General features: G+C 39.7%; 4 protein-coding genes and 5 pseudogenes across 14 annotated transcripts; 5 read left to right on the top strand and 4 right to left on the bottom strand.

Moving 5' to 3' along the window:
• Positions 1 to 62,124: 62,124 nt before the first annotated feature.
• On the bottom strand, positions 62,125 to 137,996 carry ZC4H2 (zinc finger C4H2-type containing). 4 transcript variants are annotated; one of them, XM_070784867.1, is made up of 6 exons: positions 137,821 to 137,982; positions 108,574 to 108,711; positions 89,854 to 90,025; positions 87,827 to 87,999; positions 86,844 to 87,006; positions 62,125 to 63,568 (listed from the first exon to the last, which is right to left on the bottom strand). In XM_070784867.1, exons 3-6 carry the CDS (start codon positions 90,007 to 90,009, stop codon positions 63,455 to 63,457), a joined length of 606 nt encoding a protein of 201 aa, XP_070640968.1. In that variant the 5' UTR covers positions 90,010 to 90,025; positions 108,574 to 108,711; positions 137,821 to 137,982; the 3' UTR covers positions 62,125 to 63,454. The 4 variants fall into 4 exon arrangements, with proteins under 4 accessions (XP_070640968.1, XP_019811927.1, XP_019811928.1 ...); XM_019956368.2 differs by lacking the exon at positions 108,574 to 108,711 and having other exon boundaries at positions 137,821 to 137,991; XM_070784866.1 differs by lacking the exons at positions 62,125 to 63,568; positions 108,574 to 108,711 and adding an exon at positions 68,802 to 76,562 and having other exon boundaries at positions 137,821 to 137,996.
• Positions 137,997 to 185,813: 47,817 nt separating this feature from the next.
• ZC3H12B (zinc finger CCCH-type containing 12B) lies at positions 185,814 to 791,406 on the top strand. 3 transcript variants are annotated; one of them, XM_070784196.1, is made up of 8 exons: positions 185,814 to 186,282; positions 536,753 to 536,947; positions 612,504 to 612,668; positions 733,867 to 734,631; positions 781,153 to 781,292; positions 783,231 to 783,465; positions 784,105 to 784,211; positions 785,495 to 791,406. In XM_070784196.1, the coding sequence occupies exons 4-8, from the start codon at positions 734,024 to 734,026 to the stop codon at positions 786,913 to 786,915; spliced, it is 2,511 nt and encodes an 836-aa protein (XP_070640297.1). In that variant the 5' UTR covers positions 185,814 to 186,282; positions 536,753 to 536,947; positions 612,504 to 612,668; positions 733,867 to 734,023; the 3' UTR covers positions 786,916 to 791,406. The 3 variants fall into 3 exon arrangements, with proteins under 3 accessions (XP_070640297.1, XP_070640299.1, XP_070640298.1); XM_070784198.1 differs by lacking the exons at positions 185,814 to 186,282; positions 536,753 to 536,947; positions 612,504 to 612,668 and adding an exon at positions 713,085 to 713,328; XM_070784197.1 differs by lacking the exons at positions 185,814 to 186,282; positions 536,753 to 536,947; positions 612,504 to 612,668 and adding an exon at positions 730,523 to 730,711.
• On the top strand, positions 263,468 to 286,995 carry LOC139180880 (deubiquitinase OTUD6B pseudogene; annotated as a pseudogene).
• On the bottom strand, positions 296,964 to 306,303 carry LOC109554891 (polycomb group RING finger protein 6 pseudogene; annotated as a pseudogene).
• LOC109554890 (nuclear receptor coactivator 4 pseudogene) lies at positions 411,496 to 413,015 on the bottom strand (annotated as a pseudogene).
• A 5,743-nt stretch (positions 791,407 to 797,149) lies between the features above and the next one.
• On the bottom strand, positions 797,150 to 817,058 carry LAS1L (LAS1 like ribosome biogenesis factor). Of its 6 annotated transcripts, XM_070784199.1 has the most exons (15): positions 816,865 to 817,056; positions 816,657 to 816,694; positions 815,786 to 815,911; positions 814,723 to 814,792; positions 813,814 to 813,895; positions 812,667 to 812,960; positions 812,343 to 812,389; positions 811,368 to 811,477; positions 809,546 to 809,631; positions 809,135 to 809,185; positions 808,623 to 808,829; positions 808,121 to 808,268; positions 802,295 to 802,797; positions 799,378 to 799,528; positions 797,150 to 797,478 (listed from the first exon to the last, which is right to left on the bottom strand). In XM_070784199.1, exons 1-15 carry the CDS (start codon positions 816,985 to 816,987, stop codon positions 797,367 to 797,369), a joined length of 2,148 nt encoding a protein of 715 aa, XP_070640300.1. In that variant the 5' UTR covers positions 816,988 to 817,056; the 3' UTR covers positions 797,150 to 797,366. The 6 variants fall into 6 exon arrangements, with proteins under 6 accessions (XP_070640300.1, XP_019811418.2, XP_019811416.2 ...); XM_019955859.2 differs by having other exon boundaries at positions 799,378 to 799,498; positions 816,657 to 817,057; XM_019955857.2 differs by having other exon boundaries at positions 816,657 to 817,056.
• A 113,423-nt stretch (positions 817,059 to 930,481) lies between these two features.
• Positions 930,482 to 930,937, top strand: LOC139181359 (actin-related protein 2/3 complex subunit 5 pseudogene; annotated as a pseudogene).
• Positions 930,938 to 962,998: 32,061 nt separating this feature from the next.
• On the top strand, positions 962,999 to 964,922 carry LOC109554889 (importin subunit alpha-4 pseudogene; annotated as a pseudogene).
• Positions 964,923 to 997,520: 32,598 nt separating this feature from the next.
• Positions 997,521 to 1,070,266, top strand: MSN (moesin). The gene is made up of 13 exons (XM_019955836.2): positions 997,521 to 997,729; positions 1,046,111 to 1,046,194; positions 1,055,259 to 1,055,354; positions 1,056,695 to 1,056,969; positions 1,058,281 to 1,058,364; positions 1,059,083 to 1,059,229; positions 1,060,652 to 1,060,748; positions 1,062,454 to 1,062,617; positions 1,065,034 to 1,065,164; positions 1,065,425 to 1,065,585; positions 1,066,767 to 1,066,859; positions 1,067,205 to 1,067,429; positions 1,068,031 to 1,070,266. Exons 1-13 carry the CDS (start codon positions 997,718 to 997,720, stop codon positions 1,068,193 to 1,068,195), a joined length of 1,734 nt encoding a protein of 577 aa, XP_019811395.1. The 5' UTR covers positions 997,521 to 997,717; the 3' UTR covers positions 1,068,196 to 1,070,266.
• The last annotated feature ends 510 nt before the right edge of the window (positions 1,070,267 to 1,070,776 follow it).

Below are 1,070,776 nucleotides of genomic sequence, written 5' to 3'. Positions count from 1 at the left end.
AGAAGGAAAATTCTTAAGATAATTGAGTAATTGAGCCTTCTACATTATTCTTTACAGCCTGAATCTCTAAAACATAAACACATGTTCAGAAATTAGGGCCATTGAGGAAAATGGCCTTGCCAATTAGAAAGGCCCAAGCAAATCTTTCATTAGAGCATAAGCTAAAGTATTCAGATTCCCAATTGAACAAGAGACTTAATCAGATGTATGACTGACTGAGGACCAGGGTGTTAAGCTGGGAAGAGGAAGGAAACCTACATGGTGTTCACCTAGCAGAGATCCTGTCCTTTTGAGCCAGAAAGAAGCACTTCACTGTGGTACCAGACCATGCTTGCCTGTTGCCATGGTGAAGTCTTTCCCTAGAAACTGAATGTGCCTTGTACAAGTAAGGTACAACTGAATGAAGAGAAAAATTCATTTGGACTGTATTATTACCAGAAGGGATAAGAAGGACAGGCTACATGAGAGCTCAGGGTCAGTACAGAGAAACTTGAGCCTTGCTATGAGGATTCATTTCCCCTCTCCATCCACCCTATGTGCCCTTCCTGTTTTGGGTATTCACAGTGAATTCTGAAGCTAGCCTTAACCTTCATCTGCCACCTTGATGCTCACTTATCCTTTCTTGTACTCTGCAGTCCAGTCACACTGAATAACTCATTGTTTTCATCACATCCTTCACAATTTCCTGAACAGTGTTCTCAGAATCCACTATTACTTGCCCTCCCCTTCTCTAACAATCGCAAGCCAATGTCCAATTTATTTGTCTAGATCCGGGAACCAGGTCCATTTCTATAAGGATATTTCTTATTCCCCAGGTTTGGATATGTTTTCTCCTGACTTGGAATCACTCACTTTGTGCTTTGCACCTCTCTCGTAACACTGAACTCTTTCAGCTTTCAGTCCTTACTATGCATGTGTATGTTTTCTTTACCTTATTGGCCTTCAAGGTCCCCTAGAGATGACTATTTGGTTGTAATCCCTATTAGCAGGCTTTTTTGCTAGGAAGTTCTCAATGAATATACAACCTCCTGGATGATTAATAAATGACAGACATAATGAATGAATAAAGGTTAATTTTCCAGCCAAGCCACTTCCTTGGTTTCCTGTAGTTTAAATTAGTGGAGAATGAAGGAAGGTTGTTGAGTCCTCTTTGTCCTTCCTCTCCCCAGCACTTATCACATTTCCTTTGCTTCTGGGCAGCAGAGTGTCTCACTCTGGGAAATCTTTAGCTCTGGTTTTGAGGCTTTATGTGATTATTATATTTCTTGAATAAGGTGAAGTCCATGCCAATTGAATGGTATACACAACTAATGGTGTAGGAATTAAGTGGAAGAACTCCAACGAGTGCTGTCCTTATTCATTGTTATATGGAATATGCATTCTCTCTGCTAACTAGGAGTTCTACATGCAGTATATTCATTTATTCATGTTTATTTTCTTGTTGGATATTTTATACAGGCATTTACAATGGGGTGAAAAGAACTTAATTCTAAGAATCTGATTCCAAGCCCTGAACTATCATTTATTAGGTATATATTCTTGGCTAATCACTTTATGGTCCTCTGGTTTCTCATCTAAAAAAAATGGAGATGTTGATACTTGCAGGATTAGTGTGGAGATCAAATTTAAAAATGGACACAAAGTGCTTTGGAAAATATAAAGTGCTTTAAGTATCAGATCAGGTGTGGGGATATGTGTGCGGGGGTTAAGTTGGAGATACTTGTCTTCAGGCAAGTATTTGGAGGTGTGGGGAGCAGACTGAGCTCCCATGCAATTGACAACAGAGACAAGAAACTTCGGGTCTGCGATGCTAGTTATAACAATAAGCTTTAACTGATTTGGAGATGGCCAGGATGCAGGTGGGTTGAGAATAAAATGTTGCCCCCTATGGAAAGAGTAGAGGCAGTTCTTATGAACAGCAGTAAACAGCTTCATATTTGTGGTCTAGAGGGGAACAGGGCAACTATTTCCTAATGATAAAGCACTGAGTGTCTTACAGTTTATAGAAGGCTTTTGCCATTCATTCAGCAGATATTTATTCAGTGCCTACTGTGAACAGATAAATGATAATGCAATATAGTAAGTGGTATTAAAGAGTATATTGATTCATTCATTCAAATATTTATTGACTGTCCACTTCTGTTCAAGCACTATTGTAAGCACTGATAATACAATTGTGAATAAAATAGGGAAAACTCCCTGCTCTCATGGAGCTTACATTCTAATATGGGAGACAGCTACTATACAAAATTAAGTAAAATACATAGTATACTAGATGGTAATAAGTGCCACGAAAGAAAAAAGGAAAGCAGAGAATGGAGCAGGAAATGGTGGAGCAAAATAGGGGAGATTTACAATTTTAAATAAGATAAAGAGTGCTGTCTTAGTTTTAGTCAGGCTGATATAAGAAAATAGCACAAACTAGTTAGCTTATAAACAACAGAAGTTTATTTCTTACAGTTCTGGAGTCTGGAAAGTCCAGGATCAAGGCACCAGGATGTTGTGTTTTGGTAAGGAACATTTTCCTGGTTCATAGCCAGTACCTTTTCACTGTGTCCTCACATGGTGGAAGGGCCTAGGTAGCTCTGTGAGATCTCTTTTATAGGAACAACAATCTAATTCATGAGGACTCCAATGAGCCTAATCACTGCCTGAAGGTCCCACTTACTAATACCATCACATTTGCAAGGTTAGGATTTCAACGAATTTTGGGGGGGACACAAACATTCAGACCACAGCGAGTACCTTACCTATAGACAATGTAAAGAAAAGACCCAAAAGAGGTAAGGAAGCAAGTCATGTTATTATCTCGGGGTAGAGGAAAAAAACTATGAGGTAAAAGCAGAATTGCTATGTTTGAACCTGGGGTGAAGGTTGGAGTAAAGTGAGCAAGGAGGGGAAGGGAATTGTATTAAGTGAGATGAGAAAAGTTATGTGGGTTAGATCTTATAAGACCTTGTAGGAATTTAGGTTTTATGCTGAATTATTGGGGAACTCTGGGAGAATTTTCAGCAGATGGTTGAAATGACCTGATTATGTTTTAATGAGAGCACTCTGGCTACTATACTGAGAATAGATTGTAAGAGGGCAAAGGAGGAAGGGAGAGAGCAGTCATAGGGTTATTGCAATATCCAGGTAAGAGATGGTGATCACAAAGTAGAGTGATAGGAGGGAAGATGGGAATTAGGAGTCAGATTCTGGGTATGTTTTTTAAATTGAAGTATAGTTAATTTACAGTGTTGAGTTAGTCTCAAGTGTACAGCAAAGTAATTCATATATATATATATATATATATATATATATATATATATGTAATTCTCTTCCATTACAGGTTATTACAAGATATTAAGTATAGTTAATATCCTTGTGCTATACAGTAGGTCCTTGTTGTTTACCTGTTTTATATATATATTGGTATGTATATGTTAATCCCAAACTCCTAATTTATCTCCACCCTCCTGCTATCCTCTTTGGTAACCATAAGTTTGTTTTCTATATTTTTGAGCCTATTTCTGTTTTGCAAATAAATTCATTTGTGTCAGTGTTTTAGATTCCACATATAAGTGATACGAAATGATTCTGTCTTTGACTTATTTTACTTAATATGATAATCTCTAGGTCCATTCATGTTGCTACAAGTGGCATTATTTCATTTTTTATGGCTATATATATGTGTGTATGTATACAAGCCACATTTCTTTATCCATTCGTCTGTTGATGGACATTCAGATTGTTTCCATATCTTGGCTATTGTGAATAGTGCTGCAATAAACACAGAGGTACATGATATGTTTTGAAAGTAAAGCAAGCAGAATTTGATGACAGATTGGATGTGGGACATGAGAGAAAGTGAACATTCAGTGATAGCACCTTAGGAGACAACTGTCTCCAAAAAAAAAAGTGTTACTAAGAATTATATTAAAGAATGTACTGACTGTTTTCTTTTAGGAGTTTTATGTTTGTAATGTTACATTTAGGTCTTTAATACATTTTTATTTTATTTTTGTATATGATGTTATAGAATGTTCTAGTTTCATTCTTTTACATATAGCTGTCCAGTTTTCCCAGGAACACTTATTGAAGAGACTGTCTTTTTTCCCATTGTACATTCTTGCCTCCTTTGTTGTATCAGATGACTATATGCATATGAGTTTATTTCTGGGTTCTCTAATCTGATCCATTGATCTATTTATCTATCTTTGTGCCAATATCATACTGTTTTGATTACTTTGTAGTATAGTCTGAAGGGCATGATTGTTTCATCTTTGTTCTTTATTCTTAGTATTTCTTTGGCTAGTTGGGGTCTTTTGTAGTTCCATACATACTGTAGGAATATTTGTTGTAGTTCTGTAAGAATGTCATGGGTATTTTGATAGAAATTGCATTAAATCTGTAGATTTCTTGGGTGGCATCACCATTTCACTGAAATTATTTTCCTCATTCATGAACATGGAATATTTTTCCATTTTTTTGTATCATCTTAAATTTCTTTCATCATTCTCTCATAGTTTCAGAGTATAGATTGTTCACCTCCATGGTTAGGTTTATTCCTAGATATTTCATTCTTTTTGATGCTATTTAATTTTTTTTAATTTTTATTTTTAATTGAAAGATAGTTACTTTATAATGTTGTATTGGTTTCTGCCAAAAATTTGATGCTATTTTAAATGGGATGGGATTTTTTTTTTTTTTTTGCTTTCTCTTTCTGCTATTTTAAATGGGATGGGATTTTTTTTTTTTTTTTTTGCTCTCTCTTTCTGATAGTTAATTATTGTATAGTGTATAGAAAAGAAACAAGTTTCTGTATTTTAATATTGTACCTTGCAAATGTACCAAATTCATTTTTTAGTTCTAGTAGTTTTTTTTTGGTGGAGACTTTAACATTTTTTATATTTAGTATTATACCATTCGCAAATAATGACAGCTTTACTTCTTTCCTTACAATTTGGATGCCTTTTATTTCTTTTCCTTGTCTGATTGCTGTGTCAAGGACTCCTAGTACTATGTTAAATAGAAGTGACAAGAGGTGGATGAAACTGGAGCCTATTATACAGAGTGAAGTAAGCCAGAAGGAAAAACATAAATACAGTATACTAACACATATATATGGAATTTAGAAAGATGGTAACAATAACCCGGTGTACGAGACAGCAAAAAAGACACTGATGTATAGAACAGTCTTATGGACTCTGTGGGAGAGGGAGAGGGTGGGAAGATTTGGGAGAATGACATTGAAACATGTAAAATATCATGTAAGAAATGAGATGCCAGTCCAGGTTCGATGCACGATACTGGATGCTTGGGGCTAGTGCACTGGGACGACCCAGAGGGATGGTAGGGGAGGGAGGAGGGAGGAGGGTTCAGGATGGGGAACACATGTATACCTGTGGCAGATTCATTTTGATATTTGGCAAAACTAATACAATTATGTAAAGTTTAAAAATAAAATTAAATTAAATTAAAAAAAAAAAAGAAGTGACAAGAGTGCAGATCCTTGTCTTGCTCCTGATTTTAGAGGAAAAGCTTTCAGTTTTTTATCATTGAATATGATGTTAACTGTGGGTTTGTCCTAAATGGTCTTTCTTATGTTCCTTCTATACCAAATTTGATGAAAAATTTTATCATGGATTGATGTTGAATTTGGTCAAATCTTTTTTTTTTTCCATCTATTGAGATGATCATGTGATTTTATCCTTTGTTTTGTTAATGTGGTGTATTTCATTAATTGATATACAGATAGTGAACCATCCTTGCATCCCTGGAATAAATCCCACTTGATTATGGTGTATGGCCCTTTTTACATGTCATTAAATTTGATTTGTGGATATTTACATCTATATTTACCAGAGATGTTGGCCTGTAATTTTCTTTTCCTTTTTTTTTTTTTTTTTTTTTGTAGTGTTTTTCTCTGATTTTGGTTTCAGGGTAATGGTAGTCTTGTAGAATAAATCTGGGAAATTCCCTCCTCTTTCAATTTTTTGGAATAATTTGGGGAGGATAAATATTAACTCTTCTTTATATGTTTCGTAGAATTCCCCCATGAAGCTATCTGTTCCTGGACTTTTATTTGTCAGAAATTTTTTTCTTTTGAACTTTTTATTTTGTATTGGGATATAGCCTATTAACAATATTGTGATAGTTTCAGGTGAACAGTGAAGGGATTCAGCCATATGTATACAAGTATCCATTCACCCCCTCCCAGGCTGGCACATAACACTGGGCAGAGTTCCATGTATTACACAATAAGTCCTTGTTGGTTGTTTTAAATATAGCAGTGTGCACATGACGCTCTCAAACTCCCTAAGTGTCTCTTCCCTCTGGCAACCATAAGTTTGTTTTATAAGTCTGTGAGTCTCTTTCTGTTTCATAAGTTTATTTGTATCATTTCTTTTCAGATTCCACATATAAAAGATGTCATATGATATTTCTCCTTCTTTATCTGACTAACTTCACTCATTATGACACTCTCTAGGTCCATCCATGTTGCTGAAAATGGCATTATTTCATTCTTTTTAATGGCTGAGTATACATATATATATATATCACATCTTCTTTATCCATTACACTGTCAACAGACATCTAGGTTCCTTCCATGTCTTCCATGTCTTGGCTATGATAAACAGTGCTGCAATGAACATTAGTGTGCATATATCCTTTTGAGTCATGTTTTTTCTCCAGATATATGCCCAGGAGTGGGATTGTAGGGTCATATGGTAGCTCTATTTTTAGTTTAAGGAACCTTCATACTGTTCTCCATAGTAGCTGTATGAATTTACATTCCTACCAACAGTGTAGGAGGGTTCCCATCTTTCCACACCCTCTCCAGCATTTGTTCTTGGTGGATTTTTTGATGATGGCCATTCTGGCTGGTGTGAGGTGGTATCTCATTATAGATTTGATTTGCATTTCTCTAATAATTAGCAATGTTGAACATATTTCCTTGTGAATATTGGCCATCTGTATGTCTTCTTTGGAGAAATTATTTAGGTCTTCTGTCCATTTTTTGAGTGAGTTGTTTGTTTCGATGCTGTTAAATCATCATAAACTGTGAATTTTGGGAACTAATACCTTATTGGTCACATCATTTGCAAATATTTTCTCTGTATCTGTGGGCTGTGTTTCCATTTTACTTATTGTTTCCTTTGTTGTTAAAAAATATTTGCATTTAAGTAGGTCACACTTGTTTATTTTTGCTTTTATTTCCATGATTCTGGGAGACAGATTGAAACAGATGTTGCTGTGATTTATGTCAGAGAATGTTCTGCCTATGTTTTCCTCTAGGAGTTTTACAGTTTCCAGCTCACAATAGGTCTTTAATTCATCTTGAGCTTATTTTTGTGTATAATGTTAAGAATGATCTAATCTCATTTTTTACATGTCATTGTCCAGTTTTCCCAGCACCATTTATTGAAGAGGCTTTCTTTCCAACATTGTGGAGTCTTGCCTCTTTGTCATAGATTAATTGACCATAGATGCATGGGCTTATTCTGGGTTTCTATTCTGTTCCATTTATTTATATTTCTATTTTTGTGCCAGTACCATGCTATTTTGATGACCGTAGTATGTAGTCTGAGATCAGGGAGCCTGATTCCTCCAGCTCCATTTTTCTTTCCCAAGATTACTTTGGCTATTCGGATTCTTTTGTGTCTCCATACAAAATTTGATATTCTTTGCTCTAGTTCTGTGAAAAATACCGTTGGTAATTTGATAGGGATCCCATTCAATCTGTAGATTGACTTGGGTATTATAGTCATTTTGACAATATTGATTCATCCAGTCTGTGAACATGGAATATCTTTCCATCTGTTTATGTCTTCTTTGATTTCTTTCATCATCATCTTAAAGTTTTTGGGGTACAGGTCTTTTGTCTCCTTAAGTAGGTTTATTCCTAGGTGTTTTATTCCTTTTGATGTGATGGTAAATGAAATTATTTCTTGAATTTCTCTTTGTAATATTTCATCGTTAGTGTATAGAAATGCAACATATTACTGTGTATTACTTTTGCAACCTGAAATTTTAACAAATTCATGGATGAGTTCTAGTAGTTTTCTGGTGGGATCTTTAGGATCTTCTATGCATGGTATCATATCATATGCAAACAGTGAAAGTTTAACTTATTTTCCAATTTGGATTCCCTTTACTTCTTTGTCTTCTTTGATTGCTGTAGCTGGGAATTCCAAAATTATGTTGAATAAAAGTGTAGAAAGTGAACATTCTTGTCTTGTTCCTGATGTTAGAGGAGATGATTTCAGTTTTTCACAATTGAATATGATTCTAGCTGTAGGTCTGTCATATATGGCCTTATTATGTCATGGTGCCGAAGAATTGATGCTTTTGAACTGTGGTGTTGGAGAAGACTCTTGAGAGTCCCTTGGACAGCAAGGAGATCCAGCCAGTCCATCCTAAAGGAAATAAGTTCTGGATATTCATTGGAAGGACTGATGCTGAAGCTGAAACTCCAATACTTTGGCCACCTGATGCAAAGATCTTATTCATTTGAAAAGACCCCAATGCTGGGAAAGATTGAAGGTGGGAGGAGAAGAGGATGACAGAGGATGAGATGGTTGGATGGCATCACTGACTCAATGGACATGAGTTTGAGTAAACTCTGGGAGTTGGTGATGGACAGGGAGGCCTGGTGTGCTGCAGTCCAAGGGGTTGCAAAGAGTCAGACACGACTGAGTGACTGAAATGAACTGAACTGATGTCAAGGTATGTTCCCTCCATGCCCACTTTCTGTAGAGTTTTTATAATGAGTGCTGAATTTTGTCAAAATCTTTTTCTGCCTCCATTGAGATGATCATATGGCTTCTATTCTTCCATTTGTTAATGTGATGTATCACATTGATTGATTTGTAGATTTTGAAAAATCCTTTCGTCACTTGGATGAATCCCACTTGACCATGGTATATGATCTTTTTAATGTATTGTTGGATACAGATTGCTAGTATTTTGTTGAAGATTTTTGTGTCTATGTTCATCAATAATATTGGCCTGCAATTTTCTCTTTTTGTGGTACCTTTGTCTGGTTTTGGTATCTGGGTGATGTCAGCCTCATAAAATGAGTATTAAAGTTTTCCTTCCCCTGCAATATTTTGGAACAGTTTCAGAAGGATTGGAGTTAACTCTGCTCTAAATGTTTGATAAAATTTGCCTGTGAAGCCATCTGGTCAAGGACTTTTGTTTGTTGGGAAGTTTTTAATCAGTTTCATTTTCAGTGCTTGTGATTGGTCTGGTCATATTTTCTATTTCTTCCTGGTCCAGTCTAGGGAGACTGTATCTTTCTAAGAATTTGTCCATTTCTTCCAGGTTGTCAATTAATGTCCAATAGTGGCATACAACTGTTCACAGTAGTCTCTTATGATCTTTTCTATTTCTATGCTGTCCATTGTAACTTTCCCTTTTTCATTTCTAATTTTATTGATTTGAGTCCTCTCCCTTTTTTCCTTGATGAATCTGGCTAAAGGTTTATCAATTATGTCTACCTTTTCAAAGAAGCAGCTTTTAGTTCCATTGATCTTTGTGTTTGCTTTCTTTTTCTGTATTTCATTTCTTTCTTCTCTGACCTCTATGATTTCTTTCCATGCACTAACTTTAGGTTTGTTTGTTCTTCTTTCTCTAGTAGTTTAAAGTGTAAGGTTAGGTTGTTTATTTGACAGTTTTCTTGTTTCTTGAGGTAAGATTGTATTGCTATGTACTTCCCTCTTAGAACTTCTTTTGCTGCATCCATTAAGTTTTCAACAATTGTGGTCTTGTTTTCATTTGTCTGTAGGTATTTCTTAATCTCCTCTTCGACTTCTTCAGTGATCCATTGGTTGTTTTGTAGCATATTGTTTAGCCACATGTTTATGTTTTTTTTAGAGTTTTTTTTTTTCTTATAGTGTATTTATAATCTCATAGCATTGTGATCAGAAAAGATGCTTGATATGATTTCAGTTCTCTTAAATTTACCAAGGTTCGCCCAGCACGTGGTTAATCCTGGAGATTGTTCCGAGTGCACTTGAGAAGATTGTGTAATCTGCTGCTTTTGAATGGAATATTCTATAAATATCAATTAAGACCAATTCATCTAAAGTGTCATTTAAGGCCTTGTTTCCTTATTAATTTTCTGTTTAGATGATCTGTCCATTGATGAAAGTGCAGTGTTAAAGTCCACTATTATTATTCTGTTACTGTCAGTTTCTCTGTTTATGGTTGTTAGTATTTGCCTTATATATCGAGGTGCTCATATGTTGAGTGCATATATATTTATAGTTGTTATATCTTCTTGGATTGAACCCTTGATCATTACGTAGTACCTTTCTTTGTATCTTATAATACTCTTTGTTTTAAAGTCTATTTTGTCTCATAGGAGTATGCTACTCCAGCTTTCTTTTGGTTTCCATTTGCATGGAATATCTTCTCCCATCCCCTTACTTTCAGTCTGTAAGTATCCCTAGGTCTGATATGGGTCTCCAGTAGAAAGTATATATATTGGTCTTGTTTTTGTATCCACCCAGATGACAGAGGATGAGCTGGTTGGATGAAATCACTGACTCAATGGACATGAGATTGAGCAAGCTCTGGGAGTTGGTGATGGACAGGGAAGCCTGGCATGCTGAAGTCCATGGGGTCACAAAGAGTCGGACATGACTGAGTGACTGAACTGACAGAGCCAGTCTATGTCTTTTGGTTGATGCATTAAGTCCATTTACATTTAAGATAATTATCTATGTGTATTATCCTATTACCATGTTCTTAATTGTACTGGGTTTATTTATTTATTTTTTTGTAGTTCTTTTCCTTCTCTTGTGTTTCCTGCCTAGACAATTCCTTTAGCATTTGTTGTACAGCTGGATTGTTGGTGCTGAATTCTCTTAACTTTTGCTTGTCTGTAAAGCTTTTGATTTCTCCATCAAATCTGAAGGAAAGTCTTGCTGGGTAGAGTATTCTTGGCTGGCGGTTCTTCACTTTTATTCCCTCTGGCTTGTAGAGTTTCTGTTGAGAAATCAGCTGATAACCTTATAGGAATTCCCTTGTATGTTATTTGTCATTTTTCCCTTGTTGCTTTTAATATTTTATCTTTGCTTTTAATTTTTGTCAGTTGGGTTACTATGTGCCTCTGTGTGTTCCTCCTTGAGTTTATTGTGCCTAGGACTCTCTTTTTCTTGGACTTGGTTGACTATTTCCTTTCCCATGTTAGGGAAGTTTTTAGCTATTATTTCTTAAAATATTTTCTTGGGTCCTTTCTCTCTCTCCTCTTTCTGGGACCCCTATAATGTGAATGTTGGTGTGTTTAATGTTGTCCCAGAGGTCTCTTAGGCTGTCTTCATTTTTTTCCTTCTTTTACCTATATTCTGTTCAGTGACAGCAATTTCCACCATTCTATCCTTCAGGACACTTATCTGTTCTTCTGCCTCAGTTGTTCTGCTATTGATTCCTTCTAAGTATATTGTTCATCTCTGTTTGTTCTTTAGTTCTTCTAGCTGTTTGGTAAACATTTCTTGCATCTTCTCAATCTTTACCTCCATTCTTTTTCTGAGATCATGGATCAGGTTCACTATCATTATTCTGAAATATTTTTCTGGAAGGTTGCCTATCTCTACTTCATTTGGTGATTTTGAGGGGTTTTATCTTGTCCCTTCATCTGGGACGAAATCCTCTGCTTTTTCATCATGATTAACATTCTGTGATGTTGTTTTGGTTCTAGCCACTGTGGGATTGTGGTTCTTTTTTCTTCTGTCTGCCTCCTGAGGGGTGAGGTTGTATAAATTTAAGAGGCTTGTATAAACTTCCTGATGAGAGGGACTGGTGGTGGGAAAAACTGGGTCTTGCTCTGGTAGGCAGGTCTGTGTTCATTAAGGCCTTAATCCAATTATCTGCTGATGGATGTGGTTGAGCTCCCTCCTTGTTAGTTGTTTGGCCTGAGGCAACCCTGAGTGCTGTCTATGGGTTCTGTGGTAGGGTTAAATGGTGACCTCCAAGAGGACTTATGCCAAAGGGCCCTTTCCAGGACTACTGCTGCCAGTGCCCCAGTCCCAATGGTGAGCCACTGTCGACCCACACCTCCACAGGAGACCCTCCAACACTAGCAGGTAGGTCTGGCTCAGTCTTCTGTCTGGTCACTGGGTTTCACCTGGGTTTTGGCAAACACAGGATTTTGTTTGTGTCCTCCAAGACTGGAGTCTCTGTTTCCTCCAGTCCTGTGGAAGTCCTGTAATCAAATCCCACTAGCTTTCAAAGTCAGGTTCCCTAGGGATTCCCAGTCCCTTTGCCTAATCCCCAGGCTGGGAAGACTGACATGAGGCTCAGAACCTTCACAACAGTGGGAGAATTTTTTTGGTATTATTATTCTCCAGATTGTGGCTCACCCATCCAGCGGGTATGGAATTTAAGTTTATTGTGTTTGCACCCCTCCTACCATCTCATTGTGGCTTCTTCTTTGTCTTTGGCCATAGGGTATCTTTTTTGGTGGGTTCCAGCATCCTTCTGTTGATGGCTGTTCAACAGCTATTTGTGATTTTGGTGCCCTTGCAGAAGGAGATGAGCACACATCCTTCTATTCTACCATCTTGAACCACAATCCTAGTAGCCAATTTTTATAGTCTTAAGACAAGGAAAATTCCCTCTGGAAGTTTGGCATTAGGTGATTTGTTAGGGTGCTATGCTGCTACTGCTAAGGCACTTCAGTCATGTCTGACTCTGTGAAACCCCATAGACTGCATCCCAGCAGGCTCCCCAGTCCCTGGGATTCTCCAGGCAAGAACACTGGAGTGGGTTGCCATTTCCTTCTCCAATGTGTAAAAGTAAAAAGTGAAAGTGACATCGCTCAGTTGTGTCCGACACTTAGCGACCCCATGGACTGCAGCCCACCAGGCTCCTCCATCCATGGGATTTTCCAGGCAAGAGTACTGGAGTGGGGTGCCATTGCCTTCTCTGTAGGGTGCTATAGGGTGAGTAATAGGATGGGTATTTTTACCTAACATTGGATCAGGGAGCTGGCTGGTTTAGATCAGGGTGGGGAGGGGAGTTCATGGCAATAGTTGCTGTGGTGCTCAGTCAGTTCCAGAGATGACCTTGGTGTGGGGCTCCTCATCTATGACCTTGGTACAAGGCCTTGCTCCTGTGACCTTGGTATAGGCCTCCACAAGTATCCTGCTTTTCCACATCCTGAGTTTCCTTGGGGCTTACCATAGGGAGTGACTGCAATCTGATAGCTGCTAGATGGCAGACTTTTCCTTTCTGAATTTTCTCAGGCTCACCAGCTCATGATGGAGGGTGGCAATCATTGATGACTGTGACATCCTTGTCTACTGATATACCAAGAAATATTCCATTTCTCATCTTCATATACAGATTGGGAAAGTTAAAGAAAGCTAGTGAGTGGCAGATCTAGGTTACAGAAACAAGAGATTTAATCCTAGAGCTCTAGTCTTCTTAACCATTGCACATACTGCCTCTCAGTATAAGGCAAGAGAGTGTTTTGGACTTGAGACTTCATACCCCATGTACAATCATCATGTTACTATTTTAAAAAAAATGATGCTGGCAAAACAATCATAACTTGAAGCCATACAAATAGCTATCACCAGTTTGCAACCCATTCTTTATCCTCCTTAACATATTCTGCCTGAAGTAACTCACACCAGGATAAATCCTGAGGCCAGGTTTTTCTTGGATGAATATCACCACCTACTAGCCCATTACTTCCCATCTAAGTTTCAGCCAGTCAGGGGATGCAGCAACCATAACTTTATCCTACTTGCCATTTCAAAGTGGCCATGAGGGGTATAAAGTTTAAGCTCTGAGTTTCTCTCTCCTCAAGAGAGTTACTGGCACCAAGTCTGTGGCAGGAAGATCTAATGTCTAATGGGGTTCCACCCATCATAAAGATCTGCTGTTGAGTTTCCTGTGACTAAACAAGCTCTAATACTGAAGGCCAGTAATAAAAATAGTCACATTTCTGCTTGTGGTCTATGTTTTTCTTCCTCCTCCTCCTCACTACTTCCTTCAGTGTAACACCCTAGAACACTGCAAGACTGAATTCTCTTTCCTCTGCTCTTTTCCACAAAACACCCTCCACAAAACAGGGCTTCATTCCCCTTTTTACCTGGCCCCCAAAGAGAGAGAGCTATAAACACCTTCCTTCTTGGAAAGCTATTTGAGGAGAAAGCATTCTGTTCTTTTCACAGATCAAAAGTGACCCAGAGTTTGAGTGATTAAATGAAGAGCAAGCCAAACAACCTCTCAGTTTTGGAAATCTTCTCTGAGTCTCCGGTTCAGTTTAGAAAACAGGACTCTGAGGATTTCCTGCCTCAAGCAGCTCTCAGATTCTGTTTTAGTGTTGAATTGTAGTTGTGGTTAATTTAGACAGAGCCCTTGGTTCAACTTGAGACAAAGGCACTAAGTAGCTATGGAGTAGGCTATATGCCTGAAGACTAAGGAGCAAACGGAAAGGCTGAGCTTAGAAGGTGAAAGCCCTGTGCAAGGTAAGACCTGAAGTCAAAACTGGCCATGGGTCCAGAATTCATTCAACATACCCTACTTATATTCCATCAGCCTCCTGTACTCACCTTTCTTGATTTATTTTTTAACTCAATTTAGGTCAATAGTGCTTATGTAATTTGGCTTCCCACTACTTCTCTGACCTTGTCTCCTAATACTGTCCTCCTTTCATGTTCCTATTTCGGGAAATTTGCACGTGCTGTTCCTATAATATAAAGCACTCTTTCTCCAGATATCCCTTTCTTGAGATATAAGAAATAAGAAAGTGTCTACCTTTCTTATTTTTATTAAGATTTTTAATAAAATGTCACCTTTTCTCTGAGGTTTTCCCTATCTCTCCTATTCTTGTAACTCTATCCCTCTTACCATGCTTTACTTTTAAAATACCACTTACTACTAACATAGGATATACTTACTTCTTTATTTATCTTATATATTGCATAATAGAATATAAGTACTATGAGAACATAGATGTTTGATTGTTATTGTTGTCATATCCCCAGTAAAACTAGCACAGTGCCTGGGACATAAAAGGTTCTCAATAAATATTTGCTGAAAGAGTAAATGAACAAACATTTACAAGGGACTAATATGCTGAAGATCCTGTGTTAGGCTATACTAAGAAGAGAGAGGGTGTTGGGTATAGAGTCAAATCCACTCACATGTAACTCTCCTGAGGTAGAATGTGGTAGTTACTATAATGAAGGTCTATGGTCCTTAATGCAATGTCAAGGGTGAGAGAACTTAATATAGAATGGAATAATTTCAGAACAATTTGGGAGAAGGTGAGATCTGAACTGTGTTTATGGAGATGTGCAGAACTGTCAAAGGTGAGAAGAAGCAAAGGGAAGGAAATTTCAGGTATTGAGGACAGCTTGAACAAAAGCACAGAGAAGAAACAAGTGGCAGAAATGTTTGGATGGACAAGAGAAGTTTGTCTAGGGTGGCTGGCTGGAAAGTATGATGTATCAAAGTGAGTGGGAGAGGCAGACTAGGTTCAGGGTAGGAGGCCTTTGGTTCTTTAGGGCAACTATGAAAACTAAGAAACACCTGACAGAAATGAATAGCATTCACTTATGAAAGCAAGATGCAAGCATATTGGATTAACTTTATCTCAAAAAGAAACACCAACTTTCACTCAGAAAGGCCACTACAGGGGCACTAGTAGACTGAAAAATATAGAGAATATTTTTCAGGCTCTTATATTGCTCTGAACCTGCCTGCAAGCCTGATTTTAGATGTCCCAAAAAGTTTCACACTCAATTGTCACAGCTAGGACAAATTATTGCCATCAAAGACATCTGTTCTTTGTCAAATGGCTATCATCCAGGTAGTCTGAAAGAATTGCATGCTATGTATAAAAAATCATTTGCACATCGCTTAAAAAAAATCTTCCAAGCCCCCACTGCTGCTCCTAAGTGCTCTTACAATGTTGGCTATTTAGTGCACTCTACCCCATATTCATCATTGTTATCATCATCGTTCTCTACTTCTGAAAAAGTAAATTCTTAGAAAAGGACACCTTTCCAAACTGAACCAAGAGAAAGATAAAATATTAACAGACCAATCAGAAGCATGGAACTCGAAACTATGATCAAAAACCTCCCGACAGAACCCCAGGGCCAGATCTGTCCATGTTGTTGCAAATGGCAAGATTTTATTTTTATGGCCAAGTAATATTCCATTATGTATGTATGTATGTATGTGTATATATGTATGTATATACAATATCTTCATTTGTGTGCTTTTTAAGCATATTTTTTAATTGAAGGATAATTGCTTTACAGATTTTTGTCGCTTTCTGTCAAATATCAAAAAGAATCAGCCATGTGCGCTCCCTCCTCAATCCCCTTCCCATCTCCCTCCCCACCCAACCTCTCCCAATTGTTACAGAGCCCCTGTTATTCTATGTCTGGTTCTAACTGTTGCTTCTTGATTTGCATACAGTTTCCTCAGGGGGCAGGTAAGGTGGTCTGGTATTCCCATCTATTTAGAAATTTTCCACAGTTTGTTAACAATGAAATGATGATGAAAGCATAGCAATTAAAAAGCTATGGGATGCAGGAAAAGTGGTGCTAAGAGAGAAGTTTATAGCAATATGAGCCTACCTCAAGAAACAAGAGAAACATCAAATAAACAACCTATCCCCACACCTATAGCAACTACAAAGAACAACCCCCACAAAGTTAGTAGAAAGAAAGAAATCATAAAGATCAGAGAAGAAAGAAATGAAAAAAAGAAAGAGGACAAGAACAAAGATCAATAAAAGTAAAAGCTGGTTCTTTAAGAAGATAAACAAAATTGTCAAAATATTAGCCAGACTCATTAAGAAATAAGAGAAGACTCAAATCAATAAAATTAGAAATGAAAAAGGAAAAGTTACATCAGACAATGCAGAAACAAGCAACTATATGCAAATAAAATGAACAACCCTGAAGAAGTAGATAAATTCTTAGAAAAGTACAACTTTCCAAACTGAACCGAGAGAAATATAAAATATGAACAGGCCAATCAGAAGCATGGAAATCGAAACTGTAACTGAAAATCTCCCAACAGAACCTCAGGGACAGAAGGCTTCACAGGTGAATTCTACCAAAAGTTTAGAGAAGAGCAAAGTCCTATTCTGCTCAAAGTCTTCCAGCAAATTAAAGAGGAATGAAAACTCTCTAACTCATTCTATGGGGCCAGCATCACCCTGTTACTAAAACCAGACAAAATGCCATACACACAAAAAAGAAAATAACAAGCCAATATCACTGATGAATGTAAATATAAAATTCCTCAACAAAATTCTAGTAAACAGAATCCAACATCACATTAAAAGTTTCTTACACCATGATCAGTTGGGGTTTATCCCAGGGATGCAAGTATTTTTCAATATAGGCCAATCAGTCAATGTCATACATTATATTAATAAACTGAAAGGCAAAAAACATACGATCATCTCAATGATGCAGATAAAGCTTTTGGAAAAATTCAATACCTATTTATGATACAAACTCTCCAGAAAGCAGGTATAGAAGAAATGTATCTCAACATAATAAAGGCCATATGTGACAAACCAGAGCAAACATTATTCTCAATGGTGACAATCTGAAAGCATTTCCTCTAAGATCAGGAGCCAGACAAGGGTGTCTACTTTCATGACTATTATTCAACATAGTATTTGATGTCCTAGCAATAGCAATCAGAGAAGAAAAAGAAATGAAAGGAATCCAGATTGGAAAAGAAGAAATAAAACTCTCAGTGTTTGTAGATGGCGTGATACTATACATAGAAAACCCTTAAGATGACACCAGAGAATTATTAGAGGTAATCAATGAAGTCACAGGATATAAAATTAATACACAGAAATCTCTTGCCTTCCCATACACTAACAATGAAAATTCAGAAAGAAAAATTAAGGAAACAATCCCATTAACCACTGCAACAAAAAGAATAAAATACCTACGAATAAACCTACCTAAAGGGAAGAAAGACTTGTATGTAGAAAAGTATAACACACTGATGAAAGAAATTAAAGATGACACAAACAGATGGAGAGATATACCATTTTCTTGGATTTGGAGAATTAATATTGTGAAAGTGACTATTTTTACCCAATCTACCAATACAATGCAATCTCCATCAAACTATAATACCAACAGTATATTTTGCAGAGCTAGAACAAAAAGTCTCATAATTTGTATGGAAACACAGATCATAAATAGCCAAAGAAATCATGAGAAAAAAAAAATGGAGCAAGAGGAATCAACTCTCCTAAACTATATTACAAAGCTACAGTCATTAAGACTGTATTGTATTGGCACAAAAACAGAAATATAGACCAAGGGAACAAGACATAAAGCCCAGAAGTAAACCTATGAGCACATTATCTTTGACAAAGGAGGCAAGAATACACAATGGAGAAAAGACAGTCTCTTCCATAAGTGATGCTGGGAAAACTGGAGAGCTACATATAAAAGAATGAAGCTGGAATATTTCATAATACCATATAGAAAAATAAACTCAAAATGGATTACAGACTTAAAGCTAAGGCCAGAAACTATAAAGCTCTTAGAAGAAAACATAGACAGTATACTCCTTGACATAAATCACAGCAAGATTCTCTATGACCCACCTCCTAGAATAATGGAAATAAAAACAAAAATAAACAAATGGGAACTAATTAGATTTGAAAGCTTTTGCACATCAAAAGAGACTATAAACAAGATGAAAAGGCAACTCTCTGAATGGGAGAAAATATTTGCAAATGAAGCAACTGACAAAGGATTAATCACCTAAATATATGAGCAGCACATGCAGCTCAATATCAGAAAAACAAACAGCCCAATAAAAAAATGGACCTAAACAGAAAACCTAAACACTATAATGACAGAATCTGAAAAGGAGCTAAAGAGCCTCTTGATGAGGGTGAAACAGGAGAGTGAAAAGGCTGGCTTAAAACTCTTTAGTAAAAAAATAAGACTATGGAATCTGGTCCCATAATTTCATTGCAAATAGAAGGGTAAAAAGTGCAAGCAGTGACAAATTTTATTTTCTTGGGCTCCAAAATAACTGGATGGTGACTGCAGCCACGAAATTAAGAGGCTTGTTCCTTGGAAGGAAAAATATGACAAACCTAGACAGTTCATTAAGAAGCAGACATCACTGCTAACAAAAATCCATAGTCAGTGCTATTGTTTTTCCAATAGTCACGTACAGATGTGAGAGTTGGACCATAAAGAAGGCTAAGCACCAAAGAATTGATGGTTTCAAATTGTGGTGCTAGAGAAGAATCTTGAGAGTCCCTTGGACTGGAAGTAATTCAAACCAGTCAATTCTAAAGGAAATCAATACTGAACAAGCATTGAAAGGACTGATGTTGAAGCTGAAGCTCCAATTCTTTGGCCACTTGATGCGAAGAGCCGACTCACTGGAAAAGACCCTAATGCTGGGAAAGATTGAGGGCAGGAGGAGTTTTCCTCTAGGAGTTTTATAGTTCCTGGTCTTACATTTAGACCTTTAATTTTGAGTTTATTTTTGTGTATGGTGTTAAAAAGTGTTCTAATTTCATTCTTTTACAAGTGATTGACCACTTTTCCCAGCACCACTTGTTAAAGAGATTGTCTTTTCTCCATTGTATATTCTTGCCTCCCTTGTCAAAGATAAGGTGTTGATAGGTGTGTGGATTTATCTGTGGGCTTTCTACTTTGTTCCATTGATCTGTATTTCTGTCTTTGTGCCAGTACCATACTGTCTTGATGGTAGCTTTGTAGTATAGTCTGAAGTCAGGCAGGTTGATTCCTCCAGTTCCATTCTTCTCTCTCAAGATTGCTTTGGCTATTTGAGGTTTATTGTATTTCCATAAAAATTGTGAAATTATTTGTTCTAGTTCTCTGAAAAATATTGTTGGTAGCTTGCCAGGGATTTCATTCAATCTATAGATTGCTTTGGGTAGTATACTCATTTTCACTATATTGAGTTTTCCAATCCATGAACATGGTATATTTCTCCATCTATTTGTGTCATTTTGATTTCTGTCACCAGTGTTTTATAGTTTTCTATATATATAGGTCTTTTGTTTCTTTAGGTAGATTTATTCCTAAGTATTTATTCTTTTCATTGCAATGGTGAATGGGATTATTTCCTTAATTTCTCTTTCTGTTTTCTCATCATTAGTGTATAGGAATGCAAGGGATTTCTCTGTGTTAATTTTATATCCTGCAACTTTATTATATTCATTAATTATCTCTAGTAATTCTCTGGTGGAGTCTTTAGGGTTTTGACACTACTGAGCGACTGATCTGATCTGATGTGATGTAGAGGATCATGTCATCTGCAAACAGTGAGAATTTTACTTCTTGTTTTCCAATCTGGATTATGTTTATTCCTTTTTATTCTCTGATTGCTGTGGCTAAAATTTCCAAAACTATGTCGAATAGAAGTGGTGAGAGTGGGCACCCTTGCCTTATTCCTGACTTTAGGGGAAATGCTTTCAATTTTTCACCATTGAGGAAAATGTTTGATGTGGGTTTATCATAAATGGCTTTTATTATGTTGAGATATGTTCCTTCTATTCCTGCTATCTAGAGAGTTTTGATCATAAATGGATGTTGAACTCTGCCAAAGACTTTCATTGCCTCTATTGAGATAATCATATGGTTTTTATCTTTCAATTTGTTAATGTGGTGTATCACATTGACTGACTTGCGAATATTGAAGAATCCTTGCATTCTGGGGATGAAGCCCACTTGGTCATGATGTATAATCTTTTTAATATGTTGTTGGTTCCTGTTTGCTAGATTTTTGTTTAGGATTTTTACATCTATGTTCATCAGTGATATTGGCCTGTAGTTTTGTTTTCTTGTGGCATATTTGTCTGGTTTTGGTATTAGGGTGATTGTGGCCTCATAGAATGAGTTTGGAAGTGTACCTTCCTCTGCAAATTTCTGAAAGAGTGTGAGTAGGATAGGTGTTTGCTCTTCTCTAAATTTTTGGTAGAGTTCAGCTGTGAAGCCATCTGGTCCTTGGCTTTTGTTTGTTGGAAGATTTCTTATTACAGTTTCGATTTCTGAGCATATGTTGGTCTGTTAAGATTTTCTATTTCTTCTTGGTTCAGTTTGGTAAGGTTATACATTTCTAAGAATTCATCCATTTCTTCCAAGTTGTCCATTTTATTGGCATATAGTTGCTGATAGTAGTCTGTTATAATCCTTTGTATTTCTGTGTTGTTTGTTGTGATTTCTCCATTTTCATTTCTAATTTTGTTGATTTGATTTTGCTCTCTTTTTTTCTTGATGAGTCTGGCTAATAGTTTGTCTATTTTATTTATCTTCTCAAAGAACCAGCGTTTAGTTTTGTTGATGTTTACTATAGTCTCCCTTGTTTCTTTTTCATTTACTTCTGCCCTAATTTTTATGATTTCTTTCCTTCTACTAACCCTGGGGCTCTTCATTTATTCTTCGTCTAGTAGCTTTAGGAGTAAAGTTAGCTTATTTATTTGATTTTTGTCTTGTTTTTGAGGAAAGTTGTATTGCTATGAACATTCTCCTTAGCACTGCTTTTATGGAATCCTGTAGGTTTTGGGTTGTCGTGTTTTCATTTTCATTCATTTTTATGCATATTTTGATTTCTTTTTGATTTCTTCTGTGATTTGTTAGTTATTTAGAAGCATGTTGTTTAGCCTCCATATGTTGGAATTTTTAATAGTTTTTTTTCCCCCCTGTAGTTGACATCTAATCTTACTGCACTGTGATCTGAAGAGATGCATGAAATGATTTCTTTTTTTTTTTTTTTAATTTACCAAGGCTAGATTTATGGCCCAGCATGTGGTCTATCCTGGAGAAGATTCCGTGTGCCCTTGAGAAAAAGGTGAAATACATTGTTTTGGGGTGAAATGTCCTATAGATATCAGTTAAGTCTAACTGGTCCTTTGTATAATTTAAAGTTTCTTTTTCCTTGCTAATTTTCTGTTTAGTTGAACTATCCATAAATGTGTGTGAGGTATTAAAGTCTTGCACTGTTATTGTGTTACTGTTAATTTCCCCTTTCATACTTGTTAGCATTTGCCTTACATATAGCAGTGCTCCTATACTGGGTGAATATATATTTATAATTGCTATATCTTCTTCTTGGCTTGATGCTTTGATTATTATTTAGTGTACTTTTTCTCTTTTAAAGGCCTTTATTTCAAAGTCTATTCTATCTGTTATGAGTATTGCTACCCCCGCTTTCTTTTGGTCTCCATTTGTGTGAAATATCTTTTTCCAGCCCTTCACTTTCAGTCTGTATGTGTCCCTTGTTTTGAGGTGGGTCTCTAGTAGACAGCATATATGGAGTCTTGTTTGTATCAATTTAGCCAGTCTTTGGGTTTTGGTTGGGGCATTCAACACATTTACATTTAAGGTAATTATTGGTAAGTATGATCCCGTTGCCATTTACTTTGTTGTTTTGGGTTCAAGTTTATACACCTTTTATGTGTTTCCTTTCTAGAGAAGATCCTTTAGCATTTGTTGAAGAGCTGGTTTGGTGGTGCTGAATTCTCTAAGCTTTTTCTTGTCTATAAAGCTTTTGATTTCTCCATCATATTTGAATGAGATCCTTGCTGGGTACAGTAATCTGGGTTGTAGGTTTTTCTCTTTCATCACTTCAAGTATGTCCTGCCATTCCCTTCTGGCCTGAAGAGTTTCTATTGAAAGATCAGCTATAATCCTTATGGGAATCCCCTGGTGCACTATTTGTTGCTTTCCCTTCCTGCTTTCAATATTTGCTGTTTGTGTTTGATCTTTGTTTTAAGACACTAATAGACACTAATAAGTGTCTTGGGATGTTTTGCCTTGGTTTTATCCTGTTTGGGACTCTCTGGGTTTCTTGGACTTGGATGACTATTTCCTTCCCCATTTTACATAAGTTTTCCACTATTATCTCCTGAAGTATTTTCTCATGACCTTTCTTTTTGTCTTCTTATGGGGCTTCTATGATTTGAATGTTGGGATGTTTAACATCGTCCCAGAAGTCTCTGAGGTTGTCCTCATTTCATTTAATTCTTTTTTCTTTTTTCCTCCCTGCTTCATTTATTTCCACCATTCTATCTTCCACCTCACTTATCCTATCTTCTGCCTCAGTTATTCTGCTGTTGGTTCCTTCCAGAGTGCTTTTGATCTCAGTTATTGGATTATTCATTATTGGTTGACTTTTTTATTTCTTCTCGGTCCTTGTTAAACATTTCTTACATCATCTCAATCCTTGTCTCTATTCTATTTATCTATAACTCCATTTTGTTTTCAAGATTTTGGATCATTTTCACTATCATTATTCTGAACTTTTTCAAGTAGACTGCCTATCTCCTCCTTTTTTGTTTGGTTTGATGGAAATTTATCATGTTCCTTTAACTGATGAATATTTATGTGACTTTTCATTTTGTTTAGATTGCTGTGTTTTGGGTGCTCTTTCTGTATACTGGAATTTTGTGGTTCCTCTTTATTGAGGAGGTTACTCCCTGTGATTGGGGTTCAACTAGTGGCTTGTCAAGGTTTCCTGGTTAGGGAAGCTTGCATCAGTGTTCTGGTGTGTGGAGCTGGATCTCTTCTCTATGGAACACAGTGAAGTGTCCAATAGTGAGTTTTGAGATGTCTATGGGTTTTGTACGACTTTGGGCAGCCTGTATTTAATGCTTAGGGCTATGTTACTGCATTGCTGGAGAATTAGCATGGTATGTCTTGCTCTGGAACTTGTTGGCTTTTGGGTGGAACTTGGTTTCAGTGTAGGTATGGAGGCTTTTGGATGAACACTTGTCGATTAATGTTCCCTGGAGTAAGGAGCTTTCTGGTGTTCTCATGTTTTGGATTTAAGCCTCTTGTCTCTGGTTGACAGTCTTATTCTAACAATAGCTTCAAGACTTGTCCGTCCATACAGCACAGATGATAAAAACATCTATGTTAATGGTGAAAAGATTCTCCACAGTGATGGACACCCAGAGAGAGTCACAGAGTTACATTGAAAAGAGAAGAGGGAGGAGGGAGATAGAGGTGACCAGGAGCAGAAGAGGGGGAATCAAAAGGGGCGAGAGCAATCCTGCCAGTAATCAATTCCCTATGTGCTCTCCACAGTCTGGAACACACAGAGCGCTTCACAGAGTTACATAGAGAAGAGAAGAGGGAGGAGGGAGGTAGAGGTGACCAGGAGAAGAGAGGGAGTCAAAAGGGGAGAGACCAATCTAGCCAACAATCAGTTCCCTAAGTGTTCTCCAGAGCCCAGAACACCCAGAGAGATTCACAGAGTTAAGTAGAGAAGAGAAGGGGGAGGGAGGAGATTGAGGTGACCTGGGGGAGAAAAGGGAGAATCAAAAGGGGAGAGAGCAATCAAGCCAGTAATCACACCCCTATGCAGAAATGGGTACTGAAGATTAGATACTTAAAGGTAAAAAATTGATAAGAAATAACCAAAAATCAAAGATTAAAAATCTAGAGTAGAGGTTTAGTTCAATTCAGTTCAGTTGCTCAGTCATGTCTGACTCTTCGCGACCCCATGGACCACAGCACACCAGGCCTTCCTGTCCATCACCAACTCCTGAAGACTACTCAAGCTCATCCCCATTGAGTTGGTGATGCCATCCAACCATCTCATCCTCCATCGTCCCCTTCTCTTCCTCCCTTCCGTCTTTCCCAGCATCAGCATCTTTTCAAATTAGTCAGCTCTTCACATCAGGTGGCCAAAGTATTTGAGTTTCAGCTTCAACATCAGTCCTTCCAATGAACACTCAGGACTGATTTCCTTTAGGATAGACTGGTTGGATCTCCTTGCAACCCAAGGGACTCTCAAGAGTCTTTCCCAACACCATAGTTCAAAAGCATCAATTCTTCAGTTCTCAGTTTTCTTTATAGTGAAACTCTCACATCTATGCATGACCACCAGAAAAACCATAGCCTTGATGAGATGGACCTTTGTTGTAATGTCTCTGCTTTTTAATATGCTGTCTAGGTTGGTCATAACTTTCCTTCCAAGGAGTATGCGTCTTTTAATTTCATGGCTGCAATCACCATCTGCAGTGATTTTGGAGGCCCCCTCCCAAAATAAAGTCAGCCATTGGTTCCACTGTTTCCCCATCTATTTGCCATGAAATGATGGGACCAGAGTAGAGGTTAGACTCTGAAAAATACAATATTAAAAATACAAAACAAAATCAATCACAAAAAATGTATATGTATATATATATATATGAAATTTGTTTTAAAATAGGGTCTTTTTTGCAAGGTAATAGTAGGTTATAAAAATGAAAATTAGAGTAATAAAGAACTTAAAAATTAAAAAAAATAAACAATTTAATAATGATAATAGTAAAAATACATCTAGGAATTCCTCTGGAACTGTTGAGGAAAGTGTGGGGCCAGTTCAATTTCTGATAGTTCCTTCTTCCAGCTTATACTTTTTCTCAAGGTCTATAGGCCCCTTCCAATGCTTAGTCAATGATAACTACAGGGTTTTAATTTGTTGCTCCTGTCACTTCCAAAGTAGTTCCCTCTTTTTTGTTCATTGTGGCTTTCTCTGTTTGCGACTCTCTTCAGTGTCTAATTTCCACCCTCACACAAGGGGGTGAACGTGGTCACTTATTTAGGCTCACTTGTTCAGTTGTGCTATGGGGAGCGAGGAACACTGCAAACAAATATCACTGGTGTGTGTGGGGAGTGCTCGCAGTGTATGGACCACACTGGGTTTGCCCCAGCTTACAGCATGTGTGCTTTCCTGGTCTATACTGCTCGGGCTCCAGGTTGCTCTGCAGGGGACGTGTCCACAGCGCGCCCTGGGTTTCATGCTCGTCCCGGGTCTAAGCTGCTCAGTTTCAGTTTCTTGGGTACTCCACAAAGGCACAGACTCGGTTGGGCGTGCGTTTTGTGCACTTCCCAGGTCCAAGCAGCTCAGGCGACCAGGTGCTTGGTGAGCACACTGTCCTAGGTGGGCTGTGCATCACAGCCCTGGTCCCAGCCCCTGGGTTTCCTGGGTGTGCCACAAGAGCACCACCTCAGGTTTGCCATGTGTCTCCTCTGGGGAGCTGATCTCAGTCTGCAACCCTCCTGGCAGATGTGTACCGTCCAGGATCCCAGGAAGACTTGGTTAGCAATGGGAGCCTGCTCACAGTTTGGTTGAGGATGTCATCTCTGGGGCCTAGATTGCCCCTTGCTTTCAGGCTCTGGCTGTCATCTGCCTGCCTCTCTGCTTCTGTCAGGGGGTCAGCCAGTCCACAGCCGGCTAGCTCTCCTTTGGTATTTGCTAAATCCTTTGTTTTGTGAGCGGGTTAGGCTGTTCCTTAGGTTAGAGCTTTTCATGGGAAATTTCTCTCTCTCTCTTTTTTTCTCTCTCTGGCTATCCCACAGTTTGGGTTGCTATCTTATGTTAGCTCCCTCAGATTGTCCTCAGGGCATTCAGGCCTGGTCCTTACCCTAAGCATGCAACCTGCACCTCCCTGTTCAACCCCCACTCGCTGGTGGCTGACATGAGCATCTGGGCTACTTCTCTGTTGGGAGTTGTGGTTAGGCGTGTATTCTGTGGGATTTTTTTTTTTCCCCCCTCCTGGTTATGTTGCCCTCTGAGATTTCAAAACTCCCCACAGACCCGCCAGTGAGAGGTTTCCTGGTGTTCGGAAACTTCTTCATGACTCGCTCCCTGGATGGGTCTCCATCCCTAACTTTTTTGTCTCTCTTTTTGTCTTTTATATTTTGTCCTACCTCCTTTCAAAGAGAATGGGCTGCCTTTCTGGGTGCCTGGTGTCCTCTGCCAGCTTTCAGAAGTTGTTTTGTGGAAGTTTCGCAGCATTCAAATGATCTTTTGATTAATTTGTGGGAGGGAAGTTGGTCTCCCCATTCTATTCCTCCGCCATCTTCTTTTCCCCCTGGGAGTGTTTTTTTTTTTTTTTTTTTGCTCAGTATGAAACATGACTCAAATGATAACTTTGTACTGGGCAGCAAGACTCAGCTAGACCTAGTTCTAATTTTCATTTATTAATCTAGTCTCCCTAGGTCAGAAAAAGTAAGTAAGCCAACATTGAGTCAATGATAAATAATAATTAATTCCTCTTGTCTTTTTCCTAGGTCTTAAGAGGGCGAGTCTTTTGAAATTGGATACAAAAGGGAGCAAAAACTATGAAAAGGGGGGGGGGTGGGAAACTATGAAAAGGCAGTAGAGACTAGTCCCTGAATCTGGTGTCTCTACATTGTGAGCAAAATACCAGAGAGAGTCTAGTTTTGCTCTGATGAACAAGATCTGGGGTGGAGTTAAAATGCTTTAAAATGACCTGGAGACAGATTGGAGTGATGCCTTGAGACTCAGTCTCACTTCCTTGCCTATTTCTAGGATAGGCAACATGAAGGTCTGTATCTGAGCTCTGGTCCAAAAGCAGGCATTAATACCAGACCTGCCTCAGGCCACTTGTCTTGACTTGAAGAATGCTCAGATCCCTGGACAATTTGAATCATTTCTGTATCTTTTCTCTTTTCCACCTACTTAGTATGACCTCTTCTTCCCCTTTCTTTTTTTAAGCACATGGCTTTAAATGGGGCTTTGGAGACTCAAGACATGCAGGTTCAGTCCCTGGGTCAGGAAAATCCCCTGGAGGAGGTAATGGAAACACACTCCAGTATTCTTGCACAGAAAATTCTATTGGCAGAGGAGCCTGGTGGGCTACAGCTCATGGGGGTTACAAAGAGTCAGACTGTGTGACTGAGCACACACACACATATACAGTCTTTAAATGGGGCTTAATTGAGTTGTATCTTGTGGATGGACAAGGAATAAATTAAAGGAAGAATGTAAATTACTAAAGTCAGCCAATCTCAGTGAATTCTATAAATTTGTAATCTGATTACCAAAGCTTGGAGCATCTGCAAACTTAGCCAGTGTCAGATGCAGGGCTCCCTAAGAGTCTATGAGACACTTCTAAGTAGATCTTGCCCTTCAGTCCTTATATGACTTATCTATTATGCAATAATATAATATCTATATCTATATAAATAATATCTTATCTATAATAGATAATTTGACTTATCTATTATGCAATAAATTCACCAAGCTTACAGTCAAGCTCTGTACTAGAACCTTAGGTTAGAGAAATGAAGTAGCTATTGCTATTATTATCTCTAATTTACAGACAAGGAAATAAGATCAGAAGGAATCCCTTCTCTATCTCCACTCTCTTCTGGCAACACTCCATTCTGCCCATCTACCCCTTTTCACCATGATCCAGCCACACTGGCCTCCTTTTAGTTTCTCTAACAGCCTAACCCTCTTCTCATCCCCTGGCCTTTGTACTAACTGCTATTCTTCCTGAAATGCTCTTCTCCTGCTTCTCTGAGTAATTGGCTTCCTCTTAAAAAATTCCTTCTTCAGGTTTCAGCTGAGAAAGTTTCCCTGACCACTCTGTTAGGTAGCCACTCCTTTTCAAGTTTTTACTCTCTAATATATCATCCCATTCATTCCCTCAGAGCCACTCAGATAGAGACCAACTTTTGTTCCTTCTCAAGATCTTTCTTAAAACAGTTTTTCTACTCAAAGACAATCAAGTGGAACAAAAAACCATAATTAAAAGACAGAATTACTTGGTTGAAATGAGTGACAGCCTTGGGTACCACCTTCCTAGTCATCACCATCATCTTGAGGGCTATACTTGAGGACACAATAGAACCATCTGGGGACTCTCAGAGCAGTTTAAAAACAATCACCTGATGTGAGTACAGAAGAATGTCAGAGATTCAGCATTGTTGGCTTTGAAGATGGAGGACAGGGGCCATAAACCAAGAAATATGGGCAGTCATAGAGGCTGGAAAGGACAAGGAAGTGGATTATACCCTGGAGCCTCCAGAAAGAAAAAAAAAAAAAAAAACAACTCTGCCAACACTTTTTGCCCCAGGGATACCCGTGTTGAACCTTTCATTTACAGAACCATAAGATAATAAATTTGTATTGTTTTAACCCATCAAGTTTGTAGTAATTTGTTAAAACAGAGAATTGAAAACTAATTCCTTCTCTTACCCTCTTTTCTATTTTTCTATTTATCTCTTGGTGAAACTACATTTATCCTACCAAATCTTTTACATTCTGAATTTAGTTGATTTCATTCCTGTGGTGTCATTTAACATGCTCCTCTATCGCTTGTATATCCTGTAATCTGGTAATTACATTTAGAGACTTGATCAGATTCACGTTCAACTCATCAGTGTAGCTACTTCATAAGCATTGAGTGGTCCTCCTTTCTCAGGTGATCTGAAGCATTCAATCCATGGACCAGCATTTGGAAACCATAGATCTTGTCTGACTCCTAGGAATATTGAAGCCCAGAGAGAAGATGGAACCCACACAAGATCATACAGGAAGTTAGGGGCAAAGATGAGACTATAATTCTAATTTGAAGTTCATTATACCACCAGGTCCTGGGGCTAGATGAATCTTCAAAAGATCACTGAGGCAGAGCTCATATAATCAGCTTTTTAGATGGTTCAATATTTAGCTCATAGGATAGCCTCAATCTTAGAAAAAAGCTTCAAGTATTTCACCCTAAACTGCTCGAGAATGGAGAAAAAAAAAAGAGTCAGGTTAACTGGACTGGACCCTTGCCAATCTTGTGGTTTGTTCTTCTTCAGAATGACATCCTAAGGAGGTCACCCTAATGTTGCTTCTTGCCACCTTCTCAATCAGGGTTCAAGAACATAGATAACCCTTGTGAGATAACACACACATATGCATCTATGCAACTAACACGAGTAGAATTTGTTATAATTTATAAAGCCACTTTATCATCTATTATGCCATTTTACCATCCCCAAAGTCCTGGAAGGTGTACTAAGCAATAATATTACCCCTCTTTTACACATGAGGAAACTGAGGCTCAGAAAGGTAAGGTGACTTACTCCAGGTCACAAAAATTTCAGATCTGTCTGAATCCAGACTCTACAACCTTGGGTCCTCCACCCATGTCTTCCCAAACTAAGCCCCTCATGTGCCTACCTGCAGGCTCAAGCCCATCACAGGCCCTGAACCAGTCCCTACCAGGGTAACAACTTGGTCAGCAGCTTCTACCAAGCAACCAGACTTGGGATTAAGATGTATGGCCAATCAGCATGCTGCCCAGTTCACTATTTATTTATTAATCAGCCACCATTTATTAAGCACCTACCATCTGCAAAGTATTCTTCTAAGCCCTTAGGTAGATTCTCTACAACATTATTTTCCACACTTTACAGCAGAAGAAAATGAGGTTTAAGAGAGATTATTGACTTGCCCAAGATCAAACAACCAACAAGTGGAAGATACAAGATTCAAATTTGAACCTGTCTAACTGTAAACTGGGCTTCCCTGGTGGTTCAGACTGTAAAGACTATTCAATCATTGGGTTGGGGAGATCCCCTGGAGGAGGGCACGCAACCCACTCCAGTATTCTTGTCTGGAGAATTCTGTGGACAGAGGAGCCTGTCAGGCTATGGTCCATAGGGTCACAAAGAGTCGGACATGACAAGAGACTTAGCACAACACAAAGCACAACTGTAAACTGCCCCTGCCCTCTACTCATGCTGCCATAACACACACAATTCTGAGCACCCGTGTAGCCTCTAGGTGACAGCCCTCACTCCTCTTCATTAAGGGAACAGGAAAGGATAGTGACCAGGGTCTAAATGCACAGTGCTAAAGGCCCGGATGAGGTTAGGGACCATGAATGCTAAGCAGGACCAGGCTACATAGGGCTGGGAGTTGTTCCCAGCAGCACCTGGTTGCCTGGAACAACATTAGCAATGATCCTTGATTTGAGGTTCTTCAGATAAAATGGGCTTCCCTGGTGGCTCAGATGGTAAAGAATCCGCATGCAATGCAGGAGAGCTGAGTTTGATCCCTGAATTGGTAAGATCCCCTAGAGGAGGGACTGGCAACCCACTCCAGTAGTCTTGCCTGGAAAATTGCTATAGGCAGAGGAGCCTGGTGGGCTACAATCCATGGGGTCACAAATAGTCAGACACAACTGAATGACTAAGGACAGCACAGATAAGATGGAAAAAGGATGGGGACAAGGAGAGCTGAGAGTATTGGCAAATGAAATGCAGGAGCAATGGACCAGGAGGTCCAGGCTGGAGGAAGAAGGCAGAATGGGGTAAGTGGACCAGAAGAGGGCCCCAGGCCTGAAGTATTTTTGGGATCCAAGAATAGGTGAGCAGGAGGAACTGAGGGAAAGAGGACGGAGACTGGGAAACATGGTAGACGTGTGAGGTGCAGAAAGGGGACATGGAATCATAAGGTTATAACATTTCAGAGGTCCACATCTTTTGGGTATGGACAGATCTTGGAATTGGAAGTTGAAAAGATGTAGAGATGAAGGTCCAACAAGCTTTGACTTATAAGTGGAGGGAATCAATACCTTCTCTTGAGATGAGCTTCAGGCAGAAATGACCATCTAGTCCCTGGAAGGGGCTCAGCTTCAGTCTTTCTAGATGGTATACGGAGCTGAATTTTCCCCCAAATACAGTTGGCTTGTCCCGTTGAACTGAGCTCCGTTATACACTTTCTCCACCACTACCTCACAGTTCACAACCAAGCAGCAACAATGGCCAGAGGCATCCTTTGGTCTTTTTGAAGACAGGATTATGTTGGGATGCCACAGAGAAGAGAGTATCCAATAGAAGAACATCTAGCTACTTTGATGAATCAGGACAAAGGTGGCATCAGAAACCTAGAATAGGCTGGAACTCAGGAGGAAACCTCAGTTCTAGCTCTTCCTCTGTGGTAGACTGATTTGTGACCTTGTGCCAGTCCCTTCCTTTCTCTGGGCTTAATGTACCCACTAGGATGAGGACGAGTTAGACTAAATGACTCTAAGTACCTTTCCACCTCTAGATTCCAAGGCTCAAATCTAATAAGGGATCATCTGTGTAAGGAACGGGAACTGTCAGGCAAGTTATCCAAGGGAATTGAAGGGATCACACAGGGATTATTGAATTTGAACTTTTAGGGTGTGCTGGGGGCTTACTCCTCTGCTTAACTAGGAACAACTGCTGAGTTTCCTCACACTGAAGTTGGCTGATCTGGTTGGATAACAGAGTGCTTCTGCTAAGTCACTTCAGTCGTGTCCAACTCTGTGCGACCCCATAGATGGCAGCCCACCAGGCTCCCCCGTCCCTGGGATTGTACAGGCAAGAACACTGGAGTGGGTTGCCATTTCCTTCTCCAATACATGAAAGTGAAAGTGAAAAGTGAAAGTGAAGTCACTCAGTCGCGTCTGGCCCTCAGCGACCCCATGGACTGCAGCCTTCCAGGCTCCTCCATTCATGGGATTTTCCAGGCAAAAGTACTGGAGTGGGGTGCCATTGCCTTCTCTGTGGATAACAGAGTAGAGGCTGCCTTATTAGAGCCCTGCTGCTGCTGCTGCTAAGTCACTTCAGTCGTATCCGACTCTGTGTGACCCCATAGACGGCAGCCCACATTCTCCAGGCAAGAAAACTGGAGTGGGTTGCCATTTCCTTCTCCAATGGATGAAAGTGAAAAGTGAAAGGTAAGTCGCTCAGTTGTGTCTGACTCTCAGCAACCCCATGGACTGCAGCCTACCAGGCTCCTCAGTCCACAGGATTTTCCAGGCAAGAGTACTGGAGTGGGGTGCTATCGCCTTCTCTGTATTAGAGCCCTAGGCTGATTGAATACCTATCATTATTTAGGCTCTGAGGCAAAACTGAAACTGGGGTTTCTCCTTTCCCTCCTTCAATCCCAAATTTAAGGAAGAGAATGAGTGTGTCTAAATTTACAATTATAAGATGGACTAAATAGATACATCAGGAGAGCTCATTAATCTTCTATCAGCTGGTATTGCAGCATAGCCTTAAATCCTCCCATCTCACTCAACACTCTCATTTCCCCATGCTGCAGCTAATCATGGCGCATCCTGCCAAATGCTTTGGGTGATATGAAAAAGGCAGTTTAGAAGGCTTCTAGAGTTGCCTACCAGAGAAGGCAATGGCAACCCACTCCAGTATTCTTGCCTGGAAAATTCCATGGGTGGAGGAGAATGGTAGGCTGCAGTCCATGGGGTCATGAAGAGTTGGACACAACTGAGCGACCTCACTTTCACTTTTCACTTTCATGCATTGGAGAAGGAAATGGCAACCAACTCTAGTGTTCTTGCCTGGAGAATTACAGGGTAGGGGGAGCCTGGTTGTCTGCCATCTATGTGGTCACACAGAGTCGGACATGCCTGAAGTGACTTAGCAGCAGTAGAGTTGCCTACACCGAACAATATGGATGTCTACCAGCATCTATCACCCTGTCACAAATTGCCACAAAAGAGAGAGTCATAGAGGGCAAGGAAAGGGCTGAGAGATATGGGGCATTTCCAGCCAGAGCTCTACCATTTCTTGGCTGGGGCAGTGCTTAGCATGTTGGGAGGCAGGGCAGGGGAAGGGGAATGGAGCAGATGTCTGATGACCATTGTACTCATAAGACAGGGCCAGGACTGGATTCAGGTCAGTTCAGTTCAGTAGCTAAATTGTGTCCGACTCTTTGTGACGCCATGAATCACAGCACACCAGGTCTCCATGTCCATCACAAACTCCCGGAGTTCACTCAGACTCACGTCCATCGAGTCAGTGATGCCATCCAGCCATATCATCCTCTGTCGTCCCCTTCTCCTCCTGCCCCCAATCCCTCCCAGCATCAGAGTCTTTTCCAATGAGACAACGCTTTGCATGAGGTGGCCAAACTATTGGAGTTTCAACGTCAGCATCAGTCTTTCCAATGAACACCTGGGACTGATCTCCTTTAGGATGGACTGGTTGGATCTCCTTGCAGTCCAAGGGACTCTCAAGAGTCTTCTCCAACACCACAGTTCAAAAGCATCAATTCTTCTGAACTCAGCCTTCTTCACAGTTCGACTCTCACATCCATACATGACCACTGGAAAAACCATAACCTTGAATAGATGGACCTTTGTTGGTAAAGTAATGTCTCTGCTTTTCAATATGCCATCTAGGTTGGTCATAACTTTCCTTCCAAGGAGTAAGTGTCTTTTAATTTCATGGCTGCAATCACCATCTGCACTGATTTTGGAGCCCCAAAAAGTAAAGTCTGACACTGTTTCCACTGTTTCCACATCTATTTCCCAAGAAATGATGGGACCAGATGCCATGATCTTCGTTTTCTGAATGTTGAGCTTTAAGCCAACTTTTTCACTCTCCTCTTTCACTTTCATCAAGAGGCTTTTTAGTTCCTCTTCACTTTATGCCATAAGGGTGGTATCATCTGCATATCTGAGATTATTAATATTTCTCCCAGCAATCTTGATTCCAGCTTGTGCTTCTTCCAGCCCAGCGTTTCTCATGCTGTACTCTGCATACAACTTAAATAAGCAGGGTAACAATATACAGCCTTGACCTACTCCCTTTCCTATTTGCAACCAGTCTGTTGGTCAATGTCCAGTTCTAACTGTTGCCTCCTGACCTGCATATAGCTTTCTCAAGAGGCAGGTTAGGTGGTCTGGTATTCCCATCTCTTTCAGAATTTTCCACAGTTTGTTGTGATTCACACAGTCAAAGGCTTTGGCATAGTCAATAAAGCAGAAATAGATGTTTTTCTGGAACTCTCTTGCTTTTTCCATGATCCAGTGGATGTTGGCAATTTGATCTCTGGTTCCTCTGCCTTTTCTAAAACCAGCTTGAACATCTGGAATTTCACAGTTCACATATAGCTGAAGCCTGGCTTGGAGAATTTTCAGCCTTACTGTACTAGCATGTGAGATGAGTGCAATTGTGTGGTAGTTTAAGCATTCTTTGGCATTGTCTTTCTTTGGGATTGGAATGAAAACTTACCTTTTCCAGTCCTGTGGCCACTGCTGAGTTTTCCAAATTTGCTGGCATATTGAGTGCAGCACTTTCATAGCATCATCTTCCAGAATTTGAAATAACTCAACTGGAATTCCATCACCTCCACTGGATTTGTTTGTAGTGATGCTTTCTAAGCCCCACTTGACTTCACATTCCAGGATGTCTGGCTCTAGGTGAGTGATCACACCATCGTGATTATCTGGGTCGTGTAGCTCTTTTTTGTACAGTTCTTCTGTGTATTCTTGCCACCTCTTCTTGATATCTTCTGCTTCTGTTAGGTCCATACCATTTATGTCCTTTACCGAGCCCATCTTTTCATGAAATGTTCCCTTGGTATCTCGAATTTTCTTGAAGAGATCTCTAGTCTTTCCCATTCTGTTGTTTTCCTCGATTGCTTTGCATTGATCACTGAAGAAGGCTTTCTTATCTCTCCTTACTGTTCTTTGGAACTCTACATTCAGATGCTTATATCTTTCTTTTTCTCCTTTGCTTTTCACTTCTCTTCTTTTCACAGCTATTTAAGGCCTCCTCAGACAGCCATTTTGCTTTTTTGCATTTCTTTTCCATGGGGACAGTCTTGATCCCTGTCTCCTGTACTCTGTCACGAACCTCCATCCATAGTTCATCAGGCACTCTGTCTATCAGATCTAGTCCCTTAAATCTGTTTATCACTTCCACTGTATAATCATAAGGGATTTGATTTAGGTCATACCTGAATGGTCTAGTGGTTTTCCCTCACTTTCTTCAGTTTAATCTCAATTTGGCTACAAGTTCATGATCTGAGCCACAGTCAGCTCCTGGTCTTGTTTTTTCTGACTGTATAGGGCTTCTCCCTTTTTGGCTGCAAAGAATATAATCAATCTGATTTTGGTGTTGACCATCTGGTGAGGTCCATGTATAGAGTCTTCTCTTGTGTTGTTTGAAGAAAGTATTTGCTATGACCAGTGCATTCTTTTGGCAAAACTCTATTAGCCTTTGCCCTCCTTCATTCTGTACTCCAAGGCCAATTTGCCTGTTACTCCAGGTATTTCTTGACTTCCTACTTTTGTATTCCAATCCCCTGTAATGAAAAGGATATATTTTTTGGGTGTTAGTTCTAAAAGGTCTTGTGGGCCTTCATAGAACCATTCAACTTCAGCTTCTTCAGCATTACTGATTGGGGCATAGGCTTGGATTACCGTGATATTGAATGGTTTGCCTTGGAAACGAACAGAGATCATTCTGTGGTTTTTGAGATTGCATCCAAGTACTGCATTTCAGACTCTTTTGTTGACCATGATGGCTACTCCATTTCTTCTAAGGGATTCCTGCCCACAGTAGTAGATATAATGGTCATCTGAGTTAAATTCACCCATTCCAGCCCATTTTAGTTAGCTTATTCCTAGAATGTTGACATTCATTCTTTCCATCTCCTGTTTGACCACTTCCAGTTTGCCTTGATTCATGGACCTGAAATTCCAGGTTCCTATGCCATATTGCTCTTTACAGCATTGGACCTTGCTTCTATCACCAGTCATATCCACAAGTGGGTATTGTTTATGCTTTGACTCCATCCCTTCATTCTTTCTGGAGTTATTTCTCCACCGATCTCCAGTAACATATTGGGCATCTACCGACCCGGGGAGTTCCCCTTTCAGTATCCTATCATTTTGCCTTTTCATACTGTTCATGGGGTTCTCAAGGCAAGAATACTGAAGTGGTTTGCCATTCCCTTCTCCAGTGGACCACATTCTGTCAGACCTCTCCACCATGACCCTCCCATCTTGCGTGGCCCCACACGGCATGACTTAGTTTCATTGAGTTAGACAAGGCTGTGGTCCATGTGATCAGATTGGCTAGTTTTCTGTGATTATGGTTTCAGTGTGTTTGCCCTCTGATGCCCTCTTGCAACACTTACCATCTTACTTGGCTTTCTCTTACCTTGGATGTGGGGTATCTCTTCACAGCTGCTCCAGCAAAGCGCAGCCACTGCTCCTTACCTTGGAGGAATAGTATCTCCTCATGGCTGCCTCTCCTGACCTTGAAGGTGGAGTAGCTACTCTAATCCCTCCTGTGCCCATGCAGCTGCTGCTCCTTGGATGTGGGGTTGCTCCTCTTGGCTGCCTCCCCTGACCTCAGGCGTGGGGTAGCTCCTCTCAGCCGCCACCCTGACCTCAGGCGTGTGGTCGTTCCTCTCGGCTGCCACCCCTGACCTCCAGTGTGGGGTAGCTCCTCTCGGCTAGTCTAAAAGGTTTACTGACTGAGGTCAAAGTTGTATTCAGAGAGGCCACAACCAGAGTATAAAGCCCCAAGACAGAATGCCAGTGGATGAGCCAAGGTACCAGTATTGCTCAGTTACCCCAAACCCCAAGACCCAAGAAGGACCAGAGGTATAATCAAGGTCAAGAGTGTGTATTGCAGGGGGCGGCCCTAAGATGGTGGAAGAATAGGACAGTGAGACCACTTTCTCCACCACAAATTCATTGAAAGAACATTTGAACACTGAGAAAAATCCACAAAACAACTTCTGGACGCTGGCAGAGGACACCAGACACCCAGAAAGGCAGCCCATTGTCTTTGAAAGGAGGTAGGACAAAATATAGAAGATAAAAAGGGAGGCAAAAGAGTTAGGGACAGAGATCCATTCCGGGGAGGGAGTCATAAAATAGGAGAAGCTTCCAAACACCAGGAAACCCTCTCACCGGCAGGTCTGTGGGGATTTTTGGAATCTCAGTGGGCAACACAACTGGGAGGAAAAATAAATAAATAAAACCCACAGATGATGTGCCTAATGGCAGTTCCCAGCAAAAAAGTAGCCCAGACACTTGCATCTGCCACCAGCAATCGGGGGCTGAACAGGGAGGCACAGACTGCATTGCTTAGGGTAAGGACTGTGACTGAATGCCCTGAGGGCAATCTGAGGGAGCTAACGTGAGACAGAAACCCAAACTGTGAGATAGCCAGAGAGAGAGAGAGAGAAAAAAAAAAAAAAGAGAGAGAGAGAGAAAACTTTCCTGCAAAAAGCCCTAACCCAAGGCATTGCTGTGCCCGCTCACAAAGCAAAAGACTGAGTGAATACCAGAGGAGGGCTAGCCAGCAGCCAACCGACCCAGTCTCTACCAGAGGCAGGGAGGCAGGCGGGCAGCAGCCAGAGCGTGAAAGGGGCAAATTCAGCCCCAGAGATCGCATCATCCACCAAACTGCAGGCAGGCTCCCAGTTGCCAACCAAGCCTTCCTGGGATCCTCAATGGATGACATCTGTCAGGAGGATTGCAGCCAGAGATCAGCTCCCCAGAAGAGACACACGGCACACCTGAGATGGAGCACAGGGGAAACCAAGCGGCTGGGACAGGGGAGGTGATAAGATGCACCGCACCTAAGGAGAGTGTGCTCGTCAAGCACCTGGTCGCCTGAGCTACTCAGACCTGGGAAGGGCACAAAACACAGGCCCAACTGAGTCTGTGCCTTTGTGTAGTACCCGAGAACCTGAACCTGAGCTGCGTAGACCTGAGAAGTGCATGCAACCCAGGGCCCACATTAGACAGTTCCCCTGCAGAGCAACCTGGAGCCTAAGCAGTGTAGACTGGGAAAGCACACACGCTGTGAGCAGAGGCAAACCCATGTGGCCGAGACACTGCGAGCATTCCCCACACAGGCCAGTGATAGTTGTTTTTAGTGTTCCTCCCTCCCCACAGCACGACTGAACAAGTGAGCCTAAGTAAGTGACCACCTTCGCCCCCTTGTGTCAGGGTGGAAATTAGACACGGAAGAGACTTGCAAACAGAAGAAGCCAAAATAAACAGAGGGAACAGCTTTGGAAGTGACAGGTGCAACAGATTAAAACCCTGTAGTTAGCACTGACTACATTGGAAGGGGCCTATAGATCTTGAGAAGTATAAGCTGGAACAAGGAACTATCTGAAACTGAACTGACTCCACACTGCCTCCAAAAGCTCCAGAGAAATTCCTAGATATATTTCTACTATTATAATTAAAAAAAAATTTTTTTATTTTAAGTCCTCTATTACTCCTTTAATTTTCATTTTTATAACCTACTGCTGCTGCTGCTAAGTCATGACAGTTGTGTCTGACTCTGTGTGACCCCATGGACTGCAGCCCACCAGGCTCCTCCATCCATGCGATTTTCCAGGCAAGAGTACTGGGCTGGGTTGTCATTGCCTTCTCTGTTATAACCTTGTAAAAAAAAAAAAAAAAAAAAAAAAACTCTATTTTTAAAGCAAACTTCATATATATATTTTATAATCTTTGTGATTTTGTTTTGTTTATTTTTTTAATATTGTATTTTTGAGAGTCTAACCTCTACTGTAGATTTTTAATCTTTGCTTTTTGGTATTTGTTATTAATTTTGAACATTTAAGAATCCAATCTTCAGTACCCGTTTTTACTTGGGAGTCTGATTACTGGCTTGATTGCCCTCTCCCCCTTTTAAATCTCCTTTTTCTTCCCTAGGTCACATCTATCTCCTCCCTCCCCCTTATTTTCTCTACCCAACTCTATGACTCTCTTTGGGTATTCCGGGCTGTGAAGAACACTTAAGAAACTGATTACTGGCTAGATCTGTCTCTTTCCTTTTGACCCTCACTTTTCTCGTCCTGGTAACCTCTATTTCCTTCCTCCCTATTCTTTTCTCTATGTAACTCTGTGAACCACTCTGGGTGTTTCAGGCTGTGGAGATCACATAGGCAATTAATTACTGGATAGATTGCTCTCTACCCTTTTAATTCTCCCTCTTCTCCTCCTGGTCACCTCTATCTCAATCCTCCCTCTTCTCTTCTCCATGTAACACAGTGAACCTTTCTGGGTGTCCCTCATTGTGGTGAATCTTTTCTCCATTAACCTAGATGTTTTATCATTGGTGCTGTATGGATGGAGAAGTCTTGAGGCTACTTTAAGAATAAGACTGAAAACCAGAGGCAGGAGGTTTAAGTCCAAAACCTGAAAACACCAGAGAACTCCTGATTCCAGGGAACATTAACTGATAAGAGTTCATCCAAAAGTCTCCATAACTACCCTGAAACCAAGCTTCACCCAAGATACAACAAGTTCCAGAGCAAGACATACCATGCATATTCCCCTGAAACACAACAACATAGCCCTGACCTTTAATATACAGGCTGCCCAAAGCCACACCAAACCCATAGACATCTCAAAACTCACTACTGGACACTTCAATGCACTCCAGAGAGAAGAAATCCAGCTCCACCAACCAGAACACCAACGCAAGCTTCCCTAATCATGAAACACTGGCAAGCAACTCATCCAACCCCACCCACAGGGAGGAACCTCCACAATAAAGAGGAACCACAAACTGCCAGAATACAAAAAGGCCACCCCAAACACAGCAATCTAAACAAGATGAAAAGGCAGAGAAATACTCATCAGGTAAAGGAACAGGATAAATGCCCACCAAACCAAGCAAAAGAGGAGGAGATAGGGAGTCTACCTGAAAAAGAATTCAGAATAATGATAAATAAAAAAGAGTCAATTAATAATGAATAATGCAATAACTGAGATTAAAAAAAAAACACTCTGGAGGGAACAAAACAGTAGAATAACAGAGGGAGAAGATAGGATAAATGAGGTAGAAAATAGAATGGTGGAATTAAAAGAAGTAGAGAGGACAAAACAAAAGAATTTAAAGAAATGAACAACCTCAGAGACCTCTGGAGCAATGGCAAACGTCCCAACATTAGAATCATAGGAGTCCCAGAAGAAGATAAAAAGAAAGGGCATGAGAAAATACTTGAGGAGAAAATAGTTGAAAACTTCCCTAAAATAGGAAAGGAAATAATCTCCCAAGTCCCAGAAACGTAGAAAGTCCCAAACAGGAAAGACCCAAATGAGTCATGTTTGGGTCAAAAATCAAACACAAAGAACAAATGTTAAAAGCAGCAAGGGAAAAACAACAAATAACACATCAGGGGATTCCCAAAAGGATAACAGCTGATCTTTCAATAGAAACTCTTCAGGCCAGAAGGGAATGGCAGGACATACTAAAAGTGATGAAAGGGAAAAACCTACAACCCAAATCACTCTACCCAGCAAGGATCTCATTCAGATATGAAGGAGAAATCAAAAGCTTCACAGACAAGCAAAAGCTGAGAGAATTCAGCACCACCAAACCAGCTCTTCAACAAATATTAAAAGATCTTCTCTAGACAGGAAACACAGAAAATGTGTATAAACTTGAACCCAAAACAACAAAGTAAATGGCAATGGGATCATACTTATCAATAATTACCTTAAATGTAAATGGGTTGAATGCACCAACCAAAAGACAAAGACTGGCTGAATGGATAAAAAAAAAAAATACCCCTATATATGCTGTCTACAAGAGACCCACTTCAAAACAAGGGACACATGCAGACTGAAAGTGAAGGGCTGGAAAAAGATATTTCACACAAATGCAGACCAAAAGAAAGCAGGAGTAGCAATACTCATAACAGATAAAATAGACTTTGAAATAAAGGCTGTGAAAAGAGACAAAGAAGGACACTACATAATGATCAAAGGATCACTCCAAGAAGATATAACAATTATAAATATATATGCACCCAACATAGGAGCACCACAATATGTAAGGCAAATGCTAACAAGTATGAAAGGGGAAATTAACAATAATACAGTAAGAGTGGAAGACTTTAATACCCCACTCACACGTATGGATAGATCAACTAAACAGAAAATTAGCAAGGAAACACAAACTTTAAATGATACAATGGACCAGTTAGACCTCATTGATAGATATAGGACATTTCACCCCCAAACAATGAATTTCACTTTTTCTCAAGTGCACATGAAACCTTCTCCAGGATAGATCACATCCTGGGCCATAAATCTAGTCTTGGCAAATTTGAAAAAAATTAAAATCATTCCAAGCTTCTTTTCTGATCACAATGCAATGACAGGAAAAAAATATTAAAAATTCCAACATATGGAGGCTAAACAACACACTTCTGAATAAGCAACAAATCACAGAAGAAATAAAAAAAAGAAATAAAAATATGCATAGAAACTAATGAAAATGAAAACACAACAACCCCAAAGCTATAGGACAGTGTAAAAGCAGTGCTAAGGGAAGGTTCATACCAATACAGGCTTACCTCAAGAAACAAGAAGAAAGTCAAATAAAAAACCTACCTCTCCACTTAAAGCAAATAGAAAAGTAAGAAATGAAGAACCACAGGGTTAGTAGAAGGAAAGAAATCATAAAAATTAGGGCAGAAATAAATGAAAAAGAAACAAAGCAGACTATAGCAAAAATCAACAAAGCTAAAAGCTGGTTCTTTGAGAAGATAAATAAAATTGACAAATCATTAGCAAGACTCATCCAGAAAGAAAGGGAGAAGAATGAAATCAATACAATTAGCAATGAAAATGGAGAAATCACAACAGACAACACAGAAATAAAAAGGATCATAAGAGACTACTATCAGCAACTATATGCCAATAAAATGGACAACTTGGAAGAAATGGACAAATTCTTAGAAAAGTATAACTTTCCAAAACTGAACCAGGAAGAAATAGAAAATCTTAACAGACCTATCACAAGCACAGAAATCGAAGCTGTCATCAGAAATCTTCCAACAAACAAAAGCCCAGGACCAGCCAGATTCACAGCTGAATATCAAAAGTTGAGAGAATAGCTAACACCTATCTTACTCAAAGTCTTCCAGAAAATTGCAGAGGAAGGTAAACTTCCAAACTCATTCTATGAGGCCACCATCACCCTAATACTAAAGCCAGACAAAGATGCCACAAAAAAAGAAAACTACAGGCCAATATCACTAATGAACATAGATGCAAAAATCCTAAACAAAATCCTAGCAAAACAGAATCCAACAACATATTAAAAGGATCATACATCATAACCAAGTGGGCCTTATCCCAGGGATGCAAGGATTCTTCAATATCCTCAATTCAATCAATATAATAACCACATTAACAAATTGAAAGATAAAAACCATATGATTATCTCAATAGATGCAGAAAAAGCCTTTAACAAAATTCAACATCCATATATGATAAAAACTCTCCAGAAATCAGGAATTGAAGGAACATACCTCAACATAATAAAAATCTACATATGACAAACCTCAACATAATAAAAATCTACATATGACAAACCGACAGCAAACATTATCCTCAATGGTGAAAAATTGAAAGCATTTCCTGTAAAGTCAGGAACAAGACAAGGGTGCCCACACTCAGCACTACTGTACAACATAGTTTTTCTAGTTTTAGCCACAGCAATCAGAGAATAAAAAGGAATAAAAGGAATCCAGGTTGGAAAAGAAGAAATAAAACTCTCACTGTTTGCAGATGACATGATCTTCTACACAGAAAACCCTAAAGACTCCATCAGAAAATTATTAGAGCAACTCAATGAGTACAGTAAAGTTGCAGTATATAAAATTAACACACATAAATCCCTTGCATTCCTATACACTAACAATGAGAAAACAGAACGAGAAATTAAGGAAACAATCCCATTCACCATTGCAACGAAACGAATAAAATACTTAGCAATAAATCTACCTAAAGAAACAAAAGACATATATATAGAAAACTATAAAACACTGATGAAATAAACCAAAGAGGACACAAATAGATGGAGAAATATACCATGTTCATGGATTGGAAGGATCAATATAGTGAAAATGAGTATACTACCTAAAGCAACGTATAGATTCAATGCAATCCCTATCAAGCTACCAACGGTATTTTTCAGAGAACTAGAACAAATAATTTCCAAATGTATATGGAAATACAAAAAACCTTGAATAGCCAAAGCAATCTTGAGAAAGAAGAATGGACCTGGAGGCATCAAGCTGCTTGACTTCAGGCTATATTACAAAGCTACAGTCATCAAGACAGTATGGTACTGGTACAAAGACAGAAATTTAGATCAATGGAACAAAATAGAAAACCCAGAGATAAATCCACGCACCTATGGACACCTTATCTTTGACAAAGGAGGCAAGAATATACAGTGGAAAAAAGGCAATCTCTTTAACAAGGGTGCTGGGAAAAGTGGTCAACTGCCTTGTAAAAGAATGAAACTAGAACACTTTCTAACACCACACACAAAAATAAACTTGGAATGGATTAAGGATCTAAACGTACATCTACAAAGCATAAAACTCCTAGAGGAAAACATAGACAAAACCCTCTCTGACATAAACCACAGCAGGGCCCTCTATGACCCACCTTCCAGAGTAATGGAAGCGAAAGCAAAAATAAGCAAATGGGACCTAATTAAACTTAAAAGCTTTTGCACAATGAAGGAAACTCTAAGCAATGTGAAAAGACAGCCTTCAGAATGGGAGAAAATAACAGCAAATAAAACAACTGATAAATAATTAATCTCAAAAATATACAAGCAACTCCTGAAGCTCAATTCCAGAAAAATAAACGACCCAATCAAAAAATGGGCCAAAGAACTAAACAGACATTTTTCCAAAGAAGACATACAGATGGCTAACAAACACATGAAAAGATGCTCAACATCACTCATTATCAGAGAAATGCAAATCAAAACCAGTGAGGTACCATCTCATGCCGCTCAGAATGGCTGCTATCCAAATGTCTACAAACAATAAATGCTAGAGAGGGTGTGGAGAAAAGGGAAGCCTCTTACACTGTTGGTGGGAATGCAAACTAGTTCAGCCACTATGGATAACAGTGTGGAGATTCCTTAAAAAACTGGAAATAGAACTGCCATATGACCCAGCAATCCCACTCGTGGGCATACACGCCAAGGAAACCACAATTGAAAGAGACACGTGTACCCCAATGTTCATCGCAGCACTGTTTATAATAGTCAGGACATGAAAGCAACCTAGATGTCCATCGGCAGGTGAATGGATCAGAAAGCTTTGGTACATATACACAGTGGAGTATTACTCAGCTATTAAAAATAATGTATTTGAATCTGTTCTAATGAGGTGGATGAAAGTGGAGCCTATTATACAGAGTGAAATAAGTCAGAACGAAAAACACCAATACAGTATACTAATACATATATATGGAATTTAGAATAGTAACGATGGTAACGATGGTATATATAATGCATACATATGGAATTTAGAATGGTAACGATGACCCTATATGCAAGACAACAAAATAAATACAGATGTATAGAACCGTCTTTTGGACTCTGTGGAAGAAGGTGAGGGTGGGATGATTTGAGAGGATAGCATTGAAACGTGTATATTATCATATGTCAATCAGATCTCCAGTCCTGGTTCGATGCATGAGACAGGGTGCTCAGGGCTGGTGTATTGGGATGACCCTGAGGGATGGGATGTGGATGGAAGTGGGAGGGGGGTTCAGGATGTGGAACACATGTACACACATGGCTGATTCATGTCAGTATATGGCAAAACCCACTACAATATTGTAAAGTAATTAGCCTCCAATTAAAATAAGTAAATTAAAAATATAAAATAAATAAATAAGATAAATACATGACAGCTGAATGTGTAACCTTAAAAAAAAAAAAAGAGTGTGTCTTGCAAAAGGAGGAAACTGGAGCAAGTATATGTCAGGAATAAGCAAGGGGGTGCCTCAGAAGCTTGTCATAAACAGCCTTGAGGCATTTATGAGGCATGGGGTGCCTAATTTGGGCATTTCTCTAGTTGACTTGAGTGGCCAAAACAAAGATGGAATATCCCTATCTCCAACACATACATGTTATCCTCTGATAAAAGTTGGCCCTGGACTTTATTGCTGAAGGAATCTAATGGGTTCATGGGTATTCCTTAGATGGAAGGTGCTTTTTTTACAACCTTTTATCTAGCCCCTAACCTTTTACTGCACCAGAAACTGGGATTGACTATGGTGCTAGTGGAAGTTCAAACTTCCACCATTCTGCTCTCCAGCTCTCCATCTCAACTAGCTGGGGCTGGACACAGGGCAGGAAGATGGGAAATGTGGTCCAAGCAGGCCAGGTGGAGCATGTCAGTAACAAAGAAGTGAATCTTCAAAGATGTTGGCAACTGGAAACAAAATGTCATGGGCTTAGTTTTCTTAGTAACTGTTTTCAAATTTTTGTAAGGGTAAGGGTATAAAGATGACCTCTGTATGGAGATTGTCTTCTCTCATGCTCAGGGATGAATATTGGCTTCACATTATTCCTCTGTAAACTCTAGTGGGTCCTATAGACATTTTCGAAGCTGTGCTGCTCATGCAGGTGGCTGAGAGCTGCTGGTGATGTGCTGAGGGCTGGGGTACTAGGAGTAAATGCCACTGTTGGGGCAGAATGGAGAACAGCAAGCAATTATTCAGTGATGGTGAATCTGAGCTTAATGTCAGCAAGAAGTACAATAGATGAAGTACTCTCTTGCTACGCTCTGATTATTCCCAGGTTGTGGTTCATAGGCTAGAAAGACAGAGATGGAGAGGGCACAGGACAACTTTTCATTGTATCATCACCCAATCCTGCTGTGGCTTTAGGAGGACACTCATGTCAGTCAGTTCATGATGATTATGTCCAGGAGTTCGTACATTGAAAACCAGATGGTGGATCTCACTGGGAGACTAGTTATTCACTTGAGTTTTGGTGTTTGATTTCTTAGGTTTGAGTCCCAGCTCTGAAACTTACCTTGGGTAAGAAATTTAACCAGTTGGTGCCTCAGGTTTTTTAATGTGGGGATAATAATAACCCATATATTTTAGGACTTCTGTGAAGGTTAAATGTGAGCATTATGTGAAGCACACATTTCAATGCCTAGACCATAGTAAATGTTCACTCAATAAAGAGAAGCTATTATACTGTAGCTTTTTCAGGTCTGTCTTCACCCCAATGCATGTGTCACAGAGGGATATATATTAGAAGGCATCAGGCCAAAAGCAAAGCCGTTGAGGGTACTGGGAAGCCATACTTTTTTAAAGGGATGTGGTTCCCTGCCAGAATAACATTAGGCAGAAGGAATGTACTTCTCTGTAGGCTTTTTTCTTGGGAGCACATTTATATTCTTGGGACTCCTAAGCCGGCTCTTCCCTTTTTCATGGTGCTGCCATGTATGGACATCTATACATTGCACCTTTTGGATGAATATAGCTAGCTGCCTGCTGTGGACACATCTACTCTTCTTTCTGGATGGAACACAAACATCTCCGGGTGAGCAACGTGGTTACTTGCTCAGGATGTGAAAGAGTATCTGGAGTCAGGGCTGCCTGTAGGACCCAGAGGTCAAAAGCAGTGTCTCAGGCTCTTGGAGTTGTCAGCGTTATGGAATTTCAAGCACAGAAAGCTAGGATTAAGGTGATGTATGGAGGAGAAGGGTGGAGACATAACTGCTGCTGCCCTGAGTGTGAAAAGCAATGTGATGGAAGGTTCTGTAACAGGTGCACCACATCATCAGCAGTGGGGGCAGCTTCTGCCCAGATGGCAGAGTAAGTGGGTAAGGGCCAGATCTGAAACTTCCCAAAGACCCTGAACATGCTGTGAATTATAAACAATAGGTGACAGCTTCCATTAGCACTACCAGAAAAAATGAAGGCTCAGAGCACAACTGGGCACAAAGGTACAATAGGGTGACTAACCATCCCAGCTTGCCTAGGTCTGAGGAATTTTCTGATCTGTGTTCGTTTATCACAGATCAGGAAATATCTCAGTAATCCAAGTCTGTGCCCCAACCACTAATGCTGAAGAAGCTGAAGTTGAACAGTTCTATGAAGACATACAAGAGCTTCTAGAACTAAACAAAAACAAACAACAACAAAAAAAAAGATGTCCTTTTCATCACCACCCTTATGGCAGAAATTGAAGAGAAAGTGATGATGAAAGTGATAGAGTGAAAAAGCTGGCTTAAAACTCAACATTCAGAAAACGAAGATCATGGCATCTGGTCCCATCACTTCATGGCAAATAGATGGGAAACAATGGAAAGAGTGACAGACTTTATTTTCTTGGGCTCCAAAACCACTGCAGATGGTAACTGCAGCCATGAAATTAAAGCACGCTTGCTCCTTGGAAGAAAAGCTATGAGCAATCTAGACAGCATATTAAAAACAGAGTCATTACTTTGCCAACACAGACCTGTCTAGTCAAAGCTTTGGTTTTTCTCGTAGTCATGTACAGATGTGACAGTTAGACCATAAAGAAAGTTGAACGCCAAAGAATTGATGCTTTTGTAAAAAATTAATTAATTTTAATTTTAATAGAAATTTATTTATTTTAATTGGAGGCTAATTACTTTACAATTGTATTGGTTTTGCCATACATCAACATGAATCTGCCACGGGTGGACACATGTTGCCCATCCTGAACTCCCCTCCCACCTCCCTCCCCATACCATCCCTCTGGGTCATCTCAGTACACCAGCCCCGAGCATCCTGTATCATGTATTGAGCCTGGACTGGCAATACATTTCACATATGATATTATACATGTTTAAATGCCATTCTCCCAAATCATCTGACCCTCGCCCTCTCCCACAGAGTCCAAAAGACTGTTCTATACATCTGTGTCTCTTTTGCTGGCTCTCATACAGGGTTATTGTTACCATCTTTCTAAATTCCATATATATGCATTAGTAAAGAAAGGCAATGCCAAAGAATGCTCAAACTACCGCACAATTGCACTCATCTCGCATGCTAGTAAAGTAATGCTCAAAATTTTCGAAGCCAGCCTTCAGCAATACATGAACTGTGAACTTCCAAATGTTCAAGCTAGTTATAGAAAAGGCAGCAGAACCAGAGATCAAATTGCCAACATTTGCTGGATCACTGAAAATGCAAGAGAGTTCCAGAAAATCATTTATTTCTGCTTTATTGACTATGCCAAAGCCTTTGACTGTGTGGATCACAATACCAGACCACCTGACCTGCCTCTTGAGAAACATGTATGCAGGTCAGGAAGCAACAGTTAGAACTGGACATGGAACAAAAGAGTGGCTCCAAATAGGAAAAGAAGTATGTGAAGGCTGTATATTGTCACCCTGCTTATTTAACTTATATGCAGAGTACATCATGAGAAACGCTGGGCTGGAAGCACAAGCTGGAATAAAGATTGCTGGGAGAAATATCAATAACCTCAGATATGCAGTTGACACCACCCTTATGGCAGAAAGTGAAGAGGAACTAAAAAGCCTCTTGATGAAATGAAAGAGGAGAGTGAAAAAGTTGTCTTAAAGCTCAACATTCAGAAAACGAAGATCATGGCATCTGGTCCCATCACTTCATGGGAAATAGATGGGGAAACAGTGTCAGACTTTATTTTTTGGGGCTCCAAAATCACTGCAGATGGTGATTGCAGCCATGAAATTAAAAGAGACTTACTCCTTGGAAGGAAAGGTATGACCAACCTAGATAGCATATTCAAAAGCAGAGACATTACTTTGCCAACAAAGGTCTGTCTAGTCAAGGCTATGGTTTTTCCAGTGGTCATGTATGGATGTGAGAGTTAGACTGTGAAGAAGGCTGAGTGCAGAAGATGCTTTTGAGCTGTGGTGTTGGAGAAGACTCTTGAGTGTCCCTTGGACTGCAAGGAGATCCAACCAGTCCATTCTAAAGGAGTTCAGCCCTGGGTGTTCTTTGGAAGGACTGATGCTAAAGCTGAAACTCCAGTACTTTGGCCACCTCATTAGAAAAGTTGACTCACTGGAAAAGACTCTGATACTGGGAGGGATTGGGGGCAGGAGGAGAAGGGAACGACAGAGGATGAGATGGCTGGATGACATCACTGACTCGATGGACATGAGTTTGGGTGAACTCCGGGAGTTGGTGATGGACAGGGAGGCCTGGCGTGCTGCAATACATGGGGTCACAAAGAGTCGGACACGACTGAGCGACTGAACTGAATTGACTGATACTGTTTTGGTGTTTTTCTTTCTGGCTTACTTCATGCTGTATAATAGGCTCCAGTTTCATCCACCTAATTAGAACTGATTCAAATGTACTCTTTTTCATGGCTGAGTAATACTCCATTGTGTATATGTGCCACAGAATTGATGCTTTTTAACTGTGGTGTTGGAGAAGACTCTTGAGAGTCCCTTGGACTGCAAGGAGATCAAATCAGTCAATCCTAAGGGAAATAAGTCCTGAATATTCATTGGAAGGACTGATGCTGAAGTTGAAACTCCAATACTTTGACCACCTGATGCAAAGAAATGACTCATTGAAAAGACCCTGATGCTGGGAAAGATTGAAGGCAGGAGGAGAAGGGCTGATAGAGGATGAGATGGTTGGATGTCATCACCAACTCGATGGAGATGCATTTGAGCAAGTTCTGGCAGTTGGTGATGGACAAGGAAGCCTGGCATACTGCAGTCCATGAGGTTTCAAAAAGTAAGACACAACTGAGTGACTGAACTGAACTGAACTGAAGGATTTAACAGGAGGTAGGACATTCACTTTTAAAACCAGAACAGTCATGGGCAAATTAGGACAAGTTGATCATCCTAAGTAGAAGTGCAAAGCTGTCTCTCCCTCTTTCTGCATTATCATCTGTTCTACCTGGTGGTCTGCCAATTCAGCATAGGTAGGGGGCTCAGTGAGAGCTATGCTGATGAGTCAAGAGGTCAAATTATGCAGTGGGAATGCTAGGGAAGAAAACAAGGCTTTTAGACAGAGAAGTAACATTACCAGGTAGATGTTTATTGCCCCAATATTTTATTATAAAAAATTGCAAGCACAACAAATTTTACAGTTAGCACCTTATGTCCTGGAGAAGGAAATGACAACCCACTCCAGTGTTCTTGCCTGGAGAATCCCAGGGACAGGGGAGCCTGGTGGGCTGCTGTCTCTGGGGTCGCACAGAGTCGGACACGACTGAATCGACTTAGCAGCAGCAACAACAGCACCTTATGTCCCCTACCTAAATCCTAAAATTAGCATTCTACTAAACTTATTTTATCATATATCTATGCTTCTATCCATCCACCAATATGCTAAGTTTCAGTTGAGTTCAGTCCAGTCGCTCAGTCCTGTCCGACTCTTTGTGACCCCATGAATCGCAGCACACCAGGCCTCCCTGTCCATCACCATCTCCCGGAGTTCACTCAAATCACATCCACTGAGTCAGTGATGCCATCGAGCCATCTCATCCTCTGTCATCCTCTTTTCCTCCTGCCCCCAATCCCTCCCAGCATCAGAGTCTTTTCAAATGAGTCAACCCTTCGCATGAGGTGGCCAAAGTACTGGAGTTTCAGCTTTAACATCATTCCTTCCAAAGAACACCCAGGGCTGATCTTTAGAATGGACTGGTTGGATCTCCTTGAAGTCCAAGGGAATCTCAAGAGTCTTCTCCAACACCACAGTTCAAAAGCATCAATTCTTCAGTGCTCGGCTTTCTTTACAGACCAACTCTCACATCCATACATGACTACTGGAAAAACCATAGCCTTGACTAGACAGACCTTTGTTGGCAAAGTAATGTCTCTGCTTTTGAATATGCTATCTAGGTTGGTCATACCTTTCCTTCCAAGGAGTAAGTGTCTTTTAAATTCATGGCTGCAATCACCATCCGCAGTGATGTTGGAACCCCCCCAAAAATAAAGTCTGACACTGTTTCCACTGTTTCCCCATCTATTTCCCATGAAGTGATGGGACCAGATGCCATGATCTTCATTTTCTGAATGTTGAGCTTTAAGACAATTTTTTCACTCTCCTCTTTCACTTTCATCAAGAGGTTTTTAGTTCCTCTTCACTTTCTGCCTTAAGGGTGGTGTCATCTGCACATCTAAGGTTACTGATATTTCTCCCCGCAATCTGGATTCCAGCTTGTGCTTCTTCCAGCCCAGCATTTCTCATGCTGTACTCTGCATATAAGTTAAATAAGGAGGGTGACAATATACAGCCTTGACGTACTTCTTTTCCTAATTGGAACCAGTCTGTTGTTCCATGTCCACTTCTAACTGTTGCTTCCTGACCTGCATACAGGTTTCTCAAGAGGCAGGTCAGGAGGTCTGGTATTCCCATCTCTTTGAGAATTTTCCACAGTTTATTGTGATCCACACAGTCAAAGGCTTCGGCATAGTCAATAAAGCAGAAATAGATGTTTTTCTGGAACTCTCTTGCTTTTTGAATGATCCAGCGAATGTTGGCAATTTGATCTCTGGTTCCTCTGCCTTTTCTAAACCAGCTTGAACATCTGGAAGTTCATGGTTTACATATTGCTGAAGCCTGGCTTGGAGAATTTCGAGCATTATTTACTAGCATGTGGCATGAGTGCATTTGTGCACTAGTTTGAGCATTCTTTGGCATTGCCTTTCTTTGGGATTGGAGTGAAAACTGACCTTTTCCAGTCTTGTGGCCACTGCTGAGTTTTACAAATTGGCTGGCATATTGAGTGCAGCACTTTCACAGCATCATCTTTCAGGATTTTAAATAGCTCAACTAGAATTCCATCACCTCCACTTGATATGTTAGTAGTGATGCTTTCTAAGGCCCACTTGACTTCCCATTCCAGGATGTCTGGCTCTAGGTGAGTGATCACACCATCGTGATTATCTGGGTCATGAAGATCTTTTTTGTACAGTTCTTCTGTGTATTCTTGCCACCTCTTCTTAATATCTTCTGCTTTTGTTAGGTCCCTACCATTTATGTCTTTTATTGAGCCCATCTTTGCATGAAATGTTCCCTTGGTGTCTCTAATTTTCTTGAAGAGCTCTCTAGTCTTTCCCATTCTGTTGTTTTCCTCTATTTCTTTGCATTGATCACTGAGGAAGGCTTTCTTATCTCTTCTTGCTATTCTTTTGAACTCTGCATTCAGATGCTTATATCTTTCCTTTTCTCCTTTGCTTTTTGCTTCTCTTCTTTTCACAGCTATTTGTAAGGCGTCCCCAGACAGCCATTTTGCTTTTTTGCATTTCTTTTCCCTGTGGATGGTCTTGATCCCTGTTTCCTGTACAATGTCACGAATCTCCATCCATAGTTCATCAGGCACTCTATCAGATCTAGTCCTTTAAATCTATTTATCACTTTCACTGTATAATCATACGGGATTTAATTTAGGACATACCTTAATGGTCTGGTAGTTTTCCCTACTTTCTCAATTTAATTCTGAATTTGGCAATAAGGAGCTCATGATCTGATCCACAGTCAGCTCCCAGTCTTGTTTTTGCTGACTGTATAGAGCTTCTCCATCTTTGGCTGCAAAGAATATAATCAGTCTGATTTCGGTGTTGATCATATGGTGATGTACATGTGTAAAGTCTTCTCTTGTGTTGTTGGAGGAGGGTATTCGCTATGACCAGCGCATTCTTTTGGCAAAACTCTATTAGCCTTTGCCCTGCTTCATTCCATATCCAAAGGCCAAATTTGCCTATTACTCCAGGTGTTTCATAACTTCCTACTTTTATTTTTTTTAATTTTATTTTATTTTTAAACTTTACATAATTGTATTAGTTTTGCCAAATATCATAATGAATCCATCACAGGTATACATGTGCTCCACATCCTGAACCCTCCTCCCTCCTCCCTCCCCATACCATCCCTCTGGGTCGTCCCAGTGCACTAGCCCCAAGCATCCAGTATTGTGCATTGAACCTGGAGTGGCATCTCGTTTCATACATGATATTTTACATGTTTCAATGCCATTATGCCAAATCTTCCCACCCTCTCCCTCTCCCACAGAGTCCATAAGACTGTTCCATACATCAGTGTCTCTTTTGCTGTCTCGTACACAGGGTTATTGTTATCATCTTTCTAAATTCCATATATATGCGTTAGTATACTGTATTGGTGTTTTTCCTTCTGGCTTACTTCACTCTGTATAATAGGCTCCAGTTTCATCCACCTCATTAGAACTGATTCAAATGTATTCTTTTTAATGGCTGAGTAATACTCCATTGTGTATATGTACCACTGCTTTCTTATCCATTCATCTGCTGATGGACATCTAGGTTGCTTCCATGTCCTGGCTATTATAAACAGTGCTGTGATGAACATTGGGGTACATGTGTCTCTTTCCCTTCTGGTTTCCTCAGTGTGTATGCCCAGCAGTGGGATTGCTGGATCATAAGGCAGTTCTATTTCCAGTTTTTTAAGGAATCTCCACACTGTTCTCCATAGTGGCTGTACTAGTTTGCATTCCCACCAACAGTGTAAGAGGGTTCCCTTTTCTCCACACCCTCTCCAGCACTTATTATTTGTAGATTTTTGGATTGCAGCCATTCTGACTGGTGTGGAATGTTACCTCATAGTGGTCTTGATTTGCATTTCTCTGATAATGAGTGATATTGAGCATCTTTTCATGTGTTTGTTAGCCATCTGTATGTCTTCTTTGGAGAAATGTCTATTTAGTTCTTTGGCCCATTTTTTGATTGGGTCATTTATTTTTCTGGACTTGAGCTGTAGGAGTTGCTTGTATATTTTTGAGATTAGTTGTTTGTCGGTTGCTTCATTTGCTATTATTTTCTCCCATTCTGAAGGCTGTCTTTTCACCTTGCTGATAGTTTCCTTTGATGTGCAGAAGCTTTTAAGGTTAATTAGGTCCCATTTGTTTATTTTTGCTTTTATTTCCAATATTCTGGGAGGTGGGTCATAGAGGATCCTGCTGTGATGTATGTCAGAGAGTGTTTTGCCTATGTTCTCCTCTAGGAGTTTTATAGTTTCTGGTCTTATATTTAGATCTTTAATCCATTTTGAGTTTATTTTTGTGTATGGTGTTAGAAAGTGTTCTAGTTTCATTCTTTTACAAGTGGTTGACCAGTTTTCCCAGCACCACTTGTTAAAGAGATTGTCTTTAATCCATTGTATATTCTTGCCTCCTTTGTCAAAGATAAGGTGTCCATATGTGCGTGGATTTATCTCTGGGATTTCTATTTTGTTCCATTGATCTATATTTCTGTCTTTGTGCCAGTACCATACTGTCTTGATAACTGTGGCTTTGTAGTAGAGCCTGAAATCAGGTAGGTTGATCCGTCCAGTTCCATTCTTCTTTCCCAAGATCGCTTTGGCTATTCGAGGTTTTTTGTATTTCCATTCAAATTGTGAAATTATTTGTTCTAGCTCTGTGAAGAATACTGTTGGTAGCTTGATAGGAATTGCATTGAATCTATAAATTGCTTTGGGTAGTATACTCATTTTCACTATATTGATTCTTCCAATCCATGAACATGGTATATTTCTCCATCTATTAGTGTCCTCTTTGATTTCTTTCACCAGTGTTTTATAGTTTTCTATATATAGGTCTTTAGTTTCTTTAGGTAGATATATTCCTAAGTATTTTAGTCTTTCTGTTGCAATGGTGAATGGAATTGTTTCCTTAATTTCTCTTTCTGTTTTCTCATTATTAGTGTATAGGAATGCAAGGGATTTCTGTGTGTTGATGTTATATCCTGCAACTTTACTATAGTCATTGATTATTTCTAGTAATTTTCTGGTGGAGTCTTTAGGGTTTTCTATGTAGAGGATCATGTCATCTGCAAATAGTGAGAGTTTTACTTCTTCTTTTCCAATTTGGATTCCTTTTATTTCTTTTTCTGTTCTGATTGCTGTGGCCAAAACTTCCAAAACTATGTTGAATAGTAATGGTGAAAGTGGGCACCCTTGTCTTGTTCCTGACTTTAGAGGAAATGCTTTCAATTCTTCACCATTGAGGATAATGTTTGCTGTGGGTTTGTCATATATAGCTTTTATTATGTTGAGGTATGTTCCTTCTATTCCTGCTTTCTGGAGAGTTTTTATCATAAACGGGTGTTGAATTTTGTCAAAGGCTTTCTCTGCATCTATTGAGATAATCATATGGTTTTTATTTTTCATTTTGTTAATGTGGTGTATTACATTGATTTGCGGATATTGAAGAATCCTTGCATCCCTGGGATAAAGCCCACTTGGTCATGGTGTATGATCTTTTTAATGTGTTGTTGGATTCGGATTGCTAGAATTTTGTTAAGGATTTTTGCATCTATGTTCATCAGTGATATTGGCCTGTAGTTTTCTTTTTTTGTGGGATCTTTGTCAGGTTTTGGTATTAGGGTGATGGTGGCCTCATAGAATGAGTTTGGAAGTTTACCTTCCTCTGCAATTTTCTGGAAGAGTTTGAGCAGGATAGGTGTTAGCTCTTCTCTAAATTTTTGGTAGAATTCAGCTGTGAGTCCATCTGGACCTGGGCTTTTGTTTGCTGGAAGATTTTTGATTACAGTTTCAATTTCCATGCTTGTGATGGGTCTGTTAAGATTTTCTATTTCTTCCTGGTCGAGTTTTGGAAAGTTGTACTTTTCTAAGAATTTGTCCATTTCTTCCACATTGTCCATTTTATTGGCATATAATTGTTGATAGTCTCTTATGATCCTTTGTATTTCTGTGTTGTCTGTTGTGATCTCTCCATTTTCATTTCTAATTTTATTGATTTGATTTTTCTCCCTTTGTTTCTTGATGAGTCTGGCTAATGGTTTGTCAATTTTATTTATCCTTTCAAAGAACCAGCTTTTGGTTTTGTTGATTTTTGCTATGGTCTCTTTTGTTTCTTTTGAACTTCCTACTTTTACATTCCAGTCCCCTATAATGAAAAGGACATCTTTTTTGGGTGTTAGTTCTAAGAGGTCTTTTAGGTCTTTATAAAACCGTTCAACTTCAGCTTCTTCAGCTTTACTGGTTGGGGCATAGACTTGGATTACTGTGATATTGAATGGTTTGCCTTGGAAACAAACAGAGATCATTCTGCCATTTTTGAGATTGCATCCAAGTACTGCATTTCGGACTCTTTTGTTGACCATGATGGCTACTCCATTTCTTCTAAGGGATTCTTGCCCGCAGTAGTAGATATAATGGTCATCTGTGTTAAATTCACCCATTCAAGTCCATTTAGTTCACTGATTCCTAGCATGTCGACGTTCACTCTTGCCATCTCCTGTTTGACCACTTCCAGTTTGGCTTGATTCATGGACCTAACATTCCAGGTTCCTATGCAATATTGCTCTTTACAACATCTGACCTTGCTTCTATCACCAGTCACATCCACAACTGGGTATTGTTTTTGCTTTGGCTTCATCCCTTCATTCTTTCTGGAGTTATTTCTCCACTGATCTCCAGTAGCATATTGGGCACCTACTGACCTGGGGAGTTCCTCTTTAAGTATCCTATCATTTTCCCTTTTTATACTGTTCATGGGTTCTCAAGGCAAGAATACTGAAGTGGTTTGACATTCCCTTCTCTGGTGGACCACAGTCTTTCAGACCTCTCCACCATGACCTGCCTGTCTTGGGTGGCCCTACAGGGCATGGCTTAGTTTCATTGAGTTAGACAAGGCTGCAGTCCTAGTGTGATTAGATTGAATAGTTTTCTGTGATTATGGTTTAAGTGTGTCTGCCCTCTGTTGCCCTCTTGCAATACCTACTGTGTTACTTGGATTTCTCTTACCTTGGATGTGGGGTATCTCTTCACAGCTGCTCCAGCAAAGCACAGCCACTGCTCCTTACCTTGTATGAGTGGTATCTCCTCACCGCCGCCCCTCCTGACCTTGAAAGTGGAGTAGCTCCTCTAGGCCCTCCTGCGCCTGTGCAGCCACTGCTCCTTCTATGTGAGGTTGCTAAGTTTCAATGCATTTCACAATAAATTGTAGACATCAGTACACTCTTCCAAGCATTTTTATGATTTAATGGAGTTAGACAGACCCAAATTTGAAGGCACTTGACTTCTACCAGCTTAAAGATTTTCATCTCTAAGCTGATGACACTGAGTATTGGTAGGAAGATTTGATTTGTTTACTTTATGAAACACTCAGATAATGCTTTCTATGTGCAACTCATAAGCACTGTCTTATCTAATCCTAGGAACAATCCAATAAGGAAAATTCTATTATTACCTTCATTGTAATTATGAGGTTTCAAGAAGTTAACAAGCTCACTGAAAGTCTCACAGTCAGCAAATGGCTTTGCTAAGAGCTGAATCCAGACTCTCTGACTTTGGTGTCCATGTTCTTAGCCACTACACTATGCTGCCTCCCACAGTGACCATAAATTATGGACCTACTGTAAATGGTGATCCTTGCCTCTCTCTGCAACCTCATACAGTAGGTATTGTCTCCAGTTTACAGATGAAGAAACTGGAGGTTGGAAAATTTGTTCAAGAATGCACTGCTAATAAATAAAGGATTGGGGATTTGAACTCAGGAACAATTGGCTCCTGGGTCAGTGTCATTTGCCTGTACTGCACAGTACAGAAATCACTGAAGTGTACGTGAGCCTAGACTACTTATAGGGAATTTTTGTTTAGTGATGGTCTTCCCTCCTCAGTGATAGCAGAAAAGATTGTGGTGAAAAGAGGGACTTATGCCTAGTTCCCATGAGGGGCCTCTGTTTTTTTTACAACCATGAGATAGACTCTGGCAAGTGGCAACAGAACCTTGGAATCTCATCAAGCTCCAGGAAAGGAACCATGACTCTCAGCTATCAGCTTTCCCTCTGTGGGAAACCCTGCTGCTACTGCTGCTGCTGCTGCTAAGTCGCTTCAGTCATGTCCGACTCTGTGACCCCATAGACAGCAACCCACCAGGCTCCCCCATCCCTGGGATTCTCCAGGCAAGAACACTGGAGTGGGTTGCCATTTCCTTCTCCAATGCATGAAAGTGAAAAGTGAAAGTGAAGACAGTCGTATCCGACTCTTAATGACCCCATGGACTGCAGCCTACCAGACTCCTCCATCCATGGGATTTTCCAGGCAAGAGTACTGGAGTGGGTTGCCATTGCCTTCTCCGGTGGGAAACCCTACATGGGGGTAATCCCTTCCCTCCTGTGCCTTGTCTCCTCTTCCCTTTCTCTCCCTCCCTTCTCCTCCCCTTCCCTTCCCCTTCTCTTCTTCTTTCCTTTCCTCTTCCTCCTCCCCCACCTCCTCCCCATCTTCCTCCTCCTCCTCATCATCATCGTTGTCATCTTTGGCCTCTCAGGAAGCCAGTCATAATCATTATAATTTTCTTCCTCATCATTTACTGAGTGCTTCTCAATTTCTGTTCTAAGCACTTTACGTATATTATTAGCTCATTTAATCTTCACAACAATGCCATGAGGAGAGGACTACTACATGAGATATTGGAGGCCCAGAGAGGTTAAGTACCTAACCTAAGGGCACCTGGCCTTGAGTTAACAGACTTTCCAGAGTTCACCCTGGGAGATGTTGATCATTGCAAATATGCTGATAATTGCTATGGGAAAGCTGAGGACATAATATTAACAGTGAAATAAACTTTTAAGAGCAGAATTGCTAAAATTGCCTGTCCTTTCCCTGTGGAGTGAGCCCCTATCCTCAGTGTAAAAGCAAGCCATCTGGCACAAAGCATGTATAGAATTCATCCTCATTGTGTCAAACATGTAAAGCGGGCCCCAAATCAGGTTATTTCCAAATTGGAAGGCCTGGGTTCTAGTTGTGGCTTTGCTCTTAACTTGCTAAGTGACGTCAGGTGAGTCAGTTTCCTTCTCTGGATCTCATCTATAAAATGTAATACTACATGCTCTCCTAATAGTACAGGGCTATTAATGTGAGAATTAAATGAGAATGTTGAAGAAGGTACTTTAAGTATAAAGCATTTTACCAGCATAACAAATAATTTCTTACTCTCTTCCTCTTCCTTTTTCTCTCTCCTTCACCCACATCGTCTTTGTCTTTTACTCTATTTTGTTCCTTTTCTTCCTTTAGTCTCCTCTAACCAGGTTTCAGACCTACCTAAATAACTGCTTTTAGGTAGAAGAAACACAGGCTTTAAAGGTAGAGAGACATAGGTTTGCCTCTTGGTTCTGCTCCTTCCTAGTTGTTTGTTGGGCAACTACTTTCCCATTTTTTTGAGCCTCACTTTTATCATCTGTAAAAATGGGCACACATAATGTAAGTTTGTTGTTGGATGATGTGATAAGTTATCTGCAAATGTGAACAACAATTCCTCCCATCTTTGGCCTGAATGCAGCTCCTCCTATCAAGAGGTAGAGTCCCTTTTCCCCACTCCTTAAATCTGGGTTCATTCTGTGACTTGCTTTGACCTGTAGAGTACAGCAGCAGTTTTGCTGTATGGCTTCTGGTTTTATGCAACAAAAGGCCTTGCAGTTTTGGTTCTCACCCTCTGGGAAGACTGCTGCCACATTAAAAAAAAATGTCTCACTGTTCTAACTGGAAAGGGAGGCCCAATGAAGGAAGAAAGGAGGATAAAATACTACAAAGGGAGATGGGAGGCCCAGGCAGCCCACAGCTGTTTCAGCCACTACAACTGAGGTACCAGATATGAGGGGGCATACATCTTCATTCCTTCAGCCCCAGCAAAGCTGTCTAAGGTAACACCACATAGAATAGAAATAAACCATTCACAGCAAGTCCTGCTCCAATTGCAGAATCACAAGCAAAGGATGGCTATTTTAAGTTGCTAAGTTTTTGGGTTGATTGCTTTGCAACAATAGATAGATGAGCTAGAAAAATTAAATGAAATAGTAGCACCCCACCCAGTGGGTGGAAGATATAGGTGTTCAACATTTGATTGTTCCCTTCTCATTCAGAAGTGTTCCCTGGGAAATGGCTGACCTGACTATTTGGGCTACAACTGAATTGACAGATCTGACCTCCAGTGTGCAAAGATGCAGAGCAATAACCACTTCTCCTATATTTTACAGGGACCTACTCAGGCCAATATAGGTTAAGATGTACTTCAAGTCACACAGCCGAGTGTCCTCCATTTGCACAGGGTGAGTTTAAGCCACCTCAAAAGCAGGCTTGTAGCTGAACAAAATCTGAGATGGTGATGTCAGCTAAGACAAATGGTATTTCTTTTTTCTTTTTTTTTATTTTTTAATTTTTTTAATTTTATTTTATTTTTAAACTTTACATAATTGTATTAGTTTTGCCAAATATCAAACTGAATCCGCCACAGGTATACATGTGTTCCCCATCCTGAACCCTCCTCCCTCCTCCCTCCCCATACCATCCCTCTGGGTCGTCCCAGTGCACTAGCCCCAAGCATCCAGTATCGTGCATATTACTTTTATTTATTTATTTTTGGCTGTACTAGGACTTTGCTGCTGCACATGGGCTTTCTCTAATTGTGGAAAGCAGGGTTACTCTCTAGTTTTGGTTTGTGGGCTTCTCATTGCAGGGTCTTCTCTTGTCACAGAGCACAGGCTCTAGGGTGCCTGGGCTTCACATGGACTTAGTTGCACCACGGCATGTGGAATCATTCTGGACCAGGGATTGAATTCATGTCCCCTTCATTGACAGGCAGACACTAACTGGACCACCAGGGAAATCCAAAATATTATTTTTTGTGTGGTCATCCAATCTACCTGATGCCAGAGGTGCAAGGGGAAGAAGTACTTGCTATATGCCTGGCATTGAGTGCTTACTCCATGCCTGGCATTGCTCTCAACAATGCCAGAAATAGGTACTATTATTTTTTCCATTTTTCCAGATGACAACACTGAAACCAGAGAAATTTCTGTCAACTGTTGGGTTTCTGGAAAGAACTAGGACAGTTTAACGTACAGAATATTAACTAGGGTGCCCATGGGATCAACACTTGTAGAAGACAAGGGAAAAGAAGGAGGCAGGATTTGACAGAAGGAGCTATTGAACTATTGTGTGTGTGCTTAGTTGCTCAGTCATGTCTGACTCTTTGCTACCCTATGGACTGTAGCCTGCCAGGCTCCTCTGTCCATGGGGATTCTCCTGTCAAGAATACTGGAGTGGGTTGCCATGCCCTCCTCCAGGGGATCTTCCCAACCGAGGGATCAAAGCCAGGTCTTCTGCATTGCAGGTGGATTCTTTACCAGCTGAGCTACCAACTCAGTCTTAATGGAAACCACAGTCCACCCATGGGGAGCTCTGAAGCTGGGATGGCCCTTCAGAGGTGTTCCCTATTATATCCCCATAGAGGACCAGGCCTTTATACTCCTGCATCAGTCATTGAATTTGTAGTCTCTGACTTCTAGTTCAGAGTTATTTCAACTACTTCTGTGATAAAGCCATCTCAAAATGGAGAAAAGCTTTAAAAAATGACCATGGAGAAAAAGTAGGGGAAAAAATGGACTATGGAACCAGACAAATCTGAGTTCAAATCCTGAAATTTCTCTTACTAGCTGTCTGTTTAACTCTGTACAAGTTACTTCTCTGAGATTCAGTTTACATTTTTGGAAAAAGGCAATAAGAATACTTAGCTTAAAATGTTTTGAAAATCAAATACAATCATTTATATAAACCATCTTACATAGAGACCTGACACAGAGTAGGCACTGAATAAGTGGAAATTATTATAAAAATAGGGTAAATTATTATGCAGTGATGTTCCTGGTTTTCTTATTTATAGTGTAGAATAAAAAAGAGTGAAGAAGTGCTACCCAGAAGGGGAAATGGCATTGCATCTTTTCTATTACCTGGCACTAGTAAGCACTGAGTCAGCATTTATTCCAATGAACAAATGTTTATTTAAAAGAATTTGTACAGACATAATGCTCTTACTTTCAAAGAGCAGAGGAACCTTCTATATATTATGAACACACAGACACTGTGGTAACTTAAAAATACAGTTAAGAAAGGAAGGAAAAATATCCTCCCCTCCCCAGCCATGGCCTGATACCTGAAGCCAACATTTTTTCATCAGTCCCCATCCCATCCCTTAAGTTTAAAAGGAAGAGCTGTAGGGCTTAGGGGAAACTGGAATCTTTTCTTCTCAGAGGGAAAGTCACCTGCACAATTCACCGGAAAGGGAGTCGCCAAAAGCTGACCTGAGCTGAAGCTGCCTTAGAGAAGAAAGCCGACCCAAGAGAGGGAGAGATGACTGAAGTAGATGTCTCACTTACCTGCATGGTAAGGTGACTGGCATTCACTTGAATCACAACCCATTACTCTGAACTCTAAGACACACCATTGGAGTAAAGTGTTAGAGTAATGGTTTTGAACAAAAAGTAACACAAATGTCATCCTGGAATCTCTCCAGCCTAATACAGCCCTGGTAGCAGAGCCCTCACTTAGGAAATGAATTAGGCAGGACTTGCAGAGTAGGTCTGGCTCCTTGATTTCACTGTGGGGAACATCTACTACTAATTTTCAAAAGCTAGGGTTATAATTGGAGAAAAGTCTACAGATTTTAGGGTCCTCAGACACATAACCTGGTACCTGAGAACTTTAGTATATTTGGGAAACTGTCAGGGTAGGGGGTAATGGGGTGGTAAACTCTAATAAAACAGCTAGGCCTCCCAAATTAATACAAAAAGGAGAGCTTGTCCAAGCCACCTCTGGGCCTTGAGGATGAGATGAGGGTGTGAGTGGGGAGATATATGCACCAAACCTACAGGAAAGTCCAGAAAAAAGAATGTTGTCCCTTCAGAGCCTAAGATAAAAGTACAGGGAGGGGGAACACTGGAACCTTCACCTGAAACAAGATATGGGACTACTCAGCCCTCAGGCCTTAGGCACTAGGCCTCAGAAGCAAGAGACAGAGAATCACATCTGGGATTTCTGCCCTTCCCTTGTTTCCTAACAAGGGCAGGGGTTAAAATGTGGCTGAGAGAGAAGGGACCTTCAGACACAACTGTCATTAGCACCTGAACAACATCTCTTCCTAAACCAGAAACTCTGACAGCAGAAAGAAATAAAAGCAAAGTGAGAGGGGGGTTGTGCTTCTATCACATTAAATAGAAGTGGGGAAGGGTTCTTTCACATGGAGACATCAATCACTCTGGGCAAGGGGAGGGGTCATGAGCTGCAGAGCTCTAAGTGTTCTCCCTCTCTTCATTCATCCTGCTTCCGTTTTGGCTTTTTGGGATTCCTGGACCGACTCTTGGCTTTGCACAGAGGGCATATAGGTGCATTCCGGTGAATTTGCTGATGACATGACAGGCAGGCCTGGTGGGAGACACAGACAAAGAAAGTTAGTGGTTGGATTCTTCCAGGCCATGGTTCATCCTTCTGATCTCCAGGGGCTCCAAAAGCAGTTACGATTTCCTGTTAGGAAGAAGCAGAAATCAATGAGTGAGACCCAAGTAGGGAGATCTGTGCTGGATGTAAGGGATGTAATGGATATAAGGGAGTGAGATTCAAAGAGGGGTATTTAGGAAGAATATCCAAAACTTGGCAATAAGGCAAAATGTGAATTGCATAGCCATTAAGCATTATACTGGAACATAGTCTATCAGGCCCACTCAAAGATTATTTAATAGCAACAGTTAGAACTGGACATGGAACAACAGACTGGTTCCAAATAGGAAAAAGAGTACGTCAAGGCTGTATATTGTCACCCTGCTTATTTAACTTATATGCAGAGTACATCATGAGAAATGCTGGACTGGAAGAAGCACAAGCTGGAAGCAAGATTGCCAGGAGAAATATCAACAACCTCAGATATGCAGATAACACCACCCTTATGGCAGAAAGTGAAGAGGAACTAAAAAGCCTCTTGATGAAGGTGAAAGAGGAGAGTGAAAAAGTTGGCTTACAACTCAACATTCAGAAAACGAAGATCATGGCATCTGGTCCCATCACTTCATGGGAAATAGATGGGGAAACAGTGGAAACAGTGTCAGACTTTATTTTTGGGGGGCTCCAAAATCACTGCAGATGGTGACTGCAGCCATGAAATTAAAAGATACTTACTCCTTGGAAGGAAAGTTATGACCAACCTAGATAGCATATTCAAAAGCAGAGACATTACTTTGCCAACAAAGGTCCATCTAGTCAAGGCTATGGTTTTTCCAGTGGTCATGTATGGATGTGAGAGTTGGACTGTGAAGAAAGCTGAGTGCTGAAGAATTGATGCTTTTGAACTGTGGTGTTGGCGAAGACTCTTGAGAGTCCCTTGGACTTCAAGGAGATCCAATCAGTCCATTCTGAAGGAGATCAGCCCTGAGATTTCTTTGGAAGGAATGATGCTAAAGCTGAAACTCCAGTACTTTGGCCACCTCATGCAAAGAGTTGACTCATTGGAAAAGACTCTGATGCTGGGAGGGATTGGGGGCAGGAGAAGAAGTGGACGGCAGAGGATGAGATGGCTGGATGGCATCAGTGACTTGATGGACGTGAGTCTGAGTGAACTCTGGGAGTTGGTGATGGACAGGGAGGCCTGGAGGGCTGCAATTCATGGGGTCACAAAGAGTTGGACAGGACTGAGCGACTTAACTGAACTGAACTGAAATGAAGACAGGTATCAGTAAACTTTCTTTTGTAAAGGCCAAGATAATAAATATTTTAGACCTTCAAGTCATATGATTTTAATTGCAACTACTCAGCTCTAACTGTTTAACATAAAGGAAGATATAGACAATACATAAACAAACAGGCATGTGTGGGGGCCAATAAAATTTTATTTACAAAGACAGGAAACAGGTCACAGTTGGCTTGTGGGTTCTGGTTTGCTGACGCTTGCTCCGTTTGACGATTTGCTACTTCTTCTTTTTTTTTTTTTTAATGAAGTATAGCTGATTTGTAATGTTGTGTTAATTTTTGGTATACAACAAAGTTATATATATATATATGTGTATGTATATATGCATATATATATGTATGTGTGTGTGTGCATATATATATATATGTGTGTGTGTGTGTGTATGAGTGTGTGTGTGTGTGTATTTCATGTTATTTTCCATTATGGTTTATTACAGGATATTGGATAGAGTTCCCTGTGCTATGCAGTATGACTTTGTTGTTTACCTATTTTATATACAGTAGTTTGTGTCTGCTAATCCCAAACTCTTAATTTATCCCTGCCCCATCCCCTTTCCACTTTGGTAACCATGATTTTGTTTTCTATGTCTACGTGTCTGTTTCTGTTTTGAAAGTAATTTCATTTGTTATCATATTTTAGATTCCACATATAAGTGATATCATATGGTATTTGTCTTTGTCTGACTTCACTTAGTATGTTAATCTCTAGGTCCATCCATGTGGCTGCAAGTAGCATTAAGTTCAGTTCAGTTCAGTTGCTCAGTCGTGTCCAACTCTCTGTGACCCCATGGACTGCAGCATGCCAGGCTTCCCTGTCCATCACCAACTCCCGGAGCTTGCTCAAACTCATGTCCATCGAGTCAGTGATACCATCCAACCATTTCATCCTCTGTCGCCTCCCTTTTCTTCCTGCCTTGAATCTTTCCCAGCATCAGGGTCTTTTCCAATGAGTCAGTTCTTTGTATCAGGTGGCTGAAGGATTGGAATTTTAGCTTCAGCATCAGTCCTTCTAATGAATATTCAGGACTGATTTCCTTTATGATTGACTGGTTTGATCTCCTTGAAGTCCAAGTAGCATTACTTCTGGCTGATAGTATTCCACTGTATACATGTACCACATCTTCTTTATCTATTCATCTGTCGATGGACATCTAGGTTGCTTTCATGTCTTAGCTATTGTAAATAGTGCTGTCATTAACATTGTAGTGCATGCATCTTTTCGATTTAGAGTTTTCTCTGGATATATGCCCAGGAGTCATATTGCAGGATAATATGGTAACACAAATTTTAGCTTTTAAAGGAATTTCCATACTGTTCTACATAAAGGCTGTGCCAATTTACATTCCCACCAATATTTCAGGAGGGTTCCCTTTTCTCCACACATTCTTGAGCATTTGCTATCTGTAGAATTTTATTTTTATTTTTTTTTATTGAAGGATACTTGTTTTACAGAATTTTGTTTTCTGTCAAACCTCAACATGAATCAGCCATAAGTATACATATACCCCCTCCCTTTTGAACCTCCCTCACATCTCCCACCCCATCCCACAGCTCTAGACTGATACAGAGACACTGTTTGAGTTTCCTGAGCCATAGAGCAAATTCTCATTGGCTATCTATTTTACATATGGTAATGTAAGTTTCCAGGTAACTCTTTCCACACATCTCTCTCTCTCCTCCCCTCTCCCCAAGTCCATAAGTCTATTCTCGATGTCTGTTTTTCCACTGTTGCCCTAAAAGTAAATTCTTCAGTGCCATTTTTTCTAGATTATATATATATGTTAGAATATGGAATTTATCTTTCTCTTTCTGACACACTTCACTCTGTATAATAGGTTCTAGGTTTATCCACCTCATCAGAACTGACTCAAATGTGTTCATTTTTATGGCTGGGTATTGTGTATATGTACTACAACTTATTTATCCATTCATCTATTGATGGACATCTAGGTTGCTTCCAGGTTCTAGCTACTGCAAATAGTGCTGCAGTGAACAATGGTATACATGTGTCTTTTTCAATTTTTGTTTCATCAGGGCATATGCCTAGGAGTGGGATTGCTGGGTCATATGGTGGTTTTATTCCTAGTTTTTTAAGGAATCTCCATATCGTCTTCCATAGTCCCTGTACCAATTTACATTCCCACCAACAGTGCAAGAGCGTTCCCTTTTCTTCACACACTCTCCAGCATTTATTGTTTGTAGACTTTTTGATGATGGCTATTCTGACCGGTGTGAGGTGATATCTCATTGTAGTTTCGATTTGCATTTCTCTAATAATGAGCGATGTTGAGCATCTTTTCATGTGTTTGTTAGCCATCAGTATGTCTTCTTTGGAGAAATGTCTGTTTAGGTTTCTTGCTCACTTTTTGATTGGGTTGTTTGTTTTTCTGGCATTCAGTTGTATGAGCTGCTTGTATATTTTGGAAATAAATCTTTTGTCAGTTGTTTCATTTGCTATTATTTTCTCCAATTCTGAGGGCTGTCTTTTCACCTTGCTTATAGTTTCCTTTGCTATGAAAAGATTTTAAGTTTAATCAGGTATCACTTGTTTACTTTTATTTTTTCTTTCTGTTACTCTAAGAGGTGGTTTTTAGAGTAATGGAACCTCTTGAGAAACCTGTATGCAGGTCAGGAAGCAACAGTTAGAACTGGACATGTAACAACAGACTGGTTCCAAATAGGAAAAAGAGTATGTCAAGGCTGTATATTGTCACCTTGCTTATTTAACTTATATGCAGAGTATATCATGAGAAATGCTGGGCTGGAGGAAGCACAAGCTGAAATCAAGATTGGCAGAAGAAACATCAATAAGCTCAGATATGCAGATGACACCACCCTTATGGCAGGAAGTGAAGAAGAACTAAAGAGCCTCTTGATGAAATGAAAGAGGAGAGTGAAAAAGTTGGCCTAAAGCTCAATATTCAGAAAACTAAGATCATGGCATCCTTTCCCATCACTTCATGGGAAATAGATGGGGAAACAGGGGAAACAGTGGGAACAGTGGCTGACTTTATTTTTGTGGGCTCCAAAATCAGTTCAGATGGTGATTGCAACCATGAAATTAAAAGATGCTTGCTCCTTGGAAGGAAAGTTATGACCAACCTAGACAGCATATTAAGAAGCAGAGACATTACTTTGCCAACAAAGGTCCGTCTAGTAAAGGCTATGGTTTTTCCAGTAGTCATGTCTGGATGTGAGAGTTGGACTATAAAGAAAGCTGAGCATTGAGTACTTGATGCTTTTGAACTGTGGTGTTGGAGAAGACTCTTGAGAGACCCTTGGACTGCAAGGAGATCCAACCAGTCCATCCTAAAGGAGATCAGTCCTGGGTGTTCATTGGAGGGACTGATGTTGAAGCTGAAACCCTAAAACTTTGGCCACCTGATGCGGAGAGCTGACTCATTTGGAAAGACCCTGATGCTGAGAAAGATTGAGGGTAGGAGGAGAAGGGGATGACAGAGGATGAGATGGTTTGATGGCACCACCGACACAATGGACATGGGTTTGGGTGTACTCTGGGTGTTGGTGATGGACAGGGTGTCCTGGCATGCTGCAATTCATGGGGTCACAAAGAGTCAGAAACGACTGACCGACTGAACTGAACTGAACTGAAGAGGTGATTCATAGAGGATCTTGCCTTGATTTATGTCATCGAGTGTTCTGCCTATATTTTCCTCTAGGATTTTTATAGTTTCTTGTCTTACATTTAGGTCTTTAATCCATTTTGAGTTTATCTTTGTGTATGGTGTTAGGAAGTGTTCTTCTTTTTTTAATTTAAATTTATTTATTTTAATTGGAGGCTAATTACTTTGCAATATTGTATTGGTTCTGCCACACATCAACATGAATCTGCTACAGGTGTACACATGTTCCCAATCCTGAACCCCCCTCCCACCTCCCTCCCCACACCATCCCTCTGGGTCATCCCAGTGCACCAGCCCCAAGCATCCTGTATCATTCTTTTATATGTAGCTGTCCAGTTTTCCAAGCACCATTTATTGAAGGGGTATTCTTTGCCCCATTGTGTTTTCTTGCCTCCTTTGTCAAAAATAAGGTACCCATAGGTGCATGGGTTTATTTCTGGGCTTTCAATCTTATTCAATTGGTCTATATTTCTGTTTTTGTGCCAGTAGCATACTGTCTTGATGACCATATCTTTGTAGTATAATCTGAAGTCAGGAAGGTTGATTCCCCCAGCTCCATTCTTCTTTCTTAAGACTAATTTGGCTATTCAGGGTCTTTTGTGTTTCCATATGAATTGTGAAATATTTTGTTATAGTTCTGTGAAAAGTGCCATTGGTCATTTGAGAGGGGAAACACTGAATCTGTAGATTGCATTTGGTAGTATAGTCATTTTCACAATATTGATTCTTCCTACCCAGGAAAATGGAATATCTCTCTGTTTATGTCATCTTTGATTTCTTTCATTAGTGTCTTATAATTTTCTGCATACAGGTTTTTTTGTCTCCTTAGATAAGTTTATTCCTAGATATTTAATTCTTTTTGTTGCAATGGTGAATGGGATTGATTCCTAAGTTTCTCTTTCTGATTTTCCATTGTTAGTATATAGAAATGCAAGTGATTTCTGTGTATTGATTTCATATCCTGCAACTTTGCTAAATTCAGTGATTAGCTCTAGTAATTTTCTGATACTATCTTTAGGGTTTTCTATGTACAGTATCATGTTATCTGCATACAGTGAGAGCTTTATTTCTTCTTTTCTGATCTGGATTCCTTTTATTTCTTTTTCTTCTCTGATTACTGTAGCTAGGTCTTCCAGAACTATGTTGACCAATAATGTTGGAGTGGACACTCTTGTCTTGTCCCTGATCTTAGGGGGAATGCTTTCAGTTATTCACCATTGAGAATAATGTTTGCTGTAGGCTTATCAAAAATGGCCTTTACTGTGTTGAGGTAGGTTCCTTCTATGCCCAGCTTTTGAGGAGTTTTAATAACAAATGGGTGCTGAATTTTGTCAAAGGCTTTTTATTTATCTATTGAGATTATCATATGGTTTTTATCTTTCAATTTGTTAATATAGTATATAACACTGTTTGATTTACATATATTGAAGAATCCTTGCATTCCAGGAATAAACCCAACTTGATCATGGTGTTTGAAATTTTGATGTGCTGCTGAATTCTGTTTGCTAAAATTTTGTTGAGGATTTTTGCATCTATGTTCATCAGTGATATTGGCCTGTAGTTTTCTCTTTCTGTGGGATCTTTGTCTGGTTTTGGTATCAGGTTGATGATGGCCTCATACAATTAGTGTGGAAGTGTTCCTTGCTCTGCAATTTTTTGAAAGACCTTTAGAAAGATAGGCATTAGCTCTTCTCTAAATGTTTGATAGAAGTCTCTTGTGAAGCCATCTGGTCCTGGGCTTTTGTTTTCTGGGAGTTTTTTTTTTTTTTTTTTTTTTTTTATCACAGCTTCATTTTCAGTGCTTGTAATTGGGTTATTCATAATTTCTATTTCTTCCTGGTTCAGGCTTGGAAGGTTGAACTTTTCTAAGAACCTGTGCATTTCTCCCAGGTTATCCATTTTATTGCCATATAGTTGTTCATAATAGTTAGTCTGTTATAATTCTTTGTATTTCTGCATGGTTTGTTGTAACTTCTGCTTTTTCAATTCTAATTTTGTTGATTTGATTATTCTCTCTTTTTTCTTGATGAATCAGGCTAAAGGCTTGTCAATTTTGTTTTTCTTTTCAAAGAACCAGCTTTTAGTTTTATTAATCCTTATTATTGTTTTTCATTTCTTTTTCATTTATTTCTGCTTGGGTCTTTATGATTTCTTTCCTTCTAATAATTTTTTTTTCTTCTTCTTCTTTTTCCAGTTGTTTTAGATGTAAAGTTACATTGTCTATTCAATGTTTTTTGTTTTTTTTTTTTTTTTGGTTTGTTTGTTTGTTTCTTGAGGTAGGATTGTATTGCTATAAACTTTACTCTTAGAACTTCTTTTGCTTCATCCCATGGGTTTTGAATTGTGTGTTTGCATTGTCATTTGCTTCTAGAAATTTTTTTGATTCCCCTTTTGATTTCTTCAGTAAACTGTTGGTTATTTAGAAACGTGTTGTTTAATCTCCATGTGTTTGTGTTTCTTACAGTTTTTTTTTTTCTTGTAATTGATATCCACTCTCATAGCATTGTGGTCAGAGAAGATGCTTGATATGATTTCAATTTTCTTATTTACTGAGGCTTGATTTGTGACTCAAGATGTGGTCTATCCTGGGGAATGTTCCATGTGCACTTGAAAAGAAGTAGTATTCTTTTGCATTTGGATGGAATGTCCTGAAGATATCAATGAGATCTATCTCATCTAGTGTATCATATAAGACTTGGATTTCCTTATTAATTTTCTTTTTTCATGATCTGCCCATTGGTGTGAGTGGGGTGTTAAAGTCTCCTACTATTATTGTGTCACTGTCAATTTCTCCTTTTATGTCTGTTAGTGTTTAATTTTGTATGTATTGGGGTGCTCCTATTTTGGATGCATGCTGCTGCTGCTGTTGCTAAGTCACTTCAGTTGTGTCCGACTCTGTGCAACCCCATAGATGGCAGCCCACCAGCCTCCCCCGTCTCTGGGATTCTCCAGGCAAGAACACTGGAGTGGGTTGCCATTTCCTTCTCCAGTGCATGAAAATGAAAAGTGAAAGTGAGGTCACTAAGTCGTGTCCGATTCTTTGCTACCCCATGGACTGCAGCCTACCAGGCTCCTCTGTCCATGGATTTTCCAGGCAACAGTACTGGAGTGGGGTGCCATCGCCTTCTCCATTTGGATGCATAGATATTTACAATTGTTTTGTCTTCCTTTTGGATTGATCCCTTGATCATTATGTAGTGTTTTTCCTTAATTCTTGTAATCTTCTTTATTTTGAGGTCTATTTTGTCTGATATGAGGATTGCTATTCCAGCTTTCTTTTGCTTCCCATTTGCATGAAATATATTTTCCCATCATCTCACTTTCAGTCTATATGTGTCTTTAGGTCTCAAGTGGGTTTTTTGTAGACAGTATATATATATGGGTCTTGTTTTTTTTTTTTTTTTTAATCCATTCAGTCAGTCTGTGTCTTTGGTAAAGAATTTAATCTATTTACATTTGAAGTAATTATTGATATATATGTTCCCATTGCCATTTTCTTAATTGTTTGGGGTCGATTTTGTAGATATTTCTACTCCCCGTGTATTTCTTGGCTATATAATTCCCTTTAACATTTCTTGTAAACCTGGTTTGGTGGTACTGAATTCTCATAACTTTTGCTTGTCTGAAAACCTTTTTACTTCTCCATCAATTTTTAAAAATTAATTAATTAATTTTAATTGGAGGATAATTATTTTAAAATATTGTAGCGGTTTTTGCCATACATTGACATGAATCAGCCATGGGTGTATATTTGTTCCCCATCCTAAATTCCCTCCCACTTCTCTCCCCATCCCATCCCTCAGGCTCATCCCAGTGCACCAGCCCTGAGCACCCTGTCTCATGCATCAAACCTGGACTGGATATCAATTTCACATATGATAATATACATGTTTCATTGCTATTCTCTCAAATCATCCCACCCTCGCCTTCTCCCACAGAGTCCAAAATACTGTTCTCTACATCTGAGTCTCTTTTGCTGTCTTGCATATAGGGTCATCATTACCATCTTTCTAAATTCCATATATATGCATTAATACACTGTATTGGTGTTTTTCTTTCAGACTTACTTCACTATATATGTCAGACTTCCCTGGTGGCTCAGATGGTAAAAGCATTTGCCAACAATGCAGGAGACCTGGGTTCGATCCCTGGGTTTGGAAGATCCCCCCTAGAGAAGGAAACAGCAACCCACTGAAGTATTCTTGTCTGGAAAATCCCATGGACAGAGGAGCCTGGTAGGCTACAGTCCATGGGGTCACAAAGAGTCTGATACGACTGGGCGACTTCACTCACTATGTATAATAGGCTCCAGTTTCATCCAACTCATTAGAACTGATTCGAATGCATTATTTTTTAATAGCTGAGTAATATTCCATTACTGGCGAGCTGGCGGCTTGCTCTCCGCCACCGTGTTCCTTCGACTGAGCCTCCCCTGAGCCCCCAGCCCCGGGATCGCAACACCCTAAGGAGGTAGCCTAGGTGAGGGGGCCAGGGTTGTGGAGCCCTAAGCCCCCGGCTGCCTGATGGAGACCAAGTTGGAAATGCTGCCGCCTCAGATGGCCATAGCAAAGGCAAGCAGTTGCTGCGTGCATGCAGGAGGGCTGAGAGGACCTACTCCATGTTCAAGGTCAGGAGGGGCGGATGTCAGGAGATACCCTTTGTCCAAGGTAAGGAGCAGCAGCTGTGCTTTGCTGGAACAGCTGTGAAGAGATACCCCACGTCCAAGGTAAGAGAAACCCAAGTAAGACAGTAGGTGTTGAAAGAGGCATCAGAGGGCAGACACTAAGCCATAATCACAGAAAACTAGTCAATCTGGTCACACGGACCACAGCCTTGTCTAACTCAGTGAAACTAAGCCATGCCATGTGGGGCCACCCAAGATGGGAGGGTCATGGTGGAGAGGTCTGAAAGAAAGTGGTCACTGGAGAAGGGAATGGCAAAGCACTTCAGTATACTTGCCTTGACAACCCCATGAACAGTATGAAAAGGCAAAATGATAGGATACTGAAAGAGGAACTCCCCAGGTTGGTAGGTGCCCAATATGCTACTGGAGATCAGTGGAGAAATAACTCCAGAAAGAATAAAGGGATGGAGCCAAAGCAAAAACAATACCCAGTTGTGGATGTATTTGGTGGTAGAAGCAAGGTCTGATGCTGTAAAGAGCAATATTGCATAGGAACCTGAAATGTTAGGTCCATGAATCAAGGCAAACTGGAAGTAGTCAAACAGGAGATGGAAAGAATGAACGTTGACATTCTAGGAATCAGCAAACTAAAATGGACTTGAATGGGTGAATTTAATTCAGATGACCATTATATCTACTACTGCAGGCAGGAATCCCTTAGAAGAAATGGAGTAGCCATCATGGTCAACAAGAGTCTGAAATGCAGTACTTGGATGCAATCTCAAAAACGACAGAATGATCTCTGTTCATTTCCAAGGCAAACCACTCAATATCACAGTAATCGAAGTCTATGCTCCAACCAGTAACACTGAAGAAGCTGAAGTTGAACGGTTCTATGAAGACCTAAAAGACCTTTTAGAACTAACACCCAAAAAAGATGTTCTTTTCATTATAGCAGACTGGAATGCAAAAGTAGGAAGTTATGAAACACCTGCAGTAATAGGCCAATTTGGCCTTGGAATACGGAATGAAGCAGGGCAAAAGCTAATAGAGTTTTGACAAGAGAATGCACTGGTCATAGCACACACTCTCTTCCAACAACACAAGAGAAGACTTTACACATGTACATCATCAGACAGTCAACACTGAAGTCAGACTGATTATATTCTTTGTAGCCAAGATGGAGAAGCTCTATACCGTCAGCAAAAACAAGACCGGGAGCTGACTGTGGCTCAGATCATGAGCTCCTTATTGCCAAATTCAGAATTAAATTGAAGAAAGTAGGGAAAACTACTAGACCATTCAGGTATGACCTAAATCAAATCCCTTATAATTATACAGTGGAAGTGAGAAATAGATTTAAGGGACTAGATCTGATAGACAGAGTACCTGATGAACTATGCAGAGGTTTGTGATATTGTACAGGAGACAGAGATCAAGACCATCCACAGGGAAAAGAAATGCAAAAAAGCAAAATGGCTGTCTGGGAGGCCTTACAAATAGCTGTGAAAAGAAGAGCAGTGAAAAGCAAAGGAGAAAAGGAGAGATATAAGCATCTGAATGCAGAGTTCCAAAGAATAGCAAGAAGAGATAAGAAAGCCTTCTAAGCGATCAATGCAAAGAAATAGAGGAAAACAACAGAATGGGAAAGACTAGAGATCTCTTCAAGAAAATAAGAGACACTAAGGGAATATTTCATGCAAAGATAGGATCGGTAAAGGACAGAAATGGTATGAACCTAACAGAAGCAGAAGATATTAAGAAGTGGCAAGAATACACAGAAGAACTGTACAAAAAAGAGCTTCACAACCCAGATAATCACGATGGTGTGATCACTCACCTAGAGCCAGACATCCTGAAATGTGATGTCAAGTGGGCATTAGAAAGCATCACTGTGAACAAAGCTAGTGGAGGTGATGGAATTCCAGTTGAGCTCTTCCAAATCCTGAAAGATGATGCTGTGAAAGTGCTGCACTCAATATGCCCACAAATTTGGAGAACTCAGCAGTGGTCACAGGACTGGAAAAGGTCAGTTTTCATTCCAATCCCAAAGAAAGGCAATGCCAAAGAATGCTCAAACTACCGCACAATTGCACTCATCTCACACGCTAGTAAAGTAATGCTCAAAATTCTCCAAGCCAGGCTTCAGCAATTCGTGAACTGTTAACTTCCAGATGTTCAAGCCGGTTTTAGAAAAAGCAGAAGAATCAGAGATCAAATTGCCAACATCTGCTGGATTATGGAAAAAGGAACAGAGTTCCAGAAAAACATCTATTTCTGCTTTATTGACTATGCCAAAGGTTTGATTGTGTGGATCACAGTAAACTGTGGAGAGTTCTGAAAGAGATGGGAATATCAGACCAGCCAACCTGCCTCTTGAGAAACCTGTATGCAGGTCAGGAAGCAACAGTTAGAACTGGGCATGGAACAACAGACTGGTTCCAAATAGGAAAACGAATACATCAAGACTGTATATTGTCACCCTGCTTATTTAACTTCTATGCAGAGTACATCATGAGAAATGCTGGGCTGGAAGAAGCACAAGCTGGAATCAAGATTGCCAGCAGAAATATCAATAACCTTAGATATGCAGATGTCACCACCCTTACCGCAGAAAGTGAAGAGGAACTAAAAAGCCTCTTGATGAAAGTGAAAGAGGAAAGTGAAAAAGTTGGCTTAAAACTCAATTTTCAGAAAACTAACATCATGGAATCTGGTCCCATCACTTCATGGGAAATAGATGGAGAAACAATGGAAACCGTGTCAGACTTTATTTTGGGGGGCTCCAAAATCAGTGCAGATGGTGATTGCAGCCATGAAATTAAAAGATGCTTAGTCTTTGGAAGGAACGTTATGACCAACCTAGATAGCATATTCAAAAGCTGAGATATTACTTTGCCAATCAAGGTCCATCTGGTCAAGGCTATGGTTTTTTCCAGTGGTCATGTATGGATGTGAAAGTTGGACTGTGAAGAAACCTGAGCACAGAAGAATTGATGCTTCTGAACTGTGGTGTTGGAGAAGACTCTTAGGAGTCCCTTGGACCACAAGGAGATCCAACCAGTCTCTTCTAAAGGAGATCAGTCCTGCGTGTTCTTAGGAAGGACTGATGGTAGAGCTGAAACTCCAATACTTCGGCCACCTCATGGAAAGAGTTGACTCATTGGAAGATTCTGATTCTGGGGGGGATTAGGGGCAAGAGGAGAAGGGGACAACAGAAGATAAGATGGCTGGATGTCATCACTGACTTGATGGACATGAGTTTGGGTGAACTCCGGAAGTTGGTGATGAACAAGGAGTCCTGGTGGGCTGCTGTCTATGGGGTCACACAGAGTCGGACACAACTGACGCGTCTTAGCAGCAGCAGCAGCAGCAGCAGCCAATGCACATCTAGGTTGCTTCCATGTCCCGACTGTTGAAAACAGTGCTGTGATGAACACTGGGGAACACGTGCCTCTTTTAATTCTCGTTTTCCCAGTGTGTATGCCCAGCAGTGGGATTGCTGGGTAGTATGGCAGTTCTACTTCTAGTTTTTTAAGGAATCTCCACATTGTTCTTCATAGTGGCTGTACTAGTTTGCATTCCCATCAATAGTGTAAGAGGGTTCCCTTTTCTCCACACCCTCTCCAGTATTTATTTTTTGTAGACTTTTTGATAGCAGCCATTCTGTCTAGCCTGAGATGGTACCTCATTGAGGTTTTGATTTGCATTTCTCTAATAATGAGTGATGTTGAGCATCTTTTCATGTGTTGTTTGTCATCTGTATGTCTTCTTTGGAGACATGTCTATTTAGTTCTTTGGCCCATTTTTGATTGGGTCATGTATTTTTGTGGAATTGAGCTTCAGGAGTTTCTTGTATTTTTTTTTTTTTTTTTTTGAGATTAATTTGTCAGTTGCTTCATTTGCTATTCTGAAGGCTGTCTTTTCACCTTGCATATAGTTTCCTTCATTGTGCAAAACTTTTTAAATTTAATTAGGTCTCATTTGTATATTTTTGCTTTTATTTCCATTACTCTGGGAGGTTGGTCATAGAGGATCCTGCTGTGGTTTATGTCAGAGAGTGTTTTGCCTATCTTTTCCTCTAGGAGTTTTATAGTTTCCGGTCTTACATTTAGATCTTTAATCCATTTTGAGTTTATTTTTGTGTATGGTGTTAGAAAGTGGTTTTTTTTTTTTTTTTTTTTTTAGCATCTACTTCTGCTTTATTGACTATGCCAAAGCCTTTGACTGTGTGGATCACAACAAACTGTGGAAAATTCTTTTTTTTTTTTTTTTTTCTTAAAATTTATCCTGAACCCTCCTGCCTCCTCCCTCCGCATACCATCCCTCTGGGTCGTCCCAGTGCACCAGCCCCAAGCATCCAGCATCATGCATTGAACCTGGACTGGCATCTCGTTTCATACATGACATTTCATATGTTTCAATGCCATTCTCCCAAATCTTCCCACCCTCTCCCTCTCCCACAGAGTCCATAAGACTGTTCTATACATCAGTGTCTCTTTTGCTGTCTTGTATACAGAGTTATCGTTACCATCTTTCTAAATTCCATATATATGCATTAGTATACTGTACTGGTGTTTTTCCTTCTGGCTTACTTCACTCTGTATAATAGGCTCCAGTTTCATCCACCTCATTAGAACTGATTCAAATGTATTCTTTTTAATGGCTGAGTAATACTCCATTGTGTATATGTACCACAGCTTTCTTATCCATTCATCTGCTGATGGACATCTAGGTTGCTTCCATGTCCTGGCTATTATAAACAGTGCTGCGATGAACATTGGGGTACACGTGTCTCTTTCCCTTCTGGTTTCCTCAGTGTGTATGCCCAGCAGTGGGATTGCTGGATCACCATATACAAAAATAAACTCAAAATGGATTAAAGATCTCAACGTAAGACCAGAAACTATAAAACTCCTAGAGGAGAACATAGGCAAAACACTCTCTGACATACATCACAGCAGGATCCTCTATGACCCACCTCCCAGAATATTGGAAATAAAAGCAAAAATAAACAAATGGGACCTAATTAAACTTAAAAGCTTCTGCACATCAAAGGAAACTATTAGCAAGGTGAAAAGACAGCCTTCAGAATGGGAGAAAATAATAGCAAATGAAGCAACCGACAAACAACTAATCTCAAAAATATACAAGCAACTCCTATAGCTCAACTCCAGAAAAATAAATGACCCAATCAAAAAATGGGCCAAAGATCTAAATAGACATTTCTCCAAAGAAGACATACAGATGGCTAACAAACACATGAAAAGATGCTCAACATCACTCATTATCAGAGAAATGCAAATCAAAACCACTATGAGGTACCATTTCACACCAGTCAGAATGGCTGCTTTCAAAAAGTCTACAAATAATAAATGCTGGAGAGGGTGTGGAGAAAAGGGAACCCTCTTACACTGTTGGTGGGAATGCAAACTAGTACAGCCACTATGGAGAACAGTGTGGAGATTCCTTAAAAAACTGGAAATAGAAAGTGTTCTATTTTCATTTTTTTACAAGTGGTTGACCACTTTTCCCAGCACCACTTGTTAAAGAGATTGCTGTTGCTCCTTTTTGTGTTCTTGCCTCCTTTGTCGAAGATAAGGTGTCCATAGGTGTGTGGATTTATCTCTGGGCTTTCTATTTTGTTTCATTGATCTATATTTCTGTCTTTGTGCCAGTACCATACTGTCTTGATGACTGCAGATTTGTAGGATAGTCTGAAGTCAGACAAGCTGATTCCTCCAGTTCCATTCTTGTCTGTCAAGATTGCTTTGGCCATTTGAGGTTTTTTGTATTTCCATACAAATTGTGAAATTGCTTGTTCTAGTTCTCTGAAAAATATCGTTGGTAAAAAAATATATATATATATCGTTGGTAGCTTGACAGAGATTCAACTGAATCTATAGATTGCTTTGGGTAGTATACTCATTTTCACTATATTGATTCTTTCAATCTATGAACATGGTATATTTATCCATCTATTTGTGTCCTCTTTGATTTATTTCAGCAGTGTTTATAGTTTTCTATATATAGGTCTTTTTTTTTCTTTAGGTAGATTTATTCCTAGGTATTTTATTCTTTTCGTTGCAATGACGAATGGAATTGTTTCCTTAATTTTTTTTGTGTTATCTCATTGTTAGTATACAGGAATGCAAGGGATTTATGTGTGTTAATTTTACATCCTGCACCTTTACTATATTCATTAATTAGCTCTAGTAATTCTCTGGTGGAGTCTTCAGGGGTTTCTATATAGAGGATCATGTCATCTGCAAATGGTGAGAGTTTTACTTCTTCTTTTCCAATCTGGATTCCTTTTATTTCTTTTTCTTCTCTGATTCCTGTGGCTAAAACTTCCAAAACTATGTTGAATAGTAGTGCTGAGAGTGGGTGCCCTTATTTTGTTTCTGACTTTAGGGGAAATGCTTTTAACTTTTCACCATTGAGGATAATGTTTGCTGTGGATTTATCATATATGGCTTTTATTATGTTGAGGTATGTTCCTTCTATTCCTGCTTTCTGGAGGGTTTTTTTCCTTTTATCATAAATGGATATTGAATTGTGCCAAAGGCTTTCTCTGCATTTATTGAGATAATCATATGGTTTTTATTCATTCAATTTGTTAATGTGGTGTATCACATTGATTGATTTGTGAATATTGAAGAATCCTTGCATCCCTGGGATGAAACCCATTTGGTCATGATGTATGATCTTTTTTATATGTTGTTGGATACTGTTTGCTAGACTTTTGTTAAGGATTTTTGCATCTATGTTCATCAGTGGTATTGGCCTGTAGTTTTCTTTTTTTGTGGCATCTTTGTCAGGTTTTGGTATTAGGGTGATGGTGGCTTCATAGAATGAGTTTGGAAGTTTACCTTCCTCTGCAATTTTCTGGAAGACTTTGAGTTGGATAGGTGTTAGCTCTTCTCTCAATTTTTGGTAGAATTCAGCTGTGAAGCCGTCTGGTCCCGGGCTTTTGTTTGTTGGAAGATTTCTAATTACAGTTTTGATTTCCATGCTTGTGATGTCTCTGTTAAAATTTTCTATTTCTTCCTGGTTCAGTTTTGGAAAGTTATACTTTTCTAAGAATTTGTCCATTTCTTCTAAGTTGTCCATTTTATTGGCATATAGTTGCTGATAGTAGTCTCTTATGATCTGTTGCATTTCTATGCTGCTGTTGTGATTTCTCCATTTTTATTTCTAATTTTGTTGCTTTGATTCTTTTTCCTTTTTTTTCTTGATGAGTCTGGCTAATGGTTTGTCAATTTTATTTATCTTCTTAAAGAACCAGCTTTTACCTTTGTTGATTTTTGCTATGGTCTCCTTTATTTCTTTTTCATTTATTTCTGCCCTCATTTTTATTATTTCTTTCCTTCTAGTAACCCTGGCGTTCTTCATTTCTTCTTTTTCTAGTTGATTTAGGTGTAGAGTTAGGTTATTTACATGATTTTTATCTTGTTCCTTGAGGTAAGCTTGTATTGCTATGAATCTTCCCCTTAGCACTGCTTTTACTGAATCCCATAGGTTTTGGATTGTCGTGTTTTCATTCATTTCTATGCATATTTTGATTTCTTTTTTTAATTTCTTCTGTGATTTGTTGGTTATTCAGAAGCATGTTGTTTAGCCTCCATATGTTTGTAAACAGTTGTTGTTGTTTTTTTTTTTTTTCCTGTAGTTGACATCTAATCTTACCACATTGTGATCAGAAAAGAGGCTGGAAATGATTTTTTTTTTTTTCAATTTATGAAGACTAGATTTACGGCCCAGGATGTGATCTATCCTGAAGAATGTTCCGTTTGCACACGAAAAAAAGGTGAAATCCATTCTTTTGGGGCTGAAATTTCCTATAGATACCAATTAGGTCTAAGTGCTTCATTGTATCATTTACAGTTTGTGTTTCCTTGCTAATTTTCTGTTTAGTTGATCTATCCGTATGTGTGAGTGGGGTATTAAAGTCTTCCACTACTATTGTGTTACTGTTATTTTCCCCTTTCATATTTGTTAGCATTTGCCTTACATATTGCAGTGATCCTATTTTGGGTGCATATATATTCATAATTGTTATATCTTCTTAGAGTGATCCTTTGATCATCATGTAGTGTCCTTCTTTGTCTCTTTTCACAGCCTTTATTTCAAAGTCTATTTTATCTGATATGAGTATTGCTACTCCTGCTTTCTTTTGGTCTCCATTTGTGTTAAACATCTTTTCCCAGCCCTTCTTTCAGTCTGTATGTGTCCCTAGGTTTGAGGTCAGTCTCTTGTAGACAGCATATATAGGGGTCTTGTTTTTGTATCCATTCAGCCAGTCCTTGTCTTTTGGTTGGGGCATTGAACCCATTTACATTTAAGGTAATTATTGATAAGTATGATCCCATTGCCATTTACTTTGTTGTTTGGGGTTCGAGTTTATACACCTTTCCTCTGTTTCCTGTCTAGAGAAGATCCTTTAGCATTTGTTGAAGAGCTGGTTTGGTGATGCTGAGTTCTCTCAGCTTTTGCTTTTCTGTAAAGCTTTTGATTTCTCCTTCATATTTGAATGAGATCCTTGCTGGGTACAGTAATCTGGGTTGTAGGTTTTCCTCTTTCATCACTTTAAGTATGTCCTGCCATTCCCTTCTAGCCTGAAGAGTTTCTATTGAAAGATCAGCTGTTATCCTTATGGGAATCCTCTGGTGTGTTATTTGTTGCTTTTCCCTTGCTGCTTTTAATAGTTGCTCTTTGTGTTTCATCTTTTTAAATTTTAATAGTTGCTCTTTGTGTTTCATCTTTTTAAATTTTATTAATAAGTTTCTTAGGGTGTTTTGCCCTGGGTTTATCCTGTTTGGGACTCTCTGGGTTTCTTGGGCTTGGGTGGCTTCTTGCTTCTCCATTTTAGGGAAGTTTTCAACTATTATCTCCTCAAGTATTTTCTCATGGCCTTTCTTTTTGTCTTCTCCTGGGACTCCTATGATTCGAATTTTGGGACGTTTAACATTGTCCCAGAAATCTCTGAGGTTGTCTTCATTTCTTTTGATTCTTTTTTCCTCTGTGCTTCATTTATTTCCAGCATTCTATCTTCCACCTCACTTATCCTATCTTCTGCCTTAGTTATTCTACTGTTGGTTCCTTGCAGAGTGCTTTTGATTTCAGTTATTGTGTTATTCATTATTTATTGACTCTTTTATTTCTTCTAGGTCCTTATTAAACATTTCTTGCATCTTCTAAATCCTTGTTTCCAGGCTATTTATCTGTAACTGAATTTTGTTTTGAAGATTTTGGATCATTTTTACTATCATTATTCTGAATTCTTTTTCAGGTAGACTCCCTATCTCCTCCTCTTTTGTTTCATTTGTTGGGCATTTGTCATGTTTCTTTCCCTGATGAATATTTCTATTTTCATCTTGTTTAGATTGCTGTGTTTGTGGTGGCCTTTATGTATGCTGGAAGTCTGTGGTTCCTCTTGTAGAGGTTACTTCCTGTGAGTGGGGTTGGACGAGTGGCTTGCCAGGTTTTCCTGGTTAGGGGAGCCTGCATTGGTGTTCTGGTTGGTGGAGCTGAATCTATTCTCTATGGAGTGCAGTGAAGTGTCCACTAGTGAGTTTTTATGTCTGTGGGTTTGGTGTGTCTTTTGGCTGCCTGTATTTTAATGTTGAGGGTTATGTTCCTGGATTCTTGGAGAATTAGCTTGGTATGTCTTGCTCTGAAACTTGTTGGCTCTTGGGTGTAGCCTGGTTCCAGTGTAAGTATAAGGCTTTTGGATTAGCTCTTGTTGATTAATATTCCCTGGAGTCAGGAGTTTTCTGGTGTTCTCAAGTTTTAGATTTAAGCCACCTGGCTCTGGCTTTCAGTCTTATTCTTAGAGTAGCCTCTAGACTTCTCCATCCATACAGCACTGATGATAAAACATCTCCTTTCGAAGAGAATGGGCCGCCTTTCTGGGTGCCTGTTGTCCTTTGCCAGCGTTCAGAAGTGGTTTTGTGGAATTTGCTCAGGGTTCATATGATCTTTTGATGATTTTGTCAGGGAGAAAGTGATCTTCCCATCCTATTCCTCTGCCATCTTAGGACTGCCCCTGGATGGGATCCATAGCACAATGGAGATGACAAAGGGAAGATTAGTGAACTTGAAAACAGAGCAATAGAGACTATATAATCCAACCTTTTGGGCTTCCTTGGTAGCTCAGCTGGAAAAATCCTCCTGAAATGCTGGAGACCCTGGTTCAATTCCTGGGTCAGGAAGATCTGCCGGAAAAGGAATAGGCTAACCACTCCAGTATTCTTGGGCTTCCCTGGTGGCTCAACTGGTAAAGAATATGCCTGTAATGAGGGAGATCTCCCTGGGAGGGAGAAGATCAGCTCTTCCCAGCCACGCCCACTGGTGCTGCACCCTGGAGCCTCTCCATCAATTTTGAATGAGATTCTTGCCAGGTACTATAATCTTGGTATATATTTTTCTGTTTCAATACTTTAAATATATCCTGCCATTCCCTTCTGGCCTGCAGAGTTTCACTTGAAAGACCAGCTATTAAGTATATGGGGTTTCCCTTGTATGTTACTTGTTGCTTCTCCCTTGCTGCATTTAATATTCTTTCTGTGTGTTTAGTCTTTGTCAGTTTGATTAGTATGCGTCTTGGCATGTTTCTCCTTGGGTTTATCCTTTATGGGACTCTTTGTGCCTCTTAGACTTGATTGACTATTTTCTTTTCTATGTTGGGGAAATTTTCAACTATAATCTCTTCAAAAATTTTCGCATACCCTTTCTTCTTCTGGGATCCCTATAATTCGAATTTGGTGCATTTGATAATGTCCCAGAAATCTCTGAGACTATCCTCAGTTCTTTTCATTCTTTTTACTTTATTCTGCTTTTCAGAGGTTATCTCCACCATTTTATCTCCACCATTGAGCTCACTGATTCGCTTTTCTGCTTCAGATATTCTGCTATTGATTCCTTCTATTTTTAATTTCAGTAGTAGTGTTGTATGTCTCTGTGTGTTTATTCTTTAATTCTTCTAGGTCTTTATTAATTGATTCTTGAATTTTCTCCATTCTGTTTTCAAGGTTTTTGATCATCTTTACTACCATTATTCTGAATTATTTTTCAGGTAATTTGCCTATTTCCTCTTCATTTATTTGGACTTCTGTGTTTCTAGTTTGTTCCTTCATTGTGTAGTATTTCTCTGTCTTTTCATTATTTTTTTTTTTTTAACTTATTGTGTTTGAGGTCTCCTTTCTTTCTCCTTTTTTTTTTTTTAAATTTTATTTTATTTTTAAACTTTACAATATTGTATTAGTTTTGCCAAATATTGAAATGAATCCACCACAGGTATACCCGCGTTCCCCATCCTGAACCCTCCTCCCTCCTCCCTCCCCTACCCTCCCTCTGGGTCGTCCCAGTGCACCAGCCCCAAGCATCCAGTACCGTGCATCGAACCTGGACTGGCGACTCGTTTCATACATGATATTATACATGTTTCAATGCTATTCTCCCAAATCTCCCCACCCTCTCCCTCTCCCACAGAGTCCATAAGACTGATCTATACATCAGTGTCTCTTTTGCTGTCTCGTACACAGGGTTATTGTTACCATCTTTCTAAATTCCATATATATGCATTAGTATACTGTATTGGTGTTTTTCTTTCTGACTTACTTTACTCTGTATAATAGGTTCCAGTTTCATCCATCTCATTAGAACTGATTCAAATGTATTTTTTTAATGGCTGAGTAATACTCCATTGTGTATATGTACCACAGCTTTCTTATCCATTCATCTGCTGATGGGCATCTAGGTTGCTTCCATGTCCTGGCTATTATAAACAGTGCTGCGATGAACATTGGGGTACACGTGTCTCTTTCCCTTCTTTCTCATTTTCTTTGAATTCTTTCTTCCTTTTTGTGTCTGTCCTCCTAAAGTTTGTCCAGTGGTTTGTGTAAGCTTCATATAGGGTGATACTGGTGCTGAATTTTTGTTTGTATTTTTTTTCCTGTGATGGACAAGGCTGAGTGAGGTGGTGATCCTGTCCGCTGATGATTGGGTTTGTATTTTTGTTTTGTTTGTTATTTAGATGAGGCATCCTGCACAGGGTGCTACTGCTGGTTGAGTGATGCTCGGTCTTGTATTCAAGTGGTTTCCTTTGTGTGAGTTCTCACTATTTGATACTCCCTCATGTTAGTTCTCTGGTAGTCTAGGATGTTGGATTCAGTACTCCCACTCCAAAAGCTCAGCGCTTGATCTCTCCCCAAAGACCAGCCTAGGTCTAATCTACCAAGAGGAATTTCACCCAAAATGAAAGGGCCTTTACTTGAGTTCCAAAAGCCAGTGTGCAAGAACACAGTGGAGATCTCTGACTCAGTGGAACCTCAGTATTGCCTGCCACGTGGACAGGCCTCCTTGGATTGCAACAGATAATTAGAAGGTCTGTCTTTGGCAGTGGTCAGCAGAACCCTTGTAGAATTTTTAATGATGGTCACTCTGGCCAGTATGTGGTGATGCCTCATTGTAGTTTTTATTTGCATTTCTCTAATAATTAGTGATGTTGAGCATCTTTTCATGTGCCTATTGGCCTATGTGCCTATTGGTATATTTTCTTTGGAGAAATGTCTATTGAGGTCTTCTGCCCATTTCTTGATGGGATTGCTTGTTGTTTTGTTGTTGATTTTATGAGCTATTTTTATATTTTGGGTATTAAGCCTTTGTCCCATCATTTGCAGATATTTCCTTCCAGTTCATATTGTTGCTTTTCATTTTTGTTTGTGGTTTCCTTTGTGGTGCAATAGCTTATAAGTTTGATTAGGTCCCATTTGTTTATTTTTGCTTTTACTTTTATTGCCTTGGGAGACTGACCTAAGAAAACAATGGCATGACTTATGTCAGAGAATATTTTGCCTATCTTCTCATCTAGCAGTTGTATGGTATCATGCCTTATATCTAAGTCTTTAAGCCATTTTGAGTTTACTTTTGTGTGTGGTGTGAGGGAGTATTCTAATTTCATTCTTTTACATGTAGCTGTCCAGCTTTCCCAGCACCACTTGCTGAAGAGACTGTCTTTTCTCCATTGTGTAGTCTTGCCTTCTTGTTGAAGACATTGAACGTAGGTATGAGGGTTTACTTCTGGGCTCTCTATTCTGTTTAATTGAGTATAAATACTGCTCCATTACATAGTATACTATTTGACTATTTACTATTGATCAAGGTCCAGATTCTTGGCCTTAATGTTCACAAGGCAAAAATGTTTTTTGCCCAGTATAGATGCAAATTATGTGTGTTTCATAGAAAAGGTAATCACAAAGATTACAGTTTTATTGCTCTATAGGGCAGTAACCATTTCTGGATTTAACACTGCAAACTTATTTCAGCATTCCTTTCCTTTCCTGACTATATAATTATCTGTTCCTCTAAGGCTTCTGGAACCCTAGATTTGTAATGCTGCTTGTTCCCTCATTAGTGATATACACTCACTATATATTTTCTAAGTCATGTTTCTAGCTTTTTGAAAATTATACTTTAGCAGAGCCCACTGACATTCCCCCATTCTAACTCTTCTGGGAATACAAGGCAAGACCAGTGGGTCTCCTCTAGCATGCACGACCCTTTCTTCTGTGTCCCAAACAAAAGCTGTTTTAGAAAGACCCCAAATAAGACCAAAGCCCCAGACCCAACCTTCTGTGGGGCTGCTTGAGGATACCTTGCTTCCTCCACAGTCAATACACAGCTCACTCACCTTCATAGGTGGGGGCTGCTGCCTGAAGGTGGCTGTCTGTCGAGTGTCCTGCTTCCTAGCCACTTGGAGTTGTTGGGCAGCAGCGGCTGCGGCGGCCAAGGATTCAGGGATCGGGGGCTCCTGAGGCTCTGTCTGCCACTCTGCTTTCTGTTTCTCAAAGTAACTTTGGAGAAAAGAGACACTAGCTGGATCATTCTGAAAGCAAGGATAATCTTACCCCTCTTAAGGACTCCATGCTACAGAATAAAGAGGGTTGGGCTGTGGCTCACTGTAGAAAGTTCCTGCACTCTCTCCAGCACAAGGTTCTTCTCCATGCATACTAAGCCCACTGTCTGTTGGGAAAGGTAATCTTCCTGATCCTTGGCTCTGACAGACTCAGGAAAATCAAGAAATCACAGGGCTATCTAAGTTCTCAAAGGGCATTTGCCTACCCTCCATCCCAAGTTCCTCTGCAGCATTCCTATTAAGTGTCCTCAGGCCTCTGCTGACATACCTGTAGGAATAAGAAGCTCATCACTTCCACAGGCAACCTGCTCTACCTTAAGGAAGTTTGCTTCCTTCTACTGAATTGAACTTTATTTCTCTTTAAAGTAAGCCTAATTCTTAACTCTGAATCTTAAGATAAAGTTCTAAGCTAGTCCCTGGAGGCCATGAAAGCTCACCCTTCTGTATTTTCAAAGGTTTCTGGACACCTCTTATAGACCTTGACTTGACTTCTAGATCTTAAGAGTCACAGACACACAGACACATAAAGTCATAGACATAGTCCTATATTCTCAAAATTGCACAAAGAACTTTGAAAGCCGTCTAGTAATTCTAGTCTAATCATCTAACAGCCCAACACAGAGACTTACCCAAGGTAATGCAATAAGTCAGCCATTGACTGGCCTGGGGCTATGACAGGCTTTATGTGTGTATATATACATATGTGTGTGTGTGCGCACATGTGTGTGTGTTGCAGGGACAGGAGGTAGGCAGCTTACTCCAAGGAGAGCTTCTCCTCCTCTTCACATAGGTCAGGGAGCCTCTGCAGGCCCAGAGTCATGCGCAGGGCATCCACATGTTCCTTCAGTGGCTTATACTCATCATGTAGCCGCCGGGTAGACTCTAGCAGCTTGTTTAGGTCATTCTCAGACTGTTTGATAGTGTTTTCCATCTGGAACACAGAGTGAGGTAGGCACACAGAAAAAAAACTCCAAGATTCTCAGTGAGGCTCTACAGCTGAGTGGTTAAAAGCACAGGCTCCAGAGACAGACCAATCTATGATCAACTCCTCAACCCACCACATATTCTTTGTGACTCTTGTCAAGCTTCAGTTTCTTCATCTATGTAATGGTGATAATAATAGTACCTATCTCATACAATGTTGGTGAAGATTCAGTGATTGAATTAATATAAGCTCTCAGTATAGGGGCTATCACAAAGTAAAGGCTCAGTTTTGTTTGCTGGTGTTTAGTTGCTATGTCGTGTCCAACTCTTTGCTACCCCTATGGACTGTAGCCTACCAGGCTCCTTTGTCCATGGGATTTCCCAGGAAAAAATACTGGAGTGGGTTGCCATTTCCTTCTCCAGAGGATCTTCCTGACCCAGGGATCATACCCACACCTCCTGCATTGGCAGGCAGATTCTTTACTGCTGAGCCACCAGGGAAGCCCCCAAAAGCTCAATAACTGGTAATTATTATTCAAATATAGAACCTTAAAGGTGGAATGGTCCTTAGAACTCATGTAGTACACACACCACCACCATTTTACAGGTCAGAGAATTGAGACTCAGAGAGAAGAAGGAACTTCCTCAGAGAAATGCTTCTTAGGAGCAAAGTCTAGGAAAAGCCTCAGGGCTTCTGTCTCCCAGGCCGGTGGCCCTTCTCCTAGATCAGTGTTTCCCAAAATGCAGTTACCAGATAAGCAGAATCAGCTGGGAACTCATTAGGAATGCAAGTTCTCAGATACCACCCCATATATAAGCAATCAGAGATTCTGGGGTGGAGTCCAACAATCTGTGTTTTAATAGGACTTCTAGATGACTTATGAGGCATGTTCAAGTTTGAGATCCACTGGTCCAGATTTTCAGCCCCTTTGTGATTCATAACTTGTTTTATCTCTATCCTTGGTTAGCTGGTAGCAGAACTACCAACTCTTAATAAGACCCTCATATCCTGTGATCTTGTGACACAGAAAATCCCAAGTAACTATTATCCAAATTGCATTCATATTTTCTTTAAGATCCTAGGCCTGGCAATATCAGGAAAGAAATATTGACAGATAAATGAGTTTCCCAAGAATGGAAACTTAGCTCCTTCAAATGTAATTTAAAAACAAAACAAAACTATTTCTCATTATCTAAGGGTTGGGAAGAGCCTTACAGATCAGCACCTCCAATCTCCCTCCTGGTGAAGGAATCACCAGTACCATTGCCCAGACAGGTGATCATCGAGACTATGCTTTAATAACTCTAAAAAGTGGGAAACCTATCACCTTAGCAGGCAGTTCATTCCCCACATTCTAAGAGTCTCCAAAAGAGAGACTCAAATGAGGGAGCCCCAGCTTTGTAGGCTGGCAAAGATGATTTGTTTGGCCTAGTTGAAAGCTTTGGAGCCCTAAATTTAAGTTGGACCCCAGAGGCATCTGCCTGCTCAGTCCCCCCACCCAACCCCACCACCAGAGGCATCTGCCTGCTCTGCTTTTCCCCAAGGCTAGCTCTCAACTCCCAGACTCCCAGAATCAGAGCACATCAGAGCTGAATAAGATCTCAGAAGTGGCTGAATCCCTCTCATGGCACAGAGAGGGAAAATGAGGCCCAGAGAGAAGGAACTTGTCCAGTGATACACAATCAGTGACAGAACCAGGGCTGGATCTCAGAACTCCTAGATTCTTCCATTTCACCACAGCCTGATGTCTACTCCCGTAAGTTGGCCACAGTCACATCTTGAGGAGAGGTCACAGCACTCACTACAGCCTATTCCTCCGCAAAGTGCCCAGAAATAGGCTTCAGGCAGCCAGCCACATACCACATTGATATCAGCGTGGATGAGTCGGAGTTCCTCCACATGGGCCATCTTCTCCTGTAGCAGGAGGTCCATCTCCTGCTTGTATTCCTTCAGGTGCCTCTCCTCTGATTCAAGGGCCTCAAACTCAGCCTTCAAACGGGTTTTGATCTTTTCCATCTGCAGGGTCTTGTTCCTGCAGTCCCCCAAATGGAGGAAACAGATCAGCAGGAGGAAGAAGGAAAGGGAGAATGGAGTACAGAGTTAGGCCCTGAGCCAGGGCTATCTTGTTAAGTCATCTTTCTAAGTTTCCCTCTCTTTAGGCAGAAGCAACCTGAAGATATGCCCACAAAGGTAGGGGATTCTTCTAACATAAAAGCTCAGTGAGTCTCAAATGTGGGTGATTGAGTTCCTTGATGGAACATTCGCAAATGTGGGTCAGGTTTTAGCTGGTAGATTAATTCAAGGGAGAGTACCACTAGCATTTAGTGGACATGAGACAGAAGTGCTAAACAGTCCCAATGAACAGGAAAGTCTCATAACACAACATCCGGAAAAACAAAACAAAACAAAAAAAACTCTAGATAAGCACTACCCAATACATTTTCTACAATGGAGGAAATCTTCTGTACCTATGCTTTATAATACAGTGGCCACCAAGCACATGTAGCTTTGTTATTGTTCAGTCCCTCGGCCATGTCTGACACCTTATGACCCCATGGACTGCAGCATGCCAGGTTTCCATCTTCTTCACTATTTCCCGGAGATTGCTCAAACTCATGTCTATTGAATCAGTGATGCCATCCAACCGTTTCATCCTCTCTTGTCCCCTTCTACTCCTGCCTTCAATCTTTACCAGCATCAGGGTCTTTTCCAATGAGTAAGATCGCATCAGGTGGCCAAAGTATTGGAGCTTCAGCTTCACCATCAGTCCTTGCAATGAATATTCAAGGTTGATTTCCTTTAGGATTGACTGGTTTGATCTCCTTGCAGTCAAAGGGACTCTCAAGAGTCTTCTCCAACATCACAGTTTAAAAGCATCAATTCTTCAGTGCTCAGCTTTCTTTATATCCCAAATCTCACATCCATACATGACTACTGGAAAACCATAGCTTTGACTATATGGATATTTGTTGACAAAGTAATGTCTCTGTTTTTTAATACACTGACTAGGTTTGTCATAGCTTTCCTTCTAAAAGGCAAGTGTCATTTAATTTCATGGCTCTAGTCACCATCCACAGTGATTTTGGAGCCCAAGTAAATAAAATCTGCCACTGCTTCCACTTTTCTCCCTTGTATATGCCATGAAGTGGCAGATGCCATGATCTTAGTTTTATGAATGTTTAGTTTTTAGCCAGCATTTTCATTTTCCTCTTTCACTTGCAGCAAGAGGCTCTTTAGTTCTTCTTTGCTTTCTGCCATTAGGGTGGTGTCATCTGCATATCTGAGGTTGTTGGTATTTCTCCTGGAAATCTTGACTCCAACTTGAGCTTCATCCAGTCTGCCATCTTCCATGACGTACTCTGTATGTGAGTTAAATAAGGAGGGTGACAACATACAGCCTTGACCTACTCCTTTCCCAATCTGGAACCAGTACATTGTTCCATATCCAGTTCTAACTGTTGTCTCTTCTCCTTACACAGGTTTCTCAGGAAGCAGGTAAGGTGGCCTGGTATTCCCATCCCTTTAAGGATTTTCCACAGTTTCTTGTGATCTACATGGTCAAAGGCTTTAGCATAGTCAATGAAGCAAATGTAGATGTTTTTTCCTGGAATTCTGCTGCTTTTTCTATGGCCCATCAGATGTTGGTAAGTTGATCTCTGATTCCTCTGCCTTTTCTAAATTCAGCTTGTACATCTGGAAGTTCTCAGTTGATGTGCTGTTGAAACCTGGCTTGAAGGATTTTGAACACTGCCTTGCTAGTATGTGAAATGAGTACAATTGTGCAGTAGTTTGAACATTCTTTGGCATTGCCTTTCTTTGGGATTGGAATGAAAACTGACTTTTTCCAGTCCTGTGGCCACTGCTGAGTTTTCCAAATTTGCTGGCATATTGAGTACAGCACTTTCTCAGCATCATCTTTTAGGATTTGAAATAGCTCAGCTGGAATTCCATAACTTCTGCTAGCTTTTTCTGTAGTAATGCTTCCTCAGGCCCACTTGACTTCACACTCCAAGTTGTCTGGCTCTAGGTAAATGATCACACCATCATAGTTATCTGGGTCATTAAGATCTTTTTTGTACCATTCGCCTGTGTATGCTTGCCATGTCTTCTTAATGTCTTCTGTTTCATGTAGCTACTAAGCATTCAAAATATAGCTAATGCAAGTGAGGAATTGAATTTTGAATTTTGTTTAATTTTAATTAATCAATTAAAATTAAATTTTAACAGTCACATGGGAATAATGGCTCTCATATTGGAGCACACAACTCTATAGGGTCTCCTCATCAGTTCCAGAAGAGGCAGGGGATGGGAAGAACTGCAGTTCATTTCTTTCCTTAGAAAAATAAAGCCTATTTCTGGTTGTTAATTCACAGATGCATACCATCGTGCTCGGTAATCCCACTTTATTCTAAGGAAATAAGTTAAAGAAGCAAAAAGTTAATACACATGGGTATGTTTTCTGGACTACAAGTGAAATTGGACTGTTTGGCAGATACTAAAAAGAATCATTATTAAGACTTGTGACACAGAAAATGTTGAAGATACTCAGTAAAAAAATAAGAACGTATATACACTAAGATGCAATTTCAAAATACACATGCATGTGACTAAACAAAATTGACAAGAGTACAGTTTCAAGGCTCTTTGGGACCACTGAAGCCTGCCTAAGTGAAAGAGCCTTAAAATTTAGGAAGGAAGCCACTCTAGGGCACACTGTTGTCCTCCAACTTGCTCTCTACTTTCTGGTTCTCAAGTTCTGTCTAACCATTATCTATTACTCAGATTAGGTATCTCCTTTATTCTACCTCTCTAGCTGGCTTTCTCATCTGCCTCAGTCCATCCATCCCATGGTTATTCTTGATCCACACCCTGGCCTCTGACCTCAGCCTGTTTCTTTCTTCATTCTCTCTCCTTTATTAACACTGCCTGTGGCTCCTGCCTCAAAAAGTGACCCTCAATGGCACAGAACCACAGAAAGAATTATGTTAGTGGGTAGCTGATGATAGGGGGATTTTTTCCTTTCAATATTCAAAAATTTCTTTTCAAGTTATTATATTGCTTTTACCTTAGGAAAGGTTAAAAGGATGGATGTTATTATCCCATTTGTAAAAAAGTAAATTGGGGGTTTGGGATGGTAAGTTGCCCAAGACAAGAGAGCTAGTAAATGGGATGTTGGCGTTTGAACTCAGGGCTCTCTAATGCCACCCACTATTCCACATGGCCTGATGGGAGTTACCAGGCTAAAGGGCATAATAAACATATTGAGTGTTCTTGGGATATCTGCTCAACTACCTTACAGAGGGATGATAATGGTTTTTCCTTGTCGATTAATCCACTATTTGGAGCCCCTCACATCTAGACTTCTATTCTTTTCCTCTAGATTACTCAGGGCTCCCTAGAGTCTCAGTCCCTTTGCCAGAAATCCAGGTTGGGGAATCTGTTGTGGGCCCTACAACTTTTGCAACAGTGTGAGAACTTCTTTGATATAATTGTTTTCTAGTTTTGGGGCCATCTGCTTGGTGGTTCTATGATGGGGCTAAAGGCAACCTCCTTCAAGAAGAGTTATGCCACACACAGCACCTTCTAGGTTTGTTGCAGCCAGAGCCCCTGTCCCCATGGTGGCCACTGCTGATCCGTGACTCTGCAGGAGAGACTCAATCAAAGGCAGTTTTGGCCTTGGAGTACAAAATGAAGCAGGACAGAGGCTAACAGAGTTTGGACAAGATAATGCACTGGTCATAGAAAACACCCTCTTCCAACAATGCAAGAGACAACTCCACACATGGACATCACCAGATGGTCAACACTCAAATCAGATTGATTACGTTCTTTGCATCCAAAGACGTAGAAACTCTACATAGTCAGCAAAAACAAGACTGGGTGCTGACTGTGTCTCAGATCATGAATTCCTTACTGCAAAATTCAGAATTAAATTGAAGAAAGTAGGGAAAACCACTACACTATTCAGGAATGACCGAAATCAAATCCCTTATGATTATACAGTAGAAGTGACACATAAATTCCAGGGATAAGATTTCATAGAGTGCCTGAAGAACTATGAATGGAGGTTCATAACATTTTACAGAAGGCTGTGGTCAAAACCATCCCCAAGAAAGAGAAATACAAAAAGGTTGTCTGAGAAGACCCTATAAATTGTCAAAAAAAAAAAAAAAAAAAAAAAAAGAGAGAGAGAGAGAGAAGCAAAAGGCAAAGGAGAAAAAGAAAGATGTATCCATCTGAATGCAGAGTTCCAAAGAATAGCAAGGAGAGATAAGAAAGCCTTCCTCAGTGATCAATGCAAAGAAATAGAGGAAAACAACAGAATGGGAAAGACTAGAGATCTCTTCTAGAAAATTAGAGATACCAAGGGAACATTTCATGCAAAGATGGGCATAATAAAGGACAGAAATGGTATGGACCTAACAGAAGCAGAAGGTGTTAAGAAGAGGTGGCAAGAACACACAGAAAACTATAAAAAAAAAATCTTAATGACCCAGATAACCACGATGGTACGATCACTCACCTAGAGCCAGACTCCTGGAGTGTGAAGTTAAGTGGGCCTTAGGAAGCATCACTATGAACAAAGTCAGTGGAGGTGATGGAATTCCAGCTGAGCTATTTAAAATCCTAAAAGATGATGCTGAGAAAGTGCTACACTCAATATGCCAGCAAATTTGGAAAACTCAGCAGTTCCCACGGGACTGGAAAAGGTCAGTTTTCATTCCAATCCCAAAAAAAGGCAATGCCAAAGAATGTTCAAACTACCGCACAATTGCAATCATCTCACGTGCTAGCAAAGTAATGCTTAAAATTCTCCAAGCAAGGCTTCAACAGTAGGTGAACTGAGTATTTCCAGATGTACAAGCCAGATTTATAAATGGCAGAGGAACCAGAGATCAAATAGCCAATATCCATTGGATCATAGAAAAAGCAAAAGAATTCTGGAAAAAACAATTTACTTTTGTTGCACTGACTATGCTAAAGCCTTTGACTATGTGGATCATAACAAACTGGAATATTCTTTAAGAGATGGAAATACCAGACCACCTTTCTTGCCTCCTGAGAAACATATATGCAGGTCAAGAAGCAACAGTTAGAACCAGATATGCAGCAATGGATTGCTTCCAAATTGGGAAAGGAGTACATCAAGGCTGTATATTGTCACTCTGCTTATTTAAGTTATATGCAAAGTACATCATGCAAATGCCAGACTGAGGAAGCACAAGCTGGAATCAAGACTGCTGGGAGAAATATCAATAACCTCATATAGGCAGATAACTCCACCCTTTTGTCAGAAAGCAAAGAGGAACTAAAGAGCCTCCTGATGAAAGTGAAAGAGGAAAATGAGAAAGCTGGCTTAAAACTCAACATTCAAAACATAAAGATGATGGCAACTGGTCCCAACACTTCATGGCAATAGATTGGGAAACAATGGAAACAGTGACAGACTTTATTTTCTTGAGTTCCAAAATCACGGCAGATGGTGACTGCAGCCGTGAGATTAAAAGGTGCTTGCTCCTTGGAAGAAAAGCTCTGACAAACCTAGACTGCATATTAAAATGCAGAGACATTACTTTGTCAACAAAGGTCTGTCTAGTCAAAGCTATGGTTTTTCCAGTAGTCACGTATGGATGTGAGAGTTGGTCCATAAAGAAAGCTGAACGTCAAAGAATTGATGCTTTTGAATTGCAGTATTGGAGAAGACTCTTGAGAGACCCTTGGACTTCAAGGAGATCAAACCAGTCAATCCTAAAGGAAATCAATCTTGAATGTTCATTGGAAGAACGGAAGCTGAAGCTACAATACTTTGGCCACCTGATACGAATTGACTCGTGGAAAAGCCCCTGATGCTGGGAAAGACTGAAGGTAGGAGGAAAAGGGGACCACAGGAGATGAGATGGTTGGATGTCATCACCGACTCGAGAAACACGTTTGAGCAAACTCCAGGAGCTGGTGATGGACAGGGAAGACTGGTGTGCTGTAGTCCATTGGATCCCAAAATGTTGGACATGACTGAGCGACTCACTGCAGATGGTGACTGCAGCCATGAAATTAAAAGACGCTTACTCCTTGGAAGGAAAGTTATGACCAACCTAGATAGCATATTCAAAAGCAGAGACATTACTTTGTCAACAAAGGTTCGTCTAGTCAAGGCTATGGTTTTTCCTCTGGTCATGTATGGATGCGAGAGTTGGACTGTGAAGAAAGCTGAGTGCCGAAAAATTGATGCTTTTGAACTGTGGTGTTGGAGAAGACTCTTGCGAGTCCCTTGGATTGCAAGGAGATCCAACCAGTCCATTCTGAAGGAGATCAGCCCTGGGATTTCTTTGGAAGGAATGATGCTAAAGCTGAAACTCCAGTACTTTGGCCACCTCATGTGAAGAGTTGACTCATTGGAAAAGACTCTGATGCTGGGAGGGATTGGGGGCAAGAGGAGAAGGGACGAGAGGATGAGATGGCTGGATGGCATCACTGACTCGATGGACGTGAGTCTCAGTGAACTCCGGGAGTTTGTGATGGACAGGGAGGCCTGGCATGCTGCGATTCATGGGGTCGCAAACAGTCGGACACGACTGAGCGACTGATCTGATCTGATCTGATCTGAGCGACTGAACTGAACTGAGATGATATATAGAGCACTCTAAATTTCACTATCTCTACCTCAATCTACAAAAGGGATAACTGAGATTCAGAGTGATACAGTGCCTCACTCTGATTCATACAGCCAGTCTGTGGCAGTGCTGGGCCTAGAACCCATTTGTGCAGAACCATATTATGAAAGGAACATTAGCTTTAGATTCAGATAGAGAATAATTCCTAATTCTGCCTCTGACTAGCTATTTGCCCTTAGACAATATGAATAACAACTATATTTATAGTTTAATTGTATTCATTGTGCACTGATTCTGTACCAATTATAGAGGGCTTAATGATACATTTATTCAACAAATACTTAAGGAACGTCTATCACATGCCAGCCACTGTACTAGCTGCTAGAGATAGAGCAGAGAACAGGACAGTCTGTGGAGAAGAAGCTTCCTCTAATGAGGAAAATAGACCCTCAACACGTGTAAAACAAAGTGATGAATAATATGGATGAGATGCAGATTACAATGGAAAGACACACCAAAGGGTTCTAACATATTCTGAGGGGCACCATAGTCAAGGGGGCAGTCAGGGAAAGCTTCCTTGAGAACCTGAGAATGTGACATCTAAGCTAAGACCTGGAGAATATGTAGGAGGTAGCTGGTGGGTAGCAGATAGACACTGAGTAGAGTATTTCAGGCAGAGAGAATACTATTAGCAATGGCCCTGGAACTGAAAAGGACATGACACATTAGAGGAACTGAAAAAAGGTCAGTGTGGCTGGAACATCTACTGCAAGAGGTGTGTGTATAGGGGGAGAAAGTGTCTGAGATGAAGGTAGGGAAGTTGCCAGAATACAGCCTAGGGACTGAGATAAGGAGTTAGTACATTTATCTTCTGGAGAAGGGACAATTGTTATAGAAATTTAAGCAGCAGGAGAGTGATATAATCTGATTATCTTATTTTACTTCTCTCAACCCTGGTCTCCTCATAAGTAAAACAGGAATAATAACAGCACTTACCTTTCACAGGTTGTGTGGTAAGGGTTAAATGAGCTAAGACAGGAAAAGTTCCCAAGCAGAGTATATGGCACATGGTGGGCAGTCAACAAATAGTACCTCTCCCTGCCCACACTGCCCATCTCTTCTGTTATGGCTATCTCCTTTACCATAGTGGTTTAAACTTTGTTATAAAAGAGCCTACAATGTGTAAAATGTATGTATAATGTATGTGTATGCATGTGTGCACATGTACTAGCATGAGAAGCAAGGTATATTACCACTTACTAAGATTATAATAATAATCATTAGCATAAGAATAATAGCATTTTATAGGGCTGGCTCAAGCCTTTCTAATTTGTAATCTATTCAGTTAAGATACTAGCAATTAGTACTAAAATCAGGGGTGAGAAATCAGGAGTAAGAGGTCTCTCTCATTGACACTTCGTATAAATCAACATAGCATACATTTCCTTGCTTGGGTGAGTGTCTTTTATCTAATCCTTCCTCCCCCATCCATGTCTTCCATCCATGTCCAATATTGCTTATAGACAACTCCAAGTTGTTGGGCAGGATACACTGTAATCCCAGATTAAATAAAAATAAACCAAAGGTTTTCACCTGGTGGGGTCACAGTCAAAGTGTTGCCTGGATTTGGAAAATCAAAGGCACAAAGGCTTCCTCAAAGCACCATGGTATTTTCTCTCCTTCAGGAGGAGGACTGTCATCAGCAAAATGGCAACTTTGTCCTTTGGGTATGAGGCCCAGGGTAGCCACCGTCCAAGGTGTTTGGAGCCTTTTTCTATTGTCCACTGTGGCAAGAAATGCCAAGGACTGCAGACCCCAACTAAGGAGCAGAAGGGCTGACTCCTTATTATGAGAGGGAAGCAGAGTTATTTACTGTTATTTCTAAAGTCATTTTCTCGGGGTTGGGGGGCGGGGAGCCCGGCCCATCCTTTAGTGGAGGGACAGCTGTATTATTGCAGCTTTTGATGGTACTAGAGTTACCTCTTAGCAGTGGTCTATCCTGCTTATGGATATGCAATGGCTTCAGCACCGTTTGTTGTAAAGACTGTCCTTCCTTTGTTGGATTACTTTTTCACCTGTCAAAAATCACTTGGCTATACTTCTATGGGTCAATTTCTGGCTTCTCAATTTTGTTCCAATTATCTATATGTCTGTCCCTTTGCTGATATCACCCAGTTTTAATCACTGTAGCTATGTAATACGTTTTGAAATCAGGAAGTGTGATTTCTACCACTTTATTTTTATATCTCAAGATTCTTTTAGCTATTCTAGTTCTTTTGCCTTGCCATATAAATTTTAGAATAATTTTGTCTATATCTACCAAAAATCTTTCGTGGATTTTGATGGGAAATTTGTTAAATTTGTATATTGATTTGGGAGGATTTGTGTCTTTTTTATATTGACTCATCTTCTAAACCCTGAATACAGTGTCCTTCTATTCAAATCTCCTTTGATTTCTTTTATTAGCATTTTGTAGTTTTCAGCAAAAAGCACTATACATTTTTTGTTAAATCTTTGTCAAACTTAGGTATTTCATGCTTCTGAATACTTGTAAGTGGTTTCATACTTTGTAAACATAGTTTCCACATGCACATTGCTATTTATAGTGCTGATCTTAATTTTGCAATCTTGTTGACTCACTTATTCGACATAGGAGTTTGTTTTTGACTTATCAGGATTTCCAACATTCCAAATCATGTTATCTGAAAACAAGAACAGTTTTATTTCTCTTTCCATATTGTATGTCTTTAATTTACTTTCTTGTCTAGCCTCTAGAGCTATATTGACCAGCAGTGCTGAGAGTGGACACCCTTGCTTTGCTCATGATCTGAGTGGGACAGCATTCATTTTTTCACAAGTGTAATGTTAGCTAGCCAAAGGCTATTTGCAGATGTATTTTATCAAATTGAGAAAGTACTCCCACGCCCCCCCGCCCCAACTCATAGTTTTTTAAGAGATTTTATCATAAATATGTGTTGAATTTTGTCAAGTGTTTTATCTGTATTTCTGGACATAATCATGATATTTTTCTTGCTTAGCCTTTTAATATGATATGTAACATTGACTGATTTTTGAATAACAAACTAACTTTGCATCTCTAGAATAAATCTCTTTTGGTCATGGGGTCATTTCTTTTTATATATAGTTGAATTCTATTTGTTAATACTTTGATGATGATTTTTACATCTATAACCATGAAAGATTTTAGTTTGTAATTTTCTTGTACTCTCTTTACCTGAAATTGGTATCAGGACATTAAGACATAAAATTACGATGTAAAAGACATAAAATTAAGACATAAAATAAATGGAAAAGTGTTCTTTCCAATTCTGCTTTCTGGAGAGACTGTTAAGAGTTGAGGTTAATTCTGTTTAACAATTTCGTAGAATTTTCCAGGGAAAGCAAATGGGCATGGAAGTTCTCGTTTGGGGAGTTTTAAAATTAAATTAATTTTTTAAAATTTTCTAAATAGTTTCAGGGTTATTCAAGTTATCTATTCTATATTGGAATAGTTGTGGTAGTGTTTTTTTGGAGAATTTCTCCATTTCATGAAACTTATTTAATTTACACAGCTAGAGTTGTTCAGATTATATTCTTTGCAGCCAAAGATGGAGAAGCTCTATATAGTCAGCAAAAACAAGACTGGGAGCTGACTGTGGCTCACATCATGAGCTCCTTATTGCCAAATTCAGACTTAAATTGAAGAAATTAGGGAAAACCACTAGACCACTCAGGTATGACCTAAATCAAATCACCTATGATTATACAGGGGAAGTGAGAAATAGACTTAAGGGACTAGATCTGATAGACAGAGTGCCTGATGAACTATGGACGGAGGTTTGTGACACTGTACAGGAGACAGGGATCAAGACCATCCCGATGGAAAAGAAATGCAAAAAAGCAAAATGGCTGTCTGGGGAGGCCTTACAAATAGCTGTGAAAAGAAGAGAAGTGAAAAGCAAAGGAGAAAAGGAAAGATATAAGCATCTAAATGCAGAGTTCCAAAGAATAGCAAGAAGAGATAAGAAAGCCTTCTTCAGCGATCAATGCAAAGAAATAGAGGAAAACAACAGAATGGGAAAGACGAGAGATCTCTTCAAGAAAATTCGAGATACCAAGGAAACATTTCGTGCAAAGATGGGCTCGATAAATGACAGAAATGGTATGCACCTAACAGAAGCAGAAGATATTAAGAAGAGGTGGCAAGAATACACAGAAGAACTGTACAAAAAAAGAGCTTCACAACCAAGATAATCATGATGGTATGATCACTCACCTAGAGCCAGACATCCTGGAATGTGAAGTCAAGTGGGCCTTAGAAAGCATCACTACAAACAAAGCCAGTGGAGGTGATGGAATTCCAGTTGAGCTATTTCAAATCCTGAAAGATGATGCTGTGAAAGTGCTGCACTGGATATGCCAGCAAATTTGGAAAACTCAGCAGTGGCCACAGGACTGGAAAAAGTCAGTTTTCATTCCAATCCCAAAGAAAGGCAATGCCAAAGAATGCTCAAACTACCACACAATTGCACTCATCTCACATGCTAGTAAAGTAATGCTCGAAATTCTCCAAGCCAGTCATTAGCAATACGTGAACTGTGAACTTCCAGATTTTCAAGCTGGTTTTAGAAAAGGCAGAGGAACCAGAGATCAAATTGCCAACATCTGCTGGATCATGGAAAAACCAAGAGAGTTCCAGAAAAACATCTATTTCTGCTTTATTGACTATGCCAAAGCCTTTGACTGTGTGGATCACAACAAACTGTGGAAAATTCTGAAAGAGATGGGAATACCAGACCACCTGACCTGCGTCTTGGAAACCTATACGCAGGTCAGGAAGCAATAGTTCGAACTGGACATGGAACAACAGACAGGTTCCAAATAGGAAAAGGAGTACGTCAAGGCTGTATACTGTCATCCTGCTTATTTAACTTATATGCAGAATACATCATGAGAAACGCTGGGCTGGAAGAAGCACAAGCTGGAATCAAGATTGCCAGGAGAAATATCAATAACCTCAGATATGCAGTTGACACCACCCTTATGGGAGAAAGTGAAGAGGAATTAAAAGCCTCTTGATGAAAGTGAAAGAGGAGAGTGAAAAACTTAGCTTAAAGCTCAACATTCAGAAAACGAAGATCATGGCATCTGGTCCCATCACTACATGGGAAATAGATGGGGAAACAGTGGAAACAGTGTCAGACTTTATTTTTCTGGGCTCCAAAATCACTGCAGATGGTGACTGCAACCATGAAATTAAAAGATGCTTACTGCTTGGAAGCAGAGACATTATTTTTCCACAAAAGGTCCGTTTAGTCAAGGCTATGGTTTTTCCAGTAGTCATGTATGGATGTGAGAGTTGGACTGTGAAGAAAGCTGAGTGCTAAAGAATGGATGCTTTTGAATGTGGTGTTGGAGAAGACTCTTGAGAGTCCCTTGGACTGCAAGGAGATCCAACCAGTCCATTCTGAAGGAGATCAGCCCTGGGTGTTCTTTGGAAGGAATGATGTTAAAGCTGAAACCCCAGTACTTTGGCCACCACATGCGAAGAGTTGACTCATTGGAAAAGACTGACACTGGAAGGGATTGGGGGCAGGAGGAGAAGGGGTCGACAGAGAATGAGATGGCTGGATGGCATCACCAACTCGATGGACGTGAGTCTGAGTAAACTCCGTGAGTTGGTGATGGACAGTGAAGCCTGGCGTGCTGTGATTCATGGGGTCACAAAGAGTCGGACACGACTGAGCAACTGAACTGAACTGAACTGAGAGTTGTTCAGAGTATTCCCTTGCTCTTCTTTTGAAGTCTGTGGGTTTAGTAGTGATAGCTTCTGTTCCGTTCCTGATGTCCATAATTTGTGTCTTCTCTCTTTTCTGTTAATTTTGCTAGAGGTTTTTCAATTTTACATATTTTTCAAATGATCAGCTTTCTGTTTAATTGATTTCCCTATTGTTTTCTTCCTGTTTTGAATCATTGATATCTGGTCTTATTTGTATTATTTCCTATATTCTGCCTGCCATACGTTTGTTTTGCTCCTCTTTTCTAGTTATTTGAGGCGGGAGCTAAAATTATTAATTAGAAGTATTTCCTCTAATGTAAGTACTTGGAGGTCAAATTTCTCTCTCACCACTACTTTTGTGGCATCCCACACATTTCGATGTGTTTAATTTTCATTTTTGCTCAGTTCAGTTCAGTTCAGTCACCCAGTCATGTCCAACTCTTTGCGACCCCATGAATTGCAGCACGCCAGGCCTCCCTGTCCACCATCAACTCCTGGAATTCACTCAGACTCACGTCCATCGAGTCAGTGATGCCATCCAGCCATCTCATCCTCTGTCGTCCCCTTGTCCTCCTGCCCCCAATCCCTCCCAGCATCAGAGTCTTTTCCAATGAATCAACTCTTCACATGAGGTGGCCAAAGTACTGGAGTTTCAGCTTTAGCATCATTCCTTCCAAAGAAATCCCAGGGCAGATCTCCTTCAGAATGGACTGGTTGGATCTCCTTGCAGTCCAAGGGACTCTCAAAAATCTTCTCCAACACCACAGTTCAAAAGCATCAAATCTTCAGTGCTCGGCCTTCTTCACAGTCCAACTCTCACATCCATACATGACCACTGAAAAAACCATAGCCTTGACTAGATGGACCTTTGTTGACAAAGTAATATCTCTGCTTTTGAATATGCTGTCTAGGTTGGTCATAACTTTCCTTCCAAGGAGTAAGCGTCTTTTAATTCCATGGCTGCAGTCACCATCTGCAGTGATTTTGGAGCCCCCAAAAATAAAGTCTGACACTGTTTCCACTGTTTCCCCATCTATTTCCCATGAAGTGATGGGACCACATGCCATGATCTTCGTTTTCTGAATGTTGAGCTTTAAGCCAACTTTTTCACTCTCCTCTTTCATTTCATCAAGAGGCTTTTTAGTTCCTCTTCACTTTCTGCCATAAGGGTGATGTCATCTGCATATCTGAGGTTATTGAGATTTCTCCCGGCAATCTTGATTCCAGCTTGTTTTTCTTCCAGTCTAACATTTCTCATGACATACTCTGCATATAAGTTAAATAAACAGGGTGACAATATGCAGCCTTGACGTACCCCTTTTCCTATTTGGAACCAGTCTGTTGTTCCATGTCCAGTTCTAACTGTTGCTTCTTGACCTGCATACAGATTTCTCAAGATGCAGGTCAGGTGGTCTGGTATTTCCACCTGTTTCAGAATTTTCCACAGTTTATTGTGATCCACACAGTCAATGGCTTTGGCATAGTCAATAGAGCAGAAATAGATGTTTTTCTGGAACTCTCTTGCTTTTTCCATGATCCGGCGGATGTTGGCAATTTGATCTCTGGTTCTTCTGCCTTTTGTAAAACCAGCTTGAACATCAGGAAGTTCACGGTTCATGTATTGCTGAAGCCTGGCTTGGAGAATTTTGAGCATTACTTTACTAGCGTGTGAGATGAGTGCAATTGTGCGGTAGTTTGAGCATTCCTTGGGATTGCCTTTCTTTGGGATTGGAAAGAAAACTGACCTTTTCCTGTCCTGTGGTCACTTCTGAGTTTTCAAAATTTTCCATGTATTTTTGGTTCCCTTGAGGCTTCATCTTTAAAACATGCATTATTTTAGGAGTGTTTTTTATATAATTCAAATATTTATAGACTTCCTTGGTACTTTTTGTCTGATTTCTATTTTGAATTTATTAATGTCGGAGAAAACACTCTGTACTTCCATTCTTTAAATTTGTTAATTTTTAATATTTATTTATTTGTCAACGTTAACCTCATTTTATTTCATTATTTTTTTAATTTAAATTTATTTATTTTAATTGGAGGCTAATTACTTTACAATATTGTATTGTTTTTGCCATACATCAACATGAATCTGCCATGGGTGTACATGTGTTCCCCATCCTGAAGCCCCCTCCACCTCCCTCTCCATACCATCCCTCTGGGTCATCCTAGTGCAACAGCCCCAAGCATCCTGTATCCTGCATCGAACCTGGACTGGCGATTTGTTTCTTATATGATATTATACATGTTTCAATGCCATTCTCCCAAAACATCCCACCCTCGCCCTCTCCCACAGAGTCCAAAAGACTGTTCTATACATCTTTGTCTCTTTTGCTGTCTCGCATACAGGGTTATCATTACCATCTTTCTAAATTCCGTATATATGCATTAGTATACTGTATTGGTGTTTTTCTTTCTGGTTTACTTCACTCTGTATAATTTTTTTATATCCCAGAATATCATCTATCTATCTTGGTATATGTTCCATGAACACTTGAAAAGTATGCATATCCTGTTGTTGAGTGGAGTGTTCTATAAATGTTAATTAGATTCTGTCATTGATGATGTTGTAAGAGCTCTATACCCTTGCTGATTTTCTGTCTAGTTCTGTCAAGTGAGAGACGTATGTTAAAGGCTTCAGCTATAACTGTGGCTTTATCTCTCTCCTCTTTTGGTTCCAACAGATTTATCCTACATATTTTACAGTTCTATTGTTGGTGTATGCCCATTTAGGACTGCTAGGTCTTCCTGGCAGCTACACACTTTTGTCATTATCTAATGTACCTCTTCACACGCTAGCAAAGTAATGTGCAAAATTCTCCAAGCAACGTTTCAACAGTACGTGAACCAAGAACTTCCAGATATTCAAGCTGGATTTAGAAAAGTCAGAGGAACCAAGACCAAATTGCCAACATCCATTGGATCATAGAAACCAAGAGAATTCCAGAAAAAGCATCTACTTTTGTTTCAGTGACTACACTAAAGCCTTTGACTGTGTGAATCACAACAAACTGTGGAAAATTCTTCAAGAAATGGGAATACCAGAACATCTTACTTGCCTCCTGAGAAAACCGTATGCAGGACAAGGAGCAACAGTTAGAACCAGATATAGAACAGTGGACTACTTCCAAATTAGGAGAGGAGTATGTCAAGGCTGTATATTGTCACCCCACTTATTTAACTTATATCCAGAGTACATCAAGTGAAATGCTGGGTTGGATGAAGCACAAGGTGGAATTGAGATTGCTAGGAGAAATATCAGTAACCTCAGATATGCAGATGACACACCCTTATGGCAGAAAGCGAAGAGGAACTAAAGATCTCTCGATGAAGGTGAAAAAGGAAAGTGAAAAAGCTGACTTATAACTCAACATAAGATCGGGCCCCTCCTGAGTTCTGGTCTGGCAGCACTTTGTCTGCATCTTATCAGGATCTTCTGTTGAGAGACAACTTGTGCAGACGGTTACTATTGTGCCTGATTGGGGTTGAACAAGACACATTTGTGAGCTCTGTGCAGGCCTGGGAGCTGGCACTTAGGGACCTCTGATATACATGATGTGAGAAGAGGGAACACCAAGTCCTTATCTGCCCAGATGGCTTGAAGCTGTTAGGATGGGCCCCACAGCTAAATGAAGGTCATCTCCATCTCTTCCCTCCACCTTCTCTTCTCTACCCAACGCTGTGAATCTCTTTTGATATACCAGGCTGTGGAGAACACTTAGGGAACTGATTACTGGCTAGATCTGTCTCTCTCCTTTTGACTCCCCATCTTCTCCTCTTGGTCATCTCTATCTCTTTCCTTCCTCTTCTCATTTCTATATAACTCTGTGAACCTCTCTGGGTACTCCAGACAGTGGAGAGCACATAGGGAATTGATTACTGGCTAGATAGCTCTCTCCCCTTTTGATGCCCTCTCTTCTCCTCCTGGTCACCTCTATCTCTCTCTGCCCTCTTCTCTTCTCCATGTAACTCAGCGAACCTCTCTGGGTGTCCCTCATTGTGGAGAATCTTTTCTCAATTAACCTAGATGCTTTATCATTGGTGCAGTATGGATGGAGAAGTCTTGAGGCTACTGTAAGAATAAGACTTAAAACCAGAGGCAGGAGGCTTAAATCCAAAACTTGAGAACACCAGAAAGCTCTTGACTCCACGGAACATTAATCAACAAGAGCTCTTCCAAAAGCCTCCATACCAACACTGAAACAAAGCTCCACTCAAGAGCCAACAAATTCCAGAGCAAGACATACCATGCAAATTCTCCAGCAACACAGGAACATAGTCCTGGGCTTCAACATACAAGCTTCCGAAAGTCACACTAAACCCACAGACATCTTAAGACTCACTAGTGGACACTTCATTGCACTCCAGAGAGAAGACATCCAGTTCCACCCACCAGAACACTGACACAAGCTTCCCTAACCAGGAAATCTTGACAAGCCACTTGTCCAACCCCACCCACAGGGAGCAACCTCCACAATAAAGAAGAACCACAGACTTCCAGCATACAGAAAGCCCACCCCAAAACACATCAATCTAAATAAGACGAAAAGGCACAGAAATATTCATCAGGTAAAGGAACATGTTAAATACCCACCAAACCAAACCAAAGAGGAAGAGATAGGGAGTCTACCTGAAAAAGAATTCAAAATAATGATAGTAAAAATGATCCAAAATCTTAAAAAAAAAAAAAAATGGAGTTACAGATAAATAGTCTGGAGACAAGGATTGAGAAGATGCAAGAAATGTTTAACAAGGACCTAGAAGAAATAAAAATGAGTCAATCAATAATGAATATGCAATACCTGAGATAAAAAAACACTCTGGAGGGAATCAACAGTAGAATAACTGAGGCAGAACATAGGATAATTGAGGTGGAAGATAGAATGGTGGAAATAAATGAAGCAGAGAGGAAAAAAGGAAAAGAATTAAAAGAAATGAAGACAACCTCAGAGATCTCTGGGACAATGTCAAATGCCCCAACATTCGAATCATAGGAGTCCCAGAAGAAGAAGACAAAAAAGAAAGGTCATGAAAAAATACTTGAGTTGATAATAGTGGAAAAATTCCATAAAATGGGGAAGGAAATAGCCACCCAAGTCCAAGAAACCCAGGGAGTCCCAAACAGGATAAGCCCAAGGCAAAACACAAGACACATATTAATCAAATTAACAAAGATCAAACACAAAGAGCAAATATTAAAAGCAGCAAGTGAAAGGCAACAAATAACACACCAGGGGATTCCCATAAGGATAATAGCAGATCTTTCAATAGAAACTGTTCAGGCCAGGAGGGAATGGCAGGACATACTAAAAGTGATGAAAGAGAAAAACCTACAACCCAGATTACTGTACCCAGCAAGGATCTCATTCAAATATGAAGGAGAAATCAAAAGCTTTACATACAAGCAAAAGCTGAGAGAATTCAGCACCAGCAAAACAGCTCTTCAACAAATGCTAAAGGATCTTCTCTAGACGGGAAACACAGAAAAGGTGTATAAACTTGAACCCAAAATAACAAAGTAAATGGCAACAAGATCATACTTATCAATAATTACCTTAAATGTAAATGGGTTGGCAAAACTAATACAATATTGTAAAGTTTAAAAATAAAATAAAATTTAAATAAATAAATAAACGAATTAAAAAAAAAAATGTAAATGGGTTGAATGCCCCAACCAAAAGACACAGACTGGCTGAATGGAAACAAAAACAAGACCCCTATATATGCTGTCTACAAGAGACCCACCTCAAAATAAGGGACACAAACAGAATGAAAGTGAAGGTCTGGGAAAAGATATTTCACACAAAGGAGACCAAAAGGAAGCAGGAGTAGCAATACTCATATCAGATAAAATAGACTTTGAAATAAAGGCCATGAAAAAAGAGACAAAGAAGGACAATACATACTGATCAAAGGATCAATCCAAGAAGAAGATATAACAATTATAAATATATATGCACCCAACATAGGAGCACCACAATATGTAAGACAAATGCTAACAAGTATGAAAGGGGAAATTAACAATAACACAATAATAGTGGAAGACTTTAATACCCCACTCACACATATGGATAGATCAACTAAACAGAAAATTAGCAAGGAAGCACAAACTTTAAATGATACAATGGACCAGTTAGACATAATTGATATCTATAGGATATTTAACCCCCAAACAATGAATTTCACCTTTTACTCAAGTGCACACAGAATCTTCTCCAGGATAGACCACATCCTGGGCCATAAATCTCGCCTTGGTAAATTCAAGAAAACTGAAATCATTCCAAGCCTCTTTTCTGATCACAATGTGGTAAGATTAGATGTCAACTACAGGGGAAAAAAAAAAAAAAACTAGTAAAAATACAAACATATGGAGGCTAAACAACACACCTCTGAATAACAAATCACAGAAGAAATAAAAAAAAAATCAAAATGTGCATAGAAATAAATGAAAATAAAAACACAACAACCCAAAACTTATGGGACACTGTAAAAGCAGTGCTAAGGGGAAGGATCATAGGAATACAGGGTTACCTCTAGAAACAAGAAAAAAGTCAAATAAATAACGTAACTCTACACCTAAAGCAACTAGAAAAGGAAGAAATGAAGAACTGCAGGGTTAGTAGAAGGAAAGAAATCACAAAAACTAGGGCAGAAATAAATGCAAAAGAAACAAAAGAGACCATAGCAAAAATCAACAAGGCTAAAAGCTGGTTCTTTGAGAAGATAAATAAACCCCCCAAACCATTAGCCAGACTCATCAAGAAACAAAGGGAGAAGAATCAAGTCAACAAAATTAGAAATGAAAATGGAGAAACAACAACAGACAACACAGAAATACAAAGGATCATAAGAGACTACGATCAGCAACTACATGCCAATAAAATGGACAACTTAGAAGAAATAGAGGAATCCTTAGAAAAGTATAACTTTCTAAAACTGAACCAGGAAGAAATAGAAAATCTTAACAAACCCATCACAAGCACAGAAATAAAAACTGTAATCAGAAATCTTCCAGCAAAAAAAGCCCAGGACCAGACAGCTTCACAGCTGAATTCTACCAAAAATTGAGAGAAGAGCTAACACCTATCCTACTCAAAGTCTTCCAGAAAATTGCAGAGGAAGGTAAACTTCCAAACTCATTCTATGAGGCCACCACCACCCTAATACCAAAACCTGACAAAGACGGCACAAAAATAGAAAACTACAGGCCAATATCACTGATGAACATAGATGCAAAAATCCTTAACAAAAGTCTAGCAAACAGAATTCAACAACATATTAAAAGATCATACATCGTGTCCAAATGGGCTTTATCCCAGGGATGCAAGGATTCTTTAATATATGCAAATCAATCAATGTAATACACCACATTAACAAATTGAAAGATAAAAACCATATGATTATCTCAATAGATGCAGAGAAAGCCTTTGACAAATTTCAACATCCATTTTTGATAAAAAAAAAAAAAAAAAAAAAACAACCCTCCAGAAAGCAGGAATAGAAGGAACATATCTCAATTTAACAAAAGCTATATATGATAAACCCACAGCAAGCATTATCCTCAATGGTGAAAAATTGAAAACATTTCCCCTAAAGTCAGAAACAAGACAAGGGTGCCTACGCTCAGCACTACTATTCAACATAGTTTTCCAAGTTTTAGCCACAACAATCAGAGAATAAAAAGAAATAAAAGGAATCCAGATTGGAAAAGAAGAAGTAAAACTCTCACTGTTTGCAGATGACAGGATCCTCTACAAAGAAAACCCTAAAGACTCCACCAGAAAATTACTAGACCTAATCAATGAAAATAGTAAAATTGCAGGATATAAAATTAACACACAGAAATCCCTTGCATTCCTATATACTAACAATGAGAAAACAGAAAGAGAAATTAAGGAAACAATTCCATGCACCATTGCAACGAAAAGTATAAAATGCTCAGGAATAAATCTACGTACAGAAACAAAAGCCCTATATATAGAAAACTATAAACACTGACGAAAGAAATCAAAGAGGACACAAATAAATGGAGAAATATACCATGTTCATGTATTGGAATAATCAGTATAGTGAAAATGAGTATACTACCCAAAGCAATCTATAGATTCAATGCAATCCCTATCAAAGTACCAGTGGTATTTTTCAGAGACGTAGAACAAGTAATTTCACAATTTGTATGGAAATCCAAAAAACCTTGAATAGCCAAAGCAATCTTGAGAAAGAAGAATGGACCTGAAGGAATCAAGCTGCCTGACTTCAGGGTGTACTAAAAAGGTACAGTCATCAAGACAGAGGGTACTGACACAAAGACAGAAATATAGATCAATGGAACAAAGTAGAAAGCCCAGAGATAAATCCACCACCTATGGACATCTTATCTTTGACAAAGGAGGCAAGAATATACAATGGAGAAACGACAATCTCTTTAACAAGTGGTGCTGGGAAAAGTGGTCAACCACTTGTAAAAGAATGAAACTAGAACACTTTCTAACACCATACACAAAAATAAACTCCAAATGGATTAAAGATCTAAACATAAGACCAGAAACTATAAAACTCCTAGATAACATAGGCAAAACACTCTCTGACATAAATCACAGCAGGATCCTCTATGACCCACCTCCCAGAGTAATGGAAATAAAGGCAAAAATAAACAAATGGGACCTAATTAAACTTAAAAGCTTTTGCACAAAGAAGGAAACTCTAAGCAAGGTGAAAAGACAGCCTTCAGAATGGGAGAAAATAACAGCAAATGAAGCAACAAAGAATTACTCTAAAAAATATACAGGCCTGTCATGCAGCTCAATTCCAGAAAAATAAATGACCCAATCAAAAAACGGGCCAAAGAACAAAACAGACATTTCTCCAAAGAAGACATACAGATGGCTAACAAACACATGAAAAAAATGCTCAACATCACTCATTATCAGAGAAATGCAAATCAAAACGACAGTGAGGTACCATCTGAGGCCAGTCAGAATGGCTGCTTTCAAAAAGTCTACAAATAATAAATGCTGGAGAGGGTGTGGAGAAAGGGGAACCCTCTTACTGTTGGTGGGAATGCAAACTAGTACAGCCACTATGGAGAACAGTGTGGAGATTCCTTAAAGAACTGGAAATAGAACTGCCATATGACACAGCAATCCCACTGCTGGGCATACACACCAAGGAAACCAGAATTGAAAGAGAAACGTGTACCAATGTTCATTGCAGTACTGTTTACAATAGCCAGGACATCGAAGCAATCTATATGTCCATTAGCAGATGAATGGATAAGAAAAGTTTTGTATATAAACACAAAGGAATATTACTCAGCCATTAAAAAGAATGCATATGAATCCATTCTAATGAGGTGGATGAAACTGGAGCCTATTATACAGAATGAAGTAAGTCTGAAAGAAAACCATCAATACAGTATACTAACGCATATATATGGAATTCAGAAAGGTGGTAATGATGACCTTATATGCGAGACAGCAAAAGAGACACAGATGTAAAGAACAGTCTTTTGGACTCTGTGGGAGAAAGTGATGGTGGGATGATTTGAGAGAATAGCATTGAAACATGTATATTATCATATGTGAAACAGATCACCAGTCCAGGTTCGATGCATGAGACAGGGTGCTCAGGGCTGGTGCACTGGAATGACCCTGAGGGATGGTATGGGGATGGAGGTGGAATGGGGGTTCAGGATAAGGAATATATGTATACCCATGGGTGATTCATATCAATGTATGGCAAAAACAAGTACAATATTGTAAAGTCATTAGCCTCCAGTTAAAATAAATAAATAAATTAAAAAAACCAAAAATCTAAGATCATGGCATCCGATCTCATTACCTCATGGCAAATAGATGGAAAAACAATGGAAACAGTGCCAGACTTTATTTTCTTGGGCTCCAAAATCACCGCAGATGTTGACTGCAGTCATGAGATTAAAAGGCGCTTGTTCCTTGGAAGAAAAGCTATGACAAACTTAGACAGTGTATTAAACAGCAGAGGCATTACTTTGCTGACAATGTTCTATTTAGTCAAAGCTATGGCTTTTCCAGTAGTCTTGTATGAATGTGAGAATTGGACCATAAAACAGGCTGAGCAATGAAAGATTGATACTTTTGAACTGTGGCATTGAAGAAGACTCTTGAGAGTCCCTTGAATTGCAAGGAGATAAAACCAGTCAATTGTAAAGGATATCAATCCTGAGTATTTTCTGGAAGGATCAATGATGAAGCTGAAGCATCTCTCTCATTTTAGTCTCTGTGGTTTTTTTTTTTTTTTTTTTGGTTTGTTAGTTTGTTATTGTTTTCTTCCTATGTTTTATTGAGCATTTTATGAAATTATATTTTATCTATACTGTTTTTAAATATACCTCTTTCTATAGTATTTTAGTAGTTGGTCTAGGTATTATGGGCTTCCCAGGTGACTCAGAGGTAAAGAATCTGCCTGCCAATGCAGGAGCTACAGGAGATGTGTGTTCAATCCCTGGGTCAGGGAGATCCCCTGGAGAAGGAAATGGCAACACACTCCAGTATTCTTGTCTGTAGACTCCCAGGACAGAGGATCCTGGTGGGAACCAGTCCATGGGGTGACAAAAAGTCAGACATGACTCAGCAACTGAACAATAACAACATCCTTTTCGAATCAGTGGGTGTATATCTCTTGACAAATATGGAGAGTCTTCAGCCATCATTGCAAATATTTTTTACTCTCACCCTATTTTTCCTCTATAGATAAGGCCTTTCTGTTGTCTAATTCTTCTTCCTTCCTTCCCTACATCATTTATACCCCAGATAGCAACCATTGAAAACTATTTAATGCCTATTTGTTGTATTGCATATGTCTTTCTAAAGTGTAAATTATTGATAAGGAGAGAACTGTCTGTTGATGGGTGGGGCTGTGCTCCCTCCCTGTTAGTTGTATGGCCTGTGGGTACCCAGTCCTGGAGTCTACAACTGCTATGGTAGGGCTACTTGGTGACCTCCAAAAGGGCTTATGCCAACACTCACCTCCCAGGACTGTTAGTGCCCTTGTCCCTGCAGCAGGACAATGCCAACCCATGCCTCCAAGGGAGACCCTCAAACACTCACAGGCAGGTCTTGTTCAGTCTCCTGTGGGGTCATGGCTTCTTTCCCCTGTATCCTGGTGCACACAAGCGTTTTTTGTGTCCTGTAAGAGTCTCTGTTTTCCCCAGACCTGTGGAAGTTCTGTAATCAAATATCGTTGTCCTTCAAGGTCAGATTAACTGGGAATTCCCAGTCCCTTTGCTGGATCCTCAGGTTGGGAAAGCTGACATGGAGCCTGCTGCTGCTGCTGCTAAGTCGCTTCAGTCGTGTCCGACTCTGTGCGACCCCATAGATGGCAGCCCACCAGGCTCCCCCGTCCCTGGGATTCTCTAGGCAAGAACACTAGAGTGGGTTGCCATTTCCTTCTCCAATGCATGAAAGTGGAAAGTGAAAGTGAACTCACTCAGTCATGTCCGACTCTTCGCGACCCCATGACTGAAGCCCACCAGGCTCCTCCATCCATGGGATTTTCCAAGCAAGAGTACTGGAGTGGGGTGCCATTGCCTTCTCCGGATGTGGAGCCTATAAACTTCAAAACAGTAGGGGAACTTCTTTGGTCTTATTATTGTTCTCCAGTTTGTGGGTTTCCCACCTGGAGGTATGGCATTTGATCTTGATTGTGTCCCTTCTACTGTCTTGTTGCAGCTTCTCCTACAATCTTACAAACTCCAGAATGAAAACCACCATCACAGAAAGCTAACCAAAATAATCACATGGACCATAGCCTGTGTAACTCAATGAAGCTATAAGCCATGCTATGCTGGGCCATGTAAGACAGACAGGTCATGATGGAGAGTTCTGATAAAACATGGTCCATTGGAGAAGGGAATGGCAAACCACTTCAATATTCTTGCCTCAAGAATCCAATGAACAGTATGAAAAGGCAAAAATATATGATACCAGAAGATAAGTCCTCAAGGTCAGTAGGTGTCCAGTATGATACTAGGAAAGAATGGAGAAGAGGCTGAGCCAAAATGGAAACAACGCTCAGCTGTGGATGCGTTTGGTGGTAAAAGTGAAGTCTAATTCTGTAAAGAACAATATCACATAGGAACCTGGAATGTTAGGTCCATGAATCAAGGTAAATTGGATGTGGTCAAGCAGGAGATGGCAAGAATGAACATCGACATCTTAGGAATCAGTGAACTAAAATTGAAGGGAATGGGAAAATATAATTCAGATAACCATTTTATCTATTACTGTGGGCAAGAACCCTTTAGAAGAAATGGAGTAGTCCTCATAGTCAACAAAGAGTCCAAAATCCAGAACTTTGGTGAAATCACAAAACCAACACAATGATCTGTTTTTTTTCCAAAGCAAGACATTCAACATCACAGTAATTCAAGTCTATACCACAAACACTGATGCTGAAGAAGTAGAGGTTGATTGGTTCTAGGAAGACCTATAACACTTTCTAAAACTAACATCAAGAAAAGATTCTTTTTCATCATAGGGGATTGTAAAGCAAAAGTAGGAAATCAAGAGGTACCTGGAATAACAGGCAAGTTTGGCCGTGGATCGAAAATGAAGTGTGGCAAAGGCTAACAGAATTTTGCCAAGAAAACACACTGGTCATAGCAAACACCCTCTTTGAACAACACAAGATACAGCTCTACACATGGACATCACCACATGTCAAAATTGAACTGAGATCAACGATATTCTTTGCAGCCAAAGATGGAGAAGGTCTATACAGCCAGCAAAAAAAAAAAAAAAAAAAAGACCTAAGGTGACTGGCTCATATCATGAGCTCTTTATTGCAAAAGAGAAGCTTAAGTTGAATAAAGTAGGGAAAACCACGAGACTATTCAGGTACTGCCTAAATGAAATCCCATGTGACTATACAGTGAGGTAACAAATAGATTCAAGGGATTAGATCTGACAGGCAGAGTGCCTGAAGAACTATGAACGGAGGTTCATAACACTGTACAGGAGGTGGTGACCAAAACCATTTGCATGAAAAAGAAATACAAGAAGGCAAAGTAGTTGTCTGAGGAGGTTATACAAGTAGATGAGAAATGATGAGGAGCTAAAAGGCAAAACAACAACAACAACAACAACAACTGAATGCAGAGTTCCAGAGAATAGCAAAGAGAGATAAGAAAGCCTTAAGTGAACAATGCAAAGAAACAGAAGAAAACAATAGAATGGGAAAGACTAGAGATCTCTTCAAGAAAATTGGAGTTACCAAGGGAACATTTCATGCAAAGATGGGCACAATAAAGAACAGAAATGTCAAGTACCTAACAGAAGCAGAGGAGATTAAGAAGAGGTGGCAAGAATACACAGAAAACAATACAAGAAAGGTCTTAATGACCCAGCTAAACACAATGGTGTGGTCACTCACCTAGAGCCAGACATCCTGGAGTGTGAAGTCAAGTGGGCCTTAGGAAGCATCACTACGAACAAAGCTGGTGGAGGTGATGGAATTCCAGTTGAACTAATTCAAATCCTAAAGATGAGGCTGAGAAAGTGCTGCACTCAATTTGCCAGCAAATTCGGAAAACTCAGTACAGGCCACAGGACTGGAAAGGTGAGTTTTCACTCCAATCCCAAAGAAAGGTAATGTAAAAGAATATTTATACTATCATACAATTGTGCTCATTTCATATGCTAGCAAAGTAATATTCAAAATCCTTCAAGCTAGGCTTCAACAGTACATGAACCAAGAACTTCCAGATATATAAGCTGGACTTAGAAAAGGAAGAGGCACCAGAAATCAAATAGGATTGAATCATAGGGAAAGCCAGGGAATTCCAAAACATATCTATTTCTACTTCATTGACTATGCTAAAGCCTTTGACTGTGTTCAGTTCAGTTCAGTTTAGTCTCTCAGTTGTGTCTGACTCCTTGTGACTCCATGCACTGCAGCATGCCAGGCTTCCCTGTCCATCATGAGCCGCCAGAGCTTGCTCAAACTCATGTCCATTGAGTCGGTGATGCCATCCAACCATCTCATCTTCTGTCGCCCCCTTCTCCTCCTGCACTCAATCTTTCCTAGCATCAGGGTCTTTTCCAATGAGTCAGCTCTTCACATCAGGCACCAAAGTATTGGAGTTTCAGCATCAGTCTTTCCAATGAGTATTCAGGACTGATCTCCTTTAGGATTGATTTGCTTGATCTCCTTGCAGTCCAAGGGACTCTCAAGAGTCTTCTCCAACACCACAGTTCAAAAGCATCAATTCTTCAGAACTCAGCTTTCTTTATAGTCCAACTCTCATGTCCATACATGACTACTGGAAAAACCATAGCTTTGACTAGATGGACCTTTGTCAGCAAAGTAATGTTTCTGCTTTTTAATATGCTGTCTAGGTTGGTCATAACTTTTCTTCTAAGGAGTAAGCATCTTTTAATTTCATAGCTGCAGTCACCATCTGCAGTGATTCTGGAGCCCCCAAAAATAAAGTCTGACACTGTTTCCACTGTTTCCCGATCTATTTGCCATGGGGTGATGTGACCGGATGCCATGATCTGAGTTTTTTGAATGTTGAGTTTTAAGCCAGCTTTTTAACTCCCCTCTTTCACTTCCTTTAAAAGGCTCTTTAGTTCTTCTTCGTTTTCTGCCATAAGGGTGATGTCATCTGCGTATCTGAGGTTATTGAAGTTTCTCCCGGCAATCTTGATTCCCGCTTGTGCTTTATCCAGCCCGGAATTTCATATGATGTACTCTGTATATAAGCTAAATAAGCAGGATAATGATAGGCAGCCTTGATGTACTCCTTTCCCAATTTGGAACCAGTCTGTTGTTCCATGTCCAGTTGTAACTGTTGCTTCTTGACCTGCATACAGGTTTCTCAGGCAGGTAAGGTGGTCTGTTATTCCCATCCTTGAAGAATTTCCCACAGTTTGTTGTGATCTACACAGACAAAGGCTTTGACATAATCAATATAGCAGAAGTAGATGTTTTTCTGGAACTATGATGCTTTTCCTATGAGCCAATGGATTTTTAAATTTTGATCTCTTGTTCCTCTGCCTTTTCTAAATCCAGGTTGATCACCTGAAAGTTCACAGTTCATGTACTGCTGAAGCCCAGACCACAACCTTGACTGTGTGGATCACAACAAAATGTGGAATACTCTTAAAGAGATGGGAATATCAGACACCTCACCTGTCTGCTGAGAAATTTGTATGCATGACAAAAATCAACAGTTATAACTGGACATCTACAGGACTGGTTCAAAATTAGGAAAGGAGTATTTCTTGACTGTGTATCATCACCCTGTTTATATAACTTCTATGGAGAGTACATCATCCAAAATGCTGTGCTGGATCAGATTGCCCAGAGAAATATCAACAACCTCAGATATGCATACAATACCACTCTAATGGCAAAAAGCAATGAATAACTAAAGAGCCTTTTGATGAGGGTGAAAGAGGAGAGTGAAAAAGCTGGCTTAGATTTCAGCATTCAAAAACAAAGATCACGGCATCTGGCCCCATCCCTTCATGGCAAATAGTTTGGGAAAACGTGGAAACAGTGACAGACTATTTTCTTGGGTGCCAAAATCACTGCAGATGGTGACTGCAGCCACAAATTTAAAAAATGCTTGCTCCTTGGGAAAAAAAGCTATGATGAGCCTAGGTGGCATATTAAAAAGCAGAGACAACTGTTTGTTGACTAACATTTGAATAGTCAAAGCTTTGGTTTTCCAGTATTCATGTATGGATGTGAGAGTTGGACCAAAAACAAGTCTGAGAAATTGATGCTTTTGAATTGTGGTGCTGGAGAAGATTCTTGAGAGCCCCTTGGTCTGAAAGGAGATCTAACCAGTCAATCCTAAAGGAAACCAACCCTGAATAATCATTGGAAGGTCTGATGCTGAAGCTGATGCTCCAATATTTTGGCCACCTGATTCAAAGAGGCAACACATTGGAAAACGCTCTGCTGCTGGGGAAGATTGAGGGCAGGAAGAGAGGGAGACGACAGAGAATGAGATGTTTGGATAGCATCACTGACTCAATGGACATGAGTTTGAGCAAACTCCTGGAAATAGTGAGGGACAGGGAAGCCTGGTGTGCTACAGTCTATGGGGTTGCAGAGTCAGACATGACTTAGTGACTAAGCAGTGAACAACAGATAGGGAGAAAAGGAGAGGGAAAGATAAAATCTATCAGCCTATTTATCTGTAGAGATCTCTAGATATTGTGAGTGTTATGGACTAAATCTTGTTCTTCCAAAATCTGTATGTTGCAGCCCTAATCCAAAACGTGGGTCAAGTTTAGAGGGAGTGCTTTAGAGAGATAATTAAGGTTAAATGCAGTCATAAATGTGGGACTCTAATCCTACTGGAGTGATGCCCTTATAAGAAGAGGAAGAGATATCAGAGGTTGTTTTCTCTCTCTCTCTACATGCACAGAAGAGAGACCATGTGAAGACACAGCAAAAACACAGCTGATTATAAGCCAAGAAGAGAGCCCTCACAAGAAAGCAAATTTGCTGGCACTTTGACCGTGGACTTCTAGCCTCCGGAAATATGAGAAAACAAATGTCTGTTGTTTAAGACACCCAGTCTGTGACATTTTGTCTTGGAAGACCAAGCAGATTAACACAGATTTCAGTACCATGAAGTGGGGTACTATTTTAATAAAAATCTAAAAATGTAGAAGTGGGTTTGGAACTAGGTGATGAGTAGAAGCTGGGAGAGTTTTGAGGTACATGCTAGAAAAAGCCTATATTGCCTTTAAGTGACTGTCACAGACTGGAGAAAAATTCATCCTTATTATACAGTGGTAAAGGATTTGGCTGAAATTTGCCCTAATGTTTTATGAAGGTAGTAACTATGCTCAATGAAATTAGATATTTAGTTGAGGAGATTTTTAGGCAAAGTGTGCATGTGAAGAGACGCTGCTTATAGTGAAATGCAAGAGGAGAGATAAATCAAAAGAATCATTAAACAAGAGGAACCAGAACTTGAATATTTGAAAAATTCTCATTCTATCCACATTGCCAAAAATATAAAGCATGTTCTGGAGTGAACACTATGGATGTGCCTAGAAAACCACTCCCTGAGGAGATTACTCATGATTTTAATTAGGTATCTCAGCAGAAGTCAGGAATAGAGATGGGATTATGCAAACACAGACACTGTCAGCGTGGACCAGGGGAGCAGAGAGAGGATGAACTAAAGGGAAGAGTTTGGAATCTACAAGACAGGGCAATAGAGTTATTTAGCTGCAAACATGCTTCATCCTTCAAGTAAAGAATGGCACCAAAGGTGATTTAGAGGTCATCAGGGCTACAATTCCCACCATTGGATCTAGACCTAACAGACCCTGGAGGGAAGGCTGTTGCCTCCTCAGTTTCAGTGGGCCAGGCTGCCTCTGACTAGTGCCTCAGGAGAAAAGTGACAGCAAAATGCTGTGAGTGTGGGGGTGATACTGCCCAAGGCATGCAGCCAAAGATTATTCTCCACCCTGAAAAATCTAAAGAAATTTGCCTTGTTAGGTTTTGCACTTTCTTGAGATCTATCATTCCTCTCTTCTTTCTGGTTTCTCCCTTTTGAAAAGGGAATGTTTTTTTCCTATGCCTGTCCTATCATTATATTTGGGAAGCAGATCATTTGTCTGATTTCACAGCTGGAGAGGAATTTTGCCTTTTGGATGAATCAGACCTCAAGTCTCATTGAACCCTAAATTAGATGATATATAGATGAGTCTTTTGACTGGGCATATGTGCTGGAATGCATTAAGACATTTGGGGCTGTTGGGAAGGGATGAATGGATTTTGCATGTGAGAAGGACATGCATTTGGTAAAAGTCATAGGGAAGAATGTTATGGAATGTATTGAGCCCCCTGATATACATATATTTAAGCCCTAAACCCCAAAGTACTTCCAGGTACTTTGAGAGAAATTTTAAGTAGGTATAAGGTTAACCTCCAAAATATTTAGAGAGAGAATTTTTAGGGAAGTATAAAGTTAAATGAGGTCATCAGAGTAGGGCCCTAATCTGGTAGTACTGACATCCTTATAAGTTGAGATAGGGACACATGAGCTCTATCTACACACAAGACCAGAGGAATTGGTGTATGAGGACACAAGGAAGAAGCAGCCATTTACAAGGAAAGGAAGAGAGCCCTTAACCCAAATCAAAATTTCTGGTATCTATATCATGAAGTTTTAGCCTCCAGAATTGAGAGAGAATAAAGGCCTGTTATTTAAGACACTCAGAATATCCTTTGTTTCTTTGTGGCAGACTAAGCTGACTAATTCTCTTTCTCACACACACACAGTATAGACTAATGATACCATATAGGTTTCACATGGCACTCTGATATTAAGATCCAGGATTCTTTCCTTCTAATGTGGCCACCTACCACATTTTTACCTGTCTACCCTTCCAAGGATAGATTCTCACTTTGCTTCCATTCGCCCCCTGTAAAGCAATACTTTGATGAATATTCTTGTACTTGTCTGCGTAAATTTTTTTTTGGGGGGGTCTCTATCCAAGGAATGGGAAATCTGGTGCACAGTTAAGTTATATTCTTATTTTATCTAAGCAGTGCCAATTTGCTGTGCATGATGTCTACACCAGTTCACACTCCTTATAGTAGTGCATAAGGGCACCTGTACCTGTGCTTGCACTCAGAAAGGAGGAACAGTAGGGAAGCTTGGTTGGAGATCTGTAACAGAATACATCGTGAGCTGGTCTCCTTTCTCTCTTAATCTCTGCCTGACTCAGCTAGCAGCTCTATCCCACCACCGTCAAGATACGACTAAATGCTGATTAACGATGGTAGGATCACTCACCTAGAGCCAGACATCCTGGAATGTGAAGTCAAGTGGGCCTTAGAAAGCATCACTATGAACAAAGCTAGTGGAGGTGATGGAATTCCAGTTGAGCTATTTCAAATTCTGGAAGATGATGCTGTGAAAGTGCTGCACTCAATATGCCAGCAAATTTGGAAAACTCAGCAGTGGCCACAGGACTGGAAAAAGTCAGTTTTCATTCCAATCCCAAAGAAAGGCAATGCCAAAGAATGCTCAAACTACCATACAATTGCACTCATTTCACACACTAGTAAAGTAATGCTCAAAATTCTCCAAGCTAGGCTTCAGCAATACGTGAACCGTGAAATTCCAGATTTTCAAGCTGGTTTTAGAAAAGGCAGAGGAACCAGAGATCAAATTGCCAACATCTGCTGGATCATGGAAAAAGCAAGAGAGTTCCAGAAAAACATATATTTCTGCTCTATTGACTATGCCAAAGCCTTTGACTGTGTGGATCACAATAAACTGTGGAAAATTCTGAAAGAGATGGGAATACCAGACTACCTGACCTGCATTTTGAGAAAGCTATATGCAGGTCAGGAAGCAACAGTTCGAACTGCACATGGAACAACAGCCTGGTTCCAAATAGGAAAAGGAGTACGTCAAGGCTGTATACTGTCACCCTGCTTATTTAACTTATATGCAGAATACATCATGAGAAACGCTGGACTGGAAAAAAGCACAAGCTGGAATCAAGATTGCCGGGAGAAATATCAATAACCTCAGATATGCAGATGACACAACCCTTATGGCAGAAAGTAAAGAGGAACTAAAAAGCCTCTTGATGAAATAAAAGAGGAGAGTGAAAAAGTTGGCTTAAAGCTCAACATTCAGAAAACGTAGATTATGGCATCTGGTCCCATCACTTCATGGGAAATAGATGGGGAAACAGTGTCAGACTTTATTTTTCTGGGCTCCAAAATCACTGCAGATGGGGACTGCAGCCATGAAATTAAAAGACGCTTACTCCTTGGAAGGAAAGTTATGACCAACCTAGACAGCATATTCAAAAGCAGAGACATTACTTTGCCAACAAAGGGCCGTCTAGTCAAGGCTATGGTTTTTCCAGTGGTCATGTATGGATGTGAGAGTTAGACTGTGAAGAAAGCTGAGTGCTGAAGAATTGATGCTTTTGAACTGTGGTGTTGGAGAAGACTCTTGAGAGTCCCTTGGACTGCAAGGAGATCCAACCAGTCCATTCTAGAGGAGATCAGCCCTGGGTGTTCTTTGGAAGGAAGGATGCTAAAGCTGAAACTCCAGTACTTTGGCCACCTCATGCGAAGAGTTGACTCATTGGAAAAGACTCTGATGCTGGGAGGGATTGGGGGCAGAAGGAAAAGTGGACGACAGAGGATGAGATGGCTGGATGGCATCACCGACTCGATGGACGTGAATTTGAGTGAATTCCAGGAGTTGGTGATGGACAGGGAGGCCTGGAGTGCTGTAATTCATGGGGTCACAAAGAGTCAGACACGACTGAGTGACTGAACTGAACTCAACCAAATTATTGTGCTCTGCCCACCTTCATGCCCCTTCTCTGATCTCTGGGGGCCAAACAGAAATTTATCTAAAGTTCTCCGTATCAGTTCAGTTCAGTTCAGTCACTCAGTTGTGTCCAACTCTTGGCGACCCCATGGACAGCAGTATGCCAGGCTCCCCTCTCAACCACCAACTTCCAGTGCTTGCTGAAACTCATGTCAATTGATTCGGTAATGCCTCTCTGTACGTATTTGGGCAATTGCAGTGAAGTCAAACACTTGGCACAGATGGCAGCCAAGTGATTCACATACAGCAAGTAGGATTCACAGACCAGTGTGGGTAGAACCTGAGCACATGTGAAGCTCCAGGCTGGGAAGGACTTTCGAAGGCATTTGTTGTCCCTTTCCCAACCACTGCTTAAGTCCTTTCTATAATATATCACTTCCAGTGTTCAGTTAGGCTATCCTTGAACAACTTACACAGATTTTTCACCATTTCTCTAGACAATCCATTCCTTCTATAGGCAGTTCCAACAATTTGAAACCCTAGGGCCACACAGAACACAAATGCTCCTTGGCCCACCAAATTCATCCTCCCCTCCTTCCATAATAGAACCTCTTATTGTCATCTGGGTATGTGACACCTGGACTAAGGGCTATATTTCTGTCTCTCGTTTGTAGCTTTTTCTGACCACGTGACAGTTTTCTGGCCAATGGAATGAACACACAAGCAATATAGGCAACATGTAGGCTATGACCCTAAAGGGAAAGAGCATGTCATTCACTTCCCCTTTGCCCTCTTCCCACTGCCTAATATGTATACACAACATCAAGCCATCTTCAGCCATGTAGATGAGGGCTACACCCTGTACATGGTGATGCAATAAGATAAAAAGAGCCTGAGTCCCCAAAATGGAATAACAACAAGAAACACAGGCAGCTTGTTCCAAGGCTGATAATATGAGAAATAAATGGATGAATTTCTGTCTTGTTTTAGCCACTGTTAATCTGGAACCACGTTGGATTAGCTTTACTAATATATATCCTGGTTAATTGGCTCCTGTATTTAATTAATTCTAAGATGCCATTGGACATAAGGTACACATTATCTTAAGGACTACTAAAAGAGAGAAATGCTACCAATTATATTACAACAAAATGCTTGCTTTTAATGTTAATATTCATTAATAGTTGTTGAAAGAGCTCTGGTAGACTGATTTTATTTTATTTTTTAAAAATATAAATTTATTTATTTTAATTGGAGACTAATTACAATATTATATTAGTTTCCCCATACATCAACATGAATCCACCATAGGTGTACACGTGTTCCACATCCTGAACCCCCCTCCCACCTACCTCCCCATACCATCCCTTTGGGTCATCCCAGTGCACCAGCCCCAAGCATCCTGTATCATGCATCAAACCTGGACTGGTGATTCATTTCACATATGATATTGTACATGTTTCTATGCCATTCTCCCAAAAATCCCACCCTCGGCCTCTTGCACAGATTCCAAAAGACTGTTCTATACATCTGTGTCTCTTGCTGTCTCACATACAGGGTTATCGTTACCATCTTTCTAAATTCCATATATATGCATTAGTATACTATATTGGTGTTTTTCCTTCTGGCTTACTTCACTCTGTATAATAGGCTCCAGTTTCACCCACCTCATTAGAACTGATTCAAATGTATTCTTTTTAATGGCTGAGTAATACATCAAGGCTGTATATTGTCACCCTGCTTATTTAACTTATATGCAGAGTACATCACGAGAAACGCTGGACTGGAAGAAGCACAAGCTGGAATAAAGATTGCTGGGAAAATATCAATAACCTCAGATATGCAGATGACACCACCCTTATGGCAGAAAGTGAAGAGGAACTAAAAAGCCTCTTGATGAAAGTGAAAGAGGAGAGTGAAAAAGTTGGCTTAAAGCTCAACATTCAGAAAACGTAGATTATGGCATCTGGTCCCATCACTTCATGGGAAATAGATGGGGAAACAGTGGAAACAGTGTCAGACTTTATTTTTCTGGGCTCCAAAATCACTGCAGATGGGGACTGCAGCCATGAAATTAAAAGACGCTTACTCCTTGGAAGAAAAGTTATGACCAACCTACATAGCATATTCAAAAGCAGAGACATTACTTTGCCAACAAAGGTCCGTCTAGTCAAGGCTATGGTTTTTCCAGTAGTCATGTATGGATGTGAGAGTTGGACTGTGAAGAAAGCTGAGTGCTAAAGAATTGATGCTTTTGAACTGTGGTGTTGGAGAAGACTCTTGAGAGTCCCTTGGACTGCAAGGAGATCCAACCAGTCCATTCTGAAGGAGATCAGTCCTGGGTGTTCTTTGGAAGGAATGATGCTAAAGCTGAAACTCCAGTACTTTGGCCACCTCATGCGAAGAGTTGACTCATTGGAAAAGACTCTGATGCTGGGAGGGATTGGGGGCAGGAGAAGAAGGGGATGACAGAGGATGAGATGGCTGGATGGCATCACCAAGTCGATGGACGTGAGTTTGAGTGAACTCCAGGAGTTGGTGATGGACAGGGAGGCCTGGCGTGCTGCAATTCATGAGGTCGCAAAGAGTCGGACATGACTGAGCGACTGAACTGAACTGAACTGAACTGAATACTCCACTGTGTATATGTACCACAGCTTTCTTATCCATTTGTCTGCTGATGGACCTCTAGGTTGCTTCCGTGTCCTGGCTATTATAAACAGTCCTGTGATGAACATTGTGGTACACATGTCTCTTTTAATTCTGGTTTCCTTGGTGTGTATGCCCAGCAGTGGGATTGCTCGGTCATTGGTAGACTGATTTTAAAAAATATTTAAATCAGACTTTTCCAGTCTGATTCATTTCTCATATACAATAACTTTTTATTTCAAGGAAAAACCATGATAAAATCTTTTTGAAGATACTTTAATGGCAGTTAAACTCAACATCCAGTCACAACATACACATTATTCAATTATATGAAGGCATGATAATGTGAACAGTCATGGTCAAGTTCACATGTGTTTATGCATGGAAAATAACACAATTCCCTCTTGGCCAACAGCAATTATAAAGTAGAATTGTATTTAAGACACATCCTGACTTTAGTTTTTTTTTTTTAATATAAAATATGTTTATAATTAATGGTAAAATCTGATTCTCTAAAACCAAATTTAGGGGATAGCCTTGACTTCCACCCTATTCATGATAGAGTAAGAGGAACGAGATTTTCCATCTCACCTTTGAAAAACTAAAGGAAAACAAACAAAAACACCAAGAAAAAAATATATTAAAAAGTGGGGTTCAAGATATTGGACATCAGGCAAGTAAGGTCAGTGATCTCTGAGAAGTGGAAAAGCTTAGATGAACCTGAAGATTGCCGTATCCTATTGCCTAGAGAAATTCTCTAATCTGCAAGGCAGAGACAGGGAACTCAGACAGAGCCTGGCCATCTCCCTCAACAGAGGAAATGGAGTTATGAGTCTGGGGATGCCAAGTCATCTGGAGTTTGCAGGAAAGAGTACTGGAGAAGGAAAACTTGTGTAGATAGAGAATGGTTACAATTTTCAGAGGATTCCCCCTCAAGTTCTCACTGAAATACTGATCAGCATGTGTGTGTAAGGAAACTAACTATCTGAAGACAAGGAAACAACTAATTTTCCTCAAAGATTAGAGGAAGCAGTGATCAGAGCCCACAAAGGCCTGAGAACAGTGACTGTTCCAAACAACTAATGTAGAAAAAATTCACAATTTATAAAACATTAGAATACAAAGATAAGTTCTGAGGAAAATGAGCTCTACACTAAATGCTGCTATGTGCACGTGCATTCTAAGTCACACCAGTCATGTCTGACTCTTTTCAACCCCAAGGACTGAAGCCTGCCAGGCTCCTCTGTCCATGAGATTATCCAGGTAAGAACACTGGAGTGGGTTGCCATGCCCTGCTCCAGGAGATCTTCCTGATCCAGGGATTGAACTTGCATGTCTTATGTTACCTGCATTGCCATGTGGGTTCTTTACAAATAGTGCCACCTGGGCAGCCCTAAATGCTGCTATGGTCCCACTTAACTAAGCTGAAAAGCAAGGCCTGGAAGGATAAAACTGATTCCAAATGTTTTAATGACATGCCAGAACAAATCTCAAGAATATTTATAGGAATGCAAATATATGCAGAGACAAAGTAAATTTCAAAATGTCTGATATCTAACAAAACTTTGCCAGGTGTACAATTAAGCATGAATAATGTAGTTCATAATGTTGAGAATAATAAGTTAAACTGACCAAGAAATAACATGGTTGATAGAATTAGAAGCTAAGAATACTAATAGTTATTATAAATGTATTTCATATATTCACAAAGCTTGAAGAAATACTAGCCACATTAAGTAGAGATGAGGGAGAGATGAAAAAATTTCAAATATAAAAATAAGATATTTAAATATGAAAACTACAATGACTGCAATGAAAACTACATTAGTCAATTTAGACAACAAAGCAGAAAAGATTAATGAACATGAAGGCATACCAATAGAAAGTTTCCCAAATGAAATATATAGAGGAAAAAATATTAAAAAAATAAACAGCATCAGCAAACTGTGGGACAACTTCAAGTGGCTAAAAGTACATGTAACCAGAGATCAGGAAGGAGAGAGAAAAGAAAAATATTTGAAGAATTAATAACCAAAAATGTTTCAAATTTGATGAAAACAACACACACACCAATCCAAAATGTTCAAAAAATCTCGAGCATAGGAAGCAGGAGAAAAACTACATCAAGTGATAACACAATGGAATTGTTCATAACCAGTGATAAACAGAAAAACTTCACAGCAGCTTGAGGGAAAAAAAGAAAAGTTAGCCACAGGGAAATGAACGATAGAAGCAAGATGGCATATTATTTTTAAAGTACTGGGGGGCGGGGGGGCGGAAAACCTCTACCAATATACAATTTTTACACACTGAAAATAACTTTTAAAAACAAAGTGAAATTAAAACTTTTTAAGACATAGAATACCTGAGCTGCTATATCATCAGCAAAGCTGCTCTATGATAAATGTTGAAAGATGTCCTTCAAACAGAAATAAAATGATAGCAGAAGAATATTGAACACTGAACTTGAAAAAAATATGATTCTTTTTCTTGTTATTCAAATTAATTAAAAAAGATAATCAACAATTTAAACCAAGAAGTGCATCAGTGTAAAAGCACAGAGACCAGAAAGGGAGAAACAAAAATACAACATTGTAAGTTTTTTTACACTATATCTGCAGCAATATGAGATCACTTGAAGATAAACTGTGACAGGTAAACTACTAAACCAATTTAAGAAAAAAACAGAAAACAGCTTAAAAGTCAGAAAAACAGATCAAATAAAATATACTTAATCCAAAAGAAGGCAGAAAGGGAGGGAAAAGGGAACAAAAAACAGATAAGATAAATGGGAAACAACAAGGTGGTAGATCTCATTCTAATCATATCAATAAATATGTTAAATATAAATGGTCTAAACACCCTCAATTAAAAAGGAGATCATCAGATTGGAAAAAAACAAACAGATAAACAAACCAAACTCTGGACTACCCATAAGATTCCTACTTTAAATATAAAGAAACAAATAAAGAGGAGAAGAAGATACACCATGCTAACACTATTCAAAAGAAAGCTGTCTAAATGCAGTGTGGTATCTTGGCAATGCTACCAAAGTCTCAGTGCAGACATTTTTTGTAGAAATTGAGTAGTGGAATCTAAAACAGAAATGCAAAGGGCCTAGAGTAGCCAAAACAACTCTCAAGAAGAATAGCAAAGTTGGAGAACTTACACTGCCTTAATTCAAGAATTATTTTAAAGCTGAAGTTTTCAAAATAGGTGAAGTATAGGCATAAAGGTACAAAAGTAGACCTGTGGAGAATAGAGTCCTGAAATAAACCCACAAATATATGGCCAACTGTTTTTAATGATGATGCAAAGGCAGTTTTGTGGAGAAAAAATCACTTTCTCACTAAATGGTCCTGAAAAAACTGGATACCTACATGCAAAGACAAACAAGCAAGGGGCTTCAAACTATACTTTAAATCACACAGAAATTAAGTGAGAGTGGATTGTAGGCCTATGTGTAAAACCTAAAATTCCTGGAAGAAAACCTTTGTGACATTGGCTTAGGCAAAGATTTCTTTTATATGATACAAAAATCACAATCTGTAAAAGAAAGTACTGATGAGCAAGACTACTTTATTAACTTTACAAACTTCTGCAATTCAAAAGACACTCTTAAGAGGATGAAAAGACAAGCTGCAGACTGGGAGAACATTTTTGGAAGGCATGTATCTGATGAAAGCAAAGAATACACAAGATTCACAGTAAGTAAACAAATAACCCAACTGAAAAATGGGTTAAAGGTTAAACTGAAAAATGGCAAAATGTTTCAATAGACACTTCACCAGAGAAGACAGATGGGTGGAAAATAAATGTATGAAGAATATGCCCAACAGGATTAGAAACTGTAACCTTCACATTCTGCTTCTAGGGATGGAAATTGGCACAACCACTTTGGGAAACAGCTTTTTTGTTGTTCAGCCACTTTGTGTCTGACCCTGTGACCCCCATGGACTGCAGCATGCCAGGCTTCCCTGTCCTTCACCATCTCCCAGAGTTTTTTCAAACTCATGTCCATTGAGTCAGTGACGCCATTCAGCCATCTTGTCCTCTGTTGTCCCCTTCTCCTCTTGCGTTCAATCTTTGCCAGCATCAGGGTCTTTTCCAAAGAGTCAGCTCTTTACATCAGGTGGCCAAAGTATTGGAGTTTCAGCTTCAACATCAGTCCTTCCAGTGAATATTCAGGGTTGATTTCCTTTAGGATTGACTGGTTTGATCTTCTTGCTGTCCAAGGGACTCTCAAGAGTATTCACCAGTGTCACAGTTCAAGGGCATCAATTCTTCAGCACTCAGCCTTTTTTATTGTCCAGTTCTCACATGACTACTGGAAAAACCATAGCTTTGACTACACAGACCTTTGCAGGTAATGTGATATGTCTGCTTTTTAATACATTGTCTAGGTTTGTCATGGCTTTTCTTCCAAGGAGCAAGCACCTTTTAATTTCATGGCTACAGTCACCATCCACCGTGATTTTAGAGCCCAAACAGCTTTGCATTATCTTAAAAAGTTATAAAAAAGACCCAGAAATTTCATGCTAGGAATCTAACCAGGAGAAATGAAAGCACATTTCCACACAAAGGCTTATATGCAAAAGATCAGAGCAGCATTCATAAGAGCCAAAAGGTAGAAACAACTCCAGTGTTCATGAACTGATGAAAGAATAAGCAAAGAATAAGCAAAACACATGTATAACCATACAATGGAATACTGCTTGCCAATAAAAAAGAAAGAAATGCTGATACATGGTACAATGTAGATGAGCCTAAAAAAAAACAATGTTTTAAGTTATGTGCAATGTCCTGAAAAGGCAAATATGTAGAGACAGAAAGTATATTACTAATTGCCTGGGGCTGAGGGTGGGAATAGAGATGGACTGAAATTTGATATAAAGGGATCTTTAGAGGATGTTGGGAATGCAAAATTTTAAAGGAAATCAACCCTGAATATTCATTGGAAGGACTGATGCTGACGCTGAAGCTCCAATACTTTGGCCATCTGATGTGAACATGTGCATGTTAAGGAGATATTAGTATGCATTTGGGGAGCTGGTGAAGGGCCCTGGTTGCTCTAGTGGTGGCTGCATTCACATTCTTTGCCTTGTAGCTTCTTCTCCTTTCCTTCCCTGTTTTCCATCTCCCCTCTTTTGCCCTATTCTTCCCTTCCCCTTTCCACATATCCACATGCTCCTTCATCACCACTTGGAAGCCCAAGGAATTCATGGGTAAAATATACCAGAGTGGGATTTGGGGGCTGAGATCTGGAACATAATGTTGAAGTGTGGTTTAGATTAAAAGGAAAGACAGGGCTGTGAGCATGGTGTCAGAAGCATTAGTGGGGAATGGTCTGTGGTGATATTTCCCACTTCAAATTCTGCCATCAGTGTGTGGGAATGTGTTTGTGTGTGTCACTACAAATATATATGTGACTACAAGTATGTATATTTATGTGAATATGCCTGGAGGTGTGTATAGCTCTCAGCTTGACTTAATCAGATTATGGGGTGGTATTGTCTTCATCATTGGGCTTCTGTGGTAGTTCAGATGGTAAAGAATCTGCCTGCAATACAGGAGACCTGGGTTCCATCCCTGGGTTGGGAAATCCCCTGGAGAAGGAAATGGCCACCCACTCCAATATCCTTGTCTGGAGAATTCCATGGACAGAGGAGCCTGGTGGGTTACAGTCCATGGGGTCACAGAGTTGGACATAACTGAGGAACTAACACTTTTACTTTTCATCCTTATCACTACTACTTTAGCAAAGAAGCAAAAGTATTTTTTTTTTAAACAACAACAACAAAAAAGACTGCTTTATTTATACCTTTAGGAGATTTAGGATTAGAACAGCTAAAGAATTATGGATAATGGTTAATCAGATTATCAGCATTTGTTGAAATGCATATGCCAAGTGAATAGGAGGATATATTCTCTCTTCCTTTCCTAGCTGTGTGACCATAGATAGGTTACCTAACCTCGTTGAGCCTTGGTATCCTTTCTGTAACGTGTGGATAATAATTCATACTACAGATTCCCATTAGCAAGATTGAGTATTAAATGAGCCAAGAGTTTTAAAACTAGTAGGTGTTCAACCATTGTTGGTTCTTTTCTCCAGTTCCTTCTATCCCTTCCTTCTCTTCACTTATAATACATGTTTTACCTGTCCATATGTGAACATCAAGTATGTATTTGTAGTACTTTCCCCATTTTAAATTCTTAAACCAAGTGATATAACCTTTGCATATTACTGTAAAATTGTCAAAAGCAGGTTAATTTAAAACGCTTTTGGTACATACATATCTAGAATTATGTCTTCTTTGTGAATTGACCCTTTCTCATATAGTTCAGTCATGTCATTTAATTGCTGTATTTAGACCATTTATATTCAACATAATTATTGATATGTTAAGGCTAAGTCTGCCATTTTATCTTTTGTTACCTGTTTTTTCTCTCTGTTTTTATTTTCTCTTTTCTTTGTTCTGTATTTATGTGGGTGACTTGAACATTTTTTTGAATTCCATTTAATGTATCTATAATTTTTTTTAGTTAAAGTATAGTTGATTTGCAATATTATATTAGGTTCAGGTGTACAACAGAGTGACTCAATATTTTATATACTATGTACCATTCGAAGCTATTATAAAATATTGGCTATAATTCTCTGTGTTTTACAATCTATGTATAATATTTATTTTATACATAGTTTTTTATGTCTTTTATTCCCCTACCCCTTATCATTCCCTTCCCCCACTTTCCTATCCTACTGGTAACCACTAGTTTGTTCTCTATATTTGCGAGTCTGTTTCTATATTTTGCTATGTTCATTGGTTTGTTTTATTTGTTAGAATCCACATATAATAGACAACATACAGAATTTAGATCCTCAAAAAGCTAAAAATAGAACTACCATATGATTCAGGAATTCCACTCCTGTGTATATAATCCAAAGAAAATGAAAACACTAATTCAAAAAGATACATGCACCCCTATGTTTATAGCATCATAATTTACAATAGCTAAGATATGGAAGAAATCTTAGTGTCCATCAACAGATGAATGGATCAATAAGATGGAATTTTACCTCCCTTTTACATTCCTTTACACTCTCTGTTCATAATATAAATGTCTTAAATATTTCCTCTATACACATTCAGAACAACATGAGACAGTGTAATAAATTATGATCCAATTATCAAACAAGATTCATACAACTCAAGAGGAAAAGAAATTCTGTTGTATTTACCCAGGTTTTAGTCTACTATGTTCTTTCTTCCAAGTTTCCTCCTTTTACCATTTCTTTTCTGTTTTAAGATTTACTTTAGTCATGCTTGATAAGATAGACATCCTACTGATAAATTCCCTGTTTCCTTTCATCTAAGAGTATCTTGATTATCCCTTTATTCCTGAAGGTTATTAGCACTGAACATAGGATTCTTGGTTGATGATTCTTTTTCCTTCAGCACTTGAAAAATGTGCTACTTCCTGCTAGGGCTTCATCACTTTCTGATGAGGAATCTGCTGACTTTCTTTTCTTTTTTTTCCCTTGAAGGTTGTCAACCACAAGTTGGCACTTTCCATGGGTGCTTGCCATCTACCTCTACAAGGATTAAATCATGTGCTGCTGCAGCGACTGACCTACAACACCCCCTGAAGGACTTCAGGATGGAGAGCAGTAATCTTTGGATGAAGATCAGCTGTCCCACAACCTGCATACTGGAAAAGATACAATTTAAAGGAGTATCTCCAACCTGGATGAAAGGACTTTTTATCAGGTACTCTTAACTAGCTAATGCACAGTGAACACTGAAGGGAAATTGACTCTTGGATTAATTCCCACTTCTAAAGGCCCCTAAACCAGACTGTTCTATAGAGAGGACTGCTGATCTCAAATTCACCTTAAAACAATGTTCAAACACAGGACACTCACCAGGATGAGAAAAAGACATCAAAAGTAGACAGCTTACCCAAGATGCTAGACCTGATTCATATGATCATTTATAATGTTTTCTTGATTTCTTAGACCTCTGCATATAAATCAAATGTTTTTCTACCATGGACACAATCCTATGCTAATTTTAAAGGTCAATCCAATTGTTGGGTTGTGGCCAATTACCTGTGTCTAGTACTTCCAAATTACCTTGGTAGATTTCTCCACTCCAAGGCTCTAATTGGATGACCCTTAAAAAACTTTATTTCTGTCCTGTTCTGGCTACTCTTGTATTGCTAGGTGGGATCTTCTCTACTGGCCAATTAATAATGCCTGCTCTGACCCTGGTCATTGTTCAAGCTCAAGCAGAGCAACAAGCAAAAATTCAGCCAAGGAACACAACTTCTCATAATTATGGGATGGATTTATATGGTTAACACCAGATTGTGGTCATTTAAGATTTAATCAATCCCCCCCACCCCGCTTTATCTTGAGAACAATTAAATTATGCCAAGGATAAGCAGCCTAGTGACACTAGGAAATTGGATTGGGAGCCATATGGACAGTGAAAATATATAATTTCCCTGAAATATAAAGATTGGTACAGCATAAGAATAAGTCAGAAGATCTGAGGATATAGGGGGCTGCACCTAATGGAAGTTACTGGCTTCTTACTTATGACTTTAATAATATTGCTAATTATATTACTTGTACTTTGCCTGTTCTACAAGATTATTGCTTCTTGTTTGACCAAATGTGTGACTGAACCTCCAAAGAAAATAATGATGACTAGGTAAATTGAAGCAGTTGATCAAATATTCTGTATGTGATCAACAATTATAATAATGTAACTCTATATGGGAAGATACAAAAAGGGGAAATTTTCTGGGACTATAGCGGCTTAACTAAGACAAATTAGTCCAGAGACCTTTGATTACTATTGATAAGACCTAGTCCAGTAATAGCACATTGAGTGGCCTGCCTGGAAAATCTTCTTGAGACCTGAGAATGAGCCTTCCTAGCAATGTGGGACAAAATAGTCATGAAATGCCTCCCAAAGTATGGCTGAATTTATAACCATGAAGGGGCCCTGTCAATCACAAATTGGCCCTTGCTGTGGGAGCTTGCCATCTACCTCTACAAGGATTAAATCATGTGTTGCTGCAGCTGCTAACCTCCAACACCCTCTGAAGGAGTTCAGGGTAGAGAGCAGAAATGAGGCATTTTGTGTTCTAGGAAACTGGCAGGACAGGTCTTAAGATAGTTAGATATTCTCAGGAGCTGATTTGATGAGCCCAATTCTTGTATCTCCTCATATTTAGAAAAGCCCAAAACTCTTTCATGGTGAACAACTGTTTCTTGTGACTAGCAAAAGCTTCATGAGACCAGCAAAAACTTTCTACAAAAAATATGTGCTTGATTGCATGTACTCCCACTTTTCCCCCTACCTCTTTGGAGCAGTTTCTCAGGGCTATCTGAGGTGCTGTCTCCCGGGGTGAAGTCATCATATTTCTCCAAATAAAACTTAACTCAAACTCTCATGTTGTGCATTTTTTTCAGTCGAGAAGGTATAGGTAAAATATTATTTCTTTGGCTGCTTCCTAGATCTTTTCTCTGCTTTTGTTTTCAGAAAGTTTACTTGTTGAATGTGTCTCGTATGAATTTCTTCAGGTCTTTCCTAATGATATTTGCTTAATTTCTTGGATCTGGAGGTTTATGTCCTTTGCTCAGTTTGGGAAGTTTTAAGCCACTACTTCTTCAGGTACTTTTCTGGCCCTGTTTTATTTCTCTTCTCTGAGATTCTGTTGACATGAATGTTAGATCCTTTATTATAACACTACAGGTCTGGAGGTTCTGGCTCTGTTCAATTCCTTCTTTTCTTTCTTCTTCTTCTTCTTTTTTTTTTTTTTTTGCATTTAATTTCCCTCTGTTGTTCAGATTGGGTTATTTCTATTGTTTAATGTTTAAGTTGTCTGATTCTTTCCTCTGTCTTCTCCATCTTGCTGTTGAGCCTCTTCATTGAGTTTTTAAGTCTTTTTTTTTTTTCCAGTTTTCAAACTTCCATTGGTTTGCTCTGCACTTTACATTTCTTTGTTGAGACTTTCTATTTAAATGCTGAGATTGTCTATTTTATCATTTGTTGCAAGTGTGATGCATTTGCTCCCTGAAGCATTTTTATGATGGCTACTTTAAAATCCTTATCGGATAATTCTAACCTCTGTGCCATCTCAATCCTAGCATCTGTTTACTTTCTCTGGCCACTGAAATTGATAATGTTGGTATGTCAAGTGATTTTTTTTTTTTTTCAATTAAATTTGGACACTCTGGATCTCTTTGGTTTTTGCAGGCATTCTCTGACGTGCTACTTTTGCAGGGAAGAGGGGCAGCATGAGTCCAGGTTATCCACTGGGTCTCTGATTGACATCCAATTTGAGGAGAGGCTCTTTGCTATTGCTGGTTGGGGATGAGAGTTCTGGCCTCTCTATGGGCCTCCTAGGATCCTATCCCAGCTAGCAGTGGTAGGAATGCCAGGTTTACCACCGGTGAGGGTGGAAGTCATGCCCCTCCATTTGGTCTCTACTAAGATGGGTCACTTCTCCTTGCTTCCAACTGTTCCTTCTCTTGGGGTTGGGTAGGATTCCTTTAAAGTCCGTTAAAAACAAGTCTAGGCTCTTCTTGCAGGCAAAAGTTTATTATTAACTGAATTGTTATTATGACAGTTGACCTTTTCCTGCAACAAGGTGTCTCACTCCCTATATCTGGATCCTTTTGCAGAAAAGAAAATGCAACACATGCCCCCTCTCTACCTTTTACCAGACCCTCCTTGGAGAAGGCAATGGCAACCCACTCCAGTACTCTTGCCTGGAAAATCCCATGGACGGAGGAGCCTGGTAGGCTGCAGTCTGTGGGGTCGCGCAAGGAGTCAGACACGACTGAGCAACTTCACTTTCACTTTTTACTTTCATGCATTGGAGAAGGCAATGGCAACCCACTCCAGTATTCTTGCCTGGTGAATCCCAGGGACGGTGGAGCCTGGTGGGCTGCCATCTATGGGGTCGCATAGAGTCGAACACGACTGACGTGACTTAGCAGCCATGGGACAGAATGGGAAGCCCAGAACCTCTGCACACAAATGGACTGGGTTTCTGTCAAAATCTGGTATTTTCAAATGGTTTGGTTCTGGAAAAGTTACTTAAATTTTCTGAGCTTCCATTTTCCCAGTTGTAAAGGAAGTGTAGGAAGTTGTCAGGACTCTTGCAGCAATAGTAGGTCAATCAGCTTGGTAAATAATAGTTTCCTTCCTTTTTCTCTCCAGAAGAGGTAGAGATATAATCCCTGCAAAGGACAAAAAAGCCAAAGCGCTTCCCCACTACCACCATCATGTGTGAGTCTCATCTAAGGCATTCACTCCAAGGGTTAAATCTGTTGATCAAAGCCTTATTTCTTAAAGGGACACACTTGATATTCTCCCCCATTTTTCTTCAGGTTTCTAAAAAACACTAAAAAGAGACTGCCCGATCCACATCACCCTCAGAAGAAGGGTGGAAGCCGAGGCAGAGACGGGTAGGTGGGGGACAAGGAGTCTTAGCAGAGAAGAGCAGAGGAAGGAAGGCCTAATGTTGGCCCAGGCAGTTCACTCAACCAAAGTTATTATGATCTGAGCAAGGACAGTATCATCCTCTAGCTAATGCCACTCCTGGAGAGAAGGGGGAGGGGATGTAGGCAACACCCACTTTTCCAACCTGCCCATCAGCCTATCACCTCTGGGTCCTGAGAGCAACTGCCAGTAGGTGGTAACTGCCTCCCCAGTCTCCACCACTCCCGCCCCTCTCCCCTCCCTGAGCATCTGGTAGAAGAGGAAGAAAGTGGTGAGTAAAAGCAAAAAATACACAAGAGCGAGTGCTGTCTGTCCTCTCAGTGCGGGCCTTGCATAAGATTCCTCCTTATCCCCAGCTGGCAGTCCCCAGCTGCTGCCACCAGCCCCTGATGCGTTAGACTGCTCTTAAAAGGCTCAGCCGAGCTCGAGGTCCTGAAGTTGAACAGAAGACTGAAAAGAATCTAGATTCATAAAGAGCAAGGAGCCAAATACACCTTGGAGCCAATCAACACTTTAAAGAATAATGGGTCCAAGAATGCCATTTCCCTAACTCCCACCCAAGAAGAATAAAGCTGTCTTGGGACCAACACCGCCACCCCGGCCACACACACACACACACCGCCCACCACCCCCACCCCAACCCCCGCTCCCCCCCCCCCCCCCCCCCCGCCACTGTATGTCTCAATCTGGCTTTCTCAAACACATCTGACAAGAGATCCCTCTCGGTCAGTCTGTTTCTCTGCCTCTCTCTCTGCTAGTCTTAGTTCTGACTCTCCCCTGCCTCTTTCCCATCCTTGAATTCCATAGTGAATGGGATCCTTTCCCGTCCCTCTCTGCAAGTAGCCCAACAATAGATACTTTCTGTAGGTAATAGCCATCTCCGGTAGTGAGGGATTTGTGGAGCTTCGGAGGGGGACTTGGGGGGCACTGAAATGTTGCACTTACCTGATCTCTTTAATGCTTTCCAATTTGCACATGATTTCCTGCTCATCTGCCATGCTTTTCACTCTCAACTTCACGTCCTGAGAAATACACAAACACACAGACCCAGGGATACAATAGACACAATGTAACCACCTCCTCTCGGCAGGAGGCTCTGAGCCTGTGCGGTAGGGACGTGGAGAAGGCCTGGGAGCTGTAGTTCACAGCTCCAGGACCAGCCAGGCAGCCCAGGGGCCTGCAGGACTACAACTCCCAGAAGGCCAAGCGAGACACTCCTGTTTCTCTTCCTGCAGCCGCACTTTAAGTCAATTTGTCACCGATAATTGTGTCAAAGTTTGCCAGGAGTACAAAACAATAGTGATATTCGTTTGGGCGGTGCGCGGAAAAAAATGAGGAAGAAATACCACAGAAGGCTACTGAACAGATGAGAGACACTCACATCCCGCGGGGGCCCCTCACACCAACAAAAGCTTGCCAAGGTGTCGCTCATTAGTGGACACTGGGGCTGGAGAGAAACTCTGCAGGTGACATTGCTTCTGAGAGATTGAGTGTTCTGGCAACCGTCTGGAAACTAGTGGCTTTGGCATTCAGATGGAGATGGAGTGGAGGTAGAGAGAGGCGAAGGAAGGAGGGAGCAGCTGCTATAGCTGAAGGATGGAGAGGGGGTGACCTCCTTCCTTCCTGCCCTCCATCCATTCTAGTTACTGAGTTCAGACTTTGCCAATCAACAAAGGAGGTACTGGGGACAGTACTGGGTGGATACTGGGGTTGGCACCGGGGTGGGACAACAATAAATAAAAGCAAGTCCTTGCCTTTGAGGAGCAGGAGAGTATGAAAAATTACCCATTAACTAAAGTGCATTGTGCTGTCATAATACAGAAATGGATAAAGTGTAATCTGAACAGAGAAAGTGTAAATAGGTCTCAAAAGGTAACTGAGAATTTTCCAGTCCACTGAAGAGGACTGACTTTCCAGCACAGGGCACAACACATACAGAAAGGAAAGGGCAAGTAGACCAAGGTGTCTGAAGCACAAGGTTAATATATGGAGTGCAGAGGAGGAAAGGAGAAATGGGGAGATGTACCTGGAAAAGATAGGTTGGAACCAGGTTGTGAAATGCTTTTAAATCCAAACGAGTTTGGATTTAATCATACAGGCACATATATGTCACACATTTATTAAGTGTGCTAAATAATACCAAGTTATTTTATGTTTCAAAGCACAGGAGTGGTAAAGTTGGAGGGATGTCTTAGAGAAGCGACTCTAGAGGCAAAGAGGTGAATGATTTCGGGGCAACCAGATAGCATATTCAAAAGCAGAGACATAACTTTGCCAACAAAGGTTCATCTAGTCAAGGCTATGGTTTTTCCTGTGGTCATGTATGGATGTGAGAGTTGGACTGTGAAGAAGGCTGAGTGCCGAGGAACTGATGTTTTTGAACTGTGGTGTTGGAGAAGACTCTTGAGAGTCCCTTGGACTGCAAGGAGATCCAACCAGTCCATTCTGAAGGAGATCAGCCCTGGGATTTCTTTGGAAGGAATGATGCTAAAGCTGAAACTCCAGTACTTTGGCCACCTCATGCGAAGAGTTGACTCATTGGAAAAGTCTCTGATGCTGGGAGGGATTGGGGGCAAGAGAAGGGGACGACAGAGGATGAGGTGGCTGGATGGCATCAGTGACTCGACGGACATGAGTCTGGGTGAACTCTGGGAGTTGGTGATGGACAGGGAGGCCTGGCGTGCTGCGATTCATGGGGTGGCAAAGAGTCAGACACGACTGAGCGACTGATCTGATCTGATCTGATCTGAACAAGAGGTAGTTGTTTAGAGAGCATGGACAGGCCCAGAGAGCTGGGTTTTGGACAAATAAAGGACTTTAACTCACTTCCAACTAAAAGTAAGCTGGAGTTATTTCCAATTGATCTTGCCCTTTCTTTTTCTGGGCCTCAGTTTCCTCATCTGAAAAATGGACCTACGAAGCCACACCTCAAAAGCTTGTTGTGAGTACTCAATGAAATCATTCCCAGATGGTGCTATTTTCGGGAGCTGGAGAATAGTGGGACATGAGTCTCAGGATATTCTGGATATCCATACTGAGTTTAAGAGTTCTCTAGAGAAAGAATTGAATCCCTGATCTTCTTTGGATCCTAGACACAACAACTTTACAACCAGGAAATTCTCCCTGGTATCCAGCCTAAAAATTTCCTGGTGGTCTTGAGGATCCCTGTCTTGTAGTGTCACTAGAAAGCATCTGAAGACTATTAAGTTGGTTGCGCACAAAGACTGTGGATCTGAGCTACAGTACCTTAGAGTCCAAAGCCAAGGCTGCAGCCCTGTTCTATAAGAGGAGGGGGAAGGGAACAAGGCCATGTAAGTTCCTGGAATGTATCTGATACTGTGCTAAGAGCTGTATGTATATTCCCTCATTTCATCCTCTCAATCACTGTGAAGGTGATGAGTAGATTTATCCCTTTTTAAGAGGAAAAAAAGTGACTCTGGAAAACTGGCTTGGCCAAAGCCACAAAGTAAGTTATAAAGCTAGATCCTGGGCGCAGGTTGAACCAGGGGACTTTGGAATATCTACGAAAAAATATGAAGAACAAAAGTAAAATGGGATCTTAAATGTATTTATGTCAAAAATCATTTTATAACTTAACTCTGATTTGAAGAGAAATGGAAGGTGTGTATAGGGGTGTTGGGGAAGTTATTCAGAAATGGTCTCTGAGGTTTTAAAATATTTCTCTCTCCTTCTGTCATCCACTTCCTTCTAGAATCGTTATCTCATGCTATTTTCACATGTCTGGTAAGGATCTAGATATGGCTTTGTATCTGTTTCAATTAATATGTTAATACCTTTACAATATGATTTTCAAAGAAATTTGGCAAGTTTCTTTCAAGCCTCACCAAAACCCTATTTCACAAATAAGGAACCAGGACAAGAGAGGCAATGGACTGATCCAGGGTAACCCAGCCCGTCTGACACAGAAACATAAGCCTTGACTCTGGGACTTGTGCTCTTTCCATAGTCCCACACTGGCTTTATCAAGCTGCTGTGCCCCCACGGAATCCAAATTGCTCTGTTACTTCAGCTAGATAGCACACTCCAATACAGGGAGCCTGCAGAGGACCAAATATGTTCCATCTTTGCAACCCAAGGACATCAAAATTAGATGACAGTTAATCTAGGTAAAGGGGGCTTGAGCACTTGGAGCTTAGAAGAAGCTTTGTGTTATCTGTAATAGTTAAGGTATCCAACTAAGGAAAGGGTTCATAAGTGTTGTAACTGTCATTGATTTGTCTTGGTTTCTTAACCTCTTTATTAACAGGTGTCTCACCTGCTCCTTGCTGAGTGCTGTGAAACCCAAGCTAGCTGTGAGATGAAGAAAAATGTTACAGATAAAGAGAAGGCAATGGAAAGAAACCTTACCTTCTGCTCTATCTCCTGAAGTAGCACTTAACACAGTATCTTCAAGACAATCTGGTAGCCTTATAGTAAGAAGTGTTCAATTACTGTTCAATTACTCTCAGTTGATTAGAAAGCTCTTTAATGGATGGCAGAATATTTTAGAGCTGTATTAGAAATGAGTTATAATGTGTTATTTTCTTAGAAAATATTGATTTGAGGTAGTAGAAATAAATGCCATAGTTCTATCAGGATCAACCTTGTCCTTATTGCTAAGAAACAGGTAAGGAGGCAGGATATATTGGGATGAATATTATTAAAATGGAAGGAATTAGCAAAGGGGAAGCCAGCCAGTTTCTTCTTAACCTGATATTTTCAGGGAACAGATCAAGATTTAAAGAGTGAAGGCCAGAATGTTTGAATTCATACATCTTTCCCTTTGTTTCAATAATGAACTAAGAGAGGAGGCAGAGGTGCAACAACAGCTTTCAATCTGAATTAATTTTCAAAAAGTGCTGCCAAAAAAAAAAAAAAAATTGCAGAGGGAGGAACACTCTAAAGGTCATTCTAGGAGGCCACCATCACCGTGATACCAAAACTACACACAGATATGACAAAAAAGAAAATTATAGGCCAATATCACTGATGAACATAGATGCAAAACTCCTCAACAAAATACTAGCAAACAAAATATAACAACATATTAAAAGAATAATACACCATGATCAAGATATTTATCACAGGGATACAAGAATTCTTCAATATACACGAATTAGTCAATATGATACACCATATTAATAAACTGAAGAATAAAAACCATATCATCATCTCAATAAATATAAGTGAAATTTGCTCAGTTGTGTCCAACTCTCTGTGACTTCATGGACTATACAGTCCATGGAGTTCTCCAGACCAGAATACTGGAGTGGATAACTTTTCCCTTCTCCAGGGGACCTTCCCAACCCAGGGATGGAACCCAGGTCTCCTGCATTACAGGTGGATTCTTTACCAGCTGAGCCACAAGGGAAGCCCAAGGATACTGGAGTGGGTAGTGTATCCCTTCTCCAGTAGATCTTCCCAACCCAGGAATCAAACTGTGGTCTCCTCCATTGCAGGTGGATTCTTTACCAACTGAGCTATCAGGGAAACATCATCTCAACAGATGCAGAAAAATCTTTTGACAAAATTCAACACCCATTTCTTCCAGAAATCTTGATTCCAGCTTGTGCTTCCTCTAGCCCAGCATTTCTCATTATGTGCTCTGCATATAAGTTAAATATCAATGACCTCAGATATGCAGATGACACCACCCTTATGACAGAAAGGGAAGAAGAACTAAAGAGCCTCGTGATGAAAGTGAAAGAGGAGAGTGAAAAAGTTGGCTTAAAGCTCAACATTCGGAAAACTAAGATCATGGCATCTGGTCCCATTACTTCATGGCAAATAAATGCGGAAACAGTGGCTGACTTTATTTTTTGGGGCACCAAAATCAGTGCAGATGGTGATTGCAGCCATGAAATTAAAAGACGCTTACTCCTTGGAAGGAAAGTTATGACCAATCTAGACAGCATATTAAAAAGCAGAGACATTACTTTGTCAACAAAGGTCTGTCTAGACAAGGTTATTGTTTTTCCTGTAGTCATGTGTGGATGTGAGAGTTGGACTATAAAGAAAGCTGAGTGCCAAAGAATTGATGCTTTTGAACTATGGTGTTGGAGAAGACTCTTGAGAGTCCCTTGGACTGCAAGTAGATCCAAACAGTCCATCCTAAAGGAGATTAGTCCTGGGTGTTCATTGGAAGGACTGATGTTGAAGCTGAAACTCCAATACTTTGGCCACCTGATGTGAAGAGCTGACTCATTTGAAAAGACCCTGATGCTGGGAAAGATTGAGGGCAGGAGGAGAAGGGGATGGCAGAGGATGAGATGGTTGGATGGCATCACTGACTCTATGGACATGGGTTTGGGTAGACTCCAGGAATTGGTGATGGACAGGGAGGCCTAGTATGCTGCGGTTCATGGGGTCACAAAGAGTTGGACACAACTGAGCGACTGAACTGAACTGAACACCCATTTATGATAAAAACTCTCCAGAAAGTGGGCATAGAGGGAAACTAACTCAACATAATAAAAGCCATATATGACAAAACACACAGCAAACATCATTCTCAATGGTGAAAAACTGAAACCATTCCCTCTAAGATCAGGAAGAACACAAGCATGTCTATTTTTGCCACTATTATTCACCATAGTTTTGGATGTCCGAGTCATGGCAATCAGAGAAGAAAAAGAAATAAAAGGAATCCAAATTGGAAAAGAAGTAAAACTGTGACTGTTTGCAGTTTACATGAAAACTACATGTTTTCATAGAAAACACTACATAGAATGCTTCATAGAAACAAACACAGAAATATTCAAGGAAATGTTGCATAGAAAAGGCTTCCCTGGTGACTCAGATGGTAAAGAATCTGCCTGCAATGTGGGAGACCTGGATTTAATCCCTGGATTGGGAAGATTCCCCTGAAGGAGGGCATGGCAGCCCACTCCAGTATTCTTGCCTGGAGAATTCAAAGGACAGAGGAACCTGGTGGGTTACAGTCCATGGAGTCGCAAATAGTTGGACACAATTGAGCAACTAAGCATACCACATACATAGAAAATCTTAAAAAGACCACCAGAAAATGACTAGATCTTATCAATGAATTTGGCAAAGTTGTGGGATACAAAGTTAATACAAAGAAATCTCTTTCATTCCTATACACCAATAATGAAAGATCAGAAAGAGAAATTAAGGAAACAATTCCATTTACTATCACACCAAAAAGAATAAAATACCATAGAATAAGCTTGTCTAACAGACATGTACTTAGAAAGCTATAGGATACTGATGAAAGAAATCAAAGACAACACAAACAGATGGAGAGACATACCATGTTCTTGGATTGGAAGAATCAATATTTTGAAAATGACTATGCTACCCAAAGCAGTTTACAGATTCAGTGCAGTCTCTATCAAATTACTAATGGCATTTTTCACAGAATTAGAGCAAAACTTTTTACAATTTGTATGGAAACGCAAAGACCCTGAATAGCCAAAGCAATCTGTGTGTGTGTGTGTGTGTGTGGCTGTGCTGGTGTTCATTGCTATGCTGGCTTTTCTCTAGTTGCAGTGCACAGGCTTCTCATTGCAATGGCTTCTTTTGTTGTGGAGCATGGGAACATAGGCTCTAGGGAGTGTGGGTTTCTGTAATCCTGGAACATGGGCTCAGTAGTTGTTACTCCTGAGTTCTAGAGCATAGGCTCAATAGTTGTGGTGCACAGGCTTAGTTGCTGCAAGGCATGAGGGATCTTCCCAGACCAGGGATCAAATTCATGTCTCCTGCATTGACAGGTGGATTATTTACCACTGAGCCACCAAGGAAGCCCCCAAAGCAACTTGAGAAAGAAAAACAGAGGTGGAAAAATCAGGCTCCCTGGCTTCAGACTAAGCAGAAACATACCAATGAGACAGGATAGAAAGTCCAGAGATAAGCCCATGCACTTATGGTCACTTAATATCTGACAAAGGAGGCAAGAATATACAATGGAGAAAAGACAGTCTCTTCAATAAGTGGTGCTGTGAAAACTGGACAGCTATATGTAAAAGAATGAAATTAGAAAACACTAAAATAAAAATGGATTACAGACCTAAATGTAAGACTGGACACTATAAAATTCTTAGAGGGAAATATAGACAGAATACTCATTGACATAAATCATAGCAAAATATTTTTTTATCCATCTCATAGAGTAATGAACATAAAAACAAAAATAAACAAATGGATTCGAAATAAACTTAAAAGGTTTTGCCCAGTAAAAGAAGCCACAAACAAAATGAAAAGACAAACCTCACAATGGGATAAAATATTTACAAATGAAGCAACTGACAAGGGATTAATCTGCAAAATATAGAAACAGTTCATGCAGCTCAATTAAAAAAAACACACAACTGAATGAAAAAAAAAAAATGGGTGGAAGACATAAATAGCCATTTCTCCAAAGAAGACATACAGATAGTTAAAAAGCACATGAAAGAATGTTCAATTTCACAAATTATAGTTGTTGTTGTTCATTCTCTAAGTTGTGTCCAACTCTTTGGAACCCCATGGGCTGTAGCATGTCAGGCTCCTCTGTCCTTTACTATCTCCCAGAGTTTGCTCAAACTCATATCCATTGAGTCACTGATGCCATCCAACCATCTCATGCTCTATCGTCCCCTTCTCCTCCTGCCCTCAATCTTTCTCATTATCAGGGTTTTCCAAAGAGTTGGCTCTGTGTATCAGGTGGCCAAAGTATTGGGGCTTCAGCTTCAGAAACAGCCCTTCCAATGAATATTCAGTTGATTTCCTTTGGATTGACTGTTTTGATTTCCTTTTAGTCCAAGGGACTCTCAAAAGTGTTCTTCAGCAGCCCGATTCCAAAACATCAATTCTTCCCAGTCAGACTTTGCTATGGTCCAACTTTCCGATGCATATATGACTACTGGAAAAACCATAGCTTTAACTATATGGACATTTGTCAGCAAAGTAATCTCTCTGCTTTTTAACACACTGTCTAGGATTGTCACAGCTTTATTTCCAAGGACCAAGTGTCTTTTAATTCCATGGCTGCAGTCACCATCTGCAGTGATTTTGGAGCACAAGAAAATAAAATCTGTCACTGCTTCAACTTTTTCTCCTTCTATTTGCTATGAAGTGATGGGACTGGATGCCATGGTCTTGGTTTTTTGAATGCTGAGTTTTAAGCCAGCTTTTTCACTCTCCTCTTTCACTCTCATCAAGAGGCTCTTTAGTTTTCTTTGCTTACTGCCATTAAAGTGGTATCATCTGCATATCTGATATTCTTGATATTTCTCCCAGTAATCTGGATTCCAGCTTGTGATTCCTCCAGCTCAGCATTTTGCTTCATGTACTCTGCATTTAAGTTAAATAAGCAGGGTGACAATATACAGCTTTGATGTCCTCTTTTCCCAATTTTAAACTAGTCCATTGCTCCATGTCCAGTTTTAACTGTTGTTCCTTGACCTCTATACAGGTTTCTCAGGAGGCAGGTGAAGTGATCTGGTATTCCCATCTCTAATTTTCCTCAGTTTGTTGTGATCCACATAGTCAAAAGCTTTAGCACAGTCAATGAAATAGAAGTAGACGTTTTTCTGGAATCCTTTTGCTTTCTCTATGATCCAACAAATGTTGGCAATTTGATCTCTGTTTCCTATGCCTTTTCTAAACTCAGCTTGAACATCTGGGAGTTCTCAGTTCATGTACTGTTGATACCTAGCTTGAAGGATTTTGAGCATTACCTTCCTAGCATGTAAAATGAGCACAATTGTATGGTAATCTGAACATTCTTTTGCATTGTCTTTTTTGGGGATTGGGATGAAAACTGACCTTTTCCAGTCCTGTGGCCATTGCTGAGTTTTCCAAATTTGCTGACATATTGAGTGCAGCACTTTAACAGCACCATCTTTCAGGATTGAAATAGCTCAGCTGGAATTCTATCACTTCCCCTAGCTTTGTTTATAGTTATGCTTCCTAAGGCCCACTTGACTTCACACTTCAGGATTTCTGGCTCTAGGTGAGTGACCACACCATCATGGTTATCTGGGTCATTAAGACTTTTTTGTATAGTTCTTCTGTGTATTCTTGTCCTCTCTTCTTAATCTGTTCTGCCTCTGTTAGGTACTTACTTGCCATTTCTATCCTTTATCATGCCCATCCTTGCATGAAATTTTCCCTTGGTATCTCCACTTTTCTTGAAGAGATCTCTAGTCTTTCCCATTCTGTTGTTTTGCTCTATTTTTTTGCATTGTTCACTTAAGAAGGCTTTTTTTTTTTTTTTTTTTTTAAGTCTCTCCTTGCTATTTTCTGGAAGCATTTAGTTGCATATATCTTTCCCTTTCTGCCTTGCCTTTCACTTCTCTTCTTTTCTAAGCTATTTATAAAGGATCCTCAGACAATTACTTTGCCTTCTTGCATTTCTTTTTCTTTGGGATGGTTTTGGTCACTGCCTCCTGTACAGTGTTAGGAACCTCCATCCACTCTATAATATCTAATCCCTTGAATCTATTTGTAACCTCCACTTTATAATCATAAGGGATTTGATTTAGATCATACCTGAATTTTCTAGTAATTTCCACTACTTTCTTCAATTTAAGCCTGAATTTTGCAATAAGGAACTTATAATATGAGTCACATTCAGCTCCCAGTTTTGTTTTTGCTGTCTGGATAGAGCTTCTCCATCTTCAGCTGCAAAGAATGTAATCAATCTAATTTTGATATTGACCATCTGTTGATGTCCATGTGTGGAGTTGTGTCTTGTGTTGTTGGAAAAGAGTGTTTGCTATCAGCAGTGAGTTCTCTTGGCAAAATTCTGTTAGCATTTTTCCTGCTCCATATGCAGATGACACCACCCTTATGGCAGAAAGCGAAGAGGAACTAAAAAGCCTCTTCATGAAAGTGAAAGTGGAGACTGAAAAAGTTGGCTTAAAGCTCAACATTCAGAAAACGAAGATCATGGCATCCGGTCCCATCACTTCATGGGAAATAGATGGGGAAACAGTGGAAACAGTGTCAGACTTTATTTTTCTGGGCTCCAAAATCACTGCAGATGGTGACTGCAGCCATGAAATTAAAAGACGCTTACTCCTTGGAAGGAAAGTTATGACCAACCTAGATAGCATATTCAAAAGCAGAGACATTACTTTACCAACAAAGGTCCATCTAGTCAAGGCTATGGTTTTTCCAGTGGTCATGTATGGATGTGAGAATTGGACTGTGAAGAAATCTGAGCGCCGAAGAATTGATGCTTTTGAACTGTGGTGTTGGAGAAGACTCTTGAGAATCCCTTGGACTGCAAGGAGATCCAACCAGTCCATTTTCAAGGAGATCAGCCCTGGGATTTCTTTGGAAGGCTTGATGCTAAAGCTGAAACCCCAGTACTTTGGCCACCTCATGCGAAGTGTTGACTCATTGGAAAAGTCTCTGATGCTGGGAGGGATTGGGGGCAAGAGGAGAAGGGGACAACAGAGGATGAGATGGCTGGATGGCATCAGTGACTCGATGGACGTGAGTCTCAGTGAATTCCAGGAGTTGGTGATGGACAGGGAGGCCTGGCGTGCTGTGATTCATGGGGTCGCAAAGAGTCGGACACGACTGAGCGACTAATCTGCTCTGATCTGATCTGATTGTGTACTCCAAGGCCTAACTTGCCTGTTACTCCAGATATCTCTTGACTTCCTACTTTTGCATTCCAATTCCCCAGGATGAAAATGATCTCTTTTTGGTGTCAGTTCTAGAAGGTCTTGTACATTTTCATAGAACCATTCAACTTCAGCTTCTCAGCATTATTTGCTGGGGCACAGACTTGGATTTCTGTGGTGTTGAATGGTTTGCCTTGTAAATGAACTGAGAACATTCTGTCGTTTTTTAGATTGTACACAAATACTGCATTTCAGACTCATTTTTTGACTATGAGAACTATTCATGTCTTCTGAGTTTTTCTTTCCCACAGTAGTAGATAGAATGATCATCGGAATTAAATTTGCCTGATGCTAAGTCTCTTCAGTCATGTCCAACTCTTTGTGACCCTGTGGACTCTTACCCACCAGGCTCCTCTGTCCTTGGGATTCTCCAGGCAAGAATACTGGAGTAAGTTGCCATGCCCTCCTCCAGGGGATCTTCCCAACTCAGGGACTGAACTCGTGTCTCTTATGTCTCCTACATTGGCAGGCCAGTTCTTTACCACTAGCACCAACTGGGAAACCCTATTCTGGTTCACTTTACTTTAGTGATTCCTAAAACATCAATGTTCACTCTTACCATCCCCTGCTTGTCCATGTCCGATTTACTTTGATTCATAGACCTAACATTCCAGGTTCTTATGCAATATTGTTCTTTACAGCATCAGATTTTACTTTTACCACCAGGCATATCTCCAACTGAACATCATTTCCATTTTAGCCCAGCCTCTTCATTCTTTCTGGAGCTCTTCCCAGGAGTATATTGGACACCTTGTGACCTGGGAGGCTCATTTTCTTGTGCCTTATCTTTTTGTCTTTTCACACTATTCATGGGGTTCTCCAGGCAAGAATACTGGAGTATTTTGTCATTCCCTTCTCCAGTGGACCTCATTTTGTCTGAACTCTCCCCTATGAGCAATCCATCTTGGGTGGCCCTGCTTAGCATGCGTTATAGCTTTACTGAGTTGTGTAGGCCCTTTATCATGACAAGGCCGTGATCCATGAAGAGGACAAAGAACATAATCTATCTGATTTTGGTATTGACCATCTGGTGATGTCCACGTGTAGAGTCATCTCTTTTGTTGCTGGAAAAAGGTGTTTACAAACTCTGCTAGCCTTTGCTCTGCTTCATTTTATTCTCTAAGGCCAAACTTGCCTGTTACTCCAGGTATCTCTTGAATTCCTACTTTTGCATTCCAATCCCCTATAATGAAAATGACTTTTTTTTTTTTTTTTGGTGTTAGTTCTAGAAGGTATTGTAGGTCTTCATAGAACCTGTTAACTTCAGCTTCTTTGGCATTAGTGGTTGGGGCATAGACTTGGATTACTGTGATGTCAAATGGTTTGCCCTGGAAACAAACTGGGATTATTATATTGTTTTTGAGATTGCACCCAAGTACTGCATTTCAGAGTCTTTTGTTGATTATGAGGGCTAATCCATTTCTTCTAATGGATTCTTTCCCACGGTAGTAGATATAATGGTCATCTGAATTAAATTCATTCCTGCCCATCCATTTTAGTTCACCAATTTCTAAGATACTGATGGTCAATCTTGCCATCTCCTAAACTTGACCACGTCCAAATTATCCTGATTCATGGACCTAACAATCCAGGTTCCTATGCAACATTGTTCTTTACAGCACTGATCTTTATTTTCACCACCAGACACATCCATAGCTGAGTGTTGTTCCTACTTTGGCCCATGCATTGCATTCTTATTGCAGCTATTAATAATTGCCCTCAGAGAAGGAAATGACAACCCACTGCAGTACTCTTGCTTGGAAATTCCCATGGACGGAGGAGCCTGGTAGGCTGCAGTCCACGGGGTTACTAAGGGTCTGACACGACTGAGTGACTTCACTTTCATTTTTCACTTTCATGCATTGGAGAAGGAAATGGCAACCCACTCCAGTGTTCTTGCCTGGAGAATCCCAGGGACGGGGGAGCCTGGTGGGCTGCTGTCTATGGGGTCGCACAAAGTCGGACACGACTGAAGCGACTTAGCAGCAGCAGCAGCAGTAATTGCCCTTCACTCTTCTCCATTAGCATATTGGACACCTTCCAACCTGCAAGGCTCATCTTCTGTGTCCTGTCTTTTGTCTTTTCATACTATTCATGGGATTCTCCAGACAATACTAAACTAGAGTAGTTTTTCATTTCCTTCTCCATTGAATCATGTTCTGTCAGAACTCTTCACTATTACCCATCTGTCTTGGGTGGCCCTGCATAGCATGGCCCATAGCTTCACTGTATTACACAAGCCCCAGTGCCACGAAAAGGTTGTGATCCATAGTGGGATAACTAAATATTAGATAAATGCAAATCAAACTAAAATGAGGTATCACTGCACACCAGTCAGAATGGCCATCATTTTAAAAAATCTACAAACAATAAATGCTAAGGAGAATATAGAGGAAAGTGAATGTTGGTGGGTATGTAAATTGGTGTACCCAATATGCAGAACAGTATGGAGATTCCTTATAAAACTAAAAATTATATTATATGACCCTGCAATCTCACTTCTTGGCATATACCCTGTGAAAAACATAATTTGAAAAGATACATGCTCCCCAATGTTCATTGCAGCATCGTTTACAATATCCAGGACATTCAATCAACCTAAACGTCCATCAACATAGGAATGGATAAAGATGATGTGGTACATGTACATGATGAAATATAACTCAGCCATAAAATGGAATGAAATAATGCCATTTGCATAGATGTGAACATACCTAGAGACTTCCCTGGTGGCTCAGACAGTAAAGCGTCTGCCTACTACGTGGGAGACCCGGGTTCAATCCCTGGGTCAGGAAGATCTCCTGGAGAAGGAAATGGCAACCCACTCCAGTATTCTTGCCTGGAAAATCATGTGGACGGAGAAGCCTGATAGGCTACTGTCCATGGGGTCACAAAGAGTCAGACATGACTGAGAGACTTCACTTTCTTTTCATACAGAGTGAAAAAAGTCAGAAAAAGCAAAATAAATACTGCATAATATCACTTATATGTGGAATGTAGGAAAAATGGTTCAGATGAACTTAATTGAAAAGCAGAAATAGAGATGCAGACAGAGAAATGCTTATGGTTGTTTAGGGGGAAGGGGAGTGAGATGAATTGGGATATTGGGATTGACATATTACAGTACTATGTATAAATAGAACCTACCGTATAGCACAGAAAACTCTAATCAGTGCTCTATGGTGATCTAAATGGGAAAGAAAATCTGAAAAAAGGGTCTCTATGTATATGTATAATTGATTCACTTTGCTGAAGAGCAGAAGCTAGTACAAAATTGTAAAAAACATTATAATCCAATACAACTAACAAGAAAAGTGCTGCAAAACACTCAGTTTCTCAAGTCATGTTCCTTAACATTTCTAAGAGAAAAATGAGTCATTTAGTCAAGAAATATTTATTGTGTAACTTTTATGCCAAGTATGAGGCTAGGCAGCAGAAATCCCATAGCAGATATGACAGACATAGGCCCTTCCCTCAGCAAGTTTGCAGTTAAAGAGACTAGTTATCACAAAGATCACACACACACATAAGTGTACAGCTATATCCAGCAATTAGTGATTAGAAGAAGTCTCAGTTCTGTGAGCACACAAAATCAAAGAACCAACTTGCTCCTAGGAAGTAGGAAAGGGAACAGTCAGGGAAAACTTCCTGAAGGAAGAGTCCTGAGGGGAAACTAGACAGGAAACGAGAGAAGGAACAAGAGGCATCAAGGATTCCTTCATTCAATCAGCCTTCATTCAATGTACGTCTTGCCTGCATGCTAAGTCGCTTCAGTTGTGTCTGACTCTTTGCAACCCACTGGACTGAAGCCCACTAGGCTTCTCTGTCCATGGCATTTATCAGGCAAGAATAATGGAGTGGATTGCCATTTATTTCTCCAGAGGATCTTCCCGACCCAAGGATTGAACTTGCATCTTTTATGTCTCCTGTATTGGCAGAGAGTTTCTTCACCACTAGCACTACCTGGGAAGCCCAAGTACTTCTTAGGCATCTCCTATTTACCAGACATTCTTCTAGGTACTAGAGATATAGTGCTTTGCATGTATCAATTCAGTTAGTCATTTCAGTCACCCTACCAAATATCACTATTACTGCCCCCATGAAGAGGAAGCTGAGGCACAGGGAAATTATGTTCCCCAGTATCACTCAACTAATAGGTAGCAGAACTGGGATTTGAATTTAGACAGTCTGGCTCCAGAAGTCATGCTCTTAACCACTATGTTCTATTGCTCTTCTCATGAAGCTTGCTTTATAGTGGGAGCTGCTAGACAATAATAATAGAAATACATATGGTGATTTTAGGTAAAGATAAGACTGATAAAAGAAGATAAAGAAGAAAAGTGAACCCTTCCATACTGTTGGTGGGAATGCAAACTGACACAACCACTGTAGTATGGAGTTTCCTTAAAAACCTGAACAGAATGGAGGTTCCTTAAAAGTCTGAAAATAGAGCTACCATATGTTCCAGCAACCCTTCTCCTGGGCACATATCCAGAGAAAACCATAATTCAAAAATTTACATGCACCCCAATGTTAATTGCAGAACTATTCACAATAGCCATGGAAGAAACCTAAATGTCCATCAACAGAGGAATGGATAAAGAAGATGTGGTACATATATACCATGTAATATTACTCTGCCATAAAAAGAACAAAATAATGCCATTATCAGCAATATGGATGGACCTAGAGATTCTCTTAGTGAGTGATGTAAGTCAAACAAAGACAATTATCATATGATATCACTGATATGTGGAATCTAAAAAAAAGGCCACAAATGAGCTTATCTACAAAATCAAAATAGAGTTAGAGATGTAGAAAATAAATTTATAGTTACCAGGAGGTAAGGAGGGGAGGATAAATTGAAAGACTGGGATTGAAATGTTCACGCTTCTATATATAAAATAGATAACTAATAAAGACCTACTATATAGCACAAAGAACTCTGTTCAGTACTTTGTAATGGCCTATATGGGAAAAGAATCTAAAACAAGTGGATATATGTATTTGTATAACAAGTTCACTTTGCTGTACATCTGAAACACAGCATTGTAAATCAGTTATACTCCAATAACAATTTTAAAAAATAAATAACATTTAAAAAAAGAAGATAATGGAATAGAGTGGTGGCAGAAGGAGAAATGTTTAACACAGATTGACCAGAAAAGGGTTCTTTTCAGAGATGACACTTAAGTAGAGACCTGAGAAGTAGTCAGTCATGTGGTGATCTGGAGAAAGTGTTCCAGGCAGAGGGAACCAGTAAAGTGGTTCTAAAGCAGGAGCATGCTTGGACTATGAAAGAAAGTAGTCAGGAACCTGAGGGTAACAGTAGTATATTGAGGAGTATATTGAGGGGAACAGTAGTATATTGAAGAGGTAGGCAAAGACAAACGGTATCTTGTAAATCATGGTGAGGGGTATGGATTTTATTCTAATTATGATAGGCAGCAGTTGAGACTTTTAGCTAGGGGAGTAACATTCAGTTCAGTTGAGTTACTCAGTTGTGTCTGACTCTTTGTGGCCCCATGGACTGCAGCACTCCAGGCTTCCCTGTCCATCACCAGCTCCCAGAGCTTGTTCAAACTCATGTCCATTGAGTTGGTGATGCCATACAACCATCTCATTCTCTGTGGTCCCCTTCTCCTCCTGCCTTCAATCTTTCCCAGCATCAGGGTCTTTTCCAATGAATCAGTTCCTCTCATCAGGTGGCCAAAGTATTGGAGTTTCAGCTTTAGCATCAGACTTTCCAGTGAATACTCAGGATTGATTTCCTTTATGGTTGACTGGTTTGATCTCCTTGCAGTCCAAGGGTCTCTCAAGAGACTTCTCGAACACCACAGTTTAAAAGCATCAATTCTTTGGTGCTCAGCTTTCTTCATGGTCCAATTCTCACATCCATACATGACTACTGGAAAAACCAGATCTTTGACTAGACAGAGGGTGGCATCAGCCCTCTTGGAGGAGGTCACCATTAGCCCCACAACAGAGCCAGTGAGCAGACGACACACAAACTGGGGAGTAAAATTATCAAGTTTTTAAAGGTCATTTTGACTGCTATGAAAATAAATTGTACTGGGACAACAATGGAGGCAGGAAAACAAGCCAGATTATTGCAAGTATCCAGGAAATAGATGATGGTGACATGGATTGGAGTATAATCGTGGGTATGAAGAAAAATAGACTGATGGGAAACATATTATTGGATGTACAAACTGATATGAATAGGACATGGATGGGATGAGGAAGCATGAAGGTAAAAATAGGGACATCTAAAATGACTCCTGGATATTTATCCTATGTAATAGTGTAATGCTATTCACTGAGACCAGAAAGACTGGAAGACAACTATAGGATGTCAGAATTGGAAGGGTCCCACATGTTGCACATGGATAAACTAAAGAGCAGAAATTTTGATTGATCCATCTGGGGTCAACCAGTGAGTTAGGGGCAGAGATAGTTGATCACATTTTCACACTCTTTCAGAAACTTGTATGACCTTTATCCCTTCAATTAAACTAGCCTAATAATTCATATAATAGGAGGTGGGGGAGAGTAATTGAAGCTTTAATGAAGATTGCCTTTGTAGATGAGAACTGTGGGTGCTTAGCATATAATTTGCATCTGCCTACCTGGATTTTGCTAGGTATTTTCAAGCAATGTTTTAATTGAGATTCTTGATATATTTTTCTGATTTACAATTCCATCTTTACTATATTTTTAATAGGAGGATCATTGCTTTACAATATTGTGTTAGCTTCTGCCATTGATCAAAATAATTCAGCCATAGGAATACATATGTCCCATCCACTTGAATTTCCATCCCAACTCCCACCACATCCCACCCCTCTAAGTTGTTACAGAGCATCTGGTTTGAGCTCCCTGCATCATAGAGCAAATTCCCACTGGCTATCTACTTTACATATGGTAATATATAAGTTTCAGTGTTAATCTTTCAATTCGTCTCTCACTTTCCTTCCTTCAGTGTGACCACCAGTCTGTTCTCTATATCTGCATCTCCACTGGTGCTCTGCAAATAGGTCCATCAATACCATCTTTCTAGATTTCATATATATCTGTTGTATACAATATTTGTTTTTTTCCTTCTGACTTACTTCACTCTGTATAATAAGCTCTAGGTTCATCCATCTCATCAGAATTAACTCAACTGCATTCCTTTTTATAATTCCAGAAAGAATGAAGGGATGGAGCCAAAGCAAAAACAATACCCAGTTGTGGATGTGACTGGTGCTAGAAGCAAGGTCTGATGCTATAAAGAGCAATATCGCATACGAACCTAGAATATTAGGTCCATGAATCAAGGCAAATTGGAAGTGGCCAAACAGGAGATGGCAAGAGTGAACGTTGACATTCTAAGAATCAGCGAACCGAAATGGACTGGAATGAGTGAATTTAACTCAGATGACCATTATATCTACTACTGTGCACAGGGATCCCTTAGAAGAAATGGAGTAGCCATCATGGTCAACAAAAGAGTCCAAAATGCAGTACTTGGATGCAGTCTCAAAAATGGCAGAATGATCTCTGTTTGTTTCCAAGGCAAACCATTCAATATCACAGTAATGCAAATCTATGCTCCAACCAGTAACGCTGAAGAAGCTGAAGTTGAATGGTTCCATGAAGACCTACAGGACCTTTTAGAACTGACACCCAAAAAAGATGTCCTTTTCATTAGAGTGGACTGGAATGCAAAAGCAGGAAGTCAAGAAACACCTGGAGTAACAGGCAAATTTGGCCTTGGAATACAGAATGAAGCAGGGCAAAGGCTAATAGAGTATTTGCCACTGGTCATAGCAAATATCTTTTTCCAAAAACACAAGAGAAGACTCTACACATGGACATCAGCAGATGGTCAACACCGAAATCAGACTGATTATATTCTTTGCAGCCAAAGATGGAGAAGCTCTATACAGTCAGCAAAAACAAGAGCAGGAGCTGACTGTGGCTCAGATCATGAGCTCCTTATTGCAAAATTCAGACTGAAATTGAAGAAAGTAGGGAAAACCACTAGACCATTCAGGTATGACCTAAATCAAATCCCTTATGATTATACAGTGGAAGTGAGAAATAGATTTAAGGGACTAGATCTGATAGATAGAGTGCCTGATGAACTATGGCCAGAGGTTCGTGACATTGTACAGGAGACAGGGATCAAGACCATCCCCATGGGAAAGAAATGTAAAAAAGCAAAATGGCTGTCTGAGGAGGCCTTACAAATAGCTGTGAAAAAGAAGAGAAGCAAAAAGCAAAGGAGAAAAGGAAAGATATAAGCATCTGAATGCAGAGTTCCAAAGAATAGCAAGAAGAGATAAGAAAGCCTTCCTCAGCGATCAATGCAAAGAAATAGAGGAAAACAACAGAACGGGAAAGACTAGAGATCTCTTCAAGAAAATCAGAGATACCAAGGGAACATTTAATGCAAAGATGGGCTCGATAAAGGACAGAAATGGTATGGACCTAACAGAAGCAGAAGATATTAAGAAGAGGTCAACCACTTGTAAAAGAATGAAACTAGAACACTTTCTGACACCATACACAAAAAGAAACTTAAAATGGATTAAAGATCTCAACGTAAGACCAGAAACTATAAAACTCCTAGAGGAGAACATAGGCAAAACACTCTCCGACATACATCACAGCAGGATCCTCTATGACCCACCTCCCAGAGTATTGGAAATAAAAGCAAAAATAAACAAATGGGACCTAATTAACCTTAAAAGCTTCTGCACATCAAAGGAAACTATTAGCAAGGTGAAAAGACAGCCTTCAGAATGGGAGAAAATAATAGCAAATGAAGCAACTGACAAACAACTAATCTCAAAAATATACAAGCAACTCCTACAGCTCAACTCCAGAAAAATAAATGACCCAATCAAAAAATGGGCCAAAGAACTAAATAGACATTTCTCCAAAGAAGACATACAGATGGATAACAAACACATGAAAAGATGCTCAACATCACTCATGATCAGAGAAATGCAAATCAAAACCACTATGTGGTACCATTTCACGCCATTCAGAATGGCTGCGATCCATAAGTCTACAAGCAATAAATGCTGGAGAGGGTGTGGAGAAAAGGGAACCCTCTTACACTGTTGGTGGGAATGCAAACTAGTACAGCCACTATGGAGAACAGTGTGGAGATTCCTTAAACAACTGGAAATAAAACTGCCTTATGATCCAGCAATCCCACTGCTGGGCATACACACTGAGGAAACCAAAAGGGAAAGAGACACGTGTACCCCAATGTTCATCGCAGCACTGTTTATAATAGCCAGGACATGGAAGCAACCTAGATGCCCATCAGCAGATGAATGGATAAGAAAGCAGTGGTACATATACACAATGGAGTATTACTCAGCCATTAAAAAGAATACATTTGAATCAGTTCTAATGAGATGGATGAAACTGGAACCTATTATACAGAGTGAAGTAAGCCAGAAAGAAAAACCCCAATACAGTATACTAACACATATATATGGAATTTAGAAAGATGGTAACAATAACCCTGTGTACGAGACAGCAAAAGAGACACTGATGTTTAAATCAGTCTTATGGACTCTGTGGGAGAGGGAGATGGTGGGGAGACTTGGGAGAATAGCATTGAAACATGTATAATATCATGTATGAAACAAGTCGCCAGTCCAGGTTTGATACACGATACTGGATGCTTGGGGCTGGTGCACTGGGACGACCCAGAGGGAGGGTATGGGGAGGGAGGAGGGAGGAGGGTTCAGCATGGGGAACACAGGTATACCTGTGGTGGATTCATTTCGATATTTGGCAAAACTAATACAATATTGTAAAGTTTAAAAATAAAATAAAATTAAAAAAAAATAAATAAATCAAAAAAAAAAAAAAAAAAAAGAAGAAGAGGTAGCAAGAATACACAGAAGAACTGTACAAAAAAGATCTTCACTACCAAGATAATCACGATGGTATGAACACTCACCTAGAGCCAGACATCCTGGAATGTGAAGTCAAGTGGGCCTTAGTTCACTTAGTTCACTTAGTTCATCACTATGAACAAAGCTAGTGGAGGTGATGGAATTCCAGTTGAGCTATTTCAAATCCTGAAAGATGATGCTGTGAAAGTGCTACACTGGATATGCCAGCAAATTTGGAAAACTCAGCAGTGGCCACAGGACTGGAAAAAGTCAGTTTTCATTCCAATCCCAAAGAAAGGCAATGCCAAAGAACGCTCAAACTACCTCACAATTGCACTCATCTCACTCACACTCTAGTAAAAATAATGCTCAAAATTTATTTAACTTATATGCAGAATACATCATGAGAAACGCTGGACTGGAAGAAGCACAGGCTGGAATCAAGATTGCTGGGAGAAATACCAATAACCTCAGATATGCAGATGACACCACCCTTATGGCAGAAAGTGAAGAGGAACTAAAAAGCCTCTTTGAGAGTGAAAGAGGAGAGTGAAAAAATTGACTTAAAGCTCAATATTCAAAAAATGAAGATCGTGGCATCTGGTCCCATCTCTTCATGGGAAATAGATGGGGAAACAGTGGAAACAGTGTCAGACTTTACTTTTTTGCGCTCCAAAATCACTGCAGATGGTGACTGCAGCCATGAAATTAAAAGACGCTTACTCCTTGGAAGGAAAGTTATGACCAACCTAGATAGCATATTGAAAAGCAGAGACACTACTTTGCCAACAAAGGTCCATCTAGTCAAGGCTATGTTTTTTCCAGTGGTCATGTATGGATGTGAGAGTTAGACTGTGAAGAAAACTGAGTGCCAAAGAATTGTTGCTTTTGAACTGTGGTGTTGGAGAAGACTCTTGAGAATCCCTTGGCCTGCAAGGAGATCCAACCAGTCCATTCTAAAGGAGATCAGCCCTGGGATTTCTTTGGAAGGAATGATGCTAAAGCTGAAACTCCAGTACTTTGGCCACCTCATGTGAAGTGTTGACAAATTGGAAAAAACTCTGATGCTGGGAAGGATTGGGGGCAGGAGGAAAAGGGGACGACAGAGGATGAGATGGCTGGATGGCATCACTGACTCGATGGACGTGAGTTTGAGTGAACTCTGGGTGTTGGTGATGGACAGGGAGGCCTGGCGTGCTGCAATTCATGGGGTCGCAAAGAGTTGGACACGACTGAGCGACTGAACTGAATTGAACTGAATATTATATTGTATATATGTATCACAACTTCTTTATCCAGTCATCCATAGATGGACATCTAGGTTGCTTTCATGTCCTAGCTATTGTAAATAGTACTGTGATGAACATTGAGATACATGTGTCTTCTTCAAATATTGTTTCCTCAGGGTACATGTCCACAGTAGTGGGCTTGTTGGTTCTTATGGTAGTTTCATTCCTAGTTTGTTTAAGGAATATCCATGCTATTCTCCATAGTGGCTGTATCAATTTACATTCCCATCAACAGTGCAAGAGGGTTCTCTTTTCTCTATATTCTACCCTGTATTTATTGTCTGCAGATTTTTTTGATGATGGCCCTTCTGACTTGTGTGAGGTGATACTTCATTATAGTTTTGATTTACATTTTTCTAATAATGAGCAATGTTGAACATTTTTTCATGTGTTTATTAGCTATCTGTATGTCTTCTTTGGAGAAATGTCTGTTTAGGTCTTCTGCCCACTATTTGTTTTTCTGGTATTGAGCTGTATGAACTATTTGTATATTTTGGAGGTTAATCCTTTGTCAGTTGTTTCATTTGCTATTATTTTCTCTCATTCCAAGGATTGTCTTTTCACTTTGTTTAGTTTCCTTTGCTGTGCAAAACCTTTTAAGTTTAATTAGGTCCCACTTGTTTATTTTTGTTTTCATTTCCATTACTCTAGGAAGTTGGTCATAGAAAATATTGCTATGATTTATGTCAGTGAGTGTGCTGTCTATGTTATCCTTATGAGCTTTATATTTTCTGGCTTTATATATAAATCTGTAACCCATTTTGAGTTTATTTTTGTGTATGGTATTAAGTGGTGTTCTGATTTCATTCTTTTACATGTAGCTGTTCATTGTTTCATTCTTTTATATGTAGCTATAAAGAACCACAATTCCCATGTCTGGTTTCATTCTTTTACATGTAGCTATTTGCTTGTTGAAGAGGCTGTCTTTTCACCATTGTATATTCTTACCACCTTTGTCAAAGATAAGATGCCCAGAGGTGCGTGGGTTTATCTCTTGCCTTTCTATCTTGTTCCTTTGGTCTATATTTCTCTTTTTGTGCCAGTAACACACTATCTTGATTACTGTAGCTTTGTAGTATTTTCTGAAGTCAGAAATGTTGATTCCTCCAGCTCCATTCTCCTCTCTTAAGATTTCTTTTGCTATTCAGAGTCTTTTGTGTTAAGTGTTAGTCACTCAACCATGTCTGACTGTTTGCAATCTCATGGACTGTAGCCCACCAGCTCCTCTGTCCAGGGGATTCTCCAGGCAAGAATACTGGAGTGGGTAGGCATTCTCTTCTCCAAGAAATCTTCCTGATCCTAGGATCAAACTCAGGTCTCCTGCACTGTACACAGATTCTTTACCATCTGAGTCATGTGTTTGCATACAAATTGTGAATTTTTTTGTTCTAGTTCTGTGAAAAATAATATTGGTAGTTTGATAGGGATTACATTGAATCTGTAGATTGCCTTGAGTACTATAGTTATTTTCACAGTATTGATTCTTCCAATCCAGGAACATGGTATATCTCTCCATCTCTTTATGTTGTCTTTGATTACTTTCATCAGCGTTTTATAGTTTTCTGCATAGAGGTCTTTTGTCTCTTTAGGTAAGCTTATTCCTAGGTATTTTATTCTTTTTGTTGCAATGATGAATGTGATTGTTTATTTAATTTCTCTTTCTGATTTTTCATTGTTAGTGTATAGGAATTCAAGAGATTTCTGTGTATTAATTTTACATCCTGTGACTTTACTACACTCATTGATTAGCTCTAGTAATTTTCTGGTGACATCTTTAGGGTTTTCTATGTATAGTATTGGGCTTCCCTGGTAGCTCAGCTGATAAAGAATCTTCCTGCAATTCAGGAGACCCTGGTTCGATTCCTGGGTCAGGAAGATCCCCTGGAGAAGAGATAGGCTACCCAGTCCAGTATTCTTGGGCTTTCCTGGTGGCTAGGTGGTAAAGAATCTGCCTGCAGTGTGGGAGTCCCTGGTTTGATCCGTGAGTTGGGAAGATCTCCTGGAGGAGGGCATGGCAACCCACTCCAGCATTCTTGCCTGGAGAATCCCCATAGACACATGTGCCTGGTGGGCTACAGACCATGGTGTTGTAAAGAGTTGGACATACCTGAGTGAGTAAGCAAAGCACAGCACATGTATAATATTATGTCATCAGCAAACAGTGAGTTTTGCTTCTTTTCCAAACTGGATTTATTATATATATTTTTTCTTCTCTGATTGCTGTGAATAAGACTTCCAAAACTATGTTGAATAGTAGTGGTGAGAGTGGGCACCCTTGTCTTGTTTCTGTTCTTAAAGGAAATGCTTTCATTTTTTCACCATTGAGAAAAATGTTTTCTGTGTGCTTGTCATTAATTGCCTTTATTATGTCGAGTTATGCTCCTTTTATGGAGAAGGCAATGGCAACCCTCTCCAGTACTCTTGCCTGGAAAATCCCATGGATGGAGGAGCCTGGTGGGCTCCAGTTCATGGTGTTGTGAAGAGTCAGACATGACTGAGTGACTTCACTTTAATTTTTCACTTTCATGCATTGGAGAAGGAAATGGCAACCCACTCCAGTGTTCTTGCCTGGAGAATCCCAGGGACGGGGGAGCCTGGTGGGGTGCCATCTATGGGGTTGCACAGATTTGGACATGACTGAAGCAACTTAGCAGCAGCAGCAGCAGCAGCAGCATGCTCCTTTTATGCCTATTTTAAGTGTTTTTATCATAATGGGTGTTGAATTTTTCAAAAACGTTCTCTGCATCTATTGAGATGCTCATTTGGGTTTGTCTTTCGATTTGTTAATATGGTGTATCACATTGATTGATTTGCATATACTGAAGAATCCTTGCATCCTTCAGATAAAGCCTACTTGATCATGATATATGATCCTTTTTGTGTGTTATGGATTATGTTTGCTAGAATTTCATTGAGCATTTTTGCATCTGTGTTCATCAGAGTTATTGGCCTGTAATTTTATTTTCTTTTTGTGTCATCTTTGTGTGGTTGTGGTTTCAGGGTTATGGTGGCCTCGTGGAATGAGTTTTGGAGTTTTCCTTCCTCTGATGTGTGTGAAGTTGCTTCAGTTGTGTCTAACTTTTTACACCCCCATGGACTGTAGCCCACCAGGCTCCTCTGTCCATGGATTTCCCAGGCAAGAAAACTGGAGTGGGTTGCCATTTCTTTCTCCAGGTAATATTCCCAACCCAGTGATCAAACCCATGTCTCGTGTGTCTCCTGCATTGACAGGAGGATTATTTTCCATTGTTTCCACCTGGGAAGCCCCACATCCTTCAAGTTCTTGACATTAAACACCCAAGGTAGGAAAAGGCTGGAGGGAACCACATTTAATTCCAGAATTTGTGAATGGAATATATTGAGAATTATTGAACTCATGTATTTGAATAAGAAGAAAATAAATGTTTACTGTCCATTAACCTACAGTGTATGGGGTTGCAAAGAGTCAGACACAACTGAGCAAATCGAACTTTCACTTTCAACCTATGTTAATATAGAAAACAATCATAAAACATCTGTATCAACTTCCAAGTGCCAATAACTCAAGAATTAGGATAAACCCTTAGTTTCTTTTTTGATCTTATCTAAATTTCTTTTACTTCTTCCGGTTCTGTTGAACTCCCACCCTGGAATTGGTTGTCTTATTCCATTCAGTTCAGTCGCTCAGTCATGTATGACTTGTAGAAACCCCATGAAATGCAGCAAGCCAGGCCTCGCTGTCCATGGCCAACTTCCGGGGTTCACCGAAACTCATGTCCATTGAGTTGGTGATGCCATCCAATGATCTCATCCTCTGTTGTCCCCTTCTCCACCTGCCCTCAATCCTTGGCAGCATCAGGGTCTTTTCAAATGAGTCAGTTCTTTGCATCAGGTGGCCAAAGTATTGGAGTTTCAGATACATCAGACCCTCGAATGAACACCCAGGACTGATCTCCTTTAGGATGGACTGGTTGGATCTCCTTGCAGTCCAAGGGACTCTCAAGAGTCTTCGCCAACACCACAGTTCAAAAGCATCAATTCTTTGACACTCAGCTTTCTTTATAGTTCAAATCTCACATCCATAAAAGACTACTGGAAAAACCATAGCCATGACTAGATGGACCTTTGTTGACAAAGTAATGTCTCTGCTTTTTAATATTCTGTCTAGGTTGGTCATAACTTTCCTTCCAAGGAGTAAGCATCTTTCAATTTCATGGTTGCAATCACCATCTGCAGTGATTTTGGAGCCCAGAAAAAAAAAAAAAAAAAGTCAGCCACTGTTTCCACTGTTTCCCCATCTATTTCCCATGAAATGATAGAATCGGATACCATGATCTTAGTTTTCTGAATGTTCAGCTTTAAGCCAACTTTTTGACTCTCCTCTTTCACTTTCATCAAGAGGCTCTCTAGGTCTTCAATTTCTGTCATAAGAGTGGTGTCATCTGCATATCTGAGGTTATTGATATTTCTCTTGGCAATCTTGATTCCAGCTTGTGCTTCTTCCAGCCCAGCGCTTCTCATGAGGTACTCTGCATATAAGTTAAATAAGCAGGGTGACAATATACAGCCTTGACGTACTCCTTTTCCTATTTGGAACCAGTCTGTTGTTCTGTGTCCAGTTCTAACTGTTCTTCCTGACCTGCATATAGGTTTCTCAAGAGGCAGGTCAGGTGGTCTGGTATTCCCATCTCTTTCAGAATTTTCCACAGTTTATTGTGATCCACACAGTTAAAGGCTTTGGCATAATCAATAAAACATAAATAGATGTTTTTCTGAAACTCTCTCGCTTTTTTGATGATCCAGCAGATGTTTACAATTTGATCTCTGGTTCCTTTGCCTTTTCTAAATCCAGCTTGAACATCTGGAAGTTCGTGGTTCACTTATTGCTGAAGCCTGGCTTGGAGAATTTTGAGCATTACTTTGCTAGCGTGTGAGATGACTGCAACTGTACACTAGTTTGAGCATTCTTTGACATTGCCATTCTTTGGGATTGGAATGAAAACTGACCTTTTCCAGTCAGTGGTGTGGCCACTGCTAAGTTTTCCAAATTTGCTGGCATATCCAGTGCAGCACTTTCACAGCATCATCTTTCAGGATTTGAAATAGCTCAACTGGAATTCCATCACCTCCACTAGCTTTGCTCATACTGATGCTTCCTAAGGCTCACTTGATTTCACATTCCAGGATGTCTGGCTCTAGGTGAGTGATCACACCATCGTGATTATCTTGGTTATGAAGATCTTTTGTGTACAGTTCTGTGTATTCTTGCCATCTCTTCTTAATATCTTCTGCCTCTGTTATGTCCGTTTCACTTCTGCCCTTTATCAAGCCCATCTTTGCATGAAATGTTCCCTTGGTATCTCTAATTTTCTTGAAGAGATCTCTAGTCTTTCCCATTCTGTTGTTTTCCTCTATTTCTTTTCATTGATCACTGAGGAAGGCTTTCTTATCTCTCCTTGCTCTTCTTTGGAACTCTGAATTCAGATGCTTATATCTTTACTTTTCTCCTTTGCTTTTCAATTTTCTTCTTTTTCACAGCTATTTGTAAGGCCTCCTCAGACAGCCATTTTGCTTTTTTGTGTTTCTTTTCCATGGGGATGTTGTTGATCCCTGTCTCCTGTACAACATTACGAACCTACTTCCATAGTTCATCAGGCACTCTATCTATCAGATCTAGTCCCTTAAATCTATTTGTCACTTCCACTGTATAATCATAAGGGATTTGATTTAGGTCATACCTGAATGGTCTAGTGGTTTTCCCCACTTTCTTCAGTTTAAGTCTGAGTTTGGCAATAAGGAGTTCATGATCTGAGCCACAGTCAGCTCCTGCTCTTGTTTTTGCTGACTGTATAGAGCTTCTCCATCTTTGGCTGCAAAGAATATAATCAGTCTGATTTCAGTGTTGACCATCTGGTGATGTCCATCTAGAGTCTTCTCTTATGTTTTTGGAAAAGGATGTTTGCTATGACCAGTGTGTTCTCTTGGCAAAACTCTATTAGTCTTTGCCCTGCTTCATTCCATATTCCAAGGCCAAATTTGCCCATTATTCCAGGTGTTTCTTGAATTCCTACTTTTGCATTCTAGTCCCCTATAATGAAAATGAAATCTTTTTTGGGTGTTAGTTCTAAAAGGTCTTGTAGGTCTTCATAAAACAATTCACCTTCAGCTTCTTCAGCATTACTGGTTGGGGCAAAACTTAGATTACTGTGATATTAAATAGTTTTCCTTGGAAACAGAGATCATTGTGTCGTTTTTGAGACTGCATCCAAGTACTGCATTTCAGACTCTTGTTGACCATGATGGCTACTCCATTTCTTCTAAGGGATTCCTGCCCACAGTAGTAGATATAATGGTCATCTGAGTTAAATTCACCCATTACAGTCCATTTGAGTTCACTGATTCTTAGAATGTCAACGTTTACTCTTGCCATCTCCTGTTTGACCACTTCCAATTTGCCTTGATTCATGGACCTAACATTCTATGTTCCTATGCAATATTGCTCTTTACAGCATCGCACCCTGCTACTATCACCAGTCACATCCACAACTGGGTGCTGTTTTTGCTTTGGCTCCATCCCTTCGTTCTTTCTGAAGTTATTTCTCCACTTATCTTCAGTAGTATATTGGGCACTTACCGACCTGGGGAGTTCCCCTTTTAGTATCCTATCATTTTGCCTTTTCATACTGTTCATGGGGTTCTCAAGGCAAGAATACTGAAGTGGTTTGCCATTCCCTTCTCCAGTGGACCATATTCTGTCAGACCTCTCCACCATGACCTGTCTGTCTTGGGTGGCCTCACATGGCATGGTTTGGTTTCAATGAGTTAGACAAGGCTGTGGTCTATGTGATCAGATTGGCTTTTCTATGAATATATTTTTAGTGTGTCTGCCCTCTGATGCCCTCTTGCAACACCTACTGTCTTACTTGGGTTTTTCTTACCTTGGACTGTTGAGGTCCTTTAATGGACTGGAACCTGGTGGTCTGGAGTCAATGATAAGAAAGTAAAGGAGAGAGAAAGAGGCTGATATTCCTTGGTTTATGCAGAAAGCCAACAAAGCCCCTGCACAAGGTTTGCTCTGTTCATGAAGGCCTCAGGCACCCTTTAATGAGGTGAAGGTGCAGGGTGCCTTCTCGAGAGGGTCTTAGAAGCCTGGACAGGAAAGTGAACTCAGAGAGCCTCTGTGCTCCAGGAGATCAGCCTGAAAAAGAGAGAGAGGGAGAGAGAGAGAAAGAAAGACACAGGGACCAGAGCTCTGATGGAGCAAAGGTGTTTTAATCAACATGGTATGGGCATATATACTGTCTTACAAGGTAGTTATTCTCAGCAAAGATAAAGATTAAAATTCCAGACTTACAAAACATAGGCGATCCATATTAAAGAGAGAGAGAGTTGTTAACAATCACTTTTACTGTATGGTTCACAAGAAGGAAGAGGGTACTTATCACCATGTAGAAACACTAATGAAGGAAATGCCTGGATTCCTCAGACCCGGGGAGAGGCTTGCCTCTCCTCTTAATTCCTGAGTGTTCAGGAATTAATAAGGAACAGAGAATTCCTGACAGATCCAAAACAGCACACAGGAAGCCTCCTGTTAAATGCTTCCTGACATTGTACGTGCAGCCGCTGCTCTTTACCTTGGACGAGTTCTCCCCTCCTGACCTTGAACGTGGAGTATCTCCTCTCGGCCCTCCCGTGCCATCACAGCCACTGCTCCTTGAACGTGGGGTATCTCCTCTCAGCCCCCTCTGCTGACCTCGGACGTGGGGTAGCTCCTTTCACCCGCCGCCCCTGACCTCGGACGTGGGGTAGCTCCTCTTGACTGCTGCCCCTGACCTCGGATGTGGGGTAGCTCCTCTTGGCTGCCAGGAGCTATCCCATGTCTGAGGTCAGGGGCAGCAGCCAAGAGGAGCTCCCCATGCAAACTCTTAGTCCCACTCTAAATTTGCTTAATCAGGAACTCTGGGGTTGAGACCCAGCAATCCATGTTTCACCAAACTCTCCAGACAAAACTTGAGTTTAAATCTTTACACTTGAACTTTCTGACTATATTGGAACTTAGTTACATCATCCATAAATTTGACCGAATAAGGCACTACCAAGGATTAAATGATGTAATATTTATAACGTGCCTGGTATAGTGATCAACACATAATAGACATTCAATGAATATTAATTCTATTCTTCTGGACAAAAATAAACTGAATTTATTTTAGAGAGCATTTATGAACATATTCTGCAGTTTATAAATTGCATAAAAGGATAAAGAATAAAAAATCACCCATAATTTCACTTTGTAAAGATTTTCACAGTCAACATTACAGTGCATATCATTCCACTGTTAATTATATACCCAGTTATATTTACAATAAGTGAACTATAATTTCTAATTGTGAGTAATGACTATATACTGCCATCCCTTGATTGTCTGCTAGACTCTTTGTGGATCATTGATGGCAAATTAAAATTCCAAACCAGTTTCCTTCTGCCACATAGCATGTGCATGTATTACCTTTTCCTGCCATCAATTAATATTGTTTGAAATTCATTTTCATACTGGCTTAAGAGAAACAAGCTGCCAAGAAATCAGTGCTTGTATTACAGACTACACTAGGAATGGGACTCATATTGCCAAAAACTTTATCCCTCTCCATGAAGGCAGAACTCTGAAAATGTATCTTTTAGCACCTAGTATGTTAACGGCAACTTATTTAATGAAAAGGTGAATCAGACACACTCATCATAGAGATTCCAAATTACTAAAGGAGTAAGATAATTATATTAAGAGTTACAATATAGGGAAGGTCAGTTCAATTTAATTCAATAAGAATTTACAGACTATATACTATGTACCAGGCATCTGGCTAAATCTTAGGACACAATGATGCATAAAATGTTATTCCAATCCTCAAAGAGCTCACTACTTATTGGAGACAAGGAATATATACATCACAGATGTTGGATGGGCCTGCTTTATTTCGCAGAGATCTTGCAAAAATTGTTTTTGGCCTCTATTGTTCCAGGATATATGAACTGATTCTCCCCATGATTTCTGTGATTACCTATGGGGCTTACACGTTCTTGCTTTCCTCAGGCTCTGGCCTATAGCAACTGTATCTGCACATGATATCTGTGTTTTACTCCAATACAATTTATACACAGAGCTCAACCCTTCATTATTTTTCACAAGAAATCCATCGACAAAAATCCTTTCACGAGTTCTAGACATCATTAAATATTTGGAGGTAACAGGGAAACGCAGAACACAGAACATGTGGCTTTCATCCATCTTCTTTTTCCTCTTCTCATATCACCTTGTATCCCTCTCCCTCCCAGACTGCTCCCTTAGTTCCAAACACTTCCTCCTCTATTATGCAGAGCACACCTGTCCCTCTGGCTTTTCCTTACTAGCTTGCCTACCCCAACCTATAAAAGATATGCAGCTAAACAAAGAGCCTCCTTTTCATTTTTTAAATTATTTATTTAAAAATTCTTATTGGAGTATAGTTGATTTACAATATTGTGTTAGTTTGAGATGTACAGCAAAGTGAATCTGTTTTACAAAGACATATATCCACTCTTTTTTAGATTCTTTTTTTCCATATGGGCCATTACACAGTATTGAGTAGAGTTCCCTGTGCTATACAGTAGGTCCCTATTAGTATCTATTTTATATATAGTAGTGTGAACATGTCAATCTCAATCTCTGGTTTATCCCTCCTCCCTCACTTAACCTCTGGTAACAATAAATATTTTCTTCATCTATAACTCTACTTTGGTTTTGTAGATAAGTTCATTTGTAGCCTTTTTAGATTCCACATATAAGTGATATCATATGATATTTGTCTTTGTCTGACTTACTTCACTAGGTATGAGACTCTCTAGGTCCATTCATGTTGCTGCAAATTACATTATTTCATTCTTTTCAATGGATTAATAATATTCTATTTCATAAACTAATCATATCTTCCTTATTCATTCCTCTGTTTATAGGCATTTGGATTGCTTCCATGTCCTGGCTATTGTGAATAGTACTGCAATGAACATTGGGGTGCATGTATCTTTTTGAATTATGTTTTTTTTTTTTAACAGATATATGCTCAAGAGTGGGATTGATGGATCATATAGTAGCTCTATTTTCAGTTTGTTAAGGAACTTCCATACTGTTCACCATAGTGACTCTACCAGTTTGCATTCCCCCCAACAGTGTAAAAAGGTTCTCTCTTCAACACACCTTCTCCAGTATTTATTGTTTGTAGATTTTTTGATGAAGATAAGTCTAATTGGTGTGAGGTGATACTTCATTGTAGTTTTGATTTGCATTTCTCTAATAATTAGTGATGTTGAGCATATTTTCATGTGTTTTTAACTATCTATGTGTCTTCTTAGAGAAATGTCCATTTGGATTTTGTGCCCATTTTTTTTTATTGGGTTGTTTGGCTTTTTGATATTGAGCAGCATAAGCTGTTGGTGTATTTTGGAGATTACTCCCTTGTTGGATTCTTTGTAAATGTTTTCTCCTATTCTGAGGGTTGTCTTTTCAACTTGTTTATGGTTTCCTTTGCTTTTAAGTTTAATTCAGTCTGATTCATTTATTTTTATTTTTAATTACTGTAGGAACTGGATTTAAAAGATCTTGCTGCATTTTATGTCAGAGAGTGTTCTACATATCTTTTGCTCTAAGAGTATTATAGTATCTGGCCTTATATTTAGGCTTTTAATCCATTTTGAGTTTATTTTTGTGTATGGTTATTGAGTGTCAGGGGAGTTCCAGAAAAACATCTATTTCTGCTTTACTGACTATGCCAAAGCCTTTGACTATGTGGATCACAATAAACTGTGGAAAATTCTGAAAGAGATGGGAATACCAGACCACCTGACCTGCCTCTTGAGAAACCTATGTGCAGGTCAGGAAGCAACAGTTAGAACTGGACATGGAACAACAGACTGGTTCCAAATCAGGAAAGGAGTACAAAAAGGCTGTATATTGTTACCCTGCTTATTTAACTTATATGCAGAGTACATCATGAGAAACTCTGGGCTGGAAGAAGCACAAGCTGGAATCAAGATTGCCGGGAGAAATATCGATTACCTTGGATATGCAGATGACCCCACCCTTATGGGAGAAAGTGAAGAGGAACTAAAAAGCCTCTTGATAAAAGGGAAAGAGGAGAGTGAAAACTTTGGCTTAAAGCTCAACATTCAGAAAACTAAGACCATGGCATCTGGTCCCATCACTTCATGGCAAATAGATGGAGAAACAGTGGAAACAGTGTCAGACTTTATTTTTCTGGGCTCCAAAATCACTGCAGATGGTGATTGCAGCCATGAAATTAAAAGACGCTTACTCCTTGGAAGGAAAGTTATGACCAACCTAGATAGCATATTCAAAAGCGGAGACATTACTTTGTCAACAAAGGTCCGTGTAGTCAAGGCTATGGTTTTTCCAGTGGTCATGTATGGATGTGAGAGTTGGACTGTGAAAAAGCTGAGTGCCGAAGAACTGATGCTTTTGAACTGTGGTATTGGAGAAGACTCTTGTGAGTCCCTTGGACGGCAAGGAGATCCAACCAGTCCATTCTAAAGGAGATCAGTCCTGTGTGTTCTTTGGAAGGACTGATGCTAAAGCTGAAAGTCCAATACTTTGGTCACCTCATGCGAAGAGTTGACTCATTGGAAAAGACTCTGATGCTAGGAGGAATTGGGGGCAGGAGGAGAAGGGGACAACAGAGGATGAGATGGCTGGATGGCATCACTGACTCGATGGACATGAGTTTGAGCTAACTCTGGGAGTTAGTGATGGACAGGGAGGCCTGGCATGCTGCAATCCATGGGGTCGCAAAGAGTCGGACACGACTGAGCAACTAAACTGAACTGATGGAGTGTTCTAATTTCATTCTTTTACATGTAGCTGTCTAGTTTCCCCAGCACCACTTATTGAAGAGATTGTCTTTTCTCTGTTGTGTATTATTCCCTGCTTTGTTATAGATTAGGTGACCATAACTGCATGGGTTTATCTGTGGACTTTCTATCCTGTCTCACTGATTGATATTTTTCTTTTGGTGTTAGTGCCATACTGTTTTGATGACTATAGCTTTTTAGTATAGTCTGAAGTCATGGTGCCAAATTCCTCCAATCCTGTTTTAATTTCTCAAGACTGCTTTGGCTATTTGAGGTGTTTGTATTTTCACACAAATTGTCACTTTGTGTTCTAATTCTGTGAAAAATGCCATTGGTAATTTGATAAGATTTGTATTGAATCTGTGGATTGCTCTGGTTAATATATTCAGTTAATAATATTGATTATTCTAATTCAACAACATGATCTATCTCCATTTGTTTGTGTCACCTTTTGTTGGTTTCATCAGTATTTTATATTTTTCTGAGTACAGGTCTTTTGTCTCCTTAGGTAGATTTATGCCTAGATATTTTATTCTTCTTGATGCAGTGATAAATGGGATTGTTTCCTTAATTTTCCTTTCTGTTCTTTCATTCTTAGTGTATAGGAATGCAAGAGATTTTTGTGTAATAATTTGTATCCTGCAACTTCACCAAATTCATTTATGAGCTCTTGTAGTTTTCTGGTAGCATCTTTAGGATTTTCTATGTATAGTATTATGTAACCTGCAAACAGTGACAATTTTACTTCTTTTCCAATTTGGATCCCTTTTATTTCTTTTTCTTCTCTGATAGCCATGGCTGGGACTTCCAAAACTATCCTGAATAAAAGTAAAGCCTCCCTTTAAAATGGATCACTTTCCTTGCAAAGGCAGTTATGTTTATATTTGTTTTTGTATTAAATCTGTACATAAATGTGTTAGTGTGGTGGACCTTGTTAACTATTTTCCCAATACTGATTTCTCACTTTTTCCCTTGCAAACAGACCCCTAAATTTGTTCTGGGAGGCAATATGAGAAGCTCCCAGGCAAAGTATTTACTTTCTGGCTTCCTTAAAGCCAGAGTAGCCAATGCGTCCAGGTTTAGTCAATGATCATAAGGGGGAATCAGCCTGCAAGGATCCCAGGAAAGATTTTTTTAAAAATCCTAATAGAAGGCACAGATGGAGCTGGTGCTGCCATCTCACCTCAAAAAAGACCAAGGAAAAGGTTCATCTGAAATAATGTCTTCACCCCTGGTCTGATCAACTATGGTTAAGAGTTATGGCAACAATGTAATAATATAGCAACTCTTACTGTAGTCACGGGAGGTACTCATGAGGAGAGGAACTGAGAGCTCTTTCCCCTTTATACTCCTCTACATTTTATTCTCTCTTAATGTAGATGGTGGGGTAGAGGAAAAGGATAAGTGGATCAGAATTCCTAGTGAGAGTTTTCTAGTAAACAATCCTGTAGGCACCTGATGAAAAAATGTTAGAAGATGATTCATACTGGGGGTATGAAGAGATTTTGTTGGTATTGGCTAGACTACCTAAGAGTGCCTTAATTTTGCTTAACTCTTCCCCTTTAATTGTTCCCTTAAGACAGAACAAATAAAAAAAGGTAAACAGAGCACCATGTTATTATTATCAGTTAGACCTGGGTCTTATATGTGCAATACAAAGTTCTTATAAACCTGATTTGAAGTGCATGAGTGACAGAAATTTGAAGCCTAAAAGAGGTTGCTACATCCCCAACTTATTATGAATAAACATATTACCACAATTTTATAACTTCCGTGGCAGGAACCTTAGGTGGAGAGAAAGAACTTTGATGATCCCAGAGGAATGGAAGGAGGAACAGCTGAGAGCAAGGCCGTGTTCAGCTGCCTGGTCTTTAGTGACTCCAGTTCCTCAGTTCACAAGAAAATGGGCCCTGCAAAGTGTCTTGACATCTGAGAGCTCTTCTCCCTTTATACTCCTCTACATTTTATTCTCTCTTAACCCTTTGGCCTTAACAGTCAAGATGAGGGTCATCTATAACGGTAGTCACCTTTTGTGGAAGAAAACCCATAGAATATCAGGTAAGTTCTACTATTTCTTTTGTGATACCATCTCCAAGACATTCGTTATTCTTTATTTACCTTCCCTGTACCACAGCTGCACAGCAGGCCAGAAATTTATCTAATATTTTACTTTACATCTCAAATTATGCTTATCTACAATTGTCCAATCTGGGTCAATGAGTAATACTACATGGTATCAATAGTCCAGATAATGAAACACTAGCCCAGCAATGTAATCTTTTACTTTTGAACAATATGAATTCCCTCAAAGATTGTTTCCACAAAGATAGAGTCACATATGGAAACTTGTTTACTTTGTATATGGAAATTAAACCCCCAGATAAATTAAAGTCAAAAATTATCTTATCTCCAATTTCTGATTTTGTTTTTTTATCTCAGCCAGAGTAGGTATACCCAGTTGCCTGGGCGGTGTTTGAAAAGTGAATGTGTTAGTTTCTCAGTGGTGTCTGACTCTGCAAACACATGGACTGTATGTAGCCTACCAGGCTCCTCTGTGCATGGAATTCTCCAGGCAAGAATACTGAAGTGGGTAGCCATTCCCTCCTCCAGAGGATCTTACCAACTCAGGTATCAAACCTGTGTCTCCTGCATTGCAGGCAGATTATTTACTGTCTGAGCCACCAGGGAAGCCCTATGGGGTGGAGCTTAGTATTTTTCAGTAGCTACAGAATTGGCTCCATTTCACTGGGGTTGTAACTCTTCTAACACTTCTGAAGTTGTACTGATACAACTTCACACCTCCCACGGTCACTCTTTTTTCACGTTTCAGTCCCACACTCATAAAATGTAAGACTAGTGCTTATGACAGTCCTAAGAAACAATGTTTTACATATTGCTTATAGCAGCCTTAATGCTTATGGAACAAGGTTAGAAAGGGGATAGAAAAAAGCCAAAATATTGGTTTTAACTTCACCTGTATGCCTATAAATTTGTACTATCTGTGCAGTGTCTATAATCTATTACACAAAATTTAACTGAGAGAAAATTGCAGGCCAATATAACTGATGAACATAAATGCAAAAATCCTCAACAATATACTAGTAAACAATCCAAAAACACATTAAAATTATACACCATGATCAAGTGGGGTTTATCCCAGAGATGCAAGGATTCTTCAATATACATAAGTAAATCAATGTGATACACCATATTAACAAATTGAAAGATAAAAACCATATGATTACCTCAATAGATACAGAGAAATATTTGACAAAATTCAATACTCACTTATGATAAAAAAAAAACTCTCCAGAAAATGTGTATAGAAGGAAACCATTTCAACATAATAAACAGCATACATGACAAACCTACAGCAAACAGTATTCTCAATGATGAAAAACTAAAAGTATTTCCTTTAAGATCAGGAACATGACAAGCGTGCCCAATCTCACCATTATTATTCAATATAATTTTGAAATTCCTAGTAACAGCAATCAGAGAAGAAAAAGAAATAAAAGGAATCCAGATTGGAAAAGAAGTAAAACCCTCACTGTTTGAAGATGATATGATACTATACATAGAAAACCATAAAAACACCACTGAAAAACTACTAGAGCTAATCAATAAATCTAGTAAACTCATGGGATATAAAAGTAATACACAGAAATCCCTTGCACTCTTATACAGTAACAATAAAAAAATCAGAAATAGATATTAAGAAAACAATCCCATTCACTATTGCAACAAAAAGAATAAAATACCTAAGAATAAACCTACCTAAAGAGACAAAAAACCTGTATGCAGAAAACTATATACACTGATGAAAGAAATCAAAGATGACACAAACAGATGGAGAGATATACCCTGTTCTTGGATTGGAAGAATCAATATTGTGAAAATGGCTATACTACCTGAAGCAACCTATAGATTCAATACAATACTTATAAAATTACCAGTGGCTCTTTTCACTAGAACAAAAAATTTCACAATCTTTATGGAAACACAAAATACCCTGAATAGCCAAAGCAATCTTGAGAAAGAAAAATGAGTTGGAGGAATCAATCTTCCTGACTTCAGATTATACCACAAAGCTACAGTCATCAAGACAGTATGGTACTGACACAACAGCAGAAATATAGATCAATTGAACAAAGTAGAAAACTCAGAGATAAACCCACACACCTATGGGCAAGTTATCTTTGACAAAAGAGGCAAGAATATACAGTGGAGTAAAGACAGCCTCTTCAGTAAGTAGTGCTGGTAAAACTGGACAGCTACATGTAAAATAACTAAATTAGAACACTTCCTAACACCAAACACAAAAATAAATTAAAAATGGATTAAAGACTTAAATGTAAAGGCAGATACTATAAAGCTCTTAGAGGAAAACATAGGCAGTACACTCTGACATAAATCACAGCAGATTCTCTCTGATCCACCTCCTAGGTTAATGAAAATAAAAACAAAAATAAACAAGTGGGATATAATTAAACATAAAAGCTTTGCACAGCAAATGATACTATAAACAATATGAAAAGACATCCCTCAGAATGAGAGAAAATATTTTCAAATGACATAACTCAAAAGTGATTAAATCTCCAAAATATATAAGCAGTTCATATAGCTTAATATCAGAAAGACAAACAACACAATAAAAAAATGGGCAGAAGACCTAAACAGACAATTCTCCAAAGAAGACATACAGATGGCCAATAAACACATTAGAAGATGCTCAACATTGCTCATTATTAGAGAAAAGCAGATAAAAACTACAATGAGGTATCACCTAAAACCAGTCAGAATGGTCATCATAAAAAACCTACAAATAATAAATGCTGGAGAGGATGTGGAGAAAATGGAACCCTCCTACACTGTTGGTAGGAAGGTAAACTGACACAGCCATTATGGAAAACAGTATGGAAATTCATTTAAAAACTTGGAATAAATCTTCCATATGATCCAGCTATCCCACTACTGGGCATATACCCTGAGAAAATGACTGTTTTAAAATACATGTGTAACACAATGTTCATTACAGCACTATTTATGATAGCCAAGACATGGAAGCAACCTAGATGTCCATCAACAGATGAATGGATAAAGAAGTTGTGGTACATTTATACAATGGAATATTACCCATAAAAATAATTAATTTGAGTCAGTTGTAGTGAGGTGAATGAACCTAAACCCTGTTATACAAAGTGAAGTAAGTCATAAAGAGAAAAATAAGTATCATACATTAATGCATATATATGGAAACTAGAAAAATGATACTGATGAATCTAGGAGAGAACAGACTTGTGGACACAGCGAGGGGAGGTGAGGGTGGGATGAACTGAGAAAGTAACATATATATATATATATATATATATATATATATATATACACACACATATATATACACACACACACACACACACACATTATCACGTAATAAGATAGTGAAAGTGAAAATCACTCAGTCGTGTCCAACTCTTTGTGATCCCATTGACGTACAGTCCATGGAATTCTTCAGGCCAGAATACTGGAGTGGGTAGCCTTTCCCTTTTCCAGGGTATCTTCCCAACCCAGAGATTGAACCTAGGTCTCCTGCATTGCAGGCAGATTCTTTATCAGCTGATCCACAAGGGAAGCCCAAAGATAGTTAGTAGGAAGTTGCTAAATGACACAGAAAACCAAGTCTGGTGCTCTGTGATGACATAGAAGGGTGCGATGGGGATAGGGGAAGGAGGCACAACTGGCAAGGGGTATATATTATGACTGATTTACATTGTTGTATGACAGAAACCAGTCAGAGGATGAGATGGCTGGAGATTCAATGGACAATAGACAGGAGAAGGTGAGGGACAGAGAGGCCTGGTGTACTGCAGTTCATGGGGTTGCAAAGAGGCAGACATGACTGTGTGACTGAACAACAACAACAATAGCAGAAACCAGCACAAAATTGTAAAGCAATGTTCCACCAATTAAAAAAATTCATTTGAGAAACTGCCTGTCAAAAGATCAAGTCAGCTTCCATATTTATTTTTTAAAAGCCTCTCAAATATTTATTGGCTCTTTGCTGTGACTATTGGCACTTATCAAATATGGACCTATGGAAGTATTGTTTTCCCTCAGTATTCAAATTCTCCACACTTTGGTTAACTAGGCCTTTTGGGCTTTCCTGGTGGCTCAGTGGTAAAGAATCCACCTGCCAACGCAGGAGATGCAGGTTTGATCCCTGGGTCAGGAAGCTACCCTGCAGAAGCGAATGGCAACCCACTCCAGTATTCATGCCTGGAGAATTCCATGGACTGAGGAGCCTGGTGGGCTATAGTCTATGGGGTTGCAAAACAGTTGGACATGACTAAGTGACTAAACAACAACAATAACACTTTGGTTACCTAAACAGAAAAAAATTTTTCTTCTACCATCCAAATATTCTTGCCATAGCAGGATGTAACCTCTCTTGGGGAACTAGTCCATTGCTCAATTCCAAGTGAGAGATAAGAGGGTGGGAAGGAGGAGAGCAAGATACTGTCCCTCTAGTCAATGACTAAAAGCATGTGCACCAAAATTCTGTCTAAAGAGTCCTTTCCTGGCTGGCCATAAGGAGAACTTTCCTTTCTCTGTGTGGAACTCTGCCTTCTAATCTAGCTTCAGCAGCAGTGCAGCTATCTCTTTAATCTACATTCCACAAAGGATCTCCTACTTCAGGATAGAATCTCTTTTCCTCCTAATACCAGCTACAACTGTGATGACTAAATATAAGGGACTGCACAAAGTATTCCCTGGTAAAACATGATGGAAAAATGTGGTTGAAGTGTGGCTCACTTAAAACCTAAGTGAAGGTCTCTAAATGACACTCCTGTTCCTAATCTTAAATCCAAATGTTAGTGTTCTCTGGGTAGTCATGAGGCACAGGAATCTGAATTAATGCCAATATTATTAGGTGGAGAGAGAGAGGGAGGGAGGGACAGACAGACAGATTTCTGGAATGTAGGCTTTGGCTTTCTAACAATACCTACAACAGAGACAGTGGAGGAACAGAAAAGGAAGGGCCATACATAGCCATGGGATTTATTTGTAGATAGTTATACAATTTACTACTAAGTCTGATCTAATCATGGTCATGCAATCTGACTTATCAGTATTCCTTTTCCTTGGGGAGGAATGAAGAAAAGCCAGGGTATAAAGGTAGGTATCTTTCCAGGACAGGTGAAGGGTCTGAGTGCTACCTTCTCTACTAAAATAGGAATTATTCAGGTAAAATAGTCATGGGAAGAGCAACAATTTTTTAGTTAAAGGGAAAAATAATAATCAAAGACATAGGCATGTTAAATAGCTTGATACAATAGAGTATTTTTTTTTGCAAGGAAGAGAAATTCAATTCTAACTATCTTGAGCAACAAAACAATTTAACATGAACATAGAGTGTCATAGGGAACCCAAGAACAATAAGGCAGGTGGGCCTAAAGGAGTAAGCTGGAATCCAGGGACTCAACTGCTATCTAAATTCTCCCTTTTCTCATCTCTGAATCTCTCTGTGTATCTTTTCCATCTATCATACCAGAGCAGGTTTTTATTTTTCACAGACCATACGGCATAAAAATTGCTGCTGCCAACAGCTCTGGAGTATATACTACACAGCATAATAAAGCAGCCAGAGTGGGCAGAAATCTCTTAGGCTTGACTTCAATTTTCTGAGGAAGGAATATGACAGACCTTGATTGGTCAACTGTGGCTAAGGGGTCACATAATCTGAAACTCTATAGTAGCACTAAGATAAACTGCTGGGAAGAGAAGCTCCCAGATGAAGGAGGATATTTATCAAAGAAGAATTGCATGTAGTAATTCCTGTGCATGGAATGGAATGCATAGAACAGTAGGAAATAAGGCTGGAGAAGAAATAGATTATAAAGAATTATGTAGCTTGGAGTGTATTCAATAGGCACTAGGGATAGGTTTGCAATATTTTAAGCAAGGAGGAATTTTGTTAGGTTTGCATTTTAGATAACCCATTCAAGAAGCAGTGTGGAAGATGGTTTAGAGAAGGCAAGGAACCCAGTTAGAAAGTTTTTGAAATAGTCCTAAAAAGAGGTCCGGGCCTAAACTAAGGCAAAACTGGTGGCAGTGCAAGTATAAAGGACAGATGAATATGAGAGATATTTAGGAGATATAATTGACAGGGTTTATTAATTAGACGTGGTGGGAGTAGGGAGGTAAAAGGGAGAGTCCACGTTTCTGACTCAGAAGACAAGGTGAAGGGTTTCACATGTTCTTTATTCACCATTAAATATAATGCCAAACAAGATCTAGACAAGACCCACAATCCTTCCAATCTTCTTGGAGGTGAGTTGGCATTGTTCACTCTGGAACTGGAGGCAAACCTCAGACGAGTTTTGTCAATAGCAGATATCTGAGCTTCTGGAAGAATGAATTGCCAATTGGCTGTTCCAGGTAATAGATGAATGTTTTTATCCTTCCTGATCCTTTCTCTTTATTTCCCATGGGCAGAAATCTGGGTGAAATGCAGCTGTAATTTCCTTTCATTCGATTTCAGATACAAAATGAATACATTCATCTATAATCTATGGACATATGTATTCTGCTACAGCCTAGCAGAATTCCTAAATGAAAATTCTTTAAGCAGAGGATATGTTCATTCCTTTATTTATTGAGGTCTTACTATGTCCCGGGTACTATTCTAAGCACTGGAGATACAGCAGTGAAGAAAACAGACAAAAATCTCTGTCCTCATGGAACTTCCTTTTTTTTTTTTTTTTTTAATTGACACAACTTACTATTCCTTGGTACATATATGCAATCTATTTTCAGGAAAATGTAGAGCTATCCTGACATAGCTCACATAAAATGGCCATAATCTAGTCATTTCATTTGTTTCTGCAGGAAGACAGAATTATTGTGTTGTAATAACAGGATCTCTCTGTGGTGAGTTTTTTTGGGGGAATCTCCCTTAACATGGAAGAAGAATATTTAGCATGAGAAGATAATGAATTCAGTTATGGACAAAATGAATTGTTTGGGGATCATCCAGGTGATAATGTCTAGTGCACAGTTAGATCAGGAGGGAGGTCTGAACTAACATTACAGATTTGAAAGTCATCCATGTATAAGTAATAGACTGTGGAGAGTAGAACAAAAGAAATAAGCCATGGACATAACCATATAAGAACATAAATGTTTAAGAGATATGTAGAAAAAGAAAAAAAATCCATGAAGATTACAAAAGTGAGAAAGCTAAAGAGGAAGGAAAAGAACAGAGTGTGTGTTTGGAAGTCAAGTGAATAGATAATTTCAAGCAAATCAAAACAGTCAACACTATTGATGTAGTGGTGAGGTCCAAAAGAAAGTGCCCATGGCACAGAGAAACTTATGGGTAGTTGTTATACTTATAAAAAAGAGGTTTCAGTAGAGATGTATAGGTGAATTCAATGGTTTAAAAGTGAATAGGAAGTGAAGAAATAGGGACAGTAAATGTAGATGACCGCTTTTGAGACCTCTGTGTCATAAGGAAAGGTAATAAGATAAAGGAGACATTTCAAGGAAACGAGAGGAAGCTCCAGGATAAAGGAAAAGTGTTTCTTTTAAGGATGGAAGAATCTTGAGTATGTTTATAGATTTAGGAGAAGGTCAGAGAGGGAGAGATCTAAGATAATAAAGATAGAAACAGTGATAAACAAGGTCTCTGAGGAGCTGGGTAAGGCAAGATTCGGGAGCTCAGGTGGAAGATGTAGTTTTACACAGTCAATGTGAAGCTGAAGGAACTGAAGTACAATATGGGTGCAGATGCAGGTTGTAGGTGAAAAAAATACTTAATAGCTTCCATTTTTGTAAGGAATGTAGGTGATGAAGTAATAAGTTGGATGGTGGGTTTGATGGGTGGGTGAAGTATGTCAGTTACAGTGGAGAATGGTTAGAGTTTAGAATGACAGCTGAGGAAAATTGGAGAGGGACTGACCAAAAAAAAGTTAAAGGATTGCCAAGTGGTGCCAAGTAGTGAGATAAAAAACTAAGTCTGTGCGATATCAATTTACACCAAAAAGTCAGAGTGATTTTCTTCAGAAAATCTGAAATGGAAACAGAACAGAGGTGGGGGGTAGGACTATAATATATGGATACACAGGGTTCAAGTATTTGGAGTTCCAATAAAGGAGACATCTTATGTTATAGGTAAAGATGGAGTCTCCAAGGCACTTTCTCAGAAACTTTACCCAAAGTCTATTCCAAATCTATTCCCCTAAAATACTTCTGTCAACTTATAGTATTTTATTTATGTTAATTGCTACTTTGCCTTGTTGCATCCATTAGATTATAAGCTCTTTGGGGCTCCAGTACTATCTAATATTTACGCCAGACTCCTTAACAAGTATTAGAACATTACCCTATTTTAACCATCAGATATAGACCTTTTCTAAATTCTTTGACATGGCATTAAAGGGATTTCACAATCTATCTCCAACTTACTTCTCTATACTCTACTCCATTACAGCCTTATGGTGCTCATCTCCTAAATATAGATACATAGTATGTGTAAATCAAACTGAACATACCGTACACTTTCACATTCTCTGGACCTTTGAATATACTTTTTCCTTTGCATGGACTATTTTTATCCCCTTTTGGAAAACTCTTATTCATCAACACCCACAACAATGCTATCTTTTTTTGTGACTTTCTCATTTAAGAAAAACTTCTCCATGGTCTTCTAGGTGCCATCTACTGTACCAACATGGAGTTCTGTTTTTGAGGAACTCATTGAATTGAAAGGGTGGTGGCTCAGACGGTAAACCATCTGTCTGCAATGCAGGAGACCTGGGTTTAATCCCTGGGTTGGGAAGATCCCCTGGAGAAGGAAATGACAGCCCACTCCAGTATTCTTGCCTGGAAAATCCCATGGACAGTGGAGCCTGGTAGGCTACTGTCCATGGGGTCACAAAGAGTCGGACACAACTGAGCGACTTCACTTTATTTAAAGGACAAAGAGATTATTTTCCTTCCCTTCACTTCTTATAGTGTCTTTTGAGGAGACATAGTGAACCTGAATCTTCTATCTAACTTTTGGAATGTCCCTTTCCAGAACTAAAATGTCTGTCTCCAGTTTTATAATGTAGACATGTTTCCAAGGTCATGAGCCATATTCCCTATGGAAATGTAAATACAGAGTTAGCATGGGAGTCCATCTCCAGGTGTAACCATTTGTCTTTCCAGAAGATTCAAGGCGTCTTTGGGGAAGATAATGAAAGTTTTATTATTCTTTTGGAGGAAGTAAATTAACTAAACAAATAACTGCCTAAATTTCCAAGTAAACTTTTATTTGCTTTATTGTAAGTTGTGTGGAACTTTATCCTGACTTGCAGTCTCTTAAGGTTTACCCTTATGCATGTACTGTGTTGCACTTAATAATAAATGTTTTATTTTTTTCCATATTGATGTGGATAGATCTCTTTGTTGATAGGAGTTTTTACTTCACCACCATAATAGAGGCAGATACACTGCTGTGTGCAAAGGAGCTCAGATTTTATATTGAAACCCCAGGAAAAGTATTGAAAGAGTGTAAGTGAACCAGTGACACAGCTCTGTATCTAGAAGTATATGGGAGAATTAAAAGTGATTATTTATTCCTCTGTTTCACTAATAAACATAATGTGTGCTATAGAATGTTATGAGTTCAATAAGTAAATAGGGAATAAAGATTTTATGTAACTAAATACAGATTTTAGAAGATCCAAGAAAGTTCTCTTAGAAGTCTACTCCTGGGAGCTGTTAATGGCCCTTGCAAAAGGCTGAATGCTAAATAGTTGTCTTCTTTTGAAACTGAAGAGCATTTCTGTATCATACAAAAGGAAAGGTATGATCTATGAGAGAACTCCATCCAAGCCCACTGCCATATTCACAGTTATAATAAATATTCTCTATGTTATAATCTTCCCTGTTGGTTAGTTTGTTGATTATTTCCATCTAGTACTTCCATTTAATTAGTCTCAGAGTGATTCACCCTTTTGCACCTTTCCAATTGTTCTATTTCTTTAATATTTTCTGACTGTCTGGTTCCCATAAAGTTTTATTTTAGTTTTATATTCCATTTGAGATTACACTAATGTTTCATTAGCAATTCTGGTGTTTCTCAAACTTCTTACACATGTGCATGCATAGTGTGTGCTAAGTCACTTCAGTCATGTCTGACTCTATGGACTGTAGTCCACCAGTCCTCTGTTCATGGGATTCTCCAGGCAAAAGTATTGGAGGTTGCCATGCCTGCCTTCAAGGGATCTTCCTGACCCAGGGATCAAACTTGCATCTCCTGCAACTCTGGCATTGCAGAAGGATTCTTTACCAATAAGCCATCAAGGAAGCCCTCCCCCCACCCTTTTTTACACTTCCTAAAATGTTTAAAACTTTTATTAAACACCCAGAAGGGTACAGGTTGTTGGTAAATATGTTTATGTATTGTATTAAGTTCAAAATTGGTGACATTTTTTTCATTACACCTTATAAAATCTCTAAGCCCAATTTCAAAAAGATCAAGTAAATAAGCCCCCAGAAAAACATACAATTTTTGTAAATAGTCACTACCTACATGTCAATTCTCAGTGTAAATATATTAATATTAACGTGTGATTTGGGAAGGACCACTGATATTTACATGTTCACTAATTGGAGAGTTTACACAGAATTCTTCCCCAAATGAACCTTGAGGAAATATATCCAAGTACTTCTTTGATCCAGGTATATCTCAAAAAGTACTTGTCTGTTGCTGGATGCCCAGGAGGGATTGAAAGTAGCTAGGGCTAGAAAAATAGAGGCAAGATCTTAGAAGACTTTAAATGCTAAGCTAGGGAGTTTGTATTTTATTATAGGCAACAAGACCTACTGAAAAATAGCTCTACTACTACTACTAAGTCACTTCAGTCGTGTCCGACTCTGTGTGACCCCATAGACGGCAGCCCACCAGACTCCCCAGTCGCTGGGATTCTCCAGGCAAGAACACTGGAGTGGGTTGCCATTTCCTTCTCCAATGCATGAAAGTGAAAAGTAAAAGGGAAGTCGCTCACTCGTGTCTGACTCTTCACGACCCCATGGACTGCAGCCCACCAGGCTCCTCTGTCCATGGATTTTCCAGGCAAGAGTACTGGAGTGGGGTGCCATTGCCTTTTCTGGAAAAATAGCTCTAATTTTTACTAAATGCTTACTCTGTGCCAGAGTAAGTTATGTATATTAAGTACCTTATATGTACTCTCTCATTTAATCCTAAAAACTAGTCTATAGGTGCTATAATTATCTCCATGAGGAAACATATTCAGAGAAGTTAAGCACCATAGCTCAAGAAAATCTATCTACTCAGTGTATGAGGCATAATTTAAATACTGGCTCTAACTTCAAAGCCCATTCATTCTCCAAACCGGAGGGAAGTGAGGGTAGATTTATGTTTTACAAAAATCAATCTGGTAGAAATATGAGAACGGATTTCAGAAAGACAAGTCTAAAGGCAGGGAGACCAGAGAGGGTGCTAATACAGTAGTCAAGAACAGTTAGGGCCTATTCAGCAGACTGTCCGTTAATCATTGGAGTTATGCAGATGAGTGACATGGTCAGAGAAGCTATTTAGAAAATTCTTCCGGAAGCCCTTGTGAAGGATCAGATTGCAAGAAGCGCTTTTGGAAAATAAGTTAGGAGATTCTCAGGACTGTCAGTCTCAACCATCAGTGTGCCTGTGGAGGTGCCAGGAGACGATCATAACCTAGATCCTCCAGCCTCTTTAGATTTGCAGAGCATTCTGCACCTCTCCCCACTTCACCCATACCTTGCTGCTGCTGCTAAATCATTTCAGTCGTGTCCGACTTTGTGCGACCCCATAGACGGCAGCGCACCAGGCTCCTCAGTCCCTGGGATTCTCCAGGCAAGAATACTGGAGTGGGTTGCTATTTACTTCTCTAATGTATCCATGCATGCTAAGTCGCTTCAGTCGTTTCCGACTTTGCGACCCCATGGACAGCAGCCCAGCAGGCTCCTCTGGCCACAGGATTCTCTAGGCAAGAATAATGGAGTAGGATGCCATTTACTTCTCCCACCCCTACCTTGACATCGCTCTATCTGGGCCCTAGGAAACGTGATTTTGCGTACTTTTCTAGGTCACAGACTGAGCTCCGAAAGCAGCGCCAGCAGTGACGGCGGTCGATGGCGGAGGCGGGGCGCATGCGCGCGGTTGCTAGGCGACAGCATTCAGGGTGCAGCGGCTGTGTGTGTAGGCAGCAGCGCCAGAGAAGGAGGAGCACGAGGATGCCGCTGCGACCGCGGCCCCGAGAGGGAGCCGCTGCTGCTCTGTGGCCGCCAGGGCTGAGGGACGGGAATCAGGCCTGGGGATCGCGTCCCTGAAGGGGCAGAGGTCCCGCCCGAGCTCGGGCCTAGTACCGCGGGGGGGTCCGGGCCGCTGGGCGAGGGCCTTCCCTCATTGCCTCCCCTCACCCCTCCACGTCGATGGTGGTGAAGTTGTCAGCGCCGGGGAGCGCAAGGCACCAGGCTGCCTTCCTTGAACCCAGTTCCTCTTGGGGCACGTCTCTCGTCCCGGCTCACGGACACCTGCGCCGCAGCCTCCTCTAGCCCGCTGAGCCCACCCCTGGCGGCGGGCGGGGGAGGGGCTCCCTCTGCAGGGGCTGTGTCGAGCTGGGCGACGACGGGGACCGTAGGAGAGTAGGGGTGAGTAGTGGCACCGCACTCGCCTGGTGCTGGGGCACCTTTCTGGCCTCTGGGGCCCCGGGAAGAGACTGAATCTCTGCGTTCTCCTGCAGACGCTTCTGATGCCTCTGCTACATATCTGCTCGTGGTTACCTATTCCCTTCGAGGTAGTTTTCCTTCTAAAAAGCATCACTTTCTGGTCTAAACCCGGGCGTCCAGGAACGAGAGGTCGGTGCTTAAGGCCTGGCTTTGCTTCTTAGATGCCGTGGATGCTGATACATCTACGTACAATCATGCAGCCTGGTCCCTAATTCGGGGACAGACGTTTCCAGTGCTATGCTTGCCCCTTTCCCTCGCTCTTGCTCTCAGGAGGCTGTCTAACCGCAGGCTTCTCTAGAGCCAATTATCAGGCTGCTGTGGCTCGATGCCTCAAGGCTTGAACAGGCAGCTGGCGTGGCCCCTTACTTTTCAGTTTTCTTGCTACTTTTGAGGTGAGAGCCTTTAAAAGCCTTGTGCCTGGTTTCTGGCTTCTGATGTATACAAGTTAGGAAGACAGTACTTATATTAAATAATACTAATAAAACAAACTAGCAAACACATACTTTTGACTTCCAGAGTGGCATCAAACTTGAAAAAAGGAGGCGAAGAGTTACTGATAAGAGGGCAAACAAGCTTTACAAACTAACTGCTCATTATCCAGAATGACGTATTTATATAAAAATAAGTATGATGAAGAAACCTAAAATTTCCCTAATAAAAGTGAAGTTGTATTATGATATATCTGTTCTTCTTGAGGTAGCCTGTGTTTGAGAATTGTTACTCCAAAAAACACTGATGTATGGAACCTGAAGTGATATTTTGGACAGAGTGATTAGATGAGGATCTAAAGTTTTGGTACTTAAAAAAAATCAATATTATCTTTGAGCAGCAAAGTTGTTTCTTTAAGAGAAAATGGTTAAAAAAAATTACAGTTCTTAGTTGACCCCTTTCAAAAGCAGACCGAATTTAGATTAACTAGTAATTTTTATTATAAGGTACTTCTGTGTGCAGACAATGAAAGATGGGTTCCTTGTTTTATTTGGCTCTCTTCCCTCCCTGCTGATTTTAAGCCATTTCAGGTTTCTTTTATTTGAAAAAGAAGTGAAATAATAAAAATTCTAACTTTAGTTTTGGGTAAAATCTTTTAAGATAAAAGATTTTTTTAAAAAGATATAGATGTCATTTGTGATAAGGTAACTTTAGTGAATCAGTCAAGACTGACATCTCCAGTAGTTTTGGGTAAAATGCTTTTCTTTGGAAGCTTTCATGTTGTTTGAAGTTCTCTTGGGTAGCGGTTAAAGCAGGATGTAATTCTGAGTATCACTGCAAAATAATCTTGGACCTCAGCTAGTATTGTTTGTTTTATGCATGAATTGGCAAACTGATGTGCTTCTCAGTGCTATTAATAGATGCCAAAGTTAGAAATATTTTTGTTTTGGAAAAGCTCTTGATGAATTAAATCTGAATTATTTGAAACAATAATGTGCCACGTGGATACTTGCTATTCATCGTCACCTACTGTTAGAAATAGGCAGTAATTTGAATCTAACTTAAAATTCTATTGTAATGAGTATGGCTATGAAGGCACCACATACTCAAGAGCATCTATCTATGTTGTCATAGCCACGTTATAAGATAATAGTAATAGTTCATTTTGCCAGGCTTTTGACCAGTGAACTCTAGAATGAGGTTTTTTTAAATTGACTTTAACAAGTTTTTCTTTTCTATGTGTGCCCATTACTATACTAGGCACTGTGGAGAACAGAACAGAAACAGGTTCTGGGAGAAAAATTGCTTATCCATTGGAGAAAGAAAATACATACATGAGATATCATGGTCAACAAATGGAGCATAAAATAGTACAGAATAAGAACTAAAAGGATTAAGAGTAAGACGAGATCTTTGGAGACCAGTGTTTGTCTGAGAAGGCATTATAGAGAAAGTCTTGATTTGTTTTATTAGAAGTATAGACTGTTGGAAGGGGAGGAGTTCAGCACAGCTTGAGCTAAGACACTTGATTTTCAAATCTTTGTGCAAATTATTCTCCTGGATAAACCTTAAAGGTGGAGAAGGGGATTGTCAGTGGCAATTAACTACATTGTAGTGGGAATAGTTTTATGTCAAATTACATACCTTTATTAAATTAAATGTCAATACTTTTACAAATGTACACACTATAGAAGTCAGACTTAACATAATCCTATTTCCTGGGGCAAACTTTTCACTGTCTCCTAAGATTGTTAAAATATAAGTGCTTTGTACAAGATTGATCTGATTAGTCAACTTCAGATTAGTAATAAAGTAAATTGGGGGAAATTCTATAAATAACATAAATTTTGGTCCATTAAAACACATGATAGTTTTTAGTACAGCTCATTAACACTACTATTTCTAGAGTCCTGCTAATTGATGTCTGTCAAAGTTTTAAAATGATGTCATTAGTAATCAGTGACTAGTGTGTGTTAGTTGTTCAGTCGTGGTTGACTCTTTGCGACCCTGTGAACTGTAGCCTGCAAGGCACCTCTGTCCATGGGATTTTCCCAGCAAGAATATTGGGGTGGGTTGCCATTTCCTTCTCCAGGGGATTTTCCCAACCCAGGACTCGAATCTGTGTCTCCTGCATTGCAGGCAGATTTTTTTTTTTTTTTTTTTAACCATCTGAGCCACCAGGGAAGCTCCTATCAGTGACTAACATCAGTGTTTAAACTCCAAATATAAACCTCTGCAACACTTACAGTGTTTTTCTAACAACTGTCTGCTGTGTTGAGAATCAGTTAAATGGCTAGTCTTCTGGGTTTTTGTCAACCATTGTAAGTTGATGTCTATAGGTGTGTGTGTGTGTGTGTGTGTGTATAGAACAAGATAATATAGTGTAATTGTTACATCAAGAAAAAAATATGCACCCCACAAACAGAAACTTGCATATTAGAATTCCAAATAACAAGAATTTTCGAGTTAATTCACAGATTTGCTCTAAGGAAAAATATACCCAAACTTGACATTTTTTGAGGCTTCCATGCTGTTGGTGTTCAGTTCTTTGTGACCACGTGGAATATAGCATGCCAGGCTCCTCTGTCCTCCACTATTTCTCAGGTTTGCTCAAATTCATGTCCATTGAGCCTGTGATGCTGTCTAACCATCTCATTCTCTGCCGCCTCCTTCTCCTTTTGCCTTCAATCTTTCCCAGCATCAGGTCTTTTCCAATGAGCCAGCTCTTCACATCAGGTGGCCAAAGTGTTGGAGCTTCAGCTTCAGCTCAGTCCTTCCAATGAATATTTAGGGTTGGTTTCCTTTAGGATTGGCTGGTTTGATCTCCTTGCAGTCCAAGGGACTCTCAAGAGTCTTCTCCAGCATTGCAATTCAAAAGCATCAATGTTTTGGTGCTCAGCCTTCTTCATAGTCCAACTCTCACATCTATACTTGACTACTGGAAAATCCATAGCTTTGACTATATAGACCTGTGTCAGCAAAGTGGTATCTCTGCTTTTTAATACACTGTCTAGATTTGTCATAGCTTGCCTTCCAAGGAGCTTCTATATAACATCATATATCTTTCATTTGGTATCTTTTGGCTGCCAGTAATAGTTTTCTCTGAATATAGTTATTACTGATAAACCCTAATTTAAAGTATCTAATAATTTCAACAAATATAATTCTTTTGAGAATCCTCTGCTTAGGATGTCAGCTGTTAGTTAAATAAACAATAGTTTATGACTTCTAAATAGTTATTAGAGAACAGAATGGCCCACACAGACACAGTCAATGAATACTGATCATTGTTGGAAATTAACAAGTTAGTAGATAACAAAATATTTTCAGAGGGCATTGGGGTTTCCTTTGCTAAGCATTATTGCACATTTCTGTTCTTAGCTGCTTATGCTGGTATCAAAAGGGAATATCTTTGGAAAGAGAACTGGTTAATCTAAATGATAGAGAAACTGTTGAGAAAGTTAGAATTACTTCATATGCCAAGTTCTAAGTACTATGGAGGTTTAAGGCAGGTACATATCTTAGTTGTATTGCTAAATATCAGTGGTAGCTGTACATGAAATATGGTATGGAATTGTTTTGTTACTGATAATATGTCTTGATGTTTTTTATCACTCTGCTACTGAGTCTGAAGGTAGAGCACTAAGTACCAATTGTGTATCCATAAGTTATAATTTTCTTTAAATACGTAGTTTTTAAACTGCTATCATATTTTTAAGTATGATCTTTATTATGTCAATGGATTGAAACATTTTCCAGCTCAGTACATCTCTATATTTTATTGTGGAAGCTTATGGGAAAATGGCTTTTACCCAACAATTTAATTTTGGAGCATATTTTCTGGAACATAACCTTTTTCACAAAGTGAAAAATACCCACAGCCAATTAAGTATAGGAAGAAGAGTGAAGATTAGAGTTTCTTCTTAAAGTATGGTACCTACAAACAAAATAAAAGAAAATCTTCATATATAAGATGTAAACTAATATTCACAGGAACTGTCTCACATATAGTTATCATTCTTTTAGTATGGTATCTTATATTATGAATTGTTAACTCTCTTTGAACTGTTGGCACCCAAAAGATTCCACATTATTAAGTCATTTCTATTTTCTTAATATACCTCAGGAATTTGGTGGTGAAACTTTGTTGCTGAAAGATAAGCTTTTTGTAGCAATTTTAAAATGCAATACATGTTGACTGAAAACCTTAAATTGAATTTTGATATGATTAATAATGAGGAAAATGGATGTTTTCTAACAATCTTCACTAAACTATTTCTATGATATTAATATCTTCATAACCTTTCAGAGTCCTGAATTATGTCTCCTTATTATGTCCACTTTCTGTACCTCATTTCCACTTATCCTAACCATTGTGGGTATTGGTTGTTTTCACTGTCAATTATGAGCTGCTTTTTTAGCTCCTAAGTGAGTTTTACAAAATACATTTATATTTTAAAAAACTTATTTAGGAAAGATTTTTTGTTGTAGTCTCAAAGGCTGGATCCATGTCAGATAAACTGCATTTGAAACTGGATGATTTGACTAGAAGGAGCACCAAGAAGACTAGCCCAAGTTACTTTAAAATACTGTATCTAACTCAGGCAATTTTTGAATTACCTGTATTTTTACTTCAAAAATAATTTCCTTTATTGTATGAAGGAAAAAGTCAGAAGTTAGTTACTTCTAGATTAAAATTATGGATCCTTTCATTCAGATGATAATTCCAAGTTCTTCATTGCATTTTTATAATCTAAACATTACATTTTAATCATATAGATGTTTTTTATTTAGAATAAAAAGGTATGTCTTCTCTATTTTTCCATTCTGTCTTATTGCTAGATTTTATGTTTATACAGTATCTTTCAACTGAGAAATTCAAAGCATTCCTTTTACATTTTGTGACATTTCTTATCATTCATTTGGAGTTACTTTTATTTTTCTTTCAAGTTGAAAACTAGTTGACATAATCAGGTGTGACACAAGTAATAAGTTTGATATCACAAGTCATACATATACTAGTCTCATCACTTATTAGTTGATGTTTGCTCTTTGCAGGGCTGGGCAAATATCACATACTAATTCATTTAACTGTTATTGAGTTTAAACTCTAAATGTGCACAGAGGCTTTTCTGTTACTTTTCCTGTGTACTTTCAAAGCTATCATTATAATCTGGGTTGTTTTTGCTTATCATCAATAGATTTAGTTATGGGTTGTATTATTATTGCTACTATATTGGTACACATGTCTGTGATTCCATAAGTGAAGAAGTAAAGGTATAATAAATGAGTATTAGATTTTCTATGTTTCAAAATTTTCTTAATTTGTAATAAAAATAGTCCTAAAATGGTTGAAGTTTTGAAATTTAGAATATTTTTATGAACTGCAGCTATGCAGTTGTGCATAACTTGTGCACATAGTAACTAGAACTAGGTTAAACAAAGTATTACTCTTATGAATTTTGTTTTAATAAATAGATGGGAGTGGTTTGTAGCTAGTATATCAATGAATTATATGTTATGAGATATTCATAAAGTATTTTTAATATAAATTTATTTATTTTAATTGGAGGCTAATTACTTTACAATATTGTATTGGTTTTGACATACATTGACATGAATCCACCATGGGTGTACATGTGTTCCCCATCCTGAACCCCCCTCTCATCTCCCTCCCCTTACCATCCCTCTGGGTCATCCCAGTTCACCAGCCCCAAGCATCCTGTATCATGCATCAAACCTGGATTGGCAATTCATTTCACATATGATATTATACATATTTCAATGCCATTCTCCCAAATCATCTCACCCTAGCCCTCTCCCACAGAGTCCATAAGACTGTTCTATACATCTGTGTCTCTTTTGGTATCTCGCATACAGGGTTATTGTTACCATCTTTCTAAATTCCATATATATGTGTTAGTATACTGTATTGGGGTTTTTCTTTCTGGCTTACTTCACTCTGTATAATAGGTTCCAGTTTCATCCATCTCATTAGAACTGATTCAAATGTATTCTTTTTAATGGCTGAGTAATACTCCATTGTGTATATGTATCACAGCTTTCTTATCCACTCATCTGCTGATGGACATCTAGGTTGTTTCCACGTACTGGCTATTATAAACAGTGCTGCAATGAACACTGGGGTACACGAGTCTCTTTCACTTCTGGTTTCCTCGGTGTATATGCCAGGCCGTGGGATTCCGGGTTGTATGGCAGTTCTATTTCCAGTTTTTTAAGGAATCTCCACACTGTTCTCCATAGTGGCTGGACTAGTTTGCATTCCCACCAACAGTGTACAAGTTTCCCTTTTCTCCACACCCTCTCCAGCATTTATTGCTTATAGACTTTTGGATAGCAGCCGTTCTGACTGGAGTGAAATGGCACCTCACTTTGGTTTTGATTTTCATTTCTCTGATAATGAGTGATGTAGAGCATCTTTTCACGTGTTTGTTAGCCATCTGTATGGAGAAGGCAATGGCAACCCACTCCAGTACTCTTGCCTGGAAAATCCCATGGAAGAAGGAGCCTGGTAGGCTGCAGTCCATGGGATCGCTGGGAGTCGGACACGACTGAACGACTTCACTTTCATTTTTCACTTTAATGCACTGGAGAAGGAAATGGCAACCCACTCCAGTGTTTTTGCCTTGAGAATCCCAGGGACAGGGGAGCCTGGTGGGCTTCTGTCTATGGGGTCGCACAGAGTCGTACACGACTGAGGCAACTTAGCAGCAGCAGCAGCAGCAGCCATCTGTATGTCTTCCTTGGAGAAATGTCTGCTTAGTTCTTTGGTCCATTTTTTGATTGGGTCATTTATTTTTCTGGAATTGAGCTGCAAAAGTTGCTTGTATATTTTTGAGAATAGTTGTTTGTCAGTTGCTTCCTTTGCTATTATTTTCTCCCATTCTGAAGGCTGTCTTTTCACCTTGCTGATAGTTTCCTTTGTTGTGCAGACTCTTTTAATTTTAATTAGGTCCCATTTGTTTATTTTTGCTTTTATTTCCAATATTCTGGGAGGTGGGTCATAGAGGATCCTGCTGTGATTTATGTTGGAGAGTGTTTTGCCTATATTCTCCTTTAGGAGTTTTATAGTTTCTGGTCTTACGTTTAGATCTTTAATCCATTTTGAGTTTATTTTTGTGTATGGTGTTAGAAAGTGTTCTAGTTTCATTCTTTTACAAGTGGTTGACCAGTTTTCCCAGCACCACTTGTAAAAGAGTTTGTCTTTCCTCCATTGTATATTCTTGCCTCCTTTGTAAAAGATAAGTTGTCCATAGGTGCATGGATTTATCTCTGGGCTTTCTATTTTGTTCCATTGATCTATATTTCTGTCTTTGTGCCAGTACCATACTGTCTTGATGACTGTGGCTTTGTAGTACAGCCTGAAGTCAGGCAGATTGATTCTTCCACTTCCATTCTTCTTTCTCAAGATTGCTTTGGCTATTCGAGGTTTTTTGTATTTCCATACAAATTGTGAAGTTATTTGTTCTAGCTCTGTGAAAAATACCATTGGTGACTCGATAGGGATTGCATTGAATCTATAGATTGCTTTGGGTAGTGTACTCATTTTCATTATACTGATTCTTCCGATCCATGAACATGGTATATTTCTCCATCTATTAGTGTCCTCTTTGATTTCTTTCACCAGTGTTTTATAGTTTTCTATATATAGGTCTTTAGTTTCTTTAGGTAGATATATTCCTATGTATTTTATTCTTTTCGTTGCAATGGTGAATGGAATTGTTTCCTTAATTTCTCTATTTTCTCATTATTAGTGTATAAGAATGCAAGGGATTTCTGTGTGTTGATATAATATCCTGCAACTTTACTATATTCATTGATTATCTCTAGTAATTTTCTGGTGGAGTCTTTAGGGTTTTCTATGTAGAGGATCATGTCATCTGCAAATAGTGAGAGTTTTACTTCTTCTTTTCCAATTTGGATTCCTTTTATTTCTTTGTCTGCTCTGATTGCTGCGACCAAAACTTCCAAAACTATGTTGAATAGTAGTGGTGAAAGTGGGCACCCTTGTCTTGTTCCTGACTTTAGGGGAAATGCTTTCAATTTTTCACCATTGAGGATAATGTTAGCTGTGGGTTTACCATATATAGCTTTTATTATGTTGAGGTATGTTCCTTCTATTCCCTCTTTCTGGAGAGTTTTTATCATAAATGGATGTTGAATTTTGTCAAAGGCTTTCTCTGCATCTGTTTAGGTAATCATATGGCTTTTATTTTTCAATTTGTTAATGTGGTGTATTACATTGATTGATTTGCAGATATTGAAGAATCCTTGCATCCCTGGGATAAAGCCCACTTGGTCATGATGTATGATCTTTTTAATGTGTTCTTGGATTCTGATTGATAGAATTTTGTTAAGGATTTTTGCATCTATGTTCATCAGTGATATTGGCCTGTAGTTTTCTTTTTTTTGTGGCATCTTTGTTAGGTTTTGGTATTAGGCTGATGATGGCCTCATAGAATGAGTTTGGAAGTTCACCTTCCTCTGCAAATTTCTAGAAGAGTTTGAGTAGGATAGGTGTTAGCTCTTCTCTAAATTGTTGGTAGAGTTCAGCTGTGAAGCCGCCTGATCCTGGACTTTTGTTTGCTGGAAGATTTCTGATTACAGTTTCAGTTTCCGCACTTGTAATGGGTCTGTTAAGATGTTCTATTTCTTCCTGGTCCAGTTTTGGAAAGTTGTACTTTTCTAAGAATTTGTCCATTTCTTCCAAGTTGTGCATGCTAACAGTAGTCTCTTATCATCTTTTGTATTTCTGTGTTGTCTGTTGTGATCTCACCATTTTCATTTCTAATTTTATTGATTTGATTTTTCTCCCTTTGTTTCCTGATGAGTCTGGCTAATGGTTTGTCAATTTTATTTATCCTCTCAAAGAACCAGCTTTTGGCTTTGTCAATTTTTGCTATGGTCTCTTTTGTTCCTTTTGCATTTATTTCTGCCCTAATTTTTAAAATTTTTTTCTTTCTACTTACCCTGGGGTTCTTCATTGCTTCCTTTTCCAGTTGCTTTAGGTGTAGAGTTAGGTTATTTATTTGACTTTTTTCTTGTTTCTTGAGGTATGCTTGTATTGCTATGAACCTTCCCCTTAGCACTGCTTTTACAGTGTCCCACAGGTTTTGGGTTGTGTTTTCATTTTTATTTGTTTCTATGCATATTTTGATTTCTTTTTTAATTTCTTCTGTGATTTGTTGGTTATTCAGCAGCGTGTTGTTCAGCCTCCATACTGTGGAATTTTTAATATTTTTTTTCCTGTAATTGAGATCTAATCTTACTGCGTTGTGGTCAGAAAAGATGCTTGGAATGATTTCAATTTTTTTGAATTTACCAAGGCTAGATTTATGGCCCAGGATGTGATCTATCCTGGAGAAGGTTCCGTGTGCACTTGAGAAAAAGGTGAAATTCATTGTTTTGGGGTGAAATGTCCTATAGATATCAACTAGGTCTAACTGGTCTATTGTATCATTTAAAGTTTGTGTTTCCTTGTTAATTTTCTGTTTAGTTGATCTATCCATAGGTGTGAGTGGGGTATTAAAGTCTCCTGCTATTATTGTGTTATTGTTAATGTCCCCTTTCATACTTGTTAGCATTTCTCTTACATATTGTGGTGCTCCTATGTTGGGTGCATATATATTTATAATTGGTATATCTTTTTCTTGGATTGATCCTTTGATCATTACGTAGTGTCCTTCTTTGTCACTTTTCACAGCCTTTGTTTTAAAGTCTATTTTATCTGATATGAGTATTGATTGCTACTCCTGCTTTCTTTTGGTCTCTATTTGCGTGGAATATCTTTTTCCAGCCCTTCACTTTCAGTCTGTATGTGTCCCTTATTTTGAGGTGGGTCTCTTGTAGACAGCATATATAAGGGTCTTGTTTTTGTATCCATTCAGCCAGTCTTTGTCTTTTGGTTGGGTCATTCAACCCATTTACATTTAAGGTAATTATTGATAAGTATGATCCCGTTGCCATTTACTTTATTGTTTTGGGTTCGAGTTTATACACCCTTTTTATGTTTCCTTCTAGAGAAGATCCTTTAGCATTTGTTGGAGAGCTGTTTTGCTGGTGATGAATTCTCTCAGCTTTTGCTTATCTGTAAAGCTTTTGATTTCCCCTTCATATATGAATGAGATCCTTGCTGGGTACAGTAATCTGGGTTGTAGGTTAGTTTCATTCATCACTTTAAGTATGTCCTGCCATTCCCTCCTGGCCTGAAGAGTTTCTTTTGAAAGATCAGCTGTTATCCTTAAGGGAATCCGCTTGTGTGTGATTAGCTGTTTTTCCCTTGCTGCTTTTAATATTTGTTCTTTGTGCTTTATCTTTGTTAATTTGATTAATAATATGTCTTGGGGTGTTTCACCTTAGGTTTATCCTGTTTGGGACCCCCTGGGTTTCTTGGACTTGGGTGATTATTTCCTTCCCCATTTTAGGGAAGTTTTCAACTATTATCTCCTCAAGTATTTTCTCATGGTCTTCCTTTTTTTTTTTTTTTTTTTTTGTCTTCTTCTTCTGGAACTCCTATGATTCGAATGTTGGGGCGTTTAACATTGTCTCATAAGGTCTCTGAGATTGTCCTCATTTCTTTTAATTCATTTTTCTTTTTTCCTCTCTGATTCATTTATTTCTGCCATTCTATCTTCTACCTCACTAATCCTATATTCTGCCTCCATTATTCTGCTATCTCCATTATTCTGCTATTCTCCGTTATTTTGGTAAATAGCAGAATAGCAGAATATTCCCTCCAGGGTGTTTTTGATCTCGTTTATTGCATTATTCATTATATATTGACTCTTTTTTTTTTTCCTTCTAGGTCCTTGTTAAACCTTTCTTGTATCTTCTCAATCCTTGTCTCCAGGCTATTTATCTGTGATTCCATTTTGTTTTCAAGATTTTGGATCATTTTCACTATCATTTTTCAGAATTCTTTATCAGGTCGATTTCCTATCTCTTCCTCTTTGGTTTGGTTTGGTGGGCATTTATCCTGTTCCTTTACCTGCTGGGTATTCCTCTGTCTCTTCATCTTGTTTATGTTGCTGAGTTTGGGGTGGACTTTCTGTATTCTGGCAGTTTGTGGAGTTCTCTTTATTGTGGAGTTTCCTTGCTGTGGGTGGGGTTGTATGGGTGGCTTGTCTAGGTTTCCTGGTTAGGGAAGCTTGTGTCGGTGTTCTGGTGGGTGGAGCTGGATTTCTTCTCTCTGGAGTGCAATGAAGTGTCCAGTAATGAATTATGGGATGTCAATGGTTTGGAGTGACTTTGGGCAGCCTGTATATTGAAGCTCAGGGCTATCTTCCTGTGTTGCTGGAGAATGTGCATGGTATGTCTTTCTCTGGAACTTGTTGGCCCTTGCGTGGTGCTTGGTTTCAGTGTAGGTATGGAGGAGTTTGATGAGCTCCTATCAATTAATGTTCCCTGGAGTCAGGAGTTCTCTGGTGTTCTCAGGATTTGTACTTAAGCCTCCTGCTTCTGGTTTTCAATCTTATTTTTACAGTAGCCTCAAGACTTCTCCATCTATACAGCACCATTGATAAAACATCTAGTTTAAAGATGAAAAGTTTCTCCACAGTGAGGGACACCTAGAGAGTTTCACAGAGTTACATGGAGAAGTGAAGAGGGAGGAGAGAGATAGAGGCGACCAGGATGAGATGAGGTGGAATCAAAAGAGGAGAGAGCAAGCTAGCCAGTAATCACTTCCTTATGTGAACTCCACAGTCTGGACCGCTCAGAGATGTTCACAGAGTTATACAGAGAAGAGAAGAGAGAGGAAGGAGACAGAGGTCTCCATTAGGATAAAGTGGGGGAAATCAAAAGGAGAGAGACAAATCCAGCCAGTAATCAGTTCCCTAAGTGTTCTGCACCATCTGGAACACACAAAGAGATTCACAGAGTTGGGTATAGAAGAGAAGGGGGAGGGAGGAAATAGAGGCGACCAGGCGGAGAAAAAGGAGAGTCCAAAGTGGGAGAGAGCAGTCAAGCCAGTAATGTTGCTCTGAAGTAAAAATGGGTACTAAAGATTGGGTTCTTAAAAATACAAAATTGATAACAAATACCAAAAAGCAAAGATTAAAAATCTAGAGTAGAAGTTAGATTTTCAAAAATACAATATTAAAGGAAAAAAAGTCACAAAAATTATATATATATATATGAAGTTTGCTTTACAAAATAGGGTCTCTCTCTCTCTCTCTCTTTTTTTTTTTTTGCAAAGTAATAGTAGATTATAAAAATGAAAATTAAAGGAGTAATAGAGGACTAAAAATTTAAAAAAATTAAAGAATGATAGTTAAAATAATAAAAATATATCAAGGACTTTCTCTGGTGTTGTTGTGGGCAGTGTGAGATCAGTTCATTTTTGCATATTTCCTTGATCCAGCTTATATTTCTCAAGATCTATAGACCCCTTGCTATGTACTAACTACAGGGTTTTAATCTATTGCACCTGTCACTTCTAAGGAGGTTCCTTCTGTTTTAGCTTCTTCTGTTTGCTGGTCTCTTCAGTGTCTAATTTCTGACCTGATACAAGGGGGCGGTGGTGGACACTTTTTTTTGTAGGCTCACTTCTTCAGTCGTGCTGTGGGGAAGGAATGACGCTGCAAACAAATAACACTGGCATGTGCTTGCAGCGTCTCGGCCACACTGGGTTTGCCCCTACTCACGGTGTGTGCGCTTTCCCTGTCTACACTGCTTAGGCTCTAGGTTGCTCTGCTGGGAACTGTCTGAGGCTGGCCCTGGGTTGTATGCACTTCCCAGGTCTAAGCTGCTCTGGTTCAGGTACTCAGGTAGTCCTCAGAGGTGCAGACTCGGTTGGGCCTGCGTTTTGTGCCCTTCCCAGGTCCGAGCAGCTCAGATGACCAGGTGTTTGGTGAGCACGGTTGCTGCGGCTTATCTCCTCCCCCGTCTCTGTCACTCAGTTTTCTGGGTGTACAACCGGTGCACCTTCTCAGGCAGATGTTGCCCGTCCAAGAAGTCTTGATTAGCAACAAAGCCTGCTTGCAGTTTTGTAGATAATGCCTCTCTGGGGCCATGATTGCCCCCTTTCGGCTCTGGCTGCCCTCGCCTTCCTGTCTCTGGAGGGGGATGGGCCGGCCTGCAGCCAGCTAGCTCTGCTCAGTCCTTTGTTCTGTGAGCGGGCCTGACGGTGTCTTAGGTTAAAGCTTTTTGTGTTGTAGCTATCCCACAGTCTGGTTTGCTATCCCAAGTTAGTTCCCTCAGATTGCCCTCGGGGCATTCAGGCCTGGTCCTTACTCTAAGCAATGCAGTCCGCGCCTCCCTGCCCAGCCCCTGCTTGCTAGTGGTAGATGCAGGCATCTGTGCTGCTTATCCGCTGGGGGAGTTACCGTTGGGCACGTAATCTGCGGGTTTTAATTATTTATTTATTTATTTTTCCTCCCTTTTATGTTGCCCTCTGTGGTTCCAAGGCTCGCCACAGACTTGGCAGTGAGAGTGTTTCCTGGTGTTTGGAAACTTCTCTTTTTTAAGACTCCCTTCCCGGGATGGAGCTCCATCCCTACCTCTTTTGTCTCTCTTTTTGTCTTTTATATTTTTTCCTACCTCCTTTCGAAGACAATGGGCTGCTTTTCCAGGTGCCTAATGTTCTCTGCCAGCATTCAGAAGTTGTTTTGTGGAATTTACTCAGCTTTCAAATGTTCTTTTGGTGAATTTCTTGGGGAGAAAGTGGTCTCCCCGTCCTATTCCTCTGCCATCTTAGGACCGCCCCTCTCATAAAGTATTTAAATGTGGTTGGAAGCACTTTTTCCTTTAAGTAATTTTATATCTTCTCTATTTTGTTTATGCTATTTATTTGGTTATCATTCTTCTTAAATAATACTAAAGTTGATTTAGTCTCAGCCCCTTTCTGAATTATCACAGATTCTGAATCACTGGGGTCTCAATTACAATAAAACAAAATTTCCTTAATTCAGAACCCCAGTGAAAATTTGTTATAGCCTGGTTATAGTAGTCATGCTAAAATATATATTTTTAAGAGTGTTTACTCCATGGAGAATCAGCCAGAGTCCTATGGGAGATTCAGTTCAGTTCAGTCACTCAGTCATGTCTGACTCTTTGTGACCCCATAAATTGCAGCACACCAGGCCTCCCTGTCCATCACCAACTCCTGGAGTTCACTCAGACTCATGTCCATTGAGTCAGTGATGCCATCCAGCCATCTCATCCTCTGTCGTCCCCTTCTCCTCCTGTCCCCAATCCCACCCAGCATCAGAGTCTTTTCCAATGAGTCAACTCTTCGCATGAGGTGGCCAAAGTACTGGAGTTTCAGCTTTAACATCATTCCTTCCAAAGAAATCCCAGGGCTGATCTTTAGAATGGACTGGTTGGATCTCCTTGCAGTCCAAGGGACTCTCAAGAGTCTTCTCCAACACCACAGTTCAAAAGCATCAATTCTTCAGCACTCAGCTTTCTTCACAGTCCAACTCTCACATCCATACATGACCACTGGAAAAACCATAGCCTTGACTAGATGGACCTTTGTTGGCAAAGTAATGTCTCTGCTTTTGAATATGCTATCTAGGTTGGTCAAAACGTTCCTTCCAAGGAGTAAGCGTCTTTTAATTTCATGGCTGCAGTCACCGTCTGCAGTGATTTTGGATTAGGAAATGGCAGGTTTTTGTTTGTTTGTTTTTTACTGGCTATTAAAACATTTATATTTAATTCAGATAAGTGCTGAGATGGATAAATGTTAGAACATCTAGATTTTATGTATTTAAAAATGTCTTCTAAGTGCTCTATTGAATATGTAAGAATTAGGATATTAATTGCATTCAACTCTTTAAAGAAAAGGAAATTGAATCTCAGTTAATAGTTAAAAAAAAGTTAGGGTGATAGTTACAGTGAACTGGTTTCAGATGTTTTAAAAACTGCAATAGCAGTATTATTTGAATGTAAATTCTGTGATTTTATAAATTCTTCTTATTAATCCATCAGAGTAAGAAAGTAGTGTTTATTAAAATTTACACTGAGTAGTTTTCATATACTAATGACCTTATAATAACTCTGAAAATAGTAAAACTTCAGGAACTCCTTCCCAGTTATGAATTAATAATCATAAATGCATACAGGTGAATTGATACAGATTTGTTCTGTTTAGGTTATGATGCAATAAGCTGTAAAAAACAGCATGTTTTGCATTCAGAAATGAAATCCTTCCAACAAGAAGCTGGAATGAATGTCAAAGTTAACCAAGACTGAGCAACTCCCTAATAATGGAGTTGTTAGATGTTTCTTATATACTATTGAGTCTTGGGGAAGGGAAAAAAGCTAATTCTCTGCTTCAATGCCTTTTACAGTAATGATAGTTTGTCTCTATTGTGTAATTCATTGCTCTTAACTTATGGATCTTAGATTTTAGGAGAAAGAGCAAAGGAAGAAATAACACAGAGTTCATCGGATCAACTAGAATTAAACAAATTAGCTCTCTGGAATTTTTTAATTAATTAGAACTCTCATCTCCCACCCCCTTTGCCATTAGGGATGAAAGGAAGAGAGACAGAGTATTCTATGCAAACATAGCCAAACATCCAATACAGAATAAGAATTAGTTAAATCTGTTTAATGATTAATAGTTTTCAGTAACAAAAGGGGACAGACACTTAGAAAAAAAATAAAACCATTTGATTTTTGGAAGGTAAATGTTGTATTTCCATTAATGAATGTTTCTAATCCAGGTAGTCCCAGAGACTTTAGTTAACTAAAAGCTATTGAATAAAATATCTTGGTTAATGATTTTTCTAATTAACTAAGGATTAATTCAAGTATATAATAAAACTGGGGCAAGGATGCTTTGCTTAACATGTCTAGAGCTTTAAGTTGCTTTGCTTAACATGTCTAGAGCTTTAAGTTGTGCAAAATTTTGTTTGTTGATCACTGATCCAGTTGTGTCTGTCTTGATTAAGGATTTTTGGTTGCAAATAACAAAGATCTACTGCAAACTAAGTGAAAACAAAACAGTAATTTATATTAAGGATATAAGAGTTTCTCATGGAACCCAAGGGCAAAACATATAGCCCAGGCACATGAGAGAGAATAACTAGGAATGAAAAGCTGACAATGGCCATGGGAGTTTGCCACCTTCTTTTCTCCTTCCCCATCCCTGGAACCAAAGGGTCTCAAGTTTATCTCAGTTTCTTTCAACTTATATGCTTTATTCTTCTCACTCCCTCAGCACCTAGACAAATAGGGATTATCCTAGAGCTCCCAAGTTTACATATTCTGCTGCTGCTGCTGCTGCTGCTAAGTCACTTCAGTCGTTTCCGACTCTGTGCGACCCCATAGACAGCAGCCCACCAGGTTCCCCTGTCCCTGGGATTCTCCAGGCAAGAACACTGGAATGGGTTGCCATTTCCTTCTCCAATGCATGAAAGTGAAAAGTGAGAGTGAAGTCTCTCAGCCATGTCCGACTCTTAGCGACCCCATGGACTGCAGCCTACCAGGCTCCTCCATCCATGGGATTTTCTATGCAAGAGTATTGGAGTGGGGTGCCATTGCCTTCTCCTACATATTCAAAATGCAGGCAATCAGCAGAGATTTACTAGCATTTCTGAATTTTAATTCCCAGCTCTGATTGACCCAGTTTGGATCAGATGTCAATCCAGAATTTGATTATCTACTACTAGGAGGGGCAAGATTATGAGTATACACATGGCTATTAGGCCCCCACCCTGTGAAAGGACATACATTTCCTACAGCAAGGGAGGTTGTGGGCTGAAATGATTATCAAATTGTATCTACCATGGAGTATAATCAGGTATAGAGAACATTTGCCATATGCTTAACTTCATTCGTAGAACAAGATAGCATATTATCTTCTGCTGCTGCTGCTAAGTCACTTCAGTCGTGTCCAACTCTGTGTGACCCCATGGACAGCAGCCCATCCGGCTCCCCCGTCCCTGGGATTCTCCAGACAAGAGTACTGGAGTGGGGTGCCATTTCCTTCTCCAGTGCACGAAAGTGAAAAGTGAAAGTGAAGTCGCTCAGTCGTGTCCGACTCCTAGCGACCCCATGGACTGCAGCCTACCAGGCTCCTCCATCCATGGGATTTTCCAGGCAAGAATACTGGAGTGGGATGGCATTGCCTTCTCCGTCATATTATCTAGTCTCTCCATATTAAGGAGAAGAAGTTTGAGGCCCAGAGATGATTTTTTAAAATTATTGAAGGTCACATGAGAAAGTATGACTGAATCCTAAGTTTTTGGTTTCTATTAATAGTTTTTTACTAAATGCTACCAGCAATGTAATCAGAGAATCTAATAAAATTTTAATATAATTTAAAAATGCATACAATAAAGGTAATATTTGATTACTATTTTGTCTAAGCAAAGTAAATATAGAGGAAAATAAAAATAATACTCCCTTGTCATTTCAGTGAAGCAGAAAACACCAAAAGTCCATGGGCTACATCTTTTATATATATATATATATATATATATATATATATATATATATATATATATAGTAACTTTTTAAAAGAAGCATAAAAACAAAGGGTGATTTTGAAGAGCAAATAAGTGGACTATATGGTTTAATGTTATTAGGCAGAAACGGTCATATAAATATGGTATTTTTTCTACTGGGAAATCTAGATCATAAACTGAATCTGTTTTTCCCCTTTTGATCTATTCATTTATTTAATGTTTATTTATTGAACATCTTTCATGTGCTCAGTTATGTTTTAGGCACTGGGGATACAATGGTGAACAGAACAAAGTTCCTGCTTTCAATGGAGTTTGCATTCTAGAGGATGATGCACGCAGTGAATAAATAAATAAATAATGTATAATGTCAGAGTAATAAGGGCTGTGAGGCTTACGAACCAAGATAAAAAAGGGGATAAAGAATAAATCAATAAACAACACTGATCAGGAGACATACCTTTGATGAGGTGATATTGAGCAGAGACTTGAATGAAGGTGGTCATGTGAATTTCAAGAGGAAGAGCATTTTAGACAGAACAGAATGTGAAACGGCCCTGATGTGGGAGCTTGCTTGACATGTTCAGGAAAGAGCAAGGAGACCAATGTAATAATGTGTATATACATGTATTGTTGTTGTTATTGTTTAGTTGCTAAGTCATTTCCAACTCTTTTATGACCCCACAGACTGTAGCCCCCCATAGGATTTCCCAGGCAAAAAAACCTGGAGTGGGATGCCATTTCTTTCTTCAGGAGATCTTCCTGGCCCAGGGATCGAACCCACGTCTCCTGCCTTGGCAGGTGGATTCTTTATCACTGAAACATCAGGGAAGTGCCATATACATGTAAAAAAAAAAAAAAAAATATATATATATATATATATATATATATATATATATGAAACAATTTCAGATGGAAGTTGTTGGAATCCCCTTACTAGTTATAGGTCTGTTCAGATTATCAGTTTATTCCTGATTTAGTCTCGGTAGGTTGCATTTTTTCATTTTAGTAATTTATCCATTTCTTCCAGGTTATCAAGATTGTTGGCATGTAATTTTCTTAGTAGTCCTTTATGATCTCTTTTTAAATTTATTTATTTTAATTAATTTATTTATTTATTTTAAATTTATTTATTTTTATTAGAGGCTAATTACTTTACAATATTGTATTGGTTTTGCCATACATCAACAGGAATCCACCACGGGTGTACACGTGTTCCTAATCCTGAACCCCCCTCCCACGTCTCTCCCCATACCATCCCTCTGGGTCATCCCAGTGCACCAGCCCCAAGCATCCTGTATCTTTGCTTCATAAAATTGTGTTGATTTCTGTGTACAACAACTGGATCAGCCATTGTTGTTCAGTTACCCAGTCATGTCCGACTCTTTGCAACTCCATGCACTGCAGCACACCAGGCCTCCCTGTCCCTCACCATCTTCCGAAGTTTGCCCAAGTTCATGTCCATTGCACTGGTGATACCATCCAGCCATCTCATCCTCTGACGCCCTCTTCTCCTCTGCCCTCAATCTTTCCCAGCATCAGGTTTTTTTTCCAGTGAGTTGGCTGTTTTCATCAGATGACCAAAATACTAAAGTTTCAGCCTCATCATCAGTCCTTCCAATGAGTATTCAGGGTTGATTGCCCTTAAGATTGACTGGTTTGATCTTGCTGTCCAAGGGACTTTCAGGAGTCCCTTTACAACTTCACAATAATGTGTTGGTTTCTCCTGTACAATAACTGAATCATCCATAATTATACTTGTATCCCCTTCCTCTTGAGCCTCCCTCTCCTCCCCCATCCCACCCCTGTAGATCATCACAGAGCATCATTCTGGGCTCCCTATGTTATATAGCAACTTCTCACCAGCTATCTATGACCTCCTATAATTTTAATTTATGTGACATCAGTTTTGGTTGTAATATCTCCTCTAGAATTTCTTTTTTTTAATTTTATTCTTCTATTTTCCTTAGTTACTCTGGCTGAAGGGTTTAAAATTGTATTTTCATTTCAAAAGAACAAACAATATTTTCTATTGTTTGTTTCATTTATTCATGCTTTTGTATATGCTTTGTAAATATTTCCTCCCATTCCATAGGTTGCCTTTTCGTTTTTTTAACTGTTACTTTTCCTGTGTAGTTTTTAAATATGATGTAATTCTACTTGTTGATATGTTTTTATTGCTTGTGCTTTTAGTGTCATACCAAAGTCACTGCCCAGTCCAATATTAAGGACTTTCTTCCCTATGTTTTTTTCTAAGAGTTTCAGGGTATCAGGTCTTAGGTTTAATTTTTTATCCTATTTCAAGTTAATTTTTGTGAGTGGCATAAGATAGGGACCCAGTTTAATTTTCCTGCATCTGATTATTCAATTTTTCTAATATAATTTGCTGACTATAATTTCTTCATTGAGGGTTTTTGGAACCTATGTCAAATATTGGTTGACCATATATGTGGAATTTATTTCTGGGCTCTCAATTCTATTCTATTGCTCTGTTTGTCTGTGTTATGCCAGTTTCATACCATTTTGATTACTGTAACATTGTAGTATAGTTTGAAGTTAGGAAGTGTGATTATTTCATCTTCTTTTTTCTTATGATTTTTTGGCTATTTGGAGTATTTTGTGGTTCCACAAAAATGTTGTGATTTTTTTTTCTATTTCTGTCAAAAATGTCATTGGAATTTTGACAGAGATTCTATTTAACCTACAGATGGCTTTGGATACTTGAGCATTTTAACACTCTTAATTCTTCCAATCCATGAACACATGATAGATATCTTTCCATTTGTTTCAGTCTTTTTCAGTTGGTTTCATTAAGGTCTATAGTTTTCATTGTATGTATATTTCCTAAAGACAGTTGACCCTTGAAAAACATGAGTTTGAACTGTGAAGATCCACATACATGATTTTTTTTTCAATAATAAATACTACAGTACAATATAATCCACAATTGGTTGAATCCATGGAGGTGGAACATGGGGTTACATGTATGAGATCACATGTTACACGGGGTTACATGTATGAGGTTACATGTCACACAGGGTTACATATATGATGTTATATGGGGTTACATGTATGAGGCTACATGTTACATGGGGTTACATGTATGAGGAACAACATACATGGAGGACATACACCAATAAGCTATATGCAGACTTTTGGCTGCACAGGGCATCAGTACCACAACCCCATGTTGTTCAAGAGAAAACGGTATTTCACTGCTTTTGATAATGTTGTAAACGGGTTACCTTTTTTTCAGATGTTTTGTTGTTAGTGTATAGAAATGAAACTGATTTTATATGTTGATTTTATATCCTGGGACTTCACTGAATTGGTTGATTAGGTCCAATACTTTTGTGGCTGACTCTTTAGAATTTTTCTAAGTATGGGAACATATCATCTGCAGAAAATCATAATTTTCTTTTTTCCTTTCCAATTTAGATTCCATTTATTTTCTCTCTTTTTAATTCTTTAAATTATGAAAATATTATAACACATTGATAGGAGACTTGGCAAATACAGAACAAGGTTACATATCAGCTCAGTTGATTCTCTCAGTTGTGTGTGACTCTTTGCAATCTGATGAACCGCAGCACGCCAGGCCTCCCTGTCCATCACCAATTCCCAGAGTTCACCCAAACCCATGTGCATTGAGTTGGTGATGCCATCCAATCATCGCATCCTCTGTCGTCCCCTTCTCCTCCTGCCCTCAGTCTTTCCCAGCATCAGGGTCTTTTCAAATGAGTCAGATCTTCACATCAGGTGGTCAAAGTACTGGAGTTTCAGCTTTAGCGTCAGTCCTTCCAAAGAACACCCAGGACTGATCTCCTTTAGGATGGATTGGTTGGATCTCCTTGCAGTCCAAGGGACTCTCAAGAGTCTTCTCCAACACCACAGTTCAAAAACATCAATTCTTCAGCACTCAGCTTTCTTCTCAGTCCAACCCTCACATCCATACATGACCACTGGAAAAGCCATAGCCTTGACTAGATGGACCTTTGTTGACAAAGTAATGTCTCTGCTTTTTAATATGCTGTCTAGGTTGGTCATAACTTTCCTTCCAAGTAGTAAGCATCTTTTAATTTCATGGCAGCAATCACCATCCACAGTGATTTTGGAGCCCAGAAAAATAAAGTCAGCCACTGTTTCCACTGTTTCACCATCTATTTGCCATGAAGTGATGGGACTGGATGCCATGATCTTAGTTTTCTGAATGTTGAACTTTAAGACAACATTTTCACTGTCCTCTTTCACATTCATCAGGAGGCTCTTTAGTTCTTTTCTTTCTGCCATAAGGGTTGTGTCATCTGCATATCTGAGGTTATTGATATTTCTCCCAGAAATCTTGATTCCAGCTTGTGCTTCTTTCAGCCCAGCATTTCTCATGCTGTACTCTGCATATAAGTTAAATAAGCAGGGTGACAATATACAGCCTTGATGTACTCCTTTCCCGATTTGGACCCAGACTGTTGTTCCATGTTCATTTCTAACTGTTGCTTCCTGACCTGCATACAGGTTTCTCAAGAGGCAGGGCAGGTGTTCTGCTATTCCCATCTCTTTCAGAATTGTCCACAGTTTGTTGTGATCCACACAGTCAAAGGCTTTGGCATAGTCAATAAAGCAGAAATAGATGTTTTTCTATTGCTTTTTCGATGATCCAGGGCATGTTGGCAATTTGATCTCTGGTTCCTCTATCTTTTCTAAAACCAGCTTGAACATCTGGAAGTTCACGGTTCATGTATTGCTGAAGCCTGGCTTGGAGAATTTTGAGCATTAATTTACTAGTGTGTGAGATGAGTGCAAATATGCAGTAGTTTGAGCATTCTTTGGCATTGCCTTTCTTTGAGATTGGAATGAAAACTGATCTTTTCCAGTCCTGTGGCCATTGCTGAGTTTTCAAAATTTGCTGACATATTGAGAGCAGCACTTTCACAGCATCATCTTTTAGGATTTGAAATAGCTCAGCTGGAATTACATCACCTCCATTAGCTTTGTTCATAGTGTTGCTTCCTAAGGCCCATTTGATTTGACATTCTAGAATGTCAGGCTCTACGTGAGTGATCACACCATCGTGTTTATATGGTTCCTGAAGATCTTGTTTTTTGTACAGTTCTTTTGTGTATCCTTGCCACCTCTTCTTAATATCTTCTGCTTCTGTTAGGTCCCTACCATTTCTGTCCTATATTGAGCCCATCTTTGCATGAAATGTTCCCTTAGTATCTCTAATTTTCTTGAAGAGATCTGTAGTCTTTCCCATTCTGATGTTTTCCTCTATTTCTTTGCATTGATTGCTGAGGAAGGCTTTCTTATCTCTCCTTGCTCTTCTTTGGAACTCTTAATTCAAACGGGTATATCTTTCCTTTTCTCATTTGCTTTTCTCTTCTCTTCTTTCCACAGCTATTTGTAAGGCCTCCTCAGATAGCCATTTTGCTTTTTCACATTTCTTTTTCTTGGGGATGGTCTTGATCCCTGCCACCTGTACAATGTCACGAACCTCCATCCCTAGTTCATCAGGTAGTCTGTCTATCAGATCTCCTACCTTAAATCTATTTGTCACTTCCACTGTATAATCGTAAGGGATTTGATTTAGGTCATACCTGAATGGCCTAGTGGTTTTCCCCACTTTCTTCAATTTAAGTCTGAATTTGGCAATAAGGAGTTCATAATCTGAGCCACAGTCACCTCCCAGTCTTGTTTTTGCTGACTATATAGAGCTTCTCCATCTTTGGCTGCAGAGAATATAATCAGTCTGGTTTCAGTGTTGATCATCTGATGATGTCCATGTGCAGAGTCATCTCTTGTGTTGTTGGAAGAGGGTGTTTGCTATGAGTAGTGCGTTCTCTTGGCAAAACTCTATTAGCCTTTGCCCTGCTTCATTCTGTACTCCTAGGCCAAATTTGCCTGTTACTCCAGGTGTTTCTTGACTTCCTACTTTTGCATTCCAGGCCCCTATAATGAAAAGGACATCTTCTTTGGGTGGTTGATGTCTACGTGTTTGTGAATTTTCTAGTTTTCTTTCTGCTATTCTTCTCTAGTTTCATTCCATTGTGGAAATAATAGATACCTGATATGTTTTCAGTCTTAAACTTATTAAGATGTGTTTTGTCACTTAATATATGATTTATTTCAGATAATATTCCATGTGAATATTTTCTCTGACAGGTCCACAGTTTTCTAAAGTGGCCTATGGTGTTGTCCATGTTCTCTGTTTCCTGTTGATCTTATGTGTGGATGTTCTATTCATTAGTATTGAAAAATCCTACTATTGTTGTGCTGATGTCTATTTCTCCTTTTAGGGTTTTTTTTTTTTTTTTTTTTGGAGTGTTCAACAAATTTTTAATCAAGTCTTCTATAATGAATCGATATTGAATTTAAAAGATATTCATGTGTATTAAAAGTGATTAAAATGCAGATTTTACCTCCAATAATCAATTATATTTTTTTTCTTTAAGAAAGCCCTATCCATTTAATATTATTTATAGCACTACAGATTCATATTTTTCATGTTTATACTAATTCAGGTGTTTTCAATTATGAAAAACAGTAATTGATTACCTAATAAAGTTTGAAGGCAAAAGGAGAAAGGGGTAGCAGAAGATGAGATGTTTAGATAGTGATAGCATCACTGACTCAATGGACATGTATCTGAGCAAATTTTGGGAGATAGTGAAGGACAGGGGAGCCTGGCATGCTGCAGTCCATGGGGTCACAAAGAGTTGGACATGACTTAGTGACAGAAGAACAATAGCATGGAGAATAACTATAGTTATAAAATATTTATGTTGTTAGTAACAGATAATTCCTTTCTCCTTGCATATTATTTACTTGGGTTAATCTTTTCCTATTTCAGGTGTATTTTGATTTTATAAAAATACCTCTTCATATGTACCCCACTATGATTTGTAAGTGGCAATAATGAGTAGTGACACTTCTCCTAGACCATTTAGGGAGAGATAGATCTTAAGGACTACCTTTTAGTTGGTTTACAATGTAATGATTTCTTGATTGATGACACATTCTATAGCATATTAGACATAGAAGAACACAGAAGGAAACTATAAGCAAGTTAAAAAGAAAGCCCTCAGATTGCGAGAAAATAATGGCAAACAACAACTGACAAAGAATTAATCTCCTTTTAGTTCAGTCAGCATTTGTTTAACCTATTTGGGTGCTCTGATTTGGAGTTCATATATATTTATACTCATATTTTTCTGTTGAACTGATCCTTTTATCATTATAAATATCCTTCTTTGTCTCTTATGAACATTTTGAACTTAAAGTCTGTTTTGTTTGCTACAAATATGGCTACCTCTACTCCCTTTTTCCTATTCCATTTGGATGAAATATATTTTTTCATTCTTTCACTTTCAGCCTATATGTAGCCTTAAATATAAAATTAGTCTCTTTTATACTACAAGGCTACAGTCATCAAGACAGTATGGTATTAGTTCAAAAAACAGAAATATAGAGCAATGGAACTAGATAGAAAACTCACAGATAAACCCATGCACCTATGATCACCTAATCTATGACAAAGGAGGCAAAATATACCATGAAGGAAAGATAGTTTCTTCAATAAGTGGTGCCAGGAAAACTAGACAGCTCTATGTAAAAGAATGAAGTTAAACACTCCCCAACACCGTTACCAAAAATAAACTCAAAATGGATTAAAGACCTATTGTAAGGCTGGATATTATAAAACTGAGAAGGAAAACATAGGCAGAACACTCTTTGATATAAATTGCAGCAATGCCTTTTTGGATCCATCTCCTAGAGTAGTGACAACAAAACCAAAAATAAACAAGTGAGACCTAATTTAACTTATAAGATTTTGCATGGTTAAAGGAACCATAAACAAGACAAAAAGAGAACCCTCAGAATGCAAAAAAAAAAAAAAAAAAATTCAAACAATGCAACTGATAATGGATTAATCTTCAAAATATATGAACAGCTCATGAAGCTCAATATCAAAAAAACCCCAAACAACCCAATAAAAAAATGGGCAGAAGCCCTAAATAAACATTTATCCAAGGAAGACACAAATGCATGAAAAGATGCCCAACATTCCTAATTATTATACAAATGCAAATCAAAACTACAATGAAATATTAGCTCACACCAGTCGGAATGGTTATCATGAAAAAAAAAAAAAAAAAAAAAACCTACAAACAATAAATCCTGGAGCGGATGTGGAGGAAAAGGAACCCTCCTACACTACTGGTGAGATTTTAAATTGGTACAGCCACTATTGGGAACAATATGTATGTTCATTTAAAACCTAAAAATAAAACTACCATATGATCCAGCACTCCCACTCCTGGGCATTTACCCAGAAAAAAACATAACTTAAAAAGATCCATGCTCCCCCCGACCCCCCGCAATGTTCATTGCAACATTGTTTACAATAGCCAAGATATGAAAGTAAACAAAATGTCCATTAACACAGGAATGGAGAAAAAAGATGTGGTCCATATATTCGGTGGAATATTAGCCATAAAAAAACACAAAATTATGCCATTTCCAGAGATGTGGATGGATCCAGAGACTAAATCAGAAAGAGAAGGACAAAAAAAATTATATATTAATCCCTACATGACTGAGCAACTAAGATACACACCATACACATATGTGAAATCTAGAAAAATGGTACAGATGAACTTACTTGCAAAGCAGAAATAGAGACACAGACATAGAGAACAAATGTACAGATACTGAAGCGTGGACAGGGGTAGGATGGATTGGGAGATTGGGATACACACACACACATTCAGTTCAGTTCAGTTGAGTTGCTAAGTCATGTCCAACTCTTTGCTAAGTCTGCTAAGTCGCTTCAGTAGTGTCCGACTCTGTGCGACCCCATAGACAGCAGCCCACCAGGCTCCACCGTCCCTGGGATTCTCCAGGCAAGAATACTAGAGCGGGTTGCCATTTCCTTCTCCAATGCATGAAAGTGAAAACTCTTTACAACCCCATGAGTCGCAGCACGCCAGGCCTCCCTGTCCATCACCAACTCCCAGAGTTCACCCAAACCCATGTCCATCGAGTCAGTGATGCCATCCAACCATCTCATCCTCTGTCGTCCCCTTCTCCTCCTGCCCTCAATCTATCCCAGCATCAGGGTCTTTTCAAATGAGTCAGCTCTTCGCATCAGGTGGCCAAAGTATTGGAGTTTCAGCATCAACATCAGTCCCACCAATGAATGCCCAGGACTGATCTCCTTTAGGATGGACTGGTTGGATTTCCTTGCAGTCCAGTTCAGTTCAGTTCAGTCGCTCAGTTGTGTGCGACTCTTTGTGAACCCATGAACTGCAGCACACCCGGTCTCCCCCAACTCCCGGAGTATACCCAAACCCATGTCCATCGAGTCGGTGATGCCATCCAACCATCTCATCCTCTGTCGTCCCCTGCTCCTCCTGCCCTCAATCTTTCCCAGCATCAGGGTCTTTTCCAATGAATCAGCTCTTCGCATCAGGTGGCCAAAGTATTGGAGTTTCAACTTCAGCATCAGTCCTTCCAATGAACAATCAGGACTGATCTCCTTTAGGGTGGACTGGTTGGATCTCCTTGCAGTCCAAGGGACTCTCAAGAGTCTTCTCCAACACCACAGCTCAAAAGCATCAATTCTTTGGTGCTCAGCTTTCTTTATAGTCCAACTCTCACATCCATAAATGACCACTGGAAAAACCATAGCCTTGACTAGACAGACATTTGTTGGCAAAGTAATGTCTCTGCTTTTTAATATTCTGTCTAGGTTGGTCATAACTTTTCTTCCAAGGAGCAAGCATCTTTTAATTTCATGGCTACAATCACCATCTGCAATAATTTTGGAGCCCAGAAAAATAAAGTCAGCCACTGTTTCCACTATTTCCCCGTCTATTTGCCATGAAGTGATGGGACCGGATGCCATGATCTACTATATATAAAATAGATGACTAATGAGAACTGACTGTATAGCATAGGAAACTACTCCATGCTCTGTGATGACTTAAATGGGAAGGAAATCCAAAACGGAGAGAATATATATATATATATATTTATATATATACACACACATATAGCTGATTCACATTGCTGTACAACAGAAACTAACACAACATTGTAATGCAGCTATATTCCAATAAAAAATTAAAAAGAGTCTTTTGTAGATAGTATATATTAGATTTTGTTTTTTAAATGCATGAAGTCACTATATTATTTTGATTGGAGAGTTAAATCCATATATATTTAATGTAGTTATTAATAGGGAAGAAATAGCAATTGCCATTTTGTTAATTGTTTTCTGTTTAGTTTGTAGCTCTTTTGTTCCTCTTTTCCTCTTGCTATCTTTCTTTGTGTTTCCTTGATTTTTGTAGAAACATGCTTTCGTTCTTTTCCAATTTTCTTTTGTGTATTTTATAGTTGTTTTTTTGTGATTTACATGGGAATTATATATAATACTTTATAGTTCTAACAATCTATTTTATGTCCATAATGATTTCAATTGCATACAGAAGTTCTACTTTGTTTTTTCTTCTTCTCCCCCCTACTTTATGTTATTGATGTCACAAATTACATAATTTGTATTCTGTATCCATTAGCGTGTTTTATAATAGTGATACTTTTATACTTTGGTCTGTTAGCTTCTATACCAGAGTTAAGTGATTTATGTCTCACCATTAGAGTATTATAATATTCTATTTTTTTAATATATTTATCTTTGCCAGTGAAATTTATGCTTTCATGTTGCTTTCTATCATCCTTATGTTTCATATTGAAGGACTCCTTCTACTGTTTATTCTAAGGCAAGTATAGTGGTAATGAATTCCCTAAGCCTTTGTTTATCCAGGAAAGTCTTTATCCTTCCTTTTTTGAGGACCATTTTTTTCCAAAAATAATATTCTTATTTGGCAGATCTTCCCTTTCAGCACTTTGAATATATCGTCCTACTCCCTCTTGTTCAGCAAGATTTCTGCTGACAAATCCACTGATAGTTTTATAAGAATTCCCTTTGGCTAAGTCTCTTTCATCTTGAAGATTTCAAAAATATTTGTCTTTTTGATATTTGACAATTTGATTATGATGTGTCTCAGGGCAGATTACTTTATTTATCATTGGAATTCACCGGGCTTCTGATGCTACTGGAAATCAGAGGGAAAATAACTCCAGGAAGAGTGAAGAGGCGGAGCCAAAGAAAAAACAACACCTAGTTGTGAATGTGACTAGTGATGGAAGCCAGGTTTGATGCTGTGAAGAGCAATGTTGCATAGGAACCTGGAATGTTAGGTCCATGAATCAAGGCAAATTGGATGTGGTCAAACAGGAGATAGCAAGAGTGAACGTCAACGTTTTAGGAATCAGTGAACTAAAATCGACTGGAATGGGTAAATCTAACTCAGATGACCATTATCCACTATTGTGGGCAAGAATTCCTTAGAAGAATGGAATAGCCATCATAGTCAACAAAAGAGTCTGAAATGCGGTGCTTGGAGGCAATCTCAAAAATGACAGAATGATCTCTGTTCATTTCCAAGGCAAACCATTCAATATCACAGAAGAAGAAGCTGAAGTTGAATGGTTCTATGAGGACCTACAAGACGTTTTAGAACTAACACCCCAAAAATGTGTCATTTTCATTATAGGGGACTGGAATGCAAAAGTAGGAGGTTAAGAAACACCTGGAATAACAAGCATATTTGGCCTTGGAGTACAGAATGAAGCAGGGCAAAGGCTAATAGAGTTTTGCCAAGAGAACGCACTACTCATAGCAAACACCCTCTTCCAACAACACAAGAGATGACTCTGCACATGGACATCATCAGATGATCAACACTGAAACCAGACTGATTATATTCTCTGCAGCCAAAGATGGAGAAGCTCTATACAGTCAGCAAAAACGAGACTGGGAGGTGACTGTGGCTCAGATCATGAGCTCCTTATTGCCAAATTCAGACTCAATTGAAGAAAGTCGGGAAAACCACTAGACCAATCAGCTTTGACCTAAATCAAATCCCTTACGATTATACAGTGGAAGTGAGAAATAGATTTAAGATACTAGATCTGATACACAGTGTGCCTGATAAACTACGGATGGAGGTTCATGACATTGTACAGGAGACAGGGATCAGGACCATCTCCAAGAAAAAGAAATGCAAAAAAGCAAAATGGCTATCTGAGGAGGCCTTACAAATAGCTGTGAAAAGAAGAGAAGAGAAAAGCAAATGAGAAAAGAAAAGATATACCCATTTGAATGCAGAGTTACAAAGAATAAAAAGGAGAGATAAGAAAGCCTTCCTCAGTGATCAGTGCAAAGAAATAGAGGAAAACAATAGAATGGGAAAGACTAGAGACCTCTTCAAGAAAATTACAGATACCAAGGGAATATTTCATGCAAAGATGGGCTCAATAAAGGAGAAAAATGATATTGACCTAACAGAAGCAGAAGATATTAAGAAAAAGTGGTAAGAATACACAGAAGAACTGTACAAAAAAAAGATATCCATGACCCAGATAATGATGATGGTGTGACTACTCACCTAGAGCCAGACATCCTGGAATGTGAAGTCAAGTGAGCCTTAGGAAGCATCAGTATGAGCAAAGCTAGTGGAGGTGATGTAATTCCAGTTGAGCTATTTCAAGTCCTAAAAGATAATGCTCTGAAAGTGCTGTACTCAATGTCAGCAATATTGGAAAACTCAGCAGTGGCCACAGGACTGGAAAAGGTCATTTTTCATTCCAATCTCAAAGAAAGGCAATGCCAAAGAATGCTCAAACTACTGCACAGTTGCACTCATCTCACATGCTAGCAAAATAATGCTCAAAATTCTCCAAGCCAGGCTTCAACAGTACATGAGCTGTGAACGTACAAATGTTCAAGCTGAATTTAGTAAAGGCAAAGGAACCAGAGATCAAATTGCCAACATCAGCTGGATCATCGAAAAAGGAGAGTTCCAGAAAAACATCTATTTCTGCTTTATTGACTATGCCAAAGCCTTTGACTGTGTGGATCAGAATAAACGGTGGAAAATTCTGAAAGAGATGGAAATACCAGACCACCTGACCTGCCTCTTGAGAAACCTGTATGCAGGTCAGGAAGCAACAGTTAGAACTGGACATGAACCAACAGAATGGTTCCAAATAGGAAAAAGTACGTCAAGGCTGTATATTATCTCCCTGCTTATTTAACTTCTATGCAGAGTACATCATGAGAAATGCTGGGCTGGATGAATCACAATCTGGAATCAAGATTTCCAGGAGAAATATCAATAACCTCAGATATGCAGATGACACCACCTTTGTGGCAGAAAGTGAAGAAAAACTAAAGAGCCTCTTGATGAAATTGAAAGAGGAGAGTGAAAATGTTGGCTTAAAGCTCAACATTCAGGAAACTAAGACCATGGCATGTGGTCCCATCACTTCATGGAAAATAGATGGGGAAACAGTGGAAACAGTGGCACACTTCATTTTTGGGGGGCTCCAAAATCACTGAAGATGTTTACTGCATCCATGAAATTAAAAGATGCTTACTCTTTGAAAGCAAATTTATGATCGACCTAGGCAGCATTTTGAAAAGCAGAGACATTATTTTGCCAACAACGTTGTGTCTAGTCAAGGCTATGGTTTTCCAGTAGTCATGTATGGATGTGAGAGTTGGACTATAAAGAAAGCTGAGCACCGAAGAATTGATGCTTTTGAACTGTGGTGTTGGAGAAAACTCTTGAGTGTCCCTTTGACTGCAATGAGATCCAACCCGTCCATCCTAAAGGAAGCCAGTCCTGACTATTCATCGGAAGAACTAATGTTGAAGCTGAAACTTCAATACTTAGGCCACCTGATGCGAAGAGCTGACTCACTTGAAAAGATCCTGATGCTGGGAAAGATTGAAGGCGGTAGAAGGGGACGACAGAGGATGAGATGGTTGAACGGCATCACTGACTCAATATACCTGAATTTGAGTGACCTTTGGGAGTTGATGATGGACTGGGAAGCCCGATGTGCTACAGTCTATGGGGTTGCAAAGAGTCGAACATGACTGAGCGACTGAACTGAGCTGAACTGAACTGGTCTTCTGAATGTAGATGTCCATTTTCTTCCTTAGGTTAGAGAAATTTTGTCATTCTTTCTTTAAATAAGTTTCTACCCTTTTCTCTCCCTCTTCTCTGTCTGGGATTCCCATCATGCATATTTGAATTCTTTTGATGTTGTTATATAAGTCCCTTAGGCTTTCTTTCCTTACACTTTTTTCTTTATGATTCTCTGGTTAATTTTACGTGACTTTTCTTGGTTTACTGATTTTTTTCTTCTGACTGATGAAGTGTGCTCATTAACACCTCTAGTGAATTTTTTGTTCAGGTAGTTTTCAGTTCCAAAGTTTCTGTTTAGTTCATTTTTATATTTTCTCTTTTTTGGTATTCTAATTTTATTTATTCATCATTTCCTGAGCTTATTAAACATCTTTATGATGGTTATTTTGAATTCCTTGTCAGGTAATTCATATAAATATTTTTCTTTTGGGTTAGTTTCTGGAGATTTTTTTTTTCCATTTGATTGGGCTGTGTTCTGCTGTTTTTTCATGTTCCTTTAAAAGTTTTTATTGAGACAGGCACATTTGACAAAATAGCCCCCTCTCCTTTATCTACTGACTTTATACAGTGAAAGATTTTTATCAGTCATCCCAGCTAGAGATTCTGGTAGTCTCTCAAATATTTTTTGTGAATATATTTTCTCTGAACTTGTAAATTCCCTATTTTAGAGATATTTGCTTGGTTATTTTTTCAGGAGTTAATAATATCTTCTTCCCTCTAATGTCTATCTGTGGTACTCTCTAAAGGTTTTGTAGTGCTGCAGTAAGCTGTCCAGCTCTCTTTTGTTCTCAGTGGCCCCAGTCTTGTATAGTATTCTGGGTCCTGTCAATATTCTGAGTCTGGTGAGAGAGAAACAAGTTCCTTGGCAGCATCCCCTTGTCCCCAAAAGCCAGAGTATTATGTGCTCCAATCATCTCTCTCCCTCTTCTCTCCCCAAGGGAGAACTTCTGAGCTGTATCAACCTATTTGCTATACTGTGTACCTCTGGAATAGCAGCAAAACTTCCAGTTCTCCTTTGTTCTCAGAGGCCTGCAGGCATATAGAGTATGCCAGGTCCTGTCAGCATTGTAAGACAGGTGAACTAGTGACCAGCCCCTTCAAAAGCTGAATGTTAGATACATGCTCCAAATCTTTTCCTCCTCAGGGAGAAGCCAGGAGTTTGGGATTTTTCCCCCTTATTCTGCATTGAACTGGGTGGGTGGGGGAACTACGACAAGTAAATGCACACTATTTCAAACTTAACACTTGTTCTCAGTATCCCCCAATATGATGTGTATTCCTACCAGTACCCAGATTCAGGAAAGAAAGAGACCGATTCCCTGGGAAGTTCAGTGAAAAGTCTGAACATTAGACATGTGTTTCTGCCTTCTTTTCCTCCCTAGGAAGAAGCCAAAAGCTGGGAACTTTTTTCCAAGTGCACTACCCTGAGACAGTGAGAAGGACTATGGTAAATGAGAGCCACACATTTTATTACTTTTATTACTTTGTTGGGTTTGATGCAACTGGTTTCACAGTCAGCTAGGTGCAGGAAACTTTAAATGGTTTGTAGATTTCTCACAGAGGGTAATTATCTTTGTATTTTTGAATCAGTGCTTCTCTGAAAAGGAGAGTCTGGGGTTTCCTGTTCCACCATCTTGTTTAAATAACCAGTCTCTAATTTTATTATTTGTTTTGTTTTTTTCCCTCTGTTTTTCTTTCCTCATCAAATACCTTTTCAGCTCCAAATACTTTTTCATCTCCTTCTGGGTCTCAAGTGATATAAGTATTATTATTATTATTTTGTTATGGTTCTACTGATCTCTGAGCCTTTGCTTTTTCCTTTTTTTCCCACTGTTTTTTCTCTTTGTTCAGACTGGGTCAGTTGAAGACTGTGATCTGTCTTCAGTTTTACTAATTCTGTTCTCTTTCATCTCTACTGTAGTACTGCGTCCAGCTAGCAATTTAAACAGTTTTTGACAATTTTTTCAGTTCCATATTTTCCATTTGGTTCTTTTAAAAACAAGTCCTTTTTCTATGGTTAAATTTCTGATTTTTTCAAGAAAATTCTAAATTGTCTTTTGAGGCATTTTTATGATAGCAACCTTGAAACTGTTGGCAGATAACTGTAATGGTGTCAGTTAATTGTGTTTCTTTTTTCTTTTTTCATTCGAATTTTGTTTCTGTTTTTGTTGTTGTTCTTAGTATGAAGAGTGATTTTTAATGCATCTTGGGTGTTTTGGTTGCTATTTTAGGGGTCTCTTGATCTTTTTCAAATCTTCTATTTTAGCAGGCAGTCATTGTATTTATCAACAACCTCAGATATGCAGAAGATACCACTTTAATGGAAGAATTGAAGAACTAAACAGCCTCTTGGTGAGGGTGAAAAAGAAGAGATGGCTTAAAACTCAGTATTCAAAAAACTATGATCATGGCATCCAATTCCATCACTTCATGACAAATAGAAAGGAATAGAGTGGAAGCAGTGACAGATCACTGTGGACACTGACTGCAGCCATGAAATTAAAAGACACTTATTCCGTGAAAGAAAAGCTATGATGAACCTAGATGGCATATGAAAAAGCAAAAAGCAGAGATATCACTTTGCCAACAAAGGTTTGTATCTATAGTCAAAGATATGCTTTTTCCAGTAGTCATGTGTGGATGTGAGAGTTGGACCACAAACAGACTAAGCACGGAAGAATCGATGCTTTTTTTTTTTTTCAGTTGTAGGCTAATTACTTTACAATATTGTAGTGGTTTTTGCCATACATTGGCATGAATCAGTCATGGGTGTATATGTGTTCCCAATCCTGAACCCCACTCTCACCTCCATCCCCATCCCATCCCTCTGGGTCATCCCAGTGCACGAGCCCTGAGTACTGTGTCTCATGCATCGAACCTGGACTGGCGATCTGTTTCATATATGATAATATACATGTTTCAATGCTATTCTCTCAGACCATCCCACCCTCGCCTTCTCCCACAGAGTCCAAAAGACTGTTCTATACATCTGTGTCTCTTTTGCTGTCTCGTATATAGGGTTATTGTTACCATCTTTCTAAATTCCATATATATATATATATATAATGTGTGTGTGTGTGTGTGTGTGTGTGTGTGTGTGTTAGTATACTGTATTGGTGTTTTTCTTTCTGGCTTACTTCACTCTGTATAGTAGGCTCCAGTTTCATCCAACTCATTAAACTGACTCAAATGCATTCTTTTTAACGGCTGAGTAATACTCCATTGTGTATGTGTACCACAGCTTTCTTATCCATTCGTCTGCTGATGGATATCTAGGTTGCTTCCATGTCCTGGCTATTATAAACAGTGCTGAGGTGAACATTGGGGTACACGTGTCTCTTTCAATTCTGGTTTCCTCAGTGTGTATACCCATTAGTGGGATTGCTGGGTCATAAGGCAGTTCTATTTCCAGCTTTAAAAGGAATCTCCACACTGTTCTCCATAGTGGCTGTACTAGTTTGCATTCCCACCAACAGTGTAAGAGGGTTCCCTTTTCTCCACACCATCTCCAGCATTTATTGCTTGTAGACTTTTGGATAGCAGCCATTCTGACTGGCGTGAAATGGTACCTCATTGTGGTTGTGATTTGCATTTCTCTGATAATGAGTGATGTTGGGCATCTTTTCACGTGTTTGTTAGCCATCTCTATGTCTTCTTTGGAGAAATGTCTGTTTAGTTCTTTGTCCTATTTTTTGATTGGGTTGTTTATTTTTCTGGAATTGAGCTTCAGGAGTTGCTTGTATATTTTTGAGATTAGTTCTCTGTCAGTTGCTTCATTTGTTATTATTTTCTCCCATTCTGAAGGTTGTCTTTTCACCTTGCTGATAGTTTCCTTTGTTGTGCAGAAGCTTTTAATTTTAATCAGGTCCTATTTGTTAATTTTTGCTTTTATTTCCAATATTCTGGGAGGTGGGTCATAGAGGATCCTGCTGTGACTTATGTCAGAGAGTGTTTTGCCTATGTTCTCCTCTAGGAGTTTTATAGTTTCTGGTCTTACATTTAGATCTTTAATCCATTTTGAGTTTATTTTTGTGTATGGTGTTAGAAAGTGTTCTAGTTTCATTCTTTTACAAGTGGTTGACCAGTTTTTCCAGCACCACTTGTTAAAGAGATTGTCTTTTCTCCATTGTATATTCTTGCCTCCTTTGTCAAAGATAAGTTGTCCTTAGGTGCGTGGATTTATCTCTGGGCTTTCTCTTTTGTTCCATTGATCTATATTTCTGTCTTTGTGCCAGTACCATACAGTCTTGATGACTCTGGCTTTGTAGTAGAGCCTGAAGTCAGGCACGTTGATTCCTCCAGTTCCATTATTCTTTCTCAAGATTGCTTTGGCTATTTGAGGTTTTTTTTTTTTTTTTGTATTTCCATACAAATTGTGAAATTATTTGTTCTAGATTTGTGAAAAATACCATTGGTAGATTGATAAGGATTGCATTGAATCTATAGATTGATTTAGGTAGTATACTCATTTTCACTATATGGATTCTTCTGATCCATGATCATGGTACATTTCTCCACCTATTAGTGTCCTCTTTGATTTCTTTTACCAATGTTTTATAGTTTTCTATACATAGGTCTTTAGTTTCTTTAGGTATATATATTCCTAAATATTTTATTTTCATTGCAATGGTGAATGGAATTGTTTCCTTAATTTCTTTCTATTTTCTCATTATTAGTGTATAGGAATGCAAGGGATTTCTGTGTGTTGATTTTATATCCTGCAACTTTACTATATTCATTGATTAGCTCTAGTAGTTTTCTGGTGGAGTCTTTAGGGTTTTCTATGTAGAGGGTCATGTCATCTGCAGTGAGAGTTTTACTTCTTCTTTTCCAATTTGGATTCCTTTTATTTCTATTTCTACCCTGATTGCTTTTGCCAAAACTTCCAAAACTATGTTGAATAGTAGTGGTGAAAGTGGGCACCCTTGTCTTGTTCCTGACTTTGGGGGAAATGCTTTCAATTTTTCACCATTGAGGATAATGTTTGCTATGGGTTTTTCCTATATAGCTTTTATTATGTTGAGGTATGTTCCTTCTATTCCTGCTTTCTGGAGAGTTTTAATCATAAATGGATGTTGAATTTTATCAAAGGCTTTCTCTGCATCTACTGAGATATTCATTTGGCTTTTATTTTTCAATTTGTTAATGTGGTGTACTACATTGATTGATTTTTGGATATTGAAGAATCCTTGCATCCCTGGGATAAAGCCCACTTGGTCATGGTGTATGATCTTTTTAATGCATTGTTGGATTCTGATTGCTAGAATTTTGTTAAGGATTTCTGCATCTATGTTCCTCAGTGATATTGGCCTGTAGTTTTCTTTTTGGGGCATCTTTGTCAGGTTTTGGTTTTAGGGTGATGGTGGCCTCATAGAATGAGTTTGGAAGTTTACCTTCCTCTGCTATTTTCTGGAAGAGTTTGGGTAGGATAGGTGTTAGCTATTCTCTAAATTTTTGGTAGAATTCAGCTGTGAAGCCGTCTGGACCTGTGCTTTTGTTTGCTGGAAGATTTCTGATGTTTTTTAATTTTGGTGCTGAAGAAGACTCCTGATAGTCCCTTGGAATGCAAGGAGATCCAACCAGTCAATCCTAATGGAAATAAACCTTGAATATTCATTGAGGACTGATGCTGAAGCTGAAGGTCCAGTAGTTGGCCACATGATTTGAAGAGCTGACACACTGGAAAAGACCCTGATGCTAGGAAAAGATTGAAGGCAGAAGGAGAAAAGGGTAGCAGAGTTAGAGGTGGCTAGATAGCATCACCAGTTCAATGGACATGAATTTGAGCAAACTCCAGGAGATAGTGAAGGACAGGAAAGCCTGGTGTGCTGAGGTCTGTGGGGTTGCAAAGAGTCATGGACACAAGTTAAAGCCTGAACAACAGCATCCTATTAAGTTTAGAATATGTTTTGTTTGTTTGTTTTGTCTACTTGTGTGGACTTTAGTTCCTATGTTAACTTTCGGTCATTTTTGTGCTACTGTGATCTGTTTCCTTCTTTTGATGCTGCAGCTCCTGTTCTTTCTACATTGGTGCCACTTTCCAGAGCATTAAACTTTTTCCTAGGCCACTGCTGTCATTGGACCACCTTCTCCTGAAGGGGTTGAGACAGAAGCCACTATGACTGCATCTTCTCCATGCTGCTGGATAGAAGACTGGGGACGGTGGTGCCCAGGTATGGAATAGGAATTGTGTCGACCTAATGGTTTACTGCTTCCACTGAAGGCACGTCAGTCTGCAGTTGCCATCAGTGTTGAGCTTTGGTTAAGTTGGTCTGCTTATTGTGAAGTAAGAGGTTCGATGCCCACTGGGGTTTTGAAGCTTCTGTTGTGGGCCTATCAGTCTACATGCTCATGTCCTGGTTTTGGAATGGATGTTGTTCTGCTGGAGGCTTTGCATCTGCCTTGTGTCCTGATCAAATCATCCTCTGGTGGTCCAGTTGTGAAGCAGAGGTTGGGGCTCCTCACTAGGTCCTCTATTGAACTTCCCTTTGCTTAATACCTTGGCCAAAGAAAGCTATTTTTATATATTTATTTATTTTTTCTATTCCTATTTGCAGTTTGGAATTTCAGAGCTTCAGGTGCCCAACCTTGGATATTTTGGAGATAAAAGGAAAACTCAGGGAACTTATAGCATTGATGTTCTTTGAAATGTGAGGTCCCTGTTCTGCCTACCTTCTTGCCACACTACAAATTTTGTTATCCTATTTGTTAACTATTTCCAAAGTATTTAGATTGAAGTGACAGGGAAATGTGAATCTACATTAGCTTTTCTAGAGATTCTAGATATATTTTAAATGCCAAACTAACACATTTTACTCAGGAGTTGTGTTTTGGTTATGAGAGAAAGAGAAACAAGGATGGTTCCAAGGAGTTTAGCCTAAACAATAAAGTGAATGGTATCACTAAAAAGGAAAATACCAGAGAAGGACCAGATTTTGTGGAGCTATGAATGGAAATTAAGAGTTCTGTTGTAGAATATTAAATTTTAGATATTCAAGTGATTATATTAATATCAAGTACATAGTAAGATTTGGAAATTTGGATTTCAGACATGGAAATATAAATTCATCAGATCAGAAATTGTATTTACAACCACAAAACTCAGAAAAATCATGTAGGGAATGAGTGTAGATATAGAAGAGTGTAAGTTCAAGGACCAGCACTGGTATAATCCAATGTTTAGTGTTGGGGAAGTAGAGAAGTAAAGGAGGCAAAAGGAATAGTCAGTGTGGTAGGAGGAAAATAAGGACAACCTCTTGTCATTAAAGCCAAATAAAACAAGTGTTTTCAGAAGGAGAGAATGATTAATTGTAACAAATACTGCTGAGAGATCAAGATGACCACTGGAGATTTGGTAATATGAAGATTATGGGTGACCTTAATGAGAGATATTTTAATGCAAGCCTGAGATCAAAAGATTGATTGCATTGAGTCCAAAAGGATGACAGGGAATGAAGTGGAGGCAGGGAGATTATAATTATTTGGAGGCCTTTTCTAAAACTGTGAACAAGTAAATGTACTTTTGCTGTAGTTTTTTCTTTATAATGGGAGATCCAAGAGTAGGTTTGAGTGCTAGTGGGAAATATTTAATAGAGAGGAAAACTTTTGATGGTACAGAAGCAACAAGAATGAAATCCCATGTATAAGTAAAAGATTGGTTTTAGGAGAAGGAGAAAGTATCCATAGTAACAGGTGGGGAGGCAGAGTATATAAGTATAGGTGCAAGTAGGGTAAAAAACAAAAAACAAAACTCATGCTGAAAGAATAAGAAAGTTCTCTTTTGATAGGTTTTGTTTTTCTGAAACTAGAAGCAAGGTAATCAGCTTAGAATCAGAAGGAGGAAGGTGTTGAAGGAGAGAGGAGATGTAATATAGCAACCTCAACAAGTGGGAGAATGAACCAACTAGGGAAAGAGAATAGGACTGTTGGATAGCACTGGTTGCCCATTTCAGGCTTGTAGTTTTAAAGTGAAACAAAATTACCATGGTTTGGTGAGTTTCATTTTCATTCTTAAAATTTTGAATACAATCATAGATTTAGAGAGAAGCTGGATATATAGTGTAAATAACTTTTTAAAACTACCATTTGATAATAAAGTTGCACCACATAACCCTAAATACTTTTACATATGCTTCCTATAAATAAGAACATTCTCCTATATGACCACAAAGCATCCAGCAAAATATAAAAAAAATAACAATGATAGACTGCACTCAAATCCTTAGAGCTCATTCATGTTCCAAAAATTATCTCAAAATTGTTCTTTATGGGGGAAAAAAACACAGTTCACAGTCTTGTGTTGCTTTTAACTGTCACCTATCTTTAGTCTTCTTCAGTCTGGAATAGTTCCCTACTCTGTCCTTGACGTTTATTATCTTGACACTTTTGAAAATTACAAAGTTTTTATATCTATATTTCTCTATATATAAATATTAAAACCCATGAATGCTAAAGTCAATCTAATATCACAGGATTTATTCTAATTTTCTCCCTTTATTTGTAACAGCAAGAAACCTGGCTTCCATTATCCTTAATGGAGCAATCCATTTGTAACCATACTCCCATTTCTACCACCATTCCCTTCCTAGTCAGGATGATCTAATCTTGCTCAGGCTCTGACTCCCCATTCTAGGTCACTCCCCTCCATGCACACAAACACCTACTTCACCCTGTCTTTGCTCTAACATCTGATGCCATACCCCTTCTAGCATGCATGCTTTCCTTATCCAGCTTTAGTTCTAATGACCTGGACACACCTCCATAAAGTTTTCCATAATGGTTGCACAATTTTACAGTCCCATTAACAGTGTGCAAAGCTGTCAATTTCTCCATATCACCACCAATATTTGTTGGGTTTTGTTTTTTTGAATATAACCATCCTTACAATTGTGAAATGCTATCTTATTGGGTTTTTGATTTGTACTTCCCTAATGATGCTTGCTCCTTGGAATAATGCTTGCCCCTTGGAAGACAAATTATGACAAACCTAAGCAGCATATTAAAAAACAGAGACATTACTTTGCTGGCAAAGGTCTGTATAGTCAAAGCTATGGTTTTTCCAGTACTCATGTATGTGTGACAGTTGGACCATAAAGAAACCTCAGCACTGAAGAATTGATGTTTTTGAACTGTGGTATTGGAGAAGACTCTTGAGAGTCCCTTGGACAGCAAGGGGATCAAACCAGTCAATCCTAAAGGAAATCAGTCCTGAATATTGATTGGAAGGACTGATGCTGAAGTTGAATCTCCAATTATTTGTCAGTTGCTTTGTTCGCTATTCTTTACTTCCATTCTGAAGGCTGTCTTTTCACCTTGTTTATAGTTTCCTTCATTGTGCAAAAGCTTTTAAGTTTAATTAGGTCCCAATTATGTTTATTTTTGTTTTTATTTCCATTACTCTGGGAGGTGGGTCATAGAGGATCCTGCTGTGATTTATGTCAGAGAGTGTTCTGCCTATGTTTTCCTCTAGGAGTTTTATAGTTTCTGGTCTCATGTTTAGATCTTTAATCCATTTGGAGTTTATTTTTGTGTATGGTGTTAGAAAATGTTACAGTTTCACTCTTTTACAAGTGATTGACCACTTTTCCCAGCACCACTTGTTAAAGAGATTATATTTTCTCCATTGTATATTCTTGCCTCCCTTGTCAAAGATAAGGTATCAATAGGTGCATGGATTTATCTCTGGGCTTCCTATTTTGTTCCATTGATCTATATTTCTGTCTTTGTACCAGTACCATATTGTCTTGATGACTGTAGCTTTGTAGTATAGTCTGAAGTCAAGCAGGTTGATTCCTCCAGTTCCAGTCTACTTTCTCAAGATTGCTTTAGCTAATTGAGGTTTTCTGTATTTTCATACAAATTGTGAAATTATTTGTTCTAGGTCTCTGAAAAATACCATTGGTAACTTGATAGGGATTGCATTGAATCTATAGATTGCTTTGGACAGTATAACCATTTACACTATATTGACTCTTCTGATCCATAAACATGGTATATTTCTCCATCTATGTGTGTCCTCTTTGATTTCTTGCCTCAGTGTTTTATAGTTTTCTATATATAGGTCTTTTGTTTCTTTAGGTAGATTTATTCATAAATATTTTATTCTTTTTGTTGCAATGGTGAATGGGACTGTTTCCTTAATTTCTCTCTTTTTTTTTTCTCATTGTTAGTGTATAGCAATGCAAGGGATTTCTCTGTGTTAATTTTATATCCTGCAACTTTATTCATTGATTAGCTCTAATAATTCTCTGGTGGAGTCTTTAGGGTTTTCTATGTAGAGGATCATAGAAAATGAGAGTTTTACTTCTTCTTTTCCACTCTGGATTCCTTTTATTTCCTTTTCTGCTCTGATTGCTGTGGCCAAAACCTCCAAAACTATGTTGAATAGTAGTGGTAAGAGTGGGCACTCTTGTCTTGTTCCTGACTTTAGGGGAAATGCTTTCAATATTTAATCATTGAGGATAGTGTCTGCTGTGGGTTTATAATATATGACTTTTATTATGTTGAGTTATGTTCCTTCTATGTCTTCTTTCTGGAGAGTTTTTTTTTTATTATTATCACAAATGGGTGTTGAATTTTGTCAAAGGCTTTTTCTGCATCTATTGAGATAATCATATGGTTTTTATCTTTCAAATTGTTAATCTGGTATATCACAATGATTGATTTGCAAATACTGAAGAATCCTTGCATCCCTGGGATAAAACCCACTTAGTCATGATGTATGATCTTTTTAATATGTTGTTGGATCCTGTTTGCTAGAATTTTGTTAAGGGTTTTTGCAACTATGTTCATCAGTGATATTGGCCTGTAGTTTTCTTTTTATGTGGCATCTTTGTCTGGATTTGGTATTAGGGTGATGGTGGCCTGATAGAATGGGTTTGGAAGTTTACTTTCTGCAATTTTCTGGAAGAGTTTGAGTAGGATAGGAGTTAGCTCTTCTCTCAATTTTTGGTAGAATTCAGATGTGAAGCCATCTGGTCCTGGGCTTTTGTTTCTTGGAAGATTTCTGATTACAGTTTCGATTTCCATGCTGTTGGTGGGTCTGTTAAGATTTTCTATTTCTCCCTTGTTTAGTTTTGGAAACTTATACTTTTATAAGAATTCATCCATTTCTTCCAAGCTGTCCATTTTATTGGCATATAATTACTGATAGTAGTCTCTTATGATCCTTTTTATTTCTATGTTGTATGTTATGATTTCTCCATTTTCATTTCTAATTTTGTTGATTTGATTCTTCTCCCTTTGTTTCTTGAGGAGTCTGGCTAATGGTTTGTCAATTTTATTTATCTTCTCAAAGAACCAGCTTTTAGCTTTGTTGATGTTTTGCTATGGTCTCCTTTGTTTCTTTTTTATTTATTTCTGCCCTAATTTTATGATTTATTTCCTTCTGCTAAACATAGGGTTCTTCATTTCTTCCTTTTCTAGTTGCTATAGGTGTAGCGTTAGCTTATTTACTTGATTTTTCTCTTGTTTCTTAAGGTAAGCTTGTATTGCTATAAACCTTACCCTTAGCCCTGCTTTTACTGAATCCCATAGATTTTGGGTTGTTGTGTTTTCATTTTCATTCATTTTTATGCATATTTTTATTTCTTTTTTGGTTTCTTCTGTGATGTGTTGGTTATTCAGAAGCGTGTTGTTTAGCCTCCATAGGTTTGTATTTTAACTAGTTTTTTTTTTTTTTTTCCGTGTAGTTGACATCTAATCTTACTGCATTGTGATCAGAGAATATGGTTGAAATGATTTCAATGTTTTTAATTTACCAAGGCTAGATTTATGGCCCAGGATATGACTATCCTGGAGAAGGTTCCGTGTACACTTCAGAAAAAATGTGAAATTAATTATTTTGGGATGAAGTGTCTTATAGATATCAATTATGTCTAACTGGTCCATTGTATCAACTAAAGTTTGTGTTTCCTTGCTAATTTTCTGTTTAGTTGATCTATCCATACGTGTGAGTGAGGTATTAAAGTCTCCCACTGTTATTGTGCTATTGGTCATTTCCCCATTCATATTTTTTAGCTTTTGCCTTACATGTTGCAGAGCTCCTATTTCAGGTGCATATATGTTTATAATTGTTGTATCTTCTTCTTGGATCGATCCTTTGATCATTATGTAGTGTCCTTCTTTGGCTCTTTTCTTGGCCTTTATTTCAAAGTCTATTTTATCTGAGTATTGCTAATCCTGCTTTCTTTTGGTCTCCATTTGCATGAAATATCTTTTTCCAGCCCTTCTCTTTCAGTCTGTGTGTGTCCTTTATTTTGAGGTGGGTTTCTTATAGACAGCATATATAGGGGTCTTGTTTTTGTATCCATTCAGCCAGTCTTTGTCTTTTGAATGGAGCATTCAACCCATTTACATTTAAGGTAATTATTGATAAGTATGATCCTGTTGCCATTTACTTTGTTATTTGGGGTTCAAGTTTATACACCTTTTTTGTTTTTCCTATCTAGAGAAAATACTTTAGCATTTGCTGAAGAGCTGGTTTGGTGGTGATGAATTCTCTCAGCTCTTGCTTGTCTGTAAAGCTTTTGATTTCTCCTTCATATATGAATGAGATCCTTGCTAGATACAGTAATCTGGGTTGTAGGTTTTTCTCTTTCATCATTTAAATATGTCCTGCTATTCCCTTCTGGCCTGAAGAGTTTCTACTGAAAGATCAGCTGTTTTCCTTAGGAGAATCCCCTTGTGTGTTATTTGTTGTTTTTCCCTTGGTGCTTTAATATTTCTTCTTTGTGTTTGACCTTTGTTAATTTGATTAATTTGTGTATTGGGGTGTTTTGCCTTGGGTTTATCCTGTTTGGGACTCTCTGGGTTTCTTGGACTTGGGTGGCTATTTCCTTCCCCATTTTAGGGAAGTTTTCCACTATTATCAACTCAAGTATTTTCTCATGGCCTTTCTTTTTGTCTTCTTCTGGGACTCCTATGATTTGAATGTTGCGGCATTTGACATTGTCCCAGAAATCTCTAAGGTTGTCCTCATTTCTTTTAATTCTTTAATCCTCTCTGCTTCATATTTTTCCACCATTCTATCTTCCACCTCACTTATCCTATCTTCTGCCTCAGTTATTTTACTTTTGGTTCCATGTAGAGTGTTTTTTTTTTTTTTTATCTCAGTTATTGCATTATTCATTATTGATTGACTCTTTTTTATTACTTCTAGGTCCTTGTTAAACATTTCTTGCATTTTCTCAGTCCTTATCTCTAGACTATTTATCTATAACTCTATTTTGTTTTCAAGATTTTGGATCATTTTTACTATCATTATTCTGAATTATTTTTCTGGTAGAGTCCCTGTTTCCTCCTCTTTTGTTTGGTTTGATGGGCATTTATCATGTTCCTTTACCTGGTGAATATTTCTCTGCCTTTCCATCTTGTTTAGATTGCTCGGTTTGGGGTGGCCTTTCTGTAGGCTAGAAGTTTGTGGTTTCTCTTTATTGTGGAGGTTCCTCCATGTGGGTGGGGTTGGATGAGGGCTTGCCAAGATTTCCTGTTTAGGGAAGCTTATGTAGGTGTTCTGGTGAGTGGAGCTGGATCTCTTCTCTCTGAAGTGCAATGAAGTGTCCAGTAGTGGGTTTTGACGTGTCTTTAGGTTTGGTGTGACTTTTGGCCACCTGTGTTTTAATGCTCAGGGTTATGTTCTTGCATTGTTGGAGAGTTAGCCTGGTATTTCTTGCTCTGAAACTTGTTGGCTCTTGGGTGAAACTTGGTTTCAGTCTTGGTATGGAGGCTTTTGCATGAGCTCTTGTCAATTAATGTTCCCTGGAGTCAGGAGTTTTCTGGTGTTCTCAAGTTTTGGATTTAAGCCTCCTGCTTCTGGCTTTCAGTCTTATTCTTATAGTAGCCTGAAGACTTCTCCATCCATATGGCACAGATGATAAAACATCTAGAGTAATGGTGAAAAGATTCTCCACAGTGAGAGACATCCAGAGAGGTTCACAGAGTTATATGGAGAAGAGAAGAGGGAGGAGCGAGATAGAGATGACCAGGAGGAGAAGAGGGGGAATCAAAAGGGGAGAGAGCAATCTAGCCAGTAATCAATTCCCTATGTGGTCTCTACAATCTGGAATACTCAGAGAGTTTCACGGAGTTACGTAGGGAAGAGAAGAGGGAGTAAGGAGATAGAGGTGACCAGGAGGAGAAGAGGGGGAGGCAAAAGGAGAGAGAAAGATCTAGCCAGTAATCAGTTCTCTAAGTGTTCTCCACAGCCCAGAACACCCAAAGAGATTCACAGAGTTGGGTAGACTAGAGAAGGGGGAGGGAGAAGATAGAGGTGACCTGGGGGAGAAGAAAGAGAGTCAAAGTGGGGTTAGAGCAATCAAGCCAATAATCACACTCCTAAGTAAAAATGGGTACTGAAGACTGGATTCTTAAAGGTACAAAATTGATAACAAATACTAAAATGCAAAGATTAAAAATCTACAGTAGAGGTTAGACCCTCACAAATGCAATATTAAAAAACAAGACAAAATCACAAACATTATAAAAATACATATTTATGAAATTTGCTTTAAAAATAGGGTCCTTTTTTGCAAGATAATAGTAGGTTATAAAATTGAAAATTAAAGGATTAATAAAGACCTTAAAAATTTTTTAAAATTTAAAAATGATCATAATCAAATATATCTAGGAATTTTTCTGGAGCTGTTGAGGGCATTGTGGGGTCAGTTCAGTTACAGATAGTTCCTTGTTCCAGGTTACACTTTTTCTCAAGTCTATAGGCCCCTTCCAATATAGTCAGTGCTAACTACAGGGTTTTAATCTGTTGCACCTGTCACTTACAGAGCAGTTCCCTCTTGTTTGTTTGTTTTGGCTTCCTCTGTTTGCAAGTCTCTTCTGTGTCTAATTTCTGCCCTGACACAAGGGGGCGAAGGTGTTCACTTATTTAGGCTCACTTGTTCATTTGTGCTGTGGGGAGGGACGAACACTGCAAACAAATATCACTGGTGTTTGTGGCAAGTGCTCACAGTGTCTGGGCCACACTGGTTTTGCCTTCTCTCTCAACATGTGTGCTTTCCCAGTCTTCAGTGCTCTGGCTCCAGGTTGCTCTGCCAGGGAACTCTCCTAAGCAGGCCCCCGGTTTTGTGCACTTCCCAGGTCTAAGCCACTCAGGTTCAGGTTCTTGGGTACTCCACAAAGGCACAGACTCGGTTGGGCCTGCGTTTTGTGCCCTTCCCAGGTCTGAGCAGCTCAGGTGACCAGATGCTTGGCGAGTGCACTCTCCCCAGGTGAGCAGTGCATCTTATCACCTCCCCAATCCCAGCCCCTTGGTTTCCTGGGTGCCCAGTGGGAGCAACATCTCAGCTGTGCCCTGTGTCTCCTGTGGGGAGCTGATCTCTGATTGCAAACCTCCTGGTGTATGTCAACCATCCAGGATCCCAGGAAGACTTGGTTAGCAACTGGAAGCCTGCTTGCAGTTTGGTGGAGGTTGCCATCTCTGGGGCTGAATTTGCCCCACGCCTTCCAGCTCTGGATGTCACCCACCTGCCTCTCTGCCTCCTGTGGGGGGAGGGGCTGGTCCACAGCTGGCTAGCTCTCCTCTGGTATTCCTTCAGTCCTTTGTTGTGTGAGCGGGCCAGGTTGTGCCTTATAGCTTTTCATGGGAAATTTCTCTCTCTCTCTCTCTCTCTCTCTCTCTCTCTCTCTCTCTCTCTTTTCCCTTCTCTGGCTATCCCACAGTTTGGGTTGCTATCTCACGTTAGCTCCCTCAGATTGTACTCAGGGCATTCAGGCCTGGTCCTTACCCTAAGCATGCAGCCCATGCTCCCCTGTTCAGCCCCCACTTGCTGCTGGTGGACGTCAGTGTCTGGGCTACTTCTCTGCTAAGAATTGTGGTTAGGTGCATAATCTGTGGATTTTTTTTTTCCTCCTGATTATGTTTCCCTCTGAGATTCCAAAACTCCCTACAGACCCTCTGGTGAGAGGGTTTTCTGGTGTTTGGAAACTTCTCCTCCTTCATGAGTAACTCCCCCCCCCCCCCCCCCCCCCCCCGCAGGATAGGTCTCCATCCCTAACTCTTTCCTGGTGGCAACAGATGGTAAAGATTCTGCCTGCAATGGAGTACTGGTTTTGATCCCTGGGCGGGGAAGATCCCCTGGAGAAGGGAATGGCAACCCACTCCAGTATTCTTGCATGGGGAATTCCATGGACAGAGGAGCCTAGCGGGCTACAATCTATCGTATTGCCAATAGTCAGACACGACTGTTAGTCACTCAGTCCAAAGGTTGCTTTTTTCAGTGTTGATTGTTTACTTTCCTGTGCATAATATTTTTAGCTTGATGTAATCTCTCTTGTCTTTTTGTTGTTGTTGTCACCTGTGATTTTTGTATCATGTTCCCAAAACTTATTGCCAAGATCAATGTCATGAAGCATTTCCTCTATGATTTTTGTGAATTTATTTTTTAAGTGGAGGAAAGTTGCTTTATAATTTTGTGTTCGTTTCTGCTGAACAGGAGTGCAAATCAGCCATAATTATTCATATAACCTCTCCATCTTGTGCCTCTCTTTCTCCCGCATATCCCCTTCTAAGGCATCACAGAGTGCCAGGCTGGGCTTACTGTATTATATGGTAATTTCTCACCAGATATATATTTTACACATGTTACTGTATATTGTCACTGCTACTTTCTCCTTTTGTCCTACACTCTCTTTCCCCTATGGTATCCACAAGTCCGTTCTCTACATCTGCATCTCCATGACTTCCCTGGAAATACATTCATCAATATAATTTTCATAGAGTCTATATATATGCAATATTTGTTTTTCTGACTTACTTCATCCTATGTTATAAGCTCTAGGTTCATCCACTTTAATAGAACTGATGGAAATTCACTCTTTTTTATGGCTGAGTAATATTCCATTGATTTTATGTACCACATTTTCTTTATCTGTTCATCTGTAGAGAAACATCTAGGTTGCTTCCTTGCCCTGACTATTGTAAATAGTACTGCAATGAACATTAGGGTGCATGTTTTTTTTTTTTTTTTTTTTAGAAATGAGACTTTCTCAGGGTATAGGCCTAGTAATGGGATTGCTGGGTCATGTGGTAGATTTGGGCTTCCATTTTTTAAGAAATTAGCATGATGTTCCCCATAAAGGCTCTATCAGTTTCCATTCCCACAAGCAGTGTTGGAGGGTTCTCTTTTCTCCACATCCTCTCCAGCATTTATTGTTTGTAGATGTTTCAATGATGGCCAGTCTGATTGGTATGAGGTGATACCTCATTGTACTTTTTATTTTTATTTCTGTAATAATTAGTGATGTTGAGCATCTTTTCATGTGTTTATTGGCAATCTGTATGTCTTTGGAGTAATGTCTGTTTAGGTCTTCTGCCCTTTTTTTTTTGGCTGTTTCTTTTTCTTATATTGAGCTGCATGAGCTGCTTATATATTTTGGTGATCAATCCTTTGTCAGTTGTTTTCTTTGCAATTATTTACTACCATTCTGAGTGTTGTCTTTTCATCTTGCTTATTGTTTCATTTGGTGGGCAAAATGTTTTAAATTTTATTATATCCCACTTGTTTATCTTTGCTTTTATTTCCACTACTCTAGGAGATGAGTCAAAGATTTGCTGTGATTTATGTCAAAGAGTGTACTGCCTTTGTTTTCCTCTAAGAGTTTCATAGTTTATGGCTTCACAGTTAAGTCTTTAATCCATTTTGAGTTTATTTTTATGTATGGTATTAGGACATGTTCTGATTTCATTATTTTACATGTGGCTGTCTGGTTTTCTCAGCACCACTTTTTGACTGTCTTTACTCAATTGTATATTCTTGCCTCCTTTGTCAAAGATAAGGTGCCCATAGATGTGTGGGTTTATCTCTGGGCTTTGTATCTTGTTCCATTGATCTGTATTTCTGTTTCTGTGCCAGTATCATACTATCTTTATTCCTGTGACTTTGTAGTAGAGTCTAACATCATGAAGTTTGATTCCTCCAAGTCCATTTTTCTTTCTTAAGATTGCTTTGACTATTCAGAGTCTTTTTTGTTTTCATATGAATTGTGAAATTTTTTCTTCTAATCCTGTGAAAAACACCATTGGTAGTATGATATTGCATGGAATCTGTAGATTGCTTTGGATAGTACAGTGCTTTTTAAGAATATTGATTCTTCCAATGCAAGAATATGGTATATATCTCTGTTTCTTTTATTTCTTTCATCATTGTCTTAGAGACTTCTCCAAAAAAGTCTTTTGTCTCTTTGGGTAGGTATATTCCTTAGCATTTTCTTCTTTTTGTTGCAAAGGTGAATGGGATTTTTCCTTAATTTCTTTTGCTGATTTTTCATTGTTAGTATATAGGAATACAAGTAATTTATGTGTATTAGTTTTGTGTCTTGCCAACTTTACTATTTTCATTGATTAGCTCTAGAAAATTTCTTGTGGCATCTTTAGGGTATTATGTGTATTATCACATCACCTGCAAACAGTGAGAGTTTTACATCTTTTTTTTCCAATCTGTATTCCTTTTATTTCCCTAAATTTCCCTGGCTAGGACTTCCAAAACTATGTTGAATAATAATGACAAGTGTGGGCACCCTTGTGTTGTTCCTGGTTTTGGAGGAAATGCTTTGTTTTTCACCACTGAGAATAGCTTGCTGTTGGTTTGCTGTATATAGCCTTTTTTATGTTGAGGTATGTTTCTTCTCCCTGGAGAAGGGAATGACACCCCATTCTTGCCTGGAAAATCCCATGGACAGAGGAGCCTGGCTGGCTACAGTGCAAGAGTTGCAAAGAGTTGGACATGACTGAGTATGTATGCAGGTTCCTTCTGTGCCTAATTTCAGGAGAGTTTTTTTTTTTTTTTTTTTTTATCATACACAGGTGTTGGATTTTCTCTAAAGCTTTCTATGCATCTATTGAGATGATCATTGATCATATGGTTTCATCTTTCAATTTGTTAATATGGTGTGCCACATTGGTTGATTTGCATAAATTGAAGAATCCTTGAGTTCCTAGGATACACGGTTGATCCTGATATGTGATCTTTTTAATGTGTTGTTGAATTTTTTCTGCTAGAATTTGTTGAGGATTTTTGGATCCTCAGTAGTGATGTTCTATCAGTGATATTGGCCTGCGATTTTCTTTTCTGTGGTAGCTTTGTCTTGTATATCACAAAAAAGAACATTACAGGCCAATATCACTGATAGAACATCACTATTGAGGATCCAAAAATCCTCAACAACCTTGTTGGAGAAGGAAATGGCAACCCACTCCAGTATTCTTGCCTGGAGAATCCCATGGACAGAGGAGCCTGGCGGGCTACAGTCCATGGAGTCTCAAAGAATTGGACACGACTGAGTGACTTCACTCACTCACTCACTCAATGGTGATTTTGTAGAATGGCTTTGGGAGTTTTCCTTTTTCAGTTTTCTGGATGAATTTGAGTATTATAGGTGTAATTTTTTCTCTAAACTATTGGTAGAATTTGCTGTGAAGCCATCTTGCCCTGGTCTTTTGTTTGTTGCAGGATTCTGGTAATAGTTTTCATTTCCATGCTTCTGTTTGATCTGTTCATATTTTCTATTTCTTCCTGGTTCAGTCTTGGTTGTGGTGATTTAATCACCAAGTTGTGTCCAACACTTGCAATGCCATGTACTGTAACCTGCCAGGCTCCTCTGTCCATGCGATTTGCTGGGCAAGAATACAGGAGTAGTTTGCCATTCCCTTCTCCAGGGGAATTTTCAAGACTCAGGAATCGAATCTGTGCCTCCTGCATTATAGTCAAATTCTTTACTGTTTCAGTTCAGTCACTCAGTCTTGTCCAACTCTGATCAGGGTCTTTTCAAATTATTCAGCTCTTTGCATCAGGTGGGCAAAGAACTGGAGTTTCAGCTTCAACATCAGTCCTACCAATGAACACCCAGGACTGATCTCCTTTAAGATGGACTGGTTGGATCTCCTTGCAGTCCAAGGGACTCTCAAGAATCTTCTCCAACAACACAGTTCAAAAGCATCAGTTCTTCGGTGTTCAGCTTTCTTTATAGTCCAAGTCTCACATCCGTACATGACCACTGGAAAAACCATAGTCTTGACTAGATGGACCTTTGTTGGCAAAGTAATTTCTCTGCTTTTTAATATGCAGTCTAGGTTGGTCATAACTTTCCTTCCAAGGAGTAAGTGTCTTTTAATTTCATGGCTGCAATCACCATCTGCAGTGGTTTTGGAGCCCCCCAAAAATAACGTCAGCCACTGTTTGCACTGTTTCTTGATCTATATCCCATGAAGTGATGGGACCAGATGCCATGATCTTAGTTTTCTGAATGTTGAGCTTTAAGCCAACTTTTTCACTCTCCTCTTTCACTTTCATCAAGAGGCTCTTTAGTTCTTCTTCACTTTCTGCCATAAGGATGGTGTCATCTGCATATCTGAGGTTATTGATATGCAATCTTGATTTCTTCTCCCAGCAATCTTGATTTCAGCTCGTGCTTCTCCAGCCCAGAATTTCTCACAATGTACTCTGCATATAAGTTAAATAAGCAGGGTGACAATATGCAGCTTTGACTTACTCCTTTCCCAATTTGGAACCAGTCTGTTGTTCCATGTCCAATTCTAACTGTTGCTTCCTGACCTGCATATAGGTTTCTCAAGAGGCAGGTCAGGTGGTCTGGTATTCCTATCTCTTTCAAAATTTTCCAGTTTATTGTGATCCATACAGTCAAAGGCTTTGGCATAGTCAATAAAGCAGAAATAGATGTTTTTCTGGAACTCTCTTGCGTTTTTGATGATCCAGCGGATGTTGGCAATTTGATCTCTGGTTCCTCTGCCTTTTTAAAATCCAGCTTGAACATCTGGAAGTTCACGTTCATGTATTGCTGAAGGCTGGCTTGGAGAATTTTGAGCATTACTTTACTAGCATGTGAGATGAGTGCAATTGTGTGGTAGTTTGAGCATTCTTTGGCGTTACCTTTATTTGGGATTGGAATGAAAACTGATCTTTTTCAGTCCTGTGGCCACTGCTGAGTTTTCCAAATTTGCTGGCATATTGAGTGCAGCACTTTCACTGCATCATCTTTCAGGATTTGAAATAGCTCAACTGCAATTTCATCACCTCCACTAGCTTTGTTTGTAGTGATGTTTCCTAAGGCTTTACTGTTTAGCCTCAAGTAAGCCCCCAAATTATCATTTTCTAAGAATTTATCAATTTCTTTCATGTTGTCCATTTTGTAGGCATATAGTTGTTTGTCATAGGCTTTTATGATCATTTGTATTTCTCCTTTTTCATTTCTAATTTTATTGATTCGAGTCTTCTCTCCTTTATCTTGACGACTCTGGCTGATGGTTTGTCAATTTTATCTTCTCAAGAATTAGCTTTTAGTTTTATTCATCTTTGCTATGATCACACTCATTTCTTTTTAATAATATTTCTACTCTTATATTCATGATTTCTTTCCTTCTAAATTGGGAGTTTGTGTTCTTTTTTTTTTAAGTTGCTTTAGGTGTAAGTTTAGGTTGTTTATTTGATGTTTACTGTTGGTTCTTGAGGTAGGTGTGTATTTCCATAAACTTCCTTCTTAGCACTGCTTTTACTGCAATCCATCATTTTTGAATTTCTGTGTTTTCATTGTTATTTGTTTCTAGGTACTTTTTGATTTCCTTTTTGATTTCTTCAGTGATTTGTTGGTTATTCAGAAGTACATTGTTTAGTGTATATGTGTTTGCTTTTTTTTTTTTTTTACAGTTCTTTTACTTTAGTTGATATCTAATCTTATACAGTTATGGTCAGAAAAGATGCTTGAAATGAATTCAATTTTTATTATTATTTTAAAAATTTATTTAAAGTTTAGGGTAATTGCTTTACAATATTGTGTTGGTTTCTGCCATATATCAACATGATCAGCCATTAGTATACATATATCCCCTTCCTCTTAAATCTCTCCCCCCCCCCACCTCCCATGTTATTTCACCCCTCTAGGTCATTACAGAGCCCCAATATGACTTCTCTGAGTCATACATCAAATTCTCATTGGCTATGTATTTTATATATGGTATTGTATATGTTTACATGCTATTCTCTCCATTCATCCCACCCTCTCCTTCCTCCCCACCCCGTGTCTATAAGTCTGTTTTCTATGTGTGCATCTCCATTTCTGCCCTACAAGTAGGTTCATCCATACCATCTTTCTAGATTCCTTATGTATGCAATAATATTACAGTATTTGTGTTTTTCTTTATGACTTACTTCACCCTGTATAATAGGTTCTGGGTTCAGCCATCTCATTAGAACTGACTCAAATGTGTTCCTTTTTATGACTAATATCCCATGTATATGGAGAAGGCAATGGCACCCCACTCCAGTACTCTTGCCTGGAAAATCCATGGATGGAGGAGCCTGGAAGGCTGCAGTCCATGGGGTCGCTAAGAGTTGGACAGGACTGAGCTACTTCACTTTCACTTTTCACTTTCATGCATTGGAGAAGGAAATGGCAACCCACTCCAGTGTTCTTGCCTGGAGAATCCCAGGGATGGAGGAGCCTGGTGGGCTACCGTCTATGGGGTCGTACAGAGTTGGACTTAGTAGTAGTAGTAGTATTTCATTTATAAATGTACCACAGCTTCTTTATGCATTCATCTATCCATGGACGTCTATTTTACTTCCATGTTGTAGCTATTGTAAAGAGTGATGCAGTGAACATTGGGGTACAAGTGTCTTTTTCAATTATTTCCTCAGGGTTTATGCCTAGTAGTGGGATTACTGGGTTATATGGTAGTTTTATTCCTAGTTTTTAAAGGAATCTCCATACTGTCTTCCGTAGTGGCTGTATCAATTTACATTCCCACCAACAGTGCAAGAGGATTCCCTTTCTTTCAAACCCTCTCCAGCATTTACTGTTTGTATATTTTTTTGACAATGGTCCTTGTTTCTGGGGGAGGTGGTATTTCATTGTAACTTTGATTTATATTTCTGTAATAATGTATGGTGTTGAGCATCTTTTCATGTGTTTATTAGTCATCTTTATGTCTCCTTTGGAGAAGTGTCTGTTAAGGTATTTTGCCCACTTTTTTTTATTGGGTTGTTTGTTTTTCTGGTATGGAGTTGAATGAGCTGCATGGTATATTTTGGAAATTAATCCTTAGTCAGTTTTCCCATTTTCCATTATTTTCTCCCATTTTGAAGATTGTCTTCTCACTTTGTTTATAGTTTCCTTTGCTGTGCAAAAACTTTTAAGTTTAATTAGGTCCCACTTGTTTATTTTTTTTGTTTGTTTGTTTATTTGTTTTGTTTTTATTTCCATTACTCTGTGAGGTGAGCCATCGAGCATCCTACTGTGACTTAAGTTATATGGTGTTCTGCCTATATTTTCCTCTGACAGTTTTATACTTTCTGGTCTTATATTTAGGGCTTTAATCCATTTTGAATTTATTTTTGTGTATCATGTTAAGACGTGTTCTAATTTCATTCTTGTACAAATAGCTGTCCAGTTTTCCCATAATCAATTTTTGAAGAGACTGTCTTTCCCTATTGTATATTCTTGCCTCCTTTGTCAAAGATAAGAGGCCTGTAGATGTATGAGTTTATCTCTAGACATTCTACCTTGTTCCGATGATCTATATTTCTGTTTTTGTGCCAGTACCATACTGTCTTGATGACTGTAGCTTTGTAGTGCAGTCTGAGGTCAGAGGATTTATTTCTCCAGCTCCATTCTTCTTTCTCAAGTGTGCTTTGGCTATTCGGGGTCTTTTGTGTTTCCATATGAATTGAAAATGTTTTTTGTTCTAGTTCTGTGAAAAATGCCATTGATAATTTGATAGGGATTGCATTGAGTCTGTAGATTGCAATTGTAAGTATAGTCATTTTCACAATATTGTTTCTTCCAACTGAGGAATATTAACTATCTCTCCATCTGTTTATGTTGTCTTTGATTTCTTTCATCAGCATCTTATAGTTTTCTGTATAAAGCCCTTTTGTCTCCTTTTGCTTAGTCACTCAGTCATGTATGACTTTGTGTGAACTCATGGACTGTAGCTCACCAGGCTCCTCTCTCCATGGGGATTTTCCAGGCAAGAATATTGGAGTGAATTGCCATGCCCTCCTCCAGGGGATCTTCCCAAACCAAGGATCGAACCCTGGTCTCCCACATTGTGGGTAGGATTCTTAACTGTCTGATCCACAAGGGGAACCCCTTGTCTCCTTAGGTAGGTTTATTCTTAGGTATTTTATTCTGTATGTTGCAATGGTAAATAGGATTGACTCCTTAATTTCTCTTTCTGATTTTTCATTGATAGTGTATAAGAATGAAAGTGTTCTGTGTATTGATTTTGTAACCTGTGACTTTATGAAATCCACGAATTAGCTGAATTTACTAGTAATTCACTATAACTTTGTGATAGTGTCACAATATTGTTTCTTCCAACCGAGGAATATTTTATGCATAGTATTATGGTGTTTGTAAACAGTGATGGTTTTACTTCTTTTCCAATCTGGATTTCTTTTTTTCTTTTTCTCCTCTGATTGCCATAGCTAGGACTTCCAAAACTATGTTGAATAACACTCATGAGAGTGGGCACCCTTGTCTTGTTCCTGATCTCTGAGGGAATGGTTTCAGTTTTTTGCCATTGAATAATGCTTGCTGTGGGTTTGTTTTATATGGCCTTTATTATGTTGAGGTAGTTTACTTCTATGCCCATTTTTTCAAAAGTTTTTATTATAAATGTATGCTTAATTTTGTCAAAAGCCTCTTCTTCATCTGCTGAGATTATCATATGGATTTTACATTTCAATTTGTTAATATGGTATATTACTTTGATTGATTTGCTATATTGAAGAAGTTGGGATACACCCAACTTGATCATGGTGTATGATCCTTTTAATGTATTGTTGAATGTAGTTTGCTAGAATTTTGTTGAGAATTTTTGCATCTGGGTTCATCATAGATATCTGCCTGTGATTTTCTTTTTTTGTAATGTCTTTGTCTGCTTTTGTTATCAGGGTGATTTTGCATCATAGAATGACTTTGAGTGTGTTCCTTCCTCTGCAATTTTTTGAAAGAGTTTCAGAAGGATAGGCATTAACTCTTCTCTAAATATTTGATAGAATTTATCTGTGAAGCCATTTGGCTCTGGGATTTTGTTATTTGCAGGAGATTTTTGATCACAGTTTCGATTTTAATGCTTCTAATTGGCTTGTTCATAATTTCTACTTCTTCCTGTTTCAGTCTTGGAAGGTTGAACTTTTCTAAGAATCGACTCATTTCTTAATGTTGTCCATTTTATTAGCCTATAGTTGCTTCTAGCATTCTCTTATGATCTTTTTTATTTCTGTGTTGTCTGTTGTAACCTCTCCTTTTTCATTTCTAATTTTGTTGTCTTGATTCTTCCTCCTCGTTTTCTTGATGAGTCTGGCTAATGGTTTGACATTTTTTTTTTCATCTTCTAAAAGAACCAGCTTTTAGTTTTTATTAACCTTTACTACTGTTTCCTTCAGTTGTTTTTCATTTATTTCTGCCCTGATCTTTATGATTTCTTTCCTTCTACTAACTTTGAGGGATTTTTGTCCTTCTTTTTCCAGTTGTTTTAAAGTTGTTAAAGTTAGGCTGTCTATTTGGTATTTTTCGTGTTCCTTGAGATAGGATTGTATTGATATAATCTTACCTCTTAGAATTGCTTTTGCTGCATTCCATAGGTCCTCATTTTTTGTTGTTGTTTGTTTCTAGAAATTCTTTAATTTATCTTTTTATTACTTCAGTAACCTGTTTGTTGTTTTGGATATTGCTTAATATCCATGTGTCTGTGTTTTTTACTTGAGAAGGTAGTGTGTTCTTCTGCATTTGGATGGAATGTTCTAAAGATATCAGGTTCATCTGGTCTACTATGTCATTTAAGGCTTGTCTTTCCTTATTATCCTCAATTCTTTTCATTCTTTTCCCTTTATTCTTCTTTTCCACAGTAATTCCCACCATTCTATCTTCCAGCTCACTTATCCATTCATGTTGCTACTGCTACTAAGTTGCTTCAGCCATGTCCGACTCTGTGCGACCCCATAGATGGCAGCCCACCAGGCTCCCCCCATCCCTGGAATTCTGGAGGCAAGAACACTGGAGTGGGTTGCCATTTCTTTCTCCAGTGCATGAAAGTGAAAAGTGAAAGTGAAGTAGCTTTCATATATCCATTCATATACCTCAGTTATTCTGATATTGATTCCTTCTAGAATCCTGAATGTTTTTAATTTCAGTAATTGTGTCATTTGTCTGTTTGTTTATCCTTTATGTCTTCAAGTCCTTATTAAATTTGTATTTTTTTCTTGAATTTTCTCAATCTTATTTCTGAGGTTTTGACAATCTTTACTATCATTACCCTGAATTCTTTTTCAGATAATTTGCTATTTCCTCTTCATTTATTTGATCTTATGAGTTTCTACTTTCTTCCTTCATTTGCATAACGTTTCTGTCTTTTCAATTTTTCTAACTTACTGTACTTGATGTTTTGAGTTTCTACTTTCTTCCTTCATTTGCATAACGTTTCTGTCTTTTCAATTTTTCTAACTTACTGTACTTGATGTTTTGAGTTTCAACTTTCTTCCTTCATTTGCATAATATTTCTGTCTTTTCAATTTTTCTAACTTACTGTACTTGATGTCTCCATTTCTTAGGATTTAGGGTTTTACTCCTTCATCCTTTAGTTTTCTGCTCTTGGTGGATAAGGTTGGTCTAGTGGTTTGTATAGGCTTTAATTAGGAGTGACTTGTGCCTGCATTCGTGTGGGAGAAGGTCAGTTTTTTTTTTTTCCCGTCTCTGATGGGCAGGGCTGTGCAAGGTGGTATATTTTGGGGGTATCTGTAAGAATCCTGTACGCTGATGATTGTTGTTGTTGTTGTTTTTCTTGCTTGCTGTTTGGGTGACACATCCTGTATTGTGTGATTCTGGCAATTGGGTGATGCTGGGTCTTATATACAGGTGGAGGCCTTCATGGGAGCACTCACTAATTAATACTACCTGGGGTTAGGAGTTCTCTGGTAGTCTAGGGTCCTGGGTTCTGCACCCTGACTCCAAGGGATCAGGCTGGATTGCTGGTTGGAGAACTGAGATTTCACATGTCATTTTTTTATGACAATAAAGGGGATTAAGGGCTGCTCAGATGACCATAGTGGTAAAGAACTGGCCTGGCAATGCAGGAGATGTAAGACATGTGGATTCATTTCCTGAGTCTGGAAGATCCCCTGGAAGAGGTCATGGCAACCCACTCTATTAGGCTTGCCTGGAGAATCCCATGGACAGGGGAACCTGGGAGGCTACAGTCCATAGGGTCGCAAAGAGTTGAACAAAAATGAAGCAACTTAGCACACATGCATGCATGCACAAAGGGGATTAAAACAAACACACAAGAACAAACAAACAACACATAAAAACAAAAGACAAACCCAGACAAATGGTAAATACAAAATTAGACAAATAATAACTAAAACAATGGAACATACACACACACTCACACACACTCACACATACACAAAACCAAAACAGTCCAAAGAAAAGAAAGTACAAGAGTGACCTGGTGAGCAAATGATACCAAAAATATTATCCAAATAGAGACAAAACTTACTAAAACACAAACGAGAAAACAAAACCAAAACAGAGCACCAACTGAGGAATAAAGCAAAGAAAACAAAACAAACTAAGAAACATGGTGAAGAGAAGAAATAAAAGGAAGAACAGAAACTAGAAAATATATAGAAAAGCAAAATTAAATACAAGTATATAAAAAGATTTATATATGTGAAAAGAATAGCTACAGCAAGCACAGAACAGTAAGAAAAACAAATAAACAAAACAAGAGAAAATTTTAAAAAGCAAAATAAAAAGTTTAAAAATTACCCCACCAAACTGCAAAAGGCCAACGTAGAGGTAGGAATATATAAAGGAAATAAAAAAAAAAGGGGTGGTTAAATTTTTTTTTCTCTAAAGCTTAAATAGTGTTAATAATAATAGTAAAATCAACAACCTCAGCAACTTAGGGGGAAAACAAGAAAAAGATCCAGAACCAACTATAGAACAAATCAAAATATAATAATAATAATAAATTTTTTTTCTCAGATCTCAGCTGTAAGTGTCCTTTCCCTCACTAAGTCACAGTCCATTTACCCCTCCCTAGGATGTCCTCCAATACTCGACTGGTCTCTGGACTTGTTTTGGGGACAGCTCAGACTCTAATCTTGTCCTACTCCTGCACGTTCTTGTCTCTAAAGTCCACAGCTGCCAGAGCTAGTGTGTTTTCTTTTATGGGAACTCTCACTGTCTTTTTACATATTCCATAGGCACAGTCTATGCCTATAGGCACGAGTCTGCCTAGTTAATCATGTGGGGTTAATCTGCAGCTTTTACAGCTGGTGGGGAGGCTTTCAGTCCTCTTCCTTAGCCACACAGCTCTTGGGGGTTCATCTGTGTTTTTTTCTCCACCTCTACATGTGGGTCATCCACAGGAGTTTGCTTCTGAGGCTTCCCTGGAGGATTTGGGCCTGCCCTTGTGAGGACCGGGTGTGGAGGTGGCACAGCTGCTTGGGTCACAGGGACCCAGGCAGTGCCAGGTATGCAGGGGAGCCTGCAGCCAGGGAAGCAGGAGATATAATGCTGTTAGCCTTTTTGCCTTAGTCTCTGGCAGCTCTGTCCTAGTGAGGATCAAGCGTGGAGGTGGTGCAGCTGCTTAGGTCACAGGGACCCTAGCAATGCCAAGTATGCAGGGAAGCCAGCAGCCTTTGGCACAGTAGATATGGCACTATTAGGGCTTTTTCTAGTGTCTAGCAGCCCTGACCCAGTGAGAATTGAACATGGAGGTGGTGCAGCTGCTTGGATCACAGGGGCCCTGGTGGTGCCAAGTCTGTAGGGACACTGGCCATCTCATCCACAGGAGCTGTGGCAGTATTAGTCTTTCTCTAGCCTCTGGCCGACATCAAAGGGCCTCTTCGACTGGTTCTTCTCTGTTACTTGGTGTGTCAGACTCTTAAAGGGCCCCCGTGGCTGTGGTATTTCACTATTGCTCAGCATGTCAGGCACTTAAATGTCCATCCTCTATGGGGTCTATATTGATCAACTGCTGGTGCTTATGTGTGGGGAGAGAAAGGTTACAGTGATGGATCCACCCCCTGCATATGACTCAGCATTATCTCCTTGCCTCCCTGGCCTCTACTTCCCTCCAAAAACATTTCCCACCAGGATCTTCTCCATCACATCCCCTCAGGCTCTTTCCCTGTAGTCAGCAGCAGACCTTGCACTGTGATTGCTGTCCAAACTCTACACTCCAGTTCCCAGCCACCGCACATTCCAGGGGACTTGCATCCCTGTCCAGGGTACATAGGGCTGTGGCAAAGTTTGTCTGCGTGGTTCTCATTCCATTCAGGCTGTCACAGATCAGCTGCTGCACTCTCCAACAGCCTCAAATCCTTCTCCACTGTTCCAAACAATTGCCTTAATGTGGGCATCTGACTCGTGCCTCAGTTCCCCAAACTCCCATGTGCAGGTCCAGTCCTTCTCACTGTCCTCTTTTTCCTTTCATTCCTTCGTCCTACTGGGTTTTCCATGGATTAGTATATTCCTTTCTGGTGGTCAGAGACTCTTGCCCACTCTCAGCTAGTGTTATGCGAGATCTTCTGTGTCTGAAGGTATATTTCTGATACATCTTTGAAGAGAGATGGACTCAACAGCCACCTACTCCTCTGCCATCTTGTCCTCTCTGAATTCAATATTTTAAAATTTACCAAAGCTTAATTTGTGACCCATAATGTTATATATCCTGGAGAATGTTCTAAGTGCACTTGAGAAAAATGTGAAATCTATTTTTTTTTCTATGAAATGCCCAGTAGATATCAATTAGGTCCATCTGGTCTGGTGTCTCATTTAAGACTTCTGTTTCCTTGTTAATTTTTTTGTCTGGATGATCTGTCCATTGGTGTGAGTGGGGTATGAGTGAGTTCCAGTATCTTTGCCTGGAAAATCCCATGGACAGGGGAGCCTGGTGGGCTGCAATCCATGGAGTTACAAGGAGTTTGACATGACTTAACAACTGAGAATATATGCATGATCCTATTACCATTTATTTTGTTGTTTTGGGTTTGTTTCTGTAGGACTTTTCTTTCTCATGTTTTTCCTGTCTAGAGAAGTTCCTTTAGCATTTGTTTTAAAGCTGGTTTGGTGGTAGTGAATTCTCTTACCTTTTGTTTATCTCTAAAAATTTTTGGTTTCTTCTTCAAATCTGCATGAGATCCTTAAATGTTGTTGCTGAACCATGAAAGATGCTGGGATTCTTGGCCTCTGGAGAAGAATTCAATCCGGGGCCAATGATGAGGCTTGATTACTCAGAGCTGTTGTGTAATAAAGTTTTATTAAAGTATCAAAGAGATAGAGAAAGCTTCTGACATAGACATTGGAAGGGGGCAGAGAGAATGCCCTTCCTTTCCACAGTAATGCACGCCCATACCTTGTCACCTGGGTCCCTCTGGGCATTTTTCTCAGGCTGTTTAAGAACAGTTGTGACAGCCATTATAAGGGCTTCTGCCTGTTCCTTTGTCTTTTTCTGCCTTTCTTTCTTTTCTTCATATTCCCTACCATAAAAGACTGTCTGAGCCAGTTGCAACAGACTATCTAAAGACTGATTTGGCCCATATGCCCGTTTTAATAGTTTACGGCACATATCTGGAGCCGACTGAGTGAGAAATCTATCTTTTAAGATCATTCTCCCCTCTTCAATTTTGGGATCAATCTCAGTGAATCTGCGAAGGGCTTCTCTAAGCCTATCTAGGAATTTACCAGGAGCTTCCTTCTCCTCCTGTTCTGTTTGCTAATTTGGCATAGTTTAAAGTCTTAGCATGTGCTTGCCTGAGTCCTTCAAGAATACATCTGACAAAATGACTCTGATCCCATCTTCCTTTCAGTTCAGTTCAGTCACTTAGTCGTGTCTGACTCTTTGCGACCCCATGAATTGCAGCACGCCAGGCCTCCCTATCCATCACCAACTCCCAGAGTTCACTCAAACTCATGTCCATCGAGTCGGTGATGCCATCTAGCCATCTCATCCTCTGTCGTCCCCTTCTCCTCCTGCCCCAATTTCCTCCCAGCATCAAAGTCAACTCTTCACACGAGGTGGCCAAAGTATCGGAGTTTCAGCTTTAGCATGAGTCCTTCCAATGAACACCCAGGACTGATCTCCTTTAGAATGTACCGGTTGGATCTCCCTGCAGTCCAAGGGACTCTCAAGAGTCTTCTCCAACACCACAGTTCAGAAGCATCAATTCTTCAGTGCTCAGCTTTCTTCACAGTCCACCTCTCACATCCATACATGACCACTGGAAAAACCATAGCCTTGACTAGATGGACCTTTGTTGGCCAAGTAATGTCTCTGCTTTTGAATATGCAGTCTAGATTGGTCATAACTTTCCCTCCAAGGAGTAAGCTTCTTTTAATTTCATGGCTGCAATCTCCATCTGCAGTGACTTTGGAGCCCCCCAAAATCAAGTCTGACACTGTTTTCACTGTTTCTCCTTCTATTTGCCATAAAGTGATGGGACCAGATGCCATGATCTTTGTTTTCTGAACGTTGAGCTTTAAGCCAACTTTTTCACTCTCCTCTTTCACTTTCATCAAGAGGATTTTTAGTTCCTCTTCACTTTCTGCCATAGGGGTTGTGTCATCTGCATATCTGAGGTTACTGATATTTCTCCTGGAAATCTTGATTCCAGCTTGTGCTTCTTCCAGCCCAGTGTTTCTCATGATGTACTCTGCATATAAGTTAAATAAGCAGGGTGACAATATACAGCCTTGACGTACTCTTTTCCTATTTGGAACCAGTCTGTTGTTCCACGTCCTCTTCTAACTGTTGTTTCCTGACCTGCATATAGGTTTCTCAAAAGGCAGGTCAGGTGGTCTGGTATTCCTATCTCTTTCAGAATTTTCCACAGTTTATTGTGATCAACACAGTCAAAGGCTTTGGCATAGTCAATAAAGGAGAAATAGATGTTTTTCCTTTAGCTGTGTTATAGTCCCAATATGGTTCTATAGTTGGGACCGCCTGATTCCTAGTGGGGAGGGCAGCTATCTCGTCCTCCCTCTTCACTACTGATTCATTACCAAGCCATTAATCTTCCATAGGCAACTGCTTTCCTCAAAACTCGTGGTTTTGAGTCGGGAGTGCGTGTTTGTCCCAAGATATATATCACATCCTTCCAAGTAAGGTGATAAAGCAGAGTAATACCTTTAAAAGCTCTAATATATTATTCTGGGTCCTGTAAATAGTCTACCAGATCCTCCTTGATTCTTTAAATTTCTTGATAAGAAAAGGGCTTATTAACTCTCATAGACTGATTATTTCTCCTGGTGGGTGCTTCATGAAGAGGCAACAGCTTGTGTGGATGTTCCTCAGCCTCTCTGGCTGCTCTTTGCATATGATCCCAGGGAAGATTGGAGAAACCTGCTTTCCTTTATCTCTTTGTCTCCTGTCCTCCGTCTCATCCTGCATTTCACCCTTAGTTTTTGCAGTCTGAGCTTCTCTTACTTTGATTGTCTGAGTTTCTATTGAAACCAGGATAGTCTGAGGTTGTACTGAGACATGGGGTGTTTGGACCTCTATGTGGGCAGTTTGAATCTCAGTTTGCATTTTTATTGAGACCAAGGCCACTCTTCCTGGGAGGGGGGAAGACTTTCAGTTTGCTCTTTTTGGAGCCCCAGGTATGGGGGCAAAGTAGGACAGGAGGGAGCTGAAGGTTTTATACCCCAATCTGTACCCTTAGGACATAAGCCTGGCATATCTCGCAGAGAGAAAAAAGGCAACATATGTATGATACTTCTACCCATTTCCCTTCTTTTCTACAGAACCAGTCTAATTGTAAAAGATAATTATAATTAAGAGACTCTCCAACTGGCCACCACTTGCCATCCTCCAATGGATACCATGGCCATGCAGGGTCACACAAGAAGATCAGGTGTGTCTTCTTTAAGCTCTGGGGACCAAATATATCCCCATTTTTCAGGATATGGTTCAAAGGAGTGAGGCTGGAATTGTTAGCTCCCATAAGAAAGAAAAAATGCAACCAGCGCCATCTTTCTACTGGAGGGGTCCCTCCCTGCTCTAGATAGGGGTATACACAGACTTTACACCAAAGCTTTCCTTCCCTGGCCGGAGTTAGTCTGTCCCTTACTGACGTAGGCGCCATACTCATCCCTCCTGGTTCTACCACTGGGGTGGGATGGAGATGCACCAGCGGTAGACTTGATGGCATCCCAGACTGATGTCCAGTTCCTCACCATGAAAACCTTGCTTGCCTCTGATGCCACTTGGGGTACAATCAGAGTAACCTTCCAGAATGCCTTCCAAGCTAAGACCACTGGGGGAAACATTCGTCACCTGAGTGCCTGTGCCTGACCCTGAGTATATTCCTGACCACAATAGATTGGCATGAATATAAAACCAAGATGTTCCTTCTGAGCTTCACCACACCAGAATAAGCAGTACCAAAAGAGATGGTGAAGGGCTGGCCAGTGAGGAAAAAGTGATTTTTTCCTTGAGTTATTAGGACCAGCCCTTCCATTCATTCCCACAGATTACACAGAAAGAATGTCTAAGGAGTTTGGACAAAAGCCACTGGAAAGCCTCCTCTAATCCATTAAGAGCTAGTGTTACCAAAGGAAGAAGCCCATTGCACTTCCGATCTGAGTAACCTTTAACCTCAGAGATGCTCTTGAAGGTAGAGCTCCATCTGGCTTCTAAACTTTCGACTCCTAGTGAAGCTAGGTGCTTCCTGACTACCAATCCAAGTTTGGGACCTAAGTAACAGTACACAGTAACAGCATAGATCACAAGTCCCTTGAAAGTCTATGATCCTACACATTAGGCTAGTAGTTCTAATTCCTGGCAAGTTAGGAAATGGTCAAAGAGATGAGAAAGTTTGACCAAGAAAGGAGAGTTCGGTCCACACGCTTTGCCCATTTCTGGCTGCACCCTGAAGGAGACTTTGGGTGCCTCTTGGCATTGGCAGATTGGTATAATCCCCCGACAGATTTCTGCCATAAGCCGTATGAGGTCACTGCAGAACAGCAGAGCAGGACTCCTCACTTGCTTCTCACAGGGCGTGTCATTCATTCACACAAGTACACTGTAGAGTTAGTAAAGTACAGCAGAAAATCTGTTTGGTAGAACAAAGAACTAGAGGTCCAAGTATCCTTATCTTGTCCTGAAGAATCCCGGATGAGATCCCAAGATGAAAGATTATTGCTAAACCACGAAAGATGATTGAATTCTTGGCCTCTGGAGGAGAAGAATTCAATCCAGGGCCAGTGATGAGGCTTGATCACTCAGAACTTTTGTGTAATAAAGTTTTGTTAAAGTGTAAAAGAGATAGAGAAAGCTACTGACATAGACATTAGAAGGGGGCAGAGAGAATGCCCCCCCTGCTAGTCTTTAGCCAGATGTTATATAGCTACTAGCAGTCTGCTAATTAAAGAAAGGAAATATCTCAAAACTCAGAATGGCACCAGGCCCCTCACCCACAACATGCATTTTGAGATAACATTGGCACCAGGTGAGTCATCCTGGGCCATAAAATGATTGACATGAATCTTGAAGAAAAGCAAATTTCCATATAAATACATATTACATTAACTTAGCTTAAGACAAACATTTCCATAAGAAAAAATGTATTGGTTAGCTCAAGGTTTGAGAAAAGTTAAATTCAGGTGGAACCAGGTGTCATTATGGTGACACAGAATTTTAAGAGAAACCTCTTTTTAAATTTGTATAGAGACGGGGAAAAAAATAGAACACTAGTTTGTTTCCTCCTGCCACTTAAGAGAGAGAAAAAAAAAATGTCTGAAACTTTCAGCCTATTTCCTCCATTTGGGGACCCCTGCCCTTCCTGCCTATTGCCCTCTCAATCCTTTCTGGGTAGAGTAACCATGGTTGTAGGTGTTTTCCTTTTCTCACTTTAAGTATATGCTGTCACTCCCTTCTGGCCTGCAGAGTTTCTGTTGAAAGATCAGCTGTTAGCCTTACGGGGATCCTCTTGTATGTTTTCGTTGCTTTTCCCTTGCAGCTGTTAATATTTTTTATTTGTGTTTAATTTTCATTAGTTTGATTAATATGTGTCTTGGTGTATTTCTCTTTGGATTTATCATGTATGGGATGCTCTGAACTTCCTGGACTTGAGTGGCTATTACCTTTCCCATGTTAGGGAGATTTTCGACTATAATCTCTTCAAATATTTTCTCATACCCTTTCTTTTTCTCTTCTTCTTTTGGGACCCCTATAATTTGAATGTTGATGTGCTTAATGTTGTCCCAGCACTCTCTGAGACTGTTCTCATTTCTTTTCTTTTATTTTTCCCCTTTATTCTGTTCCACTTCAATTATTTCCACTATTCCATCTTCCAGCTCACTTACCCATCATTCTGCCTCAGGTATCTGCTATTGGTTCCTTTTAGTATATTTCTAATCTCAGTTATTGTGTTGTTTATTGCTGATTGTTAATTTCTTCTAGTTCTTTGTTAAACATTTCTTGTATATTCTTAATCCATGACTCCATTCTATTTATCTGTGCCTCCATTTTATTTTCTAGATTTTGGATCATTTTTACTATAATTACTCTGAATTCTTTTTCTGGTGGACTGCCTGTTTCCTCTCCATTTGTTTGGTCTTGTGGAGTTTTACCATGTTGCTTCATCTGCTGCATGTTTATGTCTCTTTTCATTTTGTTTAATTTAATTCATTTTGTTTAATTTGTGTTTGGGGTTTTCTTTATGTAGACTGGAAGGTCATAGTTCCTCTTAATTGTGGAATCTTCCCCCTGTGGGTGGGGATGGGCCAGTGCCTTGTGAAGGTTTCCTGGTTGGGGGGACTTATGTCTGTGTTCTGGTGAATAAAGCTGGATCTTGTCTCTCTGAAGGGCAATGCTGTGTTCAGTAATACAGTTTCGGGGGTTTCTATTGGCTTTGTTTGGCTTTGGACAGTCTGTCTCTACTAATGGGCAGGGTTATGTTCCTGTTTTACTGAAGGTTTGCAGTGAGGTATACTGGCCTTTGGGTGGGGGCTGGCCTCAGTGTTGAGATGAAAGCCTTTGAGAGCTCTGACCAATTAATGCTCCATTAGGTCGGGAGTTCTCTGGTGAGCCAAAGTCCTAGCCTCGGGTCTCCCACCTCAGAGATTCAGGCTTACTGTAGCACCAAGACGCTACAAGCCACAGCACAGAAGACAAAATCTCAAGACAGATGCTGAAATCAACATTCAACAGCCAAGAACACACAAAGAAACTCACATACTGATGAAAAAGGTTGAATAAAATGAAAATAAGAATAAAAACAGGAATCAAAAAGAAGAGAGCAATCAAGCCAACAAGTGAAAATGAAAGTCACTCAGTAGTGTCTTGGTGACCCCACAGAGTCCATGGAATTCTCCAGACCAGAATACTGGAGTGGGTAGGCTTTCCTTCTCTGGGGATCTTCCCAACCCAGGGGATCGAACCCAGGTCTCTAACAGTGCAGGCAGATTCTTTACCAGCTGAGCCACTAGGGAAGCCCAAGAATACTGGAGTGGGTTGCCTATCTCTCCTACAGCAGATCTTCCCAACCCAGGAATCAAACTGGGGTCTCCTGCATTGCAGGTGGATTCTTTACCAGCTGAGCTACTACGGAAGCAATCAAGACAATTAACCAACCCATAGGTGCAAATGAATACTAAAAACTAGACTAGCAAAACTACAAAATGAAAAGTATGGAAAATATGCAATATAAATAAAGGGTACTCTAAAGATAGGAAACATTAATATATTTATTTATTTTTAAATTTTATTTTATTTAAACTTTACAATATTGTATTAGTTTTGCCAAATATCGAAATGAATCCACCACAGGTATACCTGCGTTCCCCATCCTGAACCCTCCTCCCTCCTCCCTCCTCTACCCTCCCTCTGGGTCGTCCCAGTGCACCAGCCCCAAGCATCAAGTACCGTGCATCAAACCTGGACTGGCGACTCGTTTCATACATGATATTATACATGTTTCAATGCTATTCTCCCAAATCTCCCCACCCTCTCCCTCTCCCACAGAGTCCATAAGACTGATCTATACATCGGTGTCTCTTTTGCAGTCTTGTACACAGGGTTATTGTTACCATCTTTCTAAATTCCATATATATGCGTTAGTATATTGTATTGGTGTTTTTCTTTCTGGCTTACTTCACTCTGTATAATAGGTTCCAGTTTCATCCATCTCATTAGAACTGATTCAAATGTATTCTTTTTAATGGCTGAGTAATACTCCATTGTGTATATGTACCACAGCTTTCTTATCCATTCATCTGCTGATGGGCATCTAGGTTGCTTCCATGTCCTGGCTATATTTAAAAAACAGTAAGTTATATTGAGATCCCCTGATGGCTCAGTGGTAAAGCGTCTACCTGCCATGCAAGAGACCTGGATTCAATCCCTGGGTTGGAAAGATCCCCTGGAGAAAGAAATGGCAACACACTCCAGTATTCTTGCCTGGGAAATCCCATGGACAGAGGAGCCTGACAGGCTACAGTCTATGGGGTCACAAAAGAGTTGGACATAATTTAGTGACTAAACAACAACAGCAAAGTTAAAAAAAAATTAAAGGAATAATAAAGAACATTAGAACAATATGAAGAAAAATAACATAAAAAGAGAAACAAAAAATATATATATATACAGAGAGTGATAGTAAGTAGAATGTCCTCCTGAGTCCTCTATTGTCTTCTCACACAGTGAGAACCAGCTAATCTGCCTACTCAGGAAGCCCTCCAATATTTCTATGAAGATCTCTGGACATGCTATAGGTGCTATAGGGTCAGCTCACACTTGACTTTGGCAGTGCCAAATCAGCTTGCGTTTCTCCCTCTTGGATTGTAAACTGTAGTTGCCTCTGTTTTCACCTCTCCTGCTCATGCTGCCTTTGGTGGTCACCAGGTGTATTTACCTCTGGGGTCAGACAGTTTGCAGCCAGCTACCCTATCTAGCCTTACTTCAGCTTGTACTTGCTTTGAAATCTACAGTTGCCCCCAAAGTCCACACTCTCTGGCTAATTGGGCGGATTTAATCTGCTGCATCTGTGGCTACAGGTGTGAATTCCCTTCCTCTTCTTTGCTTACACAGCCCCTGGTGCTCTGCTTTAGTTTTGGCCCCACCTCTACTTGTAAGCAGAGAAGGCAATGGCACCCGACTCCAGTACTCTTGCCTCGAAAATCTCATGGATGGAGGAGCCTGGTGGGCTGCAGTCCATGGGGTCGCTAAGAGTCGGACACGACTGAAGCGACTTAGCAGCAGCAGCAGCAGCTACTTGTAAGCTGCCCTCTGGTGTCTGTTCCCCACCAAGACCAGAGCGGGTGACTCCAGCAGCTTATTAGGGCTCACTTGTTCAGTTGGTAAAGAATCTGCCTGCAATGTAGGAGACCCTGGTTCAATTCCTGAGTTGGAAAGATCTGCTGGAGAAGGGATGGGCTACCCACTCCAGTATTCTTGGACTTCCCTTGTGGCTCAGCTGGTAAAGAATCTGCCTGCAGTGTGGGAGACCTGGGTTTGATCTCTGGGTTGGGAAGATTCCCTGGAGAAGGGAAAGGCTACCTACTCCAGTATTCTGGCCTAGAGAATTCCATGGACTTTATAGTTGCAAAGAGTTGGACATGACTGAGAGACTTTCACTTTCAAAGTTATAAAATATTAGCTATATTCCCTGTGCTATACATTATATCCTTGTAACTTATTTATTTTTTACCTAGTACTTTGTACCTCTTAATCTTCTTCTATATTTTGCTCTTCCCCCATCCCCCTCCTTAATAGTAACCACTAGTCTAAATGTTCAATGTATCTATGAATCTGTTTCTGTTTTTGTTATCTTCATTATTTTTATTTTTTTAGATTCAAGATGTAAGTGAAAACATACAGTATTTGGCTTTGTCTGTCTGACTTACTTCACTAAGCAAAACACCATCCAGTATATATTACAGCTTCTTTATTCATTGATTGATGGGCACTTAGATTATTTCTGTCCCTTAGCTGTTGTAAATAATGCTACTATGAACATTGGGATGCATATATCTTTTACAAGTAGTCATTTTGTTTCCTATTGATATATTCCCAAAAGTGAAATTGCTGGATCATATGGTAGTTGTATTTTTAATTTTTTGAGGAACGTGATTTTTTTGAGGAATGCTGTTTTTCATAGTGGCTGTACAAATTTATATTCCTACCAACAGTGAACTAGGATTTACTTTTCTCCACATCCTTGTTAGCACTGGTTGTCTATTTTCTTTTTTATAATAGCCATTGTATCAGGTTTGGGGCAATATCTCATTGTGATTTTTTAAAAATTAATTTTCATTGAAGTATTAGTTGTACAGTTTTTTTTTTTTGTGAGTTTCAGGTGTACAACAAAGTGAATCAGTTACACATACCTGTATATCTATATTTTTCAGATTATTTCCCCTTGTTGGTTATTTCAAAATGTTGAGTGCTGGGGTCTTTTAATGAACTTGGACCTGGCGGTCCGGAGGCAACAATAAGAAAGTGAAAGAGATAGAAAGAGGCTGATACTCCCTGGTTTATGCAGAAAACCAATAAAGCCCTCGACACAGGACTTGTGTCTCTCATGAAGGCACCGGGCACCCTCTCAAGGCAGGTGAAGGCACAGGGCACCTTCTAGAGAGAGTCTTAGAAGCCCGGGCAGGAGAGTGAGCAAGACGGGTCTCCGTGTTCCAAGAGAATCAGCGGAGGAGAGAGAGAGGGACAAAAAAAAAAAAGAAAAAAAAATCAGCCAAGAAGAGAGAGAGAGAGAGAAAGACAGACAGACGTGTGGACCCAAGTTCTGATGGAGCAAAGGTGCTTTATTAGCAGAAATGCAGGCTTATATATCTTTAGTAAGATGATTACTCAGCTATTACACAGGATGACATTTCGTCAACAGCCACAATATGGATAGTCTAATACATACAATGTCACTGATGCTGAAAAGAGTCACTGCATGTCTCATCCCATGACCTAAGTCCTGAGAACTGCATGCAGCTTTACTCATTCTTGGAATAGGAACTGATAAGGAACAGATAATCCTTGAGAAATAGAAAAAAAAAAAAACAAACACAAAAAACAAAAACATGCAGGAATCCTCCTGTTAAATGTTCCCTGAAAATTCCCCCTTATTTATTATATTTGTAAAAAGGGTCTTGATTAATTGAATTTGTTGTAAAGAGAATGTTTACTAAAGGAGACTGAATCCTGTCTCACACAATGACCTCAGTTCCTGGGAGCAGCCTGCTGTTCCGCTTAAGAAAACAAAGGACTTGTGAGAAACAGCACTTAGGAATTCTCCTGTTAAACACTCCCTGATAATTCCCCCTTATTTATTTATAATATTTGTAAAAAGAGTTTTGAACATTAGAGTTTGTTTAGTTTTAACAATCTTGGCATGAAGGCAATGGTAGATGACAAATATAATTGTTAGGACAATTACCAAAATTACAGTTTTAGACCCGATGTTGTGAGTAATGTTTTGAAACCATCTGTGTGGGTCTAGCCCAGATAATTGATCAGCTAGTTGTTCATGTAAAGTTTTTAAATTAGTAGAAGAGGGCATATTATTAGAAAAGGTTTTAAATATTTTTTGTAATAATTGTACATTTAGAGAGGCATTATTATGTATGTTTTGTAAATGAAATTTGATTTGTTTCTAGTTGTAAGCATTATTATTGAAATGAACAGGAGTAACACAAAATTGAGTAGAATTTTAATCACATTTTAGCATTATCTGTTTTTGTACATCTATTAATTGATTTCTAACCCATTTGATGGCTGTTTTTAGTTTTCATATTTTATCTTGAATATCTTCATCTATCTGAGCCTAAGTGGCCTGTATAGTATGGGCATCTTTAGTCTACTTTTGAATAAAATTATGTGTTTGAATTGAGGCTTGTAAAACAACACCAGTGACAGCAGCAGTGGTGTAAATAGCTATTAATTTAAAAATGTCAAAAATCAGCCATCTAATGAATTGTTTAGATCGCCGGAGCAATTTAGTAAGTAATCGGGAAGCCATGGGACGTTTTTCCCAGGGCTGCTGGCGATTTATTGGTAACCAGAGATTATGTTGAGATCAAAGAATCAAAAGGGAGTCATTTTTTAAGGAAATAGAGCAGTTAAGACAAGTATACAATTTACAATTTATGTAAGTTATAGAACGTAAAGTCTTATTGAATTGCAAATTTCCTATAGCTATAACAAAAGGAAGTGGAACATCAGTTCAGTTCAGTTCAGTCACTCAGTCGTGTCTGACTCTTTGCAACCCCATGAATTGCAGCACACCAGGCCTCCCTGTCCATCACCAACTCTCAGAGTTCACTCAGACTCATGTCCATCAAGTCAGTGATGCCATCCAGCCATCTCATCCTCTGTCATCCCCTCTCCTCCTGCCCCCAATCCCTCCCAGCATCAGAGTCTTTTCTAATGAGTCAACTCTTCACGTGAGGTGGCCAAAGTATTGGAGTTTCAGCTTTAGCATCAGTCCTTCCAAAGAACACCCGGGACTGATCTCCTTTAGAATGAACTGGTTGGATCTCCTTGCAGTCCAAGGGACTCGCAAGAGTCTTCTCCAACACCACAGTTCAAAAGCATCAATTCTTCGGTGCTCAGCTTTCTTCACAGTCCAACTCTCATATCCATACATGACTACTGGAAAAATCATAGCCTTGACTAGATGGACTTTTGTTGGCAATGTAATGTCTCTGCTTTTGAATATGCTATCTAGGTTGGTCAAAACGTTCCTTCCAAGGAGTAAGCATCTTTTAATTTCATGGCTGAAGTCACCATCTGCAGTGATTTTTGGAGCCCCCCCAAAATAAAGTCTGACACTGTTTCCACTGTTTCCCCATCTATTTGCCATGAAGTGATGGGACTGGATGCCATGATCTTTGTTTTCTGAATGTTGAGCTTTAAGCCAACTTTTTCACTCTCCTCTTTCACTTTCATCAAGAGGATTTTTAGTTCCTCTTCACTTTCTGCCATAGGGGTTGTGTCATCTGCATATCTGAGGTTACTGATATTTCTCCCAGCAATCTTGATTCCAGCTTGTGCTTCTTCCAGCCCAACGTTTCTCATGATGTACTCTACATATAAGTTAAATAAGCATGGTGACAATATACAGCCTTGATGTACTCCTTTTCCTATTTGAAACCAGTCTGTTGTTCCATGTCCAGTTCTAATTGTTGCTTCCTGACCTGCATACAGGTTTCTCAAGAGGCAGGCCAGGTGGTCTGGTATGGTAGGCTTGTATAAAATATGATTGATTATGATGAAAGAAATAGTTTTTATGACTGTGATTGGTCTCTGTGAAATGTCCAGTCTAAGTCCTAAGTTTTTCGGTGTTTGTAGCAAGTTTTTAGATGTCTCATTGTTTAGGCCCAATCTTTTATCAAGGACGATTTGAGGGCGATGGGGGGCCAGTTCACCATCAAGTCACCCAAGGAGTCCTCTGTCATGGTAATATTCTATTGTAGTATTAGTAACCTTTTATGTTATTTGAGTAACAAAATCACACACAGTGTTGTTAATATCATTTGAGCAGTTAGATAAGCATATATTATGGGGTCTCCAAATAACAATTGTATGATTAGCCATTAACATTAATTTTTCTGATTTGGCCTGACATTTGTCCCAATGAATAGTAATATATTTAAACTTGTTATTAGTAAACACTTTGCATAGTGTTTTTTGTTCTTTTCTTAATTTTTTCTCTAAAGTTTCAGTAGTATAAACATGGTTTATGGACAAATAAAGGGCAGTAAATAATCTAAGCAGTGTCTGAAAGTCTTCTTCTAGAGGCAGGGCGAAAGCCCAAGTTTGTCGGCTAACATTTATGTTTAATTTTGTTGGGCCCATATACAAAGGAAGGCCTTTATAACCTAGAGAGATATTAATTAGTTTTTCTTTTTTTTTTTTTTTTTTTTAGGATGAGAGGGCTCCTCTAAGTTCCAAGGAGGGGGCATATGTGTTGAGTCATTAGTGGATACGATTGGTCTTATATCTGTCTATTTTATAACCTATAATAAAAAGGGGGGGGTTAGGTACATAAGCCCATTAAGTGTGACCAATCAAGTCAGTCTGAGTGGGGGAAGCAAAAGCAAGCAAAGCAAGCATAGTGAAGAAAAATATTTTCAGGATTCTGAGACACTTCTTGTTGAGAAATCAGATTTTCAGCTTGATTAGTAAGGGTTTCTATCTGTCTCCAAGTAGGGAGATCATAAGGTCGATGACGTTGAGTGTGGTGTTTTTTGGAAATTTTTAAAGTCGCCATGGCTTGTATTGGAATTCTTTTTTTCCTGAGGTTTTTGTTGTATCGTTTTTAGTCTGAATGTTGGGGGACCCCTTAGGTTGAATCTTTTGAAGAGGAAGTTATATGAGTGCATTGGATCTATCTGGAGAAACAGAAGCATATCTCTTTCTCTGTAAGATTAGTTTTTTAGATTTTTATAGATTAGTTAACCCATTTTGATATCAAATGGGAAAAGGAAGGGAGATGTCTTTTAATGTTTTAAAACATTTTTTTGTTTTTGTCAAAATATCTCTTTGTGGTAAGTTTAAAAAATTTTAAATAAATAAAGCTATATTAACAATAGTTATAGAAAGAAAGGAAAGCGACAATGATGAAAACATTTTTAGGAAACATTTTAGTCTAAAAGAAAAAAAATCATCTAGAAATCTGTTTGGGATTGGTATTTGGCTGTGGTTTTGAATTAATGGGTTGATTTTCTTTTGTAATTTAGTGTATACATTTTTTTGATATAAAGAGAAACGGGATCTGACTGTGTTTTAAGTGGTTTGTGTTATTTGGGGCAAAGGATTAGGAGTAAACACTCAAACATTTTTTTTAAGTGCAATTATTGAAAAGCTGGTGCAAAACAACTTGATAAATGAAACGTTGTTCATATCCAAATATATTTGACCTTGTCCTTGGAAAAGAAGTACAGCCTGGTAGCTGTTGAATCTCTCTGTTTAGTGTGTCAAGGAAGATGATTATATTTTAAAGATAGACCTGAAAAGAAGGTGAATATTTTGTATTTTTGATACTCTTAGGAACAAATAACTTATTTGGCAAATGGTGTTTTTTTATGTTGTTTTTGTTTTATATTGTGAAACAGGCATTGAAGTTGATGTTGTTTTAAGAATCTTACATATTGGAAACAGAAATAAAGCTATATTAATAATAGTTATAGGCTTAAAGAATATATTGTATTAGAATCTAGTTAAGTCTGTTTTGGAAAAGGAAGGTAAAAGTGTTTTATGTATATCTTTTTATTTAATTTTTTATTTGTAGTTACAGTGTGTAATGTGTTTGTTTAATTATGTCTTGTGTTTGTGGATTATAAGGAATGTTTGTAATCTGTTTAATAGAGAATGAATGTAAAAATTGTTTGAATTTGTTTAGAAATATAGGCAGGGCCATTGTCTGTTTTTATAGAATTAGGTGTTTTCATTATTGTAAGGTAAGTTGATAGGTAGGTTATAACATGTTATGTAGTTTTACCTTGAAGAGGCGTGGCCCATATAAAAGAAGAATTTGTATTGATCAAGATATGTAAGACGGAAGAGGAATAAAGTTCAGGGTAATGGGTTAAATCTGTTTGTCATAAATTTTTTTTTATTTGTGATAAACCTTTTTTATATTTTTGTATTTATCATTTTATTTGCCATATCTTATATCTTTTTATTAAAAGTATACATCTTATTTTTCTTTAGCAACTATGAAGTGTCTTCTATGTTAGTATTTTATAGATTGGTGAATATATTTATTATATCATATTATATATTATAATATATATTTATTAATATTCTAAAATCTCTTTAGTTTTTCTATAAGAAAAACTTTTTGTAAGAGGAAGTTAATGTTCAGTAATTAATGTTTTAAAATCTTATTTCATTTGGAAATGACCTAGCTATTTAAAAAACTTTTGTTATTTAGTTTTGTATACCTCCAGAAACTGAAGTTACCCCAATCCTAAGAGATTATTTTAGATTATAATAATAGATTATTCTATTAAAAGTATAATTATTTTAATAGAGTTTAAAAGTTTTCATCTCATTTATATATATATATATGTTAAAAGTTACCTTTTTGTTGACAAATTTAATTTATCTTAAACCTAGACATAATAAAAGTATTATATAATGTTGGTGATTTAAGATATGTCTTAATTAGATTAGCAAACAATTATATTTAAATTATATTTATATTTAAACAAACATTATATTTAATATTGAATATTTTTTAGTTTATGTGAACCTAAATTTAAATAGAGCTCATTAACTTCATATTTTCCGAAAACAAAGACATACATTGAGACATATAGGCATAGTTTTTCACTTGAAATATCTTTTCTGTTTTAAATTTGTTTTTTGTCACCAATTTTGTTTATGGCTGGAATCCCAGATAGAGTGGGTTGTGTATCTCAAGGACATGATAAGAGTTAACTTTAGGTTTTTTCTTAGACCTGTTTTGTTTTCCAGGCAGAATTGGAGCTTCAAAAAAGTTTTTAACAAGTTAAACTTTTCTTAACTGTACGTGTAAGAAGAATCAGTTTTGTAATTTCAAAAAAGATTTTATTGTAATCAGTTTTTTTCTGGAGTCTAAAGAATACCATGGCCACTCAGTGTCAAAAATATCATTTATCCTTTTTGTAGTTATAGTATATTATTAATGATATATGCATGAAGGAATTGTTGTCACATTGGATGTAAAGCCTTGGCTACACAATTTTTGACAAATATTAGGATTGTTAAGCATATTTTGAGGTAATATAGTCTGTTGAAATCTTTTGTGAGGCCTGATATGATTAGAATAAGGGAGAGAGAAAGTGAATCTCTCCTAGTCTAAAGAGTGTAAAGGTATATTAAAAAGACAATCTTGTAAGTCAGTAATAATATGTCAATTTTGAGGAATAGTAATAGGTGATGGGATCTCTAGTTGTAATGTATCTATATGTTTCATAGATTCATTAACTTTTTAAAGGTCTGTTAAGAGACACCATTTGCCAGATTTCTTTTTTATAATAAAAATAGGAAAGTTCTAAGGAGAGTAAGATTCCTCAATCTGTTTTAATTTTAATTGTGTGTCTATAAGTTTTTTAGTAGACTGTAATTTATCTTTTGTAAGGGGCAATTGCTGTGTCCAAATAGGCTTGCCATTTTTCCAAGTTATTTTAATAATTGTTTTGTTTGTTAAATGAGCAGTGGCCCTTAGGAAAAATATGGGATATATGTCTGAGCTTGCCATTGTATAAGTAAGTCTCTTTCTATTAGATTAAGGGGTGTATTTATCACATAAGGTCTTAATGTTGTATGTTTGCCTTTTTGTCCTTCGTATGGGTAGATCTAAACATTTTGATAAATTTTGTGTACTTTGGCTTGAGAAATTTTTGCAATTTGGCAAGAGACCTTTTGTATAGGCCAGGATTTGGGCCATAAGTGTTTGGAAATAATAGTAATACTAGATCCAGTGTTGAGGAGACCAGAAAATCTTTTATTATTAATTTTGATATTTATATTTCGTTGGGCATATTCAGATACCAATGATGTCCATAAGGATTGTTTTTGATCTGTACTGTTAAATCTGTCTGTCCATACATTATTAGAGGAGTTAATAGAAATGTAAGGCAAAAGAAGTAATTGAGCAAAAAAAAAAAAAAAAAAAAAGAAGTAATTGAGCAATTTTGTCCCCCTTTTTGATTGTCATAGAATCTGAGATGACATCATAATTTGAATCTCTCCTTTATAATTTGAATCAATTATTCCAGGGTGAACAGTAATTCCTTTAGAAGCCAAATTAGATCGGCCAAATAAAAGATTGAAGGTTTGTGGGGAAAGGGGTCCAAAAAAGTCCGGTAGGTACTCTAGAAGGGACTGCTTAAGAGTAAAGGAAAAAAATCATCTAGGGCTGGTATATTAATGGTAGCATTGCCAGATGTTGAGGGTTTGAGGGAAAAGATAGAATTTGCCCCTGGTTTTTGTTGTAGGGGACCTGGGGGTCCCCTGTTTTGAGTTCCGTGGAATGGGTTTTCCATCAATATCAATTTTAAATTTAAAATCTTTGACCCAAAGTATTCCTCTATGGCAGTGAGGGCGAATTCTTGGAGGGTTTTATTAGCCTTCTTAGGGTAGTCTCCTTTTAAATGGTTTTTATCTCCTCTCCACATGTAAAGCATCCTTCATTTTTCTTTTTAAAGGCAATAGCCATTGTTTCAGCTAGCATTTGCATCTTTTGAGTTTCTGATCCTAGATTGTGACAAGCTTTAAATAATCAATAATAGGCCCAGTCTCATGAACTGAAGCGATAGTTCTTTGACATTCCTGATTTTTATTCTCATAAGCAAGTAATTTTTCTAGCTGTTTCTTGTTTTTTTTTTTTTTTTCTGATTACAGTATGGGAAATAATAGTTTCTAATCTAGCAACAACAACAAAAAAAATAGCATAACTTTCATTCAGTACAGTTCAGTCAATCAGTCATGTCCGACTCTTTGCGACCCCATGAACTGCAGCACGCCAGGCCTCCCTGTCCATCACCAAATCCCAGAGTTCACTCAAACTCATGTCCATCGAGTCAGTGATGGCATCCAGCCATCTCATCCACTGTCGTTCCCCTCTCTTCCTGCCCCAATCCCTCCCAGCATCAGAGTCTTTTCCAGTGCATCAACTCTTCGCATGAGGTGGCCAAAGTACTGGAGTTTCAGCTTTAGCATCATTCCTTCCAAAGTAATTCCAGGGCTGATCTTCAGAATGGACTGGTTGGATCTCCTTGCAGTCCAAGGGACTCACAAGAGTCTTTTGCAACACCAGTTCAAAAACATCAATTCTTCAGCACTCATCTTTCTTCACAGTCCAACTCTCACATCCATACATGACTACTGGAAAAAACATAGCCTTGACTAGACGGACTTTTGTTGGCAAAGTAATGTCTCTGCTTTTGAATATGCTATCTCGGCCAGTCATAACTTTCCTTCCAAGGAGTAAGCATCTTTTAATTTCATGGCTGCAATCACCATCTGCAGTGATTTTAGAGCCCCCCAAAATAAAGTCTGACACTGTTTCTACTGTTTCCCCATCCATTTGCCATGAAGTGATGGGGCCAGATGCCATGATCTTAGTTTTCTGAATGCTGAGCTTTAAGCCAACATTTTCACTCTCCACTTTCACTTTCATCAAGAGGCTTTTTAGTTCCTCTTCACTTTCTGCCATAAGAGTGGGATCATCTGCATATCTGAGGTTATTGATATTTCTCCCAGCAATCTTGATTCCAGCTTGTGCTTTTTCCAACCCAGCATTTCTCATGATGTACACTGCATCTAAATTAAATAAGCAGGGTGACAATATGCAGCCTTGATGTACTCCTTTTCTTATTTGGAACCAGTCTGTTGTTCCATGTACAGTTCTAACTGTTGATTCCTGACCTGCGTATAGGTTTCTCAAGAGGCAGGTCAGGTGGTCTGTTATTCCCATCTCTTTCAGAATTTTCCACAGTTTATTGTGATTCACACAGTCAAAGGTTTTGGCATAGTCCATAAAGCAGAAATAGATGTTTTTCTGGAACTCTCTTGCTTTTTCCATGATCCAGTGGATGTTGGCAATTTGATCTCTGGTTCCTCTGCCTTTTCTAAAACCAGCTTGAACATCTGGAAGTTCACGGTTCACATATTGCTGAAGCCTGACTTGGAGAATTTTGAGCATTACTTTACTATCATGTGAGATGAGTGCAATTGTGTGGTAGTTTGAGCATTCTTGGCATTGCCTTTATTTGGAATTGGAATGAAAACTGACCTTTTCCAGTCCTATGGCCACTGCTGAGTTTTCCAAATTTGCTGGCATATTGAGTGCAGCACTTTCTCAGCATCATCTTTCAGTATTTGAATTAGCTCAACTGGAGTTCCATCACCTCCACTAGCTTTGTTCAAAGTGATGCTTTCTAAGGTCCACTTGACTTCCCATTCCAGGATGTCTGGCTCTAGGTGAGTGATCACACCACTGTGATTATCTTGGTCATGAAGATTTTTTTTGTACAGTTCTTCTGTGTATTCTTGCCACCTCCTCTTAATATAATATGCTTCTGTTAGGTCCATACCGTTTCTGTCCTTTATCAAGCCCATCTTTGCATGAAATGTTCCCTTTGTATCTCTAATTTTCTTGAAGAGATCTCTAGTCTTTCCCATTCTATTGTTTTCCTCTATTTCTTTGCATTGATCGCTGAGGAAGGCTTTCTTATCTCTTCTTGCTATTCTTTGGAACTCTGCATTCACATGCTTATATTTTTCCTTTTCTCCTTTGCTTTTTGCTTCTCTTCTTTTCACTATTTGTAAGGCTATTTGTAAGCCCTCCCCAGACAGCCATTTTGCTTTTTTCCATTTCTTTTCCACGGGGATGGTCTTGATCCCTGTCTCCTGTACAATGTCACGAACCTCCACATAGTTCATCAGGCACTCTATCTATCAGATCTAGTCCCTTAAATCTATTTCTCACTTCCACTGTATAATCATAAGGGATTTGATTTAGGTCATACCTGAAGGGCCTAGTGGTTTTCCCTACTTTCTTCAATTTAAGTCTGAATTTTGCAACAAGAAGTTCATGATCTGAACCACAGTCAGCTCCTGGTCTTGTTTTTGCTGACTGTATAGAGCTTCTCCATCTTTGGCTGCAAAGAATATAATCAATCTGATTTCAGAGTTGACCATCTGGTGATGTCTATGTGTAGAGTCTTCTCTTGTGTTGTTGGAAGAGGGTGTTTGCTATGACCAGTGTGTTCTCTTGGCAAAACTCTGTTAGCCTTTGCCCTGCTTCATTCCCTATACCAAGGCCAAATTTGCCTGTTACTCCAGGTGTTTCTTGACTTCCTACTTTGGCATTGCAGTCCCCTATAATGAAAAGGACATGTTTTTTGAGTGTTAGTTCTAAAAGATCTTGTAGATCTTCATATAACCATTCGACTTCAGCTTCTTCAGCATTACTGATTGGGGCATAACTTGAATTACTGTGATATTGAATGGTTTGCCTTGGAAATGAACAGAGATAATTCTGTCGTTTTTGAGATTGCATCCAAGTACTGCATTTCAGGCTCTTTTGTTGACCATGATGGCTACTCCATTTCTTCTAAGGGATTCCTGCCTGCAGTAGTAGATATAATGGTCATCTGAGTTAAATTCACCCATTCCAATCCATTTTAGTTTGCTGATTCCTAGAATGTTGATGTTCACTCTTGCCGTTTCCTGTTTGACTACTTACAATTAGCCTTGATTCATGGACCTAACATTCCAGGTTCCTATGCAATATTGCTCTTTATAGCATTGGACCTTGCTTCTATCACCAATCACATCCACAACTGGGTATTGTTTTTGCTTTGCTCCATTCCTTCATTCTTTCTGGAGTTATTTCTCCACTCATCTCCAGTAGCATATTGGGCACCTACCAACCTGGGGAGTTCCTCTCCAACAAAGGAGAGACTTTTGGAGTTGTGCCTGTTGGCAGAGGAGGAGCATTCGGAGCAGCTGGGGCAGGGCTAATAAGAAAATTTTGAAATATTTTATGTTGTTTTAATTGGGCCTTTTGTAAAGTTTCATCATCTAATTTATTTTCATGCAATAAGTGTTCTGTCTGTTGTTGAATATTAGGAGGGCTAGAGTTTACCTTTAAATGGTCAGAAATCAACTGAAATATGTTTTTTTGTTTGTTTGTTTGTTTGGAGGCTCATTTAACATTTTCTTTGACCTGGTGCCAAATTTCTAAATCAAAATTGCCTTTATCAGGAAACCACGGATTATATTTAAACATTGTTTGAAAGCAAGGCTCTAGTCATTGGCACACAACCAAAAGTCCCTGAGATTTAAACAAATGGTGAAGTAACATAGAGAAATGATGGGGCTTTCCAGCCGTTTGACCCATGTCTTAGTACTTACCGACCTCAATAGGTCCTGAATCCCTGTGACTGAAATGCCATGTATACCAGAGTCCCTGTTTTGGGCACCACTTATTGGGGTCCTTTAATGGACCAGGACTTGGCGGTCCGGAGGCAATGATAAGAAAGAGAGAGAGAGAAGCTGATACTCTCTGGTTTATGCAGAAAACCACTAAAGCCCTCGACACAGGACTTGCATCTCTCACAAAGGCACCGGGCGCCCTGTCGAGGTGGGTGAAGGCATAGGGCGCCTTCTCAAGAGAGTCTTAGAAGCCCAGGCAGGAGAGTGAGCAAGATGGGTCTCTGCACTCCAAAGAATCAGCTGAGGAGACAGAGAGAGAGAGAGAGAGAGAGAAAGACACGGGGACCCAAGCTCTGATGGAGCAAAGGTTCTTTATTAGCAGAAATGAAGGCTTATATATCTTTAGTAAGATGATTACTCAGCTATTACACAGGATGAAATTTTATCAATAGCCACAATATGGATAGTCTAATACATACAAGGTCACTGACACTGAAAAGAGTCACTGCATGTCTCATCCCATGACCTCAGTCCTGAAAACTACATGCAGCTTTACTCATTCCTGGAATAAGAACCAATAAGAAACAGAAAATCCTTGAAAAATAAAAAACAGCATGCAGGAATCCTCCTGTTAAATGTTCCCTGACAATTGAGTATAGTTTCCTTTGCTATGCAGGAGATAAGTGGGGGTTATCTGTTTCATATGTAATAGTGTTTATGTTAATCCCAAACTCCAAATTTATCCTCCTCTCACTTCCCCTTTGGTAAACCACAAGTCTGTTTTCTATGTCTGTGGATCTGTTTCTATCTTGAATATAAGTTCATTGGTATCATTTTTTTTAGATTCCACATATAAGTGATAGCACATGATATTTGTCTCTATATTGCTCACTTCATTTAGCATAATAATCTTTAGGTTCATCCATGTTGCAGAATATGGGATTCACTTCAGTTCAGTTGCTCAGTTGGGTCCAACTCTGCAACCACATGAACTGCAGCACACCAGGCTTTTCTGTCTATCACCAACTCCTGGAGCTTGCTCAAACTCATGTCCATTGAGTCAGTGATGTCATCCAATCATCTCATCCTCTGTGATCCCCTTTTCCTCCTGCTTTTCAGTCTTTTACAGTGTCAGGGTCTTTTCCAATGAGTCAGTTCTTTGCATTAGGTGGCCAAAGTATCGGAGCTTCAGCTTCAGCATCAGTCTTTCCCATGAATATTCAGGACTGACTTCCTTTTGGATTGACAGATTTGATCTCCTAGCAGTCCAAAGGACTTGCAAGAGTTTTCTCCAACACCACAGTTCAAAAGCATCAGTTCTTTGGTACTCAGCTTTCTGTATGGTCCAGTTCTCACATCCACACATGACTACTGGAAAAACCATAGGTTGACTAGACAGACCTTTCATGATAGGGGACTGAAATGCAAAAATAGGTACTCAAAAGATACCCAGAGTAACAGGCAAATTAGGCCTTGGAGTACAAAACCAAGCAGGGCAAACATTAACAGAGATTTGCCAAGAGAACACACCAGTCATAGCAAACAATCTCTTCTAGAAACGTAAGAGCCGACTCTACACATGGACATCACCAGATGGTCAATACCTACATCAGATTGATTATATTCTTTGCAGCCAGAGATGGAGAAGCTCCATACAGTCAACAGAAACAAGTAAACAAGACCAGGAGCTGACTCTGGCTCAGATCATGAACTCCTTTATTGCAAAATTCAGGCTTAAATCAAAGAAAGTAGAGAAGACCACTAGGCCATTCAGGTATGACCCAAATTAAATCCCTTAAGATGATACAGTGGTAGTGACAAATAGATTTAAGAGATTAGATTTGATAGACAGAGTGCCTGAAGAACTATGGATGAAGGTTCATAATACTGTACAGGAAGTGAAAGTGAAAGTCGCCCAGTAGTGTCTGACTCTTTGTGACCCCATGGACTACACAGTCAATGGAATTCTCCAGGCTAGAATACTGGAGTGCATAGCCTTTCCTTCTCCAGGGGTCTTCCCAACCCAGGGATCAAACCCAGGTTTCCTGCATTACAGGTGGATTCTTTACGAGCTGAGCCTCAAGGGAAGCCCAAGAATACTGGAGTGGGTAGCTTATTCCTCCTCCAGCAGATCTTTCCAACCCAGGAGTCAAACTGGGGTCTCCTTCATTACAGGCAGATTCTTTACCAACTGAGCTCTCAGGGAAGCTACTATTGCACAGGAGGCAATAGTAGGCAAAGCCATCACCAAAGGAAAAAAAATGCACAAAGGCAAAATGGTTGTCTGAGGATGTCTTACAAATAGCTGAGAAAAGAAGAGAAGTGAAAGGAAAAGAATAAAAGGAAAGATATACCCATCTAAGTGTAGAGTTCCAAAGAATAACAAGGGGAGATAAGAAAGCCTTCCTATGTGAACAGTGAAAGACACAGAGGAAAACAATAGAATGGGGAAGACTAGAGATCTCTTTAAGAAAATTAAAGATAGACCTGGTCATCATGGAGGCAGTCTTGACTGAGGAGCTTGATGAAGAGGAACAGCTAGTGAGAAGGCATTGCAAAAAGAAGGAGTTGCAAGCCAAAATACAGGGTATGAAGATTGCTTTTCCCAGGAATGACAAAAAGAGGAGGAAGCAGCTTACAGAAGATGTTTCTAAGTTATAAGCAGAAATGGAACAGAAACATAAAGGGGAGATGGATCAGTTGAAGTTGACTTCTAAAGAGAGTAAAGACAAAAAAGCTACACTGGAAAAGGAGTGGGAAGAAAGGATAGCCAAAGCTGATATTGAAAACTTAACCAGAGTTAGACATGTAGAAAGTGAAAAACTTGCTCAAACATTGGCAGCTAGACAGTTGGAAATTAAATAGATTCCATCTGATGGCACTGTATGTATAGAGCCATTGAAGATCAACTGAAAGAACAGAACTGCATTCTGCCTGCGGCTGCCTTAAGATGTCAAACTGGTAACTATATGCAAAGTCATGTGGAAGACTTTCTGCCATTTTTAACAAATCCTAATATGGGAGCTATGTATACTCCAGACGAGTTTGGAAAGTACTGTGATGATATTGTAAACGCAACTTCATGGGGGAGGGGGTCAACTTGAGCTAAGAGCCTTATCTCACATTTTATGAAAACCAATAGAGGTAATACAGGCAGATTCTCCTCCTATTTTTGTTGGTAAAGAATATCCAGAAGACCTATTAATACTTGTTTATATGAGACATGCATATGGCTTAGGAGAACGCTACAATTCTGTTACACAGTTGGTGAACACAGTTACTGAAAATTGCAGCTAGTCTATAAAATGTTGCTATTATGTCAGTGTGCTGATTTGAGTATTAATACTAAATATTGGATTATTCTCAGTGTTTCTGAAAAAAAACCACAACTACCTTAAATCAGTTTTATGGCAAAGTTACTAATAGGTTTTTTTAAAATGTGTCAGAGAGAAACTTTAACTAATGTCCCCTTCATGGTGTTTAAAAAAAAAAAAAAAAAACACTTGAAAGTTCTTTGTGGAGAATATCATTTATAGACCAAGATGGTACCATGATTATTGATATTTTTATGAAATATAAGATTCTGAACATTCTATTCTGTGTTGAAATTGTTAAAAATTTTTTTTCTCCTTATTACTGAAAGCTTTCAGTAACCATATCAATGTAATTTTTCATGAAGAAGTGAAATGACTCAGTTTCTTTGATATTGCAATAATGTGGTGATAGCAAATTTAATTAATGTTTATAAATAACTTTATTGCAGTAACATGGCTGTTGATGGGATTAATCCTGTGACTTTTTAAAAAATTATTTTTAATTGGAGGATAATTTCTTTACAATGTTATGTTAGTTTCTGCCATATAACAACATGAATCATCCATAGGTATGCATATATCTGGGCTTCCCTTGTGGCTCAGCTAGTAAAGAATCCATCTGCAATACAGGAGACCTGGGTTTGATCTCTGGGTTGGGAAGATCCCCTGGAGAAGGGAAAGGCTATGCGCTCTAGTATTCTGGCCTGGAGAATTACATGCAGTGTATAGTCCATGGGGTTGCAAAGAGTCGACACGACTGAGTGACCTTCACTCACTTCACTCATGCATATATCCCTTCCCTCTGGAATCTCCTCCCATCCCACCCCTTTAGGTTGATGATGTGACATTTTTGTATAACCCCATCAAAGTGCAGCTAAGACTTTTGCTTTAATAAAAATAAGTCTTTTATTTGTATATAACTTTAAAAGATGCAGCAGATTATTGCTTTCCTAATTCATTGATTATTCCTTGCTATTTCTCAACTTCAGAATAGTTGTGACATCATTTCTTGATTATCTTAACTATAAATTTTTATTTTCTTTGTTGTACTTTCTCCATCACTACTCAGCTGCTTTGCTTTCCTTGCAGCCTTTTCCACTGAGAAATAGTTATTAGCTTCTCTTATTCTTTAACTTGTGTAAATTGAAGGAGTAGCAATGTAAAAAGGTCCAAGGCCAAATTTACTTCAAATTCTTCTTCTTCTCCAATTTGTCTTATAAGGTCTCTCTTTTTGCTTCATTCTCTAGGATTAGGGAAAACCTTTGTTACTTGTTATTTTATTAGCCATATTAATTTAATCTTTCCTCAAATATTTGAGAATATTTGTTTCAAATGTTTTGGAATTTTTATGCTATATATATATATGAATAAAGCTGAAAACTACTGTTGAGTCAAGACTGTATAATAAAATCAGTTTTCAGTTGAATGATTTGCCAAATCAAACTTTAGGTTATTTATAAAAATATTTTAAGAAGATAGTACAAGCATATGTACAAATGTGTTTGATAATTTGTTATGTAAGGGGTTTTATGATAATGAGACCTTTTTGGTTTGATCTGTTTTTCTTAAATAAGAAGTAACTAGTAACGTTTTATATCAAGTTTATGTAAAGTTTGATTTTTTTCTCCATGAGTACAACTAATTCTTCTAAGTAAATACTGGGTTTTATGAGCTTTCACAGTGGCTCAGTGGTAAAGAATCCACCTGCAATGCAGGAGATGTGGAGACACATGTTTGATCCCTGGGTCAGGAAGATCCTCTGTAATAGGAAATGGCAACCCACTCCAGTAATCTTGCCTGGAAAATTCCATGGACAAAGGAGCCTGGTGGGCTGTATAGTCTGTGGTGTCACCGAGTTGGACATGAGTGAATAACTAAACAACAACTGGGCTTTATAACATAAAAACAGAATATCAGTATTATGTGCTCAGCAAGCAACAGTGTGGGGAACTATTGTGGTCTTCTTGAGCAGATAAGTATTGCATGAAGGTATTAACACTTCCAAAGGTTAAGAATCATTCTGGCTGCTAAACAACATATGTTCTGAAGGCCAATTGTTTTGTAATGCTGATCTGGATTTTTTTCTGGGGTGGGGGGAGGTACTCTGTTACTTTAAGATTAAAAGAGAAGCATTAAGCAATAAAACAAAATACAGTGAAATCTAGTTATTGTAAATTCCAACTGTAATTAAAGTATTGTAAAACAACTTAATGGTAGCTTTTTTTTTTTTTTTCCTAGCAAGGTGAGTATAATTTTCTTGATTAAAGTTATTTTTTTATTTTTAAATGGCCAATATGATTACAAACAGGATTTGTATGTTTCAGCCTCTGTTATTTCATAAAACTTGAGATAAAAATTATTTTAGCTGTAACCTAAAGTTAAAGTCTGAAAAATGGCAGATGTTCAGTTCAGTTCAGTTTAGTCACTCAGTCAGGTCCAACTCTGTGACCCCATGGAGTGCACCATGGCAGGCCTCCTTGCCCATCATCAACTTCTGTAGTTTACTCAAACTCATGTCCACTGAATCGGTAATGCCATCCAACCATCTCATCCTCTGTCGTCCCCTTCTCCCACCTTCAATCTTTCCCAGCATCAGGGTCTTTTCTTTTTTTTTTTCAGGGTCTTTTCAAATGAGTCAGTTCTTCACATCAGATGGCCAAAGTATTGGAGTTTCAGCTTCAGCATCAGTCCTTCCAATGAATATTCATGACTAATTTCCTTTAGGATAGACTGGTTGGACCTCCTTGCAGTCCAAGGAACTCCAGTATATACTAGTTTTAGTTTGATGCTGATTTCTTAGGGAAAGCTAATAAGCTTTCTTTTGTCCTGACTTAGAAAAGTAAATGTCAGAGTTGTGGAATATGTCTAATTTACTTAAGTGAATTTTATCTGCTTCAGTATGCTTATAACATATAAAACAAATAAGAATGTGTAACTATAGTGAACAGTAAAATTTTGTTCATAATATCTAATATTCTCTAAAAGAAAAATAAAAGAATTAAATTAAAAAAAAAGAAAATTAAAGATACCAAGGGAACATTGCATACAAAGATGGGCACAATAAAGTCTAGAAATAGTATGAACCTAACAGAAGCTGAAGCTCAACATTCAGAAAACTAAGATCATGGCATCTGGTCCCATCACTTCATGGGAGATAGATGCGGAAACAGTGGAAACAGTGCCAGACTTTATTTTGGGGGGCTCCAAAATCACTGCAGATGGTGATTGAAGCCATGAAATTAAAAGATGTGTATTCCTTGGAAGGAAAGTTATGACCAACCTAGATAGTATATTGAAAAGCAGAGACATTACTCTGCCAACAAAGGTCTGTTTAGTCAAGACTATGGTTTTTCCAGTGGTCATGTATGGATGTGAGAGTTGGACTGTAAAGAAAGCTGAGCGCCAAAGCATTGATGCTTTTGAACTGTGGTGTTGGAGAAGACTCTTACGAGTCCCTTGGACTGCAAGGAGATCCAACCAGTCCATACTAAAGGAGATCAGTCCTGGGTGTTCTTTGGAAGGACTGATGCTGAAGCTGAAACTCCAATACTTTGGCCACCTCATACGAAGAGTTGACTCATTGGAAAAGACCCTGATGCTGGGAGGGATTGGGGGCAGGAGGAGAAAGGGACGACAGAGGATGAGATGGCTGGATGACATCACCGACTCGATGGACATGAGTCTGAGTGAACTCCGAGAGTTGGTGATGGACAGGGAGGCCTGGCGTGCTGTGATTCATTGGGTCGCAAGGAGTCAGACACGACTGAGAGACCGAACTGAACTGAACAGAAGCAGAAGATATTAAGAAGAGGTGGAAAGAATACACAGAAGAACTGTACAAAAAAAGATCTTAATCACATGGATAATTTATGCTGGTGTAATCACTCACCTAGAGTTAGACATCCTGGATTGCGAAGTCAAGTGGGCCTTAGGAAGCGTCACTATGAACAGAGCAGGTAGAGGTGATGGGATTCTAGCTGAGCTATTTCAAACCCTAAAAGATGATGCTGTGAAAGACCTGCACTCAATATGCCAGCAAAATTGTAATACTTGGCAGTGGCCACAGGACTGAAAAATGTCAGTTTTCATTCCAATCCCAAAGAAGGGCAATGACAAAGAATGTTCAAACTATGACACTGCTGCTGCTGCTAAGTCACTTCAGTCATGTCCGACTCTGTGCAACCCCAGAGACGGCAGCCCACCAGGCTCCCCCATCCATGGGATTCTCCAGGCAAGAACACTGGAGTGGGTTTCCATTTCCTTCTCCAATGCAGGAAAGTGAAAGTGAAGTCGCTCAGTCACGTCCAACTCTCAGCGACCCCATGGACTGCAGTCTACCAGGTTCCTCCACCCATGGATTGTCCAGGCAAGAGTACTGGAGTGGGTTGCCATTGCCTTCTCCGAACTATGTCACAGTTGCACACATTTCACATGTTAACAAGGTAATGCTCAAAATCTTTCAAGCTAGGCTTCAACATTATCTGAACCGAGAACTTCCAAATGTACAAGCTGGATTTAGAAAAGGCAGAAGAACCAGGAATTAAATTTCCAATATCTGTTGGTTCATAGAAAATCAAGGGAATTCTAGGAAAACATCTGCTTCTGCTTCATTTACTATATTGAAGGCTTTGACTGTGTAGATCACAACAAACTGTGGAAAATTCTTAAAGAGATGAGAATGGCAGATAATCTTACCTGCCTCCTGAGATGCCTGTATGCAGGTCAAGAAGCAACAGAACCAGATCTGGAAGAATGAACTGGTTGAAAATTGGGAAAGGAGTTATGTCAAGGCTCTATATTGTTACCCTGCTTATTTAACTTCTATGCAGAGTTCAGTTCAGTTCGGTTGCTCAGTCGTGTCTGACTCTGTGACCCCATGGACTACACCACGCCAGGCTTCCCTGTCCATCACCAACTCCCAGAGGTTACTCAAACTCATGTACATTGAGTTGGTGATGCCATCCAACCATGTCATCCTCTGCCGTCCCCTTCTCCTCCCACCTTCAATCTTTCCCAGCATCAAGGTCATTTCCAATGCGTCAGTTCTTCACATCAGATGGCCAAAGTATTGGAGTTTCCACTTCAGCATCAGTCCTTCCAATGAATATTCAGGACTGATTTCCTTTAGGATGGACTGGTTGGATCTCCTTGCTGTCCAAGAAGAGTCTTCTCCGGTGCCACAGTTCAAAAGCATCAATTCTTAAGTGCTCAGCTTTCTTTATAGTCCAACTCTCACATCCATACATGACTACTGGAAAAACCATAGTTTTGACTAGACAGACTTTTGTTGAAAAAATAATGTCTCTGCTTTTTAATATGCTGTCTAGGTTGGTCATAACTTTTCTTCCAAGGAGCACGTGTCTTTTAATTTCATGGCTGCAGTCACTAGCTGCAGTGATTTTCGAGCCAAAGAAAATTAAGTCTGTCACTGTTTCCATTGTTTCCCCATCTATTTTCCATGAAGTGATGGGACCAGATGCCATGATATTAGTTTTCTATGCAGAGTACATCATGCCAAATGCCAGGTTTGATGAGACACAAGCATGAATCAAGTTTTCAAGGAAAAATATCCATAACCTCAGATATGTATATGATGCCAACTTTATGGCAGAAAGCGAAGAGGATCTAAAGAACCTCTTGATGAAGGTAAAAGAGGAGAGTCAAAAGGCTGGTTTAAAACTGAACATTCAGAAAACTAAGATCATGGAATCTGGTCCCATCACTTCATGGCTAATTTATGGTAAAACAATGGAAACAATTAGACTTTATTTTCTTGGGCTCCAAAATCATTGTGGATGGTGACTTAAGGCATGAAATTGAAAATTCTTGCTACTTGGAAGAAAAGAAATGACAAACCTAAGAAGCATGTTAAAAATCAGAGACATTACATTGCAACAACAGTCCATATAGTCAAAGCTATGGTTTTCCCAGTAGTCATGTATGGATGTGAGAACTGGACCATAAAGAAGGCTGAGTGCCAAAGAATTGATGCTTTTGAACCGTGGTGTTAGAGAAGACTCTTGAGAGCCCCTTGGACTGCAAGGAGATCCAACCAGTCCATCTTAAAGGAAATCAGTCCTAAATATTCATTGGAAGGACTGATGCTGTATCTGAAGCTCCAATACTTTGGCTTGCTGATGCGAAGAACTGACTCAATGGACAATACCCTGATGCTGGGAAAGATTGAAGGTGGGAGGAGAAGTGGACAACAGAGGATGAGATGGTTGGATTACATCACCAACTTAATGGAGATGAGCGTCACTAAACTCCAGGAGATACTGAAGGACAGGGAAGCCTGGTGTGCTGCAGTCCATGGGGTCCCAAAGATTCCAACACGACTGAATCAACTTAATGTCAAGTAGAGTGGTAGTGAGGGGAAATGTCCAAGTGAGTCCCCCTTTTTTCAGCTACAGTTGATATCCCTATTCATAAAGTCATCCAGTATATCTAGGAAGGTCTCTGGACCTGCTGTGGACATTGTGGGGTCAGCTCAGACTCAGATCTTGCTTTGCTGCAACTGGCATTCGCTCTCAGAGTCTATAGTTGCCTCTAAAGTCCACAGTCTCAGGCTATTATATGTTACATTGTTCAACACAGTGATTCACAATTTTTAGAGATTATATTCCTTAATTGTTACTACAAAATACTGGCTATATTCCTTGTTTTGTACAACATATTCTTTTAGCTTATTTTTTTTGTACATAATAGTTTATAACTCTTAATCCCTTACCCCTATCTTACCCTTCTCTCTTCCCCCTGGTAAACCCAGTTTGTTCTCTCTGTGTGTGACTCTGCTTCTTTTTGTTATATTCACTAATTTTTCAGACTTCACAAATATGTGATAGCATACAGTACCCTTCAAGTCCGTCAATGATTTTTCAAATGGCAAAATTTTCTTTCTTTCTTTTCTTTTTTTTTTACAGTTAAGTAGTATTCCAGAATGTATTGATGAACATTTAGGTTGCTTCTGTATCTTGGCCATTGTAAATAATGCTGCTATGAACATTGCGGGGCATGTGTCTTTTCAAATTAGTGCTTTTTGTTTTTACAATGCATACCCAATTGAATTTCTGGGTCATATGGTTATTCGATTTTTAGTTTTTTTTGAAAACACCATGGTGATTTCCACAGTGGCTGCATCAACTCAAACATCCACCTATGGTGTTTGAGGTTCCTTTTTCTTCACATCCTCACCAAAATTTGTTGTTTCTGTTCTTTTTTACGGTAGCCTTTCTGAGAAATGTGAGATGATAGCTTATTGTGTTTTTGAAGTAATTTATTTATTTTAATTGGAAGCTAATTACTTTCCAATACTGTGGTGATTTTTTCTATACATCGACACGAATAAGTCACACATTTTAGTGATGATTAGCGATGTCACGACCCAGATAACCACGATGGTGTCATAACTGACCTAGAGCCAGACATCCTGGAATGTGAAGTCAAGTGGGCCTTAGAAAGCATCACTACGAACAAAGCTAGTGGAGGTGATAGAATTCCAGTTGAGCTACTCCAAATCCTGAAAGATGATGCTGTGAAAGTGCTACACTCAATATGCCAGCAAATTTGGAAAACTCAGCAGTGGTCACAGGACTGGAAAAGGTCTGTTTTCATTCCAATCCCAAAGAAAGGCAATGCCAAAGAATGCTCAAACTACTGCACAGTTGCACTCATCTCACACGCTAGTAAAGTAATGCTCAAAATTCTCCAAGCCAGGCTTCAGCAATATGTGAACTGTGAACTTTCTGATGTTCAAGCTAGTATTAGAAAAGGCAGAGGAACCAGAGAACAAATTGCCAACATCCGCTGGATCATCGAAAAAGCAAGAGAGTTCCAGAAAAACATCTATTTCTGCTTTATTGACTATGTCAAAGCCTTTGACTGTGAGGATCACAATAAACTGTGGAAAATTCTGAAAGAGATGGGAATACCAGACCACCTGATCTGCCTCTTGAGAAATCTATATGCAGGTCAGGAAGCAACAGTTAGAACTGGACATGGAAAAACAGACTGGTTCCAAATAGGAAAAGGAGTACGTCAAGGCTGTATATTGTCACCCTGTTTATTTAACTTATATGCAGAGTACATCATGAGAAATGCTGGACTGGAAGAAACACAAGCTGGAATCAAGATTGCTGGGAGAAATATCAATAATCTCAGATATGTAGATGACACTACCCTTATGGCAGAAGGTGAAGAGGAACTAAAAAGCCTCTTGATGAAAGTGAAAGTGGAGAGTGAAAAAGTTGGCTTAAAGCTCAACATTCAGAAAAAGAAGATCATGGCATCCGGTCCCATTACTTCATGGGAAATCGATGGGGAAACAGTGGAAACAGTGGCAGACTTTATTTTTTTGGGCTCCAAAATCACTGCAGATGGTGACTGCAGCCATGAAATTAAAAGACGCTTACTCCTTGGAAGGAAAGTTATGACCAAGCTAGATGGTGTACTGAAAAGCAGAGACATTACTTTGCCAACAAAGGTCCGTCTATTCAAGGCTATGGTTTTTCCTGTGGTCATGTATGGATATGAGAGTTGGACTGTGAAGAAGGCTGAGCGGCGAAGAATTGATGCTTTTGAACTGTGGTGTTGGAGAAGACTCTTGCGAGTCCCGTGGACTGCAAGGAGATCCAACCAGTCCATTCTGAAGGAGATCAGCCCTGGGATTTCTTTGGAAGGAATGATGCTAAATCTGAAACTCCAGTACTTTGGTCACCTCATGCAAAGAGTTGACTCATTGGAAAAGACTCTGATTCTGGGAGGGATTGGGGGCAAGAGGAGAAGGGGACGACAGAGGATGAGATGGCTGGATGGCATCACTGACTCGATGGACATGAGTCTGAGTGAACTCCGGGAGTTGGTGACAGACAGGGAGGTCTGGCGTGCTGCAATTCATGGGGTCACAAGGAGTCGGACACGACTGAGCGACTGATCTGATCTGATCTGAGCACCATTTTATGTGCCTGTAGGCTATCTGCATGTCCTATTGTAAAAATATCTACTTAGGTCTTCTGCCCATTTTTAAATCAGGTTGTTTTTTGATGTTGAGTTTTACGAGCTGTTTGGGTACTTTTAATATTAAGCCCCAATCAGTCATGCTGTTTGCAAATATTTTCTCCAATTCAGTAAGTTGTCTTATTGTTTTGTTCGTAGTTTCCTTTGCTGTGCAAAAGCTTTTAATTTTGATTAAGACCCATTGATTTATTTTTGCTTTTATTTCCTTTGCCTTAGGAGACAGATTTAAAAAATTGGTATAACTTTATTTCTATTATTCTAAAGGATATAGTCAGTGCTATAAAATTTCACCCCAGCCTTGTGTTAGTTGTGTGTCTTAATTTTAATATGTATTTATTTTCATTTAGTTCAATGTATTTTTCATTTCCCTTGAGATTTATTTTGGCCCATGAATATTGAGTAAGTTTATCACTTAATGTTCAACTGTTTATATAGTCTTTTGTTATCTCTCTGTTATTGCTTTCTAGTTTGATTTCATTGTGACTGGTAAACACAGTTGATATTATTTCGGTTCTCTTAAACAATTTGAATATGCCTTTGATCTGAGATATGGTCTACCTTGACATGTTTTGTAGGCACCTCAAAAGAATGTGCAGTCTTCTGTTTTTGAGTGTACTGTTCTAAATACATGTGAATTAATTTCTATTGGTTGATAGATTTTTTTTTTTTTTTGCATTCTTCTATATCCTTGTTTTCTGTCTCATTGGTTGCAAGAGGATTGTTGAACTTTTGAACCATAACTGTGGATTTGTCTGTTTCTCATTTCAGATCTCTTAGTATTTCCTTCACATATTTCAGTTCAGTTCAGTTCATTCACTCAGTCATGTCCAACTCTGCGACCTCATGGATAGCAGCACACCAGGCATCCCTGTCCATCACCAACTAATAATTTAAAACTTTTTAAAATGTATTTGTCTGTGTTGGGTCTTAGTTGGGGCATGCAGGATCTTCTGTTTCAACTCATAGTCTCTCTAGCTGTGACTCAAGGGTTCCAGAACACCTAGGTTTCAGTAGCTGTGGTGTGCAGGCTTAGTTGCTCCACCACATGTGGAATCTTAGTTCTCTGGTCAGAGATTGAACCTCTGTCCTCTGCATAGTAAGGCACATTCTTAACCATTGGACCATCAGGGAAGTCTCCACATATTTAGAAGCTCTATTTTTTGGTCCATTGATATTTTTTATATAAAAGGTTGCTGTGTCTTGCTATAACTACATTATTTTCCTTTTTGCCTCTGATATTTTCTTTGCTCTGATGTCTACTTCATCTGATATCAAACACAGACACTCCTGCTTTCCTTTCAGTACTGTTTCCATGTGGTATCATTTTTTCCATACTTTTACTTTTAACTCACTATATTTGAAGTGATTTTCTTGACGACCCTAGATATTCAGGCAATATTATTTTAAATTTAGTTTTTATTGAAGTAGCATTGATTTAGAGTATTACATGAGTTTCAGGTATACAACATTATATTCTACTTAGGTTGTTTCCACATCTTTGTTATTGTAAATAATAGTACAATGAACATAGGTTGCATGTATCTTTTAGAAATTGTGTTCTCATATTCTTTAGATAAAACACATAAGTGGGATAGCTATAAATAGTAATTCTATTCTTAGTTTATTGAGAAATCTCTATAATGTTTTCCATAATGGTTGCACCAATTTATATTCCCACCAGTAGTTCACCAGAGTTCCCTTTTCCTGCAACCTTGCCATCACTAGTTATTTGTTGGGTTTTGGTCGATAGGTTGATAGACATTTTGAGAAGTGTAAGGTGATATCTCATGATTTGCATTTTTTGGTGTTGAGCATCTTATCATGTGCCTATTGACCACCTGTATATCTTCTTTGTATACCTGTTTATTCAGCTGCCCTGCCCATTTTTAATTGGTTTGTCTGGTTTTTCTTTTGTTTTCTTTTGGTGTTTATTTATATGGAATATGTGTGTGTGTGTGTGTGTGTGTGTGTGTGTGTGTGTTCTAGAAGGTCTTCTAGAACTAATACCCCCAAAAGATATCCTTTTCATTACAGGGGACTGGAATGCAAAAGTAGGAAGTGAAGAGATACCTGGAGTAACAGGCAAATTTGGCCTTGCAGTACAGAATGAAGTAGAGCAAAGGCTAATAGAGTTTTGCCAAGAGAATGCACTGGTCATTGCAAGCACCGTCTTCCAACAACACAAGAGAAGACTGTACATAAGGACATCACCAGATGGTCAATGCTGAAATCAGATTGATTATATTATTTGCAGCCAAAGATGGAGAAGCTCTATACAGTCAGAAACGAGAATGGGAGTTGACTGTGGCTCAGATCATGAACTCCTTATTGCCAAATTCAGACTGAAATTGAAGAAAGTAGGGAAAACCACTAGACCATTCAGGTATGACCTAAATAAAATCCCTTACAATTATACAGTGGAAGTGACAAATAGATTCAAGGGATTAGATCTGATAAAGTGCCTGAAGAACTATGGATGGAGGTTCATGACATTGTACAGGAGGCAGTGATCAAGACCATCCCCAAGAAAAATAAATGCAAAAAGGCAAAATGGTTTTCTGAGGAGGCCTTACACATAGCTGTGAAAATAAGAGAACTGAAAGGCAAAGGAGAAAAGGAAAGATATACCCTTTTGAAGGCAGAGTTCCAAAGAATAGCAAGGAGAGATAAGAAACTCTTCCTCAGTGATCAATGCAAGGAAATAGAGGAAAACAATAGAATGGGAAAGACTAGAGATCTCTTCAAGAAAATTAGGGATACCAAGGGAACATTTCATGCAAAGATGGGCACAATAAAGGACAGAAATGGTTTGGACCTAATAGAAACAGAAGATATTAAGAAGAGGTGACAAGAATACACAGAAGAACTGTACAAAAAAGATCTTCACGACCCAGATAATCACGATGGTATGATCACTCATCTAGCTGGAATGCGAAGTCAAGTGGGCCTTAGGAAACATCAGTACGACAACGCTAGTGGATGTGATGGAATTCCAGTTGAGCTATTTCAAATCCTGAAAGATGATCGTGTGAAAGTGCTGCACTCAGTATGCCAGCAAATTTGGGAAACTCAGCAATGGCCACAGGACTGGAAAAGATCAGTTGTCATTCCAATCCCAAAGAAAGGCAATGCCAAAAAATGCTCAAACTACCACACAATCACACTCATCTCACATGCTTGCAAAGTAATGTTCAAAATTCTCCAAGGCAGGCTTCAACAGTATATAAACCATGAACTTTCAGATGTTCAAGCTGGATTTTAAAAAGGCAGAGGAACCAGATATCAAATTTCCAACATCTGATGGATCATCGAAAAAGTGAGAGAAGTCCAGAAAAACATCTATTTCTGCTTTATTGACTATGCCAAAAACTTTGACATGTGGATCACAACAAACTGTGGAAAATTCTGAAAGAGATGGGAATACCAGACCACCTGACCTGCCTCCTAACAAATATATGTGAAGGTCAAGAAACAACAATTAGAACTAGACATGGAACAACAGCCTGGTTCCAAATCAGGAAAGGAGTATATCAAAGCTGTATATTGTCACTCTGCTTATTTAAATTATATGCAGATTACATCATGTGAAATGCTGGACTGGATGAAGCACAAGGTGAAATCAAGATTGCTACAACAAATATCAATAACCTTAGACATGCAGATTACCCCACACTTATGGCCAAAAGTGAAAAAGAACTAAAGAGCCCCTTGATGAAAGTGAAAGAGGAGCATGAAAAAGTTGGCTTAAAACTCAACATTCAGAAAACAAGATCATGGCATCTGGCCACATCACTTTATGGCAAATAGATGGGGAAACAATGAAAACAGTGACAGACTTTTTTTGGCTCCAAAATCACTGCAGATGGTGACTTCAGTCATGAAATTTAAAAACAAACAAACAAACAAACACTTGCTCCTTGGAAGAAAAGTTATGACCAATCTAGGCGGCATATTAAAAAGCAGAGACATTACTTTGCCAACAAAGGTCCATCTAGTCAATTCTATGGTTCTTCCATTAGTCGTGTATGGATGTGAGAGTTGGACTATCAAGAAAGCTGAGCACCGAAGAACCGATGCTTTTTAACTGTGGTGTTGGAGAAGACTCTTGAGAGTCCCCTGGACAGCATGAATATCCAACCATTCCATCCTAAAGGAAATCAGTCCTGAATATTCATTGGAGGGACTGATGCTGAAGCTGAAACTCCAATACTTTGGCCACCTCATGTGAAGAATTGACTCATTGGGAAAGACCTTAATGCTGGGAAAGATTAAAGGTGAGATGAGAAGGGGACAGAGGATGAGATGTTTGGATGGCATCATCCACTCAATGGACATGAGTTTGAGTAAACTCCGGGAGTTGATGATGGGCAGGGAGGTCTGGCATGCTGCAGTCCATGGGGTTGGAAAGAGTCAGACATGACTGAGCAACTGAACTGAACTTGTATATTTGAATACTTACCCCTTTTTGGATAAATCGTTTGCAAATATTCTCTCCTTTTTAGTAGGAAGTCTTTTCCTTTTGTTGTTATTTTCTGTCACTTGGCAAAATCTTTTTAGTTTGATGTCATGCTATTTATTTTCTTTTTCCTTTGCCTGAGGAGACATATTCAGAAAGATACTGCTATGACCAATATAAAAGATTATATGGCATGTTTTCTTCTAGGGTTTTTGTCATTTCAGGTCTTATTGTAAGTCTAATTAATTTGAATTAATTTTATGTATGATGTGAGATAGTAGTCTAATTTCATTTTTTTGCATGTGACCATCCGGTTTTCCTAGCACCATTTATTGAAGAAATTATGCTTTTTTTTTTCATTGTATGTTCTTTGCTCTTTTGTCATAATTTAATTGTCCATTACATGTGTAGGTTTATTTCTGGGCTATGTTCTATTCCATATCTACCAATACCAAACTGATTTGACTACTATAGCTTTGTAATGTCACTTGAAATCAGTGAGGGTGATAATTCCAGATGTGTTCTTTTTTTTCTCCAGATTTCTTTGGCTGCTTGAGGTCTTTTGGAGTTCATAAAAAAATTAGAATTTTTGGTCCTTTTTTGTGAAAAATAACCTTTAAATTTTGACAGTAATTTCATTGAATCTATAGATTATATTGCATAATATGGACATTTAAACAATGTTAATTCTCATCTTTTTATGTTGTTGTGTCTCCTTCAGTTCCATTCATCAATGCCTTATAGTTTTCAGTGTATGTCTTTCACCTCCTAGGTTAAATTTATTCCTACATATTTTATTCTTTTCATTGCAACTGTAAATAGTATTGTTTATTTCATTTTCTACTAGAGATAATCGAATATTTTCTGTCTTTCATTTTGTGAAAATTTTGCATTATGTTGATTGACTTGCTCCCTTAAACCATTCTTGCAACCCTGGAATAAATTTAACTTGATTATGGTATATAATACTTATGATATATTGCATTTAACTTGATAATATATTTTTAAAGAATTTTGCATCTATGTTAATCTGGGATATTGGCTTGTAATTTTCTTTTCTTTTCTTTCTTTCTTTTTTTTTTTTTTTTGTCTGCTATCTTTGATTTTTATATTAATGTAATTTGGGCCTCATAAAGTGAGTTAAGAAGCATTCTTTCCTCTCTAACTTTTTGGAAGTTTCAGGATGAAAGGTATTAAATCTTTGAATGTTTAGAAGAATTCATCTCTGATGGTGTCTGGTTCTGGGCTTTTGTTTTGGGAGAGGTTTTGATTACTATTTTAATATCTTAACTAGTATTTGGTTTATTCAGAGTTTTGGTTTCTTCATGATTAAGTTTGCATAATTCCAAGAACTTGTCCATTTCTAGGTTGTCCAATTTGTTAGCATACAGCTGTTCATAACATCCTCTTATAATCAGTTTATTTTGTGCTCAGTTCATTTGGTCAGTTGTGTCCAGTTCTTTGCGACCCCATGGACTGTAGCAGGCCAGGCTCTTGTGTTCATGGAATTCCCCAGCAAGAATACTAGAGTGGGTGGACATTGCCTTCTCCAGGTCATCTTCCCAACCCAGGGATTGAACCATGGTCTCCTGCATTGCTGGAAGATTCTTTACCATCTGAGCCATGAGGGAAGCCCATATCTGGGTTAGGCCATGTTAATAACCAAATTCTCTGGGTCATCTGTCTTACTAGTCTATTAAAATTCAGGAAATGTTTTTTGCCTTGTTACTTCCCCCTATATCTAGAGTTGCACTATTACAATTAATTTTATATAGAGCTACTTATGTGAGGAATTGTATTAAGATATTTAGTCATCATTTATTTTGTTAGAAGATTGGTTACACATTGGATAATGCAAGAGACAACAATCTTATAAAATAGAGCATAAGTAATACAGTTATTAACATTAATAAAATCATAAATGGGGGTTTGTGCCATCACTTTCTAGAACCAAACGAACTCCCTCAAAGATCACCACGACTAGGAAGTTGATCATTTAAGGCAGAGATCTTATTTTTCATGTGGGTCATAGTTAGCATAAGAAAGGGATTCTGGAAAACAAATGTAAAAAACAGTAATATTTTAAACAAAAGTAACAAAATTATAAATCATATTTATCAGCCCTTTCAGTCCCATGTTAATTAATTCCTGTTTATCTGGATGAAGCCATTAGGTTTTCCTTTAGAGCTTTGTAATTTCTTACCCAATTCAGTGATATGATCTAAAAATCATCAGAAACATATTTGTCAGAAAATCCTTTTAATGGATCTTCATGAAGATCTTCATTTTGTAAAGTGTTCAGAATTAAATGACCGTAAATGGCAAAAAAACCCTAAAATGACATGGGTAAAAATCTGATTAGAGTGAAATTGACAAAGAAACTTGCCAGTTGCTGTGAGATACACCATTTTAAGATGATAGAGTTATGACTGATATAATACCAGACTGATTTTTAGAAATTCCATATAATTTTTGGAATATGTTTTAATGACATTTACCCAAGAAATATAACCAAAGAAGATTTAGTAATACTACTTGTCAATATTTAATTTAAGATGCCAAATAAACAGAATCATTATAGTATCTCACTTTGGAATGTTTCAGGGCCCTTTGAAGCATTCCAAAGTTAGCTAGAGGTCAAAAGAACTTCATTTAGAAATTAACTTGGGAAATGTTGTCAAGATATCAAAAGGTTTTAAAACACTTGGTCAAATAGGATCATATATCACTGTTAGGTATTATTTACTCACTCAGCCAAAATGACAATAAAATATTTTAAAGACAAATAAAGAAAGTTACAACATTATTTAAAACACAAAGAAAGCATTCAATGTTATCAAAAGCAGATCAATATTCCAAGAAAACTTTGTTCTCTTAAGAAAAAAGAGTTAATTAAATTCTAGTTTTGTACCAGCTTACTTTTAATCTTAAGATTTATTTATTCAATTAAATTTTATCTTGAACTTAGCCAGTCATGACCACGAAGAAACTCTGTTTTCAGGGTTCTTTTCCCACAAACTTTCTATAACTTTCTTCTTGCTTTCAGATTTTTTTCTTTGCTTTTTTTTCTTTCTCTCTCTCCGGAACAAAATTACTTTCTTTTCACTAAACAAAATGCAATTCTATTCTTTATACTTTTCTCCTTTTATACAAAGATGTTTTCCTTATTAATATAGTAGATTTGTTATCTATGTCAAGAGAAATCTTAACTTTAAAAACTTTAATTTCTAGTGAAAAGTGAGAAGTAATTATTAGATATTATATTAATGTTCTATAGGTTGTCAAACATATAAATATTATTTATATTTATAAAATCATGTTTTTTATAGAAAGATTTTCAATGTGACTCCCCAAATTTTTATTCTTAGTTTTAAGTATTTTTAGTTTATCCATAAAAGGAATGCTTTGTTCAGTAATTAATGTTTCAGTATCATATTTAATTTGGGAATGATCTAGCTATTTAATAAATTTCCATCATTTAACTTTGCAAAACTCTAAAGTTTCAAGTTACCAAAAATCTGGAGAAACTATTTTTAAGTAGACATAGCATAAAGCATAGTTATTGAATGTTAGGTCCATGAATCAAAGCAAATTGGAAGTGGTCTAATAGGAGATGACAACAGTGAACATCAACATTCTAGGAATCAGCGGACTAAGATGGACTGGAATGGGTGAGTCTAACTCAGATGACCATTATATCTATTCTACTGTGGGCAGGAATCCCTTAGAAGAAATGGAGTAGCCATCATACTTAACAAAAGAGTCCAAAATACAGTACTTGAATGTAATCTCAAAAATGACAGAATGATCTCTGCTTGTTTCCAAGGCAAACCAAACAATATCACTGTAATCCAAGTCTATGCCCAGACCAGTAATTGCTGAAATAGCTGAAGTTGAACAGTTCTGTGAAGACGTACAAGACCTTCTAGAACTAACACCCCAAAAAAGATGTCCTTTTCATTATAGAGGACTGGAATGCAAAAGTAGAGAGTCAAGAAACACCTGGAGTAACAGGCAAGTTTGGCCTTGGAGTACAGAATGAAGCAGGGCAAAGGCTAATAGATTTTGCCAAGAGAACGCACTGGTCATAGCAAACACCCTCTTCCAACAACACAAGAGAAGACTCTACACATGGACATCACCAGATGGTCAACACCAAAATCAGATTGATTATATTCTTTGCAGCCAAAGATGGAGAAGCTCTATACAGTCAGCAAAAACAAGACCAGGAGCTGACTGTGGCTCACATCATGAACTCCTTATTGCCAAATTCAGACTGAAATTGAAGAAAGTAGGGAAAACCACTAGACCATTCAGGAATGACCTAAATCAAATCCCTTATGATTATACAGTGGAAGTGGGAAATAGATTTAAGGGACTAGATCTGATAGATAGAGTAATGAACTATGAATCAAGGTTCGTGACATTGTACAGGAGACAGGGATCAAGAACATCCCCATAGAAAAGAAATGCAAAAAAGCAAAATGGCTGTCTGAGAAGGCCTTACAAATAGCTGTGAAAAGAAGGGAAGCAAAAAGCAAAGGAGAAAAGGAAAGACATAAGCATCTGAATGCAGAGTTCCAAATAATCACAAGGAGAGAGAAGAAAGCCTTCCTCAGTGATCAATGCAAAGAAATAGAGGAACACAACAGAATGGGAAAGACTAGACATCTCTTCAAGAAAATTAGAGATACCAAGGGAATATTTCATGCAAAGATGGGCTTAATAATGGATAGAAATGGTAGGGACCTAACAGAGGCAGAAGATATTAAGAAGAGGTGTCAAGAATACACAGAAATAGACATCCAGACATCCTGGAACGAGAAGTCAAGTGGGCCTTAGAAAGCATCACTATGAACAAAGCTAGTAGAGATGATGGAATTCTAGTTGAGCTATTTCAAATCCTAAAAGATGAGGTTGTGAAAGTGCTGCACTCAATATGCCAGCAAATTTTGAAAACTCAGCAGGTTCCATAGGACTGGAAAAGGTCTGTTTTCATTCCAATCCCAAAGAAAGGCAATGCCAATGAATGCTCAAACTGCCACACAATTGCACTCATCTCACATGCTAGTAAAGTAATGCTCAAAATTCTCCAAGCCAGACCTCAGCTGTATGTGAGCCATGAATTTCTATATGTTCAGGCTGGTTTTAGAAAGTGCAGAGGAACCAGAGATCAAATTGAAAACATCTGCTGGATAATCGATAAAGCAAGAGAGTTCCAGAAAAACATCTATTTCTGCTTTATTGACTAGGCCGAAGCCTTTGACTGTGTGGATCACAATAAACTGTGGAAAATTCTGAAAGAGATGGGAATACCAGAACACCTCACCTGCCTCTTGAGAAACATGTATGCAGGTCAGGAAGCAACAGTTAGAACTGGACATAGAACAACAGACTGGTTCCAAATAGGAAAATGATTACATCAAGGCTGTATATTGTCACCCTGCTTATTTAACATAAATGCAGAGTACATCATGAGAAAAGCTGGGCTGGATGAAGCACAAGCTGGAATCAAGATTGCCTGGAGAAATATCAATAACTTCAGATATGCAGATAAAACCACCCTTATGGCAGAAAGTGAAGAAAAATTAAAGAGCCTCTTGATGAAAGTGAAAGAGGAGAGTCAAAAGTTGGTTTAGAGGTCAACATTCAGAAAAGTAAGATAATGGCATCCAGTCCCATCACTTCATAGCAAATAGATGGGGAAACAGTGGAAACAGTGGCTGACTTTATTTTTCTGGGCTCCAAAATCACTGCAGATGGTGATTGCAGCCATGAAATTAAAAGACACTTACTCCTTTGAAGGAAAGTTATGACCAACCTAGACAGCATATTAAAAAGCAGAGACATTACTTTGCCAACAAAGTTCCATCTAGTCAAGGCTATGGTTTTTCCAATGGTCATGTATGGATGTGATAGTTGGACTATAAAGAAAGCTGAGCACAGAAGAATTGATGCTTTTGAACTGTGGTGTTGGAGAAGACTCTTGAGAGTCCCTTGGACTGCAAGGAGATCTAGGCAGTCTACCTTAGAGGAGATCAGTCCTGGGTGTTCATTGGACGGAGTGATGTTGAAGCTTAAACTCCAATATTGTGGCCACCTGATGCAAAGAGATGACTCATTGGAAAAGACCGTGATGCTGGGAAAGATTGAGGTCAGGAGGATAAGGGGACGACAGAGGATGAGATGGTTGGATGGCATCACTGACTCGATGGACATGGGCTTGGGTGGACTCCAGGTGTTGGTGATGGACAGGGAGGCCTGGCGTGTTGCGGTTCATGGGGTCTCAAAGAGTTGGACATGACTGAGTGACTGAACTGAACTGAAAAGCTTTTATTTCATTTAAATCTACTTAATTTGTTTCCAACAACCATTTTTATATTACCTGTGAAAATTTTATCAGACATTAGGCAAAGTCAGCCATCATTCCAAGGTATTTTTCTTCCTAACAAATTTTCTTAGAGATAACATGACATTATTTGACATCTAGTAAACATAAGTGCAATAAAAGTAACACATCTGTATTCATTAAACCAACAAAACAATATCAAACATTAATATTGACTATTTCCCAGTTGATGTGAATCTGCAGTTCATTTGGATAGTTTTCTATTATATTTATAATTTTTAATGTGTAATCACTTACTTTAAGGTCAGTTAAATAGAGCTCTTTTAAAATTTTAATTTTGTTAATACTATCTGAAAGTAGAAACATTATATGTATAATGTGTGTGTGTGTGTGTGTCTGTGTGTGTGTGTGTGTGCTGAGTCGGCTCTTCTATCCATAGAATTTTCCAGGCAAGAATACTGGAATGGGTTGCCATTTCCTACTCCAGGGAATCTTCCCTATCCAGGGATTGAACCTACATCTCCTGCATACTGTGCCACCTGGGAAGCTTGATGTATAATTTATACATAGGCATATTAATAGATATAACTAGAGATCTCACAGCTTTACTTTAGAATTTAATCATGCATTAGGTGTTACAATGTAAGCTTTCTTGTTTATAAATAATAATTGTAATAAGACCAATTTATTTGCTCAGATGACTAAAGCTTTTTACTATTAGTCAGAAAGATTTGATATTTGTGTTTGTCCTTAAATCCTTATGAAGGCTATGTATTAGATTTTGGATGAAGGAGCTTTTGCAGAAGTTTTAAAAAAGCTTCTTTTTCCCCCTTTTTTCTTTTTGGTTTCAGGTTCTACTTGATTGAGCTAATTAGGCTTAATCTCAGGTCATTGTGGGCTATGTTTATATTTCTAACTTGTAGATACATGCAAAACAAAGACAGTTACTTTAATTACCTCCAAAACTAATCATCTACAAAAAGGATATCAAGGATTGATTGCCTACACTGTGTTTAATTTGCCTCTGTATCTGTGAGATAGTTAACTAAAATGGAAATCAAGAATTCTATGTTCTAGAATTTTTAATTTAAATTTTAATTTATCATGCCTTCAAAAGTTTGCACAAGGCATTCAACAAAGGCCCTCTTTCTGAGTTTACAAGTTAAACCCAGAGCAATGTACCATAGGGGCAAATAAAATCTCCATTATTGACTGTATTAGCCTATGTATATTAGCTCCCAGTTTTTATTTTATACTGTGTCGGTTTGGGTAACCTGTTGGCTTCTTTGTGTATGTTTAATTATTATTGCCTGAGGGGAAGATTTATATGCCCTGTCTTTTTTTTTTGTGTGTGTGTGTGTGTGTGTGTGTAATAAAGTTTTATTAAAGTATGAAGGAGATAGAGAAAGCTTCTGACATAGGCATCAGAAGGGGGCAGAAAGAGTACCCGCTTGCTAGTGTTAACAATGAGGTTATATAATCCAAAGAATGTCTGGAGGTTGTAAAGACCTCATCAGACCTACTCCCATAATTTACATTTTAAGATAACACTGTCCTCAGGCAAGATACATCCTTGTAAAGACCAGGTATACTCCCATAATTAACATTTTAAAATAACAGAAGGTTGAATCCAAAGACTGTCCTTAGGCAGGATACATTATTGTTATATAATCCTAAGGAATGTGGAGAAAGAATAAAGTTTGTCCTTTCTTCCTCCTTGAGAATTCCAGACCCTTCTCTCCTTGGGGACCCTAGACTCCTTATCAACCTGCCTAGGAAATGATTCTCTCATTCCCCCCTTTTCTTTTAGGAGAATTATGTTGCCTAGGGAAAAGGGGCGTCGTTCTCATTCCATAACTGCTTCCGAGCTGACAAGGGGTGTTGTCCCTAAATTGGTGAGGCAACATATTCTCCTAATCCTCATATTGAGGATATCTGATCCAGGGGCCCCAAATAGTAGCTGGAGGAAGCTACAGCAGTAGCAGGAGTTTGAGCAACCATTTGTAACTTAAAAGCTTTCATGCAGCTAGAAACAAATCCAGTTATACAATTACAGATGCAGGGAGCAAACAGCAAGAACAAAACAACCAGAATTATTGTAATTAAGATAGTTGTCCACCATGGGGAACTAGTTAACGTTTCCCAAAGTGAAGCAATTGAGGCTTCAGGAGTATCCATGGCCCTAATCATCTTGTTCAACCCTGTCTTATAATACCAGGCAGGAGAAAGATTCCCCAGGGAGACATAATGTCTATCACACAATATAATTAAGCAAAAGAGAGGTAACTATCTTATACAAGGCCCATTTAAAGATACCATGAGAATAATCAAGACAGTAGACTAGTAGGATGTGAAGCTCACCTTCTCCCCCAGATACATGAAAAATACATCTATATGTAGAACAGTTCTCATGGGGTATCTACTGAACACTGGAAGAAGATCTCAGGCTGCTGAAAGGGCAAGAAAATCTCCGTGTAACTGGGTAGGCAAAAAAGTAAAAAAAAAAAAAAAATCAGGACAGAACCTGTGCCCCTAAGAAGGAGCTGTGAGAGAATAAAGGTTCCTGAATCCTGGAAGGCCCTTCACTGGTAGGGAGATCAGCCAGGACAGAAGGGGAGCCTCAGAGCATGAGAGGAGAATGCAGCAGATTATTTGTGGCAGCAAAACCAGAGGAAGAACAGAACAGTCAGTGCCATTGCCCTGCACTCCCCAGCCTGAAATACGCTACCACCACTGTGGGCAGGGGCTGGATGCTGGAATTCAGAGTTCGGAGATCAGAACTGGGAAGAGGACTGGAGTTGGCTGTGTGGAAATAGCCTCAATGTGGGGGTTGCTGGAATCCATTATGACCACAGCTGAGAGTGTACACGGAGGAAGCCTGGGTTACTTACAGGCTAGTCACCACTGTTTGAGGGTTGCATGAAGAGACAGGAGGGACTCCTGATTGTAGCCCTTTTCTCAGTGAGTGCACTCACAGAGGACTGGACACTGCCTGCACAGGCTTCAGGGGTGGGGTATCAAGCTGCCACCACTATCCACCCAGATGCCTGGAGTGTTTGTGAGTCCCTGATGCATCCCTCCTGGAGCCCAGGAGTATTCATGACCCACCCCTCTACTACCCACTCAGACACCAAGAGTGGTCCCAAGATGCCATCACCACCCTCACAGTCTCCAGAAGTGGTCAGGAACCACCTTCAGGGTTGTACCTGAGCCACCCCTGCCTCTGAGAACCTCAGGACCAGGAAACAGCTACCATATCTACACACCTCCTATCAAGGGAATAACAACTAACACACACTGAGGAAAGAAGTGATAAGCATCCATACTAAAAACAGTCCTCACACCAAATATATTAAACCTACACAAAGATACCCCCACATATAAATAACCCTCCAAGACCACAGTAGATAATTATTTCTCCTAAAGTCACAGAATAAGAGAATATAAGTAAAATGGAGAAACAGAGGAACCACTCCCAATTAAAAGATCAAGAGAAAGATTAAAAAGGACACTATATAATAATGCTAAATGCTAAATCACTTCAGTCGTGTCCGACTCTGTGTGACCCCATAGACGGCAGCCCACCAGGCTCCCCCGTCCCTGGGATTTTCCAGGCAAGAACACTGGAGTGGGTTGCCATTTCCTTCTCCACTGTATGAAAGTGAAAAGTGAAAGTGAAGTCGCTCAGTCGTATCCGACTCTAAGCAACCCCATGGACTGCAGCCCACCAGGCTCCTCCATCCATGAGATTTTCTAGGCAAGAGTACTGGAGTGGGGTGCCACTGCCTTCTCTCTATATATAATAAAAGGATCCATACAAGAAGGGGATTTTACACTTGTTAATATCAGTCAGTTCAGTTGCTCAGTCATGTCCGACTCTGCAACCCCATGAACTGCAGCATGCCAGGACTCACTATTGCCAACTCCTGGATTTTACTTAAACTCGTGCCCATTGAGTTACTGTTAATATATGTAATATATATCTTGTTAATATATATGGACCTAATATAGGAAGACCCAAATACATAAAACAAATAGTAACAGACATAAGGAGAGAAATGTTGGTGTTTTTTAAGAGGTACATTTAGGTACATATAGGAAGACCCAAATCCATAAAACAAACATAGAGGTACATATAGGAAGACCCAAATACATAAAACAAATAGTAACAGACATAAGGAGAGAAATTTTGGTGTTTTTTAGGAGGTACATTTTGTAATTTAACAAAGCCTGGCTTTAAATTTTCAGTTCAAAAGGACACATTTTCCAAAAGGATGACTGCAAAACTGATGCCATTGAAGAGAGCAGAATCTGAACCAACTGGAAAGTGGTGTGGCTCCATGAAGACAAACAGTAACTAACTGATTTACCTCGATTAGGAAACAAAATCAATGTCAAAGTATCTGAAATCATAAAAATTCAATGCTTTACAAATTTTCCCCATGAGCTATGGAAGCTTTTTACATGTAGTCTCTAGTAAAACAGATGCATTCTATCATTCCAAGTTGTATTTATAAATCCATGATTCTTTTTGCTGAAAATAGATCAGTTATGTCTCAAACAGCACAAAGTGATAGCAATTACACGTTTCATGAAAATCTTTGGTGAGACTGCAATCCTGCAGAAGTGTCTTATTTTGTTTCCCTTCTACTGTTAGATACCGTTAGAATCATCCAAGTAATTTTCAAAAAAGAAACCATAAGTCCATAATGAAGGATCAGCAGACCATCCTGCATTGCTGCATCACCTCTTACATGTCATGTTTCCTTTAGAGTTTGATACTCTCTAACAAGTGATCACCACAGATGATATCTACCTGACAAGCTGAATCAAGACACATTTTTCTTTTTCTTCTGAGGAATTTTCCTGCATGTCCAATAGTTGCTTCTTGCAAAATTCAGACAAACTTCTTTTCCAGTGGCTTAAAATGTCCTGTGCCTTCATCAACACCAATAAACTTTAGTAATAAAGACATATCAAGTTCAGGTGGAATAGGAAACATTCATTTTAAGACTTTTTAAGTTTTTCTTTTGTTTGAAAGGACTGGCTGTGGAACAACAGCTTTAGGTGTTTCTAGACCCCTTTCTTTATAGAAATCATGCATTTGCTTTTTTCTCTTAGACTGATCACTAATTTGTACACTATGTCTTGTAACACTTGGTCCAACCTTATGTGGTAAAGACGTTGTGTCTGATGTACTACTATGTTGTATTTTGGACATCTGTTGCTATAGCAAATGTGTCTTACAATGCAGTTTTTACAAAATGTATGAAGACATTTTGTTATGGTAGTTGCATTTATTAAGTAACCTTTGCAAATGGAACACAAGATATACGGGGCTGGCTCAGAGAGATTAATCAGGTGCTCCTCCTCCTTCTGAGCGTCTGGCTGGCACCACTTCAGCCTCAGCAGGAAGTGATTCATCTCTTCCTCCTGTTCTTCCTCTTCAAGGTCCTCATCCTCTTCCAATTCCTCATCACCATTCTTGAAGCCTCCCCTCAAGCAGCCGAGGCTGCACCCAGGCTGCAGCTCAAGCAGGGAAAAGGGAGTCTGAGCAGCCTGGAGCCCCTGTCTTGGGCAGAAGCGGCAGGCCCTCCTCATCTACTTTGGGCTCTGGGGTGAGGGCAGGAGGGGGGATGGAAGGTGGGGGCAGCATGGCTGTGACTCCCTGGGCCATGGCAGCACCGTTGTTGTCTGCAACTACTACAGGGATCCCCTCCAGGCCAAAAGTAGAGTGATCAAATTTCTTAATGACAGCTATTTTAAATTATGAAAGTTGGATCATCATATTCTGTTGATAGCTTACCATGAACAATGTCAGATTCATGATCTCCAAAGAAGACTTAGCTTTGGGACCACGGACCAGGCTTGATCACTCAAGAGCTTTTATGTAGCAGGGTTTTATTAAAGTATAAAAAGGGACAGAGAAAGCTTCTGACATAGACATTAGAAGTGGGTTGGGAGTGCCCCCCTTCGCTAGTCTTAGCAAGGAAGTCATATACTTTTTAAAATGGTTATTACAATAAATCAAAAGAATGTCTCGAGGTTGTAAATATCTTAGTAGACCCACTCCTACAATTCATATTTTAAGGTGATCAGTTCAGTCGCTGAGTCCTGTCTGACTCTTTGTGACGTCATGAATTGCAGCATGCCAGGCCTTGCTGTCCATCACCAACTCCTGGAGTTCACTCAGACTAACGTCCATCGAGTCAGTGATGCCGTCCAGCCATCTCATCCTCTGTCGTCCCCTTCTTCTCCTGCCCACCATCCCTCCCATCATCAGAGTCTTTTCCAATGAGTCAACTCTTCACATGAGGTGGCCAAAGTACTGGAGTTTCAGCTTTAGCATTATTCCTTCCAAAGAAATTCCAGGGCTGATCTTCAGAATGGACTGGTTGGATCTCATTGCAGTCCAAGGGATGCTCAAGAGTCTTCTCCAACACCACAGTTCAAAAGCATCAATTCTTCAGTGCTCAGCTTCCTTCACAGTCCAACTCTCACATCCATACATGACCACTGGTAAAACCATAGCCTTGACTAGACAGACCTTTGTTGGCAAAGTAATGTCTCTGCTTTTCAATATGCTATCTAGGTTGGTCATAACTTTCTTTCCAAGGAGTAAGCCTCTTTTAATTTCATGGCTGCAGTCACCATCTGCAGTGATTTTGGAGCCCCAAAAAATAAAGTCTGACACTGTTTCCACTGTTTCCCCATCTATTTCCTATGAAGTGATGGGACCAGATGCCATGATCTTCGTTTTCTGAATGTTGAGTTTTAAGCCAACTTTTTCACTCTCCTCTTTCATTTTCATCAAGAGGCTCTTTAGTTCCTCTTCACTTTCTGCCATAAGGGTGGTGTCATCTGCATATCTGAGGTTATTGATATTCTCCCAGCAATCTTGATTCCAGCTTCTGCTTCTTTCAGCCAAGCATTTCTCATGATGTACTCTGCATATAAGTTAAATAAGCAGGGTGACAATATAGAGCCTTGACGTACTCCTTTTCCTATTTAGAACCAGTCTGTTGTTCCATGTCCAGTTCTAACTGTTGCTTCCTGACCTGCATATAGGTTTCTCAAGAGGCATGTCAGGTGGACTGGTATTCCCATCTCTTGAAGAATTTTCCACAGTTTATTGTGATCCACACAGTCAAAGACTCTGGCATAGTCAATAAAGCAGAAATAGATGTTTTTCTGGAATTCCCTTGCTTTTTTGATGATCCAGCGGATGTCGGCAATTTGATCTCTGGTTCCTATGCCTTTTCTAAAACCAGGTTGAATATCTGGAAGTTCACGGTTCAGCTTTGCTAAAGCCTTGCTTGGAGAATTTTGAGCATTACTTTACTAGCGTGTGAGATGAGTGCAATTGTGCAGTAGTTTGAGCATTCTTTGACATTGCCTTTCTTTGGGATTGGAATGAAAACGGACCTTTTCCAGTCCTGTGGCCACTGCTGAGTTTTCCAAATTTGTTGGCATATTGAGTGCAGCACTTTCACAGCATCGTCTTTCAGGATTTGAAATAGCTCAACTGAAGTTCCATCACCTCCACTAGCTTTGTTCGTAGTGATGCTTTCTAAGGCCCACTTGACTTCACGTTCAAGGATGTCTGGCTCTAGGTGCATGATCACACCATCGTGATTATCTTGGTCTTTAAGATCTTTTTTTGTACAGTTGTTCTGTGTATTCTTTCCACCTCTTCTTAATATCTTCTGCTTCTGTTAGGTCCATACCATTTCTGTCCTTTATCAAGCCCATCTTTGCGTGAAATGTTCCCTTGGTATCTCTAATTTTCTTGAAGAGATATCTAGTCTTTCCCATTCTGTTGTTTAAGATGATAGGATTAGAACTAACAATAGAAATATCTTGCCAGAACAAGTCCTGTAATATACATTTTAAGAGAACAGGATTAGTCAGAAGGTTTTCAAGAAGGAGAGACTGTCCTCAAGCAGGATACATTGCTGTTATATAGTCCGTTATTAAGGAAGATAGAGGGAAAAAAAAAAAAAACAAAAACAAAAAACTTGTCCTTTCCTCCTTGAGAACTCCAGACCACTATCTCCTCTTTGAAAGCCTCAGACCCCTTTCTCCTCCTCCGGGACCCCAGATTTCTTATGTACCTACCTAGAAATTGACTCTCTCACCCCCACTTTTCTTTTAGGAGAATTATATTGCCAGGAGAAAGGGGCGTCATTTTCATTCCATAACTACCTCCTGCTGTTGACGGGCATTGTCCTTAAATTACTGAGGCAACGTATTATTCTAACTTTCATATTGAGGGTCTCTGATCCAGGAGCCCCAAGTAATCGTTGGAGGAGGCTGTGGCACTCATAGGAGCCTGGACAACCATTTGTAACCTAAAAGCTTTCACTGTCTATACGTACCACAGCTTTCTTATCCATTCATCTGCTGATGGACATCTAGGTTGCTTCCATGTCCTGGCTATTATAAGCAGTGCTGTGATGAACATTGGGGTGCACGTGTCTCTTTCAATTCTGAATTCCTCGGTGTGTAGGCCCAGTAGTGGGATTGCTGGGTCATAAGGCAGATGCTGTGAAAGTGCTGCACTCAATATGCCAACAAATTTGGAAAACTCAGCAGTGGCCACAGGACTAGAAAAGGTCCATTTTTCATTCCAATCCCAAAGAAAGGCAATGTCAAAGAATGCTCAAACTACCACACAATTGCACTCATCTCACACGCTAGGAAAGTAATTCTCAAAATTCTCCAAGCCAGGCTTCAGCAATACATGAACCGTGAACTTCCAGAAGTTCAAGCTGGTTTTAGAAAAGTCATAGAAACCAGAGATCAAATTGCCAACATCTGCTGGATCATCGAAAAAGCAAGGGAGTTCCAGAAAAACATCTATTTCTGCTTTATTGACTATGCCAAAGCCTTTGACTGTGTGGATCACAAAAACTGTGGAAAATTCTTCAAGAGATGGGAATACCAGGCCACCTGACCTGCCTCTTGAGAAACCTATATGCAGGTCGAAAAAAGAAAGTGAAAGTGAAGTCGCTCAGTCCTGCCTGACTCTTTGCAACCCCATGGATAGTAGCCTGCACAAAGCTCCTCCGTCCATGGGATTTTCAAGGCAAGAGTACTGGAGTGGGTTGCCAATTCCTTCTCCAGGGAATCTTCCCAACCCAGGGATCAAACCAGATCTCTCATTTTGTAGGCAGACGCTTTACCATCTGAGCCACCAGGGACGTCATATGCAAGTCAGAAGAAAGAGTTAGAACTGGACATGGAACAACAGACTGGTTGCAAATAGCAAAAGGAGAACGTCAAGGCTGTATATTGTCACCCTGCTTATTTAACTTATATGCAGAGTACATCATGAGAAATGCTTGGCTGAAAGAAGCAGAAGCTGGAATCAAGATTGCCGGGAGAAATATCAATAACCTCAGATATGCAGATAACCCCACCCTTATGGCAGAAAGTGAAGAGGAACTAAAAAGCCTCTTGATGAAAGTGAAAGAGGAGAGTGAAAAAGTTGGCTTAAAGCTCAACATTCAGAAAACGAAGATCATGGCATCTGGTCCCACCACTTCATGGGAAATAGATGGGGAAACAGTGGAAACAGTGTCAGACTTTATTCTTTTGGGCTCCAAAATCACTGCAGCTGGTGACTGCAGCCATGAAATTAAAAGACGCTTACTCCTTGGAAGGAAAGTTATGACCAACCTAGATAGCATATTGAAAAGCAGAGACATTACTTTGCCAACAAAGGTCTGTCTAGTCAAGGCTATGGTTTTACCAGTGGTCATGTATGGATGTGAGCGTTGGACTATGAAGGAAGCTGAGCACTGAAGAATTGATGCTTTTGAACTGTGGTGTTGGAGAAGACTCTTGAGAGTCCCTTGGACTGCAATGAGATCCAACCAGTCCATTCTGAAGAAGATCAGCCCTGGAATTTCTTTGGAAGGAATGATGCTAAAGCTGAAACTCCAGTACTTTGGCCACCTCATGTGAAGAGTTGACTCATTGGAAAAGACTCTGATGCTGGGAGGGATTGGGGGCAGGAGGAGAAGGGGATGACAGAGGATGAGATGGCTGGATGGCATCACTGACTCGATGGACGTGAGTCTGAGTGAACTCCGGGAGTTGGTGATGGACAAGGCGGCCTGGCGCACTCTGATTCATGGGGTCGCAAAGAGTCGGACATGACTGAGCGATTGAACTGAAGTGAAGTGAACTGAAGGTGGATTCTTGTTGATCTATGGCAAAACCAATACAATAATGTAAAGTAATTAGCCTCCAATTAAAATAAATTTATTAAAAAAAAAGCTTTCAGAAGGTTAGAAACAAACTGCATTATACAATTGCAGATATAAGCAAAATAGACATTACACAAAGTTAAAACATAATCAAGATTAAATATCACATTATATCTATAGTTAAGGTACAAAGTATTACACCAATTCATCTTAGGATCGCTCAGTTCAGTTAAGTTCAGTCACTCAGTCGTGTCCGACTCTTTGCGACTCCATGTATTGCAGCATGCCGGGCCTCCCTGTCCATCACCAGTTCCCGGAGTTCACCCAAATTCATGTCCATCGAGTCAATGATGCCATCCAGCCATCTCATCCTCTGTCGTCCACTCCTCTTCCTGCCCCCAATCCCTCCCAGCATCAGAGTCTTTTCCAATGAGTCAACTCTTCACATGAGGTGGCCAAAGTATTGGAGTTTCAGCTTTAACATCAGTCCTTCCAAAGAACACCCAGGAATGGTCTCCTTTAGTATGGATTGGTTGGAAGTCTTTGCAGTCCAAGGGACTCTCAAGAGTCTTCTCCAACACCACAGTTCAAAAGCATCAATTCTTTGGCACTCAGCTTTCTTCACAGTCCAACTCTCACATCCATACATGACCACTGGAAAAACCATAGTCGACTAGACGGACCTTTGTGGGCAAAGTAATGTCTCTGCTTTTGAATATGTTATCTAGGTTGGTCGTAACTTTCCTTCCAAAGAGTAAGCGTGTTTTAATTTCATGGCTGCAATCACCATCTGCAGTGATTTTGGAGCCCCCAAAGCAAAGTCTGACACTGTTTCCATTGTTTCCACATCTATTTCCCATGAAGTGATGGGACCAGATGACATGATCTTCATTTTCTGAATGTTGAGCTTTAAGCCAACTTTTTCACTCTCCTCTTTCACTTGCATCAAGAGGCTTTTGAGTTCCTCTTCACTTTCTGCAATAAGGGTGGGGTCATCTGCACATCTGAGGTTATTGATATTTCTCCTGGCAATCTTGATTCCAGCTTGTGCTTCTTCCAGCCCAGCATTTCTCATGATGTACTCTGCATTTATATTAAATAAGCCGGGTGACAATATAGACCCTTGACGTTCTCTTTTTGCTATTTGGAACCAGTCTGTTGTTCCATCTCCAGTTATAACTGTTTCTTCCTGACCTGCATATAGGTTTCTCAAGAGACACGTCAGGTGGTCTGGTATTCCCATCTCTTGAAGAATTTTCCACAGTTTATTGTGATCCCCACAGTCAAAGGCTTTGGCATAGTCCATAAATGTTTTTCTAGAACTCCGTTGCTTTTTCCATGATCCAGCAATTGTTGGCAGTTTTATCTCTGGTTCCTCTGCCTTTTCTAAATCCAGCTTGAACATCTGGAAGTTCATGGTTCACGTGTTGCTGAAGCCTGGCTGAGAGAATTTTGAGAATTACTTTACTAGCGAGTGAGATGAGTGCAATTGTGCGGTGGTTTGAACATTCTTTGACATTGCCTTTCTTTGGGATTGGAATGAAAATGGACATTTTCCAGTCCTGTGGCCACTGCTGAGTTTTCCAAATTTGCTGGCATATTGAGTGCAGCACTTTCACAGCATCATCTTTCAGGATTTGAAATAGCTCAATTGAAGTTCCATCACCTCCACTAGCTTTGTTCGTATTGATGCTTTCTATGGCCCACTTAACTTCACATTCCAGGATGTCTGGCTCTAGGTGCGTGATCACACCTTGTGATTATCTTGGTCATGAAGATCTTTCTTCACAGTTATTCTGTGTATTCTTGCCACCTCTTCTTAATAACTTCTGCTTCTGTTAGGTCCATGCCATTTCTGTCCTTTATTGAACTCATCTTTGCGTGAAATATTCCCTTGGTATCTCTAATTTTCTTGAAGAGATCTCTACTCACTCATTCTTTTGTTTTTCTCTATTTCTTTGCACTGATCACTGATGAAGGCTTTCTGTCTCTCCTTGCTATTCTTTGGAACTCTGCATTCAGATGCTTATATCTTTCCTTTTCTCCTTTGCTTTTGGATTCTATTCTTTTCACAGCTATTTGTAAGGCCTCCTCAGAGAGCCGTTTTGCTTTTTTGCATTTCTTTGCCATGGGGATGGTCTTGATCCCTGTCTCCTGTACAGTGTCATGAACCTCTGGCCATAGTTCATCACTCTATCCATCAGATCTAGTCCCTTAAATCTATTTCTCACTTCCACTTTATAATCATAAGGGATTTGATTTAGATCATACCTGAATGGTCTAGTTGTTTTCCCTACTTTCTTCAATTTCAGTCTGAATTTGGCAATAAGGAGTTCATGATCTGAGCCACAGGCAGCTCCTGGTTTTATTTCTGCTAACTGTGTAGAGCTTCTCCATCTTTGGCTGCAAAGAATATAATCAATCTGATTTTGGTGTTGTCCACCTGGTGATGTCCATGTGTACAGTCTTCTCTTGTGTTGTTGGAAAAGGGTGTTTGCTATGACCAGTCATTCTCTTGGCTAAACTCTGTTCTCCTTTGCCCCCACTTCATTTCTTATTCCAAGGCCAAATTTGCCTGTTACCCCAGGTGTTTCTTAATTTCCTACTTTAGGATTCCAGTCCCCTATAATGAAAAGGACATCTTTTTTGGGTGTTAGTTCTAAAAGGTCTTATAGGTCTTCATAGAACCATTCAACTTCAGCTTCTTCAGCATTACTGGTTGGGGCATAGGCTTGGATTACTGTGATATTGAATGGTTTTCCTTGGAAACGAACAAAGATCATTCTCTCGTTTTTGAGATTGCATCCAAGTACTGCATTTCAGACTCTTTTGTTGACCATGATGTCTACTCCATTTCTTCTAAGTGATTCCTGCCCACAGGAATATATATAAAATGTTTATATTATATACATTATATAATATGATTTAATTATATTAATAAATATAATATTAAATATTATATAATATATAAATTATATAATATATAATATTATAATATATATATATATATTATAACAGCATATATAATGGTTATCTGAGTTAAATTCACGCATTCCAGTCTGTTTTAGTTCGCTGATTCCTAGAGTGTCAATATCACTCTTGTCTTCTCTTCTTTGACCACTTCCAATTTGCCTTGACTCATGGACTTAACATTTCACGTTCCTATGCAATATTGCTCTTTACAGCATCGGGCCTTGCTTCTATCACCAGTCACATCCACAACTGGGTATTGTTTTTGCTTTGGCCCCATCCTTTCATTCTTTCTGGAGTTATTTCTCCACTGATCTCCAGTAGCATATTGGGGACCTACCAACCTGGGGAGTTCCTCCTTCAGTATCCAATCATTTTGCCTTTTCATACTTTTCATGGGGTTCTCAATGCAAGAATACTGAAGTGGTTTTTCATTCCCTTCTCCAGTGGACCATATTCTGTCTGACCTCTCCACCATGACCTGCCCATCTTCAGTGGCCCTACAGGGAATGGCTTAGATTCATTGAGTTAGACAAGGCTGTGGTCTGTGTGATTAGGTTGACTAGTTTTCTGTGATTATGGTTTCAGTGTGTCTACCCTCTGATGCCCTCTCGCAACACCTACTGTCTTACTTGGGTTTCTCTTAACTTGGATGTGGGGTATCTCTTCACAGCTGCTCCAGCAAAGTGCAGCCACTGCTCCTTACCTTGGAGGAGGGGTATCTTCTCATGGCTGCCCCTCCTAATCTTGAATATGGAGTAGCTCCTCTCGACCTTCCTGCACCCATGCAGCCACATGGCAGAGAGGAGCTACTCCCTGCCCGAAGTCAGGGGCAGTGGCTGGGAGGCGCTACCCCACGCCCAACGCCAGGGGCAGCGGCCCGGAGTGGCTACCCCAAGCCTGATGCCAGGGGTGGAGGCCCAGAGCCACTACCCACCACCGGAGGTCAGGGGCAGTGGCCAGGAGTCACTATGCCCCACCCGAGGCCAAGGGCGGAGGCCCGGAGGCACTATCCACCACCAGAGGTCAGGAGCAGTGTTTGGGAGGCGCTACCCTATGCCCGATGCCAGGGGTGGCGGCCGGGAGGAGCAACCCCACGTCCAAGGAGCCGTGGCTGTGCAGGTGCAGGAGGGCCGAGAGGAGCTATTCCATGTTCAATGTCAGGAGGGGCGGCCGTGAGGAGATACCCCTCGTCCAAGGTAAGGAGCAGTGGCTGCGCTTAGGGTTGCTAGATGTCATCAAATTAGAGAGGCATCACAAGTAATTATTGTTGGTGAAGATATTGACAAAGTTGAAGAAAGTCTTTTCCTTGAAATGGAGAAACCCACCATGGAAGTCTTCAACTGATGAGGGGAGTGATCTGCAGACACAGCAGACACAGCAATTAGACCGATTATGGAGGCTGGGTCAGGGGTCTCCTCCTGGAGTTCTCCTAATGTCTCTTGAAAAGCTGATAGTTGAGTCACATAGTTAATTCTAAGTCTTCCGGATCTATGACAATGTGCACAAAAACGGTCTGCCATAGAGACAGTCCCCTTTTTTTAGGGGCAGTTCAAGCCCTCATTAAAACTATGGGTAAAACTTTAAACCAACTGTCTTGTGTTTCCTGAGATAGCTTATGCAGATACCTCTTACTAACGTCATTAGCCTTTTCAACTGTCCTGAGGATTTGGGTCTCCAGGAACAGTGTAAATGGTATTCTATTGCCAGAGCTTTTGATAACCCTTGAGTTACAGTAGCTTTAAAGGCAGAACCATTGTCATTCTGAACTTTAGTGTTTAAGATCCCCCTTACATCAGTCAGTACAGTAAGATTTTGCCCATTAGTAAACTTATGAGCTTTAGGCATTAGCAAAACAATAGTAGCAATTACACTTAACCTATATGCCCATAGCCTGTTTTTTCAGTAACAAACAAACTAAACTCTGATCCTGTGGGCAAACTCAAAGCAGGAGCCTGCAAGAGAGCAGTTTGAAGAGTCTTAAAAGCCTTTTGAGTCTCTGGGAACCAAACTAGCTTGTCAGTTTGGGCCTCCTGAGTCTCAGTTATAAGTTTATACAAAGGCTGGGCAAGTTCCCCATAACCCAGAATCCAAATGTAGCAGTAGCCTGTAATGCCCAACAATCCTCTCAATTGTCTTAAAGTAATGTTTGGCTCATTTAGGAATTTCAGACAATAAAGTATAAGGATTAGGCATCAATTATTTGTATGTTTTGAACAAGTTTCTATTTATCATTTGACTTTTTTTAACACCCAAAATAGGAGTGTTGCATGGGCTATTACAAGGAATTAATAGCCCCTGTTCCTTTAAATTTTCAATGATGGGTTTTAATCATTCCTTAAACTTGGGCTTTAGTGGCTACTGCTTTTGATGTGGAAAAAATGAGGGTCTTTGAGCTTGATAATGACAGGAACAGCATTTTATGCTTGACCCACAGTTTTTCCATCAGCCCACACTTTATAATTTACATTTTGTTCAATTAATATGAGAGAAAAAACAGGCTCCATATTCATGAAAACAGAGGCATGGACCTTGTTTAGTATATCCCTCCCCAGAAGGGGTAAGGGAGACTCTGGAATGATCAGAAACTCATGCGAAAATAGCACAGAGTCCCAGTTGCACCTTAAAGAATGACTGAAATAATAGCATTTGGCTCGTCCTGACACTCCCATTATGGTAGTGGATCAGGAGAAAGCAGGCCAGGAGCTTTAGTGAGCACAGAGAAAGTTGCCCCAGTGTCCAAAAGAAAACTGACTGATTCGCCGCCCCCGCTCCCCACGGTTATTGATATCCAGGGTTCCTCAGGTGTTATTAGGATGGGAGATTGTGTGGGGACCCCTGGGCACCTTCAGTCCCAATTATCTAGAGTCTGACCCCTGGGGCCTACACCTTGGAGGGTAGTCTCTTCTCCAGTATGGTCCTTTGTAGACCAGACATGAAGCCAGGAGCAGCTTAGATGCCTGAGGGCAATTCTGCTCGAGATGCCCCTCCTTTTCACACTAATAACGAGTCCATTCATTTTCATCTGGGTCCCTCTGGACATTTTTCTCAGGCTGTTTCAGAGTGGATCTAACAGCCTTTGTTGGGGCTTCAGTTTTTTTCCTAGTTCTTTTTCTCCTCCTATTTTCCTCCTCATATTCTCTACCATGATATACCATCTGAGCCAGGTACAACAGTTTTTCTAAAGACATATTTGGCCCAAATGCCTGTTTTTGTAACTTATGGTGGATATCTGGAGCTGAGTGAGTGAGAAATCTACCTTATAAGGTCATTTCTACCTTTGTAATTTTGAGATCAATGTCAGTAAACTTGCGGAGTGCCTCCCATAGTCTATTTAAGAATTTACCAGGAGTTTCCTTCTCTCCCTGTTCTATGTCAGCCAACTTAGCATAGTCTTAGGTCTCAGCGTGTGCTTGCTTGAGTCCAAGAATACATCCAGCAAAGTGGCTCTGCTTTGGGAACTATTTGGCCCTCAGTAGGAAGGAAAGGGCTATTCCATGTTCCCTCTCTCTCCTTGTCTCACGTTCAAGCCATTCATCTCCAAAAGTAGTAGCTTCCCCCCAAACTCGAGTTTTTGAGTCAGGGGTCAGCATCTGTCCCAAGACATGTATTACATCTCTCCAAGTAAGCTCATAAAGTAAAATTAGCCCTGTAAAGGTTTTTGTGTACTTTTTTTTATCCTCTAAATAGTCTCCCAGATCTCTCTTTCTTACCACTGAGTAAGAAAAGGGCTTATGGATTTTTATGGATTGGTTATTTTTCCCAGTGGGGGCCTCCTGAAAGGGAGGTAAGTTGTGTGTCTATTCCTCAGCCCTTCTAGCTACCTTTCATATATGCCCCCAGGGATAAATTAGAGAAGCCTGCTTTTTCTCATCATCATCCTCTTTCTCATTCTCTTCTCTATCTTGTATTTTACCCTTAATTTTGGTTGTTTTCACCTCCTCTACTTTGGCTGTCTGAGTTCCTATTGAAACCAAAGTAGTCTGAGGCTGCATTGGAACTGGGGTTGTTTAAACTTCTATTGAGACTGAGGCAACCCTTCCTGGAGGGGTTCCTTTACCCTCAGCTTGCTCAGTTGTGAGCCCCAGATACAAAGGCAGAGGCAGAGGCAGAGTAAGAGGACAGGAAGGAGTTGAAAGCTTTACAGCCAAATCTGTATCCTTAGGACACAGGTCTGGCATGCCTGGCAGAGAGATAAAGAGCAACAAATATATCACTTCTACCCATTTCTCTTGTTTCTACAGAACTGGTCTAATTGTAAAACAGTATTATAATTGAGACCCTTCAACAAGCCAGTGTTCCCTGTCTTCCAAAGAATACCATGGCCATTCAGTATCACAGAAGATCAGGCGTGTCTTTTTTAAATTTGGGAGATCAAACATGTGCCAGTTTTTAAAAATACATTTTAAATGAGTGGTTCTGGAACTGTTAACGCCTATCTGTAAGAGAGAAAAAAGCGGCATCCACAGCCATGGCTTCTTTCCATCGGAGGCATCTCTCCCTGCTCTAGATGGGACTGTAGACAGACTTTCCACCAAAGCTTTCCTTCCCTAGTTGGGCTTAGTCTGTCCCTTGCTGACACAGGTGCCTTACTCATCCCTCCTGGTTCTACCACTGAGGCAAGGTGGAGATGCACCAGTAGACCTGATGGCATCTCAAATTGATTTAGTTCCATACTAACAAGACCTTTGTTTGATTTGCCCTTTCTTTTTTTTTTTTTTTAATTTTATTTTATTTTTAAACCTTACATAATTGTATTAGTTTTGCCAAATATCAAAATGAATCCGCCACAGGTATACATGTGTTCCCCATCCTGAACCCTCCTCCCTCCTCCCTCCCCATACCATCCCTCTGGGTCGTCCCAGTGCACTAGCCCCAAGCATCCAGTATCATGCATCGAACCTAGACTGGCATCTTGTTTCATACATGATATTTTACACGTTTCAATGCCATTCTCCCAAATCTTCCCACCCTCTCCCTCTCCCATAGAGTCCATAAGACTGTTCTACACATCAGTGTCTCTTTTGCTGTCTCGTACACCGGGTTATTGTTACCATCTTTCTAAATTCCATATATATGCGTTAGTATACTGTATTGGTGTTTTTCCTTCTGGCTTACTTCACTCTGTATAATAGGCTCCAGTTTCATCCACCTCATTAGAACTGATTCAAATGTATTCTTTTTAATGGCTGAGTAATACTCCATTGTGTATATGTACCACTGCTTTCTTATCCATTCATCTGCTGTGGACATCTAGGTTGCTTCCATGTCCTGGCTATTATAAACAGTGCTGCGATGAACATTGGGGTACACGTGTCTCTTTCCCTTCTGGTTTCCTCAGTGTGTATGCCCAGCAGTGGGATTGCTGGATCATAAGGCAGTTCTATTTCCAGTTTTTTAAGGAATCTCCACACTGTTCTCCATAGTGGCTGTACTAGTTTGCATTCCCACCAACAGTGTAAGAGGCTTCCCTTTTCTCCACACCCTCTCCAGCATTTATTATTTGTAGACTTTTGGATCGCAGCCATTCTGACTGGTGTGAAATGGTACCTCATAGTGGTTTTGATTTGCATTTCTCTGATCATGAGTGATGTTGAGCATCTTTTCATGTGTTTGTTAGCCCTCTGTATGTCTTCTTTGGAGAAATGTCTATTTAGTTCTTTGACCCATTTTTTGATTGGGTCATTTATTTTTCTGGAGTTGAGCTGTAGCAGTTGCTTCTATATTTTTGAGATTAGTTGTTTGTCAGTTGCTTCATTTGCTATTATTTTCTCCCATTCTGAAGGCTGTCTTTTCACCTTGCTAATAGTTTCCTTTGATGTGCAGAAGCTTTTAAGGTTAATTAGGTCCCATTTATTTTTGCTTTTATTTCCAATATTCTGGGAGGTGGGTCATAGAGGATCCTGCTGTGATTTATGTTGGAGAGTGTTTTGCCTATGTTCTCCTCTAGGAGTTTTATAGTTTCTGGTCTTACATTGAGATCTTTAATCCATTTTGAGTTTATTTTTGTGTATGGTGTTAGAAAGTGTTCTAGTTTCATTCTTTTACAAATGGTTGACCAGATTTCCCAGCACCACTTGTTAAAGTGATTGTCTTTAATCCATTGTATATTCTTGCCTCCTTTGTCAAAGATAAGGTGTCCATATGTGTTTGGATTTATCTCTAGGCTTTCTATTTTGTTCCATTGATCTATATTTCTGTCTTTGTGCCAGTACCATACTGTCTTGATAACTGTGGCTTTGTAATAGAGCCTGAAGTCAGGCAGGTTGATTCCTCCAGTTCCATTCTTCGTTCTCAAGATCGCTTTGGCTATTCGAGGTTTTTTGTATTTCCATACAAATTGTGAAATTATTTGTTCTAGCTCTGTGAAGAATACCGTTGGTAGCTTGACAGGGGTTGCATTGAATCTATAAATTGCTTTGGATAGTATACTCATTTTCACTATATTGATTCTTCCAATCCATGAACATGGTATATTTCTCCATCTATTAGTGTCCTCTTTGATTTCTTTCACCAGTGTTTTATAGTTTTCTATATATAGGTCTTTAGTGTCTTTAGGTAGATATATTCCTAAGTATTTTATTCTTTCCGTTGCAATGGTGAATGGAATTGTTTCCTTAATTTCTCTTTCTCTTTTCTCATTATTAGTGTATAGGAATGCAAGGGATTTCTATGTGTTGATTTTATATCCTGCACCTTTACTATAGTCATTGATTAGTTCTAGTAATTTTCTGGTGGAGTCTTTAGGGTTTTCTATGTAGAGGATCATGTCATCTGCAAATAGTGAGAGTTTTACTTCTTCTTTTCCAATTTGGATTCCTTTTATTTCTTTTTCTGTTCTGATTGCTGTGGCCAAAACTTCCAAAACTATGTTGAATGGTAATGGTGAAAGTGGGCACCCTTGTCTTGCTCCTGACTTTAGAAGAAATGCTTTCAATTTTTCACCATTGAGGATAATGTTTGCTGTGGGTTTGCCATATATAGCTTTTATTATGTTGAGGTATGTTCCTTCTATTCCTGCTTTCTGAAGAGTTTTTATCATAAATAATTGTTGAATTTTGTCAAAGGCTTTCTCTGCATCTATTGAGATAACCATATGGTTTTTATTTTTCAATTTGTTAATGTGGTGTATTACATTGATTAATTTGCAGATATTGAAGAATCCTTGCATCCCTGGGATAAAGCCCACGTGGTCATGGTGTATGATCTTTTTAATGTATTGTTGGATTCTGATTGCTAGAATTTTGTTAAGGATTTTTGCATCTATGTTCATCAGTGATATTGGCCTGTAGTTTTCTTTTTTTGTGGGATCTTTGTCAGGTTTTGGTATTAGGGTGATGGTGGCCTCATAGAATGAGTTTGGAAGTTTACCTTCCTCTGCAATTTTCTGGAAGAGTTTGAGCAGGATAGGTGTTAGCTCTTCTCTAAATTTTTGGTAGAATTCAGCTGTGAAGCCGTCTGGACCGGGGCTTTTGTTTGCTGGAAGATTTCTGATTACAGTTTCAATTTCCGTGCTTGTGATGGGTCTGTTAAGATTTTCTATTTCTTCCTGGTCCAGTTTTGGAAAGTTGTACTTTTCTAAGAATTTGTCCATTTCTTCCACGTTGTCCATTTTATTGGCATATAATTGCTGATAGTAGTCTCTTATGATCCTTTGTATTTCTGTGTTGTCTGTTGTGATCTCTCCATTTTCGTTTCTAATTTTATTGATTTGATTTTTCTCCCTTTGTTTCTTGATGAGTCTGGCTAATGGTTTGTCAAATTTATTTATCCTTTCAAAGGACCAGCTTTTGGTTTTGTTGATTTTTTCTATGGTCTCTTTTGTTTCTTTTGCATTTATTTCTGCCCTAATTTTTAAGATTTCTTTCCTTCTACTAACCCTGGGGTTCTTCATTTCTTCCTTTTCTAGTTGCTTTAGGTGTAGAGTTAGGTTATTTAACTTTTTTCTTGTTTCTTGAGGTGTGCCTGTATTGCTATGAACTTTCCCCTTAGGACTGCTTTTACCGTGTCCCACAGGTTTTGGGTTGTTGTGTTTTCATTTTCATTCATTTCTATGCAAATTTTGATTTCTTTCTTGATTTCTTCTGTGATTTGTTGGTTATTCAACAGCGTGTTGTTCAGCCTCCATATGTTGGAATTTTTAAAAGTTTTTCTCCTGTAGTTGAGATCTAATCTTACTGCATTGTGGTCAGAAAAGATGCTTGGAATGATTTCTATTTTTTTGAATTTACCAAGGCTAGCTTTATGGCCCAGGATGTGATCTATCCTGGAGAAGGTTCCATGTGTGCTTGAGAAAAAGGTGAAATTCATTGTTTTGGGATGAAATGTCCTATAGATATCAATTAGGTCTAACTGGTCTATTGTATTGTTTAAAGTTTGTGTTTCCTTGTTAATTTTCTGTTTAGTTGATCTATCCATAGGTGTGAGTGGGGTATTAAAGTCTCCCACTATTATTGTGTTATTGTTAATGTCTCCTTTCATACTTGTTAGCATTTGTCTTACATACTGCGGTGCTCCCATGTTGGGTGCATATATATTTATAATTGTTATATCTTCTTCTTGGATTGATCCTTTGATCATTATGTAGTGACCATCTTTGTCTCTTTTCACAGCCTTTGTTTTAGTCTATTTTATCTGATATGAGTATTGCTACTCCTGCTTTCTTTTGGTCCCTATTTGCATGGAAAATCTTTTTTCCAGCCCTTCACTTTCAGTCTGTATGTTTCCCCTGTTTTGAGGTGGGTCTCTTGTAGACAACATATGTAGGTGTCTTGTTTTTGTATCCATTCAGCCAGTCTTTGTCTTTTGGTTGGGGCATTCAACACATTTATGTTTAAGGTCATTACTGATAAGTATGATCCTGTTGCCATTTACTTTATTGTTTTGGGTTCGAATTTATACACCGTTTTTGTGTTTCCTGTCTAGAGAATATCCTTTAGTATTTGTTGGAGAGCTGGTTTGGTGGTGCATAATTCTCTCAGCTTTTGCTTGTCTGAAAAGCTTTTGATTTCTCCTTCATACTTGAATGAGATCCTTGCTGGGTACAATAATCTGGGCTGTAGGTTATTTTCTTTCATCATTTTAAGTATGTCTTGCCATTCCTTCCTGGCTTGAAGAATTTCTTTTGAAAGATCAGCTGTTATCCTTATGGGAATTCCCTTGTGTGCTATTTGTTGTTTTTCCCTTGCTGCTTTTAATATTTGTTCTTTGTGTTTGATCTTTGTTAATTTGATTAATATGTGTCTTGGGGTGTTTTGCCTTGGGTTTATCCTGTTTGGGACTCTCTGGGTTTCTTGGACTTGGGTGATTATTTCCTTCCCCATTTTAGGGAAGTTTTCAACTATTATCTCCTCAAGTATTTTCTCATGGTCTTTCTTTTTGTCTTCTTCTTCTGGAACCCCTATGATTCGAACGTTGTAGCATTCAATATTGTCCTGGAAGTCTCTGAGATTGTCCTCATTTCTTTTAATTCGTTTTTCTTTTATCCTCTCTGATTCATTTATTTCTACCATTCTATCTTCTAATTCACTAATCGTATCTTCTGCCTCTGTTATTCTACTATTTGTTGCCTCCAGAGTGTTTTTAATTTCATTTATTGCATTATTCATTATATATTGACTCTTTTTTATTTCTTCTAGGTCCTTGTTAAACCTTTCTTGCATCTTCTCAATCCTTGTCTCCAGGCTATTTATCTGTGATTCCATTTTGATTCCAAGATTTTGGATCAAATTCACTATCATTATTCAGAATTCTTTATCAGGTAGATTCCCTATCTCTTCCTCTTTTGTTTGGTTTGGTGGGCATTTATCCTGTTCCTTTATCTGCTGGGTATTCCTCTGTCTCTTCATCTTGTTTAAATTGCTGAGTTTAGGGTGTCCTTTCTGTATTCTGGTAGTTTGTGGAGTTCTCTTTATTGTGGCATTTCCTCACTGTGTGTGGGCTTGTACAGGTGGCTTGTCAAGGTTTCCTGGTTAGAGAAGCTTGTGTTGGTGTTCTGGTGGGTGGAGCTGTATTTCTTCTCTCTGGAGTGCAATGAAATGTCCAGTAATGAATTATGAGATGTCTATGGTTTTGGGGTGACTTTGGGCAGCCTGTATCTTGAAGCTCAGGGCTGTGTTCCTTTGTTGCTGGAGAATTTGCTTGGTATGTCTTGCCCTGGAACTTGTTGGCCCTTGTGTGGTGCTTGGTTTCAGTGTCGGTATGGAGGCGTTTGATAAGCTCCTGTCAATTAATGTTCCTTGGAGTCAGGAGTTCCCTGGAGTCAGGATTTGGACTTAAGCCTCCTGCTTCCAGTTATCGGTCTTATTTTTACAGTAGTTTCAAAACTTCTCCTTCTATACAGCACCATTGATAAAACATCTACATTAAAGATGAAAAGTTTCTGTACTGTGAGGGTCACTCAGAGAGGTTCACAGCATTACATGCAGAAGAGAAGAGGGAGGTGGATGTTAGAGGTGACCCAAATGAGATGAGGTGGAATCAATAGAGGAGAGAGTAGGCTAGCCAGTAGTCACTTCCTTATGTGCACTCCACAACTGGACCACTCAGAGATGTTCACGGAGTTATACAGAGAAGAGAAGAAGGAGGAAGGAGACAGAGGTGGCCAGAAGGATAAAAGGGGGGAATGAAAAGGAGGGAGAAAAATCCAGCCAGTAATCAGTTCCCTAAGTGTTCTCCACCATCTGGAACACACAGAAATTCACAGAGTTGGGTAGAGTAGAGGGGTTAGGGAGGAGACACAGGCAACCTGGTGGAGAAAAAGGAGAGTCCAAAGGGAGAGAGAGCAGTCAAGCCAGTAATCTCGCTCCCTAGTGAAAAATGGGTCCTGAAGATTGGGTTCTTAAATGTACAAAATTGGTAACAAATACATAGAAGCAAAAATTGAAAATCTAGAGTAGAGTTTGGAATTTCAAAAATACAATATTAAAAAAAAGGAAGAAGAAAAATAAAGAGAGAAAACAAACAAACAAAAACAAACAATGTCGCAAAAATTATAAAGAAAATACAGGTAGAAAATTGATATCAAATACCAAAAAGCATAAATTAAAAGTCTAGAGTAGAGTTTGGAATTTCAGATATACAATGTTATATAATAGAAGAAGAGAAAGAAGCAGGAAAAAAAAGTCACAGAAATTATAAAAAAAAAACTATAGGTAAAAAATTGATAACATATACCAAAAAGCTAAAATTAAAAATCTAGAGTAGAATTTGGAATTTCAAAATACAATGTTAAAGAAAAGAAGAAAAAAAAAAAAAAAAACAAGGTCAAAAATTATATATATATGAAGTTTGCTGAAGAAGAAAAAAATAGGGTCTTTTTTGTTTTTTGCAAAGTAATAGGTTATAAAAGTGAAAATTAAAGGAACAATAGAGGACTTAATTTTTTTTTTAATTAAAAAAAAAGAAAGAATGATCGTAAAAATAGTAAAAATGTATCTAGGACTTTCTCTGTTTTTTTGTGAGTATTGTGGGTTCAGTTCATTTTTGGCTAGTTCCTTGGTCCGACTTATATTTCTCAAGATCTATAGGCCCCTTCCTATGTAGTCCATAGTAACCACAGGGTTTTAATCTCCAAGGCGTTTCCCTCTGTTATAACTTCTGTTTGCTGGTCTCTTCAGTGTCTGGTTTCTGCCCTGACACAAAGGGGACGGTGGAGGACACTTTTTTGTTGTTTTTTTTAGGCTCACTTGTTCAGTCCCACTGTGGGGAGGGAGGGAGGGATGCTACAAACAAATAACACTGGCGTGTGCTCGCAGTGCCTCAGCCACACTGGGTCTGCCCCCGCTCACGGCACGTGTAGCCTCCCTGCCCACACTGCTCAGGCTCTAGGTTGTTCCGCGGGGAACAATCTGAGGCTGGCCCTGGGCTGCATGTACCTCCCAGATCCAAGCCGCTCAGGTTCAGGCACTCGGGTAGTCCTCAGAGGCGCACACTCAGTTGGGCCTCCGTTTTGTGCTCTTCCCAGGTCCGAGCAGCTCAGGTGATGAGGTGTTTGGCGAGCGCCAATGCTGTGACTTATCGCCTCCCCGCCACTCGGTTATCTGGGTGTAAAACCGGCGCACCTTCTCAGGCAGATGTTGACTGTCCAGACCCCCAAGAAGTTTTAGTTAGCAAAGAAGCCTGCTTACAGTTTTATAGATAATGTCTCTCTGGGGCTGCAATTGCCCCCTTCTGGCTCTGGCTGCCTGTCACCAGAGGGGGAAGGTCTGCAGCCGGCTATCTCTGTTCAGTCCTTTGTTCCGTGTGCAGCCCTGGCGGTGTCTTAGATTAGGGCTGGCTTTTCGTGTGGTAGATATCCCACAGTCTGGTTTGCTAGCCCAAATTATTTTGCTCAGATAGTGCTCAGGGTATTCAGGCCAGATTCTTACTCTAAGCGATGCAGCCCATGCCGCGCTTCCCTGCCCAGCCCCCGCTTGCCAATGGCGTGTGCAGCCATCTGCGCTGCTTCTCCACTGGGGGAGTTACCGTAGGGCTCGCAATCTGCGAGTTTAATTGTTTATTTATTTTTTCTCCCTGTTAAGTTGCCCTCTGTGCTTCCAAAGCTCAGCACAGATTTGGCAGTGAGAAGGTTTCCTGGTGTTTGGAAACTTCTCTCTTTTTAAGACTCCCTTCCCAGGACGGAACTCCGTCCTGCCCTCTTTTGTCTCTTTTTTTGTCTTTTATATTTTTTCCTACCTCCTTTTGAAGAGTTGGGTTGCTTTTCTGGGTGCCTGATGTCCTCTGCCGGCATTCAGAAGTTATTTTGTGGAATTTACTCGACATTTAAATGCTCTTTTGATGAATTTGTGGGGGAGAAAGTGTTCTCCCCGTCCTACTCCTCTGCCATCTTGGCTCCTCCCTCTGATTTGCCCTTTTCCTCTGATGTTACCTGGGGTGGAGCACAGTAGCTTTCCTGGAATGTTGCACAAGCTAGGATTACTCAGGGAAGCATCCCTCTTACATTTGCCTGTGCACTTTCCTGAGTATAGTCCTAAAAGTGAAAGTCATTCAGTTGTGTCCAACCTTTTGCAAATCCATGGACTGTCCATGGAATTCTCTAGGCCAGAACACTGGAGTGGGTAGCCTTTCCCTTCGCCAGGGGATCTTCCCAACCCAGGGATCAAACCCAGGTCTACCACATTGCAGGTGGATTTTTTACCAGCTGAGCCACCAGGGAAACCCAAACCACAGTAGAAATGCTGAGTCATAAAGGGACAAACAGCAACCAAGAAGTCCCTTCTGAGTGTCACCGCACCAGTATAGCAAAAAAGGTCATGGAGGGTTGGCCAGTGAGGAAAAAGTGATTTTTGTCCTCAAGCTACTAGGGCCAATCCTTCCAGTTCATTTCCACAGATTCCACAGAAAAGAATATCTAAGAAGTTGAGACAAAAGCTACCAGAGAGCCTCCTCTGGTCCGTTAAGGTCTAGCACTATCAAAGGAAGAAGCCTATTGTAACTGCAATCTTACCACATACTGCAATTCCTCATCTGTGTCCTCAAAAAGCTCATGGTCATTCAGCAGCACTTCTCTCCACATAAATCGGAGATACAACCATAACAAAGACTCACTTTCAGGTCGCTGGCCCCTGAGCCAGGCAGCTAAGAGAGTGACCTCTAGACTGAGAGATGTTTCTGGAGCTAGATCTCTGCCTCGCTCCCAAATATGCTCTTGTAATTTTCAGCTCCTAGTAAGGATAGGTGCTTCCATACTTAGAGTCTAAGTAAAAGTACATAGTAACAGCATGGATCCCAAGTCCCTTGAAAGTCTATGATCTGGCATATTAAGTTGATATTATAATTCCCCACGCAATTATGAAATGGTCAAAGAGACCAGGCAAAGCTGACCAAGAAAGGATAGTTCGGTAGACATGCTTCGCCCATTTCTGGCCGCTCTCCTTGCAGGGACCTTGGATGTCTCTTGGCATTGGCAGGTCTGTATAAACCTGTATAAACCCTATAATGCTCCCCTTTTTGGAGCTGCCTTCAGTCCTTGCCAAGCACCATGAAACCACAGAGCAGTGTTCATCATTTGCTTTGTGCAGGGCGTGTCTTTCATTCACACAAGCACACTGGAGAGTTAAGTAAAGCAGAAAATGTGTATACTGAGAAAGCAGAGAGGCTAGACCTCTGAGTATTTACTACCCTGTCCTGAGGATCCTGGAAAAGCCCCCAAGATGATAGCTTATAGTGAATGATGTCAGATTCATGTTGTCCAAAGGAGAAGATTTAGCTTTGGGACCAGGGACCAGGCTTGATCACTCAAGAGCTTTTTTTTTTTTTAATTTTTTTTAAATTTTATTTTATTTTTAAACTTTACATAATTGTATTAGTTTTGCCAAATATCAAAATGAATCCTCCACAAGAGCTTTTTTTTTTTTTTTAAATTTCAGTAAACCTTTATTCATTAGCAGAGTTTTATTAAAGTATAAAAAGGGACAGAAGAAGCTTCTGACATAGACATAAGAATGGGGGGGCGTGGAGAGTACCCTAGGGGGCGTGGAGAGTACCCTACTCGCTAGTCTTAGCAAGGGAGTTATATACTTTTTAAATTGGTTATTACAATACATCAAAAGAATGTCTCAAGGTTGTAAAGATCTTACTAGACCCATTCCCACAATTTACATTCTAAGATAGCAGGATTAGAACTAATAGAAAGTTCTTGCCAGACGCACTCCCATAATATACGTTTTAAGATAACAGGATGTCAGAAGGTTTTCAAGAAGGAGAAATGGTCCTCAAGCAAGATACATTGCTGTAATATAATCCTTGCTAAGGAATGTAGAAAACAAAGCAAAACATTTGTTCTTTCCTTCTTGAGAACTCCAAACACCTATCTCCTCTTCAAAAGCCCCAAATCCCTTTCTCCTCCTTGGGGGCCCCAGGCATCTTATAAACCTACCTAGAAATTGCATCTCTCACTGACTGTTTCGGGAGAACTACCATTTTCCCTTGCGATGCAGCATTACTATGATTTTTTTTTTTTTTTTTTGGATCATTAATTTTTTAAAAAATTTATTTATTTTTAATTGAAGGATAATTGCTTTAGAGAATTTTGTTGTTTTCTGTCAAAGCTCAACATGGATAAGCCATAGGTATAAATATATCCCCTCCCTTTTGAAACTCCCTCCCATCTCCCTTTCCATCTCACCCCTCTAGATTGATACAGAGCCCCTGTTTGAGTTTCCTGGCCATACAACAAATTCCCATTGGCTATCTATTTTACATATGGTAATGTAAGTTTCCGTGTTACTCTTTCCATACATCTCACCCTCTACTCCCTTCTCCCCATGTCTATTCTCTATGTCAGTTTCTCCATTGCTGCTTTGTAAACAAATTCTTCAGTACCATTTTTCTAGATACCATATTTTCTAGATTGTTAGTATACAATATTTATCTTTCTCTTTCTGACCTACTTCACTCTGTATATTAGGTTCTGGTTCATCCACCTCATTAGAACTGACTCAAATGTGTTCCTTTTTATGGCTGAGTAATATTCCATTGTGTATATGTACCACAACTTCTTTATCCATTCATCTGTCGATGGACATCTAGGTTGCTTCCATGTTCTAGCTATTGTACATAGTGCTGCAATGGGATACGTGTCTTTTTCAATTTTGGTTTTCTCAAGTTATATGCCTAAGAGTGGGATTTCTGGGTCATATGGTAGGTTTATTTCTAGTTTTTGAAGGAATCTCCATACCATATTCATAGTGACTGTATCAATTTACATTTCCACCAACAGTTCAAGAGCATTCCCTTTTCTCCACAGCTTCTCCAGCATTTATTGTCTGTAGACTTTTTGATGATGGCCATTCTGACCAGTGTGAGCTGATATCTCATTGTAGTTTTGATTTGCATTTCTCTAATAATGAGTGATGTTGAGCATCTTTTCATGTGTTTGTTAGACATCTGTATGTCTTCTTTGGAGAAATGTCTGTTTAGTTCTTTTCCCCATTTTTTGATTCCCCCCCCACTCTGGTATTGAGCTGCATGTGCTGCTTGTATAGTTTGGAGATTAATTATTTGTCAGTTGTTTCATTTGCTATTATTGTCTCCCATTCTGAGGGTTGCCTTTTCACCTTGTGTATAGTTTCCTTTGCTGTGCAAAAGCATTTAAGTTTAATCACGTCCTATTTGTTTACTTTTGTTTTTATTTCCATTACTCTAGGAGGTGGGTCATAGAAGATCTTGCTTTGATTTATGTAGTCTAGTGTACTGCCTATGTTGTTCTGGTCTTTACATTTAGGTCTTTAACCCATTTTGAGTTTATCTTTGTGTATGGTGTTAGGAAGTGTTCTAATTTCATTCTTTTACATGTAGCTGTCCAGTTTTCCCAGCACCATTTATTGACGAGGTTGTGTTTGCCCTATTGTGTAGTCTTGCCTCCTTTGTAAAAAATAAGGTACCAATAAGTGCATTTTTTTTTCTGGAGTTTCTGTCTTGTTCCATTGGTCCATATTTCTGTTTTTGTGCCAGTACCATACTGTCTTGGTGACTGTAGCTTTGTAGTATAATCTGAAGTCAGGAAGGTTGAATTCTCCAGCTCCATTCTTCTTTCTCAAGACTTCTTTGTCTATTCAGGGTCTTTTGTGTTTCCATATGAATTGCAAAATTTTTGTTCTAGTTCTGTGAAAAATGCCATTTGTAATTTGATAGAGATCACACTGAGTCTGTAGATTGCATTTGGTAGTCTAGTCACTTTAACAATATTGATTCTCCCTCCCAGGAACATGGAATATCTCTCTGTCTGTTTATGTCATCTTTGATTTCTTTCATTAGTGTCTTATAATGTTCTGTGTACAGTTCTTTTCTCTCCGTAGGTAAGTTTATTTCTAGATATTTAATTCTTTTTGTTTCAATGGTGAATGGGATTGATTACTTAATTTCTCTTGCTGATTTTTCATTGTTAGTATGTAGAAGTGCAAGTGATTTCTGTGTATTTATTTTATATCCTATGACTTTACTAAATTCACTGACTGGCTCTAGTAATTTTCTGATAGTATCTTTAAGATTTTCTATATTAAATATCATGTCATCTGCAAACAGTGAGAGTTTTACTTTCTCTTTTCTGATCTGGATTCCTTTTATTTCTTTTTCTTCTCTGATTGCTGTAGCTAGGACTAACAGCACTATGTTGAATAGCAGTGGTAAAAGTGGACACTCTTGTCTTGTTCCTGATCTTAGGGGGAATGCTTTCAGTATTTCACCATTGAGAATAATATTTGCTGTAGGCTTATTATATATGGCCTTTACTATGCTGAGGTAGGTTCATGTTATGCCCATTTTTTGAAGAGTTTATTCATAAATGGGTGCTGATTTGTTTCAAAGACTTTTTCTGGATCTATTGAGAGTATCATATGGTTTTTATCTTTCAATTTGTTAATATGGTATATCACAATGATTGATTTGGTATATTGAAAAATCCTTGCATCCCTGGAATAAACCCAACTTGCTCATGGTGTATGAGCTTTTTGATGTGTTGCTGAATTCTGTTTGCTAAAATTCTGTTGAGTATTTTTGTATCTATGTCCATCAGTTATACTGGCCTGTAGTTTTCTTTTTTCTGCATTGTCTTTGTCTGATTTTGGTATCAGGGTGATAGTGGGCTTATAGAATGAGTTTGGAAGTGTTCCTTCCTCTGAAAAAATTTGAAAGAGTTTTAGAAGGATAGGCATTTGCTCTTCTCCAAATGTTTGATAGAATTCTCCTCTGAAACCATCTTGTCCTGGGCTTTTGTTTTTTGGAAGATTTTTGATCATAGCTTCAATTTTAGTGCTTGTAATTGGGTTATTCATAATTTCTATTTCTTTCTGGTTCAGTGATGGATGACTGAACTTTTCTAAGAATCTTTCCATTTCTTCCAGGTTATCAATTTTATTGCCATATAATTGTCCATAATATTCTCTTATAATACTTTGTATTTCTTCATTGTCTGTTGTAACCTCTCCTTTTTCAATTCTAATTTTGATTTGATTCTTCTCTCTCTCTTTTTTTTTCCTTGATGAGTCTGGCTAAAGGCTTGTCAATTTTGTTTTTCTTCTCAAATAACCAGATTTTAGTTTTATTAATATTTTCTATTGTTTCTTTCATTTTTTTTTCATTTTTTCCTGCTCTGTTCTTTATGATGTCTTTCCTTCTGCTAATTTTTTCTTCTTTTTCCAGTTGTTTTAGAATAGATGTTTTCTATTTGATATTTCGATATTCGATACAGTTAGAACTGGACATGGAAAAACAGACTGGTTCAAAACAGGAAAAGGAGTATGTCAAGGCTGTATATTGTCACCCTGTTTATTTAACTTATATGCAGAGTATATCATGAGAAACGCTGGACTGGAAGAAACACAAGCTGGAGTCAAGATTGCCGGGAGAAATATCAATAACCTCAGATATGCAGATGACACCACCCTTATAGCAGAAAGTGAAGAGGAACTCAAAAGCCTCTTGATGAAGGTGAAAGAGGAGAGTGAAAAAGTTGGCTTCAAGCTCAACATTCAGAAAACAAAGGTCATGGCATCTGGTCCCATCACTTCATGGGAAATAGATGGGGAAACAGTGGAAACAGTATCAGACTTTATTTTTTTTTTTGGCCCCAAAATCACTGCAGCTGGTGACTGCAGCCATGAAATTAAAAGACGCTTACTCCTTGGAAGGAAAGTTATGACCAACCTAGATAGCATATTCAAAAGCAGAGACATTACTTTGCCAACAAAGGTCCATCTAGTCAAGGCTATGGTTTTTCCAGTGGTCATGTATGGATGTGAGAGTTGGACTGTGAAGAAGGCTGAGCGCTGAAGAATTGATGCTTTTGAACTGTGGTGTTGGAGAAGACTCTTGAGAGTCCCTTGGACTGCAAGGAGATCCAACCAGTCCATTCTGAAGGAGATCAGCCCTGGGATTTCTTTGGAAGGAATGATGCTAAAGCTGAAACTCCAATACTTTGGCCACCTCATGCAAAGAGTTGACTCATTGGAAAAGACTCTGATGCTGGGAGGGATTGGGGCAGGAGGAGAAGGGGACGACAGAGGATGAGATGGCTGGATGGCATCACTGGCTTGATGTACATGAGTCTGAGTGAACTCCGGGAGTTGGTGATGGACAGGGAAGCCTGGCGTGCTGTGATTCATGGGGTTGCAAAGAGTCAGACACGACTGAGCGACTGATCTTATCTGATCTCATCTGATTCGATATTTTTCTTGTTTCTTGAGGTAGGATTATATTGCTATAAACTTCCCTCTTAGAATTGCTTTTGCTGCATCCCATAGGTTTTGAGTTATCATGTTTTCTTTGTCATTTGTTTCTAGAAATTCTTTTGATTTCCCTTTTGATTTTTCAGTAACCTGTTGGTTATTTAGAAACGTATTGTTTAATCTCCATGTGTCTTTCATAGTTTAATCTCCATGTGTTTTTTACAGTTTTTTTTTTTTCTTGTAATTGTTATCTAGTTTTATAGTGTTGTGGCTGGAGAAGATGCTTTATATGATTTCAATTTTCTTAAATTTACTGAGGTTTGATTTGTGACTCAAGATGTGGTATATCCTGGAGAATATTCCATGTGCACTTTAGAAGAAGGTGTACTCTTCTGCATTTGGATGGAATGTCATGAAGTTATCAGTGAGATCTGTCTCATCTAATGTATCATTTAAGACTTGTGTTTCCTTATTAATTTTCTGTTTTGGTGATCTCCCCATTGGTATGAGTGGGGTGTTAAAGTCTCCTACTATTATTTTGTTACTGTCAGTTTCTCCTTTTATGTCTGTTAGTGTTTGTCTTATGTATTGAAGTACTCCTATGTTCAGAGCATAGATAGTTACAATCGTTATGTCTTCCTCTGGGATTTATCCCTTGAGTATTTTGTACTGTCCTTTCTTATCTCTTGTTACATTCTCTATTTTAAGGCCTATTTTGTCTTATATGAGGATTGCTACTCCAGGTTTCTTTTGCTTCCCATTTGCATGGAATATATTTTTCCATCCTCTGATTTTCAGTGTCAAAGGTCTATGTATTGAGGTCTGAAGTGGGTTTCTTGTAGACAGCATATGTATAGATCTTGTTTTTTTAATCCATTCAAGCAGTCTTTGTCTTTTGGCTGGAGCATTTGATCCTTTTACCTTTAAAGTAATTATTGATATATATGTTTCTATTGCCATTTTCTTAATTGTTTGGGGTTGATTTTGTAGATCTTTCTTCTCTTGTGTTTCTTGACTATATAAGTCCCTTTAATATTTGTTGTAAAGCTGGTTTGGTGGTGCTGAATTGTCTTAACTTTTGCTTGTCTGAAAAGCTTTTTATTTCTCCATCAGTTTTGAATGAGATCCTTGCCAGATATGGTAATCTTGGTTGTAGGTTTCTCTCTGTGTCAGTACTTTAAATATATCCTGCCATTCCCTTCTGGTCTGTAGAGTTTGTGCTGAAAGATCAGCTGTTGAACATATGGGGTTTCCCTTGTATGTTACATGTTGCTTTTCCCTTGCTGCTTTTAATATTCTTTCTTTGTGTTTAGTCTTTGTTAGTTTGATTAGTATGTGTCTTGGCATGTTTCTCCATGGGTATATCCTATATGGGACTCTTTGTGCCCTTTGGCCTTAATTGACTATTTCCTTTTCCATGTTGGGGAAATTTTAAACTACAATCCCTTCAAAAATTTTCTCATACCCTTTCTTCTTTTCTTCTTGTCTCAGAGGTCTCTGAGACTATCCTCAGTTCTTTTCATTCTTTATTCTGCTCTTCAGAAGTTATTTCCATCATTTTATCTTCCAGCTCACTAATTCGTTATTCTGTTTCAGATATTCTGCTATTGATTCCTTCTAGAGTATTTTTAATTTCAGTAATTGTTTTGTTTACTATGTTTCTTTTCTTACTATGTTAATTTGTTACTATGATTCTTTATGGTGCTTGGTGAGTTGTTCTGCTGATCATTTGAAGTAACAAACACTTTCTTTGCCTGAGTGCTCAGTCTTATCCGACTCTTTGAGATGCTATGTATTGTAGCTCACTGGTAAAGTAATGCTCAAAATTCTCCAAGCCAGGCTTTAGCAATATGTGAACCATGAACTTCCAGATGTTCAAGCTGGTTTTAGAAAAGGCAGAGGAACCAGAGATCAAATTGCCAACATCCGCTGGATCATCAAAAAAGCAAGAGAGTTCCAGAAAAACATCTATTTCTGCTTTATTGACTATGACAAAGCCTTTGACTGTGTGGATCACAATTAACTGTGGAAAATTCTGAAAGAGATGGGAATACCAGACCACCTGACCTGCCTCTTGAGAAATCTATATGCAGGTCAGGAAGCAACAGTTAGAACTGGACATGGAAAAACAGACTGGTTCCAAATAGGAAAAGGAGTACATCAAGGCAGTATATTGTCACCCTGCTTATTTAACTTATATGCAGAGTACATCATGAGAAACGCTGGGCTGGAAGACACACAAGCTGGAATCAAGATTGCCGGGAGAAATATCAATAACCTCAGATATGCAGATGACACCACCCTTATGGCAGAAAGTGAAGAGGAACTAAAGAGCCTCTTGATGAAGGTGAAAGAGGAGAGTGTAAAAGTTGGCTTAAAGCTCAACATTCAGAAAACAAAGATCATGGCATCTGATCCCATCACTTCATGGCAAATAGATGGGGAAACAGTGGAAACAGTGTCAGGCTTTATTTTTTTTTTTTTTTGGCCCCAAAATCACTGCAGCTGGTGACTGCAGCCATGAAATTAAAAGACGCTTACTCCTTGGAAGGAAAGTTATGACCAACCTAGACAGCATATTAAAAAGCAGAGACATTACTTTGCCAACAAAGGTCCGTGTAGTCAAGGCTATGGTTTTTCCAGTGGTCATGTATGGATGTGAGAGTTGGACTGTGAAGAAAGCTGAGCATGGAAGAATTGATGCCTCTGAACTGTGGTTTTGGAGATTGTTGAGAGTCTCTTGGACTGCAAGGAGATCCAACCAGTCCATTCTAAAGGAGATCATTCCTGGGTGTTCACTGGAAGGACTGATGCTAAATCTAAAACTCCAATATTTTGGCCACCTCATGCGAAAAGTTGACTCATTGGAAAAGACTTTGATGCTGGGAGGGATTGGGGGCAGGAGGAGAAGGGGACGACAGAGGATGATATGGCTGGATGGCATCACCTATGCGATGGACATAAGTTTGAGCCAACGCCGGGAGTTGATGATGGACAGGGAGGCCTTGCGTGCTGTGATTCATGGGGTTGCATAGAGTCGGACATGACTGAGCGACTGTACTGGAACAGGAGTCTCCTCTGTCCATGGAATTTTCCAGGCAAGAATACTGGAGTAGGTTGCCATTTCCTACTCCAGGGGATTTTCTTGATGCAGGAATGAAACCCAGTCTGTTGCGTCTCCTGCAATGTCTTCTCTACTACTGTGCCACCTGGGAAGCCCAACACCTTCTTTATGTAAAGATTTTTTCCCCTTTTACTTTATTCTAGTGATTCTGGTACTCTTGCCTGGAGAATCCCATTGGACAGAGGAGCCTGGTGGGCTGCAGTCTGTAGCATTACAAAGATTCTGACAGGACTGAGCCACTGAACATGAGCAGAAGCATGTATGATTCATAGAGAAGGGAATGGCAACCCCCTCCAGTATTCTTGCCTGGAGAATTCCATGGACAGAGGAGACTGGTGGGCTACAGTCCATGGGGTCACACAGGGTCAGACACAACTGAGCAACTAATACACACATAGGACTAATTCAGTGGGTAAGATATTAGAGGCCTTTTTTGTTTTCCAGTAGGTGGTGATCTAGCACAAGTTTTTGGTTTCTCTTCCCTGTGCTGTCTCTGGTTATACTTTGAGTAAGCAGTTTCCATCCTCCACTGTTTCTATCACAAGTGTCAACAACTGCTTTTGCCTCTTGGGTTGTTGATACTTTGCTGTTGCCAATGTCACTGGCGTTGTCACTTGGACCATTGGGACAGTAGATATTTCTGTAGTATCTGGGATCTCCTGAGTTGCAGGTTCTGTCACCTTTGGAGAAGGAGGGAAGCTGGGGGTGCTGGGACCCCTGACTGGTGTCACTATGTCCATGGGCTGTACCCCATGGACAAGGGGTAGTGTGTGTGTGTGTGTGGGGGGGGAGCTGGAGTCATGAGTACCTCTGCAGCTGGAAGAATGAGGGTCACATGCCCTCCTACCACTACTGTCTAGTTATTTGTGGCTGAGGCTGCTGCCATGTTTGGAAGACCTGAGTCATGTGTGATGACTCCCCTGATGCTACTGTGTTCTCTGGGACTATGGCTCAGCTGCTGTGGCAATGGGGCTGGGATTACAGACATTGCTGCTTCTAACATGCTCTATGTGTTCAAGTTCACCTACCTTTAGAAGTGCGTGCATGCTTAGTTGCTTCACTCATATCTGACTCTGTGTGACCCTATGAAGTGTAGCCCACCAGGCTCCTCTGTCCATGGGGTTCTTCAGGCAAGAATACTGGAGTGAGTTGCCATTTTCTTCTCCAGGGAATCTTCCTGCCCCCCAAATTGAACCCATGTCTCTCACATCTCCTGCATTGGCTAGTGGGTTCTTTACAACTAGCACCACCTGGGAATCACTTTATAGGTGCAGATATATGGAATTCAACACTGTCCTGGTGTGTTGGACATAGGCATCATTTTTTTTTTTATTTTACTGGTTGTAGATTGAATGGGGAAAACAAAGGGAGCATCTCACTTAGATGTGAGGTTTACATCACTCCAAGTCATAATTTTTTAATCCACTTTAATAATTCCTCTTTCTAATCGATGTATTTATGCCACTTACATTTAACATAGTTCCTAATATGTTAGAGCTTTTAATCTTGCCATTTTATTGTTTGTTTTCTGTATATTATGTTTCCTTTTTCTCTTTTTCTACTTTCTCTCCTTCTTGTTGGTTACTTAAACATTGCAAGAATTTTTTTGATTTAAAAGTGTTTTTGAGGATATCTTTTTTGCTGATTTTAGTGGTATGTTGATACACACACACACACATTAGGATAGCCACTATATATATGTATAACATGTATCCAAGATATATTTTAACATGATTTCTTTGGAAGGAATGATGCTAAAGCTGAAACTCCAGTACTTTGGCCACCTCATGCGAAGAGTTGACTCATTGGAAAAGACTCTGATGCTGGGAGGGATTGGGGGCAGGAGGAGAAGGGGACGACAGAGGATGAGATGGCTGGATAGCATCACTGACTCGATGGACGTGAGTCTCATTGAACTCCGGGAGTTGGTGATGAACAGGGAGGCCTGGCGTGCTGCGATTCATGGGGTCACAAAAAGTTGGACACGACTGAGTGACTGATCTGATCTGATCTGATATGTAATAGTATATAACATGTAACACTACATAGAATGTTATATATGTTATTATATATGGTATGTATTGCAACAGTCTACTGTGGTCATCATTTTACTAATTCTGATGAAGTGTGGAAACCCTAACAACTATTTAAGTCTCTCATATATACAGTTTTCTTAAATATTTCTTCTGAGTACATTTAAAAGAACATCAGGAAGTGTTATGGTTTTGCTTAAAACATTAAACATAATTTAGAAAAATCAATAGGAGAAGAGACATTTAATTTATTATTGATTTTTTTCCTTAGTGTTCTTTCTTCCTTCCTGAAATTCCAGGTTTCTTCCTCTTATTATTTCCTTTCTGTTTAGAGAACTTCCTTTATTTATTAATTTAGAGTAAGTCTGCCTAAGATATAGTCTCTTAATTTTCCTTCATTTAGGAATATTTTTATTTCCTTTTCATTACTGAAGAATATTTTCACCTCAAAGGGATTTTGTTGAATTTTTTTTTTTTTCTTTAAGCACTTGAAATATATTTCATTTGCTTTTGGCTTTCATCATTTCTGATGAGAATTATGCCATCATTTTAATTTTTTTTCCTTATAAGTAAAGAATTTTTTTTTCCCTTTGCTTCAAGATATCTTATTTGTCTTAATTTTTACAAGTTCAATTATGATGTGTCTTGTCACGAAATAATTTGGGTTTATGCTCTTTAGGTCTCCCTCAGATTGTTGAATCTGTTGTTTTATAACTCTTGTCGAATTGGGGATATTTATAGTATCAACTTAAATAAAGAAGTAAAGCAAAACAAGCTCCCATTGCCAGACATTTAGTTTGTTCAGGAATATCAGAGAAATTGCAATTCAGGAACCATATGCTATAGCAAGGTACAAGTAAAGTTCATTGAGGGGTTGAAGTTGACTGTATTTATGGGCAAGAAGTGTAAAGAGGGGGAATTCCAGCCAGAGTCTAAGCAGTAAGTTTATTGGCTTGAGGATGGGGAGAGATTCTTAGCAGATACTCATTGGTCAGGAGGTAAGTCTTGGGCTTCTGTAAATTAGGCATTTATGGAAATCAGTCTATCAGTCCTTAGGTTCTGTTCTTCTTAGTATGTATGTGTGAGATTTTTCCATTTCATATCTTCCAGTTCCATTTTAGATTGAAATCCTTTCACATTTCCTTCTCTTGATCAAGATGTTTCACAGAAAGCATCACTGATCAACCATATCTTCAGGCATTGTTTTCCTCTTTTTTCCTTCTTTGTTTCTTTCCTTCCTTCCTTCTTTCTTTCTTTTTTTCCAACATTTTTATATGAGATACATGTCCCTTAGAGCTGAGGAGGAACATCTTCAGGTATCTTGTCCCATGGAGGAGAGGATGGCAAGTGAATTTCATTGACCCCATTTAAACAAAAAGAAATTTCAAAAACCAAACTCTGTATAATAGATTAGGATAGCTGACTCAGGGAAACTAAGGAAGAAAGAATACTTGATGTTTTGGAATTAGCCAGTGTATTATGCTGATTTCTGAGTAAGCTGTGAATTTCTGTAAGGTTAGGTTAATTTTCCTTTATCAGCTTGTGTTGACCATCTCCAGTTTGTTCCTGACATAAGTGACTCCATTTTAATTTGTTTTTGTACTTTCCCTTTTTAAAATCACATCCCCATTACAGGGTGCTGATCATCTGATATATTGCTTGGTGTTTCTTCTGCATGGACTTCACCTTTTGACTGATCATCCATTTTGTTTCTTTTTCTTCACCATACTATGATTAGACACCTTTCTTCAGGGTAAGAGAAGCTTTGGGGGTCAGTGTTAAATTCAAAAGGCCACATTTGAATGCCTTCTTTATTTTGGGACTAAGTGGAGGGTCAAGGCAGGAAGATCTTGTCTAGGTTACAAGTGTTCAATATCAGTTTGAAGCACTGGACAAGCATTTTCATTTTTGCTATTTTTACAGATGTTAGATAGACAGCAGCTATATACTCTAAAAATTGCAACACAAAATAGAATGGCAGATAGAAAGACCAAACTATAGTATACATTTAAACTATGCACTCAATCCTGTTGATAACCAGTTGAATAAATGGCAATTATGAGTCACTTTGGACTTGTAACCAATGAATTTGTTCTCATATTCTAGATAATTGTACCTCTACTCCCCCAGAAGTGTAGATTCAAATACAACAAATATGTTGACTATAGCACAGACACTTCCTTGTTCAGTGAAGAGATAATTGAGAACTGTTTTATTGACAAGGGAAACTTTACTTAGAGAGTCTAGGGACTTTTTTGGGGGCCACTATGGCCTTAGCAATAGTGTTGGTGATGTTTCCAATGGTTAAAGAGAGGTTTCTGACCATAGCTGTACTCATACTCACTCTTAACCAGGGATGTAGGGGTCTGCCAAAGGAAGTGAAGCCTCAATCATAAATGCTTCCTAAGTCCTAACTTGATGATATAGATTCAGGGAAGATGTATCTCAGTTTGGTTGTGAACAGTTAAATGTACAATACTGTCCAGTTATGTGTAAGCCATCTAGGCATTCACAGATGTGAGGAGAATGTCGACCACCAAAGATAAATTGTGGCAGAGTGCCAATTACTTTTTCTAAAATGGTGTTTTAATGGATTCACTTACAGGAATTGCTGCATATGCCCATTTATGCCTGGGGTCAGTTAGGTTTTCAGTATAAATACATTCAGGAAGTAAATATTCTATCCTGAAATAAAAGTTGTTCTAAATTTCTTGCAAAGGTGGATGCTACAGAGATATTTTTGTAATTGGGGCCAGATCTAATTTAGATAATCAAAATAATGTGCAGGTGCATATGTAATCTGGCTTGCATAGGTATCTTTGCCTTATTCGGCAAGCATAGTTATAATCAGAGAAAGGTAAAAAAAAAAAAAAAAAAGTCACTGGGAAACCTGGCTATAAAAATTTAACTCTGTAGCCGAAATAAAAATACATTTAGGTATTGTTTATGGTGGCATCAGGGATAGAAGAAAAATTGATTATATGAAGGACCAGGTGTTGTAGAAAATGGGGTGCATCTATGTTCATAAGTGGTATCGGCCTGTAATTTTTATTTTTTGTGGTACCTTTAGATTTAGTATCACAGTGATGGTGGCCTCATAGAATGAGTTTGGGACTTTTCCTTCCTCTGCAATTTTCTGGAAGAGTCAGCAGAATAGGTATTCGCTGTTTTCTAAACTTTTGGTAGAATTCACCATGAAGCCATCTGGCCCTGGGCTTTTGTTGTTGTTGTTGAATTTTTATTATAGTTTCGATTTCTGTGCTTGTGATTGTGTTCATATTTTCTATTTCTTCCTGGTTCAGTTTTAGAAGGTTGTACTTTTCTAAGAATTTGCCCGTTTCTTGGAGGTTTTCCATTTTCTTGGCATATTGTTGCTTGTAGTTGTCTCTTATGATCTTTTTGTATTTCTGCATTGTCTGTTGTAACCTCTCCTTTTTCATTTGTAATTTTATAGATTTTCATCTTATCCCTTTTTTTCTTGATGAGTCCAACTAATGGTTTGTTAATTTCATTTATCTTCTCTAAGAATCAGGTTTCAGTTTTTATTGATCTTTGCTATTTTTTCCTTCATTTCCTCTTAATTAATTTCAGCTCTGTTCTTTGATTTCATTCCTCCTACCAAGTTTGGAATTTTTTGTTCTTCTTTTTCTAGTTGATTTTGGTGTAAGGTTATGTTGTTTATGTGATGTTTCTCTTGTTTTGCTATAAAATTTCCTTTTAGCAATGCTTTTACTGCATCCCAAAGGTTTTGGATAACACAGTGGTAAAGAATCTGCCTGCCAATTCAGGAAATGCAAAATATGTGTTTTTTTTTTTTTTTTTCTTTTCAAGTATTGATTTTAAATTTTTATTTTTAAACTTTACATAATTGTATTAGTTTTGCCAAATATAAACATGAATCCACCACAGGTATACATGTGTTCCCCATCCTGAACCCTCCTCCCTCCACATACCATCCCTCTGGGTCGTCCCAGTGCACTAGCCCTAAGCATCCAGTATCGTGCATCGAACCTGGACTGGCATCTCGTTTCATACATGATATTTTACATGTTTCAATGCCATTCTCCCAAATCTTCCCACCCTCTCCCTCTCCCATAGAGTCCATAAGACTGTTCTGTACATCAGTGTCTCTTTTGCTGTCTCGTACACAGGGTTATTGTTACCATCTTTCTAAATTCCATATATATGCGTTATTATACTGTATTGGTGTTTTTCCTTCTGGCTTACTTCACTCTGTATAATAGGCTCCAGTTCCATCCACCTCATTAGAACTGATTCAAATGTATTCTTTTTAATGGCTGAGTAATACTCCATTGTGTATATGTACCACAGCTTTCTTATCCATTCATCTGCTGATGGACATCTAGGTTGCTTCCATGTCCTGGCTATTATAAACAGTGCTGCGATGAACATTAGAGAAAACTATAAAACACTGGTGAAAGAAATCAGAGGACACTAATAGATGGAGAAATATACCATGTTCATGGATTGGAAGAATCAATATAGTGAAAATGAGTATACTACCCAAAGCAATTTATAGATTCAATGCAATCCCTATCAAGCTACCAACAGTATTCTTCATAGAGCTAGAACAAATAATTTCACAATTTGTGTGGAAAGACAAAAAACCTCCAATAGCCAAAGCGATCTTGAGAAAGAAGAATGGAACTGGAGGAATCAACCTACCTGACTTCAGGCTCTATTACAAAGCCACAGTTATCAAGACAAGTATGATACTGGCACAAAGACAGAAATATTGATCAATGGAAAAAATAGAAAGCCCAGAGATAAATCCACGCACATATGGACACCTTATCTTTGACAAAGGAGGCAAGAATATACAATGGATTAAAGACAATCTCTTTAACAAGTGGTGCTGGGAAAACTGGTCAACCGCTTGTAAAAGAATGAAACTAGAACACTTTCTAACACCATACACAAAAATAAACTCAAAATGGATTAAAGATCTCAACGTAAGACCAGAAACTATAAAACTCCTAGAGGAGAACATAGGCAAAACACTCTCCAACGTACATCACAGCAGGATCCTCTATGACCCACCTCCAAGAATATTGGAAATAAAAGCAAAAATAAACAAATGGTACCTAATTAAACTTAAAAGCTTCTGCACAACAAAGGAAACTATTAGCAAGGTGAAAAGGCAGCCTTCAGAATGGGAGAAAATAATAGCAAATGAAGCAACGGACAAACAACTAATCTCAAAAATACACAAGCAACTGCTACAGCTCAACTCCAGAAAAATAAACGACCCAATAAAAAAATGGGCCAAAGAACTAAATAGACATTTCTCCAAAGAAGACATACAGATGGCTAACAAACACATGAAAAGATGCTCAATATCACTCATTATCAGAGAAATGCAAATCAAAACCACTATGAGGTACCATTTCACACCAGTCAGAATGGCTGCGATCCATAAGTCTACAAGCAATAAATGCTGGAGAGGGTGTGGAGAAAAGGGAAGCCTCTTACACTGTTGGTGGGAATGCAAACTAGTACAGCCACTATGGAGAACAGTGTGGAGATTCCTTAAAAAACTGGAAATAGAACTGCCTTATGATCTAGCAATCCCACTGCTGGGCATACACACTGAGGAAACCAGAAGGGAAAGAGACACGTAAGATGTGGTTTTGATACCCGGGTTGGGAGGATTCCCTAGAGTAGGCAATGGCAATCCACTACAGTACTCTTGCCTGGAAAATTCCATGGAAAGAAGAGCTTGACAGGCTACAGTACATGGGATCACAAAGAGTTGGACATGACTAAGAAGGCAGACACACACACATAGGTTTTGAATTCTCATGTTTTCATTCTCATTTATTTCTAGTTATATTTTGATTTCCACAGTGATCTGTTGGTTTTTCAGAAGCATATTTGTTTGCCTACATTATTTCTGTTTTATAAAGTTTTATTTTCCCTGCAGTTTATATCTAATATTATAGTGCTGTGGTCAAAAAAGATGCTTAAAATGGTTTCAATTTTTTTTTTTTTATCTGCAAAGGCTTAACTTGTGACCCAAGATGTGATCTGTCCTGGAGAAGTTTCCATGTGCACTTGACAAAAATGTTAAATAGAAGAAATGTCCTGTAGATATAATTTAGATCTAACTGGTCCAATGTATAATTTAATAATTGTGTTTCCTTATGAATTTTCTCTCTAGATGATCTGTCCATTTGTGTGAGTTGATATCAGTGTCCCCCACTATTATTATGTTCTTTTTTATTTCCCTTTTGTTTATGTATTGAGGTGGTCCTTTATTGGGTATATTTATATTTATAATTGTTATTCTTGGATTGATCCATTTGTCATGATGTAGTATCCTTCCTTTTCTCATGTAATGGTCTTTGTTTTAAAGTCTATCTTATCTGATATTAGTATTGGTGGTCCTGCTTTCTTTTGATTTCCATTTGCATGGAATATCTTTTTCCAGCCCCTCTCTGTCTGTAAGTGTTCCTACGTCTGAAGTGGGTCCCTTATAGAAAGCATATATGGAGGTACTGTTTTTGTATCCATTTTGCCAGTCTGTGTCTTTTGGTTGGAGCATTAAATATATTTACATTTAAGGTAATTATTGTTATGTATTATTCTATTACAATTTACTTTATTTTTTTGAGTTTACTTTTGTAGGCTTTTTCTTTCTCTTATGTTTCCAGTCTAGAGAAGTTCATTCAGTATTTGTTGTAAAGCTGGTTGGTGGTCCTGAATTCTCTTAACTTTTGTTTATCTCTAAGGCTTTTGATTTCTCCTTCAAGTCTGAATGAGATCCTTGCTGGATAGAATAATCTTGGTTGTAGGTTTTTTCCTTTCATCACTTTATGTATATCCTGCTAGTCCTTCATGGTCTGCAGTGTTTATGTTTAAAGATCACCTGTGAGCCTTATGGGGATCCCATGGTATGCTATATTTTCCTTTTCCCTTAATGCTTTAAATATTTTTGTCTTCTTGTTTTATTTTCATTAGGTTGATTATATGTGTATTGGCATGCTTCTCTTTGGGTTTATCCTGTGTGGGATTCCTGGACTTGGGTATGTATCTCCTTTCCCATGTTATGGATTTTTTTTTTTAACTAATATTCCCCACAAATATTTTCTCATACCCTTTCTTTTTCTCTTATTTTTCTGGGAACCCTGTAATACGAATGTCCTTGTGCTTAATGTTGTCACAGAACTCTCTGAGTGTGTCCTCATTTCTTTCTATTTTATTTTATTTTTATTCTGCTTTGTTTCAGTTATCTCCACCATTCTATCTTCAGGCTCACTTATCTGTAATTCTGCCTCAGTTATTCAGCTATTGGTTCCCTCTAGTGTATTTTTCACCTCAGTTATTGTGTTGTTCATTGCTGCATGTCTATTCTTTATTTTTTATATTGTTGTTGTTCGGTCACCAAATTGTGTCTGACTCTTCATGACCCCATGGATTGCAGCATGCCAGGCTTTCCTGCCCTTCACCAACTCCTGGAGTTTGGCCAAGTTCATGTCTATTGAATTGGTGATGCCATCAAACCATCTCATCCTCTTTTACCCTTATCTCCTTCTGCCTTCAATCTCTTCCAGCATCAGAGTTTTTCCACTGAATCAGCTGTTCATATCAGGTGGCCAAAGTATTGGAGCATCAGCTTTAGCATCAGTACTTTCAATGAGTATTCAGGGTTGATTTCCTTTGAGATTGACTGGTTCGATCTCCTTGCAGTCCAAGGGACTCTCCAGAGTCTTCTCCAGCACCACAGTTCAGACGCATCAATTCTTTAGCATTCTGCCTTCTTTATGGTCCAGCTCTCACATCTGCACATGACTGCTCCAAAGACAATAGCCTTGACTATACGGACCTTTGTTGGCAAAGTGAAGTCTTTGCTTTTTAACACATTGTCTAGGTTTGTCATAGTTTTCCTTCCAAGTAGCAATCTTTTAATTTCATGGCTGCAGTCACCATCCACAGTGATTTTAGATCCCAAGAAGAGGAAATCTCTCACTGCTTATACATTTTCCCCTTCTACTTGCCATTAAGGGATGGAACTGGATGCCACGATCTTAGTTGCTGTTGTTGTTTTTAATATTGTGTTGTAAGCCAACTTTTTTCACTCTCTTCCTCCACCCTCATCAAAAGGTTCTTTAGTTTCTCTTCACTTCCTGCCACTAGAGTGGTATCATCCGCATATTTGAGGTTGTTGATATTTCTCCTGGCAATCTTGATTCCAGCTTGTAACTCATGCAGCCTAGCATTTTGCATGATGTGCTGTGCGTACAAGTGAAACAGGGTGACAGTAAAAAGCCTCGTCATAATCCTTCCTCAATCCTGGACCAGTCACTTGTTCCATATTAGGTTCTGACTGTTGCTTCTTGACCCACATACAGATTTCTCAGGAGAGAGGTAAGATGATCTCATATTCCCAACTCTAAGAGCTTTACACAGTTTGTTATGATCCACACAATCAGAGGCGTTAGTGTGGTCAATGAAACAGAGGTAGATGTTTTTCTGGAATTACCTTGCATTCTCTATGATCCAGTGAATATTGGCAATTTGACCCCTGATTCCTCTGTCTTTTCCAAACCCTGTTTGAAAATCTGGAATATCTCACTTCACGTAATGCTGAAGACTAGAATGCAGGATTTTGAGGATAACCTTACTAGTATGGGAGATGATGCAATTTTCTGGTGGCTTAAACATCCTATAGTACTGCCTTTCTTCAGAATTAGGATGAGGATTGACCTTTTCCATTTCTGTGGCCAATGCTGGGTTCTACAAATTTGCTGACATATTGAGTGCAGCATTTTGATAGCATCATATTTCAGGATTTTCAATCACTCTGCTGAAATTCCATCATATCTACTAGCTTTATGCACAGTAGTGCTTTCTAAAGCCCACTTGACTTCACACTCCAGAATTTCTGGCTCTAGATGAATGACATCATCATGCTTGTCCAGATGATTAAGATCTTTTTTGTATGGTTCTTCTGTGTAGTCTTTCCATCTCTTCTTGATGTCTTCTGCTTCTATTAGGTGTTTACTGTTTCTGTCCTTTATTGTGCCCATCTTTGGATGAAATGTTCCTTTGGTATTTCAAATTTTCTTGAGATCGCTAGTCTTTCCTGTTCTGTTGTTTTTCTCCATTTATTTGAACTGTTCATTGAAGAAGGCCTTCTTGTCTCTCTTCGCTCTTCTCTGGAACTCTGCATTTAGTTGGCTGTACCTTTCCTTTTCTTCCTTGCTTTTCTCTTCTCCTCTTTTCTCAGCTATTTGTAAAGCTTCCTGACACAACCACTTTGCCTTCTTGCTTTTCCTTGGGATGATTTTGTCTGCTGCCTTCTGTGCAATATTACAAATTTCCATCCATAGTTATTCAGGCACTCTCTCTATCAGATCTAATCCTTCAAATCTATTTGTCATTTCCCTATATTCATAGGGTATTTTATTTAAGTCATACCTGACTGGCTTAATGGTTTTCCCCACTTTCTTTAGTGTAAGCTTGAATTTTGCCGTGGCAAGCTTATGATCTGAGCCATAGTTGGCTCCGGGTCTTCTTTTTGCTGACTGTATGCAGCTTCTCCAACTTCAGCTGTAATGAATAGAATCAGTGTGATTTTGGTATTGACCATTTGGTGATATCCATGTGTAAAGTTGTCTCTTGTGTTGTTGAAAAAGGCTTTTGCTATGATCAATGCATTCTCTTGGCAGAATTCTGTTAGCATTTTCTCTGCTTAATTTTGTACTCCAAGGCCAAACTTGCCGGTTACCCCAAGTATCTCTTTACTTCCTACTTTTGCATTCCAATCCCCTTTGATGAAAAGGACTTTTTTTTTTTTTTTTTTTGGTGTTACTTCTAGAAGATCTTCTAGGTTTTCATAGAACTGATCAACTTCAGCTTCTTCAGCACTGGTGGTTGGGGCATAGACTTGAATTACTGTGATGTTGAATGATGTGCCTTGGAAAGTAACCAAGATCATTCTGTTGTTTTATAGGTTGTATTTTGGACTCTTTTGTTGATTATGAGGGCTTTCTGTTTCTTCTTTGGGATTCCTGACCACAGTAGTACTTATAATGGTCATCTGAATTAAATTCACCCATTCCTGTCAGTTTTAGTTCACTGATTCCTAAGATGTCACTGCTTACTCTTGCCATCTCCTGTTTGACCACGTCCAATTTATCTTTATTTATGGATCTATTTGTTCTTTACAGGAGATGGCAAGAGTGTACATTGACATTTTAGGAATCAGTGAACTAAAATGGACCAGAATGGGCAAATTTAATTCAGATTACCATTATATCTACTGCTACGGGCAAGAATCCCTTAGAAGAAATGGAATACCCCTCATAGTCAACAGAAGAGTCCAACAAGCAGTACTTGGGTACAATCTCAAAAATGACAGAATGATCTCTATTTCCAAGGCAATCCATTCATTATCACAGTAATCCAAGTCTATGCCCTAACCACTAATGCCAAAGAAGCTGAAGTTGAATGGTTCTATGAAGACCTACAAGATCTTTGAGAATGAACACCAAAAAATTTCTCCTTTACATCATATGGGGTTGGAATGCAAAAGTAGGAAGCCAAGACACACTTTGAGTAAAAGGAAATTTTGGTCTTGGAGTACAAAATGAAGCAAGGTAAAGGCTAACAGAGTTTTGCCAAGAGAACACACTGCTCACAGCAAACACCCTCTTCCAACAACACAAGAGACGACTCTACACATGGACATCACAAGGTGGTCAATACCAAAATCAGACTGATTATATTCTTTGTAGCTGAAGATAGAGAAGCTCTATACAGTCAGCAAAAACAAGACAGGGAGCTGACTATGGCTCAGATCATGAACTCCCTACTGCAAAATTCAGACTTACATTAGAAAATAGGGAAAACTAATAGACCATTCAGGTATGACCTAAATCAAATCCCTTACAATTATATAGTGGAACTGATGAATAGATTCAAGTGATTAGATCTGATAGAGTGATTGAAAAACTATGGATGGAGGTTCATAACATTGTACAGGAGGCTGTGATCAAACCATCCCCAAAAAAAGAAATGAAAAAGTCAACATAGTTGCCTGAGTAGGCCCTACAAACAGTGGAGAAAAGAAGATAAGCTGAAGGCAAAGGAGAAAAGGAAAGATATACCTGTCTGAATTCAGAGTTCCAAAAAATAGCAAGGAGACATAAGAAAGCCTTCCTCTGTGATCAATGCGAAGAAATAGAGGAAGACAATAGAATGGGAAAGATGGCGATCTCTTCAAGAAAATTAGAGATACCAAGGGAAAATTTCATGCAAAGATGAGCACAATAAAGGACAGAAACGATATAGACCTAAAAGAAGCAGAAGATACTAACAAGAAGTGGCAAAAATACACAGAAAAAATATACAAAAAAGATCTTAATGACACAGATAACCACAATGGTATGCTCACTCACCTAGAGCCAGATATCCTGGAATATGAAGTCAAATTGGCCTTAGGAAGCATCACAGTGAACAAATCTAGTGGAGGTGATGGAATTCCAGCTGAGCTATTTCAAATCCTGAAAGATGATGCTGTTAATGTGCTGCACTCAATATGCCAGAAAATGTTGGAAACTAAGCAGTAAACACAGGAATGGAAAAGGTCAGTTTTCATTTCAATCCCAAAGAAAGGCAATGCCAAAGAATGTTCAAACTACCACATAATTGCACTCATCTCACATGCTAGCAAAGTAATACTCCAAATTCTCCAAGCTAGGCTTCAACAGTATGTGAATGGAGAACTTCCAGATGTTCAAGCTGGATTCAGAAAATGTAGAGGAACCAGAGATAAAATTGCCAACATCAGTTGGATCATAGAAAAAGCTACAGAATCTCAGAAAAAAACATTTACTTCTGCTTCATTGACTATGCTAAAGCCTTTGACTCTGTGGATCACAAAAAAAAAAAAAAAAGGAAAGAAAATTATTAAAGAGATTGGACTACCAGACCACCTCGCCTGCCTCCTGAAAAATCTGTATACAGGTCAAGAAGCAACAGTTATAACCAGACATGGAACAATGGACTAGTTTCAAATTGGGAATGGAGTACCTCAAGGCTGTATATTGTCAGCCTGCTTATTTAACTTATATGCAGAGTGCATCATGCAGAATTCCAGGCTGGATGAAGCACAAACTATAATCAAGATTGCTTGAAGAAATATCAATAACCCCAGTTATGCAGATGACACCACCCTTATGGCAGAAAGTGAAAAGGAATTAAAAAGCCTTGTGATGAATGTGAAAGAGGAGAGTGAAAAAGCTGGGGAAAACTCACCATTCAAAAAACGAAGATCATGTCACGTGGTCCCATCACTTTTTGGCTAATAGATGGAGAAACAATTGAAACAGTGGCAGATTTTATTTTCTTGGGCTTCAAAATCACTGAAGATAGTGACTGCAGCCATGAAATCAAAGATGTTTGCTCCTTGGAAGAAAAGCTATGAGCAACCTAGAGAGCATATTGAAAAGCAGAGACATTACTTAGGCAACAAAGGTCCATCTAGTCAAAACTATGGTTTTTCGAGTAGTCATGTATGGATGTGGGAGTTGGACCATAAAGAAAAGCTGAGCACTGAAGAATTGATTGTTTTGAACTGTGGTGCTGGAGAAGACTCTTGAGTGTCCCTTGGAGAGCAAGGAGATCAAACCAGTCAATCCTAAAGGAAATCAGTCCTGAATATTCATTGGAAGGACTGAAGCTGAAGCTGAAGCTCCAATACTTTGGCCACCTGATGTGAATAACTGACTTATTTGAAAAGACCCTGATGCTGGGAAAAATTGAAAGTTTGAGGAGAAAGGGACAATGCAGGATGAGATGGTTGGATGGCATCACCAACTCGATGGACATGAGTTTGATCAAGCTTTGGGATTTGATATGGACAGGGAAGCCTGGCATGGTGTAGAGTCAGACGTGACTGAGCAACTGAACTGAACTTAACTGTTTTTTACACCATCTGGTTTTACTTTCATCACCAGACACATCTGCACCTGAGTGTGATTTTTGCTTTGGCCCAGTCACTTCATCCTTTCTGGAGCAATTTACAGTTGTTCTCTGCTCTTCCCCAGCAGCATATTAGACACCTTCCAGCCTGGCGGACTCATCTTTTGGTGTCATATCATTTTACCTTTTTATACAGTTCATGGGGTTCTCATGGCACATATGCTGGGGTAGTTTGCCATTCCCTCCTCCAGTGGATCACATTTTGTCAGAACTTCCTACTATGACCCGTCCATCTTGTGTGGCCCTGCATGGCATGGCTCATAGCTTCATTGAAGTATTTAAGCCCCATTAACCATGACAAGGCAGTGTTCTATGAAGGGGTCCTATTTCTTCCAGGTTCTTGTTAAACATTTCTTGTATCTTCTCGATCTGTGCCTCCATTTTATTTCCAAGATCTAATTATTTTTCAGGTACATTGCCTATTTCCTCTTCATTTGTTTGATATTGTGGGTTTTTACCATGTTTCTTCATCTGCTGCACGTTTCTCTCTTTTTTATTTGTTTAATTTTCTCTGTTTGGGGTCTTATTTCTGCAGCCTGAAGGTCATAGCTCCTCTTATATGTGTGGCTGCCCCCCAAAGGTGGGGTTGGGCCAGTACCTTGTTAAGATTTCCTGGCTGGAAGGACTTGTGCCTATATTTTGGTGTTTGGAGCTGGATCTTACCTCTCTGAAGGGCAGTTCTGTGTCCAGTAGTGTGTTTTAGGGTTTCTGTACACTTGCTATTGCTTTGGCCAGCCTTCTGCTAATGGGTATGCCTCTTTTGCTGAAGGTTTGACATGAAGTGTTTGTCACTAGAGCTTGCTGGCCTTTGGGTGGGGCCTTGTCTTAGTGTGTAGATGGAGGCCTTTGGGAGAGTTCACATTGATTAATGCTCCATGGAGTTGGGAGTCCTCTGGTGATCCAAAGTCTTGGACTCAAGTCTCCCTCCTTGGATGTTCAGGCTCAACCCCTTACTGTGGCACAAATACTTCACAGGCCACACAACACAGAAGACAAAACCTGAAGAATAATGATGAAAACAATACTCAACCGTCCAGAAAACCTAAAGATATGTACACCCTTACAAAAAAAAAAAAAAACAAAAAACAGAGAAAATAGAAAAAAATAAAACAAGAATCAAAAAAGAAGAGAGAAATCAAGCCAGCAAACCTGCCCATAAGTGAAAATGAATACTAAAAGCTAGAATAACAAAAATACAAGATCAAAAAATGGAAAAAATGCAATATAACTAAACAACACTGCAAAAATAGGAATAAAATATAATCTTTATTTTAAAATAAGATTTTTAAAAATGAAAAAGTAATATACAAATAAAAATTAAAGGAATAATAAAGAACAATATTAGAATAATACAGAAGAGAAAATAACAAGGATATATATATATATATAGAAAGAGTGAGAGAGAGAGAGTGGTAGTAAGAAGAATGTCTTCTTTAGTCCTCCACTGACCTCTACACTCAGGGAGCACCTGCCCATTTGCCTACTCAGGACGTCATCCAATACTTCTTGGAAGGTCTCTGGACCTGCTGTGGGTGCTGTAGGGTCAGCTCAACCTCAGATCTGGCCTTACTCCAGCTTGTACTTGCACCCAAAGTCTAGTCTCAGGCTAATTGCAGGGGTTTAATCCACTGCACCTGTGGCTCCAAGAGTACATTCCCTTCTCTTTACTCACACAACCCCTGGTGTTCTGCTTTGGTTTGGGACCTGCTTCTGCTTGTGGGCTTCCCTCTGGAATCTATACCCTTGGGAAGAGGGAGGGATAAGAAAGCCACAGTTGGGATGTACCGGGAAGTGCCTGCAACAATACAGACCTTGTGGATATTGCTACAGTCTGAGGCAGGTCATGCTCTCTTTCAGAGGAACTGAGCTTGGATCATGGGGCCCTAGGAAGAGCCATGCTGCATAGGCTCCCAGGAAAGTATGGGCAGTAAGTTGTGCCTGCTTATGGCTTGGTGGCAGCCTCTACTTCCTGGGTCGGGACCACAGCAGTGGAATTTTATCCACTGTCTCTGGCACTTGCCTTGGATTTGGCAATGGCCAATCAGTTTGCATTCTGCACTCTGAGATTGCAAACTGCTATCACATCTAGTCCCACCCCTGGCCTTCCTCCTGCTGTCATTGATGATGGCTTCGGCTGGGCATCTTTACCTCTAGGGTCTGGCAGCTCATAGCTGTTGCTCATCCCACCAATGGCATTCATGAAGGCAGGGGTCCTGCAGTCTGAGCACAGGGAGTTAGAGATTCCCCATGGCAATGATCTCTTGCCTCTCTGGGAGACACAAGCTTTTCCCTGGATTCCCTTGGCTGTGTCATACTAGTCACCTCAGTATATCTTCACTATAACCAACCCCAGTCCTCACCCTTGCATCTGACCCCTGAAGCCTGAGCCTCAGCATCCAGGCCCCACTTGCTACAGTGGGCATGCAAGCCACTGGCCTGACTGGTTCAACAAGACATTGACCCTGGTGGTGCTGGTGCACAGAAAGCAGGTCACGTGGGCTGGAGGGACAGTGGATAGTGGAGAACAGGCAAAGGTCCATGTGAGCACCTAGGTTCTTTGAAGGAGGGCCATGGCAGAGGTTCAGTGAGCTATTTATTTCAGTTATTTTTCAGTTCTAAGATTTCCATTTGTTTCTTCTTTGTATTTTCTATATTTTTCCTGAAACTTTATATTTCTTTACTGTGGCTGTCTATTTCCAGTTGTTTCAAGTGTCTTCATAATTGTTTACTGAAGCGTTTCTATTATATCTGTTTTAAAATACTTGTTAAATTATTCTACCTTCCCTGTCTTCTTTCTATTGTCATGTACTAATTATTTTTCCATTCTGGTTGATAAATTTCTGGTGTCGTTATTATGAGTGATTTTCAAATGGAGCCTTGACATGTTTTCATTATGTTCTCAGACATTGAATTTTAGTTAAACCTTCTATTTTAACTGACTTTCTCTGACATTACTTTAGCAACTAAGGAGGAAGAACTACCTAGTTACATCTAGATGAAGGTGGAAGTCCAGGTTTCATTCTCAGCCTCTGTTGATACCAAAGACAGTTTTGGGGCTCTTCCCAACTGCTGGGAAGGGGTAGGAGTTCTGGCTCCCTGCATTGTGTCTGTTAACACTGTGGTGGGAGGTGAGGTTTGTTACTGGATGCATAGAGCATTGTATCTTTAATATTGTGTGTGTGTGTGTATGTTGCTCAGTCATGTCTGATGCCTTGTGATCCCATGGACTGTAGCCCACCAGGCTCTTCTGTCCATGGAATTCTCCAGGCAAGAATATTGGAGTGAGTTGCCATTTTCTTCTCCAAGGGAATCTTCCCGACCCAGTGATTGAACTTATGTCTCCTGCACCATGGGCAGATACTTTACCATCTGAGCCACCACAGAAGCCTTAATATTTTGTAATATTATGAAATATGCAAGAGTGGTAAGTCACTCCAGTCATGTCTGACTGTGGCCGTATGGATTGTAAGTCTCCAGGCTGTTCTGTTCATGGGATTCTCCAGGCAAGAATACTGGAGAGGATTGTCATGCCTTCCTACAGAGGATCTCCCCAACCCAAGGACTGAACCTGTGTCTCTCCTGTCTTGTACATTGGGAAGTGGGTTCTTTACCACTAGTGCCACTTGGGAAAACCTATTATGAAAAGTAAAGCTTATTATTTGAGAGCCTCAGATATGAAATTTACCAGTTAATACAAAAAATAAAATGCTACTATAAAACACATTTTAAGGCAATATAGCTCAATAAAACAACATTATATCATTAACTATTATTTCCATTTAAATATTATTCTAAATTTAGCACAAATTAATTTGCTTATACTTCAACGAAGATCATGGCATCTGGTCCCATCACTTCATGGGAAATAGATGGGGAAACAGTGGAAACAGTGTCAGACACTATTTTTTGGGGCTCCAAAATCACTGCAGATGGTGACTCCAGCCATGAAATTAAAAGACGCTTACTCCTTGGAAAGAAAGTTATGACCAACCTAGATAGAATATTGAAAAACAGAGACATTACTTTGCCAACAAAGGTCCATCTAGTCAAGGCTATGTTTTCTCCAGTGGTCATGTATGGATGTGAGAGTTGGACTGTGAAGGAAGCTGAGCACCGAAGAATTGATGCTTTTGAACTGTGGTGTTGGAGAAGGCTCTTGAGAGTCCCTTGGACTGCAAGGAGATCCAACCAGTCCATTCTGAAGGAGATCAGCCCTGGGATTTCTTTGGAAGGAATGATGCTAAAGCTGAAACTCCAGTACTTTGGCCACCTCATGCGAAGAGTTGACTCATTGGAAAAGACTCTGATGCTGGGAGGGATTGGGGACAGGAGGAAAAGGGGATTACAAAGGTTGAGATGGCTGGGCATCATTGACTCGATGGACGTGAGTGTGAGTGAACTCCGGGAGTTGGTGATGGACAGGGAGGCCTGGCATGCTGCGATTCATGGGGTCACAAAGAGTCGGACATGACTGAGCGACTGAACTAAATTGAACTGATACTTCCTACTAATATGTATTACACATGTGTTTAGAAGTCCTCAAAAATGTAAACAAGCCATGTACACTTTTAAATAATATTTTCTTTGCCATACTTGGATGCAATCTCAAAAACGACAGAATGATCTCTGTTAGTTTCCAAGACAAACCATTCAATATCACACTAATCCAAGTCTATGCTCCGACCAGTAATGCTGAAGAAGCTGAAGTTGAATGGTTATATGAAGACCTACAAGACCTCTAGAACTAACACCCAAAAAAGATTTCCTTTTCATTATAGGGGACTGGAATGCCAAAGTAGGAGGTCAAGAAACACCTAGAGTAACAGGCAAATTTGGCCTTGGAGTACAGAATGAAGCAGAGCAAAGGCTAATAGAGGTTTGCCAAGAGAATGCACTGCTTATAGCAAACACCCTCTTCCAACAACACAAGAGAAGACAGACTCTACACATGGACATCACCAGATGGTCAACAAACACCAAAATCAGATTGATTATTGAAGCCAAAGATGGAGAAACTCTATACAGTCAGCAAAAACAAGACCGGGAGCTGACTGTGGCTCAGATCATGAACTCTTTATTGCAAAATTCAGACTTAAATTGAAGAAAGTATAGAAAACCACTAGACTATTCAGGTATGACCTAAATCAAATCCCTTATGATTATACAGTGGAAATGAGAAATAGATTCAAGGGATTAGATCTGATAGACAGAGTGCCTGAAGAACTATGGATGGAGGTTTGTAACATTGTACAGGAGACAGGAATCAAGATAGTCCCCAAGATAAAGTAATGCAAAAAAGCAAAATGGCTGTCTGAGGAGGCCTTACAAATAGCTGTGAGAAAAAAAAAGAGAAGTGAAAAGAAAAGGTAAAAAGGGAAGATATACCCATTTGAATGCGGAATTTCAAAGAATAGCAAGGAGAGATAAGAAAACTTTCCTTGGTGATCAGTGCAAAGAAATAGAGGAAAACAATAGAATGGGAAAGATTAAAGATCTCTTCAAGAAAATTAGAGATACCAAGGGAACATTTCATGCAAAGATGGGATCAATAAAGGACAGATATGGTTTGGACCTAACAGAAGCAGAAGATATTAAAAAGAGGTGCAAGAATACACAGAAGAACTATACAGGAAAGATCTTCACGACCCAGATAATCACGATGGTATGATCACTCACCTAGAGCCAGACATCCTGGAATGCGAAGTCAAGTGGGCCTTAGAAAGCATCACTACAAACAAAGCTAGAGGAGGTGATGGAATTCCAGTTGAGCTATTTCAAATCCTAAAAGATGATGCTGTGAAAGTGCTGCACTCAAAATGCCAGCAATTTTAGAAAACTCAGCAGCGACCACAAGACTGGAAAATGTGTTTTCATTCAAATCCCAAAGAAAGGCAATGCCAAAGAATGCTCAAACTACCGCACAGTTGCACTCATCTCACACACTAGCAAATTAATGCTCAAAATTCTCCAAGCCAGGTTTCAACAGTACATGAACTTCCAGCTGATCTACTTTGATTTAGAAAAGGTGGAGGATCCAGAGATCAAATTGCCGACATCCATTGGATCATCAAAAAAGTGAGAGAGTTCCAGAAAAACATATATTTGCGCTTTATTGACTATGCCAAAGCCTTTGACTGTGTGGATCACAAAAAAATATGGAAAATTCTGAAAGACATGGGAATATCAGGCCACCTGACCTGCCTCTTGAGAAATCTGTATGCAGGTCAGGAAGTAACAGTTAGAACTGGACATGAAACAATGGACTGTTTCAAAATTGGGAAAGGAGTACGTCAAGGCTGTATATTGTCACCCTGCTTATTTAACTTATATACAGAGTACATCATGAGAACTGCTGGGCTAGATGAAGCACAAACTGGAATTAAGATTGCTGGGAGAAATATTAGTAACCTCAGATATATAGATGATGCCATCCTTATGGCAGAAAGTGAAGAAGAACTAAAGAGCCTCTTGATGAAAGTGAAAGAGCAGAGTGAAAAATTTGGCTTGAACCTCAACATTCAGAAAACTAAGATCATGGCATCTGGTCCCACCACTTCATGGGAAATAGATGGGGAAACAGTGACAGACCTTGTTTTTTTGGGCTCCAAAATCACTGCAGGTGGTGACTGCAGCCATGAAATTAAAAGGTACTTGCTCCTGGGAAGAAAAGCTATGACAAACTTAGACAGCATATTAAAAAGCAGAGACATTACTTTGCTGACAAAGGTCTGTATAAGCAACAGTTAGAACTGGACATGGAACAACAGACTGGTTCCAAATAGGAAAAGGAGTTTGTCAAGGCTGTATATTGTCACCCTGTTTATTTAACTAATATGCAGAGTACATCATGAGAAACGCTGGACTGGAAGAAACACAAACCGGAATCAAGATTGCCAGGAGAAATATCAATAACCTCAGATATGCAGATGACACCACCCTTATGGCAGAAAGTGAAGAGGAACTCAAAAGCCTCTTGATGAAAGTGAAAGTGGAGAGTGAAAAAGTTGGCTTAAAGCTCAACATTCAGAAAATGAAGATCATGGCATCCAGTCCCACCACTTCATGGGAAATAGATGGGGAAACAGTGTCAGACTTTATTTTTCTGGGCTCCAAAATCACTACAGATGGTGACTGCAGCCATAAAATTAAAAGACACTTACTCCTTGGAAGGAAAGTTATGACCAACCTGGATAGCATATTCAAAAGCAGAGACATTACTTTGTCAACAAAGGTTCGTCTAGTCAAGGTATGGTTTTTCCTGTGGTCATGTATGGATGTGAGAGTTGAACTGTGAAGAAGGCTGAGCGCTGAAGAATTGATGCTTTTGAACTGTGGTGTCAGAGAAGACTCTTGAGAGTCCCTTGGACTGCAAGGGGATCCAACCAGTCCATTCTGAAGGAGATCAGCCCTGGGATTTCTTTGGAAGGAATGATTTTAAAGCTGAAACTCCAGTACTTTGGCCACCTCATGTGAAGAGTTGATTCATTGGAAAAGACTCTGATGCTGGGAGGGATTCGGGGCAGGATGAGAAGGGGACGACAGAGGATGAGATGGCTGGATGGCATCACTGACTCGATGGACGTGAGTCTGAGTGAACTCCGGGAGTTTGTGATGGACAGGGAAGCCTGGCGTGCTGTGATTCATGGGGTCACAAAGAGTCAGACACGACTGAGTGACTGATCTGATCTGATCTGATCTGATGTTTTTTCCCAGTAGTCATGTATGAATGTGAGTGTTGGACCATAAAGAATGTTGACCACCAATGAATTTATTCTTTTGAACTCTGGTGCTGGAGAAGACTCTTGAGAGTTCCTTGGACTGCAAGGAGATTAAACCAGTCAATCCTAAAGGAAATCATTCCTGAATCTTCATTGGAAGGACTAATGCTGAAGCTGAAGCTGAAGCTCCAATACTTGGTCCACCTAACATGAAGGGCTGACTCATTAGAAAAGACCTGAGCTGGGAAAGTTTGAAGGCAGGAGAAGGGGATGACAGAGTATGAGATGGTTGAATGGCATCACTGACTCGATGGACATGAATTTGAGCAAGTTCCAGGAATTGGTGGTTGATAGAGAAGCCTGGTGTGCTGCAGTCCATGGGGTCTCTGAGTCAGACACAGCTGAGTGACTGAACTGAACTGAAAAGATGACATTGTTAAAGTGCTTCACTCAATATGCCAGCAAATCTGCAAGTCATTAGTGGCCACAGGACTGGAAAAGTTCAGCTTTCAATCCAATCCCAAAGAAGCAAGATGCCTAGAATGTCCAAACTACCAAACAATTGTGGCTCATTTCAAAATGCTAACAAGGTAATGTTCAGAATCCTTCCATCTGGGCTTCAAAGTACATGAACTGAGAACTTTCATATGTTCAAGCTTGATTTAGAAAAGGCAGGGAAACCACAGATCTAATTGCCAACATCTGCTGGGTCATAGAGATAGCAAGGGGATTTCAGAAAAACATCTATTTCCGCTTCATTGACTACACTAAAGCCTTTTATTTTGCAGATCACAACAAACTGTGGAAAATTCTTAAAGAGATGGAAATACCAGAACACCTTACCTGCCCCCTGAAAAACCTGTGTGCAGGTCAAGGAGCAACAGTTAGAACCCGACATGGAACAACAGACTGGTTCAAAATTGGGAATGGAGAATATCAAGGCTGTACATTGCCATCCTGCTTATTTGACTTATATGCAGACTACTTCATACAAGATGCTTTTGTAACCACAAGCTGGAATCAAGATTGCCAGGATAACCTCAGATATGCAGATGACACCACCGTTATGGCAGAAAGCAAAGAAGAACTAAAGAGCCTCTTAATGAAGGTGAAAGAGGAGAGTGAAAACTCAACATTCAAAAAACTAACATCATGGCATCTCGTCCCATCACATCCTAGCAAATAGATGGGGGAAATGGAAACAGTGACAGACTTTGTTTTCTTGGGCTCCAAAATCACTGCAGATGGTGACTACAGCTATGAAATTAAAAGATGCCTGCTCCTTATGGAAAAGAAGCTATGATGAACATAGAGAGTGTATTAGGAAACAGAGTCATCACTTTGCTAATAAAACTCTCTGTAGTCAAAGCTGTGGTTTTTCCAATAGTCATGTACAGATGTGAGAGCTGGGCCATAAAGAAGGCTGAGTGCAGAAGAACTGATGCTTTTTTACTGTGGAGATAGAAAAGAGTCTTGAGAATCTCTTGGACTGCAAAGGGATCATACCAGTCAATCTTAAAGGGAATCAACCCTTAGTATTCATTGGAAGGACTGATGCCAAAGCTGAAACTCCAAAACTTTGGCCAACTGATGCAAAGGGCCAACTCATTGGAAAAGACCCAGATGCTGGGAAAGATTGAGGGCATGAGAAGAGGGTAACAGATGAGAAGAAGATGGAATGGCATCACTGACTCAAAGAACATGAGTTTGAGCAAACTCTGAGAGATCTAAAGGACAGGGAAGCCTGGCATGCCACATTCCATGGAGTAACAAAGAATTGGACACAAATGATGGACTGTACTGAACTGAATTAAACTGATATGATATCTGTTTTTCTCTTTCTGACTTACTTCACTCTGTATAATAAGCTCTAGGTTCATTCACCTCATTAGAACTGACTTAAATGTTTTCCTTTTATGGATGCATTTTATTCCATTGTGTATATGTACTACAGCTTCTTTATCCATTCATATGCCAATGGGTATCTAGGTTTCTTCCATGTCCTAGCTATTGTAAATATTGTAAACATTGAGGTACATGTGTCTTTTTCAGTTTTGATTTTCTCAGGGTATATTGCTAGTAGTGGGATTGCTGGATCATGTGGTATTTTTTTAATTACTTTTTTTTTTTTTTTAAAGAGTCTCTATACTCTCTTCCATAGTGGCTGTATCTAGTTACATTCCCACCAATAGTACAAATATGTTCCCTTTCATCCACATCCTCTCCAACATTTATTGTTTGTGGATTTTTTGATGATGGCAATCCTGACCAGTGCAAGGTGATATCTCATTGTAGTTTTGATTTGCATTTCTCTAATTATGAGTGATGTTGAACATTTTTTCATGTGTTTATTAGCCATCTGTATGTGTTCTTTGGAGAAATGTCTGTTTATATCATTTGCCCTTTTTTTTTTTTTTTTTTTTTGATTGGGTTGTTTGCTTTTCTGGGATGGAACTGAATGAGCTGCTTGTATATTTTTGAAATTAATGCTTTGACAGTTGTTTAATTTGCTATTATTTTCTCCCATTCTGAGGTTGTCTTTTCACCTTGTTTATAGTTTCCTTTGCTCTACAAAAGCTTTTAATTTTAATTAGGTCCCATTTTTTATTTTCATTTTTATTTTAATTATTCTGGGAGGTGGGTTATAGAGGATCTTGCTGTTCTTTATGTGAGAGAGTGTCTGCCTATGTTTTTCTGTAAGAGTATTATAGTTTCTGGTCTTACATTTAGGTCTTTAATCTATTGTGAATTTATCTTTGTGTATGGTGTGAGGAAGTGTTCTAATTTCATTCTTTTACATGTACCTGTCCACTTTTCCCAGTACCACTTATTGAAAAGTCTATCATTTCCCTATTGTATATTCCTGCTTCCATTGTCAAAGATAAGGTACCCATAGATGCGTAGGTTTATCTGGGCTTTCTATCTTGTTCCAATGGTCTATATTTCTGTTTTTGTGCCAGTATCATACTGTCTTGATGACTGAAGCTTTGTGGTATATTCTGAAGTCAGAAAGTTGATACCTCTAGCTCCATTCTTCTTTCTCAAGATTGCTTTGGCTATTCCATACAAATTGTGAAATTTTTTATTCTAGTTCTGTGAAGAATAGCACTGATGATTTGATAGGAATTTCACTGAATCTGTAGGTTACATTTTGTCATTTTAGTCATCTTCACAATATTGACTCTTCCAATCCAGGTGCATGGAATATCTCTTAATCTGTTTACAACATCTTTCATCCATGGCTTATAGTTTTCTTATGCAAGACTTTCATTTCCATAGCTAGATTTATTCCTAGGTATTTTAAACTTTTTGTTGCAACTGCAAATGGTATTGATTCCTTAATTTCTCTTTCTATTTTTTCATTGTTAGTGCATAAAAATACAAGTGATTTCTGTGTATTAATTTTGTATCCTGCAACTTTGCTAAATTTACTGATTACCTATAGTAGCTTGGAGATAGTGTCTTTAGGGTTTTCTATGTATAATATGTCATCTGTAAACAGTGAGAATTTTATTTCCTCTCTTCCAATCTGGATTCATTTTATTTCTTTTCTTCTCTGAATATCATAGCCAGGACTTCCAAAACAGCATTGCATATTAGTGGCAAGAGTGAGCATCCTTGTCTTGTTCCTTATCCTAGAGGGAATGCTTTCAATTTTTCACTGATGAGGATACTGTTTGTTGTATGTGGCCTTTATTTTATTGAGGTAGATTGCTTCTAAGCCCATTTTTGAGAAGTTTTTATTATAAAGGTGTGCTGAATTTTGTTGAAATTTTTCCTGTATCTATTGAAATTATTATGTTTTTTATCCTTCAGCTTGTTAATATGTGTGTCACATTGGTGGGTAAATAGATTTGCACATTTGAAGAGTCCTTGAATCCCTGAGATAAACCCAACTTGATCATGGTATATGATATTTTTCATGTGTTTTAAAATTCTGTTTGCTAGAATTTTATTGAGAATTTTTGCATCAATGCTCATCATCAACTTCGGCCTATAATTTCCTTTTTTTGTGATGTTTTTGCCTAGTTTTGGTTTCAGGGTGGTGGTGGCCTCATATACTGACTTTGGAAGTATTCTTTCATCTGAAATTTTTTGAAAGATTTTCAGAAGGATAGGCATTAACTCGTCTCTAAATGTTTAATAGAATTCACCTGTAGAGTCATCTGGCCCTGAGCTTTTTTTTCTGGGATGTTTTTGATCACAGTTTCTATTTCAGTGCTTGTAACTTGTTTGTTCATAGTTGTATTTCTTCCTGGTTCAGTCTTAGAAGGTTGAACTTTCCTAAGAATTTATCAGTTTCTTAAGGATGCCCATTTTATTGGCATATAGCTGTTCATAATAGTCTCTTATGATCCTTTGTTTCTGCATTGTCTGCTGTAACAGCTCCTTTTTCATTTCTAATTTTTTGATTTGATTCTTCTCCTTTTTTTCTTGATGAGTCTGGCTAATGGTTTGTCAATTTTATCTTAAAAAAAACAGCTTTTAGTTTTTATTAATCTTTACTATTGTTTCCTTCAGTTGTTTTTCATTTTTTCTGCTCCAATATTTATGATTTCTTTCCTTCTACTAACTTTGGGAAAGTTTTGTTCTTTTCCAGTTGTTTTAGGTATAAAGTTAGGTTATTTATTTGATATTTTTATTGTTTCTTGAGGTAGGATTGTATTGCTATAAACTTCCCTCTTAGAACTGCTTTTAGTGCATCCTATATGTTTTGGGTCATGTTTTCATTTTTGTTTGTTTCTAGAAACTTTTTGATTTCTCTTTTTATTTCTTCCATAACCTGTTTGTTATTTAGAAATATATTGTTTAATCTCAATGTGTTTCTGTTTTTTACAGTTTTTTCCTGTGTAATTATTACCTAGTCTCATAGTGTTGTGGTCAGAAAAGATTCTTGATATGATTTCAATTTTCTTCAATTTACTGGGTCACTGATTTGTGACCCAAGATGTGGTCTGTCCTGGAGAATGTTCCATGTGGATTTGAGAAGAAAGTGTATTCTTCTGCATTTTGATGGATTATCCTGAAGATATTAATTAGGTCCATCTGGATCAAATGTCTCCTTTAAAGCTTGAGTTTCCTTATTAATTTTCTGTTTTGATGATCTGTCCATTGATGTAAGTGGAGTGTTAAAGTCCCCTACTATTATTGTTTTGCTGTCAATTTCCCCTTTTATGTCTGTTAGTGTTTGCCCATGTATTCAGGTGCTCCTATGTTGAGTGCATAAATATTAACAATTGCTATTTCTTCTTCTTCGATTGATACCTTGAATATTAAATACTGTCCTTATCTCTTGTAATATTCTTTATTTTATGGTCTATTTTGTCTAATATGAGATCTGCCACTCCAGCATTCTTTTGGTTTCCACTTTCATAGAATATATTTTTTCCTTCCTCCCACTTTCAGTTTGTATGTGTCTCTCAGTCTGAAATGGTGCTGTTGTACACAGTAAATATATGGGTATATTTTTGTATCCATTAAGCCAGTCTGTGTCTTTTGGTTGGAGCATTTAATCCATTTACATTTAAACTTATTATTTATATATATGTTTCTATTGACACTTTCTTAATTGTTTTGGGTTTGTTTTTGTAGGTCTTTCCCTTCTCTTGTGTTTCCTGCCTATAGAAGTCCCTTTAACTTTTGTTGTAAAGCTGGTTTGGTAATGGTTCAGTTCAGTCGCTCAGTCATGTCCAACTCTTTGCGACCCCATGAACCACAGAACACCAGGCCTCCCTGTCCATCCCCAACTCCCAGAGTCCACCCAAACCCATGTCCATTGAGTTAGTGATGCCATCCAACCATCTCATCCTCTGTCGTCCCCTTCTTCTCTTGCCCTCAATCTTCCCCAGCATCAGGGTCCTTTCAAATGAGTCAGCTCTTTGCAGCAGGTGGCCAAAATATTGGAGTTTCAGCTTCAACATCAGTCCCTCCAATGAACACCCAGGACTGATTTCCTTTAGGATGGGCTAGTTAGATCTCCTTGCAGTCCAAGCTACTCTCAAGAGTCTTCTCCAATACCCACAGTTCAAAAGCATCAATTCTTCGTTGCTCAGCTTTCTTTATAGTCCAACTCTCACATCCATACATGACCACTGGAAAACCCATAATTTTGATGAGACGGACATTTGTTGGCAAAGTAATGTCTCTGTTTTTTTAATATGCTGTCTAGGTTGGTCATCACTTTCCTTCCAAGGAGTAAGCATCTTTTAATTTCATGGCTGCAATCACCATCTGCAGTGATTTTGGTAATGGTACATTCTCTTAACTTCTGCTTGTCTGTAAAGCTTTTGATTTCTCCATCAATTTTGAGTGAGATCCTTTCCAGTTTGAGTAATCTTGGTTGTAGATTTTTTTTTTCCTTTCAATATTTTAAGTATAACCTGTCATTCCCTCCTTGTGTTCAGAGTTTTTGCTGAAAAATCAACTGTTAATCTTATGGAATTTCCTTTGTATGTAAATTGTTGCTTTTCCCTTGCTGCTTTTAATATTCTTTGTTTAATCTTTGTTAGTTTGATTAGTATGTATCTCAGTGTGTTTCTCCTTGGGTTTATCCTGCATGAGACTCTCTCTGCTTCTTGGACTTGATTGACTATTTCTTTTCCCACGTTGGGGACATCTTAGACTATAATCTCTTCAAAAATTTTCTCAGACCCTTTCTTTATCTCTTCTTCCTCTGGGATTCCTATAATTCAAATGTTGGTGTATTTAATATTGTCCTAGAGGTCTCTGAGGCTATCCTCAATTCTTTTCATTCTTTGTCCTTTATTCTGCTGTTCAGCAATTATTTCCACCATTCTATCTTCCAGCTCACTTATTTGTACTTCTGCCTTTGGTATTGATTCCTTCTAGAGTGTTTCTAATTTTAGTAACTTTGTTGTTCATCTCTGTTTGTTTACTCTTTATTTCTTCTATGTCCTTGTTAAATGTGTTCATTGATTCTTCTATTTTCTCCATTCTATTTTTAAGGTTTTGAATCATCTTTAATATCATTACTCTGAATTCTTTTTCAGATAGTTTGCCTATTTCCTCTCCATTTATTTGTTCTTGTGAGCTTCTACTTTTTTCCTTCATTTGCACAGTATTTCTCTATCTTTTCACTTTTTCTAACTTACTGTGTTTGAGGTCTCCTTTTCCCAAGCTTTAGGGTCATATTCCTTCTTCCTTTTGGTTTCTGCCTTCGGTGGGTAAGGTTGATCCAATGGTTTGTGTTGGCTTTTGTTGAGGATGACTTGTGCCTGCATGATGGTGTGATGAGGTGAGTTTCTTTTTCTTTTTTTTTCCTGATGGGTAAGGCTGCATGAAGTGGTATATTTTGGGATGTTTGTAAGAATCCTGACTGTTGATGATTGAGTTTGTGTTCTTGTCTTTCTTGTTACTTGGGTGAAGTGTCCTGCACTGGGTGCTTCCAGCAGTTGTGTGATGCTGGGTCTTGTATACAGCTGGAGGCCTTCGTGGGAGTTCTCACTAATTAATACTCCCTGAGCTTAAGAGTTATCTGGCAGTCTAGGATCTTGGACTCAGTGCTCCCACCCCAAAGATTCAGGTCCAATCTCTGGCTTGGGAACAGAGATTCCACAAGTCATTTGTTATGGCATTAAAGGAGGTTAAAACAAACACACAAAAACAAGAAACAAAAGATGAACCCAGACAAATTGTAAATACAAAATCAGACAAATAACAAAAACGATGGAACACACACACAAAACCAAAACAGTCCAAAGAAAGTACAAGAGAGGGACCTGGTAAGCAAAGGAAACCAAAAATGATATCAACAATTTAAAAACAAAGCTAGCTAAAACAGAAACTGGGCAGCAAACCAAAGCAGTGTCAACTGGGGAAAAAACAAAGAAAACAAAACCAACTAACAAACATTGTGAAGAAAAGAAGGAAAAGGAAGAAAAGTAAAGAAGTAAAAATAGAAAAGAGACATTAAATAGAAGCATGTGAAAGTGAAGTTGCTCAGTCGTGTCCAACTCTTTGCGACCCCATGGACTGTAGCCTACCAGGCTCCTCCATTCATGGGATTCTTCAGGCAAGAATACTGGAGTGGGTTACCATTTCCTTTTCCAGAAATATGAAGCATATAATATATATGCTTATATATATATATTACGACAGCAGGAAAAGAACAAGAAGAACAGAGTCAAAGAAAAAAAAAAAACTTTTTAGAAATAAAAAAATAAACAATACAGCCCCACAGCACTGCAAAAAGGCCAATGTAGGGATAGAAGTATATAAAGGAAATAAAAAGTATTATTTAAGAAAAAAATCTCAATGTTGCAGTTCCTCTTAATTTTGGAGTCTCCCCTGTGGGTGGCTTTGGAACAGTGCCTTGTGATGATTTCCTGGTTGGGTGGCGGGGGGTGGGGGAGGGTGGGGCTTGTGCCTGTGTGTTCTGGTCAGTGGAGGTGGATCTTGTCTCTCTGAAGGGCCAAAGTGTCCAGTAGTGAGTTTTGGGGTGTCCATCGGTTCAGTATGGCTTTGGGCAACCTATCTGTTAATGTGCAGCATTGTGTTTCTGTTTTCTTGAAGATTGGCATGGGGCATCTAGGCACTGGGGCTTGCTGGCCTTTGGGTGGGCTTGGTTTTGGTGTTGAGATAGAGGTCTTTTGGAGTGCTCTTGCCTATTAATATTCCAGGCCAACAGTTCTCTGGTGGATCATAGTCTTGGGCTTGAGTCTCCCACCTCAGGGGTTCAGGCTCATTCTCTACTGTAGCTCCAAGACCTCACAAACCACAAAGTGCAGAAGACAAGTCCTCAAGACTTTTGGTGAAGGCAACACTCAACAACCCAAAACACCCAGTGAGACTTATACCATTGTCTTATAATATTTCTAGGAAGATCTCTGGACCTGTTGTAGGCAGCGTTGGGTCAGTTCAGTCTCAGATCTGGCCGTATTCAAACTTGTATTTGCTTCTAAAGTTAACAGTGTCAATGTATGGCAAAAATCACTACAATATTGTAAAGTAATTAGCCTCCAATTAAAATAAATAAATTAAAAAATATATAACAGTTGCCCCTAAAGTCCATAGTCTGTTCCCTGCCTGGACATGAAGGATATGGCAGCAACAACTATGATGTACTGGGGAGTGCGTGGGGCAATAGAGACTATTGGATGCTGTTGCAGTCTGAAGTAGGTTGTGAGTTCTCCCAGAAGAAAAAAAGGCCCAATTCATAGGTCCCTAGGAAGAGCCAAGCTGTTTAAGCTCCCAGAAAGTTGCAGGCAGTAACCTGTATCTGCTCACAGCCTGGTGGTAGCTGCCATCAATGGGGTCAGGATCACATCAGTGGTGTTTTTGTCCACTGCCTCAGTCACCTTCCCCAGCTTTGGCAGTGGCAACCACATCTAATTCCACAGCTGTGTTGCAGTAGCCCTCTCAGCATATTCTCATTGCTGCCAGCCCCCAACCTCTCCCTGGGATCTTTGCTAGAGCCTTGGCACCACTCCCCCAGCCTCTGCTTGGGCAGAGGCTTGTATGCTGTTTCTCTTGACTCCTGACCCCTAACCTCTGGTCAGGGCTGAAGCTTGTGAGCTACTTATGGGCTGAGAAATTGGCAGCTGCATTGATTTCTGTGGTGAATTTTCTCTGTGCTTTGCCCTCTGAGTCTCTGCTATTGCATGGCACTCTGAGGTTTTATAGCTCCCCCTTGGTCTGGCCTGTGGAGTCGGGTGGGGGGGTTTCCTACTGCTTGGAAACATTTTCTCCTTTCCAACTCCCTCCCTCCCTTGTGACCCAAGCTCCTGTCCTGAAATTCTTTGTCTTTTTTTATATCTTTGTCTTTTGCCCTACCTCATTCTAAGGAGATTGGCTTGCCTTTTGGTGGTTTGGGGTCCTCTGCTGTCATATAGAAGTAGTTTTGTAGGAGTTGTACTATATTCTGATGAATTTTTTATTTATTTGTGGGGAGGCAGGTGATCTCCCTGTCTTACTCCTCCACCATCCTTTTTCTGTCTCCTGGAGTCTTCTATATGACTTTGATAGAAATCATCCCACTTTTCTCCATGCTAAAAGAGCAGATACTTGGTGCAAACGTCTGATTAGAGTACTCCATTTGCTTGGGTGGTGATTAGTTTAGTATTGATCATGTGACCTAAGTTGGGCCAAGCAAAATCTTGGAGTGGAAATGGAGAACATGAAAGAATGAACAAAGCTTGATCTTAAGGAAACTCTGTTTAAAGTTATTAAAATGTCATGAAATGTTTGAGGAATGTCTTGTGGTAAACTGAGGCTAACTTGAAAGGTCGTTGCATGTTGTATTGAGGAATGAGTAGAGTATTGTAAAATAAAAATCTAAATTGAATTAACTTTTACCATTGTACAACCTATGGAAGAGTTAAACAAGATTGTTACAAGCAGCAGCAAAAATACTTGATGATATTTGTTACTTTTAAAAATAAGAATTGCTTACAGCCATTTCACTGAGAAATTTTGAGTTCACAGATGATATAAGTAGAGCTTTATTTTTAGGTTTAGGAAAAGCAGTTTCCTAGTAACCGTATTTTAAGTTTTATTATTTTTTTTTACATGTAATATTGTCTTTATGTCTTTTATTGATCCATTTGATAGTGTATGGAATATAGTCTGAATTAAATAATTTAAGATTTCAAAAGGACACTATCCTCATAGAAGAAACTTATAATGACAAATTATGTTTTAAATCCCTAACACCTACAAAATAAAGCTCAAATTCCCTTTTCTCAATATTAGAGGCCTTCCACAATCTGGCCTCAAACTTCATTTCTAATATCTCTCATCATCATTTTGGTCTACATAAACCCTCCAGTTGTCAACATTGTTATTTAGTCTCTAAGTCGTGTCCAACTCTTTGTAATCCCATGGACTGTAGCTGTGGACTAGAATCCTCTGTCCATGAGATTTCTCAGGTAAGAATACTGGAGTGGGTTGCCATTTCCTTCTCCAGGGGATCTTTCTGACCCAGGGATAGAATCCACATATCCGGTATTGACAGGTGGATTCTTTACCTCTGAGCTACTGGGGAAAACTTGAATCCTCCTGTACTCAGAATAAAGACTATACACTTGAACATGTCATTCACCTTTTCTTGAACACCCACTCTACCTTTCTTAGCTACTTTTTTGGTACAAAGGTTACCCTTATTCTCCCTTCTTCTTGTCCATACTTTTCCCCCATTATTAACATCTTCCCTTAGTGTGGTACATTTGTTATAATTGATGAACCAATAGTAATACATTATTATTAGCTAAAGTTCATAGAGTAGTAGCAAAGTTCATAATTCGAAGGGTTCACTCTTTGTGTTGTATATCCTGTGTGTTTTGACATATGCATAATGATGTGTATCCACCATCACAATATCATATGGAATAGTTTCACTGCTTTAAAAATCCCCTGGGTTTTATCTTCTCTTCCTCCTTTCCATTGAGCCTCTGATTACCACTGATCTTTTTAGTGTCTCCATAGATTTGCCTTTTCCAGATTGCCATAAAGTTGGCATGGTACAGTATATAACCATTTCATATTGACTTCTTTCACCTTGCAACATGCGTTTAAGGCTCCTCCATGTCTTTCAATGGTTTGATGCCTCATTTCAAACAGTATTCCACAGTACTGATGTATCACAGTTTGCTTAGCCCTTCACCTATTGAAAAACATCCTCAGTCAGTTCAGTTCAGTTTAGTTCAGTCTCTCAGTCTTGTCTGACTCTTTGCAACCCCATGAATCGCAGCATGCCAGGCCTCCCTGTGCATCACCAACTCCCGGAGTTTACTCAAACTCATGTCCATTGAGTCGGTGATGCCATCCAGCCATCTCATCCTCTGTCAACCCCTTCTCCTCCTGCCCTCAATACCTCCCAGCATCAGAGTCTTTTCCAATGAGTCAACTCTTCGCATGAGGTGGCCAAAGTATTGGAGTTTCAGCTTTAGCATCAGTCCTTCCGATGAACACCCTAATAGCTTCCAAATTTTCACAATTTGAATAAATTTGCTAGAAACATTTCTGTGCATGTTTTTGGGTGGACATGTGTTTTAAACTCATTTGGATAAATACCAAGGAGGACAATTCCTGGATCATTTGAAAGAGTATGTTCAATTTTGTGAGAAACTGTCTTTCAAAGTGGCTATAACATTTTGCATACCTATCAACAATGAAGGTGAGTGCTTATGCTCCATATCCTCACCAGCATTCTGTGTTATCAGTGTTTTGAATTTTATCATTTTACTAAATGTGTAATACTATCTCATGGTTTTAATTCACAATTCCCTAATGACATATGATGCTGAGAATTTTTTCATATAACTATTTGTCATTTGTATAGCTTCTTTGGTGAAGAGTCTGTTCAGAACTTTGTTCACTTTGTAATTTTTTTTTTCTTATTGTTAAATTTTAGTGTTATTTGTGCATGCTAAATCAATTCAGTCTTGTCCAACTCTTTGCAACCCCATGGACAGTAGCCTATCAGGCTCCTCTGTCCATGGGATTCTTCAGTCAAGAATACTGGAGTGGGTTACCAATTCCTCTTCCAGGGGATCTTCCCAACCCAGGGATTGAACTCCATCTCTTATGTCTCCAGCATTGGCAGGCAGGTTCTTTACCATGAGTGCCAACTGGGAAGTCTAGCATTATTTGTATTTGCTAATTATTTGAAGATATTGGTCTTTCATTAGACATGTGTTTTGCAAAAGTTTTCTATCAGTCTGTGACTTGTCTTTTCATTCTCTTAACAGTAGCTTTCACAGAGTAAATGTTATTCATTTTAATCAAGTCCAATCTATCAATTTTGTCTTTGATAGATTATGCTTTTTTTGTTGTATCTAAAAATTTATCACCAGACTAAAGGTCACCTAGATTTTTTGCCTGCTAGGGGTATTATAGTTTGCATTTTGTATCTAAGTCTATGATTCATTTTAAGCTAATTTTGTGAAAGGTGTGAAGTCTGTGTCTAGATTAATGTTTTTCATGTGAGGTCCAGTTTTTATACTACCACTGAATTCCTTTTGTTCCTATGTCAAAGACCAGTTCACTATATTTTTGTGGGTCTATTTTTGGGTCTTCAATCTGTTACTTTGATCTATTTATCTTTGTCAATAGAACACTATCTTGATTACTATACCCTCATACTAAATCTTAAAGTCAAGTATCAATCTTCTAATGTTGTTCTTCTCCTTCAATATTTTATTGACTATCCAGTGTCTTTTACCTTAACTTCAGAAAAGTTTCTTGATACCCACAAATATCTTGTAGAGATTTTGAAAGGGATTTTGCTGAATCTATGAACATGGAATATCAACCCACTTATTTAGATCTTTGATTTCTTTCATCAGAGTTTTGTAGTTCTCTTTTATATGTATTTTGTACATATACTGTCAGATTTATACCTTGGTATTTCATTTTTTTAGTGGTAGTGTAAATGATGTTTTAAATTTCAAATTCTAATTGTCCATTGCTGATGTTTAACAAAGGACCTGAGTTTTCTCTTCCAGGTTTACTGAAATATAATTGACATATATCACTGTGTAAGTTTAAGATGCATAGCCTAATGATTTGGCTTACATCATAAAATAATTACCACAATAAGTTCAGTGAGCATCCACCATCTCATATAGATACAAAATAAGATATTTTTTCTTATGGTGAAAACTCTTGGGATTTACTCTCTTAACAACTTGCATATAAAACATACACCAGTGTTAATATTGTTAATGCCTTATGACTATACAGTGGAAGTGAGAAATAGATTTAAGGGATTAGATCTGATAGAGTGCCTGAAGAACTACGGACAGAGGTTCGTGACATTGTACAGGAGGCAGGGATCAAAAACATGCCCAAGAAAAAGAAATGAAAAAACGCAAAATGGTTGTCTGAAGAGGCCTTACAAATAGCTGTGAAAATAAGAGAAGTGAAAGGCAAAGGAAGAAAAGAAAGTTACCCATTTGAAGGCAGAGTTCCAAAGAGAAACAACAAGAGATAAGAAAGGCTTCCTCAGTGATCAGTGCAAAGAAATAGAGGAAAACAATAGAATGGGAAAGACTAGAGATCTCGTCAAGAAAATTAGAGATACCAAGGGAATATTTCATGTAAAGATGGGCAAAATAAAAGACATAAATGGTTTGTACCTAACAGAAGCAGAATATATTAAGAAGAGGTGTCAAGAGTACACAAAAGAAGTATACAAAAAAGATCTTCATGACCCAGGTAATCATGATGGTGTGATCACTCACCTAGAGCCAGACATCCTGGAATATGAAATCAAGTGGGCCTTAAGAAGCATCACTACAAACAAAGCTAGAGGAGGTGACAGAATTCCAGTTGTGCTATTTTAAATGCTGAAAGATTATTCTGTGAAAGTGCTGCATTCAATGTGCCAGCAAATTTGGGAAACTCAGCAGTGGCCACAGGACTGGTAAAGGTCAGTTTACATTCCAACCCCATAGAAAGGCAATGTCAAAGAATGCTCAAACTACTGCACAATAGCACTCATCTCACACACTAGCAAAGTAATGCTCAAATTGCCAACATCCACCGGATCATAAAAATAGCAAGAGAGTTTCAGAAAAACATCTGTTTCTGCTTTGTTGACAATTCCAAAGCCTTTGACTGTGTGGATCACAAAGAACTGTGGAAAATTCTTAAAGAGATGAGAATACCAGATCACCTGACCTGCCTCTTGAGAAATGTGTATGCAGGTCAGGAAGCAACACCTGGAACCGGACATGGAGAACAGACTGGTTCCAAATTAGGAAAGGAGTACATCAAGGATGTATCTTGTCACCCTGCTTATTTAACTTATATGCAGAGTACATCATGAGAAATGTTGGGCTGGATGAAGCACGAGCTGGAATCAAGATTGCAATGAGGAATATCAATAATCTCAGATATGCAGATAAAACCACCCTTATGGCAGAAAATGAAGAAGAATTAAAGAGTCTCTTGATGAAAGTGAAAGAGGAGAGTGAAAAAGTTGGCTTAAAACTCCACATTCAGAAAACTAAGATTGTGGCATCTGGTCCCATCACTTCATTGAAAATAGATGGGGAGACAATGGAAACAGTGACAGACTTTATTTTGGGGGGATCCAAAATCACTGCACATGGTGACTGCAGCCATGAAATTAAAGACACTTGCTCCTTGGAAGGAAAGTTATGACCAATCTAGACAGGATATTCAAAAGCAGAGACATTACTTTGCCAACAAAATTCCATCTGGTCAAAGCTATGGTTTTTCCAGTGATCATGTATGGATGTGAGAGTTGAATTGTAAATAAAGCTGAGTGCTGAAGAATTGATGCTTTTCAACTGTGATGTTGGAGAAGATTTTAGAGAGTCCCTTGGACTGCAAGAAGATTCAGCCAGTCCATCCTAATGGAAATCAGTCCTGAATATTCTTTGGAAGGACTGATGCTGAGGCTCAAACTCCAATACTTTGGCTACCTGATGCAAAGAACTGACTCATTTGAAAAGACCCTAATCCTGGGAAAGATTGAAGGCAGGAGAAGAAGGGGATGACAGAGGATGAGATGGTTTGATGGCATCACTGACTCAGTGGACATGAGTTTGTGTAAACTCCAGGAGTTGGTTAGGGACAGGGAGGCCTGGTGTGCTGTAGTCCATGGGGTCGCAAACAGTCACAGAGGACTGAGCGGCTGAACTGACTGACTGACTGAGTATAATATATTATTCATGTAAGTTTTATTCCTAATACTTATTTTTCTTAAAACTGTAAGTTTGTTCCTTTGGGCTATCTTAATTAAATTTCCTCCACACCTTCCCCTGTCTCTGGTAACCACAAATATGATCTATTTTTCTATGAGTTTGTTTGTTAGATCTTTTTTGAAGTACTGTTGACACACAACACTATGTTAATTTTTGGTGCACAACATAGTGATTTGATATTTACATACATTATAAAATGATTATCACCACCACACTATCAGTTACCATCTGTCACCATACAAATATATAACATTGTTATTAATTATATTTTTCCCACAGTGTATATTATATGTCTGTAACTGACTTATTTTGTTACTGTAAGTAGTTTGTACCTCTTAATTTCCTTCACTTGCCTCATTCATCCTTCGGCCTCTCCATCTGGCCACCACCTGTTTGTTCTTTGTATCCATGATTCTGTTCCTGTTTGTTCACTTGTTTTGTTTTTCAGATTCCTCCTATAAATGAAATCCTATGGCATTTCTCCTTCTTTGTCTGACCAATTTCACTTAGTACATGCTGTTGCAAATAGCAATATCTCATTTTTTATCGCTGAGTAGTTTTCCATGTATATTCATACATGTGCCTAAGTATAAACACACACATGTATAATATATTGTATCATATATATTATGCACATTATTGTTATATATTATCTATATATATATTGTTATTATATGTCTTATTATTTATATATAATCTTCTTTAGCCATTCATCAATCAATGGGCACTGAGGTAAGCAATTGAGTTCAGTGTTGTGTTTGTAAATGTGATTGTTTCCTAATTTCATTTATATTTTAATTTTAACTTTTTCTAGACATATGGTTTCTCTCTTTATACTTATTTATTTATTGGCCACACCATAGCATAATTTCTGACCAGGGATTGAACCCATGCCCTCTGCAGTGGAAGCACAAAGACTTAACCACTGGACCACCAGCAGGGGAGTCACAATTTCATTTTTAGGTAGTTTGTTATTAGATTATGGAGACACAACTGGATTTTGTATATTGATTCTCTGTTCTGTGACTTTACCAAATTCATTGATAACTTCTAATAGTTTTTAGATGGAATCTTTCAAGTTTTCCATGTATAAGGACATGTCATCTGACAACAGAGACAATTTTACTTAACCCTTTGCAATAAAGATGGCTTTTATTTTTAATTGCTCTAGCTAAGACTTCACTGCTATGTCAAATGCAAGTAGTGAGAGTGGACACTGTTATCTTGTTTTTGATCCTGGCCAAAAAGCTGTAATACTTGAATATGATCTTACCTCTGATCTTGTCACACACAGCCTTTATTATGTTGAGGTACATTCCATCTATGCATAACTTGTTAATATTTATCATGAAAAGGTATTGAATTTTGTCAAATTCTTTTTCTGCATCTATTTAGATGATCATATTATTGTAATCTTTTGTTTAAGTGATGTATCACATTTATTGATACATCCCCATAGCCCTAGGCAACCATCACTTTAGTTTCTTTCTGTATGAATTTAATTACTACTTTTTAAAAAATATATTCAGGCACTGCAATGTTTGGTGCATATATTTTTATGATTATACATTCCTGGTGAAAAGAACCTTTTATCATTATGTATCTTTCTTGTACTGGAGAAGGCATTGGCACCCCACTCCAGTACTCTTGCCTGGAAAAACCCATGGACAGAGGAGCCTGGTGGGCTGCCGTCCATGGGGTCGCTGCGAGTCAGGCACGACTGAGCGACTTCACTTAATTTTTTACTTAAAAATCTATTTTATCTGCTATTCGTTTAGCCACATCTGCTCTCTTTTACTTACAAATTACATGGAATATCTATTTCATCAAAGTGACTCTCTTGTAAGCAGCATATTTTGGATCCTGTTTTTATCCATTCAGTTAATCTGTGTGTTTTGATTGGGGAGTTTAATTCATTTAGATTTAAGTTTTGATAGGGAAGGGCTTACTATTGCTGCTTAGTTAATATTCTGTATATATTTTGTCTGTTTTAATCCATTTCTTCTCTTCATTTTAGTGTGTATATTTTATAGATAATTTCTGTGCAGTTACCGTATAGGTTATGTAAAACATCTTAAAATTATAACGATCTATTTGAAAGTGGTATCAAGTTAACTTCACCTACATACAAAATTCTACTCATTTAAAGATCTTTAAAGCTCTAAAACCCCTACTTTAGTGATGTAAAAAATTATAGAAACCATCACAATATTGTAATTATCCTCCAAGTTAAAAATACAATTAAAATTATATTTTATATATTAAAATAGTTATATAAATTTGTATCCATTAATATACACATATTTTATGCCTTTGTCTTTAAATTCTATAAAATAATTTAAAGTAGAATTATATACCAAAATTATAATAATATAGTTATTTATGTTTGTCATGTATTTACTTTTACTGGAGAACATTATATTTTCATATGGCTTCATGTAGCTGGCTAGTGTCATTTCCTTTCAATGTGAAGGACTCCCTTTATCATTTTTTCTATTGCATGTCTAACTTTTATTTTTCTTGGAAAGTCTTCATTTCTCCTTCATTTTTGAAGGACAGCTTTGCCAAATATGGTATTTTGGGTCAGCATTTTTTGTTGTTTTTGTTGTTGTTGCTGCCCTTTGAATATATTGTTTCACTGACTTATGGCCTGCAAGATTTCTCCTGATAAATCCTCTGAAAATCTTAGAGAGATGCCCCCTTTTATGTGGCAAATTGCTTTTCCCTTGCTGCTTTCAAGATTCTCTGTTTGGCTTTGACTTTTGACAGTTTGATTATGTGTCTTGGTGTGAATCTCTTTGAGTCTATCCTGTTTGGAGTTTGTTGAACTTACTGAATTCTTTATTTTTATTTTTGTTTTTTATAGCTTTTTTTTAAATTTTATTTTTAAACTTTACAATATTGTATTAGTTTTGCCAAATATCGAAATGAATCCACCACAGGTATACATGTGTTCCCCGTCCTGAACCCTCCTCCCTCCTCCCTCCCCATACCATCCCTCTGGGTCGTCCCAGTGCACCAGCCCCAAGCATCCAGTATTGTGCATCGAACCTGGACAGGCGACTTGTTTCATACATGATATTATACATGTTTCAATGCCATTCTCCCAAATTTCCACCCTCTCCCTCTCCCACAGAGTCCATAAGACTGTTCTATACATCAGTGTCTCTTTTGCTGTCTCGTATACAGGGTTATTGTTACCATATTTCTAAATTCCATATATATGCATTAGTATACTGTACTGGTGTTTTTCTTTGTGGCTTACTTCACTCTGTATAATAGGTTCCAGTTTCATCCACCTCATTAGAACTGATTCAAATGTATTCTTTTTAATGGCTGAGTAATACTCCATTGTGTATATGTACCACTGCTTTCTTATCCATTCATCTGCTGATGGGCATCTAGGTTGCTTCCATGTCTTGGCTATTATAAACAGTGCTGCAATGAACATTGGGGTACACGTGTCTCTTTCCCTTCTGGTTTCCTCAGTGTGTATGCCCAGCAATGGGATTGCTGGGTCATAAGGCAGTTCTATTTCCAGTTTTTTAAGGAATCTCCACACTGTTCTCCATAGTGGCTGTACTAGTTTGCATTCCCACCAACAGTGTAAGAGGGTTCCCTTTTCTCCACACCCTCTCCAGCATTTATTGCTTGTAGACTTTTGGATCGCAGCCATTCTGACTGGTGTGAAATGGTACCTCATAGTGGTTTTGATTTGCATTTCTCTGATAATGAGTGATGTTGAGCATCTTTTCATGTGTTTGTTAGCCATCTGTATGTCTTCTTTGGAGAAATGTCTATTTAGTTCTTTGGTCCATTTTTTTTTTTTTTTTTGATTGGGTCATTTATTTTTCTGGAGTTGAGCTGTAGCAGTTGCTTGTATATTTTTGAGATTAGTTGTCAGTTGCTTCATTTGCTATTATTTTCTCCCATTCTGAAGGCTGCCTTTTCACCTTGCTAATAGTTTCCTTTGTTGTGCAGAAGCTTTTAAGTTTAATTAGGTCCCATTTGTTTATTTTTGCTTTTATTTCCAATACTCTGGAAGGTGGGTCATAGAGGATCCTGCTGTGATTTATGTCGGAGAGTGTTTTGCCTATGTTCTCCTCTAGGAGTTTTATAGTTTCTGGTCTTACATTTAGAACTTTAATCCATTTTGAGTTTATTTTTGTGTATGGTGTTAGAAAGTGTTCTAGTTTCATTCTTTTACAAGTGGTTGACCAGATTTCCCAGCACCACTTGTTAAAGCAATTGTCTTTAATCCATTGTATATTCTTGCCTCCTTTGTCAAAGATAAGGTGTCCACAGGTGTGTGGATTTATATCTGGGCTTTCTCTTTTGTTCCATTGATCTATATTTCTGTCTTTGTGCCAGTACCATACTGTCTTGATGACTGTGGCTTTGTAGTAGAGCCTGAAGTCAGGCAGGTTGATTCCTCCAGTTCCATTCTTCTTTCTCAAGATTGCTTTGGCTATTGGAGGTTTTTTGTATTTCCATACAAATTGTGAAATTATTTGTTCTAGCTCTGTGAAGAATACCGTTGGTAGCTTGACAGGGGTTGCATTGAATCTATAAATTGCTTTGGGTAGTATACTCATTTTCACTATATTGATTCTTCCAATCCATGAACATGGTATGTTTCTCCATCTATTAGTGTCCTCTTTGATTTCTTTCACCAGTGTTTTATAGTTTTCTATATATAGGTCTTTAGTGTCTTTAGGTAGATATATTCCTAAGTATTTTATTCTTTCCGTTGCAATGGTGAATGGAATTGTTTCCTTAATTTCTCTTTCTGTTTTCTCATTATTAGTGTATAGGAATGCAAGGGATTTCTGTGTGTTGATTTTATATCCTGCAACTTTACTATAATCATTGATTAGTTCTGGTAATTTTGTAGTGGAGTCTTTAGGGTTTTCTATATAGAGGATCATGTCTTCTGCAAATAGTGAGGGTTTTACTTCTTCTTTTCCAATTTGGATTCCTTTTATTTCTTTTTCTGCTCTGATTGCAGGAACAAGACAAGGGTGCCCACTTTCACCATTACTATTCAACATAGTTTTGGAAGTTTTGGCCACAGCAATCTGAACTTACTGAATTCTTATGTGCATTTCTTTCCTTGAGTTTGGGGCATTCTTGTGCATTATTGCTTCAAACAAACTTTGTGCTCCTTTTGCACTCTCTTCTCCTTCTGGGACTCCCATACTGAGTGTATCAGTCCTCTTGATGGTTTCATACATGTTCCTTTAGGCTCTTTAGCAGTTCTTCATTCTGTTTTTTTTTTTTTTGCTTGCTTCTGACTTAATATTAAGTAACCTTTCTTCAAGTTTTCTGATTCTTTCTTCTGACTAAGCGAACTTTCTTTTGAATCCCAAATAAAATTTCAATTCAATTATTATATTTTTAGCTCCAGAATTCTATTTGGTTCCATTTTATCATTTCTCTTTGTTGATATTCTTATTTTGTTCATGTGTCATTCTCCTCATTTCATTTAGCTTTCTATCAGCATTCTCTTAGCGCATTAAGCATTTTTAAGATGGCTCTTTTAAATTATTTGTCAGGTAAATCAGAGATTTGTTGTTCTTTAGGATCAGTTTCTGGAGATTAATTGCATTCCTTTAATTGGACTCTTTCCCTCTCTCTTTACCTTGTAATCTTTTGTTAAGATTTTGACATTTTTAAAAACCTCCACCTTTCCCATCCTTTACAGACTGGTTTTGTACAAGTAAAGACTTTCTGAAGTCAGCCCAGCTAGAGATTCTGGGATCTCACCAACCTTTTCTAGGGATATGTCCACAATGGACTTGTGCATACATTTTTGTTACATTGTATACAACTTCTTTTATCTTTCTTAATATCCCTGAGAGTCTCACCCCTACTTCTTCTCAGGAGATTTTGGTTTAAGTTTCTATTGTATTTCTTTGCCTGTAATCTGTTGCTCGTCTGACACCTACCTGCTGAACTTCAGGCTTATTGTTGCTGTAATATATGTCCCCGTGTTTACTTTTGTTTTCATCAGCCCTTGCCGTGGTATTCAAACAATGCTGTTGTTCTCACTAGTGCTCCAATTCAGTCAGAAGATAAAATAGGCCTTTGGGAAGCCTCAGACAAGCCAGAAATTTGGACACAAGTTCTACTCTTTACATCTCAGGAGTGATCCGTGCTGCCATCACAAAGTCTGCAAACAGTAAATGCTGGAGTGGGAACCCTCTTACACTGTTGGTGGGGATGCAAAGTGGTACAGCCACTATAGAAAACAGTGTAGAGAGTCCTTAAGAAACGGAAATAGAAGTGCCATACAACCCAGCTGGGCATACACACCGAGGAAGCCAGAATTCAAAGAGACACATGTGCCCCAATGTTCATTATAGCACTCTTTACAATAGCTAGGACATGGAAGCAACCTAGATGTCCGTCAGCAGACAGATGGATAAGGAAGTTGTGGTAGATATACACAATTGAATATTAGTCAGCTTTAAAAAGAATGCATTTGAGTCCGTTTTGATGATGTGGATGAAACTGGAGCCTATTACACAGAGTGAAGTAAGTCAGAAAGAGAAACACCAATACAGTATATTAACACATATATATGGAATTTAGAAAGACAATAACAACAAACCTATATGCAAGACAGCAAAAGAGAAACAAATATAAATAACAGACTTTTGGACTACGTGGGAGAAGGTGAGGGTGGGATGATTTGAGACAATAGCGTTGAGACATGTAAAATAGATGACCAGTGGAAGTTCGATTCATGAAGCAGAGCACTCAAAGCCGGTGCTCTGGGACAACCCAGACGGATGGTGGGGAGGGGGGAGGTGGGAGGGGTTTCAGGGTAGGGGACACATGTACACCCATGGCTGATTCATACCGATGTATGGCAAGAACCACCACAATATTGTAAAGTAATTAGCCTCCAATTAAATAAACAAATTTAAAAGAAAGAGTGATCCATGAACTAGGAAGCTTACTCCCAATTATGCAGTGGTGAACTGGGTAGGGAGAGGGGCCCAGGTAGCAAAATACTGTGAATTTTATACCCTTTTGGTGCAGGTTTTTTTTTTTTTTTAGTCTTGCATTTGCTTGTGTGCTGAAGGTTCTTGACTGGTTTCTAGAGTTATCACAAAGGTAGTTCAGTTCTTATATTTTTGTTAACTTAGTGTCTCTGTGGGGGAACAAGGGTCTGGACTTTCTTTTCTTAGTCCACCACCTTGTTGACATCACTGCATCCACACCACTTTGACAGTATTTATTTGATATTTTTTGTTTGCCCTTAAGTAAAAGAACAAATCAGATTAGAGAAAAACTGCTATTCTAAATTTCATACTAACTTTCGTTTCACTTGGTCTTCCATGACAATCACAAAGGGATTTCCCAATAAATATAGTGTCTGCAGAATATTTAGCTTTTACTAAGGGTCTCTGTCACTTTCTATTTTCATTTAATCAAGAAAACATTTATTCACCACAGTACTGACATTTACTGTCTAGGTACAAAACATTCTTTTAGGTACTGTGAAGAATAAAAAGATATGAGTTTGATTTTTCTGAGAATTTACTTAGTCTACTAACAAAATGATTTGCTCTACTTTTAAACTTTTTCTTTTGAAATGACTTCAGAGTCACAAGAAGTTGAAAAGATAGTATAGAGGGATCATCTGTATCCTTCACTTTGTTTATTGATTACATGTTACCTAATTATAGTATAATGCCAATAGAGAAATTAATATTGATATAAAGTATGTATATAAATCTGTATTATTTTGTCACACATGTGGATTCATGTGCCTAAAACTGTAATCAAGATATAGAACTATTAGATCACCAGAAACATCCCCCTCTTGCTCTCCCTTTATAGTGACAACTTCCCCCCTCTTCTGCTCTTTTACTATGCCTATCAAATATTTTACATTTCTACAATTTTCTTTACTAATACCATATTTTATAAAATCTATCATACAGTATGTGATCTTTTGTGATTTTTAAAAACTCATCATAATGCTCTTAAGATTCATCCAAGTTTTTCTGTGTACCAATAACAATCCTTCTTCTGGTGGTCCAGATGGTAAAGAGTCTGCCTCCAATGTGGGAGACCTAGGTTCAATCTCTGGGTTGGGAAGATACTCTGGAGAAGGAAATGGAAATCCACTCCAGAATTCCTGCCTGGAAAATCCCATGGACAGAGGAGCCTGGCAGGCTGGGGTTGCAGACACAGAGTCAGACACAACTGAGCAACTTCACTTTCTTTCTTTTCTTCTTACTGAGTAACATTCTATAATACAGATGTACTTCAGTGTGGTGTACCTAACATAGGATAGATTGGTTGTTTTTCGTTTGGGGCTATTGTGAATGAAACTATATGAAAAACTGTGTTCACCTGTGTGTATGGACACGTGTTTTCATTGGATATATGCCCAAGAGTTTGGTTATTAAGTTATATGTTTTTTCTATGTTTAAGTTTTTAATAAGTTGTCAAACTTTTCCACAATGGAGGTACCATTCTATATTCCCATTGTAATGTATAATATATTAATGTTTTTTTTTTTCCTGAAAAGTTGACAGCATTTGACATTGTCAATTAATTTTTTGGCTATGCCACATGGCATGTGGGATCTTAGCTCCCTAACCAGGGATTGAACCTGCACCATTTGCACTGGAAGCATAAAGTCTTAACCACTGGACCACCAGAGAAGTTGCAATATTGTCATTTTTAAATTTTAATTATTTTAATAAATATATAGTGATAGTTCATAGTGTTATTACTTTGCAGGGCTTCCCTGGTGGCTCAGAGGGCAAAGTGTCTGCTTGCAATGTGGGAGACCTAGGTTCAGTCCCTGGGTCAGGAAGATCCCCTGAAGAAGGAAATGGCAACCCACTCCAGTACTCCTGCCTGGAAAATCCCATGAACAGAGAAGCCTGGGAGGCTACAGTCCATGGGGTTGCAAAGAGTCAGACACGACTTAGCGACTTCACTTTAATCCTTAACCCTTTAATGGCTGATGTTGAATATTGTTTCATATACTTGTTTGCCATCCACATTGCCTCTTCAAAAGGTCTGCTTATATCTTTTCCCATTTTCTTACTAAATTTTTTGATTTTCTTCTGATGAATTTTGAGAGTTTTTATTTATTCAAGATATGTCTTTTGTAAGACCACATGATTTACCAATATTTTCTCAGGTTTGTAGCTTGTCCTTTCTTCTTTGAAGAAAAAAAGGTTTTTATTTTATGAAAACCAAGTTACTGATATTTTTTCTATGGTTCTTACTTCTGATATCATATCTAATAATCCTTAATGAAGACCTAGCTAGATCTTGAATAAAATCTCCTGTGTTATCTTGGAAAAGATTCATAATTTTATACATAAATCTATGATTTATTTTTTCTGCCATTTGAATTATTATTCATTTTTAGCTCATTTTTTTTAATAAAGCATGAGGTTTATTTGGAGGTTCATCTATTTTTTTTTTTTTTTGGTTAAAGAATAACCAATTGTTCCAGCATACAAACAAAAAAAAACCTATCTCTAATTAGGCCAAAATTTATGGGACCATTTTTGGGTTCTCTGATTCCCTTGATCTATGTCTATCCCTGTGCAAGTGCCACTTAATCTTGATTGCTGAGGCTATGAAATACATCTTAAAAATAGATAGAATGATTTCTCTTACTCTATTCTTCCTTTCAAAATTATTTTAGCTATTCTATTCCATTGTTTTCTCTTACCCATTTAAAAATAATCTTGTCTATATTTATGGAAACTCTTGCTGGGATTTTGATAGTAACTGCACATAACTTGTATATAAACTTGTGTAGAATTGACGTATTTACTGTGTTGAGTGTTACAATCCAGGAGTGCATTTGGTATTGTCTATTAATATTTATTTAGATCTCTATGGATAGCTTTTATCAGTGTTTTGTAGATTTCAGGATATCTTATACATGTTTTATTAGTTTTGGAAACAATTGTAAACAATATCACATTTAAAATTTTATTTTCCATGTATTCATTACTAGATATAATAAACAAATAATTTTATGTTGATCTTATACCCTGAAATCTTTGTATATACTTTTGCATTTTGTGTAAACAACCGTCAAATAAGGAGTTTCGTTTCTTTTTTTAATGAAGTAAAGTTGCTTTATAATATTATAATAGTTCTAGGAGTAAAGCATCAGTTCAGTTTAGTTCAGTCACTCAGTTGTGTCTGACTTTTTGCGACCCCATGGACTGCAGCACGCCAGGCTTCCCTGTCCATCACCAACTCCCGGAGCTTGCTCAAACTCATGTTCATCCAGTCAGTCATGCGATCCAACCATCTCATCTTGTCTTCCCCTTGTCCTCCTACCTTCAATCTTTCTCAGCATCAGGGTCTTTTCCAATGAGTCAGTTGTTTGCATCAGGTGGCCAAAGTATTGAAGCTTCAGCATCAGTCCTTCCAATGAGCTTTCAGGACTGATTTCCTTTAGGACTGACTGGTTTGATCTCCTTGCAGTCTCAAGAGTCTTCTTGAACACCACAGTTCAAAAGCATCAATTCTTCAGCTTCCAGCTTTTTTTATAGTTCAACTCTCATATCCATATATGACTACTGGAAAAATCATAGCTTTGACTAGAAGGACCTATGTTGGCAAAGTAATGTCTCTGCTTATTGATATGCTGTCTAGGTTTGTCATAGCTTTTCTTCCAAGGAGCAAGCATCTTTTAATTTCATGGCTGCAGTCACCATCTGCAGTGATTTTTGAGCCCAAGAAAATAGTCTTTCACTGTTTCCATTGGAGTAAAACATAGTGATTGAGTATTTTTGTAGATTACACTTCTTTAAAGTTAACAAGATATTTGATATAGTTCCCTGTGCTACACAATAAATCCTTATTGCTTATCTATTTTAAATATCGTTGTTTTTAATCTCTTAATTCCATACAACTAATTTATCCCCACCACCTTCCCTCTCCTCTTTAGCAAACAATTGCTTGTATTCTATATCTGTAAGTCTGTTTCTGTTTTGAATATATACTCATTTGTATTATTTTAAAATGCCACATATATGTAATATCATATAGTATTTTTCTTTCACTGTCTTCCCTGATGACTCAGATGGTAATGAATCTACCTGCAATGAAGGAGACCTGGGTTTGATCGCTGGGTTGGAAAGATCTTCCAAAGAAGGGAATGGCTGTCTACCCACTCCAGTATTCTTGTCTGGAGAATTCCATGAACAAAAGAGCCTTGTGGGCTACAGTCCATGGGGTTGCAAAGAGCTGGCTATGACTGCATGACTAACATTTTTCACTGTCTAATTATATTTTCTAGGTTCATCCACATTGCTGCAAATGGGAGAATTAATGTCTTTTTTTGTCTAAGTAATATTCCATTGTACATGTTTAATCATATATATTTTAAAATATAAATTTATTTATTTTAATTGCAGGTTAATTACTTGACAACATTGTATTGGTTTTGCCATACATCAACATGAATCCACCACAGGTATACATGTGTTCCCCATCCCGACCCCCTCTCCTTCCTTCCTCTCCATACCATCCCTCTGGGTCGTCTCAGTTCACCAGAGCCCCAAGTATCCAGTATCATGCATTGAACCTGGACTGGTGATTTGTTTCATATATGATATTATACATGTTTCTATGCCATTCTCCCATAGGCATTTGGGGTGCTCTCTTTGTCTGGCTACAATAGAGATGCTGCTATGAACTTGGAGTGCATGTCTTTTCAAAATATTAGTGTTTTCATTTTTTCTGGATATATATCCAGGAGTTGAAATGCTGAATTATATGGAAGCTCTGTACTTAGGTTTTTGAGAAACCTCCATTCTGTTTTCCATAGTGGCTGCACAAAGTTACATTCTCATTAATAGTGTAAAAGGGTTCTCTTTTCTCCAGATGTGTTTGTTTTAGTCACTCAGCCATATCTGACTCTCTGTGACCTCACAGACTGTAGCCTGCCAGGCTCTTTTATCCATGAAATTTTCCAGCGAGACGATTGGAGTGGAATTCCATTTCCTTCTCCACATACTTATCTATAAGTTTTATTATAGAATTTTTGATGATAACTATTCTGACAGGTATAATATGGTATCTCATTGTATTTTAATTAACATGTCTCTAATAGTAGTGATTTTGAGCATCTTTTTATGTGGCCATTAACTCTGTATGACTTATTTGGGGAAAAAAAAAACTCTATTTGTATCTTCTGCCTAATTTTTGATTGGGTTGTTTGGTATTTTGCTTGTTTGTTATTGATTAGTATGAGTTGTTTAAATATTTTGGATATTAACTCTTTTTCAGTCACAAAATTTGCAAATAATTCATCCCATTCCATAGGCTGTCTTTTCATTTGTCTCTGTTCTTTTTGTTGTTGCTGTTGTTGTTGTACAAAAGCTTAATTATGTCCCATTTGTTTATTTTTGCTTTTATTTCTTTTTCTTTGAGAGACATATTTTAAAAACTATTGCTATAATTTGTCAAACTGTTCTGCTTATGTTCTCTTCTAGGAGTTTTATTATTTCAGGTTTTACATTTAACTATTTAATCCATTTTGAGTTTATTTTGTATTTCATGTCAGGTAATGTTCTAACATCATTGCTTTATATTTAATTGTCTAATTTACTCCAGGATGACTTCTTGAAGAGAATGTCTATTTTCCATTGTGTATTCTTGGCATATTTACCATAGATTAATTGGCCATAGGTACTTGTGTTTATTTCTGGTTTCTCTATTTTGTTCCATTGGTCTATGTCTGTTTTTGTGACATTACCATGCTTTTTTCATTACTGTAGCTTTGTGCTATATTCTGAAGTTAGGGAAGGTGATAATTCCAGCTTTCATCTTTCTTTTTTTTTTTCTCAAGATATCATTGAATATTCTCAATCTTTTGTGGTTGCATATGAATTTTAAGATAATTTGTTCTCAGTTCAGTTCAGTAGCTCAGTCATGTTCACCTCTTTGCAACCCCATGGGCTGCAGCACTCCAGGCTTCCCTGTCTATCACCACTCCCAGAGCTTGCTCAAATTCATGTCCATTGAGCCATTCATGCCATAATATCTCATCTTCTGTCATCCCCTTCTCCTCCTGCCTTCAATCTTTCCCAGCATCAGGGTATTTCCCAATGAGTCAGTTCTTCACACCAGGTGGCCAAAGAATTGGAGTTTCAGCTTCAGCATCAGCCTTTCCAATGAATATTCCAGACTGATTTCCTTTAGGATGGTCTGATTTGATCTCCTTGCAGTCCAAGGGACTCTCAAGAGTCTTCTCCAACACCACAGTTTAAAAGCATCAGTTCTTCTGCACTCAGCTTTCTTTATAGGCCAACTCTCACATCCACACATGACTAATGGAAAAACCATAGCTTTGACTAGATGGATCTATGTCAGCAAAGTAATGTCTGCTTTTTGATATGATGTCTAGGTTTGTCATAGCTTTTCTTCCAAGGAACAATCGTCTTTTAATTTCATGGCTGGAGTCACCATCTGCAGTGATTTTGAAGTCCACGAAAATAAAGTCTATCACTGTTTCCATTGTGTCTCCATCTATTTTCCATGAAGTGATGGGACCAGATGCCATGATCTTAGTTTTTTGAATGTTGAGTTTTAAGACAACTTTTTCACTCTTAAATTTTCATCAAGAGGCTCTTTAGTTCCTCTTGGCATTCTGCCATAAGGCTGAAGTCATCTGCGTATCTAAGTTTATTGATATTTCTTCTGGCAATCTTGATTCCAGCTTGTGCTTCATCCAGCCTGGCATTTCACATGATATACTCTGCATATAAGTTAAATAAGTAGGGTGCCAATATACAGCCTTGAGGCACTCCTTTCCCAATTTGGAATCAGTCCATTGTTCCATGTCTGATTCTAACTGTTGTTTCTTGACCTGCATACAGGTTTCTCAGGAGGCAGGTCAGGTGGTTTGGTATATCCATCTCTAAGAATTTTCCACATTTAGTTATCATCCACAAAGTCAAAGGCTTTGGCATAGTCAGTAAAGCAGAAGTAGATGTTTTTCTGGAACTCTTTTGCTTTTTCTATGATCCAGCGGATGTTGGCAATTTGATCCCTGGTACCTCTGTCTTTTCTAAATCCAGCTTGAACATCTGGAAGTTCTCAGTTCATGTACTGTTAAAGTCTCACTTGGAGAATTTTCAGCATTACTTTGGTAACATGTGAGGTGAGTGTAATTTTGGGATTTGAAATAGTTCAACTAGAATTCCATCACCTCCACTATATTTGTTCATAGTGATGCTTCCTAAGACCCAGTTAGCTTTGTGTTCCAGGATGTCTGACTCTAGGTGAGTGATCACACCATTGGGGATAACTGGGTCATTAAGATATTTTTTTGTATAGTTCTTCTGTGTATTCTTTCCACCTCTTCTTAATATTTCCTGCTTCTGTTAGATCCATATCATTTCTGTTCTTTATTGTGCTCATCTTTGCATGCAATGTTCCCTTGGTATCTATCTCTATTCTTCTTGAAGAGATTGCGACTCTTTCCCATTCCCATTGCTAGTTTTCGTCTATTTCTTTGCAGTGATCACTGAGGAAGTCTTTCTTATCTCTCCTTGCTCTTCTTTGGAACTGTGCATTCAGATGGGTATATTTTTCCTCAACTATTTGTAAGGCCTCCTCAGACAACGATTGTGCCTTTTTTAATTTCTTTTTGGGGGGATGGTTTTGATCACTGCCTCCTGTACAATGTCATGGACCTCATTGCTAGTTCTTCAGACACTCTGTCTATCAGACCTAATCCCTTGAATCTATTTGTTATTTCCACTGTATAATCATAAGGGATTTGATGTAGATCCTAACTGAATGGTCTAGTGGTTTTCTGCACTTTCTTCAATGTAAGTCTGAATTTTGCAATAAGGACCTCATGATATCAGCCACAGTCAGCTCCTGGTCTTGTTCTTGTTGACTGTATAGAGCATCTTCATCTTTGGCTGCAACAAATATAATCAGTCTGATTTTGGTATTGACCAGCTGGTGATGTCCATGTGTAAGGTTATCTCTTGTGTTGTTGGAAGAGGGTATTTGCTATGACCAGTGCATTCTCTTCAGAAAATTCTGTTAGCCTTTTCCCTGCTTCATTTTGTATGCCAAGGCCAAACTGGCCTGTTACTCCAGGTATCTCTTGACTTCCTACTTCTGCATTCCAGTCCCGTCTGATGAAAAGGACATCTTTTTTTTTTTGGTGTTAGTTATAGGTCTTGTAGGTCTTCATAGAACCATTCAACCTCAGCTTCTTTGGCATTAGTAGCTAGGGGCATAGACTTGGATTACTGTGATATTCAATGGTTTGCCTTGGAAACGAACAGAGATGGTTCTATCATTTTTGATATTGCACCCAAGGACTGCATTTCAGACTCTTTTGTTGACTATGAGAGCTACTCTATTTCTTCTAAGGGAGTCTTGCCCACATTAGTAGATATTAGTATATTGGTGATCTGAATTAAATTCACCCATTCCAATTCAGTTTAGTCCACTGATTCCAAAAATGTCAATGTTCACTCTTGCCATTTCCTGTTTGACCATTTCTAATTTACCTTGATTCATGGACCTAACATTCCAGGTTCCTATGCGATATTGTTCTTTGCAGCATCAGACTTTACTTCCATCACCAGTCACATCCACAAGTGGGTGTTGTTTTTGCTTTGGCTCTGTCTCTTCATTCTTTTTGGAGTTATTTCTCTACTCTTCTCCAGTAGCATATTGGATGCCTACTGATCTGGGGGATTCATCTTTCAGTGTCATCTTTTTGCCTTTTTATACTGTTCATGGGGTTCTTGAGACAAGAATACTGAAGTGGTTTGCCATTCCCTTCTCCAGTCGACCACATTTTGTCAGAATTCTCCACTATTCTAGTTCTGTGAATAATGTCATGGATATTTTCATAGGGATTGCATTACATATGTAGATTTGTTTTGGGTAATATAGCCAAATTTTAACAATATTAATTGTTAATTAATTTTACAAATATTAATTAATTTTAACAATATTAATTAATTTTAATAATATTAATTAATTTAATAATATTACTTGTTAATTAATATTAATATTAATTTTACTTATTTAAATAAATAAATAGTTATTAAATGTTAAGTGATTTAATAAATTAATAAATAATAATTTAAAATTTAATAAAATCATTAAATCTTAAATAATTATTAACTTTAAATTAAATAAATAATTAATAAACACATTAAATTTATTAATATTAATTTATATTAATATAAATTTAATATTTATTAAAACATTAATTTTAAAAATATTAATTGTTAATTTTAATTTAAACAATATTAATTGATTTTAATTAATTTTAACAATGTTAATTCTTCTAATACAAGGACATCCTTCAACTACTTTGTATCATCTTCAGTTTCCTTTATGAATAGTTTATAGTTTTCATAGTATAGGTCTTTTACCTACTTTCTTAAGTTAATTCACAGATATTTTGTGCTGATGTGATATTAAAAGGGATTTTTAAAAACTTTCTCTTTCTGCTATTTCATTAATAACATATAGAAAGCAATAAATTTCTATGTATAAAACTTGTATCTTGCAACTTTACTGAGCTCATTTATTAGTTGTAATGATTGTGTGTGGAAACTTCAAGATTTCCTACATAATGCATCATGTCATTTATAAATAGTTACCAATTCTTCTCTTCTAATTTGGATACCATTTATTTCTTTTTTTGACTGATTGCTGTGGCTAGGACCTCCAATATTACGTTAAATAGAAGTGATGAGAGTAGGCATGCTGGTCTTATTTCTAAATTTAAGGGGAAAGTTTTAAGCTTTTCACTGTTGTGTATAATGTTAGATATTGGTTTGACATGAATGGCCTTTATTATGTTGAGATACATTCCTTCTGTACCAACTATGGTGAGAGATTTTATCATGAATGGATGTTGAATTTTATCAAATGCTTTTTCTGTGTCTTTTGAGATTATTGTGTGATTTTTATCCTGATTGATTTGCAAGAATTGGACTATCCTTGTGACCTTGGAACATGTTCAATTTGATCATGGTATGATACTTTTTATGTATTCTTGGACTCAGTTTGCTAAAATTTTGCTGAGGAATTTTGCATCTATATTTATCAGAGATATTTGCCTGCAATATATATGTATGTATGTATGTATGTGTATATATATATATATATATATGTGTGTGTGTGTATATATATATATATATATATATATTTAATATTGTCTTTGGTTTGGGTATTCAGGTAATGGTGACCTTGTAGAATGATTTTGGGATTTTTCTGTCCTCTTCAGTTTTTTGGAATAGTTTGTGAAGGTTAGGCATTCGTTCTTCTTTATATATTTGGTAGAATTCCCCTGTGAAGCCATCCAGTCCTGGATTGTCTGTGCTGGGAAAAATTTTTATTAGATATTCTATTTCTATACTTGTGATCAGTCTGTTCAAATGATTGGTTTCTTCTTAATCCAGTCTTTGCAAGTTGTATATTTTTAGAAATTTGTCCTTTTTTTTTTTTTAGGTCGTCCTATTGTTGGTACGAAGTTATTCATAACATTCTCTTATAGTTTTTTTTGTATCTCTGTAATAGTTGTTCATTATTTTTCCTCTTTCACTTCTTATTTTGTTTATTTGGGTCTTCTCTTTTCTTCATTGTGAGTCAAGTTTGTTTGTTTGTCTGTTTTCTATTTTTTGATCTCTATTATCCTTTGATCTCCTTTTTATCCTCCTATTATCCTTTTGATCTCTATTGATCCTTTTTGATCTTTATTATTTCTCCCTTTCTGTTACTTGGGCTTTGTTTTTCTTTTTTCTAATTTTTTTAGCAGAAGGATTAGGTAGTTTATTTGAAGTCTTTTTTTTTTTTTCTGAAGAAAGCTTGTGTTGGTATAAACTGCTCTTAGAACAGCTTTTGTTGAATCTCATAGATTTGGAGTGTTGTGTTTCCATTGTCATTTGTCTCAAAGTATCTTCTAATTTTCTTCTTGATTTATTGATTGACCCATTAGTTTTTTAGTTTCATGCCATTTAGTCTCCATGTGTTTGTTCATTTTGTTTTTTATTTCTGTTGTTGATTTCTAGTTTCATACTGTTGTGCTCATAAAAAGTGCTTGATATAATTATATATATGTATATAATTATATATAAACACATACATACATACATATGATTATGCATGTTGGAGGCTTTTTTATTGATCTAAATAATCCCCTTATTTTTGTTTCATTATGGACTTTGTTATAGTATCTGATTTTTTTCATATGTATACTGCTACCACAATACACATAATTAAAATTTTGTCATTTTAATTACAATATGTCTTGGTGTGGGGATGTTTGGGTTCACTCTGTTTGGGGCTCTCTTTATTCCTATACCTGGATATCTGTGTTCTTCTTTAGGTTTGAAGTTTTCAGACATAAATTTTTCAAATAGTTTTTGACCCACCTTTCTGTTCTGGAATTCCAGTAAAGTGAATATTGGAGCACTTAATGTTATTTCAGAGATCTTCCCAGTTGCTTTTTTTTCTAATTGTGTTTTTCTTTCTACTGCTCTGATTGGGTGATTTTTATGATTCTTCTAGATTGCTTATGCATTTTTATCTATCACTTAATCCACTCTTCATTCCTTCTCATGTGTTTTTTTAGACTGCATCTTTTTCATATTTTCTCATTCCTTGACACCAATTTATTTCTCCCTAGTTCTTGGTTATAATAGCTCTGTTACATTTAAGTGTGTGTTTTCCCTTCTTCCCTCATCAGGACTTTGGTCGCAGAGGAGGAAAGTGCTAAAACAAGTGGGGCCTCTGTGTATACAGATGTCTGATGCACCGGCTGTATAGGTGTCTGCAGTTCTGCTTGGACATAGCCCACAGTTTTTTTCCCCAGCCCTGGCCCCCAGGTCCAATGATGTGCTATGGTGTGGACTAAGCCAGGCCAGAGTGTTCATTTGGCTTGAGCTGGGGCACATAGAAAGTCAGCCATGGGAAACCCAGGAGTCACTAGAGAAAACCTCTCTGCCCTGCCTGGGATCAAGACCTTTTTGCCTCTCACAACTGATCACTGACTTTAGACTATGCCACTCCTTTCCAGTATGGAACCATAGGTAAGACAGGACCTATATGCTTTGTCTGTTGTATCAGGGTGTGAGCTGTGACAGAGCAGCTGCCATTAGAAATCTGGGATTTTTCTGTGGCACCACTTAAATAAATGCCAACAGTGGCTGCTGTCAGCAAACCTATACATTATGTTTACCTTTACTGGTGAGCTTCCTCACTTGCAATGTTCTTGATTCTAATTCTGGTGTCTTTTTTTTTCTAAAGACAGGGTGCTCAGGACTGGTGCACTGGGATGACCCTGAGGGATGGGATGGGGAGAAAGGTGGGAGGGAGGTTCAGGATGGGGAACACATGAACACCCATGGTAGATTCATGTAAATGTATGGCAAAAACCACCACGATATTGTAAGGTAATTAGCCTCCAATTAAAATAAATAAATTAAAAAAAAAAAAAAAACTCCATCACAGACAAACTTGGGGGGGCGGCGGGGAGAGACGTTCCTTTAGAATTTACTGTAACTCTGTTATGTCAGTGCTTTGTCCTCTTAGCTTTTGCTTTTCTCTAATACTTTTGATTATTCCTTTGAATCTGAACAAGTGTTTTGCAGGCTAGAGTTTACTTTGTTGTAGTTTTGTTCCTTTTCATCACTTTATATATATCATGCCATTACCATCTAGCCTGCAGAGTTTCTGCTGAAAAATCCACTGATAATCTTAGGGCTCCCTTAAATGTATTTTTACTTTTCCCTTCTTGTTTAGTTTTTTTTTTAATTTATTTCTGATTGGAGGATAATTGATTTAAAATAATGTGAATCAGCCGTACGTATACATATGTCCCATCCTTCTGAACATCCCTCCCACCCTCCCAACACATCCCATTCCTCTAGGTTGTACAGAGTGCAGCATTGAACTCCCTATGTTATACAGCAACTTCCCACTAGCTATCTGTTTACTATGTAGTAAAGTCCACGCTTCAGTGCTGCTCTTTCAATTAGTCCAACACTTAGGCTTCCCTGGTGGCTCAGCTGGTAAAGAATCTGCCTGCAATGCAGGAGACCTGGGTTCAATCCCTGGGGTGGGAAGATCCCCTGGAGAAGGGAACAGCTATCCACTCCAGTATTCTGACCTGGAGAATTCCATGGAATGGACTCTATACAGTCCATGGGATCACAAAGAGTCGGACACTACTGAATGACTTTCACTTTCACTTTTCTCCTTTCACTAATGTGTCCACTACTTTTTTACAAATGGATTTATCAATACTAATTTTCTAGATTCCATATAGATGAATTAATATACAATATTTGCTTTACTCTTTCTGACTTACTTCAATCTATATAACAGGCTCTAGGTTCATCTATCTCAATTTACATTTGTTCTTTTTATGGCTGAGTAGTGTTCCAATGTGTATATATATATCTCTCTCTCTCTCATAACTTCTTTATCCATTCATAAGTCGATGGATATCTAGGTTGACTCCATATCCTGATTGTTGTAAATAGTGCTGCAATGAATATTGGTGTACATATGTCTTTTTTAAATTTATTTTTCAATTAGAGGAAAACTGCTTAATGATGTTGTGTTGGTTTCAACCATATAAAAATATGAATCAATCATAATTATATATTTGCTGTTTAGTGGCTAAGTCATGCTGAATTCTATGACCCCATGGACTGCAGCACGCCACACTTTCCTGTCCTTCACTATCTCCTAGACTGTGCTCAAACTCTTGTTCATCAAGTCAGTGATGCTATTCAACCATCTCATTGTCTTTCACCCTCTTCTCCTTTTGCCTTCAACCTTACCATGAGGGTCTTCTCCAATGAGTTGGCTCTTTTCATTAGGTGGCCAAAGTATTGGAGTTTCAGCTTCAGCATCAGTTCTTCTAATGAATATTCATGACTGATTTCCTGTAGACTTAACTGGTTTGATTTCCTTAGAGTACATAGGAGTCTTCTTCACCACCACAATTCAAAAGCATCAGTTCATTGGTGCTTAGCCTTCTTTATGGTCCAGGTCTCATATCCGAACATGACTACTGGAAAAACCATAGGTTTGACTATACACACCTTTGTTGGCAAAATGATGTCTCTGCTTTTTAATATGCGGTCTGAGTTATCATACATTTTCTTCCAAAAAGCAAGCATCTTCCAAAAAGTCATTACATGACTGCAGTCACCATCTGCACTGATTTGGAGACCAAGAAAATAATGTCTGTTACTGTTTCCACTTTTTCCCCTTCTATTTGCCATGAAGTGATGGGACTGGATGCCATGATTTTTCTGTTTTGAATGTTGAGTTTTAAGCCAGCTTTTTCACTCTCCTCTTTCACCTTCATCAAGAAGTATTTTATTCTTCTTCACTTTCTAACATTAGAGTGGTAACTTATGCATATCTAAGGTTGTTGATATTTCTCCCAGCAAACTTAATTCCAACTTGTGATTCACCCAGTCCAGCATTTTGCATGATGTCCTATGAATATAAGTTAAATAAGTGGGGTGATAATATACATCCTTGTCATATTCATTTCCCAATTTTGAACAGTCCATTTTTCCATGTCTTGTTCTAACTATTGCTTCTTGACCTGCATACAGGTTTCTCAGGAGACAGGAGTAGTGATGTGGTATTCCCATCTCTTTAAGAATTTTGTACAGTCTGTTGTGATCAACACGTTCAAGGGCTTCAGTGTAGTCGATACTGCAGAAGTAGATATTATTCTGGAATTGTCTTGCTTTTCCTATAATCCAAAGAATGATGGCAATGTGATCTCTTGTTCTTCTTCCTTTTCTAAATCCAGTTTGTACATATGGAAATTCTCTGTTCATATACTGTTAAAGCCTAGCTTAGAGGATTTGGGAAATTACCTTGCTAGCATGTGAAATGAGCTCAGTTGAACCATAGTTTAAGCATTCTTTGTTATTACCCTTCTTTGAGATTGTAATAGAAACTGATCTTTTCCAGTCCTGTGGCCACTGCTGAGTGTTCCAAAATTGCTGGCATATTGAGTGCAGCACTTTCACAGCATCATCTTTCAGGATTTGAAATAGCACAACTGGAATTCCATCACTTCCCCTAGCTTTGTTCATAATGATTCTTCCTAAAGTCCACTTGACTGCACATTCCAGGATATCTGGCTCTAGTTAAGTTACCACAACATCATGGATATCTGGGTTATTAACACCTTTTTTTGTATAGTTTTTCTGTGTATTCTTGCTACCTCCTCGTAATCTCTTCTGCCTCATTAGGTCTTTCCCATTTCTGTCCTTTATTGTGCCCATCCTCACATGAAATACTCCCATGATATCTCCAATTTTCTAGAAGATATCTCTAGTCTTTCTCATTCTATTTATTTTCTCAATTTCTTTGCATTGTTCACTTTAATTTCAGTTCAGTTCTACTGCTCAGTCGTGTCCGACTCTTTGCGACCCCATGGACTACAGCACACCAGGCCTCCCTGTCCATCACCAACTCCCAGAGTTTACTCAAACTCATGTCCATTGAGTCGGTGATGCAATCCAACAATCTCATCCTCCGTGGTCTCCTTCTCCTCCTGCCCTCAGTCTTTCCCAGCATCAGGGTCTTTTCCAATGAGTGAGTTCTTCACATCAGGTGGCCAAAGTATTGGCATTTCAGCTTCAACATCAGTCCTTCTAATGAACACCCAGGACTGATCTCCTTTAGGATGGACTGGTTGGATCTCCTTGCAGTCCAAGGGACTCTGAAGAGTCTTCTCCAACACTACAGTTCAGAAGCATGAATTCTGCAGCACTCAGCTTCCTTTACAGTCCAACTCTCACATCCATACATGACTACTCGAAAAACCATAGCCTTGACTAGACGGACCTTTGTTGGCAAAGTAATGTCTCTGCTTTTTAATATGCTGTCTAGGTTGGTCATAACTTTTCTTCCAAGGAGCAAGCATCTTTTAATTTCATGGCTGCAGTCACTATCTGCAGTGATCTTGAGCCCAAGAAAATAAATTCAGCCACTGTTTCCACTCTTTCCCCATCTATTTGCCATGAAGTGTTGGGACCAGATGCCATGATCTTAGTTTTCTGAATGTTGAGCTTTAAGCCAACTTTGTAATTCTCCTTTTTCACTTTCATCAAGAGGCTCTTTAGTTCTTTGCTTTATGCTATAAGGATGGTGTCATCTGCATATCTGATGTTATTGATATTTTTCCCCGCAATCTTGATTCCAGCTTGTGCTTCATCCAGCCCAGCATTTCTCCTGATGTACCCTGCATATAAGTTAAAGAAGCACGGTGACAATATACAGCCTTGACATACTCCTTTTCCTGTTTCAAACCAGTTTGTTGTTCCATGTCCAGTTCTAACTGTTGCTTCCTGACCTGCATACATATTTCTCAAGAGGCAAGTCAGGTGGTCTGGTATTCCCATCTCTTTCAGAATTTTCCACAGTTTATTGTGATCCACACAGTCAAAGGCTTTGGCATAGTCAATAAAGCAGAAATAGATGTTTTTCTGGAACTTTCTTGCTTTTTAAATGATCCAGCAGATGTTGGCAGTTTGATCTCTGGTTCCTCTGCCTTTTCTCCAACCAACTTGAACATCTGGAAGTTCACAGTTCACGTATTGTGGAAGCCTGGCTTGGAGAACTTTGAGCATTACTTTGCTGGCATGTGAGATGGGTACAATTGTGCAGTAGTTGAGCATTCTTTGGCATTGCCTTTCTTTGGGAATTGTTCACTTAAGAAACATTAAAAAAAAATTCCTCATTGCTATTCTTGCAAAGTGTGATTAAGTTGGATGTATGTTTCCCTTTCTCCCTTGCATTTTAACTCCTCTTCTTTCCTCAGCTATTTGTAAAACCTCATCAGACAACTATTTGCATTCTTGCATTTCTTTTTCCTGATGATGATTTTGGTTGCCACCTCCTGTACAACTTTATGACCGGCACCCATAGTTCTTCAGGCAATTTGCCTACCAGATTTAATTCCTTGAATCTATTTATCACTTCCACTGTATAATCATAAGAGATCGATTTAAGTTATACCTAAATGCCTAGTGCTTTTTTCTACTTTCTTCATTTAAGCCTAAATTTTGTGATAAAAATCTCATGATCTGAACTATAGTCAGCTCCTGGTCTTCTTTGTACTGACTGTAGAGAGCTTCTCCATCTTTGGCTGCAAAGAATAATCAATTGGTTTCATTTTTTAGCATATGATGATGTTCACGTGTAGAGACATCTCTTGTGTTTTTGGAAGAGGTTGTTTTCTATGACTAGTGTTTTCTTTTGCCAATTTTCTGTTAACCTTTTCCCTGCTTCATTTTGTACTCCAAAGTCAAACTTGACTGTCATTCCAGGCATCTCTTGTCTTCCTACTTTTGCATTCTAATCCCCTGTGATGAGAATTTTTTTTTTTTTTTTGGTGTTATTTCTAGAAGGCCTTATATTTCTTCAGAGAACTGTTCAGTCAGCTTCTTCCACATTAGTGGTTGAGACTTAGACTTGGATCACAGTGATGTTTAATGGCTTGCCTTGGAAACAAACCAAGATCACACTGTCAAAACTGAGAGAGTTTGCATCCAATCTCAAATTATTTGTATGTGTGTGTGTGTATATATATCCGCTCCTTCCTGAGCCTTCCTCCACTCTCCCCATTCCACCCCCTATGTCATCACAGAGCACCAGGCTGTGCTACCTGTGTCATATAGAAACTTCCCATCAGCTATGTATTTCGCACATAATATTGCATATATGTCAATGCTACTTTCTCAGTTTGTCCCACCATCTCCTTCTTACACAGTGTCCAAAAGTGCATTCCCTAGGTCTGCATCTCCATTCCTTCTCTACAAATAGGTTTACACTTTTCTAGATTCCATATGTATGTATCAAAATACAATATTCAGTTTTGTCTTTCTGACTTACTTATAGCAGGCTCTAAGTTCATTCACCTCACTACAGCTGACTGAAATTCATTCTTTTTTATGGGTAAGTTATATTCATTGTATATATGTACCACATCTTTTTTATGCATTCATCTCTTGATCAATATCTAGGGTGCTTCCATTTCCTGGCTTATGTAAATATTATTTCAATGAATATTGTAGTACATGTGATTTTTAGAATTGTGGATTTCACAGGGTATATGCCTAGTAGTGATTTTGCTAGGTCATATGGCAGACTTATTCCTAGTTGTTTTGTTTTGTTTTTTTTTTTTTAAGAAAACTCCCTTCTGTTCTCCATAATAGCTATATAATTTTACATTCCTGTCAACAGTATAAGGGGGTTCCCTTTTCTACACATCTTTTACAGTATTTGTTGTTTGTAGATTTTTTTTTTTAAAGATGGCCTTTCTGACTGGTGCGAAGTAATACTTCATTGAAGCTTTGATTTGTATTTCTCTAATAGTGAGTGATGTGGAGCATCTTTTCATGTATTTATTGGCCATCTTTATGTCTTCTTTGGAGAAATGTTTGTTAGTTCTTCTGCCAATTTTTTTATTGGCTTGTTTGCTTTTCAGACAGTGAGCTAGCTGTATGACCTGTTTATACATTTGTGAGATTAATACTTTGTCAGTTGCTTCATTTGCAATTATGTTCTCCCATTCGGAGGGTTGTCTTTACATATTCTTTATTATTTTCCTATACTGTGCAAATGCTTCTAAGTTTATTTAGGTCCCTTTTTTTTTATTTTTGCTTTTATGTCCATTACTCTAGGTGGTGGCTCAAAAAGAATCTTGCTGTGGTTTGTATGAAAGAGTGTTCTGCCTATGTTTTCCTCTAAGATCATTATAGATTTAGGCCTTGCATTTAAGTCTTAATGTATTTAATATATTTTGAAATTTTTTTGTGTGTATGGTGTTAAGAACTGTTCTAATTTCATTCTTTTACACTTAGCTGTCCAGTTTTCTCAACACAAAATTTATTGAAGAGCTTTATTTTCTTATCCATTGTATATTCTTACCTCCTTTGTCAAAGATAAGGTGCACATATATGCGAGAGTTTTTCTCTGGTCTTTCTATCTTGTTCTATTGGTCTGTATTTCTCTTCTCTTGCTAGAACCATACTGTCTTTTTTTTTTTTTTTTCATACTGTCTTGATAACTGTAGCTTTGTTATAGTCTGAAGTCAAGAAGGTGATTCGTCCAGCTCCATTATTTTTAAGATTCCTTTTGCAATTTTCTTTTGTGTGTGTGTGTTTCCATATAAATTTTGAAATGGGCCAATTTAATTCAGATGACCATTAAATCTACTACTGTGGGTATGAATCTCTTGGAATAAATGGAGTAACCCTCACAGTCAACCAAAGAGTCTGAAATGCCATCCTTGGGTGCAATATCAAAAATGACAGAAAGATCTCTGTTCGTTTCCAAGGCAAGCCATTCAATATCACAATAATCCAAGTCTATGCCCAAAACACTAATGCCAGAGAAGCTGAAGTTGAACGGTTCTGTGAAGACCTACAAGATCTTCTAGAACAATCACCCCAAAGAGATTTCCTTTTCATCATAAGGGACTGGAATGCAAAAGTAGGAAGTCAAGAGATACCTTGATATAACAGGAAATTTTGGTCTTGGAGTACAAAATGAAGCAAGGCAAAGGCTAACAGAATTTTGTGAAGGGAATGCAAACTCCCTCTTCCAACAACTTGAGACAGCTCTACACATGGACATCACCAGATGATCAAATTGATTATATTCTTTGCAGCCGAAGATGGAGAAGCTCTATAGAGTCATCGAAAATAAGACTGGGAGCTGACTGTGGCTCAGATCATGAACTCCTTATTGCAAGATTCAGACTTAAACTGAAGAAAGTAGGGAAAGCCACTAGGCCATTTAGGTATGACCTAAATCAAATCCTTTATGATTCTACAATGGAAGTGAAAAACAGATTCAAGGAATTAGATTCGATAGACAGAGTGCCTGAAGAACTATGGACAGAGGTTCGTGGCATTGTACAAGAGGCAGTGACCAAGACCATTCCAATGAAAAAGTAATTAAAAAAGGTAAAATGATTGTCTGAGGAGGGCTTACAAATAGCTGAGAGAAGAGAAGCTAAAGGCAAAGGAAAAAAATAAACATATAACCATCTGAAAGCAGACTTCCAAAGAATAGCAGGGAGAGATTTAGAAAGCCTTCCTAAGTGATCAATGCAAAAAAATAGAAGAGAAAATAAAATGGAAAAGACTGGAGATCTCTTCAAGAAAAGTAGAGCTTCCAAGGGAACATTTCATGCAAAGATGGGCACAATAAAGGACAGAAATGATACGGACTTAACAGAAACAGAATAGATTGAGAAATGATGTAAAGAATACACAGAACTATACAAAAAAAAAAAAAAAAGATCTTAATCGCCCTGATAACCTGATGGAGTGATCACTCACCTAGAACCATGCATCCTGGAATGAGAAGTTAAGTGGGCCTTAGGAAGCATCACTATGAACAAAGCTAGTGGAAGTGATGGAATTCCAGTTGAGCTATTTGAAATCCTAAAAGATGATGCTGTGAAAGTACTGTACTCAATATGTCAGCAAATTTGGAAAACTAAACAGTGGTCACAGGACTGGAAAAGGTCAGTTTTCATTCCAATCCCAAAGAAAGGCAGTGCCAAAGAATGTTCAAATCACTGCACAATTGCCCTCATCTCACACACTACCAAAGTAATGCTCAAAATTCTCCAAGCCAGGCATCAACAGTACGTGAACTTAAGTGATCAAACTGTTGATCACTTCCAAATGTTCAAGCTGAATTTAGAAAATGCAAAGGAACCAGAGATCAAATTATCAACATCTGTTGGATCATAAAAAAAAAAAAACAAACAATAGATTCCAGAAAAGCATCTACTTATTCATCAACTATGCCAAAGCCTTTGACTGTGTGGATCACAAAAAACTGTGGACAGTTCTTCAAGAGATGGGAATACCAGACAACCTGATCTGCCTCTTGAGAAACCTATATGCAGGTCAAGAAGCAACAGTTATAACTGGCATGGAACAACGGACTGGTTCCAAATTTGAAAAGGAATATGCCAAGGATATATATTGTTCCCCTGCTTATTTAACTTTTATGCAGAGTACATCATGCAAGATGCTGGGCTGGGAGAAGGGCAAGCTGGAATCAAGATAGACAGGATGAATATCAATAACATCAGATGTGCTGATGACACCACACTTATGGCAGAAAGCAAAGAAGAACTAAAGAGCCTCTTGATGAAAGTGAAAGAGAAGAGTGAAAAGTTGGCTTAAAACTCAACATTCATAAAACTAAGATCATGGCATCACTTCATGGCAATTAGATGGGGAAAAAATGGAAACAGTGACAGACTATGTTCTTGGGCTACAAAATCACTGTATATGGTGAGTACACCAATGAAATTAAAAGATGCTTGATCCTTGCTAAAAAAGCTATTACCAACTTAGACAACATATTAAAAAGCAGAGAAGTTACTTTGCTGACAAAGGTCCATTTAGTCAAAGCTTGGTTTTTCCAGTAGTCATGTATGGATGTGAGAATTGGACTATAAAGAAAACTGAGTACCGAAGAACTGATGGTTTTTAACTGTGGTGTTGGAGAAGTCTCTTAAGAGTTTCTTGGACTTCAAGGAGATCAAACCAGTCAATCCTAAAGGAAATCAGTCCTGAAAATTCATTCGAAGGACTGATGCTGAAGCTGAAACTCCAATACTTGGCCACATGATGCGAAGAACTGACTCATTGGAAAAGACCCTGATGCTGGGAAAGATTGAAGGTAGGAGGAGAAGGGGATGACATAGGATGAGATGGTTGGATTGCATCACTGACTCGGTGGACATATGCTTGAGCAAACTCCGGGATTTGGTGATGGACAGTGATATCTGGCGTGTTGCAGTCCATGAGGTCACAAATAGTCAGACAAGACTGAACTGCACTGAATTGATACAAATTTTGAAGTTTTTCATTCTAGTTCTGTGAATAAAATCATTGATAATATGATAAATCTTACATTGAATCTGTAGATTGCTTTGAGTATTATACCTTTTTACAGTATTGATTCTTCCCATCCAAGAGCATGGTATATCTTTTTGTCTTGTCTTTAATTTCTTTCATTGGTGTCTAACTGTCTTCTGCATGTAGGTCTTCTGTGTCTTTTCAGGTAGATTTAATCCTAGGTATTTTATTCTTTTCCTTGCAATGGTGATTGGAATTAACTTAGTTTCTCTTTCTGATTTTTCATTGTAAGTGTATAGGAAAGCCAGGTATTTCTCTGTATTAATTTTATATCTAGTGACTTTACTCAATTCATTGAGTAGCTGTAGTAATTTCCTGGTAGTATTTTAAAGTTTTCTATATATATATAGATTCATAGCATCTTCAGACCATAAGGGATTTTCTTTTTCTTTTCCATTCTGGATTATTTTATTTTCTTTTCTTATCTGATTGCTGTGGCTAGGACTTTCAAAACAATATTAAGTAATATTGGTGATAGTGGATAACCTTGATTTTTATCTGATTTCAGAGGAAATGCTTTCAGTTTTTCACTGTTGAAAATAATGTTTGCTGTGGGCTTGTCATATATGGCCTGTCTTATTATGTGGTAGGTTCCTTCTATACCATTTTCTGAAGATATTTTATCATAAATGGGTGTTAAATGTATTCAAAAGCTTTCTCTGCATTTATTGAGATAATCATATATTTTTTAATCTTTCAACTTGTTAATGTGCTATATCACACTGATTAATTCATGTATATTAAAGAAACATTCATCACTGGGATAAACACCACTTGATCATGAAGTATCCTTTTAATGTGCTGTTGTATTCTGTTTGCTATATTTTGTTCAAGATTCTTGCATCAATGTTCATCAGGGATATTGGTCTGTAATTTTCTTTATTCATGATATCTTTGTCTGGTTTTGGTATGAGAGTGGTGGTGGCCTTGTAGAATAAGTTTGGGAATTTTCCTTCTCCTGCAACTTTTTCAAAGATTTTGAGCAGGATACATTTTAGTTCTTCCTTTATCATTTGATAGAATTTGACTATTCAGCCTTCAGGCACTGGGCTTTTGCTTTTGGAAGACTTTTGATCCCAGTTTTTATTTCAGTGCTTGTGATTGGTTGGTTCATATTTTTTTTTTTTTATTTCTTCTTAGTTCTGACTTGGAAACTCGTAATTTTTTAAGAATTGTCCATTTCTTCCAGGTTGTCTACTTTATTGGCATATAGTTGCTCATTTTAGTCTCCTAATATCCTTTGTACTTCTGCATTGTCTGTTGTAACCTCTATCATTTGTAATTTGATTGATTTCAGTCTTCTCCCTTTTTTTCTTGATGCATGTTGTGAATGTTTTGTCAATTTTGTTTATCTTCTGGAAGAATCTGTCTTTAGTTTTATTGATCTTTGTTATTGTCTTATTCCTTTATTTTTTATTTTTTTTCTCTTCTGATCATTATAATTTATTTATTTCCTTCTATGAACTTTCAGAGTTTTTTTTTTTTTTTTTTCCTACTTTTACTAGTTTCTTTAGGTGTAAGCTTAGGTTGCTTTTTTGTTATTTTTCTCATTTTTTAAAAAAGATAGGCTTGTATACCTATAAAATTTCCTCTTAGAACTACTTTTACTTCTCATAGGTATTGATTTGTATTTTTATTGTCATTTGTTTCTAGGTATATTTTGATTTCTTTTTTCTTCTGTGAAGCCTCTAGGTTATTTAGAATCATGTTGTTTAGCCTCCATGTTTTTGGCAGTCTTTTTCCTATAATTGATAGCTAATCTTATAGCATTGTGGCCAGAAAAAAACGTTTGATATAATTTTAATTTTCTTAAATTTACCAAGGCTCAATTTGTGGCCCAAGATGTGATCTATTCTGGAGAATGTTCCATGTGCAATTGAGTAAAAAAGTGTATTCAACTGTTTTTGGATTGAATGTCCTATAGATATCATTTAGGTCTATCTGGTTCAATATGTGATGTAAGGCTTATATTTCCTTATTAATTTTCTGTCCATATCATCTGTCCATTGATGTGAAGGGAGTCTTAAAGTCTCCAACTAAGATTGTGCTAGAGTTGATTTCTTCCTTTATATTTGTTAGCATTTGCCTTATGTTTTTTGATGCTCCTATATTGGGTACATATATAGTTTTAATTACTGTATCTTCTTCTTGACTTGACCCCTTTATCATTATGTAGTGTCTTTCCTTGTCTCTTGTAATAGTCTTTATTTTAAAGTTATTTTATCTGATATTAATATTGCTGCTCCCACTTTCTGTCGATTTTGTTTCATGGATTATCTTTCTCCAGCCCTCATTTTCAGTGTGTATGTTTCCCTAGGTCTGAAGTGGGTGTGTTGTAGATAGCATATATAGGATCTTGCTTTGGTATCTATTCAACCAGTCTCTGTCTTTCGATTGGAACATTTAATCAATTTACATTTCAGTTCACTTCAGTCACTCAGTCGTGTCCGACTCTTTGTGACCCCATGAATCGCAGCACGTCAGGCCTCCCTTGTCCATCACCAACTCCCAGAGTTCACTTAGACTCATGTCCATCGAGTCAGTGATGCCATCCAGCCATCTAATCCTCTGTTGTCCCCTTCTCCTCCTGCCCCCAATCCCTCCAAGCATCAGAGTTTTTTCCAATGAGTCAACTCTTCGCATGAGGTGGCCCAAGTACTGGAGTTTCAGCTTTAGCATCAGTCCTTCCAATGAACACCCAGGAATGATCTCCTTTAGGATGGACTGGTTGGATCTCCTTGCAGTCCAAGGGACTCTCAAGAGTCTTCTCCAACATCACAGTTCAAAAGCATCAATTCTTTGGCACTCAGCTTTCTTCAAAGTCCAAATCTCACATCCATACATGACAACTGGAAAAACCATAGCCTTGACTAGATGGACCTTTGTTGGCAAAATAATGTCTCTGCTTTTCAATATGCTATATAGGTTGGTCATAACTTTTCTTCCAAGGAATAAGCGTCTTTTAATTTCATGGCTGCAGTGACCATCTGCAGTGATTTTGGAGTCCAAAAAAATAAAGTCTGACACTGTTTAAATGTAAAATGTAGCAATTTACATTTAAGCTACTTTTTTTTTTCTTTGTAAGCTACTTTTTATATGTATGATCCTATTACCATTTACAGTATTGATTTGGGTTTGTTTTTGTAGGCCTTTACTTTCTTTTTTGTTTCTTATCTACAGTAATTCCCTTAGCATTTGTTGTAAAGCTAGTTTGGTGGTGCTGAATTCTCTTAAATTTTGCTTATCTGTAAATTTTTTAATCTCTCTGTTGATTCTGAATGAAATCCTTACAGAATAGTAATCCTTGATTGTATGTTTTTTCCTATCATCACTTTAAGTATATCCTGCCACTCCCTTCTGGCCTGCAGAGTTTCTGTTGAAAGATCAGCTGTTAACCTCAGGGAGATTTCCTTGTATGTTGTTTTACCTGGCTGCTTTTAATATTTTTCTTTGTGTTTCATTTTTGTTAGTTTGATTAATGTGTGTTTGATATGTTTTTCTTGTATGGACTCTCTGGGCTTCCTGAACTTGGTGGCTATTTACTTTCCTGTGTTGGGAAAGTTTTCAACTATAATCTTGTCAAATATTTTCTTAAATTCTAAGACTATCTCTGAGACTATCCTCAATTCTCTTCATTTTTTTATCTTTCTGCTGGTCTTCTGAATTATTTCCACTACTCTATTTTTTCAGCTCAGTCATTCATTCTTCTGCAGTATTTATTCTGCAATTGAATCCTTCTAGAATAATTTTAATTTCCATAATTGTACTGTTCATCACTGTTTATTATTCCTTCTAGGTCCTTGTAAAATGTCTTCAATGATTCTTGCATTTTTCCATTGGATTTTTGACATTTTGGATCATTTTTACTGTAATTATTCTGAATTCCTTTTTAGGTAGTTTCCATATTTCCTCTTTGTTTATTTGGTACTGTGTATTTTTACCTTGTTCCTTCATCTGCACCATATTTGTCTGTCTTTTCATTTTTTCCAACTTAATGTATTTCAGGTTCCCTTTTCCCAGGCTGTACATTTGTAGATCTTCTTGGTTTTGCTCTCTATTCCTGGTGAGTGAGGTTGGTCCACTGACTTGTGTAGGCTTCATGTTGTGAGGGACTTGTCCCTGTGTTCTTGTGAGATGAGATGAGCTTTTTCTTTTTGATGGGCAAGTCCATGTGAGGTGGTTACTTTGGGAGTGTCTTTAGACAGCCTGTATGCTGATGATTGTGCTTGTGTTCATGTCTTGCTTGTCATTTGAATGAGGTGTCCATCACTGGGTGCTGATGATTCAGGTGGAAGCCTTTGTGGGAGTTCTAACTGAATAATAGTCTCTGGGGTTAGGAATTCTCTAATGGTCTGGTGTTCTGGACTCAGCACTCCCATGCTAGAGGCACAGGCCTGACTTCTGGTTGGGGAACCAATATCTTACAGGCCATTTTTGGGTCAGTAATGGTTCCAAATAGGAAACAGAGTACGTCAAGGCTGTATATTGTCACCCTGCTTATTTAACTTATACGCAGAGTACATCATGAGAAACACTGGGCTGAAAGAAGCACAAGCTGGAATCAAGATTGCCAGGAGAAAGATCAATAACCTCAGATATGCAGATGACACAACCCTTATGGCAGAAAGTGAAGAGGAACTCAAAAGCTTCTTGATGAAAGTGAAAGAGGAGAGTGAAAAAGTTGGCTTAAAGCTCAACATGCAGAAAACGAAGATCATGGCATCCGGTCCCATCACTTCATGGGAAGTAGATTGGGAAAGAGTGGAAACAGTGTCATGCTTTATTTTTTTGGGCTACAAAATCACTGTAGATGGTGATTGCAGCCATGAAATTAAAAGACGCTTACTCCTTGGAAGGAAAGTTATGACCAATCTGGATAGGATATTAGAAAGCAGAGATATTACTTTGCCAACAAAGGTCAGTCTAATCAAGGCTATGGTTTTTCCAGTGGTCATATATGAATGCGAGAGATGGACTGTGAAGAAAGCTGAGTGCTGAAGAATTGATGCTTTTGAACTGTGGTGTTGGAGAAGGCTCTTGTGAGTCCCTTGGACTGCAAAGAGATCCAACCAGTCCATCCTAAAGGAGATCATTCCTGGGTGTTCATTGGAAGGACTGATGCTAAAGCTGAAACTCCAATACTTTGGCCACTTCATGCGACGAGTTGACTCATTGGAAAAGACTCTGATGCTGGGAGGGATTGGGGGCAGGAGGAGAAGGGGACGACAGAGGATGAGATGGCTGGATGGCATCACCGACTCGATGGACATGTGTTTGAGTGAACTCCCAGAGTTGGTGATGGACAGGGAGGCCTGGCGTGCTGCAATTCATGAGATCACAAAGAGTCGGACACGACTGAGTGACTGAATGGAACTGAACTGAAAGGGGATTGAAACAAAGAAACAAAACAAAACAATAAAAAAAAAACACAAAACAAAACCCATATGACTCTTTAAAATTACATTAAATGAATAAAAATAAACAAAGGAACACACACACACATGCACACACAATGAAACTGAAACACACCAAGGATAACAAAGTACAGAGGAGTTTCCTGAGGAGCAAAGAAACCAAAAATGGTATCGATCAGTTAAAAACAAAACTAAAACAGAAAACAAGAACAAAAAAGAGTGACAACTGAGGAATAAAGCAAGCAAAAATGAATAAAAGCACATGGTGAAAAGAAGAAAAACAACATAATAGCAAAATTAAATAGAAGTATAATAAAACATCTATATATCTATATATATATATTAAAGAAAAAGTACAAGAACCAAAATAAAATTTAAAAACATAGACACAGAGAAAGACATAGTAGTAGTAGGAGTACATAAAGAAATAAAAGTTTGATTTTTTTAAAAATTCCCAAATATAGATGATAGTAATAAATATAAAACCCATAACAACAGAGGAAAAAAAGGGGGGAAATAATCCAGAACCAACTGCAGAATGAAACAAAATTTAAGAATTATAATAAATGTTTTTCTTGAGGCTAAACTGTCAGCATCCTTTTCCCCACTATGAGCCATAGCCCACCTCCACCTCCCTAGGAGGCCTTCCAATGCTGGTTTCTGTACCTGCAATGGGCACAGTTTAGACTCTAATCTGGCCCTACTCCTGTGTGTTTTTGCCTCCAATATCCACAGCTTTCAGTATTATAGTTTTGTTTTTTTTTTTTTCTTTTGTGGGAACACTCACTGTTCTTTTATAATTCCATAAACACTGAATCTACCTAGGGGATCGTGTGGATTTCTTCTGCAGCTTGTATAGCTGGTGGAAAGGTTTTGATCTTTTCCTTAGTTTCTCCACCCCTGAAGCTCAACTGTGCCTTTATCCTTACCTCTGCATGTGGGTTATTCACAGGAGTTTGCTCCTGAGGGTGCCCTGGAGGATTGGGGTCTACCCTAATGAGGACCAGCTGTGGAGATAGCATGGTTGCTTGGACCACATATAGGATTTGTTGCTAGCCTCTGGCAGCTGGCACTCAAAGGGCCTCCCTGGCTGGTCCTTTTCTATTGCCCAGTGCAGCAGGCACTCAAAGGACAGCCCTGGCTGGAGTCCTTCTCTATTGCTTGGTGCATCAGGGGCTCGAAGTGTCACCTTAACTGGGTTTTTTCTCTATTGGTCAGCTACTGGTGCCAGCATGTGGAGAGTGAAAGGCTACAGTGATGGCTCCACTCCTTGCACATGACTCAGCAGTAGCACGCCTGGCTTTCCTCCAAAGTCATTCCCTTCAGCAGATTTCCTCCAGTCCATCCTCTCAGACCATCTCCCTGCAGTCAACAGCAGTCCTCACCCTGGGATTGCTCTCCAGTCCCCATGCTCCAGCTCCCTGCCACTCTTTTGTTCTGGAAGACTTTTCTGTATGGTTTTCAGAACTTCTTCATCTGAAAGTATGTTCCCAATGCATCCACTGGGAGAGTTGTCCCAGTGTCCACCTACTCCATGTCCACCTACACTTCAACTGTCTTGTCCTCCCCAGTATTTTTTTTTTTTTGTCTTTAATTTTTGTCAGTCTAATTTATATATGTCTCTGCATTGTCCTCTTTCATTTTATATTGTACAGGACTCTCTTCCCTTCCTGAACTTGAGTGAGTCTTTCATCTCTCATGTCAGGGAAGTTAATGAGTATAATTTCTTCAAATATTTCTCAGGTTCTTTTAATATTTTCCTTCTATAAAATGCAAATGTTGATGCATTTGATGTTGTCCCAGACACCCCTGAGACTCTCCTTATTTCTTTTCATTCTTTGTTCTGTTCTGTGGCAGTGATTTCCAACATTCTGTCTTCCAGCTCACTTATTTGTTCTTCTCCCTCAGTTATTCTGCTATTGATTTCTACTGGTATATTTTTCATTCCAGTTACAGTATCATTCAACTCTTTTAACTTGTTCTTTACATGTTCTTGCTTTTTGTTAAAGATCTCATAACTTTTGGGGCAGTCCTTCTATTCTTTTTCTGAGATCTTAGGTCATCTATACTATCATTACTCTGAATTTTTTTTCAGGTCAGTTGCTCTCCTCTTTATTTAGTTTCACTTGTTTCCTTGCGTTTTAACATTGTTCCTTCATCCTGAAACATATTGCTCTGCTATCTTGTTTTGTCTGACTTTCTGTATTTGTGGGTTCCTTTCTGCTGGCTGAAGGAGTGTAGCTCCTCTTGGATTCTCGTGTCTTCCTTCTGGTGGGTTAGATTAGTCCTGTGTCTTGTGGTGGCTTTCTGATGGGAGGAACTGGAGTCTGCTCACTTGTGCATGGAGCTGGGTCTTATCCTTCTGGTGAGCAGAGGTGTGTCAAGAGGTGTGTTTATAGATGGCTGTGAGCTTAGTATGGCTTTAGGCACCCTGTCTGCTAATGAATGGGTCTGTGTCCTTACCCTGCTGATTGTTTGGTCTGAGGCATTCCAGCATTGGATCCTGTAAACTGTTGGGTAGGGCCAAGTCTTAATGCCAAAATGGTGGCCTTTTGTGGCGCTCACACCAATCAGTATTTTCTTGGGCCTCTACCACTAGTGTCTTTGTCCTCTACAAGTTATCACAATCAACCTGCTTCAGGGACCTTCCAAATCTCATAGGTAGTTCCAGCTCAGGCTCCAATGGAGTTACTTCTTTGTGCTGGGTCTGTGTCCATGAAAACTCTGTGCATGCCCTCCATGAATGTAGTTTCTCTCCCAATCCTGTGGAACTTTTGCACTTAAGCCATTCTGGACCTCAAAGCCAAATGCTTTTGGGATTTCTCCTCCTGTTGCCACATTCTCAGGCTGGGCAGGCACATGTGGGGATTGGGAATCTCACTCTTGTGAGAGAATCTCTGTGATATAATTATTTTCCAGTTTGTGGTCACCCACCTGGCAGATATGAGGTTTGATTATGTTGCTAAAGCTTCTCTCTGCCTATCTCTTTTTGGTTTCTTCTTTTCCTTTGACTGTAAAATATCTCTTTTGTAGGTTCCAGTCATTTTTATCAATGGTTGTTCAACAGTTGTGTTTTTGTTGTTTTCCTGAGAGGAAGTGAGCTCAAGTCCTTCTACTCAGCCCTCTTTTATGGAATTGAAGTGCTGCTTTTAGTTTGGACATTTGATGTCTCTTTTCTCAGTGTGTCTGGCCATTATTTCCTTGATATAGGATGTGCAGATGCAGCAGCCCTTGTATGCTTTTAGGACACTGGAGTTAGGACCTAGCATCTGCTTGAAGATCTCCTATGGGTGGTTCATTTCTGCACTCTCTCAAGATAATGGGGGCATAGACTGGTACCTGCTCATGAATTTCCTAGTGGCAGGCACAATATGTGCCCTCCTGGGATGGTACTAGCATCTTCTAACCGGTTTTCTTGGGGTGGGTGCTGTCTGCACCCTCCTGGAACAGTGGGGGCTGGCTCCACTGTCAGCTGCAGTTTTTCTAAGTGCAGGCTTTATTCACAAACTTCCAGGACAGTTGGCGCAGGGCTTGGCACCTTCTTATGGCTCTCCTAAAGGCAGGCATTATCCATGCTTTCCTGAAACAGTGATGGCTGGGCCTGCCACCTGCTCATGGATTTTCTATGCACATGTGCCATCTGCACCCTCCTGGGACTTCAGCGGCCAGGCTTGGCACCTTTTTGTGGATTTCCTATAGGTAGGTGCTATCTGTGCCTTTCTGGAAAAGTGGAGGCAAGGCCTACTGCTTACTCATGAGTTTCTTAGGGGTGAGTACTATACGTACCTTCCCAAGACAGTTGGAAGAGGGCCTGCTGCCTGTTTATGGGTCTCATAAAAGGAATGATGCCTGTCTCTGGAGCCTGTAATGACAGCAGTGTCACACTCCCACTCCTGGTGCTCCTGTAGGCAGTGTATTGTTGCCTGGGAATGCTTACAGGGAAAGGAGCTTTTATGGTGGTTCCACACCTCTACTTGTCCTCTCCCTAATAATAGTGCCTTGCCTCTCCAGCAGGCTCAGTACTCAGGTTTTCTTCTGAGTACACAATCAGTTGCCACAGCACAGTCTCTTCAGGCTGTTTCCATGCAGCCAACCCTGGACTTCTCCCTGAGTCTGACCTCTGAAGCCTGGGCTTCAGTGTCCAGTCCCCTCTTGCACCAACAGAGGACAGTGTCCAGTCCCCTCTTGCACCAACCTCTGCTCTCAGTCTGAAGAGCACAGGGAGTTGATGCTGAATTCCTTTGCAGGGTACTTTCCATTTTGCCTTCCACTAAATGTTGCCATTCTATCCTCCCAGGCTCTGAAGCTCCTCCTCCAATCTATCTGATCTTCCCATCACTGAAGAGACTTCCCTGGGTGTGGGAACCTTTCCTCTTTCATAGCTTCCTCCTATGGGCACAGTTGTTGTTGTGGTGGTTCAGTTGCTAAATTGTGTTTGACTCTTTGTGACCTCATTACCTGCAGCATGCCACACTTCACTGTCCATCACTATTTCCCTGAGTTTGTTCAGACTCATGTCCATTGAGTCAGTGATGGTGATGCCTTCCAACCATCTCATCCTCTGTTTTCCCTTTCTCCTCCTGCCTTCAATTTTTCCCAGCATCAGGGTCTTTTCCAATGAATCAGCTCTTCGCATCAGGTGGCCAAAGTATTGAAGTTTCAACTTCAGCATCAGTCCTTCTAATGAATATTAATCAGTGGTTTCCTTTAGGACTGATGTGTTTGATCTTCTTGCTGTCCAAGGGACTCTTAAGAGTCTTTTCCAGCACCACAGTTTGAAAGTGTCAGTTCCTCAGCACTCGGCCTTCTTTAAGGTCTAACTCTCTCATTCATACATGACTACTGTAAAAACCATAGCTGTGACTAAATGGATCTTGGTTGGCAAAGTGATGTCTCTGCTTTTTAATACAGTGTCTAAGTTTGTCATAGTTTTTCTTCCAAGGAGCAAGCGTCTTTTAATTTCATGGCTGCAGTCGTTATCCACATTGATTTTTGAGCCCAAGAAAATGAAATCTGACACTGTTTCTACATTTTCCCATCTATTTGCCATGAAGTGATAGGACTGGATGCCATGATCTTAGTTTTCTTGAATGTTGAGTTTTAAAGAAACTTTTTTACTCTCCTCTTTCACCTTCATCAAGAGGCTCTTTAGTTCCTCTTCACTTTCTGCCTTTAAAATGGTATCATCTGCATATCTGAGGTTGTTGATATTTCTCCTGGCAATCTTGATTCCAGCTTGTGATTCATCCAGGATGTCGTTTTGCATGATATACTCTGCATATAAGTTAAATAAGTAGTTCAGTTCAATTCAGTCACTCAGTCATGTCCGACTCTTCACAACCCCATGTTATGAAGCACGCCAGGCCTCCCTGTCCATCACCAACTCCCAGAGCTTGCTCAAACTCAAGTCCACTGAGTCAGTGATGCCATCCAACCATCTCATCCTCTGTCATCCTCTTTTCCTCCTGCACTCAATCCCAGCATCAGGGTCTTTTCAAATGAGTGAGTTCTTCGCATGAAGTGGCCAAAGTATTGGAGTTTCAACTTCAGCATCAGTCCTTTCAATGAATATTCAGGACTGATGTCCTTTAAGATGGACTGGTTGGATCTCCTTGCAGTCCAAGGAACTCTCAAGAGTCTTCTCCAACACCACAGTTCAAAACCATCAATTCTTTGGTGCTCAGCTTTCCTTACAGTCCAACTCTCACATCCATACATGAACATTGGTAAAACCATAGCTTTGACTAGATGGATCTCTGTTGGTAAAGTAATGTCTCTGCTTTCTAATATGCTGTCTGGGTTGGTCATAACTTTTCTTCCAAGTAGCAAGTGTCTTTTAATTTCATGGCTGCAGTCACCATCTGCAGTGAGTTTGGAGCCCAGAAAATAAAGTCTGTCACTGTTTCCACTCTTTCCCCATCTATTTGCATTGAAGTGATGGGACTATATGCCATGATCTTAGTTTTCTGAATGTTGAGTTTTAAGCCAACTTTTTCACTCTCCTCTTTCATGTTCATCAATAAGCAAGGTGACAGTATACAGCCTTGGTCCTTTCCTTTCCCAATTTGGAACTAGTTAATTGCTCCATGTCCTCTTCTAACTGTTGTTTCTTGTCCTGCATGCAGATTACTCTGGAGATGTGTAAGGTGACCTGGTATTCCCATCGCTTTAAGAATATTCCACAGTTTGTTGTCATCCACACGGTCAAAGACTTTAGCATAGTCAATGTAGCAGAAGTAGATTTTTTTTTTTAATTCCCTTGTTTTTTCTATGATCCAGCATATGTTGGCAATTTAATCTCTGGTTCCTCTGCCTTTTCTAAATTCAGCTTGTACATCTGCAATTTCTCAGTTCATGCACTGTTGAAGCCTAGTTTGAAGGATTTTGAGCATAATCTTGCTGGTATGTTAAATGAGTGCAATTTTGTGATAATTTGAACATGTTTTGACATTGCCTTTCTTTGAGATTGGAATGAAAACTGACCTTTTCCAGTCCTGTGGCCGCTGCTGATTTTTCCAAATTTGCTGGCATAATGAGTGCAGCACTTTAACAACATCATCTTTTAAGATTTGAAATAGTTCAGCTGAAATTCTAATACCTCCTCTAGCTTTGTTTGTGGTAATGCTTCCTAAGGCCCACTTGACTTCACATTCCAGGATGTCTGGCTCTAGGTGAATAACCATATTGTAGTGGTTAACTGGGTCATTAAGAGCTTTGTGGTACAGTTCTTTTGGGTATTCTTGCCACCTTTTCTCTCTTTTGCTTCTGTTAAGTCCTTGCCATTTTTGTGCTTTATTGTACCCATTTTTGTCTGAAATGTTCCCTTGCTATGCCCAATTTTCTTAAAGAGATGTCTAGTCTTTCCCATTCTGTTGTTTTCTTATATTTCTTTGCATTGCTCAGTTAAGAAGTCTTTCTTATATCTCCTTGTTATTCTCTGGAACTCTGCATTCAGTTGGGTATATGTTTCCCTATCCTTTGCCTTTTGTTCCTCTTCTTTTCTCAGTTAGTTGTAAGACCTCCTCAGCCGACACTTTGCCATGTTACATTTTTTTTTTCTTGGGGATGATTTTGGTCATCACCTACTGTACAATGTTACAAACCTCTGTCCGTAGTTCCACAGGTACCCAGTCTACCAGATCTAATCCCTTGAATCTATTTGTCACCTCCACTGTATAATCAAGACCTGAATCTTGTAAAAACAAGACATAGAACTGACTGTGGCTCAGATCATGAGCTCCTTATGGCAAAATTCAGGCTCAAATTGAGGAAAGTAGGGCAAACCACTAGGCAATTCATGTATGATCTAAATCAAATCCGTTATGGGCACAGGCGCCCTCTCAATTCTTTCTTTTTCTTTTTGTCCTACCCAGTTACATGGTACTTTCTTCTCTTTTCAGAAGTTTGAGGTCTTCTGTTGGCATTCAGTAGCTGTTCTATGTGAATCATTTTACTTGTAGATGTATTGTTAATATTCTTGTGGAAAAATGTGAGCTCAATGTCCTACTCCTCCACCATCTTTATCCTCCTTTCTGAGATACTTTTTTTTTTTTTGTCTGTTATGTTTTGAACGGAGAGAGTTACAAAATGCAAAGAATGTTTTACATACTCATTAGCATAGCAATAAATATTAGACTAGGGAACATGATATATTAAACTCCCTAAACTGCAGAATTACCTGCAACCTAAGATAATGGAAAGGCTCCTTTTAAAGTTGTTACCTTCCACCTTTACTTTTAATATTCTAAATAGTATTTTGGGAACTAAAAATTTAATAAGCTTGCTTCAGCTGTGATTCAGGGGTTCTAATAAAGCTGCATGGCAATGACACTGAGACTGTGAATTTTCCCCAAAAGGGCTTTTTAGATGACCACATCACAAACTTTGAAAATGTTTCCAATAAAACATAGGCAACTTGATTGGCTTAATATTTTAAAAGCCTAGAAACAGCTAAGATGTCTCATCTTAGAGAGTTTTAAAACATGATATAAATACCTTTTATTTCATACAGAGAAACTTTTTAATAGTTTACTGTGTTAAAATACTGTCTAAAAAGAATACAAATTAAAACTACAGTGTGAATTTCCCTAGTGGTCCAGTGGTTAGGAATCTGCCTGCCAGTGCAGGGGACATGGGTTTGAACACTGGTCTGGGAAGATCTCACATACTGCAGGGCAACTAAACCCACGCACCACAACTACTGAGTCCACGTGCTGCAACTACTGAACTCCTGAGTTCTAGAGTCCATGCTGCGCATCAAGAAAGCCACTGCAGTAAGAAATTTCTGCACTGCAACTAGAGAGTATCTCCTCACTGCTCACCACAACTAGAGAAAGCCTGGCACGGCCAAAAATAAATATAAATAGTAAATAAAAAAATTTAAAACTACACTGAAATGCCATTTTCCACATAATCAGATTAGCAAAACAATATTTTGGCAATATGCATTTAGAAAATCAGAACTGTTGTAAATTACTTGTGAGAATGCAAATTGATAGAGCATTACTGTGATACCCACCAAAAGTATATATGCATTTACCCTTTGACCCAGAAATCTCATTTCTAGGAATCAATCTCAAAGATACACTGGCAATAATTCATTAGGCTACTCATTCATCATTAGGGAACAGGTTGAAAAAAAATTTTTTTAAGTATAATGCATCTATAAAAAGGAAGTGATAAAGCTGTATACTGATCTAGGATATGCTAATGGACTTCCCTGGTGGCTCAAATGGTAAAGAATCTGCCTGGAATGCAGGAGACCCTGGGTTGGGAAGATCCCCTGGAGATGGGCATGATAACCCACTGCAGTATTCTTACCTAGCGAATCCCATGGACAGAGGAGCCTGGAGGGCTATGGTCCATAGGGTCACACAGAGTTGGACACGACTGGAGTGACTTTGCACACACGCACACAGAAGGATGAAACCTCTGAATTAATAAAGATGGTTACCTACAAGGAGAGAGAGGGAACAGAGTGGAGGGGACAGGAACAGAAATAAGACAAATGTACAATCTGACTTTAGATGTATATATAATTTTTATATAATTAAAAGAAATAAAAAATAAAAAAAAAAGCACAGATATAACTCTAAGGATACTAAGGAAGCATCAGTAATTTTCATAAAGTTTCATTAAATTCCCCAAGGCACAAGTGTTCAAAATGGCCTATTCATTAAAATGTCACTGCATTTTACTTTTAGAGTTATAGGTATGCTATGCTTGCAGTGAGGAGACACTTAATTTATATCTAATTAAAAGAAACATGTGTCAAGTGCAACTTCCATTTACACAGGATGCACCAGTAACACTTAGGACAGTAAATAGTTCAAATACTACATTTCCCAACATGCCTTGCCTTTTGCTATTTGATTAGTTGACACTGGGCCTCTTCTGCCTGTAGTTCTTCAGAGTATTTTGAAAGAGACTAAGAATACCTTGAATATAGTTTTCAACCAATATGGAGCCCTTTGGAAAGAGCTGTTTAGATACTTTAATAATAGCATTTAGAAATAATTAAATTTGCCAATTTGGTATTTTTTTCTTACCAAAACATGTATTAACAATCCTGACAATTTTTGACATTAATTACAAGACATTTAACTTACAGTATTATAACCTGCCATATCTGAGTTTCTTTCAAAAGAAAAAAAAATAATACTGTAAGTTAAATGTCTTGTAATTAATGTCAAAAATTGTCAAGATTGTTAATACATGTTTTGGTAAGAAAAAAACACCAAATAGGCAAATTTAATTATTTCTGTGAAAGTGAAGTCGTTCAGTTGTGTCAGACTCTTTGTGATCCCATGGATTATAGACTGCCAGGCTCCTCTGTCCATGGGATTTTCCAGGCAAGAATACTGGAGTGGGTTGCCATTTCCTTCTCCAGGGGATCTTCCTGATCCAAGGATCGAAACTGGGTCTCCTGCATTGCAGGCAGACTTTACCATTTGAGCTATCAGGGGATACCCTTGTGTGAAATATACTGTATATTAATTAAACAGAAGAATTCACCATTAATGGAAGAAAACTCATGGCAAGGGAAGCATCCAAAGATGGGCAATCAAAATTTTAGATAAGTTTTCTAGATTTAGAATGCATCAATATACAATTATAGAACTATTTAATTTTAAAAACCACAGTGTTTTAATGTATTTCTAATAACAACCCCAAATAAGGAGCTGTGGAGTCTTATGAAACAACTTAGCCATGAAGATGCTGTGTTTATAGTATAGGGGTGAATTAATACTAGTGTAAGAAGAAACTTAATCATTTCAGCATCAAAAAATAGACTTTTACATAGTAACTCATAATTTGATGACTTATTTCTCTTCACTAGTTTGAAATTAGGTCAGAAAAGAACTACATCAGATCCATAAACACAATGATTTGGCAAGCCACAGTCACTCAACTCCTGAATTTGTGATAATCTGCAGAAAATTTGCTTGACTCTAGTACTCCATTCCTTCACATCTGAGAATGATACAACCATTTTTCTTTATCAACTTTAAGCTGTATATAGGCAAAGAGATCACAAACTTCTGGGGGCTGTAATGATCTGGGGGAAAGTTGTGTTCCTCCGATAAGTACCAATTAAGTAATCCTTCTTTGGCCTTTTTAAAAAATAGCTACTTGTTTTCTCTTGAGGATAACTGGCTTAAATTTCCTGTCACTTTGCTGATAGCTCAGATGGTAAAGAATCTGCCTGGAATGTGGGAGACCCGGGTTTGACCCCTTGATTGGGAAGATACCCTGGAGAAGGAAATGGCAACCCACTCCAGTATTCTTGCCTAGAGAATTCCATGGACAGAGGAGCCTGGCACAATTGAGCAACTTTCACTTTCCTGGAAAGACCCAGTCAGTTGTGATAAAGGGACACCAGAAAGTGGCCAAGAGGCCCGTAAGCTTTTGTTTGACAGCTCTGTCCTCAGTAAGAGGCACTTCCTTGGGACATCCTTCTTTGCATGAGGGGGTAATGTGCCACTCTAACAAGCAATTGTTACTTATAACTTGGAAGGAATCAGCAATTCTAAAAGAGTACACTGTCTTGAATGTCGTAGCTTTCTCAGTTGCCTATTTTCTGGATGGACAGAGCCACATATTCAGGGAGTATTTCTCAGGTTCAGGTTTTTGTTCCAAAGACATACCATTTTATCCTTTCCTTCTTTCTTCAGAAGTCTTTACACAGAGATTCCTTCTCACAGTTTTCATCATCCATGCACTCTGCAAAGCTTACATAGGGTTCATTGGCTTTGTTGACCTCCTCTACTTTGTATGGATCTTGACAGTTCTGGACAAGCCAATCTTAAGTAATGACACTGGGAGTGAGCATGGGTTTTGTGGCCTCCAAGTGGCAATCTAGGCACTTCAGATTGCCCAGATTTCCAGTCTCCCCACCTTTATGCTGGTTACTCTGACAACTGGCACAGGAATCAGGCTTGACAAGCCAATCATTCACACTGTAGGACTACTGGAAACACCTTGAACAAGAACTTCTCACTGGTTTCATAGCTGTCATTCCCAGGCTTCTCAAGATTATGTGATTCCTGGGGAGTTACCAGACTGGTAACTCAATCAGAAATGTCCATTTCATCTTGACTAAGAAGCCTTAAACATCCAACATTTTCATTTTCAATGAAGAATTGATAATAGAATAGCCATTACATTTTGGTAACTTTGTTTTTCAGAAATTTCTTGTTTCTGACTCTTGTGGAGCCAGTTTTCCAAGCATCTTAGGTTGGCGCAGGCATTACTGAAGAAATTTCAGGCTCTGGAAGAATTCTGACTCTTTGACAAGGTCTACTTTTGAGTGAGCTCATCCTGGAGACTAGTTATGGGTATTTAGGGAGCCTGGTGACCATTGGCAGGTTTGATCCCAAAGGAGCCATTTCCTGTGAGGGACAGCTATGGTGCTGGATGCTGACCTCTGCTCTGGCAATGTGGTACAGCCTCTTTTCTCCAGAGAGAATCCAATGTTTGATGAACTAGCATGAACCATCATGTTCTCAATTTGGAATGGTCTTTAGAGACCCAAATGTGATGATGACCTGTACAGAGTGGTTATGTTTCAAAGAGTAGGACAGTTGAATCTTTAGGGTTGAGAGAAAAACTTCCTAGTCTCTCCAGGCACATGGAGACTTGATGGGATAGATGTTTGGGGTGCACGCCAGTTGATTAATGAAGCAATTGAACTGGCCCAGTAACCAGTAGAGCTGTTAGGCCTGCTCCTGAAGCTTCTCCATTTTAAGCTGATGGATGAGATCAACCTGTTCATAGAGCCACACCTCACAGCAGTGAAGACATTGCAGGTGATGACTTGTACAGCTGTGAATCTGGGATTTGATCACTTGCAAGTTATTTTTAAATTAATTTTTATTGGCATATAGTTGCTTTACAATGTTGTATTACTTTCTGTTGTACTTCAAAGTGAATCAATTCTATGTTTACATATATCCCATCTTTTTCTGGATTTCCTTCCCATTTAGGTCACCAAAGAGCATTGAGCAGAGTTCCCTGTGCTATACAGTATGTTCTTATGAGCTATCAATTTTATACATAGTATGAATAGTATCCATATGTCAATATAGACAATATGTCAAATTCTTCCTACCCCCCTCTTTCCCCTTGATATCCATATATCTGCTGTCTACATCTGCGTCTCTATTTCTATTTTGTAAATAAGATCATCTATAACACTTTTCTAGATAACACATATATGCATTAATATATGATGTTTGTTTTTCTCTTTTGAAATAACTTCATTCTGTATGACAGTCTGTAGGTCCATCCATGTCTCTGCAATTTTATTCCTTCTTATGGCTAAATAATATTCCATATGTATGTGTGTGTATATATATATGTGTATATATATATATATATATGTGTATATATATATATATATATATATATATATATATATATATATATATCAGATCAGTCACTCAGTCGTGTCCAACTCTTTGCGACCCCATGAATCACAGCACGCCAGGCCTCCCTGTCCATCACCAACTCCCGGAGTTCACTCAGACTCATGCCCATCGAGTCAGTGATGCCATCCAACCATCTCATCCTCTGTCTTCCCCTTCTCCTCCTGCCCCCAATCCCTCCCAGCATCAGTCTTTTCCAATGAGTAAACTCTTCGCATGAGGTGGCCAAAGTACTGGAGTTTCAGCGTCAGCATCATTCTTTCCAAAGAAATCCCAGGGCTGATATCCGTCAGAATGGACTGGTTGGATCTCCTTGAAGTCCAAGGGAGTCTCAAGAGTCTTCTCCAACACCATAGTTCAAAAACATCAATTCTTCGGCACTCAGCCTTCTTCACAGTCCAACTCTCACATCCATACATGACCACAGGAAAAACCATAGCCTTGACTAGACGAACCTTTGTTGGCAAAGTAATGTCTCTGCTTTTCAATATGCTATCTAGGTTGATCATAACTTTCCTTCCAAGGAGTAAGCGTCTTTTAATTTCATGGCTGCAATCACCATCTGTAGTGATTTTGGAGCCCAGAAAAATAAAGTCTGATACTGTTTCCACTGTTTCCCTATCTATTTCCCATGAAGTGGTGGGACCAGATGCCATGATCTTCGTTTTCTGAATGTTGAGCTTTAAGCCAACTTTTTCACTCTCCACTTTCACTTTCATCAAGAGGCTTTTGAGTTCCTCTTCACTTTCTGCCATAAGGGTGGTGTCATCTGCATATCTGAGGTTATTGATATTTCTCCCAGCTATCTTGATTCCAGTTTGTGTTTTTTCCAGTCCAGCGTTTCTCATAATGTACTCTGCATATAAGTTAAATAAACAGGGTGACAATATACAGCCTTGATGAACTCCTTTTCCTATTTGGAACCAGTCTGTTGTTCCATGTCCAGTTCTAACTGTTGCTTCCTGACCTGCATACAAATTTCTCAAGAGGCTCTACGTCTGCGTCTCTATTTCTATTTTGTAAATAAGATCATCTATAACACTTTTCTAGATAACACATATATGCATTAATATATGATGTTTGTTTTTCTCTTTTGAAATAACTTCATTCTGTATGACAGTCTGTAGGTCCATCCATGTCTCTGCAATTTTATTCCTTCTTATGGCTAAATAATATTCCATATGTATGTGTGTGTATATATATATATATATTGAAGTATAATTTTCTCTAGGTATCTGTCTGGGGTGTGATTCCTGGGTCATATGGTAGTTGTAATTTTAGATTCTAAGAAACCTATATACTATTCTCCATAGTGGCTGTACCAATTTATATTACTACCAACAGTGAAAGAGCATTCCTTTTTCTCCACACCCTCACCAGTATATGTTGTTTGTAGATGTTTTTTATGGTAGTCATTGTGATTTGTGTGAGGTTATATCTCATTGTAGTTTTGATTTATATTTCTTTATCATTAGTGATGTTGATTACTTTTTCATGTGTTTGTTGGCCACATGTATGTCTTCTTTGGAGAAAGGCCTATTAAATCTTCTGCCCATTTTTTGATTGGGTTGTTTGTTTTTTTGACATTGATCTGCATGAGCTGTTTGTATATATTAGAGATTAATTCTTTGTACTTGCCATTTTTGCAAGTATTTTATCCTATTCTGAGGATTGTCTTTACATCTTGTTTAAGGTTTTGTTTGCTATACAAAAGCTTCTAAGGTTAATTAGGTCTCATTTGCTTATTTTTGTTTTCATTTTCATTACTCTAGGAGGTGGATTGAAAAATATATTCGTACAACTTACATCAAAGTATGTTCTGTCTATGTTTTCCTCTAAGAGCTTTATAATGCCTGGCTTACATTTATGTATTCAATCCATTTTGAGGTTATTTTGTGTATAGTGTTAGGGAGGGTTCTAATTTCTTTCCTTAACTTATTGTGCTCCAGTTTTCACTTATTAAAGAGAATATCTTTTCTCCATCGTATGCATTTGCCTCCTTTGTTATAGATTAGGTGACCATAGGTGCATGGGTTTATCCCTGGGCTTTATATTTTGTTCCATTTATCTATATTTCTGTTTTTGTGTCAGTACCATACTGTCTTAATTACAAAAGCTTTGTAGTATAGTCTGAAGTCAGGTAGATCGACTCCTCCAGGTCCTTTTTTATTCCTCAAGATTGCTTTGGTTATTCAGGGACTTTGCTGTTTCCATATGAAGTATAAATTTTCTTTTTGTTCTAATTTTGTGAAAAATGCCATTGGTAACTTGATAAGGGCTGCCCATTACTTTGGGCAGTACAATCATTCACACAATATTAATACTTTTAATCCAAGAACATTGTATATCTCTCCATCTGTTTCTGTCACCTTTGGTTTCTTTCATCAGTGCCTTACAGTTTTCTGAGTACAGTTCTTTTGCTTCCTTGCTGCTGCTGCTAAGTCGCTTCAGTTGTGTCCGACTCTGTGCGACCCCATAGACGACAGCCCACCAGGCTCCCCCGCCCCTGGGATTCTCCAGGCAAGAACACTGGAGTGGGTTGCCATTTCCTTCTCCAATGCATGGAAGTGAAAAGTCAAAGTGAAGTCACTCAGTCGTGTCCAACTTGTAGCGACCCCATGGACTGCAGCCCACCAGGATCCTCTGTCCAAATTTGCTTCCTTAGGTAGGTTTATTCCTAGGTATTTTTTCATTTTTACTCCAATTGTAAATGGGATTATAGTCTTCATGTCTCATGCTGATCTTTTCTTGTTATTGTATAGGAATGCAAGACATACATGTGCGATAATTTTGTATCCTGTGACTTTATTAAAGTAATTGATTAGCTCTAGTAGTTTTCTGTTGGCTTCTTCAGGATGTTCTATATATAGTATCATGTCATCTGCAGTGGCAGTTTTACTTCTTTTGTAGTTTAGATTCCTGTATTTCTTTTTCTTCTCTGATTTTCTGGCTAGAATTTCCAAAACTGTGTTGAATTCAATAGTGGCGAGAGTAGGCATCTTGTCTTGTTCCTGATCTTAAAGGTAATACTTTCAGGGTTTCAACATTGAGATTAATGTTTGCCATGGGTTTGTCATGTATGGTCTTTACTATGTTGAAGTAGTTTCCCTCTTTGTCCACATTTATGACTTTTTATCATAAATCGTTGTTGAATTTTTTCAAAAAATTTTTCTGCATCTATTTTAAAATTTATTTTTAATTGGAGGATAGTTTCTGTACAATATTGTATTGGTTTCTGCATAAAACAACGTGAATTAACCATAAGTATACATATGTCCCCTCCCTATTAAAGTTCCCTCCCACTTTCCTCCTCCAATCACTCTATGATGTCCTGGAGCACTGGACTGAGCTTCCTATGTTATACAGAAACTTCCCACTAGCTATCTATTATACATATTGAAATATATAAGTTTGGATGTTATTCTCAATTCATTCCACTCTCTCCTTCCCTCAAATTCATTCCACTCTCTCCTTACCTCATTGTGTCCATGAGTCCATTCTCTATGTCTGCATCTCCACTCCTTCCTTATAAATTTTTCTGCACTCCATATGTATGCACTAATACATAATAGTTATTTTTACATTTCTGACTTGCTTCACTCTCTGTGACAGACTCTAGGTTCATCCACATCAGTTAAATTGATTCACATGTGTTCTTTTTATGGCTGAATAATATTCCATTGTATATGGGTGTATACACACACACACACACACACACACACACCACAGATTATTTATCCATTCATCTGTCAATGAACATCTAGGTTGCTTCCATGTCTTGGCTATTTTAAATAGTGCTACAACGAACATTGGAGTACATGTGTCTTTTGAATTGTGACTTTCTCAGAGAATATGTCCAGTAGTGGGATTTCTGGGTCATATGGTACTTTCATTCCTAGTTTTCAAAGGAATCTCCATGCTGTTCTCTATAGCAGTTATCTCCTACCAAGAGTGCAAAACTGTTCCTTTTGCTCCACAATATCTTCAGCATTTATTTTTTTGTAAATTTTTTAGTTGATGGCAATTCTGACTGGTGTGGGGTAATACTTCATTGTAGTTTTGATTTGTATTTCTCTAATAATGAGAAAATTTGAGCATCTTTTCATGTGTTTATTAGCCATCTGTATGTCTCCTTTGGAGAAATGTTTGTTAAGGTTTTCTGCCCATTTTTTGATTGGGTTGTTTTTCTAATATTGAGCTGCATGAGCTGCTTGTATATTTGGAGATCAATCCTTTGTCAGTTGTTTTATTTGCAATTATTTTCTCCAGTTTTGAGAGTTGTCATTTCATCTTTAGTTTCCTTTGCTTTGCAAAAGCTCTTAAGTCAGATTTGGTCCCATTGGTTTATTTTTATTTTCATTAATCTAAGAGGTCTGTCAAAGAGGATCTTGCTGTGATTTATGGCAATGAGTATTCTGTCTATGTTTTCCTCTAAGAGTTTTACAGTTTCCGGCCTTACCTTTAAGTATTTAATCCATTTTGAGTTTCTTTTTATGTATGATATTAAGAAGTAGTCTAATTTCATACTTTTATACTTAGATGTCCAGTTTTATGAGCACCACTTATTGAAGAGGTTTTTTTTTTTTTTTTTCACCACTGTATATTCTTGCATCCTTTGTCAAAAATAAATTGCCCATAGGTGTGTGTGTTTACCTCTGAACTTTCTATCTTGTTCCATTGGTATATAGTTCTGTTTTTTGTGCCATTATCACGATTTTTAAATTAAAAAAAAATTATCATAAATATTTTGTTGAAATATAGTTGACTTGCAATATTTCAGATGCACAGCAAGGTGATTCAATTATAAATATACTTATATATTATTTTTCAGATTATTTTCTTTTTTAATTTAAATTTATTTATTTTAAATAGAAGCTAATTACTTCACAATATTGTATTGGTTTTGCCATACATCAACATGAATCCACCACAGGTGTACACGTGTTCCCAATTATAGTTTATTCCAAGATATTTGCTATAGTACCCTGTGCTATACAGTAAACCTTTGTTGCTTATTGTGTATCTATTTTTTAAATTAGAAATCTAGAATTCTATTCATCTAAGTCAAACAAGTGGAATCAAAATGTCATAAAGTTTTCAGCTAGGAAAAAATGAATGTTTTCTAAAATATGTATATTATACGTTATATATATATACACATATGTATGCAAAATATTTTCTACTATGCTTGATAAAGATATGAAAAGAAACATCAAAAAAAGAAAAGATGAAGAAGTTGGATAACATAAACTAAATGAAATGGAACACTGAATATGAAATAGAAAAAGTGAATCAAACTAGATAAAAGTAAAAGATGTTTTTAAACATAACTGCTCATTAGAAGTACATCTGGAGCTTTGGGGAAAAATAAATCAATACCTGGGCATTTGCATTTTTCAAAAAATTTCAAGATAATTCTAATATACATCTGGATTTAAAACCAATACAATATTGTAAAGTAATTAACCTCCAATTAAAATAAATAAATTAAAAAAAAGAAGAATGTCCATGACATAATGCAAAAAAAAAAAAAAAGTGATTACAAGTTTTTCTATTATATGGTAGTTTTAGTGGTATTGAATTCTATTATTTTCTGTTGACCAATAATGATACTATGGTATTAGGTGAATAATAGTTACATGATCACAACAGCAAAAGATATTTATCCATTTTCACCATTAATAGCCACACAAAATATAATTATAGCTGCAAGCCATAATGGAAATATGATTAACTCTACAATATAAAATAATTACAATATAAGTAGAATGGTGTGGTAAGTGAACGTGTATACATGTACATGTTTTCATCTGCCCATCCAGTCTGTATTTTGCTTGGTGCATTTAATCCATTTACATTTAAATTAACCATCAACATATATGATCCTATTACCATTTTCTTAATTGTTTTGGGTTTATTTTGTGTAGGTCTTTTCCTTCTCTTGTGTTTGCTGCCTAGAGAAGTTCCTTTAGGATTTGTTGTAACGTTGGTTTTGTGGCACTGAATTATCTTAACTTTTACTTGTCTGAAAAGCTTTTGATTTCTCCATCCAGTCTGAATGAGAGTTTTGCTGGGTACAGTATTCTTGCTTGTAGACTCTTCCCTTTCATTACTTTAACTGTATCATGCCATTCCCTTCTGGCTGGTAGAGTTTCTGTTGAGAGATTAGCTGATAAACTTATGGGGGTAACCCTGTAATTTGTCATTTTCCCCTTGTTGATTTTAATATTTTATCTTTGTCTTCAATTTTTGTCAGCTTGATTACTATGTGTCTTGCTGTGTTCCTCCTTAGCTTGATCATGCCTGAGACTCTCTGCACTTGATTGACTATTTCCTTTCCCATGTTGGGGAATTTTTCAAATATTTTCTCAGGTCTTTTCTTTCTCTCTTCTCCTTCTGGTTCCCCTATAATGTGAATGTTGGTGCATTTAATGTTGTCCCAGAGGTCTTAGGCTGTTTTCATAGTTTTTTTTCCCATTCATTTTCTATATTCTGTTTTGAAGGAGTGATTTCCAACATTCTGTCTTCCAAGTCATTTATTCATTCTTCTTATTCAGTTATTCTTCTATTAATTCTGTATAATGTATTGTTCACCTCTGTTTGTTCTTTAGTTCTTCTAGGTCTTTGGTAAACATTTCTTTCTTCTTCAGTCTTTGTCTCCATTCTTTTTCCAGAATCCTGGATCATCTTCACTAGCACTGTTCTGAATTCCTTTTCTGGAAGCTTGCCTCTCTCCACTTCATGTAGTTGATTTTCTGGGATTTTATCTTGTCCCATTAGGTGGGACAAAGCCCTCTACTTTTTCATCCTGACTAACTTCCTGTAATGTGGTTTTCATTTTAGCCACTGTGGGATTTTGTTCTTCTTGTTTATTCTGCCTGTCCACTGGTGGATGAGGCTGAGGCTTGTGTAAGCTTCCTGATGGAGGGTTGGTGTTCAGAAAAAGTGGGTCTTGCTCTGGTGGGCAGGGCTGTGCTCAGTAAAGCTTTAATCCAATTATCTAAAGATGAGTGGGGTGGCACTCCCATCCCTGGGTCTATGGGCTCTGTAGTAGGGTTAATGATGACCTCCAAGAGGACTTATGCCAAGGGGGATGCCTTTCAGGACTGCTGCTGCCAGAGCTCCCATCCCTGTGGTAAGCCATTGCCAACTCACACCTCAACAGGTGATCCTTTAACACTAGCAAGTAGGTGTAGTTTAGTCTCCTGTGGGGTCACTTCTCCTTTCCCCTGGAAATTGGTGCAGACAAGATTTTGTTTGTGCCCTCCAAGACTGGAGTTTCTGTTTTTCACAATCCTGTGAAAGTCTGATAATCAAATCCTGCTGGCCTTGAAGGTCAGATTCCCTGGGTATTCCTATTCCCTTTGCTGGATCCCCAGGCTTGGAAGCCTGATTTGGTCTCAGAACCTTTACAACAGTGAGAGAATTGCTTTTGTATTATTGTTCTCCAGTCTGTGGGTTGCCCACCTGGTGCATATAGGATTTGATTTTATTGTGATTGTGCCCCTCGTACTATCTTGTTGCATCTTCTTTGTTTTTGAAAGTGGGATTTTTTGTTGTTGGGTTCCAGTATCCTTCTGTTGATGGGTGTTCAACAGCTAGTTACAATTTTGATGCTGTCACAGGAGGAGATGAGCACACATCCTTCTACTCCACCATCTTAAACCAGAAACCCCAGACTATCTTAATGACTGTAATTTTGTAGTACAGTCTGAAGTCAGGAAAGTTGATTCCTTCAGCTCCGTTTTTTCTCAAGTTTTCTTCATCTATTCAGGGTTTTTTGTGTCTCCATACAAATTGTAAAATTTTTTGTTCTAGTTCTGTGAAAAATGCCATTGGGACTTCGATAAGTATTGCATTAAACCTGTAGATTGCTTGGGTAATACAGTTATTTTCACAGTAGTGATTCTTCCAATTCAAGAACTTGGTAAACTTGTTCATATGTTTGTGTCATCTTTGATTTGTATGCTCATTGTCTTATAGTTTTCTGCATACAGGTCTTTTGTCTCTTTAGGTAGGTTTATTCTTAAGTATTTTATTCTTTTTGTTGCAATGGTGAATGGTACGTTTCAATAATTTACTTTTAGGGTTTTTCATTGTTATTGAATGGGAATAGAAGGGATTTCTGTTCATCAATTTTATATTCTGCAATTTTACTAAAGTCCTTGCTTCATTAGCTTCATTCATTCATTAGCTCTAGTAACTTTTTGGTGGCATTTTTAGGGTTTATTTTTATGTACAGTATCATGTCATCTGCAAACAGAGTTTTACTTCTTTTCCAGTCTGGATTCCTTTTATTCCTTTTTCTTTTCTGATTGTCATGGTTAGGACTTCCAATACTACAGTAACCTTATCTTATTCTTGATCTTAGAGGAAATGCTTTCATTTTTTCACCATTGAGAATAATGTTCGGAGTGTGTTCGTCATATATGGATTTTATTATTTTGAGATAGGTTCCTTCTAATCCCATTCTTTAGAGAAATTTTATAATAAATGGGTGTTGAATTTTGTTGAAAACTTTATCTGCGTCTGTAGAGATGATCATGTTATTTACATTTCAATTTTTTAATATGGTGTGTCACATTTAGTTACTTGTGTGTATTGAAGAATCCTTGCATTGATCAGAGAAATCCTGTTTGATCATGGTGTATGATCCTTTTAACGTGTTATCAACTGAGCAACTGAACTGAATAATAAAAATAAAGACTCAGTTTGCTAGTATTTTGTTGAAGATTTTTGCTTCTTTGTTCATCAGTGATATTCAGTTCTGTTCAGTCACTCAGTCGTGTCCAACTCTTTGTGACCCCATGGATTGCAACATGCCAGACTTCCCTGTCCATCACTAACTCATAGAACATGCTCAAACTCATGTCTGTCAAGTTAGTGATACCATCCAATCATCTCATCTTCTGACATCCCCTTCTCCTCCTGCCTTCAATCTTTCCCAGCATCAAGGTCTTTTCTACTGAATCAGTTCTTTGCATCAGGTGGCCAAAGTATTGGAGCTTCAGCTTCAGCATCAGTCCTTTCACTGAATATTCAGGATTGATTTCCTTTAGGATTGCTGGTTTGATCAGTAATATTATCCTTTAATCTTTTTTTTTTTAATTTTGTGTTGTCTTTGGTTTTAGTATCAGTGTAATGATGGCATTGTAGAATGAGTTTAGGAGTGTTCCTCCCTCTGAAATTTTTTGGAAGAATTTGAGAAGGACAGGTATTTGGTCTTCTCTAAATGTTTGAGAATTTCCCTGTGAAGCCATCTGGCCCTGTTTTTTTTTTTTTTTTTTTTTTTTATCATATGTTCAATTTTAGTGGTTGTCATTGTTTGGTTCATATTTTCAAATTCTTCCTGTTTCAGTCTTGAAAGATTGTACTTTTCTAATAACTTGTCCATTTCTGCCATGTCATTGGTCTATAATTACTTATAGTAGTCTCTTATTATCCTTTGTATTTCTGTGGTGTCCATTTTGACGTCTCCTTTTTCATTTATGATTGATTATGTTGATTTGGGTTATCTCCCTTATTTCTTGATGAGTCTGGCTAAAGCTTTATTAATTTTGTTTACCTTCTTAAAAAAAAAAAAAGTTTAGTGTCATTGATCTTTGCTATAGTTTTCTTCATTCCTTTTCTTTTTTTTTTAATTTTTTTCTCTCTCACCTCTCTTTTGGCAGCGTATTTGCCCAGATTTTAGGCTGCTTGAAGCTGTCCCACAGATCACTGATACTCTGCTCATTTTTCCCCAGTCTTTTTTCCTCTGAGTTCCACTTTTGATAATATCTGTTGCAGTCTTTTCACGTTCAGTAATGATTATTTCTGCTTTGTTTAATCTCCTATTAATTCCTTCCAGTGTATTTTTCAACTCACACATTATATTTTTACATCTCTAGAAGTTTGAATTGAGTCCTTTTATATCTTCCAAGCCTATGTAACAATCCACTTTCTTCTAGCTTCTTGAACAAGCAGAATACAGTTTTCTTTTTATAATTCCTCTAATGGCTTTATCAAATACTAATCCTATTGTTCCTATTGTTTTATTTCAATTGATTGACCTTTCCCAGTATGGTATATATTTTGCTGTCTATTTGTACACCTGATGTTATAGACTGAATTGTATACACCCTCTCCCCTCCCCACCCTGGTTTATATGTTAAAGTTCTAACCCCCAGTAACTCAGAATGTGGTTTCATTTGGAGATAGGGTTAAAACAGAGTTGGTCAAGTTATAAAGAAGTCATGAGGGTGGCCCTAACCAAATATGACTGGTGTTCTTCCCAAAAGGGAAAATTTAGAGACACATACATAATTAGTCAAGTGAAGAAACACAGGGAGAAAGTGGCCATCCACAAGTCAAGAAAGACCTGAAACATCCTTTCATTGCTTAGAAGGACCAACTCTGCCAACACCTTAATCTCAGATTTCTAGCCTCAGAATTGTGAGACAATAAATTTCTGTTACTTAAGACAGCCAGTTGGTGTTACTTTATTACCCGAACCCTAGCAAACTAATGTACTTGGTAAGTTTTGATTGGATGCAGAAATGGTGAATTTTACCTTTTTGGGAACTGGATATTTTTGCATTCTTAAACTCAGAGTTATAGCTCCTTAACTCAGGCATATTGTGGGTCCCAGCTGGAAAGGCTTGGTTTTCCCCCATGTGTTTCTTTTTTTTAATTTTTTTTTTTAATTTTAAATGGGGGCTAATTACTTTACAATATTGTGGTGGTTTTTTGCTACACATTCACATGAATCAGCCATGGGTGTACTTGTGTTCCCCATCCTGACCCTTCCTCCCATCTCCCTCTGCATCGCATCCCTCAGGGTCATCCCAGTGCACCAGCCCTGAGCACCCTGACTCATGCATTGAACCTGGACTGGAGATCTATTTCACATATGATAACATACATGTTTCAATGCTATTCTCTCCAATCATCTCACTTTCGACTTCTCCCACAGAGTCCAACAGTCTGTTCTTTACATCTGTGTCTCCTTTGCTTTCTCACATATAGGGTCATTGTTACCATCTTTCCAAATTCCATATATATGCATTAATATACTGTATTGGTGTTTTTCTTTCTGACTTACTTCGCTCTTCATTCCTATATCATTTGTTTCTGCTCTGATTATTATGATTTCTCTCCTTCTACTAAATTTGGGTTTTATTTGATCTTTTTTCTCTAGCTGCTTCAATGTAAGTTTAGGTCGTATATTTGAAACTTTTTTGGGATTCTTCAGGTAAGATTCTATGGCTGTGAACTTCCATTTTCAGACTCCTTTTGATGCATCCCATAGGTTTTAGGGGGATCATATTTTCATTGCCATTTTTTTTTCTGGCATTTTTTTCTTTCCTCCTTGATTTCTTCAGTTATCTCTTGCTTATTTAGTACCATAGTGTTTAGCACCCATGAGTTTGTGATTTTTCCAGTTTTTGTCCTATAGTTGATTTCTAATCTCATAGCATTGTGGTTAGAAAAGAAGCTTAATATGATTTCAATTTTCTTAAATTTACCGGCACTTATCTTGTTGCCCAAGATGGCATCTATCTTAGAGAATATTCCATTTGCTGTGAGAAGAAAGTGTATTCTCCTGCTTTTGAAAGGAATTGGTCCTATCAGTTCAGTTCAGTCGCTCAGTCGTGTCCAACAGTTTGTAACCTCATGTACTGCAGCACGCCAGGCTTCCCAGTCCATAACCAACTCCCAGAGCTTACTCCGACTCATGTTCATCAAGTCAATGATGCCATCCAACCATCTTATCCTCTGTCATCCCCTTCTCCTCCCGGCTTCAATCTTTCCCAGCATCAGGGTCTTTTAAATGAGTCAGATCTTCATTCACATCAGGTGGCCAAAGTATTGGAGTTTCACCTTCAGCATCAGTCCTTTCAATGAATATTCAGGACTGATTACCTATAGGATAGACTGGTTGAATCTCCTTTCAGCCCAAGGGACTCAAGAGTCTTCTCCAACTCCACAGTTCAAAAGCAACAATTCTTCGGCACTCAGCTTTCTTTGTAATCCAACTCTTACATCCATACATGACTACTGGAAAAACCATAGCTTTGACAAGATGGACCTTTGTTGGCAAAGTAATATCTCTGCTTTTTAATATGCTATCTAGGTTGGTCATAACTTTTCTTCCAAGGAGCAAGTGTCTTTTATTTTCATGGCTGCAGTCACCATCTGCAGTGATTTTGGAGCCCCAAAACATAAAAACTGTCACAGTTTTCATTGTTTCCCCATCTATTTGCCATGAAGTGATGGGACCAGATGCCATTATCTTAGTTTTTTGAATGTTGATATTTTTAATTTATTTTTTAATTTAAATTTATTTATTTTAATTGGAGGCTAATTACTTTACAATACTGTATTGGATTCGACATACATCAACATAAATCCGCCACGTGTATACACATGTTCCCCATCCTGAGTTTTAAGCCAGCTTTTTCATTCTCCTCTTTCACGTTCATCAAGAGGCTCTTTAGTTCCTCTTCACTTTTTGCCATAAGGATGGTGTCATCTGCATATCTGAGGTTATTGATATTCTCCCAGCAATCTTGATTCCAGCTTGTGCTTCATCCAGCCCAGCATTTCACATGATGTACTCTGCATATATGTTAAAGAAGCAGGGTGACAGTATACAGCTTTGACATACTCCTTTCCTGATTTTCATCCAGTCTGCTGTTCCATGTCCAGTTCTAACTGTTGCTTCTTGACCTTCACACAGATTTCTCAGGAGGCAGGTAAGGTGGTCTGGTATTCCCATCTATTTAAGAATTTTCCAGTTTGTTGTGATTCACACAGTCAAAGGTTTTGGTGTATTTAATAAAGCAGAATTAAATGTTTTTCTGGAACTCTTTTGCTTTTTCAATGATTCAATGGATGTTGGCAATTTGATCTTTGGCTCCTCTGCCTTTTCTAAATCCAGCTTGGACATCTGGAAGTTCACAGTTTATGTACTTTTGATGCCTGGCTTGGATAATCTTGCGCATTACTTTGCTAGCGTGTGAGATGAGTGCAATTATGCAGTATTTTGAGCATTTTTTGGCATTGTCTTTCTTTGGGATTGAAATGGAAACTGTCATTTTCCAGTCCTGTGGCCACTGCTGAGTTTCCAAATTTCTGGCATTTTCAATGCAACACTTTCACAGCATCATCTTTTAGGATTTGAAATAGCTTGGCTGGAATTCCATCACCTCCCTTAGCTTTGTTCATAGGACTGCTTCTTAATTCCCACTTGACTTCACACTCCAAGATATCTGGCTCTAGGTGAATGATCATGCCATCGTGGTTATCTGGGTCATTTAGATCATTTTTGTATAGCTCTTCTGTGTATTCTTGCCACCTCTTCTTAATATCTTTTGCTTCCGTTAGTTCCACACCATTTCTGTCCTTTATTGAGCCCATCTTTGCATGAAACGTTCCCTTGGTATCTCTAATTTTCTTGAAGAGATCTCTAGTCTTTCCCATTCTGTTATTTTCCTCTATTCCTTTGCATTGATCACTGAGGAAGGCTTTCTTATCTCTTCTTGCTATTCTTTGGAGCTCTGCATTCAAATGGGTGTATATTTCTTTTTCTCCTTTGCCTTTCACTTCTCTCCTTTTCTCAGCTGTTTGTAAGGCCTCCTCTTAATAGATTTTTTTTTGTCCTGTAATATGTATTGAGAGTTTCTGGTGTAATGTGTCATATAAGGCTTGTGTTTACTTATTTTCTGTCTGGATGATCCATCCAGTGATATAAGTGGGGTGTTAAATTCCCCCAATGTTACTATGTCACTATTGAGTTCTCCTTTTATGGTTGTTAGCATTTGTCTTATGTATTGAGGTGCTCATATGTTGAGTTCATAAATATTTACAAATGTTATATCTTCTTTTTTCTGAATTGATCCCTCTATGATTATGTAGTGTCCTTTCTTGTCTCTTGAAATAGTTTATTTTAATGTCTATATTTTATGGTATGTGTATTGCTACTCCATGTTTCTTTTCTATTTCCATTTACATTGAGTATCTTTTTCCATCCCTTCACTTTTTTTTTAGTTTAATTTTATTTTTAAAATTTATAATATTGTATTAGTTTTGCCAAATATCGAAATGAATCCACCACAGGTATACCTGTGTTCCCCATCCTGAACCCTCCTCCCTCCTCCCTCCCCATACCCTCCCTCTGGATCGTCCCAGTGCACCAGCCCCAAGCATCCAGTATCGTGCATCGAACCTGGATTGGCGACTCGTTTCATACATGATATTCTACATGTTTCAATGCCATTCTCCCAAATCTCCCCACCCTCTCCCTCTCCCACAGAGTCCATAAGACTGATCTATACGTCAGTGTCTCTTTTGCTGTCTCGTACACAGGGTTATTGTTACCATCTTTCTAAATTCCATATATATGCATTAGTATACTGTATTGGTGTTTTTCTTTCTGGCTTACTTCACTCTGTATAATAGGTTCCAGTTTCATCCACCTCATTAGAACTGATTCAAATGTATTCTTTTTAATGGCTGAGTAATACTCCATTGTGTATATGTACCACAGCTTTCTTATCCACTTCACTTTCAATCTGTATATGTCCCTAGGTCATCTGATCTGGGTCTGTTAAAGACAGCATATATACTTTACTTGTTTTTGTATCCATTCAGCCATTTGTGTCTTTTGGTGAAAACATTTAATCCATTTTACATGTAAGGTAGTTATTGATATATATGTTTCTATTACCATTTTCTTATTTGGGGGGTTTGTTTGTGTAGGCTTTTTCTTCTCTTGTGTTTCCCACCTTGAAAAGTTTCTTTAGCATTTGTTGTAAAGCTGGAGAGATTTTTGTTCTTCCTTAATTGCTCTACCCTTGGTGCTCAGTTTTGGTTTTGACCCCACTTCTGTGCCTTCACCTTCAGGTACCTGCTCCCTGCCTAGGCAAGAGGGTGCAAAAGTGGCAAGAGGGAGCAAAAGTGGCAGCTGATTTGGGCACACTTAGTCACTCAGGCCAGGAAGGGGCATGGCAGCCACAACTAGCATGCCTGTGCACTACTCATGGCAGCATAAACCAACAGACAGTCAAAACAAACTGGGTCACACATGAGTTCATCTCAGTGCCTAAAAAGACAGAAGCTGGCATATGGGGGTCAGCAACCACTCTACCCCCTTTACATCACTAAAAATGGCACCTCATTTCCCAGGCAGACCACATTTCCCCTAGGGTGATTCTCAGCTGTGCAGCCTCTGACTCCTATCCCCTACACTGTATCCACATAGCCAACAGCAGTCCTCTCACCTCGCCTTCTCCCTTAACCCTACACTTTAACAGTTCATTCCCACCATCATTGGCTGATTCCCATCTCAGGCAGTAGCACCCAGGACTGACTCCCAAGGAATCTTTGAGATAAGTGGCTCTCAGGACTGTGGAGCCTATGCAGACAGGGGAGACCTTGGATTGAGGGTCAGGCAAGCCCACTCAGATGGGTGCCCATCAGTGAAGGAAGCTAAACAAGTCAGTGGGTTGGGAAGGGAGTTACAGTTGTGGCCATGCCCCTTGCATGCCACTCAACAACGATGCCTTGCTTCTGTGGTGTCCTTGTTTTTTTCCACAAACTTTCTTCATTGTGGAGCTCCTTACTCCTATCATCTCAGGGTGTCTTTTCACAGCCAACAGCTGTCCCTGACACCAAAATATTGGCACCCTGTGCACCAATGCCAAACAGAAATAAGAGACAAAAATTTGTGGGAAGAGAAGAGAGAGATGACTTTACTCTTCTCCAAGGCACAGGGCAAAACACAGCAGGCTAGCACTTCAGGAAATGTGGCCTCCTTCCCAGGAAATTAGAGAGAATCTTAGGGGCAGGACTCGAAGTCCAGAGGATATGATAAGGAACGAAGTAGTGAGGGTCTTGCATTTTTCTTCCTCTTGCATTATTTTAAAACATTCAGAAGTGACATAAGGTATCCTGGTTATTGGGTCCAGCAGCCTGGTAATTGGGTTCCTTTGTCTCTGATATATCACCTGCGACCTTTTTCCTGAAATTCAACAAGCTACAAGGGGTGGTCTGTTACAAGAGAGTGCACGGATTGTAAACACAAGTATAGGTTATAATTTGCATAAAGTTAAAGGGTGATAGGTGCAGGATGTAACTCACACAGTCTTAGTTGGCGATGGGTGCAGGATATGATTTACATAGTGTCAGGGAGTGATAGGTTAGCTTTGTGAAGTGCAAGTCTAGTTACAGACTCTACAGATTAGTAACAGTTAAAATAAATTAGGAATGATTAACTCTTTCAGGCCTGTTTATGTTTATTCTCTAGCCTATTCACTGTTCACTGTCCCCTTTATTTTCCTTGTTCTCAGGAGAGAAAAAAACTCATTCCTACTTTTTTTCGTTGTAACATTCCTTCCCTGGGTCCGTGTTCCAAACATTACTTTTCAGCATGCAGCCCTCTCCACAACAGGAGACACAGGACTCAGGCTGGGGTGCACAGGGCTGTGGCACAGACCAGGTGTGCAGTTCTTACTTTGTACTGCCTTCCACAGACTGTCTGCTGTATTCTCCTTTTATCCCCTGAAGATCCCTTTCTGTCCCAGCTGATTTCCCCACTGTGAGGGGATTTTTCCCAGAGTGGGGACCTCTCCTTGCATTCAGCTTCCTGCCAGGGTTACCATTCCATTTTTTGATTCCTCTTTTATTTCTTTCATCCTACTTGGTTACAAGGGGATTTTTTTTTCTTGCCCTTTTAGTTGTCCAAAGTTTTCCACTAATGTCCAGCAGGTGCTCTGTAAGAATTGTTTCATTTGTAGGTGTATTCTTGATGTAGTTGTGAGAAGAGATGAATTTCACATTCTCCCATTCTGCCATCTTGACTCCTCCCTCTCTCTCATTTGCTGTTCAGCCCAAAGAACTCCACCAGTAACAAACTCCAAGTCCATCTGTGTATCACAACGTCTCAAAAGAATTTTTCTATTACTGGAGCAGCCACTCTGGTCCTATGAGATAATCATTATTCTCCCTGTTCCATCTAATGCCAAGGAAGCCATTTCTAGTTCAAAAGCAACAATGACTCATGCAAACCTCCAGGTTCCTCAGCATTTTCTAGGAGCACAGTCAACTTAAGAAGCCTGAGTCCCATCCTCACTGGAAGCTACAGCTGCTTATTCACTCTGCATTTCAGAATGGGCACAGACACCACTCAGCACACATGCCTACAGCCCTAGATACAGGGCCAATTCCTGGCCAAGCAACACACTCTGAGGGCTCTTGCTGTAACCCTGGGTTGCTAGACATAACTCATGGGCCAGGTCCCTGCCATACAAACTTCTTGGCAAGCAATAGGCTGCTTTATCCAAGACTGGGGTAAGAAAGGTCCCCAAGCCTACAGGCCATGCCCTACCCCTTCTGTGTGACTGTCAGTGGTCCATGGGCAGACTGAAATGGTTTTATATTTCCCTTTTGATTTCTTCTTTGACACATTGTTCTTCATAAGTGTTATTTTAGTTTCCACATATGTGTAGATTTTGTATCTTTTCTCTTATTGATTTCAGTTTTATATCATTGTGGTCAGAAAAGATTGTTGGTATGAATTTCTTCTTCTTAAATTTGTTGAGACTTGTTTTGTGTTCTATCACATGACCTTTACTAGAGAGTGTTCCATGTGCACTTGAGAAGAGTGTATATTTTGATGCAGCTTTATGGAATAGTCTATATATGTCTAAGTCCAGTTGGTCTAAATGATGGTTCAATTCCAACATTTCTTTGTTGATTTTCTGAGTGGATAATCTATCAGTTGTTGATACTTGGATATGAAGTCCCCTGCTATTTTTGTATTGTGTCTATTTCTCCCTTTAGTATTTGGTTAACATATTTAAGTGCTCTGATAGGTGCATATATATTTATGATTGTTATGTTATCTTGATATATTGTCCATTTATCATTATATATAACTTTGTCTATTGTTAGCGTTTTTGGCTTAAAGTCCATTTTGTTTGATACGAGTATCTGCATTTGCTTTCCATTTACACTTTCATGGACTATCTTCTTTTATTGCAGTAAGTCCGCTACATATAAATGTTCAAGTTGTGATCTTTCAAAGATGAAAACATGCATCTGCATGTTCAATCACATGTCTGGCTATATTGTCACTTGAATACATTCTCTATAAGTGGTTGTGCTTTTGTGTACTTTACTGTACAGTACTATATAGAGTACAGTAGTTCAGTATCTTTATTTCATCCCAGGCTGTCTGGAAGCAAGCATAAAAGCAGTGATGATCTAGCTGGTACTGTTAAGAAGTGCCAAGTGATAACAATAGAAACAAAAGTGAAAAAAAAATTGAGAGTGGAGAGAGGCAAAAAGATTGTAGATGTTGCTCAGTCTTATAACATTAATCGTTCGTCCATTGGCATGATTCTAGTGAACAAGGACAAGATCATGGAGCACGTGAATTCTTCTGTGCCAATGATGTTGACATTGATATTGAAGAAGCTTTGAAATGTAATAGAGGAGGAGAAACTTCTTGATGTGTGGATACAGGGTCAGCATAAGCATCAAATCCTCCTCGGCTTAGTGGTGATTCAAGAGAAAGTTTAAAGCCTTTCTGAAGAATCAAAGAAGAAACACAATGAGGAATTAGAGGGGGCACTTTTTCACACCAGCCATGACTGATTTCATTTGTTCAAGGCTAGAGCCAACCTTCAGAGAAGGCAATGGCAACCCAGTCCAGTACTCTTGCGTGGAAAATCCCATGGGCGGAGGAGCCTGGTAGGCTGCAGTTCATGGGGTTGCAAAGAGTCAGACACGACTGAGCAACTTCACTTTCACTTTCCACTTTCATGCATTGGAGAAGGAAATGGCAACCCACTCCAGTGTTCTTGCCTGGAGAATCCCAGGGACGGTGGAGCCTGGTGGGCCGTCTATGGGGTCGCACAGAGTTGGACACAGCTGAAGCGACTTAGCAGTAGCAACAGCAGAGCCAACCTTCACAATGTAAAAGTAAGTGAAAAGGCAGCAAATGCAGATATGATTGCTGCCTGGAAATTTCCTGAAATCCTTCAAGAAATTATTGATGAAGGTGAGTATTAAGCTGAACAAGTTTTTAATGTGGATTAGAGAGGATTGTACTGGGAGAGTATGCCAGACTGAAGTTACATCAGTAAGGAAGAAAGTCGATGCCAGGCTATAAATCAGCAAAGGATAGGTTAACTCTTTGATTGGGTAGCAATGTTTCTGACAATATGAAGCTGATGCTTCTCTTAGTTAATCAAAGAAGCCCTTTAAAATTTAGCCAAAGTCTCTCTTTCTGTTATGTGGAAGAGTAACCCCAAAGCCTGGGTTACACTGGATATTTTCCAGGACTGGTATTTCCACCACTTTATCCCACAGGTAGAGAAATACTGCTTGGAGAAGGACATCCCATTCAACATTCTTTTGCTACTTGACAATACTCCAGGCAACCCTACCTCACCCAATCCATTCATTGATGACTTTCATCCCAACATCAAAGTAGTGCCTCTGAATACTACATTGCTCATCCAACTTATAGACCAAGGAGTTATATGACATTCACAAAGGAGGCAAGAATATACATTGGAGAAAAGACAACCTCTTTAACAAGTGGTGCTGGGAAAACTGGCAACCATTTGTAAAATAGTGAAACTAGATCACTTTCTAACACCATACACAAAAATAAACTCAAAATGGATTAAAGATCTAAATGCAAGACCAGAAACTATAAAACTCCGAATGAAAAACATGGGCAAAACACTCTCCAACATAAACCACAGCAGAATCCTCTATGACCCACCTCCCAGAATACTGGAAATAAAAGCAAAAATAAAAAAAAAGGGACCTGATTAAAATTAAAAGCTTCCACACAACAAAGGAAACTATAAACAAGGTAAAAAGACAGCCTTCAGAATGGGAGAAAATAATAGCAAACGAAACAATGAACAAAGAATTAATCTCAAAAATATACAAGCAACTCCTGCAGCTCAATTCCAGAAAAATAAATGACCCAATCAAAAAATGGGCCAAAAAAAACCAAAACCAAAAAATGGGCCAAAGAAATAAACAGACATTTCTCCAAAGAAGACATACAGATGGCTAACAAACACATGAAAAGATGCTCAACATCACTTATTATCAGAGAAATGCAAATCAAAACCATAATGAGGTACCATTTCACGCCAGTCAGAATGGCTGCGATCCAAAAGTCTATAAGCAATAAATACTGGAGAGAGTGTGGAGAAAAGGGAACCCTCTTACACTGTTGGTGGGAATGCAAACTAGTACAGCCACTATGGAAAACAGTGTGGAGATTCCTTCAGTTCACTTCAGTTCAGTTCAGTCGCTCAGTCATGTCCGACTCTTTGCGACCCCATGAACTACAGGACACCAGGCCTCCCTGTCCATCACCAACTCCTAGAGTTCACTCAGACTCATGGCCATAGAGTCAGTGATGCCATCCAGCCATCTCATCCTCTGTCATCCCCTTCTCCTCCTGTCCCCAATCCCTCCCAGCATCAGGGTCTTTTCCAATGAGTCAACTCTTCGCTTGAGGTGGCCAAAGTACTGGAGTTTCAGCTTCAGCCTCATTCCCTCCAAAGAAATCCCAGGGCTGATCTCCTTAAAAAACTGAAAATAGAACTGCCATATGACCCAGCAATCCCACTGCTGGGCATACACACTGAGGAAACCAGAATTGAAAGAGACACAGGTACCCCAATGTTCATTGCAGCACTGTTTACAATAGCCAGGACATGGAAGCAACCTAGATGTCCATCAGCAGATGAATGGATAAAAAAGCTGTGGTACATATACACAATGGAGTATTATTCAGCCATTAAAAAGAATACATTTGAATCAGTTCTAATGAGGTGGATGAAACTGGAGCCTATTATACAGAGTGAAGTAAGCCAGAAAGAAAAACACCAATACAGTATACTGTTACTGCTAAGTGGCTTCAGTCGTGTCTGACTCTATGCGACCCCATAGAAGGCAGCCCACCGGGCTCCCCCGTCCCTGGGATTCTCCAAGCAAGAACACTGGAGTGGGTTGCCATTTCCTTCTCCAATGCATGAAAGTGAAAAGTGAAAGTGAAGTCGTTCAGTAGTGTCCGACTCTTTGCGACCCCATGGACTGCAGCCTACTAGGCTCCTCCGTCCATGGGATTCTCCAGGCAAGAGTACTGGAGTGAGGTTTCATTGCCTTCTCCGCCAATACAGTGTACTAATGCTTATACATGAAATTTAGAAAGATGGTCATGGTAACTCTGTATGCGAGACAGCAAAATCGACACAGATGTATGAAACAACCTTTTGGACTCTGTGGGAGAGGGCTAGGGTGGGATGATTTGGGAGAATGACATTGAAACATGTATATTTTCATATGTGAAACGAATCGCCAGCCTAGGTTCGATGCATAATACAGGGTGCTCGGGGCTGGTGCACTGGGATGACCCAGAGAGATGGGGTGGGGAAGGAGGTGGGAGGGGGGTTCAGGATGAGGAACACATGTACACCCACAGCTGATTCATGTCAATGTATGGCAAAACCAATACAATATTGTAAAGTAAAAAAATTAATTAAAAAAAGCAAATGTTATTTATATCACACTTTTCATCAGGCAGTAAAAGTGAATGATGAGTTAGAAACAATGTTGCAACAATTTTGGAGCAATAACCTCTACAAAGTCATGAAAGACATTTACTTTGCTTGGCATGAGGTAATGACCATCACCATGAATAGGTTTGGAAGTATCCTTGCACACAGTTTTGAGATTTGTGGATGTGGATGAGGAACCCAAAGAGGTTTTCAGCAACTTAGTGACCCTCAGTGAGAATCTGGAGCTAGATCTGCAAGAGGACAACTTCACTGAACTCTTTGGTGTGCAATATATGAAGTTTACAAATGAAGACCTGATGAAATTGGGGGCTCAGAAAAAGGACAAATTGAGACAAGAGGAAGATGCAATAACAAAAACAAGAGATTCACGATGCAGGCAATGGCAAGGGTATTTTCTTTATACGAGGAGGCCCTGTTAGTTTTGAGGCAAATAACTTGAACTTAGAATGGTACATTAAGGTTACAGCAGCTGTTCAGAATATAATCCAGTGTTACCATGTCACCTATGATGAGAAAAAAGAGCTAATACCATTTAGCTCTTTAGCTAATATCATTTTTTTAAGAGGGTAGATAGAATTGAATCCAGCAAGGAACCAGAACCTGTACCATCACCATCAGGCATAAGTGAAATTATAACTTGCCATGCATTTTCTATTGCTGTCAATCCTTCAACTCTACCATCTTCCACTTCCTCTCCCTCTGCTAGTCAGTAGCTCTTCTTGCCTGTTCAGTAGATGCCAGCCTCTGTAGGCCAGCTTCTGTACTGTACTACTGTAGTTTTCAAGGTACTTCTATAACATAAGATTAAAAAATGTTCTTTTATTTTTGTATTATTTGTGTGAAAAGTATTATCAACCTATATATAGCCAATTGTGTTAGTTGGGTACCCAAGATAACTTTCTTAGACTTATGAACAAATTGGAGTCATGAGCATACTCTCAGAACAGAACTTGTTCGAATATAGGGTACTTACTGTACTTCAGTTTAAGTATGCACTCTAAAGTGTATGTCTTTAGAGCTGAAGAGTCTCTGGTGGGCAGCACTAAGATGGATCCTGTCTTTTTATCCATCTTGTCAGTCAGAGATCAAATTGCCAACATCTGCTGGATGATCAAAAAAGCAAGAGAGTTTCAGAAAAACATCTATTTCTGCTTTATTGACTATGCCAAAGCCTTTGACTGTGGGGATCACAAAAAACTGTGGAAAATTCTGAAAGAGATGGGAATACCAGACCACCTGACCTGCCTTTTGAGAAACCTATATGCAGGTCAGGAAGAAACAGTTAGAACTGGACATGGAACAACAGACTGGTTCCAAATAGGAAAAGGAGTATGTCAAGGCTATGTATTGTCACCCTGCTTACTGAACTTTTATACAGAGTACATTATGAGAAACACTGGGCTGGAAGAAGCACAAGCTGGAATCAAGATTGCTGGGAGAAATATCAATAACCTCAGATATGCAGATGACACCACCCTTATGGCAGAAAGTGAAGAGGAACTAAAAAGCCTCTTGATGAGAGTGAAGAGGAGAGTGAAAAAGTTGGCTTAAAGCTCAACATTCAGAAAACGAAGATCATGGCATCTGGTCCCATCACTTCATGGGATATAGATGGGGAAACAGTGGAAACAGTGTCAGACTTTATCTTTTTGGGCTCCAAAATCACTGCAGATGGTGATTGCAGCCATGAAATTAAAAGATGCTTACTCCTTGGAAGGAAAGTTATGACCAACCTAGATAGCATATTGAAAAGCAGAGACATTATTTTGCTGACAAAAGTTCATCTAGTCAAGGCTATGGTTTTTCCTGTGGTCATGTATGGATGTGAGATTTGGACTGTGAAGAAAGCTGAGCGCTGAAGAATTGATGATTTTGAACAGCGGTGTTGGAGAAGACTCTTGAGAGTCCTTTGGACTGCAAGGAGATCCAACCAGTCCATTCTGAAGGAGATTAGCTCTGGGATTTCTTTGGAGGGAATTATGCTGAAGCTGAAACTCCAGTACTTTGGCCACCTCAAGTGAAGAGTTGACTCATTGGAAAAGACTCTGATGCTGGGAGGGACTGGGGGCAGAAGGAGAAGGGGATGACAGAGGATGAGATGGCTGGATGGCATCACTGACTCGATGGACGTGAGTCTGAGTGAACTCTGGGAGTTGCTGATGGACAGGGAGGCCTGGCGTGCTGCAATTCATGGGGTCGCAAAGAGTTGGACACAACTGAGCGACTGAACTGAACTGTCAGCCTATCTTTTGATTATTCTGTCAATTTACATTTACAGTGAATTTTGGTATGTCAGGACTCATGACTGCCTAATTATTGTTTGCTTTCTGGGTTTCTTTTAAATTTTCAATTTCCCCCACATCTCTGCCTACCTTTGTCTTTAGTTGAGCAGTGATGTAATTAAAAGTGGATTTAAAGGAAGCATTAAGTTATAATACTTAGCAAACTGACATAGGACCTTTTCTCTACAGTAATTTTGCTATTAAATGGCTTGCCACAACAATATCAATAGCATGTCTCTTCATATGATGCCAAATTCAGAATAGTAATGTGTATTATATATAAGACACCGTATTTTATTTTGTTATTCTAGTAAACAACTTAGTCTTCTGCCTTGTACCTAATTCAGTGTTAGATTCAGATAAGGTTATCTCTCTGGTTGCCTTTTCTATATATTTTATACTGTTGACCTCTTCTTTAAAATCTTTCCTTAGCTTTTAATCAATGAATCTACTAAAGACACAGGATACAAAACCAGTACACAGAAATCCCTTGCATTCTTATACACTAATGACAAAAAAAAAAACAGAAAAAGAAATTAAGGAATCAATTCCACTTACCATTTCAACAGTGACAGCAAAACATGAAATACCTAGGGATAAGCCTACCTAAGGAGACAAAGAAAAAAAAAAAAAACCTATAAAGAAAACTATAAGACAATCATGAAAGAAATCAAAGATGACACAAATAGAGAGAAATATAATTTTCTTGCATTAGGAAGAATCAATATGGTGAAAATGAATATATTACCTGAAGCAATCTACAGAAATAACACAATCCCTATCAGATTACCAATGGTATTTTTCACAGAAATAAGACAAAAAAAAAAAAAATCTCACAATTAATATGAAAGCACAAAAGACCTCAAATCGTCAAGACAATCTTGAAAAAGAAAAATGGAGCTGAAGGAATCAACCGTCCTGACTTCAGACTATACTGCAAAGCCACAGGAATCATGATAATATGGTACTAGTACAAAAACAGAAATATAGATCAATGTAACAAGATAGAAAGCCCATAGATAAACCCACACACCTATGGGCACCTTATCTTTGACAAAGGAGGCAAGACTATGCAGTGGAGAAAAGACAATCTCTTTAACAAGTGCTGCTGGCAAAACTGGTCAACCACTTGTAAAAGAATGAAACTAGAACACTTTCTAACACCATACATAAAAATAAACTCAAAATGGATTAAAGACCTAAATTTAAGGCCAGAAACTATTAAAAAATATTAGATGAAAACATAGGCAGAACACTCTGACATAAATCACAGCAAGATCCTCTATGACCCACCTCCTAGAATAATGGAAATAAAAGCAAAAATGAACAAATGGGACCTAATTAAACTTAAAAGCTTCTACACAACAAAGGAAACTATAAAAAAAGATTTAAAAAAACCCTCAGAATGATAGAAAATAATTGAAAATTAAACAACTGACAAAGGATTAATCTCTAAAATATAAAAGCAGCTCATGCAGTTCAATACCAGAAAAGCAACCTAATAAAAAAATGAAAAACCTAAACAGACATTTCTCCAAAGAAGACATGTAAATATCCAACAAACACGTGAAAAGATGTTCAATATCACTCATTATTAGAGAAATGGAAATCAAAACTACAATGAGGTATCACCTCAGCCCAAACAGAATGGCCATCATCAAAAATTCTACAAACAATAATTGCTGGAGAGGGTGTGGAGAAAAGGGAAACCTCTTGCACCACTATGGAAAATATTATATACAGTCTAAGTCACTTCAGTCATGTCTCTTTGTGACTCTATGGACTATAGCCCACAAGACTCTTCTGTCCGTGGGATACTCCAGGGAAGAATACTAGAGTGGATTGCCATGCCCTCCTCCACGAGATCTTCCCGAACCACCCAGAGACTAAACCACGTCTCTTATGTCTCCTGTATTGGCAGGTGGGTTCTTTCCCTCTAGTGCCACCTGGGAAGTCCAGAGAACAGTATGGAGATTCCTTAAAAAAAAAAAAAAAGAAAAAAGAAAAAGCTAAGACTAAAACTCCCATATAACCTAGCAACACCATTACTGAGCATATACCCTGAGAAAACCATAATTGGAAAAAAAAAAAAAAAGACACGTGTACCCTAATATTCATTGCAACACTATTTGCAATACCCTGGATGTGAAAGCAACCTAGATGTCCATTGACAGATAAATGAATAAAGAAGTTTTGGTACATATATACAATGGAATATTACTCAGTCATAAAAAGGAATGAATTTGAGTAAGTTCTAGTTAGGTGGATGAACTTAGAGCCTAGAAAAATGGTACTGATGAACCTATTTGCAGGGCATGAATAGAGACACCTACCTAGAGAACAGACTTGCGGGCATAGTGAAGGAAGGAGAGGGTGGGACAAATTGAAAGAGTAGCATTGAAACATATACATTACCATATGTAAAATAGCTATTGGAAAATTGCTGTAAAACAGAGGAAGCTCAACCTGGTACTCTGTGACAACATAGAGGGGTGGAATGGAGTTGGGGGTAAGAAGGTCTTTCAAGAGGGAGGTGATATATGTACACTTATGGCTGATTCACATTGTTGTATGGCAGAAAACAAAACGATATTGTACAGAAATTATCCTCCAATTTAAAAAAGTGAAACATCACCTTGTAATAGAGAAAATAATAATAAAAAACATGCAAAATTTTTTACTTAACTTTTGAGTACTTTACTCTTAGGATTCACCTACTCTTGGTATTTTTTTAGGTCTTTATTCTCCATCCACCCATAAAAGTCATTTTTCTCCAAGGTACTCTTTTTGACCTTATTCTTTCATTTTAATAATATGAGTGTTTTAACTCATATTCACATTTTTTTTACTATGAATTACATACTAATAGATCCAAAATTTATATACAGTCATACCTCAGAAATAGTTTGGGTTTAGTTCCAGACCATCACAATAAAGTAAATATTGCAATAAAGTGAGTCACCTGATTTTTTTTTTTTGTTTGTTTCCCAATGCATAATAATGTAGTCTAAGTGTGCAATTAAAAATACTCCTAAAAGATGTTAGCAACCACCTGAGCCTTCATTGAGTCAAAGTTATAACATCAAAGATGGCTGATCACAGATCACCATAACAAATTAAATAATAATTAAGAAGTTTGAAATATTGTGAGAATTATTAAAATGTGATGCAGAGACATGAAATAAGTAAATGCCATTGGGAGAATGGTACCAATAGACTTGCTCAATGCAGGTTTGCCACAAATGTCATGCTGCATTGTTAAAAAAAAAAAAAGCAGTATCTGTGCAGTACAATAAAGCAAACATAATAAAATTAGCTATGCTTACATCTTGATCATCTTTCCTGCATGAAATTAATTCACAGTCAACTCTAAACCTAAATTTTTAATCTAAAAATTCATTTGATTCTTTAAATTGAGGATATTTAATGCTGAATTCATATTTCTTTTCAAAAAGGATTCATTCTCTTAACCCCTTTTCTTAGTTAGTGGGATAATCATCTATCAAATTTCCAAAAAGAATCAGATATCTGGGAATCATAACCATCACATCAGTTTCTCTTCTCAAACTTCACATTTAGTTGGTCATGAGAGCTGAGAATGTACTATTCAAGATATATAGAGAGATATATAGATACAAGTATCCATCTCTTTTTTTAAACTTCCCATTGACATTTTTTTTTTAATTCCTTTAGTTTGGGTTCTTTGTAATTCTTGCTTGGATGATTAGAATAGTCATCTATCTATTCTGGATCTAAACTTTCCACAGCTTTTCCATATTCTTTAATCTTTCCTTCATACTGATTCCAGAGTGATGTATCTAAAATAAAATCTGATTTATTTTCATGATTCAGTGAATCATTTCCTACAGAATAAAAGTTGAACTTTTATCATAGTCATTCCTCTGTCCATATCATGGGGTTTATAGTTTCCCAGAATTCACCATAGAGTTTCAATCCACAATGATTGTGAGTAGTTGCCGCTATGAGGATTCACCCATACTCTTCTATACATCTGCCTGCATGACTTTTTACCCATCCTGCAAAAGCTATTCAGTAGAACTTCCTTTGTGAAATCTTGACTGTCTCTGCTTTCAAATACACATTTGATTTGACTTTAAAGAAAGTTTTCAATTTGAATGTGAAAAAAGACAAATTTTAGAGATATCTTGAATGAAGCATGGCAGAAATTAGTTAATGCAACACTGTACTAAGATTTACAAAATCTTACAATAGACTTACAAAAGACTTAGTTCTAAGTCTGCCAGAGACTAAAAAATACTTGAGTCTAATATCTCAGTGACTCATTTTTCCTATCTGAAAAATATTAATGCTGAATGAGGTGGCCTTTAAAAGCTCTTGCAGCTGTAGCATCATTGATTTTGTGGGTTCTGTTGGAAATGGAGAATAGGTAACATAAGTTGAATTTCTAAAAAACTACAAGGATCTGAAGAAGTTTCATGTTAAGTGTTTAGCTGAGTACTGATCAGTGCAAGAGAGAGAGAAAACTATGCAAGATTATGAAAAGAACTAGCTAAAAGGATAAAATTGGGATTGTAGTTTACACAGATCACATTGTTGTTGTTTAGTCTCTCAGTCACGTCTCTTCATGATCTCATAGACTGAAGCATACCAGGCTTGCCTATCCTTCACCATCTCCCAGGGTTTGCTCAAACTCATGTCCTTTGATTCAGTGATGCCATCAAATCTCTGTCCTCTGTCGTCCCCTTCGATGTCATCCATCTTCTGTCGTCCCCTTGTCCTCCTGCCTTCAATATTTCCCAGCATCAGGGTCTTTTCCACTGAGTTGGCTTTTTGCATTAGGTGGCCAAAGTTTTGGAGCTTCAGTTTCAGCATCAGTCCTTCCAATGAATATTCAGAGTTGATTTCCTTTAGGGTTTACTGGCTTAATCTTGCAGTCCAAGGGACTCTCAAGAGTCTTCTCCAGCACCACCGTTAGAAGACATAAATTTTGGCTCTCAGCCTTTCTTATTATCCAGCTCTCACATCTGTACAGGACAACTGGAAAAAACATAGCTTTGACTAATATGGAACTTTGTAGGCAAAGTAATGTCTCCACTTTTTAATATGTTGTCTAGGTATTTTAAATACACAGTTCATGGAAGTGTCCATTCTTTCCCAGCTAGAGTGGAATTCCTTGTGCATACAACACAATCTTTGGAAAAGTCAAAAGGGTGTTGCCTCAGTCATGGTGAAAATTAATTATGGACTAAATACTCTTCCACCTCTTCCTAACAAAGTTAAAATTAAGACTTGAAAATATAGCTATTTCCAAATAGCATAAAGGCATTATTGACTAAAGTGAAAGTTGCTTAGCTGTGTCCGACTCTTTGTGATCCCATGGACTATACAGTCCACGGAATTCTCCAGGCCAGAATACCAGAGTGGGTAGCCTTTTGCTTCTCCAGGGGTTCTTCCCAACCCCTGCATTGCTGGTATCTTGCATTGCTGGTGGATTCTTTACCAGCTGAGTCACAAGGGAAGCCATTATTGACTAAAGATGAAGATAATTTAAAAAAAGAATGGCATTGGCATCGTGGAAGCATGAGACACTCCATTTTCCTGCCCCTCAATCTACAACTAACAAAGATGTCTCTGCCTTATACACAAGGAATCTGGGGAATTTCCCACAACTGTGCATTTAAAGGTGGGTGTACAGAACACCACTCCAGTACTCTTGCCTGGAAAATCCCATGGACAGAGGAGCCTGGCAGGCTGCAGTTCATGGGGTTGCAAAGAGTTGGACATGACTGAGCGACTTCACTTTCACTTTTCACCTTCATGCATTGGGGAAGGAAATGGCAACCCACTCCAGTGTTCTTGCCTGGAGAATCCCTGGGACGGGGGAGTCTGGTGGGCTGTCATCTATGGGGTCGCACAGAGTCAGACACGACTGATGTGACTTAGCAGCAGCAGCAGTACAGGAACACATACAGGAGGTGGAACCACGGGAGATAGCAGAGGTAGTACCTGTGATCTTGGATCCTTGGCTGTGATAGCTGAGCCCACAGCCCCAGAGAGTCCAGTAACAGCACAGGATAGACAGAGTGGCAAACACACCTCCCATCTCCCAGCTGCAGCATAACCTGTGGCCACAAAGAACTGGACAGCAGCAGCAGTTGGGCATGCAGTCCTGTCTATCTAGATAAAGAGGTGCCCATGAATCTACTCCCCTATCCCCATCACAGCAGTGGCACCTATAAACCTGATCATGCAAGACATGGCAAAGACAACCATGATTCTGGCTCTCTCTCAATCATCCCCCTCACCCTGAAGCTCTGGAGTTGTGAGACAGGACATCCTGAATGCAGAACATTTGCCATCCTTGTGCCCAAGGCAGAAAATTCAACAATAAAAGCAGTGACACTGGAAACAGCAAGGCAGCAGGAACATTGGAGGCACACACAGTAAAGAGACTATCAGTCAACACCTCTGAAAGAGGTGCTAAAGGATCCACTTTCTAAATGGAGATCAAGATGATGGAGTAGGAGGATGCTGAGCTCACCTCTCCCCAAACGCATCAAAAAAACATCTAAATATGGGGAAATTCTCGCTCAAAACAAGCTGGAGGCTGTCAGAAAAGTTGTTCTATAACCAGCTCCGTAAAGAAAGATTCACAAGGACTCAGGTAGGAAAGTGAAAGATGATCAAGTTAGGACCTGTGCCCCTAGCAGGGAATATAGAAGAGAAGGGGGGTATCTCAGGCTTAGGAATGCTCCCTGGGGAGTTAGAGGTTTGAGACACATAATGGGCTTCACAGCCTTGGGGTCTGACACTGGGCAGACCAGTCCCCTTAGCTGGTTTGCAAACCAGTAGGACTTACTAAATGGCTGTGAAAAACTGAGAGTCTGCTCATGAACAGAACATACAGAAGCAGAACATACCCAAGAATAAAGTAGGGGAAGCAGATTTAAAATGGCCTGGCCCTGTGGCTGGTTTCACAGGACCATTCCAGCATACACCCTAACCCATACCAAGTGCCTGATCCAGACCCTCTTGCTCCAGTTCAGCTCTCTAGTAGGGCAAAGGCTGCCATTGCCCAGGAGATTTTGCACTGAGGGGAACAAAGCTGGCTCAGACTTGGCCCTGCCTCTGAACAGGGGAATGGCAGCCATTGCCAGTAAGCATTCGGAATCAGCAGATAAGGAGCTACCTGAGACTGACTAGCCTGCTGGGGCCATTCCAGCTCTTGACCTGCACTGGGCATGTCCTCCAGTCCCTTTTCTTTTGGTTATGCCCTCTACTGTGGTGAATGTGCCATTGCTGAGGAGAGGTGAAAGTGATAGGAGGAAGCAGAGCAAGCTCAGACACAGCCCTACCTCTAAATGGGATGAAGGCAGTTGTTGCTAGTGAGCACACAGAGTCAGGAGATTGTAAATTACCTAGGGTTCTAAATGGCTTGCTGGAACTATCCAAGAATGTACTCTAATTCAGAACAGATTTGCACTTGAGCCCCTCTTACTCCAGCACTACTGCCAAATTGGGAAGAAGTGCCCTTGCCTGGGGTACCCTGATGGGCTAGTGGTTAGCATTCAGCATTTTCACTGCCATGGATCAAGTTTATTCCTGGTCAGGAGAGATCCCACAAACCATGAAGTGTGGCAAAAAAAAAAAAAAAAAAAAAAAGATGAACAAGGGGGGAAAAAAAAAAAAAAAAAACACTAGTGAAACAGAGATAGTTTACCTGATAGAGTTCAAAGCATTAGTAATACATATACTAACTGAACTTGGGGAAAAAATAGATGAACTCAATGAGAATTTTAAGAAGAATCTAGAAAATATATAAAAAAAAACCAGTCAGAAGTGAAGAATAACTTAAATGAGAAACACACTGTAATGAATTAGCAGTCTAGGTGACACATAAGTTCATTTATACAGATTGTATAAGTAATCTGGAAGATACAATAATTGAAAACACATAATCAGAACATAAAAAAGAAAAAAAAAATGATAGATTAAAAGACCTCTAACAGTATACCAAGCTTATTAACATTCTCACTACAGGGGTCCTAAAAGAAGAGAAAAAGAGGTAGAAGTTTATTTGATGAAGTTATGCATGAAACTTCCTGAAACTGAAGAAGGAAGCAGATTTTCAGATACAGGAATTACAAAGATTTCCAAACATGATAAAGTTCATGCTTTGTGTATTTAGAGTATGCATGAATTCCTAGTTAAATTAGTAACAGCTCTAATAAAAGAAATTAAGAAATGAAGAAGGAGCATAAGAATTAAGAAAATAATAATAATAGTAATAACAACAACAACAAAAAGCCGAAGTCAGCAGAGGTAAGGAAATAATAAAGATCAAAGAAAAAACAAGGACCAGGTAAAGGCCACAATTAACAAATGTTGACAAGGATGTGGAGAAAAGGAAACCCTAGCACCTAGTGGTACCCTAATGGAGTACCCATTAGGTAAGACAGCATGGAGCTTCGTCAGAAAAAACTACAAACACAAATACCATCAGGTCAGTTTAGTCACTCAGTGGTTCCCGACTCTTTGTGATGCCATGGACTGCAGCATACCAGGCTTTTCTGTCCGACACCAACACCCGGAGCTTGCTCAAACTCATGTCCATCAAGTTGGTGATGCCATCCAACTATCTCATCTTCTGTTGTCGCCTTTCCTCCTCCCTTCAATCTTTCCCAGCATCAGGGTATTTTCCAATGAGTGAGTTCTTTGCATGAGGTGGCCAAGGTTTTGGAGTTTCAGGTTCAGCATCAGTCTTTCCAATGAATATTCAGGACTGATTTCCTTTAGGATTGACTGGCTTGATCTCCTTGGAGTCCAAGGGACTTGCAAGAGTCTTCTCCAACATTACAGTTCAAAAGCACCAATTCTTCACTGCTCAGCTTTCTTTATAGTCCAACTCTCACATCCATACATGACTACTGGAAAAACCATAGCTTTGACTAGATGGGTCTTTGTCAGTAAAGTAATGTCTCTGCTTTTTAATATGCTGTCTAGGTTGCTCATAGCTTTTCTTCCAATGAGCAAGCATCTTTTAATGTCCTGGCTGCAGTCACCATCTGCAGTGATTTTATAGCCTCCCCCAAAATAAAGTCTGTCACTATTTCCATTGTTTCCCCCATCTATTTGCCATGAAGTGATGGGAATGTATGCCATGATTTGATTTTTTTGAATGTTGAGCTTTTTTTTTTTTTTTTTCTGGCTTTTATTTTTTATTTATTTATTTTTTTAATTTTATTTTATTTTTAAACTTTACATAATTGTATTAGTTTTGCCAAACATCAAAATGAATCCACCACAGGTATACATGTGTTCCCCATCCTGAACCCTCCTCCCTCCTCCCTCCCCATACCATCCCTCTGGGTCGTCCCAGTGCACTAGCCCCAAGCATCCAGTATCGTGCATCGAACCTGGACTGGCAACTCGTTTCTTACATGATATTTTACCTGTTACAATGTCATTCTCCCAAATCTTCCCACCCTCTCCCTCTCCCACAGAGTCCATAAGACTGTTCTATACATCAGTGTCTCTTTTGCTGTCTCGTACACAGGGTTATTGTTACCATCTTTCTAAATTCCATATATATGTGTTAGAATACTGTATTTATGTTTTTCCTTCTGGCTTACTTCACTCTGTATAATAGGCTCCAGTTTCATCCACCTCATTAGAACTGATTCAAATGTATTCTTTTTAATGGCTGAGTAATACTCCATTGTGTATATGTACCACGGCTTTCTTATCCATTCATCTGCTGATGGGCATCTAGGTTGCTTCCATGTCTTGGCTATTATAAACAGTGCTGCGATGAACATTGGGGTACACGTGTCTCTTTCCCTTCTGGTTTCCTCAGTGTGTATGCCCAGCAGTGGGGTTGCTGGATCATAAGGCAGTTCTATTTCCAGTTTTTTAAGGAATCTCCACACTGTTCTCCATAGTGGCTGTACTAGTTTGCATTCCCACCAACAGTGTAAGAGGGTTCCCTTTTCTCCACACCCTCTCCAGCATTTATTATTTGTAGACTTTTGGATCGCAGCCATTCTGACTGGTGTGAAATGGTACCTCATAGTGGTTTTGATTTGCAGAATGTTGAGCTTTAAGCCAACTTTTTCACTCTCATCTTTCACTTTCATCAAGAGGCTCTTTAGTTCCACTTCCTTTTCTCCCATAAGGGTGGTGTCATCTGCATATATGAGGTTATTGATATTTCTCTTGGTCATCTTGATTAAAGCTTGTGCTTCATCCAGCCCAGCATTTAGCATGATGTACTCTGCATATAATTTAAATAGGCAGTGTGACAATATCATCCTTGATGTACTCCTTTCCCAATTTGGAACCTGTCTGTTTTTACATGTCTGGTTCTGTTTCGTCTTGACCTGCATACGGATTTCTCAGGAGGCCAGTAAAGTGGTCTGGTATTCCTATCTCTGTAGGAATTTTCCACAGTTTGTTGTCATCCACACAGTCATAGGATTTGTCATAGTCAACAAAGCAAAAGTATGTTCTTCTGGAGTTCTCTTGCTTTTTCAATGATCCAACGGATGGTGACAATTTCATCTCTGGTTCTTATCCCTTTTCTAAATTTAGCTTGAATATCTGGAAGTTCTTGGTTCACATACTGTTGAGGTCTGGCTTGGATAATTTTGAGCATTACTTTGGTAATCTGTGAGAGGAGTGCAATTGTGTCATAGTTTGAACATTCTTTGGCATTGCCTTTCTTTTGGATTGGAATTAAAACTGACCTTTTCCAGTCCTGTGGCCACTGCTGAGTTTCCAAATTTACTGGCATATTGAGTGCAACACTTTCACAGCATCATCTTGTAGGATTTGAAATAGCTTAACTGGAATTCCATCACCTCCACTAGCTTTGTTCATAGTGATGCTTCCTAAGGCCCACTTGACTTCACTTTCCAGGATGTCAGGTGTGTGATCACTCCATCGTGGTTATCTGGGTCATGAAGATCTTTTTGGTATAGTTCTATATATATATATCAGTCATGTCCGACTCGTTGTGACCACATGAACCGCAGCACGCCAGGCCTCCCTGTCCATCACCAACTCCCGGAGTTCACTCAAACCCATGTCCATTGAGTTGGTGATGTCATCTAACCCATTTCATGCAAAGATAGGCACAATAAATGACAGAAGAGGTATGGACCTAATAGAAACAGGTTAGATTAAGAATTCTTAATCTAACCTGTTTTTATTAGGTCCATACCTCTTCTGGTGATGGACAGGGAGGCCTGGCATGCTGTGGTTCATGTGGTCACAACGAGTCGGACATGACTGAGTGGCTGAACTGAACTTGCATGAAATGTTCTTTTGGTATCTTTAATTTTCTTTTTTTTTAAATTTGTTTATTTTAATTGGAGGTTAATTACTTTACAGTATTGTAGTGTTTTTTGCCATACATTGACATGAATCAGCCACAAGTGTACATGTGTCCCCCATCCTGAATCCCCCTCCCACCTCCCTCCTCATCCCATCTCTCAGGGTCATCCCAATACACCGTCCCTGAGCGCCCTGTCTCATGCATCAAACGTGGACTGGCGATCTATTTCACACATAGTAATATATATAGTTCAATGCTATTCTCTCAAATCATCCCACCCTCGCCTTCTCCCACAGAGACTCAAAGTCTCTTCTTTACATCTGTGTCTCTTTTGTTGTCTCGCATATAGGGGCATCATTATCATCTTTCTAAATTGCATATATCTGCATTAATATACTGTATTGGTGTTTTTCTTTCTGACTTATTTTGAGATCTCTAGTTTTTCCCATTCTATTGTTTTCCTCTATTTCTTTGCATTGATCACTGAGGGAAGCTTTCTTATCTCTCCTTGCTGTTCTTTGGAACTCTGCATTTAAATGGGTATATCTTTCCTTTTCTCCTTTGCCTTTAGTTTCTCTTCTTTTCTCAGCTATTTGTAAGACCTCCTCAAACAACCATTTGATCTTTTTGCATTTCTTTTTCTTGGGGATGGTCTTGATCACTGCCTCTTGTACAATCACATGAACCTCTGTGCATAGTTCTCCAGGTACTCTATCAGGGCTAATCCCTTGAATCTATTTGTCACTTCCACTGTATAATCATTAAGGATTTAATTTAGGTCATACCTGATTGGTTTAGTGGTTTTCCCTACTTTCTTCAAGTTAACTCTGAATTTTGCAATAAAGAGTTTGTCATCTGAGTTACAGTCAGCTCCCAGTCTTGTTTTTGGTGACTCTATAGAGCTTCTTCATCTTTAGCTGCAAAGAATATAATCAATATGATTTCAGTATTGAGTATCTTGTGATGTCTATGTGTAGTGTCTTCTCTTGTGTTGTTGGAAGAGGGTGTTTGCTATGACCATTGTGTTCTCTTGGAAAAACTCTGTTAGCCTTTGTCCTGTTTCATTTTGTACTCCAAGACATATCTCCCTGTTACTCAATGTATCTCTTGACTTCCTACTCTTACAGACTTGTCTGTGAATGTCCAGTTGTCTCCAGCGGAGGCATGCTTTGGTGGTGGCCTGTTGCAGGATCAGGGGTACTGTGTGCAGCAATTCCTGCATGGGACCTTTTCAAAGATGCTGCCATTATCTCCATTACCTCCTTTATACTTTGGTCTCAAGTCAAACAGGAGGGAGGGAGAACAGCCCCACCCATCATTTAAAAATCAATTAATGACTTACTGAGCATGGCCCCACCCATTGGAAAAAGACCCAGTTTCCCCCACAGTCAGTCTCTCCCATCAGGAAGCTTCCATAAGCCTCTTATCCTTAACCTTCAGAGGGGAGACAGAGTGAAAACCACAATCATAATAAACTAATCAAATTGATCAGATGGACCACAGCTTTGTCTAACTCAATGAAACTATGAGCCATGCTGTATAGGGCCACCCAAGATGGACAGGTCATGGTGGAGAGTTCTGACAAAACATGGTCCACTGGACAGTGGCAAATCACTTCAGTATTCTTGCCTTGAGAACCCCATGAACAGTATGAAGAGTAAAAAAGATATGACACTGAATGATGAACTCCCCAGCTCAATAGGTGCCCAATATGCTACTGGAGAAGAGTTGAGTAATAACTCCAGAAAGAAAGAAGAGATGAAACCAAAGCATAAACAATGTTCAGTTGTTCATGTCACTGGTGATGGAAGTAGAGTCCAATGCTGAAAAGAACAATGCTTCAAAGAACAATGCTGTATAGGAACCTGGAGTGTTAGGTCTGTGAATCAAGGTAAATTGAAAGTGGTCAAACAGGAGATGGCAAAAGTGAACCTCAAAATTTTAAGAATCAGTGAACTAAAATGGACCAGGATGGGTGAATTTAATTTGGATGATCATTATATCTACTACTGTGGGCAAGAATCCTTTAGAAGAAATGGAGTAGCTCTCATAGTCAACAAAAGAATCTGAAAAACAGTACTTATATGCACTCTCAAAAATGATAAAATGATCTCAGTTCGTTTCCAAAGCAAACGATTCAATATCACAGTAATCCAAGTCTATGCCCCTAACAGAATGCTGAAGATGCTGAAGTTGAACAGTTGTATGAAGACATACAATTCCTTATGGACTGCAAGACCACACAAGATGGTGGAGTTGAAGGACGTGCACTCATCTTCTCCTTCGAGAACTCTAAAATTACAACTTGTTGCTGAACATCCATCAACTGGCAAATGTTTGATCCCATCAAAAAAAGGTACCCCATGTCCAAGGGCAAAGGAGAAGCCCAAGAAAGACAGTAGGAGGGCCAAAATCCTGTTTAGAATCGAGCCCCATACCAGCCAGAGATGCTCAGAGGGCTCAGACAAAACATTATATGCACCAGAACCCAGAGACCCCACAGAGACTGAGCCAGACCTGCCTTTGAGTGTCTCCTGCAGAGGTATGGGTCAGCAGTGGCCTGTCACAGGGGCAGGGGCTATGGGTACAGTAGACCTGGCTCACACAGTATGTGGCATAAGCCCTCTTGGAGGAGGTTGTCATTAATCCCACTATAAAGCCTCCAAGCACACAACCCACAAACTGCAGAATGATTAAATGAAATAGTTTCTCACACTGTTATTAACATTCTAAGACCCACAACAGATTTCCCAACCTGGGGATCTGACAAAGGGATTGAGAATCCCCAGGGAATTTGATTTTGGAGGCCAGTGGTATTTGATTATATAACTTACACAGGACTGGGCAAATAAGCTCTTGGAAGGCACAGACAAAACCTTGTGTGCACTAGAACCCAGGAGAAAGGAGCAATGACCCCACAAGGGACTTACCCAGACTTGTCTGTGAGTGTCCAGAAATGCCATATGGTCTAGCAATTCCACTCCTAGGTATTTACCTGAAGGAAAAAAAAAAAAAAAAAAAAACTATTCATAATTTTAAAAGGTACATGCACCTCAATGTTTATAGCAGTATTGTTTCTAACAGCCAAGATATGAAAACAGCACATGTCAGGTAACTGGATAAAGAAGCTATGGTACATGCATCTGTTCATGTGTGTTAAGTTGTTTCAGACATTTCTGACTCTTTGTGGCTCTATGTATTGTAGCCCACAGGCTTCTCTATCCATCAGGCTCTCCAGGCAAGAATACTGGAGTAGGTCACTATGCCCTCCTACAGGGAATCTTCTTGATTCAGGGATCAAACCAGTGTCTCATAAGTCTCCTGTATTGGCAGGTGAGTTCTTTACCACTAGCACCACCTGGGAAGCCATATATATATACATATACATACATACATACATACATATACATATACACACACACACATATATATGTATATTTATATATACATATATGTATGTGTATATACGTATATACACACACACATATGACTCAGCAATAAAAAGAATGAAATTTTTCCATTTGCCACAGCATGAATGGATCTGAAGTTTATTGTAGTTAGTGAAATGAATCAGAAAATGACAAATACTGTATGTTATCACTTATATGTGAAATCTTAAAAATAAAACAAGCTACTTCATAAGAGCAGAAACTCCTAGACATAGAGAAGAAACTTGTGGTTCCCAAAGGGAAGAAGTATAGATGAGGCTCAAGATAGAGGTAGGAGATTAAGAGGTAAAAATTACTATGTATAATAGAAATAAGAAGAGGATGACATATCAAGATGGTGAAGTGGGAGAGTATGAACTGCACCTCCCTCCCATGAACACATCAAAATTACATCTACATGTGGAACAATTGTCATGTGAAAAAAGATGAAAATGGCAAAACTCCTACACAACCAAAGCTTCAAGAAAGATTTCCATGTAACTAGGTAGGAAGGAAAAAGGACATAGGATTGGGATTTCTGCTCTTGGAAAGGATCTGAAAGGAAGAGAAAGTATGCAAAGGCAGATCATTAGAGAGTGACCAGGTTGAGCCAAAGACTACATGGCCCAGACCTGTGGTACTATGCAAAGGATACAAACCCCTTAGCTGCTGGAAGAATTGCTTGAACAGATATAAGTGATGGAGAAGGCTAAATTCCACTTCCATAATATGAGGGTGCTGGCTTGACAATAAACAGGGTGGAGACAACTTTGTACTAGTGACTGACACCTCACCTCACTCTCCAATCTAAGAGGAATGGACAACTCAGGCCTGCTTATTCTACACTGCAGCTTGGCATGGGACCCATGCTACACAGGCCCTGGAAAAGCATTTGGCCTAGCTACACATAGACAGTCCAGAGACCTGATGTATGATCAAATGGATCAGTGGTGACTATTGTTGGCACTTACTCAAGTGGTACCTCAAGAATCACTAATGACCTCCACACCTTTCTCACAGCTTCCATTTGAAAAAAACGTTCTGGCCCCACCCACCCACAAGCCACAGGTTGGTGATGGGTCTAAGGAAGACAGATCCTGGGAAAAGATGTGATCTAGGGACAGAGGGACGGCTAGAGTCCTGGGATGTTGTTCAGGTGGGGTGACAGCAGCCAATGTCGGTACTGACTCCATCAACACCACAGAAGCAGCCCAGATCTCAGACAGCACTGTAGCCACTTCAATTACTTGAACCACAATGTCCTGAATCCCAGCCCCAGCCTAGCAAATGCTGCAATCCTACACACACCATGCCACAAGCTTGCACTAGATCAGAGATGACCAGAACAGGGGGAATGATACAACTTTGAACTCCATCTTGGAGTGGAGATACAAACACTTATACAGGCAATGCATCAGGTCTCTGTGAGTGCACAAGCCACACTTACATCAGCACTCCACTCTTTGAGGCAGAAAACACACTCAGAAGGGAGAGAGTCAGCTCAAGCATGACCCTCAGTGTTTCTGCTACAGTAAGTAGGGAGCAGAACCCAACCCTGAGAGGTTGGCAACATCTATGGAGTAAAGAGGAAGTCCTGCCCTGCCTCTGCACAGACATTGCACCCTTCAACACCAGCTACACTCACTGTCAAAGTGATAGTGGCTAACATATCCTGAGGAAAGGCATAGCTGGAGTCCACATCAAAATCAGTTTTGCCATAAAGATACTGGACACATGCGGTAGACATAAGGACACTCCCAGATAAATGCACACCTTCAAGACTACAATAGACAAACTTCTCACCTAAATTCAAGACAAAAAAGTTGAGTAAAATAAAAAGGCAGAATGAATCCCAACTAAAAGAGTAAGAGAAAAAAACCTGAGACTAAATTATGAAACAGATATTGTCAGTCTATGAGACATTGGGTTTCAAAAAGAGGTAATAAAAATGTTAACTGAATTAGGAAGATTACTAATATAAACACAGATAATTGTAACAAGATATTCTTAACTATAAAGATGACTGAATCAAAAATAGATAATTCAATTTCTGAGACAAAAGGTGACCTAGAAACATTGAATAGCTGATTAAAATACACAAAAGAAGGAGTAAGTGATCAGAAAGAGAAAAATTAAAATCATGCAATCAAAAGAGCAGACACACACACACAAAAATAAACCTGAAAGCAAGATACAAGATCTATGCGATCATGTAAAATGTTCCAGAAGAAGAGAGAGAGAAGGAAATTAAAGATGTATTTGATGAAATCATGGCTGAAACCTTCCCAAACCAAAGTCCTGAGGAAATAGATATCCAGGAATAGGGAACGCAGAAGGTCCCAAACAAATTAACCCAAACAGACCCATGGCAAGATATATTATACTTAAAATGGCAAAAATTGAAGATGAAGAGTATACAGCCATGGAATTAAAAGACGCTTACTCCTTGGAAGGAAAGTTATGACCAACCTAGATAGCATATTGAAAAGCAGAGACATTACTTTGCCAACAAAGGTCTGTCGAATCAACGCTATGGTTTTTCCAGTGGTCATGTATTGATGTGAGAGTTGGACTGTGGAGAAAGCTGAGCGCCGAAGAATTGATGCTTTTGAAGTGTGGTGTTGGAGAAGACTCTTGAGAGTCCCTTGGACTGCAAGGAGATCCAATCAGTCCATTCTGAAGATCAGCCCTGGGATTTCTTTGGAAGGAATGATGCTAAAGCTGAAACTCCAGTATTTTGGCCACCTCGTGCAAAGAGTTGACTCACTGGAAAAGACTCTGATGCTGGGAGGGATTGGGGGCAGGAGGAGAAGGGGACAACGGAGGATGAGATGGCTGGATGGCACCACTGACTTGATGGACGTGAGTCTGAGTGAACTCTGGGAATTGGTGATGGACAGGGAGGCCTGGCGTCCTGCGATTCATGGGGTCGAAAAGAGTCAGACATGACTGAGCGACTGAACTGAACTGAACTGAGCTGAAAGAGTATACTCTAAATGCAGCAAGAGAAATGCAAAGAGTCATATTCAAGGGGTTCTCTATAATTCTATCAGCTGATTTCTCTACAGAAACTTAATAGGATAGAAGGACATGTCATGATATATTCAAAGTCCTGAAAGGGAAAACCCTGAACCTAGGATATTCTACGCAACAAAATTATCATTTAGGAAAAAAGGAGAGATAAACAATTTCTCAGACAAACATAAATTAAAATAATTCATCAATAATAAACCTTCCCTAAAAGAAATGTTGAAGAGTCTTCTCTAAGTTGAAAATAAACTAGAATGTATAGAAAGGGAAAATCCCAATAGGAAAGTCAAATATATAGTAAGGCTGAAGTTCACTTTAAAAAGTGAGTAAATAGATTAAAAACAACAAAAATTGTAGGAGAGATTATATCTACAGGAAACAGTAAAAGCATAAGCATGAAGGTATAAAACTAGAACATGAAAAACACAAAATGTTGTGGATAGGAGTAAAAAATAAGGAGGTCGTTGAGAACATGATTGATGTTGATTATTAGTTTAAAACAAGTAGACATACCTACAGGTAAACATACATAAACTCCATAGTAACTACAAATCAAAAACCTACAACAGATAAACAGAAACAAGAGAGAAAGGGTCACAAGTATTCCATTCAGGAAAATTATCAAACCACAAAGGAAGAACCTAAAATAAGAATAGAAAAGAACTGCAAAAACAAATCAGAAAGCAAGTACCAAAATGGAAATAAGTTCATACCTATCAGTTGCTGCTGCTGCTTCTAAGTCGCTTCAGTCATGTCTGACTCTGTCTGACCCCAGAGAGTGCAGCCCACCAGGCTCCACCGTCCCTGGGATTCTCCAGGCAAGAATACTGGAGTGGGTTGCAATTTCCTTCTCCAATACATGAAAGTGAAAAGTGAAAGTGAAGTCGTTCAGTCGTGCCTGACTCTTAGCGACCCCGTGGACTGAAGCCTGCCAGGTTCCTCCGTCCATGGGATTTTCCAGGCAAGAGTACTGGAGTGGGGTGCCATTGCCTTCTCCACATACTTATCAGTAATCACCTTAAATGTCAATGAACTAAATGCTACATCAAAAGATGTATGTGCATGCTAAATTGCTTCAGTCATGTCTGACTCTTTACAACCCTATGTACTGTACCTTGCCAGGCTCTTCTGTCCAGGGGATTCTCCAGGCAAGAATATTGGAGTGGATATAGGGTGGCTAATTGGATAAGGAAGCAAGATCCAATAATATGCCTACAAGAGATTTGTTTAAGAATGAAAAACACACAGACTTAAAGTGAGGGGATGGAAAATGATATATGATCCAAATTAAAATAAGAAAGTGAGATAGCAATATTCTTATCAGATAAAATAAACTTTAAAGCAAATGATATAATGAAAGACAAAGAAGGATATTATATAATGTTGAAAGGATCAATAAGAAAAAAAGAGGATATTACACTTGTTAACATACAAAATCCAATACAAAAGCACCTAAATACATAAATCACATGCTAACAAACATAAAGAGAGGAATTTACAATAAGATAATAATAGTAGGAGGTTTTAGTACCCCATTAACATCCGTGGACATACCATCCAGGTAGAAATTTTGTAAGACAACAGAAGTCCTAAATGACATATTAGAGCAGATGGGCTTAATTGATATAAGTCAAGACACACCATCCATAAAAAGAAGAACACACATTCTTCTCAAGTGCACATGGAACTTTCTCCAGAATAGAGAGCATAATGGGTCACAAAACAAGCCTCTACAAACTCATGAGGGTAGAAGTTATATCAAGCAGAAGTTCTGACTACAACAAAATGAAATGAGAACACTTTATATTCTTGGGCTCAAAAATCACTGTGGATGGTGACTGCAGTCGTCAAATTAAAAGATGCTTGCTCCTTGGAAGAAAAACTATGAAAAACCTAGACAGCATATTAAAAAGCAGAGACATCACTTTGCCCATAAAATCTGTATAGTTAAATATATGTTTTTTTTTTTCAGTAGTCATGTATGAATGTGAGAATTGGACAATAAAGAAGGCTGACCCCTGAAGAACTGATATTTTCAAACTGTGGTGCTGGAGAAGACTCTTGAGAGTCCCTTGGATAGCAAGGAGATCAAACCAGTCAATTCTAAAGGAAATCAATCCTGAATATTCATTGGAAGGACTGATGCTAAAGCTGAAGCTTCAATGCTTTGGCCATCTGATGTGAAGAGCCAACTCACTGGAAAAGACTTTGATGCCAGGAAAGATTGAGAGCAGAAGGAGAATGGGACAACAGAGGATGAGATGGTTGGATGGCATCACTGACTCAACGGACATGAGTTGGAGCAAACCCCAGGAGATAATGAAGGACAGGAAAGTCTGGTGTGTGCTGCAGTCCATGGTGTCACACAGATTCAGACATGACTGAATGACTGAACAACAGCAGCAGAAATAAATCTGGGAAAGAACAAGCATGTGGACACTAAAAATATGCCACTACAAAACCAGTGTATAACAATGAAATCAAAGAAGAAATCAGAAAATACCTGAAGATGAACTAAATGAAAATATGTTATAAAATCTATGGGATGCAGCAAAAGCAGTTCTTAGAGGGATGTTCATAGTGCACAGGTCTTGCTCAAGAAGTAAGCACATCCAAGTAAACACGTTAACCTACCACATTTAAAATAATTAGAAAGAGATGACAAAGCAAAGCAGTAAAGCCAGCAGAAGGAAATGCATAAAAATCAGAGAAAAGATAAATAAAATGAAAACCAAAATAAAGCAATAGAAATATCAAGGAAGATGAAAGCTTTTAATTTTTAAATTTATTTTTTAATTGGAGGAAGTGTGCTTTAAAATATCGTGCTTGTTTCTATGAATAACATGAATCAGCCATAATTATACATATATACTCTCCCTTGTAGGCCTCCATCCCCTTCACACATGTCCTCCCTCTAGATCATCACAGAGCACCAGGCTGGCCTCCCTGAATTATACAGAAACTTCCCACCATCTTTTTATTTACACATCATAGTGTATATATGTCAATGCTACTTTAACTTTTGGACCCAACCTCCCCTTCCCCTACTGGGTCCACAAGTCTGTTTTCTCATTCTGAGTCTCCAATCTTTCCCTGTAAATAGTTTCGTCACTATAATTTTTCCAGATTCCATATGTGTTACTATACAATATTTATTTTTCTCTTTCCGACTTACTTCACTCTGAATAACAGGCTCTAGGTTCATCCATTTCACTACAATTGACTTAAATCCATTCCTTTTTATGTATGAGTAATATTCCATTGTATATATGTACCACATCTTCTTTATCCATTCATCTGACAATATGCATCTCGGTTGCTTCCATGTCCTGGCTATTTTAAATAGTGTTGCAAAGAATATCGGGGTACATGTGCCATTGGGGTTTCCTCAGTGTATATGCCAAGTCATGTGATTGCTGGTTCATATAATAGATTACTCCTAGTTTTTTAAGGAATATCCATACTTTTCTCCATAATGGCTGTATCAGTTTGCATTCCCATGCACAGTGCAGGAGTGTTCCCTTTTCTCCACATCCTCTCCAGGATTTATTGTTTGTAGATTTGTCCATTCTGAATGGTGACGCCTTATTGTAGTTTTGATTTGCATTTCTCCCACAATTTGTGATGTTGAAAATCTTTCCATGTGTTTATTGGCCATCTATATGTCTTCCTTGGAAGGAAAGTTATGACCAACCTAAACAGTATATTAAAAATCAGAGATATTACTTTGCCAACAAAGGTCCATTTAGTCAAGGCTATGGTTTTTCCAGTGGTCATGTATGAATGTGAGAGTTAGACTGTGAAGAAAACTGAGTGCTGAAGAATTGATGCTTTTGAACTGTGGGGCTGGAGAAAACTCTTGTGAGTCCCTTGGATGGCAAGGAGATCAAAACAGTCCATCCTAAAGGAGACCAGTCCTGGATGTTCATCGGAAGGACTGATGCTGAGGCTGAAACTCTAATACGTTGGCCACCTCATGTGAAGAGTTGACTCATTGGAAAAGACCCTGATGTTGGGAGAGATTGGGGGCAGGAGGAGAATGGGACAACAGAAGATGAAATGGATGGATGGCATCACCGACTTGATGCACATGAGTTTGGGTGAACTCCAGGAGTTGGTGATGGACAGGGAGGCCTGGCATGCTGCAATTCATGGGGTTGCAAAGAGTCGGACATGACTGAGCGACTGAACTGAACTGAACTAATGTCTTCCTTGGAGAAATGTCCGTTTACTTCTTCTGCCGTTTTTTGGATTGCACTCTTTGTTTTTCTAATATTGAGCTGCATGTGCTACTTATATATTTTGGATACTAATCCTTTGCAAGTTGCTTCATTTACAATGATTTTCTCCATTCTTATGGTTGTCTTTGAATCTTTTGTACTGTTTTCTTTGCCATGCAAAACCTGTAAGTTTATTTCAGTTCAATTCAGTCGTGCCTGACTCTTTGTGACCCCATGGACTGCAGCACACCAGGCTTCCCCGTCCATCACCAACTCCCAGAGATTGTTCAAACTCATGTCCATTGATTTGGTGATGCCATCCAGCCATTTCATCCTCTGTTGTCCCCTTCTCCTCCTGCCTTCAATCTTTCATAGTATCAGGGTCTTTTACAATTAGTCAGTTCTTCCTATCAGGGGGCCAAAATATTGGAGGTTCAGCTTCAGCATCAGTCCTTCCAATGAATGTTCAGGACTTCCTTTAGGATGTACTGGCTTGATCTCTTGAATCTCAAGAGGCTTCTCCAACACCACAAGTTCACAAGCATCAATTCTTTGATGCTCAGCTTTCTTTCTTTTCTTTTTTTTTTTTTTTGTCACATATCTATCACAGCTTCTGCATGATTTTCATTTTGTTATTGTTGTTGTTCAGTTGCCCAGCTGTGTCCATGGGATCTGACTCTTTGTGACCCCATGGTCTGCAGCACTCCAGGCCTCCCTGTCCCTCACCATGTCCTGGAGTTTCCCTGCAATCTGCTAAATTTAAAGGAAGATTCAATAATAAAACAAGTTCATGTTGTTGAGGAGCTAGGTGAGACTGCCATAGACTTGATTGATTAGCTTTTTTCCTCATAATAGTCATTTGCCTCACTGATCCTAACCACCTTTTCTTACAAATTAGAATCTGCCTGCATCAAAAGGCATGGCAGACTCTTTTTAGAAAATGCTGAGTGGAAAGACTTCTAGGGAGGAATTTTCTTACCCCACTCCACCTCTGCCATCATCACCTACTCCTTCCAAGCCCCGAATTCCTCTTTTTAATGCTGTATCACCAACAAAGCTCATTCTTGCTTTCCATAGAAGACTAGATGGCCATTCAGTTATCCTGTATCTAAGTGTTTGGTCCTAGAACATAAATACCATGCCAGTTGGGAAAAATATTTTATTTCCTGTGTACAAGGCATAATTGTACACGACATATTCTGCAGTCTTAGGAGCAGGAGAACAGTAAGGGTGTTTTACAGCAGGAGTCAGCAATTTTTTTTTCTATAAAAAGCCAGATAGAAAATATTTTTGAGTTTGTGGGTCAGATGGCCTTTGTTGCAACTGTTTATCTCTGTTGCAAAATCAGCCATAGACAAGATGACCATACATGAACAAATAGGTAAAGACTGTGTGCCAGTACAATTTTGTTTATGAAGATAGGCAATGGGCCAAATTTGACCCATGGGCATAGTTTGCAAACCTATTTTAGAGACACTCTCTTAAAGGAACTTTTCTCAGCTTTTTTTTTTTTTTTTTCTTCTTTACTATCATTCATTTATCTAAAGCAGAGTTTCTCAACAAAGGCACTATTGACATTTGAGGCTGGTTAATTCTTTGAAGTAGAGTTGTTGTTGTTGTTGTTTTTGGTCTTTTATTATTATTATTATTTTATTTTATTTATTTATTTATTTTACTTTACAACATTGTATTGGTTTTGCCATACATCAACATGCATCTGCCATGGGTGTACACGTGTTCCCCATCATGAACTGCCTTCCCACCTCCCTCCCCATACCATCCCTCTGGGTCATTCCAGTGCACCAGCCCCAAGCTTGCTGTATCCTGCATTGAACCTGGACTGGCAATTCGTTTCTTATATGATATTGTACATGTTTTAATGCCATTCTCCCAAATCATCCCCCCTCCCTCTCCCACAGAGTCCAAAAGACTGTTCTATACTTCTATGTCTCTTTTGCTGTCTCGCATACAGGGTTGTCATTACCATCTTTCTAAATTTCATGTATATGCATTAGTATACTGTACTGGTTTTCTTTCTGGCTTACTTCACTCTGTATAGTAGGCTCCAGTTTTGTCCACCTCATTAGAACTGATTCAAATGTATTCTTTTTAATGGCTGAGGAATACTCCATTGTGTATATGTACCATAGCTTTCTTATCCATTCATCTGCTGATGGACATCTAGGTTGCTTCCATGTCCTGGCTATTATAAACAGTGCTGCGATGAACATTGGGGTACACATGTCTCTTTCTGGTTTCCTCGGTGTGTATGCCCAGCAGTGGGATTGCTGGGTCGTATGGCAGTTCTATTTCCAGTTTTTTAAGGAATCTCCACACTGTTCTCCATAGTGGCTGTACTAGTTTGCATTCCCACCAACAGTATAAGAGGGTTCCCTTTTCTCCACACCATCTCCAGCATTTATTGCTTATAGACTTTTGGATCACAGCCATTCTGACTGGCATGAAATAGTACCTCATAGTGGTTTTGATTTGCATTTCTCTGATAATGAGTGATGTTGAGCATCTTTTCATGTGTTTGTTAGCCCTCTGTATGTCTTCTTTGGATAAATGTCTATTTAGTTCTTTGGCCCATTTTTTGATTGGGTCGTTTATTTTTCTGGAATTGAGCTGCAGGAGTTGCTTGTATATTTTTGAGATTAGTTGTTTGTCAGTTGCTTCATTTGCTATTATTTTCTCCCATTCTGAAGGCTGCCTTTTCACCTTGCTTATAGTTTCTTTTGTTGTGCAAAAGCTTTTAATTTTAATTAGATCCCATTTGTTTATTTTTGCTTTTATTTCCAATATTCTGGGAGGTGGGTCATAGAGGATCCTGCTGTGATGTATGTCGGAGAGTGTTTTGCCTATGTTCTCCTCTAAGAGTTTTATAGTTTCTGGTCTTATGTTTAGATCTTTAATCCATTTTGAGTTTATTTTGGTGTATGGTGTTAGAAAGTGTTCTAGTTTCATTCTTTTACAAGTGGTTGACCAGTTTTCCCAGCACCACTTGTTAAAGAGATTGTCTTTAGTCCATTGTATATTCTTGCTTCCTTTGTCAAAGATAAGGTGTCCATAGGTGTGTGGATTTATCTTTGGGCTTTCTACTTTGTTCCATTGATCTATATTTCTGTCTTTGTGCCAGTACCATACTGTGTTGATGACTGTGGCTTTGTAGTAGAGCAAGAAGTCAGGCAGGTGATTCCTCCAGTTCCATTCTTCTTTTTCAAGATTGCTTTGGCTATTGGAGGTTTTTTGTATTTCCATACAAATTGTGAAGTTATTTGTTCTAGCTCTGTGAAAAATACCGTTGGTAGCTTGATAGGGATTGCATTGAATCTATAGATTGCTTTGGGTAGTACACTAATTTTCACTATATTGGTTCTTCCAATCCATGAACACGGTATATTTCTCCATCTATTGGTGTCCTCTTTGATTTTTTTCATCAGTGTTTCAGCTTTCTTAATAGTCCAATTCTCACATCCCCACATGACCACTGGAAAAAAACATAGCTTTGACTAAACAGACATATGTCAGCAAAATAATGTCTATGCTTTTTAATATGCTGTGCTGGTTAGTCATAGCTTTTCTTCCAAGGAGCAAACATCTTTCAATTTCCTGGCTGCAGCCACTATCTGCAGTGATTTTAGAGCTCCCCAAAATAAGTGACCTTGCCAGGTATGGGCTCCTCTTGCAGCACAGCTCCAGTACCAGCTGAGCCCCTGTTGGCCTCTGGAGGTGCTGGCATGCACACTGCACCAGGCCAGCCCCCACACTGCTTCGGCGGAGAGGAGAGGGCACCAACCACCACATGGTGTCTCTTCAAGGCCCGAGTCTCAGTGGCACTCTTGACCTATTTACCTCTTGACAGTTTTCCTTCTCCCCAGTCAAACAGAATCAACACTGGGACATCTCTCTGGAAGACTTGGATGATAACACTTCCTAGGAATGTGAAAATTTAAATAGTAATGTGCAAGGGAAGGCACTGCTGAATTCTGGAAACATGTCAACTTCTGGAGAGAATCCTCCATGATCCCAAATGTGTAAAGGGAAGGCAATATGATGGCAGAGTAGAAAAACGTGTGCTCATCTTCTGTGAGAACTCCAAAATTACAACTCTCTGTTGAACAACCACTGACAAGAGAATGTTGGATCTCATAAAAAAAAAAAAAAAAATACCCCATGCCAAAGGGCAAAGGAGAAGCCCAAGCAAGACGGTAGGAGGGGAGAAATTGCATTTAGAATCAAACCCCTTACCTACCAGAGATTCTTGGAAGGCTCAATCAAAATCTTCTGCAAACCAGGAGACCCCACAGAGACTGAGCCAGATCTGCCCTAGAGTGTTTGAGTATCTCCTGTGGAGGTAGCAGCCAGCAGTGTCCTGCTGCTGAGGCAGGGGCTTTGGGTGCAGCAGACCTGGGTGTGGCAGAAGCCCTCTTGGAGGAAGTCTCCACTAACCCCCCCCCCCCAGAACTCACACAGAATTGGGGAAACAGACTCTTGGAAGGCACAAATAAAACCTTGTGTGCACTAGGACGCAGGAGAAAGCAGCAGTCACCCCACAAGAGACTGAGCCAAACATGTCTGTGAGTGTCCAAGAGTCCTTGGCAGAGGCGTGGGTCGGTAGTGGCCTGCTGCACTGTCAAGGGCACTGAGTGCGGCAGTGCATGAATGAGACCTTTTGAAGGAGATCGCCATTTTCTTCATTACCTCCACCATAGTTTGGTCTCAGGTCAAACAGTAGGGAGGGAACACAGTTCAGTTCAGTTCAGTTCAGTCGCTCAGTCGTGTCCAACTCTTTGCAACCCCATGAATCGCAGCACGCCAGGCCTCCCTGTCCATCACAAACTCCCAGAGTTCACTCAGACTCACAGCCATCGAGTCAGTAATGCCATCCAGACATCTCATCTTCTGTCGTCCCCTTCTCCTCCTGCCCCCAATCCCTCCCAGCATCAGAGTCTTTTCCAATGAGTCAACTCTTCGCATGAGGTGGCCAAAGTACTAGACTTTCAGCTTTAGCATCATTCCTTCCAAAGAAATCCCAGGGCTGATATCCGTCAGAATGGACTGGTTGGATCTCCTTGCAGTCCAAGGGACTCGCAAGAGTCTTTTCCAACACCACAGTTTAAAAGTATCAATTCTCTGGCGCTCAACTTTCTTCACAGTCCAACTCTCACATCCATACATGACCACTGGAAAAACCATAGCCTTGACTAGATGGACCTTTGTTGGCAAAGTAATGTCTCTGCTTTTCAATATGCTATCTAGGTTGGTCATAACTTTCCTTCCAAGGAGTAAGCATCTTTTAATTTCAGGGCTGCAGTCACCATCTGCAGTGATTTTGGAGCCTCCAAAAATAAAGTCTGACACTGTTTCCACTGTTTCCCCATCTATTTCCCATGAAGTGATGGGACCAGATGCCATGATCTTCGTTTTCTGAATGTTGAGTTTTAAGCCAACTTTTTCACTCTCCTCTTTTACTTTCATCAAGAGGCTTTTTAGTTCCTCCTCACTTTCTGCTATAAGGGTGGTGTCATCTACATATCTGAGGTTATTGATATTTCTCCTGGCAATCTTGATTCCAGCTTGTGTTTCTTCCAGCCCAGCGTTTCTCATGATGTATGTTGCATATAAGTTAAATAAGCAGGGTGACAGTATACAGCCTTGGCATACTCCTTTTCCTATTTGGAACCAGTTTGTTGTTCCATGTCCAGTTCTAACTGTTACTTTCTGACCTCCATACAGGTTTCTCAAGAGTCAGGTCAGGTGGTTGGTATTCCCATCTCTTTCAGAATTTTCCAGTTTCTTGTGATCCACAGAGTCAAAGGCTTTGGCATAGTCAATAAAGCAGAAATAGATGGAGGGAGCACAGCCACACCCATCAACAGAAAATTGGATTAAAGATTTATTGAACATGGTCCTGCCCATCAGAACAAGACCCAATATTCCCCACAGTCAGTCTCTCCCATTAGGAAAATTCCATAATCATCTTATCCTTATTCCTCAGAGTTCAGACAGAATGAAAACCACAATCACAGAAAGTTTATTTAGGTCTCATTGTTCATTATTGTTTTTATTTCATTACACTTGGAGGTGAGGCAAAGAGGATCTTTCTGTGGTTTATGTCAAAGATTGTACTGCCTATGTTTTCCTCGAAGAGTTTTACAGTTTCTAGCCTTACATTTAAGCCTCTGATCCATTTTTAGTTTATATTTGTGTATAGTGTTAGGAAATGTTCTAGTTTCTTTCCTCTACATGTAGCAGGCCAGCTTTCCCAGCAATCCTTATTGAAGAGACTGTCTATTCTTCACTGTTTATTCTTGCCTCTTTTGTCAAAGATAGGTTGTCCATAAGTATGTGGGTTTCAGTTCAGTTCAGGTCTTTAGTTGTGTCTGACTCTGCGACCCCCATGAACCACAGCATGCCAAGCCTCCCAGCCCATCACCAACTCCAGAGTTTACTCAAACTCATGTCCACTGAGTCGGTAATGCCATCTAACCATCTCATCCTTTGTCATCCCCTTCTCCTCCTGCCTTCAATCTTTCCCAACATCAGGGTCTTTTCAAATGAGTCAGGTCTTTGCATCAGGTGGCCAAAATATTTGAGTTTAAACTTCAACGTCAGTCCTTCCAATGAACACCCGGGACTGATTTCCTTTAGAATGGACTGGTTGGATCACCTTGCAGTCCAAGGGACTCACAAAAGTCTTCTCCAACATGACAGTTCAAAAGCATCAATTCTTCTGCTCTCAGCTTTATTTATAGTCGAACTCTCACATTCATACATGACTACTTGAAAAACCATAACCTTGACTAGACAGACCTTTGTTGACAAAGTCATGTCTCTGCTTTTTAATATGCTGTCTAGGTTGGTCATAACTTTCCTTCCAAGGAGTAAGCGTATTTTAATTTCATGGCTGCAGCCACCATCTGCAGTGATTTTGGAGCCCCCAAAAATAACATCAGCCACTGTTTCCAATATTTCTCAATGTATTTGCCATGAAGTGATGGGACCATAAGCCATGATCTTCGTTTTATGAATGTTGAGCTTTAAGCCAACTTTTTCACTCTCCTCTTTCACTTTCATCAAGAGGCCCTTTAATTCTTCAAGAGGCTCTTTAGTTCTTCTTCACTTTCTGCCATAAGGGTGGTGTCATCTGCATATCTGAGGTTATTGATATTTCTCCTGACAATCTTGATTCCAGCCTGTGCTTCATCCAGCCCAGCCTTTCTCTTGATGTACTCTGCATATAATTTAAATAAGCAGGGTGACAGTATACAGCCTTGATGTACTCCTTTTCCTATTTGGAACCAGTCTGTTGTTCCATGTCAAGTTCTAACTGTTGCTTCCTGACCTGCATATAGGTTTCTCAAGAGGCAGGTCAGGTGGTCTGGTATTCCCATCTCTTTCAAGACTCTCCACAGTATATTGTGATCCACACAGTCAAAACCTTTGGTGCCGCAAGCCAGCACGGGAGTTCCCACCCATGACAAGGTCATGCAGGAGAGCCCTGATGGGCAAGGTGATTCAGGACTCGAGGGGCTCCCTGGATCTGCTTGAGCATCTACCCCAAAACCAGAATCTGTCTGTTTTACTATTTTATGACTTTTACCAACTCCTCTGACATTAATGGGGGGCTATCTCCGACCACCTTTCTTTGAAGAAAATCAACTTAGAGCTCTAGTTAATAATTCTCTTGAGCACAATGGTTGTGTTTCAATCCAAACCCCTCAGATGGCTCTCTAACTTGCCTGACAGGTTTATCCAGACTCCTACAGATACGCATATGATTGTTTACAGCCTCCCAACAGTGAGACGCATGGGAAGCTTAAGATATTCAAATACTATAGAGCCTCTCGGGGAGTTAGAAATTATTAGAATAGAACTTGTGAAGGATTTCATTGTTGAGCCAATGCTTGCTGCCAAGTTTCCATATCCCTTACCCACTATGTCCCTGGGAATATATTAATTAATATAGTTTGTATATAGAAAAAATAAGTAGTGGCCTTGGTGTTAACAACTTTAGACCCTTAAGGTAATAAATTATTTCCTTGTTATAAGCCCACTGCACCTTTGCCCTATAGGAATGCAACTTTATCTAACACTTTCAGAGGGTAGCACCAAACTTTAAAATAATTACTCTTAGAGAAAATAAGTTTTATGGTTGACAAACCTTTATCAGAAAAAAAATATTAACAGGCCTCCTGGCCAGAAGATGATGTAAATCACCTAAAGCCTTTTGTGTACAATAGGTCTGCAGAGAGAAAGCCTGGTCTCGATAAGGGTCAAGGACTGCTGACCCTGCATGACTCTGCACCCTCTATTATCCTCTATGTATAACTTAATGTATATAAGCTCCCTTTAAAAATAAAGCTACGGGCCTTGCTCATCAGGCTTGGTCTCCTCTTGCCATTCTTCCTTCCTTTTCTCTCCTTTTCTTCTCTGTTCTTCCTTCAGGATGAATGATTGGAGTGTGGGGACCCTCTGAGACCACTTACCTGCCTGGGCTTCTAAGACCCACTTGAGAAGGTGCCTAAGGTGGGGCACCTTCAGCTATTCGAGAGGGCGCCTGTGGCCTCCATGGTCAGAGAAAGCTCAGTGTCACGAACTTTATTGGTTTCCCATGTAAACCAGTCAGATCAAGCCTCTGTCTCTCCCCTTTATCTATCTTTTCAATCGCCAATGCCGTCATCCTGAGGATATCCCTGGATCCAACCAGGGCTGGTCCCCAGTAAGTGACGCCTGAACAGTTTGGCATAAAAACAAAGTGGAAATAGATATTTTTCTGGAACTCTCTTGCTTTTTTGATGATCCAGCGAATGTTGTCAATTTGATCTCTGGATCCTCTGCCTTTTCTAAAACCAGCTTGAACATCTGGAATTTCACGGTTCATGTATTGCTAAAACTTGGCTTGGAGAATTTCGAGCATTATTTTACTTGTGTGTGAGATGAGTTCAATTATGTGGTATTTTAAATATTCTTTGGCATTACCTTTCTTTGAGATTGGAATGAAAAATGACCTTTTCCAGTCCTGTGGCCACTTCTGAGTTTTCCAATTTTGCTGACATATTGAGTGCAGCACATTCACAGCATCATTTTTTTAGGATTTGAAATAGCTCAACTGGAATTCCATCCCCTCCACTAGCTTTGTTCATAGTGATGCTTCCTAACGCCCATTTGACTTCACATTCCAGGATGTCTGGGTCTATGTGAGTGATCACACCATCGTGATTTATCTGGGTCGTGAAGATCTTTTTTGTACAGTTCTTCTGTGTATTCTTGCCACCTCTTCTTAATATCTTCTGCTTCTGCTAGGTCCCTATCATTTCTATCCTCTATTGACCCCATGTTTGCATGAAATATTCCCTTGGTATCTCTAATTTTCTTGCAGAGGTCTCTAGTCTTTCCCATTCTGTTGTTTTCCTCTATTTCTTTGCACTGATCACTGAGGAAGGCTTTCTTATCTCTCCTGGCTATTCTTCATAACTCTGCATTCAAATGCATATATCTTTCCTTTTCTTCTTTGCTTTTCACTTCTCTTCTTTCCACAGCTATTTGTAAGGCCTCCTCAGACAGCCATTTTGCTTTTTTGCATTTCTTTTTCTTGGAAATGGTCTTGATCCCTGTCTCCTGTACAATGTCATGAACCTCCATCCATAGTTGATCAGGGACTCTGTCTATAAGATCTTGTCCCTTAAATCTATTCTTCACTTCCACTGTATAATCATAAGAGATTTGATTTAGGTCATACCAGAATGGTCCAGTGGTTTTCCCCACTTTATTCAATTTAAATATGAATTTGGCAATAAGTAGTTCATGATCTGAGCTACAGTCAGCTCCCAGTCTTGTTTTTGCTGACTGTATAGAGCTTCTCCATCTTTGGCTGCAAAGTATATAATCAATCTGATTTTGGTGTTGACCATCTGGTGATGTGTAGAGTCTTCTCTTGCATTGTTAGAAGAGGGTGTTTGCTATGACCAGTGGATTCTCTTGGCAAAACTCTATTAGCCTTTGCCCTGCTTCATTCTGTACTCCAAAGCCAAATTTGGCTGTTACCCCAGGTGTTTCTTGACTTCCTACTTTTGCATTCCAGTCCCCTATAATGAAAATGACATCTTTTTTTGAGTGTTAGTTCTAAAAGGCCTTGTAGGTATTCATAGAACCGTTCAACCTCAGCTTGTTCAGCATTACTGGTTGAGGCATAGGCTTGGATTACCATGATATTGAATGGTTTGCCTTGGAAATGAACAGAAATTATTCTATCATTTTTGTGATTGCATCCAAGTACTTCATTTTGGACTCTTTTGTTGACTATGAAGGCTACTCCATTTCTTCTAAGGGATTCCTGCCCACAATAGTAGATATAATGGTCATCTGAGTTAAATTCACCCATTCCAGTCCATCTTAGTTCACTGATTCTTAGAATGTCAACATTCACTCTTGCCATGTCCTGCTTGACCACTTCCAATTTGCTTTGCTTCATGGACCTAACAGTCCAGGTTCCTATGCAATGTACTTTCTGTCTTATGTCATTAGTCCATATTACTATTTTGTGCCAGTATCATACTGTTTTGATTTCTGTATGTGTATATTATAGTCTAAAATCAGGAAGGTTGATTCATTTAGCCCCATTTTTCTTTCTCAAGATTGATTTGGCTATTCAGGGTTGTTTTGTGTTTCCATAAAAATTGTGAAGTTTTTTTTTTTTTTTCTAGTTCTGTGAAAAATACCATTATTAATTTGATGGGGTTTGCATTGAATCTGCAGATTGCTTTGGATAATATAGTCATTTTCAAAATATTGTTTTGACCAATTCAAGGACATGATATATCTCTTCATTTGTTTGTGCCCTTTTTTATTTATTTCATCAGTGTCATATTTTTCTGCATATACGCTTGTTTGCTTGTTTGCATATACGCTTGCATGTACGCTTGTGTGCTCTTTGCATGTCAGACTCTTTGCAACCACATGGACTGTAGCCCACCAGGTTCCTCTACCAATGGAAATTTCCAGGCTTGAATACTGGAGTGTTTTTTCATTTCATCCTCCTGGGCATCTTCCTGACCCAGGGATCTAACCTGCATCTCCTGAATCAGCAGGTGAATTCTTTAGCACTGAGGCACTTGAGAAACATTGTGTCTTTGGGTAGGCTTATCCTTAAGCATTTTATTCTTTTTGTTGCAAGGTGAATAGTATTTTTTCCTTAATTTCTCTTTCTGATTTTTTCATTGTTAATGTATAAGAATGCAAGGGATCTCTACATATTAATTTTATATCCTGGTGTTATACTACATTCATTGATTAACTATAGTAATTTTTTTAGTGGCATCTTTCTGGCTTTCTATGTAGAGTTTCATGTCATCAGCAAATAGTGAGAGATTTACTTCTTCTTTTCCAAGCTGGGTTCCATTTCTTTCTTTCTTTTTTTTTTTTCCCCCCGATTGCCATGGCTAGGACTTCCAAAACTATATTAAATAACAGTAATGAAAAATAAATAAATAAATAAATAACACTAATGAGAGTGGGCACTCTTGTCTTTTCCCTGATCTCAGTGGAGTTTTTCATTATTGAGAATATTTTCAGTGGGTTTGTTATGTATGGCCTTTATTATTTTCCTTCTATGCCAACTTTCTAAAGTTTTATCATGAATGTGTGTTGAATTTAGTTGAAAGCTTTCTCTGCATCTATTGAAATGATCATATAGTTTTTATTTTCAGTTTATTAATATGGTGTATAACATGGGTTGGTTTGCACATATTGAAGAATCCTTGTATCCCTGGGATGAACCCCAATTAATCATGTTGTATGATCCTTTTTAATGTGCTGCTGGATTCTATTTTCCAGAACTTTTTGAGGATTTTTGCACCTCTGTTTGTTAATGATATTTGCCTGTAGTTTTGCTTTTTTGGTGGTGTCTTTTTTCCCTGCTTTGGGTTTCTTTTATCAGCGTGATGGTGCTCTGATAGAATGAGTTTGGGAGTTCTACTTCTGAAATTTTGTGGAAGAATTTGGGCAGGATAGTTTTTGTTTCTTCTCTAAACATTTGGTAGAGATCGCCTGTGAAACCATCTGGCTCTGGGCTTTTGTTTGTTGGAAGATTTATTTTTTAAATCAGTTTTGATTGCAATAGTTGTCATTGATCTTTTCATATTTTCTAAGAGGGTTGTCAGTTTCTTAAAATTTATCAATTTCTTCCAGGTTGTCTATTTTATTGCCATACAGTTTCTCATAATAGTCTCTTTTAATCCTTTGTATTTCTGCATTGTATGTTGTAACTTCGTTTTCATTTGTAATTTTATTGATTTGAGTCTTCTCCACCCCCCCTTTTTTTTCTTAAAGAGCCCAGATAATGGTTTGTCAATTTTGCTTATCTTCTTAATGCTTTTACTTTTATTGATCTTTGCTATTGTTTCCTTCATTTTTTTAAAACTTATTTTTGCTCTGATTTTTATGATTTCTTTCCTTCTATTAATTTTGTTTTTTGTTTTTCTTTTTTTAGTTGGTTTAGGTGTAATGTGAGGGTATTTATTTGATTTTTTTTTTCCAGGTAGACTTGTATTGCTATAAACTTGTCTCTTAGCCCTGCTTTTACTGCATCATATAGGCTTTGAACTGTCATGTTTTTATTTTCATTTATTTTTATTATTTTCTAATATCCTCTTCGATATCCTCAGTGACCTTTTGGTTATTCAGAAGCATATTGCTTACCTTCGATGTGTTTGTTTTTTACAGTTGTTTCTCTGTAGTTGACATCTAATCTTATAGTGTTATGGTCAGGGAAAAATGCTTAATACAAGTTCATTTGTTTGAATTTATATATTTTTAATTAGAGGATAATCGCCTTAGAATATTGGGCTGATTTCTGCCACATATCAACATGAATCAGTCACTGCTATACATAGGTCCACTCCCTCATGAACCTCCGCCCTACCTCCCACCTTATCCCACCCCTCTAAGTGGTCATAGAACACTAAATTTGAGCTTCCTGCATCATAGCAAATATTCACTGGCTATCTAATTTTACATATGACAATATACATTATTATTGAAATTTAAGCTAAATAATGAAGTCATGATTCTAATGCCCACAGAGAACAAACCAAATAAATTGTCACACTTTACAGATTTTTCTTTTAATAAGACATGTCTACCTGGCTATATATGAAATAATCTCACTTATTTATGTTTCACCAGCTAAGGTGATTAATTTATTTTAATAATTTATTAATTAATTTAATTGGAGGCTGATTACTTTACAATATTGTAGTAGTTTTTCCATATGTTGACACGAATCAGTCATGGGTGTACGTGGCTTCCCCATTCTGAACTCTGCTCCCACCTCCCTCCCCATCCCATCCCTCAGGGTCATCCCAGTGTGTTGGCCTTGAGCACCCTCTCTCATGTGTCAAACTTGAATTGGTGATCTATTTCACATATAATAATATGCATGTTTCAGTGCTATCCTCTCAAATCATCCCACCCTCGCCTTCTCCCACACAGTCCAAAAGTCTGTTCTTTGCATCTGTGTCTCTTTTGTGGTTTCGCATATAGGGTCATTGTTACCATCTTTCTAAATTGCATATATGTGTGTTAATATACTGTATTGGTGTTTTTCTTTCTTACTTAGTTTACTTTATATATTAGGCTCCAGTTTCATCCACCTCATTAGAACTGATTCAAATGTATTCTTTTTAGTAGCTGAGTAATATTCCATTGTGTATATGCACCACAACTTTCTTATCTATTTGTCTGCAAATGGACACCTAGGTTGCTTCCATGTCCTAGCTATTGTAAACAGTGCTGTGATGAACATTGGGATAAACGTGTCTCTTTCAATTCTCATTTCTTTGGTGTGTATGCCCAGCAGTGGGATTGCTGGATTGTATGGCAGTTCTACTTCCAGTTTTTTAAGGAATGTCACACTGTTCTCCATAGTGGCTGTACTAGATTGCATTCCCACCAACAGTGTAAGAGGATTCCCTTTTCTTCACACTCTCCAACATTTATTGTTTGTAGACTTTTTGATAGCAGCCATTCTGACTGGCATGAGATGGTACCTCAATGTGGTTTTGATTTGCATTTCTCTGATAATGAGTGATGTTGAGCATCTTTTCATGTGTTTGTTAGCAATCTATATGTATGTCTTCTTTGGAGAAATGTCTGTTTAGTTCTTTGGCCCATTTTCTTACTGGGTCATTTATTTTTCTGGAATTGCACTGCATGAGCTGCTTGTATATTTGTGAGATTAATGTTTTGTCAGTTGCTTCATTTGCTATTATTTCTCCCATTTTGAAGGCTGTCTTTTCACCTTGCTTATAGTTTCCTTCGTTGTGCAAAAGCTTTTAATTTTAATTAGATCCCATTTGTTTATTTTTGTTTTTATTTCCAATATTCTGGGAGGTGCGTCATAGAAGATCCTACTGTGATTTATTTCAGACAGTGTTTTGCCTATGTTTTCCTCAGGAGTTTTATAGTTTGTGATCTTACATTTAGATCTATAATCCATTTTGTGTTTGTTTTTGTGTATGGTGTTAGAAAGTGTTCTAGTTTCATTCCTTTACAAATGGTTGACCAGTTTTCCCAGCACCAATTGAGAAAGAGGTTGTCTCTTCTCCATTGCATATTCTTGCCTCCTTTGTCAAAGATAAGGTGTCCTTGGCTACATGGATTTATCTCTGGACTTTCTAATTTTTTCCATTGATCTATATTTCTGTCATTGTCTACCATATTGTCTTGATGACAGTAGCTTTGTAGTATAGTCTGAAGTCAGGCAGAATGATCCCTCCAGTTCCATTCTTCTTTCTCAAGCTTGTTTTGGCTATTCGAAGTTTTCTGTACTTCCATACAAATTGTGGAATTATTTGTTCTAGTTCTCTGAAAAGTACCATTGGTAGCTTGATAGGGATTGCATTGAATCAATGGATTGCTTTGGGTAGTATAATCATTTACACTATATTGATTCTTCCGATCCAGGAACATGGTATATTTCCCCAACTATTTGTGTCATTTTTGATTTATTTCATCAGTGTTTTATAGTTTTATATATATATACATATATATATATGTATATATATATATGTATATATAGGTCTTTTGTTTCTCTAGGTAGATTTATTCCTAAGTATTTTATTCTTTTCATTGCAATGGTGAATGAAATCGTTTCCTTAATTTCTCTTTCTGTTTTCTCATTGTTAGTTAGTGTATAGGAATGCAAGGGATCTCTCTGTGTTAATTTTATATCCTTCAACTTTACTATATTCATTGAGTAGCTCTAGTAATTTTCTGGTTGTGTCTTTAGGGTTTTCTATATAAAGGATCTTGTCATCTGCAAACAGTAAGAGTTTTACTTCTTCTTTTCCCACGTGGATTCCTTTCATTTCTTTTTCTTCTCTTATTACTGTGGCTGAAACTTCCAAAACTATGTTGCATAGTAATGGTGAGAGTGGACACCCTTGTCTTCTTCCTGACTTTGGGGGAAATGCTTTCAATTTTTCACCATTGATGATAGTGTTTGCTGTGGGTTTATCATATATGACTTTTATTATGTTGAGGTATGTTCCTTCTATGCCTACCTTCTGGAGGGTTTTTACCATAAATGGTTGTTGAATTTTGTTAAAGGATTTCTCTGCATCTATTGAGGTAATACTATGGTTTTTATCTTTTAATTTGTTAATGTGGTTTATCACATCGATTAACTTGTGAATATTGAAAAATCCTTGCATCCCTGGGATAAAACCCACTTGGTCATGATGTATGATCTTTTTAATATATTATTTGATTCTGTTTGCTAAAATTTTGTTGAGGATTTTTGCATCTATGTGCATCAGTGGTATTGGCCTATAGCTTTCTTTTTTTGTGGCATCTTTGTCTGGTTTTGGTATTAGGGTGATGGTGGCCTCATAGAGTGAGTTTGGAAGTATATCTTCCTCTTCAAATTTCTGGAAGAGCTTGAGTAGGATAGATGTTAGCTCTTCTCTAAATTTTTAGTAGAATTCAGCTGTTAAACCTTCCTGTCCTAGGCTTTTGTTTGTTGGAAGAATTTTGATTGCAGTTTCTATTTCCGTGCTTGTGATGGGTCTGTTAAGATTTTCTGTTTCTTCCTGGTTCCATTTAGGAAGGTTATACTTTTCTAAGAATTTGTCTGTTTTTTACAAGTTGTCCATTTTATTGGCATATAGTTGCTGATAGTAGTCTCTTATGATCCTTTGTATTGCTGTGTTGGCTGTTGTGATTTCTCCATTTTCATTTCTAATTTCGTTGATTTGATTCTTCTCTCTTTTTTTCTTGATGAGTCTGGCTAATGGTTTGGCTATTTTATTTATCTGCTCAAAGAACCAGCTTTTAGTTTAGTTGATTTTTGCTATTGTCTCCTTTGTTTCTTTTTCTATTATTTCTGCACTAATTTTTGTGATTTCTTTCCTTCTACTAACCCTGGCGTTCTTAATTTCTTCTTTTTCTAGTTGTTTTAGGTGTAAAGTTAGGTTATTTGTTTGATTTTTCTCTTGTTTCTTGAAGTAAGCATGTATTGCTATGAACGTCCCCCTTAGCATTGTTTTTACTGAATCCCATAGGGTTTGTGGGGTCGCAAAGAGCTGGACATGACTGAGCAACAGAACTGAACTGATAGGGTTTGTTTTGTCGTGTTTTCATTAATTTCTATGCATATTTTGATTTTTTAAAAATTTCTTCTGTGATTTTCTGGTATTCAGAAGCATGTTGCTTAGCCTCCATATGTTTGTATTTTTAATGTTTTTTTTTTTCCCCTGTAGTTGATATCTAATCTTACCACATTGTGATCAGAAAAGATGTGTGAAATGACTTCATTTTCTTTTGAATTTACCAAGGCTAAATTTATGGCTCAGGATGTGATCTATCCTGGAAAATGTTTCGTGTGCACTTGAGAAAAAGGTGAAATTAATTTTTTTGTGGTGAAGTGTCCTATAGATATCAGTTAGGTCTAACTGGTCTATTGTATCATTTAAAGTTTGTGTGAGTGGGATATTAAAGTCTCCCACTATTATTGTGTTACTGCTCATTTCCCCTGTCAAACTAATTAGCACTTGCCTTATGTATTGAGGTGCTCCTATGTTGGGTGCATATATATATTTATAATTGTTATATCTTCTTCTTGGATTGATCCTTTGATAATTATGTAGTGTCCTTCTTTGTCTCTTATCATGGCATTTACTTCAAAGTCTATTTTATCTGGTATAAGTGTTGCTACTCCTGCTTTCTTTTGGTCTCCATTTGCATGAAATATCTTTTTCTAGCCCTTCACTTTCAGTCTGTATGTGTCCCTTGTTTTGAGGTGGGTCTCTTGTAGACAGCATATATAGGCGTCTTGTTTTTGTACCCATTCAACCAGTCTTTGTCTTTTGCTTGGGGCATTCAACCCATTTACATTTAAGCTAATTATTGGTAAGTATGATCCCATTGCCATTTACTTTGGAGTTTTGGGTTTATACACTCTTTCTGTGTTTCCTGTCTAAAGAAGATCCTTTATCATTTGTTGAAAAACTGGTTTGGTGGTGCTGAATTCTCTCAGCTTTTGCTTGTCTGTAAAGATTTTGATTTCTCCTTTATATTTGAATGAGATCCATGCAGGGTATAGTAATCTGGGTTGTAGGTTTTTCTCTTTCATCACTTTAAGTATGTCTTGCCATTCCCTTCTGGCCTGAAGAGTTTCTATTGAAAGATCAGCTGTTATCCTTATGGGAATCCCCTGGTATGTTATGTGTTGCTTTTCCCTTGCTGCTTTTAATATTTGTTCTTTGTGTTTGATCTTCATCAATTTGATTAATATGTGTCTTGGGGTGTTTCACCTTGGGTTTATGCTGTTTGGGACTCTATTGGTTTCTTGGACTTGGGTGGCTATTTCCTTCCCCATTTTAGGGAAGTTTTCAACTATTATGTCCTCAAGTGTTTTCTCATGGCCTTTCTTTTTGTCTTCTTCTTCTGGGACTCCTATGATTTGAATGTTGTGGCATTTGACATTGTCCCGGAGGTCTCTGAGGTTGTTCTCATTTATTTTAATCCTGTTATTTTTTTTCCTCTTTGCTTCATTTATTTCTACCATTCTATCTTCCCCCTTACTTGTCCTATCTTCTGCCTCAGTTATTATGCAGTTGCTTCCCTCCAGAGTGCTTTTGATCTCAGTTATTGCATTATTCATTATTGTTTGACTCTTTTTTATTTTTTCTAGGTCCTTATTAAACATTTCTTGCATCTTTTCAATCCTTGTCTCCAGTCTGTTCATCTGTAACTCCATTTTATTTTCAAGATTTTGTTCCATCTTTACTATCACTATTCGAAATTCTTTCTCAGGTAAACTCCCTATCTCCTCCTCTTTTGTTTGGCTTCATGGGCATTTGTCATATTCCTTTACCTACTGGATATTTCTGTGCCTTTTCATTTTGTTTAGGTTGCTGTGTTTGGGGTTGCCTTTCTGTATGCTGGAAGTTTCTGGTTCCTCTTTATTGACGACGTTTCTCCCTGTGGGTGGGGTTGGATGAGTGGCTTGTCAAGGTTTCCTGTTTAGGGAAGCTTGCATCGGTGTTCTGCTGGGTGGAGATCTCTGGAGTCCAATGAAGTGTCTAGTAGTGAGTTTTGAGGTGTCTATGGGTTTGACGTGACTTTTGGCCACCTGTATTTTAATGCTCAGGTTTAAGTTCCTGTGTTGCTGGAGAATTAGCTTGCCATATCTTGCTCTTAAACTTGTTGACTCTTAGGTGGAGCTTGGTTTCAGTGTAGGTCTGGAGGATTTTGGATGAGCTCTTGTTGATTAATATTCTCTGGAGTTAGTTTTCTGCTGTTGTCAAGTTTTGAATTTAAGCCTCCTGCCTCTGGCTTTTAGTCTTATTCTTACAGTAGCCTCAAGACTTCTCCATCCATACAGGACCAATGATAAAACACCTAGGTTAATGGTGAAAAGATTCTCCACAGTTAGGGACACCCAGAGATGTTCACAGAGTTACATGGAGAAGAGAAGAAGGAGGAGGGAGATAGAGGTAACCAAGAAGACAAGAGGGGGAATCAAAAGAGAAAATAGCAATCTAGCCAGTAATCAATTCCCTATGTGTTCTCCACAGTCTGGAACACTCAGGGAGTTTCATGGAGTAACATAGAGAAGAGAAGAGGGAGGAAGGAGATAGAGGAGACCTGGAGAAAAAAAGGGGGAGTCAAAAGGGAGAGCCAGTAATCAGTTCCCTAAGTGTTCTCCACAGCCCTACACACCCAAAGAGATTCACAGAATAATGTAGAGAAGAGAAGTTGGTGGGAGGAGATAGAGGTGACCTGGGGGAGAAAAATTAGAGTCAAAAGGGGAGGAGCAATCAAGCCAGTAATCACACCCTTAAGTAAAAATGGGTACTGAAGATTCGTTTCTTAAAGGTACAAAATTGATAACAAATAGCAAAAAGCAAAGATTAAAAATCTAGAGTAGATGTTAGACTCTCAAAAGTACACTGTTAAAAATAAAAACAAATTCATAAAAATTATTATATATATATATATGAAATTTGCTTCAAAAATAGGGTCTTTTTTTGAAAGGTAATAGTAGGTTATAAAAATGAAAATTAAAGGAATAATAAAGAACTTAAAAGTAAAAAGAAAATTTTAAATGATAATAGGAAAATATATCTAGGATTTCCTCTGGAGCTGTTGAGGGCAGTGTGGAGTCAATTCAGTTTCAGATAGTTCCATGTTGAATCTTATACTTCTTTTTGAGATCTATAAGCCCCTTCCAATGCTTAGTCAATGCTAACTACAGGGTTTTAATCGGTTGCACCTGTCACTGCCGAAGTGGTTCCCTCTTCTTTCTTTATTTCGGCTTCCTCTGTTTCCAAGTCTGTTTTGTATCTAATTTCCACCCTGACACAAGGGGGCGAAGGTAATCATTTATTTAGGCTCATTTGTTCAGTTGTGCTGTGGGGAGGGGGGAGCACTGCAAACAAATATCAGTGGCGTGTGTGGGGAGTGCTTGCAGTGTATGTACCACACTGGGGTTGCCCCAGCTGATGGCACATGTGCTTTCCCAGTCTACACTGCTCAGGCTCCAGGTTGCTCTGTAGGGGAACTGTCTAAAGTGGGCCCTGGATTTCATGCACTTCTCAGGTCTAAGCTACTCAGGTTCAGGTTCTTGGGTACTCCACAAAAGCACAGACTCAGGTTGGGTAGTTTTGCGCCCTTCCCAGGTCTGAGCAACTCAGGTAACCAGGTGCTTGGTGAGCACACTGTCCCATGTGGGCTGTGCATCTTAATCACGTCCCCAGTCCCAGCCACCCAGTTTCCTGGGTGAGCCACGAGAGCGCCTTCTCAAGTGTGCTGTGTGTCTCCTCTGGGGAGCAGATCTCTGGCTGCAACACTCCTGGCAGTCAACCATCCAGGATCCCAGGAAGACTTGGTTAGCAAATGGGAGCCTGCTCACAATTTGGTGGAATATGCCATCTCTGGGGCCAAGATTCCCTCTTGCCTTCTGGTGCTAGCTGTTGCCCGCCTGTCTGTCTGCCTCCAGTGGTGGGATGGGCCTGTCTGCAGCTGGCTAGCTCTCCTCTGGTATTCACTCAATCCTTTGTTCTATGAACAGGCCAGGCTGCACCTTAGATTAGAGCTTTGTTCGGGAAAGCTCTCTCTCTCTTTTTTTTCTCTCTCTGGTTATCCTACAGTGTGGGTTACTCTCTCATGTTATCTCCTTCAGATTGTCCTCAGGGCATTCAGGCCGGGTCCTTACCCTAAGGATGCAACCTGCGTCTGGCTGTTCAGCCCCCGCTTACTCTTGTCGGATGCAAGCATATGGGCTACTTCTCTATTGGGAGTTACGGTTAGGTGCGTCTTCTGTTTTTTTTTTTTTTTCTTCCTCCCGGTTATGTTGCCCTCTGAGAATCTAACACTCCCCACAGACCTGCTGGTGAGAGGGTTTCCTAATGTTTGGAAACTTCTCCTCCTTCCCGACTCCCTCCCCAGGACAGGTCGTCATCCCTAACTCTTTCATCTTTTTATTTTTATATTTTGTCCTACCTCCTTTCAAAGAGAATGAGCTGGCTTTCTGGGTGCCTGGTTTCCTCCCTCAGAGTTCAGAAGTTGTTTTGTGGAAGTTGCTCAGCCTTCAAAAGATCTTTTGATGAATTTGTGGGAGAGAAAGTGGTCTCTTGTCCTATTCCTCTGCCATCTTAGGATTGCCCCATAATTTTTTTTTTTTAATAATTTACCAAGGCTTGATATGTCACCAAAGATATGACATATCCTAGAGAATGTTCCATGTCCACTTGACAAAAAAGTGAAATCTCCTCCTTTTAGGTGAAATGCACTATTGATAACAATTATGTCCATCTTGTCCAATGCATCATTTAAAGCTTATGTTTAGTATTACTTTTCTGTCCAGACAATCTGCCCACCAGTGTGAGTGGGATGTTAAAGTCCCCCACTATTATTTTATTGCTGTTGTTTTCCCCTTTAATAGTTGTTAGAATTTGCCTTATGTATTGAGGTTGCTTCTAGATTGGGTGCATATGTATTTATAATTGATATATCTTCCTTGGATTGATCCCTTGATCATTATGATCCTTCCTTCTCTCTTGCAATGGTCTTTGTTTTAAAGTCTATTTTATCTGATATGAGTGTTGCTATTTCTGTTTTCTTTTGATTTATACTTCCTTGGAATACCTTTTTCCATCCATTCATTTTCAGTCTGTATGTATCTATAGGTCTGAATTTGGTCTCTTGTAAACAGCATTTATAGGGATCTTGGTTTTGTATACATGGGACCAGTCTGTGTCTTTTGGATATGTATGACCATATAAGGATTTACTTTATTGTTTTGGTTTTGTTTTTGTAGATCTTTTCTTTCTCTTGTGTTTCCTGTCTAAAGAGTTCCTTTAGCATTTGTTATATGACTGATTTGGCTCTGCTGAATTCTCTTAACTTTTGCTTATCTGTAAATCTTTTGATTTGCCATTGAATATGAATGATATCCTAACTGGGAAAGTAATCTTGGTTGTAAATGTTTTCCTTTTATCACTTTAAGTATATCCTGCTACTCCTGGTCTGGAGAATTTCTGTTGAAAGATTATCTGTTATCCTTATGGGTATCCCCTTATATGTTATTTGTCACTTTTCCCTTGTGGCTTTTAAAATTCTTTCCTTGTGTTTAATTTTCATTGGTTTGCTTAATATGTATCTTGGTGTGTTTCTCTTTGGATTTATCTTGTATGAGACTCTCTGGGCTTCCTGAACTTGAGTGGCTATTTCCTTCCCATGTTATGAAAGTTTATGACTACAATCTCCTCAAATATTTTCTAATACCCTTTCTTTTTCTCTTCTTTTGGGATCACTATAATTCGAATGTTGGTGAACTTTAATGAAGTCCCAGAGGACTCTGAGTCTGTCCTCAGTTATTTTCATTCTTTTTCTTTATTCTTCCCTGCTTTAGTTATTTTCACCATTCTATCTTCCAGCTCAATTAGCTCTTCTTCTGCCTCAGTTTTTCTGCTATTGGTTCCCTCTGCTGCTGCTGCTGCTAAGTTGCTTCAGTCGTGTCTGACTCTGTGTGACCCAATGGACGGCAGCCCACCAGGCTTCCCCATCCCTGGGATTCTCCAGGCAAGAACACTGGAGTGGGTTGCCATTTCCTTCTCCAATGCATGAAAGTGAAAAGTGAAAGTGAAGTTGCTCAGTCGTGTCTGACCCTTCGAGACCCCATGGACTGTAGCCTACCAGGCTCCTCTGTCCATGGATTTTCCAGGCAAGAGTACTGGAGTGGGGTGCCATTGCCTTCTCTGATTGGTTCCCTCTAGTATGTTTTTATCTTTGTTATTGCATTGTTCATTGTGTGTGTGCACTCTGTTGCTCAGTTTTGTCTGACTCTTTGTGACCCCATGGATTTTAACCCACAAGGGTCCTCTGTCCATGGAATTTCTCAGGCAAGAATACTGAAGTGCATTATCATTACTTTCTTCAGGGGATCTTCCTGCCCCAGGGATCAAACCTGCCTCTACTGCATTGCAAACAGATTCTGTATCACTGAGACACCAGAGGAGCCCATGTTGTTCATTGCTGATTGTCTATTCTTTATTTTTCTAGGTCTCTGTTAAAAATTTCTTGTATATTCTTGATCTATGCCTCCATTCTATTCATCTTGCTTACATATTATTTCCAAGATTTTGGATTATCTTTACTATCATTGCTCTAAATACTTTTCAGGTAGATTGCCTTTTTCCTCTTTATTTGTTTGGTCTTGTGGGTTTTTGCCATGTTCCTTCATCTACTATCTTTCTCTGTCTTTTCATTTAGTTTGATTTACTGTTTGAAGTCTTCTTTCTGAAGCTTGCCAGGTCATAGTTCCTCTTACTTTTGGACTCTGCTCCCAGTGGATGGGGATATACCAATGTCTTATGAAGATTTCCTGATTGGGAGGACTGCTGCCCATCTTCCTGTGGGTGGAGCTGGATCTTGGCTTTCTTTTTGGGGTGTTTGTGAGCTTGAGATACCTGTGGGCAGCCTATCTGCTAATGGGCAGTGCTTATTCCTATTTTACTGATGATTTGGTGAGAGACATCTGGTGCTGGAGCTTGCTGGCCTTTGAGTGGGCCAGGTTTTCATGTTGAGATGTAGACCTTTGGGAGAGCTCTCATTAACTATTGTTCCATGGGGCCAGGTGATCTTTATTGGTCCAACATCCTGGACTCAGATTTCCCACCACAGAGATTCTGGTCTGACTGCTTAATGTAGCACCAAGACTTAACAAGCCATGCAGCACAGAAGAGAAAAAGAAAGAAACAGAGAAGAAAAAAGAGGAAGTCAAACAAATGTACAAACAACAACAACAAAAAGAATGGACAGACAAAACCCCAAGACAATTGGTGTAAGCAACATTCAACAGACAAGAACACCCTAAGAAACTCACACACTTACAATGAGAAAAGAAGAGGAAAAAAAGGAGGAAAAAAAAAGACCAAAAAAGAAGACAGCAATAAAGCCAATAGGTGAACCTGTATGTGAAAACAAATACTAAAAACTTATGTAGCAAAAATACAAAATCAAAAACATGCAAAAATGCAATATAAAAGAGTATTGTAAAAATAGGAAAAATAGAATAAAGTTTTTTAAAAAAGATTTTAAAAAAGAATAAAGCTTTAAAAAAAGGATAAAGTGAGTTAAAAATGTTAAAGGAATAATAAGGAACAATAGAACAATATGAAAAAGGTAAAAGACTATATGCGTGTGTATATATATCTATATATAGATCTATATATATACATATCTATATTTATACATATATATATATATATATATATATATATATATATATACACACAGAGAAAGAGAGAAGAGAGAGAAGTGGGGGGAGAGTGGTAATGAGAAAAATGACCTCCTGAGTCTTCCGTTGCCCTTGCCACACAGTGAAGACCAGTAAATCTGCCTACTCAGGAAGCCCTCTGATATTTCTAGAAAGTTTTCTGGACCTGATGTGGGCATTGTGCAGTCAGATCAGACTCAGATCTGGCCTTGCTCCAGCTTATACTTGCTTCCAAAGTCCACAATGGCCTACAAAGTCCACAATCTCAGGCTAACTGTGGATGTTCAATCTGCTGTACCTGCAACTACAGAAGTGAATTCCCTTCCATTTCTTTGGTCATGTAGCCCCTGGTGCTCAGCTTTGGTTGTGGACCTTCCTATGTTTTAGGCTGCCCTCTGATGTCTATTCCCCACCCAGACAAAGGGGGCAAAAGTAGGAGCTTATTAGGGCTCAATTGCTCAGTTGGGCTGGGGTAAGAGAGGGATATGACAGACACAATTGGGGTGTGTGGTGAGTGGCCTCTATAGCCAAGGGCTATGCAAAGTCGCCACAGTCTGAGATGGGTTGTGGGCCTCCCCTGGGGATTCTGTCCCAGGCTGTAGTTCCATTGGGCGAGACAAGCTACACAGGCTCCTAGGAATGTGTGGGCAGTGACCTGTGCATGCTTAACACTTGGCAGCAGCCAAAACCCCTGGGATTGGGACTGCAGCAGCCTCATGACCTCTGGCACCTTCACCAGCGCTGGTGGCAGCCAAGTGGCCCACACTGCCCCCCGTTGGGATTGAAAACTGCATTTGTGGGTAGTCCAGCCTCTAGTACTCACACTGGCTTTGTCTTTTTTCTACCTCTGGGTTCACATTCCACAGCCGCAGCTCATCCCACCTATGGCACTCATGAAAGTGGGGTCCTGAAGTCTATGAGTGAATGGAGTTATACTGCTCCCATGGCAATAATTTTTTTTGCCTCTCCGGTGGGCCCAGGCTTTTCCCTGGACTCCCTCAGCTGTGTTATACTAGTCCCATCAAAGTATCTTCATATAAGTCAACCCCAGTCCTCTTCCTGGGGTCCAACTCCCAAAAAATGAGCCTCAGTACCCAGCTCCTAATGCAGCCTTGGGCATGCTGCCTTCCCAGCATGTTAACTGGGAAGTGTTGGCCAATTCTCTCCTTTTTGCTGTCTGAGCTCCCTTTGCTGCATTTCCCTCTAAGGTCCCATAGCTCCCTTGTCCCCATGTGAGGAGGGTTTCTGAGCGTGTGGAAATTTCCTCCTTCATGTCTCTTTTCTTATATCCTTTGTCATACTTTGTTTTGTAGAGATTAGCTTGCATTTTTGGAAGTCTGGGGTCTTCTGCCAGTGTTAGGAGGCTTCCCAGGTGGCTCGACAGTAAAGAATCTGCCTGCAACGCCAGAGCCACAGGAGACATGGTGGGTTCAATCCCTTGGCCAGGAAGATCCCCTGAAGGAGGACACAGCAATCCACTCCAGTATTCTTGACTGGAGAATCCCATGGACAAAGAAGCCTGAAGAGCTGTAGTACATAGGGTCACAAAGAGTCAGACACAACTGAAGCGACTTAGCATGTATGCCAGTATTCAGAAGGTGTTCTGTAGAAGTTGTTATGAAAGGTTGATGCTGAGAGCTATGTGTTAGGCCAGGATTCATGGCCTCTGGAGGAAAGGTATTCGATCTGGGGCCAGAGATAAGGCTTGACCACTTGGAGCTTTTGCGTAGCAAAATTTTATTTAGATATAATAGAGATAGGAAAAGCTTCTGACATAGACATCAGAAGGGGACAGAAAGAGTGCCCCCTGGCTAGTTTTTAGCAAGTTCTTTATTTCTGTTAGAAAGCTATTAATCAGATAAGATGGACACCTCAAGGCTGAGGGTGTTTCATCAGGCCCCTCTCCCACAATATGCATTTTTGAATTAGGATGGCATGAGGTGTGTCATCCCCTGGGCGTAAAACAATTGACATGAATACTGGTTTGTTGAGCCATTATCAACCCAAGGTTTGAGAAAAGAACAAAAAGTTCGTCTTCAGTTCAGTTCAGTTCAGTTGCTCAGTCATGTCTGACTCTTTGCGACCCTATGAATTGCAGCACGCCAGGTCTCCCTGTCCATCACCAACTCCCGGAGATCACTCAAACTCACGTCCATCGAGTCGGTGATGCCATCCAGTCATCTCATCCTCTGTCGTCCCCTTCTCCTCCTGCCCCAAATCCCACCCAGCATCAGAGTCTTTTCCAATGAGTCAACTCTTCACATGAGGTGGCCAAAGTACTGGAGTTTCAGCTTTAGTATCATTCCTTCCAAAGAACACCCAGGACTAATCTCCTTTAGAATAGAATGGTTGGATCTCCTTGCAGTCCAAGGGACTCACAAGAGTCTTCTCCAACACCACACTTCAAAAGCATCAATTCTTTGGCACTCAGCTTTCTTCACAGTCCAACTCTCATACCGATACATGACTACTGGAAAAACCATAGCCTTGACCAAACGGACCTTTGTTGGTAAAGCAATGTCTCTGTTTTTGAATATGCTATCTAGGTTGGTCATAACTTTCCTTCCAAGGAGTAAGCGTCTTTTAATTTCATGGCTGCAATCACCATCTGCAGTGATTTTGGAGCCCAAAAAGATAAAGTCTGACATTGTTTCCACTGTTTCCCCATCTATTTCCCATGAAGTGATGGGACCAGATGCCATGATCTTAGTTTTCTAAATGTTGAGCTTTAAGCCGACTTTTTCACTCTCCTCCTTCACTTTCATCAAGAGGCTTTTTAGTTCCTCTTCACTTTCTGCCATAAGGGTGGTGTCATCTGCATATCTGAGGTTATTGATATTTCTCCTGACAATCTTGATTCCAGCTTGTGCTTCTTCCTTAGGTGGAACCATTTTGAAGAAAAGCAGATTCCAAAGCAAATACATAGTTTCATTAACATAGCCTAAGAAAAGTATTTCCATAAGAAAAACACATTGGTTACCTCAAGGTAGAACCAGGTGTCATCAACATAGAACTAATAGAAGCCTCTTTTAATTTTGTGTAGAGAAGGAAAAAAAAAAATCTGCCATTTGCAGTTTATTTCCTCCTGCCGTTTGGGGACCTTGGGCCTTCCTGCCTGTTATCTTTTCATTCCCCCTTTCCTTTTAGGAGAATTATGTTGCCTAGGGAAAGGGGCAGCATTCTCATTCCATAACTGCTTCTGAATTGATAAGGGGCATCTTCCATAAGTTGGTGAGGCAACATATTCTCCTAACCCTCATATTGAAAGATCTATGATCCAGAGGTCCCAACTAGTAGTTGGAAGAAGCTGTGTCACTTGTAGGAGTTTGGACAACCATTTGGACCTTAAAAGCTTCATGTCTAGAAACAAATCCAGGTACACAGTTGCAGATGCAGGGAGCAAACAGCAAAAGTAGAACAATCAGAATTATTATAATTAAGATAGTTTTCCACCATGGGGAACTAGTTAACATATCCCAAAGTGAAGTGACTGAGGCTTCAGGAGTATCCATAGCTTGAGTCATCTTGTTCATGTGCTTAGTAAAGTGAGTAACATTAGTGCTCATATCAGGTATATATGTACAGCATTGGGTATGAATAATGGCACAAGTTCTTCCTTGTCCAGCTGTCAGAATATCTAACGCCAACCTGTTTTGTAAAATCACCTTTCTAATTTGTATTTGTTCAGAATTAGGGCTGAAATAGTTTTTTGAGAATCTTGTAAAGCCTTTTGTGTAGTTAGTCAGAGCATCAACTTGTAGCATAACATCTGTAGCTCCCAGAGAGGGAACGAAAATTGCAGCCAAATAATCATACCAGTGAAATGCAGACCTGGTCCAATGAGTTCTAAGATGTGGCAAAATAGCAGGCATCTCTGGAACTTCTGAAAATATGAAGCCATTAGTAAAAACTAGACCTAGGGTGCACTCCTTATCCAGCCAGGGGAAGTGACGCCCATAGGTAAGAGCCACATATACAGTAGGTACTGTTTGGAGCAAGCCACTGTGACTGAGAGATCTAGTCCCAATCAGTGCCTGGCCAGGCAAAAGGAGGACCTGAACTGGGGTTAGAAAACACAGGAATAATTACACCACATATTTCTTGAAGCAAAAACCCCAGTTGTTTCCAGTCATTATAATTGAGTTGTGGGCTAACTTCTGGGAATGGCTCTATTTGTTCCCAGCATATGGGGGAACTGGACATTAGGCATCCCTTTTCCAGAGTTAGCCATATGACCTCATCTCATATTTGACAAACATTGGGTAAAAAACCATCAGATATAGATGCGTTTGTCTTCTTATATGCAGCAAAATAGTCATTAAACCAAGACAAAGTATAATCAAAGTTAAAAGTCACATTATGTCCATAGTTAAGATACAAAGTGTTACACCAGTCCATTTTAGGATTGTTAGATGTCATGAGATTAAGAAGAGGCATCACATATGATTGCTGTTGTCGAAGGTAGTCACAGACTTGGAAAAAGTCCTTTCCCTGAAGTGGAGACACCTATAATGGGAAGCCTTCACTGATGAGGAGAAGCATGTTTGACAGGCCCAGCAATTAGACTGATTGTGGAATGTGTCTTAGGAATGAGCCCAGGATAGGAAGGTATTGTCATAAGAGTAAAATGGCAGACTCAGGATTTTTGGAGTCAGCAAAAGCAAGCCTACATAGATTATCCAGTCAATCTGAAAAGTAAAAAAGTAAAAGCATAGAGAATTAAGCCATAAACTATGAATCAATTCCTGGCACCTTGACAACTGTGAGAGTAGAAAGAATAACCTGGTAAAGGCCTTCTCAGAAGGGCTTGAGAGATTGACCCCAGAGCCCAATGTCTTTATTAGGACCTTGGTTCTTGGCTCAAACAGTAGCTCTTTTGACTCAGAAGCTGGGTCAGGAGTCAACTCTCAGAGTTTCCATAATATCTGTTGGAAAGCTGAAAGCTACCACAAACTTTAACCTTAGTTATTGGTCTTTCTAGCAACAATGACTGATATTTAAGAAGCCGACTGTCTGTCATCTAAATATTAACTTTAGAGTTAAATATTCCACTCACATCATGAGAAGTCAGTAACAGTAAGATTTCACCCAATAATGAACTTAAGAGCTGCAGGCACTAATAAAGCAATATCAGGAATTACTTTTAGACAAAGTGCCACTATGTCTAATTCTCTATTCAGGTATCCTTTAGGTTTCTAGTGAGGCCCTTGGGGCTGTGTCATAACTCCCAAGGCCATGCCTTTTCTTTCAGTGACAAACAAATTAAACTCTGACCCTGTGGGCAAGCTCAAAACAGGGGCTAGCAGGAGAGCAGTTTGAAGAGCCTTCAAAGACTTGAGTATCTGGACACCAAACCAGCTTGTCAGTTTGGACTTGTTGAATTTCAGTTATAAGAATATATAAAGGCTGGGCAAGTTCCTCATAACCCAGAATCCAAACGTGGCAGTAGCTTTAAGATAATCTTCTCAATTATCTTAAAGTCATAGGTGAAAGTCACTCAGTCGTATCCAACTCTTTGTGACCCCATGGACTATACAGTCCATGGAACTCTCCAAGTCAGAATACTGGAGTGGGCAGCCATTCCCTTTTCCAGGGGATCTTCCCAACCCGTGGATTGAACCCAGGTCTCCCACATTGCATGAAGATTCTTTATCAGCTGAGCTACATAAGTAGGGGATGATTTAGTATAGGCTTAATTCTCTTAGGGCCTATGGCCCTTGTCTCTTCAAATATGATTAGGCCCAGATATTTAACAGATTGTTGACAAAGCTGAGCGTTTTCCCTTGATGCCTTATAACCACAGCCAGCCAAAAAATTTACAAAGTCTTCTGAGGCTTGTGAGCAAGCTTTCTCTGCCTCAGCACAGAGCAGAATATCATCTATTTATTGTAACACTACTGCCTCAGGGTTATTAAAGTTTTGTAGATCCCGTGACAAACTCTGTCTGAATAAAACTCTCCAGGTTAACTGAGAAGCTGGCTGGGTAGGGTCTTCAAAGGCAAATAAAAATTTGCTTTCCTCCACCAATGGTATAGACTAGAAAACATCATTTAAATCAGTTACTGATTCAGACAATACAGTATAAGGTTTAAGCATCACAGGATGTAAAGTGACCACAGCCTCATTTATTATTCATAAATCTTGAGCTAGTCTCCGTTTATCATTTGACTTTTTCACACCCAAAATAGGAGTGTTGCATGAACTGTTACAGGGAATTAGTTGCCCTTGCTCCTTTAAATTTTCAATGATAGGCTTTAACCCTTCTTTAACCTCAGGTATTAGAGGATATTACTTTTGATATGGAAATATGTGTGAGTCTTTGAGCCTGACATCAACAGGAATAGCATTCTGTGTTCAACCCAGTTTTTACATTAGCTCACACTCTAGGATTTATATTTTGTTCAACCAATGGGAGAGAAAGAGAATATTCATGAAAACAGAGGCATGCAGCTTGCTCAGTATATCCCTCCCCCAAAGGGGTGAGAGAGACTCTGGTATGATCAGAAACTCATGTGAAAACAGCACAGAGTCCCAGTTGCAGCTTAGCAGACAACTGAAAAAATAGTGTTTGGCTCATCCAGACAGTCCCATTACAGTAGTAGATCAGGGAGAAAGTGGACCAGAGGCCTCAGTAAGCACAGAGTAAGTTATCCCAGTGTCCAGAAGGAAATCAACTGACTGGCTCTCCATTATTAATATCTACCATTCTTCAGGAGTAATTAGGATAGGAACTTGTCTGGGGGTCACCAGGCAGCTTCAGTCCTGATTGTCCTGAGAGCCCAACTCCTGGGTCCTATGCTTCTGGGGGCAGTCTCTCCTCCAGTGTGGTCCTTTGCAGACTGGTCATGGACCCAGGGGCAGCTTAGAAGCCTGAGGACAATCCCACTTGTGGTGCCCCTCCTTTCCACAGTAATAGCAAATCCATCCCTTTCCACCTGGGTTCCTCTGGGCACTTTTCTCAAGCTGTCTTAGAATGGTTCTGATAATGAACTGTCTGATCCAGTTTCAACAAATTATCTAAAGACTGATTTGGTCCATATGTCTGTTTTAGTAGCTTACAGTGGATATCTGTTCCCCACTAAGTGAGAAATCTATTCTTTAAGATCAATCTTCCCTCTTCACTTTCAGGATCAATCTCAGTGAATCTGCGAAGGGCTTCTCACAGTCTACATAGGAATTTACCAGGTGCTTCCTTCTCTTCCTGGTCTATGTTTGCCAATTTGACATAGTTTAAAGTCTTACCACATGCTCGCCTGAGTCCTTCAAGAATACATCTGACAAAATGACTCTGATCCCACCTTCCTTTAGCCGTGTTATAATTCCAGTCTGGTTCTATAGTTGGGACAGCCTGTTTCTCAGTAGGAAGGGTTGCTATCTCATCCTCCCTCTTTCCTGCTGATTCATTACCAAGCCATTCATCTCCATAGGCAATAGCTTTCTCTAAAACTCAAATTTCTGAGTCAGGAGTTAGTGTCTGCCCCAGGATATACATCGCATCCTTCCAAGTAAATTCACACAGCAGAGTAACACACTTAAAGGCTCTAATATATTTTTCTGGGTCTTCCAAATAGTCTCCCAGACCTTCCTTGATTCTCTGTATTTCTTGGTAAGAAAAGGGCTTATTAACTCTCATAGATTGATTATTTTTCTTGTTAATTGCTTCATGGAGAGGCAACAGCTTGTGTGTCTGTTCCTCAACCTCTCTGGCTGCCCTTTGCATATGTTCCCAGGGATAGAATGGAGAAGCCCGTTTTTCCTTATCTCTTTGTCTTCTGTCCTCTGTCTCATTCTGTATTTCATCCTTAGTTTTAGCTGTCTGAGCTTCTCTTACTTCGATTGGCTGAATTTCAATTGAAAACAAAGTAGTCTGAGGTCGTATTGAGACTGGAGTTTAGGCTTCTACTGAGATTGGAGCAGTTTGAATTTCAGTTTGATTTTCTACCAAGACTTAGGAAACCCTTTCTTGAGGGGTGCCCTGACTTTCAGTTTGCTCAGTTGGAAACCCTGGATATGGGGGCAAAGTAGGAGGACAGGAGGGAGCTGAAGGTTTCACACCCAAATGTATATCCTTAGGATATAAATCTGGCATGTCTCACAGAGAGAAATAAAAGGCAACACATATGTTACTTCTAGCCATTTCCCTTGCTTTCTGCAGAACTAGTCTAATTGTAAGACAATATTATAATTATGAGGCCCTCCAACTGTCCACTGTTCACCATCCTCCAATGGATACCTTGGTCATGCAGTATCACATAGGAAGATCAAACATGTCTTCTTTAAGCTCTGGGGGTCAAATTTATCCCAATTTTTAAGGATGCAGTTCAAGGCAGTGAGGCTGAAATTGTTAGCTTCCAACTGTAAGAGAGAAAAGCAGCATCCAGCAGCCTTTTCTACTAGAGGCATCTCTCCCTGCTTTAGATGGTGGTGGAGATAGGTCTTCCACCTAAGCTTCCTTCCTTGGCCGGAGTTAACTTGTCCCTTATTGATGCAGCTGTCCCACTACTGTCCCTCCCCATTCTACCACTGAGGCAGGGTGGAGATGCACCAGGGGTAGACCTTGTGCCATACCAGACTGATGTCCAGTTCCTCACCATTAAACCCTTTGTCTGATTTCTGCTCTCCCTTTGATGCCACCTGGGGTGCAACAGAGTAGCCTTCCAGAATTCCTCCCAAGCTAAGACTTCCAGAGAAAACTTCTATCTGCTGCATGCCTGTGCACAGTCCTGAGTATATTCCTGAGCACAATAGAATGGGTAAATCACAAAAGGGCAAACATAAACCCGAAGATGTTCTTTTTGAGTGTCACCACCAGTATATGTGATAGCAAAATAGGTGGTGAATGTCTGGACATGAGGAAAAAGTGATTTTTGTCCTCAAGCTATTAGGGCCAATCCTTCCAAAGCTACTTCTGGCCCACTAAGAGCTAGCGTTACCAAAGGAAGAAGCCCATTGCACTTCCAATCTGACCAGATCCTGGGGTTCCCGATCTGTGTCCTCAAAAACCTCATGATCACCAGCAGTGCTCCTATCCACATAGATTGGAGGCTCAGCTGTGATAAAGACTCACTTTCATGTCGCTAGCCACTGAGGCAGGTAGTTTAGAGAGTGACTTCTAGCCTGAGAGACATTCTTGGAGCTAGAGCTCCACCTAGTTACTGAACATGCTCTTGTCTGCAGTGCATGATAAAACAACCAACAGCATGGATCGGAAGTCCCTTAAAAGTCTGTGATCCGGCAGGCTTGGTTATTAGCTCTAGTTTCTCAGGCAGTTATGAAATGATCAAAGAGACCAGGGAAAGTGACCAAAAAAAAAAAAAAAAAAAGTTCAGTCCACACGCTTTGCCCATTTCCGGCCGCTCCCCTTGCAGGGACAATGGGTGCCTCTTGGCATTGTCTGCCTTCAGTCATTATGAGGCATCGCAAAATTGCAGAACATGACTCAATGATTGCTTCGTGGCCAAGTCCATGTCTCATTCATGCTGTTTTCACACAGACAGGCACACCATGGAGTTAGTAAAGTACAGCAGAAAATGTGTTTACTAGGAGAGCAAAGAACTAGAGCTCCAAGTGTCCTTACCTTGTCTTGAAGATCCCAGATGAGCCCCCTGAGATGAAAGGTTGCTGCTACAAGCTGTGTGTTATGCAGGGATTCATGGCCTCTGGAGGAGAGGAATTTGATATGGGGCCAGAGATGAGGCTTGACCACTTGGAGTTTTGTGTAGCAAAATTGTATTAAAGTATAATAGAGATAGGGAAAGCTTCTGACATAGACATCAGAAGGGGACATAAAGAGTGGCCTCTTACTAGTTTTTAGCAAGGTGTCTTATGTTTGTTAGAAAGCTATTAATCAGATAAGAGAGACACCTCAAAGCTGAGGGCGTTTCACCCACAATATGCATTTCTGAGATATGATGGCATGAGTTGTGTCATCCCCCTGGTATAAAACAATTGATATGAATACCGGTTTGTTGAGCCATTATCAACCCAAAGTTTTGAGAAGAGAACAAAAAGTTAGTCTTAGGTGGAACCATTTTGAAGAAAGGCAAATTCCAAAGAAATATACAGGTTCATTAATGTAGCTCAAGAAAAGCATTTCCATAAGAAAACCACATTGGTTACCTCAAGACAGAACCAGGTGTCATCAACATAGAATTATAAGAAGCCTCTTTTAATTCTGTGTAGAGAAGGAAAAAAAAAAAAGTCTGCCACTTGCAGTTTATTTCCTTCTGCTGCTTGCGGACCTCTGGCCTTCCTACCTGTTGTCCTCTCAGTTCCACATGCAGATGTATTTTTGATGTATTTGTGGGGAAGAAAGTGATACCCCCGTCTTACTTCTCTGCCATCTTCTAAAGAGCCTTTTTTTTTTTTAAAGAAAAGATAAAACTGACAAATCATTCTGTCCAAATCCAGATCCCTCCCAAGGACAAGTGTCCAAAATAAGAAATGGAAAAGGAGAAATAACCATCAATATAACAGCAATACAAAAAAAAAAAAAAAAAAGGAAAATGCTAATAACTTTTATGTGGCAACAAATTGGACAACCTAGAAAAATGAAGCGGAGAAGGCAATGGCACCCCACTCCAGGACTTTTGCCTAGAAAGTCCCATGGACGGAGGAGCCTGGTAGGCTGCAGTCCATGGGGTCGCTAAAGTCAGACATGACTAAGCAACTTCACTTTCATTTTTCACTTTCATGCATTGGAGAAGGCAATGGCAACCCACTCTAGTGTTCTTGCCTGGAGAATTCCAGGGACGGGGAAGCCTGGTGGGCTGCCGTCTATGGGGTCACACAGAGTCAGACATGACTGAAGTGACTTAGCAGTAGCAGAGAAATGAACAAGTTTCTAGAATCTTACAGCCTTCCAACACTGAGTCAAAAAGCAATAGATAATTTGAACAGACTGATCATTAGAAGTGAAATAACATCTCTAGTCAAAATTAAACTTCCTGGAAATGAAACTCCAGAATGAAATGGCTCCACAGGGGAATACTACCAAACATATTAAGGATAACTCATACCTATCATTCTCATACTAATCCAATCCAAAAAATTAAAGTGGAAGGAATATACTTAAAGGCATTCTATGGATCCACCATCACCCTGATAAAACCAGACAAAGACACTGCAAAAAAAAAAAAAAAGTTTGCAAGCTAATATCTCTGAAGAGTATAAATGCAAAAATCCTCAACCAAATTTTGGCAAACTATATTCAGCAATATATAAAAAGGATCATACACTGTGATCAAGTGAGATTTATCATAGTGATGCAAGTATTGTACAATATCCCAAAATCAATGTGATATATCACAGTAACATAAAGAAGGATAAAAATCACATGATCATCTCAATAGATACAGAAAAAGAATTTGAGAAAATTCAACCTCCATACACAATAAAAACTCTTCCAACTGGTTGTAAAGGAAATATATCAACATAATCAAGGGCACATGCAATAAACCCCATAGCCACCTCAATAATCAATGATCAAATGCTGAAAGACTTCTCATTGAATTCAGGAACAAGGCAAGAACTTTCACGTTCACTATTTTCATTCAGCCAAGTATTGGAAGCCCCAGCCACAGCAATCAAACAAGAATAAGAAATAAAATGGCTCAAATTGGAAGACAAGAGGTAAAAATTTCACTATTTGCAGATGACATGATATTCTGTATAGAAACCTTAGTGTTTCTACCAGAACACTATTAGAATGAATAAATGAACTCAACAAAGTTTCAGGATATAAAATTAATATACATAAGTTGCTGTGTTTGTATACACTAATAATGGATTATCAGAAAGGGAAATTTTGAAAAGAACAGTTTCTATATCACATAAAAATATATATGGAATAAGCTTAACTAAGGAGGTGTATATACTATACACTGAAAACCCCAAGCATTGATAAAAGAGATTGAAGATGACTTATAGAAATGAAAAAAAAAATTATACTCTTGGGTTGAAAGAATCAATATTATTTAAATGGATATATATACATATATATTATTTATATATATATATATATATATATATATATATATATATACACATCTCCAAAGAAACCTACAGATTTAATTCAAACCTTATCAAAATACTGAGGACATTTTTCACAGCACTGGAAAAAATTCCTAAGAATTATATTGGACCACAAGAGATCTGAGTTGTCAAAGAAATCCTGAGGAGGGAAAAAAGAAGATGAAAGTTGGATCTATAATTCTCCCAGACATCATAATTTACAAAAAAGCTACAGTTACCAAGAGTGTGTGATATTCTCACCTAAACTAATGCAACAGAGTAGAGAGCACAGGGGGAAAAGAAAAAATAATAAAATAAAAACTCATACAGGTATGTTAATTAATCTGCAACAAATGAGGCAATATACAATGGGGAAAACACTGTCTTTTCAACATGTGATATTGGAAAAACTAGACAGTCACATGTTAAAGAATGAAATTAGAACATTCTCTAATACCATACATAAAAAAATAAACTTGAAATGCATTAGAGATATAAATTTAAGACTGGAGACTATAAAACTTCTAGAGGAAAACAGGCAGAACACATTGTGACATAAATGGAAGGAATTTTTTTTTTTTTTTTTTGAATCTGCCTTCTAGAGTAGTGGAAATAAAAGCAAAAATAAATAAATGGGGCCTAATTTAACTTGAAAGCATTTTCACAAAAGAGAAAATCATAAACAAACAAACAAAAGAGACAACCTATGGAATGGAAACAAATATTTGCAAATGATGCAATCAACAAAGAATTAATATACAAATTATACCAACAGCTCATACAGATCAATGTCAGAAAACAAAACAACCCAATCCAAAATGGACAGAAGACCTGAATGTCTATTTCTGTACAGAAGACATACAGATATCTAACAGGTACATGTAAAGATGATCAACATCACTTATTATTAGATAAATACAAATCAAAACTCAATGAGGTATCACTTTACATCAGTCAGAATGGCAATCATCAAAAAGTTCACAAATAAATACTGGAGAGTATTGTAGGAAAATGGAACCCTTGTACACTGTTCTTGGGAATGTAAATTGATACAGTCTCTACGGAAAAAAAAATATGGAGTCTCCTTAAAAATTATCAATAGAACTACTTGCAATTCCACTAAAAATAATTCCAGAAAAAATAAAAAACACTAATTTGAAAATATGTTTGTACCCCAATGATTATACTAGCATTATTTACAATGGTCAAGACATGGAAGCAACTCAAGTGCCCATCAACAGGTTATAGGACTAAAAATATGTGATATATATATACACAAAAATAGGATTGACCAAAATGTTTGTTCATATTTTTCCATAATATCTTACAGAAAAGCTCGCAGTTTTTGGCTAATTGTATATATACAAGGAAACATCACTCATCTATGAAAAACACTGAAATATTTCCATTTGTAGGAATGTGAATTGGCCTAGAGATACTATGCATAGTGAAATGTCAGAGAATGACAAATACAATATGATATTACTTATATGTGGAATCTTAAAAATAATAAAAATGAATACATATACAAAAAGAAACAAATTCACATAAATAGAAAGCAATTTAATTGTTACCAAAGAGCTAGAGAAGAGGGGAGGGAAAAGTTAGGGGTATGGTTAACAGATACAAACTTTTTTGTTAACAGATACAAACTTCTATAAATAAAACAGATAAGAACCAACCTAAATGGAAAAAAGAATTTGAAAAACAACAGGTGTATGTATATGAATAAGTGAATCACTTTGTTGTACACCTGAAATTAACACATTATTAATCAACCATGCTGCTGCTGCTGCTGCTGCTAAGTTGCTTCAGTCGTGTCCGACTCTGTGCAACCCCATACATGGCAGCCCACCAGGCTCCGCCGTCCTTGGGATTCTCCAGGCAAGAGTACTGAAGTGGGTTGCCATTGCCTTCTCCGTTAATCAACTATACTCCAATATAAAACAAAAATAAAAAAAAGATAAATCCCAAGATTTAACTACCAGCAGAGCTATACCCATTATCTTTTAATAACCTAAATGAAATGCAATCTGCAAAAATACTGAATCACTCTGCTGTACATTTGAAACTAACACAATATTGTAAATCAGCTGTACTTAAATTAAAAACTAAAAAAAAAAAAAAAAATTAAAGTTACAACAGAAATTCCCAGATAAATCAAAACTTGGATTTCGGGATTGTTCATAGTAGACATAACTTACATATTCTATATGGAGGCACTGAGGTTGGAATGAAAGGGTAATGAGTAACTCAAACTAAATGGTTAAATAAATAAAAACCGTAAGTACAAAGGTACATATAAAAATCAGTAGAATTTGATTTTTAGTTTTTAACTTCTCTTTTTGTTCCTGCATGCCTGCTCAGTCACTCAGTCATGTCCGACTCTATGAAACCCCATGGACAATAGCCCTCCAGGCTCCTCTGTCCATGTAAGTATCCTGACAAGAATACTGGAGTGCATTGTCATTTCCTCCTCCAGGGCTTTTTTTTTTTTCCTATATAATGTAAAAAATAAAGACATAAAATGATAATTATGAAACTATGTTAATGGGTATGCAATACGTGACCATGTAATACAGGACAATAAAAACATAAAATGTAGAAGGAGAGAGATGTATAGAAACTTATATTTTATATACAGTTGAAGAAAAGTTGGTATTAATTTAAGGTACATATTTATAATGTTAAGATGTTATTTTTAATTTGGGGGCAAACTTTAAGAAATAACCAAAATACAAAAAACAACAACAACAACAACAACAACTAAAAATAAAGGAATAAAGCAACCACACTTGAAAAATAATTAAGCAGAAAATAAGGAAGTAATAGAAAAATTGAGGAGTTAAGTTATTAGAGATTTAGGAAACAAAGAGTAAAATGATGGAATTCTTGTATGTAAATAGTTACTTTAAATAGCAATGAATCAAAGTCACAAATTAAATGGCTCGGATTGATATAATGAATAAATTATGATCCAACTGTAACCTGTCTTCAAGAACGTCACTTTAGATTCTAAGACATAAATAAATTGAAATTTAAAGAGTGGACAAACATATTCTGTGCAAATCATAACCAAAATAGTGCTAGAGTAGCTATAATATTCCCTTTCATGGATCACTGCCTTGTCACAGCAAAGAGGCTTGTGCCATGAACCAGAAATCAAATTGCCAACTTTCGTTGGGTCATAGGAAAACCAATGGAATTCCAGAAAAAAATATCTACTTTTGTTTCATTGGCTGTGCTAAAGCTTTTGACTGCATTGCTGCTGCTGCTGCCAAGTCACTACAGTCATGTCCAACTCTGTGTGACCTAGACGGCAGCCCACCAGTCTCCTCTGTCTCTGGGATTCTCCAGGCAAGAATACTGGAGTGGGTCGCCATTTCCTTCTCCAATGCATGCATGCATGCTAAGTCGCTTCAGTCGTTTCCGACTGTGTGACCCCATGAACAGAAGCCAGGACCCATGGACTCTCTAGGCAAGAATACTGGAGTGAGTTGCCATTTCCTTGGATCACAGCAAACTGGAAAATACTTAAAGAGATAGGAATACAAGACCATCTTATCTGTCTCCTGAGAAATCTTTATGTGGTCAAGAAACAGCAGTTATAACCTTACATGGAACATCAGACTGGTTCAAAAAGTGGGAAAGGAGTATGACAAGGCTGTACATTGTCACCCTATTTATTTAACTTGTATGCAGATTACATCATGTGAAATGCTGGACTGGATGAGTTACAAGCTGGAATCGAGGTTTCTGGGAGAAATATCAACAACCTCAGATATGCAGCTGATACCACTTTAATGGCAGAAACTGAGAGGAACTAAAGAACCTCTTGATGATGATGAAGGAGGGGAGAGAAAACAACTGGCTTAATACTCAACATTCAAAAAACTAAGATGACTTCATGGCAAATAAAACAGGGAAAAGTGGAAACAGAGACAGATTTCCTCTTCCTGGGTTCCCAAATCACTGCAGATAGTGATTGGAGCCACGAACTTAGAAGATGCTTGCTTCTTGGAAGGAAGTCTCTGACAAACCTAGGCATCACTTTGCAAACAAAGGTTTGTTTAGTCAAATCTATGGTTTTTCCAGTAGTCATGTATGGATGTGAGAGTTACGCCATAAGGAAGGCTAAGAACCAAAGAACTGATGCTTTCAAACTATGGTGCTGGAGAAGACTCTTGAGAGTCCCTTGTACAGCAAAGAGATCAAACCAGTCAATTCTACAGGAAAGCAATCCTGAATATTCATTGGAAGTAATGATGCTGAAGCTCTGACACTTTGCCCACCAAAGAGTCAACTCATTGGAAATGACCCTGATGCTAGGAAAGATTGAGGGCTGGAGGAGAAAGGGGTGACAGAGGATGAGATGGTTGGATGATATCACCGACTCAATGGATATGAGTTTGAGCAAACTCTGGGAGATAGTGGAGGACATGGAGGCCTGGCGTGCTGCAGTCCACAGGGTTGCAAAGAGTCAAACATGACTTAGCTACTGAACAATGATACCACTGAACTATTAATATACAGCTAAAATTGCTAAAGTTGTAGATTTTATGTTATGTATGTTTTACTACAATTTTTTAGACTTATATATATATATATATATATATATAGTGAAATATATGATGAATTCCATTTTGAGGAGGTACATATTGGAAATGCAGGATTGAAACTGTCCTGAGACTTGTGAAAAATATCAGAGCTAGTGAATGTCTTCACATGTAGATCGCTGTTAAGGGAATGAAATAAAAACTATTACGAAGAAAGAAAGGAGAAAGAAACAAATGTTGCAAGATATACTTGATTCTTACTCATCTCTGTTTCCCTAATAGTTAACGTATTGGATGAAATGAGTGCTTAGTGGATGGATCCTGAATAAATGAATGAAAAGATATAGCTTTATTTGGTATATACAAAAAGGAAAACAGAAATGATCAGAAATTAAAGAGAATATCACATTAATTTCTGCATCTGTTAGTTTTCTTGATATTAAATTCTAGATAATGCCCTCTAAATTTGACTTATACGCTGCTTTGAAAATGTTAATATAGTTTTTTTTTCAATTAGTAAAAATTCCAGGGAATAAAAACATTATTTTTCTAACAATCCATATTTTCTATATGCCAACTACAAAACAAATGCCATGATATATATCGATACATACAGTCATTACTTGAGACTTTATATGTCTGTGAGAACAAAGTGCCTCGTTATTATTGTGTTGCCTTTATTTTTACACTTGAAACACATATGTTCTTTAGAACAAAATGTAATTGGTACAGCAGTGTGTTGTTAAATCACACCTATTTTCTTCAATGAAGTCATCCACAACTTTAGAAGAGATTTTTATCCTAAAGAAGCAGTTTAAAAGCAAAAAAAGAATGCTTTGCTCTTGGTATCAACTACCAGTATTAGAGTATCATTGGTTTTGTAATACTACTGAAATACAGTGAATGTTATTTTTCGCTCCAGTTTTTTTGGAGGGATATCGTTAACATATAGAACTGTTAAGCTTAAGGTATAAACTTAATGATTTGACATACATACCTTATGCAATAATTATCACAAGATTAGTGAACATCCATTATTTCATATAAGTAAAAAAAGTATTTTCCTTTTGATGAAAATACTTAGGATTTACTCTCTTAATTTTTATATAAAACATATGGCAGTGTTAATTATATTCATCATGCTGTACATTACAGAGGAATACATTTCATTTCATTATTCCTATTTTTACAGAACTCTTTAATTATGTTGCATTTTGTCCATGTTCTTGATTTTGTATTTTTGCTAGTCCAGTTTTTAGTGCTAATTTTCATTTATAGGTGTGTTTCCCAGTTTGAGTGCTCTCTCTCTTTTTTCACCCTGTTTTTATCCTTTTTTAAAACTTTTTCACCTCTTCTTTACTCTTTGTAAGTGTGCAAGTTTCTTTGAGTGTTCTGGACTGTTGCCTCCACCATTAGTCTTGGGGTTTGTTTCCTGTGCTGTGTGTCCTGTAATGTCTTGGTATTACAGCAAGGAATTGGGCCTGAAACTTCAAGATGGGAGACCTGATTCTAGGATTTTGGACAATCAAAAAACTCCCAACACCTGGAGAATTAATTGACAAGCATTCTCTCAAAGTCCTCCATCTCAACATTAAGATCAGTTCAGTTCTGTTCAGTCGCTCAGTCGTGTCCGACTCTGCGACCCCATGAATCGCAGGACACCAGGCCTCCCTGTCCATCACCAACTCCCAGAGTTCACTCAGACTCACGTCCATCGAGTCAGTGATGCCATCCAGCCATCTCATCCTCTGTCGTCCCCTTATCCTCCTGCCCCCAATCCCTCCCAGCATCAGAGTCTTTTCCAATGAGTCAACTCTTCGCATGAGGTGGCCAAAGTACTGGAGTTTCAGCTTTAGCATCATTCCTTCCAAAGAAATCCCAGGGCTGATCTCCTTCAGAATGGACTGGTTGGATCTCCTTGCAGTCCAAGGGACTCTCAAGAGTCTTCTCCAGCACCACAGTTCAAAAGCATCAATTCTTCTGTGCTCAGCTTTCTTCACAGCCCAACTCTCATATCCATACATGACCACTGGAAAAACCATAGCTTTGACTAGATGGACCTTTGTTGGCAAAGTAATGTCTGCTTTTCAATGTGCTGTCTAGGTTGGTCATAACTTTTCTTCCAGGGAGTAAATGTCTTTTCATTTCATGGCTGCAGTCACCATCTGCAGTGATCTTGGAGCCCAAAGGAATAAAGTCTGACGCTGTTTCCACTGTTTCCCATCTATTTCAATGAAGTGATGGAACCAGATGCCATGATCTTCTTTTTCTGAATGTTGAGCTTTAAGCCAACTTTTTCACTCTCCACTTTCACTTTCATCAAGAGGCTTTTTAGTTCCTCTTCACTTTCTGCCATAAGGGTGGTGTCATCTGCATATCTGAGGTTATTGATATTTCTCCCGGCATTCTTGATTCCAGCTTGTGTTTCTTCGAGCCCAGCATTTCTCATGATGTACTCTGCATAGAAGTTAAATAAGCAGGGTGACAATATGGAGCCTTGACGTACTCCTTTTCCTATTTGGAACCAGTCTGTTGTTTCATGTCCAGTTCTAACTGTTGCTTCCTGACCTGCATATAGGTTTCTCAAGAGGCAGGTCAGGTGCTCTGGTATTCCCATCTCTTTCAGAATTTTCCGCAGTTTCTCGTGATCCACACTGTCAAAGGCTTTGGCATAGTCAATAAAGCAGAAATAGATGTATTTCTGGAACTCTCTTGCTTTTTCCATGATGCAGCAGATGTTGGCAATTTGATCTCTGGTTCCTCTGCCTTTTCTAAAACCAGCTTGAACATCTGGAAATTCACAGTTCACGTATTGATGAAGCCTGGCTTGGAGAATTTTGAGCATTACTTTACTAGCGTGTGAGATGAGTGCAATTGTGTGGTAGTTTGAGCATTCTTAGGCATTGCCTTTCTTTGGGATTGGAATGAAAACGGACTTTTTCCAGTCCTGTGGCCACTGCTGAGTTTTCCAAATTTCCTGGCAGCACTTTCACAGCATCATCTTTCAGGATTTGAAACAGCTCAACTGGAATTCCATCCCCTCCACTAGCTTTGTTCGTAGTGATGCTTTCTAAGGCCCACTTGACTTCACATTCCAGGATGTCTGGCTTTAGGTGAGTGATCACACTATCGTGATTATCTGGGTCATGAAGATCTTTTTTGTACCATTCTTCTGTGTATTCTTGCCACCTCTTCTTAATATCTTCTGCTTCTGTTAGGTCCCTACCATTTCTGTCCTTTAACGAGCCCATCTTTGCATGAAATATTCCTTTGGTATCTCTAATTTTCTTGAAGAGATCTCTAGTCTTTCCCATTCTATTGTTTTCCTCTATTTCTTTACATTAATTGCTGAGGAAGGCTTTCTTATCTCTCCTTGCTATTCTTTGGAACTCTGCATTCAGATGTTTATATCTTTCCTTTTCTCCTTTGCTTTTCACTTCTCTTCTTTTCACAGCTATTTGTAAGTCCTCCTCAGACAGCCATTTTGCCTTCTTGCATTTCTTTTCCATGGGGATGGTTTTGATCCCTGTCTCCTGTACAATGTCATAAACCTCCGTCCATAGTTCATCAGGCACTCTGTCTATCAAATCTAGTCCCTTAAATCTATTTCTCACTTCCACTGTATAATCATAAGCGATTTGATTTAGGTCATTCCTGAATGGTCTAGTGGTTTTCCCTACTTTCTTCAATTTAAGTATGAATTTGACAATAAGGAGTTCATGATCTGAGCCACAGTCAGCTCCTGGTCTTGTTTTTGTTGACTGTATAGAGCTTCTCCATCTTTGTCTGCAAAGCATATAATCAATCTGATTTCGGTGTTGACCATCTGGTGATGCCCATGTATAGAGTCTTCTCTTGTGTTGTTGAAGAAGGTGTTTGCTATGACCAGTGCATTTTCTTGGTAAAACTCTATTAGTCTTTGCCCTGCTTCATTCTATATTCCAAGGCCAAATTTGCCTGTTACCCCAGGTGTTTCTTGACTTCCTACTTTGGCATTCCAGTCCCCTATAATGAAAAGGACATCTTTTTTAGGTGCTAGTTCTAAAAGATCTTATAGGTCTTCATAGAGCCGTTCAACTTCAGCCTCTTCAGCATTACTGGTTGGGGCATAGACTTGGATTACTGTGATATTGAATGGTTTATCTTGGAAACGAACAGAGATCATTCTGTCATTTTTGAGATTGCATCCAAGTACTGCGCTTCGGACTCTTTTATTGACCATGATGACTACTCCATTTCTTCTAAGGGATTCCTGCACACAGTAGTAGATATAATGGTCATCTGAGTTAAATTCCCCCATTCCAGTCCATTTTAGTTTGCTGATTCCTAGAATGTCGATGTTCACTCTTGCCATCTCCTGTTTCACCACTTCCAATTTGCCTTGATTCATGGACTTGACATTCCAGGTTCTTATGCAATATTGCTCTTTACAGCATTGGACCTTGCTTCTATCACCAGTCACATCCACAACTGGGTATTGTTTTTGCTTTGGCTCCATCCCTTCATTCTTTTTGGAGTTATTTCTCCACTGATCTCCAGTAGCATATTGGGCACCTGCTGACCTGGGGAGTTCCTCTTTCAGTATCCTATCATTTTGCCTTTTCATACTGCTCATGGGGGTTCTCAAGGCAAGAATACTGAAGTGGTTTGCCATTCCCTTCTCCAGTGCACCACATTGTGTCAGATCAAGCTCTACCCAAAGGCCAGCAAGCTCCAGTGCCGGGCACCTCATGCCAAACCTTCAGTCATTTAGGAACACAACCCTCTTCATTAACAGATAGGCTGCCCAAATCCATACCAAACTCATAGATACCCCAAAACACACTACTTCAGTGAGAAAAAAATCCAGTTCCATCTACCAGAACACAGGTACAAGTTCCTCCAACCAGGAAACCTTCACAGTCACTGCCCCATCCCACCCTTAGGAGGGAGTCTCCACAATTAAATGGAACTAAGATCAAACCCATCAATTCTAAAGAAAATCAACACTGAATATTCATTAGAAGCATTGTTGCTGAAGCTCCAGTACCTTGGCCACCTGATGCAAAGAGCCGACTCATTGGAAAAGACACTGATGTTGGGAAAGATTGAAGGCTGGAGGAAAAGGGGCTGACAAAGGATGAGATGGTTGGATGGCATCATCAACCAATGAACATGAGTTTGAGCAAACTCCAGGAGATAGTAAAGGACAGGGAGGGCTGGCATGCTTCAGTCCATGGGGTTGCAAAGATGTGGATGTGACTCTGTGACTGAACAATAACAAATCTATTGTACCTGAACCTGAAGGAACTCATTTCCTTTCTCTTCTTTGGTCACAGAGCCCATAGTGTTCTGCATTGGTTTTGGGCCTGCCTTTGCTTGTAGACTGCCTTCTGATGTCTGTTCCCCACCCAGACAAGAGGGGACAAGGGATGATGCTTATTAGGGCTCATGTACTTTGTTGGGTTGGGGAGAGGATGGGTTATGTTAGCCAAAATTATGAAGTACCAGGGAATGCCTGCAGTGGTAGAGACCTTCAGGATGTTGCTACAGTCTGAATGGAGTTGTGTGCTGTCCAAGAGGAATTGGTCCCTTGTTGTGGGTTCTTAGGAAGAGTTGAGCTTCTTAGGCTCCCAGTAAGGTGTAGGCAGTCACAGCTTGGTGGGAACTGACACCTCTGGGGTCAGGACCACAGTGATGGCATTTTAACTGCTGTCTCAGGCACTCTCCCTGGCTTACGTTTCCCCCACTGCAATCATAAACTGCAGTTGCATTTAATTCTGCCACTGGCACTCCTGCTGGCTTTGGCAGCCACCGGGGAACACAGCCATTGTCTGCAAGTGCTCAAAGTTAGAGGGTCCTCGTGGCAATGATTTCTTGCCTCTCTTGGAGACCCAGTCTTTTTCCTGGATTCCCTCAGCTGTGTTATACTAGCTCTCTCAGAGTATCTTCATGGCAGTCAATCCCAGTCCTCTCCCTGGGGTCCAACCCCACACCCCAAGCCTGAGCCTCAGCACCCAGCCCTCACTCTTCATGGGCATGAAAGCCATTTCTTGGCTGGAAAGTGCTTTTGGGCAGTGACCTGTGCAGTGAGTTCTCTCCATTTTGCCTTCCAAGTACCTGCTGCTGTGTTACCCTCTGAGGTTTTGTAGTTCCCCCCTGACCTCGCCTGTGGTGGTGGGGGTGGGGGTTCTGAGTGTGTAGAAACATTTCCTCCTTCAAGACTCCAGCCCCAGGGTGCAAGTGCCCATCGCAAAATCCTTTGTCTACTTTCTTTTTCTTTATCTTTTCCCCTGCCTCATTCTGAGGTGATTGGCTTCTCTTTTTGCAAGTCTGGCATCTTCTGCCAGTGTTCAGAAGGTGTTCTGTAGGAGTATGTTTGATGATATTTGTGGGTTTGAAGGTGATCTCCCAATCTTAGTCCTCCGCCATCTTGTAAGTCTCTATGTCACTTTTTAAATATAAGTTCATTTGTATCATCTTTAGAATCCATATACAAGTGATATTATATCATATCATATCCGCTTTGTCTGAGATACTTCATTTCATATGATAACCTCTAAGTCCATCTATGTTGCTGCAGATGACATTATTTCATTCTTTTTTATGGTTGGGTGATATTCCATTACGTATATATTGATACCACAGCTCCTTTATCCATTTTTCTGTTGATGGACATATAAATTGCTTCCATGTCTTGGATGTTGTAAATAGTCCTGCAATGAATATTGGGGGTGCATGTATACTTTAAAATTATCATTTTGTCCAGACATATTCCTAGGAGTGTGATTGCAGGATCTTATATTGGCTCTTTTCAGTTTTTGAAGGAACCTCCATACTGTTCTCCATACTGGCTATAACAATTTATTAATACATTCCCATCAACAGAGTAGGAGGATTTCTCTTTCCCCACACTCTCTCCAGCATTTATTATTTTTAGACTTGATGATGGGCATTATGACTGACTGATGTGAGGTAATATCTCATTGTAGTTTCTATTTACATTTCTCTAATGATTAGCAACACTTAGCATCTTTTCATGTGTCTTTTGGATATCAGTATCTCTGGAGAAAAGTGTATTTAGATCTTATGTCCATTTTATGGTGGTTTTTTTTTTTTTTTTTTAATATTGAGCTTCATAAGTTTCTTGTATATTTTGAAGATTAATCCTTTGTCAGGCTCATAATTTACAAATATTTTCTCCCATTCTGTAGATTGCTTTTTTCATTTTGATTAAAGTTTCCTTTACTGTGGAAAATCTCCTGAACTTAATTAGGTTCCATTTATTTATTTTTGTTTGTATTGCTATTCCTTTAGAAAACGGATCCAAAAAGACATTACTGTGATTTATGTCAAAATATCCTGCCTAGATTTTCCTCTAGGAGCTTCATAGTATCTGGTTTTACATTTGAGTCTTTACTCCATTTTGAATTTATTTTTTGTTTATGATATTAGAGAATGGCCTAATTTTATTCTTTTCTATATAGCTGTTTTATTAATTTCAAATGCTTTTTCAAAATCTTGAATTCATACTCTCCTCCTCCCACAATTTGAAGCTCCAATACTTTGGCCACCTGAGGTAAAGAGCTGACTCATTGGAAAAGACCTTGGTGCTTGGAAAGATAGCATCAGTAATTCAATGAACATGAATTTGAGCAAAATCCAGGAGATAGTGGAGGACAGAGGAACCTGACATGCTGCAGTCCATGGAGTCACAAAGAGTTGGACATGACTTAGTGATTGAACAACAATAACCTGTCAAAACTACTGGCTAAAATATCATATTTTTGTGTGGATGATTTCAACCCTTGGTGATTATGACTGGTATGTGGTGATACCTCATTGTAGTTTTGATTTACATTTTTCTAATAATTAATGACGTTAAGCACCTTTCTATGTGTTCATTGGCCATCTGTATATCTTCTTTGGTTAACTGTCTATTTGGTCTTCTGTTCATTTTTTACTGGGTTGTTTTTTCTGATGTTGAGCTGTATGACCTGCTTATATATTTTGAATACTAACCTTTTGTCAATAGTTTACTTTGCAATTATTTTCTCCCATTTTGAGGGCTGTCTTTTAATCTAGTTTATTGTTTACTTTGCTGTGCAAAAGCTTTGATTTTAATTAAATACCATTTGTTCCTTTTTGTTTTTATTTCTTTTACTATAGGAGGTGGGTCAAAGACGATCTTGCAATCATTTATGTGAAAGAATGTACTGCCTATGTTTTTCTCTAAGAGCTTACTAGTTTCTGGCCTCACGTTTATGTCTTTAATCCATTTTGAGTTTATTTTTGTGTATAATGTTAGAAAATGTTCTCATTTCACTATTCACATATAGCTCTCCAGTTTCCCCAGCACTGCTTATTGAAGAGGTGATCTTTCTCCATTGTATATTCTTGGCTCCTAAGTCAAAGATAAGATGCCCATAGGTGTGTGAGCTTATCTCTAGGCTTTTTATCTTCTGCCTTTTGTCATTATTTCTGTTCTTGTGTCAGTACCATATTGTCTTGATGATTATAGCTTTGTAATATAGTCTGAAGTCAGGAATTTTGATTCCTCCAGCTATGTTTTTCTTTCCCTAGATGGCTTTGTGGAGAAGGAAATGGCAACCCACTCCAGTATTCTTGCCTAGAGAATCCCGTGGACAGAGGAACCTGGTGGGCTGCTGTCCATGGGGTTGCACAGAGTCAGACACGACTGAAGTGACTTAGCAGCAGCAACAGCAGCAGAAGATGGCTTCTAGGGGTCTTTCTTGGAAACATAAATTGTATGGAAATTGATGCTTTTGAACTGTGGTGTTGGAGAAGACTCTTGAGAGTCCCTTGGATTGCAAGGAGATCAAATCAGTAGACCTTAAAGGAAATCAGTTCTGAATATTAATTGGAAGGACTGAGGCTGAAGCTGAAACTCCAATATTTTGGCTACCTGATACAAAGAACCGACTCACTGGGAAAGACCCTGATGCTGGGAAAGATTGAAGGCAGGAGGAGAAGTGGACGACAGAGGATGAGATGGTTAGATGGCATCACTGACTCAATGGACATGAGTTTGAGCAAGCTCTGGGAGTTGGTGATGGGCAGGGAAGTCTGGCATGCTGCAGTTCATGGGTTGCAAAGAGTCAGACATGACTTGGTGACTGAAATGAATAAATTGTAATTTTTTTGTTCTAGTTCTGTTAAAAATGTCATTGGTAATTTCATAGGGATTGCATTGAATCTGTAGATTGCTTTGAGTGAAATAGTCATTTTCAGAATATTGATTCTTCCAATTCAAGAACGTGATACATTTCTCCATCTGTTCATATCATCTTTTTAATTCAACAGTGTCTTATAGTTTTCTGTATACATGTCTTTTGTCTCTTTAGGTAGCTTTATTCATAGATTTTTTTTTTTTTTTTTTTTGCTTTTATTGCAATGCTGAATGAGATTGTTTCCTTAATTTCTTTTTCTGATTTTTTATGGTTAGTGTGTTGGAATGGCAGTGCTTTCTGTGTATTAATTTTATATCCTGCAACATTACTAAATTCATTGATTAGCTCTCATGATTTGCTGTTGGCATGTTTAGGCTCTTCAACGTATGGTATCATGTCATCCAGTGAGAGTTTTATTTCTTCTTTTCCAATCTCAATTTCTTTTATTTATTTTTCTTCCTAGCCAAACCTAGGACTTCCAAAATTATATGAATAATACTGGCGAGAGTGGGAACATATGTCTTTCTCCTCATCTTAAAGGAAATATTTTCAGTTCCTCACTGTTGACAATAATGTTTGCTGTGTGTTTGGATATACAGCTTGAATTATGTTGAGGTTGGTTTCTTCTATGCCAACTTTCTGGAGGTTTTTTTTTTTTTTAATCATATATAGGTGTTGAATTGTGTTGAACACTTTCTCTTCATATATTGCAATGATTAGGTTTTTTAGCTTTCAGTTTCTTAATGTGGATTGATTTGTGTATATTGAATAATTGTTGCATCCCAAGGATAAACATCACTTGATCATGTAATATGATCCTATTAATGTGTAGTTGGATTTTGTTTGCTAGAATTTTGTTGAGGATTTTTGTATCTATGTTCAACTGTGATATTGACCAGTAATTTTATTTTTTATGTTATCTCTTTGTCTGATATTGTTATCAAGGTGATTTTGGGCTCGTAGAATGAGTCTGGAAGGTTTCCTCCTTCTGAAACTTTTTGGAAGAGTTTTAGCAAGATTGTCATCAGCACTTCTCTAAACACTTGACAAAATTCACCTGTAAAGTCATCTGGCCCTAGGCTTTTGTTAGTTGGACAATGTTTGATCAAAGTTTTGATTTAAGTTCTTGGATTGGTCAGTTCCTGTTTTCTGTTTCTTCCTGGTTCAGTCTTAGAAAGTTGTAATTTTCTAAGAATTTGTCCATTTCTTCCAGGTTGTCCATTTTATTGGCATATAGTAGCTCATAGTAGTCTTTTAGGATCCTTTGTATTTCTGCATTGTCTGTTGTAACTTCTACTTTTTTATTTGTAATTTTATTGACGAGTCTTTTCTTGTATTTTTGCTTGATAAAACAGGCTAAACGTTTATGAATATTGTTTATACTCTTAAATACCAGGTTTTAGCATCATTGATCTTTGGTATTATTTTTTGTGTGTGTCCATTGCATTTATTTCTGTTCTAATCTTTATGATTTCTTTCTTCCTAAAAACTTTGTATGTTCTTTTGTTCTTCTTTTCCTAGTTGCTTTAGGTCTAAAGTTAAGTTTTTTATTTGATGTTTTTCTTATTTTTCAAGGAGGCTTTTGTTGCAACAAACCCACCTCTTAGAACTGCTTTAATAACATCCCACAGATTGTGAGTTGTCTCGTTTTCATTGTCATCTGTTTCTATATTTTTTTGTTTCCTGTTTTATTACTTCAATTACCGGGGTCCAGCCCCGGTTGGATCCAGGGATTCCCTCAGGATTACGGCATTGACGATTAAGGGATAGCAAAGGCTGAGAGATTTATTAGATGCTCAATAATAACTGGTTTATGTGGGAAATCAATAAAGTTCGTGACACCAAACTTGCTCTGACCACGGAGGCCGCAGGTGCCCTCTCGAATAGAGGAAGATGCCCCACCTTAGGCACCTTCTCAAGTGGGTCTTAGAAGCCCAGGCAAATAAGTGGTCGGAGAGGACCCCCACACTCCAAATTATTTTGGCATGAAGGAAGAACAGAAGAGAAAAGGAGGAAAAGGAAACAAGAAAGAACGACATGCAGAGACCAAGCTTCAGTGAGCAAGGCCCATAGCTTTATTTTCAACAGGGGCTTTTATACCCTAAGTTGCACATAGAGGATAATAGGGGGTTTGAAATCATGCAAAGTCAGCAATCTTTGATCCTTATCGAAACCAGGGTTTCTTTTCTGCAAACATCATATACAAATGTTTAGGTGATTTACATCATCTTCTGGCCAGAAGGCCTATTAACATTTTATGACTCTGACAAAGGTTTGTCAACCCTAAGACTTATTTTCTCTAAGAGTAATTATTTTAAAGTTTGGCACCATCCTCTGAAGGTGTTAGATGAAGTTGCATTCCTATAGGCCAGAGGTGCAGTGGGTTTACAAGAAAGGAAATAACTTATTACCTTAAGGGTCTAAAGTTGCTAACACCAAGGCCACTACTTATTTTTCTACATACCAACTATATTAATTAATACACATTCAAGGATACAATACAGGGGATGTGGAAACTTGGCAGAAAGCATTGGCTCATCAATGAAATCTTCTATTAGTTTTATTCTGACAGCATCTAACTCTCTGAGAGGCTCTAAGCTATTTGAATATCTTAAGCTTCCCGTGCCTCTCGAGGTTGGGAGACTGTAAACAATCATATGCATAGCTGTAGGAGTCTGGGTAAACCTGTCAGGCAAGTTAGAGAGCCATCTGAGGGGTTTGGATTTAAACACTCCTATTATGCCCAGGTACTTTATTAACTGGAGCTGTAAGTTAATTCTTTTTCAGAGAGAGAGATGGTGGTGGGGGACAGCCCCCCATAAATTCAGAGGTGAGAGCACAAAGCAGTAAAGTAGGCAGACTCTGGTTTTGGGGGTAGATGCTCAAGAATATCCAGGGGGACTCCTGAGGCTCGATCCCGCCTTTGCGTATGCCAAGCCTCCTTCCTCATGACCTTTGCCATGGGCGGAGTTCCTCATGTTGGCTCCCGGCATACAATGATCACTTGTTATTTAGAATTGTACTTTTTAGCCTCCATGTGTTTGTGTTTTTAAGATTTCTTCCTCTTTAGTTCTTTCAGATCAGTCGCTCAGTCATGTCCGACTCTTTGCAACCCCATGGACTGCAGCATGCCAGGCCTCCCTGTCAATCACCAACTCTCAGAGTTTACTCAAACTCATGTCCATTGAGTCAGTGATACAATCCAACCACCTTATCCACTATCAGCCCATCTCCTGCCTTCAATCGTTCCAAGAAACAGGGTCTTTTCAAATGAGTTAGTTTTTCACATCGGGTGGCCAAAGTATTGGAGTTTCAGTTTCAACATCAATCCTTCCAATGAATATTCAGGACTGATTTCCTTTAGGATGGACTGGTTGAATCTCCTTGCAGACCAAGGGACTCTTAAGAGTCTTCTCCAACAATACAGTTCAAAAGCATCAACTCTTCAGCATTCAGCTTTCTTTATATTCCAACTCTCACATCCACACATGACTACTGGAAAAACCACAGCTTTGACTAGATCTACCTTTGTTGGCAAAATAATGTCTCTACTTTTTAATATGCTGTGTAGAATGGTCATAACTTTTCTTCAATGAGCAAGCGTCTTTAACTTCAAGCAGTCACCTTCTGCACTGATTTTACAGTCCCCCCCAAATAAAGTCTGTCACTTTTTACAATGCTTCATCATCTATTTGACATGAAGTAATGGAGCCAGATGCCATGATATTCGTCTTCTGAATGTTGAGCTTTAAGCCAACTTTTTCTTCAATAAATGTAAAAACATCAACATGATTCTCCATACAGTGGAGAAGGAAATGGCAACCCACTCCAGTGTTCTTGCCTGGAGAATCCCAGGGACGGTGGAGCCTGGTGGCTGCCGTCTATGGGGTCACACAGAGTTAGACACGACTGAAGTGACTTAGCATAGCATATATTATAGCATTTTAGCTTTATTCCTAGTTTTTAAAGGAATCTCCATATTGTTCTTCAAAGTGGTTGTATCAATTTGCATTCCCGCCAACTGTGTAAGAGGGTTCCCTTTTCTCCACACTCTCTCCAGCATGTATTTTTTGTAGACTTTTTGATGATGGCCATTCTGACAGGTGTGAGATGATACCTCATTGTGGTTTTGATTTGCATTTCTCTAATAATGAGCAATGCTGAGCATCTTCTCACGTGTTTGTTAACCATTTGTAGGTCTTTTGGAGAAATATCTGTTTAAATTGTCTGCCCACTGTTTGATTGGATTGTTTTTCTGATTTGAATTGCATGTACTGCTTACATATTTTGGATTTAATTCTCTCTCAGTTGATTCATTTGCTATTAATTTCTCTTATTCTGAAGGTTATCTCTTCACCTTGCTTATAGTTTCCTGTATTGTGCAATAGCTTTTAAGCCTGATTAAGTCCCGTTTGTTTATTTTTGCTTTTATTTCCATTATTTTAGGAGGTAGGTCAAAGAAAATCTTGCTGTGGTTTATGTCAAAGAGTGTGTACTGCCTATGTTTTCCTCCAAGCTTTATAGTTTCTGGTCTTACACTTAGGTCTTTAATCCATTTTGAGTTTATTTTTATGTATGGTGTTAGGAAGTATTTTAATTCTGTTCTTTTACACATAGTTGACCAATTTTACCAGCACCACTTATTGAACAGACTCTTTTAACCATTGCATATTTTTTGCTCCTTTTTAAAAAATAAAGTACCCATAGGTACATGGATTTATCTCTGTGCTTTCTACCTTGTCCCATTGGACTATATTTATGTTTTTGTAGCAGTACTATACTGTCTTTATGACTGTAGCTGTGTAGTATATTCTGAAGTCAGGAAGGTTGATAGCTCCAGTTCCATTCTTCTTTCTCAAGATTGCTTTGGCTACTCAGAGTGTTTTGTGTTTCCATACAAATTGTGAAATTATTTGTTCTAGTTCTGTGAAAAATACCATTGGTAGTTTGATACGGATTACATTGAATCTATAGATTGCATTCAGTAGCATAGTCATTTTCATTATATTGATTCTTTCAATCCAAGAACATGGTATATCTCTACATCTGTTTGTGTCATCTTTGATTTCTTTCATCAGTGTCTTATTGTTTTCTGCATGCAGGTCTTTTGTCTCTTTAGGTAAATTTATTCCTAAGTATTTTATTCTTTTTATGCAATGGTGACTTAATTTAATGTTATTAATTTAATTAATGTTTCCTTAATTTCTCTTTCTGATTTTTCATTGTTAGTATATAGGAATGCTAGAGACTTCTGTGTACTAATTTTATATTCTGCAAGTTTACTATATTCACTGATTAGCTCTAGTAATTTTCTGGTGGTATCTTTAGGCTTTTCTAAGTACAGTATCATGTCATCTTCAAACAGTGAGAGTTTAAGTTCTTTTTTTCCAATATGGATTCCTTTTACTTCTTTTTCTTCTCTGATGACTTTGGCTAAGACTTCGAAAACTATTTTGAATAATAGTGGTGAGCATACCCACCCTTGTCTTGTTTCTGGATTTAAAGGAAATTCTTTCAGTTTTACACCATTGAGGATAATGTTTGCTGTGGATTTATCTTATATGGCCTTTATTATGTTTGAGGTATGTTACTTCTATGCCTACTTTCTGCAGAGTTTTTATCATAAATGGGTGTTGAAGTTTGTCAAAGGCTTTCTCTGCATCTACTGAAACAATTATTTGGTGTTTACCTTTTAATTTGTTAATATGGAGAATCATGTTGATTTTTTTGTATTTATTGAAGAATCCTTGTATACCTTGAATGAAGCCCACTTGATAATATTGTATGATCTTTTTGAAGTTGTTGGATTCTGTTTGCTAGAATTTTGTTGGGGACTTTTACATCTATTTTCATCAGAGGTATTGGCCTGTAATTGTATTATTTTTATTATTATTATTATTATTATTTTGCTGCATCTTTGTCTGGTTTTGATATCAGGGTGATGGTGGCCTAGTAGAAAAAGCTTGGAAGTTTTCCTTTCTGTAAAATTTTCTAGAACAGTTTGAGCAGGATAGGTTTTAGCTCTTCTCTAAACTTTTGGTAGAATTCACCTGTGAAGCCATATGGCCCTGGACTTTTATTTGTTGGAAGATTTTTATTTATTTATTGAAGGATAATTGCTTTACAGAATTTTGTTGTTTTTTGTCAAACATCAACAAGAATCAGCCATAGGTACATGCATGTCCCCTCCCTCCCTCCCTCCCATCTCCCTTCTCATCCCACCCTTCTAGATTGTTATAGAGCCCCTGTTTGGGTTCCCTGAGTCATATAACAAAGCCCCATTGGCTATCTATTTTACATATGATATTTTAAGTTTCCATGTTACTCTTTCCATTTAGTTCACCCTCTCTCTCCTCCCCTCTCCCCATGTCAATAAGTCTGTTTTCTTTGTCTGTTCTCAATTGTGGCCCTGAAAATAAATTCATCAGTACCATCTTTCTAGATTTCATATGTATGTATTAGTATATGATATTTATATTTCTCTTTCTGACTTACTTCACTCTGTATACTAGGTTTTAGGTTTGTTCACCTCAGAACTGACTCAAATGTGTTCCTTTTTATGGATGAGTAATATTGCATTGTATATACGTACCACAGTGTCTTTATCCATTTATGTGTTGGTGGACATCTAGTTTGCTTCCATGTTAACTATTGCAAATAGAGCTGCAATGAACATTGGGGTACATGTGTCTTTTTCAATTTTGGTTTCCTCAGGGTATATGCCTAGTGCTGGGATTGCTGCATCATATGGCAGTTTTATTTCTAGTTTTTAAAGCAATCTCCATACTGTCTTCCATAGTGAGTGTATCAATTTACATTCCCACCAGCAATGCAAGAGAGTTCCTTTTTCTCCACATGCTCTCCAGCATTTATTGTTTGTAGACTTTGATGATGGCCATTCTGACTGGTGTGAGGTGATATCTTCTCATTGTAGTTTTTATTTGCATTTCTTTAATAATGAGTGATGTTGAACATCTTTTCATATGTTAGTTAATATGTCTTCTTTAGAAAGTGTCTGTTTAGGTCTTTTTCTCATTTTTTGATTGAGTTATTTATTTTTCTGGTATTGAGTTGTATGAGCTGCTTGTGTATTTTGGAAAGCAATTATTTGTCAGTTACTTCATTTGCTCAGAGAAGGCAATGGCACCCCACTCCAGTACTCTTGCCTAGAAAATCCCATGGATGGAGGAGCCTGGTAGGCTGGAGTCCATGGGGTTGCGAAGAGTCGGACACGACTGAACGACTTCATTTTCACTTTTTCACTTTTATGCATTGGAGGAGGAAATGGCAACCTACTCCAGTGTTCTTGCCTGGAGAATCCCAGGGACAGTGGAGGTGGTGGTCTGCTGTCTATGGGGTCACACAGAGTCAGACACGACTGAAGTGACTTAGCAGTATATTATTTTATCCCATTGCAAGGGTTGTAGTTTCACCTTGTTTGTAGCTTCCTTTGCTGTGAAAAAGCTTTTAAGTTGAATTGGGTCCCACTTGTTTATTTTTATTTCCATTACTCTAGGAGATGGCTCATAGAGGATCTTGCTTTGATTTATGTCATTAAGAGTTCTCCCTGTTTGCCTCTAAGAGTTTTATAGTTTCTGATCCTACATTTAGGTCTTTAATCCATTTTGAGTTTATCTTTGTGTGTAGCATTAAGAAGTGTTCTAATTTCATTCTTTTACATGTAGCTGTCCAGTTTTCCAAGCACCACTTATTGAAGAGACTATCTTTGCCCCATTGTATATTCTTGCCTCCTTTGTCAAAAATAAGGTACCCATAGGTGTGTGGGTTTTTCTCTGGGTTCTCTATCTTGTTCCATTGGTCTATATTTCTGTTTTTGTTTTAATACCATACTGTCTTGATGACTGTAACTTTGTAGTATAGTCTGAATTAAAGAAGGTTGACTCCTCCAGCTCCATTCTTCTTTCTTAATACTGCTTTGGCTTTTGGGGTTCTTTCTTGTTTCTATATGAATTGTGGATTTTTTTGTTCTAGTTCTGTGAAAAATGACATTTTTAATCTGATAGGGATTGCATTGAAACTGTAGATTGCATTTGGTAATATAGTCATTTTCACAATAGTGATTCTTCCTACCCAAGAAATGGAATATTTCTCTGTTTATGTCATCTTTGATTTGATTTCTTTTATCAGTGTCAAAATTTTCTGTGTACAGTTCTTTTATTTCCTTAGGTACGTTTATTCCTAGATATTTTATTTGTTTCATTGCAATGGTGAATGGGATTGACTCATTAATTACTCTTTCTGATTTTTCATTATTAGTATATAGGAATACAAGTGATTTCTGCATATTGACCTTGTATCCCATGGCTTTGCTAAATTCACTGATTAGCTCTAGTAATTTTCTGAGAGATTCTTTGGGGTTTTCTATGTATACCATTATGTTGTCTGCAAACTGTGAGAATTTTACTTCTTTTCCTCTCTGAATTCTTTTTATTTCTTTTTCTTCTCTAATTGCCATAGCTAAGACTTCCAAAACTATGTTTAATAATCATGGTGAGAGTGGACACTCTTGTCTTGTTCCTGATCATAGAGGGAATGTTTTCAGGTTTTCACCACTGAGAATAATGTTTGATGTTTGCTGTGGGCTTATCATATATGGCCTTTACTATGGTGACATAGGTTAGTCATGACTTCTTCCAAGGAGTGAGCATCTTTTAATTTAATGGCTGCAATTACCATCTGCAGTGATTTTGGAGCCCAAGAAAATAAAGTCTGTCACTGTTTCAAATGTGTCTCCATCTATTCGCCATGAAGTCATGGGGATGGATATCATGATCTTAGTTTTTTGAATGCTGAGGTTTAAGCCAGCTTTTATACTCTCCCTTTCATCTTCATCAAGAGGCTCTAAGAGTTTCTCTTTGCTTTCTGCTGGAAGGGTGGTGTAATCTGCATATCTGAGGTTATTCTTATTTCTCCTGGCAATCTTGATTCCAGCTTGTTTGTTGACCAGCCAGAGTTTCACATGATGTACTCTGCATATAAGTTAAATAAGCAGGGTGACAATACACAGCCTTGACGTACTCCTTTCCCAGATTGCAACCAGTCTTTGTTCCATGTCTGGTTCTAACTGTTGCTCCCTGAACTGCATACAGATTTTTCAGGAGGCAGGTAAAGTGGTCTGATATTCCCATCCCTTGAAGAATTTTCCACAGTTTGTTGTGATCCATACAGACAAACGCTTTGGCATAGTCAATAAAACAGAAGTAGACGTTTCTCTGAAAGCAGATGTTTTTCTGGAATTCTGTTTTTTCTACAATACAGTGGATGTTGGCAATTTGATCTCTTGTTCCTCTGCCTTTTCTAAATCCAACTTGAACATCTGAAAATTCACCATTCACGTACTGTTGAATCTTGGAGAATTTTGAGGGTTACTATGCCAGTGTGTGAGATGAGTGCAATTGTGCAGCAGTTTGAACGCTCTTTGTCATTGCCTTTATTTGGGATTGGAATGATGACTGATCATTTCTAGTCCTGTGGCCACTGCTGAGTTTTCCAAATTTGCTGTCATATTGAGTGCAGCACTTTCACAGCATCATCTTTTAGTATTTGAAACAGCTCAACTGGAATTCCATCACCTCTACTAGCTGTGTTTGTAGTGTTGCTTCCTAAGGCCCACTTGACTTCACACTCCAGGATGTATGACTCTAGGTGAGTGATCACACCATCATGCTTATCTGGGTTGTGAAGGCCTTTTTTTTTTTTTTTTGTATGGTTCTTCTGTGTATTCCTGCCACCTCTTCTTAATGTCTTCAGCTTCTGTTAGGTCCATAGTGCTTCTGTCCTTTATTGTGCCCATCTTTGCATGAAGCATTCCTTTGGTGTCTCTCACTTTCTTGAAGATATCTCTAGTCTTTCCCATTCTATTGTTTTCCTCTATTTCTTTGCTTGGATCACTGAGGAAGGCTTTCTTAAATCTCCTTGCTATTCTTTGGAACTCTGCATTCAGATGGGTATATCTTTCCTTTCCCCTTTGCCTTTATCTCGAATATTGGTGATTTTAATATTCTCCCAAAGGTCTCTAAGGCTATCCTCTATTCTTTTCATTCTATTTCCTGCATTCTGCTCTTCAGCAGTTATTTCCACCATTCTATTTCCAGCTCACTTAACCATTCTTCTGCCTCAGTTATTCTGCTATCAATTATTTCTAGAGTGTTTTTAACTTCCCCAATTGTGTTATTCATCTGTTTGCTTATTCTTTATTGCTTCTATGTCCTTGATCATTGTATTAACTGTTAATTTTTTCTTGCATTTTCTGTATCCTATTTTCAAATATTTGAAACACCTTTCCTATCATTATTCTGAATTCTCTTACAGATACGTTGCTTATGTCTTTTTCACTTATTTGATCTTGTGAGTTTATACCTTGTTCTTTTGTTTGTGCTGTAATTCTCTGTCTTTTCATCATTGTTTTCCGAACTTGCTCCACTTGAGGTCTCCTTTACCCAGGCTTCAGGGTTGTATTCCTTCTTACTTTTGCTTTTTGCCCTTGGAGGGAAAGGTCGGTTGAGTGGTTTGTGTTGACTGTTTTTAGGGGTGCCTTGTGCCTGTGTTCTTGTGGGAAGGGATTGAGCAGGTAATTACAGAAATAAAGGGACATATACACACAGTTCCACACACACAGTTATAACCAAAGTATTCTAAATAAAAGAGTAGAGAAGATTGACTTGGTGAATAAGGGAAACCAAAAGTGATATTGACCAATTAAAAGCAGAGCTAGCTAATGCTCAGTCTGGAGAGTACCAACTGGGGGATATAGCAAAGAGAGTACATCAATTTAACTTATATGGTGAAAAAAGAAAGAGTGAAGGAAAAGGGGAATAAGAAAAAGAGAGGGGAAAAAGAGAAGAAGGGAGAGAAAAGAGAAAAGGAAGGGTTGAAAGAGCATTCAAAAAGAAAGAGAAAAGAAAAATAGAAAAGCAAAGATAAATAGATGTATGTCAAAAAATTTATATATTTTCAGGAATGGCTGCAGCTTGTAAATAACTATAAGAAAAGCAGTCAAATATATAAAAACAAAAATCATTAAAATCACAAAAAAAGGTGAAAAAATCTTTAAAATGATTTTTTAACTAGAAAAACAAAGAGGAAAACTCCATAGCACCACAAAAGGCTAATGTGTAGGTAGAAATTTGTAGGGGGAATAAAAAGTGTGATTTATAAGAGAAAAAAATAAGTTATCAAGGTCATATTTCTCCTTGGCTGTGGAGTCTGCCCCTGTGGATGGAGTTAGATCAGTGTTCTGTGATGTTTTCCTCACTGAGGGAACTGTTGTCTATGTTCTGGTTGATGGAACTGGATTTCATCTCTCTGAAGGGCAGTGCAGTGTCCAGGAGTAGGTTTTGAAGTGTCTATGGGTTCAGTTTGTCTTTGGACAATCTTTCTGGCTTTGGCGGTGTTAGACATGTCTATTTCTGCAGCCACTTCAAAGTAGCTCTCTCAGCATATCTTCACTGCCGCTAACCCGGTACTTGTCCCTGGGATCATTGCCAGAGCTTCTGTTCTCCTGTTCAGTCCTAAATTACTGGCTGAAGCTTGCTAGGTAGGGGCTTGTGTGGGTCTTTTTCTGGCTCCCCAATCATGTCCTCTGTGTCATGGAGACTTGTGTAAGCTTCCCTCAGCCCCCTGAGCTAGCCTTCTATGTCACTGGGCTTGTGTGCAACTGTTTCGGTTCTCCAGGCCTGCCCTCTATGTTGCATCACTTGTGTGCACTTGTCTCAGCTCTCCAGGCCCACCCCCTATGTCTCGAGGCTTGTGTGTTCTTCTTGTGGCTCCCCAGGCCCACCCACTGCACCAGGAGGGTTGTGTGCACTGCAGAGGTTTGTATGCCATGCCTCTCTTGGCAACCCAGGCCTGCCATCTGAGCCACAGGACTTCAGTGGGCATCTTTTGTTTCCCTGAGTCTGGCCACCATACATGAGTTGTTTATGGGCTGAAAAGTGCACCTTTCTCTGTTTTCTGTCCTCTAAGTCCCTGCTTTGCCCAGCTTTTTGAGATTCCACAGCTCCCCCTTGGGCCCCCTGTGAGGGAGCTTCCAGTGCACAGGAGCTCTTCCTACTTCTTGACTCCCTCCCTCAGGGCACAGGTTCCTCTCCAGAGGGTCTCCATCTTTTCCCTTTTCGTGTCTCCATCCTCTCTCCTACCTCGTTCCAGCGAGCTTAGCCTGCCCCCATGGAGGCTTGGCATCTTCTGCTGTCATCTGGAGGTTGCTTTGTAGGAATTGTTCTGTATCTTGATGAGTTTTTTATATATTTGTGGGGAGAGTGGCAATCTCCCCATCTATTCCTTCACAATCTTCTTCCACCACACCCCAGAATATTTTTTATTACAGTTTTGATTTCTGTGTTTGTGATTGGTCTGCTCATATTTTCTATTTCTTCCTGGTTCCATTGTGAAAGGTTATATTTTTCTAAAAATGTTTCCATCTCTTCCAAGTTGTCCATTTTATTGGCATTAGTTGCTGATAATGGTCTCTTATGAGCCTTTGTATTTCTGTGTTGTCTGTTGTAACTTCTCTTTTTTTTCAATTTTAATTTTATTTATTTCAGTCTTCTCCCTTCTATTATTGATGAGTCTAACTGATGGTTTGTTAATTTTGTCATCTTCTCAAATAACTGGCTTTAGTTTTACTGATTTTTATATTCTCCTTCATTTCTTTGTCAATTATTTCGGCTCTGACCTTTATGATTTCTTTCCTCTACTAGCCTCAGATTCTTTTGTTCTTCTTTTGTTGCTTTAGGTTAAAGGATAGGTTGTTTATTTGATGTTTCTCTTGTTTCTTGAGGTAGGCTTGTATTGCTATAAACTTCCTTCTTAGCACTGCTTTTACTGAATACCATAGATTTTGAGTTGTGTTTTCATCGTCATTGTTTCTAGGCATATTTTGATTTCCTTTTTCCTTTCTTCAGTGACCTGTTGGTTGTTTAGAATCATTGTTTAGCCTTCATGTGTTTGTTCTTTATAGTTTTTTTTTTTTTTTGGTCTTGTTGTAATCACAGTGATGTGATTAGAAAAGATGCTTGAAATGATTGTATTAAAAACAAAATCACCAAGGCTTGATTTGTGGCCGAGGATATAATCTATCTTGGAGAATGTTCCATATGCAGTTGGAACATAAAATAAAATCTATTGTTTTTGGGTGATATGCCATGTAGATCTTAGGTCCAACTGTCCATTTTATTGTTTAAAACTTGTGTTTCTTTATTAATTTTCTGTCTGGATGATCTGTCCATTGATGTGAGTTGGGGTATTAAAATCTCCCACAAAATAATTTTGTTACTGTAGATTTCCCCTTTAATCATTGTTAGCATTTGCCTTACATATTGAGGTGCTTCTATGTTGGGTGCATATATATTTATAACCATTGTGTCTTCTTCTTGGATTAATCCTTTGATCATTATGTAGTGTTCTTCTTTGTCTCTTGTAACGGTGTTTATTTTAAAGTCATTTTATCTGATACAAGTATTGCTACTCCTGCTTTCTTTTGATTTCTATTTGCATGGAGTATCTTTTTCCAGACCCTCACTTTCAGGCTGTATGTGTTCCTAGGTTTGAGGTGGGTCTCTTGTAGACAGCATATTTAGGGGTCTTGCTTTTGTATCCATTCAGCCAATCTGCACCTTTTTGTTGGAACATTTAGCCCATTTACATTTGAGGCAATTATTGATAAGCATGATCTTTTTACCATTTACTTTACTGTTTTGGGTTTGTTTTTATAGACCTTTCTGTGGTATCTGTCTAGAGAAGTTCCTTTAGCATTTGTTGAAGAACTGGTTTGGTGGTGCTGAATTCTCTTAGCTTTTGCTTGTTTATAAAGCTTTTGATTTTTCCTTTGACTATGAATGAGACTGAATGAGATCCTTTCTGGATAGAGTAACCTTGGTTGTAGGTTTTTCCTTTTCCTCACTTTAAGTATATTCGGCCATCCCCTTGTGGCCTGCAGAGTTTCTGTTGAAGGCTGTTAGCCTTATGGGGATCCTCTTGTATGATGTTTGTTCTTTTTCCCTTGCTGCTTTTAATATTTGTTCTTTGTGTTTAATTTTTGTTAGTTTGATTAATATGTGTCTTGGCATGTTTCTTTTCAGGTTTAGCCTGTATGAGACTCTCTGGGATTTCCGGACTTGGCTATTTCTTCCCACATTTTAGGGAAATTTTCAACTTTAACTCCTTAAGTATTTTCTCATGTCTTTACCTTTTGTCTTCTCATGGGACACCTATGATTTATATATTGGAGCACTTTTTGTTCTCCTAGAAGTCTCTTATGCTGTCCTCATTTCTCTTTATTCTTTTTCTTCATTCTACTCTACTCCAGTTATTTCCACCATTCTATCTTCCTGCTCACTTATCTGTTCTTCTGCCTCAGTTACTCTACTGTTGGTTCCCTCTGGTATATTTTTCATTTCAACTATTGCATTGTTCATTATTTATTGTTTATTCTTTAATTCTTCTAGGTCCTTGTTAAACATTTCTTGCATCTTCTTGATCCATGCTTCAAGTTTATTTATCCATGCCTCCATTTTGTTTTCAAGATTTTGGATTATCTTTATTATCATTATTCTGAATTCTCCTTCACATAGACTCCTTATTTCCTCCTCACATATTTGGTCTGGTAGATTTTTACCTTGTTCCTTCAACTACTGGATATTTCTCTGTCTTTTCATTTTGTTTAGTCTACTGTGCTTTGAGTCTCCTTTCTCCTGGCTGGAAGGTCATAGTTCCTCTTAATTGTGGAGTCACCCCCACATTTTGTGGGTGGGTTTGGATATGTGCTTGTGAAGGTTTCCTGGTTGGGGGGGGGGTGGTGGTGGGGACAAGTGATGTGCCTGTGGTTTGGTTGATGGAGCTGGATCTTATCTCTCTGAAGGGCAGTGCCTTGTCCAGTATTGAGTTTGTGTGTATCTATGGGTTTGGTATTGCTTTGGGTAACCTGTCTGCTAATGTGCAGCATTGTGTTCCTGTTTTACTGAAAGAATTGACATGAGGCATATGGCACTGGGGCTTGCTGGCCTTTGGTTGGGCTTGGTTTTAATGTTGAGATGGAGGCCTTTCAGAGGGCTCTTGTCTATTAGTGTTCCCTGGGGTCAGCAGTTCTCTGGTGGATCAAAATCTTGGACTTGAGTCTCACACTTTAGGGCTTCAGGCTCAATCCCTCCTGTAGCTCTAAGACTAGACAAGCCACAGAGTGAAGTCCCCAACATTCTTGGTGAAGACAGCACTCAGTGGCCCAAAACGCCTAGTAAAACTTATACCAATGTCCTCTAATATTTCTAGAAAGATCTCTGGACCAGTTGTGGGCAGTGTTGCATCAGTTTTGTCTTAAATGTGGCCTTATTCCAGCTTATATTTTCTCCTAAAGTTTAAAGTTGTCCCCAAAGCCCATAGTTTGATCCCCATCTGGACACAAGGGCGTGAAAGTTGAGGCTCATTAGGGCTCACTTGCTCTCTTCGTCTGGGGAGTGGGGAGGATATGGTAGCCATAACTGAAATGTAAGTGCAGTGCCTGGGCCAACAGAGAACTGTTGAATGCTGTTACAGTCTGAGTTCTCCTAGAGGAAAAGGCCTCAGTTTGTGGGCCCTTAGGAAGAGCCAAGCTGTTTAAGCTACAAGCAAGGTGTGGGCAGTAACTGGTGCCTGATCACAGCCTGGTGGTAGCTGCCACCTGGGGTTGGGACTGCATCAGCAGTGTTTTGTCTGCTGCCTCAGCAGTCACACCTAATTTCTCAGTTGTGTCGAGCCCTCTCAGTATATCAAGACTACCAGCCCTCAACTTCTCCCTGGAATTTTCCCCAGAGCTTCAACACCTTGCCCCTGCCCTTTGATTTAGGCCAAGTCTTGCTAGACAGTTCTCTCAGTTCCACACTCCCACCCTCTGGTCTGGGCTGATTAACTTAGAGATGTTGTTCAACAGTGGTAGTGGCAGCTGCCGCAGCAGTGATTGATTTCTGTGGTGAAATTTCTCTATGTTTTGTACTCTGAGCTCCCATTGTTGCATGGCACTTTAAGGTTCCATAACCCCCACTTATCCCTGCCTGTGAAGAGGTTTCCTAATGCATGGAAACTTCCTTCTTCACAACTCCCTCTCTCCCTTGGGACACATGCCACCGTTCTAAAATTCTTTATCTCTTTTTATGTCTTTATCTTTTGTCCTAGCTCATTCTAAGGAGATTGGCTTTCCTTTTTGGAAGTTTGGGGTCTTCTGCTGTTGCTCAGAAGTTGTTCTGTAGGAGTTGTTCCAAATTCTGATGAATTTTTTATGTATTTTTTGGATGCAGGTGATCTTGCCATCTTACTCTTCTGCTATCTTCTTCCATTTACCAAAACTTCATTTTCAAAGGGCACACACAAAAATTTTATATGCACTGGGACCCATGACAAGAGCAATAATTTAATAGGAGCCTCAGTTCAGTTGCTCAGTCATGTCCAATTCTTTGTGACCCCATGGACTGCAGCACACCAGGCCTCCTTGTCCATCAACAACTCCCAGAATTTACTCAAACTCATGTCCATTGAGTCAATGATGCTATCCAACCATCTCATCCTATGTCATCCCCTTTTTCTCCCGCCTTCAATCTTTCCCAGCATCATGGTCTTTTCAAATGAGTCAGCTCTTCGCATCAGGTGGCCAACATATTGGAGTTTCAGCTTTAACATCAGTCTTTCCAATGAATATTCAGGACTTATTTCCTCTAGTATTGACTGATTATATCTCCTTGCAGTCCAAGGGATTCTCAAGAGTCTTCTCCAACACCATAGTTCAAAAGCATAATTCAAAAGCATGATAGGAGCCTGGGCCAGACCTACATGCTAGTCTTTGAAAGGCTCCTGGAGGGGGGTGGGTTGCAGCTCACTCTGGGGACATAGACACTGGTGGCAGACATATTCCAGAACACTAAACTGCTTAAACACATAATGGCTTGGTGCTGACACCAGGCACCACCCAACAGCTTGCAGGCTCCAGTATTGGGATACCTCAGGCCAAACAACTTACTGGGCAGGTTCACAGACCTACTCATTAGCAACTAGGGTTGCCTAAAGATTAGAGAGCCCACAGCTGCCTCTGGACACAATGCTATTCACAGTCCAGCCTAGCCCACCAGAGGGCCAAGACCCAGCTTCACCTACCAGTAGAAAGGCACTGTGCCACCACCTGAAAGCCTGCAAAAGTCCCTAGTCTACCTTGTCCCACCAGGGGGCAAACACCTGAAGCAAGAAAACTATAATCATACAATACAGGCCAAATCTTATCCTGGGAAAATCTGGTCCCTGGCCCTTCCCACTAGGAGACCAGCACAACCATTGAGACACCTCAGACACCATAGCCAACAGTGTCAAGAACCAGCCCTCCCCATCCAATGATCTGAAACAAGCTGTGGGATCCCTGGTCAACAGCCCCAAAATCTTCAGTACCTTGACTCTACCCACCAGTGAGCCACCACTAACCCAAAGACCCCAAGTATTCTGCAATCACCACCTCATGACCAGGTCCTGCTAAACAGCAGTATCCACATAGGCAGGGCCTGGTGACCAATCAGACTAGGGGCCAGCCAAGCACAAATAATCAGCCATCTACAACAGAAAGACTCATTCAGCCTCTTGGGGAAGCCCTTGGAGCATATAGCTTGAATGAAAACAGGGGAGTGCACTGATGGGATGAATAAGATGCCTCTTAAGGAAGGCCACATATCCAAGATTGAAAATGTAACTAACCTAAAACATATACAAAAACACAATCAGAAATGTATTTTTAAAAATGAGGTGGCAGAAGGATTTGTTCTACATGAAGGAACAAAATTGATGAGAAGAACTAAGTGAAGTGGAAACAGGCAATATACCTGAGAAAGAGTTCAGGATAGTGATCATAAAGATGAGCAAATAATTCAGGAGAAGAATGGATGCACAGAATGAAAAGTTAGTATTTTAAGAGAAAGTTAGGAAATATAGAGAACAATAAAACAGAGATGACGAACACAGTACATGAAAAATACACAAGAAAGAATCAATAGTAGACTAAATGATTCAGAAGAATAGATCAGTGACCTGGAAGATAAAGTAGTGAAAATCATTGACGATAAACAGAAAAAAGAAATAACAAAAAGAAATTAGGAAAACTTAGAAGTCATCTTGGGTACCATGAAGCACAATAATATTTAAATTTCATATGTCCCAGAAGGATAATAGTGAGTGAAGGAGTCCAAGAAAATATTTGAAAAGATAATAGATTAAAACCTCCCAAACAGGGAAAAGAAACAGATCCCTAAGCCCAGGAAGTACAGAGTCCCATGCAGGGCTAATCCAAAGAGGAAAGCATCAAGACACATTGTAATCAAAATGACAACAATTAAAGATAAAGAGATAATACTACGAGGAGCAAAGAAAAGCAGCAAATAAAATACAAGAAACTTCCCTAAGGCTATCAGCAGATTTTTTAAGCAGAAACTGCAAGCCATAAGGGAGTAGCATGATATATTTAAAATAATGAAAGGGAGAGCCATCTTCTGGGCCATCATTCCCCCCATCCAGAGACACATGGTTGTTTTTTTCTGCCCCTCTCCCCAATCTGTGTAGCCAGACAAGATGATAGAGTAGAAGGACGTTGAACATACCTTATCCCACAAGAACTCCAAAATCACAGCTACCTACCGAACAACCATCAACAAAAAAGACTCATTTCAGTTCAGTTCAGTCGCTCAGTCGTGTCCAACTCGTTGCGACTCCACGAATCACAGCACGCCAGGCCTCCCTGTCCATCACCATCTCCCGGAGTTCACTCAGACTCACGTCCATCGAGTCAGTGATGCCATCCAGCCATCTCATCCTCTGTCGTCCCCTTCTCCTCTTGCCCCCAATCCCTCCCAGCATCAGAGTCTTTTCCAAAGAGTCAACTCTTCGCACGAGGTGGCCAAAGTACTGGAGTTTCAGCTTTAGCATCATTCCTTCCAAAGAAATCCCAAGGCTTATCTCCTTCAGAATGGACAGGTTGGATCTCCTTGCAGTCCAAGGGACTCTCAAGAGTCTTCTCCAACACCACAGTTCAAAAGCATCAATTCTTCGGTGCTCAGCTTTCTTCACAGTCCAACTCTCACATCCATACATGACCACAGGAAAAACCATAGCCTTGACTAGACAGACCTTTGTTGGCAAAGTAATGTCTCTGCTTTTCAATATGCTATCTAGGTTGGTCATAACTTTTCTTCCAAGGAGTAAGCATCTTTTAATTTCATGGCTGCAGTCACCATCTGCAGTGATTTTGGAGCCCTAAAAAATAAAGTCTGACACTGTTTCCCCATCTATTTCCCATGAAGTGATGGGGCCAGATGCCATGATCTTCATTTCCTGAATGTTGAGTTTTAAGCCAATTTTTCACTTTCCATTTTCACTTTCATCAAGAGGCTTTTTAATTCCTCTTCACTTTCTGCCATAAGGGTGGTGTCATCTGCATATCTGAGGTTATTGATATTTCTCCCAGCAATCTTGATTTCAGCTTGTGTTTCTTCCAGTCCAGCGTTTCTTATGATGTACTCTGCATATAAGTTAAATAAGCAGGGTGACAATATACAGCCTTGACATACTCCTTTCCTGATTTGGAACCAGTCTGTTGTTCCATGTCCAGTTCTAACTGTTGCTTCCTGACCTGCCTACAGGTCAAGAGGCAGGTCAGGTGGTCTGGTATTTCCATCTCTTGAAAAATTTTCCACAGTTTCTTGTAATCCACACAGGCTTGGACATAGTCAATAAAGCAGAAGTAGATGTTTTTCTGGAACTATCTTGCTTTTTCCATGATCCAGCAGATGTTGGCAATTTGATCTCTGGTTCCTCTGCCTTTTCTAAAACCAGCTAGAACATCTGGAAGTTCACATAAAAAAGACCATAAGCTGCCAAAAAGATATTCTACATTCAGAGACAAAGAAGAAACCACAAGGAGATTGTAGAAAGGGTACACTAGCAATGTAACAATATCCCATGCCCCACATTGGGAGACTCAAAGTCTGGAGAACAATTGCAGAAGTTCTCCCATAGGAATAAGAGTTCTGAGCCCTACACCAGTTTTCCCAGTCTTGGGCCTGTACATTGGGATAAGAAGTCCATAAACATTTGACTTTGAAGGCCAGTGGGACTTGAGCACAGGAGCTGCACCAGACTGGGTGGGGGAACTCCACTCTTGGAGGATGCACATAGAGTCTTGCATGCCCCAGGAACCAAGGGAAAAGCAATGATTTCATAAGAACCTGGGCCAGAACCTAAGTGCTGATCCTGAAGAGTCTCCTGGGAAGACAGTGGGAGGACTGGTGTGGTTCTATTTGTGGGCATAAAAACTGGTCGTGAACATATCTGGGAGTACTATTCTGAAAGCTAACATGTTAACTGAATCATTAGTACCAGACATGGCCCCACTAACAGCCTGTAGGCCCTAGTGCTATTATGCCTAAGTTTAAAAAATCAACAGGATGGGAACACAGTGCCATCTGTCAACAGATAGGTTGCCCAAAGACTTTCTGAGCCCACAGTCACCTCTACATGCCCATATATTTCTGCTCACCAGAAGGCAAATACCCAGCTCCACCCATCCGTGGGCAAGCATGAGCCTCTCTCACTAGGAAGCTTGCACAACTCTCTCAGCTAGACTCACATACCAAAGGACAGACACCAGAAGCAAGAAAACTATGACCCCACAGCCTGAGAATCTAAGTCTGCAAACACAGGAGAGAACCTACATTGAGACAACAAGTCTCTGGCTCATGGTTAAAGAGAAAAGAGTAAAGAGACCCACCTCAAAACAGGGGACACATACAGACTGAAAGTGAAGGGCTGGAAAAAGATTTTCCATGCAAATAGGGACCAAAAGAAAGCAGGAGTCACAATACTCGTGTCAGATAAATTAGACTTTAAAACAAAGGCTGTGAAAAGAGACAAAGAAGGTCACTACATAATGATCAAAGGATCAATCCAAGAAGAAGATATAACAATTATAAATATATATCCACCCAACATGGGAGCACCGCAGTATGTAAGACAAATGCTAACAAGTATGAAAGGAGAAATTAACAATAACACAATAATAGTGGGAGACTTTAATACCCCACTCACACCTATGGATAGATCAACTAAACAGAAAATTAACAAGGAAAAAAAAAAAAAAAAAAAACAAAGAGTCAGATATGACTGAAGTGACTCAGCATGATTAGAATCTGTGAGGTCAGTCAGAGTTTCTCTTCGATGATGGTGATGAAGCAGTATGTCCTGAAACTGATTATTGGACCAGAAACACACTTAATGAAGTCCTTCTTGGGGTCTATTGCCTTTTTTCATCATGAAGGGTAGTCAGAGAGTTTGTACAACTCAGCTCATCACTCATCATTATAATATGTACCAGAGAGTTTCACCCAAATAATGTTAGCTACCATGATGTGAAATTAGATATGAAATAAATAGTGCCACCACCCTCAAAAAAAAAAAAAAAAAAAAGAAAAGAAAAGAGTATACTGCTGGGACACATGGGATATCCTTTACAGAAAGCCACTTCTCCAAAGCCAAGAAACATAATTAAATCTCTTCATGCATAAAAGTACAAATAGAAATTTAGACAAAATGAGATGTCAGAGGTATATGTTCCAGATGAAGGACTAAGGTACACCCCCTAAACAACTAAATGACGTGAAGATAGGTGATAGCAGAATAAATGAAGCAGAAGAAAGGATAAGTGGAGACAGAGCCATGGAAAAGAATACAGCAAAAAAAAAAAAGAAAGAAAGAAAGAAAGAAAATTAACAAAGACTGTTTAAGAGACTTCTGGGACAATGACAAACATGCCAACAATTATGCTATAGTGGTACCAGAAGCAGAAGGGAGAGAGAAAAGGCCCGAGAAAATATTTTAAGATAGAATAGCTGAAAACGTCCCTAACATGGGTAAGGAAACATTGAACCAAGTCCAGGAAATGCAGAGAATCCCATACAGGAATAACCCAAGGAGAAACATGTTGAGACACATAGTAATCACGGACAGAAATTAAAGACAAAGAGAAACTGCTAAAAAAGATACCAGGGAAAAGCAGCAAATAACATAGGAAGGAACCTCTGTAAGACTATAAGCTGGATGCTTCACAGGAACTGCTGGCCAGAAGGGAGTGGCATGATATATTTAAATGATAAAATGAGGAAAGCAATGACTAAGGCTACTCTACTCATCAAGGCTCTTGTATACATTCAACAGAAAAACCAACAACTTTATTAGAGACATGCAATATTCAAAGGCACTAAACCAGCTTTACAACAAACACCAAGGGAAATTCTCTAGGTGGAAAAGAAAAGGCCACAACAAGAAACAAGATGATTATGAAATGGGAATGCTCATTGGTAAAGGCAAACATACAGTAATGGCAGGAAGTCATCCACACAAAAAATATGATACTTGAACCAATCATAATGAGAGGAGGAGAGTACAAATTCAGAATATTAGAAATACATGTGAAATTAAGAGTCCAGCAACTTAAAAATCATATATATATATATATATACACACACATATATACAGAAGCCTCATGATAACTATAAACTGAAAATCTACAACATATATACACACAAAAAATAAAGCAGAATAAAAATACGTAACTAAAGAAAGTCATCAAGTCACAAAAGAAGACAACAAAACAGGAAAGAAAGAAAAAAGATCTTTAAAAAAATAGCAAAATGACAATTAAAACATACGTATCAATAATTACCTTAAATGTAAAACAGTTAAATGCTTCAACCAAAAATATAGATTGGCTGAATAAATGCAAAAACAAGATATATAGATAGATAGATAGACATAGATAGAGATAGATATATACTGTCTACAAGAGACCATCTTATGATCTAGAGAAACATACAGATTGAAAGTGAAGGGATGGAAAAATATATTCCATGTGCATGGAAATCAAAAGAAAGCTGGACTGGCATCTCATTTCATACATGATATTTTACATGTTTCAATGCCATTCTCCCAAATCTTCCCACCAGGTTCAATGCACGATACTGGATGCTTGGGGCTAGTGCACTGGGACGACCCAGAGGGATGGTATGGGGAGGGAGGAGGGAGGAGGGTTCAGGATGGGGAGCATATGTATACCTGTGATGGATTCATTTTGATATATGGCAAAACTAATACAATTATGTAAAGTTTAAAAAAAAAAAAAAAGAAAGCTGGATAGCAATGCTCATATCAGAAAAAAAAGACATTAAAATAAAGATTGTTATGAGACAATAACAAGAGGAACATTACATAATAATCAAGTGATTAATCCAAGATAAAGATAAAACAATTGCAAATATTTATGCACCCAACAGAGGAACACCTCAATGTATAGGGCAAATGTTAACAGATGTAAATGGAGAAATTGACAGTAACACAATAAGAATGGGCAACTTTAACAAACCATTGCAGCAATGGATAGATCATTCAGACAAAAAAATTAATAAGGAAACACAGGCCATATATGAAACATTAGATCATATGAACTTAATTCTTATTAATAAAACATTCCATCTGAAAGAAGCAGAATACATATTCTTTTCATGTGGAACATTCTCCAAGACAGAATATGCTACACCACAAAGCAAGCCTCAGTATATTTAAGAAAATTGAAACCATATCAAATATCTTTTCCAACCACAATGCTATGAGATTAGAAATCAGCTACAAGGGGGAAAAAAAAAAAAAAAAACTTGCAAAAGTCACAAACACATGGATGCCAAACAATGTGCTACTAAGCAGCCAGTGGATCACTGAAGAAATTAAAGAGGTAAGAAAACATACCTAAAGACAAATGAAAATGAAAACACAATGATCCAAAACTGATGGGACACGACAAAAGCAATTCTAAGAGGGCAGTTTATAGTGATACAGATGTATCTAAAGAAACAAGAAAAATGGCAAATAAAAATCCTAAGCTTATTCCCAAAGCAACTAGAGAAAAAGAACAAATAAAACCCAAAGTAGAAGGAAAGAAATAATAATGATCATAGCAGAAATAAGTGAAATAGAGATTAAAAAGATACTGGAAAAGATCTATGAAACTAAAAGCAGTTTCTTTGAAAAGATAAAATTGATAAGACTTTAGTTGGGGGGACAAGACAAGATAGTGGAGTAGAAGGTCTCAAGTTCACCTCCTCTTATGAGAACGCCAAAATTATATCTAACTGCTTAAACAAGCATTGGCAAAAAAGGGCTGGAACCTACAAAAAGATATTCTATGTTCAAAGACAAACAAGTCACTATGAGATAGTAGGAGGGGTGCTTTCTGGATATAATAAGATCCCATACCCACCAGGTGGACAATGCACAAACTAGAAAATAATTATATATCATGCATTTTCACATAAGAGTGAGGGTTCTGAGCACCATGTCAGTCTCCTAGTCCAAAGGTCTGGCATTGAGTGGAGGAACCCTAAGAGCATTTGGCTTTGAAGGCCATTGTGGTTTGAATATTGGAACCCCAGAAGATTATAAAAGACACCATTCTTGGAGGATACATGGTTTCATATGCAGTGGGACCTAGGGCAAAGCAATGACTCCATAGGAGCCTTAGCCAAACACACCTGCTGGTCTTAGATTATCTCCTAGGGGTGGGAGAGGAGTTTGGCTGTGGCTTTCTGTTGAGGCAGGGACACTGGTGGCAGAGACCCCAGGTAATATTTATTGGTGTGAATTCTTCTACAGGTCACTATTTTGACACTAGATTTGGACCCCCTGACAGCCTGCTAGTTGCCTCAGGCCAAACAACCAACAGAGTGTAAACAAAGCCTTACTTATCAGAACACACATGGTACAAAACCACCCCTAAAGATACACCTTGTCATAGCCTTGCCAATCAGAGTGACAAGACCCAGCTGCACCCACCAGTGAGTTGGTAGACACCAGTCATTTCCACCAGGATGCATGCACAAGCCCCTAGATCAAACTCACTCATCATGGTGCAGATGCCAGAAGCAAGTAGAACTATGATCCTACATCCTACAGAACTGAGACCACAAACAAGGAAAGGTAAATGAAATGAGATGAGAGAGAAATAGGTTCCAGGTGAAGGAAGAAGATAAAACCTAAGAAGAATAACTAAGTGAGGTTGAGATAGGCAATCTACCTGAAAAAGTATTCAGATTAATTATAGTAAAGATGATCCAATATCTTAGAAAAAAGAAAGGAGGCACTGACCAAGAAGATACAAGAAATGTTTAATAGGTACCCAGCAGATTTAAAGAACAGAGATGAACAACACAATAACTGAAATGAAAAATATGCTAGCAGGAAAGAATAGCAGAATAAATGAGGCAGAAAAACAGATAAGTGAGCTGGAATACAGATTGGTGTAAACCACTGCAATGGATCACAATAAAGGAAAAAGAATGAAGAGAAATGAGCACAGTCTCTGATACCTCTGGGACAACATTAAAAGAACCAACATACATATTACAGGTATCGAAGAAGAAGAAGAAGAGAGAGAAAGGGCTTGAAAAATTATTTGAAGGGATAATAGCCAAAATTTGTCTAACATGAGAAAGGTAAGTCACTGAAGTCCAGGAAGCACAGAGAATCACATAGTCCCACAGATGATAAATCCAAGTCCACACACACACACACACACACACACACACACACAATATGGGCTTCCCTGGTGGCTCAGATGGTAAAGAATCTGCCAGCAATGCAGAAAATTCAGATTCACTCTCTGGGTCAGAAAAAAACCCTGGAGAAGGGACAGGCTACTCACTCCAGTATTTTTGCCTGGAGAATTCCATGGACAGAGGAGCTTTGTGGACTACAGCCCACAGAGTTGCAAAGAGTCAGACATCACTGAATGACTAACAGAATAACAACAGCTATACACACATACACACACACACACACACACACACACACACACACATAGTGTCAACCTGTAGTGCCATTGATTTATTTTGTGGGAGTTCAGTTCAGTTCAGTCACTCAGCCATGTCCGACTCTTTCTGACTTCATGAACCACAGCATGCCAGGCCTCCTGTCCATCACCAACATCCAGAGTTTACCCAAACTCATGTCCATTGAGTCGGTGATGTCATCCAGCCATCTCATCCTCTGTCGTCCCTTTCTCCTCCTTGCCTTCAATCTTTCCCAGCATCAGGGTCTTTTCCAATGAGTCAGCTCTTCGCATCAGATAGCCAAAGTATTGGAGTTTCAGCTTCAACATCAGTCCTTCCAGCGAATACCCAGGACTGATCACCTTTAGGATGGACAGGTTGAATCTCCTTGCAGTCCAAGGGACTCAAAGAGTCTTCTCCAACACCACAGTTCAAAAGCATCAATTCTTCAGCACTCAGCTTTCTTTATAGTCCAACTCTCACATCCATACATGAATACTCGAAAGACCATAGCCTTGACTAGATGGAACTTTGTTGGCAAAGGACTGTCGCTGCTTTTTAATATGCTGTCTAGAATGGTCATAACTTTTCTTTCAAGGAGCAAGTCTTTTAATTCCATGCCTGCAGTCACCATCTGCAGTGATTTTGGAGCCCCCAAAATAAAGTCTCTCACTGTTTCCATTGTTTCCCCATCTATTTCCCATGAAGTGATGGGACAAGATGCCATGATTTTCGTTTTCTGAATGTTGAGCTTTAAGCCAACTTTTTCACTCTCCACTTTCACTTTCATCAAGAGGCTTTTTAGTTCCTCTTCACTTTCTGCCATAAGGGTGGTGTCATCTGCATATCTGAGGTTATTGATATTTCTCCCAGCATTCTTGATTCCAGCGTGTGCTTTCTTTCAGCCTGGCATTTCACATGATGTACCCTGCATATAAGTTAAATAAGCAGGGTGACAATATGGAGCCTTGACTTACTCCTTTTCCTATTTGGAACCAGTCTGTTGTTCCATGTCCAGTTCTAACTGTTGCTTCCTGACCTGCATACAGGTTTCTCAAGAGGAAGGTAAGGTGGTCTGGTATTCCCATCTCTTTCAGAATTTTCCAGTTTATTGTAATCCACACAGTCAAAGGCTTTGGCATAGTCACCAAAGCAGAAATAGATATTTTTCTGGAACTCTCTTGCTTTTTTGATGATCCAGCAGATGTTGGCAATTTGTTCTCTGGTTCCTCTGCCTTTCCTAAAACCAGCTTGAACATTTGGAAGTTCACAGTTTACATATTGTTGAAGCCTGGCTTGGAGAATTTTGAGCATTGCTTTACTAGCGTGTGAGATGAGTGCAATTGTGTGATAGTTTGAGCATTGTTTGACCTTGCCTTTCTTTCAGATTGGAATGAAAACTGACCTGTGGCCACTGCTGAGTTTTCCAAATTTGCTGGCATATTGAGAGCAGCACTTTCACAGCATCATCTTCCAGGATTTGAAATAGCTCAATGGGAATTCCATCACCTCCACTAGCTTCGTTCATAGTGATGTTTCCTAAGGCCCACTTGACTTCACATTCCAGGATGTCTGGCTCTAGGTGAGTAATCATACCACTGTGATTATCTGGGTAGTGAAGATCTTTTTGGTATAGTCCTTCTGTGAATTCTTGCCACCTCTTCTTAATATCTTCTACTTCTGTTAGGTCCATACCATTTTTGTCCTTTACTGAGCCTGTCTTTGCATTAAATGTTCCCTTTGTATCTCTAATTTTCTTGAAGAGATCTCTAGGCTTTCTCATTCTATTGTTTTCCACTGTTTCTTTGCACTGATAACTGAGGAAAGCATTCTTATATCTCCTTCTATTCTTTGGAACTCTGCATTCAAATAGGTATATCTTTCCTTTTCTCTTTTGCTTTTTGCTTCTCTTCTTTTCACAGCTATTTGTAAAGCCTCCTCAAACGCCCATTTTGCTTTTTTGCATTTCTTTTTATTGGTGATGGTCTTGACCAATGTCTCCTGTACAATGTCACAAACCTCTGTCCATAATTCCTCAGGCACTCTATCAGATCTAGTCCCTTAAATCTATTTCTCACTTCCACTGTATAATCATAAGGTGTTTGATGTAGGTCATACCTGAGTGGTCTAGTGGTTTTCCCTACTTTCTTCAATTTAATTCTGAATTTTGTGGGAATTCTATCACAATTTTTCTATATGGGATTAAAAATTTAAGATACTGCATGCCATTTTTTGGACAGGGCATTTAGACTTTGGTACTCACAAAGCACAAGTATTAGCCTGTTAAATTTTATGTATATATAAATGAGTCACTTTTATTTACACTTGAAACATAGTGATTTAATTATGTTTCTATTTTTAAAAATTAATTATATCAAGGTAGCTCAGTTAGATTCAACAGAACGCAAATAGACAACTCAGTGAAGTGAAGAAAGTGACGTATGGAAAGAACATGAATTTTGAAGGACAGATGTAAGTGATAGCAAAGGAATTTTGAACCATAAAAACTTTAGGAATAAAATTAAATATGCAAGAGTATGTTTCATAGTCAGGCTCGATCAATCAGAATAAAAAATTTGCAAGCTTCAAGGCAGATCTTTTGATATTACACCATCAGAGGAGAAAAAAAGAAATGCGAATGGCAAAGTGTAGGGACTTTCCTGGTGGTTCTGTCTGATGGTTCCCAGATGTTCCACCTGTGAATGCATGGGACATGATTTTGATTCCTGATATGAGAAGATTTCGCATGCATGGGGCAATTGAACTCAGTGCACCAAAATTACTGAGCCTGTGGTCTAGAGCCCACAAGCCACAACTACCAAAGCCCAAGCACCTAGAGCCCATGCTCTGTGATAAGAGAAACCATCCATGAAAAGCTCTCATATTGAAATGAAGAGTAGCTCCCACTTGCCACAACTGGAGAAAGTCTGAATGCAGCAGTGAAGACCCAGCGTGGCCAAAAATTAAATAAATAATGTTTAAAACAATGACAAAGAATTAAAAAAGCTTACTTGAATTATTAGACCTCATAAAATTAAACAATATTCATGTTATGAGAGTCCTATCAGGAGAACAGAGTGAGCAAGACACAGAAAACTTATTTAAAGAATTAATATTTTAAAACATCCCCAAAGTGTGGAGAGATATGGCTATACAGGTACATGAGGATCAGAGATTCCCAAACAAATTCAAACTAATGAAATCTTCAAGTAGATACATTATAATCAAGCTCTCAGATGTTAAATACAAAAACAGAATTTCAAAATAGCAAGAGAAAAAACTCATCATATGAAAGTGAACACTGATAAAGTTGTCAGCATATTTCTGAGGAGAAACCTGACAGGTTAGGAGAAATTGGGATGGTATGCACAACGTGCTCAAAGGAAAAAAAAAAAATCTTCCAACCAAGAATATTTTAACTAGAAAAGTTATCTTTTAGAATTTTTTTCCTAAACAAACAAGACTTGAGTAAATTAATCACTACTAGACCTACCTTACAAGAAGTCCTGAAAGGAGTTCTTCAAGCTGAAATGAAAGGATACTAATAGCAATATAAAAACATTAAAAAAGTGTATAATTTACTGGTAAAGGTAAATATATAGTCAAAGGCAAAATACTTCTAGTACAGAAATGCTATATAAATTACTTTGAACTCTAATATATATGTTAATAGAGAAAAGTGTTTAAAATAACTGTGGCTATAATATTTTAATGTATACACAATATAAAAGAATGTAAATTGGAATATAAAAAAGTTAAGTGGAAGGGTCAAGTAAATATGTACAACTTTTATATGCAATTCAAGTTAAGTTGTTAATAGCTTAAAATAGGCTGCTATATCTGTGTAAGATATTTTATGAAAACCTCATGGTAATCAAAAAGCCATCAACTCACAAAGAAAGATGGGACTAGCTTTAAAAAAAAAAAAAAAAAAGCTGCAAAGCGATAAGAAAACATTAACAAAATGGTAATAGTATTCTCTTAACCTATCAATAGTTACTTTAATTGTAAATGGTTTAAATTCTCCAGTTAAAAGTAAAAAAGTAGTTAAATAGGTAAAAAATATAAAACCTAACTGAATGCCATCTACATGAGACTTATTTGACATTTAAAGACACTCAGGTTGAAAGTGAAGCAGTGGAAAGAGATATTTCATGCCAATGGAAACAAAAAAAGGCAGGGGTAGCTACATTTATATCAGACAAAAAAGACTTTAGGTCAAAAGCTATAACAAGAGACAAAGAATGTCAAAAGCTATAAAAAGAGACAAAGAATGTCAAGAGCTATAACAAGAGACAAAGAATGTCACTATATATGATAAAGGGATTGATTCATCTATATGATATAAAATTGTATGTACCCAATATTGGAGCAGAGAAGGCAATGGCACTCCACTCCAGTACTCTTGTCTGGAAAATCCCATGGATGGAGGAGCCTGGAAGGCTGCAGTGCATAGGGTCGCTGAGGGTCGGACAAGACTGAGCGTCTTCACTTTCACTTTTCACTTTCATGCATTGGAGAAGGAAATGGCAACCCACTCCAGTGTTCTTGCCTGGAGAATCTCAGGGACGGTGGAACCAGGTGGGCTGCCATCTATGGGGTCGCACAGAGTCGGACAAGACTGAAGTGACTCAGCAGCAGCAGCAGCAATATTGGAGCACTTAAATACATTAAGCAACTATTAGCAGTTCTAAAGGAAAAATATACATCAAAGCAATAATAGTAGGGAACTTCATACCCCACTTTGAACAATGAATTGATCATCAGATAGAAAATCAATAAGAAAATAATGAATTTGAATGACATTTTATACTAAATGAACCTAATATATATAGAGAGAATGATTTATTCAATAGCAATACAATACACTTTATTCTCAAGTGCAAATAGAACATTCTCCAGTATAAATCATATATTATTAGTTCACAAAAGAACTCTTACCTGATGTAAGAAAACAGATCATATCAAGTACATTTCCAACTACAATAGTATAAAACAGTAATCAGTAACAGAGAAAAATCTAGAAAATTCACAAGTATGTGGAAATTAACATTCCTGACCAACCAATGAATCAAAGAAAAAAATCAAAAGGGAAATAAAAAATATCTTAAGATAAACAAAAATTGAAATACATGCAACAAAAACAGTGGTAAGAGGTGCTAAGTGAGCAGTGCTATATTTATAGTAATAAATATGTACATTAAGGAAAATAGAAGGAACTCAAATAAATGACATAACATTGTGTATCAAGTTACTAGAAATGGAAGAACAGACAAATTAAAAAGTTAGCATAAATAAATAATAAATGCTAGGACAGATATAAATAGAGACTGGAAAAACAATAGAAAAAATCAGAAAGTCTAAAAGTTGGTCTTTTTAAAAGATAAAATAGATGTACATTTAACTAGACTAAAAAAAAAAGACTCAAATTAGTAAAATTATAACAACAAAGAAAAATTACAACTGGTACCAAGAAATACGAAGGATCATAAGAGACAAGTATGAATAATTATATACAAACAAATTAAAAAATTTAGAAGAAATTTAAAATTTTCTAGAAACATAAAACCAACCAAGATTAAATCATGAACAACAGAAAATCTGAACAAACCAATAACAAGAATGAGATTACTACTACTGATAGTAGTCAAAAATCTCCCCAACAGATAAAAGCCCACAACCAGATGGCATTGACGTCAGACAGACTAAGTTAAAGGACCTGGTTCTTATTCTACATATCTGAAAGAATTTGGCCAAGAAATACAAAAAAAAAAACAACAACAACCAGAGGTTGAGGTGTAGAGAGAAACAAATAAACAATTTATTGAGGCATGAAAGTACACATTTGGAGAAGAATGCGGATGTTCTTGTGAATGAGAAGCCAACCAAGGAATTTTCTGACTCCTCTTTTAATTTCATTTTATTTCCTTGAATAGAGGGAAGTGTCTTTGATCAGGGGCAGAATATTCATTTTTGAGAATCAGGGTGGGATCTCAATTGCACCTGGTTACATTAGCTTCCACTCGTGCACATCTTGATGCTGAAAATACTACACATGTGCTCTGAGAGCCATTTTCACTTAAATTTTCTCTTACTAGTAAAATGCCACATATAGATGGTCATATAGTAGTCATCCACAGCCTGTGAATTTTTATTGCACATGCTTGGCCGTGCTCTATAGGTTTTATGGTCAGGGTTCTGTATTCAGTATTCTTTGTTGGAAGAAAAAGTTGTCTGACTCTCTGCGATGCCATGGACTTTAGCCCATCAGGCTCCTCGGTCCATGGGACTTTCCAGGCATGAATACTGGAGTGGGCTGCCATTTCCTTCTTCAGGGAATCTTCCCAACCCAGGGACTGAACCCGGGTCTCCTGCATTGTAGACAGATGCTTCACCATCTGAAACAGAATCCACTTCAGTATTCTTGCCTTGAGAACCCCATGAACAGTATGAAAAGGCAAAATGATAGGATACTGAAAGAGGAATTCCCCAGGTCGGTAGGTGCCCAATATGCTACTGGAGATCAGTGGAGAAATAACTCCAAAAAGAATGAAGGGATGGAGCCAAAGCAAAAACAATACTCAGTTGTGGATGTGACTGGTGACAGAAGCAAGGTCCAATGCAGAAAAGCACAATATTGCATAGGAACCTGGAATGTTAGGTCCATGAATCAAGGCAAATTGGAAGTAGTCAAACAGGAGATGGCAAGAGTGAATGTCGACATTCTAGGAATCAGTGAACTAAAATGGACTGGAATAGGTGAATTTAACACAGATGACCGTTATATCTACTACTGTGGGCAGGAATCCCTTAGAAGAAATGGAGTAGCCATCATGGTTAACGAAAGAGCCTGAAATGCAGTACTTGGATGCAATCTCAAAAACGACAGAAAGATCTCTGTTCGTTTCCAAGGCAAACCATTCAATATCACAGTAATCCAAGCCTATGCCCCAACCAGTAACACTGAAGAAGCTGAAGTTGAACGGTTCTATGAAGACCTATAAGACCTTTTAGAGCTAACACCCAAAAAAGATGTCCTTTTCATTATAGGGGACTGGAATGCAAAAGTAGGAAGTCAAGAAACACCTGGGGTAAGAGGCAAATTTGGCCTTGAAATATGGAATGAAGCAGGGCAAAGATTGATAGAGTTTTGCCAAGAAAATGCACTGGTCATAGCAAACACCCTCTTCCAACAACACAAGAGAAGACTCTACACATGGACATCACCAGATAGTTAACACTGAAATCATATTGACTATATTCTTTGCAGCCAAAAATGGAGAAGCTCTATACAGTCAGCAAAAACAAGACCAGGAGCTGACTGTGGCTCAGATCATGAACTCCTTATTGCCAAATTCAGACTTAAATTGAAGAAAGGAGGGAAAAACACGAGACCATTCAGGTATGACCTAAATCAAGTCGCTTATGATTTTAAAGTGGAAGTGAGAAATAGATTTAAGGGATTAGATCTGATAGACAGAGTGCCTGATGAACTATGGATGGAGGTTCATGACATTGTCCAGGAGACAGGGATCAAGACCATCCCCATGGAAAAGAAATGCAAAAAGGCAAAATGGCTGTCTGGGGAGGCCTTACAAATAGCTGTGAAAACAAGAGAAGCAAAAAGCAAAGGAGAAAAGGAAAGATATAAGCATCTGAATGCAGAGTTCCAAAGAATAGCAAGGAGAGATAAGAAAGCCTTCCTCAGCGAGCTATGCAAAAAAATAAATCAGTAAAGGAAAACAACAGAATGGCAAAGACTAGAGATCTCTTCAAGAAAATTAGAGATACCAAGGGAACATTTCATGCAAAGATGGGCTCAATAAAGGACGGAAATGGTATGGACCTAACAGAAGCAGAGGATATTAAGAAGAGGTGGCCAGAATACACAGAAGAACTGTACAAAAAAGATTTTCATGACCAAGATAATCACGATGGTGTGATTACTCATCTAGAGCCAGACATCCTGGAATGTGAAGTCAAGTGGGCCTTAGAAAGCATCACTATGAACAAAGCTAGTGGAGGTGATGGAATTTCAGTTGAGCTATTCCAAATCCTGGAAGATGATGCTGTGAAAGTGCTGCACTGAATATGCCAGGAAATTTGGAAAACTCAGCAGTGGCCACAGGACTGGAAAAAGTCCGTTTTCATTCCAATCCCAAAGAAAGGCAATGCCAAAGAATGCTCAAACTACCGCACAATTGCACTCATCTCACACGCTAGTAAAGTAATGCTCAAAATTCTCCAAGCCAGGCTTCAGCAATACGTGAACTGTGAACTTGCAGATGTTCAAGCTGGTTTTAGAAAAGGCAGAGGAACCAGAGATCAAATTGGCAACATCCACTGGATCATCAAAAAAGGAACAGAGTTCCAGAAAAACATTTGTTTCTGCCTTATTGACTATGCCAAAACCTTTGACTGTGTGGATCACAATAAACTGTGGAAAATTCTGAAAGAGATGGGAATACTAGAGCACCTGACCTGCCTCTTGAGAAACCTGTATGCAGGTCAGGAAGCAACTGTTAGAACTGGACATGGAACAACAGACTGGTTCCAAATAGGAAAAGGAGTACGTCAAGGCTCCATATTGTCACCCTGCTTATTTAACTTATATGCAGAGTACATCATGAGAAACGCTGGGCTGGAAGAAGCACAAGCTGGAATCAAGATTGCCGGGAGAAATATCAATAACCTCAGATATGCAGATGACACCACCCTTATGGCAGAAAGTGAAGAGGAACTAAAACGCCTCTTGATGAAAGGGAAAGAGGAGAGTGAAAACGTTGCCTTAAAGCTCAACATTCAGAAAACTAAAATCATGGCATCTGGTCCCATCACTTCATGGGAAATAGATGGGGAAACAGTGGAAACAGTGTCAGACTGTATTTTGGGGGGCTCCAAAATCACTGCAGATGGTGACTGCAGCCATGAAATTAAAAGATGCTTACTCCTTGGAAGGAAAGTTATGACCAACCTAGATAGCATATTGAAAAGCAGAGACATTACTTTGCCAACAAAGGTCCTTCTAGTCAAGGTTATGATTTTTCCAGTGGTCATGTATGTATGTGAAATTTGGACTGTGAAGAAAGCTAAGTGCTGAAGAATTGATGCTTTTGAACTGTGGTGTTGGAGAAGACTCTTGAGAGTCCCTTGGACTTCAAGGAGATCCAACCAGTCCATTCTAAAGGAGATCAGCCCTGAGTGTTCTTTGGCAGGACTGATGCTAAAGCTGAAACTCCAGTACTTTGGCCACCTCATGCGAAGAGTTGACTCATTGGAAAAGACTCTGATGCTGGGAAGGATTAGGGACAGGAGGAGAAGGGGACGACAAAGGATGAGATGACTTTATCACATCATCAACTCAATGGACATGAGTTTGGATGAACTTCGGGAGTTGGCGATGGACAGTGAGCCCTGGCTTGCTGCAATTCATGGGGTCACAAAGAGCCGGACACGACTGAGTAACTGAAGTGAACTGAACTTCTGTATTCAGTTGTCACAAAGTGTAATCAAAGTCTAATTTATGTTATTGTTATGACAGCATTCCTCCATGCTTTATGATCTCATTAAGAGCAAAACAACAGGTTAGCTTTGCCTTTTGCCTAACATCTACGTATGAAGAGACTGTTCTTGGGTCCAGCCCTGTCTTTCCTGCTTCTATTCCCCCCTGAAAAAGTTTATTCCCAAAATCTTTTGAGACTTTGATGGCTAAAGGTATCATTCTTCTGTAACTTTCTCAAGTTGGCCAGGGGCCGTCATCCCTACCTGACCCTAGAATGAAGCTCTCTCCCTATCTGATCAAGGGGTCCTATGGAGATATCAGTATAAACCTTAGTAGTATGCAGTTGCTAGAGTTTCTGCCTGATCATCATGTTTATGTGTAATTGTTGCAACGTGGAGGAAACAAGATTAACAAGCAACAGCAGTATCCTCTATGACCCACCTCCCAGAATAATGGAAATAAAAGCAAAAATAAACAAATGGGACCTAATTAAACTTAAAAGCTTTTTCACAATGAAGGAAACTATAAGCAAGGTGAAAAGACAGCCTTCAGAATGAGAGAAAATAATAGTGAATAAAGCAACTGACAAAAAATTAATCTCAAAAATATACATGCAGCTCAATTCCAGAAAAATAAATGACCCAATCAAAAAATGGGCCAAAGAACTAAACAGACATTTCTCCAAAGAAGACTATAGATGGCTAATAAACACATGAAAAGATGCTCAACATCACTCATTATTAGAGAAATGCAAATCAAAACCACAATGAGATACTATCTCACGCCGGTCAGAATGGCTGCTATCCAAAAGTCTACAAACAATAAATGCTGGAGAGGGTGTGGAAAAAGGCAACCCCATTACACTATTGGTGAGAATGAAAACTAGAACAGCCACTGTGGAAAACAGTGTGGAGATTCCTTAGAAAACTGGAAATAGAACTTCCATATGACCCAGTAATCCCACTGCTGGGCATACACACCGAGGAAACCAGAATTGAAAGAGACACTTGTACCCCAATGTTCATCGCAGGACTGTTTACAATAGCTAGGACATGGAAGCAACCTTGCTGTCCATCAGCAGATGAATGGATAGGAAAGTTGTAGTACATGTACACAATGGAATATGATTCAGCTATTAAAAAGAATGCATTTGAATCAGTTCTAATGAGGTGGATGAAACTGGAGCCTATTATACAGGGTGAAGTAAGTCAGAAAGTAAAACACCAATACAGTATATTAATACATATATATGGAATTTAGAAAGATGGTAATGATGACCCTATATGCAAAACAGCAAAAGAAACACAGAGGTAAAGAACTGAGTTTTAGACTGTATGGGAGAAGGCAAGGGTTGGATGATTTGAGAGAATAGAATTGAAACGTGTATGTTACAATATGTGAAATAGATCACCAGTCCTGGTTTGATGCATGCAACAGGGTGCTCAGGGCCGGTGCACTGGGACGACTCTGAGGAATGGGGTGGGGAGGGAAGTGGGATGGGGGTTCACGATGGGGAACACATGTACACCCATGGCTGATTCAATGTGAATATATGGCAAAAACCACTGCAATATTGTAAAGTAATTAGCCTCCAATTAAAATAAATTAATTAATTTTTTAAAATGTAGGGGCAAAAATCAGCAAAAGTATTATTGTAACCAGAGGTCCAACCAGGGGTTAGGGCCCAGGCTTTGCTTCATAATACCCCTTTGATTACAGTATATATGGAGTTGACTCTGGGGTTACTGTTTCCAAAAGTGTGTAACCGTTGGGCCTGTTCATATGTCTTTTAGATGTCATCTTGCATTTGACCAGGGGTATTGATGTAGGTACAATATATTTTACTGATGATTGCACATATCCCTCCATGCTCAGCTGAGAGATAGTCTGGGCCAATCAATTATTCATTAATACATTAGTTATGGAGTTAAGGGATGTTAAGTCTGGAAAGTGCATTTGCTGTGGTCTTGGCTAGGGTAAATAGAGTATCTGACAGGTTACAATGTATTGCCTCAGAGTATGCAAACCATCCCCTGCATTGGACTGCCAAACCAAGCAGCTCAGGTTCTTGCCAGGATGAGGCGAATTGCCTCTTATTTCAGGAGTGGGTGATATTTTAGATATTATAGCTTGGTCCATCCCACTAGTTGACCTAGCATGTGTTGTTCCACAAACAGGGCATTATGTATAAAAGGAAAGGTCACAGTCAATCCTAGGGAATGGAAGGAGAAGTTGGGATTGTCATCTAAAGTATCTAGGGTTTTGGTCTCTTTTCTTTATTTAATAAAAAAAAAAAAATCTGAAGAGTCTTTCAATGAAGGGTTACAGTATAGCATAATAAAAGCCTGCACACAAGGACCCTCGGTCCATTTTTCCTAGTTTCTTGCAAAATACATGCAGTAATAAAATAGTATTATGACTTAGAAAGCCATTTTGGGACAAAGTGGACATGTCCCCCAATTCGTATTGAACCCAAACCATATTGCAGGAAGAGATGAGATTCCTACATTTTAGCTTATCAAGTTGAACACTTTTCAATTTTTCAGAATGCATCCTAAAGGAGAGTGTTCAGATACTAAAGGGACACCTCCTATGTTGTTTATACCTAAAGTGAACAGAAAATAAAACAGCACAGAAATCAGGGTGTCCTGTGATTTATGCTCTCAGTTTTGGTAACAGCAAACTACCACTTGCCAAATGCCAAGGCTTTGGAGGCATCCCCACACCAGTGACCTTCCAAGACTTTGGCCTTTTCCAAGGAGAGAGGGTCCTAAACCCTGTCCATTCACCTCGGTTTGCCAGGTGGGGGGATGCCCTTTTCTTTTTCTATTCATCTTTTTGATGTAGCATATGAGCTTGCCTTTTCATACTTTTCATACTGTTCATGGGGTTCTCAAGGCAAGAATACTGAAGTGTTTTGCCATCCCCTTCTCCAGTGGACCATGTTTTGTTAGAACTTTCCACCATGACCTGTCCATCTTGGGTGGCCCTACACGGCATGGCTCATAATTTCATTGAGTTAGACAAGGCTAGTAGTCCATGTCATCAGATTGGCTAGTTTTCTGTGATTGTAGCTTTCAGGCTGTCTGCCCTCTGATGGACAAGGATAAGAGGCTTATGGAAGCTTCCTGATGGGAGGGACTGATTGATGGGGAAACTGGGAAACTGCATCAGATATGCAGATGACACCACCTTTATGGCAGAAAGCAAAGAACTAAAGAGCCTCTTAATGAAAGTGAAAGAGAAGAGTGAAAAAGTTGTCTTAAAACTCAACATTAGGAAAACTAAGATCATAGCATCTGGTCCCATCACTTCATGACAAATAGATGGGTAAACAGTGGAAACAGTGACAGACTATTTTGGGGGGTTCCAAAATCACTGCAAATGGTGACTGCAGCCATGAAATTAAAAGATGCTTGCTCCTTGGAAGAAAAGTTATGACCAACTTAGACAGCATATTAAAAAGCAGAGACATTATTTTGCCAACAGAGGTCCATCTTGTCAAGGCTATGGTTTTTCCAGTAATCATGTATGGATGTGAGAGTTGGACTATAAAGAAAGTTGAGTGCCAAAGAATTGATGGTTTTGAACTGTGGTGTTGGAGAAGACTCTTGAGAATCCCTTGGACTGCAAAGAGATCCAACCAGTCCATCCTAAAGGAAATCAGTCCTGACTACTCACTGGAAGATCAGATGCTGGAGTTGAAAATCTAATACTTTTGCCACCTGATGCAAAGAACTTACTCATTTGAAAAGACCCTGATGCTGGGAAAGATTGAAGGCAGGAGGAGAAGAGGACGACAGAGGATGAGATAGTTGGATGGCATCACTTATTCAGTGGACTTGAGTTTGAGTAAACTCTGGGAGTTGGTGATGGACAGAGAGGCCTGGTGTGCTGCAGCCCATGGGGTCGTGAAGAGTCAGACACGACTGAGTGACTGAACTGAACTGAATGAGCTTGACTTTGTTGCTCAGATGTATTTCCCTTTCTTGTGCATCTAAGGATCTTTCATAGGAGTGGAATTGCCATGTAGCTTGGGAGCCTAAGATTTTAAATAAAAATTTAAAGCCGTTAATGGAAAAGTATTCCAGAGAGAGAGAAAGAGAGAGGCCGGCCTTTGAAACTTTGGATATTGTCATAGTAAGCAGATCTTTCCTAAATGTGAGATCCAAAGAGTTAAACCATGAATAATTCTGAAGAGATATACTATTGCATTACATTACGTTCCCTTAATGCAGATAACCAAAGGAGGAAGAGAAAGGTTAGTGTAAATAATTATTTCACAATGGCAGAAGCGAGCTGAGTGAACAGTCCCTTTTATTTATTTATTTTTTTTGAAGTGTACAGTCCAGTTTCATTTATTACATTCACAGTGTTGGACAACCATCCCCTCTGTAGTTACAGAACATTCTATCACTCCATAAGGAAGTCTTGTATCCATTAAGTAGCCACTATCCCATCTCACCCCAGCCCCTAGCAACCACTAAACTGCTTTCTGTCTTTATTTTACCTATTTTTATATTTGTCTATTTGTCTATTCTGGATATTTCATATAAATGGAATGATACAATGTATATAACTTTTTGTGTCTGGCTTCTTTCATGTAGCATGTCTTTAAGGTTTGTCTATTTTATACATGCATCAGTACCTAGTTCCTCTTTTTTTAACATTTATTTATTTTTGGCTTTGCTGGGTCTTCATTGCCACACACGGGATTTTCTCTAGTTGTGGAGAGCAGGGGCTACTCTCTAGTTGCGGTGCACAGGCTTCTCATTTCAGTGGCTTCTATTGTTGTAGAACATAGTGACACGTGGACTTCACATGTTGCAGCACATGGGCTATAGAGCGCAGGCCGAGTAGTTGCGACACATGGGGCTTAGTTGCCCTGTGGCTAAGGGGTCCTGCTGGCTCAGAGATTGAACCCATGTCTCCTGGTGTCTCAGACTGTGAAGAATCCACCTGCAATGTGGGAGACCAGGGCCCGATCCCTGGGTGAAGAAGATCCCCTGAAGAAGGAAATGTCTACCCACCCCAGTATTCTGGCCCAGAGAATTCCATGGACAAAGGAGCCTGGTGGGCCTCAGCTCATGGGGCTGCAAAGCAGTCAGACAAAGTATTTGTGTAAATACCTATTTTCAATTCTTTGGGATATATGTAGGAGTAGAATTTCTGAGCCATATGATAATTATGTGTTTAACAGTCCCACAAGCCCACGAGTAGTGTATGAGGGTTCTGATTTCTCCACATCCTCACCAACACTTGCTGTTTTCTGGTGGTTTGTTTTGTTTTGTTTTGTTTTGTTTTTAATAGACACCCTAGTGGGAGTGAAGTGGTATTTTGCTGTAGTTTTGATTTGCATTTCCCTAATGACAAGTGCTTGCTGGCCATTTGTGTATCTTTTTTGGAGAACAGTCCCTTTTAAACCCAGCATGGACAGAGTAGAGTCCTCTTGGGTTAAGGTCTTTATGACCCAAATAACCACGATGTTGTGGTCACACACCTAAAGGCAGAATTCATGGAGTGTCAAGTCAAGTGGGCCTTAGGAAGCATCACTATGAACAAAGCTAGTGAAGGTGAAGAAATTCCAGCTGAGCTATTTCAAATCCTAAAAGATAATGCTGCTAAAGTGCTGCACTCAGTATGCTAGTAAACTTGGAAAACTCAGCAGTGGCCACTGGACTGGAAAAGATGAGCTTGCATTCCAATCCCAAAGAAGGGCAATGCAACAGAACATTCAAACTACCACACAATATCACTAATTTCATATGCTGGCAAGATAATTCTCTTAATCCTTCAAGCTAGGCTTCAATAGTATGTGAACCAAGAACTTCCAGATGTACAAGCTGGATTTAGAAAAGGCAGAGGAACCAGAGATCAAATTGCCAACACCTGTTGGATCATAGAAAAAGCAAGGGGATTGCAGAAAAGCATCTACTTTTGCTTCAATGACTATGCTGAAGCCTTTGTGTGGAGCACAAGGGTCAGTGGAAAATTCTTAAAGCGATGGGAATACCAGACCACCTTGCCTGCCTCCTGCAAAACCTGTATGCAGGTTAAGAAGCAGCAGTTAGAATCAGACATGAAACAATGGACTGGTTCCAAATTGGGAACCAGAAGTATGCCAAGGCTATATATTGTCACCCTGCTTCTTTAACTTATATGCAGAGTATATAACAACAACAATTTGTCTAACAGTTCATCATTCCTTCTTGGTATCCCCAATTTGTCCCCACTGGGTTTGATAACATGCAGAGTAGGAATACTGTGGGCAAAAGACTAATAATCTGCACCTAGTAATAATCAGCTTAGCCTGGGAGTCCCTTCCTGGGATATCTCCATTTCAGACTTGAAAATTTATGGATGTTAGCCAGAGTAGTCAAAAATTAGAACTTGTTCCTAGTCACTGAAGTGTCCATAAATGCTTCTATAAGGTCTTGTCCCATTAAAGAAATGGGACAATTAAGGACTATCAAGAAAGAATGTGAGATCAGATATTGCTCAAATTGGTAATTAAGTGACTTGGTGAAATACTGATTGTGTAGATTTCCACCAGTGCCCATCACCAGGAAGACTTTAGCACTTTAGTGAAGTGAAGTGAAGTGAAAGTCACTCAGTGTGTCCGACTTTTTGTGACCCCCCATGGACTGTAGCAGGCCAGGCTCCTCTGTACATGGAATTCTTTAGGCAAGAACACTAAAGTGGGTAGACTTCCCTTTCTCCAGGGGATCTTCCCAACCCAGGGATCAAACCCAGGTCTCTCACATTGCAAGCGGACTCCTTACCATCTGAGCACAGTTGTTTAGAACAGAGTAAGTGGCTCTCATATTTACTTTAAAAAATTGATCTTCTAATTTGCCACAACAAGGATTACCCAGGGCTCTTCTCTTGAGATGGTACACTTTTCTGTGGGACCCAAAGACCCTGGATTCCGTCAGTCATCCATAGCCACCATTTGGAGTTTTGAGACCCCTTTGTCTGATCTAGACATGGAGCATTCTCATCTTCAGTGGCCTGATTTTCCACAGTATGAACATGGGCTAGGCAGGTTTGACTCCTGCCCTTGGATGGAACAGGCCCAGTGGCCTGGCTTGCCACATTTGAAATAGACTCCTTTTTGTGATTTCACCAATCTGGTGTTGAATCTCCTCTTCATTTCTTCATTTTTGAGATGGTCCCTGAGATTGCAAGGCACTGTCAACAGCAAAAACTATCAGTTGAGCCTGTTTCTTAATTTGTTCCACTTTATGCCAGTCCCTTAGGAGTTCCTCTGCCTGTCAGTCATTAGATATCCCATAGGTCATATCTAGAAACTGAGGCATTGGAATCTGAGGGCTTAACTGCAACTTTTGAAGCTTTCACCTAATATCAGCTGATAAACTAGCTGGTAAAAAGGTTTTCCTAGTAGGGACTAGTTCTTGGGGTGGAGGAGCCTATGTTAATTTATTTTCTAGAAACTTTAATGAGTTAATTCTAGGTGAAGCTCATCTTTTCAGAGAAGCAATGTATTTGTCTGGATGGAACCCAGGTGGCATGGGTTGGGCAAATGCCTAAACTGGGCCCAGATCATATTATAAGAGATAGTGGCCTTGGTGACTAAATGTATCCAAAATGTATTTCCCTGGGGAAAAAAAAAAAGATCCATGATCCTTCAAGGGAAACCAAGCTCCTGCCAGAAGAAGGAACATTGCCCATCAGGAGTGGCTACAGGCAGCCAAATATTTTCTCTGTGATACCAAGGGTGAGCAACATTCCTGAAGGCTTCAAGGTTTCTCTATTGATTATATGGCCAGTGATTAATCCTTGTGTGCATTCCTCTGGAATGGACATCTTCATACGTCCAGGACCTATTTATGACCTAATTCCCAATCTCTAAGAGAGTGGCTCAGGTCAGTTCAGTTCAGTCACTCAGTCATGTCCAACTCTTTACAACCCCATGAATCGCAGCACGCCAGGCCTCCCTGTCCATCACCAACTCCCGAAGTTCACTCAGATTCACGTCCATCGAGTCAGTGATGCCATCCAGCCATCTCATCCTCTGTCGTCCCCTTCTCCTCCTGCCCCCAATCCCTCCCAGCATCAGAGTCTTTTCCAAAGAGTCAACTCTTCACATGAGGTGGCCAAAGTACTGGAGTTTCAGCTTTAGCATCATTCCTTCCAAAGAAATCCCAGGGCTGATCTCCTTCAGAATGGACCGGTTGGATCTCCTTGCAGTCCAAGGGACTCTCAAGAGTCTTCTCCAACACCGCAATTCAAAAGCATCAATTCTTCGGCACTCAGATTTCTTCACAGTCCAACTCTCACATCCATACATGACCACCCATAGCCTTGACTAGATAGACCTTTGTTGGCAAAGTAATGTCTCTGCTTTTCAATATGCTGTCTAGGTTGGTCATAACTTTCCTTCCAAGGAGTAAGCGTCTTTTAATTTCATGGCTGCAGTCACCAGCGGCAGTGATTTTGGAGCCCAAAATAATAAAGTCTGACACTGTTTCCCCATCTATTTCCCATGAAGTGTTGGGACCAGATGCCATGATCGTCGTTTTCTGAATGTTGAGCTTTAAGCCAACTTTTTCACTTTCATCAAGAGGCTTTTGAGTTCCTCTTCACTTTCTGCCATAAGGGTGGTGTCATCTGCATATCTGAGGTTATTGATATTTCTCCTGGCAATCTTGATTCCAGCTTGTGCTTCTTCCAGCCCAGCGTTTCTCATGATGTACTCTGTATAGAAGTTAAATAAACAGGGTGACAATATACAGCCTTGACATACTCCTTTTCTTATTTGGAAACAGTCTGCTGTTCCATGTCCAGTTCTAACTGTTGCTTCCTGACCTGCATACAGGTTTCTCAAGAGACAGGTCAGGTGGTCCGGTATTCCCATGTCTTGAAGAATTTTCCACAGTTTATTGTGATCCACACAGTCAAAGGCTTTGGCATAGTCAATAAAGCAGAAATAGATGTTTTTCTGGAACTCTCTTGCTTTTTTGATGATCCAGCGGATGTTGGCAATTTGATCTCTGGTTCCTCTGCCTTTTCTAAAACCAGCTTGAACATCTGGAAGTTCACGGTGCATGTATTGCTGAAGCCTGGCTTGGAGAATTTTGAGCATTACTTTACTAGCGTGTGAGATGAGTGCAATTGTGTGGTAGTTTGAGCATTCTTTGGTATTGCCTTTCAGGCATCAGCCACTGTGTGACTGTGTAACAAAAAACAAACAAACAAACAAACACAAACTCCCCTTTCTATTATTTAGAAAAAAATATTAACTTTCTTCCACCTACAGTTTGTCCAAGTAAGGCTATATTTCACATTTTTGTTAAATTAAACCTGATAATAGGTATTCAAACTCAGAGGGGAAAGTATGGTTTCGGTCTCTGGCTACACTGGTGAATTCTACCAAATAAGAAAGAATTTTTAATAATACCATGCAAATCCTTCTCAAACTTCCAAAAGTATTTAAGAAGAAGAACATTTTGAAATTCATTTTATGAGACCAGTATTAACCTGATACTGAAACCAGACAAGGGCACTATAAGAAAAATAATATAGAAAAATATTCTTGATGAAAATAGATGCAAACATCACACACACAAAAAAAAACTCGCAAAACAAGCTCAAGAGTACATTAAATGGATCACATACCATGATCAAGTAGGATTTCATCTCTGGTATGCAAGGTTATTCACCATGCAGATCAATGAATGTAGTATAACATGTTAACAGAATGAACAAAAAAAAAAAAAAAAAAAGCTTCCCTGGTAGCTCAATTGGTAAAGAATCTGCCTGCAATTCAGGAGACTAATGTTTGATCCCTGGGAGGGGAAGATCCCCTGGAGAAGGAAATGGCAACCCACTCCAGTATTCTTTCCTGGAAAATCCCTCAGACAGAGAGGCCTGGCAGGCTACAGTCCATGGGGTCACCAAGAGTCGGACACGACTTAACGATTAAATCACCATGGTCATTTCAATGGAAGCAGGAAAAGCATTTGACAAAATTCAACACCTTTTCATAATAAAACCATCAGGAAGTTAGGGATAGAGGAAAAGTACTGCAACATAATAAAGGCCATACATGACAAAACTACAGCTAGTATCATACACAATGGTGCAAAGTTAAAAGCCTTTTTTTAAGATATCTGTATCTATTTAACATTGTGCTGCAAGTTCTAAGCCAAGGAAATTAGGCAAGAGAAAGAAATAAAAGGTATCCAAATTAGAAAAGAAAAAGTAAAATTATCTCTGCTTGTAGATAATGTATTACCACATACAGAAAACCCCAAAGACTCCATAGAAAGCTGTTAGAATGTGTAGATGAATTTAGTAAAGTTTAAGGATACAAAATCAATACACAAAAATCAGTTGTGCTTCTATACACTAACAAGGAACTATTTGAAATAGAAATTAAAAATAAATCCCATTATTATTAAATTAATAATATTATTAATAGCATCAACACTATAAAATATTTAGAAACAAATTTAACTCAGAAGATGAAAAGCCTGTACACTAAAATCTACAAGACATTGATCAAAGAAATTAAAGAAGACATGCATAAGTGGAAAGATATTTATGTTCTTTGATTGGATGAATTAATATAATAAATATGTTCATATTGCCTAAAGTTATCTACAGATTTAGTGAAATCTCTATCAAAATTCCAATGACATTTTTCTCAGAAATATGAAACTATCCTAAAATTTTATGGAATTACAAGACACTGGATAGCCAGTACATTCTTCAGAAAGAGGAGCAAAGCTGTAGACATCACAACTTCTGATTTCAAGCTATATTATGAAGCTAATAATCAAAACAGAATGGTACTGACATAAAACCAGGCATTTAGTCCAGTGGGTCAGAATAAAGAGACCAGATATAAACCCACATATATACAGTCAACTAATTTTTATGAGGGCACCAAGAGCACAAAATGGGAATGGATAGTCTCCTCAATAAATGACACTGAGAAAACTGGATATTCACATGTAGAAAAATAAACTGGGCCCCAATCTTAAACCACTCATAAAAATTAACTTGGATAAAAGATTTAATGTAAGACCTGAAATCATAAAACTGCCAGAAGAAAACATCAGTAAAGAGATTCTTAACAATGATTTCTTGGATAAAACATCAAAAGCACAGCAAAAGAAGAAGTTAATAAATCGAAAGTGCAACCTACAGTATGGAGAAAAATTTGCAAGCCAGATGTCTGATAAGGGATTAATATACAAAGTATATAAAGAACTCATACAACTCAATAGCCAAAAAAGATGGATCGCTGGAAATGTTCCAATTTAAAAATAGACAAAGGACCTGAATAGAGATTTACCAGAGATGATCAGATGGCTGAAAGGTATATAAAAAGGTGTTCAACATCAGGGAAATTATATCAAAACCACAATGACATCAATTCACACCTATTACATAAAAGCTATTACAAAAAATACAAGAGATAACAGATGTTAATAAGGATTTGGAGAAAAGGGAACCCTTGCCCCTTCTTGGGTGTCAGGCCTGAAAATTGATACCTGTATTATGGAAAACAGTATCGTGATAACTAAAAAAAATAACTAAAAATAGAACTTCCATATGAGCCAGCTATCCCACTTTGGGGTGTATATCTAAAAGAAATGAAATGTTTATCTCAAATGTATATCTATACACCTATGTTCATTGCAATATTATTCCCAATAGTAAAGCTATCAAAACAATCTAAATTTCCTTTGACAGATAAATGGATAAAAGTAAATGTGGTACTCAGGCTTGAGAAGGAAGAAAATCTTGCCTTTTTGACAAAATGGATGTACCTTGAGGGAACTATGCTAAGTGAGATAATTTACCAAGAGAAAGACAAATACTGTCTGATATAAATTATGTGTGACTCTTAAAAGAAAAACTAACTTTATAGAAATAGAGAATAAAATAGTGGTCGCCACTAGCCAGGGGGAGGGACAAATGCAGTGACATAAGTCAATGAGTATAAACTTTCAGTTATAAGAAGAATAAGTTCAGAGGGTCTTGTATACAGTACAGTGACTATAGTTAATTGTTGCTGTTGTTTAGTCCTCAGTTGTGTCCTATTCTTTGGGACCCCATGGAATGCAACATGCCAGGCTTCCCTGTCCTTCACCATCTCCTGGAGCTTCCCCAAACTTATGTCCATTGAGCTGGTGATACCATACAACCCTCTTGCCCTCTTCCATCCCCTTCCTCTTCTGCCTTCAGTCTTTCCCATCATCAGGGTGTTTTCCAATGAGTTAGCTCTTTGCATCAGGTGGCCAAAGTACTGGAGCTTCAGTCAGCATCAGTCCTTCCAATGAATATTCAGGATTGATTTATTTTAGGATAGACAGATTTGATCTCCTTGCAGTCCAAGGGATTCTTAAGAGTGTCTTCCAACACCACAGTTCAAAAGCATCAATTCTCTGGCACTCAGCCTTGCTTATAGTCCAAGTCTACCATCCATACATAACTACAAGAAAAATCATAGCTTTAACTATGTGGACCTTTGTTGGAAAGGTAATCTCTCTGCTTTTTAATATGCTGTCTAGGTTTTCTTCCAAGGAAAGAAATTAATTTTTTTAATTTATTTTAATTTCAAGGCTACAGACACCATCTGCAGTAAAAATAAACTCAAAATGGATTAATCTAAATGTAAGACCAGAAACTATAAATTGCCTAGAGGAGAACATAGGCAAAACACTCTCCAACATAAATCACAGCAAGATCCTCTATACCCATCTCCCAGAATATTGGAAATAAAAGCAAAAATATACAAATGGGACCTAATTAAAATTAAAAGCATCTGCACAACAAAAGAAACGATAAGCAAGGTGAAAAGACAGCCTTCAGAATGGGAGAAAATAATAGCAGATGAAGCAACTGACAAAGGACTAATCTCAAAAATATACAAGCAACTCCTGAAGCTCAATTCCAGAAAAATAAACGACCCAATCAAAAAATGGGCAAAAGAACTAAACAGACATTTCTCCAAAGAAGACATACAGATGGCTAACAAACACATGAAAAGATGCTCAACATCACTCATCTTCATAGAAACGCAAATCAAAACCACAATGAGGTACCATTTCATGCCAGTCAGAATGGCTGCGATCCAAAAGTCTACAAGCAATAAATGCTGGAGAGGGTATGGAGAAAAGGGAACCCTCTTACACTGTTGGTGGGAATGCAAACTAGTACAGCCACAATGGAGAACAGTGTGGAGATTCCTTAAAAAACCAGAAATAGAACTACCTTGTGACCCGGCAATCCCACTGCTGGGCATACACACTGAGGAAACCAGAATTGAAAGAGACACGTGTGCCGCAATGTTCATCGCAGCACTGTTTATAATAGCCAGGACATGGAAGCAACCTAGATGTCCATCAGCAGATGAATGGATAAGAAAGCCATGGTACATATACACAATGGAGTATTCCTCAGCCATTAAAAAGAATACATGTGAATCAGTTCTAATGAGGTGGATGAAACTGGAGCCTATTATACAGAGTGAAGTAAGCCAGAAAGAAAAAACACCAATACAGTACACTAACGCATATATATGGAATTTAGAAAGATGGTAACGTTAACCTTGTATGTGAGACAGCAAAAGAGACACAGAAGTATAGAACAGTCTTTTGGACTCTGTGGGAGAGGGAGAGGGTGGGATGATTTTGGAGAATGCCATTGAAACATGTAGAATATCATATATGAAACCAATCGCCAATCCAGGTTTGATTCAGGATACAGGATGCTTGGGGCCGGTGCACTGGGATGACCCAGAGGGCTGGTACAGGGAGGAAGGTGGGAGAGGGGTTCAGGATGGGGAACATGTGTACACCTGTGGCAGATTCATGTTGATGTATGGCAAAACCAATGCAATATTTTAAAGTAATTAACCTCCAATTAAAATAAACAAATTTATATTAAAAAAAAAAACAAAAAGCAAAGAAACTCTGTTACTGTCTCCATTGTTTCCCTACATATTTGCCATGAAGTGATTTGAACTGTGGTGTTGGAGAAGACTTTTGAGAGTCCCTTCGACTGCAAGGAGATCAGCCCTGGGATTTCTTTGGAAGGAATGATGCTAAAGCTGAAACTCCAGTACTTTGGCCACCTCATGCGAAGAGTTGACTCTTTGGAAAAGACTCTGATGCTGGGAGGGATTGGGGGCAGGAGGAGAAGGGGACAACAGAGGATGAAACTGCTGGATGGCATCACTGACTCGATGGACGTGGGTCTGAGTGAACTCCGGGAGTTGGTGATGGACAGGGAGGCCTGACGTGCTGCGATTCATGGGGTCGCAAAGAGTCGGACACGACTGAGCGACTGATCTGAACTGAACTGAACTGATAAAACAGGATGCTATGATCTAGGTTTTTTGAATGTTGAGTTTTAAGCCAGTTTTTTCACTCTCCTCATTCACTTTCATTGAGAGGCTCTTTAGTTCCTCTTCGCTTTCTGACATAAGGGTGGTGTCATCTGAATATCTGAGGTTATTGATATTTCTCTTGGCAATATTGATTCCAGCTTGTGCTTCATCCAGTCTGGCATTTTGCATTATGTACTCTGCATATAAGCTAAATAAGCAGGGTGACAATATACCTGCTTGACACACTTCTGGTTCCCAATTGGGAACCAGTCCATTGTTCCATGACAAGTTCTAATTGCTGCATCTCTAACCTGCATAAATGTTTTTCAGGAGGCAGATAATGTGGACTGGTATTCCCATTTCTTGAAGAATTTTCCACAGTTTTTTATGATCCACACAGTCAAAGGCTTCAGGGTAGTCATTGAAGCAGAAGTAGATGTTTTTCTTTTCTGGAATTCTCTTGCTTTTTCTATGACCAGTGGATGTTGGCAATTTGATCTCTGGTTCCTCTGCCTTTTCTAAATCCAGCTTGTACATCTGAAAGTTCTTGGCTCATGTATTGTTGAAGCCTCACTTGGAAAATTTTGGGTTTTACTTTTGTAGCGTGTGAGATGAGTGCAATTGTGTGGCAGTTTGAACATTCTTTGGTATTGCCTTCTTTCAGATTAGAATGAAAACTGACCTTTAACAGTCTGGTCCTCACTGCTGAGTTTTCCAAATTTGCTGGCATATTGAGTGTGGCACTTTAACAGCATCATCTTTTAGAATATGAAATAACTCAGGTGGAATTCTATCACCTCCACTAGCTTTGTTCATAGTGATGCTTCCTGAGGCCCACTTGACTTCACACTCCAGGATGTCTGGCTCTAGTTGAGTTATCACACTATTGTGGTTATCTGGGTCATTAAGATTTTTTTTTTTTTTTTTTGGTATAGTTCTGTGTACTCTTGCCACCTCTTCTTGATATCTTCTGCTTCTGTTAGGTCCATACATGTCTCTCTTTTATTGTGCCCATGTTTGCATGAAATGTTCCCATGTTATCTCTAATTTTCTTGAAGACATCTCTAGTCTTTCTTTCTGTTGTTTTCCTCTATTTCTTTGCATTGATCACTGAGGGAGGCTTTCTTATCTCTCCTTGCTGTTCTTTGGAACTCTGCATTCAACTTGATATATCCTTCCTTTCCTCCTTTGCTTTAGCTTCTCTTCTTTTCACAGTTATTTGTAAGGCCACCTCAGATAACTATTTTGAATTTTTGCATTTCTTCTTTTTAAGGATGATTTTGATCACTGCCTCCTATACACTGTTATGAACTTCAATCCATAGTTCTTCAGGCACTCTATCTATAAGATTTAATCCCTTGAAACTATTTGTTGCTTACACTCTGTAAATCATAAGGCATTTGATTTAGGCCATGCCTGAATGGCCTAGTGGCTTTCCCTACTTTTTTCAATTTAAGTCTGAGTTTGGCAATAAGGGAGTTCATGATCTGAGCCACAGTAAGCCCCTGGTCTTTTTTTTTTTTTTTTGCTGACTGTATAGATCTCTATTTTTCAGCTGCAAGGAATATAATCAATCTGATTTTGGTATTGACCATTTGGTGATGTCCAGTGTATAGTGGTTTCTTGTGTAGTTGGAAGAATGTGTTTGCTATGACCAGTAACTCCTCTTGGCAGAACTCTATTAGTTTTGCCCTGCTTCATTTTGTACTCCAAGCCAAACTTGCCTGTTACTCCATATATCTCTTGACTTCCGCTTTTTGCATTCCAGTCCCCTATGATGAAAGTGACCTCTTTTTTGCTGTTAGTCTAGAAGGTCTTGTAGTTCTTAATAGAACCATTCACCCTCAACTTCTTCAGCATTAGTGGTTGGGGCATAGACTTGGATTACTGTGATATTGAATGGCTTGTCTTGGAAATGAACAGAGATCATTCTGTCATTTTTGAGATTGCACCCTAGTACTGTAATTCAGGGTATTTTGTTGGCTATGAGAACTACTCCATTTCTTCTAAGGGACTCTTGCCCACAGTGGTAGATATAATGGTCATCTGAATTAAATTCACCCATTCCAATCCATTTTATTTCACTGATTCCTAAAATGTTGATGTTCACTCTTGCCATCTCTTGTTTGACTACTTCCAATTTACCTTGATTCATGGACCTAACATTCCATGTTCCTAGGCAATATTGTTCTTTACAGCACTGGACTTTACTTCCATCACCAGTCACATCCACACCTGGGTGTTGTTTTTGCTTTGGCTCAGCCTCTTACTTCTTTCTGGAGTTATTTTCCACACTTCTCCAATAATATATTGGGCAGCTACTGACCTGGGTAGTTCATCTTTCAATGTCATATCTTTTTGCCTTTTCATAGTGTTCATGGGTTTCTCAAGGCAAGAGTACTGAAATGGTTTGCCATTCTCTTCTCCAGTTGACCACATTTTGTCACTGGAATGGAAAAAAGTAAGTTTTCATTCTAATCCTAAAGAAAGGCAATGCCAAAGAATGTTCAAACTATTGCACAATTGCACTCATCTCACATGCTAGCAAAGTAGTGCTGGGTTTAATTATCTAAATATAATTTATTATACCCCACCTCTTTGCTCCCTTGGTGGATTCTTTGAAGAGTTCATATAGCCTTAATACATTTTATAGGAATTATTTATCCTGACATTCTCTTTTCTTATGTGCTCCTTTTTAGGCCTTTTAGAATCATAGTAATTCTGTGGCTGCAAGTGGACTTATTTGAAATGAAAGTCCATCCCATTTTCTCTTTGCCAAATATAACCTAATAATATATTCAACAAGTTACTTAATTGCTCTGAAACCAAGGGTTTTCTGATAAGTGAGAGGCCATCTCAGTTTTCTGAGTCATTCATTAATCAACATTTACATGGAGTTAGCACTTTTATCATTGACTAAGCTGAGGGGGAAATTCCTCTAAACAGTAACCATCTGAACGGAATGTAATGTTGTATTCTAAGGACATGTTCCACTGTAAATAGGCAAACTTTGGCAGCAGCAGAGCCTGCTAATCTTATCTCTTACTTTAGTGTTTCTCTAATTTTTAACCCATTAGTGTTTAAAATTTGATTATTTTACTCAATTTGTGTGACAGTGGGGTAACTTCTTGATGGTTTATTAGTAACAGGGATAAAAATTCTATTATCCCTGATAATATATAAATATATATCCCTCTTTGACAGGCAGAGAATGGAAGAAGGGGAAAGCTTGCTAGTTTGGGGGACTTTTTTTTACAGTATCTTTTCTAATCCTCCCAACACCACTGTAAAGTAAATATTGATTAAATTTTTAGATTTGAAGGTGCACAAGTTATGCAAAGTAACAACCCTAGTTAATTTGGATAATTTTCTCCCCAATTAAAGAGTTTATTATGTTTATTAATTACATATTAATACATTATTTTATTCAGTCAACAAATATATGTATAAAAGAATAAGGAATACAGTTAAATATGTTCCAAATATTTGATGAAGTATTGCATAATGGTTAAAGAGTACCATTTTTGAAGTCATATAAATCTGAGATTAAAGCTGTGATAGGGAAATATTTTAAAACTACTATGGGTTGCCATGCCCTCCTCCAGGGAATCTTCCCAACCCAGGGATCGAACCCATGTCTCCTGCATCTCCTGAATCGCAAGTGGATTCGTTACCTCTGAGCTACCTGGGGAAGCCCAAGACAGTATGGTACTGACAAAAAGACAGAATATAGATCAATGGAAAAAAAAAGAAAGCCCAGAGGTAAATCCATGCACCTATGGACACCTTATTATTGACAAAGGAGGCAAGAATACACAATGGATAAAAGAAAATCTCTTTAACAAGTGATGCTGGGAAAACTGGTCAACCACTTGTAAAAGAATGAAACCACAACACTTTCTAACACCACACACAAAAATAAACTCAAAATGGATTAAAGATCTAAATGTAAGACCAGAAACTATAAAACTCCTAGAGGAGAATATAGGCACAACACTCTCCGACATAAATCACAGCAGGATCCTCTATGACCCACCTCCCAGAATATTGGAAATAAAAGCAAAATTAAACAAATGGGACCTAATTAAAATTAAAAGTGTCTGCACAACAAAGGAAACTATAAGCAAGGTGAAAAGACAGCCTTCAGAATGGGAGAAAATAATAGCAAATGAAGCAACTGACAAAGGACTATCTCAAAAATATACAAGCAACTCCTGAAGCTCAATTCCAGAAAAATAAACGACCCAATCAAAAAATGGGCCAAAGAACTAAACAGACATTTCTCCAAAGAAGACATACAGATGGCTAACAAACACATGAAAAGATGCTCAACATCACTCATCTTCATAGAAACGCAAATCAAAACCACAATGAGGTACCATTTCATGCCAGTCAGAATGGCTGCAATCCAAAAGTCTACAAGCAATAAATGCTGGAGAGGGTATGGAGAAAAGGGAACCCTCTTACACTGTTGGTGGGAATGCAAACTAGTACAGCCACTATGGAGAACAGTGTGGAGATTCCTTAAAAAACCGGAAATAGAACTACCTTGTGACCCAGCAGTCCCACTGCTGGGCATACACACCAAGGAAACCAGAATTGAAAGAGACACATGTGCCCCAATGTTCATCGCAGCACTGTTTATAATAGCCAGGACATGGAAGCAACCTAGATGTCCATCAGCAGATAAATGGATAAGAAAGCTGTGGTACATATACACAATGGAGTATTCCTCAGCCATTAAAAAGAATACATGTGAATCAGTTCTAATGAGGTGGATGAAACTGGAGCCTATTATACAGAGTGAAGTAAGCCAGAAAGAAAAACACCAATACAGTATCAGTTCAGCATATATATGGAATTTAGAAAGATTGTAAGGATAACCCTGTATGCGAGACAGCAAAAGAGACACGGATGTATAGAGCAGTCTTTTGGACTCTGTGGGAGAGGGAGAGGGTGGGATGATTTTGGAGAATGGCATTGAAACATGTATAATATCATATATGAAACCAATCACCAGTCCAGGTTCAATACAGGATACAGAATGCTTGGGGCTGGTGCACTGGGATGACCCAGAGGGATGGTATGGGGAGGGAGGTGGGAGGGGGGGTTCAGGATGGGGAACACGTGTACACCCATGGTGGATTTATGTTGATGTATGGCAAAACCAATACAATATTGTAAAGTAATTAGCCTCCAACTAAAATAAATAAATTTAAATTTAAAAAAAAGGAAAAAGAAAACTACTATTGGATCACAGAATAAGGATGGTTATCTGTACCTCATAAGGATAATAAAACTCTCATAGAGAAAGTCCATATTACCTTAGACTTAAATGATTAGTAGGGCTTCCCTGGTGGCTCAGGGACAAAGAAACTTCCTGCCAACACAAGATGTGGGTTCAATCCCCAGGTTGGGAAGATACCCTGGAGAAGGAAATGGCAACCCACTCCAGTATTCTTCCATGGGAAATCCTATGAACAGAGGATCCTGGCCAGCTATAGTCCATGAAGCCAAAGAGTATTACACAACTTATTAAATAAACAACAACAACAACAAGGCATATAAAAAGCATCCTAGGTAGAGTATGCAGCATGAGAAAAGGTCTCAAGTTTTAAAAAAAAGCACGAGTAAAACAGGTCTTCTGGAGAAACACACTAAGAAAATGTGGGTTTCTGTAAAATTGAAAAAAAAATAATTGTGCTGAGACATATTTTATGGTCTAAAAGAAGAATAAATAAATATTAATATCAGAATATTAGGAATTTTAATATGTAGCCAATCTGAGTAACAGCAAATTCTGGGATAAACGCCAGAAAGTGGGAACTTGAAATGTAATAGAAATTAGCACAAGTGTAAAATGCCCATTCATAATAAATTTTCACATTAAAAATCTATTTTGGTTACTTTGAATTTGCATTTCTCTTTTTACTGTAATATATTTACTGTAATATTATAAATATAAATTTAAAATATTATATTAGTTTCAAATGCAAAACACACCATTTTTTACATACATAAAATATACTCAATTTAAACTTATGAAATGTTGACTATATTCTGTATAATGTGCAATTTCATCTTTATAACCCAAGCAAAATGGCTGTCTGAGGAGGCCTTACAAATAGCTGTGAAAAGAAGAGAAGTGAAAAGCAAAGGAGAAAAGTAAAGATATAGGCATCTGAATGCAGAGTTCCAAAGAACAGCAAGGAGAGATAAGAAAGACTTCCTCAGCGAGCAATGCAAAGAAATAGAGGAAAACAACAGAATGGCAAAGACTAGAGATCTCTTCAAGAAAATTAGAGATACCAAGGGAACATTTCATTCAAAGATGGGCACAATAAAGGACAGAAATGGTATGGACCTAACAGAAGCAGAGGATATTAAAAAGAGGTGGCAAGAATGCACAGAACTGTACAAAAAAGATCTTCATGACCAAGATAATCACGATGGTGGGATCACTCACCTAGAGCCTGACATCCTGGAATGGGAAGTCAAGTGGGCCTTAGAAAACATCACTACGAACAAAAATAGTGGAGGTGATGGAATTCCAGTTGAGCTATTCCAAATCCTGGAAGATGATGCTGTGAAAGTGCTGCACTCACTATGCCAGGAAATTTGGAAAACTCAGCAGTGGCCACAGGACTGGAAAAAGTCCGTTTTCATTCCAATCCCAAAGAAAGGCAATGCCAAAGAATGCTCAAACTACCGCACAATTGCACTCATCTCACACGCTAGTAAAGTAATGCTCAAAATTCTCCAAGCCAGGCTTCAGCAATATGTGAACCGTGAACTTCCAGATGTTCAAGCTGGTTTTAGAAAAGGCAGAGGAATCAGAGATCAAATTGGCAACATCTGCTGGATCATTGAAAAAACAAGAGAGCTCCAGAAAAACATCTCTTTCTGCTTTATTGACTATGCCAAAGCCTTTGGCTCTGTGGATCACAATAAACTGGAAAATTCTGAAAGAGATGGGAGTATCAGAGCACCTGACATGCCTCTTGAGAAACCTATACGCAGGTCAGGAAGCAACCGTTAGAACTGGACATGGAACAACAGACTGGTTCCAAATAGGAAAAGGAGAAGGTCAAGGCTGTATATTGTCACCCTGCTTATTTAACTTATATGCAGAGTACATCATGAGAAACGCTGGGCTGGAAGAAGCACAAGCTGGAATCAAGATTGCTGTGAGAAATATCAATAACCTCACATATGCAGATGACACCTCCCTTATTGCAGAAAGTGAAGAGGAACTAAAGAGCCTCTTGATGAAAATGAAGGAGGAGAGTGAAAACGTTGGCTTAAAGCTCAACATTCAGGAAACTGAGATCATGGCATCTGGTCCCATCACTTCATGGCAAATAGATGGAGAAACAGTGGAAACAGTGTCAGATTTTATTTTTTGGGGCTCCAAAATAACTGCAGATGGTGATTGCAGCCATGAAATTAAAAGATGCTTACTCTTTGGAAGAAAAGTTATGACCAACCTAGATAGCATATTCAAAAGCAGAGACATTACTTTGCCAACAAAGATCCATTTAGTCAAGGCTATGGTTTTACCAGTGGTCATGTATGGATGCGAGAGTTGGACTGTGAAGAAAGCTGAGCTCTGGAGAATTGATGTTTTTGAACTGTGGTTTTGGAACAGACTCTTGAGAATCCCTTGGATTGCAAGGAGATCCAACCATTCCATTATAAAGGAAGGCAGTCCTGGATGTTCTTTGGAAGGACTGATGCTGAAGCTGAAACTCCAATACTTTGGCTACCTCATGCAAAGAGTTTACTTATTGGAAAAGACACTGATGCTGGGAGGGATTGGGGGCAGGAGGAGAAGGGGACGACAGAGGATGAGATGGCTGGATGGCATCACCCAGTCGATGGACATGAGTTTGAATGAACTCCAGGAGTTGGTGATGGACAGGGAGGCCTGGCATGCTGTGATTCATGTGGTTGCAAAGAGTTGGACACGACTGAGTGACTGAACTGAACTGAGCTGATTGTATATCTAATAATTTGTACCTCTTAATTCCCTTCCACTAATTTTCCCTTCCCCTGAAGCATCTCCTCTCTGGTAATGACTAGTTTTGTATCTGAATCTGTGAGTCTGTTTATGTTTTATTATATTCTTTCATTTGTTTTATTTTTTACATTCCAAATATAATTGAAAACATAAGGTATTTAACTATCTCAGTATCTATCTCAGTCAGACTTCAAAGCATAATACCCTCCAGGTCCACTCATATTGTTGCAAGTGGAAAAAATTCATTCTTTTTGTGGTGAAATATTCCATTCATACATATAATATTGCATTGTATATGTATACCACATATCCATGATCCACTCATCTGTTGATGAGCACTGAGGTTGGTCCCATATTTTGGCTATTGTAAGTAACACTGCTATGAACATTGGAGTGCATACATCTTTTTGAATTAGTATTTTCATTTTCTTCAGATAAATACACAGATGTGGAATTTTTGGATCATGAATGCTGTATACTAAGTTGCTTCAGGTGTGTCCAATTCTTTGTGACCCCTTAGAATGCAGCCCATCAGGCTCCTGTGTCCATGGGTATTCTCCAAGCAAGAATACTGGAGTTGGTTTTCATGACCTCCTGCATTTGATGGATTATATGATAGTTCTATTTTCAGTTGCTATTGTTTTTTTTGAGAAACCTCCCTACAACTCTCCAATTTACATTCCCATAAGCAGAGCACAAGGGGTTCCTTTTCTCCATATCCTCACCAACACTTGTAACTAATGGACTTTGATAGTCACCTTAATATGTATGAAGTGATATCTTATTGTTACATTGATTAGCATTTCTCTGATAATTAGTTATTTGAGCATCCTTTCATGTGTATATTGGCCATCTGTATGTCAATTAAAAAAAAAAATACTATCCAGGTCCTCAGCCCATTTTTTAAAAAATTTGATTGTTTTTTAAAAATACTGAGCTTATGAGTCCCTTATATATATCTGGATATTAACTTCTTTTTGAACTATCATTTGCAAATATCTTTTTCCATTCAGAAGGTTTTGTTGGTATTTCCTTCACTGTGAAAAATGTTTTGAGTTTGGATGGGTCCCATTGTCTATTTTTTTTTTTACTTTTGATTCTTTTGTCTGAGGAGACAGGTTCAAAAAATTGCTAAGATCATTGTCAAAGAGCATATTGTCAATGTTTTGTCTGTGAGTATTATGATTTCCAGTTTTAAATTCATGTCTGAAATTCATTTTGAGTTTATTTTTGTATATAGTGTGAGAAAATATTCTAATTTCATTATTTTACATGCAGTTGTTCTGTTTTCCCAGCACCACTTATTGAATAGGCTGTCTTTTCTGCATTGTATATTTTTGCCTCCTTTGTCATGGATTAATTGACCATGTTTGTGGACTCTCTATTCTCTTTCATGAATCTATATGTCTGTTTTTGCACCAATACCATACTGTTTTGATTACTGTAGCTTTGTAATGTAGTCTGAAGTCAGGGAGCTTGATACCTCCAGCTTTTTCTTTTCCCTTAAGACTGTTTTGTTCAGGGTCTTTTCTGGTTCAATAAATTTTTTAAATTATTTTTTATTCTTCTGTGAGAAATGTCATAGGTATTTTGAAAGTGACTGCAATAATTCCCTAGATTGCTCTGTGTAGTAAGGATATTTTGCCAATAGTAATTCTTCCAATCCAGGATTATGGAATACATTTCCATATGTTTATATCATCCTCAATTTCCTTCACCAATGTCAGAGTTTGTAGATATTGGTCTTTCATCTCCTTGGTTAAATGTATTCCTAGGTGTTTTATTTTTGAATCAATTGTAAATTAGATTGTTTTCTTCATTTGTCCTCCTGATAGTTTATTATTAATATATAGAAATGCGTGGGACTTCCCAGGTTGTGCTAGTAGTAAAGAGTCTGCCTGCCAATGCAAGAGATGAAAGAGATGTGGGTTCAATCCCTGGGTTGGGAAGATTCCCTGGAGTAGGAAATTACAACCCATTGCAGTATTTTTGCTTGGAAAAATTCCATGGACAGAGATGCCTAGCGTGCTACTGTTTATAGAGGTGCAAAGAGTCATAAACAACTGAGTATGTGCAATGCAAAAGTGTTCTGTATATTAATCTTATATCCTGAAACTTTAATAGATTCATTTCTTAGCTGTAATAGTTTTTAGTAGAACCCTTAGGGTTTTCTATATATAGTACCATGTCACTTTCAAACAGTGACAGTCTTACTTCTTCTCTTCCAATTTAGATGCTTTTTATGAACTTGGGCAAACATCAGGAGATGGAGAGAGACAGGGGAGCTTGGCGTGCTGCAGTGCATGGGGTTGCAAAGAGTCAGACACAACTTTGTGACTGAACAACAACAACAACACTTACTTTGCTTGTTTGATTGCCTGCAATGCACAAGAACTGGGTTCAATCCCTGGGTATATACCCTCCCTCTTGAACCTTTATTATGTTGAGGTAGCATCCCTTTGTGCCCATTTTCTGGGGAGATTTTATCATAAGTAGATGTTGAATTTTATCAAAATCTTTTTTTTTTTTTTGTATATATTGAGATGATCTTTTGGTTTCTATCCTTCATATTTTTAGTGTGTTGTATCACACTGATTGATTTGTGGTTACTAAAAAATCCTTTCCTCCCTGGGATAAATCCCATTTGATCATGGTGTATGAGCCTTTTCATGTATTGTTGGAATCAGCTTGCTAGTGTTTTGTTGAGGGCTTTTGAATCTATGGTCATCAGTGACATATGCCCATAAATTTTTTGTGGTGTCTTTGGTTTTGGTATCAGGGTGATAGTGGCCTCAGTACGAGTTCAGAAGTGTTCCTCTGCAATTTTTTGGAATACCTTCACAAGGATGCATGTTAATTTTTCATTAAATGCTTGATAGAATTCACCTGTGAAGCCATTGTGTCCTGGACTTTTGTTTGCTGGGAGTTTTTAAGTCACAGGTTTCATTAATTTCAGTATTTGAAATTGGTCTGTTCATATTTTCTGTTTCTTCCTGTTTCAGTCTTGGGAAATTATACTTTTCTAAGAATTCATCCATTTCTTCTGGGTTGTCATTTTATTGCCATATGATTCCTTATAGTAGTCTCTTATGCACCTTTGTGTTTCTGTGGTTTCAGTTGTAGCTTTTTTTCACTTCTAATTTTATTGATTTGGGCCCCTCAATTTTTTTCTTGGTGAGTCTGTCTAAAGTTTTGTCAAACTTGCTTACGTTTTCAAAGAAGCATCTTTTATTTTCATTGATCTTTTCTATTGTTTTCCTCATCTCTATTTCATTTATTTCTGCTCTGGTATTTATACTTTATTTCCTTCTACTAACTTTATGTTTTGCTTGTTCTTCTTTCTCTAGTTTCTTTTGGAATAAGGGTAGGTGATTTATTTGGAATTGTTCTTGTTTCCTGAGTTAAGTTTTATCTCTATAAACTTCCTTCTTAAAACTGGTCTTGCTAAATCCCACAGGATTTGGAGTGTAGTGGCTTTATTTTCATTTGCCTCTAGGTATTTATTCTTGTTCTCTTTGATTTATTCAGTGATCCATTGGTTGTTTAGTAGCATATTGTTTAGCAATCACATGTTTGTATTTTTATGTTTTTTTTTTTTTTTTCCTTCTGGCTTACAGAGTTTCTGCTGAAAAATCAGCTTATATACTTCTAAAGATTCACTTTAATGTTCTTTGTTGCTTTTCCCTTGCTGGTTTTAATATTTTATTCTTTGTCTTTAATTTCTGTCAGTTTGATTACTATCTGTCTTGGTGTGTTCCTCCTTGGTTTAATCCTGTATGGGACTCTGTACTTCCTGGACTTGACTGAGTGTTTCTTTTCCCATGTTAGAAAAGTTTTCAGCTATTATGTCTTCAAATATTTCTCAGGTATATTATGTCCCTCTTTTTCTCCTAGGAACCCCAGAATGCAAGTGTTAATTTTGTTTGACATTCTTTTTATTCTTCTTTATTTTTTTTTCCATGTCAGTGATTTCCACCACAATCCTTCACTCTTTGATTGATTCTTCTGCTTTATTTATTCCACCATTTATTTCTTCTATTAAGTTTATTTTTCATTTTAGTTATTGCGTTTTTCAACTCTGGTTGTTCTTTATATGTTCTATCCCTTTGCTAAAGCGGACCCCTTTGTTCTGTCCCTTCTTCTCTGTATATTACAGAGAGAAAGATTCAAACACCATAATCAAATTGAATTTATCCAAGAGATACAAGGACTCTTCAATATACACAAATAATCAGTGTGATGAACCACATTAACCAATCAAAGAAAAAAAATACGATCATGTCAATAGATGCAGGAAAAAGTTTGTTTTATTTTGTTTTTACAAAATTCAACACCCATTTAAGTTAAAAACTCTCCAGAAAGTGGGCATAGAAAGACAAATAAAATGTTTAAAAAAGAAGTAACATACTTCAACATAATAGAGGCCATATACAACAAACCTACAGCTAACCTCATACTCAATGATGAAATTTGAAAAAGATTCCTTTAAGGTCAGGGGCAAGACAAGGCTGTCTACTTTCACCACTTTAATTCAACATTGTTTTGGGAATCCTCACCATAGCAATCAGAGATTCAGAAAAAAATCAAAAGCTATCCAAGTTGGAAAATAAAAAGTAAAAATGTCACTTTCTATGGATGATATGAAAGTATACATATAAAATGCTTAAGATGCTACCAGAAAAGTACTAGAGCTCATCAATGAAATTGGTAAAGTTGCAGATAATAAAATTAATACACAGAAATCACTTTCATTCTTATACACTATCAATGATATATCAGGAAACGAAATTAAGGAAATAATGCCATTTATCATGGCAGCAAAACAATAAAATACCTAGGAATAAACCTACCTAATGAGAGAGAAGACCTGTACTCCAAAAACTGTAAGATGTTGATTAAATAAATAGAAGATGAACCATGTGGGAAAATATCCCATGTTCTTAGATTGGAAGAATCAATATTGTGAAAATTGCTCTACAAACCCAGTCAGTCTACATATTCAATGCAATCCCTATCAAGTTGCCAATGGCATGTCTTACAGAACCAGAACAAAAATTCTTAAAACTTGTATGGAGACATAATAGACACCAAAAAGCAAAAGCAATCTTGAGCAAGAAAAATAGGGCTAATGGAATTAAGCTCCCTGACTTCAGGCTATAATACAAAGCTATTGTCTCAAAATAGTATGGTACTGGCACAAAAATAAAAATATAAATCAATGGAACAAAACTGAAAGACCAGAAATAAATCCATGCACCTATAGTCAATTAAAAGGGTTAAGACTATACAAAGGAGAAAGGAGTCTCTTCAATAAATTGTCCTGGGAAAACTGGACAACTGTATGTAAAGAGTAAAAATAGAACATTTTTTAATACCATACACAAAATTACACTCAAACTGGATTAAAGACTTAAATATGAGACCAGAGTGCATAAAACTCTTAGAGGAAAACGTAGGCAGAAAACTTTCACAGAAATACTTTTTTCAGTCTGTCTCCCAGAGTAATGGAAATAAAAACAAAAATAAGCAAATTGGACATAATTAAACTCAAAACCTTTTGCACAGCAAAGGATACCACAAATAAAGTTAAAAGACAATTCATAATATGGAAGAAAATATTTGCAAATCATGTGGCCGACAGGGGACTAATCTCCAAAATTTACAAATGGCTCATATAGCTTAGTACCATCAAAACAAACAACTCAATCAGGAAATGTATACCTGCGGCTGATTCATGTTGATGTATGGCAAAAACCATCACAATATCATAAGTTAATTATCCTCCAATTAAAATTAATTTAAAAATTAATTAAAATAAAAGAAAACAAAATGGGCAGACAACCTAAACAGACATTTCTCCAAAGAAGACATACAGATGGTTAACAATCACATGAAAAGATGCCCAATATTGCTCATTATCAGAGAAATGCAAATGAAAACTACAATGAGGTGTCAGCTGACACCAATCAGAGTGGTCAGCATTAACAAAAAAAAAAAAAAACTTACAAATAATAAATGCTAGAGAGGATGTTGAGAAAAGGGGAACCACTGCACTTTTCTAAGTGTAGAAAACTGGTATAGCCACTATGGAGAACAGTGTGGAGATTTCTTAACAAACTAAGAATAAAACTATCATATGACCCAGAAATCCCACTACTGGGCATATACCCTGAGATTCAAAATTCAAAAAGAAACTTGCATCCCAATGTTCACACAGCACTATTTACAATAGCCAGGACATGGCAGCAGCCTAGATGTCCACTGACAGAAAAAGAAGATGTGGTGCATATACACAATGGAATACTACTCAGTCATAAAAAGGAACAAATTAGAGTTAGTTGTACTGAGGTGGATGAGCCTAGAGACTGTTATACAGAGTGAAGTAAGAAAGAGAAAAACAAATGCCATTCACACACACACACACACACACACACACACACATATATATATGGAATCCAGAAAAATAGTACTGATGAACTTATTTACAGAAAACAAATGGAGATGCAGATGTAGAGAATGGACTTGTGGACATAGCTGGGGAAGTAGAAGCTAGAAGAAATTGAGAAAGTAGTATTGGCATATAAATAAACACTGCTGCTGCTGCTGTTGCTGCTAAATCGCTTCAGTCATGTCCGACTCTGTGCAACCCCACAGACGGCAACCCATCAGGCTCCCCCATCCCTGGGATTCTACAGGCAAGAACACTGGAGTGGGTTGCCATTTCCTTCTCCAATGCATGAAAGTGAAAGTGAAGTCGCACAGTCATGTCCAACTCTTAGCGACCCCATGAACTGCAGCCCACCAAGCTCCTCCATCTATGGGATTTTCCAGGCAAGAATACTGGAGTGGGGTGCCATTGCCTTCTCTAAATAAACACTATCATGTGTTAAATAGATAAGTAGCAGGAAGCTGCTGTATAACACAGGGACCCCAGTCTGGCACTCTGTGATGACCCAGAGGGATGGAATCAGAGGGAGAGGGAGACTGAAGAGGGAGGGGATATACATATATAATTATGACAGATTCGTGTTGATGTACAGCAGAGACCACCACATCATTGTGTAGCAATTACCCACCAAAAAGAAAAAAAGAGCAGAAAATCTAAATAGATATTTCTCCAAAAAGACAAACAGATGGTCATGAGACACATGAATAGATGCTTAATATCACTATTAGAGAATTGTGAATCAAAATTAAAATAGTTATAACCTCTCAGCAGTCAGAATGGCCATAATCAAAATGTCTGCAAGCAATACATGTTGAAGAGAGTGTGAAGAAAAGGGAACCTTCAGATACTGTCAGTGGGACAGCAACTATGGAGCACAGTTTGTAGATTCCTTAAAAAAACTAAAAATAAAATTAACATATGATCCTGCAATCCTGCAGCTGAGAATCTATCAAGAGAAAACAATAATTTGGAAAGATATATGCACTTCAGTTTTCATTTCAGTGCTGTTTAAAATAGCCAAAACATGGAAGCAACCTAAATGTTCATCAACAGAAGAATGGATATAGATGTTTTACATATATATGACAGAATCTAATCCAGTCATCAGTTCAGTTCAGTCACTCAGTCCTGTCCGACTCTTTGCGACCCTATGAATCACAGCACGCCAGGCCTCCCTGTCCATCACCAACTCCTGGAGTTCACTCAGACTCATGTCCATCGAATCAGTGATGCCATCCAGCCATCTCATCCTCTGTCGTCCCCTTCTTCTCCTGCCCTCAGTCCCTTCCAGCATCAGAGTCTTTTCCAGTGAGTCAACTCTTCACATGAGGTGGCCAAAGTACTGGAGTTTCAGCGTCAGCATTATTCCTTCCAAAGAAATCCTAGGGCTGATCTCCTTCAGAATGGACTGGTTGGATCTCCTTGCAGTCCAAGGGACTCTCAAGAGTCTTCTCCAACACCACAGTTCAAAAGCATCAATTCTTTGGTGCTCAGCTTTCTTCACAGTCCAACTCTCACATCCATACACGACCATTGGAAAAACCATAGCGTTGACTCGACGGACCTTTGTTGGCAAAGTAATGTCTCTCTTTTGAATATTCTATCTAGGTTGGTCATAACTTTTCTTCCAAGGAGTAAGTGTCTTTTAATTTCATGGCTGTAATCACCATCTGCAGTTATTTTGGAGCCCAAAAATATAAAGTCTGACACTGTTTCCACTGTTTCCTCATCTATTTGCCATGAAGTGTTGGGACCAGATGCCATGATCTTTGTTTTCTGAATGTTGAGCTTTAAGCCAACATATTCACTCTCCTCTTTCACTTTCGTCAAGAGGTTTTTTAGTTCCTCTTCACTTTCTGCCATAAGGGTGGTGTCATCTCCACATCTGAGGTTATTGATATTTCTCGCGGCAATCTTGGTTCCAGCTTGTGTTTCTTCCAGCCCAGTGTTTCTTCCAGCCCAGTGTTTCTCATCTTGTCCAACTCTTTGTGACCCTATGGACTGTAGCCCACCAGGCTCCTCTCCACCATTGATATTCTCCAGGGAAGAATACTGGAGTGGGTTGCCATGCCCTCCTCCAGGAGATCTTCCTAACTCAGGGACTGAACCCAGGTCTCCTGCATTGCAGGCAGATTCTCTACCATCTGAGCCACCAGGGAAGCCCAAGAATACAGGAGGGGATAGCATACCGGTTCTCTATGGGATCTTCTGACCCAGAAATTGAACAGTGGTCTTCTGCATTGCAGAAAGACTCTTCACCAGCTGAGCTACCAGTGAAGCCCAGATACATGAATATGTATAGCTTAATCACTTTATTTTACAACTGAAACTAAGAAAACATTTTTAGTCAACTATACTCCAATATAAAATTAAAAAAAATACAAAACAAATAAATTGATTTTTAGTAGCAAGAGATTTAAAATGGAGTCCTATGTTTAATTACAGAACATGTTTAATTACAGACCATGATGAACTGTATTTGACAATTTTTTTCTGCACTAATATCAGCCTCTCCAGTCTGCACCTCTACAACAGAGGATAAAAATATAGTAAATGTTTGGCACAGTGCCCTGAAGTAGTTAAAGATAGAGAGCAAAACAAAAGCATATAGGCATTTGTAGGATGACATATTAATTGTGCTTCAAGTGATAACACTGAAAAATTAATGCATGTGATTGGTGTATTGAAACAAAAAGGTTTTTCTTGCAGTTTATAAGACATCTTTTGTGTAATGCATCGTTCATGAATTTATATATGAACACACAACCCCTGATTTAAGGACTTTGATAATGTATACCCCTTTTAAATTTTCAGACAGTATTTTTCTTTCTTATTTTATGCATTCAGTACTGAGCTCCTCATGAAATAAATTATTATAAATTGCTATGAAAGGGAAGGATAGTAAAATACTTTTTAAGGAAAAAAGTACATTGAACATTCTTTAAGATAGATCATATGCTCAGTCAAAAATCAAGTCTCAATAGATTTCAGAGGATAAAAATTATATCAAACATTTTTTTCTAACACAATAGTATACTAGGAATCAATTATCACTAGGCTTCCTTCATGGTTTAGAGGTAAATAATCCTCCTGACAATGGAAGAGACAGAGCTTCATTCGCTAGGTCAGAGAGATCCCCTGGAGAAGGAAATGGAAACTGACTCCAGTATTCTTGCCTGGGAAATCCTATGGATAGAGGGTCCTGGTGGTCTACAGTCCATGGGGTCACAGAAGATTCAGACATGACTCAGCAACTAAACAACAAGAATCAATTACAGGAAGAAAATTTAAAAAACACACAAACATGTGGAAAATTAAAAACATACTAGTAAGAAACCAATTGGTCAACAAAGAAATCAAAGAAGAAATATAAATAGACCTCAAGACAAATAAAAAAAAAAAAACATAATTTTCCAAGATTTGAGGGATATGGCAAAAGTAGTTTTAAAAGGGCAGTTTATAATGATGCAAGCCTATTTCAAGGAAAAAAGAACAGTCTCAAATAAACAACCTAACTTACCATCTAATAACTTAGAATAAAAAGAACAAAGACCAAATCTGAGATGAATTAAATTAAATAGATATCAAAAAATAAAAAAACAAATAAATAAAAAACAATAAAATATTCCCATGAAACCAAGAGCTTGTTTTTCAAAAATACGTACACCTGTGGCTGATTCATGTCCATGTATGGCAAAAACCATCACAATATTGTCAAGTAATTAACCTTCAATTAAAATAAATTGATCAATTTTTTAAAATTAAAAAAGTAATAATAAAAATATAAAAAATTTATAAGCCTTTAGCCAGACTCATCAAGAAAAAAGAGAGAGGTCCAAAGAAGACAAAATAGAAATAAAGAGGAAAAATAACAACCAATATCACAGAGCTACAAAAAGTCTTAAATGAATACTATGTCAAAAAGATATGAAATGGAAAGGTGAGCACCCCAGGTCAGTAGGTGTCCAATAAGCTACTGGGGAAGAGCAGATAACTAGCTCCAGAGAGAATGAAGAGGCTGAGCCAAAGCTGAAAGGACAGTTTTGATTATGTCTGGTTGTAAAAGTAAACTCTGATGCTACAAAGAACAATACTGAATAGGAACCTGGAATGCTAGCCTCATGGATCAAGGTATGTTGGATGTCAAACAGGAAATGGTAAGATTGAACATCAACATGTTAGAAATCAGTGAAATAAAGTGGACAGGAATATGCACTTTTAATTCAAATAACAATTATTATCTACTACTGTGGGCAAGAATTCCTTAGAAGGAATGCAGTAGCCCTCACAGTGAACAAGAGTCTGATATGCAGAAAGTGCAACCAAGCATGGCTGCACTATCAAAAATGACAGAATAATCTCAGTTTGTGTCCAAAGAAAGCCATTCAACATCACAGTAATCTGAGTATATGCCCCAACTATTGATGGCACAGAAACTGATATTGACCAGTTCTAGGAAGACCTACAACACTTTCTAGAACAAACACCAAAAAAGTTGTCCTTTTAATCACAGGGGACTGGAATGCAAGAGTAGGAAGTCAAGAGGTACCTGGAGTAATGGGCAAGTTTGGTCTTGAAGTACAAAATGAAGTAGGACAAACGCTAACAGAGTTTTGCCAAGAGAATGCACTGGTCATAGCAAACACCCTATTTCAACAACACAAGAGACCACTCTACACATGGACATCACCAGATGGTTGATACTGAAATCAGATTGACTGTATTCTTTGCAGCTGAAGATGGAGAAACTCTATACAGTCAGCAAAAGCAAGATCTGAAGTTGCCTGTGGCTCAGATCATCAGCTCTTTATTGCAAAATTCAGGCTAAAATTGAAGAAAATATAGAAAACCACTAAACCATTCAGGTATGACCTAAATCATGTCCCTTATGATTATACAGTGGAAGTGACAAATATATTTAAGGGATTAGATCTGGTAGACAGAGACCCTGAATAACTTTGGACAGAGGTTCATAACATTGTATAGGAGGCGGTGGCCAAAACTCTCCCCAAGAAAAAAAGAAATGCAAAAAGGCAAAATTATTGTCTGAGGAGGCTTTCCAAATAGCTTAGAAAAGAAGAGAAGTAAAAGGGAAAGGAGAAAGGGAAAGATACACCCAACTGAATGCAGAGATCAACAGAATGGCAAGGAGAGATAAGAAAGCCTTCTTAAGTGACCAATGCAAAGAAATAGAGGAAAACAATAGAATGGGGAAGACTAGAGATTTCTTCAAGAAAATTAGAGACACCAAGGGAAAACTTCATCCAAAGATGGGCACAATAAAGGATAAAAACAGCAAGAACCTAATAGAAGCAGAAAAGATTAAGGAGCGGTGGCAAGATTACACAGAAGAATGGTACAGATAATGACTTAATGACCTGAATAATGACGGTGGTGTGGTCACTCACCCAGAGCCAGACTTCCTGGAGTGTGAAGTCAAGTGGGCCTTAGGAAGAATTACTATGAACACAGCTAGTGGAGGTGATGGAATTCCAGTTAAGCTATTTCAAATCCTAAAAGATGATCCTGTGAAAGTGCTGCACTCAATATGCCAGCAAATCTGGAAAATTCAGCAGTGGCCACAGGACAGGAAAAGGTCAGTTTTCATTCCAATCCCAGAGAAAGGCAATACCAAAGAATGTTCAAATTACCAAACAACTGCACTCATTTCACATGCTAGCAGAATTATGCTCAAAACCCTTCAAGCTAGGGTTCAACAGTACATGAACCAAGAACTTCCAGATATACAAGCTGAATTTACAAGAGGCAGAGCAACCAGAGTCAAATTGCCAACATCTGCTGGATCATAGCAAAAACAAGGTAACTCCATAAAAACGTCTACTTCTATTTCATTGACTATGCTAAAGCCTTCGACTGTATGAAGCACAACAAACTGTGGAAAATTCTTAAATAGATGGGAATACCCAACCACCTTACCTGACTGCTGAGAAACCTATATTCAAGACAAGAGGCAGCACTTACTACTGGTCATGGAACAACAGATGGATTTAAAATTGGGAAAGGAGCACTTCGAGGTTGTATATTGTCAACCTGCTTATTTAACTTATATGCAGAGTGCTGTGCTTTCAAACTGAAGTGTTGGAAAAGACTCTTGAAAGTCCCTTGGACTGCAAGGAGATCCAACCAGTCCATCCTAAAGGAAACAAGTCCTGAGTATTCATTGGAAGGATTGATGCTGAAGCTGAAACTCCAATACTTCGGCCACCTGATGCAAAGAACTGACTCATTGGAAAAGACCCTGATGCTGGGAAAGATTGAAGGCAGGAGGAGAACAGGACAATAGAGGATGAGATGGTTGGATGGCATCACCAACTCAATGGACATGAGTTTGAGTAAACTCTGGGAGTTGTTGATGGACAGAGTGTGTGCTGCAGTGCATGGGGTCACAAAGGGTCGGACACGACTGAGAGACTGAACTGAACTGAACACAGCTAACTTCATACTAAACAATGAAAAGCTGAAAATTTTTCCTCTAAAATTGTAAAAAGTCAAGGATGCCCATTGTCAGCACTTCTATTTAATATAGTATGGGAAGTCCTAGTCACAGCAATCAGAAAAGAAGAAGAAATAAAAAACCTCCAAATTGGAAGGGAAAAGTGAAACTGTCACTCTTTGCAGATGACATAATACTATTAATATAAATATATAGAAAACCTTGAAGTCTCCACCAAAAAAAAAAAAAAAAAATTTAAAAGTAACAAATATATTCAGTAAATTTACAGGATACAATATTAATATACGGAAATACATTGCTTTTCTATAAACTTATAATGAAAAAGAATTCAAGAAAGTTATGCCATTTACAATTGTATTTAAAAAGATTAAAAGCCATGGGAATAAAGTTAACCAAGGAGATTAAAGATCTACCTATACACTAAAAACACTGATAAAGGAGATTGAAGATAATAGAAATAAATGCAAAGATATTCCATGTTCATGTAATGGAAGACATTATTCATAAAATGTCCATACTACCCATAAAGTGAAGTTGCTCAGTCATGTCCGACTTTTTGCGACCCCATGGACTGTAGCCTACCAGGCTCCTCCCTCCATGGGATTCTCCAGGCAAGAGTATTGAAGTGGGTTGCCATTTCCTTCTCCAGGGGATCTTCCCTACCCAGGGATCGAAGTTGGGTCTCTTGCATTCCAGGCAGACACTTTAACCTCTGAGCTACCAGGAAATGGTCTACAAATCTAATGAAATCCCTAAGAAAATGCCCATGACATTTTTCACAGAACTAGAACAAATAATTTTAAAATTTATAGAACCACAAAAGGCCCCAAATAACCAAAACAATTTTGAGAAAAAAAAAAAAAGATGGAGGTAGCATGCTCCTTTACTTCAGACTGTATTACAAAGCTACAGTAGTTAAAATAGTATGTGCTGCACTTAGTCACTCAGTCGTGTCTGACCCTTTGTGATCCCATGGACTATAGACAGCCAGGCTCCTCTGTTCATGGGGATTCTCCAGGCAAGAATACTGGAGGGGGTTGCCATGCCATCCTCCAGGGGATCGTCCCAACCTCGGGATCGAATCCAGGTTTCCCACATTGCAGGCAGATTCTCTACCAGCTGAGCCACAAGTGAAGCCCAAGAATACTGGAGGGGGTAGCCTATCCCTTCTCCAGGGGAACTTCCCAACCCAGGAATTGAACTGGGGTCTCCTGCATTGCAGGCAGATTCTTTACCAGCTGAACTACTCTTGGGAAAAGCCAAAATAATATGATACTGACAAAAACCAGACAAATAGATCAATGGAACAGAATAGAGAGTCCAGAAATAAACCCACACACTTATGGCCAATTAATTTATGACAAGGAGGCAAGAATACACAATGGAGAAAAGACAATTTCTTCAATATATGGTGCTGAGGAAACAGGACAGCTACATGTAAAAGAATGAGATTATAATATTTTCTTACATCACATTGAAAAGTAAACTGAAAATCTTTTAAAGACCTAAACGTAACACTCATTCTCTGTGAAGAGAACCTAGACAGAACACTCTTTAATATAAACTGTAGCACTATTTTTTGAATCAGTCTTCTGAGGCAAAGAAACAAAAGGAAAAATAAACAAATGGTTCCTATTCAAGCTTTTGCACAGTAAAGGAAACCTTTGACAAAATGAAATGTCCTGGGGTCCAGTCCCGGTTGGATCCAGGGATTCCTTCAGGAGGACGGCTTAGGCAAAAGAATAGAAAAAGGGGAGAGAAAGAGGCTTGATCTGACTGGTTTACATGGGAAACTAATAAAACCTGTGACACCAGGTTTGCTCTGACCACGGAGGCCACAGGCGCCCTCTCGAATCGCAAAAGGTGCCCCACCTTAGGCACCTTCTCAAGTGGGTCTTAGAAGCCCAGGCAAGTAAGTGGTCTCAGAGAGCCCCCACGCTCCAAGTCAGTCATCCTGAAGGAAGAACAGAGGAGAAAAGGAGAGAAAAGGAAGTAAGAAAGAACGACACAGGGAGACCAAGCCTGATGAGCAAGGCCCGTAGCTTTATTTTCAAAGGGAGCTTATATACCTTAAGTTGTGCATAGAGGATAATAGGGGGTGTGAAATCATGCAAAGTCAGCAGTATTAGATCCTTATCGAGGCCAGGCTTTCTTTCCTGCAAACTTATCGTATACAAATGGTTTAGGTGATTTACATCATCTTCTGGCCAGAAGGCCTGTTAACATTTTATGACTCTGATAAAGGTTTGTCAACCATAAGACTTATTTTCTCTAAGAGTAATTATTTTAAAGTTTGGCGCCATCCTCCGAAGGTGTTAGATAAAGTTGCATTCCTATAGGGCAGAGGTGCAGTGGGTTTACAACAAGGAAAGAATTTATTACCTTAAGAGTCTAAAGTTGTTAGCACCAAGGCCACTACTTATTTTTCTATATATCAACTATATTAATTAATATACTTCCAAGGATACAATACAGGGGATGTGGAAACTTGGCAGCAAGCATTGGCTCAACAATGAAACCTTCTACTAGTTTTATTCTAACAATTTCTAACTCCCCAAGAGGCTCTATACTATTTGAATATCTTAAGCTTCCCATGCCTCTCGCAGTTGGGAGGCCGTAAACAATTGTATGCGTAGCTGTAGGAGTCCGGGTAAACCTGTCAGGCAAGTTAGAGAGCCATTTGAGGGGTTTGGATTGAAGCACTCCTATTATGTCCAGGAGGCTAATTAGCTAGAGCTCTAAGTTGATTTCCTTCAGAGAAAGGTGGTCAGAGATAGCCCCCCATTAATGTCAGAGGAGTTGGTGAAAGTTGTAAAATAGTAAAACAGACAGATTCTGGTTTTGGGGTAGACGCTCAGGCAGATCCAGGGGGCGGGGGCACTAGAGTCCTGACTCGCCTTTGCATTATCAGACCTCTCCGCATGACCTTTGTCATGGGTGGGAACTCCCGTGCTGGCTCCTGGCAGAAATGATAACCTACTTAATGAGAAAATATTTGCAAATGATATAACAAATATGATATGACAAATATGTTATTATTCAAAACACATTAGCAGCTTGTACAATTCAACAACAATAAAAGTACCCAAATAAAAAATAGGCAGAAGACTTAAACAGATGTTTTTCCAGAGGAGATATACATATGACCAACAAACACATTAAATAAGACCTTATCACTAATCAAATAAACACAAAACTACAATGTCACACCTATTAGAATGGCTACCATCAAAAAGTCTACAGTGAATTCCCTGGGAGTCCAGTGGATGGGACTCAGTGCTTTCACTGTCATGTTCCAGGTTTAACCCCTGGTCCACAAGCTAAGATACCACAGGTTGGGTGGCATGGCCAAGAAAAAAAAAAGTCTACAAATAGCAAGGGTTGGTGAGGTTATGCAGAATATGAGAATATAAAACTGTAATACCCTTTAAGTTGGATGGTAAATTGCTGCAGACATTATAGAAAACAGGATGGAGGTTCTTCAAAAAACTAAAGATAGAACTACCAGTGATTACACTGCAGGGAACATATATGAAGAAAATGAAAACATCAATTTGAAAAGAGAAATGCACACCTATGTTTATAACAGCATTATTTACAATTTTATTGACTATGCCAAAGCCTTTGACTGTGTGGATCACAATAAACTGTGGAAAATTCTTCAAGACATGGGAATACCAGATCACCTGACCTGCTTATTGAGAAACCTATATGCAGGTCAGGAAGCAACCGTTAGAACTGGACATGGAACAACAGACTGGTTCCAAATAGGAAAAGGAGAAGGTCAAGGCTGTATATTGTCACCCTGCTTATTTAACTTACATACAGAGTGCATCATGAGAAATGCTGGGCTGGAAGAAGCACAAGCTGGAATCAAGATTGCCGGGAGAAATATCAGTAACCTCAGATATGCAGATGACACCACCCTTATGGCAGAAAGTGAAGAGGAACTAAAAGGCTCTTGATGAAAGTGAAAGAGGAGAGTGAAAATGTTGCCTTAAAGCTCAACATTCAGAAAACGAAAATCATGGCATCTGGTCCCACCACTTCATGGCAAATAGATGGAGAAACAGTGGAAACAGTGTCAGACTTTATTTTTGGGGGCTCCAAAATCACTGCAGATGGTGATTACAGCCATGAAATTAAAAGACACTTACTCCTTGGAAGGAAAGTTATGACCAAACTAGATAGCATATTGAAAAGCAGAGACAACAAGTATAATATCATATATGAAACGAGTCGCCAGTCCAGGTTCAATGCACGATACTGGATGCTTGGGGCTGGTGCACTGGGACGACCCAGAGGGATGGTACGGGGAGGAAGGAGGGAGGAGGGTTCAGGATGGGGAACACGTGTATACCTGTGGCAGATTCATGTAGATATATGGCAAAACCAATACAATATTGTAAAGTTAAAAATAAAATAAAATGAAAAGCAGAGACATTACTTTGCCAACAAAGGTCCGTCGAGTCAACGCTATGGTTTTCCCAGTAGTCATGTATGAATGTGAGAGTTGGACTGTGAAGAAGGCTGAGAGCCGAAGAATTGATGCTTTTGAACTGTGGTGTTGGAGAAGACTCTTGAGAGTCCCTTGGACTGCAAGGAGATCCAACCAGTCCATTCTGAAGGAGATCAGCCCTGGGATTTCTTTGGAAGGAATGATGCTAAAGCTGAAACTCCAGTACTTTGGCCACCTCATGCGAAGAGTTGACTCATTGGAAAAGACTCTGATGATGGGAGGGATTGGGGGCAGGAGGAGAAGGGGACGACAGAGGATGAGATGGCTGGATGGCATCACTGACTCGATGGACATGAGTCTGAGTGAACTCTGAAAGTTGGTGATGGACAGGGAGGCCTGGCGTGCTGCAATTCATGGGGTCGCAAAGAGCTGGACACGACTAAGTGACTGAACTGAACTGAATTGCTTGGATGGATCTAGATGGCATTATGCTTATTAAACTATGTCAGACATGGAAAGACAATACTGTATTTTATCACTTATATGTGGAATTAAAACTAAAAATAAGCAATGACTACAAGAAAAATAGATTCATGGATATAGTACAAAGTAGTGGTTACCAGTAGAGAGAGGAAAGTGGGGAGCAGAAGATCAAACTAGGGAATTAATAGTTATAAACACCTATGTATAAAATAAATTACAAGGATATATTGTACAACACAGGAATTATAGCCAATATTTTATACCAACTTTAAATATAATAGAATGTACAAAGATTTTGAAACACTGTGTTGTACACCTGAAACTAATATAATGTTGTAAATTATCTATACCTCAATAAATATTACAAAGCAAATAAATAAAATGCATGATTGTTCATTGAAAAATCATGCTATTGAAAAACAATTGCAAGAAAATACATTCACAGCATGTGCCTTTAATGTTAGAAATCACTGTCAAGCCAAGCTGGTTGGCTTAACTCTACTAAATTGTTTCAATAATAGAGAAGGATGGCCAATAATCATTACTTGCAGCAGTTCTATTCTATGAAGTCAGTGTGAACACCAAATTAATGAATACTACAAAATTGATCCTAGAAGAAATAAAGAGTTGGGTTTTTGCAAGCCTCTAGTCACAGCATTTTCAGTCCCCAATTAATACCTAATCTTACTTAATATTTTTAAGATGCCTTATTTAATATGTATAGTTTGTTCAACAATATTACACTCACAGCCGACAGCATGCCTGTAGAAAGCTCACCTAACATACATATTTTCTCCATAAGGTACATTAAAATGTTTTTGCAATGAGTAACAGTAAACAACACTTCAGCACTATACTTGGACAACTTTGATAGCAAAATCACCCACAAAAGAACAAAAATGTGCAAAATGTGGCACTATATAGGCCATGTTTACTTAGAGTTTGGGAACAGAATGAAAAAGGCAGCGTGTTTCCTTGTTCAACTTCAGCTAGAAACAGGCACATCAGGCTTCTCAAAATTATTGCTGCTCAGCACATGCCTGAAAATGACTGCAAGCATGCTGCAAGTATTGATGTTGGGGTACTTATAGTCAAAGCTATGGTTTTTCAAGCAGTCGTGTATGGATGTACAAAACTCTGTGTGTACTAGGACTCAGAGATCCCACAAGAAATTGAGCCAGATCTGCCTTTCAGTGTTTGTGTGTCTCATGCAGAGGCATGGGACAGCAGTGGCCTGCTGGGGAGACAGGGGCTCTGGTTGCAGGAGACCTGGGAGGCACAACATGGGAGACCCACTGTAGAGTCACCAAGCAGACAAGCCACAAACTGGAGAATGATGATATCAAAGAAGTTGTCACCATGTTGGGAAAGTTCTAGGACCTACAACAGATTTCCCACCCTGGGGATCTGACAAAGTGGCTGAGAACCCCCAGGAAATTTGACTTTGAAACCCAGTGAGATTTGATTACAGAATTTCCACAGGACTGGGGAAACATATTATTGGAGGGCACAAACAAAACCTTGTGCACAACAGGACCAAAGAGAAAGGAGCAGTGACCCCACAAGAGACTAAGCCAGACTTGCCTGTGAGTGACCAGGAATCTCTGGTGGAGGTGTGAGTCTACAGAGGCCTGCCATGGGATCAGGGGCACTGAATACAACAGTCCTGGTATAAGCCCTTTTGAAGGAGATTGCCACTACCCCTACCATAGTTTGGCCTCAAGCCAAATTACAGGGGGGGAACAGAGGCCTGTAAAATTGGATTAAATATTTACTAAGTAAGGCCCCCTCCCAACAGAGCAAGACCCAGATCCCCCTACAGCTAGACCCTCCAATCAGGAAGCTTCCAGAAGCCTCTTATCCTTATCCCTCAGAAGGCAGAAAGAATAGAAACCACAGTTACAGAAAACTGACCAAACTTATCACTTGGATCACAGTCTTGTTAACTCAATGAAACTATGAGCCATGCCTTGTAGGGCCATCCAAGGTGGAAGTCTTGGTGGAGAGTTCTGACAAAAGGTCCACTGGAGAAGAGAATGGAAAACCACTTCAGTATTCTCGCCTTGAGAATTCCATGAAGAGTATGAAAAGGTAAAAAGATATGACACTGAAAGATGAACTCACCAGGATGGTAGATGCCCAAAATGCTATTGGAGCAGACTGGAGAAATAGCTCCAGAAAGAATGAAGAGGCTGAACCAAAGTGAAAACAATGCCCGGTTGCAGATGGGACTCATGATGGAAATAAAGTCCAATGCTGTAAAGAATACTACTGCATAGGAACCTGGAATGTCAGGTCCATGAATCAAGGCAAATTGGAAGTGGTCAAACAGGACATGGCAAGAGTGAACATTGACATTTTAGGAATCAGTGAACTAAAATGGATTTGAATGGGCGAATTCAATTCAGATGACCATTATATCTACCACTCTGGGCAAGAACCCCTTAGAAGAAATGGAGTAGCCCTCACAGTCAACAAAATAGTCCGAAAGGCAGTCTTGGGTGAAATCTCAAAAACGATAGAATGATCTCTGTTCGTTTCCAAGGCAAACCATTCAATATGACAGTAATCCAAGTCTATGCCTAGACCAGTAATGCTGAAGAAGCTGAAGTTGAATGGTTCTACGAAGACCTACAAGACCTTCTAGAACTAACACCACAAAACAAAACAAAACAAAACGTGTCCTTTTCCTCATAGGGGACTGGAATGCAAAAGGAGAAAGTCAAGAGATACATGGAGTAACAGGTAATTTTGGCCTTGGAGTACAGAATGAAGCAAGCCAAAAGCTAACAGAGCTTTGCCAAGGGAACACACTGGTCATAGAAGACACCTTCTTCCATAAACATAAGGGATGATTCTACACATGGACATCACCAGATGGTCAACACCAAAATCAGGTTGATTGTATTATTTGGAGCTGAAGATGGAAAAGCTCTATACAGTTAGCTAAACAAGACGGGGAGCTGACTGTGGCTCAGATCATGAACTCCTTATTGCCAAATTCAGACTTACACTAAGAAAGTAGGGAAAACCACTAGACCATTCAGGTATGACTAAATCAAATCCCTTATGATTATGCAGTGGAGGGGACAAATAGATTCAAGGGGGGGATTAGATCTGATAGAGTGATTGAAGAAATATGGACAGAGGTTTGTAACATTGTGGTCAAAACCATATCCAAGAAAGAAATTTGCAAAAAGGCACATGATTGTCTAAGGACGCCTTACAAACAGCTGAGAAAGGAAGAGAAGCAAAAGGCCACGGAGAAAAGTAAAAATATATCCGTCAGAATGCAGTGTTTCAAAGAAAAGCAAGGAGAGATAAAGAAGACTTCCTAAGTGAACAATTCAAATAAATAGAGGGAAACAATAGAATAGGAAAGACTGGAGATCTCTTCAAGAAAAATAGAGATACGAAGGGAACATTTCATGTAAAAATGGGCACAATAAAGGACAGAAACAGTATGGAACTAACAGAAGCAAAAGATATTAAGAGGTGGCAAAAGTACACAGAAAAACTATACAAAAAAGATCTTAATGACGGAGAAACCAAGATGGTGTGATCATTTTTACCTAAAGCCATATATCCTGGAGTGTGGAGTCAAGTGGGCCTTAGGAAGAATCACTATGAAAAAAGCTAGTGGAGATAATGGAATTCTAGGTGAATTATTTCAAATCCTAAAAGATGATGCTATTAAAGTGCTGTACTCAACATGCCAGCAAATTTGGAAAACTCAGCAGTGGCCACAGGTCTGGAAAAGGTCCGTTTTCAATCCAATCCCAAAGAAAGGCAATGCCAAAGAATGTTCAAACTACTGCACAATTGTACTCCTCTCACACACTAGCAAAGTAGTGCTCAAAATTCTCCAAGCCAGGCTTCAACAGTACATGAACCAAGAACTTCCAGATGTTCAAGCTGGATTTTAAAAAGGCAGAGGAACCAGAGATCAAATTTCCAACATCTGCTTGATCACAGAAAAAGCAAGAGAATTCCAAAAAAACATCTACTTCTGCTTTATTGACTATGCCAAAGCCTTTGACTGTGTGGATCACAATAAACTGTGGAAAATTCGGAAAGAGATGGGAATACCAGACCACCTGACCTTCCTCTTGAGAATCTGTATGCAGGTCAAGAAGCAACAGTTAGAACTAGGCATGGACAACGGACTGTTTCCAAATTAGGAAAGGAGTACATCAAGGCTATATATTGTCACCCTGCTTATTTAATTTATATGCAGAGTACATCATATGAAATACCAGACTGGATAAAGCACAAGCTGGAATAAGATTGCCAGGAGAAATATAAATAACCTCAGATATGCAGATGACATCACCCTTATGGCAGAAAGTGAAGAAGAACTAAAAAGTCTCTTGATGAAAGTGAAAGAGGAGAATGAAAAAGCTGACTTAAAACTAAACATTCTGAAAACTTAGATCATGGGATACAGTCCCATCACTTCATGACAAATAGATGGGGAAACAATGGAAACAGTGACAGACTTTATTTTCTTGGGCTGCAGAATCACTGCAGATGGTGACTGCAGCCATGAATTTAAAAGATGCTTTCTCCTGGGAAGAAAAGCTCTAACCAACCTAGACAGCATATTAAAAAGCAGAGACATTACTTTGCTGACAAACGCCCATCTAGTCAAAGCTATGTTTTTTCCAATAGTCATGTGTGGATATGAGAGTTGGACTATAAAGGAACCTGAGGGCCAAAAAATTGAGGCTTTTGAACTGTGGTGTTGGAGAAGACTCTTGAGAGTCCCTTAGACTGCAAGGAGATCCAACTAGTTAATCCTAAAGGAAATCAGTCCTGAATATTTATTGGAAGGACTGATGCTGAAGCTGTAGCTCCAATTCTTTGGCCACCTGATGTGATGAACTGACTCCTTGGAAAAGACTTTGATATGAGATAAGATTAAAGGCAGGAGGAGAAGGGGATGACAGATGATGAGATGGTTGGATGGCATCACCAACTCGATGGACATGAGTTTGAGCAAACTCCAGGTGTTGATGATGGACAGGAAAGCCTGGCCTGCTGCAATCCATAGGGTCTCAAAGAGTCAGACACGACCAAGTAACTAAACAGTACTGAACTGATATATGGATATGAGAGTTGAATGATAAAGAAGGCTGAGAAGCTTAGAATTGATGCTTTCAAACTGCACTCTTGGAGAAGACTCTTGAGCGTCCCGTGGACTGCAAGGAGAACAAACCTGTCAGTCCTAAAGGAAATCAACCTCGAATATTCATCGGAAAAACTGTTTCTGAAGCTGAATACTTTGGCCACTTGATGCAAAGAGCCAACTCACTGGACAAGATCCCAATGCTGGCAAAGTTTGAAGGCAAAAGTAGAAAGGGGTGGCAGACAATGAGATAGTTAATTTGCATCACCAACTCAATAGACATGAATTTGAGCTAACTCCAGGAGGTAGTGGAAGACAGAGGAGCCTGTTGTGCTACAATCCATGGGGTCACAAAGATTTGGACATGACTTAGTGACTGAACAACAACAGGTAAATTTACCAATATAGAGTCCTCAAATACTTAGGATAATTATGAACCAGAATGTAGGGCCATTACAGAGTGGGAAAAACCAAGGCCCCTGTTAGTTGAGCATAATTTCTACTGATGCCCCCTCAAGGTCTTGCAGTGAAATACTCCTAATACCAGGGCCATGAAGGAAAGGTCCAGTCCTCCCAGGTGGGGCTAGTGGAAAGAAACCGCCTGCCAATGTAAGTGGTCCAAGAGACATGGGTTTCGACCCCTGGGTTGGGAAGATCCCCTGGAGGACAGCATGCAAACCCACTCCAGTAGTCTTGCCTGGAGAACTCCATGGACAGAGGAGCCTGGCAGTTTACAGTCCATAGGATTGCAAAGAAACGGATATGACTAAAGCGACTTAGCAGGCATGCATGCATGAAGGAAAGGTCCAAGTTCTGTGGGGTCAGTGTTCTCTTCAGCTTTTTATATCTGGATTTATTCATCCCAACTAGACCATTCAGCCCAACATATTATGCAGTCTAGAAGAGGCAGAAAAAATTACTGTGAGAAAACAGAGGAAGGAGTTATTAACTCTGTCTGGATAGAGTTGAATAAAGAGTGATGAAAAAAAGAACATTTGAACTGGGACTTGAAGTATGTGTAGTTTTCTAAATGAAGAATGTTGGAGATATGGACACATATAAGTGAGATCATTCAGCATTTGTCTTTCTGTCTGGATTATTTCATTTATCATTATGTCCTCCAGATTCATCCATGTTGTCACAAGCAGTGTAATGTGTGCATGTGTACTCAGTCACTTCAGTCATGTCTGACTCTTTGAGACCCTATGAACTGTAGCCCATCAGACTGTCCGTGGAGATTCTCCAGGAAAGGGTACTGGAGTGGGTTGCCATGCCCTCCTCCAGGGAATCTTTCCAACTCAGGGAATGAATCCAGATTTCTGATTTCTGGCATTGCAGGCAGATTCCTTACAACTAGCACCACCTGGAAAGCCCCAAATAATGGAACAAATATAAACAGTTCTGTATATCTTAGCTATTTTAATAGGGTTTTTAAAATAAAAATTCTAGAAAATGTTTAACATGTATTTTAATATTTACTTTTATGTATATATATAAATACTAATTCATATTTATAAATATACATACATATGTATATATGTATATTTATTTATGTAAAAGTTGTAGACATGCATTACCATACTAGTATATCATGGTTATCATAAAACATATGAAAAATAGCATTGTTCAAAGAATGAGATAAAATAAAAATATAAAATGTTCTATTATGAATTTTTCTATATCTTCTTTAATTGCCTTTTATATCCCAGTTTTCTAACCAACAGTTACCTAACAAATTAATTGTTCTCCCCTGGTGAACACAATAGTGCTTTCTCTCTATTAAAAGATCTTCTTTCTGTCCCCCCAACTAATAAATGGAGGAAAGCTCTATTATTTTTATCAATAGTACTTATAAGCAAAGCCTAATCTAATGAAATTTTAGTGTATTTATACCACTTTTGATATTGTTTTCTGTTTCAAATGCAGCATTTCACTGCATCAAAGAATACATGGAAAAAAGCACCATGTACCACAGCGAATCTACTTGTATGTCACCAATCTAAAATATTTTCTTAGCTCAGAACAGCAATTGAGTACAAGTATACAAACCTATGGAAGATCTATGATAAACATAAACTATATATTAGTAAGTTAATAAGTCCTTTCCCACTAAAGATAGAATGTAGGCATGTTTATTGCAGGTGAAATAAACAATCAGATTTAGAGCCTGTTTTTTCAAATATGTCTGTATATTGTCCTGAATTAGCTTACTAACTAATTAAAAGTTATTTAAGCTTCTGAAAAGCAATTTAGAAAAATTACAGATACTTCTATACTTAAGTATAAGGGAAATTTCTTTATAACTTCATAAAACTTTCATATTTTAAAGTTTCTGTCTTGTAAAATGAGTAGTCTATCCTTAAAATGTTGTCTTCTTAATCATTCATATCAGCTGTTCTTTATAGTACTGCATGCTGGTCATTTTTTTTAAAAAAAGCCGAAATTCTGTGTGGTTAACCTGAAAGGCTTTGTAAGTACTTCCCAGGCAGCTGGGGATTGAGTTTATGTTTAATGAGCTACGGATATAGTCATTTGACCTTTGTTTGAGTTCATGATGTTTCCTGCTCCTTTCCAATGGGTTTTGCAAGTAAAAAATAATTTCAGTGGCACTTTTCATAAAGAGATGACTCAGTTTTTCCAGGCCTGTGTTCGTTCTGAGCAAATTAGGTTCAAGGTTATTTGTAATTTGTTGCAGACTATCAGGAGTTACATTTCTGGAAAGCAATCCTGTTATTAGGACTGGAAAACATAGTCATAACAAATAAAAAAGTGGGACTCATATTCTTACTAATCCCTATACATGCATTAATGATAACATGTGAAACAAATAACCTATGCAATTAGCCAAAGCTTGGTTTAAAATTGGTACAATTCAGTTCAGTCAGTTCAGTCACTCAGTCGTGTCCGACTCTTTGCGACCCCATGAATCGCAGCACACCAGGCCTCCCTGTGCATCACCAACTCCCGGAGTTTACTCAGACTCATGTCCATTGAGTCAGTGATGACATCCAGCATGTCATCCTCTGTCATCCCCTTCTCCTCCTGCCCCCAATCCCTCCCAGCATCAGAGTCTTTTCCAATGAGTCAACTCTTCGCATGAGGTGGCCAAAGTACTGGAATTTCAGCTTTAGCATCATTCCTTCCAAAGAAATCCCAGGGATGATTTCCTTCAGAATTGACTGGCTGGATCTCCTTGCAGTCCAAGGGACTCTCAAGAGTCTTCTCCAACACCACAGTTCAAAAGCATCAATTCTTCGGCACTCAGCCTTCTTCACAGTCCAACTCTCACACCCATACATGACTACTGGACAAACCATAGACTTGACTAGACAGACCTTTCTTGGAAAAGTAATGTCTCTGCTTTTCAATATGCTATCTAGGTTGGTCAAAACTTTTCTTCCAAGGAGTAAGTGTCTTTTAATTTCATGGCTGCAGTCACCATCTGCAGTGATTCTGGAGCCCCCCAAAATAAAGTCTGACACTGTTTCCCCATCTATTTCCCATGAAGTGATGGGACCAGATGCCATGATCTTAGTTTTCTGAATGTTGAGCTTTAAGCCAACTTTTTCATTCTCCACTTTGACTTTCATCAAGAGGCTTTTTAGTTCCTCTTTATTTTCTGCCATAAGGGTGGTGTCATCTGCATATCTGAGGTTATTGCTATTTCTCCCGGCAATCTTGATTCCAGCTTGAGCTTCTTTCAGTCCAGCGTTTTTCATGATGTACACTGCATATAAATTAAATAAGCAGGGTGACAATATGCAGCCTTGACGTACTCCTTTTCCTTTTAAGAACCAGCCTGTTGTTCCATGTCCAGTTCTAACTGTTGCTTCCTGACCTGCACACAGGTTTCTCAAGAGGCAGGTCAGGTGCTCTGGTATTCCCATCTCTTGAAGAATTTTCCACAGTTTATTGTGATCCACACAGTCAAAGGTTTTGGCATAGTCAATAAAGCAGAAATAGATGTTTTTCTGGAACTCTTTGCTTTTTTGATGATCCAGTGGATGTTGGCAATTTGATCTCTGGTTCCTCTGCCTTTCCTAAAACCAGCTTGAACATCTGGAAGTTCATGGTTCATGCATTGCTGAAGCTTGGCTTGGAGAATTTTGAGAATTACTTTACTGGTGTGTGAGATGAGTGCAATTGCACAGTAGTTTGAGCATTCTTTAGCATTGCCTTTCTTTGGGATTGGAATGAAAACTGACCTTTTCCAGTCCTGTGGCCACTGCTGAATTTTCCAAATTTGCTGGTGTATTGATGCAGCACTTTCACAGCATCATCTTTCAGGATTTGAAATAGCTCAACTGGAATTCCATCACCTCCACTAGTTTTGTCCGTAGTGATGCTTTCTAAGGCCCACTTGACTTCACATTCCAGGATGTCTGGCTCTAGGTGAGTGATCACACCATCGTGATTATCTTGGTCATGAGGATCTTTTTTGTACAGTTCTTCTGTGTATCCCTGCCACCTCTTCTTAATATATTCTGCTTCTGTTAGGTCCGTATAATTTCAGTCCTTTATTGAGCCCATCTTTGCATGAAATGTTCCCTTGGCATCTCTAATTTTCTTGAAGAGATCTCTAGTCTTTGCCATTCTGTTGTTTTCCTCTATTTCTTTGCACTGATCAATGAGGAAGGCTTTCTTATTTCTTCTTGCTATTCTTTGGAACTCTGCATTCAGATGCTTATATCTTTCCTTTTCTCCTTTGCTTTTCACTTCTCTTCTTTTCATAGCTATTTGTAAGGCCTCCTCAGATAGCCATTTTGCTTTTTTGCATTTCTTTTCCATGAGTATGGTCTTGATCCCTGTCTTCTGTACAATGTCATGAACTTCCTTCCATAGTTCATCAGGCACTCTATTTATCAGATCTAGTCCCTTAAATCTATTTCTCACTCCCACTGTATAATCATAAGGAATTTGATTTAGGCCATACCTGAATGGTCTACTGGTTTTCAATACTTTCTTCAATTTAAGTCTGAATTTGGCAATAAGGAATTCATGATCTGAGCCACAGTCAGCTCCTGGTCTTGTTTTTGTTGACTGTATAGAGCTTCTCCATCTTTGGCTGCAAAGAATATAATCAATCTGATTTCAGTGTTGACCATCTAATGATGTCCATGTGTAGAGTCTTCTCTTGTGTTGTTGGAAGAGGGTGTTTGCTATGACCAGTGTGTTCTCTTGACAAAACTCTATTAGTCTTTGCCTTGCTTCATTCCGTATTCCAAGGCCAAATTTGCCTATTACTCAGGTGTTTCTTGACTTCCTACTTTTGCTTTCCAGTCCCCTATAATGAAAAGGACATCTCTTTTGGGTGTTAGTTCTAAAAGGTCTTGTAGATCTTCATAGAACTGTTCAACTTCAGCTTCTTCAGTGTTACTGGTTGGGGCATAGACTTGGATTACTGTGATATTGAATGATTTGCCTTGGAAATGAACAGAGATTATTCTGTCGTTTTTGAGATTGCATCCAAGTACTGCATTTCGGACTCTTTTGTTGACCATGATGGCCACTCCATTTCTTCTGAGGGATTCCTGCCCGCAGTAGTAGATATAATGGTCATCTGAGTTAAATTCACCCTTTCCAGTCCATTTCAGTTCACTGATTCTTAGAATGTCGACATTCACTCTTGCCATCTCTTGTTTGATCACTTCCAATTTGCCTTGATTCATGGACCTGACATTCCAGCTTCCTATGCAATATTGCTTTTTACAGCATTGGGCCTTGCTTCTATCACCAGTCACATCCACAGCTGGGTATTCTTTTTGCTTTGGCTCCATCCCTTCATTCTTTCTGGAGTTATTTCTCCACTGATCTCCAGTAGCATATTGGGCACCTACCGACCTGGGGAGTTCCTCTTTCAGTATCCTATCACTTTGCCTTTTCATACTGTTCATTGGGTTCTCAAGGCAAGAATACTGAAGTGGTTTGCCATTCCCTTCTCCAGTGGACCACATTCTGTCAGCCCTCTCCACCATGACCCGCCCATCTTGGGTGGCCCCATGGGCATGGCTTAATTTCACTGAGTTAGACAAGGCTGTGGTCCGTGTGATTAGATTGACTACTTTTCTGTGATTATCATTTCAGTGTGTCTGCACTCTGATGCCCTCTTGCAACACCTACCATCTTACTTGGTTTTCCCTCAGTCTGAGAGATTGAGAGTTTGAGTGGGCAATTGTTCAGAAAGACTCAAAAAATCATTGAGGGAATGATGGGATAAAATATTCTCTTCTAAATGCTAAAATAATTAAGAAAGATTATCAATAGAAATGATTTGACTATATGGACATTTGTGGTGCTGGAGGAGACGCTTGAGAGTCCCTTGGACTGCAAGGAGATGAAACCACTCAATCCTAAAGGAAATCAACCCTGAATATTCATTGGAAGGATTGATGCTGAAGCTGAAACTCCAATACTTTGACTACCTGAAGTGAGGTGCTGACTCATTGAAAAAGATCCTGATGCTGGAAAAGATTGAAGGCAGAAGGAGAAGGGGATGACAGAGGATGAGATGGTTGGGATGGCATCACTGACCCAATGGAAATGAGTTTGAGCAAACTATGGGAGATGGTGAAGGGCAGGGAAGCCTGGTGTGCTGCAGTCCATGGGGTCACAAAGAGCTGGCTCAGCTACTGAACAACAACAATCAATACAAATGCAGATCATTGTAACAAGGAAGTAGAAACATTAAAGAGGAACAAATCAAAAGTAGACAACTCAATTGCTGAGATAAAAAGCAAACTAAGAGCAATAAAGGGGCTTCCTAGGTGGCTCAGTTTTGAGGAATCCCCCTGCCAATGCAGGGGATGTGGCTTTGATCCCTGGGTTGGGAAGATCCTCTGGAGAAGAAAATGGCAAACCACTCTAGTATTCTTACCTGGAAAATACCATGGGCAAAGGAACCTGACAAGCTGCACTCCATGGGGTCGCAAAAGTGTCAGACACAACTTAGCAACTAAACAACAACAAAAAAGGCAATAAAGAGCAGAAAATAAGGCATAAAAATGAATAAGTGGTCCAGAAGACAGAATAATGGAAATCACCCAGTTAGAACAGCAGACAGAAAGACAAATGAAAAAAAGAAAAAAACATGAATGCAACATATGAGATCTATGGGATAATATAAACTGTGCCAACCTACATATAATAGTGTTCCCAGCTAGAAAAGAAAGAGAAAATTGTATAAAAATGTATTTGAAGAAATTATGGCCATAAACCTCCCAAACCCAAAGAAGAAAACAGTATTCAGAAACAGGAAGCACAGAAGTTCCCAAATAAAATGAATCCAAATAAACCTACAGCAAAACATATTATAATTAAAATAGTAAATTTAAAGGGAAAATTCCAAAGACAGTAATATAAATACAAATAGTCAATTACAATGGAACCCCCTCCATAAAGGTATCAGCTGATTTTTCTGAAAAAAAAAAAAAACTTTGCAGACTAGAAGAGAGTGACATGATATATTCAAAGTCCTGAAAGGGAAAAGCCTGCAAGCTAGGACAATCTAGCCAGTAAGATTATAATTTAGAATACAAAAAGATTTTAAAATTTTCTCAGACATGAAAAAACTAAAAGAATACACTAATACTAAACCTAATCTAAGAAATACTGAAAAGCTTTCTCTAAATAAAAGGAAACAGGAATCTATAGAAAAGGGAAAAACACAAAAGGAAAGGCAAATATATAAAAGGATTGAATATATCGTGTAAGCCAGTACATAGATTAAAAACATTGAAAATTTTGTAAAAGTGATTATAACTATAATTAATAGGAAAATAATAAACATGGAGATGTAAAATAAAACATCAAAATCACTAAATGTGGAGGAAGGGAGAAAAAATACAGATCTTTTAGAATGTGTCTGAACTTATGACTATCAGATTAAAGCAAGTAGATAGAGTCATGGGTCATCACATTTGAAACCAGGGTAACCATAAATCAAAAACATATAATAAATTCACAAAAAAAAGGAAAGGAAATCAGGCATAAAGTGAAAGAAAACTATCAAACCACAAAGGAAAAACAAAATGAAAAGATCAAAAAAGAACTACAAAATCAACTGGAAAATAAGGTTTAAAATGGCAATAAATATATACTTATCAATAAGTAAATATCAATGGAATAGATGCTGCATTGGAATATGTATAAATGTAGATTGGATTAAATTAAAAAAAAAAAAAAAGAACCTGTAATAGGCTGCTGACAAAAGATGGACTTTAAGGTGAAAGACCAACATAAATTGAAAGTGAGGGGGTTGGAAAAGATTTTTCATGCTAAGAGAAATAAGAAAGCAGGGGTAGCAATATTCATATTAGACAGAATAGAAGCATATCTGGGGCATCTTGCACTTTATACTGAAAAGCAACTCTGCTGTACTGGACAGAGCCTAAGACTTATTTTCCAAAGACAGTTAATTCAGCTTTAAAAATTTAGCTATGTAGCAAGTGCAAGTTATTTAACCTTATGAGGCTCAGCTTTTTCACCTGTGAAATGAAGAGGAGTAATGATGTTTGGACTAGTTATTGGCTCAATATGGTACAAACATTACATTCTAATCACTAGAAATATAATGAGGCAGAAACAATTGTGTTGTCTGAATTTTCTTCTCAGAGAGAGCATTATGTGAGAGGTTGGAAACAATACCTTAGTTGATGGTGGTGGTGAGTTGCAAAGGACAGGTTAGTATGGTTAAAGGAGAAGGTAGTTCTGATAGTTTGGGTATCAGATCTGAAGTGCCTGTAACATTAAAAGTACAGTTGATCCTTGTAATATGTGGGAGGTAGGGTTGCTTAACTTCAATACAGTAAAAAAAAAAAAAAAAAGTCAGCATATAACATAACTATTGGCCCACCATTTCCTTGGTTCCACATCTGTAGAACATTTCCTTGGTTCCACATCAAACAACCATGGATCATTTAATTATTTATTATGCAGTTTTGAAAAAAAAAAGAAAGAGTATAAGTGTACCCACATAATCAAATCCATGTTGTTCAAGTGTTAACTGTAATTGAGTTCAAGAATTTAATCTACATAAAGACAGGGACTGTATTTAGTAGGTACTCAATATCTATTTACATAAATAAATAAGTACATGCTGCCAGCAGTTCTTTTCTTTCCCCCATAGAACATCCAGTCTCACCTACAAATAAGCACTGAACAAGTGTTTAAAAGTCAGTTTGAAAATATGTCATATTATTAGCTTACTTAAAATACTCATATATCTCCATCTGAAATTGAAGCTAAAAGTACTTATCTCAAAGGATACTTGAGAAGATATAGTATGTAAGAAAGTGGCCAGCTTAGTGCCTAATAGTAGGCACTCAATAAATATTAGTTGCCTTCCATCCTGTATCGTTATAGAAAAAGACTCTATTCGGTTTTGCCATGAGGACTCACATTCCCCACTTTGATTCTTGTTTGATAATATACCTGCATGCTTACCTCAATCCCTTGGAAATCTCGCAGGAATAAGAGGCATTATATAATAATAAAGGTATTGATACAAAAAGAAGATATTAAACTCTTTAACATATATTCACCCAATATAAAAAGTCCTAAAACAAAACAATTCTAAGAGACATAAAGGGAAAAACTGATGGGAATACAAAGGAAGTAGGAGATTTTAATACCCCACTGACATCAATGAACAGTTCTTCTGGACAGAAAATTAATAAAGCAACAGAGATTGTAAATAACACAATAGAACAGTTTGGACTTACTTGATATCTACAAGATACTACATCCAAAAAACCCAGAATATACTTTTTTCAAGCTCACATAGAAAATTCATTAGGATAGACCACATACTAGGAAAGTTCTGAGAAAATGTGGTGCACTGGAGAAGGGAATGGCAAACCACCTCAGTATTCTTTCCTTGAGAACACCATGAAGAGTATGAAAAGGCAAAAAGATATGACATTGAAAGATGAACTCCCCAGGTCGGTAGGTTCCCAATATGATACGGAAGATCAGTGGAGAAATAACACCATAAAGAATGAAGAGACAGAACCAAAGCAAAAACAACACCCAGTTGTGGATGTTACTGGTGATGGAAGCAAGGTCCGATGCTGTAAAGAGCAATATTGCATAGGAACCTGGAATGTTAAGTCCATGAATCAAGGCAAATTGGAAGAGGTCCAACAGGAGATGGCAAGAGTGAACGTCAATATTTTAGGAATCAGTGAAATAAAATGGATTGGAATGGGTGAATTTAACTCAGATAACCATTATGTCTACTACTGTGTGCAAGAATCCCTTAGAAGAAATGGAGTAGCCATCATAGTAAACAGAAGAGTCTGAAATGCAGTACTAAGATATAATCTCAAAAACAGAATGATCTCTGTTAGTTTCCAAGGCAAACCATTCAATATCACAGTAATCCAAGTCTATGTCCTGATCAATAATACTGAAGAAGCTGAAATTGAACGGTTCTATGAAGACCTACAAGACCTTCTAGAACTAACATCCAAAAAGCATGTCCTTTTCATTATAAGGGACTGGAATGGAAAAGCAGGAAGTCAAGAAACACCTGGAGTAACAGGCAAATTTGGCTTTGGAGTACAGAATGAAGCAGAACAAAGACTAATAGAGTTTTGCCAAGAGAACGCACTGGTCATAGCAGACACTCTTTTCCAACAACACAATAGATGACTCTACATATGGACATCACCAGATGGTCAACACTGAAATTAGATTAATTATATTCTTTGCAACCAAAGGTGCAGAAGCAAAAACAAGTCAGTCAGCAAAAAACAGGACCAGGAGCTGACTGTGGCTCAGATCGCTAATTCCTTATTGCCAAATTCAGATTAAATTGAAGAAAGAGGGGAAAACCAATAGACCATTCAGGTATGACCTAAATAAAATCCCTTATAATTATACAATGGAAGTGAGAAATAGATTCAAGGGACTAGAACTGATAGAGTGCCTGATAAACTATGGACACAGGTTCATGATATTGTATAGGAGACAGGGATCAAGACCACCCCCAAGAAAAAGAAATGCAAAAAAGCAAAAAGGCTGCCTGAGGAGGCCTTAAAAATAGCTGTGAAAAGAAGTGTAAAGCAAAGGAGAAAAGGAAAGATATACACATTTGAATTCAGAGTTCCAAAGAATAGCAAGGAGAGATAAGAAAGCCTTCCTCAGTGATCAATGCAAAGAAATAGAGGAAAACAATAGAATGGGAAAGACTAGAGATCTCTGCAAGAAAATTAGAGACACCAAGGGAACATTTCATGCAGAGATGGGCTCGATAAAGGACAGAAATGGTATGGACCTAACAGAAGCAGAATATATTAAGAAGAGGTGGCAGGGATACACAGAAGAACTGTACAAAAAAGATCTTCATGTCCCAGATAATCACAATGGTGTGATCACTCACCTAGAGCCAGACATCCTGGAATGGAAAGTCAAGTGGGCCTTAGGAAGCATCACTATGAACAAAGCTATTGGAGGTGATGGAATTCCAGTTGAGCTATTTCAAATCCTGAAAGATGATGCTGTGAAAGTGCTGCACTCAATATGCCAGCAAATTTGGAAAACTCAGCAGTGGCTGAGTTTTGGATTTTCATTCCAATCCCAAAGAAAGACAATGCCAAAGAATGCTCAAACTACCACACAATTGCACTCATCTCACATGCTAGTAAAGTAATGCTCAAAATTCTCCAAGCCAGGATCCAACAGAATGTTAACTGTGAACTTCCAGATGTTCAAGCTGCTTTTAGAAAAGGCAGAGGAACCAGAGATCAAATTGCCATCATTTATCGGATCATGGAAAAAGCAAGAGAGTTCCAGAAAACCATCTATTTCTGCTTTATTTTCTATGTCAAAACCTTTGACTGCATGCGCTGCTGCTGCTAAGTCACTTCAGTCGTGTCCGAATCTGTGCGATCCCATAGACGGCAGCCCACCAGGCTCCCCCATCCCTGGAATTCTTCAAGCAAGAACACTGGAGTGTGTTGCCATTTCCTTCTCCAATGCATGAAAGTGAAAGTGAAGTCGTGTCCAACTCTTAGCGACCCCATGGACTGCAGCCTACCAGGCTCCTTGGTCCATGGGATTTTGCAGGCAAGAGTACTGGAGTGGTGTGCCATTGCCTTCTCCATTTGACTGCATGGATCACCACAAACTGGAAAATTCTTCAAGGGATGGGAATATCAGACCACCTGACCTGCCTCTTGAGAAATATGTATGCAGGTCAAGAAACAACAATTAGAACTGGACATGGAACAACAGACTGGTACCCAATAAGAAAAGGTGTACGTCAAGGCTGTATACTGTCACCCTGCTTATTTAACTTATATGCAGAGTACATCATGAGAAAATTGCCAGGAGAAATATCAGTATCCTCAGATATGCAGATGACACCACTCTTATGGCAGAAAGTGAAGAAGAACTAAAGAGCCTCTAGATGAAAGTGAAAGAGGAGAGTGAAAATGTTGGCTTAAAGCTCAACATTCAGAAAACTAAGATCATGGCATCTGCTCCCACCACTTCATGGCAAATAGATGAAAAACAGTGAAAACAGTAGCAGACTTTATTTTGGGGGACTGCAAAATCACTGCAGATGGTGATTGCAGCCATGAAATTAAAAGACACTTGCTACTTGGAAGAAAAGTTATGACCAACCTAGATAGAATATTAAAAAGCAGACACATTACTTTGACAAAAAAGGTCCGTCTAGTCAAGGCTATGGTTTGTCCAGTAGTTTTGTATGGATGTGTGAGTTGGACTATAAAGAAAGCTGAGCTGAAGAATTGATGGTTTTGAACTGTGGTGTTGGAAAAGACCCTTGAGAATCCCTTGGACTACCTACAAGAGACTCACTTCACATCTAAAGGCATACACAGATGGAAAGTGAGGGAATGCAGAAAGTCCATAAATGGATGAGTAAAGAGATGTTGCATATGTGAATATATGTGTATATGTGTGTGTATACATACAAATATACATATTTATATACATATACATATACATATATATATATATATATATATATATATATATATATATGTCAGAGAAGGTAATGGCACCCCACTCCAGTACTCTTGCCTGCAAAATCCCATGGACCAAGGAGCCTGGTAGGCTGCAGTCCATGGGGTCACTAAGAGTTGAACACAACTGAGTGACTTCACTTTCACTTTTCACTTTCATACATTGGAGAAGGAAATGGCAACCCACTCCAGTGTTCTTGCCTGGAGAATTCCAGGGATGGGGGAGCCTGGTGGGCTTCCATCTATGGGGTCACACAGAGTCGGACATGACTGAGGTGACTTAGCAGTAGCAGAAAATATATATATACACACATAGATATATAGGCATGTGCACACACAATGGAATAGTACACAGCCATAAAAAAGAATGAAATTTTGCCTTTTGTGACAACATGGATGGACCTGAAAGTTATTAATTATACCTAGTGAAATGCTAGAGAAAGATATATATCTTATGATTGCACTTAGAAGTGAAATCTCTGAAACAAAGTAGAAGAATAGGCATAACAACAGAAACAGACTCATACACACAGGGAGAAAAAAAAAAAAAAAAAACACCTGGTGATTGCCAGAGGGAATGGATGTATGAGGATGAAGGGAAATGTTGAGGAGATTAAGAGGTGCCAATTTGGACTTCCTTTGTCGTCCAGTGGTTAACAATTCACCTGCCAATGTAGGAGACATGATTTCTATTCCTGCTCTGGGAAGATTCCACATGTGATGGAACAGCTATACCCATGTACCACATCTACTAAGCCTGCAATGCCCTGGAGTCTATAGTCTGAAACAAGAGAAGCCACCTCAATTAGAAGCCCACACATTGAGTTAGAGAGCAGGCCCCACTCTCTGCAACTAGAGAGCAGGCCCCACACAGAAATGGAAACGTAGAGCAGACAAAAATTAATTAATTAATTATATTTAAAAGAGGTACCAACTTAGAGTTATAAAATAATTATCACAGGGATATAATGTATAGCATAGAGCATATAGTCAATAATATTGTAATAATGCATATGTGACAGTAATTAGACTTATAGTGGCAATTATTTTATAATGTGAAAAATATAGAAAAGCTATACTGTACATCTGAAACTAATATAATATTGTAAATCAGTTATATTTCACTAAAATGTGAAAAAATCTCACTGGCAATAAAAAATAAAATACAATATAAGTAAATAAAAACACAAAGGATGCTTTAAAAAAAAAACAAAAACCTGGAGACTTACTACCTGATTTTAAGATTTACTATAAAGCTTCAGTAAGGAATATAGTGAAAGTAAATCAATGGTGAAAGTAAGTCAATAGGACAGATTAAAGAGTACAGAAACAGATCCTCCTATTGATTCTTTCTATAAAGATGCAAAGTCTATTTAAGGAAAAAAAGACAAATCTCAACACAAGTTGCTGAAATAACCGAACATCTATATGCAAAACAAAACAAAAAACTAAAGAAAAGAACACTGACTCTTTTGTTTATACCATAAATGAAAATGTAAATTCTAAAAATGTAAGACTTCAGCAAGGAGAAATCTTTTGATAAAATCTTTGGGCTAGGGAAAGATTTCTAAGAAGTATCAGCAAAAGCTCAACTATAAAAGAAAAAAAACTGATAAACTGAACTTTTTTAAACTTAAGAACTTCTGCTCTTCAAAAGACACTATGATGAGAATGAAAATACAAGCCACAGACTGACTGAAGATATTCACATAACTTATAAAGAACTTAGGCATGAAATACATAAGGAATTATTTAACTTATATGCAGAGTACATCATGAGAAAAGCTGGGCTTGAAGAAGCACAAGCTGGAATCAAGATTGCCGGGAGAAATATCAATAACCTCAGATATGCAAATAACACCACCCTTATGGCAGAAAGTGAAGAGGAACTAAAAAGCCTCTTGATGAAGGTGAAAGAGGAGAGTGAAAAAGTCGGCTTAAAGCTCAACATTCAGAAAACTGAGATCATGGCATCTGGTCCAATCACTTCAGGGGAAATAGATGGGGAAACAGTGGAAACAGTGTCAGACTTTATTTTTGGGGGCTCCAAAATCACTGCAGATGGTGACTGCAGCCATGAAATTAAAAGCCACTTACTCCTTGGAAGGAAAGTTATGACCAACCTAGATAGCATATTCAAAAGAGAGACATTACTTTGCCAACAAAGGTCCGTCTAGTCAAGGCTATGGTTTTTCCAGTGGTCATGTATGGATGTGAGAGTTGGACTATGAAGAAAGCTGAGCGCCAAAGAATCGATGCTTTTGAACTGTGGTGTTGGAGAAGACTCTTGAGAGTCCCTTGGACTGCAAAGAGATCCAACCAGTCCATTCTGAAGGAGATCAGCCCTGGGATTTCTTTGGAAGGAATGATGCTAAAGCTGAAACTCCAATACTTTGGCCACCTCTTGGGAAGAGTTGACTCATTGGAAAAGACTCTGATGCTGGGAGGGATTGGGGGCAGGAGGAGAAGGGGACGACAGAGGTTGAGATGGCTGGATGGCATCACTGACTCATTGGACGTGAGTGTGGGTGAACTCCAGGAGTTGGTGATGGACAGGGAGGCCTGGCGTGCTGCAATTCATGGGGTTGCAGAGTCGGACATGACTGAGCGACTGAACTGAACTGAATGGTTGCACAGCTATGTAATATATACTAAAATTCACTGAATTTTATACTTTAAATGATTGAATTGTATGATATGTGAATGATTTCTTAATAAACTGTTCCTTAAAAGCTCTGTAATTCCATATTTATTTCATATTCATTTCCCTGGTGGCTCAGGTGGTAAAGAATCTGCCTGCAATGCAGAAGAACCAGATTTGATCTGTGGGTCTTGAAGATCCCATGGAGAAAGGAATGCTAGCCACTCCAGTTTTATTGCCTGGAGAAATCCATGGACTGAGGAGCCTGGTGGGCTACAGCCAATGGGGTCACAAAGAGTTAGACACGATTGACTGACTAACACTGTCACTTTTACTTTTTTAGTATATATAGCAGTATTTTCTAATTGTTAATAAACCATCATTTTAAAAAACTATGAAACTAAATATTGTATATAGTTCAAATGTAAGAATGTTTCATCATGTCAAATGTAAATAAATATAAATTTACATAATATATAAATGTTAAATACATTTATCAGCCTGATATAAACCATTGGCATATACTTTCAATGAAAATATAGTACTATTCAACATGGGGGATATATATAATGTTTTATAATAACTGTAAATGGTAAATAATCATTAAAATTTATAAAAATTAAAAATTAAAATGACATCAAAACAAGACAAAGTGAAAAGAATTTTTAAATGTAATTAAACTAAAAATGACTGAATTGCTTGCAGGATTGTTGGGGATTTTAAGTGAAATAATGTGCAGGGTTGTCTGACACAGTGCTTTCTACTTATAAATTCTGAACTTTCTTTAAAAGAATTAAATATACTACTATCCAAATATAAAATGAATACTGTGTGTCAACTAGAGAAAAGTTAATTATAAATGAAGGAAAAGTAATGTTTAATTTTTTTAGAATGTACTGTCTTAAGAAAAAAGCTAGATGTTTCTGAGTTGAGTGTAGTTTTACATTCTTATAAAATTGTTTATTTTGCCCACCAGCAAAAATAAGTTCCTTCAGATTCTATATTGATTGTGTAGTAGGAAGGGTATATTTCTAAGTGAACTCCAATTATTTCAAACTGTGCCCTTTATCCTAACACTTATGAATATCTTTTCGAACATATCTATTTTTAGGCACAATCCAAATGTTGCTTTGCTCATGTACTTTCCGTTTTGGTTTTTTGAGGATCTTTGGTTTGCTTTCATTATTATTATTTTTATCATTTGATTTCATCATGTATAAATTGAGATGGTAGTGCAGACCTCCCATTATCTATAGTAATAGTTTTAGATTTATAGTTCCCCCCCACCACTGGTTTGTAAAATCTTTGAATTAAAGTATGATCTACTCTTGCCTTAAAAAAAAATACCTTTTAAAAAGGGTAAAATATATGAAAAGACACTTCACCATAAAAGAAACAGCAGTTTCAAATAAGCAAAGGGCTAGATGTTCAATATCATTAATCATTAGAGAAATTCAAATTAAAACCACAATGAAAATTACTACATATCAATTAGAATGATTAATTTTTTTAAAAAATAAAACATAACCATGCCAGTTACACTCATTTCACATGCTACCAAGGTAATGCTCAAAATCCTTCAAGCTATGCTTCAAAAGTATGTGAACTGAGAACTTCCAGACATACAAGTTGAATTTAGAAAAGGAAGAGGCACTAGAGATCAAATTTGCCAAACTTCGTTGGGTCATAGAAAAGGAAAAGAATTCCAGAAAGCCAACTAGTTCTGCTTCATTGACTATGCTAAAGCCTTTGACTGTGTGGATCACAACAAACTGTGGAAAATTCTTAAAGAGTTGGAAATACCAGATCATCTTACCTGCCTCCTGAGAAACCTGTATGCAGATCAAGATGCAACAGTCAGAACCAGAGATGGAACAATGGACTAGTTCTAAATTTAGAAAGGAGTACGTCAAGGATGTATTTTGTCACTCTGCTTATTTAACTTATACGTAGAGTACATTATGCGAAATACCAGGCTGGTGAACCACAAGCTGAAATCCAGATTTCCTGGAGAAATATCAGTAACCTCAGATATGCAGATGACACCACCCTAATGGCAGAAATCAAAGAACTAAAGTGCCTCTTGATGAAGGTGAAAGAAGAGAGTGAAAAAGCTGGCTTAAAACTCAACATTCAAAAAACTAAGATCATGGCATTTGATCCCATCACTTCATGACAGATAGATGGGGAAAAAACTTAGGTAATGGAGAAAATAATATTTACCTTTTTAAAGTGAATATGTTGGTTCTAAAACTCAAGTGAGATAAATATTGGGGATTTTTATGTTTTATTTTTATTCACTTTTTAACTTTTTTGTGATTGAATCTATGAAAATATATTTTCTTAAAATTTAAATTATTTGCTCTAATTTTTTGCATATTAAAGAAGGCTGTATAGCCTGAGGGCTTCTTTAAGTGCTAAGTAACAATTGATAATTTGACATTCTTGGAAAGTGATATGTGTTTGATAAAAGGTGGTGAGTATATCATCAGAACAGTTTACTTTTAGCACATCAACAATATTTATGCTCAGTCTTTGAATCCTATTGCTTGACTTCTGGACTTAAGAGATTTGAGGCATTAAAATATCCAGTCCATCTGTTACACTTGCATGGCCAAACTCAAAGTCTTCCAATTAGAACATATATATATATATATTTAGGAGAAAACATGGTTACCACTTATTCATGCAAGTTGGGCTCCAAAACTGTGCAGATTTCATCTTTTTTGTTTTATTTAGCAATATTTGTGTAAGAACATATAACAAACTGTACAAATCTAATTCCAGATTAAGAAAATACACAAAAGTAAGTCAATCACTGGCCTACTTAACAGTCTCTTATTAGAAAGATCTGTTGGGCTCTTATTGGCTTAACCTAAATTAATGGTTTACTATATATGGACTGTCTATTACAATGATATGTTCCTCAATATATGTTGATATCTATCTATTTATCTATATGTAAATATATGTGTGTGTGTGTGTGTGTGTACATAAGGCTTCCCCGATGGTAAAAAATCCATCTGCAATGCAGGAGACATATGAGACATGGGTTCAACCCCTGGGTTGGAAAGATCCCTGGGAGGAGGCCATGGCAACCCACTCCAGTATTCTTGTTTGGAGAATCTCATGGACAGAACAGCCTGGTGAGCTGCAGTCCATAGGGTTGCAAAGAGCAGACGTGACTGAAGCAACTGAGCACACATACATATTTGTATATGCATATGTAAAAATATATATTTGAGCAAAGGAAAGGTTTTTTTTTTTTTTCCATCAAGGGAAAAAAATTGGTTTCTGACTCATCAGCTGCACAAAGGGAAATGATTCTTCTTTCCAAATGGTAAGAAATAGGAAACAAGTCTACAATTTGACTGCTTTTTTTTTTTTTTTTGAAATTTTCTTTTTTTTAATGATTCTTTTTTTTAAATTTATTATTATTATTATTATTTTTTACTTTACAATGAGGTACCACTTCACGCCAGTCAGAATGGCTGCGATCCAAAAGTCTACAAGCAATAAATGCTGGAGAGGGTGTGGAGAAAAGGGAAGCCTCTTACACTGTTGGTGGGAATGCAAACTAGTACAGCCACTATGGAGAACAGTGTGGAGATTCCTTAAAAAACTGGAAATAGAACTGCCATACGACCAGCAGTCCCATTGCTGGGCATACACACTGAGGAAACCAGAATTGACTGCTTTTTCTAATAGAGACTTGTTTTTTTCTTGTGGGGGTCATCTGTTCTAATATGTAGCCCTTTAACTTACTCATGGAATTTGGAAAATTCTTGTGATTCTGTTGTATATATATTTGTTCTTTGCTATTGTTTGATCATGTTTATTTTGATTTGATTTTCTTTCTGTCTCCCTCCCAATGCCTCTCTCTCTTCAGTCAGACCATTGTGAAGATTAGATTTCTGGAAAGCTAGCAAAGACTGACATGCTTTCTTAACCTTCTTTACCACCTTCTGTACTCTAGAAAGATTTTATTCTGAGGGATATATGTAGTTAATAGTCACCAATTGTGCTTCTTAACCCACTACAAGAAATTAGCTTAAATAGCCAAGTTGCAACATACTACTGCTTCTTTTAAGGACCATGAGTTTCACAGATGGCACTTGGAAGTATGCCATGTATCTCGTTCATCCTGGGCACACAGGAAAGTAGACGAGTAACAGCTCCTCTAAGACGTATATCCACGTTTGCATGAATAACGATTACTTGTGCTTCAAAACATTGCTTCCTATCTCAGTTGCCTAAAAGATGACAGTCACGTCAAGGATATAGCTACTATTCAGTAATGAAGAGAAACAGAAAAGCTTGGAATGTGGTGGAAATGCTTTCTTCCTTGGGGATTTTGTGAGCAATTTAGCATATATTTGTGGGGCATCTATTACATGTGAGGCTCAGCACAGGGAACTTAGGGATGAATAAAAATCACCCTGTCTTCAAGAAACAGCATAGGAGAATGAAAGCTACTAAGAACATCCTTTTTAGTGTCCTTCTAGATTCCAGAGGCAGACTGTGAGCTTTTTTTTTTTTTTTTGGCTACCCACAAATGTAGTATTATTAAATCTCTAAATCATCAAACTGTAAAATCAGAAGGGGCAAATGTGGGTAAACAAGGTCGATCCTTTTATCATCATAACTGTGGCAACAGGGAGCTACACCTAACAACATATTTGCTGGTAGGGCCAGCTCAAATGCCAGCACCTCATGAGAATATATTTTCCCACAAATAGGTGATATCAGGTTACTGCTTGCAGTAACCCTAAGATCCTGATAACATACACAAGAGTTATCAATCCAAGAACAGTGTCTCACTCTTAAACATATTTCATATCTTATAAAGTTTTGGGGCTTATTTGAATAAATCTACAATACATGCCATTTTCTTGAAATTCATATATGTCCAAATGAAATGTTAAATATATTCTCTAATGATTTGAGCTTAAATATTATTACAGTTTCTCATATATTGACTTTAAATTGATTTTTTTTTTTTTACCTATCAGATCCCTAAGTCAATGACTAATGACTGCATGACTATTCATACAGTAACCAAAATTTCCAAGACATTCTAAATTTCAAAGTTTATTTCCTAGTAGCCTTAAAAACCATAACAGTGTCCCAGGAAGTCTCAGTTTTTCAAATCAAAGTTACATCTCTTGGATTGCATCTGGCACCCAGAAGTAATACAAAAACATTATTTATCAGATTTTATGGCCTGATTTGGAGCTTGAAAAATATATTCACACACACTATTCATATTCAGGAAATGGGAAAATACACAAAGTTAGGAAGTGAGGATAGTGATAATAATATCCACAAACCTTTGTCAGACCATACGTGGTTCTTGGTTTAATGATCTCGTAGATGAGAAACATGTTTTGAACTACTTAAAATTGTTTTTGTTGTTTTAGTCGCTAAGTTGTATCTGACTCTTTGCAACTCCATGGACTGTAGCCCACCAGGCTCCTCTGTCTCTGGGATTTACTAGGCAAGAATACTGGAATGGGTTGCCATTTTCCTTCTCCAGGAGATCTTCCCGACCCAGGAATAGAAGCCATGTCTACTGAATTGGCAGGTGGATTCTTTACTGCTGAGCCACCAGGGGAGCCCCTACTTGAAATTAGAAGATGGTGGCTCAGATGGTAAAGAATCTGTCTGTAATTAGGAGACCTGGGTTTGAACCCTGGGTTGGGAAGATCCCCTGAAGAAAGGAATGGCTACCCACTCCAGTATTCTTGCCTGGAGAATTCCATGGACAGAGGAGCCTGGCAGGCTACAGTCCATGGGGTAGCAAAGAGTCAGACATGACTGAGCAACTAACACTTTCACTTCACTTTCAATTTGCTATTAGTGTAATGATTTAGCATTTCAAATTTTCCAAAAAGATTATTAATTAATTTCTTTTGAGGTGAGGTAGAAGGAAATAGGTAGAAGTTTCAAAACTAGTCTTATCCAAGTGTTTTTCTTATTTTTGTCAACTTTATAAATTGCATCTGTGTCTTTTTGCTAATTGGACTGTGAGTCAACTGAAAGATAGAAAAGCTCTTCAAGGTAGAAATTTGATATACTTTGAGTCATTAGGAAATTAATGTTTATTCTAAATTGTAATCCTCTAAGATTTATTATCTTATTTTGTTTTGTGGGGATTAATAACAAGAGGATATAGTCATACCTAATCTGCAAATTGTACATAAGCTCTATCTGGAAACATTCTGTTGAAACATTCAATGAAAAGTCTACATAAAGTAGTTTTTTTTTTTTTTAATCACTCTGCATGTATGATTTTCCTTTTTAAATATATGTGTGTGCACATGTGTGTATATAATTCAGCTACTTTTTTTTTAAAGTTTGAGTCTTATCCACAGTCATGAGATGAGCTCTGTAGACCTGTGTAAGATTCTGAATGTCAATATATATGAGAGTAAAAGAGTGCTATGCCTCAGAGTAGCAGTTATTGAAAAGAACTATAAACCTTTGAGATCCAAATCTCTTGCTGCCCTGACTATAGTACTGAACTTTAAAAGTGTAAAATGTGTTTCAGAGGATAACTTATTGAGTTCTCAGCATAGATTTGCCTTCTGCTCATGTAAGTCTATTGGAATCTCCCTTTCCTAAGGCTTTGAACTCGACATTCCTGCCTCAGCAACAGAGGATAAAAGCCATGGTGTAATGGATAAGCCACACAAGTAAGAAATACTGATGTGGACTACATGCTTCCAAAGAAGAATTGAGCTTCCGGAGAATCTGTGTCAGATATTGTTAATGTCTAAGATGTTAAGAGGTGAGTGCTTTGGTGCTTATTGTTGTTGGGGTGAGTGTATGTGTTGGAAAGAATATTATCATGCTCTGTATAAGAAGCTGAGATGATTTTTATAAGAAAGTTAACCTTTCAGAAATGTTGAGCCATCAAAATAATAGTGAAAACTTGAAGAACACAGCTAAAAGGATTATCTTCTTAGCTTGAAGAAAGTAGGCTTTTGCAATAGGAAATCACCATAGGAGGGAGCAAGAGGAGGGAGTGAGAGTAAAGGGACTATCATTTATTGAGCTTTGTCAAGTACCAAGAGCTTTACATATGCTATCTCATTTAATCCTCATAACAATCTAACAGTCTACATACTATGACCATCTCTACTTTACACATAGAAAACAGTCTTGAACAGATTACTTGACTTGCCTAAGGTCATGTAATTATTAAATTCTGGGTTGTGTTTTAGGTCCAGGTCTCTCTGACTTGTAACACTGAATTTAAATAGGAATAAATATCTAAGAGAAAACTATGCCTTTATCATTTCATGGTTTGCTCATGAAGAATTGTACCTCTACTTAATTTTAGTTTTCCAGGAAAGTTTTTCACATAGTATATTCAAAAACTGCTTCAGCAATTCAAATATATGCAACCAAAGAAAAGCTAGCACTACAGAAAGAAGCAATCATTCTCAGTAGTGAAAAAGCCATGACTATGACTTTTTCCTTTTTTCTTCTGAATTTTTTCCATAGATTATGTAAATAGAAACCAAATTTTCCAGAGCAAATATGTCCTTTTGTGTGTAGAAATTAAGACTTCCACTCTGAGATATTTTTATTTAGCTAAAGCAACAGTGCAGTTTGTTCTGACTGAATCTAGATTTGTGTCACATACTTTTGGACACTTGATCAGTCTAATGAATTTAAAGCTCTTTTATTTTTATAATTTATAAATGTTTATGTAGTTTCAGAGAGGTGGAAATATTTGTCTATTTTAAATTACAACCTTTTAGAACTTTTTCCACATGTATTCATTAACTTTTAATTGCATCTTTAATAATATTTTCAGAATTTATTAAGTATGCCAAAGTTATAGACAACTATGGTATATGGGCAAGATATTTTTATTTGAAGACAGAATTTGAATGGAAAGTTCTCCCTCTTATTTACCATGTAACTTTGAGTAATTCATTTAATCTATCTGAGTCTCAATTTTCTCATTTGTAATACAGGAATAATAATCACTACCTCATGTAGTTGTGAGAATAATTTGAGGTAATAAATGTAAATGTACTTTGTAGATAATAAACTTCTATGGCAGTGCGAGGGTTAAAGGAATCAGATGAACACTAAAGGAACAGTTATCACCAGCTAGTTGGTAACATTTTCTCTTTGTTGCTCCCAAAAAGTCCAAGATATGAATATCCCTGAGAAAGAATAGCATGCCCTTCAGCTGGATCACATTTCTTGACTTTCCTACCTATTGATCCAGCATCTATTCAGTAGTTGCCAATAAACTAGCAGGAAGATTTTCAATATGTATGGAAGAATTGCCTCCTAGGTTATCTTCTTCATGTAAAGTGATTGTTCCTCTAGGAGAATCCTGGCTAACAATGCATATTAATATCTTGATTCAGGGAAATAAAGGGAAATTTGAGGATGGACAGTAGTTTCATAACAAAACTTAAACACCATTGCAATGAAGAATGGCCCTAGCCTGGAAGAAAGGGACCAGAATTCCAATTTTGGTGTTGCTACTAATTTCATAACCTAAGGCAAGTACCTTTCCATCATGGATTCAAAGCTCCTCTCTACACAGTGATGAACCAGATTAGCTCTAAAGTTTATTTCAACATTGATATTCTGTGATCCTATTTTTAATTAGAATAAAAATATTGAAATTGTATAGATTTTAGGATGCATTTTATACCTCAAAAGGAAAAGAACAATTACACAAACTGTTTCTGCATTGTTATAATAAACATTCAATTGCATTAGTAGATTTATTGGGGTATAATTAATGCAAACTTTTACATTTTAAAAGTATCTTAATACATAACATCTCATTTGAGCCTCAAAATAATGGCATTTCATGATTTATTCTCACATAATTAATTCAGAAAATGAGCCTCAGAAGTTTGCACAAAATCAGATAGCTATTAGAGGAGGGCATGGCAACCCACCCAAGTACGCTTGTCTGGAGATCCCCATGGACAAAGGAGCCTGGGGTTGCAAAGAATTGAATACGACTGAGCGACTGAGCACAGCACACATATAGCTATTATATGACAGATCCAGAAATCCAACTCTGGTCTGTCTGTCTCTAAGTCAAATCTTTTTTCACTACACCAAGCTGTCTCAGGTCAGTTCAGTTGCTCAGTCATGTCTGACTATCTGCGATCCCATGGAATGCAGCACACCAGACTTCCCTGTCCATAAACAATTCCCGGAGCTTGCTCAAACTCATGTCCAACGAGGTGATGATGCCATCCAGCCATCTCATCCTCTGCCGTCCCCTTCTCCTCCTGCCTTCAACCATTCCCAGCATCAGAGTCTTATCAAATGAGTCAGTTCTTCCCATCAGGTGGCCAAAGTATTGGAGGGTAGCTTTAGCATCAGTCCTTCCAATGAATACCCAAGACTGATTTTACTCAGAATTGACTGGTTTGATCTCCTTGCAGTCCAAAGAACTCTCTAGAGTCTTCTCCAACACCAGAGTTCAAAAGCATCAATTCTTTGGTGCTCAGCTTTCTTTATAGTCCAACTCTCATACCCATAAATGACTACTGGAAAAGCCACAGCTTTGACTAGACGGACCTTTGTTAGCAAAGTAATGTATCTTCTTTTTAATATGCTGTCTTGTTTGGTCATATCTTTTCTTCCAAGGACCAAGGATCTTTTAATTTCATGGCTGCAGTCACCATCTGCAGTGATTTTGGAGCCCCTCAAAAATACAGTCTGTCACTTTTTCCTTTGTTTCACCATTTGTTTGACATGAAATGATGGGACCAGATGCCATGATCTTAGATTTTTAAGTGATGAGCTTTAAGTGATCATTTTCACTCTCCTCTTTCACTTTCATCAAGAGGCTCTTTAGTTCTTCTTCGCCTTCTGCCATAAGGGTGGTGTCACCTGTGTATCTGATGGTATTGATATTTCTCCCAGCAATCTTGATTCCAGCTTGTGCTTCATCCAGCCCAGTATTTTGCATGATCTACTCTGCATGTAAGTTAAATAAGCAGGGTGACAACATACAGTCTTGACATACTCCTTTCTCAATTTGGAACCAGCCTTGTTCCATGTCCAGTTCTAACTGTTGCTTCTTAACCTGCAAACAGATTTCTCAGGAGGCAGGTAAGGTGGTCTGGAATTCCCATCTCTTTAAGAATTTTCCACACTTTGTTGTGATCCACACAAAGGCTTTGGCATAGTCAATAAAGCAGAAGTAGATGTTTCTTCTGAAATTCTCTTGCTTTTTTGATGATTCAATGGATGTTGGCAGTTTGATCTCTGGTTCCTCTGCCTTTTCTAAATCCAGCTTTAACATCTGGAAATTCATGGTTCATGTATTGCTGAAGCCTGGCTTGGAGAATTTTTAGCATTACTTTGCTAGCATGTGAGATGAATGCAATTGTAGGGTAGTTTGAAGATTCTTTAGCATTGCCTTTCTTTGGGATTGCAATGAGAACTATTGACCTTTTACACTCCTGTGGACACTGCTGAGTTTTCCAAATTTGCTGGCATGTTAACATGTCCAGCACTTTAACAGCCTCAGCTTTTAGGATTTGAAATAGCTCAATTGGAATCACATCACCTCCACTAGCTTTCTTCGTAGTGATGCTTCCTAAGGCTCACTTGACTTTGCATTCCAGGATGTATAGCTATATGTGAGTGATCACACCATCATGGTTATCTGGGTCATGAAGATCTTTTTTGTACAGTTCTGTGTATTCTTGCAATCGCTTCTTAGTATCTTCTACTTCTGTTAGGTCCATATCATTTCTGTCCTTTATTGTGCCCATCTTTGCATGAAATGTTCCCTTGGTATCTCTAATTTTCTTGAAGCAATCTCTAGTCTTTCCCATTCTGTTGTTTCCCTGTATTTCTTTGCATTGGTCACTGAGGAAAACTTTCTTATCTCTCCTTCCTAATCTTTGAAACTCTGCATTCAGATGGGTATAGCTTTCCTTTTCTCCTTTGTCTTTAGCTTCTCTTTTCACAGCTATTTGTAAGGCCTCCTCAGACAACCATTTGGCCTTTTTGCATTTTTTTTTTCCTTTGGGATGGTCTTGATCACAGTCTCCTGTACAATGTCATGAACCTCCATCCACAGTTTTTCAGACACTTTGTCTATCAGATCTAATCCCTTGAATTTATTTGTCACCTTCACTGTATAATCCTAAGGGATTTGATTTAGGTCGTACCTGAATGGTCTAGTGGTTTTGCATACTTTCTGCCCAAGCTATCTAGGTGATTTTATCTAGGCTTCAAATAAGTGAAACTCATCTACACAATTAATTTGCATAATGGCAACAGAAAAAAAAAGCTTACTAACATCATAAATGCAGAATATTTATATTTTCCATCTTTCCCATATAAAATTTAATGTTAAGTGTCCTCTATATTTATTTAGAGTTGGAAATAATTATTTATGTTTTCACTCTTGTTTTAACTTCTGTAACACTGACTTTCCCTATCTTTGGAGAGGACATGCTCATACATACGTTTGTGAAAAAGCAACTACTTTAATGTTTAATTACGGGTACAAATCTATCCTCTGAGCTAGGCAAAACACTTATGAAAGATTAAAGATTAAAATTATTTATCAAGTTAAAAAATGATACAAATTATCTTATCTACAAAACAGAAACATACTCACAGTCTTAGAGAATGAATTTATGGTGACCAGAGGGGAAGGGTGTGGGGGAGGGTCAGACTGAGAGTTTGTGATGAATATGTACATACTGCTATATGCAAAATAGATAACCAACAAGGACCTACTGTATAGCATAGGGAACTCTACTAAATAGAACACTACTAAGTATTCTGTAATAACCTAAATGGGAAAAGAATTTGAAGATATAGAAAAAAAAAATAGAAACCTTGATGAAAACTAGCAAGAATAAAAAATGTGTTAAAAAAGTGGTTACTGTTTTACAGATAGTAAAATTAAAATATTTATACATTTTATATATTTTTAAAAAAATACTAACATTTGAAGCTGAATTTGCTAACCACATTCAATCACTTTATGATCACTGGACAAAATGGGTATTTAAATATAATATTTAGAGCTCTCACTTTCAGGCGTCCAACAGAGAGAGAAAAAATAAAAAATGTATATGAGAAAATATCCATTTATTTAAGGATTATCTATCACATTCACTCCATTAGTATAGATCTTTGTGGCAACTACTGTACTCCTTACTTTAACTTTTACATGCTTCTTCCATCTGTTTCCCCCACAATAAATATAATTGCAGGCTTTAAGGAATTTAAAGCAAGTTATCTCTGTCAATGAGTAGAGTGACTCTTTGATATCATAGCAACAAGTGCCACCAATAGAGAGTTTATGTTGTAGGGCAGGAAGAATATTTCCTGTAAATTTCTTGGTTCTATTGACTGGTCCAGTAATTACATTGATATAAGACATATTAACAAGAGAAAAACAAATTTAATTATATATGCATGAGAGTCCCATACAAACATAGGACCCAAAAGCAAGTGTGGCTGTTGAGGCTTATATACCATCCAGAGCTAAGGAATGGATCAGGGACCTAGAGCTTCAAAGGGGAGGAGGGTAATTTACAGGACAGTAAGAAAAACAAACGTTTGGTAATTAGATACTTGTCTATACATACAAACAAAACTTACCTCTTGCAATAGCTCTTTCTCTGAGCCAGCCTCTTAATTGAATTAATTTAGATAGTTAAGAAACAAGTAAAAGCTTTTCATCATTTCATGGCAAATAGATGAGGAAACAATGGAAACAGTGAGAGACTTTAATTTGGGGGGCTCCAAAATCACTGTAGGTGGTAACTACAGCCACAAAATTAAAAGACACTTGCTCCTTGGAAGAAAAGCTATGACCAACCTAGACAGCATATTAAAAAGCAGAAACAGCCAGTCAGAATGGCTGTGATCCAAAAGTCTACAAGTAATAAATGCTGGAGAGGGTGTGGAGAAAAGGGAACCCTCTTACACTGTTGGTGGGAATGCAAACTAGTACAGCCACTATGGAGAACAGTGTGGAGATTCCTTAAAAAACTGGAAATAGAACTGCCTTATGATCCAGCAATCCCACTGCTGGGCATACATACTGAGGAAACCAGAAGGGAAAGAGACACATGTACCCCAATGTTCATTGCAGCACTGTTTATAATAGCCAGGACATGGAAGCCACCTAGATGTCCATCAGCAGATGAATGGATAAGAAAGCAGTGGTACATATACACAATGGAGTATTACTCAGCCATTAAAAAGAATACATTTGAATCAGTTCTAATGAGGTGCATGAAACTGGAGCCTATTATACAGGGTGAAGTAAGCCAGAAAGAAAAACACCAATACAGTATACTAATGCATATATATGGAATTTAGAAAGATGGTAACAATAACCCTGTATATGAGACAGCAAAAGAGACACAGATGTATAGAACAGTCTTTTGGACTCTGTGGGAGAGGGGGAGGGTGGGAAGATTTGAGAGAATGGCATTGAAATACGTATAATATCATATATGGAATGAGTCGCCAGTCCAGGTTCGATGCACAATACTGGATGCTTGGGGCTGCTGCACTGGGACAACCCAGAGGGATGGTATGGGGATGGAAGAGGGAGGAGGGTTCAGGATGGGGAACACATGTATACCCGTGGCAGATTCATTTCGATATTTGGCAAAACCAATACAATATTGTAAAGTTTAAAAATAAAATAAAATTTAAAAAAATAAAAGGCAGAAACATTACTTTGCCAACAAAGGTCTGTCTCATCAAAGCTATGGTTTTTCCAGTAGTCATGTATGGATGTGAGAGTTGGACTATAAAGAAAGCTGAGGACCATAGAATTGATGTTTTTGAACTGTGGTGTTAGAGAAGATTCTAGAGAGTCCCTTGGACTCCAAATAGAGCCAATCATTTTATCGTAAAGGAAATCAGTCCTGAGTATTCATTGGAAGGACTGATGCTGAAGCTGAACCTCCAATATTTTGACCCCCTGATAGGAAGAACTGACTAATTGGAAAAGACCCTGATTGTAGGAAAGATTGAAGGCAGGAGGAGAAGGGGATGATGGAGAATGAGATGGTTGGATGCCATCACCGACTCAATGGACATGAATTTGAGTAAGTTCTGGGAGTTGGTGATGGACTGGAAAGCCTGGCGTGCTGTAGTCCATGGGGTCACAAAGAGTTGGACACGATTGAGCCACTGAAGTGAACTGACAAGTTTTTCTTAAGTCAGCTGGATCTTGATAGCCTTCAGCTCAAAATAATCCACATGCCAACCTGGCATAACCTGGGGTCATGTATTCTGCTCCCCTTCAGCATCTAAAATCACTGCTAAGAATGATTACAAAAAATGTGTAGTTTCCCTGGATCCAATGCATTAAAATTAAAGAGATTCCATTTATCTGGTGATGGTTTGTAAATATGAAAGCTATTAATCTAGCTTTTGGTAATTATAATCAAAGACACTGGAATATGAGCTATATGGATTATGAAGTAGCCATCTGTTTCCCACACACGCACACCAAGCCTTTCTAGTCCATGGATAGGAAGAGTCCAAATATTTACTATTAACTCAATTCTGTTGGGAAAGCTACAGAGGTTTAAGATAAAGTACTGCTGTTCTGGGGCTTATAGCTTCATGGGAGACATGGAAATATACTTTTTATCCATTATCTTATATGATAAGCAAAACTATCTTGTGAGGTAAGGATTGTTTTCCTCATCTTACAGATAAGGGGACTCAGATTCAAAGAACTTAGGCAACTTGCTCAAAGTCAGGCAAATAATATGTGGCAAAGTCAAGCTTCAAGCCCACTGATTTCAAAATTTGTACATTTCTTTGCAAAACACACAGGATAAGATAGACAAATAACACTATAGTAGAAAAATGTACAGAACATACTTTAACCACAATAGGAATTTAGAGAAATATAATCTGAATTCAAGTTATATCTTAATCAGTGTTTTCTGCACAAAAGATATATATCAAAAGTGAGTCTTATAGATAGTCTAAGTAGAGAAAACAGAATGAATAAATCTCTCTGCGTCTATTTCTTTCTTTCTAAAACAGGGATGAGGCCATCTACCCCATAGTATCATTGTTAGGGTTGAATAAGATAACATATGAAGAGAATTTGGCAAATTACAGAGCAATAAGCAATGCAAACTGTTATTGTTACTTGCTAAAGTATGAAAGTGGAAATCCATGTGATGTGTGTAGATAGAGCTGACAGAGAGGACAGCGTTTTAAGGATGGACAACTCCCCATTTACTAACTTATAGAATTATAAAATCTTGGAGTTGGGAGGGACCTCAAAGGTCATCAGATCTACCACTTGCGTTAAAAAAAGAAGCCTGGAAAGAAAAAAAAAAATGTCTGGAGTCTCTTAAAGGAACTTATCTATATCTTGATATAATCATTTTCCTCCCAAATTCTATTAATTTTAAACAATAGCATTGCAGATCTTTTCATCAATATTATGTTTACTTGAATTCAACTTTTATTTTACTTTTAAAGATTTTAATAGTGTTGTTTGCAATAGAAGTGTTGTATGTATTACAATGCAGAGTCTTCCTTGTTTTTCTAATTACCACCTTCCAAAAATATGGAAACTGGAAGATAGAAAGGCAGTCTCTTTAATTCCAAAAACTGTTTCTTAATTGTGCTCCTAAAAGTAGTGTCCAGGGTATTTGCATTCATAAATTAAAAAAAAAAAAATTCTTGAGGGTAGATGTTCTATCCTGAAGCACAGAAAAGAAAGAGAAGAATGTACAGTTCATCTTTCAGCTCATTTAATCTGGATGTGAATCTCTACTTGTATGCTAATTCATCTCAGGTAAAACCGTACCACTAATTCAAATAAGGTTGGATTTTATACTAGGTAATTATTTCAAGGCAGTCTTTGGTATACATGAGTTAATACTAAGGTAATGCTGGTTATTGCTTTTATAACTCTAAACATAGTTTCCAAGGAAAAAACATTATAATGATAGTGAACCAAAACATTCAAAGCAATTATGTTTAAAAGGGAAAAACACAAATGGCATTTATTTTCTTCTTTACATGATTTTCTTTTTTCAACTTTTTCTATAGCAAGCATATATTGTGTGTATCTTTTAATGATTTATTGAGATGAAATTCACATAATAAAATAGAAACAATTTTTTTCTCATTTCACATTTTTATTACAGAAGGTGGACTACCATATATTTTCTTTTCATTTTCCTTCTTAAAATTAATAGAGGATTGACTTTTATTGGGGGAATTTGGACAGTAAATATAATTATTCAATAATTTCTGTTGTCTGAGTGTTTCCCTGAATTATTAAAATTACTTTTAAAAAATTTATTTACAAGGTTGTGTTTATTTCTACTATATAGCAAAGTGACTCAGTTATACACACACATATTTATATGCATATATTTATATTCTTTTCCATTATGGTTTATTTCAGGGTATTGAATATAGTTCCCTGTGCTATACAGTAGGATCTTGGTGTCCATTCTTTCTACATGTGATAGTTTGCATCTACTAACCCAAAACTCCTAGTCTGACTCCTCTCACCCTCCTCTCCCATGGCAAACACAAGTCTGTTCTCTATGTCTGTGATTCTGTTTCTGCTTCATAGATAGAGTCATTTGCTTTATGGTTTAGATTCCGTATATTAGTGATGACATATGATATCTTTCTCTTTCTGACTTCCTTTACTTAGTGTGATACTCTCTAGTTGCATTTGTGTTGCTGCAAATGACATTATTTCATTCTTTTTGTGGCTGAGTATTATTTCATTGTATATATCTACCACAACTTTTTCTATTCATCTGCTGATGGACATTTAGTGCATTTCCATGTCTTAACTATTGTGAGTAGTGCTGCTATGAACATAGGAGTGCATCTATCTTTTTGAATTATAGCTTTGCCCAGATATATGCCCAAAAGTAGGATTGATGGATCATATTGTATTGTTAATTCTATGTTTAGTTTTCTTAGGAATCTCCATACTATTTTCCATAGTGTCTGAATTAACTTACAACCCTACCAACAGTGTAGGAGGATTCCCTTTTCTCCACACCCTCTCCAGCATTTGTCATTTGTAGACTTTGATGATGGGCATTCTGAATGGCATGGGATGGTACCTCATTGTAGATTTTATTTGCATTTCTCTAATAATAAGTAGTGTTGAGCATCTTTTCATGTACATTTTAACCATCCGTAGGTCTGCTTTGGAGAAATGTCTATTTATGTCTTCTGCCCATTTTTTTGATTTGGTTGTTCTTTTGTTACTGTTGTTGAGTCGTATGAGCTGTTTGTATATTTTGGAAATTAAAAGTTTGTCAGTCACATCATTTGCAAAGATTTTTGCCTACTCCATAGGTTGTCTTTTCGTTTTGTTTATGGTTTTCTTTGCTGTGAAAAAGCTTGTAAGTTTGATTAGGTCCCATTTATTTTTGCTATTATTTCTATTGCCTTCAGAGACTGACCTAAGAAAACATTGGTATGATTTATATCAGAGAATGTTTTGCCTACGTTCTCTTCTGGGAGTTTTATAGTGTCTTGTCATATTTACCTCTGTACTCCTTTTCTAACTTCCAGCTTATCTTTGTGTATGCTGTGAGGATGTGTTCTAACTTCACTGATTTACATGTAGCTGTCAAATTTTCCCAACACAACTTGCTTAAGAGACTGTCTTTTCCCCATTTAATATTCTTGGCTCCTTCGTCAAAGATTAATTGGTTTATTTCTTGGTCCTCTATATTTTTTTCCAAATAAAACCATACATTTATGGTACACAATATCCTCAATAGGTTCAGAATTTTTGTAAGGCTGTTGGGGACTCAGTGTAGCCTGGGGCATCACACGCCCCACTCAGTGCAACCAGCTACTCCTGTTCTCAAAAAGCACCCCCACACCTTGGCTAGACAGAGAAAGTTGCAGGAGGCCTGTGGTCAGCATGTCCACTCTAGTCAGGGGATGGGAGAGGGGATGCTTGCATCCAGAGGATAACGATGCTGGGCAGCCTGAGCCACCTCCCTCTGCCCTCTCTGGATATGGTCACTGACCTGGAGTTTAAACGTGGAAAGTGAAAGGTTGTTGCTAATCCACAAAAAGACGCTGGGATTCTTGGCCTCCGAAAAAGAAGAATTCAATCCAGGGCCAATGACGAGACTTGATCACTCAGAGCTTTTATACAATAGAGTTTTATTAAAGTATAAAAAGGATAAAGAAAGCTTCTGACATAGACATCAGAAGGGGGCAAAAAGAGTACCCCCTTGCTAGTGTTAGCAATGGAGTTATATACCTTTTAATTAGTTATTACAATGAATCAAAAGAATGTCCCAAGTTTGTGAAAATTTTACCAGACCTACTCTAGCAATTTACATTTTAGGATAACAGGATTATAATTTAACAATAGGAAGATCCTCCAGACCCACTCCCATAATATACATTCTAAGATATCAGGATTAGTCAGAGGGTTTTCAGGAAGGAGAAACTGTCCTCCCAACCAGATACACTGTTGTATAATCCTTAGTACAGAATTTAAACTGAGTTGTGTAATTGACTAAGACCAAGGAATGCAGGGGAAAAAAACGTTTGTCCTTTTCTCCTCCTTGAAAATTCCAGACCTCCAATCTCCACTTCAAGAGCCCCAGACCCCTTTCTCCTCCTTGGGGGCCCTGAACTTCGTGTCAATCTGCCCAGGAATTGACTCTCTCCTTCCCCCCTTTTCTTTTAGGAGAATTATGTTGCCTAGGGAAAAGGGGTTCATTCTCATTCCATAACTCCTTCCGATTGGGTGTTGTCCCTAAATTGGTAAGGCAACATATTCTCCTAACCCTCGTATTGAGGGTTTCTGATCCAAGGGCCCCAAGTAATAGTTGGAGGAATCTGGCACTTGTAGGAGCTTGGACAACCATCTGTAACTTAAAAGCCTGCATGAGAGTGGAAACAAATTCAATTACACAGTTACAGATGCAGGGAGCAAACAGCAAAAAGAGAACAATCAGAACTGTTGTAATTAAGACAGCTTTCCACCATGGGGAACTAGTTAACATCTCCCAAAGTGAGGCAACTGGAGGTTTCAGGAGTATCCATAGCCTCAATCATCCTGTTCATACGTTTAGTAAAATGAGTAACATTAGTGCTCATATCAGGTATATATATGTACAGCACTGGGTATGAATAATGGCACAAGTTACTCCTTGTAAAGCTGTCAGAATATCTAAAACCAACCTGTTTTGTAAAACCACCTTTCTAATTTTTGCTGGCTTTGCATTAAAAGCTGAAACAGCTTTTTGAGAAACTTGTAATGCCTGTTGAGTAAAGTTAGTCAAAGCATCCACTAATAGCATAACATCTGTAGTCCCCAGAGAGGGAACAAACACTGCAGCCAAATCATACCAGTGAAATATAGACCTTGTCCACCGAGTTTTCAATTCAGTTCAGTTCAGTCACTCAGTCACGTCCGACTCTTTGTGACCCCAAGAATCGCAGCACGCTAGGCCTCCCTGCCCATCACCAAATCCTGGAGTTCACTCAAACTCACGTCCATCGAGTCGGTGATGCCATCCAGCCATCTCATCCTCTGTCATCCCCTTTTCCTCCTGCCCCCAATCCCTCCCAGGATCAGAGTCTTTTCCAATGAGTCAACTCTTCGCATGAGATGGCCAAAGTACTGGAGTTTTAGCTTTAGCATCATTCCTTCCAAAGAAATCCCAGGGCTGATCTCCTTTAGAATGGACTGGTTGGATCTCCTTGCAGTCCAAGGGACTCTCAAGAGTCTTCTCCAGCACCACAGTTCAAAAGCATCAATTCTTCAGCACTCAGCTTTCTTCACAGTCCAACTCTCGCATCCATACATGACCACTGGGAAAACCATAGCCTTGACTAGATGGACCTTTGTTGGCAAAGTAATGTCTCGGCTTTTCAATATGCTATCTAGGTTGGTCATAACTTTTCTTCCAAAGAGTAAGAGTCCTTTAATTTCATGGCTGCAGTCACCATCTGCAGTGATTTTTGAGCCCCCAAAAATAAAGTCTGATACTGTTTCCACTGTTGCCCCATCTATTTCCCATGAAGTGATGGGACCCGATGCCATGATCTTCGTTTTCTGAATGTTGAGCTTTAAGCCAACTTTTTCACTCTCCTCTTTCACTCTCATCAAGAGGTTTCTGAGTTCCTCTTCGCTTTCTGCCATAAGGGTGGTGTCATCTGCATATCTGAGGTTACTGATATTTCTCCCGGCAATCTTGATTCCAGCTTGTGTTTCTTCCAGCCCAGCATTTCTCATGATGTACTCTGCATATAAGTTAAATAAGCAGGGTGACAATATACAGCCTTGACATACTCCTTTTCCTATTTGGAACCAGTCTGTTGTTCCATGTCCAGTTCTAACTGTTGCTTCCTGACCTGCATATAGGTTTCTCAAGAGGCAGGTCAGGTGGTCTGGTATTCCCATCTCTTGAAGAATTTCCCACAGTTGATTGTGATCTACACAGTCAAAGGCTTTGGCATAGTCAGTAAAGCAGAAATAGATGTTTCTCTGGAATGCTCTTGCTTTTTTTGATGATCCAGCAGATGTTGGCAATTTGATCTCTGGTTTTAAGATGTGGTAAATTAGCAGGCTTTTTTGGAAGCTCTAAAAATATAGAGCCATGAGTAAAAGCTAGACCTAGGGTGCATCTCCCTACCCAACCAGGGGGAAGCCATGCCCATAGGTAATAGCCATATATCCAATAGGTCCTGTTTGGAACAAGCCAGTGTGACTGTGATACCCAGTTCCAATCAGTGCCTGGCCAGGCAAAGGGAGGACCTGAATTGGGTTTGGAAATCAACGGAATTATTACGTTGCATATTTCCTGAGGCAAAAATCCCAATTGTTTCCAATCATTATAATTAAGTTGTTGACTAACTTCTCTGGATGGCTCTATTTGTTCCCAGCATATAGGGGCAGTAGATATTAGATGTCCTTTTTCAGGAGTTAACCATATAACCCCATCCCATATTTGATAAAAGTCAGGCAAAAAACCATTAGATCTAGACCCATTTACCTTATGAGTAGTGAAATAATCAGTAAACTGAGACAATGCATAATCAAAATTAAAAGTCACGTTATGTCCATAATTAAACTACAAAGTGTTGCCCCAGTCCATCTTAGGGTTGTTAGATGTCATCAGTTTAAGAGGAGGCAGCACTTACGATTGTTGTTGAAGGTATTCTCAGACTTGGAAAAAGTCTTTTCCTTGAAATGGATATGTCCACCAAGGGAAAACTTCCACTGATGAAGAGGGGACCACTCCGCAGACCCAGCATTTAGACTGATTGTAGAATGCAACATAGGAGTGAGTCCAGGACAGGAAGTCATTGTCTTGAGGATCAAATGGCAGACTCAGGGTTTTTGGAGTCAGCAGAAATAGGCTCACATAGATTATCAGGCCCATCTGAAAAGTACAAAGTCAGAGCATAGAAAGTAAAGACAAAATGATGCCACTTAGTTCTTGTAAGGGTGCCACCTCTTAACTCGAGTGTGATGTACGCACGAATCAATTCCTGACACTTTGACAGCTGTGGAAGAAGAAAGAATAACCTGGTAAGGGCCTTCCCAAGGGGGCTTGAGGCACTGGCCCCCAGATCGCAATGTTTTTATGAGGACCTCGGTTCCTGGCTCAAATAGAGGCTTGCTTGACTCAGAGGCTGGGTCTGTCTCCCAGAGTTCTGTTAATGTCTGTTGAAAAGCTGAGAGCTGAGTTACATAATTAGTTAATTTCAAGGCTTCAGGGTCTATAACAGTGTCTGTGCATAAGAAAGGCCTTCTATAAATACATTCAAAGGGGGACTGTCCCTCCTTTTAGGGGGCAGTCTGAGCCCTCATTAAAGTTATGGGTAGAACTTTAATCCAATTGCCCTGAGTCTCTTGAGTTAAATTGCAGAGATGTCTTTTGATAATGTCATTAGCTGTTTCAAATTTTCCTGAGGATTGGGGTCTCCAGGAACACTGTAAGTGATATTCTATTCCTAGAGCTTTAGATACCCCCTGAGTTACAGCAGCTTTAAAGGCGGAGCCATTGTCACTCTGAAGGCTCCATGGCAGCCCAAACCTGGGGATAATTTCATGGATTAAAATCTTCATAACCTCCTTAGCCTGTTCACCACGACAGGGGAAAGCCTCAATCTATCTAGTAAAAGTATCCACTCAAACTTGTAAGCAAGAATATCCGTTAGCTTTTGGCATATGTGTAAAATCCATTTCCCAGTCCTCTCCAGGATATTTTCCACTTTGTTGTAATCTAGATTTTGCTAATTTTCCAGTCTTTGGGTTATTTTTCTGATAAACCTCACATCTTTTTATAATATTCTTTAAAGTCTTCATTACAATTTTACCTTCAAACAAACAAGAAGCCATCTGGTAAGTACTCTCTGCACCCAAATGAAAACTCTGGTGTTAACCCTTAAGAATTTTCCATTAAGCATTTTCAGGAATTATTAATCATCCATCCTCGGACTGTAACCATCCTTTATCAGTAATCTTTGCTCCTCTTTTCTCATATCTTTCTAATTCTTCCTCAGTATATTGTGGTTTTTCCTGTTCCACAGGACCTGTCCAGATCAAAGGCGTCTGCAGTGAAGGGGTTTCCTAAAGTGCAGCTTTTTTGGCTTGACAGTCAGCCAGCTGATTGCCTTTGGCAACTTTACTCCCATCCCTGCTGTGCCCTTTGCAATGCATAACAGCTACTTCTTTAGGAGATTATACAGTAGTTAAAAGTCTCTATATCTCTCTGAAATGCTTAATAGGTTCTCCTGTTGCTGTTTTAAACATACTTTCTTTTCATATTGCAGCATGAACATGTAAAGTCAAATAAGCATACTTAGAATCAGCGTAGATATTTATTCACTGCCCTTTGTTTAACTCTAGAGCTCGGGTCAGAGCCACAAGCTCTGCTAACTGAGCACTGGCTCCCTAGAGGAGAGATTTTGTTTCTAAAACCTGTTCAGCAGTCACCACAGCATAACCTGCTTTATGCTTTCCATCCCGAACAAAACAAATGCCATCTGTAAATAGTTCCGTGTCAGGTTTGTCTAGTGGGGTATCCATTAGATCTTCCTGAGTTGCATAGTTTAAAGTTAGAAATTGGGAACAAGTGTGATCAGGTGTTTCATTTTCCTTCTCCAGAAGGAAAGTGGCAGAATTTAAATTTCCTCAAACTTTAAGTTTAGTTACTGGTCCTTCTAAAAACAATGACTGATATTTAAGAAGCCCACAGTCTGTCATTCAAGTATTAAACTTAGAATTTAAGATTCCACTCAATCATGAGAAGTCAGTGCAGTAAGAGTTTGTCCATTAATTATTTTTAAAGCTTCAGGTGTTAATAAAGCGGTTGCCCCAATTACTCTTAGGCAGTGGGGCCACCCACGTGAAATTACATCTAATTCTCTGTTTAGATAAGCAATAGGTGGCTAGTCAGGCCCTTGGGGTTGTGTCAAAACTCCTAAGGCCATAACCTATGTTTCAGTGACAAACAAATTAAATTCTGACCCTGTGGGCAAGCTCAAAGCGGGAGCTTGCAGAAGAGCAGTCTGAAGAACCTTAAAAGCCTTTTGAGTATCTGGAAACCAAACCAATTTTTTGGTTTGGGCCTGCTGAATCTCAGCTATAAGTTTATATAATGGCTGGACAAGTTCCCCATAACCTGGAATCCAATGTGACAATAGCCTGTGATTTCCCAAAAATCCTCTCAACTGTCTTAAAGTCATAGGTAGGGGGTGATTTAGTATAGGTGTAATTTTCTAGGGGCCTATGGCCCTAGTCCCTTCTGATATGATTAGGCCCAGATATCTAACAGATTTTTGACAAAGCTGAGTCTTTTCCCTTGATGCTTTGTAACCCCAGCCTGCCAGAAAGTTTAAGAAATCTTCTAAACCTCATGAACAAGCTTCCTCTGTCTCAGCACAGAATATCATCTACATATTGTAGTCCCACTGCTTCAGAGCTATTAAAGTTTTGTAGATCCTGTGACAAACTTTGTCCAAATAAGTGAGGTCTGTCATGAAAGCCCTGGGGCAAAACTGTCCAGGTTAACTGAGAAGCTGGCTATGTAGGGTCCTCAAAGGCAAATATAAATCGACTTTTCTCTGCCAAAGGCACTAAATAAAAGGCATCTTTCAAATCAATTACTGAGAAATATTTGGCTTGTTCAGGAATTTCAGACAATAGAGTATAAGGATTAGGCACCAAAGGATGTAAAGGAACTACAGCTTCATTTATTATTCGTAAATCTTGAACTAGTCTCCATTTACCATTTGATTTCTTTATACTCAAAATAAGAGTGTTACAAGGACTGTTACAGGGAATTAATAGTCCCTGCTCCTTTAAATTTTGTTTTATCCCTTCCCTAACCTCAGGTTTCAGTTGATACTGCTTCTTATGTAGAAATAAGTATGGGCCTTTGAGCTTGACAACTACCATAATAGCATTTTGTGCTTTAACCACAGATTTTCCATCAGCCCACACTCTAGGTTTTACATTTTGTTCATTTACAGGGAGAGAAAGAGAGGGCTTCATATTCATGAAAACAGAGGAATGGACCTTGCTCAGTATATCCCTCCACAAAAGGTGTGAGGGAGACTCTGGCATGATCAGAAACTCCTGTGAAAATAGCATGGAGTCCCAGTTACAACTTATAGAAGAACTGAAGTAATACCGTTTTTACTCGTCCAGACAGTCCCATTATGGAAGTGGATCAGGAAGAAAGTGGGCCAGGGGCTCCAGTAAGCACAGAGTAAGTTGCCTCAGTATATAAAAGGAAATCGACCAATTGGCCCCCCACAGTATTTAATAGCCGAGGTTCCTCAGGTGAAATTAGGAGGGGAGCTTGTGTGGGGACCCCTGGGCACCCTCAGTCCTGATTGTCTTGAGAGGCTGACTCCTGAAACCTACAGCTCTGGGGGCAGTCTCTCCTCCAGTGTGGTCCCTTGCAGACTGGACATGGATCAGAGGGTGGCTTAGATGCCTGAGGGCAATCCCGCCTGAGGTGCTTCTCCTTTCCACAAAAATAGCAAGCCCATCCATTTTCACCTGGGTCCCTCTAGGCATTTTTCTCAGGATGTTTAAGAGTGGTTCTTACAGCCATTGCGAGGGATTCCACCTGTTCCTTTGACTTTTTCTGCCTTTCTTTCTTTTCCTCATATTCCCTACCATAATAGACTGTCTGAGCCAGTTGTAACAGATTATCTAAAGAATGATTTGGTCCATATGCCCATTTTTAATAGCTTATGGCAGATACCTGGAGCCAACTGAGTGAGAAATCTATCTTTTAATATCACTATTCCATCTTCACTTTCGGGATCAATCTCAGTGAATCTGTGAAGGGCTTCTCTCAGACTAACCTGGGATTTACCAGGAGCTTCCTTCTCCTGTTCTATGTTTGCCAATTTGGCATAGTTTAAAGTCTTAGCACATGCTTGCCTGAATCCTTCAAGAATACATTTGACAAAATGACTCTGATCCCATCTTCCTTTAGCCATGTTATAGTCTCAGTCTGGTTCTATAGCTGGGACCGCCTGATTCCAAGTAGGGAGGGCGGTTATCTCATCCTTCTTCCCTACTGATTCATTACCAAGGCATTCATCTCCATAAGCAACCGCTTTTCCCAAAACTCGACTTTTTGAGTTGGGAGTCAGCGTTTGTCCCAAGATATACATCACATCCTTCCAAGTAAGGTCATAAAGCACAGGAACACCTTTAAATGCTCTAATATATTTTTCTGGGTCCTCTAAATAGTCTCCCAGATCCTCCTTGATTATTTGTATTTCTTGATAAGAAAAGGGCTTATTAATTCTCATAGACTGATTATTTCTCCCTATGGGTGCTTCATGAAGAGGCAAAAGCTTGTGTAGCTGTTCCTCAACCTCTCTGGCTGCTCTGTGCATATGATCCCAGGGATAGATTGGAGAAACCTACTTTTCTTTATCTCTTTGTCTCCTGTACTCCATCTCAACTCTTACTTCAATGGTCTGAATTTCTATTGAAACCAGAGTAGTCTGAGGTCGTGTTGTCTGGATCTCTACTTGGGCATTTTGAATCTCAGTTTGGGTTTCTACTGAGACCAAAGCAACCCTTCTTGGGGGGTTCTCTGACTTCCAGTTTGCTCAATTTGAAGCCCTGGATACAGGGGCAAAGTAGGAGGACAGGAGGGAGCTGAAGGTTTCACACCCAAATCTATGCGTTTAGGACATAAGTTTGGCATATTTCACAGAGAGAAAAAGGGAAACACATATGCTACTTCTACCCGTTTCCCTTTTTTTTTCCTACAGAACCGGTCTAATTGTAAAACAGTATTATAATTAAGACAGCCTCCAACCAGCCACTGGTCACTATCCTCCAATGGATACTGTGGTCCAGGACTGAGTCCACGGAGTTCTTTTATTTCCATTTCCCAAGGCAGTGAAGAAAAGAGGCCTCCTTAGATTAATGTGGCAAATACTCAGCAGATGACTGTGTGTTTGCTACCATGGGTCCTGGGAAATCCAAGAGACAACCCCTCTTCCCAAACCTGATCCCTGCTCCTTGTGTGGCTGTGAGTCTCACATGCCAGAACCAGAGGAAGGAAGCTAGGCCCAGCATATGTGCACTTCATGCCTCTGCCATAATGCTTCTGAAACCCATCCAGGGTCACTGTTGTGGCTGAGAGCGAGGGCTCTGTCAGTCTGGTGACTTGTTCACAGCTGCCTGTCAGCACAATAGAGGCACAAGGTGGGGTTCCTGCTAGGCATCCTCACTGCCAGCATCGGAGGCCACCCAGGCCTCAGCTGCCTGTCTCTGGAGAGGCTTTCCCACCCCTTCTTCACCAATACTTACAGTCTCATCACTGCTCATCCTGAACTAAACAGTTCAAAGCCTGCTGCACCTGGATACCCAGGATTCTTTCCCCAAGCAACTTCAGAGATGTGGACCCTGTTTTTGTGCCAATACCACACTATTTTGATTACTGTAGCTTTGTAGTATTGTCTGAAATCTGGGAGGATTGTGCCACCTACTTTTTCCCCTCAGGATTGCTTTGGCAATTCTGGGTCTTTTATGGTTCCATATAAATTTTAAGATTATTTGTTTTACTTCTGTGAAAAATATCAAGGGAAATTTGATAGGGATTGTGTTAAATCTACATATTGCTTTGGGTTTTTTGGTCACTTTGACAATATTAATTCTTCCAGTGCAAAAGTGTGGGATATTTTCCATTTCTTTAAATCATCTTTAATTTCCTTTATTAATATTTTATAGTTATCAGCATATAAGTCATTCACTTCCTAGTGGGGTTTATTTCTAAAGATTTTTTGTATGATTTTTTTTTATTTTTAATTTATTTATTTTAGTTGAAGGCTAATTACTTTACAATATTGTAGTGGGTTTTGCCATACATTGATATGAATCAGCCAGGGTTTACATGTGTTCCCCATCCTGAAACCTGCTCCCCACCCCCACTTCCTTCCCCATCCCATCCCTCTGGATCATCCCAGTGCACCAGCCCTGAGTACCCTGTCTCATGCGTTGAATCTGGACTGATGATCTGTTTCATATATGATAATATACATGTTTCAATGCTATTCTATCAGATCTTCCCACTCTCGCCTTCTCCCGTAGAGTCCAGAAGACTGTTCTATATATCTGTGTCTCTTTTGCTGTCTCCCATATAGGGTTATCATTACCATCTTTCTAAATTTATGATTTTAAAAGGTACTTTTTACATTATCTTTCTGATATTTTATTGTTATTGCAAAGAAATGCAACAGATTTCTATACGCTAATCTTGTATCAGGCTACTTTGCTGAATTAATTTCTCAGTCCTAGTAGTTTTTGTGTGGTGTCTATAGGAATTTCTACATGTAGTATCATGTCATCTCTGTATAATGACAATTTTACATCTTCCTTTCCAGTTTGGATACCTTTTATTTATTTTTCTTGTCTGATTGCTGTATCTAGGAGTTCCAATACTACATTGAATAGAAGTGGTGTGAGTGAACATCTATGTCTTTTTCAGATTTTATCAGAAAGAATTTGAACTTTTCCGCACTGAGGATTATATTGTCTGTGGGTTTACCACATATAGCTTTTCATTATGTTGATATATGTTTCCTGTATACCCACTTTGATAAGAGTTTTCATCATGAATGGATGTTTAATTTTGTAAAATAATTTGTATGCATCTGTTAAGATGATCATGTGGTTTTATCTTTTGTTCATGTGGTAATTGATTTGCATATGTTGAACTATCCTTGTAAACTTGGGATGAATCCCACTTGGTCATAGTGTATGATCTGTTTTGTGTTCTTGGATTTGGTTTGTTAATATTTTGTTGAGAATTTATGCATCGATATACGTCAAAGATATTGGCCTGAAATTGGCTTTTAGGGGGATATATTTGTCTGTTTTTGGTATCAGGGTGATGGTAGCTTCATAGTTTATCTTTGGGGGTGTTCCTTCTTCTTCATACTTTTTTTATTTTGTCTTTTGAACTTTCTATTTTGTATTGGGATATATTGGATTATTGTGATAGTTTCAGATGAACAATGAAGGGATTCAGCCATGTATCCATTCCCCTCCAAACCCTCCTCCCATCCACATTGCCACATAACATTGAATAGAGTTCCATGTGTTATACAATAAATCCTTATTGGTTATCCATTTTAAATATATTGCAGTGTGTACATGACCATCCCAAACTCCCTAATTATCCTTTCTTCCAAGCAAGCATAATTTCATTTTATAAGTCTGTGAGTCTCTTCCTGTAAGGTAAGTTAGTTCATTTGTGTCATTTCTTTTTAGGTTCCACATATAAGGAATGTCATATGATATTTCTCTTTCTCTGTTCAACTTACTTCATTCAGTATAACATTCTCTAGGTCTGTCTCTGTTGCTATAAATGGAGCTATTCAGTTCAGTTCAGTCGCTCAGTCATGTCCGACTCTTTGCAACCCCATGAATCGCAGAACTCCAGGCCTCCCTGTCCGTCACCAACTCCCAGAGTTTACTCAAACTCATGTCCATCGAGTTGGTGATGCCATCCAGCCATCTCATCCTCCTGTCCCCAATCCCTCCCCGCATCAGGGTCTTTTCTAGTGAGTCAACTCTTCGCATGAGGTGGCCAAAGTATTGGAGTTTTAGCTTCAGCATCAGTCCTTCCAAAGAAATCCCAGGGCTGATCTTCTTTAGAATGGACTGGTTGGATCTCCTTGCAGTCCAAGGGATTCTCAAGAGTCTTCTCCAACACCACAGTTCAAAAGCATCAATTCTTCGGTGCTCAGCTTTCTTCACAGTCCAACTCTCACATCCATACATGACCACTAGAAAAACCTATTACATTCTTTTTAATGCCTGAGTAATTTTCCATTGTATATATGTACATTTTCTTTATCAATTCCTCTGTCAGTGGAAATTTAGGTTGCTTGCATCTCTTGGCTGTTGTAAACAGTGCTGTAATGAACATTGGGGTGCATGTATCCTTTCAGATCATGTTTTTCTCTGGATATATGCCCAAGACTGGGATTGAAGAGTCATGTGGAAGCTCTATTTTTAGTTTTTATAGGAACCCTGATACTGTTCTCCATAGTGGTTGTACTAATTTACATACTCATCAACACTATAAGAAGGTTCCGTTCTCTCCACATCCTCTCCAGCATTTATTGTTTGTGGATTTTTTTGATGATATCCATTCTGACTGGTGTGAGGTGATATCTCATTGTTGGTTTGATTCACATTTTTCCAGTAATTAACTATGTTGAACATCATTTCATGTACCTAATGGTCATCTGTATGTCTCCTTTGAAGAAATGTCTATTTATTTCTTCTGTACATTTTTTGAGTGGGTTGTTTGTTTGGATGTTGTTAAGTGTCACAAGCTGTTTGTAATCCCTTGTTGGTCAAGTTATTTGTAAATATTTTCTCCCAATCTGTGGATTGTCTTTTCATTTTGTTTCTTTCCTTTGTGATGCAAAAGCTTTTGAGTTTAAGTAGGTCTCAATTGTTTATTTTTATTTTTATCCCATTATTCTGTGAGATGGATCAAAAAAGAAAAATAAAACATTGCTGTGATTTATGTCACAGGGTGTTCTGTTTATGTTTCCCTCCAGGAGTTTTATGGTGTCTGGTCTCACATTTAGGTCCTTAATCCATTTTGAGCTTATTTTTTCGTATGGAGTTAAAGAATGATCTACTTTCATTTTTTTTTTTTTTACATATAGCTATCCTATTCTTCCAGCTCCATTTATTGAATAAATTGTCCTTTCAACATTGTGTAGCCTTGCCTTCTTTGTCATATATTAATTGACCATAGGCCCATGGGCTTATTTCTGGATTTTTTATCCTCTTTCATTGATGTATTTTTCTATTTTTGTGCCAGTACCATACTATTTTGATGACTGTAGCTTTGTAGTATAGTCTGAACTCAGGGGGCCTGATTTGTCCAGGTACGTTTCTTCTCAAGATTGCTTTGGCAGTTCAGGGTCTTTTGTATCTCTATAAAATTGTGAGGTTTTTTTGTTCAAATTCTGTGAAGAATGTCATTGGTAATTTGATAAGGATTGCAGTTAATCTGTAGATTGCCTTAGGTAGTATAATCATTTTGATAATACTGATTCTTCCAATCCATGAACATGATATGTCTTTCCATCTATTTATGTCTTCTAAATTTCTTTCAACAAAATCTTATACTTTTCAGAGTAAAGGTATTTTGTCTCCTTAGATAGGTTTATTCCTAGGTATTTCATTCATTTTGATGTGATGGTAATTGTAATTGTTTCTTGAATTTCTCTTTTGACCTTTTCATTGTTAGTGCATAGAAATGCAACAGATTTCTGTGTATTAATTTTATAATGTGAAAACTTACTTAATTCATGGGTAAGTTCTAGTAGTTTTCTGGTATCATCTTTAGATTTTTCTATGCATAGTATCATGGCATCTCCAAAAAGTGACAGTTTAACTTCTTTTCCATTTGGATTCCCCTTATTCCATTTTCTTCTCTGACTGCTGTGGCTAGGGCTTCAAAAACTACATTGAGTAAGGCTGCAGATAATGGAGATTCATTTATTGTTCCTGATCTTTGAAGGAATGTTTTCAGTCTTTCACCATTGAGTATGATGCTAGCAGTAGGTTTATCATATATGGCCTTTACTATGGTGAATGTACACTCTATGTCCAGATTCTGGAGAGTTTTTTTTTTTTTAACTGAAGGATAATTGCTTTAAAGAATTGTGTTGATTTCTTCCAAACATCAAACGTGAATCAGAGTTTTTATCATAAATGGGTGCTGAATTTTGTCAAAAGCATTTTCTGCATCTATTGAGATGATCATGTTTTTTTTTTATTCTTCAATTTGTTGATGTGCTATATCACACTGATTGATTTGTAGATGTCAAAAATCTTTGCATCCCTGTAATGAACCTCACATAATCATGGTGTATGATCTTTTGAATGTATTATTGGATATGGATTGCTTGTATTTGTTGAGGATTTTTGCATCTAAGTTCATCAGTTATATTGGCCTATAATTTTATTTTTGTGGTATCTTTTTCTGGTTTTGGTATCAGGGTGATGATGGCATCATAAAGTGAGTTTGGAAGTTGTCTTTCCTATGCAATTCTTGGGAATGGTTTCATAAAGACTGGTGTTAACTCTTTTTTAAATATTTGAAAAAAAACTCACTTGTGAAGCCATTAGGGTCTGGACTTTGTTGAGAGGCTTTTAATCACAGTTTCAATTTCAGTGCTTGTGCTTGATTTGTGTATATTTTCCCTTTCTTCTTGGTTCAGTCAACCTTTCTAAGAATTTGTCCATTTCTTCTAGGTTGTCCATTTCATTGCCATACAGTTGTTCACAGGAGTCTCTTATTATTCTCGGTATTACTGTGAAGTTAGTTGTAACTTTTCCTTTTACATTTCTAACTGTATTGAATTGAAAGTGAAAATGAAAATGAAGTCGCTCAGTCGTGTCTGACTCTTTGCAACCCCATGGACTGTAACCTACCAGGCTCCTCCGTCCATGGGATTCTCCAGGCAAGAATACTGGAGTGGGTTGCCATTTCCTTCTCCAGGGGATCTTCCTGACCCAGGGATTGAATCCTGGTGTCCCACCTTGCAGGCAGATGCTTAATTCTCTCCCTATTATTTCATGATAAGTCTGTCAAAAGGTTTATCAATTTTGTTTATCTTTTCAAAGAAGCTATTTTAAGTTTCATTGATCTTATTATTTTCTTTGTCTCTATTTCATTTATTTTGCTCTGGTATTTATTATTTCCTTCTCTCTACTAACTTTAGGTTTTCTTTGTTCTTCTTTTGCTAGTTCCTTTAGATGCAAGCTTAGATTGTGTATTTGAGAGAGTTTTGTTTCTTGGGGTAAGATTGTGTTACTATAAACTTTCCTCTTAGAACTGCTTTTGCTGCATACCGTAAGTTTTGGATTGGTGTGCTTTCATTTTTATTTGTCTCTAGATATTTTTTTTTTATTTCCTCTGATATCTTCAGTGACCCATTGGCTGTTTAGTAGCATACTGTTTAGCCACCAGGTGTTTTCATTTTTCAGAGAGTTTTCTTAGAGTCTGTTTCTGATCTCATAGTGTTGTGGTCAGAAAAAAATACTTAATATGATTTTAATGTGATGCTAAGATCATGGCATTGGGTCCCATCACTACATGGCAAATAGATGGAGAAACAATGGAAACAGTGACAGACTTTATTTTCTTGGGCTCTAAAGTCACTTCAGAAGGTGCCTGCAGTCATGAAATTAAAAGATACTTGCTCCTTGGAAGAAAATCTATGACCAACCTAGACAGCACATTAAAATGCAGAGCTGTAGGAGTGGCTTGTATATTTTTGAGATTAGTTGTTTGTCAGTTGCTTCATTTGTTATTATCTTCTCCCATTCTGAAGGCTGTCTTTTCACCCTGCTTATAGTTTCTTTTGTTGTGCAGAAGCTTTTAATTTTAATTAGATCCCATTTGTTTATTTTTGCTTTTATTTCCAAAATTCTGGGAGGTGGATCATAGAGGATCCTGCTGTGATTTATGTCGGAGAGAGGTTTGCCTATGTATTCCTTTTATAGTTTCTGTTCTTACGTTTAGATCTTTAATCCAATTTGAGTTTAGTTTTATGTATGGTCTGCTTTATTGACTATGTTAAAGCCTTTGACTGTGTAGATCACAATAAACTGTGGAAAATTCTTCAAGAGATGGGAATACCAGACTACCTGATCTGCCTCTTGAGAAATTTGTATGCAGGTCAAGAAGCAACTGTTAGAACTGGACATGGAACAACAGACTGGTTCCAAACAGGAAAAGGAGTTCGTCAAGGCTGTATATTGTCACCATGTTTATTTAACTTATATGCAGAGTACATCATGCGAAACGCTGGACTGGAAGAAACACAAAATGGAATCAAGATTGCCAGGAGAAATATCAATAACCTCAGATATGCAGATGACACCACCCTTATGGTAGAAAGTGAAGAGGAACTCAAAAGCCTCTTGATGAAAGTGAAAGTGGAGAGTGAAAAAGTTGGCTTAAAGCTCAACATTCAGAAAACGAAGATCATGGCATCCAGTCCCATCACTTCATGGGAAATAGATAGGGAAACAGTGGAAACAGTGTCAGACTTTATTTTTCTGGGCTCCAAAATCACTACAGATGGTGACTACAGCCATGAAATTAAAAGACACTTACTCCTTGGAAGGAAAGTTATGACCAACCTAGATAGCATATTCAGAAGAGAGACATTACTTTGCCAACAAAGGTTCGTCTAGTCAAGGCTATGGTTTTTCCTGTGGTCATGTATTGATGTGAGAGTTGGACTGTGAAGAAGGCTGAGCGCCGAAGAACTGATGCTTTTGAATGTGGTGTTGGAGAAGACTCTTGACAGTCCCTTGGACTGCAAGGAGATCCAACCAGTCCATTCTGAAGATCAGCCCTGGGATTTCTTTGGAAGCAATGATGCTAAAGCTGAAATTCTGGTACTTTGGCCACCTCATGCGAAGAATTGACTCATTGAAAAAGACTCTGATGCTGGGAGGGATTGGGGGCAGGACAAGAGGGGGACGACAGAGGATGAGATGGCTGGATGGCATCACTGACTCGGTGGACATGAGTCTCAGTGAACTCTGGGAGTTGGTGATGGACAGGGAGGCCTGGCGTGCTGCGATTCATGGGGTCGCAAAGAGTCAGACACAACTGAGCGACTGATCTGATCTGATCTGAGGGTGTTAGAAAGTGTTCTAGTTTCATTCCTTTGCAAGTGGTTTGCCAGTTTCCCCAGCACCACGTGTTAAAGAGATTGTCTTTTCTCCACTGTATATTCTTGCCTCCTTTGTCAAAGATAAGGTGTCCATAGATGTGTGGGTTTATCTCTGGGGTTTCTATTTTGTTCCATTGATCTATATTTCTGTCTTTGTGCCAGTACCATACTGTCTTGTTGACTGTGGCTTTGTAGTAGAGCCTGAAGTCAGGCAGGTTGATTCCTCCAGTTCCATTCTTCTTTTTCAAGATTGCTTTGGCTATTCCAAGTATTTTATATTTCCATACAAATTGTGAAATTATTTGTTCTAGCTATGTGAAAAATACCGTTGGTAGCTTGCTAGGGATTGCATTGAATCTATAGATTGCTTTGGGTAGTATACTCATTTTCACTATATTGATTCTTCCAATCCATGAACATGGTATATTTCTCCATCTATTAGTGTCCTCTTTATTTCTTTCATCAGTGTTTTATAGTTTTCTATATATAGATTTTTAGTTTCTTTAGGTAGATATATCCCTAAGTATTTTATTCTTTTTGTTGCAATGGTGAATGTAATTGTTTCCTTAATTTCCCTGTTTTCTCATTATTAGTGTATAGGAATGCAAGGAATTTCTGTGTGTTGATTTTATACCCTGCAGCTTTACTATATTCATTGATTAGCTCTAGTAATTTTCTGGTGGAGTTTTTAGGGTTTTCTATGTAGAGGATTATGTCATCTGCAAACAGTGAGAGTTTTACTTCTTCTTTTCCAATTTGTATTTTTTTTTATTTCTTTTTCTGCTCTGATTGCTGTGGCCAAAACTTCCAAAACTATGTTGAATAGTAGTGGTGAGAGTGGGCACCCTTGTCTTGTTCCTGACTTTAGGGTAAATGCTTTCAATTTTTCACCATTGAGGATAATGTTTGCTATGGGTTTGTCATATACAGCTTTTATTATGTTGAGGTATGCACCTTCTATTCCTGCTTTCTGGAGAGTTTTTATCATAAATGGATGTTGAATTTTGTCAAAGGCTTTCTCTGCATCTATTGAGATAATCATATGGCTTTTATTTTTCAATTTGTTAATGTGGTGTATTACATTGATTGATTTGCAGATATTGAAGAATCCTTGCATCCCTGGGATAAAGCCCACTTGGTCATGGTGTATGATCTTTTTAATGTGTTGTTGGATTCTGATTGATAGAATTTTGTTATGCATTTTTGCATCTATGTTCATCAGTGATATTAGCCTGTAGTTTTCTTTTTTGTGTGGCATCTTTGTCAGGTTTTGGTATTAGGGTGATGGTGGCCTCATAGAATGAGTTTGGAAGTTTACCTTCCTCTGCAATTTTCTGGAAGAATTTGAGTAGGATAGGTGTCAGGTCTTCTCTAAATTTTTGGTAGAATTCAGCTATGAAGCCGTCTGGACCTGGGCTTTTGTTTGCTGGAAGACTTCTGATTACAGTTTCAATTTCTGTTCTTGTGATGGGTCTGTTAAGATTTTCTATTTCTTCTTGGTTCAGTTTTGGAAAGTTGTACTTTTCTAAGAATTTGTCCATTTCTTCCACGTTGTCCATTTTATTGGCATATAATTGCTGATAGTAGTCTCTTATGATCCTTTGTATTTCTGTGTTGTCTGTTGTGATCTCTCCATTTTCATTTCTAATTGTATTTATTTGATTTTTCTCCCTTTGTTTCTTGATGAGTCTGGCTAATGGTTTGTCAATTTTATTTATCCTTTCAAAGAACCAGCTTTTGGCTTTGTTGATTTTTGCTATGGTCTCCTTTGTTTCTTTTGCATTTATTTCTGCCCTAATTTTTAAGATTTCTTTCCTTCTATTAACCCTGGGGTCCTTCATTTCTCTTTTTCTAGTTGCTTTAGGTGTAGATTTGGGTTATTTATTTGACTTTTTTCTTGTTTCTTGAGGTATGCCTGTATTGCTATGAACTTTCCCCTTAGGACTGCTTTTACAGTGTCCCATTGGTTTTGGTTTGTTTTGTTTTAATTTTCATTCTTTTCTATGCATATTTTGATTTCTTTTTTGATTTATTCTGTGATTTGTTGTTTATTCAGCAGCGTGTTGTTCAGCCTCCATATGTTGGAATTTTTAATAGTTTTTCTTCTGTAATTGAGATCTAATCTTACTGCATTGTGGTCAGAAAAGATGCTTGGAATGATTTCAATTTTCTTGAATTTACCAAAGCTAGATTTACGGCCCAGGATGTGATCTATCCTGGAGAAGGTCCCATGTGCACCTGAGAAAAAGGTGAAATTCATTGTTTTGGGGTGAATTGTCCTATAGATATCAATTAGGTCTAACTGGTCTATTGTATCATTTACAGTTTGTGTTTCCTTGTTAACTTTCTGTTTAGTTGGTCTATCCATAGGTGTGAATGGGGTATTAAAATCTCCCACTATTATTGTGTTATTGTTAATTTCCCCTTTCATACTTGTTAGCATTTGTCTTACATATTGTGGTGCTTCTCTGTTGGGTGCATATATATTTATAATTGTTATATCTTCTTCTTGGATTGATCCTTTGATCATTATGTAGTGTCCTTCTTTGTGTCTTTTTACAGCCTTTGTTTTAAAGTCTATTTTATCTGATATGCGTATTGCTACTCCTGCTTTCTTTTGATCTCTATTTGTATGGAATATCTTTTTCCAGCCCTTCACTTTCAGTCTGTATGTGTCCCCTGTTTTGAGGTGGGTCTCTTGTAGACAACATATATAGGGGTCTTGTTTTTGTATCCATTGAGCCAGTCTTTGTCTTTTGGTTGGAGCTTCAACCCACTTACGTTTAAGGTAATTATTGATAAGTATGATCCTGTTGCCATTTACTTTATTGTTTTGGGTTCGAGTTTACACACCCTTTTTGTGTCTCCTGTCTAGAGAATATCCTTTAATGTTTGTTGGAAGGCTGGTTTGGTGGTGCTGAATTCTCTCAGCTTTTTCTTGTCTGTAAAGCTTTTGATTTCTCCTTCATATTTGAATGAGATACTTGCTGGGTACAGTAATCTAGGCTGTAGGTTATTTTCTTTCATTACTTTAATTATGTCCTGCCATTCCCTCCTGGCCTGAAGAGTTTCTACTGAAAGATCAGCTGTTATCCTTATGGGAATCCCCTTGTGTATTATTTGTTGTTTTTCCCTTGCTGCTTTTAATATTTGTTCTTTGTGTTTGATCTTTTTTAATTTGAATAATATGTGTTTTGGGGTGTTTTGCCTTGGGTTTATCTTCTTTGGGACTCTGGGTTTCTTGGACTTTGTTGATTATTTCCTTCCCCATTTTGGAAAGTTTTCAACTATTATCTCCTCAAGTATTTTCTCATGGTCTTTCTTTTTTCCTTCTTCTTCTTGGACTCCTATGATTTGAATGTTGTGGCATTTAATATTGTCCTGGAGGTCTCTGAAATTGTCCTCATTTCTTTTAATTCGTTTTTCTTTTTTCCTCTCTGATTCATTTATTTTTACCATTCTAACTTCTATTTTACTAATCCTATCTTCTGCCTCCGTTATTCTACTATTTGTTGCCTCCGGAGTGTTTTTGATCTCATTTATTGCATTATTGTTCATCTAGTCAAGGCTACGGTTTTTCCTGTGGTCATGTATGGATGTGAGAGTTGGACTGTGAAGAAGGCTGAGTGCCGAAGAATTGATGCTTTTGAACTGTCATGTTGGAGAAGACTCTTGAGAGTCCCTTGGACTGCAAGGAGATCCAACCAGTCCATTCTAAAGGAGATCAGCCCTGGGATTTCTTTGGAAGGACTGATGCTAAAGCTGAAACTCCAGTACTTTGGCCACCTCATGCGAATAATTGACTCATTGGAAAAGACTCTGATGCTGGGAGGGATTGGGGGCAGGACGAGAAGGGGACGACAGAGGATGAGATGGCTGGATGGCATCACTGACTTGATGGATGTGAGTCTCAGTGAACTCTGGGAGTTGGTGATAGACAGGGAGGCCTGGTGTGCTGCGATTCATGGGGTCGCAAAGAGTCGGACACGTCTAAGCGACTGAACTGAACTGTGCTCATAGTGTCTCAGCCACAGTGGGCCTGCCCCCGCTCACAGCGCGTGCACCCTCACTGCCCACACAGCTCAGGCTCTAGGTTGCTCCGCTGGGAACTTCCACCATCCGAGTCCAGCCCTGGGCTGCCTGCACCTCCTAGGTCTAAGCCGCTCAGGTTCAGGCACTCGGGTAGTCCTCAGAGGCGCTGACTCCTTGGGGCCTGCGTTTTGTGCCCTTCCCAGCTCCGAGCAGCTCATGTGATGAGGTGTTTGGCGAGCACGGTCACTGCGACTTATCGCCTCTCCCATCCCTGCCACTCGGTTTTCTGGGTGTACAACTGGCACACCTTCTCAGGCGGATGACTGTCCAGAACCCCAAGAAGTCTTAGTTAGCAAAGAAGCCTGCTTGCAGTTTGGTAGATGTCTCTGTCGGGCTGCGATTGCCCCCTTCCGGCTCTGGCTGCCTGTCACCGGAGGGGGATGGTCTGCAGCCAGCTAGTTCTGTTCAGCCCTTTGTTCTGTGCGTGGGCCTGGCGGTGTCTTAGGGCTTTTCTCGTGGTAGCTATCCCACAGTCTGGTTTGCTATCCCAAATTAGTTCGCTCTGATGACCCTCGGGGACATTCAGGCCCGATCCTTACTCTAAGCAATGCAGCCCGCGCCTCCCTGCCCAGCCCCTGCTTGCTAGTGGCGGGTGCAGGCGTCTGCGCTGCTTCTCCACTGGGGGAGTTACCATTGGACTCATAATCCGTGGGTTTTAGTTATTTACTTATTGTTCCTCCCTATTATGTTGCCCTCTGTTCTTCCAAGGCTCAGCACAGACTCAGCAGTGAGAGTGTTTCCTGGTGTTTGGAAACTTCTCTCTTTTTAAGACTCCCTTCGTGGGACGGAGCTCCGTCCCTGCCTCTTTTGTCTCTTTTTTTGTCTTTTATATTTTTCCTACCTCCTTTCAAAGACAATGGGCTGGTTTTCTGGGTGCCTGATGTCCTCTGCTGGCATTCAGAAGTTGTTTTGTGGATTTTACTCAGCGTTTAAATGTTCTTTTGATGAATTTGTGGGGGAGAAAGTGATCTCCCCATCCTATTCCTCTGCCATCTTAGGACCGCCTCTGAATTGAAGCTTTTGAATTGTGGTGCTGGAAATAACTCTTGAGAATCTCTTGGACTGCAAGGAGATCAAACCAGTCAATCCTAAAGGAAACTAACCCTGAATATCCATTGGATGGACTAATGCTAAGTTGAAGCTCCAATACTTTGGCCACCTGATGCAAAGACCTGACTCATTGGAAAAGTCCCTGATGCCAGTGAAGATTGAGAGCATGAAGAGAAGAGGGCCACAGAGGATGATATGTTTGGATGGCATCTTCAACTCAATGGACACGAGTTTGAGCAAACTCTTGGAGGTAGTGAAGGACAGGGAAGCCTGGAATGCTGCAGTCCATGAGGTTGCAAAGAATTGGACATGACTAAGCAAACGACAACAACAAATTTCAAAACATGTGAGGTGATTTCTCATTGTGGTTTTGATTTGCATTCCTCTGATAATAATAATGTTGAGCATCTTTTTATATACCCATTGATCTTTTCTATGTCTTCCTTGGATTAAAAAAAAAAAAAAGTCTGTTCACATCCTTGACAATTTTTCAGTCAGATTGCTGTGGGGGTTGCTATTGATTTGTATTAGCCCATTATCAGTTATATGATTTGCAAATATTTTCCCTAGGTTGTTTTTGAATTTTGTTGATGATTTTCTTTGCTCTGCAAAAAGGTTTAAGTTTGGTTTAGTACCACTTGATTGCTTTTGTTATTGCCTTTATTTTTTTAATATAAATTTATTTATTTTAATTGGAGGCTAATTACATTACAATATTGTATTGGTTTTACCATACATCAACATGAATTCGCCACGGGTGTACACGTGTTCCTCATCCTGAACCCCCCTCCCACCTCCCTCTGTGTACCATTCCTCTGGGTCATCCTAGTCAAATTCAAAGATGATTCTCATTACTGGTTTCAAGGAATTTGCAGACTATTTTTTCTTCTAGAAGTTTTGTGACTTCAGGATTTACATTCAAACTGTTAACCTACTTTGAGTTAATTTTCACAAATGGTGTAAGATAGTGGCCCAATTTCATACTTTTGCATATGGCTGTCCAGTATCCTCAGCACAGTTTATTAAAGAAATGCATTCCCCATTGTATATTCTTGGCTCCTTTGAAATATGTTAATAGACCTTATATGTGTTTGTTTCTGAGCTCTCGATTTTGTTCCATTTATCTATATGTCTGTTTTTATGCTAATACTATACTATTTTGATTATTGTAATTTTGTAATATAATTTAAAATCAAGAGATGTGATCCCTCCATCTTTATTTTTCTTTCTCAAAATTACTTTTGTTATTCAGGGTATTTTAAGGTTCTATACATATTTTAGGGTTGCTTGATCTACTTCCACAAGGTAGAATTTTGGAAATTTGATACAAATTTTGTTGAATCTGCAGATTGCTTTGGGTAGTATGGACATTTTAGCAGCGTGTCCATACCAGCTCTTGAATCCTCCCATGTTATATTATTCCATTTATTTATGTTTTGTTCAATTTATTTCATCAATGTCTTGAAGTTTTCATGTGTATGTTTCTCAACTCATCGGTAATATTTATTCCTCGGTACTTTATTCTTCTTGATGTAATTATAAATAGAATTACTCATTTTTTTTATGAGTATGTGGAAACATGACAATTTTTTTTAATTTATCTATTTATTTTAATTGGAAGATAATCAGTTTATGCTATTGTGATGGCCTCTGATATACATCAACATGAATTGGCCAGAGGCATACATGTGTCCTCTCCATATTGAACTTCCACCCACCTCCATCCCCAACCCATCCCTCCAGGTTTCAGAGCACTGGCTTCAGGATCTCTGCATCATACCTCAAACTCCCACTGGCTATCTATTTAATACATGGTAATATATATGTTTCAATACTGTTGCCTCAAATCATCCCACTCTCTCCTTCTCCCACTGTGTCGCAGTCTATTCTTTTCTCATTTGCTGCTCTGCATGTAGGATTGTTAGTACTATCTTTCTAGATTCCATGCTGCTGCTAAGTCACTTCAGTCGTGTCCAACTCTGTGTGACCCCACAGACGGCAGCCCACCAGGCTCCTCCATCCCTGGGATTCTCCAGGCAAGAACACTGGAGTGGGTTGCCATTTCCTTCTCCAATGCATGAAAGTGAAAAGTGAAAGTGAAGTCACTCAGTCCTGTCCGACCCTCAGTGACCCCATGGACTGCAGCCCACCAGGCTCCTCCACCCATTGGATTTTCCAGGCAAGAATACTGGAGTGGGGTGCCATTGCCTTCTCAGCTAGATTCCATATATATGTGTTAATATATGATGTTTGACTTTCTCTTTCTGACGTACTTCACCCTGTATAATAGGCTGTACGTTCATCCACCTTATTAGAACTGACTCAAATGTGTTCTTTTTTATAGCTGAGCAATATCCCAATGTGTATGTGTACCACAACTTCCTTATCCATTCATCTGTTCATGGACATCTAGGTTGTATCCATGTCCTAGCTACTGTAAGTAGTGCTGCATGAATAATGGGGTACATGTGTTTTTTCAATTCTGGTTTCCTCGAGGTAATATGCCCAATAGTGGGATTACTGGGTCATATGGTAGTTTTAATCCTAGTTTTTTTTTTTTTTTTTAAGGAATCCCCTTACTGTTCTCTGTAGTGATTGTATCAATCTGCATTCCTACCAACCGTGTTCCCTTTTATCCACACCCTCTCCAGCATTTATTGTTTGTAGATTTTTTTATGATAGCCATTCTGACTGGTGTGAGATGATGCCTCATTGTGGTTTAGATTTGCATTTTTCTAATCATGAACGATGTTGAACATCTTTTCTTGTGTTTATTAGCCATCAGTATGTTTTCTTTGAGAAATGTCTATTTAGGTCTTCTTCCCAGTTTGGGACTGGGTTGTTTGATTTTCTGGTATTGAGCTGCATGAGTTACTTGTATATTTTGGAGATTAATTCTTAGATTTTCTTCCATTCTGAGGGTTGTCTTCTCAGCTTGCTTATAGTTTCCTTCGTTGTTCAAAAGCTTTCACATTTAATTAAGTCCCATTTTTAAATTTTTATTTCCATTATCCTAAGAAATGGGTCATAGAGGATCTTGCTGTGATTTATGTCATAGAGTATTCTGCCTATATTTTTCTCTAAGAGTTTTATAGTTTCTGGTCTTGCATTTAGATTTTTAACCCTTTTTGAATTTATTTTTTGTATTGTATTAGGAAGTGCTCTAATTTCATTTTTTTACATGTAGTTGACCAGTTTTTCCAGCACCACTTGTTCAAGAGACTGTATTTCTCCATTGTATATTTTTTGCCTCCTTTGTCAAAGATAAGGTGTCTATAAGTATGTGGATTTATCTCTGAGCTTTCTACCTTGTTCCATAGTTTTAGAAGTCCTACCCACAGCAATGAGAAGATAAAGAAATAAAAGGAATTCAGATTGAAAAAGAAGAAGTGAACCTCTCACTCTTTGCAGATGGCATGTTTCTTTAGATAGAAAACCCTAAAGATGCCATCAGAAAATTACTAGAGCTACTTAATGAATATAGTAAAGTTGCAAAATATAAAATTAATACACAGAAATCCCTGGCATTCCTATACACTAACAATGAAAAATCAGAAAGTGAATTAAAGAAACAATTCCATTCACCATTGCAACAAAAAGATTAAAATATTTAGGAATAAATTTACATAAAGTGGCTTCCCTGGTGGCTCAGATGGTAAAGAATCTGCCTGCAATGTGAGAGACCTGGGTTTGATCCCTGGGTCAGGAAGATCCCCTGGAGAAGGGAATGGAAACCCACTCCAGTATTCTTGTCTGGAAAATCCATGGACAGAGGAGCCCAGTGGGCTACAGTCCATGAGGTCACATAGAGTCGGCCTCAACCGAGCAACTAACATGAGACACAAAAACCTGTATACAGGAAAGCATAAGACACTGATGAAAGAAATTAAAGATGACATAAACAGGTGCAAAGATATACTGTTTTCTTGGATTGGAATAATCAATATAGTGAACATGACTATACTACCCAAAGCAGTCTATAGATTGAATGTGATCCCTATTATACTAAAACAGTATTTTTCACAAACCTAGAACAAATTTCACAATTTTTATGTAAACACAAAAGATCCCAAATAGCCAAAGCAGTGCTGAAAAGAAATGGAATTGGAGGAATCAACCTTCTTGACTTCATGCTATACTACAAAACTACAGCCATCAAGACTGCTACTAGCACAAAAACAGAAATATAGACCAATGGAGCAAGATAGAAAGCCCAGAGATGAAACCACACACCTTATTGTCTACATAACAGGGTTTTGAATATTGATTTTGTATCTTGCAACTTCACTGAATTTATATAAAAATTATGGCAGGGTTTTGTGCTGGCTTTAGTGTTTTCCATGTCATCTATGCTGCTGCTGCTGCTGCTAAGTCCCTTCAGTCGTGTCTGACTCTGTGCGACCCCATAGACAGCAGCCCACCAGGCTCCTCTGTCCCTGGGATTCTCCAGGCAAGAATACTGGAGTGGGTTGCCATTTCCTTCTCCAATGCATGAAAGTGAAAAGTGAAAGTGAAGTCACTCAGTTGTGTCCAACTCTCAGCAACCCCATGGACTGGAGCCTACCAGGCTCCTCCATCCATGGAATTTTCCAGGCAAGAGTACTGGAGTGGGGTGTCATTGCCTTCTCCACATGTCATCTATAAGTACTGATAATTTTTATTTTTAATTTCCAATTTGTATATTTTTTATATCTTTTCTTTCCTAACTGCCCCGACTAGTACTTCGAATATCACATTGAATAAAAGAGGCAAGAGAAGCATCTGTGCCATATTTCTAAGAGGAAAAGCTTTCAGTTTTCACCATTGAGTCATATATGCCGTATGACATATATGGCCTTTATTATGTTGAAGTCCACCCTCAATACCCACTTTGTTTAAAGTTTTTTAATTATAAATGGATGTCAAATTTTGTCAAAAGATTTTTCTGCATCTGTTGAAATGGTCATATGCTTTTTCTTCTTCAATTGGTTAATGATGTATATCACATTGCTTGATTTGATAGTTCACATAGGTTGCACCATTCTAGCATTCCTGAGCTAAATCCCACTTGATCATGGTGTATTATCCTTTTAATGTATTGGTGAAATCAGTTTGGTAATATTTTGTTGAGGAATTTTTTCTGTTTATCAGGGATATTGGCCTGTAACTTTTTTCTGTGATGTTATTATCTGATTTTGTTTCAGGGTGATGCTGGCCTCAAAAAAGATGAGTTTGGAAGTGTTCTCTCCTTTATACATCTTTTGGGAGGTTTTGAGGAGCTTTTTTTTTTTTTTAGTGTTGGGTCTTCATTGATGTGCATGGGCTTTCTCCAGCTGTGGAAAGTAACAGCTGCTCTCTAGTTGCGGTACTTGGGTTTCTCATTGTGGTGTCTGCTCTTGAGGCTGTCTGTGCAGTTGCCTGGGTGTGGTAGCCTTCTCATGACTGTATCTTTGATCGTTACAGTCCAGTGGGACATAGGAAACCAAGATCCCATGGCCACCATCAGGATTAAGGAAGATGGCATGAAGACAGTTCCTCCTTTCAAAGTCTCAGGAAAGGTTTACATTCAGCCTTTACATGTGTACTTAATTAGAACAGTGACCCTTGGGCTGCAGCTATGATGGTAAACTAATATGCCTCTTTCACAATAAGACTAAGCTTGCTTTTTAAAAATAAAACAGGTTGCAATCCTGTGAGAACCTCAATTGTAAGCCCCATAGGCACCAGAGCCAAGTGATGCAGAGATGTCTCCTGGCAGCAACCTAGAAAATTAGGGCACTAGACTAGGGTATAATTTCCTTTCTGGAAGATACCAGTAAGTGAGTCAGATGTAGAGCATTAGGATCATATCCAATAGCCTCCATTCTCTGAGAGTACATCCATTGACAGTTATAAGTGAATTAAACCTGTAGTGTCCAACATCTCATTGAAATTACTCTGCTTTCAAAAGGTAGAGGTTTTAAGGGGATGGTGTGGTGGGACAGTCTAAACAAATATTCTCCCTCTTCTCACTTTAGTTTTGAGTGCAGCTTTTAATTCAACCTGAGGACATCTCTCAACTTAGAGAATAATTCAGCCCTCAAAAGCACCTCAAATCTACTATGGCTTTGTGGCATGGCAGCAAGAATTTTTAACAAATAAAACTTTAATCCCAAATAAAATAATATAAAGATTCTTTCACACCCCCTCAACAATTCCTATTCTAATCTTAACCCATTACTTGTGCTGTCAATACTTAACTAACACTTAACTGGAAACCAAGCTCCAAATGACTCAAACTCCATCTTCACCCCAAAACAAAAACCAACTAAAGTTAGTAACTTGAGGCTTATGGCATATAGTTTGGGTCAACAAGGAGAAAGGGAAAGAGCAAAGCTGGTGACAGGACACATTCAGTCAGGGAAGGTGTTTATACAAAGATGGTAGTGGAACATCAGAAAGCTCCATACACACTTGTGCACATCCAGAGGTGCCAGATCCTTCCATGGCATATCTAAGAATGGTGAGCTCAGGGAGGAGGTCATTCCTGTCATTCCAGTTTTAGACAAGAGTGGAATCTTGTGGCATGATGCATAGTACCCAGTGGCACCATAGGCATGGTCTGGGAAGACAGTCAGCTTGGCTCTCTGATCCACGTTCATCTGGAGAATCCCTTCTTCCCAGCCTGGGATCACCTCTTCCTTGCACAGCACAAACTTGAAGGTCTTGTTTCTGTCCAAAGAGGAATTGAATTGCTGTCCAACTTCAAGTATCCCCATATAGTGCACCACACAGGTCTGGCCAGGTTTTGGGAAGATGTGCCCATCTCTGGGAGAGATGGTCTTCCACCTGCACTTGTATGGTAGTGGCAGTGGATGCTAGATGGGCTGGCCTGTAATATTTTGACTTTGATGACTGCATATTTTTCATCCATTCTTATAACATTTTCAATTTATGCCTGTTGCTTTTCCTCTCTGAGTTGCAAGTTAGGTGAAACAGATATGAATATTTTGCATCACTCTTGCGGGTAAACTGCAGGCAAGTTATATCAGTCTAACACAATAATTTGCAAATGAGATTTTGTCCGCTCTTTCTGCAGTCAGGGACCAGGGCCCCACACTGGGAGTATAAGCTGCCATCTTCAAGACCACAGCTGATCTGGGAGTCGGTGGGAAAAGGTGAATAAAAGCATTATAAATCTTTTCTACAATTTTAAACTTGATTTTTTTCTTTATTCCACATTTTTTTAGTTGCTGAAAACATTTGACTATTTTCCAGAGTTCTGAAAAAGTTGGGCCTGTTACTACTTATTTTTCAGTGTTCTTATAGGGGGATAGGAGTTTGGAGCTGCCTGCTTCAGCAATTTTTCTGATACAACTCCACACATATACATCATAATAAAGGTAATGTATAAATTATTGGCAAAAAGTGGTGGTTGAATTCCCAGAATAGTCACTACTCTCCCATCACCAAAATCTAATAAACCATAAATACACCTCACTAGATCCACATCCCCAGGATAATATTTGTATCTGGTCTATTTCTGCACTTCCAGTTCCTAGTATAATACCTATAATAAAGCAAGTGTTCAATAAAAGCATTTTGAGTAAATGAATAGTACTACAAAACCCAACTATTAGTAATAACAGCAATTACATATAAACATGTGAAATGCCAGTAATGCAGAATTATTTAGCAAGCAAAAGTTATATCCATACAGTGTTTTATATTTTCCAGAGCACTTTCATATTTATTATCCCATCAGACTGTCAAAACCATTCTTTGAGGTGAGATTGATAGAGGTAATTAATCCATCTTATAAATCAGATAGAAGAAATTCTATGTGTTCTAAACCATAAGTCATCTGTAAGTAGCAGTGGTAAGAATATTGTCTAGGTCTGCTGCACATAAAACCTCTGTTCCTCTTATTTTTTTCCAGTTTATTTCTTTTGACACTCACTATGGAAGAAAATAATCCTTCTTCTCAGTTGCCCACCCTGAGTGAAGCAAGCACACTTTTCTTTTGGAGGTTTTTAAAAATACCAACTTCCAACAACTACAAGAAACAGAAAATAAAAGAGCTCCTACTCTAAAGCACAAGAACTCCCTTAATGCTATTCTAAAGCATTCCATTCACTTAACCTTTTCATGACAACTGAATGTGTACATATGTGTGAATAGTGGGGCTTGAATTCTTGGAAAAATAAATGAACATTTGCATTCCAGAGGACCAGCCTCAGCATTTGAGACACTTTTCACTGGAACATGACAAGGCTGTGAGAAATTTGAAGATCAGCCCAAGCACTGAATAAACAGGAGAATGGGAGAAGAGAAACAGCTACACAGGCCATAAAGGTTTTATTTCTCTTTGTCCCTGATTGTCTGTCTTATCTCCCAGTAGACCCTCTGTGATTTCACAGAAGTGGAACCTGGGGCAAGAAATATTAAGTGTAGGAAGAGGTAGAAGTGGCTCCAGGTAACAGTGAAATCCAAAGTGGTAAAGGAGAAAGAAACAGAATGTTTTAATTTATGGCACACAGAAGCATTAAAGGAGTTCTTGTGGTTTGTGTAAATGAAAGAAACTGCAAATGCTAATAAAGTTTGAATTCCTCTCTTACAGGAAGCTTTATGAGAAATATGGCCTATAGAAACCCAAGAGAACTGTTTACATATCCAGTTTCTCAGTCTGAGCCTTTTTCCCCTATAAAGAAAGCAGAATTATAGAGAAATAGCCAGATAGATGTAGTTGAAATGTAGTCCCACAACTAGTTAACTGGAGTTGGTGATGGACAGAGAAACCTGTCATGTGGCACACTATGGGATCGCAAAGAGTTGGACATGACTGAGTGACTGAACTTAACCAGTTAACTACCTGTGTGATCTTGACAATTTGATTCACATAACTGAATCTTAGATTAGATAGTCATCCTCTAAGAAATGATGATAATGTGCCTCAAAGTATTATTGTGAGTATTACATGAAGAAAATTAATTTGCTTTTTAAATGTTAGATATTGTCATTATTGCCTTGGGATTGCCTGAACTCCAGTGTTATATAATCCTTATTTATCCTGCATCATTTTAGAGTGGTTTTCAAAAGTAAACTTATTATACAATATAACCATTAGTATTTAAAAGTTGACCCTAGATGGAAATATTTCTAAAACATATTATATAATTCTGTATCTGCTTAAATGGTAAACCAAACAGAATTAAGCATCTTCTCAATAACTAGGGGTCATTATTAATGAACATCTTATATTGCCATCATATAAGATGCAATAACCTCCAGAAATAGGATACTGGTAGTCATGGAAGAGGGATGGGAGTGAGACACATAAAGTTTTTGACACTAACACTTAGAAAAATATGTTTATTTATTTCTTATATCTCTGTTTTACAGTTACTATTTTCCTCTCATTCTCAACCTGTCAGATGCTGCTTTATTGCTGCTATGGGTATAATACCTCTGACTACTCCCCCTTGTAATTGTTCCTGCTAATCTAGATGGGAAAGCCAGATAACTAAACTTTTTAAAATTATGTTCAAGCAGTGGTTCTCCCATTGTGGTCCTTGGACCAGTAGCATCAGCATCACTGAGAAACAAGTTAGAAATACAAACTCTCTAGACCCACTCTAAACTTAGTGAATCAGAGAACTCTGAGATAGATCCCAGCAATCTGTTTTTTAACAGGCCTTCCAAGCAATTAAGATTTACTGCCCTACTACACTTGCTAATAATGCACACTCCAGGTCCCACTCTGAGAGACATGAGGTCTGGGGTGTAGCCCAAGAGCCCTAATATTTTAATCAATAATGTAGATTATTCTGATGAAAATAATCAAAAGACACACTTAGACAAATATTTCCCTATCCTGAACCAGTACTTCTCAACCTTAGCTGCACTGCTGCTGCGTCGCTTCAGTCGTGTCTGACTCTGTGCGACCCCATAGATGGCAGCCCACCAGGCTCTAGCATCCCTGGGATTCTCCTGGCAAGAACACTGGAGTGGGTTGCCATTTCCTTCTCCAATGCATGAAAATGAAACGTGAAAGTGAAGTCGCTCAATTGTGTCCGACTCTTAGCGACCCCATGGACTGCAGCCTACCAGGCTCTTCCATCTATGGGATTTTCCAGGCAAGAGTACTGGAGTGGGAGTGCTGTTGCCTTCTCCCCTCAACCTTAAGGATTTTGTTAAAATGCATATTCTGATTTAATAGGTCTAGGATTCAGAATTTTAATAGGCTCCCAGGTGAAACCTGTACTGTTGACTGATAGACCACTTTTGAGTAGTAAGGCCCTAGAACTTTATCTAGTAGGTGCTTTATAAGTGCTCTTATTTTACTTTGTTTTTGAATGCCATAACCTAGAATTTTTCTATAAATAAAAATAGTATGTCTTCCTTGTTTTTGCAAGATATTTTGTTGTTGTTCAGTTGCTAAGTCGTGTCTGACTCTTTGCAACCCCATGGACTGTAACATGCCTGGCATCCTTGTCCTTCACTGTCTCCTATAGTTTGCTCAGATTCATGTCCATTGAGTTGGTGATGCTATCTAACCATTTCATCCTCTGCTGTCCCCTTCTCCTTTTGCCTTCAGTTTTTCCCTGCATCAGGGTCTTTTCTAATGAGTCGGCTATTTGCATTCATGGCCAAAGTTTTGGAACTTTAGCTTTGGCAACAGTCCTTCCAATTAATATTCAGGGTTGATTTCTTTTAGGATTAATTGATTTGATCTTCCTGCAGTCCAAGGGACTCTTAAGAGTCTTCTCCAACACCACAGTTCAAAAGCATCAATTCTTCGGCGCTCAGCTTTCTTTATAGTTCGTCCAACTCTCACATCCATACATGACTCCCAGAAAAACAATAGCTTTGACTACATATGCTACAGGGGCTTGCATAACTCAATGAAGCTGTAAGCCATGCCATGCCAGGACCACCCAAGACAGATGGGGCATAGTGGAGAGTTCTGACAAAAACGTGGTCCACTGGAGAAGGGAAGGGCAAACCACTTCAATATTCTTGCCACGAGAACCCCTTGAATAGTATAAAAAGGTAAAAGATACAATTTTCTTTAAAACATTTTTCAAGTATGTTTATTTATAAATGTAATAAATTATTTGTTTTAATTATACAATATGAATTAGTTGGCTTTAAGTACAGAATGGAGGAACTCTCCTATGAATAATGTTCTATGAATTTTCATTTCTAGACTTAGTGTCATCTTTCCTGGCTTCTCAGAGAGCTTTTACTCTATCCTTCTGTGTTTTAAGTATACCTTAAGGAGGAAAGGAGTGGCAAAGCTTCCCTGCCATGAAGGTCAAAATTCGATGACAGATCACATCATCTTCTTTGGGGCTAAAACAGATGCTGCCCTTTCTCTAGTCTAAGCTCTAGTGTCAGCATTTTCTCCTTGCTGAAGAGTATTGACTGACAATCCAAGCCTTTTCCCACAAGTGATACCAATCATTCCCTTTGAATGAGCATCTTAAATGGTTCATCCTTTCAAGAGGGAGTGAGCCTCTGAGGCAGGCTTTTGTGCTGATCCCTGGTTTTGGCAATCTCTGAACCTCTCCTTGTGTAAAGAAAGTACCTTGGTAAAGAGCCAGTTATGGAAACTCCTTATGCTTCACTTTCTGGATTACTTTAAATGTTCCCACAATGGGAGCTTGTGTTAGTTACAGACATCTCCACAAGGAGGAAAAGTAAATAAATGGTAAAGAATGTTAATCTAGATTTTTGTTTTTCTCACTTGGAATTGGATGCTATGCTAAGCTTAGTTGCTCAGTTGTGTCCGACTCTGTGACTCCATGAACTGTAGTCCATCAGGCTCCTCTATCCACGGGAAATTCTACAGGGAAGAGTACTGGAGTGGGTTGCCATGCCCTCCTCCAGGGGATCTTCCCAACCCAGAGACCAAACCCAGGTCTTCCGAATTGCAGGAAAATTCTTTACCACGTGAGCCACCAGGGAAGCCCAAGAAATCTGGAGTGGGTAGCCTATCCCTTCTCCAGGGGATCTTCCCAACCCAGGAATCAAACCAGGGTCTCCTGCCTTGCAGGCAGATTCTTTACCAGGTGAGTTACCAGGGAAGCCCTTGGAGTTATATCAGATCAGATCAGTCACTCAGTCGTGTCCGACTGTTTGCAACCCCATGAATCGCAGCATGCCAGGCCTCCCTGTCCATCACCAACTCCCGGAGTTCACTGAGACCCACGACCATCGAGTCAGTGATGCCATCCAGCCATCTCATCCTCTGTTGTCCCCTTCTCCTCCTGCCCCCAATCCCTCCCAGCATCAGAGTCTTTTCCAATGAATCAACTCTTCGCATGAGGTGGCCAAAGACTGGAGTTTCAGCTTTAGCATCATTGCTTCCAAAGAAATCCCAGGGCTGATCTCCTTCAGAATGGACTGGTTGGATCTCCTTGCCGTGCAAGGGACTCTCAAGAGTCTTCTCCAACACCACAGTTCAAAAGCATCAATTCTTCGGCTCTCAGCCTTCTTCACAGTCCAACTCTCACATCAATACATGACCACAGGAAAAACCATAGCCTTGACTCGATGAACCTTTGTTGGCCAAGTAATGTCTCTGCTTTTGAATATGTTATCTAGGTTGGTCATAACTTTCCTTCCAAGGAGTAAGTGTCTTTTAATTTCGTGGCTGCAGTCCCCATCTGCAGTGATTTTGGAGCCCAGAAAAATAAAGTCTGACACTGTTTCCACTGTTTCCCTATCTATTTCCCATGAAGTGATGGGACCAGATGCCATGATCTTCGTTTTCTGAATGTTGAGCTTTAAGCCAACTTTTTCACTCTCCACTTTCACTTTCATCAAGAGGCTTTTGTGTTCCTCTTCACTTTCTGCCATAAGGGTGGTGTCATCTGCATATCTGAGGTTATTGATATTTCTCCTGGCAATCTTGATTCCAGCTTGTGTTTCTTCCAGTCCAGCGTTTCTCATGATGTACTCTGCATATAAGTTAAATAAACAGGGTGACAATATACAGCCAACTCCAAATCTTGAGTTCTGAAGTGAAGCTGGTGCCCACAAAATACTTCAGTATGGCAACTGGACCTCCCAAAATAGAGTCTGTTGATATTCATGACTGACAGAGCTGAAGCTATTTTTTTTAAATGGACTTCAAAAATTATTTTAGTTTATTTTCTGGACAGTCAACCTTAGGGTGGTTGTACGTAAGTTATAATATCATGCACTTGTTACTACACTCTCCCTTTTTACTTCTTTCCTCTCTTATTTTCATACTGTTATGATAGTCTAGTGGAGCTGGAATCAGACCTGCGGTGGTGGTTTAGTCACTAAGTCATATCCAACTCTTGCGATCCCATGGACAGAGGAGCTTGGCAGACTACAGTCCATGGGATTCTACAGGCAAGAATACTGGAGTAGGTTGCTGTTTCCATCTCCAGGGGATCTTCCCAGGATCTTCCCAACCCAGGAATCGAACCCAGGTCTCCTGCATTGTAGGAGGATTCTTTACCAACTGAGCTACAAGGGAAGCCCCTTGATTCCCCTTGGAATCAGACATAAGATTCCAATTTAAGCATATGTTCTTTTCTAAGTATATGATCTTGGCAAATTACACTTTCTTAGTCTTAGTTTACTCAACTGTGAAATTAGATAATAGCACCTATATCACAAGGTTGTTGTGAACATTAGGGATAATATATGCAAAGCATCTAACAATGATGTCTGGTAAACAGTAAGTGCTCAATCATTAGAGACCATCATTACTGATTATTACCATCATTACCATTATTACCCGCCCTCTTTATTTCACAATTTTTTATGAGGGTAAGTTCAGATATGTGCAAACTACTTGCAAATTGTAAATTACTATACTCAGGATAGTACTATCTCTTATTGTTGCCTAACAATTATTTTCTATTAACCCAGAACATATACTGTCCACTCAGGTGGGTCTGCTTACTGTGCCATGGAACACTTTTTTTTTTTTTTTTTGCTATCTTTACTCTATCCCCATTGCTTCATCTTTTTCACCCATCAAAGTGAATCTCAAATGTCTTCAGACAGCAGAGCACCTTTAAGTCATAATTATAGAATATCACAAAGTAGCTTTATTAAACATAAAATAGTTAACTATGTGATTCTGCTAAACTCATTACTATCCTATTTTGTATTTAATTTAGAAAAGCTGTAGTAAGTATCAAAGAAGTAAAGAAATGTGCAGAAGGGAAATTTCGAATCGAGAGAATATTAACTGTTTTGAAAATTGAGAAATGATTAGTATTATTTTGGCTAAATAGTGGAGCACCCTGGCCTATTGTTCAGAATCTCAGTGTTCTAATGGAAGATTTTGAAATACGCTGGACTATCCATTAAAGAGATTTTCAAATTTCACTGTCTTCAGGAAGACTTCCTTGATCACTGAAATCTTCTCACTGATCTGTCTTTTCTGAATGTTTCCTACATAAACTTAATACTATAAAGTAGATATACTTGTTCTCTGAGAGCTTCAGGATTCCTAATTGCTTCACTATGAAGCAATTCTTCCTTTTTAAGGAAGAAAAAGAACATCTACTGAATGCCTATAGTGTTCTAGTCAAAGTACTAATTCCTTCATAGATATCTCATTTTCTTCTCACAAGAACACTCATGTAAGTTTTATTATTCCCATTTGCAGATGAGGAGCCTAAAGCTATAGGTTACACAGGTAACAAGTATTATATTCAAAATTTGAATCAGGGTTTATATGAATCAAAATAGTGCAAATATTGAAAAGCTGTTAGTTTTTTTATCCAGCCATTTTCAGTTGTTTTTTAAAGCATTTCATGAAACTGTGCATTAGGATTTGCTTCTATAGCAAGATGTGATAACAGTAAGAAACATACTGAACAATTTAAAGTCAAACTACTTTCTTCCTTTGCAGTATATTTACATAGTAGTTTTTAATCTATTTCCAAGAAAACATGTTAAGTTCCAAGATGGCATATTTTAATATTTTGGTTTTCCGAGTAGACAAATGGCTTGGGCACCAGTGAGGTGGCGCCAGTAGGGAGTCATCAAGAAACCAAGTGTATGCTTTATGACTTGATACAAATCTCCCAAGCATGGAACTACCTCAATGACTCTACTTTTATGTAACAAAGGAGACATAGAAAAATATGGAATATCAATTAGAGGAGGGATGGAAGAAAGAAGAGGTAAGCATCAGGTCATAAGTGGTAGGGTCTTGGTGAGAACATGGTCAAAAAATCTTGTCCCAGGTGTCAAATTTCCGAGTTTAGTTTATGGCTCTGATTTAGTGTCAATACTAGTAATAGAAATGTGAGACTCTTGGTCTCAAGGTTGAGGGCTTGTGTTCCAACTTGGACACCTCATTTGAAGCCTGGTATGATGGAAACACGGAGAAGGCAATGGCAACCCACTCCAGTACTCTTGCCTGGAAAATCCCATGGACAGAGGAGCCTGGTAGGCTGCAGTCCATGGGGTCGCAAAGAGTCGGACACGACTGAGTGACCTCACTTTCACTTTCATGCATTGGAGAAAGAAATGGCAACCCACTCCAGTGTTCTTGTCTGGAGAATCCCAGGGACGGTGGAGCTTTGTGGGCTGCTGTCTATGGGGTCGCACAGAGTCAGACACAACTGAAGCGACTTAGCAGCAGCAGCAGCAGCAGCGTTATGGAAACAACAGGATATTTGAGTCATATAACCATGTAACTTACTTTACCTCTGTATTGGAAGGAAAGTATGACCAACCTAGACAGCATATTAAAAAGCAGAGACATTACTTTGCCAACAAAGGTTCGTCTAGTCAAAGCTATGGTTTTTCCAGTAGTCATGTATGGATTTGAGAGTTGGACAACAAAGAAAGCTGAGCACCGAAGAACTGATGCTTTTGAACTGTAATGTTGGAAAAGACTCTTGAGAGTCCCTTGGACTGCAAGATCAAACCAGTCCATCCTAAAGGAAATCAGTCCTGAATATTCATTGAAAGGACTGATGCTGGAGCTGAAACTCTAATACTCTGGCCACCTGATGCAAAGAACTGACTCATTTGAAAAGGCCCTGATGATGGAAAAGAGTGAAGGCAGGAGGAGAAGGGGATGACAGAGGATGAGATGGTTGGATGGCATCACTGACTCAATGGACATGAGTTTGAGTAAACTCCGGGAGTTGGTGATGTGGACAGGGAAGGCTGGCGTGCTGCAGTTCATGGGGTTGCAGAGTTGAATATGACTGAGTGAGTGAACTGAACTAATTGGAGAATTAAATTACAGTTTCCTCATCTGTGAAACAAAAATAATAGTATACTGCCTAGATCCCATTCCTGGGTTGTTGTGAAGATCACATAACATAGATACAAATGTTTAATAAATTCTGAAGTGTGCACAATTTCCCCACTGTTTTTTTGACATACATTATGTTTACCTACAAAGAGCACAGAGCTGAGCATCTAACCACCTGGATTCTAATCTTTTTCTGAACCTAACTAGATAATCCTTAAGGGCGAAGCCTGCTTTGATGCTTTCTACAATTCTATTGATATTTTTGTTTTTAAAAAGAGGATGGGGTGGGGGCGCTCCCAAGATGTCACCAGAATAGGACAGGGAGACCACTTTCTCCCCCACAAATATATCAAAAGATCATCTGCATGTGGAGCAACCTCAACAGAACAATTTCTGAACACTGAAGGAAGATCCCAGATAATTGAAAAGGCAAACCAGTCTTTTTGGAATGAGGTAGGACAAAGGATAAAGATGGAAAGGGAAACAAAGGATTTCGGAACAGAGATCCATTCTGGGGAGGGAGTCGTGAAGGAGAAGTTTCCACACAATAGGAAATCCTCTCATAGGTTAGGTCAGTGGGGAATTTAAGAACATAAGAGGGGAGCATAACTGAAAAAATGCCCCACAGAAATGGCACTGAACAGCAATTATCAGCTAAGAAGCTGTTCACATACTCATGCCTGCCTACAGCCAGTCAGGGTTAGGTGCAGAGGTGCAGGCTGTGTTATCAGTCCTTAAAGGAAAGGACCAGGGTTGAATCCCATGAGGACACTCTGAGGGGCCTAATTTGACACAGCACAGACAAAACAGGGAAAGTCCAAACCACTGGATCACCAGAGAAACAAAGAGCCATTCATGTGGGAAGGGTCTAACGCCACACTCTTAACTCTGGCTCACTCACAGAACAAAGGATCTCGCTCTGGCAAATATCAAAGGAGGGCAAACCGGCTGCCATTTATAGCCCTCCCTAGAAGCAGAGAGGCAGGTGTGCAACAGCCAGAGGTGGAAAGAAAGGGGCTATTGCGATCTTGGACCCAGAGACTGCACCCTCCCACCAAGTGATGAGTGGGCTGCCAGTCACTGCCCACATCTTCCTGGGATCCTGGATGCCTCAAATCTGCCGGGAGTGTCACAGACTGAGATTAGCTCCCCTGAGGAGACACACAGCCAACCTGGGACTGTGATCTCATGTCACACCCAGGAGCCCAAGTGGCTAGGACCTGAGATGTGCACACCACCTTGGGCTATGACAACCCTCATGTGGTCCATCCACTGTGTGTTCTCCCCACACACACCAACAAAATTTGTATTTAGTGTCCCTCCCTCTCAACACCACAACTGAGCAAATGAGAACAAATAAGTGGCCACTTTCATTCCCCTCCTGTCACGGTGGAGATCAGACACTGAAGAGAGATTTGCAAGCAGAAGATGTGAATGTAAGCAAAAAAAAAGAAGGGAGAGCCACCCCAGAAGTGGCAGGTTCAATAGATTAAAATCCTGCAGTTAAACTAAACTGTGCATTTGAGGGGCAACTGTAGACATTGAGAACAAGTACAAACCTGAACAAGGGGATCTCTGACACTGAACAGATTCTACACTGCCTACAACAGCCCCAGAGACATTGCTAGATATATTGGAGGATCTTCTGAATAGGTAACTCAACTGGATCAGGAAAACAGAGGAATCACATGAGCATTCATCTCACTACCACTGTATATATCCCCATCCCTACTATAAATTTTTTCTTTATTATTTTATACAAAAAATATTATTAAATTTGTTTTAATTTTTATTCTGTTTTTCTTTCTATTTTTTTTCCTTTTTTCCATCATACTGCTCTAATATGCTGCTTTATTACTCCTTTAACTTTTAGTTTTTATTGCCTACTTTTACCTTTCTTTATAAAAATGTATTTTTAAAATAAATTCCATATTTAAAATTTTGTTTTAAATTTTATTTTTTATATTGTAATTTTGAGAGTCTAATTCTTATTCCAGTTTTTTAGTTTTTGTTTTTTGATCTTATGTTATTGATTTTGTATCTTTAAGAGTCTAATTTTGAGTATCCATTTTAACTTAGGGATTTTATTATTGACTTGATTGTTCTTTTCCCTTTTGATTTTTCCTTTTTTCCTCCCAGTCATCTTTTTCCTTTCTTTGTCTTCTTTTCTCTATATAACTCTGTGTGTATCGTTGGGTGTTCCTGGTTCTGGAGAGTTGTTTCACCAGTAATCTAGGAGTTCTGTCCTCTGTGCTGTTTGGACAGAGAAGTCTTACTGATACTGTAAGAAGTCGGGACTGAAACCCATAGGCAGGAGGCTCAACTCCTGAATGTTGGACTATCATAGAACTCCTGATCCCAGGGAACATTAATATACAAGAGCCCACCCAAAAGCCTCCTTACCTACACTGAGATCAAGCACCACCCAAGAGCCAGAAAGCTCCAGTGCAAGATACTCTATGCTAATCCCTCAGAAAAACTGGAACACAATCCTGCCATTAACAGAGAGTCTGCCCAAAACCATGGACACCCAAAACTGACTACTGAACACTTCACTACCATTCAGAGAGATGAGATCCATCTCCATCCACAAGAACACAGAATGAGTTCCTCCAACCAGGAAACCTCCACAAGCCAATGGTCCAACCCCAGCCACAGTCAATCAGCAATGAACAAAGCAATAACTGAGATTAAAAACACTGTGGAGGTAACTAACAGTGAGGAACTGAAGCAGAAGAATGGATAAATGAGCTGGAAGATAGAATGGTGGAAATAAATGAAGCAGAACAGAATAAAGAAAAGTGAATAAAAAGAAATGAGGAAAGCCTGAGAGACATCTGGGACAATGTTAACCACCCAACATTCAAATCATAGGCATACCAGAAGACAAAAGCAAAGGCATGAGAAAATATTTGAAGAGATAATAGAGAAAACCTTCCCTAAAATGGGGAAGGAAATAGCCACTCAATTCCAAGAAGTCAAGAGTGTCCATAGAAGATAAACCCAAGGAGAAACACACCATGAGACATTAATCAAACTAACAAAAATTAAGCACAAAAAGCAAACATTAAAAGTAGCAAGGTGAAAGCAACAAATAATATACAAGAGGATCCCCATAAGGATTACAGAGGATCATTCAACAGAAATTCTACAGGCCAGAAGGGAATGGCAGGGTACACTTAAAGTGCTGAAAGGGAAAAATCTACAACCAAGATTAGGTGACTCACCAAGGATCTCATTCAGATTGGAAGGATAAACCAAAAGCTTTACAGACAAGCAAAAACTAAGAAAATTCAGCACTACCAAATGCTAAGGAACTTCTCTAGAAAGGAAACAGAGAAAAGATTTACAAAAACAACCCAAAACAATAAAGTAAATGGTAACAGGATCATCCTTACCAATAATCACCTTCAATGTAAATGAGTTAACTGTTCCAATGAAAAGACAAAGACTGACCAAATGGATACAAAATCAAGATCCATATATGCTGTCTATAAGAGACCCACCTTAAACCTAAGGACACATACAGACAGAAAGACAGGGACTGGAAAAATATATTTCATGCAAATGGAGACCAAAAAAAAGTGGGAATAGCAATATTTATATCAGATAAAATAGACTTTAAAATAAAGACCATTATAAAAGACAAAGAAGCACAGTGCATAACGATCAAGGGATCAATTCAAGGCACAACAATTATATATATATATATATATATATATACACATATATATGCATGCAACATAGAAGCACATGGATATGTAAGGCAAATGCTAACAACTATTAAAGGGGAAATTGACAGTAACATAATAATAGTGGGGGACATTAATATGCCACTGATACCAATGGACAGATCATACAGACAGAAAATTAACAAGGAGAAAAGAGCTTTAAATGATACCTTAGACCAGTTGGACCTAATTGACATCTACAGGGCATTTCACCCAAAAACAATGGATTTCACCTTTTCTCTCAAGTGGACATAGAACATTCTCCAGGATAGATCACATCCTGAACAACAAATCAACAAACCCTTAGTAAATTTTGAAAAGTGAAATCATTTCAGCATCTTTTATGATCACAATGTTATACGATTAGATATTAACTACAGGAAAAAAATGTTGTAAGATTAGATATCAACTAAGCAAGAGAATTCCAGAAAAATATCTACTTCTGCTCTACTGACTACACCAAAGCCTTTGACGGTGTGGCTCACAACAAACTGTGGAAAATTCTTAGAGATGGGAATATCAGACCACCTTACCTGCCTCCTGAGAAATCTATATGCAGGTTAAAAAGGAACAGTTAGAAATGCACATGGACACTGGACTGGTTCCAAATTGAGAAAGGACAAAGTCAAGGCTGCATATTGTCACCCTGCTTATTTAAATTTTGGGCAGAGTACCTTATGTAAATGCTGGGCTGGATGAAGCACAAGCCAGAATCAAGATTGCTTGGAGAAATATCAATAACCTCAGATACACAGATGACACCACCCTTATGGCAGAAAGTGAAGAGGAACTAAAGAGCCTCTTAATGAAAGTGAAAAAAGAGAAGCTGGCTTAAAGTTCAACATTCAAAAAGCTTTTGTCATGGCCTGGTCGCATAACTTCACAGCAAATAGATCAGCAAACAAAGGAAACAGTGACAGACTTTCTTTTCTTGAGCTCCGAAATCACTACAGATGGTGACTGCAGCCATGAAATTAAAAGACGCTTGTTCCTTGGAGGAAAAGCTATGACCAACCTAGGCAGCATATTAAAAAGCAGAGACATTACTTTGCCAACAAAGGTCTGTCTAGTCAAAGCTATGGTTTTTCCAGTAGCCATGTATGGATGTGAGAGTTGGACTATAAAGAAAGCTGAGCACTGAAGAACTGATGCTTTTGAACTTTGGTGCTGGAGAAGACTCTTGAGAGTCCCTTGGACTGCAAGGAGATCATGCCAGTCAATCATAAAGGAAATCAGTTCTGAATATTCATTGGAAAGACTGATGCTGAAGCTGAAGCTCCAATAATTTGGCTGCCTGATATGAAGAACTGACCCATTTGAAAAGATCCTGATGCTGGAAAAGACTGAAGGAAGGAGGAGAAGTGAACAACAGAGGATGAGATGGTTGGATAGCATCACTGACTAGATGGACATGGGTTTGAGAAAGCTCCTGGAGTTGGTGATTGACAGGGAAGCCTGATGTGCTGCAGTCCATGGGGTTTCAAAGAGTTGGACACGACTGAAAGACTGAACTGAACAGGAAAAAAAAATATAAGAACCACAAACTCATGGAGGCTAAACAACACGCTTCTGAATAACCAATATATAAATGAAGAAATCAAAAAGGGAATCAAAATATGCATAGAAACAAATTATAATGAAAGCATAGCAACCCAAAATCTATAGGCTTCAGTAAAAGCAAGGCTAAGAGGAAAGTTCATAGTGATATAAGCCTACCTCAAGAAACAAGAGAAATACCAAATAAAGAACTTTACACCAAAAGCAAATAGAAAAAAATAATAACAACAACAAAAATCCCCAAACTTAGCAGGAGGAAAGAAATCATAAAAATCAGAACAGAAATAAATGAAAAAGGAATGAGGGTGAAAATAGCAAAGGTCACTAAAACTAAAAGCTGGTTCTTTGAGAAGATAAACAAAATGGGCAAACCATTGTCAGACTCATAAGGTAAAAAAGAAAGGAGTCTCAAGTCAATAAACTTGAAAATGAAGATGGAAAAATTATAACAGACAACACAGAAATACAAAAGATCATAAAAGACAACTATGAGCAAATATATGCCAATAAAATGGACAACTTGGAAGAAATGGACAAATTCTTAGAAAAGTGTAACCTTAAACAACTGAACCAGGAATAAATAGAAAATATGAACAGACCAATCATAAGCACAGAAATCAACACTGTAATGGAAAATCTTCCCAGAAATAAAAGCCCAGGATCAGACGGATTCACAGGTGAATTCTACCAAATATTTAAAGGAGAGCTAACACCTATTCTACTCAAAGTCTCCCATAAAATTGCAAAGAAAGGAAATTTTCCAACTTCTTTCTACATGGCCATCATCACCCTGATACCAAAGCTAGGCAAATATGCCACAAAAATGAAAAGTGTAAGCCAATATTATTAATGAACATAAATGAAAAAATACTCAACAAAATTCTAGCAAACAGAATCCAATAACATATGAAAAAGATCATACATCATGATCAAGTGGGCTTTATTCCAGGGATGCAAGGATTCATCAATATTCAAAAATCAATCTATATGATACACTGTATTAACAAATTGAAAGATACAACCATATGAGAGTTAAAATAGATGCAGAGAAAACCTTTGACAAAATTCAACACCCATTTATGATAAAGGCTTTCCAGAAAGCAGGCATAGAAGGAACATAACCAACATAATAAAATTCATATATGACAATCCCACAGCAAACATATCCACAATGGCAGAAAATTGAAAGCATTTCCTCTAAAATAAGGAACAAGGCCAGTGTGTCACTCTCCCACTACTATTCAACATAGTTTTAGAAATCCTAGCCATAGCAATCTGAGAAGAAAAAGAAAAGGAATTCCCAGATTGGGAAAAAAAAAAAAAAAAAACCTCTCACTGTTTGCAGATAACATGATCCTTTATAGAAAACCCTAAAGATCCCACTCCAGTGTTCTTGCCTGGAGAATCCCAGGGGCGGGGGAGCCTGGTGGGCTGCTGTCTATGGGGTTGCATAGAGTAGGACATGACTGAAGCAAAGATGCCCCCAGAAAATTACTAGAGCTAATCAATGAACATAATAAAGTTGCAGAATATAAAATTAATACATAGAAGTCACTTTCATTCCTATACACTGAAAATAAAATTTCAGAGAGAAAATTTAAGGAAGCAATCCCATTCACCATTGAAACAAAAAGAATAAAATACGTAGGAATAAATTTAAAGAGACAAAAAAAAACCCTGTATTCAAAAAACTATAAAACATTGATGAAAGAAATCAAAGATGACACAAAGAGATGGAAAAACATACTGTGTTCTTTGGATCTTCTCTAGACAGGAAACAGAGAAAAAGTTTATAAACTAGAACCCCAAACAACAAAGTAAATGGCAATGGGATCATACTTTTCAATAATTACCTTAAATATAAGTGGGTCAAATGCCCCAGTCAAAAGACAAAGACTGGCTGAATGGATTCAATTCAATCCCTATCAAACTAACAACAGTATTTTGGACAGAACTAGAGCAAATCATTTCACAATTTGTATGGAAACAAATAGCCACAGCAATCTTGAGAAAGAAGAATGGAACTGGATGAATCAACCTGCTTGACTTCAGACTATACCCCAAAGCTACAGTCATCAAAACAGTATGGTACTGGAAAAAAGACAGAAGTATAGCTCAATGGAACAAAATAGAAAATGCAGAGGTAAATCCACACACCTATGGACACCTTATCTTTGACAAAGGAGGCCAAAATATACAGTGGAGAAGACAGTCTCTTCAACAAGTGATGCTGGGAAAACTGGTCAACTACATGTAAAGAATGAAACAAGAACACTTTTTAACACCATACACAAAAATAAACTCAAAATGGTTGAAAGACCTTAATGCAAGACCCAAAACTATAAAATTCTTAGAAATAATCATAGGCAGAGCACTGTCTGACATATATCACAGGAATATCCTCTATGACCCACTTCCCAACATAATGGAAATAAAAACAAAAATAAACAAATGATACCTAATTAAATTTAAAAGTTTTTCACAACAAAGCAAACTATAATCAAAGTGAAAAGCACTCAGAATTTGATAAAATGATAGCAAATAACTGACAAAGAATTAATCTCCAAAATATACAAACAGCCCATGTAGCTCAAAACCAGAAAAATGAACAAACCAATCAAAAAATAGACAAAAAACTAAACAATATTTCTCCAAAGAGTACATACAGATGGCTAATAAACACATGAAAAGATGTTCAACATCGCACATTATTAGAAAATTGCAAATCAAAACCACAATGAGGTATCATCTCACACCAGTCAGAATGGCCATCATCAAAAAGTCTACAAGCAATAAATGCTGGAAAGGATGTGTAGAAAAGGGAACTCTTTTACACTGTTGGTGGGAATGCAAACTGGTACAGCCAGAGTTGTGAACATTGTGGAGATTCCTTAAAAACCTGGGAATAGAACTGCCATAAGACCCACCAATCCCACTGCTGGGTATATTCCCCAAGGAAGCCAGAATTGAAAGAGACACATGTACCCCAATATTCATGCAGCACTATTTTCTATAACTAGTACAAGGAAACAACCTAGATGTCCACTGGTGGATGAATGGATAAGGAAGTTGTGATATATGTACACAGTGGAATATTAGTCAGCTATAAAAAGGAAGTATTTGAGTCAGTTCTAACGTGGTGGATGAACCTGGAGCCTATTATACAGAGTGAAGTAAGTCAGAAAGGGAAAGACAAATACTGTATATTAATGCATATATATGGTATCTATAATTATGGTACCAATGATTGTATGTACAGGGCAGCAAAGGAAACCCAGATGTAAAGAACAGACTTTAGACTCACAGGAAGAGAGGTAGAGTGGGATAATTTGAGATAATAGCATTGAAACATGTATATTACCATATTTAAAACAGATGATCAGTGTGAGTTTGATGCATGAAACAGGGCACACAAAGCCCGTGCTCTGTGACAACATAGAGGGATAGGGTAGGGAGGGAGTCAGGAGGGGATTCAGGATGGTGGGGACACATGTTTAGCTATGGCCAATTCATGTAGTTGTATGGCAAAAACCATTACAATATTGTAAATTAATTATCCTGCAATTAAAATAAATTAATTAAAAACAAGGAGGACAGCTCCTAACACTCACAAGAAAAATGTAATCAATAATAAGTCCAAATTTTTAGTTTCAAAAGTTATCTTTTACAGTTGAAAAATATAATTTTTTATTATAAAGCAAGTTCACTGGATGTATTTTGTTAAGGTGTAAAAGAATAGATGATGAAGGAATTCTACTTGACACTTTAGCATAGTCTCAAGATATATAAGAAAATAACCACTTTAATAAATGGGAAACAAGATTGGATATTAAGGAAATAAACCCCAGCATAATAGCATGAGCAGCTCTGTTCACCTTCCCAGTGAAACTAGTAAAAAGCATTTTGAAAACAACCATTTAAAGCTTCTGTAAATGGTCCCAAGTGCAAGCAGCAAATCAAGAAATATCTATCCAAGAAAATCTATTAAAATATATTAAGAAATATGAGAGTTTCTGTGGTATTTGATCCAAGACTCCTCTCTTCCTTTCTTCTCCCAGCTCATTGAAGCAGAGACTACTTCAAATTGCTACAACCAAGAACACAGGACTCCCTCTCCCCCAGTTTCCAGCCAGAGGGCTCTCCTCACAGACAAAGCAGGAACTCACTGTTTCCCACACTTCCCTCAGCTACTCATTGTTGAGGTTAAGTCCTGCTGCTGCTGCTGCTAAGTCGCTTCAGTCGTGTCCGACTCTGTGCAACCCCATAGACGGCAGCCCACCAGGCTCCCCCATCCCTGGGATTCTTCAGGCAAGAACACTGGAGTAGGTTGCCATTTCCTTCTCCAATGCATGAAAGTAAAAAGTGAAAGTGAAGTCGCTCAGTCGTGTCCAACTCTTAGCGACCTCATGGACTGCAGCCTACCAGGATCCTCCGTCCATGGGATTTTCCAGGCAAGAGTACTGGAGTGGGGTGCCATTGCCTTCTCCGGAGGTTAAGTCCTAAGCAAGTATAATAAAAAAGAAAGGAGCTTCCTCCTTCTGCCCTATTCCACTCATGGAAGAGAAGATTTGCACTGGACACAGGGCACTAATAATATTTGGGTTCTCATAGCCATTGAAGCAAGGCAAAAAGAACTCAGTCTCCTGCCTCACCACCACTGAGCACTCAGCTACTAGAGTAAGAATGTCATTCAGAAAGAAGTTTGCCCTTTTTTCCCCATCTCTAGTTCCACAGCCCTGGCAAAGAGATTGGTCATAATATAAACAGCTTGCAATCTTTTCCTGAAGGAGCTAACTATATTTGCAACAGAATGAGAAGTTTAATCCTGAGGGTAACCTCAACAGAAGTAGAAGCTGGTGAAAAACAACTAGAAGGAAATGTGTAGATCTAATGAAAATTTAGGCCAGATTGTAGGCCAGAAACCTCATAGGAGGAAAACAGGGAGTAAGACAGCTATAATGAGACCTGCTAGCTTGAGAGCAAATGTCAAACACTGACCTCAGACACTGTTAAATCAAATGAGCTACAATTTGATTGGATTATTTTATAAAATAGCTTATACTGCAGTGCATTGTTGAAAACAATAGGACAATCAACCAGCAACTAATGGAGTCTAACCACTGGGTTTGTTGTTAGGGAAAGAGGAGAAGAGAACCCTGTCAGTACCACTGGCATCCCAGGATGACTATAGCTCTACCAAGATATGTGCCTACCTGAAGAATAATATCAGAGACTTGACATTGGGAATTGGGTGAGAATAGACTTCACTAAAATAATCCATCCAGTCAAAAAACAAGGAAATAATGAAAGCTCCTGGAGAAGGAATCATTATCCAGTGTTGCTATAATATATTATCTGAAATGTCCAGATGCCAACAAAAATTATTAGGTGTACAAAGAAAAATATGATCCATACACTCCCCCCCACCAAAATCAGGAAACAGAAACTGCCAGTAAGACCAATCAGACATTGAATTGAACAGAAAAAAAAATTCAAAGTAGCCATTTGTTAAGAGTTAAACTTTGTTCCCCAAAATTCATATGTTGAAGTCCTAATCCTTAGCACCTCTTAATATCACTATTTGGAAATAGAGCCATTAAAGGTGAAATTAGTTTAGATGCGATCATACAAAAGTAAGGTGGATTCCAAATCCAATATGCTTCATGTCCTTATAAAAATTGGAAGGTTTGACAGAGAGACAAGGCATTCAAGAAGAATTCCATGTGAACACTGGAGTTATGCTATCACAAACCAAGGAACTATCACAAATAGTAGAGAGACCTTGAACAGATCCAACCATGGCACCTTCAAAGAAAACATGGTCCTACTGATACTTTAATCTTAGACTTCTAGACTTCATAAGTGTAGATCACAAATTTTTATTGTTTAAGTAACTCTTTATTATACTCTGTTACAGCAGCCAAAGGAAACTAACACATCTTTATAAATATGTTCAAAGAAATAAAGAAGAGCATGATTAAAGAAGTAAGGTAAACAACAAAGATAGAAATTATTTGAAAAAATAATAGTATGAGGTTAAAAGTAAAATTACTGTAATAAAAATCACTGAAGTAGCACAATAGATTGAACTAGCAGAAGAAAAATGAGCTAACTTGAAAATAGATCAGTAGAGATTATGCAAGCTAAAACCAAAGAACAAAAATAATGAAGAAAAATGGATAGACCTTGAAAGAAATGTGGATTATTAAACACACTATATTAAATATAAGGGAGTACTGAAAGAGTGGAGACAGAATTAAAAGGAGAAGAAAAAATAATCAAATAGGTACTGACTGAAAAGTTCCCAAATTCATTGAAAGATGATAACCTATAAATGCAAGAAAGTCAATGAGTTTCTAAAAGGATAAACATGAAAAGACCCATAAACTAACACATTATACTAAAACTGCTGAATGTCAAAGCAGAAAATCTTGAAAACATAGAGAGAAAAATGACACATCAGAACAAAAGAAACCCAGTAAAATTTATGGCTTACTTTTCAGCAGGAAAGACTGGGATGCAGTGGTATCACATATTTAAATTGATCAAATAAAAAAAGATTCAGGAAGGAGATGGGAGGGGGGTTCAGGATGGGGAACATGTGCACACCCATGGTGGATTCATGTTGATGTATGGCAAAACCAATACAATATTGTAAAGTAATTAGCCTCCAATTAAAATAAATTTAAATTTAAAAGAAAAAGTTAACCAAGAATAATACCCAACAAAGCTATCATTCCAAAAGGAAAGAGAAATTAAAAACTTTCTCAGATCCTGTATCATACCTGGACTGGCGATTCGTTTCTTATATGATATTACACATGTTTCCATGCCATTCCCCCAAATCATCTCACCCTCTCCCTCTCCCACAGAGTCCAAAAGACTGTTCTATACATCTGTGTCTCTTTTGCTGTCTCGCATACAGGGTTATCATTACCATCTTTCTAAATTCCATATATATAACCAATACAATATTGTAAAGTAATTAGCCTCCAATTAAAATAAATAAATTTAAAAAATGAGATTATGCTACACATGTATTTCAATTGTTGGAGTTAAACAAAATAAGTTACAAAATGATATATAAAAAAAAACTTTCTCAGAGAAATAAAGGCTAAGAACTTGTTATTAGGAAACCAACCTTATAAGAAATACTAAAGGAACTTTTTCAGAATGAAAGCAACTGATCCCAGAAGGTAATTGGAATCTACATGAACAAAGAACACTAGTAAAAGTAACTATAATTATAAAACACACTATAAAATTTTCTCCATTCTTCTCATAGCTGACTTAAAATGCAAAAGTATGAATAGTATATATATAATAAATTTTTGGGCCTATAACAAATACAAATATAATATATATGTGGTATATTTGCCAATAACAGTGCAAAGGAGGATAAGTAAAGATGTGTATGCCCTAGAACAGTCACTAAAAATGTAAATTTTAAAATTGTGAAAAATCATTAATTATATTTAACTGCTACATTTAAACATATTCAATAAATGCAAAACAAGGTAGTAAAGGAGTAATAAAGAAAAAAAGACATGAGACATATAGAAAACAATAAGTAAAATGGCAAATGTAAATATTGATACAACTATATCAATAATCATTACAGGTGTATGAATTAAGCAATTCAGTCAAAAGACAAAGGTAGATTAGAGAAAAATACATGCTTAAATTATTAGCAACAGGAAACACACTTTAAAGACACAAATAGTATGAAGAAAAAATATTTCAAATAAGCAGTAACACAGAGAAACTTAAATGTTTATAATAACATAATAAAATACAGACTTTTAAAAAGGTTTACAGAAGGTTACTAGAGGTAAAGAGGGACATTTTATATGATTGAAAGGATCAATCCATTAGGGAGATATAACAATTAAAAACATATATGCACTTAACAGCATAACTTGAATATAAGAAAGTCTTTTTAAGTGAACAATGCAAAGAAACAGAGGAAAATGATAAAAAGGAAAATACTAGAGATCTCTTCAATAAAATTAGAGATACCAAGGGAATATTTCATGCAAAGATGGGAACAATAAAAGAAAGAAATAGCAAGGAACTAACAGAAGCACAAGAGATTAAGAAGAGGTGGCAAGAATACACAGAACTGTACAAAATGTCTTAGTGACCCAGATAACCATGATGGTGTAGTCACTCACCTACAGCCAGACATCCTGGAGTATGAAGTCAAGTGAGCCTTAGGAAACATTACTAAGAAAAAAAGCTAGTGAAGGTGACAGAATTCAGCTGACCTATTTCAAAGTCTAAAAAATGATCCTGTTAAAGTGTTTCACTCAATATGCCAGCAAATTTGGAAATCTCAGCAGTGGCCACAGGGTGGAAAAGGTCAGTTTTTGTTCCAACCCCAAAGAAGGGCAATGACAGATAATGTTCAAACTACCATACAATTTTGCTCATTTCACACGCTAGCAAGGTAATGCTCAAAATTCTTCAAAGTAGGTTTAAGGAGAATGTGAACCAAGAACTTCCAGATGTACAAGTTGGATTTAGAAAAAGCAGAGGAACCACCGATCAAATTGCCTACATCCATTGGATCATAGAAAAAGCAAGAGAATTTCAGAAAATACATCTACTTTTGTTACATTGACTATGCTAATACCTTTGACTGTGTGGATCACAACAAACTGGAAAATTATTAAAGAAATGGTAATAACATACCACGTTACCTGCCTGCTGAGAAATGTGTATGCAGGTCAAGAATCAACAGTTAGAACCAGACATGGAAAAAAGGACTGGTTCACAATTGGAAAAGGAGTAGGCCAAAACTATGTATTATCACCTTGCTTATTTAACTTCTATGCAAATACATCATGTGAAATGCCAGGCTGGATGAATCACAAGCTGGAATCAAATTTCTGGGAGAAATATCAATAACCTCAGATATGCAGATAACACTACCCTAATGACAGACAGCAAACAGGAACAAAGGAACCTCTTGATGAGGGTGAAAGAGGAGAGTGAAAAAGCTGACTTAAAACTCAACATTCAAAAAATGAACATTATGGCATCTTGTCCCATCACGTCAAGGCAAATAGATGGAGAAAAATTGGAAGCAGTGACAGACTTTCTTTTCTTGGGCTCCAGAATGACTGCAGGTAGTGACTGCAGCCATGAAATTAAAAGACACTTGCTTCTTGGAAGAAAAACTATGACCAACCTAGACAGCATATTATAAAGCAGAGATATCACTTTCCCAACAAGGTTCCATATAGTCAAAGCTGTGATTTTTCCACTAAATCATGAATAGATATGAGATTTGGGCCATAAAGAAGGCTGAGTGCCAAAGAATTGATGCTTTCAAACTGTGGTGCTGGAGAAGACTCTTGAGAGTCCCTTAGACAGCAAGGAGATCAAACCAGTCAATCCTAAAGGAAACCAAAGCTGAATATCCATTGGAAGGATTGATGCTGAAGCTGCAATACTTTGCCACCTGATGTGATGAGCCAACCCTGATGCTTGGAAAGATTGAGGGCAGGAGGAGAAGGGGGTGGCAGAGGATGAGATGGTTGGATGGCATCACCAGTTCAATGGACATGAGTTTGAGCAAACTCTGGAAGATAACTTGGCATGCTGTAGTCCATGGGGTGGCATAGTCAAACAGGACTAAGTGACTGAACAGCAACAAATCTTAAAAAGAAATAAAATAAGAAATTTTAAAAGTCTACCTTGCTTTAAATTAAGGTAGAACAAGTAGACAGAAAATCAGTAAGTAAACCAAATACTTGATGAATATAAAAAATGAACTAGACCTAGAAGGCATTTGTAGATCACTTCACTCAAGAACAACATAATATACATTCTTCTCAAATGCGTATGAAACATTCTTCAGGATAGACTATATTTGTGGCCATAAACAATAATACAAAGTATGTTCTCTGAACACAAACGGATAAAATTTAAAACCAATAACAAGAAAAAAATTGAGAAACTCAGAAATATGTAAAAATTAAACAAAAGGCTCAAGCAACCAATGATTCAGTGAAGAAATATAAAGGGAAATCAGAAAGTGCTTTAAAGTGAATGAAAAGGAAGACACAAAATACCAAAACCTAAGGGATGCAGCTAAACACTGTTTAGATGGGAAATTATATGCTTAAATCCCATAGTAAAAGGAACAGAACTGGAAAAGATCAGTGTTGATTCCAATCCCAAAGAAAGGTAATGCCAAAGAATGCTCAAACTACCACACAATTGCACTCATCTCACATGCTAGTAAAGTAATGCTCAAAATTCTCCAAGCCAGGATTCAGCAGTACGTGAACCGTGAACTTTCAGATGTTCAAGTTGGTTTTAGAAAAGGCAGAGGAACCAGAGATGAAATTGCCAACATCCTCTGGATCATCGAAAAAGCAAGAGAGTTCCAGAAAAAACATCTATTTCTGCTTTATTGACTATGTCAAAGCCTTTGACTATATGGATCATAAGAAACTGTGGAAAATTCTTCAAGAGATGGGAATACCAGACCACCTGACCTGCCTCTTGAGAAACCTGTATGCAGGTCAGGAAGCAACAGTTAGAAATGGACATAGAACAACAGACTGGTTCCAAATAGGGAAAAGACTACGTCAAGGCTCTATATTGTCACCCTGCTTATTTAACATATATGCAGAGTACATCATGAGAAACGCTGGGTTGGAAGAAGCACAAGCTGGAATCAAGATTGCCAGAAAAAAATATCAATAACCTCAGATATACAGATGACACCACCCTTATGGCAGAAAGTGAAGAAGAACTAAAGAGCCTCTTGATGAAAGTGAAAGAGGAGAGTGAAAAAGTTGGTTTAAAGCTCGACATACAGAAGACTAAGATCATGGCATCCGGTCCCATCGCTTTATGGCAAATAGATGGAGAAACAGTGGAAACAGTGGCTCACTTTATTTCTCTGGACTCCAAAATCACTGCAGATGGTGACTGCAGCCATGAAATTCAAAGACTCTTGCTCCTTGGAAGGAAAGTTATGACCAACCTAGACAGCATATTCAAAAGCAGAGACATTACTTTTTCAACAAAGGTCCGTCTAGTCAAGGCTATGGTTTTTCCAGTACTCAAGTACGGATGTGAGAGTTGGACTATAATGAAAGCTGAGTGCCAAAGAACTGATGCTTTTGAATTGTGGTGTTGGACTGCAAGGAGATCCAACCAGTCCATCCTAAAGGAGATCAGTCCTGGGTGTTCACTGGAAGGACTGATGTTGAAGCTGAAACTCCAATATTTTGGCCACCTGACTCATTTAAAAAGACCCTGATGCTGGAAAAGATTGAGGCAGGAGGAGAAGGGGATGACAGAGGATAAGATGGTTCAATGGCATCACCGACACAATGGACATGGGTTTGGATGGACAGGGAGGCCTGGCATGCTGAAGTTCATTGGGTCACAAAGAGACACGACTGAGCGACTGAACTGAACTGAACTGAAAAAGGAAAATTCTCGTATCAAGTCACTGGAGAAAAATAGTAAACTAAGCCAAAAGCAGGAAGAAGAAATAAAACAATAAAGATAATAATTAAAAAAATAGTGGAAATTAATAAAATAAAGAATAGAATAAGAATAGAGAAATACTTGAAACTGTCCATTCTGCAAAACTGAAACTACATCCATTGAACAACAAATTCCATTTTCTCCCTTCCCCCAGCCCCTGCAACCACCATTCTACTTCCTGTACCAAAGTTTGTCTATTTTAGATACCTTATAGGTGGAATTATGAAGTATTTGGCTTTTTGTTAATGCCTTGTTTCATTTAGCATAATGTACTCAAAATTAATCCATATTGTAGCAGGTTCAGAATTTTCTCTCCTTTTAAAGCTGAATATTCCATTATATGTGTATGCCAAAATTTGCTTCTCCACTCATTCAGTGATGGACACTTTAGTTGCTTCCAATTTTTGGCTACCATGAGAATGCTGCAATGAACATGGGTGTACAAATGTGTCTTTGAGAGCCTTCTTTCAATTATTTGGGGTATAAGCCCAGAAGTGGAATTATTGGATTATATGATAATTCTAATTTTGTTTTTTTTTTTAAATTTGGGGGAAGCCTACATACTGTCTTCCATGGTGGCTGCACTATTTTACATTTTCAGAAACAGTGCACAGACTTACAAGTTCTCCACATCTTTGTCAATCCTTGCTATTTTCTGTGTGTGTTCATGTGTGGGGGTTTTGTTTGTTTGTTTGTTTTTATAGTAGCCATCTTAATGAGTGTGAGATGGTCTCTTATTGTGTCTTTGATTTTCATTTCCCTAATGATGTGATACTGAAGCATCTTTTTGTGCTTATTGGTCACATCTATATCTTTGGGGAGATTCATATTCACATCTTTTGCCCATTTTTGGTTGTTTTCTGTGTATATTTAAAATTCTATATATATTTTGGTTGTTAATATATTTTTAGATATGTGTTTTACAAATGTTTTAATCCATTCAATAAGTTGCTTTTTCAATCTGCTGATTATGTCCTTCAGTGCTCAGATGTTTTTAAGTTTGAGAGTACAATATATTTTTAAAAATTTATTTAAATTGGAGGCTAATTACTTGACAATATCGTAATGGTTTTTGCCATATATTGACATGAATCAGCCATGGGTTACATATGTTCCCCATCCTGAACCCTCTTCCCACCTCCCTCCTCATCTCAACCCTTAGGGTGATCCCAGTGAAACCAGCCCTGACCACCCTGTCTCATGCATCGAACCTGGACTGGCAATCTATTTCACATATGAAAATATACATCTTTCAATGCTATTCTCTAAAAATCATCCCAACCTTGCCTTCTCCCACAGAGCCCCAAAGTATTCTTTGCATCTGTGTCTCTTTTGATGTCTCACGTATAGGGTCACCATTACCATCTGTCTGAATTCTATATATATGCATTAATATACTGTATTGGTATTTTCCTTTCTGATTTACTTCACTCTGTACAATAGGCTCCAGTTTCATCCACCTCATTTGAACTGATTCAAATGCATTCTTTTTAATAGCCAAGTAATATTCCATTGTGTATATGTACCACAACTTTCTTATCCATTTATCTACCGATAGACATCTAGGTTGCTTCCATGTCCTGGCTATTGTAAACAGTGCTTTGATGAACATTGGGGTACACATGTCTCTTTCACTTCTGGTTTCCTCGGTGTGTATGCCTAGCAGTAGAATTGCTGGGTCGTATGGCAATTCTATTTCTAGTTTTTTAAGAAATCTCCACATTGTTCTCCATAGTGGCTATACTAGTTTGCATTTCCACAACAGTGTAAGAGGGTTCCCTTTTCTCCACGCCCTCTCCAGCATTTATTGCTTGTAGACTTTTGGATAGCAGCCATTCTGACCAACAGGAGATGGTACCTCAATGTGGTTTTGATTTGCATTTCTCTGATAATGAGTGATGTTGAGCATCTTTTCATGTGTTTGTTAGCCATCTGTATGTCTTCTTTGGAGAAATGTCTGTTTAGTTCTTTGGCCCATTTTTTGACTGGGTCATTTATTTTTATGAAATTGAGCTTCACGAGCTGCTTGTATATTTTAGAGATTAATTCTTTGTCAGTTGCTTCGTTTGCTATTATTTTCTCCCATTTTGGGCCATTCTGGGCATTCAGGGGCTTCCCTGGTGGCTCAGAGGTTAAAGCGTCTGCCTGCAATCTGGAAGACCTGGGTTCGATCCCTGGGTAGGGAAGATTCCCCTGGAGAAGGAAATAGCAACCCACTTCAGTATTCTTGCATGGAGAATCCCATGGAGGGAGGAGCCTGGTAGGCTACAGTCCACAGGGTTGCAAAGAATTGGACACGACTGAACTACTTCACTTCCTTCTCCCATTGTGAAGGCTATCTTTTCACCTTTCTTATACTTTCCTTCATTGTGAAAAACCTTTTAAGTTTAATTAGGTCCCATTTGTTTATTTTTGCCTTTATTTACATTACTTTGGGAGCTGGGTCATAGCGGATCCTGCTGTGATTTATGTCAGAGAGTGTTTTGCCTATGTTTTCCTCTAGAAGTTTTATAGTTTCTGGTCTTACATTTAGATCTTTTGCCTCCTTTGTCAAGGATAAGGTGTCCATAGCTGTGTGGATTTATCTCTGGGGTTTCTATTTTGTTCCATTGATCTATATTTCTGTCTTTGTGCCAATAGCATACTGTCTTGATGACTGTAGCTTTGCAGTATAGTCTGAATACAGGCATGTTGATTCCTTCAGTTCCATTCTTCTTTCTCAAGATTGCTTTGGCTATATGAGGCTTTTTATATTTCAATAAAATTTGTGAAATCACTTGTTTTAGTTCTCTGAAAAAATATCATTGGTAGCTTGATATGGATTGCATTGAATCTACAGATTGTTTTGGGTAGTATGCTCCTTTTCACTATTTGATCCTTCCGATACATGAACATGGTATATTTCTCCATTTATTTGTGTCATCTTTGATTTTTTCATCAGTGTTTTATAGTTTTCTATATATAGGTATTTTGTTTTTTTTAGGTAGATTTATTCCTAAGTATTTCATTCTTTTCGTTGCAATGGTGAATGGGATTGTTTCCTTAATTTCTCTTTCTGTTTTCTCATTGTTAGTGTATAGGAATGCAAGGTATTTCTGTGTTAATTTTATATCTTGCAACTTTACTCTATTCACTGATTAGCTCTAGTAGTTTTCTACAGGTGTCTTTAGGGTTTTCTATGTAGAAGATCATGTCATCTGCAAACAATGAGAGTTTACTTCTTTTCTCATCTGAATTCCTTTCACTCCTTTTTCGTCTCTTATTGCTGTGGCTAAAATTTCCACAAATATGTTGAATAGTAGTGATAAGAGAGTGAGCACCCTCGTCTTGTTCCTGACTTTAAGGAAAACGCTTTCAATTTTTCACCATTGAGGATAATGTTTGATGTGGGTTTATCATATACAGCTTTTATTATGTTGAGGTATGTTCTTTCTATGCCTGCTTTCTGGAGGGTTTTTATCATAAATGGATGTTGAATTTTGTCAAAGACTTTCTCTTCATCTATTGAGATAATAATATGGTTTTTATCTTTCAATTGTTTTTGTGGTATATCACATTGATTGAACTGCAAATATTGAAGAATCCTTGCATACCTGGGATAAAGTCCACTTGGTCATGATGTATGACCTTTTTAATATGTTGTTGGATTCTGTTTGCTAGAATTTTGTTCAGGATTTTTGCATCTAAGTTCATCAGTGATATTGGCCTGTAGTTTTTTTTGTGTGTGTGTGGGATCTTTGTCTGGTTTTGGTATTAGGGTGATGGTGGCCTCATAAAATAAGTTTGGTAATTTACCTTCCTCTGCAATTTTCCGGAAGAGTTTGAGTAGGATAAGTGCTATCTCTTCTCTAAATTTTTGCTACCATCCAGTCCTGGGCTTTTGTTTGTTGGAAGATTTCTGACTACAGTTTCGATTTCCGTGCTTGTGATGAGTTTGTTAAGATTTTCTATTACTTCCTGGTTCAGTTTTGGAAGGTTACACTTTTCTAAGAATTTGTCCATTTCTTCCAAGTTGTCCTTTATTTATTTATTAATTTTGTGTACAGCTGCTGATAGTAGTCTCTTATGATCATTTGTATTTCTGTGTTGTCTGTTGTGATTTCTCCATTTTCATTTCTAATTTTGTTGATTTCATGCTTCTCCCTTTATTCTTGATGTGTCTGACTAATGGTTTGTCTATTTTATTTATCTTCTCAAAGAACCAGCTTTTAGTTTTGTTGATTTTGGCTATAGTCTCTTTTATTTATTTTTCATTTATTTCTGCCCGAATTTTTATGATTTCTTTCCTTCTACAAACCCTAGGGTTCTTCATTTCTTCTTTTTCTAGTTCGTTTAGTGGTAAAGTTAGGTTATTTATTTAATTTTTCTCTTGTTTCTTGAGGTAAGCTTGTATCACTATGAACTTTCCCCTTAGCACTGCTTTTACTGAATCCCTTAGGTTTGGGGTTGTTGTGTTTTCATTTTCATTCGTTTCTATGCATATTTTGTTTTCTGCTTTTTAATTTATTTTGTGACTTGTTGGTTGTTCAGAAGCGTGTTGTTTAGCCTCCATCTGTTCCTATTTTTAATATTCTTTTCCTGTAGTTGACATCTAATCTTACTGGGCTGTGATCAGAAAAGATGCTTGAAATAATTTCAATTTTTTTGAATTTACCAAGACTATATTTATGGCCCAGGATGTGATCTATCCTGGAGAAGGTTCCATGTGCACTTGAGAAAGTGTAAAATTCATTGTTTTGGGGTGAAATGTCCTATAGGTATCAATTCGGTCTAACTGGTCTATTGCATCACTTAAAGTTAGTGTTTCTTTGTTAATTTTCTGTTTAGCTGATCTATGCATAGGTGTGGGTTGGGTATTAAAGTCTCCCACTATTATTGTGTTATTGTTAATTTCCCCTTTCATACTTGTTAGCATTTGCCTTACATATTGTGGTGCTATGGTGGGTGCAAATATATTGATAATTGGTATATCTTCTTATTGGATTCATCCTTTGATCATTATATAGTGTTCTTTGTCTCTTTTCACAGCCTTTGTTTTAAAGTCTATTTTATCTGATATGAGTATTTCTACTCCTGTTTTTTTTTTTTTTTTTTTTTGTCTCCATTTGCATGAAATACCTTTTTCTAGCCCTTCACTTTCAGTTTGTATGTGTCCCTTGTTTTGAGGTGGGTCTCTTGTAGACAGCATATATAGGGGTCTTATCTTTGTATCCATTCAGCCAATATTTGTCTTTTGGCTGGGGCATTCAACCCATTTATGTTTAAGGTGATTATTGATAAATATGATCCCGTTGCCATTTACTTTGGTGTTTTGGGTTCAAGTTTATACACCCTTTCTGTGTTTTCTGTCTAGAGAGGATCCTTTAGCATTTGTTGGAGAGCTGGTTTTAGTTCAGTTCAGCCACTCAGTCATATCCGACTCTTTGCGACCCCATGAATTGCAGCACACCAGGCCTCCCTGTCCATCACCAACTCCCAGAGTTCACTGAGACCCACGTCCATCGAGTCAGTAATGCCATCCAGCCATCTCATCTTCTGTCGTCCCCTTCTCCTCCTGCCCCCAATCCCTCCCAGCATCAGAGTCTTTTCCAATGAGTCAACTCTTCGCATGAGGTGGCCAAAGTACTGGAGTTTCAGCTTTAGCATCATTCCTTCCAAAGAAATCCCAGGGCTGATCTCCTTCAGAATGGACTGGTTGGGTCTCCTTGCAGTCCAAGGGACTCTCAAGAGTCTTCTCCAACACCACACTTCAAAAGCATCAATTCTTCTGCACTCGGCATTCTTCACAGTCCAAATCTCACATCCATACATGACCACTGGAAAAACCATAGCCTTGAATAGACGGACCTTTGTTGGCAAAGTAATGTCTCTGCTTTTCAATATGTTATCTAGGTTAGTCATAACTTTTCTTCCAAGGAAGAAAAGAGCTGGTTTGGTTGTGTTGAATTCTCTCAGCTTTTGCTTGTCTGTAAAGCTTTTGATTTCTCCTTCATATTTGAATGTGATCCTTGCTGAGTACAGTAATCTGGGTTGTAGGTTTTTCTCTTTCATCACTTTAAGTACGTCCTGCCATTACCTTCTGGCCTGAAGAGTTTCTATAGAAAGATCAGCTGTTATCCTTATGGGAATCCCCTTGAGTGTTATTTGTTGTTTTTTCCCTTGCTGCTTTTAATGTTTGATCTTTGTTAATTTGATTAATATGTGTCTTGGTGTGTTTCACCTTGGATTTATCCTGTTTGTGACTCTCTGGGTTTCTTGGACTTGGGTGACTATTTCCTTCTCCATTTTAGGGAAGTTTTCAACTATTATCTCAAGTATTTTCTCGTGATCTTTTTGTCTTCTTCTGGGACTCCTAGGATTCGAATGTTGAGGCATTTAACATTGTCCCAGAAGTCTCTGAGCTTGTCCTCATTTCTTTTAATTCTTTTTTCTTTTCTCCTTTCTGCTTCATTTATTTCTACCATTCTGTCTTCTACCTCATGCATCCTATCTTCTGCCTCCATTATTCTACTGTTGGTTCCCTCCGGAGTGTTTTTTTTTTAATCTCATTTATTGCATTATTCATTATATATTGGCTCTTGTTTATTTATTCTAGGTCCTTGTTAAACATTTCTTGCATCTTCTCAGTCCTTGTCTACAGGCTATTTATCTGTAACTCCATTTCGTTTTCAAGATTTTGGATCATTTTCACTATCATTATTCTGAAATCTTTTTCAGGTAGATTCCCTATCTCTTCCTCTTTTGTTTGGTTTGGTGAGCATTTATCCTGTTCCTTTACCCACTGAGTATTTCTCTGCCTTTTCTGCTTGCTTATATTGCTGTGTTTGGGGTGGCTTTTCCATATTCTGGCAGTTTGTGGTTTCTTTTTATTGATTATTTATATGGAGTTTCCTCGCTGTGGGTGGGGTTGTACAGGTGTCTTGTCAAGGTTTCCTGGTTAGGGAAGCTTGTGTCGGTGTTCTGGTGGGTGGAGCTGGATTTCTTCTCTCTGGAGTGCAATGATGTGTACAGTAGTGTTTTGAGATGTCAGTGGGTTTGGTGTGACTTTGGGCAGCCTGTATATTGAAGCTCAGGGCTATTTTGGTCCCTGAGTTTTGTGCCTGCATTTTGTGCCCTTCCTAGGTCTAAGCAACTCAGGTGACCAGGTGCTTGGCAAGTGCAGTCACCCCTAAATAGGCGGTGCATCTTATCAGCTCTCTCGTCCCAGCCACTCAGTTTTCTGGGTGTACAATAGGCGAGCCTTCTCAGGTATGCCGTGTGTCTCTTCTGGGGAGCTGATTTCTGGCTGCAACCCTCCTGGCGAATGTCAACCGTCCAGAATCCCAATAACTCTTGGTTAGCAATGGAGCCTGTTTGCAGTTTAGTAGAGTATGCCTCTCTAGAGCTGCAAGTGCCCCTTTCCAGCTCTGGCTTCCCCATGCCTGCTTGTCTCCGGTAGGGAATGGGCCAGTCCACAGTCTGCTAGCTCTCCTCTGGTGCTTGCCGAGTCCTTTATTTGGTGAGTGGGCCTGGCAGTTCCTCAGGTTAGGGCTTTTAGCAGGATAGTTCCCTCTCTCTCTCTCTCTCTCTTTTCTTTCTCTTTCTCTGGTTATCCCACAGTTTGGGGTGCTGTCTCATGTTAGTTCCCTCAGATTGCCCTCAGGACATTCAGGCCCGGCCCTTACCCTAAGCAATGCAGCCCAAGCCTCCCTGTCCAGCCCCCGCTTGCTAGTGGTGGCTGCGAGTGCTGGGAGTTGCCATTAGGCATGTAATCTGTAGGTTTTAATTATATATATATATATATATATATATATATAAAAATTTATATATATATAAAATTCATTTTTCCTCCTGTTTATGTTGCCTTCTGAAATTCCAAGATTCCCCACAGACTCGCTGGTGAGAGTGTTTCCTGGTGTTTGGAAACTTCTTTTAAGACTCCCTTTCCAGGACGGATCTTTGTCCCTCTCTCTTTTTATCTTTTACATTTTGTTCTACCTCCTTTTGAAGACAATGGGCTGCCTTTCTTGGTGCCTGATGGCCTTTGCCAGCATTCAGAAGTTGTTTTGTGGAATTTGCTCAGCATTCAAATGTTTTTTCAATGAATTTGTGGGGGATAAAATGTTCTTTCCATCCTATTCCTCTGCCACCTTTGGACCACCCCCTTCATTTTGTTTAGATTGCTGTGTTTGGGGTGGCCTTTCTGTATGCTGGAAGTTTGTGGTTCCTCTTTACTGTGGAGGTTCCTCTGTGGGTGGGATTGGATGAGTGGTTTGTCAAGGTTTCCTGGTTAGGGAAGCTTGCATCAGTGTGCTGGTGGGTGGAGCTAGATCTCTTCTCCCTGGAGTGCAATGAAGTGTCCAATAGTGAGTTTTGAGGTGTCTATGGGTTTGGTGTGACTTTTGGCCACCAATATTTTAATGCTCAGGGTTATGTTCCTGCATTGCTGGAGAATTAGCTTGGTATGTCTTTCTCTGAAACTTGTTGGGTCTTGGATGGAGCTTGGTTTCAGTGTAGGTATGGAGGCTTTCCGGAGAAGGCAATGGCAACCCACTCCAGTACTCTTGCCTGGAAAATCCATTGGGCAGAGGAGCCTGGGAGGCTGCAGTCCATGGGGTTGGGAAGAGCCAGACATGACTGAGCGACTTCACTTTCACACATTGGAGAAGTCAATGGCAACCCACTCCAGTGTCCTTGCCTGGAGAATCCCAGGGATGGGGGAGCCTGGTGGGCTGCCATCTATGGGGTCGCACAGATTCGGACACAACTGAAGCAACTTAGCAGCAGCGACAGCAGCATGGAGGCTTTTCAACGAGTCTTGTTGATTAATGTTCTCTGGAGTCAGGTGTTTTCTGGTGTTCTCACGTTTTGGATTTAAGCCTCCTGCCTCTGACTTTCAGTCTTATTCTTACAGTAGCCTCAAGACTTCTCCGTCCATACAGCACTGATGATAAAACATCTAGGTTAATGGTGAAAAGATTCTCCACAGTGAGGGACACCCAGAGAAGTTCAGAGTTACATGGAGAAGAGAAGAGGGAGGAGGGAGATAGAGGTGACCAGGAGGAGAAGAGAGGAATCAAAATGGGAGAGAGCAATCTAGCCAATAATCAATTCCCTATATGCTCTCCACAGTCTGGAACACTCAGGGAGTTTTACGGAGTTACATAGAGAAAAGAAGAGGGAGGAGGGTGAGAGAGGTGACCAGGAGGAGAAAAGGGGGAGTCAAAAGAGGAGATACCAATCTATCCAGTAACCAGTTCCCTGAGTATTCTCCACAGCCTGGAACACCCAGATAGATTCACAGAGTTAAGTAGAGAAGAGAAGAGGGAGGGAGGAGATAGAGGTGACCTGGGGAAGGAAAAGGAGAGTCAAAAGGGGAAAGAGCAATCAAGCTAGTAATCACAACCCTAAGGAAAAAATGGGTACTGAAGATTGTATTCTTAAAGGAACAAAATTGAAAACAAATACCAAAAAGCAAAGATTAAAATTTTAGAGTAGAGATTATACTCTCAAAAATACAATATTTAAAAAAAAATTTAAAAAAAAAATATTTAAAAAATATTTTAAAAAATATTTAAAAAAATAGTCAAAAGGGGAGAGAGAAATCAAGCTAGTAATCACAACCCTAAGGAAAAAATGGGTACTAAAGATTGTATTCTTAAAGGAACAAAATTGATAACAAATACCAAAAAGCAAAGATTAAAATTTTAGAGTAGAGATTATACTCCCAAAAATACAATATTTTAAAAAAAAATTTTAATAAATTTAAAATTATATATATATATAATTTTTGTTATTATATATAATATATATTTTATATATTTAAAATATATAATTTTATATATAATTAATATATATTAATTATAATTAATTAATTAATTCAAGAGCACATTCTCAAGTGTGCCATTTGTCTCTTCTGGGGAGCTGATCTCTGACTGTGACCTTCCTGGCAGATGTCAACCGCCCAAGGTCCAAAGAAGACTTGGTTAGCAACTAGGAGCCTGCTCACAGTTTGGTGGAGGATCCCATCTCTGGGGCCAAGATTGCCCTTTGCCTTCCGGCTCTGGCTATTGCCCACCTGCTTCTCTGCCTCCAGTGGGGCAATGGACCAGTCTGTAGCCAGCTAGTTCTCCTCTGGTATTCACTCAGTCCTTTGTTACATGAGCAGGCATGGCTGTGCCTTAGGTTAGAGCTTTTCATGGGAAAGTTCTCTCTCTCTCTCTCTTTTTTAATTCTCTCTCTGGCTATCCTACAGTTTGGGTTGCTATCTCACGTTAGCTCTTCAGATTGTCCTGAGGCCATTCAGGGGAAAAGCATGCAACCCACACCTCCCTGTTCAGCCCTTGCTCACTGGTGGCATAGGCGAGCATCTGGGCTACTTCTCTGTTGGGAGTTGTGGTTAGGCACATATTCTGTGGGGTTTTTTTTTTTTGTTTTTTCCCTCTCCCGGATATGTTGCCTTCCAAGATTCTAAAACTCCCCACAGACCCTCTGGTGAGAGGATTTCCTGCTCTTTGTAAACTTCTCGTCTTTCAAGACTCTCCCCAGGATAGGTCTCCATCCCTAACTCTCTTGTCTCTCTTTTGTCTTTTATATTTTGATCTATAACCTTTCAAAAAGAATGGGCTGCCTTTCTGGGTGCCTGGTGTCCTCCATCAGGATTCAGAAGTTGTTTTGTGGAAGTTATTCAGCATTCAAATGAGCTTTTGATGAATTAGTAGGGGAGAAAGTGGTCTCCCCATCCTATTCCTCCACCATCTTAGGACCGCCACCTTAGACTCATTTTTGTTAAGGATTTTTGCACCTGTACTCATAAAATATATTGTCCTGCAACTTCCTTTACTTGATATATCATTGCCTGTTCTTTGGAAGGAATGATGCTAAAGCTGAAACTCCAGTACTTTGGCCACCTCATGCGAAGAGTTGACTCATTGGAAAAGACTCTGATGCTGGGAGGGATTGGGGACAGGAGGAGAAGGGGACGACAGAGGATGAGATGGCTGGATGGCATCACTGACTCGATGGACATGAGTTTGAGTGAACTCTGGGAGATGGTGATGGACAGGGAGGCCTGGCATGCTGCGATTCATGGGGTCGCAAGGAGTCAGACACGACTGAATGACTGAACTGAACTGAACTGAATGTTACAGTAATATTGTCCCATATTTGGGAATTATTTTCTGTCATTCTATTTTCGGAAGAAGTCTTAAAATGTTTGGTGGTATTTCCTAGTGAAGACATCTAAGTTTCTTTTTTTTCTTTTATATTGGAGCATATTTGATTTGCAATATTCATTTCAAGTATACAACAAAGTGATTTAGTAATACATGTACATATATCTATTTTTTCAGATTCTTTTCCAATATGTTATAAGAGTATTGGATAGAGTTCCCAGTGCTGTACAGTAAGCTCTTGTTGATTATTTTATATATAGTAGTGTATTTATATATGTGTTTATCCCAATCTCCTGATTTATCTCTCCTACCATTTTTCCCCTTTGGTTACCATAAGTTTGCTTTCTAAGTCTGTGAGTCTGTTTCTGTTTTGTAAGTAAGTTCAACTGTATATGTATGATTCTTTTAGATTATACATGTAAGTGATATCATATGATATTTGTCTTTGTCCAGTATACTTCACTTGGTATGATAATCCCTAGAACCATCCCTGTTGCTGCAAATAGCATTATTTCATTCTTTTTACTGCTGATTAATATTCCATTATATATATGTGCACTGCCAGGGTCCAGCCCCGGCTGATCCAGGGTATTGGAAGCGGGGATGGCATCGGCGAGGATCAGGATACAATAGCTTCAATTAGATATTAATTAGAGGTATAAAGAGTAATAGAATGAGGATAGCTCAGTAGGAAAATTCAGTGGAGAAAAGAGGCTGAGTAGCTTGGTTTACGCGGGAGACCAATAAAACTTCAAGACAAGAAGTTTGCACCACTTACAGAGGCCGCAGGCGTCCTTCCGTTCTCCCGAAGGAGAGGAGACACTGAGGCCTCCCCGGTCGGATCTTAGAAGCCCAGGCATAATTAGTAAGCATGGCAGGTTCCATGCTCCAGATGGAGACTCAGCCAGAATTTGAGAGAGAGAGAGACATGGGGAGACCAGTCTTTCGAGGAACCGATCCCAATTCTTTATTTTCCATGGTCTACTTTTATACACTGAGATGTTATGTAAAAGTCACGTGGGGTCAGCAGTCCTGACTTATCAAAGTCAGGTGCTTCATACAAATGTATACAGAGGTCTTAGGGGTGTTACATCATCTTCTGGCCAGGGGGCCTGCTGACAATTTATGACCCTCTCTTTGTGACAGCGGTCAGTCAACCAGGACACTTATTTCTCCAGGGGTGATTATTCTTAAAACAGACGCCACCCAAATAAAGTTACATTCCTATAGGGTGAGGGTATAGTGGGTTTTAGTTAAGGAAAGAATTTACTTAGCCTAAGGTCTAATGTGATTAATATCAAAGGTTAATACTTATTTCTTCTATATATTCATTAATGTGTGTAAGGGCAGGGGATATGGAGACTTAGCAACAAACATTGGCTCAACAAATGAAAAACCTTTCACCAATACAATTTCTAATCAGCCCATTATACTTATACTAATAGTTTTCTAACTTTTCTAAGGAACCTGTTTTTAGAAGGTTTAAAGCATCTCGTGCCTCTCACGGTTGGGAGGCTATGAGCAATCACATATGGCCGGACAAGCCTGTCAGGCAGGCTAGAGAACCTTCAGAGGAGTTTGTAGGTTAAAACACTCTTGTCACATCCAGGAGTTTTTATTAACTGGAGCTCTAAGTTAACTCCTTCTCTGAAAGAGGTGGTGGGGGACAGCCTCCCGTAAAGTCAGAGGTGTAGGTGGGAGCACAAAGTAGTAAAGCAGGCAGGCTCTGGTTATGGGGGTAGATGCTCGAGGATTTCCAGGGGGACTCCTGAGGCTCGATCCTGCCTTTGCATATGTCGAGCCTCCTTCCTCATGACCTTTGCCACGGGAAGAGTGCCTCACTCTGGCCCCCAACAGTGCGCCATCTTCTTTATCCGTTCATCTGTTTATGGACATTTAGAATGCTTCTATTTCCTGGCTATTGTAAATAATGCTGCCATGAACACTGAGGTTCATGTATCCTTTTGAAGTATGGTTTTCTCAGATATATGCCCAGTAGTGGAACTGAAGGATGATGTGGTAGATCTGTTTTTAATTTTTTTTTCTTTTAAATTTTATTTTATTTTTAAACTTTACATAATTGTATTAGTTTTGCCAAATATCAAAATGAATCCGCCACAGGCATACATGTGTTCCCCATCCTGAACCCTCCTCCCTCCTCCCTCCCCACACCATCCCTCTGGGTCGTCCCAGTGCACCAGCCCCAAGCATCCAGTATCGCGCATCGAACCTGGACTGGCAACTCGTTTCTTACATGATATTCTACATGTTTCAATGTCACTCTCCCAAATCTTCCCACCCTCTCCTTTTCCCACAGAGTCCATAAGACTGTTCTATACATCAGTGTCTCTTTTGCTATCTCGTACACCAGGTTATTGTTACCATCTTTCTAAATTCCATATATATGCGTTAGTATACTGTATTTATGTTTTTCCGTCCGGCTTACTTCACTCTGTATAATAGGCTCCAGTTTCATCCACCTCATTAGAACTGATTTAAATGTATTCTTTTTAATGGATGAGTAATACTCCATTGTGTATATGTACCATACCTTTCTTATCCATTCATCTGCTGATGGACATCTAGGTTCCTTCCATGTCCTGGCTATTATAAACAGTGCTGCGATGAACATTGGGGTACACGTGTCTCTTTCCCTTCTGGTTTCCTCAGTGTGTATGCCCAGCAGTGGGATTGCTGGATCATAAGGCAGTTCTATTTCCAGTTTTTTAAGGAATCTCCACACTGTTCTCCATAGTGGCTGTACTAGTTTGCATTCCCACCAACAGTGTAAGAGGGTTCCCTTTTCTCCACACCCTCTCCAGCATTTATTATTTGTAGACTTTTGGATCGCAGCCATTCTGACTGGTGTGAAATGGTACCTCATAGTGGTTTTGATTTGCATTTCTCTGATAATGAGTGATGTTGAGCATCTTTTCATGTGTTTGTTAGCCATCTGTATGTCTTCTTTGGAGAAATGTCTATTTAGTTCTTTGGCCCATTTTTTGATTGGGTCATTTATTTTTCTGGAGTTGAGCTGTAGGAGTTGCTTGTATATTTTTGAGATTAGTTGTTTGTCAGTTGCTTCATTTGCAATTATTTTCTCCCATTCTGAAGGCTGTCTTTTCACCTTGCTAATAGTTTCCTTTGATGTGCAGAAGCTTTTAAGGTTAATTAGGTCCCATTTGTTTATTTTTGCTTTTATTTCCATGATCAAGTGGGCTTTATCCCAGGGATGCAAGGATTCTTCAATATCTGCAAATCAATCAATGTAATACACCACATTAACAAATTGAAAAATAAAAACCATATGATTATCTCAATAGATGCAGACAAAGCCTTTGACAAAATTCAACATCCATTTATGATAAAAAATCTCCAGAAAGCAGGAATAGAAGGAACATACCTCAACATAATAAAAGCTATATATGACAAACCCACAGCAAACATTATCCTCAATGGTGAAAAATTGGAAGCATTTCCTCTAAAGTCAGGAACAAGACAAGGGTGCCCACTTTCACCATTACTATTCAACATAGTTTTGGAAGTTTTGGCCACAGCAATCAGAGCAGAAAAAGAAATAAAAGGAATCCAAATTGGAAAAGAAGAAGTAAAACTCTCACTATTTGCAGATGACATGATCCTCTACATAGAAAACCCTAAAGACTCCACCAGAAAATTACTAGAAATAATCAATGACTATAGTAAAGTTGCAGGATATAAAATCAACACACAGAAATCCCTTGCATTCCTATACACTAATAATGAGAAAACAGAGAGAGAAATTAAGGAAACAATTCCATTCACCATTGCAACGGAAAGAATAAAATACTTAGGAATATATCTACCTAAAGAAACTAAAGACCTATATATAGAAAACTATAAAACACTGGTGAAATAAATCAAAGAGGACACTAATAGATGGAGAAATATACCATGTTCATGGATTGGAAGAATCAATATAGTGAAAATGAGTATACTACCCAAAGCAATTTATAGATTCAACGCAATCCTTATCAAGCTACGAACAGTATTCTTCACAGAGCTAGAACAAATAATTTCACAATTTGTATGGAAAAACAAAAAACCTCGAATAGCCAAAGCGATCTTGAGAAAGAAGAATGGAACTGGAGGAATCAACCTACCTGACTTCAGACTCTACTACAAAGCCACAGTTATCAAGACAGTATGGTACTGGCACAAAGACAGAAATATAGATCAATGGAACAAAATAGAAAGCCCAGAGATAAATCCACGCACATATGGATACCTTATCTTTGACAAGGGAGGCAAGAATATACAATGGATTAAAGACAATCTCTTTAACAAGTGGTGCTGGGAAATCTGGTCAACCACTTGTAAAAGAATGAAACTAGAACACTTTCTAACACCATACACAAAAATAAACTCAAAATGGATTAAAGATCTAAACATAAGACCAGAAACTATAAAACTCCTAGAGGAGAACATAGGCAAAACACTCTCTGACATACATCACAGCAGGATCCTCTATGTTTTTAATTTTTAAGAAACCTCCCTACTGCTATCCATCATGGTTGTACAAAATACATTCCCACCAACAGAGTAGGAGGGTTTCTTTTTCTCCATACCTTCTCCAGCATTTATGTTAATAGACATTTTGGTGATGGTCATTCGGATCACTGTGAGGTGATACCTTACTGTGGCTTTACTTGCACTCTCTAATGATTAGCAATGTTGAACATCATTTTATGTGCTTATTTGGCCATCTGTATATATTCTTTAGAGAACTGTCTACTTGGGTTTTCTGCTCTTTTTTTTTTTTTTTTTTGCATTTGGGTGGCATGAGCTCTTTGTATATTTTGGAGATTAATACCTTGTTAGTCACTTCTTTTTCAAATATTTAAAATATTTGCAAATGAAGCAAATGACAAAGGATTAATCTCCATAATATTCAAACAATTCATACAGTTCAATATAAAAGCAAAAGACAACCCAATCAAAAAAATGAGTGCAAAATATAAAACAGACATTTCCCCAAAGAAGACATTCATTTCAGATGGCCAAAAAACACATGGAAAGATGCCCAACATCACTAACTATTAGAAAAATGCAAATCAAATTACAATGATATATCGCCTCACACTGGTCACAATGGTCACCCAGGGAAGAACAACATCAAAATATCTACAAACAATAAATGCTGAAGAGGATGTGGAGAAAAAGGAACCCTCTTGCACTGTTTGTGGGAATGTAAATTGATGCAGCACTATGGGGAACAGTGTGGATGTTCCTTAAATAACTAAAAATAGAACTACCATATAACCCAGCAATCCCACTACTGGGCATATACCCTGAGAAAAGCATAGTTCAAAAAGACACATGTACCTCAGTGTTCATTGCAGCACTATTTACAATAGCTAGAACATATAAACAATCTAAATGTCCATCAATAGAGGAATGGCTAAAGAATATCTTGTACATATATGTAATCATACTCAGCCATAAAAAGGAATGGAATTGGGTCATTTGTATTGATGTGGATGAACCTAGAGCCCATTACACAGAGTGAAGCAAGTCAGAAAGAGAAAATCAGGTATCATATATTAATGCATATATATTTAATCTGATAAAGTAATTGGTGTAGACGATCTTATTTACAAAGCAGAAATAGAGACACAGACATGGAGAACAAATGTATGGATACCAAGGGAGAAAGTGGGGAGTGGTGGTGAGATGAATTGGGAGATTGGAATTGACATACACACTATTGATTCTATATATAACATAACAAATGAGAACTTACTGTATAGCACAGAAAACTCTACTCAGTGCTCTGTGGTGACCTAACTGGTAAGGAAATCTGAAAAAAGAGGGGATATACAGATATATAGACACATTGCTGATTCACTTTTCTGTACAGTAGAAACTAACACAATATTATAAAGCAATTATACTCCAATAAATTTTTAAAAAGAAAAAAGAGAAAAAACTCCCATTCTGTAGGTTGTCTTTTAATTTTGCTTATGGTTACTTTTCTTATGCAAAAGCTTTTAAGTTTAATTAAATCCCATTTCTTTATATTTGTTTTTATTTTCATTACTCTAAGAGGTGGATCCAAAAAAATGTTGCTGTGATTTATGCCAAAGAGTATTCTGCCTGTATTTTTCTCCAAGAGTTTTATAGTTTCTGGCATTACCTTTAAGTCTTTAATCCAGTTGAGCTTATTTTTGTGTATAGTGTTAGAGAATGTTCTAATTTCATTATTTTACATGTAGCTTTCCAGTTTTTCCAGCACCACTTATTGAAAAGACTGTCATTTCTCCATTTTATATTCTTGCCTCCTTGTCATAGATCAATTTACAATAGGTGTGTGGTATTTCTGGTATTTCTATCCTGTTCCATTGATCTATATTTCTGTCCTTATACCAGTAGCACACTGTTTTGATGACTTTAGTTTCATAGTATAGTTTGAAGTCAGGGAACCTAGTTTCTCCAGCTCCATTTTTCTCTTTCAGGGTTGCTTCAGCTACTCAGGATCTTTTCTGTTTCCAGCGAAATTTATTGTTATAATTCTGTGAAAAGTTTCATTGATATTTTGATAAGGATTGCAGTGAATCTGTAGATTGCTTTGGGTAGTATAGTCATTTTGATAATATTGATTCTTCCAATCTAGGTACATGGTATATTTTTCCAATTGTGTCATCTTCAATACTTTCACCACTGCCTTACAGTTTTCAGAGTATAGGTCCTTAGTCTCTTTAGGTAGGAAAACTTTTAACTAACCAAAGTTCAGGACCAGATGGCTCCACAGGTGAATTCTATCAAACATTTAGAAAAGAGGTAACAAAAAAAAAAAAGAAAAGAAAAGAGGTAACAGTTATCCTTCTGAAACTCTTTCAAAAAATTTCAGAGAAAGGAACAATCCCATACCTGTTCTATGAGGCCACCATTTCCCTGATACCAAAACCAGACCATAAAAAAACTACATATCAATATCGCTGATGTACACAGATGCAGAAATCCTCAAGAAAATACTAATAAATGGAATCCAACAGTATATTAAAAGGATTATACACCTTGATCAAGTAAGATTTATCCACAGGATTGCAAGGATTCTTAAATACAGGCATATCAAACAATGTGATACACCACATTATCAAACTGAAAAATAAAAACTATGTAATCATCTCCATAAATGCAGAAACATTTTTTATATAAAATCCAACACCAATGTATGATAAAAAAAAAAAAAACTCTAGAAAGTGGACATAGAGGAAACTTACTTCAACATAATAGAGGCCATACATGACAAACCTACAGTTAACATCTTTATCAGAAATATGAAAGCAAGAAAGAAAAGCTGAAGGCATTCTAAACTCAGGAACAAGAAAAGGATGTCCACTGTTGCCACTTTTACTCAACATACTTTTAGAAATCCTAGCCACAACAATCAGAGAGGAAAAAGAAAAGGAATCCAAATTGGAAGAGAAGTAGAGCTTTCATTGTTCATGGATGATATGATAATATACATAGAAAATCCTAAAGATGGTGCTAGAAAACTACTAGAGTTCATCATTGAATTTGGTGAAGTTGCAGGATACAAAATGAGTACACAGAAATCTCTGATGTTTCAATACACAAACACTGAAATTTCACAAGAAAAGAAATTAAGGAAACAATCCCATTTACAATCACATCAAAAAGAATAATATACCTAGGAATAAACCTTCTAGTGTATTTTTCATTTCAATTTTTGTATTGTTCATCTCTGTTTGTTCTTTTAAGTTTTCTAGCTCTTCGTTAAACACTTCTTGTATCTTTATCTGTGGCTCCATTCTTTTTCTGAGATTTTGAATCACCTTTATTATCGTTGCTCTGAATTATTTTTAGGTGGTTTACCTATATTCACTTCACTTAGCTGTTCTTTTGTGGTTTTATATTTTTCCTTTATCTGGAACATATTCCTCTGCCATCACATTTTGTCTAACTTTCTGTGTTTGTGGTCTCACAAATGGCAGAATTAAATTTCCTTTTGTTTATAGTGACTTACCCCTGGTTGATAATGCTGGTCTAAGTGGCTTTTGTAGACTTTCTGGTGGGAGAACTTGTGCCTGCTCACTAGTGGATAGAGTTTGGTCTTGTCACTCTGGTAGTCATGGCTGTGTCAAGGGATGTGTTTAGAGGTAGCTGTGGGCTCAGGAAGACTTTAAGAACCCTTTTACTGATAGCTGGAGCTGTGTTCCTGCCCTGTTGGTTGTTTGGCCTGAGGCTTCCCAGCACTTGAACAGTCAGGCTGTTGGGTGGGGTATCAAAATGGCCATATCTTGGCATCAAAATGACCTCCAGGATAACTTATTCCAATGAGTGCTCCCCAGTACCTCTGCCAGCATTGTCCTTATCCTCAGAGTGAGTTACACTGCCCCCTTTCTCCATAGGAGAACCCCAAGTAGGTCTGGCCCACACTCCTATGAAGCCATTCCTTTTTCCACTGGGTCCCAGTGCACACCCTCCAGGAGTGGTGTCTCTATTTTCCCCATCCTGTTTAGTCCCTACAGTCAAGGCCCAATGGCCTTCAAAGCCAAATGCTCTGGATGCTCCTCTTCAAAATGCCAGACTCTCAGACTTGGGAGTCTGATGTGGAGCTCAGAACTCACTTCTGTGGGAGAACCTCTGTGACATAATTGTTTCCAGTTTGTGGGTCGCTCACTGGATGTGGGTTTTGAGTATCATGAATGGGCTCCTCCTACCATCTCAAGCTCTGGGCAATATTGAAGGACAGGGAAACCTGGCATGCTGCAGTCCACAGGGTCACAGAGTCGGACTTGACTGAGTAAACAACAACAACCATCTCATTGGGAGTGGAGATGATCTCAGGTCCTTCTACTCTGCCATCTTGTCTGAGGATCTTGGACCACACCCAAGAGGGTCATTCTAGATCTACCTATGTGACCATGAGCAAGTGACTTAACCTCTCTGTGCCTCAGTATCTCAGATTACTCATCTGTAGGCTGGCGTTCAGCAGAGATGCTTTACAAGCATACTTCCAGAGATATACAGTACTGAAACTCATGAAACTGGCTCTAACTTGACCACAGGAACAAGCCTGCACCTGGTTTTTCTTTATGATGTTTTTATTTTTAATTATTATTAACTCAATCCTTCTACACCTTATAGATCCATTCATATATTCTATTTCTTCCTGAATCAATTTTAGGAATTAAGTTTTTCTAAGAATTTGTTAATTTCACCAATACTATCTAACTTGTTGATATACAATTGTTCACAGCATTTCTTAAAATTCTTTTTATTTCTGTATGTTTGGTGGTAATATTCCATTTTTCATTCTTGAGCTTAGTAATTTTAGTCTTTTCTCTTTTTTTCAGTCTTAATCACAGTTTGTCAATTTTGTAAATATTTTCAAAGAACCTAATTTTACTGCTTGTCTCTCTTGTACTGTACTGCTTTATTTTCTTCTTCATTACTTCTTTCTTACTTTCAGTTTAGTTGTTTTTCAAGTTTCTTTAGGTGGAAGATTGGTTATTAATTTGAGATCTTTCCTATTTTTAATGTAGGTGTGTATGGTAAAATTTTTCCTCTAAGCAATGCTTTTGCTGCATCTCATTGGTCGGGATGTGTTGTCATTTTGTTTAGATTCATATCACAGTATTTTTATCTAATTTCCTTTGTAGTTTCTAATTTACATCATTAATTCTTTAGTGGTATTTGATCAATTTCCACAGACATTTGAATTTCCCAAATTTCTTTTTGTTACTGATTTCTTATTTCATTCCATCATATACAAAACATACTTTGTATGATGTCAATTCTTTTAAATTTACTGAGACTTATTTATGGTCTAACATATCCTGGAAAGTGTCACATGTACACTTGAGAAGAATGTGTACATGGAGGCTGTTGAGTATAAAGTCCAATACATTTTTATTATGTTTAGTTAATTTAAAATTGTTTTGGAGCCATCTATTTCCTTGTTGACTTTCTGCTGAGTTAGTCTTTCCATCATTGAAAGCAGGATATTGACAATTCCAATTATTTTTAATAGTTTCTCTCTTTTTATAAATTGTTTCTCCCTTAAACTCTGGCTTTTCTTCATATATTTTGGGGCTCTGTTATAAAGTGTGTATGTGTGCTGTGTGTGCTCAGTTGCTTCTGTCATGTCAGACTCTTTGCAACCCTATGGTTGCCAGGCTCCTCTGTCCATGGGATTCTCCAGGAAAGAATACTGGAGTGGGTTGCCATGCCCTCCTCCAGGGGATCTTCCCAACGCAGAGATCTATTTCGTCTCTCCTGTGTCTCCTGCATTGCAAGCGGATTCTTCACTACTGAGCCACAGGGGAAGCCCATTAAGTGTATATGGGTTTATAACTGCTTTGTCTCCTTGATGATTGATCTATTATATGTCTTTAGAAATAAGTTTTTATATGGTAAAAACTTTTGGCATAAAGTCTATATTGTCTAATATTAGTATATAACCATTCTAGCTTTTTTGGCTACTATTGGAACTGCATATATATTTTCCATTTTTGACTTCCAATCTATTTGTGCATTTTAACATATAGTGTGTCTTCTCTAGATAGTAGTGAGATTTTTACTTTTTATTTATTTTGCCAATCTGTGTCTTTTGATTGGGGGGGTTAATTTATTTACATTTAGCCTAGTTACTGGGCTTCTCTGGTGGCTCAGATGGTAAAGAGTCTTCCTGCACTCTTCAATACCTTCATCAAATCTTGTTATCAATTGTTGTTGTTGTTGTTGTTGTTGTTTTTGGTCATTTTCATAGATGACATAGTAACAGATGTGAAGTGACATCTCATTGTGATTTCATTTTCATTTGTCTGATTATTAGTGATTCTGAGGACCTTACCACTTTACTTGGCCTTTTGCATGTCTTTGGAAAAAATGACATATTCCCATTTTATATTCAGATTATTTTTTTGCTATTGAACTGTATGAGTTCGCCACATATTTTGGAAATTAATTCCTTATCAGATTTCTGATTTTTAAAGCATTTTTTCCTATTCTATAAATTGCATTTTCACTCTGCTGATTCTACACTTTGCTGCATAAAGGATATAACCCCACTTATTTTTGCTTTTATTACACACTCTTTTGATGTCATATACAAAAGATCATTGTCAAATCAATGTCAAGAAATTTCTTATGTTTTCTTCTAGTAATCTGATGATTTTAAGTGTTATGTTGATGTCTTTAATCCATTTTAAGTTGATTTTTGTGTATAGTGTACAATTAGGATTCAATTTCATTCCTTTGCCAGTGGATATACAGTTTTTTCAACACTATTTATTGAAGAGACAACATTTTCCCCATTGTATATTCTTGGTATCCTTGTCATAAACCAGTTGACTGTATATGCATTGGTTCATTTCTGGGCTCTCTATTCTGAACCATTGGTCTATAGATCTATATGTCAGTACCATATTGATTAGTTTATCATTGTAATATAGTTTGGAAACAGGAAGTGTGATGCTTCCTGTTTTTGTTCTTTCTCAGGATTGCTTTGGCTATTCAGGATTTTTTTGTGGTTCCATACAAATTTTAGAACTGTTTTTCCTATTTCTGTGAAAAAATGCCATTGGAGTTTTGATCGGTATTCCATTGAATCTGTAGATCACTTTGAGTGGTATGGGTATTTTCATGATATTAGTTCTTCCAATCTAATAACATGGAATATCATTCCATTTATTTATGTCTACTTCAATGTCTTTCATCAAAGTTTTATAGTTTCCAGTATACAGATCTTTTACCTTCTTAGTTAAATTTGCAATTAATTATTTTATTGTTTTTGATGCTATAGTAAATGGAATTGATTTCTTTATTTTTCAAATAGTTCATTGTTACTATATATAAATGCAACTTATTTCTATATGATGAGTTAGCATTCTGCAACTTTACTCAATTTGTTCATTAGTTCTAACAGATTTTTTAAAAATCTGTCAGCTTTTCTACATGATAGATCATGCCATCACCAAAGAGCGATTATTGTGTTTCTTTCTTTCTGACATGGATGCCTTTCAATTCTTTATCTTCCCTAATGAGTGTACACCCTTGTTATGTTCCTAATCCTGGAGGAAAATCTTTCAATTTTGCACCATTGATTATGATATTATCTGTAGACTTATCATATATAACCTTTAGTATGTTGAGGTATGTTTTTTCTGTACCTAATTTATTTTATCATGAAGAATAGATTTTATCAAATGCTTTTTATACATCTATTGAGATGATCAAATTATTTTATCCTTTATTCTGTTAATGTGGTATATCATATTTACTGATTTGCATATGTTGGATTATGTATCTAAGGAATAAATCCCACTAGATCATGATATATGATCCTTTTGATGTGGTTTAGAATTCAGTTTGCTAGTATTTTTAAAGAAGTTTTGCATCTATGTTCATCGATGATTTTGGCCTGTATTTTTCTATACTTGTAGTACTCTTGTCTGGCTCTGGTATTTGGGTAATATTGGCCCTATAAGAGAAGTTTTTGTTTGTTTGTTTGTTTTTTACTTTACAATATTGTATTGGTTTTGCCATACATTGACATGAATCCGCCACAGGTGTACATGTGTTCCCCATCCTGAACCCCCCTCCCACCTGTGTCCCCATCCCATCCCTCTGGGTCATCCCAGTGCACCAGCCCCAAGCATCCTGTATCATGCATCGAACTTGCACTGGCGTTTCATTTCACATATTATATTATACATGTTTCAGTGCCATTCTCCCAAATCATCCCACCCTCGCCCTCTCTCACAGAGTCCAAAAGACTGTTCTATACATCTGTGCCTCTTTTGCTGTCTCGCTTACAGGGTTATTGTGACCATCTTTCTACATTCCATATATATGCATTAGTATACTGTATTGGTGTTTTTCTTTCTGGCTTACTTCACTCTGTATAATACGCTCCAGTTTCATCCACCTCATTAGAACTGATTCACATGTATTCTTTTTAATGGCTGAGTAATACTTCATTGTGTATATGTACCACAGCTTTCTTATCCATTCATCTCCTGATGGACATCTAGGTTGCTTCTATGTCCTGGCTATTATAAACAGTGCTGTGATGAACATTGGGGTACATGTGTCTCTTTCATTTCTGGTTTCCTCAGTGTGTATGCCCAGTAGTGGGATTGCTGGGTCATAAGGCTGTTCTATTTCCAGTTTTTTAAGGAATCTTCACACTGTTCTCCATAGTGGCTGTACTACTTTGCATTCCCACCAACAGTGCAAGAGGCTTCCCTTTTCTCCACACCATCTCCAACATTTATTGCTTGTAGACTTTTGGATCGCAGCCATTCTGACTGGCGTGAAATGGTACCTCATTGTGGTTTGATTTGCATTTCTCTGATAATGAGTGACGTTGAGCATCTTCTCATGTGTTTGTTAGCCATCGGTATGTCTTCTTTGGAGAAATGTCTGTTTAGTTCTTTGGCCCATTTTTTGACTGGGTTGTTTATTTTTCTGGAATTGAGCTGCAGGAGTTGCTTGTATATTTTTGAGATTAGTTGTTTGTCAGTTGCTTCATTTGCTATTATTTTCTCCCATTCTGAAGGCTGCCTTTTCACCTTGCTTATAGTTTCCTTTGTTGTGCAGAAGCTTTTAATTTTAATTAGGTCCTTTTTTTTTTTTTTTTTTTTGCTTTTATTTCCAATATTCTGGGAGGTGGGTCATAGAGGATCCTGCTTTGATTTATGTCGGAGAGAGTTTTGCCTATGTACTCCTCTAGGAGTTTTATAGTTTCTGGTCTTATGTTTAGATCTTTAATCCATTTGAAGTTTATTTTTGAGTATGGTATTAGAAAGTGTTCTAGTTTCATTCTTTTACAAGTGGTTGGCCAGTTTTCCCAGCACCACTTGTTAAAGAGATTGTCTTTTCTCCATTGTATATTCTTGCCTCCTTTGTCAAAGATAAGGTGTCCATAGGTGCATGAATTTATCTCTGGGCTTTCTATTTTGTTCCATTGATCTATATTTCTGTCTTTGTGCCAGTACCATACTGTCTTGATGACTGTGGCTTTGTAGTAGAGCCTGAAGTCAGGCAGGTTGATTCTTCCAGTCCCATTCTTCTTTCTCAAGATTGCTTTGGCTATTTGAGGTTTTTTGTATTTCCATACAAATTGTGAAATTATTTGCTCTAGCTCTGTGAAAAATACCGTTGGTAGCTTGATATGGATTGCATTGAATCTATAGATTGCTTTGGGTGGTATACTCATTTTCACTATATTGATTCTTCTGATCCATGACCATGGTAAATTTTCTCCATCTATTAGTGTTCTTTTTGATTTCTTTCACCAGTGTTTTATAGTTTTCTATATATAGGTCTTTAGTTTCTTTAGGTAGATATATTCCTAAGTATTTTATTCTTTTTGCTGGAATGGTGAATGGAGTTGTTTCCTTAATTTCTCTTTCTATTTTCTTATTATTAGTGTATAGGGATGCAAGGAATTTCTGTGTGTTGATTTTATATCCTGCAACTTTACTATATTCTTTGATTAGCTCTAGTAATTTTCTGGTGGAGTCTTTAGCGTTTTCTATGTAGAGGACTTCCCTGGTGGCTCAGATGGTAAGTCTGTCTACAGTGTGGGAGACCCGGGTTTAATCCCTGGGTTGGGAAGATCCCCTAGAGAAGGAAAAGGCAATCCACTCCAGGACTATTGCCTGGAAAATCCTATGAACAGAGGAGCCTGGTAGGCTACAGTCCATGGGGTCGCAAAGAGTTGGACACGACTGAGTGACTTCACTTTCACTTTCACTTTTATGTAGAGCATCATGTCATCTGCAAACAGTGAGAGTTCTACTTCTTTTCCAATTTGGATTCTTTTTATTTCTTTTTCTGCTTTGATTGCTGTGGCCAAAACTTCGAAAACTGTTGAATAGTAGTGGTGAAAGTGGGCACCTTTGTCTTGTTCCTGACTTTAGGGGACATGCTTTCAATTTTTCACCATTGAGGATAATGTTTGCTGTGGGTTTATCATATATAGCTTTTATTATGTTGAGGTATGTTCCTTCTATTCCTGCTTTCTGGGGAGTTTTTGTCATAAATGGATGTTGAATCTTGTCAAATGTTTTCTCTGAATCTTTGAGATAATCATATTGCTTTTATTTTTCAATTTGTTAATGTAGTGTATTACACTGATTGATTTGCAGATATTGAAGAATCCTTGCATTCCTGGGATAAAGCCCACGTGGTCATGGTGTATGATCTTTTTAATATGTTGTTGGATTCTGATTGATAGAATTTTGTTAAGGATTTTTGCATCTATGTTCATCAGTGATATTGCCCTGTAGTTTACTTTTTTTTGTGGCATCTTTGTCAGGTTTTGGTATTAGGATGATGGTGGTCTCATAGAATGAGTTTGGAAGTTTACCTTCCTCTGCAATTTTCTGCAAGAGTTTGAGTAGGATAGGTGTTAGCTCTTCTCTAGATTTTTGGTAGAATTCAGCTGTGAAGCCGTCTGGTCCTGGGCTTTTGTTTGGTGGAAGATTTCTGATTAAAGTTTCAATTTCTGTGCTTGTGATGAGTCTGTGAAGATTTTCTAATTCTTCCTGGTTCAGTTTTGGAAAGTTGTACTTTTCTAAGAATTTGTCCATTTCTTCCACATTGTCCATTTTATTGGCATATAATTGCTGATAGTAGTCACTTATGATCCTTTGTATTTCTATGTTTTCTGTTGTGATCTCTCCATTTTCATTTCTAATTGTATTGATTTGATTTTTCTCCCTTTGTTTCTTGATGAGTCTGGCTAACGGTTTGTCAATTTTATTTATGCTCTCAAAGAACCAGCTTTTGGCCTTGTTGATTTTTGCTACAGTGTCTTTTGTTTCTTTTGCATTTATTTCTGCCCTAATTTTTAAGATTTGTTTTCTTCTTCTAACCCTGAGTTTCTTCATTTATTCATTTTCTAGTTGCTTTAGGTGTAGAGTTAGGTCATTTATTTGACTTTTTTCTTGTTTCTTGAGGTATGCCTGTATTGCTATGAACCTTCCCCTTAGCGCTGCTTTTACAGTGTCCCACAGGTTTTGGGTTGTTGTGTTTTCATTTTCATTCATTTCTATGCATATTTTGATTTCTTCTGTGATTTGTTGGTTATTCAGCAGTGGATTGTTCAGCCTCGATATGTTGGAATTTTTAATAGTTTTTCTCCTGTAATTGAGATCTAATCTTACTTCACTGTGGTCAGAAAAGATTCTTGGAAGGATTTCAATTTTTTTGAATTTACTAAGGCTATATTTATGGCCCAGGATGTGATCTATCCTGGAGAAGATTCCGTGTGCACTTGAGAAAAAGGTGAAATTCATTGTTTTGGAGTGAAATGTCCTTAGATATCAATGAGGTCTAACTAGGCTATTGTATCATTTAAAATTTGCATTTCGTTGTTAATTTTCTGTTTAGTTGATCTATTCATAGGTGTGAGTGGGGTATTAAAGTCTCCCACTATTATTGTGTTATTGTTAATGTCCCCTTTCACACGTGTTAGCATTTGTCTTACATATTGTGGTGCTCCTATGTTGGGTGCATATATATTTATAATTGTTATATCTTCTTCTTGGATTGATCCTTTGATCTTTATGTAGTGTCCTTCTTTGTCTCTTTTCACAGCCTTTGTTTTAAAGTCTATTTTATCTGATATGAGTATTGCTACTCCTGCTTTCTTTTGGTCTCTATTTGTGTGGAGCATCTTTTTCCAGCCCTTCACTTTCAGTCCATATGTGCCCCCTGTTTTGAGGTGGGTTTCTTGTAGACAACATATATAGGGGTCTTGTTTTTGTATCCATTCAGCCAGTCTTTGTCTTTTGGTTGGAGCTTCAACCCATTTACGTTTAAGGTAATTATTGATAAGTATGATCCCGTTGCCATTTACTTTATTGTTTTGGGTTCGAGTTTACACATCCTTTTTGTGTTTCCTGTCTAGAGAAGATCCTTTACCATTTTTTGGAGAGCTGATTCGGTGGTGCTGAATTCTCTCAGCTTTTGCTTGTCTGTAAAGCTTTTGATTTCTCCTTCATATCTGAATGAGATCCTTGCTGGGTACAGTAATCTGGGCTGTAGGTTATTTTCTTTCATCACTTTAATTATGTCCTGCCATTCCCTCCTGGCCTGAAGAGTTTCTATTGAAAGATCAGCTGTTATTCTTATGGAATCCCTTTGCATGTTATTTGCTGTTTTTCCCTTGCTGCTTTTAATATTTATTCTTTGTATTTGATCTTTGTTAATTTGATTAATATGTGTCTTGGGGTGTTTCACCTTGGGTTTATCCTGTTTGGGACTCTCTGGTTTTCTCAGGCTTGGGTGATTATTTCCTTCCCCATTTTAGGGAAGTTTTCAACTATTATCTCCTCAAGTATTTTCTCATGGTCTTCCTTTTTGTCTTCTTCTTCTGGGACTCCTATGATTGGAATGTTGTGGCGTTTAACATTGTGCTGGAGGTCTCTGAGATTGTCCTCATTTCTTTTAATTCTTTTTTCTTTGTTTGTCTCTGATTCATTTATTTCTACTATTCTATCTTCTACTTCACTAATCCTATCTTCTGCCTCCATTATTCTACTATTTGTTCCCTCCAGAGTGTTTTTAATTTCATGTATTGCATTATTGATAATATACTGACTCTTTTTTATTTCTTCTAGGTCCTTGTTAAACCTTCCTTGCATCTTCTCAATCCTTGTCTCCTGGCTATTTATCTGTGATTCCATTTTGATTTCAAGATTTTGGATCATTTTCACTATCATTATTCAGAATCTTTATCAGGTAGATTCCCTATCACTTCCTCTCTTGTTTGGTTTGTTGGGCATTTATCCTGTTCCTTTATCTGCTGGGTATTCCTCTGTTTCTTCATCCAATTTATATTGCTGTGTTTGGGGTGGCCTTTCTGTATTTTGGCAGTTTGTGGAGTTCTCTTTATTGTGGAGTTTCCTTGATGTGGGTGGGGTTCTATGAGTGTCTTGCCAAGGTTTCCTGGTTAGGGAAGCTGGTGTTGGTGTTCTGGTGGGTGGCGGTGGACTTCTTCTCTCTGGAGTCCAATGAAGTGTCCAGTAATGAGTTATGAGATGTCAATGGGTTTGTAGTGACTTTGGGTAGCCTGTATATTGAAGCTCAGGGCTGTGTTCCTGTGTTGCTGGAGAATGTGCATGGTATGTCTTGCTCTGGAACTTGTTGGCCCTTGGGTGGTGCTTGGTTTCAGTGTAGGTACGGAGGCGTTTGATGAACTCCTTTCGATTATTGTTCCCTGGAGTCAGGAGTTCTCTGATGTTCTCAGGATTTGGACTTAAGCCTCCTGCTTCTGGTTATCAGTCTTATTTTTACAGTAACCTCAAGACTTCTCCATCTATACAGCACCGTTGATAAAACATTTAGGTTAAAGATGAAAAGTTTCTCCACAGTGAGGGACACCCAGAGAGGTTCACAGAGTTACAAGGAGAAGAGAAGAGGGAGGAGGGAGTTAGAGGTGACCCGAATGAGATGCAGTGGAATCAAAAGAGGAGAGACCAAGCTAGCCAATAATCACTTCCTTATGTGCGCTTCTCAGTCTCGACTGCTCGTAGATGTTCACGGAGTTATACAGAGAAGACAAGGGGGAGGAAGGAGACGGAGGTGGCCAGGAAGATAAAGTGAAGTGAAGTTGCTCAGTCGTGTCTGACTCTGCGAACTCATGGACACCAGACTCCTCCGTCCATGGGATTTTCTAGGCAAGAGTACTGGAGTGGGTTGCCTTTACCTTCTCCAGGGAACTTCCCAACACAGGGATCGAACCCAGGTCTCCTGCATTGTAGACATATGCTTTACCGTCTGAGCCACCAGGGAAGTCTAGGAAGATAAAGGGGGGGAATCAAAAGGAGAGAGACAGACCCTATCAGTAATCTGTTCCCTAAGTGTTCTCCACCATCTGGAACACACAAAGAGATTCACAGACTTGGGTAGAAAAGAGAAGGGTGAGGGAGTAGATAGAGGTGACCTGGTGGAGAAAAAGGAGAGTCCAAAGGGAGAGAGAGCAGTCAAGCCAGTAATCCCGCTCCCAAGTAAAAATAGGTACTGAAGGTTGGGTTCTTAAAGGTACAAAATTGATAACAAATACCAAAAAGCAAAGATTAAAAATCTAGAGTAGAGGTTGGATTTTCAAAAATACAATATTAAATTAAAGAAAAAAAGAAAAAAGTCAGAAAATTATAAATATATATATATATATAAAGTTTGCTTTAAAAAATAGGGTCTCTCTCTCTCTCTCTCTCTCTTTTTTTTCTTTTTTTGCAAAGTAATCAGTTCAGTTCAGTTCAGTCGCTCTGTGACCCCGTGAGTCACAGTATGCCAGGCCTCCTTGTCCATCACCATCTCCCGGTGTTCATTTAAACTCAACTCCATCGAATCAGTGATGCCATCCAGCCATTTCATCCTCTGTCATCCCCTTTTCCTCCTGCCCCCAATCCCTCCCAACATCAGAGTTTTTTCAATGAGTCAACTCTTCGCATGAGGTGACCAAAGTACTGAAGTTTCAACTTTAGCATCAAGAGTCTTCTCCAACACCACAGTTCAAAAGCATCAGTTCTTTGGTGCTCAGCTTTCTTCACAGTCCAACTCTCACATCCATACATGACCACTGGAAAAACCATAGCCTTGACTAGATGGACCTTTGTTGGCAAAGTAATGTCTCTGCTTTTCAATATGCTGTCTAGGTTGGTCATAACTTTCCTTCCAAGGAGTAAGCATCTTTTAATTTCATGGCTGCAGTCACCATCTGCAGTGATTTTTGAGCCTGCAAAAATAAAGTGACACTGTTTCCACTGTTTCCCCATCTATTTCCCATGAAGTGATGGGACCAGATGCCATGATCTTCGTCTTCTGAATGCTGAGCTTTAAGCCAACTTTTTCACTCTCCTCTTTCACTTTCATCAAGAGGCTTTTGAGTTCCTCTTCACTTTCTGCCATAAGGATGGTGTCATCTACATATCTGAGGTTATTGATATTTCTCCAGGCAATCTTGATTCCAGCTGTGCTTCTTCCAGCCCAGCATTTCTCATGATGTTCTCTGCATATAAGTTCAATAAGCAGGGTGACAATATACAGCCTTGACATACTCTTTTTCCTATTTGGAACCAGTCTGTTGTTCCATGTCCAGTTCTAACTGTTGCTTCCTGACCTGCATATAGGTTTCTCAAGAGCCATAGTAGGTTATAAAAATGAAAATTAAAAGAGTAACAGAGGACTTAAAATTTTTTAAAAAAAATTAAAAAATGATAGTAAAAATAGTAAAAATATATCTAGGACTTTCTCTGGTGTTGTTGTGGGTAGTATGGGGTCAGTTCATTTTTGGCTAGTTCATTGGTCCAGCTTATATTTCTCAGGATCTATAGACCCCTTCCTATGTAGCCTGTACTAACTACAGGGTTTTAATATATTGGACCTGTCACTTCCAAGATGGTTCCCTCTGTTTTAGCTTCTTCTATTTGCTGGTCTCTTCAGTGTCTGATTTCCACCCTGACACAGGAGGGCAATGGTGGACACTTTTTTAGGCTCACTTGTTCAGTCACGCTGTGGGGAGGGACGGACACTGCAAACAAATAACACTGGCGGGTGGAGCACCTTTACTATCACTATTCTGAATTCTCTTTCAGATAGATTGTTTATTTCCACTTCATTTATTTGGTCTTGTGAGTTTCTACCTCACTCTTTCATTTGTGCTCTATTTCTCTGTCTTTTCATCATTTTTTTTTTTTCTAACTCGCTCCACTTGAGTTCTCCTTTTCCCAGATTTTATGGTTGTATTCCTTCTTCCTTTTGGTTTTTGCCCGTGGAGGGAAATGTTGATTGGGTGATTTGTGTTGATTTCTTGTTAAGGGTGACTTGTTTCTGTGTTCTAGTGGGAGGAAATCAAGCAAGTCAAGAAGTAATTACAGAAATAATGAGATATACACACATACTTCCACACATACAGTTATAACCAAAGTGTTCAACAGAAAAGGGTACAAGAGATTGGCTTAACGAACAGGGAAAACCAAAAGAAACACAAAGAGGAAAACTCCACAGCACCACAAAAGGCTAATATGAAGGTGGGAATATGTAGGGGGAATAAACAGTGTGATTTATAAGAAAAAAGAAAAAAAAATCTTAAACAGATTTTTTTAACAAGCAAAACAGAGAGGAAAACTCCATAGCACGACAAAAGGCTAATGTGAAGGTAGAAATATGTAGGGGAAGTAAACAGTGTGATTTATAAGGAAAAAAAGGGGGAAAAAAAAAAAGACGGTTCTCCAGGTCATACTCCTTGGTTATGGATGGAGGCTGCCCCTGTCGCTTGGGTTGGGTTAGTGTTCTGTTATATTTTCCTGGTTGGGGGAGCTCGTGCCTGTGTTCTGGTTGATGGAGCTGGATCTCATCTTTCTGAAGGGCAGTGCAGTGTCCAGTAGTAGGTTTTGGTGTGTCTATGGGTTCAGTATGCCTTTGGGCATTCCTTCTGGCTTTGGCAGTGTTAGATGTGTCTATTTCCACAGGCACTTTAAAGTGACCCTCTCAGCATATATTCACTGCCGCCAGCCCCCTACTTGTTTCTGTGATCATTGTCAATGCTTCTGTTCTCCTATCCTGCCCTGCACTGCTGGACAAAACTTGCCAGGTAGGGGCTTTTGTCGGAGAAGGCAATGGCATCCCACTCCAGTACTCTTGCCTGCAAAATCCCATGGGCTGAAGAGCCTGGTAGACTGCAGTCCATGGGGTCGCTAAGAGTCGGACATGACTGAGCGACTTCACTTTCACTTTTCACTTTCATGCATTGGAGAAGGAAATGGCAACCCACTCCAGTGTTCTTGCCTGGAGAATCCCAGGGACGGGGAAGCCTGGTGGGCTGCCATCTGTGGGGTCGCACAGAGTCGGACACGACTGAAGCAACTTAGCCGCAAGGGGCTTTTGTGGATCTTTTCTGTGCCCTCTACATTACTGAGACTTTTGTGGGCTTCCCTCAGCCGCCTGAGCTCACCCTCTATGTTGCGGGGCTTGTGTGCACTTGTCTCACTTCCTGAGGCAAGCCCTCTGTGTCAAGGGGTTTATGTGCATTTTTTTTTGTCTCAAGCAAACGAGACAATACAAGTCTTTCAGCTGTGCCACGAAGGTTGTTAGCACTACTTAAGTTTGTATGCTTCCCCTCTCTCAGCACCCCAGGCCCCCACTTTGTGCCACAAGTGTGTGTGCTCCTGGGGTTTGTATGCCATGCCACACTAGGCTACCTGGGCCCACTCTCTGTACTGCAAGTGTTGTGTGTGCTGGCTAGGATTGTGTGCCTACTCATTCTTGGTTCCCTGAGGCTGCCATCTGGTCGGTGCCATAGTCTGAGAGCTGTTAATCGGCTAAGAAGTGCAGCTTTCTCTGTTTTCTGCTCTCTAAGTCCCTCTTTTGCCCAGTTTGCTGAGACTCCACAGTGCCCCCTTGGGCCCACCGGTGAGGGAGCTTCCCTGTGCACCAGAACTTCCCCTGTTTAAGGACTCCCTCCCTTCCTTGGTGCACATGCTCCTGCCCAGAAGTTCACCATCTTTTCCCTTTTTATGTCTCCATCCTCTCTCCTACCTCATTTTAGGGAGCTTAGCCTGTCCCCCTGGAGGCTGGGGGTCTTCTGCTGTCACCTAGAGGTTGCTTTGTAGGAGTTTAATGAGTTTTTGATATATATGTGGGAGTGCTGGCAATCTTCCCATCTTACCCCTGCACCATCTTCTTCCACCTCCAAGTCTCTGCTTTTTATATGCTGTCTAGGTTTGTCATAGCTTCTCTTCCAAGGAGCAACTGTCTTTTAATTTTATGGCAGTAATCACCATCTACAGTGATTTTGAGCCCAAGAAAATAAAGTCTGTCACCGTGTTCATAGTTTACCATCTATTTGTCATGAAATGATGGCATTGTCCCAGAAGTCTCTGAGGTTGTCTTCATTTCTTTCCATTCTTTTTTTCTCCTTTCTGCTTCATTTATTTCCATGATTCCATCTTCCAACTCGCTTATCCTCTCTTCTGCCTCAGTTATTCTAGTGTTGGCTCCCTCCAGAGTGTTTTTCATCTCAGTTATTGCATTGTTCATTATTGATTGACTCTTCTTTATTTCATATAGGTCCTTGTTAAACATTTGTTGCATCTTCTCAATCCTTGTCTCTAGTTTATTCATCTGTAACTCCATTTTGTTTTCAAGATTTTGAATTCTTTTTCAGGTAGACACCCTATCTTTTGTTTGGTTTGGTGGGTTTTTATCACGTTCCTTCACCAGCTGAATAGTTCTATGCCTTTTCATTTTGTTTAGATCCCTGTGTTTGGGGTGCCCTTTCTGCATACAGGAAGTTCATGGTTTCTCTTAATTGTGGAGTCTGCTCCCTTTGGGTGGGGTTTGGACTAATGGCTTGTCAAGGTTTCCTGGTTTGGGGAGCTTGTGTCTGTGTTCTGGTATGTGGAACTAGATCTCTTCTCTTTAGAGTGCAATGAAGTGCCCAGTAGTGTCTATGGGTTTATCATGGTGTTGGGCAGCCTGTCTTTTTTATGTTCAGGGTTTTGTTCTTGTTTTGCTAGAGAATTATTGTGGTGTGTCTTGCAGTGGATCTTGTTGGTTCTTGGGTCGAGCTAAAAGTCGTATGGCGACTTTTAGGTGAGCTCTTATCTATTAATGTTTCCCGGAGTCCAGAGTTCTCTGATGTTCTGAGTCCTGGTGTTAAATCCCCTCACTCTGGCTTTTGGTCCTTCTCTTATAGTAGCCTCAAGACTTCTCCATCCGTACAGCATAGAAGATAAAAGCCCTAGATTTATTGGTGAAACAATTCTCCACAGCCAAGAACACCAAGAAAGCTTCACAGAATTATATAGACAAGAGAAGGAGGAGGGAGATGGAAGTGACCCGGAGGAGAAAAGGGTAAGTCAAAAGGGGAGAGAGCAATCTAGCCAGTAATAAAATCCTTAAGTGCTCTCCACAGCCCGAAACACCCAGAGAGATTCACAGAGTTACGTAGAGAAGGAAGAGGAAGGAGGTAGAGGTTACGTGGAAGAGAAGAGGGAGAGTCAAAAGGGGAGAGCACAATCTCGCCAGTAACTTAATCCCTAAGTGAAAATGGATACTGAAGATTAGATTTTTAGAGGTACAAAATTGATAACAAATATCAAAAAGCAAACGTTAGAAACCTAGAATAGAGGTTAGACTCTCAAAATACAATATAATAAATAAAAAACATAATCAATCATAATAATTTTTAAAATACATGGTATTTGTTTTTTTATAGAGTTTTTTTGGAAAGGTAATAGTAGGCTATAAAAATGAAAGTTAAAGGAACAGTAAAGAACTAAATTTAAAATATATATATATTTAAAAGTGATAATAGTAAAAATATATCTAGGAATTTCTCTGGTGCTGTTGTGGGCAGTGTGGGGTTATTTCAGCATCAGATAGTCCCTTGTTCCAGCTTGTGCTTGTTCTCAAGATCTATAGGTGCCCTCAAATATCTCCCATATTAAATGCAGGATTTTAATCTGTTGCACCTGTTATTTCCAGAGTGCTCCCCCCTTATTTTGGCTTCCTCTGTTTGCAAGTCTCTTCAGTGTCTAATTTGTGGCCTGATGCAATGGGGGCAAAGGTGACCACTTACTAGGCTCACTTGTTCAGTTGTGTGGTAGGAAGGGAGGTACACTGCAAACAAATACTGCTGGCATGTGTGGGGAGTGCTCACAGTGGATGGACCACACTGGGTTTGCCACAGCCCAAGGCGGTGTGTGCTTCCCAGATCTGCACTGCTTAGTCTCCAGGGTGCCCTGCAAGGGCACTGCTCCATGTGGGCCCTGCATTTCATGCACTTCCCAGGTCTACACTGCCCAGGTCTTTGGGTGCTCCACAAGGGCACAGACGCAGATGTGTTGTGCATTTTGTACCCTTCCCAGGTCCAAGCAGCCCAGGCAACCAGATGCTTTGTGAACACACTGTCCCAGGTGGGCCATTTGTCTTATTCACCTGCCCAGTCCCCACCACTTGGTTTCCCAGATGTGCTGTGAGAGCAGAATTCCAGGTGTGCCATGTGTCTCCTCTTGGGAGCTGATCTCAGGTTGTGACAATCCTCACAGATGTCAACTGTCAAGGTGCTCAGAAAAAGGAGGTTAGCAACTGGGACCCTGCTCACAGTTTGGTGTAAGATGCAGTCGCTGGGGCCAAGATTGCAGCAGCCCCTTGTCTTCCGGCTCTGGCTGTCACATGTCTGCTTCTCTGCCTCCGGGGAGGGAGGGCTCTCCTTTGGTATTTGCTCAATCCCTTGTTCTGTGAGCACACCAAGGGTCACCATTTGGCGATAGAGCCTTTCTTGGGAGAGGTCTTTTTATGTCTCTCTGCTGATTCCACGGTTTGGGTGGTTATCTCATATTAGCTCCCTCAGATTGTCCTCAGGGCATTCAGGCCCAGTCCATACCCTAAGGACCAATGATGCAACCCATGCCTCTCTGCCCAATCCCCACTCTCTGGTGGTGGACGTGAGCATCCAGGCCACTTCTCCACTGGCAGTTTCAGTTAGGCATTTATTCTGTATTCTTTTTATTTTTCTTCCTCCTGGTTATGTTGCCCTCTGAGACTCCAAAACTCCCCACAGACATGCCTGTGAGAGAGTTTCCTACTGTGTGGAGACTTCTCTTCCTTCCTGACTCCCTCCCCAAGACAGGTCTCCATCCCTAAACTTTTGTCTGAGTTTTTGTCTTTTATAGTTTGTCCTACAGCCTCTTGAAGAAATTGGGCTGCCTTTCTGGGTGTCTGGTGTCCTCCACCAGCGTTCAGAAGTTGTTTGTGGAAGTTGCTCAACATTGAAATGATCTTTTGATGAATTTTTGGGGGAGAAAGTGGCTTCCCCATCCTGTTCCTCTGCCTCTTGGCACCGCCCCCTACTGTCAGAAAGATTTATTCCTAGGTACTTTTTAAAAATTATTTATTGCTTTAAATTGGAGCATAATAGCTTTACAATGTGCTGGTTTCTGCAGTACAACAATGCAAATCAGTCACAACTATATATATAGTTATATGTATAAATATAGTCATAACTATATCTATCTATACACACACATATAGATATACATAACAACCCTCCCTCTTGAGCCTCCCTCCCACCTCCATATTCCACAGAGCAGGGAGCTGGGCTCCCTGTGTTATATAGAAGCTTCCCACTAGCTATCTATTTTACACATGGTAGTGTATATATGTCAGTGCTGCTCTCTGAGCTCATCCCACATTCTCCTTCCCCACCGTGTCTGTAAGATATTTCCATGAGGAAAAAAAAAAACATTGGTTAGCCCAAGATTTGAGATAAAGTTAAGTTCAGGAAGAACCAGGTGTCATCATGACAACACACTATTTTAAAAGAAAAGAAAAGAAAAAAGTCTGTCCCTTGCAGCTTTATTTCCTCCTGCTGCTTGGGAACCTCTGGCCTCCCTACCAAGGCTATTAACATTCTCATTTCTCCATTTTCTTTTAGAATTCTGTTGCCAAGGGAAAGGGGTGACATTCTCATTCCATGACTGCTTCTGAGATGGTAAGGGGTGTCGTCCTTAAATTGTTGAGGCAACATATTCTCCTAACCCTCATATTTAGGTTCTCTGATCCAGGGGCCCCAAGTAATAGTTGGAAGAGGTGGCTGTGGCACTTGTAAGAGCCTGAACAATGTTTGTAACTTAAAAGCCTTCATGTAGCTAGAAACAAATCCAGCTACACAGTTATAGATGTAGGGAGCAAACAGCAAGAACAGAACAATCAGAAAAATTAAAAGCCACATTATGTTGATAGTTAAGGTAGAAAGTGTTACAACAGTCCATTTTAGGATTGTTAGATGTCATCAGATCCATAAGAGGCATCACATATGATTGTTGTTGGTGAAGGTAGTCGCAGACTTGGAGAATGTCCTTTGCCTGAAGTGGAGATGTCCACCATGGGAAGCCTTCCATCGATGAAGAGGGGGAGCACTCTGGAGACCCAGCAATTAGACCTGATTGTGGAATACGGCTTAGGAATGGGCCCAGGACAGGAAAGCATTGTCTTGTGAGTCAAACGGCAGACTCGGGATTTTTGGAGTCAGTAGTAGGCCCTCATAGATTAGCAGGTCCATCTGAAAATTGAAAAAGTAAAAGCATAGAGAATAAAGACATAAAATGACATCACTTAGTTTGGGTCAAGATGTACCCACAAATCAATTTCTGGCACGTTGACAGCTGTGGGAGAAGAAAGAATATCCTGGTAAGGGCTTTCCCAGAGGGGCTTGAGATATTGTCCCACAGATCCCAATGTCTTTATAAGGATCTCGGTTCCTGGGTCAAAGAGCAGCTTGTTTAACTCAGAGGCTGGGTCAGGAGTTACCTCCCTGAGTTCCTGTAAGGTCCCTGCTGAAAAGCTAAAAGTTGAATTACATAGTTAATTCCAAGGCTTTAGGAAAACTTGTGTAAGCCTTTAAGAATTTTTCATTGAGCACTTTCAGGAATTATGAATTAACTGTCCTCAGACTGTAATCACCCTTTATCTTTGCTCCTTTTTCAAATATTGCTTTAGTTTTCCTCAGTACACTGTGGTTTTTCCTGTTCAACAGGACCTGTCCAGACCAAGGGCATCTGTAGTGAAGGAGGTTTTTAGTAAAGGGCCTCTTTTCTGACTTGGCAGTCATTCAGCTGATTACCCTCGGCTGCTTTACTCCCGGCCCTTCTGTGCCCTTTGCAATGTATAACAGCTATTTTTTTAAGGGAAATATACAGCCACCAAGAGTTGGACTGTGAAGAAAGCTGAGCGCCAAAGAATTGATGATTTTGAGCTGTGGTGTTGGAGAAGACTCTTGAGAGTCCCTTAGACTGCAAGGAGATCCAACCAGTCCATTCTAAAGGAGATCAGCCCTGGGTGTTCTTTGGAAGGACTGATGCTAAAGCTGAAACTCTAGTACTTTGGCCATCTCCTGCGAAGAGTTGACTCATTGGAAAAGACTCTGATGCTGGGAGGGATTGGGCATTACCAAAACAATAGTAGCAATTACCCTTAAGCAATGTGGCCATAGACTTTATTTTTCCAGTAACAAAGAAGCTAAACTCTGATCCTATGGGGAAGCTCAAAGCTGGAGACTGCAAGAGAGCAGTTTGACGAGCCTTAAAAGTCTTTTGAGTCTCTGGAGACCAAAAAGTTTGGGCTTGTTGAGTTTCAGTTATAAGTTTATATAAAGGTTCCAGGCAAGTTCTCCATAACCCAGAATCCAAATGTGACAATAGCCTGTGATGCCTCAAAATCTCAACTGTCTTAAAGTCATAGGTAAGGGATGATTTATTATAGGCTTAATTCTCTTGATGCCTATGGCCCTCATCCCTTCTAGAAAATAAAGCATTTTTCAAATCAGTGACTGAAAAATATTTGGCTAGTTCAAGATTTCAGAAAACAGAGTATAAAGATTAGGCTCAATGGGGTGCAAAAGAACCACAGCTTCATTTATTATTTGTAAAACTTGAAGTAGTCTCCACTTATCATTTGACTTTTTTTATACCTAAAATAGGAGTGTTGCATGGAATGTTACAGGGAATTAATAGCCTCTGATTCTTTAAATTCTCAATGGTGGGTTTTAACCCTTTCTTAATCTCGGTTTCAGTGGATTCTGTTTTTGATGTGGTAGTAGGTAAGGGTCTTTGAGTTTGATAGTGACAGGAATAGCATTTTGTGCTCAACCCATAGTTTTTCCATCAGCCCACACTCTAGGATTTACAATTAATGGGAGAGACAGAGAGGGATCCTTATTCATGAAAACAGTGGCATGGACCTTGTTCAGTATGTGCCTACCCATAGGCAGGAGGGAGACTCTGGTATGATCAGAAACTCATGTGAAAATAGCAGAGTCCCAGTTGCAGCTTAGAGGACAACTGTAATAATAATGTTTGGCTCATCCAGACAGTCCCATTACAGAAATAGATTGGGGAGAAAGTGGGCCAGCATCCTCAGTAAGCATAGAGTAAGTTGCCCTGGTGTCTAAAAAGAAATTGATTGATTCACCCCCACAATTATCAATACCCAGGGTTCCTCAACTATAATTAGGATGGGAGCTTGAGTGGGGACCCCCGGGCACCTTCAGTTCTGATTGTCTTGAGAGTCAGAACCCTGAGGCCTACACCTCAGAGGATAGTCTTTTCTCTTATGTTCCTTTGCAGACTGGACATGGAACTGGTGGCAGCTTAGACACGTCAGAGTAATCCTGCTTGAGGTGCCCCTTATTTCCACAGTAACAGCAACTCCATTTGTTTTCACCTGGGTCCTCTGGGCATTTTTCTCTGGCTGTTTCAGAGTGGATCTGAAAGGCATTGTTAGGGTTTCGGTCTTTCCTTGTCTTTTTCTGCCTCTTCTCCTCCTCCTCCCTGCCACAATAAGCTGAGCCAGTTGCACAGGTTATCTAAGACTGATTTGGTCTGTACACCTGTTTTAGTAGCTTACAGCTGATATCGAGCTGAATAAATGAGAAATCTACCTTTTAAGATTGTTCTTCCCTCTGCCTTTTAGGGATCGACATCAGTAATTTGTAGAGAACCTCCCATAATTTACCAGGGGTATCCTTCTCTCTTGTTCTGTTTGCCAACTTGGCATAGTTTAAAGTCTTAGTGCACACTTTCTTGAGTCCTTCAAGAACACATCTGACAAAGTGATTCTGGTCTCCATCTTCCTTTAGTGTTGTTATAGTCCCTGTCTGACTCTGTTGTGGGGAGTGTCTGATTCCCAGTAGGGAAGACAGCTATCTCACCCTCTCCCTTTTCTGCTGATTCATTATCAAGCCATTCATCTCCATAGGCAACAGCTTTTCCCCAAAACTCAAATTTTTGAGTCAGGAGTTAGCATCTGTCCCAAGACATACATGACATCTCGCCAAGTAAGGTCATAAAGTAGTTTGTCCCATAAAGGCTTCTATATATATATAGTCTTGACCACAATTGGGACTTTTGAATTTCTACTGAGACTGTGGTAAGCCCTCCTGGAAGGGTGTAATGACTCTCAGCCTGTTCAGTTGGGAGCCCTGGATACAGGGGCAAAATAAGAGGACAGGAGGGAGCTGAAGGTTTCACACCCAAATCTGTACCCTTAGCACGTAAGTCTGGCATGTCTTGCAGAGAAACAAAGAGTAACACATATGGTACTTCTACCCATTTTTCCTGTTTTCTATAGAACCGGTATAACTGTGAAACAATACTATAATTAAGAGACCCTTCAACCAGCCAGAATTCTCCATCTTCCAAAGAACACTGTGGCCGTTCAGTATCACAGAAGATCAGGCATGTCTTTTTTAAACTCTGGGGATCAAACTTGTCCCATATTTTTTTAAAAAATACACTTTAAAGTAGGTGGTTCTGGAACTGCTAGCTCCCATTTTTAAGGGAGAAAAAAGCAGCATCTACAGCCGTGGCTTTTTTCTGCCAGAGGCGTCCCTCCCTGCTCTATATTGGGGTGGAGACAGACTTTCCACCAAAGCTTTCCCTCCCTGGTTGAACTTAGTCTGTCCCTTACTGACACAGGTGCCTTACTCATCCCTCCTGGTTCTACAACCAAGGCAGGGTGGAGATGCAGCATGGGTAGACCTGATGGCATCCCAGACTGATGTCCAGTTCCTCACCATTAATACCTTTGTCTGATTTCTGCTCTTCCTCTGATGCCACCTGGAGTAAACAGAGTAGCCTTTCTGAATGCCTCCCAAGCTAAGACTACTGAGAGGGTAACAGGCAGGAAGGCCAGGGGTCTCCAAATGTAGGAAATAGGCTGCAAGTATCAGACATTTTTTTCTCTCTCTTAAGCGGCAGGAGGAAACAAACTAGTGTTATATTTTTTCCCCTTCTCTACACAAATTAAAAAGAGGTTTCTCTTAAAATTCTGTGTTGCCATAATGACACCTGGCTCCACCTGAACCTAATTTTTCTCAAACCTTGAGCTAACCAATGCATTTTTCTTATGGAAATGTTTGTCATAAGTTATGTTAATGTACTATGCATTTACCCTAGACTCTGTCTTGAGTCAGTTCTGCCTAAAGGCTCCTATCCAACTTGACAAACCGGTATGTTATACTCATGCATTGTTCTCCTAATCTATGTTAATGAAACTATATATTTGTATGGAAATCTGTCTTTCTTCAAGATTCATGTCAATCGTTTTATGGCCCAGGATGACTCACCTTGTGTCAATGTTATCTCAAAATGTATGTTGTGGGTGAGGGGCCTGGTGCCATTCTCTGAGTTTTGAGATATTTCCTTTCTTTAATTAGCAGCCTGCTAGTAGCTATATAACACTTGTCTAAAGACTAGCAAGAGGGTACTCTTTCTGCCCCCTTCTGATGTCTATGTCATAAGATTTCTATATCTCTTTTATACTTCAATAAAACTTTATTACACAAAAGGTCTAAGCGATCAAGCCTTGTCACAGGCCCCAGATTTAATTCTTCTGCTCCAGAGGCCAAGAATCCCGTCGTCTTTTGTGGTTCAGCAACAACTTTTCACTACTAGGGGAAGTATCCATCTTCCGTGTTCTTGTGCACATTCTTGAGTACAGTCCTGACCACAGTAGAAGTGGTGAGTCATAAAGGGGTGAACAACAACCAAGATGTCCCTTCTGAGAGTAGCAAAAGGGGTGAAGGGCTGGCCAGTTAGGAAAATGTGATTTTTGTCCTCAAACTATTAAGGCAAATCCATCCAATTCATTGCCTCAGATTCCACAGAAACAATATCTAAGGAGTTGAGACAAAAGCCACTAGAGAGTTTCCTCTGGTCCAGTAAGAACTAGTGCTACCAAAAGAAGAAGCCCATTGTACTTACAATCTGACTTGATCTTGGAATTCATAATCTGTGTCCTCAAAAACCGCATGGTCACCAGCAGTGCTTCTTTACACATAAATCAGAGGAACAGCAATGATAAAGACTCACTTTCACGTCGTTGGCCCCTGAGGCAGGCAGCCAAGAGAAAGACCTCTAGCGTTAAAGATGTTCCTGGAGCTAAAGCTCCTCCTCACTTCTGATCATGTTCTTATAATCTTTGGCTCATAACAAGGCTAGGCGCTTCCATACTTGAAGTCTAAGTAAAACTATATAGTAACAACATGGATTGCAAGTCCCTTGAAAGTCTATGATCTGACAGATTAGGTTACTAGTTCTAATTCCCAGGCAGTTGTGAAATGGTCAAAGAGAACAGAAAGTTTGAACAAGAAAGGGGAGTTTAGTCCACACCCTTCGTCCATCTCTGGCCGCTCCCCCAGAGGAGATGTTAGGTGCCTCTTGACATTACCATCCCCCAACAGGGTTTTTGCCATAAGCTATATGACATCAATTCAGAACCACAGATTAGGATACAACTCTTGCTTCACACTTGTTTGTGCATCTGTATCAATCAATCATACACACAGGCACACTGTAGAGTTAGCAAAGCAAAAACAAAACAAAACAAAAAAAAAGTGTTTACTAGGAGAACAAAGAACTAGAGCTCTGAGCATCTTTACCTTGTCCTGAAGAATCCCGTATGAGACCCCAAGATGAAAGGTTGCTGCCACAAGCCATAAACAATGCTGGGATTCTTGGTCTCCAGGAGAGAGCAATTCGATCAGGGCTAGTGATAAAGCTTGATTTCTCAGAGCTTTTTATGTAATAAAGTTTTATTAAAGTATAAAAGAAACAGAGAAAGCTTATGACATAGACATCAGAAGGGGACAGAAAGAGTGCCCCCTTGCTAGTTTTTACCAGGGAGTTATATACCTATTAGCAAGATGCTAATAAGAGAAATAGAGGAAAACAACAGAATGAGAAAGACTAGAGATCTCTTCAAGAAAATTAGAGATACCAAGGGAATATTTCATACAAAGATGGGTTTGATAAAGGACAGAGATGGAATGGACCTAACAGAAGCAGAAGATATTAAGAAGAGGTGGCAAGAATACACAGAAGAACTGTACAAAAAAGATCTTCATGACCCAGATAATCACAATGGTATGATCATTCACCTAGAGCCAGACATCCTGGAATGTGAAATCAAGTGGGCCTTAGAAAGCACCACTACAAACAAAGCTAGTGGAGGTGATGGAATTCCAGTTGAGCTATTCCAAATCCTGGAAGATGATGCTTTGAAAGTGCTGCATTCAATATGCCAGCAAATTTGGAAAATTCAGCATTGGCCACAGGACTGGAAAAGGTCAGTTTTCATTCCAATCCCAAAGAAAGGCAATGCCAAAGAATGCTCAAACTACCGCACAATTACACTCATCTCACACACTAGTAAAGTAATGCTCAAAATTCTCCAAGCCAGGCTTCAGCAATACATGAACCGTGAACCTTCAGATGTTCAAGCTGGTTTTAGAAAAGGCAGAGGAACCAGAGATGAAATTGCCAACATCTGCTGGATCATTGAAAAAGCAAGAGTTCCAGAAAAACATCTATTTCTGCTTTATGGACTATGCCAAAGCCTTTGACTGTGTGGATCACAATAAACTGGAAAATTCTTCAAGAGATGGGAATACCAGACCACCTGACCCACCTCTTGAGAAACCTATATGCAGGTCAGGAAGCAACAGTTAGAACTGGACATGAAACAACAGACTGGTTCCAAATAGGAAAAGGAGTACGTCAAGGCTCTATATTGTCACCCTGCTTATTTAACTTATATGCAGAGTACATCATGAAAAATGCTGGGTAGGAAGAAGCACAAGCTGGAATCAAGATTGCCAGGAGAAATATCAATAACCTCAGATATGCAGATGACACCACCCTTATGGCATAAAATGAAGAGGAACTAAAAAGCCTCTTGATGAAAGTGAAAGAGGAGAGTGAAAAAGTTGGCTTAAAGCTCAGCATTCAGAAAACGAAGATCATGGCATCTGGTCCCATCACTTCATGGGAAATAGATGGGGAAACAGTGGAAACAGGGTCAGACTTTATTTTTCTGGGCTCCAAAACCACTGCAGATGGTGACTGCAGCCATGAAATTAAAAGACGCTTACTCCTTGGAAGGAAAGTTATGACCAACCTAGATAGCATATTCAAAAGCAGAGACATTACTTTGCCAACAAAGGTCTGTCTAGTCAAGGCTATGGTTTTGTTGCAGGAAGGCGGACCCCTTCCAGGGCCCGAAACTGGGCTCTTGTCTAACACTCGGAAATGAATTGTCCAAGGAGACACCTGTGCTGACAAAGCAAGAGACTTTATTGGGAAAGGGTACCTGGGTGGAGAGCAGTAGGGTAAGGGAACCCAGGAGAACCGCTCTGTTGCATGGCTCACAGTCTTGGGTTTTATGGTGATGGGATTAGTTTCCACGTGGTCTTTGGGCAATCATTCCAATTCAGAGTCTCTCCTGGTGGCACATGCATTGCTCAGCCAAGATGGATGTTAGCAAGAGGGATTCTGGGAAGTGGACAGAGATGCGGTGTCTCCTTTTAACCTTTCCCAGACTCTTCCTGTTGGTGGTGGCTTATTTCCAGTAGTCATGTATGGATATGAGAGTTGGACTGTGAAGAAAGCTGAGCACGGACGAATTGATGCTTTTGAAGTGTGGTGTTGGAGAAGACTCTTGAGAGTCCCTTGGACTGCAAGGAGATCCAACCAGTCCATTCTAAAGGAGATCAGCCTTGGGTGTTCTTTGGAAGGAATGATGCTAAAGCTGAAACTCCAGTACTTTGACCACCTCATGTGAAGAGTTGACTCATTGGAAAACACTCTGATTCTGGGAGAGATTGGGGGCAGGAGGAGAAGGGGATGACAGAGGATGAGATGGCTGGATGGTATCACCAACTCAATGGATGTGAGTTTGAGTGAACTTTGGGAGTTGGTTATGGAGAGGGGGGCCTGGAGTGCTGCGATTCATGGGGTCACAAAGAGTTGGACACGACTGAGCGACTGAACTGAACTGAATAAGAGAAAGGAAATGCCTCAAAACAGAGAGTTGCACCAGGTCTCTCACCCACAACATGCATTTTGAAATAACACTGGCATAAAATGAGTCCTCTCAGGCCATAAAACAATTCACATGAATCTTGAAGAAAGGCAGATTTCCAAGCAAATATATAGTTCATTAGCATAGCTTAAGGAAGACATTTCCATGAGAAAAAAGCGTTGGTTAGCCCAAGGTTTGAGATAAAGTTAAGTTCAGGTGGAACCAGACATCATTGTGACAACAAAGAATTTTAAAAGAAAGGGGGAAAAAAGTCTGTCCCTTGCAGTTTTATTTCCTCCTGCTGCTTTGGTACGTCTGGAGCTCCCTTCTAAGGCTATTAACACTCTTATTAGGTATCCGTAAGTCCCTCTCAACCCATGTCTTCTCAGATCACAACTTGAAATTTAACAGCTCCATGAATAATAAAGGTGCTTAGGCATATATAGATAATTGATAATTTACTCTTCTCTTCTTGACTTGGGTACTGCTTGATGACTCTGTTCTACATGACTATCAGACTTCTTTGAACATTTCCAATGATTTTGACTCAGTAGATATGGCCAGATATTTCTGTCTCCATACAGGGTGTTGTTTGGCAGATTTTGTAAAAGATGAAGTGGGGTTTGTATCAGAACCTGACTGATATTAGAAATTCATTCTGTTGCAAATGCAAAATGAATGAATTGTATTTCATAATAAAAGGCTGGGGGAGGAGTGCATGAAGAAATGGAGTGAGCCAACTGAATGGTAAGGTTGAGATTTTTTCCCTTGGCAGAAATCCCTTGTCAGTCTTGAAAGCTTTTGCCTGCATTTGTTTCTCTCCTTTTTTAGATTCAAATGCAACTTTGCAATCATTTGTTTATTAAAAGCTCTTAACTTTTTAAAACAAATTACATCCAGTCCTATAATTTCTTCTGATTAATGTGATTTTTCCAATGTCAGTATTTGTGATATTTTTCTATAAATAATAATGAAAGATAAAAACTCATTTAAAAACCGGTTGTAAACAGCAGCTGGAACATCCTCTTCTACCTGGTCACCTCGCTTTTTCAACAAAAGCAACTATTTTCCTTTAGCCATCTTCACCAGTAATGTTAAGCATGAGCCATTAATTAAGGTATATTATCACATTAATCTTCATATATTTATAACTTTAAAAGTTTTTCCCTATTCAGTAAATTGTCACACTTTCTTTTCTTTTTTATCTTTATATTATTTTATTTTTTTAATTTTATTTTTAAACTTTACAATATTGTATTAGTTTTGCCAAATATCAAAATGAATCAGCCACAGGTATACCTGTGTTCCCCATCCTGAACCCTCCTCCCTCCTCCCTCCCCATACCCTCCATCTGGGTCATCCCAGTGCACCAGCCCCAAGCATCCAGTATCGTCACACCTTCTTTTAAAACTCATGTTCCCCTATACTTTTTAACAGTTAATCACGTGTTACATTTTGTAATTATGAACTATGTAATTATTTGATTATTGTCTATCTCCACTCCTACCAGCACCACTATAAGCACCATAAGATCAGAATTCTTGTCCGTTTTTACACCCCAGCAGCTAACATGCCTCCTGGAGCATTCAGTTCAGTTCAGTTCAGTCGCTCAGTCGTGTCCAACTCTTTGCGACCCCATGAATCACAGCACGCCAGGCCTCCCTGTCCATCACCAACTCCCAGAGTTCACCCAGACTCATGTCTATCGAGTCTGTGATGCCATCCAGCCATCTCATCCTCTGTCGTCCCTTCTCCTCCTGCCCCTAATCCCTCCCAGCATCAGAGTCTTTTCCAATGAGTCAACCCTTCGCATGAGGTGGCCCAAGTACTGGAGTTTCAGCTTTAGCATCATTCCTTCCAAAGAAATCCCAGGGATGATCTCCTTCAAAATGGACTGGTTGGATCTCCTTGCAGTCCAAGGGACTCTCAAGAGTCTTCTCCAACACCACAGTTCAAAAGCATCAATTCTTCGGCTCTCAGCCTTCTTCACAGTCCAACTCTCACATCCATCCATGACCACAGGAAAAACCATAGCCTTAACTAGACGAACCTTTGTTGGCCAAGTAATGTCTCTGCTTTTGAATATGCTATCTAGGTTGATCATAACTTTCCTTCCAAGGAGTAAGCATCTTTTATTTTCATGGCTGCAATCACCGTCTGCAGTGATTTTGGAGCCCCAAAAAATAAAGTCTGCCACTGTTTCCACTGTTTCCCCATCTATTTCCCATGAAGTGATAGGACCAGATGCCATGATCTTTGTTTTCTGAATGTTGAGCTTTAAGCCAACTTTTTTACTCTCCACTTTCACTTTCATCAAGAGGCTTTTTAGTTCCTCTTCACTTTCCGCCATAAAGGCCAGCACTAAATAGATGCCAATTAATTAATTAGTCTGAAAATTACTCCAAGTATTATATCTTTCTTGAATTCTTCATTATCCCTTTAACCACCACCCCTATCTCCCACCCTACTGATAAAACTGAACATTCCTTCTTCTGTATATCAATGAAAATTTTCAAGTAACTTGAAGGACCAAAATACATCTCTGTTTTCCCAGCATATCGTCAGTTCATGCCTATTGTCCTGAGATAATTATCAATGATGCTTCTTCATTCTCAAAAGTGTCCCAACCTGGACTATATTTGAGATGATATCTCTCTATAGAATTGTGTTTCAGCATTTCCTAGAGCCACTTACAGCTATTTTTTAGATTAGTTTAAGAGTTCTTTGAAGGCAGGATCAGTTCTGATCTCTCCTTCTAGACCTGGGGCTTACCACAGTGCCTGTCAACCAGTTACTATTCTTTTAAATGAAAACACTTTCCTGGTATCTTTGCCTTAAAAAAGTTTGCATTGTAAGACAAAATAAACACAGAAATCACATGACACTTACATACCTACATGAGTTTTAGGACAGATACCAGCATTTCTTTTTAAAAGTTGCTTCAGGTTTTAAAAGGTAATCAAAGTTTATGTCTACCAAGTAATTTATTTCTCTTCTACCTTAGATTATTGAATAGGAAACTCACAGTAATAACTAGACATTTGATCTGCTAGCTAACAGCAGTCAAATTTATCTTTTACAGATACTTTTCATTGGCCAGGAAAAATATACATTTAGTCGTATAAACTGTTGCTTTTAAATTCCTTTGGATCTTTGAATAAATTCAGGGGAAATTTTTTCAATTCCCCATGTGCACTAGAAATTATTTTCAAGAGAGTAAGTCAGTAGCAAAAATGGAACTTGTAAAGCAAGTAGGCTTTAAAATTGATAACAGTAGATGAATGGAGATGTAACAGTGAAATGAATGTCTATGCATCTATACTAAGCAAAAAATTAAAAGAAATTAATGGTAATATAATCTTTAGAGAAGTCACTATATGCTGCCTAAATGTCAGTTCTGAGATGCCAATTCTGTGTGCATATGTTTTTTCCAAATGTTACTCTACTAAGATATGCAGTTATCCATATTAATCTTAGATAAAGCTGCTGGTGACTTTTTCTTCTTGTTTATATGAGCAGTATTGAGATGTTACTGGAAAATCCTAGTACACCAGTTACAGATAGTCTGGTTTAAATTAGTGAGCACAGCTACTATCTGAAAGAGTTTTTCAGTGCTCACAGGTCTATATAGTCTTGTCTCACTGTCAGTATCTTCTTTGCTTTTTTAAAACCAAACTCCCGGTGGTTTCTATTGTGCTCTTTGCATATACTGAGAACCTACTATGTTCTGTTCACTTTTCTAAGCACTTTCCTTATTCATTTGATGAAATCCTTGTTCTGTGAAGTAACTATCAATATCCTCAATTCATATATGAGGAAACTGAGGCTCGAGGTAAGTGAAACATCTTGACCAGATTACAACTCAAACCTAAGGGGACAGATGATGTAGCTGAAAGAAGTTTAGAAATAAAATTGCCCCTTGACCCTAATCTATAAGTAATGTTATTTTAAAATATTCTAGTTTCTCATGCAAATTGAGTTGATTTTATCCTTTTTACAGTATAACAAATACAATTACAATAGATAAAAGAGGGTACAGATACAACTCATGAGTATGAACACAACTTTTTCCTTAACTGAAGCACACATCTCTATTTGTGACCTTTATAACCAGCTTCAATTGCTTGAAAACAATTTTAGTGATTTTCCATTGTCTCCAGTAGATAGGGACCCTGATATTTTGCAAAAAAAAAATGTGATGCTAGAGAAGTTGTCCTCTTCAGGAGTGGAGCTCAGCTTTAGTAAGAATGTGTGTGTGTGTGTGTGTGTGTGTGTTAGTCAGACATGTCCAACTCTTTGTGACCCCATGGACTGTAGCCCGCCAGGCTCTTCTGTCACAGAATTCTCCAGACAAGAATACTGGAGTGAGTTGCCATTCCCTTCTCCAGGGGATCTTCCCGATCCAGGGATGGAACCCAGATCTCCTGCATTGCAGGCAGATTCTTTACTGTCTGAGCCACCAGAGAAGCACAACAAGAAGAATATGGTGTGATATTTGGAAATTTTACCTGACACCGACTTCCCTGTAGCTCAAACAGTAAAGAGGAAGTGCAGGAGACCCAAGCTCGATCCCTGGGTCAGGAAGATCCTCGGGAGAAGGGAATGGCAGTCCACTCCAGTATTCTTGATTGGAGAATCCCACTGACAGTGGAGCCTGGTGAGCTACAGTCCATGGGGTCGCAAAGAGTCAGATATGACTGAGCAACTGACACTACCTGACCTAAAAGAAGAAAGAGTTCTTTGAAGGACGTATATGTTTCTCTACCCTATTGAAATGCCATGTTTCCCTTCCTTCAAGTTTTTGTGATAAGCAGTTAAATTTGGCTATGATTTTTGTTGGAGAGGGGAGGAATTAAAGCACTATGACCATCACTGAAAATTTTGTGTCTAGAATTAGTAGAGAAATAGAGATTCTTAGGAGTCTCTGTAGCACAATGGATAGCACTTTGGATTTATAGAAACTATATTTTTTTTTACATAAGCTGGGTGCAAATATTTTTTATTGAAATATAGGTGATGTGCAATATTATTAGTTCCAGGTTTACAACATAGTGGTCTGATATCTAAATACATTACAAAATGATTACCCTAAAAAGTCTTGTAACCATTTGACACCATACAAAATTATTACAGTATTATTAGTTATATTCCTTATGCTGTATATTAGACTTATTTATTTTATTGTTGGAATAATAAATTCAATAAATAATAACAAATAATAAATCTTAATCCACTTCACCTATTTCACCCAACCCCTCACTCCCACAACCCCACTCCAAGCAGCAACCATCAGTTTGTTCTCTGATCTATAATTCTGTTTCTGTTTTGTTATGTTTATTCATTTGTTTTGTTTTTTAGATTCCACATGTAAGTGAAATTTACAGTATTTGTCTTTCTCTGTCTGTCTGACTTATTTCACTTAATACCCTCTAGGGAATTCCCTGGAGGTACAGTGGTTAGAATTCTGTGTTTTCACTGCCAAGGTCCCAGGTTTGATTCCTGGTTGGGGAACTAAGATCCCACAAGCTGCACTGCAAGGCAAAAACAAACAAAACCTAATACCTTCTAGGTCCATTCATGTTGTCTTAAAAGGCAAGATTTCTTTCTATTTTATAGCTGAATTATATTCCATTGTTTGTGTGTATGTACATATATATCTCCCAGATATTTTTATCCATTCATCTATTGATGGATACTTAAATTTATTTCATATCTTCGTTACTGTAAATAATGCTGCAATGAACATAGGGGTGCATATATCTTTCTGAGTTGGTGTTTTTGCTTACTTTATATCCATAAGTGGGAATACTGGTGGTTTTATTTTTAATTTTTTGAAGAACCTGCATGATATTTTCCATATTGCCTGTGACAATTTACATCTACACCAATAGTACAGGAGGGTTCCTTTTTCTCCACATCCTCATCAACACTTGTTATGCATTTCAATGATAGCCATTCTGACAGGTGGGAAGTGATATTGTTTTGATGCATTTCACTGATGATTAATGAAGTTAAACATTTTTTCATGTCTCAGAGATTGGCCATCTGTATGTCTTCTTTGGAGAAATGTCTACTCAGGTCCTCTGATATTTAATCAGAAAGTTTGGGGGGTTTTTTGTTATTGAGTTGTATGAGTTATTTATATATTGTGGATATTAAGCCTTTATCAAACATATTATTTTCAAATATCTTATCTTATTTAGTAGGTTGCTTTCCTTTCATTGATAATTTCCTTCACTATGTAAGCACTTTTTAGTCTGATGTAGTCTCATTTGTTTATTTTTTTTTTTTTCTTTTGTTGCAGGATTGTAAGGACACGCCAAAAAACTGTTGCTAAGACTGATGGCAAGAACATACTGCCTATGTTTTATTTTAGGTATTCTATGGTTTCAGGTCTTACACTTTAATCTTTAATCAATTTTGAATTTATTTTTCTATGTAGTATAAGAATTTAGTCCAGTTTGATTCTTTTACATACAGGTATTAAATTTTTCCCAACACCATTTTAATTTATTTTTAATTGAAGTATAGTTGCTTTACCATGTTGTGTTGGTTTCTGTTACACAACAACGTGAATTAGCTATAAGTATACCTATATCTCCTCCCTCTTGAGCCTCCCTCTGCCTCGCCCCAATGCCAGCCCTCTAGGTCATCACAGGGCATTGAGCTGAGTTCCCTGTGCTATACAACTGCTTCTCACTTGCTAACTATTTTGCACTTGATATTGTATATATGTCAGTGCTGCCTTCTTAATTCATCCCACTCTCTCCTCCCCAACACCATTTATTGAAGAAGCTCTCTTTTCCCCATTGTATATTCCTGTCTCCTTTGTCATAAATTAATTGATCCTATAGGCATTGGCTTATTTGGGGGCTCTCTCCCATTGATTTGTGTGTCTTTTTGTACCAATTTACATACTGGTTTAATTACTATAGCTTTGCAGTAAAGTTTTAAGTAAAGGAGTGTGATACCTCCAGGTTTTTTTTTTTTTTTTTTCCCCTCAAAATTACTTTGACTATCCAGGGTCTTTCATGGTTCTATATAAACTTTAGAATTATTTGTTCTAGTCCTGTGAAAACTGCTATTGATGCTTTGATTGAGATTGCATTGAATCTGTAGATCACTTTGTGTAATATGGATGTCTTAACAATATTAATTCTTCTAATCCATGAGCAAGGTATATCTTCTATTTGTTTGTGTATTCTTCAATTTCTTTTGTCAATGTCTTATCCTGTTCAGAGTACAGGCTTTTCACCACCCCAGTTAAATTTATTCCTAGGTATTTGATTCTGTTTGATACAATTATAAGTGGGATTTAAAATTTTTCTTTCTGATAGATGGTTTTTCTTGTATATAAAAACTACAGATTTCTGCATATTAATTTTGTATCTTGTAACTTTAGTGAATTCATTTATCAGATATAATAGTTTTTGTTTTTTTTTTTTTTTTGGTGGAGTCTTTAGGGTTTCTGTATATAGTATCATGTCATCTGCAAGAAGTTTGACTTCTTTCTTTCTAATTTGGATTACTTTCATTTCTTTTTCTTGTATAATTGTTGTGATTAAAACTTTCAGTACTCTGAGAGTGAGCAATCTTATCTTGTTCCTGATCTTAGAGGAAGTGTTTTCTGAATTTCACAATTGAGTATATTGTTGGTTGTAGGGGCATATAAGGCCTTTATTATGTTTAGGTATGTTGCTTCTATTCCCACTTTCTGGAGAGGTTTTATTGTAAACAGACGCTGCTGCTGCTGCTAAGCCACTTCAGTCATGTCCGGCTCTGTGTGAACCCATAGACGGAAGCCAACCAGGCTCCCCCGTCCCTGGGATTCTCCAGGCAAGAACACTGGAGTGGGTTGCCATTTGCTTCTCCAATGCATGAAAGTGAAAACTGAAAGTAAAGTTGCTCACCTGTGTCCGACTCTTAGCGGCCCCATGGACTGCAGCCCAACAGGCTTTGCCATCCATGGGATTTTCTAGGCAAGAGTACTGGAGTGGGGTGCCATTGCCTTCTCTGAAACAGACGCTACATTTTGTCAAAAGCTTTTCCTAAATCAATTGAAGTGACCATATGATTTTATTCTATTTGTTAATGTGGTGAATCACAATGATTTGCGGATATTGAAAGATCTTTGCATCCCTTTGAAAAATACTTTTGAATCATGGTGTGTGAACCTTCTAACTTACTGTTGAATTTAGTTTGGTAATACTTTGTTGAGTGTTTTTGCATTTATGTTTATCAGTGATGTTTGCCTGCAATTTTCTTTTTTAGATTATCTTTGTCTATTTTTTTTTTTTTTTTAATCAGGGTAATACTGGCTTGAAAGCAGCATTGAAGGCATTTTCTCCTCTTCAATTTTTGAAATAGTCTGAGGAGAGGCAGTAGCTCTTTTTTAAATGTTTGGTAGAATTTATCTGTGAAGCCATCTCGTGTTAGACTTTTGTTTGTTGAAAAGTTTTAAATTACAGATTTAATTTCATTCCTGGCAATTGGTTTGTTTGTATTTTTATCTATCTCTTCCTGATTAGTCTTCGGAGACTGTATTTCTAAGAATTTATCCATTTCTCTTAGGTTGTCCATTTTTGGAGCATATATTTGTTTATAGTAATTTTCTTGTTATTTTTTGTATTTTTGTGTTGTCAGTTGTAATTTTTTTTTTCATTTATGATTTTATTTATCTAGGCCTTCTCTTTTTTGATGTGTCTGTTACTCACTCAGTCGTGCCCAACTCTTTGAGACCCCATGTACTCTAGCCCACCAGGCTCCTCTGTCCATGTGATTCTCTAGGCAAGAATACTGGAGTGGGTAGCCAGTCCCTTTTCCAGGGGACCTTCCTGACCCAGGGATCGAACCTGGGTCTTCCACATTGTAGGCAGATTCTTTACTATCTGAGCCACTGGGGAAACTTTCTGTTTGATTAGTTCTGGCTAACGGTTTTTCAATTTTGTGTATCTTTTCAAAGAACCAGCTCTTAACTTTCATTAATCTTTTCTATTGCTTTTTAGTTTATATTTCACTTATTTCTGCTTTAATCTTTATTATTTATTTCCTTCTACTAACTGTGGGTTTTGTTTGTTTTTCTTTTTCTAGTTCCTTTAACTTAGATTGGTTTGTTTGAGATTTTTCTTGTTTCCTGAGGTAGGCTTGAATCACTATAAACTTCCCTCTTAGAACTACTTTCCTGCAGCCCTATAGATTTCTGTGTCATTGTGTTAACATTTTTATCCCAAGATATTTTTTTTTATTTTATCTTTGATTTCTTCAATGACCCATTGGTTGTTTAGTAGTATGCTGTTTAGACTCCACATGTTTTTTTTTTTTCTTTTCTTTTAGTTGTTTTCCTTATAGTTGATTTTATAGTCTAATACTGTTGTGATCTGAAAAGACATTTGATATTATTTTGAGTCCAATCATTTTAAGCAGAAAAATATATCAGACAGCCTGTAGTTTCTTAGGAAGAAAGCACCATATTCTAAAATAATTTTCCATAAGTTTACTAAACATGATTATGATATGTGTGTTTATTTGTAGGAACTGGTAACATCTAAACATAACAAACCAAACAGGCAAACTATTGTGCTACCACTGCCACCACATTTTATGCAAAGGAATGCCAATGTACATGAATTCCAAGCAAGTTAAAAAGAAAAAAAAAGCTGATTAGACCTTAGATTGCCCATTGACCGGGATGACAGCCACCGCTGCAGTGGAAACACCAAAAATGAAGAAGAGTGCCTCCAAGGAAGAGAAGCAGCAGTCTAAGCAAGAGAATACAGAGCAGGGCAATGCTGATTCTGAAGAGTGGCTGGGCTGTGAGAGTGATCCTGAACAAATGAGCCTTAAAAAGAGCAACAGTGACAATAGATGCCAACTGGGAGATGTTCAATTGAATAAAAAGGATATCCTTTCTAAGCCACACCGTCAGCTATGTAGATCACCCTGCCTAGATCATCCAAGCTTCTCCCAGAGCAGCATTCTACATGATGGGAAGCTTGACTTGGAAAAAGAATACCAAACCAAGATGGATTTTGCTTTAAAGTTGGGTTATGCAGAGGAACAGATTCAATCAGTGCTGAACAAGCTGGGTCCAGAATCGCTTATTAATGATGTATTGGCAGAGCTTGTCAGACTTGGGAACAAAGGTGATTTGGAAGGGCAAGTCAACTTGAATCTGTTAGGGCCTCGAGGGCCCAGCTCCAGAGAGATCACAAGCCCTGAGCTGTCTCTTGAAGATGAAATAGACAACAGTGACAATTTGAGGCCAGTTGTCATAGATGGAAGTAATGTGGCAATGAGGTAAGACTGGTATATTTTCTTTCTCTTTCTTTAAAACTGCCTTGACCTCATAGAAATTGGCTTCCTTTACAATATGGGAGGCCCTTAGTTGTCTGTGATTTGTGTTCCTCTTGATGGAAAGATGCTAAAATGATCCTGACTGACCTTTTATATTGCCTTTGAAATCGTTGCCAGCTTGTTTTCAGGTGTTCTGAAAGCACCTTAGACATCAGTGATACTTCAGAGGAGATGTAACCAATCAGCATTTGTTCCTCTTGAGGTCCCCTCTCCCACCTCTACTTGGCTAAACAAATCATCCGGAAAATAATGCTTTTATCATGTCACTTGGGGGCTTACTTGGGAGCTTTCAGTAATTCAAAATTTCCAAGCTTACCTCAAATTTGTATCCCTTTGCTTGACTTTGTGATTTGATCTTTCCTTTCTCCCACTTGATTACAATTCTCATGCATATTGCATTTATATTAATCTCTTTAACAAACTCCATGTAAATTGTGATGATTCCTACCCCCAGTACATGGGTGTATGTCATTTTCCAGTCTAGGAGTGATCACCTCCTTATTTCTATACCCTTCAAGTTGTATTATAACCGCAAGTACCATTATGACTTTTCTCATCCCAATGATTGTCTCTGAGCTGAAGTAACATGGTAGACTGAATAATCGTCCCCTAATGAAGTCCACATCCTAATCCTTAGAATCTGAGAATATATTTTCTTACATGATAAAAAGCAACTTTGCAAATATGATTAAGCTAATGACCTTGAGATGGGGAAAATTATCCTGTATTTTATGGTGGGCTCAATGTAACCTCAAGGGTCCTTATAAGAGGGAGGGAGGCAACAGGCTCAGAATGAATAGTAGGTGATTTGATGACAGAAATAAGAAGTTGGAGAGAGGTAAGAAAGAGACTGTGAACCAAGGAATGTGAGCAACCTCCAGAAACTGAAGAAGTTAGGGAAGTATTCTTCTTTGCAGCTGTCAGAAAGAACACAGCTTTGCCAATATCTTGATTTTTCAGGCAAAAATACTGAAGTGTTCTCAATACTGGAGAGTATTCTCAACCCAGGGATCTTCTTGACACAGGGAATGAACCTGCATCTCCTATGTCCCCTGCATTGCAGACAGATTCTTTATCTCCTGAGCCAGTGAGTGAAAGTTGTTCAGTCGTGTCTGACTCTTGGCGACCCCTAGAGTAGGTAGCCTTTCCCTTCTACAGGGGATCTTCTCAACCCAGGGATTGAACTCAGGTCTCCCGCATTAGAGGTGGATTCTTTACCAGCTGAACCAGAAGGGAAGCACAAGAATACTGAAGTGGGTAGCCTATCCCTTCTCCAGGGGATCTTCCTGACCCAAGAATCAAACCGGGGTCTCCTGCATTGCAGGCGGATTCCTTACCAACTGAGCTATGGGTTCCCTGATACCACATACAAAAATTAAGAAAAAATGAATTAAATACCTAAATGTAAGACCATAAGCCATAAAATTTCTAAAGGAAAATATAGGCAGAACACTTTTTGACATAAATCATAGCAATATGCTTTTAAACCTGTCTCCTAAAGCAAAGGAAATAAAAGTTAAAGTAAACAAATGGCACGAAATTAAACTTGAAAGCTGTTGCATAACAAAGGAAACCTTTGACAAAATTAAAAGAAAACCTACTGAATAGAAGAAAATATTTGCTAGTGATATGACTGTTAGGATTAATGTCCAAAATGCATAAACAGTGCATACAATTCAATATTAAAAAAAAAAAAAGCCAAACAATTCAATTTAAAAATGAGCATAAAACTTGAATAGATATGTTTCCAAAGAAGACATACAGATGGCCAATAGGCACATGAAAGGATGCTCAATATTGCTAATAATCAGGGAAAGGCAAATCAAAACTATGGTGAGACATCACCTCACACATGTCAGAATGGCTACTGTCAAATAGATCACAAAAAATAACAAGTGTGTTGGTGAAGATGTGGAGAAAAGAGAGCCCTACTGTACTGTTGGTGGGAATGTAAAGTGGTATAGCCATTATAAAAAGAGCAAGGATATTTTTCAAGAGAGTAAAAATAGAACTATTATATGATCCAACTATTTCATTCCTGTGTATATATCTGAAGGGAACAAAAACACTGATTTGGAAAAAAAAAAAAAAAATATATATATATATATATATATATATATATATATATATATATATATGCAGCCCAATGTTCACAGTAGCATTATTTACAATAGCCAAGATATGGAAGCAAACTTAATTTCCATAAGCTGATTACTCAGCCATAAAAAAGAATGAAAATTGACTATTTGCAACAGTATGGCTGAATCTAGAGTGTATTATGCTTAGTGAAAAAGTCAGACAGAGAAAGGCAAATACTGTATGCTATCACTTATATGTGGAATCTAAAAAATAAAATGGAATATAACAAAATGGAAACAGACTCAAGTATATAAAGAACACACTAGTGGTTACTACAGGGAAGAAAGATGGAGGATAGGCCAAATAGGGTTAAGATATTGAGAGGTAACTTAGATGAAGGCTCTTATGACAGATTTGTTTTCTTTTTTTTTACTTTTTTAATTTTATTTTATTTTTAAACTTTAAAATATTGTATTAGTTTTGCCAAATATCGAAATGAATCCTCCACAGGTATACATATGTTCCCCATCCTGAACCCTCCTCCCTCCCCATACCATCCCTCTGGGTCATCCCAGTGCACCAGCCCCAAGCATCCAGTATCGTGCATCAAACCTGGACTGGCGACTCATTTCATACATGATATTATACATGTTTAAATGCCATTCTCCCAAATCTTCCCACCCTCGCCCTCTCCCACCGAGTCCATAAGACTGTTCTATACATCAGTGTCTCTTTTGCTGTCTCGTACACAGGGTTATTGTTACCATCTTTCTAAATTCCATATATATGCATTAGTATACTGTATTGGTGTTTTTCTTTCTGGCTTACTTCACTCTGTATAATAGGCTCCAGTTTCATCCACCTCATTAGAACTGATTCAAATGTATTATTTTTAATGGCTGAGTAATACTCCATTGTGTATATGTACCACAGCTTTCTTATCCATTCATCTGCTGATGGACATCTAGGTTGCTTCCATGTCCTGGCTATTATAAACAGTCCTGAGATGAACATTGGGGTGCTGGTTTATTTCCTTTTACCAGATGATGCAAATCAGCTAGAACACAAGTTTTCTTTTTGTTTCAGTTGTCAAGAAACCCAGAAAGCATGTAATGCATGACTACAGCAACAGAAAGTCAAGGAAGACCATACATTTAGTTCTTCCTTTTATGTACGGTGGGCTTCCCTGGTGGCTCAGAGGTTAAAGCGTCTGCCTTCAATGCAGGAGACCTGGGTTTGATCCCTGGGTCAGGAAAATCCCCTGGAGAAGGAAATGGCAACCCACTCCAGTATTCTTGCCTGGAGAATCCCATGGATGGAGGAGCCTGGTGGGCTGCAGTCCACAGGGTCGCAAAGAGTCAGACACGACTGAACAACTTCACTTCACTTCAGTGCTATGTATAAAATAAATAACACACAAGGATATATTTTACATCACAGAAAAATATAGTCAATATTTTATATAAAAAAAACTTTGCTGATGTTCAGTCACTAAGTCATGTCCAACTCTTTGCAACCCCACGGACTGCAGCACAGCAGGCTTCCCTGTCCTTCACTATCTCCTGGAACTGGCTCAAATTTATATTCATTGAGTCACTGATACTATCTATTGAATGGCTATGTTGCACACCTGAAACTATTATAGTATTGTAAGTCAATTGTACTTTAATAAAAATAAAAAATATAATATTTGAAGAAAGGATTCTGTAAATGTATTCCCTGCTATTAGAAATTATGTCGTGTTCTTAATGACATTAATGGCCACATACTATATTGCAGGAGCATTGGAGTCAGATTTTAATACAGTCATTTATAACTTGTGTGGCCTTGGGTAGTTATTCAATCTCTGAACTCAACCTCTGCTCATCTGCAGGCTAAATCAGAATATGCAAAGTACTTGGCACAGAATAGATTAAAAATATTAGTTTTATTTTATTCATTTGAAGCCAGAAAATGTAAGTTCTCACTTTGTACATATTATCTATAACAAGTGTTCCCAAGTCATTTAACCTTGCTGAACTCTAATTTTCTCATCAGTAAAATACAGTTTTTATGAAGATTATACAGAACTGTATATTAAAATGTACCTTCAGATAGCCTGCTAAGCAATTCCTGCTAAATATTCCATGTATGGCTCAAAACACTTGCCCCCATCCCCAGAGATGTGGAAACATCCAGTACTGTGCTATGTGCTCTGGGAAAAAATAGGGACACATAAAATAAGGTCCAGCCCTCAAAGACAATGGGATAATCAAATGAAAAACCTGATAGTATAAGATGCTCTGATTGTTTACGGTGCCAGAGAATGCTTTAATTTCATTTTCTTACATATAGCTGTCCAGTTTTCCCAGCATCACTTATTGAAGAGACTGTCTTTTCTCCATTGCATATCCCTGCCTCCTTTATTGCAAATTAATTGACCATAAGGTATGGGGATTTTTTTCTGGGCTCTATTCTGTCTCATTAAGCTATGTGTCTGTTTTGGAACCAGTAACATACTCTTTTGATTACTGCAGTTTTGTAGCATATTCTGAAGCCAGAGCACATGACTACTCAGCTTTGTTCAATCTCAAGTTCTTTGCATCTTTGAGGTATATTTTGTTCATACAAAATTTAAAATTGTTTTTTTTTCTGTGAAAAATTCCTTTGGTGTATTGTTAGGAACTGCATTGAAACTGTAGATTACATTGGATATTACAGTCACTTTAACAATATTAATTCTTAGTGAGAAATAGATTTAAGGGACTAGATCTGATAGAGTGCCTGAGGAACTGTGGACAGAGGTTTGTGACATTGTACAGGAGACAGGAATCAAGATCATCCCCAAGAAAAAGAAATGCAAAAAAGCAAAATGGCTGCCTGAGGAGGCCTTACAAATAGATGTGAAAAGAAGGAAAGCGAAAAGCAAAGAAGAAAAAGAAAGATATACTCATCTGAATGCAGAGTTCCAAAGAAAAGCAAGGAGAGATAAGAAAGCCTTCCTCAGTGATCAATGCAAAGAAATGGAGGAAAACAACAGAATGAGAAAGACTAGAGATCTCTTCAAGAAAATTAGAGATACCAAGGGAACATTTCATGCAAGATGGGCTCAATAAAGGACAGAAATGGTATGGACCTAACAGAAGCAGAAGATATTAAGAAGAGGTGGCAAGAATACACAGAAGAACTGTACAAGAAAAATCTACACAACACAGATAATCATGATGCTGTGATCACTCACACTCACCTAGAGCCAGACATCCTGGAATGGGAAGTCAAGTGGGACGTAGGAAGTATCACTATGAACAAAGCTAGTGGAGCTAGTGGAATTCCAGTTGAGCTATTTCAAATCTAAAAGATGATGCTGTGAAAGTGCTGCACTTAATGTCAGCAAATTTTGAAAACTCAGCACTGGCCACAGGACTGGAAAAGGTCATTTTTCATTCCAATCCCAAACAAAAGGCAATGCCAAAAAATGCTCAAACTGCTGCACAATTGCACTCATCTCACATGCTAGTAAAGTAATGCTCAAAATTCTCCAAGCCAGGCTTCAGCAATACGTGAACCATGAACCTCTAGATGTTCAAGCTGGTTTTAGGAAAGGCAGAGGAACCAGAGATCAAATTGCCAACATCCTTTGGATCATCAAAAAACCAAAGAGAGTTCCAGAAAAACATCTATTTCTGCTTTATTGACTATGCCAAAGCCTTTGACTGTGTGGATCACAAGAAACTTTGGAAAATTCTGAAAGAGATAGGAATACCAGACCACCTGACCTACCTCTTGAGAAACCTATATATATGCACATAAGGAAGCAACAGTTAAAACTGGACATGGAACAACAGACTGGTTCCAAATAGGAAAAGGAATACGTCAAGGCTGTATATTGTCACCCTGCTTATTGAACTTATATGCAGAGTACATCATGAGAAATGCTGGGCTGGAGGAAGCATAAGCTGGAACTAAGATTGCCAGGAGAAATATCAATAACCTCAGATACGCAGATGACACCACCCTTATGGCAGAGAGTGAAGAAGAACTAAAGAGCCTCTTGATGAAAGTGAAAGAAGAGCGTGAAAAAAGTTGGCTTAAAGCTCAACATTCAGAAAACTAAGATCATGTCATCTTGTCCCATCACTTCATGGCAAATAGATGGGGAAACAGTGGAAACAGTGGCTGACTTCATTTTTCTGGGCTCCAAAATCACTGTAGATGGTGATTGCAGCCATGAAATTAAAAGACACTTACTCGTTGGAAGGAAAGTTATGAGCAACCTAGGCAGCATATTAAAAAGCAGAGACAATACTTTGCCAACAAAAGTCCGTCTAGTCAAGACAATGGTTTTTCCAATGGTGATGTATGGATTTCAGAGTTGGACTATGAAGAAACCTAAGTGCCGAAGAATTGGTGCTTTTGAAGTGTTGTGTTGGAGAAGACTCTTGAGAGTCCCTTGGACTGCAAGGAGATACAATCAATCCATCCTAAAGGAAATCAGTCTGGGTGTTAATTGGAAAGACTGATGTTGAAGCTGAAGCTCCAATACTTTGGTGACCTGATGCGAAAAGCTGACTCATTGGAAAAGACCCTGATGCTGAGAAAGATTGAGGGCAGGAGGAGAAGGGGATGACAGAGGATAAGATGGCTGGATGGCATCACTGACTCGATGGACATGAGTCTGAGTGAACTCTGGGAGTTGGTGATGGACAGGGAGGCCTGACGTGCTGCAGATCATGGGGTCACAAAGATTCGGACACGACTGAGTGACTGAACTGAACTGAACTGAACTGAATTAAAAAACAGGGTGTATCTTTCAATCTGTTTGTGTTTTCCTCAATTTCTTTCATCATCTTATAGTTTTCTGAGCACATGGCATTTACCTTCTTAGGTAGCTTTCAGTTCAGTCGCTCAGTCGTGTCCAAATCTTTGTGACCCCATGATCCGCAGCATGCCAGGCCTCCCTGTCTATCACCATCCCCGGGAGTCCACCCACACCCACGTCCATTGAGTCGGTGATGCTATCTAATCATCTCATCCTCTGTCGTTCCCTTCTCGTCCTGCCCTCAATCTTTCCCAGCATCAGGGTCTTTTCAAATGAGTAATCTCTTCGCATCAGGTGGCCAAAGTATTGGAATTTCAACTTCAACATCAATCCTTCCAATGAACACCCAGGACTGATCTCCTTTAGGACGGATTGGTTGAATCTCTTTGCAGTCCAAGGGACTCTCAAGAGTCTTCTCCAACACCACAGTTCAAAAGAATCAATTCATCGGCACTCAGCTTTCTTCCTAGTCCAACTCTCACATCCATACATGACCATTGGAAAAACCATAGCCTTGACTAGCTGGTCCTTTGTTGACGAAGTAATGTCTCTGCTTTTTACTATGTTGCCTAGGTTTGTCATAACTTTCCTTCCAAGGAGTAAGTGTCTTCTAATTTCATGGCTGCAATCACCATCTGCAGTGATGTTGGAGCCCCCCAAAATAAAGTCTGACACTGTGTCCAATGTTTCCCCATCTATTTTCCATGAAGTTATGGGATCAGATGCCATGATCTTCGTTTTCTGAATGTTGAGCTTTAAGCCAACTTTTTCACTCTCCTCTTTCACTTTCATCAAGAGGCTCTTTAGTTCTTCTTCACTTTCTGCCATAAGGATAGTGTCATCTGCATATCTGAGGTTATTGATATTTCTTCCAGCAATCTTGGTTCCAGTTTGTGCTTCCTCCAGCCCAGCATTTCTCATGATGTACTTTGCATATAAGTTCAATAAGTAGGGTGAAAATATACAGCCTTGACGTACTCCTTTTCCTATTTGGAACCAGTCTGTTGTTCTATGTCCAGTTCTAACTGTTGCTTCCTGACCTGCATAGAGGTTTCTCAAGAGGCAGGTCAGGTGGTCTGGTATTCCTATCTCTTTCAGAATTTTCCAAAGTTTCTTGTGATCCACACAGTCAAAGGCTTTGGCATAGTCAATAAAGCAGAAATAGATGTTTTTCTGGAACTCTCTTTGGTTTTTTGATGATCCAAAGGATGTTGGCAGTTTGATCTCTGGTTCCTCTGCCTTTCCTAAAACCAGCTTGAACATCTAGAAGTTCACGGTTCATGTATTGCTGAAGCCTGGCTTGGAGAATTTTGAGCATTACTTTACTAGCATGTGAGATGAGTGCAATTGTGCAGCAGTTTGAGCATTTTTTGGCATTGCCTTTTGTTTGGGATTGGAATGAAAAATGACCTTTTCCAGTCATGTGATCACTGCTGAATTTTTCAAATTTGCTGACATATTGAGTGCAGCACTTTCATAGCACCATCTTTTAGATTTGAAATAGCTCAACTGGAATTCCACTAGCTCCACTAGCTTTGTTCATAGTGATGCTTCCTATGGCCCACTTGACTTCCCATTCCAGGATGTCTGGCTCTAGGTGAGTGTGAGTGATCACAGCATCATGATTATCTGGGTCGTGAAGATCTATTTTGTACAGTTCTTCTGTGTATTCCTGCCACCTCTTCTTAATATCTTCTGCTTCTGTTAGGTCCCTACCACTTCTGTCCTTTTTTGAGCCCATCTTTGCATAAAATGTTTCCTTGGTATCTCTAATTTTCTTGAAGAGATCTCTAGTGTTTCCCATTGTATTATTTTCCTCTATTTCTTTGCATTGATCACTGAAGAAGGCTTTCTTAACTCTCCTTGCTGTTCTTTGGAACTCTGAAATCAAATGGGTATATCTTTCCTTTTCTCCTTTGTTTTTTGCTTCTCTTTTTTTCACAGCTATTTGTAAGGCCTCCTCAGGCAGCCATTTTGCTTTTTTGCATTTCTTTTTCTTGGGGATGGTCTTGATCCCTGTCTCCTGTACAATGTCAAAAGCCTCCATCCGTAGTTCATCAGGCTCTCTGTCTATCAAATCTGGTCCCCTTAAATCTATTTCTCACTTCCACTGTATAATCATAAGGGATTTGATCTAGGTCATATTGGTAGCTTTATTTGGTAGATCTAGGTAGCTTTATCCCTAACTATTTTGTTCTTTTTGATGAGATGGTTAGTGAGATTGTTTCCTTAATTTCACTTTCTGAAAGGTCATTGTTAGTGTACAGAAATTTCACAGATTTTTTTTTTTTTTAATATGAATGGATGAACTGAGTAAAGCAGGCTGTTCCCATACGGTGCTGAGTCCTTTACTAGATTTTACCTCGTGCTTTTTTTGGAGGGCGGTAAGAACTCAATCCTAAAGGAAATCAACCCTAAGTATTCATCAGGACTAATGCTGAAGCTGAAACTCCAATACTTTGGGCACGATGCAAGGAGCTGACTCATTGAAAAAGACCCTGATGCTGGGAAAGATTGAAGGCAGAGTGAGAAGGGGCTGACAGAGGATAAGATGGTTGGATAGTATCACCGACTCAATGGATGTGAATTCGAGCAAACGCTGGGAGATGGCGAAGGACAAGGAAACCTAGCATGCTACAGCCCATGGGGTCGCAAAGAGTCGGGCATGACTCAGCAACTGAACAACAATTTTTTTATTAACAAGATTTTTTATATTAATATTTGTATCCTATAACATGACTGAATATATTTATTAGTTCTAGTGTTTTTTTTTTTTTTTTCTGGAGAATTTAATGTTTTGTTTATAGAGTATCTTTTGATTTAGAGTATTAATCCATTGACATTTAAAGTGATTACATGTAGGTATGTACTTATTGCCATTTCGTTACTTGTTTTCTGGTTATTTCTATAGTTCTTCTCTATTCCTGTCTTCTTGTAGTTTGATGATTTTTTAGTGGTATCCTTGTGTTCCTTTCTAGATTTTTGTGTATCTCTTGTAAGTTTTTGCTTTGAAGTTACCATGGGGTTCATATATATTGACATGTAACTATATGTACTTGTTTTTATACATAATTTTATTTGTAATATTATTTTTATAATAATTTTTTTTAATTTTAAATTAATTTATTTATTTTAATTTGATGCTCATTACTTTACAATATTGCAGTGATTTTTGCAATGCATTGACATGAATCAACCATGGGTGTACATCTGTTCACCATCCTGAACCCCCTTCCCACCTCCCTCCCCGTCCCATCCCTCAGGGTTATCCTAGTGCACCAGCCCTTAGCACCCTGTCCCATGCATCAAACCTGGACTGGTACTCTAATTCCCATGTGATAATATACATGTTTCAATGCTATTCCCTCAAATCATCCCACCCTTTCCTTTTCCCACAAAGTCAAAAAGTTTGTTTTTATATATGTATCTCTTTTGTTATCTCGCATATAGAATCATCATTACCATCTTTCTAAATTCCATATATATGTGTTAGTATACTGTATTGGTGTTTTTCTTTCTGACTTACTTCACTCGGTATAATAGGCTTCAGTTTCATCCACCTCATTAGAACTTATTTAAATGCATTATTTTTAATGGCTGAGTAATATTCCGTTGTGCATATGTAACACAGCTTTCTTTTCCATTCATCTGCTGATGGACATCTAGGTTGCTTCCATGTCCTGGCTATTATAAACAGTGCTGCGATGAACACTGGGGTACATGTATCTTTTTCAATTCTGGTTTCCTTGGTGTGTGTGCCCACGAGTGGGATTTCTGGGTCGTATGGCAGTTCTATTTCCAGGTTTTTAAGGAATCTCCACACTGTTCTCCATAGTGGCTGTACTAGTTTGCATTCCCACCAACAGTGTAAGCAGGCTTCTTTTTCTCTGCACCCTCCAGCCATTCTGACCAGCATGAGATGGCACCTCATTGTGGGTTTGATTTGCATTTCTCTGATAATGAGTGACGTTGAGCATCTTTTTATATATTTGTTAGCCATCTGTATGTCTTCTTTGGAGAAATGTCTGTTTAGTTTCTTGGCCCATTTTTTGATTGGGTTGCTTGTTTTTCTGGAATTGAGCTGCATGTACTGCTTGTATATTTTTGAGATGAATTCTTTGTCACTTGCTTTGTTTGCTATTATTTTCTCCCATTCTGAAGGCTGTCTTTCCACCTTGCTTATAGTTTCCTTTGTTGTGCAAAAGCTTTTACGTTTAGTTAGGTCCCATTTGTTTATTTTTGCCTTTATTTCCATTACTCTGGGAAGTGGGACATAGAGGATCCTCCTGTGATTTGTGTCGGAGAGTGTTTTGCCTATGTTTTCCTCTAGGAGTTTTATAGTTTCTGGTCTTGCGTTTAGATCTATAATCCATTTTGAGTTTATTTTTGTGTATGGTGTTAGAAAGTGTTCTAGTTTCACTGTTTTACAAGTGGTTGGCCAGTTTTCTCAGCACGACTTGTTAAAAGAGATTGTCTTTTCTCCGTTGTATATTCTTGTTTCCTTTGTCAAAGATAAGGTATCCATAGGTACGTGGATTTATCTCTGGACTTTCTATTTTGTTCGATTGATCTATATTTCTGTCTTTGTGCCAGTACCATACTGCCTTGATAATTGTAGCTTTTTAGTGTAGTCTGAAGTCAAGCAGGTTGATTCCTCCAGTTCCATTCTCCTTTCTCAAGATTGCTTTAGTTATTCAGATTTTTTTGTATTTCCATGCAAATTGTGAAATTATTTGTTCTAGTTCTCTGAAAAATACCTTTGGCAGCTTGATAGGGATTATACTGAATCTATAGATTGCTTTGGGTAGTGTACTCATTTTCACTATATTGATCCTTCTGATCCATGAACAAAACATATTTCTCCATCTCTTTCTGTCATCTTTGATATCTTCCATCAGAGTTTTATAGTTTTCTATATACAGGTCTTTTTTTTTTTTTTTTTTTTTTCAGTTCAGTTCAGTCACTCAGTCGTGTCCAACTCTTTGTGACTTCATGAATCGCAGCATACCAGGCCTCCCTGTCCATCACCAACTCCCAGAGTTCACCCAAACTCATGTGCATCGAGTTGGTGATGCTATCCAGCCATCTTATCCTCTGTCGTCCCCTTCTCCTCATGCCCCCAATCCCTCCCAGCATCAGAATCTTTTCCAATGAGTCAACTCTTCGCATGAGGTGGCCAAAGTATTGGAGTTTCAGTCTCAGCATCAGTCCTTCCAGTGAACGGATGGTCTCCTTTAGGATGAGCTGGTTGGATCTCCTTGCAGTCTCAAGAGTCTTCTCCAACACCTCAATTCAAAAGCATCAATTCTTTGGTGCTCAGCTTTCTTCACAGTCCAACTCTCACATCCATACATGACCAATGGAAAAACCATAGACTTGACTAGACGGAACTTTGTTGGCAAAGTAATATCTCTGCTTTTGAATATGCTGTCTAGGTTGGTCATAGTTTTCCTTCCAAGGAGTAAGCGTCTTTTAATTTCATGGCTGCAGTCACCATCTGCAGTGATTTTGGAGCCCCAAAAAATAAAATCTGACACTGTTTCTACTGTTTCCCCATCTATTTCCCATGAAGTTATGTGACCAGATGCCATGATCTTTTCTTCTTTAGGTTGGTTTAATCCTAAGAGTTTTACTCTTTGTGTTCCAATGGTGAATTGGATTGTTTCCTTAATTTCTCTTTCTGTTTACTCATTGTTAGTGTATAGGAATGCAAGGGGTCCCTATGTATTAATTTTATATCCTGCAACTTTATTATATTCATTGATTAGCTCTAGCAGTTTTCTGGTGATGTCTTAGGGTTTTCTATGTAGAGGATCACGTCATCTGCAAATAGTGAGAGTTTTACTTCTTCTTTTCCAATCTGGATTCCTTTTATTTATATTTATTCTCTGATTGCTGTGGCTAAAACTTCCAAAACTATGTTGGATAGTAGTGGTAAGATTGGGCACCCTTGTCTTGTTCCTGACTTTAAGGGAAATGCTTTCAATTTTTCACCACTGAGTATGTTTGCTGAGGGTTTATCATATATGTCTTTTATTATGTTGAGCTATGTTCCCTCTGTGCCTGCTTTCTGGAAGGTTTTTATCATAAATAGATGTTGAAATTTGTCAAAATCTTTCTCTGCATCTATAGAGACAATCATATGGTTTTATCTTTGAATTTGTTGATGTGGTGTATCACATTGATTGATTTGCAAATGATGAAGAATCCTTGCATCCCTGGGATAAAGCCCACTTGGTCATGATGTATGATCCTTTTAATATGTTGTTGGATTCTGTTTGCTAGAATTTTGTTAAGGATTTTTGCATCTATATTCATCAGCGATATTGAACTGTAGTTTTCTTTTTTTGTGGCATCTTTGTTTTGTTTTGGTATTAGGGTGATGATGGTCTCATAGAATGAGCTTGGAAGTTTACCTTCCTCTGCAAATTTCTGGAAGAGCTTGAGTAGGATAGATTCTTCTCTAAATTTTTGGTAGAATTCAGCTGTGAAGCCATCTGGTCCTGGGCTTTTGTTTGTTGGAAGATTTCTGACTACAGTTTCAATTTCCGTGCTTGTGATGGATCTGTTAAGACTTTCTATTTTCCTGGTTCAGTTTTGGAAAGTTGTATTTTTCTAAGAATTTTTCCATTCCTTCCAAGCTGTCCATTTTTTTGGCATATAGTTGATGATAGTAGTCTCTTACGATCCTTTGTATTTCTGTGTTGTCTGTTGTGATTTATCCAGTATCAATTCTAATTTTGTTGATTTGATTGTTCTCCCTTTATTCTTGATGAGTCTGGATAACTCTTGATGAGTTGTCTATTTATCTTCTCAAAGAACCAGCTTTTTGCTTTGTTGAATTTTGCTATGGTCGCCGTTGTTTCTTTTTCATTTTTTTCTGCCCTAATTTTTAAGATTTCTTTCCGTCTACTAACCCTGGAGTTCTTCATTTCTTCCTTTTCTAGTTGTTTTTGGTGTAGAGATAGGTTATTTATTTCATTTTCTCTTGTTTCTTGAGGTAAGCTTGTATTGCTATGAACCTTTCCCTTCAGTGCAGTTCTGTTCAGTCTCTCAGTTGTCTCTGAATCTTTGCCACCCCAAGAACTGCAGCACGCCAGGCCTCCCTGTCCATCACCAACTCCTGGAGTTCACTCAAACTCACGTCCATAGAATCTGTGATGCCATCCAGCCATCTCATATCCTGTCTTCCCCTTCTCCTCCTGCCCCCAATCCCTCCCAGCATCAGAGTCTTTTCCAATGAGTCAACTTTTCGCACAAGGTGGCCAAAGTACTGGAGTTTCAGCTTTAGCATCATTCCTTCCAAAGAACACCCAGGACTGATCTCCTTTAGAATGGACTAGTTGGATCTCCTTGCAGTCCAAGGGACTCTCAAGAGTCTGCTCCAACGCCACAGTTCAAAAGCAACAATTCTTTGGTGCTCAGCTTTCTTCACAGTCCAACTCTCACATCCATACATAACCACTGGAAAAACCATAGCCTTGACTAGACGGACATTTGTTGGCAAAGTAATGTCTCTGCTTTTGAATATGCTATCTATGTTGGTCATAACTTTCCTTCCAAGGAGTAGGCGTCTTTTAATTTCATGGCTGCAATAACCATCTGCAGTGATTTTGTAACCCCCAAAAATAAAGTCTGACACTGTTTCCACTATTTCCCCATCTATTTTCCATAAAGTGATGGGACCAGATGTCATGATCTTCGTTTTCTGAATGTTGAGCTTTTAGCCAACTTTTTCACTCTCCTCTTTCACTTTCATCAAGAGGCTTTTGAGTTCCTCTTCACTTTCTGCCATAAGGGTGGTGTCATCTGCATATCTGAGGTTATTGATATTTCTCCCGGCAATCTTGATTCCAGCTTGTGCTTGTTCCAGTCCAGCGATTCTCATGATGTACTCTGCATATAAGTTAAATAAGCAGGTTGACAATATACAGCCTAGACCTACTCATTTTCCTATTTGGAACCAGTCTGTTGTTCCATGTCCAGTTCTAACTGTTGCTTCCTGACCTGCATATAGGTTTCTCAAGAGGCAGATTTCTTAGCACTGCTTTTACTGAATCCCATAAGTTTAGGGTTTTTGTGTTTTCATTTTCATTCATTTCTATGCATATTTTGATCTTTTTTTATTTTTTCTGTGATTTGTTGGTTATTGAGAAGCATGTTGTTTAGCCTCCATATCTTTGTATTTTTAAGTTTTTTTTTTTTTTTTCCTGTAGTGACATCTGATCTTACTGCATTGTAATCAGAAAAGAGGATTGAAATGATTTAGATTTTTTTTGAATTTACCAAGGTTCAATTAATGACCCAGGATGTGATCTATCCTGGAGAAGGTTCCATGTGCATTTGAGATAAAGGTGAAATTCATTGTTTGGGGGTGAAATGTCCTATAGATATCAATTAGGTCAAACTGGTCCATTATATCATTTAACGGTTGTATCTCCTTGCTGATTGTCTGTTTACTTGCTCTATCCACAGGTGTAAGTGGTGTATTAAAGTGTCATACTACTATTGTGTTACTGTTAATTTCCCTTTTCATACTTGTTAGCATTTGACTTACATATTGTGGTGCTCCTATATTGGGTACATATATATTTATAATTGTTATATCTTCTTCTTGGATTGATCCTTTGATCATTATATAGTGTCCTTTTTTGTCTGTTTTCACGTCCTTTATTTCAAAGTCTATTTTATCTGATATGAGCATTACTACTCCTGCTTTCTTTTGGTCTCCATTTGAGTGAAATATCTTTTTCCAGCCCATCACTTTCAGTCTGTATGTGTCCCTTGTTTTGAGGTGTCTTGTAGACATGACACCTATATATGTCTTGCAGACAGCATATATAGGTGTCTTGTTTCTGTATCCATTCAGCCAGTCTTTGTCTTTTGGTTGGGGCATTCACCCTATTTACATTTAAGGTAATTATTGATAAGTATGAACCTATTGCCATTTACTTTGTTGTTTTGGGTTCGAGTTATACACCTTTCCTGTGTTTCCTGTCTAGAGAAGATCTTTTAGCATTTGCTGAAGAGTTGGTTAGGTAGTGCTGAATTCTCTCAGCTTTTGCTTGTCTGTAAAGCTTTTGATTTCTCCTTCATATCTGAATGAGATCCTTGCTGGGTACAGTAATCTGGGTTGTAGGTTTTTCTCTTTCATCACTTTAAGTATGTCCTGCCATTCCCTTCTGGCCTGAAGAATTTCTATAGAAAGATCAGCTGTTATCCTTATGGGAACCCCCTAGTGTGTTATTTGTTGTTTTTTCCTTGCTGCTTTTAATATTTGTTCTTTGTTTTTAATTTGATTAATATGTGTCTTGGGGTGTTTCACCTTGGGTTTATCCTGTTTGGGACTTTGGGTTTCTTGGACTTAGGTGGCTATTTCCTTCCCCATTTGAGGGAAGTTTTCCACTACTATCTCCTCAAGTATTTTCTCATGGCCTTAAACTTTGTCTTCTTCTTCTGGGACTCCTATGATTCAAATGCTGGGGCATTTAACATTGTCCCAGATGTCTCTGAGGTTGTCCTCATTTCTTTTAATTCTTTTTTTCTTTTTTCCTCTCTGCTTCATTTATTTCCACCGTTCTATCTTCAACCTCACTTATCCTATCTTCTGCCTCAATTATTCTACTCTTGGTTCCCTCCAGAGTGTTTTGATCTCAGTTATTGCATTATTCATTATTGATTGACTCTTTTTTGTTTCTTCCAAATCCTGGTTAAACATTTCTTGCATCTTTTCAGTCCTTGTCTCCAGACTATTTACCTGTAACTACATTTTGTATTCAGGATTTTGGATCATTTTTATTATCATTATTCTGAATTCTTTTTCAGGTAGACTCCCTATCTCCTCCTCTTTTGTTTGGTTTGGAGGGCATTTATGTTGTTCCTTTACCTGCTGAATATTTCTCTGCCTTTTCATCTTGTTTAGATAGCTATGTTTGGGGTGGCCTTTCTGTATGCTGGAAGTTTGTGGTTCCTTTTTATTGTGGAGATTCCTCCCTGTAGGTGGGCTTGGAAAAGTGGCTTGTCAAGGTTTCTTGGTTAGGGAAGTTTACGTTGGTGTTCTGGAGCTGCATATCTTCTCTCTTGAGTGCAATGAAGTGCCCAGTAGTAAGTTTTGAAGTGTCTATGAGTTTGGCATGACTTTTGGCCACCTGTATTTTAATGCTCAGGGTTATGTTCCTGCATTGTTTGAGAATTAGCATGGTACATCTTTCTCTGAAACTTGTTGGCTCTTGGGTGGAACTTGGTTTCATTGTAGGTATGGAGGCTTTTGGATGAGCTTTTTTAGATTAATGTTCCCTGGAGTCAGGAGTTTTCTGGTGTTCTCACTTTTTGGTTTTAAGCCTCCTGCCTCTGGCTTTCGTCTTATTCTTACAGTAGCCTCAACATGTCTCCATCCATACAGTACCAATGATAAAACATCTAGGTTAATGGTAAAAAGATTCTCCACAGTGAGGGACACCCAGAGAGGTTCACAGAGTTACATGGAGAAGAGAAGAGGGAGGAGGGAGATAGAGATGACCAAGAGGAGAAGCGAGGGAATCAAAAAGGGAGAGAGCAATCTAGCCAGTAATCAATTCCCTATGTACTCTCCACCGTCTGGAACACTCATTCTTAAAGGTACAAAACTGATAACAAATACCAAAAAGCAAAGATTAAAAATCTAGAGTCAACGTTAGACTCTCAAAAATACAATATTAAAAAAAAATCACAAAAGTTATATAATATATATATATATGAAATTTGCTTTAAAAATAGTCTTTTTGCAAGTTAATAGTGGGTTATAAAAATAAAAATTAAAGGGGTAATAAAGAACTTAAAAATAAATTTTTAAAAAATTAAAAATGATAATAATAAAATATATCTAGGAATTTCTCTTGAGCTGTTGAGGGCAATGTTGTGTATGTTCAGTTTCAGATAGTTCCTTGTTCCAGCTCATGCTTCTTTTCAAGGTCTATAGGCCCTTTCCAATGTAGTCAATGCTAACTACAGGGTTTTAATCTGTTGCACCTGTCACTTCCAAAGTTGTTCCCTCTTCTTTGTTTATTTTGACTGTCTCTGCTTGCAAGTCTCTTCAGTGTCTAATTTCCACTCTGTCACAAGGGGCAAGGGAGGTCATTTATTTAGGCTCACTTGTTCAGTTGTGCTGTGGTGAGGGAGGAACACTGCAGACAAATATCCCTGGTGTATATGGGGAGTGCTTGCAGTGTCTGCACCACACTGGGTTTGCCTCTGCTCATGGCGTGTGTGCTTTCCTGGTCTACACTGCTCAGGCTCCAGGTTGTTCTGTAGCGGAACTGTCTAAAGCAGGCCCTGGGTTGCATGCACTTCCCAGGTCTAAGCTGCTCAGGTTCAGGTTCTCATGTACTCCACAAAGACACAGACTCAGTTGGGTCTGCATTTTTTGCCATTCCCAGGTCTCAGCAGCTCAGACAACCAGGTTCTTGGTGAGCACAATCTCCCAGGAAGGTGATGAATCTTATCACCTCCCTGGTCCCAGCCCCTTGGTTTCCTGGGTGTACAGCAAGAGTGCCATCTCAGGTGTGCTGTATGTCTCCTCTGGGGAGCTGATCTCTGGCTCCAACTGTCCTGGTGGATGTCAATCGCCCAGGATCCCAGGAAGACTTGGTTAGCAACTGGTAGCCTGCTCTTGGTTTGGTGGAGGATGCCATCTCTGGGAATGAGATTGCCCTTTGCCTTCCAGCTCTGGCTGCCACCCACCTGCCTCTCTGCCTCTGGTGGGGGGATGGGCCAATCTGCAGACAGCTAGCTCTCCTCTGGCATTCTTTCAATCCTTTGTTCTGTGAGCAGCCCTGGCAGTGCCTTGGGTTAGAGCTTTTCATGGGAAAGCGCTCTCTCTCTCTCTCTCTCTCTCTCTCTCTCTCTTTCTCTCTCTCTGGCTATCCCACAGTTTGTGTTCCTATCTCATGGTAGCTCCCTCAGACTGTCCTCAGGGCATTCAGACCTGGCCCTTACCCTAAGCATGCAGCTGGCGCCTCCCTGTTCAGCCCCTGCTCATTGTTGGGGGACATGAGCGTCTGAGCTACTTATCCACTGGGAGTTGTGGTTAGGTGCATTGTAATCTGTGGGCTATTCTTTTTTCCCTCCCAGTTATGTTGCCCTCTGAGATTCCAAAACTCCCCACAGACCTGGCGGTGAGAGGGTTGGTGTTTGGAAATTTCTCCTCCTTCACGACTCCCTCCCAGGGATGGATTCCATCCCTAACTCTTGTTTCTCTTTTTATCTTTTGTATTTTGTCCTGCTGCTGCTGCTGCTGCTAAGTCACTTCAGTCGTGTCCGACTCTGTGCAACCCCATAGACAGCAGCCCACCAGGCTCTCCCATCCCTGGGATTCTCCAGGCAAGAACACGGGAGTGGGTTGACATTTCCTTCTCCAGTGCATGAAAATGAAAAATGAAAGTGAAGTCACTCAGTCGTGTCCAACTCCTAGCGACCCCATGGACTGCAGCCTACCAGGCTCCTCTGTCCATGGGATTTTCCAGGCAAGAGTACTGGAGTGCATTGCCATTGCCTTCTCTGATATTTTATCTTACCTCTTTTCAAAGAGAATGGGCTGCCTTTTTGGGTCCCTGGTGTCCTCTGCCAGCGTTCAGAAGTTGTTTTATGGAAGTTGCTCAGCATTCAAATGATCTTTTGATGCATTTGTGGGGGAGAAGGTGATCTCCCCATCCTATTCCTCCACCATCTTAGGACGACCCACCCCCATTATCATTTTTTAATTGGAGTATAATTGCTTTACAATGTTGTGTTAGTTTCTGACGTACAGCAATGTGAAACAGCTCTATGTATACATACATCCCCTGGGTCTTGAGCCTCCCTCCTGACTCTCCTGATTCCAGTCCTCTAGGTCATCACAGAACACTCAGCTGAGCTCCCTGTGCTATACAGCAGCTGCCAATCCGCTATTTTATATATACTGCATGGTAGTATATGTGTGTGTGTTAGTCGCTCAGTCGTGTCCCACTCTTTGCAACCCCATGTACTGTAGCCCAACAGACGCCTCTGTCCATGGATTTTCCAGGCAAGAATACTGGAGTGGGTTGCTATTTCCTTCTCCAGGGGATCTTCCCAACCCAGGAATTGAACCTAGGTCTCCTGCATTGCAGGCAAATTCTTTACTCTCTGATCCACCAGATATGTCAATGCTACTCTCTCATTTCATCCCACCCTCTTCTTCCTGTACTTATTCTAAACTGACAGCCAGTAAAGTTCAAATACATGCTTAAGAAACTACATTTTATACTCTCTTCCCCCACATTTTATATTTTTATGTCTTATTTTATATGTTCATGTCCACCCCTTAACTGTTTATTTTACTGATTTTACAATTATTGTCTTTTTTTTTTTGAATTCCAATTTGTGTTTTTATTTTTAAATAGCTTACACAAATTGATTCCTTTTTAATTGAAAGTTATTTGGTTTATTATTGTCTTTTAAGCTCATATTTGCTCGTGTAAGTGGTTGATCCATCACATCTACTATATATTAGCTTTAGCATAGTGGGATTTTTTCTTTCCTATAAATTCTTACTTGTAACATTTTCTTTTCTACTTAGAGGATACCTTCTAATACTTCCTGTAGGGTCAGGTGAGTATTGATGAACTTTTTCAGCTTTTGTCTGAGAAGTGCTTTTCCTCTCCTTCAATTCTGAATAAATTTTCTGGATATAGTATCATAAGTTGTAGGTTTTCTCCTTTCAGCACTTTAAATATATCATGCCAGTCACTTATGACCAGCAAAGTTTCTGTAGAAACATCAATTGATGGTTTCGCAGGAGTTCTCTTATATGTGATTCTTGTTTTTCTCTTGCTGCCTTTAAATTTTTTTCTTTGTTTTTAACTTTTATCATTTTAATCATAATGTGTCTCTTTGAGTTCATGTTTGTGATTACTATTCTTCCTGTACCAGGAAATTTCTTCTGGAATTTTTCAGCCATAACTTCATCAACTACATTCTGTACTTCTTTCTCTCTTCTCCTTCAGGGACACTTATGTGAATATTACTGTGGTTGATGTCTCATAGACCCCTTTAGCTATTATCATTTTTTTTAACTCTTTTTTTTATTGTTCTGATTGGGTGGTTTCTATTATTCTATCTTCTAGTTCACTTATGCATTTGTTTGCATCACTTATTCTGCTGTTAATTCCTTCTAGTGTGTTTTTTATTTCAGTTATTGTATTCTTCAGCTCTGACCAGTTCTTTTTTATATTTTCTAATTGTTTGTTAAAATTTTCACTGAGCTTATCTATTCTTTTTCCAAGTTCATTTAGCATTCTTATTACTAATGCTTTGTACTTTTTATCTGGTAAATTATTTATCTTTGTTTTGTTAGGGTTTGGGGGGAGGGCAGGATTCTTGCCTTTCATTTGAAATATATTCCTTTATCTTTTCATCTTGTTTAAATTTATTTCTACAGAATTAAGTGAAACCGTTAGTACTCTGATCTTGAAGGAGTGTCCTTGTGTGGTAATGTCCCTATGCAGTCTGTGTATGCCCAGTGGCTTTGGTGGAAGAGTTGGATCTGAAATGGGCACAGGTCACATCTTCCCCTGGGTGTTCTGACAGCTACCACCTTAGTTGGAGGTAGGGTTGAATATGGAGAGGCTAGAGACAGAGGCATATGTGAGCTGGAGCTTCTCCCATGCTTAATGGTGGTCACCACCTTATTGGACATGGGGCTGAGGTCCAAGGTGCTGGAATAGAAGCCCTAAAGATTGGGTTCAAGCTGGTCCCTTTCCCTCTAAGTGTGCATTCTCCCCTAGCAACAGCACCTCCACCCTAGTGGAGAGCAGAACCAGAGCAAGTGGAGCTGGAACAGTAGCCCTGTGAGACCTGGAGTGCACCCTGGGGCAGTTGTGAGAAATACACCAGAGCCCCAGGCTGTTTTTAATATGCTTTCTTTGCTATGTTCTGGGATTAAGGAAGTGTGTGTACATACTCTTCATGATAAAGTCTCAGTTTGTCATAGCCCCTATAGTAAATCCCACTGATTTTCAAACCAGATAGGGGAGTCATCTTCCCAGTGTCAGATCCCAGGGCTGTGGTGCCAAACATGTGTCTAGAATCTCTGACTCCATAGGAAGTATCTCCAAGCTTATGACATCCCCTAGAATCTCTCACTCCATAGGAAGTATTTCCAAGCTTATGACATCCCCCTCTTCTTCTGTGTCCCCTGCTAGTGGTGTAGGTCCCAACATGATCATTTCTCCTCTTTACTTGACTCCTTGTGGCTCTTTCTTGACAGCTTTGGTTGTAGAAGAGACTTTCTGCTTTGTGCTTTGGAGGTGAGGATGAGAAGATCCCAGAACTTCTCCAACCTCCAGTTAGTTTTCAGTGAGAGTAACACCACCATTTTTACTGTGTTTGTGGGGGGGGGAGGTTAACTCAATGTCCTCTTTCCCATCTTGCTTCTCCCATTTTCAAATATATTTAAAAATCATAACATAATAATACATTGTATAAAGAGGGCTAGATGTTGCCCCCTGTTTAATGAGGGAAAACTAGAAGCATAGTAACAAGAAAGTTGAATAACCTGTGCACGATATTCCAGTAATCAGAATAATGCTGTGGGCAGTGAAAAGCAGGGGCTGGTTTTTGTGTTCAAAGGACCAAATAGGCATAAACTGGAGTAATTCTTGGGGGGGAAGAGGTATGAATCTGCTAAAATCAATTTTTTACCAGATCAGACCACCCCAAATACTTTAGATTGGACCTATTTTCCAAGATCTGCCCTTCTTTAAGTGTTTTGTGCTTTGGAGGTGAGGATGAGAAGATCCCAGAACTTCTTTGAGAACTTTGACTTCATGGTGATATAAGATCTGCCTTGTCTTTGGAGTTATGTTAAAGCATTACTGATTATAAAGGATAATTTATGGTTATTTTGCTTTGTAAGGAATAATGAAGAGATTAATTACCGAGGTAATTAGTTTTGACACATCTAGTCAGTGCTGGTAGTAAACTGTCATGCTGATAGGAAGATGAACTTCTTTTTTTAAAGATTTTTTTTTATGTGGACTATTTTTTAAAGTCTTTATTGAATTTATTACAATATTGCTTCTATTGTTTATGTTCTGGTTATTTGGCCATGAGGCATGTAAGATCTTAACTCGCCCACCAGGGATTGAACCCGCACCTCCTGCACTGGAAAGCAAAGTCTTAACCACTGGATTATCAGGGAAGTCCCAGAAGATGAAATTTTGCAATTTGTAGTAGCTGATTTGCTACATTAAAGCTACCTCACACAATTTAAATAAAGCAAACAAATCAGCATTCAACCTTATTTTTAGGAACATGTTAAAATAGTGCATAATGGGTCACATGATTCTTTTTCCTAATTGCCAACTGTGGCCTTGTTAGCATCTCTCCCCTTGTCTGACTAAGAAAGTTACCATCTTTCATTTATTTATCCATTAAAGATTTACTGAGCCCTAAACTCTGCATACTAGGCCCTTTTGTAGGACTTCATTGCCACCTTGAAACGCTTATTGGGCATTTGATGTGATTTGTGGGATGCTCCTGGAGAAAGAAATGGTAACCCACTCCAATATTCCTGCTTGGGAAATCCCATGAACAGAGGAGTCTGGTAGGCTACAGTCCATGGGGTCACAAAAGAATCAGACACGACTTAGCCATTAAACAACAGCACGGGATACTCCAGTGGTGTGATTTTAATATATTCTCAATGGAATATTACAGGTGTTTTACACTTTTTCTTAACACAACTATTCTCACTATGTTAAAAAATTAGTATTATAGGCAGAACACCAGCTGAGAGCGAACAGGAGTACCTGATCAGTGGAAAAGAACCATGCAAAACTCTGTAGGATGAAGGAAGTAGGGGGAAAAACAGGAGTGTTAGTAGGACTGGACCTGCCCTTGGCGAGTAGGACAACTGAACTAGGGGTCTGATTACCATATCAGGGCAGTTGTCTGGATCAGAGGACAAATATTTAAGGCTGAGAGTGAAGCAGCTGATCTGTGGCAGCCTAACTGGAATGTGAATCAGACAGTCCTTGCCACAGCCATAGGTACCCTGGACAGGGATGCAGGTCCCCTAGAAGGTTTAGTGGATGGGAGCTGGAGCACAGGGATTGTGGAGCAATCCCAGAAGAAAGGCTGCTGTTGACTGTGAAGAGATGGATCAAGGGGATGTGAGGGAGGAGACTGTGGTGGGAAAAGCCTGTGGAGGAAAGTCAGGCATCCATGGAAACAAGGCAATCCTACTGAGTCATGCACGGGGTTGGAGCCATCACCATAGCCTCTCTCTCCCCACATGCTAGCATCCTCAGCTGAACAATATAAAGTCTGGCCCATCAAGTGCCTGGTACATGGAACAACAGAATAGAACCCCACCTAGGGTGCCCCTTTAAGTGCCTGATGCACTGACCTACAGAGTAGGACCCCAGCCAGGGGCGGGGGAGTGGAGGGGTGGCAGGCCCTCTATATGCCTGATGCACCAAACAACAGAGAAGAACCTCAGGCAAGGGAGCCCTCAAAGTGCCTGAATGAGCAGAGCTATGGAGAAAGACTAGCCAAAAAGGCCTTCTGATCACCAGATACCAGAAGCTTGAAAAAAGACTCTGATAGGGCCATAACTCCTGTAGCTGAGGCAGTCCATGACCCTGAACACTTGAAGCCTTCAGGGTCCCTGTAACTCAAGCAATTGCACTACCTTCAGGCTCAACACTCACTGGGGCAGAGTTGCCACAAGCAAAAAATAGTCTTGCATCTGTGCACGCAAGGTCACTTTGGTCATGTCCAACTCTTTAAAACCCTGTGGACTGCCAAGCTTCTCTGTCAGTGGGGTTCTCCAGGCAAGAATACTGGAGGAGGTTGCCATACCCTTCTAGAGCACTATATTTTCTGCCGCCCTAGCCACCAACTCCCCTGAGTACCTGGCGCCGCCAGAGCCCTTGCAACCAAAGGAGCTGCACCACCTCCACTCCTGGCCCTCACTAGGGCAGACTCAAGTCCTCCAGCCAGCCTCAGGAGTAAACCTCAGTGGATGAGTCACATGCAGAGATGGAAATAAAATCACAATTGAAACCCAGGGGCAGTGCGGCTAAGGAAGAAGACCCAAAATCTCCCCACTGGCTGTACAAGCTGCAGATTAAATCCACACAATCAACTAGGCAGACTCTGTGTCTAAGGAATATACAAAAGGACTTTGAGAGCTCCACGAAAGAAAAAGCACTAATTCCGATACCTGTGGACATTGGAGGTAAGAACACCCAGGATTAGGACAAGATTTGAGTCTGGACCCCAAAGCAGGTCCAGAGACCAGGGCAGTGTTGAAGGGCATCCTAGGGAGGCGACGTCGACTGTGACTCCCAGTGAGGGAAAGGACGCTGACAGCAGAGACACGAGAAACATGTATTGTTCGTATATTTTGACTTGCTCTGTAGATTCTTTTGGACTTTTTCTTTTCTTTTTTTTTTTACTCTTTTACCCTCTGTTGTAGTTGTCGATTTTAATAGCACTATGAAATCTAATTATGCTTTTAAGTTTGTTTGTTTGTTTTTCAATCACACTTTTTCTTGCTGTTATAAACCTCTGCCTCTAGGGTGACTTTTTGCAGTTCTGTGGAGTTTTTTTTTTTTTTTTTTTACTTCTTTTTTCCTCCAGTTGTTATTTTTTTCTTCTTCTTCTCTCTTTCTTTCAAATTTTAAATTAATTTTTTAACTTTTTATTTTTTCTACACTTGTTCCTTTGTTTGCTTTTCCTACTATTCTTTTTGCATTGAAGCTAATCTTTATCATATATGTCTTCTTTGTCTACCTCTATTTAATTTCACATTTCTATTCTTTCTTTCTTACCTTTCTTTTTCTCACCATATTTATTACTTTTGTTTTCATTGCTTTATTCCCCAGTTGGCACCTTGCTTGTTTTTGTTTTCTAGTTTGTGGTTTAGTTAGTTTTGCTCTTAACTTGTGGATATAATTCTTGGTTTCCTTTGTTTGCCATGTCAATCTTTATTTTTGTTTAACTATTTGCTTGTGGGTTTATATATATATATATATATATATATATATGTATAAATATGTGTGTATATTCCATTATTTTAATGATAATTTACCTAATTCTGTAACTTCAATTTGTCTGGAGTTCATCTTTGGTTTCTCATTTCTGGGTATTTGTATTAATCCCATCTAATGCCATAACAAGCCACCTGTGGGATCCTCGTCCCTGGCCAGAGACGAAGCCCTTAGACCTTGCAATGGGAGCGCTGACTCCAAGACCTTAGCCTACAAGAGGACACCTAACCCTAGGAAGTATCAAACAGTGAGAACTCCCACAAAGGCAACCACTTGTGTACAAGACCTGTCATTACCCACCTGGCAGGAGCACCCTCTGCAGGACCCCTCATCCAAACAACAAACAAGACAAAAATACAAACCAAATCATCAGCAGAAAGGATTACCACCTCACTCAGCCTATCGGGGGGGGGGGGGGGGGGGGGGGGAAACTCAGCACAAATCTCACCCTACATGAAGCTTACAGAAACCACTGGACCAACCTTTATGGTGGCAGAAATCAAAAGGAAGAAAGAATTCATCCTTGAAGTCTGGGAAAAGAAGACTTCAAACACACTAAGTTAAAAAAAAAAAGTAATGAAAAGGCAGAGAAATGCTCCACAAATGAAGGAACAAACTATATACACAAGTTCAAATAAATGAAGAGGAAATAGACAAACTACCTGGAAAAGAATTCAGAATAATGATAGTAAAGCTGAACAAAAACCTTGAAAATAGAATGGAGAAAATGCAATACTCAATTAACAAAGACCTAGAAGAATTAAAGAATAAGCATACAGAGACAAACAACACAATTACTGAAATTGAAAAACCAATAGCAGAATATCTGCGAGCTGGAAGATAAAATGATGGAAATAACTGCTGAAGAGAAGAATAAAGTAAAAAGAGTGGAAGGAACTGAGAATAGTCTCAAAGACCTCTGCAACAATATTACGCAGACCAACATATGAATTATAGGGGTCTCAGAAGAAGAAGAGAAAAAGAAAGAGTATGAGAAAATTTTTGAAGAGACTATAGTTGAAAATTCTCCCAACATAGAAAAGTAAATAGTCAATCAAGTCCAAGAGGTGCAAAGAGTCCCATACAGGATAAAACCAAAGAGAAACACCCTAAGATAGATACTAATTAAACTAATAAAGATTAAACACAAAAAAAGAATATTAAAAGCAGCAAGAGAAAAGCAACAAGTAACATAAAAGGGAAGCCCCATACATTTAACAGTGGATCTTTCAGCACAAACGTTGCAGGTCAGAAGGGAATGGCAGGATATATTTAAACAACTGAAAGGGGAAAATCAACAACCAAGAGTACTCTACCTGGCAAGGATCTCATTCAAAGTTGATGGAGAAATAAAAAGCTTTCAAGACAAGCAAAAGTTAAGAGAATTCAGTACCACAAAACCAGCTTTACAACAAATGTTAAGGGGACTTATATAGTCAAGAATACAAAAGAAGGAAAAGATCTATGAAATCAACCCCAAACAATTAAGAAAATGGAAATAGGAACAAATATATCAATAATTACTTTAAATGTAAATGCATTAAATGCTCCAAACAAAAGACACAGACTAGCTGAATAGATAGAAAAATAAGATCCATATATATGCTTTCTACAATAAACCCACTTCAGACCTAAAGACACATATAGATTAGAAGTGAAAGGATGGAAAAATATATACCGTGCAAATGGAAAGCAAAAGAAAGTTGGAGTAGCAACCCTCATATTGAACAAAGTAGACCTTAAAATTAAGAATGTTACAAGAGATAAGGAAGGACACTACATAATGATCAAGGGGTAAATCCAAGAGGAAGATATAACAAATGTAAATATCTATGCACTCAAAATAGGAGCACCTCAATACATAATCAGACAAACACTAACAGGCATAAAAGGAGAAATTGACAGTAAGACAATAATAGTAGGAGACTTTAACACCCCACTTACACCAATGGACAGATCATCAAAACACAAAATCAATAATGAAACATAAGTCTTAAATGATGCATCAGATGAGATGGATCTCATTGATATCTTCAGGACTTTCCATCCAAGTACAGAAGAATACACCTTCTTTTTCAAGTGCACATGGAACATTCTCCAGGATAGACCACATCTTGGGTCATAAGTCAAACTAAAGCAAATTTAAGAAACTTGTATAAATTTAAGAAATATAAATTTAAGTAAATAAGAAAATTGAAAATTTAAGAAGATTGTAAATTTAATTTAAGAAATTTCTCAGTAAATTTAAGAAAATTGAAATTGTTATCAGCATCTTTTCTGACCACAACACTATGAGACTAGATATCAATTACAAGAAAAAAAAAAAAAAACTGTAAAAAACACAAGCACATGGAGATTAAACAACACCTTTCTAAATAACAAACAGGTTACTGAAGAAATCAAAAGGGAAATTAAAACATTTCTAGAAACAAATGACAAATGAAAACATGACAACTCAAAATCTATGAGATGCATCAAAGGCAATTCTAAGAGAGAAGTTTATAGTAATACAATCCTACCTCAAGGAACAAGAAAAACATTGAATAGAACACCTAACTTTACACCTAAAACAACTGGAAAAAAAGAATAACAAAAAAAAATTAGCAAAAGGAAAGAAATCATAAACACCCAAGCAGAAACAAATCAAAAAGAAATGAAAGAATAGTACAGATTAATAAAACTAAAAGCTGGTTCTTTGTGAAGATAAACAAAATTGACAAACCCTTAGCCAGTCTCATGAAGAAAAAAAAGAGAGAAGAATAAAATCAACAAAATTAGAAATGAAAAAGGAGAGGGTACAACAAACAGTGCATAAATACAAAGAATTATGAGACAATTATGAATGACTATATGACAATAAAATGGATAACCTGGAAAAAATGGACAGATTCTTAGAAAAGTTCAATCTTTCAAGAGTGGGCCAAGAAGAAATAGAAATTATGAACAACCCAGTCCCAAGCACTGATATCGAAAATGTGATCAAATATATCCCAAAAAGCAAAAGCCCAGGACCAGATGGCTTCAAAGGAGAATTCTGTCCAACATTTAGGGAAGAGTGAATGCCTATCCTTCTAAAACTATTTCAAGGAATTTCAGAGGAAGGAACACTTACAAACTCATTCTATGAGGCCACCATCACCCGTTTATCAAAACCAGACAAACACAAAAATAAATAACAAAACTACAGGCCAATATCACTGATGAACATAGATGCAAAAATCCTCTACAAAATTCTACCAAGTAGAATTCAACAACACAATCAAAACCTCATAACACCATGATCAAGTTGGGTTTATTCCAGGGATGCAAGGATTCTTTAATATATGCAAGTCAATCAATGTGATAAGCCATATTAACAAACTGAAAGATAAAAACCATATGATAAACATAATAGATGCAGAAAATGCCTTTGACAAAATTCAGCACCCATTTATGATTAAAACTCATCCAAAAATGGGCATAGAAGGAAACTACCTCAACATAGTTAAGAACATATATGATAAGACCACAGCAAACATTATTCTCAATGGTGAAAAACTGAAAGCATTCCCCATAAGATCAGGAACAAGACAAGGGTGTCAACTCTCACTGCTATTATTCAAAATAGTTTTGGAAGTCCTAGATAAAGCAATCATAGAAGAAAAAGAAACAGAAGAAATCCAGATTAGAAAAGAAGTAAAGCTCTCACTGTTTGCAGATCACATGATACTATACATAGAAAACTCTAAAGATAATATCAGAAGAACTAGAGCTAATCAGTGAATTTAGCAAAGTCGCAGGATACAAAATCAATACACAGAAATCACTTCCATTCCTATATACTAACAATGCAAAGTCAAAAAAGAATTAAGGAATCAATCCCATTCACCATTGCAAAAAAAAAAAAAAAAAGAAACAAATATCTAGGAATAAACCTACCTAAGTAGACAAATAAAGAAGGCAATGGCACCCCACTCCAGTACTCTTGCTTGGAAAATCCCATGGATGGAGGAGCCTGGTAGACTGCAGTCCATGGGGTCGTGAAGAGTCGGACACAACTGAGTGACTTCACTTTCACTTTTCACTTTCATGCATTGGAGAAGGAAATGGCAACCCACTCCAGTGTTCTTGCCTAGAGAATCCCAGGGACGGGGGAGCCTGGTAGGCTGCCATCTATGGGGTCGCACAGAGTAGGACATGACTGAAGTGACTTAGCAACAAGTAGACAAAAGAACTGTATACAGAAAATTATGACACTAATGAAAGAAACCAAAGTGACATAAACAGATGGAAAGATATTCCACGTTCCTGGGTAGGAAGAATCAATGTTGTGAAAATGACTATAGTACCAAATACAATCTAGAAATTCAACGTAATCCCTATCAAATTACCAATGTCATTTTTCATAGAACTAGAACAAAAAAATTCACAATTCATATGGAAACTCAAAAGACCCTGAATAGCCAAAACAGTCTTGAGAAAGAAGAATAGAGCTGGAGGAATCAACCTTCCTGACTTCAGATTATACTACAAAGCTACAGTCATCAAGACAATATGGTACTAGCACAAAAACAGAAATATAGACAAATGGAACAAGTTAGAAAGCCCAGAAATAAGTCCATGCACATATGGGCACCTTATTTTTGACAAAGGAGGCAAGAATATACAATGGGGCAAAGACAGCCTCTTCAATAAATTATGCTGGGAAAACTGGACAGCTACATGTAAAAGAATGAAATTAGAACACCTCCTGACACCATACACAAAGATAAACTCAAAATTGATTAAAGACCTAAATGTAAGTCCAGAAACTATAAAACTATTGGAGGAAAACATTGGCAGAGCACTCAGTGGCATAAATCAAAGCAAGGTACTCTATGACCCACCTTCTAGAGTAATGGAACTTTTAAAAAAAAGTAAACAAGTGGGATCTAATTAAACTTAAAAGTTTTTGCACAGCAAAGTAAACTATAATCAAGGTGAAAAGACAACCTCAGAATGGGGGAAAATAATAGCAAGTGAAACAACTAACAAAGGATTAATTTCCAAAATATACAAGCAGCTCATACAGCTCAATATCAGAAAAACAGACAACCCAGTAAAAACGTGAGGGAAAGACCTAAGCAGCCGTTTCTCCAAAGAAGACATTCAGATGGCTAACAAACACATGAAAATATGCTCAACATCACTCATTATCAGAAAAATATAAGTCAAAACTACAATGAGATATCATCTCACACTGGTCAAAATGTCCATCATAAAAAAATCTACAAGCAATAAATGCTGGAAAGGATGTGTAGAAAGAGAACCCTCTTGCACTGTTGGTGGGAATGTAAATTGATAGAGCCATTATGGAAGATGGTATGGAGATTCCTTGAAAAACTAGGAATCAAACCACTATATTACCCAGCTGTCCCACCCCTCGGCAAATACCCTGAGGAAACCAAAACTGAAAAAGACACATGTACCCCAATGTTCACTGCAGCACTATTTATAATAGCTAGAACATGGAAGCAACCTAGATGTCCATCAACAGATGAATGGATAAAGAAGTCATGGTACATATACACAGTGAAATATTACTCAGCCATAAAAAGGAACACATTTGCATCAGTTCTAATGAGGTGAATTAACCTAGATCCTATTATATAGAGTGAAGTAAGTCAGAAAGTGAAAGATAAATATTGTATACAAACACACATATATAGAATCTAGAAAGAGGGTACTGAAGAGTTTATTTGCAGGGCAGCAGTGAAGAAACAGACATAGAGAACAGACTTATGGACAGAGGGAGAGGGGAGGAGAGGGTGAAATGTATATAGAGAGTAACGTGGAAACTTATATTACCATATGTAAAATAGATAGCCAGTGGGAATTTGCTGTATGTCTCAGGAAACTCAAACAGGGGCTCTGTATCAACCTAGAGAGGTGGGATTGGGAGGTAGATGGGAGGGAGGTTCAAAAGGGAGGGGACATATGTATACCTATGGCTGATTCATTTGAGGTTTGACAGAAAACAACAAAATTCTGTAAATCAACTATCTTTTAATTAAAATATAAATAAATTTTTAAAAATTAGTATTGTAATATAGATGCATTAAAATATTAACAGTGTTTGTTTCTCAGTGGTAGAAAAATGTTTGGATTTTGCAAGGGTTCTTTCTTTATTTCCTTTATATTTTATGTATTTTCTACATTTTATAAGTATGTATTACTTTTATAATAATGAAAGGATCTTTTAAACAAGGAATTTGATAGGATAAAATATAATAGCTATTGGGTATCCAACAGCTATGGTTATTCTTGCATTTATTTCTGGTCTTAGACTACTTGTAACACTGCAGAGTCAAGTGAAATGAAATCCCATTCCCTTCCTCCAAATCTCCCCTGTAATGGCAATTCTGATGATTTTCCTGAGTTCATGTTATATTTATCAGCACTATAGCAGTGGGAAAAAATCGCAGCTGAGTATATTCCCTACATGTCTGTTTTATACGGGATTCATCCAATAATAACCCTTTAGGAGCCTTGAGCTTCCCCAATTTACTCGCTCAATTTTTTAGAAGAAATCAGTGGTAGCTGTTTCTAAGGCTACCTCATAGTTGTTTGGCAGTTAAATATATTTTCCTGTCAACTAAAAAAAAAAAAAAAATGATGCACAATGTGAGAGTCACAAGTTAAGTTTCATTTGGGGCAAAATGAGGACTTCAGCTGGGGAGACGGCACCTCAGATAGCTCTGATAAGTTGCTTCAAAGAAGTAGTGGGGGAAGTTCAATATATATGATTTTGGTGGTCAATATATATGATTTTGGTGAAGTTCAGTGCAATCAAGCACTGATTTTACAAAAATTTTTCTGCTAATTATGAGGAGCTGATGTAACCATGAAGGGATTTAGTGCTTTTCTAGATATGAAGAGATGCAAGGCTTGGGATCATGAAATCAATTCCTGAAAATATTTAACTATCTAAAGACTTGTTCCACAAGTCTCCCTGGACCACAAAGTGCCTCATTCTCCACACTAAACTCCCTTCAGGGTGTCAAAGGTCAATAGCTGCAGCAGCACAGGATTCAATTTCTGTAGAGGCAGATTGAAAATGCCCTTGGCAAGTGCCAATTTGTAGTTGACAGGCTCTGCTCATGGTGATAAATTCAAATATACTTTGGGAGGCATTTCATGACCATTTCATTCCACAGTGCTAAGAAGGCTCATTCCTAGTTCTGGAGAAGATTTTGCTAATAGGCCACTCAATGTGGTATTACTGGACTAGGTCTTAATTGTCGAAGATATCTGGACACCTGTCTTCTAGTTATGGTCCAGGAAAATGTTCCCTCTTATTGCATCTTCTGATATCTAGAGTTACACTCTTACAATCATTGATAACATACAGAACTATATATTTGATCAACTGCTGCAAGCCACCTAGTCATCATTTTTGTTGGAGGCTCAGTTCCATAGTTGGTAATTGTAAGGAAAAAAATCCCGTAAAACAGACAAAATACAAACTGTAACATTAATGGAGTTATAAGTAAATATTTCAGGCAAGAGCTTTCCACTAAAAACCAGTTTTTGAAAACATTGTCAAGACTAGGGAATGGGTCACTTAAGGCAGAAATCTGATTTTTCATATGGTTTCTTAAATGTGTTATATTAGAGGAATTATTAGGTATGAAAACACAGCATTCAGCTTGAATTATGGCACAGGAACCTCCCTGAGATGCTATAAGAATGTCATTCAGTTTTATAGCACTGCTTTTTCCATCATAGAGTCTTCAGAATTCAATAGGTTAATAGCCTGGTTACTATCATTTAGTTTGTTGAGTGAAAGTTGTCAAGACTTCGATATGGCTAATTATATCCTCCAATCTTATTGAAAACACAAAAATAGCTGCCAATAGTCATAAAAGTGGAATAGAGATCTCTTGACCCATTGGGCTCACACCAATTGTAGATTGGCTTGGATCACCTCTAATTTGTTACATATGTGACCTTGAGTACATGGGAATCCCAGGATACACCTTCTTATCCATCTAGGTGGAAGCCAAGGCCACAAATTAGTACTACAAATCCACTGAGTTCCATTAGGTACAACCCAGTGAATCTCTGGTCTGATCCAGTCAGTTCCATGCTAATCATTGTCTCTAAGGGTAATAATACGTAGGCATTGTTAATAAGGCATCCAGCCTAGCTTCTTAATGTTACTAGTTTGATCATCCTTAGTATGATTTAGTTGTTCCCAACATAAAGGAACTTTTAAACTTAAATGACTATAGCCTGGTGTTAACCATATAGATTCATTCCATAATGGTGGGAGCTTTCCTTTTAATAGATGAGAGGTTACAGTTTTTGACTGAGACTTAGCTTATCATTCTGATTGAGCTTGAGTGACCTTAAAAGAAAATTTAAATCTATGGCCAGGGTCAGAGCAGGTATTATTAATTGACCAGGTCCATCTAGCAGTATCATGAGTAGGCAGAACAGGACTGAATTCTCCTTCTTCTAAAATAAACTTCCTAAGGGTCATCCAATTAGAGCCTTGGAGTGGAGAAATACATTAAGAAAATTTAGAAGTATTAGACATAGATAATTGGCAACAAATCCAACAACTGGACTGATATTTTAAAATTAGCATAAGATTGTGTCCATGATAGAAAACATTTGATTTATATGCAAAAGTCCAAGAAGTCAAGAAAATGTTATAAATGATCATACAACCCAGGTCCAGCATCTTTGGCACGCTGTCTACTTCTGATGTCATCTTCTTCTTGTCCTGGTGTGAGTGTAGCTCCTCCTCTATTTGAGTGTCATTGTAAAGTGAGTTTGAAATCAGCAGTCCTCTCAGTGTAGGGGCCTTTGAAATTGGAAATTAATCCAAGAGTCAATTTCCCTTCAATTTCCCTGAGCTTTTGAGCTAGTTAGAGTACTTGATAAGAATGTCCTTCCATCCAGGTTGGAGACAGCCCTTTAAATTATGTCTTTTCTAGTATATAATACACAATTTCCTTGTTTCAGATCATGGGGCATCTGATCTTCATCCAAAGATTACTGAGCTAAGCTTCAGAAAAAAAAAGCTTTGAGTATCCTTTAACAATACAATTAAATTTTACATTTATGTAGCATAAAAGCAAAGAACTATCCAGGAAGTGAGTGTTAGTAGATACAGCCCTTCATTAACAAATGCATTTAACATTCATTGAAACATCTTTTTCTCCCTAAAATTATCCTCATTTTTACCAAATATAACCAAACTAAACTAGTTTGTTTTAAAAATAAGTCTGGTTTCAATAAATTTGGCTTAATGACTTATATAAATATAATTGATCATAGACTTTTTTGTTTTGCTGAAACTTTTATAAAGAGTCTCAAACTGAACTTTTAAAAAACATCTCAGGGTTAGGAAACTCACACCAAAGGCACATCACAGATTTTGCCTAACAGATCTAGGTCAATTTCTCCCTTCTCAATTTCTCCAAAATTCTTTGAGATTTCTGTACCTGTTTGAGACAGCCTTCCTGGCTTATCTGATAAAGCTACTGGAAACCTAAGAGTTTCCAATCTCTGGAGGGATCTAATAGAAAAGGTGAATGTTTTAATTTTGCTTAAAAAAGTATAATTTCACTAAATTACTCTAAATCATAACTAGAGGGGAAGGGATTCCTTACACTTGGAAAAGACGGATTCAAATCAGTAATTTTTCAGCTAGAAACCATAAAAGTTATAAGCATATTCATCCATTAACTGAGTCCTTTTTTTAATCTTTTAAGAAGCAATCAGGCTTCCCAATAGAATCTTTTACCTTCTTTCCCAGTCCAGAATTATGGTCTGAAAGTCAGAAATCCAAAAGTCTTTTTTATAAATCTTGAAGAGGAAACATTTTTGCAAAAGCAGCAAAATAAAAACATAACTGTCAATAATGACAAAAGACTTAAGAAGAAATGTTTAAAATCTTATTACAATGCATTAACAAAGATATTTGGTTACTGCTGTGACAACACTTTAAGATAGTATCTAGAATTATGGCTGATAAAATTTTCCCAGGACATATCAGAATTTTAGAAACTAAATATAATTTCTAGGATATCTATATTAGTAATATTTACCACACAACATAACCTGAGGAGATTTATTACTCATCTGACAATCTGTCCCATGTAATCCAACATATCCAATGGACCTAAGGAGGAGCCTGGTAGGCTGTAGTCCATGGGGTCGTGAAGAGTCGAACACGACTGAGCAACTTCACTTTCACTTTTCACTTTCATGCATTGGAGAAGGAAACGGCAACCCACTCCAGTGTTCTTGCCTGGAGAATCCCAGGGAAGGGAGAGCCTGGTGAGCTGCCATCTATGGGATCGCACAGAGTCGGACACGACGGAAGCGACTTAGCAGCAGCAGCAGCAATTAGCTGAATATCTCTCATTGGGATGTTTCAGGGACCCCAAAGTTAGCTAGAGGTCAAAGTTAGCATCCTGAAGTTAGCTAGAGGTCAAAATTGCTTCATTAGAATTTTATTTAGGAAGCTTTCTCAATAAATATCAAAAGGGTTCAAAATACTCAAATAGGATCATAGGTCACTATGAAACAATAGTTATTCACTTAGCGAAAGTAGCAATAAAAGATTTGAAAGGCAAATACAGAACAGATCATTTATGAGGTAAAAAAAGTTAAAAATCTTTTATCAAATGCAGTTCAATATCTGAAGAAAGCTTGTCCTCTTAGCCAAATTCAAGTTTTACAGAAACTTACTTTTAAATTCATTTACTTAATTAAATTGATTTTAAACTGAGTAAGTCTTGACCATGCACAAAACTCTTTTCTAATGGTCCACTTTCCACAAACCTTGTTACACTTTCTGTATTCATAATTTTATTTCCCATTCAGAAATATCACCTGTAAGTCAGACCTACTTCCTTTTCCCTTCAGTTCAGTTCTGTTGCTCAGTCGTGTCCGACTCTTTGCAACCCCATGAACTGCAGCACGCCAGGCCTCCCTGTCCATCACCAACTCCCGGAGTTCACTCAAACTCACGTCCATAGAATCTGTGATGCCATCCAGCCATCTCATATCCTGTCTTCCCCTTCTCCTCCTGCTCCCAATCCCTCCCAGCATCAGGGTCTTTTCCAATGAGTCAACTCTTCCCATGAGGTGGCCAAAGTATAGGAGTTTCACCTTTAGCATCAGTCCTTCCAAAGAACACCCAGGACTGATTTCCTTTAGAATGGACTGATTGGATCTCCTTGCAGGCCAAAGGACTCTCAAGAGCCTTCTCCAACACCACAGTTCAAAAGCATCAATTCTTTGGCGCTCAGCTTTCTTCACAGTCCAACTCTTACATCCATACGTGACCACTGTAAAAATCATAGCCTTGACTAGATGGACCTTTGTTGGCAAAGTAATGTCTCTGCTTTTGAATATGCTGTCTCGGTTGGTAATAACTTTCCTTCCAAGGAGTAAGTGTCTTTTAATTTCGTGGCTGAAATCACAATCTACAGTGATTTTGGAGCCCCCAAAAAGAAGTCTGACACTGTTTCCACTGTTTCCCCATCTATTTCCCATGAAGTGATGGGACCGGATGACATGATCTTAGTTTTCTGAATGTTGAGCTTTAAGCCAACTTTTTCACTCTCCTCTTTCACTTTCATCAAGAGGCTTTTTAGTTCCTCTACACTTTCTGCTATAAGGGTGGTGTCATCTACATATCTGAAGTTATTGATATTTCTCCCGGCAATCTTGATTCCAGCTTGTGCTTCTTCCAGCCCAGTGTTTCCCATGATGTACTCTGCATAGAAGTTCAATAAGCAGGGTGATGATATACAGCCTTGATATACTCCTTTTCCTATTTGGAGCCAGTCTGTTTTTCCATGTCCAGTTCTAACTGCTGCTTCCTGACCTGCATACAGGTTTCTCAAGAGGCAGGTCAGGTGGTCTGGTATTCCCACCTCTTTAAGAATTTTCCACAGTTTATTGTGATCCACACAGTCAAAGGCTTTGGCATAGTCAATAAAGCAGGAATAGATGTTTTTTCTGGAACTCTCTTGCTTTTTTGATGATCCAGTGGATGTTGGCAATTTGATCTCTGGTTCCTCTGCCTTTTCTAAAACCACCTTGGACATCTCAAAGTTCACGGTTCACGTACTGCTGAAGCCTGGCTTGGAGAATTTTGAGCATTACTTTACTAGTGTGTGAGATGAGGACAATTGTGCAGTAGTTTGGGCAGTCTTTGACATTGCTTTTCTTTGGGATTGGAATGAAAACTGACCTTTTCCAGTCCTGTGGCCACTGCTGAGTTTTCCAAATTTGCTGGCATATTGAATGCAGCACTCTCACAGCATCATCTTTCAGGATTTGAAATAGCTCAACTGGAATTCCATCACCTCTACTAGCTTTGTTCATAGTGATGCTTTCTAAGCCCCACTTGACTTCACATTCCAGGATGTCTGGCTCTAGGTGAGTGATCACACCATCGTGATTATGTTGGTTGTGAAGATCATTTTTGTACAGTTCTTCTGTGTATTCTTGCCACCTCTTCTTAATATCTTCTGCTTCTGTTAGGTCCATACCATTTCTGTCCTTTATTGAGCCCATCTTTGCATGAAATGTTCCCTTGGTATCTCTAATTTTCTTGAAGAGATCTCTAGTCTTTCCCATTCTATTGTTTTCCTCTATTTCTTTGCATTGATCACTGAGGAAGACTTTCTAATCTCTCCTTGCTATTCTTTGGAACTCTGCATTTAGATGCTTATACCTTTCCTTTTCTCCTTTGCTTTTCACTTCTCTTCTCTTCACAGCTATTTGTAAGGCCTCCTCAGACAGTCATTTTTCTTTTTTGCATTTCTTTTTCTTGGGGATGGTCTTGATCCCTCTCTCCTGTACAATGTCGCGAACCTCCGTCCATAGTTCATCAGGCACTCTATCCATCAGATCTAGTCCCTTAAATCTATTTCTCACTTCTGCTGTATAATCATAAGGAATTTGATTTAGGTCATTCCTGAATGGTCTAGTGGTTTTCCCTACTTTCTTCAATTTAAGTCTGAATTTGGCAATAAGGAGTTCATGATCTGTGCCACAGTCAGCTCCTGGTCTTGTTTTTGCTGACTGCATAGAGCTTCTCCATCTTTGGCTGCAAAGTATATAATCAATCTGATTTCGGTGTTGACCATCTGGTGATGTCCATGTGTAGAGTCTTCTCTTGTGTTGTTGGAAAAGGGTGTTTGCTATGACCAGTGCGTTCTTTTGGCAAAACTCTATTTGCCTTTACCCTGCTTCATTCCACATTCCAAGGCCAAATTTGCCTGTTACCCCAGGTGTTTCTTGACTTCCTACTTTTGCATTCCAGTCCCCTATAATGAAAAGGACATCTTTTTTGGGTGTTAGTTCTAAAAGGTCTTGTAGGTCTTCATAGAACCGTTCACCTTCAGCTTCTTCAGCATTACTGGTTGGGGCATAGACTTGGATTACTGTGATATTGAATGGTTTGCCTTGGAAACGAACAGAGATCATTTTGTCGTTTTTGAGACTGCATCCAAGTACTGCATTTCAGACTCTTTTGTTGACCATGATGGCTACTCCATTTCTTCTAAGGGATTCCTGCACGCAGTAGTAGATATAATGGTCATCTGAGTTAAATTCACCCATTCCAGTCCATTTTAGTTCGCTGATTCCTAGAATGTCAACATTCACTCTTGCCATCTCCTGTTTGACTACTTCCAATTTGCCTTGATTCATGGACCTAACATTCCAGGTTCATATACAATATTGCTCTTTACAGCATCGGACCTTGCTTTTATCACCAGTCACATCCACAACTGGGTGTTGTTTTTGCTTTGGCTCCATCCCTTCATTCTTTCTGGAGTTATTTCTCCACTGATCTCCAGTAGCATATTGGGCACCTGCTGACCTGGGGAGTTCCTCTTTCAGTATCCTATCATTTTGCCTTTTCATACTGCTCATGGGGGTTCTCAAGGCAAGAATACTGAAGTGGTTTGCCATTCCCTTCTCCAGTGGACCGCATTCTGTCAGACCTCTCCACCATGACCCACCCGTCTTGGGTGGCCCCCACATGCCATGGCTTAATTTCATTGAGTTAGACGAGGCTGTGGTCTGTGTGATTACATTGACTAGTTTTCTGTGATTATTCTTTGTGTGTCTGCCCTCTAATGCCTTTTCCCTTAACAAAATGCAATTTAATTCCTCACGTCTTTACTGAAAACACACATCCTACTTTTCTTAAGCAACCATGAACTGTCCTTTGTATTAGCATTCAGTAGATTAGTGAATGTAAATACCAATGATAATTTCTAAAAACTTCTACTTTCTTATAGAGAATATCTCAAGGTGACACCAAACATTATTCATTAATAGTCCAAAATCTCTTTAGTTTCTCTGTAAGAGGAAGTTAGTGTTCAGTAATTAATATTTTAGAATCTTATTTTATTTAGAAATGACCTAGCTATTCAATAAACCTCCATCACTTAGTTTAGCACAAACCTAGAAATTAAAGTTACCCAAATCTGGAAAGACTATTTTAGACATATATTCCTAAAGTATTTTTATTCTTAATAGAATTTATCTAAAAGCTCCTATCTCATGTACATTTTCTTTCCTTAAAAGTTTCCTCACTCAAGTTTATTTCCTTGCTGACAAACTTGTAAGAGATATAACTTATATTAAACCTAGACACAATGAAAATGCTATGTTTAATATTAATGACTCAGACATGTCTACATTAATTAGATGAACAAACAAATATTAATACCAAGTATTTAATACTGAATATTTCCCAGTTCATGTGAACCTGAGATACATTTAGGTTAATTTCTCTTGTATTTAGAACTGTTTGATTTGTAAGCACTTACTTTTCTTTAAAAAAGAAAATTCACTGGAGGTAAGGGCTTCCCTCGTGGCTCAGATGGTAAAGTGTCTGCCTGCAATGCAGGAGACCTGGGTTCAATCCCTGGGTCGGGAAGATCCCCTGGAGAAGGAAATGACAATCCACTCTAGCACTCTTGCCTGGAAAATCCCATGGATGGAGGAGCCTGATAGGCTACAGTCCATGGGGTCGCAAAGAGTTGGACACAACTGAGCGACTTCACTTCACTTTTCTTTAGGCCAATTAGATTAGAGCTCATTCACAAATTAACCTCAGCAATATTAGCCAAAGACAAAGACACATGCTGAGACATACACATATCCAGACAGACACAATGTGAGATCTAGCTTCATTTTTTAAACGTAGTCATGAATCAGATATCATAACATAAAACTCACTAATTGTAAATACAAATTGGAATAAAAAAATTTTTAAAGGTTTCATTCTCTTTTCCCCCACTCAATTTTAGGAAGTAGAGATGGTCTAGATAACTTGTCCAGAGAGCTCTGGTCTAGAGGCATAGGGAGGGAAAATCAATTTATCTTAGTAGGAGTTATTCCCTTTGGGCAAGAATTCTAAAGAGATTTCTTTTTCTTGAAACTTTCTCTACTGTTTGGGAATTAAACTGGTTGGGGGCTGGTTAACCTTAAACTGGCATTATGCACTTAACTTGGTGCAAATGAAGATTCATAATTTTCATAGATATCTCCTTTTCTTTCCTTTTAATGGTTTTGAAAAGTTGGTTAGCCAATGTAACAAGGGTGTTTTGTGTGTAACTCAGACCAACCTGGACTGTCTTTTTGACTAGAGTAGACAAATTCTCACTTAAGCCTTCTTGAAAGGCTGCTGCTGCTGCTAAGTCACTTCAGTCGTGTCCGACTCTGTGCTACCCCATAGACAGCAGCCCACCAGGCTCCCTCGTCCCTGGGATTCTCTAGGCAAGAACACTGGAGTGGGTTGCCATTTCCTTCTCCAACGGATGAAAGTGAAAAGTGAAAGTGAAGTCACTCAGTCGTGTCTGACTCTTAGCGACCCCATGGACTGCAGCCTACCAGGCTCCTCCGCCATGGGATTTTCCAGGCAAGAGTACTGGAGTGGGGTGCCATTGCCTTCTCCTCTTGAAAGGCAGAGTTAAGCAAAGGATCATTTTGGTAGTTAGAGAATGATTCAGGTGTCAAGTCCAAATATTGCTTAAAAGTTTCTTTCCCAATCTCCCATAATAGTCTGGATTGATTCATTCAGTCTTCACTAGCATTGTTGAACCTTTGTCCACTTTATGATTTTTGGAGAAAGCTCTGGGATAGGTTTGAGTAATTTCTAAGTTAATTCATTCAGTACAAGCCTCTGGACTATGTAACCAAAATTCCATTGAGGGTAATTTCCATCCTGCTTTCTCTATACATTTCCTTGCTTTGCTTTCAGAAACTAACAGCTGTATTAGTTGATATGGATCTGAAAACCTGGGATCGTAAGTTCAGATGGTTAATTCAAAATTTTCAGCAAATCCCAATGCATTCTGAGTTGGACTGGGAAATTTCTTAGCCAAGGCTCTAAGTTCTGTTTGCATCCTGGATGTATAGGAAAGCAACAAGAACAATTCATTTCTCCCTGTAATAGATTTCTCCTTAAGGGAGCCATAATCATTTCTGATTTTTTGATCTTCCTTTTCTGGGAAAAGGAAAGCAGCAGGAGGGAGAAGAGTTGGAAGAGAAAAACTGTCTGATCCAGGCAGTTCAAACAGAAGAGGATATATGGGAAGAGCAGAGGGAGAGGCAGAGTCAGTGCTAGCAGCCTTTTTTAGTTCTGATTATAGCTTCAAGCAATTTCTTGTTTTTGTTGTTGTCATTTTTGTTGCTCAGTCCCTCAGTCGTGTGCAACTCTTTATGACCCAATGGACTGCAGCACTTCAGGCTTCCCTACCCTTCACTATCTCTTAGAGTTTGATCAAACTCATATTCATTGAATTGATGATGCCATCTAACTATCTAATCTTCTGTTGTCTCCTCCTCCTCCTGCCTTGAATCTTTCCCAGCATCAGAGTTTTGTCCAATGAGTCAACTCTTAGCATCAGGTGGTCAAAGTATTCGAGCTTCAGCTTCAGCATCAGTCCTTCCAGTGAATATTCAAGGTTAATTTCCTTTAGAATTGACTGGTTTAATCTCAATGCTGCCCAAGGGACTCTCAAGAGTCTTCTCCAGCACCACAGTTTGAAAGCATCAATTCTTTGGTGCTCAAGCTTCTTTATGGTCCACCTCTCTATCTCATACATGATCAATGGAAAAACCATAGCTTTCACCATAGGAGCTTTTTTGGCAAAGAGATGTCTCTGCTTTTCAATACACTGTCTAGATTTGTCATTGCTTTTCTTCCAAGGAGCAAGCATCTTTTAATTTTATGGCTGCAGTCCTTACCCACAGTAATTTTGGAGACCAAGAAAATCGTTTGTCACTGTTGCCATTTTCCCCCATCAATTTGCCATGCTAGTGATGGGACTGGATACCATGATCTTAGTTTCTTGAATGTTGAGTTTTAAGCTAGCTTTTTCACTCTCTTCTTTCACCTTCATCAATAGGCTTTTTAGTTCCTCTGCACTTTCTGCCATTAGGGTGGTATCATCTGCATATCTGAGGTTACTGATATTTCTCCCGGAAATCTTGATTCCAGCTTGAACTTTATCAAGCCAGGAAATTTTCATGATGTACTCTGCATGTAAGTTAAATAAGGAGTGTGAAAATATACAGCCTTGATGTACTCCTTTCCCAATTTTGAACCAGTCCAATTCTCATGCTTTTTCAATGATCCAACAGATATTTGCAATTTGATCTCTGGTTCCTCTGCCTTTTCTAATTGCAGCTTGCTTATCTGGAAGTTCTCAGTACATGTACTATTGAAGCCTAGCTTGAAGGGTTTTGAGCATTATCTTGCTAGCATGTGAAATGAGTGCAATTGCATAATAGTTTGAACATTCTTAGGCATTGCCCTTCTTTGAGACTGGAATGAAAGCTGACCTTTTACAGTCCTGTGGCCACTGCTGAGTTTTCCACATTTGCTGACATACTGAGTGCAGCACTTTAATAGCATCATCTTTTAGGATTTGAAATAACTCAGTTGGAATTCCATCACTTCCACTAATTTGTTCATAGTAATGCTTCCTAAGGCCTACTTGACTTCACACTCCAGGATGTATGGCTGTAGGTGACTGACCATTCCATCATGGTCATCCAGGTCATTAAGACCTTTTTTATATAGTTCTTGTGTGTATTCTTGCCACTTTTTCTTAATATCTTCTGCTTCTGTTAGGTACATACTGTTGCTGTGTTTTATTGTGCCCATTTTCTCAAGAAATGTTCCCTTGGTATTTCTAATTTTCTTGAGGAGATCTCCAGTCTTTTCCATCTTGTTGTTTTCCTCTATTTATTTGCATTGACCACTTAGGAAGACTTTCTTATCTCTTCTTTCTATTCTTTGTAACTCTGCATTCAGATGGATATATCTTTCCTTTTCTCCTTTGCCTTTCGTTTCTTGTCTTTTCTCAGTTATTTGTAAGGCCTCCTCAGACAACCATTTTGCCTTTCCACATTTCTTTTTCTTGGGGATGGTTTTGGTCACTGCCTCCTGTACAATGTTGTACAACTCTGTCCATAGTTCTTCTGGCATTCTATCAGATCTAATCCCTTAAACCTATTTGTCACTTTCACTGTATAATTGTAAGGGATTTGATTTAGGTCATACCTGAATGGCCTACTGGTTTTCTCTCTTTTCTTCAATTTAAGTCTGAATTTTATAATAAAGAATTCATGATCTGAGCCACTATCAGCTCCTGGTTTTGATGACTGTATAGAGCTTCTCCATCTCTGGCTTCAAATAATATAATCAATCTGATTTCAGCATTGACCATTTGGTGTCCACGTGTAGAGTTATCTCTTGTGTTGTTGGAAGAGGCTGTTTGCTATAACCAGTGTGATCTCTTGGCAAAATTCTGTTCACCTTTGCCCTGCTTCATTTTGTACTCCAAGGCCAAACTTTCCTGTTACTCAGGTATCTCTTGACTTCCTACTTTTGCATTCAAGTCCCCTATGATGAAACGGACATCTTTTTTGGTGTTAGTTCTAGAAGATTTTGTAGGTCTTCATATAACCTTTCAACTTCATTTTTCTTGGCATTAGTGATTGGGACATAGACTTGGATTTCTGTGATGTTGAATGGCTTGCCTTCAAAATGAACCAAGATCATTCTGTCATTTTTGAGATTGTATCCAAGTACTGTATTTTGGACTCTTGTTGTGTATGAGGGTTACTCCATTCCTACTAAAGGATTCTTGCCCACAGTAGTAGATATAGTGGCCATCTGAATTAAATTCACCAATTCCAATCTATTTTAGTTCATTGATTCCTAAAATGTTCACTCTTGCCTTCTCCTGTTTGACTACTTCCAGTTTACCTTGATTCATGGACCTAACATTCCAGGTTCCTATGCAATATTGTTCTTTACAGCATCTTTTTCTTTCTTCACAATTTCGTGAAGAGAAGATTCATTCTTACAGTAGATCTTAGCAACCTCAGCATATGAGCTTTTTTTCTTTCTTTAATTAAGAACTTTCACCTTTTCACTTTACTGTCTTTTCAGCATATCCAAATTGCCAGCACCACTATTTTTGTGCTTTAGAACCATTATTAAATAAAATGAGTTACTTGAACTCAAGCCCTGTGATACTGAAACAGTCAACCTGATAACAAGATAGACTACTAAGTGATTTATGGGTGGGGTATGCTGGACAAAGAGATGATTCACCTCAGGCAGGATGGAATGGGATGGCACCAGATTTCATAACTCTACTCAGAATGGTGCATAATTTAAAACTTATGAATTGCTTATGTCTGGAGTTTTCCATTTAATGTCTTTGAACAATCATTAAATGAAAATGTGCATCATGAACCCAAATGAAGAAGATACTGGGTCAATACAATACTGTAAAGTAACCTCCAATTAAAATAAATAAATTTATATTAAAAAAATAAAAAGCAGAGACATTACTTTGCCAAAAAAAAGATACTGTACATAGGCTTTCTTCTATAAAATTTGGATTACATTATATGTAGTCCAAATCCTTTCTTTTCTCTTTTAGCATTATATTGTGAGCATTTTCCACATCTTAAAATTTTCAAGACTGTAATTTTTATTGGCAAATCGTATTTAATTAATTGTGATAACTATTTTCAGTCAGCATTTCAGTGTATCTTTTTTGCTATCAGTGTTATTTTTTAAGCTTACTAGATGTACTTAAAATTCATTTCCAACTAATTCTCTATAAACTTTATCCAAACCTCTGGTGACACTTCTTTTTTCAGATGATAAATATCAGAATCTTAGAAAAAGGAGATGGTAATAGAAACAGAAAGAGTTGAGAGAAAAGGGAAATAATGATAGGAAATAACCACTAGGGCTGCTTTGAGAGTTGTTATTAACTATTTGTGGCCTTGAATGAATGTGTAATGATAATGGCAGTATTTGTAATAATGGAATTTTTAAAATAACTTTATTTGTTCTCTTAAAAAATACATTTTTGGCATCCTCAAAAAGTAATATATCTGTTGTCAATGTCTTAACACTAAGAAAAAGCCTATTTGTAGTATTTCTTTGTTACTTGTTATCAATCCTCTCTACTCTCATTCCCTATCTTCCTGAAGCCATGGGAATAAAGAAGAGTTTTCCTGCAGAGGAATACAACTTGCTGTGGATTGGTTCCTAGATAAAGGCCATAAAGATATTACTGTATTTGTGCCTGCATGGAGAAAGGAGCAATCCCGCCCTGATGCACCAATTACAGGTACTAATTCAATTAAGACATTTCTTCTCATCCAGAAGCAAAGCTGGCAAGATAGTTTGGGGAGAGCCCAATGCTCCTAAATTAGATAAGTACTTTTCTAAATCTATTAAGTACACTTAAAATGTTTTTTTATTAAGTGTATTTTAAAGCAGATTTTTCCTGATCCAAATAATCTGTTGTGCTGTGGCACAGAGCAGTTAAATAGAGACTTCAATTTCAAGCAAAAAATAAAGCACACAGTTGAAAAAAAGAGTGTTTGTTTCTATTTGACCATAAGCTTCAGACAAAAAGGGGGACGAATTTGGTTATGAATATGACTGAGTTTTCCAAAATACTAAAGAAACCACCATAGACAATGGATCTCATCCTGTAGCAGATAAGTTTCTGTGGGATTTGCAAATTAGGGGTTAGAATAGAAAAAGAGAAAAGTACCATGGCATTCAAAGCTAATTTATCCATGAAGCACAATAGACCGAGTGCCTAGGGTTCATAATATATACTTTTAGGATCCCATGTAAGTGGTTTAATTTTGTTAGCTTTTTAACATCAGAGGGGAAAATTGAATATACCAATAAATATATAATAATGTACCTGACTGGATTATTTGTGTTTATACCAACATAGTTGTAAAGTATAAACCTAACATTTCTTTGTGGAAGAAAAGACCCATGAAGGCAAAAGTGCCTAAAGTTCACAAAAGTTATGATGTGGCCCTATTGGCAGGAGGATCACTACATTCATTTATGAAAGTGAAAGTGAACGTGATTTCGTTCAGTTGTGTCTGACTCTTTGCGACCCCATGGACTGTAGCCTACCAGGCTCCTCCCTCCACGGGATTCTCCAGGCAAGAGTACTAGAGTGGGTTGCCATTTCCTTCTCCAGTGGATCTTCCTGACCCAGGGATGGAACCCCGGGTCTCCCGCATTCCAGGCAGACGCTTTAACCTCTGAGCCACCAAAGCTAGCTCTTAACAGCATTTGAGAACATCAATACCCCAATTCTCTGAGTATCACGTCTTGCCTTATATACAAAATGAGAAGGTTCAGTGTCATGGGGTTGTCTGCCAACTGCTGAACAGGCTTCCAGCCTCAGTCTGACAGTGGATCCTGCTGCTAAGCTGCTGCTAAGTCACTTCAGTCATGTCCGACTCTGTGCGACCCCATAGACGGCAGCCCACCAGGCTCCGCCGTCCCTGGGATTCTCCAGGCAAGAACACTGGAGTGGGTTGCCATTTCCTTCTCCAATGCATGAAAGTGAAAAGTGAAACTGAAGTCGCTCAGTCGTGTCCGACTCTCAACGACCCCATGGGCTGCCGCCCACCAGGCTCCTCCGTCCATGGGACTTTCCAGGCAAGAGTACTGGAGTGGGTTGCCATTGCCTTCTCTGAGAGTGGATCCTGGCCCTACTCAAACTTCTTTCTTCATTAATAAAGAGGCTAAAAGGAAAGGGGGTCAGTACTCATATGCTACCACTTAATATTTTTCCTTAGTCGTGGCTTTCCTTCAGGCAGAAGGCAAAAATGTTAGTCCCTAAGAAAGATATATTATTCTCCTCCTGGCAGACACATCCTCATCATACTTCCCTGGTTTCTTCATCAACCAAAACCTGGCGCTGCAGCCAAAGGGCAAAATAAGCCTCAAAAATGTTAGGATATCACTATTATTTCTTACTGTTCATGCTAGTTTTAAAAAATTTATATGTCATTTAATCTATCTCCTTTGTTTTATCAGAAAGAAAACTGGAGTGGAAAGGGGAAAGCAACTTGGCTAAAATCACAGTCCAAAATGGTGCCATAGCCAGGAATAGTAGCTGCATTCTCTCTAAGAGCAAATAATATATTAAGCTAGTATCAACTTTTATATGTTTTAATATGGGAATAATGCTTTTAATTTCCAAAGATGATTTCTATTCTGTGACATATAATCCATATTTCAACAGATCAAGATATCCTACGTAAACTGGAGAAGGAAAAGATTCTTGTCTTTACACCATCCCGAAGGGTCCAGGGCAGGAGAGTTGTTTGCTATGATGACCGGTTCATAGTCAAACTGGCTTTTGATTCTGATGGCATCATTGTATCCAATGATAACTACCGAGACCTTCAAGTCGAAAAGCCAGAATGGAAGAAGTTTATAGAGGAGCGCTTGCTGATGTATTCTTTTGTGAATGACAAGTACGTTTCTTTCCTATAGGTTCTGAATAGCCTAAATCCAAATTACCACTAAGGACAGATTTAATTTCATTTCAATAAACATTTACTGAACACTTACTGTATATTGTGCATTATGCTGGTCACCATGGGAATAAAAGGCTGAATAAATAACAAAACTCACCCTTAAGAAGCTCAAAGTGTACTTAGAGAAGAGATTCCCACAATTTGTTGGGATAAACTCTATGGTTAGAACTTTTTTTAAATTGCTTTGTCTATGTGAAATGATATGAAAAAGTCTCACAGAGGAAATAACATTTGAGATGAAGTTTACAGACCGAGGAAAGAGGGCTTCTGGGCTTTATAGGTAAAGAGAACATCATGAATAAAGCTATAAAGATGTGAAAATGTGTTGCACATTGGGGGAACCGGCAGACATGTCAGTGTGGTTGGAACTTATAATCCACAGAAGAATGATGTATGGGAAAAATCATTCCTTTCTTGTGTTCAAGTGGAAAGAGAGGGAAGAACTGCAGACTTAGCAAAAGATAAACTTGAGGCAGAAAGGGCTATTAGAAGGCTATAACAATAGTATAAGCAACATGTAATGAAGGCCTGAACTCCTGAGAAGGGATAGTTTACCTCTTGCTTGCTTGCTTTCAGATTTATGCCTCCAGATGATCCTTTAGGACGTCATGGGCCAAGCCTTGAAAACTTCTTAAGAAAGAGACCCGTTGTTCCTGAACACAAGAAGCAACCATGTCCTTATGGTGAGTACCTATATGCAAAACTGAAGAAGTCTGTGAATACTTTTCTCTTCAAGCTTTCCCTTTCAAAGGGAAAATCCTGGCTTGTCCACTCTCTGTGAGTTAAAGTCTGTGTCTTCATATATTTTCAATTAGACATTTAAAGAACCATCCTAGAAATTTCCTGAGAAACAGATAACTAGAATTGAAGGAAAGAATAATTGTCACTAGTTAAAATGATTCATGTGTTCTAACTGTCTCTGTCCTGAGTAGTGTTGTTGGGGGCAGGGAAGTGCAGAAACTTACTTGATCTGTGGAAGAAGAAAGGCCAATGACAAACTGCATTTGGCCCCAAGAAGGATGTGTCTTTCAGGCAGGTGACTGCACCCTCTGTCAATATTACCCTTTTCTTCCAATCTGCACTTTCCAGTTTGCTTCCAAACTTTATCTTCATTTCCTATTTTAAATATAGTTTTCTACACCCATGGCTGATTCATGTCAATGTATGGCAAAAACCACTACAATATTGTAAAGTAATTAGCCTGCAATTAAAATAAATAAATTAATTTAAAATAAAATAAATAAATATATATAGTTTTCTAGAGTGCTTTCATGATCTTATGCAAGTCCCTGTGACACAAAGTTTATGAGCCTAACAGTAAGACATATGCTGCCTGGTCTGAGGCAAATTTGAATGTTCACTGTTTTTGAATAATCATTTATTTATAAGACATCTAGGTGTTTGTTCTCAACTATCATTTATTCATATCATAGAATATTTCATGTTTACTATCTTCATTTAATCCTCACAATGACCTTATAATAAAGACATTATTATGAACCTTGTTTACAGAATAGGAAAATGAGGCACAGAAATTAAAAATCACTTACCAAGGTCACATGGCTAGTAAGTGGCATAGCTGGAATTAAAGCTCAGATCTGACCAGCCTCCAGGCCAATGCTCTTTGCACTGAACCACTCTGCCTGCTACTGCTCTACACTGCCTCAGCATGCACGTTATGCCTAGACAAAGTTGTGAATTTCAGGAAAATGAAGACTGTTCAATGACAACTCTTACCTTTCCCACTGGAGTTTCCTCCCTAGGTTTCCACTTCTTTCCTCTCCACTCACAGTGTGTGATGCCACTATGGTGTTGTCTGTCTCCCGTCTTTAAGAACAGTTAGTTTTATATCTTAAACCCCAAAAGTAAAACTCTAACCTGAGTGACCAGATTGTTAAAACAGCCTCTGGCACAGAGAGTTGCACCACTGTGAGAGAGAGTCTTACCCCAGGGCATTATTTTTCAGGCAAAAAATGCACCTACGGCCACAAGTGCAAATACTACCATCCGGAGCGGGCCAACCAACCGCAGCGTTCGGTGGCTGATGAGCTCCGCATCAGTGCCAAACTGTCCACAGTAAAAACCATGAGTGAAGGCACCCTGGCCAAGTGTGGCACAGGGCTGTCTAGTGCCAAAGGTGACATAACCTCAGAAGTCAAACGCGTGACCCCCAAGCGTCAATCGGATCCCAGCATCCGGTCCGTGGCTGTGGAGCCTGAGGAATGGCTGTCCATTGCCCGTAAGCCTGAGGCCAGCTCTGTCCCCTCACTTGTGACTGCTTTAAGTGTCCCCACAATCCCACCCCCCAAAAGCCATGCAGTGGGTGCCCTCAACACCCGTTCAGCCAGCAGCCCAGTGCCAGGATCCTCTCATTTCTCCCACCAGAAGTCCTCATTGGAGCACATGACCAGCATGCAGTACCCACCCATCCTGGTTACCAATAGCCATGGGACCCCTATTAGCTATGCTGAGCAATACCCAAAGTTTGAGCCCTTAGGGGACCACAGCTACTATTCAGTGTTAGGCGACTTCTCCAAACTGAACATCAACAGCATGCATAATCGAGAGTACTACATGGCTGAAGCAGACCGGGGGTTGTATGCCCGGAATCCCAACCTCTGTCCTGACAATCGTATGAGCCATACCAGGAATGACAACTATTCCTCTTACAACAACCTGTACTTGGCTGTAGCTGATACTCATCCTGAAGGCAGTCTGAAGCTGCATCGCTCAGCATCTCAGAACCATCTTCAGCCTTTTCCTCATGGTTACCATGAAGCCTTAACGCGAGTGCAGAGCTATGGCCCAGAAGACTCTAAGCAAGGCCCCCACAAGCAATCAGTCTCCCACTTAGTTCTGCATGCCCAGCACCCAACAAATGGAGCACGCTCCAGCTGTCCTGGAGACTATCCCATGCCTCCCAATATCCATCCTGGGGCAACCCCCCAGCCAGGACGTGCCCTGGTGATGACTCGGATGGACAGCATTTCTGATTCTCGCCTATATGAGAACAATCCCATGAGGCAAAGACGTCCTCCTCTGTGTCGGGAACAGCATGCCAGCTGGGACCCACTGCCCTGTGCAACTGACTCCTATGGCTACCACTCCTATCCCTTGAGTAACAGCCTCATGCAACCATGCTATGAGCCAGTCATGGTACGGAGTGTGCCTGAAAAGATGGAGCAGCTTTGGATGAATCCTTGGGTTGGAATGTGCAATGATTCCAGGGAGCAAATGATCCCAGAGCACCAGTATCAGACCTACAAGAACCTCTGCAATATTTTCCCTTCAAACATTGTTCTTGCAGTGATGGAGAAGAATCCCCACACAGCAGATGCCCAGCAACTAGCAGCCTTGATTGTTTCTAAGCTTAGGGCTGCACATTGACATGACATAGGACTTATTTCTTTATATAAATATGAATACCAATAATGCACTAATACTATGATAATAGTAACTAATAATTTTGTGTTACACTTTACAAGTTACAGACTGTCATTGAAGTGCATAACAACCCTGTGAGGAAAGTCTTACTAATGTCTTGTTTTCTAGACAAGGAAACTGAAGCTCAGTGAGTTTAAAAGTAACTTGCTGAAGTCACACTGCTAGCAAGTGACCAAGTCAAGACTCACACCCAAGTCCTCTGACTCCAAGTCCTATACCCTTTTGCATTGCACCATGCAGGTAATGGAGGACAAAACCCAGGGGAAAGGCCTAAATGCAAGAGGCCCCAAGGGACTCCATTACCAACTGTTTTCTTAGTCACACACTCTATATTATGAAGTATCAATGACATATCTAATTTAGAGAGCAAGAGTATCAGGATCAATCCATTTAGGATTTTTAATAAGAATATTTAAATCTATTTAAAAGTAAAGACATACTTTATTGCATGGATATCTGACCATTCAATACCTTTATTAACTGAGATATAGGGTCACATTGAAGTTTCTAGAGCTATATTTCAAACCTATTGTTAGCAATTATATTGCATGTATGACTGTATGTATTTAGTTTGAGATGTGTGTATAACCTTTTGTATAGTGGTGATAAAAAAAAAATGGACTTTGCACAGTCTTTAGTCTACAGCTGTATAGATCACAAGTCTGACTTGATGATTTTACATCATATTTCATAGTTTCAACTAGTTTTGAAAGTGAAACTATATCCCGATATTTGAATATTGCTTTCTTAGGCACCAGAGCAAACTGGCTCTATTTCCTTTGCACTTTTTACTTGTCAACATATATTGAGAGTTCTTCACTTTTAAGTCTCTTCACCTTAGTAAATTAGGGATCAGATTGAAGCTTTCTTCTGCAGAAGAGGTGATGGATAGTTCCAAGTTGATACTCTCAAGTTCCAAGCATAGTAGTTGCGTGTGCTAGACAAGCACAGAAGAGTTGGACCAGGACCAAGGGATTTACTACCAGAATTTCCTTCCCTTAATCCCAGGAGATTAAATGACAAACACAACAAGCTGCATTCAAGGGGGGTCCAATGGATGCTCTTTGGACTTCCGACCTATGCAGTATTCAATATCACAGGATGAAATGTATTGAAGGTCAGTGCACCATCATGTAATCCACTTTCTCCTGCCATCTAACCTTTGGGCAATAAGGTCGATCATTGGTGGAGCAGAACTTCTTTAGGAAACAAAATCAGGGGATTTTCTAGGTGGAAAAGCTTCCAAAAGGGGATACTACATCTTTGCTAATAGCTGGCTCAGTTACATACTTCAAATGCATGCAGAGGGTGCACTTGACCTTAGGTAATTCTTAAATGGATTACTAAGGAAGGCAGGACTTTGGGTTGACAGCACTATATGGGCAACTTGTATCTTGCTCAGGGTGGGAACCTTTGTAGCTAAATGCCTCTAGAAGAGGCGTTTATTGTTTTTGTTTTTTTAAACAGCTGCACTAAATAAACCCCTTTTTAAATCCATTGTATATTGCAACATTTTGAACCATGACCAGCTCACTATTTCTTGAGCTGGAACTTGCTAATTTCTATGGTAGTTTTTTTCATGAAAGTTGAGAAGGCCTGGTCTTGGCCTTTTGTTTCTTCATGAGAAGGTGTGACACTGCCTATAAATGTTTCTTACTGTGAAACACTCCGAATGTGAGCCTGTAGTCAGGGTTATTTCTGGTGGTTTGATAACGGCTTGCATGCTGCTTTCTGGCTTTCTGTCTCTGTCCTGGTTGATCAAACTTCCTCTCGGTGTTTCTCTTCATTTTACCACAGTTCACATTCATCTCCTACCCTTTGATCTTTCTATCTCCCAGCGTTCTGAGGAGTAAAAGTATTTTCTGCCAGGTAGGTCCATAGAGTGGAGAAGGCAATGGCAACCCACTCCAGTACTCTTGCCTGGAAAATCCCATGGATGGAGGAGCCTAGAAGGCTGCAGTCCTTGGGTTCACTAAGAGTCAGACACGACTGAATGACTTCAGTTTCACTTTTCACTTTCATGCATTGGAGAAGGAAATGGCAACCCATTCCAGTGTTCTTGCCTAGAGAATCCCAGGGACGGGGGAGCCTGGTGGGCTGCTGTCTATGGGGTTGCACAGAGTTGAACACGACTGAAGCGACTTAGCAGCAGCAGCAGGTCCATGGAGAGTGAAGTGCTTCCTGTTTCACACAAACACCATTTCATACCTTCAACTTCTTGGACCTTCTAAATGTGTCCCATGTCTAAGTCAGGGTATGTGACAATTTTAGATGACTCTACTGCCTTCGTGCCAGTTAGTTCACCTTCCTACAAAAACCATCAATGGTACCCCAGTACCCACTAGCTGCACACTGTACAGAGAAACACAAGATTAATCTTCTCAGATACAGTTCATCTGGAACATGTTTATGTTCAGCACTCAAAAAAAAATTGTAAGCTCCTCCCAATACAGGAAATATTTTTTAAGGCAGCATATGTATTTATTTCCTAAAACCAATTGTCATTCTTCTCATAAAATGTGTATGAATCAAAGCAGCTAGGAGCAATGCCTCAAATAACCAGAAATGACCTTCTGTTGATACAAATTGTATCTCTTTTTCTCCTGACTGTATAGAAACAAATGTACAAAATTCATCTTAAACTAGGTTTGGTACTGATTTTTCATTATGATGTTTGTGGCACTGTGTGTCACAAGGGAGTAGCCCAGGATCATGAGGGAGCTTTTATTTACAAAGGGCAGTAGTTTATAGACAAAGACAATTTTTCAAGGCCTCTTGATTACTATGTGCAACAGATATTGTGCAGTTTCAAGCACTATATGGCATAAGTTTCTCTTTAGCCTATTAAGTTTCATATGTCCTTGAAAAAGATTTTGTGTACAAAATTGTTAGTGTTAGTTGTTCTTCTGTAAGAACCTATAAATGGAGCTGTACAACTAAGAATGCATAAATTGAGCTTGTTTATATTGAGGTCTGCACACTTGACTGTTCCATTTTGTCTGCAATTATAAAACAGCAAATACAAAGAAACATTGAAACCCCTTTGGCTTCCTTGATAATGAGATCAAGCTTCCATCCTGGGGCTAAGTGTGTGTTCTTCAGGATACTTACCTCCACGTACTAAGTAGGGGTTACTGCACAGTGTTTTGTGTGGTTTTCAAGAAGTATATTTTGCAAGAGGTGCTTTGTAATTTTAATTCTTTCACTGAGTTTCTGAACTCATAGCAAGTCTGTGCTTGTTCAGGCCTTAGATTTTGTAGATTTTGTGATTTATTTTTCTTTTTGTGATTTTGTTGTTTTATTGTTATTTTTATTTCAACCTGAAGAAGTGTGACTCTGGAGTGGTATAGTCAATCCAGGGCACCATTTCTGTAAGATGGCTCAAAGGAAAAGGAGCCTTTTCAAAGGTAACATACAGCCATTGCATGCTCTCTTAAGGTGCAAGAAATGGAAGGGGGGATGACACATGCCTTATGGAAATGGTATACAAAACTTTTCTTCTAAGTAATGAAATGTGGATATATATATATATATATAAACACTCTCTCCTAGTTTCCAGGAGAATACTTCTAAATCCATTTTTTCTATTTTAGAATAAATTATCTTTATACAGTAATTCAAACACATCCATTAACTCTTGGCACTGGGTTTTCTTCTTATATAGAAGAGCTCATTTTGAGAGGCACTCAGTTACTGTTTTATGTATGCTTTAAGTATGGGACTTTGTATAAACAACCTTTTTGAGCACCAACAATTTCAATACACTTCATTTAACTCTGGGAACCGGGTCTGGAACTGCACAGGGAAAGTAATGTCAAGTTGTCCAAAGAGCCCTGCTCAGGTGTCCTTCCAACCCTTCTCTACCTTCCCCTAGTTGGTTTCTCCTCAGGCTTGACACTGAGGTGTGCATAACCTGCAACTAAAATGGCACTACACTTATTTCTCATTGGAAATCAAATGAGTATATTTTGGGAACTTGTCTAAGTAGTTGATGCCAAAAGACTCACATATTCCATATCTATCATAGTGTAGCTAGCTATATACATAGGCAGATTGACTACTTTTAGTCCTGGTTTGCATATCATTGAGCTATAGAAGTTTGCTTTATCCATTTGTGGGATTAAATGATACTGTATAATGGCTGTAAGCTTTTATAAAATATCTTTGGGTTCTTTGTTTGACCCAAACATAATGTAAGTCTTAATGACAAAGTGCAAAAGCTAACCAGAGGTGAGTGAAAACATATCCTGTTCCCAGTTTTGTCTGCACCTGAAATGCATGTGCAATGTTTTGCAATATGTTCTCACTAGCATGAATGTGCTGACTACTTCATGAGGTTTTGTTTCACTTATAATCATGATGGAAAATGCTGTATTCTTAACAATGAACTGTAACTACATTTAATTACTGCATAAACTTTTTGTTTACTAACCACTAATGGCTCTGTTTCTTTACATATATCACTAACAAAAGCCATACCACATCTACAAATACACACTCAGCTCCTAAAAATTTAGATTTCTGTCCTTGGATTTGCATCTTGAGATAAACAATAAGAGGGATCTCCCCAAATGAGTTCATCTGAATTTTGTCACAGTAAACATTGTTTTTGTTTTGTCGCTAAGTCATTTGTGAGCCCATGGACTGTAGCCTGCCACGCTCCTCTGTCCATGGGATTCTCCAGGCAACAATACTGGAGTGCGGTGCCATTTCCTTCTCCAGGGGATCTTCCCGACCCAGGGAGCGAACCTGCGTCTCCTGCATTTGCAAGCAGATTCTTTACCACTGAACCACTGGGGAAGCCCTCACAGTAAATATATGCCCTCTAATTTTTTAATACTAACACAGCTGTAAGTGCAAATCAATTGGCTTTTCCAACAGGGCTGGGCTGGTCCAGGCCTCCAACTGGTGGGTTAGAACCTGGTGGAGGGATAAGGGGTCAGGCTTATTTCTCTAAATGACCTACTGTTTCCCCGCTGAATAGTCTCAGGTCCACAGAGACATCATCTGCTGAGCCTTAGCCAGAATATCAGAGCTAGAAGCAGCCTAGAGAATCCTATAGTTCATAGAGAAGTCACGTGGGGACTGTGAGGAGTGCTCAGCTGCATGGACTCCATCAAGGTATAGGTATGAGAACTGAGGCACCAAGAACTGAAGAGATTTGATTGAGGCTGAACAGGGCCAAGAGTAGAACCCCAGGCCTCACTGCTCTCAAGCCAGTGAGCCCTTTATCACAGTGGCATCTGCTCTTCCATGAACCTGGCTTCAGAAATCTCAGGTTTCAGGAGGACTCCAACCAACAACGACCCTTGGTTCTTACTCTCCATGGACCTGAATTAGAAATGGGCTTCAGTAGCCTACTTCTCATCTTTAGGTCAGTCTTTGAGGGCTACGGAAGAGCACTTTTTCCTGGGTTATATGAAGACTTGAGTCCTGAGTTCAAGGCTACCAACCCTGGCATGAATCCACAGAAATCACACATACTAAGCTTTAAGATAAACTTCATATCTATGATCTTTTTGATCTTTACAAGCCCATGAGGCAAATATCCTCCTTTGACAAATGAAGAAACTGTGGCATGATTTGCTGAAGGTTGTTCTCATTAAGTGGTAGAGTGTGTTGTTCAGTCGCTCAGTCGTGTCCAACTCTGCAACCCCATGGACTGCAGCACGCCTGGTTTCCCTGTACTTCACTATCTCCCAGAGTTTGCTCAAATTCATGTCCATTGAGTCGGTGATGCCATCCAACCATCTCATCCTCTGTCACCACCTTCTCATCCAGCCCTCAATCATTCCTAGCATCAGGGTTTTTTCCAATGAGTTGGCTCTTCGCAACAGATGGCCAAAATATTGGAGCATCAGCATCAGTCCTTCCAAAGAATATTTGGGGTTGGCAGCAATTCTTCAGTGCTCAGCCTTCTTTATGGTCCAACACTCACATTCATACATGACTACTTGAAAAACCATAACTTCGACTATATGGACCTTTGTCAGCAAAGTGATGTCTCTGCTTTTTAATTTGCTGTCTAGGTTCATCACAGCTCTTTTCTTCCAAGGCCTGGAACCTATATTTTTGGGTAGCTTCTTCCTCTACACCAGAGCAACTCAGACTTTAGTGTGCTTCAGAATTACCTGAAGGGCTTGTTAAACCAGATTGCTGGCCACTGTCAACCATTCTGATGTAGATCTGGAGTGAGGTTCAGTAATTTGTATGTCTAACAAGTACTAACACCAAAAAAAGATGTGCTTTTCATCACAGGGGATTTGAAAACAAAGTAGGAAGACAAGAGATACCTGGAGTAACAGGCAAGTTTGGCCTTGGAGCACAAAATGAAACAGGGCAAAGGCTAACAGAGTTTTGTCAAAAGAACACACTGGTCATAGCAAACACCCTCTTCCAACAACACAAGAGATGACTGTACACATGGACATCACCAGATGGTCAATACTGAAATCAGATTGGTTCTTTGCAGCTGAAGACGAAGAAGCTCTATACAGTCAGAAAAAAAACGAGACGTGGAGCCAACTATGGCTCAGATTATGAACTTCTTATTGCAAAATTCAGACATAAATTGAAGAAAGTACAGAAAACCAATAGACCATTCAGGTATGACCTAAATCAAATCCCTTATGATTATACAGTGGAAGTGACAAATAGATTCAAGGGATTAGAGAGTGCTTGAAGAACTATGGACAGAGGTTTGTAACATTGTATAGGAGGTAGTGACCAAAACCATCTCAAAGAAAGAGAAATGCAAGAAGGCAAAACGGTTGTCTGAAGAAGCCTTACAAATAACTGAGAAGAGACTCGAAAGGCAAAGGAGAAAGGGAAAGATAATCCAACTGAATGTAGAGTTCCAAAGAATAGCAAGGAGAGATAAGAAAGCCTTCTTAAATGAACAATGCAAAGAAATAGAGGAAAACAATAAAATGGGAAAGATTAGAGACTTCTTTAAGAAAACCAAATAAACATTTCATGCAAAGATGGCACAATAAAGGACAGAAATGGCAAAGACCTAACAGAAGCAGAATACATTAAGAAGAGGTGGCAAGAATACACATAAGAACTGTACAAAAAAAGATCTTAATGACCTGGATGACCTTGATGGTGTGGTCACTCACCAAGAGCTAGACATCCTGGAATGTGAAGTCAAGTGGGCCTTAGGAAGCATTACTACAAAAAAAGCTAGTGGAGGTGATGGAATTCCAGATGAGCTATTTCAAACCCTAAAAGATGATGCTGTTGAAGTGCTGCACTCAGTATGTCAGCTAATGTGGAAAACTCAGCAGTGGCCACAGGACTGTAAAAGGTCAGCTTTCATTCCAGTTTCAAAGAAGGGCAATGAAAAAGAATGTTCAAACTACTGTACAACTGAGCTCATTTCACATCTAGCAAGGTAATGCTCAAAATCCTTCAAGCTAGGCTTCAACATTACATGAACTGAGAACTTCCAGATATACAAGCTGCATTTAGAAAAGGTAGATCAACCAGAGATCAAATTGCCAACATCTGTTGGATCATAGAAAAAGCAAGATAATTCTAGAAAAACATCTGCTTCATTGACTATACTAAAGCCTTTGACTGTGTGGATGACAACAAACTGTGGACAATTCTTAAAGAGATGGGAATACCAGACCACCTAACCTGTCTCCTGAGAAACCTTGATGCAGATCAAGAAGCAACCGTTAGAACTAGTCATGGAACAACGGAATTGCTCCAAATTAGGAAAGAAGTACATCACGGCTATCTATTGTCACCCTGCTTGTTTAACTTCTATGCAGAGTACATCATGCCAAATGCCAGGGTGGATGAATCAATCACAAGCTGGATTCATGACTGCCAGGAGGAATATCAACAACCTCAGATACGCAGATACTGCCTTAATGGCAGAAAGTGAGGAGGAAGTAAAGAGCTTCTTGATGAAAGAGGAGAGTGATAAAACTGGCTTAAAACTCAACATTCAAAAACCGGAGATCATGGCATCTGGTCCCATTACTTCATGGTAAATAGATGGGCAAACTATGGAAACAGTGACAGACTTTATTTTCTTGGGCTCCAAAATCACTGGGGACAATGAATGCAGCAAATAAGTTAAAAGACACTTGCTCCTTAGAAGAAAAGCTATGACAAACATAAACAGACTTTTAAAAAAGCAGAGACATCAACCTGCTGATAAAGGTATATAGTCAAAGCTATGATTTTTCCAGCCATTATATTTGGATACGAGTTGGACCATAAAGAAGGCTGAGCACTGAAGAATTGGTGATTTTGAACTGTGGTATTGGAGAAGACTCTTGAGAGTCCCTTGGACAGGAAAGAGATCAAACCAGACAATCATTAAAGAAATCAAACCTGAATATTCATTGGAAGGACTGATGCTGAAGCTGAAGCTCTAATACTTTGGCCACCTGATGCAAAGAGCCAACTCAATGGAAAAGATATTGGGAAAGATTGAAGGCAGAAGGGGCCAACAGAGGATGAGATGGTTGGATGGCATTACCAACCCAATGGAAATGAGTTTGAGCAAACTCTGGGAGATATGGAAGCCTGGTGTGCAGCAGTCCATGGGTCACAGAGTCAGACACAACTTAGTAACTAAACAACAATTACCCAGGTGGTACTGATATTATCAGAAACTCAGATCTACACCAAACTGTTAACCTGTGTCCTTGGGCAAACCCCTACCCTTTTTCTCTGAATTAATGTCTCAATGTATTAAATTGGGGGACTAGATTTTCAAACTTTTTTTTAGCATCAAAGCCCATTTTGAAAAAATAGAAAATTTATATATGATATCAATACATACACAATAAAAATCCAGGGTGCTTTACAGAAGCACTGGAGAGGAACCAAGGGTTTGCAGCATCATCTTCCCACAGAGCAGATGCTGAAGCTGTGTCCCAGAATATATATTTGCAAATCCCTTGACAAGATGTGGCCTAGACGCTCCTTGAGGGCTCTCTTCTGACATTTTTAGCTGCCAAGACTTAGCATTTCGCAAGAGAGGGAAGAATTGGAGGGAAACTTACCCGTGCGTTAACCTGTGCAGACTGTTCTGCCCGTGCCTGATGGTTGGGTCCACACGGCACAGGAAATCTTAACCTTTGGGGCTGTTAGGCTCATGGATCCCTTCAATAATCTGATTAAATCTGTGAACTAGCTCTAGAAAAATGATTACATATACATACCCACAAAGATATTCAGGATATCCTCTAGTGAACTCCCTAGTGTCCTAACTCAAGTTTAAAACCTTGACTGGTCTCTGGCAGGACACTTCCATTCAATTCCTACTTAGCATTTTATAGCATAAGACTTCTCCTCTTCATCATTCCTCGTCTCAGTCATTTACGGAGCAAGCATCTTGGCTGGAATATGGCCTGGTTCTGTCCCTTGTTTCTCCTTGTGCAGGCCCAACCTGGCCCTGCAGGTGCCCACTCTTTCAGCCAGCTATCACTCTCCTGAGTTGGGGTGGGGGATATTATAGTCAATCTTACCTTCAGCCAACCACCACCCTGGAAATATCACCTGAGAAAAACAAAGAACTTGTGTACACCAGGGCTTTCTTAAGACACTTAACCAAAGCATCAGGTTATCATAAATGGTGAATTTTGTTCTTTTTCACTGGGCAGAGGGGTCTGAGGGGTGAGAACATAATTTATTCATCCCTGTCTCTTGACAGCTCAGGGCTGACAGGGTGGGCATTGAGGGTCTGAAGGAATTGGGTGACCACAGAAAAGCTCTGGGTCAGTCCCTAGGACATTTCTCTGCTCCAGTGCCCACCACAGGGAGGTCCATTTTATCTTTTCAAGGCAAAAGGAGTAGACAAGTGACAAAGGAAGATTTCTCTCTGGCTTGCAACTGTTGTTTGGTGCCCAGTGAGGGAAGGCAGGGAAATGGATCAGAAGCATGCTGGGTAGCAACAGGAAGACCTGGATCTTCCAGCTGTCAGGGAGGTTCCGAGCTGATTTCCCTGATGCTGGCTGGGCTTTATGACCAATGTCTCTTCCGAGGTCTGATGCTTCTAAGTGAGTTGGCCCCACATTACACTTGAGTGAAGGGAGTAAAAATGGTTTCAGTCAGAAAAAAGACTTAAAAGGGGCAGGAGACCCACTTCTGCTGTTATGATCCCACCTTCTCAGGAGCCCCCAGAATAAAGGGAGAAGCACACAACCCCAGATCTCACAAAACAACTGTGGCCTGTTTATTGTTTTTCAAAATAAAACGAAACAACATATATTCAAAATTCTACTATGATGGAAAGCTGAGCTGATATGGCTGATGCAGGCTATCTCCCAGGTTGTTTTCTGGAGCATTAGGTAGGTACACTGGGGGAGCAAAGGAGGGTAGGCTATTGGCCCACTAACACTTAATGAACACCTATACCAGGGCAGTCATCAGAAAAGCTGTACGCTAGTTTTGAGCATATGAAGCTCCTCCTGGCTCCAGAGAAGTTGGTCCAAGTTGCCACTGTCATTGCTGCCACTGCTGCAGCTCAGGCCTAGGGTGCTACAGAGAGAGTGGAGAAGAGTGGTCAGTCAGGGAAGGAGGCAGTTTTAGGCTCTGGAGGGATTAAGGGTGCTTGATGTGTGTGTCTATGGGAAGGACCTCCCCTCTTGCCTGGCTTTACAAAGAGACTGGAATATATCTGAGAAACCACTTCAAGATGGGCAGAGCCACCTCTCAGTTGAAGGAAGAGGGAAAGGAATAGAACTTTTCAAATGAAACTTTATCTAGAACCCCAGTACATAAATCAGATTAAAGCAGAGCTATTTGGGTTGAAGTAGGAAAGGGAGACCACACCATCCCACTCCTAGGGAGGTACTGAAAGTGGCTGCCTTAAAAGGCTTTCTTCTAAGATGCTAGATCTTGGGGGCCCAGAGGACAGTGGGCTGGATCCCTCCCACTCCAACAGCTGATTAAGGGGCCCATGGCCAGGTGTAGGCTGCAGGGCCTGGCCCAGCTCCCATCCTAGGATTGCAAAATTACCCTAGGGAGAAGTCTGCCTTCCCCTTCCCTGGCCCTGCTCAGAATAGTCTTTGCTTCCCCTTCTTCCTGCAGGTCAAGTCATTCCAGGTAGATAAGAGTGAAAGTTAAGAGCAAAGCCATCATCCTTCCTCTCAGGTAGATCCATGGTTACACTAATGTAGCTGAAAAACCCTTAGAGATGATCTAGCCTCATCCCCTCCCATCACTCACCATCTCACAGACGAGGGAACTGAGGCTCAGAGATGAGAAGGGACTTGCTCAAGGTCACACAGACAAGTCAGAGTAGAGCTGAGACAAGGAGCAGGAGTGGGCATGCCAGCCCCAGCTAAAGAATTCTCCGTACTGCAAGGGATGTAGGACTGGGCCTCCTTCTGGATTTAATAGCTCTACCTGCCCACACTTCACCCTTGATAATTTGATATTCATCAAGACAGCCTTACCCAAAGGAGAGGAGGTCTCTCTCGCAAGACATATGGGACCCACTTGCAACTACAGACCACCTGGCTTCCCCAGCTGCTTCCTCTCCTCTCCAAGAGGCCAGCTGCCCCAACCTACAACAGTCCACAACACTGCCTTGGGCCTGGCATGCTGATGGGGTCCCTGCATTCCATAACCCACTCTCTGAATGCCTAGAGGAAGAGGGGCTCATCTCCTATGAAGTGGGCAGGTGGCACAGGGACAGATTGTTTCAGGGGCCCACAGAGGTCTCTGTCTTGTACTCACAGGATTATCCTGGTCACAAAAGCCCCGCATTCCAGAATGTACAGGCCCTCTGGATGGGCTCCTTTGTGTTACCAGCAGAACCCCTCAGCAAGGGTTGCTTGGTTCCTGGCTCCCTGATGACCCAAGGGCTCCTATACTTGTGATCCAGAGGTGAGTTTTGAGGGACAGCATGGAGCCCTGCATAGGCCTTGCTACCAAGATGCCTGGATAGTGCAGGGAGGCCTATTGATTACTCTGTGCACTTTGCTCAAATCCCTGCACTTTTCTGAGCCTCAGTTTTCGCCTCAGGAACATGAAGAGTTGAATTAGAGCACCTGGGTGTTCTTGACTTTTTAGGAGTAGTGGATCCCTTTAGAGAATCTGTTGAAAGCTATGGACCCTTCCCAAAATACAGACACCCACATACATACAAACACACACACACACATGCACGTATGCACACACAAACCAGACACTTCTGAGAGGGATGCCAAGCCAGTTTTGTGTGGGGCTGCCTCACTGGCCCTCCACACTAGGGGCTGGGAATCTTGGCAAGGGCCCAGCCAGGGACTGAGCTTATATTTAATTCATTTAGACCCGAACTGGGGACAGTTACCTCCCCCATTGATCCCATTCTATGTTCTTCCTTCCCTCCCTTCCTCCCTCCTGCAGGAGGCAAAGAAAGGGGTGAGAAATTCTGCTGCCATGGGCACTCACCCAATCTTGCATGCTGGGGGTTCCAGCCGCTGCTCTAACACAGGCTGGTCCAAAAGATACATGGTGTCATAATTCTCCAGCATAAGCTCTGCTGGGTCCTCAGTCTGACCTGGCATTCGACCTAAGGGGAAAGTATCCCATCGTACATCTTCTGTGGAGCAAAAGGAGGAGGCAAGAGAGGGCTGATGAGCTAGTTCTCTGATGGGTGCACAAGCCCACCTATCCTGTCCATCTACCCACTTTACTTCCCCACTTAGCACAGGTTCTGTGTGTAACTCCAACCCCACTCCTCTACGTGTCATTTCTCATGAGCTTTTCTCCACCTTAGTGCTCCCTATCTCTTCCATAGCACCCATACAATCTTCATGGCTGTTCTGTGCGTTCACAAGCAGCACCCCCACCACAGCCCACCCCCTGCATACCATGTACACAACTATAGACATTTTTGTTCCTCTCTGCTCTTCTTCCATTTCGCCAAACATGTCCCTACACAAACAGAATTCCCATTGCATCTCCTCCTCAAAACCAGATACCTCTGTATATCTAAATAACCTAGATATCCTACATACATATGTCCCCCCAATATGTCTGAGAGCCACACCATTTTTTAGTGGCCTTGCCTTGAGAGATACATATGAGATACATATACAGGCCCACATACTACCTCAAGGTGAATATTCTCTCAGAGGTATCATGCTCTCCCTCCCCACTGCAAGGTCCTGTTGCCTCCAGATGCATATACAAAGAACATCCCTTCTCTAAGGAAGGGCTGTTTCACTGCATATCCCACACCCTACAGACACCTAAATATACATACATAAGCACACAGACCTAACTTTCCACTCAATGTTTCCAGTTTTACTCTCTGCCTCTCATACACAAATCTTTATCATACAGAAATTTTAATGTCCCTGCATCCCCACATATGTATATACACATACAGAGGAAGGAACAGCGGGGGGGAGAGGGAAATATTTCAATGCCCTAGCCTTTCCCCATTCACAATACCACCACCACCCCCTGGCCCAGCCCCTCATACTCCACTTAGGAATGGATGATGTCAGGCACTCCCCACCTATTATGTCCTATCATTTAAGTACCTTCCACACAGTATTATATTAAATCCCCCCCAAAAAATCCCTTCCCCATCCTTACACTAGTGCATTCAGTTTTTGCAAGCAAAGCCTTCACTGGTGAGCTCTTCCAAACAGATCTAGTTTCTGGCCTCTTGCATCTCCCTGGTACTCAAAGAACTCTCCCCTGGCATTCTGAAAAGTATCAACCCAGGACTACAAACTTTTATGTTACTCAAAGAGCTCCCTCAGGAAGGGATGTACCTCTGCCTGATCATCCCCTAACCCCTGGTTCTCTTACAAGAAGGAATTTGTGACCGCATTGCCCTATGCATACAAAGATACTTCTGTACACAGGGACCACTCCCTCCATGTCTGTCACTGACCTGACCATCCTCCCTCCTTCCCCATCACTAATGCTCCCAATTATGTCTACATCATTGCCCCTGCCCCTCTAGCCTTATACCCTTGTACATGTCCCCTCAGTGATAGCACAGACCACACAGGCCATCTATGGATGGCTGTCTCACTGCCTGTTCTCAGGCCTTTCCATATCACTCCCCGCCTTATTGCTTCCATTTCTCTCCCACATACATATGCCTCCTGGTCCCCATGGGTCTTGGCAACCCTTTCTCTTTTTCCAAAAACATATATGACCATGTACGCACAGATGTACCCACAGCCCACTTCACACCTTCTCTTTTTACAACCCTTACTCTCTCTCCCTCCCTCCCTACTTCACTCTCTCTCTCACACTCACACACACACACACACACACACATACACACTTTTCCTCAGTCACTGCCCCTCCCTTTAGATATTTTCAAGCACAGTCCTCCCTATCCTAAGACAGTTCTCTGTCACTGTGCCTTGGTGTGTCCAGCACATGCAGGCACATACCCATGTGCATACATGCAAACATAAACATGTTCCCTGGTCCCTAGCACTCAGGGTCCTAGCCCTTCCATCCATGTAAAAGCAAAGACTTCATTTTTACCCTAAGCTCCTTCACTGCCTCCCCCTCTCCCTCTATAATCTACCATGTCTACCCCATACCACACCCAGTCCCAGCTGTTTTCCTTCCCTCCCTCCCCCAGGCTCCATCACACAGGCTATGCCCAACATCTAGCCCTGCTTCAAGTGTGTACACATGCCTATGTGCAACACCTCAGACATTTCATTCCTTTGGCATCCCCCTGCCTTAAGGTCCCTGCTCCCCAACCCGAACGAGGACATTCATCACCCTCAGGAACAGATTAATGTTCCCCTCACCTATCATCCAAGTCCCCTGCTTCCTACTGGCTTTGTCTCATTAACTTGTACGCTCACCAAAAAACTGTCCTGTTCCTTATTCCCTCCCTTCTGATCTCATTTCCACTTCCTCTAACTGAATACTTCCGGGTTCCTTCTTTCTCATACATACAGCAAAATCCTGTCCTGTTACCACTCAGCCTCCACATGTCCATATACATTCACTTATACACAGAGAGCACTATACTTTGGCTCCCTGCACCTAATCACTGCATGCAAAACACACATGCAGAATCACACATATATCCACCCCTAAATTGTCACTTTCTGTTTTGCTGCCCAGTGCCTACATCCACACCAACTCCTCTGAATGCGCTCTCTGCACGGGGTAGCTGGCAGCATGACAGTCTAAGGTCCCTGACGCTCACATGTTCCATCCTAAGGGGGGAGGGAAACCAGCTGTAATCCACATACTACCTCATGCTGGTTACTTCCTGCTACTTGCCATCCTTTCTTGAGGGTGAAAGGAAGCTTCGAGAGCCAGCCAGAGAGGGAAGACAGATGTGGGGAGAAGTGGTTAACAGGCTTCTTACCTGAGCTAACTTGCCATGCGGAGTCCTGCAAAGCTCCTCTTTTTTGGGCTAAGAGCCTGGCATTCTCGGCAGTCGGGGACTCTTCCTCTGTAGAGAAAGGTCCCACCTCCATCCTGTCTTCCTCATCTTCATCATCATTATCGTTGTCATCGTGACCATCATCTTCCTCCTCTTCTTCCCACTTCTGGTGATCATTTTCTTCTTCTTCATTTTCTTCTACCTGGTCTTCCACAGCTTCTTTGTTCTCCTTCTCATCTTCCTTGACATCATTCATGTTGCCCTGCTCCTCCTGTTTCTGGGCTTCTCCTTCAGCCCCAGAGCTTGAGCCTGCTGGTTTGAGGATCAAATACAGGTTGTCCACTGTGTATGGAGACTTCCCAATGGGGGAAGCCTCTGAACCCTCCTGCACCAGGTTTTCTCCGCTCTGGGTATAAATGGAACAGATGCGTAGCAGCTTCTCCTGCTCCTCATCTGGCAGGAACTGCCCCATGGCTTTGAAGATGCTAAGCAAAGGGAGGAATGGAGTAAGAAAGATTCAAAATCTCAAGTCACTTCATACCCAAATTCCAGTTTGAATTTGGTCTCTGAGCTTCCAGACCTGCCTTGAAAGGCAGTTCAGAAGAACAGACAGAACACAGGACCATGGACCCTGAACAAGCTCTATAATTCATCTCTGTGGTTCACTTCCATTCTCAGTAAAATGAGGACAATAATGGTACCTAACTTAAAGGGTTGTTGAATGAAGTAAATAGGATAGCTCACATAGAGTGCCTGGCACATAGTGAGCAAGCAATAAATGATAGCTACTAATCGTACTGAAATGCTATATAAATATAGAAACTAGCCAACATGCCTGCAGGGCTGGACGTGAAAATGGCAGATCCCTTTCTTTAGCTAGGCAATCTATCCTGAGCTTCAAAGATATACTGGAAGTATGTGGTACTCCTTCCTCATGGAACACAAAGTGTGATCCCTTTCTGGGAACAACTACAGCCAAGCCTGGAATGGAGGAAAAGCAGCAGCTGAAAAGACAAAGCAGGGTGTGGGAGGGAGGCCAGATAAGCACTGCAGACTTGGGCACTACAAGAGCTGGGGGGAAGCAGAGAGCACAAGGTGGGCAGGAGAGATCAAGGGAGGGCTTTGTGCAGAGATAAGAACAAGCACACATGACTGTGTGTATGCAGTGAGACTAGCCTGGCTTGAGGAGGAGAGCTTTGCTAAGGAGCTGTGGGAGCAAGAGAAGCCTGCAAAGGTTAGGGTGTGTGTATGTTGGGTGGGGCACGAGGAGAAGGGGATGACAGAGGATGAGATGGCTGGATGGCATCACTGACTCGATGGACGTGAGTCTGAGTGAACTCTGGGAGTTGGTGATGGACAGGGAGGCCTGGCGTGCTGCAATTCATGGGGTCACAAAAAGTCGGACACGACTGAGCAACTGATCTGATCTGATCTGATCTGATGTTGGGTGAAGGGGGTCATCAGATGTTTCTGAGCACAGGTGAAGGCTGCCTTTCTGAAGATCGCCAGGGTGACCATGTGGAGGATGGCCTAGTACTGCAGCCTGAAGTCAGGGAGAACCAGGGAGTCAGTGAGGACTCACACAGGGCACTGGCAGTGGAGATGGGGAGAGAGAAGCTGTGAAGAACAGACAGACAGACAGCAGGGCTTGGTGACCAGATGGTAGGGGGCAGGCAGAGGAAAGTTAAAGATGATCACATCGTGCACACAAAGAACAGTGCTAACAACTAAACTACCATCAGATACAAAGCCACTGGGAAGGAGAGCTCCTGGGGAGGAAGAGGGTGAGTATCCCTTGCAGAGCCTCACAGAGAACCAGGCACCTAGCAGACACCTGATCACTGCTGGAGGCATGGGAAGGATGCACAGATGGATAGTTTCCTTCTAAGTGTATCGAGTTTGAATTGTAGGTTGTTCATGGAAGGAAGGGCCATATGCTCAGTGGGCTATTTTCTCTCTGGGGCCCACAGGCAGACCGGCCACAAAGGTGTAGTTGCTGGTCACTGGCTACTTGGGACAGGGCTGGGAGCTAGTGACTCCACTGGAAGACTGGGAGACCCTCTCTGCAGGGCTGATTTCATATTCTAAGATGGCACTGGCTCAAACTGAATTGATATTGGCTGGCTGGGGGAAAAAAGCTCTCAACAACCTTCCAGCCTTACTAAGAAGCAAAGCCAGAGAGAAATTTTCTTCCCTCTCATTGTGGTCCATTAGTACAATTAATAATAAATATTCTTAGGCACTTGATCTTGGTAAGACACCATATAACTACTGTTTATTATTACCCTCTTAAGCTGTCTAGTCTGACCACTGAGGTATAGGGGCAGTAAGAATCTTAAAATCCATCTCCTTCCTCAGGTTTGCCTGGTCACATCTAGGGACTGAGAAAGTCACAGATCACACTGGTGGAAATAAGGTGAACTCTGGACTCATAAGCCCTGGGCCCAAATCCCTGTCCCACCATTAACAAATTGTATGACTTTTAGATAAGTCACTTCACTCTATTCAGAGCCTCAGTGTCTTTCTTATCTATTAAATTCAGTATCTGTATGACTTTTAGATAAGTCACTTCACTCTATTCAGAGCCTCAGTGTCTTTCTTATCTATTAAATTCAGTATCTGTAATATCTATGACTCCAAAAGATTGCTGTGTCAAATGAAAAAGCTCCTACAAACACAGCATACTTGTCTGACACTTAACTGCCAATGGTATATTTTATTTTTCCTCTGGGGAAAATAAAAGTCATCTTCTATATATGCAATCTAATGGAACACTGTATAAAGAACACAGGAGGAAGGACAGTATATCTGGATTCTGGTCCCAGCTCTGACCTGAAGACTTAACTACTGACTTGCAGCATAATACTTGAGGAAATCCCATTTCACAACCTGTGTAATGGTGTGATTAGGACTCGACTCACTGATTATCTAGGAAAGGCAGGATCTGTGTACAAGAAATCCTACCCAGGTGAGCCGCTATTACTGCTGGCATGTGTCGCATTCCTCTGGTATGCTTGGGTTTGGAGATCTCTGTGGTCCAGACTTCTCCAAGACCAGCAGCTTCCACTCTGCAGGCACTTAGGACTGGAAAGTACTTTAAAGGCCACCTATCCAAACCTCTCCATGCTGCTCTTTTCATTCCCTCCCCCATTACATACACATGCCATATTCCTTCAGAACTTTGAAATTTCCTTTATTTTTTTCTCTTGCTGGAATTGCTTAAATGCCTCTAGGACTTTCTGGTTCTCCTCCCAGTCTCCCACCCATTTGTATCATTTTCAGTCTATAGCAGACAAATCTGGAGATTTAGCTGTTTGGTTCAGTCCCATCTCCTGGAGGTCTTGCACTCGATGACTTTGTCAACAAGGCTACTTTTTTTTCTTTTAAGTTACTTATAAGATACAACTGTGACCCAAATGTCATTAGGATTCATGAAAGACTTGCTGAGTCCATGAGGAGAGGATAAGGAGGGCCTAAAACGGTCTAAGCATCCAGACTCCCACTTCGTTTATTTCTCAATTCCCACCAAAGAGAATGCTGCTGGCAATGACAGCAGAGTATAATTTAGTTCAACAATATTTGCTGAGGTTTGTTTGGAGCCTGGACTTGCAAGTGTGCTGGGGCACAGATGGCTAATGCAGAGCCCTTGCCCTTGAAAAGCTTAGTCTGATAGAGGGAAGGAGACACCAGGAGAAATAGACATGACGAGAAAATCTCAGATTTGAGAAGCACTTGAGAGAATCAAAATGACAGGGTAGATAGTGCTACCACCAAGTGAGACAGGGAGCAGAGGAGGAAGATCACTTTGGGGCTGGAGTGGGGAGTAAGACAACTAATGCTCTTTCAGTCACAGTAAGGTGCCTAGAGGCCATCCAAGGGGAAATATCTGGCATGCAGTCAAATACAGAAGGTTGAATTTCTGGGGAAAGGCCTGAGTTAGATAAAGAGATTTGGGCCTTGGTACTTTACAAGAAATAGTTTAAAAAAAAAAAAGCACAGGCATTTCAAGGAAGGAGTAGCAAACAGTATCAATGCAGCAGACAGGCAATGGAAAAGGGCCCACTGGATTTGGTAATCAGGTCAAAGCAGCTCTAGGGGTGAATGCCCGATTGCAGCAGGTTGAGGAGTAAGAAAGTAGTGAGGAAATTGAGACTGCTGAATGTAGACTACTTTTCTGGGATGTTTTGACAGGAGAGAAAGGAGTGATTAATTTGCTGATAACCCAATAGAGGGATGCAGGGTCAAAGGAGATTTGGCTTATGTTGTTGTGATTGTTGTTTTAAGATAAGAAAAATTCAGACACTGTTCACAGGTTGAAAAGTAAGAGCCAGTAGAGCAAGGGAGAGGCTGGGGTGAGGCCCCAGGGATGCTGGTAGAGGTAGCTCCAAAGAACAGGTGGAGGAGTAGGCTTTGAGGTTGGGTAAGGACACCTCATCTTGAGACTGGTGACAGTGCTGAGCATAGCCGAAGATAAGCTCATGAGGTCTGGACCTCAGGTCATAGGGGCCCTGCCAGAGGCCTCCATGTGCTCGAGGAAGTTAGGGTAAAATGGGGGAGGGGTTTGAGGTGACTAGTAAGGGTTTAGAACAGTCAAGAAACAGGAGAGAAAGTGGGCAGAAAACAAGTAGCTCAGACAAGCCAAACTGAGACCTGGCCTGAGATCAAAAAGCATACCTCTGCAGTGGCAGCAATCCGCAGGGCTATGTGGTTTTCTCCAGCAGAGCTCAGCTACCTGGGCTGAGGAGTGGGAGAAGCAGACTGGGAAGGATCAATTCCAGCTTGGCGGTTTGTAAATCAGATATGCCAAAGGATGGGTAGAGTGGAGGGTGCTGATGATGGGTGACTGAAGTGATCAACCAAAGACAGGACTGAGGAGAAGCAAGATTGAGGCAGGTAAGAAATGGAGGGATTGGAGGTCGGGATGCAGGCAAAGAGCAGATGCTATGAGATGCAAGGGTAAGAAATGATAGGACAAGAGGTGGTAGTCACAAAGTGGGATGCTGGGATGTAAGCTTTCAGAGGTGGAACAGCTTTGAGTAATGGAAATGAGTTGCTCAGTGTAGTGGAGGATGAAGGTCACTGAAGTTGAGGAACTGCAGTGTCAGATGGATCACTCAAATGAAACAAATACTGCTCCAAAAAGCAGGAAGAGAACTGGGTCCTAAAGGCTTCCATGAGTATGAGGAGAGTGGTGTGGGGGTCAGGAAATGACAGAAAAAAGAAAAGGGAGACAACCACAGGTATCTACAGAACCAGTGCAATATTCATTTTGACTATAGCGCTCAGAGTGGACTGGGCAAAGGGGAGTCAAGGAGGTATGATTATCACAATAGGTTGGGGCAGAAGCAGAGAGACCTTTGAATGTCAGGCTAAGAAGCCTAGTCTTCATTAGGAAAGCAATAAGGAGCCACTGAAGGTTGTTAAGCACGTATGAGAGGTACATTTTGGGAAGATAATAGAGACATCACTGGGCATAGAGTCAGTGAAATCGGTTCAATAATCAACAGCAGCTACCATTTATTGTGCACTTATTCTGTACAGGCCACTGGGCTAAGCACTGTATGGGGGTGTCTTATCCATTTTCATACTGGACTCAGTTCAGCCACTTCTTAATCTCTATGATCTTAGGCAAGAATATATCCTACCCCTTCCCTCTCTGGGACTCAGTATAATTCTCTCATCTGGAGGAGAAATCTTTGCAAGGAGGTAGGTCTTTGCAAGGGCTCAACCAACTCTGTCATTCTAGGCCTGTGACCCTGAGGCCTGCAGCATCTCACCCTCTTATTGGATGGTATTCAAAAGACTTACAGCTGAAGGAGTTGGGGGCTGGCCCAGCAAGGTGAGCCCAAACAGGACTCAACCACCTGGGGCCAGTCAAGGGAGGCAGAGCAGTTGAAGAGCCTCCAGTTCTTTCTCGCTTCCCACTGGCTGGCAGAAAACCGGCGGGCGTTCCGTCCTGAGAAAGAAGACAAGGCCTGAGAAGAAGGAAAGAGAAAGCCACCCACCCAATCTTGCATCTAAAAAGTTTAGCTGTCCCTCCCTGTCCCCCCAGACTTCAACTCCTCATTCTAAACCTCCCCATTGCTCAAAGCATTCAGAACCCTTGGCCCCAGCCCAGTTTACTTGGCTCTGAGAAGAAAAAGGTGAAGGGAATTTGTCCACTGCTGTCGCAGGGCCCTCCTAGGCCGACCTTAAAGGTTTAGCCTTTAACACGGGATGTATCTGCCTGGTGCTATTCAGTATGAGGACAGTAGCAGATGCTCTTGCCTGGGCTGCTTTAAGCCCTGGGGCTAGGACTAGTCTTCCTCACCAGTCTTGGTGTTAGCCACAATCAGTTCAGTGGTCCATCTGAGGATGTAGGTCGGCCGGATCCCAGTGTTCCCCAAGGCTGGCAGCTCAGACAGCATCCTCTCCAACAGGGCCTGCGTGAAGGTCTGGGAGTGCAGGCCCCTAAGCAGGGGCTGCCAGAATTGAGAGAACGGCTTTGGCACCAAGACGTCATCCAAGTCCACGTTTTCTGGTTTGTGAGAAACATCCATTGACAGGAAAAGGGGAAGCAGGGAGGGAGAGGGAAGAACGGAGGGAAGAAGTAGGAGGAGAGAAGAGGGAGAGAGAGAAGGAAAGGAAAAAATCGAGAAGGGAGAGGAAGAAGAAGAGGGGGCCCCCCCAATAATAACAGAGTTGCCACCACAGAACAAAAAGAAACATGAGAGCAGAACAGCAGGGAGAGAAACCAGTTAGTATCTGGCAAACAACTGACTGAATACAGAGTACAAAAGAAAGAGAGCTCTGGTTCTAGCTTCAGCTTTGTCAATAACTCACTGTGTGACTTTGGGTCAGTACCTTCCCCTCTCTGGACCTCAGTCTGCCCATCTGTAACATGAGGATGTTGCACTACATGACCTTACAAGGCCCTTCCAGTTCTGTTGTTCTAGCTCTCTAGCAAGTGGCTAAATCACAATTAATATGGCAAAATAATGGCATTAAGACCCCCACCCCAATCCCAATCCACCCCATCTCACCCCACCCAATTCCAGGCCACCTAAGAATAGCCCAAACCAACAACTACTTTTCAGTGGGGCTACATTCTGCTCCACCAGGAAGGGCTTCCAGTAGCTATGGAATGGCAGGAAACAGCCCTTACCCCCCCGTCCAGGGCCACCCAGCCCACCCCTGGTGTTCTTATCCAGGATACCCATACCCTAAGGCTGTAGTGAGTCTCCAGGACCCTACCTTCATACTCTATCTGCAAAGCTGCCAACTGTTCAAACGTGGGGATGAGAAAGCCGTCATCCAGAAAAGCATCTAGCACAGCCTCCCTGGAGCAAGAGGACACTAATTAAGTAAACTGAAGCAGGCAGAAGACCCCCTTCTACTCCCCTACCCACTCCCAAGGCTGCCAATGCCTCTGACTCAAAGCCCAAACCAGCATGGGAAAAAAAGGAAGGCAGCTGACAGTTGGCTTTCAGGCCCCTGCCTCCTGGGTCAAGGGCTCAGCCAGAAATTGGGTTCAGTGGGTTTTGAACAAGCATCTACCAAGCACATACTAATCTAAGGCCCATAACAAAGGCAGCAGTAGCTGAACAAGCCCAAAAGCCCAGATGAAGGAAAGTCCCAGGCCCACAAAGGAGTTAAATGCCTGTGGTCATAGGGTCAAGGTCCTGCTCAGTCTTTTCTCTTGACAGTTGTACAGTCTCCTACCCTTCCCTTTCTCCCTGGTTGCCTTCATTCAAATCTTAGAAGCAGAAACTTTGGGGACTCAATTGCTGCACCAAATATTATTCTCATTCCTATGGACTGCAAGAACCCAGAACCAAGATTACAGAGGTTGAAGCCTAAGCAATAGGGGTAATCTCTCATTCCCATCTAGCTCAAACCAAAATCACTGTCAGCTGTCTCCTCTGAAGCTAGAAGTTCCCTAAGGGAGTCTCTCCTAGCTGACTGGGCCGAGGCGGAACAAGAGCTCTCAAGGTGTCTCAATGTCTGGAGGGTTGTCATGCTCAGGCTCAAGGAGGAAAGAGTTGTCCTATCCATCTCCTGTCTCCTCAGGTCAATATCCAGGAATAGCACTTAAAACAGTCAACCAGTTGCCTGCTCAGCAGGATCAGGCAGACACTACTGTATAATACAATGATAGTTTTCCCAGCTACTAAGGTAGTCACCACTCACCTCTTTCCTGACAGGTACAGCTAAGAAGCCTAGGCTGGGTAGACACTGATTAAAAACACCATCTGAACTATTAGTGTCCTAGGAATAAAGACATCAGGAACATCCTAATCTAACATTAGATCTAATCTAACATTAGATCATCCTAATCTGCGCTGCAGGTACTGCCTGCTACCCAGGCGCACACTGTCACCTACACCACCTTCCTATACTGTCAGTTTCATCCCAAATTCTTTCCAACCTCTTCCCGAAGCCCTTTCCAGCTGAATTTAGGTAGCAAGCCCCAAGAGCCAGGGAGGAGAGGAATGGATAGACACTGTCTGCTCTGGTTGAACTGAGTACTACTTTGGGGCGGGGGAGGGAATAAGGCTCATGGTCATAATGGGTGGGTCAGTGGGAACTTAGTCTTTCAAGAATCCAGGCCTTGGGAAGGCCCCCCCTCTGTCCCCTCAACCACAACTATCCAGGGGATGCCGATACCCTCTCACAGTGGTTTAAGAGGCCAGCAGTGCCTACCATATATCTTTTATCTCAAACTCAGATAAGAGACAGGTAGTGAAAAAGCAAAAGATTCAGGGCTCTTCCCAGTTGCCAAGAGTTTCATGTACCATTGGACACAGAGAAACAAAGCCGGCCAGGGGATGCATGACAGTAAACATTACTGCCTGTAGCCATTTCAGTGACTCAGATTAGGCAAACCACAACTGATAGCTTGGAGGGCTTACAAAAGTGGATCATGCGAAATACAGGGTCATCCGTGGGGGATCAGGATTATCCCTGGAATTTCCTACAGCAGAAACTGGCAAGCTGGGATATGAAAACCAATTTCAGGGAGGCTGCTACGCTCTACCCTAGAAGAGTAGCAGCCCCTGATTACCTAGTTACACACCTGTTCTCGAGTGTAATGCCCTTGAGCTCTGCCAGGATGCATTCTACAGGTGGGGACAGGTTATTCCACGCTTTAATGGCCTGAGGTAAATGCCTATATTTCTCCAGCACCTGCCAGCAAAGAGGGTCCCATCAGAAGGCTAGTTCAGCAAAGTAACCCTCCCCCATCCCTCCAGGATTCCTTCTCATAGGACCTCTCAGCACTTCCCTTCAGGGGGATATGGCAGGGTATGCAGAGGTGAGCTCACAATGTCCCTATTGACTCTGCAACTAAAAATATCCTGACCCTCAAGCTCCAGATTTTGTCTTTTTCCTTTTCCTCCCTTCCCACCCCCCAAATTCCCTGCAGCTCCCAATAACGAGATAATCCAATACACAGATATCCAGTGGGGGCATTTGGTTGGAGTTGGGCAGAGACCCTTGGATTAAGGGGTGAGAGGAAGCAATGAGTTATGGAAGAAGGTGAATCAGGAGACCCAGGTTCTTGTCCTGGTTTTATCACTAACTGCATATGTGACCTTGGGCCAGTCCCTTCACTCATCCATGGCTTCAATTTCTTTATCTGTGAAAAGGAAGGGTTGAGCTGAATGGTTTGTAAGCTACCTCCCTTCCTGCTAAAATAGCACCCCATAAGCTCACCTGATCTAGGAAGGCTCCTGGACGCCATTTGCTGATCAGCTGCAATATAGTAGGTCTGTGCAACCACTTACATCCGGTTGTTCCCTACCACCCAGTGGGGCCAATTATCCACAAACTTCCATCATCTGCTCCCTTCCATTGATGTGGAAGATCAGCCAACAGGACTCTGCTCCTCTTGTCTGGTTCCTACTCCCCTCCTCCTCATTTCTAAGAAGTTCCCTCAAACTTTGCCACTTTTCTTTCCATTTCCTTCTCAGGATTTCTCTCAGTTAGCTGGCAAGAGGGAAGAAATGGCCAAGGCACATGAAAACAGGCCAAGTCAAGGGAACATTCTTACCTTAAACTGTTCCTCTTCATAGGATACCAGCAGTTCTCGGGCTCTTTCTGAAAATAGAATAGGGGAACAGATAGAGCAGCCAACCATGTGTCCTACTCCTATGGAATTTTGAGCCCCCTCACCTCATTTCCTGAATTGTAAAATGGGAACTAGAATTCTTGGCTCTCTTGCTTCACAGGACTCAACGAAGATGCTTTTTGACAGTAATTTTTTTTAAGCTAAGCCTCAACACAACCCCACAGGAAATACTGAGCCAGTGAAATAACCAGAGTCAATCATAAGCCTGAGTCTTCTCACGAGCCCCTTTCTGCACCAGACACCTACCATACAACTGTTTATGTCTCAGAGCCTTTTGTAAAAGCGGATCAACCTCTTTGCCGTCTTTGTTGCTTTCACGGTCTCCATCAGTCTTGACATTCAGCTCTACACCTTTCTCCTCATCCTTAGGCTCTGGATTCTGTTCTGTGATGTCATCAACAACAATTTTCTTATCTTCCTCTTGGTCTGCTTCATCTGTCTCTTCCCTCTCCTCCTCCAACTCCCAGGTCTCTCTCAGGCTGTTCTCCATTTGGCGGCACCAATAGGTGTTCTGGAGCCAATCCAGGACAAAATAACAGCCTAAAAGAGGGGAGGAAGGAAAGCAGTGTTATAGTAACAGTCACAGGCAAGCAGCTCCTCAGCAGGCCCCCAGTCTCATCTTGCAAACATTATGGGAAAGCCCCAGGGAAAGAGGCTTGGCTCCAAGAAGACACAAATCTCACAATCCAGAAACAGCCCCTCTTGCTCTGGGTTATCCCCTGTTGTTTGCTTCCTCCCACTCATCAGCACATTTCCTAGAAAAAAACTAATACCAGACTTGAAGATGGGACGCCAAAAACGGAATGGGGCTAGCAAGTGGAAGAATAGAGACTCAGCCCCACTAGCTAGTTACATAGCCTTAGCCAATCAGGTCTCTTCCCTTTTCTAGATCTGCTTCCCCAACATGAAGGGGTTAGGCTGAATCAGGGGTTCTTAGTTGGAACGGGGTGTCCAAAGAACTCCTGGACTCATGATATGTGATGGTTCACACCTCTCAACCCACTCCCCATTCCCCTCCTCAGGCACAAAATTTAAGGGGATGCCAAAAAACTAAGTAATTGAGACAACAAAACAGGATCAGAAGAGTGCCCTGCCACACTATATTGGAGCCTAAAGCAAAAGGAGAAATCAGTATTATTAATCCTATCTTTATTCAAAATGTTTGGTATTTTGATCATCGTAAGTTTTTCTATATTAAAATGTTATTTATCTTGATTACTGAGCTTTTGACATCCCCTTCAAGTTTGTGTCCAAGGTGAATGCTTCACTTGCCTCACCCTAGTCTCAACTCTGACCCCAGGTGAAGACCCTCCTCCCTCTCTCTCTCCCCACAGTGCCACCCAGCCCAGGCTTCTGGGCTTAACTGTGATGTGTATACTCCCTGGGGACTCACCCCTACGGCAGTCATTTATATGGGGCATTTTCTTGTGGGTTAACTCATGGCGAAGTTCAACAATCCAATCCGGAATGTTCACCTGATTGTGGAGGAGGGTGTGCGCGCAGAAATTAGAAAATATTAAAGCAGAAAGGGCCACAGAGATGAATTAGCCTGGCTTCTCCCCATTTTACAGATAGAGAAACGGAGGTCCTAAGAGGAGGTTCTGGTCTTAGTGGCAAAGCCAAAATTAGAAACCAGGTCTCCTGATTCTCTTTAGGCTCTGTGGAGGTGATCCTGAAAATCAGAAGATACTTGCCTCCCCCAACCACCAACTACCCTCCTCCAATGAAGACAACTCCTGTGAATGAGCATTAATAATCCCCTTCTTCAGCCTCCTTTTACCCTGCCTGTACCAGTTCCTCTCCCAGGGTACCCTCTACCCTTCTTTTTCTCCCTTCCTTCCTCCTTCCCTTCCAGACTTCCTCCAGGAAGCTTCTCTTGATGGCTGAGAACCTGTCTGCCATCTGGGCCTCTACACACCTCATATACTCACTCAAAGCAGAAATGTCTTACATTTTCATGCTGCTTGGCTGGCTTTGTTTCCTCCCTCAGACTGTCAACAGCCAGAGGGCAGACACTTAAACTGCCACCTCTTTCCTGTCCCCACCCAGTGGTGCACTGGGGTGCCTCAGCTTCACCTGGGCCATTCCCAGCAAGCTGGGCAGGCCAAGCCCACTGAAGACAGCAGCCATGAGCAAGGAAGCAAGTCTGCTTCTTTCAAGCTAAAAGCTGAGGCTCTGAGGTTCTTGCTGGGCTTGGCTGACAGTGGTGGGATAAACTAGTCTGACTGTACCCACTAAATGCCCCATTTAGTGAGCCCTTCTGAGGAGAGAGAATTGAGCAAGGCCACTTTATCATACACACCTCCTGAGCCAGGAATTTGAGAGGGAGCTTGGCAAACTTTGTCTTCCTCTCCGAGATAAGGTTCACAAACCTGAGTTTGGGGGAGAAATAAGTGGCAGAGCCCAAGTAACTGCTTTATTCAAACCAGCGGGGCTTCAAAACACCTTGCTGAGTTACTGACACCTTGCATTTCCACAACCTTTCCAATGACTGTTCTGTCCTGTTCTTATGGTTGGTGTCAGCCAGAGCAGGAATGGTTCCATCCAGTCCAACATTACTGAGAGTCTGCCCTATACTGCAGCCATACAGATGCTCTGGCCTTCAAGAGTTCAGTCTAGGATAAATAACCATGACATAATATAACATATTATGCTAGGACATAGTATGTTATAAATGCTAGAACAAATGACTACATCAAATGATATGGGGAGCACAGTTAAACAATGGATAAGGTAAGAAGAGCTAAGGAGGACCTTAAGGCAAACAAGGGAAACAGTATGAGCTAAGCAAAAACTTTGACAGATGGAAAACTCAGAGGCAACCTTTTTCTTGATGTACATGAGACAGCAAGACCCACTCTGAGCCACTCTGTAAGTCAGGAACTCCTGGCCCACATCTCGGTTTCCACAACTCAGCAAACTTTCAGTGTTCGTGAAGAGAATGGGATAAAGGTGTAGACAAGGGTAGGATTAGAAAAACCACATTAAATCATGGTCAAGAACATCGAAGCATTCAGAAAGGTTCCTCTAGGTAAAAGAGTAAAAGGGAGAAAATAAATCGAACTGTAAAGGCTGGAAGAGACCCAAAGAGACCATTTGGTCTAAATCACCCTCACCCTATATTCCAAAGAGAGGGGAAGAAAAACGGAGGAGAGAAGGCTCTCAGGAAAAAAAGAGGAATGTGTGTTAACAGGGGGTTACCAACAGCTGTCAAGTTAAGCAATCACAGGGTGACCCATACACAAGGACACACAAGGCATTTTGCTTCAGGGAGCACCCAAAGCCAAACTCGGCTTATCGTGCAAGCCCCATGCCCCCCACCCTCAAAACCACCCCCCACACACCCCTACCCATGTAGGTCTTACCTGACCAATGCCATGCCATAGAGCAGTCTAAGTTCATCAGTGCCCAAGCCACCAGTTACATCCATGAGCTTACAGCGTACCAGGTCAGCAGTAGAAGCCACTGCCAGGGGGAGTTCGTTGCCTAACCTAAAGGGCCACAGTCCAGCACCATCATAAAGGTCCTTTACACTGGCCCACCCTCCACCTCAGAATCTAGCTTTCTGTAGGTTATTCCAATTATATACTGGCTAAAGAGTGTGTTAACAGACACAAATCAAGAAGCTGGGAAGATGGGGGTGGGTAGGTAATGTCCCTGGGATCGAACAGTATACAGGATGCCTAACTGCTACACAACCAACCAACAGTTAAGTGTGAACACACCCCTTTCACCCTCAACTCATTCAGCTAGAAAAAAAAACCTTATTCTTGGAGACACCAGTCCCTTGTCTGCTCCCAACTCAATCTTACCAACTAGACTAAAGCGCCCCATTCAAACAAACATGGATTTTTCAGGCAAGCTCCCACCACCCTTTCTAATTTGAATAGAAATCCACTCTAGAGTGCTACTCCTTAAGCCCTGCCTGGCTCAGCCACAGCAGTTCCTTCAGTACCCACCCCCTCCCCAAGGTAAGAGAAGGTAAGGGTTAAAGCTCACAGATTTGACAAAAAGGCTGTTGAGGCACACCCGTTTCTTTCCGCAAATGGGATTAGTGCAAGAGCTTTGCTGCGACTTTCCCCCAGGCACACTGAGACAAGCAATGCCCAAACCACGCGTGGGAGAACCATTAAGCATTTAGGAGAAGACTAGATAGTAAGGCCTTAAGAAATCCTATAGAGGAAGAAGTGAAGTGCCAACAGCACGCAGGCAGGAGGGCTAACCCAACCGCCTTACCTGCTCCTCCACACCGTGATGCGGTTCAGCGCGTACCGCTGCAATTTATAGTCGTCACTGAACAGATACACCATCACCTGATCCCACTCGGCCCTGCTGAGCCAGGCGACCACGATGCGCTGGGCCCAGAGTGGCGACGACCCTTTCTCTTTGACGCACTTCCCGCACCACGCACTCCACACAAGATCCATTCCCCGGGGACCCAGACCTGGCTCAATCTCGGATTCCGACCGGACATCGGGCTCAACATCGGGCTCAACATCGGGCTCAACGGGCTCAACATCGAGCTCAGGCCTTGTGCCGCCGCACTGAAGATCATCCTCCATCTCATGATCAGCCTCCATCTCACGATCAGCCTCCATCGCAACGTGCTACCCTCACTCCAAACCTCCGCCCGCACCAGCAGCCAATGGGAGAGCGTGACCCTGACGTAAGCCCGCCTCCCAGCGTTAGCGTAGCGAATCGAAACGCGAGAGCTAACGGCTGCCCAAACCACAAGCTAGGGGAAAGGCCTCGCCAACCGGAAGTGTTCTTTCGTCAAAGCAATCGTCCTAGCTGCAAACGTTCATCCTCAACGTTCCGCTAATTTCCTGGTTGCTAACAGGCTTCTGTCCCATACCCGGCGGGACGTGTCTGGGAGGCAGGAGGAATTTTAGTTTGAGCTCCTTGGCGGGCGGCGGCGGGACGTGTCTGGACGGCAGGAGGAATTTTAGTTTGAGCTCCTTGGCGGGCGGCGGCGGGATTATGGGCGTTCAGTGTACTGGAAATGCGCTTCTGTTTTTATTGCCATGAATCAGCACCTGACCCAGTAAAACACTGTGGACACTAAAGCAAGACTGCACAGCAAATATCATCTAGTATCTAAATATCTAAAATTGGGTTAAAAAAATCTGCTGGGTTTTCACATCTGTACACTGAGAAGTTTAGATTGGGTAATTTCTAGGTTCTTTTCTATAGCTGAAAATTGTAGGATTTTATTCTGCCAGCATTCCACTGCTACCACATCCACAAAGGTATACTTAGTTTTTCTGCACAGTTCCTTGGGATTCCGGCTTTCTGGAGGGGAAAGCAATATTATGCTGCTGCTGCTGCTGCTAAGTCGCCTCAGTCGTGTCGGACTCTGTGCGACCCCATAGACGGCAGCCCATTAGGCTTCCCCGTCCCTGGGATTCTCCAGGCAAGAACACTGGAATGGGTTGCCATTTCCTTCGCCAATGCATGAAAGTGAAAATGAAGTCGCTCAGTCGTGTCCGACTCAGCGACCCCATGGACTGCAGCCCACCAGGCTCCTCCGTCCATGGGATTTTCCAGGCAAGAATACTGGAGTGGGGTGCCATTGCCTTCTCCAAAAGCAATATTATGAAGCCCTTCTAATTTTGTTGTTGTTGTTGTTTTTCAGTCACTGAGTCGTGTCCAACTTTGTAACCCCATGGACTGTGGCATACCAGTCTTCTCTGTTCACTATCTCCCAGAGTTTGCTCAAATTCATGTCCATTGAGTCCGGTTATACAGTCCAATGAACTATCTCATCCTATGCTACGCTCTTTTCCTTTGGCTTTCTATCTTTCCAGCATCAGGGTGTTTTCCAATTAATTGGCTCTTCCCATTAGGTGGCCAAAATATTAGAGCTTCAGCAACAGTCCTTCCAATGAATATTCAGGGTTGAATTTTACAGGCTGGTTAAAATGTGTTCAAGACTCTATTCTAATCTTTTTTTCACAAAACTTATTTCCTAATCTAACACGTGAGAGAGAACTGTTGCTAATACACCAGCAGCATTGCTGGGAGTAATTCTTTTTCACTTTATAGCAATAAATTCCAATCAATTTTCTATGTGCTTCCTTCTCCAGCCAGCTTCTCCTAAGATCTAGTCTGCCCATAGTTCTTGAATGATAGTTACTCTGTTCTAAGCAGCCCAAGTGTCTTCCAGAAACCAGATACCCTTGCCATGTTCAGGATATTAGCTGTGTGCAGGCAAAGATGGGTAGATGGCTTATATGACTCCTTAAGATCCAATCCAGTCAGAAGAGCTGCCAGGTCTGCAGAACTCATTCATGAACATTTTGGTGGTTTAGATGTTATTTTTGGATAGTACTTTTCAGGTAGGGCTTCCCTGGTGGCACAGCTGGTAAAGAGTCCGCCTACAATGTGGGAGACCTGGGTTCAATCCCTGGGTTGGGAAGATCCCCTGGAGAAGGGAAAGGCTACCCACTCTAGTATTCTGGCCTGGAGAATTCTATTTACTGTATAGGTCATGGGTTACTCTATAGTACTTTTCAGGTAAAGGGCCCTATCCTTCCCCATTCCTTCTCCATGAACCTGAAGAATGATGTGTTCCAAGAAAACTTGACCAAAGCACTTAAGAAGAGTGCCATTTCTCGTATATGGAAAATGAGGCCTGAGACGTATTGAGATTTAGAAATTACTGGATCAAGTCTGTTAAGTAGTGATAGCTTTGAGGAGGCACCATATTAGTTCCCTGTGACTGCCATAACAATTTTCCACAAACTTGGTGGCTTAAAACAACAGAAATTAACTCACAGTTCTGGAAGTCAGAAGTAGATATTATTTGGCTGAAATCAAGATGCTGGGAGGACTATAGTCCCTCTGGCTGCTCTATGGGAAAATCCATTCCTTATGTTTTCCAGCTTCTGGAGGCTACTGGCATTCCTGGGCTCATAGCCACATCACTTCAGTCTTCAAGAGAAGCATCTTCAAATGTCTCCCTGCTTCGTCTTCACTTCACCTTTTCTCAATGTGTGTAAGATCTCTCTCTACCTCCCTCTACTGCATCTGATTAAATTTAAGGCCCATCTGGATAATCCAGAGTAATCTCCCCATTTTAAGATCTTTAATTATATCTGCAGTTAAATTTATTTTTAAGTTTTATTTTACTATGTAAAATAGCATTCTTTCATTTTTTTTACCATGTAAAGTAATATTCACAGGTATCCGGGATTAGGATGTGGATGTCTTTCGGTGGGGGAGGGGATTCAGCCTACCACAAGCACTATGGAATCTATCCTGGCTCAATAATCATAAGAATCTAGGTTTATTCACCTCATTAGAGCTGACTCAAATGTGTTCTTTTTATAGCTGAGTAATATTCCATTGTGTATATGTCCCCAAACTTTGTTATCCATTCATCTGCTGATGGACATCTAGGTTGCTTCCATGTCCTAGTGAAAGAGTCAATTCCTAGGCAGATTGATAAGAAGTTCAGGGCCCCCAAGGAGGAGAAAGGGGTCTGGGGCTCTCGAAGTGGAGATTGGACGTCTGGAATTCTCAAGGAGGAGAAAAGGACAAACTTTTTTTCTCTGCACTCCTTAGTCTTAGTCAATTACACAACTCAGTTTAAACTCTATACTAGGGATTATACAACAACAGTGTATCCAGATGGAGGACAGTTTCTCCTTCCTGAAAACCTTCTGACTAATCCTGATATTTTAGAATGTATATTATGGGAATGGGTCTGGGGGATCTTTCTATTGTTAAATTCTAATCTTGTTATCCTAAAATGTAAATTGTGGGAGTAAGTCTGGTAAAATTTTCACAAACTTGAGACATTCTTTTGATTCATTGTAATAACTAATTAAGAAATATATAACTCTATTGCCAACACTAGCAAGGGGGTACTCTTTCTGACCCCTTCTGATGTCTATGTCAGAAGCTTTCTCTATCCCTTTTATACTTTAATAAAACTCTATTGCACAAAAGCTCTGAGCGACCAAGCCTTGTTTCTGGCTCCAGATTGAATTCTTGTCTTCCAGAGGTCAAGAATCCCGGCATCTTTTCATGGGTCAGCAACAACCTTTCATCTTGGGGGCCCATCTGGGATTCTTCAGGACAAGGTAGGGATGCTTGGAGCTCTAGTTCTTTGTTCTCCTAGTGAACACGTTTTCTGCTGTAATTTACTAACTCTACGGTGCACTTGTGTGAATGAATGATACACCCTTCGCGAAGCAAGTGAGGAGCCCTGCTCTGGGGTTCCACGGTGACCTCATACAGCTTATGGCAGAAACCTGTCAGGGGTTTATACTGACCTGCCAATGCAAGGAGACACCCAATATCTCCTTCAGGGACCTACCAGAAAATGGGCAATGCATGCAGATCAAACTCTCCTTTCTTTGTGAAACTTTCCGGTCTCTTTGACCATTTCATAACTTCTTGGGAATTACTACTAACCTAAAAGTCTCTGATGCTGGGAGGGATTGGGGGCAGGAGGAGAAGGGGACAACAGAGGACGAGATGGCTGGATGGCATCAATGACTTGATGGACGTGAGTCTGAGTGAACTCCAGGAGTTGGTGATGGACAGGGAGGCCTGGCGTGCTGTGATTCATGGGGTCGCAAAGAGTTGGACACGCCTGAGTGACTGAACTGAACTGAACTGAATTGACTGAATCTGTCGGATCATAGACTTTCACGGGACTTGTGATCTATTGCTGTGTACTGTTACTTAGGTCCCAAACTTGGATTGGTAGTCAGGAAGCATCTAACCTCACTAGGAATAGAAAGTTCAGAACTTAGTTGGAGCTCCAGCTCCAAGAACATCTCTGAGGTTAAAGGTTACTCAGATTGGAACTGCAATGGGTTTTTTTCCTTTGGTAATGCTAGTTCTCAGTGGACCACAGGAGACTTTCCAATGGCTTTGGTCTCAAACTCCTTAGATAATCTTTCTTTGGAATCTGTGGGAATGAACTAGAAAGACTGGCCCTATCAATTTTCCCTTACTGGCAAGCCCTTCACCATCTCTTTTGCTGTTGCTTATACTGTTGTGGTGAGACTTTGAAGGAACATCTCAGTTTTATGTTTGTAGTGGTCTTATTGTGGTCAGGAATATATTCATGGCTGTACACAGGCACTCAGGTGATGAATGTTTCCCCCAGCAGTCTTAGCTTGGGAGGCATTCCAGAAGGTTACTCTAATTGCACCCCGGGTGGCATCAGAGGCAAGCAAGGTTTTAATGATGAGGATCTGGACATCAGTCTGGGATGCCATCAGGTACACCCCTAATGCATCTCCACCCCATCTTGGTGGTAGAACCGGGAGGGACGAGTACAACACCTGCGTCAGTAAGGGACAGACTAAGTCCAACCAGGGAAGGAAAGCTTTGGTGTAAAGTCTGTCTACACCCCCATCTAGAGCAGAGAGGGATGCCTCCAGTAGAAAGATGGCGCTGGTTGCTTTTTTTCCTCTTACAGATGGGAGCTAAGAATTCCAGCCTCACTCCTTTGAACTGTATCCTGAAAAACTGGGATAGATTTGACCCAGAGGGCTTAAAGAAGACACACCTGGTCTTCCTATGTGATACTACGTGGCTGTGGTACCCATTGGAGGATGGCAAATGGTGGCCGGTTGGAAGGTCTCTTAATTATAATACTGTTTTACAATTAGACCAGTTCTGTAGAAAACAAGGGAAATGGGTAGAAGTAGCATATGTGTTACCCTTTTTCTCTCTGAGAAATACGCCAACTTATGTCCTAAGGATATAGATTTGGGTGTGAAACCTTCAGCTTCCCCCAGTCCTCCTACTTTGCCCCCATACTCGGGGCTCCAAAGTAAGCAAACTGAAAGTCAGAGAACCCCCCCAAGAAGGGTTGCCTTGGTCTCAGTAAAAACCCAAACTGAGACGCAAACTGCCCAAGTAGAGGTCCAAACAACTCCTGTCTCAGTACGGCCTCAGACTTCTCTGGTTTCAATAGAAACTCAGACCATCGAAGTAAGAGAAGCACAGATAGCACAGACTAAGGGTGAAATACAGGATGAGATAGAGGGCAGGAAACCAGATTTCTCACTCAGTCGGCTCCAGATATCCGCCATCAGATCAGATCAGATCAGTCACTCAGTCATGTCTGACTCTTTGCAACCCCATGAATCGCAGCACACCAGGCCTCCCTGTCCATCACCAACTCCCAGAGTTCACTCAGACTCACGTCCATCAAGTCAGTGATGCCATCCAGCCATCTCATCCTCTGTCGTCCCCTTCTCCTCTTGCCCCCAATCCCTCCCAGAATCAGAGTCTTTTCCAATGAGTCAACTCTTCGCATGAGGTGGCCAAAGTACTGGAGTTTCAGCTTTAGCATCATTCCTTCCAAAGAGATCCCAGGGCTGATCTCCTTCAGATTGGACTGGTTGGATCTCCTTGCAGTCCAAGGGACTCTCAAGAGTCTTCTCCAACACCACAGTTCAAAAGCATCAATTCTTTGGCGCTAAGCCTTCTTCACAGTCCAACTTTCACATCCATACATGACCACAGGAAAAACCATAGCCTTGACTAGACGAACCTTTGTTGGCAAAGTAATGTCTCTGCTTTTGAATATGCTGTCTAGGTTGGTCATAACTTTCCTTCCAAGGAGTAAGCATCTTTTAATTTCATGGCTGCAGTCCCCATCTGCAGTGATTTTGGAGCCCAGAAAAATAAAGTCTGACACTGTTTCCACTGTTTCCCCATCTATTTCCCATGAAGTGATGGGACCATGATGCCATGATCTTCGTTTTCTGAATGTTGAGCTTTAAGCCAACTTTTTCACTCTCCACTTTCACTTTCATCAAGAGGCTTTTGAGTTCCTCTTCACTTTCTGCCATAAGGGTGATGTCATCTGCATATCTGAGATTATTGATATTTCTCCCGGCAATCTTGATTCCAGCTTGTGTTTCTTCCAGTCCAGCGTTTCTCATGATGTACTCTGCATAGAAGTTAAATAAGCAGGGTGACAATATACAGCCTTGATGTACTCCTTTTCCTATTTGGAACCAGTCTGTTGTTCCATGTCCAGTTCTAACTGTTGCTTCCTGACCTGCATACAGATTTCTCAAGAGGCAGGTCAGGTGGTCTGGTATTCCCATCTCTTTAAGAATTTTCCACATTTTATTGTGACCCACACAGTCAAAGGCTTTGGCATAGTCAATAAAGCAGAAATAGATGTTTTTCTGGAACTCTCTTGCTTTTTCCATGATCCAGCAGATGTTGGCAATTTGATCTCTGGTTCCTCTGCCTTTTCTAAAACCAGCTTGAACATCAGGAAGTTCACGGTTCACATATTGCTGAAGCCTGGCTTGGAGAATTTTGAGCATTACTTTACTAGTATGTGAGATGAGTGCAATTGTGCAGTAGTTTGAGCATTTTTTGGCATTGCCTTTCTTTGGGATTGGAATGAAAACTGACCTTTCCCAGTCCTGTGGCCACTGCTGAGTTTTCCAAATTTGCTGGTATATTGAGTGCAGCACTTTCACAGCATCATCTTTCAGGATTTGGAATAGCTCAACTGGAATTCCGTCACCTCCACTAGCTTTGTTTGTAGTGATGCTTTCTAAGGCCCACTTGACTTCACATTCCTGGAGGTCTGGCTCTAGGTCAGTGATCACACCATCGTGCTTATCTGGGTCGTGAAGATCTTTTATGTACAGTTCTTCTGTGTATTCTTGCCATCTCTTCTTAATATCTTGGACCAAATCAGTCCTTAGATAATCTATTACAACCGGCTCAGACAGTGTATTATGGTAGGGAATATGAAAAAAAGAAAGCCAAAAATACACAAAGGAACAGGAGGAAGCCCATGTAATGGCTTCTGAAACGGCCTGAGAAAAATGCCCAGAGGGACCCAGGTGAAAAGGGATGGACTTGCTATTACTGTGGAAAGGAGGAGCACCTCAAGTGGGATTGCCCTCAGGCCTCTAGGCTGCCCCCGGCTCTATGTCTGGTCTGCAAGGGACCACACTGGAGGAGAGACTGCCCCCAGAGGCATAGGTTTCCGGGGTCAGACTCAGAAGACAATCAGGACTGAAGGTGCCCGGGGGTTCCCACACAAGCTCCCATCCTAATTACACCTGAGGAACCCCGGGTATTAATAACTATGGGGGGGCAATCCATCGATTTCCTTTTAGACACTAGGGTGACTTTCTCTGTGCTTACTGAAACCCCTGGCCCACTTTTTTCCCAATCTGCTTCTGTAATAGGTCTGAATGAGCCAAAAGGTATTATTTCAGTTGTTCTTTAAGATGTAACTGAGATTCTGTGCTATTTTCACACGACTTTCTGATCGTGCCAGAGTCTCCCTCACTCCTTTTGGGGAGGGATATACTGAGCAAGGTCCATGCCTCTGTTTTCATGAATATGGAGATTTCCCTTTCTCTCCCTTTAATTGAACAAAATGTAAATCCTAGAGTATGGGCTAATGGAAAATCTGTGGGTCAAACACAAAATGCTATTTCTGTAGTTGTCAAGCTCAAAGGCCCACACTTATTTCCACATAAGAAGCAGTATCCACTGAAACCTGATATTAAGGAAGGGTTAAAACCCATCATCAAGAATTTAAAGGAGCAGGGGCTATTAATCCCCTGTAACAATCCATGCAACACTCCTATTTTGGGTATAAAGAAATCAAATGTAAATGGAGACCAGTTCAAGATTTACAAATAATAAATGAGGCTGTAGTTCCTTTACACTCCAGTGCCTAATCCTTATACTCTATTGTCTGAAATTCCTGAATGAGCCAAATATTTCTCAGTAATTGATTTAAAAGATGCTTTCTATTCAGTGCCTTTGGCGGAGGAAAGTCAATTTCTATTTGCCTTTGAAGACCCTACACAGCTAGCTTCTCAGTTAACCTGGACAGTTTGCCCCAGAGATTTTGTGACAGCCCTCACTTATTTGGACAAAGTTTGTCACAGTATCTTCAAAGCTTTAATAGCTCCAAAGCAGTGGTACTACAATATGTAGATGATATTCTGCCCTGTGCTGAGACAGAGGAAGCTTGTTCACAAGCTTCAGAAGATTTCTTAAACTTTCTGGCAGGCTGCAGTTACAAGGCATCAAGAGAAAAGGCTCAGCTTTGTCAACAATCTGTTAGATATCTGAGCCTAACCATATCAGAAGGGACTAGGGCCATAGGCCCCGAGAAAATTAAACGTATACTAAATCATCCCTAACTATGACTTTAAGACAATTGAGAGAATTTGGGGGAATCACAGGCTATTGTCACATTTGGATTCTGGGTTATGGGGAACTTGCCCAGCCTTTATATAAACTTATAGCTGAGACTCAGCAGGCCCAAACCGACAAACTGGTTTGGTCTCCAGATACTCAAAAGGCTTTTAAGGTTCTTCAGACTGCTCTCCTGCAAGCTCCCACTTTGAGCTTGCCCACAGGGTCAGAATTTAATTTGTTTGTCACTGAAAGAAAGGGTATGGCTTTGGGAGTTTTGACACAACCCCGAGGGACTCACCAGCAAAGTATTGCTTATCTAAACAGAGAATTAGATGTAACTTCACATGGGTGGCCCCACTGTCTAAGAGTAATTGGGGCAATGGCTTTATTAACACCTGGAGCTTTAAAAATAATTAATGTCTCTTTTCACAGCCTTTGTTTTAAAGTCTAATTTATCTGATACGAGTATTGTGACTCCTGCTTTCTTTTGGTCCCAATTTGCATGGAAAATCTTTTTCCAGCCCTTCACTTTCAGTCTGTATGTGTCCCCTGTTTTGAGGTGGGTCTCTTGTAGACAACATATGTAGGGGTCTTGTTTTTGTATCCATTCAGCCAGTCTTTGTCTTTTGGTTGGGGCATTCAACCCATTTACATTTAAGGTAATTACTAATAAGTATGATCCCGTTGCCATTTACTTTATTGTTTTGGGTTCGAGTTTATACACCATTTTTGTGTTTCCTGTCTAGAGAATATCCTTTAGTATTTGTTGGAGAGCTGGTTTGGTGGTGCAGAATTCTCTCAGCTTTTGCTTGTCTGAAAAACTTTTGGTTTCTCCTTCATACTTGAATGAGATCCTTGCTGGGTACAATAATCTGGGCTGTAGGTTATTTTCTTTCATCATTTTAAGTATGTCTTGCCATTCCCTCCTGGCTTGAAGAGTTTCTATTGAAAGATCAGCTGTTATCCTTATGGGAATTCCCTTGTGTGTTATTTGTTGTTTTTCCCTTGCTGCTTTTAATATTTGTTCTTTGTGTTTGATCTTTGTTAATTTGATTAATATGTGTCTTGGGGTGTTTCTCCTTGGGTTTATCCTGTTTGGGACTCTCTGGGTTTCTTGGACTTGGATGATTATTTCCTTCCCCATTTTAGGGAAGTTTTCAACTATTATCTCCTCAAGTATTTTCTCATGGTCTTTCTTTTTGTCTTCTTCTTCTGGAACCCCTATGATTCGAATGTTGTAGCGTTTAATATTGTCCTGGAGGTCTCTGAGATTGTCCTCATTTCTTTTAATTCGTTTTTCTTTTATCCTCTCTGATTCATTTATTTCTACCATTCTATCTTCTAATTCACTAATCCTATCTTCTGCCTCTGTTATTCTACTATTTGTTGCCTCCAGAGTGTTTTTAATTTCATTTATTGCATTATTCATTATATATTGACTCTTTTTTATTTCTTCTAGGTCCTTGTTAAACCTTTCTTGCATCTTCTCAATCCTTGTCTCCAGGCTATTTATCTGTGATTCCATTTTAATTTCAAGATTTTGGATCAATTTCACTATCATTATTTGGAATTCTTTATCAGGTAGATTCCCTATCTCTTCCTCTTTTGTTTGGTTTGGTGGGCATAATGATCAAAGGATCAATCCAAGAAGAAGATATAACAATTATATAATATATATCCACCCAACATGGGAGCACTGCAGTATGTAAGACAAATTCTAACAAGTATGAAAGGAGAAATTAACAATAACACAATAATAGTGGGAGACTTTAATACCCCACTCACACTTATGGATAGATCAACTAAACAGAAAATTAACAAGGAAAAAAAAAAAACATGTATCTATAAAGTTCACTAAAGCAAAGCACAGTAAAATGAGGTATGGCAATAAAAGGCGTTAAATTTATCAAATAAAAAAAAAATAAATAAAGTGCTGAAAAATTAAAAAAAAAAAGGAACAGAAGAAATAACATAAGCAATAAACTGTCTCGAGCAAACAGAAAGCATCTGTAAAAATTGCTAGACTGGATGGTGTCGACAATACGAACTATTTTTTTTTTTTCCATCTCATGTCTTTTTCCCCTCAGTCTTCTGATCATTTCTGTTTTTCTTTATCCTGGCCTGACATTACCATCATTATAATGTCTTCAAAAGTTCAGGAATGTATCTGACAGCTTGGTGTTGAAGTGGGCATTCCAGGAAAAGATAGGTAGGATCTAGCTACTATACTGTTTTAAAGCTACTGCTATTTCACCATAACCCAAAATACCCATATTTGGAAAGAGTTAACTTTTCATCATTATTTTAAGATTGATATTGCCAACACAACAACTGAAATAAAGGCATAAATTTTCAAAAAAAAAATAAAATAAAATAAAAATAATTAATGGATGAACTCTTACTGTATTGACTTCTCATGATGTGAGTGGAATCTTAAAGTCTACAGTTAATACTTGGATGACAGACAGTAGGCTTCTTAAACATCATTCATTGTTGTTAGAAGGACCAGTAACTAAGCTTAAAGTTTGTGGAAATTTATTTTTTTTTCCTTTTGTTAACTCCATGAATATTTTATTTATTTATTTATTTTAATTTAAATTTATTTATTTTAATTGGAGGCTAATTACTTTACAATATTGTATTGGTTTTGCCATACATCAATATGAATCTGCCAATACAGTATACTAACGCATATATATGGAATTTAGAAAGATGGTAACGATAGCCCTGTATGTGAGACAGCAAAAGAGACACAAATGTATAGAAGTCTTTTCTATACATTTTTGGACATTTTGGACATCTATACATTTTCTATACAGTCTTTTGGAATCTGTGGGAGAGGAAGAGGGTGGGATGATTTGGGAGAATGGCATTGTAACATGTATAATATCATATAAGTTTGTGGAAATTTAAATCCTGCCACTTTCCTTCCTGTAAAGGAAAATGAAACACATGATCATGATTGCTCCCAATTTCTAACTTTAAACTATGCAGTTCAGAAAGATCTAATGGATACCCCATTAGATAATCCTGACATGGAAATATTTACAGATGGCAGTTCTTTTGTTCAGGATGGAAAGCGTAAAGCAGGTTATGCCATGGTGAATGCTGAACAGGTTTTAGAAGCAAAATCTCTCTCCCAGGGAACTAGTGCTCAGTTAGCGGAGCTTGTGGCTCTGACTCGAGCTCTAGAGTTAAGCAAAGGGCAGCGAGTAAATATCTACACGGATTCTAAGTGTGCTTATTTGACTTTACATGTTCATGCTGCAATATGAAAAGAAAGACAGTTTAAAACAGCAACAGTCGAACCTATTAAGCATTTCAGAGATATCGAGAGACTTTTAACTGTTATATATTGTCCTAAAGAAGTAGCTGTTATGCATTGCAAAGGGCACAACAGGGATGGGAGTAAAATAGCCTAAAGTAATCAGCTGGCTGACTGTCAAGCCAGAAAGGGGGCACTTTACAAAACCCCTTCACTACAGACACCTTTGATCTGGACAGGTCCTGTGGAACAGGAAAAACCACAATATACTGAGGAAGAATTAGAAAGATATGAGAAAAGAGGAGCAAAGATTACTGATAAAGGATGGTTACAGTCCAAGGATGGACGAGTAATAATTCCTGAAAATGCTCAATGGAAAATTCTTAAGGGTTTACACCAGAGTTTTCATTTAGGTGTAGAAAGTATTTACCAGATGGCTTCTTGTTTGTTTGAAGGTAAACATGTAATAAAAACTTTAAAAAATATTATAAAAATATGTGAGGTTTGTCAGAAAAATAACCCAAAGACTGAAAAGCTAACAAAATCTGGATTACAACGAAGTGGAAAGTATCCTGGAGAGGACTGGGAAATTGGTTTTACTCATATGCCAAAAGCTAATGGATATTCTTGCTTACAAGTTTGGGTGGATACTTTTACTATATGGATTGAGGCTTTTCCCTGTCGTGGTGAACAGGCTAAGGAGGTTATAAAGATTTTAATCCATGAAATTATCCCCAAGTTTGGGCTGCCATGGAGCCTTCAGAGTGACAATGGCTGTGTCTTTAAAGCTGCTGTAACTCAGGGAATATCTAAAGCTCTAGGAATAGAATATCACTTACAGTGTTCCTGGAGACCCCAATCCTCAGGAAAGGTTGAAAAGGCTAATGACATTATCAAAAGACATCTGTGCAATCTAACTTAGGAGACGCAAAACAATTGGATTAAAGTTCTACCCATAGCTTTAATGAGGGCTCAGACTGCCCCCCAAAAGGAGGGACTGTCCCCCTTTTGATGTATCTATGGAAGGCCTTTCTTATGCACAGACATTGTTGTAGACCCTGAAGCCTTAGGGTTAAATTAATTATGAAACTCAGCTCTCAGCTATTCAACAGGCATTAACTGAACCCCAGGAGATGACTCTTGACCCAGCCTCTGAGTCCAGCAAGCCTCTATTTGAGCCAGGAACTGAGGTCCTCATAAAAACATTGGAATATGGGGGCCAATCCCTTGAGCCCCTCTGGGAAGGCCCTTACCAGGTTATTCTTTCTTCTCCCATAGCTGTCAAAGTTCAAGGAATTGATTCGTGGGTACATCACACTCGGGTTAAGAGGTGGCACCCTGACCAGAACGAAGTGAAAAAAAAAAAAAAAAAGAATGAAGTGGAGTCATGTTATGTCTGTACTTACTATGCTCTGACTTTGTACTTTTCAGATGGGCCTGATAATCTATGTGAGCCTACTTCTGCTGAATCCAAAAATCCTGAGTCTGCCATTTGATCCTCAAGACAATGTCTTCCTGTCCTGGGCTCAGTCCTACACTGCATTCCACAGTCGGTCTAACTGCTGGGTCTGCGGAGCACTCTGCTCTTCATCAGTGGAAGGCTTCCCGTGGTGGACATCTCCACTTCAAGGAAGACTTTCTCCAATTCTACGAATAACTTCAACAACAATCGTATGTGATACCTTTCTTAAACTGATGACATCTAACAACCCTAAGATAGACTGGAGCAACACTTTGTACTTTAACTATGAACATAACGTGACTTTTAATTTTGATTATACATTGTCTCAGTTTAATGACTATTTTGCTACACATAAGGTAAATGGGTCTAGATCTAATGGTTTTTTACCTGACGTTTATCAAATATGGGATGAGGTTATATGGCTAACTCCTGAAAAAGGACATCTAATATCTACTGCCTCTATATGCTGGGAACAAATAGAGCCATCTCCAGAAGTTAGCCAACAATTATAATGATTGGAAACAATTGGGCTTTTTGCCTCAGGAAATATGCAATGTAATCATCCCCATGTTTTCCAACCCCAATTCAAGTCCTCCCTTTGCCTGGCCAGACACTGATTGGGACTGGATATCTCAGTCACGGTGGCTTGCTCCAAATGGGACCTGTTGGATATGTGGCTCTTACCTATGGACATTGCTTCCCCCTGGTCACATAGGGAGATGCACCCTAGGTCTAGATTTTACTCACGGCTTTATATTTTCAGAGCTTCCAAAAATGCCTGCTAATATACCCCACCTTAAAACTCGGTGGGCAAGGTCTGTATTTCACTGGTATGATTATTTTGCTGCAGTGTTTGTTCCCTCTCTGGGAACTACAAATGTTATGCTACTAGTGGATGCTTTGACTAATTTTACTCAACAGGCATTACAAGATTCTCAAAAAGCTATTTCAGCTCTTAATGCCAAACAAACACAAATTAAAAAGGTGGTCTTACAAAACAGACTGGCTTTAGATATTCTGACAGCTGTAAAAGGAGGAACTTGTGCCATTATTCATACCCAATGCTCTACATATATATACCTGATATGAGCACTAATGTTACTCATTTTACTAAACATATGAACAAGATGATTGAGGCTATGGATACTCCTGAAGCCTCAATTGCCTCACTTTGGGAGATGGTAACTAGTTCCCCATGGTGGAAAGCTGTCTTAATTACAATAATTCTGATTGTTTTCTTTTTGCTGTTTGCTCCCTGCATCTGTAACTGTGTAATTGGATTTGTTTCTAGTCGCATGAAGGCTTTTAAGTTACAGATGGTTGTCCAAGCTCCTAGGAGTACCACAGACTCCTCCAACTATTACTTGGGGCCCCTGGATCAGAGACCCTCAATTTGAGGATTAGGAGAAAATGTTGCCTCACCAATTTAGGGACAACATTGCTTATCAGCTCAGAAGCAGTTATGGAATGAGAATGACCCCCTTTTCCCTAGGCAACATAATTCTCCTAAAAGAAAAGGGGGAATGAGAGAGTCAATTCCTAGGCAGATTGATAAGAAGTTCAGGGCCCCAAGGAGGAGAAAGGGCTCTGGGGCTTTCAAAGTAGAGATTGGGGGTCTGGAATTCTCAAGGAGGAGAAAAGGACAAACTTTTTTTCCTCTGCATTCCTTAGTCTTAGTCAATTACACAATTCAGTTTAAATTCTGTACTAGGGATTATACAACAGTGTATCCGGCTGGAGGACAGTTTCTCCTTCCTGAAAACCTTCTGACTAATCCTGATATCTTAGAATGTGTATTATGGGACAGGGTCTGGAGGATCTTTCTGTTGTTAAATTCTAATCTTGTTATCCTAAAATGTAAATTGTGGGAGTAGGTCTGGTAAAATTTTCACAAACTTGAGACATTCTTTTGATTCATTGTAATAAGTTGGTGATGGACAGGGAGGCTTGGCATGCTGTGATTCATGGGGTCGCAAAGAGTCAGACACGACTGAGCGACTGAACTGAACTGAACGGAACTGAATAACTAATTAAAAGGTATATAACTCCATTGCTAACACTAGCAAGGGGGTACTCTTTCTGCCCCCTTCTGCTGTCTATGTCAGAAGCTTTCTCTATCCCTTTTATACTTTAATAAAACTCTATTGCACAAAAGCTCTGAGTGATCAAGACTTGTCTCTGGCCCCGGATTGAATTCTTCTCTTCTGGAGGCCAAGAATCCCCAGCATCTTTTCATGAGCCAGCAACAACCTTTCACTAGCTATTGTAAATACTGCTGCAATGAACATTAGGGTACATGTTTTTTATTTTTCAATTTTGGTTTCTTCAGGATATATGCCCAGTAATGGGATTGTTGGATCATATGGTAGTCTTATTCCTAGTTTTTTAAGTAATCTCCATACTGTTCTCTATAGTGGTTGTTTCAGTTTCCATTCCCACCAACAGTGTAAAAGGGTTCCCTTTTTTCCACACCCTCTCCAGCATTTATTGTTTGTAGATTTTTTAATGATGGCTAACCTATTATACAGTGTGAAGTAAGTCAGAAAGAGAAAGACAAATAGCATATATTAAAGCATATATATGGAATCTACAAAGATGGTACCAACTATCCTATATGCAGGGCAGCAAAGGAGACACAGACATAAAGAACAGAGTTTTTGATTCAGTGGAAGGAGAGGGTGGGATGATTTAAGAGAATAGCATTGAAACATATGTATTTACCATATATAAAATAGATAACCAGTGCAACTTTGATGTATGACACAGGGCACTCAAAACTGGTACTCTGTGACAACCTGGAGGAGTGGCCTGGGGAGTAAGATGGGAGGGATATTCAGGGTGGAAAGTGAAGTGAAATGAAAGTCTCTCAGTCATGGCCGACTCTTTGCAACCTCATGGACTGTATAGTCCATGGAATTCTCCAGGCCAGAATACTGGAGTGGGTAGCCTTTCCCTTCTCCAGGGGATCTTCCCAATCCAGGTATTGAACCCAGGTCTCCTGTACTACAGGCGAATTCTTTACCAGCTGAGCCAAAGAGAAGCCCATTCAGGATAGAGGGGACACATGTATGCCTATGGCTGATTCATATTGATGTGTGCCAAAAAACCATCACAATATTTTAAAGTAATTATTCTCCAATTAAATGAATAAATTTTAAAAAAGAATCCTAAAAATCCCTAGACACTTGATGCTGCAGGACACCTCTGACTGTACCAGTTCAGTTCAGTTCAGTTTAGTCACTCAGTCGTGTCTGACTCTTTGCCACCCCATGAATCACAGCACACCAGGCCTCCGTGTCCATCACCAACTCTCGGAGTTCACGCAAACTCATGTCCATCAAGGAGGTGATGCCATCTAGCCATCTCATCCTCTGTCATCCCCTTCTCCTCCTGCCCACAATCCCTCCCAGCATCAGAGTCTTTTCCAATGAGTCAACTCTTTACATGAGGTGGCCAAAATATTGGAGTTTCAGCTTCAGTATCAGTCTTCCAATGAACACCCAGGACTGATCTCCTTTAGGATGGACTGGTTCTATCTCCTTGAAGTCCATGGGACTCTCAAGAGTCTTCTCCAACACCACAGTTCAAATGCATCAATTCTTTGGCACTCAGATTTCTTCACAGTCCAACTCTCACATCCATACATGACCACTGGAAAAACCATAGCCTTGACTAGACGGAGCTTTGTTGGCAAAGTAATATCTCTGCTTTTGAATATGCTATCTAGGTTGGTCATAATTTTCCTTCCAAGGAGTAAGTGTCTCTTAATTTCATGGCTGCAATCATCATCTGCAGTGATTTTGGAGCCTGCAAAAATAAAGTGACACTGTTTCCACTGTTTCCCAATCTATTTTGCATGAAGTGATGGGACCAGATGCCATGATCTTAGTTTTCTGAATGTTGAGTTTTAAGCCAACTTTTTCACTCTCCTCTTTCACTTTCATCAAGAGGCTTTTGAGTTCCTCTTCACTTTCTGCCATAAGGGTGGTGTCATCTGCATATCTGAGGTTACTGAAATTTCTCCCAGCAATCTTGATTCCAGCTTGTGCTTCTTCCAGCCCAACATTTCTCATGATGTACTCTGCATATAAGTTAAATAAGCAGGGTGACAATATACAGCCTTGATGTACTCCTTTCCTGATTTGGAACCAGTCTGTTGTTCCATGTCCACTTCTGTTGCTTCCTGACCTGCATGCAGATTTCTCAAGAGGCAAGTCAGGTGGTCTGGTATTCCCATCTCTTTCAGAATTTTCCACAGTTTCTTGTGATTCACACAGTCAAAGGCTTTGGCTTAGTCAATAAAGCAGAAATAGATGTTTTTCTGGAACTCTCTTGCTTTTTCCATGATCCAGCAGATGTTGGCAATTTCATCTTTGGCTCCTCTGCCTTTTCAAAAACCAGCTTGAACATTTGGAAGTTTGCGGTTCACATATTGCTGAAGCCTGGCTTGGAGAATTTTGAGCATTACTTTACTACTGTGTGGGATGAGTGCAACTGTGCGGTAGTTTGAGCAGTCTTTGGCATTGCTTTTCTTTGGGATTGGAATTAAAACTGACCTCTTCCAGTCCTGTGGCCACTGCTGAGTTTTCCAAATTTGCTGGTATATTGAGTGCAGCACTTTCACAGCATCATCTTCCAGGATTTGAAATAGCTCTACTGGAATTCCATCACCTCCACTAGCTTTGTTTGTTTTGATGGTTTCTAAGGCCCACTTGACTTCACATTCCTGGATGTCTGGCTCTAGATGAGTGATCACACCTTTGTGATTATGTTGGCCATGAAGATCATTTTTGTACAGTTCTTCTGTGTATTCTTGCCACCTCTTCTTAATATCTTCTGCTTCTGTTAGGTCCATACTATTTCTGTCCTTTATCGAGCCCATCTTTGCATGAAATGTTCCCTTGGTATCTCTAATTTTCTTGAGGAGATCTCTAGTCTTTCCCATTCTGTTGTTTTCCTCTATTTTTTTGCAATGATTGCTGAGGAAGGCTTTCTTATCTCTCCTTGCTATTCTTTGGAAATCTGCATTCAGATGCTTATATCTTTCCTTTTCTCCTTTGCTTTTCACTTTTCTTCTTTTCACAGCTATTTGTAAGGCCTCTTCAGACAGCCATTTTGCTTTTTCGCATTTCTTTTCCATGGGGATGGTCTTGATCCCTGTCTCCTGTACAGTGTCAGGAACCTCCGTCCATAGTTCATCAGGCACTCTGTCTATCAGATCTAGTCCCTTAAATCTATTTCTCACTTCTGCTGTATAATCATAAGGAATTTGATTTAGGTCATTCCTGAATGGTTTAGTGGTTTTCCCCACTTTCTTCAATTTAAGTCTGAATTAGGCAATAAGGAGTTCATGATCTGTGCCACAGTCAGCTCCCGGTCTTGTTTTTGCTTCTCCATCTTTGGCTGCAAAGAATATAATCAGTCTGATTTCGGTGTTGACCGTCTGGTGATGTCCATGTGTAGAGTCTTCTTCTTGTGTTGTTGGAAGAGGGTGTTTGCTATGACCAGTGCGTTCTCTTGGCAAAACTCTATTAGCCTTTGCCTTGCTTCATTCCATACTCCAAGGCCACATTTGGCTGTTACTCCAGGTGTTTCTTGACTTCCTACTTTTGCATTCCAGTCCCCTGTAATGAAAAGGACATCTTTTTTGGGTGTTAGTTCTAAAAGGTCTTGTAGGTCTTCATAGAATTGTTCAGCTTCAGCTTCTTTAGTGTTACTGGTTGGGGCATAGGCTTGGATTACTGTGATATTGAATGGTTTGCCTTGGAAACGGACAGAGATCATTCTTTCGTTTTTGAGATTGCATCCAAGTACTGCATTTCGGACTCTTTTGTTGACCGTGATGGCTACTCCATTTCTTCTGAGGGATTCCTGCCCGCAGTAGTCGATATAATGGTCATCTGAGTTAAATTCACCCATTCCAGTCCATTTCAGTTCGCTGATTCCTAGAACATTGGCGTTCACTCTTGCCATCTCCTGTTTGACCACTTCCAATTTCCCTTGATTCATCAACCTGACATTCCAGGTTCCTATGCAATATTGCTCTTTACAGCATTGGACCTTGCTTCTATCACCAGTCACATCCACAACTGGGTATTGTTTTTGCTTTGGCTCCATCCCTTCATTCTTTCTGGAGTTATTTCTCCACTGATCTCCAGTAGCATATTGGACACCTACTGACGGGGGGAGTTCACCTTTCAGTATCCTATTATTTTGCCTTTTCATACTGTTCATAGGGTTCTCAAGGCAAGAATACTGAAGTGGTTTGCCATTCCCTTCTCCAGCGGACCACATTCTGTCAGACCTCTCCACCATGACCCGTCTGTCTTGGGTGGCCCCACGGGGCATGACTTGGTTTCATTGAGTTAGACAAGGCTGTGGTCCATTTAATCAGATTGGCTAGTTTTCTGTTATTATGGTTTCAGTGTGTCTGCCCTCTGATGCCCTCTCATAACACCTACTGTCTTACTTGGGTTTCTCTTACCTTGGATGTGGGTTATCTCTTCACGTCTGCTCCAGCAAAGCCAGCCGCTGCTCCTTACCTTGGATGAGGGGTATCTCCTCACGGCCACCCCTCCTGACCTTGAATGGGAGTAGCTCCTCTCGGCCCTCCTCACCCGCGCAGCCGCCACTCCTTGGATGTGGGGTTTCTCCTTTTGGCCACCTCCCCTGACCTTGGGTGTGTGGTAGCTCGTCTGGGCTGCCACCCTGACCTTGGGCATGGGGTAGCTCCTCCCAGCCACCACCCTGACCTCGGACGTGGGGTAGCTCATTTTGGGCACCGCCCTGACCTCAGACATGAGGTAGCTCCTCTTGGCCGCCGCCCCTGTCCTTGGACGTGGGGTAGTTCCTCTTGGCCGCTCCTGTGCCAATGCAGCCTGGCACTCTCAGTCACCACCCCTGACCTCAGACATGGGGTAGCTCCTCATGGCCGTGCTTCTGCTAACTGTACCAGTGAACTTTAATTAAATGAGCACTGTCCAAGTCTAAGTCATTGTAAAAATCTTAAAGTGGATCCAGTTTGCAAGCTACTGCTTCCCCTTATATGTTTCACCATTTCCTTTCCTCTACCTACCTTCACTTTTGTGTATCCCACTCACAGAAGGAAGTCCTAAGTCCCCTAATGAGCACATACCTATAGGCTGATGCCCTTTAAGTTTCCTGCTCTGATCCTAATCTTTGTCTGGAGCTCCAGACCCATTTAATCATTGCACTCAATATCAACCACTCCAAAACTAAAATATTATCAGCATATGTCTTTCCCCATCCAATATTCTTCAGTCCTAAATGGTAACAGTATTCACACAGCCATCCAAACTTAAATCTCTGCCTTGCTTCACCACCTACTATCTGTAAAAACTTGAGCAAGTTATTTAACTTCTATATGCCTCATTTTCTTCTTTTTAAAAATGAAGGGAAAAAGAACACTTACTTCATAGGATGCTTATGTGGATTAAAAGAGATAAGTGTAAAGCCCTTAGAACTGTGCTCAGCACATTGTAAGCACTTGACATTTCAGCTTATACTGCTTTCAACAGTATCATCCTCCACTATTCCACATCCTCATCTCCATGCTGACCTTCCCCACAATTACATAATCTGTTCAGTAAATTTTACTTGCATGCATGCATGCTAAATTGCTTCAGTTGCATCTGATTCTTTGCAACCCCATGGATTGTAGCTCACCAGACAAGAATACTAGAGTGGGTTGCATGCCCTGCTTCAAGGAATCTTCCCTAATATTTTTTAAATTCAGTCCTCTCCTAGACATCCTCATGGTCATTGCTCTAGTTCAGGCCTTGATCCTCTCTGGATCAAGTACTACCTTCATAACTGGTCTCCCTGCCTCTATCCCTTACACAGCAGGGAAGAGGCTCTCATAAACTGGAACTTAGTCTTGTTATTATAAGTTCCTGGACTATTTTCCTGAAACAGTGGGCATTAAATGACTTTTGAAGGGTTTTTACAATCTGATTCTAACCTACCTTATATCCAGTTACTCCCTATACCACATTGAAGAAATAGCTTGTCTCTGAATAGGCAAGTCTCCTATAAGCCTCTATGCCTTTGTCTATTACATTAGCACTACACTATCTAGAATGTTCTTCTTTCTTCCATCTTTTTAGCAAACCACTATTTATCCCTTAAGATTCAAAATCCTTTGTCAAATCTAGTTCTCTGAAGCAGAGTAAATCTATCAGGCCCATCTCTGAACCACCACACTACTTTGTACATTCTTCTAGTGGAGGGAGAATGTACAAAGAAATTCTTCCAAGCGTCTGCCTGGAATGCAGGAGACCCAGGTTCGATCCCTGGGTCGGGAAGATCCCCTGGAGAAGGAAATGGCAGCCCACTCCAGTACTCTTGCCTGGAGAATCCCATGGAGGGAGGGGCCTGGTAGGCTACAGTCCATGGGGTCGCAAAGAGTCAGACACGACTGAGCGACTTTCACTTTTCACTAGTGGAGGAAGAAAGGCAAAGAAATACTTGCTGGATGCTTACCACGCGCCAGGCCCTATGCCAAGTGCTTGATAACATTAAACTTTATCTGATCCCTGAGCTCCAAGAAAGCAGCCACAGTTGAGAAACTCTCTTGCTCTTTCTTGTTCTAAAAAAAGATGATAATTGTAAAGTAACATAATGACCTGACATATTCTGAAATCAGACCCTCTTCATACTTCCTCATGATCTCATAGACTTGTGGTGACTCCTTTGTTTACTTGTCTCTATAAAACTCTAAATTTACTTTCTTTTCTTTAAACCTTCTTCTTGTGTCTATATAGCCTGAATAAAATCATCCCCTTAATTGCCCTTTTCTTTTTATCTTTCACATAGTCCTCACAATTCTATGAAGTTGGTTTTATTCTAATCAGTTTGCAGATAAGAAAACCAAAACTCAGCTGCATGGCTAAGCTGGTACCATGAAGAAAGCAGTTATGGACATGGGGTGGGAGAGGGGAGGAAGGAAAGAGTAACATGGAAACTTGCATTACCATATGTAAAATAGAGAGCCAATGGGAATTTACTGTATGTCTCAGGAAACTCAAACAGGGGCTCTGTATCAACCTAGAGGGGGAGAGAGATGGTAGAGAGGTTCAAAAGGGAGCAGATATGTATACCTATGCATGATTCATATAGAGGCTTGACAGAAAACAACAAAATTCTGTAAAGCAATTATCCTTCAATTAAAAAATAAATAAATATTTTTAAAAAAGAATGTAGGTTATGGACCCAGGGTGGGGGAGGGGGAGGAAGGAGAAGGTGAGATGTATGAAGAGAGTAACATGGAAACGTATATCACCATATGTAAAATAGATAGCCAATGGGAATTTGCTATATGACTCAGGGAACCCAAACAGGGACTCTGTAACAACCTAGAGGAGTGGGATGGGGAGAGAGATGGGAGGGAAGTTCAAGAGGGAGGGGGCATATGTATACCTATGGCTGATTCATGTTGATATTTGGCAGAAAACAACAAAATTCTGTAAAGCAATTATTCTCCAATTAAAAAAAATAAAAAAGAAATTAGGGAATGCAATTCCTTCCCAGGTATATATGGCTCTGAAGCTCAGGCTTCCCATAAAATCGGACATGGGCTATAATTTACCTGTTTACGGATCTGCTTCAGACCATGAAAGCTTCAGAAGTGGGGAAATCCAGGACTCCAATCAGCCTAGTCATTGTTTGTTGAATGAATTCCTGAATAAACCACATCAACTCCTACTAAGGTAGTATTGTAGTTTTTCTCAAATGTTGTTTTTAACCCAAGCTTTTTTTTGATAAGTCAGACAAGCAAATTGAAAGGTTAAACTTCTGATGCAAAGAAGAATATGCCTTTTAAATGGAAATAATAGTGCCTTATCCAATGGATTGGAAGCTTCTAATAAATTTCAGGGCAGGGTGTGTGTGTTGGGGGGGTGGGGGTGGTGGCTAATGTCCCTTCCAAAATTTCCAGTCTTCTAAAACCATAAAATAGTAGAATTTCCTCAGAGAAGTAGATAACTCACTTAAGAATGGCAGCCCTTCATTGACTGTGTTACATTTATTGTTGTATCCAGTAATACTCAGAATCAGGTGCTGGGAAGTAACAACCAGAGAAAACATCTCAGGTTAGCTGCCTGCTTCTATTGCAAGACTCTCTCTAGAATCATAATTTCTTTCCACTGAAGGGAACCCCTGTAGTTCATCTTATCCAGTCACCTGATTATATAGATTGTATCTCAGTCAAATGGGAGCCTATACCTGCTTAAGGATTGGTTTTAAACCCTAACAATTCTCACAATGCTAAGTTGCTTCAGTCGTGTCTGACTCTTTGCGACCCTATGGATTGTAGCCCACCAGACTCCTCTATCCATTGGGATTCTCTAGGCAAGAATACTGGAATGGGTTGCCATGCCCTCCTCCAGGGGATCTTCCTAACCCAGGGATCAAAGCCACATCTCTTATGTCTCCTGCATTGGCAGGAGGGTTCTTTACCACTGTAGCCACCTGGGAAGCAACAATTCTCATAGGAAGCTGTTATTTGTGTCTAGCCTCCATCTTTGTACTGCAGTAGCAACTTGGCTTCTTTCAGCTCTCTGCCAAAATGGTGGACAGCCTTATAGATTCAAATTTCCCACTCAACTTTTAATCTGCCTGGACAAGGCCTCTGTTCCAATTTTTAGATGATGTATTTCTCCCTAGTAAAAATAGATGCTCTTCTACTATTAGCATGAAAAGTTAAATGGGAGCAATGCAAACTGGCTGACAGAGGGGATCATCCCTTTCAGGGATTTCTCTAAGGTAGTAACTTTCTAATATGTCTGGACCCAGACCTATTGTAAGAGACACATTTCATTTCATGACTCATTTCACACATACACATGTATAACTGATACAAAATTTCTGCAAAGCAATTCTCATCCTTACTAGATACAATTCAACTGTAGTTTATTTAGTCTCATGTTTTGAGATGCTAGTCATCACTGTCATATAAAGGGGTCATAAGCATACACCACAAATACCTGATAACCAAAACCTTTTATTCTCATACTTAGCCTGTCAACATTGAGAACTAAAACCATACCTTACTGTCTATACATGATCTTGCTAGTCTACTGTCTTCATTAGCATAATTTTATTTTTCCAGGATTCCCCTCTGCCTTGGCAAATGGTTCATTACAGGAACATCCTGAAAATCCCAACAATGAATTCCCTAATGGAATACAACAGCAGATTTTGAAATGCCCTAAGATTCTTTAAATCCTTCACCTCAAGAATCCTTTTCTTCCTATTTCTACCAATCTTTGGTTATTATATTATAAACCTTACCTGCTGCTGCTGCTGCTGCTGCTAAGTCATTGCAGTCGTGTCCGACTCTGTGCGACCCCACAGACAGCAGCTCCCCCGTCCCTGGGATTCTCAAGGCAAGAACACTGGAGTGGGTTGCCATTTCCTTCTCCAATGCATGAAAGTGAAAAGTGAAAATGAAGACTCTCAGGCATATCTGACTCTTAGCGACCCCATGGACTGCAGCCTACCAGGCTCCTCTGTCCATGGGATTTTCCAAGCAAAAGTACTGGAGTGGATTGCCATTGCCTTCTCCATAAACCTTACCTAATTCTAATCAAATCTATGTATTGAAAGACCTACCTCAAACTACATTTTCAGTTCTTTGGTTCTAACCTTGCCTTCCTTCCCTCTGAGACACCTCCACTGAAACTTTGCAGAATCGGTATCCTCCTTCACCCCAGTAAGAAATAAACTCAGTTTGGTCTTATCAATAGGTTGTGTAGGTAATATTTGGGAAACTAGCTTTCCGTATGCTGTAGGATACAGAACAACAAGGGGTTTATGGGGGAAAAACTTACAAGCAAGCCAAGAAGTAGTACAGCACACACACAGTCTCCCGAACTCTCCTTTTTCAATGGCACAGGATAGTCACGGATGTTCTGTGTACCCCAAGGCTGAAGTTCCAGCAAAGAAGGATCTGCTTGGACTGTATGTTGAATGTGTCACTGTGGGCAGTCCCTAAGAACACAAGCTCTGCCTCCACACTGGGAAAGGGGGTTAAGGTGATACCTAGTTTCTCTAAGTAACAAGAAATGTATCAACCATCTCCCAGATTGGGAACAATCCTAGGGAGTGTGCATGCCTAGGATCAAGGTCAGCATACTGAGAACCCCTTCAGAAAAGCCTAGTGTGTCAGGAATGCTGACATTAACAAAGGCCTTCTCTTCTGCAACTGGCTCAGTACAGCACAGCCAGCTCTCAGCTAAGCTACTGATAAAGGGAAAGGAAATGAGGCCCCAGGGGCTATCCAGAATTGTCTCTCATCTATCATCCCAGAAGTGATTCCACTAATGAATATTGGGTTGCAACCTGCAGTTAAAAAACCACTACTCTAACTTTGGGGCTCATTAACATGTTCATTATATTTATTATGGCCATGGTTTCATGAGTGTATACATATACCAAAACTCATCAGATTTTGCAATTTAAATATTTGCAATTTAATCTATGAAAATTATACCCCAATAAAGCTGTGAAAAATTATAAAAGAGGTAGGTAAGAGTTGAGGGTATAGATGCAACAAGATTGATTATACGTTGATAATTATTAAAGTTACTTTTGTCTGTCTTTGCAAATTTCTTAAATAATTTTAAAATGAATTTTACCACACAGATATGATAAAAATAACCTATTCTAAGGGTCTGAAACATGGCTGCACAGTTATTGTAGGGAGAGTAGAATGAAAGTTGCTCCAGACACAAGTTTCTTTAGTTACCCTGGTGGAAGAATTTCTGACATCCTAAAGGCATAGAAGTATGAGGAGTGAGTGAAGTGAGTAAAGCATCTGTCTGGGCTGGGCTTGTGCTGTTAGAGTCAAAATATCATAGCTGGCTTCTAGTTGATCACTTTGTCTCATTTTACATCTGTTAAATGACCCATCTGTTCTGTATGTTGCTCAGCAGTTGAACTATATATTAGGTTGGAAAACTAGAGCTTAGGGGTTGTGCATCAAGTACAAGAACTGTCAAATCCTGATCCTTTACTGACCAGGGTTAGGTGACTGCTCTATTTAGGGGAATGTGACACCAGATGTATTCTTTACACTATGCCCTGCCTGGTATCACCTCCTGCATGTGTGCTATGTCACTTCAGTCATGTCCAACTCTTTGCAACCCTATGGACTGTAGTCTGCCAAGCTCCTCTGTCCATGGGATTTTCCAGGCAAGAATACTGGAGTGGGTTGTCCTGCCCTTCTCCAAGGGATCTTCCGAACCCAGGGATCTAACCAGATCTCTTTTGTCTCCTGTATTAGCAGATGGATTCTTTACCACTAGAGCCACCTGGAAAGCCCCACTATCACCTCACCATCTCCAAATTTTATATTGTTTTAATTATATTCTTCTAAATACGTTTATATTTATGGGATATATAAACTGTCATTAGCTATGTAAATCTGAGCATATAAATATTGGGGATATTTGGAACAGTCTTTTTCATGAGAATTCTCCTTCCTATCATTCCCATAATCCATGTTGATATGCTATTGTATGTCTTTCCCTGCACATAACCAAATATCATTTGTTTTACAAAATAGGACTATGTCATAAAGACTTTTCTACATATTGCCTTCAACAATACCTCATTAAAGCCTCCTCAAGTCATCTGGTACAGCTACAAATACGTCTTTTTAATGGTTGCATAATATTCTCTGTTGAGAATGGACTGTAATTTCTTCAACCATTCCCTATATCTGGGCATTCAATTTGTTACCAACATTTTGCTGCTAAAAACTATGATGCAATAATATTCTTGTATAGATTTGCTGGAGAGGTGGCATTGTGGTACAAAACTCACATGGCTATACCTGGAGGCCCTGCTAGGAGAGGTAAAGATGATCTTTAAAAAATTGTTTAACCCTGAATTGTGCTGTTTGCTGATTTCTGTGGTTTAAATACTTTCATCATAGCCTATTGCAAGCTACCAGTGTAAAGTCACTAAGTGCAGAACTGGAAAGAGATGTACACAGTTGGCTCTAGCCTCTATGAACCAGCTTTAGAACATCACTGTGAGGACTAATAGATGCGATGTTCTGTTCTTAGCTTTTCATTTGTTGACTTCTTTCAGTGGCAGGAAGAGGAATAGCATCCTTACTCTCAGGTCTGCACCGTACAAGTCCAAATGGCACCATTCACATCTATATAACGGGTAGCCTCTGGAGTTGTGCAAAGCTTAACTGATCTCAGTGGCCGTACTTCTTTGTGGCCCTAAAATGATACCATTCTGCTGCTTTGTAATCCTAACCTAGAGGTACTGGGCAAAAGTTCTCATAGTTCAGCACATAGCAGAATTATTTGGGCTGCTGATTAAAACCAAGATTATTGGGCTTCAACTTCAGAGACTGATTCTGTAGATCTGGGGTGGGGCCCTTTTTTTTCACTTCTAACTAAGTCCCAAATAGTGGTGACATTGTTGATTTAGAGACCATCTTTCAAGAACTACTAGTATAGAGAAAACTAGGTGTTTTCTCTGTGAGAAAGAAATACATGGCTGGAATACTCAATTTGACTGAGCGACTTAGGGAATAAAGGCTCAGAGTAGAGTGAAGTCCCAGATTCGGATGCTTGTTGGGGCCCGGCAGGTAATAGGCATATGTGTACTGGCTAGCTACAGCATAGAAAATGTTATATTTAAGGTTAATTCTTTGTTTTGATATTTAGAAGCTTTAAAAAAGGACAAATTGACCAAGGTTAAGGGCACTATGAGAATGAGAACTAGGTAGTAAGGCCAGGAGATAGGACTGAGATGAAAGAGAGTCAGCAGTCCAGGACCGCAGTGTAAAAGAAATGTCAAAAAGGGTAGGGGAAAGATCTACAGCCCCCTTCATTTCTAGTATTCCTCCATCTCTACACCCTAACATCTACCTCAGGATCCTCAAATTCTAGTTTATTAAGAGAGCCTACTGGGTAAGAATTAAGGACACAAAGGTGAGAGGTATTATATTGGCTTACACTTAGCACTAAAGTAGAAGGGCCTGCTTGGCCTGCAAGCCTGATTCTAGAGAATGTAGTGGCATAAACTCTACACTAGGTGTCAGGGCAGCCTAATAGTCCTGTCCTCTTCCCCTTCAAAATAGTGAGCCAGACCTTTCTAAGGACTTCATTTTTTTCTCTATAAAATGAGAGGTTTGGGCTAGATTATATCAATAAGTCACATCTATAAGCTCAATAGTGCAAAGTGTGACCTTTCTTGAGAACTGGTTTTGGAATCAGTGACTGGAGGCATTCTTGAGCATGCTAAGAGGCTGGAAGGATGGGTTTGCTGCTTCCTCATAACTGATTACTATTGTGGCAAGGATGAACTTTTCAGTCTTCCTCTGCACCACGACCCTGGTCTCCAGCGTTTACTCAGATCTAGGCCTCTCAGGTAGAGAAGGAACTGGAAACCCACTCCAGTACTCTTTCCTGGAAAATCCCATGGACGGCGGAACCTGGTAGTCCATGTGGTCACTGAGCGTCAGACACTGAGCGACTTCACTTTCACTTTTCACTTTCCTGCATTGAAGAAGGAAATGGCAACCCACTCCACTGTTCTTGCCTGGAGAATCCCAGGGATGGGGGAGCCTGGTGGCCTACTGTCTATGCAGTCTCACAGAGTTGGACACGACTGAAGCGACTTAGCTGCAGCAGCAGCAGGCCTCTCAGGGGCCCCAGTCAGTGACCAAATACTCACTGCCATCATATTCTATGCTGAGTAGGGGGGTGGGGGGTGGGGGGAGGGAGGTAAGGGGCAGGCTGCAAGGTACAAGCTAAACTTTTTTTTTTTTTTTAAACTTTACACTATTGTATTGGTTTTGCCAAATATCAAAATGAATCTGCCACAGGTATACTCGTGTTCCCCATCCTGAACCCTCCGCCCTCCTCCCTCCCCATACCATCCCTCTGGGTCGTCCCAGTGCACCAGCCCCAAGCATCCAGTATCGTGCATCGAACCTGGACTGGCGACTCATTTCATACATGATAGTATACATGTTTCAATGCCATTCTCCCAAATCTTCCCACCCTCTCTCTCTCCCACAGAGTCCATAAGACTGTTCTATTGAAAAGCTAACAATCTGAGTTTTGGAGACTCTGTCTTCTCATCTCTAACAAGGATTGTGTCTTATCATGCCAGGGATGCAATAAACCGAATTGAGGTGAGAAACAAAACATTTCTTAGAAGTGTTGCAATATTGTAACAAAAGAAATGGATTCAGAGTCAACCAGTCTGGGTTTTGATACTATATGTACCAATTCGCAACATTTTGACCTTGAGCTACTTCTCTTACTCAGCCTCAGAGACTTCATTTATAGCACTATTGAGATAATAATATCCACTAGAAGAAGGCAATGGCACCCCACTCCAGTACTCTTGCCTGGAAAATCCCATGGACAGAGGAGCCTGGTAGGCTGCAGTCCTTGGTGTCGCTAAGAGTCGGGGACAACTGAGTGACTTCATTTTCATTTTTTACTTTCATGCATTGAAGAAGGAAATGGCAACCCACTCCAGTATTCTTGCCTGGAGAATCCCAGGGACAGAGGAGCCTAGTGGGCTGCCGTTTATGGGGTCGCACAGAGTTGGACACGACTGAAGTGATTTAGCAGCAGCAGCAGCAGACCAGGGTTTCTCAACCTCAGCACCATTAACATTTTGACCGAAATAATGTATTGTTTGTCACGTCTGACTCTTTATGACCCCATGGACTACACAGTCCATGAAATTCTCTAGGCCAGAATACTGGAGGGGGTAGTCTTTCCCTTCTCCAGGGGATCTTTCCAGTCTTCCCATTCTCCAGGGGATCTTCCCAATCCAGGGATCAAACCCAGGTCTCCCGCATTGCAGGCAGATTCTTTACCAGCTGAGCCACAAGGGAAGTCCAATAATGCTGAAGTGGGTAGCCTATCCCTTCTCCAGCAGGTTTTCCAGACCCAGGAATATAACTGGGGTCTCCTGCATTTCAGGCAAATTCTTTACCAATGGAGGTATCAGGGAATCCTTTCTAATTTATTGTTGGAGTTGTGCATTGTGGAGTGTTTAGCAGCATCCCTGGCCTTCACCCACTAGATGCCAGTTTGCATTCTTCTCCTCTCAGGTTATGACAGCATGAAATGCCTGAAGACATGCCAAATATCCCCTGTGGGTAAAATTACCTTAGTTGAGAAGCACTGTCCTAGAACACAGAGTTATTAGGAGGAATGGACATTAGAAGCACATTAGAATTTGTTCAATCTATGTATTCTTTTTTACAAAGTTTTAGAATTTTGATTAGAGAAGTACAGAAGTAGATTGGTTTGTGAGTCAAACAAATGGAAATGTTAGATGGTTAAACTGTACTTTCCTTTGGAGTGTTGAGAAGAGAAGATTGGAAATAGGGTGACCAACTATTAAAGACTACCAGAACTCAGGGAGTTTCCCACAATGTGAGACTTTCAGTGCTAAAACCAGAAAAGTCTTGGGCAAATCAGATTGTCACTCAAGTTTAAAAAGTCACCACCAGTATATACTATGCCAGGCATTGTGTTTGGTGCTTTACACATATTGCTCAATCCTGGCAAACAGACATGTGACAAATATGTTGATTCAAAACAAATAGACTGCCAGTTGTTTCTCTGGCAAAAAAGAGTTTATTCCAGATCAGCAAAGACTTGCAAATTGAGATCTACAGCCATGATGAGCCACATGCAAGTCTACAGCAAAAAAATGGTGAGAACTCTTTTATAGAGGGAGAAAGGAAATTGGAAGGGCTGTGGTAAACAAACAGTCCATCCTTTTTCATTGGGGGTTGTGACTGGCTGCTGGGAGCGAGCTCCCCCCGTGGCAAAGGTCATGAGGAAGGAGGCTTGGCATACGCAAAGGCGGGATCGAGCCTCAGGAGTTCCCCTGGAAATTCTCGAGCATCTACCCCCCAAACCAGAGTCTGCCTATTTTCTGCTTTTTGCTTTCACCTACACCTCTGACTTTATGGGGCGCTGTCCCCTACTACCTCTCTCTGAAAAAAGAGTTAGCTTACAGCTCCAGTTAATAATTCCTGGGTGTGACAGTGTTTCAACCTACAAACTCCTTTGGAATTCCTCTAGCCTGCCTGAATAGGTTTTTCTGGCCACATGTGATTGCTCAGAGCCTCCCAACTATGAGAGGCATGAGATATTCTAAACTGTCTAAATACAGATTCCTTTGAGCAGTTAAAAGATTGATTAGAAATTGTATTGGTGAAGGGATTTTCACTTGTTGGGCCAATGTTTGCTGCTAAGTTTCCATATCCCTTACCTGCTGTGTCCCTGGCAGTGTATTGATTAATATAATTGGTGTAAGTAGTAGCTTTAATGTTTGTAACCTGGGACCCTTGAGTTAATTCTTTTTCTTGTTATAGCCCATCACACCTTTGCTCTGTAGGAATGCAACTTTATCTAATGCTTTTGGAGGGTGGCTCCTGACCAATCATCTTTAGAGAAAAATAAGTTTTCTGAAGAAAGGGTCTTAAAGTGTTAACAGGCCTCCGGGCCAAAAGATGATGCAAATCACCTAAGCTTTTGCATATGTTAAGTTTGCAGGAAGAAAGCCTGGCTTGCTGCATGACTCTACCCCTTCCCCCATTATCCTCTATGCATAACTTAAGGTATAAAAACTACTTTGGAAAATAAAGTGCGGGCCTTGTTCACCGAAACTTGATCTCCCCATGTCGTTCTTTCTCTCACCTTCTGGCTGAATTTTTCAGCCTCTTTTCTCCACTGAATTTCCTTACTGAGCTATCCTTATTTCAGCCTCTTTTCTCCACTGAATTTCCTCACTGAGCTATCCTTATTTTATTACTCTTTATATCTTTAATTAACGTTTAATTAAGCAGTTGTTTCCTGACCCTCACCAACACCGTCCCCGCTTTGAATTCCCTGGATCCACCGGGGCTGGACCCTGACAACTGGCTCTCATTGGCTGAACTCTTGCTGGGCAAGGAGAGAGAGTCTTTCTTCTTCCTGTTGGGCTCTGGTATGTCATAGGGTGTGAGAAATTCCTCTTCTGTTCTCCTGACTCCATTTACTTGAGGTTTCTGTTTATTATAGTTTTTGTAAAAGTAATATCTTTATTTCCTTGGATAGGTAACCAAGACTCAGTACAGTAGGATAGGCTAGACACAGGCATTTGGGCAAATGAGGTGAAATGGTTTCAGGCCTTCCAAAAACCCAGTGGGATGATACAGACTCCCATCTACCTCACTCTGGGGTCTATTATCTCTGAGTGCTTGGGGTAAGATGCAGTCAGGAACTTGATAATGAGAGCATGGACATATGATTCTGAACATTTCAAGCCCAAAGCCTTCAGCATGAAGTGGACTTGAATGAACCTCCTCAGAATATACTCTTCATCAGGAAAATCATCTCCAAAGGCAAAGAGATCGTAATAAGGAACTGGTGGCTGGAGGCAGGAAGAGGCATCTGTAAGATTGTCTTGGCTTCTCTTGAGACATTATCCTTAAATAGGAGGAAGTGGGGTAGGAGAGGTGAATGGGGTAACAAGAGAAAAGAGATAGCAAATCCACGGTGCCATTCTGGGATTTACATTTCTGCAGTGCACCATCATTTCCCAGGAATCCTCAACACTCTACCCAAACCTCTACTGAAATAAAGTTCTGCCCGTGGAAAAGTCTGCTTAATGGTCTCACATCATAAGCTCTTGCCAGGCCTTTTGGAAGAAAGCTTTCTGGGATGGGGAATTTTCTTTTGGAAAGTTTGGGGCTTTCTCTGTTAATTGCTGGAAAGTATGCTGTCTGTCTCTTCTACTCTCCTTGCCTGAATTTTGATGTCCTAAAGAGCTATCTTCACTCTAGCCTTAGCAACTTGAAAACAGACTTGCATTTGCCCCTAGTACCCACAGTAGAATCTAAGCTGCTCAATTCTATCCATGAATATCTATTGATCAAAGGTCAGGATTTATTAGCACTGCTGTTTTTTGTTGTTCTTTGGCCACACTACATGGCTTGTGGGATCTTGATAGCTTACAGTGAATGATGTCAGATTTGTGATCTCTGAAGAAGGTCTGTGGTCTTGGGACCAGGGACCAGGCTTGATCACTCAAGAGCTTTTGTATAGCAGAGTTTTATTAAAGTATGAAAAGGGACAGAGAAAGCTTCTGACATAGATATCAGAAGGGGGATGGAGAGTGCCCCACTCACTAGTCTTTAGCAAGGGAATTATATACTTTTTAAATTAGCTATTACAATAAATCAAAAGAATGTCTCAAGGTTGTAAAACTTTTATCAGAACCACTCCCACAATTTACATTTTAGGATAATAGGATTAGAACTTACCAATAGAAATATCCTACCAGACTCACTCCCATAATATACATTCTAAGATATCAGGATTAGTCAGAAGGTTTTCAGGAAGGAGAAACTGTCCTCAAGCAGGATACATTGTTGTTATATGATCCCAGAGTTTAAACTGAGTTGTTTGTTGTGTAATTATCAGTTCCAGGCTTAAAGGAAAATAAATAAATAAATAAACGTTTTATGTGACTAAGACTAAGGAATGTAGAGAAAAAAAATTTAAAAAGTTTGTCCTTTCCTCCTCTTTGAGAATTCCAGACACCTCTCTCCTCGGGGACCCCTAGGCTTCTTATCAGCCTGCCTGGGAATTCTCTCATTCCCCTCTTTTCTTTTAGGAGAATTATGTTGCCAAGGGAAAGTGGAGTCGTTTTCATTCCATAACTACTTCCTGCTGTTGAAGGGTGTCATCCCTAAATTGTTGAGGCAACATATTCTCCTAACCCTCATATTGAGGGTCTCTGATCCAGGGCCCCCAAATAATAGTTGGAGGAGTCTATGGCACTCGTAGGAGCCTGGACAACCATTTGTAACTTAAAAGCTTTCAGACAGAAAGAAATCCAGTTACACAGTTACAGATGCAGGGAGCAAACAGTAAAAACAGAACAATTAGAATTATTATGATTAAGATAGTTTCACTCCATGGGAAGCTAGTTAACATTTCCCAAAGTGAGGTGACTGAGGCTTCAGGAGAATCCATAGCCTGAATCATCTTGTCCATGCATTTAGTAAACTGAGTAACATTAGTACTCGTATCTGGTATATATGTTACAGAGTTGAAGTCTTTTCCTTGAGATGGAGAAATCCTTCATGGGAAGCCTTCACTGGTGAAGAGGGGAGCGCTCCACAGACCCAGCAACTAGACCGATTGTGGAATGCAGTGTTAAGAATGAGCCCGGGGCAGGAAGGCATTGTCTTAAGGGTCAAACGGCAGACTTAGGACTTTTGGAGTCAGCAGAAGCAGGCCCACATAGATTATCAGGCCCATCTGGTAAGTGCTCTCAACACGTAAATGAAAACTCTGGTGTAAACCCTTAAGAATTTTCCACTGAACATTTTCAGGCATTATTAATCGTCCATCTTCAGACTGTAACCAATCTTTATCAGTGAATTTTCCTCCTCTTTTGTCATGTCTTTCTAATTCTTCTTCAGCATATTGTGGTTTTTCCTGTTCAGCAGGACCTGTCCAGACTAAGGGCATTTGTAGGAGAGGGAGTTCTTAAAGCACTATTTTTCTGGCTTGGGAATCAGCCAACTGATTTCCCTTAGCTACTTTTCTCCTATTAATGCTGTGCCCTTTGCAGTGTAGAACAGCTACTTCTTTAGGACAATATACAGCAGTTAAGTCTCTCAATCACTTTGAAATGTTTCATAGGTTATCCTGTTGCTGTTTTAAATTGTCTCTCTTTCCATATTGCAGCATGAGCATGTAAAGTCAAATAGTGTACTTAGAATCGGTGTAGATATTTACTCACTACCCTCGGGTCAAAGCAACAAGCTCTGGCAATTGGGCATGTGACTGGGAGGAAGAAACTTTACCTCTAAAACCTGTTCAGACGTAACCACAGCATAACCTGCCTTCTGCTTCCCATCCCAAACAAAAGAACTGCCATCTGTAAATATACCCATGTCAGAATTGTCTAATGGGGTATACATTGGCTCTTCCCTGGCTGCAAAATTTAAGGTTAGAAATTGGAAACAATCATGACCAGGTGTTTCATCTTCCTTTTCTGGAAGGAAAGTGGCAGGATTTAAGTTTCCACAAATTTTAAGCTTAGTTACTGGTCCTTTTAACACCAATGATTGATGTTTAAGAAGCTGTCATCCAAGTGTTAACCTTCAGTTGAGTTCAGTTCAGTTGCTCAGTCGTGTCCGACTCTTTGCGACCCCATGAATTGCAGCACGCCAGGCCTCCCTGTGCATCCCCAACTCCCGGAGTTCACTCAGACTCACGTCCATTGAGTCAGTGATGCCATCCAGCCATCTCATCCTCCGTTGTCCCCTTCTCCTCCTGCCCCCAATCCCTCCCAGCATCAGAGTCTTTTCCAATGAGTCTACTCTTCGCATGAGGTGGCCAAAGTACTGGAGTTTCAACTTTAGCATCATTCCTTCCAAAGAAATCCCAGGGCTGATCTCCTTCAGATTGGACTGGTTGGATCTCCTTGCAGTCCAAGGGACTCTCAAGAGTCTTCTCCAACACCACAGTTCAAAAGCATCAATTCTTCAGCACTCATCCTTCTTCACAGTCCAACTCTCACACCCATACATGACCACAGGAAAAACCAGAGCCTTGACTAGATGGACCTTTGTTGGCAAAGTAATGTCTCTGCTTTTGAATATGCTATCTAGGTTGATCATAACTTTCCTTCCAAGGAGTAAGCGTCTTTTAATTTCATGGCTGCAGTCCCCATCTGCAGTGATTTTGGAGCCCAGAAAAATAAAGTGTGACACTGTTTCCACTGTTTCCCCATCAATTTCCCATGAAGTGATGGGACCGGATGCCATGATCTTTGTTTTCTGAAAGTTGAGCTTTAAGCCAACTTTTTCACTCTCCACTTTCACTTTTATCAAGAGGCTTTTCAGTTCCTCTTCACTTTCTGCCATAAGGGTGGTGTCATCTGCATATCTGAGCTTATTGATATTTCTCCCGGCAATCTTGATTCCAGCTTGTGTTTCTTCCAGTCTAGCATTTCTCATGACGTACTCTGCATATAAGTTAAATAAGCAGGGTGACAATATACAGCCTTGACGTACTCCTTTTCCTATTTGGAACCAGTCTGTTGTTCCATGTCCACTTCTAACTGTTGCTTCCTGACTTGCATATAGATTTCTCAAGAGGCAGGTCAGGTGGTCTGGTATTCCCACCTCTTTCAGAATTTTCCAGTTTCTTGTGGTCCACACCGTCAAAGGCTTTGGGATAGTCAATGAGAGAGTCATTTCCTAGGCAGGTTGATAGGAAATCTAGGGGTCCCCAAGGAGAGAGGGGTCTGGAATTCTCAAGGAGGAAGAAAGGACAAACTTTTTTTCTTTCTCCACATTCCTTAGGATTATATAACAATAATGTATCCTGCCTGAGGACAGTCTCTGGATTAAGGACAGTCTTTGGATTAAACCTTCTGGCTAATTCTGTTATCTTAAAATGTAAATTATGGGAGTAGGTCTGATGAGGTCTTTACAACCTCCAGACATTCTTTGGATTCATTAGAGAGTATATAACTTCATTGTCAACACTAGCAAGGGGGTACTCTTTCTGCCCCCTTCTGATGCCTATGTCAGAAGCTTTCTCTATCTCCTTTATACTTTAATAAAACTTTATTACACAAAAGCTCCGAGCGATCAAGCCTCGTCTCTGGCCCCGGATTGAATTCTTCTCCTCCGGGGGCCAAGAATCCCGGTGTATTCGTGTGATTCAACAACAACCTTTCATCAATAAAGCAGAAATAGATGTTTTTCTGGAACTCTCTCACTTTTTCCATGATCCAGCAGATGTTGGCAATTTGATCTCTGGTTCCTCTGCCTTTTCTAAAACCAGCTTGAACATCAGGAAGTTCACGGTACACGTACTGCTGAAGCCTGGCTTGGAGAATTTTGAGCATTACTTTACTAGCGTGTGAGAAGAGTGCAATTGTGCAGTAGTTTGAGCATTCTTTGGCATTGCCTTTCTTTGGGATTGGAATGAAAACTGACCTTTTCCAGTCCTGTGGCCACTGCTGAGTTTTCCAAATTTCCTGGCGTATTGAGTGCAGCACTTTCATAGCATCATCTTTCAGGATTTGGAATAGCTCCACTGGAATTCCATCACCTCCACTAGCTTTGTTCATAGTGATGCTTTCTAAGGCCCACTTGATTTCACATTCCAGGATTTCTGGCTCTAGGTCAGTGATCACATCATCGTGATTATCTGGGTCGTGAAGATCTTTTATGTACAGTTCTTCTGTGTATTCTTGCCACCTCTTCTTAATATCTTCAGCTTCTGTTAGGTCCATACCATTTCTGTCCTTTATCGAGCCCATCTTTGCATGAAATGTTCCCTTGGTATCTCTAATTTTCTTGAAGAGATCTCTAGTCTTTCCCATTCTGTTGTTTTCCTCTATTTCTTTGCATTGATAGCTGAGGAAGGCTTTCTTATCTCTTATTGCTATTCTTTGGAACTCTGCGTTCAGATTCTTATATCTTTCCTTTTCTCCTTTGCTTTTCACTTCTCTTCTTTTCACAGCTATTTGTAAGGCCTCCCCAGACAGCCATTTAACTTAGATTTTAAGATTCCACTCACATCATGAGAAGTCAGTACAGTAAGATTTTGCCCATTAATTATTTTGAGGGCTTCAGGTGTTAATAAAGCAGTCACTGCAATCACTCTTAGACAATGTGACCACCCACGTGACACTACATCTAATTCTCTGCTCAGGTAAGCTATTGTTTGCTGATGAGGCCCTCGGGGTTGTGTCAAATCTCCCAAGGCCATACCTTTTCTTTCAATGACAAACACATTAAATTCTGACCCTGTGAGCAAGCTCAAAGTGGGAGCTTGCAGGAGAGCAGTCTTAAGAGGTGTAAAAGCCTTTGAGTATCTGGAGACCAAAGCAATTTGTCGGTTTGGGCCTGCTGAGGTTCAGTTATAAGTTTATATAAAGGTCGGGCAAGTTCCCCATAACCCAGAATCCAAAAGCAGTGGTAGCCTATGATTCCCTCAAATCCTCTCAATTGTCTGAAATTCATAGGTAGGGGATGATTTAGTATAGACTTAATTCTCCCAGGACCTATGGCCCTAGTCCTTTCTCATATGATTAGGCCCAAATATTTAATAGATTGTTGACAAAGCTGAGCCTTTTCCCTTGATGCTTTATAACCACAGCCTGCCAAATGTTTAAGAAATCTGAGGCTTGTGAGAAAGCTTCCTCTGTCTCAGCACAGAGTAGAATATCATCTACATATTATATTGTAGTACCGCTGCCTTGGAACTATTAAAGTTTTGTAGATCCCTTGTCAAACTTTGCCCAAATAGATGGAAGCTGTCACGAAATCCCTGTGGCAAAACTGTCCAGGTTAACTGAGAAGCTGGCTGAGTAGGATCCTCAAAGGGAAATAGAAATTGAATTTCCTCTGCCAAATTTACATAATAGAAGGCATCTTTTAAATCAGTTACTGAGAAATATCTTTTCCCATGCAGGAATTGCACCATGGTGTGTAAAGGAACCACAGCCTCATTTATTATTTGTAAAGCTTGAACTAGTCTCCATTCATCATTTGACTTTTTCACACACAAAATAGGAGTATCTCATGGACTTTTACAAGGAATTAATAGCCACTTACTCCTTGGAAGGAAAGTTATGACCAACCTAGATAGCATATTCAAAAGCAGAGACATTACTTTGCCAACAAAGGTCCGTCTAGTCAAGGCTATGGTTTTTCCAGTGGTCATGTATGGATGTGAGAGTTGGACTATGAAGAAAGCTGAGCACCGAAGAATTGATGCTTTTGAACTGTGGTGTTGGAGACTCTTGAGAGTCCCTTGGACTGCAAGGAGATCCAACCAGTCCATTCTGAAGGAGATCAGCCCTGGGATTTCTTTGGAAGGAGTGATGTTAAAGCTGAAACTCCAGTATTTTGGCCACCTCATGCGAAGAGTTGACTCATTGGAAAAGACTCTGATGCTGGGAGGGATTGGGGGCAGGAGGAGAAGAGAACAACGGAGGATGAGATGGCTGGATGGCATCACTGACTCGAAAGACGTGAGTCTGAGTGAATTCCCGGAGTTGGTGATAGACAGGGAGGCCTGGCGTGCTGTGATTCATGGGGTCGCAAAGAGTTGGACACGACTGAGCTACTGAACTGAACTGAACTGAATAGCCCCTGCTCCTTTAAATTTTCAATGATGGGTTTTAACCCTTTGTTAACCTCAGGCTTTAGTGGATACTGCTTTTGATGTGGAAATATGTGAGGGTCTTTGAGCTTGATAATGACAAGAACAGCGTTTTGTGCTTGACCCACCATTTTTCCATCAGCCCACATTTTAGGATTTACATTTTATTAGATTAGTGGGAGAGAAAGAGCAGGCTCCATATTCAGGAAAACAGAGGCCTGGACCTTCCTCAGTATATCCCTCCTGGCACAATCAGAAACTCATGAGAAAACAGCACAGAGTCCCAGTTGCAGCTTAAAGGATGACTGAAATAATAGTGTTTAGCTCATCCTGACAGTCCCATTACAGTAGTGGATCAGGAGGAAAGTGGACCAGAGGCTTCAGTGAGCACAGAGAAAGTTGCCTCAGTGCCCAGAAGAAAATCGACTGCTTGGCCCCTCACAGCTACTAATACCCAGAGTTCCTCAAGTGTCATTAGGATGGGAGCTTGTGTGGGGACCACAGGGCACCTTCAGTCCCCAGAACACGACCTCTAGGGCCCACACCTCTTGGGAAGTCTCTTCTCCAATGTGGTCCTTTACAGACTGGACAGGAAGCCAGGGGCGGCTTAGATGCCTGAGAGCAGCTTCACTTGAGATGCCCCTCCTTTCTACAGTTGTAGCAAGTCTATCCCTTTTCACCTGAGTTCCTCTGGGCATTTTTCCTCAGGCTGTGTCAGAGCACATCTAACAGCCATTATTGGGGCTTCAGTCTTTTGCCTGGTTCTTATTTGCCTCTTATTTTCCTCCTCATATTCTCTACTGTAATATACTATCTGAGACTTGCAACAGTTTTTCTAAAGACTAATTCAAGCTGAACGCCTGTTTTTGTAACTTATGGTGGATATTTGGACCTGACTGAGTGAGAAATTTATCTTTTAGGATTGTCTCTCCCTCTGCACTCTCAGGAGAAATATAGTGAACTTCCGAAGGCCTTCCTGAAGTCTCTCTAGGAATCTGCCAGGATCTTCCTTCTCTCCTTGTTCTATGTCAGCCAACTTAGCATAATTTAAAGGCTTAGTTTTAGCTTTCTTAAGCCCTTCAATAATGCAATTGATGAAATGGGTCTGCTCCCATATAATTTTCTCTTTGTGATAATCCCAATCTGGCTCTGCTTTGGGAACCACTTGACTCCCCATAGGGAGAAGAGCTATTTCATGTTCCCTCTTTCCCCTTGCCTCACACTCAAACCATTCATCTCCAAAAGCAGTAGCTTCCCCCCAGACTCGAGCTCTCTAGTCAGGAGTCAGCGTCTGTCCCAAGACATACATTACATCTCTCCAAGTAAGCTCATAAAGTAAACTTAGTCCCGTAAAGGCTTCTGTGTACTTTTTGGATCTTCTAGATAGTCTCCCAGATCTCTTTATCTGTTGTACCTCTGGGTAAGAAAAGGATTTATAGATTTTTTTGGATTGGTTAGTTTTCCCAGTGGGAGGCTCCTGAAGAGGCAGTAAGTTGTGTGGCTGTTCCTCAGTCCCTCTAGCTATCCTTCACATATGTTCCCAGGGACAGATTAGAGAAACCTGCTTTTTTAAATCCATATCCTCTTTCTCATCTTCTGTCTCATCCTTAGTTTTGGTTTTCTGTGCCTCCTCTACTTTGACTGTCTGAGTTCCTATTGAAACCAAAGTAGTCTGAGGCTGCATTGAGAACTTCTTTTGAGACTTCTATTGAGACTGAGGCAACCCTTCCCATAGGGATTCCTTGATCCTCAGCTTGCTCAGTTGTGATCTCCAGGTTCAGAGACAGAGGCAGAGTAAAAGGACAGGAGGGAGCTGAAGGCTTTACACCCAAATTTGTACTCTTAGGATGTAAGCCTGGAATATTTTACAGAGAGAAAAAGAGTAACACATAACACTTTTATACCCATTCCCCTTGTCTTATACAGAACTGGTCTAGTTGTAAAACAGTATCACAATTAAGAGACCCTTCAACCAGCCATTGTCTGCCACCCTCCAATGGATATTGTAGCCATGCAGATTTGCAAAAGAGTCAGGTGTGTCTTCTTTAAACTCTGGGGGTCAAACTTATCCCAGTTTTTCAGGACACACAATCCAAAGGTGTGAGTTTGGGACTTTGAGTAATTCCAATCTGTAAGAGAGAAAAAAAACAGTGGCCAGCACCTTTGCTTCCTTCCATCAGAAGCATCCCTCCCTGCTATAGATGGGGGTGTAGACAGACTTTCCACCAAAGCTTCCCTTCCCTGGCTGGACTTTAGTCTGTCCCTTACTGACACAGGCACCTTATTCGTCCTTCCCAGTTCTACCACTGAGGCAGGGTGGAGATGCACCAGGGGTAGACCTGATGACATCCTGAATTGATTTCTAGTTCCATACCACCACAACTTTGTTTGATTTGCCAGAGTAGTTTCCTGGAATGTTTCCCAAGCCAGTACTACCAGGGGAAGCATCCATCTTCCATGTGCCCATTCACATTCCTGAGTACAGTCCTGACCGTACAGTAGAAGTAATGAATCATTGTCACATTAGTAAGCAATTGGAGAGCTTTATTTAGTCCGCTAAGAGCTAGTACTACCAAAGGAAGAAGCCCACTGTACTCCCAAACTGGGATTCCTGACCTATATTCTTACAAACCTCATGCTAGCGAGCAGCGCTTTCATCCATATAGTTTGGAGCCACAGCTACAACAAGGACTCACTAGTTCCACTTAGTTCCTAAACACGTTCCTACCAAGTCTGGGTTCCCAAGACTATCAAGCTTTGGAGTCTAAGTAAAAGTACATTGTAACAGCATGAATTACAAGCCCATTTAAAGTTTATGATCTGACAGATTAGGTTAGTAATTCTAATTTCCCACACAATTATGAAATGGTCAAAAAGACCAGGAAAAGGTGACTGAGAAAGGAAAGTTCAGTCCACATGCTTCCCACATTTCTGGCTGCTCCCCTCGCAGGGACCTTGGGTGTCTCTTGGCATTGGCAGGTTGGTATAAACCCCCCAAAAGGCTCCCCTTTTGGAAGCTGCCTTTAGTCATTACAAGGCACTGTGAAACCACAGAGCAGGGCTCATCACTTGCTTCATGCAGGATGTGTCATTCATTCACACAAGCACACTAAAGAGTTAGTAAAGTAAAGCAGAAAATGTATATACTGAGAAAGCAGAGAGGCTAGAGCTCTGAGTGTTCTTACCCTGTCCTGAAGATCCTGGACGAGCCCCCATTATGAAAGCTTATGATGAACAATGTCAGATTCGTGATCTCCGAAAAAGAAGATTCAGCTTTGGGACCAGGGACCAGGCTTGATCACTCAAGAGCTTTTGTATAGCAGAGTTTTATTAAAGTATGAAAAGGGACAGAGAAAGTTTCTGACATAGACATCAGAAGGGGGATGGAGAGTGTCCCATTTGCCAGTCTTTAGCAAGAGAAGTATGTACTTTTCAAATTAGTTATTACAATAAATCAAAAGAATGTCTCAAGGTGGTAAAAATTTTACCAGACCCAAAGCACAATTTACATTTTAGGATAACAGGATTAGAACTTAGCAATAAAAAGATCCTACCAGACCCACTCCTATAATATACATTTTTCAGTTCAGTTTAGTGGCTCAGTCATGTCCAACTTTTTGCGACTCCATGGTCTGCAGCATGCCAGGCCTCCCTGTCCATCACAAATTCCTGGAGTTTACTCAAACTCATGTCCATTGAGTCAGTGATGCCATCCAACAATCACACCCTCTCTAATCTCCTTCTCCTCCTACCTTCAATCATTCCCAGCATCAAGGTCTTTTCCAATAAGTCAGCTCTTGTAATCAGGTGGCCAAAGTATTGGAGTTTCAGCCTCAACATCAGTCCTTCCAATGAATATTCAGGACTGATTTCCTTTAAGATGGACTGGTTGGATCTCCTTGCTGTCCAAGAGACTCTCAAGAGTCTATTCCAACACCACAGTTCAAAAGCATCGATTCTTCAGCACTCAGCTTTCTTTATAGTACAAATCTCACATCAATACAAGAATACTGGAAAAAACATAGCCTTGACTAGATGGACCTTTATTGGCAAAGTAATGTCTCTCCTTTTTAATATGCTGCCTAGGTCGGTCATAACTTTTCTTCCAAGGAATAAGCTTCTTTTAATTCCATGGCTGCAGTCACCACCTGCAGTGATTTTCGAGCCCCCCAAAAATAAAGTCTGACATTGTTTCCCCATCTATTTGCAATGAAGCAATGGGGCTGGATGCCATGATCACAGTTTTCTGAATGTTGAGTTTTAAGCCGACTTTTCCACTCTCCTTTTTCACTTTCATCAAGAGGCTCTTTGGTTCTTCTTCGCTTTCTGCCATAAGGGTGGTGTTATCTGCATATCTGAACTTATATTTCTCCCAACACTCTTGATTCCAGCTTGTGCTTCATCAAGCCCAGAATTTCTCATGATGTACTCTGCATATAAGTTAAATAAGCAGGATGACAATATACAGCCTTGATGTACTCTTTTCCCGATTTGGAACCAGTCTGTTGTTCCATGTCCACTTCTAACTGTTGCTTCCTGACTTACATACAGATTTCCCAAGGGGCAGTCAGGTGGTCTGCTATTCCCATCTCTTGAAGAATTTTCCAGTTTTTTTTTTTGCAATCCACATAGTCAAAAGCTTTAGCATAGTCAATAAAGCAGAAATAGATGTTTTTCTCAGAGAAGGCAATGGCACTCCACTCCAGTACTCTTGCCTGGAAAATCCCATGGACGGAGGAGCCTGGAAGGCTGCAGTCCATGGGGTCGCTGAGGGTCAGACACGACTGAGTGACTTCACTTTCACTTTTCACTTTCATGCATTGGAGAAGGAAATGGCAACCCACTCCAGTGTTCTTGCCAGGAGAATCCCAGGGACGGGGGAGCCTTGTGGGCTGCCGTCTATGGGGTCGCACAGAGTCAGACATAACTGATGCGACTTAGCAGCAGCAGTAGCAGCAAATGTTTTTCTGGAACTCTCTTGCTTTTTCAATCATCCAACGGATGTTGGCAATTTGGTCTCTGGTTCCTCTGCTTTTTATAATTTCAGCTTGAACACCTGCAAGTTCACAGATCATGTATTGCTGAAGGCTGACTTGGAATATTTTGAGCATTACTTTATTAGTGTGTGAGATGAGTGCAATTGAGCGGTAATTAGAGCAGTCTTTAGCATTGCCTTTCTTTGGGATTGGAATGAAAACTGACTTTTCCAGTCCTGTGGCCACTGCTGAGTTTTCCGAATTTGCTGGCATATTCACTTTCATAGCATCATCTTTCAGGATTTGAAATAGCTCAACTGGAATTCCATCACCTCCACTAACTTTGTTCATAATGATGCTTCCTAACGGCCACTTGACTTCACATTCCAGGATATCTGGCTCTAGGTAAGTGATCACACCATCATGATTATCTGGGTCATGAACATCTTTTTTTGTATAGTTCTTTTGTGTATTCTTGCCACCTCTTCTTAATATCTTCTGCTTCTGTCAGGTCCATACTGTTTCTGTCCTTTATTGTTACCATCTTTGCATGAAATGTTCCCTTGGTATCTCTAATTTTCTTGAAGAGATATCTAGACTTTCCTGTTCTATTGTTTTCCTCTATTTCTTTGCACTGATCACTGAGGAAGGCTTTCTTATCTCTCCTTGCTATTCTTTGGAACTCTACATTGAAATGGGTATATCATTCCTTTTGTATTTTGCTTTTCACTTCTCGTCTTTTCACAGCTATTTGTAAGGCCTCCTCAGACAACCATTTTGCTTTCTTGGTTTTCTTTTTCTTGAGGATGGTCTTCATTCCTGTCTCCTCTACAATGTCATCAACCTCTGTCCATAGTTCTTCAAGCAGTCTATCAGATCTTGTCCCTTAAATCTATTTCTCACTTCCACTGTATAATCATAATGGATTTGATTTAGGTTATATCTGAATGGTCTTGTGGTTTCCCTACTTTCTTCAATTTAAGTCTGAATTTGACAATAAGGAGTTCATGATCTGAGCCACAGTCAGCTCCCAGTCTTGATTGTTCAGACTGTATAGAGCTTCTCCATCTGTGGCTGCAAAGAATATAATCAATCTGATTTTGGTGTTGACCATCTGGTGATGTCCATGTGTAGAGTCTTGTGCTGTTGGAAGAGGGTGTTTGCTATGACCAGTGCATTCTCTTGGCAAAACTCTATTAGTCTTTGCATGCTTCATTCTGTATTCCAAGGCCAAATTTACCTGTTACTCCAGGTGTTTCTTGACTTCCTACTTTTGCATTCCAGTCCCCTATAATGAAAAGGACATCTTATTTGGGTGTTAGTTCTTGAAGATATTGTAGGTTTTCATAGAACCATTCAACTTCAGCTTCTTAAGAATTACTGGTTGTGGAAAAGACTTTAATTACTATGATGTTGAATGCTTTGCCTTGGAAACGAACAGAGTTCATTTTGTCATTTTTGAGATTTCACCCAAGTACTGCATTTAGTACTCTTTTGTTTACTATGATGGCTACTCCATTTCTTTTAAGGGATTCTTACACAGAGTAGTAGATATAAGGGCCCTCTGAGTTAAATTCACCCATTCCACTCCATTTTAGTTCACTGATTCCTAAAATGTCGATGTTCACTCTTGCCATCTCCTGTTTGACCACTTTCAGTTTGCCTTGATTCATGGACCTAACATTCCAGGTTCCTATGCAATATTGCTCTTTACAGCATCAGGCCTTGCTTCCATCACCTGTCACATCCACAGCTGGGTGCTGTTTTTGCTTTGGCTGTCTCTCTTCCTTCTTTCTGGAGTTATTTCTCCACTCTTGTCCAGTAGTATATTGGGCATCTACCGACCTGGGGAGTTCATCTTTCAGTGTCCTATCTTTATGCCTTTTCATACTATTCATGGAGTTCTCAAGGCTAGAATACTGAAGTGGTTTGCCATTTCCTTCTCCAGCAGACCACATTTTGTCCAAACTTTCCATCATGACCCATCCATCTTGGGTGGCCCTATACAGCATGACTCGTTTTATTGAGTTAGAGAAAGCTGCGGTCCATGTGATTAGATTGGTTAGTTTTCTGTGATTGTGGTTTTCAGTCTGTCTGCCCTCTAATGAGAAGAATAAGAGGCTTATGGAAGCTTACTGATGAGAGACACTGACTGAGAGGGAAACTGGGTCTTGTTCTGATGGGTACTGCCATGTTTAGTAAATCTTAATCCAGTTTTCTGTTGATGGGTGGAGCTGTGTTCCCTCCCTGCTATTTACCTGGGGCCAAACTATGGTGGAGGCAATGAAGATAATGGTGACCTCCTTCTAAAGATCCCATGCATGTACTGCTGCACTCAGTACCCCCAACCCTGCACCAGGCCACCACCGACCCATGCTTTCATTGGGGAGTACTGGACACTCACAGGCAAGTCTGGATCAGTCTCTTGTGGGGTCATTGCTCCTTTGTCCTGGGTCCTGGTGCACACAAGGTTCTTTTTGTGCCCTCCAAGAGTCTATTTCCCATTCCTGTGTAAGTTCTGACGGCTCTATGGTGGGGTTAATGGTGACCTCCTCCAAGAGGTCTTATGCCATACCCATACTTATTATAATATACACTCTAAGATATCAGGATTAATCAGAAGGTTTTCAGGAAGGAGAAACTGTCCTCAGGCAGGATACCTTGTTGCTATATAATCCCTAGTACAGACTTTAAACTGAGTTGTTTGTTGTGTAATCATCAGGTCCAGGTTTAAAGAGAGAGAGAGAGAGAGAGAGAGAAAACGTTTTATGTGGCTAAGACTAAGGAATATAGAGGGAAAACGTTTTTTTTTTCCTCCTCCTTGAGAATTCCAGACCCCTATCTCCTTAGGGACTCCCAGACATCTTAAAGAGATGGGAATACCAGACCACCTTACCTGCCTCCTAAGAAACCTGTATGCAGGTCAAGAAGCAATTGTTACAACTGGACATGGAACAATGGAATGGCTCAAAATTGGGAACTGAGTACACCTAGGCTGTATATTATCACCCTGCTTATTTAACTTCTATGCAGAGTACATCATGTGAAATGGTGTGATAGATGAATCACAAGCTGGAATCAAGACTGCTGAGACAAGTATCAACAACCACAGATATTCAGATGACACCATCCTAATGGCAGAAAATGAAGAGGAACCAAAGAGCTTCTTAATGAAGGTGAAAGAGGAGAGTGAAACAGCTGGCTTAAAATTCAACATTCAAAGAATTAAGATCATGGCACCTGATTGCATCACTTCATGGCAAATAGATGGGGAAAATATGGAAACAGTGACAGACTTTATTTCCTTGGGCTCCAAAGTCCCTGGGGATGGTGACTGCAGCCATGAAATTAAAAGATGCTTGCTCCTTGGAAGAAAAAATCTGTCAAACCTAGACAGAATATTAAAAAGCATAGACATCACTTTGCCAACAAATGTCCATATAGTCAAAGCTATGTTTTTTTCAGTAGTCATGTATGGATGTGAGAGTTAAAACATAAAGAAGGCTGGGTGCTGAAGAACTGATGCTTTTGAAATGTTGAGAGTCCCTAGGACTGCAAGGAGATAAAACCAGTCAATCCTAAAAAAAATCAACCTTGAATATTCATTGGAAGGACTGACGCTGAAGATGAAGCTCTCCTACTTTGGCCACCTGATGCAAAGAGCCAACTGACTGGAAAAGACCCTGACGCTTGGAAAGATCAGAGGCAGGAGGAGAAGGGGGCACAGAGGATGAGATTGTTGGATGGCATCATCAACTCAATGGACATGAGTTTGAGCAAACTATGAGAAACAGTGAAGGACAGGGAAGCCCGATGTGCTGCAGTTCATGGGGGTCACAAAGAGTTGGACCTGGCTAAGTGACTGATACTCAACATTCTCCAAGCCAGGCTTCAGCAGTACATGAACCGTGAACTTCCAGATGTTTAAGTTGGTTTTAGAAAAGGCAGAGGAACCAGAGATCAAATTGCCAACATCTGCTGGATCATCGAAAAAGCAAGAGAGTTCCAGAAAAACATTTATTTCTGTTTTATTGACTATCCCAAAGCCTTTGACGGTGTGGATCACAAGAAACTGTGGGAAATTCTGAAAGAGATGGGAATACCAGACCACCTGACCTGCCTCTTGAGAAATCTGTATGCAGGTCAGGAAGCAACAGTTAGAAGTGGACATGGAACAACAGACTGGTTCCAAATAGGAAAAAGAATATGTCAAGGCTGTATATTGTCACCCTGCTTATTTAACTTATATGCAGAGTACATCATGAGAAACGCTGGACTGGAAGAAACACAAGCTGGAATCAAGATTGCCGCGAGAAATATCAATAAGCTCAGATATGCAGATGACACCACCCTTATGGTAGAAAGTGAAGAGGAACTGAAAAGCCTCTTGATGAAAGTGAAAGAGGAGAGTAAAAAAGTTGGCTTAAAGCTCAACATTCAGAAAATGAAGATCATGGCATATGGTCCCATCACTTCATGGGAAATAGATGGGGAAACAGTGGAAACAGTGTCAGACTTTATTTTGGGGGGCTCCAAAATCACTGCAGATGGTGATTACATCCATGAAATTAAAAGAGTTTACTCCTTGAAAGGAAAGTTGTGACCAGCCTAGATAGTATATTAAGAAGCAGAGATATTACTTTGCCAACAAATATCCATCTAGTCAAGGCTATGGCTTTTCCTGTGGTCATGTATGGATGTGAGAGTTGGACTGTGAAGAAAGCTGAGTGCCGGAGAATTGATGCTTTTGAACTGTGGTGTTGGAGAAGACTCTTGAAAGTCCCTTGGACTGCAAGGAGATCCAACCAGTCCAATCTGAAGGAGATCAGCCCTGGGATTTCTTTGGAAGGAATGATGCTAAAGCTGAAACTGCAGTACTTTGGCCACCTCATGCAAAGAGTTGACTCATTGGAAAAGACCCTGATACTGGGAGGGATTGGGGGCAGGAGGACACGGGGATGACAGGATGAGATGGCAGGATGGCATCACCGACTCGATGGACATGAGTTTGAGTGAACTCCGGGAGTTGGTGATGGACAGGGAGGCCTGGCATGCTGTATTTGAAGGGATTTTCACTTGTTGGGCCAATGTTTGCTGCTAAGTTTCCATATCCCTTACCTGCTGTGTCCCTGGCAGTGTATTGATTAATATAATTGGTGTAAGTAGTAGCTTTAATGTTTGTAACCTGGGACCCTTGAGTTAATTCTTTTTCTTGTTATAGCCCACCACACCTTTGCTCTGTAGGAATGCAACTTTATCTAATGCTTTTGGAGGGTGGCTCCTGACCTTTAGAGAAAAATAAGTTTTCTGAAGAGAGGGTCTTAAAATGTTAACAGGCCTCCGGGCCAGAAGATGATGCAAATCACCTAAGCTTTTGCATATGCTAAGTTTGCAGGAAGAAACCCTGGCTTGCTGCATGACTCTACCCCTTCCCCCATTATCCTCTATGCATAACTTAAGGTATAAAAACTACTTTGGAAAATAAAGTGCGGGCCTTGTTCACCGAAACTTGGTCTCACCATGTCGTTCTTTCTCTTACCTTCTGGCTGAATTATTCAGCCTCTTTTCTCCACTGAATTTCCTCACTGAGCTATCCTTATTCTACTACTCTTTATATCCTTAATTAAAGTTTAATTAAGCAGTTGTTTCCTGATCCTCGCCGACACCATTCCTGCTTCAAATTCCCTGGATCTGCCGGGGCTGGACCCCGGCATATACACACACACACACACACACACACATATGTATATGTATATACATATATATATACATATACACACACAAACACACATATATATGTAAAGCCAGGCCTTATAACTTGATAGAACTACATGGATTACAAAGGACTTTGACATCTGTTATTTTACAGCCCCATTCTGAATCATAAAGGCTGTTTTATTTTGTAGATAAGGATTTCTAGATAAGCTGAAGAGAGCTATATGATTTTTCCAAGGTCATAATGTAAGTAATAAAGCAGGGACAGAGACCCCAGTTTTCAGATTTCCATCTCACATTCTCTTTTCACTATGCTATGCTGATATATATTTCTATCTCATGTGATTCTTTGAACATGTGGAAATGTATCTGTAGGCACTACACTAGGAACTTCTGGAAAACAGGGTATATGAGCTGCTTGATCTCCAGAGTTCTTATAGAAGGCTTGGCCATAGTAAGAAATGAATGTAAATGTAAAATAAGAGAGGAAAGAAAACAGATGGAAGGCAGGCAAGAAGGGGGAAAAAAAGTAGATGGAAAAACTTAAAGGTTGAGAAAATAAGGAGAAAAAAAGGAAAAGGGCAGAAAAAAAGAAATTGGCTGGTGAATTGATTGAAGAGAGATTTCTCTTTAATTTTAAAGTCCTTTCAGAGGCAGCAAATACACTGGCAAGAACATTAACTTGAAACTTAGAGAGAAACTTGGGTTTAGAATTCACTTCCCATTTAAATACTATATTACCTTGGCTGAAATTACTTCCTCTTCTAAGTCTCAGTTTCTTTGTCTGTAAAATGGGGTTTTAAAAGTAGGGAAAAGTAAAAAAAAATAAATAAATAAAAAGTAGGGAAAGGCAAAGGCTCAGTTAGATTCACATTAGAGCTTAAGTGTTCCATAACAGGCTTGAAAAGGAGGGCATTAGCCAAGGCACCCTGTGGCACTCAAGGGAGTACAGAACTCAACGTTTTCAGTTGCTCAAAGTGAGGGGAAAGAGAATCAGGGCAAGGACAAAAGAATGAACTTCCCAGTGTCTTAGGCCCTGGCGAGGTCAATGACTGACTTTTAGGGTGGTTTGTGAGGAAAACTTGAAAATAGAAAATGTACGTGTGGCATCTGACAGGAATTCAATAACAGCATTCCTTTCCCTTTTCTTTCTGTGCTCTTATCCCACCCCATACCTAGGATTACTCTACTCAGAGCCTTAAGTCCTAGCGATTACCTGGCTCATTCATCTTATTTCCCTGTCAGATTCTTGATAAGTAGATGATTCAGGCCTTGGGTCAGGTGCTCCAAGGCTTCTTCTCTGAGAACCCTGGTGCCGATTCAGACCTGACAAGGGCTCCCTCACCCAAAAGGAGTAACAATTAGACTCCCCAGGGATGTTGGCTACCTAGCAGAGATGATAGGAGGAGGAAGGAGATGGGGTGTAGAATGATTAAAACTAGGTTTGAATTAAAAACAAAAAAATCTTTCTGGAATAATCCACTGATTGTTAGAACAAGAATAATTGAGAGTTGACCATGTCCTCTGAGCCTGTCTCAAGCCTTTCATTATTTGGGTTAAATGTCCTCTGTGCCCTTGCTGGTTACCTCTTGGCTCCAGCTGCTGCAGGGTACCAGACAGGCCTGAGTTGTTTGCATTGACCTCACCAGGGCCTAAGACACTGGGAAGTTCACTCTTTTGTCCTTACCCTGATTCTCTTTCCCCTCACTTTGAGCAACTGAAAACGTTGAGTTCTGTACTCCCTTGAGTGCCACAGGGTGCCTTGGCTAATGCCCTCCTTTTCAAACCTGTTATGGAACATTTAAGCTCTAATGTGAATCTAACTGAGCCTTTGCCTTTCCCTACTTTTTATCCCCCTTTCTCTATCCTGGCCTGTTTCTTGGTTGTCTTTGCACTTCAGATTTCTTTCTGTTTTTTCATCATTCTCAGGCCCTTTGGGGCCCTTACACTTCTTTCAGAATCTCCTCCACTTTGCTTCTCTGCCTCTTTCTCCTTGACTTGCTGCATTTTATTATAATGGGGATGCCTTGGTGTGGTCTGGTTCATGATCCTTTGCCAAGTGTTTTTCTGTCTGCCAGTTCTCTTCCTGGAGCCTGACATAATGCTAGAGAAACAGGCACAGAAGGCCTAATGTCAAGCTCAGTCCAGAAATAAGTTTTCCTATCCTCTTAAACCTCTCTCTCTTTCTTTTTCATTCAGTCAAAAAGCATAGGCTGAGCCCATTATATGTGCCAAATTTTGAGCTGAGCACTAAGAAAATAAAAGGATCAGATGGAATCCCTGCCCTCAATGAGATAAGTACCCTTTCCACCTAAGCCCTTGCCTCTTATTAACAATGTGTTCTTGGGAAGTCATTTAACCTTCCTGGGCCTTGCTTCCTACATAACTAGAATTCAAGATAGAATATAAGTGCCATAAGAAAGGCCAAAGGAATGCCAAAAAACAAACAAACAAAACAAACAAACAAACAAAACCCCCCAAACCCCAGAAAGATCAGTTCTGTGTCTGAAAATCAGAGGTTTCATGAAATAAGTGGTATTTTAAGTAAAGCTTAAATAATGGGTAAATTTGATAATTAAATTCCACAAATTAAAGAATAAGTAGTGGGAAAGCATGGTGAAGGAGAAGTGGATAGAGAATTGGAATCATAGTGCTGTAGGTGAATTTAAGGTACTTCCTTCGTCTGGAAATAATTTGGAGATGAAGTAATAGGTAAGAAGTAGATTTATTTAGAAAACAACACACTTCACAGAGAGAGTGTGGGCTTTCTCAGAAGGCAAGAGAAAACTTAAGAGAAACACACTCCACAGACAGAGTGTGGGGTGTCTCTGAATGGGTATGTGTGCATGAGCACATGAGAGAGAAAGAAAGAGAAAGAGAGGGCTTCTCAGTATGGTGTGGTTAGTGTTTATGGGCTGAGTAATTTCATAGGCTAATGAGCAGAATTATTATTTTTATCCTAATTATTTTGGGGAAAGGGGTGAAAATTTCCAGGAGTTGTGCCACCATCCACTTTTTGGCTTTTTATGGTTGGCCTCAGAGCTGTCAAGGTGCTGGTGGGTGTCATTTAGTGTACTAATGTATTGTGCTGTACTTAGTTGCTCAGTCATGTCTGACCTTTTGTGACCCCATGGACTGTAGCCCACCAGGCTCCTCTGTCCATGGGGATTCTCCAGGCAAGAATACTGGAGAGGGTTGCCATGCTCTCCTCCAGGAGATCTTCCCAATCCAGGGATCTGACCCAGGTCTTCAGCATTGCAGGTGGATTCTTTACTGTCTGAGCCACCAGGGAAGCCCACTAATGTATTACACTGAGCATATAATGAGGATCAAAGTCTTCTGGAAGTCAAATCTTCTGCCATCTTGGGCCCAGTTGGTTCTAAGAAGTCTGTCATGTCCAATGGCTATTATCATTCTTTTAAATGTTGTGCCCTGCCTGCTTACCTCCTGTTTCAATATGATCAGGGAGTTTGATTATTTATTTATTTTTGGCTGCATTAGGTATTCATTTTTGCATGGGCTTTTTCTCTAGTTGCCATGAGTAGGAGCCACTAACCATTAGTGGTGCATGGGCTTCTCATTGCAGTGGCTTCTCTTGTTGTGGAGCATGAGCTCTAGGGCACACAGGCTTCAATAGTTGCAGTACATGGGCTCAGTAGTTGCAGTTTCTGAGCTCTAGAGCACAGGCTCAATAGTTGTGGCACAGGGGCTTAGTTGCTCCATGACACATGGGATCCTACCAGATAAGGGGTTGAAACTGTCTCTTTCCACTGAGCCACCAGAGAAGCTCCAGGATCAGGGAGTTTGAGATTAATCTTGAGGAAAATGATTCCTGCCCTGCCTGTCTCCAGGGGGTGTTGTTAGGATCAAGTAAGATAAAAGATATATATATATATGAAGGATATAGACTTGGGGTTTTTTGTATACAGATTTTAAAATCTAGGTGGGTGCCATATCTTACAGGTCCTGAAATGCTACTCTAGGAGTTTAAATTATTTTGATTTACTTTAACCATGTCATATATTTTTAATTATAGAAGAAATACATGTTCACTGGGGAAAAAAGTCAAATGATAAGGAAAAGATTGAAGTCAATATAGAACATTCAACCACTTTTCATGGGCTAGTGAAATTATAGGAGTCTGTAGTGGATATCGGAGAAGGTAATGGTACCCCACTCCAGTACTCTTGCCTGGAAAATCCCGTGGACAGAGGAGCCTGGTAGGCTGCAGTCCATGGGGTCACTAAGGGTCGGACATGACTGCGTGACTTCACTTTCACTTTTCACTTGCATGCATTGGAGAAGGAAATGGCAACCCACTCCAATGTTCTTGCCTGGAGAATCTCAGGGATGGGGGAGCCTGGTGGGCTACAGTCCATGGGGTCGCACAGAGTCGGACACGACTGAAGCGACTTAGCAGCAGCAGCAGCAATAGTGGATATGTTTGTATGTGGAATATATGTGAATGGATGGAGATTGTAGTGTCTGAGAGAAAGTATTTGTATCAAAGTGTTGGGAGCAAGACTTGGGGGAATATGTGTTGAAGAGTGGACTAGATGTGCCTATGGGAGATCATGTATGCTTTGAGTATATCAGTATGTGAGCGAGAGTGGACGTAAGAGTTTGAGGTGAGTATGTGCAGGGATGCAGCGAAGGGGAAAACATGTTGATACTGTGGAGGGCCCCTTGGGACTCCTGAACATAAAATCTTTCTGTAACCCCTATTTATTTGATTATAGAAAATAGCTTTCATTAAGCTTTCATGACCTCCCCTGAATTCCAATGGGCAGATTTAAGCAGCTGTTAATTATGGAAGGGAGAGTATGCGAAACAAAGGAGAAACAGTTAAGAGCAGTCTTGGGGCAAGGTCCTATTCCCCATCAACAGATACACACAGCAATATATTTAAGCTATTTTGCAGATACCCTCCAGGGGAGTTGCAGTTGTTTAGTTGATAAGTCCTGTCCAACTCTTTGCGACCTTGTGGGCTGTAGCATAGCAGGCTTCCCTGTCCATCACTCTCTCCCGGAGTTTGCTCAAACTCATGTCCATTGAGTCAGTGATGCCATCCAACCATCTCATCCTCTGTCACCCCCTTCACCTTCTGCCCTCAATCTTTCCCAGCATCAGGGTCTTTTCCAATTAATCTGCTCTTCCCATCAGGGGGCCAAAGTATTGGAGCTTCAGCTTCAGCATCAGTCCTTCCAATGAATATTCAGGATTGATTCCCTTTAGAATTGACTGGTTTGATCTCCTTGATGTCCAAGGGACTCTCATGATTCTTCTCCAGCACCACAATTAATTCTTTGGCACTCAGCCTTGTATATGATCCAACTCTCACATGACTACTGGAAAAACCATAGTATTGACTCTATGGACAATGTTGGACTCTATGTTGACAAAGAGCTCTCTCTGTTTTTTAATATGCTGTCTAGGTTTGTCATAGGTTTTCTTCCAAGGATCAAGTGTCTTCTAATTTCTTGCCTGCAATTACTGTCTGCAGTGATTTTGGAGCCTAAGTAAAAAAAAAAAAAAAAAAATCTGTCACTGTTTCCACTTTCCACCCATCTATTTGCCTAGAAGTGATGGGACCTGATTCCATGATCTTAGTTTTTTGAACGTTGAGTCATAAGCCAACTTTTTGACTTTCCTCTCTCACCTTCATCAAGAGGATCTTTAGTTTTTCCTTACTTTCTGCCATTAGGGAGGTATAATCTGCATATCTGAGGTTGTTCATATTTCTCCCGGCAATCTTGATTCCAGCTTGTGCTTCATCCAGCCCAGCGTTTCTCATGATGTACTCTGCATAAAAGTTAAATAAGCAGGGTGATAATATACAGCCTTGATGTACTCCTTTCATAATTTGACACCAGTACATTGTTCCATGTCCAGTTCTAACTGTTCCTTCTTGACATGCATACAGGTTTCTCAGGAGACAGATAAGGTGGTCTGGTACTCCCATCTCTTGGCTTTAGCTAGTCAATGAAGCAGAAGTAGATGCTTTTCTGGAACTCTCTTAATTTTTTCTATGATACAACACAGATGTTGGCAATTTGATCTCTGGTTCCTCTGCCTTTTCTAAATCCAGCTTGTACATCTGGAAGTTCTTGGTTCACATAATGTTGAAACCTAGCTTGAAGGATTTTGAGCACTACTTTGCTAACTTGTGAAGTGAGCATAATTGTACAGTACTTTGAACATTCTTTGGCACTGCCTTTCTTTGGGACTGGAATGAAAACTGACCTTTTCCAGTCCTTTTGCCATTGCTGAGTTTTCCACATTTGCTGATATATTGAGTGCAGCAGTTTAACAGTATCATCTTTTAGGATTTGAAATAGCTCAGCTGGAATTCTATCACCTCCACTAGCCTTGCTTGCAGAAATGTTTCCTAATGCCCAGTTGACTTTACACTCCAGGATTTCTGGCTCTAGGTGAGTGACCACACCATCATGTTATGTGTATTCTTGCCACCTCTTCTTAATCTCTTCTGCTTCTGTTAGGTCCTTGCCATGTTTGTCCTTTATTGTACTCATTTTTGCATGAAATATTCCCTTTGTATCTCCAATTTTCTTGAAGAGATCTCTAGTCTTTCCCATTCTATTGTTTTCCTCTATTTGTATAGTTCACTTAAGAAGGCTTTCTTATCTCTCCTTGCTATTCTTTGGAACTCTAGGCAAACTGTATCCACACTCTAGGCAAACTATCCAACTGTATTCAGTTGGATACATCTTTCCTTTTCTTTTTTGCCTTTTGAGTCTCTTCTTTTCTCAGCTATTTGTAAGGCCTTCTCAGAGAATCACTTTGCTTTCTTGCATTTCTTTTTCTTTGAGATGGGTTTGGTCACCACCTCTTGTACAATGTTGCACCCTCCATCTATAGTTTTTTAGGTACTCTGTCTACCAGATCTAATTCCTTGAATTTATTCATCATCTCCATAATCATACCTGAATGGCCTAGTGATTTTCTATACTTTCTTCAATTTAAGCCTGAATTTTGCAATAAGGAGCTGATGATCTGAGCCACAGTCAGCTCCTGGTCTTTTTTTCTGGGTGTAGAGCTTCTCCATCTTTGACTGCAAAGAATATAAGCAATCTGATTTTAGCATTGACAATCTGGTGATGATGTGTAGAGTTGTCTTTTGTGTTGTTGAAAGAGGATGTTTTCTATGACCAGTGTATTCTCTTGGCAAAACTCTGTTTACCTTTGCCCTGATTCATTTTGTACTCCAAGGTCAAACTTGACTGTACTCAAGTATCTCTTGACTTCCTACTTTTGCATTCCAGTCCCCTATGATGAAATGGACATCTTTTTTTGTTTGTTTTTTTGATGGTAGTTCTAAAAGGTTTGTAGGTCTTTGTAGAACCATTCAACTTTAGCTTCTTTGGCATTGCTGGCTGGGGCATCAACTTGGATTACTGTGATTTTGAATGGCTTTCCTTGGCAAAGAATGAAAATCATTCTGTTGCTTCTAAAATTGCACCCAAGTACTGCATTTTGTACTCTTTTTTTAACTATAAGGGTTACTCCATTTCTTCTAAGGAATTCTTGCCCACAGTAGTAGATATGATGGTCATTTGAATTAAATTTGCCCATCCCCATCCATTTTAGTTCACTGATTCCTAAGATGTCAATGTTTACTCTTGCCATCTCCTGCTTGACAATGTCCAATTTACCTCTATTCATGGACCTAACATTCAGGTTCCTATACAGTACTGTTCTTTATAGCATTGGACTTTACTTTCACCACACAGACACATCCACAACTGAGTGCAGTTTCTACTTTGGCCCAGGCTTTTCATTCTTTCTGGAGCTATCTCTCCACTCTTTCCAAGTAGCATATTGGACACCCTCCTACCTGGAGGGCTCATTATCTGATGTCATATCTTTTTGCCTTTTCCTAGTGTTTTCCAGTTGGCAGAAGTTAACAAAGATTAATGATGCTATGCTGCCTACAAGCATGTAGACCCCAGACCAGCTGGACCTGAAAGTTGATGATGCTGATTTCTACTTACCTCACCATCAACCCAACAGAAGAATATCCACAAGACTATCTCACCCATTTGAACAATTTCTGTAAAACTTTTCACTATCTTCCCAAAGTTGGGACACATTGCTTTGAAGGCATTAGCCCGCTGTGACCCCCTTTGCCTGACAAAGTAATAAAGCTATCTTTTTCTACTTCACCCAAAACTCTCTCTCTGAGATTCTATTTGGTATTGTTGTACAGAGAAACTGAACTTTATTTGAGTTGTGTGGGTATGGAGAGTGAATTAATGGGAGGTTACTTGGGCAACTCCAGTTATACCCCTTAGTTTATACTGCTCAGTGAAAACCTTCCTTTGAATTCCTTTCAGCACCATTATCTGGGATTTGGGCACTCTAGGTTTAAGAAAACTGTTATTTCTTCTCTCAGGCCCTGTGCCAAAGGACACCCTCATTAGGTTCCACACACATTCCATGAATACTTACTGTGATACAAGGCACAGCTCTTAAATTGCTCCTGTCAGAACAATGACTTCTGAGGAGTCATATCTCTTGACACTGTCCCAAATCCCTTTCTCTCATTGCATTCTCTTAAGAGTTTATTATGTGAGCAGAGGAAGCAAGATCTGCTCATAACTGGAGTTTTAGAAGCAAATAGCCTGAGGGAGGGAGTGGATGGTGAATTCCTGGCTCTGTTCTTTCCTAGTTGTATTAGTTTTCTAGGGTAGCCATTAACAAAACACCACAGGTTAGGTGGCTTAAACAACAGATATTTGTTTTCTCATAGTTCTGGAGGCCACAAGTACAATATTGAGATGTTGAAAAGTTTAGTTTCTTCTGAGATCTCTTTCTTCGGCTTGCAGGTGGCCACATTCTTTTTGTGTCTTCACATGGTCTTTGCGCACATGCATCCCAGGTGTCTCTGTGTCCAAATCTCCTCTTATAAGGACACCAATCAGATCAGACTAGGGCCCACCTGAAAGGCCTCATTTTAACTTAATCACCTCTTTAAATATGCTCACATTCTGAGGTACTAGGGGTTATGGTTTCAGATATGAATTTTGAGGGAATGCAACTCAGCTCATAACACTAGTTGTGTGACCTTGGCCAAGTCATTTCACCCTCTGAATCTCTGTTTCTCCCTAGAGTAAATGGAGATAACCAGAGATTATATTTAAAATAATTAACAGTTGGCAGGGACTCTGACCAGACCAAACTTTAGTGGCCTTAGTACTAGAGTAGTCTCAGAGGCCTTTTGTAGGCCAAGAATTTACCTTTTGGTTGCTGGATTTTATTAGGATGTCTGAGGGAGGTGTTGTCCCAAGGGAGGGTTCATGGTGGTGTAGTGGGAGTGAAGGGTGATACCAAACAGTACAGATGTTTTTCAGTATTTTGACAACCTATACAGCTCTCCCTGTGAATTCCACCCAAATATTAGTCCCCAATATATAATGCCTACATCAATAGTCTAATTCTAGACATGTACGGATGCTGATCTCCTCCCTAAACACCCAACTTGGTTTCTCTAAGGAAATTCCAGTGTTCAACTGTAGGGTCTCAAAAACCCTGCCACCATGAAATTGAAGAGCTCCTCCTTCCTCTTTAGTATACTATGGTGTTCATCAAGATAAGGTACATGGTGGCTGCTTGAGGCATGCTCCCTGGGGATCCCAAGGAAGACATTCATCTATATATGCCTTGGAAGGACTGTTTTATGTTTACATCATTATGGTATAGCATAGAGGTCATATTTCAGTCTGGGCTTAGCTACCTACTCACCCTTGGTGGGCTTCACTCATCTCTTTGTCATACAAGGAGTTGGATAGTTCAATGTTCTGAGAAAATCTTTCCTGGGAAGCAGAAAGGAACTTGAACAGTAGTTGTTAAGTTAGGAGACACATCCATCTCCCACACAAGAGTCTCTCTTGACCCTGGAATCTGTTCTATCTCACCTCCTTTTCTTTCTCAGGGTTCAGATGTAAGTCATCTTTGGACAAGGAAGCCAGAGTAGGCTGCTTCTTGTTACTTGATTGAGGGCCACAGCCCTGTCCACAGCTCCTTATCTCCAGACCCTTGTCTCCCCTCATCTCTGATTGGGTGGTATGATCAAGGAGAGAAAGGGGCAGAACATTTCTTGTGGTGGGGGCTCCTTAATGGGAACTTGGGCCAAGAGAAATAATGGGAGATTTCAAGGCAAACTATCTATCCCAAGCCTCAGGGTTTAGCAGGACCTGAGTGAAGTGTGAAGTCAACATCAGAATTTCAGCACTCTTGGAGCTATTTAGCAGGGGTTTTTCGGAGAACGCAATGGTACCCCACTCCAGTACTCTTGCCTGGAAAATCCCATGGATGGAGGAGCCTGGAAGGCTGAGCTCAAAATGAGAGAGACAGAGAGACAGAGAAAAAAGCCTCATCATAGTTGTAGACAGAGGTGGCACACCTGTGGCTGATTCATGTCAATGTATGGCAAAAAATCACCACAATATTATAAAGTAATTAGCCTCCAATTAAAATAAATTATTAAAAAAAGTTTAGAGTGAAAGAAACAGATCAAAAAAAAAAAAAAAAAAAGTAAAGCAGGAGATCACAGAATGTTCTAGGAAGTTACTTACAAACAGTACCCAGAATGTGAAATTAGTGATTATAAGCAAAACTTGCTAGGATGAGGGTTTGGGGATGCTGGAGTGCTCCAGTTTTATCTCCCTTCTTCTGATGGAGCCATAGAATCTCAGCTAGACTCCCTTGAAAGCTAATGAGACATTCTCTCTGTCTTCTCTTGAGCTGCTAATGCAGCTTCATAATATGGAGAGCACACTACATTTGGAGCCAGAAGTTCTGGACTCTAGCTCCAGCTCTGCCACTAACTTAGTATGTGACATGGGCAAATTTCTTCCTTCATCTGACCTCTAAAACATGAGAAAGTGGACTCCATGGTCCTTGCCTCTCTGACATTCTGAGTCTGTGTGTCAGTTGGGATGAAGAAGTGTAGGGAAACAGACCAGTATCTGACTTCCAACCTTCATCCTGCAACCTTACTTCTTAGGGTTAGGGCCAGTTAAACCTGAGAGATTACTTCCTTCACCTCTTCTTCCCAAGGTATAGCTTACTGATCTTGATTCTCCCTAGACCTCAGCTAGTCCTGCTGTCTCACATATAACCAACATTTCTGTCTGTCCCAGGATTTAGAAGAACACTTCATCTAGTTAAAACTGAGGAGCTTCATGAAAGCCTTGTTTGATAATCTGGACAGCTTGAACTTCTATACTCACAGAGATGCTGAGATGCTAGGCAGCATATGTGAGGTATTTTGGGGCCACTGGATGGGGTGAGATGTTGTCTTTAGAGATCCCTTCACTATAAAGGGTAGAGTAACATAGGGCAAGGAGTTCAGTGGTAGCATTGTGCATCTGTGCCACCATGAGTGAGATCCAGAAAAACAAGATTTTCATGACTTTTAGAATGTATTCACAAGGATATTAGGTGCAATGCTCTGCCTCCAGCCCCTGCTAAATTACACTGGTTGACACTGGCAAGAAAATTTGACCAAGGTATGGGTTGGGTTTGACCAAGGTACATTCACACCTAGACTTTAGGCTGATCCATCTCCCAGTAGAAGTGGAAAAAATAATCACTGAAATACTTTGGCATGACAGTACTCACTATAAAACTTTCTTGCAGTAGGTAAAAGTTATTTTAAAATTACCTAGCCTTTTTTTTTTTTTTAATTTAAATGCAGTATGTGCACAAAGCAAAGCATTTAAACAGTGAAAGTAGCCATATTGCCAAGTTCACTCCCTAGGGTTACCCAGTGGTAACAGTTTATCATGTTTCTTCCAGAAAATATTAATGGCTTATACAGAACAATTTTTTTTTACACAAATGGACTCACAATAACTTGCTTTTTTACTTAACTATATTTGGACAGCTTTCTTTATCTGTACAAACATATTTACTTCATTCTTTTTAATGAAGGTATGTTGTTGTTCAGTCACTCAGTCATGTCTCAGTCTTTGTGACCCCATGGAGTGCAGCACACCCCATGGATGGCTTCCCTGTCCATCACCAACACCCAGAGCTTGCTCAAACTCATGTCCATTGAGTTTGTGATGCAATCCAAGCATCTCATCCTTGGCAATCCCCTTCTCCTCCTACCTTCAATTTTTCCCAACATCAGGATCTTTTTCAATGAGTCAGATCTTCACATCAGGGAGCCAAAGTAGTGGAGCTTCAGCTTCAGCATCAGTCCTTCCAATGAATATTCAGGACTGATTTCCTTTAGGATTTACTGGTTGGATCTCCTTGCTGTCCAAGGGACTCTCAAGAGTCTTCTCCAACACTACAGTTCAAAAGCATGAATTATTCAGCACTCAGCTTTCTTTATGGTCCAACACTCACATCCATGCATGATTACTGGAAAAACCATAGCTTTGACTAGATGGACCTTAGTTGGCCAAGTAATGTCTATGCTTTTTAAATATGCTGTCTAGGTTGTTCATAGCTTTTCTTCCAAGGAGGAAACGTCTTTTAATTTCATGGCTGCAGTAACCATCTGCAGTGATTTTGTAGCCCCCCAAAATAAAGTCTGTCACTGTTCCCATAGTTTCCCCATCTATTTTCCATGAAATTATGGGACTGGATGCCATGATCTTTGTTTTCTGAATGTTGAGTTTTAAGCCAGCTTTTTCACCTTCATCAAGAGGCTCTTTAGTTCCTCTTCACTTTCTGCCATAAGGGTGGTGTCATCTGCACATCTGAGGCTATTGATATTTCTCCCGGAAATCTTGACTCCAGCTTGTCTATCATGCAACCCAGCATTTCACATGATGCACTCTGCATATAAGTTAAATAAGCAGGGTGACAATATACATCCTTGACATACTCCTTTCCCAATTTGGAACCAGTCTGTTGTTTCATGCTCAGTTCTAACTGTTGCTTTTGACCTGCACACAGATTTCTCATGAGGCAGGTCAAGTGGTCTGGTATTCCCATCTCTTGAACAATTTTCCAGTTTGTTGTGATCCACATAGTCAAAAGCTTTTGCATAGACAATAAAGCAGAAGTAGATGTTTTTTCTGAAACTAGCTTGATTTTTTGATGATCCAACGGATGTTGGCAATTTGATCTCTGGTTCCTCTGCATTTTCTAAATGCAGCTTGAACATCTGGAATTTCACAGTTCACATACTGTTGAAGTCTGGCTTGGAGGATTTTGAGCATTACTTTGCTAACGTGTGAGATGAGTGCAATTGTGTGGTAGTTTGAACATTCTTTGGCATTCTCTTTCTTTGGGATTGGAATGAAAACTGACCTTTTCCAGTCAAGTGGCCACTGCTGAGTTTTCCAAATTTGCTGGCATATTGAATGCAGCAATTTCACAGCATCATCTTTCAGGATTTGAAATAGCTCAACTGGAATTTCATCACCTCCACTAGCTATGTTCGTAGTGATGCTTCCTAAGGCCCACTTGAAATTGCCTTCCACGATGTCTGCCTCTAGGTGAGTGATCACACCATCGTGGTTATCTCGGTCATTAAGATCTTTTTTGTATAGTTCTTGTGTGTATTCTTGCTATCTCTTCTTAATATCTTCTGCTTCTGTTAGGTCCAAACTGTTTCTCTCCTTTATTGTGCCCATCTTTGTATGAAATGTTCCCTTGGCATCTCTAATTTCCTAAAAGATTAATTTAAGACAGTTTAATGAGTTGAATACCATTCAATATCACAGTTATCCAAGTCTATGCCCCAACCAGTAATGCTGAAGAAGCTGAAGTTGAACAATTCTATGAAGACCTACAAGACCTTTTAGAACTAACACCAAAAAAAAGTGTGAGTGGGATATTAAAATCTCCCACTACTATTGTGTTACTGTTAATTTGCCTTTTCATACTTGTTAGCATTTTCCTTACGTATTGTGGTGCTCATAAGTTGGGTGCAAATGTATTGATAATTGTTATATCTTCTTCTTGGATTGATCCTTTGATCATTATGTAGTGTCTTTCTTTGTCTCTTCTCACAGCCTTTATTTCAAAGTCTATTTTATCTGATATGAGTATTGCTACTCCTGTTTTGTTTTTTTGGTTTTTTTTTGGTCTCCATTTGCATGAAATATCTTTTTCCAGCCCTTCACTTTCAGTCTGTGTGTTTACCTTGTTTTGAGGTGAGTCTTTTGTAGACAGCATATATAGGCGTCTTTTTTTTATATCCATTCAGCCAGTCTTTGTCTTTTGGTTGGGGCATTCAACCCATTTACATTTAAGGTAATTATTGATAAGTATGAACCTATGGCCATTTACTTTGTTGTTTTGGTTTCGAGTTATACATCTTTCCTGTGATTGCTGTCTAGAGAAGATCCGTTAGCATTTGTTGAAGGGCTTGTTTGTTGGTGCTGAATTCTCTCAGCTTTTGCTTGTCTGCAAATCTTTTGATTTCTTCTTCATATTTGAATGAGATACTTTCTGGGTATAGTAATCTGAGTTGTAGGTTTTTCTCTTTCATCACTTTAAGTATGTCCTGACATTCCCTTCTGGCCTGAAAAGTTTCTATAGAAAGATCATCTGTTATCATTATGGGGATCCCGTTGTGTGTTATTTATTGCTTTTCCCTTGTGGCTTTTAATTTTGTCCTTTGTGTTTAATCTTTGTTAATTTGTTTAATATGTGTCTTGTGGTGTTTCACCTTGTTTAGGATTGTGGTGTTTCACCTTGTTTAGGATTCTCTAGGTTTCTTCGACTTGGGTGGCTATTTCCTTTCCCTTTTAAGGGAAGTTTTCAACTATTATCTCCTCAAGCATTTTCTCATGGCCTTTCTTTTTGTCTTCTTCTTCCGGGACTCCTATGATTCAAATATTGGGGTGTTTAACATTGTCCCAGAGGTCTCTGAGGTTGTCCTCATTTCTTTTAATTATTTTTTTCTTTTTTCCTCTCTGCTTCATTTATTTCCACCATTCTATCTTCCACTTAACCTATCTTCTGCCTCAGTTATTCTACTTTTGGTTCCCTCCAGATTGCTTTTGATCTCAGTTATTGCATTATTCATTACTGATTGACTCTTTTTTATTTCTTCTAGGTCCTTGTTAAACATTTCTTGCATCTTCTCAACCCTTGTCTCTAGTCTGTTTATCTGTAACTCCATTTTGTTTTCAAGATTTGGATCATCTTTAGTATCATTATTCTGAATTCTCTTTCAGGTAGACTCCCTATCTCATCCTCTTTTGTTTGGTTTTGTGGGTATTTATTATGTTCCTTTACCCTCTGAATATTTCTTTGCCTCTTCATTTTGTTTCGATTGCTGTGTTTGGTTGGCCTTTCTGTATGCTGGAAATTTGTGGCTCCTCTTTACTGTGGAGTTTGCTTCCTGTGGGTGGGGTTGGACTAGTGGCTTGTCAAGGTTTCCTAGTTAGGGAAGCTTGCATCAGTATTCTGGTGGGTGGAGCTGAATCTCTTCTCTATGGAGTGCAATGAAGTATCCAGTAGTGAGTTTTGAGGTGTCTGTGGGTTTGGTGTGATTATAGACAGCCTGTATTTTAATGCTCAGGGCCTATGTTCCAGCATTGCTGGAGAATTAGCATGGTATGTCTTGCTCTGGAACTTGTTGGCTCTTGGGTGGAGCTTGGTTTCAGTGTAGTTATGAAGGTTTTTGGATGAGCTTTTTTCGATTAATGTTCCCTGAGGTCAGGAGTTTTCTGGTGTTCTCAAGTTTTGGAGTTAAGCCTCCTGCCTCTGGCTTTCAGTCTTATTCTTACAGTAGCCTCAAGACTTCTCCATCCCTACATCACAGATAATAAAACATCTAGGTTAAAGGTGAAAAGGTTCTCCACAGTGAGGGACATCCAGAGAGGTTCAGAGTTTCATGGAGAAGAGAAAACGGAGGAGGGGGATAGAGGTGATCAGGAGCAGAAGAGGAGGAGTCAAAAGGGGAAAGACAAATCTAGGCAGTAATCAGTTCCCTAAGTGTTCTCCACAGTCCAGAACACCCAGAGAGATTCACAGAGTTAAGTAGAGAAGATAAGGGGGGGTGGAAGAGATAGAGGTGACCTGGGGGAGAAAAGGGGAGTCAAAAGTGGAGAGAGCAATCAAGCCAGTAATCGCACCCCTAAGTAAAATTGGGTACTGAAGATTAGATTCTTAAAAGTACAAAATTGATAACAAATGCCAAAAAGCAAAGATTAAAAATCTAGAGTAGAGGTTAGACTCTCAAAAATACAATATTAAAAATACAAAACAAAATCAATCACAAAAATTATTATATATATATATATATATGAAATTTGCTTTAAAAATAGGGTCTTTTTTGGTGAGGTAGTAGGTTATAAAAATGAAAGTTAAAAGAGTAATAAAGAATTTAAATTAAAAAAATAAAAATAAAACTGATAATAGTAAAATATATCTAGTAAAATACTTCTCTGTAGCTGTTGATGGCAATGTGGGGTCTGTTCAGTTTCAGATAGTTCCTTGTTCCAGCTTATACTTCTTCTCAAGGTCTATTGACCTCTTCCAATGTAGTCAGTGCTAACTACAGGGTTTTAATCTGTTGCACCTGTCACTTCCAAAGCTGTTCCCTCGTCTTTTTTATTTTAGCTTCCTCTGTTTGCAAGTCTTTTCAGTGTCTAATTTCTGCCCTGATACAAAGGGGCAAAGGTGGCCACTTATTTAGGCTTACTTGTTCAGCTGTGCTGTGATGAGAGAGGAACACTGCAAACAAATATCACTGGTGTGTGTGGGGAGTGCTCCCAGTGTATGGACTGCACTGGGTTTGCCCCAGCTCACAGCTCATGTGCTTTCCCAGTCTACACTGCTCAGGCTCCAGGTTGCTGTGCAGGGGAACTGTCCAAAGCAGGCCCTGGATTTTGTGCACTTTCCAGGTCTTAGCTGCTCAGGTTCATGTTCTTGGGTACTCCACAAAAGCATAGACTCAGTTGGGCATGCGTTTTGTGCCATTCCCGGGTCTGAGCAGTGCAGAAGACAGGTGCTTGGCGAACGCACTGTCCCAGGTGGGCTGTGCACCTTAATCACCTCCCTGGTCCCAGCCGCTTGGTTTCCTGTGTGTGCCTCAAGAGCACAGTCTCAGGTGTGCTGTGTGTCTCCTCTGGGGAGCTGATCTCTGACTGCGACCCTCCTGGCAGATGTGAACCGTCCAGGATCCCAGGAAGACTTGGTTAGCAACTGGGAGCCTGCTCACAGTTTGGCGAAGGATGCTGTCTCTGGGGCCGAGAATTCCCCTTGCCTTCCAGCTCTGGCTGTTGCCCACCTGCCTCTCTGCCCAGTCTGCAGTCAGGTAGCTCTCCTTTGGTATTCAATCAATCCTTTGTTCTGTGAACAGGCCAGGCTGTGCCTTAGGTTAGAGCTTTTTGCAGGAAATTTCTCTCTCTCTCTTTTTCTCTTTCTCTCTCTCTGGCTATCCCACAGTTTGGGTTGCTATCTCATGTTAGCTTCTTCAGATTGTCCTCAGGGCATTCAGGCCTGGTCCTGACCCTAAGCATGCAACCCACGCCTCCCTGTTCAGTCCCTACACACTGGTGGTGGACACGAGTGGAGCATCTGGGCTACTTCACTGGGAGTTGTGGTTAGGCAGGTATTATGTGTTTGTTTGTTTGTTTGTTTTTTCCCCCTCCTGGTTATGTTGCCCTCTGAGATTCCAAAACTCCCCATAGACCCGCTGGTGGGATGGTCTCCTTGTGTTTGGAAACTTCTCCTCCTTCACAACTCCCTCCCTAGGAGGGGTCTCCATCCCTAACTCTTTTTTCTCTCTTTTTGTCTTTTATATTTTGTCCTACCTCCTTTCAAAGAGAATGGGCTGCTTTTCTGAGTGTCTGGTGTCCACCGCCAGCACTCAGAAGTTGTTTTGTGGGAGTTTCTCAGCATTCACATGATCTTTTAATGAATTTGTGAGGGAGAAAGTGGTCTCCCTGTCCTATTCCTCCAACATCTTAGGACCGCCCCTCCTACATACAAAAGTTTCCAAAAAGAACAAGAAAAAATATCCAAGACAAGCAGCAGGAAACAGGAAACAAGAATGTCATGCAAAAGACCTAGAAGTGCTTAGAAAACAATATAAAACACTAGTATCTGCAAACCAGTATGCTGAGTATATGTAAAGGTATTGTTGGATGTGTGTAGGTAAGCACAGAGGGTGAAAGTCTGTGTGAATGGGAGTTGTGTGTCTTTGCATATGCAGGTCAACCTGTGGGTGTATAGTGTTATGGTTGTGTGTGTATGCAAAGGAGGTGACAGATTTCGGTCATGTTTATGCCTAAAGGGGAGGAATGTAAGTGCTGTGAGTGGTTGATGTGCATGTACAGCTTTAGGTGGGATTGAACCCAGGTCTCCTGCATTGTAGGCAGACACCTCACCGTCTGAGGCACCAGGAAAGTCAGGTATATACATATAGAGTTGTGTAAGAATTTGTATATTCAGGGATGTGTAATTGTGGATACTTTATGATTCTATATATGGACATACATATTGCATACACATACACACACATCTGAGGGATGCATGTGTGCAATCAAGAAGCAGGTTATATATCAGTATGTGATGGTGAATTTGGATGACTCAGTGTGTGTGCATGCCAGCAAAATGTCACTCAGGGCAGTGAGCCTAAGGATACTATGTCCTGTTCCTCTGAACTGGTGGGCAGAGGTTGAGTGCTATGGAGGTGAGCTAGCATGGCTGTGCTGGAGCTGAAGCACTCAAAGCTCGTGGACACACAGCCCTTATTTCTCATGGGAGTGAAACTGTGTCTGTGTAAACTATCACTATGTTTAGAACTTTGTTGGTAGTCAGGAGGACAAGAAGAACATTGCCTTCCTCCACAATCAGGTTTGCTGCAGCCTAATTCCCTTGCTCTTCAATCTCATGGATAAAAATAAGGAGGTGGTAAAGGTGAGCTCGGAGAAGGCAATGGCAGTCCACTCCAGTGCTCTTGCTTGGAGGGTCCCATGGACAGAGGAGCCTGGTAGGCTGCAGTCCATGGGGTCGCTAAGAGTCGGACACGACTGAGCGACTTCACTTGCACTTTTCACTTTCATGCATTGGAGAAGGAAATGGCAACCCGATCCAGTGTTTTTGCCTGGAGAATCCCAGGGAAGGAGGAGCCTGATGGGCTGCCGTCTATGGGGTCGCACGGAGTCGGACACGACTGAAGCGACTTAGCAGCAGCAGCAGCAGCAGCAACTTGGTGTACCCTCTCTTTAGGTTTCTTTAGTTCTGTGTTGGCAGTGGTGGAGAGAAGGGTGATGGGCTAAAGGGTTACTAAGGTCCCTTTTCCAGTAATAAGAGTCTATTTTACTAATTCATATTTTAAATTTTATTTATTTATTTTCATTGGAGGTTAATTACCTTACAATATTGTGGTGGTTTTTGCCATACATCGACATGAATCAGCCATGGGTGTACACGTGTCCTACCATCTTGAACCCCCTATCCATCTTCCTGCCCCCTATCTTCCTCCCCACCCCATCCCTCTGGGTTGTCCCAGAGCACCAGCTTTGAGTGCCCTGCTTCATGCATCAAACTTGCACTGGTCATCATTTTACATATGGTAATTCATATTTTTTAGCAGAGCTGTATTTATTAGACATTCTATTGGGATGGAGTTTTCATGGAAATTAGAAAAGGATCTTCATATTTTGGCCCCTTACTCACTAAGAAGGGAAGAACTATCAATCTAGTTGTTGAGGTGCCATCTAGTTAGACTAGATCCAGCCGCACAAGAGATGGGAGATGGCTTGCTGCAGGTTCAACCCCATGCTTTTGTTTTCTTTCTTTTCTTTTTAAATTTTTTAAAATTTATTTATTTTTGGCTGTGCTGGGTCTTTGTTGCTGCACAGGGTTTTCTCTGGTTGCCGTGAGTGGGGGCTACTCTCTAGTTTCAGTTCACAGGCTTTTCATTGTGATCACTGTTCTTGTTGTGGAGCATTGGCTCTAAGGTGTGCAGGCTTCAGTAGGTGCATCTGCCAGGCTGTAGAGCACAGGCTCAATAGTTGTGGCATATGGGCACAGGCTTAGTTACTGCACAGCCTGTGGGATCTTCCCCGATCAGGGATCAATCTAACGGGGCTGTCTCTTGCATTGTCAGGCAGATTCTTTACCACTGAGCCACGGGGGAAGCCCAACCCCATGCTTTTCTTTTAGCTTCCTCTGCACAGCTCCTCCCTTTTTGCTCCCTTAACTTCTTTTGTTCCTTTACTGTTACCCCTTTCCTTCCCAATGACTCTTCCCACCATTCTTTCATTATTTAGCTTCCTGCCTGTCACTCCCTGACCCTAAGTACCCAAAATGAGCACTCACAAGTATATTCAATGACATCAGCTGTACAAAAGATGGCTCTCTAACTCCAGTGGGGAGGGGGTGGGGAACCAAGCAAGAAAAAGAGAATGCAGGTGTAGAGTAATTCACTGTTCCCAGAGTCTCCAGACTCAACCAAGGTCCCAATGAGAATCTAGGGATCAAGCTGACTAGCCTCACTCCCTTTCTTTTCTCTTTCCCTTAATTTCTCTGTTCTTGTTCCTTAGAAAAAAAACTTCTTCACCAGAAGGTGCTTTCCAAGAGGGAAGCAGTATGAGGAACTAGAGAGGTGCTTTCCACAGCATGCAAATGGTTCTCCTTTCCCCGAGTGTTTGCTTAAGTCAAGAGAAGGAAAGGAGGGGTTTCCTCATGGCTCAGTGGTAAAGAATTCACCTTCCAATGCAGGTGACATGGGTTCGATCCCAGATCTGGGAAGACCCCACATGTCACGGAGCAACTACTGATCCTGTGCTCTAGAACCCAGGAGCCACAAATACTGAGCCCACATGCTGCCACTACTGAAGCCTGTGTGCCTAGAGCTTGTACTCTGCAACAAAAAGCCACCATGATGAGAAAGAAACCTGTGCACTGCAACTAGAGAAAGCCTGAGCAGCAACAAAGACCCAACATAGCCAAAAATAAACAGATAAATAATTTTTAAAAGATAGAAGGAAAGGAAAATCATTTCCATTCCCTCTGCTTCCTTGGGTCTCCTCAGGGAGAGATAATTACTGTCAAAACCAGTGAGTGGGTGATGAGTGGATAAAATGGCTGGAAAAGATAGAACCCCTGCTAGCAGAGGGGAAGCAGTGTATAGAGGGCTGGTCCCTAGGTTAGGAGTACAGAACCTTTCATAGGCCCATAGTAGAGAGGTTAAGAAGGGAAGGAACAAGAGGAGTTGAGAGAGAGGCTCCAAGTTATTTTCCATAGGCTCTTTTTCTTGCTTGGAGGTGGTCCAGGCCTGGCAAAGGTAGAATGGGCAAAGAATAACTATGGTCATGTGATAGACACAAGAGTACTTCTTTTCTCTGTGCTCTGAGCATGCAGGTGATGTGAGAAGACTGAAAACTAAAAGAAGCCCAGACATAGCGTCTTCATAAATCAAAAGTAAAGGGTGGGAAAACAAAAACTTCAGTCAGAGAAATGGTTTATTTGGTCAGCTTCATGCCAAGAAGCTCTGCTAGCTAATTGTTTTCCACTGAATTAATCAGGTAAATCAAACTGACCCAAACTGACCAAATACTGTGCTTAGTTATAATGTTAACATAGATAATAACTTCTCTCTAAGCCCCAGTTTTCCTATTAATAGTAGTTCTATGAATGGTAATTATTACTTATATAACAGCATATATAATGTTATATAATAACAACACTAATGAAATCATTTCTAGGGCTTAACCTCTCTGGTTCTGGATGACCCCATCCCTACCTCCAACTTCAAAATTAGTTTGGTGCTAGAAGGGAGCTGGAGTCTTCATTTGTATTTCAATCTTTAACATTCTAACAAAGAGTAAGGAGATATTTATCTGCAACATGGCAGTTGCTAACCGAGGTGGTCTTCACAAAGTGGAGCACTAGTTTAGCACATCAAATTGGAATTAGACCCCCATGCTGCCACAGCACTCAAACTTCTAATCTCAGACTATCTAGGTTCCATGGAGTTGGCTAGACTTCCTTTCCCCCACCCCATACCAGCCTCACCCAGCACTTCCCATCCTCATCCTGGCTCAGAATAAAGGCTTATTTTCAGTACTCCATGATTTGTTATTTTTTCTCTTTGTTCAGGTGGGGTTGCCCCTCTCTCTGCTTCAGTCTTAATTTCACTACACCACAAGAGGATACCTGGTGGAAACCAGCTAAATCTGCATAAGATACCCCCAACTTGGGAAAAAGCAAGTGTCTGCAAACTCTTCTCTAAACTCAGCCTAAACTCTGGGTTCCTACTTCAGACCCCACATTAATAGGCTGTGGTCTTTGGACAAAACCTGTCTCAACTCAGATAAGAGTTATTTACAAGTTGATAGAGGTGTTCATGTCCCAGAACTGCAGCATCTGCATGGTTCCGGAGTCAAGTACTGCTACCAAGTTATTGGACATGGGCATTGGCTGGGAGTAGGGTGTGGAGGGTGGAGTTGGGTCTTGAGCATCAAAAGGTGATTTTGAATAGACTAATGTTAGATCCCTCCAGCACTAAGATTCTGGATCAATTAGCTTCATCTCTTTGAATCTCAATTTCCTCATCTGTAAAATGGAGATAACTCTCCCTGTCTTGCCAACATCACAGAACTATGGGTTGCTAGTTAGATGACAATTTGGGTGGTAACTTGTCATGGTCAAATTACTCTTGTGTTCTAAGTGAGTGACAGATGTTGAAAGGTAGTTAAAATACATGGAATACTCCATGGATGTAAAAGGCTTAGATAAGGTATTAGAATCACCCCATCTCCAGAATCAGCACTTCTTTGGGGTGAAAGGACAACTCCAGGGGAAAATGACATTTTGTGCTCTGGATCTGAGGTGATAGATGGAAGAGGAAATTGTGGTCTGATCCCTTGGCTTGGGGAATGGTCCTGCTCTTTTCCTATAATTTTCCATTCCTGTGAGTTTCAGGAAATCAATTTTCATTTCATTTAAACATCATTTGGCTGCATTACTTTCACCCCAGCCAATGGAATATGCTTCACCCCATGATTAAGCCCCTGTCACAGCCAAGTGCTCTCCATTTTCCATCCAAATATTATTGTTTGTGCCCCAACTCATCTTTCTCAGCATCCCTTGTTTTCCCTAGACTGCCAACAATCAGCTTACTCAGGATCCCATACTTTGGGCAGGTTTCTGGAACTTGAAACTCAGAAGATAATAGAAATGAAGAAAGATTCATTTATCCCTGAGCTCCTGCCTGATATGTAGGTATCTTTCCCTAATTTTATTCTGGAACTAGGCTAGGCCAAACCTCATTTTCTTAGCAGTTCAACTGCCCCCCTCTTTCCTTCCACCCAGGCATCCAGCCATAAGCCAGCTGAGTGTCAAGGATGATGGCTCATTGGAGGGGCCAACTAGATGGCCCTGGCTTAAGTTCAATCCCAAGAACCTCCTTGTTTCTTAAACTTCCTAGAATCTCCATTCCCAGATGAGGCATGCTGTTAGTTCTTTGCAGATGACACAAAATCTGTCCTCCTCCCCCTCTTCTGCCTGAAACTAAACCTCCCTTTCTTTTGACCTATAATGTAGAAGATTTTTGCTAGGAACTGGACCAAGAAAGATTTGGGAGGTTAACTAAGATATAGTTCTGTGTCCAAAGAAAGAAAGGACTTTTTTTTTAAACCTCTTAACTAGTTTGTTTAGACCCTTACTAAGGACTTCCGTGGCTGTCCAGTGGTTAAGAATCCACCTGCCAATGCAGGGGACATGGGTTTGGTCCCCGGTACAGGAAGATTCCACATGCCACAGGGCAACTAATCCTGTGCACCACAACTACTGAGCCCATGTGCCACAACTACTGAAGTCTGCATGCCCTAGAGCCTGTGCTCTACAGCAAGAGAAGCCACAACAATGAGAAGCCCATGTACCACAACTAGAAAGTAGCCCCCACTCACCACAACCAGAGAAAGCCTGTACACAGCAATGAAGACTTAGTACAGCCAAAAATAAATAAATGCTTTTTAAAAAAAACAAAAAACAAAAAAACTTATTGAAAGAATCTGGGACTACTTTCTCACAGCATATACAAGCAGAAACTCAAAATGAATTAGACTTAAATGTAAGACCTGAAACCATAAAAGTCCTAGAAGGAGACTTTGGTCTTAGCAATATTTTTTGCATATGTGTCCTCAAGCAAGGGAAACAAAAGCAGAAATAGGCTAGTGGTACTACATCAAATTAGAAAGCTTTTGCACAGTGAAGGAAATAATCAACAAAACAAAAAGGCAGTTTAATGAATAGGAAAAAGTGAAAATAAAAGTCATTCAGTTGGCTCTTTGCAACCCCGTGGACTGTAGCCTGCCAGTCTTTTCTGTCCATGGAATTCTCCAGGCAAGAATACTGGAGTGAGTAGCCATTCCCTTCTCCAGGGGATCTTCCTGACCCAGGGATTGAACCTGGATCTCCTGAATTCCAGACAGTTTCCTTACTGCCTCAGCCACCAGGGAAGCCTGATGAATAAGAGAAGATATTTGTAAACAATATATCTGAAAACAAGTTAATATCCAAAATATACAAAGAACTCATGTAACTCAACATCAGAGAAATTAACAACCTAATTGAAAAATAGGCAGGGGATTTGAATAGACATTTTTTCCAAAAAAAAAAAAAAAAAAAAAAAGACATGCAGATGGCTAACATACACAAAAAGATGCTCAACATCACTAAACATCAGGTAAGTACAAGTCAAAACCACAGTGAAATGCAACCTCACACCTGTCAGAATGACTATCCTCAAAAAGACCACAAATAAAAAAGTATTGGATGTGGGGAAAAGGGAGCCCTTGTGCACTGTTGCAAGGATTATAGATTGGTATAGCCACTGTGGAAAACAGTATGGAGTTTCCTCCATAAAATAGAACTAGCATGTAATCCACCAATTTCACCTCTGGGTATTCACTAATTCCAAATATATATATATATATATATATATATATATATATTAGTGAATTAGTGAATTAGTGAATATATATATATATATATATATATATTTACTTTTATATTGATAGCAGCATTATTTATAATAGCCAAGATATGGAAGCAACCTAAGTGTCCAACAATAGATAAATGGATAAAGAAGATGTGGGGTGTGTGTGTGTGTGTGTGTGATGGACTATTACTCAGTCATTTAAAAAATGTAACATTGCCATTTGTGACAACATTAATATATGTTGAGGGTATAATGCTAAGTGAAGTAAGTCAGAGAAAGGCAAATACCACATGATTTAACTTATAGGGGGAATCTCAAATACAAAAAAATGAACAAACGTAACAAACTAGACTTAGAGATACAGAGAACAAGCTGATGGTTGCCAGAGGGGAGGGCTGTGGGGATATAAGTGAATTAGATGGGGGAGATTAACAGGTACAAACCTCCATTTATAAAATACATAAATCAAGATTGGGAATATAGTCAATAATATTATAACAACTTTTTTATGCTGACAGATGATAACTGGAATTATTGTGATGATCATTTTGTAAAGTATGAAAGTATCAAGTCACTATGTTTTACACCTGAAAGTAATATAATATTGTAAGTCAATTGTACTTCAGTGAAAGAAAGAGAGAGAAAGGAAGAAGAAAAGAGAAAGAAAGAAAGGATCAATTTGGGAATGTCTACCTGTCCAGCCCTGAGTCTTTAAATCTGCAAATTCTGGAATTCTGGATAGGGAGTCCTGTGCCAAGATATGAAGCCAATCTTTAGCAGACCATGTAGCAAAGAAACATTTGGTTAACAGCCAGACCAGTAGCGCAAGCCCTGGGATCGGTTTTCAGAGCTGGTTCAGGGAAGGAAGGTCTGAATTCCCTCTTTCAAATCCCTCCAGGAAGACCTACTTCTAGGTTCCAAGCTACTTGCTTTCTCTACTTCCCCACCTTTCACGGTAAAGATATGGAATTATGTTTGGGTCCTATCCCGTGCCTGAAGAAAGTGAGGCTATGTGGATATACTGTGAATTATCCCTGGAAGGTGACCTCTCTGTCCTCTCATCCTTCAGGAGAGAAAAGAAGAGCAGAATGTGGCTGGGAATTTCACTTCTGAGGGACAAGGCTGATAGATGAAGCAAAGCCTCTCAGCCACTGTGTGGCACTATTTACCCACTTTTCCATGCAAGGCTAAGGGATAGCAGCTGTGTGCAAAGCAAACTGAATTTAAAAATCTGAAAACTTTTCAGGGATTTACTTCTAACTTGGTTACTAATACAATGAAGGTGCTTAGGCAAATCCCTTGCTCTCTGTGAGTTTCACTTTCTTAGTTCCTTTTATGAACTGGGAAGAAGAAGGGGGTGTTCCCTAAAATCTCTTCCAACTTCATTACTGGGCATATATGAGTAATCTCCAATAGTCATCTCAGTGGTGCAATTTTGGGCCGAATAGAAGATGAGTATAGAGAAGAGCACAAGGGCCAAAGTGTGTGTGTGGAATTGGGAGTGAGAAGGACAGGGGCCATGAAAGCAGGAGGACTTTGCAACACATGGACCAAGACTTGTCCTGAGCTTTCCGTGGTACCAAGGAAAAGATGAGAGAGACATTCATTTGCTGAGTAAACACTGACTGACCTCAAATTTGGTGTCAGGCTCTATGTGATGAAGGGAATGCTGGGGTGGTGGGCAGGACACTGAAGTAAGTAAACCCCAAAAGTATTCACCAATCAGTAGAAAAGTAGATGAGTAAGCAAACAACTAGCACCAAGGGAGAATGGAGTCCATGGTAAATAGAATTATGAACTTCTGAGAGGATGAAAAAGAAGGAGGGGTAAATTTCTACATAATGGTAAGGAATATCACACAGAGAAGGAACAATTTTGGCTGAGCTTTGAAAGATAAATAGATGTGGTGGTGGTGGTGTGTATGTAGTTTGAGGAAGGGAGGGCAGTATGGAGAGGGAAAGGCAGGCATTCTTAGCAGAAGAAATAGCTTAGGGAAAGACAAGGTGATGAGTTCATTTATGCCATTTTAAGGAAATAGAGAGTAGTCTCAGGTGATAGGAGAAATAGAGTTTGAAAAACTAGTTTGGGGCCAGATTTTGGGTTTATAGAGCATTTTTCACATGCCCAGTTCTGTACAGCATTTAAGGGACAGACTCCCAAGATGTGGGTATGGTACTAGTTCTATAGCTTGGAGAAGACAAGGCCTACTCCCTCACACATATAGAAGGCTACCAAGTAACTGTTGGGTGAATGGGGCAGGCAGGCCTCAAAGGAGGGGGTGCCTGGGAGGGCCCCTCAAAGAGGATGGTGTTCCTGTGGGTAGTATTCATTCTCCTACTTTCCCCTGCAACACAGATGGCAGAGGCTTTAAAGACCTAACCTATGAGGAACAGGAAGAAACCTCGTCTCAAGAATGGGATAACCATCCTAGGATACCTGGCTACCTTTCTCTGCTATGGCTACATTGGCAGAGCTAGTTGCCAGTTTTGTTTTTGTTTTTTTTTTTTTTTCCTGCCTGCCTAATACAATGAAGGTGCTTAGGCAAATCCCTTGCTCTCTGTGAGTTTCACTTTCTTAGTTCCTTTTATGAACTGGGAAGAAGAAGGGGGGTTCCCTTCTTCTTTGCCTCCCTAGACAGGGGCAAATAGCAAAAAGATTGAGGCACCACAGGACTTGGCATTAGTCCAATTATGGTAACAAAGCAGGTGAAATTTAGGTTAGACTTATAGAAGGTTCTAGTCTCTGAGAAATGAAAGATCTGGTAAACATGACAGGTAAAGATGTTTGCTCAATTACTGATGAGTGCCCACTTTGGGCCAGAGACATGGCTGTAGGGAGGAGTGCAGGGTCAGGGACTGCAAAGATAAATCATACATGGCTTACCCCTTGGCAAATTTATAGTTGAGATGGATATGGTAGGTAGAACAATGGACCCCCAGAGACTTTCATGTCCTAATCCCTGAACTTGTGAATATGTTATATTACGTGGCAAGGGGAAATTAAAGCTGCAGATGGAATTAAGTTTGCTAATCAGATGATCCTACAATAGGAAGATTTTTCCTGGATTATCACCATGGGCCCAGTGTCATCACAGGGACTTTGTAAGTGGAGAAAGGAAGAAGAAAAGGAGATCAGAATTATGAGATTTGAAGACTCCACTTGCTGTTGTTGGCTTTGAAGATAGAGAGTAATGGGACTAAGAGCCAAAGAATGTAAGTGGCCTCTAGAAACTGGAAAAGTCAAAGAAACAGATTCTGTTATAACCTCCAGAAAAGAACAAAGTCTTGCCAACACTTCATTTTTAGTCCACTGAGACTAGTGTCAGATCTCTGACATAGAACTGAAAGATAATACATTTATATTGTTTTAAACCACTAAGTATGTGGCAATTTGTTACAGCAACAATTAGAAAACTAATACAATGGAGCAATGGAGACACACATAATTATGTTCTAGTATGAGAAATGCTGGGCTGGAAGAAGCACAAGCTGAAATCAAGATTGCCAGGAGAAATATCAATAACCTCAGATATGCAGATGACACTACCTTTATTGCAGAAAGTGAAGAGGAACTAAAAAGCCTCTTGATGAAAATGAAAGTGGAGAGTGAAATAGTTGGCTTAAAGCTCAACATTCAGAAAACAAAGATCATGGCATCTGGTCCCATCACTTCATGGGAAATAGATGGGGAAACAGTGTCAGACTTTATTTTTTTGGGCTCCAAAATCACTGCAGATGGTGATTGCAACCATGAAATTAAAAGATGCTTACTCCTTGGAAGGAAAGTTATGACCAACCTAGATAGCATATTCAAAAGCAGAGACATTACTTTGCCAACAAAGGTTTGTCTAGTCAAGGCTATGGTTTTTCCAGTGGTCATGTATGGGTGTGAGAGTTGGACTGTGAAGAAAGCTGAGCGCCAAAGAATTGTTGCTTTTGAACTGTGGTGTTGGAGAAGACTCTTGAGAGTCCCTTGGACTTCAAGGAGATCCAACCAGTCCATTCTGAAGGAGCTCAGCCCTGGGATTTCTTTGGAAGGAATGATGCTAAAGCTGAAACTCTAGTACTTTGGCCACCTCATGCGAAGAGTTGATTCATTGGAAAAGTCTCTGATGCTGGGAGGGATTGGGGGCAGGAGGAGAAAGGGATGACAGAGGATGAGATGGCTGGATGGCATCATTGACTCGATGGACGTGAGTCTGAGTGAACTCCGGGAGTTGGTGATGGACAGGGAGGCCTGGTGTGCTGTGATTCATGGGATCGCAAAGAGTCGGACACGACTGAGCGACTGAACTGGACTGAACTGAACTGATGAAAAGTGCTCTAGAAAAAAAACCCCAAAGCAGGTTTTGAGAATGCAGAGGGCAGGATATTGTATTAGGTAGGATTCAGAGAAGGCTCCCCCAAATAGGTGGCATTGAAAATGACTATGGAAGAATAAGTGGTCTTGTTGATAGATAGTTGGAGAGGATGAGATAGTCATTTAGAGACTGGCTGGTTTAGATTTTTGTTGTTGTTGTTACCCTGTGGCATGCGGGATGTTAGTTCCCTGACTAGGGATTGAACCCCTGCCCTCTGCAGTGGAAGCACAGAATCTTAGTTACTGGACTGCCAGGGAAGTCTCAAGACTGGCTGGTTTGGGGAATCAAAAGGCAAATGGGCTAGTGTGGATGAAGGGCAGGATGCTTGAGGGGAAAGGGGCAGGGATGGATAGAGTGAGAAAGAAAGCTGCTGCTGCTACCCTTCCCACTTGGAAAATGCCCAAATTATTTTCTGCTCTCTTTGGCTGAGGTAAGAATTCAGCTTTGTAGAACTAGGGCCTGACACAGTTGTGTTTGTAACCACCACTCTCTCCTCTATCCATCCTCACCAGAAAATCTACTGAGGGGACCCTCTTCATAGCAGCCCCACATCAAGACAGTGACCAAGAGGGAGGAGAGAAGCCATGTCTTGAAGTTCTCAATTCAAAAAGATTTTGGTTCTGAGGCTTAGGCTGAAAAGGCAGAGTTGAGGAGGGTATTGGATTGTGGTAAGAATCTTCATTTCTCTTGGGAATTTCTGGTCTGGTGATGGGATAGAGGCATGGAGGATGGGCCAAGAACTGGGGGTGAAGGCTATCTCGGAATTTAGGATCATCTGGGGGCTCCACTGGCAAACTCACCAGCAGAAAAATAAGGACTGGTTCAATTCTCAGGGACAATTCCTGGAGGCAGAGGTTGTGGGAGAAGGCAGGGAGACAAGGCTTGTCCCAAGGAGCTGAAGCCCCTGTGAATCCTAAGACCAGAGGCAATCAAGCTTCTCTCTAAGGTGGCTTGCTCCTTTGCCCTTTCCCTTCTCCCACTGCTACCCTCATTCTTGGAATCAGGACCTCTGGAGAAAAGGGAAGAAAAATGACTGGGCAGAAACAGCTGATATATCCAGGAACACATCTGGCCTCCCAGCCTGTCTTCTGGCCCTCACTTCTCCCTCCTCCGACACCCCTTTCTCCCTTGCAAGCTTCTAACAGGAGAACTATAATAGAGGGGGAGGGAGGAGGAGAAAAGGAGAAAGTTGTAAAAACTCTTAAAATGGGACTGGGTTGGTTGGAATTAGGAGAGAGAGGTGTTTGAAATATTAACTGGTCTTGTGAGGTGGCCTTTTGGCTAGAGCCCGACCACCTAACATCCTGTTTTTCCTCAAACTGCCTCCTACCCACCCTCTGCTCTGGACTGGAACTGAGCCTGGAGGAGGAAGGAGGACCAGGAAAGTTGGACTGTGTCTGTTATCTCTTTCCGGGCCGGCTGGGGGCCAGGACAGTCTCCTTAAGCAAGCAGGCAATAATACATACAATCCTGAACCAGATTGTTACCTCTCAGTACTTGCTCCTCTGGCCACAGCAGGAACAAGAGGCTCCTCTCCAACTCCTCCATGAGCACACTCTGGTCCTGGGGCCTGTTCTCTCTCCATGCAGGAGCTGTCACAAACTCCGGAGGTGGTGGCAATGCTGGCTACACCACTCATCCCAGCACCACCGGCCCCAGAGCCCAGTCATCTGTCAGTGCCTTCACTGCCAGTGTTCATGGACCACATAAAACACCAAGTGAGTGAGAAAAGGCTGACCAAGGAGTGGGGGAAGGAAGAGGTAGGGGGTGTGAGGTTCCCAAACTGGAGGTGGCTGCCCTTGCCCTTTTTTATGCCCTCAGGGACAAACACAGGAGGCTCCAGAAGGCTGCCTGTCAGAGGGTAGGGAACACTGTAATGTTGATCTCTGTAGGTATTTTGACTCCTCTGGCTTGCCTTTCTATACTCCTCCTACCCTCTCTCTCTTTTGTACCCCTTCTCCCTATCTCCTCTCACTCTGTTCTTACTCTTTTCTGTTCCCAGACAAGGAACTAATTAAGCTCAAACCAACTTTATGGCACCCAGTAGAGATCCACAGAGGCTGCTGCTTCTGCTGCTAGTGCTGGTGATACTGGTAGTGCTGCTGAAGAATGCCCAGGACTGGGTACCAGGGGAGTTGGAGTCAAAAATCATCCTTGTTAAGCCTGCCTAGCCCCCAGCCAGTTTCTCATGTCAGGAACTTTCTACTCTCTGTGGAGGTCAAGGGATCTCTAAGGTCCTCCAGCTTCCCCTATTACCCCCATCTTCACTCCACATTCCATGCACTTAGCCTCCCTCAGTGCTCCTCTTTTTATTCCCTCCCCCACTCCACTCCTGTCCCAAGTTTTCAAAGTGAAGGACAGAGGATTGAGAGACATCTCTGTCTCATCTTAGCTATTCTCTCTGCATTTGCCAGTCTATGATTTACCCGGCATCCCTCAAGAGCGTCTGAAAGACATCTATTTCCATGCTAGTCTGGTTTTTCTCCTGGAATTGCTGTGCCCAGGAGAGATTCTAGTCAGTCATTGTGACCACACCTGAGAGCTGGCTGTTCTCCTGATTCCTAAAGACCCAGGAGGAAAAGACACTCCCAGCTTCCTGCCTAGGGTGGCTTCTCTGGGATGCCTGAGCTACTTCCTGTGACCCTCAGGCCCCTCCCTGTTCTGGCAAAGCCTGGGAGGGGAGAGGAAGGCAGCAGGACCCCATCCTAATCCCTGTCATCTCTCCTCTTGCTAGCAGATATGAGCCAGTCAAGAAGGAGGCTCATGGCTTGCATGGAAGGCTCAGATGATAAACTGATCCTGAACGTGGTGGGCAAACATCATGAGACCTACATAGCACTGTTCAGGCTTTTCCAGGCACCAGCCTGTACAAGTCAACTGAGCCACCCCACCTGGCACCTCAGCTACTCAGGGTCCACTGGTTCAAAAGTTTCTCTTTGACCAAAATCCTGAGCTCTTTGGTTATGTGCTGGGCTACTATTGTACTCAACAGCTGTGCTGCCCTGCTAACATTTGTCAGAGTATACCAGAGGAGGATCTGGCTTATTAAGGCCTAGCAGAAGCACTGCTGGCAGCTTGATGCTGGCTCAAGCTGAGTGGCAAGGACACTCAAACCCGGGACTTCCTGCCTTGGGAGGCCTGTGAGAATACCCACAAGGATGAGTCCCTTCAGCAGAACCCCACTGCAGGCCAGACTGTGGAATGTTTGGAAGCCATGGCTCTGGGTGCTTCCTGACCAACCCCCTTCTTCTTTAGGGGCCAAGGTAACTCAGTGTGTGGTGCCATGCTAGACTCTTGTACTCCTAAAGAAGCCTGCCAAGTTGCCACAATGGCTACACACTTGACACGGTATTTGGGCCCTGAATCAAAAAGACGTCCAAGACAAAAATTTGGGAGGGAAAAAGGTTGGGGGTCTAGATGGAGAGGTGGGATGGCTTGTATATGGGGGTACTTTTGACATGCTTGTTTTTTTCCAGTGCCTTTCCATGATCTCCACACTCTTTCTCACGTGTCCTCTGATCATCTTCTTCCAGGAGACAGGGGTCCAGCTGTCTCTGGCAGCTTCACTCCTATGAGAAATGGATGGGAGCAGCAGCAGCAGAAAAATGGTCTAATTTATCATCATTCCCCACAACTTGCTCAACCTGAAACTACTCTGTGCCCTTTGGTTTGGAGCTGAGCTCTTTGCCTATGCCATTTCCTCTCCTGATAAGGTATGCTTCCTGTGTAGTCTTCTCAATCTAGCTGACATCTTCTGCCTGTTCCCTGTGTTGATGGAATGGATACTGGATGACAAAATTGAATGGCAACCCTGTCTCAGCCTAATGCTCGAGCCCATGCATTCTCTCTATGTCCTCAAGCTGGTTCATCTCCTGGGCTTCCTTGACACGTCCCTGGCCATTGGGTTCCTGGTTCATACACTCTGTTCCTCCTGGAAGTAGATGTGTGCCTTTCTCCTGATTTGGGTGGCTGAGATCTTATTCTTTGGCTTACTCTTCCTCTATGGGGAGCTCCTGTGTGTCTACCCTGGGTCAGTGTAAGCCTCACTTCGGAAACATCTTTATGTCTCTGGTGGACTGTCATAACTCTCGCCACTGTTGTCTATGGAGAAGTTGACCCTCTCTCTACTCTGGGCCAGCTCAGTGCTGCTGTCACTGCCATTGTTGGCATGTGCACTAGTGTCTTGCTGGTGCCTGTGCTCCTCACTTACTTTCAGAGCTATTCTGCTGTAACCCTGGCTTGCCAGAATCCAAGACCCAGTGGGAACCTGTGATAGTCCAGTGGTATAGAAGGTTGTACCCCACTTTCCTTTCTTTCTTCTTGTCAGTTTTTGGTTACAGATAAGGGTTTCTAGCTTTGGATGTGGCAAAGAATCCTTCAAGAGTAGTCCCAGATCATGGCAATCCCTGCTAATCAGGATCAGCTAGCCATGGCCTGAAGGGTAGACTCCTCTCCATCACTGGGGATGGGGGGGCATCTTGAAGGAGGAAGCTTAGGGACAAGGCTAGCTAGGCTTCAGCTTCCCCTCACCCCACCCTAGACTTTTCTTTTAATTCTAGAGTGACCAGGAAGGATAGAGGATAGTTCTTTCTAAATTGATGTTATATCCCCCTCTCAACACATTCTCCATTCCCATCACCTAATCCAAATGCCCCAACTAGACAGTGGTCCAGATGGGGAAACTAGGAGTGGTGCTGGGAATAGAATATCAGTGTCAGTCACCTATAGATATCAGTGGTGATTGGCTAAGGATTTCTAACTTGTTGTGGGTGAACAGTTCCAGCAGTGCTCAGGCATAGCCACATTATACCATTGCTCCCTGTACTGCTCCTGGCACAAATGCTCCTTAGAATCATAAAGGGGCCTTTGAATATTTAAGCTATTTTGCAGATATTAAAACCCCCTCTAGATGGGTTGTTGTTGTTGTTTATTTGCTAAGTCATGTCCTACTCTTTGCAACCCCATGGACTACAGCACATCAACTTCCCTGTCCTTCACTATCTCCTGAAGTTTGCTCAAACTCATGTCCATTGAGTCAGTGATGCCATCCAACCATTACACCCTCTGTCACCCCATCTCCTCTTGCCTTCAATCTTTCCCAGCAACAGGGTCATTTCCAATAAGTCAGCTCTTCACATCAAATGGCCAAAGTATTGGAACTTCAACTTTAGCATCAGTCCTTCCAATGACTATTCTGGTTTGAGTACCTTTAGGATTGACTGACTTGATCTCCTTGCTGTCCAAGGGACTCCAAAGAGGGCTTCTCCAGCACCACAATTCAAAAGCATCAATTCCTTGGTGCTCAGCCTTCTTTATGTCCAACTCTCATATCCATACATGACTACTGGAAAAACCACACCTTTGACTATAAGAACCTTTGTCTGCAAAGTGATGTCTCTGCTTTTTAAAAAAATTTAATATTTTTAAATTTTCTTTTGTATAATTTATTTTTTAATTGGAATAAAATTGCTTTAATTATGTTGGTTTCTGCCTTACAACAATGTAAAAACAATGCACATCAGTCATAATTATACATATATCCCTTCCCTCTTGAGCCTCCCTCTCCTCCCCCCAGCCCACCTTCTAAGTCAATACAGGCTGTGTTGTATAGCAACCTCTCACCAGCTATCTATTTTACACATGACAGTGTATACATATTCATGCTCCTTATTCCATTCATCCTACTCCTTCCCTCACTGTGTCCACAAGTGAATTCTCTACATCTGTGTCTCCATTCCTTCTCTGTAAATAGATGTCTCTGCTTTTTAATATGTTGTCTAGGTTCGTCATAGCTTTCTTTCCAAGGATCAAGCATCTTTTTTATAAAAATTTATTTATTTTAATTGGAGGCTAATTATTTACAATATTGTATTGGTTTTGCCATACATCAATATGAATCTGCAATGGGTGTACACGTGTTCCCCATCCTGAAACCCCTCCCACCTCCCTCCCTGTACCATCCCTCTGGGTCATCCCAGTGCACCAGCCCCGAGCATCCTGTATCATGGATCAAACCTGGACTGGTGATTCGTTTCTTATATGATATTATACATGTTTCAATGCCATTCTCCCAAATCATCCCACCCTCGCCCTCTCCCACAGAGTCCAACAGACTGTTCTATACATCTCTGTCTCTTTTACTGTCTCGCATACAGAGTTATCGTTACCATCTTTCTAAATTCCATATATATGCGTTAGTGTACTGTATTGGTGTTTTTCTTTCTGGATTACTTCACTCTGTATAATAGGATCCAGTTTCATCCACCTCATTAGAACTGATTCAAATTCTTTTTAATGGCTTTTTATTCTTTTTAATGGCTGAGTAATACTCCATTGTGTATATGTACCACAGCTTTCTTATCCATTCATCTACTGATGGACATCTAAGTTGCTTCCATGTCCTGGCTATTATAAACAGTGTTGCGATGAACATTGGGGTACACGTGTCTCTTTCAATTCTGTTTTCCTTGGTGTGTATGCCCAGCAGGGGGATTGCTGGGTCATAAGGCAGTTCTATTTCCAATTTTTTAAGGAATCTCCACACTGTTCTCCATAGTGGCTGTACTAGTTTGCATTCCCATCAACAATGTAAGAGGGTTCCTTTTTCTCCATACCCTGTCCAGCATTTATTGCTTGTAGACTTTTGGATAGCAGCCATTCTGACTGGCATGAAATGGTACCTCATTGTGGTTTTGATTTGCATTTCTTTGATACTGAGTGATGTTGAGCATCTTTTCATGTGTTTGTTACCCACCTGTATGTCTTCTTTGGAGAAATGTCTGTTTAGTTCTTTGGTCCACTTTTGGATTGGGTCATTTATTTCTCTGGAATTGAGCTGCAGGAGTTGCTTGTATATTCTTGAGGTGAATTCTTTGTCAGTTGCTTCATTTGCTATTATTTTCTCTCATTCTGAAGGCTGTCTTTTCACCTTGCTTAGAGTTTCCTTTGTTGTGTGGAAGCTTTTAATTTTAATTAGGTCCCATTTGTTTATTTTTGCTTTTATATCCAATATTCTGGGAGGTGGGTCATAGAGGATCCTGCTGTGATTTATGTTGGACAGTGTTTTGCCTATTTTCTCCTCTAGGAGTTTTATAGTTTCTGGTCTTATGTTTAGATCTTTAATCCATTTGGAGTTTATTTTTGTGTATGGTGTTAGAAAGTGTTCTAGTTTCATTCTTTTAAAAGTGGTTGACCAGTCTTCCCAGCACCACTTGTTAAGAGATTATCTTTTCTCCATTGTATATTCTTGCCTCCTTTGTCAAAGATAAGGTGTCCATAGGTGCATGGACTTATCTCTGGGCTTTCTATTTTGTTCCATTGATCTATATTTCTGTCTTTGTGCCAGTACCATACTGTCTTGATGACTGTGGCTTTGTAGTAGAGCCTGAAGTCAGGCAGGTTGATTCCTCCAGTTCCATTCTTCTTTCTCAAGATTGCTTTGGCTATTCGAGGTTTTTTGTATTTCCATACGAATTGTGAAATTATTTTTTCTAGCTCTGTGAAAAATACCATTGGTAGCTTGATAGGCATTGCATTGAATCTATAGATTGCTTTGGTAGTATACTCATTTTCACTATATTGATTCTTTCAATCCATGAACATGGTATATTTCTCCATCTTTTAGTGTCCTCTTTGATTTCTGTCACCTGTGTTTTATAGTTTTCTATATACAGGCCTTTAGTTTGTTTAGGTAGATATATTCCTAAGTATTTTGTTGTTGTCGTTGCAATGGTGAATGGAATTGTTTCCTTAATTTCTCTTTCTGTTTTCTCATTATTAGTGTATAGGAATACAAGGGATTTATGTGTGTTGATTTTATATCCTGCAAGTTTACTATATTCACTGATTAGCTCTAGTAATTTTCTGGTGGAGTCTTTAGGGTTTTCTATGTAGAGGATCATGTCATCTGCAAACAGTGAGAATTTTACTTCTTCTTTTCCAATTTGGATTCCTTTTATTTCTTTTTCTGCTCTGATTGCTGTGGTCAAAACTTCCAAAACTATGTTGAATAGTAGTGGTGAAAGTGGGCACCCTTGTCTTGTTCCTGACTTTAGGGGAAATGCTTTCAATTTTTCACCATTGCGGATAATGCTTCCTGTGGGTTTGTCATACATAGCTTTTATTATGTTGAGGTATCTTCCTTCAATTCCTGATTTCTGGAGAGTTTTTTTTTTTTTTTAATCATAAATGGATGTTGAATTTTGTCAAAGTCTTTCTCTGCATCTATTGAGATAATCATATGGCTTTTATTTTTCAGTTTGTTAATGTGGTGTATTACATTGATGGATTTATGGATATTGAAGAATACTTGCATCCCTAGGATAAAGCCCACTTGGTCATGGTGTATGATCTTTTTAATGTGTTGTTGGATTCTGATTGCTAGACTTTTGTTTAGGATTTTTGAATCTATGTTCATCAGTGATATTGGTCTGTAGTTTTCTTTTTTTGTGGCATCTTTGTCAGGTTTTGGTATTAGGGTGATGGTGGCCGCATAGAATGAGTTTGGAAGTTTACCTTCCTCTGCAATTTTCTGGAAGAGTTTGAGTAGGATAGGTGTTAGCTCTTCTCTAAATTTTTCTTAGAATTCAGCTGTAAAGCCATCTGGACCTGGACTTTCATTTGCTGGAAGATTTTTGATTACAGCTTCAATTTCTGTTCTTGTGATGGGTCTGTTAATATTTTCTATTTCTTCCTGGTTCAGTTTTGGAAAGTTGTACTTTTCTAAGAATTTGTCCATTTCTTTCACGTTGTCCATTTTATTGGCATATAATAGCTGATAGTAGTCTCTTATGATCCTTTGTATTTCTGTGTTGTCTGTTGTGATCTCTCCATTTTCATTTCTAATGTTACTGATTTGATTTTTCTCCCTTTGTTTCTTGAAGAGTCTGGCTAATGGCTTGTACATTTTATTTATACTCTCAAAGAACCAGCTGTTGGCTTTGTTGATTTTTGCTATGGTCTCCTTTGTTTCTTTTGCATTTATTTCTGCCCTAATTTTTAAGATACTTTTCCTTCTACTTACCCTGGGGTCCTTCACTGCTTCCTTTTCTAGTTGCTTTAGGTGTAGAGTTAGGTTATTTATTTGACTTTTTTCTTGTTTCTTGAGGTATGCCTGTATTGCTATGAACCTTCCCCTTAGCACTGCTTTTACAGTGTCCCACAGGTTTTGGGTTGTTGTGTTTTCATTTTCACTCATTTCTATGCATATTTTGATTTCTTTTTTATTTCTTCTGTGATTTGTTGGTTATTCAACAGCGTGTTGTTCAGCCTCCATAGGTTGGAATTTTTAATAGTTTTTCTCCTGTAATTGAGATCTAATCTTCTGCATTGTGGTCAGAAAAGATGCTTGGAATGATTTCAATATTTTTGAATTTACCAAGGCTAGATTTATGGCCTAGGATGTGATCTATCCTGGAGAGTTTCCGTGTGCGATTGAGAAAAAGATGAAATTCATTGTTTTGGGGTGAAATGTCTTATAGATATTACTTAGGTCTAAGTGGTCTATTGTATCATTTAAAGTTTGTGTTTCCTTCTTAATTTTCTGGTTAGTTGATCTATTCATAGGTGTGAGTGGGGTATTAAAGTCTCCCACTATTATCGTGTTATTGTTAATTTCCCCTTTCATGCTTGTTAGTATTTGTCTTACATATTGTGGCGTTTCTATATTGGGTACATATATATTTATAATGGTTATATCTTCTTCTTGGATTGATCCTTTGATCATTATGTAGTGTCCTTCTTTGTCTCTTTTCACAGACTTTGTTTAAAGTCTATTTTATCTGATATGAGTATTGCTACTCCTGCTTTCTTTTGGTCTCTATTTGTGTGGAGCATCTTTTTCCAGCCCTTCACTTTCAGTCCATATGCGCCCCCTGTTTTGAGGTGGTTCTCTTGTAGACAACGTATAATAGGGGTCTTGTTTTTGTATCCATTCAGCCAATCTTTGTCTTTTGGTTCGGGCATTCAACCGACTTATGTTTAAAGTAATTATTGATAAGTATGATCCGGTTCCCATTTACTTTATTGTTTTGGGCTCGAGTTTATACACCCTTGTTGTGTTTCCTGTCTAGAGAAGATCCTTTAGCATTTGTTGGAGAGCTGGTTTGGTGGTCCTGAATTCTCTCACCTTTTGCTTGTCTGTAAAGCTTTTGATTTCTCCTTCATATTTGAATGAGATCCTTGCTGGGTACGTAATCTGGGCTGTAGGTTATTTTCTTTCATCATTTTAAGTATGTCGTGCCATTCCCTCTTTGCCTAAAGAGTTTCTGTTGAAAGATCAGCTGTTATCCTTATGGGAATCCCCTTGCATGTTATTTGTTGTTTTTCCCTTGCTGCTTTTAATATTTGTTCTTTGTATTTGATCTTTGTTAATTTGATTAATATGTGTCTTGGGGTGCAAGAGAGTTCCATAAAAACATCTATTTCTGCTTTATTGACTATGCCAAAGCCTTTGACTGTGTGGATCACAGTAAACTGTGCAAAATTCTGAAAGAGATGGGAATACCAGACCACCTGACCTGTCTCTTGAGAAATCTGTAAGCAGGTCAGGAAGCAACAGTTAGAACTGGACATGGAACAACAGACTGGTTCCAAATAGGAAAAAGAGTACGTCAAGGCTGTATATTGTCACCCTGTTTATTTAACTTATATGCAGAGTACATCATGAGAAACGCTGGACTGGAAGAAATACAAGCTGGAATCAAGATTGCCGGGAGAAATATCAATAACCTCAGATATGCAGAGGACACCACCCTTATGGCAGAAAGTGAAGAGAAACTAAAGAGCCTCTTGATGAAAGTGAAAGAGGAGCGTGAAAAAGTTGGCTTAAAGTCAACATTCAGAAAACGAAGATCATGGCATCCGGACCCATCACTTCATGGGAAATAGATGGAGAAACAGTGGAAACAGTGTAAGACTTTATTTTTGGGGGCTCCAAAATCACTGCAGATGGTGATTGCAGCCATGAAATTAAAAGACGCTTACTCCTTGGAAGGAAAGTTATGACCAACCTAGATAGCATATTCAAAAGCAGAGACATTACTCTGCCAACAAAGGTCCATGTAGTCAAGGCTATGGTTTTTCCAGTGGTCATGTATGGATGTGAGAGTTGGACTGTGAAGAAGGCTTAGTGCCAAAGAATTGATGCTTTTGAACTGTGGTGTTGGAGAAGACTCTTGAGAGTCCCTTGGACTGCAAGGAGATCCAACCAGTCCATTCTGAAGGAGATCAGTCCTGGGATTTCTTTGGAAGGCTTGATGCTAAAGCTGAAACTCCAGTACTTTGGCCACCTCATGCAAAGAGTTAACTCATTGGAAAAGACTCTGATGCTGGGAGGGATTGTGGGCAGGAGGAGAAGAGGACGACAGAGGATGAGATGGCTGGATGGCATCACTGACTCAATGGATGTGAGTCTGAGAGAACTCCGGGAGTTGGTGATGGACAGGGAGGCCTGGCGTGCTGCGATTCATGGGGTCGCAAAGAGTCGGACACGACTAAGTGAATGAAATGAACTGAACTGGAGTGTTTCGCCTTGGGTTTATCCTGTTTGGGACTCTCTGGGTTTCTTGGACTTGGGTGATTATTTCCTTCCCCCTTTTAGGAAAGTTTTCAACTATTTATCTCCTCAAGTATTTTCTCATGGTCTTTCTTTTTTTCTTCTTCTTCTGGTACTCCTATGATTCGAACACTGGGGCGTTTAACATTGTCCTGGAGGTCTCTGAGATTGACCTCATTTCTTTTATTTCATTTTTCTTTTTTCCTCTCTGATTCATTTATTTATACCATTCTATCTTCTACTTCACTAATCCTATCTTCTGCCTCTGTTATTCTACTATTTGTTCCCTCCAGAGTGTATTTGATCTCATTTATTGCATTATTCATTATATACTGACTCTTTTTTATTTCTTCTAGGTCCTTGTTAAACATTTCTTGCATCTTCTCAATCCTTGTCTCCAGGCTATTTATCTGTGATTCCATTTTGATTTCAAGATTTTGGATAATCTTTACTATCATTATTTGGAATTCTTTATCAGGTAGATTCCCTGTCTCTTCCTCTTTTGTTTGGTTTGGTGGACATTTATTCTGTTTCTTTACCTTCTGGGTATTCCTCTGTCTCTTCATTCTTTTTATATTGCTGTGTTTGGGGTGACCTTTCTGTATTCTGGCAATTTGTGGAGTTCTCTTTATTGTGGAGTTTCCTCACTGTGGGTGGGGTTGTACAGGTGGCTTGTCAAGGTTTCCTGGTTAGGGAAGCTTGTGTCAGTGTTCTGGTGGGTGGAGCTGGATTTCTTCTCTCTGGAGTGCAATGAAGTGTCCAGTAATGAGTTATGAGATGTCAGTGTGTTTGTAGTGACTTTGCGTAGCCTGTATATTGAAGCTCAGGGCTGTGTTCCTGTGTTGCTGGAGAATTTGCATGGTATGTCTTTCTCTGGAACTTGTTGGCCCTTGGGTGGTGCTTGGTTTCAGTGTAGGCATGGAGGCGTTTGATGAGCTCTCATTGATTATTGTTCCCTGGAGTCAGAAGTTCTCTGATGTTCTCAGGATTTGGACTTAAGCCTCCTGCTTCTGGTTTCAGTCTTATTTTTGCATTATCCTCAAGACTTCTCCATGTATACATCACTGTTGATAAAACATCTAGGTTAAAGATGAAAAGTGTCTCCACAGTGAGGGACACCCGGAGAGGTTTACAGAGTTACATGGAGAAGAGAAGAGGGAGGAGGGAGTTAGAGGTGACTCGAATGAGATGAGGTGGAATTAAAAGAGGAGAGAGCAAGCTAGCCAGTAATCACTTCCTTATGTGTGCTCCACAGTCTGGACCGCTGAGAGATGTTCATGGAGTTAGAGAAGAGAAGAGGGAGGAAGGAGACAGAAGTGGCCAGGAGGATAAAGGGGGGAATCAAAAGGAGAGAGACAGATCCAGTCAGTAATCAGTTACCTAAGTGTTCTCCACTGTCTGGAACACACAGAGAGATTCACAGAGTTGGGTAGAGAAGAGAAGGGGGAGGGAGGAGATAGAGATGTCCTGGTGGAGAAAAAGGAGAGTCCAAAGGGGAAGAGTGCAGTCAAGCCAGTAATCTCACTCCCAAGTAAAAATGGGCACTGAAGATTGTGTTCTTAAAGGTACAAAATTGATAACAAATACCAAAAAGCAAAGATTAAAAATCTAGAGTAGAAGTTGGATTTTAAATATATATATTTTAAAGAAAAGAAAAAAAAAAAGTCACAAAAATTATAAATTATATATGTATATGAAGTTTCCTTTAAAACATAGGGTCTTTTTTTTGCAAGGTAATAGTAGGTTATAAAATGAAAATTAAAGGAGTAATAGAGGACTTAAAATTGAAAAAAAAATTTAAAAAATTATAGTAAAAATATATCTAGGACTTTCTCTGGTGTTGTTGTAGGCAGTGTGGGGTCAGTTCATTTTAGTATAGTTCCTTGGTCTGGCTTATATATCTCAGGATCTATAGGCCCCTTCCTATGTAGTCAGTACTAACTACAGGGTTTTAATCTATTGCACTTGTCACTTCCAAGGTGGTTCCCTCTGTTTTAGCTTCTTCTGTTTGCTGGTCTCTTCAGTGTCTGATTTCCACCCTGACACAAGGGGGCGGTGGTGGACACTTTTTTAGGCTCACTTGTTCAGTCGCTCTGTGGGGAGAGAGGGACACTGCAAACAAATAACACTGGCATGTGCTCGCAGTCTCAGGCACACTGGGCCTGCCCCCGCTCATGGCATGTGTGCCCTCCCTGCCCACACTGCTCAGGCTCTAGGTTGCTCCACTGGGAACTGTCTGAGGCTGGCCCTGGGCTGCATTCATCTCCCCGGTCTAGCCGCTCAGATTCAGGCACTCGGGTAGTCCTCAGAGGTGCAGACTCGGTTGGGCCTGCATTTTGTGCCTTTCCCAGTTGCGAGCAGCTCAGGTGACCGGGTGTTTGGTGAGCGAGGTCGCTGCGACTTATCGCCTCCCCCGTCCCTACCGCTCGGTTTTCTGGGTGTACAATGGGCGCACCTCTTCTCAGGCAGATGTTGACCATCCAGAACCCTAAGAAGTCTTAGTTAGCAAAGAAGCCTGCTTGCAGTTTGGTAGATAATGCCTCTCTGGGGCTGCGATTGCCCCCTTCAGGCTCTGGCTGCCTGTCACCGGAGGGGGATGGTCTGCAGCCGGCTAGCTCTGTTCAGTCCTTTGTTCTGTGAGTGAGCCTGGCGGTGTCATAGGTTAGGGCTTTTCATGTGGTAGCTATCCCACAGTCTGGTTTGCTAGCCCAAGTTAGTTGCCTCAGATTTCCCTTGGGGCATTCAGGCCTGGTCGTTACTCTAAGCAATGCGGCCTGTGCCTCCCTGCCCAGCCCCCACTTGCTAGTGGCAGGTGCAGGCGTCTGTGCTGCTTCTCCACTGGGGGAGTTACCGTTGGGCACATAATCTGTGGGTTTTAATTGTTTATTTTTCCTCCCAGTTATGTTGCCCTCTGTGGTTCCAAGGCTCGCCACAGACTCAGCAGTGAGAGTGTTTCCTGGTGTTTGGAAACTTCTCTCTTTTTAAGACTCCCTTCCTGGGATGGAGATCCATCCCTACCTCTTTTGTTTCTCTTTTTGTCTTTTATATTTTTTCCTACCTCCTTTTGAAGACAATGGGCTGCTTTTCTGGGTGCCTGATGTCCTCTGCTGGCATTCAGAAGCTGTTTTGTGGAATTTACTCAGTGTTTAAATGTTCTTTTGATGAATTTGTGGGGGAGAAAGTGGTCTCCCCATCCTATTCCTCTGCCATCTTAGGACCGCCCTTCAAGCATCTTTTAATTGCATGGCTGCAGTCACTGTCTGCAGTGATTTTTGAGCCCAAGAAAATAAAACATTTCACTGCTTCCATTTTTTCCCCTTCTAACTGCCATGAAGTAATGGGACCAAATGCCACAACCTTTGTTTTTTGAGTGTTGAGTTTTAAGCCAGCTTTTTTCACTCTCCTCTTTCACCTTCATCAAGAGACTCTTTGGTTCCTCTTTGCTTTCTGCGATTAGAGTGGTATCACCTGCATATCTGAGGTTGTTGATATTTCTCCTGGCAACCTTGATTCCAGCTTGTGAATCATCTGGCATGGGATTTCTCATAACGTACACTGCATATAACTTAAATAAGCAGAATGACAATATGCAGCCATCTTGTACTCCTTCCCCAAATTGAAACAATCAGTTGTTCCATGTCTATTTTTAACTGTTGCTTCTTGACCTGCATACAGGTTTCTCAGGAGACAGATAGGGTGGTCTGGTATTCCCATCACTTTAAGAATTTTCCACAGTTTGTTGTGATCCATACAACCAAAGGCTTTAGCATAGTCAATGAAGCAGAAGTAGATGTTTTTCTGGAACTCTCTTGCTTTTTCAATGATCCAATGGATGTTGGCAATTTGATCTCTGATTCTTCTGCCTCTTCAAAACCCAGCTTGTACATTCAGAAGTTTTCAGTTCCTGCACTGTTGAAGCCTAGCTTGAAGGATTCTGTGGATAACCTTCTTAGCATGTGAAATGAGTGCAATTGTATGGTAGTTTGAACATGCTTTAGCATTGCCTTTCTTTGGGATTGGAATGAAAACTGACCTTTTCCAGTCCTTTGGCCACTGCTGAGTTTTCCACATTTGCTAACATACTGAGTGCAGCACTTTAACAACATCATCCTTTAGGATTTGAAATAGCTAGCTGGAATTCCATCACCTCCACTAGCTTTGTTTGTAGTAATGCTTCCTAAGGCCCATTTGACTTTGCACTCCAAGATGTCTGACTCTAGGTGAGTGATCACACCATTGTGGTTATCCAGGTCATTAAGACCTTTCTTGTATAGTTCTTTGTTTCTTACCACCTCTTCTTAATCTCTTCTGTTACTGTTATGTCTTTACTGTTTTTACCTGTCTGTGTATGAAATGTTCATTTGATATCTCCAATCTTCTTGAAAAGATCTCTAGTCTTTCTGATTCTATTGTTTTCCTTTATTTGTTTTCATTGTTGTTAAGAAGGCCTTATTATCTCCCCTTGCTATTCTCTGGAGCTCTGAATTCAGTTGGATATATTTTTCCCTTTCTCCCTTGCCTTTCACACGTCTTCTTTCCTCAACTATTTGTAAAGCTTCCTCAGACAACCATTTTGCCTCTTTCATTTCTTTTTCTTTAGGATAGTTTTGGTCACTGCCTCTTGTACAGTGTTATGAATCTCGGTCCATAGTCCTTCAGGCACTGTGTGTACCAGATCTAATCCTTTGAATCTATTCATCATGTCCCTCGTATAATCAGAAGGGATTTTATTTAGGTCATACCTGAATGGCCTAGTGGTTTTCCCTACTTTCTTCAATTTAAGTCTGAATTTTGCAATAAGGAATTCATGATCTGAGCCACAGTCAGCTCCCAGTTTCATTCTTACTGAGTGTATAGAACTTTTCCATCTTTTGCTGCAAAGAATATAATCAATCTGATTTCAGTATTGACCACCTGGCTATGTCCATGTGTAGAGTCATCTTTTGGGTTTTTGGAAAAAGATGTTTGCTATGATCAGCATGTTCTCTTGACAAAACTGTTAGCCTCTGCCCTGCTTCATTTTGGGGCTTCCCAGGTGGCACTAGTGGTAAAGAAACTGCCTGTCAGTGCAAGAGATGTAAGAGAGGCAGGTTTGATCCCTGTGCAGGGAAGATCTCCTGGAGGAGGGCATGGCAACCCACTCCAGTGTTCTTGTGTGGAGTATCCCTATGGATAGATCGGACATGACTGGAGTGACTTAGCACATGCACTGCTTCACTTTGTACTCCAAGGCCAAACTTGCCTATTCTAAATTCTCTTGACTTCCTACTTTTGTATTCCAATCTTCTCTGATGAAAAAGACTTTTTTTTTTTTTTTTTTTTTTTGGTGCTAGTTCTAGAATATCTTGTAGGTCTTCATAGAATTGTTCAATTTCAGCTTCTTTGGCATCAGTGGTTGGGGCATAGAGTTGGATTATTGTGTTATTGAATGGTTTGCCTTGGAAATAAACGGAGATCATTCTGTTGTTTTTGATATTGCACCCAAGTACTGCATTTCAGACTCTTTGTTGACTATGAGGGGTTTCTCTATTTCTTATAAGGGATTTTTGCCCACAGTAGTAGATATAATGGTAATCTGAATTAAATTTTCCCATTCCCATCCATTTTAATTCACTGATTCCTAAGATGTTGATGTTCAGTCTTGCCATCTCCTGCATGACCATATCCTATTTACCTTGATTTATGGACCTAACATTCCAGGTTCCTATGCAATATTACTTTTTTCCAGTATCGAACTTTACTTTCACTATCAGACACATCCACAGATGTGTGCTATTTCCACTTTGCCCCAACTGCTTCATTCTTCCTGGAGCTATTAGTAATTGCCCTCCACTCTTCCCCAGCAGCATGCTGGATACCTTCTGACCTGGAGAGCTCATATTGTGGTATCATATCTTTTTACCTTTTGATACTGTCTGTGGGGTTCTGCCATTTCCTTCTCCAGTGGACCATATTTTGTCAGAACTCTTTACTGTGACCCATCTGTCTTTGGTGGCCCTGCACAGCATGGCACGTATCTTTGTTGAGTTATGCAACCCCTTCACCATGGCATACTGTGATCCATGAAAGAGTTTATAAGAATAGGCAAGTGATTTCCACTTCAAGATTTTTTACATATTTTTGGATTTTTACTAATTTACAATTCTTTTTGTTTTTTTATTTCTTCCAAAGGTTTTTCAGTACTGACAATGGGTCTGCCTTCAATCCTTGCTGCTATTGAGTATTCCCACCTTCTTATCTTTTCTTCTTCTCCTTCTCATTCCCCCCTCCTTCTTTTTCTACTATTGCATGCTTTTCCCTCCTAGCTTTTCCTGTGATGCCCACAAGTACACACCTCTGTTAGTACAGGCTTCCGGGAAGGAGAGAAGGGATTTCCTTAGGTCTGACTTCAAGTGAAGCCACAGAGGTGTCTAAGGAAGTGCCCCAGGCAACTAGGCTAACCTGGGAGGTTGAACTGAATTTTCACAGTTGCAGAAACTGTGGGCATAATTCTGTTTATACAAAGCTTTTAAATAAAATATCCTTTGAAGTCCCCATTCCAGGGTCCATCTGCTGTTTTTCTGACAGTAGATTATGCGTATCGACAGGGATAGGGGTGGTGTACTAAACTAATTGACAAGATGTGTGGGCAAATCGTTTGGTAAGATAAAAAATAAATTTGTGTCTTTATTGCAGTGTTCTGCACAATAAAGTATTATCACTTACAGACACCTTGACTAGGAAAGAAGAACTTTTTGTTTGTGGTGGGAACAGGGCTGGGAAGGGAAGGAGACAGGTCCAGGAATTGAGTTAGTGTAATGGAAGGCTGCTTATTTAACTTATATGCAGAATACATCATGAGAAATACTGGACTGGATGAAGCACAAGCTGGAATCAAGATTGCCAGGAGAAATATCAATAACCTCAGATATGCAGAAGACACCACCCTTATGGCAGAAAGCAAAGAAGAACTAAAGAGCCTCTTGAAAGTGAAAGAGGAGAGTGAAAAAGTTGGCTTAAAACTCAACATTCAGAAAACTAAGATCATGGCTTCAGGTCCAATCACTTCAAGGCAAATAGATGGGGAAACAGTAGAAACAGTGGGAGACTATTCTTTTGGACTCCAAAATCACTGCAGATGGTGACTGCAGCCATGAAATTAAAAGTTGCTTCTCCTTGGAAGAAAAGTTATGATCAACATAGACAGCATATTGAAAAGCAGAGAAATTACTTTGCAAACAAAGGTCTGTCTAGTCAAAGCTATGGTTTTCCCAATAGTCGTGTATGGATGTGAGAGTTGGATTACAAAGAAAACTGAATGCCGAAGAACTGACGCTTTTGAACTGTGGTATTGGAGAAGACTCTAGAGAGTCCCTTGGACTGCAAGGAGATCCAACCAATCCATCCTAAAGTAAATCCGTCCTGAATATTCATTGGAAGGACTGATGCTGAAGCTAAAACTCCAATCCTTTGGCCACCTGATGCAAAGCACTGACTCACTGGAAAAGACCCTGATGCTGGGAAAGATTGAAGGCAAGAGGATAAGGCAGAAGATGAGATGGTTGGATATAATCGCTGATTCGATGGACATGAGTTTGAGCAAGCTCTGGAAATTGGTGATGGACAGGGAAGCCTATTGTGCTGCAATCCATGGGGTCTCAAATAGTTGGATATGACTGAGCACACACACACAACATAACAATGGAACTCTGACTTTCCTGTTTAGGGCATGGTGGTGAAAACTGTTACCATAGGTGTGAGGTTGATGGGGGAGAGGTTTCCATTTAACATGTTGATGTTTGGCAAAAACCACTACAATATTGTAAAGTAATTAGCTTTCAATTAAAATAAATAAATTAATTTTAAAAAGAAGAATTAAAAAAAAAAGGATCAAGAGTATGACAAAAGAATCAACGACAATCCCCATCTTCTCACTACCTAGAAGTGAAATATATTTATAACCGTTAACTGCTTTCAGAGACCATTCTAGTCCACTGCCCTTAAGTTAAGAATGGGAAAAATGAGATGTAGCAAAGGGAGGGGATTTTCCCAAAAGCATGCAGAAGTAGTGGCAGAGCTGAGAGTTCTGTCACTTCAGAGGAATACAGTATCAATCTTTGTTAACTCAGCAGCATCAGAAGTGGATGATTAGAATTTCCAACTAAAAGTAGAGAAGACTGTATCCTGTCATAGGCAGCAACAGTGGTAGAAATGGGATGAAGGGATTGAGGTGGCGTTAACAACTTTCTAAGATGTTATGAAGAACTTTGGAAGATCTTAGGGAATAGCTGGATTTTATTTGGCTAAGAAAATATCACAGAACATCATAAAAAGAGGCAAATAATATGTCAGGGCTGGGAGAAGACTAGGGCTTATCAAGTCCAACCTCCTCCTGTTTCAGATGGAGAAGCTGAGACCCAGAGAGAGGGAGTGGGACTTGACCTGATTTATATCATGAGTCAAGAGCAGAACTAGAGCTGCAACCACCTTTTTCACAGAACACCGTCTTTGTTTTCGCTCTGGCATTTACATTGGATGGTCAGACTTTTTAACCAAGATAGGGGGAAAAGAGTATAGGGTTTTGTGACTTGCCTAGTACTTCTATAATAAAACATAGAATGACAGCAATAAAAGATTTAGTGTGTGCCTATTTCTGTAACAGAACCATATCTGAATTTATCCTAAGCCTCCAGCACATAATGCCCTGCAAGAACGAGTCCACAGATTGTCCCAAATGTAGCAAAACTCTAAAACCAAGACCATAAATTCTTTGAACCTTAGGGCCTTCCCCCCAATACTGAAAATTTTTCCAGTATTTATTCTCCTTCTTATTATTTAGATTCTCACTTATGTACTAAGGTCATACTGGGTTTTCTTCAAAGGCATGAAATGCTTCTACTCTGAGGAGAGAAAGAAGTAGATGGGGATGCTAAACACTTTAATTTCAGCAGCTCCTATCATATGTTAAGAAGAGTTCTTTGATGACTGAGAAGTATGAAAACTTCTCAGTCACAGAATTAACTTATACTCATCCTTACTGTACAGTCACAATTTACCCCCAAACACATGAGCCACATTCTCTCGAATCTACCCACTTTATCCATGGCAGAGATCCCACTGGCCATGGCCTCTGTACAGCTGGAAAGGCTCTTGCTACTGGTGGCTATCAAGAAAGGTACAATCTCCCAGCACACACTTCTGTCTGGATCCCTCTCATTAGGGTGAGGCTAGAAAGTCTGCTGGCCAACCCTAGTTTATGTGTCTGGTTTTTGTTAGTGAAGCATCTGGTTTTCTTTTGTGTCCCACTCCTGCTTTGGCAGTTAGCCTCAGCAGATCAAGAAATGGCTGGGCCTGTGCTTTCAAGTCTGACCTATAGAGGGCAGCAGTTAGCCTCAGCAGGTCAAGAAATGGTTGGGCCTGTGCTTTCAAGTCTGACCTATAGAGGGTAGCCATTACTAATTTATGAGAAATTATTCAGGGCGTGGTTTTCTCCTCCTCCCTTCAATTCATTTTCAGCATTTGTAAAATTCTAAAACCACTGTTAGGCTATTATAATCAGAGTGTATGAGACTTCCCTGGTAGTTCAGTGGTTAAGACTTGGTGTTTCCACTGCACACAGAGGTCAGGGGTTTGATTCCTGGTGGAGGAACTAAGATCCCAAATGTTGCATGGCATGGAAAAAAAAAAAAAAATCAGAGTGTGTTTAAATAACTTATATTTGAATCCTTTTATGATATAGATAGAGGAAATTCAGTTCCAGTGAAGGGATGAGACAAGTTTAAACCAGACAATGATTCGATCTGGCAATTAGAGTTAGAACTCCGATTTTCTGAATCTCTGTCCAGAACTCTTGAAACACAGAACTAAGCCTTTAATCCAAATGCCTCATTTTATAGTTGCAGAAACTGAGGTCCAGGAAAGAACTTGTCTAAAGTCATACAGTCGTTGTGACAGAGTGAGGACTGCAACACAGATATTCTAAATTCTAGTCTGGGACCCTAGGAAGATGTTAGGCATCTAGATTATCCTGTATGTTATAGATGAAAAGGGCTCAGAAAGGGAATGCAATCTTCCTAATGTCACAGAATAAATTAATTACAATCAGAACTAGAGTCCGAGGCTGGCTGTAGGATGAAGACTGAGAAAATTCGAGGATTCTGACTTGTAGTCTCTCAGAAGCCCCAGTGGCTTGGGGACTTGGTATCTCTGAATTATATAGCAGATACCTGCTTCAGCTGGACACTTAGTCCCTAGAAGGCTGGAATCTGGGGCACAGTATGTTTGTGTGTTGGAGGGGGGTGGGCTCTGTCCATCTTTGTTCCAGCTCCTCTTCTTGGAAAAAAAAAAAAACCCTTAATGAAAGACTCATCTCATTTCTCCCCTTTCAAGGCCTCTGGCTTTGAGAATGAGAGGATGACTCATTCGGCACCCACAGTTGCCCCCACTTAGAACATAATTGCTAGCTGGGACATCACCATAGCACCCAGCCATCACATTTGTAGGGTGCTGTCTTGTTTTTGTCAGGGTTCTTATATATCTTTTTTCTTTTACTGTAACTGATGCAAGCCCCAGGGAGCTAGATGAGGCAGATATCATTACTTCTTTTACAAAGAGAAACTGATTTATGACGATTGGTGAGGGGGAACTCTTGACTGAACATGTTTAGAATAGACTGAGACTAAATCCTTTGGTTCTTTGATTTCCAAGTTTCTGGAGTTTTCCACATAAACACCCAGAGCCCCAAAAGAAGCAGCCCCCAACTGCCCTGATGGCAGCTCCCTTCCTCATTTATTCATCAGTATCAGACACTGTATTGAACTATCATTGGAGATGAAGAAAATCTGGACCCTGTCTTTGAATATTCACAATCTGAATATCTATCAAGTCTCCAGTCCACCCATCATTATCCTCAGCCTTCTCTTTTCCTAGCAAAATGCTCTGAAAATGCCTTTCAACTGATGGTGTTGAATCAATTTTATAATTTTTTCAGGGTGCTTGATTAGGAGTCAGGAGACCAGCATTCTAGTGCCAGTTCTTTCATTACTTTACTGTGGAGTGCTGGGCCATTCCTTCTCTGTTGTCTGTGGGCCTTCATTTTCACATCTGTAAAATGATAGGGGCTTCCCAGGTGGCACTAGTGGTAAAGAACCCGCCTGTCAAAGCAGGAGACATAAGAGATGTAGTTTCAATCCCTGGGTCTGGAAGATCCCCTGGAGGAGGGCATGACAACCCACTTAAGTGTTCTTCCAATAAGAATTTGCTGTATGACTCAGGGAACTCCAACAGGGGCTCTGTAACAACCTAGAGGGGTGGGATGGGGAGGGAGATGGGAGGAAGGTTCTAAAGGGAGAAGACATATGTATATCTATGGCTGATTCATGTTGCTGTTTGGTAGAAACCAACAAAATTCTGTAAAGCAATTATCCTTTAATTAAAAAATAAACAAATTTTTAAAAGTGATAGGGCTGGGGAATGGGAATATGGAGCATTTGGGTGTGAAGAACCTCTGATTCAGATCGTCTAGGAGATGGGGATTCTTTGTGGTCCATGGGCAATGCCCTCTGGTTTGGGTGAAAAGTTGGAGGGTAGGAGTCATCTGAGTTTGCAGTAAGACCCTTCATCCTGCTGCCCTCCTTAGCTCTATGAGAACTTTCTGAGGGGAGAGGTGAGGGATATGAGTATCCTGAGCCCTTTTAGGGATCTCATTTCTACCTCTACTCACCAGTGACATTCAGGAAGTATCAGAGCTGTTTTGAGTTAGAAGCTATTCAGCCTGATTCACTCTCTGGGATCAGCAGTGTGGCAGAGATAGAGAGATAGAATCAGAAACAGAGAGACAGAAGAAAGAGAGGTGGAAAGGGAGGGGAAGAGAAACAAAGAGGGAGGAGAAAGAAGGACAGAGAAGGGGGAGAGGAAGACAGAGAAGAAAAGAGACAAAGATTTAAGGGGAGAGAGAGGGAAAGGGAAGGAGAGAGAAAGCCAAAGAGAAAGAGACAAAAAGAGAAGAGAGAGGGACAGAAAGGAGAAAGGGAAATGGGGAACAGAGGAGAGAGAGACAGGCAACAATGGGGATAGGGGGAGGTTGCAGAGAAAGAGAGAATGATAATGATACAGTACATACCTAGTCCCTGACATCTTCATGAGAGTAGCTGGATAAAATCTTGCATCTTGAAATAATAGAGTCCAAAACTGGAAGAATCCTTGAAGAAAATGAGGCTGGAGAGGGCTTGAGACTGGGTTTCCTTGGTAGCTCAGCTGGTAAAGAATCTGCCTGCAATGCAGGAGAACTAGGTTTGATCCCTGGGTTGGGAAGATCCCCTGGAGGAGGGTATGGCAACCTGCACCAGTATGCTTGCCTGGGGAATCTCCATGGACAGAGGATCCTTGTGGGCTACAGTCCATGGGGGTCGTAAAGAGTCAGACACGTGTGAGTGACTAAGCCCACGGCACATAGTCACACAGTAAGCTAGTGGCAGTGTCAAGAAGCAAACCCATGAGTCTTTTTGAGTTAAGGTAATTCAAAAAGAGACTGAAATGATACTCCAGAGGCCTGGGCTTTGCCAGTCTTTGCTGGACTATGGGCAATGCAGCAACACAAGAAGACTGCCAGCACATCATTTGCCCCAGAGGAGCCACAAGCATGAGGGAATTTTGTCCTTTTCCCCCATCAGCTTTCCTCTGAGGACTAAGACACACATACCTGTGAAAGCTGAATGGGGTAAGTTCTCTTACATAGTGCTTTTGGGTAATTTTGGAGGCAGACTTCATGGAAAAGGTTACTTGATGGTTGGACCTTAAAGGATGGAAACATTAAAAAAAATTGTAATGGCAAAATTGGAGTCATCCTTCTGAAAAATTCAAACAACCCAAGAAAATCTAATGTGAGTAAAATTTTAATAAGTGCAGAGAGAGTGGTTCTAGTTCAAGTGAATAACACAAGGGGAAGGACAGCTTAGTGTAGGCATGGGTAGGGGCTGGGTAAGGTGCCATCTGCTTTCTGAAGGGCAGAGGGCATGAACGGAGACAAGATCTCCAGATTTTGTTCACTCCATGAATGTCAGGTGCCTGGATTGGCTTGTGCTGACAGTGGGGAGAAAAGGAAGGATTTTTGAGCAGAGATAAGAAAAGGGCTGAGCTATAGAAAGATTCCCTTCTGGCAAGCAATCTCTGAGAAGATGTATTAGTGGAAAGATACTGGCCTCAGGGAACCCTGACAGAAGATCTTTGCTGTTGTCCAATGATAGACGAGTAATGAGAGTCTGATGCAGTGGAGTGGAAGAGGCTATGGATGTGGGGTAATGAGACGATGGCTTTCTAAGGCTTCTTTGGATAAAATACTTTTATAGAATTTGAATTAGGACAATTGTTGTGGGGGGAAGGAGAAAGATGAGTAGAGATTCAGGAAGTAGCCCCCCAGAACTCCCAGACAGGTGTCTTTTTTCATAGCTTCCCATTGGAGTGCAAGCTTGCACATGCACATATATATGTGCATGTCTTTTTTTTTTTTTTCTGTGTGTATGTTACTCTGAGAGTGTGTGTATGTGTGTTACTTTGTGTTTCCCAATATGCCTGTGCAGTTTCCTCAATCTGTGTATGGATGCGTGTCTCCAGTCATCTAAATGAGTCTATATTTTCTGTGTGTTTTGTCTAATCCATGCTGTGGTTAAATTGTTGACTAACAGAATGACTTAACAATGTCTTATGCAATTTTGGGTGCAGGAATAGTCATCCTTTTCCCTATATGTGCTTCTGTATTCTACTTGTTAAACTAGACTCTGATAAACTTGATTGATTAAAACAGCTATTTCAAATTGCCTGAGCTCCATGGCATAGTTACAACTTGAAATCAAATTACTGCTGCCTGTAGGAATTACCATAATGTGTTTGGCTTAATTTCCAGACAAGAATTCAGGGCCTTACCACCTATCTATGCAAATGTATCCAGCTAAATGAGACCATAACTGGGAGATATTTTGCAAATGGAACTCCAGCTCAATGAGAGCACTCTGATGCCTTGAATGAAGTGAGGAGGAGGCTGCAGCCCTGAAGGACTCCAGATCCCTGATTATGGTTTGATTCTGCCTCAAGACAGAAGCATGGAGTCCACAGGCTTTAGGTCATTTAGAGTTTAGATCATCCACTTCATTTTCTTTTCATTTCAACCTGTGAAATGGGGAGTGTTCTCATCATGCTTTGTTCTCATCCCCAGGAGTCATCAGTTCCACCATGCCGAGTAAGCTGTCAATAGGTTTGTGTTGCCTTGAATTGAAATAAGTCAAGGCTCAAAGAAAAAAAAAAAAAAAGAAATTTATGTAAGCTCTCATAAGGAATGAGAACTTGAACCCTGGTTTCTGAATTTCCTGTTACGAGCTCTTGTAACCATATTATGCTGCTCATGATTGAGATAGCTCAGGTTCAGACCTCTGGAGTGAATGGCTTATGCTGCACTGACCAATGAGGTAACTGGGACCGGTTCCTTTTCCCTCTCTGGGCCTTAGTGCTCTCATCTTTACCATGGAAAGATTAGACTATGAGGTCTTAAATGGGCCTTTACAATTCTGTTCCTAGGAATTTGTGACCAACACTGAGAACAGAAACTTGTATGCTCTTTGCTGAAGTAGAGAAGGGAGGAAGCAGTTAGGGCCTGTATCACAGTCTGTGTGTTACACCCTTCCCCCTTCTCCTGACTCCAAGTCTCCATTAAAAGAAGTAAAATAACTTTTCCAGTTTAGGAAATCTTACTCTGACCCGAAAGCCACTGGGCCTCTGTAGCCTCGAAAACCTTATAGGGCTAGAAAGACCTAAATGACTGGCTGAGCAGGTGGGGAATGATTGGCCCAGAGAAGTTATACAGTTCCGGAGGATATAATCCTGGTGGGGAAGGGGGGTGCAACTACCACTCAGCCCTGGGCAGATTGGAAGACTGCGCCAAGCCAGTGTGTTCTGGAAAGGACAGGAATGATGTCATGGGACGCTTTGGGCTGCAACAACAGGAAACCACTGAGTGTTTACATTGGCTTGTAGAGCCCAGGCAGCCTGTTTTTTCTTCACTTCCTCAGTCTATCTGTTTCCTCTGATTCAAATACTATGAAGAAGGACTCACTGACCAGGCCAGGAAAAGCGGAAGGGAGGACCTCAGAAGAAACAGCCTCCTTCCCAGCCCAGAGGGCTAGGTGATTGGGAGAGAAGGCAAGAATTACTCTAGCTGGGGCCCTGCCAAGCACAGACCTTAGGAGGGGAAGCAAGGTAGTTAGAATATATGCTCTTAGTGCTATGCAACTCCACAGAGAACAACTTCAGAATTCTTCCTAGGACTTAAGTTATAAGCCTGGAAGCCATCTTGGTCTTCTTCTTAGATCAAATCAATCACCAAGTCTTATGAATTCAACTGAATTGAATCCATTTAATAAACAGTGAATTTGTGTGCTAAGTGCTGTGCTGTGTGTGTGTCTACATGGGATACAAAAATGGAAAAGACAGTTCTTACCCTCAACAACTGATGATAGAGTGATATAGTGGCAGTGGGATTTCCTCCATCTATTTTGTTCTTTCACCTCTCAGGTTTTTCCACCAGTTCAGGGCCCCTATCACTTCCCACTTTCATGCAGCAGTATTTTTTAATCAATTTATTTATTTTAATTAGATAATTGGAGGGTAATTACTTTACAATATTGTGGTGGTTTTGCCATACATCGACATGAATCAGCCACAGGTGTACATGTGTCCCCCCATTCTGAACCAACCTCCCACTTCCATCCCCACCCCATCCCTCTGGTTGTCCCAGAGCACTGGCTTTGAGTGCCCTGCTTCATACATCGATCTTGCATTGGTCATCTATTTTACATATGGTAATATACATGTTTCAATGCTATTCTCTCAAATCATCCCACCCTTGCCTTCTCCCACAGAGTCCAAAAGTCTGTTCTTTATATCTGTGTCTCTTTTGCTGTCTTGTGTATAGGGTCATCATTAATGTCTTTTTAAATTCCATATATATGCATTAATATACTGTATTGGTGTCTCTCTTTCTGGCTTACTTCACTCTGTATATGGAATGGACATACTTCACTTACTTGACTCCAGTTTCATCCACCTCATCAAAACTGACTCTAATGTACTCTTTTTTTTAATAACTGAGTAATATTCCATTGTGTATATGTACCACAACTTCATTATCCATTTGTCTGCTGATGGATATCTAGGTTGCTTCCATGTCCTAGCTATTGCAAACAGTGCTGCAATGAACATTAGGATACATGTGTCTCTTACAATTCTGGTTTCCTTGGGGTGTATGCCCAGCAGTGGGATTGCTGGGTCCTATGGCAGTTCTATTTCCAGTTTTTTAAGGAATCTCCACATTGTTCTCCATAGTGGCTGTACTAGTTTGCATTCCCACCAACAGTGTAAGAGGGTTCCCTTTTCTCCGCACTCTCTCCAGAGGAGATAGGGAGTCTACCTGAAAAAGAATTTAGAATAATGATAGTAAAAATGATCCAAAATCTTGAAAACAAAATGGAATCACAGATAAATAGACTAGAGACAAGGATTGAGAAAATTCAAGAAATGTTTAACAAGGACATAGAAGAAATTCCCTGGTTGTTCAGACAGTAAAGAATCTGCCTAGAATGCAGGAGACCTGGGTTTGATCCCTGGGTCAGGAAGATCCCCTGAAGAAGGAAATGGCAGCTCACTCCAGTATTCTTGCCTGGAGAATTCCATGGACAGAGAAGCCTGGCAGGCTAAAGTCTATACAGTCCATGAGGTTGCAAAGAGTCCAACATGACTGAGTGACTAACACACACACAGAAGAAATAAAGAAGAGTCAATCAGTAATGCAACATTCTTTTTTTAAAAAATTTTATTTTATTTTTAAACTTTACATAATTGTATTAGTTTTGCCAAATATCAAAATGAATCCGCCACAGGTATACATGTGTTCCCCATCCTGAACCCTCCTCCCTCCTCCCTCCCCATACCATCCCTCTGGGTCGTCCCAGTGCACTAGCCCCAAGCATCTAGTATCGTGCATCGAACCTAGACTGGCAACTCGTTTCATACATGATATTATACATGTTTCAATGCCATTCTCCCAAATCTTCCCACCCTCTCCCTCTCCCATAGAGTCCATAAGACTGTTCTATACATCAGTGTCTCTTTTGCTGTCTCGTACACAGGGTTATTGTTACCATCTTTCTAAATTCCATATATATGTGTTAGTAACAGCAGGATCCTCTATGACCCACCTCCCAGAATATTGGAAATAAAAGCAAAAATAAACAAATGGGACCTAATTAACCTTAAAAGCTTCTGTACATCAAAGGAAACTATTAGCAAAGTGAAAAGACAGCCTTCAGAATGGGAGAAAATAATAGCAAATGAAGCAACTGACAAACAACTAATCTCAAAAATATACAAGCAACTCCTGCAGCTCAACTCCAGAAAAATAAATGACCCAATCAAAAAATGGGCCAAAGAACTAAATAGACATTTCTCCAAAGAAGACATACAGAGGGCTAACAAACACATGAAAAGATGCTCAACATCACTCATTATCAGAGAAATGCAAATCAAAACCACTATGAGGTACCATTTCACACCAGTCAGAATGGCTGCGATCCAAAAGTCTACAAATAATAAATGCTGGAGAGGGTGTGGAGAAAAGGGAATCCTCTTACACTGTTGGTGGGAATGCAAACTAGTACAGCCACTATGGAGAACAGTGTGGAGATTCCTTAAAAAACTGGAAATAGAACTGCGTTATGATCCACCAATCCCACTGCTGGGCATACACACTGAGGAAACCAGAAGGGAAAGAGACACGTGTACCCCAATGTTCATTGCAGCACTGTTTATAATAGCCAGGACATGGAAGCAACCTAGATGTCCATCAGCAGATGAATAGATAAGAAAGCTATGGTACATATACACAATGGAGTATTACTCAGCCATTAAAAAGAATACATTTGAATCAGTTCTCATGAGGTGGATGAAACTGGAGCCTATTATACAGAGTGAAGTAAGCCAGAAGGAAAAACACCAATACAGTATACTAATGCAACGTTCTTTTAACTGGTCTCTATTTCCCTTCTTTTCCCCTCCCATGCCTTATACTGAAGTGACTCTGTCCCACCTCTCTAGCCCCCCTCATTTTCTTCAAGCTCCTAGGCAGGATGACAGAGTGGTTCAGAAAGTTGTCTTGGTGCAGGCAGACCTGAGTTTGAATGTCTACCTTATCACTCACCACTGCTATTTGAAAGTGAACAGTGGCTTTGCTTTTCCAAACCCTTGCTTCTCTAGCCTCAGTTTCTTCATTAGCTGAATGAGGATAAAAACTAATGCACAGGGATGTTCTGAGAATTAAATGAAATAATGTATGGCGTATATAGTGTCCAGTGCAGAGTTAACACTTGATAAATGGTGATTTTAATTACTATCTCTCAGATACACCAAGTTTTTAAAGTTTATTTTAATTGGAGGATAATTACTGTATAATATTGTGATGATTTTTGCCATACATTGACACGAATCAGCCACCAGTGCACATGTGCCCCCTATCCTGAACCCCTCTTCCACCTCCCTCCCTACCCCATCCTTCTGGGTTGTCCCAGAGCACTGGCTTTGAGTGTCCAGCTTCATGCACTGAACTTGCACTGGTCATCTATTTTACATATGGTAATATCCATGTTTCAGTGCTATTCTCTCAAATCATCCCACCCTCGCCTTCTCCCACAGAGTCCAAAAAACTTTTTATGTCTATGTCTCTTTTGCTGCTTTGCATATAGGATCATTGTTACTGTCTAAATTCCATGAATATGTGTTAATATACTGTATTGGTGTTTCTCTTTCTGACTTACTTCACTCTGTGTAATATGTTCCAGTTTCATTCACCTCATTAGAACTGACTCAAATGTGTTCTTTTTAATAGCTGAGTAATATTCCATTGCACATATGTATCACAAGTTCCTTATCCATTCATCTGCTGATGGACAGATGTACCAATTTTTCTTTTCATCTATCTTAGCTTCTTTATGCCATCTGAAACAGGATCCTTTCTCTTTAAGCTTGCTTCAACTTGTAGAGCAGAGATATCACCTACAGTTGTCCAATCACTCCACTGAGGCCAGTGAGGGGGAAACAATGTGCCCAAGGTTATATAGAAAACAAATTCTATAATCATGGCTAAAACCACTACTAGAACTAAAACTTGGATTCTCCAGAATCCTAGCTTAACAATGGTTCCAGTGCACCATGCTGAACTTATACAGAACCAACTGATAGAATAAACACTTAGCCCTTAAGATTCATCAACTGTAATACTTCTTTACTCTGAGATGATGTGTGTATTAATGTGTGTGTGTTTGTGTAGTATCACTACTGCTAAATTACAATAATAATTTTATCAAGCATTATTATGAACACTTTATAAGTATCAACTCATTTTATCTTTACAACAACCCTTTAAGGTAGGTACTAATATTATTAGACCCATTTAATAGATGAAAAGATAGGCTCTGATAGGTTGTATAATTTGCCCAAGTTTACAGTGCTAGAAATGACAGGTCTGGGATGTAAATAGTAGCCTATTACCTGACTTCAAGTTGATGAGCACTTAAAATGTGGTTACTCTTACTAAGGAATTTAATGTTTTAATTTTAATTTTATTTTATATTGGTGTATAGCAGGTTTACCTGGTGGCTCAGGAGGTAAAGAATCTGCCTGCAATGTGGGAGACCTAGGTTCGACCCCTGGGCCAGGAAGACCCCCTGGAGAATGGAATGGAAACTCACTGAAATATTCTTGCCTGGAGAATTCCATGGACAGAGGAACCTAGCGGGCTACAGTCCATGGAGTCCTAAAGAGTCAGATACATTTGAGCATCTAACACACATAGCCATTTAACAATGTTTTAATAGCTTTGAGTGAATGGCAAAGGGACTCAGCCATGCATATACATGTATCCATTCTCCCCCAAACCCCCCTCCTATCCAGGCTGCCACATAACGTTGAGCAGAAGGAATTTAATTTTAGATGTTATATTAAAATATATTTATTTTAATATTTATTAAATAAAGTTAAAGTTTAATAGCCACTTGAAACTAGTGGCTATCATCTTAGACAGAGAACATATAGGCTATCCTGCTTCTCCAGACTCCAGAAGGATAGGAATCATACTTAATAAACTTGGGTCATGGCACGTATATTAAGTTCAAATTCAGCAAAGTTAGGAGGATTTTGTGATTCAGGCAAGAAGGAGGTCTATACTATGGCAGTCATAGTCAGGAGGGATATTTGAGAAATCATTGTAACAGCCATTATCATAGATAGCCAACAGGCATGAAATGCTCCCTATGTGAGACGGAACTGTTCTAAGTGCTCTATGTGGATTAATTCTCAACCTTATAAAGTAGATATAAGTACTATTATCATCGCCATTTTTCAGGTGAAGGCACTGAGGAACAGAAAATTTAAGTGACTAGTAAGTTACAGAGCCAGGATAGAAGCCAAGAAAAGCCAGTGTTAGAACCTGATCTTAGTCACCACTCCATATTGTGCAGAAGATGATAGTTTCTGTGGGACTCAGTGTTGGGTGAGATCTGAGGACTCATCTCAATCAAAGATGACTTACATGTTTTGTTTTGTTTTGTTTTGGTCAGGGAACTCTGGGTATCCAGTAGGACATATGGGGCAGAGGAACAGATGTACAGGGTGCAATATGAAGACTTTGGTTTGGTTCATAGCAGGGTTGTGATGCATGTAAGATGTCCAGGGGAAGATATCCAGTAGATGGTTGGCCATGTGGGTCTGGAGCTCAGAGAAGTGTGCACAGCTATAGATAGAACATTGAAAGTATTCAGAATAATAATGGTAATTGAAGTCAGAGGAGTAGATGTGATTTCCCAGGTATAATTTTTACTATTAACAAAGGCCAGAAAATACTATGCATCAACATGAGGGAGAGATTCTCTGATAGTGGAATTTGATGTAGAATGTATGAACTTGTTTTGAAGCTTATTGCAGATAGGCAAGAAAAAATAAAGAAACAAGAAACTGAACATTTTCCCCTGTGGGGGAGTCGTCTCTGGGTTCCCCCAGCGTGAATGTCTCTCCCCAAAACCTATGCTTACCCAGTGGTCTCTAGCTCAGACTATGGCTCCATCATGAACACAACTTTTTGCAAATCATGCAAATCTAAAACCTGGGGATCATCTTCGACTTTTCCATCTCCTTCACCTATCATATCCAATCTATTATAAAGATCTGTTGGGTCTTTTTCCAAAATATATTCTGAACTTGACCACTTGCCTTCATCTCCATTTTTCTTGTCTAAGCTACCATTAATTTTTTCCCATAAGACTAAAATAGCCTCCTTCTTGGTCGTACTTATAGTTGGTTCTTATAGTCAGCCTTTACAATCAGTTCTCAGCCCAGGATCCAGAATGATAATTTTAAAACAAAAGTTAGTTCATATTGCTGCTCTGCTCACAACTGTCCCATGGCTCCCCCTCACACCCTGGATTTATAATTCTGTTAAAGTTGCCCAGCACACAGAAGACCCCGAATAGCCAAAGCAATCTTGAGAAAGAAGAATGGAACTGGAGGAATCAACCTGCCTGACTTCAGACTACACTACAAAACTACAATTATTACTAAGGCAGTATGGTACTGGCACAAAGGCAGAAATATAGATCAATCGAACAAAATAGAAAGTCCAGAGATAAATCCACACAAGTATGGACACCTTATCTTTGACAAAGGAGGCAAAAATATATAATGGAGAAAGGACAGTCCCTTCAACAAGTGGTGCTGGGAAAACTGGTCAGCTACATGTAAAAGAATGAAACTAGAACACTTTCTAACACCATCCACAAAAATAAACTCAAAATGGATTAAAGACTTAAATGTAAGACCAGAAACTATAAAACTATTAGAAGAAAACATAGGCAGAACACTCTCTGACATAAATCACAGCAAGATCCTCTATGACCCACCTCCCAGAGTAATGGAAATAAAAACAAAAATAAACAAATGGGATCTAATTAAACTTAAAAGCTTTAGCACAAAGAGGGAAACTCTAAGCAAGGTGAAAAGACAACCCTCAGAATGGGAGAAAATATTAGCAAATGAAACAGCTGACAAAGGATTAATCTCCAAAATATACAGCAGCTCACGAAGTTTAATACTAGAAAAAAAAAACACACAATCAAAAAATGGTCAAAAGACCTAAACAGACTTTTCTCCAAAGAAGAGATACAGACGGCTAATAAACACATGGAAAGATGCTCAATATCACTCATTAGTAGAGAAATGCAAATCAAAACCACAGTAAAGAATCATCTCATGCCTGACAGAATGGACATCATCAAAAAGTCTACAAACAGGGAGACACAAATCTGCGGATTCCAGCTGGGCTGGGCTTGCTAAGGTAGAGGCAGAATCTAGAGGAGGCTTTCACTATCGGTACGGATGGGGGACGTCAAAGAACAATGTCCTTAGCCTATTTCCAGAAGGTGGACTAGGATGAGTACGATGAGAAGAAGTTCCCACATGAGGAAGACAGGGGTAATGGGCAGGCCAAGCCCAATCAGGACGAAGTGGATTCCTTCCTGCAGCAAAGAAAAATGACAGCGGCCCCACAAGCACCTCTGAAACCCACCCCGCCCCCAACACACACACACACAGACACACACACATCAACACCAAGAGTCAGACAGGGAAGGATCCAGCAGGCAACATTGTCTTGAAGGTGTTCCTCTCATTTAAAGCTAATGATATTGAAAATACAGTCCAATCCTTGGATGATAAAGGTATGGATCTCCTAATGAAGTATATTTATATAGGCTTTGAAAGCCCCCTTGACAATAGCAGTCTGTGTTATTGCAGTGGCATGAAAAGGAGTGGGGTCCATTGTGTGAGTCTTGACTGCAAGGAAAACCGTGTAATCTGGAGGGAACTGGATTATCCCCATGGTGTGGGAGTTGCTGGTACAAAGACCAAAACAAGCAAATGGCACCGTTGCTATTCGGGTAGCATCTGTTTCTCTCATCTTTGCCTTCTTGCTTCCTTTTCATATCTATAAAGAAGAAAATTACATATCAGTTTTCCTTTAATGAAAATTGGTATAAAATAGATGAAATGTTTCAACAGAAGTGTATCACAATCTCAGAATGATTTCAGTGATGGGTATACCAGTCTGTAAATAGCATAAAGAAAGAAAGACAGTGAAGTCTCTCAGTCGTGTCCGACTCTTTGTGACCCCATGGACTGTAGCCTACCAGGCTCCTCCGCCCATGGGATTCTCCAGGCAAGAGTACTGGAGTGGCTTGCCATTTCCTTCTCCAGGGGATCTTCCCGACCCAGGGACCGAACCCGGGTCTCCCACATTCCAGGCAGATGCTTTAACCGCTGAGCCACCAGGGAAGCCCGTAAATAGCATAATTTGCATTCAACTTTAATTGTGCAATTGCTAACTTCTATTGGCTGGTGTGGGGGGGGTTTGTTTGTTGTTTGTTTGGGGGAGGGTTTTTGTTTGTTTGTTTTGTTTTTGACTAATGGTGAGAAATTTGATCAGAATTGGAGGCCAGCTTCTTAACTCGTTGTTAGCCAGGAAAAGATCTTTATCAAAAAAAAAAAAAAAATTTTTGAGAGACTGGCAGCTATTAACATTACAAAACTGGACCAAACTTCCCTTATTTAAGCGAAATGTGTTTCTGGAACAAATGGTGGCTGAAAACCACAACAAAGTCCATCTCTGTTTCTGCTTGCCTCCAGATTATGTCAGTTTTAAGTATGCTTCTTCCTCTCAACACCAGTAATCATGGCCTCTTGATTTCTCTGTGGTCACCAAGGGTACAGAGCAAGGATTCTTGCTGTACACAAATGTATTGATAAAATGCCAGAGCCTGTTTTGCATAAGCATAAACTTTGTTTTCCAATAATATGACTTATTTTGGGAAACTACTCCAAATCAGGAAAGATGTAGAAACTATCATGTAGTTCAAACTCTGGGCAGCCTCTGAATGAAGAAATATTTTCTTTAGAATTGTAGTAGCTGCCTTTGACTTCATGAGGTATAGAACTAGTATTTAATATATCCTATAAATGCCTTCTTTATCAAGCCCATCTTTGCATGAAATTTTCCCTTGGTATCTCTAATTTTCTTGAAGAGATCTCTAGTCTTTCCCATTCTGTTGTTGTCCTCTATTTCTTTGCATTGATCGCTGAGGAAGGTTTTCTTATCTCTCCTTGCTATTCTTTGGATCTCTACATTCAAATGGGTATATCTTTCTTTTCCTCCTTTGCTTTTCACTTCCCTTCTTTTCACAGCTATTTGTAAGGCCAGCTCAGATAGCCATTTTGCTTTCTTGCGTTTCTTTTTCTTAAGGATGGTCTTAATCCCTGTCTCCTGTACAATGTCACGAACCTCCATCCATAATTCATCATGCACTCTGTCTATCAGATCTAATCCCTTAAATCTATTTCTCACTTCCACTGTATAGTCATAAGGGATTTGATTTAGGTCATACCTGAATGATCTAGAGGTTTTCTCCGCTTTCTTCAATTTCAGTCTGAATTTGACCATAAGGAGTTCATGATCTGAACCACAGTCAGCTCCCAGTCTTGTTTGTGCTGACTGTATAGAGCTTGACAAAGGACAGAAATGGTAGGGACCTAACAGCAGCAGAAGATATTAAGAAGAGGTGGCAAGAATACAAAGAAGAACTGTACAAAAAAAGATCTTCACAACTCAGATAATCACGATGGCATGATCACTCACCTACAGCCAGACATCCTGGAATGTGAAGTCAAGTAGGCCTTAGGAAGCATCACTATGAACAAAGCTAGTGGAGGTGAAGGAATTTCAGTTGAGCTATTTCAAATCCTCAAAGATGATGCTATAAAAGTGTTGCACTCAATATGCCAGCAAATTTGGAAAACTCAGCACTGGCCACAGGACTGGAAAAGGTCAGTTTTCATCCCAATCCCAAAGAAAGGCAATGCCAAAGAATGATCAAACTACCACACAATTGCACTCATCTCACACACTAGTAAAGTAATGCTTAAAATTCTCCAAGCCAGGCTTCAGCAATACGTGAACCGTGAACTTTGAGATGTCCAAGGTGGTTTTAAAAAAGGAAGAGGAAACAGAGATCAAATTGCCAACATCTGCTGGATCATCAAAAAAGCAAGAGAGTTCCAGAAAAAATATCTATTTCTGCTTCATTGACTAGGCCAAAGCCTTTGAATGTTGGACTAGGCCAAAGCCTTTGACTATTGGATCACAAGAAACTGGAAAATTCTGAAAGAGATGGGAATACCAGACCATCTCACCTGCCTCTTGAGAAACCTGTATGCAGGTCAGGAAGCAACAGTTAGAACTGGACATGGAACAACAGACTGGTTCCAAATAGGAGAAGGAGTACATCAAGGCCGTATATTGTAACCCTGCTTATTTAACTTATATGCAGAGTACATCATGAGAAATGCTGTGCTGGAAGAAGCACAACCTGGAATAAAGATTGCCAGGAGAAGTATCAATAACCTCAGATATGCAGATGACACGACCCTTATGGCAGAAAGTGAAGAAGAACTAAAGGGCCTCTTGATGAAAATGAAAGAAGAGAGTGAAAAAGTTGGCTTAAAGCTCAACATTCAGAAAACTAAGATCATGGCATCATGGTCCCATCACTTCATGGCAATTAGATGGGGAAACAGTGGACACATTGGCTGACTTCATTTTTCTGGGCTCCAAAATCACTGCAGATGGTGACTGCAGCCATGAAATTAAAAGATGCTTACTCTTTGGAAGAAAAGTTATGACCAACCTAGACAACATATTGAAAAGCAGAGACTTTACTTTGTCAACAAAGTTCTGTCTAGTCAAGGCTATGGGTTTTCCATTGGCCATGTATGGTTGTGAGAGTTGGACTATAAAGAAAACTGAGTGCCACAAAGACAGAAATATAGATCAGTGGAACAAAACAGAAAGCCCAGAGATAAATCCACGCACCTATGGACACCTTATCTTCGACAAAGGAGGCAAAACTACACAATGGAGAAAAGACAATCTCTTTAACAAGTGGTGCTGGGAAAACTGGTCAACCACTTGTAAAAGAATGAAACTAGACCACTTTCTAACACGATACACAAAAATAAACTCAAAATGGATTAAAGATCTAAACATAAGACCAGAAACTATAAAACTCCTAGAGGAGAACATAGGCAAAACAATCTCCGACATAAATCACAGCAGGATCCTCTATGACCCACCTCCCAGAATATTGGAAATAAAAGCAAAAATAAACAAATGGGACCTAATTAAAATTAAAAGCTTCTGCACAACAAAGGAAACTATAAGCAAAGTGAAAAGACAGCCTTCAGAATGGAGAAAATAATAGTAAATGAAGCAACTGACAAAGAATTCATCTCAGAAATATACAAGCGCTCCTGCAGCTCAATTCCAGAAAAATAAACGACTCAATCAAAAAATGGGCCAAAGAACTAAATAGACGTTTCTTCAAAGAAGACATACAGATGGCTAACAAACATATGAAAAGATGCTCAACGTCACTCATTATCAGAGAAATGCAAATCAAAACCACAATGAGGTACCATTTCACGCCAGTCAGAATGGCTGCTATCCAAAAGTCTACAAGCAATAAATGCTGGACAGGGTGTGGAGAAAAGGGAACCCTCTTACATTGTTGATGGGAATGCAAACTACTACAGCCACTATGGAGAACAGTGTGGAGATTCCTTTAAAAACTGGAAATAGAACTGCCATACAACCCAGCAATCCCACTTCTGGGCATACACACTGAGGAAACAAGAGTTGAAATAGACACATGTACCCCAATGTTCATTGCAGCACTGTTTATAATAGCCAGGACATGGAAGCAACCTAGATGTCCATCAGCAGATGAATGGATAAGAAAGCTGTGGTACATATACACAATGGAGTATTACTCAGCCATTAAAAAGAATACATTTGAATCAGTTCTAATGAGGTGGATGAAACTGGAGCTTATTATACAGAATGAAGTAATCCAGAAAGAAAAACACCAATACAGTACACTAACTCATATATATGGAATTTAGAAAGATGGTAATGATAACCTTGTATGCGAGATAGCAAAAGAGACACAGATGTATAGAACAGTCTTTTGGACTCTGTGGGAGAGGGCGAGGGTGGGATGATTTGGGAGAATGGCATTGAAACATGTATATTATCATATGTGAAAGTCCAGTTTCGATGCATGATACAGGATGCTCAGGGCTGGTTCACTGGGATGACACAGAGGGATGGTATGGGGAAGGAGGTGGGAGGGGGGTTGAGGATGGGGAACATGTGTACACCCATGGTGGATTCATGTTGACCTATGGCAAAACCAATACAATATTGTAAATAATTAGCCTCCAATTAAAATAAATAAATTTATATTTAAAATTAAAAAAAAAATATGTAACTACAATATTTAAAAAAAAGAAAGAAAACTGAGTGCCGAAGAATTGATGCTTTTGAAGTGTGGTGTTGGAGAAGACTCTTGAGAGTCCCTTGGACTGAAAGGAGATCCAACCAGCCCATCCTAAAGGAGATCAGTCCTGGGTGTTCATTGGTAGAACTGATGTTGAAGCCAAAACTCCAATACTTTGGCCACCTGCTGAGAAAAGCTGACTCATTTGAAAAGACCCTGATGCTGGGAAAGATTGAGGGCAGGAGGAGAAGGGCACAACAGGGCATGAGATGGTTGGATGGCATAACCAACTCAATGGACACGGGGTTGGTGAACTCCAGGAGTTGGTGATGGACAGGGAGGCCCGGCATGCTGCGGTTCATGGGATCATAAAGAGTCAGACACGACTGAGTGACCAAACTGAACTGAACTGATAAGTGTCTTCAGTGTTATTCAGGGTAAATGGGACCTCAAAAGATGTGGTCCAGTTCCAAACACATACATATTCTGTATTTTAGCTCAGCGTTTTTTTTTTTTTTTTTAAGAAAATGCCACACATCAAAAAGTGTTTACTGACAAACCAAATGGGTTCTCAAAAAAATAACCAGTGCTTATGAAAAGTTATTATTCAGTAGCTCTGAAACAAACCACCGGATGCTTATGACCAAGTGGGAAATCAAACTATATCTAGTATTTACATTCAATGCCAGTTTCATAAGCACTGACCTGTGTGAAAACTGATGCAGTGATTCTGTAAACTTTTTGCTGTTTTTTGATACCCATTTTTTGTTGTTTTGTAAAACTGATAATCCTCAGAAGATAAATTGTCACTGTTGAGTTAAAAAAAAAATCTACAAACAATAAATGCTTGAGAGGGTGCACTGCCGGGGGGATTGCAAACTGGTACAGTCACTATGGAGAAGAGTGTGGAGATTCCTTAAAATACTGGAAATAGAATACCATATGACACAGCAAAGCCACTGCTGGGCATATACCTCAAGGAAACCAGAAGTGAAAGAGACCTATGTATCCCAATGTTCATTGAAGCACTATTTACAATAGCTAGAACATGGAAGCAACCTAGATGTCTAATGACAGATGAATGGATAAGGAAGTTGTAGTACATATACACAATGGAATATTACTCAACTATAAAAATGAGTGCATTTGAGTTAGTTCTAATGAGATGGATGAACCTCAAGCCTATTATACACAATGAAGTAAGTCAGAAAGAGAAAGACAAATACTGAATATTAACACATATATATATGGAACTTAGAAAGATGATACCGATGATCCTACATATAGGGTAGCAAAGGAGACAAAGATGTAAAGAACAGACTTTTGGACTCAGTGTGAGAACGTGAGGGTGGGATGATTTGAGCGAATAGCATTGAAACAAATTCATTACCATATGTAAAATAGATGACCAGTGCAAGTTTGATGCATGAAGCAGAGCACTCAAAGCCAGTGCTCTGGAAAAACCTAGAGGGATACTGTGGGAAGGGATATGAGAGAGGGTTCAGGAGGATGGGAGACACATGTATACCTATGGCTGATTCATGGTGATGTATGGCAAAAACTATCACAGTATTGTAAAGTAAGTAAACTCCAATTAAAATAGATAAATTAATTAAAAACATGATGTCCAGCCTCTCTCTTGGGCTCCAGGCTCATGTTTAATATCTCCATTTGGATGTCTTGCTGGTAAACCAAAGACAACTGAACCAGAACTGCCTCCTTCCACCTCAAAGCCTGTTCCTATCAAAGAAGATGGCATCACTATATACCCACGTGACAAGTCAGAAACTTAAGTTATTTTGGTCTCCTCTTTCTCTATCATCCCTCATTATTCAGTCTATCAGCAAGTCTTGTTATAGTCAGAATATATCCCTAATATATCTACCTCTCTCCTCATTTACTTCCAACTGTCGGACCTTAGTCCCAATCACCTCTCACCTGGACAGCTGCCCTAGAATCTTAACAGGTCTCCTTGTTTCCATACTTGCCCCCTACAAATCATTCTCCATAAGGAACCCAGAAGAATATTTGTAAAACATAGATTATGCCTTTACCCTGCGGAAAAGCCTCCAGTTTTTTTTTTTTTTTTTTACCATGGTCCACAAAGACAAATTTTTTACCATGGTCCACGAAGCCCTACATAATCTGGCCCCTTCCAGGCTCTCCAATCCTACTTCCTGTTACTCATTCCCTTTCTTACCACAATCCAGCCATGCTCACCATTTTCTAATCTTTGAGTGATCCAAGCTCATTGCCACATTCTCCTCTTTACATGTCATCTGATTCACTCCTTCTTCAGGTTCAGATGGTACTGGCCCTGGAAGACTCCCTCTAACCTCCCAGACTAGGAAATTCCTTTTGTGTATCACTGTCACAGAATCCTCCCTTATTCTTTCACAGTATTTATCCAAGATTCAATTATTGTTGTGATTCCTTGGTGGCTCAAGTGGTAAAGAATCCACCTGCAATGAGGGAGACCTGGGTTCGATCCCTGGGCTGGAAAGATCCCCTGGAGGAGGACATGGCAACCCATTCCAGTATTCCTGCCTGGAGAATCCCCATGGACAGAGGAGCCTAGCAGGCTACAGTCTATGCAGTTGCAAAGAGTTTGACATGACTGAGTGACTAAGCACATGTCAATTTAATGATTAGATTGCAAACTCTGTGAGGACAGGTATTGTCTGTCTTAGAACTCTGTCCCACATGCCTAACATAGTACTTGGAATATAGTATTCATTCATTCAAGAAATATATTTATCAAGCCCTTATTATTTCTTAGGCCCTGCTCTAAAAGGTTGAGGAGCAAAACAGACATAAAGCTTCTGCCCTCATGAAGCTTGCATTACAGAGGGACACACAGTGAGTGGCAGGTATTATATTTGGTATTTATTGGATCTGTGATCCTGAGCCAGAATAGAAACTGTATCATTTAGTTTATTCATTTATTTAACAAATATCTTCTGATCAGGGACTTTTGCATCCTTTCATTTAATCCTCAAAACACTCCTATGAAAGAGATACCATCATGAATCCCATTTCTAGAACACAGTAACTGAAGTCAGAATGATTTAGCAACATATCTTAGGTCAAATAACTAGTAAGGAGTCAAGTGCAGGCAATTTGGCCACAAGGCCTGCTAGCTTATTTGCCACAATGTAGCAGGCTACTTTTGACATGTCAGTTCTGGGCCTAAAATGATACACAAGAACCCCCCAGGGTTGCTGACCCAGAAGGAGACCTTGAGAAAATGTAGGCACACAAAAAACTTCCAGTCTAAATCAGGCCTGATATGGCTCTTTTTGCATTCTCCACCTCTCAGAGTGATGGGGTAGATCTCACAATTGGTTTCTATTGGGCAGATGCGGGAAATAGAGAGTCAGGGAAAGAGTCACCCAGAGGCATATTGACTGAGAAGAAAGACTCTGGTATTCTTTTATTTAAGGCCCATAGAATAGGACACTGAGGGTTAACTCCAGGAAAGGAGAAGGCAGTAGTAGTTATAGAACCATAATTTATTGTTACTCTAAAATCTCAACTCCTAAGGAAGACCTCATTTCCATGTCTTTATATGAGCACTGATCTCCAATTCCTTCTTACCCTGGGCCAAGTATCTGGAAGATAAGAGCCAGAGGAAATGGTTCAGTGGTTCATCTTCTACTACTATAAAGGCAGATGTAAAGAAATGACTCCAACACTGAAAGTGGGGGTAAGATGCAAGAACAGGTAGAAGGGGGCATAACCCTACCAGACAGGTCTTCCCTGAGGTCTAGGACAGAGCTTTGTCTGCATACTCACCTTCTGCTAAGTGATTCCCAATCCACAGTGTCAGGGAGACAAACAAAGGAAATAGGGGAGGAGTTGGCAGTCCCTGGGTGTGACCTGGGCATGGCCTATCAGTATAAGCCTGTGAGTGGGGTCTGTTTGTGGGTAAAATGAAGACAACTTGGCATGGAGATAGACCAGGTCTGGGAAGGGAGGAGATTCAGAGGTTGGTGTGGCAGAGTAAGTGAAGAATCTCTGACTAGTTTTATTCCCAGAAGACAGAGTGATTGTCTATTTCTGAGAGACACGTTCATACTTGGATGGGTTGGAAGGAGGCAGGACTTATCATTTTCATGGCCTATGTAAGCATATGTGTATGTGTAAAGTGCCAGGGGAAGAGGAGCTGTACCAGTGTTTTTGTAAAATCTGTCTGTATGGATTGCATGTCGGTTTCTGTGTGGTATTCAACAAACTTTAGGTATAGACAGTATGTCTGAGAGAGAAAGTAAGGGAAATCCAGAAAGACATCTACTTCTACTTCATTGACTATGCTAAAGACTTTGTATGGATCACAACAAACTAACAATTCTTAAAGAGATAGGTATACCAGTTCACCTTACCTATCTCCTGAGAAACCTGTATGCAGATGAAGAAGCAACAGTTAGAACCAGACATGGAACAATGGACTGGTTCAAAATTGGGAAATAACTATGTCATGGCTATATATTGTCACCCTGCTTATTATATGCAGAGTACATCATGAAAACTGTTAGGCTGTATGAATCAGAAGCTGATATCAAGATTGCCAGGAGGAATATCAACAACCTTGGATATACAAATGATACCACTCTAATGGCAAAAAGCAAAAAGGAACTAAAGAGCTTCTTGATGAAAGTGAAAGAGGAGAGTAAAAAAGCTGGCTTAAAACTCAACATTCAAAATACTAAGATAATGGCATCTGGTCCCATCACTTCATGTCAAATAGGAAGGGAAGAAATGGAAATAATGACAGACTATTTTCTTGGACTCCAAAATCACTGCAGACAGTGACTGCAGCCATGAAATTAAAAGACACTTGCTCCTTAGAAGAAAAGCTATGACAAACCTAGACAGTGTATTAAAAAGCAGAGACATCACTTTGCTGACAAAGGTCCATATAGTCAAAGCTATGGCTTTTCCAGTAATCATGTACGAATGTGAGAGTTGGACCATAAAGAAGCCTGAGCACTGAAGAATTGATGCTTTTGAATTGTGATGCTGGAGAAGACTCTTGAGAGTCCGCTGGACTGCAAGAAGATCAAACCAATCAATCCTAAAGGAAATCAACCATGAATATTCACTGGAAGGACCCTAAAGCTGGGAAAGATTGAGAATGGAGGAGTGTTTTACAGAAAGTTTTCACTTTTATCTCAGGTTGAAGTGAAGTGAAAGTCGCTCAGTCATGTCTGACTCTTTGTGACCCCGTGGACTATACAATCCAAGAAATTCTCCAGGCAGAATACTGGAGTGGGTAGCCTATCCCAGAATACTGGAGTGGGTACCCTATCCCTTCACCAGCAGATCTTCCTGACCCAGTAATCGAACCCAGGTCTCCCGCATTGCAGGCGGATTCTTTACCAGCTGAGCTACCAGGGAAGCCCCTCAGGTTGAAAGATTTATTAACAAAGTAAGCCACTCATTATATGCAAATAAATAATGCCAATATTAGGGAATTATCTAGTCTTACTTTCAATATACTAACATTAAAAGAAAAGATAAATAGAAATAACAAAGGATACCTCACCAAAATGGGTTTTGACTGACATCCAGACGTAAACAGTGCTGGGAAGTCCCTTGACACAGCACATCTGGAGTTCCAATTGGGAAAAGGCCCCAGGCAGGGCATCCACTCTGTATGTGAGACTTCAAAAATTGCAGTTTGTGTTCTGCTTATAATTATAATCCCAGGACATAAATTTATATGTCATCAGTCTGTTACCAAGTTGCAGCTCTGGATTCATGTTAATGTTGTTTGTTTTGTCTTGTAAAACTTGGAATGTTGCTAAGCTCAGAGCATGGTGTACCAGACTTCTTCGAGGAGCTCAAAAATCTCAAGATTTGTCCCCTATGTATGATATTGCAAGTCTTGCACTCACAGCAGGCAGTCAGGGCACTTACAGTCAGGACCATGTCCAGGCAGGTTAGAAGTAAGGTCAGAGGCCTGCTCTGCTTTGTTTCCTAAACCTAAATGAGATTATCTATTTAATTTATCTAACAAGGAGAAAGGGGCAATAGAGGATGAAATGGTTGGATGGCATCATCGACTCAATGGACATGTGTTTTGGCAAGCTGCGGGAGATAGTGAAGGACAGGGAAGCCTGGCGTACTTCAGTCCATGAGGTCACAAAGAGTTGGACACGACTTAGCAACTGGAAAACAACAATGCAAGAGAAACGTGGGTGAAATGAGCACTGTGTGCTGTGGATTGTAGAGGTACATTGAAAAATAAGGTGTTGGAGAGTGCATGGTGCACTGGCTGTGTGGATAATACATGAACTGTGGAATGGTTTAGGTGCATCAGGCCCCTCAGTGACCTTAGCCAGGTCTTTTTGAACCTCAGCTTCTCTACTGAAAAATGGGGATAACCCACACCCCTACGCAGGGTTGTATGAAGTCAGTGAGTTAATCTATGGGACATGTCCAGCACATAATACATGCTCAAAAAATGGTTATTACCATTATTCTGGTTACAAAGTGAAGTGGCTAACATCTGGGTCAGAGCAGGGGCTCTTTAAATATTTGTCAAATTGAGGAATGAGTGACTTTGGTTTGGTTTTGCTTGTTTGACACCAAGCACTCAGTTGATAACTAAATTGGGTCTTGAATTGGACTATTATTTTGTCTATGTTCAGAGGCCTGGACTTTCAAAGTCCATGATGGGTGAGATGAGGAAGTTAGAAGATGACTGAAGTCAATCAGCCAAGCCTTGACAACAAAACAGGGAAATGGACAGTGCCAGGAGCTTCCCAGTCACTTAAGGAATTGATTCAAAGAGAGGTGAAGACAGTGAGGTGCCAAGAGTCAAGGGAATATTGTGAAGGGTAAGAAAAATCTAAATTCTTCAGGTCTGGCCTGAGTTCTGTTATTCCAAGGCATCTCTTGAGTTTGAGGCTCAGTTCCTTCCCATACAAGGTAAAATGGGCTACCTAGAAAGCAGAGGGGAAAAACTGCTTGCAGAGTAGCTACTCATTGCCATGAACTTGACCATATGCCAAGCATAGTTCTACAGCCTAGGTCTCTACAGTCTGGCCCAAAGCAGGAGCTCATGAAGTGGTCATGGAGAACAGAAACCACATAGTGCCAGTCATAAAAATGTTGGGCTATAAATTAGGTGTCCTGACTCCTTGTTTGTTTATATATCATCTGTTTGTTTGTTTGTTTGTTTTCTCACTGTTCTTCACAGCTGTTTGCCCAGGACCTAAAATAGTACCTGGCATGGAGGAGGTAAAACAAATGGTTACACTAGATCATAGCAGCAAGAGTAGAACTTGTAGGTGTTATTTTTCACTTCCCCCTCTTTTTTGGACATATTTTACTGTGATAAAATGTATACAATATAACACTTGCCAATTGAATCATTTTGAACTGTGCACTTAAATGGCATTATTATATTCAGTGTTGTACAACCATTCAGTTCAGTTCAGTTCAGTCGCTCAGTCTCGTCCGACTCCTTGTGACCCCATGAGTCGCAGCATGCCAGGCCTCTCTGTCCATCACCAACTTGCAGAGTTCACTCAAACCCATGTCCATCGACTCAGTGATGCCATCTAGCCATCTCATCCTCTGTCGTCCCCTTCTCCCTCTGTCCCCAATCTCTCCCAGCATCAGAGTCTTTTCCGATGAGTCAACTCTTCACATGAGGTGGCCAAAGTATTGGAGTTTCAGCCTCAGCATCACTCCTTCTAATGAACACCCAGGACTGATTTCCTTTAGAATTGACTGGTTGGATCTCCTTGCAGTCCAAGGGACTCTCAAGAGTCTTCTCCAACACCACAGTTCAAAAGCATCAATTCTTCGGCACTCAGCTTTCTTCACAGTCCAACTCTCACATCTATACATGACCACTGGAAAAACCATAACCTTGACTAGACAGACCTGTGTTCGGAGAGTAATGTCTCTGCTTTTGACTATGCTATCTAGGTTGGTCATAACTTTCCTTCCAAGGAGTAAGCGTCTTTTAATTTCATGGCTGCTATCACCATCTGCAGTGATTTTGAAGCCCCAAAAAATGAAGTCTGACGCTGTTTCCACTGTTTCCCCATCTATTTCCCATGAAGTGATGGGACCGGATGCCGTGATCTTCGTTTTATGAATGTTGAGCTTTAAGCCAACTTTTTCACTCTCCTCTTTCCCTTTCATCAAGAGGCTTTTTAGTTCCTCTTCACTTTCTGCCATAAGGGTGGTGTCATCTGCATATCTGAGGTTATTGATATTTCTCCTGGCAATCTTGATTCCAGCTTGTGTTTCTTCCACCATTACCACCTACCTATTAATATTTCTGAAACTTTTCCATTATCCCAAATAAAAACTGTAACTATTAATCAATAATTCTTTACTCTCCTCCCACCTCTAGCCCCTGGTAGCCCACAATCTACTTTCTGTTTGTGAATTTTCCTATTCTGGATATTTCATGTATGTGGAAGCATGAAATCAATACTTGTCCTTTAGTTTCTGATTTGTTTCACTCAGCATGTTTTCAAGGTTCATCCATGTATCATTGACTTGTATCAAATTTCAAAACTTTTAAATGACTGAATAAGATTCTATTGTATGTATGTACCCACTTTATTTATCTTTTCATTCGTTCATGATTACTTCTGTTGTTTCCACATTTGGCTATTGTGGATAATGCAACAATTAATATTAGTATACAAATGTCTATTTGAGTCTGTTTTCAAATCTTTTGAGAAGGAAATGGCAACCCACTCCAGTGTTCTTGCCTGGAGAATCCCAGGGACAGGGGAGCCTGGTGGGCTGCCATCTATGGGGTCGCACAGAATCGGACACGACTGAAGTGACTTAGTATAGCATCAAATCTTTTGGGTATACACATAGAAGTAGAATTGCTACTGTTGTTGTTCAGTGTGTTAGTAATGTCTGATATTTTGCGACCCCATGGACTGCTGTATGCCAGGCTTCCTTGTCCTTCGCTATCTCCCAGAGTTTGCTCAGACTCATGTTCATTGAGTTGATGATTCCATCCAACTATCTCATTCTCTTTCACCCACTTCTCCTCCTGCCTTCAATCTTTCCCAGCATCAGTCTTCCACAATCACAAAAATCTAACCAAAATGATCAAATGAATCACAGTTTTGTGTAACTTAATGAATCTATGAGCCATCCCATGTAGGGCTACCCAAGACAGATGGGTCACAGCAGAGAGTTCTGACAAAACGTGGTCCACTGAAGAAGGAAATAGCAAACCATTTCAGCATTCTTGCCTTGAAAACCCCATGAACAGTATGAAAAGAATTGCTTGGTCATATGTAATTCAATGTTTAGCTTTTAGAGGAACTAATAAATTGTTTTCTGCAGTGGCTGCACTATTTAACATTCCCACAGCAATATCAATTCAGTTCAGTTCAGTCGCTCAGTCGTGTCTGACTCTTTGCGACCCCATTAATTGCAGTATGCCAGGCCTCCCTGTCCATCACCAACTCCCGGAGTTCACTCAAACTCACATCCATTGAGTCAGTGATGTCATCCAGCCATCTCATCCTCTGTCATCCCCTTCTCCTCCTGTCCCCAATCCCTCCCAGCATCAGAGTCTTTTCCAATGAGTCAACTTTTCACATGAGGTGGCCAAAGTACTGGAGTTTCAGCTTTAGCATCATTCCTTCCAAAGAACACCCAGGGCTGATCTCCTTCAGAATGGACTGGTTGGATCTCCTTGCAGTCCAAGGGACTCTCAAGAGTCTTTTCCAACACCACACTTCAAAAGCATCAACTCTTCGGCGCTCAGCTTTCTTCACAGTCCAACTCTCACATCCATACATGACCACTGGAAAAACCAGTCTTGACTAGACGGACCTTTGTTGGCAAAGTAATGTCTCTGCTTTTCAATATGCTATCTAGGTTGGTCATAACTTTTCTTCCAAGGAGTAAGCGTCTTTTAACTTCATGGCTGCAGTCACCATCTGCAGTGATTTTGAAACCCAGAAAAATAAAGTCTGACACTGTTTCCCCATCTATTTCCCATGAAGTGATGGGACCAGATGCCATGATCTTCATTTTCTGAATGTTGAGCTTTAAGCCAAGTTTTTCACGCTCTTCTTTCACTTTCATCAAGAGACTCTTTAGTTACTCTTCACTTTCTGCCATAAGGTGGTGTCATCTGCATATCTGAGGTTACTAATATTTCTCCTGGCAATCTTCATTCCAGCTTGTGTTTCTTCCAGTCCAGCGTTTCTCATGATGTACTCTGCATATAAGTTAAATAAGCAGGGTGACAATATACAGCCTTGATGTACTCCTTTTCCTATTTGGAACCAGTCTGTTGTTCCATGTCCAGTTCTAACTGTTCCTTCCTGACCTGCATATAGGTTTCTCAAGAGGCAGGTCAGGTGGTCTGGTATTCCCATCTCTTTCAGAATTTTCCACAGTTTTATTGTGATCCACACAGTCAAAGGCTTTGGCATAGTCAATAAAGCAGAAATAGATGTTTTTCTGGAACTCTCTTGATTTTTCAATGATCCAGCAGATGTTAACAATATAAGAGGGTCCAAATTTCTCCACAGTTTGCCAACCCTTAATTTCCATTCTTTTTTTTAAGCTTTTGATATTTATTTATTTACTTTAAATTATGGTGAAATGCATAAAGCAATGTTTACAATCTTAGAAAATTTTAAGTGTTCAGTAGTGTTAAATGCATTCACACTGTCGTGCAGACAATCTACCGAACTCTTCGTCTTGCAAAACTGAAACTCAGTATCTATTAACAATAATTTCTTATTTTCACCTTCCTCTGCTGCTGCTGCTGCTAAGTCGCTTCAGTCGTGTCTGACTCTGTGTGATCCCACAGACGGCAGCCCACCAGGCTCCCCCGTCCCTGGGATTCTCCAGGCAAGAACACTGGAGTGGGTTGCCATTTCCTTCTCCAATGAATGAAAGTGAAAAGTGAAAGTGAAGTTGCCCAGTCGTGTCCGACTCTTAGCAACCCCATGGACTGCAGCCCACCAGGCTCCTCCGTCCATGGGATTTTTCCAGGCAAGAGTACTGGAGTGGGGTGCCATTGCCTTCTCCAGTCCCTGGAAATCACCATTCTACTTTCTGTCTCAGTGAATGTGATTACTCTAGATACCTCATATATATGGAATCGTGCACTATTTCTCTTTTTGTGACTGGTTTATTTCATTTAGTGTAATGTCCTCAAGTTTCATCCATGTTATAGCATATATCAGAATTTCCTTCTTTTTATAAAACTGAATAATATTCTCCTATGTCTATATTATGCATTTTTAAAGTGTTTGTCTATAGTTTACTAATTTTATTTTCTAAATTGAGGTATAGTTGAAATATAATATTATATTAGTTTCTGGTAAGGAGCATAGTGATTCAAAAATTTTTATATATTATACTCTATTTATAGTATTAAAAACATTGGCTGTATTCTTTGTGCTTTACAATATATCCTTGTAGTTTATTTTATGCATAGTAATTTGTACCTCTTAAACCTCTACTTTTATCTTGTTCCTTCCCTTTACCATCTCCCCACTGGTAACCAGTAGTTTTCACTCTATATTTGTAAGTCTATTTCTTTTGGGTTGCATTCACTAGTTTTATTTTTATTTGTTTATTTTTACCATAGGTACTTTACTTTAATTTTTAAACATTTTTATTGGAATAAACGTTGATTTACAATTTGTTAGTTTCAAGTGTACAGCAGAGAATCAGTTATATATATATATGTATATATATGTACACACACACACACACATATATATATACACTCATTTTTAGATTCTTTTCTTGTATAGACCATTGCAGAGTATTGAGTCATGTTCCTTTTACTATAGTAAGTTGTTATTAGTTATCCATTTATATATAGTAGTATGCATATGTCAACCCCAGCCTCCCAATTTATCCCTCCCCTGCTTGCCCCCTGGTAACCATGTTTGTTTTCTACATCTGTCCCTCTATTTCTGTTCTGTAGATAAGTTAATTTGTACCCTTTTCTAGATTCCATATATAAGTGATATCATATGATATTTGTCTTTGACTGACTTATTTGACTCAGTATGAGAATCTCTAGGTCCATTGTGTCACTATAAATGGCATTGTTTCCTTTTTATGGAAGAGTAATGTTCAATTTTATATAAATATATTTAGAGAATGTATATATTATACATCATAATGTATATATGTGTATATATAATGTATATATTATACATTATAATGTATATATATGTATAATATATATATAATGTATACATATATGTGTGTGTATGTATGTGTATATATATATATATATATATATATATATATATATATATATACCACATCTTTATCCATCCATCTGTTGATGGACACTTGGGTTGCTGCTTCCATATCCTGGTTATTGTAAATAGAGTTGCAATGTCTTTTCAAATTATGGTTTTCTTTAGATATATGCCTAGGAACAGGATTGCAAGATCATATGTTAGTACTATTTTTAGTTTTTAAAAGAACCTCCATAATGGGTGTACCAATATACATTCCCACCAACAGTGCAGAAAAGTGCCCTTTTCTCCACAACTTCTCCAGCATTTATTATTTGTGGATTTTTTAGATGACGGCAATTTTGGTCAGTATGAGATGATACCTCATCATAGATTTGATTTACATTCCTCTAATAATGAAATTATTATTATTAGGCCTCTATGAAGACCTACAAGACCTTTTAGAACTAACACCCAAAAAAGATGTCCTTTTCATTATAGGAGACTGGAATGCAAAAGTAGGAAGTCAAGAAACACCTGGAGTAACAGGCAAATTTGGCTTTGGAATACAGAATGAAGCAGGCCAAAGACTAATAGAGTTTTGCCAAGAAAATGCACTGGTCATAGCAAACACCCTCTTCCAACAACACAAGAGAAGACTCTACACATGGGCATCACCAGATGGTCAACACCGAAATCAGACTGATTATATTCTTTGCAGCCAAAGATGGAGAGGCTCTATACAGTCAACAAAAACAAGACCAGGAGCTGACTGTGGCTCAGATCATGAAGTCCTTATTGCCAAATTGAGATGTAAATTGAAGAAAGTAGGGAAAACCACTAGACCATTCAGGTATGACCTAAATCAAATCCCTTATGATTATATAGTGGAAGTGAGAAATAGATTTAAGGGACTAGATCTGATAGATAGAGTGCCTGATGAACTATAGACTGAGGTTCGTGACATTGTACAGGAGACAGGGATGAAGACCATCCCCATGGAAAAGAAATGCAAAAAAGCAAAATGGCTGTCTGGGGAGGCCTTACAAATAGCTGTGAAAAGAAGTGAAAAGCAAAGGAGAAAAGGAAAGATATTTCCATTTGAATGCAGAGTTCCAAAGAATAGAAAGGAGAGTTAAGAAAGCCTTACTGCAATCAGCGATCAACGCAAAGAAATAGAGTACAACAACAGAATGGTAAAGACTAGAGATCTCTTCAAGAAAATTAGAGATACCAAGGGAACATTTGATGCAAAGATGGGCTCGATAAAGGACAGAAATGGTATGGACCTAACAGAAGCAGAAGATATTAAGAAGAGGTGGCAAGAATACACAGAAGAACTGTACATAAAAGATCTTCATGACCCAGATAATCACGATGGTGTGATCAGTCACCTAGAGCCAGACATCCTGGAATGTGAAGTTAAGTGGCCCTTAGGAAGCAACACTACGAACAAAGCTAGTGGAGGTGATGGAATTCCAGTTGAGCTATTTCAAATCCTGAAAGATGATGCTGTGAAAGTGCTGCACTCAATATGCCAGCAAATTTGGAAAACTCAACACTGGCTACAGGACTGGAAAAGGTCAGTTTTTATTCCAATCCCAAAGAAAGGCAATGACAAAGAATGCTCAATCTACTGTACAATTGCACTCATCTCACATGCTAGTAAAGTAATGCTCAAAATTCTCCAAGCCGGGCTTCAGCAATATGTGAACAGTGAACTTCCAGATGTCGAAGCTGGTTTTAGAAGAGGCAGAGGAACCAGAGATCAAATTGCCAACATGCACTGGATCGTTGAAAAAGCAAGAGAGTTCCAGAAAAAAACATCTATGTCTGCTTTATTGACTATGCCAAAGCCTTTGACTGTGTGGATTACAATAAACTGTGGAAAATTCTGAAAGAGATGGGAATAACAGACCACCTGACCTGCCTCTTGAGGAACCTATATGCAGGTCAGCAAGCAACAATTAGAACTGGACATGGAACAAAAGACTGGTTCCAAATAGGAAAAGGAGTACATCAAGGCTGTATATTGTCACCCTGCTTATTTAACTTCTATGCAGAGTACATCATGAGAAATGCTGGACTGGAAGAAGCACAAGCTGGAATCAAGATTTCCAGGAGAAATATCAATAACCTCAGATATGCAGATGACACCACCCTTATGGCAGAAAGTGAAGAGGAACTAAAAAGCCTCTTGATCAAAGTGAATAAGGAGAGTGAAAAAGTTGGCTTAAAGCTCGACATACAGAAAATGAAGATCATGGCATCTGGTTCCATCACTTCATGGGAAATAGATGGGGAAACAGTGTCGGACTTTATTTTTGGGGGCTCCAAAATCACTGCAAATGGTGACTGCAGCCATGAAATTAAAAGACGCTTACTCCTTGGAAGAAAAGATAGTTAGAAAGTTAGACCAACCTAGATAGCATATTGAAAGCAAAGACATTAGTTTGCCAGAAAGGTCTGTCTAGTCAAGGCAATGGTTTTTCCAGTGGTCATGTATAGATGTGAGAGTTGGACTGTGAAGAAAGCAATCCCACTGCTGGGCATACACACTGAGGAAACCAGAAGGGAAAGAGACACGTGTACCCCAATGTTCATCGCAGCACTGTTTATAATAGCCAGGACATGGAAGCAACCTAGATGTCCATCAGCAGATGAATGGATAAGAAAGCTGTGGTACATATACACAATGGAGTATTACTCAGCCATTAAAAAGAATACATTTGAATCAGTTCTAATGAGGTGGATGAAACTGGAGCCTATTATACAGAGTGAAGTAAGCCAGAAGGAAAAACATCAATACAGTATACTAACGCATATATATGGAATTTAGAAAGATGGTAACAATAACCAGGTGTACGAGACAGCAAAAGAGACACTGATGTATAAAACAGTCTTATGGACTCTGTGGGAGAGGGAGAGGGTGGGAAGATTTGGGAGAATGACATTGAAACATGTAAAATATCATGTAAGAAACGAGTTGCCAGTCCAGGTTTGATGCAGGATACTGGATGCTTGGGGCTAGTGCACTGGGACGACCCAGAGGGATGGAATGGGGAGGGAGGAGGGAGGAGGGTTCAGGATCGGGAACACATGTATACCTGTGGCGGATTCATTTTGATATTTGGCAAAACTAATAACACTTATGTAAAGTTTAAAAATAAAATAAAATTTTAAAAAAAGAAATATTAAAAAAGAAAGAAAGAAAGAAAGAAAGCTGAGCGCCAAAGAATTGATACTTTTGAAGTGTGGTGTTGGAGATAACTCTTGAAAGTCCCTTGAACTGCAGGGAGATCCAACCAGTCCATTCTGAAGGAGATCAGCCCTGAGATTTCTTTGGAAGGAATGATGCTAAAGCTGAAACTCCAGTACTTTGGCCACCTCATGTGAAGAGTTGACACATTGGAAAAGACTCTGATGCTGGGAGGATTGGGGGCAAGAGGAGAATGGGATGACAGAGGATGAGATGGCTGGATGGTATCACTGACTCAATGGACGTGAGTCTGAATGAACTCCGGGAGTTGGTGATGGACAGGGAGGCCTGGCATGCTGCGATTCATGGGGTTGCAAAGAGTCGGACACGACTGAGTGACTGAACTGAACTAAACTGAAGTGAATAATGAAAGCTGTTGAGCATCTTTTCTTTTGCTTTTTAACCATCTGTATGTTCTGTTTGGAGAAATGTCTATTTAGATCTTCTACCCGTTTTTTTTTTTTTTTTTTTATTGTGTTGTTTGATACTTTTACATTGAGATGCGTGAGCTATTTGTATATTTTGGAGATTTCTTTTATTGATTGCTTCATTTGGAAATATTTACTCCCATTCTAAATGTTGGACGTAAGTTTGAGCAATCTTCAGGAGATAGTGAAAGACAGGGAAGTCTGATGTACTACAACCCATAAAGTCACAAAGAGTTGGACATGACTTAGTGACTGAAGAATAGTCACTGAATAGCAATCTGTCTGTGGGAGAAAATATTTGCAAACAAAACAACTCATAAGGGATTATTATGCAAAATATACAAACAGGTCATACCAAGCAATATCACAAAAAACAAACAATCCAGTCAAAAAATGGGCACAAGATGTAAATAGATATTTCTCCAAAGATGACATACAGATGGCTAAAAAGTACATGAAAAGATGCTCAATATCACTATTAGTGAAATGCAAGTCAAAACTACAAAGAGCTATCACCTCCCAGCAGCCAAAGTTATCAATATCAAAAAGTCTACAAAAAATAAATGCTGGAGAAGATGTAGAGGAAAAATCCTTCTAAACTGTTGGTGGAAATGTATATTGGTACAGCCACTATGGAGGACAGTATGAAGGTTCCTTAAAAAACTAAAAATAGAGCTAGCATATGATCCTGCAATCCCACTCCTAGACATATATCTGGAGAAAACCATAATTTGAAAAGATACATGCTCTCCAATATTCACAGCACCACTATTTGCATGCTGTAGCTTAGACATGGAAACAACCTATGTGTCCACCAACAGATAGATGGATAAACAAGATGTGGTACATGTATATGTATATATAATGAAATATTACTCAGCCATATAAAAGAAGGAAATACTGCCATTTACAATGAATTGAACAAGATCAAGAAAAATAAATATCATAGATACTGCTTATATGTGAAATCTTTTTTAAAAATTGTAAAAACAAACTTATATACAAAACAGAAATAGACTCACAGACATAGAAAAGAAATATGATTACCAAAAGGGATAATGGGAGGGATACAATGTGAGTTTGGGATTAAAATATACATACTACTATATATAATATAGATAACCAGTAAGGACCTATTCTTGGAGAAGGCAATGGCACCCCACTCCAGTACTTTTGCCTAGAAAATCCCATGGATGGAGGAGCCTGGTAGGCTGCAATGCATGGGGTCGCTAGAGTCAGACACGACTGAGCGACTTCACTTTCACTTTTTGCTTTCATGCATTGGAGAAGGAAATGGCGACCCACTCCAGTGTTCTTGCCTGGAGAATCCCAGGGACGGGGAAGCCTGGTGGGCTGCCATCTATGGGGTCGCACAGAGTCGGACATGACTAAAGTGACGTAGCAGCTGCTGCAGCAGCAGCAGCAAGGATCTATTCTACAGCACAGGGAAATGCATTCAATATCTTAAAATAAGCTACCAGAGAAGAGAATGTAAGAAGGAATATTTTATACACACACACACACACACACACACACACACACACACACATACATATATATGACTGAGTAACTTTGTAGTACACCTGAAACTAATACATTATAAATCAACTATATTTTAATAAAGATTAAGAAAAGAAAAATGTCTATTCTGGTCTTCTGCCCATTTCTTTCTTTTTTTTTTTTTAATGAATGAAGCAATTTATTAACCCAGCAGCATTTGTTCTAATGTTTCCTATTTGCAGCTGAGTTTTTTTTTTGACATAGAGTTGTATTAGCTATAAATTTATTTTATATATCAGTCCCTTGTTGGTCATATCATTTGCATATATTTTCTCCCATTCAATGAGCTGTCTTTTCACTTTGTCAATGGTTTCCTTTGCTATGCAAAAGCTTTTACGTTCAATTCAGTTCCATTTGTTTATTTTTGTGTTTGATTTCTTTGCCTTAAGAGATAGATTCAAACAATATTGCTACAATTTTTGTCAAAGAACATTCTGTCCATGTTTTCATCTCGGACTTTTATGGTTTCTGATCTTGCACTTAAGTCTTCAATTAATTTTGCATGAAATGATTTTTAAAATGTTTTAATATCCTCTATTTCATTTATTTCTGCTCTGATCTTTATGATTTCTTTCCTTCTACTAACTTTAGGTTTTGTGTGTTCGTCTAGTTCCTTTAGATATAAGGTTAGATTGTTAATTTGAGATTTTTCTTGTTTCCTGAGGTAAGTTTGTATAACTTAATCTTCCCTAGTAGAACTGTTTTTCCTGCATCCCATAGATTTTGGATCATTGTGTTTTCTTTTTCATTTGCTTCCAAGTATTTTTTTTTATTTATTCTTTGATTACTTTAGTGATACATTGGTTGCTTAGTGGTATCTTGTTTAGTATCTGTCTGTTTGTTGTCGTTGTTGTTTGCATTTTTTTCCTTGTAGTTGATTTCTAGTCTCATAGTGTTGTAGTCAGAAAAGATGCCTGAAAGCATTCAATTTTCTTAATTTGCCAAGGAGTTTTTGTGGCCTAACATGTGATCTAACATGAGAATGTCCCATGCTTGTAAAGAATGTGCATTCTATTGCTTTTTGATGGAATGTTTTATATACATATACATATATATGTGCAAAAATATTGCCCAGTTGTGGATGTGACTTGTGATAGAAGCAAGGTCCAATGCTACAAAGACCAATATTGCATAGGAACCTGGAATGTTAGGTCCATGAATCAAGGCAAATTGGAAGTGGTCAAACAGGGGATGGCAAGAGTGAACATCGATCTTCTAGGAATCAGTGAACTAAAATGGACTGGAATGAGTGAACTTAACTCAAATGACCATTATATCCACTACTGTGGGGAGGAATACCGTAGAAGAAATGGAGTAGCCATCATGGTCAACAAAAGAATCTGAAATACAGTACTTGGATGCAATCTCAAAAATGACAGAATGATCTCTGTTTGTTTCCAAGGCAAACCATTCAATATCATGGGGATCCAATCCCCCAACCAGTAATGCTGAAGAAGTTGAAGTTGAACGATTCTATGAAGACCTCCAAGACCTTTTAGAACTAACACCCAAAAAAGATGTCATTTTCATTATAGGGGACTAGAATGCAAATGTAGGAAGTCAAGAAACACCTGGAGTAACAGGCAAATTTGGCCTTGGAATACGGAATGAAGCAGGGCAAAGGCTAATAGACTTTTGCCAAGAGAATGCACTGGTCATAGCAAACACCCTCTTCCAACAACACAAGAGAAGACTCTACACATGAACATCACCAGAAGGTCAACACCGAAATCAGATTGATTATATTCTTTGCAGCCAAAGATGGAGAAGCACTAGATAGTCAACAAAAACAAGACCAGGAGCTGACTGCGGCTCATATCATGAAATTCTTATTGCCAAATTGAGATGTAAATTGAAGAAAGAAGGGAAAACCACTAGACCATTCAGGTATGACCTAAATCAAATCCCTTATGATTGTACAGTGGAAGTGAAAAATAGATTTAAGGGACTAGATCTGATAGACAGAGTGCCTGGTGAGCTATGGGTGGAGGTTCATTACATTCTACAGGAGACAGGGATGAAGACCATCCCCATGGAAAAGAAATGCAAAAAAGCAAAACGGCTGTCTGGGGAAGCCTTACAAATAGCTGTGAAAAGAAGAGAAGTGAAAAGCAAAGGAGAAAAGGAAAGATATTTCCATTTGAATGCAGAGTTCCAAAGAATAGAAAGGAGAGTTAAGAAAGCCTTACTGCAATCAGCGATCAACGCAAAGAAATAGAGTACAACAACAGAATGGTAAAGACTAGAGATTTCTTCAAGAAAATTAGAGATACCAAGGGAACATTTGATGCAAAGATGGGCTCGATAAAGGACAGAAATGGTATGGACCTAACAGAAGCAGAAGATAGTAAGAAGAGATGACAAGAATAAACAGAAGAACTGTACATAAAAGATCTTCACGACCCAGATAATCACGATGGTGTGATTACTCATCTAGAGCCAGACATCCTGGAATGTGAAGTCAAGTAGGCCATAGAAAGCATCACTACGAACAAAGCTAGTGGAGGTGATGGAATTCCAGTTGAGTTATTTCAAATCCTGAAAGATGATGCTGTGAAAGTGCTGCACTCAATATGCCAGCAAATTTGGAAAACTCAGCAGTGGCCACAGGACTGGAAAAGGTCAGTTTTCATTCCAATCCCAAAGAAAGCTGAAACTAATGCACATTGCACTCATCTCACACGCTAGTAAAGTAATGCTCAAAATTCTCCAAGCCAGGCTTCAGCAATACGTGAACTGTAAACTTCCAGATGTTCAAGCTGGTTTTAGGAAAGGCAGAGGAACCAGAGATCAAATTGCCAACATCCGTTGGATCATCAAAAAAAGGAAAAAAGTTCCAGAAAAACATCTACTTCTGCTTTATTGACTATGCCAAAGCCTTTGACTGTGTGGATCACAATAACCTGTGGAAAATTCTGAAAGAGATGGGAATAATACCAAACAACCTGACCTGCCTCTTGAGAAACCTGTATGCAGGTCAGGAAGCAATAGTTAGAACTGGAAATGGAACAACAGACTGGTTCCAAATAGGAAAAGGAATACGTCAAGGCTGTATATTTTCACCCTGCTTATTTAAATTTTATGCAGAGTACATCATGAGAAACGCTGGGCTGGAAGAAGCACAAGCTGGAATCAAGATTGCTGGGAGAAACATCAATAAGCTCAGATATGCAGATGACACCACCCTTATGGCAGAAAGTGAAGAGGAACTAAAAAGCCTCTTGATGAAATTGAAAGAGGAGAGTGAAAAAGTTGTCTTAAAGCTCAACATTCAGAAAACTAAGATCATGGCATCTGGTCCCATCACTTCATGGGAAATAGATGGGGAAACAGTAGAAACAGTGTCAGAATTTATTTTTTGGGGCTCTAAAATCACTACAGATGGTGACTGCAGCCATGAAATTAAAAGATGCTTACTCCTTGGAAGGAAAGTTATGCCCAACCGAGATAGCATATTCAAAAACAGAGACATTACTTTGTCAACAAAAGTCAGTCTCAGTTCAGTTCAGTCTCTCAGTCATGTCCGACTCTATGTGACCCCATGAATCACAGTACACCAGGCCTCCCTGTCCATTACCAACACCCAGAGTTCACTCAGACTCACATCCATCGAGTCAGTGATGCCATCCAGCCATCTCATCCTCTGTCATCCCCTTCTCCTCCTGCCCCCAATCCCTCCCAGCATCAGGGTCTTTTCCAATGAGTCAAAGCTTCGCATGAGGTGGCCAAAGTACTGGAGTTTCAGCTTTAGCGTCATCCCTTCCAAAGAAATCCCAGAGCTGATCTCCTTCAGAATGGACTGGTTGGATCTCCTTGCAGTCCGAGGGACTCTCAAGAGTCTTCTCCAACACCACAGTTCAAAACCATCAATTATTCGGCGCTCAGCTTTCTTCACAGTCCAACTCTCACATCCATACATGAGCACTGGAAAAACCATAGCCTTGACTAGACAGACATTTGTTGGCAAAGTAATGTCTCTGCTTTTCAATATGCAATCTAGTTTGGTCATAACTTTCCTTCCAAGGAGCAGGCATCTTTTAATTTCATGGCTGCAGTCACCATCTGTAGTGATTTTGGAGCCCCCCAAAATAAAGTCTGACACTGTTTCCACTATTTCCCCATCTATTTCCCATGAAGTGATGGGACCAGTTGCCGTGATCTTCGTTTTCTGAATGTTGAGCTTTAAGCCAACTTTTTCACTCTCCTCTTTGACTTTCATCAAGAGGCTTTTAGGTCCTCTTCACTTTCTGCCATAAGGGTGGTGTCATTTGCATATCTGAGGTTATTGATATTTCTCCTGGCAATCTTCATTCCAGCTTGTGCTTCTTCCAGCCCAGCGTTTCTCATGATGCACTCTGTATATAAGTTAAATAAGCAGGGTTACAATATACGGCCTTGATGTACTCCTTTTCCTATTTGGAGCCAGTCTGTTGTTCCATGTCCAGTTTTAACTGTTGCTTCCTGATCTGCATACAGGTTTCTCAAGAGGCAGGTCAGGTAGTCTGGTATTCCCATCTCTTTCAGAACTTTTCATAGTTTATTGTGATCCACACAGTCAAAGGCTAGGCATAGTCAATAAAGCAGAAATAGATGTTTTTTGTGGAACTCTCTTGCTTTTTCAATGATCCAACGGATGTTGGCACTTTGATCTCCGGTTCCTCTGCCTCTTCTAAAACCAGCTTGAACATCTGGAAGTTCATGGCTCACATATTGCTGAAGCCTAGCTTGGAGAATTTTGAGCATTACTTTACTAGTGTGTGAGATGAGTGCAATTGTATGGTAGATTGAGCATTCTTTGTCATTGCCTTTCTTTGGGATTGGGATGAAAACTGACCTTTTCCAGTCCTGTGGCCACTGCTGAGTTTTCCAAATTTGCTGTCCTATTGAGTGCAGCACTTTCACAGCATCATCTTTCAGGATTTGAAATAGCTCAACTGGAATTCCATCACCTCCACTAGCTTTGTTCGTAGTGTTGCTTCCTAAGGGCCACATGACTTCACATTCTAGGATGTCTGGCTCTAGGTGACTGATCATACCATCATGATTATCTGGGTCATGAAGATCTTTTACGTACAGTTGTTCTGTGTTTTCTTGCCACCTCTTCGTAATATCTTCTGCTTCTGTTAGGTCCATACCATTTCTGTCCTTTATCGAGCCCATCTTTGCATCAAATGTTCCCTTGGTATCTCTAATTTTCTTGAAGAGATCGCTAGTCTTTCCCATTCTGTTGTTGTTCTCTATTTCTTTGCATTGATTGCTGAGGAAGGTTTTCTTTTCTCTTCTTGCTATTCTTTGGAACTCTGCATTCAGATGCTTATATCTTTCCTTTTCTCCTTTGCTTTTCACTTCTTTTCACAGCTATTTGTAAGGCCTTCCCCGACAGCCATTTTACTTTTTTGCATTTCTTTTCCATGGGGATGGTCTTCATCCCTGTCTCCTGTACAATGTCACGAACCTCCACCCATAGCTCACCAGGCACTCTGTCTATCAGATCTAGGCCCTTAAATATATTTCTCACTTCCACTGTATAATCATAAGGGATTTGATTTAGGTCATACCTGAATGGTCTAGTGGTTTTCCCTACTTTCTTCAATTTACATCTCAATTTGGCAATAAGGACTTCATGATCTGAGCCGCAGTCAGCTCCTGGTCTTGTTTTTGTTGACTATCTAGTGCTTCTCCATCTTTGGCTGCAAAGAATATAATCAATCTGATTTCGGTGTTGACCATCTGGTGATGCCCATGTGTAGAGTCTTCTCTTGTGTTGTTGGAAGAGGGTGTTTGCTATGACCAGTGCATTTTCTTGGCAAAACTCTATTAGTCTTTGTCCTGCTTCATTCCATATTCCAAGGCCAAATTTGCCTGTTACTCCAGGTGTTTCTTGACTTCCTACTTTTGCATTCTAGTCCCCTATAATGAAAAGGACATCTTTTTTGGGTGTTAGTTCTAAAAGGTCTTGTAGGTCTTCATAGAACCATTCAACTTCAGCTTCTTCAGTGTTACTGTTGGGGCATAGACTTGAATTACTGTGATACTGAATGGTTTGCCTTGGAAACGAACAGAGGTCATTCTGTCGATTTTGAGATTGCATCCAAGTACTGTATTTCAGACACTTTTGTTGACCATGATGGCTACTCCATTTCTTTTATGGGATTCCTGACCGTGGTAGTAGATATATTGGTCATCTGAGTTAAATTCACCCGTTCCAGTCCATTTTAGTTCGCTCATTCCTAGAATGTCAATGTTCACTCTTGCCATCTCCTGTTTGACCACTTCCAATTTGCCTTGATTCATGGACCTGACATTCCAGATTCCTATGCAATATTGTTCTTTACAGCATTGGACCTTGCTTTTATCTCTAGTCACATCCACAACTGGGCACTGTTTTTGCTTTGGCTCCATCCCTTCATTCTTTCTGGAGTTATTTCTCCACTGATCTCCAGTAGCATATTGGGCACCTACTGACCTAGGGAGTTCCTCTTTCAGTATCCTATCATTTTGCCTTTTCATACTGTTCATGGGGTTCTCAAGGCAAGAATACTGAAGTGGTTTGCCATTCCCTTCTCCAGTGGACCACATTCTGTCAGATCTCTCCACCATGACCCGCCCATCTTGGGTTGCCCCACAGGCATGGCTTAGTTTCATTGAGTTAGACAAGGCTGTGGTCCTAGTGTGATTAGATTGACTAATTTTCTGTGAGTATGGTTTCAGTGTGTCTGCCCTCTGATGCTCTCTTGCAACACCTACTGTCTTGCTTGGGTTTCTCTTACCTTGGATGTGGAGTATCTCTTTACAGCTGCTCCAGCAAAGTGCAGCCACTGCTCTTTACCTTGGACGAGGGGCAATTCCTCACAGCCATCCCTTCTGACCTTAAACGTGGGATAGCTCCTCTAGGCCCTCCTGAGCCCACACAGCCACCACTCCTTGGAGGTGGGGATTGCTCCTCCCAGCCATGGCCCCTGGCCTCGGCCGTGGGCTAGCTCCTCCTGGCTGTTCCTGTGCTGTCGCAGCCTGGCACTCTTCTTCTAAGGGACCTCTGTAATTTGAATGTTGTTGTGTTTGATATTGTCCCAGAAGTCTCTGAGACTAGCCTCAGTTCTTTTCATTCTTTATTCTTCTCTTCAGAAGTCATTTCCAACATTTTGTCTTCCAGCTCACTGATTCATTCTTCTGCTTCAGATAGTCTGCTATTGATTCCTTCTAGAGTGTTTTCAGTTTCAGTAATTGTGTTGCTTATCTCTGTATGTCTGTTCTTTAGTTGTTCTAGGTCTTTGTTAATTGATTCTTGCATTTTCTCCATTTTGTTTTCAAGGTTTTTGATCATCTTTGCTATCATTATTCTTAATTCTTTTTCAGGTAATTTACCTATTTCCTCTTCATTTATTTGGACTTCTATGTTTCTAGTTTGTTCCTTCATTTGTTTAGTATTTCTCTGCCTTTTCAGTTGTTTTTTTTTTTTTTTTTTTGTAATTATTTTGTTTGAGATCTCCTTTTCCCAGGCTTCAAGGTTGAATTCTTTTTTCCTTTTGGCTTCTGCCCTCCTAAGTTTGGTCCAGTGGTTTGTGTAAGCATTGTATAGGGTGAGATTTGTGCAGAGTTTTTTGTTTGTTTATGTGTGTGTGTTTCCTCTGATGAGCAAGGCTGAGTGAGGTGGTAATCCTGTCTGCTGATGACTGGGTTTGTATTTTTGTTTTGTTTGTTGTTTAGATGAGTCATAGTGCACAGGTTGCTACTGGTCTGGTGATCCCAGATCTTGTTCAAGTGATTTACTTTGTGTGATTTCTCACTATTTGATACCCCCTAGGGTTAGTTCTCTGGTAGTCTAAGGTCTTGGAGTCAGTGCTCCTGCTCCAAAAGCTCAGGGCTTGATCTCTGGAAATTTATAAATACTGTTCTTGAAACCCTTCTAAGCTGGTTGAATGGAGTAAAAAAGGAAGAGTCCATGTGACGCAGTCTGTATATGAAGGATTGTCCTGGTTTTTTTGGCTGTGCTCGGTCCTTTTTGCTGCATGGGCTTCTCTCTAGTTGCAGCAAGTGGAGGGGACTCTCCTTGCAGTGTGTGGGCTTCTCCTTGTGGTGGCTTTTCTTGTTGTGGAGAATGAACTCTCCAGTGTGCAGGCTTCAGTAGTTGTGGCTCCCAGGTTCTAGAGCACAGACTCAACAGTTGTGGTGCACAGGCTTAGTTGTTTTGTGGGAGGTTGGATCTTCTTGGACCAGGGATCAAACCTGTGTTTTTGCAGGCTGCAGTGCAATGGGTGTGTCATGTGCATGTGCTGGGGGAAGATTCCCCATTCTCAACTGGGTAAATTCCCCCTTTTGAAGTCATTCCTTTGTGCTACTTCTTTTAAGAAGTAGCCCCGATGTGAAAGAAAACTGTGTATATCTTTGAATTTACTGTAGTTGGACTTTGTCAAGGTTCTTGATTTGTAAACTTATGTCTTTCATTAGATTTGGGAAGTTTTTGAACACTATTTCTTCCAGTATTCTTTCTTTCCCTTCGTTTCTCATTTCTCCCTCTAAGATTCCCATAGTGTGTGTGTTGGTTGCTTGATTTACTTCAGGTCCCTTCAGTTCTGTTCGCTTTTCATTATCATTTTTTCTTTCCACTTTATAAATTTCACAATTTATAAATTTCAATTGGTCTACCTTTAATTCACTGACTCTTATTTCTCCATGATTAAATATGCTATTGAATCCCTCAGTTGAATTGTTTTTCAGTTTCTCTGCTTTTTAACTCCAGAATTTCTATTTAGTTCTTTTTAATAATTTGTTTATTGATGTTCAAAACATTTTGATTACATTTTCTTCCTGATTCTCTTTAGTTTTTTTTCTCCATGTTTTCCTTTAGCATTTTGATCATATTTAATATAGTTGTGTTGAAGTCTTTGTTTAATAAGTCTCATATCTTAACTTCATTTCTGTCCATCAATTTTATTCTTTTGAATAGGCCATACTTTCCCATTGCTTTGTACATCCTGTCATTTTGTTGTTGTTAAAAACTGAACATTTGATTGTTGTAATATGGTAACTCTAACAATCTTTCTCAGGGTTTACTGTGTTGTTGTAGCCTTTGTTGGAAGGCTGGAGTAATCCATATGTTCAGTGATTACTCAAAGTTATTTTTGAAAAGATTGTATTCCTTGTCATGAATGGTCTCTGCAGTCTCTATTCCTTTAGCTCTGGTTTTACTAGTGTTTTGACAGATTTCCTTGAATGCTAGGAGCTAAAAACAAAATTAAATGCCAATGATAAAAGAAAAGCACCCTGAGGATTCTCCTGGTGGTCCAGTGGTTAAGAATCCACCTTGCAATGCAGGAGATACTGGTTCAAACCCTGGTCCAAGGAGATCCTACATGCCTCAGTAAACTAAGCCTGTGTGCCACAACTATTGAAGCATGTATGCCTAGAGCCTGTGCTCTGCAGGGCTCAACGTCACTGCAATGAGAAGCCCATGCTTGCCACAACTAAAGAAAGCCCACAAGCAACAACAAAGAGCCAGCACAGCCAATAAATAAATAAATATTTTAAAAAATAGAATATGCCTTACAATGCAGGAGACGTGGGTTCAATCACTCGTCAGGGAACTAAAATTCCACATGCCATAAAGAAACTAAGTTTGCATGCTACAAATACTGAGCCTGTACATGTCACAACTTACAGAGTCCATATACCACACCAAAAGTTCCTGCATGACACATGGAAGATCCTGTGTGCTGCAACAAAGACCTAATGCAGCTCAATAAATATTTTTAAAAAGAAGAAGAAAAAAGAAAAAGCAGCCTCTTTCAAAACAAAACCAAACCCTAAACACTTCTCTCAGTCCTTACAGATTGGTTTTGTGCTGGGGCAATCTAACACTTAGTCAGGTTTATGCTAAGCCTGTGGTGAAACTTAGTGTTATCTGAATTCTAAGTTAGGCAAAATAGAGACAAGTTGCTTGCATTAGTCCTTCAAGTAGAGCTCAGAAAACTTAGAACAGACACATATAATACTTTGCAAATAAAGTATTATCTGCTCCCTCTAACCAGAGACCAGGATCCCACAGTGGGAGCATGAGCTTTTACCACTCTAAGACTGCTACCAGTGCTTGTCAGCATAAAGTAATATGCGCTCCTCTCCCCCTTTCCCTCTCTTCCCCTCTCGCCTTCCACCTCCCCCTCCCTTACTGAGACTCACTGCCTCCACTACTGCTGTGCCACAGCTGCAGCTGGAACCAGCATACAGCCATGGCTGAGAACCCCAGCTTGGAGAACCACCTCATCAAGAGCTTTAAGAATAAGAGCCTCGATGTGGAGACAATGTGAAGATACAGAAATGAAATGACTGTTCAACTGCAAAAGAACAAAAGAGATGAACAATTACTGAAAAAAGAAATGTTCCCCAAGAAAAAATTTAGAAGATTCAGATGCTGATTCTGATTTTAAAGCACACAATATAATACTAGAAACTATAATGCAGAATGCTACAAGTGATAAATACTCAGTGGCCCAGTTGAGTGCTATACAGGCTGCAAGAAAACTTTTATCCAGTGACAGAAATCCACCAGGTGATGATCTAATAAAACCTTGGATTTTACCAATTCTAGTGAAGTGTCTAGAAAGGGATGATAATCCTTCATTACAGTTTGAAGCTGTATAAGTGTTAACTAATATAGCATCAGGAAGTTCTGCATAGACTCAAACTATTATACAGTTTAATACTGTACCTCTTTTTCTAAGACTTCTCCTTTCAGCCACATCAGAATGTTTGTAAGCAAGCAGTATGGGCTTTGGGGAATATTGCAGGTGATGATCCTCAGAGTAGAGATTATGTCATGTTCACTGAGAGTTGTCAAAATTATTCTGTCTTTTATCAGTCCCTCCATTCTTATTGCCCTCTTTTGGAATGTCTCATGGATTATTTTCAGTCTCTGCAGAAATAAGGACCGATTCCATCACCTATGGAGACAGTCTGGAGATTTTGCCAGCATTGTGTGTCTTAATATATCATATGGACATGAACACTCTTGTGAATACTGTTTGGGTGCTGTCACATCTGATAGATGGAATTAAAGAGCAGATACAGATGGTTATTGATTCAAGGGCTGTGCCATTTCTTGTGTCCCTTCTGAGCCATCAGGAAATGAAAGTTCAAACAGCAGCACTGAGAGCAGTTGGCAACACAGTGACAGGTGCCAACGAGCAGACCCAGGTTGTTCTCAACTGCAATGTCCTGTCACACTTCCCAAATTTCTTATAACATCCAAAGAAGAAGATAAATAAGGAAGCAGTGTGATTCCTTTCCAACATTACAGCAGGCAACCAGCAACAAGTTCAAGCTGTAATAGATGTTGGATTAATCCTATGATTATTTATCAGCTTGCTAAGGGGGACTTTGGAACACAAAAGGGAGCTTTGGGGGCAATTAGCAACTTAATGATAAGTGGCAAAAAATATCAAGTTGAGTACTTTGTACAGCACAATACCACCATTATCTAATTTACTTTCAGTAAAAGATTCTCAAGTTGTTCTAGTGGTTTTAGATGGTCTATAATGGCTAGTGATGAAGCAAGCATGATAGCTGAAGTAATAAAGAAAGCAGTGGTTTGGAGAAGTTTTACACCAATATGAAAATGAAGACATATATTTAGCATTGGAAATCATAGATCAGTATTTCTCCGGCAACGATATTGATGAAAATCCTAGATTCATTGTGAAGCAACACAAGGAGTTACTTACAACTTTGATCCAACAGTCAACCTTCAAACAAAAGAATTTATTTTTGAGTTCAATTGAGTGCAGCATCTTTCCCACATTCAGTATGAAGCACCACCAGATGGCTACCAAATGACAAGAACAACAACTACAAAAGGCTCCAAAATATACATGCCCCCTTGTTTTGATGCTTCTAAAGCAAGCCATGTGTCAATCACTCTGCAAATGCCACAAGTCACTATAAAGGCATATGATTGCCTAAACTGTTTTAGAATTCTCCTTTAACAACCTCAACTACCCTATTTTCCCTGTCCCCTGGTGCCACATGCTGACAAATGCAGTATCCAGTTTAGAATATTCTGAGATGGTGGCTTTGCTATTCCAGAGAATAGCAAAGAGAGATTTTAAAAAAGCCTTCCTCGGTGATCAATGCAAAGAAATAGAGGAAGACAATACAAAGGGAAAGACTAGAGATCTCTTCAAGAAAATTAGAAATACCAAGGGAACATGTCATGTAAAAATGGGCACAATAAAGGACAGAAATGGTATGGGCCTAACAAAAGCAGAAGATATTAAGAAGAGGTAGCAAAAATACACAGAAGAATTATACAAAAAAGATATTTATGACCCAGATAACCATGATGGTATGATCACTCACCTAGAGCCAGACATCCTGGAATGCAAAGTCAAGTGGCCCTTAGGAAGCAACACTACAAACAAAGCTAGTGGAGGTGATGGAATTCCAGTTGAGCTATTTCAAATCCTGAAAGATGATGCTGTGAAAGTGCTGCACTCAATATGCCAGCAAATTTGGAAAACTCAGCACTGGCCACAGGACTGGAAAAGGTCAGTTTTCATCCCAATCCCAAAGAAAGGCAATGTCAAAGAAGGCTCAAGCTACCACACAATTGCACTCATCTCACACACTAGTAAAGTAATGCTCAAAATTTTCCAAGCCAGGCTTCAAAAGTATATGAACCATGAACTTCCAGATGTTCAACCTGGATTTAGAAAAGGCAGAGGAACCAGAGATCAAATTGCCAACATCCATTGGAACATTGAAAAAGCGAGAGAGTTCCAGAAAAACATCTATTTCTGCTTTATTGACTATGCCAAAGCCTTTGACTGTGTGGATAACAACAAACTGGAAAATTCTTCAAGAGATGGGAATACCAGACCACCTGACCTGCCTCTTGAGAAATCTGCATGCAGGTCAGGAAGCAACAGAAGTGGACATGGAACAACAGACTGGTTCCAAATCAGGAAAGGAGTACATCAAGGCTGTATATTGTCACCCTGCTTATTTAACTTATATGCAGAGTACATCATGAGAAACGCTGGGCTGTATGAAGCACAAGCTGGAATCAAGATTGCCAGGAGAAATATCAATAACCTCAGATGTGCAGATGACACCACCCTTATGGCAGAAAGTGAAGAAGAACTAAAGAGCCTCTTAATGAAAGTGAAAGATGAGAGTGGAAAAAGTTGGCTTAAGAGACACTGATGTATAGATCAGTCTTATGGACTCTGTGGGAGAGGGAGAGGGTGGGGAGATTTGGGAGAATGGCATTGAAACATGTATAATATCATGTATGAAACGAGTCACCAGTCCAGGCTGGATGCACGATACTGGATGCTTGGGGCTGGTGCACTGGGACGACCCAGAGGGAGGGTATGGGGACGGAGGAGGGAGGAGGGTTCAGGATGGGGAACACAGGTATACCTGTGGTGGATTCATTTCAATATTTGGCAAAACTAATACAATATTGTAAAGTTTAAAAATAAAATAAAATTAAAAAAAAAAAACATTCAGAAAACTAAAATCATGGCATCTGATCCCATCACTTCATGGCAAATAGAAGGGGAAACAATGGAAACAGTGACAGACTTTATTTTTGGGGGCTCCAAAATCACTGAAGACGGTGACTGCAGCTATGAAATTAAAAGATGCTTGTGCCTTGGAAGAAAAGTTATGACCAACCTTTATGTCATATTTGAAAGCAGAGACATTACTTTGCCAACAAAGTTTCATACAGTCAAAGCTTTGGTTTTTCCAGTAGTCATGTATGGATGTGAGAGTTGGATTATAAAGAAAGCTAAGCACTAAAGAATTGGTGCTTTTGAACTGTGGTGTTGGAGAAGACTCTTGGGAGTCCCTTGGACTGCAAGGAGATCCAACCTGTCCATCCTAAAGGTAATCAGTCCTGAATGTTCATTGTAAGGCCTGATGCTGAAGCTGAAACTCCAATACTTTGGCCACCTGATGCAAAGAACTGACTTATTTGAAAAGGCCCTGATGTTGGGAATGATTGAAGGTGGGAGGAGAAGGGGATGACAGAGGATGAGATGGTTGGATAGCATCACTGACTCCATGGACATGAGCTTGAGTAAGCTCCGGAATTTGGTGAGGTACAGGGAAGCCTGGTGTGCTGCAGTCCACAGTTGCTGCAGTCCAAAGAGTTTGACACGACTGAGTGACTGAATTGAACTGAAGTGAGGTGGTGGCATGTCAGCTGCCCACTTGGTATTCCTTTGGGAAATTGTGTGCTGTGGATCAAGACGCTTTTGTATGACACATAACACACGTTGGGAGAATTTAAAGAGGTGCAGTCTGATCTGAAGCCCATCATTGTCCTCTATAAACATATTTTCATACTCTTTTAAGTGGAACAATGGATTTTAAAGTACAAATCAAATGATTTTCATTGGTGGAACTGACACAAAAAAAAGTAACTTAAAACAAAAAACACTTGTTTATTGATTAAACTGATAAGTTTAAGAAGCCCTACTTCATCTACCAGTAATTGATGCTTTTATTATCTGCCTCACAAGCTAGGGTTCAAGGAATAACTTTAGCTATGCATGGTAATGTTTTTGCTGTTATACCTAATTTTTGGGAACAGTAAGCCCTATTTTACCATTCACTTCACCCTGTGTGTTCTTACTGTTTTGAAGTAATCAAATGTTGTGCATGGTATTTTACTTAAGCTGCAACCTGTTACAGACTTGAATTTCTGTTTAAGTTGAAAGCAAGAGTCCTTGACTATAAAGGAAAAAAATAAAAAACACAAAGCTCAAAGAAAGAAAAAAGCTGCCACAATACCCAGGAAGGGGTGGGGCAAGGGCATGCAAATGCACCACAAAACTCTCCTATTTGCAGTTGTCTTTTTCTTGATTTAGTGTCCACTTGATTGCCAGAAATATTTGACTGATTTTCAGAGCTCTGACAAAGTTGGCTCTGACAGTTTCTGCTTATTTTTTGATGTTTCTGTGGAGAAATGAGAGCTAGGAATTGTCTACTCTGTTGTTTTGTTATATGATCTATAATTTTTTAAACAATAGCTTTATTGAGATATATTCAAGTACTATCAACTTTACCTTTTAAAATGTACAGTTCAGTGGGCTTTGTATATCACAGAGTTTTGCAATCATCATCATTATCTTAATTTCAAACATTTTCATCACCATAAAAAGTGACTTTATCAGTCCCTTTCCATTCCACCCCTCCTCGAGCTCTAGCCAACGACTAGTCCAATTTCTGTCTCTATGGATTTGTCTTTTCTGAATATTTCATGTCAATAGAACCATGCATTATGTGGTCTTTTGTTACTGACTTCTTTCACTTAGTATAATTTTACGTGGCTTATCCATGCCATAATATGTATCAGTACTCTACTCCTTTAAAAAAAAATAACTCTTATTTTTGAGATAGTGGTAGATTCACATGCAGATATAAGAAATAAGACAGAGGTATCCTCTGCAGTATTTTCCTAGTTACCTACAACTGTAGTTCAATATCATAACCAGGATGTTGACATTGATACAGTTAAAGTACAGAATATTTCCATTACTACAAGGACCCCTCATGTTGTCCTGTTATATTATAGCCACACTCACCACTCTCCTAATTCCACCCTATTCTTAATCTCTTGTAGCCTTTTACCTGTTTTCCATAGATATAATTTTGTCATTTCAGGAATGTTAAGTGAATATAATTTTACAATTGTAGCTTTGGAGACTGACTTTTTTCACACAGCATAATTCTTCTGTTGTTGAGGTTCATACATTGTTGTTGTGTGTATTAATAGTCCATTCCCTTTTTATTGCTGATTTGTATTCCATATTATGGATACACCATAGTGTGTTCAACCATTCACCCACTGAAGGACATTTGGTTGGTTTCCAATTTGGGGCTACTATGAACAAAGCCATTATGAACTTTCATGCACAGGTTTTTGTGTGAACAGAAATTTTCACTTATCTGAGATAAATGACCAAGTGTAATTGCTGGGTCACATGGTAGTTGCGTTTTTAATTGTATAAGAAACTGCCAAACTTTCAGAGTTATGCCATTTTGAATTCATACCAGCAATGTATGAGTGATTCAGTTTCTTCATCATTGTCAGCATTTGGTGCTGTCACTTTTTTACTTTAGACATTTTTGTGGGTTTAAGGCAATGGCATCCCACTCCAGTACTCTTGCCTGGAAAATCCCATGAACAGAGGAGCCTGGTAGGCTGCAGTCCATGAGGTCGCTAGGAGTGGGACACAACTGAGCGACTTCCCTTTCACTTTTCACTTTCATGCATTGGAGAAAGAAATGGCAAACCACTCCAATATTCTTGCCTGGAGAATCCCAGGGACAGGGGAGCCTGGTGGGCTGCCATCTATGGGTTGCACAGAGTCGGACACGACTGAAGCAACTTAGCAGCAGTAGCAACAGTGATATCTCATTATATAACCTGAGCTTTTTCATAGTGTCCACCTCAACGGAGTTCATATGAGAGTTCATGTGTGTAAAGTGTATAGCATAGTTAGGTAATGCCACCTATAGTTATCACAAAAATGTCAATGATATCGTCCCCATCCTCAAAATAGTCATTATCTTATGGGAGAAAAAGACATGGGAACACATAATGTCAAACAATATCAATCCAGATGACATTAGATGGAGGCGGCATTAATCAGAAATTATAAGATTCCAGACTGGGGATAAAAGATGGTTAAGGAAGATTTCCTAGGAAAGGTGATTTTTAGCTAAATTCTGAAGAACAAGTTAGTTTAGCTAAGCAAAGGGAGGGGTGGCATGGATGCATTTCCAATAGATAGTACATATGGGGAGTATGGTGGTCAGAAGTTTAATATGGCTATGATATATGAGATTGCAGTGAAGAAAAGTCATAGATGAGGCTGGGGGAAAGCAGTGAGGGATCAAGCAGGGACTTACTACAAAATGGAGCTTAGAATTAATCTCATAGGTACTAGGGAGCCACGAAATCCCCAGGAGTGACATTTGGCCAGATTGGAGACTTTTATGGTGCCCTTCATCTCCTAAGGCTTCTTGCTCAGATTCTTGTTGTCAAGGAACTGGCTAATTTCTGGGTCTCTGATGGGCTGGCCATGCTCCCTTTTCAATGGTTTCTTACAAAAAGCTCCCTACATGTTAGACATATTTATAATTCCTCCCCAACCCATCACCAAACAAAGCCCAAACATGGCCATAAACACATCATTAATCACATCTCAGTTCTTATTAAGACAATAAATGTAGGTTTCCATTTTTAACCCCCTGCTCCAGTTTCCCATTTTTCCCCAGGCTTCTTTCAGGATTTCTTGCTTTCTCCTCCTGTTTCTGCCCTAGCAAAATTCAGAAAATCTGTGTTGCCTCATCTGTACCAGGAAGTGTGTTTGCTTTAATGGTCTGGCATTCCCAAAAACTATTTGTAATAATTGGAACTCTTCTCACACTTGTAGATTCTTTATTTTCTTTTAATTTATTTTTTTAATTTATTGACTGTTCTGGGTCTTCGTTGCTGAACACAGGCTTTTACTAGTTGCGGTGAGCAGGGGCTGCTCCCAAGGCTTCTCCTTGTGGTGGCTTCACTGTAGAGTATGTTGTAGAGTATGGGCTCTAGGGCACGCAGGCTTCAGTAGTTGTGGTAGATGAGCTTAGCTGCTTCACAGCATGTGAGATCTTCTAAGACCAGGGATCAAATCCAGGCTTTGGCAGGCAGATGCTTAACCACTTTTGCTGAAGCTGAAGCTTCAATACTTTGGCCACCAGATGTGAAGAGCCAACTCAATGAAAAAGACCATGGTGCTGGGAAAGATTGAAGGCAAAAGGAGAAGGGGGGTGACAGAAGATGAGATAAGTTTAGGTAGCATCACCAACTCAATGGACATGAATTTTAACAAACTCCAGGAGACAGTGGAGGACAGAGCAGCCTGGTGTACTGAAGTCTATGGAATCACAAAGAGTCAGACACAACTTAGCAACTGAGCAACAACAGTCTTGACCACTGAACCACCTGGGTATTAGAAACACTTGTAGTTTCTAATGGTTTATTCTCTTGTCAACATCATGAGTACTCTGGCAAGATGGATATTAGCTCTATTTTATTAAAAAGGATGCTGAATTTCAAAAGGATAAAGTCACATACTGAAGCTCACACTGTTTTAGGGCAAAGTTGGGCCTTAAGCCTATGTGATCCAATGCCTTACTAGTAGATTAGACACCCCTTCTTCACTTTCTTGGCCAAATCTCTTTGTTCTCTCCCTACTGGTCCTTGCAACCCCCAAAGGACAGGCTTTGGCTTGAAAGTTTCTACTTCTTGTCCAAGGACTCTGACAAAATGATTGAAAATAGGCACTCAGAGAGACATCAAAACAGGTCCAGAAGGAAAGCATACCATTTCATCACTGTACACTAGCCCCTAGATCCATGGTGGCACATCAGGGGAAAACCTTTAAAGGCCTCAAATGTTGAACAGATTCTGCTCCCCTTGCCAATATGTAATTCAAAATAAAAACAATAAGGTGTTGAAATCACTGTACAGAAGTTAATTAATATTTGGAGTGTTTTTAATATCAAATAGGAAAGTGTTCTCATTTTAGAGGTCATTTTTTTGTACACTGGCTTTGAGGGTGACTATTTATTGGCCCATCTGCACTACATGGTAGGTATGAGTTCCTGATGACAATAGTGTGCAAATATGAGGCCTGTTTGGGCTGACTGCCAAGCTTGCCTTGGTCCTTCTGTCTGTCACGGCCTCTGGGAGGCCCTGTTAGTTCCCACCCTGAAGAACTGGATTTTGTAGGGACTGTCTCCTGGACTCAGTTCAGGCTTCTAGACACAAATGGTTGGCTTGATGCAGGAGTTTAGGACAGCTCCAGGGACTGAGGTTCACTCTTTTCCCTGGCTCCCACTCTGTTTTTCTCTGCCTGTTTCTGACTATATATATCCCTTTCCCTCTTTCTCTTTGCTTTTTTATTGTCCTCCCTATTTATTCATATCTCTGAGTCTTTATCCTTCTTTGCCCTAGTCTCTCAGACTCTTTATCCTTTTCTTTTATCCTTTCTGTCTCCTTCCTTGTCATTCTGTCTTCCTCTATTTTCCTCATATACCAATCTTCCTTCCTTTGCTTTTTGATCTCTGTGTATGTGTGTCTTGGTCTCATCATCTCCACCTTTGTCTTGTTTTCTTTCCCATTCCAGAGCCCACTGCTGCTGCTGCTAAGTCACTTCAGTCGTGTCTGACTCTGTGCGACCCCATAGACAGCAGCCCACCAGGCTCCCCCGTCCCTGGGATTCTCCAGGCAAGAACACTGGAGTGGGTTGCCATTTCCTTCTCCAATGGAGGAAAGTGAAAAGTGAAAGTGAAGTCGCTCAGTCGTGTCCAACCCTTAGCATGGACTGCAGCCTACCAGGCTCCTCCATCCATGGGATTTTCCAGGCAAGAGTACTGGAGTGGGGTGCCATTGCCGTCTCTGCCCAGAGCCCACAGGGAGTTTTAAAGAGGATAAGTTGCTATATTTTGGGCTTTCTCTCTAGAGGAGTTAGGGATGAAGACTTAGGGCTAAGTTTGAACTTCTCAAATGTGGATTGGGCCCTACAAGGAGATAACTAAAGCAGGAGGGAAAAGTGGCTTATTCAGTAATAGAATGGAGGCTGGGGTGGGAACTTGGCAAAGACTGTGAGTTCCAATGTTCAGTCAGTGTCCTGGCCCTGTGCTCTCTGACTGAATCCTTGAGGCTATTTTTGGAAGCTTTCAAAATCTCCCAGAAGACTCCTACCCTTTCCAATCAGCCTGGGCTGTCAGAGGATTCATTGATGATAGAAGAACTGAGACATGCCTGCCTTCTGTCTTTCCTGAGCTCTAACTAGCCCTGAGAAAACAATAATATCACTGCCCCAGAGTGGGGTGTCATGGAGAGAGAGGGGAGTAGTGGCAATTCATGATGAGATAGCCAGGGAGCACGATGGAGGTGATACAGCACCTCAAACCCCAAGATGCCAAAGTATCCCATCTAGAGATCAGCTGGTCTTGCTCCCTCAATATGTATACATGGGGAAAACTGGAAGGGGCACTATTAATATTTCTCTTAAAAGAAGGGAGAAAAAAGAAATCTCTTAGATCCATTTCTGTCACCTCTGCCTTAGCTTATTATCTTTGTCATAGATTGTTGCAATAGCATAGTTTTTCTGCTTCTAGACTCTCTCTGGGCAATCTAGCCTCCTTATTTTCCAGACAAGCGTATCATAATTTGGGGTTGAGGTGGGATTGCAGGAGTGTGTCACACCTGCTTAAAGCCTTCACCAGCTCCCCAGTACCTACTGGATAAAATCCAAAATTCCTTAGCTAGATATATAAGCCTAACCCTGTTTGTTAGCCCCCACTGACCTTTCTAAATTATTCTCTTACTTGTTATACTTCCCTTTGAAATGTTCAAACTCCCTGCCACTTTCCATATTCTCCTAACCTGACATTCTCTCTTTCACCTCTCCCAACATCCACCTCTTCCTCCAAAAAAGTTAACACATTTCTACAGGTAGAAATTAAAATAGCTTATTGAATACCTACTTTCTGTCAGGCACTGTGCTGGGTGTTGGAAGTGTACAGTGAATGAGACCAGAGCGGGAGGACACAGGTGGCAAATAGTTAATAAACATAAAGAACACATGGTAGTCCTCTCATTTTATGGATGAGGAAACTGGGTCTCAGAGAGAGAATATGATTTGGCCATGACACACAGCTAGTGCTGAGATCCCAAATGCAAATTTGATCCCAAATGCTAACTTTAACTTTGGTACTATTTCCACTATTTCTACTACCTACCTACCTGATCCTGCTGCCTGCAAATCATTTCCTTCACCTACCTATCTTAGCTCTCAAAATTATTACTCCATTAGAAAAGTACTCTTGTGCAGTAGCATTTGCTTCCAAGAATCCCCTATTAACATGTCAAGGCAGCATACCTAGAAGCCTGAGAACACATAGCACTTCTCAGTTTATGAGCTTCAATGTAGCAGTCACCTAGCAGGAAACAGAGGAAAGTGGATGCCAGATGCTGAATTCTGATGGAAGGCAGAAGAAAGGTGTGGTAGTCAGAATAAGGGCTTAAGTGTATTAGAAACAAATATAGATTAAAATTTTTATAAACTTGACAGGATAAAACAGAAATAATAAAACAAATATTGATAAGGTTGACAATAGAAAAAATTTGCATTGTGAAAAATTAAAGTCAAAAGACAAAGGAAAAACTGATGACATATTTGTAAGATATTTGACATATAAGGGAGTGATACCCTTAAACTATAAAGGAATTTTTTAAATCAATAATAAAAAGAGAACACCTCAGGGAAAACTGAACAAAGGAAATGAATCAATTTATAAAAGAAGAAACATAAATGACTAACTTAACATTAAAAGATGCTCAACCTCACTAGTAATTATATAAATGTAAATAAAGATGAAGGGACTGTTTTGTGTAGCATATTGGCAAAGATTAAATTGACTGATACCCAGTCTTGGTAAGCATGTGAGGATAAAAGTACTCGCATGCACTGCTCATGAAATGAAAGCTAGAACAATCTTTGAAGATTATTTGGTGACATGTATCAAAATTTTAAAGTTGCTTACCTTTTTACTCACTGAGGAATAAATGTGGACTAGACTGCAGAGGTATATGCATAAAGTTATTCATTACAATGTTGTTTGATAATACAAAATGAAAAACAACCCAAGTGCCCTTTGATAGCAGAATGCGCAAACTATGGTACATCATGCAATGAAACACTATGCAACCACTTAAAAATGATGAAATAGATTTATATTAGTTGATATAAAAAGATGCCCATGAAATACTTTTGAGTGAATAAAAATCAAATTATAAATTAGCATGTAAAGAGTGTAAATTATGGTTGGTGTGTGTACACCTCTCTCTCTCCAGCTTTGTGGTTGTTATTGTTCAGTCATGTCCGACTCTTTGCGACCCCATGGTCTGTATCATGCCAGGCTTCTGTCCTTCACCATACCCCAGAGTTTGCTCAAATTCATGTCCATTGAGTTAGTGATGCCATCCAACCATCTTGTCCTCTATTGTCACCTTCTCCTCCTGCCTTCAATCTTTCCCAGCATCAGGGCCTTTTCTAATGAGTCAGCTCTTCCCATCAGGTGGCCGAAGTATTGGAGTTTCAGCTTCAGCATCAGTCCTTCCAATGCATATTCAGGGTTGATTTCCTTTAAGATTGACTGATTTGATCTCCTTGCAGTCCAAGGGACTCTCAAAAGTCTTCTCTAACACCACAGTTCAAAAGCATCAATTCTTCAGTATTAAGCCTTCTTTATGGTCCAACTCTCACATCCATACATGACTACTGGATAAACCATAGCTTTGACTAAACGGACTTTGGTCTATTTCCTTCGTCACAGACACATGAGCTTTTTGATCATTGTACAAGGCACTACAAATTTATATATATATATATATATATATATATATATACACTGGACTATATTAAGAGAAATATTATTTTTAGAAGAAATTTATCTGTACATTGGGCAAAGTCCTCTAGGGTCCAGCTTCAGGCATGGTATGTTAACAGGCACGCAGACAAATGATAAATTAGAGTCTATCCAGAAGGACATAAGTAGGTTAGAAGGGACACAACTCAGGGAAATTAGGTGAAGGTGCTGGAAACAGAGAGGATAAAAATTCCAGGGAAACTGATTCTGGTTTAAATAAAAGAAACTCTTCAAATGCCCTAGTTCTCTTATGATTGAGCAGGATGTCTAGCTAGGGATGGGAAGTGAGCTTTTCACCACTGGAGGTATGTAAGAAGAGGGTTAGGGAGTCAGATGGCTTCCAAGTCAGTTCTCTTAGAGTTTTTGAGAATCTCAGACCTGACAAATATTGTGGACCTGCACTACCTGCCTGAGACTGATGGGAAAGGCAAGGGTGGGAGTCCCTGAGAATTAAGCCTAATGGGATTTGCAGTGAGTTAGAGCAAAGACCATGATCAGCCTGGCTTCCCACTCCCTGACCCTTAGAGAGATCTCCCCTTACCTCTCCAAGCCTCTCCTCCCCACCAGCCCCTCTTTTTTTCTACAGCATCTGACCAGTGGGAATTGCAGGGCTTCCAACAAGGAGACTGGAACTCCTACAGCTCTTCCCTCCTTGGTGTCAATTCAGTTCAGTTCAGTCGCTCAGTCGTGTCTGACTCTTTGCGACTCCATGGACTGCAGTACACCAAGCTTCCCTGTCCATCACTAACTCCTGAAGCTTACTCACACTCATGTCCATCGAGATCTTGGGGTCAGAGAGTTTAATTGGCTCCATTGTTAGGCTGAATAGGTAGGCTATTACCTAGGTGGTGTGAACCCAAGGGCACTAGGCAGATCCTCTTGTTTTAAGAGACCTCCCCAATATCTGAGTTTTCACCCTTAGTGTTTCGTCCTTTGAATCTTGAATGCTTTCCAAAGTTCCTTTGCAAAAATGCCAGTAATTCCACGAAGGGGATCACCTTAAGCTGCCAGGAAAAGGCAAAGAGGGGGAAGAGCTTCTGCATTCTGCAGAGAGCCTCTTCTGAGTGTCTTGAGAAGTTTTGTACACTGGGAAGCTAAGCAAAGCAGAAGAGGGGAAGACGACTTTGAAGAGAAATTTTTCTATCCACGGGCCCAATCTACTGTGTGGTTAAAACTTAGAAGAGCTAGACTCAGTAGCTCCTAGGCCTCACCCAGAGAACTTTTAAAAATACTGATGCCCAGATTTCACTCAAGCACAGAAGATTCTGACTTAATTGGTCTAGGGTGGGGTGCAAGCATATTTATTTTTGCAAATCTTCCCAAGTGATTCTAATAAGCAGCCAGGACTGTGAACCAAGTTAAGAAGAGCCCTGTCAGATATAATCTAGTGTGGGAGAGAACAAACAGGGTTAGATCTGCCTCCTGGTTCTCAGTAGTACAAAACCATGGGGAAGGGAAAGTACTAGCTCTCTGCTCCCCAGCTATACCCCTTGCCTCAAGGGTGATTAGAGGCAGGTGGGCTAGTTACTTGTATAGGTGACCAAACTTTCTGGTTTTCCTGGGACTTTTTTGGTTTTAAAACTGAAAGTCCCACATCCCCAGCAAATTGGAAAAGTTGGTCACCCTACACAGGCTGAATGAAAGTATTTAAACCTTAAGTCACTTATTTGAGCACAGACTGGGACAACCATTACTTTCTGTCCCTCAGTTTTCTTTTCTATGAAACAGGGCTAGCCTTTGAATGCTTATACTGACTCTCTCACTGCCTGTTGTAAAATGAAATAGCGTTAGTAAAAGGGCCCAGTGATCTGTAAAGCACTCCACACACTACTGGATGGAATGTTATAAATAACAAGCACTACCTGCCAGGTTGTAAAGGTCATAAGATTCTTGCCAGTTAAATCTGTTGTGTACAATGTGGTGATGGGCTGGTTCTCATTTATCCTTTTCTTCTCCCTCATGTGTTTCTTTACCTCTTCCTTCAATGTTTAAAAAACGTTGTCTAGGATATCAGAGGTGGAAAGTATTTCAGACACCTTTCAGTCCTATCCCACCATTAAACAGCTGTAGAGAGAGAGACCTAGGAGGTAAAATGACTGATCCAAGATCATCATCCAATGCCAGAGCTGGGATTCAAACTCAGAACACCATGATGCCCAGCCCCTTTATTCCAGAGTTATGTGACATTGCCCAACAACTTCCCAGACCCCCCTAAGTCCATATGTTCTTTTTGAGGGCACTGTGTTTAATTTTTCCCACAAGCACTGAGTACAAAGAGAAAAGGAAGCTCAAGGGACTATGGGAGTTCAAGACAGGGGAACCCTCTCAGATAAGATGAGCTGAGACTAGAAGAAAAGTAATAGCTCTTCAGGCAAACAGGGGGGTAGGGGGTGAGGGAAGCCAGTAGGGAAAGGGCATTTTAGGCAGTGGGAAAAGCAGACCCAATGGCCCAGAGGAATCAAAATTGTCCAGTGGTTGGTATGGCTAGAAAGCATGGTAATCAGTAGCTAGACAGATGAGACTGGTCATACATACCCTGGTAAGGGGTTTTAACTTTAGCTATAGATGTCAGAACACCACTCTTCAGTTTTAAACTTGGGTCAGGTATTTAACTCTCTTTAACCAATTGTAACACTAGGATGAATAGAGAGGGATTAATAAAAACAATGTGAGACTTAGCATTATCCTCAATCTCAGAACAAAACACTCACTTTCCTGGCCCAAGTTGCTGAGTAATGGAATGACACCTAACCCTTACTCACCCCTGGAATACCGGGCTGGGAGGAGGCCCAGCTCCTGTGTGGAGGTTCAGCCCCTTAGTCCCACCCTCCCCTGTCTGGGCTGAGTTTAGGCTAAGCCAGGTAGACTCTGGGCCCAGGCTGGCTGGTCTTCAGGCTGTCCCTCAAAGAGTATGCTTTCCAGGTTGCTCTGGGACAAGGGGACTAGGGGCCTTGGGACCCTTTACCCCTAGCAGTTCTGCCCCCTGGAAATAAATACATCACCCAAGATCTCTGCTCTTATTGTTTCAGTCTGCATTGGTGGAGTGTTCCCTATCAATATTCTGGGCTTCATGTAATGACCTCTTCAATTCAGTTCACTATAGCACAAGGTTCTTTCTTTCTTTCCCATGGAGTTTCCTTGAAGCATGTTCATTCACTGACAGTCTAATGAGGAAGGCAGACAAAAATAATTATAGAGCAGTGGGAGAGTTAAGTGTCCAAAGCATAGTTGTAACACAGGGAAGGAAGGGAATTTCTGTGGTGGGGGAGGCAGCTTTCCAGGGAAAAATGACATTTGGCTTGAGATGTAAAATTTGATAGGGGTTGGTCAGGGAGAAAAGGATTATAAAACTGAGGGAGCAATAGGCTTAAAGGAATAGAGCTTTGAACTTACCTGGGGATGATTAGGTGTGGTTCCAGCATAGAGGAAATGCATGATGGTGCTGGAGAGAGCAGAGAATGCAGGAGGAAATGTTGAGATAAGATTGCTCAGCTTCCTCCTAGACCTTTCCACCCGATGGTTCATGAGTACCTCAAACTCACTGTGTCCAAAATCTTCATCTTTTGCCCCATAAACTGATCCTCTTCTAAAATTTCTAATCAATGAGTCCTAGCAATTCTACCTCTTCAATCTCTCTGTAACTTATCCTCTTCTCTCTGTTTCTAATACCACCACAAATGCTGAGTGCAAAGAGAAAAGGAAGTTCAAGGGACTATGAGAGTTCAAGACAGGGGAACCCTCTCAGCTAAGATGAGCTGAGGCTAGGAGGAAAGTAACAGCTCTTCAGGTAAATAAGGGTGTAGGGAGTGAGGGAAATCAGCAAGGAAAGGGCATTTTAGGCAGTGGGCAAAGCATACCAAAAGCAGACCTAGTTCAGTACTGAAGAATTAATATAACTTTTCCCTTTCTAGAAAGAGAATTATGTGACTGATCATGTCTTTCTTTTAATATGGACCACAAGATTCTTGTAGTTGTTGAGTTGCTAATTCTTTGCGACTCCATGGACTGTAGCCCCCCAGGCTCCCTGTCCATGGGAAATTTTCCAGGGAAGAATACTGGAGCAGGTTTGTCATTTCCTTCTCCAAGGGATCTTCCTGGACTAGTATAACATAGTAGTCATGCTACTCGGATACTGGCTCAGATGCTCAGAGCCAAATTCTCAGCTCAACAGTGTCAGCCCTAGTGGCTTCCATACCTGTCCTCTCTTCTTACTAATGTATCCTTCTCTAACCATCTACAGTTAGTTAATTTCTTAATTTTGTCTTTCTGATTCTAATGTCTATCATCATGATTTAAAAATTGCATTTATTTATTTATCATTTTTTTCTGTGGCAAGTTACCTCAGATCATTTATGGAATATTGAGAGCTGGAAGAATTGACAGATGATTGGCCCACAGGAGATAAAATATGCCAGATCCTCATTATTTTCACCTGCACTATTACAATGGCTTCCAAACTGAGTTCTATATCTTACACCTCTATCTGATCCCCTCCAGTTTGTCTTCTTCTGTCCTGCAACATTATTCTTTCTAGAAACAAATCCTGATCAAGACGTCAGCTTGCTTTAAAACCAACAGCAGTTCCTCATTTCCCTGAGGATAACATTAAAAACCCTTAATGTGAATTGCAAACCACTTTGCAAACTTGCCACCTCTCATTTATTGCGCTTATTGAATACCAGTAATACTATGTGCTAAATACTGTGCTGGGCATTGGCATTCAATAGTGATCACAAATAATGTACTGTTCCATATGGTACTGGCACAAAAACAGAAATACAGACAAATGGAACAAGATAGAAAGTCCAGAGATAAACCCATGCACCTATGGGCACCTTATCTTTGACAAAGGAGGCAAGAATATACAATGGAGAAAAGACACTCTCTCAAATAAGTGGTGCTGGGAAACCTGGACAGCTACGCGTAAAATAATGAAATTAGAACACTTCCTAATGCTATATATAAACTCAAAATGTAAGACCAAAAACTACAAGACTCAGTGGAAAAGATAGGCAGAACACTGTGATATAAATTGCAGTGATTCTCTATGACCCACCTCCTAGAGTAATGGAAATAAAAACAAAAATAAACAAATGGGACCTAATTAAACCTAAAAGCTTTTCACAGCAAAGAAAACCATAAACAAGATTAAAGACAACCCTTGAAATGAGAGACAATAATTGCAAATGATGCAACTGACAGAGGATCGATCCCCAAAATATACAAGTAGCTCATGTAGCTCAATACCAGAAAAACAAACAACCCAGTCAAAAAATGGGCAGAAGACCTAACAAGACATTTCTCCAAAGAATATATCCAATAAACACATGGGAAAAAATGCTCAACATTGCTCATTATTAGAGAAATACAAATCAAAACTACAGTGAGGTATCAACTCACACCAGTCAGAATGGCCATCTTCAAAAAATCTACAAACAATAAATGCTGGAAAGGATGTGAGAAAAGAGAACTGTCTTACACAGCTGATAAGAATGTAAATTGATACAGCCACTATCAAGAGCAGTATGGAGATTTCTTCTAAAAAAAAACTAGGAGTAAAACTACCATATGTGTGTGTGTGTGTGTGTGTGTGTGTGTGTGTTAGTCACTCAGTCATATCCAACTCTTTGCGACCCCCTGGACTGTAGCACACCAGACTCCTCTGTCCATGGAATTCTCCAGGCAAGAATACTGGAGTGGGTAGCCATTCCTTTCTCCAGGGGATCTTCCAAACTAAGGGATCAAATACTGGTCTCCCACATTGCAGGCAGATTCTTTACTGTCTGAGCCACCGGGCAAGCCCAAAACTACCATATGACCGAGCAATTCCACTACTGGGCATATACCCTGAGAAAACCACAATTCCCACAGGATGGGGAACATGTGTATACCTGTGGCGGATTAATGTTGATGTATGGCAAAACCAATACAATATTGTAAAGTAATTAACCTCCAATTAAAATAAATAAATTTATATTAAAAAATTAAAAATTTTTTAAAAATAAAGTCTATTCCTTGTCACTAAAAAAAATAAAAGACACATGTATTCCAATGTTCATTGCAGTGCTATATATAATAACCAAGACATAGAAGCAACCTAGATGTCCATCAACAGATGAATGGATAAAGTTGTGGTACATGTATACAATGGAATATTACTCAGCCATAAAAAGGAATGAATTTGAGTCAGCTGTAGTGAGGTGGATGAACCTAGAGCTTATTATACAAAGCAAAGTAAGTCAGAAAAAAAGTGTATATTAACACATATATATATGAGAGTCCCTTGGACTGCAAGGAGATCCAACCAATCCATTCTGAAGGAGATCAGCCTTGGGATTTCTTTGGAAGGAATGATGCTAAAGTTGAAACTCCAGTACTTTGGCCACCTCATGCAAAGAGTTGACTCATTGGAAAAGACTCTGATGCTGGGAGGGATTGGGGGCAGGAGGAGAAGGGGACGACAGAGGATGAGATGGCTGGATGGCATCACTGACTCGATGGACGTGAGTCTGAGTGAACTCCGGGAGTTGGTGATGGACAGGGAAGCCTGGCATGCTGCAATTCATGGGGTCGCAAAGAGTCGGACATGACTGAGCGACTGAACAGAACTGAACTGATGGAATCTAAACAGATGGTACTGATGAACCTATTTTCAGAGTAGGAAAAGAGACACAAACATAGAGAATAGACTTGTGGACACAGTGGGGGAAGGAGAGGGTGGGACGAATTGAGACAGTAGCATTGAAGCATATACATCACCAGATGTAAAACAGATTGCTAGTGGGAAGTTTCTGAACAACACAGCTCAATTCCAATGCCTGTGACAACCTAAAGGAGTGGGATGGAGTTGGGGGTGGGAGGGAGTTTCAAAAGGAAGGGAACGTATGTATACTTCTGGCTGATTCATGTTGTTGTATGGCAGAAACCACAACAACATTGTAAAGCAATTATCCTCCAATTAAAAATAATAAAAAAATGTACTGTTCCTGTCCTCATAGAACTTACAATCTATTTGGGGAGACAGACATCAACCAGCTCAAGACTCAAATGAATGTATGCTTACAAACTGTGGTTAATTCTCTGGAAGAAGGTGGCTAGTTCTCTGAGGATATATGGCAGGGGTTCTAAATTTTAGAAACCTTCACAAGAAGTAGTATTTGATATAAAAGAAGAAATATGTTGGTTTTAACTAGGTGAATTGTATGTGTGTGTTTGGAGGGGAGTATGTAGCCCCTGCAGAATAAATAGTATGCAAAGATCTTTGTAGGGGATGGATTGGAGGAAGTGTGACACATTTTAGAAACAGAAAGAAGGCTAATGTAACTGGAGTGTAAATAGCAACAGAAAGAGTTGTTTGAGAGGTTATAGTGGTAGACATGAGCCAGACCACAAGGGCTTTTAAAAGCCATGACAAAGATTCTGTTCTTCATCATAAGAACTAAGGTAAGAAGCCACTGAAGGTTTTTAAACTACAGAAGATAGGATCAGATTTGCATACTGAAAAGATTCCCCTGACTGCTTTGTGGAGAATAGATTGGAGGAGAGCCAGAAAGGATGAGGGGTGATCAGTCAAGAACCTGCTGCAGTTGTCCGTTTGACTCAAGTGGGACCAGGGTAGTAACAATGGAGACGGGGAGAAGTGAGCAGATTTGAGATCTATTTATGAGGCCCATTGATAGAAGTTGGTAATGGGCTGAAATGGTAGGGGTAAAGAAGAAAGATGTTAAAAATTACTCAGGTTTCTGGAGGAGGACAGATTTGAGAGGGAAGATCAGAAGGGATCCACCTTTTAGAAATGTTGCATTAGAGGAATCTGTGAGCTGGAGTCTCTGCCACATGACCCAGTGCTCCAGCCTTATCAATCTGCTTGCAGATCTCTAAATTTTTGTGATCTCTCTTGCTTTCTTGACTTTATGGATCATGTTCCTTCTGTCTGATGCACCACTTTGATTACTTCCTCATCCTCACCCCCACTTTCCAGGAGGGAGGAGTGGCTAGAAGAATGTCTCTAAGGTGTGAATGTGCAGGCTGTGTGTGCATATGTGTGTGAATATAGAATAGCCAAGTGAGTGCAGTAGTTAAAATTGTGTGTCCTATGTCAGAGCATCAGGGTTTGTATCTTGTCATCTTCAGGTGTCAATGACATTGGGCAAGTTACTTAAATCTCTTCAGTTTCCTTGTCTATAACTCAAAGATAATAAAACATGATTTATGGTTGTTGTGATGATTAAATGAGATTAATACATATCTAGCACATAGCAAGGCATCTGATAAATAAAAAGCAATGAAGATTGATCATATTTATTGTTGTTGGGTGTCTGTGTGTGTGTGGTGGGGGGTTGGGGTGGGCATGGCATGGGTGAAGAAAATACCAGCCTGATACAGAAATACAGCTGCATTTAAAGGAAGAGATGAGCTTGGAAATGAAAGGTACAGGGCCTCGCTATGGACAGGGAGAAGGTGCCAGTAATCACACTCTTCATAAGCTGCCAAGTGAGTACTCACACCTAGGCCAGGATCCCAAATTCTATGACCTTTCTACTCAATCTAATGCTTTCTTTCACTAGAAGGAAAATGGGGGAAAAAAAGTGGTTGCTAAAAGTCAGGGTATACATTTCAGCAGGGAGATGGTGGAATGTTCCGGATGTGGTCTAAGGGAAGAAATAAGACAGGTGCAGCATATAGGATATATGTGCAGAATATAGCATTTAGGTGCAGCAGCATATAAAGGAGTGGTGAAAGTAGGCAGTAGTTTAAAAAAATTAAAGTTATTACTGTGTATATTATCTGTTGAGCTGGATTCTAGTTTCAGCTCATACTCACTAGTTGTGTGGTTTTGGGCAGGGCTCATATCTTCTGAGCCTTTTCACAGTAGGGCTGAGAATCTCTTGTCAAAACAAGGAGTAAATGAGATAATAAGATTGGCATGTGGGAAAACAGACCATCACCACCACTATCCACAAATAGCAATGAGCAACATTGCTAACACTGAACATGGCTCACAGCAGGTGCTCCGGAGGAGGTTCTTGAAAGAAAATCAATATCTGTATATATGAAACTATGAAAAAGAACATCTGTATATTCATGTGTGGATAGATGGGTGGCTGATATACAGGACTCCTTTTCTGAGAACTAAAAGATGTAAGTGTTCCCAGGCTTCTAGCTTCTTTCTCCTACCAAACACTGGCTGGGAAGTTATTGGCCTCTTTTAGGTTCAGCCCCTTGGATGGAATGCCACCCCACACTGAGGGCCATTAGAGAGGGAGGGTGTGTAGAGCATCAGGCTCCATTCATTTATCTAAACCAACCAATATTAATTGAGACCCTACTCTGTGCCAAGCACTATACAGCATGCTGGGGCTATGATAGTAAACAGAACCTAGTTTATGTCCTTATAAAAATTATGGTCTAATGGGGAGTGTAAGAGTTTTCTATGGCTACTATAATAAATTAGTACAAAACTAATTACTTAAAACAACACTAGTTTCTTCTCTTGCAGTTCTGGAGGTCAGAAATCTAAAATGGGTCAGCAAGACTACATTCCTCTTGAGACTCTGGAGGATAATCCATTTCCTTGTCTTTTCCAATTTCTTGAGATTGCCTGCATTCCTTGAGTTGTGATCCTTTCCTCTGTCTCCAAAGCCAGTAATGGCAGGTTGAATCCTTACCAAATCATTCACAACGTCCTCTCATGCCTTCCTCTTCCAGTCTTCTATTTACAAGGACCCTTGTGATGACATTGGGCTCACTTGAATAATCCAGAGTAATCTCCTCATTTCAGTGTCAGCTGATTAGCAACTTTAATTCTATCTGCAACCTTAATTCCTCTTTCTCATAAAATATAACATATTCACGGGTTTCCCAGGTGGTGCTAGTGATAAAGAACCCACCTGCCAATGCAGGAGATGTAAGAGACACAGGTTCAATCCCTAAGTTGGGAAGATCTCCTGGAGGTGAGCACGGCAACCCACTCCAATAGTCTTGTCTGGAGAATCCCATGAACAGAGGAGCCTGGTGGGATATGGTCCATTGGGTAGCAAAGAGTCAGACACGACTGAAGCAACTTAGCACAAACATAAAATATTCACAGGTGATTAGGATATGGACATCTTTCGGGGGGGGGCATTATTCTATTATTCTTCCTACTGCAGAGAGAGGTAGACATTTAACAAATAAGTATATAAATAAAATATATTATTGAAGACTATAATAAGTGCTGAGGAAACAAATCTCTTAGATTGAGAATAAAGGGTTTTGGGGCAGATGAGGGCAGAGGTCATTCTATTTTAGAAATAATGGACAACAGAAAGAAATTGTATTTAAGCTGAGACCTAAAGTAAGGGAAGGAGCCAGCTATGAGCTAGAGGACGAATGTTCCAAGAAGAGTTTACCAGACAGGAGGAACAGCGTGTGCAAAGACCCCAAAGTGGAAAAAGTATGACACTGAATGGTAAGTGGAAGTAGCCCAAGTCCGGCCTTTTCTAGAGAGTGGGAGAGCTCAAGTAGGAGCAGAGAACCTCATAGAAGTAAATCAAATAAAAGCAATGAGGTGAAGGGGTTTCATTACCTCCATCTCCATTCTGCATGTGGTCTATGAGGTAAGAGTCACAGGGATGAGAAGCAGACCCCTTAGTCCAGCAGGCCACCCCATGAGCCCTGCTGATTCAACTCCCTTGAAGGTGGGGACAATGAGAATGTGGAGCACCCAAGGGCCAATATACTTGCAGCTCAAGGATGGATCCAGACAAAGGCCTTTGCCCGGGAAGCCAGGATGATCTCATCTCTACGGCAAGCATTATCAATCAGAAGGACTAGAGCTGGGCAAGTTTCTGGGAGATCAAGAGAGAATCCACATCAGAATCTTTGACTTCAGGAGTTTTGGCTGGAGATCTGGAATTCATATCCTGGGAGGAATAAGACCTACTCAGTTTCCAGATCAGCTGCTAGACAAGACAGCCCACTTTTTTCCTGGGTTTCAAATACTGCCCTGAGCCATAGTAGGTACTTTGTCCAGGTTTACTCTCTTCAGAGAGACTCATAAGCCTGCTTCTGTACCTTTATTCCCCTCCCCAAGAACCACTCAGCTTATATTTCCAGGGGATGTCCCCGAAGCAACAGAACTGTAGGATCTTTCCTCTTTTATACTGACTTGTTTGATCCTTATTGCTCTTGAGTTTGGAGATCTAGCAGAAAGAACACTAGCCTGGGAGTCAGGAGAGCTAGAATTTTCCCTGAGCAAGTTCATTCTCTTCTCTTGGCCTTTATGTTCTCACATATAAAGTGTGGACATGTAGCCTAGATGATGTTAAAGGTGTGATATTTCAGGATTCTGATTTGATTTCATCCTTTCACAAGGATGTGAGAGAGGTGGCACTAGGCAGTGATGAAGGACCAAGCCAGTTCTAAGATTCAGTGTTTCTGTGAGCTAAACACAGGGCTCTCTCACTTCTCCCAAACACTCTGAAACTCAGAATGATTGACTAGAGGTCTTGGGATATCTGGAAGCACATTTGAGGCTTTGCAGATCTGAGGAAAGTAGAGCTGGACCTTTCAAGCCACTAATCCCAAAACCTTGGAGAGGAGAGGCTGAAAGGTTTTGTGAGTGGTTTGTGTGTGAGGGGAAGTGGAGAATAGCTCCTCCTTTTCCCCTGAGGCATTACACCCACCAGCAGCACATCCTCTGGTGCCACTTGAGTGGGGGGTGGGGTGTCCAGGAGCATATGACATGTCTGGTTCTGAGAGGCATGTCCAACCCAGTGGAAGGCAGGCCCTGCATTTTCTTCACAGAGAAATATCTGCATAAGGGCTCTCATCTGTATGTATACACATGGGTGGGTTGAACATAAGCAAAGTGCCTTGTGGGGAGAAGTGGAAAGAAGGGGAAGCACTCTCGAAATATATTTAGGGATGTTTGAGACTTGCATTTCTCAGATAAAAGAAGGTTAGAATGTTTTCTGGTCTGAGACTATGGATTAAGGAATAAGAAAAAGTGAATCTACATGTCACTGACTTGGAAATACACCTCAGGAAATACACACACATACATGCAAATAGACATATAAACAGGCAAGTATGGGAACATATAGACAATACATATATGACCAAACAGAGGCACATCTGGGCCCAGGAAAACCCTGGAACCTACATCTCTACCCCAAATACACATAGCTATGATAATACTTTTTCCACATGCAAGCACCTTATGGTTTGCAAAAACATTTCTCATATTCAACATTATATATCTTATTGACAACAATCCTGGAAGGTATCAGTTGCTATTATCTAAGTTTTTACAGATGAGGAAACTGAGGCTTGGGGTTAACCAATTAATTTGCCTAAATTTATCAAACTAGTAAATGGCAAAACAGGCTAAAACCAGGTCTTCTAACTTCAGATTCAGTGCTTTTTTATACTATCTCATGCTGCATTCCAAGTGGCACTTTCTTTCTCTCTTCTATATGCATACAAAAAAATCATGCTGCTATGTTGCTGTACATGTGCATATCTCTATATGCTGCAGATATGCATTCACATTTTCTGAATGAATAAAATGAATGGATGAATAATAATGTGAAATGGCTTAATGCATATATAAATGCATAAAGCCACCAGCAGAAGGTGTTGAGCAGCACTGTTATGGAGGCCTCAGTCAGTAATGAGGGGAAGGGTCTGTTCAAATCCCTGAGCCATCCTTCCCTCTGTTTCTTTTTCATTTACCTATGGGCTCCTTTTTCAGAACAAAGAAGCTTTCCATGATGGGCCACTGATTTCAATTGGCCCGGGGAGATGAAAACTTTGATTCCCATACCTCAACACTTAGGATGTGGGGACTAGTGGAAAGAACACATTATTTCTATAATAGATTTCTTCTCTGTCTCTCCCACCAGGCAATGAGCTTTGTGAGAGTGAGGACTTCTTCCATCTTTTCATGGCTATATCCCTGGGGCCTAGTACAGTGCCTTGTGTATAGTAAGTGAATGCACACACACATACACGTTTAATGAATGAATTTTTAAAAATGGATTAGATGAATAATAAAATCAAATGACTTAATTTCAAGTCCTTATCTGCAATGTGATCATGGTCAAGTGCTGTAACTTCTTTGAATTTCAGTTACCTTATCTGTCAAATAATGATTGATATCTACTTTGTCTACCTAAGTCTATCTAAGTTTTTCTTAAGCATGAATAAAATAATGATTTGAAAACAACCCCATTTTCCCTTAAGATTTGTGTGTGTGTGTGTGTGTGCGTGTGTGTTCTGTGCTGTGCTTAGTTGCTGAGTCGTGTTTGACTCTTTTTACAACCCCATTGACTGTAGCCCACCAGAGTCCTCTGTCCATGGGGATTCTCTAGGCTAGAACACTGGAATGGGTTGTCATGTCCTCCTCCAGGGGATCTTCCCAACCCAGGGATTGAACCCAGGTCTCCCGCATCACAGGTGGATTCTTTACCATCTGAGCCACCTTAACACACTGGTTTCATAGACTTTCAGAGTATATGAATCTCCTCTTTTACCTTGCATAGTGTGAGGTCATCCTACTTTGCTCACACATTCCCAAATATGACTTCAGTACTCACTGAGTGGCCCTCAACAGTTTTAGCTAGACATAACCATAAGAACCTTCTTCATTGTGTCACATCATAGCTTTCTCTAAGTTATGCCCTTTGGGGCCATAAGGGGCCCATCTGTTCCTTATTTCTTAAGGTGGGCATTTAGCTGTCCAAAGACATAGATAACATCCTCCTGAATTTTCCCAAGGTCCATCAACCTCACATCTTCCAACTATTCTTCATGTGTCCTGGTCCCAGCTCCCTCCCCAGCTAGCTCACATGGATATACATAACCCTGTGTGTGTGTATCTCCGCCTTAAACAGGGATGCATGGAGGGATACTCTCCTCAGATGGGTTCTGGGCAGGGAAGCAAAAGGCAGGACTGTCCATTTCCCCCTAAACATTAGCCTTATGAGTCTGAATTAAGTCTCCTGGTAACTACTGCTCACAGCTAACATTCATGTAGTTTATTAAAAGTAAAACCTCAGAGGTCTTTTTAGCCTCACTGCTGCTAAGTCACATCTTTACCATCTTTTCCTCATGAGGTTGATTATTTGGACCCAAGCACAACAAACTGTGGAAAATTCTTAAAGAGATGGGAATACCAGACCACCTGACCTGCCTCCTGAGAAATCTATATGCAGGTCAAATAGCAACAGTTAGAACTGGACATGGAACAACAGACTGGCTCCAAATCAGGAAAGGAGTACATCAATGCTGTATATTGTCACCCTGCTTATTTAACTTATATGCAGAGTACATCATGAGAAACACTGGGCTGGATGAAGCACAAGCTGGAATGAAGATTGCCAGGAGAAATATCAATAACCTCAGACATGCAGATGACATGACCCTTATGGCAGAAAGTGAAGAAGAACTAAAGAGCCTCTTGATTAAAGTGAAAGAGGAGAGTAAAAAAGTTGGCTTAAAACTCAACATTCAGAAAACTAAAATCATGGCCTCTGGTCCCATCACTTCATGGCAAATGGATGGGGAAACAGTGAAAACAGTGTCAGACTTTATTTTTGGGGACTCCAAAATCACTGCAGATGGTGACTGCAGCCATGAAATTAAAAGATGCTTGCTCCTTGGAAGAAAATTTATGACCAACCTAGACAGCTTATTAAAAAGCAGAGAAATTACTTTGCCAACAAAGGTCTGTCTAGTCAAAGTTTTGGTTTTTCCAATAGTCATGTATGGTTGTGAGAGTTGGACTATAAAGAAAGCTGAGTGCCGAAGAAGTGATGCTTCTGAACTGTGGTGTTGGAGAAGACTCTTAACAGTCCCTTGGACAGCAAGGAGATCCAACCAGTCCATCTTAAAGGAAATCAGTCCTGAATATTCATTGGAAGGACTGAAGCTGAAGCTGAAACTCCAGTACTTTGGCTACCTGTTGTGAAGAATTGACTCCTCTGAAAAGACACTGATGCGGGGAAAGATTGAAGGCGGGAGGAGAAGGGGATGACAGAGGATGAGATGGTTGGATGGCATGACTGACTCAATGGACATGAGTTTGTGTAAACTCCGGGAGTTGGTGATGGACAGGGAGGCCTAGTGTGCTGCAGTCCATGGGGTCGCAAAGAGTCGTACATGACTGAAGGACTGAACTGGCAACTTTTACAGGGCTTCCCTGGTGGCTCAGATGGTAAAAGAATCTGCCTGCAATGCAGGGGACCCAGGTTCAATCCCTGGGTCCTTAACATCCCCTGGAGAAGGGAATGGCTACCTACTCCAGTATTCTTGCCGGAAAAATCCCATGAACAGAGAAGCCTGGCGGGCTGAAGTCAATGGGGTTGCATAGAGTTGGACAAGACTGAGCGACTAACACACACACACAACCTTTACATCTGTTATCCTTTTAATCTTTACCATCAGTCAAACTTGTCATAAACTTTTTGCATCCTGATTAACCAACCTATCCACACTTTCTCCCAGATTTTTCTGTTCCTTCTCCTCTTCCTTCTCCTACTCATCTTTCTTTCTTTTCTGCCATTTAATTCAGGCTCATTCAGAAAATCGAATAATATAGAAAAAATGAAAGTCACTCAGTCATGTCCAACTCTTTGCGACCCCATGGACTGTAGCCTGCCAGGCTCTTCAGGTTTCCCCCATTGCAGGCAGATTCTTTACCATCTGAGCCACCAAGAAAGCCCAAGAATACTGTAGTGGATATCCCATCCCTTCTCCAGGGGATCTTCCTGCCCCAGGAATTGAACTGGGGTCTCCTGCATTGCAGGCAGATTCTTTACCAGCTGAGCTACAAGGGAATTCCTAATATAGAAATACATACATTAAGAAGTAAAAATTCTCCGTTTACTCTCCACTCTAATCCCAGTCCCTGTTCCAAGAGGTAGCAACCAGTATAAATTTGCTATACATCTTTCCCCTTTTCTGGGAACTTACAAATATAAACATATTTGTTGTTGTTGTTGTTCAGTTGCTCAGTTGTGTCAGACTCTTTGTGACCCCATGGACTACAGCACACCAGGCTTCCCTGTCCTTGACCATCTCCCGGAGCTTGATCAAACTCATGTCCATTGAGTTGGTGATGTCATCCAACCATCTCATTCTGTCATCCCCTTCTCCTCCTGCCTTCAATCTTTCCCAGCATCAGGGTCTTTTCCAATGAGTCGGCTCTTTGTATCAGGTAGCCAAAGTATTGTAGCTTCAGCATCAGTCCTTCCAATGAATATTCAGGACTGGTTTCCTTTAGGATGGATGGTTGGATCTCCTTGCTGTCCAAGGGACTCTCAAGAGTCTTCTCCAACACCACAGTTCAAAAGCATCAATTTTTCGGTGCTCAGCCTTCCTTACGATCCAGCTCTCACATCCATATATGACTATTGGAAAAACCATAGCTTTGACTATATGGACCTTTGTTGCTAAAGTAATGTCTCTGCTTTTTAATATACTATCTAGATTTGTCATAGCTTTTCTTCCAAGGAGCAGGTGTCTTTAATTTCATGACTGCAGTCCTCATCTGCAGTGATTTTGGATTCCAAGAAACAGTCTGTCACTGTCCATTGTTTTCCCATCTATTTGAAATGAAGTGATAGGACCAGGTGCCATGATCTTAGTGTTTTTGAATGTTGAGTTTTAAGTCAGCTTTTTTACTCTCCTCTTTCACTTTCGTTAAGAGGCTCTTTAGTTCCTCTTCACTTTCTGCCATAAGGGTGGTATCATCTGCCTATCTGAGGTTATTGATATTTCTCCCAGCAATCTTGATTCCAGCTTGTGCTTCATTCAGTGGGGCATTTTGCATGATGTACTCTGCATATAAGTTAAATAAGCAGGGTGACATATCTAGAAACATACAGATATTTAAATTCATAAATAGTATCATACTATTTATATCTTTCTGTGATTTCAGAGTAAATAATAATAATAAAACCTATTTTCAGAGTAGTTCCTGCTTTTAAATGCTGAATAAGATCTTGTTGTACAGATGTACCATGTATATAATCAGTCTCATAGTAATGGATTATTATAGTATTACAGTAAATGTCCTTATAGATTCCTCTTTGTGAACAATAGTGTTTCCCTAAGATAGAGTGGTAGTAAAGCATGCACACCTCCTCCACACACACAGAGCTGTGAATGAGTGGAGAAGGAGTAACAAGATAGGAATAGGAGGCTCTGTTCATTGGTCTTATCTCTTAACAGGAGAACTTGAGGCAACATAAGGGGAAACTTAGGTCTTTAGAGAATCTGAACATAATAGCAGTTGATAGGCTTGTACGGCTGGAAATAGAACAGCAGATCTCTCTCTTTAGCTGAGCAATCTATCCTGAGCTTCAAAGATGTCCTGGAAGTATGCTGTGCTACTTCCTCATGGAACACAAAGTGTGATCCCTTTCTGGGAACAACTACAGCCAAGCCTGGAATGGAGGAAAAAAGAGAAAAAGCAGCAGCTGACAAGACAAAGCAGGGTGTGGGATGGAGGCCAGATAAGCACTGCAGACTGAGGCACTACAAGAGCTAGGGGGAGGCAGAGAGCACAAGGTGGGCAGGAAAGATCAAGGGAGGGCTTTGTGCAGAGACAAGAGCAAGCACACAGGGCTGTGTGTATGCAGTGAGACTAGCCTAGCTTGAGGAGTAGAGGTTTACTGAGGAGCTGTGGGAGCAAGAGAAGCCTGCAAAGGTTAGGGTGTGTGTATGTTGGGTGGAGAGGGTCATCGGATGTTTCTGAGCATAGGTGAAGGCTGCCTTTCTGAAGATCACCAGGGTGACCATGTGCAGGATGGCCTAGTACTGCAGCCTGAAGTCAGGGAGACCAGGGAGTCAGTGAGGACTCACACAGGGCACTGGCAGTGGAGATGGGGAGAGAGAAGCTGTGAAGAACAGACAGACACACAGCAGGGCTTGGTGACCAGATGGTAGGGGGCAGGCAGAGGAAAGTTAAAGATGATGACATCATGCACACAAAGGACAGTGCTAACAGAAAAACCACCAACAGATACAGAGCCACTGGGAAGGAGAGCTCCTGGGGAGGAAGAGGGTGAGTATCCCTTGCAGAGCCTCACAGAGAACCAGGCACCTAGCAGACACCTGATCATTGCTGGAGGCATGGGAAGGATGCACAGATGAATAGTTTCCTTCTAAGTGTATCGAGTTTGAATTGTAGGTTGTTCATGGAAGGAAGGGCCATGTGCTCAGTGGGCTGTTTTCTCTCTGGGGCCCATAGGCAGACCAGCCACATAGGTGTGGTTGCTGGTCACTGGCTACTTGGGACAGGGCTGGGAGCTAGTGACTCCACTGGGAGACTGGGAGACCCTCTCTGCAGGGCTAATTTCATATTCTAAGATGACACTGGCTCAAATTGAATTGATATTGGTTGGCTGGGGGGAAAAAGCTCTCAAAAAGTTTCCAGCCTTACTACTAAGAAGCAGAGCCAGAGAGAAAATGTTTTCCCTCTCATTATGGTCCATTAGTATGATTATTAATAAATATTCAACCCAAACTCTAGTTTTTTCTTTCCAAGAAATAGGTAGAAGATGGTTAAAAGCAAGATTTCTCTACTGCTCAGGTTTTACTCTCAGCCATATTATAGCAAGAAGACTTCTTCCCTTTGGGGAGACAAGAGTATATTTTTCTGTTATTTTCTTGTTTGTGTAAAGGGCAGAGATAGCCTAATGCTTGGGCTGCTGATTCAAGGGAATTAAGAGAGAGAGAAGGACTTGGAGTGTGTAGCCTCAAGCTTATGTTTGTCCTCATCTCTCTGATACATATCTCTTCTATGAATGAAGGAGAAGAGCAACTCAGAGGCTCAGTTAATTCCTAAACCAAGCATCAGCCAAGAGCAATTATGCAGAGTTAAGCTGAAGAAATCAAATTTAGATGTAAAGAAGGACTTTCTAACAGTGATGAAAATGAAAAGCAGCCCTCTGAGTGATGGGAAACTTTCAACTGTTTACCATCCAATGGACTGGGTGGAGGAGGGGGAGGGCTTTTTTATTCAAAGTACTCCTGGCATTCAGGACTGCTCCCTACCTACTTACTCTCTGATATTGCCTCTCCTGCACTATTGTGTCCTCTGAAAAAGGAATGCAATTTAGAATACAGAAGCTTGTTTACTGCAGTGAGCTTATATCTGGAGTGGGAGGTGATTACAAGTTCAATCTCATCTCTCTCTTGAGCTTGACATAGGCTTTCACATAAATCAGCCTTATGCAGTTCCTGCTTGCCGTTTCTTAACTCTCACATCCAGACTTGCTGCAGCTCTGGAACAGCCCCAGCCCCCTAGGAATCCTGAGCCTTTCCACTAGACTTCATGTATGGACCTAGAGCTCAGGTCAAATTTCTCCTTTTGTATCTCCTACTCCTGATTCAGACACCTCCACCCTAGCTTCATTGGATTCCACTTTCAGAATGTCCCTATACTGCCTCTCATCTAGTTTTACTGCTTAAAAAAAATTGCCTGTTCCTCCTTGAACTTTGAATTTAACTCTTCTAAAAACCCAGGTGTCTTCACACCTCTTATTTCCCTTACCCAGCCAACATATGAGGGGATGTTTAGCCCTTATTTTCACGTCTTCTCTCTACAAACACTGGCATAAACCTCATCATATCTGAATCTAATTCTTGAGATTACTTTGGCCCCAATAAGATTGAGCTAACTCGATTCACATGGGATCATGGTAGGGTGCAGGGTGGATGGGAGAGTTCAGAAGTTCTGACCATACAGGTATGACATATTTTACAAAGAGGTAAAAACAAAGGTGTGTTTCGATGGCCATCCTGAAGAACAAGAGAGCACCTCAGCTTCCTCTGCTCTGCTTTGGAGACATGGAGATATCAAATATAGGTCCCTCCTAGCCAGGAGGTTTCAAGTCTAAACTTCAAACAATGTTCAGTTGCTTGACTGTAATCACCATACCAAGATTCTGTCTGATAAAGTAGGGGCGGCACTACTCATCTGGTTCTAGTCTTCAAAAAGTCTTGCTTGTATTATGGAAACAGCTTAACTGGGTTCTTCGTCTTCTCTATCACTTCTGAATCCATTCTCCACACTGGTTGCCAGATCTTGAATAAGTTCTTTCCTCTTTTGGATCCTCAGTTCCCTTGACCTGAATGGGGTCTAGACTAAACACTCACTGATAGCCTATGTTTTCCTCCCATTCCCCACCCTTCTTCTCCCCAGGGGGCCAACCACCTCCTCCTCTCTCAGCCTCTCTTTCCATCAACCTCCTTAACGTCCTAACCCTTTGACTTCCTTCCCCTCACTTGAACTCCTGAGTCTCTTTTCCCTTTAATACTGTGTTCAGATGCTTGACATTCCCTAACCAGGTCTCTCTCTTGTGTGTGTGTGTGTGTGTGTTTGGGGCATGGCATGTGGGGAATGACACACAGGGACTTTCCACTTTCCAGGATGGATAATGAAAGTTGGAGTTTCCAATCAACTTCCCCTCCCCTTTTAAGCACTTAGCCTAGTTCTAGGCCCCTGTAGGCTCTAGAATATGAATGAAGAAATCAGTGAGTTCCTTGAACTACTGGAGGAAAAGGGCCACTGCAGTGTCAAGGAATGTGATTGATGTCATTGCTACCCATGCTGCTGAGGCTTTCTGGGGTGTGCTGCCCTTCCTTGGGTCAACTGCTCAGCTCCAGAAAATGGTTTGGGCAGGGAACTTTGCTTACCCTAACACTTATCAATGAATCTTGACAGCAGTGGGAGAAGCTGAGGCACATTGACACATGGACCCTGTTGAGCTGGGAAAGCAGAGGAGTAGAGAATAAGACTGCTGATTCCTGAGAGAAAATGCAAAGCCAGTCCTTATGCAACACTGCTAGACTCATCTATTGTCCTAGGAAGTTTACTTCCTTTCTTATCCTTTTATAACGTCAGACTGGGAAAGGACCTTGGAAGCCCAAGAGTTCAGCCCTTTCTTGTTACAGAAGGGGAACCTTAAGCCCAAAGAGGGGACGGGGCTTACCCAAGGCTACACAGTGGTCAGAGAGGGAGTTAATGGCAAAGCTATGACTAAAATCCAGGTGTTGTGACCATCCCTCCCAAATATCTTTTTCACTGCCTCAAGCTGGTTCATCATTCCTGAGGTATACATTGCCCTACCTCACAAAAAATACTCAGACCATGCCTCCACACAGTTACCAGTGGATATGAGAAAGGATAACTATGGCCCATCACTTTCAAACTAAAGCTCAGACTTAACTAGATGACTGTTACAGTCTAGAACACCTCTATGTTGGGATTCTGTGAACTTGAAAAGAAGCAGGAAGGGTTCTGGCAGATGTATCTCAAAGGAATGCACTAGGGTGTATCTAACCTGGTGGAATTATCAGAAAGTGAATCACATATCAGTAAATATGTTGCAGTGGGGCTACAGGATCAGGATTTCAGAAAGTTGGAGACTGGGATTTGAAGGAAGGAAACTGAATAGAGGACAGATATAGGAAAAAGGAGCCCATTTTTGATAAAAAATGAGGATTGAGCAAGGATGGGGACAAACTATGATGGGAAAAGTCATACAGAATTCCGCAGAAGAGAACTGATGAAGCGTTGGAGAAGCTGAGGCAGGTTAGCCAAGAGAAGAGAAGTTTCAGATGTACAGGGGATCTTCAGATCTCTGAGGAGTTGTTTGGGAGAGTAGTAGATTTGTGTGGCCTCAGTTGAGATCCATAGGCGGAACCACAGAAGAGTTCAGATACACGCAGGAAGAACTTTTGGAGAGTCAGAGCCATTTTGACAGGTCTTGAACTCCAATTAGTGTAAAGTTGCAGTCAGGGCTGTAAGCCTCTTTCCAGGGTGCGGCCTAGGGCCCAGCCCTACTTGGGAGGTGGGGCCGGATGGCCCGGATGCGAAGGACCAAGGTCTGTGAAGGGAGTGAGAGAGGAGGCAGGCAGGCCCGGGTGAGGGCTGGGATCCCCTACTGAGGCGCCCAGGCCCAGCCAGGCCCCCAAGTAGCTGGTGTGGCTGGGCAGGGCTGGTCTGGGCGGGGCGAGGCTGGCGGTCGGCTAGAAGGCGGGCGCGAGGGCGGGGAGCGGCGCGGAAGCCCGGCCACATAAAGGAGCGGGCGGTACGACGGGGGCGGCTCTTTCCTGGGTGGGGTTTGTGAAGTCGTGGCCCGTTAGCAGGAAGCCGAGCAGTCGTCCCGACGCTAGAGAGAGACCCAATCCGAGCCCCCAGTCCCCGGAGTCAGCCGTGTGTACTGCGTGCTCAGCGCCGTCCGACAGCTCCCGGCCAAACTTCGCCAACTCTGCTGCCTTTGTCGCCACCATGCCCAAGACGGTGAGTGTCTGGGGTGGGCGCTGCCGGCCTTGGGGGCTCTTGCTGACCCTCGTAGCGCTTCGCGGATGGCCGGGGGCTTGGCCAGCCACGCGTCGGGTCGCGCCGCCGCGCCCTCGGCGGAGGCCTGGAGCAGGGAAGGTTAGGGGCGGAGTCCGGCTCTGGTGCGTCCTCGAGTGTAGAGGGGTCCCGGGGTAGAAGTGTGGGCCGGGCGGGGCAGGCCTCTTTCTCAGATTCTAGTTCCTTGTGTCTGGAATGCCACAGTAGGGAAGGTTTCCTTAAGGGCCCAAGGTCTCTTTTTACCCACGATGGGCCCTGGGCGCAGGGGAGAGAATTCTGATCCAGAGGAAAACAGTTACCTCAGTCCAGGAATTGGCGCTTTTATGGGGCCAGGCTGCCTCAGACCAGGATGGGCCATGGGAACCGAGAAGCAAGTAGGAGGGTGGGAGCTGCTCAGGGCGGATCCCGCACCCCCTACTCACCTTTCCCACAGCCTCCCCAGACAGCTTCAGCTGTTTCCCACTAGAAGAGGAGAGTTGTGGATGGACTCATCGAGGCCACTTACTCTTGCCCAGGAGCGCTAACAATTCACTAGACACCAGTCTGAAGGGAGGGAAGAAGACTTTGAGAAGAAGACTGGTTTTTTCCTTCTCTTCACTTGCCAAATCCCTGCCTTTCCCATTACTCACGGGCTATTTCCTCCTGTCTACTCCAGACTGTTCTGTGAGGTGTGGACTCTTCTGTGGGGCCACACCTTTCTAGAGTGGTGGTAGCTTCTAGGATCTGGTCTCCACCCCACTGTTTTGAGAAGAGAAGACGCCTCCTGGGAGTGGGGCCTAGGGGGGCCGGATGCCCAGGAGGGAGGGGGGAGGGATGTGCCTGAATAATGAGCCCTGCTTGCTTTTGTGCAAGTCATGCCAAATGGCTGCTGAGGCCCTTCCCTTGCTCTGGAAGGCTGGGTGACCACCCTGGCTTGAGTCCCTTAGGCCAAGCAGCTTGTTGCACTGGCTTAGGCTACGCAGTTCTGCCGGACCCTTCTTCTGAGGACAGCCTGAGCCTTGTAGAACTGAGATAGTGACTAGCAGTGGTGGGAAGGACTGAGGGTCCCTAAAAGAAAGGGGTGGGGGACAGTACTTTGGGTGTGTGCTGAGCTTTGGTTGCCACGTTGCTGTGTTCCAGCCTTACTGCCAAGTGATTCTTTCCTTTCCAGAACCCTGTCCTTCAGAAACAGCAAGTTTTCAACAAGTGTATACTCCCACCATCTTCATCTTTTCATTGCTCATGGTTTTATGACATGGGGCTTTTCCACACACTCCCCACCCCCATACCACATACACACAAAGTGAGAGAGAATGGTTTTGAAAAAAGAGGGAGTGGGGGAAAAGTCTCTGCTTTACAGAGGATCATAAAAATCCTTCCAGGACCCTCTCTTTGATTTTATCTCTGTGGTTGACTCCTTGGCTCTTCTTCAGATGTGTCTTTGCCTAAATAGGCATGTGGATCTCTGGGAATTGACTGTGCCCTGCAACACATGTGGCATCTCTCATCCTCAGTTCTGAAATATCTCTTATTTAAATACAACTTTAATGTGCCTGGAAATGATTTCAAAGTTATCTAAACCACCATATCTCAGTGAAAAGTGACAAGGAAGACAGCATGGTGATCTTCCTGTTGTGGAGAGAGATTGGAGTATGAGCTGTTGGACGTCAGGCCTAGGGTAGTGAAAGTATTTTTATGCAGACTGACTGAAACTTGAATCATGCTGGAAGGAGAGGGCTACATTTTGATAGACTGGAAGCTTTAGAGAATTTCCCATGCTTTTTGCTTCAAAGAAAGGTTAACTTAGGAGAAACAACTGTATTATGCCTGTTAAGACCATAGAATCTTAACCTGAAAAGGGATCTCACACACTATCTAGTAGATCTCTCTCCCTCTCTCTCTCTCTCTCTCTCTTTTAACTAATGAGGATATTTAGGCCTAACAGGAAAGGACCTACCACCTAAGGGCACATGATGACAGAATCAAGATTGGGGTCCATGCTTCTTGATGCTCATCCCATTGACCTTCTATTCTCACTCACTGAAGTATTATTGAAGTTGAGCCCCTTCTTTTGCTCAAAGCAAATTGACCTTTATTTTCAGGTCTTTCTGGTCCTTAGATAAAAGGAAGTGGATGATTTGGGCAGAGTAACTAATGTTGTTATTTGTGTGGTCTCCTGGTGAGAGTTCCAGGTGTCACCAGGTGCCTCCTGTTACTTTTCCCATTCCTTATCCCGCTGTTGAGGTATCCAGGGGCACACTTCTAGTTCACTGCATACCAGCTAGTAACTTTAATGAAGGGAGAAAATTCCTTATTTCCCATTCCTTCTTCACTAGCGTGTGTTTGTGCATACTCGGTCACTAAGTCATGTCCGACTCTTTGCAACCCCATGGACTGTAGCCTGCCAGACTCCTCTGTCCATGGAATTTTTCAGGCAAGAATACTGGAGTAGGTTGCCATTTCCTCCTCTAGGGGATATTTCCAACCCAGAGATCAAACCCACATCTCCTCCGTCTCCCTCATTGGCAGGAAGATTCCTTTACCACTGAGCCATCTGGGAAGCCTATTTCACTAGTGTGCTTTAGGCTACTTCTGGAGCATGACAGATAAGGACGATAGTGGAAAAATCAATTCATTCATTCATATGAACCATGTCTACAGTCTGTCCAGGCTTGGTTTCACTTTTACAGCCCATTTTCTCCCTTAGTCACCTATCTCCCTTTAAATCTGTTAAAACATGCCTTTCTGCATCCCTGCCCCCAACCACCTCTTGTATTCTGTGCCTCTACTTGCCAGTTTCCTGAGTCTACTTTAAGTAACCAGAATACAGAAGCTTATTAACTGCCATCTATACTTTGATGATGATAAGACAGTTGTTAAAAAAAAAAAAAAGTTTTCTCCCCTCTACCCTCTTTAACTTTTTTTTAGATCACAAAGTCTTTGGGACTCTGTATTCCCTAAAAAGTGAATGTTTTGAATTTTCAGGGTGTTCCTGAGTTTTTGGTTTATTGTTCTCATGGCAAAAGTGAGACCCATAATGACCTAGAATGATGCAGTAAGTCAGTAGAGAGGATAAGATTTAAATCTGTGACTTAGTTACAGGATCATTTCTTGGTAAAACCTCTTCAGTTTGTTGAGTTTTTAGCTCTAACTCAAGGGAAAGGTGATCAAATGGTCATTGATGGGACCATCCATATGAGCAAATGTAAAGAACCCAGTTCCTTAAAGTATTTGAGGGCTTCAGGGTCTGCATTCAGCTAAATTTTAACAGGGGCATGTGGACTGTTTATTCTGCCATTCCTGGCATTGCTTGAGCCACTCGAGTGGCACTAAAGTGGTACTTGGTGAATAGAAGGCAGAATATCAGTCTTTTAACCCTTGAATCAGCCCTGCCCGTAGACTTCAGGGGTGGACAAGGGATCAGGAATGGAGGTTGTGTGAGAGATTGGCTTTTTGGATCCTGCATCTATCTTTCCACTTGGTTCTCCAGTTCACTTAGCCCTCTGTGAAAGTTTAGATGGTAGAGCAGAAACCATCTTGGAGATTTCCTTTAGGATTTTTCTTCAATAGCTCTCTGGGCAGAGATGGGCTAGTGGGGCAGGAGAGCCCTTGTGGGACCCTCAAAGGTACCAGCTAATCTATATCCTATCATCTTAGGCTTGGGGAAGGGAAGGCTGCTCTGTGAGTAGGTGACAGATGGTATGGATCATAGGTCTACTAACTCTTCATTATTATCTAGCTGACTATAACAGTAGTTTGTTTTAAGGGTGTTCTCACTTTTCTCTTTCTCCTCTCAGGAGATTGCTGTACTGAATGATAGAGCTGGAAGGGACATTTAGAGGTCATTTGTTCTATTTCTCTGACTCCAATTCCAATTCTCTCTGGATAGGCTCAGTTGACAGCTAGATTTACTCTGAAATTATTCTAACAGTGTTACTTGGCAACAGTATATCTAGGTCCCTTTGTGTCTTCTGGGAGTCCCCCTCACTGGAATTACAAGACTTAAGGTCCTTAGAAGGGAGAATATCTGGCTACCCACACTACTCGGATTGGGTCTTTCCTGTTTAAGCTGGTGACAATTGGCATCATTACAGATTGGGAGCAGTCTGTTTCTGATATTTCAAAGATAGAACTGAGTTTATCATGTGTATCTTTCCCAACTCAGGATATTTTCTCCCTGCTACCTCACTCTATTCTTCTGCCCCCAAAGAAAAAACGGTATAAAGGTAGTTTCTTTTGGGTGCAGTCTGTTGGTCAAGTAAAAGAGGTAGTCTTATTATGATTGACTGGTTTTGCTGTTCATCCTTCCTCCTATTTCATACTTGATAGAGCTGAAAAAGTTTTCAGTTCCAGGTTCTGATTTGTGTTATAGGAGCAGTCACTTGGGGGGTTAGCTTAGGATTGCATTAATTTGGAAGGTGAGTGTTGGGAAATGGCAGGTAACACTGACTTGATAGTTTTCCTTCTTCTTCCATGTAAGAAGGACATATTCCCTGACCTTAGTTAAGTGATCCAAATGAAGTGGGCCTTTATGCAGGTTCTTTCTTCAGGCCCTCAGTCTCCAACTTGTCATAAGAGAACTGTACTAGTAATAGATACACTCTAGGGATGCTAAAGCTGAAACTCCAATATTTGGCCACCTCATGGGAAGAGTTGACTCACTGGAAAAGACCCTGATGCTGGGAGGGATTGGGGGCAGGAGGAGAAGGGGACGACAGAGGATGAGATGGCTGGATGGCATTACCGACTCGATGGACATGAGTTTGAGTGAACTCCGGGAGTTGGTGATGGACAGGGAGGCCTGGCGTGCCGCAATTCATGGGGTCGCAAAGAGTTGGACACGACTGAGCAACTGAACTGAACTGAACTGAGGGACCCTTCTAGTATTGATGCTCTTTTATAAGTTGAGAAATTTTTTTGGATATTGTCACTTATTATAGAGAAATATTTATCATAAATTAAGTAACTCCCTCAGTTTGATCTTATTTTCTTTTTGTAAGTACATCTGTCCATGGAATTCTCCAGGCAAGAACACTGGAGTGGGTAGCCATTCCCTTCTCCCGGGGATCTTTCTGATCCAGGAATTGAACCCAGGTCTCCTACATTGCAGACAGATTCTTTACCACCTGAACCACCAAGGAAGCCCCTACTGATGCTCTTGAAAGCCTTGATGGTACAGCCCTCAGGCCTCCCATTTTTGTGTCTTCTTCCTTCAGACATTCTTTCCTTAAAATTTGAGTGCCTTCTTTGTACCAGGAAGTGTGCTAGGCTATGCTGAGAATACAGTTGAAGAGCAGTTGCTAAAAGGTATTTTCTTGTCCCCTTACACCTCTGGAGTGTTTTTTCTTCCTGGGTACTGGGTTCAGAATAGAGAGCTTCTAGCATTGGAGTTGGTTTGTCTCATTAGTAGCTCTGACATGAACACTGGCATGAGTGTTCTGGGCCATTTCTTCTTGATTCTATGGAGGGGAAAGGGCTATATCTATGTAGGGAACAAGAAAGAAACCAACTGAGAGTATATTGTAAAGATTGTGGTTGACCTAGGAGCCTCAAACACCGAAAACTTGATGGATTTCCCCTCTTTTCTTCTCACTGCCTGCCTGAAGCATAGCTCCTCCCTGCCTGTCTCCTGCCCTGCGCCCACACCCCCAGTTCTGCTGAGAGGCTAGGAAGCTACTGAGTTATGTTTCAAGTTTACTTTAACCTCAAGTGTGGTGGTTAGATATTCTGGTAGACAGTGAGGAGGTAGTGGGCATAAACCAACCTCTTAAGGTATCTACCACCAGTGCACTGAGGGCTGGCTATTGTGGGGTACAGCATTTCAAATGCATCTGTACTTAGGATGACCCAGAGCTTCCTTAGCCTTAAGTTGTTTCCCTTTTAGCTGATTGTTCTGAGTGGTCTGGGTTTCTCACAGAAGTGTTTTGAATCACAGAGTAAATGAGCTGGCCTTGAAACTTTTTAGTTTAAGTTTAGTTTATATTTTATTTTATTTTTTTTAATTTAGACAATGTTTCATTTTTATTTTTATTTTATTTATTTTTTTCTTTTTTTAATTTAATTTTATTTTTTAACTTTACAATATTGTATTGGTTTTGCCATATATCAACATGAATCCGCCACAGGTATACATGTGTTCACCAAAGCCCAGGAAAGAGAAGTGATTTGAATGAATTGATGATAGAGCTGTGGACTAAAATTCAACTTGTCTGACTCCAGATAGGTGGGAAATAATAAATGTCTGCCTTTTAAATGGAACTCACTGCAAGATATTCAGCATTTTCTTCTTTTGTGCTATGGGTGACCAGAGACTGGACTGTAGTGTTAAAATGGTCCTGAGAGCAAGTCCTTCTGTGTATGTAGTGCTTATCTCAAAGGTTACTTTGTTTGGAGATAATCCAGATGGTTCAGGCTCTGACCTTGCTTTTGGGATTCTTTGTAGCACTTCCCAGGAAGGTAAGTGTTTTGCTTTGACTGTGAAGCATGGTAGAAAGTAGATATGTGCACAGAAAGGAGGTAAGGAGAGGAGACTAGCTATGTTTTCCTGCTTGCAACTAGGCTTCACTGTCGTAAGAGTCTTTATTGCTGCTGCTGCTGCTAAGTCGTTTTAGTCGTGTCCGATTCTGTGCAACCCCATAGATGGCAGCCCACCAGGCTCCCCTGTACCTGGGATTCTCCAGGCAAGAACACTGGAGTGGCTTGCCATTTCCTTCTCCAATGCGTGAAAGTGAAAAGTGAAAGTGAAGTCGCTCAGTCGTGTCTGACTCTTAGCTACCCCATGGACTGCAGCCTACCAGGCTCCTCCATCCATGGGATTTTCCAGGCAAGAGTACTGGAATGAGGTGCCATTGCCTTTTGTTCAGGGTCACATGAAGTTTGTAACAGTATTGAAAGGAGAACTTGACTTTCCTGATTCCCAAGTTAGTGGTGTCTCACTGGACTTGCCTGACTTGAAAGGATGATGACTCTTTTTACTCATGGGACACCAACATCCAGAGAATTGGCTCTGTGGTGATTACATTAACAGTATGACCACAATGCCACAATGGAGTTCCCCTAAATAGCTTCTGCTGCAGCAGGTTTCAGTCAGTGGGTGACTCAGTTCTTCTGGGGCCTCAGAATGACTTTTTCCTCTTCCTGCCTGCCCCTCACCCAAATTCCCCGCTTTCTCTTTGCCATTTAAAATTTTGATCTCTGACCTCTTTGTATTCTCAGTGGTCCAGCTTGACATGTTCCTTGAGTTAGGAGAATATTATGGTACTTTCTTTCACTTTGGTGACAATATTTGAATACAAACTGGAGTCTCCTGACCTCAACTCTCACTACTTATCTCTAGGTTTTGTAGGCCAGACCCAATGAAGGTGCAGGCGTGCTCAGTCATGTCCAACTCTTTGCGACCCTGTGGACTGTAGCCTGCCAAGCTCCTCTGTCCATGGTATTTTCCAGGCAAGAATACTAAAATGAGTTTCCATTTCCTACTCCAGGAGATCTTCCTGACCTAGGGATCAAACCCCTGTCTCTTGCATCTCCTAAATTGGCAGGCAAATTCTTTACTGCTGCACCACTAGGAAGCCCCCCAGTGAAGGTAGCTAGCCAAAAAAGGACTTTTCAGGCCTTTATAGAAAGGGGAATATAGAGTATTGGTGAAAAACATAAACTCTGGAACCAAATTGCTTGGATTCAGATCCCAGCTCTGTGACCAACTGTTAATAGTTTTGTAGCCTTGGGCAAGTTGCTTAACTTCTGTGCTTCATTTTCCTCAACTGTAAAGTTGAAGATACCTATCGGATAGGGTTGTTTAAGGATTAAATGGGGTAAGTTTCTATAAAGAGCTTAGAACTGTGGCCAGTATCTAATCAGTGCTATGCAAATGTTATTATTATTCATGGAACTAACCCTCTGCTGGGCTTCCCTCGTGGCTCAGAGGTTAAAGCGTCTGCCTGGAATGCGGGAGACCTGGGTTCGATCCCTGGGTTGGGAAGATCCCCTGGAGAAGGAAATGGCAACCCACTCCAGTACTCTTGCCTGGAGAATCCCATGGAGGGAGGGGCCTGGTAGGCTACAGTCCACAGGGTCACAAAGAGTCGGACACGACTGAGCGACTTTCACTTTAGATCTATTTACATGGAGATTTAGGGCGAACTCACTAAAACACAGTTTGAAAAAATGTATACATGGCATTTTCTATAGATTTTGAGAAGGGAGTTTATTGGGACATAAACAGGGCCTTGAAGGGTGTATACCCTCGAGGGCAATGGCTGTTCTGAGGGGGACAGTGACAGTTTCCATATGTGGGTGTAAACCAAGTGGCCCTAGGCCACACTGTTCTCTTAAAAATGAGTTTGCCTGAAACGAAGGAAGGCTTGATGTGCTGAAGTGAGGGGAGGATTCCCTTGTGTTGCGATTGTGGTAGATTGAAAAGTGACCAAGCCTGATAGGTATGCCTGATAGATATGTCATTTTCTGGTGAGGACTCAGCTGTACTATCTGGGCCTTTAAACTTGGAGAAAGGATCTTTTGGGTGACTTTCAAAAAATAGCTCTTTGTCTGTGCCTGATGATAGAAGCATATTGGATGCTCCTATCAGTGGGCTTGTTGTGGTATAAGGTTAGTGACATAGTTCCTAGGCCAGTGGTATGGTGACCTACCACTGTGTTAGCTTAGTAGTATTGTTTTGCCAGGTAGCTACTATGATTGGTGACTTCAAAGGTTGAAGTTTCTTTCTGTGCTTGGTGACCCTTCTACTTTGTAGGAATTTGATAGATACTTTGTATGGCCAGGATATCAATCAGAGTCTAATGAGTGAAAAATTGAGGTGTGGACATTTGATCGTATGTAACAATAACAAAGTATAATCATGAGAAATCTTTTCCTGTATATTTATTTGGCAGATAGGAGGGGGAATAAGGCATACCTATCAGGCTTGGTCAGCATTTCTTTCCTATCTTTAGTCTTGGCCTCCCTTAAATACCTGGGAAAGTTTAAGGCTCATTTTCCTCCAGTGAAGTATGTATAGATAAGGTTCCTAATCTTACTGTGTTGGTGTAATCTGCCTCTTACCCCTCCCACCTCCCTGTTCTTTTTCAGAAATCTCAGCCTGAAGGTTAGATAAGTATACAAAGATGTTTTAACCTGTTGTAATCTCTGACTGGGGTTGATTAATCTGTGGTATGGAGTTGGGGGTTGGGGGTCAAAGTAATAGTCCATTTGGGTGTCATTAGTTAAGCTATACAAACCTTTGGTATTTTCAAAAGTTTTAAGTGAGCTAATCTTCTCTCCAAATATACTCACGGATATTCCTGGGAGGTTGACTAATCCACAGAAGTTCCCTTGTTGAGACCAGAAGTCATTTTTACCTTTTAATTTTTCTTTATATTGAAAGTGTCAATGATAACAGAAATATATAACTGAAATAGAGCCCTTTTCTTCAGGTTCCTTACTCTTCTTGGCACTGGGGCCATGGTGGATCTAGCATATAATTGGTGAGAACATTTGCCACTTTGCTTCAGAGTTACACTATACCTCTTTGCTGTTACTTGGAGAGGTGCTCCAGCAGGACCTGAAGAGGGCCTAGGGAAAATTTAGATTTAGTTGCCTTTCTCTCTGCCATAACCCGGGCATTTTCCTAAGGTTGGGAGTTTGCTGCCTGGCCTTAGGCCAGTTGCCAGAGGAAACCAATGACTAAAGGCTTCCTCCCTGCGACGTCAGCTTCTGGAATCTTTCCTGATGATTCCCTACAAGTCAAGTATGCCTTATTTGGCTATATTTTCCCCCCTGAAATGCCTTTGCCACCTCAACTAGTGTCTTGTTCTTTTTCGGTACAGGGAATAACTTCCTCATGTTTGTATAATGCCACCTACAAACTTTTCTTCTTGTTTAGAGCTTGTTAGAACAGGAGGTGGCCCCTTTGTTGGGGCCAGGGTGGGGACCAGTGAGAAAGGAGAGAGGAAGATGGGAGAGCTCTGGAATGACTGATTTCTCCACCTTGCTTTCTTATCTTTTCTTGTCCTCCTCACCCCTGCCTGATCACCACTCTCTAGCTTCTTACCTAGATCTCTGATAGTTTAAGAGTAGTCTTGCATGGCCTGAAAAGGCTCAGGGTGTGGGGGTAGGGGGGGGGGCAGGTTGGGCTCTCAGCATCTGAAACTACTTCTTTGCAGTAGCTAAAGCCTTCAGTTAAGTTCCGTTCACTTGCTCAGTTGTGTCTGACTCTTTGTGACCCCAGTCTGACTCTTTGTGACCCCATGGACTGCAGCACACCAGGCCTGTCTGTTCATCACCAACTCCCGGAGTTTACTCAAACTCATATCCATTGAGTCGGTGATGCCATCCAACCATCTCATCCTTTGTCGTCCCCTTTTCCTCTCACCTTCAATCTTTCCCAGTGTCAGAGTCTTTTCAGATGAGTCAGTTCTTCACATCAGGTGGCCAAAGTACTGGAGTTTCAGCTTCAGCATCAGTCCTTCCAATGAATATATGGGACTGATTTGCTTTAGGATGGACCAGGTGGATCTCCTTGGAGTCCAGGAGACTCTCAAGAGTCTTCCAACACCATAGTTCAAAAGCATCAATTTTGCTCAGCTTTCTTTATAATTTAACTCTCACATCCATACATGACTACTGGAAAAACCATAGCTTTGACTACATGGACCTTTGTTGGCAAAGTAATGTCTCTGCTTTTTAATAAGCTGTCTAGGTTGGTCATAACTTTTCTTCCAAGGAGCAAGCATCTTTTAATTTCATGGCTGCAGTCACCATCTGCAGTGATTTTGGAGCCCCCAAAAAACAAAGTCTGCCACTGTTTCCACTGTTTCCCCATCTATTTGCTATTAAGTGATGGGACTGGGTGTCATGATCTTAGTTTTCTGAATGTTGAGTTTTAAGGCAAATTTTTCACTCTCCTCTTTCAATTTAATCAAGAGGCTCTTTAGTTCTTCTTCACTTTCTGCCATAAGTGTGGTATCACCTGAATATCTGAAGTTGTTGATATTTCTCCTGGCAATCTTGATTCCAGCTTGTGCTTCATCCAGCCCAGCTTTTCTCATGATGTAGTCTGCATATAAGTTAAATAAGCAGGGTGACAATATACAGCCTTGATGTACTCCTTTTCCGATTTGGAACCAGTCTGTTGTTCCATGTCCAGTTCTAGCTGTTGCTATTTGACCTGCATATAGATTTCTCAAGATGCAAGTCAGGTGGTCTGGTATTCCCATCTCTTTAAGAATTTTCCACAGTTTGTTGTGATCCACACAGTCAAAGGGTTTGGCATAGTCAATAAAGCAGAGATAGATGTTTTTCTGGAACTTTATCACTTGTTCATTGATCCAACGGATGCTGGCAATTTGATCTCTGGCTTCCCTGCCTATTCTAAATCCAGCCTGAACATCTGGAATTTCATGTACTATTGAAATCTGGCTTGGAGAATTTTGAGCATTACTTTACTAGCATGTGAGATGAGTGCAATTGTGTGGTAGTTTGAACATTCTTTGCCATTGTCTTTCTGTGGGATTTGAATGAAAACTGACCTTTTCCAGTCCTGTGGCCACTGCTGAGTTTTCCAAATTTGCTGACATATTGAGTGCAGCGCTTTCACAGCATCATCTTTTAGGATTTGAAATAGCTCAACTGGAATTCCATCACCTCCACTAGCTTTGTTCGTAGTGGTGCTTCCTAAGGGCCACTTGACTTCACATTCCAGAATGTCTGGCTCTAGGTGAGTGATCACACCATCCAGTTGCTAAATTCTATATATGTGCCTTTTGTATGCCTAGGCTTCTCACTTGGCTTTTCTGAGTAGGCTCGGTCCAACATCCTTCTTAGTCTTATCTCCAGTCCTGAGCTGTCTCACCCCAGCTTAGAAGAGCTGAGCTTTTGACACAGCTTCAAGCACTTGTCTGTTTTTTTTTTTTTTTTTAAGGCTTTTGAGTAGAAATGGTACATTGAAAAGACTAACAGACTGAATCAGAATTTATGGTTTTTAGTCTCAATGTGTGTGACCTTGGGCAAGTCACTTTTATGGGCCTTAGTTTTCCTATCTGTAAAATGAGAACATTGGCTTTTTCTGACATTCTGGTTACTTGTGCCTAGTCTTTAAGAAGATGATAAGAAGTTCATGGAAAGAGTTTAATAGAACAAAGACTATTTGGTGAAGCTGCTTTTTCTTCTTTAGAATGGTATTGGGAATGTCATTCTCCCTGACCCTGTTCCCAGCTATCATTGTGTAAGTAGCCCTCTCTATTTCAGTGAGCTCTGCTTAAATGTATTGGATCAACCTATGACAGAGCTTGCCTTGGATATCCTGACTTGGAGAGACAACTGTTAACTGAGAGCCATGGGTGTGGGGCCTTGGAGTTCAGCCTGCAAAGTACTGCTGCTGCTAAGTTGCTTCAGTCATGTCCGACTCTGTGCTACCCCATAGATGGCAGCCCACCAGGCTCCGCCGTCCCGGGGATTCTCCAGGCAAGAATACTGGAGTGGGTTGCCATTTCCTTCTCCAAAGTACAGTAACTGGCTATTTTGGGTCCTTGGTGACTCCAAGAAGAATGGAAGACCCTTGAATTGGTCGTTCCAGTAGGGAAGGGGAAGACCAAGAAACAAACCAAAACTGAAATGCAAATGAAATTTGACTTCTTGTACTCTCTTCCCCTACAACATCCCTCTCCTTAGGATTATGAAATTGCTTTTGGCTACATCTAAAATTGCTAAGCTCCCCTTCCCCTTCTTCTGTCTGAATCATTGATGCCTTTGTTTTCCTTGGATCAGGAGAGCTAGGTGATGTAGTCTTGGTTGGAGTGAAGGGGAGAAATTTCTAGTGAGGGAGATTGCCACAAGCCTAGTGTTCAGCCTTCAACTTATCCTGCATTTTGTGAATATGGCTTCCAGTGGTCTTAGATCTGCAGATGAAAGGGGAGGGATCTCTGAATTTCCTGTGAGGGAGTGATGGGCTTATGAGGCATAAGAGGTTCACTGGAGATGGTATACCCTTGGCTGGATCTGTTTTTACCCTTCTTCCTCCTTAGTGACATTTTGTACAGTGTGTACATGCATGCTCAGTCGCTTCAGTTATGTCCGACTGTTTGTGACCCATGGACTGTTGCCCATCAGGCTCCTTTGTCTGTGGAATTCTCTAGACAAGAATACTGGAGTAGGTTGCTGTTCCCTTCTTCAGGGAATCTTCCTGACCCAGGGATCGAACCCATGCCCCCTTCATCTCCTGAATTGCAGGCAGATTCTTTACCACTGAGCCACCGGGGAAGCCCTATTTTCTACAGTACATGCTTGTAAATCAGGGATCCCTGGCTGTATCTCAGCCACCTAGGAGTTGGCCATGAACATACTCTTCAGCTGCTCTGAACCTTCTGAAGTGAGGGCAAGATAGAAGTCTTCTTTGTGTCTGTCTTCTTTCCTCTGGGAACAAGTTCCTAGGGCAGAGAAGGCTTAGTTGGGTGAAACTGGACAATACTTTTGGGTGGAAGATTCTTCCCCAGCATTAAGCTGGAATGGCCTCTGGCCCATGCAGGAGGTTGCTGCTTGGAGCAGCCACCTTGCTCACAGCCTTTCCTTCTTAGGAGCCTTCCATGTGTTAAGGATTCCAGTTGCAGGTGGTATATTAGAAACACTGTTGGTGAGGGAGAGAAAGAAAGCTGATATAGGAGAGAGATGGGGAGAAGGAAAGAGGAACCAGATAGAAGAAGAGTGTTTATTTTTATACTTCCTGTTTTTATAAAACCCAACATGGCATATGACAGAGTTTAGCAAATAGAGGGAGACATCTTCCATAAATCCACCATTTTAACATAGCAATTATTATTTATGTGTGTGTCTCATCACATCTCACATATGTACCTTAGTTTTCCATGGTATAATCATATTGTACATAAAAAAAATCACTGAAAGCTTAGGTAAATGCACTTTAGTTTTTAAAAATGAGCATTTTTAATACCTTTACAAAATTTCATCCAATGACTATATCACAGTGTACTAACCGTTCCCCTTTTGGTGGGCTTTAAAATTACTCCCAGCATTTGCCAGTATTTATATCACTGCAGTGAACGTGAATAAGAGAAAATCTAAAACCCTTAGTGTGGTATATATGGAGAGCCCTTTGATACCTGGCTACATCATAGCTCTGTCTCTAAACTCAAGTCCCACTTGTCCCCACATGTACACTAACTATGCTGTAGCTTTGTGGGATCATTTCCCCAAGTAAGCCATACCTCTTATATCTTTCACCTTTAGCATATGTTTTTTCTTTCAACTTGAAATGTCAGGTGTATCTTCCTCACCTCCACCTACTCTGACACCTCCACTGGATGCTTTAATACTCCCTGTAGTATTAGTTGCAGTGTCTTCTGTGTGCCCACTGTACTTTGTAAGAATTTCTGTTATGATACTTACCATGTGGTATTGCAGCCATCTGGGCTCCCATTCTTTCTCCTTTAGCAAAATGGTAGATTTGAAAGTTTCTAACTCTTCTTGCCTCAAGAAGGGGCTGTTGTTCAGGTAGAGATGGTTAGGGATGGGCAGGCCTTTGGAGAGCACATGGTCAGTGACAGACATGGAGAAGGGTAATATATGCAGCAATAATATATACAAGGGATCCAATGTTGGATGAGCACCTGGTAGGACATACTCTAGGCACCAGTAATAGAGAAAATACACCTTGGAGAAGGATAGGGTACATTAGCACCTTTAGGGAAGAGAGGCCTGAGAGAGAGTCTGTCTGACCTTGATCCACCAGTGCAAACTTCTCAAACCACTCCAATTCTCAGTTTCCCATCTGTAAAATGGAAAGAGTAATAGCACTCTACTCCTTAGGGTTATGGGTGAATATTCAGGCACTAATGCATCTGGAGGTGCTCTGTGAAGTATGGGGCATAGGAGAGGAAGAGTAGAGCTAGGGCACCCCATAATTTTTGTTCCAGTTGGCCTCTGTGTAAGTTCTCTCTGTGTAGTTATTCACAAGATTCTGAGCCCATAATGTCAGGTGCTATAATTTCCCTGAGCAAGCATTCCCGTAGGTGCCCCACAACCTGATGCTTTTAGTGGGATATATGTAGGGAAGTCCCATCTCCCCACTTACCTGGGCAACATGGCTCCAATTGGCCCCAGCACAACCCTACTCAAAAATGGCCACAAGTGGCCGGGGAGGGAGGTACCATCTTCTCTTCAGCAACAAATGAGTGGTACTAGAGTAGAGGGTTTTCTAACATCTCTTCAGCTGGAGGTGTAAGTATTTATAGAAGCTATAGTAAAACTGGTCATCTTTCAGGACTTCTGGCCTCAAATCAGCCAAATACTGTTAGAAGGACAGAACTCATGTCTTTATATGCTCCTCAGAGGCCTTCCCATCCCACCTGTCTTGTGCAAACAGTTCGTGGAAAGCTTTAAGGTCTTTGGATAGAGATTCTCCTCCACCTAGTGTGGTTTTTGTTTTTTCCACATACTACCCATGGCTCCTTCCTGCTGTCCTGGCCATCTGAAAACCCTGAATCCACCACAGAATTGTATGCTTTATAAAGGAAGCAAATTACCTGAACCTATGGAAGATCTGCTGGTCAACTATAAAACACAACAAGGGGAAGAGACTTGCTCAAGATCATGCAGTGAGTCAGGGGCAGAAGCCAGTCTTTAAGCCAAGACTCTCAGGAGTGTATTCTTTTCATTCTATCAGCTTGTTGTTGTTAAGTTGTTAAGTTGAATCTGACTCTTTGTGACCCCACGAACTGCAGCATGCCCAGTTTCCCTGTCCTTCACTATCTCCTGCAGTTTGCTTAAATTCATGTCCATTGAGTCGGTGATGCCATTCAACCACCTCATCCTCTGCCTCCCCCTTCTATCAGCTTAGCTCACTAATAATTTGTTCAATAAATACATTAATAGCTACTATTGTCAAATTGGAATTGTCTTGCACAGACTCCTTTGTTTATGTCTACTACAAAGCCAAACAACAGTTTCAGGGGCCCACTGGAAATTACCCAATGTGAACCTAGCTGGGCCCTGGCAGAATGGAGGTAAATAGTGCCAAGAAATGGGGAGGAATTTTTCCCTTTTGTGTACCTTGAAGAACCTGTTTACCTGTGAGTGGCTAGTTTGTTCATAACTAATTTCCATTCCCTTTTGCCATGTCTTCACACAATACAGTAGTGTTCACACCAAGGCAGAATATTTAAATCAAAGTTTTTAGTGGAGTCTAACAGGTAGCTATGTAAGCATTTTTATATGTCTTTGTGAAGCAACCCAGAATTTGGCCCTGGAGTATCAGGAATTACCCAGCTTTTTAAATTTTTTTACTTTTTTGTATGTGTACTGCTCATGACAACACCCTTATGGCAGAAGTCCAAGAGGAACTAAAGAGCTTCTTGATGAAAGTGAAAGAGGAGAGTGAAAAAGCTGGATTAAAACTCAACATTCAAAAAACTAAGATCATGGCATCTGGCCCCATCACTTCATTTCAAATAGATAGGGAAACAATGGAAACAGTGACAGACTTTATTTTCTTGGCATCCAAAATCACTGCAGATGGTAACTGCAGCCATGAAATTAAAAGATGCTTGCTTCTTGGAAGAAAAGCTATGACAAACATAGATAGCATATTAAAAAGCAGAGACATTACTTTGCCAGCAATGGTCCATATGGTCAAAGCTATGGTTTTTCCAGTAGTCATGTATGGATGTGAGAGTTGGACCATAAAGAAGGCTGAGTGCCAAAGAATTGATGCTTTTGAACTGTGGTGTTGGAGAAGACTCTTGAGCGTCCCTTGGACTACAAGGAGATCAAACCAGTCAATCCTAAAGGAAATCAATCCTGAATATTCTTCTGAAGGACTGATGCTGAAGCTGAAGCTCTAGTACTTTGGCCACCTGATGAAAGTGGTGGCCACTCTCACTCAGGAAAGAGCTGACTCATTAGAAAAGACCCTGATTCTGGGAAAGATTGAAAGCAGGAGAAGTGGACGACAGAGGGCAAGATGATTGGATGGCATCACTGACTCGATGGACATGAGTTTGAGCAAGCTCTGGGAGATGATGAAGGACAGGGAAACCTGGTGTGCTGTAGTCCATGGGCTCGCAAAGAGTTGGACACGACTGAGCAACTGAACAACAACAACTGCTCATTGTGGCATGGCCAGCAGGCAGGACTGCATTGGGTAATCTTATCATGAGAAGTTTGTGATCCTGAGGTTTAAGGATTGAGTTGGTTTTTCTGCTAAGAGATGGATAGGGCCAGACATAGTGCTGGGAGGACAGCAGGGAAATCCTATAGATCATCATGTTGGGGTACCCAGCAGCTGTATTCTGCTGTTGTTCCTGTTATCACCACTACTGCTACCATCATCCAGGCTGCCTTAGGTCCTAGACTGCCCATCTTTTCAGATTTGATAAAGGTAGGCTTTTCTGTTTTAGTAAAAGTAGGCTAATTTGAGGAGCAATAGGAGATACTTTTTCTCCCACACATTCCCTGAAAGAGAAGTATGGCCAGCATTTGAGAGATATAGGAGTAGACCTACTAGATAGGATTGGGTGGCCTAAAATAGCAAGAGCCTTTGAGGATCATCTGGTCTTTAAAGGACTTTTTCCATCTGTTCTTATAGTGCTGAGCTGGACACTGTATGAAGAATATTAACAGATACAATCTGTGCTTTTTGGTAGGGCAGACAAATAAAATCGGACTTTATTTTACAATTTTTGATTTGTTTTTTCATTATGAAACTGATACGTATTTGCTGTGGAAATAAAATAGCACTGAAAAATTTAAAATCTCCTGTCTTCTGCCCTGATTATTCTCTAGAAACAACCAACATTTGTGTGAACTAGTTAGTTAATGTGAATTTAGACTCCTTTTTAAATGCATTTATACACATAGAACTTTAAATACATACATAATATAAATCCATACTATTCAACTACTTGTTTTTTAAACTTACCACGTGGTGTGCAACTTTTCATATCAAATCAGATTTTAACATCTGTGTGGGCTCATTAATAATCGATTTATCAAGTGAGTAGAACACTTAAAAGCATTTAAAAGTTTTTCACAAATGAAAAGGGCTTATATTCTTCATTGAATGGAAAATAAAGAGAACACTGCAAGGGTTTTCCTACCTGAGACCTGAGAGAGAAGGATTTCTGGAGAAGGTAGGAGTTGTGGATGCTTTTGTTGGGATAAAGAATAAAATGATGATAGCTCTTCCCCTTTTCAAGCTCTGTAGGCCCCACTTTTAGAGATTGCTGTGATTTCACCCATGCTTAAGTTATCTTAGTGGAGTGATTGGTGGTAGTGAAACAAGAGGGAAGGTGGAAGGGCACAATCTATAAAAGAATGATATAGCCATCAGTTCAGTTCAGTTCAGTCGCTCAGTTGTGTCCTACTCTTTGCGACCCCGTGAACTGCAGCATGCCAGGCATCCCTGTCCTTCACCAACTCCCAGAGTTTACTGAAACGCACGTCCATTGAGTCGGTGATGCCATCCAGCCATCTCATCCTAGGACATGACAAAAACTGGTCAGAACCAACTAGGTCCAGGATGGTGGAAAATTTGCTTTCCAGCGGAACTTGAGTGTCATCATTACTCATTATAATACATTAACATGCTAAATGACACATCCAACAACATGACAGTTCTGTTGTTGTTGTTCAGTCTCAGTTGTGTCCAACTCTTGTGGCCCCACGAAGAGCAGCATGCTGGGTTTCTCTGCCCTTCACCATCTCCCTGAGCTTGCTCAAACTCATGTCCATTGAGTTAATGATGCCATCCAGCCATCTTGTCCTCTGTTGTCCCCTTCTCCTCCTCCCTTCAATTTTTCCCAGGATCAGGGTCTTTTCTAATGAGTTTGCTCTTCCCATCAGGTGGCCAAAGTATTGGAGCTTCAGCATCAGTCTTTCTAATGAATATTCAGGGATGATTTCCTTTAGGATTGACTGGTTTGATCTTGTAGTCCAAGAGTCTTCTCCAACACTACAGCTCAAAAGCATCAATTCTTCAGCATTCAGTATTCTTTATGGTCCAACTCTCATATCCATACGTGACTACTGAAAAATCATAGCTTTGACTATATGGACCTTTGATGGCAAAGTAATGTTTCTGCTTTTTAATATGCTATCTATGTTTGTCATAGCTTTTCTTCCAAAGAGCAAGTATCTTTTAATTTCATGGCTGCAGTCACTATCTGCAGTGATTTTTGGGGGCCCAAGAAAATAAAGTCTGACAGTTCTGAGGCTCAGTATAAAAGGCCAAAAAGTCAGCTGTGGCCCAGTTCCTGGAAATCCCCACTCCTTCCCCAAAATAACTGGGATAATCCTCCTACTCAGTAGCCTAAGAAATAACCCAATGCATAAAAACTAACTGCCATATTTCAGGGCTCTCTTGCTTTCTGAGATGGCTCATTCTTTGTCTGTGGAGTGTGTTTTTAAATAAATCCACTTCTTATCTATAACTTTGTCACTGAATTCTTTCTGTGATATGATATCAGGAACCTCAGATTTGCCTGGGACTTCCCTGTGCTTAAAGCATCCCCTCTCCCTTTTCTGTGGTTTTGCCAATTTGGAGTAATTTGATTCCAAACAGTACATGACTGAGAACCCTGTTCCTCAGACCAATTCTGGGCTGCTGTAGCTATCTGAGGTTGAGGAAAGAAGCTGTGTGTGAGTGTGTGTGTATGTGTGCGTGCATGCGTGTACATACACTTTGTTGGTGTGCACATGCCTTTCCAGTCTTCCCCAGAGAAGAATAGTGAAGTTGGATTAGAATCTGCTCATCCCATACTTACCAGGGATCTTGTCCAGGTGGCAGCAAATTAGAATTTTGCAGAGTGTTCTGTTATAGCTGAAGCATCTAATTGAAGAGTTGAGAAAGAGTGATTTTTGAAATGCAAATAAATACAGTTGACCTTCGAACAATGGGGAGGTCAGGGCAACCCCCTGCCCCACCCATGTACTGCCAGTTGAAATTCTCCTTTAACTCTACAGTTGGCCCTCAATATCCTTGGTTCTACACCCACATATTCAACCAACCAACCACAGGTTTAGCCAACCACAGATTGTATGGTACTGTAGTATGTATTTATTGAAAAAAAATATTTTTATTAAGTGGACCGGCACAGTTCAAAGCCATGTTGTTCAGGGTCAACTGTTAAGTTCAATTCAGTTCAGTTGCTCAGTCATATCTGACTCTTTGCAACCCCATGAACTGCAGCACGCCAGGCCTCCTTGTCCATCCCAACTCCCAGAGTCCACCCAAACCCATGGCCATTGAGTCGGTGATGCCATCCAACCATCTTATCTGCTGTCCCTTTCTCCTGCCCTCAATCTTCCCTAGCATCAGGGTTTTTTCAAATGAGGCAGCTCCTCGCATCAGGTGGCCAAAGTATTGGAGTTTCAGCTTCAACATCAGTCCTTTCAATAAACACCAGGACTGATCTCTTTTAGGATGGACTGGTGGATCTCCTTGCAGTCCAAGGGACTCACAAGAGTCTTCTCCAACACCACACTTCAAAAGCATCAATTCTTCAGCGCTCAGCTTTCTTTATAGTCCAACTCTCACATCCATACATGACCGCTGGAAAAACCATAGCTTTGACTAGACAGACCTTTGTTGACAAAGTAGTGTCTCTGCTTTTTAATATGTTGTCTAGGTTGGTCATAACTTTCCTTCCAAGGAGTAAGTGTCTTTTACTTTCATGGTTGCAATCACCATCTGCAGTGATTTTGGAGCCCAGAAAAATAAAGTCAGCCACTGTTTCTACTGTTTCCCCATCTATTTGCCATGAAGTGATGGGACCAGATGCCATGATCTTCGTTTTCTGAATGTTGAGCTTTCAGCCAACTTTTTCACTTTCCACTTTCACTTTCATCAAGAGGCTCTTTAGTTTTTCTTCACTTTCTGCCATAAGGGTGATGTCATCTGCATATCTGAGGTTATTGATATTTCTCCCAGCAATCTTGATTCCAGCTTGTGGTTCCTCCAGCCCAGCATTTCTCATGATGTACTCTGCATATAAGTTAAATAAGCAGGGTGACAATATACAGCCTTGATGTACTCCTTTTCCTATTTGGAACCAGTCTGTTGCTCCATGCCCAGTTCTAACTGTTGCTTCCTGACCTCCATACAGGTTTCTCAAGAGGCAGATCAGGTGGTCTGGTGTTCCCATCTCTTGAAGAATTTTCCACAGTTTATTGTGATCCACAGTCAAAGGCTTTAGCATAGTCAATAAAGCAGAAATAGATGTTTTTCTGGAACTCTCTTGCTTTTTCCATGATCCAGCGGATGTTGGCAATTTGATCTCTGGTTCCTCTGCCTTTTCTAAAACCAGCTTGAACATCTGGAAGTTCACGGTTCACGTGTTGCTGAAGCCTGGCTTGGAGAATTTTAAGCATTACTTTACTAGCATGTGAAAGTGAAGCCACTCAGTCATGTCCGACTCTTTGCGACCCCATGGACTATAGCCTACCAGTCTCCTCCGTCCATGGGATTTTCCAGGCAAGAATACTGGAGTGAGTTGCCATTCCCTTCTCCAGGAGATTTCCCCAACCCAGGGATTGAACCCGGGTCTCCCGCACTGTAGGCAGATGCTTTACCATCTGAGCCACCAGGGAAGTCACAAGCATGTGAGAAGAGTGCAATTGTGCCGTAGTTTCAATATTCTTTGGCATTGCCTTTCTTTGGGATTGGAATGAAAACTGACCTTTTCCAGTCCTGTGGCCACTGCTGAATTTTCCAAATTTTCTAGCATATTGAGTGCAGCACTTTCACGGCATCATCTTTGAGGATTTGAAACAGCTCAACTGGAATTGCATCACCTCCAATAGCTTTATTTGTAGTGATGCTTCCTAAGTCCCACTTGACTTCACATTCCTGAATGTCTGGCTCTAGGTGAGTGATCTGTACACAGTTTACTAAAAAACAAAGTCTGGACAAGTGACCATTCCTGTTCTTAGAAGCTTGCTAGTTTGAGGGTATTGATCATTCTTGAAGAAGCCAGGCCAGGCAAGGAGAAGCAGGATTACCAGAAATACAGGCTCTTTTGTGCCCACTCATAACATGCCCCACCCTTCCCTTGTCTTCTTAGTTCCCAGACTTTCACAGTGGGTGGAGCAGAGCTTATGCTTGCCCAGCTTTCAATCCTGGAGGCTCTGCCGTCAGAGGTTGACCTTGACTAGACCAGGTGTACTATAGGCCACTGAAGGCATTATTGTCTTCCCCTTTAGACAAACAGGAAGCTGCCTGCAAATTGAGTGATTGGAGCTTTCCGAATCCTCGTGGGGCAGGGAGAGCAAGGGTCTGAGGTCATATTCTAAAAAGGGAAAGGGAATGACATTTTAAAGAATTTCTTGGGCTACTTGAGAAGGCTTGGATCCAAAGTATCTTTAGGCATTTATTGTACTCCAGGCTTGTAAGAAGATCTGTGTTTTCAACATTTATTGGTTATGTGATCTTTTGGAAGCCCCTTAACCTCTTTGAACCTACCATTCTTCATTGATAAAGTAGAGATGATAATCCTCAGTGTTGATGGAAAACTTGGATAACATTAAAAAGCCCATGAATGTTAGTTCTGTAGAAAAGCAAGCATATAGGATTCAGATGCTCAGAGAAGCATAAATCGTATTTTTACACCCTCTGTTGACAAAGGCAGTAAAATGTGATCAATGGATAAAAGACTTTCACTTCACCATTAAGAATGGTTCTGATCCTTAAAAGAGTAAGCCTCAGTTATCAGGAAAACTTCACTTCTGTAGAACAGATCATTTATAGACCATTTGGGACCAATAATGTATTGCCATATAATCAGCTCTCAACTATCCATAACAAAAACATTCTTCTCCTAGCTATGTGTGGACTGCCTGACCTAAACCATATGAGCCCAGAGAATGCAAACTCCCTTGGCTTTTGTAATAGTCCAAACAAGACATAGTTATGTAAATATTTCCAAAAAAATTCTTAAAGTAAAGTGGTTAGATCGCTACTGCTGAGTTTAGGGAGTAGCTGTCTGCTTTCCAAGTAGTTCCCTGTTTAAAAGAGCCTTTTCAGATATGAATTGAAGGAATTCCTTTATAGGTTGGCTGGCATTGTTCTGAAATTACTTTTCAATGTTCCTAGCTATACTAAGTCCATGTATGGACCAAAAGAATGAAAGCTCCTAACCAAAATACTGATAATTCTTTACATTTGTAATATGCATTGTTGTTGCCAAAACCCTTTTTACCACTATAATTATTATGTCATTTGATACTCATTAACTCTCTGCAGTTAGCAAGTTAGGAATGATTAACCCTGCTTTTTGTATGGGGAAACTGAGGCTCAGAGAGGTTAAGTGACTGCAGAAAGCACTCAGATGATGAATAAGGGAAACAGGACTTGAGTGGGAGACAGAAGACTTTGACTTTAGACTACATGGTGTGGAGGGTGTAGAATGGGGAAATGAGTGTTGTTTCATAAAGGCCTGGACTTAAGCCTTAGTCATGATTAAGTCAGAGTTCTAAGGTTAGAAAAGAAGTTGCAACTTTAAATTAGGCCCTTTCACTGTTCTAATAGTTGCTAAACCTCCCTTTAGTCTCTCCTAAAATATCATGGGGCTTCCTTGTTGGCTCAGTGGTAAAGAATCTGCCCACTAATGCAGGAGACGCAAGAGATGTGGGTTCAATTCCTGGGTCAGGAAGATCCCCTGAAGGAGGAAATGGCAATCCACTCCAGTATTCTTGTCTGGAGAATCCCATGGACAGAAGAGCCTGGCGGGCTACAGTCCTTGGGGTTGCAAAAGAGTCAGGCATGACTTAGTGTTTAAACAACAACAACAACAAAATATCATGAGTGAAGAATAAAATTTAGAGAGAATTACAGTAGTTGGGGTCTCTAAGTGGATGTCCACCTGTCATATTGTTCATGTTCTGCCTGCTTGGGGCCTGGCCTGACACTTGTTTTGCAGCTGGCTTTCTGTCACCCTTCTTGCTGATCTCAGACTACTGTCTTCAGGGCTGGTCGAGCTTTCCAGCTGATTGGGCCAATAATTTACATGACTTCGCTTTGCTCTTGGACGCATAGATGTTGCTTGTTAGGAAGTGAGAATTGTTTGAGGATTGCTTAGGCCTAGCTAACATAGGGTCTTGTTTGGACTTTGGTGGGAACATGATCATTGGTCTAACTTGTTGAGTGGAAGAGGTACTGAGAAATTGTGAAAAGAGCACTCTTCTGGAGTTGAAGAAATGGAGTTTAGTCTGAGCTCTGCTTCTAGCTTCCCAGAGCAGTCTTGGCCAGGTCTTTGTCCTTTGGGGACCATGGTGTATTCTACAAAGAATTGGTTTGGCTAATGTCTGAGGGCCGTTCCTGCTCTGAAAGGCTATAATGTATTCAGAGATGTTACATTCCCTCAGTAATTGCTCCTGGTCTGCCCCACCTTGGGTAGGGGGTTTGTGGCACACATATCAGATATGCTCTCAATCTGTGTTATACTGGTCCAAATGGCAATTCTACTAGCTCTGAGAGGTTGAGAGTAATCAGCTACACCTGGCTTTAGAGGAGACCCCCTTCATAGAAAGGCTTTGGAAATGCTATGGAATATAATTGGGTGGAGGGTTAGGCAGGCAAGGGTGGCAGGAATCAGACATTGCCTGATCTGGGTAAGAAGGGAAGAGGTGCTCTGGAAAGGTAGTTCTCGGGGAGCCCACCAGAAACAGGCAGTAGGATGATATCATGAGGTAGACAGTTTAGTGTAGTTCCTGGTCCCAAGTAGTTGGTAAGCCCTCAGGAATGTGACACTGTCACTAGGAAATATGTCACTAGAGCAGTCAAAGGCTGTGGAAACAGCCTTCCTTTGTCACCATCCCCATTGTGTAGTGTGAGGTTCTTGGCGGCAAATGGGAAAACCTGTTTTGTAACAGCAGATAGGGCTGATCCTTCAAAAGAAGGAAAATTCATAATGCTTGCTTAATGTCAAAGCTTGTGAGGTTGAATTTACTAGTGTTGATACATTTTAGTTTTTTTTTTTTTCCTTGTGGATTTGAAGCAAGGTTAGGAAAAGTGGGAAATTTGAGCTCATTACCCTAGTGGCCCTAAGAGCTAGAATGAAGGTGGAGTTTAACTTTTAGGGCTGCCTTCCTTATGGTAGAGTGTTGAGTTCTTCATGGAACCAGCCTCCTGATCCAGTGGGAAAGTCCAGCTTGCCTATACAGTTAGTTGGTCTTGGCCAGCTTGTGGAAGCATGTTGTAAACTCAGGTCTTGGCTTAGGGCTTTGGGCATCAGTATTTTTTTAAGAGCTCCCCTAGGATATTCTAATTCTGAAGCCTCTCCATGTTACATCTGAGAAAACTGAGCCTGAGAAATGGAGGTCCATACCGGTGCCCACACAGCATGAATATAGCTGAGCTGAGCTGAGATTGTCTAGGGCTCTTTCCACTCCATTTGTAGCTGGAAGTAAAGGTGACCCAGACAGCTCATTCAGGCATCCTCTAAACTTGGTTTTGGGGCCTGAATGAGATGGGAGTTATGCACCATGCCACCTGCTCCAAGTACTAGAGGAAGGGGTGAGGTTCAAAGAACTAACTGGACCCCAGGGAGGTAAGCAGCTCTCTTTAGAGCTCAAATTCAGTGTCTGGGCATGTGCATACTGGTGGTGGTGTGGGAGAAAGGATAGGACAGGATGGAAAGTGAGTAATGCTGTGGGCACCAAGGCACTCAGTTAGTGGGAACATTACAGAGAGTTGGTGAGTAAGAGCCCAAGGACGTGGTGACCTCATTCCTCAGTTACAAATAGAAGTGCTGGGCTGAGACCCTGCCCTGTGTCCAAGGTAAGGTGCTTTGGAACTGAAGACTGCTGATTCTCTACTTCCTGCTTAAGCTGGATAGCTTTTACATCTGACTAGGTCCCAGTCCCTGCTGCTCCTATACTTTCAGAGTATACCAAGCTCTGTCATAAGCCCTGGCACCATATCACAGTCTGGTCTTGTATTATTTTCCATTGTTTTGTATGTGGTACCTCAATTAAAGAATAAATTCCTTTTACGTGAACCGTGAACTTCCAGATGTTCAAGCTGGTTTTAGAAAAGGCAGAGGAACCAGAGATCAAATTGCCAACATCCGCTGGATCATCGAAAAAGCAAGAGAGTTCCAGAAAAACATCTATTTCTGCTTTATTGACTATGCCAAAGCCTTTGACTGTGTGGATCACAATAAACTGTGGGAAATTCTTCAAGAGATGGGAATACCAGACCACCTGATCTGCCTCTTGAGAAACCTGTATGTGGGTCAGGAAGCAACAGTTAAAACTGGGCATGGAGCAACAGACTGGTTCCAAATAGGAAAAGGAGTACATCAAGGCTGTATATTGTCACCCTGCTTATTTAACTTACATGCAGAGTACATCATGAGAAATGCTGGGCTGGAAGAAGCACAAACTGGAATCAAGATTGCTGGGAGAAATATCAATAACCTCAGATATGCAGATGACACCACCCTTATGGAAGAAAGTGAAGAAGAACTAAAAAGCCTCTTGATGAAGGTGAAAGAGGAGAGTGAAAAAGTTGGCTTAAAACTCAACATTTAGAAAATGAAGATCATGGCATCTGGTCCCATCACTTCATGGCAAATAGATGGGGAAACAGTGGAAATAGTGTCAGACTTTATTGTTTTGGGCTCCAGAATCACTGCAGATGGTGAGTGCAGCCATGAAATTAAAAGACGCTTACTCCTTGAAAGAAAAGTTATGACCAACCTAGATAGCATATTGAAAAGCAGAGACATTACTTCGCCAACAAAGGTCCATCTAGTCAAAGCTATGGTTTTTCCAGTGGTCATGTATGGATGTGAGAGTTGGACTGTGAAGAAAGCTGAGCGCTGAAGAATTGATGCTTTTGAAGTGTGGTGTTGGAGAAGACTCTTGAGAGTCCCTTGGACTGCAAGGAGATCCAACCAGTCCATTCTGAAGGAGATCAGCCCTGAGATTTCTTTGGAAGGAATGATGCTAAAGCTGAAACTCCAGTACTTTGGCCACCTCATGCGACGAGTTGACTCATTGGAAAAGACCCTGATGCTGGGAGGGATTGGGGGTGAGAGGAGAAGGGGACGACAGAGGATGAGATGGCTGGATGGCATCACTGACTCGATGGACGTGAATCTGAGTGAACTCTGGGAGTTGGTGATGGACAGGGAGGCCTGGCGTGCTATGATTCATGGGGTCGCAAAGAATCGGACACAACTGAGTGACTGAACTGAACTGAACTGATGATAGGAAATACGACTTTGTTCCTAGTCTCTCCAGGAGCACATGAAGGTACTTAGTGGAGAACAAGGCAGCACTTGAAGAATATCTTGATTTCTTTTCTCCCTGCCCCAGCCTCCAAAGAAACTTTGGATTTGAAGAGAATGGTGACTAGGAGCTTTTGGGTAAATATAGCACACACTGCATTCTGTAGATCTACTCATTACATTTTTTCAATACTAGATGAGGAACCCTTTGAAATAGGGGCTTGTTATAAACTCTGTATTCTGTGTATTCTCAGAGATTGTCAGAATCTCTGTATTCTCTAAATCTCCATATTCTGTAGTGTCCTGCCCCACACTTTGCAGGTGCTCAGTAGCTGCTGAATTGATTTGAAGGCATTTCTTCTCCTGTTCCCTCCCTTGAGTCAGGCTAGTTTCTCTAGAAACCTTCTATTTCCTGGGGGAAGAGTCTGAAAGCTAGTGAAGAGGAAAGGGCTGTATCTGAGCATTGGCTGTCAGTGGCATCCCTTGGATCCAGAAGCCCACAGTTCTTAGTATTAGTTGACTTTTAGGGTACACATACTTTCAAATATATGTTCCTTTGTTTGTTTTCCTATGGGAGGGCAAATATGAGGAGTCAGGGCATGGACTGGGAGGTTAGAAGGTGGACATTCCTGAATGGTTGTTTCTTTTTACCACTTCCTTGTGAGAGAAGTACTAACTGGACCCTGAAGTACCTAGACGTCCAGAGGAGAAAGGCTTGTTTGCAATGTTGGGCACTAATGGGGGTCTTTATCCTTGGAGTTTTGTGGTTGGCATTAGTTTCATTCTTAGCTTTCCCTCCCACTGAGTTTGGCAGCTCCAACTTGATTTCCTTTTATTCTCCAAATGTTTTCTAAGGGGATAGGGAGGGAAGCAAGCCACATATGTCCCTTTGTTTCTTGAGCCCTTAATAGGCTGGCTGGGAAGGTCTCCTTCTTCTTTCTTCTTCATACATGCCTCTTGCTCTTCAAGACCAGATGTTTGAGCCAGAGGCCTAGGGATCAAGCTATCACTGACTCAGCCCCTGGTCTGGGGCATGTTATTGAGGGGGTTCGGCTTGGCACAGGTCCCTTCTGGTATGTGAATGAGCCTTTCAGAAATAGATGGTTAGTAGTCTAAGCTTATTATTTCCCCTCCCCACCAATACCCTTACTTAGGAAGGGAATAGGCTACTGTGTATGATGATCTGGTCCAGTTTTTGGTTAATTTTCAGATAAGACTCTTGCTGCCCATCTTCTATGGAAAGTAGAATGTGAAGGAGCTATTGGTTCAGGTTTGAGGTCTTGCAGATAGTGAATGGAGTTACTAGTCTAGTCTAGCAATTAGCAAACTTGTCTGTGAGGCCTGATTTTTTAAGAAAAGGCTTCACATTTTAAAAGCATTGTTAAAGAGAATAAAAGAGGACTATGCAACAGAGACCATATGTGGTCCATAGAAACAGTTTGCCAACCCGTGATACTTTATACTACCAATTTATTATACACCAATTTCTCATAAACTCATAGTTTCTCTTTCTTGAGCCAAGCACATGGTAGGCCTTTGGCTCTTTTGATTTATGACTGAGATGTTTGTAGCTAGCCTCTTCTGTGTTGGATGCTAACTAACAAATCCACTGTATCTCCTTCTGTTGTATACTTGGTGTCTTAGTCACTAGGGGTTAGAATTAGGATTGTATTCTTCTTGGAGGAGAAAGAACTTGAAAACTGATGCTCTCCTCAACCTCTCTCTTCCTGTGAAAGACTTAGCCTTTCATCTCAGATGGCCCCAAATCTTATAAGTAAGCAGCTCCTGTTGATGGTAATTACAGAGATTTGAAAACAAAAATCACAAAAGTCCAAAATTGAATACGACAGGGGATTCTGGAGCTGGGGCTAACTCTTCCTGCTCCCCCCCCTCACACTTCATCCTTGGCTATTTTTCCTCCTAAAATCAAACATAACTTTTTGAGAAGGTGCCTCCTTTGTGTTCTTTCCAGACTATGCCTGAACAGAAGGAATCCTGGGTACTTTTAGAGTAAGATACTGAGACTATCTGTTGTAGGGGTGATATCAGAGTGTAGCTCTTATCCAGGCAGGAAGGCATTCTAAGCTCCATCTGGAGCCCTTATATCCAGTGTTCTGGAGATTTGCATTTTGTTAACTGTTGTGTGTTTATGTGGGTACATGCCTATTTGGGCACCCATGCCAATTCTTGCCAAGTGCCTGGGAATGGAGAGAGTATGGTGCCAAGGCTGAGTCATTCTCTTGGAAAAGTCAAGATTATAAGGTGTTGCACCAGATCTGCTTTAGAATGTTTTCTCTTCTCTCTTTTGCTGCCCCTACCCTTCTCCAAACACACCTAGGATTGTAGTTCCCCTGTCTATGCTCCTTTAGACCTGGACAGCTCAACCATTGAGCTTCCTGAGGGGTAACCAGGGCTGCTCCTCCTCTCTCCTTCCCTCCTGTCCCCAAAACCCTACACCTCTACCCAACAATATAGAAGACTTGTGGAATGGGTAAAGATGTTCTGACTCTTAGGGACTAAAGCATATTTGTGAATCGTCAGTGAATGAGGTTAACTTAAGTGGTTTTAAGGTGACAGTTAATGGTGAGCATTCCAAGTAGAGTTGCCTCATGTTTTTCTCATGACTTCTTTGGGAAGGTGTCTGGTCAGTATTGTTCAAGGTGACTTGAAAAAGGAGGATGGTAGCCATAAGATAAATTAAGTGCACCAATTGTATAGAAATATTTTCAACCATTATTTATAGCTGCATGACCCTGAGTAAGGTATTTAGCCTTCTGAATTTTAGTTTTCCATCTTTATTTTTAAAATAATTTTATTTATTTATTTTTGGTTGTGATGGGTCTTCATTGCTGTTCAGGGGTTTTCTCTTGTTGGGACAAATATGATGCACGGGTTTCTCATTGCAGTGACTTCTGTTGTTGTGGAGCACAAGTTCTAGGTGTACAGGCTTCAGTAGTTGCAGGACGTGGGCTCTAGAACCCAGGCTCAGTAGTTGTGGCCCGCGGGCTTAATTGCTCTGTGGCAAGTGAAATCTTCCCGGACCTGGGATCAAACCCATGTCCCTTGCATTTTTAGCCACTGTACCACCAAGGAAGTCTTTCATCTTTAAAATGGAGATAAAAATGATACCCACTTACTTGGAATTCAGGAGAGAGAAAAGAGCTCATGCAGGATGTCTGGCATATTGAAGGTGCTTGATAAAAGCCCTATTTCTCTTAATTTATTTCATTGTATTTTGCTCTCTTTAAGTATTTGAGATAAAATAATTTTAGGACCCTAGTTTAGGCTTTTCCTCTAATTTGTAAATGTGCTCCCTGTACTGTAGTATCTTTCACTGCAGCCTGTTGAGGGGAAACAGTATAAGAATTTTTGTGGGTATATCTTTTGCTCTGCAAAGAACCTCAGCTCTGGGGAGCCTTGAAAGTCCCAATATGAGGGAGTAGGGTAAAGGAGAAGAGGTATTATGAGACCCAGGTTAGATAGGATGGTTGTGGGATGGGTAAAAGAGAGAATGTGCAGAGGGGAAAATGGTTAGAGGAACCCTTACTCAAGAAGGCAAAACAGTTTGTGGGTCCCTGCCCCTTGGCAGAAGCCAGGCAGCCATAGCTGAGGCCCACCCCAGCCCTTGCTGTGCTGGTAGCTTTCACTTCCTGTGTGTGTGTGGTAAGGTACAGGGGGAGGTCTTAGTCTGGTCACCCTTTCAGATATGCCTGTGAGTAGACAGGCTTTCTATATAGACTGAAAGTGGGTTGTAATGGGATCTCTCAAGATCTGGAGAGTGGTTCCCCTGAGGTTTGTGGAAGCTAGGATAGGGAGTCCTCATTAAGCTAAGCTGGTACCTTAGTGGGACTGTGCGGGAAAAAAAGCCAGCTTCCAACATGTATCTTGTATATTAGGCCAGCTTGTCTGGCTTTGTCTTCAGGGATTTCTGTCTCTGCTTGTGGCACACCCCTCCCCACATCTGATGAACTGCTGTTCAATACTGTGGAAAGGTCTCTAGTGTATTCACTTTTGATAGTTTCTGGCAAGAAGGTCAGGGAGCTGGGCAAAGAGGCCTTGACCCTTAACTTTGTACTTTTGGGAGGGATTTCACGAATTGGAAATTTTCCTGTGGCATTTGAAGGGCCTACATCGTGTTTCTTTCCTGTGTCCTTGTACAGGCTATTTGTCTACCTGGAATACCTTGAGCTTCACTTTCCTTTTAAAATATTTTCCCTGTGAAAATATTTTTATCATTCAGGACAGGTCTGCTCTTTCTCTGGAAACCTGCTCTTCTGCCTTCTCCATTATAGCCTGGGTCCCCTTTATGTTTCCACAGTTCACTCTGATTACCTCTATCACTGCTTTTGCTGTACAAGAGTATGTGGTACATACTCATACTCAGTCACTGTCATGTCTGACTCTTTGTGACGCCATGGAGTGTAGCCCGCCAAGCTTCTCTGTCCATGGGACTTTCCAGGCAAGAATACTAGAGTGGGTTGCCATTTCCTCCTCTAGCCCATCTTCCCAACCTTGGCATCGAACCCACGTCTACTGTGTCTCCTGCATTGGCAGGTGGATTCTTTACCACTGAGCCACCTGAGAAGCCCTGTGCAACATGGCAATTCCTCATTTACTTACAATCCCTCCCCTACAAGAAATACTCTCACACGCTTACTCATTTACTTTCACATATGTACATGTGCAAACTTTAGAATCATTGTCTCATGGCCTGGTCCATGCTGGGTGTCTTATAACTTAGTGGTGTGTGGAACAAGCATGTGTATATATGTGACTGTCAGGAGTGGAGGTCATTTCTGAAACACCTGACGTAGGTAAGAGTTGGCCCTATTTACTTTTCTAGGCCTTATTAGTATTATAGGTAAAGTTTTGGGCTCAGTTTGGATTATGGAACATTATCTATTGCCTGGGAGGCTGCTGGGTAATTTCTGTAGAGATTGTAGTGGGCCTTTTCCCTGCTGCTATCTAAAGAAAGTAAACCAAAGTTAGGGTAGGGGTGCTTCTTACTCTACCTGAAGAACTCTGATGTATGTATGTATTTGGAGTAAGTGGTTTCATGCATGCTTACCTTAGCATTAGGGGGTACAAAATTTGTAAGTTTCTGGTGGTAGGGGTGCTAAAAACCCTGGTATTGTTGGTTGGATAAAGTTAAACAGTTTCTACTGGTCTTAATAAATTAGTAGCTGAGCTTGTGGTTTGGAGGGCAAGATGTGGCTTTATCAACTCAAAAAATACAAAGCCACCTTTTAGAGAAGTTATGTTAACTGTGTAGGAACCATAACTAATAAGCTGGATGTCATGTCTCTGTTCTCTTACTGACTGCTCCCCTCACTGTTCCCTAAAACTTTTCTAAAAGAGTCATAGATGCACAGAACTCAAGGGCATTACTTGGGCTCTCTATAACTCTGCTTTTAGGAAGGTGACTATAACAAAAGTGAAGACTGTGGCTACAAACAGAGGTACCCTAGGGCAGGTATGATACCACATGCCACTTTTCAGCCTTTAACACATCCACTGGAAATGGGTACTAAGAGTTGGTGTTTCCATAAGGATAAATCTTGTTCCTTGATGAGTGCTAGCGTTAGATTGGGCTGCAGATTAGGTGTAAGAAAGCAGCAGGCTGGTTGGGACTGGGGATGATTTGTTTAGGGGTAATTGACCAAGTTCTCCCATATAAACCTAGCCTGGGATTATACTCACTGAAAGTCTGCACTTAGTGAGGCAGTGCTGTGGAATGGCATCTGCCTTCTGATTTCTCACCCTGTATGAATGAGGAGACCCTCCCTGAACATTCAGATGGAGTGTTCAGCCACATTCTTTGCTACTTATAGTCCGGGAAAGGAAGACAAGGAGGAGTCAGGATGTCAGCTGGTTAGAGAGGAGTGAAGGGAAATTGAACAATGAGTGGGCTCAGACTGGTATCCTCTCTCCATTTCTTCCTCTGATCTTGTTGGAAGAACTGTTCCTACTGGCCTGAAGTCATTTTCTTTTACCCAGTGGCCAAAGCACTCTAGGCCCATTAAGACCCTGCGCAAATCACGTTGCTTTAGCAGAAATGTTGATACTGGCATCTAAAATCCATGTGTAGTGAAACTTCAGTGATATTTGGGATCCTTTTAAAAAATTTACTGTAGTTTTGCATTTCCTGGTTCATTGATCAAGGAAGAGCATTGGCATGTTTTCTTTGTTTCCAAACATAGAAGTTGCCAATTTGTGTTTCCTCAGAAAATTCATTTTTCCAGAAGTACTTTGGACCATCACCATCTTTCTGTAGACATGGATTCTCCAGTGTGGAAGATGCCCCCATGGTTAGCTGGTCACCCTTCCTGTCCTTTTCTGTGAAAGTAGGAGGTTACTGCAGATTTTTCAGCTTGATCAAGCAGATTACTCCAGCTCCCTCCCTAGTCAACCAAAGCCTCCTCCAGGGAGGGGAAGTGTGGTAATGACATTATCTTTCCCCAGGCAGCCACATGTTCTCTGAGAACAGGATGTGGGGAGGGCTGGGCCCCAGTCACAGGGTATGGGGGTGGGTGCGGGAAAGTGGGCTGGTAGTGTGGCCATGTGGGTTGATGCCTGCCTCCTTGGCTTTGAGAGGCATGAAGAGCCCTTCTGTTCTCAAGTGTTAATTCATGTGTACACCCACCCACCCACCCACCTACTCATGACATGTCCGTGTTCTTACTCTAAGAAAGAACTGTAAACACCTATGAGTGAGGACCAGCTCTTCAGGCTGGAGAAACTCAGTGGCAAGGAGTGGGTGGGCTCAGGCAGCCTGCTGTACCAGCCCATGCCTTGTGACTCTGTAGCCATAGGCCATTTTGGCAAGGTTTTGTCTAGGGAGCTGGGCTCCAGTAGAGAATGTGGTTGCTTTGTTGCTTCTTCCCAGGACCTCGTCAGTCTCCTCCCTACAGATGGGTCTCTAGCACACTGAGGCGATTTTAATGTTCAGTTTGCTTTTGGCCCTGTCCTCTTCTTTTCCCTGCCCCCACTACTTCTGCTGGGGACCTTTGGAGATGTGCTGCCTGGGGTGGGGAAAAGAGGATGTAGCTAGCTTCCTGTGCAAGGGAGGGTGGGGCGCCCGCCTTCCTGCCTGTCTGCCCACCCTCCCAGCTGCCAGTGCTTGAGGAACCGACTGTAGAGTTAAGTTCAGAGTCATCAGAGGCATAGGGGCTCTCTGGGGCATAGGGATGAGGCTTTGTTCTTCTTGGTCTCTCTTTACAGTTCTCCACCAACAGGGATTGCTGGGCTCCCTTTTTCTAGAACCACAAGGCAAAAAAGTACTTTTAGGCACCAAATGGTCCAACCATCTCATACCACAGATAGGGAAACTGAGCCCCAGGGAGTCTTTAAGTCCTCTAAAGAATTGGTGGCAGAGTTGTGTAGAATTTTACAAGGTTAGAACTGAAGCTCCTTCCCTTTCCCAAGCTGGTCCAGTGGTTGGCAAACTGTATTTGGCTAAGCTGCTTGGGGTAGCCTTCCTTTGACCAGAACAATTCTACTTTTATGTACATTATATCTTGAAATTTCATGTGATTTTCTGTTTGGGAAAGTGAAGAGGCAGGAAGCTGCTGAAAAAACAAATAAAGTTGAAAACGACTGATCAAGACCTACCCAGTACAATTGGTCACACTCTGACCTAAGAGGAAGGGACTGTCTCAAGATCACTGGTCCACTGTTCCTGGCTGATTGCTTCCAGCTAATAGTGTGGCTCCCTCGACTATAGGAAAGATTGTTCCCATCCTGTGTTGCCTTGATCTTCTCCCATCCCAAGGAGACCCCCTCTTGAAGCACCCTGAGACAAGAGCTGCTGCTGCTACTGCTAAGTCACCTCAGTCGTGTCCGACTCTGTGCGACCCCATAGACGGCAGCCCACCAGGCTCCCCCATCCCTGGGATTCTCCAGGCAAAAACACTGGAGTGGGTTGCCATTTCCTTCTCCAATGCAGGAAAGTGAAAAGTGAAAGTGAAGTCGCTCAGTCCTGTCTGACTCTTAGCGACCCCATGGACTGCAGCCTACCAGGCTCCTCCGTCCATGGGATTTTCCAGGCAAGAGTACTGGAATGGGTTGCCACTGCCTTCTCCAAGACAAGAGCTAGAGGCCATTAAATTTATTGGATGAAATAAATGATAGCAAGTAAGCCTTTGGAAGGACCTTCTTGCAACCTTAAATAAGAGAAAATTGGGAGGGCAAAGTTCCAAGTTCGGGGGACCTGGGTTCTAGTCCAGTCTCCTTTACACTTGGACAAAGTGCCATTTGCCTCACTGAACCTCCATTTCTCCTGTCTATAAAATAGTGCTGATATGTACTCTGCCTTTTGTACAGACTTGAGTTCAGCAAGAGAATGCATGTGGACAAGTGTCTTTTTTTTATTGCTTAACTGATTTTAATAACATGACATAAAACTCTTACACTTGATGTAATTGTTATGTAAAATACATAGATGAATACTGTCTTGTTTTAAAAATATAAAATAAACAAGACATGAAAGTAGGCAAATTTCCATTAAGTGAATGAAAAAAGTTTTAAAAGTTTTGCTTTCCATATCATTTGAAGAAGGGAAATTATCATTTTAAACAATATTCAAGTTTATTAAACAGATTTTTTTAAGTTGTATAAAATGTTTACCTTTCATCACCTTCAAGGTTTATGTTACTCCCAAATTTTGCATGTAACTGAACTTTTCAAATCTGCTAATACCTGCTGAATTGATTCCACTATGGATTCTAAGGTGTCAGTTTCTTTTTTTTTTAATTTAAATTTATTTATTTTAATTGGGAACCAATACAATATTGTAAGGTGTCAGTTTCTTCTTGCAAATTTTTATTTACTTCTGCTAACATTTCTTGTGTTTAGAATGGCTAATGAAAACATTACCAGTCTGATAAGGTATCACTAAGCAGTCATCTGTAAGCATGATATCCTCACAAACATCTTCTAAATTTTGGAGTTATTTCCTTTTTATTTCTGTTTATTCCTTTAGTTCTATGATTCTACTTGTATTCTGTGCTAATTTGTGTATTGTAAGACTGACAGCTGCAACCACCTTCTTCATGGTGGCTGCCATCTTGGGCCATGAGTGTCTTTTAAACTGTAAAGCACTGTGCACATGGGGTTAGGATTTTTATTGTATAAGGGTGAGTCAAAAGTCCTGCATTTGATAATGAGGTTGCAGGAGAAAGGTACCAAAATGTATCAAATATCTAATACATGCTAGGTGCCAAGCCAGGTTGTTTTGTATAAATAAAGGAAATAATGCTGTTCCTCACAACTATCTTGTGAGGTAGGCATTGTTACTCCCATTTTACTTGGAGGAAAACTGATGCTTCAAGAGATAGAGGGACTTGCAGTGCACCAAGGGACTCCCTCTAGAGCCCACACTGTCCGTCATATATTTGTAAAAACATCTTAAGAAAGTGCTGTGGTTTCCTTTGTAACTTTCCAACTCATTCCCTGATCTACTCCAGTGTCTCTCCTCTCTTGTTGGCTTCATGTCACAACCCTGGGCTCTGTACTCCTTGCTTTCCTTGGTGGTACATACACCAAGTGCACTTAGGTGCCCTTGTTTGGCCATTAGTTGATGGAGGAGCCCTTTGGGTCAGCAACCTTTTTTGTTGATAAGAGGGACTTCTTACTCCCCTGGAGAGCTGGTAGGAAGGGCTAGGATGTGTTGCTAGTTAGAACTGGCTCTTGTCCAAGGTCATGCAACTAAAAGATGGTAGTTGCTTCCCTTCATTGAGACTCAGTTTTCTCATTTTTAAAATGGGCCTACAGATGCTTCCTTTATATGTACTGATAAATTTTTCACAACAGACTCTCTGGTGAAGCCATGATTTGTACGGTTTACCAACCCCAATGGTATAAATACTCTCACCACTTGTTGTTCAGTCACTCAGTTGTGTCCAACTCTCACCATGGCCAATTTCAAACTACCAACACAGGGTCCTTGAAGGAGGACTTATACAGAGATCAGCTCTAGTGTAAGTTGGTTCCAGTGCACTGTTATTGATTGCACCTATCTGAGAGTCCCTAGCCTGTCCCCAACTTCAACCTGTTCACATCTGTATGCAGATACAAGGCTTGCTCCCTAAGTTCCCACAGCATCTAGGAAAGGGAGAGTATCATTTAAGGTCTGCTCCTTGCCTAAGATTTTGATTGAGGCTCTAATTAGAGTATTTTTGATCAATGTTGTTGGGCTGCTGAGGTATTTGTACCAGTTGTTTCCTTCCTCTGTCTAATTCTTAACTAGATGGGAAGATAGTGGAAGGCTCTGGACAATGGCCTGAGGGTTTGGTCATTCCAGAAAGCACTCAGCTTTCTGTTTGAAATCCCAAAGCCTATCCTCCCTCTCCTGCCTGTAGAGCCTGCTCCTCTGGGTTCTAACCTGAAGGTCCCAGCTATGAGGGTCTCTGGGCTAGAAAGTATTTTGGAGGACTGGAGATCTGGTCTGACCTCTCATCTCATCTCAAGAGAATCTATGCTAGGTGATGTTTCTTTAAACTTCCCAGAGGATAAGAATCACCTGGGACAAAACTACTGCTTTCCTAGCTCTTCCTCTGAAGTGTCTTTTTCAGTAAGCTTGGAGTGGGGTCCAGGAATCTAGGTTTTTAAATTAGTGCCCCAAATGATTCCCAGCAGTTAAGTTTGGGAAATACCACATTGCCACTGCACAATCCTCTGCCACGTGGGTGTCATTTTGTCCATTTTGCAGGTAGGAAGATTGAGAGATCATGGCTTGTTTTTGGCAAAGCTCGATCCTGCCTTCAGGTTTTTAGAGTACATAGCTATGTTCCTTCTACAAGAGAGGAATTACTTTAGTATATAGAGAAATTGCTTTAGTATATAGAGAAATTACTTTAGCCCCTGATCTTTTGTAGAGGTAAGCTGCATTTAACTCTGGAGAACCATTCACTAGGGCCACTGGCCTAGATGTCTCTGTAGTTACTGCTATCTACTTGGCTTTGTTTCCCTTCAATCGAGGATCCCTCTGCCCATATTGACTGTTGACACTAGTCCTTGAGAGGCTGTATTCCATGCCAGAGGTTCCCAAATTTGGCTGGGCCTTAGAATTATCTGAAGCTCTTAAATTCTGATGCCAGGGCCCTGCTTCTTATATAATAATAAACCATGATCTCTGTGGGTAGGGCCAGGAAATCTGTCTTTAAAATTTTTCCAAAGTGATGCTGATTAGCCTATCTACAGACCCAGTTTGTGATTTTTCTGGATACCAGCTGAAGGAGTTTGGACGTTTTGGTGGGTTGTGTTGGAGGGCTGGAAACCTGTGTATATTAATGGGACATAATTAGAGAAAATGGCAAGGCAGAGCCTAGGATGAGGAAAGAAGAGCAGGTATCCTTTAAAAGGACAAGGTAGCCTAGGTGCTCTGTTGTGTTCTGCCTCACTTCAGGGCTCTGCTTCTTGAGGGGATATCCCTATCCCTCCCAAGAGAGAAAACATTTAAAATAATACAAGGATGTGTGTGTTTCTGCCTGATATGCATGGCTTCAATTGTCTAACCAACTAGAAATCTAATCATATTTTAGAGTTTTCCCCAAAATCAAAGCGCCCTTAGGCTAGAAGGGCCCTCTGCAGGTCTTCTTGGCAACCCATAGCCCTTCCGTGTAGTCAAACCGGCTTTTAGTTCAAATTATTCTGGAGCGATTGAATATTTGTAATAACATGGCTAAAAATGGAGGCGCTAGTAATCATCACATTCTACTTATGATATGCCAAGTACTTTCTTGTCTGTTATTTTTAACTTAAATCTCCCAATAACCCTGTTGTGAGGTTGATATTATTAGGTTCATTTTTATATATTAGAAAACTGAGTTTTAGAAACAGGAAGGTAAGAGAGACTCTAAAGCATCTTTCAGCTGTACCAAGATTTATTTCTCAAAGAACTAAGACCATTATTTCTAGGATGAGGACTCCAGTTTTGTGAGTCCCCTAGATGCCAGGTTTGACTGATGGCATACCAGCAAGTTTGGCAGGAAGCCAATCATAGCTTAGCTCTGGGACGGAAAACAGAGCTTTTTTTTTTTTTTAATATTGGAGTATAGTTGACTACTATATATAAAATAGACAACAGTGTGCTAGTTTCAGGTGTACAGCAAAGTGAATCACTTATATCCACTCTTTTAGATTATTTTCCCATATAATTCTTTACAGAGTATTGAGTGCTATATAGTAGTGTGTGTGTGTGTGTGTGTGTGTGTGTGTGTACGCATGCACTCAGTTGTGTCTCTTTGTGACACAACTGTAGCTCGCCAGGTTCTTCTGTCCATAGGATTCTTCAGGGAAGAATACTGGATTGGGTTGCCATGCCCTCCTCCATGAGATCTTCCCAACCGAGGGACTGAACCCAAATTTCCTGCATCTCCTGCATTGGCTGGTGGATTCTTTACCACTGCGCCACCTGGAAAGCCCATATAAGTAATGTATATATGTTAATTCCAATCTCTCAATTTATCTCTACCCCTTCCTAATAACCATACATTTGGAAAATAGAGCTTTTTTATTTAGCTGGAAGCCTCCTCTTGCCCCTACATAGTTGACTGATCCTGTCTTCAGCAGTTTTTAACACAGGACAGGGCAGAAAGCCCATGAGTAATGGATGGAATCCAAGCTGATTCTTAGGTCAGCTCCAGTGCCCTTCAGAGCTGGGATGCTGGAGGTTGCTGTGGTGTGTTTCTGAGCAGAGAGAATAGAGCCCTCTTCTGGTGTTCTGCATAACTAGTGTCTCCAGGCAGCTGCAAATGGTCTGTGTTTCCAGTCTATAAATACTTCTTGTGAAACTTGTAGGCAGGAAGCTGGGTTAAGCAGGAAACTGATGCTATTGACTGAAGCCCTGCTGGGTGTGGCCCCAGAGAGAGGCTTAATCCATGCGAGAGACTTATTAATGTTAGGCCCTCTTTCCTTTAAATTCAGTGGCTTCAAAGTTTTATGAGAATTGAAGAATCTGTTGTTCTTGGCTACCTGGATATAAACCCATTCCTCCAATTCCTTGCCTCTTTCCCTGCTGTGTCGTCTTCACCCTCTGTACCTCCCTGCTCTGTCCCCAACCTCCAGCTTGGGTCTTGGCTGTACCTGCTGCCAGAGACCTTCCCAATTAATTGCTATTTGTTTTAAAAAGAAGCTGTCCTAAAACAGGAGACCTTTTAGTTTCCTTCCTTGTGGTTATAAAAGGTTTAGTCTCTCTAAAATGAGTGATGGTGAATGTATCAGAGCCTAAAAGTTAGGCTTTCCCTCGGTCATAAACTAGACTTCCATTCAGTGTCCACTTAGAGTTTTTAATGGAAGCAAGCTGGTTCTGCCTTCTCCACATAGTCTTTTCAGCTCAACATCCTGATTTGTCTACTGTTTTCTAAGTGCTAGGGTGTTTCTATTGCTTATAATGGTCAGTGGATCAAGAGCAAGGCTTTTAATCCTTGCTCTCACACTGTCCAGCAGCTGTGTGACCCTAGGCCAATGCTTCCCCTTCTTTGGACCTCAGTTTCCTCAGCTGCATATTGTAGAATTTGAATCAAGTGATCTCTGAGGTTCCTTTCAGGTCTGATAGTTGGGGATTCTGGATTATTTATTCTCTTGGAGAATAGGGATGAGAAATTCAGAAGGGTTTATTCTGAAGGAGCCAGATGAGGTTCTAGGATGAGTAGATTGAAATCTTGAGGAAATTTAAAGAGGAATGGCCATGCTAAGGAGCGTATGGGACAGAACCCTGTGCCTAGGAGAAGAGATGAGTTAGGGTAGGGGGTAGGGGTATGGTTTGGCTGAGCTGATTTTGAAAATAAGTCCTGGAGTTAGGTATAAATGGTGAGGAGCTAGTTTCCTTCCGGACCTTAATGTGTTGAGAGGCAGAGGGGAACTCTACCTCGGTCTCAGGTTAAGCAAAAGGCTGTGCAATTAAGGCTGGATTAATAAGAAAGCTGTAGCTTGCTAAAGTTTCTGATTGTTTATCTCCTTTTTAGCTTTGGTCTCTGTCCTGAGCTGTCCTCACATAGCAACAATGTAATTATGTTCTCATTGTTAACAAAGGTTAGTTTTGTTTGAGGTTGCTTCCCCAAATATAACTGGGCAAGTAACACCCAGGGTCCAATATGCCCTTGTCTCCCAGTTGAAGTGATTCTTAGGGAAGGTGACTGGGTCAAAGCAAGTTAAAGGGAACCATTGTCTCCCATGCCCTTTGCAGCAGTTGGAGTAACTAATCGGAGAAGGCAATGGCAACCCACTCCAATACTCTTACCTGGAAAACCCCATGGATGGAGGAGCCTGGTAGGCTACAGTCCATGGGGTTACGAAGAGTTGGACACGACTGAGCGACTTCACTTTCAGTTTTCACTTTAATGCATTGGAGAAGGAAATGGCAACCCACTCCAGTGTTCTTGCCTGGAGAATCCCAGGTACAGGGGAGCCTGGTGGGCTGCCGTCTGTGGGGTCGCACAGAGTTGGACATGACTGAAGTGACTTAGCAGCAGCAGCAGCAGCAGCAGCAGCATTAAAGGTATGGGTGTGCATGGGGTCCAGGTGGTCTTCTTTCTAGAACCTACTGGGGAAAAGCATGGCATAGGAAGAGTTAACCCTAGGCAGGTCTTGCTCTCTGTGTTAAGTAAGGGTCTGGAAATGGGCAAGAAGAGGTCAGAACAGATAACTGTACCACATCCCACTTCCAAGTCCATGGGAAGAGGCTGAGTTGCTGGGAAGTGAGTGAGTCAGTGGAGAAGAAGGAGGGGAAGGGAGAGGGGGAGAATGCCTCCTAGGCTAGAGATTAAAAGCAACCCTTGTTTTACCCCTTATGGAAAACAGATGCTTGAGTCAGTGCTGTCATCTCAAGAGCCAAGACAGACCAGGCCCTGCCCTGCTCTGGCTCTAGTTCTGGCAGCAGGAAATGGTGGATGCTAGAGCCTAAATAATGGTGAAAGGCAAATTTGAGTCACAATGTAGTGACTGCCCTCTGTCCATGGAAGAGACTGAAGTTCTGGGGTTGCCCTAGTAGGGCTCATCCTACCTCTGGCCACACTTTTGCACTTACCTTTGCCTTCTCCATAACGGCAATGCCACTGAAAGCCCAGAGGACTTGGGCCTTTGAAGAATGGGGAGGTGGCAGGTGAGAGGTGAGGTCATTGAGCTCAGACTCAATTGGGCTGACTCACAAGCTCTGCCCTGGCAAGGGGGCCTTCCCAAGTAATGCTTCACAGATGTGCCCAGGTTCCCTTGTACCAGAGTGTTTGGGCCTTAGCCAAAACAGTTGCCAAGGCATTGTCTGAAGTCAGCAGTGAAATCAGCATGACCAGAGAGGTAGGTGGAGTCAAGGATGGTGCTCTGGAATGTCCAGAAGGCCTGTCTTTACCACTTGTTGGCTGAGTAAATGTGGTTTCAGTGATGTTAAGTTAGACTGTGAGTGAAGGGGCTTGGTGCATTGTTGTTAACATAGTTTGTTCGTTTCCATCTTTATGTTACCTGCCTCTTTGTTCATCAGTTTCCTTATTCATGATGTGGGGTTGGTAATGCCAGTTCCTTCTAGCATACAGGTCCATTGTCCAGACAAGTCAGTTTATTTGACTGTCTCTGCTTTGTCCTCTGCGTGTGTGCATGCTCAGTTGTGTCTTGACTTGTTGTGACCCCATGGACTGTAGCCCACCAGGCTCCATTGTGCATGGAATTTTCCAGGCAAGAATATTGGAGTGGGTTGCCATTTCTTCCTTCAGGGGATCTTCCCGACCCAGGAATTGAATCCACATCTGTTGCATCTCCTGCATTGGGAGGCGGATTCTTTACCACTGCACCACCTGGGAAGCCATCCTCCAAATTCCTCTCTGGTAAAGAGCCATATTGTAGTTCAGTAACATGGAGCAAATGAGAGGAAACTTTGCCCCGATCTCCTCTCTGTGGCCCAGCTACTGCTCATGTGGGTACTCTTGGCCCTAGGAAATGAGAGAGTTCCTTATTTGAAGTGGCCAGGTCTAGAGGGCAAAGTTCCCCAGCTGTTGCTGTCAAGGCAGAGGTAGGTAGTTATTTTCTTTTCTAGGCCAGCCAACTGGGGACACAGGAGAGATCCAGTTTGTTGAGGGCTTTGGATGATAGACTACTGAGATGGGCTATAGACCAGTGAAGGGCTTGCTTGGGAATTGTCTGTATTCCATTTTTCAATAAGGAACAGTGGATTTATTGTTCTTGGGCTAGGGGTGGGTGGGCTAGTGTATATGAGTGACACCCCCCACCACCACATCCAGACTCTTTCTGTTCCGTAAACCCTAAATGATTTCATGAAACACAGTTTTCAAGGACAGGCTTAGACAGGGCCTTAGTTCTTTACTGGGGACCACATCTTGAAATACTCTCTCACCCAGGCCAGCTCCTCCATTCCCGCTGAGCTGTGGGGCTGCCTGGGAACTTTCTGCTGACTTTGGAGGCTTTATTTTCAGGTTCTTGCCTTTCAAACTAGACTACCCTCCTCTCTTCATTGATACTGAAGAGGCCAGGCCCAAAAGGAAGGCAGTGGGTGCCCACTTGTGTGAGCATCCTGTGTGGCAGTGGATCTGGGCCTGCAGCTCCTTGTACACATTTGGGTCCCAGATTACTGTTAAGGAAAATGAGAGATTTTCTTTGATCACCACTCCTGCCCTATACCTATCACCTTCAGCCCTGGTCATGCTATTACCCTTGCTACCCCTACTGCCAACACACTGAAAATCAGGAGAACACAGACCCATGATCCTGTCTTCAAGACTCACATTTTATTCTGAGTTGAGTGGTGGCAAGAATAGAAGTCCCTTTGTGTTGTGTTTGCTTTTCTTCCTAATTTTTTAAACCTAAGATTTTTTATCTCCACAGTGAAGTTCAGGGAACCACAGGCTGCTTTCCCTTGAGATGCAGCCACAGTGGAATGACAGAAACTCTGAGCAGGGATTCTGGAGACATAGGTTCCAGTTTAGTTTCAACTGGACAGCATCAGATTGAAGGAGAGCTCTTTCTTGTTCTGGGGCAATGCTCTATATATGATACAGGAAGCATGAACAGTTCTAGCCTCTCTGACATATTTATCCCTAACCCAGACTGAGTTCTTTTCTACCAGTTGATTTATTTAAGAAACATTTATAAACAAATATTTCAGTTAAATATTTGGAGTTATGGGCCAGCCCCTGAAGATGGTAGATTGCTATGACTCCTTTCCATCTACCTTCCTGGCCTCTGTGCCCACTCTTCACCTTGCAGGCCTCATTTACCCTGGAGGAGCTCTGAATCCTTGCATCTCTGTCTCCTTTGGGGCCATTGCATTGTGTCTCTTTCTTTACCTGGGACATTTGGGTGCTCTTCCCCCCAACTCTCACATTCTCCCTTTTTCAAAATCCTTATCTTTAGATACCCTGCAAATACCACTTTGAACTGTGGTTCTGTATTTCTACAAAAAAGTTTCTTCTGTTCTGGTATGGTACTTCTCAGGGTTTCCCTTGTATGTAATAATTTCCCTGTTATTCAGTAAGTCCTTAGGGTCAGAGACTGATTCTATAGCTCTACTGCAACCATAGTTCCCTAAACATAGTATTCCATTAATATTGGGTAAACTGAAATAAATTTATAGAGAGCTCCTTAACCTGGAGTCCTTGGGCCTCCATGAAATCTATGGGTATAATTTGAAGTGGGAAGGATCTATGAAGATGGATGGAGGAAAATTTACATATTTGTTTTCACTGACTTCTCACTAAAATTTAACCCTTCTTTCAGTTATGAATTTAGGCCAAAAAAAGGCAGTACCTGTGACTTTGTCACCAGAGGAAATCTAAGATACTTTGATATTACAGTTTAGTTACTATAGATTTTTCAGAATATCATTTATGCTGAAGACAAGATTGAAATTACAGTAGTAATAACTAATAAGAACCAGTGTTAGGTAATTATATAATATAATAATGAAGAAGTACATATTAAATTTTGGTAACTATTTCAATGTAATTGGTCTCTTTGTATCTACTTTATTTCATGCATTTACAAATTTCTGAGAAGGCAATCCATAGACCTCACCATACTGCTCAGAAAGGTCCGTGGCACAAAAAAGTCAAGATGTAAAATGTTCCCATCTCTGAGTCTGTATACTGTGCTATATCTATCTCTTGTATCTCCTTGCTTAGTACTGTTCATTTAGCCAATATCTTGTGAGTACCCACTGAGTCTTAGGTACTAGAGAAAGTGAAAGTGAAGTTGCTCAGTAATGCCCAACTCTTTGCGACCCCATGGATAGTAGCCTGCACCAAGCTCCTCTGTCCATGGGATTTTCAAGGCAAGAGTACTGGAGTGGGTTGTCATTTCCTTCTCCAGGGAATCTTCCCAACCCAGGGATCAAACCCAGGTCTCTCACATTGTAGACAGACACTTTACCATCTGAGCCACCAGGGAAGTCCCTAGATACTAGAGAGGTAGCTCTAATTAAGATAGAAGCCTCAAAATGAGGATTAAATTTCTCAATATACTAAAAGGGCTGTTGTCCCTTTTCTACTTCTTATCTGCCAAGTCATTGGTGTTTTGAGGGCTCCCCTAACTCAGCTCAAGTGTGATTTAAGGCTAGATATTGAAGCCAATATGGATGTGAGAGTATGGATGTATGGATGTGAGAGTTGGACTATAAAGAAAGCTGAGCACAGAAGAATTGATGCTTTTGAACTGTGGTGTTGAAGAATACTCTTGAGAGTCCCTTGGACTGCAAGGAGATCCAACCAGTCCAGCCTGAAGGAAATCAGTCCTAGGTGTTCGTTGGAAGGACTGATGTTGAAGCTGAAACTCCAATATTTTGGCCACCTTATGTGAAGAGCTGACTCATTTGAAAAGACCCTGATGTTGGGTAAGATTGAGGGCAGGAGGAGAAGGGGACGACAGAGGGTGAGATGGTTGGATGGCATCACCAACTCAGTGGGCAAGAGTTTGGGTAGATTCCAGGAGTTTGTGATGGACAAGGACGCCTGGCGTGCTGCAGTTCATGGGGTTGCAAAGAGTCGGACACGACTGAGCGACTGAACTGAACTGAATTGAAGCCAAATTCTAGTCCATTGGGCCTCATTCTCCCTACCTTATGAGGGTCCATTATATGGAGGTCACTGGATTGGCAGGGAGCCTAGGTAACACTGAGTCAAAGTGACTAATCTTGCCTGCTGTCTCTCACTGGGGTACTTGCCTTACTTGTTCCTGCCTTCATGGCCTTTCCTGTCCCATTGTCAATCCTGAAATAGATTTCCTCCTTGGCTCCCTGGTGAGATTTATTTACAAAATTGTTCCCCAGGCCTGGTCCTCATCAGAATTGTTTAGCTGGCAAAATTGCTGTCTGGCCCCCTCTTTCCCACTAGCTGACCCCTGTGCTCAGGAAAAGCCCATAGGTATTAAAGACTCATAAGGCTTAATGTTTTAGCTACTCCATGGGGATTTGTATCTTTGGCAATTCTACTTTTATTCCCCTCCAACAGAATAAGTAATATGTGAGCATCCTAGAAATGTAGATTAGTTTTCTTTTTAATTTAAAGAAGGGAGGATGCATTCATAAGATCACTACCCAAAAACCAAGACTGACAAATACTTGGGTATGATTCCAATAACCTCTCTTTGAATACTTTTTTATAAAATTGAGCTCATGAAATCTTGTTGCTTACTCTTTCTTAATATTACTGAGGTGTTTTATGTGGGCATGAAATAATCATTATGAATATTTTATTTGACCATGTGACAAGCCATCATATGGCTATATCATATAGATTACCTAAGCAAAATGTCCAACAACTAAAAAACTTAATCTTTGGAGGTTCTAAAGGGAGGAGATATATATATATATAACTAAAGGGAGGAGATATATATATACCTATGGCTGATTCATGTTGAGGTTTGACAGAAAACAACAAAATTCTGTAAACCAATTATCCTTCAGTTAAAAAATAATGAAAAAACCTTAATCTTTGGTTTCTTTTAATAGAGGCATTCTACACTTCGATGTAAGAGAGATTTGACATGTTGGCTTAAATTGTGAGACTTGGACTTAGATCTGAATTCAAACCCTGTCTTCCCCACTTACTAGCAAAGTAACATTAGACAAATATCTAAGTCTTCATGCCCAATGTGGAGATATCCTGTTTCACAGGATGATTATGATTATTGGGATAGTACATATAAAGTGCCTAGTGAGTAGTGAGTCTTCATACATGAAAGCTGCTGCTTATTGTTACTGTTAATACTATTACCACTGCTACCAAGTTTTCAGCCAAAGAATCCTATCTCTACTGATGAAATATCAGCTATCATTGACTTTGGCTAGGTGATCTATTCCTAAGAGTAGAGGGTGCTTTTTCTAGTACGTATGAAATACTTTGTGTTTCCATCTGGGCCTGTCCCTGTCCCTTTTCCCTATGCTTACTTGGCTTTGGTAGCACCTCTGTCCTGCTCAAACCTATCTATGTTGAGGGCCCTTTCCTCTCTTGTGCCTAGGGAGACCAGTGAGACATATATACAGGAAGTGTTAACAATGCAAGACAGTATATAGAACCATAGACATCAGCACGGAAATGGCTATTGGAGATTGCCTAGTATAATTGACAAACTCCATCTCCTGCACTCCTGCCCTTGCACAGGTGAAGGGAACTAAGGCTCAGGAATGGGATAAGATTTATTCAAGGTTGTAGAGTAAGCCAGTTATGGTGCTAGGCTTGGAATCCAGTGTTCTTTATCCTGCCCTTAACTTGCCTCTATGAAGACCAGTGCTGTAGATAATCCAGGCTATAGATCGGAGGTGGGGCGAGAATGCTGTGGGCTTGGAGCTGGCTGATGTAGGTGGAGAAGGCTTCCTGGAAGAAGTATAGCCAACATTTGTTTCCTTTTGATAATAGGTTTATTTGCATTCATTTATTTTCCCCTTGATAAGCACTGCCTTGTAGCAGTGGGGGGTTTGTCTTCAGTAAACTGGTTGGGAGCAGAGGGCTAGGTTACTGTTTGTTTTAATGGTCTCCCTTCCTTCACACCAGTATCTAAATTCCATAGGTTCCTGCACCTTAGTTTCTTCTCCTGTGGTTGGATAGAGACTTATCCCAGGCTCTGTTGAGCATCAAGCCAAACAACTGACTTATCTCCTTTGATCTAATCCTAGATCAATGTGCGTGTGACCACCATGGACGCTGAGCTGGAGTTTGCCATCCAGCCCAACACCACCGGGAAGCAGCTGTTTGACCAGGTAAGGGAGGACTTATTGCTTCTTAGCCTCCTACTTCTCCCAATAGCTTCCACTTTCCCCAAAATGCCCACTTTTGAGGAATCTCTTCTACTCACTCCTCCAGCAGAGGTCAAAACAAAGGCTGACCTCAGCCTTAATGAAGTAGGCAAATTTTAACTCTGGAAGCCTATATCTTGGATGGCCCCAATCAGTCCTATCCTTGGGGCTAAACATGGGAGAAAAGAGAAGCAAGTAGGGTATGACTGTGCTAGATACTTTAAAAATGTCAGCAGGCAGAGCCCTTCTCTCAACTCTGAAAGATATGTGATTCTTCTCTGATTTAACAATGAGGCTCAGAAATTAAATAATTTTATTGCACTCAGTTGGTATCTGCCTGGGATTTGAACCCCACATTCTTGTCACTGTACAACATGGCTTCTGTCACTTGGTTTTTCTTCCCACTAGAAGGAAACCAACATATTCTCCCTGTAGTAGTGTGCTCTATGTACATTTCCCTCAAGGAATATTGGGACTTAAGATACCACAGTGGGTGAGAAATGCAATAAGAGGATACCTCAGCTCCTATAAACTTGACATGGAGATAATACTGAAGTAGTCATCCCCATCTACAATCCAAAGAATGTCCTTTCATTGTGAATCACCATTGTCAGAAAGGATGTGCTATGTAACAGCCAGGTGGGGGCCATAGAATCCAAAGGAATGTGCCTTTTGTGACCAGACTTCCAGGAGTAAAAATGGGGCTCTCATTTCCAGAAACTGGAATCCCTCCAGACAGGCCATTATCCTACTTCCACACCAGCCTCTGGCGAGGTGAGAGTCTGACATTGTCCTGGATGTTGGGACCACATGTCCCCTTAATGGATTTTCCATGCCCTCCTGCTTCCCTTTCTCCTTTGCTCTCTGTGTACTTCTGCTGTCGGAGCTTACCCATACTTGGGAAGGGAAAGGAGGAAAGAGATTATATTCAAATAAGATCATTCTATTACTATGAATACATCTGACTGGTGAGAGGAGAGGATGGAGATGGGCATGGTACAGGGCTGTTTTCCATTCAGATCTCTGTGTAAAAAGAAGGAAAGTATGGCTAGAAATGTGAGACAGTTTGGGCATGTCTCCTGAGTCCCTGATGTCATATGGTAGAGTACGAAAATTGCTGTCTATGGCTAATACAGATGAAAGTTAACATTTTGTCAAGGGCTTCCTGTATGTCAGGTACTATGCCAGGCATTTTGTAAACCATATCACTTGACTATCACAAAGCCCTGTGAGTGCAGGGATTAGTACTAGCCCCATTTTACAGATGAGGAAACAAAAATCTTCATATTCTTAGCTAGGCCCTGGGAAAATTTATTGAACCTTTTTGGGTTAGTAGTCTCATTCCCCCACCACGTCCCCCACCCCAACCAAAGTGCATCTAATGTCTACCTCACAGACTTTTTGTGAGATTATGGAAGAGTCTATTATTTGTATCTCACTTGCTACCCAGTGGCTTGTAAGGATATATAAAATTCAGAAGGATAAATTAAAATAGGTGAGAAAGACTATAAGAAAGTGCATATAGAGAAGAGTGTTATGTGAAGCATCTGACGTATAGTAGAGATGTAATAAATGATAGCTGTCAAACACCGTGACACTTCTTGTCTGATTAATCAGATAGAGTTGAGAGATCGGCTTGAAGATCCTCAGCATATGTAACTGGATTTAACTGGAACTTGCTTCTTCTCTGGAGTTTGTTTTGTATCAAATGTTGTAAGGTAGTCATTGATATTTAATTTGAGAAAGTAAAAATTAGAGGAACATTTAAACACACATTTACTACAATTAATGTACTGGCATTCATATAGTTCACAAGTGATTACAATGCTAATCTTGAATATGACATTGCATTTTGATTATATTAAAGTTTTGCCTTCTTTTGCATGCAGGTTTTATGTTGGAAAGCTTATAAAGGGATAGCCTAGTGAACTAGAAAGGGCACTAAATAGAAAGTTAGAAATTTTGGGCCTTATGGCTGGCTCTACCACTAACTCTCCTGATACCTTACACAAACCTTTCCCCTCTTTGTGCTTCAGTTTTCCCATCTGTACAGTATCTAACTGATACCTCAAATCTGGTTATCTCTCAGAAATTTATGGCACTTATTTCTGTAATCCATATTTGTTCTTTCCCATTTGTAACCCCACTATTTGGATTTCAGATGACCCCTTTCTGTAAAAAGGAAGGAAATGCTTCACTTGAGTATGATTTGCAGTTGGCATATACCAGGGAGTGGGGAGGGCAAAGCTACCTGACAGCAAGGACAACTCTTCCTGTATAGGCTTCTTACTGTCCCTGGGACAAAAAGGAGAAGGTATCCATACCATAGGTAGGCTGTTGGGCCCTTTGCTTCAGACGGGAATATCATTCTGGACAGCAGCTGTAGAGAGGAGAGTATGAGCCAATGTGAATTTTATAGTCCAGATAGGAACCAGAGGTTCCCTCAACCTCTGCCCAGACTCATTCCCAGAGTTCTATGCCTAATCTCTCTCAAGTAAATGACACCATCCCCTGCCTTCAACACTGGGGTCTTTGTCCATTTGCATTGGATGGGGTAACTGTGGAGGGTGAGGAAGGTATAATTTAGAGACTAGGGCAGAAAAATCTTTGAACAAAGAAGTTTATTAACTTCAAAAAGCCACAAGGCCAGGTTATTCTTTGTTAGTGTTTGTTTGGTTTGCGTACTATGGATGTGGTTCTGAGGGAAGCCCATATGGTAGGGATTCTTGGCTGGATTGGTGTGCTAGTTCTGAAAGCTACTACTTCCCCAGAAAAGCCCTTGAGAAACTTGAATCTTTCATATGGTTAGAGACAGGAAAGGGAGGAAACCGCGAAGTTCATGATTTCCCAACCAGGAAGATCAGTGTTTTGAGAAAAATCATTTAGTGAGTACCTACTATGGACTAACTTTGGCTCAGTGTTTTAAACCTTGCAGTGACCCTGCTTATAAGAAGTGAAAGAACACACTCTAGGTTATATAGTTAGTAAATTGTAATATGGAGTTTAAATTATAGCTCTGACTGTAAATAAAACAATACTTTTCCCTACTGTGCTACTTTGGGGTGAATGAGCCTGTTTGGCTCAGAGAAGACTCAAGAAGATATGTATTCTCTGTCTTGAGGTCACTGAGGTGCTATCATTGGAAGGAAGGGGCAATCATGTTCTGTGATGTCAGAAGGAACAGAGCTGGGACCCCATAGGTGAAAAGTACAGGACAAAAAGATTTGAACTCTGACACAGAATTGAGCATCTGGCACTCTCAGGGCCAAGGCAAGTCTGGGTGGGAATCCTCAGACCTGTGCATGTTCACAGGCCACTGGCGGGGGTTGATCTTTTCCCTCTTTCCAACTTGATGAGGCATAAGGGAGGAAGTCTATTATGTTTGACCTTCTTTCTGGGAGATTAGGGGCCTAGGAGAAAGGAGCTGGACTCCTTGAGAGGGACTGACAAAAGCTTTGGGGCCATCCTGGAATCCAGCAGTTGTCTGGCTGATGACCAGAGAGGAAGCTGACTGGAGACGAAGCACTCTCCTTGGCACTGGTGATAAATAACAGGCAACAATGGGACTCCATAGCTTGAAGAGGCCCAAGGCATGGTGGGAAAGGGATATGGGGCCCATAGTTCTTCTCACTTGCCTTTGTCTCTTGTCAGTGCGGAGGAGTGAGAACATCTAGGGAGGAGAGAGAGAACATTTTTCTATAGCAATTTTTGTCACTTAGCCCCATTTCTAAAACCTGAGCTTCTTCCAAGGGCTCGTGATTACTTAGGTGGCGTAAGTTCCACTTTAAGAACCCTCTACTTGTCTCCTCCTCAGCCATGGTCTCTAAGCTCTAGCTCTAGTCTAGCTCTACCTGTCCCCTCCACTTAAGGTTTTGAGCTGTGGAAAAGAGGTGAAATCTCAGAGCATCCATCCTATTCATTGACTGATTCAATATTGACTGAAGGTCTACTGTGTCTTGAGAAGGATCTCTAGCCTATCAGATACCATCTCTGTCCTTAAGGAACTTGGAATTACTCACCTTTGGAAACAGAAAAATACATGCAACTCTCCTCTCACGTTGAATGAAAAAACATCCTTGAGACTCAAGTTGTACGTAGAGATGGTATATAGAGCATGGGATTTAGAGTCAGCCTTGGGTTCAAATTCTATCCTGCTGTTTAGCCATGTGACCTTGGATGGCTCGTGTAGCCTCTTAGGACTTCACTTTTCTCAGTAAAATAGTAATCACACAATTTTAGAGATTTTGTAGTCTTATTTAATCCTCGAATAAGTAAAGTGCCTGGTGCATAGCAGGCATTCTAATGTTGCTTGTTCTTATTAAGAGCTAAATAAGTGGGTAGAATTTCCCCTGGGAGTTCAGATAATGGAGCCATGCAATCAAGAGGCTTTTCTGGCTCAGTGAAGTTCTTAGGATTTGTAGATTCTGTATTGAAGACAGCAATCCTCCTTTTTCCATTTTTATTTTAGAAAATACCTAATATCTGTTATTGTAATAGTTGTATCTCCATCTTATAGATGAGGAACTGAGGCTTGGAAAGAGGAAAAGACCTGTTTAAGGTCAGATAGCTAGGACATAGTATAATGGTTTGAATCAAGGCACATAGCATTTGCAATTTTCCCAGTACCTTTTGTCAGCTGTGTCCTCTGTGACTTCCCCTTTCTTTGCCTGTTTCCATTCTAAAAGCAAAGTTTGGTCCCTATATTTAGAACCCTAGATGAACGTGCTCTGTGTTATAGAGTAGATGGCCACTTGGGCACAGTCAGTGTAGGGTAACAGAAGCAGAGATGGTGACAGCCCCTCCTGGAACTTTCCAGTTGTGCACTGATTTGCTTTCAGGTAGGTGATTGATGGAGCTGCTGCCAAGCCTGTAATGGCCTCAGGTATTTGGGCATTGGTGCAGTTTTGCACTGGAGAAGGCAATGGCAACCCACTCCAGTACTCTTGCCTGGAAAATCCCATGGGCAGAGGAGCCTGGAAGGCTGCAGTTCATGGGGTCGCTGAGGGTCGGACATGACTGAGCGACTTCACTTTCACTTTCATGCATTGGAGAAGGAAATGGCAACCCAGTCCAGTGTTCTTGCCTAGAGAATCCCAGGGACGGGGGAGCCTGGTGGGCTGCCGTCTATGGGGTTGCACAGAGTCAGACACTACTGAAGCGACTTAGCAGCAGCAGTGGTTTTGCACATAATTTCTCACGCACTTAAGGCTCAAGCCTTGCTTCCCAATCCTGCTATTGGCTTCTGAAGTGATTGATTATGTCACTAGTTTATTTATTCAGATAGATGCATAGAGGATATGGGGAGGGGGCTTTGGGTTCTGGAATTGGCCTAATATTCTCTGCCCTCCCCAGATCTCAGATATAAGTAGCCTTCACATGCAAAAAGAGGCAAACAGGAGTTCTTTCTTACTTATGATGCTCCTGGTAATTAGTGACAATTTTCTGAGAGGCAAGTCTATTTCCCTCATGGGACCCCAGTTTTCTAGTTTATGCTGCTTGGATCTTGTAATGCTCCAGTCTGTTTTGGGGGTTAGTATTATGTGGCTGAATAGAATCCACAGCCAGTGTTTTGCAAACTAAAGTCCTAGCCCCCCTCAAGGTGAATGTGCCAGGTTCCAAGAGGTTCACAGACCTGTAGGCTGAATGTGATTTACTATCTTGGAGCATCAGTTGTACTTGTAGATATCTATTTTATTATTAAAATATAGATATTTAAGGAGTAAACAGTAAATTTTGCACAAATTATTAAGATTAAACCTTCAGGCTTCAAAGAAATTATGACTTACAGCCAGCCATCTCCTAGTATTCTGACACTTCCAACCCCACCCCACCCCCCCACCCCCATCCTCTGGGTATATGCATTCATTATCTTCTGTGGCTTAAAAATGTCTTCCATGGCAGCTTTGAGAAATACTAGCTCAGGCCAGATGAGATTGCTGTCTGAAATCAAAGGGAGCAAAGAATTTTTTTCTTAGAGATGCAGCCACTTCTCAGAGTGGAATGGTAAAGAACCTGCTCATTGGAGCCACAGATGTTTTCCCAGAACCAGTACCTAGACACTCTTTCCCACTAGAAAATGAGGTTTCTCTTTCCTCTGAAGTAAGTTCTCAGCAGGAGGCAAAGCTTGAAGCAAGCTAAGCTTGGCCTGATTCCATATTTTAGAATTTGAAAATGGGGCCAAGAGTTGCCTGATCAAATGATTCCCAGCACCCTGTGGACCTTAATTGGAGATTTCCTTACAGCCTGGGGTCCACGAGTCATCAGTTTTATCCTTTGTTCTTTTTCAGTCTCAGTTCTGACTTCAGACCATATTTCCTTCACCCAACACACTCACTTCCTTACTTTGGGACTTCAATGGAGGCTAAGAGACATCGCTCTCTCTCCAAGCCTACAGTCTAAGGAAGTAGAGCATTTATATGCATCTGATTTCTTTGTGTTCATAGGGAAGAGGCAGTGCTCAGAGAGATTAAAATGCCCTGCTGATCCTGATATCTTTTCTTTTGATATCACTTTAACTATTACTTTATCCTCAGAGATACTCTAAATCCTGGAATTATTTTAGCTCCTATAACTCCTCTCATCATACCCCTAACCATCCCGCTAGTGAAGCAGACAACATGGTGTAGAGGCTAAGGAACTCACTCCTGGGACCTGTGGAACTGATTGTGTGGTCTGTGCCTGCCTCACTTTCTTTTAATTCTGGTGTCTCTTGAGTTTCTACACCTGGGCCGTTGGTACAGGCAAAAGCCAGTTGCTACCCTACTAGTTCTGTTCCCAGTATGCCCTGCCATGACCTAGCATCCTGTCCTAATGGTCCATTTTCAACATCTTCAGTGGGTCTTTTTCTATCCTGGGGCTGCATTGTTTCTTGGAACTTATTTCTTTACACCAATTGCACCTGTACACACTATGTTCTGCAGCCTTGTGGAAAACCATTAATTAGACCCTATCTTAGATATAGGATGTAAGAGGTGCTTAAAAAAATCTTTCCTATCCACATCCTCTCCCTTTATCCTCTGCAAAAAAAAAAAAAAAAAAAGTCACTGTCACATTTCAACATGACTACTTTGTATTCTCCATCTAAAACCTGATGGTAATGCCTATTGACTTAGACTCAGAGACTCACCTTTCCATCAAATCCTGGAAGTCTTGATCTTTCCTCATATAGTACACCTTCCCTCATTTATTTTTTTCTAAGCATGTTCCTAGTTACCCAAGTTGTCAAGAGGTATGTGGGAAATGGGGCTGTATTTCTTGGTCATTTACAAATAACTTAATTAGTAGATTGGTAGAACTTGAGAGCATAAAGAAGTCATTTAAGCCACACCACTCATAGTAGATGGCGAAGCTGGATAGATGAGGAAACTGAGGCCCAGAGAAGGAAATGTATTGCCTTAACATCACACAGCAAGTGGAAGACAGAAGTGAGACTTCCACTCAGGTTTCTTGATACCTGATTCAAGCTATGAAAGGGGAGGGTAATCATCATGAACACCCTGGTGAGCAATGAAGGTTAATGTCTTGGCAGTATGGCTTCTCTCCAAAGTGATTGTTGACTGAACCTAGTGGAAAAGCCAGGAGCTATATGTAGATGCAGAGGTAGTCAAAGTTCATTTTCTGGCTGGTATATCTGGATCAAAAGAGAGATAAGGCAGTTAGTCACTTGGGAACCCCAGAGCTTCTAAGCTCTTTTGAACCCTTGGCCTTAGGAGATAGCAAACAAGAGAAAAAGGGTATAGGTTTTAGAGTCATATAATTAGGATTTTAGTCTAGACTCTATGGTTTTAGACAGATTGCTCTCTAAGCCTTATTTTCCTCATTTATAAAATGGAAATAATAACTATCTCATGATTGTTCAGTGTTTGGTACCTGGCACATAATAGGTACTTAATAAACATGATCTACTTTTTCCTTGAGGCCTCTGAAGCTCTAGATTGTAAGCTCTGGGAGTGACAATGGGTCTGGCCTGGCTTGGATGCATAGTAGAAACTTTGTGGATACAGTGCAGTGTGTAGCAACGCTGGGTCCCTGCTACTTGTTTCTAACTCCAGGTAAATTTCTTCACCTCAAATTCCCCCTCCCACCCCAGTAGAAGAAAATATAAAGAAGACTCCCTGACACCTCATTAGGAAATGGCTTTATTACCTCTATCCCCAGTGGTGGGCATGCTAGGGTTGAGCCACCAGCCAGAACTATTTACATGCTAATGTCATGGACTGGAAAACAGACCCTGTCTATCTTTTCCTGGTTGTCTTTCCTTTCCTGCCCACTGCTCAGCCAAAATGCCCAGTAGCTGAACACCATGGGGCCCTTCAGCTACTATACTCATTCCTACTGTCAACCTGTGTGAGTAGTAAAGGAGAATCATGACTGAGCTCTAATCAGGGCTGAAAATAAGCATCTTAGCCTCTAAGCACAGCACAGGTTTGGGGTTTATAGATACCAAAGTACATTTTTTCTTTGGGCATTGTAAGTAGGACTTAGCCTGAAGGGTATGGGCATTATTCCTAATTGCTAAACATAAAGAAGGAGTCCAGGAGAACAAGATTCAGGAGTTAAACCAACAGTTTCTACCTTCAGCCTTTACCTTATCCTGGGAGTATGGAGCTGCATGGCATAACTGAGTGGGATGGTGATGGCAAAAAGCACTGAATTTGAATGGGTTTGGAGTCAAACAGTCCTGACTCTGCTACTCACTAACTGAACCTTACTTTTATTTATCTGTAAAATGGGCCCAGTTGTAATTATATCATAGGACTATTGTGAAAATTCAAGGAGATAATGGATATCAAGTTATTGGTGTCTGGTAGTGCTTATAATTTATCTAGTCCATACCTCAGCAGAAGTATTTGGTGCAGAGAGATGTTGACATTATTTCTTAGCTACTGCCCAAGTGTATTTTATTTTCAGACCTGGGTGCCTTATATCCTTTAAGGTCAGGGACCACATGGGCTCCACATTTGTCTCCTCTGTGCCTGGCACAGGGTAGGCACTCAAATCAATGGTTGTTTTCTGTTTTGCCTTTCAGGTGGTGAAAACTATTGGCCTGAGGGAAATTTGGTTTTTTGGTCTGCAGTACCAGGACACTAAGGGTTTCTTTACTTGGCTGAAACTCAATAAGAAGGTAATTGCTTACTCCACTGCCACATTTGGAATTCACTCTTCTACTAGACTTTGCTCAGGAGTGTAAAATGTGCAAGCTGGCAAATTTAGGGCATGTAGGGCTCCATTTTTCACTGGGTGGTCTCTCAACCGCTAGATCAGAATAAGGGTAGAGCTCTTGCTCTGTCTCTATTTGGATTTGTAACAGCGAGAATGGCCAGTGTCCAAGGAGGATGGGACCTACTTACGGATCATAGCTATCAGTAGTTCTTCTAGAGGAGATTGGTATCCTTTTTTCCTTTCCAAACTCAAGGGCTTTAGGAAATTTGTTAAACAGAGAGTCACAGACTATCGAACTGGAAAGAATCTTGAAAGTCTCATAATCTTGTCTATTTTCTTGCCTATTAACTTATGCCTGCACCCCATAAAGATGTGTCCTTCTTTCTTAATTTTCTCAGTTGAACTCCAAGTGAGATGGTTTAAATATAGTGAAAGTGAAGTCGCTCAGTTGTGTCCGACTCTGCGACCCCATGGACTGTAGTCCACCAGGCTCTTCTGTCCATGGGATTTTCCAGGCAAGAATACTAGAGTGGGTTGCCATTTCCTTCTCCAGGAGATCTTCCCAATCCAGGGATTGAACCCGGGTCTCCCGCATTATAGGCAGACGCTTTACCGTCTGAGCCACCAGGGTTTAAGTATAGGTCCATTCAAACTCTCCACATCCCAGCAGAATCTCTGCAGGTACATAGCAGTTCTCCATCTCATCATCCTCAAACTGTCTGACTTTGTCCTTGGAGGTCTCCATACAGTCCTGTGGTTTATTTTCCTGATTGTGTCTAGCGGGTGAGTGCTCCACCTTTTGCTGGCAGAGTCTTCTTTTTCCAAAGAGTGGAGACTTTTGCTGGGAAAATGTGGAACCATTAGTAGCCAATTTCAGGCTTCAAAAGACAATCTAATTTGTCCTCTTTTCTAGTCAATTCCCAGACCTCAGTCATACATCTTAGTCTTTACTTTGTTGATTTATGGAGTTGGAGGAGAGTCTTAAAAGAGGAGTTTCTTAAAACTACCCTCAGAATGTAGGAGCAGTTGGATATATTGTCTGATCATGGCTTAAGAGCTTATGACTATCAATAGGTGTTAGGTTATTTTAAGGAGAAATTCCCAATAGGAGGCAATTATGGATGTGGGCTTGGGTCCCTGATGAAAGTAATATGTCTCTTTTCTGAATTACCAGAATTGTTACCCAACTCTTTGGGATTATTCAAATTGATGACTTTCCAGTGTCTTCTCCCCACCCTACAGCCACTCCCTTACCCCTAAAATCTATTTTTTTGAGAGTGCATAGCCCCTTGGTGCTCCTAGGTGACCGCCCAGGATGTGCGGAAGGAAAGCCCTCTGCTTTTCAAGTTCCGGGCCAAGTTCTACCCTGAGGATGTATCTGAAGAGTTGATCCAGGACATCACACAGCGACTATTCTTCCTGCAAGTGAAGGAGGACATTCTCAATGATGATATTTACTGCCCACCTGAGACTGCTGTGTTGCTGGCCTCCTATGCTGTCCAGTCCAAGTATGGTGACTTCAATAAGGAAGTCCACAAGTCTGGCTACTTGGCTGGGGACAGGTTGCTGCCACAGAGGTGAGGTGGTATCCTGGTGATCTGCCCTGGTCAGAGTGAGCTGTGGCCCAAAGTTGATTGATTCCTGTTATACAGGGGTTGCCAGATCTGTCCCTCTCCACTAGGGTCTGTCTGAAGACCATGTTATGATGCTCAGACAGACATACTTGCATATGGCACCATACTCTGTTCTTATTTCTCTGGTTCTCAAAATAAAACACTTTTTTCCCTCCTCTGCTTGCCTATTACAGAACTTCATTACTGTGGAAACAGGTGCTTATATTGAGAACCAGAGATGGATTACTTCTCCTTGCCCCAGTTCCATTTTCTTGATCCTTTCCACTGATTTAGACTTCTTATATCAGAGGTTCATTGGAGTGAGAAATACTTAAACTAGGGACATAGGGAGCTCAAAACAGTCTTTTAATATTGATACCCAGTGTACAGAGATTTCTCCTTTTGTAAACTTCAAAACTGAACATTCTCAAACTCTAATTATTTTTATTTTAGCATCGCAACAACACACAGAATGAATAAGGCAGGCATAATCCTTATTTCCTAGCTAAGGAAATAAAGATGTAGAGGTACTCACTCTGACCTGCTGAATCTCCCACAGCTCATTTGTGGCAACCTGGAACCCTAGTCTTGATTTTTTTTAACCCTACTGCATCCAGTCACTATTTTATATAGGCTTTTAAATTGGAAGGAAAATTATGCTTCATTCCAGTAACCTCAGTCCCAGTGGAGCTATGGCAAATGTACAACTCACCTGAAGGTATTAGGGATAGTGGTTGTGCCCTGGGACTCTACATGAGTCAGTCACTGCTATAATGTCTGAAATAGCATATTTAAAGCAAGCCTTGTTTATGATCTAGTAGATCTGGGAGTTATTGTTATAATATAATTACAACTGGGCCCATTTTACAGATAATAACAGTTGAACCTGTTAGTTTTTTTCCTAAACCATTTGGACTCAGTTTTATCTTCCATAGCTACAGGCTATATCTTATCCCTGAGCAGTAGTCTCACAAATGCAAACTATTGGCCCCACAGAGATCTAGGAGAGAGTATGCATGCCTCCATGAGGCCAATTCCTCCTCTTAGTCTCACAAATCAGCACAGACTGTTAATATGTTACTGCTTTGCTTGGTGACCACAGCACATTATTGGATTTTCTGGTTAAAGGTACAAAGGAAGGTGTTCCCATTGTCTTTCTTGGTCACCCATTCTGTATGTCTCATACCCCTCAGGCAGTTCCCTGTGTCTAGTTAATATCTCCTGCTGTAATTTCAGTCTGCTTCTGGTGTAACTGACCCCACATCATCTTTCCAGGGTCCTGGAGCAGCACAAGCTTAACAAGGACCAGTGGGAGGAAAGGATCCAGGTGTGGCATGAAGAGCACCGGGGCATGCTCAGGTAAGCCTACCCTAGGAACTGTGGACTCTATGCTATGCCCTTGCAAGGAGAATAAGAGTTGGTTCAGTGGGGAAGAAGAGGCAGAGGCTAGGAACACTGGAGGATGTTGGAGAGAGACAGAAATGCCGTTTACAAGAGGAAATTAGAAATGGAAGGCAAATCAGCACCATTATAAAACTGTGGTTTTTGTGGATGATGGGAGCTGATAGCCCAAATGAGGGGATCCTGAGATTCCCTCCCCTAGGGAGTTTCTGAGCCACAAGGGTCCCCTCTCCAAGAATGAAATGAGGAAGGATCTTTATGAACATGGCATACCATTTGGGAGATGTCTAATTGAAGAACAAATCTTTTCATTTTGTCATCACCATCTCATTTGGGCTCTGCTAATAATGTGCCTGTGTAAGAGGCTTCTGTGATAGCTAATATGCCTGAGGTCAGCAAGTGTCAGCCTGCCTTTATTCCCCTTGGGAATCTCAGACCTTAGGCTTCTATGAGCATGTTTTGGCAAAAGTCACATTTTGCTGTGTTAACCATCATCTGCTCACCTTCCATCCTCTTTTCAACTGCTTTCGGCAAGATTCTTGTCAGAAGTGGAGAGCAAGTAGGCTTTCTGTCTCCCTGTGTCTGAGTCATAGGCTCCCTCCCCTTTATTACTTGCCCCTTCCGCGCCCACCCCCACCCCCACCCCACCGCCACTGACTTCTGCTCTGTTGTTTAGGGAGGATGCTGTCCTGGAGTATCTGAAGATTGCCCAGGATCTGGAGATGTATGGTGTGAACTACTTTAGCATCAAGAACAAGAAAGGCTCAGAGCTATGGCTGGGGGTGGATGCCCTGGGTCTCAACATCTATGAGCAGAATGACAGGTATAGTTCAGAGCTCGCTTTTTAACTTTTTATTTTGTATTAGGGTATAACCAATTAACAAACAATGTTGTGATACTTTCAAGTGAGCAGTGAAGGGGCTCAGCCATATATATACATGTATTTATTCTCCCCCAAACTCCTTTCCTATCCAGGATGCCACATAACATTGAGCACAGCTCCATGTTCTACACAGTAGGTCCTTGTTTGTTATCCATTTCAAACATAACAGCGTGTGTATGTCCATGTCAAACTCCCTAACTATCCCTCCCCCTTGTCCTTCCCCTCTAAGAACCATAAGTTCCTTTTCTAAGTCTGTGAATCTGTTTCTGTTTTGTAAGTAAGTTCATTTGTATCATTTCTTTTTAGATTCCACATATAAAAGATATCATATGATATTGCTCAGCTTGCTTACTTTTTTGGGCTACTTTGACACCTAGGACTTGACAAAGTATGATTATACTTCCTGGGTCCCACCTGTATCATTCTTTTTCTACCTAGATTAGACCAGCCCAGATGATCACACAACCTCCCTCAGGCCTCTAAATCTTGCATTGACTAGACTTTCACTGTCCACTGTGGTGGCTTCTGGCCCACATGTAGCTGTTGAATACTTGAAATGTGGCTGGTCTGAATTGAGATGTGCTATATGTATAAACTACATTGAAGACTTAGTGTGAAAAACAATATAAAATGTCTCATTTAATGTATTTTAAATATTCATTTACATCTTCATGAACATTTACATGTTCAAAATACATGATAGTATTTTGCATATACTGGGTTAAGTGAACTGTTGTTATAGTTAATTCCACTCTGTTTCTTTTTACTTACATGTGGTTACTAGAAAATTTTAAATTGCATGTGTGATAATTTATATTTCTGTTGGATAGCACTGATTTAAAACCCACCTTGTCAGGATTTGTAATTAATCTCACTTCATATGATGATTCAGTATTTTTTGACCTATAATCTCTCTTGCTACAGCCTTATCTCACTAGCTTATTTTTTTCCCTTGGTTTTCTCTTGATGAGTATAAAGATCAATATATTATTGTTTTGTGTAACTTGAGTCTTGGAACTTATTATTTACTGTCCTCTCAGATTTTACAACTTTGAGTAGAAGAGATCCAGTGAAGTAAGGCTGGTGATTCTTTGAGAGATTGTTACAAGGTCCATGCCTCAACAAAAAATAAAGCAAACCTTAGTTGTTGAGACAAGGGATATGTTGATTGTAGTATTAGAAAGTCCTTTGTGAACTCTCAGTGCTGGCAGCTGACCTGGTGGCATGTGATGATACTGGCTGAGCTGGCAATGAATCTGTCTCCTTAATGGAGAAGTTGGTGGTGGTGAGGGCAAGGCACCAACCCTCTATGTCCTTCTTGCCTTGTGTTTGTCCTAATGCTCTTGGTATCCATTTTTACAGGCTGACTCCTAAGATAGGCTTCCCCTGGAGTGAAATCAGGAACATCTCTTTCAATGACAAGAAATTTGTCATCAAGCCCATTGACAAAAAAGCCCCGGTAAGTGGCTCCTCCTACTGGCCAAGGCCTAGGTAATGGTCATATTGGCCAAGGCCTACATAATGCTAGAAGCAATCATGTCATTGCATATTTCTCTCCTTTCTCTGGATTTTTGTGTATGTGGATGGGAATAGGAGGTACAAAAAGTGATTGGCAATGAAAAAGGATGTTGATGCCAATAAATGGTCAGGAGGCATCCTGTAACTGGTGCTACCCTGCTAACTGTGTCTCAGGAGAAGCATGGATTAGGGAGAAACACAGGCAGTCTAAGTTCTGCCTGTTAGCCACTGTTTGTTACTGCCCCAAGGCTCTGGGGTAGTACATCTTATCTTTTAAAGCCTCTAGGCTTGAAAAGTAGAAATCGTTCATGTACTTGATTTATCTCTAATTGTGGAGAAGGGAGAGAGCCAGGAGAAGTCCAGATCCAAATGTTGTTCTTTTTGTTATAACTTTACTGCTGTCCTCTTAAGACTTCTCTCCAGAGCAATCCAAATACAAAATAATGCTTTGAGTCCAGTAATTCCTCTAACATGGTTGCCACACCTGTCACCTGTAGTTGCCTGTGGCTGACAAGACTGAAAAACTGGGGATTGGGAATAAGATAGAAAACTGTGATGAGAGTCTCCTCTTTCATGTGCCAAGGGCAAGTGGCCATGCTGAACTAGACACTTCTCATGGGGTCTCAACCTTCTTCTAGCTTTGAGGTCTCTGAACTTTCCCTGCTAAGAACTTTATATATATTGTCTCCTTCAACCCTCAATGATATTGTCAGGTAGGTAATGGCATTCCTATTTTATAAGTGATGAAATTGAGTTTCAGAGGGATGGAGTGATTTGCCCAAGATCATACAGCTAAAATGGTAGAGCTGGGATTTATACCTAGGTTGTTTGACCTCTAGAGCTTGTGCTCCTTCTACTGTACCCCAAGCTATATGAGATGGTAGAAGTTTGGGTTCAGTGGCAGAAGAGCTGGTGGTTAGCACATCAGCTGGTGAACTTGGTCCAGTGGTATTTGTAGCAACAAACTCCAGCTCACTGGATTTTCTTGTGTGTGTGTGTGTGTGTGTGTGTGTGTGTGTGTGTGTGTGTGTGTTTTAACTGCTGTTTTGCTTAACTTTCATCAGAAAGGTAAGTAACAAAGCCAGCTGAGACCAAGGGCTTATTTAAAACACAACGACCAGGATAATTGATGTTCAGGAGACTTATATATTCATGTATGTATTTACAAATACACTGCCTTATTCCAAATAGGATTGAAGGGACTAGCTCTAAGATATGCTTTTAGAAGATACAGAACCAGTCCAGCCCACTCATACTACACTCACCAGGGTATTATCTAAAGATTATTGTACCTCTAAGAGAGGTTGCTGAGACCCAGCAGGATATTTAATTAGCAGATGAAGTCAGTTTCTATCTTTCAACTGGATTGAGGGTATTTTAAGATGATTTTCATAAGCAAATGTTGAAAGAAATTGTGGCTTGGTAAGGAAGAGCACTAGTTTCGGAGTCAAGAAGCCTGGGTTCTAGACCTGGGTCTGCCACTAACTTGCCATCTGACCCTGAGCAAGTCACTTCACTACTCTGATAATTGGTCTTCCCATCTGTAGTATGATTGTTTCAGTGCTTTTTAACTTAGCTTTTCAGAAGGCAGAAGCCCACCTTCATCTTTCCCTCTACACTCTTTCTAACTGCTGGTTTTCTACCAGGACTTTGTTTTCTATGCTCCTCGGCTGCGGATTAACAAACGGATCTTGGCTCTGTGCATGGGGAACCATGAGCTATACATGCGCCGTCGCAAGCCCGACACCATTGAAGTACAGCAGATGAAGGCACAGGCCCGGGAGGAGAAGCACCAGAAGCAGATGGAGCGGTAGGTGGTGTGGAACTGAAGTGGGGGCTTGGGCTATGGCAAAGAAGCTTTTCAAAGGTGCCAAGCCTGCTAAAGGCAGGACATGAAGTCATCCTGGTACTAGGGGAAAGGGAGCTGTACAGGGATGACACCTCTTCCTTTAAGTCTCAGATATCCTCATCCCCAGGAATCAGGCATTTAGAACCCTAGGATTTCAGAGATTCATAGGAGAGAGGGGCATTTCATAGTTCCCCGTTATTTATGACCCTCATGCTATTGCTCTTCTAGGTGGACTCTGGGTTGCTCTGGGCTATCTGACCAGTATAGTGGTGGTAGCAAAAGGCTCTATGCACATTTAAACCTGGACTCTATAGGATCTTTTGAGTAGAATTAGACAGAGCTACCAGATTTTTCCAGCCCTTTTGCACTATGGCCCCTTTGCTACTCAAAGTGCATCAAGGCTTAGCAGCATCAGCATCAACTTTGAAACTATTTAGGAAGGCAGTATCTGAGACCTACCCCAAATGTGCTGATTCAAAATCTGCATTTTAAGAACCTAGTTAACCATTTCTTCAAAGAAGATGTGTAAATGGCCAGCAGGCACATGAAAATACCCTTAGTTATTAGGGAAATGCAAATTGAAACCTCAGTGAGGAACTATTTCATACTCACTAATATGGATATAATAAATGAAAACAGATAATAACAGCTGTTGGCAAGGGTGTGGAGAGACTGAAACTCATGTTCTTCACTGTTGGGAATGTAAAATGGTTCAACTGCTGTAGAAAATAATTGATAGTTCCTCAAAAAGTTAAATGTAGAATTATCGTATAACTCTACAGTTCCCCTCCTAGGTATACACTGAAAAAAAAAATTTGAAAACAGATGGTCAAACATGTATATGCACACACATGTTTGTAGCTGTGAAATTCACAGTAGCCAAAAGATGAAAACAGCCCAAATGTCCATCACTGAATGAATGGATAAGCAAATTATTCAGCTATCCAATGAAATATTATTCAGTCATTAAAAAGAACAAAATACTGATACATACTATTATGTGGATGAATATCTAAAACATTATGCTAAGTGAAAGAAACCAGACACAAAAGGCCTATATTGTATTATTCCATTTATATGAAATATACAGAATAGATAAACCTACTGAGACAGATGACAGATTGATGATTGTCAAGGGCTGGAGGGAAGGGAGATGTGGAGAAACTTCTTAACACCAGGTATGAGGTTTTACTTTGGCATGATGAAATATTGTGCATGTATTAAATGCCACTTAATTATTTGCTTTAAATGATTAACTTTATATTATTAATATGATTATCACTAAGTAATTTATTAAAAAAATAAGATCCCAGGTGATTCCTGTACACGTTAAGGTTTGATAGCACTGCTCTAATAGATACTATATCATAAAGAGTTTGGAATCTCAGGAAGCTTCTAATCTAGTAGGCTGGAAAATGACTCCATGTATGAGAGGTTAGACACCAAGATTTACATTTATTCTGAAAAAAAAAATGATATGAGGGGCAGTTTACAGAACTGGTTCTGGCAGGAACCTGCCCTATAGGACCTCACAGTCTAGTAGAAGAAAGGGGAAAAACAGTATATGCATAACTATTCAGGGCACAATGCTGTGTCATTCATTCACTCAATATATATTTATTGAGCAGTGAACAAAAGACAAAAATCTCTGCTCTGCTCCCATGAAGCTGTCGTTCTAGTGGGACGAGACAGGCAGATCAAATAAGCATATTATACAGTCTGTGACATGATAAGTACTTTGGAGAAAAATAACAGGGTGGAGGGCTATGGAGAAGGATAGGGCCAACTATTTTGAGAGAAAAGACATCTAACCAAGGGAGAAAAGAAGGACTACTAGAAGAGGTGCTGGGGCAAGAAAAAGCCAGTACTTATTTTAGATTTACAACAAATTTTGAGAGAAAGGAGCCTAAAACTGAACTTCACAAGGCAGAGGACTAATGCCCTAGCCATAGAGATCACCAGACTTGAAGCACAGTGTATCAGCAAAGAGTCAAAACTTTTCTGTCTGTAACTCCATAAGGTAGACAGGGTAAGAGTTATTTGGCCATCTTACACATAGGATTACTAAGAACAAGACCAAAGAAATGATGCAGCTAAGGTCACCCACTGGTTACTCACTGGGTAGTGGATGAGCTGGGAGTCCAGGTTGGATCTCCTGATACTGGGACAAACTGGCAGGGCTCTGAGCATACCAGCCCATGTGGGGCTGTGATATGAGGACAAGAATATAGGGAGAAGGGAGAGTGATCTTGCCTCACAAGCCCCGAGTGTGCTAGATGGGTGGGGACTGAGGGATCAGGGCCAGAAGGTCTTGGGGATCCCAAGGCTTCCATGTGGCCTTGCTATCCTGTTCCATTCCTTCTTTCTCCTTTCCTAGTGCTCTGCTGGAAAATGAAAAGAAGAAACGTGAGATGGCAGAAAAGGAGAAGGAGAAGATTGAACGGGAAAAGGAGGAACTGATGGAGAGGCTGAAGCAAATCGAGGAACAGACTAAGAAGGCTCAACAAGGTGAGGCTTGGAGTCATCTTGGAGACTGGATTTTCCCACAGTCTGACACTGTGAGCTGGAAACCCTTCTGTCTGAGCTGCAGACTCGGGGCATATATTCAAGATGTGGCTAAAAGAATAGAGGAATGATGAGGCAAAAGGAAGAGTGCCTAGAGCTTTTTGCCATCTGTGCCTGGAGTGAAGCATTTCCAGGAAGGAAGTTAGGCATCCCTTCTTAATCTCTGTACTCTTTACCACCTTTCCCCTTCCTTCTCTTCCCAGAACTGGAAGAACAGACCCGCAGGGCTCTGGAACTTGAACAGGAGCGAAAGCGTGCCCAGAGTGAGGCTGAAAAACTGGCCAAAGAGCGTCAAGAAGCTGAAGAGGCCAAGGAGGCCTTGTTGCAGGCCTCCCAGGACCAGAAGAAGACCCAGGAACAACTGGTAAAGCTACAAAATGGGATGGGATTATGGGATCTGAATTTTCTCTTCTGTCTATCTACCTATTCACAGCTACCTCTGTTTGCACATCTGGCTCTTTTTAGCAGAGTACCTCTCTGCAGGCTTCCAGCAGATAGATCTTTCAGAAGCAAGCTGAGAAGTTACTTCCCTAACCCTTACTTTTATTCTTTTTCTTAGCAAGTGGGGACTTGAGCTGATGACCTGACAAAGAGAGGAAGGAAAGAAGGGATTCACACCTGATTGACTAGCTATGTGTGTTACAAACTATACGATCAATTTTTCACTTTTCCTTACTTTCTTATTTCCTCTTCCTAATAATCCTATGGGATTAACCCATGTGGGATAATATGCCCAGGTAATGAAATTAGGGCTTAGAGTGGTTGAAGAGACTTGCATAGGTCACACAATTGTGACTAAGAATGAGAAGTCATTTCTGCTTCTCTTGTAAGGGTTTACTCCCTAAAATCATGTGTAAAGTTGTATGTCTATACATTATTTATAGGGGAGGAGGGTGAGCATCTGTACTTTCATCACAATTTCCAAGGGTTCTGTAACTCAGAATTTAAGGACCTGTGGCCTAAATTCCTTAACATATGCTTTTACCCTGTACTGTTTAGAGTGGGAGTACAGGAAACTAAAACCTAATTTTCAGGGGAAAATGTCCTCTGGGAGATTTGTCCAAGATGTGAGGGTATGCATAAGCTTTATTTCCTTGGTCATATCACTCTGTGACACTTGAGTGTCATTCCTATACTTGTCCTGAGAAGATCTTAGTGGAGGCCTGAGCATTGTAGGATAACAGGAAAGGGTCTGCCACTTCAGGCAGTGATACAGTGATCTCCAAAGCTTTACTGAGGCCCGAACTCTGCAGTGAGAGAGAGAAGAGAGGGGAGAGAGTGACATAAAGAACCAGAGGTGACACGTTGTTTGCTTTCAAGTCTAGTCTAGTCTAGGCAGGGAGTTAATAGGATGCTGTAGTAGATGGGATAATGAGAGTGTTCCCTCTGGGCTTCCTGGAGGAGGTGTGGTAAAAAGAGTCTCCAGAGAAGCATGCAAGTGAAACAGGAAGTTCCCTGTTAGTTCTCAGAGGATCTGGGGTTGAAGAAACTTGGGCCCTAGGGACCAGAAGGCCCACTTCTCATAAGTTTCCAACTGATCCGTAGGCCTTGGAAATGGCAGAGCTGACAGCTCGGATCTCCCAGCTGGAGATGGCCCGACAAAAGAAGGAGAGTGAGGCTGTGGAATGGCAGCAGAAGGTAAGACATAGTGCCCAGGACTAAGCAGTGTGGGATGGGATATCATGCATAAGTTCTTGGATTCCTCAGGTTTGGGTTTCGTCACTTTTCCATCCTTCCTTGACAGTGTGTATCATGGGAGGAGCTCAAGGCTCTCTCAAATATTTCCCAGAATTCTCCAGTATCCCCAGGGAATTTGGTACAATTACTCCTGTTATACAGCTGAAGAAACTCAGGATCAGTCAGGCAAAGTGGCTTGAACTACCTGGTGCCTGCTTTCTTCTGGGCCATTCTAGGCACATGTAGGGATGCTACAAGTTAACCTGGTTTAGCTGCCAGCCCTTCTCTTCCTCTGTTACTGAACAGGCTCAGATGGTACAAGAAGACTTGGAGAAGACCCGTGCAGAGCTGAAGACTGCCATGAGCACGCCTCATGTGGCAGAGCCTGCTGAAAATGAGCAGGATGAGCAGGATGAGAATGGGGCAGAGGCCAGCGCTGAACTGCGAGCTGATGCCATGGCCAAGGATCGCAGTGAGGAGGAACGTACCACTGAGGCGGAAAAGAATGAGCGTGTGCAGAAGCACCTGAAGGTATCCAGGCAGACCCAAAGAGTCATGGAGACCATGTGTATTGACTTAGTAGCTATGGCCTTCCCTAGATCATTGGGGTAGGGGAGAAGAAGAACCTGTCTCAGTGCTGTGTGGGAGCTTGAGCATTTCTCAGTGAGGGCTCTAATGGAGGGATCTCTCACTTATAAATCAGACTCTGAACTACCTGTTCCCCCTCCTTTTTTTTTCCACTCTGTCCTCCATCCATATTCCATTTACCTCTTATATTCAGAAAATATTTAGTTGACACAATTCCTACCTGAATCTTTGATGTATTGCTCCACTCACAGAGAATACCTGTCATCAATTGATCCACTCAGTTGGTATCTTTTGTTTTATTCTTGCCCCCCTGAAATTCTAACAGGGCTGGAAATGGCTCTCAAAAAATATGTGTGTGTGTGTGTGTGTGTGTGTGTGTGTGTGTGTGTGTATAAAGGGTGGGGACAGTGGGAGTGGAGTGGGAGGGGAGAGAGAAAGGTGAGGGAGAAGGTGGGACAGGATAAATCAGGAAATACATTTGGTTAAGAAGGGGAGGTAAAATTAGAGGAAGCCATTAACCCTTTATCCCCTTGCACCTTCACAGGCCCTCACTTCAGAGCTGGCCAATGCCCGTGATGAGTCCAAGAAGACTGCTAATGACATGATTCATGCTGAGAACATGCGACTGGGTCGAGACAAATACAAGACCCTGCGCCAGATCCGGCAGGGCAATACTAAGCAGCGCATTGATGAGTTTGAGTCTATGTAAAGGGCACCTAGCCCCTAGGGACCCCTCCTCCCTTCTTCCTTGCTCTCACACTCTTATACTCTTGCCTAACTCACACTGTGCTGGAGCCATTAACTAGAGCAGTCCTGGAGTCACGCCAAGCATTCAGTGCAGCCATGGGACCAAACCTAGCCCCTCAATCCTTATTCACTTCCCTAGGCAGAGAGATGGCCACTGTGGTGCCAATGAGATCCTCTTTTTCCTCTGTCCTGGGTGATCTGGCTTGCTAGAAGAGAACACTTTCTCAGCTCAGAGGCACTTCCCACTTGGTTTGGGAAATACCCTCATATTTAATGCTGTTCTGCAGGAGTCAAGTGTGGAGTAGGTTGAAAACTGGCCCTCACCCCTGCCCTACCACAGCCTTCATGTTCATGGTCTTGTGATTTGCAGAATTGAAGCATCACAGGTTTAGAAAAGAAGGCAGGGCCCTGGCTACATGCTCTAGAATGTCAACTGCCCTAGGATTAGGCCTCCCAATGTCCATTCTTTCTAGAGTTACTTATGCTTTGTAATCATTGGAGGCAAAAAGATGTTCAGTCATTCTTCTCTCTACCTCCCAGATTGGGCCTGTTACAAATTCAGTCCCAATAAGCCTTGTGCCTGAGTTCAGACACTGATTTTTCTCTTCAGGGTAGTATGGGGGAGAATATGCCTTCAAGAGGCTTCCCCAACCTCCTGGAAGGCAGTTAGCCCTTCTGTTCAGACCTGATTGGGTAGAGAATACGCCTCTATGTTTTATGGGAGCCTAGGCTTATTTCAGGTGAGCTCTATGGGCAGAGATATCCCTTATTATTCTGTGTTCCTATTCCGATCTTGGGACCTGCCCTTCCCCACTCTAATCCACAAATCTCCTCAGGTAGAACAATAGGGATGATTACTCTCAAACCCAGCCAGCCACATCTAGAACTCTTGCCAAGGGGATGAAATATTCACATGTGGCTTCAGTATTTTCACCTCCAGGGGGTCCCAAACCACTTCTCCCTTCAGGGCTAGTTGGGCCACAACTTCTGCTTCAGGGTCATTAAGGCCTTGGTTTTGTGAGTCCTGGATCTTGATGTCAGTTGGCTCAATTGGTGAATGTGTGGAAGAAGCCAAGTGTGGTGTGAGAAGCTCGTGACTCAGATCCTACAGGTTACTTGAGCCCTACCAGGTGCCTAACAGCCCCTTCCTATCACCCCTCTCTGAGGTGATGACTGGGTCCTGCCTCTGTTTAATAAACCTTTAACCCAGATCTTCCCACCAGCTGTGCTATCCCTTGGAGCTATAAACCAGAGAGCTGTTAGGGGTTCTGGTCTGGTCCCTTTCACGCCGCCACCTCTTTCTCTCAACCCTGGAGCAGCATCCTCTTCCTCTCTGTCTCACGTGTGCTCTTTTTCTTTCTACCAGTGTTATATATTTTAGCAGCATCTAACTCAACATTGATTTCTGCATTTCTTGCTAATGCACCTTTAGAAGATACTAGTCTTGGGACAGGATCATTTTGGCCTCATTCCTTTACCACCCCTACACCTAAGAAGCATATTTTGCCAGAAAAATTAATGTAAGAAGCTTTCAGTATTAGTGATATCATCTGTCACTGTAGGTCATACAATCCTTTTTTAAAGTACTTGGTATTTGGTTTTATTGTTCCCTTTTTTTCCTGCCTTCTTCTCAAAGTTCATTCCCCAAAGGGGCCCTACTGTACTTCCATGCAGTGCCCCTAGCCCAGAGCCCATGGCTTTGATCCCTCCATCCCCTTGTCTTCTGCTTGACCTTGGGAAATCTTATGTGCATCGCTGTGTATTATATTGACACTTTCTTGGTGATGTGCCCTATATTTGCTAAATTCAAACCTGGAATTATGGGGCAATCCAGCTGCCTTAAAGATAGTATACCACCCCACCACCACCCCCCTCCCCGCCAGGGGAAGCTGGGGAGAAAGATTAGATTTTATATTCAGGGTTTTTTTGTGCATCTTTTGGGTTTTTTTTTTTTTTTTTTTAATTTGTTTTTGGAGGGGTTTATGCTTAACCCATGTTCTATTTCAGTGCCAATAAAATTTAGGAAGACTTCATTATGACTTAATCTTTCTTTATGGCATCAGTGGATGACTGTAAAATACTTTAATGTAATTTCCACTCTGTGAACCACTTTTTTATCCCTGGTCTCTTTTCATTCTCACTTCAGTCCTATTGGGAATGTATATGACTATCCATCCTCGTTTTATAGAGGAAGGAATGAACTTGAAAAAATAGAAGAGTAGAATAACTGCCCAAGGACACAGGACTGTATGAATTAGTAGCCTGTGCCCTTTCCATAGTCCTAGGCCAATTTTTCCAAGGTAGATGGGCCCTGCATTGACCATGTGATGCTCCTGGGTTTGTTTGGCTCTGGGTCTGCTTGTAAGGAGTGGTTTATATCTCTGGACTCCTACTGGGATGGTCAGGCCCTTTCCTGCCTCCTTGTCAGGAATACCTCCAAGCTTGCCCACCTCCTACTACCCTCACTTCTTGTAGTGTCAGTGAAGGTCAGAGAAATTACCTTGAGTTGAACCCTATTGCAGAAGATAGTGGGAGTATGAAGT

Source organism: Bos indicus, chromosome X (assembly GCF_029378745.1).
Source record: "Bos indicus isolate NIAB-ARS_2022 breed Sahiwal x Tharparkar chromosome X, NIAB-ARS_B.indTharparkar_mat_pri_1.0, whole genome shotgun sequence".
In the NCBI taxonomy this organism is placed as follows: domain Eukaryota; kingdom Metazoa; phylum Chordata; class Mammalia; order Artiodactyla; family Bovidae; genus Bos; species Bos indicus.
Note: the sequence above shows the minus strand (reverse complement) of the source record. Positions and strands in the feature narration are given on the sequence as shown.

Bases quoted from the DNA above. Each gene is read 5' to 3' on its own strand.
- MSN (XM_019955836.2), top strand. The intron at 1,058,365-1,059,082 runs GTAAGCCTACCC...TCTGTTGTTTAG, and splicing joins GAGCACCGGGGCATGCTCAG to GGAGGATGCTGTCCTGGAGT. The intron at 1,062,618-1,065,033 runs GTAGGTGGTGTG...CTCCTTTCCTAG, and splicing joins CACCAGAAGCAGATGGAGCG to TGCTCTGCTGGAAAATGAAA.
- ZC4H2 (XM_019956368.2), bottom strand. From the start codon at position 137,873: ATGGCAGATGAGCAGGAAATCATGTGCAAATTGGAAAGCATTAAAGAG. The intron at 90,026-137,820 runs GTAAGTGCAACA...GGGGGACTGCAG, and splicing joins GAAAGCATTAAAGAGATCAG to GAACAAGACCCTGCAGATGG. The intron at 63,569-86,843 runs GTGAGTGAGCTG...GTCTCCCACCAG, and splicing joins AGCAGCCCCCACCTATGAAG to GCCTGCCTGTCATGTCATCA.
- ZC3H12B (XM_070784196.1), top strand. From the start codon at position 734,024: ATGACAGCCACCGCTGCAGTGGAAACACCAAAAATGAAGAAGAGTGCC. The intron at 734,632-781,152 runs GTAAGACTGGTA...ATCTTCCTGAAG, and splicing joins GGAAGTAATGTGGCAATGAG to CCATGGGAATAAAGAAGAGT. The intron at 783,466-784,104 runs GTACGTTTCTTT...GCTTGCTTTCAG, and splicing joins TATTCTTTTGTGAATGACAA to ATTTATGCCTCCAGATGATC.
- LAS1L (XM_019955857.2), bottom strand. From the start codon at position 817,018: ATGGAGGCTGATCGTGAGATGGAGGCTGATCATGAGATGGAGGATGAT. The intron at 811,478-812,342 runs GTAAGAATGTTC...CTTTGCTGGCAG, and splicing joins ATGAAGAGGAACAGTTTAAG to GTGCTGGAGAAATATAGGCA. The intron at 808,830-809,134 runs GTGAGTTATTGA...CTCACAAACCAG, and splicing joins TACTGACCCAAAGTCACACA to AAAACGTGGACTTGGATGAC.